Here is a 1,153,433-nt window from a genome sequence, read left to right on the forward strand (position 1 = left end):
CCCCCTGAAAAAGCAGATGAAGGGCAGATTTGCAGGGGAATAGAAATGTATAAACAAAGGAGAAAAGAGTGCCCTTAACAAATAATTACGGCCCTCTAAGGGTCCTGTTTTGCAGAAAATGCAGTGACAAACTCACCCCGACCAGGGGCAAATCAAACTGTCAGGAGCCAATTCATTATAAGACAAACTTAGTTTTTTTATTTATTCATTTTTTTAGATTATAAATATGTGATCTTTAGTCACAGAGGACATAATAACATCGATATTGTAACATACAAATGATAGTTCAAAGAGCGGCTGTGACAAACAATTTTTAACATTAAATTTCACATACCCTTTCAATTTTTCAAACACATTCAACAGGACTCGTATCTCTCCATGCATTCTGGGATTATACAAAACATCCACAGATTCCCACACATTCTCATACATTCAACATTCATCATCAATATAATATATCACAGTGCGAGCTGCGGCTCAGTGGCGGCAACAGCAGGCGGCGTCAGTGAGATCAGGGTCGTGGTGCGGCAGTGCCCTCTGCGGTGCCTTCAGGACACGGAGTCTGCAGTGGCGTCGTAGACAACGTCAGGTTGCTTTTCTTCTGTTGTCGCAGAAAACACACAGTCCCAGTGCTGAGGGCAGAAAAGCCTGAAGTCTTTGCTGTTCCTGAGACTTCTTGAACAAGGGGGAAGCTCTACCTCAAGCCCTTGGAAAAACTCACAAATTAGATTGCAGAAAGTTCAGTCCAGTCCTTTTACTGCCCAAGACAGAAGACACCACTGCAGGCCAACGCAGCAAAGTGGGAGTTTCTCCTCACAGCTTCTCTTGCTCTTTTACTTGGCAGTCTTCTTGGTCCAAAAGAGTTCTAAAGTTCAGGGGTCTGGGCCCCAATATTTATATCCCAAAATCCTTTGCTCTCTTAGGCAGAGAGTGTCTGTGCCCACTCAGAACCAGTTCTGCCTTCTCTGGTTCGACTTCCTGGCAGGCGGTGGAGACGGCATGGTCAGAGGCAGACAAGGTCCTTTGAGGTGCCAGGAAATCTCCTCCCTCTTCCCCAATTGCAACCCAGACCTATTCAGCCCTTTCCTGACCCACCTAGACTATCTGGAGCCACTCCTGCTCTCCAGCCTTTTGTCATCCAAAACCCAGACGGGCAATCCACATTCCAACAGAGGCACACTGGATGACTGAGCAAGAAAATACCTACTTTCTAAAAGTGGTATTTTAAAACACAAAATGTAAAAATCCCCTTCATGAAAAGATGCATCTTTAGATTCTGAGTTCAGGCATGCTAAACTTTATTTTCCTACTTAATTCCCCTGGCCAGTTACGTTTATAAGATGTTATAAACAAACTCCCCATTCTGTCCTATGGGGAACAGGTAACCTTGCAATGGCGAAAAACTAAATTCGTCGTAATTTGCTATCAGGACATGCCACACACACCAGGGCATGTCCTACCTTTCACATACACTGCAACCGGCCCACCTACTTTAGGGGTGCTTGACATGTGAGAAAGGGGAAGGTGAGGGACTGGCAAGTGCACTGGCCAAGTCAACATGGCAGTTACAAACTGTGAGCAGACTCCGCAATGGCGGGTCTGAGTTACCTTTTCAGGGCTACTCAAATGGGTGTCACAGTAAGTGCTGCATGCTCACTAGTAGCATTTGATTCACAGGCCCTGGCACACTCAGTGCACTTTACTAGGGACTAACAAGTAAATCAAATATAGAATCATGAAAACACCAATCCATAATACAATTTACCACAGGAGCACTTGCACTTTACCACTGATCAGCAGTGAGAAAAGTGCGCAGACACACTACGCCAGCAAAAACAGAGTCAAAACTGGGAGGTCAGAAAGCAAAAACTCAGGGGAAACACACCAAAAGATGCCAAGTCTAAAAGGAAGACTTTGCCTGGGGTTGATAGAAGAGTTATCCCTCTGTAGTTTTGCGCAGTTAATTAGATCATATTTCTTGGGGTTCTTGATGAGATATCCCTCCTTCCAGTCTGATAGCACCTTTCCCTCTTCCCAGATTCTTCCAAACATGGGGTAAAGCATGCATACTAATGTTTTAATATCTGCCTTCAGTGCCTCTGCAGGAAAGTTATCGGGTCCTGCTGCCTTCCCATTTCACAGACGTTTGATGGCTAGCTGTATTTCTTCCTTGGTTGTTCTGCTGCAGCCGATTGCAAGGCCTTGTTGCTGGCTGCATGTCTTGTGGAGACTGTGGCATGCACTAGTTCAGCAGTCCTTCAAAATGCTCCACTCATCTCCATTGTTGGCCTTTATTAGCCATGATTGTCTTTCCAGCTTTGTCTTCAACAGGTCTTTCTGGCTTTATGTATCTGCCAAAAAGTTTCCTTATTATGTTGTAGAATTCTTTCACATTTCCATGGCTTGCTGCTTTCTAGGCTTCTGTAGCTAGAACATCGATGAATCTTCACTTGTCTGATCTTAAATTTCTCTTTGCTTCCTTGTTGCTTTTGGTGTATTCACCTAGAGCTTTTTCTTTTTCTGCTCTTGTTCATCTGTTGATGACTGCAGCTTCTTTTCCTTTCTCTCTTGGATTTTACGGAGAGTCTCTGTGGAGATACATTTTGTATGCTGGTGTTTCTTGAGACCCAGTACCTCTTGGCAGGTTGCCATCAATGTTTCTTTGATCTTCTTCCACTGACATTTTACTAGGTCTCTGTCATCATCTACCTCTTGCAGGACTTGAAACTTGTTACTGAGAGGGACTGAATATTCACTCTGTTTCTGTGCATTTTTAAGGATGGTAGTGTAATGTCGCTGGCGTTGATTTGTCGGTTCCATCCATGCTTTCTTCAGCTTTAGCTTTAACCTGGGCATGACATGGTGATGGTCTAATGCCAGGCCTGCTCCACTCATCACTCTTACATCCTGCAGGGACCTCTGAAACTTCTTGGCAATGCAGACATGGTCAATCTGATTCTCTGTTGAATAGTCTGGCGACACTTATGCTGCCTTGTTTATTCTTTTGTATGGGACTACACTACAGCCTTTCACCAGACTTTCAAGGCACAAAGATCTGCAAGTCTTTCAACATTCGTGTTCATGTCGCCAAGGTCATTCTTGCCCATGACTTCTTCGTGCCCAGTCTTGTCGCTTCCAATCTTGTCATTGAGGTCCCCTATCAGTTTGGAGATGTCTCTCTAATAACATTTCTCTAGGATGAACCAGAGTCTGTTGTAAAGAAAAATCCTTTTCCTCTTCTTTGCTGTTATTTGTAGGTGCATAGCAGTGAATAATATTCCTGTTGAGTCACTTTTTCTTTGTGTGGAAGGTCGCTGTGATGATTTTGAGACCATGGACTTTCCTTCCAATCAGAGCTCTTTTGGCTGCTGGTGTTAGCATCATTGCTACTACCTGAGTATGTGGGACATTCTCTTCCTTGTGGCCAGAATACAGTAGCTTTCCTCCTGGAGCCAGTCTTTTCTGTCTGCATTATATCAATCTGGGCTTGCATATGCCAAGCAGGGCAAGGTTGTATTTTTTCATCTCCACTGCCACTTGAGCTGTTTTGCCTGTCTCGTACATTGTCCTCATATTCTATGTCTTGATGGCGATGGTCTTGGTCAAAAGCAGGTGGTTCAGCTTTGTTTCTTCCAGAGCTCTCCGGCTTTCACCAGAGGATGTCATAGCCATCTGTGTAGGATATTCTTCTCTCCCCAAGGCCAGGATGACTTTTGGTTGACGTAACTGTAGCTAGGATTTTTTTATATGATGGAGTAAGTAGCTCCACACATAACCCTCCTTATTTTGCAGCTGAGTTTGAGACTGGCCATGGCGGAAGGCATTTAACAACCAAAATTTCACTTGACAGAAGACTACAGTGCTTAAATGAATAAACCTAATTCAAAAGATGCAAGTCAAAGTCATTGTGTCTGCGGGCCAATTTGTATTTCTTTGAAAGTGTACATGTATGTATATGAACATAAAATGCATATCTATAAAGAACATGTACTTAAGAGATAAATTATAACCAGAAGATACACAATAATATTATAGCACTGATCATTCAGTGTAAAAATAACAATTCATCAGCAAAAATATAATTTAAAGTTTAAAATTAATTCAATTTCAAGTAATGGAGTTTTAAGTAAACTCTGTGTGCTTGGGGAAAGCATCCCTCTACTGGCCTTTTCTTTTTCTCACCTTCAAACTTCATCCTTAGTGATTGTGCTACTTGACAGGGAGAACTGAACCCACCCAAGTAACATAAGGTTACAAGTCATTGAGAGGCCCTTTGTTTTTATAATGACAGGATGATAAATTGAGGCAAGCAGCTCATCCTTATTACAGTGTAAATTGCCAAGATAATGGTGCTACTGCCATTGGAAATTATATTAACTCGCTGTATATCAAACAAATCAATGAATCGCATTGCAATTAGTAGGCCTCATAATGAGATAAGCAATGGAGTTGTAACATGAACCTGCTATCTTCATTACTAGGCACTTAAGAATGCCTCCTTGTCTGCACATGGGAATGCTGCTTTATGGATGATAAATGGACATACAGATGTCCAAGCCTTTTCTTTTTAGAGCCGTCTGATATTTTGTGCATCTCCACCTCCATTTATGCTATGATGTTGTCATTTTGCGAATTTTTAGCAGAGGGCCCTTGGCACAGAAGAATCTCATGTGCTGGTGGAAATAACTAGGATTAGATCTTTCTATCATTTCTTATTTTAGCTTGTTTTATAATACATGGGTGCGGACATACCGAGAAGGTATTGTCTGAGAGCTGGACTCCCTACTCAGAACACACAGTCAATAGCTACCTGAGAATATTCTGACAGTTGCTTATTTATTTGATGTTGTGGGTGCAGTTCACAATATTCTTTCTAAAATGTTGGGATTTCATGATGCTGTTTAAGTAGCTATATGGTTTTATGGTAGTATTTCGCCATTTTTCAAAGAGGCAAGCGCGCAGAATTGGCTTTCGTGATTAGATAGCCACAGTGTATTATTTGAATGACATGTATTTCTTTTCTAATTGTAATGTGCTTTTTAAGATATTTTATATCGAAATAAAGCTTTATTGTTGTTGTATTTGCCTTGCCTACCTAAGCAAACATTGACAATGAGAAACAAGAACTATTACATTGGGCCCTTTTAAAGTTATTGTTTATACTGTCCTTTCTTTGCTTCACTGATGTAATTTTGTGTGCATAAAATATTCCATTTTGGATATTTGGTAGTACAACTACTTATCGATTAAAACAAACCAATAAACAATTACATTATGTTAGAACTATGTATATAATTTCCCGTTTTTTCTTCATAAACGTGTGTTCTAAAACATCAATGCAAGTTAAAGTAAAATGTATTTGACATATAAAAGCTATCCTTAGACATATCTCTTTTGAAACTAGATTAATAGCTAAGTAGGTCTCGCAGTTACATAAAATAGTAAACATTCATTCCACTAAATCATTGTAAGATGCAAATAATAAGGCACCAACACATTGAACGTCTAAAGAACATAAATACCTGCCTGTATCTTCTTGGTGGAAGTTACACTTACCTTGTGTACCTTGGACGCTAAGCTACACTTATTATTTTGTTGAATCATGCACAACGGGTTCTGGTTTCGATTTGAGGCCAGAGGAAGGGAACTCTGCTTATCCATTCCGTGCAGCTCAGCAGAGAAATAAAATGGTGTTCTGGCATGTCACCCTGTTCTGCATTCAAATGGAAGCCAGAAGAAGAACACCCAAACCAAATATTGAACATCTCTTAATTGGATTGCACTTTTTTGCTTTATGATCAATCAGGTTGGCCAAAGTATCCTGTTTCTAGACATGCACACCATTGCATGCTGGGATAAATGGCCCATACTGCTGTGTAGATTTTCCGGGATTTGGTTGTGGATGCTCTGTCCAAGATGACCTCAACAGGCGCAGTGCGTCCATTGGGGCGTAGGGGCGTAGCCCCACTAAGCCCCACAGACCTACCGCGTCGTCACTAAAAGCCCAATACAAATATTTTAAAAAAATCGCGCTATCTGCCGGCCGGGAAACCGGGAGCCACCCGACTTTCCCGGAGTGCGCAGGGGGAGGGGGGGGAGGGGGGTCGATGGGCCTGCTGCAGCTGCGCAAGTGTATTTTTGGGCACAAGCATGCCCGCGCATGCGCAGATCGTTTTCCTGTTAATTCCCCCTTAGAGAGAGGACCAGGGGGCGGGCCGCAGCCTCCGGGGTTACACAGGGCGACTGGGCGAGGAGTCATGGTGCCCCCCCAGCCAATCCTGGCGCTGCATACAGCGCCAGGATTGGCTGGTCAATACATAGCTGACTTTGGTGTTGGGAAACCAGGTTCAAGCCTCTTATCGAGCCATAAAAATGTATACATTACTTACTTTTGTGTTAAATAAATAGATATTTTAAAAAACAAATAAAAATGATGTTCCGACTAAGGTGTGAAATTGGTGTCGAATAAATACATGTTTTAAAAACAATTAATATTAATCATGTATCATTGGCGCTGGAGTACAAGGTTCGAGACTGGTATTGAACACTGACCAGCTGTGTGCAAGTTATATGGTCATAAAAATACATGAATGATGGATGGATGCAGAATGGATGATGGGTGGGTGGATGGGTGGGTGGATGAGTGGATGCATGAATGGATGCAGGATGAATGATGAGTGGATGGGTGGATGCATGAATGAATGATGGATGCAGGATGGATGGCTTGGTGGATGGGTGGATGCATGAATGAATGATGGATGCAGGATGGATGGGTGGGTGGCTGCATGAATGAATGATGGATGCAGGATGGATGGATGGATGAATGGATGCAGGATGGATGATGGATGGGTGGATGGATGGGTGGATGGATGGATGGATGGATGCATAATACATGATGGGTGCAGGATGCATGCAGGATGGATGGGTGGATGGATGGATGGATGGGTGCATGAATGAATGATGGATGCAGGATGGATGGATGGGTGGATGGATGGGTGGATGCATGAATGAATGATGGATGCAGGATGGATGGATGGATGGATGAGTGGATGCATGAATGAATGATGGATGCAGGATGGTTGGGTGAATGGATGGGTGGATGCATGAATGAATGATGGATGCAGGACGGATGCAGAATTGGTGGATGTATGGGTGGATGCATGAATGAATGATGGACGCAGGATGGATGCAGGATGGATGGGTGGATGGATGGATGGGTGGATGCATGAATGAATGATGTATGGATGCAGGATGGGTGGGTGGATGGATGGGTGGATGCATGAATGATGTATGGATGGATGCAAGGAGGTTCGGGCTCGCTCGCTCGCTGCGGTGCAATATGCAAATTAGTTTACGCCCCACCACTTTCAAATGTCACCAGCCGCCCCTGGACCTCAATGATGTCACAAGTAATATTACTGGCAATGTCGTCTGTGATGATTGGTTATGTCATTGAGTGAAGTTTCTTGGGGTCACTACACACAGAAACCAATGTCCATAACCTTGTGGTTGGTATGTTCTTATGTAAACCGAAAAAGAGAGAGTGTGCATACTGGCTGAGGTCATTTGTCACATGAGTGTGAAGGGAATTTGCTTTGAAGGTAGTTAAGCAGGAGTTTGCTTCTTACTTATGTGATGTCGTAAAGTGTTTTGATTTCTGGTATTTGTGTGTGTTTACGCTCACCATACGCCATATCAGTCACGTATCTTAGTTTTGTGTATGTCATGTGTAAATCTCTATTAGGATATCATTTTGGGATTCTTTGAAAAAAAAGGCCCCATATACATAAAAAATCTTTACATCCCAGCCTTGAACGTATCATAATCAATTGCACAACTGCATGTCTGCTTTTTTGCACATAACTGTCTAAAATGCATACATTTAACATATTGCTTAAATAATGTATGATTTGTGAGCGTGGCCAGGGTGGCCAAGATGGCTGTCAGGATTTAGCATTTCTCTCGAACTTCTCAGATATCAGCCAACATCCATACCAAACTGCCATGGTCAGAAACCTCACTTAGACATTACTACCTCCAGGGACACATTGATGTGTTGTAGAATGGAGCTGCCATTGGGCGGTGCCAATTGAAATGGGGTTGTGGACTGCCGGACTGCTTTCCAATATGGCAGCACACGCTTGTGAACTTGTAGAAATGGCGGAGTGGATGGTGTGGTGGCCCTGGGACCTGGGCAGGATTGCTGGTTCCCTCCCTGCAGAGTGTCTTATTTCAGGTGCAATGACCTGCAGTGACTTGCTAAGGTCTTTAGTGGCTGCAGAGCTGCACCATTAACGGCGATTGGAAATCTACACTGCCGAACATGTCTGAGAGAGGCCCGGGCAGGTACCTGGGTGTGAGCCACGCTGGTGATCTCTCCCCTGCCATGTTGGAAGAGAGAGGACACCTGGGCTCCTTGCTGGGGGCTGGTTCGGACAATCTGACGGGGCATGCGCATGCTGGCTTGATTTGGGTGCTCTAACTTGAGGAGCGATGGCCTAGGAACTACAGGCCTAGCGACCTCTGCAGCGGTGAGGTGCTCCCGCACCAGGCCTGGTGGTGATGTGTGCAGGTGGCCTGCCAGGTGGTTCCTCAGTGGGGCTCAACTGATCTTTAGTCGCACACTTGTACTGAATATTGGTGCTCCTTACAGTGAGCCACGCAAGGTGTCCGAGACGGGTGACTTAGTTCTGGCTGCTCACTCTGCCCTCCGGGCAAGCGGGCCAGGGCTCATCTTTACTTCTTGACCGCTAGAGCTGGGGCTGTGAGTGTGGCAGGAGATGGTCCGGGACACCCAGAATGCGTCCTAGGAGACGTGATGGGATTGAGTCCCTGAACCTGATGGCAGACGCCAGTTGGGGAACCTCATGGACTGGAGGACTTCCAGTGTAATCCCTACTGTTATCCCCTTGCCATCTCACTGCATCAGATAAGGGATTTATGCAAACGCATGGGGGGCACGCCTGATAGCTGTCCTGGCCCTGGCTTCTCGTGCTGCCTTCGGGGCAAGGAGACCATGGTCTCCGCATAGATTGACTGCTAAATGTTGCCCTGGTGCCGACTGCCATTGGAAGAGCCCAACCTCCACCAAGCCCGGCCAAAACAAAATGGGTCAATATACTTTGCTAGACACGGGCAACATGGGGACTGTGGACAAATATGCAGTACAACAACCGACCCCAATGCAACCTGAATTGGCCAATGTCAAGTAATCATTTGTTCCAAAGAAATATTAATATATTATGTTTAAGGCCTTGAACCAGAAGAGTAAAGGGGTTTTAGAAAACAGGCAAGAAGATTAGGTGGGTCAGTCAGTGGGCATATTGATACATTATTTATACATTAATTTGAAAGTTTTTTATACCATAGTTTAAGCCAAATACAAATCTAGGCTGTGTCAGAATCAAGATTTACAGTAAGCCACACATTCATGAACATTTCTTTATTACCAGTATAAAACTATATTTGATCTTTCTTTATGCCCCTTGTAGATATAATTGGGGGACTCTACGTTTTTTAAGGTTACATTAATGAATACTGCTTCCAGAAAGACATTCATACATGAATAGAAGCAATGACCTTGGCTTGGAACAAGATGTTAGGTCTAAATGGGAATCATTGACTTGAAATGTGTTCCAAGAAGGAGTAGGTCCGAAGTGGTGCCACACTGTGGATGTGAAGAGAGGATTGCTACAAATAATTCCAACACAAGTAGTTACCCAAGGCTACATTCCAGATTAACATTTGTGTCCCAAATATGCCACTGTAGACAGTTGTCAGCCATAATCAAATCAATTTTGGTCTTGCTTCGTCAGTGAGGTGCAGCCTGAGTACAACGCCAGAGTGAGCATGGGACTGTTACATCTGTGCAGAGAATTGGCTTGAGAGCTTGCCACAGCCCATATGCAGGCCAAAGGGAAAGAATCACTGATCACTTGTTTGTTGACACATTCTGAGAAGCAGTTTTTAGCATGTGACTAAGCTCCTGTGCTGCCAGAACTGTCCTTGTGTCTCTATGCTTGAGGCTACATGGAGGGGGTTCCGTGAACTGTTTGGAGTACAAAACACAATTGAAAGCAGCAAGATTGTGGAATGCAGAGCTAGGTGAAAGATGTCAAACTTGAGCTTCTTCTCACTTCCCAAACAAACACCATGATTTCAATAGTTAGGGAAGTGGGGGAGCCCCAGATCATACCCTTTCCAAGCTGGAGGTCAGTCCATATGATGTTGTTTGATGATCTAATGCAAAATGAAGCACATTCTTTTCAAGTTTTTGCAATCAAGTAAGACCATAAATAAGAAAGCTGTTCGAAGTGAAGATGCATCATAAGCTATTCCCTTGTTTTTCGTCACATTGTTCGTCCCATCGCTTCAATTGTTGTTCCTGATTTTTTATCCTGGCAGCTGGAATTTCTGCTGGATTACACTTCTGGAGTTTGTCCTGACTTTTTTCTCCTTTCTTTTATTTCAGAAGACGTTTAGTGCTAGCTAGTCTGAGTATTTCTAATCTTTCAAAGGGGTGTAGATGGACGCACAGCGCTGTTCTAAATGGTCTTCAAAGACTGTGAGGTGCTCCGGAGTATCACCCTCCGACAGGGGGTGTGTAGAAATGCTGAAGGTAGCACTGCTCCTAAAATGAGAAGTGTCCCCCGGGCTCCTCGCTAGTCCTTATATAAAGGTTTCACCAAAAGCCACGATAAAAATCGGAGGTTTTAACAATGCTTGTATTTATTTCTTCATAAATCTTGTTGTATTCACAAGAACGTCATAATTCACAAAAGTCTTTCATGATTCGAAAATGCACTCATATGAATCCCAATGCATTTCGGCATTACTAGGATGCCTTCTTCCAGGGGATAAATATCTGTCAATGAAGAAAATAGAACGGAGTGTGATTGAGAAAATAACCTTCAATATGAAAACGTTACAGAGCTAATTGCCGGTGAGGGGAAGAATAAGCTGGTGAACGAGTGATGGTGAAAACGGGAATGCCTGAGACACCGAAAGAACCAGGGTGCCGGGAGCAACGTTTATAACTGGCTGAATGCCAGTGAAAGCTGGTGAAAGAGTGATGGTGAAAACAGGAATACCTGAGACACCGAAAGAACCAGGGTGCCGGGTGCAACGTTTATAACTGGCTGAGTGCAAACACGGCGGTGAAATTTAAGCCCAGAAGTGCGTAGGCGCTGGTGCGTACGAGTTAACCGTGCAGGTTAAAGATTAACCGTAATTGCGTGCCATTATACCTAAAGGAGGAGTGAACAAGTATTGGTTGCTAAAGAGCTTACCGTTGCGTGCACGGGGAAGTTGCTTCCAGATACCCCGTTCGTGTATCGGGTCCGAACAGAATGTCAAACCCCAGAAGTATTTAGGGATAGGCGGTTGCTAAGTTACCCGTGACGTTAGGGTGACGCGCTGGGAAAACAAATCAAACAAAGAAACAAGACTACGGAGAGTGATCGTGGTTGAAAGCGTGTTAGGGAACGGATGACTCGGAAGCGTGATAAATGTGAACGGTGGCATTACGCTGTGATAAAAAAGGATCTAACTACAAGTAATTACAAAAAGATATTAGAAATTAAAATTTAAAAATACTGACTGTGAAATATATGAGGTATAACAATAAACTCAATCAACATCACATAGTGTATAAAAGGAATGAAATGAACTTAAATGAGGATAAGGAGTACAGGACTGCCCACTAGTCGCATTCAGGAAAAACCCGAAGAGGGTTTACAGTAAAAATTTATAGGTAACACGAATATTCCACTCGGTCATTAAGTCCATTTGGTTTCATGCTAGACAAAGTGAAAATCCAATAGTTTTCACGTTTTAGGAGTTCATTATGGTTGTCTTTGCCTGATTCCTTGGTGACAGTTTCCAATGCGCAAAAACGCAGTTGGCTGATGCCATGTCCCGCTTCAATAAAGTGTTGAGCTATTGTTGATTTGGTTTGTTTAGTTCTTATGTTGGACTTGTGTTCCGTTAGTCTTATTTTAAGTTTTCTCTCGGTTTGACCAACATAAATTTTGCCGCATGGGCACTTCAACATATAGATTAAGTTGGAAGTATCGCACGTAGCTGTAGCTCTGATCTTAATTTGATGCCCTTTCATAGGATGGCTAACCGTTGTGCCTTTAATTACACTGTTACAGTGGTTACAGTTCCAACAAGGATTGGTACCTTTGAATGTTTGACTTGTGGCTTTGGGGTGTTTAATGAGTTCCCCCACGTTTTTAGCTCGGGAGTAAGCAAAGATGGGTTCTGTCTCAAAAATGTTGTTAAAATCTGGTTCCACTCTAAGTATATCCCAGTGCTTTTTGATGATTTGTTTGAATTTGCGGCTGGATGTGGAATATTTGGAAACCATGGTAATGACATCAGTTTTAGGAGTGGTAGAGAGGTTCAGTAAATCGTCTCTGGATTTGGTTGCACATCTTTGTTTAGCCTGCTCAAGGATCTGGTTAGGATACCCTCGGGCTTTGAAGCGTGATGTTATGATGTTGGCTTCTTCATTAAATCTGTCAGGTTCGGAAATTATTCTTTTGGCTCGAATGAGCTGACTGTAGGGTAGATGATTTTTGAGTGGTTGAGGGTGAAAGCTGGAATAATGTACCGTGTTATTCCTGTCGTTTTTTTTGCGAAAGAAGCTTGTTTCAAATCCAGTATTGGTCTTGGTGATTTTAACATCAAGATAATTTATGGAGTGAGATTGAATTACATAGGTAAATTGTAACCGTGGATCAATGGAATTGAGATGGGTTAGTTCCTTTAGCAGGATGTCTTCTGGGCCTTGCCACATAAGGAAGATGTCCTCGATAAATCTGACGAACATTTTCAGATGATCTTTCCATGTAGTTTTGCAAAGAATGTGATCTTGTTCGAATCTATGCATAAACATATTCGCATAGGCAGGAGCTGCTGAATTACCCATTTAGGTTCCGGTCAGTTGTTGAAACCACTCATCCTTCCATATGAAATAGCTGTGGAGTAGGGTGAATTCTAGTAACTCCATTAAAAAAAGTTTCATGTCTTGGTTCAACTCTGTCCTCAGAAACAGTGTTCTGTTGCTTCTATTGCCATGGAGTGGGGAATGGATATATATAAAGATGTGACATCAACGGTACAAAGAATTGCGTTACTGAGATCATCTACTTCCACGATTTTGAGTTTGTTAAGGAAATCCGTTGTATCTCTCAGAAAAGTGGGTATAGAGGTAACAATAGGTTGAAAGTATTTGTCCAAAAATTTACCCACCGGATCATGGATGCTTCCACATGTAGAAACTATGGGCCTACATGGAGGCTCTTGGAGATTCTTGTGAATTTTTGGGACCAGGAAAAATCTTGGGCTCTTGGGATGTTGAGTTGTGAGGTATCTGGTGGTTTTTGTGGTTATGACCTCATTATCTTGAGCCTTTCTGATGATTGAATCAAGCATTTCTTTGTATTCTGTGGTGGGATCACTTGGTAGTTTAAGGTATGTGTTGGTATCCAAGAGGTGGAGGGATGCCTGCTCTTCGTAGTAAGTGGTATTTAAAATGACGATGGCGCCGCCCTTATCAGCTTTAACACAGGTCACTTGTTTGTTAGATGCGATGGATTTGAGGATGTTAATTTCTTTAACGGTAAGGTTCTTATGCTTGGATTTGGGTTGGCAGTTGAGTTTAGTTAGATCATTTTTTACGAGGGTCTCAAAGGTGTCAAGACATTTATGTGAGACAGGTGCCAGGAAAGTACTTCTTGGACGAAGGCCCATGAGTTGATCAGGTTGTGGGTCCTCTGATGTTTGAGCGACATTTTGAAAAAAATGTTTAAGGCAAAGTTCAATTTGAAGAAGGAAACTTCTAGTTCCAATCTGTTGGTGTTGGACGTTGGGATAAAAGAAGTGCCTTTTTGCAACGTTCTGATGTGGGTGGTAAAATGGTAATGTAGTTTCTTATATAGTGCACGTATCACCACAAAGGGTATCTCGGCGCTTGCTTTGGGAACCCGTCCTGGTTTTTCCCTGTGGGATAGCCAGCTGGGCACCCCCAAGGTGAAAGCCAGGCATCCCGCCACGGGGGCCGTAGTGGAGATTGAGCAAGCTATTGCCCAGAGTTGCAGAGCGTGAACCCCTGATTCAAGTAGGCACCGAAGCGAGAATTATCAGGTTCGTGGACATTTGGGCTCCAAACCCTACCGCGTCGGGAATTGAACCGTGGTCCCGGGCCGACCTCTGCTTCTGGGTTTGCCTCCTCCAACCGGTGAGCCACACTTCTCCACAATTGAGCTGGTAGTGAGAAATGTTAATGACTAAGTTGTCTAATCTTTGACTTCAATCAAGATTCAGAAGATTGGTAAGGGCTTTATTTCTCCTTTTTGGGTTCTATTCATGTGGGGAACCTTCTAATGAGACTTTTGACTTTTTTATGATTACTATTGTATGCAGGATGTCACCTTAGTAACTGGGAGGAGTCAGATTTACTTTGGGCAATCTAGAAGGGGCAGACAAATCAAACATTCACTCACTGGCTGGGACCCACATCTGGGAATACCTACAACACTTAAGGTGACTCTCTTAGAAAACTAAAACGTGCTAGGAGGAATACTTGAATTAATATCACCAACTGGTAATTACTTGAAATAATCTGACTATTTTCCAATTCATGATGTTTGTCTTTTATGCCACACTAGAGACATGCCTGCCATATGAAAATCAATTTGGTGAGCAGAAATGATGGCTTGGCATGGGGCCATGAATCATTACTAGTGACTAAGATTAATTCAAGCATTTGACTCATCAAGTTTTGCTTTTCTAAGTCAGCTCCCACTATATTCAACCGGTATTCCCAGATGTGGGTCTCATGCTTGTTGTACCATAGGACTCATGCTGCACCTCACTGATTAAGGTTAAAAGGCCCAAACCTACTTGGGATTGTTTGTTTTACAATCTGAAGGAAATCTACAATGCAAGCCGGATCAAAACTGACCAGCTTATTCTGGTCTTTGTCTGGGATGGAATTTTGGGCAAATGAAACCATAGCCTGGATTGTGGTGTGAGTCATTGGCAGTGGCTGAGATTAATGCATTCCATCCATCACTATTTCGTTTTTCTCAAATGTCACTGTGTGGCATTGCAGTCACTTTACATGTCATTATATTTCTACAGAATTCATATACAACTCTTGTATAGAGCGCTCCAATCATAACTTTGTGAGGTTTAGCCTATCCCTGATGACACAATTATATATCAAAATTGTTTCTTTTCTTAACAAAGTCAGGTATTTGGACAAAATATTGAGGAAAATATTGTGATACAAAAATATTTTGTCAAGAATATTTGGATGTCAAAAATATTGTCAACAGGAATATCAAAGGTAGAAATATCGTTTTTAATATTGTTGCAAAACATATCGATTTAGAAAATAACGTTGTGAGAAACATCTTTTTTAATAGTTAATTTGTATGTAGTTTATTGTAGTGGGTTTGATTCTATATGTTTATAATTTATATATATATGTGTTTTTAGCATGATAATTTGTTAGTTATGAAATTGTTGAAATTCATGTTTTTAGTTGTATTAATGTTTATTAGGAATGGATAAATCATTATTTTTAGTAGCCGGATATTGGTTTTTTTTTAGAATAGGGATGGGGAAATTGCAAAAAAATATATATTTTAAAGTAAGCTTGATGTTAAATATTTCAAAGATATTTTACAATTTTTACACTTATTTTATAACATTAACATGTTTTAAAAAAAGAGTTAAACCATAACACAGAAAAAAGAGTTAAACAATAACATGTTTTAATACATTTTCATTTCTAATTAATGAAGAAATATATTAATCATATTAAAGCAAATCAAATTGAAGAATACAAATTAATTAACTTTTTTAAAAACATTAAAAATATATAAGCATATATATTAATAAATTAAAATATTAGGAACTTTTTTTAAAACGTTGTAAATCTTATATTTACATTTTTTTAAAGAATACAAATATTGAATTTTTTTATTATAATTTTATAGCACACATATATTTTTAAATATTTTAATGTAAGAAAATTCATCTTTTTTGATTGTTATTTTTGGACTTTTTTATTTTATGGTTTAAAATGTAGGAATGCTCATAAAAATTAAAAATAGATTATTTATTTATGGGAAAATATATATATTTGATTTGTTAATGTTTAAATGTCCCTATATAGATTTGTAGTTTTGATTAATGTGTTTTTAGGTTGCATTTTAGATTTTTATATAGTTAAAATATTGTGCTTGAGTTTGGAGTATTGATTGTGCATATAAAATGTTCAATTTGCATTACCTTTTATAAAATGTTTTAGATTGCAGTGGAAAAGTTGATTTCACCTCTTTAGCATCCAACAGCATCATCAATTATGCTTAGATTGGAGTGGGAATAGTAACTGCCACCCCTTTAGTGTTCAACACCTTCCCCTAATATGGTTAAAATGTAATGGTAATAGTAAATGTTACCCCTGTAGTATCCCAGAACATCACGCAATATGGTGAGATTGGGGTGGGGATAGTAAATGTCACTCCTTTAGTGTCCAACACCCCCTCCAAATTGATATAGGAGAGCCATTACACCGCATGCCATTACAACGCATGCCATTACCACGCAGATGCTATTACAACGCATGCCATTACAACGTAAGTATAGGTAAGTATATAATTTAATTAATATTAATTAATTTTTAATTTAATTACAATGTTTTTAAATAATTAGTTTAAATTAAAACAATTTTTTTAAATAAAATTTAATTTACTATTCTAACTCCACGGGGGTGTAATAGTAGGGTAAGTGTTGGATAGTGTAGGGGTTAAAATTACTATTCTAACTCAAGGGGGGAGTAATAGTAGGGTAAGTGTTGGATAGTGTAGGGTATAAATTACTATTCTAACTCCAGGGGGGTGTACTAGTAGCGTAAGTGCTGGATAGTGTAGGGGTAAAAGTTACTATTCTAAATCCATGGGGTGTAATAGTAGGGTAAGTGCTGGATAGTGTAGGGGTATAAATTACTATTCAAACTCCAGAGGGTGTAATAGTAGGGTAAGTGCTGGATAGTGTAGGGGTAAAAATTACTATTCAAACTCCAGGGGGTGTAATAGTAGGGTAAGGGGTTATATTAAAATATTCACATTTATTATAATAAATTAAATTATACATTATTCATGAAAATTAATTTAAAAATAAATTAATATTATTTTAATTAAATACTTACCCATACTTACGTTGTAATGGCATGCGTTGTAATAGCATCTGCGTTGTAATGGCATGCGTTGTAATGGCACGCGTTGTAAAGGATCTTGCGTTGTAAAAGTTGCATTGTGATGGTAGTGCGTTGTAAATGTTGCGTTGTGATGGTTGTTTCCCAATGTATATCTATTTTTGGGATTGTACTGTGTTTTGCAGTGGGTCTTCTTATTTACTTAACAGGTTTTTGTCTACGAACGTGTCCTATGGGCAGTGGAAGTTTGTGTGTTTTTCTTAAAGCAAATCAATTTTGGTTTATAATAAAACAAAGCTTTCCACTCTGATTACAGTTTTTTTGGGTTTCCTGGACATTTTGGCCCTCATTAGGATGGCGGGCGTACTTTGGCCGCCCGCCATCCCATTGTGGAAAGGGACCGCCCGCCATAAGAGCGGGGGTCCCGCGGGGGAAATTAGGATGCGCCCACCACAGTGGTGGGCGCATCCTATATTTTTTTTTTCTGTTTAAGAAATTTGTATTCCTTTTTTTTGCATCCTGTATTTTTAACATTGTGGTGGGCGGTGCTGAAAGCACCGCCTGCCGCAATGGTAAAAATACATGTATTGCATTTCAAAGCACGACGTGACAGGCACCGTGCTGTGCCTGCCACGTTGTTCTTTGAAATGCTGGGGGGTACAATAGGTACCCCCATGTGCACCCCCCAAGCCCCGGAGTCCCTGGGGGCCCGCAATGGGCCCGCAAAACAGACTCTGCATGCCTTTCCGCATTGGAAAATGCCCATACTAATATGGCTGGTGGTGTCTGATAGACACCGCCACCATAGAGAAACCTTTTACGCCCGGTCGCAAGGTGACTGGGGCGGAAAAGCGGCAGACGGACTTTCCATCCGCCGCGGACCCCCAGCCATAATAATATGGTGGGGGGTTATTCCTGCGTGAATGGCGGGCGGATCGCCCCTGCCAGGCCGGCGGTGGCTACCCCCAGCCTGGCGGGGGCGATCCGCCAGCCATCCTAATGGGGGCCTTTGTATTTTTTATGATTCCTAGATCTTTTGGAATCTTTCAAGGGATTTTTATTGAATTTGTTCTATTTTTTCATGGGGGAGTTTGGAAAATATTGTTCTTCTTTTTGTTTGACTACTATTTTTGACTATGTGGACACCAGGGAAGATATTCAGCTACACAACAGTAAAGGGTCGATTATGACGGCGGTCGGACTGCACATTGACAGGCCATTGGTGGCAGTCTGACCGCCGACGGCCTTTCAGTCAGACCGCCGTTTTACAATTGGACCCACGGTTGTCATGAACAAGACCACCACCTTCACCCGGATCAGTGATTCTGATGTGGCAGTGATCGTAATCATATTCCCAAATGGTGGCAGTGCCAAGGCAGGCATCGCCGTTGGGATTACGATATTTCTCTCCGACTGCCTTTTCATGTCAGGAAGACCGCCATGAAAAGGCTGCCAGAAACAGATTCTGGGATGGCACAAACAGGGCCCCCATCCAGTGTGGGCCACTCTCAAGTGGCCCTGTGGGCACGTGTAGTGCCTTGACTCGCCTCGATGCACCATGTGCCATGCCCAACATCATGCATGACACATGGTCCATGGAAGTGCAGAAGGTGTCCTTATCACGGGGACTTGTGCTTCTGCCCTTTTACCTGGCCGCAGCACAAGCTGCAGTGATAAGAAGCACTCCGAGTGCCAGCAGGGCAGTGGCATCGCAATCCGGTGTTCAGACTGCCACCTGCTTGTCGAGCAGTCTTCAGATAGCCCTAATAGTGGGTGGTGGTTAAACTGACCACCAACGTAATCCGCCCCAAAGTCTTTTTTATTTAATTTGCTTTGGATAGGAAATTATATATTTTAATATTTGTGTAAATACTATGTGATTCTTATTTGGAAATGTCTATTTTATGTATTGTAATTGTTTCATGTGGTGGATTGAGTTCCTTTTTTAGTTGATGATGGTTAAATAAAAAAAAACTATTTATATATCATTTTATTAACTCAGACTTCATTAATATTGAACTTTTATTTCATTATTAAACAGGTGTAATAAAATCTTTTTATTATTTAAAACATCATATTTTGTGATAGTTTTTAATAACATGCTTTTGGCTATTATTTCTAAGTAATCTACTCTTTTGTTATGTATGAAGAGTTTGAATTGAAATTGCAGCTTCTCAAACATTCTTTTGGTTTGTTTGCTAAGTTTAGGAATAATTTGGCTAACAGATTGAAAGATTTGTAGATGTTGGTAGTTTTGCACTTTTTGTAATGTTTTCTTACATTGATAGAGTGTTGGTTCAGTTCTGTCTAGTATGGATTAAAAGGCATTGTGCCACCCTTCCACTGTATTGTTTGTTCTGGCTTCCTGCACCAAGGTGCTGTCATAGATATTCCACCATGGTGTTTGGAATTTGGGTTTTCATCTGTGTCAAGAGCGATGCAGTCTGCCAACCCAAGTGTCCTCGAAATACTCCATTAGGGGGTTTAGTTTCTCTTAATTTTGTTGGTAGAAAGGGCTATCTATTAGTAAGTAGCAGTGGTTAGCTCCCTCTGTGACAGGGACATATGCTAGAGCTATCATTTCTTTAATTTCATTTCCAAATGGGCTGTTTGTAGAATATTCTACACTTAGGCCCTCATTACGATGGTGGCAGTTGGACTGGTGTCCGACCGCCATTGTATCATGATGGAGGCCGCCCGACATGTAGTCAGTGACTGAACCCCCCAAACTATGATATGACCGTCATGTAAGCCCTACTCGGGGGGCCCCAAAGTTACTTTCAGACAGCCGTTTCATGGTGGTCGACCACCAACGAAAGGCTGTCGGAAACTGACATCCTAATCTCTACAGCGGTGCCTCCCCTGGTTCCACCTCCATTGTAGAAATTAGGCTCCGACCACCACTCCAACCGACTCTTAGAGCCTTTGGGAGGCAGTGGACTTTCCCCTGTCTGATGCGCTCAAACCGCCGGTATCCTAATTCGGTGGTCAGACCGCTGCCTCAGATGTCAGACGGAATGCCACGGACGACCTGACGGTGGCAAATTGCCTGACATCATAATTAGGCTCTTAGAGCAGATTGTTGGAGGTGTCTCCATATGCTTTGATTGAAACGATAGTAACAGCTTTGTATGGCTGTGTGGGGGCACATTTTTTAAATGGTTTGCTCAAAGTCTATGATTATTTTTTGGGGTAATTATTTTTTTATGTGTAACGTGGCTTACGAGGTCGTAATAAGTGCTGCTTTGTTTATTTGGTTGTAGGGCATATATGAAAGTCTATTTGTGTATTGATATTCACAATTGAGTGAATGGATTAGGACACATTTTGAAGGTCCCATCCTTTTCCCAGGTTTGACAATGGCTTAGTTGTAGTAAGCCATTTACTGTAGAGAATATCAGGATTTGTTTCTCACTGTTTAGATTATCGTTTAAAATTAAATGTTCTGTATTCTGTGTCATTGTTAAATGTTCAGGTATGTCTATGTATTTGTACTTCTACCTTCTAGGGCAAGAGGAGTAATATTGGTGATTTATTTTTAGTTCCTGCAGTTAAACTTTTTATAGTGGGTATAGGTGTCAGTTGGCCTGTGATATGCTCAGGGCCTTTATGTTTATTTAAAGGTGAAAATATTTTTGTTTCCGATATTTGTGTGTTCAATATAAGTATAAAACGATATTTTTAACAACAATATTTGTGTTCTTGATGTATGTTGTGTTACTAGTTAAGTATAGGAAATCATTATTTTTGTTACCAATATTTCTTTTCTGATATTTCTGTGTATTGCTAATGCATGCATCAATATTATATCAGTGATTATAAAATCTATCACTTTCCCCAGGGCTGATACCACACATTCACAAATGTATTATTACAGAGGCTCATCATATTTCCCCATAAAACTGCACGGAGTCTTGCATGATGAATACCATCACTTCAAGGTTTCCAAAATACTTTATTCGGTTTACATAATAGAAAACCATAAAAAGTTGAAAATCTTCATTAAAATATACAGGACACATATATACATATCAAAACATACTACACAGATAGCCATTTTTTTTAAATATGAGAGGATATGAATACACCTTAGTCAGGGTAGGATGTTGATAAATATACAGATAAAATACAACAGCCAACTTTCAGAATTCCAAACAATTTCTATACCTCAGACAACATTTCAAAAATCCAACCACAAATGGGATACATTCTGGCTTTAGGAATTGTAAAAAGTAAAGGGCTGGGCGGACCTGAGTAAAATTTAGCTTTTTTTAAAGGGATTTTAAGAAGAACCTCCGGGGGGGCTTCTTAGAAGCTATAAAAAAAACACAAAGTGCAGCAGATCCTGTGGAGACAGTCTGTTGCAGCCACAGGGTGCTAACACTTGTCCTTTATGGCACGCCTTCGGGACAACGGGTAAAAGATGGAAATAATCCATTTGAAACCTGATCAACAAAAATCGCTCGTGGGCCGTCAAAGGCCACAGAAGATATGGCTCCATGTCTGGGGTCGTTTTAAGCATCATGAATTTTCGGATGCTAATTTTTGACAGTTCTATCCCATCTCTATTTAATTTTTTTAGCAAAATAAAGGATTGTTTCACGAAGGCCACATCTGCTATAGTAATAAGATCAGGTCTTAAAAAAAGGTCCGGACGCCCCAGCCCTTCAAAGCAGCCCTTTAAATATTTTAACCATAGAATATTAATCATGTGGTCCAGGCTCAACATTTCTTTCAATAACTCATGAGTAAGGCCAAGATGTTTATGTAGCCAACAGTTGAGCCAAAAAAGCAATGGGTGCATGGCCAATATATCACAAATAAATGTTAACCCAATCTCTTCATGAACTATTAGATTAGAGGTTCCTTTAGGTACCCCCAGCAGCTGTTTTAAGAAATTATTTTCTGACACCTAAATTCCCTTCAATGCTGCGTATCCCCACAATTCACTGCCATAGCTGGCAATCGATACACTCTTTGCCTGATAAATTTTCAGCATGGACGCAATCGGGCGCTTGCCCATTTTTGCGGCAAAGTTGAAAATTGCTGCGTTAGCCCTTGTCACCTCCCCCCTTCTCCTCAGAACTAGAGCACCCCAGTCCTAGTGATCATCCAGTAAGACACCCAGATAAGAAAAAGTTGATGTTAAAGGCACTTTTTCTGCGTTCACCTTAAAGGTGTTCTGCCTCCTAGGACGCATCCCGACTTGCATTACATAAGATTTTGAATTATTTATAGCCAGGTCCCGATCAGCCATAAAACTATGAAAGGTGTCACGCAGAATCTGCAAACTTCTTGGGGTACGTGCTAGGAGTACTGCATCATCAGCATAAAGCAGAACGGGCAGACCTCTTCGCCCCACATATGGAAAATCAGCCCCTGTTTCTACCAAGGTCTTATCTAAATCATTGATATAAAGATTAAAGAGAAACATGGCTAGAATGCAACCCTGCTGTACACCCCTTTCAGTGCTGAAATCCCTAGAGACCCTAAGATCCTGAGCGAATCTAATGTTTGCCTTGGTATCCCTATGCAAGTCCATCAGAAAGTCACCCAGGTTAGCCTCCACCCCATAGCCCTCATGGACTGCCACATCTTCCCCCGATTGACACAGTCAAAAGCGGAGGAGAGATCCATGAAGGCCATGTAGATTGTCCCCTGGCGGGCAACCGTGTACTTACCGAGGATCAAGTTAAGGCATTGAGCCAGGGTGGAGTGACCTGGGCGGATCCCGTATTGAATATCAGAGAGAATCTTATTATCTTCCATCCGGATAACCAATCTGTTTAATAAGACTCCACCTACAACCTTAACCACAGAGTCGATAAGGGAAATCGGTCTGTAATTCAGTGTACTATTTACGATCGCCCTTTTAAAACACTGGTACGATTGTGGAGGTACCGCAAGACTCCAGGCACCCTACCTTTGCTGCCTCATTAAGCATTGAACAACAAGGGGTGGTGATGGACAGAGTTTCTGAATTAAGCAGAATACTCTCACCTAGTCAAGAGTTCAGGGCTAGATCCAACACCGTTTTTTAGCTCACTGCACCATCCCAGCTCAGAACCTGGCTATATGCAAATTAGTCTGTTCCTGTCCCAGTGCATGATGGGAACAGGGCAAACCAAACTACCAGGCCAATTCTTACACTGGGAAGGAAACAAGCTTCCGGGGACCGGTTTCTGGCATTTCAGCCGTCGTCGGCCCGGCTTGCTTGAATCCTGATGGTGCAATGAGCAAGGGACTCACATCTGAGTATACCCTTCCACGCTTATGGTGGACAAAATATTTAACAACAAGGGGTGGTGATGGACAGAGTTTCTGAATTAAGCAGAATACTCTCACCCAGTCAAGAGATCAGGGCTAGTTCCATCACTTTTTCCCCCTGCTGCTCTTTCTCCAAACACCATTAGGAGGGTCACTGCCGCTGGCATTTCATGTACAGGTTCCCCATCCCCGGGTCCTCATTTGTCCTCAGTAGACCCACCGAGGAGCCAGACTTCCATCAGGGTATTGTACTTAAATACCCGCTCCATGGTGAAACACCAATCTGACATTTTTATTTTGCTAACTAATGATAAACCGGATATACTTTTGCTGACCGAGTCTTGGCTCTCTGCGGACTCTCTCCCTGATATCTTGGCTGCCCTTCCCCCTGACTATTACATCCTCCATATGGACCGCTCCTCTGGTCACCCTGGTGGTGGAGTGGCAGCTATTATCTCGAAACGTCTTAGTTTGATATCCTCCTCCCCCCTGGCACTACCAGAAGTAGAAAATTTGACTATTAGTCTGGAAACGGACGCTGGAGTTCTTACACTTATTCTCCTCTATCGGCCCCCACGCCCCATGCCGACTTTTTCCAATAGTCTCAGCGAACAGCTGTCCATTCTTCTGACCTCACATGTTAGTCTTGCCCTCTTTGGGGATTTTAATTATTGGTTTAACGATGCCAACGCTGGGCCTCACGCCCTGGAATTGTTTGAGACTCTTACCAGCCTGAACCTAACGCAACATATCTCTTTGCCCACCCATATCAAAGGCCACACACTTGATCATGTTTGGACCACCAATTTAACTCTTTCCCAGCCTCTTATTTCCCCATGTGTCTGGTCAGACCATCACATAATTGACACCACCATCACCCTTATGGGGCAGACCATGGCTCCCTTGATGGCAGGCGGCCGCTCACGTAAATGGAATGCCTATGATTCCATAGGCTTCTTAGCGACCCTGGACAATACTCGTCCTACCATCTGCATCCATGACAATATTAATGTGATGGACGCTAACGTTGGCCACTGGCTGAAGACAGCCAGTGACCAGTTCGCCCCCCTAATCACATTTCCTCGCACCAGACACCCCAATTCCCATAGGTGGTTCTCTGACGACCTCAGGAAGTACAAACTTGAGGTACGTCAGCGGGAACGCTTATGGAGATGCGATTATTCTGTGGCATCCAGACTGAGATACGTGGCTGCCCGCAAAGAGTATAAGCAGGCCATCCTTTCAGCAAAATCTGAGCATTTTTCTCACAGAATTCTCTCTGCTAATAACACATCCAGAGAGGTATTTAAGATCTTGAATGAGCTTACCTCAGACGATAGGACCCTCCCAGCTCAAACCCCTACCATAGAGACCTGTGATGCCCTCAATCTTTTTTTCATTGAAAAAATTATCAAAATAAAAGATTCAATTATGTCCCCTTCACAGCCACCACCACCTGACACTTCTTGTAATAACCCATTGTCCTTCACGCAGTTCCCTGCCTTGGATCACACCACCTTAGCGGAACTGGCTATCCGGGTAAAATCAGGCTCCCCGAGTGACCATTGCCCTCCTTCGGTGTTGCGAGACATCTGTCTAAAATTACCTGAGTGTATACTACCCCTTCTGAACAGATCTCTCTCCAGTGGCATGGTTCCCAGCTCCTTCAAGGAGGCCATTCTCGTGCCCCTTTTGAAGAAGCCTGGCGTGGACCCTACAGAACTCACCAATTATCGCCCAATATCTCTGTTGCCCTACCTGTCTAAACTTATCGAAACTCATGTCACCAGATGTCTCTCTAATTTCATCGAGAGTTCACACTTCCTTGAACCCAATCAGGCGGGCTTTAGACCGGCCCACTCCACGGAAGCTGTAATCCTGGCTGTTCTGGATACCCTGAGGAGGAATGCTGATGCGGGAAGCCCTCAGGCCCTGGTACTTCTGGATCAATCTGCAGCGTTCGACACGGTGGATCACAACATCCTTCTCCACCGTGTCGAACAGGCTAGCATCCAGGGCCTCGCTCTTGGGTGGGTGGAGTCTTTTCCCACCGGCAGAACCCAAGCCGTTCATTTGGGATCATTCACTGCGTCCAAAACCCCCATCACCTGTGGTGTCCCCCAAGGTTCCTCTCTTTCCCCTTTATTATTTAATTTGTACCTCCGCCCCCTCATTCACTCACTCCAAAGCTGGGACGCTACAGTTTTCAACTATGCGGACGATCTGCAGATCGTCCTCCCGCTTCACTCCCCACAAGCTGTCAATAATTTTCACTCAATTATGACCCACATTCAGCAGTGGATGAATCACAACCAACTAAAACTTAATCCTGGGAAGACTGAGCTCCTTCTCCCTGGTTCCAGTGCTGCTTACTGGGGTCCGCAGTTCTGGCCCATTGAGCTCGGCCCCCCTCCTGCTCCGGCCAAGACGGTGAAGAGCCTTGGAGTGACAATCGATGCCGAGCTCTCGCTTAAAGCCCAAGTAGGTGCCACGATCTCTTCATGTATGTTCCAGCTCCGAAAGATCCGGAAGATCAGGCACCTACTACCACATGCGGCACTGGCCCAGGTTGTCATGTCCCTGGTTCTTTCCCGCCTGGACTTTTCTAATTCTCTTTATCACGGACTCCCATGTTCTCTTGTGGGCCATCTCCAGGTTGTGCAGAACCAGGCAGCCCGTCTTATTTTCAAAGTCCCAAAATGGCAGTCTGCGAAGCCCTTGCTCCATAAGCTCCACTGGCTGCCAGTAGAACGGAGGGCGGCCTTTAAGTTGGGCTGTCTTACGTTCAAATCCCTCCACTGCACCAGTCCTGCCTTTCTTAACTCACTGATCACTCCGTACCAACCTGCACGTAACCTCCGGTCAGCTCATCCTCACCTACTTGTCACTCCGAAAGTCAAAACCAGCAAGGTTGGGGGCCGTCGCTTCGCCCACCTCGCACCTAAATTCTGGAATTCTCTTCCAATAGTCATTAAATCTAATGGTTCCTTACTCCAATTCAGGAAGCTTTTAAAAACTTTTCTGTTCTCCAGCACCGGTTAAGTTTCTGCCTTGGGATTCTGTTTTTGTTCTGTCAGTTAGCGCCAAGAAACCTCTGGTGTTAGTACGCTTAAGAAGTTTCACCTAACATAACATAACATAACATAACACCGTTTTTTAACTCATTGCACCATCCCAGCTCAGAACCTGGCTATATGCAAATTAGTCTGTTCCTGTCCCAGTGCATGATGGGAACAGGGCAAACCAAACTACCAAGCCAATTCTTTCACTGGGAAGGAAACAAGCTTCCGGGGACCGGTTTCTGGCATTTCAGCCGTCGTCGGCCCGGCTTGCTTGAATCTTGATGATGCAATGAGCAAGGGACTCACATCTGAGTATACCCTTCCACGCTTAGGGTGGACAAAATATTTAACAACAAGGGGTGGTGATGGACAGAGTTTCTGAATTAAGCAGAATACTCTCACCCAGTCAAGAGATCAGGGCTAGTTCCAACACCGTTTTTTAGCTCACTGCACCATCCCAGCTCAGAACCTGGCTATATGCAAATTAGTCTGTTCCTGTCCCAGTACATGATGGGAACAGGGCAAACCAAACTACCAAGCCAATTCTTTCACTGGGAAGGAAACAAGCTTCCGGGGACCGGTTTCTGGCATTTCAGCCGTCGTCGGCCCGGCTTGCTTGAATCCTGATGATGCAATGAGCAAGGGACTCACATCTGAGTATACCCTTCCACGCTTATGGTGGACAAAATATTTAACAACAAGGGGTGGTGATGGACAGAGTTTCTGAATTAAGCAGAATACTCTCACCCAGTCAAGAGATCAGGGCTAGATCCAACACTGTTTTTTAGCTCACTGCACCATTCCAACTCAGAACCTGGCTATATGCAAATTAGTCTGTTCCTGTCCCAGTGCATGATGGGAACAGGGCAAACCAAAATACCAAGCCAATTCTTACACTGGGAAGGAAACAAGCTTCCGGGGACCGGTTTCTGGCATTTCAGCCGTCGTCGGCCCGGCTTGCTTGAATCCTGATGGTGCAATGAGCAAGGGACTCACATCTGAGTATACCCTTCCACGCTTATGGTGGACAAAATATTTAACAACAAGGTGTGGTGATGACAGAGTTTCTGAATTAAGCAGAATACTCTCACCCAGTCAGGAGATCGGGGCTAGATCCAACACCGTTTTTTAGCTCACTGCACCATCCCAGCTCAGAACCTGGCTATATGCAAATTAGTCTGTTCCTGTCCCAGTGCATGATGGGAACAGGGCAAACCAAACTACCAAGCCAATTCTTACACTGGGAAGGAAACAAGCTTCCGGGGACCGGTTTCTGGCATTTCAGCCGTCGTCGGCCCGGCTTGCTTGAATCCTGATGGTGCAATGAGCAAGGGACTCACATCTGAGTATACCCTTCCACGCTTATGGTGGACAAAATATTTAACAACAAGGGGTGGTGATGGACAGAGTTTCTGAATTAAGCAGAATACTCTCACCCAGTCAAGAGATCAGGGCTAGTTCCATCACTTTTTCCCCCTGCTGCTCTTTCTCCAAACACCATTAGGAGGGTCACTGCCGCTGGCATTTCACGTACAGGTTCCCCATCCCCGGGTCCCCATTTGTCCTCAGTAGACCCACCGAGGAGCCAGACTTCCATCAGGGTATTGTACTTAAATACCCGCTCCATGGTGAAACACCAATCTGACATTTTTATTTTGCTAACTAATGATAAACCGGATATACTTTTGCTGACCGAGTCTTGGCTCTCTGCAGACTCTCTCCCTGATATCTTGGCTGCCCTTCCCCCTGACTATTACATCCTCCATATGGACCGCTCCTCTGGTCACCCTGGTGGTGGAGTGGCAGCTATTATCTCGAAACGTCTTAGTTTGATATCCTCCTCCCCCCTGGCACTACCAGAAGTAGAAAATTTGACTATTAGTCTGGAAACGGACGCTGGAGTTCTTACACTTATTCTCCTCTATCGGCCCCCACGCCCCATGCCGACTTTTTCCAATAGTCTTAGCGAACAGCTGTCCATTCTTCTGACCTCACATGTTAGTCTTGCCCTCTTTGGGGATTTTAATTATTGGTTTAACGATGCCAACGCTGGGCCTCACGCCCTGGAATTGTTTGAGACTCTTACCAGCCTGAACCTAACGCAACATATCTCTTTGCCCACCCATATCAAAGGCCACACACTTGATCATGTTTGGACCACCAATTTAACTCTTTCCCAGCCTCTTATTTCCCCATGTGTCTGGTCAGACCATCACATAATTGACACCACCATCACCCTTATGGGGCAGACCATGGCTCCCTTGATGGCAGGCGGCCGCTCACGTAAATGGAATGCCTATGATTCCATAGGCTTCTTAGCGACCCTGGACAATACTCGTCCTACCATCTGCACCCATGACAATATTAATGTGATGGACGTTAACGTTGGCCAATGGCTGAAGACAGCCAGTGACCAGTTCACCTCCCTAATCACATTTCCTCGCACCAGACACCCCAATTCCCATAGGTGGTTCTCTGACGACCTCAGGAAGTACAAACTTGAGGTTCGTCAGCGGGAACGCTTATGGAGACGCGATTATTCTGTGGCATCCAGACTGAGATACGTGGCTGCCCGCAAAGAGTATAAGCAGGCCATCCTTTCAGCAAAATCTGAGCATTTTTCTCACAGAATTCTCTCTGCTAATAACAAATTCAGAGAGGTATTTAAGATCTTGAATGAGCTTACCTCAGACGATAGGACCCTCCCAGCTCAAACCCCTACCATAGAGACCTGTGATGCCCTCAATCTTTTTTTCATTGAAAAAATTATCAAAATAAAAGATTCGATTATGTCCCCTTCACAGCCACCACCACCTGACACTTCTTGTAATAACTCATTGTCCTTCACGCAGTTCCCTGCCTTGGATCACACCACCTTAGCGGAACTGGCTATCCGGGTAAAATCAGGCTCCCCGAGTGACTATTGCCCTCCTTCGGTGTTGCGAGACATCTGTCTAAAATTACCTGAGTGTATACTACCCCTTCTGAACAGATCTCTCTCCAGTGGCATGGTTCCCAGCTCCTTCAAGGAGGCCATTCTCGTGCCCCTTTTGAAGAAGCCTGGAGTGGACCCTACAGAACTCACCAATTATCGCCCAATATCTCTGTAGCCCTACCTGTCTAAACTTATCGAAACTCATGTCACCAGATGTCTCTCTAATTTCATCGAGAGTTCACACTTCCATGAACCCAATCAGGCGGGCTTTAGACCGGCCCACTCCACGGAAGCTGTAATCCTGGCTGTTCTGGATACCCTGAGGAGGAATGCTGATGCGGGAAGCCCTCAGGCCCTGGTACTTCTGGATCTATCTGCCGCGTTCGACACGGTGGATCACAACATCCTTCTCCACCGTGTCGAACAGGCTGGCATCCAGGGCCTCGCTCTTGGGTGGGTGGAGTCTTTTCCCACCGGCAGAACCCAAGCCGTTCGTTTGGGATCATTCACTGCGTCCAAAACCCCCATCACCTGTGGTGTCCCCCAAGGTTCCTCTCTTTCCCCTTTATTATTTAATTTGTACCTCCGCCCCCTCATTCACTCGCTCCAAAGCAGGGACGCTACAGTTTTCAACTATGCGTACGATCTGCAGATCGTCCTCCCGCTTCACTCCCCACAAGCTGTCAATAATTTTCACTCAATTATGACCCACATTCAGCAGTGGATGAATCACAACCAACTAAAACTTAATCCTGGGAAGACTGAGCTCCTTCTCCCTGGTTCCAGTGCTGCTTACTGGGGTCCGCAGTTCTGGCCCATTGAGCTCGGCCCCCCTCCTGCTACGGCCAAGACGGTGAAGAGCCTTGGAGTGACAATCGATGCCGAGCTCTCGCTTAAAGCCCAAGTAGGTGCCACGATCTCTTCATGTATGTTCCAGCTCCGAAAGATCCGGAAGATCAGGCACCTAATACCACATGCGGCACTGGCCCAGGTTGTCATGTCCCTGGTTCTTTCCCGCCTGGACTTTTCTAATTCTCTTTATCACGGACTCCCATGTTCTCTTGTGGGCCGTCTCCAGGTTGTGCAGAACCAGGCAGCCCGTCTTATTTTCAAAGTCCCAAAATGGCAGTCTGCGAAGCCCTTGCTCCATAAGCTCCACTGGCTGCCAGTAGAACGGAGGGCGGCCTTTAAGTTGGGCTGTCTTACGTTCAAATCCCTCCACTGCACCAGTCCTGCCTTTCTTAACTCACTGATCACTCCGTACCAACCTGCACGTAACCTCCGGTCAGCTCATCATCACCTACTTGTCACTCCGAAAGTCAAAACCAGCAAGGTTGGGGGCCGTCGCTTCGCCCACCTCGCACCTAAATTCTGGAATTCTCTTCCAATAGTCATTAAATCTAATGGTTCCTTACTCCAATTCAGGAAGCTTTTAAAAACTTTTCTGTTCTCCAGCACCGGTTAAGTTTCTGCCTTGGGATTCTGTTTTTGTTCTGTCAGTTAGCGCCAAGAAACCTCTGGTGTTAGTGCGCTTAAGAAGTTTCACCTAACATAACATAACATAACATAACATAACACCGTTTTTTAGCTCACTGCACCATCCCAGCTCAGAACCTGACTATATGCAAATTAGTCTATTCCTGTCCCAGTGCATGATGGGAACAGGGCAAACCAAACTACCAAGCCAATTCTTTCACTGGGAAGGAAACAAGCTTCCGGGGACCGGTTTCTGGCATTTCAGCCGTCGTCGGCCCGCTTGCTTGAATCCTGATGATGCAATGAGCAAGGGACTCACATCTGAGTATACCCTTCCACGCTTAGGGTGGACAAAATATTTAACAACAAGGGGTGGTGATGGACAGAGTTTCTGAATTAAGCAGAATACTCTCACCCAGTCAAGAGATCAGGGCTAGATCCAACACCGTTTTTTAGCTCACTGCACCATTCCAACTCAGAACCTGGCTATATGCAAATTAGTCTGTTCCTGTCCCAGTGCATGATGGGAACAGGGCAAACCGAAATACCAAGCCAATTCTTACACTGGAAAGGAAACAAGCTTCCGGGGACCGGTTTCTGGCATTTCAGCCGTCGTCGGCCCGGCTTGCTTGAATCCTGATGGTGCAATGAGCAAGGGACTCACATCTGAGTATACCCTTCCACGCTTATGGTGGACAAAATATTTAACAACAAGGTGTGGTGATGACAGAGTTTCTGAATTAAGCAGAATACTCTCACCCAGTCAAGAGGTCAGGGCTAGATCCAACACCGTTTTTTAGCTCACTGCACCATCCCAGCTCAGAACCTGGCTATATGCAAATTAGTCTGTTCCTGTCCCAGTGCATGATGGGAACAGGGCAAACCAAAATACGAAGCCAATTCTTACACTGGGAAGGAAACAAGCTTCCGGGGACCGGTTTCTGGCATTTCAGCCGTCGTCGGCCCGGCTTGCTTGAATCCTGATGGTGCAATGAGCAAGGTACTCACATCTGAGTATACCCTTCCACGCTTATGGTGGACAAAATATTTAACAACAAGGGGTGGTGATGGACAGAGTTTCTGAATTAAGCAGAATACTCTCACCCAGTCAAGAGATCAGGGCTAGATCCAACACCGTTTTTTAGCTCACTGCACCATCCCAGCTCAGAACCTGACTATATGCAAATTAGTCTGTTCCTGTCCCAGTGCATGATGGGAACAGGGCAAACCAAAATACCAAGCCAATTCTTACACTGGGAAGGAAACAAGCTTCCGGGGACCGGTTTCTGGCATTTCAGCCGTCGTCGGCCCGGCTTGCTTGAATCCTGATGGTGCAATGAGCAAGGGACTCACATCTGAGTATACCCTTCCACGCTTATGGTGGACAAAATATTTAACAACAAGGTGTGGTGATGGACAGAGTTTCTGAATTAAGCAGAATACTCTCACCCAGTCAAGAGGTCAGGGCTAGATCCAACACCGTTTTTTAGCTCACTGCACCATTCCAACTCAGAACCTGGCTATATGCAAATTAGTCTGTTCCTGTCCCAGTGCATGATGGGAACAGGGCAAACCAAAATACCAAGCCAATTCTTACACTGGAAAGGAAACAAGCTTCCGGGGACCGGTTTCTGGCATTTCAGCCGTCGTCGGCCCGGCTTGCTTGAATCCTGATGGTGCAATGAGCAAGGGACTCACATCTGAGTATACCCTTCCACGCTTATGGTGGACAAAATATTTAACAACAAGGTGTGGTGATGACAGAGTTTCTGAATTAAGCAGAATACTCTCACCCAGTCAAGAGGTCAGGGCTAGATCCAACACCGTTTTTTAGCTCACTGCACCATCCCAGCTCAGAACCTGGCTATATGCAAATTAGTCTGTTCCTGTCCCAGTGCATGATGGGAACAGGGCAAACCAAAATACGAAGCCAATTCTTACACTGGGAAGGAAACAAGCTTCCGGGGACCGGTTTCTGGCATTTCAGCCGTCGTCGGCCCGGCTTGCTTGAATCCTGATGGTGCAATGAGCAAGGTACTCACATCTGAGTATACCCTTCCACGCTTATGGTGGACAAAATATTTAACAACAAGGGGTGGTGATGGACAGAGTTTCTGAATTAAGCAGAATACTCTCACCCAGTCAAGAGATCAGGGCTAGATCCAACACCGTTTTTTAGCTCACTGCACCATTCCAACTCAGAACCTGGCTATATGCAAATTAGTCTGTTCCTGTCCCAGTGCATGATGGGAACAGGGCAAACCAAAATACCAAGCCAATTCTTACACTGGGAAGGAAACAAGCTTCCGGGGACCGGTTTCTGGCATTTCAGCCGTCGTCGGCCCGGCTTGCTTGAATCCTGATGGTGCAATGAGCAAGGGACTCACATCTGAGTATACCCTTCCACGCTTATGGTGGACAAAATATTTAACAACAAGGTGTGGTGATGACAGAGTTTCTGAATTAAGCAGAATACTCTCACCCAGTCAAGAGGTCAGGGCTAGATCCAACACCGTTTTTTAGCTCACTGCACCATCCCAGCTCAGAACCTGGCTATATGCAAATGAGTCTGTTCCTGTCCCAGTGCATGATGGGAACAGGGCAAACCAAAATACGAAGCCAATTCTTACACTGGGAAGGAAACAAGCTTCCGGGGACCGGTTTCTGGCATTTCAGCCGTCGTCGGCCCGGCTTGCTTGAATCCTGATGGTGCAATGAGCAAGGTACTCACATCTGAGTATACCCTTCCACGCTTATGGTGGACAAAATATTTAACAACAAGGGGTGGTGATGGACAGAGTTTCTGAATTAAGCAGAATACTCTCACCCAGTCAGGAGATCGGGCTAGATCCAACACCGTTTTTTAGCTCACTGCACCATCCCAGCTCAGAACCTGGCTATATGCAAATTAGTCTGTTCCTGTCCCAGTGCATGATGGGAACAGGGCAAACCAAACTACCAAGCCAATTCTTACACTGGGAAGGAAACAAGCTTCCGGGGACCGGTTTCTGGCATTTCAGCCGTCGTCGGCCCGGCTTGCTTGAATCCTGATGGTGCAATGAGCAAGGGACTCACATCTGAGTATACCCTTCCACGCTTATGGTGGACAAAATATTTAACAACAAGGGGTGGTGATGGACAGAGTTTCTGAATTAAGCAGAATACTCTCACCCAGTCAAGAGATCAGGGCTAGTTCCATCACTTTTTCCCCCTGCTGCTCTTTCTCCAAACACCATTAGGAGGGTCACTGCCGCTGGCATTTCACGTACAGGTTCCCCATCCCCGGGTCCCCATTTGTCCTCAGTAGACCCACCGAGGAGCCAGACTTCCATCAGGGTATTGTACTTAAATACCCGCTCCATGGTGAAACACCAATCTGACATTTTTATTTTGCTAACTAATGATAAACCGGATATACTTTTGCTGACCGAGTCTTGGCTCTCTGCGGACTCTCTCCCTGATATCTTGGCTGCCCTTCCCCCTGACTATTACATCCTCCATATGGACCGCTCCTCTGGTCACCCTGGTGGTGGAGTGGCAGCTATTATCTCGAAACGTCTTAGTTTGATATCCTCCTCCCCCCTGGCACTACCAGAAGTAGAAAATGTGACTATTAGTCTGGAAACGGACGCTGGAGTTCTTACACTTATTCTCCTCTATCGGCCCCCACTCCCCATGCCGACTTTTTCCAATAGTCTTAGCGAACAGCTGTCCATTCTTCTGACCTCACATGTTAGTCTTGCCCTCTTTGGGGATTTTAAATATTGGTTTAACGATGCCAACGCTGGGCCTCACGCCCTGGAATTGTTTGAGACTCTTACCAGCCTGAACCTAACGCAACATATCTCTTTGCCCACCCATATCAAAGGCCACACACTTGATCATGTTTGGACCCCAATTTAACTCTTCCCCAGCCTCTTATTTCCCCATGTGTCTGGTCAGACCATCACATAATTGACACCACCATCACCCTTATGGGGCAGACCATGGCTCCCTTGATGGCAGGCGGCCGCTCACGTAAATGGAATGCCTATGATTCCATAGGCTTCTTAGCGACCCTGGACAATACTCGTCCTACCATCTGCACCCATGACAATATTAATGTGATGGACGCTAACGTTGGCCACTGGCTGAAGACAGCCAGTGACCAGTTCGCCCCCCTAATCACATTTCCTCGCACCAGACACCCCAATTCCCATAGGTGGTTCTCTGACGACCTCAGGAAGTACAAACTTGAGGTTCGTCAGCGGGAACGCTTATGGAGACGAGATTATGCTGTGGCATCCAGACTGAGATACGTGGCTGCCCGCAAAGAGTATAAGCAGGCCATCCTTTCAGCAAAATCTGAGCATTTTTCTCACAGAATTCTCTCTGCTAATAACAAATCCAGAGAGGTATTTAAGATCTTGAATGAGCTTACCTCAGACGATAGGACCCTCCCAGCTCAAACCCCTACCATAGAGACCTGTGATGCCCTCAATCTTTTTTTTATTGAAAAAATTATCAAAATAAAAGATTCGATTATGTCCCCTTCACACCCACCACCACCTGACACTTCTTGTAATAACCCATTGTCCTTCACGCAGTTCCCTGCCTTGGATCACACCACCTTAGCGGAACTGGCTATCCGGGTAAAATCAGGCTCCCCGAGTGACCATTGCCCTCCTTCGGTGTTGCGAGACATCTGTCTAAAATTACCTGAGTGTATACTACCCCTTCTGAACAGATCTCTCTCCAGTGGCATGGTTCCCAGCTCCTTCAAGGAGGCCATTCTCGTGCCCCTTTTGAAGAAGCCTGGCGTGGACCCTACAGAACTCACCAATTATCGCCCAATATCTCTGTTGCCCTACCTGTCTAAACTTATCGAAACTCATGTCACCAGATGTCTCTCTAATTTCATCGAGAGTTCACACTTCCATGAACCCAATCAGGCGGGCTTTAGACCGGCCCACTCCACGGAAGCTGTAATCCTGGCTGTTCTGGATATCCTGAGAAGGAATGCTGATGCGGGAAGCCCTCAGGCCCTGGTACTTCTGGATCTATCTGCCGCGTTCGACACGGTGGATCACAACATCCTTCTCCACCGTGTCGAACAGGCTGGCATCCAGGGCCTCGCTCTTGGGTGGGTGGAGTCTTTTCCCACCGGCAGAACCCAAGCCGTTCGTTTGGGATCATTCACTGCGTCCAAAACCCCCATCACCTGTGGTGTCCCCCAAGGTTCCTCTCTTTCCCCTTTATTATTTAATTTGTACCTCCGCCCCCTCATTCACTCACTCCAAAGCAGGGACGCTACAGTTTTCAACTATGCGGACGATCTGCAGATCGTCCTCCCGCTTCACTCCCCACAAGCTGTCAATAATTTTCACTCAATTATGACCCACATTCAGCAGTGGATGAATCACAACCAACTAAAACTTAATCCTGGGAAGACTGAGCTCCTTCTCCCTGGTTCCAGTGCTGCTTACTGGGGTCCGCAGTTCTGGCCCATTGAGCTCGGCCCCCCTCCTGCTACGGCCAAGACGGTGAAGAGCCTTGGAGTGACAATCGATGCCGAGCTCTGGCTTAAAGCCCAAGTAGGTGCCACGATCTCTTCATGTATGTTCCAGCTCCGAAAGATCCGGAAGATCAGGCACCTAATACCACATGCGGCACTGGCCCAGGTTGTCATGTCCCTGGTTCTTTCCTGCCTGGACTTTTCTAATTCTCTTTATCACGGACTCCCATGTTCTCTTGTGGGCCGTCTCCAGGTTGTGCAGAACCAGGCAGCCCGTCTTATTTTCAAAGTCCCAAAATGGCAGTCTGCGAAGCCCTTGCTCCATAAGCTCCACTGGCTGCCAGTAGAACGGAGGGCGGCCTTTAAGTTGGGCTGTCTTACGTTCAAATCCCTCCACTGCACCAGTCCTGCCTTTCTTAACTCACTGATCACTCCGTACCAACCTGCACGTAACCTCCGGTCAGCTCATCATCACCTACTTGTCACTCCGAAAGTCAAAACCAGCAAGGTTGGGGGCCGTCGCTTCGCCCACCTCGCACCTAAATTCTGGAATTCTCTTCCAATAGTCATTAAATCTAATGGTTCCTTACTCCAATTCAGGAAGCTTTTAAAAACTTTTCTGTTCTCCAGCACCGGTTAAGTTTCTGCCTTGGGATTCTGTTTTTGTTCTGTCAGTTAGCGCCAAGAAACCTCTGGTGTTAGTGCGCTTAAGAAGTTTCACCTAACATAACATAACATAACATAACATAACACCGTTTTTTAGCTCACTGCACCATCCCAGCTCAGAACCTGACTATATGCAAATTAGTCTATTCCTGTCCCAGTGCATGATGGGAACAGGGCAAACCAAACTACCAAGCCAATTCTTTCACTGGGAAGGAAACAAGCTTCCGGGGACCGCTTTCTGGCATTTCAGCCGTCGTCGGCCCGGTTTGCTTGAATCCTGATGATGCAATGAGCAAGGGACTCACATCTGAGTATACCCTTCCACGCTTAGGGTGGACAAAATATTTAACAACAAGGGGTGGTGATCGACAGAGTTTCTGAATTAAGCAGAATACTCTCACCCAGTCAAGAGATCAGGGCTAGTTCCAACACCGTTTTTTAGCTCACTGCACCATCCCAGCTCAGAACCTGGCTATATGCAAATTAGTCTGTTCCTGTCCCAGTACATGATGGGAACAGGGCAAACCAAACTACCAAGCCAATTCTTTCACTGGGAAGGAAACAAGCTTCCGGGGACCGGTTTCTGGCATTTCAGCCGTCGTCGGCCCGGCTTGCTTGAATCCTGATGATGCAATGAGCAAGGGACTCACATCTGAGTATACCCTTCCACGCTTATGGTGGACAAAATATTTAACAACAAGGGGTGGTGATGGACAGAGTTTCTGAATTAAGCAGAATACTCTCACCCAGTCAAGAGATCAGGGCTAGTTCCATCACTTTTTCCCCCTGCTGCTCTTTCTCCAAACACCATTAGGAGGGTCACTGCCGCTGGCATTTCATGTACAGGTTCCCCATCCCCGGGTCCTCATTTGTCCTCAGTAGACCCACCGAGGAGCCAGACTTCCATCAGGGTATTGTACTTAAATACCCGCTCCATGGTGAAACACCAATCTGACATTTTTATTTTGCTAACTAATGATAAACCGGATATACTTTTGCTGACCGAGTCTTGGCTCTCTGCGGACTCTCTCCCTGATATCTTGGCTGCCCTTCCCCCTGACTATTACATCCTCCATATGGACCGCTCCTCTGGTCACCCTGGTGGTGGAGTGGCAGCTATTATCTCGAAACGTCTTAGTTTGATATCCTCCTCCCCCCTGGCACTACCAGAAGTAGAAAATTTGACTATTAGTCTGGAAACGGACGCTGGAGTTCTTACACTTATTCTCCTCTATCGGCCCCCACGCCCCATGCCGACTTTTTCCAATAGTCTCAGCGAACAGCTGTCCATTCTTCTGACCTCACATGTTAGTCTTGCCCTCTTTGGGGATTTTAATTATTGGTTTAACGATGCCAACGCTGGGCCTCACGCCCTGGAATTGTTTGAGACTCTTACCAGCCTGAACCTAACGCAACATATCTCTTTGCCCACCCATATCAAAGGCCACACACTTGATCATGTTTGGACCACCAATTTAACTCTTTCCCAGCCTCTTATTTCCCCATGTGTCTGGTCAGACCATCACATAATTGACACCACCATCACCCTTATGGGGCAGACCATGGCTCCCTTGATGGCAGGCGGCCGCTCACGTAAATGGAATGCCTATGATTCCATAGGCTTCTTAGCGACCCTGGACAATACTCGTCCTACCATCTGCATCCATGACAATATTAATGTGATGGACGCTAACGTTGGCCACTGGCTGAAGACAGCCAGTGACCAGTTCGCCCCCCTAATCACATTTCCTCGCACCAGACACCCCAATTCCCATAGGTGGTTCTCTGACGACCTCAGGAAGTACAAACTTGAGGTACGTCAGCGGGAACGCTTATGGAGATGCGATTATTCTGTGGCATCCAGACTGAGATACGTGGCTGCCCGCAAAGAGTATAAGCAGGCCATCCTTTCAGCAAAATCTGAGCATTTTTCTCACAGAATTCTCTCTGCTAATAACACATCCAGAGAGGTATTTAAGATCTTGAATGAGCTTACCTCAGACGATAGGACCCTCCCAGCTCAAACCCCTACCATAGAGACCTGTGATGCCCTCAATCTTTTTTTCATTGAAAAAATTATCAAAATAAAAGATTCAATTATGTCCCCTTCACAGCCACCACCACCTGACACTTCTTGTAATAACCCATTGTCCTTCACGCAGTTCCCTGCCTTGGATCACACCACCTTAGCGGAACTGGCTATCCGGGTAAAATCAGGCTCCCCGAGTGACCATTGCCCTCCTTCGGTGTTGCGAGACATCTGTCTAAAATTACCTGAGTGTATACTACCCCTTCTGAACAGATCTCTCTCCAGTGGCATGGTTCCCAGCTCCTTCAAGGAGGCCATTCTCGTGCCCCTTTTGAAGAAGCCTGGCGTGGACCCTACAGAACTCACCAATTATCGCCCAATATCTCTGTTGCCCTACCTGTCTAAACTTATCGAAACTCATGTCACCAGATGTCTCTCTAATTTCATCGAGAGTTCACACTTCCTTGAACCCAATCAGGCGGGCTTTAGACCGGCCCACTCCACGGAAGCTGTAATCCTGGCTGTTCTGGATACCCTGAGGAGGAATGCTGATGCGGGAAGCCCTCAGGCCCTGGTACTTCTGGATCAATCTGCAGCGTTCGACACGGTGGATCACAACATCCTTCTCCACCGTGTTGAACAGGCTAGCATCCAGGGCCTCGCTCTTGGGTGGGTGGAGTCTTTTCCCACCGGCAGAACCCAAGCCGTTCATTTGGGATCATTCACTGCGTCCAAAACCCCCATCACCTGTGGTGTCCCCCAAGGTTCCTCTCTTTCCCCTTTATTATTTAATTTGTACCTCCGCCCCCTCATTCACTCACTCCAAAGCTGGGACGCTACAGTTTTCAACTATGCGGACGATCTGCAGATCGTCCTCCCGCTTCACTCCCCACAAGCTGTCAATAATTTTCACTCAATTATGACCCACATTCAGCAGTGGATGAATCACAACCAACTAAAACTTAATCCTGGGAAGACTGAGCTCCTTCTCCCTGGTTCCAGTGCTGCTTACTGGGGTCCGCAGTTCTGGCCCATTGAGCTCGGCCCCCCTCCTGCTCCGGCCAAGACGGTGAAGAGCCTTGGAGTGACAATCGATGCCGAGCTCTCGCTTAAAGCCCAAGTAGGTGCCACGATCTCTTCATGTATGTTCCAGCTCCGAAAGATCCGGAAGATCAGGCACCTACTACCACATGCGGCACTGGCCCAGGTTGTCATGTCCCTGGTTCTTTCCCGCCTGGACTTTTCTAATTCTCTTTATCACGGACTCCCATGTTCTCTTGTGGGCCATCTCCAGGTTGTGCAGAACCAGGCAGCCCGTCTTATTTTCAAAGTCCCAAAATGGCAGTCTGCGAAGCCCTTGCTCCATAAGCTCCACTGGCTGCCAGTAGAACGGAGGGCGGCCTTTAAGTTGGGCTGTCTTACGTTCAAATCCCTCCACTGCACCAGTCCTGCCTTTCTTAACTCACTGATCACTCCGTACCAACCTGCACGTAACCTCCGGTCAGCTCATCCTCACCTACTTGTCACTCCGAAAGTCAAAACCAGCAAGGTTGGGGGCCGTCGCTTCGCCCACCTCGCACCTAAATTCTGGAATTCTCTTCCAATAGTCATTAAATCTAATGGTTCCTTACTCCAATTCAGGAAGCTTTTAAAAACTTTTCTGTTCTCCAGCACCGGTTAAGTTTCTGCCTTGGGATTCTGTTTTTGTTCTGTCAGTTAGCGCCAAGAAACCTCTGGTGTTAGTACGCTTAAGAAGTTTCACCTAACATAACATAACATAACATAACACCGTTTTTTAACTCATTGCACCATCCCAGCTCAGAACCTGGCTATATGCAAATTAGTCTGTTCCTGTCCCAGTGCATGATGGGAACAGGGCAAACCAAACTACCAAGCCAATTCTTTCACTGGGAAGGAAACAAGCTTCCGGGGACCGGTTTCTGGCATTTCAGCCGTCGTCGGCCCGGCTTGCTTGAATCTTGATGATGCAATGAGCAAGGGACTCACATCTGAGTATACCCTTCCACGCTTAGGGTGGACAAAATATTTAACAACAAGGGGTGGTGATGGACAGAGTTTCTGAATTAAGCAGAATACTCTCACCCAGTCAAGAGATCAGGGCTAGTTCCAACACCGTTTTTTAGCTCACTGCACCATCCCAGCTCAGAACCTGGCTATATGCAAATTAGTCTGTTCCTGTCCCAGTACATGATGGGAACAGGGCAAACCAAACTACCAAGCCAATTCTTTCACTGGGAAGGAAACAAGCTTCCGGGGACCGGTTTCTGGCATTTCAGCCGTCGTCGGCCCGGCTTGCTTGAATCCTGATGATGCAATGAGCAAGGGACTCACATCTGAGTATACCCTTCCACGCTTATGGTGGACAAAATATTTAACAACAAGGGGTGGTGATGGACAGAGTTTCTGAATTAAGCAGAATACTCTCACCCAGTCAAGAGATCAGGGCTAGATCCAACACTGTTTTTTAGCTCACTGCACCATTCCAACTCAGAACCTGGCTATATGCAAATTAGTCTGTTCCTGTCCCAGTGCATGATGGGAACAGGGCAAACCAAAATACCAAGCCAATTCTTACACTGGGAAGGAAACAAGCTTCCGGGGACCGGTTTCTGGCATTTCAGCCGTCGTCGGCCCGGCTTGCTTGAATCCTGATGGTGCAATGAGCAAGGGACTCACATCTGAGTATACCCTTCCACGCTTATGGTGGACAAAATATTTAACAACAAGGTGTGGTGATGACAGAGTTTCTGAATTAAGCAGAATACTCTCACCCAGTCAGGAGATCGGGGCTAGATCCAACACCGTTTTTTAGCTCACTGCACCATCCCAGCTCAGAACCTGGCTATATGCAAATTAGTCTGTTCCTGTCCCAGTGCATGATGGGAACAGGGCAAACCAAACTACCAAGCCAATTCTTACACTGGGAAGGAAACAAGCTTCCGGGGACCGGTTTCTGGCATTTCAGCCGTCGTCGGCCCGGCTTGCTTGAATCCTGATGGTGCAATGAGCAAGGGACTCACATCTGAGTATACCCTTCCACGCTTATGGTGGACAAAATATTTAACAACAAGGGGTGGTGATGGACAGAGTTTCTGAATTAAGCAGAATACTCTCACCCAGTCAAGAGATCAGGGCTAGTTCCATCACTTTTTCCCCCTGCTGCTCTTTCTCCAAACACCATTAGGAGGGTCACTGCCGCTGGCATTTCACGTACAGGTTCCCCATCCCCGGGTCCCCATTTGTCCTCAGTAGACCCACCGAGGAGCCAGACTTCCATCAGGGTATTGTACTTAAATACCCGCTCCATGGTGAAACACCAATCTGACATTTTTATTTTGCTAACTAATGATAAACCGGATATACTTTTGCTGACCGAGTCTTGGCTCTCTGCAGACTCTCTCCCTGATATCTTGGCTGCCCTTCCCCCTGACTATTACATCCTCCATATGGACCGCTCCTCTGGTCACCCTGGTGGTGGAGTGGCAGCTATTATCTCGAAACGTCTTAGTTTGATATCCTCCTCCCCCCTGGCACTACCAGAAGTAGAAAATTTGACTATTAGTCTGGAAACGGACGCTGGAGTTCTTACACTTATTCTCCTCTATCGGCCCCCACGCCCCATGCCGACTTTTTCCAATAGTCTTAGCGAACAGCTGTCCATTCTTCTGACCTCACATGTTAGTCTTGCCCTCTTTGGGGATTTTAATTATTGGTTTAACGATGCCAACGCTGGGCCTCACGCCCTGGAATTGTTTGAGACTCTTACCAGCCTGAACCTAACGCAACATATCTCTTTGCCCACCCATATCAAAGGCCACACACTTGATCATGTTTGGACCACCAATTTAACTCTTTCCCAGCCTCTTATTTCCCCATGTGTCTGGTCAGACCATCACATAATTGACACCACCATCACCCTTATGGGGCAGACCATGGCTCCCTTGATGGCAGGCGGCCGCTCACGTAAATGGAATGCCTATGATTCCATAGGCTTCTTAGCGACCCTGGACAATACTCGTCCTACCATCTGCACCCATGACAATATTAATGTGATGGACGCTAACGTTGGCCAATGGCTGAAGACAGCCAGTGACCAGTTCACCTCCCTAATCACATTTCCTCGCACCAGACACCCCAATTCCCATAGGTGGTTCTCTGACGACCTCAGGAAGTACAAACTTGAGGTTCGTCAGCGGGAACGCTTATGGAGACGCGATTATTCTGTGGCATCCAGACTGAGATACGTGGCTGCCCGCAAAGAGTATAAGCAGGCCATCCTTTCAGCAAAATCTGAGCATTTTTCTCACAGAATTCTCTCTGCTAATAACAAATTCAGAGAGGTATTTAAGATCTTGAATGAGCTTACCTCAGACGATAGGACCCTCCCAGCTCAAACCCCTACCATAGAGACCTGTGATGCCCTCAATCTTTTTTTCATTGAAAAAATTATCAAAATAAAAGATTCGATTATGTCCCCTTCACAGCCACCACCACCTGACACTTCTTGTAATAACTCATTGTCCTTCACGCAGTTCCCTGCCTTGGATCACACCACCTTAGCGGAACTGGCTATCCGGGTAAAATCAGGCTCCCCGAGTGACTATTGCCCTCCTTCGGTGTTGCGAGACATCTGTCTAAAATTACCTGAGTGTATACTACCCCTTCTGAACAGATCTCTCTCCAGTGGCATGGTTCCCAGCTCCTTCAAGGAGGCCATTCTCGTGCCCCTTTTGAAGAAGCCTGGAGTGGACCCTACAGAACTCACCAATTATCGCCCAATATCTCTGTAGCCCTACCTGTCTAAACTTATCGAAACTCATGTCACCAGATGTCTCTCTAATTTCATCGAGAGTTCACACTTCCATGAACCCAATCAGGCGGGCTTTAGACCGGCCCACTCCACGGAAGCTGTAATCCTGGCTGTTCTGGATACCCTGAGGAGGAATGCTGATGCGGGAAGCCCTCAGGCCCTGGTACTTCTGGATCTATCTGCCGCGTTCGACACGGTGGATCACAACATCCTTCTCCACCGTGTCGAACAGGCTGGCATCCAGGGCCTCGCTCTTGGGTGGGTGGAGTCTTTTCCCACCGGCAGAACCCAAGCCGTTCGTTTGGGATCATTCACTGCGTCCAAAACCCCCATCACCTGTGGTGTCCCCCAAGGTTCCTCTCTTTCCCCTTTATTATTTAATTTGTACCTCCGCCCCCTCATTCACTCGCTCCAAAGCAGGGACGCTACAGTTTTCAACTATGCGTACGATCTGCAGATCGTCCTCCCGCTTCACTCCCCACAAGCTGTCAATAATTTTCACTCAATTATGACCCACATTCAGCAGTGGATGAATCACAACCAACTAAAACTTAATCCTGGGAAGACTGAGCTCCTTCTCCCTGGTTCCAGTGCTGCTTACTGGGGTCCGCAGTTCTGGCCCATTGAGCTCGGCCCCCCTCCTGCTACGGCCAAGACGGTGAAGAGCCTTGGAGTGACAATCGATGCCGAGCTCTCGCTTAAAGCCCAAGTAGGTGCCACGATCTCTTCATGTATGTTCCAGCTCCGAAAGATCCGGAAGATCAGGCACCTAATACCACATGCGGCACTGGCCCAGGTTGTCATGTCCCTGGTTCTTTCCCGCCTGGACTTTTCTAATTCTCTTTATCACGGACTCCCATGTTCTCTTGTGGGCCGTCTCCAGGTTGTGCAGAACCAGGCAGCCCGTCTTATTTTCAAAGTCCCAAAATGGCAGTCTGCGAAGCCCTTGCTCCATAAGCTCCACTGGCTGCCAGTAGAACGGAGGGCGGCCTTTAAGTTGGGCTGTCTTACGTTCAAATCCCTCCACTGCACCAGTCCTGCCTTTCTTAACTCACTGATCACTCCGTACCAACCTGCACGTAACCTCCGGTCAGCTCATCATCACCTACTTGTCACTCCGAAAGTCAAAACCAGCAAGGTTGGGGGCCGTCGCTTCGCCCACCTCGCACCTAAATTCTGGAATTCTCTTCCAATAGTCATTAAATCTAATGGTTCCTTACTCCAATTCAGGAAGCTTTTAAAAACTTTTCTGTTCTCCAGCACCGGTTAAGTTTCTGCCTTGGGATTCTGTTTTTGTTCTGTCAGTTAGCGCCAAGAAACCTCTGGTGTTAGTGCGCTTAAGAAGTTTCACCTAACATAACATAACATAACATAACATAACACCGTTTTTTAGCTCACTGCACCATCCCAGCTCAGAACCTGACTATATGCAAATTAGTCTATTCCTGTCCCAGTGCATGATGGGAACAGGGCAAACCAAACTACCAAGCCAATTCTTTCACTGGGAAGGAAACAAGCTTCCGGGGACCGGTTTCTGGCATTTCAGCCGTCGTCGGCCCGCTTGCTTGAATCCTGATGATGCAATGAGCAAGGGACTCACATCTGAGTATACCCTTCCACGCTTAGGGTGGACAAAATATTTAACAACAAGGGGTGGTGATGGACAGAGTTTCTGAATTAAGCAGAATACTCTCACCCAGTCAAGAGATCAGGGCTAGATCCAACACCGTTTTTTAGCTCACTGCACCATTCCAACTCAGAACCTGGCTATATGCAAATTAGTCTGTTCCTGTCCCAGTGCATGATGGGAACAGGGCAAACCAAAATACCAAGCCAATTCTTACACTGGAAAGGAAACAAGCTTCCGGGGACCGGTTTCTGGCATTTCAGCCGTCGTCGGCCCGGCTTGCTTGAATCCTGATGGTGCAATGAGCAAGGGACTCACATCTGAGTATACCCTTCCACGCTTATGGTGGACAAAATATTTAACAACAAGGTGTGGTGATGACAGAGTTTCTGAATTAAGCAGAATACTCTCACCCAGTCAAGAGGTCAGGGCTAGATCCAACACCGTTTTTTAGCTCACTGCACCATCCCAGCTCAGAACCTGGCTATATGCAAATTAGTCTGTTCCTGTCCCAGTGCATGATGGGAACAGGGCAAACCAAAATACGAAGCCAATTCTTACACTGGGAAGGAAACAAGCTTCCGGGGACCGGTTTCTGGCATTTCAGCCGTCGTCGGCCCGGCTTGCTTGAATCCTGATGGTGCAATGAGCAAGGTACTCACATCTGAGTATACCCTTCCACGCTTATGGTGGACAAAATATTTAACAACAAGGGGTGGTGATGGACAGAGTTTCTGAATTAAGCAGAATACTCTCACCCAGTCAAGAGATCAGGGCTAGATCCAACACCGTTTTTTAGCTCACTGCACCATCCCAGCTCAGAACCTGACTATATGCAAATTAGTCTGTTCCTGTCCCAGTGCATGATGGGAACAGGGCAAACCAAAATACCAAGCCAATTCTTACACTGGGAAGGAAGCAAGCTTCCGGGGACCGGTTTCTGGCATTTCAGCCGTCGTCGGCCCGGCTTGCTTGAATCCTGATGGTGCAATGAGCAAGGGACTCACATCTGAGTATACCCTTCCACGCTTATGGTGGACAAAATATTTAACAACAAGGTGTGGTGATGGACAGAGTTTCTGAATTAAGCAGAATACTCTCACCCAGTCAAGAGGTCAGGGCTAGATCCAACACCGTTTTTTAGCTCACTGCACCATTCCAACTCAGAACCTGGCTATATGCAAATTAGTCTGTTCCTGTCCCAGTGCATGATGGGAACAGGGCAAACCAAAATACCAAGCCAATTCTTACACTGGAAAGGAAACAAGCTTCCGGGGACCGGTTTCTGGCATTTCAGCCGTCGTCGGCCCGGCTTGCTTGAATCCTGATGGTGCAATGAGCAAGGGACTCACATCTGAGTATACCCTTCCACGCTTATGGTGGACAAAATATTTAACAACAAGGTGTGGTGATGACAGAGTTTCTGAATTAAGCAGAATACTCTCACCCAGTCAAGAGGTCAGGGCTAGATCCAACACCGTTTTTTAGCTCACTGCACCATCCCAGCTCAGAACCTGGCTATATGCAAATTAGTCTGTTCCTGTCCCAGTGCATGATGGGAACAGGGCAAACCAAAATACGAAGCCAATTCTTACACTGGGAAGGAAACAAGCTTCCGGGGACCGGTTTCTGGCATTTCAGCCGTCGTCGGCCCGGCTTGCTTGAATCCTGATGGTGCAATGAGCAAGGTACTCACATCTGAGTATACCCTTCCACGCTTATGGTGGACAAAATATTTAACAACAAGGGGTGGTGATGGACAGAGTTTCTGAATTAAGCAGAATACTCTCACCCAGTCAAGAGATCAGGGCTAGATCCAACACCGTTTTTTAGCTCACTGCACCATTCCAACTCAGAACCTGGCTATATGCAAATTAGTCTGTTCCTGTCCCAGTGCATGATGGGAACAGGGCAAACCAAAATACCAAGCCAATTCTTACACTGGGAAGGAAACAAGCTTCCGGGGACCGGTTTCTGGCATTTCAGCCGTCGTCGGCCCGGCTTGCTTGAATCCTGATGGTGCAATGAGCAAGGGACTCACATCTGAGTATACCCTTCCACGCTTATGGTGGACAAAATATTTAACAACAAGGTGTGGTGATGACAGAGTTTCTGAATTAAGCAGAATACTCTCACCCAGTCAAGAGGTCAGGGCTAGATCCAACACCGTTTTTTAGCTCACTGCACCATCCCAGCTCAGAACCTGGCTATATGCAAATGAGTCTGTTCCTGTCCCAGTGCATGATGGGAACAGGGCAAACCAAAATACGAAGCCAATTCTTACACTGGGAAGGAAACAAGCTTCCGGGGACCGGTTTCTGGCATTTCAGCCGTCGTCGGCCCGGCTTGCTTGAATCCTGATGGTGCAATGAGCAAGGTACTCACATCTGAGTATACCCTTCCACGCTTATGGTGGACAAAATATTTAACAACAAGGGGTGGTGATGGACAGAGTTTCTGAATTAAGCAGAATACTCTCACCCAGTCAGGAGATCGGGCTAGATCCAACACCGTTTTTTAGCTCACTGCACCATCCCAGCTCAGAACCTGGCTATATGCAAATTAGTCTGTTCCTGTCCCAGTGCATGATGGGAACAGGGCAAACCAAACTACCAAGCCAATTCTTACACTGGGAAGGAAACAAGCTTCCGGGGACCGGTTTCTGGCATTTCAGCCGTCGTCGGCCCGGCTTGCTTGAATCCTGATGGTGCAATGAGCAAGGGACTCACATCTGAGTATACCCTTCCACGCTTATGGTGGACAAAATATTTAACAACAAGGGGTGGTGATGGACAGAGTTTCTGAATTAAGCAGAATACTCTCACCCAGTCAAGAGATCAGGGCTAGTTCCATCACTTTTTCCCCCTGCTGCTCTTTCTCCAAACACCATTAGGAGGGTCACTGCCGCTGGCATTTCACGTACAGGTTCCCCATCCCCGGGTCCCCATTTGTCCTCAGTAGACCCACCGAGGAGCCAGACTTCCATCAGGGTATTGTACTTAAATACCCGCTCCATGGTGAAACACCAATCTGACATTTTTATTTTGCTAACTAATGATAAACCGGATATACTTTTGCTGACCGAGTCTTGGCTCTCTGCGGACTCTCTCCCTGATATCTTGGCTGCCCTTCCCCCTGACTATTACATCCTCCATATGGACCGCTCCTCTGGTCACCCTGGTGGTGGAGTGGCAGCTATTATCTCGAAACGTCTTAGTTTGATATCCTCCTCCCCCCTGGCACTACCAGAAGTAGAAAATGTGACTATTAGTCTGGAAACGGACGCTGGAGTTCTTACACTTATTCTCCTCTATCGGCCCCCACTCCCCATGCCGACTTTTTCCAATAGTCTTAGCGAACAGCTGTCCATTCTTCTGACCTCACATGTTAGTCTTGCCCTCTTTGGGGATTTTAAATATTGGTTTAACGATGCCAACGCTGGGCCTCACGCCCTGGAATTGTTTGAGACTCTTACCAGCCTGAACCTAACGCAACATATCTCTTTGCCCACCCATATCAAAGGCCACACACTTGATCATGTTTGGACCCCAATTTAACTCTTCCCCAGCCTCTTATTTCCCCATGTGTCTGGTCAGACCATCACATAATTGACACCACCATCACCCTTATGGGGCAGACCATGGCTCCCTTGATGGCAGGCGGCCGCTCACGTAAATGGAATGCCTATGATTCCATAGGCTTCTTAGCGACCCTGGACAATACTCGTCCTACCATCTGCACCCATGACAATATTAATGTGATGGACGCTAACGTTGGCCACTGGCTGAAGACAGCCAGTGACCAGTTCGCCCCCCTAATCACATTTCCTCGCACCAGACACCCCAATTCCCATAGGTGGTTCTCTGACGACCTCAGGAAGTACAAACTTGAGGTTCGTCAGCGGGAACGCTTATGGAGACGAGATTATGCTGTGGCATCCAGACTGAGATACGTGGCTGCCCGCAAAGAGTATAAGCAGGCCATCCTTTCAGCAAAATCTGAGCATTTTTCTCACAGAATTCTCTCTGCTAATAACAAATCCAGAGAGGTATTTAAGATCTTGAATGAGCTTACCTCAGACGATAGGACCCTCCCAGCTCAAACCCCTACCATAGAGACCTGTGATGCCCTCAATCTTTTTTTTATTGAAAAAATTATCAAAATAAAAGATTCGATTATGTCCCCTTCACACCCACCACCACCTGACACTTCTTGTAATAACCCATTGTCCTTCACGCAGTTCCCTGCCTTGGATCACACCACCTTAGCGGAACTGGCTATCTGGGTAAAATCAGGCTCCCCGAGTGACCATTGCCCTCCTTCGGTGTTGCGAGACATCTGTCTAAAATTACCTGAGTGTATACTACCCCTTCTGAACAGATCTCTCTCCAGTGGCATGGTTCCCAGCTCCTTCAAGGAGGCCATTCTCGTGCCCCTTTTGAAGAAGCCTGGCGTGGACCCTACAGAACTCACCAATTATCGCCCAATATCTCTGTTGCCCTACCTGTCTAAACTTATCGAAACTCATGTCACCAGATGTCTCTCTAATTTCATCGAGAGTTCACACTTCCATGAACCCAATCAGGCGGGCTTTAGACCGGCCCACTCCACGGAAGCTGTAATCCTGGCTGTTCTGGATATCCTGAGAAGGAATGCTGATGCGGGAAGCCCTCAGGCCCTGGTACTTCTGGATCTATCTGCCGCGTTCGACACGGTGGATCACAACATCCTTCTCCACCGTGTCGAACAGGCTGGCATCCAGGGCCTCGCTCTTGGGTGGGTGGAGTCTTTTCCCACCGGCAGAACCCAAGCCGTTCGTTTGGGATCATTCACTGCGTCCAAAACCCCCATCACCTGTGGTGTCCCCCAAGGTTCCTCTCTTTCCCCTTTATTATTTAATTTGTACCTCCGCCCCCTCATTCACTCACTCCAAAGCAGGGACGCTACAGTTTTCAACTATGCGGACGATCTGCAGATCGTCCTCCCGCTTCACTCCCCACAAGCTGTCAATAATTTTCACTCAATTATGACCCACATTCAGCAGTGGATGAATCACAACCAACTAAAACTTAATCCTGGGAAGACTGAGCTCCTTCTCCCTGGTTCCAGTGCTGCTTACTGGGGTCCGCAGTTCTGGCCCATTGAGCTCGGCCCCCCTCCTGCTACGGCCAAGACGGTGAAGAGCCTTGGAGTGACAATCGATGCCGAGCTCTGGCTTAAAGCCCAAGTAGGTGCCACGATCTCTTCATGTATGTTCCAGCTCCGAAAGATCCGGAAGATCAGGCACCTAATACCACATGCGGCACTGGCCCAGGTTGTCATGTCCCTGGTTCTTTCCTGCCTGGACTTTTCTAATTCTCTTTATCACGGACTCCCATGTTCTCTTGTGGGCCGTCTCCAGGTTGTGCAGAACCAGGCAGCCCGTCTTATTTTCAAAGTCCCAAAATGGCAGTCTGCGAAGCCCTTGCTCCATAAGCTCCACTGGCTGCCAGTAGAACGGAGGGCGGCCTTTAAGTTGGGCTGTCTTACGTTCAAATCCCTCCACTGCACCAGTCCTGCCTTTCTTAACTCACTGATCACTCCGTACCAACCTGCACGTAACCTCCGGTCAGCTCATCATCACCTACTTGTCACTCCGAAAGTCAAAACCAGCAAGGTTGGGGGCCGTCGCTTCGCCCACCTCGCACCTAAATTCTGGAATTCTCTTCCAATAGTCATTAAATCTAATGGTTCCTTACTCCAATTCAGGAAGCTTTTAAAAACTTTTCTGTTCTCCAGCACCGGTTAAGTTTCTGCCTTGGGATTCTGTTTTTGTTCTGTCAGTTAGCGCCAAGAAACCTCTGGTGTTAGTGCGCTTAAGAAGTTTCACCTAACATAACATAACATAACATAACATAACATAACACCGTTTTTTAGCTCACTGCACCATCCCAGCTCAGAACCTGACTATATGCAAATTAGTCTATTCCTGTCCCAGTGCATGATGGGAACAGGGCAAACCAAACTACCAAGCCAATTCTTTCACTGGGAAGGAAACAAGCTTCCGGGGACCGCTTTCTGGCATTTCAGCCGTCGTCGGCCCGGTTTGCTTGAATCCTGATGATGCAATGAGCAAGGGACTCACATCTGAGTATACCCTTCCACGCTTAGGGTGGACAAAATATTTAACAACAAGGGGTGGTGATCGACAGAGTTTCTGAATTAAGCAGAATACTCTCACCCAGTCAAGAGATCAGGGCTAGTTCCAACACCGTTTTTTAGCTCACTGCACCATCCCAGCTCAGAACCTGGCTATATGCAAATTAGTCTGTTCCTGTCCCAGTACATGATGGGAACAGGGCAAACCAAACTACCAAGCCAATTCTTTCACTGGGAAGGAAACAAGCTTCCGGGGACCGGTTTCTGGCATTTCAGCCGTCGTCGGCCCGGCTTGCTTGAATCCTGATGATGCAATGAGCAAGGGACTCACATCTGAGTATACCCTTCCACGCTTATGGTGGACAAAATATTTAACAACAAGGGGTGGTGATGGACAGAGTTTCTGAATTAAGCAGAATACTCTCACCCAGTCAAGAGATCAGGGCTAGATCCAACACCGTTTTTTAGCTCACTGCACCATTCCAACTCAGAACCTGGCTATATGCAAATTAGTCTGTTCCTGTCCCAGTGCATGATGGGAACAGGGCAAACCAAAATACCAAGCCAATTCTTACACTGGGAAGGAAACAAGCTCCCGGGGACCGGTTTCTGGCATTTCAGCCGTCGTCGGCCCGGCTTGCTTGAATCCTGATGGTGCAATGAGCAAGGGACTCACATCTGAGTATACCCTTCCACGCTTATGGTCGACAAAATATTTAACAACAAGGGGTGGTGATGGACAGAGTTTCTGAATTAAGCAGAATACTCTCACCCAGTCAAGAGATCAGGGCTAGATCCAACACCGTTTTTTAGCTCACTTCCCCAATCCCAGCTCAGAACCTGGCTATATGCAAATTAGTCTGTTCCTGTCCTAGTGCATGATGGGGACAGGGCAAACCAAACTACCAAGCCAATTCTTACACTGGGAAGAAAACAAGCTTCCGGGGACCGGTTTCTGGCATTTCAGTCATCGTCGGCCCGGCTTGCTTAAATCCTGATGGTGCAATGAGCAAGGGACTCACATCTGAGTATACCCTTCCACGCTTATGGTGGACAAAATATTTAACAACAAGGGGTGGTGATGACAGAGTTTCTGAATTAAGCAGAATACTCTCACCCAGTCAAGAGGTCAGGGCTAGATCCAACACCGTTTTTTAGCTCACTGCACCATCTCAGCTCAGAACCTGGCTATATGCAAATTAGTCTGTTCCTGTCCCAGTGCATGATGGGAACAGGGCAAACCAAAATACGAAGCCAATTCTTACACTGGGAAGGAAACAAGCTTCCGGGGACCGGTTTCTGGCATTTCAGCCGTCGTCGGCCCGGCTTGCTTGAATCCTGATGGTGCAATGAGCAAGGGACTCACATCTGAGTATACCCTTCCACGCTTATGGTGGACAAAATATTTAACAACAAGGGGTGGTGATGGACAGAGTTTCTGAATTAAGCAGAATACTCTCACCCAGTCAGGAGATCAGGGCTAGATCCAACACCGTTTTTTAGCTCACTGCACCATCCCAGCTCAGAACCTGGCTATATGCAAATTAGTCTGTTCCTGTCCCAGTGCATGATGGGAACAGGGCAAACCAAACTACCAAGCCAATTCTTACACTGGGAAGGAAACAAGCTTCCGGGGACCGGTTTCTGGCATTTCAGCCATCCTCGGCCCGGCTTGCTTGAATCCTGATGGTGCAATGAGGATGGGACTCACATCTGAGTATACCCTTCCACGCTTATGGTGGACAAAATATTTAACAACAAGGGGTGGTGATGGACAGAGTTTCTGAATTAAGCCGAATACTCTCACCCAGTCAAGAGATCAGGGCTAGATACAACACCGTTTTTTAGCTCACTGCACCATCCCAGCTCAGAACCTGGCTATATGCAAATTAGTCTGTTCCTATCCCAGTGCATGATGGGAACAGGGCAAACCAAACTACCAAGGCAATTCTTACACTGGGAAGGAAACAAGCTTCCGGGGACCAGTTCCTGGCATTTCAGCCGTCATCGGCCCGGCTTGCTTGAATCCTGATGGTGCAATGAGCAAGGGACTCACATCTGAGTATACCCTTCCACGCTTATGGTGGACAAAATATTTAACAACAAGGGGTGGTGATGGACAGAGTTTCTGAAATAAGCAGAATACTCTCACCCAGTCAAGAGATCAGGGCTAGATCCAACACCGTTTTTTAGCTCACTGCTCCATCCCAGCTCAGAACCTGGCTATATGCAAATTAGTCTGTTCCTGTCCCAGTGCATGATGGGAACAGGGCAAACCAAACTACCAAGCCAATTCTTACACTGGGAAGGAAACAAGCTTCCGGGGACCGGTTTCTGGCATTTCAGGCGTCGTCGGCCCGGCTTGCTTGAATCCTGATGGTGCAGCGAGCAAGGGACTCACATCTGAGTATACCCTTCCACGCTTATCACCGCACCATCAGGATTCAAGCAAGCCGGGCCGACGACACCTGAAATGCCAGAAACCGGTCCCCGGAAGCTTGTCTCCTTTCTGGTGAAGAATTGGCTTGGTAGTTTAGTCTGCCCTGTTCCCATGATGCACTAGGCCAGGGACAGACTGATTTGCATATAGCCAGGTTCTGAGCTGGGATGGTGCAGTGAGCTAAATAACGATGATGGATCAAGCCCTGATCTTTGGACTGGGTAAGAGTGGTCTGCTTAATTCAGACACTCTGTTCATCACCACCCCCTTTTCTGAATCGTTTTTGGCTACTATAGGTGTGGCAGGGTATACTCAGACATGAGTCCCTTGCTCACTGCACCATCAGGATTCAAGCAAGCCTGGCCGACGACGGCTGAAATGCCAGAAACCGGTCCCCGGAAGCTTGTCTCCTTTCTGGTGAAGAATTGGCTTGGTAGTTTAGTCTGCCCTGTTCCCATGATGAACTGGGCCAGGGACAGACTGATTTTCATATAGCCAGGTTCTGAGCTGGGATGGTGCAGTGAGCTAAATAACGGTGATGGATCAAGCCCTGATCTTTGGACTGGGTAAGAGTGGTCTGCTTAATTCAGACACTCTGTTCATCACCACCCCCTTTTCTGAATCGTTTTTGGCCACTATAGGTGTGGCAGGGTATACTCAGACATGAGTCCCTTGCTCACTGCACCATCAGGATTCAAGCAAGCCGGGCCGACGACGGCTGAAATGCCAGAAACCGGTCCCCGGAAGCTTGTCTCCTTTCTGGTGAAGAATTGGCTTGGTAGTTCAGTCTGCCCTGTTCCCATGATGCACTGGGCCAGGGACAGACTGATTTGCATATAGCCAGGTTCTGAGCTGGGATGGTGCAGTGAGCTAAATAACGGTGATGGATCAAGCCCTGATCTTTGGACTGGGTAAGAGTGGTCTGCTTAATTCAGACACTCTGTTCATCACCACCCCCTTTTCTGAATCGTTTTTGGCCACTATAGGTGTGGCAGGGTATACTCAGACATGAGTCCCTTGCTCACTGCACCATCAGGATTCAAGCAAGCCGGGCCGACGACGGATGAAATGCCAGAAACCGGTCCCCGGAAGCTTGTCTCCTTTCTGGTGAAGAATTGGCTTGGTAGTTTAGTCTGCCCTGTTCCCATGATGCACTGGGCCAGGGACAGACTGATTTGCATATAGCCAGGTTCTGAGCTGGGATGGTGCAGTGAGCTAAATAACGGTGATGGATCAAACCCTGATCTTTGGACTGGGTAAGAGTGGTCTGCTTAATTCAGACACTCTGTTCATCACCACCCCATTTTCCGAATCGCCTCATTAAGCATGGCCACCAGAATCGAAGCCCATAGAAAAGGATTAGATTTGTAAAGGTCTGGCGGAATACCATCCGGGCCTGGCGCCTTGTTACAAAACAGACCAGCAATACCTTGCTCCACTTCTCTTTGGGTAATGCCATCACTTACCCTTGGGACTCCTCCGTGTCATACACTTCATCCTAACATCTAGTTGTCATGTTTCCAGGTGGTAAAGACTCTAGTAGATCATTGACTGAAATTCATCACACTGTTACAGATTGCATTGACTGTATGTGCAATGTAATATGGGATAACTAACATTGAGTGCTTGAAAGACAGACCTTGAGTTGAACTGGGCATCAAAGTGGATAGGAAACGCCTATTGTTATTCTAAATCGATTGACTAATGATTTACATTACAGTGCGTATGATTTACAGTTTCTCCTGACGAAGGGTTGACTTTGCAAGTGTTGAATTTAAAACAGTGATCTGAATATTAGTTGAAATAAAAAACTGCTTAGAAATTTGAAATATATAAAATAAATGCAAAATAGTAATTTGGAAAACACTTCTGTTAGAGTTGCATACTTGGTTTTTGATTCAGGTCATATTATTTGCATAGTCCTGCATCAAAATGAATATAAATCTTGCGATCAAAACAAAATATCAGCACACACTAAAAGGTGGATGGCGAACGTAGTGCAAATATTATTAAAATCATAATCTTATGTCCCTTGTGTTTTTGTTTACTATTTTGTAAGACAATTAGTCCCTGAATGTATACTTTATAGCCTGTTATAATAACTATAGTGTATGGGTTGTTGATGTGTATTGCTTGATTCATTTATGTCTTATTCAGCATTCCTGTTTGCATTTTGATGTGTGTAAAAATGTAAAAAGTTGCACATAGTTTCAACATTTGCACATCCTAGGTACATCTGTTCTTAGTCAAATACTGGCCGAAAACCGAATCAGGAATTGGCATCTGAGTTGGTCAAGCAGTACATCTTTATGATCAATGGGATTATATTTCTTTATGTTTCCATCTTATTGAGAACCTTTCTAAGAATGATTACTTCAAGTCAATAACATTCAATTTTAAAAAGGGACGTCCGATTCAGCAACTGGGTTATTTAACATTATTGTTAGGTTTAAATAGCAATCATAGATTGCTTCCCAGGATTAATGTTTTTTCTTGTGCTGCTGAAAATAAATTTAGAATTTAAAACACTGATTTTCACTAGGAGTATCTGTAATATGTGTAAATCTGTTGTGCACCATCCGGCCAGCCAATGGTTTAATTCTGTGTTTTCTCAAAATGCATTGAACCAGCTAAAGATGTACAAAGATAGTGTAGTGCACGAACTTTGTGAAGACCACACATGCCCCTCAGATGCAGGCTTTGCAATTGTACAAAGCAGTAGCTATTTTCTCCTGCAAACTAAATTACTGCTATCGGGGGAGAAATCTTTAGAAACAAATCCAGTACTAATTTGTCTGAGAAGTTACCCGAGGTGAACGCATTATATCACGCCATCTACCTCCTGAGCCCCCCAAGTGGGTAAATCAAGGCTATAGCAGAGCAGTGGTGACTGAGACAGAGCATCTTGGCCTTGAACTCATGATTGTGATGTTTATTGACGTTCTGGATTAAAAGGTTGATTAAAGCCAAGATCTTTTGGATAAAATACATCAAACAGAGCACGCTTTACCGGTCGCCCTGCTCATATTTGTAAGGCATTGGCGTTCAAACAAATCAACGTGCATTTCAGACAGAAAAACACATGTTCCTCAATTGCCAAAAATGTAGAGAAAGCAAACAACAGCGAATTTCTGAAAAGTTGAAGTAGTTCCCCTTAGGGAAGAAAGACCTGCTTTTGGTACTGACAAAAGGCCGGTTTAATTGTTTAGGAAAGTAGATTATTTCTTTGATTTCTTCCAAGGCACTCAGAGTTCAGAATCAGTAGTTCAACATGTGGTTTGCGTTGGGTTCACGTCAACGTGATTTGTTCCGGGTCTCGTGGGTTACAATTGTCCTATCCCCTATCAACACCAGACCTCCATAAAGGGGAGTGGGGAAGAGCCCGGGCCCTATGGTGACCTAATATGTGGTCTGGCAATACTAAAGCCCCTAGTTTTGACCCTCATGGACTGTGCCCTGTGGAGATTCAATACCCTTACTGTAGGCCTTGTGAATGTGCAGCCCTCATCACATACAATTAGAAAGACACCAAGAACTGTCAGTACCATTTACTCTGAAATGGCCGCATTTCCTCCCAGCCCCATGGCTTGAACTCACAGCTGAAACTCAAACTTACAATCAAAGAGTCACCTGCTTTGACCGAGTTGTTCTCTCTGCCCTTTTGACCTCTCCAGAAGCTGTGGCACTCGCGCTCCTCCTTCAAAACCCGTCCTTTACCTCTGATAGTGCCATGGATGGAACAGTTAACAAACCCAGGCTAACACAACTTTAATACAAGCGTTCACACATCTGGTCAAGATTTCAGTTTCCCACAGTAAAGCAGCAAATTACACGTTTCATCAGAGCCCAAAGTTTCATTGAATTATATCAAACTCAGTTTGCTAGTAATATGTTAAAGCAAAACGTTTGAACATTTTAAGCATAGACTAATGCCCGCTACCATGGAAGTTGTTTGTGCCCAATCGTTTGCTGAAATTATTGCTTAGATGAAAAATCTTTGACATAATTCCAAAGAGCCAAATATCTTGTGATGGGACATGTCTCGGTGAGTTAAACATGTGCCCCACACTTCTGTATGTTACAAGCGAATCCAGGAATGTTCAACTCTGAGTTACCTCACACCCCCCCAGGTCTGCAACCTGAATACCATTCAATTGGATAATAGTAAACAAGATATTTTCAGAGCTTGGAAGTAGCAGAACTGTGGTAAAAAAAAGTACCACACAAAAAGCAAGTTAAGTGTATTGCACAGTTTCACCAGATAAAACGTTCACGAAACTATGCACACACCACACAACTTATTAGCTATGTAAAAAACTCGGATTTCAAGCAGACGCAGAGGGTTAAGACTCAAGGTTCAATCACCAGCCGGGTAAAACTGTCCGCCCAATTCGAATTCAAGTTGATGGATGGATTGTTTAAATTAATCACAGCCATTGGTAATTGCTCTGAGCTGCATCCCACTCCAATGTTATTTTGTAGTCCATGCCACCTCATTTTGGATCCAGCCAGATGCCATCAGTCTCAACCCTGCTCCAATGGGAACAGTCTAGCGCATACTGCCAGGCCAGGTCCTCCCTGAACCAAAAGACAAGCAAGGCAGGGTCAGTTTCACCATTATAAGAGCTCATCAGCCAGTTATATGGCAGGTGTGGGGCCATGGACGTGGTGGCCAGCACAAACTCTTTGGTGCCCCAGTGGTGTTTGGGGGCATGTGACATGCTGGCTCTGGCACCTCTACAAATTTAGACGGCCTGGAACAGCAGCCTGGTGTCCAGATGGAGGCCCCTGCTGTCTGGATGGCAGCCTTCTTGCTTATTGCTTGATCCGGCTGACCCCCAGGAAGAAATCATCAATGTACATAGCAAATTCAGTGGCCCACCTCCTAGTACAAGCTATGATGTAATGGATTGGCTGACTAGTCCCAGACTTATAATCGCTAATACACAGTACGGATCATATCTCCTCCCTCTTCCCCCCGTCACTGGACAATACTGGTGGCCCGGGGATGCTGGGGATGCTGTTTGGTCGCCGTCCTCCATTCGCACAGCCTGGTGCAGGCCATATTCCTGCTGTGACTATGAGCTGAGTCACAGTTTGAAGTAAACACTGGGCCACTGCTCTCTCAGATGGTTTGGATGGCTGACTAATCCACGACCCAGGCTTTGAGGGTTATCTGTCACCGCTGCTTGCTGCTACTGGGGTATGGGCATGGGAGACCAAAAGCAGGCTCAACCCCCATTTGAGACAAAACAGACCAGTAGGATATACTCTCAGGACAGATCATGGGTAAGGCAGAGAACCTCCTGTGGAGCTGTTGATGTGGAAATCAAGTTGCTCCTGCTCAACATGCTGAGACGCCTCGACTCTATCGATGGTAAGCTGGATTTGCTCACAGCTAGGGTGGACAAAATGACCACCAGACTTGACAAGTATGAGAAGAGGTTTACAGCTACAGACAGTCAAATTTCCACCCTTGAGGATGACGCAGATGGACACAGAAAAAACTATCACAGATGGCCAAAGTACTGGATGTAACAAAAGCAAAGAATAAAGACCTGGAAGCCAGAGCCAGGCACACCAGCCTGTGCCTGGTGGGAATTCTCAAATCTGCCAACATAGGTGCCTAACAAAAATGAATGTGTCCTCGTGTAACGCAACTAGTGCTCGTGTAAAGCACTCTGATACCCGATGCCTTTGGGTCAAGTTCACGCTATATAAAACTCCATAAAAAAAAAAAACCATTGGTAACATGGCAGACTATGTAGAAGTCTTGCTCAAGCCCTTGCTTGGAGTTGACAGCTTCTTAACACTGTACAAGTTGGAACATGATCATATGTCACTGGAAACTAAGTGCCCCCCCTCCCCCCTCCCCTCCCCGGGGCCCTACTGAGCCCAGTCATTGCTACACACTTTAACTATAGAGATCGGGATACCGAGCTCAGGATGTCACGTGAGGGACAAACATTGACACAAGAGGGTAATGCCCCCTCTGCACAGATTGTACTCTAGTTGTCCAGAAGGTGCACCAAGAGTACATGCCTTTCAAGCATCAGCTGTGGCAGGCCGGAATCCAGTATGCAATAATGTACCCCGCATAATTGAATATTACATATCGCAGTAAGTCCTCATTTTCTGAACACCACAGAGCGCCACATTAATTGTGAAAAATCTTGTCTCTGTGTCCTGACCTGATCCTGTAAGAGACTTACTTGTTTCAGATGACAGTCTGGGCGAAGTTGAATAGCTGCTGAGGGGCTGCTACTGGAGAGGGACGCAGTAAACACCCCCGTTCAAATAGCAATTCTTTAGGATTTCTTAAACCCATTTATTTATTCAGGAGCATGTTACGAAATAACTGACTGTGTTTAGTACATGTGTACAAGCCATTTAGCGGTCACAATAGTGAATCACAGGCTTTGCCACCGCTGAATAGCTTTGTACATCGGGCGCCAAATCATCTCCTTTAAAAACTCTACCTAATTATGTCAGAACCACATAGATATATCATGATAGCAACAGATACTTGGTTAATGTCTGTAATGTTGGGTGTCGGTTACCTATCAATGATTTCTGATCGTAATTGCGGCTGCAAACCATTGGTACATACCATGAGATGTCATAAATTGGAAGGGACGCCCTGAACATGCCCCTTTCAATTTTCAATTCGGTAATGTTCGCACACCTGTTTCACAGTTTGGGTTTTGAACATACCCCAAAAAAAATTTGTGGTTACAGAGGCTCTGATTTTATGAATCGGAGCCTTTGTGCCTGCAAAATAGCTTTGACCATAAGGCTCTTTGAGTAGTTCTTTGATTGAGGACATAGCATCCCAAATATACTGGTTACATGTTTCAGCTTTTAAATTGTTGCCTTGTCCAGTATATATTTTATATGTACCATTTTTTTGTTCTTTCTACACAGTCATTACAAAATTCTGAATTTCATTTTTTTAAATGTTATATTTAAAATGTGTCAACCTACCTTCGTGTGTGGTTGCCTGAGACTTAAGGCTTTAAGAGGGTCCACTTGGTCAAAAACAATGTTTAACTAGTTGTAGAAGTGGTTGATGGAGATCAAAGGGTTCAATAGCGGCATCTTCTCAAATTCTGTCTGGAATCTGTCAGTGTTGAAAGTCTCCCATGGTCTGTTAAAGGAGCATTTGTGGTGGTGCTGATGGGAAGTTTAAATTTAAGTAAGTGATATGTTGACCACTCAAGATGAGGGTCTGCATTCTCCTGACTGAGAAACATCCTTTGCGGTGCATATGGCATCCAGGATATGGTCGGCATCATGTGTAAGCACTGCAGAGTTGTTGAATGTTGTGTACAATACATAGATTCGTGTGGTCAATTGTGGTTACCAATATGGAAAAAATATGTTACGTAGTGCAAAAGTTACTGATCTATTGTAAATGCTTAATATTCACTAATAATGCACAGTTTGGCCTGCTTATTTCTTGCCACAGCCTGGTTGTGTTGCATGCTGGCACAAAGTACATATGTCTAGGTTTAGAATTGTGAATACGTTGTTTTCTTTTAGTAATCTGTGTTGTATTTCCGCACCCATCCAGTGATTTGTTCAGTTCCATATATTTTTCGACACTTTCTCCAGTCTAGACTCTGGGGCATTTGTAGTTCATGTTACATAATAACAACAACTTCCACTTCTGCCACTTCTAAGTGTTGCAAACCACAATTGTTACTGCTACCCAATTCAATGGCGCTCAATTTACTAAACTCTGACAGATGGAAGGCTGAGGTAAGTTTGCCTGGAATTTAATTCATCACGTACAGATCACAAATAAGTCAGCAGCAAGCACTTACCATATTGATCCATCTTGATAGCAGATATATACGGATAGCTGTTTAAAATACATTGCAAACTACTTGTGAATACCAAAATAATAACAAGTATAGGGCTGTTTATCTCATTTGCAACGTAAATCCTTAATAACTCATCTGACTCTACTTTGGGTCTTGGTCAACGGTTTAAACTAAGTACAGTTATGAATGTGTAGCACATTCATGGTGTGTGTAAACTAAACATGAGCTTATTTAACGTATGTGTATGTAATTACACATATTTGAAACTTAGCATACAATTATACACTGCTGATGAGTTTTCAAATTAATATTTTCCCCAAAAGGGTCTTGAGATTTGTACTAGTGCATGATTAAACGATTTGTTTGGGAAATTAGCACACTCTCTGTTGCTAGCATGACATTTCAATGTGGTTATGACAGAGAAAGATAGAGTGGGAAAGGTGAAGACTTGGGGCCAGATGTAATAAGCTATTTAGAGATTGCGAAGCCTGTGATTCGCTAAATAACAGGATTTGTGATTGCAAAATTGCTTGTAAAAAATGTACTAAACCCATTTAGCGATTGAGTAACATGTTACTGCATGAATAAATGGTTTTAGGAAATTATAAGGAATCCCTATTTGGAAGGGGCATGCTCAGGGTGCATATGGTATTTATTAATGTTTTGCAACCAAATTCCAGTTTCAAAACAGTAATACTTTACCACCTCCTCAAAGGAGGTGGTAAGCCATTCGCAAATGGGAAGATGTCCTTGAGGGACCCCTCCCCCTTTGAGAACATTTAAAAAATAGAAATATATTTTGAAGAAAACATGTGGCCGTTAAAAAAAAAAAGAAATCCTTTATTTAAAAGCAATCATAGACATTGTAGACTGCTGACATCATCAGGTCACCATCCTTGTGTTGTCTATCATTCCTAAAGGGTCACAAATTGCAATGTAACTCATTAATATTCATCTGGTAGGTCAATCTGCGACCCACTAGAAATCTAGCAAGCATTTTATACCTATTTTAAAAGGAATTATTTCAAGTTAGATTTGCTTATTTGTACAGAATTGCATGAGGGTATGGTATCAGAATATGATTGTCTAAAACTCATCCGACAATAATATTGTTTCCGACATATCACTTACAAAAATATTGCCTCATTGGAATTAATTATAGAAAAACCTTCACACAATGGGATGATATTTTTGTAAACTATACACAATATTTAATTCAGACTCTATTTTTATTTCCTCATTTTTTACATAGGACCTGCATATGAGTAACTAAAGAGTGGAGTGTGTCTGTTTATTATGCTAGTTCTGGTGGGCCAGTGAACTAGTTTGTTCTCTACAGACTGACAACGCAGATGTTAATTCCAGTCATAGGTTTGACTCCCTATATGTTTGATCAACCTATACACCTATTGAAGAACATTGAAATACCTGTTTTATCTGTCAAAAGTTATAAAACGTCCCAGAGGGTCATCACACAATCTGCAAATGTTTTTATGCGTCATGCAAATTATGAGGTCCTGTTTAAAATAAACATAATTGAGTAGTGAAGTAAACTGTATTTCATTAGTGTAAACCAACCAAAGCCAACATGTTAATAGTTTAAAAAGTGGTGAACCAATCCTGCTTTTAGGTCTTGCCTACAGATACCATAAGCTGTCTTGTGATAGCTTATGTTATCCCACACACCACACAACACACACCACACAAATCACAATAGACTTATACAAATGCATGAAGACACAAAGGGGGCTTTTGGACAGCCCAATTCATCCATTTGCTACAGTGGTGCAAGTGGCTTTAGACATTGCATTTTGGGTTGCCTCATCAATATTGGCATTAATCCATTGCATTATGCATTTATGTACAATCTCAAAAAGTAGTCCACTCACATTGGTAGTAATTGTATTTTTTGTGAGGAGGGCCCTTGACCTACCATACTCTTACTGGGTGTTTACTATTACACTTTTAAATTCACCTCAACAGCATGCTCTAGTGGTTCTTGCTGCGCTGCAAAAGAGCAGCAGCTGACATTCAGCAGTTTTAAATGTGAGCTATTACCTGGCTGCAGCATGGCATATACCACTTGATGCTTTGAATATGACTAATATGAGTGTTCCAGTGGACATTTTACCACCCTCTGTGGATACCCATGCTGCCTGCCCCTCATCCTAAGACATGTGGCACCCAAAGCACCCAAACTCTACTTATGACATAAGGCTGTGTTTGCAATAGACACCTACTCTGGACTCATTTTCAGAGCCGCTGAAATGAGAATTGGCCTCCTTAGCATTAAATGGGAGCACTGCACTATGAAGGCATTCAGAGTTGTGACACAGATACAGTTTTGATTCAGTGTTATGGCATGGACTGGGAATAAACAACAAGCGTGATTTACAATATTTCCCCTGAATTTAAATGGCATATCCCACCCATTGTTTCTTCCACTCTTTGGCAAACCCTTACTCTCTTTTAAAACCACGCCCTCCCTCCCTTTGCACAGGATAGGGGTTTGTGAGTGCTCCTGGGATCAGCCACCGTGCTCTTATGTTCTAAGGGAGCTGGAGCTCTACATTAAGAACTGCACCATTTTTAGAATGAAAAAGGCTGCTTTAATGAAAGAGGTGCATATCACATAACAAGCTGAGGCAAATGTTTTACAGACTAACAACCTCACTATACATCAAGGTATCCCAATCAATATCCAGTCCTTAAACATCCCAACAATCCTTGTCCTAAGTGACATTCTGTAACAATCCTTCCTTCTCAAAAGTCCTTCCATAAATGAGGCCCCATGGCCAAACCCTTTCTACACCAATTGTGCTTAAACTCATAGCATAATCACATCTCCCCTCAACCCGAGTCTCCTTTCCCTCTCTTGAACTGAATTACCTGACCAGTAGTGTGATCAACTCATGAATGTAGCTAAAAACTAAAACCCACCAACCTTCCACTCAGAACACCCTCACCAAGGAGTTTTTCTGCCTTCCACACCCAACATTTCTCACCAAACAATACGGTCATAATGTAAAGCTGTATGCCCACGAAGGGCAAGTGTACTCCATTGTCCCTGAAATAATGCTTGCCCTCAAAGCAAATTCCACTGTCTCTCACTCTATCAAACCCTTCCTCAACAGAAATTCTTCTTTTCACAATACACCTTCCTATTGGCCTTATTTTTGGAGCCAGCTTTAAAAGTCCCCACCATGCTTTCCCGAGTATCAACATCAACTGACTCCATAAATCCATCACCCCAGACCATAAAACTTAATCTCCATTAAATCTCTACATATAGTAAAGCCAATTCTCTGAGCGAAACCAAATAGTTTTCACCTCAATGCACCGCCAAGACATCCGGGCAATCCCTACCTTTAAATAAATCTTCAAATTTTGGTAACAGCTGCCTCCAAATCAAACCAAGCTGGCATCCATATTTCCTTGTCTCTGTTTGTCTTGATTCCCATGTTATGAATGACCACTCTGTGGTATTGCCTCCACACAGTGCCCAGCAATTCAATCTATATGAGAACAAAAACATGTTAGAAGATTTTACTGAAACATTACCTCAAAAGCCAATCTGGGCAACACATACCTCTGATAGCATTTACATCGAACCTCCCCAAATGGCTGATACTGCCTCCTTAACAGCCCCTTATATTTGCATCTGTTGCTGCTCTGCAACAAAAAATGTTTTTAAAACTTACTGTCCTGAAACCATAACTTTAACAAAGCTGTTGACAATACTTTTAATGACTGAACCTTGACAGCAATTCTAACCTTTACAATTCAGCCGTTGATATCAAGCCACAAACCTTTTCCATAGTGAACAAGACAATGTATCCACAATTTAATTGTTCAACTTTGGACATGGCTTGCTTTGAAGCTAGTCATATGTTAGAAGCTGCCCAAAACAAGGACTCTTGGCAAGTTTAATATGCTCACATCCCCTGCAGATGTGAACTACCACAATGTTGTCCACATTGGACAAATCTTTCCTGTCCTAGAATTACCAGTCTCACAAAATCAAACAAGGAAAAAAGGCAATGTTACATACTTCTTCCTTCTAATGTGCAGTCTCCTGTTCGCACTCCAATGGCCAGATGTACAAACATTAGGAATAACGATTTCCTCATTGCAAGTCTCTCAGAATCGAAATTAGGAAATCAGTAGTCTCATTCCCTTATGGGTCACAAATCGACCTTCCTCATGAATATTAATGAGGTAAATTGCAGTTTGTGACCCATTAGGAATCACAGCCATCACTAAGATGGTGACCTGCTGAGGTCAGCAGACCACCATATCTGTGCTTGCTTTTTAACAAAGCAACCTTTTTTTTATTCAACCTGTTATCCTGAAAGGCAAATGGGATGCATTTTAAAAGTACAAAATTTAAACTTTGAAGTATAATATTTTTCAGAGTAGGCACTGGTCCTTGGGAGCACTGCCTGTTCTTAAAAATATTTGTATTTACATTCTCATAGGGGAACCCCTACCCTGTTAAGAATGGGTTACCACCAGTTTTAAACTAGTGGTAAAATATTACTGTGTGCGGAATTCAGTTGCAGAACAGTAATACATACAATATTGATTTGGTGTTTGTAAGGGACACCCTAAACACGCCCCTTACAAATACTGAATTGCAAAATGTAAAATGCAATTCGATTACAAGTTACCAAATTGCATTTTGCATTTTGTACATCTGAAAATACATTTTCCCAGTCAAGATGACCTATACATCTGGCCCCAGCTTCTTTGCCAATACAAATCAATTCAACTCCAGACTGATGCATCAGAAAAAATCTGTATACTAGGCAAGATGGCCGCTGACCGCCCATAGGGAGTAGTCACAACACTCCCTTTCTCCCTACAGACCATGAGAAGGCTGTAGTATGCTGCATGTTCCTGTTTGGCTTCGCCGTCTACAGAGCAGACTGTTGACTTCAACAACTTGGCAGGCACCGTACCGGCTTATATCGTTGATAACGGCGCTGGTGAAAATTCGCTCTTTAAAAATTACTATGGCGCCGAGAGGTGCGAAGCAGAAACAACAGAAGGATACTTCAATTCCCCGCGCATCTTTGGCACCTCCCAACGCTGGGCTTGTAGCGGCTCAAACAAGAAAGCAGGCCGCTAAGAACACAAGACCCCCAGAAGAATTATATGAAGGCAACCAGAAAGGTACAGAGATTGTCAAGAAAGGTATCAATAAAAAACAGAAAATCAAATACTCCCAAGGAGATCATTCTCCGACAGCCCACCTTGACCGAGTCCTTCTCCACAGCACCATCAGTCTCCGAGATTCCCAATGCCGGAGCTATAATCCGTGTTGATCGGTCTCTCGACACAGACTCTGCAGACCTCGGCTTTGACAGAGGTAACAGAGAGAGGGCTCCCGGCAACTGAGGTTCCGTCGCAAAAAATAATCAAACCAGATGGGAAATTGTTGGCCACATATGAGGTAGGTGGCAGGAGGGTCCCGTTACAATGTGATGGAGCTTTGGGAGGTAAATTGCTTGCTTTAGAGGTTTCAGGCGTATATTCTGTTGATATGGAGAACATCAGTAACGCCGAAAATGTTAACATTGTGCTCACTCTGGATGGGGTAGCAGAGGTGCCGCCTCTCTCCAGATCTCAAATAGTTTCACCACTACCCTGCGCCCCTCCTGTGTTGACAGCCCGGAAACAAGGAACTCCTTCTCTCGATCCAGGCCCAGCCCCAGGCTCTCCCAGCGATGACTGTTTCTTTTCTGTAAAAATGACGGTACAGGTACATCGAGTGGGGAGAGTGGTGAGAGCTATACCGGGGATGAATGGGCAGCGACATCAACAGTCTTCTAGCCCTCCCCAGACGCCCACTATGAATTTGCTGTATGCCACCCTAAAACAGATGCAGTGGGAGGCTAGGGAGGAGAGTAGAAGAGGCAAACAAGCAAACAAGAAAATCCAAAGCTCACTCAGTGAGATGAATAAGTGGTATGCCGAGATGGCAGAGAGAGTTACTGAGGTGGAAGAAAGGACAGGGAAGCTGGAGGATGAAGTGTCCAGATGGCAGGAATTCAAGGAAGCTCAGGAGAAAGTCACAGAGGACGTTCAATGGAAGTTAGAGGACTTTGAAAACCGCCAAAGACGGAATAACATTAGACTCCTGGGTGTGGCAGAAGGGGCAGAAGGGCAGGATGCACGAGCATTTGTCCTTACGTTATTAAAGGGGGCCTTTCTCGAACTTTCAGCATGGAATTGGGAAAATGAAGTGCAACGCGCTCATCGTTTTCCCTTAACCAAGAAGAAAGGATACATCGCGTCCCAGCCTGACAGACCCAGGGCAACATTGGTCTATGTTGGGAATTATCTTCTTAGCCACAAAGCAAGGCCCGAGGCCCGGCGCTCCTTTAACGGAATAACATTCTTCACGCGCCCTGACTTCTGCCACACTACAGTGGAAAGGCGATGGTGTTTAAGACAGTTGATATCTCCCTTTCAGAAGCTGGGATGCAAGGCCTACCTGCTATTTCCAGCTTGACTTGAAGTGTTGATAGATGGTCAAGTCAGGATGTTTTTTTCAGAGACCAAAGCTCAAGCTTTTCTGAATGAGTTAAAAGGCAGAAGGGACCAAAGGAGCAGTAACGCCGCATTGAGATAATTGATATGGTTTAATCTCTAGATTAACAAATGTAGTAACCCATTTATTACTAAAAAGCACTTATACAGCACAGGTATATTAGGTTAGTTTACACAGGGGGGGGGACACGCGATCCCCTATGGGCTCATAGTTGTCACACATAGGTCAGGATTGACCTATTTGCCTGTAAGGGGAGGGAGTATGAGGGTGGTTGGGGGGAGAGGGTCGGGGTATGGGCACAGGGCACAGCACACATATGCATTGTTTTGAAGATAGATTTGGATTATATTGGAGCATGCGACATGAGTTCAGGATTGAGCTACAGATGCCATGGGCATTAGACATTAAAGAAAAATTGGATTTGTGGGGACAGCTTAATTGGGTAGGACATCCACTAGACATGCCCTAATGAGTATACAAATAATAATAACACTGAATGTATGTTGTTTAAACGATCGCCTTCAGAGACAATGGGAAGCTGTGCTACTTAGGAATACCCGCGCAGACTTTGTGTGTCTCCAAGAGACACATATTGAGGGAACTAAGGGATTTCTACTGGAACAACTGGGGTTTCATTTGCTCACCTATTCAAGGCAAGGGGCTAAAACCAGAGGGGTGGCTATACTGTCCAGATTTAACAATGTGGTGGTAAGGAAAAAGCTTGAGGACCAATGGGGTAGATGGGCTCTGATAGAATGTCTGTTTGAAGGCGACTGGGTTACACTGTGGTCAATTTATGGTTCAACAGAAGATGACCCGGAGATTTTTGACTTTTTAGTTTTAGAATTGGCCACATGGGCTCCAAGGGTTATCCTAGCCGGAGACTTTAATATTAATGGGGCAGAGGGCTAGCTTTAGATTCCATTGGGAGATACCAGGGTTGGAAGAAAAGAGTCTGTCGGGCAATTTTGAGTCTTGGAAAGAATAATGCATTAGTGAATGTATGGGGGAATTTAAAATCTAGTGATCCTGGGTGTACCTAATACTCTGCTCCACATAAGCTGTGTGTTAGACTAGATTATTTTTTGATATCAAGTTCTTTAATATCAAATTCAAAGTTTGAAAGACTCCCCCGGACCATTTCCGACCACAACCCCTTAATGTTATCAATAGAGGTATTAGCAAAAGCTAGGCAGGAACGGGCCTGGACTTTTGAGAGGGGATTATTAAGGGACATTGACTATATCAGACACATGAGAAAATTAATTATGGACTTCTGGGAGATCAATAGGAGTAGCATGGCTTCAGGAAATGCTTGGGACGCCTTTAAAGCAGGGGTTCGCGGGGAGACATTAAGTTTTAGCCTCTTCAAACAGAAGCAAGAGAGATGAAGGGTGGAAGAGTTGGGTAGCGTGTTATTAGAGGCTGAAGAGAACCTGGCACATTCTGCGGCGACAGGCGTACTGCTTGAACAAGCACTTCTTGAAGTCGCTTGGGCGAAAGCGGAGGCAGAAGAAAGCATAGCCGCTAAAGCTGCTGACATCTTTTTAGCTAAAAAGGAACAGTGCTATGAACTCAGCAAATGGGTGGGGCGCACTTTAGCGGTTCGGGCTAGGCAGAAAGCAGCTTTAGGTGAAGTGAAAGAGATAGAGGATACCAGCAGACGCCTTGTTACAGATACGGAGGAAATTCGTGAAGTTTTTAGACAATTTTATATTGCAATATATAAGGAAAATCAACCTAAAGATCCTAGAGAAATCCAAGTATACTTGCATGGTATCCCCACCTCTACATTGTCTGCGGACGATAAGGAAAATTTAGACGCACCTCTGGAGAAAGAAGAGATTATGGCCGCCTTGTCAAGCAGGACCAGACTAGATCCCGGTTTAAATTTACAAGATTTTCCATGATGTAATTAGTTTTGATCTTGTCACCACAATACAACAGGCACAGCTAGGCCAGTCGGTTCCGTATACCTGGGCAGGAGCAGACATAGTAATTATTTTAAAGAAAGGAAAGCCACACAGAGAACCAGGGTCCTATCGGCCAATTGCGCTCATGAATTCGGATGCGAAGATTTTTCCTAGGCCCTGGCAGCAAGATTCTCAAAGGTAATAGGCACACTGGTTAGCATTTATCAATATGGGTTGATTCCAGGAAGAAGCACAACACATCACATATGCAAAGTTATCACTCTATTTGACGCCGTAGAAGTTCCAGAAGACCCGATTGCAGTTATGCTTCTGGACGCTGAAAAAGCATTTGATCGGGTCTCCTGGGAATTCCTGTGATCAGTTTTGAGGCGATCCGGCCTTGGGGAAGGGTTTATTAAGGCATTACAAGCATTATACATAGCTCCCACCGCACGTATCCGGGTAAACACAGGATACACATCGCCCCTTCAGATCGAACGGGGTACGCAACAGGGTTGTCCGTGCTCTTCACTCCTTTTTGCTATGTACATAGACCCATTAGTCCGTAAATTGGAGGTGAACAGTAAGATTCCCCCACTGGAGACCCAAAGAGGTCACTGTAAGATCTTGGCTTATGCTGACGACGTGAGGGTTATCACTCCACTACCCACAGAGGCTATTAGAGAGGTGGAGGCAGAAGCGGCACAGTTTGGCCAAGTTTCAGGTTATGCCCTGAACAAAGCTAAAGCCTAAATCATTAAAAATGGGAACGCAGTCTGCGTTGATCCTCGTGTGGTGCAATCTGGAGTGTACTTGAGGGTAAATATCTCCGCGGACCTGGACAATCTGGTACAGACAAACATAGGACCAATAATTAATAAAGCCAAGAAGGATCTGGACAGGCTCCATAACCTACATTTGTCCATAGTAGGGCGTACCAATATCGTTAAAATGATTTTTCTCCCAAAATTCCTCTACTTGTTCAAGGCAATTCTGCTTATGTTTGAGGGAAAGTGGTTTAACATACTAGAGAAGATGATAAACAGATTTGTCTGGGCGCACTGCAAGACAAAGAGGGTGTTGAGGTACATGTCACTTCCCAGGGAAAGAGGAGGATGGGCATTGCCTGATTTTAAGTTGTACTATTGGGCAGCAGCCCTATAATACATGATGGAGCAGCTAGGGGGAGCAGAGCCTGAAACAAAGGATGCACTAGGATCTACTGCCATATATGCGCTTGTGCTTGGGGATGAGGCAAAGAATGCTTTCTTAAAATATACTGATCCCAGTTATTTCAAAAGAACGAAGTTCAAAACTCTGATTGCAGCACACAATATTTGGAAGGCATTCATGAAAAAGTTTGGTTTAGGGAGATTTAATGCATACACTAGATTATTTGAGAATCCCGCGCTACCGCGGGAGATTTTTTCAGACACCTTTTCCTTAGAGTGGGGCGGCGGAGGCTAATAAAGGTGGGGGATATTTTTGGGGCTGAGGGACTGCGTCAATATGATGATATTCGGGTAACATATGGTCTCAACCCAAGGAACTTTTTAAAGTACTTACAGTTTAGGAGTTTCCTAACCACTAAGAAAGGTGGGCCATGGGCGTTTGGGAAGAATGTAATTATGGAAGCTATCCAAGGTGGAACTGGCTGCACGATTAAAAAATTCTATGCTGAGCTGATTGGAAATAGAGATGATGATCTTGAGAAATATCAAATCAAATGGGCAGACAAACTAAGAAAAGGACAGGAGGTATTTTATTTGTCATTAGACTTTGGTAAGAAATTATTTGCTCTGTGGCCCTCCAGGCACAACACTATAAAACAATTTACTCATTATATTACACACCAGCCAGGATTGCACAAAGGGGGGGAACACATGGAATTAATTGCCCTCATTGCGATAGCTTAGAAGCAGACATAATACATATCTTTGCTACGTGTCCTCACTTGCAGCATCTACATGCCTCCATCGAACTCTTTTCTAAAAGGTCCCTTGGAATAGAGGTCAGGTTGACGCCAGAAAAATTTCTGCTTGGGGTAAGCGAAGATGCCACTCAGCTTCAATGTGATTATTTTTTATTTGCCGCTATGGCGGAGCTTTGAATTTGTATTGCCTCAGCATGGCCTGACCAACTTCCTCCCACTCTGCATCAATGGTTGGCCAGGTTGCTAAGTGTCTATCACCTTGAGAAGGGGATTTACGCAAAGAAAGGTAAAAGGGGAAGATTACTAGGGATAAAAATATAGGAGCCCCTTAATAACTGGAAGGAAGGGCAAGCCCCTGGTGTTTAGCTAATCCCATTCCTCCTTACCGTCTTGCGATTTATTCCTTGTATCTACTTCATTTGTTTGATGTACTTTGCAACTTCCTTTTGGCTGATCTATGTATAAATCTTCGTATGAATGTATGACCTATTCACTTTCAGCTCATGCTCAGGTTTGCTTTTTGGTTTTGTATATATTGGCTCGCAGATGTAATGGCTTTGTTTTCTATACTATTGACTGTGCCCTGTGAAAAAAGGGAATAATATTTTAATAAACTTTTTTTTTAAAAAGTAAAAAAAATAAAAATCTGTATACTCTTTTCTGCCTCATTCTCCAAACTCCCCACATGCACACCATTAAAATGTCTCAAGAGGATCAACCACAATCCCAAATCTGGCTCCAATTTGATGTATAAATGAACACTGTGATGCAGCAGCAACTGCCTGGCCTAAGGAAAGATCTACCTTCCCTCTCTGCTTAGCAAATAAAGTTAAAATGTTTGAACAGCATCTGACCAGATTGCACTTGCATTTTCTTTTTTAATAGCATCTACTCCCTCAAAGCAATCATACCCACCTTCTTGTCCAATGGAAACTTGATTGCCATGCTACTGATTCAATATCAATACACAGAAATTTCAGAATAGTCATCGGAGACATCATATCTTTTCTGGTGCTAGCAGCATCCCAAACTCTGCATTCAAAATTTTAAAAGTGTCAAAATCCTTCTGACTAGACCCACTGAGATCCCACATTGAAAACTTATCCAGATAATATGTCACTTATTCAGAACTTGACAATTCCACAAAAGACCATTGAAGAAACAAATAACTTTTCAAATAAGGTGCAAGAATGTGAGCAGCACAAAACCTTAGTACTCAAGTTGACTCAACAACACTCTGTTTTAATGTCACATTTTGCCTTAAAGGCTCCAACCCCTGCATGTTTTACCAAATCAATAGCATCATCTACAGATGCTTAATACGCAGATAAAAGTGTGTTTGGTACATAATCATACTCCAACTGCCCTTCTGGCCATGACTACTCACTGTGACATCAATGGGCAATTGTGCCGCCCCCTCATATGCCAATATCTTTATGAATACATTTGAGGAGAGTAACATACTCAACACCTATATTTGGAAAGAACATGCTATCAAATGTTTCAGATACATCGCTGATATTTTTATCATCTGGAAGGGCTCATATGAGAGTTTAATTGAATCAATGAATGCACTGAACAAGATCAATTACAGAATTCAATTCACCTATGAAGTCAACGAAAAGTTCATCGCCTTCTTAGACGTATTTATAAGCAGAGTCAACAACTCTCTTGAGACCAAACTATATAGAAAAAATACAAACAGAAACAACCCTTTACATTACCACAGCTTTCATAATAACTCCCAACTTCGGAGAGTAAAAGAATTGTCTCCAACTCGGCTAACTACGAACAACAAACCAAAGACATGTTAGACCGTTTCAGACAAAGAGGTCATCCTGAAAAGGTTCTGGAACAATCCAAAAAACGATGCTCCAAAAAATCCCGTACTGACATGTTCATCCACTCAAAGAGGTCAGAAGAGAAACTTACAGTGGTTGTATTGAAATGTTCTACCATGTTCCAAACCGGATTTCAAAGGACTTTTCAAAGACACACCTATCTTTGTGTATACCAGGGGTTGAAACCTGAAAGAGATTTTAAGACCGAAACTCAGAAACAACAGGCAAATCAAATTCTAAAGAACCATACCATGTCACAATTGCAGTAATTACAATAATATCATAAATGGAGCCATCATCACTCATCCCACGAAGGGTACCAACATTAAACTCAAGGTTAGTGGAAACTGTGACACCGCCAGCGTAATACACATGTTGGAAAGCCCTTGTGGTTTGGTTTATGTCGGCAAGACTGAAAGGAAGATAAATACTAGATTACTTGAAAATAAGATCAACATCCGGACTAGGAATTCCAAATCAATCTTTGCAGTACACTTTAAAGACAACCATCACAACGTTAGCCAATTACAATTCCTCATTTTGAAAACCATCGAGAGAAAAGAAGGAAGGAACAATAACAAGCACCTTTTATAGAGAGAGAACTACTGGATCACATTTTTGAATTCACTGAAACCAGACGGCCTCAATGACCGGATGGAATTTTCTTCTTACTTATAGATGTGGTGCACCGAATTTGAGTCACTTTCACCATTTTTTCCAGTTATTATCATTCACATTCTCTCTCTATTCTGTTTAACTGCTTCATCTATATATTCATACTTTTACTTGTGCATTAACCCTCCAGCTGTCATTGTTCTCTTTTATTGGACCGTCTACACGTGCCACATTTTTTCATGATTTTTTGCACTTATGCGTTACTCCTTTTCCTTTTTCCTTCATTGTCTTCAGTGCATTTACATGTACAGCCTGTTTTTTCTAATGTTTGCATTTCTGCTTGTGATTAGCCATTGCACATCATTTTTCCATGATCAGCAGATTGCGACTTTTGTTTTACATGACGTTTATTTTTGTAGTCGTGTTGCATTGATCAAGACCCATTATTTACTCTGGATTTGTACGTAGCAAGTTCGTTCTCAACAACACCGGGCCTTAGGATTCTGCGTTGGCAGACTTTAGCCTCATGCTGCAGTCCTGCCAAGCGTCACGCAACAGGTGTGACGCTCACGCATTTCAGTGCGGTGATTCGCATCACCGCACTGAAATGCATTGTCACGCATTTTGCCACCTGCTGCCTGGCGAGCCACCAGCGGCGCCTGTCACTGTGCCCGGGCTCTCTCTGCTGCTCCAGGAGAGGTGCGCCTGCTTCCGTCGTGTTCCTAAATAGTTAACCAGAGGCAGACTGCTGTAGCTCTCAGCTCTGAGAGCGCTACAAATGTATCGACTGCACTCTGCCAGGAGCTGCCTGTTGCCCTGGAAACAGAATGCGGCAAATTATGGTGCGGCTGCAGCGCCAGCGCAGCTCATGACACAGCAGGGGGGCGGGCTGTATGGTTTGCTTGCAGCACGGCAATTTCAATGATGCAGCTGCCACCCGCAGCTCTCCTCTGCAGGCACTTAGCACTGGACCGGGTTCGTCCCTGCCATACTAGCTCACAGCTTGTTCATTTTGACTTTCAAAACAGGTGACCCGGCGGGATTGCAGTGCTGAGCAGCCGCCAGTACAATATTAGTAGCCGCCCGACCCTCGTTTAACTCACGAGGAGTCAAGAGAGCCGCAGGCCGATCACTGTGAGGTCTACACCACCAATCACGCTGGCGAGGCATCGGGCGATGCAAGGAGATTGCTGCATGTAGTGCTGTGCGGCGGCGGCCCGGCGCTCAGCGAGACAGTAGTGCCTGCCAGTGCCATAGTCACTAGACTATCTGAGACTAGTACAGAAGTTGTTTACAACCGTTATTGCTACTACTACTTACTTTGGTCACTGAGGCAGCCTGCCACTGTGACTGTAGTGTGTCAGTTCTTACCTTACCTTGTTGCCTTGTCTTAAGTGACTGTGGTGGTGCATGTAGTTTTTGCCAGGGCTCTCAGTGCTCTCTCGCATTCCGCGGGGGTGGGAGGCCCGGGGTCCGTCATCATGACTCGCACGTCATTCTCAGAGGCCCCTGAGTCCTCTCATCATCCTTCGGATTTTTCAGGCAGAACAGGTGGGGCCCTGCTACTGGCTGGCAATAAACTTGTGTAAAGGTCATCAGCCGCCAACAGGATTCACCCTGAAAGCAGTATTAGAATGTGCCTTTTCTAATGTGTTTGACCTCACTCATAAAGACTTTACTAGTCAGTGTGATGTTTTTCTGCCGGCCCGGCTGGCAACACACTGACTGGCACAGCTGTGTTGACTAACTTAAGGCGGGTGTTATGTTGCCCTTTAATTCCTTTAGAATGTTTCTGTATGTATTCTACTGTATCCTAGTTTCCCCTCCCTAGCAACTATGGTAGTTGCTGATGAAGAAGTCCTGTGTAGGTTGTTCCCTACCTTGCTCCTGTGTTCCTTCAATAAACTACACTTCTAATCCTATTTGTGTGGTTTCAACTTTACAATTTTGGCGACTTGGCTTCAAGGAACACCAGGAATCTGAAGAACCCAACTCTACTATTATTTTTCATTTTCTACAATTCCGTTATTTCCCATTTACATGGAGAAAAGGCTTCAAAAGAACTAATTTTCTTTATTCTGAAGAGGAAATTTCATCTGCTCAAGTCTACTATTTATTACAGTTGATTTTCCAAGATTTCATCGTTTTAAGCCTTTCAGCAAGAACTTTGTGAGTAAAAGCTCTGCAAGAACTTCGTGAGTAACTTTTACTTATTTGCGCACTCCAGCGGCTAACATTCATTCCTCGCACCCCAGCGAACATTATTCTGTCCGTTTTGCATCTTTGACTTTTTACTCATTTCCAAGACTTAAAGTTACTGTGCTTGCATCTTTTAAAAACACAGCGAGACCGTTACCTTCGGCGCGACATTCTCCTTCAGCGCGCTCTGAACTGGCTCGCCCTCCATTTCTCTCTCTGCCACTTGTGACGTTACCGACGTACCTCGTCAAGCTACGTTGCTCGTCAAGTTGAGCGCGTGATGACGTCTTAAAAAGCGCTTCACGCATGGACGCTTCAAGAATAGGAAATTATCTCCATGACAACACAGTAGCGCGCTCCACGCATTGACGCTTCAGAGAAAGGAAATCATCTCCATGACAACACAGTAACGCTTCGCTTTTCTTAACGCGTTTGAAGAGCGTTTTTGAGTATATCCGCTCATTAATTAAACGGAATTGTCTAATTCTTTTCACAAGTACTGAAAAATAATTTAAATAAGTTTAATAAGTAATTTTCTCAACTTACTTATTTTCGTTTTTCATTATTTTAAAAGCGTTCTATTCTCAAGCAATCCTGTTGCACCTGTCTTCTGGAAACTCCAAGTAAGATTTATTTATTTATTTATCACTCATCTAATTCACAATGACTTCTCAAAACTTCACAATTCAATCACCACAACCCTTTTGGCCCTCTGGTTTGGAACCTTGTATGAAATGGCTTCAATGGAAAGCGTATTTTATGAACTTTATTGACACTATTGATGAGGATGGTAAAATGAAACCTGAAAGAAAGAAAAAACTATTTTTACACTCATTAGGTGCTGGTGGTCTTAAAGTTTATGAAGAAATGCCTAAAAGTGGTGGTAGTGGTGATTCTAATGTTTTTGATGACATTCTAAAAGACTTTGACAGTCATTTTTCGCCAAAGGTTTGTATAGGTATTACTCGTTACAAGTTTTTTCACAGGAAACAAAGACCTGGAGAAAACATTGACGTTTATATTGCTGAACTTAAAAAAATAGCTGAAGATTGTAAATTCGACCATCTTCAAGAACAGTTTATCAGAGACCAAGTAGTTATGCATGCTTCTGATCCTTCCATTCAGGACAGACTTTGGATAAACGGAGATTCAGACCTCAAAGATATATTAGCCATTGTCAGAAAGGCAGAACTTTCTGGTCGAAGCGCTAAAGCTATTAAAAATGAAGAAAAGGCTATTTCCGATTCTAAAACTACTAGCGATCAAACTGTTTCAAAAGTTCAAGGAAAATCCAACTATAAGCAAAAACTTCAATATAAAAAGAAACCTACTGAATTTAAAAAGAATGATCATTTAAAATGCTTTCGTTGTGGGAGCAGTTCGCACTTAGCTAATTACAAGCTTTGTCAGGCATTGAAGGAAAAGTGTTCTAATTGCAGTTTAATTGGACATTACTCCAGAGCTTGCAATAGACTGAAAAGTAAAAAAGTTAAAATTGTTTATGATTCATCTTCTGACGATGAAGAAGATTTAAGTAACAAAGTTATGCATTGTTATGTTGATAATGATTGCGTGAAGAGTATTACTCCTTGCTCTATGAATGAGACCTGCATACCTAAACCCCTTGAGAAAGTTTACATTTTTAATATTAATGACTCAGGGAAAAGGAATGTCCTTAAGAAGCCTATTTGTAATATGCTTATCGGCGGGGTCCCTATTGATATTTATGCTGACTCCGGTTCCCCATATACTATTATCAATGAAAATGTTTGGAATTCTAAATTTGTTCGTTATTTAGGAAATGATCTCTATTCTCCTGACATCTCTGCTGAAGGATTTTCTGGTGGTAAGATCGATGTAATTGGTTACAAACCTTTATTATTCAAGTTTAAAGGTAGAGAATCCTTGTGCAAATTGTATGTTGCTAAAGTTGGACCTTCTGTCCTAGGATGGAGAGATCAGTGGGATTTAGATATTGTTTTGAATCCCAACAGTCCAGATCCTGTTTTAGTTATTAATGAGGGAACTGAAATTGGTGATGCTATGCTTAAAAAATTTCCTAAAGTTTTTAGTGGTAAAATCGGAAATTTTCAAGGTTTTTCCCACCACATCGTCCTGAAAGATAATGCTAACCCTAAAATTTTTAAAGCCAGAAACATTCCTATTCTGGTTCGGGGCGATGTTGAAAAAGAATTAGAAAAACTTGTCAAAGAAGACATTATTGAACCAATAGAGTCCTCTAATTGGATTTCTCCAGTAGATATCGCAAGGCGTGCCAATGGCAAAATCCGTCTTTGCGTGGACCTCCGCCACTTAAATGAGAATATTGTCGTAGACAAATTCCCATTACCCAAAATTAATGAAATGCTGTCTCTAGTTAATGGTGCTATGTATTTTTCCACAATAGATTTATCCTCCGCATACCATCAGATTTCCCTAGACACTGAGAGTAGACAACTTACTGCGTTCATCACTCCCATGGGGTGTTTCCAATTTAAACGCATGCTATTTGGTTTAGCGTCTGCCGCTGCCATTTTCCAGCGCATCATGCACCAACTTTTTGGGAAACATCCTAAGGTTAAATTCTTTCAGGATGATATTCTAGTTTACGGTAAAGATAAAGATGAACATAATACCATCCTAGAAGAAGTTCTAGGCATTCTTGAGAATAAGGGTTTAACCATTGAATATTCTAAATGCCATTTTGCAGTCAAATCTGTGACTTATCTTGGACACGTGTTGTGTTGTGATGGTGTTTCAACCAAGGCTAAGTTAGTTGATGCCATAAAAGATGCTCCTCCTCCCACCAGTAGAGATGATGTAAGATCATTTCTAGGAATGGTAGAATTTTATTCTAAATTTGTTAAAAATTTCTCATCCAAAGTATTCAATATTAGACAACTCCTAAAAAGCAAAGTTAAATTTGAATGGTCTCCTTTTTGTGAAGATGAGTTCAACAGTATCAAACTGGACATCATTAATGCTCCTGTGTTATGCCCTTTTGATTTAGATCTAAGTTCTGTAGTCACAGTGGATGCTAGTAATAAAGGCCTGGGAAGTGTTTTATCTCAAATTGACAGCTCAGGTAAAGAACGCATTGTAGCATTTGCGTCAAGAGCACTTTCTGTTCCGGAGAGTAAGTTCTCAGTTATTGAGAAGGAAACTTTAGCTGTAGTATGGGCTCTTGAGCACTTTCGCAGTTTTGTATGGGGAAGGGAGTGTATTGTGCGATCAGACCATAAACCTCTCACTAAACTCCTTTCTACTAAAGGCCTTTACAATGCCACTGCTAGAATTGCAAGAATGTCCATGCGGCTACAAGATTTTATTGTTAAAATTGAATATCTACCTGGTAAAAGCAATGTTATTGCTGACTTTCTCTCCCGGATGCCTACTGATCTACAAGAATGTGAAGTGAATGAGTGGGATTCCCTTCATGTCGCTTATATTCTTGATAGTAATCCCTTTTGCATAGATAAAAAGTTGTGGAAGGATGATTATCTTAAAGACAATATTTTAATTTCTGTTATCTCCTTAATTCGGGAAGGTTGGACAGATAAGAAAGATTTATCGTCCGATCTTAAGCCCTATTGGGAGGTTAGAAATGAACTAACTGTTTGTGATGATATAATTTTTAGAGGTGAAAAAGCCATTCCTCCTTCTTCTTTAAGGAAAGGCATTATTGACCTGTGTCACAAAGATCATTGTGGTATTGTGAAAACCAAACAAAATGTTAAACAATGGTATTGGTGGCCAGGTATTGATGTTCTTACAGAAAGAATCGTTCGTGAATGCGTCACTTGTGCCAATTCTGATAAAGTTCTCAATACGCTCAAACCCGACATGTGTGAACCCTTGGTTACAGAGGGTCCTTGGCATACTGTTGCCATAGACATTATGGGACCAATTGGAGACGATCATAAATTTATAATCTCTATGATTGATGTATTTTCTAGATGGCCCAATATCACCATTGTAGACAAGGTTGATTCTTCTTCTGTTTTGAATTTTATTGACAGAGTTTTCATTGAAGAAGGCCTGCCCAACCAAGTCATTAGTGATAATGGCGTTCAGTTCACGTCCAAATTAACTAAATCCTATTTTGAGCGTGTAGGTATTGTCCATAAGACTACCTCTCTTTACAACCCAAGTGGTAATGGACTTTGCGAGAGGCTCAACAGGGTCTTGAAGAATGCAATACAAATAGCTGTACAAAATGGTGAGGATTGGGAAACCTCAGCCTTCAAAGCTGTCTGGTCCTATAGGACCAATATTCATGATGCCTTAAAAATGTCTCCTTTTGAGATCATGAGAGGTCGTGTTGCCAGAACTAAATGTAATCCCAAATGGTTACACAAAAAATCTTGTTTAGACATTTGCATGAATAAAGTCAGATCTGATGTTATTGATAAACACCTAGAGTATAAGAGAAATTTTGATAAGAAATGTTGCTCTAGCACTGCCGATGTTAATGTTGGTATGTGGGTTAAGGTAAAAAAACCCTGGAAAGTCCGTAAGGGTGATTCCCAGTTTTCTGAACCTCTTATGGTCAAGAAAATACTTCGCAATGCTGTCCTTCTTAGCGACGGTAAAGTGTGGAGTCTTAAAAGAATTGCCATCTACAGAGGAAAAAATCGTCTAACTGATGACTCTGTTATTTCTCCTAATCCATCTTGTACTACCACTCCTAATTCTACTCCTTGTGAGGATCATGGTGGTTTTAGTGTTTCTGAAAACCTTTCCTCCAATTCAAACCCTTCCTCCTCCGATGTAATTAATGTTCCTCCCTCTAGTGTTCCTGCTACCCTTGATTCTATTCCACCGAATCATGATTTCAATTCAACATCTGTTAATGAACTTCCATGTAGTAGTGATGTATTTGTAAACCGGAAACGCATTTGCTCTAAACCCAAGTGGCTAGAAGACTTTGTTTGCTGATTGTTTTATTTTTTGTTTTCCTTCTTTTCTCCATTTATAAAAGGGGAAGATGTGTTATGTTGCCCTTTAATTCCTTTAGAATGTTTCTGTATGTATTCTACTGTACCCTAGTTTCCCCTCCCTAGCAACTATGGTAGTTGCTGATGAAGAAGTCCTGTGTAGGTTGTTCCCTACCTTGCTCCTGTGTTCCTTCAATAAACTACACTTCTAATCCTATTTGTGTGGTTTCAACTTTACAGCGGGCTCCTCTGCTCACACAGGTGAAAGCACAAGGGTTAGTGCCCTTCCCTTTCTGGTGCTCTGCAGCAGTTTTAAAAACTTCTTGGCGTGTCTTGTTGCTCACATGGCTGTAATTTTCTGCTATTTAGAAATTTCCGTTGTCTTCATTGCATGATTTTTAATCGCGAGAAAGTGTCACTCATAGACGTTGAAATGTCACTCATAATTTCATTGAAATTATGAAAATGTCACACATGGCAATTTGAAACCTTGGCAGCTATGATGCTGATACCTTTATGCACATTTGAGACACAGTGACAACATTAGATTTTATCGCTTTGCATTACGATGTAGCCCGCACTCTTTTACATTCACCCATGATTCCACCTCGTGATTCACATTATCGGGCAGATTATTAGAGACTAATCTTCACTCTTCAACAGAGAATACTCACTTGCTAATATACTAATTGATGGAATATTCCATTTCACGGCCACTTAAACATTTCACATAATCTTATCTTTTTTATTTACACCTTCACTTTATGCAGAATGTGGTCCGAAGTCATTTGCGTTCATTGGATTCATTTGAGTCACAAGACAGTTCGCATTTACTAATACGGTGATGGTTTCAACCCTTTTGGAGCAGTATCCTCATGTTATTCCTTCCCTGTTTATTTTTGCAGACATTTTGCCCTGACGAAGGGCGATATGTATGCCCGAAATGCATCAGGAAATATGTTTAAAATTGTGAAAGTTCCTATGAATACACGTTTGACTATTTTGTACTGGATATGAAAGTTGAAATATCAGCACAAGAATAAAACATTGACTTTGATGTAAACTAAAGAATGACTTCTCATCGATAATGGCATCAAATAGATTAAAGGTTTAAAATCCCTCACTCAGCTGACTGAGGGTTTCTAGCAGTGCTCAGGGGGACACCCCCTAAGTGTAGGGGACTCTACCTACACACATGACAAATGTTTATCAACCGGAACTGTCCTTCCTCCTTTTTGACCACTGCACCTATCGGTGACACAATCAATCTGTCAAATGGTCAATCCTCAAATGACACTGCCATCTGAGTGCTAGAAATAGGGGTCTCTAGTTGGCAGAGGTAGGTACCTTTGTCCAAATAGGGACCCTTACTTCTAGTCAGAGTAAGGGGGATACACACTTTAGATAACCCCTGCTCACCCCCTTGGTAGCTTGGCACAAGCAGACAGGCTTATCACAAAGCCAATGTGTAAAGTATTTGTACCAACACTCACAGTAACACAGTAATGACACCACAAATGGACACCACACTGGTTTAGAAAAATAAAGTATTGTTATCTAAACTTCAAAAGACCAAATGACAAAAATCCAACATACATAGTTAAAAATATTACTTTCAAAAGGGTTCAAGAACTTGTACCATAGGAATCTATGGATGCGTACATTTTTCACCAAAGTACCTGTAGATGTGTCAAAGGTTCCCAAGCCAAACAGCCGCAGAGTCGGAAAACATAGAGATACAACACTCCTGAGACCCTGAGGAAGCGATGCGACAGTCCCGCTTCACGCAGAGAAAGGGTTGCGTCAATTCCAGTCTGTAGGGGGAGTGATGCGTTGATACTTTGTGCCAGTTCTGGTCGCAGGTGATGCATCGGGAAAGTGTGTCGAACAGGTACAATGCGTGGACCTTCTGAATGAGTTGGCGATCGATGCAGCGGCATTGCACGGCGCTGCGTCGGTCCTCTTCAGCCGCGATCCCTCGATGAGTCGATTGTTGCAGCGACGACAGGTGCTGCAACGGTTTTTACAGTGGCGCAGCGATGCCTGGAAATTCTTCCAGCGCCATGAAGATACGTTGGAAAAACAGCTGTAAAAATAGCAATGTGTCGGTTTCTATAGTTCTTTGAGTTTCTTCTCTCTTCCAGCTCCCAAACAGCAGCAACAACTTCCAGAGGCCCAAAACTGGCACAGGCACCTCAAGGCTGGTTTGAACCCACGACAGCAGAGTTCAGGGGAGCTAAGGGTTAAGTCTTTGTGTCCCTGAGACTTCTGAACAGGAGGCCAGCTCACTTCAAGCCCTTGGAGATCTCCTTCAAGCAGGGGACACAGCAAAGTCCTTCTCCTTTCCTTGGCAGAAACAGCAACTGCAGGCCAACCCCAGACACACAGCAAGGGCAGTACTGCTCCCCAGTCTCTTCAGCTCTTCTCCTCAGCAAAGGTTCCTCTTGAACTCCAGGAATTAAGGTCTAATACTTATACCCCAAAATGTCCTTGTTCTCTTTGTGCAAGGGGCTCTGAGCCCGGTTAAAACCAGTTCTGGGGGCACTCTGCCAGTGCACAACAACATCCTTTGTTTGTGTGGGCCTTGGTCCCAGACACACCACAGGGGGGGCAGAGTCAGCATTGTGGGAGACAGGCACCGCCCTATTCAGGTAGAGGTGCTACTACTACCACCACTCCAAATGCAAATCAGGCCTATTAAGCCTAGTGCTGACTCCTCCAGAATCCAGGAGCCACTGCAACTCCCCAGCCCCTGTCACTCCAAAGCCAGACAGTCAATCTACAAACAGGCAGAGGCACACAGGAAGGTTGAACAAGAAAGTAGACACTTTCTAAAAGTGGTATTTTCAAACACACAATTTAAAAAAAATCTTTACTAAAAGATGTGTTATCAAATTCTGTGTTCAGGGGTACTAAACTCCAGTTTTTTATCTTATCCCTATGGGAAGATATGTAAAATGTTACAAAGCATTCCCCATTCTGTCCTATGGGCAAGATAGCCTTTCAATAGTGAAAAACAAAATTGGCAGTATTTCACTATCAGGACATGTTACACACACCAATACATGTCCTACTTTTCACAGACACTGCACCCTGCCCAGGGGAGTACATTGGGCCTACCATAGGGCTGTCTTATGTGTAAGAAAAGGCCAGGCAAGCGGGTGCACTTGCCAAGTCAACATGGCAGTTAACAAATGGTGCACAGGCACTGTGGTGGTAGGCCTGAGACCTCTTTTCTGGCTTACTCATGTGGGTGGCACAATTGGTGCTGCAAGCTTTTGATTTACCTGCCCTGGCACACTTAGTGCACTTTACTAGGGACCTACTGGTAAAACAAATATACCAATCAGGGATAATCAATCACAATACCACTTTAGACAGAGAGTACTTGCATGTTGACACTGTTCAGCATTGGCAAAGTGCCCAAAGCATCTAAGTCAGCAAAAACAAAATCCAGCACAGCATCAAAAGCACATTAGGTGGAGGCAAAAAGTCAGGGAAAACCACGCCAAGAATGCCAGATCTAACACCGACCCTTAGGTACTTCTTTCTGCAGCTTCCCCAAAATGAAGTGTGGTTGTTTACTGATAGATTTTAGATTTCCATCTCCTTCCCCAGAGGACTGTCATAACCTAATCGAAAACCTTTTACAAACCCTTCAAACAACAGCTCTGCTGGAGTGGGTATCACTACAGCCAACAACTTGGTACTACAATATTAATTGGAGTATCAGCCTTTCCCCATAGTAACCTGTCTACCACTGCCCCAAACTGCCTGTGGCTTCACTTAACCCCTCTTGTGCTCCCTGCAATTTAACCGCTCCCTAGCCAAAGCAATACATAATGTCATGTTTTCCTGGACCTTGAGAATTCATACTTAAATTTGCAATATTCCCTGTTGCAAATGTCTTTGTTAAAGGATGTACAAGATCTAGCCTGAGCAGAAGGCCTGTTCCAGAATGGCCACCCTCTCCTTGGGTAGGTTACCTCTGAAAAGGTTGATACACAACAGAGAAACCTCTTCCTGGATGTGTTGTTGTTGCTGGTTGTGTAGGTGCCATTCACTTGAGCCACAGATCTGTGTCTGGCTCACCACATTTATCTTCAGCAACATCAGACAATCGCCCTCTAACCACTTCCTCATAACAAACCCAGGCCAGCCCTTTAAACATTATTTGTGCTTTATGTACAACATCCATGGTGCTTATTTACAAGAAACTGACGCATCGCTGGGTTAAAGCAGCGATGCACTAGTTTCCTTGCGCCTGCGAGAGAAACCCTTGCGCCACCATGGATGCGCCGTATTTACAATACAGCGCACCATGGCACAAGGATTGACAGATGTGTCAGAAATTCTGACTTATCTGTCAGCACAAAATCCACGCATTGCTGGAGTTGTATCGTAAGCCTGGCGCAACTCCAGCAATTCATGGGGAGGCCTATTCTTATCGTACTGTGTCACTCCTTACGGCTGCTCCAAGCAGGCGTAAGCTTTTAACGCAATGGCATCCCAGAAGTGGTGCACTTAAGTCTTGTAGATTTAACTTTTTCACTTCTACAAGGCTTTCTGGCATAGAAATGTCCATTTGTAGGCTCAGCCCGCCCATAGACTTCCCATTTGCTGGCTCCATCATCGCTTTCCAAATATTTCTCCCCATTTATCCATGAGTCATGACTCTTTGTGTGTTTAGCCCTCCCTGAGAGCATGAACCAATTATTACCAGCCACCCACTCCTCCCATTTCTTTATTTAGGAGCCCACCTCAGGAGCTGTTGTGTTCTCATCTTGCTTCAAGCACCGCTTCTGTAAACACACCTGCAAATCATGTTCTTATCTCATTTCTTGTCTCATCCCCCAATCACCCAACTTCCGATGTTGCTTTCTCCATCCCTTGCCCCTGTTTCTGCTTGCCCTCTGCTTCTCCGACCATTAGAAAATTGCTCTCCTCACTCTGCAAATATTTTCCTATCCTGTCCCTCAATTACCCTCCTCCCACTGTCACTTGCTCCCTCCTGCACCCGGTGGTTGCTTTCCCAGTGCTTCTTCAACCGTGATGGAACAGGTCAATACATCATTTTCTTATCATGCTTTTCAAGCCACTGCATGTTTTTCAATATCCAGGACAGTATTCATTGGAGAGTACAACAAACTCAGCAATCCCCTGCATGGTCTCTTTTGCTCTGCAAGATCACGTGACCGCTTTGTTTCAGCTGCCCTTCACTCATTCCTTCTCACCTCCTCCCCACCCCAGAGATAGTTACAAAAAACAAGAACACGTCATTACAGGCTCACTGATTACTAATAAAATAGGCTGCGGGAAGGGCTTGTTTCATTTCACTAGATGGTCATTGTATAGCACCACATGCCATCAAATGCACTCCCAGGCGCTGGAATGTATCTGTAAAGTAAGCTTTATGTGGTCTAGAATACAGCGCACAGCCCAAAAGCAAGCACATGGTTTATGTTGCAGAATTACAGGTTAAAAGCAAATGATCAGTAAAAGGCTCATTGAAAGATAAAATTAACAAAGGTATCTTCAACAGACAGTAACTTGCCTTTGAGATGTAGGTTTGGTAAATGTTGATGTTAGCACCCAAGTATATTCACATTACTCAAATTGTGAAACTGCAACCTACCAGGAATGCCAAAAAGGCACTTTGCATGTGCACAGTCTCTAAGCCCCATGCAAACCATAACATTTTAAGGCTGACATCTATAAGTACTCTTACACAAATTAACGGGACCCATTTTATCAGCCTAAGAATGTTCAAAGGCCAAGTTAGCCTAACAGGATCTGGCCAGGTGACTAGATAATAACAGTACAGTGGCCTAATGAACTTGTTTACCACTTTCTTGCAATGACCTTGAAATCTAGGTGGTCATTGTAAATCCAATTCAGTGACTGGAAGAGAGGTATGGTCAGACTTTACCATGTTTATGTCAAACCAGATAGACACAACAGTGACCCACAAAACACATGTAGTAAGAAGAGGAAATAAATGTAATAAAGGAATCCTGAATTTGAATCTACATCTGCAATGATCTCTGCATTTTGATGATTGCTGTCCGTGGACCTTCTAACCCATCAGTTAGGTCAGAGGGTTTAATGCCTGCAGCAGGTATGTGTGTGTAACATGCAAGTCACAAGTATAAATTGCACTAAGGCAGACAGTACCTTCTGTTCTTGAGAGGTGAACAAAATAAGTATTGTGACTTTGCAAGGTTGTTTTGCCAGCACTCATTAAAGGGAATTGACACATTCCATATTGCGTTTTGCTCTCTATCAAATGGTAAATTTAATTTGGGATGCCTTATGTATGACCATGGTTACACAAAGGAGTAACGGTGCATTAGCTGTTGGTGCTTGGTTGCTGCATCTGCATGGAGAACACTTACCATATGGCAATGCAATGCTGAAAGACATTGACTCCAAAAAAACCAATAGCTTTTACATTGCTGAGATCGATTGGCTTTGCCAATGCTTGTTAATTTAAGATAGCTGCACTTCCTAACAAAGATGTTCCTATTGCATCTCTCATCCTTGGGCCCCAGAGCCTCTATACCCTCCTGTCTCAACCTCCCTGCTTGCTTTTCCCTTTTCAGAACGGGGAGGCAAGCAGGCCAAAATGGCCACATCTATCCCTCTCACCGACCTCCCTATTAACCTGCCCTCTTTGGCGCTATGCCTGATCCAAGACCTGTGGTACAGGAAGGTTTAAAAGCTCACCTTCTCTTGATACTAATAATGCATAGACCACTGCTTTTGCTTTCTCCAACGAATGGGTGACTGCACACCAATAATCACATCCGTCCTCCATAATACCAAACAGCATGTCTTCCTACAGCTCTCGCTATCATGCCATATTGATTAGGCTCTTATATATACTTAAATATTGCCAAATCGTAGTTTCTTCCACATTAGTAAATAACACTCGTACACAAAGATGAGGTCGGGTCTGGTTTATTCACCTCAGCCATTGACAGCTGCTGAGTAACTGACAACATCAACTGACATCAGAACACATTTCATAAAGGGATTCCACATATAACTCATAGTGAGGTTCCACACAGAACCACATATGATGTCACACATCTTCCCGCTTTACAGCAAAAGAAAGCTTAATAAAACCTAAGAGAAGGAAAGGATGTGACTGGGGAATTACAGACAATGTACATAAAATCACCATCAGAGGAAATAGACAATGCAGATAGAAAAACTTAACAAACATAGTCCTTCATACACAAAGGTAGTCTACACACCCTCTGACTACTCTCTCTGACATTAACAGGCAAGGAATGTGACCTAGCTGGAGAGGAGTCAGTATCAGTAGTTGAGGAATGAGAGAAAGTGTGACCCCTTAGACTGGCAGCTGAATTAGGATTAAAATTGACCAACACAAATCTGCTCTTATTCCAAATCCTTCCATCATCAGTCTTCACCGCATTCTTGAAAATCTTAACAACTTTCCTAACTTTAGTATACTTTGACCAGGGTTGACAACCAACAGGCGCCTTAATTATCACATGGTCACCCACATTGACATCATTAGTTTGAACACACTTCTTATCATCAAAGTACGTTTTACTTGCCAACAAGCTCTCTACGTCTCCAATCACCAATCTGGTTGTCTTTCAACCCCTTGTTCAAACTCATCTAATCTGGACACAACTTTGAGTTTGAGGGTCTACCCTTGAAAAACTCAAAGGAACTCATCCAGTGGTCGTTTGTGGAGACATGCAACAAGCAGTGATCCTGTCTTGCAGGCCAGCTTTCCAGTTTAAATTGATGACCCTGGCAAATTGAATGCTTTCTTTGAGAGTCTAATTTACGCTTTCCACAGCTCCATTAGTTTCTGGATGGTAAACAGTACTTATTTTATGAATAATGCCACAATCTTTCAAGAAGAGCTGAAACTCAGAAGAACAAAATTGAGGCCCATTATCAGAGAGAATACAATTTGGAAAGCTTTCCCTCTTGAACATTTCACCTAAGACCTTGATGGCACTAGCAGACGAAATATTCCTGACAGAACTTACTTCAATCCATCTTGAATACAGAGCAAGACGACAATCAAATAGGGAGTATCACTCACACCATGCAAGGGACCAACAATATTGATAGCAATCTAATCCCAGGGATGTTCAGGTAACTTCCTACAGACTATGGGCAGCTGCTTGGTTTTCAATAATTTATCCCAAGAACAAAACTCTAGGCAATCGCGAACCATTCTCTCAACTTTCATCCCCGGCCACCAGATTTGCATTCTCAAGAACTCCTTAGTTTTTACTATACCTAGATGACCAACGTGTGCAAGAGTGAGAAGCTTACTCCGTACACCCAACGGCGGTACAAGCTTGGTACCACAAATGAGTAAACCAACCACAACTGACAACTACTCACAAATTAAAGACCAGGGCTTCTCAAGATGCCTGTTTTTTCCCAACAAAAGCAACTCCATTACTTTTGAAATGTCATGATCATTCCCAATTTCGGTTTTCCACTCAGACTCATCTACCACACCCAACGTTACTTCACAGACATTTATCACATCAATCATCCTCCGGACTCACCTCATCCATATCAATATCCTTGACATTGACCAACCGAGATAGACAATCAGCAGATTTGTTGATATCACCTGGAATATAATCCACATCAAAATCAAATACTTGAAATAAAATGATCCACTTCTTAATCCTTGAAGAAATAGCATCTAGTCCATTTTTTTTTAGAAAACACCACTCTTAGGAGTTTATGGTCTGATAGAACTTTCACCTTGGTAACCCAAATCAAATTTCGAACTTCCTCAACGCCCAAAATTACAGTAGAATTCTACCATCCCTAAAAAAGACCACAACTCCTCCTTATTGGAAGGCTCACTGATTTTCACAATGGAGTTAACCAGTTCCTTTTTTGGAAAGATACCCTGCCAAGAGATACAATGACCCAAATAGTTTACTTCTTCCACAGCAACTTTTTGAGCATCAAACCGGCTTTCCTCAGACATTCCAAAACTGAACAAACCCTTGAGAAATGCTCTGCCTTAGTGCAACCATAAATCAACAAGTCATCTTGATAGCACTTCACCACTGAAACTCCATTAAGTACATTGGACATAATCCATTGAAAAACGGACACAGCCGAAACAAGCCCAAATGGGATTGTACGAAATTTAAAGGTTCCGATGGGTGTCACGAAGGCTGTCAAATCCTGAAAAGACTTGCTTAACACCACCTGATGGTAGGCTGATGCTAGATCTAGGGTGGTGAAGTACCTTGCACCCACTAAGGTGCTAACCATCTCATCAATGTTGGGCAGTGGAAATCTATCCACAACTACCTCTTTGTTCAGAGAGTGTAAGTCAATGTAGAGGCTTATCTCACCACTGACCTTCTTAGCAACGACTATCGGAACAACCACTCAGTTGCCTCGATAGACTCAATGACCCCCATGTCAAGCAAACGCTAAATCTCTTTCTGCACACTGGCTTGCTCGGTCAACAGCACTCTCCTAACCTTTGGAACAACAGGGACAGCACCCACTCTCAATTTTATATGGTGTTTATACCCTTTAAGACATCCTAGTTTGTCTTTGAAAACATCAGCAAAACGTTCAGTTAGAACAGCAACAGGATGGTCAACCACCTATACTTGCAATTGTTGGTCTGCATTGGGATTAAGAAGAACATCAAGCAAATGTTGATGAGGCCACCCTAGAGAGTGTCCCCTTTCTTTGCCACATATAGTTTACCAGCAGTCATCTGATCACACAGTTCAATACAAGCTAAGAAATAACTTAACATATTTATTGGCAATCCACCATAACCAACAGGGGAGAGATCAGATTTTAGGAGTGTGACTTGTCTCTTAAATGCACATCAAAAGTGTCTTTGCTAATCATGGTGAGATGCGAGTAGGAATTGAACTTCATCTCAAGCTTAATACATTCAATAATGACTCCATGAGAGGGATGCTTAGCTTTTTGATCGTCCACCTGAGAAATTATTTATTTTACCTGTGGATGTTCCCTAACCTGTGGCTGTTCCCTCTTTTTCACCTTGTTCTTACAACATCTGACAAAGTGACCCTTCCTCCCACAGGCATTGCAACTGACATTCAGAGCAGGACAGAATGAAGCATTCGCTCTGTGGCCTGTTCTGCCACACCGATAACAGATGGATCTATTATCCATTAAAGAGGTACCTTCAGCAACAGGAGAAGGTGTGTGCCTGTCTTTGTCAATGGAAGTTTTATTCTTTACTCGACATACAAGTTCTTCAACATTTGTGCTCAAAGCATTAGCACTGCTTAACTCATCTACACATTTCATTATGTATTGAACTCATTTGGAAATTGATATGACCTCATCCGAGGGGGTTAATCTTTTAATCATAACTCCTCTCTAATTTTATCATGAGCACATTTTAAGACAAACTGATCCCTAATTCTTTAGGCCATGGCACCACCAAACTTACAGGAGGCAGCAAGCTTTCTTAAATCTGTGACAAACTCCTCTACAGACTTGTCTTTCTTCTGCTCAAGTAAGCCAAAATGGTATATCTCAATTATTGTACTTAAACGAGGGAGATAGTGCTGATCTAATGATCCAATTGCAGTATACAGATTTCATACTCATTCAATGTCCTGTGATCAGCAGCACTGAGTTCTGGCAAATTCTCAGGACCCTCCTGTCCTTCTCACCTAAACAGTGTAGCAGAAAGGAATGTTTTTGTTCAGCACTTAAGTTTGTCCCACAAACTATTGCATAGTTCACGAATATCTTCTTCGACTTCTGCCACTTAATGGTTGGTTCTCCCGGACTTGTCAAGAAAAAGGGTGTTTGAGTTACGGTCTGCATTTTGAATTGATATTAAAACGAAACACAACAGATAAACAGTGACGGTTCATAGTCCCAATAAAGTAGACACTTTTGAAAAGCAAAAACTAATGAAAGATGAACTTTCACAACTTGGCACTCAACTCTTGTTATTCCTTTTTTTCATACACAGTAATTCAGCACATTAAAGCAATATACAAAACAAATAGTCTTGAAAAAAAACTAACTTACTGCACATGAATGAGGGTAAAAATGTGGCAATAACCGCTGTTAATGTCAAAGGCATATAGTCCGTCAAACAGAAGCAAAGGTGTGCCAATCACCATTGAAGACAGTGACTCCTCGGCACTGGCACATAAACATTGGCGTGCCTAACACTGTCGATACGTGTGAGTAGAACAATCCCTTCAGAACAAGCTGTTCTGAAGGGAGACGGTTGGCCAACAACACTTTGCACAAGGGAATTAACTTGATAATAGTGTTCTCCGATGTAAGTCTTCCCAACAACATAAAATGATGTCCGTGCGTGACAACACACTTCAGGACGCTGTAATGTTGTTTCGATTTGCCTTCCTAAAGTTATAAAATGACGCTCATGCATGATGACGCACGTTGGCGCACAGGGAATTCCTCCTCAGCTGGAACGCATTTCAAGGCCTGCGATGCGCAAAGCCGGTGAAAGGCTTGTGCATTTCACCACACGCCCCTCCTGCGGACCTCCTCGCCAGTTTTCTTTCAAGATCAGACACCTCAAAGAGACTGAAAACAACTGTTCGACAAGTGTATTAAATACCTTCTCATCTGTCTGTTGAACTGCCGCTCGAGGAGGGAATGTCACCACTTCTCATCCGAATATGAATGAGGAGGAGAGGCATACTTCGCTGGATGTTGAGGTGAGATCCTATCCTGGTCGCCAAGTTAATGTGGCGTCTTCCACATTACTAAATGACACTGGTACACGAAGATGGGGTCTGGTACAGTTTATTCACCTCAGCCATCAACAGCTACTGAGTAACTGACTACATCAACTGACAACATCAGAACACATTTCATAAAGGAATTCCACAGAGAACTCATAGTGAGGTTCCACACAGAACCAAGCATGATGTAACACAAATCATATGCATTCATGTCATATTCCTGTCACACAAAAAAATGCCAAAATTGTTTGCTGCATTTCATTACGCTGAATATGTGCCATATTAGATTTTACTTCATGCTATGTAACTTTCCCTGATGCAGTTCTGCTGCAGCACCCACTTCTTTGATATAACAGCATACACTGCTGTATTCTCACCTATCTCTGTTCCTCTCATGCTCTTTCCTCTCGCTCACACCATATTTCTCTCAATTTTTTTCACTATGCATCCCTTGCCATCTTACTGTTTCAGCTATCACCATCTCTTGTAGTCTCATTCTCTCTCACTCTCTTCTACCTTTCTTTGCTACCATCTTGTTGTGTTCTAGTCTATTTGCGTGCTGTGCGCAAGATACGTCTCACGTGATACCACGTGACTTGTTTAATAAAAGGGCCCACGCACGCACGTACGCGAGTCGGCGACGGCGGGCAGAGCCAGAAGCATACCCCAGTGTCCGTGCATTTATTATAAGGCCACATGTTAGGCCTGCATGACCCAGGTGCCCCTTGAGTGTAGGGATCTCTGTTGGCGGCTACTCCCACAGCCCACACGACACAACAGCTGGCGACGAGGGTGGGCGTACCCTCGCTGTGTGTGTGTCACTCCCGACTTGCTGGGGCAGCCGCGAGCTCTGTCACCCGCTCGCGGCGCTCGTGCCCCTCAAATCTGCCTGCAGTGCGGCCACGTGTCAGAGGTGCCGGGTCGGAGTGCTCCGCGTGCAGTCTTATGTGTAGGTGAGCCGCGGCACCCTGCATGTGCGCACGCTATATGCGCTTCACTCCCTATCACACCGCGCTTCACGGAATGGCCCCTGGGCGACGAAGCGCCTACTGCCACCACAAGCCACGGAGACCCGAGCAGCGCCGCACTTGGGCTGACCGCCAGTGCGTGAAGCGCGCTGCTGGCGCCGGGGAGAGAAGGAAGACCCGCGTCACTGCGGACACGCCCCCACATCCACGTGGCCTGAGCCCAGAACCCTGAGCCACGTGCGCCGCTGCGAGGCCTGGCTGCGACACGCTCCGCGTGGCAAAAGGGGTGGAGCTGGCCCTACAGGGGGTGAAAGGAGCCCCAATAGCCGAACACTGGGGAGGAGCGAGCGTCGACACGCGTCACGACGCGCCAAGCGCACCAAGCCCACCTGCCTGCAACGGTTGACAAGCACTGACACCTCCAAACCACGCACGTGCTCGTGGGATCACGCGTGCCGTTTCTACAAGACGCAAGGCACCCCGTGGCCACAAGCATGGCCACGATACCCCCAATAGAGCCTTTCGTGGTAGAAGGATCACCGTCGTCATTGGCTCCGAAGTGGAAGGACTGGGTAGATCGGCTGCTGAGCTTCTTCGAAGCCACCAAAGTCAATAAGGACCAGAAGCGAGCCATGATTCTCCACCTAGGGGGAAAAGATGTCCACAAAATTGCTAAAACGCTAGTGGGAGCCACACCAAAAAAACACCACTAACTCATAAATGCCCTGAATGCACATTTTGAGCCTATGGCTAATCAGGACAATGAGAGGTTCATATTCCGACAAGCCAGACAACTGCCGGAAGAGTCCCTAGACACGTATCACGCACGACTAAAGAATCTAGCATCAACATGCGGATTCACGGATGTCACCGAAGAGATACGGGGACAAATTATACAAGGATGTGCATCCACTAAGCTCAGAGAACGCATTCTAGAAGAATCTGGAAAGCCCCTTGCGGACATTCTAACCCTAGGCAGGACCAAAGAGTTGTCGAAAGCCTGCGCTGCCCACATGGATGCCGCCCTCCAAGCGCCGGTGAAGGCAGAGCCTGTAAACAAACTAACAGTGAAATCCCCAGTAAAATGGAACAAGAGGAGCACAGGAACTGCCGCAGGGGCATCAGGAAAAAACATGCGGATACTGCGGCGGGCCACCACACCAGGCGGCAGACTGCCCTGCCAAAGGAAAGCGGTGCTCTGGGTGTGGCCGATTTAATCATTTTGAAAAAGTTTGTCTGTCCAAGAAATTCCACAAGCCTAGACAAGTGGTAAACGCTGTGCCAGAGGGCGATCCCAATCCAAGCGACATGGATGATGATGAGGAGGAGGAAAGGACGGTACATAAAGTACACATGATTGGCACCCCCATTCGCCGAACGAGGCGGCTACCTCAGTGCAACATTAGAGTGGGCAAACAAGAACTCATGGCCGTGGTAGACATGAGGAGCAACCATTAACCTCATTGCTGCCACTCTATATCAGACATTGGACTCGCCCCCAAAATTATGTCCGTCACCCATTGTGGTATTTGCCTATGGCCAGGGCACCCCACTCAGAATCCGAGGGAAGTTCAAGACGACCATATCGCATGGAGACCAATCTATCACCACCAACATCTTTATGTCAGAAGATGGGCAAGGCATGCTGCTCGGGTGCTGGGCGGCTGAAGACCTGGGAGTAGTGATGTTCGCTCTTGGAGTCCACCAGGAATCCGTCCAACAATTAATCACGGAGTTCTCCAACATCTTCAAAGGCATTGGAAAATTCACAGGGAATAAAATACACCTCCACATCGACCCCACCGTTCAGCCGGTGGCCCTGAGACATCGCCGTATTGCGTTCCACCTCAGACCTCAGGTGGAAGAAGAACTCAAGAAGCTGGAAGCAGCTGGAATCATAGAAAAGGTCACAGGCCCCACTCCTTGGGTCTCACCCATCGTAGTCACACGCAAACCAAAACAACCAGGTGCAGTCAGGATCTGCGTGGACATGCGACTCCCTAACGCTGCCATAAAGAGGGAGCGCCACATAATGCCCACCATTGACGATCTGATCGGGGAAATGGCAGGAGCCAGCTGGTTCTCTAAACTTGACCTGAGATCTGGGTACCACCAGCTGGTGCTCGATGAAGAATCGCGCAACATCACAACCTTCTCGACGCATGTGGGCCTCAGGAGATACACACACCTCAGTTTTGGTGTGTCCAGAATGTCATACAAGAGCTTATAACTGACGTACCTGGGGTAATCAATGTCAGCGACAATATCATGGTACACGCCAGGACCATCCAAGAACACAACACTCGCCTGGCGCTAGTGTTTCGAAAACTCCAAGAATAAGGCCTCACCTTACATCGCGAGAAGTGCGAGTTCCTAAAACGAAAGCTGCAATTCTTTGGATACACCTTCTCGGCTGACGGGGTCAACCCAGACCCCGACAAGGTAAAGGACATCAAGAAAGCTGCTTTTCCCACCACCGTTACTGAAGTCAGAAGCTTCCTGGGCATGGTAAACTACTGTGGAAGGTTTATCCGCGACCTCGCCAATTTGACACTCCCGTTGAGGGAACACACGAAAGACAACACGCCATGGATATGGGGTCCAGAGCAGACAAAAGCATTTCATGAAATCAAGGGAGCTCTGTCAGAAGCCACCACACTTGCCTTCTTCGACCCCCGGAAATTGACAATCGTGGCTGTGGATGCTGGTCCGGTAGGATTAGGGGCTGTATTAATGCAAAGACAAAGAGCGGATGAGGATTGGGCTCCAGTGGCTTTTGCCAGCCGCTCACTCACAGAGACTGAACAAAGATATTCTCAAATCGAGAAGGAGGCAATCGCCATTCATTGGGGATGTCGGCATTTCCACCTATATGTGTACGGAAAGCCGTTCGTGGTGGCCACCGATCATAAGCCACTGGTTGCTCTGTTCTCCGGAACATCCACCAAACCCCCTCCTCGCATCGAGAAGTGGATGCTTCAACTCCAAGATTACAACTGCCGAGTAGAGTACCAGCCAGGGTCCAGGAATCCCGCGGATTACCTATCCCGACACCCGAGAGCTGCCACACGGGAAGAAAGAGAAGACGCAGCTGACACTGAGGAATACGTGAGATGCATCACGGCCCGGTCATGCCCAATGCCAATGTCCGTGAAGAGCATTGCAGAGGCCACCCAAAAGGACGACTGCCTACAACGAGCCATCAAAGCAATTCAGAGCGGAAATTGGCACAGAGCCAAAGAAGAGTGGAAAATACTGACGCCCGAAGCTCAACGCATCATGGAAAGCCTACATCATGTGAGGGAAAAACTTAACGAAGATGACACTGGCTGTCTATTGAGAGGTCACAGATTGGTAATACCATCGGCCTTAACGACCCAAGCAGTGCAACTGGCCCATGTTGGCCATCAAGGAATGGTTAAAACCAAGTCCCGATTAAGAACGAAGGTATGGTTTCCTCTCATGGACACTCTCGTAGAGGACACTGGGAGATTGTGTACAGCCTGTCAGACCACGGGGGATCCCCCGTGAGAAGCCCCCGTCATTGCTGAGCCTCGGCCATAACAGCCATGGGAGTGCGTCAGTTTGGATTTCAGGAGCCTTCTGGATGGGCGGCACACCATGGTAGTCATCGAAGACCATTTCAAGTACCCAGAAGTAGAGGTGATCCCGACCACCAGTGCCACCGAGGTCATCCCCAAATTGGAAAAAATCATAGCTGCTCATGGGTTGATGAGAGAACTACGAACTGACAATGGCCCCCCTTCCAGGGACAGGAGTTAGCCAACTACCTCAGCGCCCTGGGAATCAAACATCGCAGAATAACCCCTCGTTGGCCACAAGCTAATGGCGAGGTGGAGCGTTTTATGCGAACCCTTAACAAGGTAATCAGAATAGCTCATGACAAGAGACAGTCGGTAGAATTGGCAATCTTTACCTTCCTGAGGAGTTATCGACAGACACCTCACACAACCACAGGTGTTGCTCCAGGACATGTGCTCATGGGGTGAGTGGTTACTGACTCTATTCCCAATCACCCGCACTGGAGACCAGAGTCCTCCAATGAAAGCCAGATTGAAGCCAGGCGGCAGAAAGTCTATGCCCGCACGAGTAAGCGTCGGAGGGCCAGAACATCCCACTTTGCCCGGGGAGACCTCGTGCTACTCAAGAACCGAGTCACCAGTGGGAAGTTCCAGTTGACATACGAGACCCGGCCCTGGACAGTGGTTGATATAAAAGGGACTTGCATCATTGCGACCAGAAACCGAGAGACTGTAACTCGCAATGTATCCCACTTCAAATTGTTTCATCCAGAGTCACTGGCTGCCTCCATGCCTGAGAGGTCAGAGAGCTGAGCAGCGGCAGTCGAGTCTCCAATCCCGCCAGGTTGCCTTCTGGAAAAGGAACTCACAAGTCCAGCAGGTGGTGATGATTCCCCTCCGGGGATGCCCGAGAAGGTCAATGGGGACCCGAGCGGGGATGGCTCAGAGGAATGTGGCCGTGGCTCAATGTCCCTGGTCGAGGCTGGGGCCACTCCAGGCCGAGGGGTGTCCCAATATCGACTAAGAAGAAACCCCGAGCCATCCTGCCGCCTCCACGATCATCTCACGTAAGACTGTTCTATTATCCTGTTCTACTAAGCTGTGAAGTGAGACTGTAAAAGTAGTCCAAGAGACTGAAGGCAGCTGCCGATAGTCGTTTTACATATTCTCGATTTGCTATGTATCTCATTTTGGTTTTTTTTGTGTTTGGTAAGGAATGTTGTGTTCTAGTCTATTTGCGTGCTGTGCGCAAGATACGTCTCACGTGATACCACGTGACTTGTTTATTAAAAGGGCCCACGCACACACGTGCACGAGTCGGCGAGGGCGGGCAGAGCCAGAAGCATACCCCAGTGTCCGTGCATTTATTATAAGGCCACGTGTTAGGCCTGCATGACCCAGGTGCCACTTGAGTGTAGGGATCTCTGTTGGCGGCTACTTCCACAGCCCAAACGACACAACACATCTCTCACTCTCATAATCTCTTTTAGTCTCAGTTTCTCATGATGTTTGTCAATTTTATACTCTCCTTTCATTCTTTCCCTCTCTCTCTGTGTCTCATTTACTCTCACTCGCATTCTCTTGCTACTTTTCTTGCTTTCCCTCCTTTTCTCACTTTCTCCTAGGTAAGTCACTCAATGCTAAATTCTCAAGCACCAATCATCACCTTGCGTCATGCAGCACCATACCAAACTTTTTAGATTCATGCATGCTGTAAGGAATGGTTGAAAGTGGTGACATGCACTTCACAGCATGTATCAGACAAAGCTACTGGCTTTTTGAGGTAATGGCAGGGGCAGCTGCAGGAGAGTCACCATATGAGGAAGCAGTTACCTGGTGAACCAGTGGATGCCTTCATGAGTGGTTTAAGAGTCTTAGCAGCAGCTTGTGACAAAATATCCTTTGAGGATCAAACGTTGAGGGACCAGTGGTTGAGAAGACCAACATCAAGAAAGTTCAAGAAAAACTTCAAGAAAAACTTTAGACAACTTTAGACAACCGAGAATTTGACTTTAGATAAGGCTTTCAAAATAGCAAAGAATGTAGAAACCACTACAGTGCATATGGATCAAATGGCTTTGAAAACTAAAGAACATGCTGTTTCTGCGGACAATGTGATAAACAAGAAAGAAAGACAGATAAGCGAAGAACATTAGAATGTTACAGGTGTGCCAGCAAAAGAATTTTGGGAATGCATCTTTCTGTCCTGCTGTTGATAAGCATTGTGCGAAATTCATGAAGAAGGCTCATTTCGCCAAAGTGTGCAAATCCAAGCGAGCACAAATTAAACCTTCATCCAAGAAGGTCCTGTCTGTGGACAGTATAACGGAAGTTGAGTCTGATCCTGACAATGATGAGGGAAACCAGACCATGATGTTCGCAGAAGCGTGTGAGTCAAGTGTCGTTGGGAAGTTGTATGATGCAAATGCGTCTGGCAAATACAATGATTCCGTACTGTTTGGGGATGAAGCGGAGGTGATGAAGTTAGACTACTCTAGTGTCACCAGACCAGTTTGTCACGTGGGAGTCAATGGTGAAGCAATATCTATAATGGCTGATTCAGGTTCCTTCTTTACCCTCATTAGTCCAGAGGAGTGGGTAAATTAGCCAACATTTCTTTGAAGAAATCTCTGGTCAAGTCCGGGGGAAAACCTGTTCAAGTTCTGGGTGAATTTGATTGCCTAATAACTTTCAAAAGATAGGCCACCCCAGCTACCGCATATGTGGTTAAGGAGGGATCTTCTCTTCTGGGATGGTTAGAACAAAAGAATTTGGGCATCATCTTAGACCTAAACAGTCCTGAACAGGTTCTGGTCAAGGAGGATTTTAAATCTGTCTAGGCTGTGGGAGCACAAGTATCCTTTCCTGCTGTCTTTAATGAAAATCTGGGAAAAATCAAGTGATTTTCACATGCATAATCTTAAAGCAGGGAGTCCAGCTTGAAACTCCTAAATCCCGACGTTTACCTTTTGCCATGAGAGACGAGTTGTCTTCGGAATTGATATCTCTTTGTCGGCATTGATATCTCCTGTGGTTTTAACTAGGAAAGGAAATGGTGCCCGCAAGATGTGCATTGATTTGAGGGACTTGAAGGAGAGTATATGGGTCGACAGACATCTCCTACCAAATATTACGGAAATGTTGGGTTCCTTAAAGGGAGCCAAGATTTTCACCACTTTGGATATGTCCTCCGCGCATCACCAGATTTCTCTTAAGAAGAAAAGCTGTCATCTCCCATCTTTTGTTACCCCCTCCGGGGCTTATAGGTTTAGAAGAATGCCTTTTGGTCTTGTATCAGCCTCTGCAGCATTTCAAAGAGTCATGGAGGCAATGTTTGCCGGAGTTTCCACCGTCAAATGTTTTCAGGATGATATTTGGGTGTATGGTAATAATGTGGAATGTCATGACAAGACCTTGGCCACTGTATTATCCATCTTAACTGAAAGGGGTGTCACTTTAAAAGGAGAGAAGTGTAGTATTGCTGTGGACCAGGTGGACTATTTGGCTTATAAGCTTTCTGCTCACGGTGTGGAACCAAAGTAGGATTTGGTAAAGGCCATAAAAGATTTTCCTACACCCCAGAATAAGGATCAGCTTCGATCTTTTTTTGGTATGGTGGAATTCTATGCTAGGTTCATTCTCAAGTGCATTAGAGAAATCTCACAACATGAGACTACTTATGAAGAAAAAACAACATTTTGTGGGGTCGTCCCAGCAAGAGCATGAATTCCAATAAATAAAAATGGAATTAAATTGTGCCATTCCTCTTCAACCTTTTGACACTAATGATCCTGCTATTGTAGTCACAGATGCTAGTCAGCATGGGTTGGGTGCTGTGTTACTCCAAAAAAAAAGAGATAAGGAAAAGAAATAGTAATTGCATTTGCATCTTGGGCCTTAAGAAGTGCGAAAAGCACCTATTCCGTAATTGAGCATGAGACTCTGGCTTGTTGGTGGGGTGTGAATTATTTCAGTCAGTACCTGTGGGGTTCTCACTTCACCGTTCGATGGATCACAAGCCCTTTTTGAACCTTTTTACCACAAAGGGTGCCCGCAATGCCACTCCCCGTATTGGCAAGTGGCACCACAGTTTGATGAAATTTCATTTGAAGTAATTCCTGGTGTTATGAATGTTTTTGTGGACTGTTTGCCTAGGTTGCCACTTTCCAAGGTGCAGGTAAGGGAGCTGGAAGACTATGGTTTTTGTGTGGTAGCTTCTTTGAATCAGTCCCTGTTTAGCTCCATATCCGAGGAAGAGTTGAAAACTGCAGTGGAAGATGATGAGATTACTCAGGTGGTGATTGGAATACTAGGTAAAGTTTGGGTGCCCAAGGAGGGAGAAGCCAATTCTTTCAAACATGTTTTTCCCTAGTTAAGTATGCACATGGGGGTTGTGAGAATAGTGGATTTTCTGGTAGCCCGCAGGGGTTGTCAACAAAATGTTGGCACAGTCCCATGAAGGCCACTTGGGCATGAGAGCTATGAAGAGGAGGATCAGAGAAATCTTTTGGCGGCAAGGGATGGATAGAGTGGTTGAACATTTTGTGAAAGATTGCTTGGCATGTGCAGTTAGCAACAAAACCCAGGTCACCTTCACTAGTCTCATTGAACCGGTACCTATTACGGACAAACCATGGTTCAAACGGGGTCTAGATATCATTGGACTTCTGTATGTTTTGGATGAGCAGAGCAGATATGGCCTGGTAGCTGTAGATTATGGTTCTAGGCGGCCTGAGGTTAAATTTGTGAAGTCTGCTAACATGGAGGAGGTGTTAGTTTCTGCAGTCCTTGTTTTTGCAAGCAGGAGCTTCTGTTGAACTGGTCACTGGCAATAGAGTGCAATTTACGGCTAAGGAATTACAAGGGTTCATGAATCACTGGGGTATTAAGCACATCACTACTTCATTATATCATACCCATAGTAATGGTATGGTGGAACGATGTAATAGGGTCATAAAAGACAGCATCCAGTTGTCAGTGGCCAATGCATTGGATTGGGAAGAAGGAATTTGTAGACTTGTTGTGGGCTCTGTGCACTATACCGAATGTCACTACCAAGGTGTGGCCTTGTGCTTTTCTAAAGGGTAGGATGACGTCCACCAAATTAGTGGGACCTTGGATGCAGTATTTGAGTGTTCCCAATGTTAAATTTGAACTGGTAAAGGAGAGTTGTGAGAAGTCACAAAGCAAGTTTGTAACTAGAGACCCAATCAAAAGAAGTCATAAAGTCTTGTTTAAAGCAGGTGATTCGGTTAAGGTGAGATTGACTGGTATTGTGTCAAAGGGGTTTTAAACATTTTCCAAGCCAATGCCAATTATTCCTCTCAAAGGCAGATCTGTCATGCTGAAGGATAGGAAACGGTGAATATGGAGAGACTCTCCAGACAGAGGTCCAGTGATCAGCAAAGCATGAACACGATCATCCAAAGTGATCCTAGAGTGAGTGGTTCGGGAAGGGAAAAAAGACCTCCTGTGTGGTTTAAGGATTAGGTGAAACATTAATTCCTGCCTCCTTTGGGTCTCGCCACCGTTGATCTCTTTTGCCATTTTAATTGTAATTTTACCATAGGGGAGGGCTATTTCTTTTAGGTTGTTCATGTTCATTTTGTTTTTATTTTGTTCATGTTCCATTGTTGTGGGAAAGAGAATGTGTTGGGTCTTACTTTGTATTATTTGCACATGCCACCTTGACAACTGTTTCCAGGGTGGAACGATGGCATGTGGAATGTTAGGGCGTTCGGAGGCAGTTGGTCCTTGCTGCCACCCCAGACCGGTCTATTTCCTGTCAATTAAAATAAACGGAGGAAACCACTTTACTGTCGTGTGTACCTCGATTCCTTTCACTAACTCTTAGGGAAAGGGCGGAAGAGAGAGAAACAAACAATACTGGTGGACCTATCTGGGTTCGATTCCTAGGATTCCATCACTCTGGAGTTGATAGCTTTTGTATTGTCAGTGGAAAGGTGCAACCCTCATCCTGATTAAGAAAATTTGTTAGAGTTAACTGTACATCATAATGTAGCAACTGCAATGCGCTAGTATACAGGGATATGCTTCTCAAATATGTCTTACATGTTTTCTTTCTCTCTTGGAGTTGAACACACCCAAGTTCAAGGGAGAGACTTTTCTAATTATTATTCTGGATGAGACTGACAGAGCACCTTAACTATAAACAAACAATAGATACAGAGAGCATAACTGAGCATACTACCATACTAATGAATAAACTCTACTTAACCCACCTAACACTGAATCTCTTGTGTATTTAACTGGGTTCTCGAGGGTTCTTCTTGATTCTTTGCTCTTGACTGTAGGAAAGTAGGGTCTGCTTACTATGGTTACCCCACTTTTGGCTGGCGTTTCACTGTTTTTCGACTTTAGTCTGGCTGGGGCTCTGCTATTCAGGTCCCCAGCCTAGCTGCTTCCTCTCTAAAATGATTGCATGTACTTTAGGTACACTCCAGATTGGTTACTGGGTTACCCTTGTGAGTCCCTAGTATATGGTACCTTAGGTACCAAGTGCATAGGTACCCCAGAGGCCTACCAGGGGCTGAAGCATGTATGATGCCACCCCTGGGAAGCCTTCCTAAATGGCACCACAGGTCTGCTACTGCAGCCTGGGTAAGGTGGTGCATGCACCCCTTGCTAAGATATAGGTTACCTATATCAACCCTTAATCACTGACACATATAAACCTATAAGTCACTTCTAAGGCAGGCTTTATCAATCCTGAAGGCAGAGTGCTTGGTTTTCTGTGAGAGGGTGCCCATGCATGAGCAGGGCCCCTCAGCAGCTTTCGGAGCCTATTCTCTGAGGCTGTTCTGTAATGCAGCTAGACCATATACTCTTTAGTGCATTATAACCTCACAGTAAATGCTAACTTTGGATTGGCTAGATGGAAACATGTCATATTTGGTGTCAAACACTTTGGAATCCTACCCCCCCCCCACCCCCAGCAGTCCTGGCGGCGGGGTAGAATTCCACCCTTCTAGATGGAGAGACATGTACACACTGGCCTAACCGGTAATAGTTTAAAAGAGCTCTGGCGTCACAAAATGGATGCCACAGACACGGGTGTGACCGCCTGCTGATGGATGAAACTCCATCAGGGGAGGCCTAAACAATAGGTTTCCTGTCACATGGAGGTGTATTGGGGCTGGGTGGGTGCATTCGGAGAATGCTTTTCAGACAGTGCTGGGGGCACACTTGGTGTCCCAGGCATACCTCAGTTCAAACTGGTTGCAGGGGCACTCAGACCCTTCTCTGGCGCAAAAACTGGACAAAGGGAATAGGTGTAACCATCCCTTTTCCCAGACCCTCCCATAGGTGAGTCCCCAGAGTATGTCCAACCCCCTAACTTACTATAACTATGGGACCCCAGTCCTTAGGACTTTAGATTATACCAGGACAAAACTCTGATACTGAATCCTGGAATTTCGACGTGCTATTTTGACTAGAGGACTGAAGAATCTCCGTTCGGGTCAAGGAGTGACTCCCCTGTTCAAACAGGCACCAAAGAAGCATCTTGCTGGTCTGCATTTCTGAAGCTCCCGCCGGACTACAAAGTATTTGCGACTCAGGAACCAGACTTCCAGACTTCTCAGAGGCCGACACGGGATCCCAGCAAAGCTGAGACCCGCAGCCCTCACGAGTGACATGGAACCTGAACTCCAGGATACTGTGCACATTTGCTAGTGCATCAACTTCCCGAGCTTTCCCGAAGTTGTGCATTGGGCTACTGGTAATCCAAGCCCGAGCACCATCTGCACTGAAAATTGTGGGCCTACACTCCACGAGTGTTCCGTGAGCCCGCTTCTAGCATTTCTGCTCCAAGCCCCTTCGCGATCCCTGGTCCGCCGATTGGTGGGTCCCCATGAAGGTAACTCTTCTTTCCTTTGGGCTTCCCTGGTTTCTCCAGACGTGCCCTGACTCCCCATCAAGTGGTGAGTCCCTCAGACCTTGCTGGTCTGCACAGAAGCCAATCTTTGCTTTCTGCATGTGTTGCTGTTGCCAAGGCTTGTTGGGTCCAATCCGGAAACCGACACCACCGCACTCGACATCCTTTGTGGGTCAGCTCGAATTGAGCTCCTGGTTGTCGTCGACGCCTCCTGGTCCTCGTGGCTGAGGAGTCAAGCTTCACCTTCTTCACCTGAAATCACCCGACATTGGTGGGCATCCGCTCATCGCCTTCCTGGTTACTGGCAAGTGACCCAGACTCTGTCCTCTCTGCTTTCAGGTTCTTCCCATCTCCGATCCACTCATGGATCCACCCGAAGACTTTTGACTTGGTCACCAGCAGCACTTTGCAGCAAATCGCCATTAAAATCGACGACGAAACCCGACACGAAAAGACACCTATGCACCTGGCTTCCCTGGGTGAGGTAACTCGAATACTCCAGTGCTGCCATGGGTGTTGACTCGAGAACCTCCTAAATCTAAAGAGGTTTGCTCCAAGTCCTTCTCCAAGTGTCCTTAATCTTTAAAATTCCAACTGCGACTTTCCCCGTAGAAGTTAATGGTGATTCGCTGCTGTGTTTAGACACTACACGCGTCCCCTGTGGGTCCCCTGTATCACTACCTTCGGTGGTTCCTGGTGGCCCCAGTGGTTCTAAAGGCTCTAGGCCTTGCCTCTATGTCAGTCGTGGTTCCTATACCACTTTCTTAGTATATGGTTTTAGTACGCCCCTAGGGCTCAACGTATATTGTGCTAATTTACTGTGTGCTAATTAAGTTTACTGAATTTTCTTTTGCCTCTAGCCTCATAAAGAGACTAGAGGGATGTGTTTAGAATAAATACATATACTTTATATATATACCTGGTGTGGTTCTCCTTTCATTTGGTCATTCATGAGATTATATACTGGTAAAACAAGCTTTTTTACATTCCTTAAAGACTTAGCCTGAAGGCTGCTCTCCACAGCTACCACTAGGATACCTTTCTATATAGGTTGTCTTTAAACCTACCATCAATAAGGGTTGTTTGGACTGGTGCAAGAGACCCACTAGAATAGTGGACAGCATATGCCAGGCCAACTTCTGGGTTTACCTTTTTTGAGGTCTATGCTCAATCGGCGTCAAGTCTCTGTTCGTGTAGAAAAAGGTTCTAAGAGGTAATAGCACAAGAGTCCTTAAGAAACTGCACTAACCTTCTCCTTCTGTTTTTCCTCTGCTTGCCACCACATAGTAATGCATTTTACCACATTGAAATTAAGGTTTTTCCTATATTTCTTATTCTCTTCTTTTCCCTTCAGGTGCTGCCTCAGAGATTGACAACATCTTGGAGCCAGAATTGGGTAGATAGTATCAATGGGCCACTGTTGTCAGGAACAGGAATACACAAGAGCAGGCATGGCACGTCTTCTCTCTTGAAGACTTGAAGTCAAACTAGGGATACAGGCTTGGGTGGAGTATTTATATGACCACGCCCAAGATGGCCACCATTCCCGAAATCTCATAAGATTTCGGGAAGGGTAAGAATTGAGCAAGAATGGCCATTAAGGGAGCTGCGGGTGGAGGGAGGGAACCAGGTAGTAGAGTAGAGGCTCCCAAAATAGGGCAGAACAGGAAACCCACATGAAGCAGTGAATTACCTCAGTGGCAAAGGCAGGCATACCAAAAGTCCCTAAGGCAACTAAGGGGGCTAGAAGGACCTAATGGAGTGAAGAGGAGAAAGGCATCAGTGCATAAGGCAGGTTACCCATGCTGCAGGTTGCGTAGTTTGCCCACCTCATGACAGCTGGGAGAATCCAAGAGTGTCCATTAGTTCAATTATGTTTTGAGTGTAAAAGTTGGAATCGTCTACGCAGATATTCAGCAATGGACGGGCTGTTTCAGCCAGCAGCTGTAATTGAATCATTCACGGGTAGTGAAATGAACAGCGGACAACAAGGATATCATGGAAAGAGGTAATTTCATCCCCTAAAGCCAAGCACATCAGTCACCTAATTCTCTGACGCCCTGCATTTCCACTCTTCTTTGCATTCCCCATCTATTTTTGTCTCATATTTTCTCTTGATCCAATGCTATCTCCACATCTTCCTCTAAAATCCTCTGCCTTTCTTTCCTCCGTCTTTCCTTTTCCCGCCTCTTTGCCTTGAGAACGGCATGATTGCTCTGTCTATAGAACAGTGATGATAACACAGAAAGCAGGTAACATTCGTCACTACCAACATTATCTGGATAGCCTGGATAGGGTGTTCATGATGTTAGTGTAGGATTCATATACGTAGGAGGCATACCGAAGATACCACAGGGGGGAAGGGGGGGATTCACACATTTCCCTTTTATTTAGCCACAGCCAGGGAGTGGAAGACATACAACAATCACAAAACTGTCTGCAGTGCTGTACATGCAGAGCTGGTACTCACTTCCAGATAGCCACAGGACGTGCTCTCACCCACTGCTTCTACTTACCATTTCCTTGACACTAGTGACTATAGATCATGCAGACCACTCTAAGATAATTAAACTTCTGAGGAGGTAGGCTCGCCTCAAGCCACTCTACTTAATCTAGCTACCCCCTACAGCATGCACACCATTCTCTGAGAATAAAACCAACTCAAATCTATACAATCTATTCTCCATGCCAGGCACTTTTCTTGGTACCATCCCCAAACTGCCTTATCGGCCTTCTACGTTCAAGGGCCATCCCATAGAGACAGCAATAACCTCTACTGCTCTGCCTGTGTTGAGCAGCCAACGTCTATGTTATATTCAGCCAGTGCAAACAAATATTTCAACGAATTACACCATGTATTAATGCTGCTTTTAACCTCCACCGAGGTTTTTGAGTTGTATTTTTTTAATTGAGTTATGTAAGAGAATGTTACTATTGTTATTCTAGAAGACATGAAAGAAAGAAGATCCATCGGTTTTGCTTCTGCTTTCTGTCATTTACAATGACATCTGCCAACAAGGCCCACCACTTCAAGAGGTAGAATACGAAAAAACACCTGTCAGGACTGCATGGTCCTGTGGTAGACCTCTCAACCTTGGAAATATGTCTAATGTATTGTCATATTTTCCTGGGGTGGGTTTCCGTTGTTGCTGCAAGCGAAATCTGGAGTTTAAGCTCCGCCCACCTGAAAGTAACATGCCTCTTTACAGCACAGTTTTCATTCATTAAATTTGGTGCAAATATAGACACAAACACACATGTGCTTTACCTGTGTTTCTATTCACTACGTTTTACCACATTCATGCAGTTTAGTGGTAATGTTAATGTGCCTTCTGAGTACCCAAATCAGTAGTACTTACTTTATTAATCCTAGTAAAGCGAAAGCCAGAGTTTCACTTGTTTAACCACAACAGGAACAATCACCCCCAATAACTTACAAGCTTTAGCTGCTGGGCAAGTGTTTCTAATGGTAAGCTTTATTAGGGGCTTTATGTACCTTCTGAGAAGGCTGAGGCACATAGGGGTCCATTAGGATGGCAGACGGACAAAGTCCGTCCGACATCCTGTCGGGGGCCGGTACCGTCCGCTACAAGGGCGGAGGAACCGTGACCCCAATTAGGATGCACCCGCCACAGTGGCGGGTGTCTCCCGCATTTTTAACATTGCGGCGGATGGTGCTTAAAGCACAACATGACAGGCACCGCGCGGTGCCTGCCATGTAGTTCTATGAAATGCAGGGGGATACCATAGGTACCCCCCATGTGCACCCCCCACCCCCCCTTCACCCTGGGGGCCTGCAACGGGCCCCCCAAAGCAGGAACCGTATGCCTTTTCGTGGCGGCATTGCCGCCACGGAAAGGCATTCTTCCCAGGGCATCCTAATATGGCTGGGGTTGTCTGATAGACACTGCCACCATATCAGGCCTTTTCCGCTGCGGTCGGACGGTCTTCCCCTCTGCCACAGTCCCCCCACCATTGTAATATGGCAGGGGAAAGAAAGGTGGTGGACGGGCAAGAATGGCGGACGGATAGCCACCGCCTGCATGGTGGTGGCGATCCGTCCACCATCCTAATGGACCCCATAATGTTTTGTGTTAATCCAGCACCTCTTCAAATATATCGCTTATGTTGTTTATGCACTTCTTAAATAGATTTAAGTATTGTCTGCGGTTAGAAAGATTAAATATTCATAAAACATTTTGGAGGTTTACTCTGCCTCCTTCAAAGTATTTCTTGTACATGACCATCACTTTTGTAAATGACCCTTTCAATAGGGTCACCCCCAAACCTTTTGCCTTCCTCCCTCCGATTTTTGCAGAATTTGTTTTTGCCAGCTTTAGAATTTTGGGCACTTTACCACTGCTAACTAGGGCTAAAGTGCATGTGCGCTGTACATTAAACATGATAATATTGGCCTATTCACAATTGGCATTTTAGTTTACTTATATTTCTCTAGTAAAGTACACTCCATGTGCCTAGGGCCTTGTAAATTAAATGCTGCTCGTAGGCCTGCACACTGATTGTGCCGCCCACTTGAGTAACATTTTTAACATGGCTCAGGCCTGCCATTGCAGAGCCTGTGTGTGTAGTTTAAACTGCCATGTCAACCTGGCAAGTTAACCTAATTTCAAGGCTTAAACCTTCCTTTTTATTTCATATCAGTCACCCCCAAGGTAGGCCCTAGGCAATCCTACAGCCAGGGTGCAGTGTATTAAAAAAATTAGGACATGTACTTTTATGTTTTGCATGTCCTGGTAGTGAAATACTCTTACATTTGTTTTTCACTACTGCAAGGCCTATCTCTTCCGTAGGTTAATAGGGGGGCTGGCTTATAGCATTTTATAAGTGTAGTTACCCTTTGGAATGAGATAGGAAAATCAAACTTGGTGTCTCTGGACACAATTTAAAAACACAACTTATGATCTAGTTGATTTTTTAATTGCAATTCTAAAAAAGCCACTTTTAGAAAGTTGGCAATGTCTTACTTAATCTGTTGAGATGAGATAACCTGCACTCCTGTATGTATACCTTTTTTAAAATTAATAATCAATACTAATCTTATTTGGTTTGGTGCTGTCCCAAATCCTGACTGGCCCCAGTCAGGTGGAAAAATTATGCAAGAAAACACAACCTGTTTTTTTGGGACGCACTGTTCACTAGCCCGATAAGGTGCAGCTTATTTTACTTTATACAACAATTCCTTGTTCTTTACGTGGACTCGCCCGTCCAACATATAAACAATATGTGCCCAATATGTTAACAATGTGCTCAAAAGAAAAAAATATACATAATCAAAATCAACTGGTTTGAAACTCTCTATTGTTGCAGGGATTCAGTTCTCATACAGAACTGTGCATAGAGACTTGGAACCTCAGTGAATTAGGGCGTGCCAAAACTCACCTTAGTACCCAAAATCCCCTACCAGGCTAGCTACATTGTCTCATTGGTGATAGCAAACCCTCAATGCTTAGACAAACCAGAACATGGACTTAGTACACCTCAGGTAACGTGGAACACATGAACACTCTTTCGTTATACAATCATTTCAATCCAGAACAAGGAGTAAAAGAGGACACATGCATATTTGAAATGTTTATTCACTAATGCAGTGTTCTTAAACGCAGTATCTTAGCTAATACAAGCAAACATATTATAAGAAACAAAGTAATCAGCATAGTCACTAGTCCATAGAATACAAAAGGTGAAAGCATGGTAAAATGCTAAAATGAATAGGGGTCAGTAACACCTAATTCTCACCCTCCCTAGCTAGTATATTATATTATATCTAAGAAGGTCTCTTTGGGTTTTTAGCAGGGCGGCCCCATACCTCAAGATCCTAGTGGTAAGGGATCACATCATCTTCCACCAGCTCTCTGCATGCGAAGCACCATCAAGTGTGTTTCTATGCTCTTGTGCAAAGCAATATAAAACTCGCCTAAAGCCAGAATTTGGCCGCAGCTGCATGTATGTTATGTCTAGGAACGTGCGAAGATCAGACCTCACAACAAGCACTGTGTTGAGATATCCTTGAAGGTTTCTGTACAGACACAGCTCACCAAGCAAGGCTGATATCAGAGTAACAACATATTATTCTCGCATGAATCAAAACATTCTACTAGGTTCAAAGCTAAAGCAACAGCTATGTGTCGTGTGCAGAAGCAGCAGAAAGGTAAAATGGCGTTTAAACTCCTAATAAGCTCATGCTAACTTAACACAGTATATAGGCAAAGTATATCTATTATATGACACCCTCTCTTGTCTTCAATTCACCTTCATCAGGGGAATACTGTAAGTAACAGAAAAATTTGCATGTAATAAACAATATAGCATCTGCTTACAATGTTAATTAAGTAAGCAGAAAGAGAAAAAAGAAAGAGAAAAAAGGGAAAAGACCAGCCGGTCCCTGCATGCCTGTGATCAATTAGTGTTCGTCGTGCTCATGAAACATAAAATTCAGAGTGTGCAACTCCAACTTCCTTTGTGTAAGTTATCCGTGCTTGAATTTCTAAAAAAACTTATGCCAACTCCGTGCTAAATCAAGCTTGTAAGCTAAATGTCACTGACTCACCTGTAGCGCAAATCTTTAACTCGTATCAACCAAACGGTTGGTATACTCTAAAAGATAAACGGAAACATACCAAAGCATAATCTTATAATACCTGCATCACACTGTGAACCGTATACATATATCGCAAACCAATATCAACACCTACTTCTGTCTCCTGGCGAAGCCTCTCTATGCGATACTCGTCCGTCTTCTTAAGTGTGCACCGTACTTCTTCCTTAATCTGTTTATGTGACAAAATCTACTGTTAGCTATTCGATTGAACCCTCAGTTATAGCCAGATGATAATCCTCATGAATGTCAAATGCGAAAAACGTTTACCTTCGCTCTGCCTCTCCACTCTTAAAAACGGCTGCTCTCGGCATTCAAACCGGCATTTCAATCACATGTGTATCCTCTAGTGACGAGAGTGTGTCCAGAGTCAGAAACGTGTGCGTCCTATCACTCGTCAAAAACTGGAAGTCACCAACATATAAAACGGACTGTTGTCTACCTAGCCTCTATGCTAAAACCTACTCTTAGTCTATTCTAAGATGGGGTCGGAAACTTCACTGCTACGTAACTTTATCGACAAGCAATTCTGGTACAGGTTACCGATCACCAATGCTCCTTCAAAATATCACTCCTATGTTATGCATTGCGCAAAAAACATGCACTATATAAAATTAAGACTTTCTAACGAAAATACATATCTATAACGAAAATGAAAGTATTTAAACGATGCAAAACCTATATAGGTAAAATAAACCAAATATGAACTAACTGGTGTCATGCCTCTTCCAGTATTGTGTGCAATAAAAGTACCAACCTAAGGTGTTACCAATATGTACAGTGTAAGCGAATGTAGAATTACATGCTTAATGAGCCCGAGAAACAATTAGATAGATGTGTAAATGATCACATAGTAAAGTCAACAATTCCAATACAACATCATTACAAAAAACATAACATTTCAATTTTATCATTCAGCCCATGGGGTACCAATGTTTTCAAAAAACGAATTCAGTGAGTCTCTCTCTGGGATAAAAAACGGATTATATCAACATGTTGGACCTCCACCACCCTTTCCAAAACTGTGAATCTTAACTGCGGTATAGTGTGACACATTTTCTGCCAATGTACTGCCAGACATGATTTCACATTTGCTGTTCGTATCATGCTTTTATGCTCTGTCTTACGTACTTTCACTTTTCTGGTTGTACGCCCTACATATACTAACCCACACAGGCATTTTATCGCGTAGACTACCATACTTGAATTGCAATCAGACAAATGTTTCAATTGAATATTTTTGCCTGTGTGTGGATGTGTAAAACAATTGCCCACCAAAACGTTCCCACAATGTCTGCAATTTTGACATTTCTTCATGCCATTATGTCCGATATCTATGTCAATCTTTTCACTATTAAGATTTTCTTTGAGATTCCTAGATCGCGAATATGCAAAAATGGGTTTCTCTAAAAACACTTGTCTAAAGTCATATTCTTGTTTCATAATCTCCCATCCATTCAAAATACATCTTTTGATCGATGGAGCGGCTGTAGAGTACTTTAATACAAAAAACTCTCTCCTTGATGGGGATTTGGTGACTTTTTCCAGCAAATCTGTGGGCTGTATCAAACTCGATCTCTGCTTAGCTTTCTCTAATACTTCACTGGGGTAACCCCTCTGTCTGTAATCCTGACTTATCGCTGCAATTTCTTTGATACTCTGTTATTCGTCAGAACAGATCAACCGTATTCTAATAAACTGAGGAAACGGTAAGTGATTTTTCAGAGAATGTGCATGGAAACTGTCATAATGGAGTGCGTTATTCCTGTCTGTGGATTTTTTGTACAACCTAGTGATTAATGAATCTCCCTTCCTTTCAATGAGGATATCCAAGTAGTTTATCTGCTCTGAACTCATTGTGTTTGTGAATTTAATCAGTGCATGACAGTTGTTCGATGACATAAGTACATTCTGCAATCGCTCCACACAATCAAGATATCGTCTATATACCTCATGTATAATAGAAGATTATCCACCCACTCTGTTTTATTCAAAATGTGCACCTCTTCAAATCTGGCCATAAACATATTAGCGTATGTGGGCGCCCCCGAAAAGCCCATAGAGGTGCCCGTCTTTTGAAGATAAAAACTATTCTGCCAACAGAAATAACCATGATACAAACAAAAGTGCAACAATTCCAACAGAAATATGTTACGCCTTCCTCATAATTATGTCTCAGGAGCATCCACTCTACTGCTTCCAACCCCTCATCGTGAGGGATAGATGTATATAGTGCAGATACATCTACTGTACACAACCATAGCTCATCATTGGGAGAGATCTCGATTCCCTGCAGTTTCTTTAGAGAGTCTGTTGTTTCTTGTACATAGGTCGACTATTGCTGCACTAAGGGTTGCAAAAAGTAGTCTAATAATTTGCCCAAAGGTTCATGTAATGAACGGCATCCCGCCACAATGGGGCGAAACGGGGGTCCATTGGATTTTTGTGCATCTCCTTGGGTGTTCTGTTGTAAGGTATTTACATGTTTGTTCGTCTATCCACCCTAAATCAGTGGCCTTCTTCAAAATCAGGGATAAAATCCCTTGAAATTCCTTGGTGGGAGTTGACTCTAATTGGATATAGGTGTTGGTGTCTTATACGTGTTGATCTACCTTTAGTTTATAGTGAGTTGCGTTGAGCACGACTAATGCCCCTCTTTGTCCGCTTAGACAATTTTAACTAGCTCATTGGTCGCCAATTTGTTCAGTACTGCTGTTTCCTTTTTAGTCAAATTCCTACGTCTAACTGACTAATATTTCAAGTTAGAAAGATCTTTCTTCACCAGTGTCTCAAAAAGATCCAAAGACTTATGACAAATCGGTGACATAAAAGTGCTTCTAGGTTTAAATATGTTGCCTGTCTGTGACGAGTCCGTGTGTCCTTGTGAATCTGGCATTACATGATGAAAAAACCATCTTAGCCTCGATTTTCTCCTAAATGTAAAAAGTGCCACTTCAGTCTTCACTCAAAATCAGAAATGTTCATAATTAGTTCCTCTTGGGATTACGTTGTGCACCGTCCTGCTTTTTTGGAACCTTGTCCTCTCCTTGCTCGTTTATTTTGGGTTGAAACTGATCGTCCGGGGGGTAATTTGACTTGCGGCCCGATTCTAAAAAAGCCTGCTTAGAGGAACCACTGATTTCCGGTGTTGCTTTACTAATTGTACCCGTCGCCCCTCCCACCGGTGGACGGGTGGGTAAGGTTTCCTGTTCTGAGACTAAACTTTCTTCCCAACAAACAGGTTCTGTTTTCTTGCATAATGTCGGAAGCGATGCATTGAGTCTTCAATGCCAACGCTTGCTCCATCCAAGGTACTTTTTCAGCGAGTCCTGCATGGGTCCTGTAGCTGGCCTGCCCTCCATTGTGGTCAGCTTGAACTTTAGATTGACCCCCGATCCAGCACGACCTCAAGTAACACCTAAGCCATGTTGCAATAATAATCAAAACTGATTTTATTCTAGTATTTTGCCCATGTTAAATATTTTAAATATTGTAAATATTCCTGTGGGGGAAATTTTTTTAAAGACTTTTTATTAGATGGTAAATTTGTATTTATGACTTGATGACTGTATGTACACGAAATAATGAAAATTAATTGTAATATTTGTGCTTTTATGATTTCCAATAATTGAATAAAGTGTTATTGACTGACTGACCTAAGCGATGTTGGCTTAAAGCACTATATTGCAGTTTATTCTTTAAAAGTTAATATCTCAAGTACTACTTATTGGATTTTTGTAATTTTGATCTTGTTTTACTCAGAGAAATATTCAACTTTTAGTTGTAGGCTAGACAGTGCTTGCGCTGTCTCGAAAGACATTTGGTATATACTTTGTGAGCTTCATCCTGTCCATTGTCTTCCCATTTGCTAGCTCTATCATCGCTCTCATATTCTTTCTCTCCATTTGTCCATGGCATGCATGCACCAAGCCTCCTTCTCTGTTTAGCCCTCCCTGAGGGCATGGGGCATAGTTTGCGTAGTAGCACTACACGTAGCTACCCAAAGTGCAGTTCGCACTACGCTAGCTACGCGTATGTACGCAAACTGCAATCAGTGCGAACAGCATTTTGCACAGTGCCGTATGCTTGTCCGCACTGTGCAATCAGTAGAAACCGCATCTTGCACAGTGCCAGCGGTCATTTTCTGCCGCTCGAGTAGATTACTTCTCGAGCAGCAGCTTTCTCAACGCGGACTGGTAGTTTCTCATCGCGAGCGGTCGCGAGCATACGTGACCACTCGCAATGAGAAACCTGACCTCCCCGCGTTGAGAATCTCGCCGAGAGGTTTATTTTCCACGCTTGCAATCGGCAACTTGATGTTGCTGTTTGCAAACGAGGAAAAAGTCTCGCCGGGGTGTCATTTTGCTCGTTTGCAGTCGCCAACTTGACTTTGAGGACCACGAGCAAGCAAAAAATTACTGCTGTGTAATTTGCGTAGTGCGAAGTAGCGCAAATTACGTGAGCATAACGTAGTGCTTCACTCAGGGTTAGCATGGGCCCATTACTATATCAATCCACTGGTCTAATTATAGCATCTGTTTTAGGAACTACTTTTTTGTGTTAGATCAGTTCACATAAAAAAGCTTGTATTTTGCTCCAAGCTTCTCTGTAAATCTTGTTCTTATCTCCTCACATTTGGCTGTGCATTCAAAGACTGAGATCAAATGTCCAATGCTTTCTTCCGATGGCACCTGTTTATGTTTCTTTTTAAAAGCCCCTCCTGCTCCACCCTCATTTTACATCACAGGGACATTAAATATTTCTGTCAGACCAGCGTAGCCGTGGACAGCTATTTCATTATTAGCATTTCTCATACAATGAAGTTCAAGCCAGGGGTAAACACAGTAAAATAAATTATGATATAGCTGTGGATATATCGTGTTTATTTTTTAATTCTGATGCCAAACAAAATCGCTAAAAAAACTATAATCGAGATACTTTCTTCAGAAACAAGTGCACACTATTTACCAGTAAAATTACCTATACATTAAAAGCATTTGTCAATTAAATGCTTGGTTCTCTAGACCATTTGTCTCTTTCTTCTTCCTCACCTTTTTCTGCTTTTATAGTCTTTACAAGACGGTTTTAGTTTTTACAAACTTGAATAGTTGCCATTGATGCTCCATACACTCCTGCCGTCTCCTACTCCTTGACTAGGCTTTGCCTCATTGGGGCCCTGCCCTGACAACCACTCTACTTTCAGTTTCAATTTATTGTAAACCAGGGCTGTGTAGAGAAGCGACTGAAGTGTCCGGTCAAAAGATTCAAATTTTTACTCCCTTGCAGCACTGCGTGTGCTTGCTACTGGCTGAGAGATGCGTGTTGTCTGATGTCAAGACCAACCGGAGAGGATTTGGATAGACATTTAGTCCGACAGCTGGCTTTCACTTTTTCTGTGGACCTTCAATACAAAAGCGAACAGAGTGACATGATAAAATGTCGGGTTGCGTCCTGTGCGTTGTTTCTGTTAAAGGACTCGAGGAGTTAACTTGCTAAATCCATCCCCATTTGAAATTCTCTTTATGTCTGTTCAAATAATTCTTGCAGAAGGGCACGGTCTGAAAGGGAGTTTTTCCTTCATGGAGGTGAGCTCATTGTAGCTCGTTTCTACACCACGAGGAAAGGGTTCTCAAATGTTTACTTCATTATCACACATGAAAGATCATTCAAATATGTGAGTTCAGAATATAGCGGAATGTGCTCCTGACCAAATATTTTATTTCACCAAAACCTTTTTCTTCATTATTTTCACAAGAAAGTGATTTCAAATATGTGAGCTCAGAATACAGTGTAGGCTGGATCATATCGCTTTCTTATATGACATTCAGCTATGCAGAACAGCAGTTGTGCTGCTATTTAACATGGCTAAAAGAAATTGACATTGGCAACGCCAGTAGCTCTCGGATTGCTAAAACTGATTGGCTTTGCCAATGCTTGTCTAAACTGGCATGGAATCTTTTTGTGGTGTTTTCACTGTGTTACTGTCATTAAGGTACTTCACACATTGCCTCTTACTTAAAAGCCTGACTGCTCTGTGCCAAGCTACCAGAGGGTGAGCACAGGTTAATTTTGGTTGTGTACCTGTTGGATTTGGCCTTGTTGCCTAACGTTCACTTAAACGTTTTGCTTTTCCCCTAGACCTTTTTCCTATCAGAGAGCTGTGAAGTTAGATGCTGTAGGTACTTGCCACTGCTAATCAGTGTGCAAGTACAGATGTTCCTTGTATATATTGTGGTGGAGTTTGGTTGTCTCTGATTGGTATGTTTGCCTTACTAGCAAGATCCCTAAGTAATGCGCACTGTGTGTGCCAGAGCTAGTACTAAAGAAATGCCCAGAGAGGGAACAGAGGTCTTCAATGTAGGGCCTGCACGCATTAGGCTAAATTAGCATGTTGTACTGACAAGTGCTACCATTTGTCAGGCCTTACTTTCCCTTTTGCTTACACATGGGGCACCCCTGTAGGTCGTCCTGGGTAACCCCTAGGCAGGGTGCAGTGTGAGTAAAAGGCAGGACCTGCGCCAATGTGGGTGCTAGGCCCTGACAGTGGAAAATACTCCATTTTATTTTCCCAGATGATAGGCCATCCTGCCCATCAGACAGAATGGGGAGGCTGGGTGTGGCATTGTTAGCCTAGTTTCCCAAGAATTGGAAATGGAACAGTGAAGTTTGTTATGTCTGAACTCACAGTGTCGCTGTGTGTCCAGAAATCGCTGTTTGAGAAAATGGCAGAGTTTGTGCCTTAGACCTTTTTGTGTGTCTCAGCAGAATGTGAATTGCCTACCTGGATCTGGTAAAGGTGAGAAAGGCTGAGGGAGGTCATGCCCCAGGGGAGGGGTGGAGACTGAGCCAGGCTGCCCTGCACCTGGAGCGGGGAGAAGGAGATGCTTTGTGAGGGGAAGAGGCCTGGTTCAGAGCCATAAAACAATATACCCTTCTCCCTCTGAGTGATTAAAGATCCAGGACCCCAGTATCAAAGAGAGGATGGTGACACTGGGGGGGGGGGAGATAAGTAAGACTGATTTAGGGAGCGGTCGGGGACCGCTGAGCACAAGAAACTTCAAAGACCATGAAGGGTATAACTGGAAGAACTGTAAACCCAAGACTTTGGTTATGTTGATGATGTCGTTGAGAACGGTCTCGGTATCATTCAGAGAAGTGCTGGGAGCGCTTTGAAGACGTCGTGGGCTGGTCGAGTCTTTGGCGGCTTTGACCTGTCTGCGATCTGGAAGAAAACCTCTGCCTCAGGAAGAGTTGCTGATTAGGCTGCAGGAGACAATTGACCCTTGCTTAGTGATCTGGGGCTTGGGGGCAGTTTATAGCTCTTGACCAAGCAGAGACTGGTGGGGCAATGCAGTGGGTCGTGCCCCCCTTTTTCCTGAGCAGGACTTTGCTGTGTGCTGTATCCTGTACTCCAAAGGCCCAGGGTGAGCTGGCTCCCTGTTCGGAAACACAGGAACATAAAATTTTCCAGGAAGTCTCAAATCGTAGGTGGTGGAACCGTGCAGTGGCAGCCTGAAGGGGAGCCTAAAGTAATCGTGGGCACCCAGAGCGAATCAAGACTCTGACGCACAGGGTGCATGTCTTGGTGCAGCTACAGGTGTTGGAGTGCCTGTGGATTGTGGGCATCGTGGAAGAGAGCCGAGATTCGGGACGCACAGAGGGTGCATGTTGCAGTGCAGTCCAGGCACTAGTGAAGAGTGCCGGGAAATTGTGGGCACTAAGGAGTGAGTCTCCGACATGTGGGTCGGTGTGTGGTGGTGCAGCCGGGGGGTTAGTGGAGAGCGCCTGGTACCTCGTGTACACCAGGAGGAGAGGTGAAACTCAGATGTGCAGTGTGTGTGTCGTGGTTCCACCCGGGCATTAGTGGAGAGTGCCTGAAGACTGTGTGCACCAGGAGACAGAGTAAATCTCGGACGCACCGGCGGTGCGTGTCGAAGGTGCCACCGGAGGTGCTGGTGAGGAGTACCGGGGAGCAGTGAACACCAGGGAGCAAAGAAATCCTAACAGCACTGGAGTTGAGGGCCAAGATATTGGGCCCTCAAAGGCAACGAGAGGTAACACCAGCGTCGTTTGGAAGGCTTCGTGGAAGAAGTTTGTGCTGAACATTGGCGGCCCGGACTGGCAGCCCCACAGGAGCTGAATTACCTGCCAGAGCATGCCTTGCCTGTGGTGACAAGGTTCTGGAGTGAAGCCAAGCCGCTGCTGCAGGAGAGGAGAGTGGGGTCATGCCCTCCTAGGTAAAGTGGATCATCGCCTGGGCCGGGGTGCAGACCCGGAGAGTCACTCTCTTGGCCTCTCGCTTCTGGCAGCTGGGTGCACCTGTTGCTGCGGCCCAGATCTTGGTCCGTGCTGGTCCCGGACGGAGCAGTACAGGGGCCAGGGCCCAGAATGAAACTTGGGTGTCATCGTTGATATGTGTTGGGGGCAACCGGACGCACAACTTCTAAAAACAGTCGTATAACACTTTGCATATTTGCTGCTAATGAACTATCGAACTATTGGTCAAAAGCTGACAGTAGAGGTGCCTAACAAACTTAGGGGTTAGCGCGCTATGCACTACGTTATGTTTCTCTTGCAGGATACAGGATCTTAGAGTAGCGCACTGCATTGGTTGTTTAGTGCACTGTACTGATTTGCACTGTGATGCATTACATTATTCCTTCCTTGCACAGGGCATGCTGTTGGTGATACGCATTGCATTGTTTTCCTATCTCACTATACGTAATTGCAGTGTGACACATTGCTTTATTCCTTCCTTGAACAGGGCATGCTGGTAGCGAACTGAGTGGCATTATCTTGTGTTGACTCAGTACATGATCTTGACGCTACGCATTGCATGGTGTCACTGTGGCACGGCACAGGAACCCATTGTTAAGTAGTGCAGTATTCCTTATATTTTGCAACATGTGTGAATCTAGTGATACAACGTACCTAACCTGTTGAGAAAGGTTAAAAGTCAGCATAACTGTTGGTTAGAAGCAGTGGTTGGGGATTAGGAAAAAACAATATTTCCCAGTGTATATATGTGGGAGTTGTATCTTGTGGTCATTTCGTATATCTTTTTATATAAAGTGTACTCATTTTATACAAACTCGTGTGGAGTCCATTTGTGGTGACATCATTGGGATTGCTGTGGGCGTGGTTGCACATACTGGACACTCGTGCCTTGGAGATAAGCCTGGCTGCTCGTGTCAAGCTACTAAGGGGGTGAGCAGGGCTGTCTCGGACCGTGTCCTTTCTTGGCCTAACGTGGAAGCAGGGGGGTCCTGGTCGTGCACTTGACAACAACGGTGCGAGCAGGAACTCCGGCATCTAACAGCACCTGACTTACCCTGACTACAATCATAGTCCCTACTTGGGCAGGGTGCATATCTCTACCAACTAGAGACCCAATTTCTACCAATCACATTTTTAAATCCAGAATAAGATGGCACAATGCTAAAACATTGAGGGGGCAAAAGAGGTGAAAAGTTGCTTTAGCAGATTGGACAACAGTAGTATAAGGCTGACAGGAAGATCATGATGCATTGTGGATGCTTCTATGTATTCAAAGGCAGTGTCAATGGACCAATAGAACTTTATGGGTAGAACAACAGGGATCTGTTAATGCTTTTATCTTTTTTAAAAGGAAAGAAACATTGGATTTAATTACTGCATTTCGCTAAAATTTCTATATACGCCTTTTAAAATGTGTGTCAAATAGGGACAAAATTGGCATCCGAACACATCTTCCTTTAATGATGTTATTGCATTCAAGTATAATGTATGCATCCTTATCTTTCTGTGCATTATCACATTAAAGACAGACCTCTTTGGTTCACCATTGTAATGCGTTCTTTATATAAGTCGTTTATAGCTGTTGCTTTATCTATGACGAAAAAAAACACATGTGTAGGAAAGTGCCCTTTCTTTGTAACCGACTTGATATGCCCTTGGTCCTTGCCATTCAGGTTCCCAGGGCCTGTGTTTTTTCCCGAAATTGTACCCCTGTATCCACAATTGGCCCATCCCTGGCCACAGGCAAGCCCCTTGTAAAAGGTACCATGGGTACCAAAGGCACAGGGACCAAAGAGGGCCTCTGAGGGCTCCAGCACCTATTGTGCCATCCTTGGAGGGCCTGTACCTTAACCCACAGATTCTGCCACAACGGGCTGCGTGTTTTGGTGCAGAGGAAAGTGAAGAGTCGACATGTCACGCACCCCTGTGTGCCATGCTTGCAGTCCACTGCCTAAGACCTAGGTAAGTCACCCCTCAAGCAGGGTGCACTAGTTCTAAGGTGAGGGTAGGAAGGCATGAGCCTTGTACTCCTACAGTGTCTAAGTTCATTCATAGACATTGCAAATGTAGTAAAGCCATAAAGAATATATAGTCTTGGAGTTGGTCACTACGAACTCCACAGCAACAAAATGGCTTTAGTAAAAACTGGGAAGTTTGGTAGCCAACCTCTCAGCACATTAAACCCACACTGATGTCAGTGTGGGATTTAATGTAAAATGCACTCAGTGGGCATCTTTGAGATGCACCCTGAAGATCGACCAGCCCTGGGGTAGTTCCTGAATGGCTGCCCGCCATTGCCACCACCAGACAAGTTGCTGGACCCCCTAGGAAGAGGGTCTCCTCTCCCTGGGTCCAGTAACAAAGCCCATCCTGGGCAGAATTGTCATGCCTCATCCCCAGGATGGCCTGCACCCACAAAAGGGGAAGCTTCAAAGGCCTGCCTTTTGCTGTCCCCAGCAACTTGCTCCCACCAGTTCTGACCCCACTTGGGTGGAAGAATTTGGAGAAATCCAAGATAGGATGAGAGATGTGCCTACCGTTGCCAACCCCACCTCTCAAGTGAGGGACGCGAGGTGAAGCATACATCTCAGTCCCCTCCATCTTGAAGATGAGGGACTCAGCCAATTAGGAAGAGGCTCATGCACCCTCCCACTGGATGGTAGCATAATAGGGGGTGTACCCACCCCAAGGAAGGGACTCATTTTTCCCAACCTACACACCCATTTAATGCCCCTAAATTTAGTACTTTGGGGTAACCCTGAATCTTGCCTCCTGAGATTTAAGGAAGAAAGAAGAAGGACCGAAGAGTCGTGCTGACCCAGGAAGAAACCAAGGACACCAAGTGACTTGGCCCAGCCCCACCGGTCTGTCCCAACCACGACCTGCCAACATCAAAGTAACTGGTGTGTCCGAGCTGCAGACCCCTAGAGCCCCAAGAACCTGCCCTGCACTCAACTAACAGGGTCGGTCTCCCATGAGCCTTGGATTTGCACAATCCAAGACTAACTGTCAGAGCTCGGACTCTGTGTTTCTGCACCACTCTGCACCCAGCCGCCACGGCCCAAGGATGAGTGGCCCCATACCCCAAAGAGGTCCCTCCGGCAATCCTTGATTGAGATCCTGTGACCCCTGACTTTCCACAAGCTTTGAAATTAAGCCTGCAGCCTTTACTTGAAGGGTACCATTGACCCCGATCAAAGGCCGTAAGACAACTGGTCCCTTGACCGAGGCAGGTCCAGGAAGTCCAACTGTGTCTGCCCGACTGACGCTGACTGCGACCGATTGCAGCCTAAGGAAACCGACACCGGAGAAACCCCAGCCCTCGAAACCTTACTGGCCTTGGGTGGCCCAAACTACTGTGTCCAAGCATCCTACCAGATTCCCAGTTATTAGTCGACTCCCAACTGAGCCTCAACTTTATGAAACCGAAGGTCTCCACTAAGAAGCCCATGGACCGTGACATCTGCTTTACCTCCTGCACCCGGCTGCCTCAGTGCTGGTGGCAGTGCAGTTCTTGTGTCAGTCATTGGCCCCTGCAGTGCCGACTGCAACCTTAGAAGCTTTGCTTCCACACTCAAGTGGCCTGCTTGTCAGCACACCCCAACCAAAGGCCCCCTTAGCCTGTTGGCTAACGTTGGCACCCTGCACCGCCCCCCCCCCCCCCCCCAAGTGCCGCTGGTGGTGTAACTACAGTGTCCACTTGGACCTTGGGGAACCTTGGTCTTAACCCTGCAACCTCAACCTCGTAAGTCCAATATTTACCTCTGAGCTCGATAACCATTTTTCTTCCCAAGGGGCCTCATAGTATGAAATTTTGGGTCTAGAAAGTGTTCTTCCTGGAACTGCTAATGTATGGGGAAAAGTGAGTACTCTTGTAACGAAATCTGAAAGTAATCAAAGAGTATTTACTGTGTAATGCCGCGTATTCTGAAAAGTGAGATCAACCTGTAAGTGTTACAAATCCAAGAACAACTGCATTCTTTGAACAGTCATGCTTTTGAAAGTACATATTACCTACCTGTCCAAGTCCTGCTTGTTTCTAGAAATAAATTATAAGTATACCTTTTTTTAAACTTACCTAATTGGTCTGGATTATGTCTCTGAGTGTGTGACATCAGCCTTGATTGAGTGAATACAATAAATGCTTAACACACCCTTTTAATCAGCCTAACTGCTCGACCACACTACCACAAATAGGGCTGTTAGTGATGATTTAATTTAGCCTCTGCTATACCTCTGGGAATCCCCTGGACTCTGTGCACACTACATCATACTCTGATATCGTATATGCAGAGCCAGCTTCCTACAACATGCATTTGGAAGGCATAACACACTTTATTCCAAAGTGCCAAAGAAATCCCATACACACACTTTTTTGTCCACCACTGCTTCTGTCTCCTCCAATTTATGTTATAGGCCCTATTAAATTTTGCATGCAAGAAGCTGTCAGTGCGCTGTGGGCCTTTCTAGGCATAGTACAAATGTAATGGTGTGCTTCTTGGCATGACTTGGATAGCCTTCACTCTCAAGACATTCTTTAGCAAGTCATGCTAAATCTCAATCCAATTCTTTATTAATGCTTTCGACATTTGTCTTTCACATGATACAAAGTAGAAAACAAAAACTGAAAACCAAGAATGGAGAAGTGTGGATCACCGGTTTGAGGCAGCAGACCCATAAGCGGAGGTCGGCTCGGGACCAGGGTTCAATTCCCGAAGCAGCAGGGTACGGAAACTCCACAACGGCCCCTTCACTGCTGGGGATGCCTGGCTTCACCTTGGGGATGCCCAATAGGGACCATCTCACAGGGAAAGCCAGGACGGGTTCCCCAGCGGTACACAACGCCAAGAAACCCTGGGGTGAACGTGCGCTCTACAAATTCATACTAACATAACATAACAAGAACCTACAGTTAGTGATGGGTGCAAGGAATTTTGTATTAGAGCCAGGCCATAGTCATAACTGTGCCTAGAGTGTTATTGCTACTAAATGAGTGACCGTTTCCCTCTTGTATTCAGATTCAACTATAGGGCCACAGTGGTATGGTTTTGAATGGGCAATATGAACTTGATCCTTTTGCATTGCTGCTGTTGTAGTCCAGGATCGAGTCTACGGAAGCAGGTGCCAGTTGAGTGCCACAACTATATTGTTAATTCTGTCATTTTGTGGCTCGTTTCTCCTTAAATTGTACCTTCCAGCAGTCTTACAGGAAGATGACTGTATTATCTGTGCTCTTTGTTGAAAGAAACAAAAGGACAATGATAGGTCAAGAGGTCTGACAAAGCAACAATGTTAGTACAATGGGATGGGGGAGATATTAACACTCGTTATGCAGTTGTTGGTCTAAAAATAGGAAATATATTCCCGTAAGGGTATGTCCACAAGCCTTTTCTAGGTGGTGATGAACTGCAGCAGAATTTCTGTGATGCAATGTGGTAGTAGTGGGTTGTTCTGAATTATTAGAACTATGGAAGGGATCTGCGCTTTTCTCCTGGTATAGCGGCATAATAAATAGGGGCCTTGGAGGGACAGCACATTTACCTTTATTGAACATGCTTTTCTTTAAACAGAACTAATTTAAAAATGTAACCTGATTTTCCAAAAAGGAATATTAGAGAATGTGCTATCAGACACACAAGTGTCAGTGACAGGGCATCAAGTCACAACTTTCTGGTGTATAATCTTTGCATTTTAACTGCTACAACCAGGAGTCTGATAAAAAAAAAGATCTCTCCCCTGGTGAAGAAGCAGGAAAATCTCTATAGTGACACAGTTCAACCTGGAGTAGTCTAGCAGGTAAAGGGTTCACCGAAAATAACCAATTAAAGAAACTGGAATAAGGAAAGGGAGACACAAAGATCCTGTAAATTGACTACAGACCAAAACATGAAAACAACGAGCTACCAATATGATGTATTAATACCAATTCAATCTGGGAGAAAAACGAATGAATCTAATTCAAAGTATGCACTCATCAGGTGCGTCTGTTTTAGAAAGGCGGATCTATTTAAGAATAAAAGCTAAACGATTTAACAAAAGAAACAAGCGCCTAATCCTTAATTTCCCTTTGGAGGCAGAAGTAATTATTTTATTCCAAATGCACATAGCTCTTCTGACGTACAGCTAATTATCAAAGACCACACAGCGTTCTGTTCCGTACTAAACTCCATTCCTTGTCCCATTCCATTACAGGCAGACACACAGGACAGCGTGATTCAGCAACTCTAAGAACAGCAAAGAAACGATGTTTTCTTTTCGTTTTAAAGGGAGAAATAAATTAATTGAATTAGCCATGAAACTGGAAGCCAGAACAAATACACAGAAAAGGCGCACTGTAAGCTCCAGTTCATTTAACATTAATTAGACATAACCCTATTTGTCACGCTACATAATACACTACCTTAATTCACTGGAGGAATGCGTAACACTAAGCTACATAAATGTAGATCTGCAACTGGATCAGAAAACTGAGACGTCCCTACTCAAAACCATTATGTATTCTTCCACTGCTTGGGAGGGAATGGGAAGAACGAAGGAGCAAAATATTTTTTAATTGCACCATCCAATCATCAATTCTCTTTCCCTCATCCTCCCATCAAGGTCCTGTCAGTCAAACCCATGTACCCTGAACTATTTGCTTCAAATACCTGTATTAAGACACCCATTTGATACATTGTTCTTTTGGTAGAAATTTGCACCAAGCTGCCACCATTGGCATTGCCATTGCCCGATGGAGCTCCATTTCTTTTCGTAGTAGTCAGTACTGATCTGCGGCGGCAAAAATCATTTTACGAATTCATCTTACACAGGCAAATTATCAACAATAATGCTTGCAGGTTCAAAACAGTGTTGACCACTCAAAAAGTGAAGCAAAAATGCCATACCTTTATAATGTATAAGAGAGTTCCACAATACCAAAATATAAATGGGTTTCAAATAATTTGTAGTGCCAAAATAATACATCCACTGTGGCTGAATATTGGCAATTTGTCAAGCTTTGTATTACAGGATGGCTTAGATGAATTTAAATTTGAATCAAATCCAAGAAAAAGTGAAACAGTGAGTAATAAATGCACCAAACATATAAAAGAGTGACTATGTTTACGAATAACAGCTTAACCTCTTAAGTGCTTCGAACGTTCGGCGGTTGATGGCACCACTACCTCAGGAGTGCTGCCGTCGGCCGTTGAACGTTCGAACCTCATAGCTGCAATGGAACGTCCAGCACTGGAGCTGGACGTTCCATAGCCGTTATGAGGTTAAGCCTGTGTTAGCAATGGAGAAATGTATGCCTCTGAAACACATACTTTATTTGAAACAAAGGTGCATATTTACAAGGAGAGTTGCTTCGGTCTTGCACCATGCCTCCGTGCCCACACCACTGGCATAGGGCACCCAGCTAGAGGGGTGACTGATGTATGCCAGGGCAGTGGGTTTGTGGGCATGGCACACTGGGATGTGTGCCATGTCGACTCTTTGTTTAGTTCTGTACTTAGGCACTCAGCCTGCAAAGGCAGTGTGTGGGGGCCAGGGTACAGGGCCCCTAAGGGTGGCACAATAAGTGCAGCAGCCCTTAGGTGTCTTCTCTGGTCACCATGCCCTGGGTACCTAGGGTACTATTTACTAAGGGCTGACAGGTGGCCAGGGATGCCAATTTGGTTTTAGTTTCAACACAGTTTTAATGAAGGAGCACAGGCCCTGGGTACCTGGTTGGCAGTAGCCCAGGGCACACTCAGTCAAAGCACATCAGTAGTCAGAAAAAAGTGGGGGCCTACCAATGCAAGAAAGATGGCACTTTCTCACACATGCAGTAATTGCGTGCGAGGGCCCATTGCGGGCCACCAGGGACTCTGGGCGGTGGGGGGTGCACATGGAGGGTACCTATGGTACCCCACTGCAGTTCCATGCACAACATGGCAGGCACCTGCCATGTTGTGCATGGAAGTGACCAACATGCTTTCCTGGCATTGTGGCGGCGGTGCTCAGTGCACCGCCCCCCACAACAACAGGAATGCAGGATGCGCCCGCAACTGTGGCGGGCGCATCCTAATGGCCCCCATGGGACCCCCGCCCTTATGGTGGGTGGTCCCATTTACTGATAGGATGGCGGGCGGAAAAAGTCGCTCCCGCCATCCTAATGACCCCCTTAGTGCCAACAACTGAGAACTAGCCGGACAATGTTTCCTTGCCAGGGATTGTCCCATTTGGTACGAGTAACTATTGACCTTGTGCCTTGCATTTAGACAACGCTAATGTTGTTTGCCTTTGTGCACCCTAATATCTGCCTCGCTAACTAGAATAGATTCAAAACAATGCAGCATATCTCATCCTACACCAGCATCAAATGGAACACATCAGCCGAGCTGCACATGCCCAACACTAGCTTTTATCAGTGAGAAGAGTCTCCTTCAAGGTCATCTGCATCAACCATTGTGCTGTCCATGGAATAGACCCTCCTTCCTCAGGAGGTAAATTTGCCCACATGTGGTCTCTAAATGTAAACCCTAATCTACAACAAGCCTAACATTTATTGGATCCAAGTCTCAGTCCAAAATCAAGCACCTTCTGGTACTCCTATGCCTGTATCCTGTTGCAGGTGGCAATGCAATAAGTCAAAAGTACCAATATGATACAAATTATCCAAAGAACAGAATCGTAGTTGTGGATCTGATCATTACCCAGCTAGTTGCAGATTAATCACAGATCTAACGTCATCTAACTGTGACTGTTCTATAGAAAGGAATCAAGAAATGATTAGCAGATTAGGACTTGTAACTGCGCCTCTGTATCATGCCTGAATCGCCAGCTCTCCCTCTCCTCAACAGGCCAGACTGGGGAACCAAAAGCAGTCCTGGCAAGAATGCTCAACCCAGCCCTGCTCCTTTCATCTTCCCATAGTCTTTCTCTTTCCATCCATCCATCCATCCTCTCTCTCTCTCTCTCTCTCTCTCTCTCTCTCTCTCTCTCTGTCTCTGTCTCTCTTCTTTCCTCTCTCGCTCTCCTCCAGTGGTGTAACAAAAGTCCCTGCATCCCCCTGATGCAGGGCCCCAATCTCCAGGGGCCCTCTGACACTGTGCACGTACGGCTGTCCCCTGTCCTTAGAGCCCCTGACGCTGTCTGTAGCGTGTCCCCCCACCCCCCTCCTCCATGTACTTTACAGGAATGGGGTCCTCAAGTTTCATCACCCACAGCTCTTCTCCGTCTCTAATCGCTTTCTCTCTACCTTCTCCCTCCCTCCTGCCCTCTCTCTCTCTCTCTCTCTCTCTCTCTCTCTCTCTCTCTCTCTCTCTCTCTCTCTCTCTCTCTCTCTCTCTCTCTCTCTCTCTCTCTCTCTCTCTCTCTCTCTCTCTCTCTCTCTCTGTCGGAGCCCCCTGTGCCTGCAACATATTAACCACAGGGTGCTGGGGAAATGCCAGAGATCCCCGAGCTTTCAAAACTGGACTCCAGTGGCTCCAGCCCACTGGGGAAATGCCTGCTGGAATCACAGGCCTGTCCCCCTCTGCGTCCTCAGCAAACCTCGCTTACCACCGTATGTGGGTCATGGTGACAAATCCCATCTACTCAGCCTTTGCAGGTCAGTGGGTGGATCTTCAGTACTCACAGGTGTCTGGGTTTCACAACACCTTGAATAAGGAAGTGACATGCCCGGTGGCACCGAGTGGCACGCTGGTGCATATCCACACCCTATGATGACCCCCATCCTAACATCTAGGAGACAAAGAACCGACACCACAGAGTTGTTCACACACACGAGACATGGTGGTCACTCTACAGCAGCAGGGCAGGTGGAGGTGATCACGCGAAATGCTATGAATTCTTGATATGCACTTGCTGGAAGGGGCTGTGGCAGGTTCACACCGGAGGAATTCCCGTTGTTAGAAATATGAATCACTCGAAATGGTTAATTCGTGCTGTTACATAAGCATTGATAAAATACACAACCCCATAAACCATTAGGTATGATATTAGGAGGAATTCTTGATTTGGAAAAGTATGTGATATCCATGATACACAGATTTTGGGGAGTTTACTTTGCGAAATATATGCAAAAATTCTGAGTACCGAAAACGTGTAAGGTTACATATACCCAATAACCAGGAATTCGTAATACATAATGTAAAATGAATGACGAAATGTTTAACTACATTGTGTAGTTTCCACAGATGGAAGAACGTGGTTATGTTCATTGTTAAGTGCTGGGGCCAATGGGCAGAGAATTGGTTCAAAGATAAACCGCAGAAGGTGTCAGTCACAGCGTCGTTTGACAAGACCCAGTGAAGTACATCATACATTCTGAATGTGTTATTCAACCTCTTTGTTTTAATGAACAGACATGTCACAACGTTTATAAGTTTAACTAAAATGTTGATCAAATGCCCCACAGAGACGAAAAAATAAATAAAATCCTTAAGTGCCAAGGAAAAGAGAATTGTCAACAGTTTTAAGTAGAAAAAATAAAATTAAACCGACGGGTGTATGGTAGCCATGTGCTTAGAAGCATACATTCGGTAACTTAGTAGTTAGCAGTACTTTTGTGCTCAAGAATTTGAAAAAATACATAGAAAGGCAGAACTTTTTATCTAGCAACATGCATGGCGAGAACAGGGGATGAAGATGGCAGTTGGGGAGTCTGGGGTGCAGGGCTTGTCACCTAGGGCATGGTGTGCAGGTGGCGGGGTGGCATCCCCCACACAGGTAACACACCTCCCTCCCTGGACAGTGCGTGCCATGCGCGGCTCCAATTCGTTTTGGGAAAGACAGTAAACTTTCCTCCAATGGGCTGGAAGCACAGCCTCATTCCTAAGCCGCTGAGCCTCCCCCTGCCCCGGGAGCTAGCAGCAGCAGGAGGGGAAACATGGGAGACTCTAACACTTTCCTTCAGAGCCCCCGGTCCCCGGGCCTCGGCATCTTCTAGCGGCCCCGGTGAGGGGTGAGCCTCTGTCGCCCCCTGCAGCCTCCAGGGCGCCGCGCAGCACCATGCTGGGCATGTACGTGCCCGATAGGTTCGCCCTGAAGTCCTCCCGTGTCCAGGACGGGATGGGGCTCTACACCGCCCGGAGAGTGAGGAAGGTGGGTGCAGGCAGGGTGCAGGGCACAACGCCGCTGGATGCGTGGGGGGGAGCAGTAGGGCGCCGCCTCTTGTAAGATGCTGGGGGGTTTGTGGGCGCTGTTTCCAGATGTTGTAGAGGAGGGAGGTTTGTGTCTGCTTTCCCAGACGGGCTTGCGGCGCGGAGGCGGGGAGGGATGTGCCACGTATCTACACGAGGGCGAGTGTAAACTAATCCCCTGGCCCGTGCTGCCGCCGAGCCCCGGCTGTGGACCGTGCGAGAATGTTACACCGCCCTATTACACTGACAGTCTAGTTGCAGCCTAACGGGGGAAAACTTCGTAGATTTGGTTTTCCGTTGACAATCATTTTTTTTACTCTTCTGCGAAAGAAAACGTTTGCTCTTATGTATGAACTAGTTTTGTCTCATTGTCATCAAATATGAGAAACATTCCGCTAAATCGGCCCACTTCGTAGCTTTGAATGTCAAGCTGAGGAGTAAGGGAGACCAGAGGCTGCTGCGTTTATTTGATGGTTTCCCTTATAGTTTCATGGTCACTGACGATTCGGCTTTTCTAAAACGGCTATTTTCACTTCAGCATGAAAGAAGAGATTGTTTCTACACCGAGACGTTGAAACCGTCATCATTTTGCCTATAGTCTTGCGCATCGCCTTCCTCTAACTTTCCCATCCCGAGAGTACGTAAGACGGAGAACGCAGTTACTGAATACAAGTTATTAAGGGCAGACGGCGACCGAAGCTGGATACATGACCTCTGTTAGTCAGGATTGGAATCGACGCAGTCGCCGCGCGCAGCTTTGGTGATTGCTGTCACTCAAGCTGATCCGGAGAGTGCGCGTGCTATTGTTGTGTGTAATTGGAGATGCAGGGCCTCCTATTCTAAGCCTTTTCCGAAAGATATCAGTGAATATACAGATATATTGTTCTGTACCTCTTACCCGGGTATGCTTATGTCAGGAATGAAATCATTAATTTTAGAGGGAGGTACCCTTGCCAGTTTAATAAACACACTATGGTTAGGTGAACACACAGTTCTGAAACAAATCTCTGCCCAGCCACTTGTAGCTATTGCACAAACAAAAGGCAACCCACCAAGCATAGCATGCTAAATTCGAGCAGTACCAACAATTTTCATTTTTTCATTTTAATTTTATTTTTATGAGGTTTATATACATAAAAAGTCAAGAACATAACACTATTAAAATTTCAAACCAATTTCGAAAAATAGAGAAACATGTACTGGGCAAAAGTAGACCACTATAATCAAAACATTAAGAGGAATCAGAGTTATGCACTTTTTTAATTTATAAGGCACAAGGCACTATGGAAAAGCAACAATTGGCTGTGGGCGGGACCTCAGCACAGTTTTAGGCTGACTGCGATGGAACCAAGGTTGGAAGCTACTAGTAGGCAGTCCCTATAAGCGGGTGACTGGGACAAAAAATAGACCCGGCACCAAAATAAAAGTGGCCCCTGTTAGCAAACCAGATAGTTAAATAAGTGTCTCACATTTGTAAATCAGAGCCGTTTTCAGATAGTAAAGTAAGTGTCTCACATTTGTAAATCAGGGCAGTTTTCAGATAGTAAAGTAAGTGTCTCACATTTGTAAATCAGGGCCGTTTTCAGACAGTAAAGTAAGTGTCTCACATTTGTAAATCAGGGCAGTTTTCAGATAGTTAATTAAGTGTCTCACATTTGTAAATCAGGGCCGTTTTCAGATAGTAAAGTAAGTGTCTCACATTTGTAAATCAGGGCCGTTTTCAGACAGTAAAGTAAGTGTCTCACATTTGTAAATCAGGGCAGTTTTCAGATAGTTAATTAAGTGTCTCACATTTGTAAATCAGGGCCGTTTTCAGATAGTAAAGTAAGTGTCTCACATTTGTAAATCAGGGCAGTTTTAAACTTGTAAAGAGGCACTGTATAAGGTAGTTTGCAAGGTATGGGAGACTGCATGCATTTGTGTTTGCAGTTATTGTTTGTGGTAATATCAGGGAAATCAACAGTAAAAAACAGTCCACCTGGCCATAAGACAGGCCCACAAATTGCTAAAAAAAAATGGCTCAAACACTGATCCGTGAGACAAGCCCAGTGGGCACTGCCTGATTGCCCAATAGGCCAGTCCGACCCCTGTCCCCGCCAAAGTTTTTACCTTCCGGCTTAGTCTCCAATTGCTGGGAGAGCTTCAGGTCAGGCTCCCAGGATAGGGTTCTGGGCATCAGGTATTGCTTCAGCCAGTCCTCATGCATGGCCTACTCCTCTTTAGTCAGTTGGGCCCTCCCGGAGTCAGGAGTATGTCTGTTTTTTTGTGTCACTGACACAAGTAAACAGGAGGCCAATTACTTGCCCTTCCAGGAGCAGTTCTATTTACCTGGTGCCAGTGGGATCCCTGAGCCCTTACAGCAGCAATCAGGATCCCAGGATTTTTCTTCCAGGAGGGCCTTCATCTTCAGATGGAGTCTTCCCAAGTCAAGGAATGTTCTGATGTGGAGGTGGTGGGAGGGCCAGATTTATCCTTTGCATTAGCCAGTTACAGGAAGATGTCTACCCCCACATGTTCTTGCAGTCCCCACTCACCTCCTTTTGTAGCACTCCCATTTTGTCTTTCTGTAAAATTATCCAGGAGCCCCTGTTTCAAGATGGCAGGTCCCAGCTGGCACTAGGAATGTCTATCTTCAGATTTTCGACCACTCGCCATCTGACAAGGTCAATACCGGGTTTTCCTTATACTGTGGCTAGAACCTAACTGTCTATGATGGTCCTGGGTATGAATAGAAGAAACTCTCATTGGAATCTTCAAATCAAAAGAGGCAGTGGTATAGCTGTTCTGCCGACTGTTGCTGTCCACTCCCAGATAGCTAGACCTTGCTAAGTTGTCTGCAGTAACACCCATTGTCCTTTCCTGGGCCCAGAGCTAGGGTAGTTTACTCTCACAGGCAAATATGTGTATCACAACTCTGGAGGTGTGAATGGTGGCATAAGTGGTTTTCCTTTGTACCGTGACTAGGGTGGGCTGTTTAAGCAGGTCTTGGGGAGGAATGTGAGAATCTCTTCCTCCTATCCCCAAGTCAAAATAGGTAGTGTTAAAGCTGTCCTTTGTTCTGCCAATGGCTCTTGCCCACTCTCAGATAGCTAATCACTGCTAAGTGTTACACAATTGACTCCTATTAGCCATTCCTGGGTCCAGAGGCAAGCTTTAGTCCTTTGAAATAGATTTGTGAACTTTCCAAGCCAAGGCTGTTTATTTCAGCTCTGGAAGTGTGATGCGTGGAAGAACTGTTTTTAAGCCCAGTTCAGACTCAGGCAGCCCAAAGTACACTTATACAAAGCTACTTCTCTGCTTTTGTTATCAAAAAATGGATTTCACCATCAAGTCGGATTAAAAACACCAAGCAGGAAGTAACTTAGAAGCATTATTCTATCCTTGTCCTAAGCGAAATGGGAAAATAAAGATTTGAAACCCACCTAGGCCTAAAAAGTATAGCCTGGCCAGATGGAATTCTTTACCGATTTGAAAGGAAACAATGGCGCTTGATTGCAGTCCGTTGCAAATATTCAGCGACAAATTGTTCCTTGGAAAATTATCTCAGAAAAAATTCATAGTGAGGTTCACATGCCGAAGTTACCCGTAGCTGAGGCCATAAAATAAGCTGTTGACTTACAAGCGCTGGCGAAATAAGCAGATTAACCACGTTAGCTAAGCAAGGGTGCACTCCAGGCAAACTCAAGACGAAATTCGTCAGTTGAAAAGGAATGAAATCCAAATGTAAGGTGCAGTTTAAGAAAATTAAGAGTAGGAGATGACACTGAAAGTATATCTTTAGGATCTTGAAAAATGGTTAATAAAGTAAATGTTGAATTAATGGTGGGTCCGTGGGATGCTGAGTCCGCCCGCTCGTCGCCAATTTTATGTTGTCTCCTGGAATAATTTTGAGGAGTCCAGAGATGAGGTTTAAGTAAGATGTATTCTTGTAAGAAGTTCAGCACCCAAGATCCATACAGAGTGTCTGTCTTCATCAGCATCCAGCCTGTAACTGATCAACTGGAGCTTCCAAGAGAGGAACCTTACTACTCTACTAGGCAACAAATTCAATTGAATGATGCAGATTAAAACACTTAACAAGAAACATAGAAAGATAAGTGTATAAATGTAATTAAAGAATACAACACTTAACCTTTGGGTTCTTCCTGTGAGGAAGGTGCAGTTCCATTTGGGAGCAGATCCTTGTATGCCAATCTAGAGAACTCTTTTAATAAGGGTGTTATTGGAGACAGTATTGAAGGTCATTGGAAGTTGAGCAGGATGAGGACCACTGTTTTTCCTCGGTCCAGGATGATTTGAATGTTGTTGGCCGCAATAAGTGCCTTTTCGGTGCTGTGGTTCTTTCTGAATACCAACTAAGTATTGTCTAGAAGATGCTGAAGTTCGAGGTGGGTTGTGAGTTGCTATTTGATGGCCTTCTCAATCATTTTGACTGGATAGGGGAGCAGGGAGATGTGTTGGAATCTGCTCAGTTGATTCCGGTTGACTGTGGGCTTCTTGAGAAGGGTGCTGATTTCTGTGATTTTCCATTCATCCAGGAAAGTGGCGGACATGATGGAGGTGTTGATGATGTGGGCCAGGGTGGTGCTGATTGGTGATAATTGGTGATATTACCAGGTTGTAGATGTGGAGGGGGTAACTATAGGTCAGGTGGGATCCCTGAGTGGATGGTCCATGTGCTTGCCACTTTGTTACTTCTGGTAAGGGTTGTCCATTTTGTCATGTGGCCATCTTGGCTGGTGGCAATTTATTCTCTGGATTTGTGTTGGTTTGTAAAGTTGTTGTAGATGTTTGCAAATTTGGTGTGGAAGGAGTTGAATAGGTTATCGCAGAGTTGTTGGGAGGCAGAGATGTTGATAGTGGCTGAGGTAGAGTTTAATTCCTTAATGATCACAAAGATCTCTTTGTAGCTGTTGGAGCTTCCTTCAATGTGGGCTGGCCTGCTTGTTAGTTCTACCATGCTTGTTACGTTGATGGGTGCAAGGGAGTCCCTGCAGTTCTTGATCCAGTTGTTGAAGTTTGTGATGTTCTTGTCAAGGTTGTCTGTGGATCTAGGTTGATCAATTCTGAGGGAGCTGAGCCGGTCTGCTTCTGTTATTTTGCCCCAGCTGTGGCTTAGAATGCTGAACCAGGTAGAGGTATTGACTTGAGCTGTGTTAATTTGGAAGTGGATGATGGAGAGGTCAGTCCATGTGAGCGGCGTGGTGGAGTTGTATCTGATACTGTTGCGTCTGGTGAAAATGGGTCCAGTGCGTGTCCTACAGTGTGTGTTGGTTCTGAGATGAGCTGGATGAGTTCAGTGTTGTTCAAACTTTCGAGGAGTGCAGTGGAGGAGGGGTCGTTTTGGTCTTCCAGGTGAAAGTTGAAGTCACCAAGGAGAATGCAGGCTCTAAAGTCGATGGTGAGTGGAACGATGAAGTTGGTGATGAGGTTGGTAAAGGTGGCTTGTGGTCCAGGTGGCCAGTAGGCAAGGGTTCTGTTCAGGGTTAAGTTTACCGAGATTTCAAGCTTGAAGTGCAGGTGTTCCATGCATGGGGTGATAATCTCTGTGAATGTTGCACATTTGATGGTTTCCTAGTAGATTATAGCAAGTCCTCTTCCTGGCTTGTGAAGACAGCCCTGGCGAATTATCTTGTAGCCCGCTGGGATTGCTGTTTCGATGTCGGGAGTGGATGAGGGGTTGAGCCAGGTCTCTGTGGTGAAGAGGATGTCGGGTGCATCACTACTCAGCAGGTCCCATATTTTGGTTGTGTGTTTTCCTAGGGATTGTGTGTTGAGAAGCATGCATGCAAATGGGTGTTGATGTGTGGGTTTGCTGTGGTATGTGCGTTGGGTAGGGGTGTTGAGGGCATTATCAATATTTGTGTGGGTGACTGTTGAAGAACTGGCAGAGGGTGCAGGTAAAAGTTCCTATGGATTGGCAGCAGTTGGGGGAACAGCTTCCAGGGTCTAGCGACCCCTGGACTATCTCTAGGGGGTGATCAGACCAGGGTTCCTGGTACTGGGTGCGGTCCAGGTATAGATGGGTGCACACGTGCTTGTCTTTGGCGCGCCCGCTGCACATTCGTGTTGCAGTTGCCACTAAGCAGGTCATGGAAAGTGGGAGGAGTGCAGGCTGCCGTGATGTGATTTCCTGTGCTGATTATTGATGGGAAATTAAGCCTCTTACTTGATTTCTTCTGTAAAGCATCATCCTGATATGTTTTGGCTACAACTAGACTTGTTCAGGTGTGAGGAGTGTCACGCCTCCATGGAAACATAAAAGAAGGATCATAAGAGATGCACCATGTTGACATATTTTTGGCTATGCCATGTTACTGAACGGTTTTGTTCCAATGTTCTAATTAATCATATATATACCACGATCGAGATTGCAACACCATATTTAATGTTACATGATCTGTTATTAATATAGCACAGCACACGGCAGTATACCAGTTCTGCATAGTGCTTCAGTCCATATCATTGTAATATGTAGATAACGTGCTCCTACTGAAACTCCATGTTATATACATCCATAACACTACATATTGTAAATTGGCCAAAGTTCCCCGAACCCTCATGATTCCACTTGGAGAGAAACCTCCCAGCTTAGTCCATCTTGCCACAGTGAGCATTCTATATAGCACTATTTCACAAGAGACTGTTGTCAGACCATGTAGACAAGCAATAACAGCACATTTCATTATCCATATATCTATAGCACCATTGTGAATGGGGATAAATCCCAATTTTTTAATGTAACAGTCTTCTGTCAGTATGTAGTTTGTTTACACTCTATCAAGCATCTTGTCTGTCTGTTAAGACTGTTTTAGTGTCATCCCCCCCAGATAACAATACCTGTGTCATAAATAGTTTTGTAACTGTTCTATACATACATTCCGAAGCATAATTTTCCTTGGTACCAAATTCAATTTATATTAGTGAGTGGTATGACTGTCTAGTCAATCTTGCCCAAGAAGGATGCAATATAGGTGACAAAGTTCTGTTGGCATAAACATAATATGCAAAACGCCAAATATATCTCAATGTACATGTTTCTAGGGAGCCGTCCTAAACAGGGTTAATGGCATGCCACATCTTTAGTATCTCATTTGCTCTGAAGATAACAGTGAAACAATCATGTCCCTTTAAAATCATATGTCCAGGTTTAGTAGTATACTCAATAATTGCACAAACTATATTGTGCTACTCTCACATAGATCACTAGCAATCAACAGTTCTAGCTGTGTGTAATAGAAATGTATTGCTACTTTTCAAATGCAGTCATGCCCAAATTGGCATGTCAGTGTGGCCATCCATTTCAGCCTTCGCAACCACTACTGGAAACATAAAATTGAAAATAAAATAAAATGGTGTGCATGAGTGGTGTAGAGGAGAAAGATGTCAAAGCCCTTATAGTATCATGAAATCCTGAAATGCTACCATGTGGGCACACGATTCTATTTCTCAGTTTCCAAACATCCTCCTGTCAATAGAGATTAACGAGAAAAAATATGGTATCCTCACCAGTTAAAGCATGTATGGGAGATGGGGAAAAGGAAGATGTGAAACCCTTCTCAATATTAATTGTACAGAAAGGGAGACAGCCTGCAGTGGCACTCTTGTTTTGGATCAACATACCAAATGGTAATAAATGTGATTGCGCTTTGATAAGAGTGTAAATCCCCAAATGAACTATTAGACATACTCCCAGGAGACAAATCTGAAGGCAGTAGCCATCGACCAGAGAGCAGCCATGAACTTGGTGAGCTGCTCATCAACTAACCATATCTATATGTAACGATCTGATCTCTGTTTGTACATCTGTAAAAAGAAGCATTTGCAGTGCAATAGGTCTCGCATTAGGAAAGTTTGAGCTATTGGTATTGTAAATGACACATTTTTTTATTCATGTGTTGGTTTTGAAAATAGTGAAATTAGTAGCTTTGTCATTTGCAATGCCAATAGTTATATCTTTCGCAAATGTGACACCTATAGCATTTGTAATGCAATATGTGTTGTATTTACGTGACTTAGATGTATTGATATTACCAATAACAATGGCTTTTTTAAAAATAATTAATACTTAAATAAAAGATATTGTAATTTATAATGGCAATAGCTTAAACTTTTGTAAAAAACTTTTGTGAAGATTATGTTCAGTGTATTTTATTGTGACGAAAATCCAAGAACAGAAGTGAAATATTAACATCTTTTTGTGACATTTGTAATAAAGTTTGAAACATTGAGAGAACATATTTGAACCAGTTGTTGAATGGTTGCACAGATTGATGCTGTGGTGGCGCTGAGTGATGTTGTCGTGGCGACAAGTGATGTTGTGGCGTTCAGTGATGCTGTGGTAGCGCATAGTGATGTTGTGATGCCCCTGAGTGATGCTGTGGTGGTGCTGAGTGATGCTGTGGTGATGCGATAGATAGAGTGAGTGCGATAGATAGATAGAGTGAGTGCGATAGAGTGAGGGCAATAAATAGATAGAGTGAGGGCGATAGATAGATAGACAGACAGACAGACAGATAGATAGATAGATAGATAGATAGATAGATAGATAGATAGATAGATAGATAGATAGATAGATAGATAGATAGATAGATAGATAGATAGATAGATAGATAGATAGATAGATAGATAGATAGATAGATAGATAGATAGATAGATAGATAGATAGATAGATAGATAGATAGATAAAGTGAGGGCGATAGACAGATAGATGGATGGCGATAGATAGTGAGTGCGATAGATAAACAGATAGAGTGAGGGCGATAGATAGATAGATAGATAGATAGATAGATAGATAGATAGATAGATAGATAGATAGATAGATAGATAGATAGATAGATAGATAGATAGATAGATAGATAGATAGAGTGAGGGCGATAGATAGATAGATACAGTGAGGGTGATAGATACAGTGAGTGCGATAGATAGATAGATAGATAGATAGATAGATAGATAGATGGATAGATAGATGGTTGTGTGTGGTTGTGTGTGTGGTTGTGTGTGTGGTTGTGTGTGTGGGGTTGTGTGTGTGGGGTTGTGTGTGTTGTGTTTGGGGTTGTGTGGTTGTGTGTGGTTGAGTGTGGTTGTGTGTGCTTGTGGTTGTGTGTGTGTGGTTGTGTGTGTGTGGTTGTGTGTGTGTAGTTGTGTGTGGGGGAGTTGTGTGTGTGTGTGATTGTATCTGTGTGGGGTTGTGTGTGTGGGGGGTTGTGTGTGTGGGGTTGTGTGTGGGGGGTTGTGTGTGTGTGGGGGGGTTGTGTGTGGGGGGGTTGTGTGTGTGGGGTTGTGTGTGGAAGGGTTGTGTGTGTGGGGTGTGTGTGTGGGGGGTGTGTGTGTGTGGTGTGTGGAGTGTGGGTGTGTGTGTGGGGGGTTGTGTGTGTTTGGGGTTGTGTGGGGGGGTTGTGTGTGTGTGTGTGGGGGGGGGGGTTGTGTGTGGGGGGGTTGTGTGTGTGTGGGTGTATGCGGGATGTGTGAAGGGTGTGTGTGTGTTGGGGGTTTGGGGTGTGTCTCTGTGTGTGTGGGGGGGGGTTGTGTGTGTGGGGGGGTTGTGTGTGGGGGGGTGTTTGTGTGTGGAGTTGTGTGTAGGCTTGTGTGTGTGTGGGGTGTGTATGGGGGTGTGTGTGGGTGGTTTGTGTGGGGTTGTGTGTGAGCGGTGTTGTGTGTGGGGTTGCATGTGATGTTGTGTGTGTGTGGGGTTGTGTGTGTGTGGGTGTGTGTGTGTGGGGGTGTGGTGGTGTGTTGGGGTGTGTGGGGTTGTGTGTGGGGTTGTGTGTGGGGGGTGTGGGGTTGTGTGTGTGGGGTGGTGTGTATGGGGGGATTGTGTGTGGGTGTGTGTGTGTGTGGGGTGTGTGTGTGTGGGATGTGTGTGTGGGGGTGGCGTGTGTCTGTGTGGGGGGTTGTGTGTGTTTGGGGTTGTGTGTGTGTGGAGTTGTGTGAGTGGGGTTTTGTGTGTGTGTGGTTGCTTTTGTGGGGGGGTTGTGTGTGGGTTGTGTGTGCGGGGGATTGAATTATCATTTAACTTGCAACCGAGCTGCTTCTGTTCACAAGCTTGAAAGCAGCAGTTACATAAATCGGGAGCTGCAGCATGCCCATGGCTCACCAGTGCATGTTGCAAATGAAACAAAGCATAATGTGTTTGGATCGCATTACAAAGAAAGGCAATAAAAACACAGGGTGGTAAATTAGGTATGCGGGCAGCCTCGAAGCCAAATGATGTGCGATGTGAAGGAGGGATATGAGGACAGCAAGTAAATAATTTTGAGGGAGGGGGAGAGTGGTGTATGCAGATGGGGATTAAAGAGGTAGTGTTTGAGCAGAGATTGGGATATAAAACAAGAATTGGGTCTGGATGGGCGAGAGATAGCGGAAGAGAGAGGGGGCTTGGAGAGAATCCTATTAGCCTAGCTTAATTAGCAGTATTTGACAAATCCTCCATTAGTGTCAATATGTATGCCAAATAAAGCTGAGAAGGATCCCGGCTGCTGTCTGTCTTTTGAATTGCTGGCGCGGGAGGGTGGGGGTCAGGCATGGGCTAGTGGGGGGTTGTTTCCTGGGCGGCCTAGGGGCAGGGGGGGAGGGAGGCATGCGAGCAAATGCAAGGCTCTTTGCGGCTTGAATGGCGGTGCTGTCTGAGGGGCAAGAGGTCTTGTGCCGCACTCGGGCAAGGACATCACGGAGCTGCGCAATGGAGCTCCACTCCCGGATGTGGGGGGTTCACAATTAAGTGTAACAAAGGTTTCGTAAAAAGTGACGGGACGAGGCGGCGTCTTGTGGGACAGTGGCGCGCGTCAGAATGGGGCAGGGTTGCCATGGTGCTCAGCAACATTAAAAGCAGCAGAGGGGAGGGGGCGATCACAAGGAGGTCAGGTGCGAAGTCTTGGATAGGCGGGCACACGGGAAGACTTGGGCGCAGGGAGGGGCGCTCGGGAAGGGTTGGCTGGTTGCAAATTGTTGGGGGCTCAGTTGAGGGTTGCGATGCTTGGATAGGGCCCGGGAGCACAGGGTGTGGCTGGGCAGGACAGTGGGGGAGGAGGGATCAGGGGGGCAGGTGGCGGCGGATGGGCGGAGCAGCCGCCACAAGGGTGATGGGTGCAGGGGTGCCGAACAGATAATTTCCCTCAGCAATAAATGGAGGAAAATAAATAACGGCACAGAGTGAGCGTGGCCAGGGGGACCAGGAGCGGAGGTGTGCTCTTCCACGGGGCCGGTAGGGTTGCGGTTGCGCCCGGGGCAGCTGAAGAACCTGGCTGCAGTGCGCATAGTAGATTGGCAAATTAATAGCATGGGGGGCTGAAGGACGTGAAGGGGGTGGAGGGTGATGCTGGCCAGGTGGTAGAAGTTTGAAAGTCGGGGTGGGCATGCTAGGCACGGAGGGAGACAGGATTGCAGGAGATGTGTGGAGAGGTGCGCATCCTGCGGCGGGTGGTAGGGTAGAAGGGGGCAGGCTTTCGAATAGTTAGAGGCTCATTGAGGGTTGCAGATATGGGACTGGGGCTCAGGAGCAGAAGGTGTGGCGTAACAAGACGGGGGGCTATGCTTGGAGCTGGGGCTCAGATGTCTGAGGGAGGGTGTGGGGAGGGTCGCATGGCGCAGGAGGAGGCGAAAGGGGGATGGGTGCAGGGTGGGTGACAGAGATGCGGAGGGTGTCCCGGACTGCGGGGGTTCAAGGAAAGTGAAGGAAAGGGGGGTGGGGAGTGGGGGGGTCGGGAGCACGTAGCGGTGGAAACAAGTCACGGTGGGGTGGGGTATACTTCTAGACAAAAGTACAAAGAGTGCTGTTTAAAGGGATCGGGATGGATATGCGAGAGATTCGTGCATATGTATTGGTTGATGTTTACACAGGTTGGTATGGCATTCGAAGAAGACGGCGATTTGACCTCTTAACTATTAACACTCATTAAGTGCCGATTAAGGTAGGCAAAGGTGCAGGAACGCCTGGTAGAGAAAGACACTTCACTGGGTTCTGTAATATGTTTCATGCATTGGGTTATAATGTCGATGGATAAATAGAGGTAACTTGCTCGGTTAATACTGCTAAGTAAGTATTGGATGCGCGAGAACGTCCCGTCAAGGCCACTGTAAAGACAGCGAAAAGCGCACTAGGGGCACCAATTAGGTAGCCATGGAAGATGCAGCGTCAGGTCAGAGTGCAGGGTAAAGGAGGGAGGGACAGCGTTGGGGGAGGAGGCCGTCCAGGAGAAGGAATGTATAGAGATAAGGATATAGGAGGAGGTATTGGAGCGGGCGAGGGCGGACCAGTTGGTGCCATTCGGAAATAGCCTGATGACTTGAATGCTGTTGGGTGGGGGGGTGGTGGGACAACAGGAGACATTTGGAGCCAGGATGGCGGTCGAAAACTTGGGTTGGGCCGCACTGTGTAGGGGCGGGGGGGCCAGTCTTCAGGGGGGAGATCCAGGGGTGCGGGCACCGTGGAGCGCCCGCTCGTTTTTTTGTGCCTTCACAGTGGTCTGCCCAGTTCCTGCAGTACTTGCTCCCTGTATGGGACTATCTGCAGGAATGTGCAGTTGTCCCTCCCTCGCACCTTTATATAGCAAAGGCTTTAACCCAAAGGTGTCACATCGCTTCACAATGGGAACAGTAATGATTCATGGGGAAAAAAATTACAAGTGAACAAATTACAAAAGCGAAGGTTAACTTACATGAGGCAAAAGTGACAATTGTGAGCAAACAAAAATACAAGAGGTAGCAAACGGTACATTACAGGAGGAAAAGTGACATGTTTGCAAGTTACCGAAAGCGGAAAAAGTACAAGCAGAGGAATAATTCTGCAATAAAAGGCAGACACTCAAACACAAGAACAAACGTTGTGTAGGCATTGGTCGCATGGCAGGGGAGGAGGCGCAGAGGGATGGGCTCAAGGAGAGGCCTTTAAAGGGGAATTTTCCAGGACCGCGGGAGGCTCAATGGAGGCAAAGGGATGGGGGGGTCAGGGGTTGGGAGCACGAGGTTTGTGCATTAAAGAAAGGAGGGTCGGAGTCTCAGGGCGAAGGGATGAGCAATTTTATTTATGTTTTTAACGTAATGCGTGCGAGCCAGGAAGTGCTGCCTGGCACTCCCCTTTCTATATGCATGAGATCAGTGGAGCTATGTCTCATCGAGGAATAAATGCTTCACCGCTATCCTCCAGCAAACAAAGTGACAGCTAATTAATCGACCTCAATGGTAATTAGCGATGGAGATGCTAACAATGAAATGCATTTACATTTCAATCAAGAATAACGAAGAGAGGGAGGTGCAAGGGAAGGAGAGGTGGAGGGCGGGGGGGACATGAGAGGTTTTAAAAGGCGCACATGAGAAGGGTTTCAAGAGGACAAGTGGAGGTAGCGGGAAATCAATGAGGGATTTACAGAATGGCTGCAAAATAAGCAATGAGCGAGGCGAGGGGAGGACACTCAGGGAGAGAGAGGGGTGGCAGGGATGGGGACAGAGAGTGGGAGGAAACATAGAGAGACAGGCAGAGATAGAAAATGGGAGGGATTGAGAGATGGAGAGAAAAGGAGATCACAGGCAGAGAGAGACAGAGGAGGTAGGCTAAGGGAGTCTGCGAAAGAGAGAGGCAAAACGAGAAGGAATTAACAAGGGGGTGCGGCATGCATAATCCTGATCTAGGAGAAAGCCCAGGGGAGCTTTGAAGCTCTCGGAGAATGCGAGTCACAGCCTAGCGGCCGTGAAGTGTTGAAGCAGTGGGCGGGGAAGCACAGGAGCAAATGGTAAGGGCAGGAGAAATGCTGCTGGGAGGAGGAAGGCTCGGGCAAGCTCGTGCACGAGAGCACATGCACTCATGGAAATTCGCTTTGGGAGAGCTTAGTTTAACTCTTGGTTTCACTGCTATAGACTTGTCCTATTCATTCCTGTGGAATGGGGAGGAGAAATGCTGCTGGCAAGAGGAAGGCTCGGGCAAGCTCGTGCACGAGAGCACATGCACTCGTGGAAATCCGCTTTGGGAGAGCTTACTTTAACTCTTGGTTTCACTGCTAAAGACTCATCCTACTCATTCCTGCGGAATGGAATAGGCCGAGACCTAAAAAGGGGCTTAAAACACTTATTAACAATGTAAAAATGCATTGCCAAAGCCAATAAGTCTTGCAATGGCTTTTCTTTTCTTTTTTTATTATATACCGATCTGAGTTGGATTGGTAAATTTTTTGGGGATTCTGGAATGCCCAAAAAACTTGAAAAAAGCAAACTGAAGCCAAGAGAACGATTTTTAAGAACAGAGGCAAACAATTGTGTGCTCTTCTGCCCAGGTCAGGAGCAACCTCCGCCAGTACTGCGGCAATCACACCTGCCCTCCTCACCCCCAACTCCTGGCTGTGGGGGCGAAAAGAAACAAACCTCCCTTACCTGCCCAGAGCAGATGCTGCTTCTTCCCCAGGCAGTTATGGCTGGGCAGGTCACGGGTGAGCGCAGGAGGGGGGCGGGAAGAAAATCAACATGGACAACGGGGGAAGGGGGCTGGAACAAAAGAAATGCGGACAACAGGATGGGGCAAAAAAAAGACAACATGGACAATGGGGCGGGAACAAAGGGAATACGGATCACGGGAGGGGGCGAGGAGAAAGACAACACGGACAATGGGGAGAGGGCAACAGCAAAGGGAATAGGGACAACTGGAGGGAGCGGTAACAAAGAGAATAGGAATAACGGGAGGGGGCGGGAAAACAGACAACACAACAACGGGGGAGGGGGCGGGCGGGAGCAAAGGGAATACTGATAATGGGAGGGGGCGGGAGCAAAGTGAACAAGGACAATGGGAGGGAGGTGGGAGGAAAGTAAAAGACAACAGGAATTTACTAAAGAAGCAGAAGCAAAGAAAATGTACTGCAGGTACCAAAATATATAGCCAGTATCGAAAGGATCTATGCAGCAGGAGCAAACACCAGGGCAGAAACAAAACAGCCACAAGGCGGGTCAAATGTACTCTATCCTCGAACCAAAACTATGGAATTGATAAATGTGGACCAAGTATCAATCACTGATATTGCTGACTTTATTGTTGCAGTTGTTAATGAATCGAATGTGCTTGAGATTTTGAGAGTGGTCTTAGGAGGATTTAGTCAGTCAAATCTTAATACAGTCTACAAGTGTAACTGCTGTTTGTAATGTTTTTTGTGTATAACCCCTTTCTCTGAACCTGGCTACCATATCCTGTTTTTCTTTCTGTAATGTGAGGTCAATGCTGCAGTTACATTTGGCTTACAATAGTTCCCCAAAAAGTATTGGGGTCAGTGGGTGACTACTGCAGGAATCCTGTAAAGAATTGATGCTTTACTTGTTCTGAAAAGAATAGCGCAAAGTTTTGTGCCAGTGGTATGGATCATGAGGTCTAGGAATTCTGCCTCTTCTGTGCTAATGTCGTAGGTTAGATTTAAGTTCAGACTGTTATCATGTAGTCCTTCAATTAATATTTTGTAAGCTTTTGTTAGCTTTTCCAGATGACCAGAAGATTGTCTATGTAATTAATCCACATTACAACAGGATTGTCATATAGGTAAGGAGTACTTGTAACCTGCTCCTCCCATCAGCCCAGTAATAAATTAGCGCAGCTCAAGAAGAAGTATGTCCCCATCGGTATACTATGGACTTGCCTGTATACATATTGTTAACCATAAAAAAATTATTCTTCAGACAAAAAGCAATCAGACCAAGTAACAATTTCACATAGGGCAAATTCCTGAAGGCCGTAAAAGATTTTGGTAGGGAGATATCGAAGGATGGGCACTGATTTTAAGTTCTTTTAAGCCTTTTATAAAGTTTAAATCTGTCTTTTCATTCTTCCAGATATGTGAAAACTTTGGTAAAATTTGGGTTTAATGAATTGTGTATCAGGAGGTGTTACCCTCTTTTAACCTTCTCTTTTTTTCTTTTTAACAAATATGAATTTTAACTATTTATGACGTAGGAATATTTTGTCTGCTCGTACTTTGTCCGATTCTGTTTGCATTTTGTTTGTATTGTTTAAAAGACTATGGTCTAAATAAACAAGTTTCTCTCTAAAAAAAAAAAAAAAAAGTAACAATTTCAGTGTGGAACAGGTATGACTGTGACCTTGCACTTTAAAAATGTCTGCATACTGCAATGCCCAAATCATGTGTTGTGCTTGTGTGCAAGCTATTGACATCCAGTTTAGAGTCACTTTCCCATTTGATATCATCAATAATCCTAAGGAAATCTTTGCAACTGGAATCATAGGTGTTCATATACACACACATATCTAAATATATATTCTGTAAAAATATAAAAACAATAATTAAACCATGTTAAAAAATATTTGATTTAAAATATTAACAATGACATAAAGTTAAAATTAACCTACATACATAAAACAAAAAAAATAAACTAAACTAATTTACATTTTACAGTGATGCTATGCAAATATTGAATGCTTTAAGGTAAATGTAAATGTACAGATAATATATATATATATTTATATACATATATATATATATATATATATTAAAAAGAAATAGCAACTAATTAAATTAATAGCATTAATAGAAAAATCATTTTAAATAGGAATATATTGTTTTAAGAATAACACAAACATTTTAATAACAGGATATTAAAAAAATAAAAATGACGGTCAACCATCAATTGGAAAATAACTAATATAACTGCAATTAAGAAAAATATAATAGAAAAAGTGTTATACCTAGCATGCATTACATTTACTAATATCACTTCAATGTACAGAAAACGAGGGAAACTATTGGAGCCTGATTCACAAAGGTACATCTAGACCTGTAGTCTAAGCTTAGATCTGAAGTCTCAGACTCCAATTCACATAGGTAAACTTAGACCTGAATTCTAAGTTTACCTTACTGAATTGGGCACTTGGGCTTCAGGTCTAAGCTTAGACTTCAGGTCTAAACGTAGACTTCAGATCTAAGTTTACCTTTGTGAATTGGGCCGTGGGACTTTGGAGTTCTTACATTTACTGTTCCCTTTTCAATCTAACTGACAATTGGGAAAGTGTTGGACTTCTGAGGGGTTTGATTTACTATTCCCACTCTAGTTTAAGTAACAATAATGAGGGTGTTGAACTTTATAGGTGTTAGATTTACCATTCCCACTCCAATGTAAGCAATATTAGGAAAGGTGTTGGGCTTCAGAGGGGTTAGATTTACTATACCCACTCACGTTTAAGAAACAGTAGGGAAGGTGGTGGACTTCAGAAGGTTTTAATGTACTATTCCCACCCCAGTCTAAGCAACAGTAATGAAAGTGTTGGACTTCAGAGAGGTTAGATTTACTAATCCTACTCCAAACTAAGCAACAGTAGGGAAAGTGTTGGACTTCAAATATCATTATTAAATACACTTCTAAAAAAAAATATTTCATGTATTAATTATCAATTAAATATTTAAATAACTGAAATATTAATTGAAAAACAATTTCAATTTGAAATAACTCCAGACTTATTCTCCGACAAACCCAATTACCTGCGACTAAAATATAAATTACTAATTAAATTATAAAAAGTAAAACATACATAAAAATCACACAATTAAACACAAATTAAGCAATTTACATGGTTTTCACAAATTAAATATTTAACAAACTGCTACTACATTATATATTGCTAACTAAATTTAAAGGAAATTAAGTCACAGATTTAAAATTCCAAAACTATGCTTACATTTATGTATAATGATTATACTGAGAAAACTACTGTCTAAAATTAATAATACTAATATATATGAAATTAATTTAAAAAGGGTTATCTATTACAACTTTATTAAAGTAAATAATTTTAAATATAACAACACTCTTAAAAATTATATAGTTTACAAAAAAAAAAAGTTTCTTACCTTTGATATTGTTTTCCACTATATTTTTCTAAAGGCGATAATTTTGCTACGATATTCATGTCACACGATATTCTGGAATCAATATTTTTGTTATTCACAATTTGGGGCTTTGGATGTCTGAAGCAGAAGAGTCTTTCAATTTGGTTGTGTATCATCAGTATATTGGTAGATTTTGATGTAAGATGCTCACTTTAGCATTTGAAGATGTTAGCGGACAATATGGTGAACTCGGGGACTCTTTAGGTGATTGAGCTCATTTGGGACCTGTAGATGCCCATGTGAATGAACTTTTGCTGGTTGTAAAGGTAGGAAGAGAATCCAGTGAAGTACATTGCTGTAAATCTAATTTGAGACTACAGGGTGTGGATTAAGGTGAGATTGTTGACACCATCAGATGAGGGATCCAACAATATCAGGAGGCAGTGGTCATCTTCCTTTATGGTCAGGAACTCAGCATTTGCAATGTGTATGGTAGTGGTCTCCACGCTGAAGCATTATTTAAAGCTTATACGAGTGTCATATAGAAGATGTATAGCAATGATGTGATCTTGCAGTTGAGCATAGTCTGCTTTTTTGGATGAAATTGTCAATAAAAGTTGGGTGAGTGATGACCGGGTAGGTTGCTAGATCATCAGGGTCTAGTGTAAGTTTCTTTAGGAGTCAGAGAATCTAGCTTGCCATGATAACCATGATTCTCTTATGAAGAGGTCATAAAGTTAGTTAGAGGTGATGAGGTCTGCAATGTCTGTTGCATGGAGTACTACAGAGCAAACAGTAATAAGCATGATTTTTTATGTGTGTTCAGTAGTTTGAGGGTTTGTGGTAGTTAGTGAAATGTTTGCAAGATTGGGTAGTTGTGGTGTGTGAATTATTTGTGAGTGTTTGGGTCATCTAGGTCGGGGTATGATTGTGGGGATTGGCAGTACAATATGCTGGTTTCAAGATTGGGTCTTTGTGCTGTGCAAATGTGTTGTGAGGGTTTGATTAATGTATGCCAGGGTATGATTGTGGGGATTGGCAGTACGAGGTGCTGGGGGAGACACATGCCTAGATCTTACTTTGTAGGTTTCAGTGTAACATGGGTTCTGGCCCAGGGCCCTTCCTATTCCTAGCAGGCCCAAACCGGCAATGCCCTTATCTGTATTCACCCTTTACTGGGAACATGCAGGCAATTGGACACTCTGAGGCATTGATTTTAATATGGAGCTATGTATACACTTTTTTAAGGGAGGCATGAGCTGATGCTAATTGATTCTGTATCTATGCAATGTTTGATGCCAGAATTTAAATCGCTTGAAGATTGTGAAGGCACATTTGTGAGATCTCAACCTCCTTGCCATAATCAAGTGTTTGCTACCACATTCCTGCAAATTGTCTGCATGATCCTCTGAAAAATGTATAACAGACTGCCTGTATGAGTCTAACTGTAAATCTTAGAGTTCTGTTTCTATATTCTGTTACTTGTGGAGACATATTTTTGGAATGAGGATGATCAGGGGGCATGACCTCTGCTAGAATCAGAATAGTAAATTGACTCTAGACGAGGGAAGTGTTATCCATGATACCATAGTGGTTTAAGTGTGCTTCTTTGGCTGCTCTGCAGCACAGTTTCAATATAATTTGTATAATGATTATGACCCCAAGGTTCCATGCTCCGTTTACTGAAGTTAGCGATCTTTCGAAGGATCCCGGGCTTTCAATTGGGACTTACAGTTTACCTAGGCATCTCCAGAGCAAAAGCAATGCCTAATGCCAAGAAGGTGTAGCCAATTGAAATGCATCAGTATTTCCGCTATCCAAAACAATTAATCAAGCCCATGTAAAGTTTTGTTTAGTTTTTATCCAGATACATCACCTGAACTGAGGTAAATGAACATAAGTTACATAGGATTCAACCTAAACCTTAGGACACTCCACAGGGTCCAATATTTGTCTTCAGAGCTATTGAATTTGCAAGTTAGGAAAGATCAGATCAAGGTTTTAGTCATTCTTAATAAATCTACCTGCCGATTCTTGTTTACTGCCATTTGGCCAATATGTCAATTAATATTGATATATTCAATGAAAGCAATGCAGAAGCTCTAAACCCATCCACATGCTTTAATGGTCAACATTTGCATTAATCTATTATGCTTAAGCCATTATTGACAGTTCCCCAGGCTCTTCCAACTTTCCTTGTTTTTGTGATGTTCATTGATAACCCAGCACCCTATCATGAGAGAATGTCAGTTAGACAGTGTCATTGATTCTTCCATGAAAATGGAGACATTGACTTAACTCAACAAGCATTCACAATTTTTTTTATCTGTGTGTATCAAGATGTTTGTTTTAAGAAACTATATCATATACTGGTGATAACATTTTGAGTTTTATTACAGTTCTTACTAAGAACTCCATCATCAGTAAACGTTGAAAATATCTCAAGACTACGGGTTCAACTGCTTGGATTCCACTATTGTTTAGCTACTTTTCATCTAATTACATTACATTTGTGTAACACTTTTATTTATAGATCTGAAATTCCTTTAAGTCTTCCTCTTTTCACATCTTTTAACATGCACCCAGCATACCAGTTTATACTTTAGATTCTTCAGCCAATTTATCTTGCTTCTATTTTGAGCTGACTACGCTTCATTGTAAATCACCTTCCTGTCTATCTTGTTTTGTCCGTGGGGTTTAACTTTAGAAGCAGCAACCTTTCTTTAATGTAGATTATAGTGCCATTAAATTACCTTACTATCTTAAAATTTCCAACACCTTTGACTGTGAGTAATGGTACCGTAGCCTCCCAGAATTCTATGTATTAGGAAGATTAAATGCAACCAGCATGTTATTTGTCCATGAAAATGGCTTTGTATGTAAATTATGTTAACATTATATTTTAAAATTAACCTAGCAAATGGTCAGCCTTCAATGTTCACCATTTTCTTGTAAGAAAATTGTTAGGTAAACCAACAATCAAATATGCTCATGTGGTAATGCCGCTTATATGTTACTCCTTTGTAAGTCACAATTTAAGCATGCTTGTTTTGCAAGCAAAATCATTATCTCATTTCAGTGCAAAGTGTGAATGTTCTAATATCCACCATATCAACATCTGTTATACTACAGCTCATTTAGAGGCTTCCATTTCTGTTTTGTGAATATTGAGCAAAATATTTGTTTCAACATTTCAGCATTCTCTCTTCTTCCACCTGTTTGTCCCTTTTTTCATTGATACCTCATACGCTTTGTTTCACCATACTTTAATTACATAGTTAATTTATTTGTGTTGTGTTATAAGCATTTGTTTAGTGCAATTTTCTCCTTTTGCTCTTTTAAATTCTTGTTGACAGGAGTTAAGATAGCCTGTGGACATCGCATTTGATTATCCTTTATATTGATTGACAGTGACTCATATTGGATAATAACTGTCTAGATCCTGTCATGAATGTCTATAGTGCATTATATGTATGTGTGTTGTGCCGGCAGACTTTTCTGACAGACTTTATTGTTTGTTTACTCTGCTGGTGTGCATTTTTCTAGTTGGATTGCCTATCCACTTAGAAACCATTATTTTGCTACTTTAGGATAATTTTATGTATATGCACAAAGGAAGCAGAGGCTTCTTGATGCTGTAAAATAACACGACTGATTGAACAAAAAAGCTACAACCAATCAGAATAGACACAAATAAAGCCTAAACCAATACACAAGCAGGGATACAGAAGAAATAAACAAGGACTAGAGTTTACTGGCTAAAAAGATAGTTTTTTAGAACCTTATGAAACCTTAACAAGCATCTCAATGCAACAATGCAAGGAAGAAAGAAATCCATTCCATACCTTGAGCACCAATGCAGAGCCTGCCCTATCGCCTGAAGCAGCTGTTCTAGTTTTTGGGTCTCCTAAAGCAAAAAGATGGTAAGCCTGCAGCTGTTGTTGCTATCTGTGCAATTCTAAAATAGCCTTCACAAAATCCAGGGTCAAATGGTAAAGAAGAAGCTGAGCGGCAGCATTTTGCACCATTTGTAAACAGGCCAGTAACTTTGCAATATAATTCGGACAAAGAGACTTGTCAGAATCCATCAGGACTATAACTCTGGTATTTGATGGCGAAAAGACATCAAGGACAATGTCCCCTTTAAAGTTTATATTTGCAGGAAGCAACTGCTGGTCAGTTTTTCCCTCTAGGTTTACAGGTATAGATCCTTCTTATAAGAAAGTTGCTTACTGATTGAGTGGTATGTGTGTCCTTCTCAAGTAACATGCCCAAACTCTTTTCAGGTCAGTCCTTGGTAGCTACGGCACTGAGATGCCAGGCCTACCTAATGGAAAATATGTCAAGTAATAAGCAGTACCAAAACAGTTAAAAAGTCAACCACAACACAATAAAAAACTCAAAATCAATTTAGAAAATTCAAGAAAAATGTAATCAGAAAAATTACACAAAATTGATTACAATCTGGTAACGGTAACTGGAAATATAAAAGTACATTTATTTTCCATCAAAAAGTTTCAATAAATGGTATACTATCCATATGTGCATTTGGCAAGTACAATGCGCAAGTTAAGGCCCACTGTGGTGCCCTGGGTACCAGTTATGCTCAGTAGTTTGACCTGGCCAAAGACTTTACCTTCGTACTACGGGCTTGATTTACAGTTTTGTAGATGGGTTAATCTGTCAGAACATGACGGATATCCTGTGTGCCTTATTACAAATGCTTGACAATATAATGCACTTGAATTAAGGAGGACAGTCTATCCATCACATTTCGTATGGAGTAAGTTGTCTGCAAACCTCTAGATAAGGCCTTTAGACTTTGTTCTGGCGTTCAATATCCACCAGTGGGGCTAAGCTGAATGTTGTGTCTTACAAAGTCCTCTCAAATTCTGATGCATGTTGGAGGACGTCCAGCTGAAGCGATTGATTTTGATGGGAAAAGCTCAGAGTGGGAATATGTAAATTATGGGTCTGCTGAAGTCCTCTTGTAGGCTGGATACCTAGAGTGCCTCTGACTTGTCCTGATTTCTATGTTTGGGCTTATCTCATTTTTGGAGCTCAATTTTCATCAGCAGTAGAAGTTGGGAAGCTGTAACTGGGCTGGGTGAATTGAAGTTGGATACCTTAGCCATGAGTCTGAAGCCTTTTTCTTGGTGACAAAAAGTTCCAACTGGCGCAAATCTAGTTTTCTTGCTGCTGAGCTTGCATTTATTTCAGGTAACCTTAACAGCAGCCAGTCCTGGTCCACCAAAGTCAAAAATATTCTAAGTCCCAACTTTTTCTTCTTTTTGGGGGAACTCCTGCAGATCACCCAAAGGTTTTCGGGACTCCCCAGGACAGAATATAGATACCAGAGTTCATCTCAGCTTTGGCCACTTTTAGGGTCCAGTCAGGGTCTATTTGTAACTGGTCATCTGGTCGCTTCCAACAAAGGCTTCCATTGCTCCTGTAGCCATACCGGAGGGAAGCCAACTGACCCTAGGAGTCTACTTCTTAGTCCTGAGTACTAATGCGAGTATGTGCAGCCTTTCTAGGTCTCCACACATGTCAGACAGAAGGTGTTTTCCTCTTCTAGAAATGCAATGATAAGCAGGGGTTGAGGAGCCACTTTTGTGCAGCTAGTGGGAGAAGATAGCTCCTACACCAAAGAGTGAGAAGTTCATACGGGCAGATTTTCTCCCTTTTTCTGTACACTTTGCTTGTCTTACCACAAACTATCCTACAGCGCACCATTCTCAGGGAAAATCAAGATGGCAGAACCTCTCTCCCTAGGAGGAGGCTAGTGACCCACCCAGGGGTATGTCCATGGTAATGAACAGTCCCCTCCTACCTATGCATACCAAACTGGCTCTGGGATCAACTTCCTTCCCATGTGAATGGAACCAGGATGACTGACATACACCCTTGCATCAAAATGTCCTTCTTCCTAGTATTACCTTATTAACTGTGAATTGTCAGACCTCACCCTTCTCTCCTTCAAGTTAATGAAGTTCATGAACCCCCGTACAAATGACCGATTGCTGAGATAATCGGAGTTGCCTTCCTCACACCCAGAGCTTACTGCCAAAGTCTGATGCCATTGTTTCCGTCTAGGAGCAGCTTCACACCTACTCAGAGGGTGAAACACTGGCAGGGAGGAAAGCCAGTAGGAAAACATTCATTGGACTACTGGACCTTTATGCAGGAAAAGTAAAACTTTTTAAGTCATTTTTCCTTCAAAACTCCTACTTCGTTATTGAAGTGCATTTTTAATAAAGTAAGAACAACACTGGTTGAATGTACCCTGTAGCATTTTTCCAAACAATAGTTTCGAAAATAGCATTTTAATTACATTTTAACTTTTCTCATTGAAAATAGCCAGTACACCTATAAAGAGAAAATAGCTTTTGGGGGCTAGTCACTGTGTAACATTAACACCAGTCATTTCTACATGTTCTACTTTTAAATACTAGGCAACTTTCCCTTTGGACTGCAATCCCTACTTAAGGGTCACGTATTTAGTATTTAAAAGTAGGGTTTTCTTTCGTCAAAAGTTTTTTTTTTTACAGGTCTGACTGCAGGTGTTTTTGTTTCAGCAGTAGGACTACACATGTAGACCTGAAGCCAGATTTCCTAGTCAGTCTGGCAGATGGAGTAATACATGATGTAGTACACCAGTGACATTTAGCTTCCTTGCCATTGGTATACTTCCAACACCATACACTATGGCCTTACTTGAAAGGTAAACATGCAATTTGGGTTTAGCCAATTTATCATGTTTTATGACTCGAGCATATACACTGGGGCCTAAGTAGTAGTGCTCTAGTGAGCATAGTTCATAAACCTGCAACAACAGTCCACAAAAAATATAGGCATTTTTTTAACTCATCAAAACATGTGAAGTTTTTGTATACATTCTGAAGGCTCATGAGGGATCCCATAATAGTTAGCTAGAGAACAGAGTTCGAGTTTTGGAGAACATTTTTGGTAGTTTGAAGCTCCTCCTTTGCAGGGTTGAATTTTATAAAGTTGACTGACATCTACTAGCACACAAGTGAATGACAATTTTCAAGATGACTGGCTGCATTGACAATTCTATGGCCCTAGCTGTGTGGCTGTAATCAAAGATCTGCTGAGTATTATCAGCTTTAAGTGTAGACATTTGTTGAGGTCTCTATGATTTCCATGTATTTGGAATAGTTTGATAAAACATGGCTAATAGTTAAGAGAAGTCCTAAAAAGTTAGCATTGCTGTTCATTCCATTTTGTCCTTTCTGCACTTTTGAGTTTCTCTTTGAAAAATTATAAAAATAGGACATGAATTGAACAATGACCTTTATGTCATGCTCAACGCCCCACCAATGTTGAGCACAAGGTGGCAGCAGCAGAATGAAGCAGAGGTGAGTGCCCTCCTAAATGTGTACACATAGGCAACAAAGGGAGGAGTGGAAGAGACAGATAACTCTGCAGCCCATGCAACAGCCATGGAGAAAATGGCTGGATTCACGTGTTCACATTCTTATTGCAGCTAAGGTGAATGGTTTGACTTAGGGCTTATCCTTCCTAAGTAGGGATATTAGACTGTTTTCCCTTTAAAACAGCCAGAAGTTTAAGGTCCTAGAGGGGGGATCTGGTATGTGACAATACTGGAAGGACTTTCTTGCCCTGCGTTTCATTGGTGGGTGATTAGACATTGTGAGAAAATCACATAGGAGTCATAGAAGGATCAGTGGACACATCCAAGGTAAGCCCCTGAAACAAAGAAGTGAAGCAGCCCTGATGGACTATTTACCTCTCCACCTTCAAACCCAATATGGGATGGTGGGTGATAACCGAAAACCAGGGGAAAGACTATTCTGTTGTGGGTCTGACAAGAGTAGAGAGGAAATTTATGGCATCAGTCAACAGGGTGCACAAGAAGATCAACAAAGGTGAATCTAAACTCAACATTATTTAGGCAAGGCTGAAATAAGAGTTACCATGTTTGAGATTGCCATCTTGAAGGTGGAGACTAGATTTCCCATAATGGATAACGATGTTTCCCAGCAAACGTTAACCAGTGATAGATTTCCGCAGTGTGCAGCAATCTTCATCCCACAAATATTCGGCAGGCTTGAACGTTTAGAGAGCAGGAGGAGGATGCCCACTCTATAGCCGTTAAACGGGCCCAATATGGCAGAATACAAACAGCTGAAGGGCTCTCTGAGTCTTTTCTCATTTCAGAAATTTACCTGAATAATGAGATAATGCCCATAAAAGTTAGGAATGCATGTCAGCTGCCACCATGGAAGTTCAAGGAGAAGGAGAAGGAGAAGGAAAGGTTTTTGAGCTGTCCTGGTGGTTCTACAGGATGAATCTCCTAGAAACGGAGTACTGAAGGGTGCCATCAGGAAGAAAGACACTCTTCTTCAAAAGCAGAGCATTTCACTGTGCCCGTACTAGAGCTTGGCAATATCTGAGACAAGGTGTTACATTCAGGAGGTGCAAAAATCATCCATTGGAGATTTGGCCAAAGCTAGGCTACTATTTCAAGCCATACCTTGAATACTGGTGGATGGGAGACATAGATGTTCACACAGGTGAATGCAGCAAAAATATACGTGAAGAGTTTCCAAAATCAAACAGTGACCAATTACATTAGGTATTGGCTTGCAATTGGCATACACGCGAACTAAATAAAAAAAATGTGGAAGTCTGTTTTGTCCACTCTTGGGTTACTAATCTGACTCGCTCTCCAGTGTGGTAATAAACTATCATAAAATATTTTCTAACATAAATATTATGTCCTTAATATCATTTACAAAAACAATTTTTTTTATCTGTCCCATTGGAATAAATAATAAAAAATCTGGTCTGAATTACACTATATTTTTGTAAACAATATTTTAGAACACAATATTTGATTCAGGTGATATTCTGTGTAGTGTGCTGACATACATCCGGCTCTCTACCCCTAGCCCATTCAAAGGGGCATTTATGCACAGTTATGTTGACAACTGAAAGTGCTGTGGAACAAAAATACTCAAACTTCTTCCTGTAATTTGTGAGTAGGCTTCTTGTTTACATTGAGCCTTATTATGTCATGCTTAGATGGTACTAGTGCATGGGACCTGTATAGAGTGCTCTTTTGATCCTGGCTATTATGTGGTTTTACTTTGAAAAAAGGATGTTATCAATACAAAACTTCTAATATAGCGAATAAAAAAATTAACTGTACTTATTACAATCTCCAAGAAGCAAGATGTTGGGCATAGTTTGATTGTATTTTTAAAGTATAGCATACATAACATAACAGAAAATAACAACATTAGATGTGAACTGAATGTTAATTTGTTTCAATAACATCGTTTACTCTGGCTAGCAGAAAAGTAGCTAAGATGGTGTTGTTTATGTAAACGGCAACACATTTGGTCTCAGGAAATAAAGTTAGTCATTAAGGTTGTCATTTTAAGTTGAGAATGAAGCCGGGTTCGACCATTGTCAAGAGTTTACAGCCGAATCCTCATTACAAGTTTTGCAAAAAAACTGTGACACTCGATTTTTTTCACTCAGATATTTCACCAGCTCGTATACCATACCTTAGGAAGTGTTCAATATTAGCTTTGAATAGCGATCACGATCGTGACAAACCAGTTTCCTTGGATGCAAAATCTACAATAACCTGTATGAAGCAGCACTGAAAACAAGACCTTTCCTTTGACCCTTTGGTACCTTTGAAATTGTGCAAGTAATTTCATGCCTTTTAGTCATTGCTTTCTGTAGGGTTCATCCTTTTTAGGTCGAGCTGGAGTAAGCATCCGTAGGATGCAGTCCAAGTTCGACAACTATAGTTATCAACTTCGGGGGGATTAGGGACAAGAGGGTGCCACGCGCGTTTCCTTTCGAGTTTGCTGGATTTGACCTCGTGCACGCACTCGCCGTGTACATCCCCTGCCTGGTGCGCGCTCTTCAATGAATGAAAGTGAAACTGGCTGCAGTGCCTCGCATCCATGCCGCGTTAGTGTCTTTCCCGTTTATTTCCCTCCGCTTCTCTCGTGTCCCCTTCCCTCCGCCTCTCTCGTGTCCCCTTCCCTCAGCGTCTCTCTCGCCTGCATCCTTCCCTCGGCGTCTCTCACCTCCCCTTCTGTAGTTTACTGTCCTCCCTCTGCCTAAGAGTCTCTCAAGGTCCTTTCCCTACCTGCCTCTCCATGCTCCGCTCTCTGTCTCGTGGGCCGCGGTGCTCCTCTATCTCTTCGGTGTCGTTTCCCGTCCTAGCTGCTAACTTTCCTCTGCAGGAAGTCGCCGCAGCCCCGTCCTCGGCTCCAGCAGTGCCCCACCCTCTTAACTTCACGTCCCTCCTTTAGCTCCTCCCTGCGGTCTCCTCCCCTCTCCCTATCTCTCCCACCCCCTGGCATCCCGGCTCCCAGGCTCTCCCAGCAGTGTCTCCACGGCTCTGCAACATGGGGCAGTAGCTGCTGGTTGAAGCAGATCCCGGAGAGCCCCCCTGCTTCCTGGTGCCATGACCCCCGACCCGCCCGAGGCTCCCAGCCGGCGAAGGACGGCTGCTGCTGGGCTTCCTGGCGCTATCTCTGGCGCTGCACCTCGTCGCCCTCGGGGCTACCTCCAGCTGCGGGCAGAGCTGCGACTGGAGCTGAGCAGCGGGGTCCGCACACAGCAGCCCCCCAGCAGCGGGACCCCGGTGACAGCAAGCGGCGCCGCCGTCAGGTGAGTCCTCTGAAGTCCTGCCCGGAGCAGTGCAGGGCTGGTTGTTACCTTGTTTATTTAGTCTTTCCCTCTTTCCGCTTGACATTAGGAGCCCTCCTCCCACCCTCCAAGCACACACCAGCTTTGGGGCTCTCAGCACACATGTACATGCTGATGTGGGGCTGATACAGCTGTATTACACTACGTTCTCCTCACCCTCCTCTCTTGGTAGAGCTGTGCCTTGTGTGTAACAAAAGGTGTGTGTGCATCACAGGCAGAGCAAACGCAAGTGACAGCGACTTTAATTTAAGACCTCCCTTAAGCAATCTCATCAGTAGCCATGCTTCTCCTGTCTTGGTGTCTGTGTGTGTCGCTGTGAGTCACTGTGTCTGTTTTAATGTATCTGTCAGTGCGCACTGGCTTTTACTTCTATTGTCTGCTGTGTGCTTAAAGTATATCTCTGTGGCGCTGAGTCCATTTGCAGCGGCATTTCTCTGTCACTCACACTTACCTGTTTGCTCTTGTGTTGTGCGTGTCTCCATGTGCCTCTGTTTCCTTTTCACGTCTAGAAAATGGTCTGTTTATTGTGTCTGTTCCCGTGAGTCGCACCTTCACAGTGATTACCTGTCTTCATCTGTGTGTGTGTTCAGCTCTCTGATGATCTAGCTGTTGCAGGTGGTGTATCTGTCCACCCGTGGGCTCATCTGTTCATTCATGCCCCCCCGCACAGCCCCTGCACTGCCCCCCGCACTGCCCCCGCACTGCCCCCGCACAGCCCCTGCACAGCCCCTGCACAGCCCCCCCGCACTGCCCCCCGCACAGCCCCCGCACAGCCCCTGCACTGCCCCCCGCACTGCCCCCGCACAGCCCCTGCACAGCCCCTGCACTGCCCCCCGCACAGCCCCCGCACAGCCCCTGCACTGCCCCTCACACAGCCCTTGAACAGCGCCCTGCACAGCCCCCCGCACAGCCTCTGCACTGCCCCCTGCACTGCCCCCGCACAGCCGCCTGCCTCTTCGCCCTCCTTTCACCCCGTCCTCCTCCTGCCTCTGCAGGCCGCGCTCTGTCCCTGCAGCTCGCAGGAACTGTCAGCTGGGAGAGTCACTCCGACCCCGCGGACTGTCCTTGGGCTTTCATCTTGTAACTGCTGCTCCTGTAAAGCGCTGCAGTCGCTCCGGGTGAAGTCTGCGCTACATTAAACTGCAAACAAATATATTGCTTTTACTATTCAAAGGTCAAGCAGCTTTTTTTACTGGATAAGGCGTGCATTTCATACCCGCTCAATAAAGCTACCAGCACCACTGTGCTGTCGTGAAATACATTGTTTTTGTCATTTTGCTAACGTTTAATGTGAAACTCTCAGAAAACCTACCTCACCTAATTGTCTCATCTAAGTGTTAAACTTCTTTGCGCTACTCACAATTTTTACTACCTCATCTATTTTGTTTGCTACCTCATGTATTTTTGTTTGTTCTCAATTTTTACTACCTCATGTATTTTGTTTGCTCACAATTGTCACTTTACAGTATGCAGCGTAACGTCTGCCTTTGTAATCTGTTCTCGTGTAATGTTCTCATCTTGTATCATTTCTGTTCATATTGTGAAGCCTCCGACGCCTTCGGGTAAAGTCACCGCTATATAAAAATGCATAAATAAATAAATAAAATAAATAAATTTGTGTGTGTCTTGGCGCGATCAACAAATCCAGCCTCTGCCTCACAGAATGAGCCGTGTTTACAGAATGTTGATCATTGTAACCACCCGCTGAATAACGCACAGCAGGAATTAACACATCTGGGCAAGGCTGGGCAAATCACTTAATCTCCCCGTGCCTAATAAAAATGAATGTGTCTCTTGTAACGTTACTGGTGCTTGTGTAAAGCGCTCTGATACTCTATACCTTTGAGTCAAGTTTGCGCTATATAAAACGCTAAAAAAACACCAACATTTCCATGAGACCTGTCCCGGTGTGTGCATTATCATGCAGTTAAGGTATAGAAGATGCATGCACAGTACCGCTGTCTGTCGCATGGTTTTCTCTTGTCCATCTTCCCGTTTTGAAATCCGTACCACCTTCTTCATTGCGCTTTATGCACTTTATGTACTTTCGGCAGTGCAAAGATAATACGTCTCCTCTATCACAATGTGTGTGCTGGTGTTAGGGTGTGCCACACTGACATTCCAGGCCTATTTTACCCAGTGTGCAAACAACAACTGGTTTAAATATGTTCTCTCAATGTTTCAAGTTTTATTACAAATGTCACAAAAAGATGTTAATATTTCACTTCTGTTCTTGGATTTTCATAGCAATAAAATACACTGAACATAATCTTCACAAAAGTTATTTACAAAAGTTTAAGCTATTGTCATTATGAATTACAATAACTTTTATTTAAGTATTAATTATTTAAAAAAATTAAAAGCCATTGTTATTTGTAATATCAATACATCTAAGTCACGTAAATAAAACACATATTGCATTACAAATGCTATAGGTGCCACATTTGTGAAAGTTATAACTATTGGCATTGTAAATGACAAAGCTATTAATTTCGCTATTTCCAAAACCAATACATTCATAAAAAATGTGTCATTTACAATACCAATAGCTCAATCTTTCCTAATGCGAGACCTATTGCATTGCAAATGCTTGTTTCATATATTTATTGCTCAATTCTCAGTAGGAGTATGAATGTTCTGATGTGCATATGCTTACTTAAAGATAAATATTTACGTCTTTAGTTATCCTTCTTTAAGATATAGCTGTGGAGGGGAATTTAAAAAACAAAATAGCCACACATATGCATATTTTAGGGCATTTTATGAATGTACAGGTAGCAGTATACATAATAATGTATTTAGATCGATTTTTTATGAAGAGGTATCATTGTAAAAAAGTCACTAGATTGCAATTGTACAGCACCAAAGCTGGAAGGATAGTGGGACTGCATATGTAAAATGTGGAGTTTGTAGAGGCGCACAATATTAAACAGTCATTAGTGTCACGAACCTATCACACAGATGTTTAATTATTAGCTGGCTCCGCCGTCTCTTTAAGCCACGCTACAATATTATAGGTTATGGCAAGTATGTGTTTTTTAAATAGTAAGGCTTGCTCGTGCCTTATTGCAATGCAAATTGTATGAATACACGTTGAAAAGAGTGCATGAAATATCACAATTTTCATGTGTTAGTGGCAAAGCAGTAATTAAAAGCTATTCTTGTAAGAAGTACATGTGAAAAATAAACCAAAGACGTTATTTTATATGCACTTCATATGGTTTCTTTCTGCTCCATTCCGCATCACTGTTTAGCAGATTGTGGGTCTATTTTTTCCAAACCGGACATAATTCAAATATTCTGTAGTTTGTGGGGGATCTGCACACTTGCTGCCTAGATTAGAATTATTTCTGGAAGTAGGTCTTTTGTTTACTAAAATTAGGGGCAGCACGTTGGGAAGATTTGTTTAAAAGAGTGGCTTCATAAAATTATAATGAACACATGGTTCATCGGACCACATACCTTTGTAAAAGAATTTATCACCCTCTGGTGAAGAATTCGGGTTTGTAGTGCCGCAGCCGCGATCACCTAAACAATAAACGTTTCTTAGTTAGTGGGATTCCCTGCTTTTTGCGTACTTGCTCTGAATTCAGTATTTTTAAAGGGAGGAGAGGTGCGCACCTCTCCTCCCTTTAAAAATACTTTACAAAGGTATGTGGTCCGATGAACCATGTGTTCATTATAATTTTTAAAATTCGTAAAGGCTTGGTACTAAATGTTACTAATAATCTACAGATACCACGCTTCAATATAGGAGAGATTAATCACACCCTGGAGGCTGCGAGTAAGACGCCTCGAGTTCTAACCATCAGGTGAGCAAGTCCCGCCGGGCTTCTCCATTCATTTTGATTAGCAGTGCACACACCCAATACTAAAACAGGCACCTTCTATTTAATTTTAGGTTGTCCCTCTTCTTGTCCTGATGAAGACCCGAAACGGTTGCTAATAAATCAGCACCATACCGCAGGGTCGAAACGTCGACGTTAATCCACCAATTGGTCCTCACTGCATCTCAACAGAAAAATATGAATAACAATACTGATTGAGGGAATTGAAGTTATTGCTGGACCTGTGTTTCTAATTGCATTTCCATGAAACTGTATCACTATAACAGTCACCATTAATCCCAGATCACGTTTATTCACTTCTGCACTTTTTTATTGGTATTACATTTTCAGACTGTGTGGACAACCGAACTTTTAATGTTTGAAAAAAGCTTTGCAAAGTGACTGAATAATTACAACTTTGCTTACAGTAAAAACATGTGTTGTGTGCATCTCTCATGAAAGTATCTCCATGATTATCAATGAAAAAGGTATATATGAACAAATACTAAGAAAAGTAGAAATTGAGCAAAGAAATTGAGAAAAATCCGACAGAACCACTATTTGCATAACACGTATTACCCAGGTTCTGAGGGTCACTGGGTTACCCCATTAAAATGAATGATATTAAGCTTGCAACAACTGAGATACATAACACTATCTGGAACGAGTCACCACACGCAAGTCATATCGCCACCGCATACAATTTTGTCCACGCTGTCTGATTAACACAGCATGGCTCTGAGCTCCCCTCAATATTAGGTGCCACAACCATGCCTCTCCCTAACAGTAACATGATGACAGTGACGTGCATAACCTGGAATATCCACAGACACAACAACTGTAGAAAAGCACACCTTGTTCATTAATACCTAGCCAGACACAAGGTTGATGTGTGACTCCTACAGGAGACACACCTACTTGATAACTCAACATCTAAGCAACGGGTGCACTGTTGTGGGGATACCTATACATCTGCCTATTCCAACTATTTGTGAGGGGTGGCAGAGGAAATCCGCTATGCCTATCATCATACCTCCCATTGTTAATCTAGTCAACGCCTCTCTAGCAGCTGGTGTAGTCCCCCAGGACTGGAAGATTGCTATGGTGAAAGCATTACTAAAGAAACCTCATGTAGAACCCAGGGAGCTGGCCAATTATCGTCCCATCTCCTTACACCCTGGTATTAGTAAGATTGCGGAAAAGTATGTGAACCGCCAACTCTCTCTACATCTTTAAACCTTCAAACTGCTCCATTGCTCCCCGACTGGCTTTCGTCCTGGTCAGGGCATGGAGACTGCACTAATTGCGGTGGTGGAGGAGTCTAGAAAAATCCTTGACACCGGAGGGTCCTTAGCCATCCTCCTCCTACACCATAGTGCAGCCTTCGATACGGTGAACCATCATTCCCTGGGACACCGGCTCAAAAAACTGGGAGTGACAGGCACGGCCCTAACCTGGCTGGAATCGTTCCTTGAAGGAAGACACTTCCAGGTGTTTGAAGGTATTACCCATTCACGGCCACTGCCACTTCAGTGTGGTGTTCCTCAGGGGTCTTCCCTGAGCCCCACACTTTTTAACATGTATATGTCCCCATTGGCTGAGAGGCAGAGCAGGATCCCATGAACCTGAGCTCCTGTCTTAAAGAAGTCACCAGCTGGATGAGTCTGTCCCATCTTAAACTCAATGGCGACAAGACAGAGCTCATGTTGCTGGGCAACCAAGCAATTTTCAATCCACATACTCTAAGGCCGTCCTGTATGGGACCTGCTCCAATTCCAAAAAAAGTAAATAAAGAGCCTGCGTTTCTGGCTCGATCACAAGCTCACTTTTAGAGCTGAAGCCAGAAAACTGCTGCCATCTGCTTCAGCCTGCTCCGGTCAACACGCAAAATACTACCCCTTCTACCTGAGAGTTCTAAAAAGATCCTAATCAAGGCGCTTATTCTATCGAGGCTGGATTATAGAAATGCCCTTTATTTAGGAGCACCCACCTCAGTTATCCACAAACTTCAGGTGGTCCAGAACTCGGCAGCAAGACTCCTTACAGGCACAAACAACCGCTGCTCAGCTAAGCCGGCCCTAAAAACACTCCACTGGCTCCCGATGCAAGAGCGAATACACTTTAAAGCTCTTTGCATCACACATAACATTTTCAGGTCAAAGGTCCCCCTATTTTTAATAATCTTATCAAACCCTACAAATCTACCAGGAGTCTCTGGTCTAATGAATTACATCTGGCCGATGTCCCCAGAATCAAGAATGCTTTCACAGGAGGACGCCTTTTCTCCTACAACGCCTCCAGGCTTTGGAACTCCCTGCCTCTTCCCATCCATCAGGAAACCAACCACCTCTCGTTCCGCAGACAATTGAAGACATGGCCTTTCCCATAAATTCCATCTGCTCCTTACCACACGTTCGCAGCGCTGGGATGCCTCCGGGTAGCCATGCGCTATATAAGAACATACTCATTCATTCATTCACTTCCACTGAAAACATTCCAGGTCCTATCAGATCAGGGGAGATTTATCCTACTAGGGGGAACACTACACGGGCAACAGATTACTATTGTATCTGTTTACAGTACCAAATTGACAATCCTGAATTTTCTATGCACTTGGTCAAAGATACAATTTCTGGGCCACTCCACAATACTCTGGTGCGGGATTTTAATACAATCATGGAGGAAGATATGAACAAGGTGGGCGCCTCCTGTAGTCATCATCCCCAGGCAACAGCCACGCTTTGAGCCCTTGCATAAGATAACTATCTAGTTGACACCTGAAGACAACTACACCCCACCAAAAAAGAGGGCACCTTTGGGACAACGCAACATGGGGCCTGGTCCAGATTTGACTTTTGTCTGACATCTCACAATATACATGCATGGGCCACAGCAGCCAAACATCTACCATGTACACTTTCCTTCAACTGGTGCCTTCCGCCAGTGGCATTGCTAGATGCTGAATTCAGAGCCGAAATTCGCAAGAGTATACTCGAATACTTCAAGTCTAACACACCTTCACTGAAATAACCCATAATGCTGTGTGAGGCCTTTAAGGTGGTGATTCGTGGTGCATGCATTGCCAATCATTCGGGGGTGCTGACAGTTTGGAGGGGTACATCCGAAATCTGGAATGCCAATGTTTTCAATCTCAAGATCCCACTCTGTTAGCCAACATCAGAGAAAAACTCTCTGATTTTCAGGAGGAGGTGGATTGACAAGTGAGATTCCTCCATTGTCACTCCCAAGCCTGGCAATATGGCAACGGGGATTGCCCTAGTAAAACATTGGCCAAGCTTCTTAGCCCCCCAGAATATCCTGATATATTACTGAATTACAGAAAGTAGACATCACACTGGTACATTCTCCGACCACCCTACTAGATACAATAACAGCATCGTATGCTCAGCTGTGTACCTCCTCAGCGCAACACGCAGAGTCAGAGCTGTTAGAATATTTAGACACAATTCCATTGTTGTGGCTGGACTCTGCTCACCGCGCCTACATAAATGAGCCCGTCACAGCTGAAGAGATTATTCAGGTCCTACAAAGTTTGCCAGGGGATGAGGCTCCAGAGTTAGACAGGCTCACCACGTCCTTTTACAAATAATATGCTACTATACTCGTCCATCATCGTCTGGCTGTATACCAAGAGTCGCTGGAGTCCGGGGCAGTACCACCATCAATGCGGGAAGCTGCCATTATAACATTGCTGAAACCGGGCAATCCTCCCACACTATGCGACTCATATCGCCCGCTGTGACTAATAAAATATTTGCCAAACTGCCGGCAAATAGGCTACTCCCACTTATTGTAAGGTCGGACAAATTAGAATTCATACCTAGCCGCTCTACATGATATAACTTAAGCACCATATTAGCTCTAATGCATCACCTCGCTCATCATGTCCCAGCGGTTCGCTCTCTGTTAGATGTCACAAAGGAATTTGACTCCTTGGAGTCAAGATTCCTCTTCACACTCCTAGCTTGGCTGGCACTCAGCCCCACCTTAATATGACTATTATATAGTTCTCAACTGCCAGAGTGTGGGTTAACAAGCTGATTTCTGATCCTATCCCTGACTCCCATGGCACTCGCCAGGGGTGTCCTCTGTCACCCCTCTTGTTTGTCATCGTGATGGAACCCTTGAATCAGGAATTCAAATAAAGTGGGCTACATCCACCTTATTCCGGCTCACTGAGGACAAACACAAATTTGATACTGAATATCTGATTGAATTGCCGGATGGTCTGTTACGCTACCTGGGCACCTGACTTAGTACGGACACACAGGAACTATGGAATGCAAATCTTGGCTGGGTGATGACATGGATAGAGGAGAAACTGCGCATCTGGCTTAAATTGCCTCTAATGCTTACTAATCGAATAGCGATCACAAAAATGATAATACTGCCAAGCTACTGTACCTATTTGCTATCATCCCTACGCGGCTCCCCCTACATTTCTTCAGCCGCCTCAAATCTGCCATCATCAGTTTGGTATGGGCAGGGAAACAACCCAGAGGGCCCGATTCACAAAGGTAAAGTGAGAAGAAAGTCTAACTACGAATTTCGGTATTCACAAAGGGCATTTACTATTCATAAATGTCCTTTGTGAATCCTGAAAGTTGTAAAGTTTGACTTTCAGTTTTCACAAATGGCCATTTCTGAGTAGTTAATGCCCTTTGTGAATATTGAAAGTTTTAAAGTTAGGCTTAAGCCTAACTTTACCTATGTGAATCGGGTTCAGAGTGTCCTGGAACCTCCTCACTCTCCTGCTGGCACAGGGCAGGATGAGCGCCCCCGACCTCACACTATATGCATACTGTGCACATGCCCAATTTTTACACTTCTGGCTATATCCGACACCATTCCAACCCTATGTTGCAAATGAGAAGGACCCATTAACCACCGCCCTTTACAATGATTATCAGAATCCCAGACTTGAAATTGATACGGTTGAAACCCTGTAAATGTAAATGTAAATGTATAGGCATTTATATAGCGCACTACTTACCCGGAGGGTCCCAAGGCGCTTCGACCGCTGCGAAACCCTTCCTGGCTTCCCTGAGAGATGGTCCCTTAATGGGTATCTCCAGGGTGAGACCAGGCATCCCCGGCGGTCTGGTGGGGCCGTTAGTGAAGATGAGGCAAGCTAGTGCCCAGAGTTGCCGAGTGTGATCGCTGATCAGAGTGGGCACCGAGGCGAGAGAATTATCAAGTCCGCTGACCCTGGTCCAGAAACCTGCCGCGCCGGGAATCGAACCCTGGTCCCGGGCCGTCCTCTGCTCTCGGGTCTGCCGCCTCTAACCAGTGAGCCACACTACTTCACTCAGATGGGTGTGGGAGGGGCTGCAGAAAAGAGCAAATCTTACCCTTATCTATGCACTTCTAATTCCACTAGCTAGCAATCCACAAATCCCTCTGCTATTAGACAGAGGTGTGGTGGAACGAACACTCAAACTTTGCATCAGTACGTTCCCTGACCTATAACCAAATGGCCAGTTCCTCCCCCACTGCAAATTGCGGAATCCTACCTAATAATGTTCCTGGACACACTACTATACTATCCGCTGCGTGCCACTTGCCGCGCACTACACAACACATTCCTATCTGCGACCCCGCCCTTACCTGCTCTAGAGCATATACGTACTGACTCTTCTGCCTGTAAGTTAATAATACATATTTACACCACTACTCAACGTGCCTCCCCGGTGACCACTCCCAGATCTCTAGAGTCCTGGGCCACTGAACTGAACTCCCCCATTACAGAAGCACAATGGTCGTTTTGGTGCGCCCAACTTGAACAGCTTTTCCTGAACTATTGCCTGCGACTAATACATATTAAATTTCTACATCACGTTTATCGCACCCCAGTGCAGCTACATCGGATGGGAATATGCCCTGATGATGCATGCTGGTGATGCAAGACACCTCAGGCCACATTCCTGCACATGACCTGGACTTGCCTGCGAGTTGTTGGATTCTGGGAAGAGATGTTCGGGCACATTGCAGACATAACAGACCAAGAGATAGATTGATCTCCACTAGTGGTCCTATTAGGCTATGTAAAGGACGTTCCCCCTGCTAATCAGCAGCTAACTGTCATGTTGCTCCTACTAGCCGGGTGGCTATACACTGGGGCAGGTGGCCTGCCCCAGGCATTAAAGCTTGGCTGTGAGATGTTGCATACTGCCAAGAACAGTTGTCTACCTTCTAGAAATTCATGCCATTTGGATCCCAGGCCAGAAAACATATGGGCCCCATTCACCTCCTGGCTCCGCAGGCAAAGTCCTGGCTCCCCAGGGCAGGCACCTGCATAAGATATTCAAATTGCAAATAGGCCCCCACAAACTTACAAACAGAATTGCTACTCTTTGTTATTGGATCGCGACTGGCCTACCAAGAAGTCACTGAACATTGTTTAGTAAAACGTATTCACTGTTAAGCACGCGTGGAGAGTGAAAAGATATAACAACTTGTTGTTATGTCACAGCAGATGACACACAGTGTAATGGATTTTAACGTGTGTGTGCAAATTGACATTGTATGACAAAAGATAATCCTTGCTAGTTTCACTTGAATAAGCTGTTACCAAATACAAATAAGCTGTTACCAAATGCGGTACTTTGCTTTGTATCTCAGCAAGTCTTTATATGCCAATTGTTTTTTGTGGTCTATATGTGCAAATCTCAATAAATAAAAAAAACATTGCCTCTGCAAGCGCTGTCAGTGACAGAACAATTAATTAATATACAGAAATTGTAAGGGGCAAAAATAAAAATGCATTCTTGTTGTCCAAGCACAAATTGGCCAACATATGTTGTACAAGAAAAATCACATCATCAGGCCCTATTTAACAGTTCTAGTAGGCAAGTAAATGACTCAATACACATTTCAAAGAAGAGTTCCCTAACAGCAGTGATGTACTCAAGTTTCAAATTAGAGGCAGTTCTGGTATAGCGAGAAGAGTAACTGGCATAGTACTATACCGGTTACTCTTTTCGTTATACTAGAACTATTATGGAAACCTTCTTTGAAAATACGAATTGAGTGATTTACTCGACTATAGGAACAGTTACATAGGCCCTGATGAAGTTATTTTAATTGTGAAACAGTGTCGGTCGATTTGTGCTTAGACAATACATTTTTTTAAGAATACATTTTTCTTTTTGCACCCCACAATTCTTTCTGTAAATGAAATTCACTGTGCCACTGAAACTAAGCTAGACCAGACTGAATAGCCCCAATTTGTCTGGCCTGGCAGTTTCGGGCTGGACTGTTCCCATTAGAACAGGGTCAAGTCTGATTTGCATATAGCTGGCCCAAACTGAGGTGGCAGGGTGTGCAAAAGAACGATAGACTGGGTTTACTCAGTGTGTCACTGGAACTAGGTTATACCCGTCTGAAGAGCACCAATCAGGGAGAAACGGGTCTTGGTTTGCTTGAGTCCTGGTTCAGGGATGACCTGGCCTGGCAGTTCGGGCTGGACTGTTATCATTGGAGCCGGGTCAAGGCTAATCTGCTTATGGCTGTGTCCAAACTGAAGTGTCATGCTGTGCAAAAGAACAATGGTCTGGGATGCGGCACTGAGTAATTACTAGTGGCTCAGATTAATTCAAGTCTTCCAGCCATTACTTTTTGTATACTTTGTGTGTCACCCTAAGTGGAATGGGTATGCCCAGATGTGGGTACCATGAACATTGTGTCACTGGAACCAAGTGATATCTGGCTGATGAGTTCTTAACTAGGGCAAAATCGGATTTGAGCTGCTTGTATTCCAGTAGGCTTGGCAGTTCAGGCTGGACTGTTCCCATTGGATCACTGTCCTTTGCATATGGCTGGGTCCAAACTGAGTTGGCATGATGCACAAAATAAAGATGGACTGGCATGCAGCCCTAAGTAACGACCAGTGGCTGAGATTAGTTCAAGCATTCTATCCTCCACTTTGTTATACTTTTGTTTTGCACTGGCAGCAGCACACATGATGGGGGTCATTATGATGACTGTATTCTGAACTCTAAACTTCAGAATACAGTTTTCTGTTTGAGATCCATATCTACAAATAATTTTAGGTCTGGCTTGACAGTACATATGTCACTTGCTCTTATGTGATCCACAAAAATGAGCTTTCAAAGTCCTACTAAGAGATGGCTCTCCCACATGGTGGTTTCTTTGAGTGGGCTGAGTTTTTATGCTTCCACTAAGAAGGCTGTTTGTAATGCACTTTTTGACGTGCAGGAAAGTTATACTTGACACAGCAGAACTGTGTGGTAATGGTGGCAAACCGATGATCTTGACTAGACGCAAGATCTACTTTTTATGAAAGTTACGATGAAGGCTCTAGGCCTAACTTCCTTATTGTGAAAAGTATATGTTACAGTCACATTTAAGTTTTGTATTAATTTGACACTATATTAAAGCCTACAGATGGGTATTTTGTTATATGGGACCTCTTAGAGTATTGTAGTGGGCAATGGTTTTGGTGTTGGTCACCCAATATGACAAACCTTGGATATAGAAGATTTACTCTGTGAAAATCCTTGTTAGGCAGTCTTAGGAGGGATAGTATTTTGTTGAGACAACTGTCATTTTGTATTCCATTCTAATGTTATGACTGTGTGTCTAGCCCAGTGGGGTTAGGAGCTATCCTTTCCCTGCACAGGGGACGCCTGAATGCTCGAAGGCATATTGTGGCATATGCAAATAGGAGTTTGTCCCAAACAGAGCATGCTTATTCATAAACTGAAATAGAAACTAGCCGTGGTATGGGCTTGTGGACATATCCATGTATTCCTGTATGGAAAGCCTTTTATGCTGGTAACTGATCATCAAGCTTTACTAACTATCTTTGGCAATCCGAAGGCCAAGATACCTCCTCGCATTGAACGATGGGGACTACATTTACAAGGGTGCAGATATAACATTATGCATCATTTAGGGAAGTATCAGAACCGTAATGACTACGTTTCCAGAGTGGCTACACAAGATCATGGTACTCCATCCAAGACGGCTGAAGCCTATATCAATTTTATTGTAAAGTCAAGCACACAAGCTGCCATTTTGTTAGCACAGATTACCACTGCCATGAGCTATGATATGGATGTGCTAAATTTGGAAGATATAGTCACACATCAGTATTTGAATCAACACCCTCAACCTTTCACCAGTGATGGTGAATATCAAAAATACAAAAATGACAAAGATGTACTGTCCATAACTCAGGAAATAATTATACTGCAATTGTCAAGAATTCTGATTCCGTAAAGTCTTCAGCCGAAAAGTATTGAAGTGGCCTACGAAGAACATTGTGGAATTGTTGCCACAAAACAAGCTGTCCGAGACCAAGTCTGGTTTCTGTATATTGAAGAGTGGGTTAAAGGAATTCAAGACTGTAATATATGCAACTCCCTTTCTACAAAAGTTTCTCAATATTCCTTAAACATGTCATAATGTCCGAAGCATGCCTGAGAGAGAGTAGCTATTGACTTTTTGGACCCACTTGACAATGGACATCCCCTGATGGTGATTGTGGACGATTGTGGACGAATAATCACAATTCCCATTAATTGAGGATCTCTCTCTACGATTTAAGATCAATCCATTGAGAGAGTAGATAGCACCTTTGCGACATGGGATGTTCCACCCATATTGAAATATGACAATGGCCCACCTTTAAACATTGGCAAATCCAAAGATTTCTTAGAGCATCTGAATATAAAGCAGCAGCAGAGCACACTTCTGTTACCGCATGCCAATGTACTTGTTGAGCGCTTTATGAATACGCTAAAGAAAGCAGTGCAGCATGCTATTCTTGAGAAACTCAATCTAAAAACGGTGTCAAATTCTACCATAAGAGCTTATCTTTCAACACCTCACTTGACCACAGGTGAAAGTCCTGCGACATTGATGTTCTGGAGAGCAATGACAACCAAGATACCTCAGTGGACCAATCAGAGAGAGAAAGATGAGAACGCAACTCATGGCAAGGTCTTGGTTCATAAACAAAAGATGAAAGTGTATGCTGACAAAAGACGACATGCAAAGAACATTGTCTTTAAGAGAGGGGATCGAGTGCTTGAACGCTAGATACCAAAAGACAATCTTATGTTCCATTTGATGCAGAATCTTTTCAAGTGGTGTCTACCAAGGGACACATGGTGACTGCCCAGCACCCTGGGAAATCTACTACCAGATGCTCTTATCACTTTTGGTAGTTAAATCATTGTTCTTCAGATCTACATGTTGAAGGAGAGGCAGATTCTGATGCACCAGTGACCACTGTTGCCTCCCCACTGTCAATGAAGATCCTGGACATTGATGGTGATATTTCCCAGTTTCCAATGAGAAGATCAGGTCGAAAAATTAAAGCACCAAAAAGATGGATTGAAGAGATTTAAGTATATATATCTATATATCTCTCTCTCTATCTCTATCTCTCTCTCTCTCTCTCTCCCACTCTCTCTCTATATATATATACATATATATATATATATATATATATATATATATATATATATATATATATATATATATATATATATATATATATATATATATATATATATATATATATATATATATATATATATATATATATATATATATATATATATACACACATATATATATATATGTCACTTTCACTTCCTCCATGTAGACCGGGACTCTTCGCCGGCGGTGCGAGTCGGGTTTGGAGGATACCGAAATTATGCCAGTTTCACGTACAGAAGGTACCACGCACTCCGCACAGACAAATTAGGACAGATTACCGTCTGCTTGGTCAAATCCTGGGTTTATTCCATAAGAACCACAAGCCACAAACAAACCCTACGCGTTTCGGCAGACAGCCGCCTTGCTCACGGGTAAAGTGTTGTTGTTCAACCATTGGTTAAGTAAAGTGCATGTGACACATCTAAACAAACAACATCAAAAGGGGACAGACATACTTGTCGGAGTCAGCCATCTTCCAATGGGTTAACTGTAATGCATGAAACATCAATGTATGTACATTTGAGCCAGAAATTTATCATTGTGCTAACATGAATTAAAATAAATTAAGATAATAACATGTTAACTGCACATTAATATCAAATTAATATCAAATTAATACATCCGTTTTCATAGTCCGAATTGTATTAAATAATAATCATTAAAGTAGAACAAAACATGCGTTGAACCACCATGGTAACCAAAAGGTTCTAAGTATGTTATATCTCACGTGTGGTACACCACGGGGTAAATTACTTTTGTGAGCAAGATATTAACTCAAAACTATCTCTGTGCCTGAATAACAGCACCAGATTAAAGGGACTTAAATATGATACTCCCGCGTTTAATATGCCCGGGAGTGATGGGACGAACCTGCACGCCTAAATAAATGCCTAGGTGGCATATCACCTACTGGGAAGAGTGGTATGTTCAAATCTTTTTTGCCAAGTGACATGTCCAAATACGAGAAAATGGACCGCAATACGTAAGTGATGCCTGGTACATCCCTGATGCGCCCGTCCGCGACAGGACGCGCTGGACGTGGCTGGACTCTGACTCCCCTTCTGGCCGTCCTCCTGTTCATCATGCGGTACTACACCAGAGACAGTCTGGCTGCCATCAACCGGTCCTGGGCGACCTGCACTGCGCCTCGGGTGGACCCCCTATGCGGCCCGTTCTCATGTGGTTGCGGATGTTTTACCTTATCTGCCCCCGCTAGTAAAAACTGCAGGGAGACTACCCGTGCGGCCATTAACCCTCAACCGTATATCAGCGTGTGAAATCTCAACTCCAGGTCGCTTGTTAGGCATCATCTCGATATTCGCGATCTGTTAGATGAGGAGCTGCCTGATCTATTCTGTGTGACGGAGACCTGGCTGCAGGATGCCGACACAGCCGTTGTTAATCTGGCCTTCCCGCCGGAATACTCGGTATTCACGTTAAACCGAGCTTCCAGAGGCGGAGGAATAGCTCTCGCTGTTAAATCTTGCTATTCTTGTACGTGGCAGGGGCAAAAAATCCCGGGGTGCGAAAGTGCAATGTTCAAGGTAGCTATCACACCTAACTTCACCCTGTCGGGGCTTTTGATTTATCGGCCACCGGGAAGTGAAGTGGCCTTTAGAGCGGCGCTACCTGACGCCATTAGTGAACTGGCTACGGGGTGCTCCAACTTCTCCATTATTGGAGACTTAAATCTGCACTTCGATAACTCACTCAGCCCCTCGGTGTCCAGCTTTGTGGCAGATCTTGAGGCGCTCCAGCTGATTCAGCTGGCGGCACAGCCCACCCATTCAGGGGGTCACACCCTTGATCCATTTTTTACTAATCTTACGGAAGCCTGCATTACCAGCTACACACCTTTAGCCTGGACTGATCATTACTTGATACAGATCCAGTGCCCCACTCCGGCTATTCAACCTAAGCCAGTGGTGTGTTCGATTCCAAGACGACGCTGGAACAAACTTAAGCTGGATGAGTTTTTCCATCTCCTATCGACGGACCCATTTATCATCACGGGGTCGCCTGATCAGGTCTATGACAGGTTTTGTAATTGGGTATCCAGGGCTTTGGACACTCTTATTCCCTTGGTCAGCTGTAAAACTGGGTCCGGTAAAGCCAGCCCTTGGTATGACGACTCACTGCGTGCATTGAAGGTCTCCTGTAGGCGTGCAGAACGGGCGTGGCGTAAAGCCTATAACAGCACGAAGAAAGCCCTCTACCTGGCCACTGTGAAAGTGTATCATCGGGCGGTATGTCGAACCCATGCCGCATTTTATGCGGCACAATTTAGGACTAGTTCGAACCCGTCTAAGGCTATTTTTAAGGTATTGAAAGACCTTACTGCCAAAAAGGTAACAGCGACGTGCCAGAGCTCCGTTGAGCACTGTGAAAAATTGGCAGAGTTCTTTCTGGAAAAGGTGAATGCTATTTATCGGGCCTTTCCTTTGCCCACTCCCCTGGCTAATCCACCTCTTATGCCATTACCATCTGAGGGATTGCATTCCTTTCCTATTTTAACTTCTGATAGCCTTGGCACATTGGCTCGTCAAGTGAAGTCTGGGTCCCCAGAGGATCCACTCTGCCCAGACGTGTTCAAAGACCTAGCGGTACATGATATCTCGCCGCTATGTTCCTTGATCAATACGTCATTAACTTCTGGCGATGTTCCACTGAAGTGGAAGCGAGCCATGGTTCGGCCTATCCTTAAGAAACCCAGCCTGGACGGGAGCAAGCCGGAGAGCTATCGGCCGATCTCACTCTTGCCGTGGCCGGCCAAGGTTACGGAGGCGCACGTAAATGCTGTCCTCTCGGAACATCTCCGCCGCGCAAATATCCTCGATGCGACGCAGAATGGGTTCAGGGCCGGCCATAGCACGGAGACGGCTCTGCTTTACATGGTGGAGCACCTTCGCTCCGTGCTTGACGCGGGACAAACGGCAGCGCTTGTGCTATTAGACCTGAGCGCTGACTTTGACACCGTCTCGCACCCGATCCTTCTGCAGCGCCTAGAGGAGGCTGGTGTGACCGGCATCGCTCTCCAGTGGTTCCGGTCGTTTTTAGCCAACCGGGCCTTTAGCGTGACCGTCCGTCCCTCCTTATCAGTCCAAATTCCATCCGTTGAACCTGGGGGTCCCCCAAGGCTCCTCGCTGAGTCCTACGTTGTTTAATCTGTACGTAAGGCCGCTAGCTGAGGTTGTCAGGCAATGGGGTATGACGATGGTGTCATACGCCGATGACACCCAGCTAGCGGTCACGATCAGCGGGGATGCCGAAGTGGATGCCCCCAGGTTTCAACAAGGACTGCGGGCGGTCGCCAGCTGGATGACGTCCAACTGTCTCCAGCTGAACGCTAGTAAGACCGAGGTCATGGTCTTTGGCAGACACCCGGAGCTCTGGGGAGAGAGATGGTGGCCTGGGGATTTGGGTCCTGCTCCCATCCCAGTCGCCGAGCTTAAGAACCTCGGGGTCTGGCTGGACCCTTCCCTCATGTTTGTGTGTCACACCAAACGCACGGCGGCATGCTGCTTCGGCATCCTGCGCGGGCTCCGTCCAGTGCTTAAGTTCTTCGATGCCCCCACCAGGCAACTCATGATCCAAGCCACAGTCATCTCGAGGCTGGATTATGCTAGTTCCTTACTGGTTGGTTTGAATCAGGCGGAGATTGGGCGCTTACAACGGGTGCAGAACGCCGCAGCAAGAGCGGTGGTAGGCCTTCCAAGATTCTGTCCCACCTCTAGTACCCTGCGGTCACTGCATTGGCTCCCGGTGGCCCAGCGGATCCAGTTTAAGGTCCTCTGCGTCGCCTATAAAATCTTGAAGGGGTCCCCAGCTATGATCTTGATGGCCCTCCTCGCCCATTACACCCCAGCGCGACTTTTAAGATCTGCGGACCTAGAACTAGCTGTGGTGCCGCGCTTCAAGCGGAGCAGAGCTGGAGGACGCTCGTTTCGAGTGCGTGCGGCGGTCATGTGGAACTCCCTGCCCCCAGCGATTCGTGCTATGAGGGATCTTCTTTCCTTTCGCCGTGCGGTGAAAACCTTTTTATTCCCTTAGTTTGGTTACACTGTTTGTCTATTGTTTAGTTGTGTTGTGCAATTTCGCTGCCTTGTCGGGCGCCAGGACGCTCCTTAGCTGGAGCATCTGTGCGCCAAATAAAAACGCATACCATAACATAACATAACATACACGTATTTATGCCAAGTGGCATATCCAAATACGAGAGGGTAGACATACATATGTAAACAGGGCCCGGTACATATTCCAATCCAAGTGGATCTATAACTCTAAGCAATTTAAACATTATAAACAAAAAACAAAAATCGAACCCAAGTGGGTTAAACCATAGTATGATGCTACCAAGTCTCTTATTTCTCAAGTCCAGGCAGTGAATTGTGTAGTGCAATATTAATTTTCATTCTTTCGTTTCCATATTTGTAAAGGTGGAATCCTTGATCAATAATTGTCCATTCCATATGATAGCGGAAGTCCCAATCTGCAAAAGAAACGCCCCTGGCTCATTAGACATGCCGAACCGTTTCATCTATAACCCAAAGTTTGGACATTGCTCCTATTCTTAGTTACATTAAAAACAAGTGAAAATTAGTGAATGTTAAAAATACGGCGGAAGACATTTGACTCAGTATATGTACAATAGCATAACAGAGCAATTATGAACAGATTGGACGGGTCGGTCATGGGAGCATGTCCCTACAGTGGTACCCACATATAAAGAACATGAACTGGAATAGTTTCAAGGAAACTTTAATCTCCCAGGAACCATGCCATTTCTTCCTCAGAGTTCAGCCCTTTTGGGATCTTAGAATCTAGATTTAGGATATATTGAGATTCTAATAGTCTTAGTCTACGAATTCTGTCACCTGAGAAAGAATACGGAGGTATTCGAAACGCGTCTGACAACTTAAAATAAAGACCTGCTAAACCCACGTGAATTGGAGTCTGTATTTCATTTCTTTGGCTGTGTTCCGGCTGGGCGCTGCAAAGGGATTCGGAGATATTCTTATATATATATATATATATATATATATATATATATATATATATATATATATATATATATATATATATATATATATATATATATATATATATATATTTTCTTTTCCACACGTACAATCCGGCGCAATCCTTCCAAGATTGGTCAAAAAGGAATCACACAGGAGCCGTGGCCTCTATTCAAGTGCAGGTTTATTGCAGACACAACGTCCTACGCGTTTCGGAGTGGAACACTCCTTCGTCACGGGCCATGTATATAGTTAGGACCTAGTTTCCATAGGAAATCCACAACATTCTATTTGGAATAACTTTGGCGCAGGTGGATGAATCTTAGCGAAATTCTCCAAGAAAATGGCCTGCTCCGCTCCGCTCTTTCCCTGATAGTTTGGGGGTGATTCGTCAAGTGGGGGCTGAGAAAAAAGGGGAGTCCAAAAAAGGTGTTTTCCCCAAGCAATTTTCCATAGGACCTTTAGCCAGGGCTACAGCCCGAACGGCTGAACGGAATTACACCAAATTTGGCAAAAAGGTAGTGTTTGGTTCGCAGATTGTGCTTTTAGTTAAGTGATGTAAATCCGTTCAGACACTTTTGACATCAAATGTCCCAAGGATTTTCTACTAAAACTTCTCCATATTGTGTTAACTGAGAACATAATAGAATTTGGTAATACCTTGTATCGTCAAACTAAAGGAGTAAGTATGGGGGCCTCTGTAGCCCCCTCCGTCGCGAACATCTATATGGCATCCTTTGAATCAAAAGTCATATACAATGAAGTGGCACCCTTCTTTGAATCCATCTCCCATTGGTCCAGGTACATTGACAACATCTTTTTTATCTGGACCAATGGGAGGGATTCATTGATTGAATTTTTGGAATGGATTAATTTGGCAGATGCGAACCTTAAATTTACAGCCCAATACAACAGTACCCAAGTAGAGTTTCTAGACATAATCATTAAACACCAAGATAACAAACTTGCCGTTGACCTTTTTATTAAACCTACAGCGAGGAATACTCTTCTTCATTTTAAGAGTTTTCATCCAAGATGCCAACGAGAGAGTATACCTTTCTCACAGTTCCTTCGAGTTAGAAGGAACTGTTCTAATTTAGCTGATTTTGACACCCAAGGAACCATAATGCGACAAAAATTCCTGGACAGAGGATATCCCCACAGGCTTATCAGAGACTCGTATAAACGAGCAAGGTTTTATGATCGGGATTCCTTGCTTATATCAAAGTCACCAAAAGAAAACAACCAACTAGTCTGTATAACGAAGCACTCCACTTTAGACAATACAGTTCGACATATTGTGAATTCCAACTGGCACATATTGAACTCGAACCCTACCACTTGTAAACTTGATAAGCCTATGTTCGCGCATAGAAGGAATAAAAACCTCAAAGATCTTATTGTTCATTCCCGATTTACGACCAATAATGCGCGCTCTGAATTTGTTCAAAGATCGATTGATGACAACTTCCCTGTTAGGGGCACTGTTAAATGCTCATCCTGCAAATCTTGCAATAATATCTTAACGGGTGAATCTTTTGAGCACAATGGTTGTAAGATTAGTGCGAGTGATATGTGGAACTGCAAAACGGCCAACTGCATATATTTTATTCTTTGCCCTTGTCAGCTAGGTTATGTCGGAGAAACTTCTAGACCTATACAGACCAGACTTACAGAACATAGGTCAGCCATTCGTACAAATAAGAATGTGGCTCCGCTTGTTAAACATTTTGTAGAAAATCAACATGGCCCCAATGACTTTAAATGGCGCATTTTGGAAAAAATAAGGCTCCCAAACAGTAAAGGAGGCGACAAAGTCAGGAAGAAAAGGGAAGTCTTCTGGATCTTTTCCTTGGGGACCTTTCAGAGAGGTTTGAATGCCGAGATCCCCTGGGAAAATGCCATTATTTGACTCCTCTAGCATTTTGTTAGGGTTGCATTACACTCTCATGATTGTGCAATTAATATCCCTCAGTCTTCAATCCGGCATGGAGAACTATAAGAATTTATTTATTTACTTATTAATTTTAATGTAATTTTTTCTGAAAGTATATATTTCTTTATGTCTATTTCGACATGGCCCTAGGTATTATCCTTTAGATATGGTTTAATGGTGTTTCAAAAATTAAATAATTAATAATTATTTAGAAGTGTCCTTGATTATTTAGTTCATCCCTTGCGCGCTTCCTTCAATTTATATGCGGTTTGTCTTAATTTAATAAAGAATCTGGTTTTCTATTTACATATCATTCGTATACAAAACATATGTTGGATCGGAACTGCAATCATCTACTCTGGGGCTCCAATTTGAGCGCCATCTTTGACTAGGTTACATGCCTATCTATCTGTAATATCGAGCCCTTGCATTTTGTCAATACCGACAGAGTTACAACAAACGCAAATTAATAGATGGAAACGTTTTATGAATGGGTTTATTCCCTTTATCTTTGTAATATAGCTATCTAATTAAACATTAACCTGTATTATTCGCCATATCAAAACGGACTGGCTTTCACTGCATAGTCCGTTTTTTCTTTTAATCATGAATAGAGACCTTAGTCCGCTATCGCTGTCTCCTACTATGCTCGGTTTGGAATTTTCGCGCGCTCTAATGGGCTTAAAATACGATCCCGAGTTAGAAGACTCTTTTTCTTCTATCGGTGAAGCAGAGCGCTCCCGACCACGGAACAGCACCATCTTGCTGCACGCTCGGCGGCAACCTTTTATCAGGTAATACATAGCAGATGAACGTCTTCCGTCTGATTGGCAAAAAACTTTGTCTTTCTACTTATAAGCATGGTCTATGGATACTATGTCCAACTCTTGGTTTATTTATCTTTTTATTGCTTAGTTCGCAAACAAGCCCTCAAATATCCCCATGCAAAGAGGCTTCTCCAACATCTTGTTGAAATTGAGGTTTTTTGAATCTTAGAGATGCTGTGCTACGCTTAAAAAGGTATATATTCTGGTATACGTTCTTCGTGTAATTTCCATGTGGGTAGAACATTTACATCCTAGCTATCACTAGTATTCTTTTACGTTCAAATTGCATGCGTATATTTTATTCCCTCTGCAGTACCAAGCGAGCAAGTATTTGGCACTATACGTGTGAGCTGTGGGGTTAATAGCTGTCCAAGCGCCCCCTCTCCTCTACTTCCTTTGGATTGAAACATCTACCTAGGAATTGAAGGTATTTAAACAGCGTTAGATCATTATAACGCCAATATGATATGTAGTATGTCTGGCATTATACTGGTGCCATAGTCAACACAAAGTGAAATTTTTCTAACTAATTCATATTTATTCTTTACCCTTAGCTGTTCCTTAGTGATGTGAAATCTGATGTTAACATAGAGGATGTCTATTTACACGTCTATCCGCTTTTAATAACCCGTCTCGAGCAATCCAACAAACCTCTCATACAATTATATATAGAAGATCACTACTAGGATCACCACATTATTTATCAGGTAATTTGAATACCTACTCTGCCCCATTTTTATTTATTAATATCATTCTTCCTTATACCCAAGTAGCCAATAATAGCTCGGTATGATCAGGGTATTTGGTGATTGGTCACATTCTGACTCTCTGATAAGTATAGAGCATACAAAACACAACTGTATGCCTTTATAAATCTACGACCAAGAATCTAATCTACTTAGTATCTCTTAAACGGCTTACTTAATAGAAATAGCAACTTTGTTTTTATTGTGTCAATAGTGCGAGAGATAGGCCTTTGCCCATCAGGTACCCTTTAATATATATAAATTGAAGGGAATCAACTTTACATATGTTTTCTGTGTTAACATCTACTGGAGTTATATCAACTTAGAGAAATGAGTTCCTATCCCGCAACTATGATTAACTTAGGTTAGGTGTTCTGTACACCATACAACCATGTGTGCCTAAAGTGATCCATTTACTATCTTTACCTTATATATTTGGATGTTTTTTAACCAAACAGGAATTAGCCTTTATCAAGTGGCCCCTTTGTGATTATGAAATTGCGAGAAGATACCATTCAATTTCTGAAATGCTAAGCAAGAACAAAATTCTTTTGCTGTAAGTTGTTCTTTGAATTACTTATATCAGCCACTTGTGTTTTGAATAATCTGTTATCTCTATTTTTGTAGACATTATATCATCTTTAGGAAGAAGGCATTTATGTGTTTTTCATTAAGAAATCTTAAATGTTACTTTCCAGAGCACGTAGAAAATATTTCCAAGAAAATATCTGTCTATCATATGACTTTAGTGTTCAAATTTATAAGTCCAGAACTGTCAGGTTGAGAAGAACCTTGACTTCAGTAATAGGAAATGTAAAACTGTTATATTTTTACAACTGCCCTTTTTTTAACACTATGTATAAAATGTATGTTGTTTTTTTGTTAATACATTAATTGGTCGCTAGAATACTGATGTGTGTCTCTCTTACAAAAATGTATTTTCAGAGTTTTCATCCAGTGACTCCTGAGGAAGGCGTTTTTTCAGCCGAAACGCGCGTCGAGTTCTGTTGTCACCTTTTTATATTTCGTATATGAACTATTTTTAACTGTACTGATTATGATTTAAATATTTTGTGTATTTATGGTGATTATTATGTGTTATGTCGTTTTCATTGTATCATATAGTTTCAACGTGTTGTAGTTACTATATGATTTTTTATCTATGCAAATTAAATATATTTTTAATATAGAATCACATGTCATTGTTCCTCTCTCTGCATAGTCTGGACAAATTGTGCACTAACTCTTGCTGACGGCCTAGGTTATTTTTCTCATATTGGTTCTTACCCTGCCCTAGGAGTCTGCGTACCTTACTACCCAGGGGGTCCTTGTTTAATTCTTACCAATCCGTTCAGTAGTTCCTGAGAAAATCAAAAGTAAATTCATAGTGATATCTAGAAACAAAGTACCGTACGCGTACAGTAAGTGTTCAGAAAACCGTACATTTATGAGCACGAGCTGCATGCTGATTGGCTGTCAACTGTCTGTCAACACTGTAAACCAGGAAGTGTTGGCAGCCATCTTGTGCCTCTGTAGAACCGAGTCACAAGAAAACAGTAAAACAAAGTTGAAAAATAAGAAAAGGGGCAGGGTAGAAATGTCCTGACCCCCTAGGCCTCCTCAGGGGGCCCCACATCAATCTTTAGGCCTAATTTTTTTTTTAAATCGCGGGGTACACGTATGGTACGAGTTTTGAGGAAAAAAAACCAAAGCCCGCTGTATTGTTAGTTAGCCCACGGGGGAGCCAAATAACGGGGTCAATTAATTTTTTTAAATAATGGGAGGCCCAGAGGGGTTCCCCTGCCCCGGGGATCACCATCCCTGGGACTTTAACTATATGTATGAAGGGGGACTCATGGCCCCCCCTGTGCCCCGGGGACCGCTAGTCCCTGGGGCCTCTTTTTATTTGAAAAAAACTGTGTGGGGGGGTTTCAATCCTCCCCACATGGCCCGGGGACCGCCACCTCCTCGGGGCTCTAATATAGAAAATAGGGGGGACAACTACCCAGCCCCGGGGACTACCACCCCTCTGGGCTTTTGAATGTTGGGAGATGGGCTGCGCGGCCCCCTTCCTGGAGCCTTTGATGGCCCTGGGGACCGCTACCTTTCATGGCCGGATTCTACAGTGTCCCGGGGTGCCTACAGTGCCGCCTTCTGCAGTGCCCGGGGTGATGAAAAGCAATGCCGGCTCCCGAAGGACCCGGGGAGCCAGCTTGGACAGTGTGGGGCTTTGGGGCTCATAAAAACCAGTTCTTTTAAGAACTAACTTTACTGGTCAAAAAAAGAGCTATATATCTATGATAGTATTTAAAACTTTCTGGGGTTTTTTCTGCACCAGTTGTACTCTACGCATGTGCAGCCTCGTTTCCAAGCCCACACTTCTTTGTTTTTCTTCAAGTTCACCAAGCAAACCTCTTCTCATTTCAGGTATTAAATTTGCCGCTTTCTTCTGCCGGGTCGTGTGCCTCATCCGCTGCTATACTTTTGTAATATATTATTAAACATATTCTATCTATATTTATTTGAAACGTATTGCCGAGGCGCCAAACGTTAATTACATACTCCGTCCTCCACCATTTATTAGTTTTCCTCCGTTATTTTTATAATACCTGCTACTTTCATTTTACCCCCGCCTATCTTCTCTATGATCAATGAGATTTATATATACATATATATATATTTTTAAACATTCACATTTTTCATCTAACCAAAAGGGAGATGTAGTGTCTTGCAAGTTAACAATGACGGAACTCTTTTGGCGCGTGATGGACTCCGTAGAGCTGTGACGCAAGTGCTAGCACTGAATGCAGTGAAGTCTATGAATGATGAGTTCGCAGTCACATGTAGACGAATAAAGACGTCTAATACTAAGGTCCACATATGGCGTAGCCATTGGAGATGATTTGGATGTGGCAATGATGATGATACAGATAGTGATGATGATGTAAAGCATTGAGACATTAAAGTAAGGGATTCACAGTTTATACAAATGCTGGAGCCACATGGGATTCCTCACCCAGTTTATGATCTGGTGCCTAGGTAGCACTATACAACTCCTCATTTAATCAAATGATGTTGGAGAGGAACCCAGCTGATGTTTAAGCTATTAATTTAGGCTTGAATGAATGAATGGCATTTGTAAAGCACACAGCTGCTTCACAAGAAGCATCCTGGTGCTAAATAAAGCCTTTAGAGCTGAGTAAAGCTTCAGCATTTCCTGAAAAGGGTGTGTTTTTGTGATACCTTATAAGCCTTCTCTGCATCTAGATCTCTCAATACTTTAGGGAGTGAATTCCAGTATTATGCTGCCAAATAGGAGAAGGACCATCCTTATAGCCTGTTCTTATGAACTATTGGGATACACACAAACCCCTGGTTGGAGGGGCTTCCTACACTCCCAGAAATATGTGAGAAATATTGTGCTCCCCAATTACAGTTAATCTAGTTATTGCTGTTGGTTAAAAAAATTATATTGAACTATACGCTCAAATATCATAGAACATCACAAAATATTTAGAAATAAATAGGATAAGATATCAATGCTTAAGTAACTTGAATTTGACTGCAAAGATAATCTGATGAATCCTCATCCCAAGTAGGCATGGGCGAATTTTGCGAATTCGCGATTCCCGAATTTGCGGATTTTGCGAATTCGCGTATCCGCAAATTCGCGAATTTGCAAATTCACGGATTTGCGAATTTTTTAAGTGGGGGGGTCTTCCATGCAAGTTCACCCTCCTCTTGTGTGTATAAAAGGTCTGAGACCGATCAGAGCAGTAGATGAAGAGACAGACCCTCCTGGTCACAGGAACAGCAAAGGGATTGCGCTCGTGAAAGTCAAGGATGCAAAGGCCTCTATCCAGCATCACAGCTGATTTTCGTTGGTAGATTTGGGAAGAAAGCACACCTGTCCAGCCTCGACAACGCTCACGATTGTTTTTGGGCTGAAGAATGTGTCACTGAATTTGAGCTTCAACTAGTTCCAGCGACCATGTGTGTGTTACTATGCAATCGCGCCGAAGGGCGCAGGGGTCCCCTCAGTGAGCTGTGCTGGCCTGGCTTCCATGCAAGTTCACATGACTCTTGTGTGTATAAAAGGTCTGAGACCGATCAGAGCAGTAGATGAAGAGAGAGACAGACCCTCCTGGTCACAGGAACAGCAAAGAGATTGCGCTCGTGAAAGTCAAGGATGCAAAGGCCTCTATCCAGCATCACAGCTGATTTTCGCCGGTAGATTTGGGAAGAAAGCACACCAAAGGGCATGGTGTAACTATTTTACGATGGCGCTGGCAAGCTGCCAGCACCATCCTAAAATAGTTACTAAATTAGCTTCAACAGGAAGCTCTAATAGATAAAATAAAGCAGGTGCTCGAGCACCTGCTTTATTTTATCTATTAGAGCTTCCTGTTGAAGCTAACTTAGTAACTATTTTAGGATGGCGAGAGTTCGCGGATCGCGAATTTACCGAAAATTATCAAAATCCGCAAGCGGAACGGATTTTGCACTCACCCCTAATCCCAAGTATAGTCTTCCACCAAAAATATTGTGAGACATAGCATAGCAACTGAGTCTTGGAACCCAGAATATGTTAGCTACACTGCCATCAAACATTCCATCAAAAAGCAAGTGCGGGCGCGGTCAAGAGAATTGGATCTGGAGTCATTGGTAAAAAAAGACCTACACGAGTCCTTGTCCTCACCACAAATCCTGCATAATCCCAAATACCATCTTAAGCAGGCCGTGGGCCGCGCAGCCCTTCACAAAATCTTAGCGTATAGACTACATCCGCTGCCTCTTAAAGAACTTTATGGCTTTGGTACTGCCGGCCCAGGTGCCCGGGAATGCAGGCTCTGCAGGTACAAACGTGAGTCACTGGCCCACCTACTATTCTGCTGCCCGGTCCTGCGCACGGCCCGCAGTCTCTACCTCAGGCCAATTCTAAGACAATCAGGAACACGCACTGCAAAGGAGGCGACCATCTTCCTCTACACCTTGACAACGGTAAAGCATATGGCCTCCTTTGGAAAGTTCATTTACCAGACACGAACTCTACTGATGGCCCGGAGGGCTTCCGCTCATAGAGTCTTTGTTGATCTAAGTCGCAACATGAGCCTCACCCTCCGCAAGCCCGCCCCTTGGGCAGTACAAACTCTGTCGGTTTTAACTTTTGTAATTTTATAACCTCGTATAATGATTTTAATGTAATGGTTTTGAGTAACCAAACAATAAAGAATTCATTCATTCATTCATTCATTCATTCATTCATTCATTCATTCATTCATTCATTCAGCATAGCATTCTTGGGAGTAAATGAGATATTTGCATTTAACTGAGAGTTACATAATCAACACCCTTACCACCCAATACCCTTACCCAACCATAAACACTAAAAACATAATTAATGCCCAATACCCCTACCCACCGCTAAAGCCAAAAAACACCCTTGCCACAAACTACCACTACACATCCATAAACCCTAAAAAACCCTTACGACGCAATGCCCTCACTGACCTGTAAACATTAAAAGAACCCTTAGCACCCAATAACCCTACACACCCTTAAACCCTAAAAAACACCCTTATTACTCAGTAACCATATCCACCCCTAAACTCTAAAAACACTGTTACCACTGAAGGCCCCTAATCACCCCTAAACCCTAAAAACACTGTTACTATCCAATACCCCTATCCACCCCTAAACCCAAAATACACTTGTGCCCTAAGGTAACAATAACTTGTGACCTCGCATGGCACAGTTTTCTCATAAATAATGTCACTGCAAATGTTGCAGTGATATCAATGACATCTTAGAAGATGTCATTAGTGTTGTAATATGTGGGGTAATTAGCAGTGCATGGCAAGGGTGCGAGTTATAGTTACCTTAGTACACGAGTTCTATAACTGCTGAATTTCTACGGCTTTGTGTGTGTTAAATCAGAACTAACTATAACGTCCCTGTAACCTTTGGTTTCTTAGTGAATTTATAAAGTTTTTTTTATTTATATTACCTAACTATAACTTCTATGTAACCTTTGTTTTTTTCAGTGAATTTCTACATCTTTTCCAGGTCGATAAAATGGAGCTCCATTTAGATTAGTAATTGCAAACGTTTGAAGTGCTACAAAACCCTAAAACTAACAACATGCTCTCCACAAAAAGCATTTCAATAGAGTTTATTTCAGGACATAAATATTGCATTGAAAGATCAGACTCAGCTTGAAATGCCTGAACTTGTTGTGAACATTTATGTATTTTCTGTGGTTTACTGCCCATCCACATATGGAATGTACTGGCAACCCAGAAAATCAGTAGCCTGGCTTGGTGCTAGGATGCGGACGATAAGAGCAGTGTGCATCTGTTGGAGAAATGTGAAGAATCTATAAAGCACATGCAGACAACTAGGCTCTCATCTTTCACAAGCCGATAAACAGAAGCTCCATTTAGCTTGCTAATAGCAGATATCTGAAGTGCTACAAAGTCGTAAAATTGGTTAGAAGTGCTATGCAAGAGGCTATTAACATACTCTCCAACTGCCAGCTAGGCACTAGAAAACGGTCTGACTGCTACCACTAGACAGCATGATTCGTACACGTACATTAGAAAAGCCCTGTGGTGCCGGCACCCTGCTCATAAATCACACATACTTTTACGACTGGACACAAGCACCAACCCATCCACTCATCCTTCCAAAGCCAATAAAAATGTGCTCCACTCAGGTTGCTAATAACAGAGACTTAAAGCACTACCCAAGCCTAGAATTGATGAGATTGTGGTATTATTGTGTATTCACATTGAGAAAACCTGTGGTTGCTACACATACTTTCAGATTCCTGCTCCAGCAGTACGTTCAATGCAAGGCTCACAAGCTCTTCCCCTACTAGTAGGAAGGACCAATCCGGCATATCATCCTTCCTGGATCGATCCAAAAGGAGATGCATTTAGGTTGTTAACAACACTTGTGTGAAACTCTGCCACCCCCCTTGGCTTGACAGTAAGATATGTGCAGGAGGAATATGTTGTGGTTTATTTTTTTTTATGTTTGAAAGCTTTATTAGAGAAAAAATAAGTAATACAATAAGGTGACATCAGCAAATATGAGAAAAAGGTTATAAACTGGGAGAAGGTACATAGAAGCAGCCAATATCACGATGAAAAAACAAAGCATTTTTAAGTTATGGGGAGGGAAGGAGGGAGGGGAAGGGAGGAGAAAGGAAAAGCAAAAACATGGTATTCATCGTATAAGATGGGGAAGCAACAATAAGAAATACAGCAAATGGCAATCAAAAGTACAGTAAGAAACCATCGTATGAGTAATTGCATGAATGAAAAAGAAGTATGAATGGGGTCAATATAAGTTAAATAATTACAATATTGAGATTGAAAAATAACGTGCAGAAAAACTACCAGCAAGAGTACATGTGTTCAGGGGGGCTTGAAATTATCCGAAGATAGTGGAGAGTAACTGTTTTTCGCGGATTGGTCGAGGTAGAGAGTAAGAGGTAGCCAATAAAGTTCAACATTTCGGGAAGGATGTTGTGGTTTATTTAAGAGTTAAAAATTTGCTTAAAGGTCAGACCCTGCGTGAAATCCCTCAGCTTTCATTTAATATTTTTGTAATTTCAATTTTTCTGTGGTCACTGGCTCTTGGATTTACTTGTCAAATCAGGAAAGAAGCAACAGGGCTTTCAGCTAGGACAGGGCACAGGAAAGCAGAATGCATCTGTTGCACAAATGTGTGAAATGTAAATAGACAAATGCTCTGACCCAGCGTCATATCCTTCCAAGGCTGGTAAAAAGGAGCTCCTGTTAAGTTGCTATTCAGTGTAGGACAAGCAATGAGAGTGGTGGGTAGGACATTCACAGCTGCAACAACTCAGCAGCAGTAAAGAAGAGTGACGTACTGATACAAATGCTAAGCAATAGTGTATCACAAGCAAGATACATGCACTAGCACATGAACTCACAGGCTCAACCCTAAGAAGTACTCTTTTTGGACCAAGATCTAGGTTTCATCCAAGTTTGGTGTAATACCTTTCAGCGGTTCGGGCTGTAGTAGTGTCTAAGATCCCAATGGAAAATTACATGGGTAAAATGCATTTTGGGACCCACCCTTTATCTCAGCCCTGCTTGACGAATCACCCAAAACTGTCCAGACAGTATCTAAAGTAAGTCTCAAACTAGTTTTTAAAATTTCATGAAGCTTTGTCAAACGGCACCAAAGTAATCAGCAAAACAAAAACGTGTTTCCTTTGGAAACAAGGGGGCTCATTAGGATGGCGGACAGACTTCAGTCCATCTGCCATCGTCCTGGGGATTGGGACCAGCAGCCTATAAGGCGGCAGTCCCGCAAATGATATTACGATGTGACTGCCACCACAGCAGCCGCAAATGGCAAGTTTGCGGCGGGTGCTGCTAGCTGCAGCACCTGCCGCCATGTTAATGATGAACTGTTTGCATTTCACTGCACTACGTGGCAGGCACAATGTGGTGCCTGCTACATGGTGCAGGCAGAGAAATGATGCCCCCCAAGTGCATAAGCAACTAGCCCCTGCACAAGGGGGGCCTGCAAAAGGCCCCCAAAGTACATCCCCGCGAGCCTTTCCATGGCAGTTGAACCGCCATGGAAAGGCTAGCAGGGATGCAGCATCCTAATCTGGCAGACATTGCCTGCTAGGCACCACCCCCATTCTGAGGATGCGGGGCAGTCTGACAGGCATTCGTTATTATTGATGCTGTCGAACCCATGGTGGGCAGGCTTTCTGTCCACAACGCACACCGCCCGCCATCATAATGTGGCGGGTGGAAATTGGCCTTGCGATGGTGGCGGGTTCCTCGTCATCGTAATCAAGCCCTAGGTTCGAAATGTAACTACTTACTGGCTACCATCAGTAGGTAATATATATATTACACAAAGACACACTCTTACCTTATATATACTTACCTTGTGTTGTAAAGGCATATTCGTGGTAAAGGCTTCTATTGTAAAGGCAATGCCTGGCAAAGGCAATGTGTAGTAATGGATGTGTGGTTACCTTGTAATGCCACATCGTAAAGGCTGTTCCCAGTTACATTTAATATTTTCTCAAATTCCACATATATTTATACTTTGTATTTTTCCATCTCGTGCTGGTTCACCAAACTGACTCTGCAATGTCATAGATTGACAAATGTGAAATGAAACAATTCATTAGCTGTACGCCAGACATTCGCAAGTACTTACTCCAAGATGGCAAATATGGCTTTATATCTTTGAATAAGAAAATTATATATTTAATTAATCACTCTCCTTCCACAAGATAATCATCTTTGAAATGTTTAATAGTTGAAAGCTAGTATTGATAGATTCATTGGTGATCAACGAATGTTTAAAAAGGTCTGTATTTTAATGTTTTCCCATTAGAAACTGACAATATCAATGTTAAGTTGATCGATGAACAAAAAGTAATCAAGCTGAAGGTAGAGCGACTCTTTTGTAGTATGCTCATTTAGTCAAATTATATATGACTCTTAAGAAGATATATATTTAGACACATTTTAAAATTGTGTGGTGCTTCTAGGTAGCCTTCCTTAATACTTGACCAAAGATCAACGTAAGCTTTTGCAGGCTCGAAAACTATGCATTAATTAGAATATGCCGTGTAAATATTCAGAGACATGAAAGCGAATGCCTTAAGTGCCTCAGAATATTTGTGTTCTTCTTTGTATTGACTAATCCTAAACCTGGGTTTTTGCCAGGCTGTTGCGAAATATCTGGCAGTGGTTGAAAATGGATTGTCCTTTACAATTAAGTTACAAAATGTCAAGTTCATTTTATCAGCAGAAAGCTAAACAATTGTTAACCTTCCTTGTTGCAGTACAAGGTCAGAACTACTTCTGAAATATATACACAAAGAACAAATGATGGAAAGGTACTACAGATACATATATATCCTGTATGTATAAATGTTGATACAAATAACATTTTCTTATTTAACTTTTTTTTACTAGGGAGAACGGTTTGGGCCATTTGCTGGAGAAAAAAGAATTCCCACTGAATTGGATCAAAATATGGACCCCAGACTAATGTGGGAAGTAAGCACAGTATTTTTTTCTAACATTAGTTCATTGAACTTGGAAGTGATATAGATTTAAGTATATTGTAATAGTCACGTCCATTGCATATATTATCTAAAGGTTTGTTTTTTCATTTGCTGGGGATCTGGCGGCATTGTTCTGTTAGTTGTAAAACAATCACTTGTTGCACAAATTAGACTCAGTGCTAGAGTTCGTATATTAGTAAGTCAGCCGCCAAGCAGGTTGTCTTTTATAATGGATAGACAGGAACGTCTGTCACGGCCTTTGCTGACAATATATTTCGCTGTTTGGAACAGGACTCCGTCAGCAGATCAGAGCCCTCCACCAAACTGTTTGCCCGAATCCCGAAATGGGATATTCTTTCTGGAAAAAAAAAATGCCCCCCTCACCTTGGGAGTCATCTCACATGGCGAGGGAGACTTTATTTCCAATATTTACTGTTACCACGCAATTACATGGCAAGTCATTCCTACGACTTTCTGTAAAGGACGTGCTGGACTTAGCAATAGTATTATTTACTAATCCTACTCCAGTTTGTGCAACAGCAGGGAAGGTGTTGGATTCTAAATCCAACTCCAGTAGTCATATTAATGACTTGTGATGTAATTTCATGCGTGGCAACAACCCGGTTGTTGTAACGGACAAGTTGTAATGGTACCGCGTTGTGGAGAGAGCATTGTAAACACTGTTTCCCTATTATTTTTATTTTACTGTCCCTCACTGCCAGGGTTTTCCTGAGGGTGATGCACAGTAAAAAATGGCTATGTGTCCGCCCATCCTAATTGGGTAAGCAGACATGTAGCCGTTTCTCTGATGGCCCTTACTTGGACGGGCTTTTGGGGATATTTGGCTATGGCAGTGATGGAGTAATCTCCACCCTAGCAAAACCTATGGTCCACCTGCATCAAAATCCAGCAGTGGACCATTATTCTAGTAGTATAGAAACTCCGTCGCCATTGCGGCAGAGTATCTATACCGCCAAGATATAAATCGGGCACTGTATCATGAATGCACATTTTCAACTCTGGTATATGGGTTAATTAATGCATGGAATGGCATGGACGCAGACTCATCAAGAAATAGTGAACCAGCTACTGATGAAGTAAATTAGGAACAGAAAAGAATGACTAGTTCCTCTGTGGAAGCTGTAATGAAGGTAGGGTTCTCATTTAGAGTTAGATCTGGCTTCACAGATAAGAAGTCATAAAGAGAAGTTGTCATCTATCTTTAGAGCCATGCCTAAAAGTCAAGGCATGTTGGTTGGAAGGAATATTGCCAGTTAAATATTCATAAATGTATGTTATAAATGAAGAAAATGATTTTGATCTAAGATCAGTTCAAATGGTGAGCCAATATAGGGTGTTCAGAAAGGAAGAGATAGTTGTCTCTTTTTCAGCCAATGAATGAAATTCCCAACAGAAACTTGAAGAATTTTAAAGATGATTAAGTTGATGTTCGTTTCATACCTAATGAATTTATAAATGGATAATTAAATTCGATTTGACTATATATTATTGGGAACCTCATGAACTAATATTCAAAATAACAAATCATATATTTTGCCTAATACTGAATAGCAATTTGCAATTTCTTATTTGGATTCTATAGAAGTGGTCTACATTTTTACTAGTCACAGTAATTTCTGTAAGTGCATTACTTTAGTTAAGACCTGTAAGCCATCCAGAGCTTTCACCTCTTACAGTTGGTCTGACATAGTAGTAATACTGAACCTAAATGATGGCTGTGCCCTTTTTGCCAATGGGTAGGATACAGTTGGAAGAAAGATTAATGGAATCCTTTCAATCAGAGATTTTCACAGATCACATTGAAATACATATTGAAATGGGTGGAAGAGTCTAGTGTTGCAGTTAGTGTGGGGGAGGTGGCCAAGTGCTGATGGAGTAGGTCGTAGACCGAGACACCCCCAGCCGAACTCCACCATCCGTGAGTGTCCTGACTCCCATTTGCCCCATCTGACCCCATTCTACACGTACTGGGTTCCCCTTCCCAGCGGGGACTTATTGCAGTGCCCCAAAGAGAGTTGTTGTGGCGTCATCCTGCTGCTTGCGAGGATTGGGAGGACCACATGGGCATCATGCAAAATGACGGTGCACCTCCATTGTAAAAGGTGCGTCCCTTAAGAGCGACGTCCAAGATTGCACTCTGCACAGAATCAGCTCCAAGAGGGTGTAAGGCGAACGAAATACCAGGCGCCTTGCAGGGTGAGTGACTTCCGCACCGCTGCCCCATCACTGCGAGTGAAACACCTGGGTTGCAGAGCAGAGGGAGACAGGCTAAAAGGAATTGCCAGCTGCTGGTCAGTGATGCGCAAAGACCATAGAATGCCTTTCATGATGAGCAGAGTGGTGTGGCATGCCCTGGTGCTTGAGGTACGGGATCCCTCGTGGCTGCGGACATTGGTTTGGATGCAGCCTGTCTGAGGCCCTCAGAGAGCTCTGGGAGGCCTCGAATCACCAGCAGGGGACTATGCAGATCCCGCTGCTGTTGGAGCTGTGGGCTGCCACTGGAGCACACAGCAATTGTAGGCGGGCATCTGGGATTGCGGCGCCCCCTGTACTGAACAGTCCTGAACATATTGAAGGTGGAATCAGAAACAGGTGAGTGCTTATATAGTCAGGATCACATTAACAATCGCTTTAAGGAGTATTATACTTTCCTTTATGCCCCATCGCCTGCCTTCTGGCCTCTAATTCTTGATAAGTTCTTGGCCCCTGTGACCCTTCCGGTCCTTACGACAGAGCAGGCTTGAGGAGCTGGGTGGTGCCATTACAGTCTAGGATGTGAGGGTTGCCATTAAGGCCATGTCACAAGGCAGGATAACTGGGGCGGAATTTTATGCCACCTGTATGGTAGATTTTGCCCCTAGGCTAGGCTAGTTTATATTTATGCTACTGCTGTTCAGGCATTAGGCCACTTAGCGGTGTTCACATGTAAGCGCTGGTGATTCCATTACTGAAACTAAGGGTCCCCCACATGATGTTAGTGCTTACCGCCCGTTGGCCAAGCTAAATGTCGACTATTTTATACTTAGTGGCTACCCCCCTTCTATCCCACGTGCCCAAACTGATCCATCTCATTCAGGCAGGTTTTATACCTGGGCGCAATAAGACAATCAATATCTGTAGGTTTTATCGCCCCTGGCTGATGACTGTAGACAAACAAGGGGCTGCGGTCATGGTGATATATATAGAAAAAGAAGCTTATGACAGCCTACGTTGGGACTTCCTGTATCAAGTCATGTCGCAGATGGGTCTGGGCCGGGCTTTGTAAAATGGACTCTGTTCTTTTATTCAGGCCTACAGCACAGGTTTGGATCAGTATATCAATATATGACTTCTAGTGTAGTGGGACGTAGGACTAGATGGGGTTCCAGCTCTCCCTTTTACATTTTGCCATTGAAGTGTAATTCTTAGCGAGCAGTGCATGCACTGGAGATTTTTATAAAGGGGTGGATATACGAGGCACTTCTCATTTCGCGGGCTTGTATGCTGATGGCATGCTGTTGTTCCTCCAAGATGCTGACATGGATTTCTCAGGAGTGATAGCACTTTTGGAGCACTTTGGGAGGGTTTCAGGCTTGTGCATCAACTGGCGGAAATCCAACTTATTCCCATTTTGTGGCAGTGCACCTCCACCATGAGATTAGCACTGCTTGACGTGGGAGGATACCTGCCTGAACTATCTAGAGGTCAAGATATACCATGACCCTCAAGACCTCCTAGATGGTAATATGGGTGCAGCTATTAGGGCACTACGTACCAGTGTCTACCTTTGGACAACTTTGCTGCTGTCTGTTGCTGGTAGAATCTCTGTGGCTGAAATGGTGGCACCCCCAGCTACTTTACTGTTTTAATGTTGCCTCTGTTAGTCCCTCATTGGCCTTTCCGAGACCGCGAGACACTGATGATTGAGTCAGTGTGGGGGAAGGGCAGACGACGAGTAGCAATGTCCAAATTACGGCATCCAGTCATGTAGGGGGGATAAGCAGCACCTGATTCAGAAGCTTATTACGTGGCAGCAGAGATGCAGTGGTTCAATCAAAGGATCTACTCTTGGTTAACCCATATGAGGAGGCACACTAAATGCACCCAGATTCTCGTGCCCCGTTTCGAGTTCTCTTGACCCCGATCAGCGCATTCAGGGTGCTTCCTGGGAGTTGCTGGTTAGTAGGCGCTTTTTGCAGCGCTGCCCGTAGTGAACCCATACTCGAGCGCCTTATCCACCGGACCTACTGTTGCAGTGGCTGGAACTGGTGGCTTAGGGTGATGTATTGCGTGGACTGTCAGAATAGGCTGCGTATGGAGCGATTCAAGTGGGATATCTCTTCAGAAACAGAGCGCTCCTCCTCTTTGAAGATTTAACTGCAGAGTCTGACCTACTTGTGTGCCAATTCTGCACCGAGCTTAACCCCCTTGTCCATAAATGCTGTCGGATACTCTGCACTACAGAGGGCCCCATTAAAGCAGTCACATGACTTTACAGGACTATACCAGCTGATATTATTACCCCTCTGTCGGACCTCTTAGGGAAACGGGAGGAAGACTTAGAACTCCAGACTGCAGATGCAAACTGTGCAGAAATCCTCAAAATCATCCCTGCCATTTCTCAAATTGCCAGATGCAAATTAATACATTTCTGTTTCTTGTGGAGAGCTTATCTCACGCCGTCAAAGTCAATAGGTGTTACTATTCAGCTGTAGCGACCAGTCCCAGATTCCCCAAACACGGGGCTGAGATGTTACATATAGTGTGGTCCTGCCCCTCCCTGTCAGAGTTTTGGGCAGTCGTGATAAATTGTATTAAGGACATTACACAGCGTACAATTCCTTGTACCCCTATGGTCTGCTTACTTGGGGGACTGCTATGCCCAAACAGGTATAAAACTACTATGAGGTTTACGGACCTGGCTCTGCTCCTTGTGAAGCGAGAGATAACAATACATTGGAAGTCAACTAGGGGTCTGAAATGGATAAATGAAGGGAAGAGCACGTCAAGTGGGCGAATTATGAGAGTGCCATCTTACTTTGAGAAGTGAAAAGGGGATGTGGTTTGACTGATAGAGCCCGTGCCTTGGAGCATCTGGTGGATTGTCTCAGGGAACCTGAGCCGTCCACCCTAGAGACTTCTCCAATACCTGGGAATGGATTGGATGGGGAGCCCACCTAGATTCAGTTGATTCTGGACCTTACAGGCTCTCTAAGGCTTTTATCTCTGTTGGGGGACTGGGTAGCTGCTAAACTTCTATTGTTGGAATTGACATAGGACAGCCTGGCATGAGGTGTGGGTTGGGAGGGATTAGGGTGGTGGGTAGGTTTCTTTGTAGTTGGGAAGGGTCTGAATGCTAGTACACTATGTACATTGATGCCCTACCTTGGGATATTAGGCTTGGGCCCGTTACACTATTGTAATGTGGATATGACCACAAATACTCATACTGTACTGTGCCTAGGACTGTGTTGATTATGATCATGTAATTCAATTTGGTTTTAAAAAAAAGAACATTGGAGTTAGTCTGTTTTATAGAAAATAAATGTAAATGACCACCAGCTGTCCTAAATGCACCTGTGCAGTGCGGCTGTATGATGCTTCGGAAAGCTGCTTGAGCAAGCTTATATATTCATCTATTTTGAAGTTTTAAAATGCACAGTGTGTCTCCTTGGGTTACTTGAGCGCACTGGTAAGCCTTAAAGATAGAAAGTTAGCTCTAGTGTGTGTCTGGGTCATTAGAGTTCAATAGTGAGATAGGAACCTTGTTCAGTATTCTTTATCTGCAGCCCTTTACTTCATAAACCCCAACTGTAAGAAAGTTCTTCTTTCAGCTGTTTTGTTAACCATGAAGCAGGTTTGGGTTCTCGATGTTCCAAAGTTAAGCACCTTGAGCACACAAGGATCTTCCTCCATGCTTAACCATTTGAAGGATCTTTGGGTGATATAATGAGCAGTTATTGACTGGAGATTGCTGGGTGGTGAGTAGTAGAGGCATAATGTGTTTACGTAAAATGGACATTTGCCCAGTAGGCTTTGTGGGCAGGGCATAGGACCTTGAACATATTCGTCGCTTCCGTCGGGGATCGGTGAATTGCTTTTAATGGTGGTTTCATGGGTCTCATTGCATATGGTGGTTTTTGTAACTTTTTGAGCTTTGTATTAAATGTTGTTTCCTTTTGTAGTTCAATTGATAGGGGCTGCCTGCCATTCATTAGTATTCATCTTTAGTGAGCTTTCTTGAAACATCTTGCAAACCCTTTATATTTATTAGAATTTTACAACTACTTGTAGAATCACCTGTCATTCAGGGTATGCATTTTAACTCTCTTAATTTAAAATGTATATTTAACGGACAGAATTCCGAAAAATGACCAAATCCGCCAAGGCTGCTCAGTAAGCAGAAAAACATTCTATATTTTGCTGCTGATTTACTTGGAAATCAGAGCATTCCCACCCATTCAGCCTCAAAGGATAGAGGATATGCTATTTTGACATTTGTATTCAACATAATATTATTTATTTAAGTTATAACACATATTCTGACCTATGATAGAACCCCCCAAAAAGGCGTTGGCATGCATGGGACTTAACAATAGGGGCTAAGATAGTGGTGGTTAAATAATACAGTTATCTTTGATTACCTCAAATCCCATTTGTTGAGTTCCAAATGGAGCTCTCGAACCTGTTAATTAGATTTAACAAAAACACAGGGATCTTTTTTCAAAGTACTATGACAAAGGGATATCCAATTGTGTCTGAATGTAGTTTTCCCTCAATATTTCAGGTGCCTTTTATTAGTTCTCTGGATAGAGGCTTTTATTAGCTTTGAGGCCTTTAGTTGAATCCATTTGATGGGAGCTTGGACTGCTCTTTATAGACTGTTTAAGTTTGTATTTTTATTTACCAAAAATCTATCTAGTCTCCAATTCAAGGAAAATAATAGATATATTAAGGAAGTAAGGGCCAGATGTACGGGGTAGCGACCCGTTTGCGCTTGCTAAAATTGTTATGGCCATACACTAACACAATTTTATGAGTCGCAAATGAATTGCGCCTCGCAAAAAATGTGACTTGTGACTTGCGCCTCGCAAAAAAGTGTTTTGAGACTCGCTATTTGGAAGGGGCGTTCCCTTCCAAATAGGGACTCTCTAACCCAAGTACTAATGTTTTGCAACTGCAATTGTAGTCGCAATACACTCACAATTACCACCTACTTTAAGTAGGTGGTAATGCATTCGCAAATGGGAAGGGTCCCCAGGGGACCCCTTCCTCTTTGCAAATGCATGCGAAAATATTTTTTAAGGGCAGGCAGTGGTCCCAGGGACCACTGCCTGCCCTTAAATAATTAAACGTAAACGTTTAATTTTTATTTTTTTAAATGCATCCCATTTTCCTTCAAGGAAAACAGGATGCATTTTTTTTTAAACTGCTTTATGTATAAGCAGTTCCAGATATGGTGGTCTGCTAAGCCAAGCAGGCCACCGTCCCTGGGAGGGCCAGCCATTCCCAATGGGGTCGCAAAATGCAAGTGCCGCTTTAATATTAATGAGCCTTGCATTTTGCAACCCCATTGGGAATCACAATTATTGTGTCTGACACTGTTGTACATAGTAAATTGCTACTCGCAATTTGCGACTCAAAATCAAGCGCAAATTGCAAGTCACAATTCACTAGGGTCCTACACCAGGTGCACAGTCAAAATATCGATTCCTAATTATCGACCTACATTAATATCGAGTTTAAAATATCGAAGGTGAAGAATATCGAGGTCAAGAATATCGTTGGACGGAATATCGACCCTAAGGTTAGTAATATCGATTTTTTTAATATCGATGTAAGTAATATCGAAGTTAGTAATATCGATATCAATTATATCGATGTTACTAATTTCAATCTTACTAATATCGATATTTGTTTGTTGTTTTGTATTTTATTATGTATTTTATATGTATGTGTTAGATTTTTTTTAAAGTATTTTATTTGTTTTAAATTATATTGTACTATTTTTTGTATATTAAAAATGTTATTTTTAATTTAATTTTATGTTTTAGTACTTGAGCGGGTTGTGGGTTTATAGGGGAATAGGGTGGGAAGTAAAATAATTATAGTAAATTAATTATTAATTTTTAGTAATTGTAAATTAATTTTAATTAATTTTTGTGTTTAAGTTCTGTAGCAGGTTGTGGGTTTATAGGGGAATTGGGAGGGAAGTAATTTAATTGTAATTAAGTAATTATTTATTTTTTATTGGTATTGATATTTTTTTATTTATAATTAATTATTAATTGGTAATTATTATTTTAATTGCTAATTAAGTTTTTTAATTGGTAATTAAGGTTTGTAATTGGTAATTTCATTTTGTAATTGGCAATTGGTTTCTTTAATTAGTAATTAAGGTTTTTAATTGGAAATTATATTTTTTAATTGGCAAATAACTTTTTTAATTGGTAATTAATTTTTTACAATTGGTAATTGATATTTTTAATTGTTAATTACTTTTCATTATTTGGAAATTTATTTTATTAATTGGTAATTGTTTTTCATAAAAAATGCTTTTTATTTCAAAATAAATGTATTGTTTGCCATTTTTTATTTGTTAATCAATTTATAATTATCAATCTCTTTTTTTGTTTTGAAAAATATTTTAGTGTTCAATATTTATTATTTGGTAATTTATATTTATTAATGCATATTTATTAGTATTTATTGTTAAGTAATTATTCAATTTTAATTATGTTTTTAGTAATTATTAATGGGTATTGGCAAATGATGTAGAGTTATTTAAAAATTTAATTTTTAATTATTTTATTTACAACAATTATTTATAAGTATGTTATATTTAACTTCTACGTTATCCAATGCTTTCCCTACTGTTGCACTCTCTGGAGTGGGAATAGTAATTTTTACCCCTACACTATTCAATGTTTTCCCGACTGTTGCACTCTCTGGAGTTGGAATAGTAATTTTTACCCCTACGCTATCCAACGCTTTCCCTACTGTTGCACTCTCTGGAGTTGGAATAGTAATTTTTTCACTTACGCTATCCAATGTTTTCCCTACTGTTGCACTCTCTGGAGTTGGAATAGTAATTTTTACCCCTACGCTATCCAACGCTTTCCCTACTGTTGCACTTTTTGGAGTTGGAATAGTAATTTTTACCCCCACGCTATCCAACGCTTTCCCTACTGTTGCACTTTTTGGAGTTGGAATAGTAATTTTTACCCCTACGCTATCCAACGCTTTCCCTACTGTTGCACTTTTTGGAGTTGGAATAGTAATTATTACCCCTACGCTTTCCAACGCTTTCCCTACTGTTGCACTTTTGGAGTTGGAATAGTAATTTTTACCCCTACACTATCCAATGTTTTCCCTACTGTTGCACTCTCTGGATTTGGAATAGTAATTTTTACCTCTACGCTATTCAACGGTTTCTCTACTGTTGCGCTCTCTGGAGTGGGAATGGTAATTTTAAGTTCTATGCTATCCAGAATTTTTATTACTGTATTTTTTTTACTTATGGATTTTGAATAGTATTTTTTATTTATTTAGCTATTGAATTTTCTTTGTATAAATTTAGATAATGTAGTATATAATTAATTTATAAAATATTAAAGATATATTTAACTATTTTAATTTATTAAACGTAATTCTTTACTTTTTATTTATATTTTTGTTTTATGTTTGTAAATGTATTTGTAATTTATATTATTTTTTATCAATTCATAAATTATTAAAATAATTGTTACAACTTATTGTTAAGTATGTATATGTTATACATTTTCTGTATATGTTTAAATATTGTATTATTATTATGCATGTATTATTTATTAATTTTAAACATTATTAGATATTTTTAATTATGTTTATTTTATTTATTAGTGTTATTTACTTTATTTTACATGTATATTTTTACAGAAAAAAATGATATTTTTAACATCGATATTTTTAACACCTACATTTTTTTTCGATATTTTCGTACTTACCATGTTGTAGATAGGATGTCGATATTCTTGCATTCAATATTTCTGCATCGATATTCCTGTAGGTCAATATTTTCTAGGTCGATATTTTGTCAGTGAATCCTTACACCTGGCACTAAATGTTCACTATCGACTTGTACTAAGTTGGAAGCACAATTGGACACAACACAACTATTCACTGATCCCAGCACTGCAATCATGGGCCTCGATATGTGTTGGCCATACTTTGCTGTGGAGATACAGAGGGCACAAATTTAATTTTTCAGTCGGTATCTCCACAGCCACTTTTGGGCATTATAAGTTTTTCCCCAAAATGTGGAATACGTTTCAGACCTGTATTTACTAGGTGCTTTACTAAGAAGCGTTTCACCTTTTCTGAGAAAAGAACACTGAAAATCCAGGCATTGAGTGTAAAGTAGGATTGAAGTGCTTACGTGAGCCTGTTCAGGGGTAATATCCGCTGCTTCTCCTGGACTTCTGCAGGGCACAGGCGGGAGTTGATCAATGCTTCTACATGCAGCGTTTGACCTGAAGTAAATCTCAGAACCCAAAATTATGGGGTCTGAAGTTTTAATCCTCGATACTTCTGACTCAGACACACATGTATTTGAATATCATTTTACCTATAGTTATCGCTCTGGGTGAAAAAACGCAACGTGTAATAAGGGCCTAAGTTTGTTTTTTAAAATACTACTGAAGCAGTATTTATGCCCATGAATTGAAACTTCAAATTTATCAGCATTAACAAAGACAAATTCTGTCATATTTACTGCTTTGGTTGTTGTATGTATATCATCTGGTATAATCTGCTTTGTGACACAGCCGATAGGAGAGCTTTCAGATGATTAATGGCCTGATTTACAGTTTGCAAGATGGAGTTATATCTGTCAAGGGAACAGACTAAATCACTCCGGCGCCCTAGTTGACATCCTTCTCCCTAAATCTAGTGACGTACCCTGGTCCCAGAACCTCTCTAAAAATTGGCAAGAAGTACTGACATGGCAGTTCTGTTGAATGGTGTAAAAGATTAATGGATGGCTCCATCAAACAGAATGGGCATCTGTCAAATGTTTACTTATTTTTAATTAAAAAAAACAACAACTTTCAAAGCAGTAGTTTGTTTTTGAACACATAAATCTAATAACCACCATACCAGGCGAGTTTTCTCCTAGGGTGTGGGAGTCATTCTTTATATTTTTACTGATGGACAACCCAACCCTCCCCACTATAATATTGGTGGATGATCGAAGGGCTATCCTACTAGAGCCCCTACTTCGTCAGGACATTGGAGGAATATGTCAGCGACAGAGCTGGAGTAGGCATCAGTCCGCCCACCTCTCAATTAGGACAGAACCTGAGTTTGGTAGAAAGAGTACTCCATTGCCACAGAATACCCTCTTCCCCAAATTTTAATTTGACCCCTATATTTCTCTACCAGGAGTTGTTGGAGTATGCCTCTGACTCTACTCTAGCTGCCCTTAAATAAAGGCTTGTGTCAATGACCTTTGCTGTTACTTCAATTAATATGTTGTATTGGACCACTGATAGAATATCAAGGAGCAGATTATCGAGCTGCCAGTGACACAATATCTACAAACAGGTAAGCTCAAAAATATTGAATCCTAAATATCGTTGTCAATAATATAGTTTGCTAAAATATCGACTTTTTCAAATGTCTTAAAGTAATATAAAATTAATTAAATAATAGATATAATTAAGTAAAACATACTTAAAAATAATTAAAAACGTTAACATTAATACCAAATGTAATGTAAAATAATGAATTTTTATTTTTATTATATATATTAACTTAATATTATTACAAAATAATTATTATTTGTAATTATAAAATGTAAAAAAAATCGTTTAAAATATAATGAAATATATATATATATATATATATATATATATATATATAAATAAACCTATAATATTGATCTATATTTGTTTTTAAATATAATAGGTTAAAACATTAAAATAAATATTTTTAAAAGAAATAATATTTTACACTACATTTAATATAACAATACTAAATACGTTGCATAGTGTGAAGGATAAAATTACTATTTCCACTCCAACAAGTGGTACAATAGAGAAAGTGTTGGATAGCGGGTGGATAAAAATGACAATTCCCACTCCAGCGAGTGGAACAGTAGAGAAAGTGTTGGATAGCGGGTGGGTACAAATTACTATTCCCACGCAAGTGAGTGCAGCAGTAGGGAAAGTGTTGGATAGCAGGAGGGTAATAATTACTATTCCCACTCCAGTGAGTGCAACAGTAGGGAAAGTGTTCGATAGCGGGTGGGTTAAAATTTCTATTCCCACTCCAGTGAGTGCAACAGTAGGGAAAGTGTTGGATGGAGGGGGGAATAATGTACTATTCCCACTCCACTGAGTGTAACAGTAGGCAAAGTGGTGAATAGCGGGAGGGTAAAAATTACTATTTCAATGTATGTATTACCTTTGCCTTTTATGATTTTAACAAAAATCGAATAAAGTATATTTTGACTGACTGACTACTATTTCCACTCCAGTGAGTGCAACAGTAGGGAAAGTGTTGGATAGCGGGTGGGTAAAAATTACTATTCCCACTCCAGTAAGTGCAACAGTAGGGAAAGTGTTGGATAGGGGGTGGGCAACAATTACTATTCTGACTCCAATAAGTGCATTAGTAGTGAAAGTGGTGAGTAGCAGGTGGGTAAAAATTATTATTCCCACTCCAGCGAATGCAACAGTGGGGAAAGTGTTGGATAGCTGGTGGGAATAATTTAATTCCCACTCCTGCAATATATTTAACATTAATTAACAAGTTATTTTTTTTTACAATAAATATACCTCCCACCATTTTCCCTATAAACAACACTTACAATATTGTAAAATATTAATAAATTAACATATTTAATTAACAATTAGTTAATTAACAAACTAAAAACTATTAACAATAAAATTAATAACCATCAAATCTAAATTAATTCACACAATTAACACAATTAAATAACTTTTAATAAATATAATAGAAAAAATTGTAAAAACTACATTAAAACTATATTACTTCCTACCCTAGTCCCCTATCAACCCTCAACCCACTCCTAAAAAAAGTACACAATAAACATATTTACAAATTATTAATGAATATCTAATTAATTACTAATTAATAAAAAAATAACACAACTAACATAATTACCAATAAATAATTAATTGTTATTAACATGTATGTATGGAAGCAGTAATGGGATTATGACCGCGAGCAGGGTTTGGTTCTATCGCAAAGCTATCTACAAGGCATGCATACTTATTAGAAATTAGCATAACATTAATTGTGCTGGCTCTACCATCACCCTGATAAGTTGGAAGCTGGGCAGAAGGAGTACTGACCAGAGTATCAATCATGCATAAATCATTTACTATAATGATAGTATTTAATGCTTTGCCCTATAAATGATTAAATACTAAATTATTAATTAATAAAATAATTATTTAATTAATTACAATTACAATTAGCTATGGCTATTTCAAATTCGTCAGGGGTCTCGCCAGTAGGTGGAACATAAACCGGTAAATGATCAAAAACGTTTTGTCCTTCTACACCAAGATGATAATACATAAGACTTTTTTTTCTTTCTGCACGGTATCTAAGACCATCAATGGCTCCTAGGTAGGCCATAAAGGATCTCAACCAAAGTTTCCATTCAAGAGGAGGGTCTCCAGGAGTCTGAAGAAAAGGAGCAGGAGGAGATACACTTTGCATTGTGAGATCTTCAATTTTCCTTTAAATAAAAAAAAATGTTGTAAATATGGTTTGGTCTTGTTGTTGGAGGTAAAATGCGTGCAGATAAGCGTGTTGATAATAAAATAAATAAAAAATAAAAAAAATATGTACAACAGTTGTGCACGTCAACGTGTAGAGAAATTGCGTGCAGTGGCTGTGCACATCAGCGTGTAGAAAAGTACAACAGTTGTGCACGTCAACGTGTAGAGAAATTGCGTGCAGTGGCTGTGCACATCAGCGTGTAGAAAAGAATGCGTGCAGCTGTTGTGCACATCAACGTGTAGAGAGAAATGCGTGCAGCAGCTGTGCACGTCAGCGTGAAGATACTGGATACTCCGGCGAGTTGGTGAAGCTGTGCGCGTTAGCGCGAGATTTGCCTCCTTGTAAAATTGTTGACCGGTGTGCGCGTCAGCGCGAGATTTGCCTCCTTGTAGAATTGTTGACCGGTGTGATAGAACCATGTAGGTCAGCGTGTAAAGAAATTAAAGCTGTGCGCATCAGCGTAGAAAATTATTTAAAGCTGAGCGCGATAATGAGCGTGGACTGAAAACGAGTAAATCCGACTGAAAATGAGTAAATCCGATGAAATGTTTGAAACTGTGCGCATCAGAGGGATTCGGAGTTGTGAGTTCAAAGTGCGCATCGGTAATGTCAGCTGTATGGTTGAGCCACGTAGGTTAAAGTCGACAGCTGGCAAAGTCAAGAAAGAGTAAACAGGAAAAGACGCGAAGGCTTTATGACGTGGTGGCAGGTACGCGTCTTGTTGGTTGCTAGGAAACCAAGTGCTGGCGCTGGGCGTCTGGTTGGTTGCTGGGGAGACGCGTGCTGGCGCTGGGCGTCTTGCTGGTTGATAGGCAGACGAGAAGCGTGATGACGCTGAGTGGAGGGATTCCACTACGTCATCACTCTGTGGCGGAGCTCGGAGGTGGCGGAGCAAGGAGTGGAGAAATATGCGGCGCCGATGGGAACAGCGAAGACACAGACAGCACTCGGTAGGATTTTAGGCGATGAAGAGACAGGGAGTGCAGGTGAGGTGTAGCGCTGGTAGAGGAAAAGAAAATATAGCGCGAAGCAAAGTAGTGGTTGACAAAGCGCTGGATGTGAGAACTCGTTTGATTGATGCGCAAAACGAGATAAATGGTGGAAAAAAGAGTCTGTTGGCTGCGACGGCTCTCTAATATGAAACGTGGTATAAATGTTTGAAAAAGAAGGTACTCACAGGGAAGTAGATCGTACTTCAGGGAAATATTCAAGAGTCCAAACCGTTTGGTAGGAGTTGATTAGTGAGTAGATCCAACAGCTGAAGAACAGCTGACCATCCTCGTCGCCAATGTAAAGATGAGGCGGAGGCAGGAACTGCTGAAAGGAGATTTATTGAAGAGAAGAGAGCCGTCCAGCATGAAGGAGAGACAGGGCAGCTGCAACTGCCAAACAGGGAACACTGGGGAAGAATGTACAGTACAGGAAGAACCCACAGGTGACATCATGGAGTTCTAGGAGGTATTGCATAATACAGATCACCACATACTTCCCACCCTATTCCACTATAAACCCACATCCTGCTGTAGAATTAAACTACGCAAAAAGTAATTAATATATAATTAATTAAATCTAATCATTCTTAAAAAATATATTATAATTAAAAAACTTCCCACCCTATTACCCTATAAACCCACAACCAGCTACAGAATGAAATTACTCAATTACTCAGAATTAAATTGCTCAACAATTAATTAAATTAATTAACATAAAATTCATTACTTTAAAAAATTCAAACATACATTACAAAAATAATACATACTTTTAACACATATACTAACACTTAAAACACTAACAAAAGGGATATTTTTACCAACTATATTATGACTGTCGATATTACTAACTTGGATATTATGACAAACGATATTTCTTACCTGCATTTCGATATTCTGCACCACTATATTTTTGAAAGTCAATATTATGTCCACTCATATTTTAAACTCAATATTTTGCCATATCGATATTTAAAATTCGATATTTTGACTGTTCACCGTATATCATTACATCAACAACAATGACATTTTCCTATCACATTTGCAATTAGGATTATGGCCTTTAAACAGATATTATGTAAGATTAAAAGTGTTCTAACTAGGAAAAGACCCATCGCCAACATGTTAGGTCCAAGATGGTTTGATCAAGTATGTACCAAGTCCCTATCAAACCTACATCTAGTCCTTAGATCCACCCCTAGAGATGCGGGACTAGTTAAACTTCTGCGTCTCCGAAATATAGAGGCAAGGAAGGCCAGAACCAAAACTCTTAAGGAAGACGCTTGGGAACAACTGTATCAAGCAGCCATTTCAAATAATGACAGCGATTTTCTGAGAGTTATCAATGCTCCCATTCTCAAACTGTCTCCGAACTTGAGCTTAGACAGTCACGTGGACGAGGAATCTTGGGTTGCACACTTCTCCTCAATATTCGACCCAAATGCTGTGGGAGTGGCTTCACAGCAAGTAGCCTCTATCGCTCCTTCAAAAAATCCTCTCTTTTTTAATCTTTACGAGATTAGAGAGGCTCTTATTCAGTGCTCAAGTAATAGAACCTCTGGGCTGATATTACTCCGATAGATTTCTGTATGGAGCAGCCAGATTTATGGGGACCGCTGCTCACAAATGTTTTTAATGCAGTTGTCATTGTCGGCCCACCAGACTCTTGGCTGAAATCCATCTTTATTCCTATCTATAGGAAAGGAGATAAATCTGAGGTCAAAAACTACAGACCCATTTCACTCCTGAATAGCACGGCTAAACTTATGGGTTGAGTTTTATTAATTCCGTAACAATGTCTTGATTCCGGTGCAATATGGATTTAGAAAGGGGAAAAGTACCCAAACCAATGCCTCAATTTAAATCTGTTAATTGCTAAGTATACTCAAGCCAAGCAAGGCAGATATACTTGGCATTTAAGGACTTATCCGCAGCTTTTGACTGCGTTGCCCATCACCACCTGTGGAGGATAATGCAAGCAATAGGCATTGATGATGCCGTTATTGTTTTTATCAGGCAGCTTTATTCCTCGGCTTCGGCCTGTGTTGGTTACGGGAGACAGGGAGAGTGTGCTAGGTCATTTCCAATCAATAGGGGAGTTCTACAGGGTTGTGTACTTGCCTCATTTCTTTTTTTCATCTATACTAAGTGGGTGGAAAAACCCCTGTCGAACTCAACCTCGGATGTTCCTAAGATTAAAAATGAGCGCACCTCAATTCTTCTTTACGCAGACAATGCAGTGTTAACTGCCCGTATGGGCTTAGCCCTACAAGTCTACGTAAGTTACATGAGCAGTCTGGATCTAAAAATCAATGAGCAAAGTCCTTTATTTTAATCACTGGCCGTAAAGATAGGAAAGTTTCGAACATTGATATAGCCGGTCAGAAAATAGCCCAAATTCATATCTTTTCTTATCTTGGGGTAACTATTGATAGTCAACTAAATTGGTCCAATATGATTGCCACAAGGGGTTTATCAATGGAAATAAGTATTGATACCTTGAAATATTTTCCAAAAAGACTGGGATCGATATGGTTAGAAAGGTGTTTACTGCTAAATCTGTCTCAGTGGCAAACTACGGGGCAGGCATCTGGGGATTTTCTAATTCCTCAGCTCTCCAGACCATTGAGGTTATTTTCTGGAAAAAACTAGTTGGCCTCCCCGCAAGTTGCTCTAAATTTATTTGTCACGCAGAATTGGATGTTCCATATATTAATGACATAATCTGGCTCCAAATATACTATGACATTCTATTTAGAGAAGCGACTCTGTTAACCACACACAGAAGTTAATAGAAGTCTCTCTTTTTTTTTTTTTTAATTTTTAAAACCTTTATTTGAAAAAGTGCACACAGCTATTCAGCCTGACATCCCGGAGGCAAGGCAGCATATAGAAGCAGGAGAGCAATAGTGCAAGAATCAATGTCACAGTACAATGAAGGTTGATTTTATTATTTTTGTTTCAGAAAGGAACATAAAGAAAGAAAAAGAAGAAGACGCCAGAAGGGCGCATAAAGAGTGGCAATGGGGTAGAAGAAACCAGTGAAGCGTTGGCAGTGGGGTAGGGGGAACAGTGGGAACACAAGCACGGATACAGGAGAATAGATCAGGATAGGGGGGGGGGGAGAAGAGAAAACAGGATACAATATTACAGCGTGTCACAGTTGGTGTCACAGGCTATGGCGACAGATGCTCCTCCAATGAGACAGGTTCCGGGGGCACACAAATATCTCCCCTATAAGCATTTCCAGGCCCCCCACAACTTCAACCACTTTTTGGGCTTACCCCTGGCAACATAGACCGTCTTTTCCCTGAACATACACCAATCTATGTTGGCTTTCCATTGCACCACCATGGGAGCTACCGAAGCCCCCCACTTCTGTGCGATATCGCGTTTGGCCACCATGTTGCCAAGGGTCACCCACTGCGTCTGAGCCACATTGTGGTCCGTCGGTCCCCAAATGTTGAGGAGGCATCTCCTAGCTTCCGCAGTCGCTACTACCCCAGTCACTTCATCCATAATCAGATGCACACGCCTCCAGTAGGAGGCTATGGCGGGGCATTCCCAAAGAATGTGCATAAAAGTGGCAAGGGCACCGCAGCCGCGGCGACAAAACCCATCGACCGAGTAGCCCATATGCACAAGCCGGGGGCCAGTCACGTACACCCTATGCAGGATTTTGAGCTGCACCAGTCGAAGACTAGAGGAAATGGCGACCTCCTTAGGGGAAGAAACTGCACTTTGCCAATCCTCATCGTCAATTTCCAAGCCGTCACGCACCCACTGATCCCGCACACCCAGGAGGAGGTCAGTGCGAACATTAATAAGTTTTTTATAAGACAGTGAGATGGCACTGTCAGGCATATGGCCATCCAACACCCTGTCTTCCAACGGGGAGCGTTCTGGAATTGCCCCCTCATCTGGTTTAGCAGAGAGCAATGCGTGTCGCAACTGGGCATATCGGAAAGACTCTGAGTTACCCAGCTGATACTCAGCCTGCAGCTGGGAGAAGGTCTTGATCTCACCTTTCGATATCATATCATCCACCCTGGAGATACCTATGAGGTCCCACTTATCAAACCCCTTGGTGTGCCATAACTTGCCCAAAATGTCTGAATCGTACAATGGGGTGAATCTAGTCAGCCTGCCTTGCCAGCCCTGTGCCTTGGTGATTGCCCTCCAAGTATGGACCGCAGTTCTCGTTGGGCCCGACATCCGCCTGTCCAGAGACCTCGAATACAGCGCCCTGTAGTAATTGCCGCCACTCAAGAGCCACTTATCCATCGCGTATCCAGGGTTATTTTCCAGACCATAGAAACCGTGATTGATAGCTGCCAATTGGGAGGCCCAGTAGTATCTACGCACGTCTGGTAGTGCTATACCCCCGTCGTACCACGGAAGCGTAAGCTTCGTGATAGCGACGCGGGGTCGGCCGTCCCAGAGCAGGGCACGTTGAAGGCCTTCAATCTCTCGGAAGTATGGGCGGGGACCGGATCTTGGGTGTTCTGCAGGGCGTACAGGAACCTGGGCAGAGACATCATCTTAAATAATGTCGCGCGAATAGAAGTCTCTCTTGAACATGATTTTAGGATCCCGTGGATTACATACATTAAAAATAGTCTCTCTTCCCATGGTCTGGAGCACTTATTCACTTCACCATCAAATTGCTCTACCATCTCAAAAAACAAGATAAAAACCCGATGCTTTAAACAAAGAGCAACTGAGAGACTTAAAACCAACTGTCAAAAAATGTCAGTAAAAACTTCTCTAGAGCAGGGGTCTCCAAACCGGTCCTGGAGGGCCGGATCCATGCCAGATTTTTAAAATTACTACATGTATCTAAATGGGGATATCCCAAAAATCTGGCATGGATCCGGCCCTCCAGGCCCGGTTTGGAGACCCCGGCTCTAGAGGGTCCGATTGACCAGGAAGGCATAGCGCCATATTTAATTACTGTGACAAACCCACACCACAGATTTATCTTATTAAGGTTCCTTCTGAACTTTATACCCTGTATGTTGGCCCATCCATCAGGCATCTATTCCATACACAATCTTCCTCCCTATCCATGTGACGGTGTTTTCACACAATCAAATTTACACATTTTTTATTCTACACATTTTATGTGGAACACCTTAAGAGATTAATTCTGTCACTTTTATGCACAAACATAACTTCACACAATGTCGCCCAGGAATGCATTTTTTACAATCACTGCCGGATCACCTAGTCTGCTACTACGGGTGGTCTTTTTTACTCCTTTCCTGGAAGACCAGGCGATTATACAATAATAAGCTATGAATTATGTGTTTTTCTTTGTTTTAAATTGATGCTTTTACTTGTCCTTTTAATATTTTGCACAATGATGAAAGTTTTTAATTGTTTTTCCCACCACTTTGTACTATGATATATGTATTTTCTATTTTTCAATATTTGTATATTTGTACTTTAATTTACTTATTATACAAGAATCATATGAAGTGATTTGACTGACTGACTGATTTTGGATACCTTAAACTTTAGCCCAGTACTTTTTCTTAACTGATTGGCATTTGTTGCTATGATTGTTTGTTATCTACTAAAGTTGAGATATAGAAAAAAATGTACTGCCTGCTACAGCTAGTTTTCCAATATCAATTACCCTGTTTTGTAAAGGAGAACAAAGGTCTATATCAAAATCAAAAAACGTTTATTAAAATGTTGACAAAATATTATTTGTTCACTACATGCCTCATGATTTAGTATGGAGGAGGAAGGGCAATATGTTTTACAAAATATTTTGCAGACTCTTTCTTGTTCCATGCAGTTTAATTAACCACAGTGCTTGTAACAAAATGCCACAGTTATGCAGTGTATTCTATGAGTATGACGTTTCTGATCCTTTACACAAATTGTCTTCTGGACGATATCCAGTTTACCTTTAAAATATGTTTATTTCTGAACGGATAGGAAAATGATCCCCTAAATTTGCTCCAAATATGTCCCTTTTTATTATGCTAATATGCTATTGAATTGAATGGGAAGACGTTTCTAATCTTGGCTTTGGCACGTGACTGAACTATTGTGATTTGGGGAAGATCACTTATTCTCCCCATGCCTCATAGTGGTGAAATATGTGGAATATAATGTGTTGAAATCAAAATGTAGTAGTGTTTAATCAAATGTGTGCGAAAGCCATTCCACGTAGACACATATCATTACCTAAAACTTGCCCAATACAATTAGAAAAGCTTTGCTGCTTACTAGGCTGGCGTCCACTATATAAATATCAATGCATCAGTAAATGCATGCGCATATACGTACATAAAAGAATTGTTATGGACATGTAAATGTAAATGTGGCGTATTTGTATAGCGCGAACAGTGACCCGGAGGCATCCCGGCGCTTGTACTCCTACCACAAGGGAACCCCTCCTGGCTTTTCCTTGTGGGGTGTCCACTCCTGGGCATCCCATGGTGAAACCAGGCATCCCTTGTGTATCAGGGGGTCTTTGTGGAGACTAAGCAAGCTATTGCCCAGAGTTGCAGCGTGGGACCCATGCTTAGAATCGGCACTGAGGCGAGAATATCCGGTCAGAGGAATTTAAGCCCGAAACCCGCCGAGGCGGGAATCGAACCCTGGTCCCTGGCCAGCGTTCTGCATCAAGGTCTGCCGCTCTAAGCATTGAGCCACACTTCTCCATGAAGTGCAAAGTGGAAAGTAAGTGTAAAATTAATCTTAGTATATGCTAGGCATTCAAAAATGTAATTTATTTTTGTGCTTTCTTTCATCAAATGTCATTACAAAATGTAATTAGATGGCAATATAATATTTAATGATAATCATGTAAAAAAGCAGGCAAAGAGTAGAAAAACAGGGGAGATAAAAAGAAAGCCCTAAATAGGTAGAAAATCAGTTAATGTCAATAGTTGTAAATCATGTATTGAGTAGAATATTTTAAGCAACAATCTCACAGCTCTGGCTCGAGGAGGAGTGCAGGCAGCACATTATCACATGAATATTTTCAACAAGTTTCAATCCAGAGAATATCACTTTCACTTGGTGGCGACATATGATGTCAAGGTGCATGATCACCTGACTGATATAGACTGGTAAAGATGGGGTTGCACCTTTTAAAACAACATTGTGCACACTGAACTGAGAAAAGGGTGCTATGCATTTCTTAGATTTACTTTCACATTCATGGTGGATATGATGTTTTTCAAAGATGAGTAAAAAAATCGAAGCCTGTTCATTTATTGGATAATAACCACTCTCGAAAGTATTTCATACATGTTTTTGGTCCATGCGCTGCCTTCAGGTGCAAGAAACATGGCTCACAATGGAAAGGGACACGTGTCATTCTATAAATACATTTTAATAGGAACAAGGTCATGATCAAACATCTTCCAGGTCATAAAACTGCATTTCTATAGGAACTTGCTGAGAATTGAAGGTTTGATTTAGACAAGGAACCACTGGTACATGGAAAAGGAAAAAAAGAAAGATCACTGTATCTAAACGTTGTTCATATGATTGTCCAGTTCTTGCTCACAATTTATACCTAATTTAAAAGACTGTCGAAAAAAAGCCCTAATGCGTGTAGGTGTATAATGGGAAAAAAACGTATTACAATAAACTACTTATTTAGAAGTTGCTGACGGTCTGACTCTTTCAGAATAAAGTTGTGCATTTCTAACTCTGCTACTTGTTGCCTTCTAGTAACTGTTTTTAAGTAAACTGATAAAAGTCTGGTGGTGTGCATATTAATCGCACTTAGAAAATTCTAGATTTGCTTGGTACTGGGGAGGATGACAAATTTTCTTCTTCAGTGGAAACATAAATTTTTGGAGAGTTCAATCGCGGCACCTGTGCAGACCTTTGGAAGGGACACTGAGGAGGGAACATGGCGGTTGTGCACTAAGCGGCTGTGCGCACCCTTGTCACTCTGCTGAACACATACCTGGCATGAGTAGTTTGCGCATTAGTTAGTACCAGCAAACGTGTCTCTGTGACTCTGTCTGTAGCTATGATTGAGGCGCTGTTCCCCAACGCATAGGCCAACGTGGGGATGGTGCGCTGGGAGTAATCAGCACAAGAGCTTCAGTGTAGTAGGACGGCCAGAGTGCGGGCTCGCAGTGTCAGCACAAGTCAAGAAAAGTGACCGGGGAGGTGTGCAGCAGTCCCCTGCCCCTGGGACAATAAGGCAGAGGCATATGTGGCAGGATGAGGTGGAGGAGGTTAAGAGGACTCGGCGCTCTACTCTCATGATAAGAGAGGTCCTAGTGTGGTTAAGAGTTTGAGGTACACAGTACACGTTAACACGATAACCGGTGCCAGGCTAAGTCCTGTGCAGGATTTTTCTTCTATTGCCCCGTAAGTTGCGGAGAAGGCAAGTTGTTTTGCTGGGGGGCTTGGGAGTTTCAGTCACTAAATATAGGAAAACTGTAAAGCCACCCAATAAGACCGCCGGAGGTGGGGGAGGAAAATATCAGCCACCAGATAAGAGTAACACCCTCCCTAAATTATGTTTTTACATATCCCTCTCCGAAGCCTCATCTGCCCGCCAGAGTGCTTAGGAGGCTTCGGAGGGGGATATGTGAAGGCAGATCCTGAATGTGGAGGTATCCCTTGCTCCTGTCACTACTGCTGGTTTGATCAGAGGAAATAACGCTCACATAATTGTTGCAGAAAGCAACCTATGGACGAATAGCGCTACTTAGATTGTTTCCCAAGTAACTACCAGGAACGGGCTTGAGGTCCTAAGTAACTACCAGGAACAGGTTTGACGTCCTAGCCACAATAGAGACGCCTGGGTTGGTAGGCGAGCCCTGCCAAAGGGATCAACAGAGAAGACTCTGCATTCTGGGGGGGACTTGTGGACTGGAGGGGGCTAAGGCAGCAGGGGTGCAACCTAATGAACCCTTGGCAGCTATCGTCCGAGGTCTAAAAGAGGAAATTGAAAGCAGGTTCAAGGTATCTGAAACTAATCAGTTGGGGATTCAAGCTTCTTGTTCCACTTAGTCCCAAAAACTTGATGAAGTGGCCGCTTGGACCAGAGCATTTGAGGAGGAGGTCGTCCTGATCGAACAGGATGTGAAGAAGAATCCTACTGAAATAAGTTTGCTGACTAAACAAAATCAGGCTCTAAGGGAGGATCTCGAGAAGAATGTGAATCACTGCCAGAGGAACAACCTCTGATTCTTAAATGTTCCTGAGGCTGAGGAAGTTGGCGACATGATGCCTCTCATATTTGCCCTATTGAATGATACAGTTCTTAAGGACAGGCTAGATATCAACCTTGAGCAGGAAAAACAGAGAGCGCACAGTGATACTTTTAAAAGCAACCTGCAACATCCCAAATCAAGGAAGATCTTGGTAAATTTTTTTATATGCAGTGAAGGAGGTCATTTTGGGTTTTGCCCTGAAGTGGGATTAATTCGCTACTAAAAGTTTCTCCAATGTCATCAGCTCCAATGTGTGCAAGGCAGCAGACCAGCGGCATTGGGAGATTGGTAGGAGAATGGAAGATCTCCATAACTTGGGAGCAAAGGCACAACTACAATTCCTAGCAATGTTGCTCATAATGTGGAACAATCAGATGTTCAATTACCATGCATTGGAGGATGAAGATGCATTTATTGACCCCATCAAAAGGTGGGCAAATATTTGAATCTCTGAATCTCTAAAGTTTGGGCTACTGGTGGGCAGCGGTGGTGGAGGAAAGGGGGGTCCACACAGCAATCGAGTATCTAGATATTGTTGACTTTTGCAAACAAGGGGATGCTCTTAGGCAGTAACATGCCCACAGGTATTGGGAGGGTTCCCCAGGGTGGGGTCTGGGAAAAGTAAATGGAACGGGCACAGTGTGGGAGCAGCAGGAAAAAATTAAAAGAAGAGGTACTCAGATTCACCAAGTCACGTCCTTTATGAGCATAGGCCCCTGCCATACTATAGGATGAGAAGGTGGACATTTGCTGGAGTCAATGGGGGTTGGTAAGGAGATACATGTTTTAACTTGGAGCATGAATGTCCTCAGGTCCAGGGGGAGGCAGAGGTTGGTGCTGTGGTACCTTGAGGAGAGTTTAGGCATGTAATGATCTTGAAAGATACCCATCTAACTTTAATTGAGAGCAGAGCCCTCTTTTCCAAATTCAAGTGGTTAATTAGCTATTTTGTTTCAGAGCAAGCTAAGCATTGCATTGGGGTTGCAATCTTGTTGAGGAAGGGGGCCAAAGTGAAGATTGTATCCTCAAAAACTGATAGTTCAGACTGGTGGATCATAGTAGGTATGAGGTGTGCTACATATGAATTTCTGTGTGCAGGATATAATGTGCCTAACGCTGATGATCCCCGACATTGATCAAATCAGGAGTGGAACCTTGCGGAATACTCATTACCGGTGTTACTGGGGGGTGATTTAAACATCTTAATGGATACCACCTTAGATAGATCCAGCAGAAGAGACTTCATTCCCGCACCTCAGACCAGGCAGGCCTTGAGGAGATTGTTACAAGATCTAGGGTTGATTGACATGTGGCGTTATTTAAAGCGGCTGATGAAAGGATATACATTTCACATTAAAAAATGGTAATTTTTCAAGGCTTGACTACCTCTTTGTGGATAGAGCCCTAAGTGATAAGATTAAGAGGTCAGTCATCTACTGGGGCATATCTCTGACCACTCAGCTGTTACCATGCTTCTTCAATGTCCAGTAATCAGGTTGAACTCAAGGTGGATGGTAAATCATGCTCTCTTCCTGGATATTGGATTTCCATCCGCCTTGAAAAAAAGTCAGTGCTGATTTTTTGGGGGACGGTGTGGTTCAGCTTCACTTGCTATAATTTGATAATTTGGGATACTCTTAAAGCTTTTATACGGGGTGGTTGAAGAGTTAAGTGCATTTTTAAAACAAGTCAGAGAGGGCAGATAAGCTAGATTAGAGCAAGAAGTCAGGGCATTTGAGGCTGTCTTGCAGACAAAAAACTCCTCAATGGGCAAGGTAAAAGCACTAGAAAAAGCTGGAAGATGCAAAACTAAACTTCAAAATCAAACTTGATATTAAATGTAGGGAAAGGTGGCAGGCCAGGTGTATGAATCTGTTTGAGTATGTGGAACAATGGGGCGCACTTCTGGCATGGAAGGCGAGAGACAAGATGTCCAAGAATACCATCAAGGAGATGGTTATCAACTCCCAGGAAGACATATTGTTTTGTACGGCATTGTATAGAAAAGAGGTATATCCGGACTTGGATAATCTTAGGGAACGGTTGAAGGACAGGGACCTCTCCGACTTGTGGAGCCAAGCAAGGAGTGCCTGGAGGCACATATTACTGGCAAGAAAATCCTGGAGCATCTATTACAGATCAAGAATTGGAAGCCAGCAGGTCCTGACACTGTTCCCTCAGAGGTTTACAAGCTCCTTACAGAAGAGATTTTACTAGTGTTGGTGAAATAGTTTAATTCAATCTATCTGGGAAATACTCAGATCCCAGACTTGTGAAAGGAAGCCACGTTAGTTTTGATCTTAAAGCCTGCCAAAGACCCCAGAAAGGCTGATTCTTATCAGCCAATTTCTTTATTGAATGCACATTATAAGGTTTTTTGAGCACTCTAGCCAGAAAACTGGCTAAATTAGCCCCTCAGTTAATTCATCTCAATCAGAAGGGCTTTGTACTGAATCAACAGATTCATGTGTTCACTCAGCAACTGATCAAATCTATTCATCTGGCCACCGCCTGTTTAATACCCTTGGCAGTGTTCACAATAAATGCTGCCAAAGCTTTTGACTGAGTATGTTAAGTCTATCTATGGGAGGTGTTGGCAGTAATGGGTTTATCTTCTTGCTTAATTCAGACCCTTCCGAGGCTGTACAAGAATTCGTCAGCCCAAATTTAGTTTAATGGATCACTGACCAAGAGTTGTGGAATCTGCAGTGGCAGGAGACAGGGTTGTCTCCAGTCTCATCTTCTCTTCTCTTTGACATATACATTGAACCATTTGCTCAGTTACTTGGGAGGGTTGTCCAAGAAATTCCCTTCCAATACCCGTAGTACGGTAATAAGATATCGATTTATGTTATACTTCTTGCTTGAAAAGAGATCTCTAAATGGTGGACAGATCCATCACCTCCCTCTCCAACAGACTGGTTAAAAATCATGCACTGGACTTGGCGTCTAGATGTGGAAAGCATTCCTAGTGGGACGGATGGGATATGGGCTGATTGCTCCAGGAGGAGCGGTATGTAGGTACTAGTAAAACAAGTGGTCCCATGATTACACCTATGTACTGTTATGGACTCTGGCATTTCAGCAGAGGTTGGTGTGGCGAAGCCAGAGCAAATGCAGTAGGCTGGGGGCCAAATACCTATCATAAGACAACCTGAGTTTGCAGGACAGTTCCATCGCTGTATACAAAATATTTGGGTTCTATATTATCAGTGCTATGTGGGAAGAGGGGAGCTGCACTTCCACCGCACTAGATAGATCACTATTTTGGGTTTCACTCTTTAGTTCATATTGAACAAAACACAAACTGTCTGAGGTGCCTTTCTCTTCATTAAAGGCCGAAGAGTGTATAGTTGTTCTCTGGGTTTTAGCCTTGCCCTAAGTAGAGGTGGAGAGTGAGCCTTGTTTTTGGTTGTACACCTGCATTGCAGTTTGGAGGGTGAGACCAGGATTGGGGGTCCTCATGCTGCTGATGATAAAATGAGTTCAACATGAGTGCAGCCTGTCAAGTGAGGCAATTGTTCTCTCTTACTCTCTCTCTGTTACTTTCTTGTTCTATCTCCCTTGTCTCTTTTTCTGACTTTTGATGTTTGCGCCTCTCAGTCTTATTTATTTTCATTGTTTACGTTCATATTTACAATTTATATTCCTTGGAATTATTGAGATTACAATCCTTGGTTGCAGAAATTCAAAGTATCATTTCAAGATCTTCCATCTATTTCCCAGTACCGTTTCTGAAATATCGTTGGCAACTTAGTTATTTCTTGACAAAGGTAGGAAAAACTAGAGAAAATTTAGTTTGATTGAGTTAAACTCTGCATCTTTTGTTTTCAAAGCACATATATTCCTAAGAAACTATTAAAGTGAGTGGTGAAATACACACGCGAGTACAAGAGGCTTAGCAACAGAGATAGAGCAAAAGAGTGAGACAGAGGGGAATGATAGAGAGGAAGAGTAGGGAAGACATAGACGAGGAAAAAAAAATGTGTGTTAGAAATAGGGCAAGAGTGAAAAAGAAAGAGAAAGCAAAAGAGAGAGAGAAAGGGGGTGACAGAAAGAGATAGTGTGAGAAAAAGTGTGAAAGGTAGAAGTGAGAGGAAAACGTAAGAGAAGGTGATTGAGTGAGAGTTGTACTGGCAGGCATTTGGGAGAGAGAGCAAAAACCAAGAGAGGAAAAAGCAAAAAAGAAAGAGGGGATGACATTAGGAGATAGTGTAAGAAAATAGAGTGGGTCATGTGTGAGAGGCAGAATAAGAGAGGTGGTAAATGAGAAAGAGTGTTAAAGTGAGAGAGTGGCAGTAGTGGGCATAAAGCAGGAGAAGTAAATCAAGAGGTAGACAGAAAGACAAACATTACTGGTTCTGCTGATTTAAATGAAAGTGTTGTCTCTCGGTACGTGCCCAGTGGCTCAAGTTGCATTTTGATTGAATGTCTTCTTAGGCCTCTGTAGAAGTGGTAGCCATTGCAGTCATGGCAGAGATGGTGAACATGATATTTACAGTAACATATTATTGTTTTGGTGGTTCTTTGATTGCTACAGAGGGCTTGCTCGTCCACACAAACAAGCAACACTAGTAGTATTGTTTCTTTGGAATGTTCAGTGGTCAACATTGTCTTCAAGGCCCGGGTTCTGTTTAGATGGACAACTAGATATGTTTGCAGTCAGTTGTCCCACCAAGTCACCTGAAGTAGAGCCTGTATATGTAACCAATGGATTGGCATCTAATGCTGTTCCTCTTTCTGCTCCAACATTGGGAGTTGTTCTTGATCTGGAGAAGTGGCTGTGGAAGGAAGTTCTATAGAGCTGTGGCACTGCAATGATGGTCTCATCCTTTCTGAGATTTAAAGAAAGAGACAGATTTCCAAGGGAAAATTAAATTTACTGTATTTTCCCAAGGACAGACATGCTTCACTGGCTGCAGGTCAAAGTGTTTAGGTCCCTCACCAGAACTCTTAGCATCAGAGAAAAGGACTCCTCTTTCCATATTAACTGCTAATTTTTAATGCTTCTGCTGCTGTTTTTCGAGAAATTAGTTGCATTACTTCTGCTATAGTGGATAGTTGTGTTGCTTGAGATGATAGTCGCGGTGCTATTGACCCTGCTGAAGTAAGGGGGCTTGTGGTGGTGCTGCGAAACATAATTTTCTGCATGTCTTAGAAACAGTTACTGTTCCTGGCTGTTTGCTCTCCAGATGGCAACTCAGTCTTTGGTCATTGATTCAATCTGCACCACTACTACAGTGTTGTTACTTGCTTTGTCATTTTCAGTTTTTATCAAGACCTGGCCAGTGCCCTGCATAGATAATATTGTAGATCAAGCTTTGCAAATTAAATGTAGACAGGATGCAGGACAGCCATTTGTGGTTCTTCTTCCTCACACTGATATTTAGTTTTTTTCCTGTGGCAGTGGAATCACTATGCTAAATAATCCATAGAAGATGTCCTCAGATGCAATGCATGTGCCCGTTGAAGACATTGAAGTATCAGTATGACTACTGGTGGTGGTCAATATTGTTTTGCTCTCCTCTGTCATGGTAGCATGTGTACCAATGTTGCCTCTGCTACAGGTGCTCACTGAATGGATTTGGTGCAGAATTGTGCCACCTTCCTTAATGGTGTCCAACCAAAACTTCAAAAAAGCATGAAAAGAAAGTTAGAAAAAGATAGTCATATAAATGGGAGAGAAAATGATGAAACAAAGGGGGATCGAGAAAAGTGATAAGGGAGATCAAGGAAAAGAGGAGGGGGAGAAGAAAAGGTTAAAAGACCAAGAAGAAGAATGGTGTAGAAATGAGGAACTACTCCATTACCTATCGAAAGATGCTGGTGGTATTTTGTTTTCAGCCCTCCTGAAATCTTCTCTAATGCTCTGCTCCTTGATCTTAATCAGTACTGAATTGGTGAATATAAAATATCAATAATTTAAACAATAAATTCCAAGGGGAGGGGGTGCCTTTAGGTAGTTATTGAGCAGGGTGTGTGGGGTGGGCCTTACCGAGGCCCACAGGTGCAGGGGTTTGCCCTTCTTGGCGCACTGGTCCTTTAGACTGACAAAATAGAAATTATCACAGAAGCTGTAATATTAAACAAATAGTTTATTAAACCTCATGAGTGGAACTACGTCGATACACAACCCTCAGGCAATGTATGAGGCAGCACAAGTTGTAAAGAAACCATGGTGCTTATATACTGTGATAGTTACAGAGTAAGCATGGAAGCTCAAATGGAGGCAGTACAAGTGTACACACAAATAACCATTTACATATATGGGTACATGAGAACCGCTTAGTCGACAGAGTGGAAGGAGTTACGCAACTGCTGACATCAGTTAAAATAACCTGAGAGTTAAGTTTGTATCAGGTGCATTCTAACAGCTACATGCCTTTCTGAGCATGCGCAGTGCTCTGGCTCAGTACTGAAGGAGTTAACTATACTGATGGTTCAGACAAAATACAAGGGCAGGCAACAGTGAGGACGGGAAAAGTATGTGGCGAGCATATGGCTAACTAAAATGGCTGCCACACACAAAATGGCTTCAGCTCATGCTAACAGTGATCTCTGCTAGTTTCCATAGACGACCCTTTTAGCATCAGCTGAAGACATTTATGATCTAGAAGGAACAAAGAAAACATCTTGCATATCAATTTGCATCATTTTATTAACTTCTTGGTCTAATACATATTGGACGTTTACATTCTTAACGTTGCTTTGGGAGGTTTTAAAGCAGTGACACAAAGAGAGCAAAGCATTGGTCCACATTGTAGACATAAGCAACATAATATGAGGATCACAAAGATTATACATAATATTGTCAACAGCGTCACGCGCTCGGGGTAACAAATAGTGTCCACAGCCAACCGGCTAAAGTCCATGTTCCAGTATCAGGGTGAATCTTAGCAGCGATTTGATGCAGTTTAGAGATTGCATCAAAAACTGAAAGGGCGTTATCAGGGATGTAAACACAACAACTGATGCAACATGCACCACCTCGATCAGCCAACACAACGTCGAGAACCATTCAATTTTGGAGCACCACAATCTTCACAATTTGCAGTTCTTCTGTGATGTTTCCAAGTGCCATAGCTGCCTGGTTGGTCACAGCCTCTACAACACATGTCAAGCTTCTGATTTTCTGACTGTTTAAGGTGGCACCAACAAAGAAGAACAATCCCAAATTAAAGTCAACATATTGCTGCAGTGCAGTGTCAGTCTGATCCAACTCATCATGATTTATTGTCCTCTTATATCGGTTCTTGGAAATGTCATTATACAGTTTATAGTTTATAGTCTTTTTGGTGGGATGCAGGAGCCACAAACACAGGTGGTAACAAAAAGGACACATAGCAAGTTGCTGACCTTTCAATGGGTAGATGGTAGTGTCCTTTATTCTCACATATAAAATAGGTATTATGTGTTGACATAAAACTGCTGTTATTTCCCCAGTAATATTCAACACCAAAGTGCTGTCTCTTTTCCCACGGGAATTCTTCCAACACTGCTCGCACACATGTCTCCTCGGGCTCTAGTAACAACTATAACAGGAGGTCCATTACCCTTGGATGTCCGGAGTTTGGGAAAACATAGCGCATAGAGGAGTTTCCTCTGCGATACTCCTCCATTTCTCATACAGTTCCTTTAGCCTGTTGATCTCCTTCCTCATCAGGTTAGCACACTTTAGTAAGATAAAAACTAAGTCTCCCTACACCAGCATCAGTAATAATAGCAACCTCAGAAGCACACAGAAGTTCAAACCAGGCTTGACGATTGTGTGAAAATGGCAAAGGAATGAAAAGTGTTCCTCCCTTTTTCTGACGAGCTGGCATCATTCCACACACCCAACAGTTGGTGACGTTCATAGCATTATGAGTGTAATGCAACATCTGAATGAACTTATTATTGAGGTAGGACATTCTATGCTGCGCTCATGATAGGGAAGTGAGAAATAATGATGCTCAATAGGTGCTGGAGTAGTGGCAGTCAGTAGTCATTGTCCTTTCCATAGGCATGTTTATCTCGACGTTGAAATACCAAAGCAGGTGGAGCTCTAAAGTCCTGGACAGCCATTGGTTTCTTCACTGAGAGTTAAGATTGGTGTCACATAGCATTATGAGTGTAATGCAACATCTGAATGAACGTATTATTGAGTTAGGACATTCTATGCTTACGCAAGTTTGGGATCACAGCTAAAAAGATAGTCCAGTCGTGTCTGATTTGTCGCCAGAAAAATACTGGATAGGGAACACAACTGCACCTTTTGAGGTTCTGCAAATGGATTACATTCAGCTTGAATGCTGTAATAACTCAAAGTATGTCCTAGTAGTGGTGTGTGCCTTCAGTAAGTGGATTGAGGTGTACCCTACGAAAGTTAATACAGCTCTTACTACAGCAAAGGTGCTTCTAAAGGGGACTTTCCCTCGATTCACGCTTGCCGACTTTTGTGGAGTGACAATGGACCCCATTTTATAGTGCAAGTTGTTGAGTGTGTCTTGAAAGGATTGGGGATCAAGCCGAAGTCTCATGCTGCTTTCTACCCACAATCAGCAGGGCTAGTGGAGTAATACAATTCCACCCTCAAACTTAAGGTGGCGAAAATCCAGGCTTCCCCATCTCTGAAATGGCCTGATGCACTACCCTTGGCATTGCTATCCATTATATCAGTGCCACATACAGGATGTGGCCTCACACCATATGAGGTGGTATTCGGAAGGCCCATGAATATTTGGGGGATTCCTAAGCCACGTCCTATACATGATGTACCTTGTGTGCACTGCATTTAATGATCGCTATTTTCTTAGGATATGTCAGAGCAGTAAGGAGATAATGCATTAATTCTCCATGCACTATTTGTGTCCCATGTGATGTAAGAAAGCCTCTTTCCTTCCAGAGTAGCCCAAAATCTTGAGCCACTCCAAAGGCATATCGGTGATTGGTGTAGATGTTAACAGACAAGTCAGCACTAAGTAAACACTTCCTCGTCAATGCTATCAGCTCAGCTGCCTGAGCTGACTTCTGTGGAATGTGAGCTGCCTCAACTACCGTCTGAAGCGTTGTGATTGCATATGCAGCTGATCGTCGTACCATCTGGTAGTTTCAAACAGGACCCATCAACCCATAATTCCCTATCAACATTTGAAAGAGGCATATCTTGCAGGTCAATACGACCCTTTGTCTGTTCCTCAGTAAGGAATATACAGTCATGAAACTCTTGTGACTGGGACTGAGTAGCTGGGAATCGTAATAAAGTAGTCGGATTAAGAGTTGAACATCTTTTCAAGGTGATATGAGGGGCCAAATTTGTCAAATCATATCCTGTCATGTGAGCTCTAGTTAAATGCTGTGTTTTGGTCTGGTTCAAAAGGGCATCAACTGCATGGGGTACTAACACAAGCAATCTATGTGACAAGACTATTCTCTCACTCTGACGTATGGACACAGCTGCCACTGCCACAGAGCGAGAACACCCATGCAACGCGCAGGCAACTGGATCAAGAAAAGCTGAAAAATATGCACAAGGACGCTACTTATCATCGTGCGTCTGTAATAAAACCGAGAGAGCACAACCATCACTCTCATGTATATAGAGTGTGGAGGCCTTAGTGTAGTCTGGAGTGCTTAATTCTGGTGCAGAAAAAATACTTGACGCAGCTGCTGGAAAGCATTCTGGCATTCAGTAGTCCATGGGAGGTGCATTGGAGTGACTTTAGTCAAAAGGGCCAACAAGGGTTTAGCAATATGTGAAAAGCTAGGAATCCACTGCCCACAGAAAGAAGTAAGGCCAATCAATGCACAAACTTCCTTCTGAGTTCAAGGCAAAGGCGTGTCTAAAATAGCTTGAATGCAATCTGGTGTGAGTGCACGTTCCTCCTTAGACAGGAGGTAACCTAAATAGGTAACCTGCTGTCTACAATATTGCAATTTCTTCTGGGAAACCTTGTGATAGTGAGATGCCAGAAAGGAAACCAAGGACAGCGTTCCTTCTTCACACTATTCAGGGTTATCTGATGCCAACAAAATATAATCGACATATTGTATGAGAGCCACCCCTTTTGGCACAGGGAAAGAATCAAGCTGTCTTTTCAATGCCTGGCTATAAATGCTAGGACTCACTGTATACCCCTGTGGAGCTCTACAAAATCTGAATGATCGATTACTCAAAGTGAAGCCAAACAAATATCGGCTGTCAGGATGAATAGGTATTAAGAAGAAAGCATTCTTCAAATCGATCACACTGAATGTTGTTGCAGTCGGAGAAACCCTAGTAAGAAGTGTTGTGATGTCAGATACTACATGATATTGGGGCACTACGATCTTATTAACTTCTCGCAAATCAATGATAAACCTGTATATTCTAGTACCAGTATCTTTCTTCAAAATGAGAAGAATAGTACTATTACAAACGTTGTAAGGGACTTCTTCCACAACTCCTACTGCAATAAAATCTTCAACAATACGTATCAGTGCCTCCTCGCCTTCTCAAGATATTTTATATCAAGGCAGTCAAGGCAATAAAGCGCCCTCCTTCACTTGAATATGAACTGGTGGGATAACCATTTGCCCACATTAGTATCTGAGGTAGCCCACAAAGTACTGGGTAGTGATGCCAACGCAATATCTTCTTTAAGGAGACAATACCACTCAACCATAGGATAGTTAAAATAACATGAACACCTTCTGGACAACAGCGTATCATGGCACAAAAATGTTTGAGCATATCAAGACCCATAATATTATCCGGTGTGTTAGGAGAAAGCAAAAATGGGCATGCAGCAGAAAACTTATCAACATGAAATGCAAGCGGTTGTGACAGTGGGCTAAGGTGTCCCATCGAATCCTATTGATGTTATTGTTAAGCCAGACAGGGAAGCCCTAGGAACCAATTGTTTAGACAGGGCACAACGAGTAGCTCCTGTATCAACCAAAACCCGATCAGTAGAACCCAAAACGTTTGCATTAACATAGGGACCCTTTTGAGCTACTGGGATTTCAACTGATTCCGTACCCCATCCTAGGCATTCCTATGCATAATTAGAATCCTTCAAATCATTGGGCAAATAGTCAGACATCTGATACTGATTTCGTCTATCAAAAGTATTAGAAGAATTTTGAGTATGTTCTTCTGCCTCAAACCTAGTATGATTATCCATACTGTCCCTATTTTCTGAGTTCACTGGGTGGCTTCTTATTTGTCCTCTACCACGCTGATACTGCTGGCTTCGCAAAAGTGGACAGTCAACACACCAATGTCCAGACTCCTTACAATAAGCACATTGATCAGAAGACAATATAGCTTGAGGGAAAGAGGGAGCGCCAGGATGAAACATTGCAGGTTCACCTCTTCCACCACCTCTATAAGATGTACCATAAACCTGAGCTAACATAACCTTTGTTTTTTAATCCTTAGCCTTTTTATCCTCCTTGCCTTTGATTTCTAATTCCTGACGTTCATAGTACTGAGCCATAGTCAAAAGAGAAACGAGAAAGACGTAGTCCATGAACTCTCGCTGGCCTTTATTCGACTGGCTATTCCTGGCAACATGTTCGCGACAAATTTGTCGACAAACAGATGCTTGCCCGTGCTATCTGTCAATGACTGCCCACTAAAGTCATGGAATGTCTCCTCAACACGTGTAAAGAAATAAGGAATCGACTCATCCGCCTTTTGCTTACAGGATGCTAACATTGTCCAATTTATCTTTTTAGGAGGTATAAGGGTTTTCAATTTAGTTATGATAGCCTCTGAAAGGTCTAATATCTCTTGTAGCTGTTTCTGCTCAGGCTCTCTTTTTGCATCTTTTCTCTCTATTTCCTTCTAAATATCTCCAAAAGCGATATGATTGTCTATTCTACGGATAGATCTCCACATATCAGGGGGTAAGATAAGCCCAAAAAACATGTCAATATCAGGCAAAGTCATATTGCAAGAACTAATAGCTCCTTCAACTTCTTCATAAAAAGCAGCTGGATTTTTCTGCGGGTCTGGCAAAGCAGCTTTAAGAGTCATGACATCCGGTCTACTTCAAGGAGTATAGACGCAATTGTAAATGAAATATCCCATTGCATCAGCTGAATCTTTACTGTCATCCGTTCCCGCACCCCTAGGAGGGACATAAAAAGGCGCAGCTTCACGCATTGGTTTCCCATGAACCACATTATCCATATCTGTCCCTGGGTCTGCCTCCTGCGGTACAGGGGTCTGAGCTGTTTGTTCAGTCGTAGTAGCTGCCTTTTTCTCCTCTCGCAAACGGAACGCACCATGCGTCTAATTAAATCGGCCACCTGGGAAGGGAGAAAAAGACCGTCACTCAATTGTTTATGATCACGTTTTATATCAACAGGCTCTAATTCATTGGAATGTTTCCTGAAGTTCTCAATTACTTTTCCAGTAAATGATTCTTTGAAATATAACTGCTCTAATTACGGCCATTGCAGAACATCTGCTATAATGTCCGGAGCAGAAGTCTCACCACGAGCTGCTTTACGAGCAGCAGATCTAAGAGTGGTCGCACGGTCAGCGGTCAAAATGGAACAAGTGTGTTGTTTAGGGTCTAATTCTGCCCCTTTATGACCTGGGTAGATTTGTCATCATCAGAATCATCCTCGGTCGCAGAGGGAAAGGTATATGGAGGCAGAGATTGATCTAATAGAATTGAATCATCCTGAGGTTGATTAAGTAGAGGATAAAGGGGGAGCCGGACTGGGTATTGGCCCCTTACCTGTAGACAACGCTCCCTACCCTCTTTCTACTTTATTTCCTTCATTTCTTTTTTTTTCATCTCCAGTGCTTTCGCATGAATATTTTTGTGCTGTTCTTTTTCTGCTAGTGCTTGTTCTCTCCTCACTCTCTCATGCGCTTCTTTCTCCCACATTCGTACACAGTCAAACATATCTTGTCTACTTTTGCACTTAAACACACACTGTTCGACATACATAATTTTTCTAATATTGAATGACCCATGTACTGGCCATCGTAAATTAGGATCCATTTTAGTATATTTATTCCATAGTGCACTATACATTATGGAAGAAATATTGTGTTTAATGTACATATACCTATTTGGAGTCCCCTCGGGGGGAGACGGCTGATTTTGTTTTAAATCCATATTGGTACCTCCAAGAAGGCAACACATCCTTCAGAGCGTGCTTGAAACAGGCATGCCAAAAATATTATAGTATATATAATATTATAACAAAATAGTACTTAACGCAAATATTGTACTGTTCAAGAATTCAAAAATTAGAGAAAATTCTCCTCATTGCCTGCCTATAAAAATTGCAATTTATATATACCCAAACCAAACCAGAATCTTTGGCCAAACAAATCAAGAAGTGTCACATCCAACGACCTTACCAAACAAAAGTCTCCAGGCTCCAACTGCCAAGTTCTGAATCAACCAAATTGTCACTGCAAGACGAACGCCAAAAGGGATCTCAGTCGGAGACCGGCGCCACCTGGAGGGTCAAATCGGGAAAAATCGGAAAAAGAACTTCATCCTGAAAAGACAAGGGTCTCCTCATGCAGTGCATCCGAGTCGGTCGATGAGCCCCACGTTGGACGCCTATTTGTGGGGTGGGTCTTACAGAGGACTACCGGTGCAGGTGTTCGCCCTTTGCGTACTGGTCCTTGAGACTGACAAAATAGAAATTGGCACGGAAGCTGTAATATTAAACAAATAGTTTATTAAACCTCATGAGTGGAACTAGGTCGATACACAACCCTCAGGCAATGTATGAGGCAGCACATGGAGTAAAGAAACCATGGTGCTTATATACTGTGATAGTTGCAGAGTAAGCATGGAAGCTCAAAAGGAGGCAGTACAAGTGTACACACAAATACCCATTTACATATAAGGGTACATGAGAATCGCTTAGTCAACAGAGTGGGAGGAGTTACGCAACTGCTGACCTCAGTTAAACTAGCCTGACAGTTAAGTTTGTAACAGGTGCATTCTAACAGCAGCAGGCCTTTCTGAGCATGTGCAGTGCTCTGGCTCAGTACTGAAGGAGTTAACTATACTGATGATTCAGACGAACTATAAGGGCAGGAAACAGTGAGGACGGGACAAGCAGGTGGCGAGCACATGGCTAACTAAAATGGCTGCCAAAAACAAAATGGCTTCAGCTAATGCTAAAAGTATCTCATTTAGTTTCCACAGGTGGTGTGACCGGGCTTGAGGCAATGCTGAGGGCCCTAATCCATCTTGGTCGATAACTATCTGGGAGTGTCCTCCCTCTTGGACAGTATTACTGTTGTTATAATGAGACCCTTTAAACTTAGGGTGGTATGCAGAAAATATTTTGGTAGAGAGTGTTTTTTAATGGGACAAGTTAGGTAGAAGGTTACATACAATATCCATGCCTGCTGGATTTTTTTTTAATGATATGTCTCTGCCATTTGCATTCTATTGAATGGCAGTGTAGTCAATGGCTGGTGTTTAGGGTCACAAAAATAGCAGGTATAAAACATGGTAACAGATTTCAGTCAAAATCTGAATCATATATTGACAATGCCATAAACAACTTTGGAACCGTGATGAATTTTAAGGTGAGTTCATACTGTGAAAAATCATGATCCTTAGCAGGGATTTGATGAAGTATCTTGGATGGAAAATTATTTTGTCTTATTATGTCTTGTACAGCATGTTTAGTAGGTCGAGAAGCTAAAACAGACATAAAGGGATTTGTATGTAGACTGTTTCGTGAGGATATTCTGAAGGATCGTCCTGATATTAATCTGGAAGCTGAGATTCAGCGAGTTCACAGAGACCCGTTTAGGTTGTACCCTGACCGGAAGGCACCCAGGAAGATTCTGGTGTACTTTCAAACCTATAGTGTTAAAGAGCTGATCCTCACTAGATGTTTGTCACATACCTCTTTACACTTTCGAGCCAATCCTTATCAAATAAGGTCGGATATAGGTGGTAAGACTGCCCAAAGACAATGGGAGCTTGGTTCCAGAATGCCAGAACTACGCTCAATGGGGGCACAAGTGCAAATGAAATTCCCAGTTCTCCTTAAAATAATGTGGAATAATAAAATGTATACGTGCCATTTCCCTGAGGAAGCTGATGCAGTGTTAGCTAAGATGAAGGAGCAGACAGAATAACTGTATCATTACCTTATCATTACTTAAATTAATTCTAGCTAAGAATGGTGAGGGGAAAATATAAAAAAAAAGAGGGGGAGAAGATAGGCTGATAGTGTGGGAAGTGGGCTTTAAAAAAAAAAAAGTGGTGTGCTCATGTGAGGAAGGGGGAAGTGGAGGGAAAAAGAAGAAGATGGAAAGTGGAAAAAAAAAACATTAAAAAAAAAAAAAGAGAGACCTATACTTTCTTACGTACAGGCGGGGCGTCAGTGGTACAGGGCCTCCTAGGGCGTAATCTCGCCAATCAGGAGGGTAGGGTTCCTCGGGGGTGGGAGGGGAGGGTTCACAGGGGTGGGGGAAAAAAACAGATAAAAAAGTCCTCATTTGCCATAAATCTCTATTTTTCTGAACGCAATTGTTATTATAGGTCACTATGCTCTTTATTGGCCATAAATTGAAGGGTAGTAAGGTCACATGATGAGTCAACTTAGACGTACTAAAATCCTTTCCTGGAACTTGAATGGTTTAGGGAGCCGTAAGAAACAACAAAATATTTGTCATTTTCTGAAAAATTCTGGAGCTTCTATACTTCTTCTACAAGAAACCCATTTGGAGGCAGAGGAATGTAGGAAAATATTTATTAGGTACAAATGGGTTCAGGATATCTTGTGCTCAAAACAAACGGGTACCACGAGAGGTGTAGCAATAGTATTTAGCGCTAATAATGGGATTAGAGTTCACGACTGGGCTACAGACCAGTCAGGAAGATGGCTGGCTGCTGTAGTTTCAATAGGTACAGTCAAGTTTCTATGTGGGGTTTATTACGGCCCGAATGAAGATAATGCTTGTTTTCTACAAAAGTTAGAAAAATATATGCTACAGCACACAATTCCTATTATATTAGGAGGTGATTTTAATTTACTATTAGATCCTGAAGTAGATCGCACCTCGAAAGCTAAATATAATTGTCCAAAAAAATCCCTTACAATCTTGAAAAACATTATGAAAGATTTTACACTGCGTGATGTGTGGAGAGTTAAACATGGTACCCAAAGAGAATATTCCTTCTACAGTAAAAAGTACCACCAGTTTTCAAGAATAGATTTCTTCTTACTAGATCAATCTTTCCTAGCAAACACTTCTTCAATTTCTTACATCCCGAAAGGTCTGTCAGACCACTCAGCAGTTGAATTAAACATTAATTTCCAAAATAACATTTCAGAATATAGGTGGACACTGGATAGGACTATTTTGTTAAATGAAGATTTTAAGAACAAAATTAAGGAAAAGTTATCAGAATTTTTTAAGTTCAATAATAAAACCGCTCCGGATCATATTATATGGGATGCACTCAAATCTTATATAAGAGGAATATACGGCTCCCAAATGACCTTAAACAGGAAGCTTAATAAAGAAAAAGATATTAAGGAGATAAGCTTGATTAAAATAAAAGAACAGCAACTTCTTCTTGCTACTTTGGATGACAGAGTTAATGTACCAAGACTGGAAAAGGAATTATTAGATTTACAAATAAACTTCAGAACAAGAACTGAAAAAGTACTCAAAGACAAATGGGAAGTAAGTAAGTTACGGAACTTTGAATATGGAGAGAAATGTGGGTCTTTGCGAGCATGGAAGGCTAGGACGGAGAGACGCAGAAATAATATTAAATCCCTGATACAACGTGGGACCGGTGTTTCCATATCAGAAGATGATGAGATTAGAAGGGAAGCTAGATCCTTTTATGAAGAACTTTATTTAGAAAAAATCAATCGCCCTACAGGAGAACTGGACACTTTGTGGATTTTAAGAGACCTACCACAGCTGAGCGATATAGATATAGCTTTTCTGGTAAAGGAGATAACAGAGGGAGAGATTAGGTCCCAATTGAAGAAGATGGCAAGAAATAAAGCTTCCGGTCCCGACGGACTTCCGATAGAGGTCTACAAGGATAATGTTGAAGAAATTTTAGATCCATTACAGAAATTATTCAATAAAGTATTCATTCAGGGAGAACAAATACCGTCTTCTTGGTTAGATGCCACAATTTCTTTAATAGCAAAACCAAATAAAGATCCCGAAAGAATAGAGTCGTATAGTCCCATCTCACTCTTGAATTCTGATTTAAAAATATATTCCGGAATCCTGGCAACCAGACTCGCTAAGGTCATAAAATCTATCATCCATTCTGATCAGAGGGGATTTATTCCTGGCCGCCAATTAAATGAACTTACATTTCAAGTAATAGGTGCTATAGACTTTGCAATAGAGAAAAAGAAGCCGCTCGCCATTGTTGCAATAGACGCAGCCAAAGCGTTCGACCAAGTGAACTGGCTTTTTCTATGGAAAGTGATGGTGAAATTCGGCTTCCCTGAGATCTTTGTTAAAGGATTTGAAACCTTATATAGGGGCCCGAGAGCGAGGATCTTGGTAAATGGTGGTTTGTCCGACTGGCTGAACATTTGTAGAGGGACAAGGCAAGGATGCCCCTTGTCTCCATTATTGTTCGATATATATATTGAGCCTTTTGTTTGTTCCTTAAGACAGGATTCAGTAATCAAAGCATTTAAAATAGGAGATTTAACAATTAAGACAGCTCTATACGCAGATGATCTCCTTCTTTACACTTCAAACCCACTAGAAGCAATACCAAGATTATTCAAACTTGCTGAGGACTTTGGTACTGTATCTGGGTATAGTATCAACAGAGACAAAACTGATATCATGTGTTGGAATAATCCAGTCCCTATCCCAGAAGCTAAGTCCAAGATTAGATATTTGGGTATTCAACTTACTCATAAACTAGAAGATACTCCCAACACCAGCTGGGAATTCGTAATAAAAGAGGTTAAAAAACTCCTATCTAGATGGAACACCCTGCCTTTAAACATCTATGGCAGAGTGAATCTAATTAAAATGATCATCTTACCAAAGGTAACATTTCTCTTTAACTCTATCCCCTTAGTATTTAATAAAAAAGATATTCTTAATTTGCAAGGTAGGATAGGTTCTTTTATTTTTAACTTACCCGATTTTGTCTTTTGCTTATTTTCATTTGTAGCACTTTTCCCCTGGTTATAACAGGGTCTTGCCCCCGTCCCCATTCTGCACATAATTGTCTCCCGCACTGCCGTTTTGGCGGGCCTGGATCCCGGGGGTGGCTCACTGTGGGCGCCATTTTGGATTGGGCAGTAAGTGTAGCTTTAGGCGCCATCTTGGAGCGTCCTCGCGCTCGCGCCACGATTGGAGAGCCTATTTAAAGCTCCCCCTCCCGCGCAGCGGGACGCGCAGATGTGGACGCCGTCGCTTAGCCGGAGTCGTGCCTGAGTCCTGCCCGTCTGCGCTCGTCCGCGTCGAGGCAGCGCGAGGCAGGGCAGGCTCAGTCTTATTTGCTATCTCAGCGCCGTTTCGCTGCGCTGCCAGGTATGATATCTTACACACGGTCAGAGCTGTTGGCCATAGGTCATTCGTCCAGGGGCTCTGCGTGTAAGTCTGTGGACCCTTTAGCTGGCCCTTACAGCTGCGCCTGTGAAGGCTGGTCTCTTAAGAGCCCAACCAAAATACGATCCTTGGAAAACGTCGTCCCTGTCACACGGCCTCGTGCTGTATCGCGAGATCTCCGTATTTGGTGCCTTAACGTGAGATCTCTTGTAAAGCACCACCTGTCCATCTATGACCTGATAGATAAAGAGGATCCCGATGTTTTCTTAATGACAGAAACCTGGCTTCAGGACTCTGACTCTGCCATATTGAACCTGGCATTCCCCCAGAACTACACCATCTTCACCTCTAATAGGACCACAAGAGGTGGTGGCATTGCTATGGCTGTCAAATCCTGCTTCCCAGCAGAATGGAAGCCATCAGGACTACCCGCATGTGAAAGCGCTATTTTTAAAGTCGCTTTCTCCCATCAGTTCACCTTCAGCGGGCTGCTGGTCTACCGCCCCCCCGGCAATGACTCGGTATTCAGATCCGCATTGGCCGATATGGTCAGTCCTATAGCATTGGGCTGCGCCAATTTTAACATCTTGGGTGACCTTAACATCCATTTTGATAATGGGTCATCCACTACCGTGAGCTCCCTGTTGGCCGACTTGGAAGCTCTCCAACTTACTCAGCTTGTCACCCGTCCAACCCACGCTGGAGGCCATATCCTTGACCCCTTCTTTAGCACACTTGACGGGTTAAGGGTGTCAGATCCAAGGAGGATAGGGTGGACTGATCATCTACTAGTAGAAGCGCTCTGCCCGGTCCATGACAAGCCTTTTATATCCAGGGAAAGGCTAACCCTTAAAAGGCCGTGGCACAAACTTACGCTGGAAGAGTTCTACGGTACATTAGAGTGGAAACCTCTGAACAATTTCACTAATGTGGAACAAGGCTACCAACAGTTCTGCATGTGGATCACCGACGCCTTGGACTCTCTGATACCTTTACGATGGGCGAAAGGCCGGACAAAAACACCTAGTCCCTGGTATAACGAGTCTCTGGCAGAACTGAAAAAATCCTGCCGTAAAACAGAGAGGGAATGGAGACGATCATATGACCCTGCTCTGAAAATCCGGTATTTCACTGAGTTGAAACTTTACCACAGAGCTATTTGCAGAGCTAGAGCTGCATTCTACGCCCAGGAATTTGCCACCAGTACTAACCGCTCAAAACTGATTTTCAAGGTACTGAAGGACCTCATGAAAAACAGATCCTCATCAGAGGCGATTTGCACAGACTCACACTGTGATAAATTGGCCTCCTTTTTTGTGGAGAAAGTGGAAAAAATATATCACGGGTTCGACACACTCCACCAGGATCGAGAAGCCACTGTCTCTGATACATCGGATCATGAGCCCCTGGCTATCTTACCTGAACTGTCGGTTGAGGCCTTTGACAGACTCAGCCTCAGGGTCAAATCAGGCTCCCCGGCGGACCCGTTAAAGCCTGCCTTCATTAATACACTTTCCCCGCTGTGTCGTAACCCCATACTGGATCTCATTAATATGTCTTTGTCTTCTGGAACTGTACCCGCGGCTTGGAAGCAGGCAGTGGTTACTCCCATATTAAAAAAAGCTAACTCTGACCCCCGACTGCCAGAAAACTACCGACCTATCTCCCTGTTGCCTTGGATCGCCAAAGTAACAGAAGCGCACGTCAACTCGGTTCTGTCTGAGCATCTGGCTTGCAACCAGATTTTGGACCCCAGCCAGAACGGCTTCCGGTCAGGACACAGTACCGAGACGGCACTACTTTACATCTTGGAACACCTTCGCCAGGTACTTGACTCAGGTCATACTGCAGCGCTTATATTATTAGATCTAAGCGCTGCCTTCGATACTGTGTCCCACCAAATACTTATCCAGCGCTTACAGGAGGCGGGAGTGACTGATGTCGCTCTCCAATGGTTTCGGTCCTTTCTGGCTGACCGTACTTTTAAAGTGGCTATACCACCTGGCCAATCCACCACTTACCCCCTGAAGATGGGGGTTCCACAGGGATCTTCGTTGAGCCCTACAATATTTAACCTCTATGTGAAACCGTTGGCTGGTGTCGTCAAACAGTGGGGTCTGACGATGGCCTCATATGCGGACGACACACAGCTAGCGGTGACACTTAGCGGAGACCCCGAGGTAGCAGCTCCGAGATTCCGTGCGGGTCTCTTGGCAGTAGCCAGCTGGCTTCGCACCAACTGCCTCCAGTTGAATGCCACCAAAACGGAGGTATTGGTTCTAGGGAAGCACGCTGAGCTATGGGGTAACCAGTGGTGGCCGTCAGAGCTCGGTGTCACTCCTATTCCAGTGGCTGGAGTGAGAAATCTAGGAGTCTGGGTGGATTCTGCGCTTACCTTCAGGGACCACACCAAGAAGGTGGCTGCCACGTGCTACGGAATATTGCGTGGTATTAGGCCAGTCTTGAAGTACTTTGATCCCCCTACCAGACAGCTTGTAGTTCAGGCCTCAATACTATCTAGGCTGGACTATGGCAGTTCACTGTTGTTAGGGGTGAATCAAGCGGAGGCCTCTAGGCTCCAAAGAGTACAAAACGCCGCGGCACGAGCCATTGTGGGCCTTCCCAGACACTGTTCAGTGTCTGGTACCATCACGGCCTTGCATTGGCTCCCGGTCAGACAGCGAATAATGTTCAAGGCGCTGTGTCTGGCCTTCAAAATTTTGAAAACCACTTCGCCACCGGCACTTGTCACTCTACTCACGCCCTATGTGCCGTCGAGATCTTTAAGATCTGAGGGGCTTCATCTGGCTGTCTGTCCACGCTTTAGGTTGAGCAGGATGGGTGGCCGTTCTTTCAGGGTGCTAGCGGCAGGCCTATGGAACTCGCTCCCAGTTCACATTCGAGCTCTTGAGGATATGTTCGCCTTCAGGCAGGCGATTAAAACTTTCCTCTTTCCAGTTTCTAGCTAATTTCTTTTGTGTGTTATGTTACAGCATCTGTCAAAGCGCCAGGACGCCCCTTTGCTGGGGCAGCTGTGCGCTATAGAAATTTTAATAACATAACATAACATAACATAACATAACATAACATAACATAACATAACATAACACATAACATTTGGGCGACAAAATCTCCTAGGATAGCTTGGAAGAAGTTGAGGAGAGGATTAAAACTAGGTGATCTGGCTCTCCCAGATTTACTTCTTTATTGCTATGCCTTCCAATTTAAAAACCTTAGACTCTTAGCCAATAAACAGGACTTTACTTCTCACGGTATACTCTTTCAGGCTATGCTACTAGACCTCCCATATAGTGCAGACTTCTTTCTGTTTAAGTTTGGAGACCAAACATTTTTTAAAAAGGTTCGACTGAAGCGTTTGAAGGCTGCCCTAGATAATTGGCTACAGATACGTAAGTTGTTAGGTATTCATTATTATCATTCACAAGCCCCAATCTGGGACTCCCCCGGCACCCCGGACTGTTTGATGGATCAACTAGCTCTTCCATTAAAGAGAGCCGGTCTCTCAAAATGGGGGGACCTTTGTGATGCGTCGAAAGCATTAAGTTGGGAAGTCCTAGTTAGTTTAACCGGGGGTACTCTTACGAGATTTAAGTTTTATCAACTGTAGGCCTGGTGGGGAAGCCAAACTTGGGATATAGAAGATGAGAACCCCCTGCTTGATTTAATTAGTAGTAACACAGGAAGGAAAGGAGAGACTGCTCAATGGTACAACATTTTGTTGGAAAATAAGGATAATTTGAAACAGATATTAGTAAATTATGGGACCCCCCACGGTTCAGATTTCAGATAATTTAGTGAAACTTTGGGTAGACTCTTTTTCTATGTCTCAAACAATAATTAAACCTTCAAACTTAAGAAGAAATCATTTATTCACAATGTACAGGGCTTATTGGACTCCAGCGAAACTATCCAAGATGTCAGCAGTTCAATACTCTTGCCCCAGATGTAAGTCTCAAGAAGCTAATGACATACATATGTTTCTTGAATGTCCTAAAATAAGTAACTTCTGGGGACAAGTGTGTGGTTTTTTGGAGGAGGTACTTTCATTTTCACTCATATGTACTCCTAGATTGGTCTTCTTTGGTCTCCCATCTGATTATGATATCAACAGCAATATAACACAGTTTATTTTTTATGTAATAGTCATCGCTAGAAGAGAGATCTGTAAAGAGTGGAAGTCGGTACTCCCTCCAAAATTTGCAGACTGCCTTAAAAACATCATAGAGGTGAGTAGATTGGATACACTATGTGGGGGAGAGAAGTCTGTTGATTTGTGGTCGCCCTTGAATGCCTGGAGTGAGAAATAAACTAGTAGTCCAATGATTATGCCAGAGGTTTTGTGGTCCTGTCCTTCCTATGCAGCAAGTATCATCACAAGAGGAAGTTGAACGGGTAACAGCCCTACCTCTGGGCAATCTTCACTGGCTATCCACAAACACAAGGGTTGGAAAGGAAGGTTTGTGTCAGTGGCCTGAAGAATGCCTGTCTAGAGTAATCATCTACTGGTGGCATATATGAGGACACCAAAAAAAAAAAAAAAAATTAGAAGCTAAAACAAAGACAGGCATACTATAAATCACAAATATCTTTCTCATATATGTGAGGAAAAAAGTATGTTATGTGAAGCAATCTGTCAGTTGATCCCTAGTGTTCTATTGCAGCTTTGACAGAGTTCCACAGAGTTTAAATATAAGTAGAGTGCTAATATTCTATATTGATAATAAAAGTGAGAAACACCTGGATGCCATGTTTCTACAACATCCTCTATAGAATTGAAAACGTTTCCTATGGAAGGCACTACAGTAAATAAACAGAATGAGGCAAAATGAGATGCTCATGTTGTCGTGAAAATTATGGTTAGTGTTCCAGAAAGCTAAAATAAGAACACAATATTCATCCATTTTCAAATATTTACCCCATCCATGTGTGAACAAATGTTTGGCATACTGAGTGAAATTACGACTATAACTTCATAACAGAGTTTTGTAATCAGCACATTTTTGAACAATTTGAAAGCTTACATTGTATACATTAGCAAAAATGAGATAGTACTGGATGCTATATTACTGGAATACAAGCAGTTGAACTTGAAATCGTTCCCCTAAAGCAGGCTGGAAGTATTTTAGGTTTTAGGCACTATGCCGATAAAAAACAATAGCTGATTAAAAACTGGAAGGTGAAGTATGGGTTTTTAGTCACCAGTGGCTTACCATAATTGCTTAATGGCACATCACTTTCCATGAACTGTTCTTTCTCCCTGTCGTTTATTAACTCCTTAGTTTGAAATTAGTAGCATTTTGATGAACATTGCTTTTTAATGTTTCATTTAATGCATCTGATTAGATTTTTTTCAGAGAAGCAGAAAGCTATATAAAGACAGGTCTTACAATTAAAATCAGTACAATTGAGGTTCTTTAGGTAGTGAGACCCTCCATGTGAGTTGCTTTTTCGAAAGTTCATTTTAAATTTTCCCTTTTCCCACTTCTCTTTGGCAGTAGTTCCATCTTGCTGAATAAATGTGCATTGGCTTCAGTGTAAATATAAGAACCCCAAGGTTAGGTGGTGTGCAGCTCTTGTATACAGAATTTGAAGCAAGTCATTTGAGTTTTCATCAGTGATGTCATAAATGATGTCATCGAACATGTCTGGAGTGTTGTAATATGCAAGGTCATAAGCAGTGCATGGCGGGGTGCAAGTTATAGTTAGCTCTGCTAACTAAAACTGGGGAATTTATGTGTTTGGTTTTTAGTTTAAAACATTAATGTTGTCACTGACATATTTACCTAACTTTAATATTACTTTAACTTTCGGTTTTTTTCAGTGAACTTCTAAGTTTGTTTTTCAAACAAAAACAGATCTTTTTATCACACCGAACTATAAAATAATGTTACTTTATCCTTTGTCTTTTCACAGAATATCTATCTATCTATCTATCTATCTATCTATCTATCTATCTATCTATCTATCTATCTATCTATCTATCTATCTATCTATCTATCTATCTATCTATCTATCTATCAATCTAGGATAAAGTAACATCATTGTTTAGTTAGGTGTGATAAATGATCTGTTTTGTTTAGATAAACTGGGAAAATCACAAAAAACAAGTTAAAGTATGTTAAAGTTAGGTGACTAGGTCTGTAACAGTGATATATATATATATATATATATATATATATATATATATATATATATATATATATATATATATATATATATATATATATATATATATATATATATATATATCCACAAGAAACTCCTTTCGTCACCGAAATACAGAATATTTATACAATGTTCGACTGGAACAAAGTCATAAATGGGTAAGATCTTGTTGTGCTATTTTTAAAGTGACAAACAGTGCATGTCCAAAAAGTGCAAAAGACCAATTATGACAAGTATTTTGTCTAGAGGAAGAAAAAGTGCCAATGTGCATGATAAACCAGCTTGTAAACATTTGCCTCATCATAGTATTTTCAACATTTAGGTAAGACCACATTTTGCTAAAATTAAAAACATGATAAAAGCATTTGATGATCCAAGCAAGCATAATCATAAATAAGTAAATATTATAAAAACAGCCTGTGTATAAAAAATGTGTAAAAATACAGAATAAATATAGGTAATTAATTACATATATTTACAGATAGGGAATAAACCAAGAGAATTTCATAGTTTCCGACTAACAGGGAACCTGACTAGACCGAATGAGAATGTAATAATTATATAGAGGGACTGTCTTTACTTATGAAAAAAGCCAAAGCAACCCCCAGGCAACAGGGAACCTGACTACCTGGAAGCAAAGATCAGTGACTAACAACCAGACCCCCCCAAAAAAAGAGAGAGAATTTTTTGACAGTATATGGGGGATTCTAAAGAAAAGTATGTAGATCCTCATTATTATTAAGGCCATTCGGACTTTTACTATCGAATTCCAATATCATGTTGGATTCCAATTGCCTTAATTTTAAATCCCTGTTACCACCTCTTCGTAATTTCGGTATTGCCCCCACAACATAATAAGATAAACAGTTTACATCCTTATTATGTGTTGACTCGAAGTGGCGTGCCACTGGATAACTGGAGTCACTGTGCAGAATTGCACGCAAATGTTGCAGGATCCTGACGTGCACTTGTTTTCTGGTACTGCCGATGTAATTGAGGCCACAAGTGCACGTCAGGACATATACCGCAAATTCAGTTTTGCATGTATATTGACCTACAATCGGGATTGCAGTCTCACTGAATGGGGTAAAGTAGTAGGTTTTATTAGTACCAAATTTATAGGCCCTGCAACTGGAGCATTTGCGAAATCCACCTGCTGTCTGCATCCACTTCGCTTTTTGCTTAAGTTCTGGACTTGGCTGGTCCAGAACGGCTCCCATATTGCGTGCCCTGCGGAAGGTTATCGTGGGTTTAAGGGGTAGTAATGCACCCAAGACCGAATCTGTCATAATAATGGGCCAATTTTTGGTAATGATCTTCCTGATTGCACTTTCCTGATCACTGAATGCTGTGATAAACCTTGGGCATGTCTCATTGTTTGTGTCTCCTTTAGAAAGGGAGTCTTCAAAAGCTTGGTCAAAGATCTTCTTAGAATAGCCTTGTTCCCTTAATCGGATTTCTAGGTCCCTCACGCAGTTTGTAAGACCTTCATTGGTGCTGCAGATCCTTTTCAATCGAAGGATCTCTCCATAAGGGATGCTGTGGATGGTATGTTTGGGGTGCAGACTAGACGCATGTAGGGTGGTGTTACCTGCGGTTGGTTTCCTAAATAGTGTTGTTTGAATTCTGTTGGCACTATCAATATATACTTTAACATCTAGAAACTCAACCTCCTTCCTACTGATGTGGGATGTAAATTTTAGGTTCAAATAATTAACATTGATGTCATTGACAAAAGCGATAGCCTCTTCTATTTCACCCTGCCACACAATGAACACATCATCAATGTACCTGAGGAACTTGATTATTTTTTCATTTACCCATGTTTTATGTGTCTTGTTGAGGACCTGCTCCTCCCACCAGCCCACGTGTAAACACGCGTAGCTGGGTGAGAAGCAGGCCCCCATTGCTACACCCCTCACCTGGCGCCGAACATATTTTTCAAAGGCAAAACAGTTATTGCACAAACACCACTCTATTAGGCTTAATATAGCCTTATTATGTTCATAGAATTGTGCAGGCTTACGGCTCAAAAAGTGTTTAACAGCATTGAGACCGTCAGTATGGGCTATGCTGGTGTACAATGATTCGACCTCAAGCGTCATTAACACCATATCGTCCTGCCATTCTACTGTTTCAAGTTTTTTCAAAAAGTCAGTGGTATCTCTCACATAACTTGGTAGTTGTTTCACAGGTTCTTGCAAGAAGAAATCTATATATTGGCCCACTTTCTCACCCATGCTGTTCATTGCTGAGATAATTGGTCTCCCAGGCAAGGGTGAGATGCCTTTATGTACTTTAGGGATAAGGTAGAAAACTGGCTGGGTGGGGAATTCATTGTACAAGAATTTGAACTCCTCTCCTGAGATCAAACCTTCTCTCCGCCACTTGTTCAGCAGTTTGTATAGGGTATCTTTGGCCTGACCATATTCTTTGTTGCTAGCCTTGATATATCACTCGCCATCATGCAACTGTCTGTGTGCTTCGGTAATATAGTCAGATTTTGGCCAAAGGACCAAGTTGCCACCCTTATCCGCTGTTTTAATCACAATGTTCGGATTGGTACCTAGCTTTTTCATCAATGCAAAATGATTTGCCCGTTGCTGACTGAACTCTTGTCTCTTATTTCTGTTAACTTTCTTATAGAGTGTTTTTACCTCTGAAATAACACAGTCATGAATAGTGTCAATCGCATCCTTTGTCATTAGTGGTACAAAATCAGACTTGCCTGTGTATGGAGTTAATCCCGCGCCTTTCTGTACCATATTCATTTTACTCAATCGTCTTTGAGTTGAGATTTCTTCATCTTGAGCTATCGATTGCAAATCCGATCTTGCATTTAAGTCATGCATATCCAAAAGTAAGGGGACATCAGCTGCCACTATCTCAGGAGCCCCTGAGACTGTAGCAGCAGTACGGGTATTAGTGCCGGTTTTCAATTTTTGCAGAGCAAAGAACTTTTTTAGTTTAAGCTTGCGTATATAACAGAACACATCAACACGCGTTGGTGCATATTTGAATGGTTGTGCTGGGCAGTAATTCAAACCCAGGGCCAGCAGTTGTTCCTCTGCTTTTGTCAGAACAACATCCGTAAGGTTATTGACGGAGCTATTTATTGATGTTTCTTTTTCCGCCAACCTTGTGATTTCTTTTGCTGCACATTTTTGTTTTTGCTTTTTTCGTCTCTCGCGTCTTCTCGTGTTCCGGCGTTTCCGCCTAAGTTCCTTTGCCGCGGTCGTAGTGTTGAGAGTCTTTCCGACACTAAAAAATCTAGCTCTTGCTCTAGATTAAATATTGTCTCCGGTTGTTGTTGAGTAAGTGAGTCCACACTTGAGACACTTAAAGCACTCGAAATGGTATTGGATTCCACTGAAGTTATACTCAATGTATCATCATTATTTCCACCGCTTGCACCTGTACTTATATTTGTTCCCACAGCTGTTGCGGTCTGCTGCTTGTTACCCTTTCCCATGTACTGTTGTCATTTTGTATTGTTGTACTTTCGTGCAAAAGTGAATATCTGGCCGTTGGCATAGTCTGCCTGGTCTCGTGCAAACGTACTTATTTTTCTCATTTTGATTTTGTCCCCATGTTTTTTCAGTCTCTCCAGCATTGCATCCTTTAGCTTTTTTGAGCTTTCAGTTTCCATAATTATATCAATATCTTCTTGGATTTTTTCGATGGTTTGCAAAACCGTCACATATTACATCATTCTTGACATGGTCAGTGACATCATCAGCAGTGGATTGCGAGTAACAGTATCTTTTGTTTACTTCCTATAGCTGTCTTTCTTGTAACATAACTGTCTGTTTCCTTCCCTTATACTTACTGTTCTTGTTTTAAAAAAAATTTTGAGATCATTCAGAAACAGTAACATTAATAGAGACAGAATGAGTGAATAAGAATGAAGAAGTATGAGAAGAGAGGGACTGAGAAAAATAGTGGAAAGAGTAGAATAATTAAGTAATAGAGAAAGGAATGAGGGAAGTAGCAAACGCAGGAAGGTAAGGATTAAAGAAATGAAGCAGTAGAACTAATAGATGTTAAATGTGATAGATTAAATGATTGATTCAGGATGACGATAAGGTGTGGCCTCTCCAAAAGTTTGTTTAAGGTGAGGCCTACTCAGGGTTGCATTTCAAATTTATGCTTGTTGAAGAATACAGAGGAGATAATACATGTGAAGGCCTACCATTGAAGTAAAACATGTGCACTTCACTCTTAAACAACGGCCAGACCTCTTCTGTGTCCATAGACAGACCTAAACTTCATCTGCACAATGTCATTCGTAAACTTAGAAAACACAAGTAATGTAATTGAAAAACGTGGAGTTTCTTTTGCTCATTTCACAATCACATCACCTGTGTTGCCTTTGCTTAGGTATCTCATAGTGCAGATGTAGTCCAGGATAAAAAAAACAGTACCCAGAAGTGCAGCAGTGTATGCATTAACTTTGACACTTACAGAAGCCTCAGTTTCTCCATATCTACCTCACATTTCTAAATGTATATCATAAGTACAAAAAGTAGAACATTAATTATACATGTTAAATGGTTTATTTTTGCTGTTCTCAGAATGTATCAAATTTCACTTAAATCAGTGACTTGAAGGTATTCATCATGTAACAGCGGGGAAAAAAAAACACAATCAAAATGATTGTGTTTAAAAAACCCATACAACATAAGAATTCTGAATTCAAAACTCCTTAAAATTAACTTACTTTCCATAACGTTGAAGGATGTCCTATGAACAGCGTACACTCTGTTGTGCTATAAATATTTTCAGCCCGTCACTTTCTGAAAGAAAACCTCCATCGTTTGGAAAAATATGTTACATACAATAAAAGACTTCTCACATTCTACCACATGTTTCCACTTGGCCAAATCATGTTGCAGCAATTCACAACTCTTGTAATTCTTCTAATGAAATCGCGTCATTTTCTATTTTCGTAACTTTCAAAAAGAAAACATTTAAGATTACTTTCACAATCCTGGACTACTAATATCTTACCCTTCTTGCTCACTCATGTTCTACTTTTCCTATGACACTGATACTGCTTACTATGAAGCAGACTTACTTGCATCAGGTTTATATAGTTGGATTTTTAAAATGACATTATAATTAAAAGTTTTGGACCAATAATCTAGACAGCATTGCAGACTTACATTCCCTCTACTTCATGAACCTTTTGCAATTCCTCAGAGGAAATCCCGAGATTCTTTCCTTAAAATTTTGGTTTTAAAAACACCAGGTAAGAATTTTTAAGGTCAAACGGCAATTTTTTTTGAAAGTTACAACAGAATCGTTGCAGAATGACCAGCCGTTTCTAGACTTTAAATAAGCTTTGTAATGTCCTGATGTTGTTGAAGGACCATCGTGATAGATAATTGCTACAGTTACAAAAGTCCTTCCTGATATTGACAGCTGAGAAGCAACAAATTATTTTATTAAAGTTGTCAATTTTGATCCATCAGGCCTACATCGTTGGATCATTAAAATGACATACTGGCCATATCTTCGTATAAATAATGTTGACATCATTTCAGATTTACATTGGCTACACTCCATGTTGTGATCAGCTGCATTTACTAGCTTATTAAAGGAGACTGATTTACTGTCTGGCAAAGTTAAATATATAAATCTTTCTGAGTCTACACTAGTAGTACTTGATACCATACAGTTCTCGCAGTCATGCTGCCATTGATAAGAAAGCCCAAACAGGTGATCTACATCTACACCCTCATCTTGCAATACATCAAGCATATACATTAAAAACTCCTGACAATCCTGCTGATTATTTTCAGAGAAGTCTGTTTGACCTGAACATTCATCTAACAGATAACGAACTTCAGACACACTTTCTACTTTTGTTCGGTCAGTGCTACATTTCTCTAACACAGAATTCAACAAACAGCATAAACTTTGTTCCGAATTGAACACAATCTGTTCTTTTAAAGTCTCTAGTGAAAAGAGAACATTAACCACTACATTTGCATAGCAGTTGACACCAGAACTGTTTTTAAATTGAAAACCGACAACATCTTCAATAGAATTCGTTTTCTTTCTGCTTACAATTTTCGGTTCATCGACTTTTCGGCTTTTTGCTACAACCTCCCTACTATTAGTGATATTTCTTCATTTACGGCCTACCACACGTTTCTCAAACAAAGGATATTGAGGCAAATGTGGCGCATACTCTCTTCTTAACCTATTGTATTCCTTAACACAATCTAGATCCGCACAAATGTTTGTGACATCACAATCAATCAAATACAATCCCGATAAAGTTCTAACTCGTGACAATGCCACATATGCCATACCCTCTTTGAACACAGAACTGCCAATATTCACCAATGCACTATCTACACTTAAACCTTGCGATTTATGGATTGTCACCGCATATGCCAAGCAAACAGGAAACTGTTTACGGCGAACATATAAGTCTTTAACAAGCAAAAACCTAGCAGAACAACGACCAATTAGCTGTACTTCCTCAATGCCATCAAATTAAATTTTTAAAAATTCAATACCATCTCTACTTCTGTATTTCTCAAAATCAACAACATTACCCGTTGATCCATTTACCAGACCTCTTTCAACATGTAAATTCCTTCTCAAAATGATTCGGCAATTTAAACACACATTCAAAGTCTTTTCAAAACCCGCTGTTTTAGATATAGTCTTCTCTAATGAATCCAATTTTGATTTCAAATTCTCAGACAAAATAATTGTGGATCCCATATGCTCTATTCTGTCAATAGCTTCAAGTTTCACAATCTCTTGCTTTTCTAAATTCAACATTTTGTTGTTGAAGATGGCACATTCTCCAAGAGTTGGCATCAAACATATTCCGGATTTCTTCTCAGTAATTTTCTGAAAAATATTCTCAGGCACAACGTCTTGTTCTGGATATAAATTTGACAGTAATCGTGCATTTAAAGCTTCTTTCCCATGCTCGGTCACTTTTCCAATTCTAATATCTTGCAGAATATTCTTGTAATCTTCATCCTTTGCCTGACGCATATTTTCATGCAGTTCAGCATAATTGAAGTTTAACCATATATTGACGTTGCCAATGCTCCCTAGGCACTTCCTGGTATCTTCATGCGTGAGTATTTTGAATACAGGTTGTCCTTTTACTGGTGTCAGCTGCAGAAGATCTCCGAAAACAATGATGTGTTTGCCACCAAATAACACATCATACTCAGTTTTAAGAACTTCTTGCATTCTCAAATGCACAAAGGCAAGCATGACATTGGAAACCATGCTTACTTCATCAATGATAAGAAGTTTCATTTTCCTCAAGACTCTTGAAACTTCACAACAAGCATCCCCAGATAACTTGTGGTATTGTAATTTGTTGTCATGCTCCACTGGCAGCATCAGTAGACGATGCAAAGTAATACCTTTAATGTTATGTGCTGCCAGTCCAGTAGGAGCGGTAACAACACAAGACAGCGATGACTCAGTCCTTTCCTGCAAATAACATGAAATTGCTTTAATAAGGAAACTTTTTCCAGTTCCCGCTTCTCCACTCACGTACAGTCGGACAGGCTTCAACGACGTACATGAGCACTCTTTCTTCTCATGACTTAATCCATGATCAATTTGCTTGGTAACTTCGTCATTTATTTTCCTCTGCTCAACGTTGAGTTGTTTTTCCAAGTCTTCTAAGTTAACCGCATCCTCCTGAGCATGTGCCATGGCTCTTTCCACTTCATTCATAGCAGTGGCAGCTTCATTTTCGATAATAGGTCCTCCTAGTGGATCCTGACTCAATGAAACAGAACTCTGACTGTCCTGAGAACTGTCTCTGGCAATCTCGGCTGCAATCGTTGCTTCCTGCTCAATTTCCAAAGTCAACATTTCTTGATATTTGGGAAAAGCAGGACATTCTATGGTCTCCTTAGCAGCAGTGAAAGAGTCTTCGTAACAGAGGAAATATCCAAGCAGTTCCTCTTCTGCACGCCAAGGCTTGAAAAGTTGCAAAAGTGCTAAATAGAAAAACTCCTTTTTTTCTGGAGATTCGCCACTCAATTTTCGATGGTTTACTAATTGGCATTTTCTTTGCTTGACCAGACATCCCTCACTTCCAATTACAGCATACACTCCTTTCTCAATATCTTCTTTGATGTTCCTCTTGAATATATAATTTTGTAGAACCTCATATAGACAAACATTCTCAAGGTGACTGCTTCGATTTGGATAATATGTATCCAACATGTTAGTCTTCAAAATGTCGGTACTGTTTGGTTCCTTTTCCGCCAAATACTCAATTTCCCGGACAGGTTTTAGAACTCGATTTCGCGTTGCAGCAAGACCAAGACTCGCCCAAACGATACTCCTGGATTTGGCATAGAGACTTGCTGAAGACAACTCGTAAGCTCCGATTTCTCGATGCAACAACATCTTCAGACTGAAACTGTACAACTTCTTGCTGAGGCTCTTTTCATGGGAAATGTCCTCCCACATATCCTTCAATTCTGTCTTTTCTTTTTTGGTGATGTAAGATGTCACATACCGAGCCACAGCCATACAGTTGTCAGCCACAAACTGTATATCCATGTTAGCATTCCACATGGACAAAATCACTGGGTTGTAGTCGTTGATGTACTTGGACTCTTCGTTCCTTTCAAATTGTATGTATTTTTGGGTGATTTCCTCGTCACATTAAGTCGCAGAGAAGACATCAAACTGTTCACTCTTCCTTTAGAAATCACCGGTCGTGGAAAGTTGAAACGACATTTGGTGTAGAACTTGTCCTTGTTTCTGAATTTACGACGACAGTACTTTCCACAACGATGGCTTTGGAAACGTAGAACTTGTTCTCTTAGGCTTTTCTTCTCCGTTGCATTTGGAACAGCACACGTAGAATACTGTTCTATGAAATTCATCACTAAGTCATCCGGATCTGTTCCAAATTTAGGTGCATCCTTGATCCACAGCAACATATGTATATGAGGAGCACCTCTTGCTTGGTACTCCTTTCTCCAGAAGAAATCCAACACCTCTCCAAGAGGTGGATTCTTCTTATTTGTGATGAAAGACATCATAGCTTCAAATCTATGATTGAAGTACCTGCATACATTCACTGGATCCAAAGAACACAGTTCTCCAGGTGTCTTGAATTCAATGTTTTCAATATTTCCATTTGCCTCTCGTAGAAATTCAAGTAAGTCTTCCCAGCCATACTCGGCACAGCTCAGAGTGAGGAACCATGTTGGAGTTCCTAAGTTCCTCAGCATACATTTTAAATCACCATGACGACGGTACCAGTACTCATTAGTACCACGCTGACACGCCATGAGATTAATTAGGTGAGAATCCAAAATACTGTCTTGGACATTGACTTTATGCATAAAGTCACTTGCCGAGATGTTTCGCATCTGTATACCACTTTTTAAGATGTGGTTCACTGCATATGACAGTCCAGACAGATCGCTTTCAAACAGGAGATGAAACAAATAGGGAATGCATTGACGAAACCTAGGATCTTCTGCATACAATCGTAAAGTCCGGTATTCAGACGCAGGAATTTGATGAGGTCGCTCATCATATCTTCCTCCTTGACCTGTTGGAAATAGTTGTGGGAAACACCGAGCTTCCAAACTTTCCTCCCAAACACTAATGGGACTCCCTTTGGCTTGTTTCATTTGAAACAACTCAATAGCATTCCCCATGACTTCCTTGGAATGCAAAGGATGAACACTATAATGTTCATATATTTCTTCACTTTTAGAGGCCTCTACTTTCTCAATTTGACCAGCACACAAATCGCTATCCTCTTCATCACTTACTTCCTCTTCTGCAACATATACATTCTTATAGTACTTATTATTTTTCTTCAAATACAATGTTGCCTTTTTGACTTTCCTAACATCCACTAAATCTTGCCATATTTTCTTATTCTTTGTCGGAACCCCATTAACCAAGATAACCAGAGGTTCCTCTTCCACTTTTTCTACTCCAATTGTGTTAATGTTTTTGTTCAAATCTAGAGGCAAATAAACAACTCTTCCCTTTAATCCTCTCTGTAAATCTGATGGAGGCAACTTCCCTGTCTTTGGCTCCATTCTTACAATAGCCTGAAAGGGATGGATACTTTGAATCAAAATAGATTCATAAGTATTTAAATCCTTCAATTCAGAAGGAATCTCAACCAATTCCAGATTATTATGAACCGCCCTAGCAGGCATCTGGTTTTGGTTTAATTTGTTACAACAATAAGTACACACACGTTGATCCGATCCCAAATCAAAACAATTTTCTACCATCAAGTATGTGGCAAAATCCTTCCATTCACTATTATTTTCCCTTTCACTTTTTGCATATAAATCCACTAACTTAATCTGATTCTTGTAATAAGTGCGTCGACAGCACACACAAGTGAAATTAGGCCTCTCACTTGATTTCATCTGAAACGTGGCAATTTCCTTCTGAAATTTATCTGTACTGGAAACCTGTACATTATCTTCAACATTACCCTTTACTTCTGGGTCAATTTGAACATTCTCATCTTTACTTCCAAAGTAACAAAACTCAATTTCTTCACAAATATTCTTGACATCTATTTCAGAACCATGCAAAAGAGCAGCACATAATTGTTTAAGCATAATTGCTGGACTCTTAGCATGATACAACATTCTCACTATTTTCCTGACTTTATTATGATGCACTGCTAGCATCCTGAAATGATGAAAAACACTCTGGCATACTCTCCTGGAAAGACAAGCCAGTGAATGACCACGCAAACCTGTCATTTGTCTCACTCTGCAAGGATCTAATTCTTGCAACAACTTCATTTTCTGCTTCAAACTTTTCTTATTAAATGTCCGTACAAAATCACAAAGCAAATTGATGGAATCCTGTCGCACACTGCAAATAGAACTACACTTCCAAATGTACACAGGACCCTTAGGACGTCTTCCTAAAACCTCATTACCTAACACCTCGTCTGTCTCTGTTGTCACAAGTTTTTCTTTTTCAACTGGGCAACCATCCTTCACTTCATAAGCTCGACCACTGGTGTCAACTGCAAACACCAAATCATTATCCTGAAAATAACTCTCCTCATTAAAAAATGCCTCACAACTTGAACTATGCATCCATTCTCCGGAAAAAACTTCACAATAGTTACTACGATTTACTACTCTCTTCCATCTACTATTTGATTTGAAATCAGAAATTACCTTGTTTAGTTTCCTAATTCCATTAATTACCAAAATAAATAACTTTTGCTTAATTTCGAAAGCATGATCAATAATTTTCTCTACATTTTTCTTCTTCTTATAAAATGCCACTTTCTGTTGGCCTTTCTTAATATTTTTTAATAAATTAACTATTATCCTGTTGCGGAACATTCGTTTTCGAATGTCCCTAAACTGTTGTTTCCTTCTACTATCATGCACAAAGTTATCTCTTGCTCTACCAGTAACATTTGTGATTGGTCTTTCCTTTCCATTTAAATTGCTTCTCTTTTTCTGGACTGAAACATTTTTGGTAGAAATACTTTTTTTACTACAAATATTTCTTATGAATGATTTCGTGCTCTTACCCGGAGCTTTCTTGGTGATTTCACAAGTTTTTTGGGGAGAGGACTGCTGCAATAATAGATGATCCTGCTGTCTTTGACGTTTTCTAGCCTTTCTAATTCGATTCTTAGTTGGCATTTTTCAAATTTTGAAATGATCTGCAGTTGAATCTGTGGAAAAATATAATAAAAAATGTTATTAACCACTATTACTAAACAGTAAATGAATAACAGTCATCAAAAACTTAACACCCTACTTATTATTTAACATAGCAAATCTTTTGCACCACCACTGTGTCACAAAAGTGACGCACAGTGGTACAAAACAGGCATACACCTATCATAAATCTCTCCCTAACATTTTAAATGATTGATTCAGGATGACGATAAGGGGCCTCATTTATGAGGCCTTGCGTCAGTTTTGCGCTGCGGATGCGGCACTTTTAGTGACGCATCTGCGGCGTAAAACATGCGCCTTGTTGCGCCATATTTAAAAAGTGACGCATCTAAGTAGATGCATCACTTTTTAAACCCCTGCGCCACATTATACCTGCGTCAGGTATAATGTATGCAGAGGTGGCGTTCCTCCGCAAAAAGCCTCGTAATAGTGACGCAGTGAAATCTAGGAGATTTCACTGCGTCACTTTTAGGATGCTGTTGCGTCAAAATCTTGTGCCTGCCTCACAGCAGGCGTAAGGCTGACGCAAGCCCTTTCACATGGGGCTTTCCCCATGTGAAAGGACGCATTGCTGGAGATGCGTCACTTTTGTGGCACACTCCAGCAATGCGTCACTTTTGCGCTTACAGATGCGTCAGAAATACTGACGTATCTGTAAGTCCTTGCGACATGATGCGTCATACATTAAATATGACGCATAATTGGTGTCGCAAGGAGTGCGCAGTGAAAAGTGACGCATCGCTGTTTTCACGCAGCGATGCGTCACTTTTCATAAATGAGGCCCAAGGTGTGGCCTATCTAGAGGTTTGTTTGGGCCCAGATCTTTGGACTGGGGTGAATGTGTGTCATTGATCCACGCATCTGCGGCGTAAAACATGCGCCTTGTTGCGCCATATTTAAAAAGTGACGCATCTAGGTAGATGAATCACTTTTTAAACCCCTGCGCCACATTATACCTGCGTCAGGTATAATGTATGCAGAGGTGGCGTTCCCCCGCAAAAAGCCTCGTAATAGTGACGCAGTGAAATCTAGGAGATTTCACTGCGTCACTTTTAGGATGCTGTTGCGTCAAAATCTTGTGCCTGCCTCACAGCAGGCGTAAGGCTGACGCAAGCCCTTTCACATGGGGCTTTCCCCATGTGAAAGGACGCATTGCTGGAGATGCGTCACTTTTGTGGCACACTCCAGCAATGCGTCACTTTTGCGCTTACAGATGCGTCAGAAATACTGACGTATCTGTAAGTCCTTGCGACATGATGCGTCATACATTAAATATGACGCATAATTGGTGTCGCAAGGAGTGCGCAGTGAAAAGTGACGCATCGCTGTTTTCACGCAGCGATGCGTCACTTTTCATAAATTAGGCCCAAGGTGTGGCCTATCTAGAGGTTTGTTTGGGCCCAGATCTTTGGACTGGGGTGAATGTGTGTCATTGATCCACATTCGGTCCATCACCTGTTTTGTTTGTTTGAGGTGAGGCCAACACACGGTTGCAGATGAGATTTTTGCTTGTTGAAGAAAACAAAGGAGATAGTACATGTGAAGGCCTATCAATGAAGTAAGTCATGTCCACTTCACTCTTGAACAAAGGGCAGACCTCTTTTGAATCTGTGGTCACACCTAAACTTCATCTACACAATGTCATTCATAAACTTAGGAAACACTAGTGATGTAATTGAAAAATGTGGAGTTTCTTTTCCTCATTTCAGAATTACATCACCTGTGTTTCCTCATTGACTTAAAATGTCCTTAATACACATGAAAGCGTTTTTTTGATTGCCCTTGCACCATTTTTGGGTAATTTTTAACATGGCTATGTAACTCCCATAATCAAAATCTAAATTTGCCAAGCACAGGTGGGAGCATATTTACAAGAAACTTGCCCCATGCAGAAAGCTCTTCAATTTAAATGGGAAAAATAACATCATAGACACTCAAATGCCTTTTAATTATGCTCCAAACAACCTATGTAGTTCTAGCAGTACATATCCAGAAATATAATTGATTTCAAAAAAAGTTTTAGAACACAACATATAAATCAATTGTATACCTACATTCAAGATGAAATGACTGAAAATGTCCTTGAGACACATGAAAGCGTTTTTTTGAATGCCCTTGCACCATTTTTGGGACATTTTTAACATGGCTATGTAACTCCCATAATCAAAATCTAAATTTTCCAAGCACAGGTGGGAGCGTATTTACAAGAAACTTGCCCCATGAAGAACGCTTTCCATTTAAAAAGGGAAAAATAACATCATAGACACTCAAATGCCTTGTAAATATGGCCCAAACAACCTATGAAGCTCTAGCAGTACATATCCAGAAATGTAATTGATTTCAAAAAATCGTTTTTAAACACAGCATATAAATCAATTGTATACCTACATTCAAGAGGAAATGACTGTAAATGTCCTTAAGACACATGAAAGCGTTTTTTTTATTGCCCTTGCACCATTTTTGGGACATTTTTAACATGGCTATGTAACTCCCATAATCAAAATCTAAATTTGCCAAGCACAGGTGGGAGCGTATTTACAAGAAACTTGCCCCATGAAGAACGCTTTCCATTTAAAAAGGGAAAAATAACATCATAGACACTCAAATGCCTTATAAATATGACCCAAACAACCTATGAAGCTCTAGCAGTACATATCCAGAAATATAATTGATTTCAAAAAATCGTTTTTAAACACAGCATATAAATCAATTGTATACCTACATTCAAGAGGAAATGACAAAAAATGTCCTTAAGACACATGAAAGCGTTTTTTTGAATGCCCTTGCACCATTTTTGAGACATTTTTAACATGGCTATGTAACTCCCATAATCAAAATAGAAATTTACCAAGCACATGTGGGAGCGTATTTACAAGAAACTAGCCCCATGAAGAAAGCTCTTCAATTAAAATGGGAACAATAACATCAGAGACACTCAAATGCCTTATAAATGTGGCCCAAACAACCTATGAAGCTCTAGCAGAACATATCCAGAAATGTAATTGTTTTCAAAAATCGTTTTTAAACACAACATATCTGTTTCAGCTTACATGAGAGACCATGGAATGGGCTCCATGTACAACAATATCTTGTGGTACTGCATGCCAGAATGCTAAACCGAATATGCAATTACAATTTCTCAAAGAAACAAAATCTATTTGTATATCACTTGAGACAAAGCCACATTTTAAAAACACAGCTTTCTTCATCATTTTCTCCTTAAATCATACTATTCTCTATCTAAATTAAATAAATCTTTTCTCACCTTAGCAAATACTTTTTGAGTTTCAAAACAGTCTCAGAAATACTCCAAATTGTCTTCAGCAGAACAAAGAGGATGCACTCCAGAGGCTGCAGCTATAGAAAGCACAGAAATACAGATATTCATTACACATATCTCTCATATTAGCCAATCATAACTCTTCCCTCATTTTTTTCAAATCAAAACCCTTCCCCCCTCTGCCCTCTCTGCCTTTTTTGCTTAGCAACCACCTCCTGAAAGACCTCTCATGTTTGCAAGTTCACACAACAATGTTTCAATTGAAATCTGAACTCTCAGTGCACCTGCGTATCCAGTGCAATCTTTCATTAAATGTTTTTTCCTTGACCATTCAAATTACATCTTTCAAAGAACACATCTATGCACCCTAACTTTCTGTTTTCAGAAATGGAAATGCACCAATCACTGCTAATGAATCATTAGCACTGGAAATCCACAGTTTTTTTTCTTTACAAACTCCTACTGTTTCAACTGCCCTTTCATTACCACACTTCATCTGACTGCAGCCCAACCTTCTCTCACCATGTTTAATGTCTGGATTGTTGGACATAGTTACATCTACTGGGCTCAAAGGTATGCTGAGAACAGAAATTTACCTAACCTCAATTTACAAGATGTGGAAATTAAGTGGTTGGGCCAAAGAGGATTAAAATGTCACCAATTGATACCATTGGTGAAAACCTTTATGCATTTGCCAAAACCTGACCTGTTAATTGTGCACTGTGGAGGTAATGATTTGGGCACTTTGACTGGGGTAGGTCTGGAAATGCTTTTAAAGGACACCTTTGAGCAATTAATGGCACTTTTCCCTCAAACTGCCTTGGTATATTCAAATATATGCCAAAGACAGAAATGGAGGTGGTCCAATCAATTTTGTCCACAAATTGAGAAGTCGAGGAAGCATGTAAACAAATCTGTTTCAGCTTACATGAGAGACCATGGAATGGGCTCCATGCACAACAATAACTTGCGTTACTACATGCAAGATATCTTACAGAGGAGATGGAGTTCACTTCTCAGATGAGGGCAACAGAATTTTCATTTTGAATTTAAGACTGTGCATTGGTACCTACTTATAAGTACCAAAATGTACCATAAACCCAAAAGCTCTTCTCAGAGCTACCCTACATCTGATCACTCACAATTATTATTTTTCTCTAACTTTTTTGTCTAATTTTCATCAAACTACGCTCCAAGAGCGCTACCCGGTACGCGAACTGGAAGCTAACCACGCAAAATTTTTTTAAAAAATGTTTTTTTCCCGCACATATGGTCCTCCTCAGCCACCCTCAGAAAACCTAGGGGGTCAAGATACATCTACCGTGCCCCCTTCTACCCATTCTGAACATTATTTGCCCTCCATCTTGTATCTTGATTCGACCGAAACACCAAATGGTGGACTCCCGTTACGCTACTGGTTCGCGGACCGGGACGCATACCGGGAAGCGGTCCAATAAAAAAGGTGGGAAAGTAATTCACAGAAAAACGACTGGAGACACTCTCACCAAATATACATTACCTCATACTACATAACAATCCCTTTCATTTTCACAAATTTGATTGAAATTCCATTTAGCCATTAAGCCTGTAGACCTCTCTAAATACCGTGAGGTAAATTACTTCACAAAACACATCTGAAGTGTTGGAATTGACAACCAATGAAAATGTTACTTTCATTTTCTACTTTTATTACCTGATATTCGATTGGTTATATACCTGAATATATGTAAAGGAAGAGAAGAAAACACAGCCATTTTGACTGCTACTTCTTGTTGTACATTACATTTGAATAGTTACTAAACACTTCAACTTGTTTGTAAAGGTAAGTTGTTATTTTTAAAACTGAAGTATATTGTGCACTATAACTTAATATGGTAAACTTTTTCTGATAGTTATACACTATCCCTCTGTAGTAGTTATAGATTTAGATAGACTTCTCTGTTATAGTTATGGATGGAGTTAGGCTTCTCTTGGTTAAATCACATACACTTTTTTATAGTCCTACTTCCACTCTGATACTATACACTGCCAAAAGATAAATTCACTGATAAAAACTGCCTATCTAAAATTAATCCCAACAGTGCCCTATCTCTAGTAATATATATTTTTTTAATCCAAATTTCAGGCAAAATGGAAGACGAGCAGCAAGTTCAATTTAAAATTGTACTGGAAGAGAGCAGCCAAGGAAACATTGATGAATTTATGGATGAAAGTAGGGACCAGGAACTACTTCAATGTGTGGAAGCAGTGGATAACCTGCTTAAAAATGAGGACATTTTACACCCTCATAGACTTCAAAATATATTCAATGACAAATATGAAATTTCTGACAATGAAATGTTAGAAAATTTAAGAAATTATGAAACACAAGCAAAATAAAAAAAAATGCTTAAAAAATAAAGAAAAAAAAATAATCAACAAAAACAACAAACAATTAACATACAGTATTTGAAAAGTCTATCATTCTTTTTTCCTTATAGTACGCTGCCCAGAACGCTTTCCGGTTCGCGGACTAGGCGCTCACAACGCAAAAAAAAAAATGTTTTTTTTTTTGCCCTGCTGGGCCCTTTTAAAACCTCCACATAAAACCTAGGGGGTCAACGAGGATCTACTATGCCCCCTTATGGTAATTACCCCCTTTGTTTTGGCCTCCTCTTGTCTCTCGATCCTACCGAGAGACAAGATGGCGGCCGCTCCGGACTGTTTAGAATGTTGACAGACACAGGAGAGCCAATCAGATTCGCATCGCAAAGTTCCGTTACGCGAAAAGTACGCGAACCGGAGCGCAGCCCGGAGCGCTGTTACAGATATATATCTTTTTTTGAACGTTAATTTCTCAAAATCCACTGAAGCACATATATTGAGACCTAGCAAAGGCACATCGGGCTAACAGTCCCTACAATTTTGCCAAGTTTCGTGGAAATCCATTCAGCCGTTCGGGCTAAAAGTGAGGCCAACCGCCCTATGGAAATTAACATGGGAAAAACGCGTTTTGGGACCCCCCTTTTTTCTCGGCCCCCCCTTGACGAACACCCCCCAAATTTTCAGGGGTTGCTCAGAAACAAAATGTGCCATTTTCCTGAAAATTTCAGCCGATTCCGTCCACAAACGCCAAAGTTATTAGACATAGAATTTTTCAAAAATCCCATAGGGAAAAAATCCTAACTATATATACCTACTGGCGCCCGCCAGTAGGTAATATATATATATATATATATATATATAGGAATAATCGGATACATGGGATTAAAGTAAGGGGGTTTTAGTGTTTAGGGGTGGGTATGAGCATAGGGCAGTAAGAGTGATTTTAAAGTTTAGGGGTGGCTGAAGTAATTAGGTGGTAAAAATGTCTTTAAGGGTTAGGAGTGGGTAAGAGAATTGGGTACTAAGGATGTTTTTAGGATTTAGGGGTGGGTAAGGTTATAGTATAGTAATTGTGGGTTTAGATTTTAGCAGTGGGTGAGGGAATTGGGTGGTAAGGTTATTTTAGGATTCAGGGGTGGGTAAGTGTATAAGGTGGTAAGGATGTTTAAGGATGTTGGGGTGGGTAAGGGTATATGGTGGTAAGGGTGATTTTTTTCGTGGTGTGGAGGGACTTCCCTCTCTGCTCACAACTTCCCACAATGTTGTACATAGTAGGGTGTGAGGAGAGACTGGTCTATCCATTGACAACTAATTCTCAGATGACCAGTGTGCATAGTAGGGTGTGGGGAGAACTGGATTTTACGCTAACATCTCTCTCTTGGATGAAGGGAATTCATACTAGGATCTAGGCTCTCTAGTGAGACCTCTGTCTCATATCTCAGATGTGTATAGTAGGGTATGTGGTGACACTTAGCTTCACTAATGAGACCTCTCTCTTGGATGACGTAGGTTGTGAGAGACTCTAGCCTCTCCACTGACACCTCTCTCTGGTCTGACGATGTGCTTAGTAGAGTATATAGAAGGAATAACCCTTACACTAACAACACTCCACAGAGAGATAAGCATACCTGGTAGTATGTGAGGAGGATCTTACCCCAAGATTGACACCCCTCGCCTGGATGACAGATGTGCGCAGTAGGGTTGTGGAAGACCTGATCTCTCCACTCAGACCCCTCTCTCAGATAATGGGTGTGTATAGTAGGGTGTGGGAAGTGACTGGTCTCTCCACAGAGATCTCTCTCTTGGACAACAGAAGTGCATAGTATGCTTTGAGGAGGGACTGGCCCCTCCAATGAGACACCTCTCTTGAATGACGAGTGTGCATAGTAGGGTGTGAAGAGAGCCTAGCTTCTCCACTGACACCTCTCTCTGGGCTGACAGGTGTGCTCATTAGGGCCCACTGAGGGATTAACCACTCCACTAAAACGCCTCCCCAGTGTGATAAGCATGCATAGTAGTATGTGGGCAGGGTCTAGCTTCACCACTGAGACCTCTGGGAAGATGGATGTGTGTAGTAGAGTGTATGGAGGGACAGGCATCTTCACTGGCAGGTTTCCCTGGGGCATCAGGTATACATAGGCTATGCAGAGTGACTACAGGGTGATAACCATGCTTAGTAGTGTGTGGGTAGGAACTAGTGTCTCTGCTGATACTTCTCTCTTGGATGATGAAAGTGCAAAGTATGGTGTGGCAAGAGTCTGGCCTCTCCACTGAGAGTCTGCTTTGAATGACGGGTATGCATATTAGGGTGTGGGATTGGGTCTGGGCTCTCTGCTGAAACCTTTCTCTCTGATGACAGGTGCGAGTAGTAAGGTTTATGGAGGGACTGGCCTCTCTGCTGAGACCTCTGTGTTTGAGAACAGAAGTGAATAGTATGGTTTGGGGAGGGGCTGGCCCCTCTGCTGAGACCTCTCACTTGGATAACAGATGTTCATAGTAAGGGGTGGGGAAAGACTAGCCTCTCCACTGAGACCCATCCCCAAGGTTACAGGTGTGTATAGTAGGTTGTCGAGATAGAGCGGTCTTTTACGTGAGACCTCTCTCTTGGATGATGGGTGTACATAGTAGGTTGTCGGGAAGGGCTGGTCTCTCCACCGAAATCTCTCCCTTGGATGACAGAGGTGCATAGAAGTGTTTGTGGAGGGACTAGCCTCTCCTCTAAGATCTTTTACTTCGTTGACTGGCGTGCATGGTAGTGTTTGTGGAGGAACTAGCCTCTCTGCTGAGACATCTCTCTTTGATGATGGGTGAGTATCGTACAATTTAGAAAGGTACTGGCCTCTATGCTGTGATCTCTCTCTTGTATGACAGAAGTGCGTAATATGGATTGCAGAGGGGCTAGTCTCTCTGCTGACAGCTTTCCCCAGGGCATCAGGTGTATGAGGATGAACTAGCTTCTCCACTGAGACTTCTCCCTTAGATGACGGGTGTGCATAGTAGTGTTTAGAGAAGTACTAGCCTCTCCACTGAGGCCTTTCTCTTGGATGACAGGTGTGTGAAGTACGGAGTGGCGAGAGACTAGCCTCTCCACAGAGACCTCACTCTGGGATGATGAATGGGCATAGTCGGCTGTGGGTGGAGACTGTACTCCCCACTGATGGCAATCTCCAGGGCATCAGGTGTATGTAGGAGGGTGTAGCTCAGATCTCTTCCCAAGGTGATGGTCGTGAATACTAAGCTCTGATAAACAATTACCTTCTCCAGTAAGACTTCTTTCTGCTGTGAAAAGTGTGAATACCAGAGTGTATCCAGGAATTGCCTACTGCTTTCTACTTTTTATGATTCCACGAGGTTCCAGCGAGATCGCAATTTATTTTTAAAAAGGGTCAACATTTTATTCTTCATTGTTCTTATGCCTTATACACCTCCTTTCAATAACTAGGGTAACAATATGCATTTCTCCTAGAAGAGTGTATCGAGAACTCACCTACTCCTTTTAACTTTTCACGATCCCGCGAGAGCACCGCAAGTTCGCAAAACTTTGTCACAAACAATGTACATTTACTTTCATCACACTAGTTAAGTCTTGGAGACCTCCTGTCTAAATCCAGCAGGACAAAATGCCTTTTTCCTGCACCTTATATAACTTTTTTACTTAATTTCCACAACACTTTCAATTTTTGCAGTAAACAGTAATTTTATTTCTGAACCTCCAACCGACAGCCAATCAGAGTGTTCGCTCCCATGGAGTCTCTTGTTCCCGCTGGAGTGAGAAGGCTTACCGAAATAAAGAGCCTCTAGACCAAGCACAGGAACCCATTTTTTAATTTGCACTCTCACAAGACTACTGCAGCCCCAGCCGACCATATGTGGAATTATGTTTTACCCTTAATTTCTCAAAAACAACAGAACAGATTCTAATCAAATCACAGAAAGCGGACCAAGATCTGGCTTCCTGCCAAATTTGGTGTTATTCCGTTCAGCGCTTTTTGCGGAAGCTGTGCCTAAAGAAGTCTATGAAAAATGCTTGGGGATTTTACGTTTTAGGACGGCCCCTCTTTTCTCGGTCTCTGCTTGAGGGATCACCCTGACACTTTCCATGCACAAACGAGGTAAAAAGTAGCACCCTTTGGAGAGCTTCGTGGAGTTTCATCAAACTGGTTCAAACTTATTACCAACAGAAAAAATGCTTTTCCTATGGAACAGCTAACCTAACTATAACTACCAGTAGGTAGTTGCAGTTAGGATGTATATATATATTCACTGAAAAAACCATAGGTTATAGACCATATATAGTTAGGAATTAGCATTTACAAAACCTTGAAAATTCACTGAAAAAAACATGGGTTATGGACCATATATAGTTAGGAATTAGCATTTACAAAACCTTATTTTACTCACACAAAACCATTGAAATTTCATATATAGTTAGTTGCACTAACTATATATCGCGCACCCGCAATCCACTGCTGATCATGTCACATATTACATCATTCATGACATGATCAGTGACATCACTGATGACATCACTGATGGCATCACTGATCACATCACTGATCACATCACTGATCACATCACTGATGACAACATCCAGTGACTGTGTGTTTCTGTAAAGTCAAAATATGTCTTACATATTGAAGAATGAGTGGATGTATAAGTGTCTGGATGAAGGATTTAGTAGGTGCATGACTGACTGTATGAGTGAGTGATTAAATATGTCTCACTGAGTGCATGGGTTAGTGACTAAACTGTCTTAATTTGTGCATCATTATGTGTGTTGTTCTGTAAACTGCTGCATGTGTTGATCAGTAGCTTTATGATTAAGTATATGGGTTATTGATTGGTTGCCCAAGTATTTGTATGGGAGACTGAGTGTGTGTGTGGGTGGCTGGGAGGTGTATGACTCTGTGCATAGACGTGTGAGCAGTTGATTCACTAGATGTATGGGTTCAAAAGTGCATGTGGAAACAGCTGTATGGGCGGTTGACTGTGTGCATGAGTGAATGGATATCTCAGTACTACATGTCAAAGTAAGTACATATGTAAAACACAGTACATGTGAGAGTTGACATATTTAAATAACTGTGCATAAGAGCCAGTGAATTTGTGAGTGGCTGTATGGATCATTGTGAACTTGTATCAGGGATTGTATAAGAGAGTAAATATGTGTTAGTATATGTTTGAATAAGTAAGGTGTGTATAACTGTATAGTTGAGGAAATGGAAGTGTGATTGATTCTTTGCATGACTGACTAGGTGTGTGAGTAACTCCATGGATGAGTAACAGTCTGAGAGTGTCTATTTACTCTGAGTGTATCTAAGATTATATTAGAGTCTGAAGAGGTTCACCGTATTATCACATTAATGATGCCATCAGTGATGTGATCAGTAATGTCAAATGAGATGTCATCAGTGATGTCATCAGTGATGTCATTTGAGATGTCATCAGTGATGTCATCAGTGATGTCATCAGTGATGTCACTGATCATGTCATGAATGATGTAATATGTGACATGATCAGCAGTGGATTGCGGGTGCGCGATATATAGTTAGTGCAACTAACTATATATGAAATTTCAATGGTTTTGTGTGAGTAAAATAAGGTTTTGTAAATGCTAATTCCTAACTATAGAAGGTCTATAACCCATGTTTTTTTCAGTGAATTTTCAAGGTTTTGTATATGCTAATTCCTAACTATATATGGTCTATAACCTATGGTTTTTTCAGTGAATTTCAATGGTTTTTTAATAGCAAATATCAAAAGCTGTAAAATGTCAAGTACGTGGTAGGTAAAAACATTTTCGTGTTTATGCACGCTGATGTGCTTTGAACGCTGCCCCCCCCCCTCCTCTTTTCTTTTAGGAGTATTCTCTCTTTGCAGATAGTGAAGGGTAGGTAACACCGGCCTTTGCCCCCGTTGTAATCCGTCGTGCCTGCTTCCCTCTCCATTTGATTGATTGTTATCCTAGCATTTATTGTTTTGGAATTGGTTCTCTTTGGTTCATTCTCTATTTACAAACAAGCACAGAGTCGCAATACTCTATTTAGTCTTTGCAGATAGTGAAAAATCGTTAAAAAAACAAAAGGAATCAAGCAAAATCAGTAGGCCACTAATGGGATCTCTTTTTGACCTCGCTAAAATAGAAACAATATGAACAACCCCTCATGAAAAATACGAAACTAGTGAGAGGAACTGAGCTCGACACCATGATGGCTCCAAGACAGCTCGGCTCTGCCGCCCACCCCACCCAAAATAACGACAAACCCTATGCAAATATTATAAATATATACAACACACCAGCAAAGTAACAGGGTAAAACGTTTTATTAAATAACTATTTACATGGCAGCCTGCTGCAACATCGATCCAAACAAGCCTTTGTATTTGGGGCTCAAAATCAACAAGTAACAGGGTAAAACGTTTTATTAAATATCTATTTACATGGCAGCCTGCTGCAACTTCGATCCAAACAAGCCTTTGTATTTGGGGCTCAAAATCAACCATCAATAGTAAGATTTTCATAGGTGAGTGTAGGTTCATGGTTTTCCATCCACAGACTAAAAGCCTAGAGTGGGAGTGAAAGAACAATAACTAGGTAAGAAGGAAGGCAGAGGTTGTGGTAAGGACTCTGGATATGGTATGTTGCTTGGTCCCTGAGATGCTTCGATGTCACTGCCTTGCACAAATGGCATAAGTCCTGGATGTTGGGTGCCAAAGTTGAGGGTTCCGAGCAGCGCTTGTCACACTGTCTGAAGCTTATTTGCACCTGCTGCAGCTTCACTATTCTCAAAGTAAGTGGGGGCTGTTTGTGGACCTGACTGCATTGGAAAACAATGTGATGCAGTGCCTCCCTGAACCGCTTGACGGAGGCCCCCGAGATAACTGCGCCTGCTCCACACCTTGTCCCACAATCCGTTTGACCTGAAGACACGTCCTGCGGTGCCCTGGTCCGACCATCACCTATACCTGCGCCAGGAGATGGCGTGGGGTGCACTAGAAGGGAGAGGCGGCGCAAACGAGCCTCCCCCACCTCCCCAGGTGGAGGTTTCTCAGCTACACCCCAGCGCTTCACTCGACCAGCTGACTTGCGCCTGCTCTTGCGACACAGTGCCTCGCTCGGCCAGCTGAATTGCGCCTGCTCTTGCTAGTACAACGTCTCACCCGCCATCCAACGGAATTGCACCCAATCTTGCGGTACAGCGACAGGCGGCTGCTACGGAGCTCACGAAATGGCGGTCGGCTCCACAGACTAGGGCCTGGCCTGCAAAGATGGCTCTGGGCAACCGTGGAACTCGGACGCTTGACTGCTAGGGCATGGGCCCCATTCCCAAAAGAGTCCCCTCAGCCTTGAAGATTCTACAAAAGTCACCGGGACCCCCGACTCCCGTTGACTTCCGGTGGGGAGCGGCTGCCATGATTGCTTGTCGAATGGCCACGGCGTAGCCACGAGATGGTGGTGCTCTCATGCTGATGCCAGCTTCAGTCTGAAAATTCCAGAAACACTGTAGACTACCAATTCGATCAGTTCCGGTGGAGCCCCAACGTGACCAGGTAGAGAAGAACTTGCCCTCCCCTCTTTGACTGATGGTTCTTGTTGCCTGTCCCTTCTGTTGTCATTTAACAGAACTTTTTGGACTGCTGAAAGGGGTTGTGTTCCGACTGCTGGTTGGTGGAGACATTTTGACTATATTCTGGACCTGCGTTGTCGCGTAATGCGTCATATGACGCGCCGTGTTAGCGCACCCGGAAGTGCTCCGGTGCGGGAGGCGCAGCTTCCCGGAAACGATCCAGGGCGCGGCGCGCAGCGCGTAACGTAAGCATAACAGGTCATGTGACTTCTTAATAAAACTTTTCATTGGTTCATTTTACTTTTGTTTTTCTAATGATAGAAGGCTTGGTCATATGACCTAAAAATAACACTTTTCATTGCTTTCGAACATTTTTTTTTCCCAAATGATGAAAGCCCCACCTTTTTTTTTCTCACTCTGACTTGTAAAGCAAAGGACCCAGATGCATTTACAGTTTATCACTAACAATGTTCCAGGCTAATGTATTTTCCCGGGAAATTTACAACTGTCCTGCAAGTAAAATATTCCTATTTCGAGAAAAAGGGCGTTTCTTCGTCCCATGAGGGAGCCGTTGAACAAAAGCGGCTCGGCCTGCTGTCTTAGTCGCTGATAGGCATGAATATCGGATTCTTATCGATTACTTTATGTTGCAGGAGTGGAAAACACAACAGCCCTTGACCATTTATCTTTACTGCGTTCCTGCGTATTATACCTTTTAACCGTCATGTAATCGGGCTGCTTTATTTCACTTGCCTTTTACTGATTCGAAAACAGTGGCTATTATTCAAAACTTTACCAATCTAGGTACTACTACCATGTTTTGTTTTAAAAACCTTTATTGTGAAAATGTCAGTATACAAATACGGGCCTATAACCACGTGGGCCGGCCACGGAGCAAACTGGAATCATATATGATGAGGGGACATTTACACTGTAGAAGAACGTAACTGGCGACCCATTAGGTTGCAAGAACTAAGGTGTCTAACAGTTGCGGAATCGGTGGACGTACATTTTATAATTAAAGTACGACAGGGCCAGTTACAATAAAATTATCTAGATATACATTTGCGGGCAAGTACCATGGGTGACGTTAATTCGAACTTTCAATAGTACAGTAATCAATAACACATCAGAACTTATTATCAATAGGGATGTCCAAATGTTCAATCAGTACTCGTCCCCGCCCGCCATGTGCTTCAAAACTGCATACGTATCTCGTGATATCAAGGTTAGGCAACCAGTACACAACAAGGAGTTACGAGTCCCATTTATACCGGCGCTATTTTGGGCGAGGCCGGGCAGGTCCAGGATATAGTCAAAATGTCTCCACCAACCAGCGGTCTTTCGGCAGTCCAAAAAAGTTCCGTTAAATGACAACAGAAGAGATAGGCAACAAGAACAATCAGTCAAAAGACGGGACGCTTTCGGTAATGGAGCCCATGCCCTAGCAGGCAAGCGTCCGAGTTCCAAGGTGTCCCAGGGCCATTTTAGTGGACCAGGCCCAAATCCATAGAGCCGGCCGCCATTTTGAGAGTCCTGTTGCAGCCGCCTATCGCTGCACCGCAAGAGTGGGCGCAATTCAGCTGGATGGTGGGCGAGATGCTGTAGCAGCAAGAGCGGGCGCAACTCAGCTGGATGACGGGTGAGGCACTGTGCCGCAAGAGCGGGCGGAACTCAGCTGGAAGGCGAGTGAAACGCTAAGAGGCGCCCCACTGCAGATGAGGTGCCTCCACCTGGGGAGGCGGGAGAGGCCCGTTTGCGCCGCTTCCCCCCCGCCCCCCGGGCACCCCACGCCGTCTTTCGGCGCAGCATTGTAGGATGGCCACACCAGTGCGGCAACTTGCTGGACACCACCTCGGTGCCATCCGGATCTCGGCGCGTTGTGCTGCCTTCGGCCTACTGTAGCAGCAAGTGCAGGCGCAACTCTGCTGGACGGCGAGGGAAACGCTAAGGCGCGCCCCACTGCAGATGAGGTGCTTCCACCTGGGAAGGCGGGAGAGGCCCGTTCGCGCCGCCTCCCCCCCCCCCCCCCCCCGGGCACCCCACGCCGTCTTTCGGCGCAGCATTGTAGGATGGCCACACCAGTGCAGCAACTTGCTGGACACCACCTCGGTGCCATCCGGATCTCGGCGCGTTGTGCTGCCTTCGGCCTACTGTAGCAGCAAGTGCGGGCGCAACTCTGCTGGATGGCGAGTGAAACGGTAAGGGGCGCCGCACTGCAGATGAGGTGCCTCCACCTGGGGAGGCGGGAGAGGCCAGTTCGCGCCGCCTCCCCCCCCCCCGGGCACCCCACGCCGTCTTTCGGCGCAGCAATGTAGGATGGCCACACCAGTGAAACTTGCTGGACACCACCTCTGTGCCATCCGGATCTCGGCGCGATGTGGTGCCTTCGGCCTATTCGCACATTGGTCCGCTACTGATGCCGCCTCACAGGCCAACGGATTTTGTAGGCTTTTTATAGCCCAAAGCCGCATAACAGGTCATGTGACTTGTTTATAAAACTTTTCATTGGTTCATTTTACTTTTGGTTTCCTAATGATGGAAGGCTTGATCATATGACCTAAAAATAACACTTTTCATTGGATTGAAACATTTTTTTTCCCAAATGATGAAAGCCCCACCTTTTTTTTCTCACTCGGCAGTCCAAAAAGGTTCCGTTAGATGACAACAGAGGGGACAGGCAACAAGAACCATCAGTCAAAAGAGGGGAGGGCAAGTTCTTCCCTACCGGGTCACGTTGGGGCTCCACCGGAAGTCATCGAATTGGTAGTCTACAGTGTTTCTGGATGTTTCAGACTGAAGCTGGCGTCAGCATGAGAGCACCACCATCTCGTGGCTCCGTCGTGGCCATTCCGCAAACAATCATGGCAGCCGCTCCCCACCGGAAGCCTGCGGGAGTCGGTGGCCCCAATGACTTTTGTAGAATCTTCAAGGCTGAGGGGACGCTTTCGGGAATGGGGCCCAAGCCCTAGCAGGCAAATGTCCGAGTTCAAATGTGTCCCAGGGCCATTTTAGTGGACCAGGCCCAAATCCGAAGAGCCGGCCGCCATTTTAAGAATCCTGTGGCAGCCGCCTATCGCTGCACCGCAAGAGTGGGCGCAATTCAACTGGAGGGTGGGCGAGACGCTGTAGCCGCAAGAGCGGGCGCAACTCAGCTGAATGGCGGATGAGACACAGTGCCACAAAAGCGGGCGGTAAACAGCTGAATGGCGACTGAAACGCTAAAGGGGCGCCCCACTGCAGCAGAGGAGCCTCCACCTGGGGAGGCGGGGGAGGCCCGTTCGCGCCGCCTCCCTCCCCCCCGGGGCACCCCACGCCGTTTTTCGGCGCAGCATTGTAGCATGCCAAGACCAGTGCAGCAACTTACTGGACACCACCTGGGTGCCGTTCGGATCTCGGCACGTTGTGCTGCCTTCGGCCTATTCGCACAACGGACCGCTACTGATGCCACCTCACAGGCAGACGGATTTTGCCGACTAAAAGACAGACCAAAGCAGCCCATTGTTGCTTTGTTTAAAAAAAATGTTTTAACGTGTTTACTTTGTTGGAGCGTTGTATATATTTATAAGTTATTAAAGTGTTATAATCCTACTACTTTGTTGGAGTGCTATATATTTTTAATATGACACATAATTGTGAAGACTTTGATGTACAAAAAGGCATCCCTGGAATCTTCCGCTTCAGGCTCGGTCCCACACACCCTTACAGTGAGAATCCCCTCCCCAATCACAATACAGGATCGTTATCAGATAGTAGGAACGCGTATGGTGTGACAGATCTCATGGTGTGGGGGCCTTGATCTACTGTAACTCCTTTGAAGAGGGGTGATTCTTTACAGTTGGGGCCATAAACTACATCCACAGGGCTAGGTGATAGCCTGGGACCGGCCTGGACAATCAGACACAGAGGAAGAGGAGTGTCAGAGGGTGCGGTAGTGAATAGGGTGAAAGGGAGGTGTTGGGCGGGCACAGGGTGTGATTCTCAGGGAAGAGCAGCGCAGGTGGGGGGAGGTTTATGGCCCATGCATGAGAGAGAGAGCGGGGGTGACCAGTGCGTAGGGGAGATGCTTGCGAGGGTGGGGAGCCATGCTGAGGATCGGCGGCGTGCAGAGAGTGGGTCTGGTCAAGGCATCTAAAATGGCTGCCGTGCACGACAAAAGTGTGGCATTGGAAAAAAGGCAAGATGGCGCAGACAATGTTTATCAATACGGATTAATTTATAACAATTATTTTTAACAATATATTTACTCGCAGTGACAAAATGGCGGTCAACACTTCCTGATTTCCGTCGAATCGAACGTTAACAGACGTCTCGCAGCAAAAAAAAAAAAAACACTCACGCGCAGCCGCTGGAAGACATGTATCAACATATATGAGCATCCTCAGCCACGCTCAGAAAACATAGGGGGTCAGAATACGTCTCCCGTACCCCCTTATACCCATTTCTCACATTGTTTTTCCTCCATCTTGTAATTTAATTAAAACGAAACACAAAATGGCGAATTCCCGTTTCGCGACCCGGTTGACGACCCGCTTCCGGTTAGTTACTAAATTAGCTTCATCAGGAAGCACTAATAGATAAAATAAAGCAGGTGCTCGAGCACCGATGTGATCAGTGATGTCAAATGAGATGTGATCAGTGATGTCATCAGTGATGTCATTTGAGATGTCATCAGTGATGTCATCAGTGATGTCACTGACCATGTCATGAATGATGTAATATGTGACATCATCAGCTGTGGATTGCGGGTGGGCGAAATATAGTTAGTACAACTAACTATATAGGAGCAATTTCAATGGTTTTTTAAATGCTAATTCCTAACTATATAAGGCCTGAAACCTATGGATTTTTAGGTGAATTTGCAAGGTTTTTAAAATGCTAATTCCTAACTATATAAGCCTGAAACCTATGGTTTTTTAAGAGAATTTGCAAGGTTTTTAAAATGCTAATTCCTAACTATATAAGGCCTGAAACCTATGGTTTTTTAAGTGAATTTGCAAGGTTTTTTAAATGCTAATTCCTAACTATATAAGGCCTGAAACCTATGTTTTTTTAAGTGAATTTGCAAGGTTTTTAAAATGCTAATTCCTAACTATATGAGGCCTGAAACCTATGGTTTTTTAAGTGAATTTGCAAGGTTTTTAAAATGCTAATTCCTAACTATATAAGGCCTGAAACCTATGGTTTTTTTAAGTGAATTTGCAAGGTTTTTTAAATGCTAATTCCTAACTATATAAGGCCTGAAACCTATGTTTTTTCCGGTGAATTTGCAAGGTTTTTTAAATGCTAATTCCTAACTATATCAGGCGTGAAACCTATATTTTTTTTTCAATAAATTTCAAAGGTTTTGTAAATGCTAATTCTATTAGCGGATAACGTTTATATATGTTATTATCCTTCTGGGACCACCTGAGCAACCATCTTGTTTCTCAGGAGAAGTGAGGCACAAGAGAGCACAAAACAAGAGTGGAAAACGCGAAAAGGGGGCAGGGTAGAGACCCCCTAACCCCCTAGCCCTTCTCAGGGGGTCCCAGAAGGACCACTAAGTGCAAAATTATATATTTTTTAACTCGCGGGGTACGAGCACAGTACGCGTACCGTATGCGTATGGTGCACGTACCCTGCGATTTTTTTGATTTCTTTTTTTTTTGCCCTTGGGGGTCCTTTTGGGACCCCCTGAGAAGGGCTAGAGGGTTGGAGGGTCTCTACCCTGCCTCCTTTTCATGTTTTCCACTCTTGTTTTGGGCTCTCTTGTGCCTCAGTTTTCCTGAAAAACAAGATGGTGGCCAACACTTCCTGGTTTGGACAGTTTAGAATGTTGACAGTCGACTGCCAGCCAATCAGAAACTCGCTCGCGCACGTAAGGGTACGCGCACATATGCGTACGGTGAGCGCATATAGATATATAATTTGCTCAAATTCAATTTTCTCAACAACTACTTGAGGGATTTTCACCAAATATAGAAAAGGCACTACTGCATACCTGCCCCTACCATTCTGCCAAGTTTGGTGTAATTCCGTTCAGCCGTTCAGGCTGTAGCCACGTCTAAAGGTCCCATAGAAAATGCCATTTGAAAAATTTCAAATTCAATTTTCTCAAGAACTACTGGAGGGATTCTCACCAAACATAGCAAAGGCACATCTGCATACCAGGCCCTATCATTTTGCCAAGTTTGGTGTAATTCCATTCAGCCGTTCGGGCGGTAGCCGTGTCTAAAGGTCCATATGGAAGTTAACATGGGGAAAACATGTTTTGGGACCCCCCTTTCGGCCCCCGCTTGACGAATCCCCCCGAAACTTTCAGGGAAGGAGCGGAGCAGAGCTGGACAAAATTCTGGAAAATTACACGCAGATTTCTCAATCGGCACCAAAGTTATTCCCAATAGAATGTTGAGTGCATATAGATATATAATTTGCTCAAATTCAATTTTCTCAACAACTACTGGAGGGATTTTCACCAAATATAGAAAAGGCATTACTGCATAGCTGTCCCTACCATTTTGCCAAGTGTGGTGTAATTCCGTTCAGCCGTTCAGGCTGTAGCCGTGTCTAAAGGTCCCATAGAAAATGCCATTTTAAAAATTTCAAATTCAATTTTCTCAAAAAATACTGGAGGGATTTACACCAAATATACAAAAGGCACTGCTGCATACAAGTCCCTACCATTTTGCCAAATCTGGTGTAATTCTGTTCAGCCGCTTGAGCTGCAGCCATGTCAGAATGTCCCTATGGAAATTAACATGGGGAAAACACGTTTTGAACCCCCCTTTTTTCTCGGCCCGCTTGATGAATCCCCCTGAAACTTTCAGGGAAAGAGCGGAGCGGAGCGAGGCAAGTTTAAGGAAAATTACAAACAGTTCCCTCAATCGGCGCCAAAGTTATTCCCAATAGATTGTTCGGAATTTCCTATGGTAACTAACTATATATACCTACTGGGGACGGCCAGTAGGTAATATATATATATCACCGTTGAAACTATATATAAGTTTTGTATTTACTTGAACTCACATATGGAGTTTTTTTGTTCTATTTTTGCACTGAATAAACATATGCATTAAGAAGGCAGTTGTGGGATATCTTTGAAAGCGTGGAGCCGCCATATCGCATGGGTGTGATACGGTAACCAGTAGATAGTTACTTATAGTTAGGACCTATTTCCATAAATGAAGAGTTTTTGTTTTGCTAATAACTTTGCCGTCATTTGTTGAATCTTCATGTAATTTTCAAAACAAGTAAGTCAATCACTTCAGCTGCTGTCTGAAAACTTTTGAGGTGATTTATCAAAAAGGGCAGAGAAAAAGGGAGGCCCCAAAACACAGTTTCCCTATGCAATATCACATAGGCACAACTATAGTCCAAACCACTGAATGGAATTGCACCAAATTTGGCAGAAAGCTTGCTCTTGGTTTAGAAAGAGCCCTTTTTTGGTTGAGCCTAGGCAGCGCATGCACTCTCTGCTAGGCATGGTGTGTCTGGAACAAGGGCTTCAAGCACCTCCCATCTGTTTGGTTAGCTCCTGTTTGTACCCTTCCTAAATGTCTGCTTATTATTTGATGAGTATGCTCAATGAATACTGCCTTTTGGTCTTTCTGACCCTCCAGGGAGACTGCTCATGTTACATGTGAGCTTACTCTTTTTTTTAAATTTTCAGTTCCTTTGGGTGCGCTCTTTTATATATTGTTTGCTCCAGCTTGTGTATCAGCACGGTGCCCTCATGTCTCCAATGGCATTTGCATCTCTTTGACACATAAGTCCTTTTTCTATGTGGGTGCTGTGTTCAAGAACACATTGTGTATAAATACATTTTCTATGGTGCTAGGAGCACGCCGCGCTTCATGTTTCATGAGTGATTGGGATTCCAGCCCATGACAAGAATGCTGTACTGGAAACTACTCAACCAATAGCCCTGAAGTTATTTATGATGAGGGCGGTTGGTCCACACTGTGTTGCATCGTCCTTGACTGCATGCCTGTAGCTGAGGTGCTGCAGGGTGTGTGTTTCCTGAGGCACTGGGCTACAAAGGGCAACGTTCCTGTGTCATTTATTTTAGTCAGCAAAGGATTTATCAAAAACCATCACGTTTGCTTTTTGCAAGAGATGGAAGGGCCCATGGTATATGGTGAGTGAGACCAATGATGCTGTCTCCCTCCTAATCTGCCCACCTCAGAGATGGCTACACTTGGAGAGATCCACTCGCATTCCACTTGTGGGAGAGATGCTGACAATGCATGTGTTTTTAAAGTACACTGTCCTAACTATTTCGGCAGTGAAGGTTTATTTCACAAGTGATTGGGATTTCATCCCACGGCAAAAGCGATGTCCCAGAAACTACTCCCCCGATGGCCCTGAAGGCATTTATGATGAGCCACTAAGTTCTCTACTTGCTGGAGGGAGCTTTAAAAATGCTCCTGCTAGCTCGGAGTAGACTTTTCATTAGTTTCCTTGCCCACACTGAAGTGGTTGGATTAATATATGGTAATTAAATGCTGGTTTATGTTTAAAAAATATAGAAATTCCCTCGAAAAAAACAAAGGTTACAGGGACATTATAGTTAGGAAATAGAATTAAGAAATCCTTAGAAATTCACTAAAAAAAACAAAGGTTACAGGGAGGTTATAGATAGGTTCAGAGTTTACACAAACAAAACCATAAATATTCAGCATAGTTAGAGTGACCCGAAGTCAAAATAACTTGTGCCCTAAGGAAACTATACTTCACTCCCTCACCAAACACTGCTAATTACCCCACATATACATCACTCATGACATCTATATGACATTTTTGATAATATCACTGCAATATTTGCAGTAAAATTATTGATGAGAAAACTGTACATGCCGGAAATTAAAAATGCATTGTACTACACAATACTATGAAAGTATAGTGTACTACCGCGTAGTTTACATTTTTAACATTTTAGATTTTTATAAAAAGTATATGGGGTACTGTGGCAATACCTACAAATTACTGTGCTACTTCTCCATAAACTGCTGGAAAATGCAATGAAAATTATAAGTACATTTCTCTAACAATTATCACTTTCATAAAGTGTCAATAGAAAGGGAACAGCAATAATACATAATACTTACCTATATCTAATGCCCTAATCCGAGAACGCAGCAAAAGTGTGTGGGATACTACATGGCTACCTTTTACATTTTCTAAAGAAAGCTATTAGTCAATCAGATACATACTGCCTTCTTCTATGCATCTACGGCAAAATACCGCAAAGCTCCCATGGTATACCACAGCACAATAAATTAATAACATTTTTTAACACTTAGAACTTTAACTGTACTTTAACTCTACTTACACAATTTACACCTATTATTAAAATGTAAATATAGCCTTACTCCTCATAACCAATACTCCTGTAAATTACATTTACCTCTGTTCACCCACTTTCAAACAACATCTGTTTGAATTACCAGGCTCAACTCTATGCCACTCAAATCTATGCCACTCCAATCTACGCTATTACACTCTACATCACTAGGCTATAAGTCACTCCATTCTATGCTAATCCACTGTATACCACTCCACTCTACGCTATTCCACTGTACGCCAGTCCACTCTATGACACTGTATTCTAAACCACTGCACTTTACGCTATTACACTTCAATGTACTCCACTGCACTGTATGGTATTCCACTCTATGCTATTCCACTCTACACCACTCCAGTGTACGCCCCTCTACTCTACAGTATTCCACTGTATGTCACTCCACTGTTTGCTAGTCCTCTGTAGGCCACTCCAATATATTCTATTTCACTAAAACCTTTCCCACTGTACGCCGCTCCAGTTTAGGCCCCTACACTGTATACTACTCCACTCTATGTTACCACACTGTATGCCACTCCACTCTATGACACAACACTCTGTGCCTTGAAACTCTATGCCACAATACTCTACAATGTGACACTCTATGACACAAAACTGTACAACACTGCACTGTACTGCCCTCCAGACTATACCACTTGAGTATACTCATCTCTACGACCCTCTACTCCACTCCATTACATTCTATGCTCCTCCACCATAATGAACTCCACTACACTCTTTTCTACTCCACTGTACAATACTGTACTCCAGCCTATGTCTCTTTAAAACACTGTACTCCACTCTATGCCACTCTGCTCCTCTCTATTGCACTCTAGGACACTCTACACAACTCTCTTAATGACACTTCACCACAATTTACTCCACTGTACTCTATAACACTCTACTCCACTCTACGCCACTCCACTCAATGGCACTGTATGCCATTTGAACCTATAAAACTATATGCGACTCCACTGTACTACACTTTACCCCGCTCTACTGTTCTCTTATTCACCCCACTCTAGTTTCAAGTTAATTTTTACTGGCATAGTTACTTAAAACCAATGCAGCAAGACACATCATTACAATTTTGTAAAAATATAATATAGAGAGTAATTAAAAATAAGGTGTTGTACGTTTTCATTCCAACTTGTAATTTTAAATGGTAAATAAATATTTGTTTGTGTCTTTTAGGAGCATGGCTGTTTTGTCTAGTGATATTTTTTTATGTGGTCACTGAGTTGGGGGTAGTGCGACATGAGGCCCAATGCTGTCTTCGAGGGAGCTTTCAGTTTGTTCCAAAGTTCCAGTTAGGTGAAAACTCCTTCAGTGTTCTGGCATTTTTTTTCCACCAGTCTCAGGAACTTCACCGAGCGACAGTCAGCTGTGGGTCTCCAGGTGCAAAGCATGGCAGCACTGCTTGCCTCCGGGAGTGAATCCCTTTTTGGTTTAAGTGAGGTTTTAATACTTGTTTTTGTTCCTTTAATAGATCTTTACATGTGCATAGGAGGTGCAGCAGGTCACTGGCGCTGATCCACATTAGCAGCAGGTGGAACCCTCTTTTTCCTTGAGCCAATGAGGAAGGTACTATATGCAGGGTAGGAAGGCCTAGTCGATACTTCAAGAATTTGATTTTGATGGCTTTGGATACCCCTAAGACAAAGTATTTTTGAGGAGCAGTGGCTGTGAAGGTGCTCAGGTTCATCCAGCCATGGCCCTTTTTTGAGATGAACGCCTTATCCTCAATCAATGAAACATGTTTGACCGTGTTACAAGTTCTTAATATAGAATTGTTGGTAGGTGTTTCCCAAAGCTGAGTTAGCCCCATGTTGATAAGGCTATTTTTAAGGTAATTTGAAGCAGGTGTGTAATTCTTCCACAGGTAATGTTTGAGAGTTCCTGGTGCGGCATTCCGGACCTTTGTCCCAGGTGATATATACTCCTTGTCTTGCCAGGGACTGTTTCTGTAGGCCGAACTCCAACCTGATCTGTGCAGGCGGCGAGGTGTATTTTGGGAGGACGATCCTATCCGCTGTTATAACTGTGTTGTTCAATGCTTTTGAATCCCTACCCCTCTGTGCTTCACTGCCGTAGGCAATTTTTGGTAAAAGGTTGGCGTTTACAGCTTAAGCCAGGGGGAGTATCGAGGGACAGCTCTGTTTGGAGTAGATTCCTTAGTGAGAATGCCAGGGCGAGGCCCTTCCTCCTGATTGAATTATTCTGGGCAATGAAGTGGCCGCCTTTATCGATACTCACACTTAGATATTTATATTCTGATGCAAATTCAATATGTGTGGTGCCCCAGTATCAAGCCGGGGATTTCTTTAGGTTTTTCCTGATCGTCATGGTCCTTGTTTTCTCCAGGTTGATGGTTAGGCTATTAGCTTCGGAGTATTTCTGCATGGTGGTAAGAAGATTTTGTAAGCCCACCTGTGTGTGGCTGATCAGGACTATGTCATTCGCATAAACGAAGGCATGGTAGCACTAAACCTCCTAGTCTTGATGCATATGATTTGCAGGCATTCAGTGCCAGAAGAAGGTCTTCTAGGAACAGGTTAAACAGGGTCGGGCCATTACACAACCCTGTGTAAGTCCCTTCTCAGTTTCTATTCACTTTGACAGGAAGGATCCATCACCCAGCTTTATCTGGACCCATGTGTGCAGACTGATTATCAAGTTCCGCAAAATCTGTGGTATGCCCCAGCTTATTGCGATTTACATGATCAAAAGCGGCCCTGTTGTCAATAAAGCATAGATGTAATGGCATATTTTGTTATTTCTGCCTTATCAATCGGCATTGCCATGGCCAAGATGTTTGTTGTTGTTCCGACAGACTTTGCAAAGCTGGTCTGGTTTAGTGGGAATGATTGATTTCTCATTGGCGAAGGACTGGAGCTCTTCTAATAGAGTTCCCGCAAACATTTTTGCCTTGTTGTCCGGGAAAGCCATCAAGCAGTAATTTTTTTCTCAGGGACTTGTCTCCTGACTTAAAAATTGGGGAGATTATCTAGCTCCTCCAGGAGTGTGGGAGCATGCCCAGTTGCCTTATTTCAGTGAACAAATATTTGAAAGGCTTGGCCCAGCGGTCTGCATCTTGTTTATTCCGAAGCAGTGGAATTCCTTTGGGTGCCGGGGCCCCCTCTCTCCTTCCCTTTCCTATTTGCCATTTAATTGTCATGGTTTTGCAACTTGAGAATGCAAACATTGATGAGTTTCCTCCTGCTGCTTCGGATTCTTAGGCGCTCACTTCTTCCCGATGGATCTCTGGGGGGTACCTCCAGAGTGTGTTATGGTTTTTAATCCTGTGGCCAGAGAGTTATTATCTTGGTGGAAGTGGTTTCCCAGATAGCTTGACCAGTCTTCTTCTGAGATGTTGGAAGAAATTCCCTCATGTGTGTGGGATGAATAAAGTGGTTTATTGGTCTCCAAAATCTTACACTGTTGTTCTGTTTGGTATTGGCGTACAGTTTTGCCCAGTTCTCTTCCTATATAGATCTGTTGACCGCCCATTTTTATCTCCTTAACTGAACTTTTTGCTGTCGTAGCATTGCTGAATGCACTTTATCAGTTGGATTATATTGAAGGTGTCTCAACGTGCTATAAATTACATTTTTTCGTGAACTTGATTTCAATTTTTTGCGCTTTTGACATGTGCTTCATACTACTGTGGCTATGTTGTGCACTTCATTTGGTCGGTACGGCAAATGGTTCTGCCTTTGTGGTAGTAAAGTTTTCCCATTTCTCAGTTTCGCTTGATCCGTCCCGTAAATCAAAGAGGAGTGTTGCGGTTTGCAAGAAACATCCGCCTGGTGTATGTACGAATTTGATATTACTATAATTAATAGTGAGATTTGTTCCTTGGATGGTCCGAGACCGTTTGAACATAGGCATGTTCATTCAGAGTATGATTTCACTGAGGGTAGTGGTTGCTATCAGCTTTGTCGTCCAGATGAAATGAGGTGATTTAGATAAATAGAGAGAGAGAGGCAAAGGTGTAATCTAATATGGAATTTACAGTTAAAGAGTAGTGGGTGATTGCAGGAGGGTTATCGCCAGCAGATCTACAGTTGATTGCTCTAAGCTTGAGGTGTTCGAGGTCCTCTAGTAGGCGCTGCCCGGTTTTAGTTGGGCAACCTAATGTCTTTTTTCCCTGTGGTGGGATATTCCAGATCGAATTTTGAATGGACACTTCATCGGCAGTTGAGGAGTCTGTTAGATGAAGATTTAAATCTCTGGTAAGAATGATGTCTATTGTAGCCCCATCGCTTATGCATGCCTCCAAGAAATCAATCAGATGCCTTGCTGCCTTGATTTTCCTTTTTAGGTGCATGTAAGCATTAATTACAATTTCTGTGCACTTTTTTCTGGATGTTGCGGACATGGTGGATGTTTTTGTTGCTATAGTTGCTAGTGAAGCTGGGCCGGTTGCGCGGGTTGTGGATGTGCTTGTGTTGGAGACTTAGGTCGCAAGGCTTCTGTTGTACTTGAAAGAAGACCATGGGTCAAGTATAATTATCATGTAGGTTTAATTAGGTTTCGTTACAAGTTCAGATTAAGTTGTTAAATTAAGAAGAATATAAATATAACCCCACCAGGAGTGGCCTCCCTGCCACTCAGCCTGCCTGCCATCAACTGCCACCCCACCTAAGCCAGGCACACAGGATTCTACAATGTCATCAGACATTCCAAGAGCCACACCAGCTGAGTAGCAGGGAAAACACAAAGCTAAGTATAACATATCCCCCTTCCTTAGGGAAAAGACCATTCACAAGTGATGAAAGAAATGTGAACAGATACAATGCAATCTGAAAAGAAAACATTAGCGTTCCAAATACAATGCATGGTATAAGAAAACAATTGAGTTGCAAATACACAGCATTGTAACAGAAAGCAATACATTGCACACTATAGATAAACATCAACTAACAAAAATAAACAATGCATTTCTAAACATAACAATAACATTGCCCATCCCCCTCCCTTAGGGAACATAAAACTCCAAAACGTAAGGCACTCACCACCCTAGACAAACAGGATAGAGCACTCACCACCCTTGGACAATTAATGTATGAAAATCCAAAATAATACTCAAACAACATGGGGAACTCACCACCCCAAAACTTAGGGTACTCACCACCCTAGACAAAACACGGGGCACACTCCACCCCACAAACTATAGGGCATTCACCACCCTAACACCAATGCACAGGGTACTCACCACCCTAAACATACCACTATAGGGCACTCACCACCCTAGACAAGACATAGGGCACTAACCACCAAAAACCACTGCATGGCGCACTATCCACCCCAAGACAAACCACTATAGGGCACTCTCCACCCTAGGCAAGATATAGGGCACTCACTACCCTAATACCACTACACGGGGCACTGACCACCACTAAGTGACAACTATAGGGCACTCACCACCCTAGACAAACAAAATATGTGAACGTTTTACTAATCACCCCAAAACTAACCACTATAGGGCACTCACCACCCTAGACAACTACATACGGCACTGAACACTTTCAACAACTTACAGGGCACACACCATCCTAATATAACTTGGCAGGACACTCACGAAACAGATCACCATAGAGCACTCATTACCCCCCCCCCAAAAAAACTGACACTATAGGGCACTCGCCACCCTAGACAACAACATATGACATAGACCACCTTCAACAACATATAGGGCACTCACCACCCTTAAACAACTTGACAGGGCACACACCACCCCAAAGCTGAACACCGTAGGGCGCTCACCACCCTAGACAAACAACACACGACACAGACTACCTTCAACAACATGTAGGGCACTTAACCCCAAACACTGACCACTATAGGGCACTCACCACCCTAGACAAACAAACTACAAATACAACAGCACGGGGCACTCACCACCCCAAAACTGACCGCTAAAGGAAACACAACACCCCAAAACTGACCGCTATATGACACTCACCACCCTAGTCAAACAACATATGACTCAGACCATCTTCAACAACTTATAAGGCACTCACCACCTAAATACAACAGCACGGGCACTCACCACCCAAATATTGACACTATAGGGCACTCACCACCCTAATACAACTCGACGGGCACTCAATACCACAAAACTGACACTATAGGGCACTTACCAGACAAGACAAACAACAAAGACATCAACCAACCTAAACAACATACCTACTACCCTAATACAACTACACGGGGCACTCACTGCCCACTATAGACACTCACCACTGAAAATCCGACCCTATAGAGCATTTTTTACCCTAGACTTCAACATAGAACTCAGACCACCTTAAATAACATATACAACAGCACGGGGCGCTCACCACTCCAACACTTCACCACCATAGACTATCAACATACAACACAGACCAACCTAAACCAGATATAGGACATCAACTGCCACCCCACCTACGCCAGGCACACATGATTCTACAATGACATCAGACATTCCAAGAGCCACACCAGCTGAGTAGCAGGGAAAACACAAAGCTAAGTATAACAGCTTCCTTGGAGGTGACCATATTTTGCCCCCTGAAAGCTGGTGTTAAAAAGCTCAGGTATCCTTGAAAGTGCAGAGGGTCTATAGGCTAGGTTTCCTGCACCCCACTCTATACCACTGTACTCCACTCTATATCACCCCACTCTACTCTATTCTACTCTACTCTACAACAGTTTCCCATATTTTACGACTCACCATACTAGTCTACTGTGCGACAGTCCATTCCACTCTATGAAAGTTCACTCTACTATAGGCTATGCCACTCCACTCTACTCCACTCCACAGCACTGTACTGTATGACATGCCTTTAGTCCACTGTACACTATGCCACTCCACTCTATGCCGTTTCACTCTACAACACTCTTCTCTATACAAGTATGCTCTACAACACTCTACCACCCTGTATACCACTATACAACACTGTACTCCACTCTATGCCCATACAATGCACTGTACAACACTCTACACTATTCCACTGTACAACACTCAACTCAAGGCTACTCCACTCTACACTATTCTATTATTTGACAGTCCACTCTACATCATTCCACAGTATCGCAGTACAGTCAATGTTATTCCAATCTATTCCATTCCACTGCATGCTTATCAGCTGTATGGTACTCCACTCTATGGCACTCTACTCTACACTAATAGAGTCTGTGCTATTGTGCTTTACACCACTCCATTCTATGCCACTCTACTGTATGCCACTCCACTGTATGACCCTCGATTCTACATCACTCCACTCTATGCTATTACACTCTACGTAACACCATTCTACAGTGCTCCAGTATATACCACTCCACTGTACCATGCACCACTCTACGCAACTCCACTGTACACCATTCTATTAAATGCTATTCTACTGTACACCACTTCACTGTACAGCACTCCACTGTACGTTCCTCCACTCTATGCCAACTGAGTATACTCCTCTCTATGACCCTCTACTCCACTCTATGACATTCTACGCCCCTTCCATTCTACCAACCTCTACTGCACTCTATGCTACTCCATTGTACATTACTGTACTCCAGTCTATGTCACTGTACTCTACTCTACTCCACTCTACACCACTCTTCTCCTCTCTCCTCTACTCTAGGACACTCTACACAACACCCTCTATGACATGACCCACAATTTACTCCACTCTTCTCTATACCTACTACTCCACTCTACTCCACTGTACTCTATTACTCCACTCTACTCCACTCCACTCCACTCAATGGCACAGTATGCCATTCAATTCTACAAAACACTGTATTCAACACCACTGTACCGCACTCTACTGTACTCTAACTCACTCCTCTCTACAACACTGTATTCCACTCTATGCCACTCCACTCTGCTCCACTCTACAACAGTTTCCCATATTCTATGACACACCATACTACTCCACTGTATGACAATCCATTCCACTCTATGAAAGTTCACTCCAGTGTATGCCATGCCTCTCCACTCTACTCCACTCCATGGCACTTTACTGTATGACAAAATTTTATCCCACTCTACGCCACTATATGACACTCCAATTTACACTGTTCTACTCTACTACCCTCTATACAAGTCCGCTCTACAACACACAACTACACAGTATACCAATATACAGCACTGTACTCCACTATATGCCCATACAATGCACTTCACAACACTCTACACCAACCTACAAGACTTTCCAACAGTCCACGACTCTACTGTACTAGAGGCCACTCCAGTTTATGACTGTACTCTACACCACTCGACTCTACTCCACTCATGCCACTCTACATTATGACATGCAAATCCTCAAAATGATATTTCACTCAAAACACTGTTTTGCCACTCCTCTTGACCCCACTCCAGTCTACTCCACTGCATGACACATAACCTCACTCTACGCCACTCAACGCCAATCCACTGTACACCGTTCCACTGTATGACACCCTACTGTACTCAATTCATCTTCACTCTACAAAACTCTACTACAGTGTATCTACTGTATGACCCTCTTCTCCACTCTATTCCGATCTACTCTACATCACTGTACTACAGTGTAACACAATAGAACACACTACTCCACTCCTCTCTACGACATGCCACTCAACTGTATGACACAGCGTTCCACAGTACAACACTCTCCCCCACTGTACAACACTGTAACACAGTCCAAAGGTTTAACAAACAATTCTATGGCACTCCACTATACAACACTACAATGTACAAGACTCTCTACTATGTGACAGTTCAAACGGCAATACTGAGATATACTACCCTGTACTCCACTAAACTCCACTCTATGGGCCTGGTTTACAAAGGTAAACTTAGACCAGAAGTCTAAGTTTATGACTTTCGATATTCACAAAGGTGAATTTAGATAAAAAGTCTGAGTTTACATCTTTTGGTATTCACAAAGGTAAGTTACAAGTAGTATCTTTACATCCGCACTCGGCACTAAACCTTGGCCCGAGTGTGAAAATTCCACTCCGGAGTTGGAGTGTACTCTCTGCACTCAGAGAGTACATTCTGGGTGCGAAGCGGAATCTCCACACTCTGGGAGGAACATCCGGCCAGTGTGGATGAATACATAGTACTTGTAACTTACCTTTGTAAATACCAAAAGTCGTAAACTTAGGCTTTTGGTCTAAGATTACCTTTGTGAATACCGAAAGTTGTAAACTTAAGCTTTTGGATAAGTTTACCTTTATGAATACAGAAAGTCATAAACATAGACTGTTGGTCTAAGTTTACCTGTGCCACAACATTGTACAAAACTCTATTCCTCTATATACCATTGTACAACACTCTACTTGATGACACTCTACGACACTCGACTCTATGACACTGCACTGTCCAATAGTCAACTGGACTGTACAACATTTTCCTCCACTATATAAAACACCATTGCACTGTATGGTACTCCAATCCACTATAGGACACACCATGCCACTACACTGTTTATCATTTTACTCTACTGTATACTACGTCACATGTCTCTTCTCCACTATACTGTATTCCACTATACAACACGAGACCTTACTACACTACACTCTATGACACTCTCCTTCACTATACTCAGCGACACTCCACTTAACACCACTCAACTACATTACATTTGACACTACGATTTGAAACATACTATCATTAAAAAATAAAAAACATTTACATTTAATGAAAAAACAAAAGGTTAAAGCTAAGTTATAGTTAAAAAATGTTATTCTTTCTGTACAAACCCAACTTAAACTATACAAACTTTAGAAATTCTAAAGTTATCGTTTCAACTTAAATTTATAATTTACTTACCACAAATTATAACTTAAATTTATAATGACGCACAACTTTCAATGTACTATAAGTCACACACCTCCGGACACATTCTTATGACATCACTCGCCACACTACATTAACTATAATTCACCCTTTCTCCATGTCCGGGTGTTATTATATGACTTATAACTTGGGAAATCATAGCATTCATATCAACACTTGAAACATCTAATGACATACTTTCTTAGATCAAAGTGTATGGTAGAGTGGCGACTTGTAGTTAATGTAGTGTAGCAAATGAGATGACAAGATTGTGTATGGAGGTGTATGACTTAAAGTAAATAAGTATGTTTATATAATGATTGTCTACAAAATATTGCTCTATAAACTTTATAAACAACTACAAATGAAGGTAATACTGTAATACATTTAGTAACTTTTTAAATTAGAGTGACCAATCAGAATACTATTATAAACCTGTGGCGCTCTTCTCAATTTTCACAGGCTTGGAACTATATAAATATGTAATACAAACCAAAGGAAATGAATGCTTTGGGAAACTTGTTTATCTTAGGAGTGCATTGCAGGAATAAGAAACACATTCATGTAAATATTCAGCCTTCTGCATGGGTAAATCAATTATTCTAATGTTGTCGTCTTCAGCAACATGTCTCCCACTGCAGGCTCAGTCTGTTAGCCAGGTGAATATTCTATTTTCTAAACAACTCTGCAATCTTCACAGGACAAAGAAGTAGTGGTATTTGTGTCTAATAACACTTGTTGAGTTATTAAACTCCTGTCTAGATATCTACCGACTAGAATCTAATCAAATTGAAGCAATTTGGTAGTGCACAGCTGTGTGATTTTCAATAATGCACACACTTCTGACAACTGGTTGGTGGAGTTGAGGCACGTCCAGGAGTAAGATGAACCTGCTCTACTTAGATAGACTATAGCAGACCTTATAAGGGCTTTCCAGGGTAACAACATCTGGAGAGGTTTCATGGAGAAAACACCCGAAAGTGATATGAGGATTTTACCCAATGGAGATACCAAGGAAATTCCTCCCATTCAAAATATTTAGCAAAATCACATGGTGAATTAATTTTCTGTGCTCTGTTTTCTATGCACTCCCACATATTAATCTAGTTTATACACATTCAGAGTGAAATTTTTAATGAGCCAGCAGCACAACACCTTAGCTTGATGGGTAACAGTGGACAGACATATTGAAAGTGCTGTTCGAAGCTTTTACGTTCTATCACTGAATTAGAGAAAGGTCTACAGCTATGGAGAGCATGACAAGGTTTTTTTGTTAGATATTATGAGAGGGAAAATCAATATTGGCTGTATTGCTGCTTTTGTTCTATATACAATTTTTAAAAAATGTACTCCTTAAGAAAGCTTGTTTTTTTGCAACTACTGCCGACAAAATGCCCACAGTAGACCCTGCCAGACTATGCAAGTTTAAGATGATAAACTAGTTTTTGAGTTGTTTATTTTGCTTTAGTTTTTTGTGGATCTTAAGCGTGCTGACAAAACAAACTTTTTTTCTGCCTTGCATTATTTTATTAAAGCATTGTTATGTTTTGGAGAAAAAGACGAACGGCACTAAAGGAATGTAATGTTTGCATACGATAAGAACAATTGCAGGAAGGCTCACTGCTGTCAGCGGATGCACATGAGTACTACAGTTCTAGATTAGTTCTAACATATTTTACAGTTACAACGTTTAAGAACAGAGGACAGAGCCTCATAATTTAGAAGAATCAGGCCGAGTTTAAAATAGCATTTAATGTTGCTATATAGGTCTCCTGTTTATTTGCATTTATCATATGGAAATTTCAGTCTTCTTCATTGTGAAGGAAGACCTTTTTGACTGCCCAAGTGATTAAGTGTTTCATATTCCATGCCACTTTTTTTTGATCTGTTGACCACATCAACATGCAGGATATAGTTTAAAACCATTTATGCCAAATTCGTTTATGGGTTGGAACCAATGTTTATTTATGAATTCAAGGAATATGTCAGCTATATGGTTAGCAATATGGTTGCATCATCATGCACTGTTTTTCCTTCAATAAAAACCTTAATTGTATTTAATGTCAACCTGTACTTCTTTCATCATATAATTAACTTGTATAGCTATTTGTAAATTGATGTGGAAAACCACTTAGGAAAGTTTTGTGTGTGTTCACTACCTTTATTTGGCTAACACCGCTATTCTCCCGAGAACACAAGTGTTCCCACACTAACAATAAATGTATTACTTTGGAGCATCCGCAATATTTGTAAATTTTAAAGACTCACAAAATAAATCTACATCAAATATACATCTAAATCTACTGGCGAGGCCATAGGACCTCATTTAGAGGTTGGCATATGCTTTAATTGCCATTTTCACTTTCATCTCTCCTCAAATAGAGGTGGTAAAACTGCAGTTTTTAGGTCTCGGCTAGACTACGCAAGCACAGTCTCGGAGACATGGTGTGTTCTATCTCTGGGCTTACAGGCCACCCATCTCATATCATTGGTAAACTTCGGAGTTGCTCGCATTATCTTTGATGCCATTCATCATGGCATGCAGGCGTCATGCTCTCTTCTTCTCTTTGGCCCTCCCATAGTGCATGGACCAAGTACATGTTTACTTACACCGCTCTCAGTTTGTGGAGCTATATTTTGCTTAATTTACAAGCACTTTACAGGAGTATGTGTGTTCAGGTCTTCTCCCTCGTACACATACACATTCCACTAAAATGCATGCATGTGTACATAAACAAATGTATTTCTTAAAAAGTTGTTAAAACACGAACAGAACTTGTTTACTTTTTTTGCCTGATCCACTTGTATTGGAGCGCTTGTTCTGTCCTGCATCTTGTTCTTTATTTTCAAGAACTCCATGAGAGTGCTAGTGTTTTCAGTCCATCTCCCTTGTACACATAAACGCAGCACTAAAATTCACGCTTATGTATATAAATAAATGCATTTCTTAAAAAGTTGTTAGAACACAAACATCACTTTTTTTTTTGCATGATCGTATGGTATTGGAGTGCTTGTTCCTTCCTCCATCTTGCCATAGTGCTAACATCAGTCAATTGTATTGGAGCGCTATGAGGGCTCACCAGTTACATTACACAATGACACATTCATTGTCATAGGCAGGAGGGAGCATAAATGTTTGCCTAGAATGACAAATTGTTCAGTCGAACCCGATATTCGAGCCAGGTTCCCAGCTCCCCTGGCAGCAGCACTGGCTGTTACACCACATCTTCGCTTCACATTACAGTTCAACCATTTCCCACAATCACTTTCACATTCGTTCAGCAAAACCCCGTCTTCACAGAAAAAGCATTTGTCAAAGCCAATAGATCGCGGCAATGCACAGGCTATTGACTTTGTAAATGTCAATGTCTTTCATCATGTTAACCCCTTCAATGCTCATGACGAGCTCAGCTCAGCTCGTCATGCAGTACAGTGCTCCTGTGCTCATGAAGAGCTGAGCTTGTCATGACCACACCCGTTTTTATTGCTGTCCAGCACAGCAGAGGAATCTCTCAAGCAGCGATGTGGTTAATAATAGTAATAATAATAATAATAATAATAATAATAATAATAATAATAATAATAATAATAATAATAATAATAACCTTTAGTTGGAGGTAATCACATCCATAAAAGATACAATAATCATGTTGTCTAGCAGCACATCTGCTGTTCAGCATGGCTGAAAGTCAATGATAACAGCTCTATGATGCAGCCAGCTCAGCAATGTCATTTCGCTTTGTTGTATTAGGAGGGGCAGGACAATAAACTCAAGATGGAGATGAAGAGACTGGTTGTTGGCCGAACATTTTGTGATTCTGGTTTTCAGTGATTTTCAGCCATACTTTTCCGTAGATTCACCCTGGGAAGCATGATAAAAATGGGCAGGGGAAAATCTGACTATCGCCGGGATAAAACTCTTGATTTTTCATTCACATAAAAAAATCCACAATAATGAATGGCGTGTAGGTGAAAAAAAACAGGACGCTGCTTAGCATTCATCTGAGCCTTCAGCACCTCTATCCCACCAGTGGATGCCCTGAAGCACAGAAATCCAGTTACGCAGTCAGAGACTTCTGAATATGGTGAGCTATCATCCAGCAGGCGGGCAGAAGCCAGGGTCTCTGGTGACCTGTCGGGCTAGTGGCCACCCACCATGTGCTAAATCAGGCTCTTATGCAATGTTTTTCCAATCTGGCCGTAGATCACAATTAAAACTAGTATGATGAGAAAGAAAACGGGCACTTAAAATATCAATGTTTAATTTCTGTGTTTCATCTCTATCTCTAGGAAGTAGTTGATACCATTGTTTTAGTTTCCTTTTACTTTGTGTTCCAGGTCCGCGGTAGTAAAGGAGAGGTGTTATACGTGCTCGATGCAAGCAACCCCCGTCATTCAAACTGGCTTCGATTTGTCCATGAAGCACCATCACAGAACCAAAAAAACTTAGCTGCCATACAGGTAAGTGTACAGATTGTCACTCTCATTGTCAGTGCAGGCATAGAGACAGACCACAGTTAACAGAGCTCATTTGCAGAAGAGACCCCTAGGGGTACCTAAGAACAGTAATACTTACTTTGTTACACTTTGCAACAACTATGGAGTGCATATTTGATGTACACAATTAAACTATAGGGCCAATATCAGAGAGACTTTGCAAAGGACAAAAAAAATCAATTTTTACAATGTTTGCTGTGAATGTTGATTAGGAGTGGGATAAACGATATTGCTCCAGTCCATTTCAGAGGAAGATTATTTTAACCAGGGCAAAACATTGTTTTGCAATTCGAAAAAAACATATGCCGAACATGTTCACACATAATTTTAATTGGTGGTAGAAGTTTTAAAAAAGAGAACATAATCCATGAATAGGTCTTTAGAAAGGAATAATGCAGACTAACTTTAAAATATTTGCACCTTGAGTGATAAAAACAGCAACACATTTCACCCAAGAGAGGTTCACAACAGAACAAAGTCGGAATAGGGTCCTTTAATTGGACACAATATAACCCCATCAAGGGACACTACCCTTGAGCTCTTTCCATCCTTGACCTCTCCCTTGGCTATAAAAATATTATAATTCAAGGACAAGAAAAGTAGCAACTTGCCTTTGTTTCATTCCATGGTGATAGAGTGTAATAGGACCAGTCTTCACCTGATGCAATGTTTTAGGATGTTACATGTACCTGAGCTTTATTTTTGATTTATCATCATTTTTGTGAATAATGCACTGTAGGTTTTAAAACCCCATTTTTTGCACTGTATATAATCATTGGGCACATTGTGTTGAGTGTTTGTTTGATGTGTATATATCTAAAGAAGAGACAGGAGAAGGCAAGATAATAGTGTCTAGTTTGCTTAGTGACAGGCATGAATGTTTTGTAAAATAAATGTGAAAAATCAGACAGTATATATGAATATACCCCAAGGATAATTTAAAAACCTTTTGGGTAAAAAATATTGGTTGTTCGATCTATGGTGTCAGAGGCAGCCAGATATCCCTCAATTTGGCCCGGAATATGGGTTTTGGGGGCTGAACTGTCCCTAAAGCCTATCGTGCCTGCTGTGCCATCTGACATCGATAATCCCATGTCAAGGCCCTGGAACTTTAGATGCTGGTATGTATCTTTTATTATAAGGTAATTCTGGACTGGTAGGTCGGGCGCCGCATTCCATGAGCATTGTGTATAGAAAACTGTGTGCTCGGTGGAAACGGGATGGTTTCTTTAGGGGTTGGTTATGCTATCAACTTGAGCTACATATTAGTAATGAATTAAAGTCTTTGCTAGATTGTGCCTCTTACCTGTCTTCTGCTCGGGTAGTTTTGCGACCTGGCAATGAGTTTGTCGCGAGGTTGCTTTCCAAGTTATTGTTGGGGTAAAAAAAATTGAATGTGTGCCAGTGTAATGTAATTGGTGCTCATGTAAAGAGCTCCAATACATCCAAGTCGAGTTTGCACTATAATACAATTGTAAAAAAAAAATATGTTACCTAGAAAATGTTTTGCCGCGAATCCTCCCTGCTGAGCTGAGTCCTGCTAAGTGTGAAGGCGGGCCACTGTCTCTAAAATCAGAGAGCTGCAACGCAGTTACTAACGATAAACAATTTAATAACAGTAAAATAGATTTTAAAAGTTGCCAACTTGCAGACCATGTTTTCTAAACAATTTTATCGGTATTTCAGCAATTAAATGCTTTATGTGAGCACTCACCTGTTGTGCCCAGAACGTAAGTTTGGTGCCTCTGGAGCGACCCTTGACCCTGCCCCGCGGTAGGTCACTCCCCACGCCACCGCGCTGCCCGTGTCAGTGTCTGCTCCTCCTCTACTGCTGCATTGTGCCTGGTTGTATTGTGTATTGTGTATTGTGATCTGCTGTTGTGCCTGTCTGCTGCGCTGTGCTCTCTCCATTGACTCTATTTTTCCCCCTTGTTGTCTCTTATTTCCTCTGCTGATGCATTGTGTCTAGTTGTGCAAATTGTGATCTTTTGCTGTTTCCATTGACTGTGCGAATTGTGATCTGTTGCTGTGCTTCTTCCATTTACTTTTTCTTCCCCCTTGGTATCTCTTGTTCCACATTGCCCTGTGCCCTGTCTCTGCCTCCGGTTTTCCCCCGCGGCCCTCACCTTTCCCACTCCCGCCTCCCAGCTGCCCCTCCCTTCCACCCCCCCTTATATGGAGGCCGTGCAGCCAAAGGCGCGCCTAAGGCAAGCTAGTCTGCGCCCGTCAGCACCTGGACCGCGCCCAGCATCAGGACCCCTGGCCCCCATGAACTCCACGACGCCCACCTCTGCTACAACTCCAGCACTCTCCTCGCACTCAATGCCGGACGATCACACATATGCTGCCTGGCCACCCCGAAGCGCACCCAAGGACCCTTCTCCTGCCGGAACTGCAGCTTCACCAGCATCCGGCCCGCCAACCCACCTACCGAAGAACCCAACTTCCTCAGATGCATCCTGCTCAACACCCGCTCCGCACGCAAACAAGCTATCCAACTCTGGGACCTACTAGACACTGACACCCCAGATGTCGCCTTCCTGACAGAGACCTGGCTTAACCCCTCCTCGGCACTCAACATTGCCATAGACATCCCGGAAGGCTACAAGATTACCCGCAAGGACCGCACCAACAAAGTAGGAGGAGGAATTGCCATCATCCACAAAAACACTCTCAAAGTCTCGACAGACACCGACGACACCCTCAGCATCGCAGAAAACCTGCACTTCCAGATCCACACCAACCCCAACACCACCCTCAGAGGCACCCTCGTCTACAGACCCCCCGGACCCCACCGCAGTTTAGCGACTCCATCGCCGACTTCATCAGCACACACGCCCTCACCTCCATGGACTACATCCTCCTCGGGGACCTGAACTTCTACCTCGAGAACAACAACGACTCCTACTCCTCTACCCTGATCAACAACCTCGCCAACTTCGGACTCAGACAACTCGTCACAACACCCACCCACTCTGCCGGCCACACGCTTGACCCCATCTTCTCAGCAAGCCCTCACGTCCTCTTCAACCGGACCACTGAACTCCACTGGACCGACCACCGCTGCATCAACTTCACCTTCCGGAAACCCACCACAAACCACCTCACCAAGCAGATGCCTTGCCGACGCTGGAGCAAGGTCACCGAGGACCAGCTAACTATCGACCTCACCAAGTGCCCACTATCAGACCTGACAGACCCCAACGCCGCAGCCTCAGACAATGGATCGACGACTGCGCCAAAACCCTCGCCCGCTTAAGAAGCCCTCTAACACCCACACCAGCAAGAGAGCCAACTGGTTCACCGAAGACCTCCAGGCCTCCAAACGAACCTGCCGAAAACTAAAAAAAACTGGATCCGTGAACGAACACCGGAAAGGTACACAGCCCACAAGAACACCACCTGCAGACACCACCACCTCATCAGAACCGCCAAAAGGACCTCCTTCAAAGACTTCCTAGGCAACAATGCACACAACAGCAAAGAGCTCTTTAACATTGTGAAGGAACTCTCCAACCCCAGCTCCAACACCAACGACATCCCACCATCACAAGACCTGTGCCACTCGCTGGCCACCTTCTTCCATCGCAAGATCACATACATCCACAACAGCTTCTACGCCGTCACCACCCCAGCAACCACCGAGACCACAGCTCCCACGACCATCACCCGCACCAACCTCCTTCTCGCCTGGACCAACATCAACCATAACTACACCATCAACATAATGAAGACCATCCACTCCGGATCCCCGGAAGACCCCTGCCCACACCACATCTTCAACAAAGCCAGCAGCACAATCGCACCCCATCTCTGGAAAACCATCACCATCTCCTTCGCGACAGCGACCTTCCCGGAGAGCTGGAAGCACGCAGAGATCAACCTTTACTCAAGAAACCAAAGGCGGACCCCAAGGACCTAAAGAACTTCCGACCCATCTCCCTGTTCCCGTTCCCAGCGAAGGTCATCGAAAAGGCCGTCAACAAACAACTGACCTGTTTCCTTGAGGAGAACAGCATCCTGGACCCGTCCCAGTCCGGTTTCCGCAGCAACCACAGCACCAAACTGCGCTTATCGCCGCCACCAACGACATCAGGACCCTGCTTGACAACGGAGAAACCGCGGCCTTCATCCTCCTGGACCTGTCAGCCGCCTTCGACGCGGTCTGCCACCGTACACTATGATCACGCCTCCACAACGCCGGAATTCAAGAGAAGGCCCTGGACTGGACCACCTCCTTCCTCTCCGGTAGAACACAGAGCGCCCGCCTCCTCCCCTTCCTTTCCGAAGACACCGAGATCATCTGCGGCGTACCCCAAGGTTCATCCCTCAGCCCAACGCTGTTCAATGTCTACATGGCACCACTCGCCCACGTCGCACGATGGCACAACCTCAACATCATCTCCTACGATAACGACACCCAGCTGATCCTCTTCCTCACCAAAGACCCCCACACCGCCAAAACCAACCTCCAGGAAGGAATGAAGGCCATCGCCGACTGGATGAGAAACAGCCGACTGAAGCTGAACTCGGACAAGACGGAGGTCCTCATCCTCTGACCCACCCCCTCGGCCTGGGATGACTCCTGGTGGCCGACTGCACTAGGAGCACCCCCTACACCCACCGACCACGCACGCAACCTAGGGGTCATCTTAGACTCCACCCTTTCCATGACAAAGCAGGTCAACACCGTCTCCTCCTGCTGCTTCTACACCCTCCGCATGCTTCGCAGGATCTTCAAGTGGATCCCCACTGGAACTAGAAGGACGGTCACCCATGCCCTCGTCAGCAGTAGACTGGACTATGGCAACGCACTCTGCGCAGGAGCCCCGGTCAAACTCCTGAAGCTGCTCCAATGCATCCGGAACGCTTCCGCACACCTGATCCTCGACATCCCTCGCCGCAGCCACATCACACCCCACCTGGGAGACCTGCACTGGCTTCCCATCAACAAGAGGATAACCTTCAAACTCCTCACCCAAGAACACAAGGCGCTCCACCACACTGGACCAGCGTACGTCAACAGCCGATGCAGCCTCTACACCCCCACCCGCCAGCTCCGCTCCGCAGACCACGCCCTCACCATCGTCACCTGCATCCGAAGAGTGACCTGCGGCAGCAGATCATTCTCCCACCTCGCCGGGAAGACATGGAACACCATTCCCATCTGCGTACGGCAGATCGAAGACCTCCTAACCTTCAGGAGACTCCTCAAGACCTGGCTCTTCGAACAGTAGCAGCATCCCCCCTAGCGCCTTGAGACCCTCTTGGGTATGTAGTGCGCTTTCGAAATGCTATGATTGATTGATTGATTGAGTGGGTGCAAGGCACCTGCCCTTACTGTCGGGCTCGGCCTGCCCGCGCCACCGTGAAGAAGCAGAGGTAAACCTACATTGCACGAGGGTGGGTACAGCTGCAGTGGAGTGGGGGGTCGTTGGTGGGTCCAGAAGTTAGCATACATGTGATTGGAGGCGGCCGCTCTCTGCATCATGGCCAGGCAGACCCTGTTGTGCTGCGGCCTGTGCACCGAGCTCCACTTTAACCACCTGAGTCCTGTGCAGGGTGAGGAGTAAAGGTTGAATCCTGGCTTGACCGGCGGCCTGAGCAATCCATTGTTGATGACAAAAGAAAAGAAGGCAAGTGCTAGCTGGGCTGAGCCCAAGTGGATCCGGCTGCACCTTACTTTGAGATTAAATATAGTCGATCATATCAGCATGACTTGTGTCTTTTTAATTCCAGCTTGCCTCTAGAGAAACGGTGCATACAGCAGTGGGAAGTCTGAACATAGCTAAGTAAATTGGAGAGCTGCCAGCAGCTGCAGGTTAGCACCCGAAGTGCTTTTGTTGTTAATCACTCTAGCGCCTCCTCGCATGTTCATCAATTGGGGGAGCTGTAAATGCGTAACTAATGCATTTTAGTGCAGTGATGCGGACCACCACACCAAAATGCGTTAGTCTAACGCCTGATGCGTTGTACTTGGCAGGGCTGCACATGGGGGTTGAATCGAGGAGAGTTGAGAACCAACTGGAGAAAATAATGAAGCAACACTCAGGGCAGTAGGAAGCAAGATAGGGGAGTATGTGGAAACAATATAGAGGGCACGGCTGGAAGAAGCAACACGGAGGGCACAAGCAATGAAGCATAATAAAAAAACAAAGGTTTATGAGGTGTAAGCAAACAAACAGCTCAATGTGAAATTGAAGTACACAAGAGAGTAACTAAAAGGGTGAAGCTGTGTAAAAGTGTATGTAAAAGCGGCTCAAAGTACAGAGTTGTGGAAAATTCAATTTTTATAATGTTATGAAAGGAAATGTGCTTTGATGAGTGGAAAAGCACAGAGAATGGGGAAAATGCATGCATGCTCATGGAATGCTTTTAGAAAAAAAAAAGTATCCCAAAAAGCAGACAGTTGTGGAAGGATAAAAGGAGCCAATCAGGGAGATTGTAAGCAGGTTACCCTCCACGGGAGGGACAAAGACTAAATTGTTGTGCTAATATTAATAAAATCCACCACATTTAGAAAGCAAGAAACTAAAGCCCTCATTATGACGAAGGTCAGATGAGTATCTGACAGACATTGTTTTGCGATCAGGAGAGCCCTACAAGTAAGCAAACATGCCTTTTTGTGTTGAGGCTTGTGCTGTGGCCCAGAAAAGGGTTGCAGCACAAGCCTCAATGCAAAAAGGCATGTTTGTAAACATTGCTGTCCCATGAGCCAGGCGCCATGTGGTGCCTGGCACAGGGTGCATGGATGTTTCAGCGGGCACCATAGTCAAGGCCCAGGGTTGACAGTTGGCCAGCTAGGGGCTCTCAAAGTCCCGTTCTGACTGCCTTTCTATGGCGGTCATACATCGTAAATCGGGCCCTAAAAATGAAAAAAAACGGAAGGCAATTGAAGGAGTTGTTCTTCGGCCACTTATCGACAAGTCCCCAATAAGTCGTTTGCAACCAGGCAGCTACCCTGTCTGACAGACTTCGATCTACAAACAGATTGAAGAAAGTTGTCTCAATGTTTGCCATGTTGCAAATGCCATTGCCACACAGTGTCACTTCATGATGTTGGTTGAATTTTGAAACAAGATTGTCCCAAGCGTGTGTAGTAACAGCGAGGTTAAATACATTTTGCTATCAAATAAGGTTATTCATAGTGTATCATATAAATGACCCTTTCTATCTGAAAAATGTATATTTTAATGAATGGGGTAGTTTCGAAATTTAACTTGTCAGGTGTTTCAGTCCAGTGATTTTATATTAGCTATAAAAATGCGAGGATGTGACACCTACATTGAACAAGCATTTGCAATGCACTAGGTCTCGCAATTGCTAAATTTTGACCTATTGGCCTTGAAAATGACAATGCCATTTATTTATGAATTTAAAAAACACCGGCAAAAATAAAAATGCATTGTCATTTACAATACAAATAGGTCAACGTTTCTAAAATGCGAGACCTATTGCATTGCAAATGCTTGTTTCTTTTCTTTCTAAAGCGTTTTGAACGACAGTGCAGATGGAAACGATGCTACAGACATCGTTCAAAAAATTCTATTTTTGAACACTTTCGCTTTCTGTGTTTGAATACCATTGGATCAGTTATAGGTGTTTTTTTCTGGAACCAGGCATTCTATATATTGTGGGGAAAAGTATGACCAGCAAAGCAAAAGAAAAAAATATGTTATTTGTCTTTCCCCATGTACACAATTTATGCATGCACCACGTGCTGATTGGAGTAAGCTAGACCTTTAGAGCCTTCAGCTATAAGGAAGCAAATAAACAAAAATGACATTTTATATAGTATTGTTAACCTAGTAGGTCGAATTTATCTCTGGATGCAGTTTATGATAAACACGAACGTGTGTATATGTCTTAAGTGTCTGTTGAGTGTAGAGATACCACAATAATTAAGGGGTCATTTTTTTTGTTGGAAGAAAGTGCAATAGTAATTTATTTTACACTGTGTGGTTGGACCTGCCAAGTAGGGTGCAAAGATACACCAGCCAATAGCATTCAGGGAATGTCACATCAACTGATGGTGCTAATGCAGTTATTAAACGAGGATTAGCAGCCTCCTGCACAGAGTGCTGGACGGTAAGTAACTGTCCCGCCACATAATGACACAAAGAGCAGCACTTACTGTGATGGCATAAGCCACTCCCAAAGCAGGTCAGCCTCCTCCAACACGGGGCTCGGCAGCAGGGCACGCCAGGATGGTTCACAGTGATCTGAGGGTCCCTTGCCCGGCGATGAAGTTCAGTGCTGCATGGGCTTAGGCTCCCCGGACCGAGTGAGGAGGCGAGGAGCGCATGCTGCATCTCAGCGGCTCTGTAGAGGAAGGCACAGGAGCAGGCTGTGCTGAGGAGGCAGCAGGCACGCTGAGCGCTGGCAAGGGTGACACGCCTTAACAGCAGAGAGGCGAGCCTCGCTTGCGAAAGTGACTCCCCGGACCGAGTGAGAGGCGAGGAGCACGTGCTGCATCTCAGCGGCTCTGTAGATGACGACACAGGAGCAGGCTGTGCAGAGGAGGCAGCAGGCACACTGAGCGCTGGCATGGGTGACACGCCTTAACAGCAGAGAGGCGACCCTCGCTCGCGAAAGTAAAAGCGTGAAGAGCGCAAACTGCTGAGATCGTCAGAGAAGAGAAGAGACGCTGCTGGTGCACATCGGTTGTCTGAAAGAGATGCAGTGAGCGTGCACATGGGCTGTCTGGGCGCCATGTGCACACGCATTGCACATGTCCTGTCCTGCCACTTCAGCTAACTCCGCCGTACGTGTTCACAGCTGATGTTTTTCAAGTGCGTGCACCTATCTTCTCCAGCATCGCAAAGCAAGTCGGCGACAATAGATCTCACTTGCGAACAGCATTGCTGTGTCGCTAGGCGAGACCAAAAACGGATTGTTTCATGTATGATCCTAAAAAATGTATTAAAAATTAAAAAACACTGCAAATTATGCTCCGTCCAAGATACAATCATGAAAGCCTACCAAGGTTTAATTGACTTTCGCAAAGATGCTGACTGTTTTTTTATTTATGGATGTTATGCCATCATATAAAGCAGTACTTTGGGATAGACATGTGGTTGTAGTTGAGCTGATAAATTATGTAAATGCTTGTTCAGTGATTTATGTGACTTTTGTTGTGTGGTGAATCTTGGGCAAGAAATGTAAATGGGAGCATTATGAAGAATGTACACTATCGGCATCCTTGAACATTATGACGTGAGCAATATCTATTTTGGATGTATGTTTTGTGAACTCAATTGCTGGCTACTCTATCAAAATCATAAATAAGGAAAAGGTGACATTAAAAAAGCTACATAACCATGCCCACTTGTTCATAACGGACATTTGACATTGTAACCCTAATTGTCAATATTTGTGTGATGGCATAACCAATGACATCACACTTCTTGTGTATTATTGATTCTAATTATGAAATACATCTTCCAAATTGCTGTACCAAACCCTGATCGCCGCAATCAGTAGTTGCTACTTTGAGATTATGTACAATGCTCTATTTTAAAAGAGATAGACCTAAACTTGTACAAAATCTTGGGAAACATAGTCATTTTAATGACATTAGCCCTACCTATTATCGTTAGATGTAAAGTATCCATCCTTTTTAAATCTTGTTCCATTGATTTCAGAAGTGGTGTAAAATTATCTCTAATTATATTTCCTGGTTGTGAATTAAGTGTTATACCAAGGTACACCACCGAATGGACATATCTAGCATCCCGTTTAATTATATTTTTAGAGCACAGAATTTGGGTTTTAGCCTCGTTTAATTTGTATCCTGAGCATTCCCCGAACGAGTTTGTCAAAGTCACAAAAATTAAAATAGAGGATAAACTAATAAAGGAAATTGAAGCAATTTTTATGAAATTTATATGGCAATATGGCAAGATCCGAAGATCAAATAAATTTATGTCTTTACCTCAGGAAAGGGGAGGTTTGGGTATGCCAAATATTAGGAATTATCACTGGTCCTGTCTCCTTATAGAAATGGCAATACTGTTTGATCAGGGGGGGGTGGGACAGGGAAGGGGCCAAGATGACATTCCATCTATATTCCAGCTGGCATTGGGTAATGAAGCTTTCGGGCTACTCTTGCGGAAAACGGAAAGAAGGTATTATAAGAAAACCCGGTATAAACTGCTCGAAGATATAGTGGGGGTCTTGGCATCGGTGCAGAAAGCAATGGGAATTTCCAGGTATAATCACCATACTCCTCTGTGGAATTCTGGACTTTTCCCAAATTTGTGTATGGATGGATCCTGGAGGCATTGGGAGCAGCAGGGCATTGTAACACTGGGCAAATAATGATGAAAGATGTATGTAGATCACTGCAGGACCTAAGGATGCAATATTCATTACGGGAAGGGCAAGAATATAAATATCTTCAAGTGGTAAACACAATTAGAGCAGTAAGACCCCGAATAATTTTGGGGAAAAGGAGTGCACTTCTGGATTATCTGAAGGGTGGGAGGCGTAGAATAAATGGACTGTATAAAATTTTTATGGAAAGCTCTCCAGACGACATGGTCAAGACTGAGGCTGCTTGGGCGCTGAAATTGGGGGACCCAGAGACTGATCTGGATAGGGCCCTTTCACTGGACAAAAGATTCCTCCGCTCCTCCAATCTCAGAGCTCAACATTTTAAAACCTTATTTAATTTATATTATACGCCATCCAAGCTGTTTGACTGGGGGAAGAGGGCTGATAGTGATTGCCCTAGATGTGGTAGAGGACCAGCGGATATTGTGCATATGTTTCATGGGTGTGAGAAATTGGAATTAATCAAATCAGAGATAGCGGCTTTTCTTGAGGGACTTTTAGATATCAAATTGAATCTATCCCCAACATTACTGATTATTGGATGTGATATTAAATCGAATCTTAGCATCGAGAAGGAAGCCCTAGTTTTTATAGCGGCAGCTGTACTCCGAATATTATTATCATCTGCTTGGAAAGAGAGAGAGGCTCCAACTTTTCAAATGTGGATGTGTAGGCTTCTCGGCATCCATAACATTGAGGGTGCCCTATATGAGCTCAAGGGCTTAAAAACCAAAGAGATGGGGCTTCGGCTGTGGGCACCAGTAGCCAGATGGAGAGCGGCAAGGATGGGGGGTCTCTCAAGTGGGTCTGTAAATGTTATGCCTTAGGATTTTACTTTTTGTATAGCTTATTTTATTTAGAATGTGATTTGCGGCGACATGAAATGCAAAGAACTGGCTTTGATTTTGACCATTATTTGTTCTTATATGTCAATGGGTATACTGCATTTTCTGGACTGAATTGATTTTTGTTACGTGATATGTGTACACAAACTCTCAATAAAAAAAATAATTAAAAAAAAGAGATTATGTACAATGCTAAAACATTGTATATCTGAAAAATTAAAAAAAATTAAAAATATATATGTGCCTATATTCAAAAATAATGTTTATGTTTAAAATAGATATCTTTATGATAACAAATTTAAACAGTCACTTTAACAATATCCAGGAAAGAATAATTATTAGTGGATCACCAGTTTTGAAGTCGTTTTAGGGGCTGAAAAGAGAAGTTTTTGTTGAATGCTTGTTGTAATCTATTATCATGATATTCCACCCACTGGTATAGTCTGGCAAAAGGTATCAGCGTTTAAACTTTCACTTTATTTGTGCCAAAAGTTATAGGCAATTACAAAATTAATTGAACATGAAAGTGCTAATAATGCAGCAGTAAATATTAATTTGCTACACACCAACTTTATGCTTTTTATGAATAATGACAAAATAGATTGTTTGTAATGAGATGACCAATCAGATGTTAGTTCCCTTTCTTTGTCCTGTGCCCTCTATCTGTAAATCTTTTAATGACAAAAATAGGCGTGCCTACTTAACTCACAGACTCTACTCCATTGGAAGTCAAGTTATCATTGCTTGTGAGGTGAGAACTATTGTGAACAGGCACGAAATAAAACGATTTTCGTTGCCCACGCATCATATTTGGCGATGCAGAGTGGGCAACAAAATTTGTTTTAATTATTTTTTTCGATACTTACCTCTAATGGTCCTTATCCCGTATTTTACATCCCCCCACCCTGACCCTCCCCTGCCTGACGTCACCGCCCTAGTATAACCCCCGGCACGGGCCGTGCCTGATTGTGGAATGAGAGCTAGATGCTAAACTAACATAAAGCCATTGCTAACTGCAACATTAAATATGAAAGACCAGGATGTAAACAGGGTGAGTGGAACCTATGATCCATCTAGTCATGGGTAGCACATGGGAGCAGCTACTTATGCCACATTTGCATTTTCTTGTACATTTTGGATTTTTGGTTTCCCCCATACACAGTAGTAACATTACTGTTCAGTCTTAGTAGAGGTTTGCGTTTTTTTAGACCCAACTGTAACACCTGTGTTACGCCCATTCTTTAGGTCCATTAACAACATTCTTGCTGACTCAATTTGTTTATACCTTTTTGGTACTGAAGTAAATTTGTGGTATGTGACAAAATGGATTAGGAGCTAAAGAAAGCTCTATTGACCTTTTCTTTTATTTACATTGAAAAAATCACAAGATCAGTTGTACTAACCTATTTTGAAATCGCAATGCCCCAAATCGCAAACAATAACATTTTGTGACCACAAAATACATTTTTCTTATGTACGTAGGCACTCTCAAATACATTTTCAAAACAAAAACTTTTTTAAAAGCAGCCACTTTTCCTTTTAGGAAAAGAGGCTGCTTTAAAAAAAGTTTCTTTATTTAAAAGCAATCACAGACATGGTGATCTCCCGACTCTTGCATGCCACTATGCCTGTGATCAATCAGCTGCAATTTATGACCTACCTAATGAATTTTAATTAGATACAATACATACAATACCAATTTCCGAAACTCGGAATTTTGTGAAACGACTTGTTCGTACATAGGTCAGTTCGCAAACTTCCATACTGTTCGAAAAATAATGTTCGCAAATTGTGAACAGCTTTTGCAACTAGTAAGTATGTATGTTTGACCCACAGTCCTTATTTGTACTGCTACACACATTTAGATATGCGAGGACAGTGCCCTATGCCCTGGGTTATAACTTTGCAATTGACCTAATGCTTCTCTGTCCGTGGGCTGTTGCCATCCTGTACTCAGGAACACACCGAAAGCCTATCTAATTCATTATTAATCACTTCCTCTCTGGGTCCAGGCTATCCTCTGATTTTGGGTTACATCAGTAGCTCTCCGCACTTCTAGCTCAGCAAAACTGAGCAGCTTGTACCCTCACTCACTACACATTAGGCAAGGAATAGCCCTCTGATATCCACAATCAGCCGCATTGGAGGGCAATGTTAAGATTCTGCGAATGGTAATGCTGCAATCTCGCCTCATGTGAAACAATATTTTCATGTTTAATCATATCCAAACAATATTTATCAACTTAGTGGACAGCTTTATGATCTTGGCGTCCTAAAAAATCAATCTGTAGCAATGGTAAAATGGGGCCGAGAAACAGTTCCACAATGTTTAGTAGGCAGATGCTTGTACTCGCCACAATTAGCAAAGATAATAAGTGATCATTATATGTGAATCAGTCAGTGTTGGAATAATTAGAGCACTGCGTGGCACTGCCAACTAAATAAGCAGGAGCAGATGACAAATCCCTAAAGGGAAGCAAGGACAAACTGTGATAAGATGCTTAGTGGATTTACATATCACAACAGTTTTGTGAAGGCCTAAGACCCACTGGGTGTGAGCCATTACAAAAGAGGGATTATCTTGTCATGCCATACAAGTAGTAAAATGTAGATACCACTAACACCCGGGATGCCCCGGGGAAACAATTCGCCTGTCTGCTTGATGTTTTAATACGCGGCGTGGAATTATGAATGTTAATGCTCCCAAGGTCATTAGGAAGCCTTCATTTATGTCTGTTTACAAACGATGCGGTGTAGCTTTACAACATGGATAGCTGGGTTTTAAGAGGTGAATATTTAATCGAATGCCATATAAAAGGTGTAGAAAGTCAAATAACACAATTTGGGCAGATCTACGTTGTGCTTGCCATGGCAGTCTTATGTGACTCCATGAAGTTGAATGAAGCTGAACATGTCTTAATCTTGTTTCTTGTTAACGTTTTCTCTGACCTACCTTAAAAAGCGACATCAAATATATGGCTCAAGAAGTGAATTCATGAGTGTGCTAGGATAATTATGCACTGTAGAGTTAAGAGTTCTCCATCTTACACGCAAAATCATAAAGCATAGGCACACCATGTGTAAACACTTTGAAGCATCAGTTCCCTGGTTCTCACAATTTTCCTTCCAAAGGGCTAGAGAGCTGCCAATAAAGATGGTTGTGTAACCAAGCTAGAGGTCTTCCACATAATTGCGAGCCTAAAGCCCACTTTCCACACCACTGACTCCTTCCCTTCCATAATAGTACAAAATCTTAACCACATCATCGCCCCCTTCTGGACAAAAATCATTAACTCCTCACTCACCTCAGGCTGTGTACCTGACTCCCTCCAACTTGGACAAGTCACACCTATTCTAGACAAGCATTGGCATAGCCAATAGGTCTCGCCTTTGGGACCTTATAAGTGTTTAGCTATGCAACAGTTGATGTTGTTGCACTAAGGATATTGTGCTGGATAACTAAACCCTTTGTGACGTCACTTCTCCCATATCTCATTTCACCCATATATCAACACCAATCTACAAATCATAAACCACTCCATCGCTGTAAGAACATTTCAGCATTATGACATCACCCCTGCATTGTGACCTCACTCCAAGATTATAGCTTTCATTTGGCGTTGTGACATCACTCCAGTACTGCAACATTATTCAGCATTGTGACATCTTTCTAACTTTGTGGTATCACATCCGAACCGTATATAATTCCAGCCTTAATCCATCACGTTAGAACTGTAAAATCACGAAAGCATTTAACTTCACTTCAGCACTGTGCTCTCAGTCCAACTTTGTAGCAGCCCTTCAGTCTCATGATAGCGCCCTTGCATTGTGACATAACCCCAGCTTTGCAATATCACTTCAGCGTTGTGTCCATGTTTCAAAATGTTTATATCGGTTCGGCATTATGACATTACACCTTGATTGCAAATTCACTGCAGCATTGTGATATAAATCCACCATTTGCACATCCTTTCAGCTTCATGACATCACCCTACATTGCCCATCACTCGAGTATTGTAGTATCAACCCAGCATTGTATCATCACTTCAGAAGTATTCCATCACAAAGGCACTGTGAAGTCACTCCAGCGCTATTACATTATTCCGGCATTATAAAATCCCTCCCTCATTGCAGTTTTAATTTACTAATCCAGTTTAATTGTCGTCGCCACCCCACCCAAAAAAAAGTGTTTAAAAATGCATTTAAAAGACGGAGTGGCCCAGTCGCAAATTGGGGCCAACGGGCCATTCTAAAAAGTAAAAAAAAAAATTCAATAAAAAAAAAAAAAATGAGATAAGAGTGGCAGATGAGAAATGGAGGAGACCGGATGGAAAATCAATTGAACGTTGCAGATAGAGTGCAGTGAGGGACGAGAAAGAAATGGAGGAGCCAATGGGGCTTGAAAAAAGCTGAGCAGGACAGTTAAGGACGGGGGCTGGAATTAATGAACTTGGTGCAATACAGAGAGCAAGGGAAAGGGATGCGAAGGGGACGCAGCACACAAAAGTGAGGCTGAGGGCTGAAAGCAAAAGAAAACAAACGTGCACGCCTCGAGCTAAAAGTAAACCAAGCGCGAGTGCATCGCACTGAAAAGAGGCAGCAGGGGGAGGGGAGAGAGGAGGGGGCCTGCACCGGATTACAAATTACAAACAGATGGTTTCAAAGCTCGCTCCCGCAAGTGAATCGCAAAACGTGCACACGTTGCCATTGAAAGCAATGCAACACGTGCGCGTTTTTGCCTGCAAAAGTGAAGCGATTGCTAAAGGTCTTTTTCCTTAGCAGCGCATGCACGCTGCGTAGGTATGACCTAAAAAAACAGGGGCTGCCCCAAACAATCTAAACAACCTCAGACCTATCTCTAATCTCCCGTTCCCAGCTAAAACCCTAGAGAAATGCATCCACCAACAACTCAACTTGAAATCTACAAGACCCAAGCTAGAGGAGGAGCACTTTACGGGGTTGAACTATGGGGTCATGCAAGCACCAACTCCCTTGCTCTGACCGAGAATGAGTTATTTAGACGTCTCTTAAGACTCCCCCAGAGTACCCCTATCCTCCCCTTGCGACTCGACTTGGGCACGGTCCCTATTTCGGAGATAACTACTAATCGCCCCCTTCTCTTCTGAAGACGACTTTGGAGCACGCCTGAGCTCTCCAGTTATAGAGATGAACTCAAGGACCTGCTTTCTATTTTGGGGGTGGGGAAGATCCCCTGAATCATGCATGTTAGAAAACTCTGCTATGCACTAGGGAGGCAAGAGATCTGGCTCTTACCAGAACAATCTTGCCCCACTATCCCAAAAAAATCCCTTTCATTTGCCCTTAAGGAACACCGTTTGGCTTGTCTACAACGAAATAGCTCATTAGGTGTTTTGAGTCTTAGATTCCTGGAGGTAAAATCTGTTTATCACTTTGAGCAGTTCCTTGATCAAATCCAGCCCCTTCTGCCCAAAAAATTATACCTGCAATTCAGATACGGAACACTTCCTTTCAGGGCATACACTAATAAGTGGAAAGGCGCATTAACCCCTGTCCAGGGCTGTCCAGGGTGCGACGCTAGTGTAGAGTCTGATTTGCATGTTTTGCTATTTTGTCCCTTATACAAAAAGGCCAGAGTGAAATGGATTGTCCAACTATTTATTTATTTATTTATTTAACGACTTGTAAAGCGCCTGGTGACCCGAGGGCATCCCCGCGCTATAAAGATTTGTTATCCAGATGAGAGGGAGGAAAAGAGGGGGGGGACGTTATTTAGGGAATAGAAGTGTTTTCAATTTTTTTCTGAAAATCAAATAACTGGGTTCCAGTCTGAGGGTGCGTGGGAGGGAGTTCCATCCAGTGGAAGCTTTCACGGAGAAGCGTCGGCCTCCAGTGCGTGTTTTTTTTAATTTGGGGATGTTGGCTAGGTGCTCATTCTCGGACCGCAGGGATCTGGGTGCTTTATAAGGAGTAACCAGGCCGCTGAGGATCGAAGGGCCAACTCCATTGATCAGTTTGTATGCCGTGCACATGGCTTTGAATTCCACCCTTTGGCGCACAGGGAGCCAGTGCAGGGCCTTGATGGCAGGTTTAGCCGACACTCTGGAGGGAAGGTTCATGAGTAGACGGGCTGCTGCATTCTGTGTTCGTTGCAGTTTCACCAGGGTGGCCTCAGGGGCTCCCAGGTAGACCATGTTACTGTAGTCCAACCGTGACAGTATGAGCCCTTGGACTAGTAGTTTCCTGGATGCGGGTGGGAGTAGGGGAAGAATCCTGCGGGTGGTGCGCATAAGCCTAAAACAGGTTCCTGCAGTTTTGGCCGCTTGTGCTTTCATTGAAAGCTCGGGTTCTAGCCAGACTCCTAGGGTCTTAATTTCATGTTTCGGGGTGGGAATTTCCCCGAATATTTCTGGCCAGACCGCTGGGGGGATGGTCAACCACTGCTTTCCCATGAGCATCACTTCGGTCTTTGACCCGTTTAATTTTAGTGATGATTCACACATCCAACCGTGGATTTCCGTAAGGTAGTTTGCCAGGTTGTCTGGGTGGTCGTCTAGTTGGGATAGGGAGACGACCAACTGTGTGTCATCGGCGTAGCTCACTATTTTTATACCGAATGGTGTCACTACGTCTTCAAGGGGGGGCCATATAAGCATTAAAAAGTGTAGGGCTGATGGGGGAGGAGCTTCGCGGTCAACCAAGATGGCCGCGTGAGCTCGGAGCTCCGAAGACCTCCCGACCCTCCACAAAGATCCTGTTACCCATCTTGTCCCACGGTAGTGGGTATCTATTGCTGAGCCGGGGCTGATGCGGCGCCCGCTTTCAGATCGAAAATCCGACATTCCTGGACTTAGTTAGCTCGTTGATACTGTGGTGGCCCCGCCTGCGTCACGGGCGGACGTCGAGGGGTGCGAGTGGTGACCCTCCACGGAACGTTCTGTCTAAGCTTCCTTGACCCGGCTGGTGCAACTGGATTCTACGCTCTAAGCTGTAACCTCCTTTGGTGGCCTTCGGGACCTTCTTGTGCCGATTGTGGGCGCGCTTCACACCTTCTTCACCCCTCTGGACTACTTTGCCCCGGTGTGCCAACATGGCGGGCAAGGGGGACTCGGACAAAGGCAAGCCTCCGAGAGTCAATAGGAAGCCGAGTCGGTCCCAATCCACCATTCCGGAACGATTCTCCCACTCTAAGGGATCACCGGGACTGGCGGGCCGTACTAAGGACCCGATAAAGGACGAGTCCCCCGAAGGTTCTGAATTCACGCTTCGGGACGTGATGGGTGCGATTGCGGGGGTGAAGACTGAGATGCACACTCTTCACGAAGCGCTGTCCGGCAAGGTGGACACCCTAAGGATTGAGCTGAATCTTATCAGAACTGATCTTGGCAAGACTAATGATCGGGTGAAGTCGCTAGACCTTAAAACATCGAGCCTAGTCAATGATATGTCTGACATGCAGACCGAGGTTCGCGACTTGAAGATGGCTAACGGACTGCTGGCACACCGGCTGGATGAGTTCGAGGGCCGTGCGCGACGCCAGAACGTTCGCATCACTGGAGTGCCCGAAAAAGCCGAGGAGGACTCAGCTGAACTCTTTGTTGAGGAACTTGTGGTCAAGAATCTAGCACCGGGAGGTTTGAGCAAGTTTTTTTCGGTGGAGAGGGCCCACAGAATACCGGGCGGCCCACCGAAGTCGGGCGCTTCCCCTCGCCCCATCATTGCGAGACTGTTCAATTATAGGGACCGTGACGCCATTCTACAGGCATTGAGGACCGCTGGCCCGCTGCGCTTCCAGAACTCGGACGTAAACTTCTTTCCCGACTTTACTCAAGCAGTTCAGAAACGTCGCCAGAGCTTTGCTGGGGTAAAGAGGGGACTTAGAGAGTTGGGGATGCGCTACTCGATGCTCTATCCTGCTAAACTTCATATTGAACACGGTCATCGAACTTTGTTTTTCGACTTTCCGGATGCGGCAGGGGACTGGCTTGATACCCTACCCCAGCAATGGACCGACCCGGCTGACCAGACGGAGGAGGCTACTGGAGGATCAGGTTCCCAGGAATGAACGAATAGACTCCTGACTTTTACTGGGGGGGGCTGCTGCGAATGGCACCGACTTTTACTTTGGATATCTCTGTTAGTCATATGGAGGGTGACGGGGGGGGATAGGATGCCTCCTTTCTCCTCTGAGGGACTTCTTGTAGATTAGTTTAAGGGGCGACAGGCACACTGCTAGTTGGGGTGGCTATTAGTCTAATGCAGGGGTGCAGGGTGGGGGGTAGTTGGGGTGTGCTTTTTCTGTTCTCTTTATTGTTTCTTCCTTTGTTTTGGCTGAGGTCTCATTGTTCTGCTGTATTTGCTTTGCGGGCACCATTACGGGTGGGGCTGATGGGGTGGAGCGTCCTAGACGATGGGGGGTAAATCTCTGAATCTGTTGAGTTGGAACGTGAACGGGTTGGGGGATCGAATAAAACGAGGTGTTGTATTACAAATGCTTAAACGTTGTTCGCCTGATGTTGTTCTCCTGCAGGAAAGCCATCTTGTAGGAAATACGTGTAAAGCATTGAACAGGAGAGGGTTTAAGATGGTGGCCCATTCGGGGTTCTCTACGGGATCCAGGGGGGTGGGTATCATGATGCGCATGTCCCTTCCACTGGAGGTGGAGTCTACCCTTGTTGAAGAGAGGGGCCGATATGTGGCGGTGGTGGGTAAATGGGAGGGGCGCACCCTAGTTTTGGTTTCGGTCTATGTCCCCCCGGGGCTACAGGCGACTACTTTTCAGGACCTGGGTAGCGCCATTTTGAATCTCCCTGATGGCTTGTTGATCCTGGGGGGGGACTTTAACTCGGTGGTATCGGGGGACTTAGATCGCTTCCCATCCAGAGACCTACGTACTTCACAGTCCTGGCTCCCGGACTTTCTTGGCTCTATGGGGCTGATTGACTGCTGGCGCCTACTGCACCCTGCCCTGCGACAGTATACTTTCCATTCGGGTGCCCACAGTAGCCTTTCTCGTATTGATTATGTCCTAACCCCGCGGCCCAGGCACAGTCGGTTTCCACCGCCCGCCTGATGGCCAGGGGCATTTCGGATCACTCCCCGGTTTGGGTGTCCTTTGATTTTCACATCATCGCGACATCGAGGGTGGCCCCTATCAACCCCTGGTATTTTCGTAATCCAAAGACCCGGGACCTCCTGGCTAAATCTATAGAGAGGTACTTCGCCGAGAACTCCGGCTCGGTTGATTCGGCTGTCTCCCTTTGGGAGGCCTTTAAAACCGTACTCCGCGGCGAGGCCTTCTCTTTGATTGCGGAAGTGCGTAGGCGGCGGGACGAGGACGTGGTGCGGTTGGAGTCTGAAATCTTTGATTTGAATTCTCAGCTGGCCTTGGGGCCGACTCCGGACCTGCTCCACGCCCTTTCCCTGAAACAAACGGAACTTAGGGCCACTGCCACCGACGCGGCGAAGTCGGTGAGCAGGGAGCAGCAAGGCAGGATATATGACTCCGGGGACAAGGCCGGCAAACTTCTGGCGTGGCTGGATAGGAGAGAACTTGCCTCCCGTGTGGTTCCAGAGATATTGGGCGAAGACGGCCTGGTCGTGACGGACCCGGCCGCAATTGTTGGGTCGTTTGCGGAATACTTTGAGACGGTTTATACGTCTGTGGCCTCCCTACCGGAATCTGCTTCGACTTCCTTTTTGGAGGACATCGAGCTTCCCTGTCTATCAGATGTCGAGCGGGAGGATATGGACCGGGACATAGCGGTCGATGAGGTGGCGCAGGCGATCCGGTTGTTGCGCTCCGGCAAAGCGCCGGGGCCCAACGGCATTCCTGTGGAACTGTACAAGCTTAAGGCCGATACGGTGGCCGCGCCCCTACTGGATATGTTCCTTGAAGCCCGCGAGGCCGGTGAGCTCCCGCTCGACCAACGACTTGCCACCATAGTGGTCATACACAAGGAGGGGAAGCCACGTGACCTATGTCGCTCCTATAGGCCCATCTCCCTGCTGAACGCTGAGCCCAAAATTCTGGCTAAGCTAGTAGCTAACCGTCTGGTGGGGGTGATCTCGGATCTAGTTCATCCGGATCAGTCTGGATTCATACCACACCGCAACACGGCCCTTAATCTTCGCAGGCTCCACGCAGTCATGGCACGGGCGCACCTGCTTACTGAACCGGCGGTACTTGCTTCGCTTGACTCCACCATGGCTTTCGACTCCCTGGAGTGGAATTACCTGTGGGCCGTGCTCGCCAAGCTTGGGCTCGGGCCTGCCTACATCGGCTGGGTCCGGCTCCTTTATTCTGCCCCGTTAGCTAATGTGACTGTTAATGGCCGAGTGTCTGCCTCTTTCGCGTTGCGCAGAGGCACCAGACAGGGATCTCCGTTGTCTCCTCTCCTATTTGCGCTGGCGCTTGAACCGTTGGCGGCGTGGATCCGGGTTCATCCTGATGTCGCAGGGATTACGTGGTCTCCGGGATTTGAGGACCGAGTGTCGCTGTATGCCGACGATATCCTCTTGTATCTCACCTCCCCTTGCCGGTCCCTTATAGTGGTGTTTGACCTGCTGGGCACCTTCGGTGGCTACTCGGGCCTGGTTATTAACTGGTCCAAGTCCTCTCTCTACACGTTGTGTGGTGATACTCCGCGCCTTCCCCGCGGCTGTACAATACAGGTTGCCCAACAGGGCTTTAAGTATCTGGGTATCTATGTATCAAAGGATCCCCGGGCACGGTACACACACAACTTGCTTCCTCCTTTGGTGAGGCTGCGTCGAGATGTGGAGGGTTGGAAGAAGTTACTGATTTCTTTACTGGGCAGGGCGGCATTGTTTAAAATGATGTCTTTGCCACGGTTCCTCTACGCGTTGCAGAATACTCAGGATCCGGTGCCCGCTAAATATTTTTGGGGAGATTGAGAACTTGCAGCGCACGTTATTGTGGGATGGTAGGCCACGGATATCCCTGACGAAATTGACCATACCGTGGTACGATGGTGGCATTGCCTTACCCGATATGCGTCGCTACTACTGGGCGTCCCAACTGGCAGCTATCAATCATGGCCTCTACGGCCCAGCAGTCGGCCCTGGCTATGCCATGGACCGCTGGCTTATGAATGATGGGAACTACTATAGGGCGTTGTATTCGAGGTCTCTGGATCGGAAGTTGACGGGTCCCACCAAGACGGCGGTACGGTTGTGGAGGGCGGTTACCAAGACTCTGGGCTGGCGGGGCAGGCTTACCATGGCCACCCCGCTGTATGACTCCGACCTGCTAGGGAAACTGAGGCACACCAAGGGGTTTGACAGGTGGGATGTCACTGGGATATCGAAGGTGGGGGATGTAATGGCCGGTGGGGTGGTCAAGTCCTTTGAGGCACTACAGGCCGAGTTTCAATTGGGTGAGACAGAGTATTTCCGATATGCACAGCTTCGCCACGCTCTCTCGTCCTGTATAACGGTGGGGGAGGCAGTACCTGAATCGTCTCCACTGGAGGATAGAGTGTTGGATGGACACATGCCAGACAGTGCCATCTCCCTGACTTATAAGAAGCTTATTAACGTGCGGATTGACTTGCTGGTGAAATTGAGAGAGCTCTGGATGAACGATGGGATTGAGGTGGATGATGAGGAGTGGCAGTCAGCGGTCTCTTCCCCTAGGGAGGTGGCCATCTCGGCAAGGCTTCGACTCGTTCAACTGAAGATTCTCCACAGGGTTTATGTCACGGGCCCTAGGCTTATACACATGGGGCTTTTGCGGGACGGCATGTGCCGGAGAGGATGTGGAATGCTTGCGACTTTCATGCACATTATTTGGGAATGTCCTGAGGTGGTCCGATTCTGGAACCGAGTGCATGAGGTGATGAGAGATGTGACTGGTGTGACCTTGCCTGCGGAGGCCCGGCGCTGTCTTCTCAACATTTGGGGCCCGAATGACTACAATGTTGCCCAGACCCGCTGGGTCACCCTGGGCAACATGATAGCTAAGAGAGACATTGCTCTGAGGTGGGGTGCGCCCGCTCCCCCCACGATCGGACTGTGGGAAACCAACATGGACTGGTGTATGCTTCGCGAGAAAACTATGTATGTGGCCAGGGGCAAACCTAGAATGTGGAGGTCTGTGTGGGGAGCGTGGAATTCATATCGAGGTGACATCTGCGTGCCCCCTGAGGCTGTGACGCCCGAAGCCCGCTCGTCTCCGTAGTGCCCCCTTCCCGTGGTTCCATGCTTGTTATCCTGCTATATCACTCCCCATCTGCAATGCTGTCACTCATTGGATTATTTGTACAATAGGGTGTGTAACCCCTGATCGCTCCTAGTGATGTAAGCCCAAAATACGTCGCCTGTCCTCAGCCTAGCTTCTTTTCTTTTTTCCCTTGTTTCCTCTCTTTCCCACCTCTTTTCCTTTTTCTTCCTTTGTTTGATATTTGGTTTATTTATTGTTCTAAGATCTTATTTGAAAATTAAACCTGAATGTTCCTGTGTAAGGTCTTGTGCACGATTTTGAGTACTGCTACAATGCTGCCTGGCCTCCGAGATGTATGGCTGAATAGCGGTGTACTTTTTCTACAAATAAAGGTTTTAAAAAAACAAACAAAAAAAAAAACAAAGCGTAGGGCTCAGGGACGATCCCTGAGGGACCCCGCTCGTGAGGGGGAGGGTGGACGAGTGGTGATTGCCGTCCCATACCTGGAACGTGCGCCCGGCAAGGAAGGACTCTATCCATCTGAGTGCCATTCCGGTGAGCCCTGCTGCCGCCAGCCGATGGAGAAGTACACGATGGTTGACTGTGTCGAAGGCTGCACTAAGATCCAGGAGGATCACTGCCACTGACCCTCCTGAATCCAAAATGCGCCTTGCCTCCTCGATGACGGCAAGAAGGGCGGTATCTGTGCCATGGCCCGGGCGAAACCCAGTTTGGGATTGCCGTAAGATGTTATTTACCTCGAGAAACTGAGACAATTGTCCGTTGACCAATTTCTAGGCTACCTTGCTAATGCCGGGGAGAAGTGAGATAGGCCGGTAGTTTGCCATATCTGCTAGGTCCAGCTGGGGTTTTTTAAGGAGTGCTTTCACCACTGCGCTCTTCCAGCTAGCGGGAACAGATCCCTGGGCAAGTGAACTGTTAATAAGGTCCGTGATCGTGGGAACGATGACGGGGGCTACGGATGTAAGAACTATGTAAGAACTTGGGCTACAGAAACTATCTTGAGGTGTTTAGACTCTTAAAATACGATACATCCTCTTTGACGATATTCGTCACTTCCAGGTTTCTATACCCCATGTGGTGTACTAGGTGTGCAAAGATTAAAAAAGCTTAAAAAGGGAAATATGTTGAACCCGCCCCCTGCTTGTAGACCCGAATCCCGGATGTTCATCTGTCTTACCCATGGTTATTATCTAAACCCGATCATATTGTAAACTCCCGATTATTTATATGTACTGTTTTGTAGGGTTTTACCCTATCTTAGCATATTTTATCTCATGGTTTTATAATTATATAAATAATTTGTCTGAGATCTAATTGTAATATTTTTGATATTTAATGTCGTTTTTACTCATGTTGGTCACAGAATTTTGAGAATTGCCTTTTATTGAAGTTTTCTGTATCGCTTTTATGGTCTTAGGGCCGATAATAAAGTTATCTTGACTGACTGACTGACAACTCAACAAAAAAATTGATGATTACAGCCTCCTCAATTCCTATCAATCAGGTTTCAGAAAGGGTTGTAGCACTGAAACAGCCATGCTCAACAACTCTGATGATATCCACAGAGCCTTAGTTGAAGGTAAAGCTTGTCTTCTCATTCTTATTGACCTATCTGCGGCATGCGACCCAATACATCAAACAGTGTTACTTGAGACTCTAAAAAGACGCTCTGGCATTAATGGTAGATCACAGCAAATTAAAATTAACTAATGCCTCTCTAAGCCTTCACAAGTCACTCTTGGTGTCCCCCAAGGCTCAATCCTTTCCCCAACCCTCTTCAATCTCTTCATGGAACCAATCACATGCATACTAAAGCAAACTGGAGTTAAATATCACAGATGACACACAACTCTGACACCTCAATGACACTCTAACCGAGATACAATCATGGTTTTGCTCAAACCACCTAAAACTGAACCCAGACAAAACTGAATTAATATTGTTCTCACCGAAAAATAACCACCTACCAATGCAAGATTGGCTCAAAAACCTGGATGCTCTAAATTGCTCCCTTATCCTCTCCGATTCAGTAAAATCACTAGGCATAACCCTGGACAAGAACTTGTCAATGAAAAATCACGTCAAAAAAATGTGCTAAAGGTGCACTGTACTCCCTAAAACACCTCAAGAAAATTAAACCTTTCATCTCCGAAGATGATTTCAAGACAATAGTTCAATCCCTAGACCTCTCTGGACTAGACTATGGGAACGCCACCCAAACAGGGACACCAAAATCCCACCAAGCCCTACTAAGGTCAGTCCTCAACATGGCAGCCCGACTCTTCACTGGAATGAAACAATTTGAACACATCACAGCAACTCTTAAATCACTTAGCTGGTTTCCTACTGAAGGTAGATGTATTTACAAGTCGGCATATATCAAGCACAAAACCCTTCACACTCATCCCCACAACTACCTGTAAAGCAGAATTGTGAAAGCACGACGAGCTAGAACTCTGAAAAGCTTTAACTCACTTCTTCTCATCCCTCCAAAATTGAAAAAGAATTCCAGCCAATCCTGATTCATTTTGGGTAATGTACCCAGACTATGAAACGCTCTCCCATTTGAACTCAGATGCAACCCCTCCTTCTCCTGCTTCAAAAGGGATCTGAACTCAACCCGCTTTGACAAGTACTTTACAAACAAAGCCAACTGAACCAGACCCTGACAGCCCAGTTGACTATCCTTACTACCTCCACCTCTTGAGTCACCCCTCTAATGTATTGTCTCAAATTTTTTATTTTGTTATGCATTTCTCATCTTGTATCCGTATACCATGTTTTTCACTACTCTATTCATTCATGTTGTAAAGTGCGCTGAAAACCAGGGGACTAGCTAGCGTTATATAAAACTTCTAAAATAAATAAATAAAAATAAAACAAGCAGTTGTGACCCCATGGCTGTTTTTTGTTTGCTGGAATGTAAAAAGTAAAATAATGTTGTGAACTTATAAAAATAACGAAATGTTGAAAACTGAAATAATATATTCCTAAAAATGTTTACTTGTCGTACCTGTCATTCTTCTAAGCCAGAAGAAGGCAGGCATTGACATTGCCATGAGCTTGAAGGTGGGAGTAAATGTAAAATTGATGCTTTTGGCAATCAATGCTTTAGGCCAATCTTAAAATGACTGTTACATTTGAAAAATGACAATTTTGGCTCCTCGTTACCAGCCCCAGTATTTACAGCTGGAGTTGTATTGCATGCCACCTGTTTTTAAGCATAATAGTACTGGAATTTGTTGATTTGGGGAGTAAAATGCTTTGATTGGTTGCATAAATGTGCATGGGTGCTGCAGCCTAACTTGTTGAAAACCAGGCAACTGTTAAGGGAGTAAAAAAGCTTGGCAATAACTGCAGGTTATATATATGCTGACCCTCCCTCTTTTTGAAATTTGAAGCAGGTGACCACTCAAAAAAGTTCCACAGTTACTTTGGTCACCATTGTGATCCAATGAACTCATTGGAGAGAAGCTGCCCCAGACCAAGTTGAGGTGATGATTATTCATCCTGGCATCCTGATACCTGGCTTCTTTATGTGAACATTACAATAGAGGAAACGTTGAAAGCCACTGACTTTGAACAAACATCAACAAAGCATCTTGTGTACGTCCACAAACATTTGAGAGTGGCACCACTAGCATCCATTTTGGAGTCAAGAGTGGCCCACGTATTTTCTGTGGGACCAAGCACGACAGTTCATTTATTCCATCAGGCATTTCCCTAATGGGCCTGAGCCAATAGAGACCAGGCTCTGAAGAATGTATGATGGAATTCCGCATGCGTTTTTCATGCATGCCATAAGAACTTCGTCATTTAAATGAATGCGTCTTTAGCACACATTTGTTCTGCACGCAAGTCATTTTAACAACTTGCCTTAGGGTGCATTTGTTCTGTTGCTAGCGCTGTGAAGGCACAACGTGATTCTGGCTTCATCCTAAAGGACGTTTCCCATTCTGAGGGGTGAGGGCCACTGTTGGCACCTCTGCCAGGTTCTCCAGATCACCCAAGTAATTACAGCAGGCACAGCAAGTGGCTTACATGAGAGAGAGAGAGAGAGAGAGAGAGAGAGAGAGAGAGAGAGAGAGAAAGAGAGAGAGAAATTAAAAAGAGATAAGAAAGAGAAAAGGAGAGAGAGAAATGAGAGAAGAGAAAGGGAGCGTAGCTGCTTTGAACATTTTTGCATGGGGGGGCTCTTTTGGTACCACTCCAACAAATCAATTGCAGCAATATCCCTTCTGAGCTTTCACATATATTATAACATATTGCATTATATGTCTGTATATATTTTGGCGTATCTAATGAAACCTCTAAAGAGACATCAAACTCTAAACAAAAACAAGAAAGTACCTGTTGCATAACTCATACCGACCTGAATTAGTATTGAATAGTCAGAACCAGCTATTACCAGCTAAACTTGAAAAATAGCTTTGGCAAATGCAGATGTCCTGTTCAGGTTACATTTGCATCTGAAACTATATTTCTGAATTAGTGGTCAGTGGTGTAGAAAGGGTTCCATAGACCTTAATGCAAGCATGGAAATTGGACCCTATCCCCATTGGGAAAATGCCATATTTATCAAGGTTCTGTGGGCTCTTCAGGCCTCCTGGCCCTGATGCCACTGCACATGCTAATCTACTGTTAGCCACTGCCCTGAGAGTTGTTTCACATTCAGCAAAATGAAATAGCAACTATAGGGCTGAAAGATTAAAAAGAAAAGCCCTGTGACCTGCCAGAGCTTCATGTAGTAGCACTTTATTTTCTAACTTTCACCAGTTGTGCTGCACAACAACCGTTAGCAATGTTGTACAGCTGTTGTGCAACATGACTGAAAGTTTCAAAAAATGCACTGAAGCCGCACAAAAAAAAGTAAAACTAATAGCATTGTAGATGAGACCTATCATCTTTGTCAACGCTTGTTTTTCTAAGTCTGATACCTTCACAAGTTAACATGCTTTTCTACGGTGCAGGGTACAAGAGCATGAAATGAATACAGTGCAGAATAGGTGTTCTGTAATTTGAACAGCAATGGGCAGCATCTGGATGGCAATTAGGACTGGCTAAAAATATTGCCAAAGCTAATAACTCATGTAGGTGACCTATGATGGATTCAACCCAGATCTGTGAATGAGGGCGAGTATCTGAAAAGTTTCACTGCTCCGTCCTCATCTCCGTGTGTTTTCTTTGTTTATCCTAAGTTGGCAGGGTATGCCCAGACGTGGGTCCTTTTCTTACTTTTCCTCTGGATTCAAGCTAGCTTGGCTGATGAAGGATGTTACCCCAAAACTGGTCCCAGGATGCTTGTTTCTTGTCCAGGGAAGACCCAGCTTGGCAGTTCAGCTGGACTGTTCCCATGAGGGACAGGGTCAAGACTGATTTGCATATGGCTGGGTCTGACCTGAGGTGGCGCAGTGAGCTAAAGAACGATGATTACTCTTTTTCCTTTTTTTAAATTTTTAGTCTGGAGTAGTACACTTACAGCCTGCGGGCTGCTCTACAAGTAAGCCATAAACAAGCAATTGGACTCATTCTGTACTTCAGACATTAGGATATGAAAAGCTACTTCGGCATCATCTACAGCCCCAAAATAATCCAATAGTATTTTTTTAACAAGCATTGGCTAAGTCAATAGGTCTGACATTTTCACGCAGCCCTTTGGCTTTGACATTTTCAATCTACTCATACAAACATTCTCTGCCTGGACAGATCTAGGTGCGCTATACGATTGCTGATTTATATACCCCCATGAAGCTGGCCAACCGACAAAAATATTCCACAAAGGGGATATCAAAACATATCAGAATTTATTAATAATGAATACACATTAACTACTACATACGATATAAGAAAGATACATCGCATCCCACCACATATTCACTGAACCAATCACTCAACCAAAAATCATACTCACACATACTGATACGTCCTGAAATTCAGTCATTCATTCATACATAAAGCAAAAAGCATCAACAACAATAACATGTGAACCAAAACGTGCCATTCAATATTAACATCAATGATGATTTTTTAAAACATACAGATCCTTTTATATAGAAATTGCAAAACCTATAAAGCAAAAAAAATTAGGAAAGCATAACATAAGTTAATCCACGAAATTCAATCAGCGTATGCAGGAAATGTGAAAATTTAAAAGTTTTGTTATTGTCCACCAAGTATTTAAACACCATTTTCAATGCTTGTTTTGGTTTATCATGTTTTTTCCCAAAATGTTATTATTGGGATATGTGCTGACCTTTGTCAATAAAAAAAAAAACATTTGCTAAAGCACGCATTGCCATAGTAGTCCCCCTGCAGACAGGTGGTTCTTGTGGAATTAGCCAGTAGCTGAATGGGCTGACCCCTCACATCATGCTGAGTGCTGTAGAGGGCGGAAGAAAAATGTGAACAACACATTTGCAGTCCAAAGGATCAAGACTAAAAGCGTCCACAATTATTTTTAATTTTTTTTTAAATTTTAGTAAAATCGCACGGACTTGGCTAACATCAGACCTCAAATAGGATGTACGTGGTGTGCTGTTTTGTTGCATGGATGGTAGTGTGTAGACGTGGGCTATGTTCTTCTTTAAGCACACATGTGAGTGTACATGTCCATACTCAAGAGTTATGTGTCATTTAGTTTTTAATCAAAGTAAATTTCAATTTATTTTTCATTAAGAGAGGTGAATTCATGTTTGCTTGGATCATGCGTTATATCTTGATAAACATTTAGAGGAGTGAATGAAATATGGATGCTTGATAAATGTGTAATTTTATTTCTTATGAAATATGAAGAACAGCATTCCTGGGCCCTGGAATCCAGATGTTCATGTCTAGTTTATTATATTAATTGATTGTGGAGAGTAGATAAGAATGTTTTATTCTATTCAAATCAACATATAATTAAATAAAAAATTCATATTCATTGTTGATGACCTAAATAATTCATATATTGCACAAAATAAAAAATGCAATACTTTTATTTACTATGATACTAAGCAAATGAGCAGACAAGGCTTGTACTAAATCATTTTCATCAGGCTGATGAGAAAATGTATTGCAGCACTTTGAAATCTAAGCACCTTCGAGTTATGAACAATGTAATAGAAAGAGCGCAGAAGGGAAGGTGAGCGAAGAGAAAAAGAGAAGCAGTCAGCATATCAGGATTTGCAAATTTTACAATCAATCGCCTCATTGCGTAACTTATGCCCTGTTCTTTGTATCACTGTAGAACAAAGGTAGCTACACATTTAATGCAACATGCACCACTATTCCATATCGACTGGCAAATGTTTGCTGTAATATTTCTATCCAATTAACCCCTTGCATGCTGATGACGGCCGGGAGCCGTCATGGCACACAGTGCTCGTGTGCTGATGACGGCTCCCGGCCGTCATGACCGCACCCGCGATCGGAATGTGCCGCACAGGCGCAGAATCAAGGCAGCATGCAAGGGGTTAAGAAGTGTATTTAAATGTCATTGAAAATATGTATTCTATAGCATTCTTCTCGGCCCCATCTGCCTCCCACATAACTCAAGACGTTGTATCTGAAAGTGAACATATTGCCCTCTCTGCATTAAACTTCATTAGCACCCTGCATAAAATGCTGACAATAGCTTGAACAACCAGGAAGCCTAGAATGGTAGTACCAACTAAAGTTGTTTGTGTGCATTTTATGTTCATCAAAGGTGTAAAAAGGGACTTAAAGCAGGCAAGAGCAGCTGTCTTTTATATCTCTCTGTATTGGGTGAAATCACGGGGATGGGTGTTAATGGCCCTGTTGCTTACATTCTGTTGGATGTTAGCAGTTGTGGTTTTTCCTTCCCCTCAATATGTGACCTCTTTGGATTGGTCCCTTTATTGCAAGGCAAGCAATTAACAAAGCTCTGTGCAGAGGGGACTAATATAGTATTGTAGTCACGTGCTAAGGGGATAAGCTGCAGGAAATTGCCCAAAAACAAGCAAGAGTCTTTAACAACTGGTATAGCTCGAGCCTGATGGACTACAGTGTTAATAGAACTTTGCACCTACTATGGGTCCGATTCCGATGTCGCACAGACTCAGGTCCGTCCGACATCAGTCAGGAGCCGTAACCAACCAACCTGCTGTGGTCGGTTATGGCCCTGCTAGTACGATGCGGCCGAACCCTGTGACCAGGTGCAAGGTTTTCAGCAACCACCCCTTTTTTTAATGGGAACCTATGTTGTCAGTCGGAACACAAGCTCCCATTGAAGCCAACGGGAGTCTGGCCGAACGGTGTTAGGAACCATGGTAATCAGTCTGTCAAACTCCGCAAGCCTGAGTCAGTCGGTAACGATTCCGACAAGGAGCCAGTCGGAATGCTTTCCGACCGACATCGTAATGAGTCCCAAGATGAGTTTTATTACATAGGATCTTTATATGTTTCTGCTATAGTAAAGGAATACTGTGGGCACATAACACTCATAGAATCAGAGATATAGACTTTTTTTAACTAGAAATTGAGTTCTAAGGGGAAGTTGAAAGAATGAGGTTAGTGGTTGGGAAGAAAACTGATTTGTCCTCAGGGAATAATAGTACACTATTTTGAACCCCATAAGGAAAGGATGTAGTGAGTTTTTGACATATCTTATTTGAGAGTGCAGTGAATTTGCAATATTAAGGAATGTTTCTCTGTGAAAGAAACTCAAAACATAATCCATAATAAACCTAAACCTGTAGAAGCAATTGCAAGAACCTTTAATGTTGATCTGCAATGCCTCCGGTTAAATAATTTGTTATGAGCCAGGGAGCACAAGCATGAAAAAAATTTGGAGCATGAAATTTATATATTTCTAGGCTATTGAAAGTATGTGCAAGAGAATGTTTCTGGAATGGCAATAAAAGTATTAGTGCTAAAGATATATAATAATCAATGATATCACTAAGGAATCTGAGGTCAACAAGAAATGGAAAAAACAAAGGACAGATTAGCTGTTCAAAGGGCAATAGTAGATGTTCAACAGTTTTAGGGTAATGGGTAATGCTGATGGACCAATGTTTAAATGTAGATTAAAAAGGAGAAATGTTTATGGTCTGGTAATTCTCATGTACATAGGAAACAATCCATACAAGCTCCTTTAACTGGAACCCAACTTGTTGAAGGTGATTTAATAGGGCATTCAGACAAAATATTTATTAAGTTTAAAATATCGTCCAACAGAAATATTGAGTTTAGAATATCATGACATGGAAATATCGTCAGCAAGAATATCGATGTCAAGAGTATCGATTTGAAGGTAAGTAATATCAATTTTAAAAATAATGAATTTATTTATATCGTTTGCAAAATATAGTTGTTTAAAATATCGTTTTTTAAATTATTGTTATGTATTTGAATATATTCTTTAAATGTATATGATGTTAATTTTTTTGTATAAATATTTACTATGATATTTTATATATTTATTTTTTAGCATATAATACATTTAATTTAATGACATTGTGTGATTTTTAGTTCTGTAGCGGGTTGTGGGTTTATAAAGGTATAGGGATGGAAGTAAATTAAGTATAATAAATTATTAAATATTTTCTATAATTTTTTTAGTTGATATGTATTTATGATTAATTGTGCAATTTATATTTTATGTAAAAGTTAAGTGCAGGTTATGTGGTTTATAGGGGTAACGGGTGCAAAGGTATTTAATTGTAATTAATTAATTATTAGTTATATACAATTTATTAATTAATCATTATTATGTTAATTGTGTAAAAAAAATAGATGCAGGTTGTGGGGTTATAGGGATAAAGGGTGGGAACTAATTTATTTTTAATTAATTAAGAACTAGTTTACATAATTATATAATAATTAATCATGTTCACTGTTTATATTTTTAGGTTTGGTTGTGGGCCTATCAGTGTAAAGGGTGGGAAGCAATTTATTTTCAATTGATTTATAATTAGTTTTTAATTAATATTAACTAATGTATTGATTATTATGTGAATTGGCATATTTTTCTTTTTGAGTGCTGGTTGTGGGGCTATTAGTGGTAAAGGGTGGGAAGTAATTAATTTATAATTAATTTATAATTAGTTGTTAATTAATATTAATTAAATAATTGATAATTATGTTAATTGTTTAATTTCATTTTCCTAGGTTTGGGTTGTGGAGTTCATAGGGGTAAAGGGTGAGGAGTAAATTTATGTAAAAAAATTATAATTAATTATGGTAATTGTGTAAATATTTTTCTGTAAAATTTGATATGATTGTTGTGTGTGTTTTGGGGGTATATTCTGGGATGCACATTAACTGTAATGAATTGGTAATTAATATTTAATTAATCATAAGTAATTTCTAGATAAATATGTATATTAATAGTGTAATTAATTAGTTTTTAAATGTTTCATTTTATGTGCAGGTTGTGAGTCTTGTGAGGCTATTGGTTGGGAAGTTACCAAATTATAATTATTTAATAATTTTTTGGGGTTAATAAATGACTAAAAAAACAACTATTTATTCATATAAATGTATTCCTGTAATTAATTTATAAAAACATTTGTAGGTATTTGTGATATTTATTTAACATTGTAATATGTTTTTCTTTTTTAGCATTTTTAATATTAAATATATTTGTATTTTTTCACTACATGTTTATGTTTATAATAATTGTGTTTTGTTCAAGCTATTTTTTTTCTTTTTAACGCTGCATGGACTGGAGTGGGAATCGTAAATTATACTTGTCCTCAATCCAACACTTCCCTACTGTTGTACTGGCTGGAGTGGAAATAGTAAATTTTACTCCTCACCTACCCAACACTTTCCTTACTGTTGTTTTGATTGGAGTGGGAACACTAGGGGGTCGATTCCGATTCGGGAAAAACCGCTCCGGATAGCCGTTCGGAGCGTTTTTCCCGTACGAATCGTACCCTGCAACGTCCCCCGTACGTACGACGAAGTACGATTCGTACCAGGAGCAGTACTCCGTACGAGTCGTACAAGACACCGTACGACTCTAATCTCCGTACGATTCTCCCTCGGAACCTGCTGTACGCGACATCTGTACGGTTCACGGCTGGTTTTTACGACCCAGCAAGTACGATACGTGTCGGGTACGCACCGTACGAGCCTTTTTCTACGGGAGCTGAAAACAGCCGTAAAAGCAGAGTTCGTGCCAAAACAGGTACGGAACGGCCCCCCGGGTACGGTGCGTACCCCCCATGATCGCAGGGGTACGCACCGTACCCCTGCGATCATGGGGTGTACGAGCCGTACCCCATGTACGATCGGTGTACGAGCCGTACCCCCATTGTACGATCGGTGTACGATCGGTGTACGAGCCGTACCCCATGTACGATCAGTGTACGAGCTGTACCCCATGTACGATCGGTGTACGAGCCGTACCCCATGTACGATGGGGGTACGGCTCGTACACCGATCGTACAATGGGGGTATGGCTCGTACACCGATCGTACATGGGGTACTGCTCGTACACCGATCGTACAATGGGGGTACGGCTCGTACACCGATCGTACACTTTTCGTACAATGGGAGTACGGCTCGTACACCCCATGATCGCAGGGGTACGTGCCGTAGCCCTGCAATCATGGGGGGGTACGCGCTGTACGGGGTGTATGTAATCGTGCGCTTTTCCGTACGAATCGCCCTTACCTGACGTGGACCGTACGAATCGCGTCCTGATTCCCGGGTCCGGATCGTACTCGTCGGGTCGTACGGCGTGTGTACGGGTCGTACGGTTCACAGTTTCAGCCTTGCAATATGGATCGCGACGATTCGGATGGATTCACGGAATACGGATCGTACTACGCGACTCGCACGGACGGGTACGATTCGTATGGAGAGGGCTCCGGATACAAATCGTACAGACGTTTTTTTCCTGAATCGGAATCGACCCCCTTGTCTCTGCACTCCAATAGTGTGTTTACTGTTGTACTGGCTGGAATGGTAATAGTAAAAATTACCTATCTGCAACCCAACACTTTCATTATTGTTGTATTTACTGGAGGGAAATTTGTAGGTTTTTAGTTAGTTTTATTATTTTCGATTTGTGTAAAGTGTGAGTTGTACATTTTATATATATATTTACTATAATAAGTTGTGTAGTTTTGTATAAATTGTAGTTGTAATAGTATATGCATTACATAATATATTTAATAATTTATTGTAAATTGCAATAATTTATATTATATTTTTCTTAATTTTTAACATTATAATAATTGTAATTAATTATATTTAGTCTTTAATAGTATTAATGTTGCTAAAAATCAAGCAACATGGATCCTGGAGGAATGCAGCGTCTATAGTCACACTTTCATCAAGGTCGCCCGCCTGCTGAAATACCTACTGGGGTTCTCATCGGTATCATTTGGGACCCCTTCCCTTTTGAGAAAGGGTTACCACCAGTTTTAAACTAGTAGTAAAGTATTACAGTTTTGCAAGCGGAATTTGTTTGTGCAGTTTTCCTTTTGTACATTGTAAAAAGCATTTTTGCGGTTGCAAACGTCCCAATTCTGCAAAACAGGCTGTTTGCGACCCCAAAAAAGCTTTATAAATCTGTTCCTGAAACTCTTAAGCTTTTGATTTCATCTTTCCTAAAAACAAAAGAAAAATATAAATGTTTTACTAGTTTTTTAAATGCACATTTTTGTTTTAATTCAGGAGGGAGAAAATATTTTCTATCTGGCTGTTGAAGACATAGACTCTGACACAGAGTTGCTGATTGGCTACCTTGACAGTGACATGGAAGAAGGCAATGAGGAAGAGGATGATGTTGCGCATGTAGTAATTTACAAAGAAAATGAAGAAAATACAGAAGAAGTCCCACAAGTTGTTGAAAAAGGTATGCAGCACACATACTAGACTACTGAGAAACATAAATATCTTATTGAGGAGCTTAGATCTTAGTGAATGGCAGACAGCACACAATAACACAACTGTAAAATAGAAAAGAGAACAAGTAAGATCATTTTCAAATAACACAATCATGAAGTTGAGTGAATGGTCGGGATGTACAATAACATTAACAATTTTTCATTATAAAAATGATATTTTTCAATACTTGTGGATTCAGTTCGCCCAGCTCTTCACAAAAAATACTCTTTCTTCCTTTGTTCACGATCTATTGTGGCCAATGTAATACCACAGGTGGCTTTGTTTCAGGCTCTACCCTGGAAAAGGTGAGTTTAGCAGAAATAATACAGAGGATACAAAGGAATGTAAAATATTCACCTTTCTAGGTTATCTTATTTCACTTACAATATCAATGGTTGAAATTCAATATGATAAAAATTAGACATAGATGAGAATATATTTTCTCAGGGGCACTTATTGCATGATAGGCGACAAATATATGGTGCAATTCAGTTAATTCTATTGCCTATTTCTATATTTTTAATAAGTATGTATGGTGGAAAAACAGTGCCATTATTGGTTCATTCATCTTTCTCTTTGGTGTGAAAAGTATTGACGGTGTTCTAGTCATTTGTAGGTCATAGTAGACATCACAGCTCATTTAGACCGTGGCAGGTGTGCTACAAAGCTGCTGGGTGGTCCAATCCCCGCCTCTTCTTGGTCTGAGGTGACCCATTAGCCATACATATAAATCTCCACCAGGATTGTAAGGGAGAAGTTTCACCAAATGTTCTCCTGTCTACATGGGGTCACTTTCAGCCATAAATGCTCAGTGCTGAATGCTATGCTACAGTTGCCATTTTGTTCATTTTTCTGAAGACAAGCTTTCAAAGTGCAAGTTTATTTTGGAAAACCAATAGATCAATGCCCCTGTACAAATCAGTGAGTGTCAGGTTTCTCCTGTCCCTGAGACACCATGAAAATGAAAAGGCAGCCTCAGAGCCCTGCCCCGAATATAGAGTTGACCTAGCCGGCAGTCCTGCAACAGGAGACCTGCTGCAATTGGGTTCCTAATGTCAGAAACAGAAACACATTTATTTATCTACTGGTTCTCTAACTTCAAAACCCTTACCCTTAATAAAGTTGTGCACAGTTATCTGGTTTCATCAGCGACAGCGTTTCAAATCACTTTAGTCTTATTCACTGTATCCTGATGTTCCACAGGTCGGCTGGCAGCTTAGAATTGTTTTCACCACTGTAAGACAGGGCTGCCTGCCCCAAATGACAGCAGGGAAAACAAAAGCTACAACCTTATAGTTCCCATTACCCCCTGTTAAATCCTGTGTTAAATCCTGTGTTCCTATAGTGGGTAAAAGAAGTATGTCACTCTAGAAACTGACGTGCCAAGACTGGTGAGCAATATGCATCTTGAGTCGAAGCAGGAATGTTCAAGCGGTTAGTAGGAAACATCTCCTTGTTTAAGATTATGTCTGCTAATGGAGTGTAAACTTCCATTGTTGTTTCCTATTCGTGAAGAATGTATACCTCGCTATTAAGTGACAAACCTTAGTCCTACAACAATATGGTCAAGGTAAGTAAATATAGGCATGTTTACATTAATATTGTTAACTAGATAAACATAACTATCTTTGCTTCAAAGAAACAGTGTGGATATTCCAAGTATCCTCAGACAGACTGATGACTTTATACTTATAGTGACAGATCAGTAACAAGCCTTGGCAATGCAATCTGTCTCGCCTTTGGGGTTTTATAAGTATTTATCCATGCAGCACACTGTCTGCAGCTGGGGGCCAGTACCTGTTCCACCGGGATGAAGGGAAGTGAGTGCCCAGACGTGGGTCCCGGGCTCACTGTGCCACTGGATTAAAGCTATCCTTGCTGATGAGGGTTGATACGCCAAAACTGGTCCTGGATGCTTGTTTCTGTTCCAGGGAGGAACTGGCTTGGCAGTTCGAGCTGTACTGTTTCCATGAGGCACAAGGACAAGGCTGATTTTCATATGGCCAGGTCTAAACTGGGGTGGCATGGTGAGCAAAAGAATGATGGATTTATCTCAGATCTCTTGACTGGGGGTGAATGTTTTGATTCATTCTGCATTTCGTCCATCAATTGTGTGTCTTTTGGGACCACACAAAAACAGGCATTTATGAAGGGCATGAACAGGAAAAAATGGAAAAGATGGAAGGTGCTTCAAGTCACAGTCTAGATTACAGCATGCCTCGAAGAGCAGCACATGCGCTGCCCAGGCTCAAACTAATAAACCTAAAAAACAAGTAAAACCCAGTCTGGATCTCAGATTCAGGCTGTTTATGGTTAGAAAATGTAGGGTTTCTCTGATAACTCACGTCATAAAGAAGCAGTTTAATGACTCCTAAGAAATGTGTGGTTCCAGAGAAGATGGAGCACTCCAGAGAAAGCTTAAATCAGCTTAAAAAGCTTCATCACCTGTACATCTAAACTTTGGGATTTTACTCCCTCAGATCATAAGAAAGAAACTGAACTATTTTCTTTACCAGAAAGCTCTTAAAGCATGGCTTTTTAACAGTTAGACCTCTGTTCCTTTCTCATCTCTACTGCGTATGCTTAGGCTGTAATCAGTTTTCCAGATCTATAGTGCTTACTCATCCCAGGGTAGTAGAGCACTGTATAAATCCTTTCAATGTTTTCACTGCTTCGGCTGGCATTAGTAGGTCATCAAAATGCAAAAGTCAAATGGTAAAATGTTAGGGTTCCTGACAAACCTCAAATTATCACAGTTGCCTCTTAAAATGTTGGGCCTCACTAAAGAAAACATGGAAACCACTGTAAGAAAGAGAAAAAGATCTTACATTCCCAATAAAGACATGATGTTCTCTATGTTATGAATGTAGGAACAAAACTAAATAGCCAGATACTGCAGACAATACATTAACACTGAGGGATGTGTTGGTCTCTGTGCACCTACAGTGAAGTTTGTTAATGTTTTCAGGTGCTTTGAAAGAAAGTTAACTTTAATATAGTCTCATTTTGCACTGCAGTATGCAGCTTACCTAATTATTTTGTCTTTTTTAAAGGAATTAAGTGTGCCAGATTTCATATTCTTACCATCACCTCTCTATTTCCATCTCTATACACATATCTCTACTGTTGGCCTGCACTTTATCTCCTTTTCATACTTACTTTCTCTCAATTCTCTCTTGTGCTCACTTGCTATTTCACTCATTCTCTATCTCTTTGTCTGTCTATTATTCTCTCTTTCTTCCTCTTGGCCTCTCTTACTCTCTCTGTTGCTTTCTTTCTTTCTGTTTTGCTTTCTGTTTTTCTTTCTTTCTTTCTTTCTTTCTTTCTTTCTTTCTTTCTTTCTTTCTTTCTTTCTTTCTTTCTTTCTTGCTTTCTTTCTTTCTTTCTTTCTTCCTCACTACAAAGTTATTTGTTTACATAATTTCACAAGAACACTACCAGGTGAAGAGGTCATGCATTATTAATTAATGTATTTATTTAATTATTTTGTATACTGCACACTGTGTAACAGAATTGCTGGGTTGCTTCAGGGTGCTATCAGTGGAGTGATTCCAGAGGAGAGGATGTGAAAGAGCAGGAATCTACTGATGTATATTAGGCCAGCTTTCTGAGGTTATTAAGTTTGTTGTGCTTCAGATATGCAGTGGTTGTTTGTCACGCAGACTTCACCAGCCACTGGAAATGTCTTTTTCCATAGGTCTTGCATTTCGTTGTATGGACTTGAGCAGAGATTATTTAGCAGATATGTCTGGTGGGGAGTGTAGCTATTGTCCCCTAGGTTTGTTAGCGATGAAGCTCCTACACATTTCTTAGTATTTCAAATTGAGACATTTAAAAAACATACTATTTTTAATAGCAGCCAGTGAAGGGTTGTTTTGTGCTGATTTATGTTTTGATTTGTTTTTTCGTCTATGCCCAGTTTGAAGATCAGGCATACAGTAGCACGGTATGATTTAGACAACTGTTGATTTATAGGAAGACAAGGATTCCAACTATATCATGATGGTGTTTGGGATGTATGGATGAGTTCCTTTGGGAAATTTTATTTGCTAGAAAGAGGACTTAACTACTGTTGTGATCTGGAATTTTAAGCTGAGGTCATGGTCCCAGAGGGTGCCAAGAATTCTGACCTTGATTTTAATTAGGATGGTGTTACCAAGGGAGCTCCGAGGTGGAAAGATGGAATCATTTATTCTTAAGAAGTGTGTTGCTCATAGAACTTGGATTTCTGCCTTGGTGAAACACATCATTCAGGCTATCCTAGGTTTCAGTTGCCTTAAGGCATTTGAAAAATGTGGTAATTGTTTTTTGTCTCACGTGATAAGGAGGCATATTTGCACATGTACAGTCTGCACATTGAATAGCATGTTTTGAGATCTTAGGACGTCCATAAGAAGTTTGACATATGTGCTGTAGAGTGTGGGTGACAAGGGGAATCCTTGCTCCAATCCCCATGTCACTGTGCAAGACGGGTTGAAAATTTGCCTGGTCTAAACTCAGGTGACTAGACATCTAGAAATTACGTTAACCTTTTTTGGGACTTGTAAGTGATGAGTTCCACACAAACCCCCTAGAAATGTTTTAAAGTCTTTTGGAATCTTTGCATACAACAACAAATCTTACCCAATAATACATCACTTGTTCATGGAAACAAGAGCCTGATTAAGAGTTTGGTTGACAGGGCACTCCATTGCGAATGTGATAGATTGCTTGGTGTAGTAAACTTTTAATCTGCCTTCCTCATTTAGAGATGGGCGGACCCCAAACTATCCATCGATGGAGCCTCCAGTGAACACTCCCAGGGGAGTGGGGGGCAGTAGTTTTTTGGTTTTTCAGAAACAAACTCCGACTTAGAGAGTTTGCTTCTGAAAAACACAGAAGTTTAAAAGTTTGGTGAATGGCTGCCAAAATGAGCACTGGCCTTCCATCAAAATGTTGTCCATTGAAGATAACCACAGTTCCTTTTCAAGTACAGAGATGACCGCTGGACCAAAGCCATCTCTAAATTTGACAACTGGAGTGCAGAGATAATGTCCTGTGCCGTCCCTAAGGGCACTACTTCGTCCATCACTTTCTAAGTCTGGCCCTTATTCTCTTTCCCAACATATCAGTGTTTGTACACCATTACCAATTTAAAGTAAGATAACACTGGGAGCAGGGTACTTTCTCTGCAATGCTCTAACACAAATTTGCAACTATGCTCCTGAATTTCATGTATAAAGAGTATAGTCATCTGAGCACCCATAAGGCAATACCTGCAAATAGGACCATAAACTACACACCTGGGGCCAGATGTAGGTAAATTAGATTTACCGATTTTTAATTACCGAATTTTACCGATTCGGTAATTAAAAATCGGTAAATCTAAAGGGTGGATATGTAGGTATTTCCAGATGTGGAAATACCGAATCTGTAACAATCGGTATTTACCGATTCTGTAAATACAGAATCGGTATTTCCCATTGATTCCTATGGGCTTTGAAGCCCATAGGAATCAATGGGAAATACCGAATTTTGCAAGGGTGCAGGGGGTGTCACTTTGACACCCTCTGGCACCCCACAAATAGGCATGTGCGCCATGTGGCACACAGACATGCCCTAAGGGCATGTCTGTCTGTCACATGGCTAGGTGTGCATGCACACATGTGCATGCACACCTGAATTCGGTATTTTACCACACAATAGGATTGTGTGGTAAAATACCGATTTTGTAGGGCCTTTGGGACTCAGAAGAGTCCCACCTACATATGAGATTTACCGAATCGGTAAAAATACCGATTCAGTGTTTTACAGAATCGGTCAATTTACCAAATCGGTAAATTTACTGATTTTGTAAAAATGTACCCCTACATGCCAATTCTTGTATACCGGTCGGTAACGGCCGAAAATACCGATTTTCGGCCGTTACCGACCGACCTACATCGGGCCCTAAATTTGTCAATAAAGATATCAGCTAGAAAAAATACTTCATTGGTCATAGCAGTGCTGCATGGGATCGTACTTGTGCTTGACCTCATGGACTGAGAGAAGTCCTAAGCATAATAGTGGCCCATGGCCTTGTTATACAGAGAACTAAAGTTGTCAGAAAGCACTTCCCCACATAAAGAGAGATTTAACTAGATTATCAGGAATTAAGGTTTAGAACAAAGTCATTGCTCCATGTTATTGCAAGAAGGAGAAGTGTATGTTCCTTTGGCAGAACATATGAAATATGTTTGGAGTGTCTATTAGCAAGTGAAAACTTTGTCCAAAATGCATATGAATTCAGATGCTTTGCCTTTGAGATGCTGTTAGCAGATTGTAATCTTTCAGGGAGAACAACCAAGAAATGTCAAAGAAGAAATAGCAAGATTGTTTCTTTAAGAATTTGTCCTAGAACAGTCAGCAGCAACATAAGGTGAACTAAAGGCTCTACCCAATATCTTCTTAGTTACCACTCTACAGTCAGAAAGTGCACACACAAACCTCACATCCAGTCCCCTTATCCACAACATAAATTGTTATATATACATATATATGTCTATATATATCAACACCATTGACACTTAACCACAGTATGTCATTCTATAACTCACTATTAAATGCCCTCACCACCCACATATTGTGATTTCTTACAAAAACTCACTCAAACCACCACTTATAGATACTCTTACCACTACTCCTCATCCATCACCTTTAAACCCAATTAGCCAATGCCACTTCCAACCCTGTTCCCCCACCATCTACTCACATAATGCTGTTTTAACTCCACTTACTTCCAGCCACCCTTCCCATCATTTAGTGGTGTGAAACTGCAGTCACATTACACTACACATCACCCGCACTCCCTTCCATAATTTCTACTATACTAAATGTCTCACATGCACTGCTGCTCACAATGCAGGCAAGTACATCCACATTCACCACCAGTAATGCTCAACACTTCGCAGGACCACTGACCCACAGCAGACCCTTTTGTATGATCCACCTCCACTCGTATAATGCCTCATATGCTGGCACCCTCACATCATCATGATGAATAGTGTCCAGCCTTTCCTTTACAAACAAACTGATAACATTCAGCTTTCTGAATTTTGCTTCATATTCTGCAGGTCTCTTAATAAGTAGCATTGTTTATCAAAACAATGCCTTTCATAATAATCCTATCCTTTGAATTCTTTAGACACTGCTAGTGCATTTTCATTTTGGCCATTGTTAATTCATAACAACTTATCAAAAAGAAACAGTTTCAGCTGCACTTGTTTCTTCTTCAATGAATTGTATTGATTTGTGTTGACACAGGACAGTAAAAAAGTGTATGCATTTGTGATCTTTGTTCACAGAATACCCTAGCTTCAAGGAGGAGCATGCATGTTTGCACTGTGAGTCAAATTTCCCAAGCGAAGAGATTCTTGCTGAACACTTACAGGCACTTCACCGGAAACCCAGAGAGGAGAAGGAGTTCAAGTGCAGGAATTGTGAAAAGAAGTTCCCAGTTAAACAAGCCCTACAAAGACAGTACGTGCCAGTAAACTTTATATTTTGGGATTACATTACATTACATACTTTATTCCACGTATATATTATGCTTTGTAAAAAAAAAATGATTGACGCACATTTGGTTTATTGGCCACTCGCTTTCCAACAATGACAGTTACAGTTCACATTTCGTCATTAGTATCAGAACTGCGTTGCATTGGACTTAATAATGTAAAATGTACGCCCAATGGGATTATGTTTTTCTTACGGATATTTAGGATAAAATATTTATGCCAGAAGATATTTGACCATGATATTCTGATGTACAATCTTGTTAATGTCTTGTTGGGAGGACATCCATTAATCATTTTTGTCCTCACTCTCTCCTTTGTGTGAATACCTTTAATGAGAATACAGCTACCACATACAGGAGCTAGTTAAAGTGTAGCAGAACAACTCCTGTAATTGCTGACAATGTTTCATGTGTACTGAAAATCCATCCAACATATGGTTGGGTAGAATTCTGGTTAATATTGAAATGCTGTCAAGTCTCAGGGGACCATGGCTAGAAGACTACGGTGGCAACATGAATCCTTGATTTGAGAACTAAGGATGCCGTTCTCAGACCGCTGAATTATGCCATACTTTTTTTTATTTGCTTATAAAACCCAAATGCTCAGAAATATTTTCAAACTGCAAACTTGTCCCAAACATACCATACTCAAGCAAAATACTGTAAACTGGTGTGATTAGACGACTTCACAAGTATGTGAAGAGAAAATATGTTCACGTCCCTGGTTAAGATTCTGACTGACAGAAAGGGCTAAAATTACATTGGATTGTATTATAGAATGTATCCTAATCACCTTTTTTGAGGACAATGAATACGCACTGAAGGAGATACTGTAACCATATTCAATGTGAAGTATAAGGATGTTCATGTTCCCTGCTTATGATTCTGACTGACAGAAAGAGACAAAATCACATTGGTTTGAAGGTGTCCTCATCACTTTTGTTAAAGACAATCAATCAGTACTGAAAAGGATACTGTGACTGTATTCTCATTCAAAGTCAAAAGAGGGGATGGGGATGTGAGAAACATCTTCAGATTGGATATAATCCTATCTCCATATTATAGCCAAAAATAAGAACCATATTGGTGGAGTCCATTTTCTGTGATGTCCCTTGTGGGGTAACACATTGATCTGAACTCTTCATCTGTTCATCATTTATATTCACCCATTAGCTCAAGCAATCATGTACCATAACCTTTAATTCCAGATGTATTCAGAGCAATCAGCTCAACATTTTCCTACAAAAGTAACAGCTTTGAGGATGGAATAAAAAGCCTCTTCACTCTATAACACAATGCAGGAAGCACAATGGCCTACTTTTAAATTGATCCAGATGAAGATGCTACATGTGGGTCATACAACATCCCATTCAATAGGCCCTCATATGTGGAGCTTGCCACATTACCTACACAAAGGTGAAAGACCTTGAAATATTTAGCATTTCAAACATTTAGTGGCTGTCTGAAGCAGAAAAACCAAGTGGAATCCTAGGCAAGTTCTGATGAATCTGCATCAAATCTTGGTGCCTCTCTGCATTTGATATAGGGCCCGATGTAGGTGGCCCATTACCGGTCGTTAAACCCAAAATTCGATACATTTCAGGCTTACCGACCGGTATTGAGCCATTTCTGATGTAGGGGATGATTCCATTTTTACCAAATCATTATTTACCAAATCGGTATTTACCTAATTGGTAAATGGTATGTAGGAAGCACTTTTAAGAGTGCTTATGTGCTGTAAGGATTCGTTATTTACCACCAACTATTAGTTGGTGGTAAATACGGAATCCCTTTGAAAATGCAAATCTGTGCATTTTCGACAGTGCCATGTGGCAGACATACATGCCTTTAGGGCATGTATGTGTGCCACATGTGCACACAAGCACTATTCAGGGGTGCAACAGGGTGTCAATGTGAAACCCTGCCACCCTTGAATGTTTCCCTATTTTACCGAATCGGTATTTATCGATTCAGTAATTCACATTCATTCTATGGGCCTCCAGGCCCAAAGGAATGAATGGGAATTACCCAATTGGTAAATACCGATTCGGTAAATACCGAATCGTACCGATTCGGTAATACTTACCGTATTTTTATCTACATAGCATTTACCGATTCTAAAATACAGAATCGGTAAAATTCGGTATTTTAGAATCAGTAAATTTTCATTACCTACATCTAGCCTTTTGTTCCTTACCTTGAAGTTCTTGAGTTTGGACTTGTTTAACATTCAACTATTTTTGTGCTAAACTTTGGGAAGGAAACTGTGAGCACATCTGGTTCAAACGCAATGGAAATTTCATATTTTGTTTGAATTTTCATAATGCTCTTAGAAATCTTGCTACTTCCAATTTATCATCCTGATGTGCACAATCTTCATAACATAACATACAGCCTTGCTTCTCAACTGTTCTTGGAGTCTTCTTTACTCCCTTTTTGTACCTGAAGCATAAGAGAAACACATGCAACAGTTGAATATATCATTTTCCAGCTGTCCTCTATTTTTCAGATTGTTTTTACAGTGAGAGAATCTTATCTTGATATCATAAAAAATGTGTTCTATTTCATGCATGTGATGAATAAAGATAGCTGCGAATGTCAGCATTGGGTAAAAACATTTGAGTGAATGGATTGAGCCAAATTTGAACTAGCCACACTGATGTGTTTCCCTTAATGTTCTTTGGACAGTGAAAGTGACTTTGAGTTGATAATTTTGGACAGTCCCCTATAGGTCAGCATTTCTGGGATGTTTATTCACTTGGTTTCTATTTCATTTCCTTGAAAAGGAGTAGTTACTACATAGCCCCAACACATATAACCTCACTTTTTGTTCTGTTTAATGGATACATCTTGAGTGCTCTCCTGGCAATGTTTTAGTTTGCATTTGGCAAAAAATATTTTTAAGTAATAACACCAGTAGTGATGTAAAAATAAATAGACATATTTGTCAAGCCCACCTCTCAACTATATACATTTTGACCTAGGCTTGAACATAACCCTTCAAATAAAGGAATTTCCAAAACTCTCTGACTTTAATCATTTGATTACTAGAAAGATTGTGATGTCCATCAGAACCTCCCATCAACTTTAGCGAAGATCATTGTTGATGCATGGCTGGGTTATTGCAACATATTCTACAACTGCCTCATGTAATATTCCTAATCAGATTGCAGTTGATAGAGTATCCATATGATCAAGTTGAGCCTCAACCTAAACTCACTGAGCAACATTGCAACATCCCTGGCCTGTACTAGCCTGTTTTTTTCTAATTGAATAAACAAAGAGACTGACTATAACCTGGGCCAGCTATCCCACCTGATCACCTCCGAAAGTATCTCAGTCCTTCAAGTTGTCTTTTTGCTGTAGTGTTGCTTCTTTTACCTGTTCTGCCCAGGTCTCTTTAAAATGATTTATTTCTCCCATACCTTAAAATATATCTTTGTATCACTGTGTATCAGTTCTGAATACAGGAGTCACAATATTGATTACAATGCTGTAGTAGGGCCACTATTCCAGTACATATACATGAGTAATTTTCTAAATTGACCCACTGAGAACCCCTTTATCAAGTCTTGAATTAAAGGGAAAGTGCATGAGGAGTTAACTATGTACAATAATGCAACATTTATGTATTGAAATATGGCTCACGCTACATGCCAATGGTGAAATTATTGGAGCAAGGGGACATTCTTCCTTGGTATCTTTCTTTATTAGTATCACCACCAATGCCGACTTGTTGGTCTAGATACATGCAGTCGCGACAGGGTCTAACAAACTGACCTGGTTTCATGAACATGGGTCCCAATCCACTAATTCTGACCGTATCAACATTAGCAAAATCTTTGGTTCCCTGACCCAGCTGGTGATCATTGATCAGCAGAACTAATTTCCTGAGATTTAGCATCATATTGCCACTGGGAATAAATAAAGGGACAAGTGGAGCCATTAGGATGGTGGGTCCTTTGACAATATCATATCGTCCACATTTGTTGGTTATAGTGGTCTTTAGGAACTGTCATCATAAGAGTGTCAGGCTGGTTTGGGAGTAGCACCACTTTTGCCAGCACGGAAAAAGGGCAAAAGCGGTATTCTGTGTGTTACATACTTATTTTGAATGTTTTGCCTCGTTTTCAAGTTGAAAACTTGTAGCAGGAGGTACTCAGGATCACCTGTTTAATTCTTCTCACCAGATTAATGCTATGTAGTAGGTGTGATAAACACCAAATCCTTCTCCACACAATTTGTTTATTCAGGGCTTAGGGCCGAATATACTAAGGAAATGATGCAGCTCGCAAAATAGCAAGGTTTAGGACTGCAAAAGGGCCATTTTCCAACTCATAAATGGGTTCTGCGATCCATACCGAATCCCAATTTGAAAGGGGCATTAAGGGGTGTTCCTTTCAAATTGAAATTCAGTATTGAATGTATCATTAGTTTGCAACCACAATTCGTAGCGCTGTGATGTCTACGGGTAGCCATGCGCTCTATAAATGCCACTTCTATTCTATCCTGGTGGCAAACAACACAAATATTACCAACTCCTCGAAGGGGATAAACTATGATTAGGGTATAGGTATTTGACTAGCCCTAGTCTCTGTAGGAAGGAGGTATATATGCACTGTAAGAATGTTAGGTGTATCTGTCTACATAAGTAGTTACACTAATAACAATTTATATAGAAGAAATTATTGTAATACATGTTTATTACTACCCAAATACATTTTAAAATAGCACAAGACAGAGAAATAAACAGAAAGGTTCTAAATGCATTTCTTTCAGTTTGTATGCAGCTACTTGATGCCAGTTCATATCTGGCAACAAAAAAGTAACCTATTGAGCTATCTACATAAAATAAAAGTATGTGACTTGCATTTACAAGCAGTGATTTGCAACAAGAACATTAACGCGCTATGCTATTTTATGATATGTCAAACATGTGAGTAGACTGCACACATTTCTCCAGCAAGTGCATTAACCAACGGAGCTATCTTACCATTATTAATCCTTCGAACATGCTGAGTAGTGGATACAAAAATGTTTCTGAAGATTGTGACTTAACCCCATAGGATATTTTAAAAGGCACTATGTTTGTGACCATTTAAGTAAGCCTTTGTTGTCAATGCCCTTGGGGCAGAGTTTTAAAAAAAACATATAACTTTACTATCAGTCTCTTCTGTACATAACTCTGCCTCTTGTAACATCGCAAATTTTTGTTGCCACCTTTTGTTCCTCAATTTATGGGATCCTGGAATAAATATTTTACAATTGCTAAACTGTTCTGGCTAGTGCTTTGTCTGAAAAACAGCAGTACATTAATGCACCCACCAAAAAACATCTATCTTCACACCACATATATTTCTGGAATAAAATATTTGTGTCTGTGGACATATAATGCATTTCTTATTATTATAGTTCAAAAAAACGTACACGTAAATCTTGCATAGAGAGCATATTATTAAGACTGCAGTGTGTTTGTGTCCCCATTCCTAAATGCTCAGCATTGTGTGGCTGTCATTCTCTCATAGCGTGGTGCATGACTGATATTTTGCTGATAGCTCTCTAACTATCTTCATATTCCAAACGTTTCTAATCAAACATCTTTGATATTGAAAGGCTGAAGAAAACGTTGACTGAGAAAAGAGTTTAGAGAGCAGCAGCCCCTTGGTGACCCAGCCCTAAACCCTACACAGCATAAAAAAAGTTACTCTGTTTACAGTGCACTGCTGATTTATTGTTTCACTCGCTGATGATCCTTTCATAAAAGCTGAATGGGAAAAATATTGTCTACAAGAATATTGTGCCAATGGCCTTGAAGATACATGTATGTATTATTAAGGTACCTACATGTGGAGTTATGTATAGTAAACCTATTCTTATTATACCTACATACCTTGTTGATATTTTGGTAATTTATATTTTTGCTACTCTATTTTTGTAGCATGATGTTTAGTACTCAATACACCAGTCCTTTTCTTGACAAAGGATCCCATCTCTGATGTCCAGTGAGGTAGTTTTCAGTCCTCAAGCAGGGTGGAGACCTAATTGTAGGTCATTCATATGGTAAAGCTTCTCACGAGTCTTACTGTTCTTTTACATCACAATCTTTAGTGTTTAATGAACTGTAAATAAACTAGACTTGGATATGTTCAGTCTCTCGTTAACCTGGCAATGGCATGGGATCAGCAACTTACTTTAGAGAGTGCTTGCGAGCTTAACTTCATCATCATAGACTCAAGATAGTTGCTGATTTTCAAGTTACTGGACTACTTGAATATTACTTCTTCCTCAAAAACTTTGGAAATTAATTTATAATAATACATTCCGATGGGGTTGTACAAAGGCAACACGGCAGGACCTTTCAGTTCACTATCTACAGCAGTGTCCTGGCCTATTATAATCAATCTAGGGGGGTTCAGTTCCACCGCTTTTCAGTTAGTACAAGACTTTGCAGCTGTAAGACATCATGAATGTTATTATGTAAGTTACAGCAAGAGCATTACCACGGCAAATCACTTTGTTCTGCCAGTCGATGCATCCCTGTCCTAGCTCTTGGCCATCAAGGAGGTGTGTACAGTGTACGCTGCCTCTGTCAGATATTATATAATATAGCACGTTGATTTGTAATGCAATATCAAGCAACAGACAATGTTAAGTAGATGCATTTAATATATCTTTTTAAAGACATGTCCTGGACTAGTTATCTTTCTGTTTCGTGCTTATCAATATATATATATAGATATATATATATAGCTTTTGGTCAATGACATTGAAATGTGTGAACAATTTGGAATTGTGGACTAAGAAAGGAAAACCTAGAATTAAATTAAGCTGTTACACTTGGAATGATTAAAGCCTTGATATTGATTCATTTTGAATCTAACGCTTACACAAATGGGTCTCTATTTCTTTTCTCCTCTGTAGTGCACTTCACTGTTCAGAGAACATCAGTCCAGGAGATTCCTCAAGAAGTTATCAGTGTCCTGTTTGCAGTGCATCCTTCAGCTCAGAGTCCAGGTTTTGTGTTTAATTTACTGACCCACTTCTATTTTTCATTGACCTTCCATTTGTGTAACTTGTTTATGTGATATTAACACCTGAAGAAAGAAACACATCTACTATGTTTAATCTATCCACATTCTAAGAAGGAACCCTGGACTTCCGTAATATCCTACGGGCTCATTACGATGGCGGAGGGACCCCCACCGCCAGGCGTGCAGTGGCGGGCCCCCGCCATCTGTCAGCAATTCCCCCGCCAGATTATGATGGCGGGGGGAATCCTTAGGGAATTGACACAAAGACCGCCCGCCACGGTTCCGCAAGGTGGTCCTTTTCTGTCCGCCTTGTGGAACCAAAACATAGGGCAGCATTGCGGCGGTGCTGCACCGCCGTAGGGATTATGATATCCCTTTCCGCCTGTCTTTTCGCGGCAGTCATCCCACCATGAAAAGACAGGCGGAAACAGATTTGGGGGCCCGTAGCGGGCCCCTCTTGTGTTGCGGGGAGGTAGCTGTGCACTGGGTACCTGCCACATAGTGCTGGGAAATGCAGTGCATGCCATTTGAACATTGAGAACGGTGCTGCAGCCAGCAGCACCGTCTGCAATGTTAAAGGCCCGGGATGTGCCTGCCAGTATGGGGGGCACATCGTAATATGTGTGCTATGACCGCCACATGACTGGCGGCTGGTCCCAATCACCGCAACGATGGCGGGCGGGCGGACTCAGGTCAGCCCACCATCGTAATGAGCCCCCTAGTCTCTGGAGTACAAACCTGCCATAGAACACTTTATTTATTATAATAAACCACTGATTTCATCATTTAATGACCCATGGCTCAACATATATGACTATTATTTTTCTTTTAAATAAAATTATTTAAACAAACAAAAAGCATTGTAAAAAGAGAGCAGAAGGTAATAGCATTGAACTAAAGAAGATTGAGTATTTAAAAATGCATACTTCTGATAAATGAGAGAGGAGATAGTGAGGAAAAACAGAAAGCAGAACTGGGAAAAAGAACTGTGTTCTTTCTTCTCTGCATGGATTTCCTCTTTAAGGATATTAAATGTTGACAATGTGATTTGGTGCTGAGAAAGATATGGATCACGGATACATCAAAAAACATTAACACTGAAAGAACAAAATTACTCAAAACCAAATATAGCAATGGCAGGCAGTTGTAGAAGAAATAAGAAACTTGAAGGCAGAAGACAGTTGAAGAAAGAACATAGACGAGAATACATGAAACAGTTGTGGCGCCTCAAGATACTGTCCCCTCTTTAAAAAAATGACAAGAGACACATAGTTAATGAAAGGTAACAGACAAACAGAAAACAATACATCAATGTACCTTTGTTAAGCAGATTCCAAGTGATTTGTAATAATTTACATATAGATTATCATGTCAATAATAGCCATAAAATGAAAAACAAAATGGGCTCAGTGAAAGTTTACCTTTTGTCCCTCACTGTGGATGTTTTTAACTGAAAAAGGACATAAAAAATGAATAAATCCTCCTGTCCTTCACCTCAGACATTGTAACATGGCAAATACAAGAATAACATTTGCTTCCTGTGGTTTGTAGGAAAGGAAGAATGCAAAATAAAAGCCAAATCAACAATGACAAATACGAACCAAAATAGTATTAACTTATGGTGATATACACATCCAAACATGTTACAGACAGTAAATATAAACACACAGTACATTAAGATTTGTCCTTCAAAACTGGTTAAATTTTGTCCACTTGACCTGGAGTTGTGTGGATACACTGTATTCTTTGTCAAAAGTGTTTTAGGAAATTTCTGTGATGATAGACATTGATCTGAAACCCTCAACACTTGAGGCCCTGCTGGACTTTTCCTGTGACATACCTAGCAAGCTCTCTAAAATCTACTGCAATTGCATTACTGCTAACAAATAGATGTATGGTGCTAAATTGGGGAAGGAGCCCAACTCCCACAATTGATGGATGAATACATAGTATAATAACATAATACACTGCAAGACAATGCGGACCTGTACACTTCACAGCTGATACAGTGCTAGGCCAGGGATATTTGGGTGCCTGTGCAGTCTTACCTGAATACCCATATTTCACTAATACATTCTAATACATCAGCACAGTGAATAAGGGTGGGCCACTTATTGAAAGAAATAGGCAGGTTGTGCATGGAACAGTGGTGTAGATAGCTACTCAAGTTCACAATAATTTATGCCAGAGATGAGTTACATGTTCTGGAGACTGCCTCGATGGAAAGATCTTGTTGGTGAGCAGCATTCTTATCATTAATAACTGTGATATATACTTTCTGATATTAGTATTTTTGTTGTATGCTCAAACTGTATACCGTACTTTGCTCTTTAATTAATTGTCTTAGAATTAATGCTTCCTTGTTTGACTTAAGGTACTGATTTTGTTATCATTGAAAAAAAATATTAAATATATAAAAAAACGAATTTCCAACAATAAAGAAAACATAAACATATTTATGAACATGATCATCAATCATAAAATGGCCCATTAGGCCCTTTTTTAAAGCAACATGCTGCTAGTTTCTATTCACTAGCAACAGATTATGCCATTGGTTGTACAGTGCACTGCAGAGTTAAGCCCAGTATCATTATTGTTGCTCACTGCCTTCTAAATGTCATTCTCCTCTATTAGAGTGATAACATAAGCCAGGCCATCCAAAGCTTTTCAGACATCTCATAATGGGATAGAATAAGAGAAAATGTGTCACTGTTTCCTGGGTTTCCAAAGGCAATTTGAAGATTCATGCTTCATGCGAACAACTAACCTAGTGGTTGTCACTGACCTCAAAGGTTGATGGGCTAAATAAAGTGTCATATAAATACTCCTCTTCAACCAAGAAAGGCCAATGAAAGCAGCAGGCAGCTGCAAATAAATGTTCTTGGTAAATAGGTTACCATACCAATGAAAGTTAAATACCCATCTGCAAGAACCATCCTCATTACAGAGGATAATTTCAACTCAATGATGAATAGATCCACAAAGCCACCACCAATACATGGGGGATACACTGGCAATAGACCAAGGGGCTTATTACGAGTATGAAAGTCCTAAGACTGTCGTACTCACGGAATGGTACGATTACCACCGTCACAGCGGGTCTACACCGTATTATGAGTGTGGCAGTGGGACTGCCACAAAGACCGCTGCCTCCACCAGAATCAAGCCTCCTGTTGTGGCGACGGTCTGCAAGTGGCCTGAGTATGCTGGCGGTGTGGAGCATATTAGCGCCTGTATATACTCCACTCTTTCATGGCTGGAATCCCGCTATCAAAAGGATGGCAGACTTGCAGGTAAGGGGTCCACAACTGGGGCCCAAGACCAATCTGGGCCTGGAGATGCCTGTGGGGGGCACATCTTGTGCCCCCAATGGAATTGTACCCTTGTACCTGCACGACATGGTGCATGCCACACCATGCAGGAATATGCAGGAGACACTCTAACTGTGGCGGTCTGTTTGTTAGGCTCTCCTAGCAACCTAACAGACTGCCTCTGTGACACCGCTGTCTGCCCACCCGCCCGTCCTGGATTCAAGCAGTAATCTGGCTGGTGGGTAGGCTCATCACAGGCTTGGCGGTCATCCTGGTACTGCCACTGTGACTGTCCCATTGGAAGACCGACAAACTCTTAATGAGGCCCTAATTGTCATAGTCACATTAAGCATTAAAGAAAGAAGACAATCTCAACAGGTTGTTGCCCGTTGTTCAGACAATTATTTTCCGAAGCCCATGTCAGTCTTAGTATTCAACACCAAAGCCCCAAATCACTAACTAATGCAAGCCCATTACAATATCAGGATTATCTAATAGGAGAAGAATTTGCCACAGTTCTGTTCTCTTCACTGAAGAACACACAGAGTTCCAGCGACCTCCACAAACCTGTAAGATCCCACAGTAAAAATCCACCACAATCTAATTTTATTAAGATCCCAACCAGCGTCTAATCCACTCTCCATAAAAGATCATTTAGATAACAGCCATTTGATCCATAACAAGTGTAGGTGTGTACTAAATTTCAAATTGCAAATTACTGAATTTACCACTACACCACAATGTAAATCTAAGTAAGAGGATGTGAAGTTAAGGTTGGTAAATATATACTTTACTTGATGAATCAGTGCAGGGTCTACAAACTTTTCTGTAATATGAGCACTGATGTTTAATCAAAATCATCCAGAGCTACTAATATTAGTAGTGTTATATAGTGACCACATCAGACACAATTCTTTAGCTGGCAACATATGCAAGTCACAGTACCTCCATTTCCTTGAAGGTGTCCTATATACCACGTGAGAGAGTCTTTGTATCCAACAGACATTTCCATGCATTGGGAAGAGGAGAGAGAAAACAAAGAAAACATTCTTTGTGAATGCTAGATTAATAAAATATTAGACATACAGTTTTTGTGTGTAAATCAGACCTATTAGTTGGATACCTCAAAAATGAGTGTATAGTTCTAACATTTTGAATATGCAGCCATGGGGTACTGTGTATGAGTGACTATTTCTCGATCATAAACAATGTCCAAGTTAATTAGGTGAAAACAGTAGTAAAGTTTTGTGAGTCTACTGTGTTTGCTCACAAATGTCCATGAGTAAAGTGTTAGCCAGTCTTAAGAAAACATAAATACCAAAAGTTAATAAGAGTGCCGACCCACACGCTTTAAATATGAGGGATGAATGAAAACACACTGTTAGATATTTTCATTCACAAACTGAAGTAAAGCCTTCAATGAGTCTGTCCTGATGAGCCTTAATTGAGCATTTCCATCTAATCCATCTGATCTTTGTACATACTCAATCAACACTCAGCTAAATCCATGAAAGAACATTATGTTTCATTTTCATATTTCCCAATTGTAGAAACTGAGGTATTGTTGAGCACTGGTTGATGTTTGAGTGATTTATTTATGGATTGGTCTGTAATTTATTTTATACAATGTTTAATACCCCTCATGTTGAACAAACTGTGAACAAATTGCAATTTTGTAGGATTTGGCGAGTGGTATATCATTTGAAGGAAAATTCTTAGTTGCTTCAATGAGGGTTATTTTGATTGGATTGATTTTTCTTTTAAGAGGCACTTTAAAAAAATTATTTCTTTTATATAGTTTTAAACAGCACAAAGAGGCCTGTAAAGGTGAAGCCAGTTTTATTTGTAAAGCAGATTGTGGTGCGAAGAAATACAGAAGCAAACATGCACTGAAAAAACACAAAGAAAATTCTCACACCGGTAAGAAAAAACGTTATGTATATTTTTACTGTACCGTTTGACTCTTACATACTTGTTCAGAGTCAACACTTAAGATGTTTTTAATATGTATGACAGTTGTAGAATGCAATAATGTGTTTCAAATACTATATTTATTAGATACATTGTGCACTTTTTGGTGGTAGAAATATAGACTCAGGCTTTAATATTTTTCTGGGCATGTCCTTTTGTGGTGTACGTATCATGCACTCTTAAACAGGATTATTAGACCTGACAGCCTTAGGGTGGTCTCCCTCCCTCCTCCCCCCAACTTTTTGACTACCCCCCCCCACGTTCCTGGCTTAATTTCTGCTTGTATTAAGCGCTCTGTGCACTTTCCCACTGATAAACCATTGCTAAAGTGTTTGTGCCCTTCCCTAAACATGATAATATTGGCTCATACCCAATTGTCATATTACATTTTCTTATAAGTCCCTAGTAAAGTGCCCTACAATCCCAATGGCCTCATTGCAATGTGTTACGTCATAGTTGTAGAATGAGGATTTTCTCTATGCAAATCATCAGTCGCTGTGTTTGAGCGTATGCACTGTTGTGGGCATCATCATGGACTCTACTTTAGTTAGAAGCTGAGGTGCCTTCACCTCCTTCTGCCCTTGCGAGGCACGGAGGATGAAGGATTATTTCCACTCATCCTGCTCTTCACTTTCTTCTATCCCATCCAGTGACCCCTGCATTGTCTGGAGACTGAAGCCATGCAGCAAAAGGATTGTGCACTACTGCTGCTGGGGTGTCTCCCTCCCTCCCCCCCCCAACTTTTTGACTACCTCCCCCACTTTCCTGGCTTCATTTCTGCTGGTACTAAGTACTGTGTGTACTTTTCCACTGATAACCAGTGCTAAAGTGTTTGTGCTCTCTCCCCTAAACATGATATTAGTGGCTCATACCCAATTGTCATGTTACATTTTCTTATAAGTTCATAGTTATGTTATGTTATGTTATGTTATGTTATGTTATGTTATGTTATGTTACAGTTATTTCTATAGGGCGCGATTCACCCGGGGGCATATCAGCGCTTGACTTGAAATATTTCCTGAAACTAGAGAAACCAAGAGTGAGCTTAGAATAGGAAGGCCTTTAGCTGTTTCCTAAATGTGCTATAAGTAGATATTTTCCGACGAGTATCTGGTAGTTCATTCCAATATTTTGGCGCTAGATACAAGAAAGATTTTCCTCCGGTGCGACTCAACCTAATACGCGGTACTTGTAAAAGACCACCAGACCTAAGGTTTCTGTTTGGTACATGTTTGACTAATCTCTTTTGCAGGTATTGAAGACCTCTTCCATTAAGCACATTGAATGTGAGACAACAGATCTTAAAAAAACGATCTTTTTCTCACTGATAGCCAATGGAGCTCTCGCAGTAAAGGAGCCGATGAAGAGCCCACTGGGCAATTCAATACCATCCTAGCCGCAGTATTTTGAATCACCTGCAGTCTGCTTAGCAGGGACTCTCCTACCCCTGCCAACAGAGTGTTGCCAGAGTTCCATACTTCCTTTTCTTAGTGTGGTAACCCAATTTACTGAGAGATGATTTTTAAAAGCTATCCCTATCCCACCACCTGTCTTTCCCTCCCTATCCAAATGTAAAAAGGTGTAATTCTCGGGAATAGCCATCTCAATCAGTGGATAGTTAGTGAAATTTAACCATGTTTCAGTGAAAAAACATATATCCGGAGTGTGTGATGCGATCATGTCCCAGATTTCAAAAGGATGCTTTGCTAGTGATCTCACATTACATAATATGAACATTAGTCCACTAATAGCTTGCTCTGTTAATTTGTTCCTAATCTCAGGATCTGCTATCATCAGACCACCCTGAAATTGACAATGACTACAAGCCACTGGGCCCTCAAGTATACTGGGGAATTTCTGCTGACAACATAGATAGTTCAGATGATTATCTGACTCCCTCTTTCTGATCCTGCGTAAGGCATTACCTGAGTAAGAGATACAAGAGGTAGGGGGAATGTTCATCTCAATTCGGTCAGGGTTTGTGGCCTCTGGGCTAGTTTGGGCGTGGACGGGCGCAGACGGTCTTGTCTTTGGCACACCGCCGGCACGCCCGCTGCGCGCGCCCGCTGCGCGCGCCCGCTGCTCATGCGCACTGACACGCTCATTTATGTCATCCGAATACTCCCACAACTAGCCCAACACCCTTCTCTACCCACAAGATGGCTGCTCGCTCCACCGGCCGCCTCTGGGGTTGTCGTATCTTCTCACCTCCCAGCGCCTCAATCGGCTGAGTATGGTGAGTGGAGAAGATGTGTAACCAGACTATTACTTCACGAAATTAAAAAATTGAGGATTTTAAAAGTAGTGCAAACAATACAATTTAAGCAATGCTAAGCTTTAAAATACACAACTCCCAGCTTTTCACCTCAGGAGATTAAAGTACAGCGCGAGCGCACTGACCCGCACTTTTAATTCATCCGAATGCTCCCACAACTAGCCCGACACCTTTCTCTACCCACAAGATGGCTGCTCGCTCCACCAGCCTCCTCTGGGGTTGTCGTGTCTTCAGTCCAGAGGCTCAAATAGCTGAGTGGCCGCGCTAGTGGCTGAGTCACAGGTATTTAGGGCAGACAAACCCAGGACCAGGTCTTGACCAGACAGGGTTGCTTGTATCTTCATAGCGCTTGGAGAGATTGCGCTACACAGAACGATTGTGTCAGCAAGAGGAGGCTGATTTTAATAGCCTGTTTTGTATTTTATTTCTTTTGTGTTGTTTTCCCCTGCTTTTAACCTTGCCCCAGCCCACTTACTCGCACACTAATTTTGTTTAAAGCACTGCATTTTGCGGGTCCTCCTACCCTCTTTTCCCTTTCGGCGGCCATATTGGGGGAAGTACCGGACACTCGGCGGCTCCATCTTTGTTGCCGCGCTAGTGGCTGAGTCACAGGTATTTAGGGCAGACAAACCCAGGACCAGGTCTTGACCAGACAGGGTTGCTTGTATCTTCATAGCGCTTGGAGAGATCGCGCTACACAGAACGATTGTGTCAGCAAGAGGAGGCTGATTTTAATCGCCCGTTTTGTATTTTATTTCTTTTGTGTTGTTTTCCCCTGCTTTTAACCTTGCTCCAGCCCACTTACTCGCACACTAATTTTGTTTAAAGCACTGCATTTTGTGGGTCCTCCTACCCTCTTTTCCCTTTCGGCGGCCATATTGGGGGAAGTACCGGACACTCGGCGGCGCCATTTTTGTTGCCGCGCTAGTGGCTGAGTCACAGGTATTTAGGGCAGACAAACCCAGGACCAGGTCTTGACCAGACAGGGTTGCTTGTATCTTCATAGCGCTTGGAGAGATCGCGCTACACAGAACGATTGTGTCAGCAAGAGGAGGCTGATTTTAATAGCCCGTTTTGTATTTTATTTCTTTTGTGTTGTTTTTCCCTGCTTTTGCCCTTGCCCCAGCCCACTTACTCGCACACTAATTTTGTTTAAAGCACCGCATTTTGCGGGTCCTCCTACCCTCTTTTCCCTTTCGGCGGCCATATTGGGGGAAGTACTGGACACTCGGCGGCGCCATCTTTGTTGCCGCGCTAGTGGCTCAGTCACAGGTATTTAGAGCAGCCATGCTGACGCGCAGCGTGAGCACGCCGGAGTCACGCCAGAGTCCAGCCCGTCTGCGCCCGTCCGCGCACGGACGGGCGCAGGGGCTGGGGCCGAGACTCCTGGCCGATATACAACCTATTGCCCGGACACTTTGCGTCATCTACAGTCAAAGGAGGTGAGGCTTGGCCCCCATACTATTGACAGGCTGGAAGAGCTGCGCCTTCTAAGAGTACAAACTTTAAGTCCGCACCCCAATCACACTCCACTAAAGGTTGTTAGTCTGAACACAAGATCACTCCATAAGCACCATTTGAAGATTTTCTCTCTGCTTCAAGAGAGAGACATTGATATTTTGACGTTAAGCGAAACTTGGCTTGACGTCAACTCAACATCTGATATCTGATATAGCAGCTCTCCCTAACGAATACGACGCAGTTTGGCAGAACCGCGCAAATAATGCACGGGGTGGCGGTGTCGCATTTATATTTAAGAAGCTCCTGAAAATAGAGAATTTATTAGCAGAGTCTCTTGATCTTGCAGATTTACTAGGCGTAAAAATTGTTTTCAATAATGCTTGCTTGGTGATCCTCACAATTTATCATCCCCCCAATTCCACACCAGCTTTTAATGACCTATTTGGCCCAATTATATCTGATATTTGTACACGATATCAAAAAGTGCTACTAACCGGGGATTTTAACCTACACTGGGAAAAAAAGTCCTAAAGACCCAGTATCTCACCAACTGGAATTGGTTCTGTCCTCAGTAGGCCTGAAACAGCTGGTGGCTGGCCCGACACACATAAAGGGACACACACTTGACTTAATCTGGACTTCTGGCCCGGAAGTCTCTGTCGAAGATGTGCTTCCGTGTGTTTGGTCAGATCATTATTTGATTTATTGTGCTATTGCTATGAACAAAAAACCACCGGCTCAAATCCCAAAGATCAAAAAAGTCCGACAATGGAAGAAGGTTGATTCCCAAACCCTGTCAGACTTTCTCCCACGGTATGCTACCCCTCTTAGTGGGGATTTAGTCCAGGATTACTGGAGCTTAACCCAAAGTTTAATACAAGCAATAGATCAGATATCTCCAGAGAAATTACAGAGAGCTAAGGGTATGGACAAAGCGCGCCATGGTACACCCCCTCCCTGAGAGACCATAAGAAAGAGCTCCGCTGCGCAGAAAGAATCTGGTGGAAATCCAAGGAGGAAAGGGATCGGGAGCAGTATAAATCTTTATTAAACAGCTATAAGAAACTTATCTTGGCTGCTAAAGCCGATTACTTTGATAATCGTATAAAGCAAGCAGACAACATACAGAGAGAAACCTTTAAGATCCTCTCAGAATTAACAAAGAAGCCGCCAAAGGACGAAGTTAAAATCGACTGTAACATCTTCCAACAGTTCTTCTTAGAAAAGGTAGACACCATCCTCTTGGAGATTAAGAGTAAGGCAGGAACCACTTTCACTCCACGGCAGACTACGGGTGCCCCTCAAGACTGCACTATTACGAGTTTTCCAGAGATCGAGTCTGTGAAACTCAAACAACTGATGAATTCCATAAAATCAGGGTCACCAGCGGACCCCTGCCCCCCCAGCGTTTTCCGGGCAGCGCTACCTATCTTGGAGGATCACATTATTTCCCTCTTGAATAATTCACTGCGGACGGGCTATCTTCCACTGGGATTCAAGGAGGCTCGTGTTAGACCCTTGTTAAAGAAACCAGGAACAGATGCTACTAATTAAAAAAATGATCGACCTATCTCACAACTTCCATTTATGTCTAAAATTCTGCAGCAACATGTGTTGCAGTCGTTGTCTGGCTTTCTGGAATCACACAGTCTTCTCCAGGAGCGTCAGGCGGGTTTTCGGGCTCACCACAGCACCGAGTTAGTGATGCTCTCGGTGCTGGATGAGCTTAGAGGCATGGCTGACAGTAAGAATCCGAGTGCCCTGGTACTTTTAGACCTATCAGCGGGATTTGATATTGTCAGCCATGACCTGCTCCTGGACAGACTGGCTAATTTTGGAATTGGAGGCATGGCATATAATTGGCTTAAATATTTCTGACTGGGAGGCAGCAGAGGATTCATTTGGGGGATGACATCTCCGAGGTTGGTAGTGTGGATTGGGGAGTCCCGCAGGGTTCAGCATTGTCACCGCTGCTCTTCAACCTCTACCTACAACCTCTGATCGAATCTCTGGTACTTATGGGCTGTCGTGTTTTTAACTATGCTGATGACACCCAGCTGTTATTTAGCATTGAGAACTCATCTGGAGCACATGGATATGTGCAAGAGGCTCTCAAGTTTACAGTGGGGTGGATGACGGCCAATTGGCTGAAAATCAACCCTGAAAAGACAGAGGTTCTTGTGGTATCTACGGGCATATCACCTTGGGGGGATCTGTTCTGGCCCTAAGATCTTGGATCCGCACCGCTGCCAGTGCCAAGTGTGAAAAGCCTTGGCATAAAAATTGACCAGGAATTGTCAATGACGGCTCAGATCTAAACCGTCGTGGGCACATGTATTGGCCTAATTAGGCAGCTGCGTAGGCTAGTTCCCCTCCTATCCCAATCCATGCTCCGTACGGTGGTCTCTGCCACCAATATATCACGCCTGGACTATGGCAACGCCCTCTACTTGGGTTTGCCAAAAAATCTGACACACAAACTGCAAGTTGTCTTAAATGATGCTGCGCGTCTAATTTTTAGGCTTCCTAGATGCTCTCATGCTTCACCCTTATTGCTAAAACTCCATTGGCTCCCGGTGAAACAGAGGGTGGAGTTTAAGAGTCTGTGCATTGCACATAAGACACTTTATGGACAGGCGCCTGCCTATATTAAGGAACGCCTGACACCATATCTGCCTAAAAGGACTCTTAGATCATCCGACACCCAGCTGTTGGCCTGCCCCCGTTTTAAAATGGCAACTAAGGGTGGAAGAGCCTTTTCCATACACACTCCACTGTTGTGGAATAAGCTGCCAGACTATCTTCGGAAAGAGACTAGCCTCCTATGCTTTAGGAAACAGCTAAAAACTCTTTTGTTTAGAGAAGCCTTTGGATCTATATAATCTATTGCTCTTTCCATTCTTTCTGCGTGAGATTTCCTGGCTGCTCCTTTGGTCATAAGCGCCTTGAGACCTGTAGGTGAGATGGCGCTATATAAGCTAAAGTAACAATAACAACAATAACAGTATGGTGAGTGGGGGAGATGTGTAACCAGACTAACAATTCACGAAATAAAAAAATTGAGGATTTTAAAAGTAGTGCAATCAATACAAATTAAGCAATGCTAAGGTTTTAAAATACACAACTCCCGTCTTTTCACCTCAGGAGATTCTAGTAAAGTGCCCTACATGTGCTAAGAGCCTCTAATTGAATGCTATTGGTAAGCCTGCAGCACTGCTTCTGACACCCTCCTGGGTAGCCCTCTAATCATGTCTCAGGCCTGCCTTTGCAGAGACAGTGTTTACATTGACAAAATAAACCTTTGCCAGGCCAAAACCATCCCTTTCTATACATATAAGTCACCATTAAGGCAGGCCCTGGACCACCCAAGGGCAGGGTGTACTCTATCTAAAAGGCAGAACATGTACTGTTTAGCTTTACATGTTCTGGTATTGAAAACTCTTAAATTCGTTTTTCACTGCTGAAAGGACTTTATCTCCAATAGGATAACATTGGGATTACCCTATTAGATTTTACAGATGTAATTTCCAAATGGAAAGATGTGACTGATTCAAGTTTGGTATCTCTATAATCATAATTTAATATCCTAACTTCTAGTTAAGTCAGATTTTAAATTACATTTCTGATCTGAAAATACCACTTTTAGAAAGTTGGCGTTTTCTTGCATTAGCCGCCCTAGTCCTGGACTCTTGGAAATGGGCATAAGGTGCTTGCCAGCAGCATCGATGCATCTTCTGTGCTGAGTGATGCATCCCTGAGCAGATCCAACACATCTCCTCTGCTCATCTGTTCATCCCTGAGCAGAACCGATGCATCGTTGCTGCTGCGTGAATTGGACCAATCGCAAAAGGCTTCCTCATTTTAGGACCGATGCATCGCCTTTCGAACCGCCACTGCACAAAGTTTTTGCAGGCGCAGAGGCATACCTTTGTGGATGAACTCAGCCTTACGTGGTTGGTTGTAATTTCAGTTGATATTTACAATTCCTGTGGAAATGCCTCTTTAATTTCTCTTGCCACTGTTGTGATGAGTGAACATTGCAACATCTGGATGATAAAGAATGGGAAAAGGAATCCATTGGATAGAAGTGGGCCTCTGAATGGGTCATAAAAATTAATATTTAGCACAATGACTACAGACAGCTTCTAAAAAGGTAGTCATTTAAAAAACACTTTTTTAACTAATAATTTCACAAATGTAGTTAAAAAGTCAGCAAATTAGCCTCCTTAAGGTATGTTTAATTTATGTATTTATTAGAAAGTTTTGTATTGCGCGAACGTGACTCTTGGGTATCAGAGCGCTTCACATATACTGATACAATACAATAGGTGGGTTAGGGATACATCTTGCATATCACAGCCATTCCGAGAATGAGGTAGGTAGGTTTAAGTTTATGTAGCAGAATGATTAATACTGATATGTGGTGGGTTAGTGTAGGATTGTAATGCGATTTCTCATAACAATGTACAAGGGTGCAGTAAATTAACTACAACTTGCCGTCAGCAAGTGCATATTCCAATAAAGTTTCAGCCGGTGTCTGTCTTCAAAGTTATCATACATGATATTCTATTTGCCTACAGTACTGTAAATTGAAGTACAATAACAAAAGGACCAATAGTCTTTATCTGTGCCTTTCTCCTCCCGATTCTGGATAAGTATAACGCCTCTAGGTTATTCCCAGTGCAATTAGAGACTTTCTCTTTACTTCCCTTTGTTGTTCTGCTTTGGCACAACAGTGTCATGGCGGCGGTGATGTCTCTTCTTATCTACATTTTCCTAACATTTGGAGGGAGTGAGTTCCAGATTCTAGGAGCTGCCCCAGAAAAAGCTCTGTCGTATGTTTTCGTCTTCCGGAACATGGTTGGTCTCAGCAGCAGTTCCTTGGCAGTTCTGGCTGGTCTGTCTCCTCCCGATAACTCTATTTTCTGAGCCAGGTATCTTGGTGTTTTGTAGTCAAGCGCTTTGTGGGTGATACATGCCATTTTAAGTTGGATTCTCGCTTCATATGGTAGCCAGTTTAGAGCTTTCAGGTGTGGCGTGATATGATCGAATTTCCTAGAGCCGGTAATGAGCCTTGCAGCAGTATTGAGACATGCTTTTAGCGGTGCCGTGGAAATTTTTGGTAGACCTGCTTAAGTAGTGCAACCATATTCAATCCTTGAGATTACTAAGGATTGTACTGCCATTTTGAGATCTGCTGTAGAGATGAATGGTTTCACTTTCCTAAGATAGTTCAGTTGAAAGTGTGCATTTTTTGCCATAGATTTGATATTGGTTCTCATGTCAAGGTTCTTGTCTAGTGTGACTCCTAATGATTTCGCTGAGTCCACTAGAGTAGGAGTGAAGTTTAGTGCTGTGATCAACTTTGCCCATTCTTTCACTTCCGTGTGGTTCTTAGGTGGAGAGATTAAAAGGAACTCCGTTTTTTGTGCGTTTAGTTTCAGATGGTTGCTGGACAACCAGTTTAATGACTTTTTTAAGGCCTCGTTCATTAACATGATATCTTCCAGAGAAGCGATCTTGATGTATATCTGTGTGTCGTCTGCGTACATATGATAAAGTATGTTTGCGTCTTTAAGAATTTCTGTCAGAGGTTCGACATAGAGGTTGAAGAGAGAAGGAGATAGTGTAGACTTTGAGGAACTCCGATCAAATTAGGACAAGTTGGAGATAGTGTCTGGTTGACCAAAAATCTTTGAGTTCTATTCTGAAGGAAGGATTCAAACCATTTCAGCACATTTTCCGATATTCCCATACTGTTATGCAGCCTGTTTAGTAATTTTTCATGATTTACCGTGTCGAATGCAGCGGACAGGGCCAGAAGTACTAGTAGACATGTTCTATTCTGATCAAGGGCCTGTAATGCATCATCGACAATATGCAGGATTGCTGTTTCTATGCTGTGGCCTGTTCTAAATCCAGATTGGCAGTCGTCTAGCAGTGTGAAATTTGATATGTGTTGGCTGAGTTGATTTTGTACACATTTCTCGATTAATTTGGCCAGTACTGGAATATTGGTCACCGGGCGAAAGTTATTAGGGTCTGCTGGGTCTGCTGTAGGTTTTTTGATGATGGGGACCACTCGGCCTGTTTTTAAGCAATCAGGGAGTATCCCATGTGAAAGTGAGGCATTTATTATTCTGGTCCATATCGGGATGAGGATGTGGTTGATTTTTTGTAGACATTTGGCGGGTAGAGGGTCATTATAGTGGTTATTTGGTTTGATATCCGATAATGTTTTGGCTATAGCATTCTGATCGTAAAGCTTGAAGTAATCCCAATGCGCTTTGGTTTTTGCCTCGTCTTGTTTAATTGCTGGGATGGGGTTGATCAACCTGTGTGATTTGTCGGGCATGTTGTCCGCCGCCAACTTAAGCTCTATTTCCAATTTGTTGGCCTTGTTGGTGAAGAAGGTTGAAAATTCTTCGCAGTTCAGCTGAGTTTTAGTGGTTTCTTGGGCCGTTTTGGCTAATTTATTGGATTGTTGCTTTAAAATCTCAAAAAGCTTCCTCGGATGGTTTTTAGCGTTATCTAGTTCTGATCTAATATATTCTTTTTTGGACTTGAGGATCTTTTTGTTGTACTCATTTCTAATTTTTCTGAGTGATTTCAGTTCGGGTGTAGTAGGGTGTTGTCTTAACTTTCTTTCAGCGAGTCTTAATTTCCGCCTATCATCATTCAAAGCCCCATTGAACCAAGGGTTATTGTCTTTTTCTGAGATCCTTTTCAGTTTTAGTGGCACGGCAGTGTTGACTATGTTAGATATTGTTGTAGTGTAATGATCCGTTAGGTCATTCACATTCTGCACATTGTCGGGCGGGTTCAGACCTTTCTTACAACTTTCTACTAGACTTTCAATATTCGCGTCCTTGTTGTCCCGGGTCCACTTTTTGCATTTAATAGGCTGAGTGGTCTTAGTCCTTTTCAAGGTGGGTATTAGAAAGGTTATTGCATGGTGATCGGACCAGTCACACTGCATAACTGAGTGGATCACTATGTTCTTGTTTTTTGATATTATCCAATCCAGTGTTGCTCCTTTTGCGTGTGTCAGCTGTGTGCAAGCTTGGGTAAGATTTAACTCAGATAAAAAGTCTTTAAGAAGATTGATCTGTTTGTCTTTCTTGTCGTCCCAGTGTAAGTTAAAGTCGCCCAGGAATATGTTGTTAGATTGGGTGTTAGAATTTTCCGTGATGATCTCCATTAACTGATCTATGAAAGTGGCATTATTTCCAGGAGAAAAACATTGCAAGCAAGCTTATATTATCATTCTTCTGCTAAATTGTGGTGTTATTGCAACAGGTCATTTGTCCTTAAAACACATTATTTTGAGTGCAGAAAAACATGTGCAAAGCTGTTAACCTTACACTGCCAAACCAACCACTTCTTAATTCCACCCCCCACCTAGCAGAAGGGACAACTATGTAACTCTACAAAAATAGTAACTTGTATTTTTTTTTGTGCTACTAAAATATCAATTGTTTCATAATTGAGCTAAATTATCCTGACTTTATGATGTCTACAACCAATATATTGTCAAGGTGAGTAGATGTGGAGATGAGTCTAGTAAATGTGTACTTTCCTATGTAGGAGTACCTTGACAGTGCATTGGTAGCCAATAATGTGCGATCAGTAGAACTGTCGGTCGATATTATTGGCCTTGATACCTTGACACATAGCCTTGTTTTGGTGGGAGATATTTGTACAATAGAGAGGAGGTGGACACAGGTGCAGGGATCCATTTACAAAGCATATTTAAAGAGGGCAACATCTATTTTTCTCCAAACCTTTCCCCTATCTCCTCTAACATAGAGACACAGGAAAGTAGGGATGTCGTTGCACGATGTAGAACATTATTTCTACTACTCTTAGCATACACTGCTCTTCTCATTTGATAAATAAACCAGTATATTTTCCAAATGTGGCATATTAGTGGATCAAGAACCTCAATCGGATGCCATACAGTATGTTGATAATGTGAAGCTGTATTTCAACCTTTTGTAAATATTTATGAAAAACGCAGCCTGTACTCATATGAAATTCAAATAGAAACATTTAACATGCTCTAATAAATAATTTATATAGATGACAATGCTCAGCAACAGGTGAGGAATGTGGGCAAGCAAACGTTATACGGAATAAAATGAAATAGGTGTGTCTGATTTCTTATGGCACAAGCAGTAAAAATTATGCATATGTTTTTTGGGATGCCGCTTGATAGTTTTGGTAAATTATTGAGAAATAATGCATGTCCAGCGTTTCTCAGCATGATTGCCTCGTCCCTACTATAGGGAAATTATATCATGACGGTTTTCGATTGGTGACAGACTTTACTCTGCAAGGTGGCCTTGAAAACATCACAATTGGGAACCTTGCAGGTCTATCCTATATTTCCCATCAGTACCTTTTTTTAAATATATATTTATTGGCATTTTCATAGTTGCAATACAGAAACAATACTCAGGAAAAAGTTGGAGACTTTTCAATAATAATACCTCATCAACAAGATCTTTGTACAGTGGTGGACAGTAAGACGGTTGTTGCATGTTCATTCGGCTTCCCTCATACCCATCCCCCCATCCCTCTTCCCACTCCGTCTCAGGGCCTCATTGGGAATTAGTAAGCGGAAGACCATTATGATTAAGCCACAGCTTCCATATTCTCCAGAACTTTTTGGGGCAGCCCCTCACCTGATAGGTCATCTTTTCCCCTATCATATACATGTCCATATTCCTTTTCCACTCAGTCAGTGATGGACAGAGTACTGCCCCCCATGTCTTGGCCAGGTCACGTTTCGCCACCACCAGTCCTAGTTGGAATAGCAGTACTTTTGTCCTAGGGAGATCAACCTACGTGAAAATTCCCAACAGAACTAACTGCGGGTTTAGGGGAATCGTCCCCTCCAGAATGGCCCCCAGCTCCTCCAACAGGTTCACCCAATATCTCTGAATCTGGGAGCACTCCCAAACCGTGTGGAAGAAGGTGCCCTCCTGCGCTCGGCAGCGCAGGCAGTTGGTCTCCTCCGCTCTCCCTATGCGATGTAGAGGTGCCCTATCATAGTACACCCTGTGTAAATACTTAAGTTGGATCAGTCGTAATCTTGATTTGATGGCTACCTCGCGCGGGTGCATCAGTGCCATTTCCCAGTCTAGGTCCTCTATTTCCCCGACATCTAGTTCCCATTTGGCCTTCAACTTCTGCAGGGAGTCTGGCTTGTTTTTGATGAGGGTCTTGTATGTCAAAGAGACTGCCTTGTCTCCAATCTCCCCCATCAGGAGGCGACCCTCTAGTGGTGCGTATTCCGGGGTGTCTGTTGTGTCAATATGTTGTGCTCGCCATGCATGTGCCAGCTGGCAGTATTTATAATGTTGGGATTTGGCCATAGCATACTCTGTCTGGAGGTACGAGAATGCTACCAGTTTCCCTCAACACAGTATGTCATTCAGTTGCGAGATGCCCAGCAGGTCCCATTTCCGGAAACCTCTCAGTTTCGTTATTTCCTTTAGTCTGTTGCCCACCCACAGTGGCGTTTTCTTTGTCACTCAACTTGCTCATTTCATTTGCCATTTCGCCTTTTTCCATATTGCTATTATAATCTGTGTGGCTATTAGTAAACGTGTGGAGCCCTTTCCACCATAAATGTGTGTAAGGGTGTACAGTGAATTGCGTGTGTTCAAGTGCATATGTGGGGTGGTCCCTATCTGCATAATCCCATTTGTTCACCACAGTGAGGTGGGTTGCCCAGTAATAGGCCCTCAGTACTGGCAGAGAAATGCCCCCATTGTATTGATTTTGTTGCAATGTTGCCAGCGATATCCTCGATGGTTTGCCATGCCAGAGGAATGTCCTCAGTGTGCCCTCTAATCTGGTGAACACCTCGTCCGGGATCCATTGGTACGTGTTTTGCAGGACATATAAGAATTTCAGGAGCACTATCATTTTAAAGAGTGCAGCCCGTCCCAACAGGGTAAGCAGCAATGTCCACCACCTGTCAGCGTCTGCTTGGAATTCCCCGTGTACCCTGTAAAGGTCCATTCTGGTGCCGCTGCCGTGTTCGTCATAACATAGATACCCAGGTATTTGATGCCGTCAGGGGCCAGTTGGAGTTGTCTCGGGCACACATTATGCCCACTACCTCCACCCACAAGATTTCTCCCAATTTATTGTGTATCCCGCGTGCGCTCCATATGTTTCGCAACTATTCATTATAGTCGGGATTGATGTCTCTGGCTGTGTGACTTACATTAGTATATATCATTCACATACAATGATATGCGTTTGTCTGATCCCTCCTCCCCTGGGCCCCTAAATCCTGTTATATCTGGGTACGCCCTAATAACGCATGCAAGAGGTACCAGTACCAAACCAAAAAGGAGAGGAGACAAGGGGCATCCCTGGTGGATACCCCTGTCAATCTGGAATTCCCTGGACACCACCCCATTAACTCTGGTTCTGGCCAATGGTCATTCATAGAGAACAGCAATCCATTGCCTGAATGCCGGATCAAACTCAAACTCTTCCAGCGCTAGCATAAGAAATGGCCAATGGACAGTGTCAAAAGCCTTTTCGACGTCCAGACATAGAATGAAATGTGGTTGTTCCTTAGTGGTTGCCACCTCTAACCAGTTATGTAACCTCCGAAGGTTAAGCCTTGTCGACCGCCTAGACATAAAGCCAGACTGGTCCCGATGTATGAGACCCGATATCACCCCGATCCCATATTACCTTTGAGCCAAATTGATAAACCAATGTAATATTGGAATGTGTGCCTAGTTGAATAACTATAGTCCACACATTATGAAATTTTGTTTTGCTCAAATGAGACCTTAACTTTTCATGAAACCCAAAAGTAATTTGAAGTTGTAACCATAGTCTGTTTTCAGCGCAAAATGATCTGAGATGTCATAATCTTATGTTAGATATTATTTTTATCTCCCAGTACAAAGTTTACTTTTTTATTGTCAGGAATTTTTGGAGATCCATGAATTTGTTTTGATCCCCTAACAATAGCAAAGTGAAATTGCATATGTTCCATATTGACCAGAATGTTGAGTACTTAGGAAGGTCATTTAGGGTTTGGGAGAACAGTATTTAAAATTAGAGGGTATTCCGCTCCATCAAACATGCATTTTTCCAGCTGAGTCAAAAATAGAGATGGGAGAACTGTTGGGTTTCTGACCACAGTTAATATACCAGTCAAACTCCCTTGACACTTGGGTCTTTCTGTCAGAGAGATCCTGGTCACAGTGACATAAACCCTCCCTTACCAAGGGCACCATCTTTTTACATGTTTGGAAATGCAATGTGAGGCATGTCTCTGATGAACAGAGAGAAAACTCCATGCATGTCATGTCATTTATTGCTGGTCTTATTGTTCCCAAAACAAATCTGCAAAGCAAAAAAGAATAACGAGCGGGCCACCATATGACATGCTGAGTCACTAAGTATTCACCTTTCAGAAAGTGCATCAGCTGTGGCAACGGGGTCTTTTTTTCAAATGTCACAGGACTTATGATGTTTTGGGGTTCTAATAGGCATTAGCCCTGTATGCAGCGATTGTAGATTTTACAATAGCATCTGATCAATGGACGTATACTCTGAAGAAAATGGGGATCAGAGACCAATTTAGTGTCTCTCTGGTCCCAGCATACATCAGTGGTGTTTTTATGTCTCTTCTAATGACCCAAAAGGAAAATACAGGGAACCTTTATGGAACAAAAATCGAAATGGATGTCATAGCTAACCAACTGGCTCAGGGCTTTCATCCTTACATGTATATTCAGATTTTTCTAAGATGGGATTGTTTTCCTTGAATCTTTACTCATATCCTGATGACAGTAGACCTGTTTTCCTTACAGAGGTGTATGTGGTATATTTTTGTTCAAGTGGTGCTGGTTCAGTCTTTATGAGGCAGCAACAAAATTATAAAAGTTTTGATTTCTCTGAAAGCTTGGTGAGTGAACACCCAACTGGCATTGCTTCTGGATGTGTAGCCAGTGGAAGTTTTTTAGGTGGGTGGCTATATGGGTTTATTTTGGAAGGTCCAGGATGCGTCTGGCTGCAATATTCTGTATGCTATGGAGTCATCTGAGGAACTGGTTGGAGATGCTGGTGTAGAGGGCGTTGCCCTAGTCGAGGCGGCTGGTGACAAAAGCCTGAGTGACGGTCTTTCTGGTGTATGTGTGGATCCATCTGAAGATTCTGCGGAGCATACGAAGTGTGTGGAAGCAGGAGGAGGCGACTGCAGTGACTTCTTATTTCATGGTCAGTTGGCTGTCGAGAATGATGCTAAGGTTGCATGCATGGATGGTCATGTGGGTGTGGGTGCGAGTTCTGCAGGCCACCAGCTGTGGTCCCATGCGGAGGTGTTCTTCCTGAAGATCGGTACTTCAGCAGTTTTGTTGAAGTTGAGCTGGAGTCTATTGTATCTCATCCATTCACCTATGTTGGTTATGGTATTGCAGAAGTTGCTCTTGGCTTTGGAGGGATCCTCGGTGAGTGAGGGAATCAGTTGAGCGTCGTCTGTGTAGGATATTATGTTAAGTCTGAGGGATCAAATAATGTCGGCGAGGTAGGTGATTAGATCTTGAAAAGAGTGGGGCTGAGGGGGGCTGAGGGAAGATCTTTGTGATATGCTGCATATGATGTCTTAGGGTCCGCAGGTGAAGGGAAGAGTTTGATGTTCTCTATGCATCCTGCAAGAAAAGCAGTAATCCACTTGAGGGCATCTTGCTGTATGCCTATGTTGTAGAGTCTCTTGAGGAGGATGTTGTGGGAGACGGTGTTGAACGCAGCGGAGAGTTCGAAAAGGATCAGGGCCACAGTTTCTCCATGGTCGAGGAGTATTCTGATGTTGTCTGTGGCTGCAATCAGCACGGCCTCAGTGCTGTGGTTGGCACAGAATTCTGATTGTAGGGCATCCAGAAGGTTGTTCTTTTCCAGGAATTCGGTGAGCTGCTGGCTTTCTCTAGTACTTTGGCTGGGTAGAAGAGCAGGGAAATCGGACAGTAATTTTTTAGATCACTGGGGTCGGCGGGGGCTTTCTTTTGGAGGGGTGTGATGACTGCATGTTTTCATTTCTCCTGGAAGGTAGCTGTGGTGATTGGGTTTGGTTTCAAGGTTGTAGCGGTGGTGGGGGCAGGTGTCTGTGGGTGCCCTAGGGTAGATGGAAGGCATGATGACTGAGGTGATCAGGGCGGTGAGTGGAGGCCAAATGGTAATCGTTTGGCTGGTGTTCGCTGGTTGGTTGAGGTCGTTGGGGTTGAGGGTGGTGGGTTGGAGTTTGAAATTGTTGTACATGTCGGTGATCTTTCTGTTGATGAATTTCATTCATTGACAAAGAAACAGCTTGTTCAGCTTGATCTTCAACAAATCAGCCTCTTCTATGTCTCAAAATATTGCTAGACACCTTCCCTTTACACCTTCTTGCTCATAAGCAGACATTTTTAGCTCTTCTTAACAGGTCCAGAATAGACACTAAAACCATCACTGGCAAAAAGGTTTAAACTTTATCTTTATCCTCGCTCAACACTCTATCTTCCTTTCTTTCTCTTTCTTTCTTTCTTCCATCAAAAACTGTCCTCCAATGGCCTTGGCCCCCTGTGGAATATGGAATGGATTGTCAATCCGGCTTTGCTACACAATAACCTTCCACCATACACTTTGCTTTAAGAGATGTGGCAACGTGCCGCGGAGCCACAGCCCATGTGATGAAACTAGTCTAGTCCGGTGTTTTTGTATAGCGCATACAAAAATACTATACTAGACTAGGCAATGAAACTGAGAGGCTTCTGAGGAGAGTGACTCTCACTGTCCAGGTTCTATCTCCATTCTCTGCCTTTGCTGAGCACTGCTAGGCAACATCAAAGTCTCTTTTCTTCGACCAAAACCTATATAAAATGTAGCACCAAAATCTTAACATTTGCGAAATTCTGAGCGTTGTCCCTAAACCTGAATGACAAAGCAAAGAAGCTAATGGTTGAAGGGTACCAACCTAAAGCCCATTCATTTAGGTTGTTGGTATTTTTGCGGCATTGTCATGAAATTCGACGAAAGCCACCTGTTAAGCCAGACCTAAAAAAAGCTCTAACTATATGGGGGTTTAATGAATACAATATCAACACAGTATAGGTGCTTCCTTGTTACTAATTTTCCAACTTCTAGCAGCAGGCTTGAAAAAGTATCCAGCTAGTGCTTGACATGTTATGGCTGCTATGTATCTATCTTCATTTTGGAATTGTAATAAAACTCGAAATAAGATTTAAGGAAATATTAAGACACAAAACGCAATATACAAAATCAGAAATATAGTCGTGGACATGAATTCTGCAATGTGTCGCCATCAATTATGAATTAAGTTCATCAGTTTGTATAGCCTACCATCCAGCGTGGGTGGCAACCCGATATTTCAACTCATTTATCCACCGTAGAATTCAGCTTGTTCGTGTAGTGTCCTTCAGGATAGAGGTTATCTAAGTAGAATTAAGACAGATAATGCTTATAAGCAAATGTATATGTTATTTAACGACGCCTTAACATATTCGAGTAGCATTAGAGTGTTGGGAGCACACTAGCCCTAGACATATCATAAGCAAAAGATTGTAAATATTGACATTTTCCATCCTGCCTGCTCGGACTTTCTGAATTAGTACTACTTCCGTTGCAGAATAGTTGTTCACCCTGTTATCTTAAACCCATCATTATTATCTGTCCTGCTTGGGGTGTGCGCAATCTGACACAAATAAAGGGTGTAGTGCTGCTGTAATTGGGCACCTTAATAAAACAGCCTCATGGGCTATTAAAATGAATTTGAGACCATTGTAAACGGGCTAACTTAATTAAATGCTCTGTCACTTTTTAATCCAACTGTGAAAAGGGGAAGAAAACACATCTGGCGGCTAACCTTTCACCCTGCTTTATAATTTTTCACAGCATTTAGGCCTCAGACTCGTTGAACATCTGATTGAACAGCAGGTTTTATGGTCTGCGCTTTTCAGAATTCCTCATCTTATTCCACTCAAGATGTTTTTATAGGCCTGTGTTTCACATTGCTTTCCTTGTAAACGAAATATTTGTTTTATGTTGCTGTTTTGTAGCATTTTACAACACCTGGCAACAGTATGAACCTTGAGCTCAAACCTGGACTCAGTCATAAAGAAACATCTTTCCCCCACTAATTATCACATTGCTTATCATTCATTGGTTCTTTTTACAGCATTACACCATCTTGAATTACTTCAGTGGTGCCGAGGTCATTCAAAATGTAGACTACATAAAATAAGAGCAAACTTGGGAGAACCCTCCTGTACCTGACCTTTTTGAAATATGAGACTCCAAAAATAAATCCAAAGTTTTACATTTAACATCATCAATTTATGCTTCAAAAGACTATAATCAGAAAAAAACTGTGGAAAATGCAGCATAAACTGAGAAGACATGAAACAATGCAAAAAAGTGTAAGGTATTCCTCTTCAGGATAAGTGAAGCAATGTATTGGTATGCACAGGACTTTTATGGAATGTTCAGGCTTCACTAGAATAAACAATGACAAATGTGTTTTATTTGACTAAGTAAAACTGTAAATAGTTTTTCCAGCCAGGAAGTATTTTGGTGTTTAGATTATTCAAATGACTAAGTATTAAGGTTAGTCCTCACCACCTCAGTGCACTGGTATAGAAGGTTGAGTACAGATCTTATTTCATAGATGTGTCACTGACCCCACCTATGAATCTCCAGAATTGCCTGTAGCATCACCTAAATGCAGAGGTCAGTGGCAGCTTCTTAGTGGGGTGTGCTGGTACTCCCAGGGATACGTGGACTGGTAAGCTGCTCCTCCTCAGGCGATCTGCAGTGCTCACCCTGGATGAGAAGGTATTGCCAGAAAACCAAAGGAGATGAGAGGAGAGGAAGCAATGTGTGAAGTGGGCCTAAATGACAGCAGAGAAGGCCCACTGTGGCATTGAGAGGGAGGGAGAGGTTTGCATCAAATACAAGGAAACGTTTAGAGCTGCTAGCCTGAAACAGTGCTTGTAAATTCATTTCTGAATCACTACAGAGTCTGAATGATATTTGGTAGTATTTAATTGTGGCAATATTAAACGTCTGAGACTGGGACTTGAAGTTCTACTGTTTTCTTACAAAACAATAGACATTTGATCATCCCTCAAGACCTCATAACAACTCCTTTTTTTGGAAGCAGATAGTAATAGAAAACAACCTGCACGAGACAGTGATACCAAAATGGGTACCATTACATTGGAAAATATTATACTGAGCTGAAGAGCAGTAAATTATCTAACTACCATGGAATTATCCATGACTGAAACCAACAAGGAATTCAAGATGTTCTTCAGGGAATCTACTTAATTTAGGGTACAGTTGGACAAATCTGAAACAAGACCAGAAGAACCAGAAGAGTTGGAAGCGAGCTGCCTCATTTACAAGCCCTGTGCTCCACCAGGACTTCTCTTTTTGTGCCATTCCAGTGGCGCACAGGGCTTAGCCATATTTACAAGGCCATGTAAAGCCACCATGCACGACTTTTTATGGCTTTGTAGATATGGAGTGAGGCAACACAGTGCAAGTTAGTGCATTGCCTCACACTATAATGGGGAGGTGTGAAATGGGCATTGCAGTTGGTGTTTCCACATAACACCCATGGCATTTGACACATTCCCAGATTTACAACAAACTGTAAACCTGGGAATAAGTCAACAGTCTATGCCTCCCCAGGGGAGGTGTAGGGGAGAGGCAATGGGGAGAAATGACATAACTTGTCATTTTCTTCTCTTAGACTTAGACTTAGTCATAGACAGAGTAAATCTCTTCAATTGCCGGTTTTTGTTCAGTAAGGTGTCCCTTCCTTCACAAAAACAATCATCCCAGCAACACAGACATATTTGCACCATGGTGCAATAGGGCCTGTGCTCGTGCAAGGCTGCCCTTTGAGAGTCAGTGCAGTGTGAAAGGACAGGATTGTGCCCTATCTTACAGATACAGCCCATTCCTGCCCTTGCCTTTTGACATAGGGCAGCAAAGCAGGAAGGTTTGTGAAGCTGCCCTATGCCAACAAATTGTAAATGAGGCCCTACGTTTTTGAAATCACTTGGTTTAGGTATTGAACTCTTTGGAACCTGCACCAACATCTGGTGAGTGTAGAAGATCTCAGTAGGAGGGACAATATGAGAATCTATGGCCTACTGGAGACAACAGAATGCACATATATATCTATGCTTTTTGAGGTGTAATTCTCTCCTTTCCTAGAATTGGAAAGGGTTTTTTAGACTGCAAATGAAAATCTGGACAATGACCTTGCATGATATTGATGTAAAATTGTCCCTTTCCCTTGACGATGAAAGAGTATTTGATGGAGTTGAGTGAGGCTACTTATTCCACTCTGAAGACCCTTTATTTCAGTTATCCAAAAACTGTATAAACACCCAACAGCACAGATCAACTGTAATTGTATAACGTCAAATAGTATTAAAATTAACAGGCCCAATAGGCAAGGATGGAATTTGCCTAATTTTGTTTTTCTGCTTGCATTAGTGCCTTTGCAATATCCATCAAGAGGACTGACACAAAATAAAGGGATACTTGATTTTATATGCTGGTGTAATCTTAACGATCAGTGACCCTTGCACATCAACAATGAAGATGATCAAACTCATTTTTCAGTTTCACTGGATACAAAATAAATTGGTCATAAAGTGAAGCCATTCTGATGACAGCGGTTAGGATGGAAAGGACCCTATCTGGATTGACACAAATTAAAATATCTTGAAATATAGGTTGATAGAGATAGCCCCAAAATGGTTACAACAACGTATTCAGGGGCTGATTTATATGTTGGCAACAAAGTACCCTTGCTTTAAGAAAATAGTCGGACACAGTGGAGACTACTCAATCACTGCCGTGTTGCCCCCCTCCAATGGCCCGAAGTAGTAAGGGCCATCAGAGTGTATGTCCATCACCTAATATAGATAGGTGGACACACAGGTCAGTTTTCCCTGCCTGTCTCTGCCAGGAAAGGGGCAGTGAAAACTGAAAAAGGCCCTCCTCACTATAACTCCTTTGGTGAGTGGAGAATTATTTTTATTTTATTTTCCAAAACAAAATCCTTCTTTGGTGTTTTGTTTTTAAAATAAAAAAATAAAATGTGTATTCAATCTACAGTTCAGTCATGTTTGATGGAGTTATATGGCAAAGTTACAAATTAGCAGGAACTGCCTTGATGGCGGATCCTTGAAATATCCACCGACCCAATGGATATTTCAAAATTTGTTGTTGGGACCTCTGGAGTAATTTACTATGTCGCCCTTCTGGGAGATGGACTGACTGCCAAATTATGAATCTGACTCTCAGTCTCTTGAAACACACAAAAAGAGATTTTGTTAAATGGGATGGATTACAGATGGGTTAATTATCTCTGTGGTATGCTACTGATTAGAATCCATTATAAAAATGGGGTAACCCAAAACGGTTGTTGGACCTGGGTGATCAATATTATTAGCAAAAACAATGGCCCAACCCGAGATTGATTGTTAGCTCAATGAATCGTGTGCTCACAGTTGATCATTTCTCATGACTGGATGAGTATTAGAATTAATCTCCTCTTGTAGATTTAATCAATAGTATTCGTTCAACTAAAAAGCAACCACCTGGAAAAACTTGATTTATTCAAAAAAGGAGTTTTAATAAATTACTCCAGCACAGCGAGAAGATAAATATATACATTTGTACATTATTCAAAAACAAACGGTAAAAAGGAAGAGCAACTTGCTTCTAAAAGGGTGCCGGAAAAAAGAAGGAAAAAAGTGGTTTGAAGAAAAAGGGTGTAAGCCTCAACAGAAAAGTGACATAGGGTTCGGGTAAATTGAAAAAACAAAGCTGCAAAAATTCAGCTAATTATGCAATAAGGCCACTGATTACTTATTTCATTTTAAGCATTTATACAGTCTCAACTGGCATGTATAATGTTTGAAAAGACAGTGGTCCTATTTTTATGGAAAAGAGCGTCGACGTTTCGACCCGTCTTGGGGTACAGGGGTGACTGGGAACCTCGACCTGCGGGTCTTCCTCAGGACGTGTATGACACAACCTTCGTACCGTGGTTTAAAAGCTGTGAACCCAAATTTCTTTTTAATGGGATGATCACGGTCCTCCTACACCTGGATGGACGTTAAAAGTATTTGACCACAGACCCAGTCTAATTTAGTGGTCGTTGGCGTTCCACACAATTAATCAAGTGGTGACACCAGAGGTAGTGAATACAGCTCACATACAGGGCATCGTCCGTTACTTTCAGTGTTCTTGTAAGGACATCACTTGTGGGGTGTTGATTACTCGTCACGAGTGTATCGGACCAGACAAGTCGCCAGGAGCCGACAAACAACCCGCGCCTGCAGTTGCCGGTTTGGATAGCGCCCACATATGAGAATACATCCCAGTGAGGGTCGTCCAACCAAGGATACGACAAGTATTTTTGGCGCCAGGACTGAGCTTCATTAATCAACACCCCACAAGTGATGTCCTTACAAGAACACTGAAAGTAACGGACGATGCCCTGTATGTGAGCTGTATTCACTACCTCTGGTGTCACCACTTGATTAATTGTGTGGAACGCCAACGACCACTAAATTGGAGTGGGACTGTGGTCAAATACTTTTAACGTCCATCCAGGTGTAGGAGGACCGTGATCATCCCATTAAAAAGAAATTTGGGTTCACAGCTTTTAAACCACGGTACGAAGGTTGTGTCATACACGTCCTGAGGAAGACCCGCAGGTCGAGGTTCCCAGTCACCCCTGTACCCCAAGACGGGTCGAAACGTCGACGCTCTTTTCCATAAAAATAGGACCACTGTCTTTTCAAACATTATACATGCCAGTTGAGACTGTATAAATGCTTAAAATGAAATAAGTAATCAGTGGCCTTATTGCATAATTAGCTGAATTTTTGCAGCTTTGTTTTTTCAATTTACCCGAACCCTATGTCACTTTTCTGTTGAGGCTTACACCCTTTTTCTTCAAACCACTTTTTTCCTTCTTTTTTCCGGCACCCTTTTAGAAGCAAGTTGCTCTTCCTTTTTACCGTTTGTTTTTGAATAATGTACAAATGTATATATTTATCTTCTCGCTGTGCTGGAGTAATTTATTAAAACTCCTTTTTTGAATAAATCAAGTTTTTCCAGGTGGTTGCTTTTTAGTTGAACGAATACTATTGATTAAATCTACAAGAGGAGATTAATTCTAATACTCATCCAGTCATGAGAAATGATCAACTGTGAGCACATTATTCATTGAGCTAACAATCAATCTCGGGTTGGGCCATTGTTTTTACTGATTAGAATCCAGCGTATGATATTACAGTAATTGAAAAACTGATTTAAAAATATGCATAGGTTCAGTTTCTCCTAATCTGGCTATGTCAAAGCTCTATGCTGATACTACATCTGGAGATATGTAATTACAATTACCTAACATGACAATGAGTTACTGGACCCACCAACTCTCTCAAATGGCCATCACCTAAACCCTGATATGAAATCCTGAGACTGGGTTAAATTGGAACAGTATCTTCAAAGTGATGCAGATCACTTGTTAACTTTTTATGCATAATTAAAACACTCAACAGACCCTAAAATCTAAAACCCTGTATTTAAAGAAATGAATAATATGTGTAAAAAGTACACAGAACAATGGGGATAATCAAATGGATTCCTATATACTGAGGCTCTCATCTAGAATAGTGAGGAGCTACTGATAAAGGACAGTCTGTTCTAAAGGCAAGACCAAAAGTGTTCACCCTCCGGACCATATTCTCCGAAATTACATTTTGAAATCCTTCTTTAATTAAGTGACAAATTTCCACCTGGATAATGAACAGATTCTGACATATCTACACCTACGGCATTGTCTAACAATCACACTGAAACCAATGCCATTCACTCTGGAGAAATATCTGTTACAAGGTTGCTCATTAAAATGGGGCCACTATGGAAAGCTGATATCAGGCAGATATGAAACAATGATAATAGCACTTTACTCCATATCTACAGAACACATTCTGAAAACGCATATGGCAAACCGAATGACAAAAGGAGAGTACAGCAGAAGACAGGATGGAATTGCTGCAAACACACAACAAGAGTCTGAGAGAAGTATGATTACAATTCTGATACTTTGAAATGCGTCAGGATGGCACTGGTTCCACATTATATTGTACAGAGCTAGCATGGCATACATTTCACACTACTGCAGATGCCGCCAACCAAGGGGTGATATTGCCCGTACACTTTGGAGCTGTTAAGCTCCTCTGTCATATTGAGATAGTGTTTGTTCCTCTATGTCCAGTAAGAGTAATTATCAGATCACTCCTTCACCTGGATTGGCATTTCTCTATAGTACTATGGCAATACCAGGTAGGACTAATTATAAAAAGAGGTGGGTTGACACTATGTTAGCAGTTGCAAAACTATGCATTCTGTGGAAATGGAAATTAAAATCTGACCTCTTGCAGATATGGCTGTCTATGAGAGACTAATATACACAATTAAGGATCAGCTTCATATCTATGATGATATCAAGGGACCATATTTGACAGAAGATCATTAGGTGTCAATCTTTCTATTTTGGAAGTATGCATTCCAAAGCCTTAACCTTGATTTAACATGATGGCCTTACATTAATGTTCTAGGTCTTTTTCCTGGGCTCACACTGGCTTTTTTTCTCCATCGTTATAATTTTTATTGATCGGACCCTGCTTCTGATTGATTTAGGAATAGAGAATAGAGGCTTTGTTTGTTTTCTTGTTTCTTTTTTATTCGATGTTATGACTGACAGTAACTTTCCTAATATGACATAGAGAACACTGTGCTGTTTTAAGTGAAAGTATGTAGCAGATATTATTTTAAGAAATGTTAAAGTTTAATGTATTGGTAAGCATGATCTCATAAAACCTGTGATATTGGTAATAAAAAGTATAAACAGGAAAGAAAAAAGAAAGAGGTTGGAACCAACGTATGGATTGACTCCTGGTGGCCCTTAGACATAGGACCCACACCCACTTCCTCCGACCATGACAGAAATGTCAGAATCATCATTGACAACAAGATCACCATTAAATCACAGATCAACGCCATCTTTTCTGTCTGCTTCCTCACTATGTGTATACTACGTAAAATCTACAAGTGGCTACCCCTACTCACAATGCGCTCCATGGCACAGGGTTTCATCACCATCATACTGGACAATGGCAACGCCCTCTATGTAGGAATCACAGCACACTTCCTAAAGAGACTTCAGACAATACAGAACGCCGCTGTCAGACTTGTCCTCCGCCTTCCCCGACCAACTTACATCATGCCCCACCTCAACCAACTCCACTGGCTCCTCCTACAGAAGAGATACCAATTCAAGCTGCTGACTCATGCACACAAGGCTCTACACAACCAGGGCCCGCCTACATTATCCACATCCTGACCTTCCACCAACTGTTGAGAAAACTACGCTTTGCCTCCCTCTCACTTGTCCGTAATCCCTGCATTTACCAAAGCAGAGTTTGAGAATACTCCTTCTCCCACAAATATATGATCCCATTCCACATTCAAAAATCCCGCATACCATGACCCTGCATTATTTACAACGCAGAGCCATTACTCCGCAGTACAATCACTACGCAAAATTTAACCCCGCAAATAACTTGACAACGCATGCCTTTACAACGCAAAGGCATGTGTGGTGAAGTTATATGTGGGGAAAAGTTAGAAAATGTACTTACACTATATATATATATATGTATATATATACACACACGCACACACACACACACACACACATATATATATATATATATTTTGAGCTCCGCAACTCTGCGACCAGAAAACCGGCAGCAGAAAGCAACAAGACGGCACTCGCAGCAGATATAAACCAAGTCCGGTTTATTAACGCAAAAAAATTGTATCAGACGCGTTTCAGCACTTGCCAGTCACATATATATATAGTATACATATATATATATATATACATATAAATAAAAATAAATATATAAAAATAAACCAAATAAAGCATATGCATATAAGTAAATAATTATTTTACATTTATATTTGTTTTAAAATAATTTTTAAAAATAAATATACATATATATACAATTTAAAAAAATACACTTAACACCCTAAAAACTAATACCACCCTACTCCCTTAAAATACCACAGCACCCCAAAATCAAAACCCACCCTTACTCCTTAAAATACCCCAACACCCTTAAACACTAACCCATCTTAACCCTATAAATATACCCTGTACCCCAAAACCCAAACCTACCCCTGAACCCTAAAAATACCCCTGTACCCCAAACCCAAACCTACCCCTGAACCCTAAAAATACCCCTGTACCCCAAAACCCAAACCTACCACTGAACCCTAAAAATACCCCTGTACCCCAAAACCCCAACATACCCCAACCCTAAAAATACCCCTGTACCCCAAAACCCAAATCTACCCCTGAACCCTAACAATACCCCTGTACCCCAAAACCCAAACCTACCCCTTAACCCTAAAAATACCCCTGTACCCCAAAACCCAAAAATACACCTGAACCCTAAAAATACACCTGTACCCCAAAACCCAAACATACCCCATAACCCTAAAAATACCCCTATACCCCAATACCCATACCTATCCCTTAACCCTTAAATACCCCTGCACCCCATAACCCAAACCCACCCTTAAAATACCCCTGAACCCCAAAAATATATACTCCAACACCCCCAAACTAAAACCATATACTTACCATACACTTAAATATAAAAAACATCTGCTTTTACCAATCATGCTTTTACAACGAATTTCGTTGTAAAAGCATTCGTGGTAAAAGCATATAATATATAATGGCATGCGTTGTAAAATTTTGCGGAGTAACGGTACCTGCGTTATCATGGTATGAGGAGTAATGGTATGCGGAGTAAAAAATGCGAAGTGATGGTGTTTTACCTTCTCCCACATCACAGCAATGACCTGGAACAGACTCCTCATGCAACTCTGAACCATTACCTCACTTTCGGCTTTCCGAATGGACCTCAAGACCTGGCTGATCGAATAAGTCTTCAGGACCTTCAAGCATCTAAATACCCTATTGGGTGAACAGCTATGCTTTACAAATCCTGATTGATTGGTGGTCATCTGTCTTGTAATTACTACTGACTGTCCCCTGTGCAAGGAACCTATCTATGGCTCCTGCTCTGCTACTCCAATGGCAGCCTTTTAATCCCTTCACCGCGGCGGCTATTCCGCCGCAGTGCTAATGGGCCGGGGCGGCCGCATGCTGGTGACGGAACGCTCCGTCACCAGCGTCGGTGTCGCTGTGCTTATGACGGAGCGGTTCCGTCATGGCCCGCCCCGCTCAATAGAACGCTCAGCGCAGGCGCAGAATTCGCGCCGCGCATGAGCAGCGAGCGGGCCATGACGGAACCTCTCCGTCATCAGCACAGCGCCACCGCAGCTGATGACGGAGCTGTTCCGTCATCAGCAGACAAGGGGTTAAATTCAGCTCCTGAAAAAGCATGTGGTATAGCCTTGAGGCCAAACTTAGAAAGCTGATATAAAGTGCTGTTGGGGGTGAGGAAGACAAAGGATTAAAGCATAATACGCTTAAAGTACAAATTCAGCATTTGCAATTGCAAAATGGCCTTTTCAAATATAATAAACCCATTTTGCAAATCAATAACATGCTACTGAATCACAAAATGGGTTATAGACAGGCATAACGAAGTGCTGTTTTTAAGGGCAGTGTTTATGTCATACCTTCCAAATAGCTATGTTTTATGATATGAAATATTTTTTGGTGACTCCAATAGAGTCACAAAATAGTGAAACATTACTGACTCCCGAGTTTGGGCGATATTACATTTTGCAAAAGGGAAGGGGTGTTCCTCTGAAAGCCCTTCCCTTTGTGAGTTCTAAAAAATAAGTTTGTTGTGAAGTATTCGGTGGTCCAAGTGACCACTGGCAAATCTCAAACTTATAAAATAAACTTTTCTTTTTAAATGAAGCACTGTTTCTTTTAAGGAAAATGAGCTGCTTTAAAAAATAGCTTTTCTTAATTTCAATCGCAGACACGGTGGTCTGCTGACCACAGCAGGCTGCCATCCGGATGGCATCCAATCGTAGTGAGTCACAAGTTAAGACAGATTTCAGAAACGTAATACCACATTTTCCGACTCCCTCACACCCGACGGCGCTTTCATTAATATTTGTCTACCTTGGCTGCAGACTGTAACATGGGAAGTCTGAGGTGTTCATTTTCTTATGTCACTACTGATGATAGAAGAAAAGTAATGCTGCATCTGAAATGTGCCTGTGAAGCAAATTCTGACCTAGATATTACTGACCAGGTGAACTGTGAAAAAGGCCAGATTTCCTCTTTTATGGGGTGAATAATTGTTCGCCCATCCCTACATTGTACAGGTGAGACATCAAACCTCAGAGTTGGAAGGGGATTCAGCCCTAGTTCCAGAAGTGTTTCTTAATTATCACTTAACTGTCAGTTGCAGTGGCCTCGCCTTAGTTCGGTGAACAGAGAAGCTGGGAAAGCCTGTATATTTCTTTGGCTATAGGTTATCATTAAGTGTGATGGCATTAGTGTTAAATGTAGATCTATGTAGCAGATTTCAAAATGGGTAATGACAATGAAAACCCCATACTTCGAATAACAGGCCGAGCAAACATTATTATTGTTAAAGTTGGAAAATGTTGCAGTTTCATCAATGAATGAATTTTAATTTCCCATTTGAGTGAAATTACGTGTCTCCAATGCATAGATGCAAGAAATCAGATTCTTGGAGTTCAGCCAATCCGTGACATTGGCAATTGCTTTCCAAAGCAGCTGATAACAATGTTTACTGAAATTCGTGAATTGGAGGGCATAGCCTACAATCCAGCCTGCAAACACGTCTCATTCGAAAGTCCTGTGGATATGCTTGATAAAAATTACCCTTGCAATTCATTATTTTTATTTCTGTAGGTTTTTATGGTACTAACAATCAATCAGGAGAAAGTAGGATCTTATCTCTTCATAATCCAATTTAGCGATGACACAATGAGAACAATTGATTTATGTTTAAATACTGGAGATGCGTTTGTTCTCACATTATTTTATTTCTCATTATTTACTGAATATTGAAATTCATTCATTTATTTTTGTATACATGTTTTTAATTTATATGGCTCTTCATTCATTGTTTTTTATGTTTGTAAGTTATTTGTTCGGTATGCTGATCTGCCAGTTGAGAAATTCCAGCCATGAAGTAAAAAAGTTGATGGCAATATTTTTATGCTATGTTTTCCAGATCAGCAATTCTTTACCTAGGATTCACAGACCCCTGGTGGTCCACAACGACTATTCATGGGGTCCACAGCTGTTTAGTACATTAAATATTATTAGCAGATTAATTGTTTATACTGAAATGAGCAACATGGAACATTTCATAGCACCTTTTAAATGTAGAGAAATTCGAAACCGGAGGCTAAAAATGAAGTTGACATCCTTAGTTTGATTATTTAAGAACCAAGCAAGTACAGCAAACAGAATCTAGCATGGATGATTGGTGCACTCAATTGAAGCACTGGTTTTTGATAACAAACAAGAGAGAATGGTGTAGGAGTAAAAATGACATGGTTTATTTTGTGTTTTTGAATTACATAAAAAAAATGGCTGTTTGCATTTTTGTTCGATGTATATCATTTTTTTGTATATTGTTTTGAGGTACAAATTATCAAAGTTGCTTAGGCTGTGGTCCCTGGCTTCCAGTAGTGAGTCATTGGGGATTCCCAGAAGTGTAAAATTAAAAAACTGCTATTCAAGATGATTGATATCTTTTAATAGATTTGAGTAAGTGAATATGAGTTTCGAATTTGATGTGCTTCCTTTATGCTGTCTTTCTTACAACCAGCGGTCAATTTACCCTACTGTTTTTAAAAGAAATATTGCTCTCGGAGAAGCTTACATACTGATGGAAATTGCTTCTTTTCTGTTGAAACAAAGCACCTCCCAATACTTACTTCTATCACATGCCTCCAGGTATCTACCTCTATCACTTTCCTTTCTACCCCATGGGATAGCATACCATTGTCTCTGCATTTTGCTGCGATGTTATCACACTGATCATAGCATATGTGTTTTAATGCCAACAATTACTCACAAATCCGTTTATGAGTTACTTGGATTTTTGTGACAGACACGGATCTCTAGGTTCTTTTCCATATTTGCACTTGTCAACCAGATCCTGTATGTTAAAGGCTTTTTAGGTTATTGTTCTTTATTATGAGATATCGAGTATCAAATCACATACATACCACTAATGCTTCAAGTTGAACACTAACACATGAGAAATATAATAATTTTCTAAGTTTCCAACCATTTGTTCCTAAGAACAAGTTCCTAAGAACGGCCAGTCCGGGCCAGAACGGCCCGGACTGGCCGTTGCGGGCACCGGGCAATCCCCCGGTGGGCCGCATGGTTGGGGGCCGGTTTTGGCACCCTCGGGGGCCGTTTTTGTTACAGGGCCGTTATGCTGCAAAAACGGCCCTGTAACAAAAACGGCCGAAAACCGGCCCTGGCACAGAGCGCGGTCGCACCTCTCCCCCTCCCCTCTCCTCCCGGAGGGGGCAGGGGGGCCGGCCGAGCACTTTGCCAGGGCCGGTTCTGGTTCCCAGTCCGGCCCTGCCTAAGAAGGACAGTGTGCATAAGTCAAAAACCTAACGCAGGCAGCAGCATGTTAATTGCATATTCTACTTTGTATTTTATATGGAAGTCGTCTGACACTTTTTATTCTACCTGTATTTCAGATCACCAAAACAGCAGCAATGGAAATATTATTCGGGGTCAGTTAAACAGTATTTCGGGTAAGTGCTGTTCCCACCTAAAAATATAAAACCTTTGTTACCAAATGGCAGAAATGTGTTAACACCCAATGTAAAAAACGGTTTTATGATTATTCCGTGCTTGACAATTTTCTGAAGCAACAAGATCTTAAAATCTCATTTAGTTATTGAGCCTTTTGTGTGTATCGCGTCCCTTAGCCTGCTTTATTGACCCACACCACTTCTTAGAATCTATGCATTTGTGGATTCATACATTTTTTGTGCTTATATGGTATTTGTGTTACTCCACTTATGCACTGAGTAAACCCCTCAAATGTTTCTTTCCTATCTAGTGTGTGTTTCTCTTTTTGGTGATTTTCTAACCTCTTCATTTGAACATCAGGGAATGACCCAACCCCTATGAAAATTATTTTATGTTTCAGTTAAGATACGTTTTTGATTCATTATATGGATTTCCTTTTAGGTCGGGCGTTAGCCGAGACCTTTTTATTTTACTATATTTACATGTATTAAATGTTTACTTAAAGGGGCTTTCCGACATCCATCTTCATCCGTTGCTCGGCTATTGTTTCACATTTTGTTCTGCCCATTACAGCATACAGCATGGGCCAGTTGGTGGGTTCAATTCAACCATTAGCTAGCTTCACTGTGAATGATGGCATTCTGCCCTTTTACAAGGAGCACATCCACACACATAGCAGTTGCCATCAGTGCCGTAGCGTACTATGGCAAATGGGTGATTTTAGAAGCCAGAAAATGATTTTTAGATATAGGCGGCACGGCAGCATTCAAAACCAATATAATTCTATAAAATCCATAACAAAGCAAGCTTTGGCAAAGTTAAACGGCTGGCAGCAAAGGCCAGACCTATTGTCTTTGCCAATTCTTGTTTTATAATGTGGACAGCAAAAGTCTTACTAGAATGATACTCAGTTGTTTTCTTATATTGCTCCTCATCCTACACAAGTTGTATTATTAGTTCCTATGAACTGAAATGGATTATTTGAGAATGAGCATGGGCACCAAACCTATGTCAAAACTCAAATGCAATAATCAGTGTATGCTGAATGAATCTGTTTTATCAGGAAGTTCCATGTGGTAGGGGCTTGTGATTAATGGTATATTACATGTTCTGCTTAAGGTAGAGTGTAATTTTCATATTTCATGTGGGTAACCAGAAACCAGGTCCTGAGTAGTGTAAACCTTTTCGCTTTTTGTTCATGGTATTATTAATTATCACTAGTAAAAAAATTCTGTCTGGTGTTCTGTGCTCCTTTTTACGATTCTCCTAGCTCCCTAATGTTTTGGTTGCAATCGTCATATATATTTATATATAACATATCTTTCATGCTTGGGTGCATTTATTACACAAACAGCAGTAGAAAAAAAAAACAATATTTAACAATGAACCGTGGAAGCTGGGAAACATTCAATCATTCCCTGTGAAACACGAGAGTCATTGTTGTAATAGCAGTCCAAGAAACACTCTTTAGGTGTTTACCATTGTCAGGGCATCTAGGATTATGCAGCAAGGTAATCTAAATTATTTTGCTAAGTTATTGATATTATTTGGTAAAAATGCAAATTATGTGGTACATTCTGAGGCAGTGTTAATTTCTTACATTTAAGTCAAAAACCACATTTTTGAGAAAATTAACAAATATGTTGGTAAATTATGTTCAATATGATGCCAATCTATGAAATTACCTTGGCAGTCAAATAACAGTCAATGAGGAAAACACCAGTTTTAGACGTATGGGAGGCAGTGTTTTTCTCTATGTACAAATCCTGTATGCCCCCCCTAACTATTGAAACATATCCGAGGCAGCCATACCAAAGAAAGTCTTTCCACAGTCTGTGAGAAAGGTGATGATAGTTTTTCTCTAAACAGGGTCATAATCTTCTGGACATTAACTCCTATCACCACCTCTCCCCCTTTAACTTAGACTATAAGGTTTTAGGGAAGTGATTGGATAATATGTTTTTGCCTCTTTTGGCAAGAGTAATCCACCTTGAATTGAATGGTTTTATAATGAAGTGGAACATATTCCTTAACATGAGAAGGTGAATTTCATGTCATTGTCTGTCTCCTGAAGGGAGAACACACACCTTTGGGGGCCTACCTGGACAAAGAGAAGGCGTTGATGCATTCAACTGGCCCTAATCAGGAAGTAATGAGGAATCTGGGCAGAGGGCCAGATTTCCCAAAAAGGGTATCAATATTGTACAAAGACCCAATAGCCTGAGTGTAGAAACGTTAGGGGTTTTCCAAGCAATGGGCCATACATTTGGGAACCAGACAGGGATGCACCCTGTCTCCTATACTGTTGGTCATGGAGCCTCTAGCCTGTATATTATGTATATTATGTCATATATTATGTTACAGAGGCCTGCAGTGAGGGATACGACTGTGAAATCATTATTTTATTGAATGTGGACCATGCTCTGTTGTACTTGTGTGAGGGAAATTTAGTTTGAATGATGTGATGTGCTAACTGGGCGAGTTCGGCATGATGTCACGATTGAGGTTGTAAACTGGTCAAAATGTTGCAGTTTTACGCTTCACCATTTTCCGAGGCCCAAAGCTGAGCAGACACCTGCCAGACTTGAACGGAGGTTCAATACCTTTAAGCCTTTGGCCGTTCATAATTAACACTGTTTGAATACCTTATTAGGAGTAACCTAGGTTTGTGATCACCTCAACGTGATAACTGTTTCCATTCTGAAACAACTTGCAGTTGTCCTGGATGGACAAGGAGGCAATAGCTAAAATGCCAGTGCTACCCATATTGTTCTACTTTTTCACAGCCCTGCCCATCGTGCTAAGTTGAGCCTTTTTCTCAAACTACAGGTGGTACTGGCAGGATTGATCTAGTGAACAGGCAGAATGTGTGTGGCTATTAGCAAGGTACAATAGTCCACACACATGGGAGGGTGGGAGCCCACACTACTAATCTTATTATCCAGCTGGACAATTGCAGTGGCTAAATAAGTAAATTACCACCCACAGCAACTTAGAGAGGGACTACCTACAGGCAGTAATACCCAATTACACATATTAAGTGGGTTGCTGGGTTCCCTGTGACCACCATCTACCTTTCCGATAATGCTACAGGTGGGTAGGGACTGTTGGCAATGATACAAGAAGTTACTGAAGGGAGCTACGCCATAGTCACTGGCTATCCTGTTGTGGTGTTTGCCAACATTCCAAGCGATACCAAGAATGCATTACAGTAGACTATGGCTAGAAGCAGGTCTCACAACGTTGGGAGATGTACATGAACTGCTCTTCACATTTGGGAGATGTTTCAGGTAGCCAGGGTCCACATACAAAGCACTCATCAGATCTCTCTCATGGACATGCTGGTTGGAGGAGACGAAAACTCAATTTTTTGTTTCACTTATTACTTTGGTGCAGTTTGACGAATCTTCACTAAACTTTCGATAATACAAGTTCATCCACCTCAGCTCCTTCCTTGCAAGTTTCAGGGTGATCCCTCAAGCTGGTTAGATAGTCACTTTTTCAAAATATTTTTGGAGAGGATCTGATTTTGTAATGTACTACTGAGCATTGGAGAAGGAAAATTTGTCTTATCATGGAATGTGCCTCTGGAGCTTTTGATGTCTATCATCTCTTTGAGACTGTTGCAGACACTGGCCAAGCTGTATAAATGAGCTAAAGGTGTTACTACTGAAGGGGATTTCGTTGAAGAATGATATAATTACTACTCAATAAAGTCATTGGGTTTGCATGGATCATATGTGTATCCTGTTCCGCAGGGTTACTGATTCAATTAATAACCATCCTTGATGTAGGAACAAGAAAGAAGAAAGAAAAATACTCTTTATTCAACCTAAATGAGGTAATAAAAGAAAACACAGAATTAATACTGTACAATTTAAAAAACATATTATAAAATTCTTTAACAATAAAAACACCCTTAATGAGACAGCTGATATATCGATTCATTGGTTTACCCCTGTAGGGACATGCATAATTGTACATCTGCTGCTGTATTGTATTGAGGATAGCTGTGCCATTTGAATTGCAGTGATAGTTAAGCACTCCTTGATCCAAGGCTTCAATTTCACCAACGTATTGAAATCTACTGCAGGAATGCACAAAGGCCACACATCCATTGCTCGAGCATGGCTACATTTAAACTTTGGTTGTCAATATATGTGCGTAAAGTTGTAAATACCATCGAAGCATAGTTTTGGAAGCACACATTCAAATATGATCCTACACATTACTATTGTGCATCAATATTTGTATATAGTTTAGTGAAATTAGATCTGGATTAGAGCAAATTAACCTTCATAAATCCAAGTATTTTAAATTCATCACTTTGTCTTTTTATAAAAGAAAATATGCCAGCCTTTGAAGCTTGTCTCAAAGAGTCTGGTTCAGCTGTATTTTGTTTTCCCCGCTGTAGACATGAAGGCTAGACAATGCACAGCAATGTACATATAAATTAAACTACCATAAACAATTGTCTTGATAATTTAACGATAATGGTTCTCATAAAATGTCCAGCTAAATCAGCACATTTCTTTTTTGTGTAAGTGGACCTGTGATTGCTGTAGAATGCTTGAATATAAGCAATTCCAGTTGTTTGCAGGATTTCTAAGTCTGTGGCTTACACTTTATGTTATGCTAGAGAAAAGTATGATATCAGAGAGAAGTGGATCACATCATGTTTCATGCAGTGAAAGCATTTGTGGAAATATACCAGCAAAGAGATTATGATGGCAGGCTCTGCCTTGTACTTTGAGCAGCTGGAAACAGATGAAGAGACATCCCAGTCATGGGAACTGCTGCTCATTTCTTTATCTAGTAAATGTTCCTAATTGTTTGGATGGGATAATAGGACCAAATGTATAATTCTACAAAAATACGAATAATGATATCCCAACTGACCCAATCAAACTCTTTTTGGCAGCTAGAAAGGTGCTCATTATGAAGCCTGCTCTATTGCTGTAGACGTTGTTAATGTTGTAACAGTATACTGAAAATCTTCTTATGAAATCCGTCTGCGCCAATAGGACATAACATATTTCCCAAGCTTGTATTTAAAGGTGTTTTACTCAGGTTTGATTAATGATGTAAGTCAATATTTTATACTCAAACAAGATAATTTCACACTTTTACTTATTAAGTGTTAGACTAATGTGCACAGATGAGGTCCAAAGTGGTAGGAACTCTCACAAAATATTACAGTCTATCACTGTTTTCTGGTTAGGATTCTTCAATGACCTTGGATATGTAAAAGTTGTTTTTGACTAAGTTAGAAACATGTGGCCTAGGTATCACTCTACAGGTATAAAATAATAACTTTCCTTAGAAGAAAGTGTGTTGTTAGTGAATGGGAAATGTAAATAATGCACTTTTGCCACTGATTTCAAGGTTGCCTGGCTGATGAGGGGTGTTACCCTGAAACCGGTCCTAGGATACTTGTTTCTGGTCCAGGGAAGACCTGGCTTAGCAGTTCAGGCTGGACTGTTCCCATGAGGCACAGGGTCAAGATTGATTTGCATATAGCTGGGTCTGAACTGGTGTGACGAAGTGAGCTACAGTACAATGATGGATTCTATCCAGATCTGGGACTGGGGTTGAGTGTCAGAAAAGTTTTGGCACTCCGTCCATCATCACCTTGTGTTTGCTTTGTTCGCCCTAAGTTGGTAGGGCATGCCCAGATGTGGGTCTCTTGCTCACTTTGCCACTGAATTCAATTTAGCATAGCTGATGAGGGGTGTTACCCCGAAACTGGTTTTAGGATGCCAGTTTCCGGTACAGGGAAGACCTGGTTTGGCAGTTCGGGTTGGACTGTTCCCAGGAGGCACAGGGTCAAGACTGATTTGCAATATAGCTGGGTCTCAACTCGGGTGGTGAAGTGGGCTAAAGAACAATGATGGACTCAACCCAGATCTGTGACTGGGGATGAGTGTCTGAAACATTTCTGTGCTCCGTCCAGCATCTCCTTGTGTTTGCTTTGTTCGCCCTAAGTTGGAAGGGTATGCCAAGACGTGGGTCCCTTACTCACGTTGCCACTGGATTCAAGTTAGCCTGACTGTTGAGGGGTTTCACCCCGAAACCGGTCCCAGGATGCTTGTTTTTTGTCCAGGGAAGACGTGGCTTGGAAGTTCGGGCTGGACTTTTCCCGTGAGGCACAGGGTCAAGACTGATTTGCATACAGCTGGGTATGAATTGGGGTGGTGAAGTGAGCTAAGGAACGATGATGGATTCAACCCAGATCTGTGACTAGGGGTGAGTGTGTGAAAGGTTTCAGTGCTCCATCCATCATCTCCTTGTGTTTGCTACATTTTAAATAAACACATAGACTTGCACCTGGGCAAAGGAGGTAGTGAATCAACAAAGTGTGTGTGTTATTTTAATACAGAAAATCCATCTACTTCCTATTGGAATCCATGATCCCTTTGGTTTTTTTCTGAGCATTTGTGTTTTTGACCTCCACTTAGCCTTTCACTTGTATATGTTTTACCAATTGCTCATATGTTTTATGAAAATGATGTACATGTTATGTTAATATGGGTTTCCTTTACCAGCTGTGCATTGATGCGTATTGGCACAGATTTGTCTCTAGCTCATGTTTTGTGTAAGCAACTCACACCATGCCTGGCTTCTGGAATTAAAGTGGACAGACATGCGTTTTGGATTTTTGTAAGGCACATGCCATGTGAATTCCTTCTTATGTCACTGTCAAATGAGTGAAGGGCATGTCAGTTTTTAGGAATGCCAATTGGTCATTTTAGGAGCCAGAAATGTCACTATATCAATGATAAGAATGTTCCTCTTTAACAACAGGCTTAGTGCTGCTCTTAGAGTATGGTTGGAATACAGACTTAGTTTTCCTGTTCTTTAACCCCTTCGATGCTCATGACGGAACGGTTCCGTCATGAGCATCGGTCGAGCTGTGCTCATGACGGAACCGTTCCGTCATGACCACACCCATTTGTATGGGGGCGCACCGGAGGGGAATCGAGGGAGCATGGATGAGGTTAACATGATCACACAAATAGCGGACAACATATAATGCTACATTAAGGCCTTGGGTCCTGCTCTTCTAAGGGCACTCAAGCCCCTGTAGATCAGTGCCTGCCAGCTGTAAACTATGTACCTATTTCCTGACGGAAAGAGTAGACTTTATCAAGAATCTGAGTGGCCATTAAGGGTAACCAGAATACAAGTTCCCAAATGCTCTGAGGGTTTGGCTCTGGATCTGTGCTTGAAGCAAAAAAAAGAGCTGGTGATTGGGGATCAGCCGTTGGCTTTAGAACAAGCATCAGTTTTTCAGCACTGTTAAAGAAACTCTGAAGATGGCCGCCTGGTAGGAGCTCCCTGAAGGAGCTCCCTGTGCTTGGGATCCCTCAACCGGGTATATCCCTGTTAGCAGCAGCCTTCGACCTCCCCAGGAACAGGAGCAATGTTTTGGACACCGTTGTGACTCGCCAGCGTCAACAGAGAAGTCCCTGCAGGAACGGAGTGCTGTGAAAGCCTGAGACGCGGAACAACAGCAGAGGAACCCAAGGGACAGCGTTAGGCGGAGTGAGGCTCGGGTCGGTGGTAATCGACACCCGATATCCTCCACAGCCAGCACCGGGGACAGAACAGAACGCACACCGGACCGCCCACCCATACTCCCCCCGAACAGAAGGCAGACGCTGAGATCGGGAGCCAGGGGGTCGCATCTCAGCGGACACCCCGGGACCGAAGGGGGCTGAGGCAACAACAACGGAACACCCGCCCGACTGCAGCAGAGGACGCTGGTCGCAGCACCGGCATCGGCAGGAGGATCACCGAGATCAGCCAGCGGGAGCAAGACGACAACGGAGCCCACCCCTCCCCCCACCCCTTTTGCACCTACCGCCGCAGCAGAGGAATCAGAGCGGGACAGCGGGCACCAGGACCAAAGCGGGAGGAGCACCGGACCCCTTTCACTCCCTCCGGTCCCGACGGCAGCACCGGGACATGACAACGCAACCCCCCCCTCTCCCCCACACACCGCAGCAAAGAAATACGAGCGGTCTGGAGAGCCGGGAGGAACGCTGGACGCCGGTTGCTGGCTCACACGGCGGGGGTCACAAGCGCTCGAAGCGGAGCCGAGAGAGCTAAACACAGCTCAACTTAAAAAAGAGCGAGCGAGGAGCTGTAGGGGCGACAGAACACCGAAGCCTGCCCCCATTGACATTGACATCGGTAGTTTGCTGGCAAATGGATGGGATGCTTCTTTCATTATAATACAGGCTGAGCTCTGGCGTGAGATCAAGTATAATCAGCCACATACATCTACGAAGAGGAAGGAAGCCAATCATGGATTAATGTAGTGCTTCTGTAAAACTCTACTGGCAATATTTACTGAAGCACAAAAACTCAGGTATTTACTTCTCCCACCCACCGGCTCTCTTTTTTGAAAAATCTATCTCTTCTGAAAAATCTAACTCCTTTGTACAAAATGGCTGGGGCCATAAAACTGTAACAATAAATCCCCCCATACCTCTGTCGTCCACGTGGCCCTCAGCTCAGCTCAACTCCCCCACATAGAGATAAGATTCCTCCCAGCTAGCCTTGAGCTCTGTTTGCTTAAACAGAAAGTGGAATCTCTTCCCCTGTGCTCAGAGCAATAGCAGCAAACAGAGGACTATTCTCTCTTTCTCCCAGCCTGCGTAGCAACAAACAAAGGACTACTGGCTTGATCTGAACTATTTGGCGGCCATTTTAGTCTAGTTTCTAGTTTTTATTGGATTATAGTATTTTAGACTAGTAGAACAGATTGCCGGCCTATGTCTGTATTATTATACTCTTACTTATAGTTTTATCATTTGTTTAGGTCAGATTACTACCTCATATTTGAAAGAATGTCTACCTATTATTGTATTATTGCAATATTGCTCAACTAGCCTTTTCTGAATTTTTATACTACACAGACTGCTACCTCATACATGAAAGAGTGTTTGCCATCATTGCATTAGTACACTCTAGCTTTATCTTAAACATTTGTATTGCACAGATTACTACCTTAAATATGACAGAGTGCTTACATACCATTGTAGTACTATACCTATATCAGTATTTTGAACACCTGTATGCACAGATTATTACCTTGTATATTAGGATTCCTCACTAGTGCCACTCTTACTTGTATTTTGAACATTTGTAAATGCACAGATTGCTACCTCACACTATTTGGGTTGACAACCAATGTCACCTTCGATTTTTGAGTTTTGACTCATGTAAATTGTTATATCTGGATCCTTCCTCTATACTCTATCAATATTATCAACTATAGTGCATTAGTGCACTCTCCCATTGTACCCTACCCTTATATATTATATATTATCAGTATTAAGCCTATTTTTACACCTTGTACCTAACAATTTACCGTATGTATTTGCCCTACTGCTCACTCTTACATCCTGGATATGCTGGTTGATTACTAGTGTCACTTTGTAATTTATAACTTATTACTGTGTATCCTACTGTATGCACCTGTTTTTCTACACACATGTTTTTCTACACATTGGTACCACTATAGTGCACTACTGCATCCTCTCATACCCACCTAATCCAGCAACATGGACCCCATCGGCAAACACACATACAAAATCAACTACCCACCATCACTCACCAAAAAAGCCGCCAAACGCTTTAAACACAACTTCCTTAGGTCACACTCGGAAACGCCCTTTGCTGACACCTACTTCTCACCGGTCAATGGATCCCTGAACACCGATATCATCTTCCACACTACACGCAGAGCTCAATGGAGAAAAGCTTTCTTCTCCCTACTCATCGTCTCCTCCACTAGAAAATCCGCTCACAGCCTAACTCTCACCATCCCAAGTCTTTCCAGGCAGAGCCACCATCACTATTTACAATAACAGGATTGTCCTATCACAATCCACAGACAGGAACCTGGAACTGCTAGACAACATGTTCCCCACTTTCAAAGAACACCTTTCCAAGTCACGGACAAACACTCATATCTCCCCCAGTCCCACCAACCATGACCTCACAGCCACATACTCTTCAATCAGGGACACACCTACCACCCCTGACCTCCCATCCCCTACCCACAACCCCACTATCCCAATTCAGCACTCCGTCACAGACACAGATCACTCCCCCTCATACACCGCTCTTTCCCCCGCCCCTTCTACCAACTTGCGGACCTCCACACATACCCTCAACACTCCTATCACACCTACAGCGGGCATTAACACCCCGCTCGCCGCTGACAGCACAGTTCCCACCCATAACACACCTAACTTAGTCCAGCACCAGAATAACACGCATTCCGACAATTCCCCCCCTTTATCCCCCCATTCTCAGTCCTCATTACCCTCCAACCAACTTCGCAGAACGTACCCCCTCTCCTAATTTAACTCCCCCTCCCCTCAACAGGACCATCTCCAATCCCACTTCCCCTCCTACTCTCAGCCCCCACTACCCTCCTTACACCACCACCACGGCTACCAGTCTCCCAGCCTTCACCTTGTCCCCCCCGCCTACCACCAATGCCCCCACCCATAACACCAACTTCCTCCCTACCTCATCCACACCCCTTCCGTCCAAAACCTCTCGCATCCCTAACCCCATCCCGCACACCAACACAACGCAGACCTGCTCGAACACCAGCCCTCCCTCCCACCTGCACACGAATCCCCTGGCCAGCCATTCACCCCTGACTGCCACTCCCACCCCCACCACCTACCCTACGATGGAATACATCACGGCCACCCTCACTCAGATCAAAGAAGACATTCACGCCATCAAAGAACTACTCTCCACACGCCCCATACACCGCCCACCCACCTCCACCCCCCCTCCCAAATTGTCTCCTACTCCGCCGCCGGACCCCCACCCTCATCACGCCCCACACCAGGCGTCAATCCCTGCTCATAGGCGCAGCAACTGCCCTCGTCCCCCGCATCGCCCCTGCAACCCCTCACACATCTACACCTCCCCGCCAAACTTGTCCCCCACCCCTCTGAATAACTCTCGCACCCAGCTATCCCCCAATCTCACATCAATCCCAGCTCTTAATCGCAACAACCGCCCTCGCCGCACCCACAACTCTTCTTCTGACCTCGACACACTCACCCTTCTCCGCTCCTATGACCCAGCCCCCCAAACTCACACAAGCACCCCACACCGCAACATTCCCACGATACACCCAAATCCCCTTAGACCACCCACACTAAACAGCAGATTCTCCATCCCCAATAACCTTAGAAAAGTCCCTCTCTCGCTAGAACCATCTAACACCCTCTACACACCCCGTCTCAAATGCGCTCTTCTCAACTGCAGATCGGCCACGAAACACTCAGCAGCCATTGCTGAGCTCCTCTTATCGCGGGACCTTGACCTAATCATCCTGACTGAAACGTGGCTAACTGAATATTCGACACCCATAATGGACATTCTGGTTCCTCCCAACTACCACATTATCAGGCTCGACAGAACAGGCCAAATAGGTGGCGGAATCTCATGCATATATAGGAACAACCTCTCTGTTCAGAAAGTCAATTCCACATCCCTACCATCACCAACATCCTGGGAATACATCTGCCTCGACATTATTAGTGAGGGCAAACCGATATGCTCTCTTCACAGCATTTACCACCCACCCAGGGACAACCTCACCTTTTCCCAACAAATCATGGATATGATCTCAACCAATTCCGGACGCCAGCTCACCCAAATATACCTTGGTGACTTCAACCTCCATTGGAACGACCGCAACGACGCGGTGGTAAATAGTCTTAAAAATTTCCTCGATGCCCTTAACCTCACCCAAATATGCAACAGCCCGACCCACGAGAAAGGCTCTACCATCGACCTGATCATCTCCAAAGAGGACTCTATCCAACTCGAATCCATCCAACCCTGTGACTGGTCAGATCATCATATTATCACATTCTTTATCAACGAAAAAGTCAAAGTCAACCCGGCGCAACTCTCCAAGCCCAAAGTCTGGAAAAGAGTCTCGAAAAAGCTCAACCCAGGCTCTCTGCCCCTAACAGTTGCAATCTCCTACTCCCTCCTGCAGGCGCCTCGGACGTCCAAACTCTGACGGACCACTATCTCAACACTATGACCTCTATAATTAATGAGGCTGCACCTATGCAGCTAAAAAGAGTCTCTACTAAAATCTCCAAACCATGGTACGACGGGAGTCTCAACGAAGATAGAAGAGACATGCGAATGGCAGAACGGGCCTGGAGATCAGCCCCCTCCGCAATGCACCTAAAGGAGTTGAAGAAAAAGAGAAACGCCTACTTCAGAAAAATAAAACGCTCAAAATCGGACTTCTTCAGCCTCCAACTTAACCAAGCAAAAAACCGCCCGAGAAAACTGTTTGAGCTAATCAAATCGCAATCCAAGGAACAACCACAACCACTCAACACTGGTCGTGAGGCACCCTCCTGTGAAGACTTCGCTGCTTTCTTTATCCAAAAAACTGACAAAATAAAAAGCGATCTCCTCATTGACGCAAGCCTCTACTCCAAACCCAAATGCCTAGCACCCGCTGAACCAAAAAACAATGCTACATGGTCAACCTTTGACACATACTCGGAAGAAGAAATTGGCAAATTACTCAGCACCCTGAAACCATCCAATCACCTCACGGACCCCCTCCCTGCCTTCGCAGTAAAAGACTTTACCCCTTTGCTTCTCCCTCTCTGGACTAAAATCATCAACAGCTCTCTCCAACAAGGAAGCATACCTGACTCCCTCAAAGTTGGTCAGGTCACACCTCTACTAAAGAAACCAACAGCCGACCCCTCTGACCTCAACAATTACCGTCCCATCACCAATATCCCCACTCTCGCCAAACTGCTGGAAAAATGCGCACAACTACAATTGACTAAACACATTGAGCAATTCGATCTCCTCAACCCTCACCAGTCAGGCTTCCGAGCAGGACACAGCACAGAAACTGCTATGACTCACATAATTGACAACGCACTTCAAATGCTAGACCAAAACGACACCTGCCTCCTCATCCTTCTTGATCTCTCCTCAGCATTCGACACCGTTAAACATGAGAATCTACTAGAACTACTAAACACAAGAATGGGCTTATCTGGAACTGTCCTCAAATGGTTCACTTCCTTTCTGCACAACAGGTCACAGAAATTCAAGAGCAACAACCTGATGTCTTCGCCAATACCTGTAACGCTAGGCGTCCCCCAAGGATCCTCTCTATCCCCAACTTTGTTCAACCTAGTCATGGAACCTCTCACCACCTTGCTACAAGCATCCAATGTACACTTTCACATGTACGCCGATGACACCCAACTTTACCTCAAATTACAATCACCCAATGACATCCTGCTCCTGAACTCAACGATCAGATGCACCCAATCCTGGCTTGCCCACAATCACCTCAAACTCAATGCCCTGAAAACAGAGTTCCTTCTGATCTCACCTCCAGCGAAGATATCCACCACTCAACATTGGCTTAAACTCCTAACCGCACTCAATGTCCAACCCACCATCGTGGACTCAGCAAAATCTTTAGGCATAACACTCTACACCAATCTCAACATGCAGCAACATATCAGCCAGGCAACAAAGGGAGCGAACTTCCAGATCAATACTCTGAGGAAACTTAAACCCTACCTCCCAGCCAAAGACTTCCAAACTGCGGTACAAGCACTAGTCATCCCACGAATTGAATACGGCAGCACCGCCCTCTGCGGACTCCCACTAACTACAACCGCACCACTAAAAGCGTCTCTAAATGCTGCAGCGAGACTCATCACTGGGTCAAAAAAGCACTCCCACATTACCCCTGACTTGAAGTCCCTGAATTGGCTGCCTTTTGAAGCCAGAATACATCTGAAAATCGCCTGCATGACACACAAGGCGGTACACCTAAACTCACCCGGCTACCTTGCTCAGAAATTGACAATCTCTGGGGGAATCAGAAACACGAGAGGCACAAACAATCTTCTGCTGAAACCTCGAAGATTCCAGAAGGAAAAAACATACAAGCGCTCCTTCTCAGGAATGGCGCCTAGGATTTGTAACTCACTCCCTTCCGAAACCAGGCTTATCTCCTCCACTACACTCTTTAAAAAAGAAGTAAAAGCTATCCTCATGGCTAAATACACTTGATCTACTATCTCGAACCCTATTAACACCCTGCACTGATCTGTATTACTTGCTTGACCCCTTTACTTATTTGTATGAGTTGTCTTATCACTCACATGATTGGCTTTGCAGCCACCTATTTGTATTATTTGTACTGTATGATCTACTGATTTACCTATTTGACTTTGTTCCCTCATGTACCCTTCTGTACTGTGTGATCTATTGATTTACCTATTTGACTTTGTTCCCTCATGTACCCTTCTATGTAAAGCGCTCTGATATCTGCGAAGATCTTGTTCGCGCTATATAAAATTTGAAAATAAATAAAATAAATAACACTGTTTCAAAGACATAGAGCCAATTTTGGACTGATCGGCTTGGATCTTTGATTCAAAGCAGACATTGCTTTGTTCCGCCTTGAGGGCTCCTGTCCAGCGCTAGCAGATATGAAAATACTGAGCCCGCTAAAATCTAAAAGGTGACAGGTAAATGCGTCTAAGAGAACACCCACAAAATACATCTCCGTAACATATTGAGAGGGGGAGCTACTACTTTAATTTGATGATTTTGCATTTTTGATCTTTGATAGCTTTTATACAGTCTGAACATTTCCTGCTTGAATACAGTGTGTACATTTTGTATGTTATTAGAGATCCCATCTAATTTGGGCACGGTAACTGGCGGTAACATCATAATAACGCCTTACCATTGATTTTGATGCAATCGTCCTGTAAATGACAAATCTGGATGTGCGAATGCTGAGGAACAGGTGAGGAGCAGAATTTGGTGGTATTCTTCTTTCGACGTCAGCTTTTAATTGCAAAGTCTGTACTCATTTCTAATGTCTTCGTTGTAAGCTGCGTCTTAGCTGCGACCTCTGTAGAACATGGGAGCAGCCAAGAGCTCCATCTTTGGCTCCGTGCCTATTCTGAATCTGCATCCCCATAGACAGATCAAGCCTGGGCAGTTTGCATTAAAGAATATGCAGCCTCAAAATACAAATAAACTTTTTATTGCACCGATAAAGTGAGTGCTAATTAAGAAAACCACACCAAGGATTTCTTCCGAATGTCTGTGTTGAGCTTTACTCTTTTAAAAACCAATTAGGGTATACATCCTACTTGCTCTGAAAGCTCCATTGTGGATTGACAGGTTCAAGAACTTTTACAGGACTGTTACGCACCTGTTTCATTACATTGCCAAACCAATATAACGAATGTGATTTAAACCTCAACAAAAAATGGCTGTTTCCTTCAATTCAATTTACAAACGTGTCAAAAGTAGTTGTCCTACTGGTGTTTCAAGTGATTTTTGTCTAATTCAATTAGCTTTTTAATTAGATTATTGGATCCAATACTTTGCTACCAAGAATCCAGTGATACGTAGGTTTCTGTAGAATATCAGCGATTGAGGAATATGTGTTCTGCTTTTCACAATTTCATTGTAAGTTTGAAAGGAAAACAAGATAGTGGCATAATTTGAAAACAGACGTTAATGTAAAATAAAAAAGTTCTCTAATTCCACAAAATAGGATGTAAAATATTATCCATTGAGTTAGAAAACATTGAAAATTGAGTAGGCAAACGAGAAACAAGCATATCTCTTATATCAAATTGATTAAAAACAAAATGATTTCTCTGGTGTAATCATACAGGTTATTCACTCTATGAGGCACACCCAAATAGTGTTAGTTATGCTGAACCTCTTAAGAGCCTACAGAGGGATCTTGTTCAGAGGATGGTGTAATAATAGATGTGTATAGGTAAATCTGTATAATTGACTAAAGATGTTCCCGCAAATGTTTCTGGGTATCCAAAGGAGATTAGAATTTAGAAAGGATTTGCTTGTCGTTTATGCCTTCTGAATTCTACCTCGAATTTTGCAAGTCCACTTCGACAGCTAGTGGACTTTAGACCTGCTGTGGACTGCATGCTAAGGCAACTCCCAACATGCTGGTACAGTGTTCTTTTCGAAATAATGTAGATGTAATGCATACAGGGTAGGGCAGTGTTTTGGATATAAATTAGCTGCTGAAGAGTTATTTTCACAGAGCAGTGATATACATGTGTTCTGAAATTATTTTAGGTAAAGACGAGTAAGGCATTTCCGCTACAAATTCTATATTTCGCTGTATGGGACTGCACGCTACTGCCGGGCTTTTACAAATATAGCCCTTCTCAAAAACCTGATGTACCCAAGGGTACCATATGATGTGTCCGGTGGTACTCGAAGGACTTGAATGAGGAAAGAAGAGCTCTCAGAGCGGTGAAAATCAGATTTCAATCTGGTCTGAGTTGTTCTCATTTTCTTCAACTCTGATGGCCCTTTCATCATTTTCTTCACTAGAAGTCAAGTGAATTTGATGACAAGTCTGTGAACTCACATGCCTTGATTTTGCCTTGTTTTTCTGTATATGGAAATGGGACAGGTGTAAATGCCTGCATGTAGAAACATAATGTAAACATGCTATTGCACCTGCAAATTTTTAAAACAGTGCTCAGGTGCTGGCAAACCCAAAGATCTTGTCTTTGATACCCAGCACCAACCTTTTGCTTTTCCTGTTTCCCCCCAGATTGTCACTGAGCAAACATGTGCATGTATGGCAGACCTGTTGTTGTGGAATTTTGTTTAAAGCAGTGAAAGATGGCCATTGTTTATGTACATGCATGCATGGTGTTCATCTTGTAATGATTTTTTCTAAAGCAAAAGAAAAGATATTGCACGATGGACTCTGTCCGAGCTTGTGCATGCATGGTAGTCATCTTGTAATTAATTATGTTATATTTATTGGAAATCCATTACATGGTGGTAGTCCAGCATAGTCCTGCATGCACAGCAGAAGCATATTAATAAGGTTTTCTAAAATAAAAAAATAATAAATTAGAAAGTCAGTTGCAACATAGGGGCTGTTCTGAATGCATTGTAGCCACTTTGGAATATTTACTCTTCATTTGAATTGTCTGGACAAATCTATTAGGTATGCCAATGCTTGTGACACAATTCAGCAAGCATTGGTAAAGCCCAAAGCACGAGCAGAGCTAGCACCTTGTAGCAGATGGCAGTGGGTGTCAGCAGATGGTAGCTGGGCCACTTCCGTCATTTAGGAAGGTATGGCACAGAAAAAGCGAGGGGATGAGCATAAAGATTTCAGCAGCAGTGGAGAAATGTCTATAGAGGACTATGGAAAGAAACATGTGACTTTCTACGAAATGCCATGGATTTAAGTACAGCCCACTCAGACATTGTCAACAGTCAATGGCGGAGCGGCACTGTACTGTAGGCATGTGTTATTATGTTGAACTGAATTGGTAACATAAAGTCTTGGGCAGCTACAGCTGTCAGTAGGTAAGACATGAGTGTAGTTTCCATTGGTTAAGCAGGTGCAGTTGTACCAGGGCCCAGAGGGCTGACTGGCCCAGTGAACCCGGAGTATTGCTGTTTTTCATAATTCAAAACTTGCAGAGTGCATTTCCTTCCTTGCACTATGGTCTATGAGAACAATGGCTACGCAACTAAGGTAAAACCTAAAAAAGTTTCTCCACCATCAGATATTTATTTTTTCTTGTAAAGAAATCTCTTTGCTTGCGCTCCGTAACATTTAGGCTGTTCCCTTCTTCTTATTAGCCAAAACCGCATGTAATATTTTCATTGGCGGGAGTGCATTTATGAGCAATCTGAGATTGAGAAACAAATTGCAAATTCTTATTGAATACACACAGGCTTGTGGGTATTCCCCAACCTTTAGTAGTGGACCATCCCCCAAACAATGCCCCTATTATTTAAATTGTTCACATGTAAATTCCGCCAGACACCTGAGCACATTCCATTTGAAAGGTAAAATAAACACTTTTGCTTATTCGCTGAATGAGTAGTAGGGTTTCTCCCTTGCAATAATTTTGCTTTGCCAGAAAGGTTGAGAATCATTATCCCAATATTAATTGCAAATGTTTTTCCTGACCCGCCTTAATAAGTTATTGATTGCATTTTGTTTCTTTTTCAGGAAACTCTCGAAAAAGGCTGCAGTGTACTGTGTGTAGTAAGAAATGTTCTTCCTCAGCGAACCTTCGAGAACATCGAAAGGTAAGTTGTGACCACATCAGGCTTTAACATCATCAAAATGTATGAGGATGGATGACTGTATACTACGCAGATGGGAGAATCCCGTGTATGAATGGTAACAACTGCATGTTTTTACCTCTTACATTAAGGTTAAATCATTCAATACAGAGAGAGTGTCATAGCTGGATTAAACGAATGCCAGGTTTCAAAATATCTACTGCAATATATGGTTTCTTCCATTAAATATATTATTTGCTCACATCATTAAATAAACAAAAACTAAAAAACTAAGGTCTGCAGCACACTGTTGACGTCATCAATGATGTAATTTCACATGTCATCTGGAATGTCATCATTTATGTCATTTAACCAGTAATGAGTGATGATATATGTGAGAGGTCATAGGTCATAAGCAGTGCATGATGGGACCGAATGTATGGTTATTTTATATAACCAAGAAAATGTTTGCTGAAACAGCAACACACGTTAACTGTGTTCTTTTGTGATATATATGAATCTATATATCTAAATTTAGCTATCTATCAATCTGATAGTCATTTTGTTTGAACATGTTATTGACTAAGATGTGTACTGTGCATGGCGGGCAAGTGAGTTATGGTGAGCTTTGTGTGCTGCACTACAAAGCGTCTGAATTTCAGGGCTTTTTTCATTTTGTGTGGTGGAACTTTAGCTAACTTTTATCCATGTTCTATAGTGAAATTCATGGTACTTCTAATAATTACTATGTTCAGATGCCATGTACTCATTCTGTGCTCTGCACTCCTTCAGCCAGGCTCTACGCCCATTTCCATACAGCTGTGCATAGCGGAGGTTGCTCGCAGGGTCTCCCTGTCATTGTCCTGGGTTTAATTTGTTAACGGTCTGCCAAATCTCCTGCTGATTCATAAAAAATAACATCAAAGTTGTTAGCAATTTTAATTTTATTGCCCTCCTTCATTGATGGACTGGCACATAACAACAGAAAACTATTTCTTCATTGCTTTTGCCAGATTTTGTATAGCTTTGTCACAAAGTGCTAAACATGTTAGCAAATTAATCAGTTTTTGATTTCACCCTTTTATCTGCCCCCCCCCCTTAATGGATATACATGAATTTGAATCAAATAATCTCAACATACTATGGGTCTGCGAAATTGTATGCATATTCATCTAACAGTGCAAAGGTTATAAGCAAATCATTGAATGGGTTTTCTGCTGATAAGATGTACAACACTGTTAAACCTTTCAAACCAATCAGAGCTTTGGGTTGCTGAATTTCTTTTAACATTTCAGAAGAGACCCTGTACCTTATGCCTTCTACACATAAGTACACTTTTGATCACACTCTTTTGTTTAATGCAAAGTGTATCACGTATATGCCCATCATACTGACATCATTTTTAAAGAAAATCAAGAATATATTTCTCCCTCTATAATCTGGAACATTGCTGTTGTATGGGGGACATGCACCATATCTTGGCAAGAGCAAAAAATCATATCAAGGTTATTATGTACGTTCAACATCAGGAATTCAAAGATTTACTAGATTTTGTCTTTATATGGCTTCTGAGAATGTATTTATGTTATTAATGTATTTCTTAATTACTACTGACAGACTGCTTAATTTTCTCATTCCCCTTTAATAAGATATAATCTGTTTTATGATATATTTGGAAAGTGGGCTGTCTCTGTGCTTATCTATTTTGCTCTGGAATTTTATCTTTCTGTATCAACTTTCTAAAAGAAAATGAACAAAAAACATATCTTTTAGTTAGCGTTACCACAGTTCTAATAATAAATCAGCACCATAAGTTCTTCATTTGCCTTTCAATGAAATGTAGTTGATAATGAAGCTACATGTTCAACGCAAGGCAGCAATAACTTTCAATATTATAAATCAATGCTTTCATCCATTGCCATACCAATCCGAAAGAGAGCATATTTTTTGCTCACTAGTTAAATTTCTTCAAGGAGGGAGTCTCAAAAAATGGTTCTTGCCTCTGCAGTTGGGGCATGCCAATTATTGCTCTATCTGATGATATTTGCAGCCATCTTTATTCTGTTTTTGAACTAACAAAAATGGTAATATGTTTTTGGATGAGTACTTCCAAGGCAAAAGAGACACATTAGGTAATAGATTTTTGCTGGATTATCCAACATATGTTTCAAAATTTCGACCAGTTTGAGAGCACAGAAAACTATATTCCTGTGCAGATACACACTGTTTATCTTCACACTCCACAGAGTGGCAGTGTCATTCACAATAGAGTGGAAATGTCACTGACCAATCAATGAACGTGTGCCCAAGGTCCCACTTTCTGTGAGTGATTTAGGATGCAGGGACTCCCTAACCTTAATCGATTCAGCAGTCCCTTGGTCATGCTATCTGCTTTTGAAGAGGGGGCAGAGCCCTGTTAAAGAGGATTGCCCAAGCCCAAAATTCTCTTGCACTCCCCAGATCCCAAGAGGGGGCAGAGGGAGCTTCTTGCCTACTCACTAAGGTTATCAAGGGACCAAAATAAAGACCACATGCTTGTGCTAAACATTCTGCTCCTCTCAGAAGGTACTTTGACCTGGTGCTGGTGTATAATGGTCTCTCTTTGTATACGGATTTGTACATGAAAATGGGAAAATATCCCTACCTGACTACATTAATGTAGCTTTCCCTATTGCTGAAAGATCAATGCAGCCCCTGATCTAGTATTATTGTAGGTGAATGTGTCTGCTCTTGCTAAATCCCTCCAAATGCATGGTTTGTGCTGATTCTGAATACCCCACAGTCTATTATTCACTGTTGGAATATAGTGGAAGAAAAGGCTCTAAAAACAAGAATGCATGTGGAATTTAGTGAGTCAGGTATCTATTCTTTAAGTTATAGCTCATTTCCAAGTTGAAAACTCAGAATAGAAAGAATTTAACACACAGTAAATACCTCTCCCCGGTTAAAGTTAATTACCAGGTGTGTTAAAGCAACTTGTAACGAGAGCCTAATAATATGGCATTGAATGTATTGTGAGTGATTAGAGGGTTATTTAATGTGTGGCTGGGGTTCAAATGCACCAGCCCACCCACAAAATTTAGAGATTGCCATTAGTGTGAAGGGTGATTTCCAAAGTAAGTACTTCAGAGGATACTGAAGGAGCACTTTAGAGAAGAAGGCAATGCCTGACTAACAGTGCCATGGTGGCAGATCATTATTCTGTTATGGTTCAGATTGAAACATCCATATCAAGGCTTTGTTAGTAAAACGTTCTAAATGAGGCCTGGAAACTATGTGTTGAGCTTTCGGGAACCCTGCCAATTTTCAGTGAGTTACTCATGAAGACCTGACTTTAAATGAAGTAATTACAGCCTGAGTTAAAATTTGGTGGATAGACTGCCAAACCTTTGGGGTTGTGGAGGCACCGCCTCCTCCAGCCTGTGGCAACTCACCCTCCAGATTTTGTATTTCTTGCCATGCTGATGTAGAATTTTCTTCAAATGTGCTTCTACCAATGCAGCAAGAGCACCTTTAGAAAACTACAATGCAGACTTGGCCACCATATTATGGTAGCTCAGTCAGCTTTTTTATTTTATAGCAAACCTCCAAAGCTTGGTTGTGCTTGTAAATTTACAAATAAATTTGGGAGTTTTCATCTAACATGCTGGGGACAATTTTGCTTTTTTCATTTTGTTGATCACCATCTGTCTTGCACGGCAGTTGCAAAGAGGAAAAATCAACAAGGACATGGCCATGGTAGTTGTGCATCGATTAGCCTGCCCATCAGAAGCGGTTCCATCAACTCTAGCTGACTTTGAATGACACATTCTGTCCTTAAAATCCTTGTTGCTTATTTAATCCATAATCAACTAGATATTTACCAGACATTAAGGGCCAGATGTACAAAGCCTTTTTGTTGTTGCATACAGCCCGATTCGCAGATACAGGCTATTTGCAACCGCAAAATGCTTTTTAAAATGTGCAAAAGGCAAAATGTGATTAGGACTTTTTACCATATTGCAAATTACAATTGTGATTTGGTATTTGGTAGGGGTGTGTTTAGGGTGTTGTTACCAAATACAGAACTGGTATGGTATGTATTACTGATTTGCTACCGAATTCCGGTCACCAAAGAGTTGTAATTTACCACCAGTTTAAAAGTGGGTTACTACATTCGCATATGAGAATTTAAAAAACGCTATATTTTTCAAGAGCAGGCAGTGGTCCAAGAGACCAGGGCCTGCTAATAAAAAAATGAAACTTAAATATTTCAATTTCGTTTTTATCTGCATCCCATTTTCCTTTATGTAAAAAGGGCTGCATTTGAAAACAAAAAAATATTGCTTTATTAAAAAGCAATTACAGACATGGTGGTCTGGTGACCCCAGCAGGCCACCTTCGGTGACATGGCGACAATTCCTAATGGGTCACAAATTGTGAATTAAGATTCCAGAGGCTGGACAATTTGTGACCTATTAGGAATCTCTGTTTGGGAATACAAAGATTTATACATTAGGAATACCGATTTCCTAATTGCGATTCTGAGATAATCGCAATTGGGTAATCAGCATTCTTAATAATTTTTCAGCAACATTGTATTTCATAGTTGCCAAAGGAGACTTTTGAGGCTTCAAATACATAATTTGTCAATTGAGCATTTCCTCAATTCTGTACCTGCATCTTTTTGTTTGCAAAGACACTTACCTGGGCTCTGGAAGACTTAACTACTAATAAGATACATAGACTCTCGTTTAGAGCAGGTCATGAGGTGCAAAATGCATGTTGAATGAGCTTTTAGTGATTGATCTCGCATCTAACATCATTTTGAAATGTTGTATATAGTTGTATTACTGCATTACAAATACGTCAATACCATTTCACTGTATCACAAACAAAACTTTTGTGTCCTATTCAAAGTTGATCTTATGGTAATATCACAAATATCCCATGTGATAATGAAATCACTGACGTAATATTAGCATAAAAAATCTGGCAAACTTTTAAAGAGCCTGTGAAATGTACAGTTTACAAGAAATCGGATTGGTGAGGTCAAGTTCATCTTTATTTTATATCTGGTCATATTGAGTCACTCTCCTAATGTTTAAAGATTGCACATTTATTGTGCTTGCGGTCGAATAGAATACATTCGTAGGATAAATAGGAAATATAATTAAATATTCCATTTAATGCACCTCAGGGAACTGTCCTTTACTGAATATTTCCAATGAAACAAAAGGAAAGTATTATATTCATATTCGGTTTATCCTTTCGGGTAAGTATTGTGGAACATTAAATGAGGAAATGCATTATAATGCTGCTATGGGATTGGTGGAGTCTTTACAAACAAAGAAAAACTCACATATAAAAGCAATATCTTCGTATTAGGAAGCCCTTGAACTGTATTATTCAGATACGTCCACTGTGATGTCTCTTTGACAGCTCGTGACAGTTGACAGACCTCCTCTGATCGTTAATGTCAAGTTAGCATAATTTATTTCCCCTTTTTGGAGATCTTTTTGCCATGTGTTATTTACAGTCTGAAGAATCCTTTATTATAGCTACAAAATTATTTCAATCTTTTCTAAATAAACATTGTGCATGTTAGGTTTTCCAAGAAGTGTTTCCCCACAAAGTTCTTTCACTTCTTACAGTCTCCGATTTTTTATTTGTATTTTGTGTTCAGAATTAATGGTTTTGCCTAGGTTTATGCTGAGCATACTTTTATGTTGTCAGTTTTGACAGACAAAGTAAGTTCTCATTATATTAGATTTCCCTTGACAATTTAGCAAAGTAAATCAAACTGAGGAACGATAAAAGAAATAAAAAGATATTTCAATATATCCAATAAAGAACATCATTGGAACATCATTGTTGCACAATTTTTTAAGTTTCTTTAATATATATCACAGGCTAATGATAAACTATGGTTTTAGGAACAAAGATAAATGCCGCTACCAAACTGTTCAATATGTTTCTGATTTTATTTTGCTAAATACTTTGGATAACATTTCCAAGGTTCCTTTATGCAAGCCTGGTTGCTTTGAATACATGCATTTATAAGTATTCTCTTTGTATTTAAATATATTTACATTTCTTTACTGAAACACATTCTACTCAGATAAGCATTATTAATGAAGAAACCACAACTCGTCTGTGAAAACTGGCAGAGCTTCGGGATAAGAAATAATTACCCGCTGCCGACGTACTTGCTCTGCACTGTGTGGATGTGTGATCCTGTGGAAGGCACATAATTAATTAACACTAAACACTCATTTTGCAGGTTCACGAGATCTTTGATTGCCAGGACTGTGAAAAGAAATTTATTTCCGCTAACCAACTAAAGCGCCACATGATAACCCACTCAGGTATGACATTATTCTCTTTTTAAGACATGCCTTGTATTAATGTTCTGCTTTAGGGAAGGAGAAGGTGAGTAGACTGTGTTATTTTTCTGCAAAATATTGATGTATAGTACAATTTACAAAAATAGTTAATTTCCAGTCACTGGGAAACATCGCTTTTCAAACTACTAGGTCACAATCAAAATGCAATGTGTACTCTATGATTTGCCTCTGTGTTGCTAACTGTTTTTTCTTTCAGGCAACAGAAGGTCTGTAGATTGTGCATACAGTTTAAAACTTAAGTGAGGCAGTATGGGCACAGACATGTGGGCCTGTGGTCATTGTTAAAGTTCCGTACCTTGCATTACTCTTGTTTCCACTAACCACAGAGAATCATACGCCTGTCTTCATTGCTCAATTGCTGTGGCAGTTCACTATATCTATTTCTGTTAGCATATTTTTTCCTTATGTTCTTATTAATTCCCAACTTGGTTGGCTTATAGGGGCGAACACTGGGTTAAAGACAGACTCCTACTGCTGGTTTTGCATGGATTGTCTCTAGTGGTCAGAGGGTGAACTCTAGTGCCCTAACTCAACTCCTGTCGGTTAGGCATGAAAAAACTATGGCTTCATTTTAAATAAACTGAAGCTGATGCACGGTAGAGATCTATTTCCGGGCCAGGATGTAGACATTGTGTTCAGTGGCAATATTGACTATTTTGGGGATGTATGTCGTTACAACTCATGCTTTTACAACGCATGCCTTTACGACGCAACTTTTACAACGCAAGTCGTTACAACGACTTGTGTTGGGGGCGCTGGATAGTGAATAGTTTAATTTACTATTCCACATCCAGTCCCCGTGGACAGTAGGGAAGGTGTTGGATAGTAAATTAAAACTATTCCCTATCCTAGAGCGCCCCCCAGCGCAAGTCGTTGTAATGACTTGCGTTGTAAGGGTTGCGTCGTAAAGGTACTTAGTTGTAAAAGTTGCGTTGCAAACACCGTTCCCTCTATTTTGGTACCCTAATATAGGTTAAAAGGATTAGTCGTTTTGGAGAGCAGGCATTGCCTTGCTAGTAGGACCAGACTCCATGTGAGTCAAAGGAAAATCTTTGGCCATCGTTTAGATAGAAATTGCATCAGAAAAAGATTCCTTACCACTGCTTGATGTCTTACATGTCAGACATTATTACGAGGTACGTTGCAAGGACTGAAGTACCTCATGATAGTGTGCCAACCTGAGGTTCAGCTGGCAACAGTCAAACCAGTCAAAAAGTTTAGTGAGACTCAGTCAAAATACTTTCTTCACTTAAAATATGGTCAAGATCGCACTAAATCCTTTCACATGAGTTCTTGATTATCTTATGTTATATTAATGTTCAGCAACTATGTATAGATTTTTGCCATTAGTGTGGCACAGTTAATCCTATTTAGTTTCCTTTTTTTACAGTTCTGGAATTTCCATTGATCTGTTGTGCAGTTGTTTTATTGTTTTGGTTTATGTTTGTAGTACAGATCTATTAACATTCTAATTTATTTATTGTGATTTAAAATTGTAGCGTTTATTAGTGTGAAATTCACACAAATTTGATTCTACGAGAGATCTTTGTATTGTGTTTTGTGTATAGATGGGTGCGTTGAAGAACGTAGCCTTTTTATGTTGAGCTAAGTGGTTTGCTTCCAAACACCTAGCTTATGCAGATTGTTTTCTAGACAGCTTTGCTACCGAGGAAAATGACTATGATGTAATTTTTGTTTTGGATAACTATCTGAATGTTTCTCAGATATATGCTAGTGTAATGTTGAAGAGAGAAGTGCTGTTGAGTTTTCTGTGCTTTGAAAACTATGTAGCTTTAGTGCCTTGTTCTGAATAAGAGGGTGAGGTTTGTTTAAACTAGTGTTACCTGAATGGTTCGAAGTGGTGTGGTGATAGGGAATTAGGTTAGGTTGGCATTGCTTTTATAAGCTATATGACATTTATAGTACGTTCTGACATGAAGGTTTGTTTGAGAACATTTTAGGTAAAGTAGTCTGTTATGGTAGTCTGATGCCAGTCTGTTATTGCCTGTATGGAGTGTGCTGGTGTAGGTGGTAAGAGCTGTGATTCATACTATTGTACACTGGTCTGAGTTATCTATTTCGCAGGGCATGAATTAGAGGGAGGGAGAGAGAGAGTGAGAGTGAGAGAGAGCGAGAGAGAGAGAGAGAGAGAGAGAGAGAGAGAGAGAGAGGGAGAGAGAGAAATTTAGATCAGTGTGTGTGTTTATGGTTGTGCATGCATGAGGGAATGAGTTTGTTTTCGGTAACAAATAGCTTGGGTCAAGAGAAATAGAAGGATGCCACCTCTTCCCCTATACCAGTGTCTCCCCTCAGAATCCCAATGACTGCCACTTCCAGGTCAGTACATTTATATACGAGTCAGGTAAAGGGAAGAGGATGATATCTGAGACTAACAGTAAGATTCCTGGTCTTTTCCTTTGGTTTGAGAAGGATGAATACCTTGTCCTTGCACTAAGCCTATCTTAAGGTTGCCTGGACTAGGTGACCAAAGAGTAGGACATCACCATATGTTGCCTAGATGACTGCTGTGGTGGTGCCTCTAAGCTCATGACCTAATGACCTAGGAGCTGATAGGCCCAAATTTGGGAGCACCCAGGCACATGTAAGGTTAGGCCTTTCTCAGTACAGACTAGGCCTGGGCAAATTTGAATTACGTCGCAGTAATTCCTGTAATTTTGTGTTACTCTATTTGACACAAAATTACCCCAAATTATGGGATTGTGCCTGTTCTCATAATTATAAGTAATTTTGTGCAAAAATCCTACTGTAAGAGCACAAGTACAACAAACAAGGGGCCTCATTAGGATGGCGGACGGACCTGCGTCTGTCCGCCACCCCGTGGTGGAGGAACCGTCCGCAGGGGCAGCGGCGGTGCCTCCGGTGCAATTAGGATGTGACCGCCACCCTTGCGGTCAAATCCTGTATCTTTAACCTTGCGGCGGGTGCTGCTTGAAGAAAGGTTAAAAATGCATGTTGTGGAAAAGCATGTAGCAATGCACATCTTAATTTGGCTGACGTTGTCTTGCAGACACCGCCACCAAATAGCCCTCCACATCCCGCGGATCAGCGGCGGACGGACCTGCCGTCCGCCGCTGGTCCCACCGCCACCCCACCGCCATCCTAATCTGGCGGTGGGTGTTTTCTGTGGCTGCGGCGGTAAATCCGCATCCTCCGGGCCGGCGGTGGCTTCCGGGCCGGCCCCGGAGGATGCGGATTCGCCACCATCCTAATGAGGCCCTTAGTGTGGCTGAGCATCTGCTGCTGTACGTGCTCCGTTGCATTTAGCACTATTTTCTTGGTGCAACATGTATCCTCATGTCCATTTTGAATGTGAGGATGCATTTTGCAATAAGAAAATAGTGTTAAATGCTAGGTTATGCTCTTCACCTAATTTTGCATAATGTTGCATAATTATGCTGTTCTTTTTCTTAATTATGCTACGGCAAAGTAAGCGAGTTATGCCCATCCCTAGTACAGACCCCTGTCTGTTTTATTGTAGGATTTCGGGATCTTGGACTGCTGGGTCAAATGCATGAGTGAGTGTGGTGAAGTGTGTCAGTGGGGTAGAAAAGTGTGGTTGAGGCCTCTATCCGGGGAATCACAGAAGCATTTTAGAGCATAAGCGAATGAATGAGTGCAAGAGTGAGTGCATGAAGGATGAGTTACAACTCGTTCCCCCACAACAAGACCCAGCATATCAGAGGCAGCTTATGCAGATTAACAAACTGAATGGTCCATTTTTGCAAATCGATTTCATGATGAGTCCAATCCCTAGGAATTAAGCACACTACCTGAACATAAGTGCCTCTCTCATGAGATCTTAAATAGCTGGGGCTTTCTTCATAATCGGGGTTTTTGACATCACACCAAATTCGAAGCCTCAATATGTATTCTTGAATAAGCCGGGTTCAGGGACACTCTTAGATGATACATTTCACCCGAACTTGTCTGTGATGTTTCTGTATATTATTTCCGACTGCTTCTTTGCATTAACTTACACCTCAAACACTACAGAGACTGCAGAGGCTGCTCCCTGGTTCTAATAGTGCAGGCTTGGGATATTCTTTAACTTGGAAGAATACATGCCACAGTGTTCAAAACAAGTTCTTCCTCTGCAGAAAATGTCCTACCACAAAAATACATGATAAGATAAGGAGGAGTTTGAGATAGTGGTATGCACAGTATTCAGAGCATATAAGAACCTTAGGTGTAACACCATCCAGCAGCCGCAGTACAAGTATGAACAAGGGGAGTTTTCTTATAAACAATTCACTCTTTCACTAGAATTCAGCATAGTGATCTTAAGTAGCTAATCTGGGGTAAGCATAAGCATACCATTACTGCTGAGTGTGTACTGCAAACGAAAATACATTGTGAACTAGGTCAAGCACTGCGTACAGCAAGAGTCTACATGAGGCATCACAGTTTCATCTGGAAATTACACAAGGGGTCGGCATGTGATCAAGCAGTGCAGGAGACAAGTTTGGTAAAAAATTACAAAAATGCAAACTTTGTCCATTTTTCTTTCATGGACAGTCTTGCGACTTTATGCTTCTGAATGGCTGCAAAAAGGAAAAGGACTGAATTTATTATGTAAATACCCATGGAATCCAAGGCGTATTGTTCTGTAGTTTAGTTCCTTATATGCATCAATCTTCCACGTATGCATGTCCCTTAAGCAGTGAAGCCAATCAAGTCTTTCCTGAGCCCTTAAAGACATTTAGGGGCAGATGTATCATCACCATCATTTGCGATTCTCAAATAGCGATGTTTTAGAAATCGCTACTTGAGAATTGCAATTTGGGATGTATGTAGAAAATCGCTATTTTTTAGCAATTTTTTTTAAATTCCTTAATTGCGATTAGCAAATTGCTAATCGCAATTAAGGAATAATTTCCCATTCATTTCTATGGGCCAGGAGGCCCATAGGAAGGAATGGGAAGCTATTCTCAATTTGTGATTCGCAATTTGCAAATCGCAAATTGAGAATAATTTCAAGGGTGCATGGGTGTCTTAAGGACACCCTGCTGCACCCCTGAAATTAACATGTGTGCGCATATGGTGCACATACATGCCCTAAGGGCATGTTTGAGCGCCACATGGCACCTTTAAAAATGCCAAAAAGAGCATTTGTAAAAGAATTTGCAAATTACCACAAACTACAAGTTGGTGTTAATTTGCGATTTCTTAGTGTGAAATCACAATACTTAAATGTTTCTTACATAGCATCTAAGGAATCGCTTTTTGCGTTCCTTTAATGCTTGTGCAAAATTAAGGAATCTCAAATTTTGCGATTCCTTAATTTTGCGATGCAATTTTTTTCTACATCGCATTTGCCGTTTTTTTTTGTTGCAAACGCTGTTTTTTTAAGAATCGCAGCGTTTGCAACAAAAAAAAAACGGATGATACATCTGCCCCTTAATCACGTATTTTGGAAATCTAGATCCTGTTGATTAATTGTAAGGTCATTCAATTTTCCACACCAACAATAATTGTTTTAAGGAAGTAGGAAGTGCTAGCACCACTTCCTCGTATTTTTTGGGGGGCAAGGTGTTCCCAAAGCATGAGCAAGTGCTGCATGTTTGTTAAGAAGCCATCACCTAGGGTTTTAATTTGCTGCTCCTAGTTATCCATATGCAAACCCTGGCTCATCATCCCAAGGTGCAGTATGCAGCACACTTAGAAAGAGGAAGCTAACAAGGAGGAATAAAGGTAGCCCTCCCCAGGGAAGGCCTAGCATTTTGATGCATTCCCAGGTTTACCAGTCTTGGTAAATCTGGGAATGCGCCGAAATCCATGGGTAGTTGCTTGGGAACACGCAGGCTCCACCTGTGGAAAGTTAGTCAAAGGGGAAATCCCTGGAGTCAACTAGTCCACTAATCACTATAGGCCTTTCTTGTTGTAAAAGGAAAGGTCACAGTATGCCATGGGTATTCGGACAAACATAAAAATAGGTTTCCACAAAGAAATAGTCTTGTTTACTTGATATCTCTGCCACTGTATTTCACTAGATAACAATGACAGCTTTAATTAATAGTGTAAAGTCAGAGGGGGTATGTGTTAATCTTAACAATCCAGCCCCTAGAGTAAATGAGACAACAGGTTTCAATGCACGATATTTGACTGCGCACATTTCTCCTAATATATTTACAGATACGGTGTATCCATCCGTTCCCCGAAACCCCAGAAATAAGAAGTCCTGAGGAAGGTGCCACGATATCAAGTGTTAAGCACCGAAACGCGTCGACGCACTGTTTGGTCTAAAAGAATCCAGTTAGGGCCGGGTAAAACTTTAGATGGGTATCACATTTTTCCACTAAAGCTTTAGAGTAACCAAATTGTCCACGGCCATTGGATCTAGTGAAATACAGTGGCAGAGATATCAAGTGGGCCACTTATACATGAGGGGTTGGTTGTGATTATGTTTAGTCTGTTGTTTATTGTGAACATATTTTGATTGTCTTTCCATTTATCGTGTACCGTAATATTGTGTTTGTGTAATACTGTTGAATAATCATTTTTATCCCTCCAAGATACTTAATCTTGGATTTTAATTGTTTCGGAAGAATTGTATGAATTTATCTTGTTTTTATTGTTTATTTAAATGTAATTTTAATAAATCTAGATTGTAAACAAGACTATTTCTTTGTGGAAACCTATTTTTATGTTTGTCCGAATACCCATGGCATACTGTGACCTTTCCTTTTACAACAAGAAAGGCCTATAGTGATTAGTGGACTAGTTGACTCCAGGGATTTCCCCTTTGACTAACTGTCTTCCTACCCTGTTCCCTGGTGAAAGTGGGGTACCCTCTCTTTTTTGAATCCACCTGTGGAAAAACTATCCAGGGCAGAGTAACGTAAGGCAGCGACTTGCACTGTTTGATCACTCTACAGTTACCAAGCAATGCAGGGTCATGAAAGGTGATATTGCATTGCTTGATATTTGATATTTCATAATATATATAGCGCCCAAATCACCCTGTCAGGGGTATCTCCGTTGCTAGGACTGGGAGCTACAGCCAGGCAAACACACCTCAGAACAGATAGGTCTTTAGCAGCTTTCTGAATTTTAAGTAGTCTGGACATTGACGTAAGTAAGTAGGTAAGTAAATCTTACTTTAGGTGCTGTGCATTGCCCACCGCATAGCACAAGGAAAAAGTCCTGCCTATCTCCAAAAGCTTCTGGCAATTCATCGCCCTAAGCGTAACTGGAGATCGCTTGGAAGTATGCAGTTTCTGGTACCTCGCATCTATAAAGCACGTATAGGAGGGCGCTCCTTCAGATACTTAGCATGTAAACGTTGGAATGAACTCCCCGTTGAACTCCGTATGGAGCCGTCTGAAGCAAGGTTCCGCTTGATCCTTAAAACGCACCTCTTTCCGAAGGACTAACCCTGTAGTGGTGTCTCCACTTCCCCCTCTCTTTAGTTGCTGGTCAGTGGTAAACTACTTGCTCCTGGCTGGAATGCACCCATAGCGCGGAGACACACTGAAATAGTGTAACCAGGCGCTTTAGAAATGTTTTTATTATTATTATTATTATTATTATCAAGTATTGCGTTCCACACAAGGCACAGTACAATGACAGCGTGAATAATTTTTACTGAGCGTGTGAGAATGATTTTGCGTTGCAATATGCTACTGCATAGTGAACCCTCCAACAATTTCTAGGTATGTGTGAAGCAAATCACCAGCTTTGTATTGTGATAAGGAAGTTTTAAACGTTTTAAATTGTCATGCCTGCTTGCATTTCAGTCAACTGGAACCAGGCGTTCTCTGTTTGAATTCATCCTCTTTTGATTTCAGCTAATTAATCAGAGGTTGGCATTAGAACTGATCATGGAAAAGAATGCGCTGGTATCTTGGGATATTACACTACTTGTCTTCCATAATGCCATAAAACTATTTTAACATGAAGGGCATGAAATGTCTGTCTGATTGTTTTAATCTTAATTGGCTTGGCTTAATTGCGTGAGATTAAATGTCCTCACGGTTTCCCCGCAGAAAAGAGGCCCTACACCTGCGAGGTTTGCGCTAAATCCTTCAAACGACTTGATCAAGTGGCTGCACACAAAATAATTCACTGTGAAGATAAACCGTACAAGTGCAAGCTTTGCGGGAAGGGATTTGCCCACAGAAATGTTTACAAGAACCACAAGAAGGTAAATTCATTTTTTCATTCCATTCCATGAAAGCACTAAATTGAGATGCTGATTTTCGCCTAAATGTATGTCATGTACTTGAAACTCTAAGCCATATAAGCAGGTTGTGTAGGAAGACATTGACAGCCTGAGCCTTTGCTAGCCTCTGCTTGAAAAGGACAGTTATGGATGGGAAAAAAGCCTACAAAAATCTTTGACCTTTGCGCTTGAAAGGACAGTATACATTTGACACCTACCATGACGACAGAATTGTGCTTCTAGACTGGTCGTCTTGGAGCAAATGCCATATGTACAGCACCGTATGTTAACACCCATAAACAGTGGATCTGTCTAAAGGCACTGAGTAAGGGATAGTTCCATAGAGATTTTCGAACTGTAGGCTGAGCGACATAAATATAACATAAGATGACAGATTTTGGGATCTCTTGTAACTTCTGGTGCTGTACATTTCTTGCCCAAGAGCATGCAGAAACAACACCACATTGCATAACCATTAGTTCTGCAATAGATTAATAATTTATATATTTATTTAATTTCAATGGTACCACATTAGCATGTTACCTTGGGATCTCTTCATAGGATTTGGAGTCAGAACATGCATATACCATGGGTAATTTCTGATGAAATAGGAGTTCCTCGAATTACCACATTAACGGTTTGTCAACTGTGGTCTTGATTGGTACGGTATTTTTGACTTCTGTGCCCTTCTGTTTGTGCTCTGGCCTCATCTTGATGGGTTGGGTGGGACTTTTAGTGGTTAAAGGGCTGTCAAAAGTATGCTCTATGGCTTCAAGTCTCTCTTGACTGTTATTCAGTTAAGGACTACATTTGCTCCAGAGTCGGATTCACAATACTCTGATTTTCTTCCATATTTTTTACATTTGAAGACAGCTTGGGTCCTGCTGGGTCAGAACCTGCAATCATGTGTGTATTTGAGAACGGGGTTCCACAGGTTTTCTGATTCCACCCAATGCCCGTACACCAAATTCTGGCAATTTTATTTTCTGTCCATGGAATGGGAAATACCTACATAGACCCAGGAGTACTGGGTCCTTTTGTATGTATTTAAACCTGATTATGGAGTCAAATTCACTGACATGTATGCGTGCTCAAAAGCCATATTCAGTATTGTGTTCAGTTCTCTGTAATCAATGAACACAATACTGAATATGACTTTTTGCTCTAAATGAATCCACTTAAGCTCCCTCATGCCTGGGGTGACAAAGTCGAACATATTTAAGTTCAGGTGAAGAGAGACTGTTTTATACGTGATCCTTTAGACTAGAGGTTCTGAACTTTCTGAGGTACAGTCTAAACAGAATATTACAATAACAGCAATATAAAATCATTGTTCCACCTGAAGAAATGTAAGGGTCCTTTGCAAAATCATAAACTGAAAATTGGTTCTATTCTGCACTACCGCAATTTGTTGTATTAAGGATAGGACTTGCATTAAAACAGACCCTTATTTTTTTTTTTAGAATTATTTAGAGGGCCTGTTATGTATATGGCATGATCCATAACAAATCGGGTAACAGAGTGCTTTACAAAGGTATCTATTGTTTACAGCAGAGCAGTATAAAATGGGGAAGTTAGTAAAAAACAGCATATTAACTTAATCTCTGTTTTGGGAAATGCACCTACGTCTTTAGTATGGAGGGTCTCAGATGTGTTGTGAATTGGATTTAAGCCTAGGCACAATTTAGGTGAATATAATTCTCTTCTATCCAATAGTATTCTTTATTGTTTCCAGTGCCATATGAAACTCTAGTGGACATATTAGCAACTTGCGATTTTTTTATCGCCTCTTATCGCTGGATTTTATCGCGGAGATAGCGCAGTATTACCAACGTTTATCTCTAAAGCAATAAAAATTCCAGCGATAGCGGCGAATCCCATCTATAACGTGAGATTTCCAGCGAAAAAATCCTATTGCTAAGGAAAATCTTGCTAATAGGCAGGTGGGGACTTAGCCATATAATCCACCTCCCATTGACTATTATTGCTAAGTCAGGTTTTTACCAGGTGTAAAATCCTGGCCCTAATCATGGTTAGCGTGCGTTTTTTTATTGTGTCGCGGGTATTGCTGATAGGTGATTTCTGTGTTAGCGACTGCTACCAGTTTCGGTACGCTCACTTTGCATGTCATTAGCGATAAATATCGCTGACATGCAAAGCGGGCCCCAAATCGGTCGCTATCGCTTGAAAGCTGTCGCTATCTGTTGTTAGTGACAGCTTGGTGATTGGGCAATAAAAAAAATCCCTGCTTTATCAGCAAAAAGTGCCGCTAAAGCATCGATAACGCCCTTGCTAATATGCCCAAATGTTTTTTACATAGATTTGAAATTGGAGCTGATGTTTTGATGCAAGTTTTGTAAGGGCTTTCACACTGACATATGCATGTGAATGAGTGCAACTGAGAGGCTAGGAGAGGTATATATTTAACCAGACTAATTTATGGCATGATTTAGCTTATTTGGAATCGATGATTCCATTCTGATAAGGAGGGATGCAACTGCTGTATTGCTGGGGTAGTGACCTCAGCCCATTTATCAAGCCTGACAGGCTATTAAATATGCAATTATAGCTCTGGCCATGATGGCATCCCCTCTTTGGTTGTGGATTTGTTTGAATATGTAAATTGGACAATGGTCCACCAATGATCTTGATGTGCCACAGGCTTTTGTGTGATTGCTGAACTCATCAGTAAATAGAGAGCTGATAGGAAGAAGTTAATGAGGAATAGGTTGCAATGGGATATCTTTGTTTTGTTCTAGGCCCTCTTTGGTTTTAGACTCAATCTATTTTCCCAGTTCTTTGAATTAGCATTAAAGGGATCGGATGGCATGCTAAACATTTTCCCTCTGTGTTCACTTTTTGAGTGTGATTTGTTGTTTGATCAAGGAACTGTTTTCTTGATGAAGTCCTTTGTCAGAGAGTATACAGCTTTCCAAGTAAGGCAGTAGGGGAAATATGCGCAGGAACGTGTACAGTTTATTTTAATTCAAATTTACAACAAGGTTAACATACAAGCACTGCCCTATGTTGTAAAATGAGGAACAAAATCCACATATAACACTAATTAACAATTGAGAGCCTGAGCAACAAATGTGTACAGTAAAGGCATATATAAAATGAAAAATCTCAGTTGAAGTCAATTTTCTTTTATTCCAAGTTCAAAGTATTCTCAGTGACCATAGTTCTTAATATATGTTGTCCAAGCCACAGGATTACCACAAGATTGCCAACACGTGTTTCATCTATCAGGCAAATCAGCAAAAGACTTCATCAGGGCATACGATAGAAAATCCTAAGAGTCTATGTTAGTATCTTTAAATGCAACACTAGCCATAACATGCCAGATTCCTTAATGTCCACAGTGTAGCATGACGTGGAACTCAATATTTATTTTCCAAATCCACAAGTAATGGACAACAATTGTAAGTCTTAGGTTAAAAATGCCGCATCCCAACAAGAAATCAAATATAAAGGAGCATTAATGAATCAGAGAGGTCGTAGTAAACCGGAACAATTCCTTAAGTCAGAATGCAGGAGCAAGTGTTTGTATGTGTATGAAAAGATGCTGGGATCAAATTCACTGACATTTATGCATGTTCAGAGCTGGTGGAAAAATGTGAGCAGGAAAGTTGTATCTTTTTCTGGCCCAGGAAAGGGGTCCTTCAGCCACAGGCTCAGTTGTTAGCTTGGGACTCACCTTCCTCAGGGGTGGTTGGAATGGTATGAGGTGTGCCTGGACCTCCTCATCATCTAAGCCCTCCTTGCAGTTGTTGGGCCAGGTTGGAGCCCTCTCTGCCCTGACAACAGAGCTTGGCTTGGGTTCTGTTAGACCTGTCATCCTTAGCATGGGCTTTCCACAGGCCTGTTGCCTCTCACCTCCTGTTTTTGATGATCTTTTGTGTGGCCTGAAGATTCTCAGCACTTTGCCACTGCTAACCAGTGCTAAAGTAGATGAGCTTCTCCCATAAACATGGTGACATTGGTGTATACCTGATTGGTGTAGTTGATTTCTCTGATAAGTCCCTTGTTAAGTGGTATAACATTTACCCAGAGCCTGTACTTCAAATGCTACTAGTGCCACCCACAGAAGTAGCCTTTCAAACTTGTCTCAGGCCTACCACTGCCATGCCTCTGTATGCAGTTTGCTGCCATTTTTACTGGGCATTTAAAATTACTTGCCAAGCCTTAAACTTCCCTCTTATTACATATATATCACCCCTAAGGAAGAACCTGAGGAGCCCTAAGGGAAGGTTGCTATGTAGGTAAAAGGTAGGACATGTACCTTTATGTCTCGCATGTCCTGGTATTGACAAACCACCTATTTCGTTTTACACTACTATTAGGCATACTCCTCTCACAGGCTAGCATTGTGAATTCCTTCATAACTTTTTATGCTGCAAGTCCTTATCTGAGAGGAGTAGCTTTTTCATGTTTAATTTTTCTGGAATGGGAATGATAAATCCTCCTTACTGGTGGAATTGGATTTAACATTACTGTTTTAGAAATGCCACTTTTATAACGTGGACTTTTCTCTTCACTTACTGCTCTGTGTGCCAGACAGCCTGTCTTCAATACATGTCTGGGGTTGATGACAGCTACACTTTGTACATTCCCTTTTGACAGCCACAACACAGGAAGAATAGGTGTGTCTTAATTCTCATCTACATACATGTGCTTTCTGATGGTCTTTCCTGTGTAGGATGGAAGGGAGAGGCTAACTCTTCACTTGAATAGGCAGTGTTCTGACCCCACACAAAGGGCTGATTACCCCCTCCCAGATAGCCTGGCATACAGGACTGGGCTTAAAGGGATAATTATGCATTTCAGAGAGCTGCTTTGAGGTTACCTCCCACATCAAAGGCACTTTTGGGTATAAGTTCTGATTCTCTAACCCCCTAAAATCAGACACTACTGGAATTGTAATTGAAGCTCTGCCAGAAGAACTGCTGTGCTGCTTAAAGGCTTTTTTGGACTGCTGATCTGGAAGGGATACTTTTCTGTCTGTTGCCCTGTTGCCTGCTACTCTCTGATTCTGCTGAAGGAGAGATGGACTCTGCCTTCACTCCAAGTGATCTCCAAGGGCTTGTTGGCTTGTCTCCTGTTGCTGGAGACTCTGGGAATTTGAAGTATTTACCCCTGCTCTGCCTGGCTAACTGGAAGAGACACAGTTACTTGCTTCATGGATTTCATCTGTGTGTAGCAGAACTGGTGCATCAACCCAGTTTTGAGAATAAAATCGGCACATTGCATTGGAACCAGTGCTTTGCTTCTAGAACTTGATGAATTGACAGCGTATCGCTGCTACTGCAGTTTGCTGAGATCAACGCATTCCCTCAACTGCGTGGCAGAATCAGGTGCATCTCTTGGTACATCACTCAAGGCCTCTCAAACGGTCTGTGGAACTTAAACATTGCCTTCACTGCATGTAGATGATTGATGCATTCTGTGCTCGACATCAACGCATTTTGCTGTTTTCTAAAAGGGAAGGTACTTTGTTCACTGGGTCCTGTGAGTGTGCTATAGTCAGTCGGTGCTCCATCGCGGTCCACCTGAACTTTGACTTTGCCCCAGTCCAACGCGACCTAAAGTAACCTTTTCAGCACTATCAAAGGCCTTTTCTGCATCCAAGGCAATCACTGCTAGGGGATCCGAATAATGCGATGTTTTGGATAGAATATAAAAAAACAAGCATGTATTATCAACGATATTACGCCCCTTGACAAAACCTGATTGATCTTTACCGAGCAGTAAAGGGAGAAGCGATTCGAGTCGAAGTACTAATGCTTTTGAGGAGATTTTATAATCCACATTGAGTAGGGATAGGGGCCTGTAATATTTCCAGTAGCGCAAATCTTTGCCTTCTTTTGGAATGAGACAGATTAGAGCCTCTAAAAAAGGAACCCGAAGAATTGCGTGATTTGATAAAGGTGGAAATAAGAGTGTGTAAGTGTGGAAGAAGTATTTGGGCAAAGTGTAATTAAAATTCAACTGTAAAGCCATCTGGGCATGGTGCTTTATCTTTTCAGAGAGTATTGAATGCATCAAGCATCTCCGACTGTGTTATATTAGATTCCAAAAGCTCTAAATTTGTTGGGGGTTCAGCATGTTTCTGGATCATAGAAAGATAATGGGATATATAAGCGTCTGAAAGTATGTTCTCTGGTGTATATAAAGGCTTATAAAAATGTGCAAATTCTTGCAAAATTTTTGAATCTCTGAGTTTTGGTATTTGATTTGCGTCAATAATGGATTCAATTTGGAGCTTGTTTTGCTTAATCTTGAGGTAATTCGCTAACAATTTACCTGATTTATTTTGGCCTCCATAACATTTCGCACTGGTTTTCAGTAAATATAGTGAAGCGCTTTCAGTAAAGACTCTGTTAAAATCAATCTTAGCATTTATAAATTCTTATAGACATTCCTTTGACTTAGAGGTGTAAAAGGAGTGTTCCAGTCTTTTTATCTTAGTGAGAAGTTCGGTATTAAGTGTTCGAAAGATTTTTTGTTTGCTGGACACATATCTGATGATAAAATCACATGCAGTGACTTTAAATGCATCCCATATTGTATGGAAGGGAATGTTGTCAGTTTGATTAATTTGAAAATATTCATGAAAAAAGGAGACAAAAGAAGCATTGAAGTTGGGGTCTAAAAGTAAGGAATTATTAAAACGCCATCTTTTAGGTAGTACAGGTTGATGTACAATGTCCAATTGAACCCAAACAGGATCAGAAATAAGTATAGGGCACATGTCAGCTGAGCGTAAAGATTGAGAAACATTGTGTGAAATGAAAATATAGTAAATTCTGGACTTGGTTTGGTGAGGTAGGGATACATAAGTATATTCCTGCGAAGAGAGATTACAAAGTCTACAGGCATCCATTAGGTTCGTCTGTTTTATAGTTTGGAGAAAAGCATTGTGTGCTTTGTTTGGGGAAAAAAGAACCTTAGATTTCCGATCTATAAAAGGGTCAACCACTTGATTGCAGTAGCCTGCAAGAATAATATTCTCTGACGGATACTTTGCAAGTAGTTGAGAAATTTGGGACCAAAAACGAGTATCACCATTAGTAGGGGCGTATATATTTAACAAAGTGACCAAAGTCTTCCCTACCCTTAAATTAGTAAATAGCCATCTACCTTCATTATCTGATTCCTGAGAAATAAGCTTAACATTCAATGCTTTATGACATAATGTTATAACACCGTTTCTTTTAACATCACCAGTTGAGGAGAAAATTTTGCCTACCCAGTTCTTTTTAAGTTTTAGTGACTCAAGCTCCGTAAAGTGTGACTCCAGTAATAAGGCTATGTTAACATCTCATTTAGATAAATATGATAATACGCGTTGCCTCTTAATGGGGGAATTTAAGCCTCTGACATTCCATGTAACAATATTTAAAAAGACATAAAATAAACATACAGAATAAATAGTTAAATGAACCAGCATTAACATATGTAATGTCAAAAATAAACTATGCACCAAGTACGAATGTAGTGAGAATGAAAACCTATGGGTGAGAAGAAGGAAAATGAGAGAACAAGAGGTAAATAATTGATAATGAAAGATATTGTAGATGAACGGTTTAAAGATAAAAAACAAGGTGATCTTGGAAAAAATTAAGATTGATGTTATACATACTAGAAAGAAAATATTGTACCTACATAAAGTCCTAGACACATAAGGGGTGTGAGGGGATGAGGCCACACAGAACAATGACACATCCAAGCTCCATGAGTTGTAGCAGGAAGGACTACTTGACAAACGACATGCTAAATGTGTAGATCATACAGTAAGGAGATGAAACCTGTAAAGAGAAAAATTGTTAAAGGTCGCCTAGTAGCTTTTTTTAGAGAAGAACAAATTCTATGTTCTCATACAGAAATCATCAGATCTATTAGAGAAGACTTTGAAGTAAAAAGTAGGACGAAACTGATTTTTTAGTATGTGGTATAGACGTATCCATAGTTTTTGTAGTGCATGAATTGAGGAAGCTTTTCAACCTACCTGGATCCTCATAATTAGTAGTATTATTGTTATGAGTTATTTTGAATGAACAAGGGTGGAAAAGACCAAATCGTGCCCCAATAGAGTGAAAAGCTGGTCTCATAGCGAGGACTTCTCTGAGTCCAGCAACTGTGATTTTTGCATAGTCCTGTGAAAAGAATCGATGATTACCTGACGATGAAATTTGTTTTGCGGACTTGACTGCTGACAATACCTTAACAAAATCTGTATATTCTAAAAAATACAGTATGACTCCTCTCGGCTTTCTCATGTTGGAATATGCTGTATGTAGAGGGCCTAATTTATGAGCATGCTGGATGTTCAGAATAGTACCTTCTGGCAGGTTCAAATCTGTCAAAAGAAATGATTTGAAGAAAGCAATAGGATCATAGCCTTCTGAACCTTCTGGTAAGCCATTTATTCGAAGATTATTCTGTCTGCTCCTGTTTTCAAGATTTTCAACCTGCTTCTGTAGAGATATGACTTGGGTTTGAAGAGCTTCTACTTTAAAACAGGATGATCCTAGAGACTTAATGCTATGTTCAACCTTGGTAATTCTTTTTTCCATCCGTGTCCAGCCATCTTTTAGAATTTGTAGTTTGTAGTTTGTCTCTTCTACAAATGGACGTAGAGCATGAATCTCTTCTAAAAGAAGGTCTATGGAGACAGTCAAAGTCTGCTTTGGTGGGGAAGGAGGGTGTTTTTTCAAACGTTTGGCTGACGCTTTGTTAACCTTAGGAGGAGCATCAATACTGGATGAAGAAGAGCTTTTAGATGGGAGTGTAGAGAGTTTTCCATTGAGGCAAAATGAGTGCAGAAGTTCGAGCAGACTATAAATCTGTGAGTTGAAGTCATCAGCAGAGTTTTTGCCTTTTTCAGTCTGCCCGTATGAAAAGGCAGTAAAACACAGGGCGCAGAAACTACCCAGTATTACTTTTATGTAATGATTTGTATCAGGAAACAGTACATATACTTAAGCAATATGAGAAAAGTTTGTGAGACTTATCAGAGCATGCAGCGAAAGGGTGAGCACGTTGAAAATGGTTGTTGCGCACCTCCGCAGAACCAATGGGAGATGTACAGGTGAGGAAATGGTGGGTAATATAATTACAAAGTTCTTGTTCTATAACATAAAGTAGAAAGCTCAGGCAGTATTCGTGTAAATTACAGACAACTGTTACATCAGCAGTGGAACCTTGAGTAGCCTTGCGTAGGGAGATGCATTGAAGTAAATACTTTACAGCTCACAATTGTTGGGAAGAAAGAAACATGCAGAATTTTTTTTTTCTCCAAACCGCCTGTAGACGCATTGCAGATTATAAAGGTTACTGAGGAGAGAATCCGCGCATAGCTGTCTTTCTCTGCATCGCGTAAGTTCTCAAAATATTGGGCGTCATGCCGACGGTGCCGCTCATAATAATATAGAGAGAGCGTGAGACTTGCTGAGCGCTACGCGGTGAAACACTTACTTCCTCGTCGTCTCCTCTGGTTATGGCATTTGCAAGACCATTATTAGCGGCTCGCAGGCATTAAGAGAGCCACAGAGTCTGTTAGTCTCTGCGTTGCCTCTAGGAGAGTCACGGAAGCATCGCCATCTTCCTTTAGCGCTAGCCACACCCCCCAATATCTCAACTTCTATACATTGTATTTTTGTTGTTTTGGTCTTGTGCTGTTCAGAATATAGTAATCTATTTTTTAAACTGTGTGAGGTCTTTTTGTGGTGTATTGATTGTGTTACTGTGTGTGTGTTTCACAAATACTTTATGCATAGTCTCTTTAGATAGGCCAGACTGCTCTGTGCCAAGCTACCAGAGGGTGATCATAGGTTATCTCTTAGCTTGTATCTAACCTTACCCTGAATGGAATGGTGGTTCCTGCCTGGCCTGGGTGCCTGCCTCAGGCAACCAGGAATCACAGTTCTACGGGCTATTAATGCATCTGGGTGCACACTCGCACTCTAACTTGCTGCTCGGAGGGAAGGGTAGCGGGATAGGCTGTCCATAGAAGGCCTATGCTTAACCAAGTGGAACTTTGTATTCTTACCCAGTGGTGCTTCCGGGATCGAGTGGGGACGTGGCCAAGCTTCTGTTCGCAGTCTTCACATTTACCTGTGCAGCAATTTCTCCAGGTGCACATCTGCACCTAGTGAAACTGGGCCTGGAAAATTGGAGTCAGTATCTTACTGACTGGGGATTTCTAGGTCTGGAATTTTCAGTGGTGGCTGATGACATTTTAAGTAGTGTGGCATAAATGTTCGGGATTAGTGGCCTGTGGCGAGCGAGCGTAACAATTGAGCCTGATTGTCATAAGGGTGGTTCAAGGGGTTCTCCACCCCGAGATTTTTTTTAAAAGAGTGGGCAAATGGTGCATTTTCATGCACATTTGAGAAAGCAAGAAGGTTCATAAGGCAAATGTGAAAGTGTAGTTGTGACATTTCACATGACAATGACGTAGGTAGATGCTTATTCAGTATAACTACAGAACTTCATAACAGATTTTATAATGCTGGCACTCTTTGGGAGGATAATAGATGTTTGGGCCATATGGGAGGATAATAGAAGCTGCTGCCTTATGGGAGCATAATAGGAACTGGGGATCTTATGGGAGAATATTAGGAGCTGGGACCTTATGGGAGGATAATAGGAGTTGGTGACCTTATGTGAGGATAATAACAGCTGGGACCCTATATGAGTATAATAGGAGCTGGGGGCCTTCTGGGAGATTGATAGGAGCTGGGCCCCTTTGGAAGGATAATAGGAGCTGGGGACCTTATTTGAGGATAATAGGAGCTGAGGCCCTATGGTAGGATAGTAGGAGGTGGGGACCTATGGAAGGATAATAACAGCTGGGACCCTAAGGAAGGATAATCTGAGCTGAGGCCCTAGGTAGGATAGTAGGATAAAAGGAGCTGGGGACATTATGTGAGGATAATAGGAGCCGGGGGCCTTATGGGAAGATAATAACAGCTGGGACCCTATGGTAGGATAAAAGGAGCTGGGGAGTGTTGCATGCCTGTCTTTAACAGCACTCCACTTACCTTAAACAACTTAAAAACTCCTTAATCACACACATCGCAGTCTTCTTGTCTGATGGCCAACTATTCCCAAACTCTCACTTGAAATATGCTTTAGCAGTGACATCAATTGCTAGAATGCCTTCTTCCAAACCACTTCTGATAAGGATTCAAGTAAACAATCACTAGAATATACCTGCACCCTACCTAAATTTGGAAAAAGCCCCATAATGTCTAGAATTGGCTTCAATCAAAACCTATTCTAGAAGGATCCTAAGCTAAAGTTTTTAGTATTTAATCCATTCTGTAGTTCTGCATCGGGCATTTGAAGATGCAGGAAGCCAGGACCTCAACACATTCCGGTATATTAAATGAAACATGCTATGTGTTTGTAGAGCTTCCGTTCTGAATGTGTTTAAAAAACGAAAGAAAGAAAGATCGGTAAAATAAAATATATACAAATTAAAACTTACCTTGCCAGCTGGACGGTAAGATAAGGCGAGGGTTGGTGGGTGTGCTGCCTTTTGCTGCAATGGGTTGTCCAATGAGGATTCCCAACAACACTGCACACAGAGTGGAAAGTGAAAGTGAAAACTCCACTCTGACTGAAATGCTATAAAACAGAATGCACTCAACAGAACCTTGTGTGGTGTACTCTATTTACAGCATGCTACATGAGACTTAACATCAAGGGGTCATAAAGTTGAGTCTCATGACTCTGTCATGTCACATCATAATAGTTAAAACTTATTTTATTTTTACAAAATAATCAATAACCCAACCCTTTCCCACATCAACATAGGGATAGGGGAGCAATGTCCCCCTCTCATACAAGATCTGCAGGGTGAGGAGTTGTTTGTCCTGTAAATGACTAATTACCAAGTGGTCCCTAGTGAGGGCAATTTGGGGTTGTGTATCAATTTAAATGTGTAGAGTACATGACATCCACACCAGGGGCAGGCATGCTAATGCCTTTTTTGTGCAGTCCACTACCTGTATGTCAGATTTTGTCCTTGTGGGGGTCTTCATGATGACATTGGTTAGCCTATTTGGTATCGCAAGGCCAAGTTCCAGATCCTGTTGTGGCACCTGTTGACAGTTATGAAACCTTTATGTGGCAAATTGAACTGATGCAAGGTAGTGACAGCTCTAGCTACAGCAAGCTACTATGCTCATACTGTCTCTGCAATAACCTCCTAACAATTGTGTTTGTTTGCCCTCCTAAGTGAGCTTGATTAAGGAGGATTGTAGCCAATTAACACCTCTGTGTGTACTATTTTGGAACAGATACAAGAGTTGCGGAAGCATCACCATCTTGATGAGGGCAACACAGCCCACCATCATTATGGGTAATTTGATATACTTATCAGTATTTGTTTCGATTTTGTCTACTAGAGTACCATCACTCTCACATAACATGAGTGTTGAATCCCTGTGGATTCATATCTCAAGATAGCAGACAAAGTCCACTTACCACTGCAGGGGATATTTAAGTTGTGGTTCCACCATACTGTCCGTGAGTGGCATCATGAGTGATTTGGACCAATTTATGGTAAGGTCTGACCAACAACCAAAGTCTGGGATCTCAGCTAGGATGAGGTGTTAGTTACTGCTGGTGTCTCTAGAAAGAAGTAAGACGTCATCAGTGAAGAGTGACAGAAGCACTCTGTGCATCCCAAATTGAATGCCCTATGCTTGTGCACATGATTTGATTGATTTTAGGGTTTCTATAGAGCTCGAATGCCTGGAGACATCTTGGCGCTGAGGCGGACAGGAGATGCGAAGCCTGGACGGAAGGAAATTACTAATTATCGATGTGAGAACAGCCAGGTTTTGACTTGCTTCCGAAAACTCAGAAAGTCAGAACACTGTTTAATGGCTAACGGTAATGCGTTACAAAGTGTGGCTGCCTTCAGAGACAAACTCCGACCCCGCCCCAGGCCATGAGCCTTGCTCTGAGGGTGGTTAGAAACCTTCCTCCCAAGGATCTGAACTTTCTGCTTGGAGAGTACCAGGCTAATTTACTATGAAAATAGCTGGATGCAGAGTTATGCAGTGATTTGAAAGTTATGCATAGTGTCTTAAAATCTAGATGTTTTGCTATGGGTAGACAGTGCAAATTAATCAAAGTTTGGACTGCTGACTTATGCTTGGGAATTCCGGCAAGAAATCGAGCTGCTGCATTTTGTAAAGTTTGTAATTTCTGTAGGGACTTTTTGCGCATTCCATTAAACAGTGCATTTTCATAGTCCAGCTTGTTCAAGAGAAGGGAGGTCACAACCAATCTTTGAAGTTCATTTGGGATGAAAGACCTGATTTTCTTTATCAGTGTCAGTGTATAAAATACTGAAGAGGATAGAACTTTTACTTTATGATCAAAATGGAGCTTATCATAAAAATGACTTCCAGGTGTCTTCCTTTTTGAGCCGGTGTCGGCAAGGGTCCCATATTCTGGGGCCACCAGCTGGGTGACCAAACAAATCTATCGTTTCTGAAAAGTAACACCTCTGTTTGGCAGAGTTTAACTTAAGGCAATTTGTTTTCATCCAGTAATCAACTTGCATCATACAAGAGCTGAACCTATGGCCTGCCTCTTTAGAATATTCGGGAATAGACTCCACAATTTGTGTATCATCGGCGTAGGATACTACCGAAAACCCCAGGGATTTTATCAATTTTACCATTTGACATGTCGGAGCACACTAACCAAAGACTCCAATGCCAGAGCAACAATTATTGAAGACAGGGGACATCCCTGCCTGGTCCCTCTTTGTATTTCAACTGGGGCAAAAAAGTTGTCATTCATACGTATTTATGCTAGGGGTGGTTGTAGTCGTGTTATGCATAGTTCCACGAAATGGTAAAAAAATCTCAGCGAACTACGCAGAATTTCTTGAGCACTCAGAATTGCTTGTTCCGTCCGTTCACAATGCATTTTTCCTGTTCGGGGATGCTGTGTGCATGCTCGGGGTGAAATATCTCACAAACTTGTCCATGCGGTCGCTGCCATCTTGTTTCACTTGTCCCGCCCGCTCGCGATGCGTTTTTCCTGTTCACCAACACGGCTGTCCGATGGTGCGTCCAAATGACGTGTTCACAATGGCACATACTCTCGCGGGATTGCGCGGCAGGACGCAAAAGGATAGGAAAACTCATCGGCGAACGCAGGGATCCCGGTAAGTCGCTCCCACATGCGCGAACACCCATTTTGAAAGTGCGAACAAGGAAAAAATTCTGCTACGCCGCGGATCGCCGATTTTTCGGCAATATTGCGTTCTCCGTGGAATGAGGAATTGCCAAAATTCCACAAATTCCGCGAGCAGAGCAGAATTTGTCGCCCAGGCCTAATATAAGCCATTGGTTCGGTATAAAGTAAACTGAACCATTTTAGCATTCCTGCTCCTAACCCCATTTTCCTCAACACCACTATGAGATTTGCCCATTCAGTAGAATCAAACACCTTGGCGACATACAAGAACACTGCCACTGCCCGAAGCTCAGGATTGACCTGGTGAAGAAAAGCAAAAAGAATATGAAGATTATCAGTTGTACATCATTGCGGTATGATTCCCGATTGCTCTAGCAAGACCAAGTCATGCAGTAGCAGCACCAATCGGGCCACAAAGATGTTTGCCAGGCTTTTATTATCAATATTTATTAGGGATAGTGATCTATATGACCCACAGTCGTGCACAGGTCTCCCAGGTTTCAAAAGAGTGATGACCACCACTTCCAGCACAGTTGGTGGGAGCTCACCATTCTAAAGAGCTTCTTTATACATATCTAGAAAATAGGGGGCATGGAGTTCACTTTATTCTTTATAAAATTATCTAGCACTGATCACATCGTCTGTGGGAATTGGGGAGCACAACAATTCTCATTTCACACTTTCATCCCAGTCTAGCGTGATCTGGTTTAAGAAGCCTGTGAGCCCCTTCTCATCTATGGTACACAGTCAAAATATCGATTTTTAAATATCGACCTACCTTAATATCGAGTTTTTAATATCTTAGGGACAGAATATCGAAGTCAAGATTATTGTTGACCAGAATATCGACTTTAGAGTAAGTAATATTGGTTTTTTTAATATCGAAGTAAGTAATATCGAAGTAAGTAATATCATTAGCAAAAATATTGTTGTCAATAATATCGAAAAAAACAGTGTTATGTATTTTAGTATGTATTTCATATATAGGTTGAATTTGTTTTATGTATTTTCATAAATTTTTAAATAAATGTTTAGAAATTAGTAAGTTTGTTAAAGTAAATTTTGTGTTTTATTATCAGAGCGGGTTGTGGGTTTATAGGGGAATAGGGTGAAAAGTAATTTAATTATAATTAAATCATTAATATGTTTCTATTTATTGTTATTGATTTTTTATTTATTGTCAAATAAATATTAATTGATAAAAAAAAATAAGTGATTAATTATGGTATTTTTTATGTGTAGTAGGTTGTGGGTTGATAGGGGAATAGGGTGGGAAGTAATTAAATCAAATTAATTAATTATTATGTATTTATTTATTGTTATTGATAAATAATTTATTGTTAATTAATTATTAATTGGTAATTAATTGTATTAATTGGTTAATATATAATTATATTAATTATACTTGATTTATTAATAATTTTTATGAATTGATTAATTTATAATTAAATTTATTGTCTTTTTTATGTGTAGATTGTTGTGTGTTAAAGGGGGAATAGGGTGGGAAGTAATTTATTGTCATTTATGTAAATGTTAATTTCCTTTTATTAGTGTTTATTAATAATTTTTTTGTTAATTAATTATTAATATGTTATTTTTTAAAAATATTTAATTGATAAGTATGTTCATTTAACCCATTCGCTATCCTATATTTTCCACACAGTTACACTCACATGAGTTGGAATAGCAATTTTAACCCCTACGCTATCCAACACTTTCCCTACTGTTGCACTCACTGGAGTGGGAATAGTAATTTTTACCCCTAAGCTTTCCAAAACTTTCCCACTGTTGCACTCACTGGGATCGGAATTGTAATTTTTACCCCTATGCAATCCAACACTTTCCCTACTGTTGCACTCACCGGAGTGGGAATAGTAATTTTACCCCTCGGCTATCCAACACTTTTCCTACTGTTGAACTCACTGGAGTGGGAATAGTCATTTTTACCCCTACGCTATCCAACGCTTTCCCTACTGTTGCACTCACTGGAATCGGAATTGTAATTTTTACCCCTATGCAATCCAACACTTTCCCTAAAGTTGCACTCATTGGAATGGGAATAGTAATTTTAACTGTTACGCTATCCAACACTTTCCCTACTGTTGCACTCACCGGAGTGGGAATAGTAACTTTTACCCCTATGCTATTCAACACTTTCTCTACTGCTGCACTCACTGGAGTGGGAATAGTCATTTTTACCCCTACGCTATCCGACGCTTTCCCTACTGTTGAACTCACTGGAATCGGAATTGTAAATTTTACCCCTATGCAATCAAACACTTTCCCTACTGTTGCACTCATTGGAATGGGAATAGTAATTTTTACCCCTATGCTATCCAACACTTTCCCTACTGTTGCACTCACTGGAGTGGGAATAGTAACTTTTACCCCTACGCTATTCAACACTTTCTCTACTGTTGCACTCACGGGAATGGGAATAGTTATTATCACCCCTTCGCTATCCAGCTCTTACTCTACTGTTGCACTCACTGGAGTGGGAATAGTCATTTTTACCCCTACGCTATCCAGCGTTTTCCCTACTGTTGCACTCTCTGGAGTGGGAATAGTAATTTTTACCCCTACGCTATCCAACTCTTTCCCTACTGTTTAACTCACTGGATTGGGAATAGTAATTTTTACCCCTATGCTATCCAACACTTTCCCTACTGTTGCACTCACTGGAGTGGGAATAGTAATTTTTACCCCTACGCTATCCAACACTTTCCCTACTATTGCACTCACTGGAGTGGGAATAGTAATTTCTACCCCTACGCAATCCAACACTTTCCCTACTGTTGCACTCATTGAAGTGGGAATAGTAATTTTAACCGCTAAGCTATACAATGCTTTCCCTACTGTTGCACTCATTGGAGTTGGAATATTAATTTTTACCCTAACGCTATCCAACGCTTTCCCTAATGTTGCAATAAGTGGAGTAAGTATATATATATAAATTTATATTCTTCTAATTATGGGGCCGATTATGATGGCGGACGGACTTGCGTCCATCCGCCACCACTGAGTGTGAGGGACCGTCCGCATGGGCAGCGGCGGTCCCTCCATGACAATTAGGATGTGACCGCCACCCTGGCGGTCACATCCTGTATTTTTTACATTGCGGCGGGTGCTGCTTGAAGCGGCACCCGCTGCAATGTAAAAAATGACAACAGTGCATTTGCATGCACAAAGCGGTAGGCACCTCGCGGTGCCTGCCGCTTCGTGCACGCAAATGAAGGGGGGAACCATAGGTACCCCCCATGTGCACCCCCGGGCCCCCGCAGTGAAGAACCGTATGCTTTTCCACAGCGGAAAAGCCGCCGTGGAAAAGCATAGTATTTCAGACATCCTAATATGCCTGGCGGTGTCTGATAGACACCGCCAGACATGTTAGTGCTTTTCCGCCGCGGTCGGAAGGCGACTGCGGTGGAAAAGCTGCGGACATAAAAGCAGACCCACCAGCCATCCTAATTTGGCGGTGGGTCTGTGGAGGCTCCGCAGCAGAGTTCCCGCATCCTCCGGGCCGGCGGTGGCTTCCGCCGGCCCGGAGGATGCGGGAACTCTGCAATCATAATTAGCCCCTAAATGTATTATTTACTTTAGTTTTTCCTTATTAAAACATTAAAATAACAATATTTTTAAAATCAATATTTTTGACAACAATATTATTTTAATCAATATTTTTGTACTTACCTTTATGTAGAGTGGACTTCAATATTTTTGACTTTGATATTTCTGTGTCGATATCTTTGTGGGTCGATTTTCTGTCCGTCGATATTTTGTCAGACAACCCTCATCTACTTGGTACATGCAAGCATATAGGGTTTCATAATAAGTTGTGAATTCCACTACCATGTGTGCCGAGTGGGATTTTTCAACTCCTTCAGCAGTGATTATAGTAGAAATATAGTCTGATGCCCATTTAGGTTTAATCAACTAAGCCAGTGTTTGCCCAGGCTTCTTGCCCTCCCCGTAGGCCTGAGCAGCAGCATATTTCCTCAAGTAGTGGCCTCGTGTACCGCTTCCTCTCAAAATTCCCTCAGTTTCAACTGGATTTGCCTAAGTGTTTCTGTTTCCTCTGTCATTTCATACCTGGCCCTTAGCTGTTTCACTATGTGACTGAGACTGTCTCTAATCAAGTTAAGGATACCATGTCCCTTCAATACTCACTCTTCTTAAAGTCCTTCCAGACTCTCCCGACCCCTGCACTGAATCCTTGTTGGTATCAAAATAATTCACTATGGCCTGTCTTATATTGTGTCTGAACACCATACTTAGAAGCATGGCTAGCTGCAGGTACCATTGTCGTCATGTGCAGTCTGCATTTGGCAAGTGCAAGGTAAGTAGCATCAGTGAATGATCAGATAGTGTTCGGGCATGTGTGTGACTTCATGCTTCCTGCCCAATATGTCTTTGGTGCCCAAACCAAAAGTCTAGCCTGAAGGCAGTATCATAGACCATCAAATAGAATGCATGTGCCTACTGAGTGCCAGGGCTCGCCAATTCCTGGGTGTGCATTAAATCGATCAATCGGCATGCTGCGATCTGGCATATTTATCCCCTGGGCTGCTACAGCTCAGCTACAGTACTCAGCTGCAGTGCAGCCATCTTGCTTGACAGTCCTAGCCATGACCCTCAATCATAATGCTTTAACATGTGTTGAGAAGACTGGGTAGGAATTACTTAAGTAAGAGTATCAATAATTCAAAAATGTGACTGCTCCATGGTAAACTCCACCTACAATACCTATTTACAGACAACTTACTTTCTCTGCTCCCGGAAAAATTAACTATGTGACAAAACAATCCATTTTCTGCCTAAGAAACTTAATTCGAGATTATTTTAAAGTTAATTGGATGAGAAAACGAGACACAGATATGTCCCATGTTTCATCTTTCCTGGGTAATCATGATTTTACCAAACACTCAAATATCCTTACCCACAAAAAAGGTGGCATCTTAAATCCTGTTATTATTTCCAAAAAGAACATAGTACATACAGGTACTTCCCAGTCAGTAGATTGATCTAGCCATGTCTTTTTTCTTCTGGCTGTCAATCTCATCTCATCGTATATTTTCAAAATCTCTAATGTAATGGTGATATAATGGTTTAAAACGCTGCAGAATATTGACAAGCAGGTTCAGAGAAGTTGATCACTGCAAAGTTGGACATCGGAACAGAAACAACCATTTAAAACTCTAACTTTGCTAACATGGCATTGCTTTTCCTATTCTTCTTCTAACAAACATTATGAATAAGGTAATCTCCTAAATAGACAGAGGAAGGAGCAAAGAGAACAAGGAACCATATTCTATAACAACTCTATTGCCACCCAATGTACTAGGGTCATCAAACAATATAAATATACACATGTTTAATGCATGCCTTCCATACCCAATAACCACAGTGAGACAATTAGGAATGTAAACCACTAAACATCTAAGGTCTCTACAACAATAAAATGAACCAAGTAATATTCTGCTCGACTAGAAACTCTTGCAGTTACTCAGTATAACACCAAATATAATATTGCACAATATACAATTAACGGAAGCATTTACAGCTAATACTATGAACTAATTCTGAGCTACACAGAGCAGTACAGTGCCCATCTGTAATGCACTTTAACACCTAAATAGGAGTAATAAGCTCCATAATAATTGACAATACATTACAATGCAGTACAATATTGGTTCTCCTGTTACCTAAAAGGATTTTTTCTTCATTCTTTTTGAGTAAAGGGATACCCAGACATACTCAAAAAGAAGGGAGGAAGAATCTTATCACAACTCAAAGATGACTTAAATCAAAGGAGAAATTATTTCAAGAGAAACATTTTCACAACCAAGACCACATTTTTTAAATCTCGGACCAACATATCAAGATGTCAACAAAACTATTTAACCAAGTAAATAAATCATGCAACCAGAGTGATATTTTCTACATCACAGAGAAAAGGTGGGAAGTATTTGCTGCATTCTTAAAATACAAAAATCATAACAAAATATGATGAAACTCTGGTAGAGCCACACTAGACCTGACCTACCCATAAGAACAGAACCTGACCTACCCATAAGAACAGAGAATATTTCTTGGGAGAGGGGTTTAAGCCAGCTTCCAAACTACCATCAAAAAATCATATATTGTAACAAACCCTCAAATTAATAGAATGATCTGACCTGCCATCACCTACAAAAACGAATCAATTCCCGTCCTACCCCAATCTGGTGACAGTTAAAAAACCCTTGTTATACAGAGATACTATAGCCTAAGTTCTTAAATTGGGGTTAAGGAAACCCCTCCGTAAAAATGTTAAACAATGCAAATACAAGCCAGAGAGAAAATGTATGCACTGTCTTAAGGCTATCATTTATCTTTAAACTACTAGAATCTATGTAGTCTCTCAGCAAAGGACTTTCTCACAAATAGCCTTCTGGGTGAACAACAATCTGGGTTCCATGCATGGTATAGTACACACATCACCACAATAAAAAATAGCATGTGACATTCTCCTTATGATTGATGACAGCAAAATTCCACAGCACACATTTATGGAGACCAGCACTTATTTTTCATTATTGGACATTTCCCAGAACAAAAGAGAATAAACACACAGAGAGGAAAGAAGGAGAAAGCAAGATGGAAAAACCATCACAAAGGGAGAAAGACGGAACCTGGAAGAGTGAAACAAAGCAGGGAGTGTCTGCTAGTGGATTCAAGAGACATGAGGTTAGGGCAAAAATTGCAACAGATGATCGATAAAATGCTGAACACTGTCAAACATTCACTGCCAGTCACAGATCTGGGCCGAAATTCATTGTTTTTTTGCTCGCCACACCATTCCAGTTTAGACAAATCAGTCTTGATCCTGCTCCCATTGGGATCAGTCCATCCCGAACTGCCATACATTAAGTAAAGGTCTATAGCTAGTTAAGTCAAAGATTTGACAGAAACAGTTCTAGGTCCCTTTGTGGTAAGACACCACTAATCAAATCATCAAAGATGTACACTCATATGTCTAGAAAAATGTAATGCACACATGTCCTATGAGCACACGTCTGTAGTTGGTGCGTTGATCTTTTTGGTGTTATTTTACACTTTAAAATTCATAATCCCAGTAATACTGATTGGGTTTTTGTAATTTTGGTTTACAATCATTTATTCAAATGTACTCTATTTTTTTAATTACTGTGGGATTTTTATTGGGTTGTGTTTTCATTGTATCACTGTTTTAGTGCTGCATAAATGCTTTACACATTAACTCTAAGTTACGCCGGACTGCTTTGTGTCAAGCTACCAGTGGGTTAAGCTCAAGTTAATTTGGTGACTTTTTGTGATTCACCCTGATAAGGATTATGGCTGCTGCCTTATTAGAGTTTCCCACCCCCAAACCAACAAGCCAATTTTTCACAGGCAGAAATTATGCATTTTATTATTAGATCTGATTTGTTATTATTTTAAATTCTCAATTTTTTCCTTTTTTGTATATATAAAAAAGTTTATTCATCTCAAAGGATACATGGATGAATACATACATATAACAAAATTCACATAAATTGATTCATGCTTATTAAACATAAAATTCCATAAATAATATGCGATAAACATAAGGTTGATGGAGGCAATGCCGTAGATGTAGACTACGAGCGTTTCGGCATTGCTGCCTTCATCAGGAAACCGTCTATTGCACTAGAATTTGGTGTATGTAAACTGGATTCATAAAGGAATAGACCTCCATATATAGATGGACTATAAGGGCTATAAGGGCAAAATTATGTTTAAAAGTAGGCGTCCGTATTAAACACGAATCATCTTGGAATGGTCCATAGATGCCGCCCTAAGATTCTTTATAGTTAAAGTCAGGGAATGTTGTGAATGATATATGGCACAGAGTCTCTAATCCGGATATTGGAGTACATAAACGTAGCCGCTTTAGAAGGTGACACAATTTTTTTTATATAATATGCCAGCATCTCCATGAAGGTCCCGCAAGGTAACCAACGTCCGTATTATATGGGGGGGCTGCCGTACTGCCATGCCAGGTCCTTCCTAGACAAGAAAATAAGCAACCTGGGACCAGTTTTGGCATCTTGTTGCTCGGAAACGAATTTACCTTAAAGAAATGAAAAGACAAGAGTTGTTTGACAAAACAGGAACAATTTGGTTCAATTAAACGCAGTGACCAAAAGTCTCAACAGAATGCATCTGAGGAAAGTCTCTCGGTGTACAACGTTTTGGCTGACATTATATACATTTTGTGAGGTTCAATAAAGTCATTACTAGATTCCTGAAAAGCCTCTCAGTCATAAATTAACAAGTTTGGGCATCTGATAAGAACACAGATGGCTATCAACCTCTGGGAGAGCTTGTGTGGGCCAGTGTGTATGTGCCCAGATGTCCGGCATGATGACAGGATGTCCGGCATGAGGACATGATCACTACATGTGGTGTGCATGTCATGACCTGATTGGCTGAATGTTCCTATCAATATGTGGCATCTAGCTTTATGGTATTTTTGGAGAACACGAGCCGTTGGCCAAACGTGTTTTATTGGGGCCAATTTCCTCAGACCAGTTTGTGGTGCAACTATATATCTTTGTGATTGATCAGGGTGCTCGTTTGTCTTTGGGTTAAGAGAGGTCCTACCTGTAACCTGGTACTCAATAGGCATGGCTGTGGGTTGCAGGACCTGCCTGACCACGTATCTCTGACTCAGGATTAACGTGGAGGTCCTTTGGGCGAATCCAATAGTAATGATACAAGTTCATTGGAACTCCTTAAAATAATATGGCAGTCACTGTTATCATTTTATCGACAGTCTCAACATTGTGCATACACTTGTCATAGCATACATTGACATTGCCTTTACTGATATTGACACAGTTATGCTTGGCTAGGTCATAGTGTACATCAACATAGTTTCCACTGGTAACAACATTCACATTTGTGCATGGATTATGACATGCATTGACATCGCTACTGCTGGTATCAACACTGTTGTGCGGACACAGGTTATAGCATACATTGGCATTGCGTTTATGGCGTTTGACATTGTTATTCAGGAACAGGTCATGGCATAGGTTGACATTGCATTTTTTGTGTATTGCAGTTGTTGGGCCTGCACCTATCATGGTATACTTTGACATTGTATTTACACATTCCAACAGTATCACCCCTCATCAGCTCGGGTGAACATTGTCAAACATTCTCCACCCGTCACAGATCTGGGCCCAAATCTGTACATTTCTGTTGCTTGCCACGCCATTCCAGTTTGGACCCAGCCATATGCAAATCAGTCTGGACCCTGCTCCCCATGGGAACAGTCCAGCCTGAATTGCCAGGCTGGTCCTTCCTGGAGTGGAACACAAGCATCCTGGGACCGGTTTTGGGGTATCACCCCTTGTTAGCCAGGCCACTTGATTCTGGTGGCGTAGTGAGCACAGGACCCAAGTCTGGGCATGACCATCCCACTTAGGGCAAAAATTGCAACACAAAAAGATGGTGGACGGAATGCTGAACATTGTCAGACATTCACCCCAAGTTACAGATCTGGGCCTAAATCCATAATTTCTTTGCTCCCATTCCAGTTTGGACCCTACCATATTCAAATCAGTCTTGACCCTGCTCCCCCTGGGAACTATCCAGTCCAAACTGCCAGTCAGGTCTTCCCTGCACCGGAAATAAGCATCTTGGGACTGGTTTCGGGGTATCACCCCTCATCAGCCAGGATAGCTTGATTAGGGTGGTGTGGCGTGCACCGGAACCACATCTGGGCATACATCTTATTGCTGTCATCATTTTGATGGCAGTGCAGATCATTCTTCCTCATATTGCTACCTGCCTCAAGTATGTATTCAACACATGAACTGATAACACTCTCAGGCTCACATAAGGCAAAACTACTGTGGATCATATCCATCACCCAGTACTGTACCAGCCCACAGTAATAAACCATCCATGATCAACTGAACAGGCATGGAATAACTGCCATATGCTGTTGGCCAATGGAGGACTTTAACTTAGTCTACCACTGTGGGTCCGAACTAACAACATACTATGACCACTTCAGACAGTACAAAATGGCAAACACATATGGGATGATAGTAACACACTCCATTCCAACAGATCTCTAATCTATGTCTTCCTCCATCATGTACCTGCTCTTGACCATAAACTTACAGCAAGATATCTCAGAATGGACAAACCAGTATACTAATCAGCTAAATGAAAATAAGAAATTTGCTCAGCTTTGAGCAGAGCGGGTTAAAGCTGCAATGTCACTGAAAACTATAAACTGCTTACCTCTCTTACAATTCTCCATCCATCACTCTGCTAAGCACTGCGTTCACGATAAGCGCACCTCGGTGGACATCATGCACTACATTGAAACGCTTATCACATATGATCAACATAAAGACAACCGCCTTGTAGGCAAACAGTTCAGTGCCCCACAGAGTAATGAGTGCCATACAAATGTTTCAATGCAATAAAGAAAGCTGAGAATCCCAAAAGGAAGAAGTTTCACTGGAGGCATAGCAAACCTATATTTGCTTACTGAGTTTGACACTGTCGCACTGACTGACCACCAACGAGATAAACTCTTGATGCCCATGATGTCTAGCAAACTGTGCAATAGCACACGTTCAATCACTCAATCAGGGGCTAGTAAAGCGTGACATCTCAGCGTTGGAGGGAGAAGCAGGGCTGCTGAAGTTGCTGAAGTTAAGTCGAAGAGCCAGGTCTTGAGATCCTTCCTGATTTGAGGTAGTGACGGTGATTGCCTAAGGTGGAGAGGTTTTTGCTGCAAATGCGTGGGACAGTAGCCAGGGCCAGTTCAGTGGAGCAGAGGTCTCTGGTAGGTGTGTAGAATGCGAGGTAGTGATTAAGGTACGCAGATCCCGCATCATTTGGAGCTTTGTAGGTGTGTGTGAGTAGCTTGAAGTGATTCCTTTGTTGACTGGGAGCCAGTGGAGATCAATCAGGTTGCCGGTGGTGTGGCTGCAACGAGGTATGTTGAGGATGAGTCTGGTGGAGGCATTCTGAATGTTCTGGGTGATGCTGGCATAGAGTGCATTGCCATAGTCGATTCTGCTGCTGTGAGTGCGTGGGTGCCGTCTTTCTGGACTCTGTGGGGATCCACTTGAAGATCTTTTGGAGCAGGCATAGTGTGTGGAATCAGCATGATGAGGTGGCATTGATCTGGCGGTTCATGGTGAGGAAGGAGTCCAGGATGATGCCTAGGTTTTGTGCAGGGTCTGTAGGTGTGGGAGTGGTTCCAAGTGCTGCGGGCCACCAGGAGTTGCACCAGGCGGAGGGGGTGGAGCCCATGATGAGGACTTCAGTCTTCTCTGAGTTGAGTTTGAGGTCACTGATCTTCATCCAGGTGGTGACAGCCTTTTTCCCATTGTGGAAGTTGGTCTTGGTGACTGTGGGTTCATTGGTGAGGGAGAGAATCAGCTGGGTGTCTTCAGCATAGGATACAATGTTGATTCTATGGTTCCTGACAATGGTTCCTGACATGGTTCCTGACAATGACTGCCAGTGCTGCCATGTAGATGTTGACAAGAGTGGGCTCATGGAGGAGCTTTGGGGCACACCGCAGCTGATCTCTGTGGGTTCAGAGTGGAACGGTGGGAGTCTGACTCTCTGTGTTTGGCCGGTGAGGAAGGAGCCAATCCATTCCAGGGTTTTGTCGCGGATGCCAGTGTCATGGAGTCTTGTGCACAGTATCGAAGGTGGCTGAGAGGTTCAGGGGGATGAGCGCTGCAGTTTCACCTCAGTCGAGGAGGGTGCAGACTTCATCTGTGGCAGTGAGGAGGGCAGTCTTTGTGCTGTGGTTGCTTCGGAAGCTGGATTGGGAGAGATCTAGGATTTGGTTTGCTTTGATGAAGTCAGAAAGCTGGGCATTGATAGCCTTCTCGATGGCCTTTCCCGGGAAAGGGGAGAAGTGAGATGGGTCTTAAGTTCTTGAGGTCTGTCAGGTCGGCAGAGGGTTTCATTTTTTTAAATAGTTTTATATAGTGCGAACTAGACCTGAAGATATCAGGTATCAGAGCGCTTTACCATGAGCCCCAGTTTTGTTACAAATGGACACAGGAATTTTTGTTAGGCACAGGGAGATTAAGTGATTTGCCCAGAATCACAGGATGTTGAGTTCCGTTGCAGAGAATCAAACCCAGTTCCCCAGCTTCGAGGTCGACTGCTCTAGCCGTAACGCTACATCCTCTTCCGTTTCTTCAGCAAGGAGTGGATCTCTACGTGTTTCCAATCTTTCGAGAAGGTGGAGCTATTGATGGAGCAGGTGATGGTGCGGCAGAGTTCAGGGATGATGGTGGTACCGGTTCTGTTGAAGATGTGGTGTGGGCAGGGGTCCAAGGGTGCTATGGAATGGATGCTCTTCATAATCTTGAGGGTGCCATCAGCTGGGAGGGAAGTCCAGCTGAGGAGGGTCTGGTATTGTTGGGTGTGGTGGTTGCGAATGGGGTGGGAGGGTATGGGGTATCTAGGCTGTTGAAGCTGTCATATATCTCCCTAATCTTGCGGTGGAAGAAGGTGCTGGGGATGTTGCAGGGGTCTTGGGAGGGTGAGATGTCTGCTGTCACTGTGCTGGGTCTGGTGAATTCTTTAATCGCAGCAAAGAGTTCTTTACTGTTGAGTGCATTGGCGTTAATCCTTTCTTGTAGGGTCGCTTTCTTTGTTATTCTAATGAGGTGATGGTGTGTGGTGACAGCAGTTTTGAAGGCTGAGTTAGCTTTCCGGGTATCGCTGCTCCTTCATCTCTTCTTGAGCCGTCTGCTGGGGTGTATCGACTCATGAAGGACAGGAGAGAACCAGCTCGATTTCTTGAGGTGTCATTCTCCTGAGGATTTTAGCAGGGAGCCAGGGTGTCAGTGCAGTTGGAGATCCATCTGTGGAGGTTGGGGGTTTTGCTGAGGCATATGATGAGCTGTTCTTCTGTGACCTTGTTCCAACATCTGTGAAGGTAGCAATGGGCATGGCGGTTTACAGTGGGTTTGGTGAAGGAGAAGAGGACACAGCGGTGGTTGGTCCACAGGAGCTCAGTGGTGTGGCTGAAGGTGATGTTGTCACTGGCAGAGAAGCAGGTGCAGCCAGCACAGGTAACAGCGGTGGGGCAGTGGGGCAGGGTGCTGTGGAGAAAGTGGACAGATGACAGGATAGGGAAAGTAAAATAAAACAAATAAAAAACACAACCTTGCGCTCACCACATGGCCAACTCGGCGATGCAGCGATGCGTTATGCGCCAGGTAAGTGTTTTTTATTTATTATTATGTTCTAGTTATAGACAGTTATGGTTTAGAAGAATATTATAACATTGCTGCAATCGTCTGATAAACTGTAGCTTTGGAAAGAAGGTACGTTTTTTAATTGTATGTCAAGTGCCTGGTCTATACGATTAAATATTTTTTTTTTTGCTTTATGAAAATTATTTAAAACAAAACTCCTGTCCAGTGAGATTTTGTCTTATAAGTTTATACATCCACCATAATCCAAAAACGCCTGCACACCATTTGCTTCAGTGGTGTTGAAACTGTATCTCCTGAGACCAAAAGAAACACTACCCAGTAACTGTAACCTTGTGCTTGTGTTTAGTTAGGACTACGTCAGCCTAGCCAAGATTTTCTACATCACCTACATTCTTTGTGTCCTCGGTCTGCGCCTATAGAAGTATTGCTCCACTGCACAACTTTTAATTTAGAATTAGAAAAAATGATGTTATATATTTTTTCCTGTTTCCTCTTTTTTCCTTTGATGAATCTGATATCCCCAAATACCTCTTGAGTTTTTCAGCGCGGTTCATGTTATATGGTAAGCATCTGGCAATTAGGCACAAGTTTCCATCGATTCTTATACTTTAAGTCATGAATCATATGAAAGTAACAGTACCTGGTGCAGAAGGAAACAGCGATGTTTGGGATAATTTCTGAAACAGAAAGCAGACGAAAGTATCATGTGAGGCATTCAGGGTTATATACATCATATTACCAGTGCTTTCATCTTTCATTTCAGAAAACATTCCTCTAATTTCGCAGTGGATATATTAACATTAGAGGTCGCAAAAACAATCAAAACTAAACCTTTCGCTGAAGCTACATTTTTAGGCTTAGAAAAAACCTGCCTGCTTACTTTGCCAATTAAACTACTTTAAATACCATATAATGAATGTCATTCGTTCCTTTGTTACCATGTAATTATTTATCTTTCCTTTCAGAGAGCCAGAGCATGTGCCACATCTTTAAAATTTCATAACTTAGTTATACCTATCCATAACTGTGGGCGTTAGCAATCCTGTACTCAGGGCTTACTTATAGTTTAAATCGAAATGGCTTTTTTCATTTGCTAATTACTTTGACAATGCTTATGCAATCTGCATGCACTTGGAGATTCAAGTGATGTGTCCAATATACTTTTTAATTTCAAACATTTTGATTAAGTGGTTACAAAGGTATTTAGGTTGATCTGTCTAGGGGGTTAAAAGTTAGGAAGGACAAAAAAAAAGAAGTATTGCTCATTGTAGCTCCAAATATGAATTGTGTCAAAATTGCTATCCAATATACACCAAACCTGTCATAAAAGTAGAATTTCACTCAGAAAGAGTGGTTCTTCTGGTTTGGTGCTCATCCCTTCAATAGTTTTTGAATTTTTTTCATTTGAAAAAAGGTGTCTTATAGGCTTTAGGCGGTTATCTTTTTTTGTACATCTTGTCAGCTGTATTCACAAGTTTGAAACCTGAGACTTTCGGCAATCAGTTTTGAATAGTTATTTAAGTGATTGTTCGATTAAGAGCTTTTATTTCTTTTAGACCACCATCTTGAATTCACAGAATTTATGAAGCTTATGACTTTGGTTTCTAGAATGTTTTGTAACAGGGGAACTATGAGGCATGGGCATTGTTGATATACAGTAGAAGAAAGGGCTGACCCGAAAAGAATGGAAATTTCCTTTTGCTTTGCGAAAGAAAATTGTTTAGCACTGTGACATAAGCTGCCATTTTGAACATGCAAATTAATTCCCATTGAAACGTCTTTTGTTTAATTCCTCATACCAAAGGCATTTTTAGCACATCTGCTCAAAATGTGCACATTTAGAATATGTAAACCTGTCAAGGTGGGTGCAAAAATAACAAGAGAACATTTTTTTCTACTTGCTAATAACTGTGGCGAATCCGAATTTAACTATTGACTAGAAAAGCTACTGTATGTTCACCTTTTCGACCATAGTGGACATAAGCATAGTTAACAGTTTAACGGTACTGGCTCCAGTTCAACACTGGGAAGTTTAGGCCTACTTTTCACAGGACAGTCCACAGAAGGCTATGATTAATTGGATGCCGAGAAGGCTTTAGACCGTGTGGTCTGGGACTTTATGTGGGAGGTATTGGTCAAAAGGGGTTTCGGAGAAAAATGCAGGAAAGCCATTAAAGCGATGTACATGGACCCAGTTGCCAGAATTACTACAATGGGTTTCCAATCAGATGAGGTAGTGATTAGAAGAGGTACCCGCCAGGGATGTCCCTGCTCACCCATACTTTTTTCATTGTACATAGACCCGCTAATTAGGAAGATTCTTGCATCGGATAGAATATCTCCTGTTGTATCTCATGGACATACCACCAAGCTATTGGCGTATGCGGATGACCTGGCAATTGTTACCACTAATCCGCAAGCGGCAATGCAGGAATTAAGCAGTCTGGCTCAGGAGTTTGGGAACTATTCGGGGTATAAACTCAATACAGAAAAAACTATAATATTCTGTTCTAAGAACATTCAGAAAAGGGATCAAAGGTATGTGGACTCCGCGGTCTATTTAGGAGTAAAAATCAATGCAAATGCAGGTAAAATCATTCAGGAAAATTATGGGCCCTTACTCGCTACAATTGACAAATAGTTGAGAAGGATCGATGTACTACATTTGTCTTTGATCGGGAGGGTAAATGTTCAGAAAATGTCAATGTTCCCAAAGTTATTGTATCTATTCCGTGCCATACCGCTATTAATTGATGAAGGCTTGTTGAAAAAGATGGAAGCAGTGTTTTCACAATTTTTATGGCAATATGGCAAAGTTAGAAGATCGTTAGCTCGACTTTCAACACCATTAGAGGGAGGTGGATTATCTGCACCTAACTTAAGATATACCATTGGGTCTGCTTATTGTTACATATGAACCATCTATTGTATTATGATGTTCCCGAAGTACTGCTTGGTACCCACAGAATCCCCACAATCTATGAACTAGTAATGGGTGAAAAGGCTAGGGGGATTCTAACACGTGAAATCAATGTCTTGTATTTTAAGAGGAGCAAAAGTAAAGTGATGTTGTCTGCGTGGGGTGCATGGAAGGCGGTGTTGAAATTTCTTAAGATTCCTAAGATTAACGGTACAATAGATCTCTGGAACTCAAGCCCATTCCTACATCTAGGACAAAACAGGAATAGTGGCTTATGGAAGAGCATGGGCATTAGATGTCTAGGGGATGTTATGTGTAAGGATGATCTTTTAGGGTTTGAGGCTTTGCAACAAAAGTTCGGTATCCCCTCGAATCACTGGCTGTTATACAAACAGCTAGAACAAACAGTGAAGGCACTAAGACCTAGGGTTTTTATTCAGGAGTTAAATCCGCTGGTGCAATATATAATGAATGGGGGTAAAAAGATTAAAATAGGCTATAACCATCTTTTACAGGGCTTGGAAGAGGATATTGGGCAAGTAGAAAATGCCTGGGCTGTAAGAATAGGAGATCCAGACATTGATGTGGACTATGCTCTGGCATTAAACAGGAAAGTATTAAGAGCGACCAATCTGAAAGCACAACATTATAAGATGGTTTTTAATCTCTATTATACCCCCGCTAAGTTGTTTCAATGGGGTAAAAGGGATACAGATAGTTGTCCAAGGTGCAACCAAGGTCCGGCAGATCTAATACATATGTTTTACTCTTGCCAGAATCTCAAACCCGTTTTAAAAGAAATGGAGAAGTTTCTATCGGGGCTGCTAGAGTGTCAAATTCCTCTATCCCCAACTACTGTTTTGATTGGCAGGGATGAAAACCTTAAAGTTGAACAGGAAGCCGAAGCCTTTATTTTTCTGTGTGTCGCTGTTTTTAGAATTTTAATTGCGGCGGCCTGGACAGATCCGATAGCTCCCACATTCCAGATGTGGCTTACGAGGCTGCTCGGGACCCATAATATTGAAGAATGTTTATATAGTTTTAAGGGTAAAAAGAGGAAAGAGTATGGTAAAAAGATATGGGCTCCGCTTAGTAACTGGAGGAAAATAAGATGATTGATTTAAAGAGTCCCTGCACTATCTTTTATGCTTTGTAAGGTATTGTCTTCCTATGATGCTAATTTATCTATAAGTCGTCTGGATTGTGACTAGCACTGGAAGTTGTAAAAGAACTATTTATATCTGCAAATTTGTTTTAATCCTGATGTCTAAATTTTCAACATGTCTTTTTACCAGCTGATATCTGTAAATATGTATGTGTTTTTTATTTATATTCTGATCCATCTCAATAAAAATAAAAAATTTAAAAAAAGAAGGCTATGATTAATCCCATTGAATGCTGTGTTTCTGGTCACTGGAGCCCATTTTCAGGTGCACCTTTTCCAAGTGGGCATATTTTTCAAGAAAAATGGCAAACCTTAAACCCTTTGCAAAAGTACCAACCCTCAGTCTAAAACCAGCTTGTACCAGCAAACAGTGATGTTAGTCATGCTGGAGTTGGTTACTTTTCAAACTATCTTCATCGCGAAGGTGATCATCAATATCATCAGTAGTTGCTTAGAAATGAGCAAATCTTCTTCTTAAAAGCACTTAAGCCCTGCTCATTAGTACCATTTTCCTGGGCACAGTCAGTTCATAGATGTAAAATAATGGAGTTATTTCAGTGTGAGTCTAACAAGGCTGCAATAGAAGGTAACTTAGCTGTGAAGTTGATCAGCAACACGGCCAAGCTGTAGCTGGAACGTGAGCCATCACTCAACAAATGTCTGCTCTACTTTTGCCATTGTAAAATAAGTAAGGACTGAAACTTCTTGTCAGGAGGAAAGATATTGCTAGACGTATGGTAGATCATTCAGAGCAAGTATGAAGCTGAAGGAAACGGACCTATATGCGTCTTCCACTAATAGTTGCATGAGAGGGGACAAGGAATGTTTCCTGCCCCAAGCATTCAAATTCCAATACTATGCGCTGGTGTAAAATTAAGATACTCCTGAGCTGAATGATTGCATATTTTTTCTCCTATAGCATTATGCATCTATAGGAGGTTTTCATTTGAGTGACAATTTCTACAATCTAGGAAGCAGATGTGGTAAAATGCTAGCGCAATCTATGGAGAAGTACAGTGATGGTTTTCTTGTAAAAACCTAGGAATCACAGTAGGAATGGGGGATTACTTAGAAACGTTTGAAGTTTAAGCATGTTCAGAATGCAAGGGTACTTCTCGAAGACAATCAATGGAAGGGCATTAGAGGCCAAAACAGTGTCAATCATTTGTGGCAGCACATTATACACAATCCATCCACCACTCGGACCTTTGCTTGAAAACGTTCTATTTCAACTCGATCTTTAAAGGTCGCAATCAACAAGCCACTCTTATTTGATGTAGAATGGATTAAAAAATCTGTGGTAAGTTATTTTTAGTAAAACAATGTATGCCCAGTTGGCCCTCCGTTGTTCATCCATCAGCTAACACCTTATTACTGACAGATCATGTGACAGGATGTGCAGCATTGATTGGAGTATTCACACTAGCTTTAAACATAGTGGGCCTCATTTATGAGGCTGCGCGTCACTTTTACGATGCCGGTGCGTCACTTTTTGTGACGCACCAGTGGCATAAAAAATGCGCCCTGTTGCACCATATTTACAAAGTGGCGCATCTAGTTAGATGGGTCACTTTGTAAACCCCTGCGCAACATTATACCTGCGCCAGGTATAATGTATGCAAGGGTTGCGTATTGACGCAAGAAAGGGTCATAGAAGTGATGTAGTGAAATCTATGAGATTTCACTTCGTCACTTCTAGGACACCATTGCGTCAAAATCTTGCGCCTGCCTCACAGCAGACCTAAGACTGATGCAGGCCCTTACACATGGGGCTTGCCCCATGTGAAAGGACACATTGCTGGAGTTGCGTCACTTTTGTGACACACTCCAGCAGTGCGTCACTTTTGCGCTTACAGATACGTCAGAAATACTGATGTATCTGTAACTCCTTGCGCAATGATACTTCATACTGTAAATATGATGCATCATTGGTGTCGCAAGGAGGGCGCAATGAAAAGTGACGCATCGCTGTTTTCACGCAGCGATGCGTCACTTTTCATAAATGAGGCCCAGCATATTTATTCAATTTGCCAACTTCCACAAGCGATGGCCTGATCTGAGAAGTTGTCTCTATGTAAATATTGATAGTAAACATTGCAGGTAAAAAAGATTCCTGTTGTCACAGGAACTTGAGACTGGACAATAGCAATTGATAGCAATTGTTTGTGGTTTAAATTGTGTTAGCATTCCTAATAGAGCATGCGTTTAATAAAGTTTCTTAACACAATGGAGAGAGGTAAATATACGATTAGATTTTATTAAACCCTCTTTTTGACCACAGCCAGCGCCATCAGAGTACAGCCAGAGTACATCACATTGCTTGACAGGAATTCATCACATATCAATAATTTAAAAATATTTTCAAGATAAATCTTCCTAGCAGAAATGTGAAATTCTTGAAGCTATTATCATTAAATAAATATACAGGAGAGAAAAAAGGGGGGAATCACCTCGTCCAATAAACACTTGCCCAAATGGACAGGTAAAGTGTAAATGCTAATTTGTTGCAGGATAAGTAAGTAATATCATGGCATGACTATCAATGTTTAAAAACGACTCTAAAAAAGATAAAAACTGGTGAAAACTGGATAAAGATAGATAAAAATAGCAAATAATTCCTTCTTTTGATGGCACCTTTTACACACAGGGGTCTCCAGAGCTTAGAGGAATTCCAAAGCTACCCTGGAACAATGAATACTATGCGTCCTAACAATAGGAAGTAAAAGCATTTTGCTGAGACCTTGGTAAAATTTGCTGGAAATAAAACAAAATATAACACATTTTGGGATGAAACTTCATCAAATGGGCATACCACAATACTGGCCACATGATGCTGACCCAAGGGAAAAATCAAATGCCATCTTACAAAACCTAGGCGGAAGCGTGTTATTAAAATTCTATCCCGGAAGGAGTCAATGCACCGCAGATCTGAGGCCATACCCTGGGTGTTGTTCAGGACTATGTACTGTCTGACAGTGGTTTTGGAAAACTCCTTTGTCACTCTAAGTTTATATTTATTTACTTTAAACAAGGATTTAACCCAAGCCACATTTTGCTTCGTCACAATTTCCGGAATATGAAAAACTGCTCCTCCCCCAGGTCTTCAAACATGGTCTTTAATAGCGAATCTAGGGGATGTTCATCCCTCTGTCACAGGTAAATATAACTAAAACGTTCCAGATTTCGATGTCAGATGGCCAGGCTACAGTGAAGGAACCCTATTTTCAGGTTTTTTTTGGAATTTTAGAAAATTATGTGTTTAGCTAAGTGAATATGGTACAGTATTACAACATGTTCAGCTTCCACTTTGAGTGCTCTCCCTCCCACTCTTCTTAATCTACATTTTGACTACACAGCTGAGACAACATCAGAGGCTCTAAAAGCTTAGCTAGGTACATTCCATTTAGATGTGCACAAGAGCAACAACCCATTAACGTGTCCTGGACAGTGCACAAGATGCACTCTTGTGGTTCTTCTCTATTCAATGTAAAAGCCCAGGTTTAGCACTGTGTGTGTTCTCTTGTAGAGGTAAGATCAGGAGACAGACACTTCCCATTTCGGAAACACCGGGGGGCATGCTGCAAATGCTTTTTAAGATGTTAGCCCAAAAAGTCCCTAAGTTTAAATCTTAGTTCCCGTTCCATAGAATATGTATGCTTCAATATGCTCGGGAAAAATGGCATGGTCTTGGTATCATCTATTCACTGCTCTGAAACCACTTTGGTCTGAATGGGGCATTCTTAATATTTATCACAGTTATGTCCCATTGTACAAAAGAGGAATTGTGCAATGAAGGAGTGTTCAAGTATACATAATAGATAGTGATGCCACAATTTCTTTTTAAAAACCCCTTATATTTTTGCTGCTGTTTCTAGCAAAACAGGAGATATACATTGATTAAGTCACTGTGGGTGCATTACAATTTATCTCTATATTACAGTTTTCACAAAGTAGTTATCTAATAATATCTACAATATCCTGAAGCACCAAGTAGATTTTCCATCTGATTTGTAAGGACATATCCTCTTTTTGACATGAGTCAGGGTGTCTCCTACTGAGACAAACCCATAATAAACATTCAACTCACACTCTGATGTGCGAGGTTTTGTAATAAAGTGGTAAACTGGTAATTCCTGCAGAAAAGCCTTAATATTTTGAGAAGCAAAATCAGTGCAACGAGATCTCACTAGAACCAAACACATTGTAAGTACCAAAAGCAGAGTACCTTTATCTGATTTGAACAAATGTTTGGCACACAACATAGGCCTTCCTATCCATTAACTTTCAATCCCAACAGTTAAGGTGAACCTTGGAAAGGTGGAAATTCTAGGAACAGGTTTTAAAATATATATTATTTTTGTAAACATAATAATGTATGACAATTAGGAAGAAAACAGTCTGTGTATTTTCATGTGCGTTAACTTATCATTATATGCACCACCGGTAAGTACCCTGAATAGGTTCTTGTTTCACTGTCAGCAAGAATGGTCATTTGCATGCTCGCACTGAGCTGATATTTGTGGGAGTTCCTGTCAGTAGGGGGATTGCACAACAAAGAATGGTGATTTTAATTAATTGTGGTCGGGAAACAAATAGATGGGCAAGTGCCCTATAGTTCTGTTTTTATTTCAAAATATATTGTTTGTTACTGTATAGGGAAGACCAAACAAAATAAATCATTGACTCTCTAAAAGACTAGTGTAGACAGGTTAGCTCGGCCTACTCCCAACGTCACCAGACCACCAGACATCACTAGCAGGATTTTTCCATTCTAGTTGATGCCTCTCACAAAGAAGGATTATTCCCTTCTTGATGAACTCTGTGGCTTTGATGATGGGTGTGTTGTTCACTGTTTCTGGAAAATCAGGGAAAAAGGGTATTGTTCTGATGCGATTGCAGTGGTAATGGTATGGTGTCGTCTGTGGCATAAAATGGCTGCTGTTCAGCCTAGGAGATCTCGCAACACATTGCTAAGTTCTCAGAATTGAATGGTATTTGGACCCCATCTGGTCCTGGATAATCATGTGATTACCATGCTCCCCCTTCCCACTTGAGCAGCTTGCAAGTAACTAGAGCCGCCTAACCAGTGAGGGTTCCCTCTGATTATGTTGCATCCAGTTGTCTTGACACATTTTAATTTTTGACCCATTGTGTCCGTGTTTTTGTTCTCAATCCTAGCCTCCACCTCAATATCGATAAAAGACACAAAGTTAATGTTATCCTATTCAACACAACACTAATTGTGAACCATTATTAGCGCAGAGAAACGCCGTGCAAACCCTCCTGTGTCACCTGATGCCACTTAGCACTAGGTAAAAAGTAGATACATTTTCTAAATTTATTTCCATGAAACATTTATGGTACTCTTTGGATTCACCTTGCAAAAGTGAACGATTGAGCTGGTGTGTTTCAATATCTTGTACCCACTTATTTCCTAAAAAATATTCTACAGAAGTCCATGATCCCATTGGTTAACTTCATGGCTTGGATATGCAATGAGAATATGAGAAGGCTGGGATAATGGCAGTGTCAATTGGCTTCGAATTTTGGTTGCATTTTGGAGTGAGCCGATAAACACCCACTGTATTACTTTGGTTATGGGAATGGAGTTTACCTGATTGCAGTGCATCTGTTTACCCTCTATAATGCATGATGAATTTATTTCTACCTCTTACAATCTGCTGGCTTGTCTAGTGGCCTTCTTCCCATCTTTAAGGGGAGGCAGGGAACAAAGCTAGAATGGGGTGCAATGGAATAACGGCTGTGTATTAATTTCATTTGATAAAATATATCTTTTTTGTTTTGGTTTGTGCACTGACTCTTTCCTACCTTTCTCCATCTAGGCACATCTCACTCACCCTGCACAGGTTAGTTATTTTCTATTCACACTAATAATGGTTAGCTGGGGTCTTTTTGAATTTGCGCTTATGTGTGGGTGTTTACCTCACTGCATTGCATGGATTTCGAATTGTATATCTTTGCTTCACAGTGCTGTTACTTGCTCTTGCATGTGCTGCTGGCTCCATATTTTGTATTTTACATTTATTTTCATGCTTTTACTAATGGTTTACTAACAAACTAAGTTCAGTCCGTTTACTTTTTTCTGCACCTTACAGTTGTTTTGAACAATGTTTCATTTAACTGTTTTTCAAATTTGGATTTTGTTCGTTTAATTTCATTGCTATTTCTATTGCTGTATTTGTTGGTTTTGCTTTCATAATACACATAAATGTCCTCTGTACTGCCCTAAAGTTAACCTGTAATCTGATAGGCATTTGGAAATGTAATAATTATCTGTTGTGTAATGTTTTATAATCGGCCCTATGGCCTTCTCGCCTTATTGCTTCAAGGCGGTTTGTATGAAATGTTGACTAGGTATGGTACTCGAATATTTTTGTATAAATTCGGCCTTCCAAAATTATTATTTCCTCAGTATCATTAACACAAATATCGTTCCTTTGTAGTAAATAGCAGAAAATCTACACCTGGTGCAGTGATATCTGTGTAAACCGTATTTAGGCCTCCATATTTTGTCGGACAATATTTAGTCAAGAGATATTCTGATATACAACTGGTGATTCTGACTGTTGCTTTTTCGATAATAATAAATAGTATGGTGTTCGTCAATGCAGTGCTTAACCTTGTGTTACTTAGGAGATCAAATTAGGTGTGCTATATCACACACCTGAGAAGAGCATGGCTGCATTATTCCCTCAACAATTTTCTTAGCAAAACAAGAGAAGGGGATCAAATAGTCAGGACTTCTGTTCCACCCGCAAGTTAATAAATAATATACAAAATGTAAGTTTGCAGCGATTGGAAAATGATAGTTCACTCAAAAATGTCATGTTTTATTCCATCATTACAGATCAATGATTATCAGAATTATCAAGAAGTGTGGTTGAAAATATACCTGGGAAAGAGGTAGATCGTTTTTGTGGGCAATTGGCATGTGGGGAGCTAGAGCTTGAGCTATGCCTGATTTTTAAGATATGTCCTTCAGATAAATTGACTTATAGTTTTTCCAATTGGCAATTTTTCACATAGCTAGCAGTTTTCTTTGAAATCTCACATGACATTGCCCCTCGAGGTCCATAGTTTAACAGTCCATTTTAGACCTCTACCCAAAAGTATACCCGTTTTCCCTCCTAGCTTCCAAACTAAGATCCGTCAAGTGTTTCTTAGTAATAAGAACCATACACATCATCATGGAGGAGAAAAAAATAAGTCTGTTTTCATTAAAATGATTATTTATGGATTGTATCAGTTCCCTTCTGTAGCTCACATGAGAAGTTGTCCTTTCTTATGCTTTGTCAGTGGTGTTGTAGGATGTTCCATATAAAGGAGCTGCTATACTCCTAAATTTAGGAACTACCCAGAGTTCCATACTTCCTCTTTGCACACTTTATGAGACGTTCTAAGCCTGAAAGGGTACTGTCTTGACTTATACTGCGTGCTCCGTTGTGTCTCAATAAAAGGTACCTCTCGGATGATCTCTAACTAGAACAAAACACATGTGTTAGAGGTTGCTTTTATTCATTGTCAGTTGGCTTGGTTGTTATTTTACCAGTCCAAAGCTCTAATACAGTGCCAGGAGTTGTAAAAGTATTTTGTCATTTTCAGCTCAGCATGGATGGCACTGTGCTAATCATATGTTTCAAAACTGCAAGGAAAAAGGGCATTTGAGGTGGGCAAAATCAGAGTGTCCGTGGTATTGTAGGGAGTTCCATGTAAAGGAGCTGCTCTCCAACTAAACTTTGGACCTATCCTGACTTCCCTGCTTCCTCTTCCCCTGCTTCCTCTTTTGCATAATTTATGTGGCACCCTAAGCCTGAAAGGGTAATATATTGACTTACATTGAGTGCTCCCCTGTGTCTGGACAAAGGCATCCCTCTGTGATGAGCTCTAACTAGACCAAGATGCATGTGTAGGGATTGCTTCTATTTATTCCAGGCTGGCTTGGTTAGTGTTTTACCTATCCAAACCTGTAATACTGTGCTTTCAGTGGTAAAATACTTTTGTCATTTTTTAGCTTTTTGTGGATGGTACTTGTTAATACTATGCTTAAAGACTTTTCCCTTATCCCGCTTGAGATTTTCGACTTTCACAAATGTTAGAACATGCAAATCTTCACTGCGACTTTATCCAGCGTCTCCTCTATAATAAAGTTCCCTTCTCGGACACCCCCTGCAAGCTTGCCCCTTACATTCTCCGAACACTTTTTCAAGAATTTCTTCTAAGTCTGAAGCTATGGGCCGACCTGACCCAATCCACTCTTTGAATCCCACTCGCTCTCCATTCCGATCTGACATATTTTTCGATCCTGTCCACAGTTTGTGCTTTGATCTTTTAGGTGCCAGGTTTTATTAAAAACTTTAAAAATGTGTAATTCAGGTTCTACCTATTAACTTTTTGTCATTTTAGTGTCAAATAATCTATTACATTTTACCCTATTTTTCCAGAATGCAGTGGGATTTTTCTTGTGTTGTGTTGTCTCTTTAATACATTTTGTGTGCTGTACAAATACTTTACACATTGCCTCCAAGGTAAGCTTGACTGCTTTTGTGCCAAGCTACCATAAGGTTAACCACATGCGTGCAGTGGCTTTTTTCGCGCTGTGCGGCTTTTTTCAAAAACCCGCGTTACATGACGAGCTGAGCTCGTCATGAGCATGCGAGCGGCACAACTCATGACGAGCTCAGCTCGTCATGAGCACGGAAGGGGTTAAGCACAGGTTAATTTATTCAATTTTGTGATTCTCCTTGATGGGGAATGTGGCTGTTGCTTGAATAGAGGTCACCCCCACCACCACCCGCCTTCTTCAATCAGTAACCTGATTTCTCACAACAGCAATTTAAGTTACCTCAATTTCTGTAGTGGTTAAAGTCACCTCATGTTATAGAAAGGCCTAACAAAAAGAATTCAGTGAGTGTGCTAAAACTGAATATCATAGGAAATTAATAGTCAGTGGATTTTCATTGTTTATGGAAATTTCCACAGCAAGAGATCCCTTGAAGACCTTCGGATAGGCAAATAAGCAACAGGAACATAGACTGCTTTCAGTCATGCCCTACACCCACACTATTTCCAAAGGCCTGTGTTGGGCTCTGCGGTGTGTATCACTTACAACGCAACTTTTACGTCGTAATGCTGTTACAACGCAGCTATTACAACGCAGGATCCATTACATCGGATGTCATTACAACGCATGGCATTACATAGCAGATGGTATTACAACGCATACCATTACATTGTAAGTATTGGTAAGTATATTATTATTATTTTTTTTAATATTATATAATTGATTTAATTATTATTAATTATAAATAAAAATAAATAAAAATATTTATTTATGTTTTTAAATATTATAAATTAAATATATTAATTAAAGTAATTTTTTTAAATAAGTATGAGTATAGGAGTATATGTTGTGGGGTACTGAGGTATATGTTTTGGGGTGTTTGGGTATTTTTAGGTTTTAGGGCAGGGTTTGTGTTTTGGGGTACAGGGGTGTTTTTAGGTTTTAGGGCAGGGTTTGGGTTTTGGGGTACAGGGGTGTTTTTAGGTTTTAGGGCAGGGTTTTGGGTTTTGGGGTACAGGGGTGTTTTTAGGTTTTAGGGAAGGGTTTGGGGTTTTGGGGTACAGGGGTGTTTTTAGGTTTTAGGGCAGGGTTTGGGTTTTGGGGTACAGGGGTGTTTTTAGGTTTTAGGGCAGGGTTTGGGTTTTGGGGTACAGGGGTGTTTTTAGGTTTTAGGGCAGGGTTTTGGGTTTTGGGGTACAGGGGTGTTTTTAGGTTTTAGGGCAGGGTTTGGGGTTTTGGGGTACAGGGGTGTTTTAGGTTTTAGGGCAGGGTTTGGGTTTTGGGGTACAGGGGTGTTTTTAGGTTTTAGGGCAGGGTTTGGGGTTTTGGGGTACAGGGGTGTTTTTAGGTTTTAGGGCAGGGTTTGGGTTTTGGGGTACAGGGGTGTTTTTAGGTTTTAGGGCAGGGTTTGGGTTTTGGGGTACAGGGGTGTTTTTAGGTTTTAGGGCAGGGTTTGGGTTTTGGGGTACAGGGGTGTTTTTAGGTTTTAGGGCAGGGTTTTGGGTTTTGTGGTACAGGGGTGTTTTTAGGTTTTAGGGCAGGGTTTGGGTTTTGGGGTACAGGGGTGTTTTTAGGTTTTAGGGCAGGGTTTGGGTTTTGGGGTATAGGGTGTTTTTTTGGGTTCAGGGGTAGGTTTGTGTTTTGGGTTAATTAAATTATATTTACTATTTTTAAATTAATTAAAATATATTTAATAAATTAAATTAATTTTATTACATTAATTACATTTTTAAATAAAATTAATCAAATTAAATAAATTATTCCAATTAATTTAATTTAATTTCAATTATACAAATATGTACATTAAGTTAATTTTATTATTTTAATTAAATTAAATTATTTCCATTTTTTAAAATATATTTAATAAATTAAATAAATTTTATTACATTAATTACATTTTTAAATAAAATTAATTAAATAAAATAAATTATTCCAATTAATTTAATTTAATTTCAATTATAAAAATATGTACATTAAGTTAATTTTATTATTTTAATTAAATTAAATTATTTCCATTTTTTATTAAAATTACATTTATTAAATAGATATTATTTTATTAAATTAAATTAATGGCTATTTTAAAATGTATTTTAATTAAATTAATTAAATTAAATTAACTTAATTACATTTTTTTTAAAAATGTATACTTACCTATACTTACGATGTAATGCCATGCGTTGTAATACCATCTGCTATGTAATGCCATGCGTTGTAATGCCATCCGATGTAATGGATCCTGCGTTGTAAAAATTCCGTTGTAACGGAATGCGATGTAAAAATCCGCGTTGTACTGACACCAATCCGGGCTCTGCAACAACATAACCCATTTTAAGCCAGGTGCAGGTGGGGTTAAGTGCAAGAACTGGCCTTGTTACAGATCCTGTGCACCACCCCACATAAACATAACCCATTGAATTGGGCCTTCAATTGTGCACAGGGTGTTGGCATGTTGGCCAGTTCTTTGGCAAAATGACCTGCACACTTCTTTGTTCTTAGAATTTAGGAGCAGTGCCTGGCCTTACGCCAAGCCTTGCAATGAGCCTCTATTGACAAAACTCACTGCGCATTGCCTTCACTGCTGGGTACAGGGCCTGGCTATATACTGTGTGTTTGCTCTTTTTTAAATCAAAAAACAACAAAATACGTACGAACGATTAGATGTATGAAGCCTTTTTGCAAATGTAAACAGCCCTATTTGCAGAATCGGGCCGTTTCCAAGCACAAAAAAGCATTTTCTTATTTATCGAACACTAGTTGTAAATCAGTAGCACCTTCCCGAATCACAATTTGGGTTTGCACCCTAATAGCGAATCGGTATTTGAAAGAGGTGTGTTTAGGGTGTCCCTTCTAAATACTATATCATATTTTGTATGCAACCTACCTCATTAATATTTATGAGGTGGGTTGGATGGCAATTCCCTAGGAAGGCATTCTTTTGTCCCTTTGGGACAAGTCACATTTGCTGGTAGGTGTTTTGATGTATAGATAGGGAGGACACAAACGGTTATACCCTCTTCCTCATTCCATGGACTTTCTCCTGCATACGGAAATCAGGTCCGTTTGTTTAAGGAACGATGTACATGACCTGAGAGAATATTGAGTTTTTAAAAGAAGTTTGGCACATACATGTTGCATTTCACGATAGAGACAGTGTAGCTAAATGTCATAAAAGTTTTAGAATGCAAAAGGAGTGAAGAAAGAGGATGATACGGCATCAGATTTTTCTTTTCTTGTCTTTTTTATGTGTCTGCAAATTAAGCCATGAGAGGAAGGTTACAAGGCTTGCGAATCTGAAATCGCCTTCCACCTCAACCCAGACTTGAAGTTTGTGAACCGATGCAGGCTCAAAAGCGACCATTACATTTCAGACAATACCTCGAACATAAACTAAAGACATCTAGTGACCCTTTGCATTAATCCCTTCATTTTTCTCCACATCGTTCCCAGCCGTTTAAATTGCTTTGTAGCATCTTTTAAGTGACCTAAGTACTGTATAGCCCCTTAAAATAAAACACATTTGAAAAATATAACAATGACTAGAAATGACGGGAAAACTGTTGTCAAAGTACTACCTCCTTGGCCGAGACTGGGTTAATTATCAGACGATTACTGACTGCCACTAGAGTTAACTGTATTAAAAAACAACGCGTGACCCGTCCCACTGTCACTGAGTGGGCGTGAATTAGGGACACAAAGTCTGATTAATAAAAGAAATGCCATGTTCTTCAAATGTTCCTCCTCACTCCTATTTCTCACGGGGGACCTTAGAACACACGATGCCAAGGAATTAAACCCACAAAAGAAAGGATGTGTAAATACCCCTTTCCTTCTCTTATCTCAAAATTATAGGAAGATGGCCAGGTGTGCATTGCACTGCTTTGTGTTCCTCTTGAGATGGCCTGGCTCAGGGTCACAATAGAAACAGGAAGCCCTTTGAAATGTATAAGAGGCAGATAAAGCTGGCTCAGGGACGGCCTCCAACAGCTGTGTCGCTTGCTTAAATTGATGCAAGCGTTTGTGGGTTTCTTTTTCTTTTTTATGGCACTGAAAGTGTTATTTCAACTGCGCGGGTCATGAGCATCTCAGCAGTGATAACATTGTCTCCTCGTTGGATGATGCAAAGAGCTGGGAACTTCCTGATTAATGAATTGTTGGCATACTTCTTTCGCGGCTTCATGGGGTATTTTTTGCACTATATTCTAAGGCAGTGATACTGGAGTTGGAAAGGGCCGCAGGTTGTAGTCATTGGTCCCTAAAGTACAGTTTAGCTGATTTGATAACATCTCTTACTACATGCATGATTGGAAACAGCCTTATTAAAACGTATCCTTATAAGATGTATCCGATTCATGTATGCGTGGTATGATTGATCACTGTTAACTCACACACCATTGACTTCAAAGCACACAAAATAGTGTAAATCACATAATTCAATTCAGAAACATATAAGCATGCCAAGTTATACCATTGCTGACATAGCACGCATCCATTAGCCTATATTGTTTTACCACACTTACACTTAGTTGGGCAGCCAGGCTCGAAATCATATTTTGAGGTCTTGTCCCGTGAGAGAATGTGATATAGCTGCTAACTAGTCTAGTCCTCTCTCTCTTTTCTTCATGTCTGAAATTGTGTTAATTGCACAATGCAGGTGAAAATGGATCTCACTTTTGAACTTGTTTCTCATTCTCTGCATAAATCAAGTCAATTATAGATCGAAACCAGTGAGAAGACTTGACATATGTTGTGTTCTTTTTTGCACTGTGTGCAAAATATATGCAATACTAGAATCATATGGTTTATGTCAAATATTAACGTGCAGGAGTTCTGACAACATTTCTAAATCATGGATTAAAGGCATATACACCACAGCGAAAGTGCACCCAATGGATCCACCTGTTTCAATGTATTTGATTTTTCTTCTCGATATCACATTAGCGCAATAGGGTGGCAATATTTATTTCAAGGAAGTACATGTCGAACCTCTTCTCTCATTCCAACTGGTTGTTTCAAATGTTGAGAAGCATCTTTTGCTTGGCCCCTGGACTATCTGGGATCAGGGACGTAGCTTAGTCAGTGAGATTCGGGACGTATGAATCTCAAATTTCCCAACCAAATAAGGCAATGGGTAACAAGATGGAGAGTTGAGATGGACAAGGTTATAAATAAGCTGTTCATATGGTGAACAGGGTCAGTACTGGTTTGCATTAACTGGACCTCTGTCTAAAGTGGCTTAATGGACGAAAAACAATAAGATAGAATTAGGGGTGTGCGATATTTGCATTATTTCTTTTCACATAATTACATGAAATGCGTCTTTTTGTACTATATTTTATGCATCTTCAATTCAACTTTTGGTACAAGGATGCATTTAAAGAAGAGCACTGTGAACAACAGCTTCTTGCGATATGTTGTTCATGTGCTTTTGCTGTAAATGTTTCCCACAATGGCGGATGATTATCTAAAGTGGTGTAATAGCATAATTTTTTTAATTGCCTGTAACTAGAGCAACACAATATTCCCAAATCTACACAACTTATTGCAAACTTTCACCCACGCCTACTTAGAAGACTACCACAAGCAATTGCCAGTGGCTATATGATTTCCAAGCATTCATCCCATCACCTTTAGGGTGTTTGATTGCCAGTAATATGCCTGGAAACCCAAGAATGCTGTACAAAACGGGGTGGCCATGGACGGAGCATCTGAATCAATCAAACACTCACACCCAGTCAAAAGATCTGGGATTAATCCATCACCGTTCTTTAGCCCACTCTGCCACCCCAGTTCAGACATGGCTATATGCAAATCAGTCTGACCCTGTGCCTCATGGGAACAGTCCAGCCCGAACTGCCAAGCCATGTCTTCCCTGGACCGGAAACAAGCTTCCGAGGACTGGTTTCTGGCATTCCAGCCGTCTTCAGCCCGGCTTGCTTGAATCCAGTGGCAAAGTGAGCAAGGGACTCACGTCTGAGCATACCCTGCCACTCTTATGGTGGCCAAAAGCGGTACAAAAGGTGGTGGTGATGGACGGAGCATCTGCATCAATCAAACACTCACACCCAGTCAAAAGATCCGAGTTTAATCCATCACCGTTCTTTAGCCCACTCTGCCACCCCAGTTAAGACATGGCTATATGCAAATCAGTCTGACCCTGTGCCTCATGGGAACAGTCCAGCCGGAACTGCCAAGCCATGTCTTCCCTGGACCGGAAACAAGCTTCCGAGAACCGGTTTCTGGCATTCCAGCCGTCTTCTGCCCGGCTTGCTTGAATCCAGTGGCAAAGTGAGCAAGGGACTCACGTCTGAGCAAACCCTGCCACACTTATGGCGGCCAAAAGCAGTACAAAAGGGGGTGGCGATGGACGGAGCATCTGAATCAATCAAACACTCACACCCAGTCAAAAGATCTGGGTTTAATCCATCACCGTTCTTTAGCCCACTCTACCACCCCAGTTCAGACATGGCTATATGCAAATCAGTCTGACCCTGTGCCTCATGGGAACAGTCCAGCCAGAACTGCAAAGCCATGTCTTCCCTGGACTGGAAACAAGCTTTTGAGGACCGGTTTCTGGCATTCCAGCCGTCTTCAGCCCGGCTTGCTTGAATCCAGTGGCAAAGTGAGCAAGGGACTCATGTTTGAGCATATCCTGCCACACTTATGGCGGCCAAAAGCGGTACAAAAGGGGGTGGCGATGGACGGAGCATCTGAATCAATCAAACACTCACACCAGTCAAAAGATCTGAGTTCAATCCATCACCATTCCTTAGCCCATTCTACCACCCCAGTTCAGACATGACTATATGCAAATCTGTCTGACCCTGTGCCTCATGGAAACAGTCCAGCCCGAACTGCCAAGCCATGTCTTCCCTGGACCGGAAACAAGCTTCCGAGGACTGGTTTCTGGCATTCCAGCCGTCTTCAGCCCGGCTTGCTTGAATCCAGTGGCAAAGTGAGCAAGGGACTCACGTCTGAGCATACCCTGCCACATTTATGGTGGCCAAAAGCGGTACAAAAGGGGGTGGTGATGGACGGAGCATCTGAATCAATCAAACACTCACACCCAGTCAAAAGATCCGAGTTTAATCCATCACCGTTCTTTAGCCCACTCTGCCACCCCAGTTAAGACATGGCTATATGCAAATCAGCCTGACCCTGTGCCTCATGGGAACAGTCCAGCCCGAACTGCCAAGCCATGTCTTCCCTGGACCGGAAACAAGCTTCCGAGGACTGGTTTCTGGCATTCCAGCCGTCTTCAGCCCGGCTTGCTTGAATCCAGTGGCAAAGTGAGCAAGGGACTCACGTCTGAGCATACCCTGCCACTCTTATGGTGGCCAAAAGCGGTACAAAAGGTGGTGGAGATGGACGGAGCATCTGAATCAATCAAACACTCACACCCAGTCAAAAGATCCGAGTTTAATCCGTCACCGTTCTTTAGCCCACTCTGCCACCCCAGTTAAGACATGGCTATATGCAAATCAGTCTGACCCAGTGCCTCATGGGAACAGTCCAGCCCGAACTGCCAAGCCATGTCTTCCCTGGACCGGAAACAAGCTTCCGAGGACCGGTTTCTGGCATTCCAGCCGTCTTCTGCCCGGCTTGCTTGAATCCAGTGGCAAAGTGAGCAAGGGACTCACGTCTGAGCAAACCCTGCCACACTTATGGCGGCCAAAAGCGGTACAAAAGGGGGTGGCGATGGACGGAGCATCTGAATCAATCAAACACTCACACCCAGTCAAAAGATCTGGGTTTAATCCATCACCGTTCTTTAGCCCACTCTACCACCCCAGTTCAGACATGGCTATATGCAAATCAGTCTGACCCTGTGCCTCATGGGAACAGTCCAGCCAGAACTGCAAAGCCATGTCTTCCCTGGACTGGAAACAAGCTTTTGAGGACCGGTTTCTGGCATTCCAGCCGTCTTCAGCCCGGCTTGCTTGAATCCAGTGGCAAAGTGAGCAAGGGACTCATGTTTGAGCATACCCTGCCACACTTATGGCGGCCAAAAGCGGTACAAAAGGGGGTGGCGATGGACGGAGCATCTGAATCAATCAAACCCTCACACCAGTCAAAAGATCTGAGTTCAATCCATCACCATTCCTTAGCCCATTCTGCCACCCCAGTTCAGACATGACTATATGCAAATCTGTCTGACCCTGTGCCTCATGGAAACAGTCAAGCCCGAACTGCCAAGCCATGTCTTCCCTGGACCGGAAACAAGCTTCCGAGGACCGGTTTCTGGCATTCCAGCCGTCTTCAGCCCGGCTTGCTTGAATCCAGTGGCAAAGTGAGCAAGGGACTCACGTCTGAGCATACCCTGCCACACTTGTTTCCGGTCCAGGGAAGACATGGCTTGGCAGTTCGGGCTGGACTGTTCCCATGAGGCACAGGGTCAGACTGATTTGCATATAGCCATGTCTGAACTGGGGTGGCATAGTGGGCTAAAGAACTGTGATGGATTAAACCCAGATATTTTGACTGGTTGTGAGTGTTTGATTGATTCAGATGCTCCGTCCATCACCACCCCCTTTTGTACCGCTTTCGGCCGCCATAAGTGTGGCAGGGTTTGCTCAGACGTGAGTCCTTTTCTCACTTTGCCACTGGGTTCAAGCAAGCCGGGCTAAAGACGGCTGGAATGCCAGAAACCGGCCATCGGAAGCTTGTTTCCGGTCCAGGGAAGACATGGCTTGGCAGTTCGGGCTGGACTGTTCCCATGAGGCACAGGGTCAGACTGATTTGCATATAGCCATGTCTGAACTGGGGTGGCAGAGTGGGCTAAAGAACAGTGATGAATTAAACCCAGATCTTTTGACTGGGTGTGAGTGTTTGATTGATTCAGATGCTCCGTCCATCACCACCCCCTTTTGTACTGCTTTTGGCCGCCATAAGTGTGGCAGGGTATGCTCAGGCATGAGTCCCTTGCTCACTTTGCCACTGGATTCAAGCAAGCCGGGCTGAAGACGGCTGGAATGCCAGAAACCGGTCCTCTGAAGCTTGTTTCCGGTCCAGGGAAGACATGGCTTGGCAGTTCGGGCTGGACTGTTCCCATGAGGCACAGGGACAGACTGATTTGCATATAGCCATGTCTGAACTGGGGTGGCAGAGTGAGCTAAAGAACGGTGATGGATTAAACCCAGATCTTTTGACTGGGTGTGAGTGTTTGAATGATTCAGATGCTCCGTCCATCACCACCCCCTTTGTACCGCTTTTGGCCGCCATAAGTGTGGCAGGGTATGCTCAGACGTAATTCCCTTGCTCACTTTGCCACTGGATTCAAGCAAGCCGGGCTGAAGACGGCTGGAATGCCAGAAACTGGTCCTCGGAAGCTTGTTTCCGGTCCAGGGAAGACATGGCTGGGCAGTTCGGGCTGGACTGTTCCAATGAGGCACAGGGTCAGACTGATTTGCATATAGCCATGTCTGAACTGGGGTGGCAGAGTGGGCTAAAAAACGGTGATGGATTAAACCCAGATCTTTTGACTGGGTGTGAGTGTTTGATTGATTCAGATGCTCCGTCCATCACCACCCCCTTTTGTACCGCTTTTGGCCACCATAAATGTGGCAGGGTATGCTCAGACGTGAGTCCCTTGCTCACTTTGCCACTGGATTCAAGCAAGCCGGGCTGAAGACAGCTGGAATGCCAGAAACCGGTCCTCAGAAGCTTGTTTCCGGTCCAGGGAAGACATGGCTTGGCAGTTCGGGCTGGAATGTTCCCATGAGGCACAGGGTCAGACTGATTTGCATATAGCCATGTCTGAACTGGGGTGGCAGAGTGGGCTAAAGAACGTTGATGGATTAAACCCAGATCTTTTGACTGGGGGTGAGTGTTTGATTGATTCAGATGCTCTGTCCATCACCACCCCCTTTTGTACCACTGGAAACCCGAGAATGGCATTGCTATCCAAGCTTAGCCCTGCAAACTTTTATGAATTCCAAAAAGTAGTAGATATACTTTTATGAGGGCAGATTTACTATTTTTTTAGTAAACCAGTCAGTATATATATTAAAGAACCCGATTAAGAAAATTAAGAATTTGAAAACTCTCAGTGAAATTAGAACAAGAGAAATCAGCACAAACGTAGCCGACCGGACTCAGGGCCCCCATCCCCAAATACCAAGCCAAGAATGCATTTATTTGGGGGAGTGTCACACCCCTAACACCCCCTCTGAAGCTACGTCCCTGTCTGAAACAATCTCCTACTCATCACTGTCTTTCATGATTCAAACTTTGCTACTTGGAAATCCACATTGCTGATCAAATTGCATCAGCTGTTTGAGGGCGTTAAAATACAAACACACGCAATTAAAGTCTGAGTTTTGTATTCTCATTATAGGGTGTTTCAAGTATCTTTAAATTAGAGATAATAGTTGTAATATTTATTCGACTATAAAGATATCTACGTTGTTATTCATTCTTCTTGGATCCACTGTTGCCTTTGTCTCCACCTTCCATTCTTATTATACCAAGAAGCAGGAAGACAATCTCTCAGCATTGGGCTGTGATATGGTTGCTTTGGACAAACATTTGAGTTACTTCTTAAAAATTCAGCACATCATTCTCAGCAACTCTTTCTATTTCCAGGGCATCAAAATTCAAATTAAAATTCAAAATTATGTAGCATCTACCACCCCCTTATAAAACATGTTTTTGGTTTGGAGGAAGAGAGACTATTCCAGATGAGTGGTGCCTGTGGTGGATTGAATTCACAGCTAGCTATGATTGTGCAACATAAAATGTATTATTCTGTAATTTTTAATTATCTGTTTCAGTGGCTACATCTTAACTCAGGAGGTCAATTAGCGGGTGGTGGATGCAGGGCACCTGCCAAAAAATGTCATATGTCCCATTCAATAACCTTTTCATCCTGTCATCCCATTTACAAGTGGAGGAGCCACCCCTATCTGCCAGAGGTCCTCAGTCGGAGGAAGTCTTCAACCCAGTAGTCCTTCTGTCTCAAGATTACTAAAACAATCAATGACTCAGATGTACAGGTTAAATAAAACTCCCTGTGTGTCAATGCCATTGATTATTTTGTGTTTCCAAACACACACGCAGCATGGGAGTTTGTTTTTGTAATACAAAAAATGAATGCCAATCTGGTGAAAATACATGGTGCCCACTTGGCATTGATCTGTTCATTCTGTACGTCCACCTCACCCGTTGATGCACTTCATGAAGACTGGTTGCCACCAGGAAGGTGATGCCTTCTCAACATGAAAGGCAGCACTGTTCCGACAAATGTGGAGGCTGTAGTCACCACCATCCTGGCAAGCTGACTGCCACCTACCAGTATTTAGATTACCTGATAGTACCAGATGTATGGATTATTATTTATTTTCGGCTCCAACTGCGCATGCTCAAATAAGATTGCATTTTTAACTCTATTTTTAACTCTATTAAGATTGCATTTTTAACTCTATTATTTATAACTCTATTTCTGTGGTAATCATGGCTTGTAATTGGCAGTGATCTCACGCACTTAACTTTAAAAGCTGGTGGAGAGAAATATTGGAAGTTCAACCTCTGTAAAATCAATCAACCCTAAACGGGAATCATTGATAGAATGATACTTTGGCCAAATGTCACAGAAAATGATATATATGAAAACTCAGTATTTAAACAATCCAGTTATTCCCATCACCTATCTTCTTCTGTACTATCTATATTGTACATATGCCTGTATACCTATATTTAACCTATAGTTCTCTGAATTAAAACCAAACCTTGGCAAAGCTTATAGGTCTGAACTTGGCAAGCTGATGGAGTGGGTAAATTGTTGCTATTTTTTATTGCAAGCATATGCCATTAAAGTAAAAAGAAGAATAAAGTGGCTATCATATGCTCGCGATAAAAAGCTACACTTTAAAAAAATAGCCATCACGTATGATTTACATAGAGCAGTGCAGGTGTTTCCTAGAAGAAAGGGCTACTTAGAACAGGTACTGAACCCCTTTTTTTTGTTTTAATTCGCGACACAGACAAATTATAGTTATTGATGAAAATAAAATGTCAACTGGTTTTGAGTAACTGTGACCTAAAGATGTAGTTTAAACTTGCGAGCACGAATAAAAAGTAGAGAAAACATAGGAAAAATGTATTGGAAAAGTGTTAGCTCACAATTCTTGGTACTGAAATGTGCTTCTTTTTATGCGGATATGTACATGTGAAAAGAAAGCAAGTATTTCACTCAAAGGGCAAGACAGGCAATGCCTGCAGTAGTCTGACCGTTTGTCCACACTATATGTGGTGATGGGCGAAGGTAAAACGTGCACAACAGTTGAACAGGCCTATGAAAAAGAGAACGGACCCGAAGTCCCTCAATGTATGCATATATGCGTGCATTTTTTATTCATGATTTGTATTTGCTATTTTATTAGCTGGCATCTAAAGCTGTCTCTAGACCACACCTAACAGTTACACTTTGCCTTTAAGGTTTCACTAGCATGTCACAAGAAGTATATGCCGGCTTTAAGAACTTAATTCAGTTCCCCTAATGTATGCTTTATAGTTCTACTCTCACGCTCAAAATGTGTTGTAGGCTTGCCACGTATGGTATGTGCTTTACTTTATGCCTTGTCTCTCCATGTAAAGTGTTTTGTTGCTGTGTATTCTCCAGTTTCCGATGCAGAATCCCCATTGGAGCTTCTTAGGATGTTAGCTGTAATTATGCAAATGTCTACTAATTGCTGTCTCTGCTCTTTCACCCTGACTATTGTCTTTCCTCTCCAGACGCACTCTGAAGAGAGGCCCTTCCAGTGCGAGGACTGCAAGGCTTTGTTCCGCACCCCGTTCTCACTGCAGCGGCACCTGCTCATACACAACAGTAAGTGCTAATTCCGAGGGGAACAAACAGCCCGCTCAGTTTACATCTAGTTTCCTGTTTTGTGATGGGAAAGGGATGTCTGCCCGTCACACAGTAAGGTGATTGGTGGAACTGATGAAAAACAGTTCTTTGAAAAAAAGAATGAATGGGCATTTCTCAATGACCATACAACGACGTGATTCTCTCAGCCTCTCTCTTCACAACCTGCTCCCACCAAAGCTGCGTGGAGTGTGACAGTCTGACACGGTTGGCGTCAGAATATGGAGTGGACGTCACATGGTACCCTGATACTTTCCAGGATTACAGCCATATGTTTGCAAAGGTCACCAAATAAATACCAATATATTTATGTGTAGGGAATTCTGATATCTGGTAGGCACAGAAAAAAACAGGGTTGACTTTTTTGTAAGCATCGGCCTCCAGTTGAAGTGTGCTTAATAGAAATACAACCAGACTGACATTTGAAGAGGAGGCCAGGAAGACTTTGAAAACTTCTGAGCACTTTTTTTAGTTTCAAAGAAAATCATAAAAAAAGAACCCTTAAAGGAGCACCTGTTTATTAGTTGTTCCATGCATTAGCCACTTTTTGCCTACACGGCTACTAGCAATAATAACGATTAAAAAGAGAAACACTGAAGAATGTGCAATGCTTTGATTCATGAAATCATGGAATGTGAAAAAACACGAAATATGAAATGAGCAAGCTGTATAAACTGCGAGGCATATGTAGTTGAACTAAATAATGATTTACGGAAGTCAAATATGTAGTAAGTGCCCACAAGTGATGTAAAATGTCAGGGCAGTGCTTAATTTGTAAAATAATGAGTTCCAGTAGCCGATGCAATTAAATGCCGACGCCCCCCATACCAAGGCTTCAGAGTCCGAGTCCTCCTCAGGCCTCTTTAATCCACTGCCAGATACCCCTATCCCCTTTACCTCACTCTTGCAGCTTCCTGCTTTCTCCCCTGTTGACTGATTTTTCGTCCTTCTCTTCCTTCTTCTTTCCCGTTTGTGGGCCCGATTCGTGAAAGTAGAATTACACTTTTGTGTAAGTTTACTCTTTTTCAGTCTTCACAATCATAGGATTTAATAGTTGGTTTATGACAGCAGAGATTGCGCAGTCTCGGCGGAGAACTTCGCATATAAAAAGATTGGCCTTGTACTCTCTTTTTATGTGCGGAGTTCTCTGCCCCGACTGCGGAGTCTCCTTAGTTGTAAACTATTAAATCCTTTGTTTGTGAGTAGCAAAAAAGAGTAATGAGTAAACTTACACCAAATTGTAAGTTTACCTTTGTGAATCAGGACCCCCGTAATGCCCTTTCTTGCTCTTGGAAAATGTTCAATACAGGAAAATAAGTGCTGGTCTCTAAAAATGAGCGCCTGTCCACAGAACTGAATGGCAGAGTTGTGGTGGTGCTGTGAAGCCCCAGGACTTAAAGGGCAAGAATTCCCCTGAGGCAAGGAGGTGGGAGTAGACCAGCAGTGCTGCCGAGTGCTATTTTAGTGAGCACTGAACCCGCGGCGTGGCGTGGGATGCATGCATGGTGTGCCGTGTGAAGACCTGGCCAAGAGTGGGCCTATCTGTGCTTGTCCACGGCCGGTCGAGGATGTGCTGGGCCACATCCCTTGGCTTTCTTGATCTACTATATTTTTCACCTTCTGACAATGTCGGAAACATTCAATCTCTGAAGGTAAGGCATAACAGGCAGAGGAAATCCATATTGTTGTCCTCCAAGGAGCACCCTTTGTCTGCAACAATTATGAATTTCTTTGCAAATGCTATGGGTGCGATCAACAGTGAGATTGAGTGCGTGGAAGAGATGCTCGGGGAGGCAACAAAAAAGCTCTCTCTTTTATATTGTGGTGGTCCTTCTACCTCAGGCCCTAAAGTGAACTATGAAAGCACAAGAGAAGATTCTAACCCATGTGTTTTAATGGTACTCTCGTGATTGACACCAGCAATACCCAGGCAGAGTATTGAAAGCATCATCTCCCCCCTCAAAAAAGGTAATGCTTGTTTGACCAACACACGTGCAAAAAAAACCTAAACTGTCAAAGTTACAGCTGTTCCTGGACCTAATGCACACTCTTTGAGTAGTCGTAGGAAGCCCATGAAGAGGATTCATTGCATGTTATGTTTATCAATGCTCATGAGACACCCATGGCTACAATTTCTGATCCGGTACTTGCCACACTCAAGAACATAGGCTCTTCTCTAAAACAGCTAATAGCCCAGAGAACAATCAGGGTGGCAAGCAAAGGATTAGGACCTGTTGAACTATCAAAGACACACAGTCTCCCTCACAAGTAGTCTGCCCATGTTGGGATTAACATCGAATCAGGGAGTGGCTATTTCGGTAATAAGGTGCACATCAAAACCACAACCCCCACCTTTTTGTTTAATGATATGTATTCCATGAACACTGTTTCTGCAGCAGGTCAGTTGGGAAACATTTGTGGTCCTCCAACCACAGGCTAAAGTGGAAAACATATAAATGGCTATATGAGAATGAGCTCAGACCCTTGAAGAGCCAATAAGGTCCTCCAGCTGCCAACAGATACCACTCTGCTTGTGATAGTTCTCAAGAATGTTCCTGGTTTAAACCATCACCAGGCGGAGGACAATATTGTCAATTTAAAAAACAAAGTTGTGCACTGGCTGGCCAAATTAACAATACTTATACAGCTACAAATCTCTATATAGCAATGTAAACAATGTGCACTGAGTCTCCCAGGTAGGGAATACCCCAAAAGAGAAATTGGGGGATTGTATAATAATGCTGGTTATGAATGCACATATTGTGAGTGCCTATTGGATAGGATGTCTTTTGTTACTTCATTTCACAGGTGTACCTAGGCAGTGCCCTTGGCTTATTTTTATAGATTAATTAGTATGGGACCACTGAAACCTCTCCTCTACCAGGTCTCTGTATGTAGATCATTTGTAATACCAACATATGATTGCTTCACTCCCCTTGAGGAAGGTAGAATGACTGTTGGACTTGATTTCACCACTGGATCCAGTCTTGCGAACCAGTTGAATTTGGAGTATGGATTTTAAGTCTGATATTGATGTGCAGCTCTCATCTAAGAAGGCGTTTTTTGGACATGGGTTCTTAAAGCTTTTAGGACTATACTGGAAAGCTGAGGAAAACATCCCCTGTGAAACGTGGATGGAACCTCTCTGGTAGTTGTAAAGATAATTGTTAATAGTACTAACTCTATTGTGGCAACAAATATGACCACTTATTCTGGGCTGACTTCAGATGTTGTCTTACGATCTGCTGCATCTAAATATTATTTTAAATGTCTGTTATGAAATTTGGCCGGCCTTCTGAATAAGATTGAGAATGTTGACTGGAATTACCTAGTTATGGATTTTGATATTGTTTGTTTACGAGAGACATGGGCCAGTGAATTTGTCCAAATGGATGGGTTTATTTCCATTCATACCCCAGCCTCATATTCAATGCAGGGGCATCACAGAGGTGGCTTGTTAACAACGATTTCCACCACCTTCGATAGGAGGATCCTTAAAATGTATCTTGATTCACCCCATTTTCAAATCATTGGCCTGTTGCACCAGACCTAATTTACCATAATTGAATTTCCTGTAATACCGATATAAAAGCTTCCGTTGATCAGACCCTCAGAAAGGCCCTGAATGAGCTTAATAAGGATTTTATTGTAATTTGGGGGTGGAGAGGTTCTGTCCAATTTCTAAAAGTCCTGCTTGTGGGGTGCCAGGACATGATAATGATAATGAGGATTACTTACATTTTGAGCACACTTTGTGTTGCAATATTTATAATTCTATTTTGATCAAATACTCCATTCTTCTAGCGATTGATCTCATCGCCTTCCCTGTTCAAGGACACACCACTTATAGTGGTAGTGGCTCAGGTAGTCTCATTGATTTTTTTTGTTTATTCACAACAATATAAACACAAGGCCATAGATTGTTTGATATTGCAGAATTGTATGGGCGATCACAATCCGTTGGCCATCTTTTTTGCCCTGTGTAATGAGAAGCAGCAGGGCTCACTTACTACCATGCCAAAAGCAGCAAACAGAAACAAGGTAGTTCTTTGCAGGTGGGTTATCGGGGACTCAGGTCACCTGCTAACAGACCTCGTAGTGAGAAATGGGGAGCAGATAGTGGTCTGCTTGGAAAGCAAACTGGACCTTAAACGCATGTTGTGGGCATTCACTGGCATCAGTTATGCCATTACTGAGCTTCTACCATCTGTTAAAAAGGTCAGGGAGGTTAGACCACAAAAGTGGTTTGAAGGAGTGTGTTCATAGGTCCACAGAGACCTTATCTCTGCCCTCTAACAGGTTTCCAGGAAGGGGTAGGCGGCAAACTGAACTACAAGCAAGAGATTATGAACAGGAAGGTAGCGATAAAGCAAGAAGTCTGTGAGAATTTACATGAAGCTAGTTTTAAGACTGATGTCCAATTGTTTAGAAAAGCATTTAGCGCCCTCTATTTTTGAGACAACCACATAGTAATTGTACGATAAGCTCTGACTAATGCCCGAGATATAGCTATCGAAGCACAGGGTAGAAACATGTTGGCATCACAGGGGTACGTAAGGGTCATGGCACCTAAGAACTTGCGCTGAATATACTTTTCTAAATATTTGTGTACACACCAGAGTTACCACCTGTTGGACTGGGTGAATGTGATGTCAATAAATACCATGATATGTGCAGGCCCAACAACAGCAATACCAATAAATGCAATGTCAACGTATGCCATAATATATGCACATGTGGCAATTTTGTTACCAGTAGAAACAATTTCGATGTTCACCATGATCTAAGCATGCATAACTATGTCAATATCAGTAAAGACAATGTCGATGTATGCTGTGACACTGTACGCACAATGTTGAGAATGTCGGTAAAAAGATATCATGATATATTCTGTTCAGAAGTTCTAACAAACTTGTGTCATTGCTGTTGTGTTCACCCAAGGTGACCCCCTTATCAACCCTGAGTCAGCGATACATGGTCAGACTGGTCCTGTGACCCCAACCCATGCCTATAGAGTGACAGGTCACAGGTGGGGTCTCACTCAGCCCAAAGACAAACGAGCACCCAAGCAAAACCCTGATCGATCTCACAGATAGATAGTTGAACCACAAGCAGGCCAGAGGAAATTGGCCCCAATAAAACATGTTTGGCTAAAGGCACGCGTTCCCACAAAAGTACCACAAAGCTAGATGCCAAATTGTAGCTAGAAACACTCAGCCAATCAGGACACAATATGCACACCACATGTAGTGATCACACACTCCCCACACCAAACATCTGGATGCATACACACTGGCCCACACTAGCTCTCCCTGAGGTCGAGAGTAATCTGTGCCCTTATCAGATGCCCAGTAATTTATGACTGAGATGTTTTTAAAAAAAAGCAGAATTGTTTTATTGTACCTCACAATATTTATATATTGTCAGCCAAAACTTTGTACAATGAGAGACTTTCTTCAGATGCACTCTGTCGAGACTCTCCTGGCCGCTGCGTTTAATTAAACCAACTTGTTCCACTATTGCTAAACGCCTCTTGTCTTTTCATTTCTTTAAGGTAAATTCATATCCGAGCAACACATCCAATGAAGGAATCCTTGTGGTTTACCATAGGGATTTTTAGTTCAGATACCTGAATCACAGATTTATCCAGACTTATAATTTATAAGAACTCCCTCATGATAGTCCCAAATGAGGCTGAGGCTGAGCCTGCCCTGGTAGCACCATCTTACCAGGATTGGATGAGGTGGCCTATGATCAAGCATGTCACATTACGTGAATGAACCCACCATATCCAGTTCTTGATGTTGCTCAGTTTTGGAATTGGGACGTACTGTAGGTAGACACTAATCTTTAGAGGGGCACGAATCACTGATGTGTCTATCCTGCTGGCCACTGCTCGATTTCTTTTTTAATGTATTACTAGAGGCAGACGTGGTGTTGATTTTAGCCTCTCTTTCTCGCTTAGTGATATTGATGTTAGTGGATTACCAATTGACCTTTTTATTGAGAACATTGGCCTATAGGCTCCATTTATCGTCAATGTCTTAAGGAGTGAATTTGTTGATGGTTCTCCTAAATCTTGGAAGAGCTCCATAATTTTTTCTGTTTTTAAGAAGGGTGCTAGGGCAGACCTCTGATGCTATCCCCCTATCTCATCAATTGATTCAAGAAGCACATTTCTCAGCAGGATCATATTAGATCGACTGGATGCCTGGGTAGCAGAAAAGGACAGATTTTCAGTTATTCAGTATGAATTTAGACAGGGTCTGGGTACTGTTGACCAATGTCTAAATCTCCATGTAAACACCAGTAAGTACAGGCATGTGAAGAAGGGCTGTCTCCATCTAGCATTTATGGATCTTACTCCAGCTTTTGAATGGGTGAATAGAGGGAATCTCTATAGTAAAATACTGGAAATGGGTGTGGACACTGCTCTGCTTCACTTTTTAATTCAGATGGAAAAATATGTGACTGACTGTATAAGGTATGGGGCCAATGGGGAATGTACTGACCCATCAATATGATGCATTGTGTGAGACAAGGGTGCTTGCTGGGTCCATTTCTGTTTTTGCCTATTTATAAATGATCCAGACACTTTCTTAAACATAGGAGAAGCGGATACACCCAGAGTGGGTTCAAGAAAACTACCTGTGCTGTTATATGCGGACAACTGTGTGCTAAAGTGTGGGCCTACAAAAGTTGTTGAACAGATTCATCCTATTCATGAGTGATCTGGGATTAACAGCAAATATTGCCAAGTCACACACCATGGTTGTTGGGCATACATACAATAACACGAGACCACACTTCATTAATGGAGAAAAACCTTTTTGTGTTCTAACCTTTAACCAACTGGGAATAACTTTTGATTGTAAAGGAACCTGGTCACATTAAGGCAATAAAGCTCCAGTTTGATCAAATCATAGAGGCTATACTTAGGTTTGCTGGGAAGCTGGTTTCTAAACCATTGGATGCTACAATTAATATTTATTTAGCATTTTGCTGCTCCATAATGGTTTATGTAGTGGTGTCTGGAGATATTGTGATAGCTCTCACCTCCAGGTTAGCGAAAATATAATTCTGAGAAGGCTTCTCTCTGTACCCAACAGTCTACATGTATTTCTTTGCCAAGCAACACATTTAACTGTTTGCAGATGGCACAGAGAATGTCTAGTGATGGTAAAAAAAAGAGTGACTGCATTTCTTCCACTAGTAACTACAGACTCCATGGAAGCCTATCTTCTGTTCCCGCTTCAACACTGCCAGAAATTTTGGGCCATATGTATCATCATCACCATTTGCGATTTCTAAATAGAGATTTTTAAGGAATCGCTATTTAGAAATCGCAAAATGGTATGTATGTAGAAAATCGCTATTTTTTTGCGATTTCCAAATATTCCTTATTTGCGAATTCGCAATTTGCGGGTTCGCAAATAAGGAATAATTTCCCATTCATTTCTATGGGCCAGGAGGCCCATAGAAATGACTGTGAAATAATTCTCAATTTGCGAATTGGCAATTAGCTAATCGCAATTTGAGAATTATTTCAAAAGTGCAGGGGTGTCTCAAGGACACCCTGCTGCACCCCTGAAAATTAAATGTGTGTGCATATGGCGCACATACATGCCCAATGGGCATGTATGTGCTTCATATGCCACCCTTACAAATGCACAATTGTGCATATATACAAGAAATCGCAAATTACCACCAACTACAAGTTGGTGGTAATTTGCGATTTCTAAACCTGAATTCGCAATTTTGAAATGCTTCATACATAGCATTTAGGGAATCGCAAAATTGCGATTCCTTAAATGCTAAAGCAAAATAAGGAATCGCAATTTTTTGCGATTCCTTATTTTGCAAATTTTTCTTACATTTCAAAATCGGTAAAAAGGCAGTTTGCGATTCGCAGAATTTCGGCCTTAACGAATCGCAAAAGGCTTGATACATATGGCCCTATTAAGCTTTAGATTCAATGTCGCTAACTTCTTGGTTTCTTATCCCAGCAAAGCATACCATGATTCTGACCTCGAACCTTGTCCTTGTGACTCATGCAGAGTTCAGCCTCCATTTGTTCTTTTTTGTAAAGTGTATGCTGCACCTACAATGTTTTTTTAAGTCTAATGCTGAAGCTCATGAATATAAGAAGGTATAGGTCTGCCCTACTTGTCCTACAGCTACTACAAACAGAATCATTTGTATGATGTTTTTAAGTTTACAGCTGCAAGAAAGAGGAATTTGGTGGGGTTCTGAGTTTTCTTGATAGTGACTTACTTGTGGAGTGCGTGAGTATTTCTGTTATTTCTCTGCTTACATCTGCACAAGTCACTTTATGATCTTAATTGTTGAATTGGGCCACTGGTATAACTGAAACACTGATTATTTCCTCTCAAGGATATTTTTTATCGTTGTATTTATTTGTTTTAAAAAATCTAAACATAGTGATATATTGTATTGCAATGATTTTATGTGTGAATTATTTTATAGTTTTACAACAGAATATGGATTTGATGATGATAATAATGAGTGCCAGTGGCCCCATCGACAACCACTAGCTCAAATTAAGGACTGTGTGAGGGCAATTACTTTGTTCTACAGCCACAGTGCATTTGAACCAAAATACTTGTATCAGATTTCTGATGTTGATTTGAGGGTCTCTATTGGCGTGTGCTGCCTGCCATGCGTTTTAAGGGAACTCAGGATCATCTTGTGGGAAGTTTGGCGGGCCAAGACAATCATTGTAAATTGACATATTTATCTTAGTGGAAGCCAGTGAAAGGATTTTGGCACTAATTTATGTGGTCCATCCCTCAACATCTGAGACCATTTAGGCTACTGGCATCTGCAATACATGCATTTTTTCTTAATAATGTATCACAAATTATATATGGTGCATGTTCATAAAGTCCCTTAGTGAATTGGTACAGAGCTGCTGTTGTGGGATGACCATGGGGCATGGGCTCCATGCAGGGATAACCGTGAATATGCCCTTGATTTATGACAAAATGTTGTGTGGAATAAATGACGTGTTTTCACATCAATGGGTTCAATAATTGGGGAGAAGGAGTGTTTTACCACCTGCTGTCCAAATGTGTGTAGGTTTTATATTTGTTTGAGTGTTTTCTGCGTGGTGTATCAAAGTGGAGGTGCTGGAATTGAGAACGTTTTGGAGCTATTAACCTTCTTTTTAGAATCTATGATGTGCCGATACCCAATCATGTTGAAATCATAATTATTGATGACTGAATCAAAGACTCATTAGAAAAGAGTCCATTAATCTCCAAAAGCATAATACTTTCACAGAATGTCTGACTTCTCACCACCCATTCTCTCCTCACTGTTTCAGTAATAACTCTATAGTGCATACCATTAGTCATGGTGTATGCATATCAGAAATGTGCACGATCTCTCATTTTCCACTGCACAAAAGTGTTTCAGCCTTCTCCTACATCTCACAATGATAGTAACAGTCAAACTCATCATGAAACCTCAGTTTTCATTCTTAGTTAAGGAACCAATATCGGCATGGGACCTTTCATTATTTTTTCACAAACTAGGTAACGGGTTCAGGAAAAATCGAGTTTTTACTGGCAAATCTAAATTTAAAAAGGTGTAGGAGGAAATGAGAATGCAGGGCTCAGTGTCAGCTTCCCATTATAGGGCACAACAGTATTCATTTAAAATTCCAAGGCCTTTCAAATGTAGGAAAAACATTCTCTATCCACCCACGTTAAACTGATTCATATCCATTTATGAGACTTGTAAACATTCAGAAAGTGTTCCAACATTTTACTATTGATTCAGTAAACCACCTGGTGAATTCAGCTTCCTATGAAGTCAGACAGTTCAGCAGGTCGGGCCCCTGAGTTCTCATATTGAGGCAAATGATTCCACATGGAGCATTCGTTTTATAAATAATCCTTTGACAGTCTGTAATCATGGCCATCTCAGTTAACAAACCAGCACTAGATGGGAGTGATGGCTTCCTTCAGAGTCTAGGGATACATAGTTTTGCAACTGCTAGTACTGATCCCAGTCACCATTGCCTACACAGTCGGTCACGTCATGTAGAAGTGTCAATCTCATAGAAGGAGAAATGGTCACACAGTCAGAATCCTACATGATTGACGCTACATCAGATCTTAATCATAAAACTTTAGACCAATGCCATAAGATATGGGCTATAACCCAACCTTCTTCCCTACACCTCGAGCAGACTGTAAGTGGCAAAAGACCAGCTGTGTATAACCTAACAAGCAACCAGTACCAATTATGCTAGAGGTTAAAGTGGGAAAATTCCAATATTGATTTCCTAAGAAGTGATTCACATGACTACATCAGGGCCAACCAATCTTCACTGGCAGAATCATACTCTATGAGCATTTGCTAGTTGTCTCTGGTCACACTTAAAATGGGATTTGAGAGAGTAGATTAATCAATAGTTCATATTTACCTGAAACCAACCCGTTGTCGGCGTTCCATGTCTTCAGGTATGAACATATCAAGGAAGGATGTAGAAGTATAGGCCCCTGCCAAATCTGTCTATGATGTAATGGTATAGCCATAACTACTGCCATTACTAGGACTGCTCCAGTCCATATTCCGTCTGGAGATCCTGCAAAGATTTAAGCATACCTTTTCTTATCAGTTGGTCCACAGTCTGTTTATTCTTTGAATCAGAGGAGGCACATTCCAACTCGGACTAATCCACCTTGGCACCTGTGATATCCCATGTGCGGATCCAGGGATTAACTTTTACTAAATTACTGCCCACCTTCAGAGTTGTCGCATAGTCTCGATTATGGGATTATATATTTGTGTCATAAGCGATTTCAATGTATACAGTGCATTAATACTATAGGTGTAGGGCAGAATGCCCTTAGTCCACAGCAATTCAACTAATGTGTTCAATTGCCATCAGAAATGGACCAAAAAGTCAGCTAAACATAGTTAATCTTTTACTTTCAACCTGTCCACTTGACCAACTCAAGAGTTGACAAAGTATACCAGTACAAGGATAGCTATCTGGAGATAATAAAGTCCAATTTGATATACCTGTAACTTCATCCACCTTGTTGCATTGTTTGATGGCACATTCAACCAGGAGCCCAAACAGTACACTGACCATCAGTATAGCAACAGTTTCAAATAATTTTTCCTCCATTCCTTATATCATACGTCAGTGCCTTGCCTACGGAGTTGGCAAGGTCACTCAGTGAGTTAGACACTGGCTGAAATCTCAAGTGGTATGAGAGTTATGAGTTCTAATAAGGTAAGGTCCTCTCAGCCTTTACCCATTCCCTTGAAATGGCAGCAGTGTGATATGAATTTGTTAAAATGTGTGTGTTGGCATTATTACATTTTTTTAACACAATCATAAATCAGCCATATGCCCTTCAGGTTCTGCTACTGATGTAGTTAATGTCAGTGGCAAGAACAATGAAAACATTAGCCTACAGTGAAAAATACAACAAGCTCTAGTTTTAGAAGTTCAGGAAAGAAAGCCTTGAAAGAGTGCCTGTTCTGACATGGTTCTTATTATTATGACAAATGACAACACTGTGATCTGCCACAGAACCTCTTGGCCTGATGAATGAGAAGAATACACAGTAGTTCCTCTGTAACCATCCTTTCTCAACACATGTGAAGAATATCTAAGGGCCAGATGTACGACCTGCCAAATAGCGCCTTGCAAATTGTATCGCATTTGTGAGGTGCAATTTGCGAGGCGCTATTTGGCATGTACCACAGTGTGTTTAACACTGTTTGAGATTCCCAATAGGGTCGCAAATTGCGAGGCTCATGAATATTAATGAGCTTCTCGCAATTTGCGACCCCATTGGGAATGACAGGCCCTCCCAGGGATGGTGTCCTTAAAGGAAAACGGGATGCATTTTTAAAAAAAATTACATTTTTCGTTTCATTTTGTAAGGGCAGGCAGTGGTCCCAGGGACCACTGCTTGCCCTTAAAAAATAATATTACATGCATTTGCAAAGGGGAAAGGGTCTCCTGGGGACAACCTTCCCATTTGCAAATGCATTACCACCTACTTGAAGTGGGTGGTAATTTGCAAGTGTTTTGCGACCGCAATTGCAGTCCCTAAACATTGGTACATAGCTTTGCGGTCGCTATTAGGAAGGGGAACGCCCCTTCCTAATAGCTAGTCGATAAACAGTATTCTGTGAGTCAAAATGTATTTGCGACTCGCAAAATACTGTTTGACATGGGCCCATGCTTTTTAGCTTGCGCAAACGGGTCTAAGGCCTTCCTCTGACGTGACTTTGATCCTCAGGAAGGCATTGGGACATTCGGCTGTGTTGCTATCAGCGAATTCGCCCTTATCACTGATCAAACTATTTGGAGCTGACCTAATGTCACAAGGGTGACACGGGTCAGGTGGCTGTTGTATTGAATGCCTCAAAAGATGCCCATTATGGCTCAGTAAAGAAATAAACAGGCTCCTTTTGAGGATGTCCCTCTTTGTAAACCTCTATTTTGTGCTCAGAGAATCTCGAGGATGGAGGCCCTCTTGGGCTCTAATTTGGATGCTCTCAGATATCTTCAAAAATGCATCACATCTAGAATGACAATAGAGAGACAAATAATCTACTCCCCTTCACTATAGCAATGAAGGTCAAAATATTTACCAGCGCAACACCAGTAGCCTAGAAACATCAATTTAGCTGGAATTGAGATATCCCTCAGGCATAACCACTACACTAAAGCAGAGGTCTACATTATTGTTGTCATATAATAGCTGCTGCCTCTGCAGTGCTGAATGTGGCATTCTGGTTCTGGGTACATCTTTCACACTACAGGACATCCTTACCTGCCTGCATTGGTCCTGCGTGACTGAAGCTCATCATGCATGTCTTCGGGAGCAGAAGATGTGGGATAGGCGCACACAGTGTGAGTGCCATATCGACAGGAGCCTCACATCTCAGATGGGCACGCTATGGTGAAGACCTATGCAAATACAAGATGGTCTACATGTCCTATTGAGCCACAGGACTTCCAGAAGGCTTGCGATCGCAAATTGCAGTGGTCATCTTGAATGCCTAGAGCATAAGATAAGACCATTGTTTTCCATAGAGTTATAACTATGCAGTGGTGATTCATGGTTGTTGCAACTGAGATTTGTCATTTGAATCTGTGTAACCTGTTATCCTGGAAAGTGGATGAAAGACATCACTGGAATCAGAGAAGTATTACCGCACCACACTTGCATAGGATAGAGGCTTGCACTTTGTCATTTTCACAGTGAGTCCAAACTCTCTTTACACTTTGCGTTGCGTTCATTGGCGAAGGCAGTGGAATTACGTTGTTACAGACTTCTTGTTGTTTTACATTGAATATGTGCAGATTAAGGGTGGGCGTAAAATCTGTTTCGCGGGTGAATTTGCGGATTTTCCGCTATTTCGCGATCCGCGAATCTCGCAAAATCGCGGTAAAATCCGCGAATCAGAGGGGACGAATTTTCAGCCAAGCAAGGGTTACAGCAGCAGGTGCAAAAGTTGAACCTAATTTCTTTGTAACCTTTTACAAAAGGGTTACAAACAAATTAACTTCAACTTGGACACCTGCTGCTAATTGCTTCCTGGTGCCTCGTTGCCTACTTGCAACTATTCTCTGACCCTGCTCTGACCCTTGAAGCAGGGTCAGAGAATAGTTACAAGTAGGCAACGAGGCACCTGTCCAAGGAATTAAACCTCATCAGGAAGCACTTACAGATATAAAAAACAGGAAGAAGGGAGAGGATGGCAAATACACCCATTATGAGTTGTCAGGAGGGGTTAAACTAAAAGAGACCTTAACAGCACAATTTTCATATGCATTTTGCTAAAAATAAAAAGCTGTATGTTCTGTAGAGGCAACTCAGGAATCTGGCCCTTCAGAGATCCTGCCTCTCTTTCTTTCTCTCGTTCTCTCCCTCCCTCTCTCTTTCCCTCTCTTTCTCTATCTATCTATCTATCTATCTATCTATCTATCTATCTATCTATCTATCTATCTATCTATCTATCTATCTATCTATCTATCTATCTATCTATCTATCTATCTATCTCTCTCTCCCTCTCCCATAAACGACTGCATGGGTAACTTCGCTATGCAAGCGGCTCGCGAAGAATCAAAAAGCCCCGCAAACACGCAAAAACCCCAGCGAACACGCAAAAAAACAAAAATCCGCAAATTTGCACAAATTCGCAAATTTTGCGGATCGCGAATTCGCAAATCTGCAAATTCGCGGATCGCAAATTCGCAAAATTCGCCCATGCTTAGTGCAGATCTATGGAACTATATTACATAATATTGATTGCTCTGTCTAGCAAACAGCATATGTTAATTCAGAGTATTTTTTACAGTTATGATATCAACTTTAATTATGCTAAAGCACAGAAGAAATATTGAGTTTCATTTCAGTGATGCTAATGCGAAATGCAGAGAGTGTCAGCAAGTACATCATATATAATCTCAGAAGTTAACTGGCAAAGTCAACTCCATAGCTATATTAAAAGTGATTTAGATATCAACCCTCCTGTAATGCAGATTTGGTTCAGTTGCACAACAAGGCAGTGTGTAACAATATCCAATTTCTTTGTTTCTCTCCCTCTTGTCCCAGTTCATTTCCCTGGCTTTACTTCTAACCTACACAGCAATAGTGTAAGGGTGACATTGAGCTCATTGAAGAGTAGAAGCTTCCATTGCTCCCTGTGGGTCTGTATTCCACTGTTAGTGCATCTTGGAAACAACTAACTTGCTGAGATATCCTACTGACTGAGGTACTAGTGCTGCCCTCCTCTTCTCCATAGCACCTGCTTCACTTCAATTATGCTCTCCTAGACCTGTTGCTGACCATATAGTTCTCCTATCCCACTGCAGTAAACCTCCTGTGCCACAGACCTATTTCTTACAACTTCAAGATCCTTTCTTCACTCCTGTTGACCAAGAGCTTGGTGGTGTAGGCTTCTTCGTCCAAATGCATTTATAACAGCTTTCTTGATCGAGAGGATTAGCGCATCAGTAATATGGGGAAAATATATTTGCAGGTTGTTTACCCTTGTATTCTTCTAATGACATCTGAATCTTGGTGCGTTTCTCTCACACACTCTGTGAGATGACCCACCAGGCTGTAGTCAACCTCTCAGAGCTAATGCGTGGTTTCTTTCAGCATTTGGTCAGAGATAGATTAAATGTAGAAGTTGTGAACCATTGGGAATACTACCAACTGTGTGGTTCGGTCTATGGGCACAGCCGTCCTCATTAGGCGGCATTCTTGGAAACATTTGGCCAGCTACTCTGATTAGGCAAACTGTACGGACATGCTGTTTGACAAGGAATGGCCTTTGTCAGTAAAGTCCATTCAGCATCATAGCACTTTTTAGCACAGATGTGCTATGGAACACTTGCTGGATCCTACGTCCCTGGTGTGCCACTTTCATCAGAAACACCAGTATGTCTTAGGCTGCATTAGGGGCTATTCCTTTCGGACAATCCAGCACCCGTTACATTTTATGTGGCTTCAGAGGTCATGGTGGGCCGAAGAGCAGGCACCAGGAACAGCAGTTTTCTATTTTCTTCTCTCTTGCTCAGGCTACAAAACCACTTCCATTCTCCTGCAGGCAAGAATGAGCATCAATTGAAGGGGTGCATGTCTCATTTTCTGGAGAATTGGTGAGCATCACGTCACAGCCACGGTCGGTAATGGGAGTACCTGCAGGGCGGTGACATGGGGAGGGGGAGGGGCAGGGTGGGGGGTAGTAATGCATGGATTACGGAGCTTTACAGGTAAGTAAACATTTAAATATATAAAACGAATTTCGTTGTGTGCGCAACGAAATTCGTTATATTTTTTTTAATGTTTACTTACCTGTAAAGCTCCGTAATCCATACATTACTACCCCCCACCCAGCTCCTCCCCTCCCCACATCTCTGCCCTGCAGATACTCCCATTACCGACCACGGCTGTCACGTCAAATCATTGGTTCCTCCAAATTGTGAGAAATGGATACACCCTACCATTTCAGGACCCTTCCCCTCACATTCTTTCTGTTTATGTCTGTCTAAGTGGAGGTTTCAGCCACCCATGGCCAAAATATGCCTTGGTAATATTTTACCCGCATGTGCAATGGAGCTTTTAAGCTGGTTTTCAAGATGGACAACTTGTATAGTTGATATTACAGCTACTGTTTGGTCCCATTCAAGGGCAAATGCCTCATCCTACTCCGAAAAGTGCTGGGCAGGTGTAGACCTCATCTTTGGATGAGGGATTTCTTAACAGCATTCACGTCATGCACTTTGAAATAACGCATCTGCTTTGAATGTATTTAGTGGAAACACATGATGAACTTTTTAATATGTATTATTGTCAGACGTTTCTGTCATTGCTGTTTAACTTTCTTTTTTTTTTTAAATAAAATTATGTTTGTAACAAAAGTGTGCGTTTTCTCTCAGTCTCTCAGTCAACTGCTTGGTATTTGCATGTGAGATATATTTTGTATTTAGTGAGTGTGCTTACAACTGATAACATGTTTAAACTCTCTTTCTCTTAAGTATGGGGTAATTGAACTCCATACCATGCTTAAAACTCTTGCATCCCTAGCCATGTTGGGTGCAACAATAAACGCTTTGCACACTATCTCTAAAATCCCTCATTGTCTGGTTTTAAATGTTCGTCACTATCTGTTTTCACCACCCTTCTGGTATTCATGCCCCACAAATCTGCGCTAGGACATCTCTTATAATTCGTTTCTGCTAATTGATCAGTGATACATCTCTCAATTTGGTTTCTCATATCATCACTTCAATCTAATGCTTACACCATCTTCTCTTTTCCTTCTGCTATACTCCATTCCCAAATCAAAATCTTTCACTGACTCACAGCATTGGGGCTTTGGATGACCCTTTGCTCTCTAGTTTTCGATTTTTCAAAAACTGTAACTATTGACTTTCCTGTCTCCTCTTTAAATCTTCCTGTCTCCAGAAACAAGTGTTTACAGTTTATCTACCCCATGAAACTTTGGGGCATATTACCAAGGGCCAATCACCGCTTTAGCTGGAATTTTTCCCGCTAAAACGGCGATAATTTTATCGCCCTATTACATAGCTGTCGCTAACACCAGTTAGCGACAGCTAGTAGGAGATAGCGATCATCTTGGGGCCCACTTTGCATGTCAGCGATAATTATCGCTAATGGCATGCAAAGTTGGCGTGCCAAGATGTTAGCGACTGGAAACAGACGCTAACACCGCTATCTCCTATTACCTACTTTTGGAAATATTCCCGCTAAGCGTGAATATCTCCAAAAGCTAACGCCTGCTCAGAGCAGTTCTTAGCCATGTTATCCAATGGTAGGTGGATAACATGGCTAAGAGCATTAGCTCTTTAATGCATGAATATCGCGGTCTTTTCAGCGATATTCATGCATTTCGGCCGATTTTTATCGCTTAGGAGATAAACCTTGATAATAGCAAGGTTTCTAAGTGATAAAAATAGGCGAAGCACGGCGATAAAATTATAGCCGCTAACCAAGCTTAGTGATAATAATCGCTTATTCTTGGTAATATGCCCCTTTATTTCTTTATGTCCTCTGCCACCACAGTTCGTAGGCTGTATCTAGTTTATGATACAAAAATGTCCATCTCTTCTCCTGCAAGGTCTCCAAGCCACTAATTAACATCCTAGTGATGAGGAAGCTGGGCCACTGCAAAAACTTACTCTATTTTCAACATTCACTGTCATGCTGCTACCTTTCTCATTTACTGGCATTCACCCCCCTCTGACAACTAGAAACTACTGAACGTGCAAGTTAGGCCTTCTCTAGGATCTCTTCTTTTGAATTATTTAGACCTTCCTAGTCAGGTCTGAGGTGATCTGTACCTACCATTGTTTTGAGATGCTTTCGAACCCACGCCTTAAGTCACGAGGATATGGCCACATGCGCATCCCTCACAATTTCACAGGTTCACATTTTAGCATGTTTCCCCAGAATTTTCATGAAAATATTTGCAATGTTGTCATTTGTAAACAAGTTCTAGCAGCATTGCATTTTCTTCACTTACTTTCATCTCAGCACTACCTGCCACTCCAAGTCAATGCTATGTTCCGCACTACTGGTGAAAGGTTGCCCAAATATATAAATAAACTCAGGCCACATTTAAGGTAGGCTTATTGTAAGGCCTACTGATATAATTTGTTTTCAGTAAAAATGTAATTCTATACTTTCTGTTTTTTCAAGGTGAGCGAACCTTTAAGTGTGATCAATGCGATGCTACCTTCAAAAGGAAGGACACTCTGAATGTTCACATCCAGGTTGTGCATGATGGACGCAAGAAGTACAGATGTGATTTGTGTGACAAAGCATTTGTAACACCCTCGGTTCTCAAAAGCCATAAAAAAGTAAGTAGTTTTGATGTTTATCTACATGTGTTTGGTGTATACTTTATGCATTCTGCAAACGGTACTCCTCCTAAACTCCTTCCCATTTTAAAACCATTAACTTCATTGGGGATTCACTGAAAAGAGCCTACCCATTGGTATTCGGCTCCGCTGACGCTTCGTGAAGCATTTATTTTAATTATATACAAACCCATGCCACAACTCATTTCACCTGCCATAAAACAAGTCCCACACCTCCCATGAACGTCAATTCACCAAAATGCCTGGGGTAGCGGAGGTGACATCACACGCCATTTAACCTTTACTTTCACTCATACACGCATACTTTAATATACACACATTTACTCATACACACACTCGTTCTCACATAAACACACTTGCACCTGCAAGCGCCCACACAACATGCATTTAAAAGCATTTTATACTTACCTCAGCTGCCAGGGATGGTCATATTCCAGCAAATTATAATTAATTCTTTATTACACTAATTGTGAATAATAAAATATTATTCACTATTGGTGTAATGAAGAATTGACATAAAACAAGGAAAGAGGAGCCAGGGGTCCATGCCACCTCCGCTGCTTCTTATCTATTAGTGAACATCAAACTCAGAACCTGTTTACTTCCTCAGTGAATGTCTGATTAACACAATCATCCCATCAGTGGCGGCTCCTCGAGGGACTGCTGCGGGGAGAGCCACGGTGGCGGTAGTAAACTTCAGCATATGGTCGAAAGGAGTAACGTAAAAATAAATAAATAAAACAAATTACATTGCGCTCGCTGCACGCCAAATGGCGATGCAGCGCGCTCAATGTAATTCGTTTTATTTCTTTCTTTCTTTCTTTATTTAACTCCGTTCGGCCGTATGCCCGAGTTTACTACCCCCAGGGGTGGCTCTAGGCCCATGGTGGCCTTGGGCAGGGAGCGTAGGTAGGGGGCCCCGGAAGAGGGGGTCCGGGCGGGCGGAGCGTGGAGGCCAGTGAAGAGGGGGGGAGAGTGGGGGGGTCAGGGTGTTTGAAAATGGAACAGAGCCGGAGGCCGCCAAATCCCTGCCAGGGGCCACCGCGCAAATATGTATCCATCCTCAGAGGATTATTATATTAAGGATATATATAGGCGTGGTGGCCCCCGGGGTTTGCTGGCCCTGTGCAGGTGCACAGCTTGCACATGCCTAAGGCCGCCCCTGCTACCCCACACCCTGCCCCTCCCCGTCCCGCCCAACACCCCGCAGCACTCCCTCAAGGAGCCGCCACTGCAGCCCATATATACTTTAAGAGCTATCCCTGGGTATTTTTGGTACCATTTTTTTCCTTTTTTGCAGCTGTGGTCATATATATTATCGTTAGGGAATTCACTTCCCCCCTTGCTTCAAACCCCAAATTCTCTCCCTCTGAACTCTGGGTCAATCAGTTGGCTAGCTTCTTTTACAATAAAATCCTTAACATCCAGGCATCTTTTCCACCTGTTGCCCCCGCCATCGATCCTGTCTCCTCTTTCTTTACTATGAACACTTCACAGGGCACCCATATTCTGTCAGATTTTCCTCCTCTGTCGTTGGAGGCCACGCTTGACCTGTTGCAAAAACTGACATCGGGCTCCCCCTCAGTTCTTTGCCTGCCAAAATCCTCTAAAAAATGGCCCCCGTTCTCAATTCTCTGATTAATCCTCTCCTCAATGCCTCATGTCATCCCTCTCATAAAAAAATCTAATTTGAACCCGTTGGAGCACTCTAACTATAGGCCAATATCTCTGCTTCCTGCCCTCGACAAACTCGCCGAAAAGCATGTACATTCCACCTTGTCACAATTTTTAGAGGCCCATGACATTCTCCATCAGACGCAGTCAGGCTTCCGCTCTAACCTCAGTACAGAAACAGCATTACTGGAGGTAACGGAGACCATAAAGGGAGTGACAGACTGCGGAGGGAAGGCAATGCTGGTACTATTAGACCTCTCAGCGGCCTTTGACACCGTCCCTCACAACCGGCTCCTTTTTAGACTTCAGGAGATCGGTATTAGAGGGACGGTGTTCAATTGGCTTAAGTCCTTTCTCTCCGAACGCCAACAAATGATCTGGTCACCCCCTTTTTCAGCAACAGTTCCATCTCTTGATGTGGGAGTGCCACAGGGATCAGTTCTTAGTCACACTTTATTCAACCTTTATCTCTCCCCCTTGGCTGAACTAGTGGAGACCTTTGGCGCGCGTATCGTGTCCTATGCGGACGATACGCAGCTGCTTTTTACTTGTGACAAGAACTCTGATTTTGCGGGTGACTCTATTAAAAGCTGCTTAGAGGCAGTCTTTTCCTGGTTTCAGTTGAACCAGCTTAAATGTAATTCAGACAAGTCTGAAATTATATTTTTTGGCTGCTCTCCTGACACTCAATGGAAATCTTGGTGGCTGGCAGATATGCATCCTCCTTCCTCTCCCACTCCGATCGCTAAGAAACTGGGTGTCGAACTTGACAATGGCCTTACCTTCAAACCACAGATCCTTGCTTTAGTCGGCCAATGTTTTGGCCTGCTACGTACACTTAGGAAATTTCTACCTCTATTGTCTCAGGCTCACAGGAGAATCACTGTACAAGCAATGATTGGATCCAGGCTTGACTACGCCAATGTGCTCTATTTGGGGCTCCCAGAATATCTCCTATCTCGCTTACAGACTGTCCAAAACTCCGCTGCAAGGGCCATTATCGGCTTAAACCGCAGATCTCATACCTCGTCCCTCCTTGAGGCACTCCACTGACTACCGGTAAGGAAACGTATCATCTTCAAGACTTTGACCTTGACCTTTAAGTCCTTACACGGTACCGGTGCAGTTTACCTCAGGAAACATGTTCAGTTTTACCATCCTACCAGATCGCTACGTTCAGCCACACAAGCCCTTGCTGTTGTTCCATCTGTAAAGCACTCACGCATTGGAGGTCGCTCCTACAGAGCCTGTGCCCCGCAGCTCTGGAACAAGCTCCCCCTCTCTCTGAGAAAAGCTGACAATCTCCTGTCCTTCAGGAAAGGCCTAAAGTCCTGGCTTTTCAGCCTCTAGTGCGCCTGTTTTCTGCTCTACGTCTCTCTACAGATCTGTACAGCGCCGGGACACTCTGCTTGAGTAGCCGCGCGCTATATAAACCACATATTAACATAACATAACATATAGTTCTGTTTCATTAAATCGTCTTTCAGTAATATGAAACACCATTTCCAGATATGGGTCATTTGTCTCTGTTAAAGAATTTTCAGGCAAGCTTTTGTGTCTTTCCACTCTGTCTCTCCAGTCATAGATACTGTCATAGTTTTTGTTACAGTGCATGGAAGGTCATGTTTAGACGTTCATGTTATAATAGTCTAATAGAAATGACAGTGCTGTGAGCGATTACACATGTTGATGTTAAACACGATCTAAACGAAAAGCTAAGCTTAGGTAAGCACCTTTTGGGTATAGTACACTCAAAGATCTAAGTAATCTCTGTTTAATGCTTTCGTGATAGAAATGATGAGAATCCTCTCCCTCTTATTTTGAGAAAGACCTGTGTGTGATGTCATCCTCTGTGGTGTGTGGACACTCCCTAGAAGACGTATCTGAGCACTACATAGATAATGAAATATGTTAGTTGTGGTGCCACTATGACATTCAGATAAATAAGAAAACACACAGCTGACCTGCAAGGGCAAGAAAATAATATAGCCTATGGCCTAAAACGAAAGCAGATCTTGTTCAGGCTTACACAATAAGATTTGACTAGACTGGCAACAGACTGAAGAGAATGAAAGAGAGCTGTGATGGATGGCTACAACGTGTATTTAACTACGGCTTAACTAAGAGGGACAGAGCAATGGGATTTATGAACCAGTGACGAGTCCCACAGCAGAAGGGGAGTTTTGAATGACAGTGGTGCCTACACTTTAATGTAATGAATGAAAAGCTGCAGTGATATTTGACAAGTCAAGATTACAGAATAATTAGAAGCAGATGTTCTTCTCGTTTCTCTCATACAAGTATCAAACTGAGACTAAGCAACCCTTTTAAGTGTTCTTCGCTCTGTGGGTCTATGTAGAATGTACTAGCTGGCAGTGTGTCTGTGTCTGAGGTGAGTGAACCATCACTCCCTAACATATGAAACAATTATTTGGACACTTGCAACAATACTCCCAAGATCACACAGTAATTGGGTCTCACCTGTATTGTCTTGAGATATAACAATGACGGAACCCTTTTGACTCCTGATGCTCTCTGTATTGCTATGATGTAGGTATTAGAGTGGAAAGCAATGAAGGCTGATTTAGAATGTTGAGTTCGCAGTTACACGCAGGAGAATAAAGACGTGTAATACTAAGCTCCATTTGTGGCGTAGACATTGCTTTGTACCAAGCTGGGGAAGATGCTACATAAGGTGACGATGATGGGATAAGTAACCCGAAGATTGACAGTGCTCTCCCAGAGAATTTGCAGTGGTCCAAGCATTCTGCTTGTGCGTCCCACTTGTGCTGTTGTCGAAGTACAGCATCAACGTTTAATGCCTGCGGAATCCACGCACAGCTCCAGCCTCTGTGAAGCAGTTGACGATAACAAAAGCATTGCAGAGAATCTACATGTTGTTGGCTGAGAATCTGCCGGTCAGGCCATACATTAATGTACTGCACTGCAGTGCAAGATGAAGTCATATGCTATATGGATTGTCTATGCTGACGGCAAATACAACAAGGTTGTCAAAGAGCCGTCATTCTTAATCAGATATTGCAAATTAACACTGCGAATGAGAGCACTGCAAGGTGGAAACCAACTAGGTGTCAGAAAGTGCAAAGTGACATTTAGAAATGAAGAAATAAGTGACTTACCAAATCTATTAGAGTCATTGTACCATTTCATGTGGTGAAGTGGCTCAAGGCAGTGCTAAATTTGTAAAATAATAAATGCCAGGGCTGGGACCAGGAGGCCACTGTAGCGTGCACCACCCATTGCCCCGGTTATGGCTGCCATAGACGATACCATAACAACTACTAACTTTCTCCCTGCCGCAAGGGGGACAGTTCAGATTAATCCAGGTCCGCAAAGCAGAAGAAATGGCTAGGGAGGCAGGTATTAGTAATTTCTAATGCATATTGTATTCATAAACAACTGCTGTTCTGCTCACCTTTAGATTAGATGAACAGTGCCATCATGTGGCAGACTGTCATAAGTGCGGTGTTCACATTTAAGTGCTGGTGCCGAGCAACGGAAAACAATTAAGTGCTGATGCCGAGCATTGGAAACCACCAGTTCAAATTAAAGACTGGCTCAAGGAGACGTGCTCAAGGTTTTGCGTACTGAGCCATCCACACCCAAAGTAGCCATCTACCAAAACTGCTGTGTGGGGCTTAGAATACCTTCACAGGTCTTTAAAGACTAAACAGTCGAGAACAACTTTTGGAATAGTGAAATTTTTCAGATGTCAGCAAAGAAAGTCATGTTTTCAGCTATCATTAAAGATGATCCAAAGGGCAATACATCACAAATTTTCACAGAAAATGTGTTTACTGACCGATTCGACCCTCATGGTGGAAGTGCTATGTGCTCTCCTCATAGTTTCGGCTTTCCGGTGCAGTATCTACAGACACACCTCTGAGAAAGAGCCAATTTTCAATACTGTGGTGATCCTCCATTGACATGCCCTGAGGAGGGGCTATCCTTCAAGAAACATTAACCCCTCTGTAACCAAGTCTTCACTGGGTTTCTTCCCTGCAGTTTCTCAGCCTGAGGAAGAAAAGCTAATGCTTAGGGGGGCTAATGTTCAACAAGTTTAACTCCTGTGCAACAAAGCATTGGCTGTGACTTTCCTTTGTAATTTTTTTCACAAGTGTTTTAGAAGGAGCTAGCTTACAATGGAAAGAGGAAATTATATTTAACCCTTTAGTACCTATGTCTCTGCTTTGACTAAGTGCTTCACATTTAGTATTATTTCTAATTTTGGTGTTATTGTTCTCTTCTCTTCTGATCATGGCTATAGCTAATATGTCTCAGCCTCCTACCTTCTTGGATGAGGAAGGAGAGCATGTCTTACTGTGGAAGGAATGAGAGAAATAGTTTCAGTCATACCTTATAACTATTGGGGGCAAAAAATGTTCCCCTCAAAGGAAGCAGCACATGTTGCTTCATAACCCGGGTGTTCAAGGCAGAAGGGATTATAAAAATGTAGTATCTCTTTCTTCCGATAGTGATGGTGATGAGGAGGGCCAGAGTTATGTGTATCTTATGACATTTCAGAAGCTTGAAGGGCACTTTGGATGAAAAGTTAACATAGTTCTGGAGAGACATAAGATCTTCTGTTGAGTACAAGGGAAGTATGAGAAAATCACTAGTTACATAGCCTGTTTAAGAGGGTTGGCCAGTTTTTGTGATTTTGGTGAGTTATGTGATTCTCTGATCAGGGACCAGTTAGTAAGGTGAACAAACAATTTGTGTGTGCAAGAGAAACTCCTTGCGCACAATCCAGACTTGAAAGAGGCCATTAACCTAGCTAAAAGCATGGAGCATACTGTTAAATGTATTAGGAAAATGAAGAAGAGTAGCCTCTCTGAGACTGTGAATGTGGTGAAAAGGTATTCTGGTATAGAAGAAAGATGCAAGGAAGCTGACTTAACAAGAAATGACCCACCATTCAAGTCAAGTGTTATGAAGAGAGGTGCAAGGCAGAAGGAAAGGTTTACTTGCTTCCTCTGTGATAGCTGCAGTTGCTCGGCTAGTAGCCCATTTTGCCCTGCCAAGTCAATTGTTTGTAGGAAATGCAAGAAAAGTGGCCACTATGCATGTATGTGAAGATTGGGAGAAATGGATCCCAAGCCCTTACATATGGTGAAAGAGATGTATTCAAGTATTAACAAATTTGTGTTTCAAGTCATGCCTTTGGGTGTGGATTCCGGTAATGATTATTCCACTTGCAAGATTTATTTGGATGGTGTAAGGGTGATGGTGTATGCTGACTCATGTTCACCTTTTACCATCATCAATTTTGATACTTTGGTGGACAAGTTTAAAGGAAGTGGTTGTCCTCTAGTAGATGCAGATATCAATCTGGTTGGACACAATAAAGATCCCATTCCCTTTTTAGGAATGCTTCACATGTGTATTGATTTTAAAGACAGAATTACCAAAGTGTGGTTTATGTGGCAGAAAAAGGTTCCAACTTACTGGGGCGGAAACACCGAAGGGACTTAGTCATCAGACTAGACCCCAGTAGCAGCGAACCTGTGCTGACTGTTAAACAAATGGGCCAGTGTAGAATTGCAGAGGAATTTCCAGAGGTGTTTTCAGAAAAGGTGGGCCTTATGAGAAATTTTCAACACAAAATAAGCCTTAAAGAGAATGCTGTACATGTAGTGCACAAGGACCGCCCCATTCTTAACTTAATGAGAGAACCTTTGGAGAAGGAGTTGGACATCCTAATAAGTCAGGGTATCATTTAACCTATTGAAAAATCATTCTGTTTGGCCCCCATTGTTGTTGCCTAAAAGTCAGGGGATAGAAGTATACATGTACCTTGGAGTTCTGAACCACAACATTTGGGTTGACTGGTTCCCCTTACCTAAAATACATGATATGATCAGTATGATTGGAGATGCTTGTTGGTTCAGTGTGATTGACCTATCATCGGCTTATCACCAAATTGAACTCCACCCTGACTCTAAATTCCTGACTTCGTTCATCACCTCTGTTGATTTTATTCGGTTCTGTGGGATGCCATTCGGGTTGGCACCTGGAGCTGCCATGTTCCAAAGGGTGATGCATCAGTTACTGAAGGACATATCCAATGTCATGTGTTATCAAGATGAGTTACTGATTCATGGTAATTCTGTATTCAACCACACTGTTACTCTGACATTTCTTTACAGATTCTGAAGGATGCTGGTCTGACTATTAAGTCAGATAAATGTGAATTTTGTGTAGAGTCTGTAAATTACTTGGGTCATCAAATGTCTAAGGATGGGATCAAGCCTACGTTTGACCTGGTGATGGCTGTTAAGCAGGCACCTCCTCCTTCATCTAGGGATGAACTAAAATAATTTATGGGTATGGTGGAGTACATGGCTAAATTTGTGAAGAACTTTGCTAGTTACACTAAACCTTTGAGGCACCTTCTAAAAAAGAGTGCCCGGTTTGAGTGGGATGATACGTGCGGTGAAGCTTTTAAAAATATCAAATGAGCCACAGTTGAGGAGCCTACCCATGGGAATTTTGACACCTCTCACAAAACTTTGCTGTATACCGATGCCAGTACCAAAGGACTGGGAGCAGCCTTAGTGAAAGTGGTGGAGGGCCATGAGAAACGTGTGGCCTCTGCATCTAGATCACTTAAGGGTGCTGAGGCTGATTTTTACACTGTTGAGAGGGATGCTTTGGCGTGTTATTGGGCATCACAGTTTTCAAATTCTTTTTGTGGGGTTTACCTTTCACATTAAAAACAGAGCACAAACCTCTCAAGTATATTTTTTTCACTAAAGGGAGAGAACATTCCACCCCTTGTATCTCCAAGTTGTTCCTGGGTTTGGAGGGATACGATTTCAAGATTGACCTCATTCAAGGAGATAAAAATCTGGTTGCAGGCTGCCTTTTTTTCGGTTGCTACTACGTAATGACGGGTTCGAGGATGTGGCAGGTGTAGATGACCCTGTTTAATTGATTACACGTCCTGGTATTTCAAAGGAAGAATGGTGTGAAAGCACAAGTATAGATGCAATTCTTCCAATATTGAGGGACAAAATTACTCATGGGTGGCCTCTCAAGCCCAGTGGGTTGCAGGAAGAGATTCTCGGTTAATGGGAGATAAGGCATGAACTGCACATTTACAATGAGATGGTCATGAGAGGTGAGAAAATTGTTCCGCCCAAAGAATTGTGGGAAAGAATTGTGGATTTGGCTCACATGGGGCATTTGGGGTGCAGCATCAAAAAGGTACCTACTGGTTTCCTGGCATGGACAGATTAGTCGAGGGAAGAGTGAAAGAGTGTATTACTTGCTCTTTGATTGATAAAATCAAACACATGAGAAAACCATGGGACATACTGGGGTTAGACATTATGAGACCTATCAATGGTACCTTATGGTCTGGCAAGTTCCTGATAGTCCTTGTAGATTACTTCTTGCATTGAACTGTAGTCAAGGCAGTCAAGCACATCACTACTAAAAGCATGATTGACTTTTTGTCTGATACCTTCATGTGTTTAGGAATTCCAGGGTCTATTGTAATAGACAATGGTGTCCAGTTTACCTCTGATAAGAAGATAGAGGTTTTTGGGGATTTATCCATTGTTCATCTTATAACTGCGCTATATTTTCTTAAAGCTAACGGAATGGTGGAAAGAGTAAATTGTATAATAAAGGAATGCATTCAAGCAGCTCAAAGGTCTGGGGCCCCAGTTGATTGTGCTGTCAGGAAATTATTGTGGCCATATCATACTGCTCCTAAATCAGTTACTGGTGCTCCACCATTCCAAATGCTAAAGGAAGGTTAGACGTCCGGGAATTAAGTGTGAGCGAGTGTATCAGGAGAAACCAATCTGAATATCAAAAGAGGTATGATATCAAACACAGTGTTAAGGAAGGCTAATTTATGGTGGGTGAGTGGGTAGTGTTGAGAACCTCTGACACTACGGGAAGAGATAATAGTACATTTTCGAAACCGCTCAGAATGATCAAAGTACGTACTAATGTGGTGACACTAGATGATAAAAAGCTATGGAGCATGGATAGGATTTCAAAGTGTAAGGACTCCTGTGTTGAAGGACCTTCAGGAGAAGTGACCCCTTTGTCCACTACTGATATTCAAAAGGGGTTCCCCACCAGGATTCGCAAATGCCTTGTTCCTGTTTGGCACAAAGATTATGCTTTCCAGTAATTTTTCATAAGAATTAGATGTGTTGTGATTTATGTAATTTTCTCTCACAAGTTTACCCGTTGTTGTAAAAAAATCTATAGTTGGGTTTCCCTCTTGTTATCATTTAATCCTTTGGTCCTTTCCCTTTTGTCCCCTGTGTTTGTTTGCCTATGGAACACTCCAAGTCATTGTCCTAGCTGTCCGATGTGTTGACAGTTGGAGAATGCGCCAGTTGGAGGTTGTGTATTGTGGAGAATAAACTCGACTCTCTCTCACGAAAATTTTGATTTTGTATTTTATAACAGCTCTCCTTCCTTTTCTTGTGTTTGTACCTCCCTTGTGGAATACCTTTGTTGTCTTCCTTTTGATTGGTTTCAGTATCCCACTTCTCTGTTGCTCTTTTTCAGAGGATCCAGGGGTCTCTCCTGACTCTAATATGTGATTTTTTGCACTTGGTTCAATTTACCTTTTCAGTGTGGGCATTCACTCTTTTAGAATGCCAAATTAAAAGTAAATAGTATAAGTATAAGTAACGGCAAAGCCAATAGGGCTCCCCTATACAAGTGCTTCTGGCTTTGTAAATGTGTTTGAGCCATGTTGTACACCAGCATGGCTGCTTTTCAGCATGGCTAAACTTTATTGGCGTAGAGGAGAGTGGCGTGGAATGTCATTGAGTGGAGTGTCCTAGAGTGGAATGTCGTGGAGTGTCATGGAGTGTCGTAGAGTGTTGTGGAGTGGCGTAGAGTGTAGATTAGAGTAGAGTGGAGTAGAGTGGCGTGCCCTGCAGTGGCATAGAGTGTTATGGAGTGGTGTTGAGGGGAGTGGTGTATAGTGGAAGGACATAGAGTGGAGGGGTATAGAGTGGAATAGAGTGTCCTACAATGGAGCAGAGTAAAGTCGAGTGGCATAAGGTGTCATATAGTGGGTCATGTAGAATGGAGTAGCATAGAGTGGAGTAAAGTGGTGGGGAGTTGCATGGAGGGAGTTGCGCATGGTGGAGTTTTTATTGTAGGTGGTTACTTGCTTTCAGCTCTTGTAAATAACATGGAGCGTGAGGTTCTTCTCTTTCATGTTGACTTATTCAGTATGCAAGGGAGCTGTTAGGCGTAATAGCCAACTCAGTGGAAACCTTCAGTAGCATAGCTATACTTTCCAAAACATACATTTTAACACCTTTCCCATTTACTCCTAATTGAGCATTAAATACTGCATTTCTTTGATGTCTTTACCACACAATATGCGTTTTTAGCAAAAAATGTTTACCATGGTTTCACTTTTTTGGGGGGGGGGGGTTAGCTGTTTTATATTTGATAGGATAAAGAAGCTGAACAACACAGCATGAAACAGAAATTGGACTCCCAGCATGGTCGAGTCAACCTTTCATCATTCTAATGTTGACAATTACTTAAAATGAAAACTATCACTCATAAAACATAGAACATGAAATAGCAAACAGAAGCAACAAAAAGCAAACAAGCAAATGCAATTAAGCAGACCTTTCATTCCTGATTGACCCTTTTACATAGCGATGAACAATAAAACTTGATATTTTCTTTTATCATCTATAAATAATGGCAACCGTAAGTGTAGTGTTCGGAATATCACAAGGAAGCAGTACCTGTAATACACTGAACTTAGCATGTAAATTGGGAGCGTAGAAACAACTAAGAAATCGCATGGCACAGTAGCAAACCAGGGGATTAAACTAACTTGTGTGCAGCTGGTGCAGTGGCACCATGAACTATTGATCTTCACGAAATTTTGTGGAAGCTTGAAATATTTTGCTGGAATTTTCCTGGTGTAGCTGAGTGGCAGTCAGACTTTCTTTGTAGCCTGTGCGTTCTACCTTGGCCACCAGCTGCAAAGCATTAATTATAATAACACATTATATGCTGTTGAAAGCTTAGATTTACAGAAGGAATAACTCTTCTCTACGGAGAGGGAGAAAAGGTCAATATTATAGGTAACAAAAAAATAATAAATACATGTTTCACGGTGGCAAACGTTCATTTTGAAAATACTGTATGGCAACACTAGTGAAAGATCCCCAAGCTTGTGATGATTTTGCCAACACCATGTCTAAAGTTTGATCATGGGCCTCTGCCCAATGCATCGCCAGACGGAGCTTAGAGGTTGCTGAGAACGTGGCATCATGTGGAGTGAGAGGGTTGGATATCCAAACTTTGAAGCAAATGAAACATTACCATATGCAGGAGCTGTGCTTGCCAGGTCAACTCATTACTCAGTTTACCTCACCCATGATATGACAGAGGGCTGTGCAGATACCACTGACATCATTGCATGATAACGGGTTGCTCATACATGATTAATGAAAAATGCTGGAGGTTCCAGTTTTTCCAGATACAAACCACGAATGAGACGCATTTTGTCAGTGGAAAAATACATGCAAAGATAGGACGTTGGTTGGCTGGAGTCCCCCTAGCTGCTGGTCTATCGGAATCTTTGCCAGAAACACAATATTGTAAGCTCAATGAATGGCATACCCCGAAGTAACCAGTAGTAACCAGCGGTCAAAGTGGGTAGGATCAGAAGGGGATTAGGTGCCCATACCTTTTTTTAATTCAAAGAAAACTGTTTCCCTACTTTCTATGAAAGGATAAGCATCCTGAGTAGCTTCAGCTGCACTGTAAGGCAAGAGTGTTCTGGTCAGTGAAACCAAAGGTGGGCAGACAGCTAGCAAGCCTTCTTGCCAGGGTGCTTGCTTACTTTTAAGAAATGTAAATGTGCACACAGGTCAATCTGCAGATGTTAAGGGAGCTCAGAAGCCGGTGTTGGATTTAATCAATGGAATCACTTGACGCTTCCAGATAACACAGGTTTATTCTTTTAGGTATAGGAAGGGAGTTACCAACTAAGCTATGAAGTGTGCTTTTTAAATGGACGTAACACAAACCCCCGAACAACAGGTGCTGCAGGGGTCTGTTTTATGTCCCTAAATAGTCTCCCCTGCTCCAACCAGAATTCAGTTCCGAGGCTCTCTAGTTACAGACGCAGACCTTTGTAGTGCATTACCTAAGAGAGGTTTCTTAAAGTAGGATAGTGCATTTCCTAATGATTATCTTAACTTGCATCTACTTTACATTCAAACTATGCCATATTTTAAATACAGTTATCTGAAGGTGAAAGACTGCCAAAAGTAACAGAACATTTAGTTTTTTTGCCATGCTTTTGACCCTGCCCCCATGCTTCCTCCGCCTCCATTGTGCACAGCATCACAGTTCCGTTACTTTCTTCTTCGACTGCTGATAGCAGCCCAACACCAGACACATTAAGCTGCTTGACTCACATCCATGATTAGGTCTTGTGCTGTATGGATATGTGGTGTAGTGGTTAGAGCTGTGGACATTAGAACCTGGCAACTATGGGGTCTATTAGGATGAAGGGCGGACTTTGTCCGCCCGTCATCCTAGCGGGGAATGGGACCGCCCACCATAAGGGTGGGTGTCCTGTGGGGGGGTATTAGCATGTGCCCGCCACAGTGGCGGGCACATCCTGCACTTTTAGTATTGTGGCGGGCGGTGCTCTCAGCACCGCCCACCACAATGCTAAAAAGGCATTACAGCATTTGCATAAACAAAGCAGCAGGCACCGTGCGGTGCCTGCCTCTTTGTTTATGCAAATGAAGGGGGGTACCACAGGTACCCCCCTGTGTGACCCCCCACCTCTCCTTTACTCTGGGGGCCCGCAGGGGGCCACAGAGTGAAGACCACATGCCGCCACGGAAAGGCATCTGATTTGGGACATCCTAATATGACTGGAGGTGTCTACTAGACACCGCCACCAAATTAATCTTTTCCGCCCCGGCCGCAAGGCAACCGGTGCGGAAAAGCGGCGGATGCTTTCCGTCCGCCGCGGTCCCCCCGCCATTCTAATATGGCGGGGGGAATTCAGGACAGGATGTCGGGCGGATTGCCCCAGCCAGGCCGGCGGTGGCTACCGCCAGCCTGGCAGGGGCCCCTATGTTTGAATCCTGGCCTTGGTAGCAACATCTTGTCGTTCCACGTAAATTGCTTAATTAAAAAGTTGCATCAGGGGAGATTATTTTCTTGTGAAACCCTACAATGCCCTGAGACAAGTTTGTGCAATGATAATCTGCCAAAAAAAAAGAAAAGTTTGCCAGAAGAAATGGGGGCAGGTGGGAGAGGAAATATGTGTAAATGAAAATTAGGATGGGGTGGGAGAGAGTGAAAAAAAAAGCAATGAGACACCAGGAGACAGCAAAGACTGAAATAGTGCCTGAATCACCATGCAATTAAGTTAAATTAATATGTGCTTCGCCCATCTTCTATTGGAGGAACGGAACTGACATATGGCTTTGTGATGCCCAATTAAAAGGCAGCAAACAAGAGTGAAGATCAAGTGAACCAATGGCAAGGAATGGGTGGGCTCCAAGCCCTTTACTGTATACAGTACCCATTTATTTATTTATTTATTTATTTAGGCGACTTTTAAAGCGCGCAAATACCCGTGGGTGTCTCGGCGCTATAGATCAAAAGTAGTCAGACAGAAAATAGTTAAACAGAAAGGGCAGTTTACTGAGTAAAAAGCCACGTTTTTAGCTGTCTCCTGAAGGTCATGAGGGTGGTGCTGATTTTAATGTAAGTGGGGAGAGAATTCCAAAGTTTGGCGGTGGCTATTACAAAGCATCTGTCTCCCCAGTTGACTCTTCGGGTGCGAGGAATGTTAACACAATGATAGGAAGAAGAGCGCAAGGTTCTGGGGTTGTTTTTCGGTTTAAAGGCCTCTCTGAGAAAAGCAGGACCTATGTTGTTGATTGCTTTGTATGCTATACAGAGGGACTTAAATCTGGTACGGTTTTTGATGGAAAGCCAATGAAGGTTTTGCAAATGGGAGGAGATGGATTGAAATTTGGGAATCTTGAGAAGGACTCTGGCTGCCGCATTCTGCACTAGCTGAAGTTTATTAGTAATTTTGGCCTGTGCATTCAAAAAAAGAGCATTACAGTAATCTATACGTGAAAAAATCAAGGAGGTGATGAGTGTGTTTGCATGAGTGCTGGGGATATAAGGTAGTAGCTTTTTTATTTTCCGTAACGTAAAAAATGAAGAGGACACCACATTGTTAGCATTGCAGCAACCCATTGTTAGCATTGCAGCAACCCATTGCAGCAACAGAGCATGAGCACCATGCACCATGCATTATTGACATTGCGGCGGGTGCTGCTTACAGCACCACCCGACGCAATGTTAATAATCCGGGATGCAACCGCCAGGGTGGCGGTCGCATCCTGATTGCCATGGCGGGACTGCCGCACCTCTTGCGGGCGGTGCCGTGCGCCATTGCGGTGGCGTAATGGACCCCTAAGAGTTTGTATGTGGTGTCCAATCTTCTTGCTACTGGTCTCATCATGAAGATTGAGCACATGTCTTTTATTTGATTTGTTTGCTATGTTTCATACCATGCAAAAATAGGTCAAATTAAGGGGGTCATTAGTATGGCGGGCGGATCCCCACCGCCTGTATGGCGGTGGCGATCCCCCTGCCATAAACCACTGCCCGCTCTCCATTTACCCCCCGCCACATCACCATGGCGGGGGGACCCCAGCAGACGGAAAGACCGTCCACCGGTTTTCCGCCCGGTCGCAGAGTCGACCGGGCGGAAAAGGTGCTAACATGGTGGCGGTGCCTGGGAGACACAGCCATCCATATTAGCATGGCTGCTGGGTTGTGCCTTTCCGTGGTGGCATTGCTGCCACGGAAAGGAAGGCGGTTTTCACCATTGGGGGACCATAGCGGGCTCCCAGGTACTCCGGGGGTTGGGGGGTGCACATGGGGGGTACCTATGGTACCCCCCTGCAGTTCCATGCACAACATGGTAGGCACCGTGCGGTGCCTGCCATGTTGTGCATTGAAGTGCACAGCATGCCTTCCTGGCATTGTGGCAGGCGGTGCTCACTACACCGCCCGCCACAATGTCAGGAATGCTGAATGCGCCCGCAACTGAGGCGGGCGCATCCTAATGTCCCCTGCGGGACCCCCACACTTATGGCGGGCGGTCCCTTTTTGCGATGGGATGGCGGTCATCCTAATGACCCCCTAAATGTGCAGGTGGTATCAAAGTTCAGGATTACCATGTGTTGAATCTAGTTTTGTAAAATTAGTGATAGCACATGCATTGGCAAACCCGATTGTAATTCTTCTGGCGCTAAAGATGGAAATGCTGGTGTTCCTAAGTGTTACAAAGCACAGATATTACAATTACTACATTTAACAGTGCTCAATTTACTAACTTCAGATCTAAGCTCAACCTTGCCAACATGAATATAGGATTACTAAGCTGCTTATTTTTCACTCTTTTTTTATCAGTATCTGTCCTACCCAAGTAAAAAGCAATGTTCTGTTGAACAGGGTTACAGTCTCTAAACACTCGAACAAGATACTTCTACTTTTTGGATTCCAAGGAGGTAATAACTTCAGGATCGATGCCTCAAGCAAATAGAACCATAAACACGAGTATTTCGAAAAAGAAATCTTGAAAATCGAACTAAACATAACCTACTCTCCAAAGTCTATAACATCTGAAGTTCATTTTTACAAAATTACTATTTGTTCTTCAAATAGCTCCCATATTTCCATATATTTCCATTCACAGCCTTTACGTAGATAATATTTGTTTCCCTAGACATATTTTTGATTTTTACAGACTGTCTATTATATCTGGAGCTTTTCATAGACCATCATCGCAGAGCAATTAATAATCTAACTGTTAAAGATCCCCAAAAATGTAATTCTTCAAAGCCAAGGTCTAATCCGCATTCAACCAGTTCCTTAACAGGCCGACCCCAGGATTCATTCCCAATGCTACTCCTATAATTTCTTATTCACTTTGAATATATAGATTGACAGAATGTTTATACGCCAGGACAATCCCAAAAGATATGTTTCCAGTCTCCTAAGGCGTGGCTACTCTAAAAACGTTCACCGGTTATATTTGTGTTCATTCTCTTTACCGTTACTGGGGTGTATTCTATTTTTTTTTTTTTTTTTACTGGGGTGTATTCTATATACACCCCACAATAATACTATACTCTCTTAAGAGTTGTGCTCATTGGGAAATAAGTAAATGCAACAAATGATGGACGGAATGCTGAATGATTCAAAAATTCTTCCCCAGTCAAAAGATCTGGGTTAAATCCATCGTTCTTATTTCTCACGACGCCAACGCAGTTTAGAAACAGCCATACGCAAATCTGTAACTATTCAAATTATCGAATTTAAAATATCAAGTGGACAAAATATGGAGTTTTTAATATCATGTGGACAAAATATCGACTTGCAAAAATATAATGGTTAAGAATATCGACATACAGGTAAGAAATATAACTTTTTATAATATCGAAGTTAGTAATATCGTTTGTAAAAATATTGTTAATAAAATCGATTTTTTGTGTGTTTTGTATGTTAGTATATGTGTTAAAACTATGCAATATTTTTGTAATGTATTGCTGATTTTTTTTTAAAGTGATGAAATTTAAGTTAATGAATGTTTACGTAATTTAATTCCGTAGCGGGTTGTGGGTTCATAGGGGAACAGGGCGGGAAGTAAGTTAATTATAATATATTTTTAAAGAATTAATTAGAATGAATTTATTATTTGTTTATTTACTTTTTGCGTAATTTAATTCTGTAGCGGGTTGTGGGTATATAGGGGAATAGGGTGGGAAGTAATTTAATTGAAATTAATTTATTAATATATTGTTAATTAATAATTTAGTTTTTAATAATTCATATTGGTAATTAGGTTAATTAATTTATTATTAATTACTTATTAATGTATTATTAACAATTAATAATTAATTGGTAATTATGTTAATTGTTTTATTTGTTCCATTAATTAGTAATTAATTAGATAATAATAATTAATAATTAATTTGTAAATATGTTCAATGTGTACTTTTTTTAGGAGCAGGTTGAGGGTTGATAGGGGAGTAGGTTGGGAAGTAATTTAATTTTAGTGTAATTTTTATTATTTTGTGTATAATATTTATTCAAAGTTATTTTATAGTGTTAAATGTGTGAATTAGTTTAGATTTGATGGGTATTATTTTCATTGTTCATTGCTATTAGTAAGTGCGAGTGGAAAATCCGTTCCGCTAGCGGATTTTGCGGATTTTCGGCAAATTCGCAATCTGCGAGATTCGCGAATTTCCCGCAAAATCCGCGAGCGGAACGGATTGGGTCAAAAGTTGAAGCTGACTTTGTAACTATTTTAGAATGGCGCCGGCAAGCTGCCAGCAAGCTGTCAGAGCCATTCTAAAATAGTTACAAAAGTCAGCTTCAACAGGAAGCACTAATAGATAAAGTAAAGCAGGTGCTCGAGTTGAAGCTCAAATTCAGTTACACAATCATTAATCATCCCAAACTTGGGGTGATTAATGATTGTGTAACTTAATTTGACCTTCAACTCGAGCACCTGCTTTACTTTATCTATTAGTGCTTCCTGTTGAAGCTGAATTTGTAGCTATTTTAGAATGGCGCTGGCAGCTTGCCGGCGCCATTCTAAGTGGGGCTGAGGGCAAAAGGGCACACAGTGGGACAGAGGGCAGAAGGGGACAAAAAACGAGTGGGGCAGAGGGCAGAAGGGCACAGAAACGAGTGGGGCAGAGGGCAGAAGGGCACAGAAACGAGTGGGGCAGAGGGCAGAAGGGGACAAAAACGAATGGGGCAGAGGGCAGAAGAGCACATAAATGAGTGGGACAGAGGGCAGAAACGAGTTGGGCAGAGGGCAGAAGACCACAAAAATGAGTTGGGCAGAGGGCAGAAGACCACAAAAACGAGTTGGGCAGAGAGCAGAAGAGCACACAAACGAGTGGGGCAGAGGGCAAAAGGGCACAAACACGAGTGGGCAGAGGGCAGAAAGGCACAAACACGAGTGGTACAGAGGGCGGAAGGGCATAAAAAACGAGAGGGTAGCAGTGATGAACCAGAGGGCGCATCATGGTCTCGCCCCAAAAAAAACCCGTGAACACGTGCGAACATGCCAAAACATCCCGCGAACATGCAAAGCACCCCGCGAAAATGCAAAAATAAAAAATCTGCAAATTCGAGAATTTTGCGGATAGCGGATTCGCAAATCCGCAAATTCGCGAATCGCAAATTCGCAAAATTCGCCCATGCTTAGCTATTAGTTAATTCATTAATTGTTAATTAATGATGTTAATTTATTAATACTTTACAATACTGTAGGTGACTTTAAGAGGGGAAAATGGTGGGAGGTAAAACATTTTTTAAAAATAATTAATTGTTAATTCATGTTAAATTATATTGCAGGAGTGGGTATACTAAATTATTCCCCTACACTATCCAACACTTTCCCTACTGTTGCACTCACTGGAGTGGGAATAGTAATTTTTCCCCACTCGATATCCAACACTTTCCTTACTGTTGTACTCAATGGAGTGGGAATAGTCATTTTTACTCTCCCACTATCCAGCACTTTCCCTACTGTTGCACTCACTGGAGTGGGAATTGTAATTTTTACCCACCCGCCATCCATCACTTTCCCTACTGTTGCACTCACTGGAGTGGGAATAGTAATTGTTACCCTCCCGCTAACCAACACTTTCCCTATTGTTACACTCACTGGAGTGGAAATAGTAATTTTTACCCACCCGCTATCCAACACTTTCCCTACTGTTGCACTCACTGGAGTGGTAATTGTAATTTTTACTTTCCTGCTATCCAACACTTTCCCTACTGTTGCACTCACTGGAGTGGGAATAGTTATTTTTACCCACCCTCTTTCCAACACTTTCCCTACTGTTGCACTCACTGGAGTGGGAATAGTAATTTTTTCCTACCCTCTATCCAACACTTTCCCTACTGTTGCACTCGCTGGAGTGGGAATACAAATTTTTACCCACCCGCTATCCAACATTTTCCATGAGTTATTTTTTCCATTAATTAGTAATTAATTAGATAATAATTATTCATAATTAATTAGTAAATATGTTAATTGTGCACTTTTTTTAGGAGCGGGTTGAGGGTTGATAGGGGAGTATGGTGGGAAGTAATTTAATTTTAATGTAATTTTTATTATTTTTTATATAATATTTATTAGAAGTTATTTTATAGTGTTAATTGTGTGAATTAATTTAGATTTAATGGTTTTTATTGGTAATTGCTATTAGTTAATTCATCAATTGTTAATTAATTATGTTACTTTGTTAATATTTTACAATATTGTAGGTGATGTTTAGAGGGGAAAATGGTGTGAGGTAAATCAATTTTGAAAAAAAATGTAATTGTTAATTAATATTAATTATATTGCAAGAATGGGTGTACTAAATTATTCTCTTACGCTATCCAACACTTTCCCTACTGTTCTACTTGGTTGAGTGGGAATATTTAATTATTCCCACCTGCTATCCAACACCTTCCCTACTGTTGCACTCGCTGGAGTGGGAATAGTTATTTTTTCCCACCCGATATCCACCACTTTCCTTACTATTGCACTCAATGGAGTGGGAATGGCCATTTTCACTCTCCCGCTATCCAACACTTTCCCTACTGTTGCACTTACTGGAGTGGGAATCGTAATTTTTACCGACCCGCTATCCAACACTTTCCCTACTGTTGCACTCACAGTAGTGGGAATTGTAATTGTTACCCTCCCGCCATCCAACACTTTCCCTACTGTTGCACTCACTGGAGTGGAAATAGTCATTTTTACCCACCCGCTATCCAACACTTTTCCTACTGTTGCACTCACTGGAGTGGGAATAGTAATTTTTACCCACCCGCTATTTAACACTTTCCGTACTATTGCACTCGCTGGAGTGCGATTAGTCATTTGTACCCACCCGCTATCCAACACTTTCCCTACTGTTGCACTCGCTGGAGTGGGAATAATAATTTTTACCCACCCGACATCCTACATTTTTCCTACAGTTCCACTCTCTGGAGTGGGAATAGTAATTTTTATGCATCCGTTATCCAACACTTTCCCTACTGTGTCATTTGCTGGAGTGGAATTAGTAATTTTATCCCCTACACTATGCAGCGTTTTAAATATTGTTATATTTTATGTAGAGTAAAATATTTTTTTAATATTTATTTTAATGTTTTAACTTATTATATATAATTTATTTTTATATTTATATTATAGGTTTATTTATTTATATATATTTTATATATATATATATTTATATTCACTGAAAAAACCATAGGTTATACACTATATATAGTTAGGAATTAGCCTTTAAAAAACCAATGAAATTCACTAAAAAAACCATAGGTTTTAGACCTTATATATTTAGGAATTAACATATAAAAAACCATTGAAATTCCTCCTATATAGTTAGCTGGACATTTTATTGACATAAAACCCAATGAAATTCCATATATAGTTAGTTGCAATAACTATATATCGCGCACCCGCAATCCACTGCTGATGATGTCACATATTACATCATTCATGACATGGTCAGTGACATCACTGATGACATCACTGATGACATCATCCAGTGACTGTGTGTTTCTGTAAAGTTTAAATATGTTTTACATATTGAAGAATGAGTGAATGTATAAGTGTCTGGATGAAGGATTTAGTAGGTGCGTGACTGACTGAGCGAGTGAATGAATGTGTCTTACTGAATGCATGGGTTAATGACTAAACTGTCTGAAAGTGTGCATCAATATGTCTGATGTTGTGCAAGCTGCTGCATGTGTTGATCAGTAGCTATATGAGTGGCTATATAGCTTATTGATTGGTTGCCCAAGTATTTGTATGGAAGACTGAGTGTGTGTGTAACTGGCTGGGAGGCGAGTGACTATGTGCAGATCAATGTGTACTTGTATAAGTAATTGTATAAGAGAGTAAGTATGTGTTAGTATATGTTTGGAAAAGTAAGGTGTTCTGTGTTTAACTGTATAGATGAGGAAATCGAAGTGTGATTGATTCTTTACAGGACTGACTAGGTGTGTGAGTAACTCCATGGATGAGTGGCAGTGTGTGAGTGTCTGCATAGGTGTATGAGTGCATATGACAGTGTTGTAAAAATGAGTGACTGTATGTACGAGTGATTGTATGGGTGAATGAGTGAATGTGTGCGTAGACATAGGAATCAGTGAGTGCGTATGTAGTAACTGGTATTGGTGTGTCATGATGTCATCAGTGATGTCATTTGAGATGTCATCAGTTATGTCATCAGTGATGTCATTTGAGATGTCATCAGTGATGTCATCAGTGATGTCACTGACCATGTCATGAATGATGTAATATGTGACATCATCAGCAGTGGATTGCGGGTGCGCGATATATAGTTATTGCAACTAACTATATATGGAATTTCATTGGGTTTTATGTCAATAAAATGTCCAGCTAACTATATAGGAGGAATTTCAATGGTTTTTTATATGTTAATTCCTAACTATATAAGGTCTAAAACCTATGTTTTTTTTAGTGAATGTCATTGGTTTTTTAAAGGCTAATTCTTAACTATATATATTGTATAACCTATGGTTTTTTCAGTGAATTTCATTGGTTTTTTAAATGCTAATATATAGATATGTAAGGGCAGAAACCTATGGTTTTTTCAGTGAATTTGCAAGGTTTTGAAAATGCTAATTCTATTAGCGGATAACGTTTAAATATGTTACTATCCTTGTGGGACCACCTGAGCAGCCCTAGGGATCCGATTTTTGATGCATGAACGATGGTTGGATACATGATGGATCAATGATTGTTGGGTGGATGCATGGATGGATGCATGCATGATAGATGGGTGAATGGATGCATAAATGATGGATGGATGCAGGATGGATGGATGGGTGGGTGGATGGATGGATGTGGGCTGTGGCATTTGATTTCCCAGTAACATTTACCATTAAAATGTAATTATTCAGATTAATAAAATCACAGACGTTGCAAGCATCAGCGGGCGGGTGGGGAGGCGCAATTACTAACAATAAATGGCAAATAGGGAGTTTCATAAATTCACACATGGGATGCCCTAGATCCAAGAACAACAGAGCAGTTATCCTCAGTGAAAACACTTTGTTGCAGCCAGTCTAGTAAACCCTCAGCAAGGATGACCGCGTTAAATAAATTACACAGGCAAACAATCTTCGTATAAAATGCCTTGAAATTAAGTTAAGACCTGCCCCAAAATACATTAGCAAAAATTATCGAGGATTAACTATATTACTAGAGAACTTAAAAAAAATATTTATATTTTCCTAATTCCATTTATTAGAATTTCGACCACAATATCATATGCATCGTACTTAGTCGGATACAGTCACAAATGGTCTCCTCGTTGTTTTGAATGTTTACCTTAGCATATATAATATCGATTATTTAATGATTTACAATTAACATCCATCTTGCATGAACATATTTCTAAAATATTTGGAAACAATAGATGAAAAGTGGAAGGTGTAAAGATTGCATGCCTCGCATTTGCATCATTACTGTGAAAACACTTAATATGTGCATAAGGTAACAACTATTTATTGAAAAATCAATGAGCCCAACCTAAGTTGTTCGAGAAATAAAATGTGCTAATGAAGGAAAATAGATTGTCGCCTAAGAGTTAATCATGGGATTAGGCATGTGTGAACTTGCTGATTATACCATTTTTGCTCTAGTTAAACACCGGAGGCCAGCATGTTCGACACCGTGTAGGAGACTGGCTCTGACCTGGAATCGTTCCCGATAGTTCCTTTATTATTTGCTTTTTTAGGATCACAGCATACTGAGGTAATTTCATAAGGGTTCGCTTTGTAAGCAAAGGGCCAACGTACTGCATTTAGTTGCACCCAGGGAGGCACCTGTTCTATATGATAGGGACTATGAGCTGCAAAAAAAGTGGACTGGTTGTGTGCCTGTAAAAGCGGATGTTCTGCGCCCCTCCACCCCCACCACCATCATGTCAAGTTCCCTAAAATCCTCGCCAAAGCCTGTCTCCTGACATCCAGCAGTAATTATCTACCTGGCTCCGGCACAATTAGGGCTGTTTACGCATTGCTCGCATTAGCATTTCCCATGTGTACAGACACTAATATACCGAGGCACGCTTTTTTCCAGCCCCCAGAGGTTGTGCCAGAATGCAACGGTTCTCCCCGCTGCTGACTTGCTAATGGAGGTTTCGAGCAAACAGGACGGTGCTCGTGCGTTTCATTTGCATCGCCCTGCCAGTGTCAGGAAACCAATTATATTGGCACTTATTGATCCCTCTGCACACCCAGGGATGCTGCCCTGTTACGGAAACCTGTCAGGGAGGTGGGGGTCAAGTTGACGTGCAGAGTAGAGCCGCGATGTCCTATCTGCTTCCTGACAAACAGTGCACTTGTCTGACTCTGGATTCACTTGTTATTATCAATCATTAATTGCGCCTCTTTGGAATAGACACGCACGCACAAACGCACGCAGCAATAACACATACACAAATACCATACATGTAAAGACGCACATGTATCAAACAAACAGACACGCACTCACCGAATTAACTGCTACCTGTTCTATTTCTCGTGCTTTGTGTAGTTTGGAAAGGTATCATGATTTGCATGTTTTTTATCGACCACCTAATTGTTTATAAAGGAAATGGTAGACTTTTTGTCTCAAGAGTGTTGTTGCGGAGGCATTGCTATGTTTATTCTTCCACATTACGCCACAGAATCCACCCCGGACGGACACAGCAAAGGCTTCCCCAGGCAGGGGGAAGCGGAAACCACGTCCTCCCGGCCCCGCCCACAACCAGGCGGCGGCCATCTTAAGGCAGCTCGGGCGGCGGCGGTGATCACGAGGGGTGGGCACCCTCGAAATTACATTAAAAACAATAAAATGAAAGAGAGAAGCCCCCCAAGCCCCGCCCCCCAAGCCCCCCCCCAAAAAATCGCGAAAAATCACGGGGTGCGCGCACGCGTTCGCGCTTATAGATATATAATTGATTTCTCTTTGATTTCTCTTCTAATTTTCTCAGGAACCACTGGAGGGATTTACACAATTTTACCAAAGCGTGATCTGCATACCAGACACTACCATTTTGACAAGTTTGGTGTAATTCCCTTCAGCGGTTCAAGCTGTAGCTGAGTCTAAAGCTCCTATGCAAATTACCATGGGGAAAACACGTTTTGGGACCCCCCTTTTTTCTCAGCCTCCACTTGACGAATCCCCCCCAAACTTTCAGGGAAGGAGCGGACCGGAGCGAGCCATCTTCTTTGAGAAATTTGCGAAGATTCATCAACCAGGGCCAAAGTTATTCCCAATAGAATGTTGGGGATTTCCTATGGGAAACCGTCCTAACTATATATACCTACTGGCGACCGCCAGTAGGTAATATATATATATATATATATATATATATATATATATATATATATATATATATATATATATATATATATATATATATATATATATTACCTACTGGCGGTCGCCAGTAGGTATATATAGTTAGGATTTTTTCCCTATGGGATTTTTGAAAATTCTATGTCTAATAACTTTGGCGTTTGTGGACGGAATCGGCTGAAATTTTCAGGAAAATGGCACATTTTGTTTCTGAGCAGCCTTTGAAAATTTGGGGGGGTTTCGTCAAGGGGGGGCCGAGAAAAAAGGGGGGTCCCAAAACGCGTTTTTCCCATGTTAATTTCCATAGGGCGGTTGGCCTCACTTTTAGCTCGAACGGCTGAATGGATTTGCACGAAACTTGGCAAAATTGTAGGGACTGTTAGCCCGATGTGCCTTTGCTAGGTCCCAATATATGTGCTTCAGTGGATTTTGAGAAATTAACGTTCAAAAAAAGATATATATCTGTAACAGCGCTCCGGGCTGCGCTCCGGTTCGCGTACTTTTCGCGAAACGGAACTTTGCGATGCGAAGCTGATTGGCTTTCCGGTGTCTGTCAACATTCGAAACAGTCCGGAGCGGCCGCCATCTTATCTCTCGGTAGGATCGAGAGAGAAGAAGAGGTGAAAAACGAAGGGGGAATTTAATGAAAGGGGGCAAGGTAGACCCCTCTTGACCCCCAAGGAATGATGTTGGGGTTATTAAAGGGTCCCGTGGGGAAAATAAAAAAAAAATGATTTTTCACGGTAGAAGCACTTCCCGGGCCGCGAACTGGGCCGCAAACTGGTAGCGAAACGGGAATTCGCCATTTTGTGTTTCGTTTTAATTAAATTACTAGGTATAAGGGGGTGCGGGAGACGTATCCTGATCCCTTATGTTTTCTGAGGGTGGCTGAGGAGGCTCATATATGTTGATACATGTCTTCCAGCGGCAGTGCGTGAGCGTTTTTTTTTTTGCTGCGTGACGTCTGTTAACGTTCGATTCGATGGAAATCAGGAAGTGTTGACCGCCAATTTGTCACTGCGATAAAATATTTTGTTATAAATGAATCCTTATTGATAAACATTGTCTGCGCCATCTTGCCTTTTTTCCAATGCCACAATTTTGTCGTGCACGGCAGCCATTTTAGATGCCTTGACCAGACCCACTCTCTGCACGCCGTCGATTCTCAGCACGGCTCCCCACCCTCGCAAGCATCTCCCCCACGCACTGGTCACCCCCGCTCTCTCTCTCATGCATGGGCCATAAACTTCCCCCCATCTGCGCTGCTCTTCCCTGAGAATCACACCCGTGCCCGCCCGACACCTCCCTTTCACCCTATTCACTACCGCACCCTCTGACACTCCTCTTCCTCTGTGTCCGATTGTCCAGGCCGGTCCCAGGCTATCATCTAGCCCTGCGGATGTAGTTTATGGCCCCAGCTGTAGAGAATCCAGACATGCCAACCCTCCCGATTCAGGCGTGAGACTACCGATTTCAGTGCTAGTCTCCCGCCTCCCGATTCCTGCAAGCAAAAACCTGATTCCTCGGGGGTTTCAGCTGACAGGGCTTGGTATTGTGTTACGTGCTAATTTTTCCAGGAAACGTCAGAGGGCCGATGCACGGGCTCTAGAAGGGGTGATAAACCATTTAAGCCTCATTAACAAGCGCATGGTCTTTTAAAGATCTGTGAAGTACTCGGGGCGGCGGTGTGTGTGTGCCCTCTTTCAGGAGCGGGCGGGTGGGGCACTGCCAGCAACTTGCCAGGCCAGGCAGTGTTCAACACTTGCATCACCCTTTCTCTGCCTGCTATTGCGCTCCATGCTTCGGAAAGGTAAGAAAAAGAACGTGCATTTGAGTTTGAAATGTCCGATCCTGTAGCAGCACACTTCCAAAGCCCACACATGACAATAACCCGATTCAAGGCCCCATTCACCCGATTTTTTAAAAATATATAGCACTCCAACAAAGTAGTAGGATTATAAAACTTTATTAACTTATAAATATATAGAACGCAACAAAAACTGTAAATACATTTAAACATTTTTTGGAAAAAAGAAGCAACAATGGTCAGTAGCTGTCTTTTGTGCGAATAGTCCCAAGGCAGCACAACGTGCTGAGTTCTGGACGGCACCCAGGTGATGTTACCTGGGTGCCGCACTGGTTTTTGGTATCCTACAATGCAGCTCAGAAAAACAGCGTGGGCGCCCCGGGGGGTGCGCGGGGAGGCCTCGTCAGTAGCGGTCTGTTGTGCGAATAGTCCCAAGGCAGCAGAATGCGCTGAGATGTGGATGGCACCCAGGTGATGTCCAGTAAACTGCCGCACTGGTTTTGGTATCCTACAATGCTGCTCCGAAAAACAGCGTGGGGCACCCCGGGGGGGGGGCGTGGGGGAGGCGGCGTGAACGGGCCTCCCCAGGTGGCGGCCATCCAGCTGAGTTGCGCCCGCTCTTGCGGCTACAGCGTCTCGCTCACCATGTAGTTGAGTTGCGCCCACTCTTGCAGTGCAGCGATAGGCGGCTGCCACAGGACTCTTAAAATGGCGGACGGCTCTTCGGATTTGGGCCTGGTCCACTAAAATGGCCCTGGGACACCTTGGAACTCGGACGCTTGCCTGCTAGGGCTTGGGCTCCATTCTCGAAAGCGTCCCCTCAGCCGTGAAGATTCTACAAAAGTCTTGGGGGCCCTCGACTCCTGCAGGCTTCCGGTGGGGAGCGGCTGCCATGATTGCTCGCGGAATGACCACGACGGAGCCACAAGATGGTGGTGCTTTCATGCTGACGCCAGCTTCAGTCTGAAACATCCAGAAACAAGGTGGGGCTTTCATCGTTTGGGAAAAAAAAATGTTCTAAACCAATGAAAAGTGTTATTTTTAGGTCATATGACCAAGCCTTCCATCATTAGGAAACCAAAAGTAAAATGAACCAATGAAAAGTTTTATAAACAAGTCACATGACCTGTTATGCGGCATAGGGCTACAAAAAGCGTAGAAAATCCGTTGGCACGTGAGGCGGCGTCAGTAGCGGACCGATGTGCGAATAGGCCGAAAGCAGCACAACGCGCCGAGATCCGGATGGCACCGAGTTGGTGTCCAGCAAGTTGCTGCACTGGTGTGGCTATCCTACAATGCTGCGCCGAAAGTCGGCGTGGGGCGCCCCGTTGGCCTGTGAGGTCGCGTCAGTCAGTGGGGGCTGTGCGTCTTCCCCAAGATGGAGGCTCCTCGGCTGCAGTGGGGCGCCCCTTAGCGTTTCACTCTCCGTCCAACTGAGTTGCGTCCGCACTTGCGGTTACAGTAGGCCGAAGGCAGCACAGCGCGCCGAGATCCGGATGGCACCGAGGTGGTGTCCAGCAAGTTGCCGCACTGGTGTGGCCATCCTACAATGCTGCGCCGAAAGACGGCGTGTCCAGCTGAGTTCCGGTCACTCTTGCGGTACAGTGACTCGAACGCGCCGAGATCCGGATGGCACCGAGGTTGTGTCCAGCAAGTTGCCGCACTGGTGTGGCCATCCTACAATGCTGCGCCGAAAGACGGCGTGTCCAGCTGAGTTCCGGTCACTCTTGCGGTACAGTGACTCGAACACGCCGAGATCCGGATGGCACCGAGGTTGTGTCCAGCAAGTTGCCGCGCTGGTGTGGCCATCCTACAATGCTGCGCCGAAAGTCGGCGTGGGGTGCCCCGTTGGCTTATGAGGTGATGTCAGTAGTGGACCGATGTGTGAATAGGTCGGAACCAGCAGAAGGCGCCAAGATCCGGATGGCAAGTCCTGGATTTTGAGTGCCATAGTTGAGAGTTCTGAGCAGTGTTTGTAACACTGTCTGAAGCTTATTTGCACTTGCTGCAGCTTCACTATTGTCCTGGTGTGGCCAAAGATCACCCATGACATAGGCGGCCGGCTCCCGAGGTCCGGCGGAACATTTTTCCTTTTCCTTTCTGCATCTTGTCCCACAATCCGTTTGACCTGAAGACACGACCAGGTCCCTGAATGTGTGCAGGGGGACGTTATTGATTGAATCAAAATGGCGGCTTCACACAAAGCTGACTCAAGCGTTGCTGTTGATGCTATACAGACAAAAATTGGTTTTCAGTTTGTACATTCTTCAGGATTTTTTTTTCCATCCAAGGCTGATTGAGAGTTTGTAGAACAATGGCTTCAGATTTTCAACAAACTACTCTTCAACATTCTTCCTAAATGTAACAATGTGAGACTCACTAGGAGAACGGCTGTTTATCTTTCCTTTCAAAATGCTGCCAACAATATTTTCTGAATGGAAGACACCATCTTGTAGCATAAAGGGCCGAAAGGGGTTCTGGTCTGGCCGATGGTTGGTGGAGACATTTTGACTATATCTTGGACCTGCCCGGCCTCGCCCAAAATGGCGCCGGTATAAATGGGACTCGTAACTCCTTGTTGTGTACTGGTTGAACAACCTTGATATCACGAGATATGAATGCAGTTTTGATGCTCATGGCGGGCGGGGACGAGAATTGATTGAATATTTCGACATCCCTATTGATATTAAGTTCTGATGTGTTATTGATTACTGTACTATTGAAAGTTCGAATTAACGTCACCCATGGTACTTGCCCGCAAATGTATATCTAGATAATTTTTTGGTAAGTGGCCCTATCGTATTTTAATTACAAAATGTATGTCCACCGATTCCGCAACTGTTAGACACCTTAGTTCTTGCAACCTAATGGCCCGCTCGTTACGTTCCTCTACAATGTAAATGTCTCCTCATCATATACGAGTTCAGTTTGCTCCGTGGCCGGCCCACGTGGTTATAGGCCCGTATTTGTATACTGACATTTTCACAATAAATGTTTTTAAAACAAAACATGGTAGTAGTATTTACATTGGTAAAGTTTTTACTTTTAGTCACTGTTTTCGAATCAGTAAAAGGCAAGTGAAATAAAGCAGTCCAATTACATGACGGATAAAAGGTATAATACGTAGGAACACAGTAAAGATAAATGGTCAAGGGCAGTTGTGTTTTCCACTCCTGCAACATAAAGTGATCGATAAGAATCTGATAATCAGGCGTATCGGCGACTAAGACAGCAGGCCAAGCCTCTTTTACTCAACGGCTCCGTCATGGGACGAAGAAACGCCCTTTTTCTCGAAAAAGGAATATATTTTACTTGCAGGACAGTTGTAAATTTTCCGGGAAAGTACATTAGCCTGGAACATTATAACATATATGTTTAAAAAAAAATAATGTTCGAAACCAATAAAAAGCGTAATTTTTAGGTCATATGACCAAGCTTTTCATCATTAAAATAACAAAAGTAAAATGAACCAATGAAAAGTTTTATTAACAAGTCACATGACCTGTTATGCTTACGTTACGCGCTGCGCACAGCGTCCCGGATCGCTTCCGGGAAGCTCCGCTTCGCGCATCGGAGCACTTCCGGGTGCGCTAACGCGGCGTGTCATATAACGCATTACGCGACAACGTAGGTCAAGAATATTGTCAAAATGTCTCCACCAACCAGCGTTCGGAACACAACCCCTTTCAGCAGTCCAAAAAGTTCTGTTAAATGACAACAGAGGGGACAGGCAACAAGAACCATCAGTCAAAGAGGGGAGGGCAAGTTCTTCTCTACCGGGTCATGTTGGGGCGCTACCGAAACTGATCGAAGTGGTAGTCTACAGTGTTTCTGGATGTTTCAGACTGAAGCTGGCGTCAGCATGAGAGCACCACCATCTCGTAGCTCCGTCGTGGCCATTCCACGAGCAATCATGGCAGCCGCTCCCCACCAGAAGCCTGCGGGAGTCGGGGGCCCCCAAGACTTTTGTAGAATCTTCACGGCTGAGGGGAAGCTTTCGAGAATGGGACCCAAGCCCTATCAGGGAAGCGTCCGAGTTCCAAGGTGTCCCAGGGCCATTTTAGTGGACCACGCCCAAATCTGAAGAGCCGGCCGCCATTTTGAGAGTCCTGTGGCAGCCGCCTATCGTTGCATCGCAAGAGCGGGAGCAACTCAACTACATGGTGAGCGAGACGCTGTAGTCGCAAGAGCGGGCGGTAAACAGCTGAATGGCGGAAGAGGCACAGTGTAGCAAAAGCGGGCGGAATGGCAACTAAAACGGTAAAGGGGCGCCCCACTACAGCGTGTCTTCATTTCAAACGGATTGTGGGACAAGGTCCAGAATAGAAGAGTCATCAAAAGGCAAAAAGTTCCGCCGAACCCCGGGAGCCGGCCGCCTATGTCGGGGCGATCTCAGGCTACACCAGTGCTATAAGACTTGGGGAGGGGGTCAGAGCCAAGCGTCTTCTCCGAGTCCGTGCCATCACACCGCCCCTCGGGGGCCTCCGTCAAGCGGTTTAGGGAGGTACCATATCACATTGTTTTCAAATGCAGTCAGGTCCACAAACGGCCCTCACTTACTTTGAGAATAGTGAAGCTGCAGTACGTGCAAATAAGCTTCAGGCAGTGTTACAAGCGCTGCTCAGAACTCTGAACTATGGCACCCAACATCCAGAACTTATGCCATTTGAGAATGGCAGTGACATCGAAGCAACTCAGGGACCAAAACCATGAACGTACTTTCACGTATGAAAATCTTACTTGGGGAGGGGGCAGGAGCCAAGCGCCCCCTCCCAGTCCGCGCCACCACACCGTATGTTTTTAAATCTGAAGCCAGCGTTCTACAAACTCAACCAACCTTGGATGAAAAAAACTAGAAGAATGTACAAACTGAAAACCAGTTTTGGTCTGCATAGCATCAGCAACAACGCTTGCTATCAGAGTGCATGAGTTTCATGCTCGATCGATTGAGCTAGCCGGATCGGGCAACAAAAAGTATAAAATAGTTATGTAAATAGTTATTTAATAAAATGTTTTACCCTGTTACTTTGCTGGTGTGTTGTATATATTTTTAATATTTGCATAGGGTTTGTCGTTATTTTGGGCGGGGTGGGTGACGGAGCTGAGCTGTCTTGCAGCCCTCATGGTGTGGAGCTCAGTTCATCTCACTATTTTCGTATTTCTCATGAAGGGTTGTTCCTAATGTTTCTATTTTAGCGAGGTCAAAAAGAGATCCAATTAGTGGCCTACTGATTTTGCTCGATTACTTTTATTTTTTTACACGATTTTTCACTATCTGCAAAGACTAAACAGAGTATTGCGACTTTGTGCTTGTTTGTAAATAGAGAATGAACCAAAGAGAATCAATTGTAAAACAGTAAATGCTTGGATAACAATCAATCAAATGGAGAGACAAGCAGGCACGACGGATTACAACGGGGGTAAAGGCCTGCGTTAACTACCCTTCACTATCTGCAAAGAGAGAGTACTACTAAGAGAAAAGAGGGGAGGGGGGGGCAGCGTTCAAAGCACATCAGCGTGCATAAACACGAAAAAGTTTTTACCTATCACGTACTTGACATTTGACAGCTTTTGATATTTGCTATTAAAAAACCATTGAAATTCACAGAAAAAACCATAGGTTATAGACCATATATAGTTAGGAATTTGCATTTACAAAACCTTGAAAATTCACTGAAAAAACCATTGGTTATAGACCATGTATAGTTAGGGATTAGCCTTTTCAAAACCTTATTTTACTCACACAAAACCATTGAAATTTCATATATAGTTAGTTGCACTAACTATATATCGCGCACCCGCAATCCACTGCTGATGATGTCACATATTACATCATTCATGACATGGTTAGTGACATCACTGATGACATCACTGATGACATCTCAAATGACATCACTGATAAAATCACTGATTAATGATCTAGCAGTACTGGCAGATAATCTATCTACAACGGTTGCCAATCTCCTAATCTTGACATCATTCAGTATTAACCCTAGAAGAGGGAACATGGCACCAAATACGTCTCCAACTACCTCATCATTGCTTACATCCCTTCTCCCTCTGGCTTGAGTTCTTCCCTCTATGATTTCTAGATCCTTAGCATGATATATTTTGGGGAAGACAACTGCTAAATAACATGATCCGTACCAATTATCCGGTAGTTTCACATATGCATTTCTTCCACAGACAAAATATACATTCGGGATCACCTGCATTCCTTTCAAGAAATCCTTTGTATAGTATTCTATTTGGAAAGCATGTTCACAACTTACTTCTCCCACAAACACATTCTCATAGTAGGTTTTACCCCTGTATATACATAGTTTCCCTCTTTGCACCCGATCTAAAGCTATTGGACCATTACTACCCTTCCTCTTGTGTGACTTTTCCTCTTCGGTCCAATCTGTTTTCCATTGGCCCGAAGCCTTTAGGATCTTCTGCCTTCTATATCGATCATCCACCTGCCCTATAAACTTTTTCTCAATTTCTGACACTTTACAAGTCAAATTATTTCTTCGGGCATACGAAGTATCTAGCATTCTCCAAGGAATGAAAAATTTCCTTAATCGATCCTCACTCTTATAATAGTCCCACTTGTTCATATGCTTGTAGGCCGGGACCTCTGGTAAAACAGCGTCAAAGTTTGAAAAATAATACTCAAAGCTATTGCGTTCATAAAATATACTAAGCAACAAACTACATGTGATTCCATAAGTCAATGGAAGATGATGATACCTAATACCTTCGTCTACAGAGGCTGGCAATTGCATGCAGACCATAGCAGTCCTTTGCATCCATAACATCAATGTATTCATAAAGTAATTTAGCATATGCATTTGATTTGAAATTTCCTTGTGATTCATCTACGTGCAACCTACGAGCCTCTGCTGCTAGCAAAGCTTTATCTTTCTCTGTATTGTCCCCCTTTTTACCAGCAGTAGTAGGTTTCAATGTTACTACAACCTTTGCTTCTTTTGTTGCCTTCTCTTCATTTTCATGTCCCACTATATATGATACAGTAACTACTAGAACTATAAGAAAAATTACTCCCACTAGAAGTGTGCCTACTATGCATTTTGCTTTGTGGTTCGGGTTGTCGGCCTCCATGATCTCAAGGCAGTGTAGTTCTAATTTTCTGCCACAACACAAAGTCTCTTTCCTTTGCTCCTTCAACAGTTTTCTTTGCTTATTCGGTCTTTTCGAACCACACCTGGAAGCTGACAATCCCTCTTGCAAGATCAGTCTTTTGAATTATAGCAACAGACAACCCTAGCCCTTCTCCGTCCACTAAATGGAAGAGTCCCTAAATTTCTTCTTCTTCCACTTGGCGCTAGGTTATCTTCTCAATCCGTTTATTTACAAAGTCTTTAGCAGTCTGTAATCAGGCGTGTTCCAGCGGCTCTAATCACGTATTCTAATATTTCTAAGCGAAGAATGATCTCCTCGAGTGCTGGTATCGTTGGACCAAAAGTTGGAAATTCTACTCTGTTTAAAACCAGTTCTCTTATTCTGCTCAGATAAGGAGGATTGGGAACAGTGAGTGTCAGCAACCCTTCGATCTCAAGTCCAGGTACCAACAACACCACTTCCAATGTTATGATTGGGTCAGTACTGGTCACTGTCACTTCCCTCACCCTCCCGGATCTCCGTGCACTAGACATCTGCTTCTGGGTAGGTCCACTCAGGAGTGGCGTATCTTCTGCAGGGCACTCGCACCCTCCTTGATCTTCTTGGACCCTCCTGTTCTCGATTCTGTGCACCTTCGTCCAGATCTGAGTCTTCAGATATAGGAGCAAGGGTTCTCCCTGGAGTTGGCTTCAAGCTCAGCCTCTTCTTCCTTTCAGGCCAACTAGCTTCTCCACGCCTTGTTCTCCTATTTCTTGTCCTCACACTCGATTCTTGATCACTTGTGACTTGATCAGTGTCTGAGCCGTATTCACAGCAACTTTCTCCTTCTGTGGCAACGTCAGTTTCACTGTCGTCCTGTCTTTCTTCCGCTTGATCTGAAGCACTTCCAACTTCCTCCGACACCCCCACAGCTTGGCTGATCCCCTCTAGTGGTTCGTCGTCCACAGTTGGATTTTCATCTGTGAGGGGAGCTGTTTCTTCCAGGGGTGCTGGAACTCTTCGAGTGTGGGAGGCGTGAATCCAATTTGGCAGCCCTCCACACTTTACAGCAGTATTCGTTGTCAGAATTATCTGGTATGGCCCCTTCCAGCGCACGTCTAGGCAGTTCTTCCGGACGTGCTTCTTCACCAGCACTCAGTCACCAGGGCACAGGTCGTGACATAGGTCTCTGGAAGATGGAATTTCTGCAGCCTGCACCTGAAGAGACACAGAATGAATGACTCCCTACCCGGAAGCGCAATCACAGCGTAATCTACCTTGCTTCTTTGTTGAGTGGTCACCGGCCCTAGGCCCATTGATCGCCCGAGTGATAGAGTTGTGTGTGTATGTCTATCACACTGCTATTCGCCTACTCCATCACCTCCACAACCCCCGATGCTCACTTGCACTGCTGGCAAGTTTAATAGTCCACACGTGAGACTGTTCAGTCACTACTAAAGGCTTAGTTATAGTCCTTTGAGTCTTGACCACAGGCAGAGTCACGCACCTCTGCTAGTTTGTATGATTTGTACACCCCCTGGCACTCTGAGCACAAGTCACAGGCTGTAAATCTGTGAGCCAATTGACAAATGATTTTAATTTCCTTGTTTGTCTTTCTGTATGTTTGTCTGTACTTTTATCTTCACAGGTTTTAATTTTTTGTCTCTGGATTTCAGAGACTTGAGGTTGTTTGCTCCCCGCCCTTGGCTGGTGGAGCCCTCCTCTCGCTTTTACTTCACAGACACAATTTTTCACTTTCATGGCCCACGGTCGGATGGGCCTTAGCGTGCCTAGACCGCCGGGGTTTACACTCTAGGTCCTGACGAATGCCAGGTTAATATACCACACCGGCTGAAACATGTTGACCAACTACACTTTCACTTAAATGTTATTGGTACAAGACCATCCAATTAGTTGGCCTTGTTCACCATCACATTTTTAAACCTTGTCCTTGATGATCACCTATTAAATAATTTTTGATACATCCAAGGCAATTTTAAACCACCACTTCTGACACTATTCACGTTACCTTTCACATAGCCCCTCCTTCCTCACAAGACCAGCTCCGCAGTAATTCTGGCGTCGCAGCACACCGGGGTGACATTCGGTCACACCCGGTGGGGCCCGATGATGAAGCAAGTCACCGACTAGGTCGGTGAGTGAGGGCTTTAAAAACAAACCAAATGGGCTTTTGTTGACTCCTTGTGCTCCGTGCATACTCCCATCCCTCCTATAAAAGGGACACTCTTCCGTTGTTATTTTCTGTAAATCCCTGGGGACTAAGAGTGTTCGCACCTTTCCCTATCTCTCTTTTTGTTGTTAAATATATAGCAGCGCACAGCTGTGAGAGCCTGTTAACCCCTAGGTGCTAGTGTTTTCACTATCCACCTTCCCCTGCACAATGTCGAACTTGAGACTCACTTTCTCTGAAGCAGAAATAGATGCGCTAATGGCAGATTCCAACCTTTTTGCAGACCCGGCTATCTCTCAGGCAATAGCACATACTTCAGACTGGGAAAAATTAACGGAACAAAAACGAGATCGTATACGCACGATCCTACATGGTACAATAATGAAACAGTATCTCTCTTCCAATTCGGCACCCAAGGGCCTTCTGGTAACCAATGCCCCACGCATCTTTTTGAATGATGCACAATTTCGAAAAGATTGGGCCATGATCGCATGGCACTGCACGCGAGACTGGCTTGTACTTATAATCAAGACTGCCTTACGCCTGTCAGAGACCTTATTAATAGAAATTCAAGAAACAGAATCAGAAATTAAAACCACCGTGACTGGTTATAAGAAAAAACTGGATGAGATCAACCGAGAATTGAATGAATATAAGGAGAATCTCTTACAGGCTAAATTAACAAAATTCCAAAAAGATCTTAAGAAATTTGAATTTAACAAAGTCTATCCGTATGCGGATCCCAACTATACAGTATCAGTAAAAAGTACTAATGACTCGGAGGCATCTGATGATAATTCATCGAATAGTAGTGGGTCCAGCTCGAGTTCCTTTAAACAAGGACGGAGGCGCGGCAATAGAGGCAACAGAGGCAACCAGTGATACCAACATAATCATGTACCCAATTGGACTATGGCACCACACGCTGGTTTTGGGCCTTCCCCCTTTTCCTTCCCACATCCACAATTCCCGATGATGGGATGGAATCCAGGCTGGCATCAACCGCCCCCACCAAACCAATATCAGCAGCCTTTTTTAGAGAGGGGCCGGAGAGGAAGAGGCAGGAACAGAAGAACCCCCAACCAAGTCTCCTGGCAAACAGACGACGCAGTCGGCAATCACACGAGGAGCAAGACACCCCAAGCAGGAACAAGCAACCAACAAGTCTAGTAACTAACCTCTCTGATTATCAACTTACTACTACTGAATTAACAGTATTAGAGAAGGGGCTTGGATTTGTACCTACAGCCCGCCCAGACAAATTTAGACTACACTGCGAACTAACTGACTTCTTTCGCAAATTAAAACTCAAGGCATTTTTCGAAGGTAAAGAGGATCCAAACGCAGACCTGCGGAAAGGGGATACAGGATTGAGATTAAAGTCAACATTTGTACCCCCACCACACTCGGTACCTGCTGCCATCACAGCTTTTGAACAAGCAGTGTTCCAGGACTTGGAAACCAGAGACCTATGGGAACTTCAGCACTAAGGAATATCAGGCATTGGGGAAATTAAAAAACAACACTGCAATTACTATAAAACCTGCCGACAAAGGCGGTGGTATCGTCATCCAAAACACCACGGATTATGACAAAGTATGTGAGGGATTACTGAATGATACCAATAATTACACCCCACTTACTGTAGACCCTTACTCTGATCTACAAAACCGTATCACCAACTTGGTCAAGGAAGCTGAAGGGAATGGCCACCTATCCAAGAATGAGGCGGATTATCTATCAACCAGCAAGAAGGTCATCCCGTATTTTTACACACTTCCAAAGACTCACAAAAACAGGCTGCCACCACCGGGCCGCCCTATAGTGTCAGGGATTGGTTCTCTACTAGAACCCTTATCCACCTTCTGTGACCAGTTCTTAAAACCGATTGTCCAGAATACCCCTACCTACTTAAAGGACACAAAAAATCTTCTATACGAATTACAGACTATTACTTTTGAGCCTAATACCATCGTTCTAGCAACTCTAGATATAGAGAGCTTGTACACCAGTATCCCCCAAGATGAAACAATAAAGGTACTCGGAACAGCTCTCAATTCTGTCACATGGGAATACAACACCCCCAAGGAATTCGTACTAGAGTGTGCTACCATCGCTCTCAAAGAAAATGTCTTTGCTTACAAAGGCCAGCTATTCCTACAGTGCTCTGGTACCTCAATGGGCAGCACGTTTGCGCCCAGCGTGGCGGGGCTGTATGTATCAGACTTTGAGGCTCAAAACATCCAGTCCATCAATAATCCGTTTGCAAGAAACATTACTTTTTGGAGACGATACATAGACGACGTGCTGCTAATTTGGAAAGGCAGCATGGAACGACTGATGGAATTTCTGGGGTGGATCAACACCATCAGTAGGTATCTGAAATTTACCCACACAGTGAGTACCACGGAGGTGGTCTTTCTTGATGTGGTAATTTCAAACAGTGGTACCACACTGACTACAAAAACTCATTACAAGGCCACTGCTAAAAACAACTTATTGCAGTTCGCCAGTTTCCATCCTCGCCCATTGAGGGAGAATCTACCCTATGGGCAATATTTAAGAATCCGACGGAATTGTAGCAGTCTAGTTGATTTCAAGACCCAATCATCCGATCTAACAACCAAGCTCACACAGAGAGGCTACCCCAATCACATTCTCCAAAAGGGTTTCAAACGAGCTCGAAACCAACCTCGAGAAGCCCTCCTTGAACCGGTCACAAAAACCACGATGGAAGTGCCACTGACGTGTGTGACCACCTACAGTGCTCTATCCAACTTGATGAAGAAATCCATAAATAAAAACTGGAAAATCATCACAAGCACGAAGAAAGATTGGCAAAAACCTCTATTTTCATTCAAAAAGGGACACAGCCTGAAAGACGCTCTCGTACACACGAGACCTAGACAACTGACAGTCCCTCCAATAAGAAGCATCACTGATGCGTGGAATCTCCCTAAAGTTACGGGCCATTTTCCGTGCGCCAACTGCTCCGTCTGTCACCTGACCACTTCCTCAAAATCTCTAGACTTGGAACCGGGTAAAACATGGTACCAAAAAGCACATACCAACTGCAACTCCACAAATGTTGTTTACCTGGTCACATGCCCTTGTTCTCTTCGGTATGTTGGAATGACAACCAGAAAAGTAAAACAGAGGATATGCGAGCATAGGAGCAATATCAGGTGCAAGAAAGTAACTACCAAAATGAGCGATCACTTCTTACTGAACAATCACACCACGAACGATCTTAGATGGACCGTGATTGAACAAATCACTGGAGGTTCTAATATCACAGACAGACTGTTCGAAAAGGAACAGCGGTGGGTATACCGCTTGGGGACTCACACAAATGGCCTCAATGACGACATACCCTGGGCCTCTGTCCTTAAATAAACTGAGTTCCCCATACCTTTCAGCAAGTACTATCTATGCACTGCCTCCCCCACCACAAGAACCTATATCGATCTGAGTCAGTTAACTCATTTGTTCCATAATACTGAACCTTGTCCCAGTCTGATTATGTACCACTTATGGCGAAAGGGCACCACACCCCCTCGCGCTGGCTATAAATAAACCTAGACTCAGTTCTCCAGAACCTATATTGATCTGAGTCAGTTAAACTCATGAACCGTGTTCCAGTCTGATTATGTACCACCTATGGCGAAAGGGCATCACACTCGCTTCGCAATGCGGGAGCGCTGTCTATAAATAAACTTAGACTTAGTTCCCCATACCTTTCACCTAAAACCACCTTTGCATTGCCGCTTTCCATGACCTTATGTCTATGCCTATTCGTGTCTGTCTACTTCAGTGTTTCAAGAACCTGATTCATACGCATGCGCACAATAAACTTCCCAACCCGGAAGCGGGTGCGCTCCCCCGTAGTCGGTGTACGTTCTAGTCCTCCTACTATGGCGCATGCGCACCACGCAAGGCTCCCTACCCGGAAGCGCAATCACAGCGTAATCTACCTTGCTTAATAAAAACGCCTCATACTCCCCAACCCTGGATCGGCGAGACCCGGTTCCGAGGGCCGACCAGGTTTATCGGCGGGAGACTGGCGTAGTGGGCGTGAGTGACACCGCGACCGCTACAGATTAAACGAGATAAGTATTCCTCGCAACACATTGACAGTGTTTGTCCCTTGTTCTACCCCTTGTCTTCTCTTACTTTAGGATGTGCCAAAAAGCGCTGTCCCCCCCCTCCCGAGGTCTATGGGGTGTAATATCATCCCCTGTGAAGTGAGAACCTTCCTTTCTCACCTTTCAAGTTCTTTGTTGAGTGGTCACCGGCCCTAGGCCCATTGATCGCCCGAGTGATAGAGTTGTGTGTGTATGTCTATCACACTGCTATTCGCCTACTCCATCACCTCCACAACCCCCGATGCTCACTTGCACTGCTGGCAAGTTTAATAGTCCACACGTGAGACTGTTCAGTCACTACTAAAGGCTTAGTTATAGTCCTTTGAGTCTTGACCACAGGCAGAGTCACGCACCTCTGCTAGTTTGTATGATTTGTACACCCCCTGGCACTCTGAGCACAAGTCACAGGCTGTAAATCTGTGAGCCAATTGACAAATGATTTTAATTTCCTTGTTTGTCTTTCTGTATGTTTGTCTGTACTTTTATCTTCACAGGTTTTAATTTTTTGTCTCTGGATTTCAGAGACTTGAGGTTGTTTGCTCCCCGCCCTTGGCTGGTGGAGCCCTCCTCTCGCTTTTACTTCACAGACACAATTTTTCACTTTCATGGCCCACGGTCGGATGGGCCTTAGCGTGCCTAGACCGCCGGGGTTTACACTCTAGGTCCTGACGAATGCCAGGTTAATATACCACACCGGCTGAAACATGTTGACCAACTACACTTTCACTTAAATGTTATTGGTACAAGACCATCCAATTAGTTGGCCTTGTTCACCATCACATTTTTAAACCTTGTCCTTGATGATCACCTATTAAATAATTTTTGATACATCCAAGGCAATTTTAAACCACCACTTCTGACACTATTCACGTTACCTTTCACATAGCCCCTCCTTCCTCACAAGACCAGCTCCGCAGTAATTCTGGCGTCGCAGCACACCGGGGTGACATTCGGTCACACCCGGTGGGGCCCGATGATGAAGCAAGTCACCGACTAGGTCGGTGAGTGAGGGCTTTAAAAACAAACCAAATGGGCTTTTGTTGACTCCTTGTGCTCTGTGCATACTCCCATCCCTCCTATAAAAGGGACACTCTTCCGTTGTTATTTTCACAGAATGAATGACATCAGAAAGTCCCTTGCAATAATCCAGGATCAGATCATCTGTGATATTCAACAAAGCGGCAGTTGGGACAGATGGAAGTCTCATTACCCTCCCCATTAAAACCTCGTGTGGGGAGAGGCCTGTTCTCCTGTCTGGTGTGCTACGCATATTCATGAGTACCAATGGCAGGGCACCAGGCCAGCTTAAGGACGTCGATGAACACACTTTGGCCATTCGGGATTTTATGGTTCCGTTTATCTGCTCCACGATCCCCGAAGGCTCTGGTCGATAGCTACAGTGCAACTTCTGGTCAATATTTAATACAGAGCAAAGCATCTTCACAACTTCACTGTTAAAATGTGTCCCTCTATCTGATTCCAAAGAGGTCGGCACCCCGAAGCGTGGTATTAACTCTCTAAGCAACAACTTTGCTACTGTGAGTGTATCGCACCTGCGTGTAGGGTATGCCTCGACCCATCTGGAAAATATGCATACAACCACCAGAACATACCTGAGGCGGTTGCATTTTGGCATCTCAATAAAGTCTAATTGCATTCGGTTGAAAGGCCCACTAGACCTCCCAATGTGACTCAATGTAACTGGTGTCCATTTCCCTACGTTCAATTGCTGGCATGTTACACACCTCTGACACACTGCTTCTGCGGCTACTCTAAACTTGGGATTTTACCAAGTCTGCCTAAATACCCGCAGCATGGCATCTCTTCCTAAATGTACTGGACCATGTATCTGTCTTGCCATTGGACTCACTAATTCATTTGGTAATACTGCCCTTCCATCTGCTGAAATCCACAAATCCATTTCACTTTTTACACAACCTGCAGTTTCCCATGTCTTTTTCTCAAAATCTGATGCGTTCTCTTGCATGCCTTTTAGATCATCCCACGTATCAACTGTTTCAAGCATCATGTTTAACTCTGTTTTTTCCTGTGTCCCACCCACTTCCACTTCCGTGAAAGAGTATCCTTGCTCTGCGCAGTAACGAGCAACCTCGTCTGCATAACGATTTCCTTGGGACACAAAATCTGTGCCTTTGGTATGTGCTACGCATTTAACAACGGCATTTGCTGCTTGACCTTGTAACGCTTCTAACAATAGTCGCACAAACTCCCCATTTCGGATAGGCGAACCTGAGGAGGTCATGTAACCTCTCTGAGACCACAATTGCCCAAAGTCATGAACTACACCAAAACCATATTGGCTATCCGTGTAAATGGTGACTCGAATTTTTCTACCTGCTAAACAGGCACGTGTCTATGCAATGATTTCCGCTACCTGAGCGGAGTGTACTCCTTCCAGGCAAGCAGCTTCTACAACTCCAGTAATGGTGCAAACAGCAGAAGCTGCTCTCAACTGACCAGTATTGTCCCTTACACATGAGCCATCAACAAAGAAAATTTCATCAGGGTCGGTCAACGGCTCATCCACAATATCTGGTCTTGGCTTGGTGCATAGTTCAGTCACATCAAGGCAATCGTGATCTTCACATTCCTCGTCTTCTATATCATTAGGGAGTGGCATCAAAGTGGCAGGATTCAAAACAGAGCACCTCTTAAGGGTCACGTTCTCCGCAGCAAGAATAACTTGCTCGTAGCGCGTGAGCCTATTATTGGTCAAGTGCTGTGTCTTGGTCCTAGTCATTAACAGTTCTACAGAATGATGTACATGCACCACTAATTGGTGTCCCATCACAATACTTTCACATCTTTCAATGCTGACACCCGTTGCAGCAACGGATTTGAGACATCCGGGCAACGCTGCGGCTACAGGGTCTAAGGTAGCTGAAAAATATGCAACTGGTCTACGGGCATTTCCATGAATTTGTGCAAGGACTGACAAAGCACAACCTTCCCTTTCGCAACAGTAAAGTAAAAATGGTTTTTCGTAATCAGGCATTCCCAAAGCTGGAGCACGACACAAGTCCTCTCTCAGCTGTAGGAACGACATCAAACAATCCTTGTCCCATGCTACCGAATCACTCACCTCCTTGTGCGTCAGTTTTTGAAAGGGTTTGGCTTTCAGGGAAAAGTTAGCTATCCACTGTCGGCAATAACCAACCATTCCTAGGAACATCCTGACCTCTCTTTGTGTCGTAGGCGAATTCATCTTCATGATCGCCTCTATCCTGTCTGGTGACACCTTCCACTTTCCTTTTTCAATTCGGTGACCCAAGTACTGTACTTCTGTCAGACAGTACTGTAATTTGCTCGGAGACACCTTATGCCCATTTTCAGCTAAATGGTTCAGCAAGGTGATGGTGTCTATCTTACAAGCTTCTTCTGTTTCTGACGCAACAAGTAGGTCGTCTATGTACTGAACTAGAACCGAGTTCTGTGGTAGTACTAGACTTTCAAGATTTTTCTTCATCAGCTGGGTGAAAATCGATGGGCTTTCTGTATACCCCTGTGGGATACGACACCATGTTAAGACGCGATTTTCCAGCTTAAATGCAAAAAGAAACTGGCTCTCCTCATCTAATGGAATTGAAAAGAAAGCCTGGCAAAGATCTATCACTGTGAACCACTCAGCTTGGAATGGTATCTGAAACAATATCACTGATGGCTTCGGTACCACTGGACAACATGAAACAACTATGCTATTAACCTTTCGGAGGTCCTGTACTATTCTAAATTTCCCGCTAGGTTTCTGCAAACCCATAATCGGGGAGTTGCATGGACTACCCATGATTTTCTTCAGTATTCCCTGCTTAATCATGGAGTCGATCACAGGTTTTATTCCTGCAATCGTCTCCGGGGTCAATTTGTATTGAGGCATTCTTGGATATTCAACATTTGGTTTTATCATGATTTTCACTGGTTCTACTCCTTTAATCAATCCTATCTCTTCTCCAGTGAAATCCCATACTTCAGATGACACAGTATCTCTTAAGTCCCAGGGGAGCTCTTCCACCGTCAGGGTAGGATACAGTTCTACACATACTTTTGAATTGGCAACCTTAAAGGTGGCATCATCGTCGTTAGTCTGTACCTCTACTCCCTGAGGGTGCAGTATATGGTGCAATTTAGTTTGCACAATAAATCTCTTCCTAACAGACACACAGGGCTAGAATCACATACTACAAACTGATGTTCATCGCTGTAGTTTCCTATCCTCACTAGCACTGGTTCTGTCAATGGATTAGTCATTCTCCTATTTGCGACTCCTACCACTTGAATTGTTTCCCCCGACATTGGCAGATCCGGAACCACGGCTGATCTCAAAGTTGATCGAGTAGCTCCGGTATCTACTAAGAATGTCGTAGGACACCCCGCCACCTCAGCCTCAACAAACGGTCCTCTTTGGTCCACTTTTAGAGCTGCCCCGAGGGTACAGTCCTCTTCTCTACTCACACGCCCTCCAGTCAGTGGATCAACGTAGTAACACTCTTCTCCTCCTACTAAAATAGGCATTTGTCTATAGGTCTTGCCCCCTGTCGTAATCTTTGGTGGTTGCGGGAACTGGGCTCGAGGAGCCGAAGTCCCCCCTTTGGCCACCTTACCCTTAGGTACTGCCACCCCGTGTACTGGAATGGTCTGAACTTCTTCCTCCTCTACTTCCAGTTCTACGTTTTCAGGGTTATAGGGACACTCGCGTTTCCAATGTCCCACCTGGTGACACTGGTGACACTTTGTCGTCCTTTTCAAGGTAGCAATGTCTACTCTAGGTCTCGGATTTTCCTCGTTGTCCCTATTCTGATTATTTGATCTCCTTCCCATCATCCCTGTTCCCTGTTGCTATTGTCCACCCTTTCCAGCCGACTGCATCTGAACCATCATCAACTTCTCCTTAAGTTTCTTTGCTTTGGAATCTATTTCATCACTGCAATACCTTGCGTATCTCAAAATTTCATCCAATGGTTTGTTTTGCCAGCAAATTAAGTGTTGCTGAATCATCAAACAAATATCAGGTCTCAACCCCAAAACGAACTTCGATACAAACTGTCCTATGTCTTTGGGATCCATTACATCTAATCCACTGTATTGTTTGAACGTTTTCAGCAATCGCTCGAAAAATTCATGGACTGTCTCCTTGGGTTCCTGTCTAGTTCGGTCTATTTTCACCCAATCTATATCTTGTGGTGGCACCTTATCTTTCAGCCATGTCATCACCTTTTCATATTTTATAATTACTCTTTCTGACGGACCATTAGTACGAGCATCTCTTTTTGGTTCTTCTGTGGGCCATTCAACACTAACTTTGCATGCTGTCCACAAGTCTCCTGGGACCACAATATCAAATAAGGTGTTCAAATCAATCCACAGTACTTTCGAGATCTTCACAAACCTCTCTACCTGTTTATACCACTCTACAGGATTCTCTCTTAACTTCGGAAATGAATTGGTAAACGCAGCCAAATCTCCCCTACTCCAGGGCACATGTACATAACTCCCATTCGATATTTCTCGCAAAGGGAATGCTTCCATCTGCAGTGGCCCTCCCTCCGGGGACATCACAGTCGCGCTCTGCCTGACAGTCCGTTTCTTGGACCACCTTTCTTCCCATTTATCCAGATCTCTCCATGCCCTTATTCCTGTGATCAGTTCCCTTATGTGTGTTTTTAATCCAATTGTCCTCCTCTCGTCCAGGTCCTGATCTGAATAATGCAACCTATGGTTACCCTGTAATGACTTTGTTCTCGACAAGTCTTCCATATATTTGTCTGCCAGTTCAGACAATTTCTCTTGAATTGCTCTTGCCTTCCGAGTAACATCCTTTGCTATAAACAGCACTTCATCTTGCTCGTACATGTTGATCCTTTCTAAAGGTAACGTACCATCTATTATCTCGTCCAGGTCAGATTTTAAACTGGTCACATCGAGCCTTTTTGCCTTTATCACAGCTTTCAGTTTGGTGTCTCTAGAGGGCCCATTTACGTCTCTCCCATCACAGCTCTGAGTCCTACGTCTGGGCTCAGGCGTGTTATGGGGAGTCCTCCCATGCTCCCATCTCTCCAGGTCCCATGCAGTTCCATGCTCTCTTGGTGTATGGTGAAACACTGCTCGATTCCCCATAATCCCACATCTCCCATTCTGCCTGGTGTCTCTAGGTGCATGGTAAGACACTCCATTATTCCCCATGCTTTCACAATTCCCCTGCTGTCCATGATCGCTCGACGCATGGCAAGGCCCTTCACGGCTCCCCATGTTCCCGCGATCCCGCTCCTGCCCATGATCGCTTGACGCATGGGGAGACACCTCGTGGCTCCCCATGTTCCCACGATTCCAATGCTGTATGTTATCACCAGGTGCATGGTGGGTGCACTTAAAGCTATCCCTGTATTCTTGCGTCCTTCGGTCTTCCTCACTGTGAATGAGACGAGACACCCCTCCACACTCTGTACTTCTACCTTCTTGCTCCTGCCTACTTTCACCGTGGATATGACGCGTAGCTCCTCTACTCTCCTGACTCTTACCGTCCCACTCTTGACTGCTTTCGCTAGCCCCACAGTGAGACAATGTCCCATCGCCTCGACTTCCCCATTCAGCTTCCGCTCTTGACCTGTTACTCTGTATTTCTGTGGCAGCATCCCATTCCCTCAAGTCAGCCCTCAACTCCTTAAAGGATTTCGGCCGTGGTCCTCTCAGATCCATCGGTCCTCTCTGACCCCCCTGATCTGTTATGGGATCCACTGCTGAATCCAATGGGGTGTTCCATTTTGTCGGTCCTGGCAATTGCCTCCAGGCATTTGTCATGTTGTTCCATCTTTCCAATTCTGCCCTTTCTCTGTCTAGCCGTACCCGTTCCTCCTCTCGCACTTTCTCTGGGTTATAAACTGACACTATAGGACCTATGGTAACGGGTACTTGAAGAGCATCTGGCAATCCATGAGACTCAACGCACTCCATTGCTGGCACCTTCTGCACCACAAACCTTCCGACTACCCTCTGTACTGGACTAAGTTGTGGTGTTTCCTCACCTCTGGTAGGTACCCAATCTGTTATAAGGAGTGATCTATTCTCCTCTATGCCAACCCTATCTTCCCTTGGGAGCTCAATACCTTCCATCTCCCTATTGTACGGAGGCGGTCTATCTATCAACAACCTATTTATTAGGCTATCCTCTGTCTCGCTCTCGTCATCCTCCTCTGGGGTTCTCTTTTCTCCTGTAACCTCTATCACTGGGTACAACTTATCCACTTCAATAGTCTGTACCCTCCATTTCTTGGTTTCCGCATCCCATTTGGCATCTTGTACTGCTCTTACCGATCGTCTCACCCTTTCTTGACGTCTGTTCTGATTCCTGTCGTGCGCCGCCCTAATCCACGTATTAAGGGCCTCAAACTGTGTTGGTCTAGGCAAAGGTCTTGATGAAGACATAACTGCTTTTAGCTGGTGCAACACTTCTAATCTAAACGTTCCGTATTTCGGAAAAGTCAGTTCCTCGTTCCCTTCTGTAATCTTACTCCAAGTACTAAGCCACAGTATAGTATGCAACCCAACATTCGTAGCCATATAATGAGCTGGTGTGCCCTCTGGCGGGGCCTCTTCCCCGTAATACGATTCTCTCCTTTTTCTCTTAAAGATCGCGTTCAAGCATTTAAAACACTTCATGTTCAAAATCTACAATTTTCCTATTTCCCTGCGTTCGTTTACTTCCTGATGACAATCCACCAATCCCAGCGCGGTTCTCGCTAACCGGCCTATCCCAGCGCGGCTTCACACCAACCGGCCTATCACAGCGCGGTTCGCTTCAACCGGCCTATCACAGCGTGGCTCTCTCTGACGTCACTCGTCTCCCCTTCGCAGCAGTTCCCCTCCTCTCTCAGCTCGTCTCCCGGTCATGCGTGCGTCCCATTCATACCCTGAAAAATGATTACTTCCGACCAAGCGATCACTTTTCTTGACTGTACGCCCACAGTCTAACTGTAATTGTCACCTTAACTGACGAAATGTCTTTCCGTGAACGTCCAGGCAATCGCCTTGACTGATAGGTTACTTACACACAGTAACTTCCGACCAGCGTCCGTTACCCATACACTCACTCTTGCGTTCCCCCTATCACGGTCCTGCGGGTGATCAATGGTACCTCATGACCCCCTTTACAATGGTCTACAATTACTCCGGATGTCCGATACACCCGAACCACTTAAGCTCCTCTCTGAACTTAAGATTTTCACCAGGTTGCGCGCGCTCACAACCCTCCCTCAATCACACTACAGGCATTCAACTCCGCATGACATTTCAATACAGATACAACACAAAACACCTCAATCTGACAACGCATGACCCTTATTATACTCACTCTCGTCCGACTCTGCTGCTTTTCTCTCGCGCCGTCAGCACCTTCTTCGGTAGGCGATTCTTCTGCTGCTCATCTCTCGATCTCTAGGGGCCTCGGGGTAATCTTAACCTAGTCTAGATCACCTTCCTCTAGAAGGTAACCATCCTATACTGCTACCAACTGTTACGGCGGGATTTTTGATCTCTTATCAGATCACTATAGATCGAGATCCCAACTCAGGTCGACTGAACCTTTGTTACCTGTCATAGAGTAAAAAGTAATCCACTACTAGGTTAATCAATTCAAGACTTTACACAACTCTGAAGGACCACTTACTACGAATACGTTTTAAAGTTTTATTACAAAGCCAAAGATAACTGGAGATACAAACATCTCAATATAAGGTTCAAAAGATATACTGGCATCAATACAAACATGAATTCTCTAAATGCTCTTAGACGACAGAAGAATATCACCAAAACTAATTCAAAGATCAGCAAGTTTGCAAGAATAGACACAAGTTGTAACTTGAGCGTCATTTACAAAAGGAAGAAAAATCCAGATTAGACTGTCCCTACACTAGACTAAGTGACATCCCAACTTAGCAGGATCTTAACCTAAAAAGGTGTCAGCCGTGGTGACTTCCAAAGAAGATCACTCACTTTCCCTTAGTCTTTGTTGTAAATCTGTGCATCGCAGTTATGCCCTGTCTGCCTACCCATCCGCTCTCTTAGGTTCCTCAGGCCATCTGCTCTCACTCCACCCAAGGGTGCTGTCCCTAATACAAAATCACAATTACAGTTGAAACGCCCCTCAGAGACGCCCCTCACGTACACCCCTCACGTGGTGTCGGTTCTGGCTTTTTCCATGCTGATACTCCTCTTGGCTCCTTGTTAGCATTGACCTTGCTTCTCAGGCTCTTCTCTGGCAAGACGGTACCCCCCAGGAAATTCCTGAACCCTCCTCCAGGCCTGTGCCTGTCTCCCAGAACAGGGCTCTATTCATCACTCTCTTGATTGGAACCCCCTCGCACCTGCAAACAGACACCCATGGAGTGGGCCCCAAATTCCGGCCTCCAGCTTATCTCAGAAGTCGTAAACCTTCGAGCATAGTCCACAATTTATGCTTAACACGACCTGATTTTAACTAGCACATGCAGATCAAAAGAAATGACCTTATCTCTCCAGGCCTACTAGAATTACATGAAACAGGCCCGTGCACTCTATGAACCTTTATTTCTCAGCCTAAACAATATTCTAACTTATTACACACAACTGGTTATAGGAAACACTTCTATAAAACACATATTTTCAGTCTATGATCAATAATACTTTGAATTATAACAACAGTAATCCATATCATGTGAAATTGTAAAGGCACGTTTTCTTTCTCAGTAAACTGCCATGAGGCCTACACATTTCTACGTTTGGCAGCATTACATTCTCCTCTGCAACAGCCACATAACATGGAATTTAATATCATTCTAACATCTCTAAACATTACTACATTAGCTTTTCACACTGATATATGCACTCTGTATTAATTAAACACTCTTATATGTATGCACTCTATAAATTTGACACTCTTATATGTTCCTTTAACTAGACTGGTGCAACATGCTTGTAAATATGGTGCACTTCTACATTTTACTTGATTTGCGCTCTCTCATTCCGAATTCAATTTTTGGAATTAATTTCTCTCTTTTATAATACATGAGATTCTGCAATCCTTGGGTAAAAATCTGTCTCTCGTTTCATAATAATAGGTGGCTTGTGATGCTCCCAGTTGCCTATTATCTAGAAATGACGTAAGAACTCAACTGAAATAGTCTGTTGCAGTTGAGTTTTGATGTGACCATGCTGCTGCCAGTGCTAGCAACTAGGGAACGTCTGGTCAGTTTAAGCAGCTGTTTATAGAAAAATTAAATGTTGCATTTCTTTCTTTTGCTCGGTTTTTTATTAGCTTACAGTGACAAGCAGAAAGGAGATATTGATGTCAACAGCTTATTTCTTGTACTCCTTAAGTAATTTTTGGAAACGTTAGACACCTCCTGCATGTTTCTACACATTTCAGGCTATTTCAGCTTTATTTTTAAACAAAGGAATTAAACTGATTCTAAAATCATTTTACAACATATATCTAACATCTTTTTGTTGTGTTTAATTTTGTACTAGAGATTCCATTTTTATTATTCATCTTTGCACATATGCCCTCTCTTTCATATGAAAGAGCTATGCACCAAGAATTTAAGTGGATTGTGGGAAAGAGATGGAATGACAATGTATTACATGGGACAAAGCACACCCCGCCGTACATGATAAAAATATTGTAAGTAATCTCAGAGTTGCATAACATTATAAAGGTACTCACCCTTTGCCCTTGGTCCTCTATATGGTCATTGAAACTCCTCAGTGACTTTCAATATCTTCATAATGTACTGCAGATTTTTTTTCTCCCATATATTATGCAGCAGTTTTGCACAGAATACAAACGATCATCACCTTTCATGGAATTTCTTGTGAAGAGAAATATTATCCTTTTGACCAGGACTACTGGCCACCGACTCTGAGCTGGAACTTTTTAGAGAAAATGTTAAATGGCTGTAGCAGTTTACAATTTTCATGAAGCTTGGTAAAGTTTGATAGAATGAGAGAATACATGCCTAATAGATTTCGGGAACATTAATGCTTGATTTGTGGGATGCGGGCGGAGGAAAATGTTAGGCGGATCGCCCTCGCCATACGGGCGGTGGCGATCCACCTAACATACTAATAGACCCCTAAGTGTGTGCAAATTGCACCGACATTGTCATAAGACATGTTTAGTGAGTATAGCTGCCATATTTGCAGTGTTATTCATAGTATATACAGAGAAGCCAAGGGCCAGCATGATCATAATAGTGTGGGTAAAGAAGCCCATGTAGAACAAAGTGACAAAAATAATTGTGTGATATTCAGTATACTAGGCTTGTTACCAAAAAAACGCCAGAGATAGTTTTTCCATGTTATTTCACTTTTCTGTGGGTTATTTATAGTTAAAAGTTGCAAACTGAAGTTTCATCAAAACAGAAATAAAAGTTGTGAGTCCTGAAGATTCACACATTCACACACTTCCCATATTCTCCTAGAAGAATTTCTGCTTTAGGCAAATGTCTTTGTAATTACACAAAGGATCTCTTCACTATCTATTTGGAGCCCCATGGATATGTTCATAATGCGTTTGCAAAATGGCACCATTTCAAGAGATATTATTGCACGAATATTTAGAGGGGCTTCTTTCCCTTTTAGCACTGTTTAGTATCGACTCATATGCAGTCTCACTGTTATTTATTTTTAGGGGAAACCCTTTTTCGGTGATTATATTTATATTTATTTTGTGCATAAGTTGTAAATGTACCACATAAAATCTTACTCCTAGGCACATGCATGTGTATGTATGGACCTCATATTCACTGGAACAGGCTACATCATCTGGTCCAGCCTGTGCTGTAATTTTAAAATGTTTAGTGAAAGTAATTATTGATGACTGAAAGTTGCAATTGATGAGAGGTTGGGAAAGCAATAGGACTTGCAGGGCTCTTTAGCCCTGTCAGATACCTGTAGGATACAACTATAAAGGAGATGCCAATGCAAACATGTTTCCTCTTATCACCTTGCATGTGAATACAATGTCTTTCGGTTTTAGGATAACCATATAGGTTATATCTTGGTGGCCCCCAAGATAAAAGTTTATGTAGGTGTGATTTCAATTTGTATTACCAGTAAACGGTCTACACAAAGACGTTCTTTGAAGAAAATGTGGAATCTGCTTGACCAGACATGAGAGGTGTAATATTGCGATTATATCTAAAAACATTATATATAATGAAGTAGGTAATTAACTGAACTGTAGTACCGTTGCATTATAATGTTATGCTCTGGGTAGCAGATTTTTAAAAATACACAAAAATGATTGTTTTTTTCCAGGTGATCAGGGGTGTTCAACTGATGATCTCAAGTTACATACCCTCATGGTGTGAGAGAGGTAGATGTCCTTCCTCATTCTCATCACTAAGCCACTTTATAGGATATAGCATCTAGTGAGAATGAAGAAGTAGAGATGGGTGCACTCCATAGCAAGGGTTAAATATAATGATTTTAACTTTCTAATTAATTTTCTGTAATCAAATTGTGGATTAATTCCATGTGACAGTATTTTCATACTCAAAATTCCTTTCAGTTCCTCTAAGAATACTGTGGGGCTGATTCACAAAGATATCATTGTGACTTACTCCTGTAGCAGTCTTGATGTCTAGGAGTAAGCCAGGACTGTACCTGCTTCACTTCTGAATTTCATGAGTAAACCAGGAGTACTAGAAGAAGACGTCACATATGCTCATAGACCAATCTCTGTGACTTGGGCTGTGTGTGCCTTTCTTCTATGTTATTGCAATTGACCTATTAGTTTCCAGATATGCTTGTCCTTAGTCTTTGCAGCCACAGTGTTAACCACACACTGTTATAGGGGTGAGTATTGTTGTTCCCCTGTAACCAGACACTTGGGACTTGGTCTACAAAGCAAAGTACGTCTACCAAGCCTCCTATACTCTCTGTGTTAAATGTGGATAAGCAATCAAGGCTCAAAGGAAGTGGTGCCCAGATAAAGGAGGGTGAAGTGCAACACAGATGTATTGACAATATTAGCAGATATCAAATAGCAGCAAGCACACAAATCATAAAGCCCAAGAAAAGGGTAATGCAATAATACAAAGTGATAAATCAGGGCCACTAGATCTACAAACGATAAATTTTTCATGATAATTAAGTGATGGCGAACACCGGAATACTGCTGTTCAGCATGGTGAAGAGTGGAAGATGATGACAGGATGTGTAGTAAGTTGCAGGCGGTTGCCACCATTTTTACCTAGATGCCTCCGGGCAAACTGCCTTCTTCAGTTATATGGCGTCCAGCGCTAGTTATGAATTATGTTGTCATCTCTCAGTCCTTTAGCATGTGCTAATAAAAGAGACACCTAAGCCTCCTCTGTGTAGTTATGATATAAACATGCAAGCAAATATAATTGTGTGTCAATCTCTGTAGAATTGTAAGATATACACACATTTTGGCAGTGTAGGTGGAATGTGAGAAGTGGTGCCCAATAAGAGAATATATATAAAATGTTATGAACATTATTATGTCTAGGTAAACTGAAAGAACATCGTTAACCAATTGGTAGGCTGAGTTCAGCAAAACAATACCATGAAAGATTACTCCAACTGACCAGACGATGGTCACTCAGAAAGCACTAAAGTGGGAGGACGTGAAGAATGAAGTGTAAGGGAGATCGTGTAACTTCACCAGTAGGTGAGCAAAGAAGCAATTCCTTTTTGTTTAGTTATTCTCTCACACCCTAGTGGTGTCATGCTTCATCATCGGGTCACCCCGACACCTACAAGTTGGGGTGGGCTCACCCACAGTGTTGGGAGCTCTTTGAAGGTATAGTAGACCAAGGGGACTATACAGATAAAAAACCTCTGACAGATACCAGGTTTCCCTCTATCATTGGGTCTGTCAGGGTTATTAAAATTACATAAAAATAAGGTCAATGTAGGAGTGTTATGGTACTAAGACCCTAGTGCCAACATGTTTCAGTCCATATGCGGCAATAAAGGTCCCAGACTTTCTTCAGGGCTGAGGTTGGTCACACGCGACATGCAAGGGACCAAAACATTTTTTGATAGGGAATCTCGATGTTGCCTCAAAATGTTTTGGGCCCTTGCCTGTTGTGGGTACTTGGGCCTCCCACACAAGTGAGGCACCATTTTTATCGGGAGACCTGGGGGAACGCTGGGTGGTTAGAAATTTGTGTGAGCCGGGTGATGTCACAATTTACTGCACAAAAATGTATGAAAAAAACTCATTTTTTCAGCTAAAATTGAGGTTTGCAAGGGATTCTGGGTAAGGGAACGTTGAGGGATCCACGCAAGCCATTTCAGAAATGTGTGGGTTTGGTAGGTTTCCCTAGATTCCCGTCTAGCAAAGGGCCAAAAACCCAGGTGACCCCCTTGCAAAAGCCGATGGTTTTTAGATAGGCAATTTTGATGTCGCCTCACTACGTTTTGGGCCCTTGCCTGTCGCAGGTACTTGGGCCTCCCACATAAGTGAGGCATCTTTTTTATCGGGAGACCTGGGGGAATTCTGGGTGGTAGGAAATTTGTGTGAGCCCGGTGATGCCACACTTTCCCACACAAAAATGTGTGAAAAAACTGCTTTTTTCAGCTAAAATTGAGGTTTGCAAGGGATTCTGGGTAAGGGGACGTTGGGGGATCCACGCAAGCCATACCTCCTTGGAAGACCCCGAGTGACTACTTTTCAGAAATGTGTGGGTTTGGTAGGTTTCCTTAGATGCACGTCGAGCACGGCGCCAAAAACCCAGGTGACCCCCCCTAGCTAAACCGGATCATTTTGACAAAATTAGTTGTTTAATTCTGCAGCGTGACAATTTTGGCACAATATTACAATGAAAATGTGACAGACATTGTGAGTTTTGCAGGATATTGTGGATAAAATAACTTGTTAGAATTCACCAGATAGACATCACCACGTACTCCCATGGGTTTTCACAATATCTACAGTTGGTAGGTTATTCTTAGGTGGAATGTACACCTTGGCAGAGAGACCAAAAAGACAAAGATTCCTGCACAGCCATCTATTCCTCAAACACACACAAATACTGTTTGGGTTTTGCACGAGAGCGAGTAATGGTTCAGTTTATAAAATTTTATTAACAAAAGATTTCACAAAAATGAAATGCATTGTCAATTAAATGGACAAAAAAATGAACCAATGACTCGCAGCTCGTGAGCTGTAAAGCCACTTCAAGGCACCAACCGCTTTACAGGCCATTCACACACCTTTCATACTTGATACACAGAAGACCATTCACACCACCAGGCACGAAAGCAACACATCACAACATTCACAAAAAAGGGACAAGGGGCCCCCTGCTTCAAAAATACAACAACAAAAAATATTACTCCACAACCATCAATTCCTCAAACACACACACATACCTATTGGATTTGGCACGAGGGTGAGTGATGGTTCAGTATATACAATTGTATTAGAAAGTGATTTCACAAAAATTAAATGCACTGTTGATAATTGAAAGGACGAGAAACTGAACCATTGACTCACAGCTTGTGAGCTTTAAAGCCACGACAAGGCACCAACCTCTTTACAGGCCATTCATACACCTTTCATTCGTGTGACACATACAAAACATTCACACCGCCAGCCGCGGGCCCATCACATTACAACACTTCCACCAGCTGCCAGCGTCATTCAAGGGCCCATCACTGTCACACGCTCACATTCCTGACACAGCAACTACACAAACTGATGGATTGCATGGAGTGGCGCTCAGCTAGCAGTGTGTGTATTGACAAGCATCAAGTCACTACTCACATGCCACCAGCCGAGCATCAGTCCACGCACACCGCCAGCCAAGCACCAGTCCACGCACACCGCCAGCCAAGCGCCAGTCCACGCACACCGCCTGACAAACGCCAGTCCACGCACACCGCAAGCCAAGCACCAGTCCACGCACACCACTAGCCAAGCGCCAGTCCATGCACACCACCAGGCAAATGCCAAACCACGCACACCGCCAACCAAGCACCAGTCCACACAAACCACGACCCAAACGCCAGTCCACGCACACCGCCAGCCAAACGCCAGTCCAAGCACACAGCCAGCCAAGCGCCAGTACAAACACACTGCCAGCCAAGCGCCAGTACAAACACACTGCCAGTCAAGAGTCAGTACAAACACACCACCAGCCAAGCGCCAGTCCACGCACACCACCAGCCAAGCACCAGTCCAGGCACAACACCAGCCAAGTACCAATCCAAGCACACCGCCAGGCAAGTGCCAGACCATGCACAATGGCAGCCAAGCACCAGTCCACACAGACCGCCAGCCAAACGCCAGTCCACGCACACCGCCAGCCAAACGCCAGTCCACGCAAACCGACATCACATTTAAGAATTATTTTCAATATAAATAAGAAAACACAAACAAATTGATACAAATCTACTAACACAACAACTAAAACTAAATACACTACACAAATGCCCACTTTGAAACTGAACAAAAATTATTAAACAATAGAGGCCAGGCAGTTCACTTTACCACTCATGGTTGCTCCCAAAAATTATTTTACATGTGGTACATTCTAAAACAAGCAGGCACGCACAGCCCAGGGTTAGAAGGACACTCGGGGCAGTACATACAAACCTCCTTTCACAAACCTCTTCGCCAACAGACTCTACATCTCCTACTGGGAAAGTCTTTTGAGGATGTAGGAGGAATGTGATCAGGAAAGTGGCGATCTTTCAATCTAGCAACATCCTCCACCACTCCAACTCTAGGAACGCTTGCCTGTTCCACTAAAACTAGGCTGCCTATTACAGACTCCTGAAACTTTACAAAAGTCATATTTGACTGAGGACAAGATTCGTGGAACACAACAAAAGCATTAAAGGTTGCCAAGTGGAAAAGATGGATAGCCAACTTCTTGTACCAAATGTAAGCCTTACGAAGAGCAGCATACAGTTCCATCCTCTGATCTACTCTGTCAACACCACCCATGTGCCTAATATAGTCTAAAATGCACACAGGATTGCGCGCTTCAGCAACCTCACCCCAAACAGTCACCGGTTCAACGCTGTCATCATGGATGGTAGTCAACATGTGGACATCTCTCCTGTCTGAAAACTTCACAGCTAGAAGCTCCTCGCAACGCAATGCACTGCACTGTCCCCGGACAAGCTTTTGGCAAACAAGTTCTTTTGGGAAACCTTCACGGTTACAGCGAATTGTGCCACAAGCAACAGTGTCCACTTTGGCTAACCCCCCCCTGAACAACCACACACCAGTGTAGATGTTATCTACATATAAATGATGGCCTTTGTTAAATAATCCTTTACCAAGTTCCCACACAATTTTCTCAGTCACTCCAAAATCTTAATCTTAATCATAGAGTGGTGGGGGTTCAAATATCCAATTGCCCATAAGTGACCATCTCCCCCAATGTCTCAAGGTAGCATATTTGTTCCCAGACCCATCGACGGCCGCGCCTCTTGTTGAGGCAGCGGTTGATATGGTTCTCGGGAGACAAAATGGGTACACACTCAATTGGAGCAAAGTCATCCCTGCAACATTCTTCAAGGAACTTTGGGAGGCGTGCTCCACTAGTTTTTTGACCTGTTTGGGAGATAATTCTAGTAATTATCAAATAATTGAGCACTTTGGTATAATAGCTACAAATATAAAAAGTAGCTTAAGGGTGGAGGCAAAACGTAGAGGTAAGGGGTCCAAGAGTTGGTTCGACAACGCATGCACCAGGGCGCTGAAAAATTTAAAACATGCAGTACACAGAAGCCCCAGGGACACAGGTGAAATAAGAGCATGCAGGTCTGCATATAACCAGGCCCTCAAAGTACGGAAAACTGTGCTAAATAAGGAGGCAATAGATTCACTCTGCGAGGCTTCAAAAACTAAAAATTCCGCCTCATTTTGGAAAGTAATTAACACCCCTTTCCCTTACGAAACACATACGGCGCGAATTGAGATCGCAATAAACGAGGATAATTGGGTGGATCATTTTTCTAATCTCTACAAGGCACAGGATGATATTTGTAGCGGAGGTCCTCATAATAGCTTGGACTTACAACCAGGCCCTAATTTGGTTGTAACACTTGATGAGGTATTGCTTGCCCTGAGAGCTACCAAAGGAGGCAAGGCAGCTGGGACTGACGGGATCCCTGCGGACCTATTCAAAGTAAACACTGAAATCTGGGGCCCAATGTTGGTACAACTTTTTAATGCGGCTTTATCGAGGGGCTTGAAAGATTCCTGGTTCACCTCTGTCATCGTCCCAATTTATAAGAAGGGGGATAGAAACACTTTTTAAAAAACTTAAAACCACAGTTACTCGATTCTTCAATAAAAATCCTGGGACGAATAGTGTTGGCAAGACTCCAAAGCTGGGCGGAGGAAAATGAAGTCATGAGCGACTTGCAATTTGGTTTCCAAAAAGGGATTGGCACAATCGAGCAAGGCCTAAATTTAATGTTATTGCAACACAAATACATAAGGATAAAGTCGGAACGCTTGTATTTTACCTTTGTGGACCTTTCATCAGCGTTCGACTGCGTGTCACACACCAAATTGTGGGCAATAATGAAAAGTTTGGGAGTGGACAACACCATCATCTGTTTCCTGAGGGAACTTTATAGTGGAGCCACAGCTTCTGTTCGTTACCGTAGGGGGGGCGAATGCTCCAGACAATTTAGTGTGAGCCGTGGAGTGCGTCAAGGTTGTGTTTTAGCACCTTTTCTTTTCCTCCTCTACATTAATGGGCTTGAGCATCACCTGCTGCAGGAGTGCAGAGATATGCCCAGGGTGGGGAGGAGGGCAATCCCTGCGCTCATGTATGCGGATGATGCCGTGCTTATGGCACGTACTCCTCAGGCTTTGCAAAAAATAGTAGTAAGTTTTGAGAACTTTATGCTGAATCTAGACCTACTAGTAAATTGTAGTAAAACTTTCACAATGAACTGTGGTCCAAAATCAGGTAAACCGATGAAACGGATGTTTTTAAATAATGTTCCATTAGACAACACCCCAACTTTTTCCTATTTGGGCATTTTATTCCATGAGTCAGGTTCCTGGTCAAGCGCAATTAAGGCCAGAACTCTTCTATTTATGAAAACGATCATGGCCCTAAAGAATTTTGTTAGAAAATTGGGCAGGAAGCCGATAAAAGAAATGGTAACTATATATAAAGCAACATGCTTATCCGTGGCTATGTATGGCTCAGGCTTGTGGGGGTACGCAAATGTTGATCCAATCCAGGTGGTGGAAAACAAATTTATGAGGGAAGTCCTTGCAGTTCCACAGTGTGTTGCCACATTTAACTGTCACGCTGAACTTGCTCAACCTTACATAACAGACATTATTAAAATTCAACCTATCCTTTTGTGGCATAGGGTATGGACCACAAATGAATGTGTTATGAATCGGGCTCTATTACAGGATACCCTCAGCCTGGATCATGTGGATAGAGCAGAATGGCTGGGATACTTAAAGTGTTTCCTGACTGAGATTGGGTGCTATTCTTATTACTCGGATCCATCTTCAATGGATAGCATCTCAAGGAGTACACTGAAAACCCTCTGCCTGGACCATCTTGAGGATAAGAGGAGGAGAGCTGAAACTCTGAAACATTCAGTACATTACCACCTCCTTACTCTATGTGAGACTAATTCTGTACAGCCATACCTATCCCTGCCCATGACAAACTATGATCGCTTTCTTTTAACTCGTTTTAGATTTTGTATATTTTTTAGATTGGTGTCTTTTCCTAGTATGAACTCATGGATGCGTATATTGCCCACTTGCTCGTGTGATGGCATGTCACATCAATCGGATATTCATATCCTTTTCTTCGGCAGACTTTATAGTGCCTCTCGTAGAAAAATTATCGTCCCTTTTTTAAAAGAAATGAATTTAACCAGATGCCGCCTAGCTTTTTTAGAAGTCCAGAGAATGGATACGGTTTTAACTGTAACTGTGGTTTTAAGTTTTTTAAAAAGTGTTTTTAAATTACGGAAACAAATGGTAACTGAAATGGTTTAAATTTTTTCTTAGTGAATAACTTTCTAATGATCTCCCTTAGTGAACTCACATTATGAGCTGTAATCATTGTAATCTGTTTTTATGTCTGTTACTTTTATGGTTACTTGTTTTTAACCGAATAAAGTTCTTTGAATCTGAATCTGAATCAGTCACTTCAAAAGTGGACGGACAACCAGAGGGTTAACCCTGGATTCCTTACCCTGAAATTAGAGACATATCCAGTCCGACTGTCACACAGCATATACAGCTTAATTCCATAGCGTGCCCTCTTACTAGGAATGAATTGCCTAAAAAACAAGGGGCCCTTGAACAACACCAAAGACTCATTCACTGCAATTTCTTTCCGAGGAGCATAGATCTCAGAAAATCGATCAACAAAGTGATCAATGACAGGCCGAATCTTGAAAAGAAGCTCACAATTAGGGTGATCTTGTAGCAAAGCTAAACCATTATCGACAAAATGCATCAACCGAAGTAGTAGCAAATACCTATCACGACTCATAACTGCCGAAAATATAGCAGTTGCCATCAAGGGACTAGTAGACCAATATGAAGCCATTGATGGCTTCCTTAGCAAGCCCATCAAAAAAGTTAAACCCAAGAACTTCTTCATCTCTTCCAGATTTGTGGGAGTCCACCGGGTAGCTCTAGCGTAGGGCTTAAGGCTGGTAGTGTTCTCCCTCAAAAACTGTTTGGCATACAAATTAGTCTGCTCAACAATCTCTGCAAAAAAACACATCATCCATAAACAACTGAAAAAATCAATCTGCAAAATGTTTTTGGTGTTCACCCTACACTCTGGAACACCAGTAAAGTCTGGCAATGCCGGCTGCACCATGCCTGGGGCAACCCAGAGGTCAGCACTTTCAATGGGAAGCCTTGCAGCCCCAAGCTGCCGCCCAGCTGCCTCTTGACTCACTATACCAACGGGAAGTCTTGCAGCCCCAGGCTGCAACCCAGATGCCTCTTGTCTCACTGTACCAATGGGGAGTCTTGCAGCCCTAGGCTGCAGCCCAGTTGCCTCTTGTCTCACTATACCAACGGGAAGTCTAGCAGCCCCAGATTGCAGCCAGATGCCTCTTGCCGCACTCTCGGCACATCAATGTCCTCCTCTAACACAGACACTTCATCCACACCAAAAGTAGCTTCATCAGCACTCAGAGTATCTGCATCATCAGATGATGCCATGTGGAGAGAAAACTCACTGCCTGAATCTTCCCCTCCCACCTCTGCCTCAGAATCAGAGTCAGTCTCTGGACCATGGTCAGAGGAAGAATCAAAAAGCATTCCAACAACTTGCTGAGCTGTAATCCGGTGGCTAGCCATTATCCTTACTAAGAAAGGAGACTGCACAAACAAGTCAACAACCAACACTGTGCAAAGTAAGTAAAAAACATGTGTGCCTTTATCACAAAGATCTATATACTGAAAAACTATACAATTCATTTACAAGGGACAGCTACACTCACCAGCACCTACTCTGCAAAGACACAGCAAATAGTCAACGATATCCCACTAGAAAGAAGAACAAAAAAAATCTACAGAAAACAAAATGCACATCAAGCACAAATGCTAAACATTTTTTAGACACTCAAAAAACAGAAACCAAACATACTGGTATTAACACACTTTGCAAAAAACATATTTACATTGAAATTGTACAAAAAAGGTCTCTTACCAAACACATGCAATTACACAAACAGCAGAACCACCAGTAACGAATCCGCAACCTGCAACCGTCTAAAGAGCAAAAGCCTTGAAGTAGAAAAAAAAGGGGGGAAATAAAACATTACAATTCACAAGAAATAAAAACAATACACATTATAAGAGGCTATGTCACAGGCTATGTCACTACACAAATGGGGCAGAAAGGGCTGAATACACATAAACAAATATATGTCCCCTGGAAGCAACCAATTTATTTATTTTTACACCCCTGGCACTAGTGGGCTTTTCTACCCCCCTCACCCCCCCGGCCAGAAGTGCCGAAAATATAGGTAATAGGTCCCCAAGGTGGGGCAGAAAAGTCTAACAAATTAATTAGGCCCATAAGGAAGTGACCCTTGCCCAAGGGTTGCATTCCATTTCAAATTTAAAACACACCCTGGTGCCTAGTGGGGTTTTCTGCCCTCCCTGGGGGCAGAAAGGCTAAATAAAGAAACGGATCTGCCCCCGGGGAGGGGGGCAGAATATACAAAAAAAATGGGCCTGGAAGCAACTGGTCACTTCCAATTAAGAAAAACTATTCCCTGGCTCTAGTGGGCTTTTCTTCCCCCCACCCCCTGGGGCCAGAAACACCAAAAAATCAGGCTATCTGTCCCCAGGGGGGGCAGAATATATTTTTTCTTAAATTGGGCCCCCTGGAAGCGGCCTTTGTTGCCCAAGGGGTCGCTTCCATTTAAATAAAAAAAGAATTCCCTGGTGTTAGTGGGGCATACTTTTAAAAAAAGAATATACATTTAAAAAAATGTGGGCCCAAGGAAGCGACCCTTGCCCAAGGGGTCGCTTTCGATTAAACAAAAAACAAATTCCCTAGCTCTAGTGGACTTTTCGTCCCTCTCTCCCCCCCCCCCCCGGTCCAGAATCGGTCGAAAAACGGCTGATCAGTCCCCAGGGGGGGCAGAAAAGTCTGATTATAAATTTGCCCCCTAGGAAGCGACCCTTGCCCAGGGGGTCACTTCCTTTTGTAACAAAAAAGACATCCCTAGTGTCCAGTGGGGGCATTCCTGGTGCACGATCGCGACGCTGTGCGCGATCGTGCACCAGGAATGCCCTGCATTGGGACATCAGGGGAGAGGAAACACTGTTTACTCCCCCCGATGCCTCAAGGCCCTAGGAAATGCCCCCCCCCCGCCACACCGGAGGCCCAAAACTTACCTCTTACTCCTGGACGCGCTGGAAACAAAAGGTTTCCAGCGCGTCCAGCACTTCCTGATGCCGTCGGCGCGTGCTGTGCGCGTTGATGTCATCAGGAAGCGTGGGGGGCTCAGGGGTGGCAGCGGAAACTCTTCCGCTGCCATCCCTGTTTGAATGGGCATGATCGATGACCCAGGGGCTGTGCTGATGACGGAGCGGTTCCTTCATTAGCACAGCCCAGCCGATGCTGATGACGGAACCGCTCCGTCATCAGCATCGAAGGGGTTAAGAAATACCCTATGCATAAATATGTGAAACCCTCTTAGGATATACCATACTTTAGGAGCCATATATATTGTTTGCGCCGAGAGTACTGCAGAGCAAATCCTTATGACAAAACGTTATGGCCAACAGTCATGAGGGTCACAAGTAACCCGTATAGATTGCTATCAATGGAGTTTTCAAGCCCAACGAGAGAGCCTACTCACAGCAGATGAGCTTCGGTGTTATGTACTAATTGTAGATCCCATGTCAGATAGAACGAAATTGTTGCAACATTCGAACACAGTGGACTAATGATTCCATGCTTGGATCCAACAAGCAAATTGCTCTTAATGGTCAGTTCACAAAAATATTTAAAATATAAGGCAATCTACGCAATATTGATCCAGGTTTGCCTAGATTTCACATCTACAGAGAATTAAAAGGAAACCCCAGAGGTACTCATTAAAACGTATGCAAGTCATACATATCCATGATACTCCAACTCCCCTAAACTTACTCCTGCAAACTGTCATTAAATTCGAAAATCTACAAGAGTACCAGCGGCAGAAATACTCGTTAGCACATCAAACATTTTGTTTAGTGCCCCACCATGAAATCACCTACCATAGGCCTCAGGAAAAATCGCTGTGCTTTGGAAACCTCTCTATGCCTTAGGCACAACTAAACCAATTTTGGGAGTAAACGTAGATGTCCAGGTGAAGTGGAACTAGCTTTTGAATTGATTTTCAAATTGATTTTCAAATATATAGAAATTGGTAGAGCTTGTGGGTGATGACCACGTCACTCTTACGTTGTGCTTAGAAACATGCATGTTCCCGCTCCTAGCCCTAGATTTGCAAAAGCTAAATAATCACAATAAATGCACATTTTTTTCTGCACATTTTCTTCAGTCATAAATTCCAGAGTCTCCAAGTGTTTGAGTGTTTGAATCGAGGCCTGGGAATTATGACTATACATAGGATTAATTTAAGCACCTAAATTGAATTTTGTTGTGGAAAAAGTCATGATTCTGAGCCTTACAGCCCTTAGATAATAAACCCCTTCCCACTAGTAGCAGCCACTTTGGCACTTATGTTCCCTGCTGTCAATTACTGTCCTACCATTTTAGTCTTCATCATAGACCTTATAATCGTGCTGGGTATCGATTTGTTCAAGATATTAGGTAAAAGCCAAAAAGTATAATATATCAGATTAGGAGGATAAATAATGCTAAAGGAGTAAATAATTGTACTCGAAAAAAGTGGTATAATCATTAAGGTCAGTGCCATAGAAAGGTTCTTTTATGATCTTGCATAAAATGTAGCAAGGGCATTTTTAGTAGGTCAGAAGCCAGTGGCCTGTTTCCTATCATTTGATTGAAAACATCTGATGAAAACTGACTGATATTTGATGATACCATTATGCACAGGTCTTCTGCAAATCTAATGCAAAAAATATCTTGCCTTTCATTTCAGAAAGACAGCAAAAATTATATATCTGTAGTGTTTTGCAAGTCGCAGGATATGTTTGATGAATACTTTAAATTCTCCAGGTGACTTCAAAATGTCAAATCCACACTGCGTGTTTCTCGAAATAATAGTAAAGACATCACATAATAGATTCCATATTAAAACGAATACCGTAAATATGATCAATGTAGCGTAGTCCGTCTTCAGTTATCTGCAGCTGCTTTTAATCAATTGAAATCCCTGCTCACGCGCATTCTCTACTTGCAGACGCACACTGGGGAGAAGGAGAAGATTTGCCCATATTGTGGTCAAAAGTTTGCAAGCAATGGAACCCTGAGAGTGCACATCCGGAGTCATACAGGTAGGAGAATCTTTATATATATATATAAGATGAAAGTAACTTTTGGAATAATCCTTTTTTGTTTTTTACATATAGATTTCATCCTGGTATTGTTCTTGTGTTCCCAAAAATATTTTATGGCACTATATAAGGAGGACGGATTTCTAGACCTTTTATTCTGGTGAAGTCGAGGCACTGTATTGATGTGGGAAGGGGCACGTCTTTCAAACTGCTGGCTGCTTTCAAGCGCAGATGCTTTATAGGGATAACCAGTGGGAGAGATGTTAGTCAGATCTAGGTCAATAAGGACAAAACAACCGTCTAAACGGGTGAGCATGAAAAGTTTCAATAAGTGCAGATAGTTTACTTACTTTCATGAGCGTGTGCCTGCGTCTCATCGCATTGTGAAAATAAGTGATGGTGCGTAAAGGGAAACGTATAAAAAACGTGATAAAATAGACCATGGATAAAAGGACTATCACTGCTTTATGAGGTGCACTGAAAACTTGAGCGCCATTTTGTACTGGGAAAACTCCTGAGAACGAACTTGCTACGTACAAACCCAGAGTAAACAATGGGTCTTGATCAATGCAACACGACTACAAAAATAAACGTCATGTAAAACAAAGTCGCAATCTGCAGATCATGGAAAAATGATGTGAAATGGATAATCAACAAACAGAAATGCAACCATGAAAAAAACAGGCTGTACATGTAAATGCACTGAAGACAATGAAGGAAAAAAGGAAAAGGAGTAACACATAAACTTCAGAAATAACTAAATCAAAGTCTGACACTAGCTAACAGTTGACTTCTAGCACAGGGGGGGCATTTAAGAAATTTGGGCCTTATGTATCAAAATCTTTTATCCATTTTCTGTCTATGGTAAAATGAGTTAGTGCATATGGGCTTTCATGTCTATGACCATCATCATTTACATGGTTTGCATAGTACACCTGTGCATATGACTATTGAAGGGTCAGGCCTCTGTTAATACATTTCTTCTCGTTTCATCCTTGCAAGGTGTTCTTGGTGATAGGGTCCAAAATCATAATTCCATCAGGAAAACCACATTCCTAATCCTCTACAGTAGGCTGTGGTAATAGAAGGGGGGGATGCCAAACACCTCTAAAGGAGATCCGTACTTTAAATGCTAGATTCCCAATTCTTAAATTTAAAATCAGTATGAGGTTATCAGCCTGAGCCCTGGAGATGAACATCACTTATAAGGAAATTATTCCACAAACTGTTCAGTGTCTTGAAAGCAGCAGATTAGAGAAACTGCTGCATAATGGTTTAAAGGATGCAAGTCATGATGAACAACTGTTATTGATATTTTTCACTGGGTGAATATAGAAATATATTAAGATGGAATGTCGGATGTGATTGAAGAATATACTTTTTTTTTTTTCCAAAAATTATGTATCAACATTTTGCAGTGAAAGATACTCACATTAAGTATGATGCATATTTTCCATGCCTAATAACAAAGTCACCCTGTACAATCCAGGATGCAGTACAAGAAGACCCTTATATTTCTGTCTCTGGTACGAAGTGTCCTTCTATACAGTCTCAGCCGCTTCGCACCAGATCACAGATTTTTACATTCCTCTTCCAGGCTTTCTAGATTCACATCACTCCCTATCCTGACTGCACAGGACTCTACTTTATAATAGATACTTGACAATAATAATGAGGACCTTTTCACTAAACAGTATTCAAACTTCTCAAAGAACAATGTGTATTGAAAGTTTGACAACTAACCATCGGAACATCTTATCAGTAGATACCTTCACTAACAGCTACCCTGATTCATCATTAAGTAGTCTATCTCTAACATAAGGCTCCCACACCAGTTTGAAGTAGGTAACCTGATCATTAACCTCATCGCTGCTAAAGGAATTCTCCTCCTGTGCTGGCCCCGATTTAAATGGGTGTGGTTGTGACGGAACCATTCCGTCATCAGCACAGCCCAACCGTGACTGATGACGGAATGGTTCCATCACAAGCATCAAAGGGGTTAAATTTAAAAATGACTCCTTCTCTTGCAGCTGCCTTAGGCTCCTCTGACTGTCATTCATCTAATCATCAGGATTGTGGGTTTTTGCCACTGGCACAAAATACAAATCTTGGCAACTGCCAAGGTCAGCGCCATCCACCGTTGTCATTGATTAGATGTGACAGTTATTTGAGACATGGTATGAAAAAGTACGAGGTGGCTTGTGCATAATATCTTCCACAGTTGCCAGGTTAAGCACTCTCCCAACAATGATGCATTACAGAGAATTTCCGTAAGATATGCAGCAAATCAAAATTATGCCCACAATGAACCTTTTTCACTATTGTTTGAAAATACTAAATTGTATCCCCTTGTACCAACTGGCCTATCCTTGTGACCAAACCATAATTTCATTGCTCTCTATTTGTATAGGGACAGTTAATTTCTATGCTTGCATCGCCACATACGGGTGCAGAGGTATTAAGCCATGAATAAACCTTTAACTAAGTGGGCCACATATTCCACACCCCTGGAATTACCAGTATCAGGGGTGGAGGTAAATCTGGGACTAGTGAAAATTCAGTCCATTACAAGTTGAACACTTCCTGTCCACTAAGAAATGATAAATTATCGAGGGAATTGGGGGCATATCAACAAGGGCCTTATCTCTACTTTTTTGGCTTTAAAAGAAAAAAAAGCGGAGATAAAACTATTGCCCTAAGTGGGTGCTAACATGCATTAGCGCATGTTAGCACCTGTTTTCCCGACGCCTCGCTTTGCATCTCTAATGAGATGCAAAGTGGGTGTCACTGGGCAGTACTGCATGTAAATTATCGCTGATCTGCACATCGCGATGTTTACAAGGAGGCCCACGCATTTTAGCAGACGTTTTACCAAAATCTAATGTCTGCTAAAATGCTGACTTACGTATACTTAACATTGGAAGTGAATTATGCTGATACGACCACTGGAAGCTCACACGTTTCAATCACTGGTGGAAGAATTTGTTACACTTGGAGAAAGCAGTCTACCTTACAGGCTTCTTGTACTGACATCCGATTTTCAGGGACAGAGAGGAATAACTAAAACCCTGAAGTTAGAAAGCGGTATATTTGTATACCTCTCTCTAGTTGCCTATTGATGGGCCTGTTCCTTTGGTATCCACCTCTCTTTTTGTGCTGGCCTTTCAAATTTGGTAGGTTTAATAATCCTTCCTCAACAATGTTTATCGTATTCCATCTTACCCTTCAAAAGTTTAAATTTTGTCTCAAGTTACTCAAACATTTCTGGATTTGTAATAACAAGTGATGTATTGTCAGCATGCAGTCTTTATTTGTCGTTAGTAGCATTGTGATCACTATAATTGTCACTGTCTCAGGTACATTTTCCTTTTTATCGCAAATGTTAAATAGAAAACACAACATAGATTATTTTTTTTTAAACTTGGAGAAATTAGACATGAAGCCATGTCAACTGGTTACTTTGTTGATGAACTAATTTTATTTATTTAACAAAAGATTGTATCAGGTGGTTTTTTTATTTTCCTGCTTGACGCTTGCAATGGAGTACATTTGAGACTGTTTTAACACCTTTAGACTGTAGTAATTGTAGAAATGTTTTTTGTGAATTACAATTGTCTTATTCTTTCAAAGGTGTGCATGTTTTATTGCGTGCCCCTCCAAAATCTATCATTATATTTCTCTAAACCCGTCCTATTCAGTAGTAATTATTCACCATTTTCCTACCACATCACCCTTTCTCTCCCACAAAAACTACTGATTTGTATACCAATGTTTGCGGAGATCTCTACCACAATGCTGTAGATCTCGGCACAGAAAAGATTAGAGAGGCGGACACCTGGCTAACACCTGTGATCATAGGATTATGAAATGTGTTTTGCAGAGCCAGAGCATTACTAATATAGGACTACTTGCATAGTACGCAATTTAATTTATCACTTGGACCCACTTTCTTATATTTTTGTCTGTCACAGTAACTTCAGACACTTTCAGATTTTTACTCATGTCTTTTGTATTATACCGCCAAAGAGTCTGAACAAGGTTAAGGCAGCCCTTCCCTTTACCACTTTAGCTATGTTGCTTTACATATTGGGGCCAGGCATCACATGTTTTGGAGCTGCCTCATTTGAAGCCCTATTCACAGTTTGCACCTTAGTTTAGAAATTGGAAGCCTCCTTAAGTTGAGCTTAAAACTGCAGTAGTAGAACTCCCGAATTCGCCGTGTCAAGCCCATGAAGTTGCACAGAGCTGCATTTTATAGTCATGGTAGGACATGTTTGCTAAACACAGTAAAACGTAAAAGGGGGTTGGTTAGTAATGGTTGATGAAATGTAAAAAGCAACTGGTCACCTTTTTCTATCATATGAGAACTAATGCAGTAAGAACATCTGAGGCAGTCTGGGGTCTCTTTTGTGATAAAATTATCTTGAATCAGGTTTGATATCGAACCCATCTATTATAGGGTGTTAGATGCTGATGTCATTATGTTGTTTGAAGTTAAGGAATTTAATCATCAGGATGCTTTTCTATTTTTTTTAACCTTTGTTGTGCACTCTTTGCAATAATAAAAATAACAATTACAAAAACTGTTTCAAAGAAACACTTTTCACCATCACACGTGTATTTACCACATTTCTAAACCTATGCATTTGCTTCAACTTATATCTTAAGGAGACCAAGCTTCACTTTTTACATATAGTAAATATTATCTCAATGAGATTGCCACAGAAGCCAGATAATGGGATCACATTCACTAACTTTACCTAAATCCATTGCCCAGCAAAAACACATCTAGGGCCTCACACTGAAATAAATTAGTCATTTTGCACCAGATGGTTAATGCGCCTAGAGTTCCTCATATCTGGAATGTTTAAAACATTTCCAGGTGACACCTTTATACTTGTGCCAGTCATTTCTTTGCAGATGTAATCTTGCAAATGTTTTTAGAAATTGCACTTGCTAATTTTTTTTCCACTTGTAAAGGAAGTTAGGGGCATATTACCAACAACTAGCGATAATTTTTGTCTCTAACTTGTTTAGAGACAAAAATTATCGCCGCACATCGGCGAATTTTATCGCAGATAAACCTTGCTATTAGCAAGGTTTATCGCAAATGCGATAAAAAACGGCCGCAATGCATGAATATCGCTGAAAAGTCAGCGATATTCATGCATTATCGAGCAAATGCTCTTAGCCATGTTATCCACCTCCCATTGGATAACATGGCTAAGAACTGCTCAGGGCAGGTGTTAGCTTTTGGAGATATTCGCGCTTAGCGCGAATATCTCCAAAAGTTGGTAATAGGAGATAGCGATGTTAGGGACTGTTTTCAGTCTCTAACATCTTGGCACGCCCACTTTGCATGTCATTAGTGATAAATATCACTGACATGCAAAGCGGGGCCCAAGATGGTCGCTATCTCCTTTTAGCTGTCACTAACTGGTGTTAGCGACAGCTTGGTAATAGGGAGATAATTTTATCTCCGCTTTCTTGGCTTTTAAAGCCAAAAAAGCGGAGATAAACCCCCTTGATAATATGCCCCTTAGTTCTGTGTATAAGTCTGACTTAAATATGAAAATAGATGCCAGTATGAGACAATCTATCTTCCGATATCTCATCTTTGTTCACGAACCTATGCAAATAAAACTGCACCCATTAAAGATAATCTCCCCATACTATTACCCAGATTAGCTTTGGCGTTTGGCTTTTTTTTGACCACGAAAACAATTTAAGTATATCCTTGCTGCAATTTACGTATATCCTGCTGTCAGTCCTATGCCTCACCATTAGAAGTGTGTGAGATTCGCTTAATTTGCTTTTGCGTCATTATGCAAAACCTGAACAAAATGTTGCGAAATTATGCAAAATGCAAAGCTGTGATTTCACACTTCCTTGCATCACTTTTTGGTGTGTTCTGTTGTTACTGTGCGTTCACGGTAATTTTTTTCAGTGAATGGCACCATTTGCAATTAAAAACAGCATGTCATTACTAAAGTGACATAATGGCTTACATTTGTAAATTTTGCTTAACAAGCTTAACGAAAAGTTCCTGCTATTACACAAATTACACCATCTCCCAGGCCTACTCATCATACCTTTTCCCATCTACCTCTTCTGTATGGAAAACTTACTTATAGTCCGCCTATCTGTCCAATAGATGTTTTAATAGTTAGGGTTTCAAAAATATCCACCACAGCTCACATGGAATTCTACGCAAATTATCGTGTCTAATGTGGAACCCTCCACTAAACTCAGTCGAGTGTCTTAGACACATGAGCAACAGTTTACAGAAAGAAGCATCTTTTATATCTGCGGAGGAAAATATTTTTTCCTCAGGAGAAACCTTTTCTGAAACACATCTACAAAATATGTGCAATACTGTCCATCTTTCAAGGTGAGAATTCACTTACACCACCTGTTAATTCAGTTCTTTAATATCTGTTTGTTACTGCACTTCCACAGTACTTGTGAGGGCACATAATGCGATGGTTTGTGGAAGTTCGCCTCACTGTTTTGTTTAGTCTTGGCACATTACTCCTCACTTTAACACTAAGGGGCCGATTAAGATGCCGTCCAGAAAGGACCCAAACGGGATTCGGATTCGGTGAATCCAATTTGGAACCTATGTTTCCGACTGAATCAGACACATTTCCCAACAACTGATTACAATGCAAGGAAACTGTTCAGGCTGTCCGAATTGGTTCCAAATTGCATTCGGACAGCCTGAGTCGTTTGGAGCTGAATCGTACAGCTCTATGGACACTGTTTCCGAACGAGCGATTATGATGACCAATTCGGACAGCCGTACTTATACAGTCTGCCTGACATGAAACAGCTGTTGGAAACTGACTGTGGGGGCACATACCAGGCCCCCTTCACGCAGAGGGCCCCGGTTGGAGCCTGTGGGGGTACCCATGGGACCCTACCTTACCACCATGCACAGTGTGGCAGACATCATGGGGTGCCTGTCACAGGGTGCATAGTTTTCCCCAACAACCCCTTTTTTCAATGGAAGCCTGTGTTCTCGTTTGAAAAACAGGCTCCCACTGAAGTCAATGGGAGTCCAACCGAACGATGTATGGAAGCATCGTAATCGGTCGGTCGGACTCTCAGAACCGGATTCTGTCAGAAGCGATTCCTAAACCGATTGGGTCGGAAGAGTTTCCTAACAAGGTTGTAATCCGCCCCTAAATCCACTACTGCAGACTGTCTGTCATACCAGTGGATACCCATTTTCTAATGGAGTCAAATATCATATAAGAGAAATCTATCAGTGGGGCTAATGTACATCACCATCCAAGACTTCCTCTTATTTTCATTTATTTTACCCAGCGACTATTTTCACATGCACTTTAAGTCCAATCTGATGTCCCCATCCCTTCTCACACAGTAAACACAATGGGGCATATTACCAAGCAATAGCGATAATTATCGCTATTGCTTGGTTAGAGACAAAAATTTACCGCTGAGCTGCGGCGTTTTTTATCGCAGATAAACCTTGGTATTACCAAGGTTTATTGCAAATGCGATAAAAATCGGCCGCAATGCATGAATATCGCTGAAAAGTCAGCGATATTCATGCATTACCGAGCTAATGCTCTTAGCCATGTTATCCACCTCCCATTGGATAACATGGCTAAGAACTGCTCAGGGCAGGTGTTAGCTTTAAAGTTGGTAATAGGAGATAGCGATGTTAGCGACTGTTTCCAGTCGCTAACATCTTGGCACGCCCACTTTGCATGTCATTAGTGATAAATATCACTGAAATGCAAAGTGGGGCCCAAGATGGTTGCTATCTCCTACTAGCTGTCGCTAACTGGTGTTAGCGACAGCTAGGTAATAGGTTGATAATTTTATCTCCGCTTTCTTGGCTTTTAAAGCCAAAAAAGCGGAGATAAACCCCCTTGATAATATTCCCCAATATTTCAAATGCAAAGCTCAAATTTAGCCCCAAGTGCATGGCACCAAGTTTATTCATTGTACACCAACTCATGAAAGCAGCATTCAACAATGGAATATAACAGGTTTTGTGCATGTAACTATAACATTTTGTATTAACAGACGTGGGTGGGGAGGGCATTTTTAAGGGCATGCTAAACTTTGTATAATTCTAGAAAGCAAGGGGCTCCCTTGTTGTTTTTGACGATTGAGTAACAGGGTCGCATATTTCCAAAGAATTTGCCTAAGGTTTTTGTTGCTATTTTAATGCAGTTCCAATGCAAATTCTACTGGAGGGATTTACAATTCAATACAAATCGTGATTTGCATGGACTGTATCTAAAAGTAATGCATGGAAACGCAATGCGCTGACATGCATTACATTGTTTCAAGGGAGCGCTCCATAGGTGGTGCTTGGATGTTCCAATGCAACCACCCAGGGGTTTTGAAGACAAACCCCGTGTTTTGTAGACAGGGATTTACACCAAAATCCTGCACCTCCCAGAGATAGGTGAAAAGAGGGGCAATGTTTTTATTTCTCCTTGTTTTTGCTGTTTGCATGCGTGCCACATTCAACAGCACTCATACAAAGAGGAAAACACCTTAAAAGATATTTTATGTACAGGGAGGAACATCTTTCTGTGTGAAAACTATGCTATCCACAATGCAGACACCCTTGTACTATGGCGCAAAAGGGCCTGGGTTGGCGCATGACTGCCAAAAGTGTTCCCGTGCAGGGAGAGAGCTGAACTGTGCCATGTCTTAGTAGATGTGGCACACTTCTGCTCCTGTCAGTTCATGCAACACAGCGCATCAACATCCTTGCTGCGTTGTGTTAAATCTGGCCCCATGCAGTAATTACTCTATGAAATCTTACACTTTCACTTCATTGACTAGATACAACCCAAAGCAAGAACTCACAATGGTTCTTACATAATGCCTAGGCTGCCGTTTTCGTTTAGCTGAAATCGCTATTCATGAATTAAGATTAGAGAGAGCTGGAAACTTTTGCAAAGTAAGAGTGCTTGCTAAGGTTGAGAGAAGATGTGACTGCATATATTTCAACGTTTTTTTACTCTAAATTGGCATGAGGCTCTCAATTTATCATTTCTGATTCCAGTCTGGAGGGAGCAGAGATGGCTGACTCTCTGGGTCAGCCTGAATCCTAACACACATCTCCACCTACTACATCTTGTTGGTTTATGGCTGATAAAGAACAGCACAACTGGGGTTCATTCGGGAAAAAAAACTTCTCAAAGTGACATGAGTTCTATGGCTATGTTTATAAAAATGTGCAGGAAGAACTGCTTAGAGGTTTTGGGGGAGCATGGGCTAGACCAGGGGTCTCCAACCTTTTGTGTAGTGTGAGCTACTTCTGGTCAGTGAAAATCGTCGTGAGCTACTAAACCCCAAGCAACTTGCGCACTTTTCGGGCGACCTCCCCCGCCCAGTTTTATTGACGTTAAGCCTATTTCTTCAGAGCCCATGGGCCCCATACTGTGGCTTAAAAACAATAACACTGAAAGAAACAACTTTTTTTCCCTTTTTACCTGTGCACTGCCTTCTGCAGCACAGTGAGACAAAAGGCTAAAGCTCAACCCACAACAGTGACACAATAAAAGCACAAGCCGTGCAAGCGGAGACTGATGCTTGTCGGAATGGGACAGAAAAGAGGCTCTGGCACCAAATTAAAAGCAGCCCCATAAGCCGTGTCTGATGGCTCACTGCACTAAAGCAGCCACTGCAGGGGCCTGTGCTTGATCTCATGGTCACAGGTTTAAATCCCAGCAGGTCCACTCATCCTTTCATCCATTTGAGGTCGATATAATGAATAGCCTTGAGTTGGGTAACAATAAACATCTGTTATTCAGCCCCAGGACACCTTCGGGTAATCTTGTGCTTTGCAACTAGACCTGTTATGTTATTAAATATAGGGCAGGCTAATGAAATAGCTCAAAAAAAGTGGGCCACATTTGCAAAATAAGTAAAACTTAGACATGTTGTAGGACGGTGTTTTTCAAGGTATGGAAGACTACTTGGCTATTTGCGCTTGCAGCAGGCAATATTTGGTACTATCAGAAAAATTTACAATAAAAAGCAGCCCACCAGCCAATAAAATCGGCACACAAATAGCCAAAAACCCACAGACAAGCATTGGCACAGACTACCAACCAATAAAATTGTCACACAAACAGACCACAAAACAACCATACATAACATCCTGAGTGGCCACACGACACCATGAAACAGTCAAGGCCTCACTGTGGAGAGGCCAGAGCTGGGAAGCCAGAGCTGCCTGTGTCCCTGAAGAGCACACAGAGGCCAGTGAAAAGGCAAATTGTGGTCCAGCCCACCTCTGGTTCAGTCAGCACAGGCTCAGAATGGACCAGCTTGAGAGGTGCTTCCGGTGACCTCTAACTGCCCCATGCCCATGCTATCGCCCCCTGCACTCTGTCACCTGTTTCTGCTCTCTGTCCTCCCCTGCTCTCACTCCGTGCTTCCGGTACCCCCTGTCTGTCCGGTTCTGTGCCACAGGCCCTGCCTCTGTCCCACTCCCTACTCACTGCATATCCATGGCTAAGGTCCCTGCACCTGTACCTGCCCTGCTCACCACTGTCCTCTATCGCTGCACTCCCCCCTATCCCTTGTTCTGCCCAACATGTCTGCCTTTCTGCCTCTGCTCCCTGTCCCAACTCCTGACTCCCGGACATGCTCTCTGTTACTGCACCTTGCCCATGCTCCCTGTCCCTTCTCTAACCCTACACTGCCCTTATCCTGCCCTTGCTCCTGTCCTGAGCCCTGTTCACCGTCTCTGGCTCTCCCTCACTCTTTCCTTAGCCCCCTCTCTCCCGGTCTACGCCCTAAGTCTGTCAGTGACATCTCGACAATTTTCTCGTCGAACCCTCTGTCTCGCCATCCCCACTGTCTCTCCCCAGCCCCTCTCTCTCCTCCTACCCCTACTGTCTCCCCCAGACCCCCTCTCTGTCCTGCCTCTCATGGTATCTCTGCGCCTCCACTGTCTCTCCCCAGCCCCTCTCTTGTCAGCCCCTCACTGTCTCTCTCCGCCCAAACTGTCTCTCCCCAGCCCCTCTCTCTCCCCAGCCCCTCTCTCTCTCTTGCTCCTCGCGGTCTCTTTCAGTACAGCTGCCCCTCTCTCTCCCTCACTCACTCTCTTTCCAGCCCTCCAGTCTCTCCCTAGCACCACTGTCTCGTCCTGCCCCTGTCTGTCCTGCCCCTCACCGAGATCGATATCTGCTGCGGTGCGGGTGACCTCACCTCCTGCTGCCGAGTTGTGGGGGCTGCTAGGGCCGGGGTATTTGCAGCATATCATTGGAGCTTGCAGCAGTGCGGCCTGCTTGCACCATGCTCAGCTGTCAGAAGAGCTGCAGGTAAAATCAAGCCCCTCCTGCGCCCCCTCCCCCACGGTACAGAGAGCCAAGCCCCCCGGTAATCTTTCTTAAAATGCATTCCTCAATCCCCTGCACACTGTGGTTGTTAAAAGGCAAAACTTGGGAATAAGCAGATGCCCCCGTGCCCAGGGAGGGGCGCCCTTGAGCTCCTCCGGGGTCCCAGGAATGGAGGGAAGGCAGCGGAGGGGGGGTGCGCACTTGAGCTCCTCCAGGGTCCGAGGCTGCTGAAGGAAAGGCTGAGGGGATATCAGTGGGCGGCGCAGACAATGAAAAGAAATCTGCTAGTATTTCAGGCTGCGCCCCCGGGGGTGGGTTTCTGTGTCCCCTCAGCCTGCCTGCGGGAACGGCGTGGACTAGGAGCGGGTTCTCGGTGGTGCTGGCAGAGTGAGGCAAAGTGGGTCGGGCCGGGACCGGGGAGGGGGGCTTAGTACTTGCGCTCGCACAGCAGGACTGGAGTTATAATTCATGGCACCGCTCGCACAGGCGAGTTAGTTGAGAGCCTACGCCCAACACCTCTAATCGTCTCCGGGTCTCACCAACGGTGAGTCTGTGCCCTTAGGGCATTTTCCTTTTTCCCTCGACGCGAGACTGCAACAAAGGAACGTCATCATCTTCGACCCGCCCCACCCCATCTAAACGCAAGCCAATTGGAGCAGCTGCGTTGGGTGAGGGCGGGCAACCGCCACGGAAATAAGCCTAAACAGCCCAAAATAAAACTAATGAGCTAAAAAATTGAGCAGCACTCGGCGAGCTACTCACAGGGTCTCGGCGAGCTACCGGTAGCTCGCGATCGACCGGTTGGAGACCCCGGAGCTAGACGGTTAATTGATTGCCTGATACTTTACCTAAATTGCATGGAATGCAGGTTTCATCTCCCTGCTAATACTTCTTTTAAAATGTACAGTAAATCACCAAATCATTATAAAATGCAAAATCCCTGAAAGCGCTCTTTGAATTGATCAGATCTGCAACAAATGTAAACAACCACTGGCAATGCCAAAAGCTCTGGCTTATAAATGTCTCCTCAGAAATTGTTGAGTTTAGGTCTTCAATACCTCACCATACATGCCCTCTATCACCCATCCTTGCCTTTATGAATCAGTTGATCCAGCCACTGACACATTCTTAAATTATTTCATCATCCACCTACAATAAAACACACAGGAATTCAAAAACCATATGCAAGTGAAATGTAAAGAATATAAAGAAGAAAAGCCCTACTGCATCAGCCTAGCAGGCATGTGCTTGCAGTTAAGAATAAGTACAAAATTAAACAATGCAGTGAGTGGCCACCTCAGAATGGTATTGTGTATAGTGATTATTTGCTGTACTGATCTAGAATGGTCGACATGTTGCTTCCAAATGTGGCGGTCTTCTTGGAACCCTAGCAGTGGCCATGCAGAATTCAGTGCACGGAAGGTGAAATGAGTAGTAAATGAGTGGCCTAGGAGCATTATCTAGAAAGCTGTCAGGTGCTAATAAAAAATTAAAAAAAATAAGACAAGGAAATTAAAACTGCGGGACCTATAAAAGGAAAGAATGCAAAACAAAAAATGACGTGCTTTGGCTGTGGTACTGAAGCTCACTCAATTTCAGTGAAATGTGGAAAGGGGCGACCCCTCGGTCCCCCCGAACGTATGGTTGGGTGCCCCGATCCCCCCGGGAAACCATTTTGGGCGGGAGGCGTGTCTCGGCTGGTATGCCCGAAGTGGCGTAGCCGGGGCGCGCCTTTTCCCGCCCAAGATGGGTTGTCCTAGACACCTACACCGTTGGACACGCCCCGTAGGCGGTTGGAGGAGGGTCCACGCCCTCCCGAGGAAGAATAAAAGGAGCAACAATCCAAGGAAGCATCCTCTTGTTCCTGTGCTTGGAAGCTGCACCTCCTCGTTGCACGTGAGCCCGAGACGGAACAAGGAGCCAATTTTGAGAACTTGTAATTTTTGTGCTTCTCCTTTCAGTGATTCCGAAGCTTTGGATCCAGGACCTCGAGTCGAATATCCGTGAACGATGCCTGGCAAGAAGGTCGGAAAGAAGGTTGGGACCGAACAAATGCTTCGCATGCTGGTGAAGGACATGGCGAACATGAAGAAGCAGATGGCGGCAATGAATGGTACGGGTAGACCGAAGAAAGTCATCGGACCAGCATTGCCGGGAGTAGTCCCTGCCGGGAGAGGTAAAAGGGCCAGGAATAGGGCGGCAGGAGGGGAGGCCCCGGTTCCCGAGTCACCTCCGGCGAGCCCGGTCAGTCCGGTCGAGGCCCCAGTTCCGATCCCGAACGCGGGACAGCCGATCCCTGTGGTAGTTACACCTGTTAACGAGGGGGATATGCCCCCCGAGCTGGCCGCCCAGTTGGCGGCGTGGTTAGGCAGGAACAACGAGGGTGCTGTGGCACAGGGAGACACGGCCGAGGAGGCCAGGTTAATAATGAAGCAGTTGCGGCAATCGAGAGATGCTGCGAAGGCACCTTGTCCTCTTGTTTCCCCGCAGTTTCCCGCGGAACAACCGGCGTCGAGCGTTGGAACAGCAGCGACAACAGTCCCAGCTACTGGTTCGGGTAAGCAGCCGTTGCCAATGGCGGGGGAGGGATCGTTACCCTCAAGGAGGGAAAAGGTGGTCCAACATATCCCGATGGATGTGAAAGAAAGGATTTGGGCGGATAAATATGTGAACATGTTTTCACTGTTGACCGATCACTATGAGATAGAGCACGTTAAAAATCAGAAGGAGTTGTTGCATCCGAGTGTATGGCGTGCCAAAATGGCGGCATGTTCAGGCATGAGTGTGCAGGGTGCGGACAATCTTCACACCCCGAGAGTTCGTGCAGAGCCAAGAATGGTGATACAGGAGGTAGAGGAGGGGCCAAACAGGTCTAATATCGACCGAGGGGCACCGTTACCTACTCCCGTTGACATCATGGCAATGATCCCTTGGCTGAACGAATACCCTGATCATGTCTCCGCCGGGGTGTTGCGAGACGGTTTCTCATATGGTTTCCACATCCCGGCGGGGGATTTTCGGGGGAAAGCACAGTGTCAAAACCAACTATCGGTTCAACAAAATACGGCGGTGGTACAGGCAAAGATTGCAAAGGAGGTGGCCCGAGGTCGGGTTGCGGGACCATATGGGAACCCGCCAGTTGTTAACTTTATTTGTTCACCGTTGGGAGTAGTCCCCAAGAAGGACCCAGGTGAGTTTAGGTTAATTCATAATTTGTCCGCTCCTAGGGGTCTTTCGGTGAACGATGCGATTGACCCAGGAGTTTGTTCGGTGCGGTATGCATCCTTTGATGAGGCCGTCGCCATTTTGAATCGCCTGGGGCCCGGAGCGCTGATGGCTAAATCAGATATCGAGTCAGCGTTCCGGTTGCTCCCGGTACACCCACAGGATCAGCGTCTCTTAGGTTTTGTGTTTCAAGGACGTTACTACATGGATAAATGTATGCCGATGGGTTGCTCCATCTCTTGTGCGTATTTTGAGAAATTCAGTACTTTTTTGCAATGGGCGTTCACCAGAGCCACGGGCTTTACGCAGGTTATGCATTACCTTGATGATTTTCTGTTTCTGGGGGCGGCTGGGGACACGGAATGTGCACAGGCTTTGAGAGAATTCTGTAATCTCATGAAACGATTTGGCGTGCCACTGGCACCAGGCAAGACAGTGGGGCCATCTACTTCACTCGAGTTTCTGGGAATTGAGCTCGATTCTGTAGAGGGGTGCTTCCGTTTGCCCAAGGAGAAGGTAATGAAATTTAAGGCCTCGCTTGAAATGTGCCTCGGCGAGAGAAAAGTAACTCTCCATCAGTTGCAACAAGCTGTGAGTCAGCTTAACTTTGCCCTTAGAGTGATACCGATGGCTCGCCCCTTTTCCCGCTCTATCGCACAAGCCATGGTTGGCCTCAAGGAAGGGCACCACCGCACAAGACTGTCAGCAGAGGTTCGCCAGGATATGCGCATATGGCTGGCATTTCTGGCGGATTTCAACGGTCGCGTCGTGTGGAACAAACCGCCAGCTTCCTCCGAGGAGCTGGGGTTGTGGACCGACTCGGCAGGGAGTGTGGGTTTTGGCGCCATATTTGGTAATCAATGGTCGGCACGAACATGGCCGGCGTGGTGGCACGATGGTGGGCTCACAGGTAACATTGGGTTTCTTGAGCTGTTCCCCATTCTGGTGGCCTTGAAAACATGGCCAGAGGGCTTTCGTGATCGCTCTGTGGTGTTCTGGTCTGATAATATGACCGTTGTTGAATGTATCAATAATCAGGCAGCACGCTGCAAATGGATTTTGAGATTGCTGAAAGAAATTGTCCTGCTATGTATGAGACTAAACGTCCACTTTAGGGCAAGACACGTGCCGGGGGTACTGAACCAGGCAGCTGATGCACTCTCTCGTTCCCATATGCAGGCCTTCCGGGGTTTTCTGCCATCAGCGGACTTGGTGGCGGCACCATTTCCCGAAGCTCTCTGGTCTCTCGGTGCCCCGGATTACAAAACCTCGTGGGAGAGAGTCTAGCACCCAGGACAAGGAAGGCATATGAAGGAGCGTTCCGTTCCTATTGGTCATTTTTGGGTTCAGCTAGGGGGGAGCATTGGGGGCAGGAGGAGTATGTCCTGAAATTTCTGGTATCATTACATCAGGCAGGCAGATCAGTGGCTACAGCCAATAGGCACCGGGCCGCCATTTCCTTCATGGCGCGGGCCCATGGCATCTAGGACCCCACATCGTCCTTTCTCGTAAGGAAAGCACTGCGTGGGTGGCAACGCCTTGAGGGTCGTAGAGTAGATGAGAGGCACCCGATAGGTCTAGCAAGGTTGTCCCTGTTAATGTCCGTACTCCCTGCGACATGTTCATCTCAATCAGAGATGGTGCTGTTCCGGGCCGCTTTTGCATTAGCATTCCATGGGGCTATGCGGGTAAGCGAACTGGTAGCGAGGAATAAGCAGGATACGGGGGGAGGTCTGTGTCGAGAACACATTCAAATTAAGGGGGAGACGATGGTAGTCTCAATAGCCAGGTCCAAGACCGATCAGGGAGCGATCGGGGACAGTGTGGTAGTCCAGCGGATTCCGGGGTCTCCCATGTGCCCGGTAAAATGCGTGGAGGAGTATTTAGCGCAGAGGGCGGCATCATGGGGGGGAAGCTTGCTGAGGCACACCGACGCCACCCCACTGACTAGGTTTCAGTTTCAGCGGGTGTTAACAATGGCAATCGCGGCAGCGGGCTTGAACCCGAGCGATTTTGGGACCCATTCCTTCCGGATAGGGGCTGCTACAGAGGCTACAGCCAGGGGTCTGAGTGTTGAAAAGGTGAAACAGTTGGGGCGTTGATCCTCGAATTGTTATAAAAGGTATGTGCGGTTGCACATGTTGTGAAGCTAATGTCATGCACTCACGCTTCTTGTTTTCTGTTTGGTTTACAGTTTCGCGAGCAGGCTTTGCGGGGCGGACTGTGCAGTTGACCCGACACCTGGGGACCAGCGGTCAAAGATCACCGGCTGAGGGAAGAGTGGTGTGGGTCGTTGGCCACTCATACGTGAGGCGCGCCGCAGACGTATTCAAAGCAGGTGACATGATTCACGTGGCTGGGGAATACGGGTACAGGGTGACCTTCCACGGAAGGGGCGGGCTCTGTATTGACCAGTTTCAAAGTTTTATGGAGGGACTGTTAGGGCGGACGAGGTCACCGCCATCTGTAATCATAGTGCATCTTGGGGGCAATGATTTGGTGACCATTGGTCGACGAGTACTTCTTGAGTTAATTTTATCCGCAGTAAGTTGGTTGGCGAGAAGGGTTCCGGGGTGCACGATTGCATGGTCACACATGATTCCTCGGAAGGTGTGGCGGGGGGCCCTCTCTGTGTCAGCTTTGAATCAGTCGGTAAAGAAGGTTAATAACAAACTGGGTAGGTTGTTTCGTACAGGAAAATTGCATTGTATTTCACATGGATGTATCCGGGGAGACCATATGTATCTGGAGGATGGGGTCCATTTGTCCCGGGAGGGGAATGTCTTACTCATAGGAGACTTCATAGCTTGGTTAAAGAATTTGTGTAGCCATGACCTTTAGTAGGAGTTTTGTGGGGGGGTCCGGATAGCCGGTCAACTATCCGGCCTGTGGCGGTAAGGTCATGATCGGTGAGCAGTAATTGGAAGATCCCTAGAGATGGGGCACCACCCATTATGGATGGGAGCGCCCGGGGGGAGGCGGCCATTGGCCCCTCACACGGGGAGGCGGTACCCTCTAAGGATGGGGCCGCCAAAAGGGAAGGCGGTCATAGGCCCCTCCCTGGGGAGGAGGGGCTACGGGCCCCTCCTGGGAATTTCCCGGGGCCAGGACATCCGCGACGGCGGCTGTGGTAAGCAGTGTGGGGTGGGAGGGGGGTCTACGCTACCTTCTAGACACCTCACACAAGTCCTCGGACGACCACCAAGATGGCGTCGAGTAAATATGGGGCCCCCGCTAAGACAAGGGAAATTGGAAGTTGGCACAGAGGTACAGTCCTCTGTGCGCCCGCCCCTCACAAGTAAGGGGGGGAGTTCTGGTATTAGGGATCTGACACCGGTTACGACCTTGCCGTTGGCCCGTAACGTTAGGATGTACAATTTGAATTTTGAGAAATGCATTTACAGGATGTTTTAGAATCGGCTAGGAGAACCTTTGTATTAGAGATATGTTAAGGTTAGCCAATAAACATCGTAATGTGTAAATTAAATTGTACATGATATGAAACTGTTATTTTAATGTTTTTAATTTTGTTTCATATTTTTAATAAATACGGCCGGGAGGGTAACTCCCTCCCGCCTTCCAAAAGTTCAAGAACCGTTTCCGTCTTCCCATTCTTGGGGATTGTGTTGGGAGGGGGTGACGGGTATCCCGGCCATATGGAAAGGGGCGACCACTCGGTCCCCCCGAACGTATGGTTGGGTGCCCCGATCCCCCCGGGAAACCATTTTGGGCGGGAGGCGTGTCTCGGCTGGTATGCCCGAAGTGGCGTAGCCGGGGCGCGCATTTTCCCGCCCAAGAGGGGTTGTCCTAGACACCTACACCGTTGGACACGCCCCGTAGGCGGTTGGAGGAGGGTCCACGCCCTCTCGAGGAAGAATAAAAGGAGCAACAATCCAAGGAAGCATCCTCTTGTTCCTGTGCTTGGAAGCTGCACCTCCTCGTTGCACGTGAGCCCGAGACGGAACAAGGAGCCAATTTTGACCCACCCACCAAAACCTGATGGCAGCGATTTGTATTGCAATAAAGTCGATTAACGAGGATATTATCTCTTTTTCAGGTTGTTTCTAATAAAGTTGGGATTGTTTGATGTGACAATAAAGTGGTTGCTCCTTTAGCATGTACTTAGGCGAAGTATCGCAGCTGAGTTGAAAGAGGTGTTATTGCATAGTTAGAAGTTTATACTTGAAATGCCCAGTATAGCTGTTTATTCCGTCCTCATTAGGTTAAAAAATGTCGTATTTATTTTTTGGTCGGGCGGTAAGGTCATGATCGGTGAGCAGTAATTGGAAGATCCCTAGAGATGGGGCGCCACCCATTATGGATGGGAGCGCCTGGGGGGAGGCGGTACCCTCTAAGGATGGGGCCGCCGAAAGGGAAGGCGGTCATAGGCCCCTCCCTGGGGAGGAGGGGCTACGGACCCCTCCTGGGAATTTCCCGGGGCCAGGATATCCGCGACGGCGGATGTGGTAAGCAGTGTTGGGTGGGAGGGGGGTCTACGCTACCTTCTAGACACCTCACACGAGTCCTCGGACGACCACCAAGATGGCGTCGAGTAAATATGGGGCCCCCGCTAAGACAAGGGAAATTGGAAGTTGGCACAGAGGTACAGTCCTCTGTGCGCCCGCCCCTCACAAGTAAGGGGGGGAGTTCTGGTATTAGGGATCTGACACCGGTTACGACCTTGCCGTTGGCCCGTAACGTTAGGATGTACAATTTGAATTTTGAGAAATGCATTTACAGGATGTTTTAGAATCGGCTAGGAGAACCTTTGTATTAGAGATATGTTAAGGTTAGCCAATAAACATCGTAATGTGTAAATGAAATTGTACATGATATGAAACTGTTATTTTAATGTTTTTAATTTTGTTTCATATTTTTAATAAATACGGCCGGGAGGGTAACTCCCTCCCTCCTTCCAAAAGTTCAAGAACCGTTTCCGTCTTCCCATTCTTGGGGATTGTGTTGGGAGAGGGTGACGGGTATCCCGGCCATATGCACCTGTGATCAGACAAATCACTGTCAGATGGAGGGCTATAGAACTAGTGACTGAGTTGGACTGCCCATTTCCCCAAAATGGTGTCATGTATAAAGATAGAATGTGATTAACACTTAAACAGACCAATGGTGGAAGAGTGCTGATCCGTAGTCCCTCTGTGCACATACAGAAATGCATGTATTTGTAGGATTGTTTTTAATACAAGTGCCTATCAGACGCTTAATCTGTCAGACCCGATCTAAAAAGAACTTTAATACACACCACTAAATACTGTGCATAAAATAACAAATCTATAAAATTACAGTTGGTGGCACAATATACTGTCCCTTCTAAGAAGCACAACAAGGGCTATCGAATTCAAATCTTTTACCCCTTGGGGCATGTATGTCAGAAAGAGGTAACAAACACCAAAACCCTTGTTTACTACAGTGGTCTGTCATACACCTTTTAACACATTGTATTCACCGCTAAAGGTTTATTGCCTTTAACCTATATTTTCCATATACAAAAATAGTGAGCCCTACTGCCTTTGTCTAGTTCTTTGTAATAAAACCGAGCTGAGATTAGCCATCTGATCTAATGCTTTCCAGCTAATCAAACAGGTCGGTAGCGTTTAGCATTGACTTGCCATGATAACTAACACTGGCCTGCTATGTTTAGCATAAATTTTGCCTCAAGGCAAACAGCAGGCATGCATACATAAATGTACATACATGTACAGAGTTACAGCTGACAAAACAATAAGCAACCACTACTAAGTGGGACTAACAGGGATTCTTACTGTGAAACTCTTATACTATGAGAGTGTGTGAGAAGAGGTAACAACAACAAAACCTTCATCTCCAAAAGTAATCTGAGAGATCTAATTTAGCAAACTTCCTATGTACAGGTTTTAGCAATAACAAACCACCCTTGAAAGACTTTTGACAATTTGTAAGTGAGACCCTTTTGCCTTTGTCATAACTTTTCATTCTAACATATCAGACCGTCTTATTCTGGCAAGTGCCACCATTGGCTTGTAACCATATCCAATTAAGGTACCGTATTTAACATAAGCTTCCCACAAGGCAACCACCGCAATATAAGCACTCTTTTGCAGTGGAAGCTCATGGCCTCTGGCCATAACATGTGCTGTAGTTTAGGAAATAGAGGAGCCAAGGCTTCTCTTGAGTACTGCTTCTTAAAGCTCTTATTCATTTTTATGTTGATCACATAAAGTTAGGGGTAGTAACGCTGTCAAAGCAGACCAAAAAATCTTCACATCGCATGGCGATTATAGCTATATTTTGCACCATGCTAACAATGGAAGAAAAAAACATATTTGTGCTTTTCCCTTGTTTTGCATGAAAGACCATGATAAATGTCCGAAGGAGTTTCTGCCTACATTGGAATAACAAATTGTGCATTTGAATCACACTGCTTTTTTATTTTGGGCTTGCACATTTCATCAGGAAAACATGGTGAACTCTGCAAGAGGAATCTGGCCCAGTAATTAGGATAACCATGTGTGAATTAGGGCAAGAGTACCAATTTCTGAAGTTATTCCCCATCCACCAATGTGACAGCCAGTAATCTAGAACCCCAGAAATACCAATCACTGGTGGATTTGTTCTTCCAGGTGTGTGATAGCCCATGCAGTTCCCTCTACCTCTAACGATGAAGGCCAAAGCAGAAGATGTGCTGGCCTTAAGTAAAGACTGATCATATGCTTGTTACTTTTAAGATTGAATTAATGGAATTTACGGCCAGATATACCAAGTTTTGGTGTCAAAAATCTAATTGCAGTTTGCGGCCTGTGTTCTTTATGAACAGTAAAGAATTTTATGAATCCAACAGACATATTAATAGATCCATTCATAAAATTCTGATTCAGAGTTGGTCCATCCTAATTCCTTAATATTATATAGGTAGATTGTAAATTGAGACACACTTCTATTGATGGTCATTAGAGGAATGGTGGCCTGCTAGGGTCAGCAGACCATGTCTGAGACTACTTTTCAATAAATGTTTTTATTAATTGCAGCCTGTTTTCCTTAAATGAAATAGGGCGGTGTTTCAAAAGAAAGTTTTCCTTTTTTATTTAAAAAGTTTGTTTAAGTATAGACACTGGTCCCCTAAAGCAACCGCCTACATATAAATAATTATTTTTGCTTTGGAGTATTTGGAGAATTTATTACCACCCTGTTGGGGGGAAAAGTTAGTTGCATGGTGGTAGACGTTTACTCCTACCCTGGATGACCCATCTGCAATGATATCTGGATCTGTGATGCTACTTTTTGTTGTTATGGCCAAACACAGATCATTTGTGTGCACCAGATAATAAGCCTGAGTCAAGGATTATGGTCTTGCTGGACCAGGCGGGGAACCCAAATTGCTACTCTCATGAGGATGAAAGGTTACTCCCTTTACCAGGAGTTAAGTAGCACAAGCATGGTAGTGGCAGCATTCTGTGAAGTGATCAGTAGAAGTGAACAGGCCGTTTTACCTGTGTCACTGGAGTGAGGCCTACAAGCCCACTCATGTAAACTTCCACTGCTGTGTGCTTAATTCACTCTTGCTCTACGTCAAGTCAGTATGTAGTGCTGTGCAACACCTGTGTGGTTGCATTCATGTGCTGGGTGTATGTGTACCTGTGAGTGGTACAATATATGGAAGTCTCTGGGCTCAATTTTGAGAGACTCAGGACTGGCTAGAGGAACATGAGGAGGTAGAGGATTTCCACACCCACCAAGAGATTTGTGTATTGCTGCTTTTCTCCATTCTAGGTAGGACACCTATTGGAGGAAGGAACAGCCAGGCTCTTCAGTACACTTCAAAGAGTACCCTTTGATTCTGAGAGAGGTCACTGGAAAGTGGCCTGGGCACATCTTACGAAGGAGATGGGGCTGATAAGAGATATATAAAGAGTAGGGCTGGAGCCCTGGTGTAACTTTTGATGCACACATTACTGTGACTGAAATTCAGGTGTGAACCTCTAGTCACTCCAATGGCCTATGTCATGAGGCTGTCAGATTTGGAGTCACTCCTGCTGTGACAGATTGCATTCAGGGGGAAAAGCAAAGGAGTATGCACTTCAAAAGGAGGCGGACCTCCAACAGAAACTCAGGCACCAAATGACATTTTATGCCTGGGAATAGACTATATGAAGGGGAGCTCAAGCCCGAGCACTTGAAGGTGGCAAGGTCCAGTAGGGGATCCTGGCGAGTGGATCCCCATTGCAAGGTGTGCGGAAGTGATTGCTGCACTGATCTGGCCATCTTCCTGGTGGACGTGGGGGGATACGAGGGTTGGTTCTGGTACTTTGGTTGTGCCTCCTTGTGAACACAATGGGAGATTGCAGAGAGATCTGCGGCACCATGGTGGGTTGGACATATTTTCTCCAGACCATCATGGCCTCCATGCTTCTTTGGTGAGTGTTTTCTAGTCAAAGCAAGATAATGGGTTTCACTTTCCAAGGTCACAGTTTCCTTTCCGACTTTAGGCACATTACTTAAAATCAGCACCCTGGGCCTGATTTAGATGTTGGTGGATGTGTTACTCTCTCACAACGGTAATGGATATCCTGTCTGCCAAAATATAAATCCCAAAGTATATAATGGGATTTATATATAGGCAGACAGGATATCCATCACTGTTGTGATGGAGTACCCGTCGGAAAAAATCGAAATCAGGCCCTTTATCTCCTACATGGATCAAAATTCTCTTAGGTTTAGTATAGGGTCATCGTTTGACTTTTTCATGCACAAATGTGTCTGCAACTTCTCCTGTAATACCATAGTGTACCAGGGTCACTCAAAGTGGGTGCCAATGCACGTTGTGCCCCTGAGCGCTTATTTTTCTTCTTTCATTGCATCAAGGGTGCAGCACACAGCAATTTACAACCAGGGTCTTTCTCGTTCACGTCTACAACATTTCCTGGTTATACAGGTTATAAATAGTCTTTTCACCATTTTTTGATACAGAATTCTCGGAAATGTAATTCATATGTGTTCTTCTCGTACCAACCCAGTGCTTCTTACAAAAGCACACGTCAACATTCATAGTAGGTAGTGCCAAAGAAGGTTCCTTTAGTTATTGGTTTCAGTTAGCCGTGTCAGCCTAGTTGAGTCCCTGCTTATCTAGTAAGGGTTTAGTAAATGGTGCTCACTGACCTGCTCTCTGTGCCAAAAACGAGGAACTGCTTTTCTGCCCAAATCTTGAACCGCACTCCCTGGAGCAGAGGTCGGCTGGTGGGAGCGTCACTGCAATCGGCAGTTCACCATCTCGCTCTCAGCGCGACCCGCCCAGGTAGCAGTGCATTGGTTGTGCCCACGAACAGCCCACCGGGGGACTGCGAGGCCCAGAAACCACCGCTCCTTGCAGCCGGCGCCTCTTCCCCCGGCGGCCACGCCCACTGATTGGAACGCTGCTTTATAACCTTTCGCGACACCCGCTGCGCGGGTGCCGCTCACTGACCTGCTCTCTGTGCCAAAAACGAGGAACTGCTTTTCTGCCCAAATCTTGAACCGCACTCCCTGGAGCAGAGGTCGGCTGGTGGGAGCGTCACTGCAATCGGCAGTTCACCATCTCGCTCTCAGCGCGACCCGCCCAGGTAGCAGTGCATTGGTTGTGTCCACGAACAGCCCACCGGGGGACTGCGAGGCCCAGAAACCACCGCTCCTTGCAGCCGGCGCCTCTTCCCCCGGCGGCCACGCCCACTGATTGGAACGCTGCTTTATAACCTTTCGCGACACCCGCTGCGCGGGTGCCGCTCACTGACCTGCTCTCTGTGCCAAAAACGAGGAACTGCTTTTCTGCCCAAATCTTGAACCGCACTCCCTGGAGCAGAGGTCGGCTGGTGGGAGCGTCACTGCAATCGGCAGTTCACCATCTCGCTCTCAGCGCGACCCGCCCAGGTAGCAGTGCATTGGTTGTGCCCACGAACAGCCCACCGGGGGACTGCGAGGCCCAGAAACCACCGCTCCTTGCAGCCGGCGCCTCTTCCCCCGGCGGCCACGCCCTCCTTCCGTCCTCCTTATCTAGCCAGTCTCTAACGTGCCGCGGGTCGCGCCGCGGGTCGCAGCCCGGGCCGTTTTAGGCCGTTAGAGGCTGGTAGAGACTGGACTGGGCCACCCCCCTTGACACCAACATTATTATCCGACTCACTGCTTTTAATAGCAATATTCTCACGACTTACCTCATCCCCACAACCTAAAAAGAATAGCAATGGTCCTTACGAGAGGGAATAAAACTAAAGCTAAAGCCCCCAGCGCTGCAGGTAAATTGCTTGGTCCCATGGATGACTTCCTAGCGAAGGCAAACACGCTCATAGACGAAAGCATAACACTCATTGAAGAAAGGGTCTCTCTAGATCTAGCATTTGCTAAAAGATCCTCATTAGGAATCCTGGCGGAAGCCAGATCTCCAGCGCTAGGAGTCCCAAACGCAGAGCTGGTCCCAACTAGAGAGAGACGCAGCCTACCAAACACAGTAGACCTGTCGGTATCTCAGCTAGCGGACTCCCAACTCAGCTTCGACCTAGAAAAAACCCCCGATCTGCTTCCAACAACTCCTGCAGAAATCTCTTCGTCAGAAAAAAGATTAGAAAGGGGTAGGAGGGAGGGAGCAATCAGTAAGAAAAGGGCACCAAGAAATCCAACTACCCCAGAAAACTTGGTAACAACATCAAGTATCCCACAAATTCAGGATGATAGGGCGACACATGTCGAGATCCTAGCGTCAGTCCATCAGGTAGAGAAGGAGCCATCCTCCCTGATAGTTTTGGACCCTTACTCCACAAAACAAACCCCGGTGGATCTGAACGCTGTTGAGGCTCAGGAACTAACACTCTCCAGCATAGCCAACGTAGTCAAACATGCGCTACAACCCTTAGAACATCGGTTAGCAACCCTAGAATTACAAATTTCCAAGCTTCTAAAAAATCAGCAGTCACTTCTACCACCATCTCCTCAAAAACCACCACAAAACAATAGCAAAAAAACAATAAGCTCCAATGCATCAATCGCTAATCCACCTTTACCCAATCCACAACAAAAGACCCTCAGGATAACCACTCCAAATTTGCTGACCAATAAAAACACCTCAAATTCAACTAAAACAATAAAAACTGTAGCAGCTCAAAGCTCTACTAGCAACCCACAACAGACCACCGTTTTGACTTCCCCAGCTGTGTCTGCGACAACTGTGCCTGCCACTACTGCCGCAATTCCGACGGCACCGAGCAGTACAGCCAACAAAACCTCAGGGAAAACCACGCATAACGCAACAACAAAAACCTTACCCCCCCCGTCCGCACCACCAAAAACACCTGCGGGCAGGCCCAAGAGAAATACTGCGGGGAATACTGGTCCACCAAGATTCTCAGCAGATTTCCCTCCAGAGGCCTCACCCTATGTGGCAGTCATGGCTGGAGTGCCAGAACTAACAGATCTTACCCCAGAACCGGTCTGGTCCCTGAAAAATAAAGTTCAACATTGGCTCCAGACCAACCGCCCAATTCCATCCTCTTGGCGCGGTAGAATCAGATCCGTAGCCAGGGTACCATGGGTGGGCAATACCCGAAAAACCATTCCCGGGGACTGTATCACAATCACTTTCGAGGACCCTCGAATAGCGGATTATGTCTGCGCCTGGGAAGACATCACCCCAAATGGAGGAATCAAGATCAAGTCCCTCCCCTTTTTCTACCCCTTCAGGCAAATAGACAGTTATACACATGAGCAGGAGCCCCCTTGGTCCGTCCCATCTCCCAGGCAGGATGACTTTCCAAACACCACTTATAACGGCCCCCACAATCAATACGAGCCAGACTACTCCTGGCACCAAGCGAGACAGCGCCGCCAGGGAGGAAGGTGGGACGACAGAAGACCTTATACATACTGGCCCCCACATAGAGAGCAAACACGATGGGACCCATGGCAAAACATCCCACTAAGCAATAGGTTTAGCGGCCTAGAAATGGTCGACTGACCACTAATAGAAATTCCTCCCATTGACACCCAATTATCTCCCCCTTTGCAGCCCAATATTATCGCCTCATTTACCAGTAACAAGAACACGATAACCCCAGAAGCAGAATCTACCGATGACCCTTCATTTCTCATAGTCTCTTATTGGAACATCGCGGGCCTCCGAAATAAAATCGAGGATGGCTCTGCGCAGAAGTTTTTAGCCCCATGCCAAATAATTTGTCTCCAGGAGACATGGTCCGTAGAAGAACTCCATCTACAAGGCTACAAAACTTATAATGTTCCAGCCCTAACCAGTACAATGGGCAGACCAAAAGGTGGGTTAGCCATCTATATCTCAAATTCTCTACCTCTTAATAAAGTGGCCACACTTTCTCAGGACGCCAATCATCAAATCCTATCACTTACCTTTCCCAACAAAGACACTATTATCCTGACCAACACATATAATAATCTATCGGAAGAAAACTTTATAATTCTCCTTACTACCATAACCGATAAATTAAAACAAGTACTCCATCAGAGCCCTGCAAATAAAGCAACCCATTTAATTTGGGGAGGCGATTTCAATCTTCATCCTTGCACAGCTCCCAACTTACTGTGTTGTGGGATTGTGGACGACTTTAATGTTCCACTAGCACACCTCGCACACTCTAAACTGGGAAACATAATTAACATCGCCCTATCAGATCTGGATCTCCAGATTGCCAATCATGTAAAAGCAGATCCAAACGAATTCAAACCGACCTATGTGGGTAGAGGACATAAGACAACAGTAGACTTCATATTTCTCTCCCAAACCCTAATGTCGACATTTAAAGACTTTGAAGTCATTGTCACCCCCTTTAGCGATCACGCAGCCTTAATACTAACTATGCCCATGCCTGCCAACCTTTCACATAAATCAGAGATGGCGACCACTCTCAGGCAGAACAAGATAGAGGTCGGTAAACGTAATGGACTAACAATCAGATGGGCTAAAATTAACCCATCTGACATAATGAAAAAATTAGTAACGCAGTCCTATTCAAACATAATGAAATGCCTGGATCTTACAACTAGCCATAAAGAAGTCTTGAGAAATTTTAATCTAATATTAGACGCTATAAAAGACCTGCTCACCACAAAACCTAAAATAAACCGCCCCTCAAAACCTAAGTGGTTCAATCATAACTGCACAGCGGCCTTATCAAAGCTGAAATCCGCTCTCAAAAATAATCCACGTGATGCGGCTCAGATCCAGCTGCTCAGGCGCCAATACACAAGGGAAAGAAAGCTGCGAACTGCACAACTAAAGCAAAAGCTATGGGACGATCTCCACCATGGTGCAGTCTCACAAAACAGTGAGCTTTTTTGGCGCACGGTCAGAACCCCATACCTCACAGACAGAGATACCCCAAAAATAGAAGTCGCTATCGACGAAAACACCTGGGTCTCCCACTTTGAGGAAATCTTTAAGAACACCCATCCAACAGACTCCCCTCTCCCCAAGGTAAATTACCCTATCCTGGTCCCTTTTGACATTTCAGACCTTATAGACGCTCTGCAGAGCAGTAAAACAGGCAAGGCTCCAGGACCCGACGGGGTCCCGGTGGACCTTTTCAAAAGTAATCAAGATCTCTGGGCCCCCATCCTAACTAGAGTATGTACAGCAGCAGCAAGTGAGGGAATCTTAACATCTTGGACAAAATCAATAATGGTCCCCATTTTTAAAAAGGGGGACCGACAAGATGTAAAATGCTACCGGCCCATATCACTGCTGGATTCTCTCGGGAAAGTAGTGGGGAGAGTGATTCTTGAGCGCCTCCAGCAGTGGACTGAGGACCGGGGCATAATTTCGGATATCCAATTCGGTTTCCGAGAAGGTTTTGGCACCCTAGAGCAGGTCCTTAACCTTTCCCTAATAATGGGGAAATATACACAGGCCATCCCTACCAAGATATATATGGTCTTTGTTGACCTCTCCGCAGCTTTCGACTGCGTCTCGCACAGAAAGCTGTGGAGGGTCTTAGCTCAATTGGGAGTAGATCCACCCCTTTTAGATTTTCTCAAAGAGCTTTACACTGGGGCCACAGCCAGAGTACGCTTCGGCGTCAATGGTGAGTTGACGTCCCCGTTCAGCGTAGGGCGTGGGGTCAGGCAGGGATGCGTCCTGGCCCCCTTCCTCTTCTCACTCTACACCAACGGCTTGGAGGAGGAGATGTTGAGGGGGGCCCAGGACCTCCCACGCATAAACCGCCGCCTGATCCCAGCCCTGCTCTACGCGGATGACGCCGTCATCTTAGCGCGAACACCCAAAGAACTTCAGAATGCAGTGAACAGATACACGTCCTTCATGGGCAATTTAGATCTAAAAGTGAACGTAAAAAAAACGTTCGTAATGACTGTTGGCAGACACCGAAAAAGAACCTATCCAATAATCCTCAATAACCAAAAGCTTGAACCTACCCCACACTATCCCTACTTGGGGGTTATGATAGATGACCAATTCTGTTGGAAGCAAGCAGTGAGCACAAGGGCACTTTTATTTAGGAGATCGATTGCAGCACTAATAACTTTCTCCCAGAAACTAGGCAAGAGGCCTCCAGTAGAGCTCCTTAAGATTTACAACGCCAAATGTCAGGCTATAGCAACATATGGTACAGGAGTCTGGGGGTATACTGATGTTAGCCCTATTCAGAGGGCGGAAAACACCTTCTTAAGATTCTTGCTAGCCACCCCCAAAGGCACCTCAATTTACGCAATGCACCTAGAATTAGCCATACCATATCTAGAGGATTTAATTAAAATTGAACCTCTGATGCTGTGGCGCCGCATTTGGAAATCAAACAAAAATGCTCTGACTCAAGCCATCATCACAGATTCAATGAATATGGACAATTCTGCAAAAATAAAGTGGCTCCTATATGTTAGGAACTTTCTTACTGATTTAGGCTTTGAGAAGTACTATTCAGACCCGACATCTATAACGGACATTCCAAAAGAAGTTCTTAAACGCCAAGCATTATGCCATTTGGAGTCGTTAAGACTCGCATCCAACTCGACAAAAACGGCAGTGATCCATTCAAATATGATCCAAGTAGCCTTTGTCATTCATCCGTACCTAGAACTCCAAATACCAACTTACGAGAGAATGCTCATCACAAGATTTAGGCTAAATATATTCTTTAGAATGGTCACCTTCCCGTCACAAAACTGTTGGGAGGCTATACTCCCGCCCTGTCCTTGTGACGGTATATCAATGCAGTCGAATTTGCACGTGATCTTGTTTTGTAAATACCACCAAGCCCACAGAAAGATCTGGCTTTTACCGATACTAAAATCCTGGGGATTGCGACAATGCAGACCTGCCCTTTTAAGACTGCAAATGTTGGAAACACCAAACGTCTGTTATTTTATCAGTAGTTTCTTAAAGTGTATCATGAAACACAGAATGAATCTCTAAAAACCTTGTCAGTGTGAGAATAAGCGGTACTTTGCACATTTTTGATTAACTTTTCTCTTTTTAACTATGAAATGAATTTTATCAGAAATATATGTAACATGTGTATTTTTACTGTGTTTGCTATTTTGTGTACTTTTATGGTTTTTCCACTGTGAACAAGCCGAATAAAGATTTATATATATATATAGTAAATGATGCCTTAAGGTCACTGGGGAATTAACCAGTTGAGAGTGAGGATTTGATGATCTCTCTCAACGGTGTGTCAGCATAGGATGTGAATAACACCAATTCGAAAATGTTTGTGGGTAAGGATCCAACCATGTTTGTGCATTTAACAAGGTTGATATTGTTTTTTGCGTCAGTGGGATGAGTAAGCATCATCAAGGTTGAGTGCTTGGGGAAGCCTCATTTCTTGGGGAGGTTCTGACGAGACTTTGCTTCGATAGAAATTGAAGCAGTGATCAAGGTTAGCAGCTTGGTAATGATTTGGTATGCTGGGGTAACTAGGGTTCCAGTTTTGCATTTAAGAAAGTGATGGTAGGGTTATCGAATTCATTGACGATTCTGAAGAGTGCTCTGTGTCGTCATGTAGCCTCTGTGTATTGTGCATAGTGAGGCCTCCAGGTTTTTTGACAGGGGTTAGTAGATTCTATGTTGATTTTTGAGCTGCTTGTTTCATTGAGGTAGAATGTTTTCCAACAAAGTCTTTTGACAGGTTTAGTTTGCCTTTTTTGTAGTTTACAATTGAAATGCACCAGCTACTCTTCCTCTGCTGGGTTGCACGTGCTTGGTTTTCAGAGAGGGCTACCTTGTCAAAAGCCCCTTCTAACCAATAGTGGAACTGTTTTACAGACCTTTCAGGGCCCAGTTGTTGGGAGGTGGAAATGGATTCTTGGAATTCGTTTACATCATATTATTTCCAGTGTCTGATGGCTATGGTTGTATTAGAGCTTGCAAATGGTTTGGTGGCATGGAAAATTTCAATGAGAAATGGATGAACGCTTCATGTAATAGGGCTATGATAAAGTGTGAATCTAGAAAACATACATTATCAAGCAAAATAAAAAACACACATTTGGAAATTACACGTTGCACAAATTAAGAGTGCTTTAAAACAGATAACTATTCATGAAAATGTATACACTTACATATAATAAGTGGAAGAGAAAAGAATGCCTAGTGTCATTGAAGTGCTATGGGGAAATAACATGAGGTAGAAAATGTGGTGGTATTGATACTAAGCAACATGTTGGAAGCTTGTAATTTTAGGGAATGATATTAAAAATGATATAGATTAAAAATGTTGAAAGTAATTTTATATCTTGAAATTTGAGGTTTCTTAGAACTGATTAATTTTGCAGTAATCAAGCATAGCTAAGCCGAAGTAATGCAATATGATGATAGTTTGTGAATATTAATACTGATTCATGTGAACTATTATGAATTTATATAATTTAGTAATGGTTGTAAAAGCATTAGAGTAAAATGTGAAATCAAGTTAAAGTCTTCATGTTAGGGCATATCTAGCTGTGACCTTTACAGTTTGAACAATGTCTTATTGACTATGAATAATGTTGCCTTTTCGTATTACAACTGCACAGCTTGTGTTCTCTGTAAAATTATATTACCATGAGAATGGGGAGACCGTGAACTGAGTTACCTAAGCTGTTGCATGTTATTAATATGTTTCTTTTGGACAGCCGATGTGAACTTGTGAATCTTTCCGTTCTCATGGTGGACATGGGACATTTTGCTAATGTTTCTATTCTTCAAATGATTTCATGTGCATCCAAGCTGGTGGTGATCTTTAAATGGTGGTGTGACACCACATGACATGGACATTTCATTATGGACTTATACTCCGGAAGAGGGGCAACTCTCTCAAAATATTTTTCTTTGGGCCCACACCAATTGATTTTATTTCTTATGGGGTGCACAGCGCACTCTGTTCTTTTATTTCCTATGCTGACTGAACTCTGAAGGTATTTTGATTTATTTCCTTTGGATTGATGGTTCAATGCTACAGTCAGTAGCAAGTGGACTGAGAACTTTCCTTTCCCAACCTGAACTTGAACTAGAACTTTCTCTTTCTCAGCTTTATGGACAATCCCCCTAGAGGCTTTAAATCTCCCTTTCCTGGATCAGAGTAGGTTATACTGTTAGTTGAAAAACCATCCTACTATCTTATGGGTAGCAGGACTTTATAACTCTGTAAGTCGTTTTAAGCTATTTCTGCACATATGCTGAGTGCTCTTATTAAAACTTGTATATTTCTTACTAAAAGGCGAAAGACGTTGCTTAAACTAAGGCATTTTGATTCTTTAACCCCTTGCGTTGGCGTGTGTGGAGGATGGCGGGGGCCGTCTGAACTCCACCCACGCAATAAAACGCCCACACTGCGTGAAAATTTGTACAGCGCGGAAAAAGTTAATGCAATAACTATTAAATTCTAAATCGATTGAGACTTTTATTTGTGTATGTTTCTTCATTGAAACTGTGCCATTGGGTGGGATTTGGTCTTAAGCCGTTTATTGATGGTGAGGTTTGGGAAATTCTAGAATCACCTTACCTATCCTTGGAAAAAGATTCATCAAGAAGAAATTATGTCGTTGGTTTGTGGACCAGGAGTTTAGAGAGATCAAACAACATGAGAATTCACTCTAATTGTAGAAGGGCCCAGTGAAGTTAGGCGAACTGAGAAAATAAATATTTCCGTTGCATAAAATGCCATATTATAGAGAAAATAAAAAAGCTCCATCAGCTGAGTCACGTGCATGAGGTTAGAATTATCAAGGAAAATAAAGCATCAAGATTATGATCAGCTGAATGTATGGGACTTAAGATGATTGGTGGGAGCTAAATGTTTCAGTGTTGGGGAGAAGGCATGAGGCCTGGCGTAGTGCTTGAGCCAGATGTTGGGGTCCCCTGCTAAATGCAGTTTCTTGTGATCCATGCTGGCAAAAAGTATTGAGTCCAGAAGGGTGCTTGCATCTCTGCAACATTGTGTGAGGGAGGTTGAACGATGAATGACAAGAGAGCAGACGAAGATCAGCACACTCGATTTGATGCACAGTCTGAAACATGCTTTTATTGGATGTAGGCTGAGTCTTTTTGTGAATTATTAGCTCTCCATCCGTCTTTATTATATGAAGGTGATTTCTGAAGGTTAGGTATCAATCTGGTATTACTTGTCTAGAATGGGAATTATATCTTCATCAGACCAAGTTTCTATGATTAAAAAACACGATCACACTTGAGGTCCGTCAGGAGGTCCTATATAAATTATATTTCAGTTTTTGCTTAGGGGCCTCGCTTTGAATAACATGCATGACAGGTGGTTTAATTCATAAGTGGGCAGGATTAAGGAAAGGGGCTAGTAGAGTCCTGTTGAGTATTGGAACTCTTGCAAAGAGTAAATGTAGACCTAGTTATTTACATGTTGTAGATGGCTGTTAGTGGATATGTCTGTAACTATATCCATTGGAAAGTCCATCGATTAACGCTGATGAAATTTTAGTGCGTGTGATAGTGCACAATTATTTGATCAAGTGACAGATGTTTTGGCTTCTCGTGTTGTATTTTTCACTCTTCCTCTCTGTCTCTCGTGCTCTCACTCGTTCCCTCTCACCTTTTTTTTATTTAGTTGATATGTGGAGATAAGTGCTTATTACCACCCGGTTGTAGATTGGGGGAATGATGTTCCTTTTACACAGAAGGTGCAATAGTGCACAAAACAATCTCCAGTATCTTAAAAATCCACTTTGCTTCTATTATCCCAAACAATGACAGCTCCCGAGATATGGAGCAGTAAGTAAACATTTTGCCTGTAATCCTGATTCCCTTGGTTAAATAAAATCCAAAGAGCTGTTGTTATAGCAAAGTTTGAAAGGATAGCAGTGTTTACTCAAGCAGCTTTTATCGCCTGACAAGAACCTGTATTATTAGCATGTTCAAACACCATTCTGACAGCTGTGTTTGATTTCACTGTGCCCCACTTGAACAAGTTATCACTGATCACTTTACTGTGCAGATCTGAGGCTCTCATTTCGTCAAGTAGAAAAAATATATCTTTTTTTGTAAAGCGGCAACTGATTTCCTTAGGGCTAAAATGGCTTAATTCTAAGTTGAAAAAAATATGTTTAATTCTGTCGTGTCAATTCGTTGGCCTGTGAAATCACTGCTAACATGGGTTATTCGGGGACACCTTTTTAAGACTTAGTTGTGCAGTATATTATTTACCATCATCAATGTGTTTTTGTCTGACAATCTGACAGTCTGGCTTTTAATTCGAATGACTTTTGTAGCTCATAGGAAGCTACAGAATTACCATTATGCAATTTACAAATAAAAAAACGTAAATAGCAAATGTATTCTGGGGGTTGGTATAAGAGATTTCTTCTTGACGCCATTAGACAATGTCTTGGTTGAACTGCCCATTTTCTTTGCTGAACAGAGAAGTACCATTAATACTAGACCGACTGCACAGGCACGGCGGGCGACAAGAGGAAAATGAGAACGCAACTTGGTCCGCATACAAGATATCAACATTACCCATATAGCCCATATGACAGACATACTCTTCCATCCATAGCTCTCCAATGGAGAAGGTTGCTAACTGAAAGTGCCTAACGAGAGGTAAGAGGCACTACATAAATGCAACTACAACAGTAGTGGCTGGTGCCAAGGGGCTCGAGCTGCAGGAGCAGAAGGAAAATATTGAGCCTCCTGGCGGCTACTCATGAATCAGTCATGGTTATGTTTTCCTTTTTGAATCGAGTACGGGTCCGCTGTGCATTTGCTGGACCATGGGGAAGGTCTTCATTGCCCTCAAGTCAGATTTCTACACAATGGCGTCAGGGTGACAGGCGTTGTCTGACTTAGAAGCTCGGCATATGTTTGCTTTGGGACACTGACTGCTGGGGACCGAAGAAGAGGCAGATGAATGACATGTAGATAAAGGGCTGGGGAAGTTCCATCTGTGGGGTAGAGTGGAGTGACTGGCAAGGGGGATGGTTGGGGGAGTTCAGCAGATAGCTCCAGTACAGTATGCTGAAGTGAAGATGCTCCTCGTTCGATGAATGAGTGCTCCCATACAGTTCTGCAAGTCAGATCGGCAGGTCCTGATCTCAGTGTAGTTCCCAAGGCATTGGGAGGTGGGGTATTGTGCAGCTGTGTCTCTTCCAAAGAGCCAGGTCTTGAGGCTCTTCCTGAATGCTAGCAGAGTGTGGGATCGTCTGATGCTGAGCAGAAGTTCGTACCAGGTCTTTGCCACGATGTAGGAGTAGGCTCTTCCTCCAATTCTGGATCTGCGGACGCGAGGGGTGTTGGTCAGGGCGAAGTCGTTCGGAGCGGGGTTTCTCTTGGGTGAGTAGAAGGAGACTCTTTCTTTGAGGTATTGGGGTCCGGTGCTGCCGTGGGAGTTGAAGGCATGAGTGAGCAGCTTGAAGGTCACACTCTTCTCGACGGGGAACCAATGGAGGTCTCGTAGGTGCTGGGTGATATGGTCTTGTCATGGGATTCTGAGGACAAGTCTGGCAGCTGTGTTCTGGATGGTCTGGAGTTTGCGGAGTAGGGATTTGTTGATTCCGGCATAGAAGTCGTTTCCGTAGTCCAATGTGCTGGTTATGAGTGTGTAGAGAATGACCTTTCTGGATTTGGGGGGATCCATTTGAAGGTCTTGCGGAGGATGCAGAGGGTGTTGAATCATGTTGATGAGACCGCATTGATCTGCCGGTCATGGTGGACCTTGGGCCTAAAGTTCAGGACTATTAAAGCTGGCAAGTTGAAGAACCTCCTGTTCATTTAGTCTCCCTCGCCCAAGGTCTGAATCAGCACAGCGGCTTTCCTATTCTATGAGGGGATTTACAAGCATTTTACAGTTGCTTTGTGAGTGAAACTTTTCCCAGAATATTCCTTTATGTCCTCATGACAACTACTGGTGTCACGGGAAATGTGCTGCTGCACGTTTTCTGTGTCATTTTGCTTCATAGGTTTAAACTGCTGCTGTTGATTTCAGTAATAATGATGGCATTTATTTTGTTTGCTGGTGCTCTGTTGGGGAAACGTAGCACTAGATGATTCTGCACTCTAAATTCAATGATACATACATTTATATGTTGGACCCTTTGCTAAATAGAGGCACAGATTGCTAAGAAACTGAAGGTACATTCTTTTTACTAAGTACCTTTCGAAAAACATTTTTCTGTGTCCAATGAAAGTTAGCTTGAGGTTAATTCAAGGAAAGGTTCAGAGTGACTTCCTGAGGCTTTGCCATGGGAGCTCCTCATGGTTGGGCTGTACCCTTAAAACACTGTAATGACCACCAACAAAGGCAGGGTGCTCCCATTTTGGTATGAATGTTTTGCGGGTTGTAGGTATATCGTAGACTGCTTAGTTACAATTGTAATATTTACTAGAACACAGTAATGTTGAGAGCTTTATTGAAGACAACAATGGAGTGGATGTTAGAACATTCTATCCTTTTATGTCATGTTCTAAGAGTGTTATGACCCGTCTGCCTTTGGCTATATCAGTAGCTAATTGTCTTCTCACTCATTATTGGCCCTTGCCTGCAACTCAGGGCTATAATTTAGATTCAAGGTCCTTTAAAAACTGGTATAGCCTTCAGCAGTAAACTATAATAATTTGGTTTTTTCAGTTTTTATATATAGCACATACTTTACCCAAAGGTGCTGGAGCACTTTTCATGTGCACCAGTTACATTACACAACTTCCCCCAGTTAAGCGTGTGTAAAGTGTAAAGATGGAAAAAGTGTGAGGAAGCTTGAATGGGAGTATGTAATTGTGGTGTTTTCCAAGTTAAATAAAGTGATCAAACAGAGATGAACTAGGCACGTTGGATTTATTAAATCTCATCCACAAACTGCCTCTCTTCAACTCACAAAATAGAACTCCTCATAACAATTCTAAAAAGAACATCCAATGCAGGAATACTATGTGAATACATTCTTAGTTCTAATCCTACTATTGCCATGTGTAGCTTACTTTGTTTAACACTTTGTCTTTAACAAAGAGAAGAAAACATGAGAAACAAAACACAAACATAATATGTAAATCAAAAATGCATAAGCAAGATAAGAAAATGAACAAATGTTATAAAAACTATATTAATTAACAGAATAAAAGACCTTAACAAATTTGATCAAACATAGTCCTTCATATACACTGGAAGTCTGCGTATTCTCTGACTCTTTTCTCGAACACCACTCGGAACACTTGATAAATCTGTGGAAGTGTTAACTGTATTAGACAGCTTATAACGTCAGTTAACATTATCAGAAACCAACATATTAGAATTTACAATCACAATACGACTTTTGTTCCATATTCTCCCATCTTTTGTTTTGACAGCATTTTTGAAGACCTTAACAACAGGTCTGATATCGGTATGTTTGGACCAAGGTCGACACCCAATGGGAGCTTTGATCTTTACAAGATCACATATCTTCACCTCCTGAAACTGAACACATTTCTTATCATCAAAATACACTTTTCTATTGTTTTGTTTGTTTAATTCTCTTTTTCTCCACTCTCCTATGTGGTTGTCTACAAAACCTTTGTTTAATTTCATCCACCCTGGACACAATTTTGTATTAGGAATCCTTCCTTTGAACAACTCAAAAGTTGGTCTCCCAGTGGTAGAATGTGGAGAGATAAGATAAGAAGTAATTCTGTCCTGCAGAACATCCTTCCAATTCAACCCATTAACCCTAGCAAGTTGTATGCATTCCTTGAGTGTTTTGTTGACTCTCTCAACAGCACCATTAGTTTCTGGATGATAAAGAACACATTTTTTGTGGTGGATAACACTTTTTTAAAAGAAATCTTCAAATATACTCAAACAAAATTGTTGACCATTATCCGAGAGAATGTAGTTGGGAAAACTCTCTCTCTTGAATATTTCTTCTACAAATTTTATGACAGTCTCAGAAGAAATATCTCTAACAGCTCTCACTTCAATCTATCTTGAATATAAATCAACCACAACAATCAGATATGGGGTGTCACTTACCCCATGAAGCGGACCAATCAATCAATCAATCAATCAATCAATCAATCAGTGACACTTATAGAGCGCGCTACATACCCGTAGGGTCTCAAGGCGCTGGGGGAGGGGGGGTGCCGCTACTGCTCGAACAGCCAGGTCTTCAGCTTCTTCCTGAAGGACCAAGAATATCAATTGCAATTTCATCCCATGGATGATTAGGCAATGTTATGCAAACCATAGGCATCTGTCTTGTTTTGAGAATTTTATCACTGGCACAACATTCTAAGCACTCTCTAACCATTCTCTCTATCTCTAAGGCTATACCAGGACACCAGAATTGCAACCTCATCAACTCGTTAGTCTTAACTATTCCTGGATGACCCTTATGGGCATTACCTAACAGCTTATTTCTAATACCTGCCGGTGGTACCAATTTCATGCCACGGGCCAGCATACCATCCACAACAGAAAGTTCTTCATTAACAAGAGACCATGGGTTAACTAAGCGCTTGTTATCCTTCAACAATTTTATAACACTCTTTACCTCATCATCTTTTCCTAATTCAGTCTTCCAATCACTCTCAATAATCTCACCATCAGTGATTTCACATATATTTATAACCTCATCTACTTCTTGAGATTCTTCCTCTCCAGTACTACTATCAACATCCACCAATCTTGAAAGACAATCTGCTGATTTATTCATCACACCAGGAATATATTTAACAACAAAATCAAATTCCTGCAGCGAAATTATCCATTTTCTAATTCAAGACGAGATGGCATTCAAACCTTTCTTTGAAAAAACTTCTTTCAGAGGCTTATGATCTGATGACACACTAACCTTTGATCCCCAAATGAGGTTTTTGAATTTCCTTAAAGCCCAAAATATTGCTAATGATTCCTTCGCCATAACAAAGTAATTCAATTCCGATCCTCTAAGGCACCTTGAAGCACAAGCAATTAAAGATTCTTTTCCAATTTTCTTTTGAAGTAAAACAGCACCCAGGCCCTTATCACTTGCATCAGTAAAAATATATGTAGGATCTCCAGGAACAAACGCATGAAGAGAAGGAGCTTTCCCTAATTCTTCTTTGAGAGAAACAAACTCTCTCATGAACTCACTTGACCATTGAAACACCACATTTTTCACAGTCAGTTTTCTCAAATTATGAGTTTTATCTGAATAATCCAGTATAAATTTACCATAAAACTCTACCATACCTAAAAAAGATAGAAGTTCCTCGTTATTGAATGGTTCAGAAATCTTAATGATATAATCTATCAATACTTTCCTTGGAAAAAACCCTGCTCCAGTTATGCGGTGACAAAGATAATTCACCTCTTTCATACCAAGTTTACACTTGTCCCTCCTAAGAGACAAACGAGACTCCCTTTTTCGTTCCAACACAGCAAAGACACATGCATTGTGTTCTCGCATAGAACCTCCATATATCAACAAATCATCTTGGTAGCATTTGACACCCAAGAGACCCTTAAGAATTCTTGACATGATTCGCTGAAATACTAAAGCTGCGGAAATAAGTCCAAAAGGCATTCTACAAAACTTAAAGGTGCCCATGGGAGTAACAAAAGCTGTTAACTCCTGTGATTCTTCGTCTAACTCTACCTGATGATAGGCAGAAGCCAAATCAAGTGTAGTAAAGTACTTTGCCCCCTCTAATGTACCAACCATTTCATCAATGTTAGGTAGACTGAACTTGTCTACCACAACTTCTTTGTTCAAGGAATGCAAGTCAATACAAAGGCGTAACTCACCACTGGGTTTTCTAGCAACTACAATTTGAGCTAACCCCTCTGTGGCTTCAACTGGTTCAATGACTCTCATGTCTATAAGTTTCTCTATTTCTCTTTGTACCCCAGCTTGTTCATTTAAAGGTATTCTCCTTACCTTAGCTACCACAGTGACAGCATTGTCTCATAACCTACTATGATGTTTATATCCCTTGAGGCAACCTAGACTGTCTTAAAATATGTCGGGAAAGTGATCTGCAAACATAGAGGATAGATCATCTACTGTCTGAACTTGTACCTGTAGTGACGCTTTGGGATTGAGGGGTACACCAAGTAGGCGTTGATGTGGCCACCCTAAAAGTGCATCACCCCGCTTAGCCACATATACCTTCCCCAGAATCATGTGACCAGACAACTCAATTGTAGCAATACAATACCCCAGCATTTTAATTGGAATCCCTCCATAACCTAAAGGTGAGATATCACTTCTAACAAGTTTTACTTTGTTGTGGAAGTGTTGCAGAAGAACATGTTCCTCTATCATTGTAAGATGCGAACAAGAGTCAAATTTAAAGTTAATTTGTACATCATCAATACCCACCAAGTGAGATGGATGTTCCACTACACTTCCATTAACTTGGAATGTGACGGACTTTACCTGTGGTTGCGACAATTTCTTTGTTGTGCTATTGCCTCTATTACTTTTGGTTTTACAACATTTAGCAAAATGTCCCTTTCTACCACATGCACTGCATGTTACTCTTAAAGATGGACAAAAGGAAGCATTGGCCATATGACCAAAACGTCCACATTTAAAACAAACCAGTCTACTTCCTTGCACAGGAACATTTTTAATGTTAGACATGGAATTTCCTTTATCATTATTTACAGAACTGTTTTTTTTTAACTTGGCATACAACTTCTTCTACCTTAGATTCTACTTTTGTTTCAGAAGTGGTTGTTTTATCTTTCTCTCCTTTGAGTTCATCAACACATTTCATCATGTGTTTTACTTGTTTAGCAATGGCTAAGACTTCTTCCAACCATAGTTAGTAACCATAGTTCTTTCCTGATGTTGTCATGTGCACATTTCAATACAAACTGATCTCTAATTCTCTCCTCCACTGCTTGACCAAGTTTGCACGATGAAGCTAATTTCCTTAAAGCTGACACAAATTCCCCAACTGACTCATCCTTTTTTTGTTCACGTAATCCGAAGTGATATCTTTCCATTATAGTACTTAACCTTGGAAGATAATGACGATCAAGTTGTAGAATACATATTTCGTATTCATTTAGATTTCTTTGTTCAGCTGCACTAAGTTCTGGTAGATGTTCCAAAACCTCTTGACCCTCACCACCAAGACAGTGAAGCAACAACTAATGTTTACGCTCTGCACTTAAGTTGGTGCCACAAACTCTTGCACAATTTACATTTTTTTTTCTCCATTTTAGACATTTAACATTCGGTTCACCAGAGCTTGTCAAAAAGAAAGGTGGTTGAGTGACATTTTGCATTATGACTTAAATAGGATGAAATTAAGCACATAAAATACACATGCACCTTATATGTAACTTTGCAGATCCCTTCTAATGTACCCTATTACCACCACCAACGTCTAAATAATGGTTACAACTGTAAAAGATCACAAAATAATTTTATAAATGATTTCTATTTATACACTTGTACCACCAAGGTAATGAGAATTCTTCAATTTTCTCAACACTGTTATTTCCCTTATTTTCTTACATAGATGCTGTGATATATATTCACTCTGAATCTTCAATTTTATCACACACATAGAGATGATACGTAAAATAAAGGACTCATATAAGATAACTCCCAAGTCTTTCAATTTACGGTCTTCTTTTTTTTATAGATACGCTTTATTTTCTTTAAGTGGCACATCAACCAACTTGTGCCTCCATCCGTTAAAGTCAAGATAAAAATAACAATTACCTTGACCTTTCAAAACTTCTCTTTGAAATAAGTGGGAAAAACAAAGCTCTTTGTTTCGTAACGTAGCTGAAGTATGCATTGCCCAGTTCCTTAGCAACGCGCTGGCTCTTGATGCAGATCCCTCATTACGAACACAAAGAGCACATTCGGTCGAGACCACGTTACTGAAACGTACATGGCCTTACGTCATTGAAATGCAAGCAGGCATTGAAACGCAAGCAGGCAATTACTTGTGTGCGCCGCAACAAATAAAATGAAGGCAAAGTCTCACAGCTTGACGTCACTGAAACGCCGATATCCAGTTACGTTTTTGCGCAGCTCAAAATCAAGTCAAAACTGCGTAGGCTCACGTCTTTAACGTACTAGTTGACACGCATGTGAAAACAAGGCCAAGTGTCACTGGAACGCAAGAGCTCTCACGTAAGTTGAACTCACGCCAAAATAGCCAATGTGATGCTTCCAATTTTAATCACATTACGAAGACATGAACATTATTTATTAAAAGCCTCCATTCGTTATCCTCACCAGATAATAAACGTTTGACGAATAACTTTCCTTTCGTCAAAATCTGCTGCAGTGAAGTCAACTCTTCCCTTCTTAATAGCTGACAGCCGATGGAGGCGACGCTTTCCAGCTTAATTAGGCTTGTGTTGAGGTTATCTACCGCCCGATCGTCGCCAAATAAATTTGGTGTTTTCCACATTTAAATAAAGTGATCATACACAGAGATGAACTAGGCACGTTGGATTTATTAAACCTCATCCACAAACTGCCTCTCTTCAACTGACAAAATAGAACTCCTCATAACAATTCTAAAAAGAAGATCCAATGCAGGAATACTAAGTGAGTACATTCTTAGTTCTAATGCTACTATTCACATGTGTGGCTTCCTTTGTTTAACATTAATATCACAGTAATGAGGAGAGAATGAAGGTCTGTAAGGAAGAGAATGGGGGTCTGTGAGGAAGAGGGAGACTGAGAGTCAATAATGAAGAGAGAATGAGACCATGTCAGGAAAGAATAGGAGCCGGTAACAGAGAAAGAGACAGAGAGCCTGTAATGAAGAGAGAGTAGAGGTCTATGAGGAAGAGAAAGTGGCAGTCTGTGAGGAAGAGAGACTGAGAGCCCATAATGAAAAGAATGAGAGTTTGTGGGGAGAGAATGAGAGTCTGTGGGGAAAAAAGAATGGCAGCCTGTGAGAAGGCGTAATGCAGCACTACAGTGCACATACAAAATCACTAGTGCTCTCAAATTGAGCTTGCGAGTCCCAGCACGTTTGACCACTTAGCAGAGCGACATGTGATATATGGCGGCACATCATTGACAGTGGCGGTACACCATGCCTGACAGACATTAGCTCACCATTCGGTTCCCAGTCTGGAAGCATCTGCAAAGATTACATATCAAACACAAGAAATATCTCTGTGTCAAGAGTATGTAGTACTCATTTTTTCAGCACAGGTCACCAATAAACAAAGGATTCCTGGATTCAGTGTAAAATATTACATTTTGAAAGAGCATGGCTGTCGACTTGGTTCCGAACTCAAATGTACTGCTCCAACAACCGGAAAACATGTTTGGACACACTTTAACAAGATACAACTACCAGCTGTGGGAATGCAAAAGATTTTTCTTTCCAATCACAAAAATGTTCAAAGGTTTAAATGAACCAAAAAAACGAGATTACTTTGCCATAGTCTAGTTCCCTGTGGCAAGAAAGTAACTGACACAGGGGCACATTTACAAGCCCCTGTCGCCACATGAACATCACTTTTATCGATGTTCCTGTGGCAATAGTGACTTTGCCTTATTTACAATTCTGCGTTAAGCCGCTTATTGTGGCTTGAGCTGCCTTATAAATGATAGTAGGAAATATAAGTGAGCAACCCAATAAACCTTTGGGGGCTTGGGTAAAACGTGATCAGAATGGGTAATGTAGCCTCCAAAGGAGTTTGTTGATGAAAGTGAGTTAGTGATTTGTAACTAGTATGCAGGTAACTTAATTAACCTGAGTGAAATTAATTCGTTAACAATTGAATGAACAGGTATAAATTTAGGACTAACTAAACAAAACGAGACACGACAAATGAAACAATACAGTTTAAAACAAAGACTATTGAGCATATGTATAGGCAAAAATAGATTTTATCAAAATTCAATCATCAAGGGAAAAATACAATACAGAAAAATATGTACAACAGGAATACAGGATGAAAATCAGAGATAAATCAAAATCACTGTAAAGCCTGTAGAACACCTATCCAAAAGGATGTAGACAATTTTCTTTGGATAAGGTTGGGAGTCGACGTTTCGGTCTTTATAGGTAACTCTTTAAGACCATCATCAGGACGAGGGTAAATTAATATTGTAACTCCCTTTAAGCGAAAAAGACTCTTTTCTTATGTTGGGAAGATATAGTGCATTAAGCCCGAAAAGGTATTTATCTCTATAGCCTCAAGGGCACACACAAATGGAAAATTGTGTTAATTTTGAGACATCCCGCCTCACAGGGTTTAGAAAGATTTCACGTCGTTACAAATTGACGATCTGTTCTAGTATCGTAGCGGAAGGTATCAGCCGTCACTCTGCAGAGTGACGGCTGATACCTTCCGCGTTCAGAGAACTATCGAGACTCAAACAGATTGTTCCTCTCCGAGCATTTCCTTAAACTTATCCAAGAAGCAAGCCTGTTGCACGCTGATATCTTCCGCGTTTTGAGAACTATCGAGACTCAAACAGATTGTTCCTCTCCGAGCATTTCCTTGAACTTATCCAAGAGGCAAGCTTGTTGTACGCATCCCACCCTCGATACTAGAACAGATCGTCAATTTGTAACGACGTGAAATCTTTCTAAACCCTGTGAGGCGGGATGTCTCAAAATTAACACAATTTTCCATTTGTGTGTGCCCTTGAGGCTATAGAGATAAATACCTTTTCGGGCTTAATGCACTATATCTTCCCAACATAAGAAAAGAGTCTTTTTCGCTTAAAGGGAGTTACAATATTAATTTACCCTCGTCCTGATGATGGTCTTAAAGAGTTACCTATAAAGACCGAAACGTCGACTCCCAACCTTATCCAAAGAAAATTGTCTACATCCTTTTGGATAGGTGTTCTACAGGCTTTACAGTGATTTTGATTTATCTCTGATTTTCATCCTGTATTCCTGTTGTACATATTTTTCTGTATTGTATTTTTCCCTTGATGATTGAATTTTGATAAAATCTATTTTTGCCTATACACATGCTCAATAGTCTTTGTTTTAAACTGTATTGTTTCATTTGTCGTGTCTCGTTTTGTTTAGTTAGTCCTAAATTTTACCTGTTCATTCAATTGTTAACGAATTAATTTCACTCAGGTTAATTAAGTTACCTGCATACTAGTTACAAATCACTAACTCACTTTCATCAACAAACTCCTTTGGAGGCTACATTACCCATTCTGATCGCCTTATAAATGAGGCACCCTTTCATGCTTTACTTAGCAATGGGTTTTGCAGTGCGCGTTCCACCCATTGATCTGGACACTGCCCTCTATTTAAAACGGTGGCGTAAATAGGAGGCGGCGCCAAAATTAAGACCAGGGAAAACCTGGTCTTAACATGGCAAAACGAGGAGAAATGCATTATTTCTCCTCTTTTTGCTGTTTCTAAGTGTGCTGCATTGTGCAGCGCACATAGAAAAAGCAAAACGTCATGAATTATTGCTTATGTGAGGAAGGTATCCATTGCTGCACATAAACAATAATTTAAAAAATGAAGATGTGCAACCTGTATGTGTGCTGCACAATGCAGCACACATCGAAGTTACAAATCACCATTCTTGATTGTTTATGTGCTGGAAAGGACACCTTCCTGTACATAAACAATAATTCCCTAAACTCAGGCACTCTTGCACCATGGTGCAAAGGTGCCTGCGTTGGTGGTAGGCAGCTGAGTTGAGCGCTAGGGAAAACGCAGGGATGCACCTTATCGTTGTAAGTACCTTGCATTCCTGCGTTTTCAGAATGGTGGAGTGCAGCATTTGCTATTTTGGCTCAATGCTGTGCTCTGCCGTTTTTTGTTAATATGGTCCCTCAGTGGTTTAGAGTGTATTAAAACAATTGAATTCATAGCTCTGGGTGAAATAGTAACTTTCAATAACGACAAGAAAACAATCAGTAAAATAAAATAACGACAAGTTGCCATGTCAGATTTCAGTATTGAAATGGAGCACGGCAGGTGTTAAATGTGCCAACAATTTGATCAGTATTTGAAACTAAGAGTGACTGTCACATTTCCAATTTCCAGAGAGGATTAAAGTTATGACGAATAATACAATATGATACATTGGGGCATGCTATCCGTCTATAACGTCCTGTCTCTAATTTCCGTATCACAGGTGACTTGTGACATCTCTACTCGCCTGTTATAACAAAATGACGAGGCTTCTCTACTGTAATACATTTTACAGCCTATTTGTGATGTCATAATGCCTGTATTCAGCTGCCAATAGAAAGGCAGTTCACAAAGCATCAATACAGCCACTGTTTAAACAAAGCAGCGAAAACTAAAACTGGCTTTTCGTGGGTGTGGTGTTTTTTTTTTTCTCACAGTAGTAGTGATGCGTAGAAATTAGCTATTTATGGGGTTAAAACATTTTCAAGGTGGTTATAGGAAAGATAGAATATCTCTGCATTGTGTAAACATTGCTAATCGCCTTATTTTTTAATCTGGCTTACTTTAAAGTAGTTCTAATATCTTTTTGAAGCAAATTACTAACTGCTTTTTGATGTTTTTATTTCACACTTGATTCTGTTCCTATTCTTTATATCTGCAACTATAGTGTCCCTTTCATAATAAAGAGCAAGACACCCTTCACACGACCAAAGGGTTTTGGGGGGGAGGTGACCATGTATATAAGAAGTAAAACATCTTCTGCTGTACATTTTAAGGATATTGTAAATCACCTTGACGTAATCTGCCCTTATAGAGGAATTAGAGGTACTCAGCCTGCTGCTTTATTTCTCTATATGGCCATTGCAATATATTTATAATGTATGGCAGAGTGTACTTTATTCCGTATATAAATCTTTCATACTATAGGGAAGTTTACATAAGAGGACAATATTGAAGAGAGCACCAGGGAAAGCAGTTCGAGGGTCCAGGTAGATTTATTTTGGGCATTAAGTGTCACCTATGAAGAAAGAAGATGAAGAAAGAGACATCATACTGGGAAAGGGTAGACTTAATATGTCTATGTAAGTCTATGTAAAACATGTGCTGCCCAACAGGGCTGATGATTATGCAATGAGTGCACAACTTTATCAGGAGAACAGGACTGGTTGTTACATAAAAAAGGGAGATTAACATTATAGAAACAGAGGGCCCTATTAGGATGGCGGACGGACGTCCGTCCGCCACCCCAGAGGAGGAGGGACCGTCCGCAGGGGCAGCGGCGGTCACTCCGTGCAAATTAGGATGTGACCGCCACCCTGGCGGTCACATCCTGTATGTTTAACATTGCGGTGGGTGCTGCTTGAAGCAGCACCCGCCGCAATGTTAAAAATGCATGCTTCGCATTTGCATGCACAAACCGGAAGGCACTGTGCGGTGCCTGCTGCTTTGTGCATGCAAATGCAGGGGGGTACCATAGGTACCCCCAAGTGCACCCCCCACCCCCTGTCACCCTGGGGGTCCGCAACGTGACCCCAAAGAAATCACCGTATGCCTTTCCACGGCGGAGAAGCCTCCGCGGAAAGGCATCTGTTCACCCCCATCCTAATATATCTGGACTCCATGCGGAACAGCGGCGGACGGTCTTCCTGACCCCCCAGCCATCCTAATCTGTCGGGGGGGTCTTTGAAGGCTCCGCAGCGGTTTTTCCGCATCCTCCGTGCCGGCGGACACTTACGCCGGGCCGGAGGATGCAGAAAAACCGCAATCCTAATCGGCCCCTTAGTTGGTTGTACCAAGTATGTGGGTAATAGCTGCACAAGTGGGCTTAAATTATAGAAATGAAGCTGAATAAAACAAGCACATATTAAACAGTGATATTACGTTATAAGGCATTGTAATGTATTGTAATTATATTTATATAGTGTTTACTACCCCTGACGAGGTGTCAAATTGTTTTTTCAGCGAGTAGCAGGCTACTCCAGAACCTGTAAAGGATTAGTGGTAAATTAGTATAGTGAAATATGAAAGTAATTTGAATGGTGGATATGTTTGTCAGTTATTTGGATTGAGAAGGATAGTGGAGAGATAGAAGAGGGAAAAAGGTTTGAATTTATATAGCACTTGCTACCCTTGATGGGGTGTTAAAGAGTGTTTTCAGCGAGTAGCACTCTACTTTGGAACTCAAAGAGGATTAGTGGTGAATTAGTATAGTGAAAATATGAAAGTAATTTGAGTGGTTGATATGTTAGTCAGTTACTCAGATTCAGAAGGATAGTGGGGGGATAGAGAAGGGAAAAATGTTTGCTTTTGTATAGCGCTTGTTCTCCCAGAAAAAGGTGGCACCCTTTCAGCGATTTCAGTGCGCCTTTTAAAGAGCAACCCTCAGGAGCGGAGAAAGGCAGTCTGATGCCCCCCCCCCCCCAGACATCCCCTTAAAATGTAAGGGTTGGATGATTTTTTTGTGGCGAAGGTGGTCAACCCATTTGGGAGGTTTTTTTATGGGCTTGATTACTGGAGCCACGGATGAATAGCAACAATGAATTGCACCCGATGCAATATTCTACCCCTGGCTTCAGATTTTATTGAGTGTTATACATTTCACCTATTCCAAGTTAATGGGGAATAATAAGCAAATTGTGCTGCTTATTGCGCACAAATCTGCATGTTATGGAATATAAAGAGCCTTAAATTCTAGCAGGTTTGACCTGTCGAAATTTCTCATAAATTGCGTAAATTATAGCATCCTCTAATTACTGGGTGCCATTTTGCTAAGCACTTGTGTTCAGGCCCTTTATGTTGAAACCCGAGTTTCCCACTAAAAATCACATGGGACTTACATTTCTATGCCTTAAACTCAAAACTGGAACCGCGGAGCACTTGCAGCATTTGTTCCTTGGTTGTATTGTTTTCTGCAGTGTGTGATCCAGGTGTCTTTTATGGCACATTACATCAGTCATGTGCAAAGTTTCAAATGTAGCAACTGAAATAATGGGTCATTTTGAACCTTCAAAACAAAAAAATACCCCATCAACAAGTAGAGAGTTGATGGTACCAGTGGGAAACTAACATTTGACAGGATTTACATAACACGAATGTTCAAAATCGGCACAGCGTGAGCCATTTATTGGGCTTGCTGTATGTTGGCATGCTGCCTGGTTTGTTCAAGCTGGATCCGATTTAGAGCCCTTCGGTGTTATAGTTTACAGTCAGACAACTCAGCCGTCCATCTTTACATTGAAATACTGTTCATAATAAAACCAGAAGTCTAAATTTGAATGCCTACATTTGTTATAAGTTAGAAACATATGGTTAGAGGATTTAATTGTTTTACAATCGTAAATCGCAAAATGTTTTCGGATAAGCACCGTTGTTAATTCATCTTTATTTATTTATTTTTATAGCGCTCTACAAACAGATTTGTCTCTAGGCGCCGGTGGTAAAAGGAAGTCATTATTCTAGGCCATAACCATCACTCCTGCGGGACAGTTCTCATCAGAGCTGCTGTACCTGCACCGAGATGCACATCTCAGAATGTGCATTTTGTGTGCGGCACACATTGCACAGGGGTGTACGCAGCGCCCAGTCTCTTCACCTTGCTTCGATTACACTAGTGTACTATATGTGCGTTTCTCTTTTCCTGCTGGGGGACTTTCTGCAAAGGGGTGATTTCGGTGCACCGTTCCTGTAATCCGTGCTTGAAATGGAACAATGGAAGTTCTGGTACTCTGTGACAGAGTACCTGCATGTTTCTGAGAAGTGCCGGTACTCAGTACCGGACAGTCCCGGCCCATTTAAAGCACTGCCTGTAATGTCCTCTTCTCTCCATGCTACAGCACGTGCTGTCTCTCAGTGTCTCCATGGGAAGGAAATGTTATTGAGAACGTTATTTTGAAATGTTCACAGACCTAAGAAGGCTTTTTAAAGCATTTGTCTAAAACGATTTATCTCAGGAGCCACGACATTCACGTACTGAAGATAAATGTTGTTCAAGAATTAAATTAGCCGTACATCTCAATAGTGCAGCAGGTGCAGTCGCACCGTGGCCCAGTGATTATCTCTTGGCCCATAGAACACTTGCTGTGGTATTGAACAGGGACGCTTTTTCTCGTATATTTTTGCACTGGGAGGTGATAGGCAGAGGCGGATTTCATGCAATGGGTTGCGATTATTGTTCACAGGATGGCTGTATCAAGCATGGCACACAGATACACGCTCCCGTGAATCCGCTGAAAGTCGCGGAAGAGTTACAAGAGCCGGGATCACCGTCCTGATAGGCGGTGGTAATAGGTTTCAGACCCCTCGTGACGGGGCTCTCGGAAGAGGAGAGGAGCCACCTCTCGGTAGACACCAATCGTCTGCTTGACGAACCGCACCGAACCCCGCCTTCTAGGCGCAAACATAAAAGTGTCAACTGCGTGAATGAAATGTTCGAGCAGCATCGTCTCCGCTCGGGTCCCCATGGGTGACGGTAGGGATTACGAGGCAGCCTGGGGTCAGAGGACGAGGTGTCGTATATCAAACGGATGTGGAACTGCTAATTCGGAACATACAGCTCAGCATTACAGTCAGCTTAAGAAATATGTAGCCTGACCCTCGCTAACTCCGTGCAGCATTAGATGATAATGTGGCGGGCGGGCCTCTGGTGCAAGTGACAGGAGAGGGGGAGGAACATACTTTTCAGGAGCTGCGGGTTAGCACTATGGGAGTGCGCGAGGGAGGGAGAGCGCTACCTTTCAGACATCAGTTTCTGTTTTTAGGTCATACGTGAATCTAAGGGCACTTTGCCTTTAACAGTAAAATAAAGTGCTAATTAGTTCAGAAATAAGTCTCGCGGGCCATAATTCGACGCCGGCTTCCCAGGGTCAATTGGTGATTGGCCAATGGTAGGTAATGACGCAATTGGCCCTGATACAAGCCTAGGAATTGAGCCCCTGAACTCCCAGATTGGTAGTGAAACACAACCACTAATTGGTGTCGTCAGTCCCCACGCCCCTGCGTCCAGTGCGCTGCACGGTTGTATTTCTTAATATCAACACCAACAATATCGAGTTACCACAGTATCGAGGCCAGAATATGGAGAGGCCAAATATTGAAAGATAAGTGCATATCGGGAGGCATAGATTTACTATCCCTAGCTCCATTTCTGCATACCTTGAAGATATATGTGCTGCGTAGGTGCATGTATGTGGAGCTAGGCATACACATCCAAACTTACATACCTGTTGATATTGTTCTTGATATTTTTTCCTCGATATGCTGTCCCACCAACATTGTGGGTTTGATATTGCGGGTATGAACTTGCTGCACTGAAAGCCATGCCGTTGACCTCTTCGTTGTTCCTGTCGGGTTTGCCTCTGTGCAGTGTGTTACACTCACTAGAACTATACTAGGCTAGCCTTAGTGAGAGTTGCTGATCTTACCTTTTACATCAACACTACGGATAAGGGCTGGCCTGTCCGGTGTGAGTCTGGCAGCCCTGCTGAGAATCACTCATCCGGATTGCAGGTTACGCTCCAGTGTAATCATCGCAGCTCTGCTGAAAAGTGCTGCTCATGTTCTTGAATAACTGCAGCAGCACTGTTGGGAAGTCGCCCATCATCGCTAAGAGCCTGTACTATCACTATCAGCTCACATTAGGACTGCAGCTAGGGAATTCTTGTTCATTTGGGTTATTATTATACTGTAGTATGTTGCTAAAAGCTGCTTTGGATTTCTTATGTGAGGAACAAGCAGGGCCGGCTCTAGGGCGGTGCGGCCGGTGCCACCGCACCGGGCGCTGACTTCAGGAGGCGCCATGTTTTCAAGTGCATTATGATTTTAAAAGCACCTGCTGCCGCGTTCCTTGCCGGCTGCAATAACTCCAGTGATTAATGTTCTTCCTGGAGAGAGATCGGAGTTTTATCTAGCGGAAGTTTTGACTCATTGTAAGGTAAGGCAGAGGGTTCAAATGCTCGCTGCAAAGAATGTGTACCATGCAGATCACAAAGTGGATATAATGAACCTTGTTCAGAGGGTTATTGCTGTTGTCTGAGAGATCCTTTTGTTACTTGCAGTTCATAGGTTAAAATCCTAATATGGAACAGTGCGAAATGAATTCTTATTAGTAAAGGCAACCCCCAACCATGGGGTTAATTTTAAATTCTGAATTTATGCTTCTTCAAACCAAGCATTCTTAAACTATACTGTCTACCAGTACGGATGATAATTAAACAGAAAAAGGGGTGACCCTGTGTCCCTCAGAACCTGGGAAAGCTTATAGTTAAACAAGAATGTTTTAGTCGGGTAGAACATACGTAAGTACAAGATGCTATTAATGCAATCTGAAAAGTAAGTCGGCTAGAACAAACGTAAGTATAACATGCTATTAAGGCAATCTGAAAAGTAAGTCCTCTGACACACAGCGATAACACACGAACCTTAACATAAGGCATAGAGAACCAAGATACTTTGATAAGGAGGTTTATATCAGAATTACTTCATTAATTGATATATACATTACAATAATGTGGACTGTCAAGATCAGTACATACAAGTGACAAGTGTGCATGGTGCTTAAGTGGTGAACATTATATACAGTGAAGGCATTTACATATATACAGGTGGTAATGAAGGTATGCCAGGTGACTGTTTCAATCCAAAGATTCCTATCTATCCAAGTATAGAATCCTGGTGATACTGGACCTAAAACAAAGCGTCGACGTTTCGACCCTGTGGTGCCCCAATTGGTGGTCACGGCGGGTCTTTCTCAAGACTGGTGGGGGGGGGGGGGGGCGTAAAGAGTAAGTACTTACTCTTTACGGTGATGACGATGGCAGGAGTACTCTCCAGGACCTTAACTGAACAGATTTGACCCTATAATGCTGGACAAGAATGATTGTCCTTCTTTTAAGATATTTGGCCTTATACATTGCAGAACATCGTATGTTGCACATGGAAGGAATATTTTCTATTTTTTAGACCCATACTGTGTAGGGTCTCATACAGGTTATACCTGGAATGTGGTGACAATACTTTCAAAGAATTGTTCATGCCCTGATGAAGTCGTCGGGTGATTTTTCCAGAGACGAAACACGCGTCGGCTGCTTGGCTACATTTGGTGATGTCAACTACGCCAATTCATCATTGAGAATCATTGCTTCAAACTTCTGCACTTGTGACAAAGAAAATAAGAAAATAAAGGATATATCATTTTAAACCTCCAAATTTGGATGTCTACTTGAACTGAATAATTGATATGATCGAGTTTGATCGCTAATTGGTTTTTGTGCTCAGGAGCAATATCTTGTTTATAGCCTAAGAAAGGCGTCCACCCAAGATAGTCCACTGACACTATAACTTGCCTCTGCAGTCAAATGATCCAAGGTCAACTAGGAACATGAGATTGGCTACTGAATTTCACTGGCCCAGTACCATCCAATGCTGTGTCGCCACACCACTCACAGCATTCTGTTACCAAACCAGTGCAAACAATGAGGTATTGCAATAGAATGTTTCCATACAAAGCTGCAGTTCACTAGACTAGCACTGCTGACCACGGTTTTTGGGCCTAGTCAGCTGTGGTTACTGGTCAGAAACACTTGATTTAGAGTGGTCGAGGTAAGGGATAATGATCCTGATTCCTGAGAGAAGTTTGGGATCAGGCAGTATTGAGGAATGGGCTGGCCATATAGGGCACAGGGAGTGAGGCAGTAAGGCGGGGAAGAGGTACTGTACACCAATTATGTGAATGGCCCACACACCCCAGACGAATCAGCCAGCTGAACCAAGCCAATGTAAGGCAGTGGGATGGGTGTGAGTGTGCAGCACTGCAGTGGGTGCAGGGTTGTCTCCCCTCTTGCTTTAGGACATGCTACCCCAGCACTGATGCCTGATCTGTGCCCATCACGTGCTACATTCTACCTGAGCCTGAGTGAGTCTTTTTACTCAGGTAGTAAAGAATTAAGAACTGACTAGCTCAGGTGTTGATTGCTGTCAGGAAAAATTATTAAGGAGGCCCCCTTTAGGTAGTTGTCTGTGACAAGGGGGAATAAGTATGAGAAAAGTAGGATGTCCCACGTTTCTGGATTCACGGATCCTGTTGTCCAATAGGACAAATCTGTGTGTGTATGAGCTTAGGGTAAACTAGTTTAGATTTGGCAGCGATATGCAATTGTTATTAGGTATACTTATTTGTACATAGGCAATCATAGACCCTTGGAAAACATTATAAAAAACAGATTGGAAAAACATAATATGTAAAGCATAACATAAAATACTTTTACTGCAGGGTGACTCTAAATATAAACTGATATGAATACAAATTAAGTTCTGGTAGAAAAAGTACAAATTTATTCTTTTGATACAAGTTAAAATATGTCGTGATATTAAAAACAGTAATACAAATATGAATGAACACAGTATTACACATATGAATAAAAGCAAAAACAATTTGGGTACATGACATCAAGAATCGAAGATTTAGGTCGACGCAGCGTTTTCGGTTTTCTTTTATGAGACACCTCCTTCAGGACCGATTCTTAAGAATTCATAATTTTCTCTTGTCCACTTTTATCAATGTCAGTGGAGAGATTTGCCTCAGTCTTGTACGTTCTGTTGGCCTCTGATCAATAGGTTCTAAGGAAGATTATCTTCTTTCTTTAGATGACAGGCCTTATGCGCTGTACGAGGGAGCCACCGTTATGTCCTTTGGTGTAGGGTTTCTTTCAATTGTTATGGTTGCAAACCGCTGCAGTAGGCTGCACCTATTCCGGGATATGCTCAGGAAGTTTTTGAAGATTATCCTCCTGTGCCGGTTCTCTTTTGCCACAGTGCTCTTTTAGAGTAAATACGGCCTCCCTGCTTCTCTTCACAGCGTCGCCCGTCTTTTCGTCTTGCGCGCATTTGAAGACGAAAAGACGGGCGACGCTGTGACATATCGCTGCCAAATCTAAACTAGTTTACCCTAAGCTCATACACACGCAGATTTGTCCTATTGGACAACAGGATCCGTGAATCCAGAAACGTGGGACATCCTACTTTTCTCATACGTTGATTGCTGTCAGACTTTATCATCTCAGTAACACACCTCTCTAAACATACAAGCAAGAAGTAGCACAGCCCTGGAAGATGAGCGCCAGATTACCAGTGCGTGTGAAACCCTACAGTGGGCAGTGAGAATGCTGGCACTGCCTGTTGTTGGGTGTCTGCAATCTGAGCTCAGTGAGAGTCTGTGCCAACATGTGTCCTTCACAGCAAAGAAATGAACACAGGATGACAGCAAAGAAATGAACACAGAATGTATGTCAACTACAAATAAACCATGCGTATAAGACATAATGTCAAAATAATATATTTTTTGTGTTAAATGTATAGCGTGTGTGATTAGTAAAACATATTGTATGTGGAAAGTGGGACCGACTCCGAGTGGCAATGAGATACTTACAATGTCTGTCAGTGCGTATGTAGAATTGAATATATTTGTACATGACATGTAGAAACTACCAATATATGTTGCAGAAAATATGAAAACTGGCAACATGGTATTAATTTTCCTAGTTTTGTAATTACTGGCAATGTTTTTACGGGTGCATGACCACAGGCATGGCAGGCAGCGTGCTTTGTAGGACATGTGGTCATTGGCATTTTCAAATGGGCAATGACTGCACGTGGAAACTATCAATACCACAATCCAGGGCATGTGGTTGCTGGCAACGTCGTTTACTGGGCATAAGTGCATTGAACATTATGGTTGTTGGGCTTATGAACATTGTCAATATCTGCATAAAGAAAATGTAGAAACTGAGTACGTGTATATGACCAGCACGTGGAAAGTATCAACGCCGACATGGTAGTCATCTGCTAACTAACGCAAAAATTGGACATGGAAAGCTGGCAAAGTCTGTTAGTGGGTATATTGATTTCTAGCACGTTATGTTAATAGGTTTACGGAAATGACTCTCTGTTACCTAGCTCTGGGAGGACGAGAATGACTGGTACCTACGGCTGGACTCTCAGAGAGCCACAGCTTTGGAATTATAATATTCCATTTGATCAGAGAGGTGCCTCAGTGAGAAAATGTGCATGATTCCTTCGTCCTTGTCTCCTTGTAGGCCCCACATTTGAGTCATGCGTGTTCTGACTTAGGCTTTCATCCTTCTGACATTGATAACATGATAAGACCCTCTTTCGTTTTGTTTATAGTAGTTCTCTAACAAACATATTGAAGTACCTACACTCCCAGAAAAGAGAACTGCATTCGTGCAACTATAATTTAAAAAGCCCTAAGTAACAGAGCACCACAATTCCTAGTGAAGTTTGCTTTACTGTTACTGCACAAAGGAGCTTCCTTAATACCCCACCTCTCAAATACAAGTGTATGATAAAAGCAAATTATTAATAAGTGGAATATCTGTACGAAGGTGAACCTCCTGAGAGAGCTGATTGATATTGACGCATGAAACTCACTTCTAATATTATACATGAAATAGATACCCGCCCCGCCCCACCGACCTACCACTGTTACCTGTGCCTGCCGCTCCTGTAGCCAAGTATTGTTTAAGCCTTTGTAAAATGACTAGTATTGCCTTAACTTGAAAATGGGTCCACAGTTCATTCTAGTGGGTAAATTTACTGCCCCCAAATGATGCTCTTGGCATCTAACTTTTCACTCAAGTCGCCCTGAACAAAAATACACCGATCCTCAAGCATGAACCTAGAAGAATGCTGGTAAGCTAACTACACGCAGCAGTCATTACTCAGAGATCAGTTCCAGAGAGAGAAGTATGACAGTCATTAAGCTGCTTGACGCCCTCACTTGAGATGATGTTATAGCCCATTGACTCATGACATTTACCAGTAAATCATGGGGAAGGAATCTTCGGCTGTTAAAAACATTACACAATCTGCTGCTTTTAAATGTTTGTGTTTATGATACGTAAGAGCGCCATTGCTCCTGCATCACAAGTGTCCTGCTGCTAATACTCTGCCCAGGATGGACCCCTCTGGTGTGGCTTGGACTCATAACTCTCAGGACAGGCAATTAAGCATCCGAAAATGTTAAATGTTTGCTCGTATTTGTTTCCCTTTATTTATTTTATGAGAGGACGGTTTCACTTTTGCGTTATGTGAAATTACACCATCATCTTAAAAGAGAAAGTTCAGTTGAAAGCTTTACTTTGGTATGGCAGCATTGCTTTTGAGTTTTCACTACAGACAGCTTTAGCTGTCTGGGAGACCTATCATTAGCAGCTGTTAGACAGTGGGTTATTAGTTGAGGGGGGGATAAGTTACCAGCTCAAGTAATAATCACAATCTTTGTAAGGGCGAACCAATAAAGTCAGTAAATACATCTGAGCTCAGCTCCCTGGCAGCTAAGACACAGATCCCACAAGCTTGACTTAGAGGCAATGTGTAAATTATTTGTGCGGTCCTTAAACAGTAATAAAAGCAATATGTAAAACAATAAAAATCTGACAACGAATTGAAAACTAATATACCATTTCATAAATAAAATGACACTTTAATGAAAATCCAATGTGGGGAAACCAGAGATGATTTTTAAAAAGTTTTAAGTAGAAATATCTCCAATAAGCACCAAGTGCCAATGATAGTCAATGGTCGCAGTACAACAGGACCTAAGCTTAATTTTATACAGACTGCATTGGAGTGCAGGAAGTGTTGCTAGAACATTTTTCAAAGTGGTGGTGCTGCCATAAATATTACATCGCTGAAGGAATGGTATTGTGAAAAATCTAAGTGTCAAATAAAGAACAAGCAGAGTTACTGTATTCCTCAAGAGAGTGTAGTATGTAGCTGGTGGTCCATTTTAGAGAACACTGTTGCAAATATATTACTATTACTGTTTGGAAATAGCACTTGCTAAAAGGCGGCCCTCATGGAGGATAGCGGTTTAAATGTTTGAATAAGATGAAAAATGAGATACCTATTGAACATAAGACGAAATTTAGTATTGATCTCAGTTGCGAGGTCTATAATCTTAAAAGAATTTTGCTGTTATAATCAATAATCATTTAGTTGAAAAGAGCATCTTGGGTCTTTGCCATTCGTTACCACATGACCAAACAGCAGCGCCAGGAGGTGCTTTAAAATCCCGACGGACCTGCAGAGCGGGGGGAGCATCTTGGGTCTTTGCCATTCGTTACCGCTGGGGTGCCCGGGAGGACTGCTGACCCTCTGGTAATTCCCGGGATTGCTGCCTGCCTGCCTCCCGCTGCCCGCTCCCACTACTATCTAGGGAAGCGCTGGACGCTGCGGGGAGTGCAGGGCAGGGCACTACAATCCCCAGAACCCCTGCAAACCACGTGACCAAACAGCAGCGCCAGGAGGTGCTTTAAAATCCCGACGGACCTCCCTCGCGGGACGCCGGGCGAAGCCCGGGCAAAGGGCCCGGGCAAAGTGGCCCTCAGAGGACTGAAGAGGACGGGACGGGCCACCCCATTTGACTCTTTAACAGGAGGAGGTATTGTGAAGCTTCATTTTCATTGACTATACTGACTATTTGGCCGTTTCCAACAATATCGTAGACACTATGTCCATTTGGGAAGAGCTCAACGCCCTGTGTGGCACAAAGTACGTCCCTGATGAAATCATCTCCCCTACTGTGGGCACTAACTGTGTAATTTCTAATGGCCTCCCACGGGACCTAGCTTCCCCTGTAAATAAAGACCAAAACCAAGTAAACGTTTCTCCCCTGGATCTTAATATTAGAGGGAAGCACGACCGTGACATTGCAAATGGGAACCATGCAAGTACACTAAATCTGTGCATCAGCCCAACATCATCGCCCTCTACACTAACAACATCAATGGAGGACACGGCCGCGGCCAAATTAGACGACCCTGTCTTGTCCGCCAAATTGACTTTATTAACCCAAATTGAGCAACTGTTGTTAGCTGTCATCTCACCCTTGGTCTTAAAAATCAACGACTTGGGGGACAGGCTGAATAGCATCGAGGAAGTAATCAAAAAGTATCCTCCTCCAACTAATAAAATGTGTACATCCATTTGCCTTAACCCTCCCATTTCCCCTGAAAAGCATAAGTCTGGTATTTGTTTACCTGCCCCAATAGGTCCCAAAGTAACTTTAAAACCTGTGATAAAAACACATACAGTGGTTAGACCTGCTCTGGTCAGAATGCCACGCATCAACTTACCTCCTGAAGCCTCCCCATATGTGTCTGTCCTCTCTGGGGTCCCTGCCCTCAGCCAGGGAACACACGAATCACAGCAGGACCTGCTAAATAAGGTCATTTTCTGGCTACAAAACAATAGACCTTTGCCACCTGAGCTAGATGGTGGTATCTTGAGTGTCAGTAGGGTGGGGTGGTTAGGCACGCTGCCCAAAGACATCGCTGGGGACCTGGTGCTCATTAAATTTAAAAACAGGAATATCGTCCCCTATTTACGATTTTGCCCCCCCAAAGAAAGACATGGCAATATTCGCATTTGGGATTTGAACGATTTTTACCTGAGCCCCCCACATATTCCTTACATAGACCAACGGCAATGAAATACTACTCCTGGGGAAGGGGACCTCGTCTCCACAGTGCAACTAATCTTTTAGCCTCCAACGGTTTTGAACTTTTGCCCAAACATTTTATTTTTAAGACCCCCACCACTTAGAGGCCACTCATAAGCCTGAGCTAAACTGACAGGGTAGGATGTAACTGATAAGTATATTAATGATAGAGGCTTGCTTAAATGTTCTTCCTCGGCTCCACAGTATGTATGTAAGTCTCTTTGTTTTAGAGTTGTTTTATTGAAAATGAAACCTATGCACATTGATTAGCTGATTCGTTATACTTATCTAATCTTGTTTTATTAACTTTGTAATGAAATGTTTGGTGTTTATGAAATGTTATGCTGTTTATTTATGTATTGTTGATGCTTTTATGATTTTAATCTAAAATCGAATAAAGCTTAATTGAAATTGAAATTGAATAGTTGAAAAGAACTTCCTAGAATGTGAAGGTTATTGGATGGAGTCTGTGAAACACCTGTTGGCTGTATCTTTTTTGGGGTTTGAATAAAATGATGTTACTGTACACCAATTGATGTGTGCTGTGACTAATTGATATGCTGTTATCCATATGATACGGACTATGGTTTGGATAATACATTTGGTTCAATGTAAGAAGACATTGAGTGTATATCTGCTCACCACCTCAAGTGTTGTTTCTATTTGTATTGTACATTAACTACCATACAGGGTAACTAGGGTCATTTAAGGGGCACAGCACCAAGCATGAATATGGAATAACCATATCTCACTTATATTACCAAAGCATGGTGAGATCGCGCAGTGTCATTTACAAACAGAACACTTTCCATTGCAATGGCCACACAATTTCCACAGGCATACCGTTTTACTGATAAAATGATGTAGCCCACAAACATTTCTAGGTGGAAATTGAGTTTCTGCAACTATTTTTCATTTCCACAACACCAAATAAAGTGCCTTGCTTTTTTTCGATCATACTAAAATCTTTGTTTCCATCACGTTTCGGAATTGCAAAAAAAATGTGCTTTAGTTGTGCTTTCCTAACTACTTATATATTCAGAAATTTTACAGTTCATTTATATGTATTTACATTTTCTTATGTTTTAGAGAAAATACTCTATGTACATCACCAAGAGTGTCACACAGTTCATTTGACAAAATCTTCTCCTTTCAAAGAAAGTAAATACCAGTCTCCATGTTAAAAGAATAAGCAACAATTAATCAGATGACCTAGCCTGACATTTGACCTCTGTCTTTGAAGCACAACAATTATGAGAAGATAAAAACATTTAAAGGTTTCTTTAATAGTTCATCCACCTTCTGAACTCCAGAATGAATATTTTGGGGGTGTCAAGCAGCTCTGCACCTCTACTACCAGTGCCATTGTGTACAGATTTAACACAATAACCCAGTCCATCCTGTTAAAAGATTTTTACCTTTTGACTTTAGTCCTTTAAGTTCAGTCTACCACAGGAGTACATTTATAAACTCCCCAGAGGAGGTCCTTAAAGATTCACAGGGTGACAAGCAGAGTCCAACAGGAGAGTCCAATATAGGTCCAGTTGCCTTTGGGCAGCTGGGCATTGCAGGAAAAGGCATCTTGTAGGTTGTTATGCCTCTGTAACTTTAACTGGAGGTCAACCATATAACCCTTGGTGTCCACTTCTTTGCACTGTGTCCTCAGAGACAGAGCAGGTTCAGTCCTCCACAGCTCTTCACAGGATGCAGACAGTAGGTTCAGTCTTCTTCTGAACTTTCTCAGGTTCAGGAGTGTTCTGAGGTCGGTGCCTGGATGTGTCACATTCCTTCTTGACCAGCTAATGGGTGTGGATTTCCCCTGGGGAAACCCTAGCCAATAAGACAAGGTTCCTGTGGCAAAATCTACCCACTTTAAGCATTTTCATAATGGCTGACTTCTTCACCCACACTAAATTTGAGCTCTGACAGCTGTGTGTGTGTTGGGGAAATGCACTATGGTAATACCCGTGTCCTCCCAAATTTAACAATAAGATCACGTTTTTGGCAGTCCTTTTACTCCCAACAAAGCTCAGAGACAGAAGTATGATAAAAACCAATATTGTGCGTTCAACAACCTGAAAATGGATACACACAAAGTGTTTGGCATTCTGTTTCCCTCCTTTGAAGTGTGCCCCAAATGTTGTATGTGAACCCAGAAGACCTGTCAAACAGGCTGTCGCACTGTGATATCAAAGAGAGTCCCGAAGCCATTGTGCAACTTTCCATCATCTTGTTTTTTTTACTATTCACCCTATGTGGGAAGGGTATGCCCAGACGTGGGTCCCATGCTCACTGCGCCACTGGAGTCAAGCTATCCTGGCTGAAGACGTCTGATAGCCAGAAACCGGTCCTAGGATGCATGATTCCGGTCCAGGGAAGACATGGCTTGGCAGTTCTGGCTGGACTGTTCCCATGAGGCACAGGGTCAAGACGGATTTGCATATGACCTTGTCTGAACTGGGTTGGTTTGGTGAGCAAAATAACTATGGATTAAACCCAGATCTGTGACTGGGCGTGAATGTTTTGCCATTGTGCATTATTCCGTCCATCATCTTGTTTGTTTTGCTATTCACCCTATGTGGGAAGGGTATGCCCAGACGTGGGTCCAGTGCTCACTGCGCCACTGGAGTAAAGCTATCCTGACTGAAGATGGCTGGTAGCCAGAAACCGGTCCTAGGATGCCTGATTCTGGTCCATGGAAGACATGGCTTGGCAGTTCAGGCTGTACTGTTCCCATGAGGCACAGGGTCAAGACTGATTTGCATATGGCCATGTCTTAACTGGGGTGGCTTGGTGAGCAAAATAACGAGGGATTAAACCCAGATCTGTGACTGGGGTGAATGTTTTGCCATTGTGCAACATTCAGTCCATCATCTTGTTTGTTTTGCCAATGTCATTGAGGCCTGGCTGGTTGCCACAAAAAATGATGGCACTTCTCCCAAGTGTTTGCTAACATTTGCCTATGACTAGTAAGGCCTATTTAAAGTGTTCCCCATGTTCCATATGAAAAAACCTATTAGATCTGTCAAGCAGGATCAGCTAAAATAACTGCACACTGACACATAGATCAGGGTCAAACTAGGTGCTGGGTCGCACATCTCAAAACGAATCATGACATTGAAGGCGCCTCAAGCAGGGGTGTGTCCTGGCCCGATCCTTTTTAATCTTTTTTTGGCCGACCTGCCTGGGGAGTTGGATAGCTGCATATCCCATGCTCCCAAATTGGGAAACAAGCTAATGTCAAACTTGCTATATGCTGATGACCTTGTTTTAATCAGTAGGACACCAATAAGACTTCAGAATCTAATAAACACGACAAGTTTTTTTCTAAGCGGAACTCCCTCAAAATAAACTTCAAGAAGACAAAAATTATGGCAGTTAACCATCACAAAAAGAAGTCCAACAGCTGGTTCCTTGATTGCCAACGTTTGGATTAAGTACAAAGTTATAAATACCTGGGAATTCTAATGGATCATAAAAGTACATTTAAACTCCAGCTAGAGTCCATCTGAAGAAAGGGGACCACCAAGTATTTAGCCGTGAAGTCACTGAATAGACAGCTCCCTGACCTCACGCTTGAACCCTTTTTACAGGTCTTGAGGGCTAAACTGCTGCTGACATTGACATATGGGAGTGAGGCTCTAAAAGGTAAAGACACAGCAGTTTTAGATGTTGTAATTGCCAACTCCTATAGAGCAATTTTACACCTCCCAAAATATGCCTCCCCGACTCAAATCCGGTTAGAATTTGGGATTCAAAGACAAACGTGGACAGGAGGAGCACCTACGTTAAAAAATCCAAAGCGCTGAGGCAGGATCGGTAAACTCCCACCTCTGGAAAGCCTTGGTCAACCAAGAAAAATGCCCAGCCAGAGATTATCTGCTTGACTCAATTGAGTTACTGGACCTGTTTGAACTCTGGGCCGTTCCAACGGATCATCTTTCTTTCAAAAAAGCAAAGGGAAGAACAACATCAATGCTATCTGTCTTAGAAGACAAAGCAATTCTCACTAAAAAGGCACACGGCTCGATATTGCTCAGCGACTATGTAAGGCTGAAACCCCAAGCCTACTTGAGTGCCGGAATCAAGATAAGCAAGAAGGAAAACTTTCTAAGGTTGTGGTTGGGGGTAATTGCGATTAAACCCCATCTTCCACCATGAGAAAGGAAAGGAGGCACTCCGACCTGTCGCCTATGTGGAAGTGGAAAGAAAGATATCATTCACATCATCTGCAACTGCCCCAACTTAAAGGACATAAGATACACCTTGTTGCGCACTTTTTTAGCTATTACGGTATCGGTCCTGTAGGCAGGTAATGAAGCTTTGCTTCAATCCCATTGATGTTCAGCTTAACTGTCGGCTAACATTTTTTGAGACGGTAAAAAAGAGACTTAAAACCTTGTTGTTATCCGAAATACACTGATATGCTTTATAAGTACAATATTAACTCAATACCTTGTTTTAGTTGTATCTGTATTTTAATCACCAAAACTTTAACTTGGACAGTGGACTTGATTAAGCTGTGCCATTCGATCTGAGAAGTTGTTGTAGTCATTGGGTGACAGCACTACATGAGATGCAAGAGTCTATGAGAATCTTTTTTAAAACAGCCTATTGTACAAATCAGGAATATGTAATTGATGATCTTTTTTTTTTTTACATTATGCGGCTTTTAACTGCTTTTAATTGTATCTAATTGTGTACAATGGGAATCTTTCTTGTTATGCATTTGCAAAGATTTTAACTAAATGAAGCAAAATAAAATATTACCTTACCGTACCTATTAGATCTGTCAAGCAGGAAATTAGAGTCAATCGGGACTTAGCATTTTAATGCCAAAAAGAATCTCCCAGCCTCCCTGTCATATTCTTTCAGGTTCAGAATGGTCATCTCTGCCCACTGAAGTCAGCCTAATTATTTACTCTGGGGAGCAGTACACACCTCACCACAGGCTAGAAGGCACCAAGAGGCCATAGAAGCTTCAGGGGAATAATTTTATGAGAAATCTTTTTTTAATACTTAGTCAAAATTAGCTATTTACAATTAAATTGGATGTTGTTTAACAATAAGAGTCCTTGAAGTATTTCTCTAGCTGTTTCCTAGGTGGAGATAACATATATTAAACTAAAATATTGTATCTCAACATTTACCTATGGAACAGCTAACCCTGCAACAGGGAAAACGTCAAAATGGGCATTTTGACTGTTGGGTCATGTTTGACATAGCTTTTATATATCCTACGCTTAAATTCTATGCACCTAGCCTTAATGGGGAGTAAGGCCTACTTAGGGGTCAAAAGGGGTTATTTTGAGAAGTCAAATTTGCAGTTGGAACTTGCAGAGCAAGGATACTGGTGGCGTACTTGCAGCCACGTTTGTACTGTCATTGCAGCTGGTGGCTCAATGAGAGCTGGGCCCACTGGGGAAATTTAATTTACAGGCCTTGTGTCCCCTGTTGGTAGCAAATACTAGCAACCAATTGGTAAGTTAAATATGCTAATCAGGGGAATGTCAATTGCATCATGTTAGAAGGAGAGGCATAAGCACAGTAATCTCTGGCTAGCAGGGTAAAGTGCCCAGAGGGTTCCATGTTTAAATATCGATGTAACAAATATCGGTGAACAAAATATTGAGGTAAAAATATCGATACAATAATATTGACTCAAAAATATCGATGTAAAATATATAGATGTAAAAAATATCAACTTAAAAAATAACATAACTTAACCCCTCCAACGCTCATTACGAGCTCAGCTCGTCATGAGCTATGGTTCTCGTGACCTCATGACAAGCTGAGCTCGTCATGACTGTTAGAACGCTCAGGTGCGGGGCTAATTCCCCTGCTGTGCTGGGCGTTCTAACGAATGGGCGTGGTCATGACGAGCTCAGCTCGTCATGAGCTCACGAGAAACGTGGCTCATGACGCGCTGTGCGCGTCCTTCCTCCCCCCAGCACAGCGGGGGAATCGGACCCGCAGCCAAGGGGTTAAATAAAATTAATTAAATAATATTAATATTATTAACAAAATTATTTAAATGTAATATATATCTGACTAATTATAACAAATAAACTTAATTTAATGATTATAAACACAAAAAATGTGTACATATACTTATATTTACTTAAATACATGTTTTTAACTATTATCTTTATTTAATTTATAAACTTTTTTAAATATATAAAAATAAAATAAACACATATAAATAATATAAAATAAAATATTCTATATTTAATTAACAAAATTAAACTATTTAAAAAAAGAATAATACATACATTTAATAACAAAATAAAAACATTAGTAGTTAAAACGCTGGATAGCGATGGGGTAAAAATTACTATTCCAACTCCAATGAGTGCAACAGTAGGGAAAGCATTGGATAGCGGAGGAGTAAAAATTACTAATCCCACTATAGTGAGTGCAACAGTAGGGAAAAGGCTGGATAGCGTAGGGGTAAAAATTACTATTCCCACTCCAATGAGTGCAACAATAGGGAACGCGTTAGATAGCGTAGGGGTAAAAATTACTAATCCCACTATAGTGAGTACAACAGTAGGGAAAGCGCTGGATAGCGGAGGGGTAAATATTACTATTCCAACTCCAGTGAGTGCAACAGTAGGGAAAGCGTTAGATAGCAGAGGTGTAAAAATTACTATTCCCACTCAAGTGAGTGCAACAGTAGGGAAAGCGTTGGATAGCGTAGGGGTAAAAATTACTATTCCCACTCCAGTGAGTGCAAGAGTAGGAAAAGCGCTGGATAGCAGAGGGGTAAAATGTACTATTCTCAATCCAGTGAGCGCAACAGTAGGGAAAGCGTTGGATAGCGGGTGGGTAAAATTAACTATTCCCACTCCAATGAGTGCAACAGCAGGGAAAGCGCTGGATAGCGGAGAGGTAAAAATGACTATTCCCACTCCAATGAGTGCAACAGTAGGGAAAGCGTTGGATAGGTAGGGGTAAAAATTTGTATTCCCACACCAGTAAGTGAAACAGCAGGGAAAGCGTTGGATAGCGTAGGGGTAAAAACTACTATTCCCACTCCAGTGAGTGTAACCGTAGGGAAAGCATTGGATAGCGGAGGGGTAAAAATTACTATTCCCTCTCCAGTGAGTGCAACAGTAGGGAGAGCGCTGGATCACAAAACAATAAAAAAACAAAACCATCAACATTTTCGTTAAATTTAATTTCCAATATTAACATAATTAATATTTAAATGTGAATATATTATTATTAACAAAGATCATGAAATATAATTAATTACACATTATGTAACACTATAATATCCACAACACACACGTAGAAGTAATTATACAATTAAAGTGAACAATTACTAATTAATTAATGAAAATTAATGTATTATTATTTCTTAATTAATCAATAAAAAAATAATTACTTACCATCTCTCACACCATTTACACATATAAACACCACATCACACACCTAAAATTAATTACACAACTACAATTAATAATTACTAATTAATGAATGGTAATTAATTTAAAAATAGGTAATAATTAATCAACAAAAAATTAATTACTTACCACTTTTCACACCATTTACACATATAAACAGCACAACACACACCTAAAATCAATTAAATAATTAACATAACTAATGATTAATTGACTAATTGAAATGAATTAACAACTAATTATTAAACTATTATTAATTAATCAATTAACACATTAATTTTTCAATACATTTTATAGAATTAAATTACTTCCCACCCTATTCCCCTATAAACCCACAACCTGCTACGGAACTAAAAATGCAAAATTCAAATTAATTAAATATAAAATTAACTACTATAAATTATTATTTAAATCTACATAATTAAATTACTTCCCACCCTCTTCCCCTATAAACGCACAACCCACCACAGAAATAAAAACGCAGAATTAAACTTAAAATAAATGAATAACAAGTAAAATTCTAAAACATATAATAAAATTACAAACAATTCTAATTAAAAACACTAAAATACATGACATTATTAATAAATAGACATTTTTGTCAACTATATTTTTGTAAACGATATTTTTTACAACAATATTTTTGTAATCGATATTACTTACCTGTCAGTCGATATTCTTGTCAACTATATCTTTGTTGTCGATATTTCTTCCCCACAATATTTTTGCGGCGATATTTATATCCCTCGATATTTCTCCGTGGATATTCCTGCTCTGCACCGCCCAGAGTTATATAGCCAGCAATGATATTGGGTTCAGTAAAAAAAAAACAGCAATACCGAATGTTTTCACATTCATTCCTATGGGCCTCCAAGCCCATAGGAATGAATGGGTAGGTATTTGTTATTACCGAATCTCAATTACAGATTCGGTAATAACGAATATTAAGAATTTTGTATTTTTACCGAATTCTTACCTACATCTGAAATACCGATTACTAAATACTGAATCGGTAACATTCGGTATTTCCCTATTACCTACATCGGGCCCCTTGTGTTTTGAGTCAGAAGGTGGATTCCAGATTCATGAACCTTGTGCCCGATATGAACGTCTTGTCATGTTATCTCTACAAATAGTAATTAGTATTTACCATACTTCATGTTTTGAGTACGAGCGATCGGTCTGTCAAAACCTCTCTCAGCCTTGTTTTCTGTTCAATTCAAATTTCTAACTTTAGATTACTCCTATGTGTACCTTTTTGTGATCAAGGGAGATGTGGTCACGCTGTAGTGCATTGGAGTGGAACATAAAATCTAGACTTGGCTGCAGACAACGTGCACCAGGCCAATGCAGTCTTTCACTATGCTGCTTAACTTGGAACACATCTTACATTGGCTCCATCTTTATACTTGATTAATATTCATTGCAATGGTTCCCTTTCATCCCACTCTCAGGCATTTCTTCAAGCTAGCTCTTCTTTCCGCTTTTTAGGTGGAGCCTACCAGACAACAAACGCTTTCTGGTTGAGAAAGACCAATTGTGAACTTGCCATTGAGTAGCTTTATTGTCACTCTCATTTGCTTGAGAAATACTCCAAGGACTCTGATGGCTTAACTTCCTGTTCTTGTGTTTGTCCCTCCCCTGGGGCCTAGCCTCTTTATCATCCTTTTGATTGGCTGACTTATATCCTTCCACCACTCACATGTAGTCAACCACCACTTTTATTTTCATTCAGCACTCCATGAGAGCGCTTGTGTTTTCTAGCTTTCCCCCTATTGTCCTACTTCACCCACTCAAAAATTCGTACCCCAACTTTGTAGCAGTATGGCGAGGAACATACTTTAAGGGTTGTTTTTTAAAATCTCTTGTATTACACATTGCTTGAAAGCATAAGCTTTGGCACACAAAGGATATTATGGGGCTGGGTGAAGGGCTGTCTGCTGCACTCACTCAGTTGGTGTCCGAGGCAGAAGGTGTACTTAGCATGAAACTTTCAACGGTGGGCCATATAGCATCTCTCTGGGCTTCCTCAGAAGACCGAATGGCTGAAATCTGTGACAAGGTAATGAGGCTTTGGCAAATATTTCCCTTCATATTAGGACACCTCCTTATTTTTTTTAAGCCATTGTGTTGTAACTTGCCCCTTGGCATGGCCCTTCACCCTTGTGTCAAATTCCCCCTCCCTTACAGCTGCACTTGGTACACCCCATGTGTCAACAGGCGCTCACTCTAGAATGTTGACAGAGCAGCGCCACTCACAGAGGACAGCTGACGACATCCATGTGTTTACTTAAGAATAAAGAACCTTTCATCTATTTATGTAGTGCTGTTAATTACTACATTCTTTGGCGACGAGGACGAGGAAAGCTGTGCCAGGGACAGCGGATGTCGTCCACCTGGTGAAGTTATTGCTGTCAAGAAAACATTGTTGACGTTTTCATGAGGCGAGTCTGAAGTGAAACGATAAGAAAAAATAAACGGAGTCAAGCGTCGGAGCAAAAGAATGATGCAGCGCGAGCGTGAAAGGAGCTGACTCTAATGAACTTCAAGTAAGAGGTCGTAACCTTACAGCGTCAATTCCCCTGTGATTCAGCCCACTATGTGATAAGGGTGGTGGGAACCATCAGCGGGTGTCGGGCCGGGCCCTGGGACTTCCTTTCACCCAGTCAAAGCGTGGCTTCTGTCATCAGCGCGCTTGGGGAAAAGTCGTGTGTCATTCCGGGCACAGTTAAGCGCGCTGGCTGAGCGCGAAGGATTGAACGGCTTCTGAGCGGAATCGCTCACTTTCAGCAGGCGGCGTGAGGGAAAAAGAATATAGTAAACAAATCGACGCGCTGCGTTCTGCGCTTCACTGGATCAGTGTAATTGTGGCGCGAAGCGGAAAGTGAAAGCTAAACTTTCCGTTAGGTCTACGATGTGAGGCGGCGTGTTTGCCTCGAGATCGTCTCACATTGTGCTGCACTGACTGACTTAATTCTCGCCCCAGAGCCTGTGCAAGAGAGAGCAACGGACATATTTTGTGGAGAAGCTCACCTGTCTTCACTTCGAGATTCCACGAGCTTTTCTGATGTTACTGGAGGAGATTGTGTGAGGGGAAGTCACCTCCACAGGAAGGTCCCGCCAGTGGGAGGGGGCCAGTAGCCCCATTGGTCTGTAGAGTGGCATTTTGTGGAAGTAGAAAGGGGACTACCACAACTTCCTCAAATATTGTTCTCTCTTATACTTTTGTTGATTTCAAGGAAGAGTGATATTAATAATTATTGGGGTCACACAGGGAATAGTTGCAGCGCCCCATATATATTGAAAGTAAAGGTTTCTCCTGCACCTTAGCTACTTCTTTGTTCTGCCCTGCAGGCAAGGTCTTTTTCAGGTAGTTTAGCATCTGCATGGCAATGGCGGGGGCGGGCATGAGTCAACCTCCCCCCTTTCTAAATGAATTAGGAGAACCTGACATTCCATGGAGGAGGTGGGAAGGCATTTTCAAATCGTATCTGATTGCCATAGGCGGTAGTAATTATACCAATATACGCAAGCAACACATACTACTCCACAACTTGGGTACTCATGGGAGAAAAATCTATGAAGACATAACAGGGAGGTTAGTGGAAGACGACCAAGAGGAAGTGGAGGAAGGTGTCAATGTATATGAAAGCACACTCAGGGAACTGGGAGCTCATTTTAAGGAGAAGATAAATGTGGTAATGGAAAGGCACAAGTTTTTTAAGAGGGTGCAGAAGAGGGAAGAAAAAGTGAGCAATTACATAGCGGTACTGAGAGGGTTGTCTGCCACATGCGAATTTGGCCAACTCACCGACTCATTGATCAGAGATCAACTGGTGCGGTGCACTAATGACACTAAGACTCAGGAGGAGTTACTCACCAAGAATCCTAACCTAGAAGAAGCAATTAACATAGCCAAGGGTCTGGAACATACCGCGAGATGCATTAGGGAAATGAAATCACCAGAGGGGGCAAGTAAAGAGAGGACCGAAAATAAGTCTAGTACTGAGGGAGAAACCGTCTGTAAAGTAGGGGACAAAAACAAAGAAGGGGTACGTAGTAAGTCAGGCCCCATTGTGTGTTTCAAATGTGGTAGTCCCAACCATTTGGCAAGTAACTGGAAGTGTCCTGCTAGGAATGTACAGTGTAGAAAGTGCAACAGGTGGGGACACTTCTCTAAAGTGTGTAAAACGCCAGGCAAAACTGTGAATGTCATTGAAGAAACCACTCAAGGGGAGGAAGGGGAAAGATCATATGTTTTTCAAGTGAGTGGGGATGAGGAAGATGACGTGATCTCGTATCCAAAATGTGATGTTCTCCTAGACGGAGTTAAATTTAGTATGTATGCTGATTCCTGTTCCCCCTACACCCTGGTGGATAAAAATGTTTTTGAGGAAAAGTTTGCTAATCACCCTGTAAAATTGTTGCAACCTGACATTAATCCCAAGGGGTACAATGAAGGGAGAATACCACTGGAGGGCATGGTGACGATGAGGATTTCCTTTAAGGATAGACACACGGTGGGAAAGGTGTATGTATCCTCCAGGGGCTCAACACTGCTGGGCTGGAAGCATCAGAAACAGTTAGGTATCACCTTAGACCCAAATAACAAAGAACAAGTGTTGTTAATTGACCCTTTGGGCATAGCAGGAAACCTTACGGAAGAGTTTAAAGAAGTGTTCAGTGACAATTTAGGGGTGTTTAAGAATTATATGCACAAGATCATCCTCAAGGAGGGGGCAGAACCTGTAGTGCACAAGACTAGATCCATACCCTTGCGCATGAGAGAACCACTTGAGCAGGAACTTCAGAGACTGATTAGTCAGGGAGTTATCGAAGAAATAGAAAGTTCTGCTTGGTTGGCCCCGATTGTGATCACGGCAAAAGATGGAGGGAATACAATTAGGCTCTGTGTGGACCTGAGAGGCCTCAACGCCAACATCCTGGTGGACAGATATCCCCTTCCCAGAATAGGCGAAATGTTGAGCACTATTAAAGGAGCAAAGTATTTCAGTGTGCTGGACTTATCATCAGCCTATTATCAAATTAGGCTTCACCCGGATTCTCAACTGCTCACTGCATTCACAACCCCGTTTGGAAACTTTAAGTTCTTGCGCATGCCATTTGGTTTGGCGTCTGCGGCTGCGGCCTTCCAAAGAGTTATGCAACACGTATTAAAGGACTGCATGAACACCCTTTGCTTCCAAGATGACATACTAATCTACGGGGGCAATGAAGCGGAGCACAACGAAATGGCAAAGGAGGTATTGAGAAAATTGAGAGATGTGGGATTCACCACTAAACCTTCAAAATGTAAGTTAGGAGTGTGCGCTGTAGACTACCTAGGACACACCCTCTCGGAAGAAGGGATCAAGCCGAAGAGTGATCTGATCAGGGTGGTGAGAGACGCTCCTACTCCAAAGTCTAAAGAGGACATTTTGTCATTTCTGGGTCTTGCTGAATACATGGCCAAGTTCATTAAAGATTTTGCTATGGTGTCACAGCCTCTAAGAGACTTGATCAAAAAAGACAGTGTTTTCAATTGGGGCAAGGAACAAGAGATGGCAATGAAAGACATCAAGAAGGCCATCATTGAAGCCCCATTCATTGGGAAGTTTGACCCTAATGGAGAGACCATCATCTCAACGGATGCCAGCAACCGTGGGTTAGGGGCCACCCTAGCACAAAGAGAAGGGAGCAAAATCAAGGTGGTGGCCTTTGCATCCAGGACTCTCACGGCATCAGAAAAAAACTACTCTACTATAGAGAAAGAAGCACTAGCGGTCTACTGGGCAGTCTGCCACTACAAATTTTTCATCTGGGGAACTCCTTTTGAAGTGCAGACTGACCATAAACCATTGGTCTCTTTGTTCACAAAAAAGATATGGAAAGCATGACGCCACGTATAGCCAAATGGGCAGTCGGATTACAAGCCTACAATTTCAGAGTGTCTTACATTCCTGGACAGCAGAATAGGGTAGCTGATTTCCTGTCGAGAGCGCCGGCGGAGGAAGAGGTGGAGGAGGAGATGAGAAGTGACCCAATTCTGGAGTTGCGACTAGCAGCCATAGAAAAGGATACATGGGAAATTCAAATGGGTCAGGATGAGACACTGAAGAAAGTAAGGAGGTTTATACTCACGGGATGGCCGAAGAAGTGTAAAGACATGGAGACAGAGATCCAGCCATATTGGAACGTGAGAGAGGATCTATCAGTGGAGGGAGATTTAATATTGAAATCCGGGAAACTGAACCCTCCAGAAGCATTGAGAAACCAAATAGTGGAGCTAGCACACGAAGGTCACTTGGGAAGAAGCCTGAGCAAGGCTAGACTTCGTACGGACTACTGGTTCCCAACGATGGACAGTGAGATGGAGGACAAAGTGCGTGATTGCTACGCGTGCAGCTTGAGCGTCAAGTCCAAGACCGTGAGAAGAGCACCCTTGTCACCTGTGGAGGTACCTGAAGCTCCGTGGAACAAGCTTGGCTTGGACATAACCGGGCCGATACATGGTAGGGGGCCTCAAGACTGGTACCTTATAGTCATGGTGGACTACTATTCTAGTTGGGTGACCTACAAGGTAGTCCACAACGTGAACACCCGAACGATCATCGAGTTCATGAGAGAGGTGTTCTCAAGAGAAGGAGTGCCTGAGACTCTGGTGACAGATAATGGCGTACAGCTTATATCTGAAGAAATGAAGGAATTCCTCAAGGACTGTTCCATTGCACATGTCCGCACGCCACTGTACTGCCCCAAAGCTAACGGCAAGGTGGAAAGAGTAAACCGCATGGTGAAAGAGTGCATACAGCTGGCAAAACAAGCGGGACGGAACATCGAAGAAGCGTTAAGGGACATGCTGTGGGCCTACCATACCACGCCTAAGTCTACCACAGGATGCACACCTTTCGAGCTACTGAGAGGAAGAAAAGCGGGCACTAAACTCACACCCAGTTGGATGGGAAGAAGTCAAATTGTGGAAGCCGACCCCCAGGAGATCAAGAGGAAAATTGAAGCCAATCAACGCAAATACAAAGAGTGGTATGACAAGAAGTGGGGAGCTAAGGAGAGAGGATTCCAGCAAGGACAAAGAGTTTATGTAAAGAAACCGGAGAGACTGAGAATAGGAGGAGACAAATTCTATGCCCCCAGCACGATCAAGACACTTAACAAGAATTCCGTAGTCATGGAAGATGGAAGAATGTGGAGCCAGGACAGGGTAGTGCCAGCAGGAAGGGAAGTTTCCAGGTCACACACCACTAGGTCTGAGGGTGGAGACGTCAGAGGGGAGACAAGACTGGACAGGAGAAGTGGTAGGCAAAGGTACGCTCCCCAATGGCATAAACAGTTTCAAATGAGATAGCTCTTTTAGGATTCCCTTCTTGCTCTGCATATGTTCTCATCTTCTGTTAACTGTTTCTATAGGGAGGATGATGTGTTGTAACTTGCCCCTTGGCATGGCCCTTCACCCTTGTGTCCAATTCCCCCTCCCTTACAGCTGCACTTGGTACACCCCATGTGTCAACAGGCGCTCGCTCTAGAATGTTGACAGAGCAGCGCCACTCACAGAGGACAGCTGACGACATCCATGTGTTTACTTAAGAATAAAGAACCTTTCATCTATTTATGTAGTGCTGTTAATTACTACACATTGCTATTTATTTAAAGAGTTTTATGAACAATTGCCAATACTGCAGTCAATGTGCAGTTCAGAGGATGTGTTTACCTTTCCTGCTGTATTTTTGAATATTTTCCTTTCATTTTTTAAGCAATATTTCACAGACAAACATTAGCATAGCAAGTAGTGCAGCATTTACATTATAAAGGCAAGACGTATTAGCTTTTCCAATGCATGTTATTCCTAGTGCCACTGAAGCTTCAGTCAGTGTGGGAGAGAGGGAAGAAAAATGGAAAAAATAGGAGAAGAATAGTATAATGAGAGGGTAAACACCTCCCAACTTTAATATATATGTTAAATCTTCCACCCATACATTTTTCTCATTTTTCCATGAAGCCACACCCATGTAGTTGCCCATTCACCTCATTCATTCACCTACCCACACTAGGGCATTCATCTCTCGAACACAAGCATTCCTCCATTCCAACTGATTCCTGTCAAAAATTCCACTACCTCACAATCCACCTACACCCATGTGGTCATCTAACGTGCATGCATGCTTCCATCCATTTCAATCACTTCATATAGTTGTCCATTCACAATCCACCATCATGCGTTTACTTATCCACTTTTGCACACACACTATCATACATCTATCCACGACCAGCACAAACGTATTCCTCAATCCACTCACTCATATGTTTTGTTTATTCATCCATTTAGTCCATCCATTACTTCATCTGTGTATGGACCCTTACTCCTCTAATAAAGTATAGCTGCTATTTAACATAGCAAAACCTATTGGCTTTGCCAATGCTTGTTTCATTTTGCAATACTCCTCGGGTGGTGTATAACTCAGTCACAGCCTCCAATATGGCTCGTCGGCACAGGGATTAACTTGAAATTAAAGGATATGTATCTTATACTAATGAAAGATACACTATTATCTGTATCTTTTGCAATTGAAAGTGCTCATATGTCTTCCTGGATAGTCTGGAATAACATTTTGCGCTTTCGGCCAACGCGGCACTTATATGTTTCCGTGTAGCCAACAGTCTAGAGAGTTTGAATGTTTTACTTTTATTTTAGTTATTTCTTTTATTTTGCGTTTCTTCGAGGGGTAATTGCTTTGAAATTCCTGCGGAGAGGATGTCTCGGAGTGTGAACAGTTTTTCATTTTAAGAGTTTCCAAATATGGGTTCTTGTTTGAGCTGCTCCATAAAACTCTAAAACACAACACGACATCCAGCTAAACCCCTGTTAACTGCAGGTTTCAGCAAAGCCATTCTTGTGGTGAGCACTACTTTGCCACAAATTGAAGCTGTTTACGGCTATTCGGTTTCATTGGAGTCAACCTCCGGGTTTATGAGGTTAGCCTGGGGTGTGTCACGTTTAAAGTTGGAAAAATGATCATCTTTACAATTAGCAGAGGGGAAGCATGTCTAAACATTACCTGCAATGGTAGCATCTGCCTGACACGACAGAATATTTTCAACTCATTTATCATAAACTGCATCCAAATAAATATTAGATATTGCTAAGGTTGAACAAAGGAAGACCCCAAATCTTCCTGCATCCAACTTGTAAAGTGCTAAAATATAAACGTAACATTGTGTTTTTAAGCAAAGTGCCTCAATCCATGCAGCAATTGCCTCAGTCTCCGAACATCGAAGTTTTTAAAAAAGCTTTAGTTTTTTGATATTTTACTGCTCAGAGTGAGATGTCACCAAAACGGAATGATTTGAACTCATATTGGCAGCAGATTAGAAAGACTGTATAGAAGGTTTGCCCCCAGCAACAGGTCACAGAGGGAAAGTGTGGGTGAATGAGGTGAGTGAAGCAGGCGGGTGATTGAGGTGAAGCTGGTGGGTTCTTGAGATGAGTGCGCTTGTAGAACGCTGTCTTTTACCCTGAAGAGGTCTAGCTGGGTTTGCAAGTCATCAATCTGAGTGCCAATTTTCCAGCTGCATTGACTCCAAGCAATGGCTGAGACTAATTTTCCAATCTAAGGAGAAAGTCAATTAAAACCTGACTTTTTAAATTAAAACTCTGCTTCCCTCACAGACGCTCACTAAACAAGCTGACATGATTTATTTTTTGGCGTGGAATTTCTCGATAAAATGACATAGGTAATTGTGGCTAATATCAGGCATCCTTCTGCATAATGTTGGATTTGCCGCATTTGCCACATTATCCAGCGTCACCTGCGTAATCTGCAGGTTTTAACTAAAAAAGTTCCCAACTCAAACGGTTTAAAAGTTACTCAAAACGTGGCAACGCTGCAACATGTGTCCACGCGCAGTGAGAAGCCATTTGCAATGGTTAACTGGTCACCTTTCATTTGTTTATTTTAGTTTTTGGTTGTTAAACTGGTGCAAATGAGGCAAAATCTTTGCCCAGACAGTATTACCAAGTGTAAAAGTTACAAAAATAATGAAGTAATCCTAAAAAAAAACCTGCTGCATTACGGCACATAAAACCTGTTTATCCTTGCCTTATTTAGTCTACAGTGCCACAATTTTTGTTGCTACCCTGCTGCATAATTCCAGTGGCCCTGCTATTAACCACAATCTACTTTAAATGGCATTAGAAGATATGGGCATACACACTCATTTTTCCATATTACATTTTCACTGCTTTCCCAGTAAATATCTGATGTAGCTGCGAGGCATTTTCTTGAGGCCCATTGGCAGTTACAGAAAACTGGGCACCATTAGTGATAATTGTTGTTAACCACTGGTGTCATGGGGCCACAATATCATTGCACTCTGGCTGAATTACTAAAACCATAGGGGTTAGGGGACACTTGCCTCTGATATCCTAGGATTCGTCCTACTGTGGCTCTGCAAATAAGGACAAGTACATTTCTTTCTCACTTATTTATCAGGAAGAAAGGGCAAGAAGCGAGAAGTTTCCCAAGAAGGTAGTTTTGGAGGATGAGACTCAGAACATAAATAGTGAAACAATAGACAAACTAACTGTTGGAAACTGGGCTTCTTTGTAGATCCCTCCCCACGCATTTTGCCCCCATTAGACCTGCTAGATGCTGGTTTCTGACTCTGTTAGTGCACTGCTAACCAGGCCCGTGCCAGCGCTCTGTCCCCAAAAGGTAACTGTGAATTAGTATGCCCAATTGACAAGGCACTTATCACTCATTTTAAGTTCCTAGTATATGGTATCAGTGGTACCCAAGCAAGGTTGATACATGGGGTCACCAGGGCTACAGTATTTTATTGTGCCACCGTGTATGACCCAAGTAAAAGTATGACTGCAGGACGGCCACTGAAGCCATGCATGAGCAGCCTGTCTGCCCAAGAAGAGCTCTGCACACACCATGTGACTCAGAGCCACACCACTGCCTTAATATAAACAAGTCACCCTAAGGTAAACCTTCTCTATCCAAGATGGTAGGGTGCATTATAATAATGGTGTGGATATACATGTATACCAATATCTGTCCACACAATAACCCTGCAAAGCGTGGATTTACTGTGAGTGACCGGTGTTCTATAGAACAGCGTAGGCTAGCTACCAAGCAAACTCGGGGTAGCCAGCTCATTATGTTACAACCAAATTGTGTTATGTTTGGCCTCCAACACCATGCTTTTTCACCTCTGATATGATTATCATGCCAAAGGTGAGCTGGCAAAAGACACACAATTGATGGACGGAATGCAGAACAAATCAAACCATTCACCCCCAGTCAAGATATCTGGGTTAAATCCATCATTCTTTTGCTCACCATGCCACCCCAGTTTAGACCTGGCCATATGCAAATCAATCTTGACCCTGTGCCTCATGGGAACAGTCCAGCCCGAGCTGCCAAGCCAGGTCCTCCCTGGACCGGAAAAAAGCATTCTAGGACCAGTTTCGGGGTTTCACCTCTCATCAGCCAGGATAGCTTGATTCCAGTGCCACAGCGAGCCCAGGACCTACGTCTGGGCATACCTGTCGCACGTAGGGCGAGAAAGCAAAAGAAACACAATTGATGGACGGAATGCAAAACAAACCAAACCATTCACCCCCAGTCAATAGAGCTGGGCTAAATCCATCATTCTTTTGCTCACCATGCCACGCCAGTTTAGACCTGGCCATATGCAAATCAATCTTAACCCTGTGCCTCATTGGAACAGTCCAGCCCGAACTGCCAAGCCAGGTCCTCCCTGGACCGGAAACAAGCATCCTAGGACCGGTTTCAGGGTTTCACCCCTCATCAGTCAGGATAGCTTGATTCGAGTGGCACAGTAAGCCCAGGACCCACGTCTGGGCATACCTGGCGCACTTAGTTCAAGAAAGCAAAAGAAACCCAATTGATGGATGGATTGCAGAACAAATCAAACCATTCACCCCCAGTCAAGGTATCTGGGTTAAATCCATCATTCTTTTGCTCACCATACCACCCCACCCCAGTTTAGACCTGGCCATATGCAAATCAGTCTTGACCCTGTGTCTCATGAGAACAGCCCAGTCCAAAGTGCCAAGCCAGGTCTTTCCTGGACTGGAAACAAGCATAATAGGACCAGTTTGGGGGTTTCAACCCTCATCAGCCAGGATAGCTGGATTCCAGTGATACTTTTTATTCAGAAAACATGCAGAAAGTCAGTAGTAACTTCCTTAGTTTTGTCGAAAATCGACTATTGTAATTGACTGTACATTAAGGTGCATGGCAACTGTCTGGGGAAGCTAAAGGCCCAGTGAGTGGGATAGACGCGATGGCTGCATAGACAGTGTCACCGGCATATATCTTGATCTGGTCAGGTTGTTATCTATGTCTACCCAACCACACATGCAGACCATGTGGTCCGCTTAGAGAAATTCTAGCCAGGCTTGATTGATCAAAAGAAGCCTCAGCCTTTTTTAGTATTGTAAGAAACAATAGATATCAGTTCTCACCCTTCCAAGGCTGCCTGTGAATGTGAGACAACATTGTCAGTGGCACAGCAGCAATGCAGGCACTATCCAGAGCTAGCTCCTTTTAGCACGCTGGCTGCTTTTTTCAAATGCAGCCTAGTTCAGCCCACCTCATACTTGGGTGGTCGCAGTGCGGTGATGCACACACCTGCACTAAAATGCGTTAGACTAACCCTTGATGCGTAGTATTTGTCAGAGTCTAGGGGAAACCACACTCAGCATTGTGTATTAAGGCCCTAAATTAGAGGTAGTATCTTACTCCTGCTGGTTACAGCTCTTAGAAATGGCAGAGTTGTGGTATGAAGCTGTAAACACATATTTATTTACAGTCAAATATAGCCGTAATATTCCTGTGACAGAATCGAATTGCCACCACCAGACAGTACTTTCTAACCCGCACAGTAGTGACCAGATGAGGAAGGGATGGGGCTTCAGTTGGGCCGTTCTTCCTATAATCTGTATCTTGTGAGGAGTAGCACATATTTACATTTAGGATGACTTAATCTCTTCTCTTACTTGACATTTTCCAAAAATATTTACAATCCCTCAGATATTTTCCAGATCTGCGGAAGGAAGCCAGTTTATGCCGTTATAATCTTCGAATGCAGCCCCTTTGTAACACAGCTTCAACTAGATAAGCCTGGTGTTTTTGATATCTTAATTATTTCATGCATAAACACATATTTTAATAAGCCAAAGCATTAGAAAAATCATTAAATTGAATCAGCTAAGTCCTTAGAAGAACATTAATGCTTGCTGCTTCCTGTAGGCATATTTTAGCAAGCTTTGTCTTAGGAAGTAGCATGGTCAGGCTGAATATTTACAACTAACTGAAAAAAATGTTTTAATTAACACGAGTGTGCTTTTCAGCTTTGGCACATCTTGGAGCAATATGTTTCAATGTGCATTGTTCAAATGTTTTTTAACACAAACTTGATTGCATTTTATCAATATGCGATACATACAGCTCCCTTGAATATGAGGGCAAGACATTTATACATCATAATAAAAAGCATTACGGCTCATTTTGATCTGATGTTCCATGCATTGTTGTTGCTGCTGTTGGTCAACCGTCTCATACAGATTGGCTACTCGGATCAAGCTCTAAATGTACTCAAATCATTTTTTGTCTAATCAGGAGCAGGAGGTGGCTCTTGGAAAAGTTTCCTCTGATCCATTTGCACTTACTTGCAGTCCAACCCTTTTCAATATTTATATCACCCTTTATATCACCCCCCCCCCCGTTATTAAACTGATCCGATCTCATGGGTTCACAGTCCTCTCAAATGTGGACGACACCCAGATTGTGGTGTCTATCTCCTCGAACCCCGAGACAGTTGCTTCGAGATTTAATCGTTACATGAGGAATTTTGTAGAATGGATGCAGAAATACTGCCTAAAAATAAATTCAGAATAAACAGAGGTGGTGCTTTTCGGCAATGCTACTTCTTTCTGGAGAACAGCCTGGTGGCCCTCAAATCTGGGCTCCCTTCTAGTACCAATCCACAGAGTCAGGTTTCCAGTGTCTTTTGACACTAAGTTAGTGCTTGTTGATCCTGTGAACCAGGGAGCCTCAACCTATGGGAAGCCGTTCATGTCAAAATTACAGATCCCCATATAAGACACCTCCTGAAATGCATGGAGTGCTACAAAATAAATTTGAGACACACCAGAATGAATATAACCTATGTCTAAATACAAACTAAACATGGCAGAGTGAATACACTACCTAGTGGACAACAGGAATAACACACACTCTGAATTGGATAAAAGGTATGTTGAGATGTATAGCAACTGCGCTGAAAGGAATATGACTGTTACTGAAAAGAATACAGCAAGAACTCAAGTGAATATAAACCCTATTGAAATGATATAGACTGGTGCTGAAATTAATTTAAACCACATTGGAATGAATATGGCACATATTAAATTGAATTTGACACTCTTTAAAATGAATACAAGCCATGTTCAAATGAATATGACACATGTTCAAATGAATATAAGATCAGTTGAAATAATTATGACTAGTGTCAAAATGAATAAAACTAACACTGAACTGAATATGACACATGTTTAAATGAATATAAGATGTGTTGAAATAAATATGACTAGTGTCAAAATGAATATAACTAACACTGAACTAAATATGACACGTGTTCAAATGAATACAAGATACGTTGAAATAATTATGACTAGTGTCAAAATGAATATAACTAACACTGAACTGAATATGACACATGTTGATATAAATATGATTGCTGTTGAAATGTATTTGGTGCACATTAAAATGAATATGGCCCACAATGAAATGAATATAAGAAGCTTTAAACTGAATACAACATCCATTGGACCTATGAAACATGGCAGAATAAATATTCTACCTATTGGATAATGTGAACAACACACTTTGAATTGGATAAAACATACACTGAGATGTATAACAACTACGCTGAAAGGAATATGACTGTTGCTGAAAAGAATACAAGAAGAACTCAAGTGAATTTAAACCTTATTGAAATGATATAGACTGGTGCTGAAATGAATGTAACCCACATTGGAACGAATATGTCACATATTAAATTGAATTCGACACTTTTTAAAATGACTGTGACACACATGAAATAAATGTGAAACATACAGCAATGAAAACAAGCCATATTCAAATGAATATGACACATGTACAAATGAAGATAAGATAAGTTGAAACAAATATGACTAGGGTCAAAATGAATATAACTAACACTGAACTTAATATGACATATGTTCACATAAATACAAGATACGTTGAAATAATTATGTTTAGTATCAAAATGAATATAACTAACACTGAACTGAATATGACACATGTTAATATAAATATGATTGCAGTTGAAATTAATTTGGTGCACATTAAAATGAATATGGCCCACACTGAAATGAATATGAGAAGCTTTAAACTGAATACAACATCCATTGGAATCGATATGGCACATATTAAATTGAATGTGACACTTTTTCAAATGATTGTGATACATATGGGGGGAATCTCTCGTGATCTCTGCTGCCAATTCCTGCTGACACGCCTGAAAGCTCCTGAAAGCACCAGCTACCAGAGCCCTCTTAGCTGACCTTGCCGCCTGCCTACCGCCGCCCTGCTGCTCAGTTCACATCACGAGTGGGGCCGCAGTGTGGAGAGCGGGCTAGGGGGCGGAACTACAAGCCCCAGCAGCCCTAGTGGCTCACGCGTCACCTACCAGCGCCAGGAGGCGCTTAAAAGCAGCATCACCCTGCTGTGCCTGGGGAATCTCTTGTGATCTCTGCTGCCAATTCCTGCTGACACGCCTGAAAGCTCCTGAAAGCGCCAGCTACCACAGCCCTCTTAGCGGACCTTGCTGCCTGCCTCCCGCCGCCCTGCTGCTCAGTTCACATCACGAGTGGGGCCGCAGTGTGGAGAGCGGGCTAGGGGGCGGAACTACAAGCCCTAGCGGCTCACGCGTCACCTACCAGCGCCAGGAGGCGCTTAAAAGCAACATCACCTTCGCTTTGTGGGACGCGAGCGGGACGCCCGGACGAAGCCCGGACAAAGGGCGGACAGTCTTAGACAATCTGAGACTGTCCGTGACTGGACTGGCCAGGACCCCTGCCCATTCTGTGACAGAGGTAGACCCCTGAAGTAAGACTACATTGCCTAATTGAACCTACTGCATTAAGGGATATTACTTAATTTAGTCTCCTTTAATTCGTGCATTGATTACTCTTTGGCATCAATCCCTTTATCAATTTTTGGGATTGTAAAATATGCCTAAAAAAATTGTGGCTACCGCGTCCAATACCATGGATAACTATCTGGTTCAGGTGGTAACTAAAATCAACAGTGAAAGAAGGCAGTCATTAGGACTGAGCCAATCCCCCATTCTTTACCCCCGAGTCAACACTCTGAATCGCCACCGATAGTTACACCACTGCATGCTGCCAACAGTGACGCCCCTGACACTGACCTCCATGTCAATGAAATTTTCGATCAAAGCGCACTGTTGGTGGCTGACGCAAAAACTGATGCTGAAACTGTCCCCGACACACAGGTGGATGTGATAATTGAGGAAGCTCCCCCCCCCTGGGCCTGTAACTAGGGCAGTCAGAAAGTGTAGAAAAACACAGCTTAAGCGTGGGGGATTACCGTCTGGGAGAAAAAGGGTTACACCGCCACCAAAAACTAAGGATATAAGTATGGATCATGAGGAAGATAGTGTTAGGCAAATCATGGATGATGAGCTATTTAATAGGATAGCTGACATGATCGATTGTAAGATAAAGGCTATTATCAAACCGCTGGTGTGCAAAATTGACAAGCTCACTGCTGAGGTGAAAAGATTGGGTGGGGTCCAGAACAAGATAGCTGAGGAGGTGGGTAGTATGACAACCCTAGTATCAAATTTAGCAGACAAAAATAACGAGCATATTGTGAGCGGGGCAGAGGGCTGTGGAAACGCCGCATTGACTATCCTCCATGGGCAGGTACCAGAAAATACAGATAACGAGGCAGTGACAAGAGAAGACCCTTTATTAAGACCTATTGTGCCAACCGCACCGTACCCGGAAAAAGATTCTCTTCAATTTATAGTAGAGGCCTCACCTTTAGTGCTGGTGTTGGCCAATGTACCCGTATTGCCACCTGGCCAGTCAGAATCTGTTTCATCCCTGACTAATAAGGCACTACACTGGCTGTCAGGCAACATGCAGATGGCTCCATGGGGGAAACAACAGTTAGCGGGGGAGATCAAGATGGCCAGGAGGGTAGCCTGGATAGGGAACAGACCAAAAAAGTTCAAAGGTGATTGTGTAGTATTGAACTTCTTTAACTCGGCTGTATTACCTAATGTCTTGTCAAACATACTCCCCCCCCAACGCAGGAGTGGAACTATTATCCCCCTTACTCTTGAATTTTTTATGGTGAGCAGAAAAGTGTGACACACCCAAATACCTCAAGGCTTAGGTGGAACGCATGGGCGCATAGATGGGATGCGGGTGCTTCAGTAAATGATTGGGGGATAAGCTTAGGAAATAGATTTGGGGTGGCACACCCTAATACTTTAAGGCCCAGGTGGAATACAGGGGTACATAGATGGGATGCGGGCGCTCCAGCAAATGATTGGGGGATAAGCCTAGAAAATAGATTTGGGATACTGTCAGGCCTAAATGACTTCGACTGACTCAAGAGGTGTCATATTATGGCATGTAGCATAGTATCTGATGACCTTGGAGTATGCGATTCTATAACCCAGAGAATTGCCTCTACAAATGACATTCCCATGAAAGAGATAAATAGGATGGGAAACTGCAATATATTTGAGGATCTGGAAAGGTTGAACTGTGCTAGCCAAACTTTCAACCTTAATGTTCCTGACCCATACAACTATCAAGGGCAAGAATCACCAGAATTAGTAGCGATACTTGGTAACCCACCGGCCAGTGAAATACCTCTGCCTATACTAGATGACGGGACCCAATGTACTCCTAGGGCTACGTATCCATCTACCTTAATAGTTTGTCCAGTAGACGCAGATCTACCAATATTAGTTGCTCCTGAGAGTACTATCATGGCCTCTGGGCATGTGACCTGTAATGGAACAAGGGAGGCCAGGCTAATCTCCTGGAACATTGCAGGAATAAAAAAGAATCTGCCTGATCCAGCTTGGCACCAATATCTTGATAGCGGGGACCTCATTTTATTCCAAGAAACCTGGGGGCTAGAAAACTATTATAAAATTGGATATAGGTCCTTTTTTATCCCAGCTGTTAACATACATGGTAGCAGACCATCTGGGGGCTTGATGATCTGGGCCAGAATCACAATGGGGGTTACCTTTAAACAAATAGATTCAAACAACCCCGATATATTGAGCATAGAACTAAAAAAAAACAAAGGACCCACACTTTATGTGATCAATATTTATAGCAGACCGCATACTTCATGTAAGGAGTCACCAGTAATAACGCAGGTATGTAATATCATTTTGGAGCTTGGTCACAACCCTATGCTAATTATAGGTGGTGATTTCAATAGGAATTTTGAGCCTATATTGGGCCTGGAAGATGTCCACAGGGACGAGGATAGTGCTAACAACATTCCTTATGTTGATGCAGAGCATAAAGTAGCCTGCACAACAAGTGCCCTACAAATTTTAAGCATGACACTGGAATATAGATTACGTGCATGTAATGGGCGATTTTCCTCTGACTGTCCTACCCGACCAACATTTGCTTGCGGGGACTGTATAAGCCATCTAGACTATATTTTAGTCTCCTTGGCTTTATGGCCAATGCTAGTGGACATAAAGGTGGATAAGCGTACCGAAGGTGATCACTTTCCACTCTCTTTGTTCGCTCAAAACTCACTTTTTACTTCCTCTAGCGCAAAAGGTAGTATGGACTCTATACCCTCACATGAACCTATAGAATCCAACAATCGCAGGTGTCTGAAGTGGCCTGCGGGGTTGGGCAATGGGGGTACTGTCAGGAAGATTTATCAACTTTTTGTTAAACATATGACCCCATTAGCTGATGCTGATGTTGTTATTGAGAATTCCTTCGTCATGGAGACCCATGGCCAGTTAATTACAGAACTTGGCATTATCCTGACAAAGGCGATAAAAAGGAAGGACCTCGGTCGCCAGTCCCCTTCACAGGAAAATCCTTGGTACAATCAAGCTTGTCGACGAGCCAAAACAGATCTTATCAAAGCTGTGAAAGGGAACCAACTAGACATCGTTAAAGCTAAGAGGACACATTATAAAAAAAACTGTCCAGCTAGCCAAGATGGAATGGGACGAGAGAGTCTGGTCGGATTTGTTTGAGGCCTGCAAACTAAATGATCAGACCTCCTTCTGGAGCCTTATTGCAAGAGGCATGAAAGGGGTTACAGTGGCAAAAGATAGATTTCTTGAAGAAAGTACCTGGGTTAAACACTTTTCCTTGCTCTATTCTTGCAAGGGAGAAGAGGAAGACTGTGTAATAAAACAAATTAGGCTAGCTCCATATGAGAACCCCTTAACTTTCAACTTAACGGAGACCATTTTAGCAATTAAGGCGGTGAAAACGGGCAAGGCTCCAGGTCCAGATAGAATACTTGGGGACCTCAGGAAGCATGAGGATTCTATCTGGGCCCCCTATATTAATTTACTTACAAATAAAATAACTCGAGGGGCCCCAATTCCGGAAACCTGGAGGGGCGCAGAAATCGTGACTATATTTAAGAAAGGCGATAGGTCCAATCCATCCCATTATCGACCTATTAGCTTGATCGATGTGCTGCAAAAAATCTTTGCCCGCCAACTCCTTAGTAGGCTTAGTGCATGGGTCGAGGACCATTTTATTCTCACAAAGTACCAGGCTGGTTTTAGATCTAGAATTAGCACAGTGGACCAGGTTTTTAGATTTTTATGTCTAGTATGGAAATATATTAACATAAGGAACTCCCATATATGTGGCCTTCGTCGACCTAAGAGCAGCTTTTGATCTTGTTCCAAGGGGGAAACTTTGGAGAACGCTAAATGATATGGGTGTCCCTGGGAACATTCTCCAACAACTGATCAGACTGCACGAAAATAATTTTGCAAGAGTCAGATGGGGGCCCAATGGGGAGTTGAGTGAGAAAATAGATATAGTGAAAGGAGTTAGGCAAGGATGTGTTATGGCGCCTACCTTATTTTCGCTTTATGTTAATGACATCCCTGACACCCTCTTGGGATGCGAGCATGACTCTCCCAAGTTGTATGGTCAAGCCGTTCCGGCATTATTATTTGCGGATGACACTATTTTAATTTCCCAAACTCCCAAAGGACTTCAGAACCTTCTTAACAAATTTAGGTTGTATTGTCAGGACAAGAAGCTTGAAATTAATTCGTCCAAAACCAAGGTCATGACAATCAACCCACACAAAGGTTTTAATAAAATTTTCACTATAAATAATGAAAACATTGAAGTAGTCCAAAGTTTTAAGTACCTGGGTATCACTTTAGATAGTAAAATATCTTGGAAATCCCAACTAGAAACCTCGAAGATCTAACTAGTCCAGAATCAAGCTCCTATTTTAAGGAAACACAAAAATAGCTATTATAAATCAGTCTGTCCAGCAATTAGTTTGTTCAAATACAAAGCACAATCTGCCTCCCTTTATGGTGCAGAACTTTGGGGACATGTTTCGAAAGACATGTTCTTAGTTCAGGAAAATAAATTCATCAGACAGCTTTTAGGTGTACCTGCCTCCACTCCCCTCACCCCGGTTCTATGGGATCTTAATTTCCGCTGATCAGATGACCACCCTGCATTGCGCCCATTGTTGTACTGGGTTCGTCTTTGGTCCACTGATGAGCTAGCGGACTATAGAGAGGCGTTAAAAGAGATAATGGTAATAAAAAATTCCACATGTTTAGCATGGTTGGCCTACATTGAAAAGTGGTTTATAAAGCTGGGGTTAAGTAGCTTTTGGTCAGACCCGGATTCGATTACCAACAATTCTAAGAAACTGCTTAAGAATAGGTATTGGGAATATATCAAAGATTCTGTGTTGGGAAATTCCAACCTGGGGACTTTGACCCTCAGGTTCTTTGAACTAAAAATGGACATGAAATTAGAATCCTTTATGGATGAAATCTACCCACCTATGGCCAAATCGTTATATTTAAAATTTCGCTATAGTGCCCTTTAAATCAAATCTAGGACTTCGAAATGGCACTGCAACAAAGGACCAAGAGGTAGTATTGGATCTGATCTATGCGAATTATGTGAAATGGGTCTGAGGGAAGATGAGCCCCATGTGCTATTGATATGCCCACTGCTTATTTACAGGCAAGGAAAAAATGGTTAAAACCCATATGCCAACTCTTGGGTCTTCGCCATATTAAAGACGGTGAAAGAGTGTTTAAAGGAGATACTGCACGCCCAATAGTATTTAATTTGAGCCGCTTCCTCCTATCAGTAGCGATAGTCAGGAAGAGAAATGGCTATAAAATGTAAGCAGACAGTCGGCATGATTGTAGTCTAGCAGCTGAAATGCACCTTGATTTGTACTCTATCGTACCTGAACTAATTGTATATATGTAATGCCCATTGGAACGTGTGTGTAACATGTAACTATAAATGCAACTGGACTGATAATACTACTATTAAGTGGTGCATGTAATTGAATTTGATTTAGATTTATATTGCACTTTAAATCGAGTGACTTAAACTAGAATAATGATAATAGAAACTGGCCTGATCTTAGCGTTTGACGTTGGGCTGTTTTTATAGTATTATTTTAAACTTAATGAATTGTTATCTATCAAGTGCTCCTCGAACATGTGTGTTAATCTAACCGCGAAGGACCCTGCTGCTAGTTTCCTTTTAATCTTAACCCGGTACTGGGTAGACATGTATATTGTATTGTAATGTTTTAAAATTGTATTGTACTGCATTCTTTTAAGGTTGTTTAACCGAAATAAAGAATAATGAAATGATACATATGAAATGAATGCCGGACAATCGTCAATGGATACAAGCCATGTTCAAATGAATATGGCACATGCTCCAATAAATGTAAGATAAGTTGAAATAAATATGACTAGTGTCACAATGAACATGACCTACACTGAGCTAAATATGGCATATGGTCATATGAAGATGATTGCAGTTAAATTAATTTGACACACCTTAAAATGAATATGGCCCACACGTAAATAAACATAAGAAGCTTTGAATTAAATACAACATCTGTTAAAATGAATATTGCACACATCTTGAAATAATTCTGACACGTTACAACATACATGACATATGTTGACACAAGTAACATATTCATTGGATTTGAATTTACAACTGAGATATTAAGGACCTGATTACAAGTTTGGCAGTCTCGTAGCGGGCCGCCACACTGCGAGACTGCCAAACCCGTAGTCAGATCATCCGCCGGATTTCGAGTTAATCCAGGTTGGGCGGTCCCACAGGAGTGCGTGTCTAAGGCACTTAGGTGTGCCTAAAACATGCACCGCTGTGAGACCAGTGCAGCACGTTCCTGCATGGGGAAAAATGCACAATGAACAGAATGCTGCACAATGTGAAACATTCACCCCAGTACAGAGATCTGGGCCTAAATCCATCGTGTGTTTGCTCCCCATGGCAATCCAGTTCAGACCCAGCCATATGCAAATCAGTCTTAACCCTGTTCTCCATGGGAACAGTCCAGCCCGAAACGCCAGCCACGTCTTCCCTTGACTGGAAACAAGCATCCTGGGGCATCACTTCTCATCAGCCAGGTTAGCTTGACTCCAGTGGCATGGAGAGCATGGGTGACAAATGCAAAAAGAACAATTGATGGCCAGAATGCTATACAATGTCAAACATTCACCCCAGTACAGAGATCTGGGCCTAAATCCATCGTTTTTTTGCTCCCCATGCCATTCCGGTTCAGACCCAGCCATATGCAAATCAGTTTTGACCCTGTTCCCCATGGTACAGGAACAGGGTCAACACTGATTTGCATAGGGCTGGGTCTAAACTGGGGTGGCATGGTGAGCAAAAGATTGATGGATTTAACCCAGATCTCTTGACTGGGGGTAAATGTATAGCGCCTTTCCCAGAAAAATGCCAGACTTGCGAAAGGATGCCAGGCAGTCTGAATCTGCTGCTCTTGCCTTTTGCGACCTGTTAGAGGCACCTGAGGAGTTTAGACCCCCTTCCTCTTGAAACCCAAGGACTGAAAGGTCTCCAAAGATCATGAGGCTGATTCCCTGGGCATCTCCAGGAACCTAAAAAAGCTGAAAAGAGCGTTCCAGTGAAGAATGCCAGTTGACCATTGGCAACTGGACAAAGACTGAACTTTGCTGTTTCCCTCTGCCAGACACCCTGAAAGGCAGACTTATCATTATTTCATGCCCCACAGTGCAGCAAGCCACCTTGCTGAGCTATGCTGCGTGAAAGTGAAAGGTCAAAATTTGCACCTTATTTAACCCAAAGTGGTGCATTCCTGTCTGTTGTTTGCGCTGGCGCACTATGTGCTGCCCAGCTCTAACGCAGACACCCTTGCACCGTGGTGCAAGGGTGCTTTCCTTGCAGACAGGACTGTTTTTGTGCATGAAACCTTACTGCACTAAAACAATCCCCTGAGGCAGTTTCCTCTTTCTATGTGTGCTGCAGAACACATAGAAAAAGGAACAAAAAAGGAGAAATAGAGGTATTTTTCCTCCTTACGCTTTACCCAGGGAGGCTTAGCATTTTGACTAATTCCCATGTCTGACAGTAATTTTGGAATGAGCCAAAATCCATGGGTGAATGCGTGGGAACACCCACCCTTGACCCATTAAATGCCTCCTTGGGATAGTGTAATGCACCACAGAAATTTACTCTAGATTTATCAAGCCATGCAGGGCTACGTAAGGTGGTCTTGCGTGACTTGATAAATCTGACTTAGTGGTTGTGTCGCAAAGGCGATGTAACTCATTGGTAAATCTGTCTCAGAGAGTCTAAAACTACTTCATCTGACATCCTATGGACATTATTAGTGTCCTCCTGTGGTTGTTCTGACACCACAAGAACTTTGGGACCTTTGCTCCACAGTTTAAAGGGACCAATGGCAAAAAGTATTTGATTGCCAGTTACCAGAGTCAGATTGAAATTCCTCAGAAAAACGATAACTTTTGATTTGGACATTATTTCAAACTTCCCTACTTCCTGTCACTAGCGGGGCCAATCTGCTTGGTGTATTCAACTTGGTGAGGCGGCACTGATGTCAAAATGTACAACTCTTTTATCTGATCAAATTCCACTCACTTTTGAGGCAATGCCCTCATGTGAGGGCCTCTGGTTGTCAATAATTGGTATATCTCTCTCGCTCACTGTGGGTATAATGTTTTGCGCATCAGGTAGGATCGGGACGGAAAAGACCACTTTAGTATTCATAGTTCTGAATATTTCCCTTTTGCATTTAGACATCAACACCGTCACAATGAATCATAAGTACTTCCATACCTAACATATTTCTCCCATTTCCCATATTACGTATGCAGTGAGTCTGTAGCTAGCATGGCTGGGTTCTTCAGTTTCTACTTGGTAGTCACTATCACCACATAGGCTAGCTATGCCAGTGATTGGAAAAATGTTGTTCTGAATTTGGGGCACTGTAATTCTTGTATGGTCATAAGGTCATGGTTTTTACTGATGCTGGCATTGTAAAAAGGACCAGGCTTTTATTCCATAGATGATTAAGCCAAAAGAGGACGAAGGGATAAGGAAATATATCTCTTTCTTATGCTTCAATGAGAACAGAAACAGAAATCAGACCAAATTCTTCCCACATTTTCACATATAGAAAAATAAAAATGCATTTGTAATGTGTAGTATTTGTAGAATTGCACATAAACAGTCCTGCCTGTAATGCAGGTACCCTTTTAGCTGATGCAAGGGTGCCTGCATTGTTGCTAAGCAGCAACAAGTGTGAAAGCGCTGGAAGACAGCTGAAGAGTGCCATATATGTGAAATATGGCCCTTCTAAGCTCTATCCCATTCACGTAATGCACCACAGAAACTTGCCTTGCGGCACTGCGTCACATGAATTCATACTAAATTTCCCCCTAGACCTGATGCTGCTGATCTTGTAGCACACCTGTGTCTTCTTTTTTTCAACCCTGGATTGTGGGGTTTGATGATGTCTGGAAGGTGCACCCTTGCACCTAGATCCATGTTGGGTCCCATGACATTTTTGTTATAAATCTACTTGCAAGGGTACTGTTGCCAAGTCATTCTGTGCCCTGGGCACCCACCAACTTTTTGCTGTATGGTACTGGTGGTAACTGACTCTGACTGACCCTGGGATCTGCCTAACCAGGCCCAGGGCCAGGGCTACGCTGAAAGAGACACATTAGAATACAGTTAAAACACCTGCATACACTAGGGTACACAGTGGTATGATGGGGTACCCATGTGATTGGCATGACCCACCCTATAAGCCCCTAGTATATAACAGGGCAGGGGATTGAAACTACCTAGAAGCCCCCAGTATCCTGGGGCATGGCAGTTTGGAGGCCAGCAGTTTTTTCTGCACCTGCATGTGTGCATTGCTGAAGCCTGAGGTCAGTTTAAAAACAGCCCTAGGTGCCAGGACTGCTGTTAAAAAGTAAATTGTGCCCAAACTCGACTTTTGGGTTTGAGGCACTTAAAAATGGTTTACTTACAATGTTTGGGCATATTACGTACCCCCGGGGTCTCCCCTATGTGTCCCAGGGGTGGGGGTCCGGTATTTATAACGTATGCCCTTATAAAATAAGTTTCATAGGCCCTGTGTTAAGTGAAATTTCACATTTCACTCCCCACATTGTGGGAAAGTGCTGCTCAAATTTCGACTTTAATGCTAGGAGCACTGTGGATAGAGAATCTGCAATATTTCTACAGATGTCTCCCCTAGTTGCACATGGGGTGGGGTTCCTGTAGAAACTAGGGAAATACGTACAAAATATGTTTTTATAAGCCCTAGTGTTAGGAAACTGGCCCAGGACATTTTCTCCATTGCAAATCCCCTGGCCCATAGATTAACATTGCAAGAAGTTATTAAAGAATAACTCCTTATAGGAAGGGAATAAAACTACCATTCAAAGACTTCCCAGAACGGTATTAATAAATCCAACAATATAATATTGTTGAATTCCTCCTAAAATGTACATCCAGGAAGTTAAAAGACATTCTTGTTTGTAGGTCCAAATTCAGCCTTTCAGTGGTCTGCCCTGATTGGTCAGAGTTAAGTGGATTAGCCAGGTTGCCTTGAAGAGGTGATAATGAGCCCCTGCGGTCAACCAGCTCTGCTGGCAGGTCAGTGTGCTGTTCCATAGCAATGCCAGGCCAGGGGGAGGAGTCGTAAATTAAGTTCTTAAAAGAAGAGAGCAGAGACCAGTGTCCTTTAAAGCTCTGAACTTACTACTTCAGGCAGATGGTAGGATTAAGGAAGGTATGAGCAGATGCAGCGGGGGAGAGTCTAAGTAAATTAGCCATCCTAGGGATGTGTTTAGCCAGCCCTTACCTCCTTGCTGGAAAATCAGCCATTATGGATTTGGAAGAATGATGCACTCTGGGACAAAATAATGCCACACTCTACAGGATGTGGTCATAACTTTAAGGAGCTATCCTGCTCCCATTGGTCAGAAGTGACTTCCTGCCTGATCCAGAGAACTTGGAATAAGTATCTGAGAGGGGCAGAGCCTCTCAGGTCTGCTGCTTGAAACTTACTGAAGCAAGAAGTTGCCTAGCTGAGAAGATTGTTGTGCAAAGACTTCTAAGGCCTGACCTATGAGGACTGTACCATCTGAAACTACAGCTCTGTGGATTACCTTGCTGAAAAAGGACTAAAGAGTTGACTCCCTGAAGGCTACAGGTTAAAAGAGCTCATCATCTGGAACATCACCAACTAAATCTGCACCTTGGAGAACCACCAGTGGATTTGTAAGGGTTTTGTACTAGTGGATTGTGGGAGCTGAAGTCTTCAACTTTCAAGGACCATCTTGGAGCTTCCAGACTCTTGGAGTGAGTTTGAGACACTTTGAGACTCCTCAAGGAACTTCAGGAAGAAGTTCAAAAGTTTGGAGAACTTTGGAGCAACTTTGAAAAAAGCTCCATAGAGGGACCGACTCAACCTGGCCAGCCAGGCCGCCTGCCTTCAACTGCGAGCCGGCCAAGCCAACCAGGTTCGTCCCGCTAAAAGCTCCATCGCACCAACTTCCTGAGATTGACCGGAACTAGAAGAAATATGAAGCCGGCAAACCCTCACCGGATTTGGCTACATGAGGAGCATCGAGAGACCCCACGAGAAAGAGCACCAGAAAAGTTTATAAGTCCACTTGTAGAAAAGGTGACCCGGAGCAACCGCGAACGGCAAGCCGCCCAGGGCTCCATCGCAGTCAGCCTGGATTCCTGGGTTGTCCCGCTGAAGCGATCTTGAAAAATGTTCTACGTCCGCTCCAGAGAAGTTGACCGGGACCTCGTCACAAGTCAATCTGGCAAACCCTCACTGGATCCGGACTGGCTGGGAGCTTCGAGGGACCTCGCGAGAAAAAACTCCCTAAAAGTTTCTAACTCCGAAGGTAGAAACTGAAACCGGGACCCGGCGCAAGCTGGAGCCGCCCAGGGCTCCATCGTGGTCGGCCTGAAACTTTGACTTTGCCGCGATCTATCGCCAGCAGGTATCACAATATGATTCTATAAACTTCTAAGTGCTATATTTTATTAAATCTTTGAAAATTCATAACTCCGGTTCCGTACATTTCATTTTTGTGGTTTTTGTGTCATTTTAGAGATACAAGTATTTACTATTTTTATAAATTTATGTTGGATTTTTCTTATGTGTTGTTTTGAAATTGTGTTTTAAATGCTTTATATACCTGTCTTTGAAGTTAAGCCTGACTGCTCACAGCCACGTTACCCAGGGTTGAGCATAGGAATAATTTTCTAAGACCTATGCTGAGTCCTACCATGTGTTAGTGGTCTTATTGCCACTGGCAGACCTACATTTTTCCTACCAATAATCCACTTTCCAACAGGCACACAGCCTACAGCTTAGCTGAAGGCAATTTATTTGTTAGGTTTTTCAGACAATTTCGAGGGGAGCCCTTAGGAGAATCCTGTTCCTTTACCATCCAGCACTCAATTTAACATGTAGTATCTTTGTGCCAGCTTCCATGGTGGTGTAGTTTGTATTCTGTATGCTTGGGCTACCTCCTCCATTCAGTCCTATGCCTTACAGAGCCTTGACCCCTTTGATTTGTCTACTTCCCGCCCTTCTTGCGTACTTCCATGTACCATTTCTCCTTAGATCCCATTCCAACCTGGATCTATTCCCTGCATTTAGACCTTTAGCTTCCCATGTGTACTCCTTCCTGGTGTTGTCGCCTCATCCCACCTCAACAGGGTATGAACTTTAGTATACTTCTCTTTCTGGCTTACTCTTAATATTGTGCAGTTTCTTTCTTCCACTCCCCTGTACATACTCGGAGTATCCCATGCAATCAGTTTATTCCTTTCCTTCTTTATTCTTTGGTGGTGCCATTTTCTGCCCTGTATCTCTTCGTGCTTTGTTCTTACTTTGCTTTGTTTTTGTGACTGGGCTCCTAGACACACTCATGCTTCCTACCTTTCTTTTGCACAATAATGCATTTTTCCTCACTTGGTCCCATTGAGATCTTACCTCCATATCTATCTCCCCCGTGCCACACTCCTCTTCCTGTACAATTTGTCTACCTGGTCCCTCTGACCATTGCAGTCTGTTTCTCACAAGAAGTTACTTACATTTGGTAATGCATTATCTGGTAGAGACTTTCTTTAGCTGCAGATTCCTAACCATAGAATATTACCTAGGAGTCAGACTAGATCCAGAAGATTTCAAGCAGTACCCTTGCACACTGGTAGGTGGCCTCATTTGGCTCTGTGTTGGTGGAGTCTGCGCCGGCAATGTAATGCGTGGTGCCTATATAAATACCACCCTGGAGCACTGATCTCAGTTCCTTTCGCGACTTTCCACCCCATGAATGCAGAACTATGATGAAGACTGACAACTGAACTGAAATTCTAAGGCCCTTAGAAGGGTGACCCTCACACTGTAATCAGGTCTGCGATCATGGAGGATGGGATGACCAGTAAGCAATCTACAGCTACATAGATACTCTACCAGATAAGGCATTACCAAAGGTAAGTAACTTGATCATCTGATAGAGATTTCTAGCCACAGATTTCTTACCTTAAAATACAAAACTGAAGCATTTCTCCTGGGAGTTGGGCATACAAAGCTAATTTAAACCAGGAAGTCCTACAGGACTAAGCAGACAAAGTGCCCTTCACAAAGGGCCTGACTGCTGTTCAGGCAGTAGTGCTTGGTAGGCATCAGCAGAGATGCCCATGTTGCTGCTTCACAGATGACCAGGACAGGGACTACTTAGGCTAATGCAGTGGTTGCCGCCTTGGCTTTGGTGGAATGAGCAAGCAACCCCTCAGGGGGTTGCTTCTTGCCCAATATATAGCTGTTATTTGTGCAGAGCACTATCCCTCTTGAGATGGTCTATTTCTGCACAACCTTCCCTTTCTTAGCACCTTCGTACCCCACAAAGAGTTGATCGTCCACCTGGAAATCTTTTGTGCGATAATGTTAGAAACAACAACTCTCTTTTTGGGTCCAGACAATGGGGTCGCTCCTCCTCCTTTGAAGTGTGAGGCGTAGAAAAAAAGTTATGCAGTGTGATGCTCTGGCCAAAATTAAAAGGAGTCACAACCTTCGGTAGGAAGGAGGCATGTGTCCGGAGTACCAGATTGTCCAGATAGAAGATGGTGTAGGGAGGATGTACAGAGAGTGCCTGCAATTTGCTGACCCTTCTATCCGATGTAATGGCACTAAAAAAGCAGTCTTGATGGTTAATCAGCAGTGGGAGCAATCGTGCAGTGGCTGAAAGTGTGCACACATTAAGTCCCAATGGAGCATGATGAATGCCTGGGAGGAAATATATGTTGCAAATCTTTGAGGAACTGAGCCAAAACAGGAGCCTTGAACAAAGTAGATTGGTCTGGTAACCACAAGAAGGCTGAAATGGCCTATAAATAACTGTGCCAAGAGCAGGGCCAAGAATAGACCAAACAAAACAATCTGAGAAATGGGTGCAGATAGACTATTAATGTTCCCTGATAAACACCATGCAACAACTTTATCCCTGCGGGCTGGCGTATACCCACTTTGTGGAGGTACGCTTGGCTGCATGAATTCATCACAGACTGTGTGAGAAAGTTTGAAAACTGTCAGCTGTTACTGCTCAATATTCAAACATAAAGCTGAACGGTGTGCAGGTTTGAGTGCAGGACCTTCCTGTTGCTGCAACAAAAGATTCTGTCAATGAGGCAATATGATTGGGGAACCGATGCTTATGCTCAACAGCCTGAGATACCAGTCTCTCTTTGCCCAATCCAGACCCACAAGAATGACTGGGCCCCAGTCATTCCTGATCTTCTTGAGAACTCTGTGCCGAAGTGGTACTGGCGGAAAGACATATAGTAGGCCGGAGCTCCAATTGAGATGAAGTGTCTCCAAGAGAAAGATGCCTTGGAAACTCCCTTGCACAAAATTGTGGACATGGTGCGTCCTGGCGGTGGCAAACAAATGTAGCCAAGGCTCTCCCACTCTCAAAAGAGACCTTGTACCACCTCTAGATGGAGACGCCGTTTGTGATACACTAGGCATCATCGACTGAGTTTGTCTGCTATGACCTTTAAAGAGCCTGCCAGGTGTTGAACCACCAGGAAAATGACCTGATGCTCCAGCCATGTCCAGATACGCAGAGCCCCCTGAGAAAGAGTCCACGACCCTACCCTACTATTGTCTATGAACACATGCACCAGTCTTCCCATGATTGACGGAAGAAAGGCTTTTAATGCCAAGCTGATTATCCAAAGCTCCAACATATTGATGTGAAGCTCAAACTCTGCCAGAGACCAGAGTCTCTGATCTCCTTCTCTCCCAGATGACCACCTCAGCATAGGAGTGACGCATCTGTCACTATAGTCAGCTCTGGTTGAGGAAGGTAGAGAGGGTTGCCATTGACCCAATCGTGGTTCGTCAATCACCATTGCACATCTTTTACCGCCAAGATCTGGAGTATGTTGGAGAGATTCACCTGATGCTGTGCCCAATGGAACTTCAGGTCTCACTGCAGAGCCCGCATATGCTAACAAGCAAGTGTTACAAGTAAGATAACTGATGATATGAGGCAAACAGCCTCAGGGTGATTCATTCCAAAATCCAGGATAATGTCTAAAAACACATCTGTATCATAGTCTGAATATCTTGAGCTTTCTGAAACTGTTTTTGCCACTACAGCTCTGATGAAAGGGAGCACATTGGAGGGAGTCAGGTTTCCCTTCAGCACATTGATAGTAAACCTCCAACACGTGCAGGAGTTTCGCAGTAGTCTTGAAATGGCAGGCAACTACCTGTTGTCAGCCCGCCTTAAACAGCCAATCATCGAGGTAGGGGAAGACTGGAATCCCTGACCTCTGCAGACATGCTGCAACCACTGTCATCACCTTGGTGAGCACTCAAGGGGTGCTGGTAAAGCTGAATGGGAGCACAGCAAACTGAAAGTGCTCTTGGCACACGTGAATAGCAGGTAACGTCTGTAGACAGGCAGGACAGGCATGTGGAAATATGTGTCCTGCAAGTCCAACACAACCATCCAGTCTCCTGGATGCAGGGCAGACAGGACTTGAGCTAGCATGAGCATGTTGAATTTCTCATTTCTCAGAAATAAATTGTGAAGGTGCAGGTCTAGAATAGTATGAAGGCCTCTGTCCTTTTTGGGCACCAGAAATTAGCAGCTATAGAATCTGTGACCTACTTCTGATGTCGGCACCCTCATGATTAAGCTACTTGGCCAAAAGAGCCAACACTTCCTGATAGAGCAAGGAGAGGTGGTCCACCATCAACCCATTGTAAGTGGATGACAAAGGTGGAGGGGTTGTCACAAAGGGGATGGAGTAGCCCCTTTTGGCAATCTGTAAAACACAATGGTCTGATGTTTCCAAACTTCAGTGGTGCAGCTGGTGGCCTATCCACTGGATGCACATGATGGTAGGAGACAAAAGTGCCAGGGCTCGATTTTAAATCACCACAGCTTATTTATTCAGCTGGTGTGTACCTTCCTTTCATTATTTCATGAAGGTAAACATTTGTCATTATTTCAGAATTTCAAAGCATATTTATATTTTGTGCAATATACAGAGGATGAAACATTCCTTTTACTGTGGAAACAATACAAACGAAATTTCATACATTTACAATACTTTCTGTGTGTTCAAACAAAACAAATAAGGAAAGATTCATATATGGTTACACTTTCACTATTTCAGTATAAAAGGAACATTGAATCATGTACACCTAAACTCATTCAGGTACCGATCCTATGGTTGAATGATCATTGTTAAGTGGACCAGACATATTGGGCAATTTAATTTTTAATGCATCGCCCTATGCTATTATGTCAACCCGCGATGATTTCATTCTGTGTGAATGAAAGTTAGTCAAGCTAGCCGGGCTGATGAGAGGTGTTACCTCGAAACCGGTCCGGTCCTCGGATGCTTGATTCCGTTCTGGGAAGGACATGGCTTTTGTAGTTCGGACTATACTGTTCCCATGGGGCACAGGGTCAGAGCTGATTTGCATATCGCCATTGTCTAACCCAGGGTGGTGTGGAGTGCAAAAAAACGATGGATTTGGGCCCAGATCTTTGGACTGGGGTGAGTGTGTGACATTGATCCACATTCGGTCCATCACCTGTTGTGTTTGCATATTCCGCCCTAAGTGCGCTGGGGATGCCCAGACGTGGGTCCCAGACACTCCACACCACTGGAGTCAAGCTAGCCGGGCTGATGAGAGGTGTTACCTCGAAACCGGTCCGGTCCTCGGATGCTTGATTCCGTTCTGGGAAGGACATGGCTTTTGTAGTTCGGACTGGACTGTTCCCATGGGGCACAGGGTCAGAGCTGATTTGCATATCGCCATTGTCTAACCCAGGGTGGTGTGGAGTGCAAAAAAACGATGGATTTGGGCCCAGATCTTTGGACTGGGGTGAGTGTGTGACATTGATCCACATTCGGTCCATCACCTGTTGTGTTTGCATATTCCGCCCTAAGTGCGCTGGGGATGCCCAGGCGTGGGTCCCAGACACTCCACACCACTGGAGTCAAGCTAGCCGGGCTGATGAGAGGTGTTACCTCGAAACCGGTCCGGTCCTCGGATGCTTGATTCCGTTCTGGGAAGGACATGGCTTTTGTAGTTCGGACTGGACTGTTCCCATGGGGCACAGGGTCAGAGCTGATTTGCATATCGCCATTGTCTAACCCAGGGTGGTGTGGAGTGCAAAAAAACGATGGATTTGGGCCCAGATCTTTGGACTGGGTTGAGTGTGTGACATTGATCCACATTCGGTCCATCACCTGTTGTGTTTGCATATTCCGCCCTAAGTGCGCTGGGGATGCCCAGACGTGGGTCCCAGACACTCCACACCACTGGAGTCAAGCTAGCCGGGCTGATGAGAGGTGTTACCTCGAAACCGGTCCGGTCCTCGGATGCTTGATTCCGTTCTGGGAAGGACATGGCTTTTGTAGTTCGGACTGGACTGTTCCCATGGGGCACAGGGTCAGAGCTGATTTGCATATCGCCATTGTCTAACCCAGGGTGGTGTGGAGTGCAAAAAAACGATGGATTTGGGCCCAGATCTTTGGACTGGGGTGAGTGTGTGACATTGATCCACATTCGGTCCATCACCTGTTGTGTTTGCATATTCCGCCCTAAGTGCGCTGGGGATGCCCAGACGTGGGTCCCAGACACTCCACACCACTGGAGTCAAGCTAGCCGGGCTGATGAGAGGTGTTACCTCGAAACCGGTCCGGTCCTCGGATGCTTGATTCCGTTCTGGGAAGGACATGGCTTTTGTAGTTCGGACTGGACTGTTCCCATGGGGCACAGGGTCAGAGCTGATTTGCATATCGCCATTGTCTAACCCAGGGTGGTGTGGAGTGCAAAAAAACGATGGATTTGGGCCCAGATCTTTGGACTGGGGTGAGTGTGTGACATTGATCCACATTCGGTCCATCACCTGTTGTGTTTGCATATTCCGCCCTAAGTGCGCTGGGGATGCCCAGACGTGGGTCCCAGACACTCCACACCACTGGAGTCAAGCTAGCCGGGCTGATGAGAGGTGTTACCTCGAAACCGGTCCGGTCCTCGGATGCTTGATTCCGTTCTGGGAAGGACATGGCTTTTGTAGTTCGGACTGGACTGTTCCCATGGGGCACAGGGTCAGAGCTGATTTGCATATCGCCATTGTCTAACCCAGGGTGGTGTGGAGTGCAAAAAAACGATGGATTTGGGCCCAGATCTTTGGACTGGGGTGAGTGTGTGACATTGATCCACATTCGGTCCATCACCTGTTGTGTTTGCATATTCCGCCCTAAGTGCGCTGGGGATGCCCAGACGTGGGTCCCAGACACTCCACACCACTGGAGTCAAGCTAGCCGGGCTGATGAGAGGTGTTACCTCGAAACCGGTCCGGTCCTCGGATGCTTGATTCCGTTCTGGGAAGGACATGGCTTTTGTAGTTCGGACTGGACTGTTCCCATGGGGCACAGGGTCAGAGCTGATTTGCATATCGCCATTGTCTAACCCAGGGTGGTGTGGAGTGCAAAAAAACGATGGATTTGGGCCCAGATCTTTGGACTGGGGTGAGTGTGTGACATTGATCCACATTCGGTCCATCACCTGTTGTGTTTGCATATTCCGCCCTAAGTGCGCTGGGGATGCCCAGACGTGGGTCCCAGACACTCCACACCACTGGAGTCAAGCTAGCCGGGCTGATGAGAGGTGTTACCTCGAAACCGGTCCGGTCCTCGGATGCTTGATTCCGTTCTGGGAAGGACATGGCTTTTGTAGTTCGGACTGGACTGTTCCCATGGGGCACAGGGTCAGAGCTGATTTGCATATCGCCATTGTCTAACCCAGGGTGGTGTGGAGTGCAAAAAAACGATGGATTTGGGCCCAGATCTTTGGACTGGGGTGAGTGTGTGACATTGATCCACATTCGGTCCATCACCTGTTGTGTTTCCAAACAATATAACCAGCAATAGCATATCAACCATTGAAAAAATATTGCCTTTGTTGAAGGGACATGCAGTTCCAAACCTTTTGGGAATATTGGAATTAGATTGTGGAATTGTTCCTACAGTTATGGTCATTGGGACCCAGGGCCCCATTGCAGTGCACGATGAAGAAACATAGTCATAAAACTTTGTACATCATTAACAGGAGCAATGAATAATCTATGCATTAGGGTCATATCCGAGATAATAAGCAAACAATTGTGTTGCATACAAACTGAAAGGGCGGGATTTTACTTCTAGAGTCGGCTTACCATTCTCCAGAATCCTGACACAGGTCGACTAGACCTTTTTTACCTGTCATAGAGTGAATTAGGAAATCTATCTAAACAATGCTTAGTCAATTTTAACGAATTTCCCTTGTACCCCCAAAGAACCACTGACTAGGAACTAAGTTCAAAGATTTATTACAAAGCCAAAAACAACTGGATGTATAAACATCTCAGCAAAATGTTCAAAAGATAAACAGGCACTAATACAAACATAATCCTACGGAAGAATCTCAGACGACTCAGAAATAATACAAGAATCAATTCAAGAATCATCAGGCTAACAAAAATTGCTATAACCTGAGTTTTAGTATGCATTTATAAAAGAAATAAAATCCAGGTTACTCTGTCCCTACACTATTCTAAATGACATCCCTACTCAACAATATCCCATTCAGAAAAAGGTGTCAGCAGTGGTGACTCTCAAAAGAGTTCACTCACTTTCCTTCGATCTCAATCTTCAGACTACTCAGTCATAGCTAAGCTCGTGGCCTGACCAACCGCTCTCTCTGACTCCTCAGCCCATCTGCTGTACCTCCACCCTCGGGGTGCTGTCCCTAATACAAAACCCCACAATGCGAACGACACGCCATCAGGTACGCCCCTCTAGAAGGTGTTGGTTTTCAGATTTTTCCATTATGGCACCTCTCCATCATCGTCCGTTAAAACATCCTTGGGTCCCAGGCTCTCCTTCGCTTCAAGTTGCTTAATTGAATTCCTCGGCTACTCCTTCACGTCTGAGCCTAGTATCCAAACTCTCATACACAATGGGCTCTTCTACTCCACTATCTACTTGGTCCTGCACCTGCAAAGGAACGCATGTGAATCGGCTCACAATTTCTAAATGTTGCAATTGACTTTAGCTAAAGTAGCTTTCTCCAAAAACATTTCTACGATTTAATGCTAAGCAAGGCATTTCAATCAGGCCTACACGATTTCCATGAAATGGGCCTCTGCACGTTTATGTGGGCCAACATCCTAACATAAGCAATACATTTTCGTTCTTTAACATCATCTTTAATGCAAAATACAATTCTCTTCCTAAGTCATTCAATCACGTCAACTGTGAGTTTTAATAAAGCAGATCTAAAGGCACAATGGTGATTTATTAAACACATCTCTTATTAGTGAAATACTTCACATCAAACGGCATCTCTATGTTAAAACAGCATTATTGATTTTTAAAGCACTTTACATTAACTCTCAGTGTATTTCTAATACCAACTACATTAGTTCTCAACCCTACATTACATTTGAACATGATTAGTAAGTCCTCTATATATGTGGGTGCTGACTATTCGTGCATATGATGCACCCCTAAAATTTTTACCTCTGTTTTGCGTTCTCTCAAAATCAACCAGCAGCCCAGTTCAGCCCGCAAGCAGCCAGGATTGATCCCACATACCGAAACTGCAGATATTAACCTGAAATTAAAACATCAGTATATATGTATTACTCATGACATTCAATCCAACAGGTCATGTGTCATGCACAGGGTAATCGAAGGGAACAGTGCCATGCTGCCAATAGAGTCCAGGTCTGAGGTGCTGCCCAGTGATGAGCTGGAATTGATGAGTTTCTTGGTTAGTCGCAGAGTGGCAGCCAATTGAATTACTTCTTGCTGACCCTCCAGAGCCTGCTGTGGGGGGGGGGGGGGGCTGCCTCTGAGCCATCTCGAGTGGATTCCCCTAGTCATGGGGCCCGCGGAGGTCATTGAGCCTTGGGCAGCACAGGTCTGGGTGGCCTCTGTCTCAGCAATCCAGGATGTGTGGTTCCAGCCTGTCCCACACTCTTTCTGGAGTGTCAAAAAAGATGGTACATTGCTCATGGAGCACCTGGAGTCCGATTGGAAACAATAGTGCATACTTGAGGCAAGCTGTGCACAGATGTTTTTTGACCTCTTGGAAAGAAGAGTTCTTGCATTGAACAGTGTGCATTTGAACATTAAACATATAGTACAGGAGCAGGGAAATGGGTGCCTTTTCATGCATGGCACATAGTAGGGGATCCCTGTCTTTAAAGTTATGAATCTTGGCCACAATGGGATGCAGTGGTGCTCCCAGGATAGGCTTCCTTGTGGGGACCCGGTGCACTCTCTCTACTGTAAACAGGTCAGACCCCACAGCCCGGAGCCAGTCCATAATCGAGTGGCATGGAGACCCCCCGCACCCTCCAGGACACTGGCAACTTGAAATATTTGTTCAAGCTCTCCCTTCTGCATCATCCACTTGGTCCTGGAGCTGCTCTTCCTGTAGGTGTAGGTGGGTAATTTCTGACAAGTGTTTCACTTGGCTTGGAGATAGGTGGAGGGTGTCAGTTCATTAATTTTGACCCAATCAGCTAACTTGTGCTGGTCATCCTTGAGAAGGCTGATATCAGTTGTGATGAACACCAAACAATGTTTGATCGCAACATGAGAATCGTGGATTTCCTCAAGAATATCATCCAGTTTGTCCATTTGAGGTGCCACTGTGGTGGAGGCAACACAGTCCTCTGGTGTCTGAGTCAATGATATCTCCCCGGAGGTGGACTGGGAGAGAGAGTGGATAGCTGGTTTATTAGTTTTCTTTCTGGTGCGTCCCATGGTTGCTGCCAGTGGGCCTCAGTCTCAATACTTAGGGGGAGACACACACCCCTCTCCACTTTCCCCGCCGTTCGTGGGGGTCGCAAGTAGTCCTGGAGGGCTTGTGGGCTATAAAGGGACAGGGTCCTCAGCAGTATCATAAGTCCCCTTGTGGGGTAGGGAGCAGTGGGGAACAGCTTAACAGGAATGTGGATCAGGGCTGTGCTCTAGGCCCCACACGTGGTGAAATGGCTGACTGTCAATGCTCCCCCATACTCCCCAGAGTCTCCCACCACAGGTACTCCGCACAGCAAGGGGAATAGAGCGCACCTCCCAAGCCAGAGTGTGGCACTATATTGCAACTAGTCCTAAGGATAACACTCGAGACAGGTGCCCAATTCAAGACTTAAAGGATGCATCCAGTGGGCCCCATCATCTTCTACATTGCACCCGATTGTGCCCTTATTAGGCAGCTAGCAGTTGAACTCCTGCTGCCAAGGGAACCAGTGTAGTCGCCACAGCCAAGTTTAGTTCCCCAAGACAGCCCTTGCTGTAAAGAGAACAATTGCAGGAATCAGTAAGGTTGCTGCCGCTTCCTGTCACCCAGATCTGCACCGCAGGGGCACCTTAGTATTCCAGTGGTGCCTCGCTCTATTCTTCGCTATGACACCACTGATGAGTCCAGTGGGGCACCTTCAGGCCCTATAGAGTTCAGAGGCCAGATGTTGGTGCCCCAAGTTCTGATGGTGCCCAGTGGAAGCGCTGCTCATATGCTACTGGTGTAACTGGGCTTCCGGACTGTCAATATGTCACAGCGTCCCCGGGCTCAGTGTGCCCCGCGTGCTAATGTAGTTCACTGAACCTCATGGGTCCACTTGCCACTGTTCTCCCCTCAGACTGTGTGGTCTTAAACCTCGTGGTCATACAGGAATTGCAGGCCTTATCCAGGGCCTCCTCTCTCCTCCAATTGGTTCCTCAACAGTGTCTACAAGGCCTCTTCAGGCCAATGGGCGCAGCAGCACTGCACCAGGGCTCAGCTGTGCACTACCCGGCAGGGTCCGAGCACTCCTCAGCTTAGCCGACACAGGGGGCACAAGCATCTGGGTGTATGGACCGTGTCCTAACTCCTCAGAGGGGCTGATTGGCGAGTGGCAGGGCCGGACTGACTACCGGGAAGTTTGGAATGCTGCAAAGCTGGGGGCTGATTTCACTGCGGTGGGTGCTGATTTCGTTCATGGAGACCTACATGTGCATCAAAATAATTAAAACAAAACGAATTTTGTTTAGCACACGCAGGTCTCCATGAACGAAATCAGCCCCCAGCTCAGCAGCATTCCAAAAGGCCCGGTAGCCAGTCCGGCCCTGCCGGGTGGCCCTCAGGTATCGGGCCCAGCCCGTTGCTCTGTCTGCAGGCTGGGACCTCACACACGTCTGGCCGCTATCTTCGCCCCGGGACCTGGGGGAGCAGAGATCAGCACGCCAGGCTGTCCGCTGTGCACCGACCATGAACCGGAGTCCACCAACCTACCGGGCTCTTCAGCGCTGCAGTTGCATGGCTTGAAGCAGCAAACAAGGAGATTATTGTTGCAGATTACGGGGCCCGGTCCGGGAGCCTACAAGTTATGCATCTGCCATCTTAAACAGTTGACCAGCCCCCCAATGTACATTGTTAGATTAAGTAAAAAATGTCTTAGATGAACAGGTAGCGTGTATTTTTCGATGAAATGTAAGACGGATTAAATGAACCTCTGCATTGTTGGTTTACAGTTAATGTACGAACGAAATAAAAAAAAAAACGGATAACTAAAAAAATATCTGGGCTAGTGAAAATATATTTGATATCTTTGCGTCATGCTCCTTTTTCTAAAGGGCAACAAATTTGACTGATAAAGTAAAATGTTGAAATCAATCAAGAAACAAACCCTTCAAACATAAACGTTGTAATTTTTTTCAACAATGACCTTTCAGTGACTTGGAAATGTACCCCCATCGGTAAAGGCAGTACATGAGGAGAAATGCATTTTTGGTGATTGTGTATGATGTAGGCAGCCAGATGACTGCAATGGCGAACAGATGTGTTGTGAATAGGGATGTTCACACGCGTTGAGAGCCGCGAGTGACAATGCAGTGGGCCTCACTTTGCCTGGTTTCGGTTGAATTGATAGCAAGTGTTGTTGCTGGGCCTGTCATTTTTACTGAAGATCTCCCGGCATGCATTCACATCTTGTTATGAAAACATCAAGAAGCTGGGAAATTGTGCTTTGATCCAACACTGCATGCTACCAGCACACATTCTTTTGTTCTCTGCGTACAGTTTCACGGAAGGTCACATAGTGCTATGTCATTTCCTGCCTTGGATTGTCAGTGCTAGAACGATTTTCATTTAGCTGTGTGCTATGTCAAGCCGCAAATACTACACACGAATTCAGAACTCCATAGTATAGTCATCATGTGGCTTTATTAACAAATATGCATGCACATTTTTTTATGCACAAAAAATGCATCAATATTTGCAAATGTCAGATTGTGATTCACAGACTTCAAATGAGTGGAATTTTACATGTCAATTGCACTTTTGAAACCGAATATTGCCCTGTATGGTAGATTTTCTTCCATCATAATTATTGGGCTACTGGTGTGTATTTATTGGTAACTTGTATATCATTAGCATAACTTTGTGGTTATAACCATGGACACCGGAATTGTTAAGATTAGTGGCTGCTCTGTTTTCCACATAATTACGTATTTATCACACTCACTTATCTAACTCTTTCTACATGATTTGCATATAAAAAAATGTTGGTTTTAATGTCTAATAGAGCAAACGCTATTAAAAATATAAATCACTATACTAGTGCCATGCAGTCACAGTCCATGATGTAAAGGGTAACTGGTCCGCTCGTAGTTGCTGTTAGCTGTACTAAGGCAATAAACTATTGACGAATACTGCCATAGTATGTGCCTAATTATGGCACAATGTTGGCTTTTTCTGCCTGCATAAATTAGTCGTCTTTGCTGCATACTTTGGTCCTTCATTGCTCCATAATTCCAGGACCCCTGGTTATCACCAACGTTTCAAATGGATTTAGTCACCACTTTAGCACACCTAAATAAAGTACCATAAAAGGTGGCAAATACATATGTAAATGGGGGCTGAAACCCTCTCAAAAACTAAATTTAATAGATATTGTCGTGTTATCTTATGTGAATTCCGTATCTGAACCAGTGTTTAGGTCAGCTCACATCCGGCACTGTTTGGCTGGGCAGCCATCTTGGGGCTATATATTGGTGAGCAGACTGGGCTTTTTCCCAATCAGACTATAATTAACGAGCCTGGCGCGAGCGTGCAACGTTACCTCTCCTGAGGCATGAGCCGGTAGACAGCTGGACTTTGACTGTGAATTGCGTATTTTGCACAAAACTAAATTGAATTTTAATGTAAAGATGTGATTTTTGAAACATTTCGTTTAATAGATATTGATGTGTTACCTTCTGTGAATCCCGTATCTGAACCAATGTTTGGATGAGCACACATTCCACACTGTTTGGCGGGGCTGCCATCTTGGGACTATTTTTGGTGAGCAGACTAGGCTTTTTCCAAATCAGACTATAATTAACGAGGCTGCCGCGAGTGTGCCGCTGGGGCGCCAAAGCGTGCCAAAGGCAAGGCTGTCGGCGCCTGTCTGCTCTCGGCCAGCGCTCAGCACTAGGACCCGTGCAAGTCCATTATCAGGTAAAAGCACACCAAATAGATATTCTAGAACAGATTTGGTAAGTCCGAACAGGGCGGACAAAGAGTCGGAATGTTTATGCCTTACTTTTAATTCTAAGCCCACATCTCTTCTCTTGACTTGTCCTAATTGCAAAGTGACCCTGACAAACATTGAATATTAAACCACTAAGCAAATGAGGGACGCTAATGAATTGTCAGTGGGGCATGAAACATTAGTGTTTAATTGCATCTTGTTGAACGCAGGATAGTTGGTCAAGCATAGCACTGAGTGCGCAAGGCTAATTGAGAATAGGGACATAAAAATGGCTTTCATTACGGAAGCTTGGACTGATGAATCATCAGGGCCGGATTTGGTGAAATCCACTCCTCCAGGGTTCTCATGGTATACGTTGTACAGGCCTAATGGGATAGGAGGAGGACTGGCGGTCATCTACCTTAGCTCAATGAAGGCGGTCTTCTGTGATGCATCCAACCAGCTTGTGAAGCTTTGTCTTTTAACTTTAACCTCTCCCATCATCATACCTTTAAAGGTATTTTATTATACAGATCACCAGGAGCTGGAAACTCATTTAATATGCCCATTGGTAATCTGCGGGAATAGAGCATCTGCAAAGAGGCATGGTGGCCTTCAACTATTATCTGGAGGCCCCCTCCGAACCAGACACAGCAATCCTCATCGATTTGATGAAGAGCGCGGATCTCCAGCAGCATGTTAATGGCCCAACTCATGTGGCAGGACATACCCTGGACGGTATTTTAGCAAACCACCCAGGTCTCCGGTTTACTGGGGTACTTCCTCTCCTCTGGACAGACCACAGTGCTGTCCAGTTTGAGACAGCCCTTAGGGATCAACGGGCGAGTGGAACATGTATCAAGAGACAGATAGAACTTAGAGCCTGGAATAAAGTGGATGAGAATGCTTTAATCTGTTGGTAGCTGGAAAATTGCCTAAAGCTTAATTCAGGCAAGACGGAAGTCCCATTATTTGGGAATGACTCCAATTTCTGGAACCCAAACTGGTGGCTCTCTTCCATGGGCTCTCTCCCTACACCTGGGAAAAAGTGAAAAACCTGGGAGTAATTGTAGATTATAGACTTACCTTTGTCAACCAAGTCAATGCAGTCTCATCTTCAACAGTGTATGTTCTTAAAACAGTGAAAAAAACATTACCTTTTTACCATCTGACAGTCGGCAAACAGTGGTCATCGCACTAGTTTTATCCAGGCTGGATTATTGCAACCGTCTATATCTTAATATTCAGGAACGTTTTACGAACAAACTCCAAAGGCTGCAAAACGCGGTTGCCAGGCAACTTACATTGGCTCCTGGTGAGGAATCGGGTGTGCTCCAAATCTCTGTGTACCGTATTTAAGGCACTCCAAGGTTTAGGACTACCTACAGAAACAATTTAATTGGTACATACCAAAAAGAAATCTTTGCTCTCTATGAGCCAAGCTGGTTATTGTTCCAGCTACAAAAAAGGCGATGTGGGGAGGCCGAAGCTTTGTCTTCGGGGGAGCCAAAGCCTGGAATGACCTTCCTTTTCACCTGAGAAATGCCTCAGATCTTCTAGCCTTTAAGAGGGTTTTAAAGACTTGGGTTTTTAATAAGTAACTCTGCCTCTGCTGCTTCTGCTGAAAGGATACGTAACTAGCGCCAGGACACCTCTGCGTAACTCATTCGCTTAAAAAAATTCCGTAACATAACATTACAAGCACCTCCATATGTACAAGAGGCGTAGGATAAGGTGTTTTTCCTCAGAGGAACATGTTTCTCTGTGGAGAAAGAAAGTTGACAAAAGTATTGACTCACCTCCAAGACAGCTATTGGATTTCTTAGTCTATTTATTTTGTAACCATGTTGTACAGCCGTGCAGCTGCTGTCATAGCATTTTTTGTTTATTACAGGGTGTGATGCCCGAGGCAACACAGAGTGGGGTAGAAGACAGCAGTGATGGAGGAAGAGAGGCATGGAGGAGGTGGAAGATGACATGGAGCTAGGGCTAGTCAGGAGCTAGATGAACAACGGAAGGTGGGGGAGGAACTGGGGAAAGCTGACAACAATTGAGGGAGGTAAAGAGGGACTGGGGCAAGTAGACAGAAAGGGGAGGGTCAGACACCTGGGAGACACGTGCACAAGGGAGATAGATAAAAAATGATGCTCTCTCATAGAGTTCCTAAAGACAAATAAAAAAATAGTGCCGAAAAGAAATGAGCAGTGGAAGGACACAAGTAATGCATCCATGCGCCAGGGGAAGAACAAACACTTGAAGAGGATGGAAGCCTATGGTAGCTGACTACTAAGAAGCAAGGAAATGAGAGTGATAATGCAGCCAACCAATGGTACACAAGGGTGGCCTCTGAGCCCACTGTTAGAAAACAAAAGGTCTGAAAGCGATAGTGCATTTGCTGTCTAGCGAGACCTAAAAAGTTGAGAGACATTTGCACGTCATCTATAAGCAGAGTTTTTCCAGCACTTTAGCATTAGGAATAGGCATGTGTATAGTTGCGGTTTTGTCAGTACAATTACAATGGTTATACATATCTTTGTGAATAGGGCCTGGGGTGGCTTATGCTGATGTAGCACACCCAAGCTGACAAGAGGTCAGAAGAATGTGTCTCCCGTGACTTGGTCCTGCTGTACAGCCTTGATGAACAGATGCAGGGCTCCCTTTCTCTCGGCTGCACGTGTTGACTCCGATGCTTATCTCTTTCGCAGGTGAGCGCCCCTACCAGTGTCCCTACTGTGACAAGGCTTTCAGCAAGAATGACGGATTAAAGATGCACATTCGGACTCACACAAGGGTAAGGATTGGCTGGCCCGTTTGGAAGCAATTCCCAGCTTTGATTGTCAGTGCAGTGTTTAAAGGTGATGTTTTTTTTAGGAGAAACAGTGAAATGCCCCTTTCTGGAAGTAATCTGTCATCTTTAGACTCTGAAGCATGTTTGATCTTTGAATATTAGAAACGCGGACTATGTATAATCCTCTTTTATGAACACAACATATGTCATGTGTACATCACCACCTTCCTATGTGTTCCGTGGAAAAGAGACTCACTGTAGAAAGCCAATATTTTCAAAATATCTGCATCCTGCAAACACCGCAAATTCTTTTGCCAGCTGTAATCCTGGGGTAGCCAAAGTTCTTCCACTGATTATTTGCTGTAGAAAATTGGACCACAGAAGGAATGATTTTACTTTGTATTACTATGTGCACACTTTCAACAGCATTTATTTGTCTGGAGGTATTTTGGAGAACGCAATAGCGCCCCTCCATAATTAATTTTAAAGTCAGCCCAGATGGGCTCTTTTTGCAGGTTAAGATTCATAACGTTGCCTTCACCAGTTATCCATCAAGAAGACTCAAGTGGATGTCAAAGGAATTCGCTGGCATTCTGAGAAATAATTAGATATTTGTTCATTCACAGAGTACAGCAGCACACGAGGGCCTTCTTTGAGGTGCTCCTCACTAGGCCTTGAAGTAGTTGCTCAGAATGAACCCAAAATATTTTTACAAGCTTATAGCAGGAGTAAAAGTTTCCCACCCACTGAATGTTTTAATTTTTCGAGTACTTACATTGAAGGATAGGCCCCTACATTGCACTGTAATGTTTGAAGCCCAACAGAGCAGTGAAGCCTCCTAACCTTAAATATTCTCTGCACCAATACATTTACGAGAATAATCAGTCTATGTCTATAGCAGAACAGCTTGATTTTATATCAACATAATAAAAAGACTGTGATTTGCCTAAGAGCAAAAGAAGTGAGAAGGATTTTCGAAAATAATCGATCATAGACCTGAAGAGAATGCAAGCTCCTGCATTTCCACTTCAGGGAGTAAAAATAGCTGCACTGTCCTGCCACGGACTCGGCTACTCTCCCCTCCTGGACTTAAAAAAGTGCCTTATCTGAGAATTTAGGGTGACATTTGCAGAAACGATTGGAAAGTTTCATAATCTCAGAAATCATCAAAATGGGGGTAATTTAGAGGTAAACCAAGCTAGTTTGTCCATTTTTAGTCTTCGCCTTCTCAGTGCCATCTCTGGCGATGGATGAAGCAGATGTAAAGCAGATTTCCATTGGATGAATCTCCAAGAAGAGACTCTCCTCGCAGACAGTCAATCACAGTAAATTTAATGTAGCCTTAACAAGGAAGCAGCTCAACCTGTATGACTGTAGCTTCAATTCTAGAGTGGCATACTGTAGGCCAATTCTCAAGAACCTTAGCTAGCTGAAGAAGAAGGGAGCAGAGCTTGTTATTTTGACCCTGGAATGGTTAATTTAAGTCGAAGGAAGGGTTCCCATGGGGATCACCCACAACTGTCTAGGATCCTTCCAAGAAGCCATGTTCCCGGGCTTTCCACATCATGAAGGAAGGCTTTGCTCTGTATTTTCATTCCTGCTCTCCTGTGTTGCCATAATGAGTTCTATTGACTGTCCAGAAATCAATAGCTAGTAATAATGGCTGGACTTCTACATTTACACTTTACAATTTTTCTGGTCTGTAGAGTCCTGCTTTCTTTAAAGCAGTATCTTATCTTTCCATAAAAGCTCCTTTCCTGATATTATTCCTCATGCCCTCCCTTGACCTTGTCATGTAATGAAACTCTGTTTCTGTGAGTTATACTCTTCTGAAACTTTATTTACTTCTTTATTTTGTGCAGGCACGGGTGTAAAACATTGTTCCAAAAGGGTCCGATCCGTGCCATTTTTTCAGACTCATCAATAATTATTTAAATTAGGCTGATTTAGATGTATTGTTTTGTACTCAGGGCATATCCATGAAACGCACAGGAAGATAACGATTAATATAGTTAAGATAATGAATGCCATATCAATTAATGCCCTAATGATATGTTCATGTATCTATTCATCAGTGCCGGCCCGAGGTGGGAGTGCTGGGGCACTGAAGTGGAGCAGGGGAGGGGCAGGGTGGGGGCTAGTAAACTACGGATTACGGCTGTTTAGAGGTAAGTAAACATATCAATAAATAAAACAAATTTCGTAGCGCGTGCGGCATCGACAAATGCGGGGTTGATGAACTACTTCCGATGTTAAACAGTTCTATGCTGGTGTTGGAGTTGTCATTGATCCTAGTGGCTTGGGTGGTCTTCTTACTGTCTTTGAGGAGGTGGTGGTGGTAATGGTTGAGGGCATCTGTGAATTGTTTTCGGTCCTCAAGGGTCTTACTGGTGCACCATCTTCTTTCTTTCTGACTGCAGTCGAGTTTCTGGGTTTTAAATTCTGCTGTGAACTAGTTGGGGTGTCGTGTTTGTTTCTTGGGGATGGTCGGTTTCATAGGTGTAACTTTGTCAGCACTTTCTGTGATCCAGTTCCCAAAGTTTTTTGCAGCTTGTTCCACGTCTTCAGTGGTGGTGGGTAGGTGGGAGTTAAGGATGTTAGTCCATCTTTGCTCTGATACCTTTGACCAATTGCACTGTGCTTTGCTGGCAGTGGAGGTGGGGGTTTTGTGGGGTGATTCGAGATGATGAAATTGACGTAGTGATGATCAGTCCAGGTGAGCTCCCAGGTGTGGGTGTCTCTTACTCTGTTGCTGGCTGAGAAGAGGGGGTTGAGCGTGTGTTGTGCGTGTGGTTGGGGACAAACAGTTTGAGTCCGAGGTTAGCCATGCTATCTAGGAGGTCAGCCATGTTGACGTCATTGGTGTTCTCAAGGTGAAAGTTGAGATCTCCTAGGAATATGCACAGATTCGAGTTGATGGCGAAAGGGGTGAAGAAGTTAGGGATTGTGTTGCCGAAGGCAGGGTGGGGTCCTGCTGGTCTGTACGTGAGGGTGCCTCTGATGGTGTTTTGCTGTTCGTTCACAGTAGGAAGTGGAGGTGCTCCATGAAGGGGTTGGAGTCATCTGTGATGGTTGAGCATTCAAGGTTCTCTATGTAGATTATGGCGATGCCTCCACCGTTTCTGTTGGATCGGTCCTGGTGTACAATCTTGTATCCTTCGGGGGTAGATGTGGCAATGTCCAGAGTGGCTGCATGGTTCAGCCAAGTTTCTGTGATGAAGAAGTGTAGGTCATGATGGTGTCCCAGATTTACGTGGTGTGTTTTCCAAGTGAGCATCCATTGATCAGCAGGCAGTTGATCTTTCCGGAAGTGGTGGCGTCGGCCTTTTTGGTGGTGTGTGTGATGTAGTGTGGCTGATTAGAGAGGCATGGATGGTATCCTCAGTGACACAGGTGAAACGGCAATTCCGGTCCTTTGGTGGTCCTGGGGGAGGTAAATGAGCAGTTGTTGTTGTGGCATCAAGATTTCAGGGCTTTAAATTCCTCCATGGTAAAGCAGGAGGCAGTGCACGAGGGACCGCTTCCCCATGGGGTAATGGTGTGGGGGGGGGGGTGCTGGTGGAGCTGAGCGCAGGAGGCAGGAGGCTGGACTGGGGTCTGAGGCTGGCTGGGCCTGGCCGGGGGATGGGTAGGCCTGGAAAAGCATGCTTACTGAGACAGGCTGCCAGGGGTTGGGGGTGCACTGCAGGTAGGCTAGCTGCTGAGAAAAGAACAGGTGCTGGGGCAGAAACTAAGCACTACAACAGCAGGAGCGAGGTGCCGATGAGGGGTTTTACCTGAAGGGGTGTGGCAAAAGAGGGGTGGCCCAGCCCATCCTCTTTCGGGCCCTGACGGGCACGGATGGGTCTGCCCTTGGCCTAGGCTTGGTCCATGCACCGCCCTCATGCGCCATGTGATGCAGGAGGAGGTGCCCAGTTAAATGGGCTGCTGGAGAGGAAAAGCGGGAAAACTGTGGTGAATAGCAGCAGGACTACTCTCAGTAGCGCAGTCTGCTGGGAGTTGTGGTTTTGCGGGGTGGATGGCCTCTGGCAATTCCCACGATGTGGGAGGAGGCACCCAGTTAAATGGGATGCTGGAGAGAAAAAGAAGGAAAACAGCGGCAAATGGCAGCAGGACTACTCCCAGTAGTGGACGCTGCTGGATGTTGTGGTCTTGCAAGGGGGGAGGGTCTATGGCAGCCATTCTGCCAGCTACTCCTGAAATCACCGCTGGGTGATACGTGATGACCATTTGTCACAGGTGAAGGTGTTTGTCACCAAAGGATTCATGCCAAGTAATAGTTTGCATATGACCCTTCTAAAATTGCAATGCCTTCTGGGCCTTAAGGCAGTCTGACTTTCATTGTTCTTGGATTAAACTGTGCAATGGTGTACTTTCCCCTGCAGTGTTAACATGCCTGTGCATCTATAGTGGGATCTGTGGATTCCGTAATGCTCCTCTGCATGCCCAAAGTTACCATTCTCATGAGGTGTGCCTCTTTTGAATGTTCTCATCTGTACTCTTGTGGAGGGCACTGGCAGCAATATTTGTCTTTTGAGGGTCAGGGCTAAGTGTTCTAATTCTATTTTTGTCACTAAAGACAAGCTGTCGTACTTCGAATGTGACCAATAATATGCAAATGTTATATACAGAATGCTGCGCGTTTATATCAAAGTACGTATAGGGTTAAAAACAACTTTATTTGATGTCAAAGGAAATATTTTTGTAAAAACGTAAACATTTTAGCAACGAGTGTTCATTGCAGACTTAGTGAAATAACTTTTCAATTCGGTTTACACCACTTTGTTATTTCTTTGTTCGGCTCCCCTCCCTTACGATAAATTCCTAACAATCTATGCTAACATCACTCAAGAAACATTTTGTAGACTCGTTGAAAACTGGATGAGCAAGTTTATTGGCATATGGCTACAATAGCAACCGCTGTGAGTGGGAGATAATTAGTGCTTTAACCGGGAATTTTTCTCAGCACTGCATTTTTCGCATTAACATTAAACACCTTATTTTAATATTCCTGCGTACTTTAGTGCTCCATAAATCAGTTTTTGATTACAGTGGTATAGTTAAATACTCAGGTAATTATCTTAACACCAGTCTTCCTGCTTTCTTCCATAATCCTTGACTCATTTTAGGCAAAATCACGTATTATTGAATAAATGAATTGCGTTATGTGGACTTTAAATTGAGAAACCTTCTCTGCATCTGGATCCCACACTCCCAGGAGCTCCATCAAACTACATCCCTTTGCAAGGTTCAAAGGGCTTTGGAAAAGTGCCTGCTTTTACAGGTTTCCCCCTCCCACCAAGTTAATGTATTCGCTCGCTGTGTTATGGCTGTTTGCTTGGCGTTTGTCCCAGTGCAAATATGTGGTTACAAGGGGGCTTTTCCTGGCACTAGATATGACTTGTCTCTTCTGAGATACTTTTTAAAGAAAAATATTTCGTTTTTTATAGTGTCCTTTCATGGGATCAAAATTTTACGTCTATATTTTGGAAAACTCAGACTGACTGAAAAATATAGTTTTACAACCAATAATGGCTGTTTGCTTTAACCAAGTTTCCACCATTTTCCAGGAGTTGGAGACAGAGTTCTAAAACCGCGCCATAGACTTGTACTAGCCGTCTTGATTGCCAAAGCATTCTCCTGTGGACCTTCAACAGTGCGGAGAGGTAGCGAGGGGACACTTCTTGTGAATGTCCACTCTGGAGGTATGACCTTGTAACTGTGCTTAACTTAGGCACAGAAAAGTATCAAAGCGAGTTACCTCTACTTTCTAAATGGAACATAGAAAACGTGGTAGACATCTCAATAATAATAAGAGAGGGATGCTGAAATATAGCACAGAACCTTGTCTTCGACTAATTAGGGAAAAACATTCCGTCTTATGCATCAATCAATCAATCAATACTTGTAAAGCGTGACTTATCACACACGAGGGTATCCAGACTCTGGGTTACTGAGCTTAGTCAAAGAGCCAGGTCTTGAGTTACTTCCAGAAGTTGGTCAGCGAGGGTGATGTTCAGAGGTGGAGGCATTCCAGAACTTACCAGCGAGTTGGGAGAAGGAATGTCCTCTGCTGTGGCTATGGTGGATGCTCGGTGTCTGTACCAGGGCGAGGGAGGCTGAGCAAAGTTTTCTGGATGGCTGGTGGAAGTTCAGGTGATGGTTCATGTATTCTTGTCCCAGGGCATTTTAGGCATGTGTCAGTAGTTTGAATTGGCACTTGTCTGGATGAGGAGCCAGTGGAGGTTCCTCAGCTGCTAGGTGATGTGAGTCTGTTTGGGCAGGATGAGGATCAGTCTGGCTGCGTAATTTTTTATCATCTGGAGCCTTCTCATGAGTTTCATTGTGGTTCCTGCATACATTGCGTTGCCGTAGTGTAGACAGCAGGTGATTAGGGCTTGCATGACTATTTTCCTGGTGCTTATGGGGAGCCATTTGAGATTCTTCAGAGCATGCAGAGACTGTGGAAGCATGCTGAGGAAACTATGTTGACCTGTCATTTCATGGTGAGCTTGCTTGCACTAAATGTTGCATATACTGAAAACAGTGAAGTACAGTTTTCAAACAAAGGCGTGGCCTGCCATTTATTGTATACAAACTAATGAGAGCACACATTTATGTCAGGTGTGAAAGGGGTATTTTTGGGATATGATTGCCAGGTACAGACCCAGCGCCTAATGCCAAATACCCAAAAAATGATTTGTCTTGTATTGGAGTGTTTACCAGGTAACCAACATTCTACGATTTCTTTGAATCCATTTAGCATAACGTTTTGGTACACTGATGCCATTTTCCAAATGTGCACCTTACTACGTTGGAAGTGTGGGATGTCACGGAGGATGGATGTCCTGGCTGCAGTAGATTGGGAGATTGGAGGAACTGTGGGGCAACATTGGGACACATTCAGAGTCACAGGATATCACCTGGTCCACTGGCCGATTTGTTTTTTCATTTTTTAATAGTCCTTCTGGATGGGTTTTCTGCCCACCTCAGGGACGCACGTCATTCTGAGAATGAATTTGATGATCTGTAGAAGGTGAGGCTGCTTGGTGGCAGAAGAAGAATTCACCAGGATGTGATAGATATCTGGGTGATGATTTGGTTGTTGGCTTCATTAATACCAGGGTCAAACTGTTGGTTAGGCTGCAAGTTTTTAGTTAGAGATAAGGTTGTTTGAAAGTGCTGTATTATGCAGGGGACTGTTTAGGACATTGGCCATTACAAAAGTCGTAGACCCGCTCCTAACATTAAAACCGCTCATATTTTTTCACTACAATTATATAAATGTAATACAATGTAATTGAGAATAGGTAGCAAGAAACAGGTTTCTTTTTGGTATGGAGTCACAATATTGATGTTAGAATACTGGAAACAGATCAATTCTTCAATATCGACTACGAAAGTACTGTCAAAGTAAGTACATTCAGAGGTTAAGAAGAGTAAAACTATACTTCCCTATGCATACTTACTCAAACAATATTGTTTTAGTAAATATTGTGGAGTTCGTACATATGCAGGTTGATATTCTTGACATTGATAGTTTCCCATACAACATCTTTATTCTGGACAAGATTATTTGTTCTGTACAGCAGTAAACAAGTATTGGTAATGTCATAAAATTCTCGCATTTGGGACCCATTGGTTTACTCCATGTTTTTTTGCGACGCTGTGCAACATCACTGATGGTGTGCAACATGGCTAAAGGGGAACAAAAAAGAACAAGCATTTGCATAGCCAAAAGGTCTTGGCAATGGCAGTGCCTCATTACAGAGATAGTGAAAGGGCCGTTTTAGCGGGAAATAAACCAATTAGCAAGCAGGCTGTGGACAAAGGCTAGTAAATATGTTACAATAATTAAAATAATTTTGTATGCTGCAAAGGATGACTGCTATCCCTACACAGTTTATGAGATTATTGGCTTAGCATGCATTATTAAAAAGTATTCGATGGATGAAGGTGATGTAGTCATCTTCGAGTAGCTAGTGGACACTAGACGTGTACTTTGGCGGTGCATGCTTTCTTTCAATGGAAAGTATAAACATATGGTTGCATTTCTAATCAATAGTCTTAACGGTTTTATACTCTCAAGATTACTGTCTTGTTAAGAGAAAGTGCACCATCTGATAACTCACAACTCTACAAATCACTCTTGAAAAGAAAGCATCAGGAAAGAACATCAACAGTTTAGTAAGGGTGGGCGTTAAACTCTACCCAGCAGGCAGAGTTTGGAGTTTTGACACTCCGCATTCTGCTTGGAACAAGGAGTTGACAAAAACTCTGCCAACCGCTGGTGAAATTGAGTTTACCTGTGCCTTCACCCGTAGACTTCATCCCCCAAGAGTAGTGCTCCAGGAGAATGTTTGAAGAATGGTTGAGAAAGGGGGCAGGGCCTCTGATGAGGTCTCAGCAATCTAAGTTTGTGGGACTTTCATACTTGTGGCAACAACAGGGGTACTTGACCCCCAATGACCCTCAGCAGTAAAGGGGAGTTCATCCTCCAGCCAGTAGTGCACCAGAAGGCATGTTTCCAAAGTGGTTGAGAAAGGGGATGTGGCCTCTAACGAAGTCTCAGCAACCCCACTGTAGGGGACTTACTTGTGGCAAAAATAGGGATTCTTGGCCTCAACAACCCTCACCAGCCAAAATGACTTGATCCCCCAACCAGTAGTGCACCAGGAGCCATATTTGTGGACTGATTGAGAAAGGGGGCGGGACCTCCAACAAGGTTTAGCATTCCCCCTGCTGGGGACTAACTTGTGGCAGTGATAGGGGTTCTTGTCCCCTAACGGACATCAGCAGCCAAGGGGAGGTCCTCCCACAACTGGTAGTGCACCAGGAAGCGCTTTTGCAGAGTGCTTGAGAATGAAGGTGGGCCTCTGACAAGGACTCAGCAATCCCGGTGTGGGAGACATACTTGTGGCTAGGATATGGGTTCTTGGCCCCAACGACCCTTAGCAGCCAAGGGGACTTCATCCACCAACCAGAGGTGAACCAGGGTGTCCCTTTGCAGAGTGGTTGAGAAAGGGGGTGGGGCCTCTGACAAGTTCTCAGCAATTCTGCTGTTGGGGACTTGTGGCAACAATAGGGGTTCTTGGCCTCCAACTACTCTCAGCAACCAAGAGAACTTCATCAGGGGTGTCCGCTGAGGCCTACAGTTTAATTGAGGTCTGATGCAATTATGTATAGTATGAGCAATTTATGACTGAGGTTGATTAAGTTGTTTATTCAACAGTTTAGAAGGGTCATCAAATACCATAAAATTGAGGTGGAAACTCTCACCTCTATACCATGCCAGCCATTATCCTGCATGCTGTTTTTAAACTATGTGTACAGTTAGAACGGAAAAATGCATGCCAGAGAATGCAGTGTGCTTTTGGGTGAAAAGGTGGGAAAAGCAGAAGATGTCACACATACTTAGCTACTCTTATTACAATTTTAAGTAGCTGAGCATAGATTGTTCTCTTTATTTTTTAACTTTTCAAGCTGGATTTAGAACATTTTATGGAAACAAAAGTTTTGCCAACAAATAGAATTTTATTTTTGCATAGCCAGTTTCCCATATCTGATTTTTAATGAATGGATGTGTGCATTGGTGAGAAAAGATTGTGATTGGCAGAACGAGATACGCCTCACATTTGCTTGTGGGGCTTTTTTGTTTGAAGCTCTGACTTAGTGAATCTTGCCAGATTTTTAACAAACAGGCAGCGAAGAACCCGTTCAGTGCCATGAAGCTAAGCACCAACATATAATGCTACTTGTGTATAGGGGCGGGGCTGGTGTCGCTGAACACACCACCCATGGACACAAAGACCGCGCTCTCTGTGAGGTCATACCACATCCAGGGATTTGGACGTGGGGTGTCATGTTTTTTCTCCTCCCACTAGATTGATGCCTATGAGGGGTTGTGAGGCGGTCATTAAACCACACAGCCTGGAAGCAGGGTGGGGCTTTCACCTTGTCAGGATTGCAGTTTCCTCATTGTTTAATAAACTTGATACTCTGCTGGCAAATTTCCCTACCTCTTAGCAACAACTCCAGAAACAGCAGTGCTCCAGAGGAGGGCTCGTAAACCATGAAAATAAAGGGGAAGTGATACTTGGGTGAATGAAAAGCGGGATGGAAAAAGAAAAAAAAGTGGCCCTCGGAGCGAATGAAAACAGCAGTGCTCCTGAAGAAGGCTCGTAAACTAAGAAAAGAAGGAGGAAGTGATACGGCGCTCAGAGAGAATGAAAAGTGGGATGGAATAAGAAAACAAATGCAGCTCAAAGCAAATGAAAACAACAGAACTCCTGAGGAAGGTTCGTAAACCAAGAAAAATGAAGTTCCTAACTTGGTCATAACATGAGGGATAGTGGAGAGATAGTGTACTTGTTTCCTGCTCTCTGGAGCGGTAAACACAGGAAGAGGCATGACAAATGCATGCCATTGACAAATGGTAAGAAAGAATAGGAGAATGAGGACAGAGCCAGCAAATGAAAAGCCTATTGGATGGCTAAAGCTCATGAAGTAGATACAGCATGTCTCTTTGAGACAGAGCATGCACTTTCTACAGCCGAGATCTAAAATGGTGGTATGATGCTGCAGCTGCATCCTTTTATAGGTACGCTTACCATGCATGCGGGTCTGCATAATGATGTAGTCACTTTTTTCTTTTTATTTACGGATCTGAGTTGCATCGTAAATAAAAATAATTCGGGTAAAAGCCTTTTTTCCAAAAGCTGAGACAGGAAGCAAAACGAGGGTGCAGGTGGGGTAAGCAACATGGAGAGTAAGGGTGGGGGTAAGCAACAGAGAGGACACTGCTGTTGGGAATCAACATGAAGGGTACAGGTAGAGGAAGTAAAATGGAAGGTGGCCAAAGCAACACAGATGGCAGGGAGGGCATAGACGTCATTTAGGGTTTGCAACTGTGACACCTGGCTTTCCTCCTGCAAGCCCCAGCACCGTCACCGAGACTCCCTGACCTCGGAGGAGGGGATTGTTGCGAGTGGTGTGGATCATCTCTGTGCCTCTAGCTGCCCCTGAAATAGTAGATGGAGTAAGAAAGAAATACAGGGGAGAGAAGGAGAGAGAGAAAGAGAGAGAGGAGGCAAAGGTAAGGGCTTTGAGGTGAAATAAGGGTAAAAAATGAAAGGAAGAAGACACTACAGCAAGAAGAGTGAGAGATCACAAGACAAAGATAGGAGGCTGTATGTTTGAGAGAGACAAGGAGGAATAAAAGAGACACCAATAATACTTTGGCATAGACAGGTGAGGAAGGACAGATAAGGAAGTAGGAGGGATGGGGAAAAGGTGAAATAGAGTGAAACAAGAGAGAGAAGAGTTGAGAAAGTTAGGTGAGAGAGAAGGAAAACATGTATTATAAGGCGATAAGTGAGAAATACACAGTTAAGATAGACAAAGGGTGAACAAGAGTCAACAACAGGTGAGAAAGACATGTGACAATATAACAATTAAACATCACAAACAGCTGAGGGGAAGATGACAGCTTGTCAAAAGTCATATGACCACTTTTTGTGATGTCATTGGGGTCAAAACATGTGATGTTACTACCGCTACCCCTGATATTCTGGTAAATTGATGCCCATGAGGGAGGGAAGTACATAATACAGTTGAGAGAGATAAGAGAATTTTTAAAAGAAGCATGTGTGAGAGAGAACAATGTGGAGCTGGGGGTAGAAGCACACTAGAAAGAAAGCAGTGGTTTCAAAAATCACCAGTTGAATATAGTATTCTGGAACCTTGTGTTGAATTCATAAAATGATTAATGCACTAAAATTTACAATATTTTGCAATGAGCCAAATTCTAAAGCCACTTTACAACAATAGTGTAGAGCTGGATCACTATTAACAAGTAAAACCAGGCTCTACGAAAACTGTGTCTGCAAGGGTTATAGGAAATCAGATGTACATTAAGATTCGGGTATCGGCTGGGATAAAGTTGAAATCATTCGGACCCTTTCCCTCTTTTGCGTGATGTTATACTGGTGGTATTGTAGTGGGAAGGAAAGACTGTTTTCTTGATTCTGATTTTCCGAAGTTTTTGAAAGCAACCAGATTCAGTTGACACCTCAGATCAGGTTGCATTCAATTCCAGAACTGTACTTCTAACAGACAAATAGAGTTGGTTCCATGTTATTTTTTCTTGAATCTGATGTGAGTGATGATGTTGGCATTGCTAGAACTCAGAATACAACTTGGTGTATAATTCTGGAAGAGTAACCCTAAGGATATTGGGCCATTTCCCCCCTGTTCTTTGAAAACAGTAATTCTCTGAGCCACCAGGAGAAACAAGACCATGGAGTGCTGGGGAGCTGTGCTTCGAAATTCTTATGATTGATGCATAGTCTGTCTAGTTTTGTAGACTCTGGAGTATATTCTCAAGGACTCATTGCCAATTTAGCAGCACTTTTCCACCACGAAAGTGGCGATAGATTTATCGCCCTATTCACAAGCCTGCGCTAACAGCCGACATTGTCAGTTTACCTGCGATAGCTGCAGCTAAAAACATCGCCATGGCTGACAGCAACAACTAACGCTAATCATATACAGAGTAGGCATTCCCATGCAAAAACTCGTGATAACACCACTTCGTGATACTGTCAATGACCAGCCAGATTGGCGATGCGGTCCAAAAACAGGCGGTAAGGCACATCAGCAGCAGGGACTTAAGACCTGCTTTTTTCTGGTCCTAAGTAGGACAAAAACATGCAGTATAAAGGGAGCCCAGCCCAGAGCCACATCTGAATATCAACAGATGCCATGGAGCTACTAATAATGCAGCTTGGAGACCCAGGAGGGCCACAACCCCCACCGCCACCACCGCCAGGACCACTCCCACCCCTAGGACCACCCCCCCGGACTGCCACTGAGGCAGCGCAGAACAAGACAGCAGACCTCCCGAAAACACACCAGCTGCAGAGAATTAACACCAGAGCATGTCATTGCCCACTACAGGCTCAAAAGGACAACCATCCTCCGCATCCTGACCCACATTGCCCACAGGATGACAGTACCAACACAGCGGACAACCAACATTCCTCTGCAGACAAAGCTGTTGGCTGTGCTGCACTTGTTGGCCTCTGGTACCTTCCAACCAACAACTTCCAAAGTCGGAGGAGTCTCACAGCCAGCCCTATCAAAGTTCCTCACACCTGTCTTGAATGCCATCATCAGCTTGATACCCCAGCACCTTCACTTCCCCTACACTGCACAGGAACAGCTGGAGACCATAGCTGGCTTCACGCACATGTTGGGGGCTATTGACTGCACACATGTCCTACTTGTGCTCCCTGCCGACACTGAACACAATTACCGCAACAGAAAGCACATGCATTCCATCAATGTGCAGGCAATAGTGGACCTCTGGGGGCTGTTCACCAATGTCGTCACCAACTTCCCAGGCAGTGTGCATGATTCCTACATCTTCTGACAGTCCATCATCAACCAGCGCTTTCAGGATGGCACCTATGGAAATGCACTGCTTATTGGTGAGTACCAACGGAACACACCACACACCTCAACTTCACAATCATACAACTCACAGCTGTGGGAATGCACACGTAACAAAATCACATACAACATGCCAACCAACATGCCTACCTACCAGACACGACAACACAAGTAACTGTGGTAACAGGGGCCAGACAAACCATCCACAAAGGCATAGCCCCTCTGCCACACAATTGCAGAATGTGGGGAGTGGTGGGAATCAAGAATGTGCGAAGAAGTCAATGGACCCATGAATGAGAATGTACACAATGCCAACTGTGGCAGTGATGTGCTGGACAGTCTTGAGTAAACAAAGCACAGACATGTCCATGTGGACATATACTGTTGGTGTTTGTAGTGTTGTGGACAGTGGACGCACCCATGTTACCTCAGGCTGTGGGGAAGACCTTTGACATGTAGCTTTGTCGCCCCCCCTCGTAAGCGTAAGCATAGAGGGCTGGGCCGGCATATGCCAGTCCAGTGTAGGAGTGTAAATAAACGCTCTGGGCGTAATTCACTTCCGGGGTGGCCACCGAAGTAACTACTGCGTGTGTCTCTGTGTCTGCCATATGCTGATCATAGACCTAAACAGACGTGGCTGACCACCTTCGACAGCCTAATTTACACTGGCTACGAGGTGGCTACATCACATGCCACCCAGCGCACATCTCGTCATCGCCTGCAGGGGCATGTCTGCCAAGGCAGCCCTCACCCTGCCACAATGCCGCCACCATTATCAGTGGTGCCTGCGCGATCCTGTGCGCCTGGTGCACGCCAGCCCGCTGGTCCCCAGACCCGTCCGGCGCCCTGCTGGCTTCTGCACAACAGGCCCCCAGCGCATCCTGCGGCACCGGACAGCGGAGTTTTGTGTGTGCTGACTGCTCCCTCCTAACTACACTGCGTTCCAGCAGGTCTCAGGCAAACCCATTCCAGTCCGGACCTCCTGGCCTATTGCATCATAGCAGGCTGCACACCCACTCAGCTCTTCAGGTGGGCCTACCACAGTGCACCACAAGTCATCGCCAAGTGGCAGTAGGCCTGTGCCAGACGCAGTGCCTCAGGTGCCACTACCTCTGTGCACCACAAGTCACTGTTCAGCCTCCATGCCTACTGCATCATCGCAGGATGCACACCCGCTCAGCTCTTCAGGTGGGCCTACCTCAGTGCACAGCAAGCCATCGCCACATGGTGGTAGGCCTGTGCGGGACACAGTGCCTCAGGTGCCACTACCTCAGTGCACCACAAGTCATCATCCCATGGGGCTACCCTACAAGTCCGCCTCCATCAGCCAACTGCATGTCCTCGGTAATGCCACTGGAGCCCTTCACAGTCACGGGGCCACTCCCGACTCAGGCAGGCCGATGTAAAGCCTGGGTAGAATGTCTGGAGACGTACTCTGAAGCACACGACATCCCGGCGCGGCGGCCGCGGCCCATGCTTAGGCATGTGAGGTGTGTGAATAAATGGTCCGGGGCTCTGGCGAGGTTCAGTTCTGGGCTCTGGGCATGGTTCAGTTCTGGGCTCTGGGCGTGATACAGTTCCGGCTGGCCACAAAAGTAACTATGGCGTTTGTCTCTGTTGTAGTGTCGGTACCACATGGCCCTTAATCGACAATATTGCAATGTAGCATGTACCCGGAGGGCGGCCTCGTCTGAATGGATAAATAAAGGAGCGCAAGACCGCTCTGGGTCTTGGCTCATACATTCCAACTGTTGTGTGTGTATCTTCATTGACGCAGCATGAGCCAAAGGCCTAGCCTCAATTGCAGCGCAAGTTCAGCCAGGCCTGAACTCTACATCTGTGTCCACCCTATCCTTACCATAGGCCTACACCTTCAACGGCCAACATTACAGTGTTGTTGTCAGACTTGCGGACATGCTCAGACAGGTATGACAATTGTGTTCCATAGGAGTGCAAGTGATGCAACCACGCAGCGCACGCAATTAAATAGGCTAAGGGGAGGGAGGAGCAGCTGTGAGGCTACGTAATACACATTGATCCCAGCAAATTTGCCAGAAGCAATACATGGCAAACATGAATTCCAAAGTCGTACAAATCACACACCACAAAACTTGTAAGTCTGCGAACACAGCATGCAGAATAAGTATGAGCTCAAAATCCGTTCCGCTCGCGGATTTTGCGAATTTTCGGTAAATTCGCGATCCGCGAACTCCCGCGAATTTACCGAGAATTTGCAAATCCGCGAGCGGCGGATCCGGGGGCAAAAGTTGAAGCCTGGCCTGTTGTAACTATTTTACGATGGCGCCGGCAAGCTGCCAGCGCCATCCTAAAATAGTTACTAAGTTAGCTTCAACAGGAAGCTCTAATAGATAAAATAAAGCAGGTGCTCGATTTTATCTATTAGAGCTTCCTGTTGAAGCTAATTTAGTAACTTGACTGAGGCCCAGTGTGTTTCATGTGTTAGAAAGCTGTAATGTCTCTTTTGCTGTTCTCCAAAAAGTAGCCTGAAGTCTATTGCAAAACCGTATGGGCAATACCACTCTAAGGCCTCTCACAAGTGTAGTGTAGTGTAATTCAGGGTTTTCAAAGAAACGGCTAAATCAGAAATTTCAAGCGATATGGGAACCAAACCCAATCTCTCAGTTCACCAACTATAAGATGGAGTGTATGGATGTGAAAGGGCTGACCATGGGGAATTACTATCAGAATCGAGTATGGTAATTCCAATCCACACTGTAGTTACCCATTTGACTGGGGACCCCTGTGGTGCAAGTTAGAACACTACAATACTTCTGAATTATTATTCCCGTATTATCAGCAGTTCCTGGAGACTGAAATGCCATGGCAATATTTCCCCAATTTAAATATGCTGTTCTCAAAAGCATACTGGAAAAGACTTGACTTGACTTCAGACGGCCGCGGACATCTTCCCTGAGCTGTCATTACACTGGCTCTCAATCAAGCAAAGTTTGGAATTCAAAAACCTTCGCCTTGTACAGAGAGGCAGTGCTAAATTTGAGCCGGTGGCTGCCAGTGGGGGCCACATGCATTCATTTTTGGGGACCAGCAGTTATTTTTCCTCATCAGACATTGACCATGAGCAAGAGGAAAACACACAAACTTGAAAGAATTTGGGAGAGAACTTAAAACAAGCAGACATGGGTTTTTGACCAGAGTTTTAAGCACGGACACTCGTTCTATGACAAATTAAGCCCCGAACAAAGGCCAATCTAACTCCCTTACCACCCGCCTTTCGCATTACCAGCTGACCAGTCTGATTTCAGCGCTCAGGAGGTTCATACGTTAAAGGGAAAAATAAACATACTTTACTGCTGAATTCCCGTTTAATTTTTTTGTTGAAAAAATAGTTCAACCACAGTAGTCATAATCACAAGGTCTAGAACTTTTAATCGTCTCCTCTCTACCCGAGTCAAGAAAGATCATCGAGAGAGTAAGCCATGGCAAATGTCAATTCAAAACATATGCAAAGACAGCCATTAAAATATAGCATTAACAGCAGAGCGCAAGATAGACTTTTATGATACACGAGCTGTGCCGTGCCGCGCATGTATTGGACCAGGTTTCCCTGGCAACAGCATCTGCCGCGCACTGCCCTGTGCCAAGCTGGTCCATTCCGCCACTACCAGTAGAAGGTGATTCGTACTGAAGGGAGACATTAAAGCCAGTTTTATCGTGCTCCGCTCGCACACATCGTAGGTGGCCAGCGAGCAGATGAAAACAGTCCTGGGTGGCCTGCTGTCGATGGGATATTTCGTGATAGATAGAACGGCACAGGACAATTTGGCTCTGCTATTTAGCACTGTTCTATTGAGGTGTGTGCCCTTCATAAGAATTCTCTTGTCAACTGTCTTTTGGTCTCTGGGAAATTTCTAATGGCCTCCACACCATTGTATTGTGGTGAGTATTTCCGTCTGAGATAAAACTCTCTGATGAGAGGCCAGCGACTGAATGGGAAGCGGAATCATTCATTAGCCCAAAAACAATCGTGAGCATCGTCGAGGCAGGGCAGGTGTGCCTTCATCCCAAATCTACCGTGGAACATCAGCTGTGATGCTGGATAGAGGCCTTTGCATCCTTGACTTTCACGAGCACAATACCCGTGCTGTTCTTGTGACCAGGGGCTTCTTTCTCTTCATCGGCTGAACTGATCTTTCTCAGACCTTTTAAACACACAAGAGGCATGTGCACTCGCATGGAAGCCCCGCCCCAAATCCGCGGACCCGCAAATCCGCAAAATCCGCCGATTTTGCGGATCCACGATCCGCAAATCCGCAAAATCAGCGGATCGTGGATCCGCAAAATCCACCCATGCTTAATGCAGAACCACCAATTTACACTAATATCACTTACCTCTCACAGGTGATCAAGGATATGTACTCTGCCCGTGGATGATGACACCCCTCCAATCCCCGAACACCCCGGCCCAGAGGCAGTACAATGTGGCCCACAAACGCACCAGGGACATTGTTGAGCGCACATTTGGCATGTTAAAGTCACATTTCAGGTGCCTGGACATCACACGTGGAAGACTCCTGTACTGCCCAGATATAGTGTGCAAGATGATCATTGCATGTTGTGTATTGCACAACATATGTGCACGCACCAATGTCCCATGGATCCAAGAGCCCGATGCACCGGATGAGGATGAGGAAGATGAGGCAGGCGGACCACACCCCACTGCAGCTGCAGCAGGAATAGCTCGAAGGAACACAATCATTAACAATTTCTTCGCATGAGCACGTCAAATTGTGACTGACCTTACCAATCATGGAACAGTACAAAATGATCACATGAACAGCATATGCAAATACATTCATTGCAACACACATTCCCTGTGTGCATGTCAGTCCTCTGCATTAGCACATCACTCTGACAAGTGTAAGTGCAACATTAAGTGCTAACAATCTCACGAATAGCAAATAGATGGTGGGTATGTCACCTCTGTACAGAGAAGCTGTTTAGCGTGTCACGTATTCGAAATTCCATTTCAGGGTGTCAAATGTAGTACCTAGTCCCACTCATCAGCATATCACATGTGTACAAAAACATGAAATGAAGGCTGTCATTGGTGCTCCAAAAAAGACAACAGGGTGTCATTTGAGGTCAAATATGACATTTTGGGTGTCATTTGGGGTCAAAGTTGAACCACCCTGATGCAGAGATGCACCCTGGGGTTGTTTGTGCACGTTGGTGTGTCACAGTGTGACCTGCTCCTTTACGGATGTGGTCCACACTCAGCCACCTCATTGTGGCATGCACCATGTCATGATAAATGGACTGCAGCCATGCTAATCGTAAATCAGGGTCACTTGCGTTGTCAGTGTGGCTCATGGTCCCGTATATTTGCTGGATTCAGCACATTTGCATGGGTTTGTTGTGAGATTAGTGATGTGTGTGGAGGGCCCACTCTGGCAACATTGTTGACAGGGGTCTACTTGCTGTTTCCATGTGTGCTGCAGTATGCCAAGGAGATCAGGGACATGATCCAGAGTCATTGTGGGTGTGCACTGTGCTATACTTAATTGTGCATTGTGCCATTGTGCCCATCTCCCCTGTCCCCCCAGTCCCTGGTCGTTCCTCACCCTGTTGCTGTTGGGTCAGGTCATGTTGAGCAGTGTCCGGTCCCCCAACTCCTTCTACCGTCTATCCACTGATGACTGTGGACACCATTTCCTCCATCTCATCCAGCTCCTGCTGTGGCACTGGACTCCCACCTCCAGTTTGCATTGCTGCTTTCCGGTTGTTAGCGAGTTTCAGCTTGGCTTTGAGCTTCACATCATTCCAGCGCTTCTTGGCACTTCACTCCGACTGAATTCACCTTGGCCAAAATGGACTGCCATATTGCATTTTTAGTTGCCAATGACACAGTGGAGGAGATGAACAGTTGTTGGTGGTGTTCGATCACCTCCGTAATTAGGATCTTGTTTTCAAGCAGACTGAATCGTGGGCTCCTCTTCTTCTTCTCATTGCCCTTCTCCTTCCCCAAGGTCCCTGGCTGGTCCTCGGGGGGGGGGGGGTTGTGGGGTTCTGGTTGGCCTCTATAGTTGCTCCAGCTTCCTCCATGGTGCTTCTCATTTGTTTGGGTTTTGTGTTAAAAAATAAATAAATTGCAGCTTTTATGGGGATTTTTCTCACCTGACGTGGGAATAGCAATTCTGGAGCTGCTTATAGCTGATATTTTTATCGCTGTTGGGCCCATCGCTACTTTTTTCACTTTCGGGTTTTCTTTTTTATCGGCATCCCGGTAATTTTAACGCAGACACTTGAAGCGTTATCGGGAAACTATCACCTGTTGCCGGCCTGTTGAGAATACGCCGTTAACATGGCTTTAGTTTCCTGCGATATACGGCGTTATGTAAAATTGCGTTAACCTAGGTGTTAAAAAGGGTTCCAAAGACAACCGGTAACCAAAGACCCTTTTATGTTGCCCGGCGGTATCGTCTCTATGACCCACCAATATTAATCAATGAAGAAGCAGGCGCTGGAGACTGGAAGGCGGGAAACGAGGATTTTATTCTCTCCGGAGGAGAACACATCAATTCAGACAGCAAGTATCGTCACGAGGTGCTCTAGCCACATCTCTGAGGCCGGGCCTCTTATACTAGAGTTTACAACCTTTATTGCACATAACACATTCTCGTAATATTTTAATACTTGAAAGAACATCCTCGGAATCTCCCCTCCAGACCCGTTCCCACATACATTTACAGTTGGATTCCCCACCCCGGTCACAACAGGTGATGGTGGTCGCACAGCAGGGCATTCCGCCGATTCACGGAATGCGTGGGGTTGATCGGATCTCATGGGGTGGGGGCTTTGATCGGTTCGAGGGTCTTTTGATGGGGAGGGGAAGCTTCCTACTGTACGGGGTAATAAACAGTATCCGCAGGGTCAGGTGGCAGCCTGGGAACGAGGAAGACAAACGGGGACACAGGAAAAGGGGGTTTGCATCAAAAGGGTTTGAGGCCATGAAAGGAATGAGGGGAGGTGTCGCGCTGGGAACAGGATGGGATTCCGTGGTGAAGCCGTGCTGGAGAGGGGTTTATGACCCAAGGCATGAGAGAGCGGGGGTTGTCAGCGTGCGGGGGAATGCTTGCGAGGTTGAGAGAGAGAGAGAGAGACGCGCTGGCTATTAGTGAGGGGCAGGGAGGCCATGGTGCTCAAAATGGCTGCCGCTTACGCGCACGAATGGGCCTGGAAAGGGGGCAAGATGGCGCCGATAATGTTGACGTTTTGCAGTCTAATCTTTAACAGTCCTCCCTTTTCAACATATCTTAGCCAACTTGCTTACTCAATGTCAATCTTCATCAAATTCCTAACCTCGGCATCATATATTGCTCTCATACGTTCGTTTTCAAAGTCCACAGTCTTAGGGCAAATACAATTTGCACAAAATGAACACAGAGGTGGCAGACATTGAATTCCTAAGCATAGACCGCATATCACAACTACAGGAATCAGGATAATGGTGAACAGTCTCCAACCCCAGTTCTTAATGGTGTTCCAGAACCAACCACCAAGCGACCATTCTTCTTGTTCCTGGTGTACTTCTGAAGAGAGTCTGTGGAGATGTTCGATGGCTTTGTACACAGAGGGTGAGTTGTCCGGTATGTATGTACAGCAGCTGGACCCAATGATGCGGCATGCTCCACCACGGTCCGCAAGAACCACATCCAGGACAAGGCGGTTCTGGAGAGCCACCAAGCGGACCGCTTGAAGTTCAGCGGTGTTGTTAGCAAGGATACCAGCCGTGATGTTCATTGTTGTCTCAACTGCTTGAGTCAGATGTCGGATGGCACGGCTGTTTGCCATCGGGCCCCAGAGGGGGACCAGTCCTTTCATAGCATCGATGAATTGCGCTCCTGTTGAATCGGCTTGTTCGATGTCCTTGGCTCGTTTTTGTCTGTGATGATTTGCTGGTGCCACATATGTCGGAGGAAGAATGAAGGAGATGAAACAAGTGCCCCCCCAGCCTTTGGGGAGCCAGGTGTAAGCCTTTGTGCCGCAGACGAAATACGTGTTTGGAGATGCCACAAAGGAAGGCGGGTCGATGGAGTCCAGAGTTCTGGAAAACCGGCAGGCACTGTGGCCTACCAGCTGAGTCCCAAGCCCTTCCATGCACATGTGGCCAGTGACGTTGATGACTGACAGGGCCACAGTCAGAGTGGCAGCCGTTCGTTTTCGCAGGTAGGAGAAGGTGGTTCTGGTTGGATTATTGAACACTTGCATTTCAACTTGTTCTTTAGCAGGGATGTCCAAGTGGATGGTGTTGTTGTTGGTCTGCGGGCAGAAGTGCGTCTTTGTTCTGTTCCGCCAGACCCCGTGGTAGAAATGCGTTACCGTTTTGCTGGAGGTGGCATTGTCCTTAAAGCTTTCTTGCAGAAGCATCAGCCAGGCAAGACAGGAACCGTGAACTGAGAAAGGTGAAGGGATGAATGGTATCGAGTGTCCAGTGGCGTGGGGTAGCAACCCACAGATCCAACAGTTGGTGGCATTGGTGGCAAGGTTGTGCTGGTGAAGTAGTTGTACGAAGGAGTTATTCCAAAATTCCTTTCGCCTCTCTCTGAGTTGGGGAGAGAGCGAGATCAGATAATGTTCCTTCATGGTGGTAGGCTGGACAGTGGTCAGGAATGTTTCGTGAGCAGGTGCATTTTCTTCCACAATCCAGAGTGTGGTCATGAGGAGAAAGCAGAAGAGGATTGTGATGAAGAGCGCAATAGTCTTTGGGCTATGGAGTCTGTCTGCTTTCGGGTTCCTGCGGTGGGTATTTCCTGTTTCCTTCGTCATCTTCTTATTTGGCGCTTCCATCATCTTCTTATCTGGCGCTTCCATCACCTTCAAGGGGCTCGGTAGCGGGCAGAACCACAGACTTTGCTTTGCTTCTCTCCGGGTAACCCTCGGTAGTGTTTAGGTCACCGTTCTGAGATTTAACTCAGTCTGTGGTCTACTTAGCCGTAACTCCCTCCTTTCGACGCAGGAAATACCCTTCTCTTGATGGCACTGTGGGATCAGAGAATTTTGAAAGTTCAAGTGTTTCGGTATCGGGATAGCAGGATAGTGACGGTCGGTCCTTGTTCAGGAGCTCTTCTTGACTGTTGATGGTTTCGGTCGAGGTCAGGGTCGAGGAGATCTTCTTGCAGTGGTGTGCATGCAGCCAGTTTCGTTTTCCCTCCACCCGGAGTGCTGTTCGGGTGGTGATGAGGACTTGCCAGGGGCCCGTCCACCGGGGTTCCAGACTCTTGGCACGCTGGAAGTTCCGGATCAGGACGAAGTCCCCAGGTCGGATGGTGTGTCCGGGACCCCTGGAAGCGTCAGGGATGGCATGCAGCACCTGTTGATGGATAACAGACAGTGTTTTAGTCAACTGGCATAAGTAATCAGACATTAGGACGTCCGGGACGTCATGAATGGAAGTTGGTTTCGGCGCAGACCAAACATTCATAGGCCGGCCGAACACAACCTCGTATGGTGTCAAGTGGTGTTTGGTGGGGGTGGAACGCATTGAGAGCAATGCCAGGGGGAGTGCGTCTGGCCATTTCAGTCCTGTGGTAGCTACTATTTTGGCCAATTTTAGTTTCAGTGTGGCGTTATGTCGTTCAACTAGTCCAGCAGATTGGGGGTGGAAGACTGCGTGGAACTTTTGTTTTACACCCAACCCCTTCAAAATGAGTTGGATAACTTCGGCTACGAAGTGGGGGCCATTGTCGCTCCACAAAATTCGACAAAGGCCGTAACGGGGGAAAAACTCCTTTAACAGTACCTTTGCTGTGGCCATAGCAGTGTTGTCACGGGTTGGATATGCTTCCACCCATTTGCTAAATGCGCATACCACCACAAGTACATATTTCAGGCCTTGACATCTGTCTAGTTGGATGTAGTCCATCTGCAGGACTTCAAACGGGTGATTTGGAACCCCAAACCCTCCCCGGGGTACTACAGTTCCTTTCCCGGGATTGTGTTGCAGGCATATCAAACACTGTTGGACCAAGCGTTTGGCGGACTCTGTGATCTTATCATTGTGCCAAACTCTGGAGACAAGTTCAATCATGGGGGCTGATCCTATGTGGGCAGGGGAGTGCGCCATAGTCAATATGGGAATCAGATACGAGTCAGGTAGCAACCATTTGTCCGTGTCTTTTGTCCGCCAGCAGCCTTCGTCATCTTTCAATCCCACCCGTGTCCATTCAGTCAGTTCGTGTTGTGTGCTGGCCATTTGAATGTCTCTGATAGTGTCCCTAGCGTCAGTCCATTTTTCTGCTTGTGACCTGGTCACGTACATGCGTGTTGTCGTCCTATTTTCAGCTGTCGCTCGGGCAGTGAGGTCGGCTAGTGCATTTCCCTGCCCAATAATGTCTGTCACCTTTTTGTGTGCCTGGCATTTGATGACTGCAAGCTTTTTGGGGAGAAGGACGGCTTCGATCAAGGCGGAGACTAGGTCCCCGTGCAAAATGGGGGTACCGTGTGAGGTCAAGAATCCCCTCTCCCTCCAAAGGAGCCCGAAATGGTGAACCACCCCGAAGGCATACTGGCTGTCGGTGTAAATGTTTGCTGTGGTACCTGCTGCTAGAATACAGGCTCTTGTCAGGGCAATCAGTTCCGCTGCCTGGGCAGATCGTTGCGTTATGCGGGCTGTCTCGACTACAGTTCGAGCCGTGGTGACTGCATAGGCGGCCGAAGTGGTGCCATCGGGGAGCTTGATGCAAGAACCGTCCACCCACAGCTCTCCGTCGGGGTTGGGGAAAGCCGTGTCTCTGAGGTCAACCCTACTTCTGGTCTGTTCGTCTGTGAGGGTCACACAGTCGTGTACAGGGTGCGCATTGGGATCGTTTTCTGGTAAGGGCAGCAGGGTTGCTGGGTTCAGTGTGGTGCATCTCTTCAGTGTGATGTGGGGTGCGAGCAGAGTCAGTTCGTACCCTGTCAGTCGTGCACTTGTCAGGTGTTGCGTTTTGGTTTGGTTTAGGAGGGTGTCAACTGCATGGGGTACCAGTACTGTGAGGGAGTTCGAGAGCACGATCCCCTCACTCTGTCGGATAGAGATCGCGGCAGCAGCTACGGCTCGAAGGCAAGCAGGCAGGGCTCTGGCTACGGGGTCAAGAGTGGCTGAGAAGTAAGCGCATGGTCGTTGCTTTGGGCCAATGGACTGGGTCAGGACAGATAAAGCGCACCCCTCCCTCTCATGGGTGTAAAGGGAGAAGGGCTTTGTGTAATCGGGGGTACCCAACACAGGGGCTGAGCAGAGGGCATCTCGTAGTTGCACGAAAGAAGCCTGACACTCAGGGGTCCAAGGGAGTGGGAGAGGGACGTCCTTTGCTAACAATGAAAGCAGTGGTTTTACTACGAGGCTAAAGTTGGGCAGCCACTGTCGGCAGAAGGAGGTGAGGCCTAGTAGGGAGCGGACCTGTTTCTGGGTCTTAGGGACGGGGGTGTCGAGAATGGTTTGGATCCGGTCAGGAGTCAGTTTCCTTCCGTCTTTGGACAAAAGGTGGCCTAGGTAAGTGACCTGGGGTTGGCAGAATTGCAACTTCTTCTTAGAGACCTTGTGGCCATTTCCTGCAAGGAAATGCAGGAGTTGAATGGTGGCTGTGACAGCTAGTGGAGTGGTGTCGGCTGCCAAGAGGATGTCATCGACATATTGTACTAATACCACTCCATCGGGTAGCTGGACTTGATCCAGTTGTCTCTTGAGGGCCTGGCTGTAGATGCTAGGGCTTTCTGTGTAGCCCTGGGGTGCTCGGCAGAACCTATATGAGCGGGCTTTTAGGGTGAAGCCGAAGAGATATCGGCTATCTGGGTGGATGGGGATAGAAAAGAATGCATTTTTGAGGTCAATGACAGTGAAGGTGGTGGCAGTAGAGGGAATCAAAGTCAGGATGGTGGTAATGTCTGAGACCACAGGGTACTGGGGTACCACCACTTTGTTGATCTCTCGAAGGTCAATGATGAAGCGGTATGCTTTCTCATCTCCTTCTCCCTGTTTCTTAATGATGGGCAAGATTGGGCTGTTGCAAATGTTGCTAACTACTTCCTCTACCACTCCTGCGTCTATCAGTGATTGGATGATTTCTACCAATGCCTTCTCGCCCTCGGGTGATATTCGATATTGTGGAAGTTTTGGGAGTGTTGCATCTGGTCGAACCGTGATGTGTACTGGGTCGATCATCATGCGCCCTACATCCGAATCCGTTTTGGCCCACAGATACGGAGGCAGAGTGTCGAGCAGGGAAGTGTCGGCGTCGGTGATGGAAAACATGTGTCTGGGGGGGCACTGTCTAAGCAGAACAGGATTGTCGTAAAGAAAAACTCGGACTCCATCTTGAGAACATCTAATCGTTGCTCGGAAGTGTTTCAATAGGTCGAGTCCCATAATTGCGTCAGGGCTATTGGAGGAGAGTAAAAACGTGGTGTCAGTGGTGTTGTTTTCTAAGTCAAAGAGGATTGGGGCGGACAAAGGGTTAGTGGAGGGCGTCCCATCGAAACCTGTCGATGTTATTAGTAAGCCAGACAAGGGTGCCCTTGGAATCAGTCGTTTAGATAATGCACTACGTGTTGCGCCAGTGTCTACCAGGAATGGTGACTTTGTACCCAAGACCTTAGCAGTGACATAAGGGCCTTGCTGGTCAACATGGAGCTCGACTGGATCCCTCCCTTGCCCTAGGCAGTCCTATGCAAAGTCATGAACGTCATCGTAGTCAGATTGCTGGCATTGGTTTTGTCGGGGTCGATCAAATGTGTTCGGTCTACTGGATCTATCATTAGTTGCGTTGTTTGGGGGCCCTCGCTGTGGTCCCCTATTTCTTGGTTCGTTTGCTGAATCTCTAGGATCCCTATTTCTGGTAAGTTCCAAAAGAACCGGGCACTGTGATTTCCAGTGGCCCGATCCTTTACAGAAGGCACACTGGTCTTCCCTAATGTCTGTACGTCCAATGTGGGGAGTTGAAGCACGGTCTTTGGGAGGTGCCGTTTTAGGGACGTTCATCTGATGGTTTCCCCGGTATTGGTCTCGTCCCAGAGTAACCCCTTGCAGTTGTGCTATCATCACCCTCTCCTTTAATTCTTTCTTCTTTCTCTCTGTAGTTCTGTCGTTTTCGTTTTTCTGATGTTCATAATATTGGGCCATCTGAAGGATAGCCGTAGGTTTGGAGGCTGCCCAACTACTTTCACTGGCCTGCAGTTTCTGCGAGACCTCAGGTGATAAGCCCTTAACGTAATTCTGGACAAACAGATGGTGTCCGGTTGCAGTGGTCAGGTCCTGGCCGCTGTAATCGGAGAACACCGTTTCAAACCGGGAGAAGTATTCCGATACATCTTCCTGGGGTTTCTGGCGACAAGCCGTTACTATCGACCAGTCCACTTTCTTTTCTGGGATCATGGTTTTTAATTTCTGCACAATTTTATCCGGGAGGTCCAAAATGGCTTTTAAAGGCTTTTGTCCGGGTTCTCGTTGTCTATCTATGCCATCAAGTTGTGACCAGTTATGTCCAAACAGCTCAGTGTGGTCGACTTTCCGGATTTGCTTCCACACATCAGCTGGCAGACATAACCCGAAAAACAAGTCGATGTCGGCTAGAGTCATAATCGTCGATCCTAGGGCCGTACCCAACTCAGTATAGAAGGCGGTGGGGTTTTTACGTAGGTCTGGCAGAGATTTCCGGAAGGTCAGAATCTCTTGCCGGTCCCATGGTTGGTAGACCCAATTGTACACTACCCTTCCCTTTGCGTCTTTGTTGTTTGCATCATCGTGAGTCCCTTCACCTCGTGGAGGAACCCAGTAAGGGGCAGCCTCTCGTATCGGCATCATAGTGTTAGGTCGTTCAGTTTGTGGGTTGATTGCTACGGATGTAGTGGATTCGGTTTTTGGCTTTTGTTCAGTGAGGTGGCGGAAAACCTCAAGCGTACGCGTAAGGAGGTCCGTCACATCACTCTCACTCTCATCCCCGATATCAACCTTCCGGTACAGAGTCGTTAGGCTCTGTGGACCTTTTTCTTGATATCGGTCCTCGTATGCGTTTAAGACGTGGTAGCACAGTTGTACAGTAAAGTGTCGTCTGTGACTCCCGGTATAAGAATTAAACACATCCATGACGGATTCTTCATCCTCCTTCTTCTCTACCAGTATCTTCGCTATCTTATCGACCCCTGCTCGTTCATGTTTGCTTAGTCTATATGCTCTAACAGGACCAACCCTTCGGGCTTCTGGGTCGCCCGGCGTTGTCGTTTGCGTAACATCTAATACGAGGAGTTCAGCCGGCACGGAGGCCATGGGGGCTGAAGCCGCGGGGCTGCTCTCGCTGGTACCTGGGGATAGTGGGTGTTGGGCTAAGGGTTGGGAAGGGGCATATGGAGGGGGCATGTGGATGATCGGAGGACCTAGCAGCAGATCATCGTTGGTTCGCTGTTTCGAGTGCAAATCAGGGTAGAGCGTGGAGGGAGTTCTAACCAGGCACTGGCTTGATGTTTCTGTTTCTAGCTTCTGTTTGGTATCCTCTCTTTCTTTTATCTCTTTCTCTAATTTCTGGGCTGCTAGGTGGGCTGCTTTCCGCAGCTCTTTTCCCAACCTACTCTCAGTTCTCTTTTTGCGTTGTTCGGCTTCTTTTCGCCACATGCCGAAGCTGTCAAGCATAGTGGACGTCGTCTTGTTTTTACCAAGAGCTGTTTCTAGTGTGATTATTCTATCGTCTTCGAAGGATCCTATCAGCGGCCACTGACTTTCTCGATCCTTTTTCGTATATTTATGCCACAGTTGGCTATAGGCTATAGCGACTAATCCATGCTTTGTGAACATGTCCTTATTAGGGGTGCCTTCCAGCGGAGCCGGATGGTTCATCTCTAATAAGCGGTCCGGGTTAAACAGGCTACTGACCAGTGGGGAGAAGACAGGCATGACGGATCACAATGGGATAATAATCAGCACTACCTATCTTATCACTGCGCGCAAAGACTAGACAGAATATTTCTATTCCACGTTGTTTGCACGTAGTGAATACCTCATGAACCAATTCTGAGCAATCAATCAACGTTAGGTCAAAAATAAAAAATCAATATGGTCAATGGGGAGAATAAGTAGGCTCGCAAAGGTTCGCGTCACCTACCCTTTCACTATCTGTAAAGAGGGGACCTAATCTTCCCTGTTTTCAGACAGAGAATCTCCAGAAAACAATCTATAACAGTTAATCAATGGGGCAAAGGGGCAATTGTTCAGTGGGGGAGAAAAATAGGTCCGACGGGTGCGTACCTATCCTTCGCTGTTTATAAAGGGAGAGCCTGTTGTTTCTCCGTTTGTAGACAGTGAATCTCCAATAAATTAACAAAGAGTAATACTAGTATTTTCGCAACAATTATCAATTTCTTTCAATTATCTATCACTTTCGCAATTCGTCGTGTTTACACGACCTTACCCGGACCGCATGGACAGTTTCTCGTCTTCCGAATCCAGCGCCCGATCGTCCTCTTCTCTTCGTACTTCTCGTGGCACTCCTGATGGTTCCCAGTCAGGACCGCAGATCACTCGAGAGAGGTCTGTTCGGAACCAGTGAAGTTCGGATGATCGGCTGTCAGACGAGGGTCTATCGGACAGGGTACCTTCCGATCGTTGCAGTCGTTCACTCTGTCGTCAGGACCTCTCCCACTGGATCCACGAGTCGCTGATGGGCCCCACGTTTGGGACGCCAATTGTTAAAAAGGGTTCCAAAGACAACCGGTAACCAAAGACCCTTTTATGTTGCCCGGCGGTATCGTCTCTATGACCCACCAATATTAATCAATGAAGAAGCAGGCGCTGGAGACTGGAAGGCGGGAAACGAGGATTTTATTCTCTCCGGAGGAGAACACATCAATTCAGACAGCAAGTATCGTCACGAGGTGCTCTAGCCACATCTCTGAGGCCGGGCCTCTTATACTAGAGTTTACAACCTTTATTGCACATAACACATTCTCGTAATATTTTAATACTTGAAAGAACATCCTCGGAATCTCCCCTCCAGACCCGTTCCCACATACATTTACAGTTGGATTCCCCACCCCGGTCACAACAGGTGATGGTGGTCGCACAGCAGGGCATTCCGCCGATTCACGGAATGCGTGGGGTTGATCGGATCTCATGGGGTGGGGGCTTTGATCGGTTCGAGGGTCTTTTGATGGGGAGGGGAAGCTTCCTACTGTACGGGGTAATAAACAGTATCCGCAGGGTCAGGTGGCAGCCTGGGAACGAGGAAGACAAACGGGGACACAGGAAAAGGGGGTTTGCATCAAAAGGGTTTGAGGCCATGAAAGGAATGAGGGGAGGTGTCGCGCTGGGAACAGGATGGGATTCCGTGGTGAAGCCGTGCTGGAGAGGGGTTTATGACCCAAGGCATGAGAGAGCGGGGGTTGTCAGCGTGCGGGGGAATGCTTGCGAGGTTGAGAGAGAGAGAGAGAGACGCGCTGGCTATTAGTGAGGGGCAGGGAGGCCATGGTGCTCAAAATGGCTGCCGCTTACGCGCACGAATGGGCCTGGAAAGGGGGCAAGATGGCGCCGATAATGTTGACGTTTTGCAGTCTAATCTTTAACATAGGTTGGCGATAACTATTGCACGTTCTTCAGAATAACCTTCTCTGTAGTTTCATGATCTCTTTCGTTCCTTGGGCTTCCTCCAAACTATAATAAAAAAAAACTGTCTCAACATCACCTGGTCCCTGGTAGCTTTCATGTAATAACACAACGGATGCAGCAGGTGTCTTTCTCAATAGCCCGCGGTAAGGAATGGTATTTTTACCACAGCTGAGATTTCATGGTGAAAGGATAGAGGTTTTTTTACTCCAAGATGTGTACAGATTCTGATGGGCTGAGGATAGCTCTTAATTTCTGTGGTCAGTTCAAACATAGGCTGATATTTGAGATTTCTGCTTATGTATAAAAATAATATCAATTATGAAGGCAAAATCATGTTCCTGAGTCAATGAATCACGAATGGTGGGATTTTGCCCTTGTGAATGTATTTATGCCCATGCAGTATGGTGGAATCATATGCGAGAGTAAATCTGCTCACAGGGCAGGTTGCAGGCAATGTGGTGCGAAGACTACTGCAAAAAGTGGTGATTATCCAAAGCCATGCAAGTTTCTGAGTATTCGCAAACCTTTTGCATCTTGTATTCTAATGTGAAAACAACACTTTCCATCAATTTCTCCTTCGGTTAACGTTCCTGCAGAATTAGCAAAAGAAACGAGAGTCTCCCTTGGCAGCATCGTCAATTGAAAAATTCAATTCAGCACAGGTGAAAATGAGCTCTTTTTCCTGGTCATGAAACCTGCAGTGAATCCTTCCGTAAATTGGTCCCACCCTCCGGTGCCTCAGATTTGAACTCCTCAAATGCATTGTATGTTGGCGGAACCCAGCAGCTACTAAAGCGTCTGCAAGTGTTACAGACTGCCCAAAAGTCATTTCTGTGCAGGCCAGTAAAACTACACCGGCATTCAGTAAAGTAAAAAATCAAGTCCATAGTTTCCTCTACACATTCAACTGCCTCTCATATCGCCCCCACATATCACTGTACAGTGCTTTAAATGGAAAAAAATAAGTGCAGGTACTCACCAAAAGGAGCAGTGGGCGGAGGTTAGGGCGGGGCTAAGGGGGAACAAGGGGAGGGGTTAGCTTTTTGACCATGCCAAGGTTGTATGCACGCAATCTGCATGCATTTTATCAACTGCCTAAAGATTACATGCTGCTTCAGCCTGCCTTAAATCGACCCGGTGGCCTACAGCCCACTGAGCCATCTGTCCAGTACTGGTACCCTTTTGTAACATGCACACGTCACTTTTCTCTTGTAACACACTGCTTGCTACCTCTTACATTTTGTTTGCTTTAGATACTTGCGCAAGTGCCACCATTGCCTCATGTAACATTTGTTCTTGTGCTGGAGTGTCTGCCATTTATTGCAGTACTATACCTCTACTTGTACTTTGTATGCTTTTGTAACCTGCACACATATCACTTTTTCCTCCTGTAATGTACCGTTTGCTACCTCTTGTATTTTGTTTGTTCACAATTGTCACTTTTGCCTCATGTAACTTAACGTTTGCTTTTGTAATTTGTTCACTTGTAATTTTCTCCTCATGTATCATTACTGTTCCTATTGTGAAGCGCTCTGACACCTTCGGGTAAAGTCTGCGCTATATAAAATACATAAAATAAATAAACAAGTCTCTCCTGGAACATTTGTAAACCGGAGTTAGGGCCAGAGCTGACAACGTCTGTACTGGGGAACCAGGTGCCAATCTCCAGATTTTTGATTGGTTTTAAGGTCTGTCCTAGGTTGAAGAAATAGGAATCAGCAAGTGTGGAAGTGGAAGTGTGCAAGAAAGCAATTCAGATGCTTGGCGACTGTAAAAGCCTTCCCATACGTTCTTTTGTTATGTCCTGAATGGTGCCTCCCACCGCCACCCATTAGATTTTACAGCCCCCTCTTAGCGCCCATTGTGAAAGATCTTTGGATAAGCAAATGACTCAACAGACACACACCTGCTCTGATTTACAAAGCAGCTCATGCTGGGTCCTGGTGACGAGCTCCATTGATTGATTCCGTACTGCTGCCGTAGTATAACTTGAGGATTAAAGGGAGCGCGCTGCCTCGGTTAAAGTCAGATCCCCATGAGTACCGGTATTCTCTTTCTTCTAGAAAAAAGTGCCGGTACTCAAGGGGAGAAAATGAAGACGTGCCATTACTCAGTACCGGTCAGTACCAGCCTATTTAAAGCACTGTCACTGTAGCAACATGGTGTGGTGTGTCAAGAGTTTGTATATAGTGCTTACTACACTTGATGAGGAGTTGAAGCACTTTGGATATGCCTGTTACTCCCTCGTAGCAGTGTTAGTGATTTTGTCATGTATAAGGGTTGCCGTTAGTCATTCAGTATGCATCTGAATCAGATTTATTCTGCAATTCCTTATGCACACTGGGGAAAGTTGCTCGCTTTGAAATTTATTGGATGCTTCGCACCACTAAAAAATGTGACAACGCATTGTATTGTAGTGCATTGGCTCATGAATCCCACTCTTTCCCTGATGAGTGATTTCTGTGTGGGGCATATTAGTTTAAATCCCTCACGGGATGTCTTGGTTCTCTTCCCTGGACTTTGATTTCTTCACCAATATGGTGTTCTAATTCATCACCTATATTCACAACCACTTATTAAAGCCCTCCAAGAGAAATGGAAGGCCGTTTGCACATCACGATTTAAGAAGACGACTGGTCAGATTTGTTAGAAGCCCTTGACGAAGGTACCAGAGAGGCTTGTTTGAAATTCTGTCTTTTCAAAACTTTGCACGATTGGCAGTGGACATCTCTAAAACTGCAAAGAGCAGGATTACTATCACACTCTAAATGGTGGAGATGTCCTGGAGTCAATTGTGACCTTCCACATATACTTTATGACTGTCCTCCATGCAGAGATTTTGGACTCTGTAGGGGACACGCTGCAAGGTTTAATCTCTTCCCTTAGCACTCCTCTCACTTCTTCCATCATTTTATTACATGATTTTAGAAGCCTTCCCACCATTACACGTCCGAAAAGTAGTCTTTTGCACACCGCACTTTACACAGCTAAAATCAGCATTTTAAGGCATTGGAAATCATCTAGTCCTCCCTCGCAGGAAAAATGGATGGTAGCAATGATTCAAGTGGCTTCCCATGTACGTATTATATATAAATTACAAAATCAAGAGGAAATCATCCATTATGTATGGGTTCTTTTTCTCCGTGATCCCTGATTTCCTTTCACTTTTCCCATATTCCTTTACCCTATATCTTTGCTCTCCTCTTTTCTCATCTTTCTATATTCTTTCTCTATCCGGGCAAGGTATCTATTCATTTCTCCCCTCCTTATTCCTTTTCCTGTTTATCTATATTTATTTATATGCATATACATATTCTTTAATTTTTGTTTATCCATCTAGGAATTCTCTATCATATTCCCCTTCCTCTTTTAATCTTAATTTCTTGTAATTCATCTTCTCCTCCATGGAATTAACTTATTCCGCCTTCATAATTTTCTAATATTGAGTACCCCTGGGCGTAGTTTGCATAGTAGCACTACGCGTAACTACGCGAAGTGCACTTCGCGCTAATCACGCTACGTGTAGCTACGTGAACTGCGTAGTGCGGTGGGGAAAATGCTGTTCGCACTGATTGCACAGTGCCGGATGCATGTCCGCACTGTGCAATCATTGCAAACGGCATCTTGCACAGTGCAAGCCGTCGTTTTCTGCCGCTCGAGTAGATTTGTACTCGAGCGGCAGCTTTCTCAACGCGGACTGGTAGTTTCTCATTGTGAGCGGTCGCAAGCATGCCCGACCACTCGCAATGAGAAACCTGACCTCCCCACGCTGAGAATCCCGCCGGGAGGTTTATTTTCTGCACTCGCGATTGACAACTTGATGTTGCTGATTGCGAACGTGGAAAAAGTCTTGCAGGGATGTTGATTTTGCTCACTTGCGGTCGCCAACTTGACGTTGAGGACCGCGAGCAAGCAAAGAATGCCCACTACGCCATGCTACGTGCTTTTGCACTGTGCTACGTGCAATTCGCATAGCGCGTAGTAGCTCAAACTACGCACGCTCCGCGAGCGTAGCGTAATCCTACGTCCAGGGTTAATATTGAGTCATTCCCTTTTTTATTATTACTTTATATTAATTCATGTTATTCTATGATATAATGCAATTTTGTATGTATTAATGGTTTTCATGTATATTAAATATACTCTCAATAAAGCCCTCACAGGACGCCGGAGGCCCATACTCTTCAGCAGACACTTCTCAAAGTGCCATCGTGGAAGTATGCAAACATTGATAGAAACTTTACATATGAAGCACATTCCTTTTGGTCTGATTATCAAACCTACATGAAATATTTACTCACCCACTTTTTCGATAGTATTGCAAAATTGCAAATTAGCTCAGCAAACTAACCCTTTGCACTGGCAGTGTTAACAGAGTCCTTCACCACCCAGGCGGGTAATAAATCAAATAATACTAATTTCGTGATTTTAATTTCTGGAATTCATTGACCATACAATTGTGGCTGGTGGCATTTAATAATATAATGTATTCTTTATATTCTATGGGCAGCTGTTCATTCATGGCCCTGTGCAAGCATGACCAAAATAGCTTCACTAAACTCTAGGTAATTCAATTCTCAATATATATGTTAGAAATACCTAATATCACACAAAACATCAGAGGAGTTCAAATGATAGTTATTCTAACTGTTTGTCATGGGATTAATAACCATTGTCCATATAAGTGAAATTTAATTATTTCATTTTTAGTAACGTCTAAAAATATGATTTAAAGTGTATTTTAAATTATGCAGTAATAGTGAAAGCCTTGTCTTCTTCCTACTAACAAGATGCTTGCATCTCCACACCTGTGTGTGGCATGCAGTCTCTAGCAGAATGTGCCTGCAGCAAAATTGTGCTCTCCTTGGTATTAGATAGACTGGATAACCTGCAAAGGCACTGCTGTACATTCTCCAAGTGTTTGGTGACAGCTGTTGTTCATGCTGTCAGTGCAGTGTGAAGTTGGGCTCCTTTGCAGTTACCAAGTTTTATTTCCTCTGGGTCGTTTATTTTCTTGACTGGTCCCTCTGAGGTAGAACCTGCTGTATACGATATATGACAGCCTTGTTTAGTGCCGTCCATGTCCTCTCCTCTGGGCTGAATTCCTGCCACAGTTTCTATAAGGGCCCACACTATGAAACAGTGTGAGGAGGCTTGTGGCAATGGTGGCAATGGCCTGGGAATACAGAACCAGGCCTCAGTTCTGGAAGGAGCTGAGGCTCAGATTGATGACTTCCTGGGCCCAACCCAAAGTACAATGAGGAGTGAAAGTAATATTGAGGCAAGTTCTTTCTCCTGATCAAGAATGCAGTGGTGGCCAGCATGGGAGCAATACTGACATACGGTGTGTCTTTCGGTCTTCTTCAGACGCAGCTGATCCTGCAATATGACAAGACATATCAAGAGGTAACATACAGGAGCGTTGACCTCCAGGACATTGATGGCAAGATGTTGATGTGGAAGAGGTGTGGCGCAGCAACCAGGGTGCCTGACTCCGGACCATGAGGTTCAGGGTTCAATCCCCGATGTTGGCTGAAGGTCAGCCCAGCACCATGTGACTCTGGGCAATAGCTCGCTTAATCTTCCCGAGGGCCCTCAGTGCAGGGAAACCACTTCGGAGGTAGTTGTGCTCTTTACAAATTCAAGGTTATAATTATTATTATTATTACATGTTACCCTCATTGTAGCTCTGCTGTTCACATCTGTCCCCATCAGATGATGTTGCTGTACATCACCTTCACCTCGCTCCAAATCTTGCAAGGTCAGGCATCTTAGCGAAGGAAGATGCCTTCACCGGCTAGACTTTGATTGGACTGTTTGCTCCATTCTACTGTAAACTTCATCTTAAGACGTTCATATGTAACCTCCTTTTTCCAGGACGTAAATGTTCTTATGTAACTTGATCATTTCCATTGGTCTTGTTCGTCCTATTTAAAGCTGTAAATAAATAAATTCCTTTTGGAGTAGGGGGCAATGTTGAATCATCTAAAGGAGGAAGAAGTTTAAGAGATCTGCAAGATGATTATAACTAGTGTTCCGTACTAGGGAGTTCCCTGGGTAATAGTGGATCTAGAAAATATCGAAGAAACCTTCAAATCTGTACTAGCGCGTACCTCGTCAGTGGATACACATCTGTCTCTGTCACTGAGGTCAACAGCTTGTGGTGGCAATTCAGCAGCACCATATACAGTTGTAGACCTGCTACCCCGTGGACAGAGTTAGCACCTTGAAAGACTCTGGGGGAAAATGTGACAGATTTTACGGCAAAACATTCTTGTGTCAACAATATGCTGGGAATCAGTCCCTGCCTCATCTCCCACCACCCCCATATATTAGAGAGACAAGATAGATGGACAGTGACAAAGTAATTCCACCTTGGGTAGAATTATTTTTCCACTGTCCAGATTAGGTGGTGGAAAATCCATAACCAACATGAGTATTGGTGGATTTTCACTGCACTGCCTTCTCCAAAGTGGCTTATCTCAATGCAGAGAAGGTAAATTGGTGAAGAATCCTCCACCAGCTTGGCACTGTCAATTTGTTGTAGGATCTGTTGCACAGTTGCAACCAAAGTTCCTACGCTTTTGGTACACAGAGAAGGACATTAGTGAGTTTTAGCTGCTTTTTCAAAGCATGATTGGGGTCCTAAAAACAGGACATTGATGCACACATATCAACTATTCCATCTCAGACGGTACGATTACCTCGCTTAACCATATAGTTTGTATATTTATTTCTCTTTGCTCTGTAAAGTATTCTTGAGCAAGGAAACTGAAGGCAATGGTAAGTTTCCACAAAACGCTTTCCCAGTCTAAAAATTTGCCATCTCTGAATTAATGCCAGAGCACATTTGTTGTTGTGTCATTTAAGTAATGACATCACCAATTAGCTACTTGTCTGATGCTGGGAGACATTTTCATGAATAGAGTGATTGAAGTGCAACCCTGAACTTTTGACAGAGCTGCCCGCTTCCAGCATGGCCTGCCCTGTGCCTGTGCCCGCGAGTATAGTGAGCGAGCTATCATAGGACCCCTTTGTTATGCGCTACATGTATTTTTCCAGAACATAGCTGGCCAGGCCCTTCGAAAATACCACAAGTCACTGCTGACACTGAATCCCCACGTCTTTCCATATTGCCACTGTGAGGTGGAAGTAAAACACCATTAACACCTATGGGACCTGCCAGCTGGCTTTGAAGCTCTTGTATAAACTAGAGCCGAATGAAAGAGAGGCTAAGAGCTCAGATTAATGGGAGTCTGGGTGAAAACTGAGAGCATGGAAGATCTGCCCTGACAGAATCACATCTCTGAAAACTGCAGATCACTTATTCACTGTGGCCAGCTGGGAGGAAAACACACAGGTTTCACAGACTGTCAGCTGAGTCTTACTGTGCTTTACTGCCTTATTATATCAACGCTGGTTGTTTGATGTGTTTTAACTAGTTGGCTGTTGTAGGGTTTTGTATGAACAGGTGTACTTTGTGAAGTGCACATGGATTTTTATTGCAGGTATGTAGAAATGATCCCATGGTTGTACATGCGCGGTTAAGCACATCTGCATTTGTGAATGTAGCAGGGTAGAAGAAATACATTTCATAAATGAATAATTGCTAACAGAGCAAAATAAATCAATGAGGCCACATGCAGGCCCTTCTAATCCACTTGAACTTCTACTTGGCGGGCAGTCAGTGTGTGTATATATTTCCCGGAGTGTGCTGTGATTTCATCGAGTAACAGCCACGGTTGTTTATGGCTCAGTGGCATGTTTGCAACAGCACTCTTGGGTGTAATCTGTCATTTCTCTGGAGTGCAGCTCAGTATCCCAGCGTGACATGTTTAGCACTGTAATTACTGCTGCCAGTAGACACTGATTGCCTTCTGAACATCCATCCTGCCAGGCTCCCTCCATTACTCCTTCCTTAGTCTGCTGTAGACATGGCCCATGCCGCCTCCTCATGTTCACTCATTTCCAATCATTTTGGTTTGAGGACGAATACCCTGTTTTTGTTTTAGTCCCATGATATGTCATTAATTATTTGCTAATTGTCAGAATTAAATGACAACAGCACGCATTCCTTAAGCCTGTTTTCTCGTTTACCTTTTCCCACACACCCCAGTGTTCCCCAAATTCATTCATACACTCAGGACTGAATGCATCATGTGCATGGTTTCCCCATCTCTTAATCTGTTGTCAATACTGCAATATTTCCATCATAACACTCGGGACCGATTCACAAAGGTAAATTTACACTTAGTTTACGATTATTTCTTATTCACAAAGGTATTTTTCCAAGTAGGCCCATAATGAGCTCAAATATCATTTTCCCACATACTTCTCTGTTCAATACACATTCTAATCATTAACCTATATAAAATCATCTATCCACTTATTTAGAAAATACTCACCCATAGTTCTCAAAGAAACAATCCATTTTCCAGGCCTATTATTCAGATGAGTTTAAAACCTTGCTATCTGCAGTTTTTTTTAATGTATTTTCTAAAGACTTTTGATTTTTCGCAAGACTTGGGGAAAGTTGCGTCTGTACTTTTGCCGTCTTGTTATCTATTTGTGGACTGTGTATGAGGGGAGTGGAACTAGACGATCATAGTTAAAATGTCTTCTGAAATCTTTGTGTGTACTAAATATAGTCTACAAAAATATCTCCCTTTTGGAGTTCTTGAGTCAAAGGGACGATATTAAAGTAAAAATATTTAACATACAATATTTATGTCAAATGATATTTTTATACATGATATTCTAATATACAACCATATGAGGCAGTGTCAGATGGCATCAAGGAAACATAGTGAACCCAAATGTCTATGAGGAGTTTGGCAGTTTCTTGATCTTACGTCGGAAGCTTTCAGTGGCCCAGTCCTTAATAGTCCCTTCTCCTCCCGCGCCCCCCCCCCCCCCCCCCCCGTCCCCCACCACTTGGCCTTTATGGGCTCTTTGGCTAATGTGATTTTTATTATTAAATACGCTGGACTGGAATCATACCTGGTATTTACAGTGGTGACCGCCACATACAGAAGGTAGTGGGGCGTGGAGAAGTGGGCTCTCAGGAGGGGGAGCGCACGGGGAGAATACAAAGAAAGAAAAATAACTTACCTTGGATTGACGGCTGCATCCCGTGTTACTCTGAGTGTCCAAAATGGAAACCTTTTTTTAAAAGTAGGTCAGGTTCCTTGAAGGAACTGTGGCTGCTGTAAAAATAATACATTTTAGAAACCTTTATTCAGAGCAGACAGTGGTCCATGGGTCCACTGCCTAACCTCCTGAAGTTGGCAACGTCATTCACAAAATGTACTTCTTTCCCGTTTTGAATCGGTCACCACTCCATCTAGGGAGTCAGTAACTGATCAACGGTTTGCAACTGGAATTATAGTCGAAAACCATTTGTGCACATGTTACCAAATCGTAATTTGGAAGTAACCCCCCTAATATCCACCTTCCAAATGGGGACTTGTTAATGGTTTCTAAACACCTTTTGCAATTTCCAAAAGGTTTTCCAATCACAAAATGAAGTTTTCTGATATGTAAAGGGGATTTTATTATCACAAACCCTGTATTTTACAGAATAGGAGGTCTGCTACTTCAAAAACCCACATTTGGCGTAAGGTTTCAAAAATCCCATGACAGCATTTGCTCTCTTCTCAGCACTACAGTGATTAAAACTAAAACCCTTGCTACAGGTTGCAGGAGAAATTACAGTTGCCCAGATGGCTATTTAATTCATGTGTTACAAATTTAAATATTTAGTTTACTCAAATGTCCACAGGTAGCTTCAAACTACCTTTCCTTCGTCATAATGTCATCATCTTCTTCAACGAATTCAACCATGCAAGAAGCGTTGGATAACTTGTAACACTCCTGTGACTGCCTGATCTCAACGTTACACTCAAACACAGCACACATCCACCCGTTGAATGGAAACTGTGCACTGTCAGCACTTGTCTTGCGGTGTCTCCCTCTACACTACTGTGTTTCTCTACCTACACAAAACACTACTGTGACTTCATTAAAGTGCAGTGACGGTTACTGTTTTTGAAGTAAGCACGTTCACCATCTATCGTGAAGCATGTGATTGAAACCTATCACATTAATTGTAATGTACCTTCGTAAAACATCATAGGCCTATGAGAGAAATTGTAAAGTGTCCCTTTAAACTTTGAGACAAACTTTGCACTGCGTCATTGGCAACAAAACACAAGTGCTAGAAACACACCATTTCACGTCAAATGCGATTTTTACCTCTGAAAAGCCTGCCCTCCAAATTGAACCTTGATTTCAGTGTCAGCTTGTGTTGATACCTGTCAGGGTGGTGTTGACAACAATCAAGTGAAGGGTGGCTATAGTAATAACACGTGTTAACAAGCGTTGCCGTGAGCAAGTAGGGGAGAAAACATGTAATGTAACTTAAGCACCTTGACATCACTCATGTTGTGGATCTCTTAAAGCGAGCTGACATGAGTAAATAAATAAAATAAAGTCAAACATTTGCCAGACCAAACTAGACATGATAAGAACATGCATGTCTACCGATAAAATGGTAAATTTCCTTGTTTAAAGCCTAGAGAACACGCAACATTTATTTTCTCAACACACGTCCCCCAAAAAAGTTATCGGTTAAGGAAAGATTTGGAATACAGAGAAACTGAACATCGAATTATATATAATCTGTTCATGTTTGACATACTTACAGAAAAACTTGACCGCATTAAATTGGGGTAATGAGAATCGTGTTGCTTTTAACAAATTAATCACCCTCAAAAGCTTATTTGGGAAGGGTGTAACTTGAAATGCCACTGAAACAAAAACATGATACATATGAATTGCTTCCAATCCGATATTTAAAAAAAAATTAGATTATGAACAACTCTCTTTTGAACAAAATGATTTGTAAAAAGGTTACCTGGCCTGTGGTGTCATATTTCTTTTTTAAAAGCCTTTCCTTGCTATGCAAGTTTTTATCTAATGAGTAGTTCTTAATGATATGTGATGCAGAAATGCCAAAACAAATTGGTTTCCTGATGTCATCACAGTGCTCCTACCCAAGCATAGCGTGGTCCTTCATGAAATGGAACCAATGCACCCAGGCATTCCCTATTCTCTATAATGGAATTAAGGCCTATTTACCTGTAATTCAATCAGTTGTTCCAAATATTGGTAGACGAAAGACCAATTTTGATTTCAGAGGTTCGTTACGGATACGCAAGGAACAAGAAGCACATGCCAAATGAGAAGCCATGCAAAATGAAAAACAATAATGCCCTTCATATGTTTGGGTTTGGGTTTAATTATCTGAGCTGTTGCGATAACTTCTGGGTTCAAAATGGTTGACCTTATCCCAAGACAATCTGTTTTCCTGTTCCAAAGGTCTAAAGGTCCTAGCCAGGGCTACGAACGTGCTACTTCCACACTAACTAAACTAGCAGTTATTTTTTGCTTCTGCTGCCTGAAAATACAAAGACTTCATTTGTTGCTGAAAGGCCATATTTGGGTTTTGCAAGGTAGGAGAAAATTAAGTAAAATCTAATTATTTTAGGCTTTGACCTTTCCCTTGTTTACATGATCAGAAACACATTCTTTGCAAATTCAGGCAGACTCCAACTTTAAGGACACTTCGAAAATGTTTATTTTACTCTAGCAAATTTGGGGGTATTTATGTTTTGTGATTTATGTTCCATTAAATAGAAAAATGTATTATTATACATACCATACTTTAAACACAGAAAAAATATTTTAATTAACTTGTAGCCTAATATAGGAAGGCCGAACAACAGAATGCTAGCACTAACATAAAGAATTTTATTGAGTATTAATATTGTTGAGTTGCTATTCATTTTCGTAAAATGTTATTAATTTGAATAAGTTCAGGAAATATATTTCGAGGAATGTATTGATTTTTTTAATTTTAATTTTCTTTTGGCGGTTTTGTATAGCGTGAACAAGACTCTTGCGGGTATTAGAGCGCTTTACAGATCAAATATAGGTAATGGCATATACAAACATATACATATAAATACAGTGAATTATGTGAATGCAGTACTGGGAACAATTAGAGATTAGCGCATAACTACAGGAGTGTATAGGGCAAGTTCAAGTGAATTTGGACATGAGAATAGATTTTACTTCCGCAGATGGATTAAGTCTCGTTTCTATAGTAAAGCGTTCCATATCCTGTGGGCCATTCTTGAGAAGGTACGATTGTATGTTTTTTTCTTGGAGAAACATTGTGGTTTCAGTAGAAGGTTGTTATAACTCCTGTTAGTCCTGTTACCGCCTGATAGTACTAGTTTCTCCGTTAGGTACCTCAGGGTTTTTTGATGTAATGCCTTATGAGTCATACAGGCGATTTTCAACTGGATTATGGCCTCAAAAGGTAGCCAGTTGAGGGCCTGAAGGTCAGAGGAAATGTGTCAGTTTCGTTGTGTGCCTGTGACGAGTCTGGTGGCTGTATTGATTGAGGCTCTGAGAGGAGCGGTCGTTGATTTAGATAGACCACAGAGTGCGACACTCCCGTAGTCAACTCTGGGAATTACTAGAGTTTGAACTGCCTGTTTGAAGTCATTTGCGGGTATGAAGGGTTTCAATTTTCTTCGTATGTTAATCTGAAAAGTTGCTCCTTTTGTTGCAGCGCTGATGTACTTCAGAATGTTTAGCTTATTATCTAGGGTTATTCCCAGAGATTTAGCAGAATCAATGATGAGAGGTTGACCACCGAGTGCTGTTAGGTGCTTCATCCACTCATGGATAATGGTTGTTTGGTTGGGAGGGGCGATTAAGAGGAATTCTGGGGCATATTACCAAGCAATAGCGATAATTATCGCTATTGCTTGGTTAGAGACAAAAATTTACCGCTGAGCTGCGGCTATTTTTACCGCAAATAAACCTTGGTATTACCAAGGTTTAACGCAAATGCGATAAAAATCGCCGCAAAGCATGAATATCGCTGAAAGGTCCGCGATATTCATGCATTACCGAGCTAATGCTCTTAGCCTTGTTATCCACCTCCCATTGGATAACATGGCTAAGAACTGCTCAGGGCAGGTGTTAGCTTTTGGAGATATTCGCGCTTAGTGCGAATATCTCCAAAAGTTGGTAATAGGAGATAGCGATGTTAGCGACTATTTTCAGTCGCTAACATCTTGGCACGCCCACTTTGCATGTCATTAGTGATAAATATCACTGACATGCAAAGCGGGGCCCAAGATGGTCGCTATCTCCTACTAGCTGTCACTAACTGGTGTTAGCGACAGCTAGGTAATAGGGAGATAATTTTATCTCCGCTTTCTTGGCTTTTAAAGCCAAAAAAGTGGAGATAAACCCCCTTGATAATATGCCCCTCTGTTTTTAGTGTGTTTAGTTTTAAATGGTTCTTAGCTAGCCAGGTCTGTGTTTCTTGGAGCGTTGAGTTAAGGGACTTGACGTCTTCGAGAGATTGGACCTTAATGTACAGTTGTATATTGTCTGCGTACATGTGATAGTGGATATTTGCGGAGTTGAGAAGCTCTGTGAATGGTTCCATAAACAGATTGAAGAGTGTTGGGGAGAGGGAAGATCCCTGGGGTACTCCCAAAGTGACAGGGGTGGAGTTAGATAATGATTGGTTAATCTTGAATCTTTGTGTTCTATTTTGTAGGAAAGAAGTGAATTAGTTTAATACTGTTCCAGATAGCCCCATTCTATGCTTCAGGAGGTCCAGTAGGTTGTTGTGTTTGACTGTATCGAAGGCTGAGGAAAGGTCAAGGAGGATTAGCAAGCAGGCTTTGTTTTGATCCAGTATTTGTAATGCGCCATCAATTATGTGGGTCATGGCTGATTTGGTACTGTGTCCTGGTTGAAAGCCTGATTGGAATTGGTTGAGTAGGTTGAAGTGGTCTATGTGAATACTAAGCTGCGTGTGGACACATTTTTCGAGTAGTTTGGCAAGGGTCAAGATGTTGGATATTGGGCGATAGTTATTCAGGTCAGATGGGTCAGATGATTCTTTCTTAAGGGCGGGGGATACCTGACCAGCTTTGAACATGTCAGGGATGGTTCCTTGCATGAGGGAGAAATTTATGATCCTAGTCCATAGGGGCACTAACAGTGGCATGAAAGTCTTTAGGTGGGATGCTGGAAGGGGGTCTGTGAAATGATTGGAAGGATTCAGAGTACTGAGCATGTTTAGGATAGTTTCTTCACTGTAGAGGTTGAAGGTGATCCAGGAGGCATTGTTCTTGAGGTTGAATGTTGTGGAGCAGTTAGGTGGGATCCTCGATGAGGTCCAGGAGGAGATTGTGTGTGTATCGGTAAGTGATAATAGATCGTTAAGTAGGTCTGTCTTTAGTTTTTCAGTCTTTGTTGTGAAAAAGGAGGCAAGATCCTCACACTTGGGGAGTGTATCCGGGTTGGCTTGGGGGGAGTGGTGGACACCCTTAGATTGAGCTTTGAATATTTCAAACAATTTCTGGGGGTGATTCTTAGCTTGGTCTAGTTGTATGTGTATGGTGCTTCTTAGTAATTTGAGGTGGGCAGTGGATAGGGCAGCTCTCCATTGTCTTTCAATTGCTCTCAATGATCTTCTGTCTTCATTTAGTCTACCATCATACCAGGGGTTTGAGTTATTTGTGGTGACTCTTTTTAATTGTAGGGGGATAAGGTGTCAAGTACCCTGTTCATAGAGTGGAAGTAGTGATTTGTCAAATCCTGAACATCATTAGATCCATCAGGTGGGGGTGTGAGGGTGTGACTAGCGGATGTGATATCGAATAGATTGATGTTTTTTATGTTCCTCTTCCAGATTTTAGTTCTTGTGGGTTGGACAGAGAGTTGTTTAACTACTTCCTTGATATGGAAAGTGATAATGTGATGGTCGGACCAGTCGCACGGGAAAAACAATTCTAGCTGGGTAGAGTCTGATTGAGCCTTTTTCATGGGTGGGGCTGTCACAGATTTGGGTCAAATTGAGGTTGGATAGGAAAGCTTTGAGGCTATTGACCTCTGGGTTGTCAAGATCGTTCCAATGGAGGTTGAAGTCTCCCAGGAAGATCTGTGTATTCTGTTGTCCTACATTTGTCGCTAAAATATCCATCATGTGTTCGATGAAGGTGAGGTTGTTACAAGGAGGATGGTAGAAAGAGTGAAGTGAGCATATTGGCTTGCTATTGCTAGTAATGTGTAGGCAAAGGTATTCACAGGAAGAGAACACCGGGGTGTTTGAGCGGCTCACAGAGAGGTTCTTCCCATGAATGCAGGCAATACCACCTCCTATCCTATCGAATCTATCTAGTCTTGTGATGTAGTAGTTTGGGGGAACTAATATGCCTAGAATGGGCGTGGATGACTCAGTGAGCCAGGTTTCCGTTAAAATTATAAGGTCGGGTTCTTTGGTTTTAAAAAAAAAAGGTCAGCAATGTCAGTGGCATGACGTGCTGCTGATCTACAATTTAATAGGATGCATTTTATCTGGGCCTTGGCTGGGGTGGTGTTCTGGTCATGGGAGATGGGTACTCTAGTGAGGATGTTTTCAACAATACCTCTGGGAGTATATCTTGTCCATCTAGAGGCATTGGGCTGAATGGGTTGGATTAAGGACCGTTTCTGTGCATTCTCTAAGTGCACTGGTCCACATGGTAGGGATGGAGGTTCGTAGGATTGAAGTAGGGAAGTAAGATCCTTTGGTGATAGTGCTGTTCGGCCGGGATGAAGCATTGGGATAAGGTACTGTTTTCCATTTGGGGGCTCTTGATGTGAGGGGTTAGAGCAAGGCTGCTGAATGGATATCGCTTTGGGCTTGGGTTGTTGCCGGATCAGATCCTGAAGAGTTTGTATGTCCACTTTTATTTGTTGTAGGGATAGTATTGTCTCGTCTAGTCTCGGGTCAGGTGTAGGGGTTGTCATATTGATGGTCTGGACTGTGGTTAGGTGGGGAGGAGTTGTAGCTTGTGTGGTGTCCCGGGGTAAGACGTGTGTTGGTTCGACAGGTTGTGGATTTACAGTGACGAGTTCCATGGGGACGGGAGGGTTGGAGAGTGTTTTAGGAGTATCTGAAACTTTGTGTGGCATTGTTGTGGAGTGGAAGTCACTGGGCAGGGGGAGAGTGAAGCGGGGATGTGAGGGTGGATTGTTGTGTGCTGTGAGATTCAGATTGGAGGGAGTGGGTAGCATTGAGGTCATAACGAGATTAGTTGTGTACGGAGTGATTTTGGTAAAATCTGGAATAGAGTTAATGGGAGGTGAGCTATCCAAAGAGGAGATGAAGAAGTGAGTGCGGAGATGGGGAGTGGTAGTTGGGGCAAAGGTGTGTGTGGGAAGGTCACGAATGAGGTGACATGAGTGTAAGGCGAAGTGTGTGTAGTAGAAATAGTGGTGGTACTGGGGGGAGCATATATAATGCAGATGAGTATTATTCAATGAGGTGACAGTTGGACCTGTGGTGGGTGTATTTGTGCTATGGGATAACGAGGGAGAATGTCTAGAAGGGGATCAGGTAGGGAGACCGTTAGAGGATTAGGAGAGGTGGGACAGGGTCTAGTAACCTTCGCTTTGATGATTGGGAAGACATTATCCGGTATATTAAGGCTATGGTCTGATGCCTGCATGAGGATGATCCCATTATGATAAATGGTAATTGAGGCAGTTGCGTTGTAGAACGGAGAGGGAATGATGAACAGTGTAGTACCATGTGCAGTTTTCTTAGTGGATGCAGTTGAGAATAGGGTAAGAAAGGCTTTCCGCCATAGAGCTCTGCTTTTGGTTATGTGTCCTCTGTTATTTGAGAAATAGGGGTCAGAGATTGGGGTTTCTGGGTGTGCTTTTAGGAGGTTATGTTTGAGGCCTTTTTTTGAGAGGATAGGAGGGTATTTGATGGAGTAGATGTGTTGGCCCTTGGGCTCCATAGTATATGTTCGGATTGCTGGGAGGGTGAGAAGGTCAGATAGTTAAACGGTTAGATTGGGAAGGGATCCTATCTGAGTTTTTGAGAAATAATAGGCCTCACTATTTGTTACATCACCGCATTAGGATTATAGTGGTTCTCGGGACTGACTGATCAGGGATTATGCTCCTGGGTGATTGCCTAATGTATTGGTTGTTCCAAGATGTCCGCTTGTTTGTCTAGTGAAGGAATAGATCTGGTGATTAGTCCTATTACTTTTTCCATGGCTCTGAACTATCTAGGCCAAGTCCTTTGATGCTGTGTCTGTTAGTCCTCTGTCTATGTCCATGTGGTGGGGTGAAGTGAGTGGACTTTCACTTGATTAGCTCGTAAGGATTTCCATTTTGAGTGTGAACTGTTCAGGTACAAAATTGTAGTGGAGCCTGCTTGTTTAACCAATCAACAGCAAAATCATAATGTTTAGCCTGCTTGCCTAACCGATCATCAGCAAAATCAAAAAAATCATAATAATTATGACCAGGTTTATTGCATGTAGCCAGCCTGGGGGCGCATTGACCACGGACTTGCCCTCCGAGACTTTAAAATATGCTTGCCGCTGGGGGGGTGGGATGGAGGGACAGTACCTTATTGAGGACCTGTGTTGTAGCTCCAGCGAGGGTCCAAGGTGCTGCCTCCCAATTTGTAGGGATGTCGCAGCTCTCTCACGGTCCAGTGGGGAGGGCATAGTCCTTCTCTGCTCCGGGCAAGGCACTCCAGCTCTTGGGTGCAGTTCCAGCTGTCGGGGGGGGGAGATCCAGCTCTTGCAGCTCTTCCTCTGGCCGGTGGGGTGATATCCCTCTCCTCTTCAGGTGCGGGTCGGGTTCTCCCTCTGTTGAGGAACCAATTTGTGGCTGCCTCCAGGGGAGTATTGGTCCGCTCCGGTGAATAGGCGATGGGCGCCTCCACTTCTGGGTCCCGCTTCCTGCCTCCTGTGCTCCCGATGATTCCTCCACGGTGATTCTTCCTTGGTGAGTGAGCGCTCCGTGCTCTGCTGGCGCAGTGCGGCTCGTTGATGTTATCCTGTTTTTCTTCTTCTTTTTCCAGAAAGTTGTTGCACGGCTCGAGTGGGCTAACAGGGATATATAGATCGTTTCATGCAAAGTATCATCCCTATATACTTAGACTTCACTTTTTAGTTCATTTAGGAAAGAGAAAATTGTGCACATAATAGGTAGTGTGCTGTATATTTTAATGTGTCACTGCTGAAAAGTAAAACGTCTTTTACTGCTGACGCACCTATTAGGAAATGCATGCAAAGCCCTTTCCCGCTGGGGTTTCCATTTGATGGCCCACTCGGCCTTCAGCTTCGGGTCTCGGGGTGGGCATTCTGGTCCGTAAATCGTTCCCCCTGACTGTGGCCTCGGTCCATAACAATGCTCTGGGAAGATTTGTAGCCATCTCTGGGACGTGGGAGGGGTGCATGCTCAACCTTATTTCAGTCTATATACCTCCTGGCCTTTACACCCAAGCCTTTATTGACCTTGCTGACCTCATTCTGGGCTTACATGATGGCAGGTTACTGATTGGGGCGATGTTAATTCTATTGTTTCTGACTCACTTGATAGATGGGCTCAGAGAGATCTCTCGCCCTCTCGTAAGTGGATCCATAGCTTCCTTGGCGAATGGGCCTTGGTGATGTTTGGAGGGGCCTACGCCCTACTGATCTCCAATACACGTTTTTGTCAGGGCTGCACCGTAGCATGTCCCGATTGATTATGTACTGACGCTCGCCCATCACTTATATATGGTAAGGGATATTCAACATCTTGCCACGAGAATCTCCGACCATTCGCCCGTCCTCTGCCTTCTGGAGGTTGAGGAGCCAATAGTGGGCCGAATGGCCCCGGTCAACTCCTGGTATCTTACGGATCCTTCTGCTAGAGATAAAATTCTGGCCGAGACATATCTCTATTTTCAAGAAAACAATAGATCGGTTGACTCATCAACGGTAATTTGGGAGGCCTACAAGATTGTAATTCGGGGGGTTGTCCTGGCCCATATTGCGGGGCGACAAAAGGAAACAGGGGCCGCTATGGCTTGCCTGGAGAGGGAGATCCTCGACCTGGAAAGGGAGGTGTGATCGAACGACTCGGCAAATGTACGGCAGAAGCTCTGTGTAAAAATCAAAGACTTTACCGACCTAGCCTCAGATGCCGCTAAAGCGCATCATCGGGCCACACTCAGTAGGATATATGATGTGGGTGACAAGGCGGGCAAATTGATGGCTTGGTTGGACCGTAGGGATAGGGCCCAGCGAGTGGTGATGGAACTAGAGACTGACACCCCACCCCTTCTCACCACGCCCCAGGACATAGCAGATGCTTTTGGCCAATATTACCAGTTCCTTTACACTTCTCGCATGGCACACTCTGAAGACAATGCTACTTTGCTTCTCCGCGATATCTTGATGCTGCTCCTCACTGAGGAGGAGCGCACTGACTTGGATCTTGCGATTTCGGTGGAGGAGGTTGAGAAGGCCATCCATGACTTGCGGGGTGGGAAAGCATCGGGTCCTAACGGTATACCCATAGAATTGTTCAAGGTCACGGCGAACAAGTGTGCGCCTTATCTTGTAGGAAAACCAATGGGAGAACAAGGGTATTTAGGGGTCCCCTGGATCGTATGATACTTAAACAATGTGGATTAGCCCACTTTGTGTGTGTGAATACTTGTTGTCACTGTTTGTGGCATGAGTTGAGACCCAGTGGGTGTTTAAAAGACCCCTCACACACCAACCTGATTGGTGTCATGCTTCATCATCGGGGTCCCAACCGGGTGGCCGAATGCCCCCCGGTTGTGCTGTGATGCCTGATTACAGCGGAGTGGGTGTTGGTGCATTAATGTGATGTGAAGTTCTACTGTTAAAAGATATCTCTGAGAGTCCTTGCCTCAACTTTATTATTATCGGCTCAGGATATGGATTAAAATCTGTGTGATGCAACTATTAAAGATTAATTACCTATCAGTTGGCTATGTGTGATAGTCTACATGTTTCAGCCCCTCTGCATAGTTAAATGGGGCTTTCTTCAGGACCGGAAAGGTGATTAGTGAGTGGCAAAAGTGATTAGAGCCACGTGATAAAGACAATGCTGTACCTACACACTCGCTATGGTGTGTGGTAAAAAAATTGTGAAAAGAGTGTCGGCGTACTTACTGACACTTCAAATATGCAAAGAAATTCAATGCCATTGTTGTTGGAGCATGAATCAGGGCTCGGGGGGAGAGGCTCGACTGTGTCCAATTTGGAGATGAAGAGTCCTCTGCCTGTTAATCTGCATCTGGTCCCCGTGGTCCCGGCTGGCGTCCTTATCTTGTAGCCATGTTTCGTGATAGCAAGGACAGGGGCATTCTGCCTGAGGACCAGAGGCTCGCGAACATAGTCTTCATTCCCAAAGCAGGCAAACCCGCTCATAAATACTCATCGTACAGACCTACCTGATTGCTCAACTGCAAAACTAAAGTCCTAGTGAAGCTCCTCACCACCCATTTACTCAGGTTCCTCCCGCACCTGGTCCATCCGGACCAGTTGGGTTTTATGCTGGCAAGAAATACCTCCCACAATCTGCGCAGGCTCCATGGGGTTCTGGGCAGGGTAGACACGATTAGAGAGGATGCAGTCATGGTGTCCCTGGACGCTGTGTCAGCCTTTAACACCATTGAATGGCCTTACCTGTTTGCCGTACTCCTCAAACTGGGGTGTGGACCTGAGTTCATCGGTTGGGTGCGCCTTCTCTATTGCCAGCCACTGTCGCAAGTGGTTGTCAATAACGGGAAATCCCCCTTTTTCATTCTTGAGAGAGGCACACGTCAGGGCGGTCTTTTATCACCGCTTCTCTTCACGTTGGCCCTGGAGCCCATGGCCACATGGGTCCGTCAGGACCCAGCAACGCGTGGTCTGAGGTGGACTCATGGATGGGAGAACCGCATTTTGCTCTATCTACCTTGCCTCCCCTGCGGCCTCCCTCAACGTAGTCTTGAATATATTCTGTGTCTTTGGCAGGTTCTCAGGGTATTCCATTAACTGGTCCAAATTGGTGCTCTATATCCTTTCTTGTTAACGGTCCAGGCTTCCCCTGGGCTGCCAGCTGGCGAACCACCTGAAGGCTTCAAATATCTGGGTTTCGAAGGACCTCTTCATGTCCTATGAAAACAATCTTTTTCACTGCCGCTGACATGCTTTGAGGCTGATGTTTTGCATTGGAAGATGCTCCTGCTGAGGCTCCTGGGGTGTGCTGCCCTGTTCAAAATGATGTTCCCTCTCAGAATTTTATACGCACTGCAAAACGCTCCTCTCTCGGTCCCCGCATCTTATTTCTGAGACCTCAATTGTGTAGTTCAGGATCTCCTGTGGGAGGGCAGACCACCACGTATTGCCACCCATAAACCTATGCTCGGCTGGTTTGATGAGTGGATAGGACTCCCTGATGTCAAGAAATATTACTGGGCGGCCCACCTAGCGGCTTTCAATCAGTGCACATATTGGTCGCATAACAACCCCACTTTTGGATTGACCGATGGCTCCACCCGGGGATCAGCTTCGAGGGTGCGCACTATGCTCGGCCCTTACTACCCGTCACTACCTGCCCAACGGGGCATACAGTGGCTATTTGGAAGGCAGCCAACAGGAGTCTGGGGTTGGAGGGTAGGCTCATGCAAGCTACGCCACTATGGCACAGTGAATAGCTCGCCAGGCTACTCCGGTCTAAAGGTTTTGACAAATAGGACACCATTGGCATATCACGGATTGGTGACCTATGGAAGTCTGGGAATGTGGTGCCCTTCGCCCAGCTGCAACGGGACTCTGAACTTGCCAAAGCTGAATACTTTCAGTATCTTCAAATCAGACATGCTTTGCTTGCGGTTCGTTCCAGAGGTAGTGACCTCCATGACTCCTCCCCGCTTGAGGACAGAATACTTGATGGGGAACTATAAGAAAAGACCACCTCCCTTATCTATAAGAAGCTCATTAACAATAACGTTGGCCCTCTGATCAGCCTGAGAGCTAGATGGGACCACAATGTTGCTGGTTTGGACGACGAGGAGTGGCGGGCGGCAGTGGCCTCTCCCTGTGAGGTGGCCATCTCAAACCGGCTCCGGCCGGTTAAACTTAAGCTGCTTCATAGATCCTATCTGTCAGGGCCTCTGTTGGTTCACATGGGATATATCCAGGATGGTTGCTGTGCGAGAAACCGTGGGCAAGATGGCACTTCCATAGATGTTATCTGGGAATGTGCAGTTATCATGGGGTATTGGGAACTGGTGGTGGGCTGCATGGAAGAGGCACTGGGGCAGGGGATTCACTGCAACATCAAGCTGGAGTTGTTAAACATCTGGGAACCGACCGACCTGATCTCTAGGGATCGAATTTGGGTGTTACTTGGGCTAATAATTGCAAAACGGAACATCGTACGGCTTTGGAGGGCTCCAAATGCGCCGACAATCGTGGACTGGTCCAATGAAATGGACTGGTGCATGGTAACTGAGAAATCCATCTATGAGGCAAGGGGATCCCTGAACAAGTGGACACATGTCGGGGGTCTGTGGAACACCTATAGAGGGGAGATCTGTGCACCCCACGGACCAGAGACAATGTCACAGAGGATCCTGTTGTTTAAATAAGTGGGTTGTCTGATTATTGTCACATGTATTTTCGGACTGAGTTGCAAATGTCCACTGTGTGCCAACCTGACCGCAAATTTATGTATCTAATATTCTTTTTTCTTTAATAAAACAAAAAAAACATTAAAAAGAAATAGCTTCAAAGGTTCATCACATTGTGCTTACGAGCAGCCATCTTTAAGAAATAACCTATATTAAAACCCAAGAGCATGCACAGAAAACACAAGGCAGGTCTATACTGCCTAAAAGCATGTAATTTAAGAACAGGCTTGGGCAAAATTTCCTTATAAGAACAAAAAAAAAGATGGGGAGATATTTAAAATCTGGGAGTAAGGAGACACAAGGAGGCATATAGAATAATGAAGAAAAACACAATGCGTATGATTGTATTTTGTTTAGCAAAGTTTCTAATGGCTGCATGGATCATGCGTACTAAGTATTCTTTTGAAGGGTCTAGGTCTTATGACGTAATATATTATGAGGTTCCTTAATGTCATTAAGTGTTCTTTCATTTTCTACTGTGGGTTGTGTCTTATTTTATTAGCGCTCAGATTTTTAAATTAAATTTTTTTTAATACTCTTATAAATGCCGTTTTAGCATATATAACCATTTCTCTCAGGCAAACCTATGAAGTTTGTAACTGTAAATAATGATGTCATTCTTACAATTATATTGCTACTATATGGAACTTTTTCCCTTTTGCACAAACACCAATGCACTTTGACTGAACTGTCTTGCTGTGATTGTGAATAGGCTGCGACTGTTTATATTGAAATGACTCATTTGTATTGTGTGTCTGTAATTGTCTTGTTCTATGGTGTACTTTTATGATCAGCAGAGATCAAAATAAAGTCTTTTGATTGATTTACAGTAAAATGTCGGCCCTCTGTGTTACTCCAAAATTGGTACTACATTTTTTAAACGTAGGGATGCACCATATTTAGATAAATACTGTGCACCCCTGCATTTCCCTTAGCACTGACCCTAAAAAAGCAGCATTGCCCCAGGGCAGGCACTCTTGCGCTATGTTGCAAGAGTGCCTGCACTGCAGGGGCGATTGTTTACGTGAAGGAAGGGGCACCTTTCTGCACATAATCAATCTTTAAAGGCGATTTGCTGTTTCTATGCAGCACACATAAAAAGAGCAAAATGAGAGGAGAAATTAATAATTTTTCCTCGTATTGCCAAATAAGGGTGAGTGAGTAGTTGTGCGGGTGTGTGAGTGGATGTGGTTCTGTGGATGATTATCATTAGTGATTTACACCACATCACAAAAATGTCCTTTCTGGACCAAGAACTACCATTCTGCCAAATTTGGTGTAATTCCTTTTAGCGGTTCAAGCTGTAGTCGTGTCTAAAATCTCTATGAGAATTAACTAAATAATCTGCTCCCCTCAAATGGCTGTTTTTTTAACAAAGTTTTTAAGCATAGGATTAGCACAGTGCAATCCCCACCATGCTCGAAAGGGACAAAGTAATTTGTCATTTCTACAGAAAAGTCTTTAACCGCATCGCTGCTGCGGTGATTTTTCCCCTACGCTGCTTTTTTTTTCAAAAGCCGCGTTAGATGACGAGCTCAGCTCGTCATCCGCACACGCCCCCCGTGGCTGATGACGAGCTGAGCTCGTCATCAGCATCGAAGGGGTTAAGCATTAGATTAGCTAGTGCCACCCATGCCGAGCTGTAAAATGGCAAAGGCCTTTTACCACTCCAGGCACAGTATTACTGCTTTGGATTGGTAAAATACCATCCAAGCTAACGCGAAATGAATAAAAACAGCTCCTGACAGCAGTTTCATTGTCATTAGAGCTCTTTAGAAAGATTTAGCTTCATACAGACACAAGGGAGAACCCAGTAGAAGTCAAAACAATACCCTTTCAGGCTTAGAGTGCCACATAAATTATCCAAAAAAGGAAGCTGAGAATTCTGAGTAGTTCCCAAGTTTAATTGGAGAGCAGTTCCTATACAGAGCACCCTACAACATCAACACTGTGAATCTGGTCACCTCAAATGTCAGCTTCTTTTTTTTTTACATAATTTATACGGCTAACTGCTGATGAGGGTTTGGGCTGGGAGCCTGGCCACAGCGCTTGCACTTTGTGGGGTTGGCATTACGTATGGTAATAAAATATTACTTTACGTTAAAAAAAACTAGAAATTTACTGAACAATACTAAGGTTAAAGTGAATCTATCTTTGCATTAAAAAAACTTGAAATTCACTGAAAAAACAAAGGTTTTAGATTTTTACTGAAAAAAACAAAGGTTAAACAACTGTATAGTGTGGTGAAATTTACATTGACACCATAACATTTTAAATTAAAACAAACACTGAAATTCTCTATTAACTGTAACCCATGCCCTTGCTATGCACAGCTAACTACCCCACATATTACATTACTCAAGACCTGATCTACGACATTATTGATAACATGACTGCAACATCAGAATTTACATAATCGATGGCAAGACTCTGCATGGCGGGGGCACGCTTTAGTTACTTTAGGCAGGTCTCTCTAGCATGCACCACAGCAACTTTGGCTGCTGCTCTGCATTACATCATTTCTTGGAACATTTAGCCCAACGATTTAAGAAGTTTGTGGAAGGGTGATGATATGATGGTGTATTATATGCAATGCAAGACCCTCTGCTCTGCTTCAAAAGTATATTGCAGGTCACCTGGGAATTCCATGAAATTATAAAGGAACTCAGACATTGACCTCATTCCTCTACCTGGTTACAGAACTCCTCGGTCACTGGAAATATAGATATATTATACAGTAGAGGGTATTTACCTTATTGCTTACTTACTTACCTACTAATATCTTTTTCCAACGGTGTGGTGGTGATAGGGGCTTCACCGTATTAACAAGGCAGCGTTAAGCCACTTAACGTGGCTTAATACTGCCTTGTAAATAAGGCACCCTTTCAGGCTACACTTAGCGTGAAAGGGGAGGGCAATGGGTGTTTCAGTGGGCAGTCCACTGTAACACCCATTGATTTTGATGCTGCCCCCTATTTACAAGGAAGGCATAAATAGAAGCCAGCGCCAAAATTAAGATGAGGGAAAACCTGGTCTTAAACAGGCGAAATGAGGAGAAATGCTTTATTTCTCCTCGTTGTTGCTGTTTCCATGTGTGCTGCATTGTGCCCCACACACAGAAACAGCAAAAGGCCACTAATTGTTTTTGTTCAGGAGGGTGTCCCAAAAAATATGACGTTTTGCAGCTTCTATGGGTGCTGCATTAAGCAGCACACACAGAAGTTACAAAGCACCATTTCGGATTGTTTATGTCAAAGAAGGGACACCTTCCTGTAATTATTTTCCTGCAATGCAGACACCCTTGCACTATGGTGCAAGGGCGCCTGGGTTGGTGCCAGGCAGGCTAATTAGCACCAGCACAGCGTGAAACGCAGGGCTTCACTGTATTATTGTAAATACTGTGCAGCCTTGGGTTTCAGAAGTGGCGGAGCGTGACCTTATGCCAAGGAGGGTCCACCACTTTTCTCGTAAATATGTCCCTAGGTACTTTACCACTGCTAACCAGTGCTAAAGTGCATGTGCTCTCCCTCTAAACCGGTTTGATTGACTCATCCACAATTGCCATATTTCATTTACTTATGAGTCCCTACTAAAGTGTATTCCGTGTATCCAGGGCCTATAAATTAAATGCTATTGGATCTGCAGCACTGTTTGTGCTACACACTTAAGTAGCCCTTTAAAAATTATCTCAGGCTTGCCATTGCAGGGCCTGTGTGTGCAGTTTACACTGCCAGGATGACTTGGAATTTAAAACCCCTTACCAAGCCTTAACCTCCCTTTTTTATCACATATAAGCTACCCCTAAGGTAGGCCCTATGTATCTCATAGGGAAGGGTGGTGAGTAAGTAAAATTTAGGACATATATGTTTAGGTTTTATATGTCCTGGTATTGAAAAACGACCACATTTGTTTTTCACTACTGTGAGGCCTTAACCTCTAATAGGTTACATTCGGGATTCCTTGCTAAATGTAATAAATGTCATTCCTAATTGGAAGGAGGAAGAGGTGTCATGTTTAGTATTTATGGAACTATAATGATAAATACTCTTTAATGGTAAAGTTGAATTTCCAATTCTAAAAATGCCACTTTTAGAAAGATGCTATGTTTCTGCTCTTAGCCCTATGTGCCTGCTGCTTGCCTCCAATACATGTCTGGTGTTGGTGACAGCTGTGGCTTGTGCATTCTCTCTAGGCAGCCACATTCAAAGGGAGCTTATACGTGATCGATGTCCCATCCACATCCTGATGGGCCATCCTGGGGAGGATGGGAAGGGGGAGCTGGGGACAGCCTCCCACTTACACCTAAATAGATAGTGTCCTGTTCCCACACAAAGGACTGTGTAACCCTCTGTAGTGATTCTGGAGCAAAGGCAGGAAGGAAGGACTTCTCAGCACTTCAAAGTCCCTATTTGAAGACCTCCCACTTCACCAATGGGTATAAGAACTGGACTTCTGACCCTGCCAACTCAGTACACTTCTGGACCTGTAGATACTCTGCCATACAGAAGGACTGCTGTGCTGCTGAAGGACTTCCACTCTGCTGGACTGCTGCTCTGGAAGAACTGCTTTTCTTCTGTGCTGACCTGCCTGCTACCTGATGCCTGCTCCCCTCCGTGTCTGGGTTAGTAGGAATGGACCTGCATCACTTAAACCCAGAGTGACTCCAAGGGCTTGCTAGCTTGCCTCCTATTCTGAAGTCTTAGGGACATCAAAGACTTCCAACCAGCCTTCTACAACACCTGGACTCTGCCAGCTGTGAGTCTTGGCCTTCCAAGTGGTGCCAATCCAGTCCTGTGCCCTTGAAAATGAGTATAGAGTGCTACTGTAGCAGAAATCACACATCAACTCCGTTGCACTGTTCTGAATCAGTGCATCTCCATCACCGCCGATGCATCACTCCTGCTACAAGGACCAAGTGCGTCATATCGCCAATGGCGTGTCACATCGCCTCTTCTCTGACGCATCTCCAACTTTGTGCTGCTCGGAGCCAATGCATCACCTCCATCCTAAGAATCGATGATGACACATTGCCTACTCTGCTACTTCCAACTTCTGTGACATAGGTGCAAAGAAGGCACGTTGCAGTGGGCCAAAGCTGGTCCCTCTATCCAACCCATGCTCCATCCCGTTCAGCCTGAACTTTTGGATCTGACCTGGTCTGGCATGACCGGAGAGCCCCGTTGGGCGCTTTATGCTTTTAAGCACTACATTTTAGTTTACTCCTTAACAATTCATAATTCTGCTTATACTTATTGGACTTTTGTCATATTTAGTCTTGTTTTGTTAATTAAATAAAGCTCTGTTTGTCTAACCAGGTGTGGTATATTTTTGTGTGGTGTTTTCACTTTTTTACTGTTTGAAGTGTTGCACAAATACTTTACACATTGTCTGTTAGGTTGAGCCTGACTGCTCTGTGCCAAGCTAGCAGAGTGTGAGCACAGGTTAATTTAGGGTGTGTATCTGACATACTCTGACCCAGTAGAAGTCAAAACAATACCTGACTATGATTGTGGTTGCTGCTTGGACAGAGGGCATACCCCTTCCAACCAGAAACTCATGGCCTCTTTTACAAAGAATTGGCATAGGGCAGCACTGCAAGTCAATTTGCCGCCCTGCCCAATGCCAATTCGGACTGACAGGAATGCACCATATTCACGAGATACAGTGCATACCTATCCTTTCTGCTGGCGCACAATTTGCAGCCAAGTGCCAATGCAAGCACCCTTGAACCATGGTGCCAGAGTGTCTGTCTTGTAGGCATAGTTGTTTTTCTGCTGAAGATCATCTTCCTGCCCAAAAACAACCACAAGATGTGTTTTCCTCATTCTGCGTGTGCTACAGGTTACAGCACACATGGAAAGGGGAAAAAACAAGGAGAAATATAAACATTTATCCTTGTTACTTCTGCTGCGGGGAGGCATATGTTTTTAGTGCTGTTCCATGTTTACCTGATATTGTAAATCTAGGGCAGTGTCAAAATCCTTGGTTGTTGTTGAGTGGGAACAACCACAGCAACACCCATGGTACCCCTCCTTGACGTAGAGTAAGGCAAGTCAGGATTGTATTGTATTGTAATTGCATTTATGTAGCGCTTACTACCCCTGACGGGGCATGAAAGTGCTTTTTTGGCGAACAGCATGCTACTCCGGAACCCATAAAGGATTAGTGTTGAGTTAGGATAGTAAAATATGAAAGTAATTTGAGTGGTGGATAGGTTAGTCAGTTATTTGGATTCAGAAGGATAGCAGAGGAATAGAAGAGGGAAAAAGGTTTGCATTTATATAGCGCTTGTTACCCCTGATAGGATGTTAAAGCACTTTTTTCAGTGAGTAGCACGCTACTCTGGAACCCATAAGGATTAGTGTTGAGTTAGTATAGTGAAATATGAAAGTAATTTGAGTGGTGGCTATTAGTCAGTTATTTGGATTGAGAAGGATAGCGGAGGGATAGAAGAGGGAAAAAAGGTTGTGGCCCTGCCTTGCCTTACTCCATATCTATAAGGCCCTGCAAAGCAACGCAGGGTGGCTTTTGTCACCTCATAGATATGATGCAGAGGTCTGCACCACTGTTTCATCATAAAAAGTGCCTCTTCGACAGCGCAGGTCTCGTATAAATGAGGGCCTCAATTTCTAACAGGCCCTAAGTAATTTGAAAATAATTAATACAATCAGTTTAATGTAATCTAGATTAAAAATGACTATATTTCAAGATGAGTAAGCAGTACCTTTCAGAGGTACTTTCTCTCTGGTAATGATCTACTGGGTGCTCAAAATAGAAAGGTTGATATTAATCTCTCCTTTGCGCTAATCACTTTCCATTTAGAAAAACAGATCAGAAGAACAAAAAGTGTTTAAAGTGCAGCTGTGCTAATGTTCCATGACCTGCCTTTCACCCTGACTGTTGTCTCTGGCAGCATACATTATGACCTCAAAACTCGACTGAAATAAGCTTTCCCGTTTTCTGATTACACATCACTAGAGATGTTACAACTCAGTGGTTATTAGGAAATCAGGGACAAGCTTTTATACAGGGATGCGCGCTTCCATGTGTTAGCTAAAATCAGTTATTTGTATATGTAAATTGTTTGAAACACCTTAGAGCAGCGGAAAGTGGTTCTAACCACCCGCATCTAAAAAGAGGGAGAAACGTCAGTCTATAGGTTAGAGAATGTTTCTGTTGAAAATCAAAAACTTTTAGGTCACAGCTCGTTTGTTTAGTTCTACTCTTCCTGCTGCTTTGCGAGCACGTGTATATCATGATGTTGTGAAATGGACGCAAGAATGCCAGCCATGTTTCCAGTGGGGTGGCCCGTGCCCGCTCCTGTAAACAACCCCTTATCAGCCAAAGAGGGATGTTGTTGAGTCCTTTTGAAATTTTCACACTTGGATCTGAAACTTGGCCCCCTTGCCCTTTGGCAGCTGCGAGCTCTGCAGCGAGGCTACTCTTCCCAGCAGGGGAGGTTACACTGGCGATGGGGGTCTAACAGAAAGCAGCCCCGGCATTTGACAGTCATTTAGTATTTTAATGTTGCCTATCCATAAGGAATCTGAGCCGTGCTTAAAGATTTAAGTGATAGCACACCATCTGTTGCCTGGCATATGTGAAGATAACTTTCTCCAAGCTTGTAAAAAAGGCGACTGTTTATTACGGTTAGCAGAAAACATATGTATTACTGTTTTCCTTTTCTTTTGGAAGCTTCAACGCCTTATCAGGGGTAGTAAGTGCTATATAAATGCAAAGTGCCATGTAAAGGATGTGCACAGAATTGATTTCTTAATTCATCTTAGTGCCTTGGTAATTTTCATGTCTGCTTATCGCCCGCTATTGCCTGCCGTTATGGCCTTTTGCTCCTCGTCCCGATTTCGGCTGCCGATGTGCAACAGGGACAGGCTGTACTCACTGTACTGGGGTCAGATTGCGAGGCGCTGTCTGGTGTCTCTTCGTGCCGGCAAATTGGTCTGCTACTCCGTCTGTTTCTCCGTCGGAGCCTCCAGAGCCGCCGAAAGCCCCCGGAGCTGCCGCCGTCGGAGCCGACGAGTCTCCGCCCTTATCCTGCGTCGGCCGTGGTCACGGCGCAGAATTCATATTTAGGGCACTTCTAGGGGGTCTTCACTCCTTCAAGTAGCCTCCATGAACGCCCCTCACCTTCCGATCCACTTATTTTTGTCCAAAGGAGCTACCGATCGGTTTAAGGGGTTCCAGTCCCTTGTTTGGTGTTTCGCCACGGGAGGAAATACGCACTAGGCTGCCATCTTCCTCGGCGTCCAAACCACGCCCCCTCCTTTCTTCATTCCTTATCTCACTTTGACTGGAAGTCTAAGTGGCTTTCTGCCCCCCCCCCCTATACCAGGTAGTCAGACTAAGGTGTTTACCAACTATCTGTCCATTCCATGAAGGTCAGACACCCAACAGTCCATCAGCTAAAAAAGTGGGAAACAATGCAATGCAAGCTTGCCCATTCTGGCACATCACTGTAGACCCCACCAGGGAGTCTTTTTGCCACTCGGGTTTAGGCAGATTAAAGCAGTTTACTCCTTCTCTGTCAGCTCATATGTACATATATCAAAAGTAGGCCCAAAAGAATGCTCATTTCCTCTCTTTGCCATGGAGCTGCCTGCAGTGTTAGGCCACAGGCCCCAGCATGGCAGAAAGACAGTTGAGGTTTTACGGCCCCGTTCCATTCTTCATCAGATGGACATTCTGCCACGACGGATAACGGAAAGACTTTTGAGGTGATGGTATCCTGTTGCCATGGTGGGACAAACCCCACCCTATTTTTCTCAACCCAACCACAGAATCCAGGGCACTTTCTGTAACCCATAGAACAAAGATGTTGTTAGGGCTTTAAGGGTGGAAATATTGGCCCAATGATAAGACGGGCTAGCCTCCACACCATTGAAAAACAAGTATTGGCATAGCCAATAGGTCTCGCCTATGGGACCTTCTAAGTGTTTAGCCAGAGCTATTTGCTTTGCCAATGTGTTTAAGCTATGTTGTAGAGCATTTTGGCTGCTGCGCAGCATGTTGAAAGGTTAGAATAAAAAAGTCTTATAAGCATTTTTGTTACCTTACATGTAACCAAGAAGGCATTATGTACAACTGAATGGCCTTATTAAAAATAAAATTAACATACAAAATTATTTCTAGTTTTGTGATTATTGTCCCACTACTGTGGCAGCAAAGTTAAGATTTATTTTTATGGTGTGTTTACAGTGGCAGATGAGGTGTTTTTATAATGTAGCACACATTTTCAAATAGGGAAGCGTATTTTAATGAAAAAGCACATATATAACAATTAAAATCCAAAGAAAATGGGATAGTGTGTGTAATATGGGCAAGAATGTCTCTTAGAAGGGCTGGTACGTAGTAAGTTCCTTTTTACAAATGTTTAGTAACACTAAAACAATTGCCTAGGGAAAACAAAGAAGCTTTGCACAAAATCCATCAGTACTTCAAAAGTTTGCATCCTTGTAGCCTGGGCTTTAATTGTGATGGAAAAAAATGGGGGGGGGGAGTCTCTCAAAGGGACGTGGCCAATGTAATTAAGGATGTGGCTTAGAAATATAAACAACAAGCATTTACAATGCAATGGTTTTGCCTTTGTTAAAGTTTGAGCTTTTGGTATTGCTTTTGACAAATGGTCTTTTCTAACTTCTTTGAATTATGTGTAAAACGTGACTGGGAATAGGAATCGCTTGTACCGAAGCACCTCCGTGGCCCTCTGCAGTATGAACATATTCGGCATTGGATATATTGTATTATATAGTCTGCCGTCATCCCTGAAGATGCTAGGGACATTATAAGTGCCCGCAGTTTATTTTTGGTTCCTGTCTGCATTAGATGTGGCGAGTATCACCGTCCTGGAACTACACTCCTTTTTTCGGGGGAGGGGGGGGGGGGGGGGTTGGAATGTCCCCCCCCTCCTCCCCCGGCCTCATCCAACGCCCTCCTTCTCCTTTCCCTGGGGGTAGGAGCGTTCCCGAGACCTCATTTTGTTTGCTTTAGATACTTGCCAAAGTGCCACCATTGCCTACGTTACGTTTCTTCTTGTGCTTGAGTGTCTGCCATTTATTGCAGTATTATACCTCTACTTGTACTTTGTACGCCTTTGTAACTTGAACACGTCACTTTTTCCTCCTGTAATGTACCGTTTGCTACCTCTTGTATTTTGTGTGCTCACAATTGTCACTTTTGCCTCATGTAACTTATCGTTTTCTTTCGTATTTTTTCTCTTGTAATTTTCTCCTCATGTATCATTACTCTTCCTATTGTGACGCGCTCCGACACCTTCGGGTAGCATCCGCGCTATATACCAAAAATATAGCTGAGAATTTTGTCCACTTTTAGCTGCATCAACAGAAGACACACAAGTTCATCTACTTGATTTTAATGCATGGGGCTATAAAAAAAAGTCCAACAAAAAAATGGGTAACAAAATCAGCCCCTCTTCGGGCATAATGTTAGTTATGTCCAAGCCCACAGAAAGATTCTTACTTATTGTAAAATTATAGCAGTCACAAGCACCCCGGATAGACCGCAATACTTGCCCAGTCCCTGCATTTGACTGCACAAAATACCACATTTGTCGTCATCCTCAGACCAAGACATATTGGCTAAGCATTCCCCTTCCAACTAAAAAGAAATGAGTGCCTCAGTGAAAAATAAGTAACGAGTCTTCAATACTTGAAATGTAGCTGCATTTGGGATCAAACCCACCTCTCTGCAGAAATCCCAATAGGATAAACGCCGTAGGTAGAAAAGAAGGTTTACTTTTGCAAAAACATTCTCTCAAGAAGTGCAGCAATATTACAAATGTGTGCATCACACTTTTCAGGGCAGCTCGGTGTCAAACAAGAGTGATTACCAAGCTTAAAGGGTTGGCAATCATAAAACATGAACAAATAAAACATGAACAGAGTCACACTCACTGCTCCTCATATTTACACTCACTCTACCTCAGAATCACACTCTTCAGAGTCACACTCACTGTCCCTCAGATTTACTCTCATTGCCCCAAAAATTCACATTCACTGCCCATCAGATTCACACTCACCGTCCCTCAGATTTACACTCACTGCTCCTAAGAGTGACACTTACTCCACCTCAGGGTCACACTCACTGCCCATCAAATTCACATTCAGTGCGATTAAGAGTCACACTCACTGGACCTCAGAGTCACACTCACCACCCCTCAGATTCACACTCACTGCTCCCAAGAGTGACACTCACTTCACCTCAGGTTCACACATTAGACAAATGCATGCAAGCAATGCAACCTTGGAGGGTTCACTCATTGCACATTACACTCTCTCCACCTGACCGATGTCTGTACTCACTGCATCTCAGATTCTCAGAATGGTAGCCACACAACCTGCATTTTGTACTGCGAAGCCAAAAACTCTAACACCGGCTAGATCTAGGGTGTGAGGTACCACACGTCTGGAGTAAACACTAGAACTGACGGGAGTCCCAACCACCACACGCATAGAGGAAGCAACAAGAGAGGGAGTCCCAGCCACCTCACCGATTGAGGAAACCCAAGGGGAGCACCGGCAACCACAAGAAACCAAAGGAAGGAGGGTAGCTCGAGCCATTACATAGAGGAAACCACAGGAGATGTGGGGGGAGGAGGAACAGTCCCAGCCATCACTCACATTGATAAAACCACAGGAGAGAGGGGAGTCCAAGACCCCACAAGCATGGAGGAAACCACAGGAGAGGGAAGCTCCAGCCACCATGGGCATGGAGGAAACAGAGAAGAGAGAGAGGGTCCGAACCACCAGGGAATGGAGGAAACCCCATGAGGGACAGGCCGAGCTACCACACGCATGGGGGAAACGATAACAGACTAGGCTGGGAGGGAGGGGGGGGGGGAAGAGTACCAGACGGATAGCGCATCAGACACTGGGGGCTCCGGCAGCAGATGGAGCGGCTTCGGGGCACATCAGCCGAGGGAGGGGCAAAGGGTAGCCAGGCACAGGGAGGGCCAAGGACACGGCGACCCTCCCTCACTGTGCACACCAGGCCTCCAGACAGGAGCCGACGGCCGCCGTACACAAGGAATGCCCCTCCGCAAACGTTCACGGTCAAATTTTAAACACTACGTACCTACCAGGCAGCAATTCGCTCCGGAGCACCCCTCCAGTTCACAGTCCTACTGGCCCGGTGCGCAGCAGCACCACCCCACCGGGCACCATCTGCATTTACCAACAGCCCAGCCGCCGCCATTGTGTGCAGCCATCTGGGGCAGGGGCAGATTAACCTAACAACCGGCACAGGGGAGGGGTCCTTCCCTCACTGTCAAATAAGCCCATTGTTGTCTGGGGCGAGTACTTTCGACACACCCCTCGAAGGAGGGCCTACTTACAACTTTACATCACAAGATCACTTCTGATTAGCTGGTGCCGAGGCACCGCTGGCAAAGGACTGAATAACAGAGGCTTCGATGCAGGAAAACAAGACGTGATGCACCCGACACCGCCCTACAAAGACATGCAAAAAGATTTACAGCAATCTACCCCCAAAGCCGAGCCCATGCGATCCCGTGGCCTCTTTGCAGGCACTGCCACGTGGCTTGCTCATTCTTTGAGCAAACATCCGGAGGTTCGCCCAACGGGGCAAACCAGGTCTGTGATTGATGATCGCCTGTGTAAGGGGTGAACCCTTCCTTACCAAATAATGCTTCCTTCATGGAAATCCTCAAAAAGAAAAAAATCCACTCCTATGGATTGCAGCAAGAAGAAACTAGGGTCGACTGTGATGTCGGAGCGCTCCTTCTGTAAAGGTGATCGCTGTTGGTCCTTCTTCGAGGCTGTAGCCAATGGATGCGCGGCTCCAGCGATGACGTGGGCGGCTCGAGAACCACTCCTAGCGCGGCGGCACTGAGGGGGCTCGACCGCCTCAGCCAATGGGAGGGCAGCTCCTTCGTTATTGCTCTCCTGTGCCCCGGCGAGGTCCTAAAGTTATTCACGGCCCCGGGCAGCGGCGTCAATCAGGGGGGCCGCCGTAGTAGGAGGCGGCAGAGCGCTCGGGGTGCCATTAGTGCCTTACCAGATTCGGGGGCGTTCCCGAGGGCTTTTGGCTGACGTAGCGTGACGTCGCCAAAAGCCAAAGAATGTCGGGAACGCCCCCGTGTCTGGTCCGGCATTGACGGACAGGCCCCTCATCCAATGGCTAGGCTCCATTTACGGAGCCAGCCAATGAATGACGAGGGCCGACCCAAAGCCACACTACAGTTCTCATTAGGTTTTTGCTGCGCAAAAAAGATGCGCAGAGCGCATCTTTTTGGCGAGGCAAAACCTAAAAAGCACGCAAGATTGGGGGCTGTAAGCTGAGAAGTGTTGTGCAGTTGGACATTCTTGCATAGTAATGAATGACTGCCATTGTGGTTGCACTTTTCACCTGTGAGAAAAAGTTCTGTATCCTCTTTAAGACAGCGATATGTAAATAGGAGAAACCAATGCTCGTGAATAAACGTCTGCCTTGTATAATCACATACAACATGACAAACAACATGTACACCTAGCAGACACAATGACACTACGTACTGTGGGAACCGTGGCTAGCCATGTACACAAACCAAACATGGCATGGCACCTCTGTCACACAATGCAGAATGCAGGGAGAGATGGGAGCAAAGTATGTGCAAAGGTGGCAAGTGATTCTCAATTATAACGGTATACAATGCAAAGTGTCGAGGGAATGTGCCAGACAGACTTGAGGATGCAGAGCACAGACATGTACATGTCAGCATACAGTGAGGGAAAGCCCTGTAAGACACTTTTCCCTTGAAGGCCACTCTTTTGAGGTTCATAATGATTATTATGTGAACATCGAAATTCAGAGGAGAATAGCTATGCCTCCACCCAGTCACAGCTTTATGTCTGAAAATGTGTTCTCTCTGTGCCTCTTTAAAGCAGCAGGCAGTTGTGGTCAATCCCTGAAATTAGTGAAGCAAGTTTATTTCAAGATTCTCCTGCTAATGCTTGTCATTGCTGCTAGTCGCACAGAGAAAGAAGGGCCACTTATGCCTGTTCTTACCAATTATTCACATCCACTTAACAAGGCTAGTGGTCTAACGAGCACTGGAGGGCATCCTGTATCAAATATTTGGTAGAAGGAAGCACCCATCCCTTCAAGGTCTCTCCATGTATGCACTTTAATATTTGGCTGCATGATCTGCACATTTTGCCTAGAATGCACTCTACCACAGCGCTCTTACTGCCAGCTTTTTAACTATCTAAGAGCTGGTCAAAAATATATGGTGAGGATAGGCACAGAGATCCATTTAACCAAGGTAAAAGATCCTGCCAAGAACTATTAGGATAGGCATATCCAGTGCTGGATAAATCCCCGCCAACAGAACACTGGAATCATGCTTCTAAATTGGCCTTTATATTACACCAACACTTTAAGGATGCAGAGAGCTTCCAAAATACTTCCAATACAGATAGATACATGAAATCATAGATGAATGAAGGGCTGAAATTTAAATTTTTGATAATGGTGTCAGCAATGGAGATGAGAAGATGGGCAGCTGCAGCAGGTAGTGATGTATGCATTTTTAGGAGTTAATCTGTTAGGAATAAAAGTCAAATTACAAAGGCTTTACAAGAATGAGACAGGCAAATGGTGGGAAGTCACAACTTTGCAGAGCTACGTCAGTGTGTATATAAAGCATCAGTGTTTCTGTATCCTCACAATTTCATTTGATAAGGATGCACACACTGAAAATCTTAATGAGAGGTTTGGAAATACATGTGATTGTCTAAGAAGGTGACTTCCACCTTAAGAAGAAATGCATTGACTGGACAAAACTTTTTGCTGGTCCAGATGTTGAGCAAGCAAAGAAGAAGATAGCTCAGACACACATGATGCTCACCTCAAACGTCATGAGCGACAAAGAGATGACAAGATAGGTTGATTGCATTGTATTGCGAAGCAATTCTATCCTCACAGGTCCAGAAGTATAGTGGGCTGAATTTTGAGCTGTGTGTGGAGCATTACACATGTGTGGATTGGACATTGTGTGCAGGGTGGATGCTGTCCTTAAGGAACACAGTTAATGTTTGAAAATATGCTAGTTTATTTCTGATTATTTTAACTCCACCTTTAATGTTTAAAACTTGAATGTACAGAGTCCATGGGTCCCTACAATGAAACTTTAAAACTGTCTGTGTGTTACGGCTTGATAAATATATGTCTGCTATCTGCCAACCAGTGCATGCCTACCTTTGGATTAGACCACGTTCCTTTCTCATGTTGTACGGAACATTGACTAGCAACCCTGAAGACCTTGGTCAAACTTGGCTGGTACTGGCCAGAGGGTTTAAGGGAAAACTTTGAAATGTTGATACCAGCTATTCCCGCTACCTCTCTTCCTCTGCAACATTTCAAGAAAATGAATTCTGTCTTCATTGGGAAATATTAAAACAAATTTAAAGAAATTTATTTTTTGTTTAACCCTGGCTTTCCACCAGTGCCTCGGCTTTCCAAATGAAACTAAAGCATTTAATGTGAAACTTATGACACCATCTGCATGTTGCATTTTTCTTTCCCAGTCTGCTGTCAAAGAAGTGTGAAATCTGGAAAAACAATGTAGTTCTACCTCCAGATACTGGCTCCAATAAACAAGATTATTTCCTGTGATGCAATGAGCAAGTGATTATGAGTCTCCTCCGATAATTCACAAATGTAATACATCATACATCTAAGCTGTTCTGTTAGCTCAAGTGGTAATCTTTATAAAACAGTATACTATGCGACATGGTGGGGAGCATTATAGGCCATACTTACTCTAGGATTTTGCCACTGCAAATAATGTGGTTCACAAAATCACTGACTTTGTGACTGCAAAAGCCAAGGTCTCAATGTTCCAACTTTTCTGAAAGATACCCAAGTCATGGTGCAAACGTAATATGCCCCAGTGTGGGTGGTGCCTGGTTTTAACACTGCCCTGATGCAAGTATTGCTTGACCCATATATCCCACAGGGCACCATACTACCCATAAAAAATGCTTCAGTTCCTTAACAATGATAGTAAGCGACATAAGCACTCTTTCATACCATACCGTACCGTATCATTCCGTACTATGCAATTCCAATCTGTTTTGTGCCTTATAATAATACTGAGTTTTAAAGATCCTACATTCAACCTAAACCTGCTTTACTAGTCCAGTCATAAATGATAATGTGTTCCATAAAGCATCCTGATTTCACTTCAGCACATATGAGTACAGTTTGTTAAGAAAGCTCTTGTTAGGAAAATTGTGCTAATAATTAAAGTGAATTATTGTGAACTCAAAGTTTCCCTAAAGTACCTCTTAGTTCTCAGCTTGGAAATAATTGTATCAAAGGTTTTGCTGCCACATCAAGATTTTATTTTGTTAAAATAGCAAATAGAATACCATCAGCTTTACATACTTCCAATGTAAATTATCAAAAGATTGATTGCAACAATATTGAGAGTAGAAGTACAGTAAGTTCCAAATTCTCTAGTAAAAAGTGAGTAAAAATGAGTAACATTGGGGAGAAAATACATATTGAGGGGTGAAAGTTACTATTCCAACTACAGACCAACATAAATCTGTGGAAAACTGTACTACTGTGATTATGTAAAGTATATATTTGAAAGGGGTCAAATTTACTATTCTAAATGCAGTCCAATATAAATTGAGGAACGTGTATATATTTATTGGAGGATAGATTTACTACTTATAATCCAGTGTTACTAATTGCAGAAAATAGTAATGTTGTGGCGTTGTTTTTAAATTTACATTACCTACTCCAGTCCCACCAACATTGAGGAAAGTGAGGAAAGTCGCTATTTTAACTGCAACCCAAAATAAATTGGTGAAAGTGCATATATTTTGGTTGCCAGATTTACTATGTAAACTTCGGTCCTTCTATAAAAGTGGAAGTGTACATGTATGGGAGGGGTGGGGGTGGTTCAGATTCATTATTTTAACTCCAGCTAAATTTAAATCGGGTAAGTGCATATATTTGAAGAATCAGATTCACTATCTTAACTGCAGTCCTACTTAAATTGGGGAAAGTGCATATATTTGGGGAAACAGTGCTGTGGTCAAATTTACTATTCAGACTCCAGCTCAACAGAAATTGAGGAACATGAATGCATATGATGGGAAGGCATTTACTATTCTAACTCCAGTCCAACTAACATTGAGGAAGTGCTTATTTGGTGTGGAAAGTGACAGATTTACTATTTCAACTTCAGTTTAATAAACATTGTAGAATGGGCATGCATGTTTGAGAAGTTCATCTTTTCTTTTCTAATATCAGTGCTACTAACATTGGAGAAAATACATATATTGGGTGAGGTCAGTTTAAGATTCTGTATGCAGCCCAAGTGTGGGTAACTTCATATATTGGAGGGGGGGCAGTCTGAGTGCCTGTTGTAACTCACGTCTCTAAATGATTGGGCAAAGTGCTTATATTTGAAGAAGATCAAGTTTACTATTCGTACTCCAGTCCCACAAGCACTGAGGAAAGTGAATATATATATATATATGTGTATCTATATATATATATATATGCTGAGGTGTGCCATTTTCCTAATTGAATAAAAACACTGCTCACCTGCATTTGGGTCTCCTCTCTTCTTCTGCGCCGACGGTATCCAGGACTGGGCTCCAGGCGAGAGAGGGCTGAGATTGTTTCATATATATATATTTCAGCGATGTTTGAAGATCTTGCCCCAGAAGAAGGCTGAGGAAATGTGCCGAAATGCATCGGGATGAACAAATGAACATTGTCCGCTTTGAATAAAATACTCAAAAGAAACGTGTCTTAGTGCGACTCAACTCTCTCCAAGTAAGGAAAGGTTTTAAATATTACTTACGGAATTGTCCTGCCGCGGAGTCACGCACCTCAAAGAAGAGTGCCAATCCTGCCCGAGAAAGGACGTAAGGGTGAAGAGCAGAAAAGCTTTAGGGCAGCGGCAGCCACCAGAAACCCATTTCTGGCATGAGTCTCTAACGTGCATTAAAGCGGCATGTGGGGAAAGCACGGAGTATTTCAAAGGGAAACGACATCGAGCAGTGCCTACGGTTACCAGGACTCCTTGCGACCTGTTCAATTGAAACGCCCACCAGTGGGAGTATATTAAAGGAATCAGCAAGCACCTGTTACCAACGGCGAAATTCAGCGATGTTCGAAGATCTTGCCCCAGAAGAAGGCCGAGGAAATGTGCCGAAACGCATCGGGATGAACAAATGAACATTGTCCGCTTTGAATAAAATACTCAAAAGAAACGTGTCTTAGTGCGACTCAACTCTCTCCAAGTAAGGAAAGGTTTTAAATATTACTTACGGCATTGTCCTGCCGCGGAGTCACGCACCTCAAAGAAGAGCGCCAATCCTGCCCGAGAAAGGACGTAAGGGTGAAGAGCAGAAAAGCTTTAGGGCAGCGGCAGCCACCAGAAACCCATTTCTGGCATGAGTCTCTAACGTGCATTAAAGCGGCATGTGGGGAAAGCACGGAGTATTTCAAAGGGAAACGACATCGAGCAGTGCCTACGGTTACCAGGACTCCTTGCGACCTGTTCAATTGAAACGCCCACCAGTGGGAGTATATTAAAGGAATCAGCAAGCACCTGTTACCAACGGCGAAATTCAGCGATGTTCGAAGATCTTGCCCCAGAAGAAGGCCGAGGAAATGTGCCGAAATGCATCGGGATAAACAAATGAACATTGTCCGCTTTGAATAAAATACTCAAAAGAAACGTGTCTTAGTGCGACTCAACTCTCTCCAAGTAAGGAAAGGTTTTAAATATTACTTACGGCATTGTCCTGCCGCGGAGTCACGCACCTCAAAGAAGAGCGCCAATCCTGCCCGAGAAAGGACGTAAGGGTGAAGAGCAGAAAAGCTTTAGGGCAGCGGCAGCCACCAGAAACCCATTTCTGGCATGAGTCTCTAACGTGCATTAAAGCGGCATGTGGGGAAAGCACAGAGTATTTCAAAAGGAAACGACATCGAGCAGTGCCTACGGTTACCAGGACTCCTTGCGACCTGTTCAATTGAAACGCCCACCAGTGGGAGTATATTAAAGGAATCAGCAAGCACCTGTTACCAACGGCGAAATTCAGCGATGTTCGAAGATCTTGCCCCAGAAGAAGGCCGAGGAAATGTGCCGAAATGCATCGGGATGAACAAATGAACATTGTCCGCTTTGATTAAAATACTCAAAAGAAACGTGTCTTAGTGCGACTCAACTCTCTCCAAGTAAGGAAAGGTTTTAAATATATATATATATATATATATATATATATATATATATATATATGTATATATAGATAACACCGGACAAGTTTCACAACCTTTTATTTTAGCATCTGCTTCACAAAGCCGGTAAATTAGCCTCAGATCTATGATGCAGATGTCCATATTTTTCAAAGTCCTGTGTACCGCATGCTGGCTGAAAGCTAACAACCACGCAGACCCATTTTCAGTGGCTGGGCGGTGCATTCCCCGCGGCTGAGGCCGCCGCGTAACAAATCATGCATCATAGATCTGGGGCCCATTGGAGGGCTGTGCAAAATATAATTAAAAGGCAGTAATAACATTTTGGCATTTTGACGGACCCCACTGGAGGGGAGTGTTCCAAACTACAGCGACCAGTATGCCTCACTGGAGAGAGCATATGCTTCAGGTGAAATCACGCTGCAGTTGTTTTCCGTCATTTGCCGCCGCCCCATGATGAAGAAGCACGTTGCTTCGAAACGCGTAGGGGGACTAATTTACCGGCTTTGTGAAGCAGATGCTAAAATAAAAGGTTGTGAAACTTGTCCGGTGTTTAGAGTGGCGTTCCTGAGATCAGAGGCACTTTCGGCATGATATACATATATATGTGACACTTTCTGCTGAATAAAAGTTTGAAACACCTCGAGGTCCGTGTCCGGTGTCCTGTTTGCCGGCTGAAGAAGCAGCGCGTGCGGGAGTGATACGGAGTTCACGATATATATATATATATACATACATACATACATACAAATATATATATACACACACACGCACACACACAGAAGAGCACTCCTTCTGGGACCACGGATCCAAGAGAGGTGGTGCGTGGTCAGCAGAGCACAAAAGAATTAAATCTCCGAAGTACAATATAATGTTAAAGGATGCGGAAGGAGGTGTAGCAGCAGAAAGTTTAACTCATCTTCCCCTCACGTGTTTTGGCTGGGTAGCCTAAACGTGGAAGATGATTTAAACTTTCTGCTGCAGCAACTTCTTCAGCGTCCTGAGAGTGTGTACAGATATACAGAATATATCCAATATATATATATATATATATCCAAAGTACAATATTATATTATATAAAGTAGATTGTGTTGGGGGGGGGGTTGCTGTTCTAACTCAAGTACACAAACATTGGGGAAAGTGCTTATATTTTAGGGTGGGAGGGTGACAAATTTGTCTTTTATGTCCGATACTTTTACCACTGGGAAAAGAGTATGTAGAGACTCTTCAATCTCCTTTGTGTCACTCATTAGGGATTACACATATATTAAGAGAGGGGACTTCTGCTTCTCAGGCATAATCCAAAATAAGCAAAGTTGTAAATATTGAATATATGTATTTCATTGACAGTTGTTTTGAATCTCCTAAGTTGTTTACTTGTATTCAATATTAATTTTAATTATGAATTTAAAAGTGGTTAATATTAAAGTTTTACCTATATTTCTACAATATTTCTAAACTATTACAACTCAAATTAAAATAAATGCTAGAATACAATTACAATATTTCAACAGATATTTATATATATTATACACAAATAACACAATACATAAAAACAATTACATAGAAATATATTTTAGTTTGCTAGATTGTATTATTCGTGTTGTTCACAAACAATGAGACAATGTACTTTTCCTCTATATTCTTTCCTACAATATTTAGGCATTGGCGATGTTTTGGCTATAATATTGTGGTTGAGTAATATTTTTCTCGTACTATTCAGGAGCCATTCCTCAGCAAAAGAAAGGTATATTGTTATGCTGCTGCATGCTGTCATAGCCCCAAGTATATGATTAGCTATGAGTTAAGAATTGACAAAATATGACACAGTAGTCACAAATTTAACAGCTTGAGCTAGAAATGGCTTATGTTTTTTTATCATAGTTATCCTTAATGTTTAATTCAATTTACTCTATAGGGTCCTAAACTGAGGGTAGAATGTTTTTAAACTCTTGAAATTAAAGGTTTATTGAGTGCAGTAGCTTTGGCTTAAGAAGCAGACAAATCAATCGCCTTAGTTGAAAGAAGGCAGGAAGGAAGCTGTGCTATTGGAGCTGCCGCTGTTAACTCTTGCCTAATATCCCCCCTCACCCTCTCACGCTGTGCTAGGTTTTGACCTCAAATATCTAATTTACAAAATATCTCCAAGTCCCCTAAATACCCATTATAGTCTCTGCCACGAGCAATAACTTGTTAAATGATTATTTGGCTGCTCTACTGCAGCTCTCATTCCACTTTCAGTCAAGAAAAACAACCGCACTTTGGGACATAATTCTTTTGCAGATTATATCATACACATTACAAAAATGTGTGAGAGTGGCACAGAGTTTGTAAATAGAGCCACTTAGAGATTGCAGCAGTGGGGACCAGCAGAAGGCACTATGGCAGGAGTTTTTTTTTTTATTAGCTAAAGACTGCTTTCAAAAAATATTTTTTTAAGATCTCTTCTGTTTGAGGATATCTATCGAAGACGTGCTATAAAAATGCAATATTTGTTTTTTGGGATGAAAATTATTGATGCAAAATGCTCGGACAGCTTTGCCTCTATTTCTGTAAAGTATATTCAATTTTTAAAAAAAACTGATGCTTACTACTCCCTAAATTAGATTTGGTTTCCTATAAAGAATTCTGTTGCGGTGAAAGGTGTGTAATAAAAAGAGTGTGTGTTTTAGAGGGATAAAAAAAAAAATACAGCACATATTTCTTCAGATCAGATGATACAATCTTGCTCTCAGGAGTGCATCAGAGACACAATCAGCTCATGCAAATAGCAGGATCAAGTCATGTCAAACTACAGTGTCATTAAACCTAAGTGTGTTTTAGGGGTGAGACGTTTTTGTATCAGCAGTTATGTCAAGGTTGGTGAGAAAGAATCTCATAAAACAGTCCATATCTTTTTCATGAGAGCCTGACATTGTGCATTATTTATAGTTTACAGTATTCCAAAGCTCAGTGTGTATACTTGAGCTACTTCAGAGCACTTGGATGGATCAGAAAACAGTACAATTGGTGTAATTGGGATTTAGAATCCAATCGGAACCCATACTTATGTACCTCATTACAGCTCAAATGAGAGCTCTTAGAAGGCATGAGTTTAGTTAAAGGCAAATCTGAGGTGCGTGTAGTCTGGTTCGGACCTTAGTGTTTGATTCAAGGCACAAAAACCTAGCAGCTACACTTATCCTTCTGGTGCGGACGCAAGATTGGGTTCCATTGGATTATTTACCAAGATATATTCATAATGACCTGACCTAAGGGAATCAGACAGCCATTTGAATTTGCATTCTGAATAGTCCACATAATAGGAATTTCACCTTGCTATTCATTTTTCATTGACAAAACGGTACCAGTCCAAAGGTAGTGGGCTGCCAGGCCAGGCATACAATAGCAATTAAGGCGAGGGCCTCAACTCGTACTAACTCTCTTACCTGTTCAGAGTTAGCAATGATCAAACAAAAGGAAGCAGTCTTCCAACATATCTGATGTAATACATAGACAAACACATACAAAATACCTTATTATTTCTCCTACACCTTCCCAAAAAGTAAGATGTTTTAAAGGTGATTGGATGCTAGGGTGATTCTATATGTAAAACTTGTACCCCTTTGGAAAATATTACATTTCTATTTAATCTATGGAAACAGTCATATTATGCAGATTAGTCTGACTTGTAAGTGAAGCCATTTATCTGAGAATGACTGTGATCATATCTGAGAAAAGAAAACAAATTGAGTGAACTGCCGGTAAACTATTGCAACCGCAGCAGAAGCAGGAACACGTCTGTTTCAATTTCCTCCTTTGCTGTGAACTTTTAGTATGTAGGTTACCTAATCAGGAGACATAAACACAATGGGATACCAGGATTATAGAGAATGGGTGCTTGCCATATGTGCTCTCGCCTATAAAAATGTAAGCTTTGTATGAATAAAGACATACTGAATAAACTTGATGTTATGTCAATTTTTGTGTTTGCATTCAAGTGTAGAATATATATCATATATAGACACAAACACACGCTCACCTTCGTTTTCTACAATCAACCAAACTGTATAGTCCAGAATTCTGTGTTTGAAAAAATAACACCTTTTGCATGTTAACTGCCCCGAAATAAAGTTGTAACTGAAAAAATGTGTAACGGGTAACGTAGTATGGCCCCAGATATTGTAAACTCTGGGTTCTCGTGATACTTACAATTCACTTAAGCTTTGGCCAGTTCGTAATAGAAATTCAAGGGGCATATTATCATGGTGGGCGATAATTCTATCGCCCTATTAGCAAGCTGTCGCTAACAGCAGTTAGCGATAGCTTGTAGGCGATAGCGAGCGGTTTGGGGCCCGCTTTGCATGTCAGCGATATTTACTGCTAGTGACATGCAAAGTGGGCATACCCAACCTGTTAGCGACTAAAAACAGTCGCTAACATCGCTATCACCTATTATCAAAGCAGGCGTAGGGATGGAAATATTCGCACTAAGCGCGAATATCTCCAAAAGCTAACGCCTGCTCAGACTAGTTCTTAGCCATTATAACCAATGGGAGGTAGATATTATGGCTAAGACCCTATTGGCGTTAATGCGTGAATATCGCTGTATTTTTAGCGATATTCACGCATTTCGCCGCTATCGCTGGATATTTTATCGCTTTAGAGATAAACGTTGCTAATAGCATGTTATCTCTGCGATAATATCCGGCGATGCTTGGCGATAAACAAAAACTCGATAAGCCCATTTAGCGATAAATATCGCTAGTTGTTGGTAATATCCCCCAAAGTGCCTTTAGAGTTTGAAAGACGGCATTTTACCTGCCACGGTGGCAAAGAGCATTACCTCTGCCTTCCTAATGGACTAATGTCCGTCAGACATCGAAACGAGCACCAGCCCATCATTTATAACTGTACATTTAAAGGAACTGCCATCACAGATGGCAAAACGTTTGGTGACCTGTCACCGTCGGTTTTGATAGCTGTTCACAAAACCTTTGAAATTTTGCTTGTTTTTTTAGAAACAAGCTTCCAAAGTAGGAGTTTGTTTCAGGCAAACAAAAAAGATAACAACTTCCACATCCTGGGAAATTGCTCCTCCGAAGTGGGGGGTCATTATTTATTTTCTGTCCCACTCTGCCATATTTGTTCTGGTGGTGACAGACATTACACAGTCCACCCTAAATCGGGCAGGCAGTGTAAAACCCTTCCACTAGAGGCCCCTATTTAGTTAGGACAGAGGAAGTTTTCTGTCAACGGGCCTTCTGTTCAGAGAAAACCTATGGTCCGCCCACCTTTGTGTTGGGCAGGCCAAGGATTTGGTGGACAGGGTACTCCATCTTGTTTTAAGTTACTCTGCCCGCCAAAGTATATATTGGTCCCACAGTGTTTATAATTTGAAAGAAAAAATCTAATTAAAAAAAATTACTACATGAATATAAAGGTAACTAGTTGCACTTCAATATTAAAACATCTTCTCAACAGTAACATTTTCAAACCCAGTGCCTCCCCTTGTCAGCACTAATTTGTTTATTAATTAAGCAAACAGTTTGGCTTTACAATTAGGCTTGGAGTTAATGCATTTCATAGTTTAGAGCCCTGAATGTCCAGCGTTATCACTATCTGTTTGGTCTACTAGATGACTTTATGGGTAGTTGATGGTGCGGAAGCAGAGTGCAAGATCCTATTAGTGTTTAATGAATCTTTCAAGGTACCTTAGGCATTTTCCCCTAAATACCTTGGGTGACTAGGATCCCACTATTAAAAAGCAAAGTCTAAAATTACTTTTCTCTTACAATTATGTATTTTCATCGAATTTATGTTGTGCACTTTTGGCACTTTTGTGCCTTCATAGGGGTGTTATCTTGTATGGGGAGAGCCAACTAACACATACATGTACAGATGGGAATTGGATAAGTTAAGAAGACCCATATATATGTTAGAATTATCTGTATAGCTGTAAGAATTTATATCTGTAAGAATTCAAGATGCCCTCAAGTCCTATCACAGTTGCTTTTACACAGCAGAAGGTGACAACTGTACATGAAGAGGTTTTGAGAGGAATATGAATCAGAGCACGAAGAGCTAGAACATACATGTTGGATACTGTTAGCATTCAATTACAAGAATTTGGAGATCGTGGCTAAATGTGTGTGCCTTTGGGACAATAGATGTTCCTTGGACATGCCACACCAAGTTAGAAACAGCAATGAGTGTGTGAGGTAGCAAGTGTCACACCACATGTACCTGAGTTATGGAGTAGTGAGGTGTGCTTGAAGATGGCAATGATGTTAGTTAAGTGCATAGAGTACTAGTGTTTAGCAATGAGACAGAGAATTGTGGCCCATCCTCTGAACCTCACTAAAGGCTAGGGTTACATTGGACACTGGGTCATTGAGCAAAGTCTCAATCCAGAGGCATCTGTTAAATAATGACACTAGAGTTTAGTAAATAGTTGACAGTGCCCCATCAACCTATTAGCTGACAGTGAGGCAATAGTTTGTGTGTATTCAATGGTGGATTTTGGAATTCTATCAGAGGGACGCAGGTGTGTAGATTTGCATTGTATTTGCGATGATTGCCAAGGTGGTGGTTTGGAAAAGAGAACAATGAAAGCTAGGTTAAATGAGATGGGTTACACCAGATACATAGGAGTGAAAGAGAGCATAAAGTAGTATTCCGGTCTATAAATCAAAAAAGAGATGATCTATCTATCCTTAGCTAAAGCTCAAAGCTTCAGGCATTTTAAGGGAGAACTATATTGCTATAACTAGTGCATAGCGGTTACAAGCTGCATTGTTCTTAAGATTAAGAGTGATGCTGAATGTTAGGTGTAAGGGGCATAACCCAGTCTTATTGGGCATAGGAAGGGCAGTGTCACAGTAAACTTTCTTAAAGCAGGATGGAAGGAAGTTTAAGAGTTTAGCTGTTGAAATTAAGAATGTCGATCAATCAAGTAAATATTTGCTGACATTTGGAACTTCAAACTTCAAAGCTACTGTGCTGCCTTGTGCAAGGGAAAGAAAGCAGTGCAGAAACAAGTTTATTAAAAAAGGTCTGCTGCTGCTGTCATTCCTTTCAATGGCACCCAAATACACTGACTAGCATCACACATAACCTTTTCTCCACGGTTCTTGGAAGGCTCAACACTTGTTTGAAGATTCTTGTTATTATTTTGTTCATGAGGCTGTAGTCTTTACCTTGCATGATCTCCTGGCTGTAAGTGAGGTAGTTGAGGGTTTTTGTCTTAATGACACTTATGAGAGGGGTCAGACATGGGCCGGACAACTGCCTTGCAGGGTTCTTAAATGCCACCTGGATTGTCAAAGCTTTGGCTCCTACCTCGTCTCTATATTTGGAGAATGAACTCCTTCTGTTCATGTGGACTCCCAGATATTTATAAGAAGCAGCCCAGTCAATACTTTTACCCTTGAACTGCCAACTGCCACCTTGGTATTTCCTTAACCCAAAGGTGATTGTCTTTGAAAGGTTCAGTTCCAGTTCATTTTCGATGGTGTAGGGAGACAACTGATTGAGTAGTCTCTGCAAGCCGACCCCGGTGTGGCTGAGCAGGACAAGGTCATCAGCATACAGTAAACTGCTACCTTTTACCCCAGCAAGTTTTGGAGGATGAGAGTTGACTTTTTCAAGTGACTCTGACAGGTCAAAAATGAAGAGATTGAAAAGGAGGGGGGCCAGCACACAAACTTGTTTTACTCCACGAGATGTTTGTATTTTTCTGGAGATATAGGATCTGTCCCCAAATTTTATATTAATCCATGTGTTAGTATGTAGCTCAATTATGGCTTGTAGAAGCACTGGTGGAATTCCCCATTTCCGTAGTTTGAGCCATAATGGGCTTCGTGGTACATAGTCGAAACCCGCCTTGAAGTCAACAAAACAGCCATGCATTAGCATTACTGATGCTGTCACTTTATCCAACAGGACAGATATTGCAAGCAAGTTGGTTATAGTACCTGTTTTGGGCACAAATCCTGTCTTGTTAAAGGGTATAAGATGTTTTTTTGTTGCCCAAGACACCAGATCTTGATGGAGAAACTTGGCGTAGTATTTGCATTCCACATCCAATAGAGTAATCATCCTGTAATTTTTCAGATCTGATGTCTTGCCGCCTTTGTAAATTGGGTGTATAATGACGCCATGCCAAGATTCCGGTAATACCTGGTTAGTCCAGAAGTAAGTAAATAAGGGTGACAATTGTTTAGCCCAGAATTTGTGTCCTGTTTATACAGAGCCTGGGGTAGACCATTTGGCCCAGGAGCTCCATCTGAGCGACCCTCAGTTATAATTTGTGCTGTTCTTTCCATTAGAATTTCTAGTTTTGGGGGTACCCATTGAAGCGGTTGTTCATGCTTGAGCAACGATTTGGTATTGGTTGCCGATAGCATCCTTATGTTCAATTCAGCAGGTTCCTCAGGTGTCCCAACATGTGTTGTACCTAGCGATTGGCGTAAGTTAAGTTGCTGGAACATAGTTGGAGGTTTGGCCAGTGGACCGTCTTCCTTTTCAGGTTTTTCAAAATGGGTTGTTAGAAAGGATACCCATTCGGCTTCAGAGATGTTTGCACTACTTTGTCCTTCTCGGTTATGTGGTTTTGAATAAACAAGCAACCAGAAAGATTTTGGGTTCTGGTTTTTACTTGCATGTATCAATTTTAACCAGAACTGCTCAGAGCGCTTATTGTTCTCTAGGAATATTGCTTGCTGAAGTGCTTTTTGAGCTTGCTTATATGTATTGAAAATGTGATCTCCCCCTGGGTGCCTACGTGCTTGTCTTAGTACACTATTGCATAATGATTTTAATTTCTTAATTTCAGTGTTTGTCATTGTTAAATTACTGTTTTTGGTTTTGCATGTGGTACATGCGAAGTTTTTAAGCAGTTCTCGGGATAAGAGTTCCCATGCTGTAGTAGGCAGGAATACGTTGATGCTCCTTGAACCTTCCAGGGCTCTGCATTTGGTCATTATTGTAGGTATAATAGGATCTGAGCATTTCAACCTTTTGAGGTTTTCAGTGTGAATTCCTCCTGAGGCCTGGCTTGTTGCAGCATGCTGTGCTACGCGCAGTGACACAGTGATCACTTGAGGTTGATGATCACTGTCTCCTCGTGCAGCTATGGTGTCATTCTCAATCAAAGGGAGAATTTCCTTTTTGCAGATGGTGTAATCTAAAAAGGAATAAGTACAAGCATTAGATCTTGTCCAGTTTGGTGGACTATCCATGGGGAAGCGACCGTTCAGAATTGTGTAACCCAGAATACTTAGTTGTAGCACCATGTATTCGCCGAGTTTGCTATGTTTGTTACCATTAGGTTTTGTTTGTTCCAAAATATCTGGCCAAGGTGCTTCATACTCTTCAGGAAGTTCTTGAAAAAGGTTTGTTTTATAGTCACCAGCTATTAAACAGGCTGTTCTTCTGGGATTACTTTTTAAGTTACAGAAGATTTGAATTAGGTGGTTGACCTTGGATGTATTCTCCCGAACGCTTGGTGAAATGTAGACGCTAATCAAGATCAATTGTTCAGTCTGTTTGGAATTGCCAATCCTTATGCCAGAAATCCATTCTTCCTCGAATGTCAGTTGAAATATATTAGCATTTAACTTGACTGAAATGTAGATTGAAAGGCCGCCGCTGGGTCGACCAGACTTGTGCAGCCTCTGGGCCGGAGTTCTATATTCCAAATATCCTTCTATTGGAAGGCTAGCCAAAGACCATGTTTCCTGCAATAGTATAACCTCGTGGTGTTTTAAAAGCTTTATCACGTCTGGAGAAATGAAGTTTCGGGGTAAGGACATTAATATTCCCCGTTAATATTCCACTAACATGCTGAGAGACCGGGTTGAGTACCAGTTCAATTATGGTTTCCTCCATCCAGGGTACTGGGCAGCCATGCCCAATCAATCGCTGTGATTTTGGACTCCTCTACTTCAGGGCAGGTAGCCCTTCGGGGGATCGGCCTTTAGCTGATCTTAGTATTGAAAAAGATGGTGGTCCAGATTTATCTAGTGAGGCCGGGGATTTTGCAAGAACCAATGGATACTGTGGTTCGGTTTGGGGAACTATTTTAATGCCCCATTTGTTAAATAGATCAGACCTTAATAATACCTGCTCCTTAATTGCTACAGTTGAAAAAGAAATTAACGTTGGTTCGGTGGGTTGGTTACTTCTGATAGATTTAAATTCAATTGAAATGATATCACTAGATTCAATATGACGCAATTCAGAGGTAGATTTGAAAAGTTTCAGGATGTTCCCTCTATTCAAGATATCGTGTGGTCCTTGAGTGAGATATTCAGGGATAAATAACAATTTATCTTTTGGGTTTGTTGTAGTAGAATTCTGGCCAGAGATTATGTGGATACTTTTATCTGTTGCCTGGGGTAGGTCGATTCTCCGTTGAATGTGTGATAGTTGTTGCTTGTGTCCCACTTGTTCACCTCGAGTTTGGTAGTCCACTGTATTGAGGGGGGTGTTTACCCATTTGTGTTATGTCCAGATTCTTTAACAGTGTTATTTGAACATTATCCTTGCCTCTTGACCCATATTCATCCTCATACTGTTCTGTGGCTTCTCTGTTTTGGTTCCAGTTGGGTGTGTTTGCCATATATATTGGAGTAGTCGAATCTTCTAGTTCGGTCTTGACAGTATAAGGTGATAGTTTTGACTTAGTGACCTTTTCCGGCTCAACTAAGATCAATTCTGTGGGGTCTTCGCTGAAACCTCTCTACTGGCCCGAGTGGATCCTTGTGGTCTTCACAGTGGGTAGATGTCAAAGACGCCTTGCTAATCTGCTTTATTATTGATTGAAAAGTTGTGGCAGTGGGGGATTGCTATCAGAACTTTCAGAGCTGATCGAACCAAGTCGTATGTTACCCTTTTCGGTGTGAGGGAGATCACTGGTCATGTTTTGAGTCACTATACTGTGCTTATTGCATTTTTTTCATAGTCTCTTTCTTTCCCTTTTGCTCAGATGTTGATTTTGATTTATTTGTTATTCCCATCCCTGGGCCAATGGTTCTCTTTCTGACGTAATTTTATTCTTATTGTTTCGTTTATCAGTTTGGAAAATACCATACTCCTTGGGTGCTGCTTGATTGTCTGGGGACGGAACTGCAGCTGGAGCATCGGTCGGTCGAGTGTCGATTTTTACTGGTGAAACCTTGTGTCCTTTACTAGTTTTGTTATGGTTTATGCTTTGATCTTTTGCTTTCTGAGTGGTTAAATTGGTTCGATGTGAGCATAAAAGATGTAATTGGCCTTGTTGACCTAATAATGGTAATTTCCTGAATTGATGTCAGGACCAAGACAAGGCACTGGGGAAGCTAAGACAAGCTATCGATTATTGGCGAGCAACAACATATCACTTGGGTCAAGTTGACTTCGGACTGTGCTTTTGTAATTAAGGTGTTCAAGCCTTCCAATTTGTTGCCTATCCCTGCCGTATATACCGCTAGTGTATTTAGTAGGTTGACTTGTAGGTCAAGTTTGTCTGAATGATAGTTTAATGCAGACACTGTAGTTTGTAAGGTTTGTAGAAGCTGGGGCCAGACAGTAGTGGGTTCAAACGCTTCTGAATTGTGACCTTCAATCGTATCTTTTATTTTGTTAAATTCTGTCTTAAAGAAAGATAAATTCAAAAGAGAGCGATCATTAGGCTCTCCTGACTTTGTTTAAGGGGATTCATGATGGGCCAAGGCAAGAGGCATCATTGGCGTTAGCAGTTTGATATTAGCTGGGTAGGTCCTATTCCACTGTGCAGCTTGAGGAGTAGAATTTATCTTGTTTCCAGGAAAGCTTATGTTGTTAATGTGAAAATTCGTCCCTTATAAGGTGACCATCCGGGGACGTGGTGGTGACCTGGTTGTAATGCTGTTCGTGAATCAAGGCCTGCACTTTAATTTGAACTGGGTCTGTTTGGAAGGGCTGAACTGATGGAGACGGTGTTTCATTGTGGTTAATTGAGGCTTGGGCTTTGATTCCACGTTTCTTAAAGAAATCTCTGAGGGCCCTCTTTTTTGCGTCATTAATTGTTTCGTTTCATCTTGCCTATTATGTTGTTGTTTTGAAGGCACTATGGATGTTGTTGTTTCCGTCTCGGGGGTGCAATCTAGGGGACCAGATCCTTCTTCAGAGTACTGCAGGTGGGGAGCTGATGGCGCCGAGAAATGGGGTAATACTGTCTCTAATTCAGCAGGTGATTTAATAAGTTCTTTATTCAACTACTTGCAGGCTTTTGCTGTTTCTTTCCTGAGCCTTCCTGACCGCATTGTAGTGTGGCTGTAACTTGGGATGGCTACTCCCCCTTTCTTCGGCACTCTGTCTTCCTTGTAGGTCAAAAAATGTCACCTTTACGCTTATTTCAGTCTACTCCCACTGCCTGCTATGACCTCTCACTTGCCCCCCCACCTGTGCAGAGCAAGGGGGGTGAGGGGGTTGGGGAGGGGGAAAGTTTGTAAATGCAATGCCTGGCTGGTGAAAAGCTGTGGCCTGTGTGGTTTAATGGTCAGGTCCGCTAGGTCGGCGGACTGACAACTGCAGGCACCCTCGTGAGCAACACCATCCTGGCTCCTATGGTTGGGTCGCCACCCTTGCCTTGATGTCGCACGGGGAAGGAGTAGGGCAGGCGGACAAAGCAGGGGGGGTAAAGCAGGGCGGGCGGCAGAGAGGGACAGCGTAGAACATTGTGGAAAGTTCCCAGCGCAACACCACTTGCGAGCACCTGATGTTCTTACAGTCCTGAGATGCGCTAGGATAACACAGTCCACACCCCACCTCGCTCACCCCTTGCTGCCACTGCCTGCATACGGCTCGCCTCTTGCCGCCTCTCGCTGCCGGACCCGCCGGAACCGCTCACGCTCACATGAGAGGGAATGATGGGCGAGCGTAGGGAGCCGAAACCGGGGGAGCAAGAGGGACTGCCACTGACGCACCAACCTGTGTGGCTTGACCCTGCTAAACCCCTCAGCTCGACCCCTCAGCTCTTCCAAAAGCCGGCTCCGATCGCAGCTCTGATCGCGGCTCTGCTCCGCTCAGTTTGCACAGGCGGCTACCTGCAGCTAATTGCGGCTGACAGCGCAGGACTCCTCCTCCTCCTTCACAGGTGAGCACAAATGATGAAAGCGTGAGTAATCTTTCCCTCTTATGTATACCTTAAAAGTCTCTCATATAATGGCAAAACATTCTACCTATCCTATGTTTTTTTTGAAGAAGACATCTATTGCTGTTGCAATTTCAACAGTGAACATCAGGTCAATAGAAGAATAAGGAGGAACCCTCCAGAGAAATGCCGTCACATCTCAAAAGGGGCATTTTATGTCAAGTTGTACAGGTGTGTGGTCAGAGTAGAAAGACTGGAGGAGGGCGCACATTTCAACCTGGGAGAATAGGCTCTTGAAAATTAACTAATAATTAATTTGTGTATGTGTGTCATGAGGCGCTGAATAGTGGGTAAACCCTGCAATGTCAGGAATACGCTGCCTCCAAACCGCCGACAGATCACATTCTTCCATTAGATCAAGGATGGTTCCAGCTGCAGTGGAGCTGCGGCGGGTAGGGCCCTTGGAACGATCTCTTAGTGGATCTAGGATATAATTGAAATCCCTGCCTAACATTAATGGGGTGTTCCTATTACGCATCAAATTAACCCTCAGCCTATGATAGAATTGCGACGTAATTGGAACCATACACATTCACCTCTTTAACTGTTAGCCCATCTTTTTGGCATCTCACACTGACATATCTCCCATTTGGATTCACCTCTATTTCTTGCAATGAGATCCTTGAATGTAGGCTCACCCATATCAATACAAATGCGATGCAAATTCTGCTGCATAGAACACACCCTTGAGAGGTAGGTGAGTCTCCTGTAATAAATCAATGTCTATTATGTGTTCCTTGAGTTATGCAACGACCTTCCTAACTTCCTGTGATCGTTCAACCCCCTTACGTTCCATGTTAAATAATGCACTTTATTAGCCATTATTGAGATTGCTACAGGTTATGTGGAGTTTGCTACTGACCCCATCTGGGGTTCTACATAGTGTAAACACATCCAGGGAAACCATGAAATTACATGTATGCTACAAACTGTTGCTGTCTCGTCAACCAAACAACCACCCTACCCCACCCACGCTATGCAAATCCCAACTGCACATAGTTGATACCTCCTTGCTGCACCCGCTAACTTATCCTTGTACAACAAATAACAAGAAAGAAATATATTCTAAATCAAGAAAAGAACTTATGAGACACTCCCCTTGTGGCTCACACTCTAGGGCTGATTTTGCCCAGCTTAATTCTCTCCTCACTCTGGCATACATAATAGCTCCTGATCTAAGAATAGTTAAATGACTAATAAATGTCCGCATCCACAATAATTCTTGGGCTAACATCTTGTGTATATCATTCTCAATGAGGTCCCGATAGTGTTGGAAGAAAATGACATATTATGAAAGTAACATTGTGTAATGCACCCAAAAACGTATATTTCACCATTTAGCATTCTGAGTAGAATTCACCCCCCAAAACAAACAAAATATCAGGTGGCATTGTACCAAGTAATATCCCAGTCACAGGATAAGGACATCATGCAAACCGGGAAATGTGTCCGCTACACTTTGATTAAGCTCTGTAAATCAGAGTTCCTAGTATAACACAGAAAGAAGTAAGTCCTCATTCCTCTCTTTGTGAAATCTCATCACCGTTGTTCGCCTGAGGGCCTTTCCCAGGGAGACCATCATCTCTCCATTTAGGAAATGTCATCACCTGCATTGGATCTGTGAAGATGTGCGTCTTGCCATCCGCTTTGACTCGCAGCTTTACAGGGTACATCATATTGTAGTCCAGTTGCACCTCAGGAAGCTTCCTCTTGACTGGTGCAAAGAGTCGTCTTGCGTCTTGCACTTGATGCGTGAAGTCCGGATAAAGAGAGACTGACATTCCCTCATAAGGAAGTTCTTGCAATTCTCTGGCTCTGTGGAGAACACTATCTCAGTCCCTATAATTAATAAGGCTTGCTACGATCAGGAGCGGCCAGCCCCTGGTACCGGTCTTTGGGCCAACAAACAATGTGCCCTCTCCAGCACAAATATAAAGAAAAAGCAGTCTCTTCCCAGCAATGTGATGAGTAATTTTTCAACGAAAAGCTCAATGTTAGGGATGTCTGTGGACTCTACAATACCCAACAAATGTAGCAAAAGATACTTAGGCAACTGTTGAAAAATTGAGCAAACAAATAAGGAAATTCAGATAAGAATACGAAAACTCAGATCCAAATCTATATCAAAAACAATTTATTGGTATCAAAAAGACAAGTAATACGCAAAACACATGATAATATACATAAAAAACTACATAATCCAAAACATTTTTTTTATAGTAATGAATGTTTTTAAAAGAGCGATATATTCCTCCATCTGAAAAATAATAGAACGGGCCTAATTATGCAATCACACTTCCACATTCATCCTTCTAGAATGGGTACAATGGTTTTGTAAATGTGTATGGAAAACAAACCTATGCAGTATATATATCCTTCATTTTTTTTTTTAAACAATATTAGGTACCAATTCATTTTCTCATGGATTGGATTAAAATAGCCCAATTAAGAACTCATTCATTTCAATTGGTATTGCTAGCCAAACGTTCTCAGTTTTGTTGTTTGTCACTTGCTCGACTAATAAAGTTGTAACATGTGCAAATACAGCACAGCTAATAGATTTGACCAATAGTGACCTATGCGAGTATCAGCTGTATAGCCTTCATCAGGAAGCCATGACGAATAACACCTTAATTAATGCACAATATGATGTAGTGGAGTAGATCAAGAAAGCCAGCCCCTCTCTGTATTAGCCCGTTATACCATTCATTTGGGAAGGAGTATTCGAAACGGAATATATTGCTGTACTATGTATAATTGTTGCACTATGGCTATGCATTTCCGGCCGACAGGGTCTCGGCGGGCAAGTCGTAATTGCGTGGTCCCTTCATGAGATGTTATTTAGTTCCAATCATGCCGGTGTAGAGCACCGTACTCCCAATAAAAATAGTCACTCAAATGTGAAAGGGAGATCTCAAATAAATTCGGAACGTTCTCCCAATGCTGGTCCGCTGTTAAGAAATTTGGCAGATTCCACAAGTTCAGCTGACTCCACAAATGTCCAATTGGTGCTCCGCTAACGCTAGATATCCCAGGGGCTCGATGGCTTGATTGACTCTGCAATACCCACCTCTTGCAGGTTATTCCGTCTTGAGCGGGCCTCCAAACACTTCGCCCTGGCCTGAACAAGCCAAAGGTATTTGTCAGTGGTGGAGTGTGAAAGAGAGGCATCCTCGGCGTCAGATACCCTTTTTAGGTCTCAGCATGCAATGGCTGTGCAGACATGCTCAGTCTCGCTGGCAGATTTAATGAGATAGGGAGAATATCACTAGCGAGGTTAAGCCCCACCCCTCTTCTCCATTGGCTGGCATCCTAAACGCTGGCCAGCCATTGGAGAAGAGGTCCTAGTGACGTTCTTCTTTCTTTTTAAGCCATGTCCTTTTCAGATTGGGTTCCTTATCTTACTGCTGAAATATAAGGTTTCTTATCTTCTTTATGGGTCCAGATGGCCCCATAAAGAAGATAAGGAACCTTTTACCACAGCATGAAGTCGGGCCGCCCAGTCTGAAAAGGACAACTTAAAGCCAAATGTGCCGCCACACCGATTGGGTTTACCAATGTTTGTTGTGAATTTCAGTGCCTGCACTGTTGAATGCTCCCTGCCTTAAAGCCTAGTCTGCACTAGCGAACACCTCCGTCCAACACTTCTACACACCTGTGGCTGTACCAGATATCCTGTCTTGTTTTTAGAGCTCTCTCAGCACCGTTTACACTTTGAAATAAACAAACTGGGGTTGCCCCAGATCACAACGTGTCGCCGAGGCTGCCCTTTTGTACCGCTTTTGACCACCATAAGTGTGGCAGGGTATGCTCAGATGTGAGTCCCTTGCTCACTTTGCCACTGGATTCAAGCAAGCCGGGCTGAAGACGGCTAGAATGCCAGAAACCGGTCCTCGGAAGCTTGTTTCTGGTCCAGCGAAGACATGGCTTGGCAATTCCGGCTGGACTGTTCCCATGAGGCACCGGGTCAGACGGATTTGCATATAGCCATGTCTGAACTGGGGTGGCAGAGTGAGCTAAAGAACGGTGATGGATTTAACCCAGATCTTTTGACTGGGTGTAAGTGTTTGATTGATTCAGATTCTCCGTCCATCACCACCTCCTTTTGTACCGCTTTTGGCCGCCATAAGTGTAGCAGGGTATGCTCAGACGTGAGTCCCCTGCTCACTTTGCCACTGGATTCAAGCAAGCCGGGCTGAAGACGGCTGGAATGGCAGAAACTGGTCCTGGGTAGCTTGTTTCTGGTCCAGGGAAGACATGGCTTGGCAGTTCGGGCTGGACTGTTCCCATGAGGCACAGGGTCAGACTGATTTGCATATAGCCATGTCTGAACTGGGGTGGCAGAGTGGGCTAAAGAACGGTGATGGATTAAACCCAGATCTTTTGACTGGGTGTGATTGATTCAGATGCTCCGTCCATCACCACCCCCTTTTGTACCGCTTTTGGCCGCCATAAGTGTGGCAGGGTATGCTCAGACATGAGTCCCTTGCTCACTTTGCTACTGGATTCAAGCAAGCCGGGCTGGAGACGGCTGGAATGCCAGAAACCGGTCCTCGGAAGCTTGTTTCTGGTCCAGGGAAGACATGTTCGGGCTGGACTGTTCCCATGAGGCACAGGGTCAGACTGATTTGCATATAGCCTTGTCTGAACTGGGGTGGCAGAGTGGGCTAAAGAACGGTGATGGATTAAACCCAGATCGTTTGACTGGGTGTGAGTGTTTGATTGATTCAGATGCTCCGTCCATCACCACCCCCTTTTGTACCGCGAGAGGCTCGCCATGTGTCCTCGATGCCACGCAGTAGGAACCCCGTTGGTGGTGTGATATGTGAATGACTACTTTTAAGCACTGCGAAGCCCCTCAAATCCTCATATAGGAGCTTTCACTGCCCAGTCCATATATTCATAGGATAAGGCTGCTGAGGGGCTCTAGCATCCCCCTGAGGGTGAGAATAGTGCCCTCTCGTGAGATCTCACTGCCTTTCCCGCCAAAAGCTGGGCGCTGCCCTCCACCGACCGCCCTGTCACACCAGCAGCCCCGGGAACGCCCACCGCCGCAGCAGGCAGCGGCGCTTTATTGTAGCGCCTGGAAGCAGGGTTCTCTTCAGTACATATTACCCAATTAATGCACGCGCCGTCCAGCTTCACTTTGAAAGGGGCACAAGGCATTTTTACCCAAAAAGGTAAATTGTAAAACTGAATTTTTATTCAGTTGGAGTCTATCAAAAAAAGAAATAAAACACATAATAGCAATAGTAATAACATGCTGCTAATATTAATATGATATTAGAGCACTGGTAAGTTAGAAGGACTTTCTTCGTAATCCTGGCGTTGTCTGGGGAGTCTTAACACTAGTAGCATCAATGAGTTGAGTTGGAGTTTGAGTTTAAAACATTTATAGAGTGCACGTTCACCTGGCGGTTTCATGGCGCTGTAGTGTACAGAACCCAGAGGACAGGAGATCAGGGGAGAAGCAGAACAGAACAATTACAGTGGAAAGGCTTGTGCAAAGAGAAAAGTTTTTAACGCCTTTTGGAAATGTGAGTATTGAGTATAAGATCTGAGATGAGCGGGGAGAGAGTTCCAGAAAGCGGGGGCAAGTGTGGAAAATGTCATGCCCCCACACTTTTTACGCCTAAAGCGGGGGACTGCCAACAGATATTAGGAGGATGAGCGCAGCTCCCTGACAGGGGCATAGACTTTGATTTCCGAAGAAATTAAAGCAAGGGCTGCACCAATCCGTGCCTGAAAAGTAATGCAGCCCATCTTGAACTGAGCTCATGTTACTTCTATGATTAGTGAACTTTATTAGTAGTATAATGAGTAGGACAGTATTATTAATATATATGGAACACCAGCATTTAATAATCATTTTAACGTTGTTGGTATAATGATAATGAGATGGATTGGCAACAAATTACCTGCTCACCAACACTTATTTTTTCAACACCAGAGGATGAGAGGCTGAGCGTGAACCCGTCATCAGCAGGACCACCAACCCGCCATGCCGCTGTACCCTATGTAATATGATGTAATGCATAAGGGATTATACACTAGAATGATCTGATCTACAAAAGCTCCCCGACAATGAAGAAAGCGTTGGATTAAAAAATAGCGCTTTCTTATGACACCCACATAAAAGTCTGATCCCACAAATGCTTCCGTTCATTTTACAATGTCTTTTTTTCCACAAAGTGTTAGGTGGCGCACAAAACGCATCCTATAGTGGAAATAATTATTTACCCATTTTATGTATGCATTTACCGGTTTGAGAGGCTGGGCCTGTGTGTTGCAATATTTTGCACACACCACAAGTCACGCAACCTCTTTTTACGTAAACTGTAGGTGCTTCTTTCCTCTACATCGAGGGGCATGGGCTGAAAGGATGAGCCGGTTCTGTCAGGGTTCGAAGTGCAGACACACCCGTCACTTGCTGCTTACACACATTTCCCTTCAGCGGGCGCATTACCCACTCAGCAGTCTTGCCGCCTACAACTACTTTATGGTTTCACTTTTAAGCTCACAGGAAGCTCCGGTGATTGGCCTCGGATGTGCATTGGAGAGTCAGCCGGCTCACGAGCCCCAGGGAGTTCTGCACTTTAAAGGGTTTCCGTTATTTAATAATGTATTTTATGTTTAGTGCTTTTGCCAGCCCCTGGCGTCACCTTTCAGCACAGCATGGGAAATTAAAGACGCCGCGCCTTCCTAATGTGTGTGGCTCTGTGTGAGTGGCTCTGTGTGTGTGTGTGTGGCTCTGTTTGTGTGTGGCTCTGTGTGTATGTGTGGCGCTGTGTGTGTTTGTGTGGTTCTGTTGGGTTGCTCTGTGTGTGTGTGGTTCTGTGTGTGTGGCTCTGTGTGTTTGGCTCTGTGTGTGTGTGGCTCTGTGTGTGTGTGGCTCTGTGTGTGTGTGGCTCTGTGTGTGTGTGTGGCTCTGTGCGTGTGTGTGGCTCTGTGTGTGTGAGTGGCTCTGTGGGTGTGGCTCTGTGTGTGTGGCTCTGTGTGTGTGTGTGGCTCTGTGTGTGTGTGTGGCTCTGTGTGTGTGTGTCTGTGTATGTGTGTTTGGCTCTGTGTGTGGCTCTGTGTGTGTGTCGCTCTGTTTGTGAGGCTCTGTGCGTGTGTGGCTGTGTGTGTGTGTGTGGCTGTGTGTGTCTGTGGCTCTGTGTGTGTGTGTGGCTCTGTGTGTGTGTGGCTCTGTGTGTGTGACCCTGTCGCCAGGTAGGCCCCCCCCACAGCCGCCACACACTCCCCCTGTGCTGCCGCTGCCCTGCTGCCAGCTGCCCGCTGCCCTCTGTGCCACCTGTGATTGCCCAGTCTGTTTTCGGTTTATTCTCTGTGCCTTCCCTGCCCTATTTGTTTTGCCTGTATTTGTCTCTTCCTTTTGTCCTCGTCGCTCCTAGTACCTGTGCTACCTGTGATTGCCCAGTCTGTTTTTCGGTTTATTTTCTGTGCCTTTCCTGCCTTATTGTTTCGCCTGTATTTGTCTCCCCTTTTTGTCCCCATCGCCCCTATTGCCCGTGCCCCCCAGCCCCCACCCGCTCCACTCCCTCGCACTTCTGGCCGCTGCCACCCTGTGGCCCCGCTCCCCCTGGTGCCCCATTCGCCACCCCGGTCCCGCCTCCCAGCTGCTCCTCCCTCTTAGCCCTTCTTATGGAGGCCGCGCAGGGGTGAAGGGAGCGACCTTTGACCCTGTCACCAGGTAGGTCGCCCCCTCAGCCGCCATAAGGTCCTCCTGTGCCGCCGCTGCCCCACTGCCCGCTGTGCCAACTGTGATTGCCCAGTCTGTTTTCGGTTTATTCTCTGTGCCTTCCCTATTTGTTTTGCCTGTATTTGTCTCCTCCTTTTGTCCTCGTCGCTCCGAGTGCCCGTGCCGCCTGTGATTGCCCTGTCTGTTTTTCGGTTTATTTTCTGTGCCTTTCCTGGCTTATTGTTTTGCCTGAATTTGTCTCTACTTTTTGTCCCCGTCGCCCCTAGTGCCCGTGCCCCCCCCCTCCCTCCACTCGGAACCTAGTTACCCGACTGAGATACAACACCACGACCCTCCACGCACTCAACACCGGCCGACTAGCCGCCTGCTACCAAGCCACTCCGAAGCGCACCCACGGACCCTTCTCCTGCCAAACCTGCAGATTCACCTGCGTCCGAACCCCCGTCCCACCACCCAGACCAGGCAACAACAACAACCAACTCAAGTGCATCCTGCTGAAAACCCGCTCCGTCCATAAGCACGCCGTCGAACTCTAGAACCTCCTTGACACAACAGCACCAGACATCGCCTTCCTCACAGAAACCTGAATGAACGCCTCCTCTGCCCCCGACATCGCCATAGCCATCCCGGACGGCTACAAGATCACCGGAAAGGACCGCGCCAACCAAACCGGAGGAGGAATCACCATCATCTATATGAACACCATCAACGTCATGACCAACTCCGAAGATGCCCTCACCCCGCTGAACACCTACACCGACACCAAGACCACCCTCAGAGGAACCCTCGTCTACAGACCTCCGGGCCCACACACACAATTCAGTGAAGCCATCGCCAACTTCATCAGCCCACACGCCCTCGCCTCATCAGACTACATCCTCCAGGGGACCTGAACTTCCACCTGGACCTGAACTTCCACCTGGAGAACGACAATGACAACAACACCACCACCCTGCTCGATAACCTTGTCAACCTCGGACTCAAGCAATTGGTGAACACCCCCACCCACTACGCCAGCCACACGCTCGACCCCATCTTCTCTGCCATCTACCAGACTACACTGGACCGACCACAGTTGCATCCACTTCACCTTCAAGAAATTGACATCCCACCACCGCCTGCAACAGATCCCCCGTAGATGCTGGAGCAAAATCACTGCAGACCAACTAACCACATCGTTGAGCCTGAACCCACAAATCACCACCACGTACACCGGCGACGCAGCCCGCAACCTCACACAGTGAATAGTCAACTGCGCGGACGGCCTTTCACCACTGAAGGACCCACCTGGCAAGCCCGGCAACAGGAAAACAACATGGTTCACCGACGACCTCAAAGAATCAAAGAAATCCTGCAGATCCCTCGAGAAAACCTGGCGCCATGAAAAGACAGCGGAAAACATGACAGCCCTCAGAACGCCACCTGCAAACACCACCAGTTGATCCGCACCACCAAAAGACATCTTTCAAAGAACTGCTGGACAACAATGCACACAACAGCAAGGAACTCTTCAGGATCGTAAAAGAGCTCTCCAATCCCAACCCCAACAGCAACGACATCACACTGTCACAAGACCTCTGCAACTCCCTTGTCACGTTCTTCCACCGCAAGATCGCTGATATACACAACAGCTTCTGCGCCCAGACTCTGCCCCCAGCCACCGAACCAACGCCCCCTACAACCACCCTCAGCGCTTGGACTCCCATCAGCACCGAAGACACCGCCCACGCTATGAACACCATCCACTCCGGCTCTCCTTCCGACCCATGCCCTCACCACATCTTCAACAAAGCCAACACCATCATCGCTCCCCACCTACGGAACGTCATAAACAACTCCCTTGCGTCCGCCACCTTCCCAGAGAGCTAGGAGCACGGAGAGATCAACGCCCTACTGAAGAAACCCACAGCTGATCCCAAATACCTAAAAAACTTCTGCCCCATCTATCTTCTTCCCTTCCCGGCGAAAGTGATCGAGAAGATCGTCAATAGGCAGCTGACCACATTCCTCGAAGCCAATGGGTCCCTCGACCCATCCCAGTCCGGACTTTGTACCAAGCAAGTCTGAGGAGTATCCCTGGACTAACTTCAAGAAAACAGGTTATGTGGAAATATCACTACGATCACATTTCATCCATGCATGTACTCTTAGGAAACAGATTATTTCATGTTAAAATTTCAGAAGAAACAAATATTCTGAAAGAATACGGTGTAAAGACTACTTATACATTTAAATAAAATACATAAAAAAGATTTTAAAAGATTTTTTATCAATGCAATACATAAAAAACAACCTAATACAGTAAGTACATTTCACATTGCAATCATTTACAATTAGAAAAAATACAAAGCAAACAGAACACCCCTTATACTCTGATGGTTCAATTGATATTTCTACCACTTTGTGGGATCCAATATCCTTAAACAATTCATATGTTACTACCAGGGTTCATAGATTGGCATATAGCTGGTGACCTCTAGGCTTTACTTGGATTCTGTATTTCTCAGTGCGTCGACGCGTTTCGGTGTTGGTACCGTTTATAAGGTCACACCTTCTTCAGGACACATTAAAACCATCAGAGTATAAGGGGTGTTCTGTTTGCTTTGTATTTTTTCTAATTGTAAATGATTGCAATGTGAAATGTACTTACTGTATTAGGTTGTTTTTTATGTATTGCATTGATAAAAAATCTTTTTATATCTTTTTTATGTATTTTATTTAAATGTATAAGATGTCTTTACACCGTATTCTTTCAGAATATTTGTTTCTTCTGAAATTTTAACATGAAATAATCTGATTATATTTTAATAAAAAGAGTGAAAACGTTATATTTTAGTTCTTTGCCTGTTTCCTAAGAGTATATGCATGGATGAAATGTGATCGTAGTGATATTTCCACATAACCTGTTGTCTTGAAGTTAGTCCAGGGATACTCCTCAGACTTGCTTGGTCATTTAGTACCCTGTTCCCTGGAACTCGAGGGGTCTTCTCTCTTACCTTGACGGATATTGAGCCAACCATAGCTCCGAGACTGCCCTCATCGCAGCCACCGACCGACGACATCTGGACCCAACTCGACAACGGGGAAACCACTGCCCTCATTCTCCTAGACCTCTCAGCCACCTTTGATACAGTCTGCCATCACACCCTAATAACCCGCCTCCACAACGCCGGGATCCAAGGCAAAGCCCTGGACTGGATCACCTCTTTCCTCTCCGACAGAACCCAGTGAGTCTGCCTCCCTCCCTTCCGCTCTGTGGCCACTGAGATCATCTGCGGCTTCCCCCAAGGCTCATCACTTAGCCCAACCCTCTTCAACATCTACATGCGCCCCCTCACCACTATTGCATGCAAACACAACCTCAACATCATCTCATACGCCGGCGACACCCAGTTGATACTCTCCCTCACCAGCCACCGCCAAACTCAACCTCCAGGAAAGAATGAAAAACGTTGCGGATTGGATGAAACTCAGCTGTCTGAAACTGAACTCAGACAAGACGGAGGTCCTCATCCTCGGACCATTCCCATCCGCCTGGGACGACTCCTGGTGGCCCGCAGAACTAGGCACCGCACCGGCATCCATTGACCACGCACGCAACCTGGGATTCATCCTGGACTCCTCTCTCACGATGACCAAGCAAGTCAACGCCATCTCATCTTCATGCTTCAACACCCTACGCATGCTCCGTAAGATCTTCCGCTGGATCCCTACCGGAACTAGAAAGACGGTCACCCAGGCCCTTGTCACCAGCCGACTTGACTACGGGAACGCCCTATACGCAGGAACCACAATCAAACTTCAGAAAAGACTCCAAGGCATACAGAACGCATCCGCAGGACTCGTTCTCGACATCCCCCGTCACAGTCACATATCAGCCCACCTGAGAGACCTGCACTGGCTCCCCATCAGCAAAAGGATCACGTTCAGGCTCCTCACCCATGCACACAGAGCGATCCACGACATAGGCCTCGAATACCTCAACAACCGCCTCACATTCTACACTCCAACACACAAACTCCGTTCCGCCAGCCTCGTCCTCGCTACTGTCCCACGGATCCGCATAGCCACCGCCGGAGGAAGATCATTCTTCTACCTGGCGGCCAAGACATGGAACTCCCTCCCCGCTCACCTACGTCTGACCCAGGACCACCTCACATTCAGGAAACACCTCAGGACCTGGCTTTTCGAGCAGTAGCGCCCCCCCCACAGCGCCTAGAGACCCTCATGGGTGAGTAGCACGCTCTACAAGTGTATTGATTGATTGATTGTGTGGCTTTGTGTTTGTGTGGCTCTGTGTGTGGCTCTGTGTGTCTGTCTGTGTGTGTGTGTGTGTGGCTGTGTGTGTGTGTGTGTGTGGCTTTGTGTGTGTGTGTGTGGGTGCAAATGCAAGAGGTCTCGCATTTGCGAGAAATTAAGCTATTGGCATTGTAAATGACAATGCCATTTAATTATCTGTTTTCAAAACGAACACATAAATACAAGTTTTGTCATTTACAATGCCAATAGCTCTAACTTTTGCAAAGGCGAGACCGTTGCATTGTAAATGCTTGTTTCTACAGTGTCTAGGTGCTATGCATGTTTGTCTAGCCTTTCAGACATCCTGTCCATCCGGAAAGTTAATACATCAAATGTCCCATCAATTTTGTTCAGACTGTGCTGCATAGTTGCAAGTATTTGTTTTAAATCAAAGTCCGGGGGAGAATCGCCGCCCTCCGAGCCTGATTCTGAGGCTTTTGTTTCATGATCATTCTGCCTTTGATTTTCTTGGTTCAAAGTGTAGCCTTAAAATGCGATTTTCAGTTTTCTCCATGTCGTAGCCTCACAGTATGATGTAGAGAAATCTGGCGTAACAATAGCAGAGGGCCACCTCCACCTCTCTGTACCTTGCTATGATCAAACTCGACCTGATTCTGGTGATAGAGAGGTGGAAACTTCATATGTGGTCCCCTCTCACTCCAGGAACAACACCAGTTGTGGTATGGGGCAAGAAGGCACGTTCAGCAGCTTCAACTATAGGCGTCACCCTGTATGGCTGTGAAAGCAAGTATCAAAAGGACCTCACATCACAGGGGAGGCTGGGTACAAAATAGCGGGCCTCCAGTAACTCCAAATGCGGGCCACAATTACCCTCCAAGCACTCCAATAGGGCAGGAACGCGATCGCCCCCAGGCAGTCGCAATCCATCACATGTAGCCGTCCAGATGAGTGAGAAAGGCACTCTTGTTTCAGGCCGTGGTGACAGGCGCCAGGGCCTCAGCCGGGACTCTTAATATGACCGCGCATCTCACCTGGATAATTGCCTCAGTCCTGCAGGAGGACGGCGCCCAGCAGTTCACCCGGCATTCACAGTCTCAGCTGGCGATCTTTCTATCAGGAGCCCGCAGGCCCAGACTGGGTGATGACGCTCTGCAGGGGCACCAGAGATCACCGATCTGTCCAGACCCAGTCCTGGGGCACCTCACTGACGACCATCAGCAGCAGACACACCATATGCCATGTTGAAACTCTTTATTATTTGCCTGTTACTAGAGCACGTTTCACGTGATCAAGGACTACGCAGTAAGCTGAAACACATTGTAAAATAAACACCTTTGAGGATACTTCACGGAGGTGGAGTGTGTTTTTACTGAGAGCATACATTACTTGTGGACTTTGTATGGATTGAATTGCCAGCGCACTCCGCCGGTACGTGTGCCACTTCCTCACGGGTCAAAAGGAGCAAAGTAACTGGGAATATATATATATATATATATATATATATCATCCAACAAAGCTTGCCACTTGTGAGGGCGCCCTCCCTCAGGGTTACTCTCTAAGGTGAGTGAAAGCCGCACAGCACAGCCTCTTGCCTTTAATCAAAGCTTCTGCGGCCCACCGCGTTTCAAACGTTTGTCCTTCATCAAGAGCTTTGCACTAATAAAACACAGCAGCGGCAATGTGGAGCACCATTCAGCTTTATTAATTTCTCACTGCAGTGGGCGTGTCTTACCCCACCGGTGAGCAAGGCATTCTGGTTATTGCAGTGTTCCCATTAAAAATAATTACCAAGTGGGTGCTGCCGTATTTTAAAATGTCACACAATGTTCCCCCAGTGGGTTGATGAAAAGTTGAGGCTCTGCGTGTTGTATGTATGTATGTATGTATGTATAGGCATTTATATAGCGCACTACTTACCCGTAGGGTCCCAAGGCACTTCGACCGCTGCGAAACCCTTCCTGGTTTCCCTGAGAGATGGTCCCTTAATGGGTATCTCCAGGGTGAGACCAGGCATCCCCGGCGGTCTGGTGGGGCCGTTAGTGAAGATGAGGCAAGCTAATGCCCAGAGTTGCCGAGTGTGATCGCTCATCAGAGTGGGCACCGAGACGAGAGAATTATCGAGTCCGCTGACCCTGGTCCAGAAACCTGCCGCGCCGGGAATCGAACCCTGGTCCCGGGCCGTCCTCTGCTCTCGGGTCTGCCGCCTCTAACCAGTGAGCCACACTACTTCACTGTTGCCAATAGATACTCACTCGCTCTTGAGCCCTGTGGTCCCGTTGCCGGTGCTCCGGTCTCAGGGCACCGAGGATCTGCTTTCATGACGTGGTTCGTCCTCGCGACCCAGCAAAAGCCACCTAAATCATCCAACAAAGTTTGCCAATTGTGAGGACGCCCTCCCTCAGAGTTTCTCTCTAAGGTAAGTGAAAGCTGCACAAAACATCCTCTTGCCTTTAATCAATGCTTCAGCGGCCCAACACGTTTCAAACTTTCGGCCTTCATCAATAGCTTTGCACTAATAAAACAGAGCAGTGGCAATGTGGAGCACCATTCAACTTTATTCATTTCTCGCCGCAGTGGGCGTGTCCTACTGGCGGTCGCTACCAGGTAATTATAATTAGGACAAAAGTTTCCATAGGAAAAGCGTTTTTTGGTTTGCCAATAATTTTGGAGACACTCGAGATATCTTCACAAACTTTTCAAAAACATTCCCTTTGCGGTCAGGTGCTCCGTTGATAATTTTGGGGAGATCCATCAAGCTGGGCCAAGAAAAAAGGGGGGCCCAAAACATATTTTTCCCAGATTTTGTCTATGAGGATTTTACTTTTTTTGAACACGACTACAGCTCAAACAACTGAATTTCACCAAATTTGGCAGAAAGACAGACGTTGGTCCAAAAAGTGTGCTTTTTGTAATCTGTTGTAAAATATGTTCAATAGTTTCAAAGATATTTAGGTTAAAAAAATATAGATATCTGGTACGCGAGTCCTTGTAGTGGACTTGCAGGTCTTACAAAATTGGATTGGCTGCCAACACTTCAATCAGGAAGTGTTGGCAGTCATCTTGGGACTTTGCTTGAAGCCGAGTCCCACAAGAAAAGTGAAAATGGGGCATGGTAGGAATACCCTGACCCTCCAGATATGGTGTATAATGGCATTTTTTCTTAATTTGCCACAAATCCGTGGATTTGCTGCAACAAAAAAAAAGCATGTGTGGGCTCCTGCACGTCTTTTAAAAGAATCCCCCTGGGTGGGCCAAATCCTGGGGTCATGTTTGTAAAAATATGCAGGGGGTGCTCAGGTGCCACCCCGTGTTCCCTCTTTATTGTGATCTTTAACTCATAGCAAGAGGCAATAGATGTATTCTATTGGCAACATATGCCTGTCTTCTTGTTTCATTTTTTAATGTGCAGACGTTTGTATTCTTCAAAACAAAAATAAATACATTGTTTATTATTTTGTGTAAACAAACAAAATATTTACATTGTAAACTCAAGCAAATCAGCATCACAATATGTGAAAAGTTGGGAAAAGCCCCTAAATGCAAATCTAACTCACTAGGACATTTTATTCTCATTGTGTCACAGTTTTCATGCCTATGCAGGTGGCCAAGCAGCAACTATTAAAGGAACTCTTGAAAATTGCTGGTGTATGTCACTGATAACAGTAGTATTCCTAGTTGTTTGTTAGGTCGAGAATTCGAGAACTCTTGTATATACTTTAGTATATACTTATATGTGTATGTCCCTTGTGGGCTCTGGAGATCAGCGCTAGGACTTGTCTGCTTCCGCCTAGGGACTTTTTTTTCTGTTCAACTGCCTCTATTTAACTGTCTTGGTAGAAAATGATCAGTAGAGACCAGTACAATACCAGAATTGCTTTCTGCTTGTTCAACTGCCTCTATTTAACTGTCTTGATAGAAAACGACTAGTAGAGGTCAGTAAAATACCAGGTTTGCTTTCTGCTGAGGGACTTTCTTTTTTACATTTTTCTGGCAACTGCCTCTATTTCATTTTCTTGATAGACAACGACCAGCAGAGCCCAGCAAAAATACCAGAATCACTTTAGCATTCTCTAGATTCCAGGCCATAGAAATTGTCTTCCCCGAGCACCTGTAGACAATAATATTTGTTTCAAATCTTGTTTTTTCAGTTATATGACCACTGAAGTCCTGATTTTATATTAAAAACAGAGCTTTGGACTATACCATTTCCCGCTGAAAGGCAATGTCTCTCTCCATGTGTTACCATACCTGGCGTGTCACGCAGTTTAGTGCTTCCTTTCCCTCAATGTTAAAGACGGTAGATATTTCGGCACCTAGGCTAATGTGCTGCATAGCTAAATACATATAAGGTCCCAAAGGCGAGACCGATTGCATTGCAAATGCTTGTTTTAGTAATGTAAACCACTCCGAGATTAATACTTTTAACAACTGAAAGTTTTGGTAATTTAAAAAGTACAGTGGCATTTGGATTAATTTTAAATAAACAAACAATTTAGGGTTTTCTGACACAGACTCTCTCACACTGTTCGTCACCAGTCGACACGAAGAAGACCTGACGAGGTCTACGCTCAATCTCCTCGTGACTCTGGTGTTGTTGCACAGCCACCCACCCACGCGTGGCGGCACCTCCATCCTCGTGCGTGGTAACTAGCCAATCCTGGGGCAGCAATAACATCGCCACTGCGCCAGGATTGGCTAAAGAGCAGGGCTAATACTGCCCATAATGAGACCCGGCTCCCCCGGGTCTCTGCCTGTGTGAGTGCTAGGGGAAGAGGAGGAAGGAAGGGGCTACTGCGTGTGTGCGCATGCGTGGGCAAGTCATAAAAAGGACTTGTCCTAAATGCGCACACACTGCTGCTGCCCTCCCTGCCCTGCTGCTATCTGCCAGCCTGCCACTCACTGTGCAAGGCCCGCCCCCACACCCTTCCTTCTGCGATGACGTCACTATAGTTAGTGGCTCCAGACTCCGACCGACCTCAAATCATTTATGACTGTCGGCAGTGTCGGTAATTTTACTTTCGTATGCGCAGTGTCACTGACACAGTGACGGTCGTCCAGGGCTAGTGGGACAACGCCTCAACGCCCCCAATGGACGAACCCCCACTGATTATTTCAGCATTCAATGAAACAATCTTGTTTCACGAATGTGGAGCTCGTTTGCAGTTTCTGAGGCGGAAGAGGCGGTTTTCATTAGCTACTATGCCACATAATCGCTATTGAGGGTGTGCGCCGAGGAAATGGATATAGCACAAAGCTATTCATAGCCCTCCTTGGAAATTATATGTGCTTTCAAAAGCATTGTTTACAAAGAAGCGGCTTCGTTTCATCATATGCTGAAAGATCACGCCAGTTTAAAAATAAGGCAATGATTAAAAGTACCACAAAAGCTATAAACACACATGCCAAGCCCGGATTTTATGCAAAGCAGCTCATTAGTGGCAGGTTCTTGGTATACCACGATCTGATTGTGTGCAGCTGGACATTTTAAAGTAAATGATCATTTAGATTATCTATAATTGCAAAAGAGAATGAGTTTTTTTCCCTCTTAAACTAGTCCCGTCAAATGTACTGTGGGAATTACTGGCATAAGCAACAAACGCTGTACATGATGCCACAATTTCAACATTCAAAGAAGAAATGCTTTTCCAATAGAATTAACTAATTACCAGTCACAGGAGTCATAGAGTTACTATTCAGTTAACTGGAAAATATCTCTACCATGCAGTTAGTGATTTGACGAATGTTTTTTAACAGATTCAAGTGAAGACCTGAGAAACAAGCACTGGCAAATCCGATAAACCTGACAACTTTATAGGTGAAAGTGAAAGTGAATCTTGACTGATTTTTCGGGTTTGAATGGACAAATGGGTGAATGTGAATGGGAGATAAGTATGGGGAAGAATGAGTGCGTGCAGACAGGTTACACCAATCTTATAGACTGAGGGGCAGGATTACAAGGAACTGACTCATTTGCCTAGATGCGTCAGTTTCTTTGCGCCATTGCCAAATGTCCTTGCGCCAACATGGATACCCTGTATTTAAAATACAGTGCTCCATGGCGCAAGGATTAACAGATGCGTCAGAAATTCTAACGCATCTGTTGGCCCAAAAGTGACGCCCTGCTGGAGTTGCTCATGAAAGTGACGCAACTCCAGCAATGCGCCACAATAGATAGGTGAGTCCCATTCAAAAAACCCTGCGTCATTCCTTACGCCTGGTCTGAGCAGGCATAGGCATTTTGATGCAGTGATGGCGTAGAGTGACGTAGTGAAATGTTGTACATTTCACTGCGTCAGTTCTACATGGCTTTTTGCGTGGGAACGTCCACCTCATACATTATAAGGGCCGCAATGGGCTTGTAAATCTGCCCCTGAGTTCTCAAACAGATGTATGATAACATTATACAAAGGTAGCGAACTGGCGAACTGCCAATGGAATTCCAATTAAAGTATTACCGCAGGGGTAAGCAACAGTGCATGAGTGCATGCATCTATCTGTGTAAATAAATTATACGTTTTAATTCTATGTTCTGATTTTATAAGGCAATGTTCAATTTTCATCAACTTTTTCTCACAAAGCACTTTCAATGGTACCATCCTACTGGAAACCTCTGCTCAAAGGACACATTTCTATTTAAGATTCCCAAGTTCCTTCTAAAGGCCATGGATGGACATGCGTTTTCAATGGCTGTGGCCACGTGTTCGAATCGAATGCATTGCATCTGTACATGAAAGAACACCTGTCAAGTTCTGCAACATGCTAAAAACGTGGCTCTTTCCCTAATAACTAATATCGTACTTATCATTCCTTGCAGCAGTTGTGTTTCTTTTTTTTTGTTTTGTGTGTTTTCAGTGTCAAGATACTCCTAGCGCTATAACAAAACTCACTAATAAATAAAATAAATATAAAGAGTCACGCCACGTTTTTGTAAAGAAACATGACAAACTGAACAGTATCTTGGCATATCAAAATAAACTGCCATATTGAAAGGCACTTTGCATAAACAATCGAGTCCTGCCATAGTAAGAAAAAAAAAATCTCAGCCACTAATTATGCTGGACCACACTTCAGTCCATTGCTTTTTTTCCCACTGTGTGACCCCAGACAGGAAACAGCTATATGCAAACAATTTTGGTCCTAGACACATAGGAATAATCCAGCATGAATTTCCAGTCCAGGTACCCTCCGAACAGGAACACAACCAAGCACAAACTATTGTTGGACTATTTGTATCTCTTCGGTAGGGTACAGCTTGAGCCTTCCGGTTGAGTAAGCTCAGAGTCCACATGTAAATGTAAATGTACTTGTAAAGCGCACTGCGACTCCATGGAGTATCCTGGCGCTGACGACCGCTGGGGAACCCGTCCTGGTTTTCCCTGTGAGATTGTCCCTTTCTGGGTATCTCCAACGTGAAATCAGGCATCCCCGGCCTCTGTGGGGGGCCGGTGTAGAGATGAGGCAAGCTTAATGCTCAGAGTTGCCGAGTGTGTTCCCTGGTTAGAGTAGGCACCGAGGCGATAATTATCGAGTCCCATTTTGACCCTGATCCACGACCCTGCCGCGTCGGGAATTGAACCCTGGTCCCGGGCTGTTCTCTGCTTATGGGTCTGCCGCCTCTAACCAGTGAGCCACACATCTGGGCATAGTTTTGGCAGTAAGATTATCACACTGAGGAAAAGAAAAAAATGATTGGTAGATTGCTTGAATCATCTCCGTTACTGGTAATTACCCTGTTTTGCAAAAAAGTTTATATTTTTTTCCCTATCATGCTGCCTCAGACAAGAACCAGCCATATGCAAATTAGCCAGAATCCTGCTCCAAGAGGAGGCAGCATGATCATATCCCATGGGTAGACATTCAGCCATAGTTGATGGAGGTTGAAGCGCAGAGATGCAGTAAGTTCTAGGGGAACAGCAGCATAATGAACAAGCATTGGCATAGCCATTAGGTCTCGCCTTTGGGACCTTATAAGTATTTAGTTATGCAGCACAATATCCTTGGTGCAGCAACATTAACTGTTGCATGGCTAAACACGTATAAGGTCCCAAAGGCGAGACCTATTGACTATGCCAATGCTTGTTGGATGTTGGTGGCCCCATGATGGCACTAAAGTTGGTGTCCTCTACGTCTTTCAACTTGTTCCAAGATAACTACATGTTGCTATATTGCGCTAAGTAACTTGAGGTTCTTTACTATTAGACTTGGAAAAACAGGTGTGAGTCATTCTCTCCAGGCACGAGCTGCTAAGGAAGGAGGAGGGGTCAGTGAACAGGTAGAACAGGATGAAGGGGGGGTGGTTGCTGAAAATAGAGACACCCAAGATTAAGCTGAGGGAAAGTAGACAGCATATGTTCCACACAGAGAGCAGGCAAAAGTGGAATTAAAATAGGTGAAACACAACGGGAGACAAGGGCTAGAGAGGCGGAGAAGTTAATAATTCTGAAATAAAGAGACAGAAAGAATCAAGGGAAAGGAGAGGAGAAATAGAAGAAAGATAGAAAAGAAAGTGATAAGAAGGAATAGATGAAAAGAAGAGCGTGATGGAAACACAAGTGCCTAAAAAACGGAACGGGACCCTAAAGACGAAGGAAAAAGAAGAGTAGGCAAAAGGGACTGGCGAGTAGCTAGAAGGGCGAGAAAGAAATGAGAAAGAAAAGCTGAAAAAAGAGAGACAGGAAGAAGAGAGAGACAGAGAACTGAAGACTGACATCGGAAACACAGAGAGGGAAAGGGTGATGTAAGAAAGATGAACATAATCATTGCAGGCAACCAAGTATCATAGCCCTGAGATGCTTGCAACGCGGCATTCTACAACTGTAGCCTGTGGATGCGCATAAAGAGTCAGAGCAGGCACGTGGCACCACCTTCACCTTGCCTTCAGTAAGTGTATTCCCATACTTTCCAAGACCTCGGCCCCTAAAACAGATCATTTCTAGAACATACAATCACTCTGACGACCCGGTTTTTATGGTTTAAATCTTTTATTGATTTTCAGAACAAATAGCAAAGGTGAAAATACGACCCTCAGCTCTCAAAGTCAACGTAATACAGACATCAAGTGTCACAGTTAACGTTATTCCATCAGTAAATGCATGGAGCGGGTCTGCCAGTGCAAATAGTCAATAGTGCCATAAGGGGTAATGCATTGGAAAAAAAAAGAAAAGGGGTGAAACCCAACAATCCCACCCTCCAACCCCCGTTCCACCATACCAAATACATCAACAAAGGAAATGGGGAAGTGTGAGGCACATTGAGGCTCATCGTGGTCTATGGGTCTTGCACGAAGAGCTCGCTTGTGGCATTTGTGTGTCAGCCATACGCAGACATCGTAGGCATCTAGGGCAGGTCAGCTCCCTAAATTCTGTTATGAGCAACATAAGAAAGAGGCGCCATAGCTCAGGGAACTCAAACCCCCTACCCGCTAGAGTGAGAGTCAGTTTCTCCATCCCCAGCACCATCCAGAGGCTCTGTAGCCATCCGGAGTGCAGTGGAGGTTGAGGAGATCGCCAATGTGCAAGTTAGCTCTGAGTGGCTGCCCCCAGGGCGATGGCGATCAATCGCCCCCTTCGGACTTGGCTGGTTACATTAATGGGTTGGGTTGGCCTAAGAGAATGTAGGCTGGGAAGCGCAGTAGTTGTGTGTCCAAGTGAGAGTCTATCTCATCTATGATTTGGGACCAGTATGGTTGGATGCGGTCACAGCTCCACAAGAGATGTTCCAGTGTACCCACCGCCCCACAGTCCCTCCAGCACAGGGCACTCAGGCGGGGGTCGAAGTGATGGAGAAGTTCCGGCATGTCAGTATCTTGTTAAGGCCTGTGTGGTATGCTGAATGCCGTGCTCTGTAATAAATGCTGTCCCGTTCCTTGTGAGTATGCGTGCGGCCCAATTCCCTCTCCCATTTTGCCCGCCCTGCATTATACTTGTGTATAGTGGTGAGGAATAGATGCTTGTAGAGGTCTGAAATAAGTTTTTTGTCAGTAGAGCGGGTAACGAGCCATTTTTCGTACGTAGTCAATAGTCGCTGGGCACCAGGCCTAACTTATGGCTGGAGAGCCCAGTGTCTGAGCTGCAAGTAGGACAGTCTCTCTGTCTCTGGAATACCGTAACCCATCCGGAGTTGTGGAAATGGGATAATACCTTCATGGTCGAAGAGATGACACAGCGCTCTACAGGGAGTGGGGCGCCAGTATGCGAAGGCCTTGGCGACCGTGCCCGGATGGAACTCTGGGTTGTTAAATAGCGGTGTGAGTGTGAAGGGGAACGTCGTTAGCTCATGAGCAGTGGCAGTGCGATTCCAAGATTCCATTGTGGTGCGTGTGATGTAAGAAGCATATAGGTTAGGCGGCCTATGTGCTTTAGGGTGGAACGGGATACCCTGCAGAGGCACCCCGGCTACTGCTTGGTCCTAGAACAACCAGTGATTCTCAGATTCGAGACAGCTCCATTCTACTAAGTAGCGAAGCTGTGAGGCATAAAAATATAGCTGCAAGTTCGGGACCCCCACGCCACCCTGTTCCAGCGGTAGAATTGCTATGGTGTGCTTGAATCTGGGTTTGCGACCCTGCTATATGAAGCTTGCTAAATCTGATTGGGTTTGCTGGATCCAGCCTGCTGGTGGACACAGGGGGAGTGTGTGGAAGAGATATAGGATCTTGGGGAGTATGGTCATTTTAGTAGCTGCTATCCGGCCGAGTCAAGACAGCGTATGATGTTTCCATTGGTCAAGTTCTCTACGAATATGAGTATGGAGCCTCTCATAGTTGGCAGTGACAGTGGTAGGGATGGATGTGCCCAGCTGCACTCTCAAGTATGGTATGGTAGAAGTGGACCACTGTATTGGATGTTCTTCTCGGAGGTGGGCTAGTGTTTGCGGTGTGAGGGAGATGTCTAGGGCAGTCGATTTGTCCATATTAATCTTAAACCCTGACACCTGCGCAAAGCCATGGAGTTCAATAAAGAGAGCCCCCAGCACTTGGATTGGGTTAGAAAGGGAAAGTAGGACATCATCTGCATATAGGCTGATGGTATGAGTATCCTCACCGAATTTGATCCCAGATATGAGAGGGTGTTACCTAATTTGCTGTGCCAATGGTTCCATGTAGAGTGCAAAGAGGAGGGGGGAAAGAGGGCATCCCTGCTTCGTACCTCTGCCTATGGAGAATCGGGTCGACGTCTGGCCGTTCACTCGAATCGTTGCATTAGGGGAGCGATAACAGTTTAATATGCATGTGTCTAGTTTGTCCCCAAAGCCGAATTTCATCAGGACTTGCTCTAGATAGGGCCAATGCACCCTATCGAAGGCCTTTTCTGCATCTATGGCCAGTAGCCTAAATTCCCCTGAGGTGCGAGAGGCCTTTTCAATGAGGTGCAGTACCCTTTTAGTGTTATCGCTAGTCTGTCTTTGTGGTATAAACCCCGCTTGGTCTGGTTCCACTAGTTGGAGCTTTATATTGATGTTTAGGAGGGAGATAGGTCTGTAGGCGCTGCAGAGTGTCTTGTCTTTTCCAGGCTTTGGGATGACTACTATAGATGCCTCTAACATTTCCCCAGGGATAGCCCCAGTTTGAGCAAAGAAATTAAAGAGGTCTCATAGCAGAGGGACAATTTGACCACAAAACGTTTTATAAAAAGCAGCTGAGTAGCCATCCAGTCCCGGAGATTACCCGAGCCGAAGGCGGGAGATTGCTGCAATAACTTCCTCTGTCCCGAATTCCCTGTCTAGGTAGCCCGCCTGCGCTGGTGAGAGCGCAGGTATCTGTGCAGCCTCTAGGTAGTCTAGGCTGTGGGAAGCATCAAGAGAGTCGCTTGTGAATAAGTTTGCATAAAGGTCCCTGAAAGATTCGACTATGGCTGTGTCCTTTGATGTGAGCACACCCCCTGGATCCCGAATGCCTTGTACCCCCTGACGCTGCCGCGCTTCACGTAGCTTATGTGCCAGGAGGTGGCCACATCCGTCACCCCCGGTGTAATAGGAGTGGCTATGACGAAGGTTAGATAATTCGGCCGTGTCCTGGTCCAGCGCTGCGAGTTGTTTCCTTTCCACGCATAATTGGCGCCAGGCCCTAGCAGCTCCCGTACGCTGATGCATCTGTTCTAACTCCGCCACCCGCTTAGTCAGTTCGGCCCGCTTCAGACAGCGCTCCACATTTTCCGCCGTAGATATAGCGATGAATTCTCCCCGTAACACCACCTTAAGGGCAGACCATTGCGTCGCAAGTGATGTATCAGGGTTGGCATTCAGGAAAGACCCCAGTAAACCGAGAAATATGAGGGAAAGCATGGACATTCTGGGGCCGTACATTAGACACCTCATTAAACTCTCCTTTGAAGCAGGAGTAGTCCCCCAAAGATGGAAGGAGGCAGTGGTTGTCCCTATTAAAAAGAAACCCGGGATCAGTGCTAGCCAAGTGGAGAATCTTCAACCCATATCTCTCCTACCTTTCTTCGTCAAGATCGCGGAGAAGGTAGTCAATGCTCAGATAACTGATCACATGAATCGTGCTAGCCTACTCCACCCCACCAAATTGGGGCCACATAGTCGGTGCTGCTTCTGTCCACTGAAACCATCTGTCGGTTGGTCGATGCCGGACAGACGGTGGCGCTGATTCTGTTGGACCTTAGCGCTGCCTTTGACACCGTGGCCCATCCCATAGTGATTCAGTGCCTTAAGGAGAGTGGACTGACCAATCTGGCTCTGAAATGACGAAGCTCCTTTCTACAGGACAGGAGCTTTCAAGTATCCCAAGGGCAGTACTAATCAAAGAATATCAGATTAGGTCAGGGGGTACCCCAGGGATCGATACTCAGCTCTATGCTTTTTAATCTGTACATTGCCCCTCTGTCTAACATCATTAATAAATATGGCATCAGTATCGTGTCATACGCGGATGACACCAGCTTGTCGTACCCTTGACTCAATCCCAGGAAGAAGCTGCCACTAACTTCTCGGCTTGCCTTCAAGAGCTCTCAGTCTGGATGGCTAACAACTGTCTAAAGCTGAATGGTGGCAAGACTGAGGTCCTCATTATGGGAAACGCCCCCGCAATATGGTCACCGAGTTGGTGGCCGCAAACTTTGGCTCCACCCCCGCCCCCAAGGAGGAGGTTAAAAACCTGGTTGGAGTTGCGATTCCGGGCGGCCTAGATGGCGGTGCTTTACCCAAATCCATGTGCAAATCAGTCATAGTGTTCCTTCTTAACCCAGATAGGGACCCCGATCGGCCCAAAGCCCTACTGTTGCAGACTATAACATTTACAGAAAGATCCTGGCGGATAGGTACGCCACGGTCCTTCCACAGCTGATTCACCCGGATCAGAATGGATTAGTTGGGGACAGAAATACCTCGTACAACATCCGGCGGCTGTTTCACATGCAGGACCAGATACGCAATCAATTCCCCCGGGCAGCATGTCTGTTGCTGTTGTTGGACCTCAAAAAAGTTTTTGACAACCTCTCGGGGGCTTATTTATTTCAGGTCCTGCGGCGCATGGGCAAAGAACCACGTCTACTAGCCTACACTAAGCTCATTTACTCTGCGCCCAGCTCTAGAGTGAGACAGGGCGCCCTTATATCTGCCTCCTTTCCAGTGAGCTGGGGAACCAGGCACGGCTGTCTACTCTCCCCCCTACTTTTTCCATGGCAATGGAGCCTCTAGCAATCCACCTCCGTGCTGTGAGCGAGGAGTGTGTATCCCAATCACCAACTCCACCCATGCAGTGTCACTATTCGCTGATGATGTGCTCATTTATGTCTGGGATATTACAGCAGACCTATCCCCTATACTACGCATATTACAAGACTTCGAGGAAGTGGCGGGACTTAAAGTCAACTGGTCCAAATCCACTGGTTATCCCTTGGTGCAGGCCCTGCCTCAATGTCAGTTACGTCTGGGTAATGTGGACATCTCATGGAGCCCCGAAGCTGTCAGATACCTAGGAGTTCGGCTCTATCATACGCTGCAGGACATATACGAGGGCAACTACCACAAACTGATGGCTGGCATTAGGTCCTCTGTCCACTTTTGGAAATATCTCCCGCTGCAGTCACAGGGAGGATATCGGTCGCAAAAATGATCCTCGTTCCGCGACTGCTATACTTCTTTTCCAACCTCCCGGTGGTTCCACCATGATCCTTTTTCACGAGCTTGACACACTGCTGGGGATCCTCATCTGGGGCTCCGGCCGCCGGCCCTTTTACCAGGGAGGGCTAGTGGCCCCATTCTTTGAGGAGTGCTTCTTGGCTGCCCAGTTGCAATGGGTGTCCTGTTGGACGGCGGGCCGAGCGCAAAGGAAACTGATCACTACGGGCGGGCACATTCAAACCCCTACTATCCATCGCATGCTGTTACCAGGGGCTGCGCCACCACCGACAAAGCCGCTCCAGGTGATGATTGCGCACGCCTGTCTAACACGTATTCACAGAATGCATCAGGCTGCACCTCCGTACGCCCCGCTTCTGCCACTAGTAGGGTTCCCCAAAGGCCAGGCACACTACACAGAGAGAATGCTACACATATGGACGGACCTTGCCCTGACGGACGTAGGGGCGCTGTATTTTAATGGACAATTACAGACATTTGAGGCGCTTGTGAATGAATTCGAATTTCCCAGAAGACAGTTTCTATTGCATAGACAGCTCCTAGAAGACTGCCGCAAGCAATGGCACTCCATTGACACAGAACCCCTCACGCATCCGGTAATCCATGCGATCCTGCAGATGGGTCCAGGGCGACACTTAGTCACCTGGATATATAAAGCTATACGTACCCTCAAACAACCCACACTGGCTCCTCTTAGAGAACAATGGGAAACCGACTTTCGCAGGCCCCTGCATGACAGGGAATGGATTAGGGCACTTCAACATACCAAAAACGTATACCACAACTACTGATTCAAAAACATACAGTTACACATTCTGCATAGGGCTACCTCACTCCCTAAAAACTTCAGAGGTACTTCCCAGACAGCTCCTTCGCCTGCCTTAGATGCCTGGAGCCCAATGCCTAATTTTTACACATGTTATGGGATTGTCCATCACTTCATAGTTATTGGCACACAATCCACACAGCCCTTCGAGAGGTCACGGGGCTACGGGGTCTTTACACATGGGAGGCCTGTGGCCTGGGTATCAATAAGCGACACAAACACATGAAAGTAGAGCGGCAATTCGCCTCCTTGGTACTCCTCCTGGCCAAGTGATGCATCACTATGCACTGGAAGGCGCTGGAGGGTCCTACCCTAGTGGCATGAGTCGGCGCGGTGAAAAAGTGGGGCACGGCGAAAGAAGGACTACTCCGAGCAGAGGAAATCCAGGGAATCTGCAAACATCCAATTTCCATGCCCTGGGCCATGTTACTTTATTCCAGTACGCAAGAAACAGCAACAGTGGTGGGACCACGGTCAATTGGTACCCCCGGGGCTCCCCTAGCCCATGAGACTACCCATGGGGGCGTACAAGGGGCCCAGACACCCGACAGATTGCAACGGCCGGCCACGACTGACTCCTCACCATGCCCCCCATGCGGACAGCGATCAGTAATCCCATCTCCCCCTCTCCCCACAACCTGCGCAACTCCAGCAGGATACCCCAGCTCTCAGGCGAATTCCTACACGTAACCATTGTATGCGACACAGTGCACCCCAGTTTTATATATCCCCAGTTTGTTCAAGGTTAACACACAGCTGACATCCCATAACCCCTATGATAATGTGCAAGGGGGAAACAGACACACCTCACAACCTCAGCAAGGCTCAGCGACCACCCTGCAAGCTTGTTAGCTATAATTAGACACAGACCTCTTGGGACTGTCGCCAGCTAAAAGACTGAGTGGGGGCCGTTACACTATAGGACTATAAACTCTAATGTCAATGTAGAGCACGATTGTGCGATCTTGCTTGTAAGTCAATATCAACTGCATTAAAAGATGTGTTGTATGCACTATTAAATAAATGCCAATGAAAATGTTGTGCAAAAAAAAAGAACATGCGATCGCTCTGATTTTGCCTGCTTAGCAAAGCCAAAATTAAGCATCACTCATCAAAGTTTTTTTCCCCCAATGAGGCTCATTACAGCAAAACGTGAATTGTAGGGCAAACAACATTTAAATTAATATCAATACACATTCATACCTGTTTGCTATATGCAATCTTGCTGTGCAGAAAATTGAAACAGAGAGTGTATTATTCCTTTCTCTTTATAGCTCCCAGACCGGAAGTTGTAAGGGAGCCATATTTGTATTTTTTGGTATTGTGTATCTTAAATAGGTAATCTATGTCTGTATATAGAGAGCGGTGTCTCGCTCAGTGTGGACTATGAAGAGGAAGATGGACTAGAAGGAAGTGCCCATTAGCTGCTGGCTGCACTCGGATTCCAACCAAATGTCTCACAAAGTGTGTAAGATTGAACTTTTTACTAGAACTGTCCGTCTAACCCTGCACTATGCCTCGGGAAAAAAATACTACTTAATGTACCCGTCACAGGAAGATTTAAATCTACCTGGATCACAGCAGATGATGTTAATTAATGCATCACATTGAGTGCTTGTAAATTTAGAGGGCTGGGAAATGGCTGTTAACCGCGCGGAAGTGCTGAAAACAATGTCACGCCTGTGATTATATTGTGATATTAAAGCGAGCCACAATAAAGAAAGATAAGATGGTGTCAAGAGGCTGCGCGGGCTCCCAACAGAAGTAGCTGCGACCAGACATGTCCATCACTGGAATCAAGGGAGGCTCGTGTCAGATTCCGCTGGAAGCCGAGGAGCCTGGATATCACCCGAGGGCCGATTGCATTGAGAACCACTGCCAATGAAAGGCATGTTTTTGCCTTTACAGATGACAGATCAGAGGTAGCTTGTCAGTCACTTTGTATCTTGGTGTGTTCATGTTCAAGAGCGCCGACGCTCTGGAGATGTTGCCCTGCAGAATACACGACTGGTTAAAAGAAAAACAAATCGTGAAATAACTGCGATATTTAGGCTTGAGTTGATTTTCAAGAGCACCTATTTAAACCAGTTCCTAGAGTTCAGCAGATGTAAGTACCCTACATCAAAGAGGATAGGCTGACAGACCAGAGTCGGGCCATATAAAGAGACACGCTCTGTGGTGGGGGAGGGGCGCTCTGTGAGGAGCGGCGCAATTTAAAAAACAGCAGCACGAGCAGAGCGTGCACTTACCACCCCGCCTGAGAGCGGAGGGCCGCAGGGCTTTGGCCGATCCCGTCTGCGTGGGGGTGTCATAGTGGCAAAGGTTTACAAAGACAATACACTGTACCAGCAGCAGTTTCATATGGATCGCTTATCAATGCACAAAACCACTTAATGAGCCATGACAGCTCGTAACTGTAAAAGAAAATACTTAAAAGATCCTAAAGCGGCAGGGTGAATTCAATGGGTAAGAGCAAAGGCGCACCGGGATGGAAAGGGGATGATAAAATAAAAGAAACATGCCAGTGATGCGCACGTGCGGCAGGAAAGAGTGAAAGTGATCGCACTGGAAGGGAGGCAGATGGCGGCTGCGTGCGTGTGTGCATGCGCGCGTTACCACAAGCATGAGGCCAGCAAAAGCGTCTGGTAGCACTTTGAAAACCGAAATACAAAATGTCTTGCAGAGCAGAGCATGCGCTGGCTCAGGCGCAGTAGCGGTCGGCAGTAGGTGTTTCTATAGGGCGGTGACGTGGGCAGGAGGAGGGGCAGGGTGGGGGGAAATAATGTATGGATTACGGAGTTTTACAGGTAAGTAAACATTTAAATACATAAAACGAATTTCGTTGCGCACACTGCATCACATTTGGTGATGCAGTGCGCGCAACGAAATTCGTTTTATGTATTTAAATGTTTACTTACCTGTAAAACTCCGTAATCCATACATTATTTCCCCCCACCCTGCCCCTCCTCCTGCCCACGTCACCGCCCTATAGAAACACCTACTGCCGACCGCTACTGCTCAGGCGAGACCTATGCAGCAGGAAAAAGTGAAATTGATCGCGCTGGAAGGGAGGCAGATGGCGGCTGCATGCGTGCACGAGCGCGTAACCGCAAGCTTGAGGCCAGCAAAAGCGTCTGGTAGCACTTTGAAAACCCCAATACTAAATGTTTTGCAGTGCAACGCATGCACTGGCTCAGGCGAGACCTAAACATGGTGTGGCCTATTTACAGACAATGTGACACATAAGGAAGCACCCTAGCATATTGGGAAGCCCCCTACACATTGAAACAACATCTGGGCATATTTTACCTCATCATGGCAAAATGAGCAGCACTCTTTTCATATTTTTATCAGTATAGAAGCACACTGTGCATTGAGCAACTCTCGAGACTCTGGTCCGTTCTATAGGAGGTTGGGAATGGGTAGCAACCTGGCAAGGCACACATCTCGTACAAGAGGTAAGCTAGAGTCGTAGTGTCTAAGTATCTATTTATTTTCTTTCATGTCGTGCACAGCCCCAACACGTTGCGTAATATCACAACAAAGAAAGGAAGTTCCCAGTGGGGACTTAATGAGTGCATCTACTATGGCTGTTGGTCACACCATCAGGGGAGTGCCTCCTGTGAGATCTAAGAGGACATTTGTGGGGGGTGTAAAACTGGGTCAGGATCCCGGACATTGCTCGAAAAGTCGCTCTGGTGCCACGTGCCTGGTAGTTTAAGATCTCTTTAAATAAGTTCATGTTTAGTGCCTACTTGATTGCCTGAAATACCGAGCACCGAGTTCCAAGGCATTGCATACATGAACCGTGAAAGTGTTAATTAACTCTGGACTTTCCCCTGAACCTTAAAGGGCCATCAGTCTTTGTTTTCTTTCATCTTAGGCTGGCATTTTTTAGGCTGCTGTATTATTTATTTTTTCCAGCTATTTATGGCTTTCAAGCGTCCAGGTGTTGTGCACTTTTGCAAATAACATTGAATGTGATGCTACATAAACTTTGGCATCTTTGAAGCAGCACTGGTCGCTTATTTATGTTTTGCTTTTTAGAAAACCGAGGCTTGCTTAGTTAAGACTGGTCCCTCAAATTCCACTATTTTATCACGCCTAGAATCTACTCATTTTTTTAATTTAATCAGTTCCCGTGTTCTATTCCTGTCCGCTGGTTAAGCGCAAAAGTCTTCAAAAGAAATTACAATGTTTTCAGTCATCTTGCGGTTCTTAATATTTACCTGATAATCTCCATATGCCATGCATCCCTTCATTTTCTTCAAACACCGTGCCTCTGAGTTGAACCAATCAGACATAAGTATTTATTTTTTCAGCATTAGCTGATTACTCTGTTTCCAATACTTAAGAAGTACAGATTTCTGATATGCTGCCTGCTGTCCGAGTTGCACATCCTAGAGTGATAAAATAGGGCACCCTCCTTATGGGATTGCGCCTTGTTTTTGATTTGTGTGACTGAGTGGCTGAATATTAAGTGAGTGTGAGGAATTAGGTACTTGAGTGAATGAGAGAGTGTGCAATGAACAGGACTGTCTTTTCATTTAATGTATTTGACATCCTGTGCCATCCTCATCAGCGTTGTCATTTTTATTTGCCAGACAGTAAAAAAGGACTTTTAGGGCACAGAAACAAATATTGGAAAAATAATACAAAATTGTAGGGTCCATATTCTGAACTTTTTTTTGTGGTTGCAAATCTTGTATTTAGCAAATTTGCCGGTTCTGCAACCACAAAAACCTTAATTGCAAAATAATGATGGTACATTGTGAGATGCAAATGTTTTTGTGGCTTGCTGCCACTCTAACTCCTTTGGGATCAGTAGCAAAATAGGGCGTGAGCTGAGCGTTTATCCCTCTTAGCAATGTGAAATTACATGTATCAAAGAATTGTGACTATAATTGTGGTCACAAAACATTGATTGGATACTGATACCCGCAGTTGAATTATATGCATTTACAAAATGGAAACTGTCCATTATAGGCCAGCTTCATCATTGTGAATGTGACCGTTAGGCAATAGGGGAGCATACAGCAGTCTCATCATGCCCTTTACATCATGGTGATTTTCTTCAAAATTGCAAATACTCTGTCTTTTACTGTCAGGGGTTGTAATTTCAGCATTTCGCAAATGTCAGTGCAGGAGTGGGGATCTACTATTTGCAATCCTCCATCCCTGTATTTGCATTCATTCTGTGAGATTCACAAAGGGAATCCTGCTCATTACCCCCAGGTCCCTTATGTCCTCGTCCCATTCATTACTAAGTGGAGATAAACATCTCCCGACAGAAAAAAAGATCATCAAGGAGGCCAGATTTTTGTGAATCCTAATGAATGTCGGGTTTTGCTTTGTCTTGCATTCTTTTATCCATCACAGCCGAACAATTTATGGTCACAAACTAATTCTTGGGTAAAAACAGTGACTGTTTTGTGACCTGAGATTAATACATCTGGAATTTAAATACTTTAAAATGAGGATTCCAATGGTTTTTGCAGCAATTTTGAAAATACAATCTAGAAAGTCATAGGAAACGAGAACAAAAACAAAGTTGACAATAATGATTGTAATTGTATAATGTCACAAATACACGTAGGTGTCTTGCCACTACAAGTTATAAGTTACCAAGCACATAAATAATTGGAACAGGAAAGTTACAAAATCTAAATAGACTACGTTCAGAGCGGATGACAAGAGAAAGTCTGTTCCATGCCTGGCCAGTAATAACGGAGAACGCACGTCCTCCGAGACAAGATTTATGGAGCTTTGGAACATATACCAGATTTAAAGTCAATGTTCGAAGCAGTCTGTTTGAAAACATCAGATATATGTAGTTTATGCGACTAGTTGAGAATGCCTTGTAACAGAAACAGAGCCCCTCAAAGATCCATCCCTTATGACCCACATGCCAACTGCAGGTCTATGAGATGTGTTGTAATGCTGGCATGTTTGGGAATATTCAGTACCAGCTTAGCAGCTATGTTCTGAATAAGTTGCGGCTTCTGTAGCATATAGGAGTGCAGACCGACAAATAAGGCATTACAATAATGCAGTCTGCTAATTATCAAGGACTGGATCAAAAGTGGTCTGGAGGTCCTGGGATGAGTGGTAAGAGTTTTTAGAAGTTTCATACTAAAGGTAGAAGTAGGTTTATGAATATGGCCTTGACGAGACAATTTGGAGTAAAAGATGACTCCAAAATTACACCCATTGGAGGAAGGAATAGGGCAGGTACCTGAAGAGTTGACATCCGTTGAAAAACAAGCATGAAGGGTTCCAAACCCCAGGGCCTCGTTTTTGTTAGATTTAAGTCCAATCAAATTGGCATTCATCTGGTTAGCAATTGCGGCAAGACATCATTAAAACTGTTGTTGGGAGGAGTTAAACCCAGCTTCCAAATGCAGGATGATCTGAATGTCATCAACATATGCATATAATTGGAATCCAAAGGAGGCAATCAAGTCAAATAGATGGGCCACATACAAATTAAAAAGATTAGGGCTAAGAGAAGACCCTTGCAGCACTCCACATCCCTAAATCTTTTAAAGCAGAACAAAAGTGTCAGTTGGACAGCTTGTGATCTACAGCAAGAACCTTTCCCTGACGATCAATCTGAAGGACCCTATCTAAGAGGGTATTGTGAATTACCATGTCAAAAGCTGCGAACAAATCAAGAAGCATGATGGTCGCAGAGTCCCTTTGTCTAAAATCATCTGAATGTCTCTATGGGTGGCAATCATCATGGTCTTAGTTATTCTTTTCAATGTGCTGGGATAGCTGAGAATTGGACCAGCTCTTCAATATCTTTGTGATCACAGGTGTGCCAGATTGTCTGTATCCAAAGAAGGCTTCTGCAAGAGTCAAACAACTAATTTGATTTTGCAAAATGTAGGAGCTCAGCCATTTTCTAAGAAATGATTACAAATAGATCTGATCATGGGTCAAAAAAGAGAGCTACCATCTTAAACATCGTAGCAGAACAAGCGTCTAATGGAGAACCGTAATTGGTTCTGGGTACTGTAGAACCATTTCCAGTCCCCAGGGGAAGATCCCTTGGGGAAGTAGGCAGAAAAGAAGATAAAAGATGAGAGAATTTGCTATGGAAAAACCCTGCCAAACCAGAACATAGTTTCTGAGTGGATAGCGGTTTATGTGTGTAATCATCACCACTGGCCAGGGAATTAGAGACTACAAATAGTTATTTGTATGGTGGGTAGAAGATACGATTTGGTGATAGTAATAGTTAGAACGAGCAGTCCAGACAAGTACCTTATAGACCTTATGTTCATGTTTATAGAAAAGCTTCCCCATATTGTCTTAGGACCCACACTGTGGAACAGACTCCCTCTGACTCTCAGACTATGCACAGAACATCTGAAATTCAGAAAACTCCTTAAAACCCTGTTGTTTTACTCATTCCTCTGTGTATGTCAACCGGCCCAAAAGTGCAGAGATACTCCAGTTGGAGTCGATTACAGCGCTATATAAACTCGTAAATAAATAAATAAATAAATAAGTAAGCCTCAAGCCCTTTCCAACATTTTACTTATTTGTTTTGCTTTAATGAGGTAAACCGAGTACCAGGGGTTAAAAGAAGTTAAGTGTCGTAATTTATACATTTTGATAGGAAGGATGACATTAAGAGCATGCGTTATCCAATTGTTAAAGTAATCAGTAAAGGCATTGAGGTCATCCTACACAGCATGATGGGTTGCATCCAAAAGATTGTTTTGTTTCTGAGCAGCAGACTTTGACCATGCACAATAGTGAACTTTTATTAATAATGTAGCTTTTACAGGCCTATGTCCCTCTAGAGGAGTGGTCTTCAAACTTTTTAATGCTACAATTGTTCTATTAAATAGGCAATGTTTACATATGTCCAGACTCATTTAAACATTGCAGTTAAGTTAAGTTTGGTTACCGTTTTAAATTTTTTATCAAATACATGATTGCCACACATACTATTCTAGTCAGGCCGGCCTTACTAACCTGTAAAGTTATTTACAGTGTAATTATTAGAAACGGGGTGGGAGGTTTGAAGAATATTTGTAGTCCTTTCCGTTTTGACACATATTCCCAGCTAGAAAATAAATGACAAAGGATGTTAGTGAAGGCCCATTACAGAGCATCTCACTGCAGCTCATTTTTTCTGCTCAAAACAAAGCACTGTTATTAGCATAATGCTTCTTTTGGCCAAAGCACCTGCCAGAGGAAGCGCGTGGAAGCACTACAAATAACTACAGTTCTGCTTGTTGTAACCCTCTATAGGTGTCTGGGTTACTAAAATTGAGATAAAGGCTACTGTACATTTCTTATTACGTCAACCATTTATTCTATGTTTATTTATTCTATATTTACATGTACTTCCTAATAAGAAAACTGGCATACAAAAGAATTGGATGATTGGGCTTTACGATTCAGTTTCATATGAGGGATTGTTGTTGGTTATAACTTTTACTGTCAGTACTTCACCCACTCAGCAACTGGTAACAAATTTTCAGAGTAACAGGCATCGGCTTAATGAAAGTTCTCTGAGTTCAATTCCCTCATACATTTGAGAACATTGAACATCTGTGAATTATAAAATTCCTCCTCATAAATCCAGCATCTGAAACTAAACTCATTTGGACTGATTCATCTTTCTTTTGGTAAAACAGCTTTTGAGACTGTATGTTATGGTTTTATTTGCTCTTTCTGTAATATTATTTTTTCCTCTGCAGTACTGCATTAAGACGATAGGAGGTTACAAAATAAGATTTACTGTGGCCATACGTGAAAGGATTTCTTCAAAAGTGCATACAATTATCATCTTTGAAATCCGTGGCTCTAACATTTTTCCTAGCAATGCCCACTACCACATGTGCAAATGTCCAGGCAAGGTATCCAAGACTGTATTCCCACTGTATATATCCCATTGTTTCGAAACACGCTTTAATGACCTTGACTTTTTCCAACACCTGACAAGGATGAGGAAGTCACATAAGAGTCTTAAACCAAATATAGGTCTATCCTCTACTTTCTCGGCACTTTGTGTATGTTTAAATATCTTTTTTGCAGTCCTCTTTATTATTGGCTGCAACTAGGCTGTATTCAATGAAAGTGTGAAACAAATACATTTATTGCCCACACATTAACTACGATCAATCTCATTTACAATTCCGAATCTTATCAAGTTGAAAAAATTCCAAACATTTATGTAATGAAAACAGATACTAAATTGGCATACACATGCACATCATTTCTCTAAGCTTAATGCTTTGAGCTTAATGTTAGTGATTTCAAATCCATCACAAATGTGCCGATGGGAACAGTTTTTTAAAGTCTTTTCATTGAACCCTCATACGGATATAATTAAAAAAAAACATTACAATTAATTACTCAGTCTTAAACACCATGCTCTTTCATCCCAAAGGGACAAATTCCTAAAGCATTTTGCTCGTATAAGTACAGGTTAAGTGCACAAAGTGATTGTTTTCAACTGTAAAGCCCAATTGAGATTTACAGAATCAGTGGAATTCCCAAAGATTCTGCATGCTTGTAGTTACTCACATACCTTTAAGAAGAAATGTCCCACCCTGTGTTAGGGCAGGGGTAAGTGTGCTTTCAGATGGTTTTGGGATGAGGACGACCCCTTATATTATAGCGATATAAGATAAGGCATTACTTCACAGGGAACATTATTTTTCCCATGGAGTAAAACACAAAAATATGTAACATCACATTTGTCTGAGAATTATGCATTGCGAATTTCCCACATGGTGCAGATTAGAGGTGAAAGTAATTTGGGCAATTCTGTGTAGCACTGTATGGAATTACCTAAGAGCTCCACAACATGATGCTTAAATTACGTGAGAAGAGTAATTCTGCATTTAGCACTACATCTCGGTGCAAAAATTCCTTCTTGTATCTAAACAAGCTGCTCATGTGGTACGATTTTTCCCTAACTTAATACTGCCATTAAGTGCTATTTTTTTAGTGCAAAATGCACACTCGCATACAACATGGTTGTGTGGATGTATTTTGCACTAAGAAGCAGAACTAAATGCAGCAGAACATAAATAGCGAGCGCGAGCAACCACGCGCTCTTACTAAATGTAGGATTTTTCCCTCAAATGAGTCTTATAATCGCATGATGATCGGTAAATCTGTGATGAAGAGTAATGCAGAACTACTGAAAATACTCTGATTACTCCGGTTTAATTCAAATTCTGCCCATGCCTAGAGCAAGTCCAAAATGTGCAGAAGATATTCTTCAGAATACTCCAAGAAACCAAAGAGTCACAAAAGTAGATTTCCTCTGGAACTCCTGTGATTATTTGTGAATCTCTAAAATATATGTATATAGGAAAAGTCCTAAAGGGGGACATTTCTGACTTGTCCCATTTCCTGTTCTGAATGTGGCCCTTAATGAAGATATTACAATGTGCAGTATCAATACTACTATTAAAGTTAATACAGGGCTGATATTTTTTTTTTTTTTACTTTTCATTGCGAGCAAGAGAAAAAGACAGACAATACAATAAATTCATACATTTATAATAAATACTCAAGTACAGGGCAGCTTAAAAAAATACATATTCATCTAATTCATACATTCACAAATATCACATACCATCAATAACCAATAATGTTTTTGTGCGCAGTGAGTATGCGCAGATCCAGCGCTAAGCACTAACGAGGCACATTTCTCTCCTTACACCAAAGCCAGAATATTTACCTTACCCTACACATCTAATAGCTAATATCCTATATCTTACATTGAAAGAGAGTCGGACGAATAATCCGCCCACGTAGCCTTAAATCTACTAAGCGATCCTACCCTCTTTGCATATGCCTCCTCAAACTGGTAGGTCCGGGCCACTGATCTGTTGATGGAACCTTTGACAACTTCCAGTTCTGCAGTACTAAAGACCTGGCTACTGCTATTGCAATATAGATAAAATACTGCTGATATTTAAATATCTGGGGCATCGTATGCGAAACGCCAAATAAAACCAAGGATGTGGATGGACGGATAGGTAAGGACATGCAATGGCTAATACTCCTAAACAAACCTTCTCCCAAAAATGCTGTAGGCTAGGGCATGAAAAGAATATATATACCCATCCACCTGCTTCATACGCCTTGCATCGAAAACATTGATCTAGAAATGTGCCCAAACTCACAAACTATATGCCATTCCTTAAGATTAAACCTACAGCCCGTATCTTGGAAAATCTTAGAAAGCATCGCCCCCACGCATTTAATATTTATACTTTGACGAAGCAGGGAATACCAGTTTCCTATACCAGCCATTTCCTTATTATTGATATATCTTAATATGGTTCTTGCTGTGTCATCAATCATCATATAATTGTTTTTGGGGAAACTGGTTATTTGGATAAAAGTTAGCCATAGTGCATGCATTTGGCTCCCAAATTGCTATAATAGCAGTTCCCCTGTTATCAGGTTATTACGATTATAAAAATCCCCTAGATTCCGAAAGCCTTGGCCACTCCAAGCCTGGAGGATCCCTTGAGAGAGCTGCAGACCCAGGACCAACAGTCTTGGAGAAAAGAACTGGTACATTTTATGCCTAGAAAAACAATTAGGTGCATGAAAAAGAAAAACAGTTAGTTGAATTGTGCTTTCTTTTAGCATACGATTTAAAAGATAATTATCATACTTTGAAGGTATTGTTCCTAATTGTATTGACTGATTGACTAGAGCCGCCTGATAATGTGTGGGAAAATGTGGTAGTGCTAATCCCCGTGCTCTGTGTCTAGTTGGAATGTGGAAAGCTTTACCTAAGCTTGTTTTTTTTGCCCATATAAACTGGCGATTAATTTGATCTAGTTCCCTAAAAGAATGTATTTGGCACTCTTGGAGGAAGATTCAGAAACAAAAATACAAACAGGAGTATTGATATTTTGACAAAAGAAACTCAGCCCACCAATGACAGAGGCAGAAGCCTCCAGTTCTCTAATAACCTTTTCACTTTTGTGAGGGTATACCCATAGTTTAGGTGGAACAATTGCATACAATCGCTTGTTATACATAACCCAAGACATCTTATGGGCCGTTGTGGTGAAATCTGCAGCCCTAATGGGAGCTGGGCAACTGTAGCGTTAATTAGGAGCAGCTCTGTTTTTAACTGGTTTACTTTGTACCCACCTGTAAGTCTGTGAAAGCCTTAATTTCGTCCAGTGCTGTCTGTATATTTGCACACTTGGCCTAAAGTATAAAACTATATCATCTGCTAAAAGTTTAATTTTTGCCACCCTCCTTATAGGGGCTAAGATTGAAGTATTTGAACTGATTTTAATTGCGAGTAGCTCAGTAAAAAGAGAGAACAGAAGAGGGGATAATGGGCAACCCTGCCGGGTGCCCTGTCTAATCTTGACCTCACCCACTTGCTCTGTATTAATAATTATCTTTGCTTCAGCCCCCTTCTATACTTCCTTTAACATTGTTATCAGTTGGGATGGGAAACTAAACTTCACCGAAATATGAAATAGGGTCTGCCAGTTGACAAGGTCAAACGCCTTTTCTGCGTCGATCATTAAAATTGCAGCCTTGTACTTGTTGACTGAAAAGCACTCAATAGCCTGCAACAAAAATAGGGTGTTCGCGGCCATTGATCTAATCCAGGGATGATTTTGATTCAGTTTTATTCATCTCAAATAGAATTTAAGTGTGATTTGTAAGAAATGGATCTGCACAATAGTGTATATAACTGAAAAGATCTTGAGCAAAAATATTTGCAGTAATGAATTATTCCTCATCTGTCTTGCTATATGTATCAGAAGACGTTTTGAACCATACTCCTCCGAGTGTAATATTTGATCAGGAGTGTACAAAAGAATAAACTAGGAACAATGATGTGAATTCAATGATCCAATGATTAGTCTATACCATCCATAGAGTTCTCCAATAAATTCACTTGTGATTCAGTTAAATCAAGATTACTCCGCCCATGTCCCTCTCTCCCTCTTTCTCTCTCTCTCTCTGTTACTCTCGTATTTAACATATCGCAAGGCCTTCGGTCAGCATTGCAACAGTGGCATTTTCCATCTGCAATTTAATTGACCGCCATGTTTGTTTTCACTTTTCTAATTCCCCTTGAGATAATACAACATTTGCACTTATAAGCATGGAATTCCAGTCTATAAATGGCCCTGTGTTCTGTGTTGACTCACTTTCACTTACTGTGTCATTTGTGCAGGAAAAGCCATATCAGTGTTCAGAGTGTAACAAGGCCTTCAGCCAGAAACGAGGCCTGGATGAGCACATGCGGACCCACACCGGAGAAAAACCCTTCCAGTGTGACGTAAGTTGGAGCTCCTATAATTTTCAACATTTAAATGATATCCAGACAGGCATTTCGTGTTCTTGGCAGCTGTAGGCATGTTATTTTGTTCCCATTCGTGGTTACGCTCTATAGCAGACTTGTGCTGCTTTGTAACCTGAACTAAACGGTAATGAGATTTCATTCAGGTTATTTTATGTTACTGTTTTACCACTGAGATTACTGAATACATTTCAGTTTAATGTTTGCACTCCCGAAAGAGTCATTTGCACGGTTTTAGTGCGCTATGAATATTTTACCGCGGGTCTTGTGTGTGTCCCACCCTACGACAGGTTAACGACTAAACATGGGAATTCAGTATGCCAATATAGTTGTATTTTAACCACTTGATTGTCGAATATAATTGTTTGCAATTATAATTGCAAAACAATATAGTGCAGACATTTTGTGCAATGTTAATCATGTTTTGTAAACCTTAATCTTATTATAACCCAACAATTTTCTTTCAGTGAACAGCAACAAGTAGCTGTTTTTATGTTTTTGACCACAGGAACTCTGAAAATCATGCACAACATAAATCTGTGGACCAGGAATAATTAAGTAACTCTCTGCTATACTCCCTTTCACCTATTTCGAAATGTGGATTATTTGTGCAGTGCCTTACGTAATTAACTGTATGGATGAAGTAACGAAGAGTCGCTCTTTGCTTCAGTTTCAGCGGATAAAAGAACATTTCCTTGTTTTTTGGATATTTTCTAAACTCGCAAACTTTCAGAGTTTAATTTGATCTCGAGGTTGCAGGTGTTGGGCAGCAGCACTCATTTTTGGGGCTCAAGATGTATTTCTCACCCGCACTCTTTGACCCATTGAAATAGATTTAAAAACCGAAAAGAAAGAAATAAGATGGAACAAAAAAAGAAAAATAGTCACAAAGGTAGATAGAAGGGATGAAAAAGGACTAGGAAGAGGAAGATAAAGAGATTGGAGGTGTAGGGTGGTGGGGGGAAATGGGATGAAGTGGTTTCAAAACAAGACACCCTTAGTATTCACAAACCTCGTGATTCTGCGGTGCTACTGGCAGCCTTTAGGAAAAATGTGGGTCCCTGCACTTATTTTATTTTTTTACAAATGAAGCAAGGTTTTCACTTAGTGAGCTAAAGTCATCTAATGTAGATCGGGAATCCAAGGCTCAGCTGAAAAACTACGTCATCAATGTTACACAAAATGGCAGCGAAGTTGTAAAACATGGATGCATTAAGCCATGTTTCATACTATACCAGAATTAATCGTCCATGACTATTCCATGTTTAACCACAGTAAGTCAATAAAAATAGATTAGGAGCATGAATTATTAGTTGACTTTGATAGGCAACTTTATTTTTTGCAGTCCAGTATTTAGAAATTATAATATAAACTCGCTGAGATTATATAAATGTTTTAATTTGCTGTATCATTCTTAATTATCAAGGCATGTTACCAGTGAAAAATTCTTATGCCCTGATTTAGACGTTAGTGAAGAGGGTACACCATCAGAATATAGATGGAGGACAATTTATGCCAACCCTGAAGGTCGGCATGCTTCATTTAGAGTCAGGTGGTCCTTCAGTGTGTAAACGGGAGAGACTACTCCATCTTTGCCACCTACATATAGCTCCAATGGCCCGACAAAGCAAGGACCGTTGTAGGTTTGGCCATGTGTCCATTCCAAGAAATGCAAGTGATATCCTCTGGGGCAGCAGACATCTCTAAATACGGCAGGTGGGGTATCCACGTCATGGTGGGTGTAAAGTACTCTGCCATGGTGACGGTAATTACTCCATCCATCAAGATTTAAATCAGCTCCTTAATATGGATCCATATGTTAGATCAACCATATGTCGGGACTGGTAGTTAAAGTGGAAGGACAGTCTGCATATTATTGTGTTGACGTCTATAGAGTAGTAGTAAATTATTCCCATATTTTCTCATAATGTGTTCCAGATATGTATCCTCTTGGGCACCTAATGCAAGACATTTATTGCAAAATATTCTAATCCTATTAAGAGATGTTACTTAGTGAGTACATTATGAACAGCTGACATTTCCTTCCTAAACTCTCAAGTTCATAGTCTTCCATGTAAGTATCAAGAGAATTACAACTCAGACATGTAAAACGTTTCATTCAGTGCTGCAAAAATGTTAGCATCTGGCAATCAGCATATCTTCACTTATTGTTATCCCAGTACTTCCTTTACTGTCACCGACTCCTTTATAGCTTCACACCAGGATGAATTAAATTGTTCTTTCCCACTCCATATCGTATAACATTTGTAACACATCTAATGCAGTAGCTTTCAAAGCAGTGATTAACTAGAATGCAAACAGAATGCATGCAGAAAATATATAAGATTGACCAGGTAGACCAGTAATGAAATCTGATGATTCAATTAACAACATGATAAAGCAGTTTATTTTTAGATCCTTTCTCAAAAGCATTGTGCCTGATTTTATAGTATGCTTAGTTTTGTCAAATAAATTATTTTCATATCACCAAAACTCTAGTTGTGGTCATCAGCATTTTCCTTTTCATGGGGAGAGGAAGTGTTGGCGCTATATATAAATATATATCTATATACAGTTTAGATGTTTTGAAATTAATAATTCATTTATTTTGAAAGAGTGATTAAATGTTTAAACATTAATTAAATTATTGCAAAAACGCATACATTTAAATATAATTTGGCAAATATTAATAGAATATTAAAATACTAGTAATATTTTTTTTAAATTTGATACAAAAATATATTTTTCAATTAATATATTTTAATATTTAATTATTAAGTTAATGTGCTGCAGTCTTTAGTCTATTAAACTATAATTTAATTTATTTTGACTTAATTTACTTTGAATGATTTAAAGAATGACTACACTTTATTTCCAGATCTCTACCTATGTGTAAAAAGTTCTTCACACTTGTAAATCCTGTATTATATGTCCCCACCCCCTGGACTGAGTGGGTAGTGACATATGCGTCGTCACTTAGGTGGAAATCTACACTCAGAAATGGTGAACAGAGCAAAAAGGTTTAGATTTACACCAAGGAGTAGTATTAAATATACATGTAAGTCAATTTGCACATGTATATTTACCTTTGTGAATCGGCCCATCTGTTTTTAGGCAAGTGGGAAGGTATGCACATTGAAGCATACCTTCTTTATCCATTTGAAACATATAAATTACCCAGCATGATTAGAGTGACCATCAGTGTTTCTGCTGGAGACTGTGTACCCATCTCCCCAACCATATGCACAAGGGCAGAAGGGCCATTGTGGCCACTGGTGGCCAATGAAGATCCAAAGTTGAGGGGACCCTCCACGGAGCTGTAGACGCCCATCTGTGGATCCGGAAGCCCTGGGAGAGGACCGTGCACCCCTGCACTTTGAGACTGCACCCCTGCACTTTGAGACTGCTGTAGCGCCTCGCCGGACCCGCTCCGCGGGTCCCGCAGCGCTTGCCTTACTGACTCTGGGAGCTGTCTGAGGGAGACCAGAGGAACGCGGGGCAGGTGAGCGAGCTAGCGGGGCTGCGAGCTTTGAGGCAGGGACTCCAGCGTCCAGGAGTCCCTGCGCGCCCAAACAGTCACACCTGGGCTGCTCTCCCCGCTGGCCACGCCCCCCGCCAACGGAGCCAAAAGAGGATCACTCACTCGCCTTCCTGGGACCCTCCACGGAGCTGTAGACGCCCGTCTGTGGATCCGGAAGCCCTGGGAGAGGACCGTGCACCCCTGCACTTTGAGACTGCACCCCTGCACTTTGAGACTGCTGTAGCGTCCAGGAGTCCCTGCGCGCCCAAACAGTCACACCTGGGCTGCTCTCCCCGCTGGCCACACCCCCCTGTCCTCCAGCCAATCTCTAGTAGTATCGGGGTATAAGGCAGTTTACTGGTACCGCTCAGCGGGAGCGAGCGGGAGCGCGCCGGGAGAAGCCCGGGACAAGGGCGGGACCGTCTGTGGCCGTCAGGGGCCGGAGGAGGCCGGGCTGGGCCTATTCTCTTGGCCCCACCGCCCACCCCCAGGTATTGAAGCCGATCAACAACCTCCTAGCTTGTATTACATCCCAAGAAACTATGCCGTCCCCGGCAAAGGAATGCACCCCCTTAAGACAGGCAGGAACAAGAAACATGACCTTAGAAAACTATTTCCCACGGGCGGGGGTAGAAGGGGACAAGGAAAACATGCTAAGTCGTCTTAGGGCTGAGCGGAGACGCTCTATTGACAATTTGAAAGGCCGACCCCTAGGAGACCATCCCCCTACACCTACTACAGATCTAACACTACTGGAAGACGTCCCTTTCCTGCTCAGGGATGTCACAAAAACGCCCCCAGAAATACCAAGGTCCTCAACTCCAGTGAGGAGCGAAAGCCCAACCAGGGAGACGATAGATCTAATCTCCCAACCCCCCCCCACAAACAAAGCCCAGAAAAGCTAAATCCAAACAAATTGCTGCGCAGGGTGTATTTGGACCCCCTCCAAATAAACGTAGGAGGAAGTCGAAGGGAGCCCAGGCTAAAAATAAACCCAAGATCTCCCACTCCGACTTTGGGAAGCCACCTAAACATACCACACCAACTGTGACTGTGGCGGGTGATTCACGCCCTTTACCCACGGCGCAGGAGGGTGGGGCCCCCATTGTGCCTAACAAGATGGCTAGTAACATCACCAATGCCCCTCTCTCTGTTGCCCCGCTGGGCAATCTGGAATTCCTGCTTAGATCACTTTTGCTACCTATTAGTGAAAGCATTAAAAAAGTGGAAATAAGATTAACAATCCTTGAGGCCACACTAAGTAGCATTAAAAACCCGCCCAAATCCCATGAAAAGGCCCTTAAATCTACTGTCAGTTCAAAAGCCCCGAAAAGTGCACTACACCTGGCTTCCCCACAGGCGCCCATTACGACCATCCCACCACAAACTCAGAGGAACATTCCCGCCTTAAATAAACCATCCAATTGTACAGGATCTAGCACCCCTGCAAAGGTAAACAGTGTTCCCATAGTACAGCGGAAAGAAAGTGTTGTGCCCAACCCATTAATGAAGCCCCCCCCTAGGCCACGCAGACCCAACTTACCACCAGAGGCGAATGACTTCACAGTAGTCATGGCGGGCGTCCCACCATTAAAGGAGGGTGAAGCTGAGGATTTCTGCACTTTAAAAACTAGGGTGATTAAGTGGCTAAATCAGAATAGACCCTTACCTGTACACCTAAATAACGAGATAATAATGGTCAGAAGGGTACCCTGGATAGGGAGAACACGCAAATCCATCATAGGGGACTGCATATTGGTGAGCTTCAGGGATACTGGAACAGTTGCTCACATATGCCAGGGAAGGAATAGATCACTAGTGACAACAATCCAAACACTTCAGGTGTCCTTTTTCTTTCCTCCCGCCCCGGTTCGCACACAGAGGACCCGTTCTGATGACAACTGGGAAAGGGTGGGTCGAAGGGGCGCCCAGCACCATGAGTTCAATCCAAGGCCACCATTTAATAGGCCATTACCACCTTTCCAAACTTTTAATCGGTTCCATTGCTTGGAGGGACTCGAGGGGGTGGACTGACAAACAGATCACTGCAGGGGGGATAGCGGGGACAGAGGTGCCCAAAACGTAGAGCAGGAGATTCCCAGCCACCTATCAACAGGTAGTGCCCGGAGTCAGGGGTTGGATGAGCCGAGGGTCGTAGAAAATGCTCACATGGGTGATATGCAATTACCAGTCCCGGGGGAGGTAGGGCGAGAACCTCTAGATGGGATGCAACGAAATGGGGTCCAGGTGGGGGATGCACTAAAAATTATTTCATGGAATTTAGCCAGCTTGGCTGGGAAAGTCAACAATAAGGAGTGGCTTGAATATATCAGGAAATTCCACATAATATGCCTGCAGGAGACCTGGGCCCTGGAGAATAATTTTCATCTAGAAGGGTATAAGTCCTTTGTTGTACCTGCGCAAAAATCAAGATCAGGGAGAGCCATGGGAGGTTTGGCTATTTATACAGACCTGAGCCTACCGGGACAATATGCTAGCCTTGAGTGCAACTCTCATAGAATTCAGGCTGTTAGGTTCCCGGGGAAAGGACTTAGATTCGTCGCTGTAAACCTCTATAATAATGAGAGTGCGGGATCTAATTCTCCTTTTGCCCCTGAACTGGATAACAAGTTGAGTCAGGTACTAACAGGTCAAAAAAATGGGCTCCCTTATGGGCTAGTGGTTATGGGAGATTTTAACTGCCACTTGTGCCCTGCACTGGCCCAAACAAACATAGATTGGTCCCGATGCCCATTGGAGAATGGACCGCATTTCTCTCACACGCCGTTGGGCCTTGCCCTGAGGATGTTACGGCTTAAATATGATCTGGGACATACCATTAACAAGGTAGAGATGCAGGAGGGTGGCACACTCCCCCCCACATTTAAGGGTAGAGGATGCTCCTCCTTTATAGATTATATTTTGGTTTCGAGGGCACTAATGAATAAGACAATCAGTGTAGGGATTGAGTGGAGTGGTTTTAGCGACCACAACCCTCTTCTCCTGGAACTGTTGTATTTGGCAGGCCCAAGAACTAGAGCCCACCCTACTATCACTGAGAGGGCAACAGACCAGGGCAGGAGATTAAAATGGGCTAAAATTGATGGGGAAAAGTTTTACAAGGGCTTGGTGGACGCAGGGAAACTAGCTATTAATGACTGCCTGGACACCGAAGTCCATGGACCGAGGGTAATGGCAGCCTTCGACCAGATTGCCAAGCTGGTCGACGGTTTATTAAAAACCAGTGTGCCTCTCAAGACTGACGGGAATCCACGTTGGTTTGATAAAGCCTGCTCTAAAGCCCTGAGGGAGCTGAAAAGTAGCCTTAAAGCCAAACCAAGGGTCCCCCATAAAGTTAAAGAGTGTAGAGACGTTTACAAAAGAGAAATCAAGAGGAGGAAGTTTGCCTTGCAGGCGGAAGCATGGGCAGATCTACGAGAAGCGGGGGAAAAAAAGGACCTAGCGGGTTTCTGGAAAATAATTAATAACCCAACTTTCCAGGAAAAAGACTCCCCGGATGTAGGGGCTAATATTCTCCCTGAGCAGTGGATTAACCACTTTAGGGGCCTCTATAATCACGAGCCAGGTTCCATTGCAGACTCCCCGGCCAGTTCTATCGAGGCTACACTGGTGGAATTTTCCATCAAGGAAATAATTGCAGGGATTGAGGGCCTGACCAAAAACAAAGCACCGGGGCCTGACGGAATCCCTCCCGATCTTTTTCTGAGTAACATCGAACTGTGGGCCCCCCTCATGACAAGGGTAATAAACACCGCTATCATTTATGGCCTGCCCCGATCCTGGTCCACGGCAGTAATTGTGCCAATTTTCAAAAAGGGCAATAGGGATGACCCAAAGTGCTACCGCCCGATCTCCCTGATTGATGTGTCTGCAAAGCTTTTGGGGAGGGCAATCCTTAATAGATTGTCCGAGTGGACCGAGGAAAGGAACATCTTCTCGGACACCCAATACGGCTTTAGGGTAGGGAGGTCCACTAGCGATCAGTGTTTGAATCTATATATGTTGACTGCCAAGTACACCATAGCTAGTGATGAACCCATTTACATGGGTTTTATGGACTTGGCAGCAGCATTTGACCACGTGAACAGGGAAAAACTGTGGGGCATGATGCTCAGCTTGGGGATAGAGAGCGGCCTAATTAAGATCTTGAAAGAACTGCATAGTGATACTACTGCCAAGGTCCGCTTTAATAGGGAGGGGGGGCTGACTAGTTCCTTTCCTTGCAAGAGTGGAGTTCGTCAAGGCTGCATTCTCGCTCCCTTTTTGTTTTCCCTTTATGTCAACAACTTAGAGCAGTTTCTGCTAGGATTGAAGGCAGATTGCCCAAGGGTGGGGTCGCGGCATATCCCCGTTCTGCTTTATGCAGATGACGCGGTTTTGATCGCACGCACACCGAGGAGCCTTCAAACCCTGATTGACGGATTTGTTAGCTTTATGGGCGCCCTGGATCTTTCTGCAAATCTCAGTAAATGTTATGTGCTCCTGGCAGGGAAAAAAAATGCCTCTAAATTTACTTATAAAATAGGGAGCCATAAATTGGAAGAGGTTAAAACATTTCCATACCTTGGTGTTACATTTGATGGTGCCTTACGGTTTGATACCTTGGTGGAGGAACGCTGCGGTAAAATGGTATCATCTAACGGGGCAATTGCTAGTTATGGCAGGAGGCTAGGAAGATGGTCCCCGGAACAGGTGTTAAACCTGTATAGCTCTGTATCATGCTCCAAGGTAATTTATGGGGCAGAGGTATGGGGCTTTGTTAATACCACTAGCATACAAAGAGAAGAAAACAAATACTTGAAATCAGTTCTGAGGGCCCCACAATGTACTGCTGGTTCAATTGCCCACAGTGAGTTAGGGAGACCATACATAGAAGATCTGATAAAGTTGAGGCCAATTATAGCCTGGCTAAAAATTTGGGTGAACCCGGAGGCGTCACTAAGTAGAGAAATTTTATCAGATTGTCTAAAGAGGGACAAATGTATGCGTATCCCTTGGCTCCTTTATGTAAAGAACAACTTAGAGGAGCTAGGCCTTGGGAACCTCTTCTTTCACCCTGCATCGATTGTAGCCCAGGACAAACAGCATGTGGGGAGAATATTCCTGGAACAGAAAACCATGTGTAGAGAGGTGGCTGAAGGTTGTAAAAAGACTGTGAGGGCCCATCGCCAAGTAAAAAGTGTTCAAGGCATGGAGCCGTACCTGTTTCTCATGCACAATGCCCAGGATAGGTTCCTGATGTGCTGATTTAGACTTAACTTACTCCCATTCATGTTGGCATCACCAGCTGGGTTTGTCACAACAATAGACCAGAAGGGGCCCTGCGGCTGCGACAACAGGTCTCCGCAGGATTCCCTTCATCTGGTCTTACTTTGCCCTCTCTACTCTATGCCCCGGCGTAAATACCTTGTAAATATCTTGAAAAATGCTAATTTGGTCCACGCAAGGGAGGCATTACTCTTCTTACAGAAAGCCGAGGACCCTTTGACACTGTGTAGCATTATGAATTTTATTAAAGTTGCCCTAAGACTAAGGCTCGCTAGAGGTGTAGATTGAAACCTTTTATTCTCTCTTTTTAATGTTAAATATGGTCATACTGCTGCAGCTATGTCTGTAAATTTATTGTACAAAGAATTCTGAAATGTTTAATGCTTTTTTTATTGTGTAAATATGAATGTGCTTTTATGGTGTTTTTTAATCACCGAATAAAGATTCTTTGAATTGAGTCCTTCAGTGCTGGGAAGCTGGGAAGATATAGAGTTCAGAAGGACGGCTTCTCTCTAGTGCACAACACCACTTAGGTTTCTTTTTCAGGGCTGAACTCTTTGGAGTATCATTTGACCAGCACATGATAGTGATGAGAACATTTTTGGTGTAGCCCTCTTCACAACCATGTCCTGGCCAGTGGCTCCAAATACGGGGAACCCGTAGGGAAAAGAAACAAAGCCACAATCGATCAGCAGATTCCAAGTGCACAACTTGGTCCCTGCTGTTTGGATTTGCACAGAGATTTGAGGTTTTTTTTTCATAACCGAAAGCACAGAGATTTGAGTTTTTGGCTACAGAAAACCTCCTATAGCCACCAGGGATAGTAGCTAGAGGTCTCTGAGATCAAGAGTACAGTGGGCTTTCAACAGCCTAGGGAGGCCCCTGCTACTGTCTCTCAGATCTATGTGTTAGAGGATGTCTCCTGCCCTTTAAAGCATGACCTCCTCTTCCTGGCAACAAAAGCTTCTCTAAGGGCTCTGGGACAACTCTCATGGCCAACCCTGGAGGTCTCCTGACCTGGTGCAAATCCAGCTCTATATCAGTACGACAGAGACGCTTAGCAGAAGAATATATTGAGTGTCAGCACTTCAAAACCAGTCAGGCTTGCAGGTTGGTTTTGGGCATTAGAATGCAGTGGCAAGTACCCATAGTGCCTTTTCTTCATGGCCAGTCTTGCAGAGCTATACCATGACAGAGCATAACAAATCTACCATAATTACTGTGGGATAATTAAGGGCTTAGTGCCAGCAACTACATAGATAGTCCAGCTGAAGTCAATAGTAGAAATTAGTACCATTAGAAACTGCAAAGCTGGTCCTTAAATTTCTTTCCCAAGTGTCTGCTTGTTAAATGAACTGGAGGTACAAAATTACTATTTTATTTCGTATCCACATATGCCCTGGCACAAAATGTACACTCAAGGAAAGGAACAGGAGCAGGACAGGTACCTATCTCAGTATCATTTGTTCACACCCCATTTGCAAACCCATGCTAAGGCTTTCATTAAGAGTTGCTCATACATCCTGATGCAGTAATACAGCTCCTAGAATTCACAATATTGTTGGGTGCAGGTTTTACTAGATGCAGGATTACACCATCGTTATCAATTGTGGGCTATGGTGTGGGGAATAAATACAGAAGTGTGTGTTTGTACAACATTTACACATGTTTCTCCACAGTCTGTCGTTTCCCCTCAAATTTCAAGAGCTTTAACAAGCTAAATATGTCCAAGGAAACCCCCAAATGAGCTGAATTACCACAGAACATCTGATGCTAATTGGGCGGACATTTACATTTCCTCCTGAATCATGAATTACATGTAACTCGTTTTGAGGGTCTGAGTTATTATCAGAAATGCTGGTTTAGGTGTGCAAAATGGTTGTAATAAAAAGGCATGCAACCACGTATTTTCTGGGGTTACCAAAGAGGAATTTCCCCACACAGACCGCTAGTTTGCAGATGGAGAAAGAAAATAAATTGGCTAACAAGTTCAAATGCAGATGTATGGCACAATTAATCCTTCGAATTGTCTGCCCCAGGACAGTCATCAGTAGTAAGTGTAGGATTGCAGTAGTAAGCAAGCATATTTATGATGTATATAAGTTTTAATGTATTCACCTGGGAATTTTTATGAATCCCTTCTAATGCCCTCATTCTGACTTTCTTGATAATTGCAGAATCAAGGTGTTACCAATATTTAAGGTACTAGTAGCACCTAGATAGCAGAGTTACCAGGGTATCACAAGTCAAAATTCCAGAATGTTTTGGGAAATCAGTAATTCTGGGTTTGAGCAGTGAAATATCTGTGTGAAAACAATACAAATCAGTTGTATTCGATTGGATTTCATAAAGTCCAATAAGACTGGTAACTGGTCCAATTGGAATTAAGAGGCCCCTTCTAATGAAGACCAAAATTGAGATGCAGATTTCTGAATATTTCCAGATCTTTCAGATATTGGAAAGTTAATTTGACACTAGGGGCCTCGTTAAGAGTACGGTGGTCCCAAGACTACTGTACCTACGTTGGCGGTCCGAACATCCTCCTTGGCGATCTGATCAGACCACTGCAAGACCGCTGACACCACCATGATCTTGGATCATGCGGTGTCAGTGGTGGGGAAAGCAGCGATCTATAGTGACGGTGCTGATCCTGGCACCACCAGGCAGATCAAGACCTGCCTTTCCACCGAGCTTTTCATGTTGTAAAACTGCCATGAACAGGTCGGCGGAAAGGCAGGAAAGGAGTCCCAAACAGGGCCCCAGGGCAAATATGCTCATGGGGCTGTGTGGATGGGGACACATTTTTTATTGTGCATGGCACACAGTCCACCAACATGCAGATGGCAGTCCTACGGCGGCGGCATGTGCTACAGACTCTCTATGAGCCAAAGCATGCCACCGCCACCCCAACACTGCCTGCCCAGTAGTAAAATTGCAATTCTGTGGTTGGGATGCCACCTGCTTGGTGCCCTACTTCCAGCCACCACAATGGTGGTCCGGAGGTAGGACCTCTAATATCGTAGTTGGGCCCTAGGCCTTGGTAAGTTAACACTCTAATATATAAGGTCCAAATCACCAAGAATGTTGGAGCACAAATCTCCACCTCGCTGTAATTTTCTGAGTTTCTGGAATTCTTAAACTTTCACAGAAGTAAGGTAGAAATATAGCAAGGTGCGGGTTTCCAGGTGTACTACTGTGAAGATCATGTAACATTCTCATCAGGATCTTATTCCTGCTTCCGGAGATCGCCTTAACGGGGTTCTATAGGTAAAATAAGATCCTCCGTGAAAAACCACATTTTTTCCTAAGTAGACCACAGTTTTTTTCACCAAAGATATATGTTTTTTGCCCATGGATAAACCCTTTTGACTGCACTCTACCAAGTCTGGGAATTATCTATTCTCCTTTCCTACATTTGAAAGGAATTTACACCATCCCTTGCATAAAATGCTGACCCTTTCTAGAATGGAAAGGAGTAGGACAAGATCTTCCAAATGCTGATGAACATGTGGGATTCACAAACTTCCAAGGATAACCACTCCTTGCAATGCCGATTTTCTCAACCATTGGGTGGGATTTACGGGAGTGGAGAACTCAGCACCCATGGCAGGGATATCTGCACCGGTAAATGAGTTTACTCTTATCATGAATTGCTTTACGAATTCCTTGCAGGACTAAATAGGTAAATTCGTCAGAAAATTCAGGTTCAATCTAATTTACCTTTCCGTAGATAGTCCTTAGACTTATATGTAAGCTGTTTGTATCTGTAAATAAAACTAAGTTTATAACAAAACAATCAAGAATGCTCATCAAGGGTTTCATGGTTTTTCCTTTAAAAGAAAGTGCGTGATGTCCCTTTTTTTCCCCAAAATTAAACAATAGCGTCCAGAGTGTGCATTCTTAAAGTGATATGCTTATGGTTTTCTTTCTTTGTCACCCTTTAGGTCTGTGATCTTACCTTCAGCCTCAAGAAAATGCTTATTCGACACAAGCTGACTCACAATCCCAATCGCCCCATGGCCGAGTGCCAGCTGTGCCACAAGAAGTTTACAAGGAATGACTACCTCAAGGTGCACATGGAGAACGTGCATGGAGAAACAGACAGCTGACACCTGGCGGGACATGGCCTGTCATCTTCTTCATTGGGTCGAGTTTGTAGATTGGCACTTCGAGCATGGACGTCCCGATAATGTTACATATTGGAAATTACATGCCAAGCATGCATTGATTTACTGTGTGCCTGAGCATTGCTCTCACAGATTCATTTCAAGCAAAAGAAGAAGAAATCAGAAGCAAAAAGAATTGTTTTCTGACCAGTGTTTTCTGAAAATGTCTCTGTTTGCATTTTCCGAACCGGTTGGAATCAAGACCGCATCTTGAGCCTGTTCCTCTTTGGAGACTTGAATAATCAAGGCATGTAGAGGGCACTGCTGAGTGCTGCCCTGGTGAACTCCAACAGAAATATAAAACCAGTCATAACGTTTCAAAGCTTGATTTCCATTATTGTTTCTTTATGCACAAAATGTACATTTATAGTCTCATTACAACTGCTTGGGAATTTCCAAAGGGGCCAGTAGCCAGCTAACCACCCTATTGGAAATAATGAAGTCCATGAAAACACCTCAGATCTGTCTTGTTTCTGCTGGAACTTTGGGCTGTTAAAACAACCAAAACCAGCAAGGAGAACTACAGAGAGCAATTGTGAATTACTGTATGAATCAGACCAGAATTTCAAATTCACCTAGTAATGATCTACTTCTCAGAATGTCTGCTAACTCCACCCCTCCTGAATTAACGGGGCTTCCGGTAGTGCTAACTTCAGAGGTGCTAACTTAAAACTTTATAAATAAATAAATACTATGTGCAAGCGCAGAGCGCTTACAATGAGACTCTTAAAAGCACCATTGATGTTTCTGCAACAAATGTTCAAACCATTTCAAGAGAGCAATACTGTGAGAAAGGACAACACGAGTTTCTTAACCATCTCTGTTTTACTTTGATGCACAATCAAACATTGTAATTTACCATCCACTTTGCATTTGCTGAATAGTTGATACATTGTATGATTAATACAACGCTTCTACTGAAATGGGAACCTGATGGGTATTGCATAAGACTGCAAGGTTTTGTACAGGCTGACCCACAGCCATCAACAAAAATGCCCCTTTGTCTCATGACATCCACAAGATAGCACCAACACTCAGCCACGGTCGGTAGTGGGTGTACCTGCCGGGCGGTGATGTTGGGGGGGTGGGGCAGGGTGGGGGGTAGTAATCTATGGATTACAAAGCTTTATAGGTAAGTACACATAAATAAATAAAATGAATTTCGTTGCGCGCACTGCATCGCATTTGGGGATGCGAGGCATGCAACAACATTTATTTGATTTATTTATATGTTTACTTACCTGTAAAGCTTCGTAATCCATAGATTACTACCCCCACCCTGCCCCTCCCCCTCCCCACGTCACCGCCCTGCAGGCACACCCACTACCGACCGCGGCTGGCAACACCGGGTTGGATGCACCTCACAGTCATTATATGCACTCTAGATACACAATTAATCTTGGATCATTAGCCATTTACTTTTTGCAGGTATTTCTCTTTTACATCGCATCTTTACTAGGCAATAGGAATTTTAGATAGTCATTCTCTGAAGACACTCTCTAATTTATCTATTCAATGTGCAGGATTGAAACTGTGACCTATAGTGTAAGAGTCTTAGGGTTGTGTGTGGGCTGGAAGGTGCTCAGATTGTGGCAGGCCTTGTAGCTGAGCTAAGAATGGTATGAAGCAAAGAGGAGTGAAAGATGCAGTTGAATATTTTAAATATTTAGCTGCCATCTTTTTGTGTGTGTAACACATTTCTCCATTGTTATGTGGAGGCGATTCCACAGTGGTCTCCGAGTAATCTGCTTGGATATAGCCAGGTCTCCACCACCTACCTGAATTTCTGGGGAACCTAAATGTTAAGGTGACAAACTACAATTTCTTCACTAAAGAAAACAAATGTTCTAATGTGAGGTTCATTTTATGATCTTTCCTCATCAGAACTGTACCCTTCAGGTGGACGATCTCTAAAAAAAAAATTCTTATATTTATAAGACTTCAAAATAAAAGAATACAAATCTAGCACCAAACCAAATATTTATCTCATACTCAGATGCCACGCGCTTAACATAATTCCCACTTTGGTTTTCTCTTCTGATAAAGAACAAAACTATTACCCTGTCTTACGTAATGTAACCATGTTGAAGCTTTCTCTAACTTTAGTTTTACAACACTGAAAACAATGCAAACTAATTACAAAAAAGGCTCAGCTCTCCTCGGTTATGTTGATGCCTGATTTGGTTATACACTCAAATGAGGGCCTTAGTACACGGAAATTCTAGATAAAGTGCCAATTTACCTCTGCTCAGACATGGTACTGACAGTGAGGTAACTGAGGTAAGACTGTCTTGCTACGTCTTGTCTTATCACCACAGAGATTTATGAGGCATCTGAGACAGTACTTTTATTTGTGCCAGCACCTTAACAGAGGCCAATAGGCGAGCAGCCCCTTCATCTATAGCATCTCCTTATAAATCTAATTCATTACACCCATCATCTGGCAGAGGTTAATAATATTGTCTGGGATGGACTCTCGTGAGACATGGAATCTCCCCACACTCAGCAATGATAATAAATAACATGTCACACTCTGCACAGCTGCAAATATACTCTCTCTCTTTCATTATATATATAATGTTTATAGTGAACAAAAAAAAAGATTTTCAATGTTGATGCAATATGCGTAATTAACATCTTTCTTTTGTACATGATTGAATTTGTAATTAAAATGTATTTTTTCTGTGTACCTGTAGGGAGTTTATATGAAGTTTTATATTCTAAGTGGAGACTGATCAATAACTTTGAACACACCTTCTTAAAATGCACAGTAGCACTTCTTTTCTGCACATTGTCTAGAGACTATGCAAAACAACATCTTACTTTAACTTGGGTAGAAAGTGCTTTCATTGTTTATATTGAATTTTAAAACAACTTTAAATGGTTTTCCCAGAGAAAGTTTTATTATGAAAACAGTGCCTTAACAACAATGCAAGAGTTTATTTCAATAAAATATTTTAGACAATTTTCAATATATGGTGTCTTCTTATGTACTCGTCAGTGTTATAATATTGTTGAATTGTCTTGTTTGCCCTGTTTATTAATGAAGCACTGATCGGTACATCTAAAATACTACGGGCCTCATTTATGAGGCCTTGTGTCGGTTTTGCGCTTCTGATGCGTCACTTTTTGTAACGCATCGGCAGCGTAAAACATGCCTCCTGTTGCACACTATTTACAAAGTGACGCGTCTAAGCATATGCATCTCTTTGTAAACCCCTGCGCTACATTATACCTGCGTCAGGTATAATGTATGCAGGGGGGGCATTCCTCCGCAAAAAAGTCTCGCAGAAGTGATGCAGTGAAATCTATGAGATTTCACTGCGTCACTTCTAGGATGCTGTTGCGTCAAAACCTCAAAGCAGGCGTAAGACTGACGGTGGCCCATGTGAAAGTACGCATTGCTGGAGTTGCGTCACTATTGTGACACACTCCAGCAATGCGTCACATTTGCGACATACAGATACGTCACAAATACTGACGTATCTGTAACTCCTTGTGACACGGATTGTTGCCTGCCAGAGGATGCTAGATTCATTTTGGGCGTCCTGGTTTGCTTTTTGCCTGCTCCCTGAAGTGCTTCCGCTGGTGTGAGCGCATTCCGCAGTCGGCGGAATCTGTCATCGCTCCCAGCTTGAAGCTTCCCAGGTCGAGGTTCGTGGGGGGAGGCTGACGAAGGGAACCGACCGGGGGACTGCGAGGCCCAGCATTCCTCACTCAGCGTAGCTGGTGCCTCTTCCCCCGGCGGCCACGCCCCCTGCCTCCTGTCTATTTCACCTTTCGCGACACCCGCTCCGCGGGTGCCGCTCACGTATTGTTGCCTGCCTAAGGATTGTAGATTCATTTTGGGCGTCCTGGTTTGCTTTTCGCCTGCTCCCTGAAGTGCTTCCGCTGGTGTGAGCGCATTCCGCAGTCGGTGGAATCTGTCATCGCTCCCAGCTTGAAGCTTCCCAGGTCGAGGTTCGTGGGGAGAGCCTGACGAAGGGAACCGACCGGGGGACTGCGAGGCCCAGCATTCTTCTCTCAGCGCAGCTGGTGCCTCTTCCCCCGAAGGCCACGCCCCCTGCCTCCTGTCTATTTCACCTTTCCCGACACCCGCTCCGCGGGTGCCGCTCACGGATTGTTGCCTGCCTGAAGATTCTAGATTCATTTTGGGCGTCCTGGTTTGCTTTTCGCCTGCTCCCTGAAGTGCTTCCGCTGGTGTGAGCGCATTCCACAGTCGGCGGAATCTGTCATCGCTCCCAGCTTGAAGCTTCCCAGGTCGAGGTTCGTGGGGAGAGCCTGACGAAGGGAACCGACCGGGGGACTGCGAGGCCCAGCATTCCTCACCCAGCGCAGCTGGTGCCTCTTCCCCCGGCGGCCACGCCCCCTGCCTCCTGTCTATTTCACCTTTCGCGACACCCGCTCCGCGGGTGCCGCTCACGGATTGTTGCCTGCCTGAGGATTCTAGATTCATTTTGGGCGTCCTGGTTTGCTTTTCGCCTGCTCCCTGAAGTGCTTCCGCTGGTGTGAGCGCATTCCGCAGTCGGCGGAATCTGTCATCGCTCCTAACTTGAAGCTTCCCAGGTCGAGGTTCGTGGGGAGAGCCTGATGAAGGGAACCGACTGGGGGACTGCGAGGCCCAGCATTCCTCACTCAGCGCAGCTGGTGCCTCTTCCCCCGGCGGCCACGCCCTCTGCCTCCTGTCTATTTCACCTTTCGCGACACCCGCTCCGCGGGTGCCGCTCACGGATTGTTGCCTGCCTGAGGATTCTAGATTCCTTTTGGGCGTCCTGGTTTGCTTTTCGCCTGCTCCCTGAAGTGCTTCCGCTGGTGTGAGCGCATTCCGCAGTCGGCGGAATCTGTCATCGCTCCCAGCTTGAAGCTTCCCAGGTCGAGGTTCGTGGGGAGAGCCTGACGAAGGGAACCGACCGGGGGACTACGAGGCCCAGCATTCCTCTCTCAGCGCAGCTGGTGCCTCTTCCCCCGGCGGCCACGCCCCCTCCTTCCACGTACATTATTGACGTAAGCTCCACCGCGACGCGGGACGCGCGCGGGACGGTGCTCGGGGCGAAGACCGGGCAAAGAGCAGACCGTTTAAGGCCGTTCGAGACCGGTGAAGACTGGACTGGGCTATTCCCCTTGGCCCCAACCTCGTTGCTATTTCAAGTCCGCCTGTTGAGACACCTGTAGATTATAAGCTGGTATGTCCACACGCGAGTATAGAAGTAGGGCACCCAAAGGGAAACTGCAAAATGGGACACTTGATGACTTTATTACCAGGACTAATACTGCCATAGACATTGAGATCAATAAAATGCAGCATAGGGTTTCCATTGAACTCAATGCTGCTAGAAGGTTATCCCAGGAGCTGGCTATGGCCAAAAAATCTTCTCTAGGCCAGTTTGCCCTTGCCAAAACACCTGAACGTTTAATAGGTCCGGCTCCTATTCTGACACAGGCAGTCATCCACCAGCCAGCACCCTCGTCCCTGCCAGTCCCAGCATTAATGGCGGAGTCTCCCCGTTTATCCCCACCCATCATTGGGTGGGGTGGCTGGGGTTGAGGGGGCCCCTCCGGAGATGGCACCTGCTGTTAAGTATAAGCTAGTGAGCGAGAGGATCTCCCTTACCCCCCCAAAGGGTGCTATCCACAAACGAAAGCGTAATAACACATCTGCCTATTCTAGGAAAAAGGCCAAAGTTGCAAAGGCCCAGTTTTTTACGGGGACAAAGCCTAATGACAAGAGGGAGGGTAGCCTCCCTCCCCAGTTACCCTCTCATGCACCCCCTGTTGGATCTTACGTACCCCTTCCTATGGGAAATAATTGCCCCTCTGCATTAGAACCTAGCTTAACTAAAGCGGTGGGTGATCATGATAACTTTGTAATAGAAAGTGAGAATGGTGAGGTTCCACTCTGTACGATACAAGGGAAGGATGTGGAATTTCTAACAATTGTGTGGGAAACATTAAAAAACTCTTAACCCCCCTGGAAGTTAGACTGTCATGAATAGAAAACCAGCTACTTGAGACAGAATAAAGCATTTTAACCTTAGCAAACCTGAGCATACCCGAAAATATACCAACTAGTGCTCTAGTTGCTACTCCTACACCACCTGCACCTGCAGCCATTCCAACAGTAGTTCCTGTGACTAAACCCATTCCGAAACCTCGGCGCAAGGTTGCAGCAAGCACTCCCAATATTTCAGCACCGGAAGATGTAATCCAGTTGCTAGCCCATCCTCCACCAGCCCCGAAAGTTACGGCAGTCCCGAGAACTAAAGATCATAATACACACACGTCACCTCACAGAGGGCAAAACCTAATAAAAATCATTATAGGGGCTATGTTGATCTCCCGCCAGATGTAAGACCTTATGTAGTTGTGTTAACGGGGTGCCGGAAATTCCACACTACCAGCAGGAAGACTTTGGCTCACTCAGAAACAAGGTAACCCATTGGCTTAATGTAAATAGGCCATTACCTAATCACCTGAGAAGCAAAATTCTTATGGTGTGGCGGGTCCCCTGGATAGGTACCTCACATAAATCTATCACAGGTGATTGTGTTATTGTCTCCTTCGAAGATCCTAATACGGCCTACCACATCCACTCATGGAATAATTATGGAGGAACACGCCCATAACACCTAGACCTCTAACCTATTTTTACCCCCCGCACTCATATCCTAACACTGGGGGAAACTGGAATTGATCCCAGCTAGAAACTGTGCCCAGGGCGGGTTACCCAACCACTGGCAAGGCAGACATGGTGGGTGGAATGGGGCACCCACTTATAATAGATTTGGGTGCCTCGAGGATGTGGATTGACTTTCCCATAGGGCCTCTGACACACTGCCCCCAGCCGACCCACACTGTTCTTTGCCTTGCCCTTTACCCTGTTCTGTCCTCTTACCACCAGAATGTTCCCCTGATAACTGTAAATCATTTATAGGTGAGACTATGCACACAGAGGGGGATGTTGTTGCACACGGTGTTGGTGGCACATTTCTTGAGCCTAACTACGATATTGTGAACCAACTCGTACCAGCTGGTCAGAATACTAAGGGTATCCCCTTTCTTAGGGAGCCGTATGAAATAAACCTGCAGCAGCCAGAGGGATTGCTCTGCACTAAGTCACCTTTCCTTGCTCTAGATACTCGGGGCAAAACATCTGTATCTAGCAGCCACATTGAGCGGCCAACATTGCCGATAGGGGGAGAACTCACTGAGCGACTTGTGGAATCATCAGGGAGGGAACAGCTAGCCTTGTCCCTGGCTAATGCCCCTAATATTGCTTTAGCTCCCTCCACTGCCGATTGTGTGCTGGATGTTGAGGGAGTTGGTGGCGAAGGCCTAAAGTTGCTTAGCTGGAACATAGCTGGCCTTACACGCAATATAGACCTACCCAATTGGAACACATTTGTTGATTCCTTCGGGTTGTGTCTGTTTCAAGAAACTTGGACCGTAGAACCACACTATAAGGTGGGCTTCACCACCTATTTTGTCCCTGCGATTCAAGCACCCGGAGGGAAAGGCCGTCCTTCTTGCGGCCTCCTAATTTGGGCAAGTATTTCTCTAGGTCTCTCTTTTAGGTCTATAGCTAGTAAATCCTCAGACTTGCAGAGAATCACAGCCAGAGGACCACGTGGGGGGAGAAGGCTTGAAATCTTTAACATTTATGTTAGAGGCTCGAGGGGTGGGTCTTCCACACTCTCTCTTACGGGCATTGAGGAGGGCCTTAGTTCCTGTGCACCAGATTCCCTAGTAATATTAGCAGGTGATTTTAACTGCACATTTGAACCCCTTGCTAGGGAGGATATACTGGGCACTGGGGAGGATGATGCCAGAAGAGGTATCCCTTCCCTCTCAGTGGCCCCTATTAGAAGCTGGTCCCAAACTGCTATTGATTTTAATGCTCTCTGCCTGGAGCACGGCCTTAGGGTCACCAATGGTAGATAGGCCACAGACCAGGCAGGTGCTCATACGTATAATAGAGTAGGACACTCTTCACGTATTGATTTTATTCTATTGAATTATACCCTTTGGCCCCACCTAATAGATATGGAGGTCCTATCGACGTCTGTTAGTGATCACAATCCTCTATCCTTGTCACTGTCCACCTTATGGGCGGACTCTCCCTTGGCACAATGCCATCTTGTTAGAAAAACAACGCACAAAGTTATCCCTACTAATTGTGGCAGACGACTAAAATGGAGCACCTTTGTGGCTAATGAAGACAAAATCCAGGGCGCTAAGCTAATTATGTCTACAACCGCTTTGCGGCTAGTCGCCCTTGAAGCCTCCCACCCTGAAGTCTCCAAGTTGTTCTCTGAAACAACAAAAGCACTAGGCGATTTGTTTGTGGCTCATTCCTCAGGCGCCAGGAATAAGACTTATGGTAACCACACGTGCAATATGGGTTAGTTCACCCAGGCCTGTAGTGTTGCCAAGAGGGAGTTGGTAAGGGCGGTGAAAGCCAAGGAGGGCCCCCAGATCAACTCCGCTAGGCGTACTTATCGAAAGACTCTAGCAAAGGCAAAGGCCGAGCATGAAAACCGGTTCTGGCAAAATCTACTGGTCTAAGAAGAATGGGATCTCGCACAGCGTAGGTATACAGATTTGTGTAGGTAATGGATTGTAGCGTGCAATCGGATAGAGCACTGTCAGACCCAACAGTGTGAGCACAAAGCTAGAACATTAAGGGTCCCCCACTGGGAGGGGAACAATCCGGTGCACAGCGTGAAGACCGTAGTCTTATTCAATAGACACATTAATCCAGAGTCTGCATGTGTGTTTACACACTTTTAATCTTCAAGTGGTGAATATGCAGGAATATTCACCACTTGAAGATTAAAAGTGTGTAAACACACATGCAGACTCTGGATTAATGTGTCTATTGAATAAGACTACGGTCTTCACGCTGTGCACCGGATTGTTCCCCTCCCAGTAGGGGGACCCTTAATGTTCAAGATCTACTGGTCGCCAGCTTGAGGAAAGATTCTAAGGGCTTTTGGGATCTAATAAGAATGAATGTCTGACAAAATATCGAAATCCACAATATCGATGTACAAAAATATCGGAACAAATATATCGAATTCAAAAATATCGACTTCCTATACTTAACTAGATATATACACAAATATCGATTTTTTAATATCGATATACAAAAACATTGTTTACTGTGATATCGACGACATTAATATCGGAATACAAAAATATCGCTTTCTACAAAATATAATGGCATTAACTATAATATCGAGTACAAAAATATCGTGCACATCAATATCGGATTAGAAGCTATATCGAATTTTTATAAGCATCTGTTAGCATAATTAATTAACGTTTTATATGTTTTCACATCAAAATAAACATACAATACTTTCATTAATACTATAGACACACTATTAATTCATCAAATATTTCCAATTGGTATAATTATATCACCTACACATATAAAAATATTCTATGCTAGTTTGTATACTTTTATAACTAATTTTGGTTTTTCACTTCTAATACAAAGTAATCACAACTGAAATTCAAATATACTAACTAACCAATCACAACCCTAATTTTTTAAATGAACCAATAGCAAACTTATTACTACTGACACTCCCCTATATAAGCAATGAAAATCTAAGCACAAACTACTTGCCAAAAGTCACTGAAGGAGATTCATCTCTATCCGAATTGCTGCACAACAACTAGAAGAACTAGACTATCAACCTACTATTACATCTGCTAAGTAAGTAAATAAAATTGAAACTGCATTATTTGCTAATACTACTTACTTACCTGCTAAATACCCAGTGGCCCTTTGCTATTCATACTACTTAACATGCTAAATAATGATATAAAAATATTTTTTTTAGATACTACCACTACTGAATATTCTACAAAAAATAACTGTGAACAAAGCATATGAATACAGATTCTAAAAAATATGTAAGTAATTTCACATTGTTTCATTATGTGCACATAAATCTAAACGCACAGAAATAATGACTTTTGCACCACATATTTCTATTTTTCTGTAGATTCTACTACTGAAAACTGCACTACTAATGAACTAAGGACATCAGTACTATTTCTACAATACTTTTTAGTAAGTAAGTAAATAAAATAGAAACTGCATTATTTGCTACTACTACTTAATTACCTGCTAAATATCCATTACCCCTTTGCTATTCATAGTACTTAACATGCTAAATAATTATATAAAACTATTTTTTTAAGATACTACGACTACTGAATATTCTACTCAAAATAACTGTGAACAAAGCATAGGAATACAGATTCTAATAACTATGTAAGTAATTTCACATTGTTTCATTATGTGCACATAAATCTAATCACACAGAAATAATCAGTTGTGCCCCACATATTTTTTTTTCTGTAGATTCTACTACTGAAAACTGCACTACTAATGAACTAAGGACATCAGTACTATTTCTACAATACTTTTTCCTAAGTAAGTCTATAAAATAGAAACTGCATTATTTGCTACTACTAATTATTTACATGCTAAATACCCAGTGCCCCTTTGCTATTCATACTACTTAACATGCTAAATAATTATATAAAACTAATTTTTTTAGATACTACGACTACTGAATATTCTACTCAAAATAACTGTGAACAAAGCATAGAAATACAGATTCTAATAACTATGTAAGTAACTTCACATTGTTTCATTATGTGCACATAAATCTAAACACACAGAAATAACGACTTTTGCCCAACATATTTCTTTTTTTCTGTAGATTCTACTACTGAAAAGTGCACTACTAATGAACTAAGTACATCAGTACTATTTCTACAATACATTTTACTAAGTAAGTATTATGCAACTGAAATTAATGTGGAAAAACCATAAAAACATTTATAACTGTTCTAATTATTTTCTATTATATATTTTTTATTTACAGAGCAAACACAGCGAATAGATATACAGACATAATACAGAACTCCACATTCTGAATAATACTGATACTAATCACAAAGTAAGTATATTAAAGTACATAATTACCAGATAATGTATAAAAAAACGTACCAACATGGTGAATATTCTAACACATATGTTCCTTATATTTTTAAGATAACACTACAAACTACTCTCCAGAAGCTGAAGAAACAATTATACTGCCAAATACCAACCTAAAAAAATATGTAAGTATCTTCACAATGTGAATCATGAAGATACACTTTTGTAGTAGAAATGAGCTCTAACATTGCAAATGTACCGAAACATTAATTAATAATATACTAATTTCATGATTTTCATTACAGCTACAACAACATCACAACCATTTATCCCCAACTAAAGAATCAAGCAACTCCTAAGTTTTGCTGTAAATTCTAAAACACGTAAGTATAAACATTCCTACTTATCACTAACATAGATTATTTATCACATGTAATTTGACATTAACTATTATATATATATTTTATAGATATACAAAGTACAAAATGACCGAAGGAGCCGAATTTGTGACCAGCCAGAAAGGAAAACTATTACTATGCTACATGGGTTACACGTATACACAAGAAAAGCAATATGGCATGAAAGTTAATTGGAAATGTTGTAAATATTATTCGAACAAGTGCTATGGACGAGCAACAACTAGAGAAGCTACAGTACTGTATACTAGGGAACACAATCATCCACCTAATGTTACTGAAATAGAAGTTAGAACAGCTTTGGAAAATATAAAAGAAGCTAGTACAGGTTCCCAAAAGCAAACAAATGTCATTTTAAAAGAAGCCATTCCTAAAATCCCAAAAACAGCCACAACCCAAATGCCAAATATCCTGTCCTTAAAAAGAACTATTGCACGAACTAAAAAAGCTACTACTGCTACAACACCATCTCCCAGAACATATCAGGATATAAATTTAACTGCAAACCAAATAATAACTTTAAATAAACAACCCTTTATAGTTTATGACAACGAAAACAATGACAAAAGGCTTATAATTTTTGGTACCAATATGAATTTAGTTAAACTGCAGCAAAGCCAATATTGGATGATGGATGGAACATTTAACATCTGTCCCAAACCATTTTTCCAATTATACACAATACATGGCTTCTACCACAACTGCAACATCCCTTTGCTATATGCACTATTGCCCAACAAAAATAATTCCACATATATGGAATTATTAAATATCATAAAACAAAAAACTAATGATTTTTCTCCAGAAAAAATCATTCTTGATTTTGAGCATGCAATGCTCTCAACTATTCTAAAAATCCACCCCCATACCTGCATTCAAGGCTGCTATTATCATTTCAACCAGTGTTTATGGAGACACCTTCAAAAAACTACCCTAAGTGTCGAATATGCTACAAACTCCTCTTTTGCTTTCCAAATCAAAAAACTCATTGCACTTGCCTATGTCCCTGAAACAGATGTAGCTGAACATTACAACATTATTATAGACAGCCCATTCTACAAACAAAATGAAGCTAGATTAAGTCCATTTCTCGATTACTTTGAAGACACCTGGGTAGGCAGACTCCACAGATCTGGCCACAGACGAAATCCAAAATTCCTCATACCCTGGTGGAACGTTTACAACAGTACCCTTAACGGAGAATCAAAAACTAACAATGCTGTGGAAGGTTGGCACAATGCATTTGTACAATCAACTGGCAGAACCAAACCTACTCTAGAAAATGTCATTAAATGCCTACAGAAAGAACAGAGCTACCAAGAATTTAGAATGGACCAATCTGTAACCGAACTTGTCCCAAAAACATCAAAGCAAAATAAACAAATGCACAAATACCTGGAAGAACAAGTAAAACTTTACCCTAGTACAAAAGGCATAGAATATCTAAACATCATAGCCAAAACACTACTGTAATTAATTCTCGAAATATTATAAAACACTAAAAGTATCACCTAAGTATGGAAAAATATGTAACGTGACCTTCTAAAGTATTTAATGTATGCAATATATAAAGATATTATTATAATATATGCACACATTAAAAATAAATAACAAGTAAAAAACATTTCCATAATAAAAATGACATTACCCACCCACACAAAAATAGAAACCAATGACTTACCAATTATGTTGTCAATCCAATAACGTCCTTCTTCACCAAAGTAATCCAGGTAGTGCAAAATTAACCCCCAAAAAAATTAAAAAATACAACTGTTCCAAAATTAAGTAATCCACGTTGTCCTGAGGCATCGAATAACCATAAAAAACCCGAAAAATTTGAAAAATAGAAAGAATCGCTCCTGGAAACCAGAAAAATGTAAAGAAGTGTTTGTAAAGCAGTGTTTAATTAAACAAACAAACATTTCCTTGAAAAAAAACAGGAACTTCCGATGTAGCGTACACCTATAACAAAAACATAGAAAACAGACATTCCCACCCACATTAATTAGCGAGTAATTAGATACCAACATATTAACATTGATGATTGAACTTGTAGATATACCCTAAAAGACTAAAATGCACTCTCTAAATAAATAGTTAACTAACTAACACTACGTGTATATACCATAAGTAAATATCTGTTTTCAAAATCTAAAACATAACTCCCTCACATTCAACAACACTAAATATAAGGTCACTAGTCTCAAAACATCATAAAAATACACATAAAACATATAAATTCAACCTTACCTGAAGCGACGTGAAGTGTCTCCTAACCGCGATCAGCCCTTCTGCCAAATAACCCAAAACGACCTAACCCGGTTACAAAATAAAGCACCCAAATGCAATAAAATAGTCCCAAGTTTAAAATATAATATCTATACTTAACAAAATAGGGAAAAATAAAAATTAAGTGTATATAATTGTTGAAAAATATTTTATTTAATCCTACAATGATTTCATTAGCAAATATGTAAATGAATGTAATAAATAAATATTATGAAACCAATAATGTTTATGTTAACAATGTCTAGAAATATAACTACATTGTCACAAATAATATTAATTTAAAAAAGTGTAAAGAATGTGTGACTTATATTATAAATATTTGATCTTTACAAATGAAGCTGAAAAAATCTTAATAGAAAAAAACTTGTGATATTTTTACATTTTTTTCTGAAATAACAATATGTAAAAGAGATAATAAAGAATGTTCATTTTTGTACAAAAAGTTCCAAAAATAATAATGCTTCTGTATAGTTGTTTTTCATTGTGTTTATAAAAAATTGTTTTAAAGTGAAATGTAATAAAAAAAATGTTTGTATGAAAAAACATGTTATTTTTGAAACATAAATAAAAAAAATGTTTCTACAATCATGTTGAACTATTAGTATCATTATCTTACTAGAAAGTAACAATGTTATTAAAAATTGTTCACTGTATATTAAATGTGAGTATATGTTGGACTCTAATAATGTAATTATTCATATACCAAATCCAGTGTACATTAAATTAGAGTAGGTGCTGCACACTAATGATATAATAAATAATAATCCTACTCCAGTCTACATTAAATTTTAGTTGGTGCTGGACACTAATTAATTATTAAATAATATTCCAACTCCAGTCTACATTAAATTAGAGTTGTTGTAATGTTATATATTTGAAATTTCCTTTAATTGATTGAATGTAAATTAATTATATTTTTACCCTGTACAACTGTACACAAAAAAACCAAAATTGACCCTGAACCCTACAAATACCCCTTTACCCAAAAACAGAAAACTGACCCTGAACCTAAAAAATACCCCTTTACCCAAAAACTGAAAACTGACCCTGAACCCTAAAAATACCCCTTTACCTACAAACTTAAAACTGACCCTGAACCCAAAAAATACCCCTTTACCCAAAAACTGAAAACTGACCCTGAACCCAAGAAATACCCCTTTACCCAAAAACTGAAAACTGACCCTGAACCCTAAAAATACCCCTTTACCTACAAACTGAAAACTGACCCTGAACCCAAAAAATACCCCTTTACCCAAAAACTGAAAACTGACCCTGAACCCAATAAATACCCCTTTACCCAAAAACTGAAAACTGACCCTGAACCCTAAAAATACCCCTTTACCTACAAACTGAAAACTGACCCTGAACCCAAAAAATACCCCTTTACCCAAAAACTGAAAACTGACCCTGAACCCAAGAAATACCCCTTTACCCAAAAACTGAAAACTGACCCTGAACCCTAAAAATACCCCTTTACCTACAAACTGAAAACTGACCCTGAACCCAAAAAATACCCCTTTACACAAAAACTGAAAACTGACCCTGAACCCAAGAAATAGCCCTTTACCCAAAAACTTAAAACTGACCCTGAACCCTAAAAATACCCCTTTACCCAAAAACTGAAAACTGACCCGGAACCCAAGAAATACCCCTTTACCCAAAAACTGAAAACTGACCCTGAACCCTAAAAATACCCCTTTACCCAAAAACTGAAAACTGACCCTGATCCCCAAAAATACCCCTTTACCCAAAAACTGAAAACTGACCCTGAACCCAAGAAATACCCCTTTACCCAAAAACTGAAAACTGACCCTCAACCCTAAAAATACCCCTTTACCCAATTACTGACAACTGACCCAGAACCGTCAAAAAACTCCTTTACCCAAAATAATATATTATTATTTAATTACCAATTAATTATTAATTAACAATAACGTTAATATATTAACTCATTAGCTGTAATTAAATAATTTAAATAATGTAAATTAATTTTGCAAATTTTATTCACACATAAATAATTATATATTTAACAAAAATTAACCTGATTAATATAATTAACTAATTAATATTAATTAATTACCAATTAATTAGTAATTAAAAATATGTACAATATGATAGTAATTAATTAACTAATTAATTTAAATTAATTACCAATTAGGTATAAATTAGAAATATTGACTACCATATATTAATTAATTAAATATTATTAAATTATTTCCCACCCTTATCCCCTATAAACCCAATAACCCGCTCCTATAACTAGATATCTATTATTAATTTATTTTTAATATTTTTTTTTTTAATTTTATACATTTTTTTACATTTTTTTATTATTTTATGTTTTTTTACATACATTTTAATACACTCCCTACCCTTATCCCCTATATACCCAATTACCCGATCCTAAACCTAGATATGTTTTTTAACAATAACATTTTTATTTAACATATTTTTTTTTAAGAAACACATTTTTTAAAATATTTTTTGTACAATTATTTTATTTTTTCCTATACTATTGATTTTTTCCATTACTACACGATATTTTGTATTGTCGATATTTTGTCAAACGATATTGTTTTCGATATTTTTACTTACTTACCTATTATGATATTTTTGTATCCGATATTTTTGCTTCCCAATATTTTTGACCTTCGATATTTTTTCTTCGATATTTTGTCTTTACGATATTTTTTTTCGATATTTTGTCTGATTACCAATAAGAATGAGGGACAAACCTACGGACTCTCTTAATACATGCAATGTAACGGAGGATGACCATTTCTCAAAACTCTACTCTGTGGCCACGGATCCGGGGCCTATTGAGGTGGAGCAGTACTTCCCGAGCAACATTGAGCTCAGAGAGGTAGTTTTATTCACGCACAAGGAAGTAGAAGGGGCGATCAAGTGCTTGGTTCCCAACAAGGCAGCGGGCCCAGATGGTCTCCCTGGGGACATGCTTCATGTTAATTTGGGTGAATGGGGGAGACTCATTGCCTCAGTATTGAACGGTGGTCTGGCTGGTCTAGACCTCCCAGATTCATGGAGGGGTGCAGAGGTTGTACCAATTTTTAAGAGAGGAAGTCGGGACGACCCTTCTAATTATCGTCCCATAAGCCTCCTGGATTCCACACAAAAGGTGGCAGGTAAAGTGGTTCTAGGTAGGCTCCTACAGTGGGTTGAAGAGAACAATATTTTATCCGACTTCCAAGCCGGGTTCAGATCGGGTATGGGAACGATCGAGCAAGCATTCCGGCTGTTGATGTTGTTTTGGAAAGTGGTCGTACTGGGCAAAGGCAGTCTATACCTTGCGTTTATAGATCTAAGGACTGCCTTTGACCTGGTCCCACGTAACCACCTCTGGAGCGTCCTCCATTCACTAGGCATCCCCCCTTACCTATTGGATATGCTGTTAAGATTTCATGGCAATAACTTTGCACAGATTAGGTGGGGAAAACAGGGTCAGAGAACAGCTCGAATACCGGTAAATAGGGGTGTCCCCCAGGGCTGTGTGCTAGCTCCCACTCTATTTTCATTATATGTCAATGGAGTGGTTGAGCATCTACTACAACCTCCAGCAGATGCACCATCCCTGGCGGGTAAGAAAATCCCCACACTTCTATTTGCCGATGACACCCTCCTCATCTCCAAGTCACCAGCGGGCTTGCAGTGTCTTCTAAATAATTTTAAGAACTTCTGCGATGCAAGGGGCTTAGTCATCAATAAGGGGAAGACAAAGTTTCTGGTCCTAAATCCTCCTAAAAAAACAGTCTACCCACCTACCCTTGACTCAGTCCAACTCGAGAGGGTCAAAGAGTTTGACTATCTTGGCATTCGTCTCTGCGACTCTCTGAGTTGGAAAGCACACCATAATAAGATGCTGCTGACACATAAGAGGGTGACGGGGGCTCTCTTTAAGGAACACCTGGGCTCTTCTCTAAAACCCATTGCACCGGTTCTCGATATTTATAGAGCCCGAGCAGTCAGTGCAGCCCTTTATAGGGCCGAATTATGGGGTGTGTAAAATGTGGATCACCTAACTTATTCTGAAAATAAATTCCACAAAGATCTAATGGCCCTCCCTTACAGCACCCCAACCCTACCTCTCCTAATTGACATGGGCACACGTCCTATCAGTGACCAGGCAAAACTGCGCCCACTCCTCTTATGGGCTCGTATCTGGAGAGTCCCAGAACTCTCCAGCTATGCAGAGGGACTAAAAGAGATCCTCCTCATGCCTGGCTGGGCTAAGATCCAGTGGTTAAGAGGAGTTAAGCGCCTCCTATTAGACATGGGACTTGAGGATGCCTGGCTTACTCGATCGGCCCCGCCCAAGTCAACCTTGAAGCAACTTTACTGGGCATGGGTGATTGAGGATAGAAAAGCTAATGCTAAACTGTGCAGGGCTACGACTGAAATTCTACAGGTAAAGGAGGTTCACTTTTGTGAGCCTTATTTGGACTGTATTCGAACCCCGTGGGATAGGGCACTCTACTTTAAATTTAGGGTAGGGGTGCTCCCCTTAGGAACTATGACAGCTAGCTGGAGGGTCCCGATGCAGACAACCCTTTTTGTCCCTGTTGTGTGGAGAGGTTAGAGACAGTTCCTCGCTTACTGTTCGAGTGCCTGGCCTATGCAGCCCCCCGTAAAACATGGCTGAAGCCTCTGTGTAGAGAACTTAAAACTAGATCCCACAAGGAGGCCTTAAGTATCTTGCAAACTGACCCCCGGCCACTGTTTGCGATTGACATGGCTAAATTCCTAGGCTGGGCCTGGCGTATTAGATTGAATAGACTTTCCCATCTTGTCTGAGAGCATCCTAGGCCACAAAGTTCAGAATCTTTCTAAACTGTTTTTTAAAGTACATGTTTTTATCAATGCTGTTTCTACTGTTCTTATGTAAATGTCTTGCTTTTTATGATATGAATTATATATCGAAATAAAGCTATTTACTACCTACCTACCTTGTGACATGATGCATCATACAATAAATATGACGCATCCGGTATGTCGCAAGGAGTGCGCACTGAGAAGTGACGCATCGCTGCTTTCACGCAGCGATGCGTCATTTCTCATAAATGAGGCCCCTGCGATTATTTTGTAATTGATGTTGTTGCAGTGACAAACATCTCTGCATATGAGGCTTGCAGATATAATAGATCAGTATATTAAACATCTGGGTCCATATTGCAGTTTCCCCGGGGCACATCTGGCACGTGTGCCCCGATTCTGCACCCTCTAGCCTAGTTTAATTTTTCAGAACAGTCTGAGGATACTTGTTGAATGGCTCCTTTTGTAATGCAGATCATGCGGACACAACACATGAGCAGGCATGATCTCAAGGGGGCATTATCTTATTTAGGGAATACTTTCACTCTGTATTCATGCCACATTATTGATGCAGAGGCAAGCAAAGGAACTAGCATGGGTTGCACTGACTGTGTGCCACAACGAGGTGATGCACCACACACAAAAGATAAAGGGTAGGGGTAGAGAGTTCCACTCCAACCTCCAGTAGCAACATTACACACACAAAAATAAGAGGGACTGTGTGTCCAAGATCGCCGTAATCAGAGGTAAGGGAAAACACCCAAGCGTTTTAAAACTTCCCCCACACACAGTAAACTGTGTCATGCTTCATCATAGGGCTGCTAACGTATCTCCGCGCAAGCCAACGCTGGAGGTGGAGCAATAGGGAGAGGGAAGCCAATACAACACAAAAAAGTATATTATACAGAAAAAATGGATCACAAGTGAACATAGGTGCAGATATAGTAGTTTAAAAAAGGACACAGGCAATCCTCAATCCCACTTTAATCATGGATTCCCTGCCCAGAGAAAAAAGGTAAATTGAGAGACCAGTGGATGGTGGTATGGAAGGCTATAGTGAGCCACCTACCCCCCCCCCCCCCACTCTGCAAAAAAAGTCGACATGTTGCAGCCAGCTAGAAATAATACCCCAGCTTTCATCAGGACTCACATAGGGAAGATCCCCTAACCCTACCTCCTTGATTGAAGGGTAAAGGGTAGGTACCCTTCTCAATGAATGCTCCCAACAAATATGTTGAGATGATTTTCGTGGGAGTTCTTTGGAATTAAAAACTTGAACTGACGGGGAAGCGAGGACAGCTCCGTATAGCCACACTTCCGTCAAGCTGAGCTATGACGGACGACTTGTCTCTCCTGGCGCCGTGTAGATATCTACTTTAGGATAGTTAGGAGTATCTGTATTGTGAGAGGAAATGAGTTCCAGATCTGAGGAGCTAACACAGAGAATCTGATACCACCCATCCTTTTCTTTTTGTGGGAGGGGATGGGCAGAAGATTCTGGGAAGGAGAGTGGAGTCTCCCACTCGGGATGTATTTCTTAAATCTAGAGTTTATAAAGGAGGGAGCTTCCTCAGCAAAGGACTTTAAAATAATACAACATACTTTAAAGATAATCCTTTGCTCTACAAGGAGCCTGTGGTGGTCTCTCAAAAGAGGAGTGGTGTGACACTGTCTAGGCTGTTTGTAAATAAGATGAGCTGCTTGGTTCTGTACAATCCAGAGTCTGGAAAGTAAAGTTTTGGGTATAGAGAAAGTTGACATAAACAAGACGAGATATAATCAAGACCATGAATACTTGGGTCAGGGCAATGAAGGTGAGAAATCTGGCAATTTCTTTTAATCCTTCACAGAGATAGGAAGCAAGATACTGCTCCTACCTGAAATCTGAGGGATAGCTCATTGCCAATGTAAACTCCCAAACTTTTGCCCAGCTTCTTTGGTGACAGTGGATCCCCCATGCCTTTGGGCAAAAAGGAGGCATTCCAGTAGTTCATTTTACTGCTTGTGATAACAATCTCTGTTTTATCCACATTTTGTGTGAGATAATTGCTACTCACCCAATCACTGATGAAATGCATTGTATTTTGAAAGTTATCCCTAGAGGTCAAGGAACAAGCAAGCCTAAAAAGCAACTGCAAATCATAGTCATAGTTATAAATTGTGCAAGTGTCTTAGAGCTTGGATGAGATGATGGATATAATGTTGAAAAGATTTGGGCATACAGAGGAACCTTGTGGTACCTTGCAATCAATATGTACTTCTGGTGGCATAAAAGGGGCGAGCCAGACTGACTGGGCCTGATTTTCCAGAAAGGATTTGAACCAGTATAATGCAGAGTTGAAAAGCACAGCAGCTTCAACGGGGTCCACCAATAAATAATGGTTGACCGTGTGAAAACTGTCGACAAATCCAGGAGAACAAACTAAAAAGTAAAGCCTTCATCACACTCCTGCCACATATCATCTACGACTGAAAAGACACAATCCCCAAAATGAAACAGCAAGCCGAACATATACACCTTTGTGTTCATGTGACGCACGTCTCCCAAAACTGACAAGATGACTGCCTCAGTGGAGTATGCAGGTCTAAAACCAGCTTGACAAAGACCTAAGAATTGTGACTCTTATAAGTGAAAGCAAAGACAATGTGCTACATTAATTTCTAAAACTTTTGCCAAAAAAGGCGAGACAGCGATGGGGCGACAATTATTCGACAATAAGGGCACTTCATCCAATTTCCTCTAGAGAGCGACTACAACTGCATCCTTAAAATATGTCTGTACACATCCGCGAGATAAAGAAAGAGTTGAGTAAGACCAATGCAGGGTGAGGAATTAATGAAAAGTCCGTTTTAGGATCCCTGGGTGGACAAGGGTGTCTGAGACAGTATTTCAGAACGGTGTTCTTCACTTATAGAAGGAAAGGTGGCTAAAGCAGCGGGATTCCTATCCTCCGAATTGATTGAACTTCTTATCCTTGCCTGCGGGAATGCTATCTTTTATGTTTTTCATCTTATCAATGAAAAAACATTAAGGGCCAGATGTAGGTAATCCAGATTAACCGATTCTAAAATACCGAATTTTACCGATTCGGTATTTTAGAATCGGTAAATGGGATGTAGGTATCCATTCAGTATTTTTTACCGAATCGGTAAGATTCGGTAAATACTGAATGGGAAATGGGAAATACTAATACCGATTCAGTATTTCCCATTCATCCCTATGGGCCTCCAGGCCCTTAGGAATGAATGGGAATTACCGAATCGGTAAATATCGATTCGGTAAAGTGGGGAACACATTCAAGGGTGGCAGGGTGTCACATTGACACCATTTTGCACCCCTGAATAGTGCATGGGTGCACATGTGGCACACATACATTCCCTAAGGGCATGAATGTCTGCCACATGGCACTGTAAAAAAAGCACAAAATTGCTTTTTTAACGGTTTTCGTTATTTACCACCAACTTGTAGTTGGTGGTAAATAATGAATCCTTCAAAGTGAAAAGCACTCACTTGAGTGCTTCCTACATTAAGGATTCAGTAATTTACAGAATCGGTATTTAAGAATTTGCTAATTTACTGATTCCTTAAATTACAGATTCAGGGCCCGATGTAGGTAATTCCTATTCGGTATTTAAGGGTAGGTAAATAGGAAGGGGGCAGATGTAGGTAATTCTTATTTTAGAATTACCGAATCTGTAAGATTCGGTATTTACCGATTCGGTAAATACTGAATCGGTATTTCCTATTGATTCCTATGGGCCTTGAAGGCCATAGGAATCAATGGGAAATACCGATTCGGTATTTACCGAATCAGTAAATACCGAATCCTGCAAGGGTGAACGGGGTGTCACTTTGACACCTTGTAGCACCCCAATTCCAGGCTTGTGTGCCATGTGGCACACATACATGCCCTAAGGGCATGTCTGTGTGTCACATGGCACAGGTGTACATGCACAGATGTGCATGTACACCTGTGCACCTGTACACCTGAATCCGGTATTTTACCACCCAATTGTATTGGGTGATAAAATACTGAATTCTGAAGGCCTGTAGCACTGTAAACAGTGCTACCAACATCTGGGATTTACCGAATCTGTAAAATTACCGATTCAGTATTTTACAGAATCGGTCAATTTACTGATTCGGTAAATTGACCGATTCTGTAAAATAATGGCCCCTACATCTCAATCACCAAATACTGGTCGATAACGGCCGAATTCGGACGTTACCGACCGGTATTTGGTGACCTACATCGGGCCCTTAGTAAATTACAGAATCCTTAAATTAGGCCTCTACATCTCAAATGACTATTACCGGTTGGTAACCGGTATTAGGCTTCCTAAATCCTGCCCTGAGTGTGTTAGAGAAATTCTGGTAAAGGGAAAAGGGAAAGGACAGTCTGTCAAGATTGGATAATTCTGACACAATTTTAAAAATGTTCTTTGCTTAGTTTGTAGATTGAAGAATCTTGAAAAAGGACGACTTTATTGTCATTCACATGCTTTTTAAAATGTTCTCTCTTTGCCATTTCTACGCATATAGAGCTGTGCTGCGCGGTGATTGTGTGGCTTTTTAAACTTTTCTGTGCCTGGCATAGTGTGCCCCCCAACTTGTATTTTTCCATTTCTGTCATTGCATCCAGATATATGATACAACAAGTAACATCATAACTACAACAAGTCGGACTATTGGCTTTGTCAGTGGTTGTTAGTTGCATGAGATAAATAAGCAGCAACTATGGCTTTCATATAATATTGAAAACGCTTCCACTTAAAGCCCTGGTGACACCACAACAATGTTGCTGCCCCTGAGTTTCAAAAAGAGAAGGGAAGCAAGTGTTAGTGAAGAGAATACTCATTTACACACTTGCAGCTGCCATCTGCTCTGACCTGCATCTTGGCAAGATTAAAAATCTTGGCAAGGCCTAACCAGCCTTCCACCCTTCTTAGTTCATTCAGGTGAGCACGGTTACATAGCGCAAGCGTTTAGAAATGGCAAGATGGCAAAAAAGTCTCTTTATCAAACCACCCAACGTTAATATGCAGAGACGCTACTTCTGAACCATTGCCATAGCACACTCGCTGTCTTCTCTGACATATCTTTTGTCCTTTTTTCTTCCACTCCCCAGCTGCTCTTGTCGTCTCATTCTCTTCTTTTTCTGCTTCCTCATATCAGTCCCTCTCCACGTTCACCCACTTTCCCCTTCTCCCCATACATTTCTTGTCTCCATTTCCCTCTCACTGCCTGTTCTTTGCTTTCTCTCTTACTGGTGTTCTATTCTCCGTTCTCCCTCCCAGTTCTCAAAAACTTCTGACTGCCTTTCTCTTTCTGTCCCTCTATTACCAATTTCTCCTTTGCCCCTTCCCATTTCTTGTCTTTGCATCCTGACTATTTTCTACTTTGTTCCTCTCTCCCCCTTTCTCTGCCACTAAATCCTTTTTCCCACTAATCTCCTCCCCTTTTCCTTCAGGCTATGTTACAATTTTGAAAACGCATTCCACTATCCCTGAATATTACATGGAAGCACATTTAGAATTTGGACCAGTGTTCCTCTGCAGTGTCGGTGAAAAAGGACATGAAAAGCTGAAATTGGATCATAAATCCTAAGCTGTTCTAATCAGGGGCCCCAGGATACTCTCATTACCAACCTTTAACAGCCACCCTCAAGTCTCCATAACCCCTCTCTCTTTCATATTTATTTTAATAGCCCCACTCATACCAGTGTAAGGTGTTAAGCACTTTACATCGCATACACATTACACAGAGACACTGAATCATAGTGTGTAAATCAATGTATAGGAAATGTTACAACAGACAGAGGAATAAAAGGTCTCTTCTTAACAGAGCTGGGCTGCTAGGGTTTTAAGCAAACATTTGCAGTGATATTTGGCGCTGCACACACACGTGGTGTGGTGCATGGCGCATATAGCCATGGCTGCAGTGCACAGAGACCCAACACTGCTGCACACAGAGGAAAAAAATTAGAAGGACCATTGCTCATAACTAACCTTTGTGAGTACCAAAAGTCGTGAACTCAGTCTTTTGGTCTAAGTTTATTTGTGAATCAGGCCCAAGATGTCAGGATTATCCAAATCTTACAAATAGAGAATTTCCATTTTACGTTTAACTTGAGATTAGGTTTTCAAATAAATAACAGATAATGTGTTGAGTTGGGGGGGGCGGTCTGGAAGTGTTTGTTTCACAATCACACATATCAATAGAATAAAGTGGTGCGATGAGTCCTTGGGGATTACTCAACATTACATTTTTTTAAAAAGACCTTGAAGGAAGTGACCCACTAGGGTCACCCTGGTCACTCTCAACTTCCTCTTGCCTTCCAAACAATGAAGAGTTAATGACGCAGTAGAGAATACAAGAAAACTAGTTTATTACTAAAGTACACTGCAGTGGAGTCCAGTCTGACCAGCCTCCTATGATGGCTGACGAAGGACTGACTCTAACAAGCATAAAGTTACATTGTGTAGGTTGCGGAGCCCACAAAGACCCGCCTATTATGGAAAAGTACTGGTAGCTGTCGTAATACAATGGGGGCATAGAACATAAGTTTTGATTCCGCAGCCTGGTACAAGCTATCGACTATCCAAGGTCGTCTGGCCTATCCTCCTTTTTAGACAGGTGGAAAAAGGCCTCTCTGTAACAGGAAAGGCATGCATTAATGAGCAAGTTTCAGCATTATAGAAACAAAACTTACCAAAGACCATTTCTAGTAAACAAGCAAATAAAAGTTTAGATGAGAAAGAAAATGGTGTCTTCAAGAGCTAAAATGGTGGCACAGATGTCAGCCTAACTAATGCAACATCTGTATTTACTCGTTGCGTCTACACAAAGTATGCAGATATAACATATTAGCTATATACATGCTAACATACATTTGAGTAAAACACGAATAAGGTGACCATGTTTCGTTTCAATTCCATCATCCTGAAGTTTTCAAATTTGTGAGAGACAGAATTTCCATAGCTGCCAAGGTTTCAGATTGCTATGTGTGACATTTTAATAATTTTAGAGTAATTATGAGTGACATTTCAATGACTATGAGTGATACTGTCTCGTGAGCAAAATTAAGCAATGAAGAGGAGGGAAACAATAATATCAGAAATTGCACACATTTGAGGAATGAGAAACTAAGCTAACTGCTGCAAAACGTAAGAAATATAAACAACTTCCAATGATCAGACTCTAGCTAAAATTATAGAAATTAGATGAAGCAGCTTGGAAGTGGTTGAAAATGTCATTATAATCAGCTGAGTGACTCAGTCTCACTCAACAGCCACCAGTGACCTGAGCTATAACGAAACTGAAAAACAAAGCAGAGACGTACTGTGTGAGTGACAGGGGCATAGGCAAACTCAGAATAAGTCTAGAATGTAGTGCATTTGCCAGTAGGTGTCTGGGTAGGCACGTGATTGAGATGAGCCACACTTCACACATAGAGCTGGGTACGCTCTCAGGTATGTTTGTACTGTCTGTTTTTATTAGTTTAAATGGTTAAAGTTCTCTGCAGTTTAAAATGCCCTAATAAATCAAAAGTAATCCATGGCATTTATTTGAACGTCGTGAATAAACACGGCACAGTTTGTTCTATTTAATAAGAAGCTAGTGGGGTTTGATGTGCTGTGCTAGCTGCCCTGACCCGGGCAGACTGAGTGTTTCTAAATAAGTGAAAGATCCGCCGTGGCCTTCATGTGCTGCTTCTTATCTCTTTTCCTCTACTTGTGAGGAAGAGTGATGCTCTGAACAAACAAGGAGGCCCAATGAGGGAGAGGGTGGGGGGCTCCTTTACCAAGCAATAAAAAAACCTTTCCAGTCGCTTCAGAGCCCCGTGACCTCTCCCAAGGCTTCACCGAGGAGAGATACCGAGGTACGGTGTAAGGGAGCTGCACGTGGGGGCTCAGCCAGCATCTCAATTTCGCGCACACAGGCTCTCTCTCCCACTGACCACGACCAGTCGTACATATGGCAATAGCAAAATTTCACTAACCTCACAGAAGAAGGGCCCTCCACCTCCAGTCTGTCCAGGCGGCCCCGGTGTCACTGACTTCACTCCGCGACGATCGGCTACAGTAAGATATTTCATGATTCAAAGGGGGCGGTAATAACAATAGCTAGCACGTGGTGCCCGAGCAGATTAAAGCCGGCGGATGGTGCCGTAGTTATAGACAGCACTACCTCTAAAGATGATGACATGCTGCGCCGCCTGCAAACTATCCAGCCGCATCGAGCGCCCAAAATAAACTGCGCGCGCTTCTGCAGTGACGTCTCACCGTGATGACATCAGCCTGCCAGTAAGAGCCGAGCCGGGGCAGTTACATTCAACCAGGATACATTGTACTAAAGCTGCGTTAGCTCAGCTGAATCCCAAGCCTGCTGGACCTGCCACAGACTCTGTTTTAATCAGGCTTGACAGTCAGGCTTGACAGTGACAACCTCAAGTACTGATAATGCACTTAGCTTTTAAATACGCTTATTTGCGTGACAATCCTTTAACATGCGGTAATGCGGAAATGTAACTAAAAATGCGTTAGTGTCACACCGGATGTGTGACACTTGGCAGGGTTGAATTTCTAGGGGGTAACCCACTGGTTGAAAGCTTTTAAGTTCCTCCTGGGAGTAAATATATTTTCTGGCACAATGACTGGCCCCTGGTAATGGCTGGACATGGAAGAACGCAGACGGGCTTGCCTGCATTGTGCTTGCGTACGCATCCACTGCTCAGCCACGTTGCAGCCAGATTTAAATAGACCTGGGAACAGCTATCAACTAGAGCATGACCCAGGGAAAGTGGCAGTTAAATAAATTGGGACGAGTCAAAAGGTATAAATGGCTGCCTGAGCTCCGATCAGCAATTGGTGAAGTTGCAGCAAAGAACTCCTGTGTGGTACAGTAACCACTATAAGCCCTCAGATTCATACAACAAAATAAATCATAATAACAATACATAATACATCCCATGTGTTGAAATCTGTATGCAGCTTCCACTTGTAGTTAGGAATATTGGCATGACTGATTCAGTATTCCATCCTTCCGAGGTTGATTTAAAGTGTACTGTCAGATCAGTAAAAGTTACATCTGCTAATTGTAAGCATGGGGAGAATTTAGATTGCACAGGAGTAATCGAAGTGAGTTTGGTAATTTCGCATTATTCTTTGACTCAGAATTACCGATAATTACGTGATTACTCTTGCTTGTGTACTTTAAAGTATTTGGGGGGCAAAAATCATATCACAAGAGCACATTTAAACCGCAAGCAGGTGTGAAAGCTAGCTATTAGTATTCTGCTGCATTTAGCACTGGCTTTAAGCACCAAATGCATCCTTGCGTTCATTTTGGACAGGAGGAGTCATTTTGTGATGAGAAATAGGGCTAAATGCAAAATACTGTTCTCTCATAATTCAAGCTTAATATTATTACATTCTTAGATAATTCCACATAATTATGCTACTCGGAATAACACAAGTTACGCCCACCCTTTCCCCCAGGTACAGTCTTACTTCATGGCAAAATATGTAACAGCAAGCGCTGTTCAAATACAGCATTTTGTCATCTACAAGTCCCAAATATCTCAACCCATCAGGTAGAATAGTCGTCAAGAAGTTGGTAAAGCCCCAGACATCAATATTAAAAGGGGACTGCTGGCAGCCATGTCACATAGGCTTCTGCAAAAGGGGAGCTTTTAGAGCAGGTCTGAATGTTGTTACTGTGGAGGGCTGGCAACTGTTATACCTGTCATCTTTGGTGTGATTTCCCCTGTATTGTCGCTCTGACATCCTGTTTTATCACTGTGTGCTGCATTTCATTTTCACTGGTTTTAGGACTCTGGGCACTTTACCACTGCTGGACTAGCAAGTGCTACCTGTGTACATTGTCATTGTGATTGGTTTATCCATGAATGGCATATTTGATTTACTAGTAAATCCCTGGTAAAGTGTAAATCAAATTCTACTAGTGGACTTGCATTACTAATTGTGGCACATGCATGAATAGCCCTGCAAACCTGTCTCAGAACTGCCACTGCAGTGCCTCTGTGTGTCGTTTTAAAAATTGCCATTTCGACCCGGTAATTGCATTCACTTGCCAGCCCTAAACCTTCAAGTTTGCTACATGTATGTCACCCCTAAGGTTGGCCCAAGGCAGCACTATGGGCTGGGTGCAGTGTAGTTATAAGGTAGAATAGGTACTGTTGTGTTTTTCATGTCTTATTGAGAAATAATGCTAATTTCTTTTTTCAATTTTGCAAGAACTATTTCTCCCATATGGTAACAGGGGAATTGCCTTGAAATATATATATATTTTTTTTCTTTTTTTTTCCAAGACCTTTATTACACATTTATGAATTGACACAGCATAGAGCCTACAACCCCGGGGGCCGGTTGCGGTACGTATAGTTATCAAGCAACATTTCCAGAGTAACATAGCCATTCAGCCGACACCCCGGAGGTTCGGCGGCGTGGTAGCAGGGTGTGTATAGAGTAGTCAAAGTCATGTTCCGGATAATCCATAGGTCTATGGTATTTTCTATTTTAAACAAACGTGATTGTTCGAAGCTGAAATATATTTTAAGTGTAATTTCCCACTGGGAACAGATAGATGAAGCCTAGCCTTTTAGGTAAACTATTGTATTTGTATTCAGGTTAGTGCAGTATAGTTTTTAATTGTATTTTTAAACATGAAAAATGTTAATCCACCACCAACTTTTTTGCAGACACCAAGTGATCCGCTCATCCCTTGGCGTAATTGGATTAGAGCTTTCACAAAATATCTTTGAGCCATTGATGGGAACAGATATTGTCCTGAGCAGAAGAGATTTTTACTTGAGCCCAATTTAGGGTTCAAGGGGTAGTCCATTTATGAACACTTACCACCCTATGAATGTCCAGAGGATGAAGAGAAAGAAAGTGATAAATATCAATTGGCTGTCAAGATGTTTGAAAAACCAATTGATGTCCGACCTAGTCGTATTGTGAATAGGCATACCCTTTTTTACCCGGCCCTGCTCTTGCTTTGATTTGTTTTTTAGTGACTGCACACACCAGCACTGTCACCCATTCTGTCATACCACTCGAGGTCGGTGGTGCAGTCATGATGTCTGTCTCTTCTTAATGGGTAATGAATTTGTTGGTAGTCTTTTTGTGTGATATTTGATCTTTATACTCCAGTGCTACTATATTGTACATGGGCAATGAAGCATTTGCTTATGTCATCCCATGTGTGTTTCTGGGTAGTCCTTATCTGTTTTTTACACATCAGCTTCACTTAAAGTTGTATCTCATGTGCCACAATCAGAATTTCATCTTTGGTAAAGTTTAGCGTGTCTTTTGAATCCTCTAATCTGCTCTGCCTTTTTTGATCCGGGTGTATGGTCACTACCCGCTGACATGGTGTCACTGATGGCAACCGACAAAGTTGAATTATCTTCCTTGTGATAAAAAAAAGTCATAAAGGGAGAAAGCAGGAACCTGCAAGAATCAAATAAAGAGGCAGCAGTGTTTGTTAGGGGATTAAAGAAGCAAGAGGTGGATTGGTATTTGGCACTCTGACATTTAATGGAGCCTGCCGCAGGCTTCTGAGCAGAGAGGGCACTGGCACTTATTATTTTACAGATTAAGCACTGCCTGAGACTGAACACAAGAAGCAATTTTGTTCTTCAGAAGAAGGGGTAGTTTTATCAGTTACCACTTTCATTCCAAATTAATCTTGCTTTTCTCGTGAAATTTAGAAGAGCTTTTTGGGGATTTAAATTGCAAACAGAACTTGTGTGAGTTTAAGGTGGAATCCTTTTCAGGCTGGATTCAAATATACCTTCTGCTACATTTTTCAGGTTGAGACTTTAGGAGATTACACCCATAGGGCCTGTTTACGAGTTGCGTGGAATATTCCGATCCAAGCGTTAACCCCTTGTTTACACATGGTTCAGAATTGCGGGTTTGTTATTTAACGCATTCCATAATGATATGATGCATTGAATAACTCAACCCTCAATAAAATTTGTCAGGTCAAACCTGCCAAAATTGGACAGGGGAAATCATACAGTATTTACTGTATCATGCAGATTTTTATGCGTTAAACACCAAAATCCACATAATTTTTCCCATGAACTCGCAATAGGTGTTATTTATTACATACCCCTTGGTATTGTTCTTTATCAGGGGCGATAAAAAACCTCAACTCGTAATCGTAACACCTCACTGTTATTGTTAACCTACAGATCTGTGAAAGTTTGCATTTATCTTGCCATGTTCCCATGGTGGTGTGGGTATGGACAAGATGATGGCCTCTGCTATTTGAATATATTGTGGCGGTATGTATGTCTGTATGTATGTATGTGGTATTTGTATAGCATGAACCTTGCTAAAAGTCAGCACAGTCTGTAAAGGGTCAAAGTGCTTGGTTCTGAGAGTGGACGTAGACTGGTAATTTGTTGTGATGTAAGTGTAATTGTATTCATATAGTGCTTACTCCCCCTGACAAAGCGTTGAAGTGCTTTTCAATGAGTAGCACGCTACTCCAAAACCCAAAATGGATTAATGGTGAATTAGTATAGAGAAATATAAGTTACTAATTTGAGCGTTGTCTATGAGAGTCTGTTTATTGGATTTAATAGGATAGAGGAGGGAATAGTCTGAAAAAGTGTTAATTTGGAAGATCATAGTATTAAAAGGAGGAATGGGGTGAGTCAAAGGACGGATGGAGGAGGGAACAGTCCAGAAAGGGTTATTTGGGAGATCATAGTTGTACAATGATGTTTGGGTTGAGTCAGAGTGGAGATAGAGGATATATTGAGGTTTAGGCTGAGCTATAGAGTCGTGCAGAGAGGTAAAGACCTTTTTTATTTCTACAATAAATACAGTAATGAAGTAATGTAAGTAAATGAATAAAGTAATACATATACAGATACATAACTACATAGAACAGTACACATGTATATGGAAAGTAATAAAGAGATGTAAAGTTGTATTGTATAAAGTCCTGTATGTACATGAAAAGATAAATAGTTAGAAACTCAGACTTCAAGTGTTGCTGTATATGGAGCTACATTTTTTGCGTATTTGTATTAGCTTTTTGGGGGGAGATATGCATTTTCTGTGTTAATGTATTTATTTTTATATTTTTCCCCTTTATTTTAACAGTGAAGCACTTATAGATACAATTGTTATGATTATATTTACACATTGTGATAATTAAAATAAAATAAAACAGAGACCCACAAGCATATAATCATAAAACATATATAACTTATCGCTCATTGCAATAGATAAAATAAATAAAGCAGAGACCCATAAGCAGATAATCAAATGGTATATGTAAACTATACAGTAATCTATATACATGTTAAACAAATAATAAATATATATATATTTACATAAGTAATATTTGTACAAAGAAATGCACATATCTGTTGTTGTAATACTTTATTCGATAACACAGTATCATAAAAGTAAAAATACAATTTACAATTTTATCACAAAGGGTAAAATAGTTAAAACAAATTTCAAAATACAAAAGCGAAGAAGGAGGTTAAAAACGAATTAAAATACACATCGGTAGTAAAAACAAGTCCAGTCTGATTTGTTCCAGGGCTAGAGAGTGCTAATTAATAAAGTGCTAGTTCATATAAAAACACAGTTATACCGCATGGTATCCTACCCCATTCTCAGTTGAGCAAGCTTTGTTCGTATTTGCCAGGCTTACCCCAGAAATTTTGCAACTCCGCAGATTACCATCATGGATGTAGTGTCTGTTGTTAGAATGCGGAGAGCCATTGAATATTGCCTTGTTCCCCGTTCTCTACAAATCTTTTTTTGGGCCCCCTGTACGCCCTACTGGCAAACAAGAAGTGAGCTAGGGACTCAGTGGGATTAGCACACCCCGGGCAGGTAGCTTGATGGTAAGAGAGGTCTCTCCAACGTCTAGTAAAGGCATTCAGGGGTAGGGTTCCATACCTCAATTTCAAAAACAATGTTCTGTCTCTCGGGTTTCTAATGAAATCCAGAAAGGGTTCTAGCTTCCTCTCTGGCTTATGGAGCAAAAACTGGTCAGTTAAAAAGCCCCCCTTTAGATTTTTCAAGTCTCTTGCTTCAATCCACTCCCAGTATAGTTTTTTTAATGATTTCTTTTGGGGGTGGTGACTAAGAGATCCACTCTTCACTTAGCCACAGATTTATCAGCCAGCCAATCTTCCTTGGAGAGTTCAAAGTAATAAGATCATCAAGGACCGCAGAATAGTTGACAAGCTCCGGTGTCCTTCTGAGACGTAGAAGTAAAGGCCGAAGGCCAACAATGTCTTTAAAAGAGCGGCGACCCATATTGTGGAGTAATGATTTTAAGGGAGTAGATGTAGGGAGACACACTAGCTCTCTCAGAAACTTATTCTCTGCTTTAACTAGGTCTGGGACTCTGTCAAAGCCCCACAGTTCTGACCCGTAGGTTGCAGCTGCCAGGGCCTTACCATCATAGACTGCTAAAGCAGGGCTAATGGGTCTACTAGAGGTCGCACGATGATCTCTAGAGATAGTTCCCGCCACTCTTTTAAGGCTTTAAAAGCATTTTGGCTACGTGGGAGTCCCACTTCATTTTACGGTTTATCCTGACTCCCAAGTAGTCAAAGGCTTCCACTTCCTCAAGTAAAATACCATTAAGGGAAACATTAATCCTCCTAACTTTCTTGCTGCTAGACAGCACCATTAACTTAGTTTTGGTGGTGTTAATTGTAAGCCCACGTTCCTCACAAAAGGCACTAAACCTATTTAAAAGTTTCTGGAGACCAGAGGGGGTTTTGGACATTATGAGGGTGTCGTCTGCAAAGAGGAGGGTCGGTATCTTTTCACCTGCCAGGGTGGGGGCATCCACTGGGTCCTCCCTCAAATGGTCTGCCACCCCATTTATTAAGAGGGAGAACAAGGTGGGAGCCATCACACATCCCTGGCAGACCCCCCTCTGTACTGGTATTCTCTCAGTCAGTTCTCCTACACTCCCCCATCTGATTCTCACATAGGTACCATCGTGCAGTCTTTTGATTAACTCTAGGAGGTATCGCGGTAGGCCCATGTCATGCAGCACCTGCCACAGTTTGCCTCGCAGTACAAGGTCAAAAGCAGTTTTAAGATCAATAAAGGCAAAATACAACGACCCCTTGCCAATGGACACAGTTTTCCAATATGTAGCTTTTAATATGAAGACTTGGTCCATTGTACCTATTTTATGCCTAAATCCTGCTTGTAGGTACATTAATATGTCTCCCTCCTCCAGCCAGGCCACCATTCTGGAGATCAGAACCCTGCCAACCACCTTTTGGATTACATCAATTAAGCTTATTGGTCTGTAGTTGGCAGGGTCCTCTCTCGCCCCCTTATTGTGTATTGCGACCACTTCTGCTCCTTTCCAGGAATCTGGGACAGAATGGCCCAGTAGCAGGAGATTCATCAAGTGTAAAATGAGGTTGGCCCAAACGATGGGGTCACGGAGAATTAAATTGCCAGGTAAATCATCCGGGCCAGCAGCCTTTCCAGGGGCTATGCTATTAATGGCTGCCTGAACCTCAGAGAGCGTAATGGGATCAACCAAATCAGGAACTGTAGTCTCTGGCTCGGGATCTAGTTGGACAGCCGGTAATTGCTCCACACCATCCTCACAACTATAAAGATTTAAAAAGTGGGAAAACCATTGTTGTTCGGTTATATTGTTTGGGACAGAGTCTGTTCCCCTTCTAGTTAGTTTATTTATTAGATCTAAGAAGAGAGTTGAGTCTTTTAAAAAGGCCGCCTTCCTGAGTTCCTGCCAATGATCCTCCTCCCATGCCCGTTTTGCAGATACCGTGATATTTCTATATTCCCGTTTCGCTAACCTTACGGCCACAGGATCTTTTTTCCATAGAGCTATAGAGATGGCTTTTCTCCTTTCTCTGCATTCTGCGGTAAACCAGGGATTGCCACTCTTATATGCAAGATTTTCCCTACCTCTGGTCCCCTCGATTTTAAAATGGGAGCCTATGATATCTATAAAGGTCTTGTAAGATTCACTGAGATCAAACCCTGGCATGGGATTGAGCATGGAATTAAAAAGGGAGAGTTCCACTGTCTTAGATGCCACCTGGAGAGGTATACTAGACAGTGTTTCCTCCTGACATGCCACCTTATGCCATTTTAACCTACGATTGCAGTTAGATGGAACTACTGCTTTTGTGGAATGGTGAGGATTTATGAGCTTCCCTTTAGCTTCCCATCTGATGCCAGCACAAAGTGGATTGTGGTCACTATTGGGCATCTGTTTGACCTCCATATCTACTACTTTCCCCCATAATCTTAAATCTAAGATGATATAATCAATGCATGAGGGGCCATTCAGCCTGTTAAATGGAGTGGAGTGGTGTGGCTCACTGGTTAGAGGCGGCATACCCGGAAGCAGAGGTCGGCCCGGGACCAGGGTTCGATTCCCGACGCAGCAGGGTCTTGGACCATGGTCAGCGGACTCGATAATTCTCGCCTCGGTGCCCACTCTAACCATGGGTCCCACTCAGCAACTCTGAGCAATAGCTTGCTTAATCTCTACCAACGGCCCCATCAGCGCTGGGGATGCTTGTCTTCGCCTTGGAGATGCCCAGGAGGGACCATCTCACAGGGAAAGCCAGGATGGGTTCCCCAGCGGTATACAGCGCTGGGACGCCCCTTTGCTGGGGCAGCTGTGCTCTTTACAGGTATACAACATTTAACATTTAAATGTCATAGCCCCATTGGGGTCCGAAGTTGTTCTCCCGTTAAGGGCCCACAGATTGTATTCCAGAGTCAGTCTAAATACATTCATGTAATCAAGTTATACATGTCCACATAAACAAGCATCTGCTGTACATTTGTGTTTTAAGTATGGTGTTCATGTAGAAAAAGCCAACTATTGGGTAGCCTTCTGAAGATAAGGGGCCTCATTTATGAAAAGTGACGCATCGCTGCGTGAAAACAGCGATGCGTCACTTTTCATTGCGCCCTCCTTGCGACACCAATGATGCGTCATATTTACAGTATGATGCATCATTGCGCAAGGAGTTACAGATACGTCAGTATTTCTGACGTATCTGTAAGGCTCCTGTCAAAATTAAACCTCAGCAGGAAGCACTTTCAGATATAAATAAAGCAGGTGCCCCAGTTGAAGCTCAAATTCAGTAACGCATTATTAATCAGCCCAAGAATCTAGTGAGCACGGTCGATGCTAGGCAGGTGTGCTTTCTCCCCAAATCTACCGTCTACAAATAGCTGTAATCCGTGATGGAGGTCTAGGCATCCAAAGTTTCTCGAGCACAATACCCCTGTACTTCCAGTGACCAGGAGGCTGCTTTCCCCTCATCTGCTATATTAAACAAACACAATGCCAGTACTGCGCATTTGATCGAAACTTGAGGTAATTGACTTAAAGTTACTCAATTACAAAGACCACTCTTTCAGTCAAATTTATCAAAAATTATTCAGTTTATTTAAATTTTTCTTTCTTTCTTTTTTGTAGAATTGCAAGGGTTTTTTTTGGTTAAGAAACAAAACAATATTTAAATAGCTCCTACTAAGTCTAGTATAATTCACAGTTTATATACAGTGGAACCAGGTTATTAGTGGTAGAGGTGATGTTGAAGAGAGGGTTGTGTCGAGGAAAATTGTTTTGGAGGAACACACTACATTGAATAGACTACAGACAGTGCACTCAATTGACATACATAAGGACGAGACCAAACAAATCAAGGGATGGTGCAGGAGGGGAAAAGGGAAGGTGAAAAGGATGAGTGGTTGCCCTGCGCTAGTCCTATTTATGGGAGCAGGTGCTGCCACCTCCACTAAATGGAACAGAGAAAAAACAAAGTTTTGCTTCAATCAAGAAGATAGACCATCAACAATTTAAACATTTAAACTGTAGTAGCTTAAGATTGGTCTAGATTTTATGGGTGAAGGAGGTCAACGCGTTTCAACTCCCTTTGAGTGGTGGGATTCTCATCAGGACCATGTGGATATAATCTAGAAAAAATAAATGGCAGGGATGCAAGTTTGTTGGCATTCAATTTATACATTTCAACGGGAATCCCGTTGGGGCCCGTCGCCTTGCCGGATTTGACCTGCCGGATTGCCTGGGCAACCTCGTCATCGGACAATGCAGAGTGGAGATAACGCATATCATCATCCGATAGGCGCGGCATGATAATATCTTTAATCATTTCGCCATTTTCCTGTTCACTGAAGTCATTGCCTGCCGTATACACACCCCTATAGTACTCAGCAAACTTGTCCGCCACGGCCTGAGGGTCTGTGATCTTAGATGACTCCGGCCCCTCCAATTGAGGCACTAACCTAGATGCTCTCTTCGCTCGCTCGAGCCACGTAATCAACTTGCCCGCCTTGTCACCGTGTTCGTATATACGGCTCTGAGTTTTGCTGAGCCACTGCACTGTCCCTGATAAGATTCCTATACTCCTCCTCTCGGAGTCGCAATAGGTGGAGGTCTTCCACCGTGTGTGACTCGGCAACCTTCCTCTCCAAAAATAGAACCTCGGCCTCCTTTTGAACCACTGCAGCCTGAGCTTCCTTTCTCTTTTTCGCCACTATAGAGAGCACCTCACCTCTCGCCACGGTCTTGTTCTCTTCCCAGAGGGACCCGGCGGAATCCACCGACCCCGCATTCTCCAAAAAATATCGGTCCGACATCCGCAGAACCTCCTTCTTAACCACAGGGTCTTTCAGCTGCCAGGCCCCAATGGGAGTCACCCTGCCCACCGTTGGCAACTCAATAGCAAGACTAAGCCACAGCGGGGAATGATCCGATATCCCTCTTCCAAGATATCTAACTTTGCGGACTGTGGGGGCCACCGCCGCTGGGAGCAATATGTAGTCCAACCGAGACAGAGTACCATGGACAGCTGAAACGTGTGTGTAATATATCGATGTGGGATTGCGGATACGCCTACTGTCCACCAACCCCAGCGTGCCCAGAAAGTCGGAAAGCCATCTCTGTGTCTGCGCAAGCACCCAGGGCGGATAATGATCAACCTCCCCATCTAGCACTGCGTTGAAATCGCCACCAAGCATGAGGCCGCCAAGAGGCAGAGTGAGGAAAATGGCACTCAAGTCTCGGAAGGTCTCAGTTTGAAGACCGGGTGGCACGTATATAGACAGGAGATTGATCGTCCGGCCCCCACTTGTCCCGAGACACCAGCATATCTGCCCCTCTGATCTATCAAAGTTGATTGCACAGATAGTGGGAAGGAATTCTTGACAAATATCCCAACTCCTCTAGAACCGGAAGTGAAGCCCGCGTGCACCACCAGTTTGTATACCCCCTGTGGAGAGCCATGCACTTATTTCCGACTAGGTGTGTCTCCTGAAGCAAGATCATGTCCGGGGAATGTCGCTTAATAAGTTGACTGACCATCCCCCTCTTGATCTTATCTCCCAAGCCATTCACGTTCCAACTCAACACTCTCATCCCCGACCCACGGCTATTACGTGATCCCGAACCCATGTACAAAGCATGTCAACAAGATACTATCACCTGAGACAAAGAAAAAATAACTACAAAAAAACACATACACACATACATAAACAAAACATCACTCCCCCCATCCACCCCTCACCCTGCACCCCCTGCACTAGGCTATCGCCAACCCCCAACTCGCAGTGTGCCTGTTTCCCCATAATCTAACTAACCTACTATCTAAAAAGAGATTTGAGGAGGAGCGCGCTCCACTATCCTGCTCGCCCCTAGGATGTTCAACTCCAACTTTGACCCACATTTAAAGACATATTAGCCGTGGTTTCTCATGACTGACCCCCGCCCAATAGTCCCTTGCTGCACGAACAAAATAATGTAGGTTCTTGTGAGCCCTGATCTTCTTTGCCTCTCTGTCTCTGAGGGCCCTCCCGGGAGGGAAGGCTCTCCACTCAGTCTGAGGCAATTTCGGGATTGTCAAAAAAACAAACTTTCCCCTCCATCTCGACACACAGCTTGGCAGGGTACATCATGGCATTTTTAAGCCCCTTATCATGGAGCCGCCTCTTGACCCCAAGGAATCTCTGCCGCTGCCGCTGAACTACCTGCGTAAAGTCCAGGAAGAAATTTAGGGTGGGATTCTAATACTTCAGGGGGCCCTCAGTCCTGGAGGCTTGCAGGATCGCGTCTCTGTCCCTGAAGTTGAGCACTCTCGCAATCATTGCCCGAGGCGGAGCCCCGGGTCGCGGCCGACCTCCCGGGATTCTGTGCGCCCTTTCCACCGTAAAAAAGTTCCCCAATCCTTTTGGCTTCAAGTGGTTGAGAATGATGTCCTCAACAAAGAGATCAGGAGCCGGACCCTTGGCCTTCTCCGGCACACCAATGATGCGAACGTTGTTTCGCCGGTCCTTCCTTCATATTCGTCGAGCTTTCGACTCGCCTGTTCACTAGAGGCATTGAGGTTCCGGACCTCCTACTGCAGTTCCACTACGTCGTCGGTCAAGCTCGCCGTTTTAATATCCAGTGAATACACCTTCTCACTGGTTTTAGTGAGATCTGCCCTGATTAAGTTCACCTCAATGCTGACAGTGTCTAACTTGTGATCCAGCGACTCCATCTTCTGTCCAAGGGAAGATGTATTACTCTGGATGGCGGCCATCACGTCTGTCAGTGTCGGCTTCATTGAAGGGCCTGAGGCCTCTCCGCCTCCATCCTGCGGCTTCCCCAAACTGGTAGGGGAACCCGGAGGTTGTGTATATCTGTCCAGCTTGTTCGATTGGACAAGTAAGGATCCCCCAGTGGCCTTGGATTGCTCCTTCTCAGCCATTGCATTTTCGGGTCTTGGCCAGGCCACTCAACCACGAGAGAACAATACCACCTCACCCGTTAGGTGGGCCATGACACTTGTGGGGACATTTTCTGCCGTCTTGGTGATCGCATTGTATAAAGAGAGCACTCAGGCCACCCAAACTCTTGTCTACCTCCGGGTCTAGGCTCTTTCGTCAGCCGCACTTCAATGATCACCGTGCCAACTGGAGTCAAATCGGCAGCACTGTTTCGACCAGATGCACAATGATAATATGGCCACAGGTCCCTCTAGATTCCGGCAGATGTTACAGACAGTTCTGGCCAAGACGCATGACTGGACCGGCGACTTCCGGTGGCCGACCCCGTTGTTGTTGCACTCGTGGTGGGAATGGTAGCCCACTCGAGCTCCCGGCTCGAGGGTCATGTTGTAAGACTCTAAGTTGTGCAATGGATGAACGAGTGTTGTTGTGTTGTGTTGAAGGGTCTGTGGTAGGTGTTGGCGAAGATAGAAGATTTGGAATGAAAGTTGGTTTAGGATGTATATATTTTTTAAGGAGTTTGATATAGCGCAAACTTGACCCAAAGGTATCAGGTATCAGAGCGCTTTACATAGCACCAGTTGCGTTACATGAGGACACATTCATGTTTGTTAGGCACGGGGAGATTAAGGGGCAGATGTATCATCACCATCATTTGCGATTCTCAAAAAAAGATTTTTTATAAATCGTTATTTGAGAATTGCAATTTGGGATGTATGTATAAATTCGCAATTTTTTAGTGATTTCTTAATATTCCTATGTTGTGATTTTCAAATTGCGAAATCGCAATTAAGGAATAATTTCCGATTCATTTCTATGGGCCAGGAGGCCCATAGGAATGATTGGGAAGTTATTCTCAATTTGCGATTCGCAATTTGAGAATCGCAAATTCAGAATAATTTCAAGGGTGCAAGGGTGTCTTGAGGACACCCTGCTGCACCCCTGAATTTTACATGTCTGCGCATTTGGCGCACATACGTATGAGCACCACATGGCACCTTCACAAATGCCAAAGAGTGCATTTTTGATAGAAATCGCAATTTAACACCAACTTTAAGTTGGTGGTAACTTGCGATTTCTTAAGGTGAATTAGCTAAACTTAAGTGTTTCTTGCATAGCATTTAAGAAATCTCTTTTTGCGATTCCTCAAATGCTTGCGCAAAGTTAAGGAATCACAAATTTTGCCATTCCTTAATTTTGTGATGCTATTCCCTTCTTACATACCGTTTAGTTGTAAACGCTGCTTTTTTGCAAATCGCAGCGTTTGCGACTAAAAATCCTGTTGATACATCTGCCCCTCAGTGATTTGCCCAGAATTACAGGATGTTCAGCGTAATTGCCAAGATGCGAACCCATTTCCCCAGATTCTAGATCGAACCCCCTAGCCGTTTGGCCAACTCCTCTCCCCATATTATTTGTGTAGTCATGATGGTGGGAGTGGGTGTTTGTTTTTATTTTGTGACGGAATGCTGTATTAATTTGTGTGTTCGTGAGATTTTGATGTGCTGGTATTATTATTATTATTTTAGAATTTGTACCGCGCAACTTAGCCCAAGGGCATCAAGGCGCCGAAATTTAAAGAGGCCATCTCAAATTCACCGGATACACATCTAAGAATACGCCTGACAGAAAAACCAAGTTTTAAGTTCTTTGCGAAAAAGCGCCAAAGAGGGTAATCCCACCAGCTCAGGAGGAAGAGAATTCCAAAGCTTTGGAACTATGGTGACAAAGGCTTTCCCTCCCCATCTTGCTTTGGCAAATCTAGGGACTGATAGTAGATTTTTTGAAGAAGACTGAAGGGTCCTGCAGGGAGAATAGGTATGGAGGAGAGACCTAATACTCTCTTAGCCAGAGCCACGGACTGCTCCATGAGCGAGACAGAGAAGCTTAAATGTAATCCTGTACTCGACAGGGAGCCAATGAAGACATTTCCTAGCCAGCGATGCAGAGGAGAGACTAGGAAGATTGAGCACCATCCTGGCCGCAGCATTCTGCACCATCTCTAAACGATTAATAAGGCTCTTATTCATGCCCCCACACAGAGCATTACAGTAGTCCAGCCTCGAAGAGACTAGAGCCACTGCAGCCTGTTTTCGGGCATCCAGGGAGAGGTAGGCAGCGATCTTTCTGAGGATACTGATGATACCACAGCAGGTGGAGACTGTCCTGCTGACCTGACGGTCAAAGGAGAGAGAGGTATCAATCAGGACCCCAAGATTCTTGGCAGAATGTGAGGGAGTAGGACAAACACCCAAGGAGTCCGGCCACCAGTCATTAGACCAGATGTCTTGCTGGCCCCCAAAAATCAAGACCTCCGTCTTCTCCCCGTTAAGTTTTAGAAAGTTTCGTATCATCCACTGGGAAACTGCCTCCATGCAGGTTCTGAAATTGAGGGCAGATTCACTCACAGACTGTGTGAGGGTTACCATGATTTGGGTGTCGTCGGCATACGACAACACCTCAAAACCATACGACCTCACTACCCTGGCAAGTGGAGCGACATAAATATTAAAAAGGGTAGGACTTAAGGAAGATCCCTGGGGCACCCCACACTGCACTGGCTTGGGAGAGGACAGAAAGTCACCCAACTTCACTCTTTGTTCCCTCTGATGTAGGAAGGAAGAAAGAAGGCTAAGGGCTGAGCCTCCCACTCCTATCTGGCGACCAACACCAGGGGAGACAGGGTGTCGAAAGCTGCCGTAAGATCGAGTAAGACCAGCAGAGTGATCTGGCCCCTGTCGACCCTCGAGCGGATGTTGTTGATGACCCCCGTAAGGGCAGACTCTGTACTATGGGACTTTTGAAAGCCATGCTGCGAAATGTCCAGCAGGCCTGAGTCCTCCAAAAAGGTGGTAAGGTGGCGATTAAGATGGGCCTCAAGAATCTTAGCAGGGGCCGGAAGTAAAGAAATCGGTCAAAGGTTTTTCAGTACTGCGGGGTCAAGAGGGGCCTTCTTCAAGAGAGGCTTGACGACCGCCTGTTTCCAGGAGCAGGGACAAGTTCCCCTCGTAATTGCCAGGTTTATCACCTCAAGAAGAGGAGGAATAACCACCTCCCTGCAGGCCTTCAAGATTTTAGGCGGACAAGAGTCCAAAGGGGAGCCTGATTTGCTGTTATCATGGTATGTGTGTTATGTTTTGCTTTTGTGGAGTAGTGAGATGAGATATTGGTGTAGTACATTTCTGTGAAGGAATTAGATGTAAAGTACTGTTGGTGAGTGGAAGTTAAATTATTATTATTTTTTTTAAGTTTGATTTATTGAGGAAAAGAAAAAGGGGTAGGAGGAGAGGGGGGAGAAGAGTTACAATAAGTGGATCAAAGAAATAAACAATGTAATACCAATAATAATTTCATTAAAAAAGTAAGCATTACAAGCATGAAAATTATGAACATATCATTAGAATGGAATACCATAAGTAAAACATAGTACAGTAAGACTTAATAATGATAGGTAATCAAGTAATCAAGTAAAAAGAGAAAAACAGGTAATAAACAATTCATGGAGGTTTGCGAACTTCAACTGTTTCAGGTGAAGGAGAGGGATGAACGAGGGAAGAGGAAGAGAGGTATGTTACCAAAGGGAGCCAAATCAGGTCACGCTTTACAGCTAGGGAAATGGGGGATACATATAAAGGGGGTCATTAGGATGGAGGATTTTCCGCATCCTCCGGGCCGGCGGAAGCCACCGCCGGCCCGGAGGATGCGGAAAATCCTCTGCGGACCCACCAGGACCCACCGCCACATTAGGATGGCTGGTGGGTCATGGTTTAGGTCCGCAGCTTTTCCGCCGCGGCTGGCTTACAACCGCGGCGGAAAAGCACTAAAATGGTGAAGGTGTCTCTTAGACACCTTCAGCCAGATTAGGATGTGCATGGAAACATGCTTTTCCGCGGCGGCTTTTCCGCCGTGGAAAAGCATGTGTAACTGCACTGCAGGGGCCCATTGCGGGCCCCCTAGGTGTAGTGGGGGGTGGGGGGTGCACATGGGGGTACCTATGGTACCCCCCTGCATTTGCGTGCACAATGCAGCAGGCACCGCGCGGTGCCTGCCGCTTTGTGCACGCAAATGCTGTGCATGCATTTTTAACATTGCTGCGGGTGCAGCTTGAAGCTCCACCCGCAGCAATGTTAAAAATAGAGGATGTGACCGCCACCCTGGCGGTCACATCCTAATCTGCACAGAGGGAACGCCGCAGCCCATGCGGACGTTCCCTCATGCTCTGGGGTCGCGGACGGACTCAAGTCCGTCCGCGATCCTAATGACCCCCTTAGTGTCTAAACGATGGTTGAAACAGATTGCATTCCACCAGGACTGATAAGAAATATTTGCAGCTTGTTTCCAGTTAGAAGTAACAATATGAAAGGCGATAGCAATGAAAAGATCAAGTAAAGGGTAGTGGTTGGGGGATTGGGGAAGGTCTGAAGAGAGGGAGCCAAGAAAAACTAGTGAGGGTGAAAAGGGGACCTGAAAATGGAAAATCCTCTGAATTTGCCGCTAAACCAACTGCCAGAACTGGGAAGTAGGCGGACATTCAAACAGCATACGTTTAAGGTCAGCAGAAGGGCAGGGACAGGACCAACAGGTAGAAGGGGTGTCTGGTGAAAAATGGGACAAAGTCAGTGGAGTGAATAAAGTTCTATGATAAACGAAAAATAAAGTTTGGGTGGTGTTAGCAGCTCTAGAGGTCTTATGAAGTTTAGTCAAAATTTTATCCCACAAAAGTACAGGCCAGTTCTGAGAAAGATCTAGCTCCCATGCAAGTTCAATGCAAGATTTCAACCTATCAGTAATAAAACGGAAAGAGTTATATAGAGCAGATGCAGAAGGAGATGCTTCCAATAAAAGGGAAGTAGGTCTGTGATCCAAAGGAATATCGTTGGAGGATGAAAGAGATTGGAGATAGGAGAGCAAGACAGGGTGAAGAGAATTATATTGCGAACAGGCAGAAGCAGGTAAAGAGAAAATAGATTGAAGATCCTGGAAGGAGAGAGGCGTATTCTGAGAAAGTAATTGAGAGATCCAACATATTCCTTGAGAGTGCCAGGTTTTCCAATAAGTAGTACGATTATGGATTTTAAGATGAGAGTTATTCCAAATTGGTTGCTCATGGGTGGATAGGAGGGAAGGAAAGGATGAAGTTAAGTAAGGAGAAAGAAGAGTGCGAGAATGTGAAAGAATAGGTAAGCGAAGACGAGTTAAAGAAGACCTAAAGGACAGAAATTCACGGAAGGTGAAAGGAGAGATGAAAGAGGCTTCCATGCTGAGCCAGACAGGGGGGTAGTGAGGCAGAGTAGATGAAAACCAGTGAGTCGATTGTTTCATGGAAAAAGCACGGTGATATTGTTTGAAATCGGGAATACGTACTCCAGATTGAGCTTTATCTTTCCGCAAAGTAGCAAGAGCTATTCGAGAACGCTTGCCATTCCATAAGAATTTTAATAATAAAGAGTCAGCTTTCTTAAAGAAAGAAAGAGGAATGTGTAAAGGAAGCATGGAAAGAGTATAAAGGAGCAAGGGAGATAGCATCATCTTTTTAGAGTTGAGTCGACCCCACCAGGACAAAAAGAGTGGATGCCATCGATTGATAGCTGTGTCCATTTTCTTGAAAATATAATCAAAATTTAACCTGAGAGTATCAGATAATAAAGGAGCAAACCACCCCCTAGGTATTTGATTTTAGATGGTTGCCATGAAAAACCTGTAGAGGAAAAGAGATGCTTCTGACAGAGAGGATTCAAAGGTAAAATTTCACACTTGTCGGCGTTTAAGCGGTAACCGGAAACTGCAGAGAAGGAAGAGACCTGTTTAAGGAAAGAGGGAATAGAGGTGGTAGGGTCGTAGCAATAAAAAAGAATATCGTTGGCATAAACTGAAAGTTTGACTTGTTGGGAACCAAAGTGAAAACCAGAGATAGAATCATCTAAACGAATTTTGGTAAGAAATGGTTCTAATGCTAAAACAAAAAGTAAGGGTGATAAAGGGCAACCTTGTCGAACTCCTCTGTGTAAGGAAAAATAATCAGAGGACATCCCATTTACAAAAATAGATGCTTGAGGATCAAAATAAAGTAAAGATATAATAGAAATGAATTTAGAAGGAATACCAATCCAACGCAAAGCCTGAAACATGAAATCCCACCCAATCCTGTCAAAAGCCTTCTCCGCGTCCAGGGAGATAGCTGCAAAGGGAAGAGTCAAGGAAGAAGATTTGCTAAGAATGTTAAGAAAAACTCGGGAATTATCAGAGGAGAGACGCCCTTTTATGAAACCAGATTGTTCTGGGCCAATTATATCTGGTAGGAGGGGATCCATGCGAAGAGCTAATATCTTTGCTAGAATTTTGTAATCAGTGTTAACTAAAGATATTGGCCTATAATTTTTGCACAAGGAGTGATCTTTATCTTCTTTTGGAATTAAGCAAATTAAGGCTTGTTGAAAAGAACCACTAGATGAACCGGCAGCGGAGAAGGATTGAAATAAAAGTAAGAGTTTAGGAAGAAGGAGAGATGCAAAGTGACTATAGAATTCAATAGTAAACCCGTCAGGGCCTGGGGATTTGCCATGACGAAGTTTAGATACAGCGTGAGAGATTTCAGAAAGTGAAATGTCTTGTTCCAAAGCGTGAAAGTCAACATGTGAAACTGAAGGAGGTGGAAGAGATTGAAAATAAGGAAGGAGATTATCAGACATAGGAACTTGTTCTGGGGTATAAAGAGTATCATAAAATTTGGCACATTCAGTGAGAATTTCTTTATCTTTATGTGTAGATTCTCCGGAAGAAGTTTTGATAGATTGAATTTTTGTGCGGTCTTTACGAATCTTTAAGTAATTGGCCAAAAGCTTTCCCATTTTATTCTTACCCCCATAATATCTAGAGTTACATTTTAGTATTTGAAGCAGCGTCTGTAGTGAATTTGTTAAAAGATTTTTGCGTCAATAAGAGCTTTAAGGGAGGAATCAGATTTAGAAGCAAAATAAGCAAGTTCAAGGGCTTTAATGTCAGCCAAAATTTTCTCCGACTTGGCCTCTCGAAGTTTCTTGCGACGGGATACAAAGTTAATAATAAAACCCTCAGAGGCTGCTTTAAATGAATCCCAAACCATAACAAAAGGGGAGTCAGGGGTTTGGTTTAAAAGAAAAAATTCCTTGGCAAAGGCAGTGAATTCAGAACAAAAAGAGGGTTCCAAAAGTAAAGCATTGTTAAACCGCCATCTGCCAGAGTGAGGAGAGAATGGGAGTAAGTCAAGGTCTACAAACACTGGAGCATGATCGGAAAGTAAGATGGAACCAATTTCAGAACGTATAGCGTGTTGGGACAAGGATTTGCTTAGAAATATATGATCAATGCGGGATTGGGATTGGTGGGGTGGGGAGAAAAAACGATATTCCCTAAGGTCGGGATTGCATAGTCTCCAAATATCTACTAAGGCATTGTTTTGAAATGAGTTCACAAACTGTGTGTGCATTCTAGAAGGAACAAAAGTGACTTTTGAGTGTCGGTCGAGAAAGGGATCAACAACCTGATTACAGTCTCCTCCGAGAAGTATATAATCTCCAGAAAGGGAAGACAACTTGGAAGAGATAGCGGGCCAGTAGGATCTATCGATCCCAGTGGGGGCATACACATTAAATAGAGTGAGTGGGATGTTTTCAATAAGTAAGTTAACAATAAGCCAACGACCATCAGCATCACATTCATGGGTAATCGAGGAAACATTTAACTTTTTATGTAACAAAAGTACAACACCATTTTTCCTAGACGTCGTAGGAGAACATAGAACATTACCCACCCAAGAACGTTTAAGTTTCAAAGCCTCCGGTTCAGTAAGATGAGACTCTTGAAGGAGGGCAATATCAGTTTTTAGTCTCGCTAAATGTGATAGTACCCTCTGTCGCTTAATGGGAATGTCTAATCCCTTGACGTTCCATGTCGTTACACGGAACGAAAGAATTTAGAAAAACAGTTGAGCGTAACATGCTCAGTAATGCATAAGAAATACAATGGAGAGAAAGGAAGAAGAATGAATAGGAAAAAAGAACAGAGAAAGAAGGAGAAGAATAGATGAGAAGAGTTAAGGAATAGAAAAAGGTAAGGGGGAGAAAGGACAGATACAAGAATGAACAAGAAGACAGTACATGTCCAAAATGAAAGACTGAATAACATCCTTACGAAAACAGAAAACGCAAACAAGGGTAGGGGTGGTGACACCGAGGGAAGATGACGAGAGCGACCAGAACGAAAACCAGACCTCCATGACGAAAACATCGAAGGGCAGCACTTGGATACAGTATGATATAATAGAGTGAGGTAGGGAGGGGAGGGGAATCATCTGAAAAATAGAACAAACATAATAAGAAAATACAAGAGCCAACGAAAAACATAAAATGCCAGCAATTTTGAACAATATGAAACATAGAGAGAAAGGACAATTATCATGGAGAACAAAGATGTGTCATAACAGAAGGACATAAAGAGAAACATCAGAATCACAATATAATAAAGTGAAATAATCGGAACATGCTATCAGCCAGGTCTGGATAAATCCATAGCATCTGGGCCAAGTTGTCGAAGAAAATCTTGTAGGACCGAAGGATCTTCATACGTGGTTGTTCGATCTTTATATGTAACCGTAAAGAGGCAAGGAGGCCATATCTAGCATTAATGGCTCGAAGCTGTGGTCTCATGTCCAAGAATCTCTTCCTCCGGTCAGCAGTGGCTTTTGAAACATCTTGAGAGAGATATAGCTTTGCAGCTGAAAGTACCTGAAGAAGGTCAGTGTATTGCAAAAATAACATGATGACACCTCTAGGCTTAGTAGCAATCTTAGGTCCAAGACGATGAGCTCTTTGGATGTTGATTGAAGATAAAGCCGGAGCATCTAAGATCTTAGCAAGAAAGGATTGGAAGAAGGTGGTGGGGTTGGACCCTTCTGAAAGTTCCGGGAGTCTGTAAAGGCGTAGATTATTTCTACGATTCCTGTTCTCAAAATATTCTGTGTGACGCTTAAGTAACAATATCTCCGCCTGCATTGATGGAATGTGAGAGCATGAGGACCGTAGAGAGTCTGTGGATTGTTCCAAGGATGAAACCCTCGAGTCCAAAGATGTCCATTTCTCCTGCATAGCCTGCATATTTTTAGTGGTGGCTTCCATAAAGGGCTTAAAAGCACGCAACTCTTCCAAGATGAGATCCATAGAAGATGGAGATGAGGGGGAGGTACTCCCTGGAGAAGGCGGATCCTTTTTCAGACGTTTAGAAGAGGTTAAGGAGGACGGCAGCTTGCCTCCAGATTGAGCTTTAGGGACTGCTCCATGTGATGCATCAGATTTTGAAGGTGCGCCGTCCGCCATGTCGTAGGAAGGAGAATCGGAATCTGATCCAACAGGAATTTTAGGAGCAGTTGTGAGTTTCAGAGTACGGAGTTCCCCATGAAAACCTCTGCAAACACAGAATCTGTAAAGCCAGATGAGGATAAAGAGGAATGACCTGTGAAGACAAAGCTGAAGTGATGAAGATCAAATGCGAAGAGACTACATAGATGTCCGAAAAGGAATTGTGAAGAAGCAAACAGTCAGCAGCGAACCTGTAGTAAGATATTAGTAACCTCTGACCTGCTTACATTGAAGAGAATAATAGCAGGGGCCCACAAAGAAAGGAGCTCTGGGCGGCAAAAGCAACATTCTGAAGAGAAAGTTCCAGCCAGTGGAGGGGAGCACGTTGCAGCAGAAGAGGTATAAGAAAGCAGGCTTAACAATGTGGCAACCAGAATAATTGTAGTAAACCAAGTCAAAGAAGTAATGAGTACAGAAGAGAAGGCTTCATTTTATGAGAGAGTCCGGTTAATGAGGAAAACAAAATGGCGCCTGTGGGAGGTTACAGGTGTTTGCTGAAGAGAAATGCAGAGGAAAAATCACCAAATCCCCATTTAGGCTCACCAAATTATTGCAGAAGCAAGCAGGAGCTGTGAAAGTCGAGCGAAGTTCCTCCGTGCGAAGAAGCAGGCTGAGGACACTCAATGAAGCCAAAAGGCGCGAGCAGCGCTCAAAATGGTGGCCGCGAGCGTCGGAATCTGCATTTTCAAGCAGATTCGCGAAATGATGATAAAACCGGGAAACGATGAGGGTATTGAACTCTCCTCACGTTCCGGTCTGCGGTGCTGTGGTCATGTCCCGGAAAAATGTGTTCAGGCTGCCGAAATTTAAGTTAATCCGGAGGTCAGCGCCGGACCTGACGCGCTACACCGTCATCTAGGTCGGCGTCCAAGCCACGCCCCCCGTGGAAGTTAAATTGTAAGAAGGTGGTGATGTGAGTTGGATTAGAGTGTATGTGGTGCGTGAGGGCAGAGTTACAGTGGGTATATGTGTTTGTTTTAGATTTGGTAGTAGGAACAGGAAATATGTGTGGTGGAGTGGCGTGTAAGGATTGTTTGGTTGTGTGTTTTTGGTAAAAATAGGAGGAGGGTGTTGTTGGTGGATGATATGAAAGAGGGTTGAGTATAGGGTTAGTGGTTATGAAAAGGAGTAAGTAGTAAGTTATTCTAGGAGTAATTGGGTAGAGCCTGTCTTTTAGGTGAACAGGGAGAATGTATTATGTGGGTTTGTGTTGGTGATGTGTCAATTTGATAGTCATATAGGACAAAGTAGTGGTTTGTCTGAGAGTGAAGGTTCCATTGTGTGGCAGTAGGGGTAGAAGAGTGTATAAATGTGGTTTGTGGGTTTTAGTAGTGGTTGTTGAGACATTGAAATGTAGATAGAGTTTGTCTCTTGTAAATGAGCAGTGTGTGTCTGCTGAGATTGTGTTATTATGTTTTCAGAAGTGGATAACTTAAGGTGGTGGCTGGTAAATTGAAAAGGGGTAGCATATCTGCCCCTAGGCCCACCCCAGTTTGAACAGTTCCAAACAGGCAACTACCCTTGTCCTCTCCGCCATTAGCTTTGACACCCAAGCTGAGTCACCCTGGGTCCTAAATTTGATTAGCCTGAGTGATCAGATGACCTTAAACCAATGGAACCCTAGTCCTACCAAATGAAAACCTTAGCACTAAGCCCTAGAGCCAATGGGAGCCCTATTAATCAATCAAACACTAACTTTATCAGCCAATCCAAACCATATGCTCTAAACCCAATAGAAACCCAAGCCCTAGAAACCAATTAGATCTCTAGCTCCATCAGCCAATCAGAAACCTAAGCCTAAGGGCAATACAAACCCTGGCTCTAGAAACCAATCAGAACATGGATGTAGTGATCTTTAAAGCTGTTACCTAAATTGGACTGGGGTTGGGACAGTGTGGATGGATTTAGTCCAGATTCTGGGTGTATAAATGGTGAAGACATATTTTCTTTTTTTTCCTTTTTTGTAGGTCTCCTGCTGTCAGTTGTATAGGCATCTTGTGTTTATACAAGGGATGTTACATATAGGAGTATTAACACACCGTTCACCTGTATTTATAGCATGGTGACTAGGTTGTGATTTCCTGATAGTTTCCTGAGAGTCTGGTTCTATTTTCCATTTTGTTTTTTGTGCAGTTTTATATAGCCCAAACTCGACCCGAAGGTATTGGAGCACTTTACATAAGCACGAGTTACATTACACACGTACACATTTTTTTTTGATAGGCACTGGGAGATTAAGTGTTTTGGCCAGGATCACAGGGTGGATGATGAGACTGTGGCTGAGACCAGAACCTGGTTCCCCAGTTCCAAAGTCACCAGCTCTGACTGTTACTCCACATCCTCTACCTTTTCTCTATTGCGCTGTCTTACTGAGATTTATGTGCTATATCAGATGTTTTCCAGTTTTACCGTGGCTTATGTATGTGACACATTATGTATTATGTTCTCATTTTGTAAATGGTATACGTTTTCCTCTAAAAGTACACCATGCCGTTGAATAGTTGGATGATGGCTTGTTTTCACAACTACTTTGGACGTGCACTGTGATTGTGTTGGTGTCCGTGTTTTTCTTTTGCGTTTGCACTTCCTTATCAGTTTGAGGGGCATATTTATGAGAGCTGTGAGTCACGTTTGCATCACGTATAGTGGTACTTGCATGATGCAAGGCTCTGAGTCAGATTTATGAATCCATGCAAAGTCACCTTGCATGCGCATGAATCTTAAAGCAGGTCAAATCGCTGCGGCACCTAATCTGAGCAAGGGAGGCATTCCATGAACATTTCAGGGGGTGTTGCCACGCAACTCCAATGGTTTTTGACGCATTCACAGATTTACAAGGAATTGTAAACCTGGGAATTCATCAAAATAAGACGCCTCCAGAGATGAGGCTTAACGAGGAGCAGGGGCGGCTCTAGGCTCATGGCGGCCCTGGGCAGGGAGTGTAGGTAGGAGGCCCAGGAAGAGGGGGTCCGGGCGGGGCGGAGCGCGGAGGCCAGTGAAGAAGGACGATCAGGGTGTTTGGAAGTGGAACAGAGCCGGAGGCCGCCAAATCCCTGCCTGGGGCCGCCACGCAAATATGTATCCATCTTCAGAGGATAATTATATTAAGGATATATATTGGTGTGGTGGCCCCTGGGGTTTGGTGGCCCTGTGCAGGTGCACAGCTTGCACATGCCTAAGGCCGCCCCTGCGAGGAGAAATAGCTCTATTTCTCCTTGCTTTTTCTGCCTTAGAGCATTTGATGTTCGCTCATGCCTTTACATGTGTGTGCATTTGTGTTGGGTAAAGTAGTCTAAATACTGTGTTTATGGAAGTGCTGTTGTTCCTTAGTTCATGAGTTCTAGATGTCCTCAAACTTTCATGACTTTTTCTCGATTATACCCTCAAGACTTCATTACGATTGGCTGTTCTTTTCCGATCCGTGTGCAAACTGGAGCTTGCACAGGAATTGGAGTTATAAGGTATGAGGAAAATGCTCTGTAAATACAGGTGCATGCGGATTTTGGTGAGCAAAGCACCAACATCTGAATGTTATGCCAAATTTTAAAGAGCACAACTTATATTAGGCGATAATTATCGCCTCTCTTAAATTTCAATCCTCATGGAATCAGGGGGCATATTACCAACAACTAGCGATAATTATCGCTATGTTGGCTTAGCGGCAATATTTTTATCGCCGAGCTGTTATCAAGGTTTATCTCCTAAGCGATAAAAATCGGCCGAAATGCATGAATATCGCTGAAAAGTCAGGGATATTCATGCATTACCGAGCTAATGCTCTTAGCCATGTTATCCACCTGCCATTGGATAACATGGCTAAGAACTGCTCAGGGGCAGGTGTTAGTTTTTGGAGATATTCGCGCTTAGCGAAGTTGGTAATAGGAGATTGCGATGTTAGCGACTGTTTCCAGTCGCTAACATCTTGGCACGCCCACTTTGCATGTCATTAGTGATAAATATCACTGACCTGCAAAGCGGGGCCCAAGATGGCCGCAATCTCCTACTAGCTGTTGCTAACTGGTGTTAGCAACAGCTAGGTAATAGGGAGATCATTTTATCTCCGCTTTCTTGGCTTTTAAAGCCAAAAAAGCGGAGATAAACCCCCTTGATAATATGCCCCCAGATTTTTTAAAGGTGTGCCACTGTAGAGAGCCTTAGTATTTGGTGGGCCTACTCGCAGAGAGGTCTGTGGGTACTCCTTATCTGTGAGGTTATGGATTTTTGTTGCACGGAAAATTCAATCTCCCTTTGCCCCTGGGGACAAGTCGACACCCAATGGAGTAGGAAGATGATCATGGACAAGGAAATTCACAAAAAAATCCTTTCTGTGTTGTGCTTGTTGGAGGTGTCCTCGCTCTTTGTGGGTGGTTATCACTCATTCAGGAACCCTGCTCTGTCTTGCTTCAGTCAAATGTGGGGTTGTTACAAGAGACAAGGTGGGATTGCTGCTTTTTTTAAAGTTCTGATTACTTTTGACATTGGAATGTACACTTTAGAAGCTAAAACGCACTTATGCTTTCCAGAAATCCGGCTAAAGAAGTCGAGTTACAGTCATTGCTTTGTACTCCCTCATGTTTCTCAGTAAAAACACTAAAGAGCTATCAGGTTGGAATTAACTGTATTCCTGTAGGAGAATTTTTGTATACACCGGGAATAAATATTTAGAGAAACGTGTATGTTTTTATCTTACCAAACAATGACGTTCTTCAGAACATGCCGCCTGTATCCTATAATTGACGCTTGATGAATGTTCGAGAAAAATGTAACAACAAGAAGCATTTTCCTGATGAAGGCCGGAACATAAATAGATACCTGATTAGACTTTAAAGAACGTTACCGTGAGAAGGTCTCCCAGAATGCAAAATATCAGACAGGAAATCATCTTTTCACATGGAGGCTGGTTCACCAAAAATGCATGGGGTAGAGGAAGTGACATTACATACCCTTGACCTTAATGCCATCATAGGAAGTGACCTCATGCGACCCTTGACCCAGATTTGTTTCTAGGACACAAGTCACATGATCCCAAAATCACACTCACGCTGTCTTACACCCATTTGCACTAATTCTTATTAACTCTCATTAACTCGTGGGCATTTGCTCTTAATATCTCTCAGACTCACTCAAACTTACTGACACTCAGGACCAGCTTTACTAATGTTTTGCACCATGTTTACATCGTTTTTGTGATGCAAACCTGATGGAAAGTGCTTTACTATTCAACGCAAATCCTGATTCGCCCTGGATAGTATTCCAAATTAATGCAAAATTATGCTATGCACAGCTTTGCGTTATTTTGCATTAAGTGGCAATTCCATGGATGGTTTGTGGACTTTCCCATGTCATCACCTATGTTTTTTTCGTAAATCCATATCTACAAATATTGGTAGAGAGGAATTTGCAAAAAAATCATATGACTGCTCAAGGCAGGTATAATGAGGAGACATTTCCCTTAGTTTTCCAACTTTGCGTGTGTTCTGCATTGTACAGCACACATATAAAGTGGAAAAAGCATTGAAGCAAAGTGTTTGTACTGGAATGTGTCCCTTCCAATACAAAACCTATGCTTCAGAGAACGCAGCACCCTTGCATTATAGCGCAACTGTGTATACATTGGCACATGTCTGACAAAAGTGCCTCAACACGCACAGAAAGAAACATAGCACCATGTCATAGTAGATATGCCACATTTTTCGTTTCTCCTTTTGATGCAAGGTCGAAGTGGATGGGATAAGCAGGGCACGGTGTGCCCCCTACTTCTTTAGTTTCAAAGATTCCATTCCCAACTTTTTTTTTTTAATGCGTTCCAGGAAGGCGTTCTAGTTTTAACGTTCAAAGGGGCATATTACCAACAACTAGCGATGATTATCGCTATGTTGGCTTAGCGGCAATATAATTATCGCCGAGCTCTGCCGATTTTTATCGCAGATAAACCTTGCTATTATCAAGGTTTATCTCAAAAGCGATAAAAATCGGCCGAAATGCATGAATATCGCTGAAAAGTCAGCGATATCCATGCATTACCGAGCTAATGCTCTTAGCCATGTTATCCACCTACCATTGGATAACATGGCTAAGAACTGCTCTGGGCAGGCGTTAGCTTTTGGAGATATTAGCGCTTAGGGCGAATATTTTCAAAAGTAGGTAATAGGAGATAGCTATGTTAGCGACTGTTTCCAGTCGCTAACATCTTGGCACTCCCACTTTGCATGTCATTAGCGATAAATATCGCTGACATGCTAGCTGGCCCCAAGATGATCGCTATCTCCTACTACCTGTCGCTAACTGGTGTTAGCGACAGCTAGGTAGTAGGACAATAAAATTATCGCCGCTTTAGCGGGAACATTTCCTGCTAAAGCGGTGATGAGGCCCTTGGCAATATGCCTCAGAGTGCGTTATACTCCGTTTTACTTACACTGTGCACTTTCCTGAGGCCAGCCTTGTTTTAGTGGCCATTTTTTTGTGCCTCCCACCATTCGCGGTCAGAGCTCTAGAAGCTGTAAGCTGCACGTCGTCCTCATTCAACCCTATTTAATGGGCTGTGCTTGGGCGTGCAGCGCTTGGCCTGCCTGTTGCTGGTCCTATTAATACGTTGTTAACCTTTGCGCCTATAGACCTGGCCTACTCTCTTAAAATTCTTAAGGCCTTGAAGTCGGGCTCTCCAATTGATCCCTGTGCTGCTAGACCTCTGGCTGCTGCTGCGGACACCATCAATCCCGAAGCTAATAAAATTGTCAACATGTCTTTGTGGGAAGCTCTTGTCCCGGCGTCCTGGAAGCAGGCACAAATTCTCCCTCTCCTCAAGAAGCCATCCCTTGACTTGCTGATACTGGGAAACTACCGCCCTATCTCGCTTCTGCGAAGTATGGCTAAGGTTTGTGAGAAGGTCGTTACAAATCAACTGACCAATTTCGTCGAGGTCTTGGGTTTGCTACATCCAGCTCAATCTGGATTCCGGGCCTCGTGTGGTACGGAATCAGCACTGTTAAATGTGTCAGAGGCAATTTTTGAGTGTTTGGATGCCGGCGGGAGAGCAGCATTGGTTATGCTAGACCTCTTGGTGGCATTTGATGCTGTGTCCCATTCCCTGCTCCTGAATCGCCTCTCAGAGATTGGTATATCCAGGTCTTTCTGGGGCTGGATTAGGTCCTTCCTGGAAGGCAGCAGATTTGGGTACCACCTTGTGTCTCTGTGCACCACCGGGTGGCCACTAGTGTCCCACCGGATCATCCCTTAATCCCCTTCTCTTTAACATCTATGTAACTCCGCTGATCTACTTAGCGGAGTCATTAGGGGCTAAGGTGATGGCCTACGCTGATGACACCCAGCTTCTGGTCTCTTTGGGAAGGGATGATGATTCAGTCCTTTCAGCTCAATACTGTTTGTCCTCTGTTTTTCGCTGGCTCACTCAGGTGCAGTTAAAGTGTAATAAAGAGAAGTCAGAGGTCCGCTTGTAAGTCTTTTTTCCTGCTAATTTTAGAGAGATATTATGGCCCCCCAGCTTCCCTTTGCCTAGTGCAATGGGCAATGCTGCTATAAATCCGGGCGTTTGGTTCAATGAGCACACTTCGGAGAGTAGGTAGTGAGGTATTATCAGCGCATAGCCTATGCAGCAATAAATCTACAGCTTACTATCTCAAAATGGGGCATCAAGGGAACCACAGACAGCTACCAATGAGAACCTGTCTTTTTCAACCCAGGTCAAGAAGCTGGTTGGGACCTGCTTCGGCACTCTAAAAGCCCTGAGGAAGTTTCTTCCTCTCCTTCCAAGACCTGCTCAAGAAACGATTGCCCTGCCTGGATTATGCCAATGCACTTTATGTGGGCATTTCCAGCTACCTCTTGAATAAATTGCAGGTTGTTTAAAATGCGGCTGCCAGACTCTTGTTGGGCTATCTAGCAGGTGTAGTGTGCGTCTTCATTTGCTCTCTTTGCACTGGTTCCCTCTGGAGTCTCGAATAAAATTTAGAACTTTGGCTATTGCCCATAGGGCTCTTCATGGTTCGGGTCCTGCCTACCTACAGAAGAGGTTTGCTTTCGATAACCCAGTGAGACAGTTGCTTCCTCCCAACTTCTTGTGCAGACCCCTAGGTTCAAACGCCAAAGGCTTGGTGGGAGTTCCTTTGTGCGGAAAGCTGCTTTGGCATGGAATGCACTACACTTGGCGCTGCACAGCATGCAGGATCTTGCGATCTTTCAGAAAACGTTAAAAACCCTTCTCTTCTAGTAGTTGCCCTGGTTTATGTTGCATTTCCCAAGTACGCGCCAGGAAACTCTATCAAGCATCTGTGCGCGATATAAATATATATAACAGCTCCTCCTCACTGAAAAACTTGACTTCTCGAAACGGTTTTCATCCTTTCGTTTATTTGTTTCACTTCGAAATAGATCTAAAATGTCTTTTTCTGACATTTTACTATTTCAAACTGTAGCATAGGGATTAAAAGGTTCAAAATGTGAAGAAAAAAAATGACTGAATAAAGCAAGACAGAGTGGTCGTACAGTGGCCAGATTTATTTTATGCACACCCAAACACATCAGCATCACTTGACAGAGTTTGCCATGAAGCGCTACTTTTATTTTCTTGTCTTTCTGTGAACAGCACTATTTTCACTGCATGGGGAAGTGTGCCATTCCTGGAGGTACTGCAATGCCCGATTGATAGGTGGATGGGAAAGCAAAATGTGTACAGCAGCTCTTTGTTCAGGAATGTGGTCTTTTTAAACTATATTGCTTGCATTTTTGTAAGGATATAAGCAACGGACATTGAAATCAGTCCCTTCCGGGCCCTGTAGTCATGTCTTTAACTTTTCAGGGGAAATCACTCACTGATTTCTGAATGAGTGTAAAAGTGTTAAGGTAATCATGTTGTTCCTGTTTGCATTTCACATGCTCTACTTAATCTTACATTCCCTATGAGTGTTTGCTTTTTCCAGGATTTTGTTACTCTTGTCTAGTGCGTAATTTGAATTGAGTCACATCCAGGTGTTCATAACGGGGCACAATTGGGTTGTAGCTGAAGGCAATGCGTGTTTCTCTTAGTGGGGCCATAAGGTGCTCAGTGGGGGAGAGGATGTGGCACTATGGTCAGACCTGCCTAATTTGGAACTGGAGAACCAAGTTCAGCCTTCTTGACAAGTTCCCCAGACCACTCTCCTGAGGGAGCACATTCCCATATTAGACCATAAAAGGCTCTGCAAGACCTTAGAAGCCCTGGTGTCTTAACAACAGCAGGTGGACTTTAGCAGTGGCAAGTGTGGGTTAACCGTGAAGGCCTCCCCACCACAATCCACACTGAAGTTCACCTCCAGTCTTGTGGGCAGGCCTATGAAGCAGCACACCCTAAAGCAAGTGTGACTCTGTCACTGAGGTCACAGGTACCTTGAGAAGGGCTGTATCTAGGGCAGTTCGACTGGTGGGATCGCACCAGGGTCTTACTTTGGGTGGGGGGCATCGTGTTTGCAAGTATATTATGATTTTAAAAGCGTTTGCAGCCTTCTTCCTCCCTCCAGCAATTTTCGGCAACAATAAAAAGTTCATGATTACTCTGGTGAATAATGTTCTTCCTAGAAAGAGATCGGAATTTTGTCTAGTGGAAAGGTAGACTCATGGAAAAGTAGCACAGAGTGTTAATGTGTTTGCTGCAATGAACATGTACCATACGGATCACAAAGTGCACATAATGTAAATAGGTCAGTGGTTTACTGCTTTTGTCAGACAGATCCTTTTGTTACTTGCAGTTTATAAGTTAAAATCCTAAATGGGAACAGTGAGCTGTATGCAAACTGCAAGGTATAAATTAGAGCATTATGGCTTTTTCCCCTAGTCTTCGATTATCCTGAAGTTGCAAAAAGTGCTCATTTGTATAGAAATCAATTTTAATTATTAAAGTGAACCCCAACCACATGTGACTTCTATAGCTTGTAGTCCTTTGCTTATGGAAAATTTCCTATACAGAGATTTACATATGTGTATTTTATTGTCTTGTGTAATGTGTGTGATGTAAGTGCTCTGACACCCTAAACTGGAATGAATGGCACTGTTAATAAAATTAAATGCATCTGAGGTAGAGTATGGTTATGGAGACTTGAGGGGTGGTAGTGAGGGAATCCATGCCGGAGGTGGTCATTGGGGGGGCACTAACAATCATTGCCCATGGCGCCACCAACGCTAAATCCGCCCTGCCCTTGTTGCCAGTCTGCTTAACCCATTGTCACCTCCACTGGCCTTGTTTCAGCAGTAGTAGCTGCAACTCATCAGGGATTGGCAATGCAGGATTTGGACTCACACCAAACTAAGTTTACAAACTTCACAGTCTCTCTACTTCATGCACAAGCACTTTTAACATGTGCTGCCTGCTGTGGAGCCACTGGAATTAAGCAGCAAAGGAGGACAAAATTATGCCACATTGTCGACTAAATTATGCAGCAAAAAAAGGCGGCAGCGTGATGCAGTATATTTTCTGATACTTTATTATTTTGACATTTTTACACATACTAACAGTCTCTGCAAAGATTTTGCCTTCTTAGTGCCAGTGTAACATACAAATGCAGCAGTGAGAAAGGTGATCTGTAAACCTTTGCAAAGGGCAATCCACCTTGTAGTAACACAAGTCAAATATTTTAGTAACTTTTGATCCATTTGAGCTACAAGCAATATATTAGTTAAAACTATCAGATTATGCAGCAGATGTTGTAATATGTGGCAAATGTGGCATAGCCTCAATTATGTAGAAAACATTTGCAAACTAGGGTATTTTGCCAATCATGTTTGAAGTGCTCTTGTGGAAAAAGGTAGAAGTGCTGGTGACAGAAACGGCATGGCTCGGAGACAAATGGCTTGTGATTCCACTTTTAAGCATCTTTGGGACAATCTATGATTGAAAACATATTCCACTTTGTGAATGTATTTTAGCGTCAATAACTTGTATTAAACCTTAAATTAGCATGTGTATCCATTGGGTGAATTAAATAACATGATAAGGTGCAACTGGTCAGTAGAATGCCAAACAAATACAAAAAATTGGGATGTTTTGCAAATTCTGGCCACTCCTCTGACTCTGCCCACTGATCCAATCCTCAGGTTATTCTCGCCCTCTGATCCCTCCGCCACAGTTCCCCTACTTTTTTTCCCGACTTCTTCCACTGAAGGCAGCACAGGATCTTTGGTTCAGTGATGTCTTCTGGCAAAGAATAGTACATTTGGGACCCAATTTCACACAGTCTCACAACGTGTCACTGACTCTCACTCACTTTCACTCACACACACATGCTTACACATGCAGACCATGCTCACACATAACACACACTCTTCTCTCACATAATCACACTCTCACCTGCAAGCATGTACACAACATACACTTAAAATTATTTTTACTAACTCCATTTGCCACCAAACGTTCTCAGCCAGATAAGTGTGCACCGTGTTGTATTACATTAATAGTGAATATTAGAATATTATTCACCATTGGTGTAAAGTAATGACAGAGATCTCTTAAGTGCCCAATCCGCACATTCTGGGTAGCAAGCCCAGTGGAAGAAAATGTATAACTTAGGACAAGCGTTCACATGGAACTAATTTCCTAAGCCAAAAAATATGATAGTCCAGGAAATCCTGGATAGACTTAATGTTGTACCAAAATAATGAACTTTTTACACAGAATACATTCTGTCACTGGTCAATCATAAAGAGAAAATTAACCAATATTCCTGAGAAAATGTGATTCGGCCGAATCGAAATTTATTATTCCATAAAGAACAAATGCTAAGTCATAAAATAAATAGCAAAATGAGTGGGGAAGCGATATTGAGTAAGGACCCCAAGTGTTAATAACCAAAACCAAAACCATCAAAGAGAAAAAAGCGACAAGCCAAAATGCATTACATATTTTTCTAACACAGCTGGTAAAATCTCCGTGTTAATTTCCCACTGGAGTATGGTCCGTCTTTATTGGTGTCCATGGCATTTCGACCATTTTTCCAACATCAGCGTCTCATCTGGACAGAAACAGACCTGTAGATCTAAGGAGAATTTTTTTAAATTACTATTCTGGACACAGAATAGTTAAAAAGAAGGTTTAAAAGGAATTGTATATAGTGGTGGTTAGAGAAAGTGGTCTATTGATACTAATGTGTCCAATGGACAGTCAGTGCTGGCATTGGCAGGGCATAACAATCAATCTGATGTGCTGGGCCCCGTATGTTAAAGAGAGTAGTGATTTAATGGAGGACTCAGGATTTACAGAACAAGAATTGAGAAGAGAAAAACAGGTCTAAACATCATTCACATATTGATGTAGGGTAGTTAAGGTCATGTGGGGAAGACTCCACGTGAAAAAATATATTTAACAGGAGTCAAGCTGCCATACTGTCATTCTTGTTCTTGCCTTGAGAAATAGACGAGGGGCCTCATTTATGAGCCCTTGCGTCACTTTTACGCCGCTGGTGCAGCACTTTTTGTGACGCATCAGTGGCGTAAAAAATGCACCTTGTTGTGCCATATTTACAAAGTGACGCATCTAGGTAGATGCGTCACTTTGTAAACCCCTGCGCCACATTATACCTGCGCCAGGCATAATGTATGCAAGGGGGGCGTATTGATGCAAGAAAGGGTCGTAGAAGTGACGCAGTGAAATCTATGAGATTTCACTGCATCACTTCTAGGACGCCGTTGCGTCAAAATCTTGCGCCTGCCTCACACCAGGCGTAAGACTGACGAAGGCCCTTTCACATGGGGCTTGCCCCATGTGAAAGGATGCATTGGTGGAGTTGAGTCACTTTTGAAACACACTCCAGCAATGCGTCACTTTTGCACTTACAGATACGTCAGAAATACTGACGTATCTGTAACTCCTTGCGCAATGATGCGTCATAATGTAAATATGACGCATCATTGGTGTCGCAAGGAGGGTGCAATGAAAAGTGACGCATCGCTGTTTTCACGCAGAGATGCGTCACTTTTCATAAATGAGGCCCGAGATACCTATTTTTTTACTAAAACAAGGGGTATGATCCACACAAGATCGTGAAAATAGGATCTGTGGTAAGGAGAATTTAGTATTGTCTTGCCTGAGATAGGGGAAGAAACCTTCCAGCTGGGGATGCCTTGTAATAAGGAGACACCCATAAAAAGGGATGCGTCATCCTGCCACGGACTTGAAGTGAAGACATGCCTGCCGGGAAGAAGAGGTAAGGTCAGAAACAGAGGGAATTGCATCAAAACTAAATCACTTTAGCTGATCTGAATGGTTATATTATAAAGGAAATAAGAGTTAAATGACATTCACTGTTGCAAAATGATACACTATGGCAAACATTAAACATCAATGGAACAGTATATTTATTTTGCTATAGCCAAGAGCAGAATCAGCAACCTGGTCTTTCTGATGTCTTGGAGCAGTTCCTAATGTTCCACAATTTGAAATAGTGATAAGATACTAAATTTCACATAAAATTGACATGCAACACCGCAAAGTCTCGAGAGACAGTTGTTACAGCACACATTTGAGGGCTTGACAGAATCCCAGTAATTAGGTTCAGGGTTCAGCATAGAGGCCATATAATACATACAATTCAAACAATCCAAGTAAGTAACTTCTCTCTCTCTATAGCTACCGCTAACCTGAAACTTTAAAGATAGCACTTAAAGAGTTGAATAATATCAAGGATGCAGAGAAATCATTGAAGTGAAACACCAGAAGGAATTTCAAGAATCCGTGCAGACAAAAAACATTTGGCAAGATGTTCCCCATGTCTGGCTTGACAATAACCTCAATTGGAGAGCCTGCAATACGTGTGAAGAGCGGATCCTAAACAGAGAAATACTGGTGAAGAACACAGTCGAAACAGAGGCATCCTGTCATCAAGGATGAAAGTGAAGTACATGGCCATGCCCTGTCTGTAGCTAATATGGAAAGTGGAATCTTCGATTAATGCAGTAGATGCATGAATACTGTGGATGATCCTTAAATCCTGAGATTCCGTAATCTTGCAGTAGATCCTTAAATCCCTTTCTACTCTGCCAATCACTTGGGGCCTTTAGGCTGGCCACACATAGTGACATGACTGACTTTTTTCACATTTTGTTTTGGACTGATTTAGTTAGGGATGGAAAGGGGTAACGCATGTCACATCTACAATATTGGGTAGCATGCCTCCTTTCAAGCTAGCACGGACAACATCCTGGGTAGAAATTACCTGAACAGAGGTTGAAGGGGTCGCCAATACTGCACAGGCTCAGACATGGGTGGGAGTGTATACAAGCGCTTGTGACAATCCATGCCATCCTTTGCCTAAGAAAATCAAATTGGTAACTGGCCCAATAGTCTGTGCTACTGCTAAAGAGACCACTTTCTGACACAATACTGAAATTACATTTGTCAAGGACTCCACATACTAAGGACACCTTTGGTCCAATAATAGTAGTATATAATCCAGCTGGTCCTTGCCTCTCACTCGAAACCCCAGTCCAAAAAGGTGCTGAAGAACTAAAAGTGAACAAACATTCTGCGTAATGCATGAGCATGCACTTGAAAAAGAAAGATCTCTTACAGTGAAGCCTCAACAAACAGAAATCCTCTGGGTGCACTGGTAACAATATGAAAACAGATTCAATATCTGCCTTTGCAAGAAGGCCCCCACAGAGTAACTTCAGGATGGTTAGCACCTGATTAATCCAAGCATACTCAACTGAGCTGTTGCAAATGTTTCTGGGAAATCAGCAGTTCTCCAGTGAGCTTAGCAGATTATAGAGATCAGAGGCCATCATGGGTGTGATCCTCACAGGCCCTGTTCAAGGTCTCACTCTTGCCAGCATACCCCCTATCTCCTTTTTTAATTGATTTCCTTAACTGTCTCAGTTAGGAAGTAGCACTCGAAAAAAAGCAATATCTCTTGGATCACAGGCTCGTTTGCTTTCTTCTGGTTGTGGATTTCCATGGGCAGTGGTTCCCTACTTGAACAAAGAGTTACTATCCTTGACCTCAGAAAGTTGCATTAACCTGATGCCAGTTTGACTCTGTCGTGGTCCGATTCCCACAACACTTCAAATAACCAACCTCAGTTCTTGCATGCAGGCAAAAGAATGCTCAGATCCTACATTTCTTCTTCTCCTGTAATGCAAAACTGAATGGCGTCTCTGCTGATATATGTACAGTCATGATAAAAGGCTTTAGGGCCTGCAGATTATTGTTAATAGATTAGATGATACCTTTTGTATGGTGCCAAGTCTCACAGGTTTGGGGAACTGTGGAAGAAGAAGAATGCCACCCATTGGGGGGAGGGGAGCATCAGAGGGCCGAAAACAAGATGGCCACACCCTGAAAGTGCTCTTGCGATGGTAATGAAAATCTTCCTGAAATGTCCACATACAAAATAATTTGGCGTCTGCAGGGAATGAAAGACAAAGACGGAAACCCTGAGGTACCGTAATTGGTCATTTTTAATCCTGTGTCGTCACTAGAATGTGTGAGGGGATGCCCATTTTCAATTAGGGAGCAACAGTTTAATTGATGTATGCTACTGTAATTGAGTGACCACATTATGGCGCCCAAATGTACTTTTTTGTATGATGCTTAATGAAAAAGTTTAAACCTCAAAAAAGATGACAGGCCATTGATTTCAGACTTTGCCGAGCCATTTTTTAGCATCACTCTTGAATTTTGTTTCCGATACCTTGAATGCCACCTTGAAAGCTGAACCCAACTGTATCATCTTCAGGATATTCCTAAACCTGATCATTCTAGAATTCTGTCTAATACTGGCCACGATAAGGGCTGTGAGTGATGAGTGCTAGGTAGGACAATATAAGTGTAATTGCCTGGGGGCTCTCAAACATTAGCCATGCTGGCATCCTGAATACATCAATAAACATTCTTCTTGAATATGCATACTGCTGTACACTCGTGAATCACAAACAAAAAAATAACTTAAACAAAAACAATTGAGTGATTTGTTCTCAATATCACTATTTGAATCTAAAGTGTGTATAATCTGCAGCTATCATTGTTTGTATCTAAAGTGTGTTTAATCTCGGGCTAGTTACACTTCAGCCTACCGAGGCTTGAAGCAGACACAGGAAGAGTGGAGTAATAGACCATGGGATGGGTAGAGTGAAAGCACATGCAATAAGAATGCCAAAGCAGTGGTTGCAGTTTAGGTGAGACAAGGAGAGAGACAGCATAGAGAGGTTGGAATGTATGAACATTTACAACCATAGAACTGAATTTCAGGCATTCTGGTAAAAAGATGGCCTACTTGTGCCCTTCAAGTGAATAATCCGAGAGTGGGCTCGCTGATATTATGGACAAAAGAATGCTAAGGTCTTATGTCACTGGGGAGATACGTTGATACATTTGGAGGCCTGGCTCGGCGGCAACTGCACCTGAGACACCCCAAAGGATTGGGTGGGGGAACTTAGAATGCCATGGCATGGCAAAGTAACACAGGCGCACGAAAGTGCGAAAGTGGCTGGAAACGACAAATGAGATTGGAGGCAGCTTTAAAAGTGTGTATGGACCTGAGAATGTAAAGAGTGTGTGGGTAGTAAGTGCCAGAGAAAATCCCTAGAGAGGAAGAGCAATAAGTTGAATAACTGAAATCTTTATTTCTCCTTTATCTATGTGTGCTGCATTGTGCAGCACACATAGAAAGAGGAAAATGCTGCTCAGGATTGTTTTTGTGCATCCAACACAGGCACCCTTGCACCATGGTGCAAGGGTGCCTGTATGTCCACTAGTCAGCCCATTGTGCGCCAGCATAGGGGGAAAAGTCAGGCATGCACCGTATGCCTGAAATACAGCGCATTCCTGTCCTTTCCCAGTGACACAGCGCATCAAGGTGACTTGCTGTGCTGCACTGTGTCCCCTCTATTTCATAAATATGCCCCTAGAAGTATTTGACATTTTCTTGAAAGGTGCAAAGTCAGTGCTGGTGGGGTCATACTGTTCTCTTACTAAGGCTCTAAGCATCCGGTAATGTGCTCAGGATGTAAAGCATCGTGTGATCCCTGGCACTCCCGTTGTGCCCATTCATTGAGCTCCCAGACAGCGATCATGGCTCAAGCGTGTTAACTGACACCCTTACTGTCGCTTTTACTCCCCTCTCATCCTTCCTGTTCAGGTGGTATTTATCTTTTAAACTGCAAAATCTGACACTTAACCCTTGGTCAGAGCTCGAGTTACAACAGGCAGTGAGATGAGGCGTCCCAAGTGACTGGCAACCTGTCACCACCGCGCAAATGACGAAAGAGACCAGCAAGACAAACAGAGGAGGGCGGCGCGGTTCCTCGGCTGCAGGGAACAGATGCTCCGACTCTCACCCGGAGGTGGTCGACAGGAGGAAAGGATTCTAAGGCACAAGGCCATGCTCCTGTACACAGCATGGAGCTTCTCCTGCCCCCCCCCCCCCCCCCTCTCCTGGGTAAACCACCGGCAAAAGCGCAGGACTGGAAAAGGACCCGTCAAGAGTTTGGCCTCTTTCAAGGGAGGCAGCAATGAAAACAAAAACAACCTTACTTTCATGTTTGACACTGAGGTTTAACCTAAGAACCCTGATTTGAACTATCTGTTCCACCGAGGAGGAGCTGGCGGTCCCTTTGGTAAGGTATCACATCATTAATGGCCAAGATGTAGAATACATTCCTCTTTTGTTGTGTTGTGATGGTAAGAGTGGTTGGTGGATATGTGGTCTGTCTGGATCTTGTGAAGACTTTATTAAGGACATCTAAGGATGTATTTTTTTGCACTCGAAGAGATCAGCTTCTAAAAAGCGAGTTTCCATTACTACTTATGAGAGACTGAAATGAGGTCGCCATGCAGTGAGTTGCTTAGCAACGACATGTCAGCAAAGGTAACCTATTTTAATAGTATGATGTAAAGATAAGGTTCAAGTTGGGTAGGGTGACAACACACATGCATTTATCATATTTAAGTTCGGATTGTGGTCACCATTGGCTTTAAATAACTTAGCAGGACAGCATTGGAGCCGGAATTTGTCTTCACCACGGAACCACTAATAATAACTTTTTAACTGCAACAGAAATTTCAAAAAGGAAATCAAATAGAAATACTGGGTTAAACTGTTTCTGTTAGAGACACTAGGGGGCATATTTACAAGACTGTCATAAAATGCAGCACAGAAAAGTTACCTTGCTGCGCCGCGTGACAGGGAAAGGGCATTGCAGTCCCATATTTAAGGCAATACGGTGCATTCCTGCCTTTTCCCCTGTGCTGGTGCCCTTTTGGCTGCCTAGTGTCGAAACAGACACCCTTGCACTATAGGTGTCTGCATCATATGGAGGTTTGCTTTATTGCAGGAAGGGGCACCTTCCAGCTCAAAAACAGTCCCCCTGCAGCTTTTTCCTCTGTCTATGTGTGCAGTTCTATGTGTGCAGCAGAATGGCTCCCAAATAGAAACAGAAAAAAAACTAGGAGAAATAAAGGTATTTCTCCTGGTTCCGCCTCACACTGGGAGCTGTTGGTTTTTGGCACATTCCCAGGTCAAGAACTTCTGCTAAATGTGAGTATGCCTCAAAATCCATGGATGTTGCTTGGGTACACCCATGCAGCACTCATGGAAACAAATTCCTGGTGCAAAGTAATGCAACACAGTGATTTACGCTGTGTTGCATTACCCAAAAGGTATGAAGCAAGGCAGTGCCATGGCAGGTGGCCTTGCGTGGCTTGATAAATCTCATTTTGAAATTGCACAAAGGGGCTTGTATATGTGCCCCAATATATCTCATGCACTAAGAAATTCAAGGCCATATTTATCATGTAGTTGCATCGCTTTTTGTACCACACAATGGGGTGCAAACGCGATGCAACAACTAAATGCGATTTATCAAACCATGCATGGCTACCTTGCATGGCCTCGAGTAGCTTGATAAATCCAGAGTAAAGCAATGCAACGCAAATCATTGCAGTGCGTTACTCTGCCCCAATGAGGCGTTCCATGGCTGGTGCGTTGGTGTTCCCATGCAACACATATGGATTCCTAGATTTGCCGTAAGTGGTAGACCTGTGAATGGGCCAAAACTGCTACTTCTCTCCAGATGAGGCTTAATAAGGAGAAATATATTTATAATATGTAGAAAGAGGAAAATGCCTCAGGGAATTGTTTTTGTGCAAGAAGGTGCCTCTTCCTGCATAAAATCAAACCTGCTTACAACGCAGGCACTCTTGTACCATGGTGTGTTGGTACTAGGCAGTGGTCGAAGTGGGGAAAAAAGTAGGGGAACTGTGGGTGGAGTATCAGGGGGCGGGAATAATCTGAGGGTGGATCAGTGGGCGGAGTCAGAGGTGTGGCTAGAAAGAGCAAAACATACTAATTTTTAGTACGTTTGGCATCTCACTGACCAGTTACAGCGTATAACGTAATTTAACTCAAACAATGGATGGACATGTTTATTTGAGGTTTAATATATGTTATTAAACCCCTTCGATGCTCATGACGAGCTCAGCTCGTCATGAGGCACGGTTGAGCTGTGCTGATGATGAGCTGAGATCGTCATGAACAATGGAAAATCTGGGAATGCAGCACCGAGGGAGAATACCTCTAGCAGCCAAGGTTAAATTAAAATACATATACAATGTGGGACATGTTTCCAATCAGAGAATGTTCCAAATACACTTATAAGTGGAATCGTTAGCCATTTGTCTCCTAGCCATGCATTTTTCTTTCATCAGCACTTCTACTCCCTTTTTCTAACCATTTCTGAACATAAAATTTGGGTTTAAATTCTATTAAAGAGGTTTTAAGGTTCAGATGGCGGTTAAGAAAGAAGATCGTAAGACCAGTAAAAGTGCATTCAGACGTGGGTAAGGGTACCTGGTACTAAGGGGTTTTAGGGTTTAGTGTTGGGTAGTGATAATTGGTGGTAAGGTTATTTTAGGTTTCAATTGGCAGGCAGAGGTAAAAGGAGGTAGGAGGTGTTGGAAATGTGCCTGTTCTGCGGGCCACCCCAATTTTCTTTTTGGCCTTTGTGCAGAGCTCTATTTTTACTGTCAATTGAACTCTGTGCACTTTACCCTTGATATCCATTGATAAAATGCTTGTGCTCATTCTTTCAACATGGTAAAATTGGTGCACTCCTGATTGGAATATTTACCTTATCTATAAGTCCCTAATATATGGTACCCACAGTCTATCTAGGGCCTGTAAGTTAAACGTCACCAGTGGACTGGAGCACTCTTTGTCATAACTACTATAGTGACAGAGTAAAGCATGCTTTCAGGTTTGCCACTGAAACCTGGTTTTGCTGTTTAAAACTGCCAATGTGGCCTTTCAAACTACACCCGTTTAGAAGGCCTAACCCATCCTTTTAAATATTAATAAGTCACCCCTAAGGTAGGCCTTATTGCCCAAAGAGTATGGTTCATAGTATTTAAAAGTAAGACATATAAAAGTTCAGTATTCCATATGCCCTTACAGCGAAAAATCATAAAAGCTATGTTCTCTGTAACAAGGCTGGTTGCTTCCATAAAGAAACAAGGGATTACATTATAACACCATATAATGCTACTTTCAGATTGGTAATAGTTACAAAAATATTTCAAGGACTCTTTTTAATAGTTAAACAAAATCCAATTAAATGGTCAAATTGAATATTTTCAAACTAGTATGGAAAAGGTACTTTTTAAAAATTACATTTTGCAGGCCTAAAGCCTCTAGATGCCTTTAACTGAGTATTCAAGTCACCTGGCAGCTTGGTGGCCCTCCTGTGGTGAACAGTGTACTGCTCCCAGGACAGGAACAATGAACATTGGGTATGGGGAAGTACTGTCCTCCACCTTGACCCTTGGATTGTCTTTATTACTGTTTTAGTACTGCCTAAATACTTTACACATTGCCTCTAAGTTTTGCCCATCTGCTCTGTGCAATAGCTACCAGTGGGTTACCTCAGGTTTAATTAGTGACATGAACTGTGATTATCACATGAGGTGGGTACCTACCCCCCTCAGACACTTTTTGACAAGGGGGTTTAGGGATTAGAAGCATTTAGTGGTAAAGGCAGATAAAGCTTTTGTAGCATACAGGGGCAGGAATGGTAAGGGGTTTTTAGGGTTCAGGGTTGGGTAAAGGGAGGTAAGGTGTTTTAACGATTCAGGACTTGTAGAGGTAAACGGAGGTAAAAGGTTTTTAGAGTACAGGGGTGGGTAGAGATAAAGGGCAATATGGTGATTTCAGGCTTTAGCAGTAGGTAGAGGTAGAAGAAAGTAAGGAGTATTTGGAGTTCGGTCAGTAGAGGAAAATGGGTTTAAGGGGTTTTAGGGTTCAGGAGTGGGTAGTGGCAAAAGGAGGAAAGGTGTTTTTAGGGGTAATGGGATGAAAAAGTTGAAGGGTGCCAAGGGTATTTTAGGGTTCAGGGGTGGGTAGAGTCAAGGGAAGTCAGGGATGTTTAGGGTTCTGGGACAGGTAGAGGGGAAGGGAGGTAAGGGGTTTCTAGGGTTCGGGTGGATAGAAGTAAAGGGAGGTAAGGAGTTTTAGGATTCAGAGGAGGGTAGAAGTAAAACATTTTTAAGGTTCAGTGGCGGTAGATGAAAAGAGCAGTGATGGGGTTTAAGGTTCAGGAGAGGAAAGGGGAAAAGGGTGCCAAGGGGGTTTAGAGTAAAGGGTGATAAGAATTTTCTGGGGGATTTAGGGACAGGTAACGTTAAAGGAAGATAAGGGTTTAGTGGGATGTAGCGGTAAAGGGAGGTTAGGGCTTTTAAAGGTTAAGAGTTGAGTAGAGGTAAAGGGAGGGAAGGGATTTTTAAGGTTCAGGGGAGAGAAGAGGTAAGCGGTACCAAGGGGGAGTTTTAGGGTTCAAGGGTGGGTAGAGGTAAGGGTTTTTAGGATTCTGGGACAGGTAGAGGTAAATAGAGTTTACATTTTTTTTATGATTCGTCCCGGCAGCGTTAAAAGATGGTAATAGGCAGTGCTTTTAATTGGAACTGTAGGTTCTCACTAAATTGAGCTGGGAAAAAGCAGGTTGGTTTGGGGTAGGGGCACGGCTAGGAGGAAGGAAAAGGGTAAGAAATTAAATGGATCAAGATTTTGAACAGGCGTTTCTGGTTTCTGGTATATACTTTTTGTATATATGTGAAAAAAAGTGTACATTTAATCTATCTTTCGGATTTTCCTTGTGTACGGATTACCTCAATACATGACACATAAAAAACATTTTGTCATTCTATACCATGCACAGTAATGAATAGTGTGGGCACTTAAGTGAGAAAACTTGACAAATTATATACCATTCTAACATCTGTAGTTTTCTAATGTATTATCACTACGGTGCCAAAATCTTCATACCACATTACATCAACCACGCTGTCTTTACGTAGTTTACTCTACTCTATGACATATATATTGGAGATTATAAACTGTAGGAAAAAGTAAGGTAATACCACTGGCCTTGTCCCTAGAATTAAACAAGGCTCTTTGCAATCAATGGTTTACCCCAACCCATTACTATACCGCACTTGCACCTCCAAGAATAACCTGGGCTGTTTTTTCATTAGGATGAAATGTAAATACATTTACAAACCATCAGCATCACAGCCTCACAATATATGCCAACAGGTGTCTTTTAATGCGAGCAATAGATTCCAATGAGCAGGAGGGTAGTTTAAACAAAATGGCCAGCTTTAAATGCTTGTCTGCAGAGCAGCTCTACTGAGTATCCCATGTATTGCCTTTAAATGTGTATGGCTTCTACAAACCTTAACCTGTTTTAGAAATGTTTAACCACTTTAGATCCTACCGAGAAGAAAAAGTCTGTTATAACGTTTGCAAAGGGAATGGCCCCTTAGAACCAAAAGACATTTGTTTTGAGACAGTGCGCATCTCCCTCCCCAAAGAGAAAGGTAGAACCCCACTGGTGAGATCGGGAGGTCCTGAACTGTAACACTTGTGCCTAGCTAACCTTGGTGAGTGGGATTGAGAGACAGGACAGGCTGCCTTGATGCAAGGCCTTTGGGGCAGATAGCTATATTCCAGCGAAGGTGACTGGAAAGGATGTATGACGTTACAACGCATACTTTTACTCCGCATACCATTACAACGCGGTATTTACAACGCATACCGTTACAACGCATAGCGCTTTGGGGTGCTGGATAGTGGTAAGTATAATTTACTATTCTAACTCCAGTCCCCGTGGACCCTAGGGAAGGTGTTGGATAGTAAATTAAACTTACCTCTTATCCTAGAGCGCCCCCCAGCGCTATGCGTTGTAATGGTATGCGTTGTAATGCCTGCGTTGTAGTGGTAGTGCGTTGTAAAAAATGCGTTGTAACAGGTGCATACCGACTGGAAACAACAGCACCTGCACAGCAAACACGCACAGGAACATACTGGCGTTACCACGCACTTACATATCAGTTACATACATTTCTTTTTACAAATACTTATACTCGCTGATGTCTGCTCTGCTGTGCCTCGATTGCCATCGTCTCTGCTTCACTGTCTATTTTTCATCCCTTTACACCTCAGCCTGGCTATAGCGAAAGAATAAAACGGAAAAAAAGAAAAGGCGAGTTGGCCATGCTGACATGTTAACTAACAATTTATTTCAGATCCACATTTTATTTATTTATTTATTTTACAGATTTGTAAAGCGCATGGCTGCCCGTGATCGTCCCAGCGCTAGTGATAGATCAAAAGAGTTTGCATGTTAGCAGCGAGTGTTTATCTTCATGTTCCATCTTGTCAGAGATGGGTGCTTTAGTTATTGCGCAGCGGAAGGTTGATGCCAGATTCCCTAAAACGATCGGCCTGATATTCTTCGCCCCATATTTCAGGGCTCCGTTTTCATAAAGCGAGGCTTGATTTATTCTTAAAGCTCCTGTCATCACCTCACCTGTTGATCTGGCTCATGCCTTCTTCTGGGGGCAAGCATCACCAGGGCTGCAGCTTCCTCATTGCCCTGCAGGCTCACATTCAAGTTACAGATAGGGAAGTGCTGAGAAGGGGCAGGGCACCAGTGATCCTTACCCAGCCAGCAGGTGGTACATGAAAGACTGCTTCTCAATAGCCTGTGCAGGATACAGACAACAAATGTATGTTTCTCCTCCTCTCCCTTTGTTCTCAGCAGTGAGGGTTGCAAGCAGCTGTAACAGGAGGCTCTGAGGGTGCTCTGTGGGGGGTGGTTGGTCAAGAGCACTGCCTTAATCGTGAGACCTTTCACTTGCTAATGGCTTTGAATTGCCTTTCAAATGGTTTAGGTAAGCGGTGAAAAGTTCTTCTGTCCCCTCGTAACCCCCACTCCTGTCTCCCTCCACCCCTGTCCCCCTCACTCCAACATCTGGGGGGGGGATACATTCCCATGTCCCCCACACTTCCTACACAAAACGAATGGCCCTTTCAGTGTTGCTTTGCAGGCCCCTGCGCCCCTTTACAGAGGGGAAGGGGAAGGAGACAATTCCTGCCGTCCTGGGACGCTTTTTAAAAATAAAGAAGTAGGGGAACAAACTGTAATCATTTTTCAAAGTTGGGGCACGCCGTGCCCTTCCGATCCCACCCACTTCTACCACTGGTACTAGGTAGTACATTGTGGCCCAGCGCCAGCCGCGGCCGGCAGTGGGAGTACCTGCAATGCACTGCATCCCCAAATGCGCGCAACGAAATTCGTTTTATTTATTTAAATGTTTACTCACCTGTAAAACTCCGTAATCCATACATTACTACTCCCACCCTGCCCCTCCCCCTCCCCTCGCCACCGCCCTGTGGGTACTCCCACTGCCGGCCGTGGATGCCCAGCGCTGGGAAAAGGCAGGAATGTGCCATATTATGTTAAATACGGTGCATTCTTACCCTTTCACTGTATTGCAGCACAGCAAGGTGACTCGCTGCACTGCCCCTCAGTTTAGTGTGGCAATATTCCAACGCATGCTTCTTGTGTGCTATGCTATGACGCGCATCTATATAGCTCTATTTTACCATTTGTTTGTCTTGTAGTACTTTATTGAAAATTCCAGGATATTTGTTGACTGGTGAGGTTAGAATACATTTGGTTATTGTTTATTGATTGATTGACTGATAGAGTGCAGCAAATGTATACAGTGTGTGATCACCAAGCAGGGTGTGCTGACACTAATGATGACTGGACAGAAGCAGAGAATTACCCACTATTGGTAACAACTAGGGGTGGCCAGTAAACTCCGCTCTGGAAGTGGAGATTTGACACTCTACACTCTGCTTGGAGTAAGGAGTTTGGCACAAAACTCACCAATGGTCATGTGGCGGAGTCTACCTCTCACCCCGCACTAAGTCAGAGACCAGAAAAGAGAATCCTGCTGTACAAAAAGAGTAACGCACTGATGAAGATGTGTGTTATATATTAACGTAGACATAAGGAGCTAAACCTTGGCCAATCATTCACACAGACAAAATCGATGTCTTTTAGAAATACTTTATTTTTATCAGTACAAAATGCAACCATGGCAGAGTGCAGTAGAAATTGCAGACTCTTGTGTGGGTCATATCACAAACAGGACAGCCCCTTGGAGTTTCCTGGAAAAGCAGGTAATGTTATCACCTGTCACAAGCACTGACGCTTGAAGCCATGGGAGGAGTAAAAGCTGGGTCTCAAAACTTTAAACTTTACATTATATTAGTTTAGCAGCAGGCGCTCAACCCTCTGAGCTAATTTATCTAACCTTACATAAATATCGTACCATTCTTATTTACTATCATGACCATAAGCATTTACCTATAAATATTTGAATTTTAAAAAGAAACTTTTGGTAGGCATTGTTATTTTGCTGTGTAAAGAATGAGCCATAACCGATTAGAAAAACTTTGTGTTACTCAGTGTGTTAGAGCACAGCTCAGAAATCAGGCTTTTGTGAGAACTACTCAGCACCACAAAGCCAAACATCATCAAAGCATTTATTCTACGTAGTGCTCACGAATGCTAAAATACATACCTATAGAATTACTGGTGCCTTACAGAATGGTTATCACAACAAAATCCGTTGTTGCAGTGTTTAGTGTTATCACAACAGATGCTTGGAGTGTGGTCCCCGGAAAGTGATCGGTGCTGGTTTAAAGTGGCGAGGAAAGACCAGTGTGTTGGAGTTCCATGTAATCTCAATTTAAAATATTTCTTCAGTGACGCCATGGTTTACGGTATTAATTATAGGGGAATGTCCATGAAACTTGTGTTAAAAAGGTTTACTGTTGAATGAAAAACACTCAAACAGCAAGGTGCAACAAAATACTGTCCTCCAGGCAGTATTAACATTGATCGCTGTGACATGTCACAGCTATATTTCATATTGAACTGAATGACGACAAATTATGCAAGTGACTTAAACAATTATATTTTGAAAATAAGCATTTCCAGCCCAAAACGAAATCAGGAAAAACCTAATACTGGTAGAACAGTGAGGCATATTATCAAGGCGGTTTATCTACGCTTTTTTGGCTTTAAAAGCCAAGAAAGCGGAGATAATATTATCTCCCTATTACCTAGCTGTCGCTAACACCAGTTAGCGACAGCTAGTAGAAGATAGCGATCATCTTGGGCCCCGCTTTGCATGTCAGTGATATTTATCACTAATGACATGCAAAGTGGGCGTGCCAAGATGTTAGCGACTGGAAACAGTCGCTAACATCGCTATCTCCTATTACCAACTTTTGGAGATATTCGCGCTAAGCGCGAATATCTCCAAAAGCTAACACCTGCCCCATAGCAGTTCTTAGCCATGTTATCCAATGGTAGGTGGATAACATGGCTAAGAGCATTAGCTCGGTAATGCATGAATATCGCTGACTTTTCAGCGATATTCATGCATTTCGGCTGATTTTTATCCCTTAGGAGATAAACCTTGATAATAGCAAGGTTCCTAAGTGATAAAAATCGCCGTAGCTCGGCGATAAAAATACGGCCCTAAACCAACATAGCGATAATTATCGCTAGTTGTTGATAATATGCCCCTGTGTTTTCTACACTTCCATGTGATTTGAATTTTTCAGTGTGTGAAGTACTGGATATACACTGAGAATCGAAGTTGTTGACAGTTCCATGTTCGCATAGCATGCATTTGAAGATGAGTAGTGAACTGTGGAAAGGGGTTCCTGAGTTTCTATATGCTTTCTAGTGGATTGGCCCCTGCCTTCTCTGGAGGAACGGCAGAAGATGGGTGGCTATTGGGAACTCAACATGACCTCTCTCGCCAGTTCTGTAAAGGAAATGTGCCCTTTGGTGCCAAATGTGCTACTACCATGTGTGCTTATGGTGGGGGGGCAATCAGGAGTGCTGTACCTCCAAACTTTACCTTCTGTTCTTTCTTCCCACCACCCATACTGTCCTGCTACTTGCATGAACACTTAGTACCCACTAACCATGCAAAGTGGCCTCGGGGTGCTAAAGCTAACATCAGAAACAACGAATGCATGCCTGAGAGTTGCTCTAACAGCACCTTAAAAAAACACTACTTGCTCACGTGGCCGTTTTAGAGCTATCACCTAGAGGTGTTTAGACTCTGGATGCTGTGCCACCTGGTCCCACTACATATGAGAAATGTGATTATCACACAATACACAGAATAAGCATATTATATAAAGCAGCAACACATGCTTTTATGTGGCTCTCCCTAGATGTATTAGCTTCCTGGCACTGTGTGAACTGATTCACTGGTGATCGTTTTGCAAAAGCAGCTCTGGGGAGCAATTATCTATTGTATTCATGATACATCTTATAGCTGGGAGCTACGCAGACAAAATTGCTTCTTTGTGTGGATCTGCATTCAACAGCTCTTGGAACTCTGCGAAATCTCATTGAGTTTTTTGGTAACTCCACAAGTTCTGCCTACCCCTAGTAAAAACTCAAGTCTGAAGTCATTTCTGAAACCTTTGGTGGTTATAAGTCAGGAGATAATAGGTTCCTACATATGGCTGAAAGGAATAAAAGGAGCCTTTGTGAGCTTTGCAAATTTGAGGAATTATCAATAATCAGGTATAAAAGGACTCAAAGGATCCAGCTGAACTAGATAAAATGTTCTGAGCTGAGCTGTATAAATCCGATTGGGAAGGCTAAGAATTAATCAGGGTTTTCAATTGCAATTCCTCAGACACCAAACATGACTTTTCTACCTGCTCCCAATCAGTGGTTATCACATTTTAATGTAATAAGGTAACCCAGTGCTATCCTCTGGGCCTTGCAGTAGTAAATAACAAGTGTGAGAGTATGTAAAAATTAAAAGTATATGGCAAACCTTTTAAATACAAGGCTCCCTGTATTAGGGGCTGTTTAGGCCCTACCCCATTGGTAAAGTATCTCTGTAAGTAAGGAAGGTTTAGGCCTAGCAAAAGGTTAATTTTGCCAGGTTGAAATGGCAGTTTAAAACGGCACACATAATGGTTGCATTGGCAGGCCTGTGAAATGTTTAAAAGGTAAAGTCAACGGGCCGATTCACAGACCTAACTTAAGACAAATTCCTAAAATTACTACTTTTGGTATTCAAAGAAGGCATTTAGTAGTAGTAAAGTTAATATTTTGTCTTAAGTTTGACTTAAGACAAACGTAAGACAAACTTAAGACAGACTTAAGACAAACTTAAAACAAAATCCTAACTTAAGTCTGTCTTAAGTTTGTCTTAAGTCAAACTTAAGACAAAATCCTAACTTTACTACTACTAAATGCCTTCTGTGAATACCAAAAGTAGTGGGTTTAGGATTTTGTCTTAAATTAGTTCTGTGAATCAGGCACAATGATTTAACAAGCCATATGCAATTAGCCTTCGTTCTCTGCTAATAGTTGCAATACCACCCAAACTGCCCATCCAAGTCTCCTCTGAATGAGAACGCAAGCTCAACCAGGTTGGTTTTGATGTATTTAGGCCTTATAAATAGGGTGCAGTAAGACTCCTACGGCACAGTGAGTACGAGACCCACATATAGGCAACCCCATCACAACCCCTGCGGACAACAAAAAAGTGATTGGTGGATTGCTTGAATTAATCACAGCCATTGTTAATTATTCTGGGCCCCAATCCAGCCCATTGTAGTTTGCTCATTGAGCTACCTCAGACAGGAACACGCCATATACAAATTTGTCACTGTCCACCTCCAATAAAAACAGTTCCGACAGATCTTCCAGGCCAGGTCTTTTCTTAACACAAGCAACAACAAACCATTTTCAGCCTGGTGTGTAGGGTGCAACTTGATTCATATAGTACAGTGATCACAAGACCCACGTCTGGGCATGCCCATTGCTCTAAGCCTATCACACTGAGGCAAACTTATGGCCAACGGAGGACACACAGAGCATAACTCATGAACAAAACATAAATGTATAGGTAGAGATTTAGTTTGTAAACTACAAATACATAGAAAATTGTGTTCAGACAGTGATATTAATCTCAGCCTGGACTGTTTCTATTGGAGGAGGAACAAATAAGGAGCAAATTAGAGCCTTTTCATGAACTGCATTTTATAGCAAATGAAGCAGTCTGACAGTAACACTACAAAAAGCTAGTCACTAACCTACTGACAGAGACCTCCAACTATGTCTCTCCTATCTTTTCTCTGCTGAAACCATTGCCTCAGGGACAGACATCTCTGCACTTGTAATATTACATTTTAGTAGCAAATGAGTGAGACACACAAGGGAGTGGATGGAAAATGGCAAATTACTTACTACAAAATGGGAGTGGTTTAGGGAGGAGCTTATGGGGGATTAGGCTACTACAAACACCCGCCCACATAAGAGTAAACCCACTGCTATTCAGAAATGACACTTTTAATTTGCTTAAGCCCTAAATGCGACAAAACAGTAGTAAATAAAGTTAAGTAAGTCAAACACTACACAAGACCACTCAAAGGTATAGCAACACACTTCCATATTAAATAAAAAATTGGCAGGGACACCCTTTAGGAAATAACATTAAATACATGAAACATTTTTGACTTATAAAATATATATTTCATTTAATTTTAATAAAAAAGATAATATAAATATTCAATAACTGTTTTATTATTTTAAAACCTTTAAATTCGGCACTTTCCCTTATGACTGGAAACAAGCAGATGTCAAGCCCCTCTTCAAACAACTCTCTGCAAACCCGACAGACCTGAATAACTACCGACCCATCTCTCTCCTTCCCTTCGCAGCCAAAGTCACCAAGGAGATCGCCAACACCCAGCTGCCAAACTTCATTGAAGAGAATTCCATTCTCGACCGTCCCATTCCGGATTTCGCAGAAAGCACAGCACTGAGACGGCCCTCCTTGCTGCCACAGACAACATCTGCACGCTCTTCGACCAAGCCCACATCACAGCCCTCATCCTACTCGACCTCTCTGCAGCTTTCATCACCCTCTCCCACCTCACCCTCATAACCAGACTCCACCGCACCAGAATACATGGATCCACCCTTGATTGGCTCCACTCCTTCCTTACCGGCAGAAACTAAAGGATCAGACTCCCGGCTTTTACTCTCCAAACCAACAGAGATCAACTGCAGAGTATCACAAGGATCTTCGCTCAGTCCCACACTCTTCAACATCTACATGGCCCTCCTGACCACCATCGTTAGACAGAATGGACTCAGCATTGTATCCTGCGCCGATAACACCCAGCTCATCCTCTCCCTCATAAAAGACCTCAAAACCACCCGGAAGTAGTGAAAGACGTTGCAGATTGTATGAACAGCAGCTACCTGAAGCTCATCTCGGAGAAGAAAGACGTCCTCATCCTTGGACCCTCCCCCACAGACCACAGACCACGCCCAGACCACGCCCAGAACCTAGAAATCATACTCTACTCCTCCCTCACCTTGACCCCACAGATCAACGCTGTCGCCTCCCCCTGATTCAACACCCACTGCATCCTTTCACAGACCTTCAATTAGATCCCCGACGAAGCCATAAAGACCGTCACCCATGCACTCATAAGAAGCAGACTGGACTAGGGAAATTACCTGTATGCTAGAATCAACAATTCCCTGCTATGCAAACTCCATATCTTCCAGAACACTGCGGCCAGACTCTCCCTCGACATCCCACGACATGAGCACATCGCCCAACACCCGCGAGACCTCAACTGGCTCCTTGTCGAGAAGAGAGTAACCTTCAAGCTACTCACCCACACCTACAAATCCCTTCACAACATCGGACCCAAATACCTCAATGAAAGAGTCTCCTTCCACGTACCCAAAAGAAACCTCAGCTCCGCCAACTTTGCCCTAGCTGAAACCCTACGCATCCACAAAACCAGAGCCGGTAGTAGAGCCTTCTCCTACACAGCAGCCAAAGCCTGGAACGAGCTCCTGGGCAACAACAGACTCTTCCCTACCCTGCACACGTTCAGGAAGAGCCTCAAGACCAGGCTTTTTGCCTGACTCGGAGCTTCAACTCCCCTCCCAGCGCCTTGAGACTCTCAGTGGTGAGTATCACGCTTTAAAACCCCTCATTGACTGACTGAAACTTTAATAATAAATTGAACGTAAAATAAAATAATATTTATTTCAATGTTTAAACCTTTGTTTAGAAATGAAAAGCAATGTGAATGTATTATACACATAATTTATATTAAATCAAAATAAAAAAATTCTGTGGGTAGGAGTTTTTGAAATTCTTCTCTAAGAAATAATATTTATAAATTACATAAGAATATTGATTAATTCTTCAGTAAACATTTAATTCTTCGCTGTACTGTAACATTTAATTTCATTTGGTCTATGTTTATGGTAAATATTTTTAATTATTTTACATTCGTATTTTTTATCAAAAAATGTTTTAATATTTTTTTAAAGTGTAATAAAATTCAATATTTTTCGGAACCTTTTCCAAAAGCAGAGCTCTGATCTGTTGTTGGTGAACCTAAGTGAGAAAAGTTACAAGTAGTACATTTACACTTGTACATCGTGTAGGAGGCTTTACCAGCATGTGAAGACATGTAAGTGTACACTTAGGTGTAAATCTACATGTAGAAATGGTGAACAGCAAACCTAGGTCCAGTGGTAGACTTACACCCGTGTTTATTTAACTTTGAGAACATGTCCCATAGATTTAATCAATGAGCCTTGTCAGTATTTGATGAGCAGGCTTACAGTGTCATTTGAGGGAGCATAAGAATTTGCCTCATAGATGCTGTTTCGTCACACAGAAACATTAATGAATGTGTTTGGTCCTTTCGGCACCCTCAAGGTAACAATTATAACTTTTAAGAAAATACTGCTGTTGTGAGGAGTTTGGTTGTTTGTTAGGTAGGGTGTAAGCCCTTTTCATCAAAAGCAACAATCTTTGTCAGGTTGAACTACAAAGTGGTAAAGCTTAATTTAGGGGCAATGTGTAAAGCAAACATCCAAGCCCTCTATTTTGGTGCTGTCAGGGAGGAATACACAAAGGCCAACTTCCAGCTACACGAAGTCATGTGACCCAAGAAACAGGGGGCAGGCACCAAATGGTAAGGACAAGAAAATGACAACTTTCTAAAAGTGGAATTTTCAGAATTGTGACTTAAAATCTGAATGTAATAATCAAAAAAGGGTTTAATTACAGTTCCTCAGACCACAAACATGATATTTCCACCTACTCCCAAAAAAGTTATCACTTATTAAATTTAATAAGGTAATCCAATGTTATCCTATGGGATAGACAGGCTTCACAGTAAGGAAAAATAATTTAGGAGTTTTCGCCTATCAGGACATATAAAACTTTCAAATACAGGTCCAGCTTTCTAAATACAATGCACCCTGCCCTATGGGCTGTTTAGGGCATACTGTAAGAGAGTAGGGTCTGCAATCCTATGGTCACCCCCGATTTTTGCTTTTTGCTTCACTGGTTTACGACTTTCCCTGGCTGTGGGCCTGCTAATCAGACCCACAGCCTAGCTGTTCTCTCTCTAAATTGACAACCATGTACCTTAGGTGCATTTACCAATTGGTACTGGGCCACCTTATCAGTCCCTGTACAGCATACCTTAGGTATCCAGGGCATAGGTGTACCCAGGGCCTACCAGGGGCTGAAGCATGTATTATGCCACCCCTGGCTGGCCATCTAAACAGACACAACTGGCTGGGGCAAGGTGGTGTAATAACCCTTTGCTTTAGATATAGTTCCCTATATCTAAACCTAAAATGGACACATATATTCCTATCAGTCGCTCCTATGGCAGGCCTTATCAATCCTGAAGGCAGAGTGCTTGGAATTATGTGAGATGGTGCTCTGGCATGAGCCGAGTCCATTAGCAGCTTGCGGAACCAAGTCCTAATAGCTGTTCCATGATAACGCTATACCATATACTCTTAAGTGCATTATGAACCTCGCGGTCAAATGCTAACTTTGGCATAGCATTATCAAAACACGTTGAGTAAGGTGTCATACGAATTGGAATACTACCCCCTCGCCAATTCTGGCGACGGGGGTAGCATTTCACCCTTCTAGAGGGACACTACATGTATGTAACTGTGAACCGCGGTTAAAGTTAACTCGAGCCTCAGCATCACAAAATGGATGCTGCCACCACAGACACAAGTCTGACCTCCTGCTGCTGGGAGTCCTTCCAGCGAGGGAGGCTCGGACAAAGAGTTTCCTGCCTTGGGAGGTGCTAGCACCACCCCAGACAGGATTTTGTGTATTAGGTAGGACAGGGCTGAAATGAATGAGACATGCCTGAGGCACCCAAGGTGGCCCTGTGCATACACCGGTCTGAACCAGTTCCTGGGGCACTCCAGCCCCAGAGCTGGCACAAGACCGGACAAAGGAAAGGGGGTGTAACCACCCCCCTTCCTGGTCCCACCCAGAGGAGGGACCTAGTCGTAGTGCAGCCCCCTTTAGCTGAATAAAGGTAGGAGCTGGTCCCATTCCAGATTAGATTAATCTTGACAACTTCCACGAAGAACTCTTGACCTTCGCCCTCCTGAATATCAGAAGACTGAAGAATCTCCCCTATGGTCAGGGAGTGACCATCCTGCTCTGCAGGCACCACCAAGCTCCTGTGCGGTTTACTGCAAGTCCTTCCTTCCTGGAACCAGATGACCCAGCTTGACGAGACCCAGACCTCCAGACTCCTCTGACCTCTACCCACATCCACAGCACAGCTGGGACCCGTGGATGTGATGAGCAATTTGGAGACTGCCATCTTGAAGAAACCTGCACAGCGCTTCCAGCACGACCGCCGAGGGATCCTCGAGTGAGTGCACTGGGGTCTGAGAAGCCCCACACCAACGCAGATCCTGCATCAAAGACCAGCCCCCCAGCATCCACGTGATCTGCGTGGGGCCCTTTTGCCTGGTTGCTGCTTTTCCTGTTGTCTGGTCACTTGCCGGCTGGCTAGTGACCTCTGAGACGACGACCCGAAGATTTCACCACTGCTGGTCTGGTCCCCCAGACTGGCCCTTGCTTCCTTGTAAAAGAGAAGCACCCCGGACCCTCCTGATCCGCACCAGACGCCATATTTGTTCCACCGCGTGGCTTGCATTTGCCAAGGCCTGTTGAACAGATCGACGATCCAAGACCGCCAGCAGCAGCAGACTACGTGGGACAGCTCGTGCCCCCAGCCTGGTCATAAAGAACAGCTCCTGGTCCGCGCAGCTACAGAGAGGAGCGTCCCTTCTTCCACCTGATCGCAGCAACAGTATCTGGTCCCTCCTGGTTCCAGCACCGTCACTGGCTAGTGACCGAGACTCTGTCCCCTTCCCTTTCAGGACTTCTTCTTCCTAGTTACATCCTTGGAACCACCGGACTTCTCCATCTGGCCGCCTGCCAGCAACTACTTATTTCAGGCTTCATCAGGATGAACGCAGCAAACCCGACACCACTTCAGCCCTATGCACCCGCAGCCTGTGGGATAGGTAACTAAAGCTTCTAGGTGCTGAAGTCAGTGTTCACTATCCTAGTGTCCAGGTCCACTGTTGTTTTTCCTCCATCCAGCCGGGTTCGTCCGGAATCCGTAACTCTTTTAACTGTAGCATCCATAGACGTTGTTACGCATCTCGCGTGTGAGTTTCCACTCTGCACTTGAGTCCTGTGGGCCTCCTGCTCCTTACTTACCTAGTTGGTAGCGTAGTCCCAGCGATCCTCCAGCCTCTGGATCTCCTTACAGTATTTTCTTTCCCCGCTTTCCATTGTTTCTAGTATATGGTTTGTCGGGCCCCTAGTGCACCATTGTAAATCGTGCAACTTAAACGTATTTTTCTTAAGAGTTTGTCATGTGCTTAGGCCTCTGACCTCATAAAGAGTTCAGAGGTGTATGTTAGTTAATAAATACTTGTTTATTTTCATAACAACCTGTGTGGTGTCCTTTCACTTGGTATTCAAGGGGTTATATGTGGTAAAACAGCTGGCTTCACATGCCAAAAGAGTTTAGCCTAAAGACTGCTTTTGTCCATGCTACCATTAGGATAGCTGGTCTATGATGTTGACTTACAACCAATCAGCATAAGGGCTGTTTGGACTGATACAAAGTGCTCACTAGAATTAGTGAACATTATATATCAGGCCAACTTCTCACATTGGTGTGCAGCGGTTGGGATTTGAGCTTGCTGTTGTTTTTACCAAATATAATCTTGAGATATCATTTGAAAGATCACATAAGGTACCATAGGTACATATAACAAGCTTAGAAATACTCTGAGTTCTACTGAACCAGCTGTTGTAGTAGAAAGGGAGTAGCACACCCTGACTACAACTCTTAGCAAGGGATCAGTAGGTAAACCCATAGTGTAGGTAAGTGCACCACTTACAACTCACTAGAAAAGCATGTCTACCACAGGAGAGAACTCAGTGGCTCCCCTTGTGGCAGTTGACCCTCCACAGGTCATGTCAAGATATGCAGCCCTTAGCTTCCATGAGATGAGACAATTGTGTACCTCCAGGAAACTAAAACAGGGTTCTAACCCTACAATCAACTTCCTGATAGGTCCCCTAGAGGCATTTGATGCCAGAAGGGCTTCTAATCCAGGCCCATCTGATCCTACAGAGGAAGACATACCCCCACTAGAGGAGGACTCCAATTTCCCTGAAACTGAAGAAGTGGAGGGAGATGGAGACTCATCTGATGGTGAGGTAAACCATGGTCAGGGAGGAGTCAGCAGGCTTACCAGGACCAACTTAAGCGTACATGAGAATGGAACTGGGGGACCCCCAGGCCCATCCTCAGGCAGGCTTAACCTTGGGAATAGACAAGTTAGGTCTCTCTCCAGAGGCTCTAACAGATCTGTTCACACCCATGTCTCTCAGGCATCTTCTCAGAGAGGGATGACATCCCCTCAGAGAAGAGAGCATGAAGCCAAGATGAGGGAAGTCAATCTGAGGATTGAGAGGGAAGAACTTGCCCTTGCCAAAGAAAGATTTGCCTTTGCCAGAGAGCAGAAATTGAGTCGGGCAGACCCCACTGGTGGCAGCATTATCATGGGAAATAAAGACAGGAGTTTTGATACTAGACACCTGAGTAAAATAGTGCCCCCTTTAAGCAAGGGGATGACATCCACAAATGGATGACTGCTTTGGAGAGGGCCTGCACTGTCAAGTGCATCCCCCAGAGTCAGTGGGCAGCTATATTGTGGCTCTCCTTTGAAGGTAAAGGTAGAGATAAGCTCCTCACTACTAGAGCTGAGGATGCTAACAATTACCAAGTCCTGAAGAATACACTGATTGATGGGTTTGGCTTAACAACTGAGCAGTACAGGTTGCTGTTCAGGGACACCCAGAAAATTCAGTCTCAGGATTGGGCTGACTTTGTTGATTGCGCCACTAAGGCTTTTGAAGGTGGGTTACTGGGAAGTAAAGTTACTGATTACACAGGATTGTATAATCTAATTATGAGAGAACAAATCTTAAGTAATTGTCAGAATCAGTTGTTGCATCAGCACCTTATTGACTCAGATCTGACCTCTCCCCAAGAATTGGGAAAGAAGGCAGGCAGATGGGTCAGGACAAGGGTCAAGCAGCAGAACCAGAACCAGGGTGGTGGCCAGAAGAAAGCAGACCAGAAGGGTAATGAGAATAAGCAAAATGACCAGATGTCTTCAACAGGGCCCCAACAATCTAAGGAGGGTGGGTCCCAGAATTCCCAAAAGAAGAAGAATAATGGTCAGAAGAAACCATGGTGCCAATACTGTAAAAGTAATACTCACTGGTTTAGTGAGTGCACCAAGAAAGGCCAAACTCCTACCACTACTGCCCCTAAGGCACCTGCAACCCCTAGTTCCGTTAGTAGTGGTAGTGTTCCTCCTAAGGCTATAGTGGGGTTAACCTTGGTATCTGAGGTAGGCTCTGACCTAGTCAGAGTACCTACCCAGGCTGTTCTTGTTTGTACTGGGGACATGGATTTGACCCCTACAATAAGTCCCAGTACTCTGGGCAAGTACAGGCAAACGCCTTTAATTAATGGAAAGATGGCTCAGGCCTACAGGGACACCTGTGCCAGTGTCACTATGGTGACACCAGCATTTGCGGACCCTGGACAGGTAATACTAGGTTCAGACTACCTAGTGACCAATGCTAGCAATGTCACTACCAACCATAGTATGGCACTTGTTAACTTCTCCTGGGGAGGGGTAAATGGCCTCAAAAGGGTTGTTGTTAGTTCAGACCTCCCAGTGGACTGTCTTTTGGGCAATGATTTGGAATCCTCCTTGTGGTCAGATGTGGAGTATAGGACTCATGTGGAAATGTTAGGGTTGTCAGCACATGTCCTTGCTGTGACTAGGTCAAAGGCCAAAAAATGCCCAGCTGAACTAGTGCTGGATCCTGGAACAATGGACCAGACACTAACCAAGAGTAAGAACAGTAGGGTTAAGGCAGTGCCTTTCCCCCTTGCCTCAAGGTGAGGATCAGCTCTCACAGGAGACTGACCCAAAGACCCCAGAAGGAACTGTCCTAGAAGAACTTGAGCCTGAACAGGTTGAGTTTCTTGGGACAGGGGGACCTTCCAGGGCAGACTTGAGACAGGCACAATTAGACTGTTCATCTCTTGAACCCCTCAGACAGCAGTCTGCTGCTGAGGCTGCAGGGAATGCCACAGGTACCCATAAAGTGTACTGGGATGATGGACTCCTTTTCTCTGAGGCAAGAGACCCCAAGCCTGGTGCTACCAGGAGGCTGGTCATCCCCTTGTCTCTGAGAGGTTTCCTTCTCACCTTGGCCCATGAAATTCCCCTTGCAGGTCACTTAGGCCAGAACAAGACTTGGGAAAGACTTGTCCCACACTTTCACTGGCCTCATATGTCTGAGGACACCAAAGACTTTTGTCGTTCATGTATCACCTGTCAAGCAGTGGCAAATCAGGTGGCACAACAAAGGCCCCACTTATACCACTACCTGTGGTGGGGGTTTCCTTTGAAAGAGTGGGGATTGACATTGTTGGACCATTGGACCCCCAACAGCATCTGGGCACAGATTTATACTGGTGGTAGTGGATCATGCCACCAGGTATCCAGAAGCTATTCCCCTTAGGACCACTACAGCTCCTGTTGTGGCCATGGCCCTACTTGGGTTTTTTCCAGAGTGGGGTTTCCTAAGGAGGTTGTCTCTGACAGAGGTACAAACTTCATGTCAGGATACTTGACTGCTATGTGGAAGGAGTGTGGTGTCAACTAAAAATTCACCACCCCCTATCACCCACAGTGCAATGGGCTTGTTGAGAGATTCAACAAGACCCTAAAAGGGATGATAAAAGGGTTACGAGAAAAGCTTAGGCGAAGATGGGACATCCTTTTACCCTGCCTTCTGTTTGCTTACAGAGAGGTCCCACAGAAGGGGGTTGGTTACAGCCCTTTTGAACTTCTATTTGGGCATCCTGTAAGAGGACCCCTGTGTCTTGTGAAGGAAGGATGGGAGTTACCTCTCAAAAAGCCTAGACAGGACATAGTGGACTATGCACTTGGTCTCCGCTCCAGGATGGCAGAGTACATGGAGAAGGCATCTAAAAACCTTGAGGCCAGCCAAGAACTAAAAAAAGCTTGGCATGACCAAAAGGCTGTCCTTACTGTTTACCAGCCTGGGCAGAAGGTGTGGGTGTTGGAGCCAGTGGCCCCAGCAGCTCTCCAAGACAAATGGTTTGGACCCCATACCGGATCTATGACAGAATTTCGACAGACAGAATTTCGACCTACACAAATATCGGCGTAATTATATCGATTGCAAGAATATCGACGCCCTATGTACAACATGGCAAGTACCAAAATATCGAAAAAATAACATCGATGTTAAAAATAGCGTTGTCAAATATATAGTTTTTTTTTGGTTTAAAATAACATGAAAAATACTGTAAATAATACTTATAAATTACTTAAACATATTTAAATATATTTAATAATGGTAAAAAATAATAATAATACATATTTAATTAAAAAAAAATAATATTAACAAATCATATATAATATATACTTACTTAACAATAATTACTATTCCCACTCCAGAGGGTGCAACAGTAGGGAAAACTGACCCTGAACCCAAAAAATATCCCTTTACCCAATAACTGAAAACTGACCCTGAACCCTAAAAATACCCCTTTACCCAAAAACCCAAAACTGACCCTGAACCCTAAAAATACCCCTTTACCCAAAAACTGACCCTGAACCCAAAAAATACCCCTTTACCCAAGAACTGAAAACTGACCCTGAACCCTAAAAATACCCCTTTACCCAAAAACTGAAAACTGACCCTGAACCCTAAAAATACCCCTTTACCCAAAAACTGAAAACTGGCCCTGAACCCAAAAAATACCCCTTTACCCAAGAACTGAAAACTGACCCTGAACCCTAAAAATACCCCTTTACCCAAAAACTGAAAACTGACCCTGAACCCTATAAATACCCCTTTACCCAAAAACTGAAAACTGACCCTGAACCCTAAAAATACCCCTTTACCCCAAAACTGAAAACTGACCCTGAACCCTAAAAATACTCCTTTACCCAAAAACTGAAAACTGACCCAGAACCCTATAAATACCCCTTTACCCAAAAACTGAAAACTGACCCTCAACCCTAAAAATAACCCTTTACCCAAAAACTGAAAACTGACCCTGAACCCTAAAAATACTCCTTTACCCAAAATTAATTAATATTACAATTAAATTACTTCCCACCCTATTCCCCTATAAACCCACAACCCGCTCCAGTAGTAAAACATATAATTTAGTTAAAAATATACATAAATTATCAATTAATTATTCAATTATTCAATTAAAATAAATCATTGCCAATTAATATGTAATTACAAAATAAATTAATCATTAAAAAATAATTATTTAATTACAAATAAATTACTTCCCACCCTATTCCCCTAAAAACCCACAACCCGCTCTGGTAGTAAAACATATAATTTACTTTTATATATTTTTTATTTATTAAAACATATTAAACACATATTATAACAATTAATTTAAATACTTAACTAAAATTGCTAACACATATTAGTAATTCGAAATTACTTACATCGATATATATGCTATCGATATAAGTAATTACGATATTACTTACCTTAGGGTCGATATTCTGGCCATCGATATTCTGGACATCGATATTCTGTCCCTTCGATATTAGCAACTCGATATAAGTGTAAGTCGAAATTAAAGATTCGATATTTTGACTGTGTACCCCCCATACCATCATTGAACAGAAAGAAGAGGTCACCTATCTGGTAGACCTTGGAACTCCCAGGAGCCCTCACAGAGTACTTCATGTGAACAGGCTCAAGGCATTTGTCAACAGGGAAGACATGGGCTTGCTCATGGCTACAGATGAGGGACAGGAGGAAGAGAGTGACCCTCTCTCAGACCTGCTCACTCAGAACCCTGATGATGGGTCAGTAGATGGTGTAGTCTTTTCTGGCAGCCTCTCTGAACATCAGCAAAAGGATTGCAAACAAGTTCTTCAATCCTTTAGACAAATGTTCTCTCTGACACCCAGTCAGACAAACTGGTGCACCCATGAGGTGGACACTGGTGACAGTCTGCCTATAAAGAGTAAAATCTACAGGCAACCTGACCACGTCAGGGACTGCATAAAACAAGAAGTACAAAAGATGTTGGAATTGGGAGTCATTGAACCCTCAGAGAGCCCTTGGGCTAGTCCTGTAGTTCTAGTGCCTAAACCTAACACCCAGGAAGGTAAGAGAGAGATGAGGTTTTGTGTAGACTACAGGGGTCTCAATGCTGTCACTAAGACAGATGCCCATCCAATACCAAGAGCAGATGAACTCATAGATAAATTGGCTTCTGCCAAATTCTTGAGTACATTTGACCTGACAGCTGGTTATTGGCAAATCAGGTTAGCTGAGGATGCCAAGGCCAAAACAGCATTTTCTACCCCAGGAGGTCATTACCAGTTTGTGGTGATGCCCTTTGGTTTGAAAAATGCACCTGCCACTTTCAAAGGTTGGTGAACCAAGTTCTCTCTGGGCTGGATGACTTCTGTGCAGCATATCTAGATGATATTGCTGTCTTTAGCTCCACCTGGGAGGATCACCTGATCCACCTGAGGAAAGTTTTGGAGGCCCTGCAAAAGGCAGGCCTCACTATCAAGGCTACCAAGTGCCAGATAGGGCAGAGTCAAGTTGTATACTTGGGCCACCTTGTAGGTGGAGGCCAAGTTCAACCTTTGGAGAGCAAGATACAGGCCATAAAGGACTGGGTTCCTCCAACCACCCAGACACAGGTTAAAGCTTTCTTGGGCCTGTCTGGTTACTATAGGAAATTTGTCAGAAATTATGGAACCATTGTGACTCCACTTAATGACCTGACAAGTAAGAAAATGCCAAAGAAAGTTCAGTGGACAGTTAGCTGTCAAAAGGCATTTGATGACCTAAAGCAGGCCATGTGCACTGCACCTATTCTCAAGAGTCCAGACTACTCCAAACCTTTCATTGTCCAAACAGATGCTTCTGAATTGGGTGTGGGAGCTGTTCTATCTCAACTAAATATTGATGGTCATGACCAGCCCATTGCTTTTATAAGTAGAAGGCTGACCCCTAGAGAGAAACGTTGGTCAGCTATTGATAGGGAGGCCTTTGCTGTGGTTTGGGCCCAGAAGAAGTTGAGGCCATACTTGTTTGGTACTCACTTCAAGATTCAGACCGACCATAAGCCCCTCTTATGGCTAAATCAAATGAAGGGTGAAAACCCCAAACTTCTTAGGTGGTCCATTTCCCTACAGGGGATGGACTTTACAGTGGAGCACAGACCAGGGACTGACCATGGCAACGCAGATGGTCTCTCCAGGTACTTCCACTTAGAACAAGAAGACTCAGGGGTTGAAGCATGTATTATGCCACCCCTGGCTGGCCATCTAAACAGACACAACTGGCTGCACAACAGCTGTGGCAAGGTGGTGTACTCACCCTTTGCTTTAGATATAGTTCCCTATATCTAAACCTAAAATGGACACATATATTCCTATCAGTCACTCCTATGGCAGGCCTTATCAATCCTGAAGGCAGAGTGCTTGCAATTATGTGAGATGGTGCTCTGGCATGAGCCAAGCCCGTTTGCAGCTTGCGGAACCAAGTCCTAATAGCTGTTCCATGATAACGCTATACCTTATACTCTTAAGTGCATTATGAACCTCGCGGTCAAATGCTAACTTTGGCATAGCATTATCAAAACATTTTGAGTAAGGTGTCATACGAATTGGAATACTACCCCCTCGCCAATTCTGGCGACAGGGGTAGCATTCCACCCTTCTAGAGGGACACGACATGTATGTAACTGTGAACCCCGGTTAAAGTTAACTCGAGCCTCAGCATCACAAAATGGATGCTGCCACCACAGACACAAGTCTGACCTCCTGCTGCTGGGAGTCCTTCCAGCGAGGGAGGCTCGGACAAAGAGTTTCCTGCCTTGGGAGGTGCTAGCACCACCCCAGACAGGATTTTGTGTATTAGGTAGGACAGGGCTGAAAGGAATGAGACATGCCTGGGGCACACATGGTGTCCCTGTGCATACACCGGTCTGAACCAGTTCCTGGGGCACTCCAGCCCCAGAGCTGGTGCAAGACCGGACAAAGGAAAGGGGGTGTAACCACCCCCTTCCTGGTCCCACCCAGAGGAGGGACCTAGTCGTAGTGCAGCCCCCTTTAGCTGAATAAAGGTAGGAGCTGGTCCAATTCCAGATTAGATTAATCTTGACAACTTCCATGAAGAACTCTTGACCTTCGCCCTCCTGAATATCAGAAGACTGAAGAATCTCCCCTATGGTCAGGGAGTGACCATCCTGCTCTGCAGGCACCACCAAGCTCCTGTGCGGTTTGCTGCAAGTCCTTCCTTCCTGGAACCAGACGACCCAGCTCGACGAGACCCGGACCTCCAGACTCCTCTGACCTCTACCCACATCCACAGCACGGCTGGGACCCGTGGATGCGACGAGCAACTTGGAGACGGCCATCTTGAAGAAACCTGCACAGCTCTTCCAGCACGACCGCCGAGGGATCCTTGAGTGAGTGCAGTGGGGTCTGAGAAGCCCCACACCGACGCAGCTCCTGCATCAAAGACCAGCCCCCCAGCATCCACGTGATCTGCGTGGGGCCCTTTTGCCTGGTTGCTGCTTTTCCTGTTGTCTGGTCACTTGCCGGCTGGCTAGTGACCTCTGAGACGACGACCCGAAGATTTCACCACTGCTGGTCTGGTCCCCCAGACTGGCCCTTGCTTCCTTGTAAAAGAGAAGCATCCCGGACCCTCCTGGTCCGCACCAGACGCCATCTTTGTTCCACCACGTGGCTTGCATTTGCCTAGACCTGTTGACCAGATCGACGATCCAACACCGCCAGCAGCAGCAGACTACGTGGGACAGCTCGTGCCCCCAGCCTGGTTGTAAAGAACAGCTCCTGGTCCGCGCAGCTACAGAGAGAAGCGTCCCTTCTTCCACCTGATCACAGCGACAGTATCTGGTTCCCTCCTGGTTCCAGCACCGTCACTGGCTAGTGACCGAGATTCTGTCCCCTTCCCTTTGAGGACTTCTTCTTCCTAGTTCCATCCTTGAAACCACCGGACTCCTCCATCTGACCGCCTGCCAGCAACTACTTGTTTTAGGCTTCATCAGGACCAACGCAGCAAACCCGACACCACTTCAGCCCTATGCACCCGCAGCCTGTGGGATAGGTAACTAAAGCTTCTAGGTGCTGAAGTCAGTGTTCACTATCCTAGTGTCCTGGTCCACTGTTGTTTTTCCTCCATCCAGCCGGGTTCGTCCGGAATCTGTAACTCTTTAGACTGTAGCATCCATAGACGTTGGTACGCATCTCGCGTGTGAGTTTTCAGTCTGCACGTGAGTCCCGTGGGCCTCCTGCTCCTTACTTACCTAGTTGGTAGCATAGTCCCAGCGATCCTCTAGCCTCTGGATCTCCGTACAGTATTTTCTTTCCTCGTATTCCATTGTTTCTAGTATATGGTTTGTCGGGCCCCTAGGGCACCATTGTTAATTGTGCAACTAAAACGTATTTTTCTTAAGAGTTTGTCATGTGCTTAGGCCTCTGACCTCATTAAGAGTTCAGAGGTGTATGTTAGGTAATACATACTTGTTTATTTTCATAACAACCTGTGTGGTGTCCTTTCACTTGGTATTCAAGGGGTTATATGTGGGAAAACAGCTGGCTTCACATGCCAAAAGAGTTTAGCCTAAAGACTGCTTTTGTCCATGCTACCATTTGGATAGCTGGTCTATAAGGTTGACTTAAAACCAATCACCATAAGGGTTGTTTCGACTGATACAAAGTGCTCACTAGAATTAGTGAACATTATATATCAGGCCAACTTCTCACACCTACCATAGGCGTGACTTATATGTATCAAAAAGGGAGTTGTAGGCTTTTCAAAAGGTGCATTTTGACATGTGAAAATGGTAGATTAAAACTGCACACACAGACTGCAATTGCAGACCTGAGACATGTTAAAAAATGGCTACTCATGTGGGAGGCACAAAAGGTTTTTTAGGCCCACTAGTAGCATTTAATTTACAGGCCCTGGATACATGTGGTACCACTTTACTAGGAACTTATAAGTGAATTAAATGTGCTGATTGGGTGTTGGCCAATTTTACAAAGTTTAAAGGAGAGAGCACAAGCACTTTAGCACTGGTTAGCAGTAGTAAAGTGCACAGAGTCCTAAAAGCCAAAATAAACAGGTTCATAAAACAGGAATGGTGAAGGTAAAAGGTTTGGGGGCATAGAGAGCGCAAGGTACAACAGCTGTGATAGTAGCTAATAAGATTAGACTAAAGATAAATCATGGTACTTGGGTATTGAGTTTAGTGGAACGCTGTAATTAGAATTTCTGGCTTCACATGCTATAGCTGTCATGTTAAGTTGTATAAAATAATTGGAATCACTGCACCTTACCTTTTAAGGAAATATTATCCCACTCATGCATTACAGCTGTGGTGTAAATGACTCTGAAAATGAGATGATTTCGATTTACCTGATGGCAACTGTTTAATGCAAGGCCTTGTTCTTTCATACAGTGAAGTGTTACAAAGCTAAATGCTGATTTAGGGCTCACCTCCTCAGAACTAATGCCTAAGTGACTATTCCTAAATATAATTTAACTTACCATTTCTGAAGCATTTGGCTGCATTAAATAATCCTAAATGCATAACTATCTTCAAAATGGAGTAGGTTATTTCAAGACTGTCTGGAAGATAGTGCATCTTGAATTCAACTTTGATATATGCCTACCCCTAAGCAAGAAAATAAAATAATAAGATTTAAATCTAAATTTGATCTACAAGAGAATATGTTTGTGTTGTTTAAACGTTTAGAACAATATTGAGCATTTCTTAATAAACTATCTGTTATTATAGGTTGAAATTAAATGTTTCTTGACTACACTACTTTATCTAGACAGAGTCCTTTTGACATTTTACCTAAAATGGATAGTCAGCCCTTTGTCAGTGCTTAAACAGTGTTACATGTAGCAACATTTTAAAATAAATCATATTTATTTATAAAAATAATTAAACATTGTAAATTTGATTTTAGGAAATATCATATTCTGTCAATTTTTCTTCTTTCAGGTCAGGTGAAGTTGGTAGCTCGGAAAGAAACAGACTGCTCTACAAAGAGGTGGGCCATGATAAGGCTCTAATAGGGGCGGGGGCTCCCAAGGAACAACAGAAACTCCTGTGCTCCTTCTCAGAACGGTCCAGCAGCCCCTGTCTGCTCAACTTTATTTTGACGCCTGAGGCCCTGTATATAACCATGAGGTGGCTTTGCTCCATCTGATTCACAAAGTACAGCCTGAATGAAATTCCCTCATGAATATGTAGTCACTACCTGGATGTCAGAATAAATGACAGACTCAGGGGGTCATATTTTTCTTGTTCAGAATGTGATGCCTTTACCCAAAATCAAGATCTTGTTCAGGGGTGTTCACCTCAAATTATCAACAATGGTTTACATGATGATCTACCCATCACAAGTGCAGCTATAGCACCACTAGTCAAAAAATGGTGGGAATTTATAACATAACCACAAGAATCAGAACATTGCAAGTTCTACAGCAGTTCACTCTTTTTGGGCAATGCCTAGTACTTTGTCTAGTGTTCTCATGGATTCCCGTACCTCAGTATTTGACTGCAGCTACCCTGGTATTGCTTGATGATGCGGGATGACTAGGTTGCTGCCATACTCTAGAAATTGGATATTGATAAGGGGGTTTACCCAGTTAGAGTCACGGGGACCTGGGTTGACAATTTGGTAATAGGAAGGGGTCCCAATATACAATATTGAATATACAATATTTCAGAGCAATAAATTAGTGGTGGGCACTGTGAAAACCACTAATTTATTGCTCTGAAATATTGTATATTCAATATGCTCTCCCATTGTGAATAAAACAATGTGGACTAAATTTATGGTTGGTTGATTCAATTTTATTTTTGTGGTTATTGTTCCTATGCTACTGGGACCCCTTCCTATACTCTAGAAATTGTCACCCTTGGAATTGTATCCAATTATCCACTTTGATTTTCTTCCCCTTAAGGAGTATTAAATATACTGAAGAGCTGGTAAATAACTCACATCAGTGTCTCAGGAGTGTTCATTGATGAACACCAACAAGCATCCACCATCCATGCACTGGAAGAATTCTGTGGGTAGGACTAGTGAAGGTTGATCACTAAGGGCCAGATGTATAAAGGATTTTTGAGGTCGCTAACCGCCCAATTCCTTTAAGTTAAACAGACTGACTTAAGAAATAAAGATTAATTAATTTAAAAGCAATCACAGACTAGGTGTTCTGGTGACCATCCCTGTAATGGCTATCATTCCTAATGGGTCACAAACTGCGCCCTACCCTCATTAGTATTTGCAGCCCACTAGCAATAGGTAATTAAAAAATAAAAGTTTCATGCATTGGGAATACTGATTTCCTAAGTGTGATTCAGAGAAAATCAAAATTTTGAAATCACTATTCCCAATCTTATTACAACTGGCTCTGTAGTCTTTGCAGATGATATCTTTGGGCCTATTTTACTTGTCAGTCATTGGACGAAAGACAATGTGTGACCTCATTTTCTAACACACGATTCATGACTGGGAATCATATCTGTTCAATGACCCTTTCCTTGTTCTTGTGGTCTATGCACTTCATGGATGGCTCACCAGGTAAATTATACCAGCATCACAATGTGAGTGCCTTGGAGAATTCTAGAGACATTTATCTCTGATCATATTTATGAAGGCTGTTAGTTCTTGCCCTTCCTTTGGGATGGAGTACTTACTCTGTTTCTGATTCTTTTGAAGGCTGGAATACCACACCATTCAATTTCATTATTTGGAGCTCATATCAAGTCCAGTAGAACCTGAGGAGGTAATATCAGACTTGGTTAAAACTAGTGCTACAGTGTGAGGAATTTATAGGGTGCACTTTTATGCACCAGTATGTAAAAAGCCCCTTGGATTTGGGTACAACCTGATAATACTTTCAGACTGATTCACAAACATTTGGATGGGTGCAGATGTGACTTACCGTTGTAGTATTCTTGCCTTATTACAGAATTCCAGAAGCAAGAAAGGAATAAGATATTGATGCTTACATTGCTTGCACACATTCAACTGTCAACTAGCAGATGGATGGCTCCCCTGAGGTGAGATGTGGATTGCTCCCTGACAGTGGACAAAGGGCCCTGGGTGTGGGGAGGGAGTTTCCATCTTTGACAGGATGGCTTTGGGGCTGGACCCAGTAACTGCATTAAATTCAGAGGCCTTCCTTGTCACAAGCAGAGGTAGTTAACACCTAGGCCTACCCGCTTTATTGTCCTGCTAGGCAGGCTGACTCCATGCCCAGTGGGGGGAGAAACTGCCCTAAAACTGCCTTTAGGGTGACCTCAAGGCAGGGGTTATCCATTATCACAATCTTACCACTGGGTGGACACAGGAGCGTTGCACAGGAGAAGAAGGGTTCTTCCATATTGGATTTTCCCTGAATGCTGTGCAGGACTATTGGGACAGAGTTGGAGAGATGAGGTTGCAGCTGAGTTTTGGCAAGGAGTGCCTGGCAACTTAAATATCCACCCACAGTTATAAACCCCTGCACAAGGGTGCAACAGAGACCAAGACTGGTCTGGGTGTGACAACACCAGAATCGTGGACAGCTGGATGGAGATGCGCCTGCATTACCAGATGGACTAAGAACTTTGGTGACCCCCGGGTTTTATTTGGAACTCTTCATGGCCCATGGTGCTGGCCATCATATGCTCCTGGGGACCAATGTGGGAAGACTTGGAATCCACCAGCTCCAGGTGCTCTGCAAGATGATCACAAAGCCATGGCTCCTGTTGCGAGCAAAGCAGAAGAGGTGGCTGTCTCAAGCAGCCAGTGAAACTATCTACCTGCAGAATATGTTCATTTAGAGGCCAAGAGGTTACCTTCAGGAGCATAATGAGCCCAAGATGAAGTACTAGGCTATGCACCTTTGAAGATGGCCATTTAAATATGCCTGGAGAGAAATGGAGTACATGGGGCTCTGCCATGATTCTTCTCATCACTCCCAGGTCTTGCCAGCGCCTGCTGGTGAGCACAGAATGTATTAATATTTTCACCTGGTAAGTGGGCATTCGTGGGGGCCCTGTTCTCAACTCTAACCTGCCCCGCCTGGGGGGCCCCCTTACCCCTGGGGGCTTACGCAACTTTGAATGTGGCCCGGGACCCTTTTACTGGATTCCAATGCCACGTCAACATTCTATTCTAACTCAGGGACACCAAACCCTGTGGTAGACACATTGAGGAAAAATGATGAAAGGGTAACACTACTCTCCCCATGTCTCAGTGCTGATACTTGTTCCCTATGCTCATGAATGGGGGAGTGGGAAGGCACAGCACTAGCACAGGTGCGAGAGTGAGCATGCCGGCTCTCCTGCCAGCCTGAGAGAAGATCGGCTGGACAGGAAGTCGGAAGGGCAACCGGGAGTGGGCTCCCTGCACTGTACCAATGTTATGGAAGGATGTGAGTGCCCCAGAGGGCACCGGGCCATCCAATGTGAAAAAAGGGAAAACACATGCAATGTGAGTCTGCACAACAGAAACAAAGCAGCAGGAGACCCGCTGCTCAGATATTCATGACTGCCGTCCAGGAAACACCTGTTTTACAAAGGTTTGTTTCATTGTGTTACCCAAAGGAGTGCCAGGGTCACCACCAATGCACTTTTGGAGTGTTATGGGGGTTGCAGGAAGTACAGCAGCCCTCACTGAAGTCTGTATAAGGCTCTCACGCTTGTCTCCAATGTCATAGGAAATATGTCCTGGGGAGACTTTGCAACATTATTCAATTACTCCCAGATCTAGGGCTTGGTGCCTTTCAGCTTGGCAATGCAGGGATCCCTAGTGGCTGGTACTATGTCTGCACTATTTGGCCTGAAATGGTAAATGAGGAACTCTAACACATGTATAATGATGTTTTGAATGCAATTTCTTTTTTGACAATTTTGTGCATGAGCATTACCATGCTTTTATTAATGTAATGATTGTATTTAAATATGGTTATGGATTCTATTGATATAATGATGACTTCTAAACTGTGATTATTGTTCTTATAATGTGGTAACCCCTTGACAAAGTCAATAGGATTGCTTTATATTTTTACCTATTGACCCTTTGACAAAGACAATAACCTTGCCTTTTATATTGATGCGGTGACCATTTGACAAAGCCAATAGTCCTGCTTAATGTCAAAGGAAACAGTGTAATATTGTGCTGTAACATCTGGTATTGGTGTGGGTTTTTGTGGTTAAGGGGGCCATGACACTGTAGGGGTCAAATATGATTTCAGAATGTGACCAAAGTTCTTTCCATTTACCTTTTATATATTTTGTAAATTAATGCATAGTATTAAGAAGTGTGTGTGTGTGTACAATAAATGTATGTTTCCTTTTTCAAAGAAAGGTTACTGACTGTACAATGACTTATTGATTGTTGTTGTTGTGTGCCAGTAGACGGAGATTGCTAGCCACCACCGACAGCTCTCCGGAATAGGACTTGGACTGCTCTGCTTCACTACCCTGAGAGAGCCAAGTACTACAAAGGTTACTTAGTTCCCAGTAAGGAGACAATTATGGAACTATTATTTGTGCAGGACTCACATCTTGCACAGGTAATAACATATTTGTTGTACTGTACATGTCCATATGTGTTTGTGTATGTGAATGTGTTTGTATGCTTTTGTATCTCTGTGGGCGTATATTTGAATACTCATGTGTATGTATGTGTGTGTGTGTGTGTATGAGCAGTGCAGTTCTGCAGTGCGCACCATACAAACCAACAAACATAAATGTGCATGAGGTGTGATGACGTTCCTGGTGTACGATATGGAGATATCGGAATGATAAACTGCATATTTGAATATTAGTACATGTTGTGCACTGCAGAACCTGGACATTGAATCTTTCCCTCTTATGATGAATGCACTGAACATATCAGAAGGCATTTGTGACATAAGGAGGATGTTATCAACAAATGACAAGCTGACGTTTAAGGCTATTATCAGTTGTTTTTATGGAAAGTAGGACAAATTAGTTCATTTTTCCAAATGTACAACCAGTTGCTTTTTGGTGAAAATTGATCCAATAAATATGTCCGAAATTAGGTATTTAGGTAAAAGAGAGCTATTTTCTCAAAACAGCATTGTGAAAATACTTTATTTACTACAAAATGAAAAATTTGAGGACAGTTAGAAGGTGGCGTGGATGGAAATACGTTTATTACAGAGAATCGAAGTAGATATTTAGGAAAAAGGCATGAATCGGCAGACTATCTAGTAGAAAATCAGTGTATTTACTTAAAATTAAAATATGCCACGAGGAGGCCATAACTGTGTTTTTAGACAATTATTAGATTAGGTTGCTGGATATACATTTTACTAAAACTGAACTGACAAGATTCCAAATAGGAACAGCGTCCACTTTTGGCCACAAAGAGTGCTTTTTCAGGAAATAACAGATGGTGTTTGGGACCAAGCTAAGCATAAGTAGTAACACTTAACACTAGCCTCTTCAATTAAATTAAAGAGAAAGAAAAGCTGATGTTTGGGAACAAAATGATTTACGTTACCAAAAACAAACAGCTTACTTTTTGGAATTAAATTGGTGAATTTTCTGAAAATGTAAATGTGTTGGTAGTGGAAATAAATCAAGAATGTTAACCAAAAGAAAAAAAAACGTTATTTAGAGGGAAATATGTCATAGAAGGAAGGACAAAGATTATTCAAGACGCAAGGCGCAGCTTCCTGAAAATGAAATGATTTGATTTGTGAAAAATAGATATTTTTCGAAAAATGATAACTTGATAGTTGACCGCCAGATGAATTTATTTACTAAAAAGGAAAATATTGTATCTCGGGGCAATACTAGTATGTTTTAGAAAATGACAAGATTATACATATGGCAAAATGATTTATTTGCTATAAAGAAAAAGCTGTAATTTGGGGACCAAAAGTTAATTTGTAGAAATTGACAGCTGATAGTCTCTAAATTGTCAATTCGAGACAATATTGTTATGTTTTTTTAGTAAACGTCAAGCTAATGTATCTGGACGATATAAGCTTATAATCTGTAAATGAAAAACTGGGATACTGTCAGAATGCACTCCCTGTATAATCACCCCAGGCCCTGACAATCATATGCACTCAACTGACTTCGCCCTCAAGAGCCTGAAAAGCTATACAAGAAGAAGTCCATCACAGCCAAGAGAGCCACCCATATAATTCCCATAAAAATTGTGGGGCACAAGGGGTGTCTTCCTATCAATGGTCCCAATCTTCCGGGGTTTAGTCCGGGAGAAGTGCTTCCTACATGTCGGGAATGGCCCAGTTTTAACATTCGTACACACTTCACTTGCATTGTTTTGTAATGAGAGTTCTTCTGAGTCTTTGCTTAAGTGTTGCTTCACAAGTGCATTGCTATATGCTGAAGACTTCTAGCATTGCCTCTTAGTTCTCAAACCAGATTTTCCACTGATCCCGAATCTCCAAGAACTTGCTGCGTAGCAAAGACAATGCAAAAACAATGGGTCTCGACAGTTGGCGAACAGCAGCTTATCTACAGGTAATGTAACGGTGAACTAGGTCAAAGACAACAAGACAGATACAGTGACAAGAGAAAAAATCTAGCATGCTTAGAAAACAAATATTGTATGTTCATATCAAAGACCCATGGTTGAATAATGCTTAAACCAAGATTGCAAAGATGTCACAGCACTAAGGAAAAGGGCCATGCTAGGGAAGGATTAAAATGTAAAAGGCAAACCTGCACATAACGACTTTTGGTTTCTAATGAGAACTGCAGTTTAGTGCTATGGAGATTTTTTTATTCAAAACTCTGTTTAGATTTCCCGTCTGCATAATGTAGAATAAAAGAAAACACACCCCAAGTTCGACCACTGGTACATGGTCATACGTAGTGTGGACAAATTAGACTTAGCAATGGATTTAGAGTTTGGGAAGTGGAGGTAAGCCCATCAGTATGGCAGATGACTTAAACCCGCCATACTGAGGATCCTTCAGCCACCGAATTTAGAGTTGACTGTGGGTGCAGCAGACCACGCTAAACATTGGCAAGAGCTCCCATCAACCAGTTTCTGTCAATGTTAAGAAAAGTTTGACAGACGGCTCCATCAGAGATGACAGCCATCCTTCAAACTTTTACAAAGTTTAACATTTTTCAAAAATACCTCCAAAAGCGGAGGTTTGTTATTGAAAAATGTAAAACGTTGGCATCCACCACCAGTTGCCTCTCATGGTGTGGGATAGTATTTTTATTTTTAACTGTCCCTTACCATCAGGTTTTTACCTAGCAGTGACACACAGCAAAAAAACTTATAATGACATCCACTCCAAATCGGAGAAAATTGTTACATGTAAACTTCTGACGGCAAATACACAGTCAGATCATCAGAGGAGTATGTCAGCAACAAAGCCGAAGTAGGCTCAATCGCTGATATATTTAAGGTCCACTCACCTGTAAACTGGCTGTTGGATTGGTGAAGAGGAGTACTGTGATGGAGTACCCTCTCTTCCAAGCACTAAATCAGGCTGTTATGCCAAACCCCTTGGCTTCAAAAGGATATAAAAACTCACCCAATCAGTCTCTATCTACCTGATTAACTATTTCTGTACCCTCTGTCATGGTTTAATGTTTCAATGTCATATGTAAAGTGTTCTTCTGCTCTTGTCACTAGGTCTGTGCTAGAGAAATATATAAAAGAATAATACATATAGACCAGAGTAAAAAGGAAAGGGTACAAGTGTGGCGATTTACATTTGTCTTTTTTATGTTTAATGCATTCCTCTCATGAATTCTCTCTGGATAGCATTTCAGGTTGTTGGAGCCAATCGGATTAATCTCATTCTCAGCCCATTTCCCTTGGCATCTTACCTCAGGTGACCTATGTATCTGGTTCAATGTTAGAAGATTAAACTTTTGTGGACTCTATTAGTGAGATTACTTCCACTTCTGTACATTTGGAAAAAGTCAGGCCTGCCAGGCCCAAAGTAATATATTTTCATAAAATAACAGGGAATGTTTGGGGTCAAAATTGGCATGCCTCTAAAATACATTTAAATAGACTATCGATTTGGGGTCACTGATTGCTTCAGTTATTACCTATTGGTAATACTTTATTCAATATAAATATCATAAAGTAACATACATACATTTTAATAACAAGTAGAAAGTTTAGGAGGGCAATTAATAACCAGTTCTTGATAAAATAAGATTAAAAACAATAAAAGGATATGTATATTCATGTTAAAACAGATGTTTTGACAATCTCTCATTCAATAGCAGCAATATAAAAACAGCGATTCTGCTCCCACAAGCTCTAAACATTGTTACTATTTAACCATTTGGAGCGGGTAAGCCAGGAGCTTGATAAGTATTTAGCAACTCCGCATACAACAACCAGAGATGTTGTGTCAGTTGAAAGAATGCGCAGCGCAACCCTGAAATCTCTAACTCCTAAAACCTTGCATACTGGTTTCAACCATCTTGCTCTCGCCTTCTTGTAAGTCTTACATCCAAACAAAAAATGCAATAGGGATTCAGCCATACATGGGCAGCTTGGGCAGGTACCATTTTGAGCCTGCCTTCCTTTCCATCCCTTCACAAAATTGTTCAGTGGAAGTATCCCATACCTCATTTTTAGAAAAAGAGTTCTATCTGTTGGTTTTTGGATGAAGTCTAAAAGGGGTTCAAACCTCCCTAATGGCTTATGCTCTAGGAATTGAGCGGTTAAGGCTCTACATTTTGTGCTCCTAAGTTCCTCAGCCTGGACCCACTCCCAATACATTTTCTTGATAATTTGCTTTGGCGGAGGGGACTGGGTGGTCCAGGATTCGGCCAGTCCCAGCTTTGTGACCAGCTTGAGTTATTACGTCATTTTCGTGTTGGCAGAAGGCGCAAATCTGCTGTGATAGCAAACTTTTCACAACTTTTATGGAGGCATTTCATGATCTATTTTGACAACCTTTAATGAGATTAATTTCCTTACATATATTTATACTCTCTAAGGGCCGACCTTATTCGATTAGAACAACCGAAGACAAATGTCCATGGTATGATTCAGTAAGGTTTTCCGAAGTCATGGTAACTCTGATTTCTACACTTGTAAAATCTTTCTAACATAGGAAATAATTACGGAATAGTTGCACAAAGCTTTTATGTGGTCTCAAAAGCACCAATGTAGAGTTTGCAACTGCAACAATGCATTTTGCAATGTACTAAACCCATTTTAGAATTAGAAAAATTTCTTTCTGACTCCTACAATGGGAGTTGAAATAGATAAGTGACTAGTGATTCCTTTCTTTATGTATCGTTGGATTAGGACCAAAGTAGCAGTTGTAAAACATTTAAAAGTTGCTGACTCCCATGCTCCTGGAGCAACCCATTTGCAAAAGGAAGGGTTCTTTTTGGGACCTCATTCTCACTTGTGAATGTTATAAAAAAAGTTTGTTTGGAAGTATGCATCTTTTCTTTTTAAATGCAGTCCTTGTCTTTTTACAGACAATAAGCTACATTTGAAGCAAAAGTTTTCTTTATTGAAAGGCAATCACCGACGAGCAAGCTGTCAACCTTTTGATTACCTCTAATTGGAGAGAGTCACAATTTGCGACCTACTTCATGAATATTTATGAGGAAGGTTGGATTGCAATCCACTTTGCATCTAACATTTCTAATCTGACCTAATTATGCTTGGTAATTTATTTAATAGTTGCAAAAATGTCTATGTGCTCATTCCAAGTAAGCCTACTTTCTTAATATGTTACCAATAATATACATGAAAGGGACATGATCATAAAATATAAGGCGGTGGAAGTTACAAATGGGATGGGTGCTTGTACATTTCGAAAAATAATAGGTTGTATAAAAATTGTGTGTCTAATATAAACTTCTTTGAACTCATTCATTTGAGCCAATGTTGTAGGATTTTCTGCTGTAAAATGCAAACAAACAGCTCATTTAAATGTTCTTAAAATATTAGTGTAAGAGAACCACCTCAAAAAGCTCTGGGGAATATCTGGCTTGTTTGGCAGACCATGAAACATCAAAAAAATTAGGCATGAGCGGATTTTGCGGATTGGTAATCCGCGAATTTGCGGATTTGCGAATTTGCGGATTGCGAAAATCTGCAAAATCCGTGAATCCTTGCAGATTTTTTTTTTTTATGTTCGCACGGGTTTCTGCAAGTTCGCGAGGGTTTTGTACAATTTCGCAAATTGCGAAATTGTACAAAACGCGTGCGAACTTGCAGAAACCCGTGCGAACACAATGTGCCCAGTAGGGTATGTGCCTCTTGTGTGAATAAAAGGTCAGAGAAAGATCAGTTCAGCAGATGAAGAGAAAGAAGTTCGGGTATTGCGCTCGTGAAAGTCAAGGATGCAAAGCCTATCCAGCATCACAGCTGATTTTCCACGGTAGATTTGGGAAGAAGGCACACCTGTCCAGCCTCGACGACGCTCACGATTGTTTTTGGGCTAATGAATGAGTCACTGAATTTGAGCATCAACTAGTTCGAGCGACCATGTGTGTGTTATTACTATGCAATCGCCCCGAAGGGCGCAGGGGTCCCTTGAGTGAGCCTACTCATGCAACTATTTTACAATGGCGCCAGCAAGCTGCCAGCGCCGTTGTAAAATAGTTACAAAGTTAGCTTGCACAGGAAGCACTTACATAAAATAAAGCAGCACCTGCTTCGTTTTATCTAGTGGTTCCTGTGCAAGCTAACTTTGTAACTATTTTACAACGGCGCTGGCAGCTTGCTGGCGCCATTGTAAAATAGTTGCATGAGTGGGGGTTCAACTTTTGAACCTGTTACGTTCGCGGATTTTTTTTGAGGATTTTGCGGGAAATCCGCAAAATTCGCGGATTGCGGATTTCCCAAAAATCCGCAAAATCCGAGAGCGTAACGGATTTCCCGCTCACCCCTAAAAAAAATCATGTGTGTCCTTCAGAACTCTATAAAATATTTCGATTTTCACAAAATGTAATTCAGTCCTTATACTCACTTGGTGAGAATGTGGAACTGGGGTTGTGACCAAACTCGCTTAATTTCTTAACAGATCTAAGCAGACATTTTCATCCTATTTTTAAAAAACTTGACGAGCTACCACTTTGATTCTGTCAAAGTTGAATGCAAATAGACTACAAAGATATTTGTAGAAACTTATTTTTCAGGGGTACTGTGTACCGCACCTTTCCATGTCTAAGTGTTGTACATAAGAGTAGTTACTATTACATTTTAATGGTAATCACTTTACTAACTGTAAATGTAAAGCTTAGTCTCCATTTTAGGAACTGGTGATCCGTCACAGCAGCAATGGTTTATCTCAGTGAGCATTACTCCTGGCAATATGGACTGTTTCATTCAATACAGTTTCATGTTTTACCTAATACAAGGACAGCTCAATGTAAATTGTGGTTGGACTACACTGTACAGTAGATATCAGGTAAATGGTTTTCTTGTATAATCTGACTTCTTGGCTCTCTTCAACACTAGAAATCATTTTATTCATTTATTCATTCATTCATTTATTTAGGATCCATTTGGAATAACTTTGTAGCGCTCTAGTGACATCATTAAAATGCGAGACAATATAAATTATGAGTGTATCATTATATTAAAACAGGATGAGGTAAAAACTACTACTTCATTCCAAAGGGTGTTCTCAAGCCTCAAAACTTACCCACCAACTTTCAATAATTGTTCATCTCATTGAGCTATCGCTCCAGATTGCTAACAGATTCTTTCCCAGCTAGGAAAAGAGTCCCTCAATACAGAGCCTATACAAAAAACGTTAAACTAGGTTAAATATACCACACACTTTAATTAGTGTTTGTCTGGTGTGCTTGATACATCAGGACTCAAATACATAGTAGAAAGGTATAAAATATCATACTTTGATGAAGACAAAAAGGTGAGTCTCATGTAGAGATCGACAATTTCACCTTCCAAGCTGCTGCGAAATGTGAGAAAAGCAGTGTCCCATAGTTTTGAGCCCAACACCACGCAGTGTTTCAGGGCCTGATTTCAATGTCTGACTCGGTTTCGGTGTGTGAACGCCTGACCATGGGTCAGCGGTTCCGCACACCTTAATACAATGAGACTGTACATGGTACAGTCACAAACTCAAACTCCTCTATGGGAGCCTGTGTGGCAGGCAGAACCGCCCACAGCACAATCTCCCTTTGAGAAATGGGAGTTTGTGAAAACCCCTGCCCGTATGGCAGGCACCGCAAAGTGCCTGCCACATGGTGCAGGGATGTTCAGGGGGACACAATAGGTGCCCCCAAGGGTCACATGCAGAGGGCCAGAGGGTAGGGGACCCTGCTTGTGGCCTCCCAAAGTCCCTTTCCGACAGCATTTTCTTGTCAGAATGGGGCCGACATCGAAAAGCTGTCGGAAACCAACAACATAATCCCAATGGTGGAAATGCCGTCCTTAAGGGATTTTGAGGCTGTTCTGACCGGTCAAAGGGCTTCTTGAGCCCGTCAAAACTGAGTCAGATTCGCCAGCCGGTTTAAACTCGGACCGTCATCATTGTAATACGGTGGTCAGATTTTAAACCTATAATGTTGGTTTGAAAGCCTCCTACCAGCGGTTGGAGGTGGGTTGAGGCTTTCCTACTGATATTGTATTCAGTCCCTTAGTCTCTTGTACCGGTATAATGACATACTCCAACAGAGAGTCTAACCATGCATAGCTTTACACTAACTAGCATTCACCTAGTACAATATGTTTGTTTGCCTCTTGAATGAAACCTCAAGCTCATCACTGGTTCATTTCCCTTGGACTGTCCATTGTCTACATGGAGACGTACAAAAACTCACACATGCTGATATGAATAGACTCAAAGGCAGTTGCCTCAGGCATGACTTTGAGGCTGGAGGATGGCTGGAGGATGGGGGGCAGGGCGATGTAGTCATGAGGGGAGGGGATAACACAAAAAATGCAGAGAAAATGCAGAGTGTGCATGACTGGTGGGTCCAACCAAACAGTCAGCGCCCATTACAGTGGGCAAACCACTCCTCCCCTGCCTGAAGCAGGAATGCCCACCCGCCCGCCCCCAACCAACATAAAATAAAATGATATTTAACATACCATTTTATGTTTCTGCTTCTCGCAATGCGAGAAAGCAGTGGGGCGATGATCCTCCACCCATGTGGAGGAGCCGCTGTCGCGATTACAAGCAGCGCAAGAACACGCCAGCGCCACTAACCTGATTCAGGCGGCCAGCAGAGACGATGAGATGCAATGTCCTCTCAACCTCCTTTTCAGACCTGGTCATGGGTTGTTCCCGATACATGGGACACCAACATACTATTCTCGGTACTTTCAGTCTTCGGTGTACTCCTACTTAACAAAAGAACAGAGAAGTTGCTTCACTTCTTCCTTTAGGAATAGGCCTTGCGAGGAGTCTATATAAGTAACTTGTTCCTTCAACTGCCTTCCTCGCTTCAATGAATTAGGCTATAACATCTGATACGCCGTTAATATCACGGACTTCAATACCCACAATACATCTTGTGTGGTAACTAGCCTCTGAAACCGGAATCAGGATTCCTTTGGTCGTCTGGTTATGAGAGAAAGAGAAACCAAATCGTCCTCACAATTTTCATGGGCTCCTTAACCCGAAATGCCACTTGCACGTTAAGAACAAAGTTGGTGCCATGCGCAATATTCCCTGGAACAGAAACGAAACTCGCACGTTTGCATCCAGCGGCAGGTCTTGCACAGAATGCTCAGTGTTTGTCAGAAATGCCCCCCTTTCAGGCTCGGCAGGAACAAGGGTTACGCAAGACGCTTAAGGAAAACATAAGAAATAAACAATACTTGCACGTCTTTGAAAAAAGCAGCAGGCTTCTTTAAACAGGCTTGAAGTAGGAAAGAACTGCAACTGATCCCGCAGGCACTTTGTCGTCTGGAGCAAAGCAGCAAACTGACCACGCAGGCACTTCTTCTTTGAGAGATCAACAACAGGGAAACTGACCACGCAGGCGCTTCGTCGTCGTGCAGGGTACTCGAGTTCTCTGACCACGCAGGCTCTTCGTCGTCGTCTTCAGGAAACATAGAAATCCGGCGGGGACACACCATCCGCCATCACAACCACTCAAAACAATTGTCAAGCACCTTTCCTCTGCATGGATGGGAGGTGCTTAAGTATGTGTCTATTTCCTGCCTGACCTCCAGCGCCTCAAAGCCTTCTGGGACCTGTAGTTTCTGGATGGAAAAAGCCATACTTGGCTTTTCAACCTTCTAGCACTCGTAGCAACTGCAATCGCTACAGAACACCCTCTCGAGGACAGCCGTCCCGGCGGTCGACCCGGCTTCCCAGGATGCGACGCATGGAAAAGAGAAACCAAATCAGGGCAATGGAGATTGTCCACAGGTTCCCATGTCCGATCCTCGGGACTGTACCCTTTCCAATCAACCAGGTACTGTATCCTGCCACGAAGCATGCATGAATCCAAAATAGCCTGGACCTCGTATTCCTCCTGTCCCTCAACCTCCACCGATGCTGTACGAACCGGCAACCGCACACTTGGGAGACAAGGCCGGAGAAGAGACACGTGGAACACCGGATGTATGGACCAGGACACAAGTAGTGACAACTTCATGGCCACAGGATTCACTACTTCACAGATCCCATAGGGTCCCACATATTTAGGCTTTGGTTTGTTGACCCCTTTCAAATGTATGTTGCGCGTGGAAAGCCATACTTTATCTCCCACCTTGTACACAGGCTCCGGAGAACGATGAAGGTCAGCAAAGCGTTTCTGAGCCACTTGGGCTCTTTCCAGACAATGTCGAGCTTCAATCAATATAGCCCTAAGGTGAGCATGATGTTCATGTATCGTAGGAACCAGGGAATCAGCAGGCCATTCAAACGGCAGCATACAAGGATGGAACCCATACAAACAAAAAAAAGGAGAACACCCCAGGGTGGTATGCACTGCATTATTATAGGCGAATTCAGCCAACCACAAAAGGGTAGTCCATTCCGTGGTGTTCTGTAACGTGAAACAGCGGAGATACTGTTCTAGGGTCTGGTTCAGACGTTCGCCATCACAACCACTCAAAACAATTGTCAAGCATCTTTCCTCTGCATGGGAGGTGCTTAAGTATGTGTCTCCTTCCTGCCCGACCTCCAGCGCCTCAAAGCCTTCTGGGACCTGTAGTTTCTGGATGGAAAACGCCATACTTGGCTTTTCAACCTTCTAGCACTCGTAGCAACTGCAATCGCTACAGCCGCCCATGCTCAAAGGACAGGGTTGTGAACTTTGAAAGTTTGTTACTTTTGGGTGGCTCAAATCTTCACACTCTGGGTTAAATTTAATAATGTTGCACAAGGAAAGCAAGTCATGTCGGGGTCTCCTGTCATAAATAAGACAGCCGATAGACTGGCCCTTTCAAGCTGGCACATCTGACAGTGCCTGAGTGACACAGCGCCCTTCAGGCCAGACCAGCACTCAGAAGGAGGTAAATTATAATGTGCATGCTTTTGTGCAAAGAGTCTACTTTGTAACTACAAATGCAAGCATTTCATATGCTTCCCTTAAATAGGTGTTTACAACACAAACTGTAGCCCTCACAGCTTTTTACAGGTTGCATCTATTACAGGCCTTATAGTCTTACACACATGGGCCTCTTCCAGGGGCATAATGCAGTCCCCTGTGACTCATCCTGTAAAGGTTATTGATCTCACTGTAGAGCAAAAATATTGCAGCCGACATTATACTCTAGCTAATTTAGTGTGGTGCAGTGCAAAATGGCTCTTATAGTCCGGAGAAGTCAAAGAGCCATTAATACCTTGTAGGAAGGTGCAATCTTACTGCATGGTTACCCCCACTTTCTGCCTGGTGTTTTGCTGGTTTTCGACTTACTTGGACTGGGATCCTGCTATTCAGGGCCCCAGTCTATCTGCTCTCTCACTAAAATGTATTCTATGTACTTTAGGTACATACCAGATTGGTTACTGGGTCACCCTTGTGAGTCCCTGTAGATAGTTCAGCTGGAATGTCCCGGCTTCATGGTTGGACGTTCTGCCACGACTCTGCATATGAGGGACGCGCTATGCATTGCCGCCCACTTGATCGTGTAAGAATTCAGGCGGTTTGATTTATTAGTGCATGTGTAGGAAGAAGTCTGCTCGGGAATTGTGCCCCGCCCAGCAGACCGTGAGGTGTCGCTATCTGGGATACCTTTTGAGAGGGGGAAAGTGGATCCTACATATCGTGAGGTGATTCTTCCATCAAATTAAAGCCGGACCCACGTTTCTACAACTTCCACTTCTGACTCGAGTCTTTTACATCTCGCTGGGAAGTAATCTGCCCCCTTGTTCATCATCCATGCAACTCCCGGTGTGTGGATAGGGATATTGTCTATATGACTGAATATTGTGATATGAAGCGGCAGCCCTGAGTCTAGCTTTCCAGATACCATTTTGTGTATTCCTTGATGTATACTTCGAACCTATGGATATGTTTTGAAAATTCACAGAAGAGACTGTATGTAATTGTTTGCGCCCTGACGAAGGATTGGTGAATATCGGTCCTGTTCCGAAACGCGCGTCGGCGCTTTTCCTTTTTTCGTTTTGTTCTGTTTAACCTGTGTATGTTTATTTTTTATGGTGTACATTTTTGTAAATTGTTTGTATTTTTTGTATATATTGTAGATTGGTATGACTGAGGATGGCTTGTATGGGTGTGATTGGTGGTTACTATGAAGGTGTGAGAGGGTATGTGTCGCATATATTCTGATATGTAAATAGATTTTGTATATACATGTGTACCTTTACTACTGTTGGATCTACAAATTAAAATTTCAGAAAATATAAAGAAATAGATATATGTTTTTCAAATAAATACTCTCTGTGTGGGACCACAATGATGTTTTTTATGGATTAGAGTGTTTGCCATTTAATAGATCTAGTCTTAGGGGGGTCCTCTTGTTCTTGATTACAGTATTTTCCCTGCCTCCTCCCCCTAACACTTATTGTCAGGGACCCTCGTGTGTGTTTGACGAAGAGTCAAGCTTCACCTACTTCACTTGAAAGCACCCAACATCAGCTGGCATCTTCCTGTCGCCATCCTGGTCACTGTCTAGTGACCCAGACTCTGTTCCCTCTGCTTTCTGGTTCTTCACATCTCTGATCCACCCTTGGATCCACCCGTTCACTTTTCCTCTGGTCGCCTGCAGCATTTCTTCACAGCTCTCCATTGGAATCGACAACAAAACCCTACACCAAAAGAAACCCATGCACCGAGCTTCCCCGGGTGAGGTAACACGAGTACTCTGGTGCTCCCATGGGTCTTGACTCTCAAAGTGTCCTAGTATAAAAGGGTTCCATCGTAGTTCACCCCTAAGTGCACTTAATCTTTAAAATTGTAACTTGTTTGTTCTCCATAGAAAGTCAATGGTGATTCGCGGCTGTGTTTAGACACTGCACGCGTCACACGTGGGTCTCCTGTGTCACTACCGTGGGTGGTTCCTGGTTGCCCCAGTGGTTCTACACGCCCTAGACCTGACTTCTAACTCTCACTTGGTTCTTATACCACTATTTTAGTATATGGTTTGTGAGGCCCCTAGGGCATAACTTATACTGTGCAACTTATCGTATGCTAATTAAGTTCCTTGTATTGTACTTTTACCTCTGACCTCATAAAGAGACCAGAGGGGTTGTGTTTAGAATAAATACATATATATTTGATGTATACCTTGTGTGGTGTACTTTCATTTGGTCATTCAAGGGATTGTAGACTGGTAAAACAAGCTGCTTTACATTCCTTTGAGGACTTAGCCAAAAGGCTGCTCTCCACAGCTACCACTAGGATAGCTTTCTATAAGGTTGACTTTAAACCTATCATCAATAAGGGTCGTTTGGACTGGTGCAAGGTGCCCACTAGAATAGTGGACATCATGTGCCAGGCCAACTTCTCACATACCCTACCACTGAAAATAAATGTTGATAAAAATATTTACACCTTAGATACAACAGTAAAATCAATCGTTATAGCCTAGGCCCAATAGAAACTTATAAGCATGGACAACATGAGCTGTTCAAGAAGGTAGGAACCAGCTGCTGAGAGGCACAGAGTTGTTAAACCCATTGTGTCTCCCTTGAGACTTTTTTTAAATCGCAACCTTCTGCTCTCTTATTGTGGAATGATCAAAGTGCCTTATGGCCCAATGCAGCAGGCTATACCATTCAATAAAGTTCTGCTCCATTTTATGGTACTCAATTCAGACTCGACCCATTAACTCGTTGACAGGGTGTAATATTCTTTAAAGCCTGCTACAGCAGGCTTCTAGGCTATGTTCAACTATGTGAATGTTGGGCGCACTTCTATTGATTTGTCAATAATGAACGATCACTAATGCTTGGTACAAGCCGTCTGCTTCTACACTGCAGTGTTTACCAAGATACTTCTCCCTATTAAAATTTAGTACATTCGACACTCTGGGCCTGATTATGATGTTGGTGGGACCCCCACCGACAGGCTGTCGGTGGCTATCCCATCGACATCCAGTATATTGTTCCAACTGCCGCATTATGAGGGCCCGACTAATGCTTCCGACAAACTCAAGGAGCCCGACGGGTGTTGGTCAGATCATTATCCCTACAATGAAGGTGGTGCCTGCATAGGGATTAAGATGTCCCTTTCCGAAAGTCGTTCCAGGGCGGTCCGTCCGTCATGGAAAGACTATCGGAAAGGGACTTAATGGGCCCCTAGCAGGGCACCCATCCCCTGTGGGCCTCAGCAATGTGGCTCTGGGGTGGTGCCCCCATAAACATCCATGCACCGTGTACCAAGAACCACATGGTGCTTGGCACACAGTGCATGGACGTTTGAAAAATACTCTTTACCATGGCGGCTTGTGCAGCAACCATTTTCCTGGGCTGCTGCTCAAGTCGCAATGGTAAACAGCATTTTATGACCACCTCCATCTAGGTCGCATCGTAATTGGGCTAATCCCATCCCCAAAACGAATGACCACCATCATAATGAGGCCCCATGTGACTGGAATATTCAAATAGTAATATTGCCAATCTGCTCAGGCTATACTATAATCTTATAGCTCACTGCCCAGGGCCATACTGGTTGTTAAGGCCCAAAACGCAAGTTGGCGCAAGGGTCTATAATGAGGAAGAGGGCCTTTAACCCCTTCACTGCGGCGGGAATTCCGCAGCGCTAAGGGGGCGGGGGGGGCCGAGCGGCGCTCGCATGCTCGTGACGGAGCCGCTCCGTCACGAGCCGCGGTTGAGCTGTGCCTTATGACGGAGCGGTTCCGTCATGGCCCGCCCGCTCAATGGAACGTCCAGCGCAGGCGTGAAATTCGCGCCGCGCAGGCGCGCCGAGTGGGCCATGATGGAACCGCTCCGTCATGAGCACAGCTCAACCGAGGTTCATGACGGAGCGGCTCCGTCATGAGCATAGAACGGGTTAACAACAGGATAGCCAAAGCAGACGGACTATAAGGCAATTCGAAAATTCTACACACTTGGGATGTAATGTTCTAAATTAAATAGGGAGAAATAGAAAAACAAAATTGGAATGTGTGGGCAGAGGGCTTATGCCAGACATTTTAAGCCCTGTGCCGCTCCATTGTCTTCGAGTGCTCTTGAGGCAGAAGCCGGGAGCGTTTTTTAACCATTTTAAATACTTTCTTTTGTTAATTATTGTCACTGTACCTTGTTGCTCTAGGCACTCACCTGCACTTATTCGCTGCCGCGCAGTGGATCTAGTGCTGCTACAGCCCCTGAACTACAAACTTCTCGCCAACCGCCATCTCAGCGAGGACGGAGGCCACGCCCCTTTGGAGGCCACGCCCCCGACGTCGCCCTATAAATTGCGCTGACTACAAGCGCTACACACTGAGATAGGCGAGTGCTCTTGAGGCGGAAGCCGGGAGCGTTTTTTAACCATTTTAAATACTTTCTTGTGTTAATTATTGTCACTGTATATTGTTGCTCTAGGCACTCACCTGCACTTATTCGCTGTCTCGCAGTGGATCTAGCGCTGCTACAGCCACTGAACTACAAACTTCTTGCCAACCGCCATCTCGGCGAGGACGGAGGCCATGCCCCTTTGGAGGCCACGCCCCCGACGACGCCGCTCCACCCCCATAAATAATGTGCTTCTTTCGGACGCGCAGCAGACGAGCGCAGCGGGCGCACCGATTGCGCGCCAAAGGCGCGCCTAAGGAAAGCCCGTCTGCACACGTCCGTGCCAGACCGGGCATCAGGGCATGCCACGCCGGCCATTCCATCTCATACTAGGGTCAGTTTCTCAGAGAGCTACAGCATCTTGCCCCCCGCTATCTCCTAACACCAACCGCCGTATTCATACAGCCGGCCTCATGCACCCCGTTCTACACTCCCCATGTGCTCGCACACCCCCAATCAGCCCGTCCAGGAATGCAACGCCCATCAGGGTGTCATACTTGGACACCCGCTCGCTAATAAAGCACTATGCAGATATTTTCATCCTGTTAACTGACAGCAGCCCCAACATACTCCTGCTCACGGAAACTTGGTTAAAATCAGTGTCCCTCCCAAACATTCTGGCGGCCCTCCCCCCTGACTATTACATTCTCCATGCCGATCGTCCTGGCGACTGGCCCGGGGGTGGGGTGGCAGCCATCATATCCAAACGTCTAAAATCGCTCTCCTCTTTTTCTCTTCCACTTCCTGAGGTGGATAACTTACTTATCAGCGAGGAGACTGACACCAGTGTCCTTACCTTCCTCCTCCTGTACCGGCCTCCACACTCTATGCCATCTTTCCCAACCATCTTGAGTGAACAACTCTCCAACCTACTCACGCAGCATTCTAGTTTTGCCCTTTTCGGCGACCTATTGGTTTAATGACACAAACGCTGGTCCCCATGCTACTGAGCTCTTCGAGACTCCCAACAGCTTGAACCTCAACCAACAGGTTACCCAACCCACACACACTAAGGGCCACATTCTGGACCAGATTTGGACCTGCAATCTGGCTCTGTCCCAGCCAGCCATATCCCCCTGTGTCTGGTCAGACCACTACTTGGTAGACACTATCATCACTGTCGTCGGCCGAACTCCTGCTCCTTTGATGGCCGGCGGCTCCTCCCGAAAATGGAGTACGTATGACTCTCAGGGCTTTTTCATCACCCTGGCGGACACCCGCCCAGTCTTCAATCCCTCTGACAACGTCGAAGGAATAGAACACGACATCGGATCTTGGTTGAAGTCGGCCTGCGACCTCTTTGCCCCCCTGATCAAATTCCCCGCACTAGGCATCACAACTCCCACAGGTGGTTCTCTAATGACCTTAAACAGCAAAAACTAAAAACGCGCCAGCTGGAGCGTACTCGGAGACGTGATTATTCCAACACAGCTAGGCAGTCTTACATGGCTGCGCGCAGTGTATACAAAACCGCTATCACACTAGCTAAAAGGGAACACTTTCCCAACAGGATTTCGTCAGCGGCCAACAAATCTAAGGAGGTGTTCAAAGTGATGAACGAGCTCACCACGGATGATAGAACCCTCCCCGCCCAGACCCCTACTCAAGAGGCATGTGACACCCTCAACCTCTTTTTTGTGGAAAAGATCACAAAAATCAAAAACTCTGTACCTCCCCTACCCCAGCTATACCCATTGGACACCCTCACCGACAATACCTCTACCTTGTCCACCTTCCCCACCCTGAACCCCATCTCATTAGCGGAACTTGCCACTCAAGTGAAATCCGGCTCCCCTAACGATTGCTGTCCGCCATCTGTCCTGCGGAGTATCTGCCTCAATCTACCTGATTGTATTCTACCCCTGCTGAATGGCTCACTCTGCAGCGGCATCGTTCCTAGTTCTCTCAAGTAGGCCACTCTTGTCCCCCTCCTCAAAAAACCTGCCGCCGACCCCCTGGAACCGTTGAACTACCGCCCCATCTCCCTCCTTCCCTACTTCTCGAAATTAATGGAGGCCCACGTCACCTGATGTCTGTCTAATTTCATCGAATCCTCATGTCATCTTGAACCCAACCAAGCCGGCTTCAGACCTGCCCACTCCACTGAGGCCGTCATCCTGACAGTCCTGGACACACTCAGGAGGAATGCAGACGCAGGGTCTCCCCAAGCCCTCGTGCTCCTGGACCTGTCGGCCGCGTTCGACACGGTGGACCACAACATTCTTCTCCACCGTGTCAGACAGGCAGGCATCCACGGTCCCGCTCTCAAGTTATGTTATGTTATGTTATGTTATTTATTCTTTTATATAGCGCTCGGCTACTCAAAAAGAGTGTCCCGGCACTTTATTGGAGAAAGAAAAAACTGCGACAGACTAACATAACACCAGATAAAAGAATAAAAGAAGTGTCAGACAAAAACTCACAATAGACAGGCTACTGAGTGAACAGCCAAGTTTTAAGGCCTTTTCTAAAAGCCAGCAGGCTAGTGGCTCCCCGCAGAGCAAGCGGCAAAGAGTTCCACAGCTGTGGTGCCAGCAATCCAAAAGAGCGGCCTCCGAGGCGCGCTTTCTTTACACGTGGGACAACTGCCAGGTACAGGGATTCCGACCTCAGAGACCTGGTCGGTTGATAAAAGACCAGTCTCTTTTGGAGGTACTTAGCTCCCCCCTTGTGAAGAGCTTTATAGGCCAGAGTCAGAGCCTTAAAGGCGATCCGCTTGCGGATGGGAAGCCAGTGCAAAGTTATCAACAGGCCCGAGGCACTGGAACGCCTATTTAGACCGAAAATTGCCCTAGCAGCGGCGTTCTGCACCATTTGAAGCCGCTGCAGCAAGTACTCTGGAAGGCCCAGGTAAAGAATGTTGGAATAATCCAACCTGGACCCAATCAGAGCCTGGACTGTCAGCGTCCTGTGTTCCTCGGAAAGCAGGGGAAGAAACCTCCGCAGCATCCTAAGGATGCCGAAGCAAGTGCCCGACACCCCCAGGATCTGGGATTTCAAGGTTAGCCTATTATCCCTCTTAACCCCCAGATTCTTGGCAACCTGAGAGGAACAAGACGGAGGGAACATATTCATTGGCCACCAGGTCTGCCAGTCTGGCTCTGTGTCACACCCAAAGAAAAGTACCTCGGACTTGTCGGAATTGCACTTGAGGCTGTTCAGATGGAACCATTGAAAAACAGCCCCAAGGCAATCCCGAATACTCTCCCCATCAAAGTCACCTCCTCTCTTACAAGAGAAGAGGAGCTGGGTGTCATCCGCGTAGGATACGATCTGGGCGCCATGCGACTCCACCAACGCCGCCAACGGGGTCATAATGATGTTGAAGAGGGTCGGGCTCAAGATAGAGCCCTGTGGGACCCCGACTCCCAGAGGCGGCATCACGGCGGAATCAGGCGGAGCCCAGATCGTTTGCCGGCGGCCGGCTAGAAAGGAGGAAAACCAGTCGAACACCGTCCCCCGTAGACCTATCTCAGAGAGTCTAGCGAGAAGACCATCATGGGGAACGGTGTCGAACGCCGCCGACAAGTCTAACATCACCAGCATGACTTTGCCCCCAGAGTCCAGAACCCCTTTAATGGTTTCTGAGACCTCAAGGAGCGCAGTCTCTGTGCTGAGATGGGGACGAAAGCCCGATTGGGTGGCAGGCAGGATCTCATTGGTTTCAAGAAAATTGGAAAGCACACCTTGAACATGTTTTTCCAAAATCTTCGTGAGAGCCGGCAACAGAGAGATGGGCCTATAGTTAACTGGGGCCTTCGGATCTAGGCCTGGCTTTTTGAGCAAGGGAATCACCATCGCCTGTTTCCAGGCTTGTGGGACCACACCATGCCTCAGCGAAAGATTTAACAGCGGGTTAGCCAGCGGGTTAATCACCTCCGCGACTTTCGCTAAAAATTTAGCAGGGCATGGGTCAAGGGGTGAACCCGATTTTAAATTGCCCATTAGAGCCAAGGAGTCAGGAGCAGAAATCGGTGGAAACACACTCAGCGTCGCCCCTGGCCCGGCCTGTGGCGATATGATGATGTCAGGTTCAGTCTGGCCCGCAGACACTGGTACCGGGAATGACTCCTGAATGCGTTGGATCTTGCTCGTAAAGAAATCAACAAGGTCCGTAGCCCAGGTACCTAATGGCTTTTCGTCCGAGGTGTTAGACCATGGGGAGGTGAATTCTCTCACAATGGAGAAAATCTCCTTGCAGGAGTTGGAAGCAGCATCTATTCTCCTGGCTAGATATGCTTTTTTTTCCAGGCGAATGTCCCGGTGATAAGCCTTAACCACCGTTTTGTAGGTCAGCTTGGCAACAGTATCATATTGTGCCCGCCAGGCTCTTTCGGCTACCTTGCACTGATGCCGCGTAGCCGACAGTGCAGCGGTAAACCAAGGCGCAGAGACCCGTTTCGGTGTCGGGCGAGATGTCAATTCCGGGGCAAGATCATTTAGCCTGTCAAAAAGCCAGTCCTGCATGGTCTGCAGATCCCTGTCGAGATCGCCGGAAAGGAGGCAAGGGTGGACCACTGCTGCCTGAGCCAGCATCTCTGGGGTTACTCGGTGGTATGCCCTGTGGACACGACCCTGTTGATGTGCCAGTATAGGCACTGGTTTGACTGTGCCCTTGATCACAAATTTGGCAAGAAAGTGGTCTGACCATAAGACAGGAGTAATCTCTATGTCCTCGAGAAAGGAGGATGAGAATACCTGGTCAAGAGTGTGCCCCTTCTCGTGCGTAGGCTCCTGAAGGTAAGGGATCAGCCCCAGTGGGGTCAGCGCCTCAGAGAGTTTAATGGCAGCAGGGTCGGACGGATCATCCATCCGAAAGTTGAAGTCCCCTGCCACGATACAATGTTCAGCTTTCAGGACCAACCCCACCAGCACCGAATCCAGATCTTCAAAGAAAGTGCCGGGTGCACCAGGTGGCCTATACACGAGCAGTCCCTTGAAGGATTGGTGTGGCGATAGAGTAATAGAAAAGGCTAGGGTCTCCGAGCCTCGGATGTCCATTGCTGGCAGGATCGCACACGGGGTACCTTTCCTGACCACCAGCGCCACTCCACCGCCCCTTCCCTTGGCTCTATCCTTCCTGAAGATGTTGTAGTCAGGCGGGATTGCCATAGCGACATCAGGGTTAGAAGAATCACCCCACCACGTCTCAGTAAGCATGAGACATAGTGGCTTCTCTATATCTAGAAGCTCAAAGATGTCTTGCGCATGTTTACATGCTGACCTGGTGTTTAATAGCATGCAACCGAAGCCCACACTAAGGGTGTTATTGCTCGGCCGTGCAAAGAGCGAGCGGGTCGGGCGCCAGCCACAACCCGGGCAACGGGATTTCCCATGATGACGTCCGGGAAAAACAGTGCGACAGCCAGAGCCCTGAGGATTGAAAGAGCGAAGTTCAAGAGGGGAATAATGCAGAACAGGGGTCCCGGGGGGACACATCCCTGGTGGTAGAGTCCCACCCGCCGCTCCGCCCGCCTCCGGGACGCTGACGGGCGCAGACGGGCGCAGACGGGCGCAGATGGGCGCAGACGGGCGCAGACGGGCGGGACTCTGGCTTGACTCCGGCGAGAGTCCGGCGCTACCGCTGCGCGTCACCGCTGCGTGCAGGAGGCGAGCATTAAGTAGGGCTCACCTGTGTTCCAAGTGAGCGCTAGAGCGCTCAAACAAGTGGCACACTCGCTCCACACCACCCCCAAGATGGCGCCCGGCGCCAAACACGAAGGCAGAAGAGAAAATGAGATAGATCCGCGAAAAGCGCAGTGGGGGGCCCAATTTAAGGTGCAAGTGAGAGGGCACACAAAGATTGCTTTAAAAACGGGGGAAATGCAAATTATAACAACAAAAATACAAAAGCGGTATTTTTAAAATGACAGCAGCGCTGAGGATTACAATTCAGCAGCATAGCGCGCGTGCGTGCTACTACCTTCTCCAAGGCCGAGCTACTGCCTAGCTCGCCTTAAGTAGGGCTCACCTGTGTTCCAAGTGAGCGCTAGAGCGCTCAAACAAGTGGCACACTCGCTCCACACCACCCCCAAGATGGCGCCCGGCGCCAAACACGAAGGCAGAAGAGAAAATGAGATAGATCCGCGAAAAGCGCGGTGGGGGGCCCAATTTAAGGTGCAAGTGAGAGGGCACACAAAGATTGCTTTAAAAACGGGGGAAATGCTAATTATAACAACAAAAATACAAAAGCGGTATTTTTAAAATGACAGCAGCGCTGAGGATTACAATTCAGCAGCATAGCGCGCGTGTGTGCTACTACCTTCTCCAAGGCCGAGCTACTGCCTAGCTCGCCTTAAGTAGGGCTCACCTGTGTTCCAAGTGAGCGCTAGAGCGCTCAAACAAGTGGCACACTCGCTCCACACCACCCCCAAGTTGATTGAGTCCTTCCTAACAGACAGAACTCAGGCTGTTCGTCTGGGCCCCTACACGGCAGCTAAAAACCCCATGACTTGTGGAGTCCCCCAGGGCTCCTCCCTCTCACCGCTTCTATTTAACTTATACCTCCAGCCCTTGATCCACTCTCTCCAGAAATGGGACATCATCGTCTATAACTACGCCGACGATTTACAGCTTATCCACCCGCTCAATTCACCCTCTGCCATCAAAACTTTTCACGCAGTTATGATCCATATCCAGCATTGGATGAACCAAAACCAATTGAAGTTAAACCCCGGGAAAACCGAGCTCCTCCTTCCTGGTCTCAGTCATGCCCATTGGGGCCCGCAGTTCTGGCCCGCGGAGCTCGGCCCTCCCCCAGTTCTGGTCAAATCAGTGAAGAGTCTGGGAGTGATTATCGACGCAGAACTATCCCTCAAAGCCCAAGTGGGTGCGGTAATCTCATCCTGCATGTACCAGCTCCGGAAGATTCGCAAAGTCCGCCACCTACTTCCATCCACCGCACTTACCCAAGTTGTCATCGCTCTTGTGCTTTCCCGGCTGGACTTTTCCAACTCCCTCTACCACGGTCACCCACAATCCCTGTTACACCGCCTTCAGGTAGTTCAGAACCAAGCGGCCCGACTCATTCACAAAACCCCCAGATGCCAATCGGCCAAACCTTTACTTCACCGATTGCACTGGCTCCCAATAGGCCAAAGGGCAGCTTTCAAAGTGGCCTGCCTTACATTCAAGGCCCTTCACTGTCCCGGCCCCGCGTTCCTCAAATCTTTAATTACTCCTCATCAACCAATGCGCAATCTTCGATCAGCCCACCGTCATCTTCTAGTCACCCCCAAAGTTAAAACCAAGAAATTCGGTGGTCGCCGCTTCTCCCACCTGGCTCCCAAACTTTGGAATCTCCTCCCTCTATCCATCAAATCCACCCTTTCTCTCCTCAACTTCAGGAATTTGCTTAAAACCCACCTCTTCCCCCTCTTGGTTAAAACCTTGCCACTCACGTTTCTCCTTCACTCACTCTGTCTCACAGCGCCAGGAAACCTTCGGTGTCAGTGCGCTCTATAAATTGCACCTAACATAACATAACGGAGTTCTCAACATTCCAATGTTCTAATAGTTGTTAGAGGCCCTTCCCCTCATTATTGCCCTGGACCTGCGACTCAATCCTATGATTGGGTAGAGCGCATTTAACAACCAATATAGCCCTCAGAAGTCAACTTTATTGCTATCAGACTGTAGTGAGAATACTCACCAGACTGAGATTCTGCACCTATGAGTTTTCTAATCAGTGACCTCTACTTTAAACTGATGTACATAAATGCCATCTACCACCTCAACAAAAAACTGATGTACCTTCTCTGAATACTTGTTCCCGCTCCATCAACTCTCCAACCATGTCCTGGACTCCTTACAATCCGTCTTCTGAAGCAACCACAGCACTGAGACCACCCTCCTCGCCACCACTGACAACATTCATTCACTCCTCAACCTGGGGAGATACAGTAAACCCTCATCCTCTGGGACCTCTCGGCGGCCTTCAACACCGTCTCCCACCGCACCATAAGGATGAGACTCCATGACACCGGCATACGCGACAAAGCCCTGGACTGGATTTGCTCCTCCCTCACCAGCAGAACACAGTGAGTCAGACTTCCACCGTTCAGCTCAGAACCCACGGAGATCGACTTCTGGGGTCCCATGGCTCCTCCCTGAGCCCCACCCTCTTCAACATCTACATGGCCCGCTCGCAACCATTGTCAGGAACCACCAACTCAATATTGTCTCCTATGCTGACGACAACTAGCTGATCTCTCCCTCACCAACGAACCCACAATTGCCAAAAACAACTTCCACGATGGGATGAAAGCTGGCGCTACCTGTATGAGAGACAGCTGCCTCAACCTCAACCTGGACAAGACCGTAGTCCTCACCTGGGGCCCAACACCTCCGCCTGGGAAGTCTCCTGGTGGCCTGCCCATTAGGAACCCCCCTACATCCACAGACCATGAACGAAACCTCTGAATCATTCTGTGCTCCATGCTCTCAGTGACCCACCAGATTAACACATTCTCCTCATCATGCTTCCACACCCTGCGCCTGCTCCGAAAGACCTTCAGATGGATCCCCACTGAGGCCAGAAAGACAGTCACCCATTTACTCTTCAGCAGGAGACTCAACTACGGAAACGCTCTCTACACAGGACTCACTCAGAAACTCCTCACAAAACTACAGAACGCTCCAAAGGGTGCAGCCAGACTGGTACTCAACACCCCCCACTGCTGCCACTTCTCTGAACACCTTTGAGAATGCTGACTCCCAGTCAACAAAAGAGTCACATTCAAGATACTCACATACGCCTAAAAAGCCCTCCACGACACTGGACCAGCATACCTGAGCCACCACCTCTCATTCCACGTACCCACCAGACACCTCCGCTCCACCGAACTGGCCCTCGCCACCATCCCTCGGATATACAAGAACAGGACCTGAGGAAGATCGTCCTGCTTCTTTATCACTAAGACTGGAACACCCTGCCTCTCATCCACAGGCTGTCCCCTTCGCTAACCCAGTTCAGGAAGAATCTCAAGACCTGGCTCTTGTACTGAACCTCAGCGCCCAGTAGGACCTGCAGCCCCCGACCCCCAGAGCCTTGAGACCCTAGCGGGTGAGTCGTCGCGCTTACCAAACACTGATTGGTTGATTGAGTCTCAGCAGATCTCAGTTTGCTATGGAAACATGCTTTTACAGTAAACTGAGATAATTTTGCATGTTTCTATATCTGGCGAAACCAGTCCTCTAAGCCTAAATCCACACACCTGGACTCTTTCTACAAACATTAAACAGTGGAAAACCAAAAACATCAGCAGAGCCTAGGTTCAGATGTAGGTAATTAGTCAAAGGTCTCTGAACAGGAAATGTATCAGGCTTGTACATCAATTCTCTAAATGATGCAGCATGCACCTTGTAATCAGGTTCTGTTTACCCGATTACGAGTCAACAGAAACAACTCCTTGTATGGCAGTAAACCACTATAATTATACTGTAATGCCACTTCTCTTTGTTTGGACCTTCAGTGAAACATTAGAAAGTCCAGCGTGGGTTGCGAATTAGGTTTCATCTTGTTTAAATGTTTACGAGCACTTCCACAAACTGGAAACAGTCGTTTATTTTTTTTACAAATCCTCTGCCTTACAAGCAAAGAAGCAAGCATGGGCTATTGCTCCAAAAAGAAAAAGCCAAACCACCGACATGAAAAGCTCAGCAGTTTGAGCCAGAGTTGGCTTCAGCAGGCAATGCCTCCTGTACAGGTCACCGAATTGTGGGCCTTATTTATGAGGCCCTTACGCTGCCAAAGCATCACTTTTTGTGATGCTGAGGTGGCATAAAAAATGCACCACACGGCGCCTTATTTACAACGTGATGCATCTAAGCAGATGCTTCACTTTGTAAACCCCTGCGCTATATTTTATCTGCGACAGGTATAATGTATGCATGGTGGGCATTCAGATGCAGAAAAGCCTCAAAGAAGTATTGCAGTAAAGTCTATGAGATTTCTCTGTGTCACTTCTATGGCCTCACTGCGTCAAATCCTTACACCTGCTTTGAAGCAGACGAAAGGGGTGATGCAGGCCTTTCTCACACAAGGCTTGCCCCATGTGAAATAACACATTGCTGGAGTTGCGTCTGTTTCCAGACTTACTCCTGTAATGCGCCATTTTTGCGCCAACAGATACGTCAGGACTCCTCATGTATCTGTAAATCCATGCGACATTGAGCGCCGTACAATATATAGGGCGCATCTATGGTGTCGTAAGGAGGGTGCACTGAAAAGTGTTCCATCACTGTTTTTTACAGCAGCAGTGCAACATTTTCCATGAATGGGGCCCTGTATTCCAATTTGTTCTAATCAATTAGAAATGGATTACGAAATAAGGTTCTCCCTAGCCCTGGCTGTACGCAAGTTTTTGGCAAAGTGTGCTGGAAAACAATTGTTTGGCGGTACTTAATAAAAAGAGGGGGATGAATACAAACTTCCAAAACACCCACTGGTGAGGATCAGGATTGCCATGAAGTTGTGCATAATCCTGATCCATTCTTTGCACTGCTTTTCCACACGCTATAGATTGCAACTAGATTCGCTCTTTGAAAATGCAGATACTTAAGTAAAAAAAAGTGGTATTTATCTAAAATAACATTTACCACAGGTGGGTTTATTTCTCGTGTAGCCTTGATTGCAACCAGTGCAAAACACTAAAGTGAACAGCCAGGCGCAATTTATTTCATTTTGATTTCTTAGTGGTTTAATAATCCTTCCAAGGAGCAGCCAAGATGCATTTTTGACACGTTTGACGTCATAATGTGTACCAAGGAGGACGCTGCTAAATGTAGAACATGATTAAATGGCTGTCATTCATGTTAAATGTATATATGTTAGTATATCTGTTGCACACCGACTTTAAAAATGTATTTTGGAATATGAAGTGCATTTGGATTTTCTTATAAACCGCAATGAAGAGCCCTGCATGTTTTTATTGAAGGCAGGGGCACAGTGTTACAGGTCTCTCATGCTCATCTCTTTAACGCCAATTGCAGCAAAGCATCTAATCGGTAAATTTCATACAAGCACATCACTAAATACAGTCAACATAGTCAACCAGTGTCTCTCATGAAACAAACTGATCAGCGGCTGTTAAATTTTCTTCTCTGTCAGATGCAGAAACTGTTGTGTTCAATGCAACACTGGTGTCGAAAAGTACAAAAACATTTTCTGACAACAACAGCAACTTACCCAGATCTCGTCTACTCTGGACCTGGACAAAATTCAAATTACACAGCTGTAATTTTACCCAGATTTGACATTAAATGAAATTCCTGAAGCTATGTCATTATATCAAGTTGGGTGATTTTAGCTCAGGAGTTTGGGAAACTGAACAATCAGAATTGTAGTAACTGTTATTTAAGGTGTTCATGCTATTTTGTAGAACGGAATGCATGCACACTCAAAAATTGAGTCAAGAACGCATTTCATGTTAAAATATAGTGCTAACTGATGGATTTGCATACATTAAAGAGTAATTTTGCACGAAGTTCCAGAAAGTTTGCATAATTAGGCGAAAGCAAATTATTTGAATTTCTCACACCCCTACTATACTCGATTCAAATCAAGTTTGAAGCTAGTGGGATATCAAAGGAGCAGAAAACATGAAATGGATCTAGTAAAAATGCAGTACACAGGAGGTGAATAATATCTTTACCTATGTATTTAATGAAATCAAGACTTTCATTCCCAACAGTTAAAAATCGGTATTTTCTGACTAGTCTTTACTCATTTTACCACATAACACTTAGAAGGTATTCAGAAATTACCGAATTATATGTGGATCATCTTGATACTGATGCCATACTAATGAAAACAAGGCAATAAAACATTATCAAATTGCCATGTTGCTTGTAAGAGAAAATACATTGTTCACCAAAGAAGGTTTATTCTGGATCACATTTGGCTTTAGGGAAGGTATTTATGTTACTTACATGCCCCAGTCTCTCATCTCAAACTACAAAAATGTGTTCATGGAAGTGGAACGGGTGCAGAATGCTCAGCACTCCTGTATAATATGCAGAAGCAGATTACATTTTTGTATGTTATTTCATGTGACATTTTAAGGGCTATGTACCTCCATGGCAGCGAGACATAATGTGCTCCTAAGAGACCGGCACACAGACTGTTCTCAAAAGTCAAAGAGAAGAAGCATTCCTCATCTTTTTGCTTTGTCAAACAAATGACTCCGGTAGTTTTGGATGTGTAATCCTTATCACCAACCTTCAAGGTATCAAACTCAATCATCCTTTAAATCAAAAGGTAAAGGATTCAAGAGCACAGTTCCTCAAAAAAGCAAGGAAGGAGAAAAAATCCTGATTATGCCAGAAGTGCCCACAATGACTAATTTGCGGGAGAATATATTTCTTCAAAAAATCCTGGGAGGAACTCACTTCCGAATATTGGGTTCTCCAGATAATTAAGCAATGTTATCATATATGATTTCTTTCTCTCACTCCAGATTCAGGATTTAAATAAACTCCATGACCAAGGGATCCAGAGTAGATGATTTCCTTTGTTCAGGCAAACCATGATCTGATGGAGAAGAAGGCAAAAGTGCCTGTTACCTTTCAGGGATCATTAAATGTAAGGACAGGATGCACACCAATCTTTGCTTATTCAACAAGACTAATCCTATGATTGCGTGCAGACTGGTTAAGGGCTAAGCCCAACTGGCACTGGAATATCAACAACCATCCTGGAGTGGGGCATCATCTCGCCCCAACCAATCGCACTGCTAAGTTGCGCCAACTTGGTGGTAATGTGTCTATCAAAGTACTCCTTTATTTTCATTCTTTTGCTTGTTTCTCTTTCTCTCAACATATATTCTCTCTAGTATTAACATCCACAGGCAGGGTGTAAATACTATTCCCCAAACTTCTTATGTTCCCTTTGTGTCCACTCGGACCTCTTGAAAGACCACGACTAGAGTAAACTTCATTTAAGGCAGCATTTATTCGATGAAATACCCAATGCATTTCGGGCATAAATGCCCTTCTTCAGGGGTCTCTAAAAATAATAAAAAACATTCCTCTGTTATAATTTTAAATATCATATTTCATCTCTGCATTATTGACAATTTATTCAAGTATTACATTCCATTACACCTCAGCATGTTGTAAGACAAAAATATCAACCCATCTCTTCCACAAACACAACTGGTATTCTATAGTGTGCATAACGTGCCAATTTTTCTCCAACAATATCCTCCTGATTTTATCCCTAACCCCCTCGATGTGAATACCATCCTCATCAATCCCAACAATACATCAATCTTAGCAAGATGCATTTCCTTCTCCCCTACCTTCATTCCCTCATTTATCAAAACCCTTATCTCCACGAGAATCAATCAGTTTAATCGTGCCTCCCATGTCTAATAACATCTGCATACTTTCCCATTGTAACTGCTTAATCTTTCCTCCAACAATTAATACTTTACACTTGTCTATTATGGCCCAGTACGATTCCAACTGTGACCTGCACTCAACTTACAACCACAACATTTTCACAAGCGGTCGTACACATCCCTGCCATTTAGCGTTAAAAACAATCCATCCTCCGTATATCTTCAACCAAAGTGTTATACGTCCCATCATTCCTCGCACTTTTTACCCATCCTATTAACCCCCCTATTGGCTAGCTAAATTCAATCTTCCGGCCATCTCAACGCTGCAATAGTTTTCTCCATTTGCTTTTACACCAAAAAACTCAATTTCCCAACATTCAGTGCGTTTAAAGCCTGATGGCTAAATGCAAATGTCACTTTACAAAGATGTGTTCGAGCATGAATGTACAACAATTATTTTAAAAATAATTTCTCTTTCGTTTCAACGCTGTCTTTCAGTGAATCACGATGTTATCCCAAACAGGTGGACTTCTCCGTTTTCCATGAATCTTCCTGGTTGCTCCATCTCCTGTAGCGCAGTTCCTAAATCCCCAATAGGCTCTGCGCATTGGAATAATATATCCTATAGATTTGACGTAGGACTTATGTCAATAGGTCTCTATCGAATATACTAAACTTAATTGTGTGTGTGCCAGCTAACTTTCTCAAATACACAAGAAGGGATTTGTTTCTGACAACCGCATAAACATGACAACTTTGCTTCCCAAGAATATGAATATATCTCTCAGAGTCGTGGAAACAGTAGATAACTAGTTCACTCAGTCAATTGTGCATGCTTTGTTTCTGCAGAGTTGCAGAGAAATAGAGAGACGGGCATTTTCAATAGAAGGGTTTATTGAACAGTCTTCTTTCTCATGCAAGAGAGGTGAACTGCTACAATTGTTAGGCAGAATGCAAAGTATAATGCGTACAGAGTAAACAGTAATATGACATAATACTGTAAGAGCATTGTTTGGTTTCTAAGCCATATAAAAATACATACATAAACAACATAGGCTAAAATACTCAACTGGTGCTTCTAAAATACACCTATCCCAATGTACCTAACCTAAGTCTTGTATGAGGGAAGAAGTAAGTATTGTTTACCATAGGTTTAAGTTCTTTGCCAATAATCTACCAAAGGTTTCTCTAGGTTCTTATCAGCTCCATACCTTGTTAAAATGAAGGAGGTCTGGTATCTCTTTCTCAGGACTTGATTTCCCAACACCCCACAAGGGGAGTCGGAAACACTGGAGCTGGATTCTCCTCAGAGAAGGGCAGCTTCCTGATCAGTGGGTCAGCTGGAGAGTCGGCTTCCTTCGGCACTTGCTGTAGCGAGCTGCGTCGGGCAAGTAGGTCTTCGAACTGCTCCGAACCACTGTATCTTGCTATAGCAAGTGTAGGTATATTTATACCTTGAAGGTGTTTAGGAATGCCATGTTTGACGTAAAGTCGGGCATATGAACGTCAGAAATTAACCCCTGGGGAATAGTTGTTCATTGTAAAGTAACTGAGTTCTTGGAGAAATCAATATTCAAGCAAGGGGAAGTTCCCTAACAGCATAAGCTGGTTTTTCAAGAAATCGTTGTGATGTTTGGTGAACGGATGGAAATAGCCATGCCTGTATTTGGGTAGCATTGTCTATGCCTAAATAAGGGGTTGATTTCTATGCCTATATAAGGGCACTGTGAATTGTACCTATATAAGGGCATGAATCTGGAAAATTCAGTTCAAACCTAAAACGCCATACAACACCCACTCCACTTTCTTATGTATGACATTACTAAGCTCTAAACACGTTAAACATATCTAAACATGATGTGTTAAAACCCACCAAAAATACATAAAAAGGCATTGGTACTGGTTGCACACGAAAAGAGCATTTGTGCTGTACGCATTTGAAGCAATGTTTCATTCAAAGCATATAGTTTGACATTTGAAAATGCTATCTGAATAAATCACAAAAATACTTTTATGAAACGGCTCTTGAATACAGAAGAAAAAGTCAAGACCATTTCATGGCAGATTATATAAACTGTTTTAATGTGGACAAAGTCAAATATTGTCTCTGGAAGTTTTCAAAGAATTATAGTTCTCCATGAATAGTTCTACTTTATACAGATTACTTTGTGCCAAAAAAGCAAAAAATACAAAACTTTGTTTTGAAAAATGAAGGTCGAATTCAGAGTCTCTCAGAACACTGTGTGCCAAATCAAAAGTCAGTGTTATTGTTTGGAGAAAACATCACATCTTCTAAGTCTGTAAAGAATTTGTCTACCATTGTAGGTGAAAGTTGGATTACCTTGTTAAGAAGATCAATCGAATATAGATGTGAAGCATCGCCGTCAGCGTTGGTAGCATTAGCAATGTTCGAATTGGAAGGTACCTGTATGCCTGTTTCCTCTTGTACCTCAGCAGTGGTATTTTGCATCTGTGAGATCTCAATGAATGCCGTCATCAGAATTGGTACCCGTTGGGGACAACACTGAGCATGGGCCTTTACCAGGTCCAGCAAAGTATCAACATCCGTTGGCATGAATGATGGGAGTGTGAGACAGGTGTCTAACACACATTCTTCTCCGCATTGCAGGCATCATAGTACAGGTAAGATGCAATCTTGCCAAATTGGTCTCAATGATAGAAACCATGTGGTATTCATTCTCTTAAACAAGTAAATTCCAAAAGTTGGACGATGCGCTCACAACACTTTATCGCCAGTAGAGTGTTCTCCACGGTGAACTGGGTATCGCTGGTGATTTCGCTTGCTATATCGAAGCAGTAGGAGCAAAAATAGTATCCCTGCTGCAAGTCCCAAAATGAGAGGCAATCTGCCAAACACAGAGCGCACAAAGTTTGGAAATATTCCTAGGACTACTTGAAAGGGTGCTAACAGTCCTGTAAAAACTGTCTTAAATGCATGTACAATACCACTGGTATCTGACATGGTTAAGATATGGCCTAACATTTCTGAAAAATGCACCGGGCAATTTGTAGTTAATAGGGTGTGTATCTCCACAGAAGTCCTTGCGACTTGCAGATCATACGTCTCTTTGTCCGAGGTCAGTGGCACAGTTTTCTGTAAAAGAATGGCTTTCATTCTGCGTAAAGTATCAATTCGTATAGAAGAGATGTTCAGTGAAGGCCATAAAGGCGACTCCCGTCTGTCTTGGTTTTTGGAAAAAATACTTGCATACAGCAAGTGACCCTGGCTGACACAGGTACGAGATAGGATAAACCTGGCAACATGCCACAGCAGCTGTGATCATTCAACATAATATAACTTCCATTAGAAAGCTGCCTAAAAATTGCATCAATAACTGCAGCTGGTGAACCTTGCAGGTGGCAGAATAAGTTGTTTCAGGAACCATCACAGGCCCTGTGTAAATTAATACCCTGACAAAGGAGAGTACCGCTTAGTGCGTTTTCACAACTTTTACCACTAAGAAAAACTTCTCTTCCCCCACTCCAACATTTGTGTGTGTATGATAATTCCCAGGATGTCTTGATGTATTCTTTACCCAACCTTTCATATGTGCCTGCTGGTATATGTTTTAAGCAATACTGAAAATGGAAAATTGTAACAGGCAGAGTGATTGTTCCGTGTATTATCCTTTCAATGGCTGTCTTTTCAACGACTGTAAATGGCAATCTTTCCAGTTTTTCAATGCTCAGCACCGTATAGTCTGCTCCCCTCTGTACCAGTTTGATCTGTTTTTCAGTAAGATTAAATTCTGAAAACAGTGACGTAGTATTGATTAAACGCCAAGGCACATAGCCTAAACAAAGGTTTTGTAACGTCCAGCCCAATAGCATGATAGAACGTAATTGCGACTGACCATGTTGCAGCATGACCAAGTCCTGTTCCATTATGTCTCTGGCAGAGGATACTATGCTGTTTAAATAATATATCCTGGATGACAGAGTCCAGGAGCGGCTCTAGGCTCATGGCGGCCCTGGGCAGGGAGCGTAGGTAGGGGGCCCCCAGAGGAACGCAGGTGTGGAGGCCAGTGAAGAGGGGGGTCAGGGTATTTGGAAGTGGAACAGAGCCGGAGGACGCCAAATCCCTGCCAGGGGCCACCACGCAAATATGTATCCATCCTCAGAGGATTATTATATTAAGGATATATATTGGAGTGGCGGCCCCTGGGGTTTAGAGGCCCTGTGCAGTTGCACAGCTTGCACATGCCTAAGGCCGCCCCCGCAGAGTTGTTAACCCATTGTCAACTACAGAGAGAGATTTCTCTAAATTAATACGATCAATTTCTCATATTCGTTCCGCAGTCTCTGCTTGTGTAATCTTCCATGCTTCATCATACAATGCATAGATACCGGCATATATAAAACGTTTATGACGCGGTCTAGTAGGTCCTTATAAGAAGACCCTCAGATCAGCGCCATCTTTAAGTAAAGATAAGTGTTGTTTTACATCCTTTAGTGTAGATTTGTGTAGCCTCTCAAGGCACAGCTTCCCTACACTGTATGTTGTTACTATTCCTGGATGCTGTCTCTGAACATATCTTGGATCTGGCCTAGTGAATGTGAACCCTTGTGTCTTATTCAGGAATCTATCTTGACAATTGTTTGTGTCTGTGGGCCAGATTAACAATTTTTTCCAATCTGGATCTGTTCTGTTGTGAAGCAAAATAGCATGTACGTCGACCTCCCCCTCTGAAGTGTTACTGCTATGAGTTGTAGGTGTAGGTATGGACGTTTGTTTATCTCTTTTATCTTGGCTAACCCAAGACAAGATGTCTGTTGGACAGTGTCATTCAAAAACATTATTTGCGGTGGGATGGTGCAGGCTCTAAATAAGGCTTCCAATCCGTGCACTTGCCAGTTTTTTGTTTCCCAGACAGTTTTTGTCTCAATGCTGTCTTTCCAAAAGTCGAAACCTAACGAAGACAGTTGAGCATAAAAGGCAGCAGAATACATTTGCTTTGTATTTGTTAACATACTTTTCATTCCTGTCCTATTAACATTTTTGAAGTAAAATGATTCTGGATTGGATACATTAAAATCAGAAAAGTATGGAAATTTGCCATAAAATATTTTTGACCTACCCTTTGGTGGCGTCGGACAATGTTCCTATTGGTTATACATCAGTACATTTCTAGGATTTGCAGATTTGTGCAAAAAATGATGACCATAGTGATTATAACAATGCATTTGTTCATAATCTAATGAACCTTCTAAATACTCATGATTTGTAAATACAGCAGACATTTCTAAGTCTGAAATCATATTATTAAAAGTCTCAAAGTCCCAATCATCAGAAAAGGTACTAGATGAAAGAAAGTCATTCAAGGAAATCTTGAACTGTTGTAGATTCTTCAACAGCTCCGCCGGACCAAAAATGTCATATTCAGTTCTGTCCCAAGCTATACCAGAAGGTATAGGAACAGCTGTGATGTTCACTTATGACAAGTCTCTTTGTTCACAATGAGATGATTTGTGCGGCTTGAGGAGTAAGTTGATGTTCTTACTTTCTGTGTCCTTTTTAACATATCTTCTATTTATCAGCATTCCCAAAGTTATTACAAGAGTCAACCAAAGTAGAAGAAAAAGTGCACCCAGCACAATCCAAAGTTCAATCCATGGTGAAGCCAGATAAGTATTTTCCAGGTAATAAAAAAGGTCTGTTGCTTGTTCTTTCAAAGTTCTTTCCACTGGCGTCGTTTCAGGCTCGCTGGTATCCTCTAAAAACATATCAAAGTTAATGAAATAGCCAGAGGCAGTTCTGTCAATTGTAAGGATTGCATCAGGAGTCGTTGAAATCGCTAGAACCACTTGATCACTTGTTACTTCATTGTAGACAGGTGTTTCTTGACTAACTGTTATTTGGGTTTCAAGAGGTATACAAATTCCATAGCTTTATTGCTTAGTCCTTCATTTTGCACTGCAGATTCTTCAAAAGTGAGGAGTCTCTCTGTTTGAACCTCTTGGATAGTAGCCAGATTCAGGGGTCTGCTACATTGTCTGAGTCCACTTGGCCCACTGCTTATGATCGGCCACATGATGTGGTTTCACAATGTCGATGGACACAAACCTGTTATCCTTTTTACCAGCAAGGGGCGGAAGTAATACTGTTCTTGATCCGTGGATTTCTTGGACAGGTACTGGTTGTCTGTAAGAAGGCCCAAATTCATTCTTGTCTGCAAACTTTTCTCTGACTAGATCCCCAAGCTTAGGAATCCAGACAGGCCCTGCTGGGACCGTCGGTTTCTCTTCAGTGGTTGTTGGCTTCAGGAACACATTAATTTTTTTTGTTCTTAGTTCATTTAAGTCCTGCAAAACAGCCAAACGGTCTTTGATATCAAAGGGTTTTTGTTCTACCACTGAAGTCTGACAATCGAGATACGAAATTATCATTCTAGTTCCAAAAAGAATTTCATATGGAGTGATACCCCTAGAGAACTTCTTGGCAGATTGTTAAGACTTTGTTGGACACTTATTAGATGTTTTACCCACAAGTCACCCAAGCCTAATGCCCTAGATGTTATAGATTGCTTTAGGTCCCGGTTTTGTCTCTCCACTACCGAATTTCCCTGAGGATGGAATGGACTAGAGCAGTGGTTCTCAAACTTTTAACCCCTGAGGACCGCCATTGAATCACCACTGGAAGCCGGGGACCCCCAAACAATTTGCTTGATTTAAATTGCAAATATTAAAACAGCAATTTGAAAACAATAAACACACAAGAGCACACAAAACAAATACTCGAATTTCTGAGGATTTTACTATTTTATATTAAAAGAATTTGCAAAAAACAAAACATTTTAATGGGAGGGTTGGTGCTGCATCTCTGTGAATAACTTTTAAATGGTTGGGTTTATTTCAAAGTACGAGGCTCCTGCTCCTGCCTGGGTCAGACTGAAAACCCAATGCAGCCTTGGAAAATGATTCCCTTATTATCACCCTCCAACAGTACCTCTCATTTCTACATAGTCCCTCTCTCACATGTATTTCATTTGTTTTATATCATCTCTCATACCATTGTAGAATGTCAGAGCACTTTACATCGCACACATAGAGAGACAATGAACCATACGTGTAAATCAGTGTATAGAAAATGTTAAATAAGGCAAAGGCAGCTGCAAGTTGTAGGATTCACAAGTCATTCATACTGGTAGGCATTTTTAAAGAATGCTTGATATGGAGAAGCACAAACTCAGAATTCATAACATAACACTGTGGTTAGCATTGACTTTAACAATAAAAATGTATTTCCACCCAAATAAACCTTTGTAGCAGCATCAGGATAATGAACTAGTGGGAAAAAACATGTTACTAACTTGTGCCATGCAGCTTGCAAGCAGCTCTTTGATGACCGTTTATAGATCTCTGTGCTAGATTACGATTGTCACTTATGAACTGTACACAGTAACAAAAGATTCTCTGTGACAAAAGCAGTAACCCACTGACTTATGCACATGAAATACTGTTTTTTAAAATGGACAGTACACGTTCTTTGCAGTAGGCATATTAACCCTCTGTGCTACATTAGATACGTCAAAGCTGCCACTGGACAAACCTCTCATCTCTTTCCAGCAGGTACATTAATCCCTGGTGTTATCTTTTATTGTTGCTCCAAAACAGCTAATTATACAAGGCACTTTGCAGTGCTTTTAAAACTGCTGCCTGAGGACCCCATGGAAATGTGTCACAGACCCCTGGGGGTCCGCGAACCCCAGTTTGGCAAACACAGGACTAGAGTACCGCAATGCAACGCCCAATTAGAGCCATGGCCTCCTTGTAAGCTCGAGAGCTAAATGCAGGACCCTGGTCATAATGTAGCGTGCCGACTGCGTATGTGCTGATAAAGACTCGCAAATCTTTTATAAAAGTTTGAGCGTCAGCCGTGCGCTGAGGCCACATCCAAATGAATCTGTCCTAATATTTGTGGGACCGCATTTGTCCATAGGGAGGTTTGCGTGTAGATAGTCTAATGCTGTCTACAAATGGTGTCTGTACTAGGCTGGCTACACTGTAGTCAGGTATCTGGCGGCGTTCCCTCCTGTGATCTCTGTTGCAGTCATGGCAAATAATTGCAAATGTGTGAATGTGGGCATTCATCCCTGGCCACCAGTACATCTCCTTTATGCTAGTATAGACTTAGAGATCCCTTGATGTATCGGACCCTCTCCCAAATGTGCTTCATGTATCAAAGTAACTCTATGTTTCCTGTTTGGAATTACTCTATCCTCCACTCTAGTGATTCGAGCGAAAGGAACAGAGTTTGCATCAATTATATATGAGTATTTGAGTGGATAGTTTTGAGGTAGCGCTTTTGAACGAGTGATTGCAGCTACGGAAGCCATTTGCACAGCTGCCTTCGCGGCTTCATCAGCCAATGAATTCCCTGCATTGTGAACGCCATCACGATGATGACTCAGCGTATGTATCATGTAAGCGTTTTGTAGTTCTTGTCGTAACGGAACTACTTGTTCCCTAAACAATTTATGTTTGATTGTGCCACCTTTTGCATCTTTGTAACTGTTTTGAATCCAGTTCTGCAAGTATTGATTGTAAGATTGAACACAATAATACGAATCGCACTCTATGAGTGTGGGGAATTCGTGATCAGTATTTTCAAGCGCCATCATGAATGCTTGTAGTTCAGCTCGCTGAGCTGTACAATCTCCTGTATTTCTGTGACCTTTCGTCGGAATTTACCATCGCACCAGCAACCTTTAACAATTGCGCACGCAGCACTATTAGCTTGTTTTCCCTCCGTAGCGGGTTGGGCTGATCCGTCAGTATAAATTATATATTAATACTTTTCTAAAGGCAGAATTTCAGTAGGCAGAAGACAATCTTGTTCGTGTTGTAGAAATGCTTGTGTCTTCAAATAAGGGTAAAAAAAGTATTCAAAGTCTGTTGCAGCAAGAGAATTAACCCATTGTATCCATCTCGGATGTAAAGCTTTAGCATTTGGAATGCTCGCTTTCATCACTGCCTCTAAGGCAGGTACAGGTGTAACGACCATAATGCGCTTACCCTGTGCGAGGGCTCTCTCTTTTGCTATTGCAATGTGATTTGTAAGCTATTGGTACTTTTTCTCCTTCATTAAAAGGTAAGTACGTGAATCCGCATTGTCCTTCAATGATTCGGATCACTAAGTTGCGTACGTTTACGCTTGTTTGTAAATGTTGTGTTTCTAACATGTCTGTTTGCAATGAACGCAAAATTTCAGTGTGTTTTTGAGTCCAATTAACTGTTTTGAAATCAGGTTTGATTAATTCATAGAGAGGTTTAACCCTTTCTGCGTAATTTAAATTGTAAGTTCTTCCGAAATTCAGGAAACCTAGAATCGACTGTAAGTTTTTCAGCGTTTTTAGAGGTTGGAATAGTGCACATTTCTCTAGAAAGTTTGCTGTCAGGCTTTTGCTTTCACTCGATAACTAACATCCTAGAACAAGCATTTACAATGCGACAGTCTCGCCTTTGCAAAAGTGAGAGCTATTGGCATTGTTAATGACAACATTTTCAAGTATGTGTTGTGCTTCAAAAATGGCATTGTAATTTACAATGCCAATAGCTTAATCTCTCACAAATGCCACACACAAACACACAGACCCACACACACACACACATACACAGTGCCACACACACACACACACAGTGCGCCACAAACACACACACAGAGCACCACACACACACACAACCAGCGCCACACACACACACAGAGCGCAACACACATACACAGAGCGCCGCACACACACTCAGAGCGCCACACACAACATAGTTGGAAAAGTATGTTAGTGCTCAGCTCTCGCCTACTTAGAGCAGCAAAGAGAAAAGCTCAAACTACACCAAACAAAGCTTACAAGGTGGGCCTTATGGGGCAGCAGTCGCTTCCTTAGTACAGTACATAGTATTGGAGTTGAAAGCCAAATGGAAATTATTTTTAAAGGACAAAACACAAGGCCAAACAAGTATGCCATTAAACCCAAAAGAGAATGAGGTTTAACACCACCGGCTGTGCAGCTCGAAGTATGAAATAAAACATCCACTCAAACAGAAATCTGTTCAACCTCCTGGCTCACTCAGCTTATCATGTTCTCGAGGTCGATTAAACCAGCAAAAACAAGTTAGGCAATAGCAACAGCTGCTATTTACAGCACTTCGAATCGAAAAGTTGAAACACCAAGCACTATACAAAGGCATGCCTTTCAGGTAATCCACCTGCTGCCTCGGCGGTTCAACATAAAGTAGGAAACAAAATATGCTGCTGGTAAGGAAGGCCTCACTTTAAAATACCCGATTGCGAAATTGAGCTAGCTTGTAAAGGCAAAAATAAGGAAAACAAGTGTTTAAAACAGATGTCTCCCTTCAAGCTGTGCAGCAAAGTGGATTTAGATGGGGACCCCGCAGAGGGAGTGACAGGGGACTGGTACTGGGAGCAGGGTGGAGTGGAGACCTATGTGCGGGATACAGGGGGTGAGGAACAGCTAGAACTTTGGGAGGAAATTTAGGAATGAGTGAAGACAGTCGTGGGAGCGGGGGCTGGAAAATGTGGTCCATCAACAGGTCTGGGGTTAGAAACAGTCGGGGGGACAACGGAGGCGCCCTGTGCGAGGACTGTGGGGGCAGGAGCAAGATTCACTGCACACTCCCACCCGCACACAGCATTGCTTACCTTGTCCCCGGCGCCCTAGCTGTGCAGCAGCAGCTCGGGGCTGGTGGCGGGACGTGGGCTGCCCTGGGGGGATCCTCTGCAGCCACATCCCAGGAGGAGGGCGAGAGCGGGACGGAGGAGGGATGCGGGAAGGGGGGAGGCGAGAGCGGGATGGAGGAGGGCTGCGGGAAGGGGGAGGTGAGCGGAGCCGAGCCGAGCAGCTCCGTAAAGGCTGGTGCAGCACGTGCTGCCGAGAGTGAGACCACGCTGAGGCTCAACATTAATACAACGAATGGTGGGGGAAATAATTACAAGCGCTGCACTACCAAAGAAACACAAATTCCCCCTCTGTACCAGGGCCGGGCTGCGCTGTGTGGAGAGGAGGCAGAGTCTGCTCACGCTGCCTCCACGCGCCAGTCGGCCCTCTGATTGGTTAATAAGGAACACCAATCAGAGAGCTAACTTGAGCGTGCAGGCAGCGTGATGAGGGGCAGCTCTCTGCTGATGACGTCAGGGAGAGAAAGAACACCAAAACCAACCCCCCGAATCCCGTCTTGAACTGAGTGACGCCCCTCTCCTCCAATGGCTGGCCTCCGTTTAGGAAGCCAGCCAATGGAGAAGAGGGACGGGTTCAAGCCCCCACACCGTCAACAAAAGATCTCTCCCTGCGACTGCGCAAGCATTCTCTGCATGTCTCCATTACACACTGGGCATGTGGAAAGAGGGGCCACTTTCTTGGTACATCAGGGATTTTTTTATCTCAGGGCATCTGGAGACCTCGTTTCTGTGACACAGCAAAACAAAACAACACTCCCAACAATTGTAAATCACTAACCAGGTTGAAAGGACCAAGGGGGGACCCATTTGAGTTAAAAGTGAGCAGCAGCATAGCAGACCTTGTGTCAAGGAGAATTGATGTTCAGATTATCCTGGAGGTTAGGGGCCAGGAGATACACCAGAGGTAAACTGCAAGGGAAAATGTAAAAAGTACTGCAGTGCAAACAAAACAAACCGGCTGCTTTTTACATCACATCTAACCAAAAACTCTGTTACCTAAATAGGCTGATGCGAGCAGGAGGGTGTGAGAGTGCTGACGGGAATGGGACACGCGGACTCATTAAGATCTATAAAGACAAAAGTAAACATTGCCGCATTGCATATGGAGATTCATGCCATGCCTTGCACGCTTTCCCCTGTGCTTCTCGGCGGCCGTCTGCCTGCGAGGGAAGCATCAAATATTTGAGCTCATTTTCCGGCAAAGTGGCAGACAGCATGAAATGGAAGATTGGGTATTTATTTCCATTCGATGAAAAAGAGATATTGAAACATAAATAATGCATAGAGGATATCATTAAATCAGGGTTTACTCAAAATTGCGCGCTCCAGATTCATCAATGTCACAGCAGCTTCCAGTCCGCAATCAGCGCGTGTCTCCTGCCGGTGAGGTAATGAGCGCTCTGTGGGGCCGTTGGTGACCCCTGCCTGCGCGTGCAATTGTGCTGATTATCGCAGAGCTGAGAACGGAGTACTGTGGGGATCCCAATAACAAGACGCCGGTTCCGTCACCAAGAAGGCCAAGAGAGGGGAGGGGCATGCACGCCGCATTTCCAAAGCTCAGCACCAAAAGCATGAGGTGTCTAATTAAATGAGGATACGTTACAGCGAGGGCCTGGGTCTAGCCAGTCTCTCATACTTCGAAACAGCTCCTCGGCTCGTGGCAGTGTTCTGCCGGTGCATCAAAGGGCAGGAGAGAAGGGGGTGGGCGGGGGCCTGTGGAGAAGAAGAGGTTTGTCAGGTCTACTCATAAAACTGACTGGGGGTGGCACGCGCTTGAGGACAGGCATGGCGAGTGATAAATACATTATGGCAGAAGAGGGTTCACTACATTCTCTCTCATTAATCTCAGGAGAAGTGCTGGTGAGGAGCAGAGCTTAGGATGCGGAGTGTGTGTGACTAACAGTGCAGGCCTCGGGTGTCCGCGCTCCACGTGACGTGGTTGTGCTTCCACCATGCACGGGCATTGCTAAAAACGATTACACTCTGCGCCACGCTACTGCCAAATGTACAGGCCATCTTTCTGAAATCCTTACGGGGATTAATGTAGTACAAATCCTCACGCTGTCAGCACGCGCCAGTCGGCCCTCTGATTGGTTAATAAGGAACACCAATCAGAGAGCTGACTTGAGCGTGCAGGCAGCGTGATGAGGGGCTGTTCTCTGCTCATGATGTCAGGGAGAGAAAGAACACCAAAAACACCCCCCCCCGAATCCCGTCTGGAACTGAGTGATGCCCCTCTCCTCCAATGGCTGGCCTCCATTTAGAAAGCCGGCCAATGGAGAAAAGGGGCGGGTTCAAGCCCCCACACTGTCAACATAAAATCTCTCCCTGCGACTGCGCAAGCGCAGCCTACACAGGTCTCGACCTAAAAAGGACGTTTAAAGGGGCAATTCTTGATTTCTTAAAATTTAATTTATACCCTTCTGAGGCGAAGCCAAGTATGATGGTGTTCACCCTGTTCAAGTGCCTATCCAAGTCATCATCTGTTAGATAGATGTAATCGACTTATGATAATGCCTCATCATCATAGGTTTGTAGTAACTCTGTTACCCTGGCTGAAAATAACCCTGGACTATTCTTGAATCCCTGAGGGAGACGACAGAATTGACGCTATGTCCCCATAATTGAGAAAGCGGTCAAATACCTACTTTCAGGTGCAGTGTTTTGACAGAAGAAACCGTTAGAAATATCTAATGTGGTTTTATATTTTTAACCACAATGTTATTTATTAACGCTGCCCTATGTGCATTTTGTACTGCAAAAGTTTTGCAACAAGACTTTAGATGTCTGTAATCCATTACCAGACAATATGTATTGTCTGGTTTGCAGACAGGAAACAAAGGATTGTTCATTGACGAGGTGCATGTTTCAATCACCCCTTGGTATTCAAGTTGATCTAATATCTCCCTGACCTGTTTTTTAGCTTCTTGCTTAACTGGGTACTGCCTTTGTGCAGTTGGCTGATTTTGTAACTGAATTTTATGGTGAGGAGAATCCTCATCCCACCCTACATGATTTTTTTTATAATGCAGGAGCCTGGACTACTGCCCATTTCCTGGCATAAGTATATTTTCAATGAATTGGAATGTGATTGGAGAAAGCTGGCATAATGATGTCCTCGCCATGTGGGCACTCCCTGACAAATTGCGGTGGCCAGTCTTTTTCAGCTAAAAGAATGTCATAACCCTTAGAAAGACGCTCCCAAAAGAGTGCTCTCACTTTTCTTGGTATGTCCCCTTCCATCCGGAGTGTTACTTCATATAACTTATGTGGGACACTAACCCTGGTATCAGCAGTTTCAACTCGGATGAACTCATTCAAGTCCACTGTCTCCAGATGATCCTTCAAGTTCTTGCGAGCTATGGTGACTTCTGCTGCGCTGTCCAATATTTCTTGAGCCCATTCCCCGTTCTTGAGTTGTGTCCTCAAGATCCTCGACATGTCTGATATTTAGACCTGCTATCTTCTTTTTGGTGAATTGAGTTTTCTTATTTTTCTGAACGTGCTGATCATCTTTGGACTTCACGCGTTCCTCCTTATGTTCTGATCGTCCTCTTCTTTCGGATTTCTGTGACAAAGTCTGAAAGGTGCAAGAGGAACGGGTATCAGTATCTTGATATCTATCAGGTTTTCTTATTTATCCCTATTCATGAGGTTATACCTCCCTTCATAAGGCTCTGTTTTAGGAGACCTACCTCTGGATTTAGAATGCTTCTATTTAGAAGTTTGTTTGGTGTTCTCCCACTTCTTTTTAGAAGTAGTAGGAGTGTTTTTAATAAAGACCTTCAACTATGTGATTCAATTACATTTTGAATATTACTAAGTAATTCATCGTCTGACATTGCTTCAATGTCAGGGTCAGGTCTGTAGTTGGCTAGAGCTAGCCATGTTGCTCCTGGTCTACATAGTGGACCGAGCTTGGTAATGTGATTCATATGTTTTAGGGTGCCTTTAAACCAGAGCGCATGCTCCTGGTAAGTTAGTGGAATTTCAATGTCCTCGAAAGGATCGTATTCCTCTGGTGATTCATCTTCTTAGTAGAAACACTTTTGTTCTTGGATCTGGGAACATTATCCATGAATAGAATACCTCTGTCTGATGATATTCATGTGCCTCTATCACAAAACAACCTTACCACCTCTTGCTGATAGGCCATTTCTAATAGGTTTTATAGTGATGGCTTTCCTTAAATTTAGAAAAAACAACAAGTGATGGACTGAATGTAGATCAATGTCACACACTCCCCCAGTCAAAAGATCTGGGCCCAAATCCATCGTTTTTTTGCACTCCACACCACCCTGGGTTAGACAATGGCGATATGCAAATCAGCTCTGACCCTGTTGCCCCATGGGAACAGTCCAGTCCGAACTACAAAAGCCATGTCCTTCCCAGAACGGAATCAAGCATCCGAGGACCAGACCGGTTTCGAGGTAACACCTCTCATCAGCCCGGCTAGCTTGACTCCAAGTGGTGTGGAGTGCCTGGGACCCACGTCTGGGCATTCCCAGCGCACTTAGGGCGGCAATTGCAAAAACAACAAGTGATGGACTGAATGTGGATCAATGTCACACACTCCCCCAGTCAAAAGATCTGGGCCCAAATCCATCGTTTTTTTGCACTCCACACCACCCTGGGTTAGACAATGGCGATATGCAAATCAGCTCTGACCCTGTTGCCCCATGGGAACAGTCCAGTCCGAACTACAAAAGCCATGTCCTTCCCATAACGGAATCAAGCATCCGAGGACCGGACCGGTTTCGAGGTAACACCTCTCATCAGCCCGGCTAGCTTGACTCCAAGTGGCGTGGAGTGCCTGGGACCCACGTCTGGGCATCCCCAGCGCACTTAGGGCGGCAATTGCAAAAACAACAAGTGATGGACTGAATGTGGATCAATGTCACACACTCCCCCAGTCAAAAGATCTGGGCCCAAATCCATCGTTTTTTTGCACTCCACACCACCCTGGGTTAGACAATGGCGATATGCAAATCAGCTCTGACCCTGTTGCCCCATGGGAACAGTCCAGTCCGAACTACAAAAGCCATGTCCTTCCCAGAACGGAATCAAGCATCCGAGGACCGGACCGGTTTCGAGGTAACACCTCTCATCAGCCCGGCTAGCTTGACTCCAAGTGGTGTGGAGTGCCTGGGACCCACGTCTGGGCATCCCCAGCGCACTTAGGGCGGCAATTGCAAAAACAACAAGTGATGGACTGAATGTGGATCAATGTCACACACTCCCCCAGTCAAAAGATCTGGGCCCAAATCCATCGTTTTTTTGCACTCCACACCACCCTGGGTTAGACAATGGCGATATGCAAATCAGCTCTGACCCTGTTGCCCCATGGGAACAGTCCAGTCCGAACTACAAAAGCCATGTCCTTCCCAGAACGGAATCAAGCATCCGAGGACCGGACCGGTTTCGAGGTAACACCTCTCATCAGCCCGGCTAGCTTGACTCCAAGTGGTGTGGAGTGCCTGGGACCCACGTCTGGGCATCCCCAGCGCACTTAGGGCGGCAATTGCAAAAACAACAAGTGATGGACTGAATGTGGATCAAGTGTACTGGGGATGCCCAGACGTGGGTCCCAGGCACTCCACACCACTGGAGTCAAGCTAGCCGGGCTGATGAGAGGTGTTACCTCGAAACCGGTCCGGTCCTCGGATGCTTGATTCCGTTCTGGGAAGGACATGGCTTTTGTAGTTCGGACTGGACTGTTCCCATGGGGCACAGGGTCAGAGCTGATTTGCATATCGCCATTGTCTAACCCAGGGTGGTGTGGAGTGCAAAAAAACGATGGAATAGGACCCAGATCTTTTGACTGGGTTGAATGTGTGACATTGATCCTCATTCGGTCCATCACCTGTTGTTTTTGCATTCCTTAAATTTAGAGGAATGATTATAGCATCTCGGTGTCGCTATCCGTCATTTTGTTGACTGAAAGTGTGCAAAGCAAGTTTCAAGGAAACAAAGATAAGGTGAACAATATTTTGGAACACTGTTTCCTTCAACGTTGAACAAACCAAAAAGCTAATACATAGGATTTCTCTTCCTACTCAGCTATGGCGGATATTATCCTTTCACCCACTCCAGACGTCTATTGGAGTATTACGGAAAAAAGGGGTCTCTGAGAAAAGCACGACTGAGTTACTTTAGTATCTAGTGTTAAATTAGTGCCTTACCAATCGTTTAGAGCCATGCAGTGTAGTTCCTATATTTCCAATAGGCTCTGCGCATTGGAATCATATATCTTATAGTAGTAGTAGTAAATTCCTTTATTCAGTATTATATACAACACCATAAAAGTACATGTATATTTAAAAAAAACAAAAGAAAGAAATGGACGACACTTCAGTAATTCATTACAAAATCCATGACAATTACATTCAATAGCTTAAAAACACAACAGTAAAATTCATTCAGTTTGGGTTAGGATAGACCCATCTCCTTCCCGCCTCAGTTATCCTGTGAGCATCTTGTCTCTCTTAATTTCAGTGCTAACCTAAGAAAGCTAGTAATGGCAAGTAGGGTAAGAGGGTCCTGTGCTAATTTTAGGTATAGAATGACTACCCTGGCGTGTCTAAATTACATTTTCTTTAACCAGTTTTTTAAAAACAAACGCCTATGGTACGGTTCCATATTTTCGCAAGACCTTACCAGGTTATAAGATCTCACAGACTGTTTCCCCCATTCCTCCTCCTCTCTGACGGCTATCTTAAAATTAAAAAACTTCTTCTTCACGCTAGCCTTGTCCCGACTATTCCCCTCGCCGGGTCTGGGAACAGGTCCTTACAGTCAATTTTCCCGCAGGTTACCTTAATCGACTTGAGCCAGGGAATGTCCAGTCCCTTATCCCTTCCGAGACAGTCCATTATAATTTGCCTGGTCAAATCAGCTTCCGGGTTTTCCCTTATCTTGAGCCATGCTAATAGTGGCCTAACCTGTATCCTATCTTCCAGAAAGGGGGCCCCCAGCTCTTCATGAGCAATATAGGCAGGGACGCTCTTAGGGACCAGCAACAGCCTTCTCATGAACTTATTCTCCCCCACCTGCAACTTGTCCATATCGGAGAATCCCCAGAGCTCCGCTCCGTATGCCACTTTAGAGTAGCAGATGGAGTTATCCAACTTCATCATTTGCTCTGGTGACCACCGGCCCAGTCTACGGCCAAAGTTAATTTTGGCCCCTGTACTTGACAACAACTTGGAACAACGCTCCTCTAATAAAACTTTAAAATGTAAACGCCCATCAAGCAATATTCATAAGTACGAAAAGGATTGTACCTTTTTAATTCGAAATTCTCCTATACTGTAATTAAAGCTTGCCCTCTGTCTTTTTCCCACTTCCATGACATAGGACTTAGATAAGTTAGGTAGCAAATCTAGGTTACCCATTAAAGTCACAAAGCCATCTATCAGGGTTTGGAGGCCCCTCGGGGTACGGGCCAGTAAAACCGCGTCATCCGCGTAGAGTAGCACTGGAATTGCTCTTCTACCTATTCTTGGGGAGTCCACCTGTAGTTCTAATAGCGCTTTCTCCAGACATTTTATATATACCGAAAAGAGGAAGGGCGCTAATATACATCCTTGCTGCACGCCATATATCTTATAGATTTGACGTAGGACTTATCTAAATAGGTCTCTATTGAATATACTTAACTTAATTGTGTGTGTGCCAGCTAACCCAGAGGTCAGTAGAAACTTTCTCGAATACACAAGAAGGGATTAGTTTCTGACAACCGCATCAACATGACAACTTTGTTTCCCAAGAATAAGAATATATCTCTCAGAGTCGTGGAAACAATAGATATCAAGTTCACTTAGTCAATCGTGCATGCTTCGTTTCTACAGTGTTGCAGAGAAATAGAGAGACGGGCGTTTTCAATAAAAGGGTTTTTATGAACAGTCTTCTTTCTCATGCAAGAGAGGTGAACTGCTACAATCTTTAGGCAGAATGCAAAGTATAATGCATACAGCGTAAACAGTAATAAGAAATAATACTGTAAGAGCATTGTATGGTTTCTAATCCATATAAAAATACATACATAAATAACATAGACTAAAATACTCAACTGGTGCTTCTAAAATACTCCTACCCCAATGTACCTAACCTAAGTCTAGTACGAGGGAAGAAGTAAGTATTGTTTACCATAGGTTTAAGTTCTTTACCAAGAATCTACCAAAGGTATCTCTAGAGTCTTATCAGCTCCATACCTTGCTAGAATGAAGGAGGTCTGGTATCTCTTTCTCGGGACTCGAACCCAACACCCCGCAAGGGGAGCCGGAAACACTGGAGCTGGATTCTCGGCAGAGAAAGGCAGCTTCCTGATCAGTGCATCAGCTGGAGAGTCGGCTTCCTTTGCACTTGCTGGAGCGAGCTGCGTCGGGCAAGTAGGGCTTAGAACTGCTCCGAAGCACCGTATCTTGCTACAGCAAGTGATAGTATATTTATACCTTGAAGGTGTTTAGGAATGCCATGTTTGACGTAAAGTCGGGCATATGAACGTCAGAAAGGAACCCCTGGGGAATAGTTGTTCATTGAAAAGCAACTGGGGGGCATATTAGCAAGAACCTCATTGAAATTATCGCCATTTTAGCGACAGAACACCTGCAGCTAAAAAGGCGATAATGGGCTTGCTAATATGTGTTATAGAATTCCAATAGAAACCAAGGTTAGATGTCCTGCACATCTAACCTGGGCTTCTATTGGAATCGTATAACGCATATTAGCAAGCCCATTATTGCCATTTTATCAGCAGTTTCCTGCAGCTAAAACGGCGATGATTTTAACAAGGTTCTTGCTAATATGCCCCTGAGTTCTTGGAGACATTAATATTCAAGCAAGGGTAAGTTCCCTAATGGCTCAAGCTGGTTTTCCAAGAAATCGTTGTGACGTTTGGTGAACAGATGGAAGTAGCCATGCCTGTATTTGTGTAGCATGGGCTATGCCTAAATAAGGGCTTAATTTCTATGCCTATATAAGGGCAATGTGAATTGGACCTATATAAGGGAATGAATCGGATAAATTCAGTCGGAACCTAACATGCCACACAACACTCCTGCAGGCGGGTGCAATCCAGTTTCTGGGCATCAACAATGCCTCATTTAATGTAAGGACAGGATGCACACCAATTTTTGCTGATTTATCAGCAGGGGAAAGGATCTTAGTCAATGATGTTTCTACTTGGGGCGTGGCCAAGCAACATGACCGACAGGACGTGAACCTCTCAAGCTCCCTGTCCATCCTCGAATCCTTCATTTATCCTGCTTAAACCGCCTGAAACCTGTTGCCCGGGATTGATTCCTGGCAATTCCTGGAACCTGTGCCGCCGACATGGAGTGAGCCATGAGCACCGTGACATTGTGGGTGAGAAAGGGCTTAGTGGGCGCCTACTGGGCCTACAGGGAGTTCCCTTCTGGGGACGAGACCACACAGCGGATCTCCGGATCGAGACTGAGTGGATATTCTGCCTGCGGCGCTCCTTCCCAGCTACCTGGACCCCGGGGCTGCCGTCGAGTGCCTGGGAGCCAGATCGGTGTAAACTGAGCACAGATGAGTGAGGGAGGTAGGGGTTGATTCTGCTGCGGATCGGAGGGACCCGTAGGGGTCACCTGCTGGTGGAACAACCTTGCTTGGACCCCTAGCTGATATTGCGCAGAGTTCCTGGGATGCGCTGCTTCACTTCGTGGCCCAGGACTGTGTGGCTACTGAGAGGCTCGGGAGTTGGCCCACCCTGCTGTCACTGATGAGTAGGACTGAGGCGGGTGCTGCTCTCCCGACCGTGGCCTGAGGAGCGGAGCGGTCCGCTGCAGGCCTGGTCGGGGAGCCAGTGGGTCATGTCTGTCCATGCTTGCCCCACCTGGTTGTGGGTGTTTGGCCGGTGGGCCGGAGCCATGTCCCAGGGTGGCGAGTGGGAAGGGAGGTCACTGCCAGTCGGGGCCCTCCCCCCTTGCCCCCTGGGGCTGGAATACTGGGCTGGACTGAATCAAGTGGGCAGTGTACCTGAAATATAATATGCTAGCCCTGCTGCGGTACTCCTCGTGGGTGTGGGGATTGAATTAGCTGCCCATTGGGACCCCACCCCCCAGTCGCCCTGAGCTGGAAAGCATTACTAGAGCAGAGGCCCTGAAATATAACATATTGGCCCTGACTCTTTTGTTGCCCCTGTTTGGCCTAGTGGGTCGCTGTGTATAACCTGGCATGAGCGGAATGTGGACAGTATTGTCTGTGATGATAGTCGGACATTGTCCGTGGGTGGAGGGGGATTGTTTGGTTATTTGTTTTGTGTTAATGTAAGTTACGTTATGCAGAATGGCAGATCATCAAAAGAGAGTGATGAGTCCTGGTACATGCATGCACGAGTAACTAGATATAGCGCATGAGGTAAAGCCCCTTAGCTGGAATGTTAGGGAGTTGGGCACCTGCACCAAGGGTAACAGAGTCCTCTCATTCCTTAAAAGACACAACATAATGTTAGCATGTTTGCAAGACATGCATTTGGATGATGCTGGAGCTACATGCCTGGTGAAAAAATGGGGGGCCAGGTGTTTCATTCAGCATACTCTACCTATGTTAGGGGTGCACTGATCTGGGTGCGCCCCTTTCACACTACGGTACACCGAAGCAGACTTTGAGGGTTGCTATGTATTATTAAGGGGCAAATTGAATGGTAAAGATATAACCATACTAAACACCTTTTCCCAAAATATTGATGAGTCCACTTTTTTCACGACACTGCAGGATTTAATCACTGCAGACCTGGACACCCCAATGCTGTGGTTAGGAAATTTAAACTGTGTGCTGGACCCTGAGCTGGACAAATGTCCACCCAGGAGTGGTACCAAGCTACGAATGACCAAGCAGTTACGGAAGGTGATGCAGGACTTGTGCCATAGAGATGTTTGGAGAGATCACCACTCAACTCGGAAAATATATACTCGTTACACACCCACTCACAATACGCATAGCCAGTAGATAGGGTGTTGGAAACGGAGCACCCCATGTTCATTGCAGCGGAGATCACTCCCTTGACGCGATTCTTGTCCGATCATGCACCAGTGTGCTGCTTGGTTCAGTGGTCTGCCGGGGAGCAGGGTCCCTGTAGCTGGCGATATCCTGCAGATATACTAGAAGAGCAGGTTGGTAGAGAGGCAATCTCCAACGCGCTGGCAGAGTACCTATCTCTTAATTGGGGCACAGCACGTAATAGAGCCAATGAGTGGGGTGCAATGAAGGTGGTGGTTCGGGGGGCAGAAATGGGATTAACATATGGTGTTCGGAAACAATTGCAATTCGAACTCTGGGACAGGGAGGGCTCTCTGGCAGAGCTCCAGTCAAGGCCACCGGAGCAAGATGATACCCAGGAGCGAGAACGTGCACTGCTTGAGCAGCTCACAAATATTTTGGATAGACTGGACAAGTATACACTTACTAAATACTGACAATGACTGCATGCAGAGGGGGACAAGTCCGACTCACTACTGGCATGGATATGGCACAGGGAACAGCCCCCCGCTGATTACCAGTCTTTGCAGCCAGTCGGGTGAGCTGGTCTATACCTGTGCAGGTACGCTGGAGCTATTTCAGCAACACCTCGAGAAAGTGTATATGGCCGACCCCTTGGTCAGAGCTGAGCTCTATACCCCATTCTTCGAGGGGCTTCAGTTGAGGAACTAGGACAGAAATGGATGCACAGATTACTGAAGAGGATATAGCGGAGGCAATAGTGGACAGACCGAAAAGGCTGAGGTCCTGCGGGGCGACGGACAGCCAATTGCGTATTACCAGGCATACATTAAGCAAGAGAGAAAGGACCACTTGTCCTGTACAACCTTTAGGTCTGCAGGAGTTTGTTGGTTTGGCGTCCCAAAGTAAAAGACCCTCATGCATGTGATGGGTATGGTGGTGTTCAAGCGGTATATCTTGGTTCTCCGCTGTATACGTCACGTGTGTGCATAATCATAAGGTCTTTGAGTTATGCAGCCTCCACCTGGAGGATCTTACCCAAGGTTGTGCCAGTAGTGAGCCAGTGATAGGGAGTCTTAGAAAGGCCCGGAAAACCAGATGAAAGGTATTTATTAGGTCTGGGTTCGGGTCTGAAAAACTCTATAGGTGTGCACCTTTAGATATGTTATGCGTCGTAGATGCACTCAGAGTTATGAGTTAAAAATATTGTGAGGGGGGAGTAAGGAATGGTCAACATGTTTCTGCCCTTTCTGCCTTGATTAGCGCTTACAGGCATTCGTCAGGACCGTTACGTGAATGAAGTGAGGGAAAAAGATTAATAAAGTGCTCTCAAAAAAAGTGATCAGAAAATAGGATTAATTAACCTGTTTTCTTTGAGTAAAGGTCTCAATGTACCTTGCGCGTCTATTGTGCTCGCTTCTATCGGGTGCAGGGCTCGGGATAGACTATTGTGTCCGCTCCTCGCGGACACAATAGTCAGATCAGGGCTAAAAAAACGGTGAGGATCAAGCCCTGATCTGTTGACTGGGTAGAAGTATTCTGCTTTATTCAGAGACTCTGTCCATCACCACCCCCTTTTCTGAATCGTTTTGTCCACCATAAGCGTGGAAGGGTATACTCAGACATGAGTCTCTTGCTCACTGCACCATCAGGATTCAAGCAAGTCGGGTCGAAGACACCTGTAATGCTAGAAACCGGTCTCCGGAAGCTTGTTTCCTTTCCAGTAAAAGAATTGACTTGGTAGTTTGGTCTGCCCTGTTCCCATGATGCACTGGGCCAGGGACAGACTAATTTGCATGTAGCCATGTTCTGAGCTGGGATGGTGCAGTGAGCTATAAAACGGTGATGGATCAAGCCCTGATCTGTTGACTGGGTAGGAGTATTCTGCTTTATTCAGAGACTCTGTCCACCACCACCCCCTTTTCTAAATCGTTTTGTCCACCATAAGCATGGAAGGGTATACTCAGACATGAGTTTCTTGCTCATGGCACCATCAGGATTCAAGCAAACCGGGCCGAAGACGGCTGTAATTCCAGAAACCGGTCTCCGGAAGCTTGTTTCCTTTCCAGTAAAAGAATTGGCTTGGTAGTTTGGTCTGCCCTGTTCCCATGATGCACTGGGCAAGGGAGAGAATGCCAGAAACCGGTCTCCGGAAGCTTGTTTCCTTTCCAGTAAAAGAATTGGCTTGGTAGTTTGGTCTGCCCTGTTCCCATGATGCACTGGGCAAGGGAGAGACTAATTTGCATGTAGCCAGGTCCTGAGCTGGGATGGTGCAGTGAGCTAAAAAACGGTGATGGATCAAGCCCTGATCTGTTGACTGGGTAGGAGTATTCTGCTTTATTCAGAGACTCTGTCCATCACCACCCCCTTTTCTGAATCATTTTGTCCACCATAAGCGTGGAAGGGTATACTCAGACATGAGTCCCTTGCTCACTGCACCATCAGGATTCAAGCAAGCCGGGCCGAAGACGGCTGTAATGCCAGAAACCGGTCTCCGGAAGCTTGTTTCCTTTCCAGTAAAAGAATTGGCTTGGTAGTTTGGTCTGCCCTGTTCCCTTGATGCACTGGGCCAGGGACAGACTAATTTGCATGTAGATAGGTTCTGAGCTGGGATGGTGCAGTGAGCTAAAAAACGGTGATGGATCAAGCCCTGATCTGTTGACTGGGTAGGAGTATTCTGCTTTATTCAGAGACTCTGTCCATCACCGCCCCCTTTTCTGAATCGTTTTGTCCACCATAAGCGTGGAAGGGTATACTCAGACATGAATCCCTTGCTCACTGCACCATCAGGATTCAAGCAAGCCGGGCCGAAGACGGCTGTCATGCCAGAAACCGGTCTCCGGAAGCTTGTTTCCTTTCCAGTAAAAGAATTGGCTTGGTAGTTTGGTCTGCCCTGTTCCCATGATGCACTGGGCCAGGGACAGACTAATTTGCATGTAGCCAGGTTCTGAGCTGGGGTGGTGCAGTGAGCTAAAAAACGGTGATGGATCAAGCCCTGATCTGTTGACTGGGTAGGAGTATTCTGCTTTATTCAGAGACTCTGTCCATCACTGCCCCCTTTTCTGAATCGTTTTGTCCACCATAAGCGTGGAAGGGTATACTCAGACATGAATCCCTTGCTCCCTGCACCATCAGGATTCAAGCAAGCCGGGCCGAAGACGGCTGTCATGCCAGAAACCGGTCTCCGGAAGCTTGTTTCCTTTCCAGTAAAAGAATTGGCTTGGTAGTTTGGTCTGCCCTGTTCCCATGATGCACTGGGCCAGGGACAGACTAATTTGCATGTAGCCAGGTTCTGAGCTGGGATGGTGCAGTGAGCTAAAAAACGGTGATGGATCAAGCCCTGATCAGTTGACCGGGTAGGAGTATTCTGCTTTATTCAGAGACTCTGTCCATCACCACCCCCTTTTCTGAATCGTTTTGTCCACCATAAGCGTGGAAGGGTATATTCAGACATGAGTCCCTTGCTCACTGCACCATCAGGATTCAAGCAAGCCGGGCCGAAGACGGCTGTAATGCTAGAAACCGGTCTCCGGAAGCTTGTTTCCTTCCCAGTAAAAGAATTGGCTTGGTAGTTTGGTCTGCCCTGTTCCCATGATGCACTGGGCCAGGGACAGACTCATTTGCATATAGCCAGGTTCTGAGCTGGGATGGTGCAGTGAGCTAAAAAACGGTGATGGATCAAGCCCTGATCTGTTGACTGGGTAGGAGTATTCTGCTTTATTCAGAGACTCTGTCCATCACCACCCCCTTTTCTGAATTGTATTATAATGCGGCGCATCTTCAACATGCTGCACAATGGTTGGATGAGGGTGACAACTGGGAAAAGCGTTTACTTGGCAGCTGGGTGCAACCAGAGAACCTACCTGTTAATTTGATGGAGGGTGCAGGGGTGAGTGTAGACCTACCATTTGCGGTCTGGCAAAAGGCCTTTCTGTGGCAGAAATTTGTGGAACGATTGTTGGGCGGGCTCCATTTCAACCGGAGTTGCCCATCTGCAGCTACTTCCAGTGTGTAGGATGATAGAGAATATATCCTTTCAGGCTTGGAGGGAGGGTGGCTGTATGGTTCTGGCAAACTTGTATGTGAATGACACAGTTATTACCTTTCTTTATTACCTTTGAGCAGGCATGCAAAGGATTTGTCTTGGGCCAGGGGCAATATATTTAATATGCAGGCCTGGTGGAACTGGCTAACCTTTTGCCACTTGCCGACCTGCAGCCATTATTTGCGTGTTCAGTGCCTGGGATTGAGAGCAACACCTGTGGACGTCTCGCTGCTTGACTCCCGCCGCCCTGCGCTCTCCCACCATCAAAGCGGGGCCGCCGAGCGGAGACGAGCGCGGACCAAACTACAATCCCCAGCAGCCTCAGTGTCCTGCTGCGTCACCTGCAAGCGCCAGGAGGCGCTCAAAAGCAGCAACCCCACGGTCGAGTGGGGGAAACCTTTTGCCACTTGCTGACCTGCAGCCATTATTTGCGTGTTCAGTGCCTGGGATTGAGAGCAACACCTGTGGACGTCTCGCTGCTTGACTCCCGCCGCCCTGCGCTCTCCCACCATCAGAGTGGGGCCGCCGAGCGGAGACGAGCGCGGACCAAACTACAATCCCCAGCAGCCCCAGTGTCCTGCCGCGTCACCTGCAAGCGCCAGGAGGCGCTCAAAAGCAGCAACCCCACGGTCGAGTGGGGGAAACCTTTTGCCACTTGCCGACCTACAGCCATTATTTGCGTGTTCAGTGCCTTGGATTGAGAGCAACACCTGTGGACGTCTCGCTGCTTGACTCCCGCCGCCCTGCGCTCTCCCACCATCAGAGCGGGGCCGCCGAGCGGAGACGAGCGCGGACCAAACTACAATCCCCAGCAGCCCCAGTGTCCTGCCGCGTCACCTGCAAGCGCCAGGAGGCGCTCAAAAGCAGCAACCCCACGGTCGAGTGGGGGAAACCTTTTGCCACTTGCCGACCTGCAGCCATTATTTGCGTGTTCAGTGCCTGGGATTGAGAGCAACACCTGTGGACGTCTCGCTGCTTGACTCCCACGCCCTGCGCTCTCCCACCATCAGAGCGGGGCCGCCGAGCGGAGACGAGCGCGGACCAAACTACAATCCCCAGCAGCCCCAGTGTCCTGCCGCGTCACCTGCAAGCGCCAGGAGGCGCTCAAAAGCAGCAACCCCACCGTCTCGCGGGACGCGAGCGGGACGCCGGGCGAAGCCCGGGCCAAGGGCGGGCCCGTTTTAGCCTGTTCTAGACAGTGATAGACTGGACTGGGCCTACCCTCTTCGCCCTCACCCCAAGTGAACCTGTGGTAAGGAGAAATATACATCTGTGGACTCTGCTTAAGTTGCCTACTACTATTGTTGTAATTCTATCCAGTGCTGTGTTGTACAGAGCTTTGATCGGCCACTATGTCGAGACAAAAAACCCCCGTCACCCCCGCCAATACAATGGACAATTATTTAGTCCAGGTGGTGGCCAAAATTAATAGCGAACGGAGGTCTTCTTTGGGACTCATGGACTCTCCACCTTGTGCCCAAATTGAACCACAAGGTGTATCCCATTCTGCCTGTGATGATACAAACATTACTGACCTTATCGAGGAATCTAATAATTGTTCTATGACAAATGTTTCCATGGTATCTACTGCTCAACAACCTGATCCTGTTGCCGACCTTTTAACTGTAGAAGAGTTAAATAATTCTGATACAATTGTAGAGTTAGACTCTGAGAGTATTTCCCCTCCTACCCCTGTCCCCGCACCAAGAGTAAAAAGAGGGACCACTAAGGTTCCGCCTAAAAGAGATGGATTGCGTTCCAGTAAAAATAAACCCGCAACCCCACCTAGAAGAACACATAGAAGGGCGGTAGAAGGAATAAGGGAGGAAGGGAATGACAGTATAGCCTGGGAGGACATGTTATCAAATAAGCTTATAGGTATGTTGGAGTCCAAAATATCTGGGTTAATGAAACCCCTTATATCCAAAATAGACCACCTTACTAATAAAGTCAACAAATTAGAGACCCTCCTGAAAAAACAAGCGATGGTGTGGGGGTAATACCAAATCTAATAATAAATAAACTTGAGGAAATGCATGACACAGGAAACATGCTTGGGGGGAACTCGAATGATGGATCAGAAGACACACCTGCCCCAACCCAGCAAGCTAGCTTCAGATCCGGTGATATCCCTAACAACCCTCCAACCACAGAACCGGCCCAAACTCTAGGCAACACCATATCAGATAATTTCAATACAGAAACCAGTCCTGTTGAATTAATTGTCGAAGCTTCACCACTGATCCTAGTGCTTGCTAATACTCCACCACTGAAAATAGGGCAGATTGAGTCCCCAGATTCTCTACGAAACAAGGCTCTACAGTGGCTGAGCAACAATATGCATATATCCCCCTGGGGCAAAGAAAGTTATCAGACGATCTGCTTACAGCGAGACGGGTAAAGTGGATAGGGACTAAAACAAAGAAATTCCAAGGGGATTGTGTGGTTTTAAATTTCAAAGGCCCCGAAGTATTACCAGATGTCTTGCGGAATATTTTTCCACCCCAGCATAGAACAGCAGAAATTATACCACTGACGCTGGACTTCTTTTACAGTAGAAGAGGTCTTGTAGCAAAACCTAGTATACTGAGAACTAAGTGGACAGTTGTGGGAAATAGAAGGGCTAGGAATGGCCCAATATGCGAGTGGGGGATAAACTTGGAAAACCACTATTCGGCCCTATCCGACCTAAATGAGTGCGACTGACTCGTAGGCTGTGTCTTTGCCCCCCCTAAAATCCAGTTGCTCCTTGGGTATGGTAGGACAGAAAACCCACATGAGCCCCTACCAGAAAAGCTGATTTTGGGTCCTAAGGAATCCCAAACCCCCGTTTCTGAAGAACTAAACATAGTTTTAGAGGGTCCAATTAGATCATCAGAGGCGACCGAGAAGATCTCAATACCGAGGGAAGGACCAATACTAAGCGTAGAAACTGCAGAAGTAGCTAATACACCAGAAATGGGCCAGTTACACCACCAACAAGAGACGCCATCAATGTCACTTGTTTCTTGGAACATAGCCGGTATTGTAAACAAGCTAAATACTCCAGAATGGGTTGATTTTATTGACCATTTTGATATTATTATGTTGCAAGAAACCTGGTCACTCACCCCAACGTTCCGGCAAGGATACTTAAATTTCCATGTGCCTGCAGTTAGAAATCGAGTGGGTCGCCCCTCTGGGGGCCTGCTAATTTGGATACGCCAGACAATGCATTGTACAATCAAGCAAAGGTCCATACCTTCTAATGACATCTTAGCCCTTGATATCAGTTGGCAAAATGGCCAACAACTTGCCCTGTTTAATGTCTATGCCAGGGGAGTTGGTGGGGGTAAATCGTCAGAGGTCATAACAATTTTAGAGCATCATATCGAAATGTTACCACTGTTACCCCATGTAATAGTAGGCGGGGATTTCAATACCACTTTTGAACCCTTGGGTGAAGAGGATAGGATCCTGGCCGAAGAGGAGGATGCCAAGTGGGGAATTCCTCACTTAGAGGTACCAGCCATTAGGAAATGGAGCACAGTCGCAATTCAGCTAAAGAGCCTCTGTCTTTCAAGAGGGCTTAGAGCAGTAAATGGACGGTCACCCTCTGATCTAATGGGGAAAAATACATTTGACAATGGCCGAGCAGTTAGCAGAATAGACTACATACTACTGGATGTAAGGGCTTGGAGCAAACTGGTAGATATGGAAGTGAAAGTCAAAATAGAAAGTGATCATAATCCCCTATGCTTGACCCTCCACTCCTACCAAGAAGCCTCTGAGTACCCCAGCAAAAATGAAATGGTGACGCAAGATGTTGTGTGCTCAAATAATCTTCGACACCTGAAGTGGAGTATGCTTCTAGAAGATGTATCTAAACTGGAGGCTCTTAAAGAATTAGTAGCGGATGAAGTCTCCAAGATTGAGTCCCACTGTGGGAAGTTCGACTTCAAACACTACATGATGGAGGCCCATGAGAAGCTATTCTGTAAAATCCAAAGCTTCTTTATTAAAACTGTAGTTCCCAATAAAAAGAAAAAAGTTCAAGAGAGCCAAGGATGGTACGATAAGAGTTGCAGGATAGCACGACATAATCTTAGTACGGAGTTGAAAACTGGAAATGCAATAACAGTTAGGCTGGCAAGAAATCAGTATAGGCAGACCCAAAAACAGGCCAAAAAGCGATGGGATGAGGACTGCTGGCATGAACTTAAGGAGGCCTGTGCTGCCAAGGACTCTAAACGTTTCTGGGCCTCAGTAAAATGGGAGAAGGGGGGTATAGCTGCCCAGCCTCTGAACCATGTTCCGAAAAATAATTGGATAGAATTTTTCCAACCGCAGTATGCCCGAAATCCAGCCTTCACCCATGATCGTCCCCCCCCACATGTTTATTACAAATTTCCAATATTTGTTGAAAAGGATGTAAGTAATGTATTGGATTGTGTAGCAGGGGGCAAAGCACCGGGTATGGATGGAATTCCGGCTGACATATTCCTATCGGACCGGAGTTTCTGGTGTACTTATTTTACAATGTTGGCCAATGCCGTGGCAATGGGAGGGGAAGTACCTGCCTCATGGAAGGGAGCTGAAATTATTCCCATATTCAAAAAAGGTGATAGAACTTTGGCTAAAAACTATAGACCCATTAGTCTGATTGACACAGCGCAAAAACTGATGGGCCGCCTAGTCCAAAATAAACTGCAACAATGGATTGATGAAAAGAATATACTGTCACCATACCAGGCAGGGTTTCGCCCTTTAACTAGTAGCGTTGATCAAGTTTTGCACTTCCTAACCATCTATTGGAGAAACGTTACACTAAAGAAGGGGACATTGTATGCAGTCTTTGTGGACTTAAAAGCCGCTTTCGACCTGGTCCCCAGAGAAAAACTCTGGCAGACTCTGGCGGATGCAGGCCTAAGCCAGGAACTCCTTACCCTCCTTGTTCGTCTCCACGAAAATAATTTCGCCAGAATCAGATGGGGGAAGCAAGGAGAAGTAACCGATCCCTTTCCAATAGAACGTGGGGTGAGACAAGGGTGCGTCCTAGCGCCGACATTATTCTCAATTTATATAAATGGTATTGTCGAACATCTACAGAAAATTCCTAGTGACGCCCCAATTATAGCAGGTTCCCATGTCCCCGTCCTGATGTTCGCGGACGACACGCTTTTACTTTCTCGCACCCCCAGCGGTCTCCAAAAAGTGGTCGATGCCTTTGGTGAATTCTGTGATGGTAGGGGCCTTGAATTGAATACCACCAAAACCAAATTCATGTGCCTTAATCAACAGTCCACTTTCAAAGGTGTAATAAAATATAAAGGTATTCCCCTAGAAAGGGTGGACTCTTTTTCTTACCTAGGCATCATCCTACAGGAAAATATGAATTGGAAATCGCACATCAATACAACCGTACTGAAGTTTAGACAGCTAGCAGGCGCAATTGCCCTAAAACATCGAGCCTCGCTAACTAAGCCAGTAAATTGTGCACTGGAAATTTACAATATGAAAGTACTGGGGGCCTGTCTATATGGTTCCGAACTATGGGGGTTTTCAAACCTGAGAGAACTGGGACGTGCAGAAAATAGGTTTCTGCGAGGGCTCGTAATGGTCCCACAAAGTACACCCACAACTCCACTAAAATTGGACCTCGGTAGAAAAAGTATAGAGGACATAGCTAGGTTGCGGCCTCTTCTATACTGGAGACGGCTCATGGTGACTCCAGAACTAAGCCACTATGCGGCGGCCTTGATGGACGTCATTAAGTTCGATTGTTTTCATTGTATCCCATGGCTAAAGGAACTCCGGGAACTTCTTGTAAAACTGAAATTGGAACATCTATGGGATACCAAAGAGGTGGCTATTTTCCCCACGAAAGCAGAGCTGAAAGAACTATATTGGGAAATGGTGTATCTCACAATGTTTTGTAATGGTTCCAATTCAAAACTAACAACTCGCTTTCTGGATATAAAAATGTACCCTTCATGCGAACCATTTTGGGACGTTATTGAACGACCATATGATAGAAAATTATATTTCCAATTTCGCATAGGTACACTTCCGGTGAATGCCTTTAAGAAACACTGGTCCCCAGCTTGGGACGAACATTGCCACCAATGCAACGAACAAACTGAGCACATTTCCCATTTGTTGTTCTGTTGTCCACTGTATTCGAGTCCAAGACGCAAATGGCTAAAACCAGTGTGCCTAAATATGGGCACTCGTAGTCAATCTGTAGCCCTTAGGATACTTGAATCCGATTGTTCCACTGTATTTGTGGTTGGTGTAGCAAAATTTTTGGCCTGGGCATGGTTAATTCGCACTCGTTCGTTAATGGCAAGAACATCTCAATGAATTATGCCTATTACTACTCCTGTACCTCGTCACATGAATTACTATATTTTTAAGATTAATATTTATATGAATTGTGGTAATGTTTTGTATTTTATTATGTATTTATTCGACTAACTATGTTTAATATGTATTTTAGAAAGTATTTTATCTGTAGTATTTATTGTATTAGGGTTAGGTGAATGCTTTTATGACAAATGTCGAATAAAGCTTTGAAACTGTAAAACTGAACTGGCTAAAGTCACACAGTCTACTTACCAGGACATGCCCCAGACCACTGAGACCTTAGATATACTACTGATGTGTGGCAGTGGGCGTAGGCTGGTGTCATTATTGTATGAGGCCATGAGGGTGGACTCGGGGTCTCTAGCCCTTAAGGCATGGGAAGCTTGGAATGCAGATCTGCAGGCACCATTGCCAGAGAAAAACTGGGTGAGGGTATGCACACTAACGTGCAAGGTAGCATGTAATGCCTGACTGAAGCTATTGCACTATAATTTTGTACAACAAGTGGATATGACACCTGTGAGGCTCCACGGTATAGATGCCAGTCGGTCACATGAATGCCCTAGATGTCACAAGGCCCATTCAGGGTTTATGCATATGGGGTGGGAATGCCCAGAAGTACAACAGTACTGGATTACTGTAGTGATAAGAATACGTGAAGGGGTGGGAATTTAGTTAGAGGCTCCATCAAAACAGTGTCTCCTGGAGCTGGTCCCGCAATTTAAGAAACGAAAATGGCTAATAAGTTAACACAGTTAGCATTGGTACTGGCCAAACAGAGGGTGTCAATAGGCTGGATGGGTGAACAGGCTTCAACATTCGAAAACTGGATTAGGGATGTGGGAGAGTGGTCCCTTGTGGAACAACTACATAAGAAGGTTTTTCGTAAGTATGATAAGCTAGAGGAGGACACTGTAATTGGGAGAGAGCTATGCAGGGGATTTTTAACTCCACCGGGACCTGGAAGTGAGCAGAACAATAGGTCTGATAGTAGTAGTAACATGTAAAAGTTGGTGCTTGGGCAACACTCTAGCTATGTTTGGTGCTGGGTATACTGCTGTGCCATAGATGTATAAATGTATAACTAATAGTGAAATGTGTACGGGACTTAGACTTGTATTGAGCATACGTTGAAAGGCAATATATTGGAATGCTCTGTTTATGACTGCTCTGTTTATAGTGTGAAAAATTGAAGAAATAAAGTTAAAAAAGAAAAAGTATGTTTCTACTACACAAGGTTTCAGGGGCTACCACATGCTAATAGACTTGAAACAAGTAAATAGGTTAGGTAAGCAAAGTCACTTCTATTAGAGACATTACAGAGTAGCATTCCTGTGAAACTAGTGGGGCAGGTGGGGGGCTTCATGATCACATTGGCCTTGAAAGATACCTACATTCATGTTCTGATACTGAAAAAGCTCCAGCATTTCCTGAGATTTCTGTGTCCGTGGGATCACTTTCAACTTCAGGTTCTTTCTTTCACCCTGAGGGCTGCACCCAAGGTGTTCACAAAGAGAGTGGCACCCATAGAGGCTGCTACACATCTAAATGGCTGGTCTCATTTTCCGGACTTGGATGACTACCTCCTGAATGCACCAACAAAAGTTCAATATGGAGGTAAGACTAGAAGCTGTGTGCAAATGTGATGAAGTACAGATTCCTCCAAAATGCTTCAAAATGCCAGTTGTTTCCATCAAAAGACATGACTTTTACAGTCGCAATATTCAGAACAGATGTCATCTTAGCACTTTTACTAGAATCAAAGGCTGTCAAGATGCAGCATTTGCTGATGATGTTGCTTGGAATGGATCATGATTTGGTTGAAAATACAGGGGTACATGACTTTGCGTATGTTAATGGTTCTTTCTGCTCGTCTTCACCTTCACCTTTTTAATGTAATATTTCTTTATAAGTTCAATGAATGATACCAGAAAATTAAATTGCAGTACCATATCGAGAGAGTCTATTAAATATAATGTAGAAAACCAGCTACAAACACAGGTACCTCCGTAAACACAAATACAAATATGAAAACATTAGCAAATGCAGCTGCTCAAGGTATCGAAGAGGCACCATTGAGAGAAACGAAGTCCTTGGCATTCTTTATCAGTCAACAAAACTTGATTGGGTCAAAGGAGGAAAGCTTCCTCTTTGGATATTAGTCATTTGATCAGATCTACTATACCTATGGCATATTCTAATATTGATATTCATCACTCCATGGGTACCCAGTGTAGTACAGCCCTTTTAGAATGTTTTGGGCAGAGTTTTAGAAGGTCCCTCTTTTTGAAATTTGCAGAGCTGCTATCTGGGTAATTTCTCACACCTTTTCTCACCATTATAGACTTCATGGACTCCAGACTATGTCAAGAGTTGATGCTTGAGTGTTACGCTCTGTTTTGTCAAAATTTGTTGTAGGTATCAAGAAATCACTGGCTGTGCTTATAAAATGTAATATTGTCTGCTTATTAATTTGTGTTGACTAAGTCCTTTGTGAGTTTTGCTATTCCTCATTTGGACAAGGGGCATAGAAGTACTGTCCCTATTACTTGCCAATGATCTTCATTACCAAAAGTAATCAACATTCAACATCCAGCCGATGTTTTCACTTAAAAAAAATCCACTGTCATCATGACGCATAGCTAAATGGTACACATGAAGTGCAGAAGTTAAAATATTGCAAAACACTAACCATGCATGTAAGAAAGGACCATTTTTTGTGCGATGTCCCCCAATTCCCAATATGTACATACCTTTCAATATTTATGCCCTCCATATTTTGGCTACAATATTAAGGTATAACGATATTCACTACTCAATATGCCGGACTACAACCCACAACATCCAAGTAACAGCTACCAATCGCACTGCATTCTACTTTTTGCAGATTGTTACATTATAACCTATTGTACTCATGGAAATTAACTTTAAATATTACACTACAAGGTAAAGACCCTACTTCACGAGAGGAGGCCTTATCCTACTAATTGTGACTCCAGATTTATCAAGCATGCAGGGCCATGCAGGATTGCCTTGATTTGCTTAATAAATATGACTTTACTGTTGTGTCACCCTTGCAACACTTTGCGTGGTGCAAGGGCGAAGCAACGCTATGATAAATCAGGCCCTTTAATCTTGTGTCCTAAGAGATGCCTGTGCTTTGAGAAAGAATGCCACAAAAACTTCAGTGTATGAAACTAAAGTAATAATATTTATTAAAAAGGCTCTTGAACAGTGTCTTATTGTGCTTTAGTAATCTGACACATTTTGAGTGGGGATTGAGAAATCATGTGCTAACAGAAGGTTCTGTATGGAAAGGTGTCCTTAGTAAAACTAGAGAAGTTAAATGTTTCTGAAGCACACATAGAAGGAGCAAAACACCAGTAATGATTGTTTTTGTGCAGCAAGTTATACCTTCCTGCTCAATAGCAATTATCCCTGCAACAAAGGCACCCTTGCACCATGGCACACATGTGTCTGTGTCTGCATACATCTGCTGTTTGTGCGCTGGAGCAGGGAAGAAAGACAGGAATGCACAGTATCTTGTAGATACAGCACATTCCTGCCTTTTTAGGCAGCACAACGGGAAGGCTTGCTGCACTGCAGTGCATCAAAATATAATAAGAGTCTCTAAGGTTGCAGTTTCATGCAGCAGCATTTGTCATTGGTATTAATGATAGTTGCTTATTCATTGGTATTAATGATTGTTTATCTGCCAATATTTTTGAGGTTCAGTGTCTAAAATGGGTTGATCATTCTTTGATAAGGCTGAACAATCGGAAAAGCAAAATGTTTGAAGATTGTCCAGATGACCAATTTACAGAAATAATGTTCTGCATATGGCAGGTAATTCCTCCTCCATTTGACCCAGCTTCAACAGTGACCTGTGTCCATATTCATGTCATAAGGTACCACATATGCAGTCAGACAACTTTTTATTTGAAGACTGACTGACCTGAAGCTCTGAAGCATACTACATTATCCAACTAGAACTGCATGTTACCAGTTGAGACAGCCTGAGTATTGGATAACCTAATTTGCTTCAACATTGGTCTTGTCTTTTGCAGATTTGGAGCCACGTTGCTTTTAGATCACTGACGGGCCGATTCCGATAGGTAAAAAGCGCTCCAAATAGCCGTTCGGAGCGTTTTTCCCGTACAAATCGTACCCTGCAATGTCCCCCGTACGGACGACGAAGTACGATTCGTACCAGGAGCTGGACTCCGTACGAATCAAATCCCCGTAAGAGTCTCACTCGGAACCCGCTATATGCGACATTTGTACGGTTCGCGGCTGATTTATATGACCCAGCAAGTACGATACGTGTCGGGTACGCACCGTATGACCATTTTTCTACGGGAGCTGAAAATAGTCGTAAAAGCAGAGTTCGCCCCGAAAACAGGTACGGTGCGGCTTCCCCCGTGTACGGCGCGTACCCCATGTACGTTGGGTGTACGGCGCATACCCCCCCATGATCGCAGGGGTACACGCCGTACCCCTGCGATCATGGGGGGTACGCACTGTACGGTGTGTATGTGATTGTGCGCTTTTCCGTACGAATCGCCCTTACCTGACGTGAACCGTACGGCTCGCGTCCTGATACCCGGTCTGGATCGTACTCGTCGGGTCGTACGGCGTGTGTACGAGTTGTACGGAGACGGCTCCGGATGCGATTCATACAGACGGTAATTTTTTCTCGGATCGGAATCGGGCCCCAAGTGTCTATTTTTGATGATTTTCTTCGGCTGCATGCATCTGACATATAATCTGACAGAATGAAGTATCACAAAACCCAATGAAACTCTTCAGCTGTAAGGGCTGCAAACACTGAGCTTGCTATGGGTACAGCATAATGGTTCAGCTGTTGTTGTAAGATCCACAGTGTCCCTTTGCCAGTTGTACCATCATAGGAGTCAGAGTCAATGACTGTCATTCGACTTCCATAGAGGTCAAAGTTAGTTTTTTGCAGGCACTGCACAATATGGGCATATTCTACCATATCAGGTGTTTTGATTCCTACTTTATCAGATCATAGGGACGAGTCTCTTGGACTCACAGTATTTAGAGACCAGACTCAGACCAATTTCAAATGGAGAGTCTGATTTAGGGTTTGGCAACTGAAGCAGTGTCTGTCATTAGGGCAGAGGATGCTCATTCAGCCAAATGGAGAGATGACTGTCGGACTACAAGTCATTTCTGTATATTGAAAGAAACCACTATTCAGCAGTTGCTTTCAATGTACTAAATGTTTATTGGTGAACCTCCATTGGTTTTCACGGTTGTCAACCAAACTTTCTGAAAAACAAAAATACCAATGACCCCCACACACTGAGAGCTTTCTTTTTATTGTTTTGTTCCTGTGCCTCACTGCTAGGCTTTTCCTGTTGGTGTTGGAGAGAAAAAAAACAATTCTGCACTGTCCACCTAAATTAGAACAGACAGTACAATGCCCTTCCTCTGATGGCCCCTGCTCTGTTGCGTTCTTGGAGGAAGTATTCCATTGATGGAGCAAACAGGACTCTGTTTGCTGAATACTTATGGTCCACCTGACTCCCAATGAGGCAGGCGGACCACGCGTTTGGGAGGCAGAGGTCTCCATTGCATTTGCCACAGAGTACCACATCTGAGAAATTTTAAATCTGGCCCTTAGCTGGCCGTCTGCTCCTGAGAGCGCACTTCATCAGTTGTTAGGAAGCATTCAAACTATGCTTAGATGAAGGCAGAGTTAGCATGGGCTCTGGGGAACTTAACCTGCTTTACTAAGATTCCTAATAATTTCTAGATTCACATGACTGGCTAAAACTTTAACCATGATGCATAAGTAGACCAGCTGTAAAATCATTAGCAGCGTCCTTATTAAAACCCCCAGCACCTTCAGGCATTCAATCTTCCACTGGCAGAGTTTCGACTTTCTCACAATGATTTTCACTGTCCCACAATTTATATGAAGATGAATATCCACAGTAATTATGCAAATATATACGTAGCATGCACAATAAATCAGGAATGTGCAAAGGAGATCCAGGAAGGTCAAGACATAGTAACATCATGAGAAAGAATCAGGCAGCAAGGGTTAGAGTTTGGGAGAATGGAATTGTTGAGGGTTAAGCATGTACAGGGAACTGATAAAAATGTCTCACTAGCATCAGCCACATCCTCTATACAACACTTCCCACAGACTCCCCAGCTTCTCAACCAACCAACCAACCAATCAATCAATCAATCAATCAGGCGTTGGTAAAGTGCAACTAGTCACCTGTGAGGGACTCAAGGCGCAGGGGGGAGGGAGAGAGGCTCCGTGAAGTGCTAGAGTAATCGAAGAGCCAGGTCTTGAGGTCCTTCCATGTATGAGAGCAGTGTGGGTGCTTGCAGAGGGGGAGGTCATTCCAGGCCTTGACTGTGAGATAAGAGAAGGACTTTCCTCTCGTTCATGTCTTGTAGATAGATTCATGGAAGGGTGGCCAGGGAGAGGTCAGCTGATTGGAGATTTATTTTGGATACATGGAAGGAGACAATGGTTTTCTGCTATATTGGTCCGGTGTTGTGGAGGGCTTTTTATGCAAGTTTGAAGGTTATTCTTCTTTCGATTGGGAGCCAGTGGAGATTACGGAGGTGTTGGGTTATGTAAATGCGACCGGAGATGTCTAGGATCAGTCTGGCTGTGGCGTTCTGGATGGTCTGGAGTTTGCGAAGTAGTGCTTTGTTGATTCCAGCATATAGAGCGTTGCTGTAATCCAATCTGCTACTGATAACAGCATGCGTGACAGTTTTTCTGGATTCAGAGGAGATCCCTCTGAACGTCTTTCAGAGTTTGCGAAGGGTGTTGAAGCAGGCCAAGTTTACAGCGTTGATCTGGTGGTTCACTGTGAGCGATGAGTCTAGTATGATGCCGAGGTTTTGTGCTTCGTCTGTCAGGGTTGGGGGGTTTCTGAGGGTGGGGGGCTGCCAGGAGTCGTCCCATGCAAAGGGGGTGCAACCAAGAATGAGGCTTTTTTGGAGTTGAATTTCAGGCAGATTTAATTCATATAGGTGGCGACTACTTGCACCCCTTCTTGGAAATTGTGTTTTGCGGTGTTGGGTTCATTGGTAAATGAGAGGATAAGCTGGGTGTCGGTGGCATAGGAGACAATGTTGAGCCCATGGTTTCTAATGATGGTTGAAAGTGGGGCCATGTAGATATTGAAGAGGGTGGGGCTGAGGAAGGATCCCTGGGGCAATACACAGTTGGTCTCTGTTGATTCCGAGAGGAAGGGTGGAGGTATGACTTGCTGGGTTCTGCTAGTGAGAAATTAGCATATCCAGTTGAGGGCGGCATCTTGGAGTCTGGTGGCTAGTATGCAGTGGAAGATGGTGTTGAAGGAAGTAGAGAAGTCCAGGAGGATTTGGGCTGCCATTTGGCCCTGGTTGAGGAGGGAACAATGTCGTTGGTGGTGGGGAGTAGGGCGGTCTCGGTGCTGTGGTTGCTGTGGAATCCAGATTAGGAGATGTCCAGGACATTGTTAGCTTTGATGAAGTTTGCTAGCTGGGTGTTGATGGCCTTTTCAATTACTTTGATTGCAAATGGGAGCAGGAAGATGGGTCTGATGTTTTTGAGATCCCTAGGGGCTGCAGAGGGTTTCTTCTAACTTGGCATAGAGGCTTCTCCCCTTCTTTATTCTTCTGCCACAGACCATGATATAAGTTTTTGTTAAGTTTAGTTTTAGGTCTCTGCACTCCATTAAATCTACAAAATCATTTATTTTATTTATCTAGTGCATTTTTATAAAGCGCGGACATTACCCGAAGGTGTCAGAGCGCTGTACAATAGAGCCAGTTACGTTATAAGAGAACAGTGGAAACTTGGAGACTAAAAATGAACGTTACATAGACACAAAATCCAACAAAGCACGCAGGAGTAAGGAATGTACAGGGAAAATAATACAAATTTACAATGAGGAGTGAACTTCCAAGAGAGGCCTGAGACTGAAAGTATTAGTTCTGAAAGTGTCTTTGAAAGAAGAGCTATTTGAGATGAGCTTTGAAGATCCGGGTAGAGGAGGTGGCACAGAGCAATGGGGGAAGTGAGTTCCATATTCTCACCGCATTGCCTGAGAAGGATTGTGCCATCGATCTTTCCCTTTTGAAGACGGGGGCTCAAGCAGAAGCTTTCCCGCATTGCACGAGAGTCGCGAGCCTCAGAACAATTTCAGTTTGTTTGCTAGGTAACGAGGGGAGGACGTGTGCAAGGCTTTAAGCGTGATGCAGGCAGTTTTGTAGATAGAGCTTGCCTTGATAGGAAGCCATCGAAGAGAGGACAGGATAGGAGTGATGTGGTCACTTCGTTTAGACCCTGTAATGAAGCGAGCTGCTTAATGGAGGATGGATTTCAGAGGGGAGAGGTGAGATTTAGGTAGGCCCGTCAGAAGAGAATTGCAATAATCCAGTCTTGAGAGCACCAGCGATTGTACGAAGGTTTTTAAGTCTTTCTCCTGGAAAAACCGACGGATCCCCCACAGAAGGCGATATTGGTATCGTGCGTTCTTGGCAATAGAGTTGATGGTGGAGATTAGGTCAAGTCTTTTGTCAAGTATGACACCTAGGGATTTTGCGCTGTCGACAATGATGGGTTTGTTGTTGAGTAAGTTCAGCTGATCCATCCGCAATTGAATTGGAGGAGGTGAGAGAGAGAGGTAGAAAGGAGGATTAATTCAGTTTTGGTGGGATTTAGAATGAGTTGGTGAGCTAACAACCAGTTGTGAATGGAGTTGAGAGTAGAGTTGAGTAGTGAGAGATCGTGTGCAGAAGACACCTTGAGGTAGATTTGAGTGTCATCCGCATAAATATGGTAATGGATCCCAGATTTGCTTAGGAGGTTCCCCAATGGTTCCATAGTAGGGATTAAACAAGGTGGGTGCCAGGATAGAACCTTGAGGGATGCCTTGACCTACAGCCAATGGAGATCAAAGACTGTTCGCTATCTCAATCATTTGGGATCTGTCCGAGAGGAAAGAAGCAAACCATTTCAGCACTGTGCCATCCAATCCTATTCTCTGTTGAAGATTGTTGAGGAGGGTGCTATGATTAACAGTGTCAAAGGCTGCAGAGAGGTCTAGAAGAATCAGAAGACAAGATTCCCCAGAGTTGAGTATATGCAGCGCATCATCAATCACTTGCAGCAGGGCTGTTTCAGTGCTGCAATTTTGGATGAAGCCAGATTGGAAAACGTCGAGGAGATTATTGTCCATAATATGTAGGGCAAGTTGTTTCGCAACACATTTTTCAGTGATTTTCGAAAGAAAAGGGAGGTTGGTGATAAGGCGGAAGTTGATGAGGTTGTTCGCATCAGCGGAGGTTTTTTTAGAAGAGGGGTGACCTGACCTGATTTAAGGGCGACTGGGAGGGAGCCTTGACTAAGGAAGAGATTGACTAGCCTGGTCCAGTAAGAGAGAGTATGGGTGTAGAAATCGATTGCGAAGACGCTAGGGAAGGGGTCAGAAGAATGGTTGGATGGTTTAGTTTCGAGGATGCATTTGAGGAGTTCATCTTCCAGGAGGACGTCAAAATGTTGCCAGGTGACTAAAGATTTCCTCTCCTCAAAGGGGGTGGGGTGGGCGACCAGATTCTTCAGGGCTTTGATCTTTTCATTAAAGAAAATAGCGAAATCGGCTGCTCTCTTGTTCAGTTGCTGGAGACCATTTGCCATGCTGGATAGAAGAACCACATAATTTAGACATAGTAGGAATGAGGTAACACTGGTGCACACTCTAGCATTGACTTTTATACTCTGCAGGAGGCCATCCACTCCATTTATATGCAGTGAAAACAAAAGCGATACAAGGGCACATCCCTGCCTGATAATACATGTAACCCAAAATTCTTTCCAAAATGTACGCAAGCTGTTAGATTTGGGTACAGCTGTGAAAGATGACATTCAATATCTGTTGGAGCACCCATATCAATTAGCGACTGCCACAGTTTTGCATGATTCACTAAATCTAATGCACTACTTAAATCTGCAAAACAAAGAAAAATGTGCCTCTCACGTAACATTGTGTTTTTTCTAATTATGAGGTGCAGGCTTATGCCCTGTTGCACAGTGCCTTTTTTTTTCTCAGCCCATATTTTGATTCCTTCGGTTTTTCCCGGGCCCAGGATTCTAGCCTTCCTAAGATTACCCTTCCCTTAGTTTTCACAGAGGAATCCAAAAATGATATTGGACGATAACATCTGGCCTCACCTCTGTCCCTCTTTTTAAATATTGGAACAATGGCGCTATCGCTCCATGATTTCATGGTGTGACCATTTGCCACTGCATTACAAATTTGGGTTAATATCAGTACTCATAATAATTTGTGGGATTTAAAAGCATCAACTGGGACACCGTCTGGACCAGGGCTTTTCCAAGAGCACTGTTCTTTAAAGCGACGCTTACTTCCTCCATAATGATTGGCTTCCAGAGTTCGAAGATAGATATATTGGGAGGCCATGGGGCATATTAATGGCTGCATTGTTAGGTTTAAAAATACCTCCAAAGTGTTTAATCCAAGCATCTGATGAAACCTAGAACTGGACCCTGACCACAGTTCAGCGAATCCATCGCTGACCTCATCAGCATGCACGCCCTTGCCTCCACAGACTACATTCTCCTAGGGTACTTGAACTTCCACCTCGAGAACACCAACGACAGCAACTCCACAACACTGATAGACAACCTCGCCAACCTCGGACTCAAACAGCTCATTACGACACCCACACACTCTGCCGGTCACACGCTTGACCCCCTCTTCTCCGCCAGCGACCATGTCACCTTCAGCCACACCACCGAACTCCACTGGACTGACCACCACTGCATCCACTTCTCCTTCAAGAAACACACCGCACACAACCAACTACAATGTATCCCACACCGCAGAAAGTCACCGATGACCAGCTCATCACCACACTCGCCTGAGACTCTCCACTGGAGCCCTACGAGATTGACGCAGCAACCCACAACTTCAGACATTGGATCAACGACTGCGCTAACACCCTCATCCCGATCAGGAAACCCTCCAACAGGCGATCCGACTCTAGAGCCATCTGGTTCAACGCTGACCTCCAGAGCTCCATGCACACCAGCCGAAGACTCGAGAAGCAATGGGGAGCCTCTATTGAGCCTTTTTTTGTTTGCCCTGTGACTGGCGAGGCGGGGTTTGCAGGTGACTGTGAGAGGCCAATAGGAGGGCTGCCTGTTCCCCCAAGTAACGAGCAACCCGCGTCTACACCCGGGCTTTGGATTACAGCCCCAGGGTGCATCGCTGCTTCTCCACCTGTTGCGAGTCAGGGAGATGCGCTGTTACCACTCTTAAAAGCCACTCCCATTCCTCTGCGGCGCGTGCTCGGTGCGGGACCAAGCTGGGACTAAGCCCGGGACAAAGGACGGGCCTGTCTGTGCCTGTCCGTGACTGGGAGCAACTTGACTGTACCATACCCCCTAAGACTCTGGTATTTGTATTGTTAGTGCAGCAGAGTTGGGTGTTTGTATACCGAATAGACTTGGGTGGGTTTAAACCACTAAATATTGTGTATTAATTTGGACTGCAGTCGCGACACGAATGTGAAAAATTCTTAGTCACCTTTCCCTAGTCACCTAAGGATAAAGGCAAGTACTAATGGTAAGTATATATGTGCGAACTAGGTCATCCAAAACGGGTAAAACCATCTCCCCACACTTCCGACCCCTGGCAAAGCAAAAGGGTACTCTTTTCACCACGGCTAATCAACCCACCGCAATAGATAAAATGCTTCAAAAAACCATTGGTGCGGTGTCATGCGAAATTGAGCGCACCGAAAGGCGTTTATCGCTCACTCCGCAAATTGACCCCACTCCTATGCCCCAAGAGATTGAGACATACACCATCCTTAATTCCCTTTGTGATTCTTTAGCGTTGCCTGTTGAGGAGATTCCCTGTGCACAGTTACTGAGTATAGAAGCTCAAAGCAAAACCAAAGTCAAGGGAAAGGCACCTCCTATAAAAAAAAGGGGGTCATCTAGAGGAAAATTAAACACAAGGGGGTCAAATTAGGTAAAAATCGTTTGGCCCCGAGTGAAGACAATAATTGGAGAGTAGTGGAGGATATAGAGCAGGTACCGCGATCGCAGGCACCCCCTAGTTGGGCGTGCCAACTAATCTCCGACCTACAATCACATATTGACAAACTAATAAATTCACAGGTGAAAACAATCTTGAGTCGGATAGATAAAGTAGTCACCCTTTTGAAAATAAAGGGGGGAACACGGGAAGTACCACACACCCTCCCCCAGTTGCTAAACCTCCCGGTATTGAGGCCACTCATGAGAATCTGCCCCACCCCCTGTTAGTCTACCATCTGCTGTCCATATAGTCCCCTTGATAGGCCCACCATTGCCCTTAGCTCCACAGCCTAATCAAATAACAAGTTCTCCTTCTAGAAGTTTTTCTAGTACTGTCGAGGTGAACACTGTCAGACAACAACTACCCCCCAGGGTCCTAACTCCATGCAACCCCTTCCAGTGCTTCAGTCTATTGGTCTAACTAGAGGGATACCATCTAAGGAGAGCAACAACCAATTACCCTGCATTAATCTGCCCTCGGAGGCATCCCCCTTTGTTGTTATATTAGCAGGGGTACTTGAGCTGAAACCAGATCGTTCAGAATCTTTTGTTGAATTAAAGAACAAAATAACGTTCTGGCTGAACAGGAACAGCCCGCTCTTGGGGAACGACCAGGGGGAAATCTTGTTTGTTCGAAGGGTTAGCTGGCTTGGGAATAGGCGCAAGGACAGTCCAGGGGATTGTGTGTTTATACATTTTAGGGATTATAGAGTGGTTGACTACATACTCAAGTGGGGGTCTTTTAATCAATCGAGCCCCATTAGGCCACTGCCCCTGGGTTACTTCTACCTGATGGGTAAACCGACCTATAGTGGAGGCCCAGAACACCTGAGAAGGAATGTCAGCTCATTTGGTGGGTTAGGTCTCTGTCACCCAACGTTAGATGTTCTCCCTGACAAGCATGGTACATTGTGCCTGTGGAATAGATTTGATCCTCTGTTAACATTGGAGGTCCTTGATTGACTCGAGATTAATCATGCTTTCTCCAAGAGGCCCCCATATGAGGAGGGCTGTCTTACAAATGACCCTTGGGCCATACCCTCTCCTCTGTATCCCGCCCTTAGTGTGTTCGCTGGTTGTGACAAAAGTATTTCTGGGAGTTCTAAATTGTGTTATGAGAATGACCCCCAGGTTCCATCTAATACAAATGAGGTTGTTTCAACTAAAGGTCACACTGGCATGAGCAAGTTTGACCCCCTGTCAGCTCCTCTAGTTCCTGAGAATTGTTTCACTTTTCAGGGTGGGACAGCTGAGAGAGACGAATTACAAGGGCCGGGATGTTTATCCTTGCCCTTTAAAACCCTACCGAATCAGCACAATTTCACCATGGCTTCATGGAATATTGCAGGTCTCTCTCTAAGGCGTGGCTCTGCTGATTGGGCAGAGTTTATTGTGATGTGTGACATTTGGCTCTTCCAAGAGACCTGGGCTTTAACGCCCATTTTCTTCCCAGGTTATCTTAATTATTCAAAGCAAGCAATTCCTGGGAATAGGGGTGGGCCTTCGGGAGGCTTGACTGTCTGGGTTAGACAGGATAAGGGTTGGATTGTTCAGAAAGTCAACCTTGAGAGTCTAGATATTTTGGTTTTAAAGCTTAAAAAAGGGAATGCTTGATCTTCTCTTGATTAATGTCTATGCTAGAGGGGCTCCAGGTGGTAAAGTTTTGCCAACAACGGTATATTAAGTAATGTTATTTTAGCAGGAGATTTTAATTGTACATTCGAGCCCTTAGATAGTGAAGATGCCGATTTAGGATGGGAGGAGGACACCAAGTGGGATATTCCCCAGCTTCCAATCCCGCCTGTAAAGAAATGGACCGGTGCAGCTTTGCATCTCAAGAGTCTCTGTTTAGCTAAAAGCCTCAGGGCTGTAAATGGGAGAGCGATCTCGGATAGAACGGCCAGGAACACTTTCAGTATAGGTTCTAGAGGTAGTCGTATTGACTATATCATATTAAGTATGCCCCTCTGGCCTATGCTGATAGATATGGTGGTTCATCCAAGATGTGAAAGTGACCACAATCCCTTAGTCCTCAGTCTTACACTATTGTCCATGATTTCAACCTCCCAACGGCCCAGCAAAATTAGTTCAGTTTAGCTTGTTCTCACCAACAACATGAGAAGAGTTTGTTGGCAGTATATTAATGAAAATGAAGAGGCTAGGAAATCAATGAAATCCCTGGTTGGTGACGCTCTCTCTTCTCTTCAAGCCTGTGATTCCCAGGAGCACATTAATAGTGTGATTATCAGGCTACATGAAACCTTGTTCGGGGACCTCAAGTCACATTTTACTAAATCCCTGACACAGAGTAAGGGACCCCAACCCCGCAGAGCTTCCTGGTATAATGGCTCCTGTAGGGAGGCCTATAAGATCTTGGCCAGGGCAATTAAGTCACTCGATGGGCCAGCCACTAGACTAGCCCAACGTTTACATAGAGAGCAGAAACAGTCAGCTCGAACTGCCTGGGAGAGCAAATACTGGTTGGACTTGTTGGAGGCTAGCAAGGATAGGTATATGATGAGATTCTGGCATACCTTAAAATGGGGCAGTTGTAATATTTCTACTGCTCCTTAAAATAATGTTTCCCCAGAAGTTTGGGTCTCTTATTTTGAAGCCCAATTTAGAGGCCCTCCTAGTGATACCACCACTTTAATGGAAGCAATTTTAGAATTGTGTGTTTTATTTACAAAAACTGAGGTCTTAAAAGTCCTGAAACGTATTCCCCGTGGAAAAGCTCCGGGTCCATATTTTGTCCCGGCTGATCTTTTCTTATCGGACACTGATACTTGGGCTTCTTATTTACTATTTCTGGCTAATGCAGTGGCAAGTGGAGCACCCCCGCCAAAAACATGGGCGGGAGCGGAGATTATCCCAATATTCAAAAAAGGGGACCGCTCCCTTCCTAATAATTACAGGCACATTAGCCTGATCAACAGTATCCAGAAAGTTGTGGCAAGACTGGTCCTGGGTAGACTTCAATCTTGGATTGAGGACAATACTATTTTGACACCTTTACAGGCTGACTTTTGTTCCCATACTGGTACAGTTGATCAGGCCTTTAGGTTTGCGGCTATTCATTGGAAGGTTGTAACTTTGGGAGGGGGGTCGCTTTACGCTGCTTTAGTTGATTTAAAGACAGCTTTCGACCTGGTCCCTCGGGGCAAACTATGGCAGGCCCTCCACTCGATGGGACTATCTTCAGCACTTTTGAATATTATTGTTAGGCTGCAGCACGCAAATTATGCCCAGGTGCAATGGGGGAAGCAAGGTAATCTGACAAGCAAGTTTAAAGTTGGAATGGGAGTCAGGCAGGGGTGTGCTCTGGCCCCTACATGTTTTTCTCTGTTTATCAACATAGTTACAAAATACTTTGACAAACAACCAACAGACGCATCTAGAATTGCGGGTTTGCACATTCCCCTTCTAATGTTCGCAGACGACACTCTGTTGTTGTCGAGAACTCAAAGGGATCTGCAGGACGCCCTTAACTGTTTTGAGGCTTTTAGTCGTGATCAGGATCTAGTTATCAATGTGTCCAAAACAAAATTCATGGTTTTTCACAAGAACAAATCTGTGAGGGGGAAGGTTAGTTTGGAGCAAGCACCCCTGGAACAAATAGACACATTCACGTTGCTAGGATTAACAATAGGTAAAAACTTCTCCAGGAAATTCCATATTGATACAATGAATTTGAAGCACTCACAGTTGGCGGGTGCCCTGCTTAGAGAGCATAAACAATCTAAATCTAAGCCTATTGCTCCCGCATTACAAATTTATAACATCCTCCGAGCGCTGGGGTTCCCAATTCTACACCATTGCTCCCCCTTTATCTCGACATGGGTAGTAGGAACATTAGGGACTAGGCTCGATTTCGCCCCATAGCCTATTGGCACTGACTCTGGACGACTCCTGAGCTGGCACAGTATGCACAGGCCTTGAGCGAAGTCAAGTCCATGAACACCTCTGACAAGATCCCGTAGTTCAGGGATCTCAAGTCAACCTTAGTAGCCATGGACATGAGTAAGCATGGGCGGAAAATCCGTTTCGCTCGCGGAGTTTGCGGATTTTCGGTAAATTCGCAATCCGCGAGATTTGCGAATCTCCCGCAAAATCCGCAAATCCGCGAGCAGCGGATTTTGCTCGCACTGTTCGCGTGAGTTCGCGGCTTCCCAGTACAACTTCGCGCCCCGCGAATAAGTGCAAAATTGCAGAAATACGATCTTAGCAAAACTGAAACTACTTACCAGGTTCAAAAGTTCAGGCTCATCATTAGTAGCCATTTCCTGTAGTGCTTCCTGAGGGGCCCCTCCAGAGTTCAGTTGCCAGTTGCAACTATTATGTGACCCTGCTCTGAACCTCAGAATAGTTACACATATGCCACAAAGGTCCTGAATTACAGCTAAGGGAGACAAGCAGGAGCCAGGCTGGAAGTTCAAATCCATTAATCAGCCCCTAATTCATTATTGTCAGTTGGGGCAGGGCAGGTGTTGTAACTAATTTTGCAACAATGAAAGCCCTTAGCAAGTGCAAAAGATCACTAATCAGGAAGCACTAAGGAAGCAGGTGCCAGCTAAAAAAATATTCTGTGACACATTAATCAGCCCCAAATTAATTCAGGTCACTTGAGGCAGGGAAGGTGTGCTTGCGTTGCCACAATAATGTACACTGACTGGACAACCAGAGGGTGCTGTGATGAAACAGAGGGTGGCATGGGTGGGCCAGAGGGTGGCATGAGTAGTCAGAGAGTGGCAGTGGTGACAGAGAGTGGCAGTGATGAAGAAGAGTGTCCCAAACAGGCTGGACACGTAGAAACAACAAGTTCGCGAAACTTGCGACCCGACAGGTAAGTTCGCAATTTGCGACATTGTACAAAACCCTCGCGAACTGGCAGAAACCCGCGCAAACACAAAAAAAAAAATCCGCAAATTCGCGAGAATTCGCGGATTTTGCGGATTGCGAGTTCGCAAATCCGCAAAATTCGCGAATGCGAGATTCGCAAAATTCGCCCATGCTTAGACATGAGGAACTTATGGGAATCTCCCTACTCAGTGGTCTTCCCTTCTAAGAAGATATTAAAATCAGCTTACTGGAACCATATAGAGCAACAACGACTATCCCAGAGTAATAATTCCCTAACTATTGGATTCTTAGAGTTCAAGATGACTTCATCTTTAGAGCCATATTGGGATATTATTGGTAGCACTCTGGAAAGAAAACTGTATCATCAGTTTAGGGTGGGTTCCTTACCTTTGGCGTTCCATATGCTTAGTTGGAATCGGGGCTGTGGAGGCCATTGTCCATTTTGCCCACAGGTGTTGGAAACAACTGCACACTTCTTTTTCATATGCCTGTCCTATAGAAACCCCAGACTAAAATGGTTGAACCCTATCTGCAAAAATTTGTGTTTCAGGGTAGCCATGGCAGCCCTGAGGGTTCTTAGGACTGACATGGAACAAGCTATTGTGATAGCAGTGGCAAAGTTCCCGGGATGGGCCTGGGTGATAAGAGCTAATAAGTTGAGATTTTCTCAGTAGCTCTCTCTTCAAAGGCCCCTCCTTATCCCTCCTTCTAAGGTAAGCTGCTTTCTTGTATATATTTTAAATTTTGCTCTCCTGTTTTAAAGGTTTTTATTCTGTCTTATACTGTTGACTTCTTTTGTTTTAAATATTGTTACAAACTGTTTTTTTATGGCGATGTCTTTTATGATTTTTCGAAAAATTGAAATAAAGACTTTGTACAAGTACAATGGCGCAATGACCAGACACCAGACAGCCACGCAGCCCTCATGAACGCCAGACGCAAACACCACCAACTCATCCGATCCGCCAAAAGAACCTCCCTCAAGGAACGCATTGACAATAACTCACACAACAGCAACGAGCTCTTCAACATCGTGAAAGAAATCGCCACCCCAGCTCCATGACGTTCCCCCGTCACAAGAACTCTGTGACTCCCTGGCCACCTTCTTCCACCGCAAGATCGCAGACATCCACAACAGCTTCGACACCCAGACGCCGATAACAGACGCCGACACCGCCGACTCAACAACCGCCAAACACACCAACCCTCTGCTCTCCTGGCACAACGTCAATGATGACGACACCACCAAAACCATGAACACCATCAACTCCGGCTCACCCTCCGACCCCAGCCCCCACCACATCTTATACAAGGCAAGCTCCATCATTGCACCACAACTCGGAAAGATCATCAACAGCTCCTTCGAGACCACCACCTTCCCAGAGAGCTTGAAACACGCAGAGAACAACGCCCTACTCAAGAAACCCAAGGCGGACCAAAAGGACCTCAAGAACTTCCGACCCATCTCCCTCCTCCCATTCCCGGCGAAAGTCATTGAGAAGATCACCAACAAACAACTGGCCCACTTCCTGAAGGAGAACAACGTCATGGGTGCCTCTCAATCTGGCTTCCGCAGCAATCACAGGACGAAAACCGCCCTCATTGCCGCCACCGACAAGATAAGGACCCTACTGGACAATGGGGAAACTGCGGCCCTCATCCTCCTTGACCTCTCAGCCGCCTTTGACACCGTCTGCCACCACACCCTGCACACATACCTCCACAACACATGGATCCGAGACAAGACCCTGGACTCGATTCCTCCTTCCTCACTGGCAGAACCCAGAGAGTCTGTCTCCCCCCATTCCGATCCAAAGCCACTACACTTACCTGTGGCGTACCCCAAGGATCATCCCTCAGCCCGACCCTTTTCAACATCTACAAGCACCGCTTGTCACCATCATCGGGGCACACCACCTCAACATCATCTCATACGCCGACAACACCCAGCTGATCCTCTCCCTCACCAAGGACCCAGCCACCACCAAATCCAACCTCCACAAGGGAATGAAGGCCGTCGCAGACTGGATGAAGACCAGCCGGCTGAAATTGAACTCAGACAAGATGGAGGTCCTCTTCCTTGGTTCCACCCCCTCCACATAGGATGACTCCTGGTGGCTGACCATGCTGGGAGCCCCTCCAACACCCACCAACCACGCACACAACCTTGGGTGCATTCTGGACTCAACACTCTCTGTGACCCAGCAAGTTAATGCTGTTTCCTCCTCCTGCTTCAACACCATTCGCATGCTCCACAAGATCTACAGATGGATCCCCACCGAAACCAGAAGAACGGTCACCCAAGCACTCGCCAGCAGTAGGCTGGACTACGGCAGCACCTTCTATGCAGGAATCACAGCTACACTCCAGAAGAGACTCCAACGCATACCAAACGCCTCCTCACGCCTCATCCTCGGACTCCCTCGCCACAGGCACATCACCACCTGCCTGAGAGATCTGCATTGGCCCCCAGTCAACAAGAGGATCCCCTTCAAGCTCCTCACCTACGCTCACAAGGCACTCCACAATGCCGGACCAGCATACCTCAACGAACGACTATCCTTCTACACCCAAACCGACAGCTTTGCTCCGCTGACCTCGCCCTCACCACCGTCCCACACATCCGCGGAATGACCACCAGAGGCAGATCTTTCTCCCACCTCGACGCCAAGCCATGGAACACCCTCCCAGCCCACCTGCGGCAGACACAGGACCTGCTGACGTTCAAGAGACTGCCCAAAACCTGGCTGTTTGACAAGTAGCTGCTTACCCCCACCCCCTCAGCACCTTGAGGCACTTGCAGGTGAGTTACCTGCTCTACAAATATTTTCATTGATATAGCAAAGGATTCCAAATGCTCGATGACTATAGTTTCTAGCATTTTTGGCTCATTGACAGCAGCCTATTTTACGCTGACACCATTCCTAATTTCTACCCACAAGTCTAATAGGGGGCACACTTTCCAATTCCTTTAGTTTATCATAGGTAAAATTTAGGGTGACTTTAAGTACTGAATGTTCGCTAATAACTGCATTTGATTTTGAAAGTTTTGATCAGATTCAGATCTTTTACTGAGACCATCATATGATCAATAATGGAGAGTAATTGAGAACCACTCATTTATACAGTTTTGCAGCCACTGAATCATCCATACAGGCACTCATCCACCCACTGATTCACCAATACACCTTTGTATATATATATTTAACACTCATAAACCTTTTAAGGACACTCACAGTCACCGGATGATGCAATCAGTGATGTCATTTGAAAGGTCATCAGTGATGTCATCAGTGGTGTCACTGATCAGGCCATGAATGATGTTATATGTGAGGTCATAAGCATTGCGGGGTGCGAGTTATAGTTAGCGCAGCATTCAGTAACTCAGTTCAAAAAGAAAAAAAAGGCTTGGCCCCATGGGATTGGGTCCCTCTGCTCTAAATCGGTGCAAGGACGGGGGCTATGTGCCCCCCTTCCTTATTACATGTAGACTGGGCCCCAGGGGATGGTGAAACAGGGCTGAAATCAGCCCAGGAAGGGGATTGAGTGCCCCCCTTCTCTGATTAAAAATATAAATATTTTTTAAAAGAGCCGGACTCCAGGGGATAAGGCTTCATGGCCAGCTTCCCCATTCCAGAAAGACCGGGCACCTGGGGTGGGGTCTGAAGAACCAGATTAACCCACTTACTTGGTCTCGGCGGCGGGGGAACTGCCCAAGTCTTCCATACCCTTCACACGTTGCAAAAGGAGACACAGGAACCTTCCTCTGCAGGAGGAATCCATATTTATTCAAATAGCCCATGCTATGGAACAGAGTCCCAAGCTCCTCAGAAATAAGACAGAGGAGGCTTCTGCTTTACTTCGCAGCTTACAAGCCTTTTATACTTTTTATCTCAGTCTTTTGGCTGTTAGTTCATTGTTCAATCAGAGCAGTGTTTGCAGTTGATAACCAGATCCAGACGACGTTTGTAGATGGTGACCTGGTCAAGGCTTGGTACACAAATCATTGTTTACTCGGCTTGATCAAGGCTCAGTCTTTCAGGTCATCGTTTAATCACCTTGATCAAAGCCCGGTCTTTCAGGTCATTTTTTAATCACCCTTATCAAGGCCCAGCAGTCTGACCATTGTCCAGATAACCTGATCACGGTGTCAAGGATGTTTATCAGACTGGGAGCAGGAGATGGAAAACAAATCAGGGTGTGAGTGTCTCATGGCTTTCTGTTGAACTGCAAGACCAGGGGGGGTTGGGTGTGCGACAGTTCCTGGGTAGAAATGCAGGCTACAAGATTGCTGTTGTCGAGTTAGTTAGATTTTTCCCAGGCATCAGCAGAAACGACCAGGTGGGTCGTGCGGAAGTGTTTGACATGAGATGGCAATGAAAAAGCAATGGAGTCTCGGTATAAATGATGCCGATCAGAAGAACACTTTTCCTCAGACCCTCCTTTTGCCATTGGGTGGCAAATACTTTAAGAAATGTCAATGTTCATAAGGCCATCGGTTTCTTGTTGGAGCATCATCATCATATTGGTGTTGTGAATGTTAGAGGGTGGAGGCTTGACGGCCTGGACACACATTGTACAGAGCACTGGCAGACACTAAAAGCACAAACAGCAGGAGACCAGGACAGTTACTCTCAAGGCAAGGAAAATGAGGATCCTCCACCCCCACTGGAAAAGGAGGCCCCAGATCCAGCCTGTGAGGGACCAGTTGCCTTCATAAAGATGAATTTCGGAAGAAAGGCGATGCAGAAGTTGGATGACATCGTACACTGTAGGTGCGTTATCTGGGATGTACACGCAGCAGCTGGAGCCGATCAATTTACACAGACCACCACGATCAGTAAGGATGACATCTAGGACCATTCTGTTCTGGAGCATTATGAGGTAGTCCGCCTGCAGCTCTGCAGTGATGATGGAGAGGGCACCAGCTGTTACTGTGATGGTGGCTTCAAGGACCCTGGTAAGTCCTCGTACAGCCCGACTGTTGGCCATGGGGCCCCAAAAAGGAAGGAAACCTTTAAAGAAGTCCCCGGTTTCCTGGCCTGCTGTATCCTCGGCTGATATGACGCCCCTACGTGACCGGCGCAAAACGCCCTTCATTGACAGGTGATAACCTCCATGGGTAAAATGCGTTGGTGGAAGGAGGAAGGCCAGATAGCAGGTACTAGACCAGTTACGGGGGAGCCAAGTGTAGGCAGCAGTGCCACAGATGAAATAGGTGTTAGGGAATGCCACCAGCTTCAGAGGAGATGTGGAGTTTAAAGCTTTTGTGATATCATAAGAACTGGTACCAACTTTCTTAGTCCCTAGGCCATGAATGCAGACACTGCCTTGCACATTTATGACATTCACAGTGTCTCGTTCATCAGGCAGTATCATTCTTGTGCGGAATCTGGAAAATGATTGTCAATTAGTTGAGTAAAATACTACCATCTCACCGAGTTCATATGGGGATAGTAGCGTTGTGGATGAGCTGGTCGGGCAAAAAGGAGCATTGACATGGCCAGATCTGTGCTGTCAGAAGTCATCCCGAAAATGTTCCAAGGGCAGAATTGGCAGTACCATTGACAGTGTAGGCCTCCTGTATCAACATCCACCATGCAAGACAAGACCCAGAGATGGAAAAAGGGTAGGGAAAGAATGGGACAGGGTGTATCATGGAATGCGGCATCAGTCCACAAACCCAGCAGTTGGAAGTGTTCATGATCAGCTGGTGATGATGCAACATTTGGATGAAGGTGTTGTTGAAGATTTCTGCACAGCGGGGTAATTCCTGGACTGGTAGCGTGAAATACTGGTGTTCTGCAGGAGTCGGGGTAGGAGTTGGTGAGGTAACAGGATGGTAGATTAGCAACAGCCAACCAAGGAAAGACAGGATGAGGGAGACAAACAGCGTCACCACGGTGGCCATGAAGCATTTACTATGTCGGAGACTGACATCTTGTTTCTGGATTCAGGTACCAGATTCTTCCCGGGATCTGGTAATTGACCTTTTAACTGCATTACTTCTGACCTTTTCCGAGGAACATGAACCCAAAGCCTGCGCTAGTGTGCCTCAACAGCTCCTCAGCCATTATTTTGGGAATCGGTAAGTGCATTAACAAAGACAGGGGCCGCCTCTTTCATTGGCATAGATGTTTCTAGAGGGGTGTTGGGAAAAGCGGTCATATCACGGTAAGCCATTAAAGCAGACATAGTGCCAAACATACCCTCTCCCTGAACATCGCCTCTTTTTATTTGCGACCTAAGGTCCACTAATCCGGTGGGTATCTGAATAAGCGGATTCTCAAAACTTTGCATGACCAGGGTACACATGTATTTAGCCCAGGTGGTCTGTTCCATAATCGTCCACTGGGAAAAGGTGGGTCATATTTCTTTAAAGGCATAAATATTCCCGTTATTTATCCAACATTCACACTGTTGCCTCCGTAGGCAATTTTCTCGAAGGGACGAAAAGCTGACTGCAGAGTGCAAGGAGGCCAGTCGGGGGGAATTCAACAATTTATATAAATCCTGCTTAACTGTAGACCACGGGGAAGCAGGAAATGGGCGTGTAGGGGTAAAGCCGCAGGGGTTGGGTGGATGGAGACTTGTTGTCATCCCGCAGCGAGGACAGGGTTAGCGGGCGTGGTCGGTGTCATAGGAAAAATCGGGAGGGATGGTGTGACAGGGAGAACAGTAAGAGGGGCAGTGGGGGCAGGAGTGGGTGGTAGCGGGGGGACATGCGGGTTATAAGGCGTCAGGGCAGGGTACATTGGGGCATATACAGGAGGGCTATCTAGCATGATATCAAGCAAGGAATCACCTTCTTCCCCCCTTCCATATGGCCCTTCCCTTTCTCCTCACAAGCTGAATAACATTTTTGTACCCGGGCCCCATGCTCCCTATCGGCTATTTCTACTGATTTTGTCATTTGATTTTGTAAATTTTCTCTGGCATGGTCAGCCATTGAAATCTGTCTTGTTTTCTTTCTTGAGCCTTCTGCTTTCTAGCTCTCTGCTCTATCTCTTTCCTCCAAAATCAGACAGATTCAAACATAGACGGGCGTGTTTTCCTTTTCATTAATTGTTCCTCTAAGTTGGCGAGAACTTGTGAATTAAAGGAGCCATAAAGTGGTCACTGTAATTTTGCGTTACTTTGTTTCGTATATTTTACCCAGAATGAGAAAAACATTACGGCAGAAGGGCCATGTTTAACATACATCGTATGACCAGGGGTCCCTTCTGGAGGAAGCGGGCAAGCCGCCTCCAGCTGGGAGTCCTGCGTACACATACAACAACTTAATCTCTTGAACTTACTACTGACTGGCATGCTTGAAAACAGATAACAGACACCAGCGGATTTTAAAATTCACCTCGCTTGCTTGGCTTTTGCAAAAGTCAATAACAGCAGAATCATACAGAACAGACACCGGCCGGTTTTAAAATCTCACCTCGCTTGCTTGGCTTTGGCAAAAGTCAATAACAGCTTGGCTTTTGCAAAAGTCAATAACAGAATTATACAGACTTGGTGGGTGATCAGTTCACCCTTACCTTACAGGGGTAGTTCTATTCAGCAGACGTAGGGCTGTGTCCTGCTCCAGAAATTATTTGCTAGGGGACCCCAGCGAGAACGCGGTCATGTGGCCCAGACCGGGTGGGGAGGAACAGCGGGCAAGTCGTTCTGCTTACCGGATTGCAAGAATCCCTCGGGTAGTGTACCTCAGTCGGAGTCTCTCCGTGCACCTCCTCGCATCCACCGGGCCTGACTTTCATGCTTGTGGAGTCCCTGTCGGGCGCCATTTGAAGAACCGGATTAACCCACTTACTGGGTCTCGGCGGCAGGGGAAAAGCCCAAGCCTTCCATACCCTTCATACATAGTAAAAGGAGACACAGGAGCCTTCGTCTGCAAGAGGAACCCAGGTTTATTCAAATAGCCTGGGCCATGGAACAGAGTCCCAAGCTCGTCAGAAACAAGACAGAGGAGGCTGCTGCTTTACTCCGCAGCTTACAAACCTTTTATACTTTTTCATCTCAGTCTTTTGGCTGTTAGTTCATTGTTCAATCAGGGCAGTGTTTGCAGTTGATAACCAGATACAGATGACGTTTGTAGATGGTGACCTGGTCAAGGCTTGGTACACAAATCATTGTTCACTCGGCTTGATCAAGGCTCAGCCTTTCAGATCATTGTTTAATCATCCTGATCAAGGCCCAGCAGTCATACCATTGTCCAGATAACCTGATCACGGTGTCAAGGATGTTTACCAGGCTGGAACAGGAGATGGAAAACAAATCATTTACACAGGGTGTGAGTGTCTCATGGCTTTCTGTTGAACTGCAAGAACAGGGGGGGTTGGGTGTGCGACAGTTCCTGGGCAGAAATGCAGGCTGCAAGATGGCTGTTGTCATGTTAGTTAGATTTTCCTCAGGTATCAGCAGAAACGACCAGGTGGGTCATGTGGAAGTGTTTGACACCAGATGGCAATGAAAAAGCAATGGAGTCTCGGTACAAAATATGCCGAACACTTTTCCTCAGGTCCCTAGAGGCAAAATTGACCCAGGGAAGGGGAGGGAAGGGGGGCCATGTGGCCCCCCTTCTAGAATAATTTATTAAAATAACACATTAATTTTGCTGGAAGCCCCGTCCCCATTCTCGACCACACTCCAAATGTACCTTGTGGTGCACTGCTGGTTTTGGGATGAAGTCCACTTATGTCCAGAGGGTCCTTTAGGCCCAAAATGCCCTCCTTTTACCTCCAGCCAGTCCCTCACAGCGGGATTGCTGAGCGTACTGTAGAGGCCATACCCCTCTCTCCACCACTCTGCAAACACGCCTCCTGGGACAGTGCTGGTTGGGGGATGAAGTCCCCTTGGATGCTGAGGGTCCTTGGGGGGCAAAAAGCCCTCCTGTTACCTCCAGTAAGTCCCAAATAGGGGGATTGCTGATCCTATGGAGGCCAAGTCTCCTTTCTCCACCACTCTGCAGATGCACATCCTGGCTCACTACCGTTTTGGGGATGAAGTCCTCTTGGCTGCATAGGGTCCTTGCGGGCCAACAAGCCCTCCTGTTACCTCCAGTAAGTCACATACAGTGTGATTTATGTGAGTTGGTACGAGTCCCCACCCCCTGTTCCACCATTCTACAAATGCACGTCCTGGTGCACAACTGGTTGGAGGGTGCAGTCCTCTTGGATGCTGAGGGTTCTTTGCGGACAAGAAGCCCTCCTGTTATTTCCAGTAAGTCCCACAGAACAGAATTCCTGAGAGCTGGTCGGAGGCCCCACCCCCTTTGTCCACCACTCTTCAAATGCAACAACTAGTTAAAAAAAATTGACATTTACTTAAAAAACAGTTGCAGGGAAATTATAGTTAGGAAATATAATTTGAGAAACCTTAGAAATTCACTATGAGAACAAAAGTTACAGGCCATTACAGTTAGAAAATAGAATTTTAAAAAGCCTTAGAAATTCACTGAAAAAGTCAAAGGTTACAGGGACGTTATAGTTAGGCTCATATTTCACTCTTAAAAATCCAGCAAAATGAAGCAGTTATAGTTACCTGAGCTAAGTATAACTTGCAATGCACAGCTTATGAACTCACATATTACATCACGCATGACATGGTCAGTGCCAAGAAATGAGTGTGATATTGTTGGAAATGGCCCTTTTTGCAGGGTTATCCACAAACTTTTTGCTTCTTCCTCCCTTATTTTTCCTAATAGGACTCTGGGAACTTTACCACTGCTGATCAGTGCTAAAGTGCATATGCTCTCTGTATAAGTTGTTATTGTAATTGGTTATGCATGATTGGCATATTTGTATCACCAAGAAGTCCCTAGTAAAGCGCACTGAGTGTGCCAGGGCTGGTGATACAAATGATACTAGTGGGCCTGCAGTAGGACCAAGGAAGGCTTGGGTCAATTTGCTACCTGGCCTAGACCACTTTAATTTAATAAACAACCACAGGATGGCCAGATAGATTAGTACATTAAATTCTCACCCCACGTAGCCAATAATCCTAAGTGGGCAAACTTTTCATTTAGTACTTTTTTACTTATTTCAGCTTTTTCAGAAAACATTTAAATATATCCAGACAAAAAACATACACAAATAATGACATTCATAGATAACATCGTAGTACAAATAAACTTTTTTAAAACAATATAAATGAAAAACATTGATATAAACACCATATATAAACAAAGGGAATGAAGGGATGCCTCTAATCATTCAATTCTTGGTACACCAGTCCTAATAACATGAAAAGAAACAAGCGACCGTTTACTCTTTTCTACAGGCTTGCTTGTTTGACTATGCTGGAACTTCTTAATTACAAGGGTCTATTAACAGGGGAACTTTTTCCTGAATTACAGTCTGTAACACCCTTCCTAACTCCTGTTCCAGCACAGTGGGCCTGCAGCACTGATTGTGCCACCCAAATGAGTAGCCCTGAAATGGTGTTTTAGGCCTGCCACCGTAGTGCCTGTGCGCAGTCTGTGAACTGCCATGTCCTCCTAGCCAGTGTCCCCACTGACCAGGCCTAACCCTTCCCTTTCTGTACACATTGGTCACCCCTATAGAAGGCCCAAGGTACCCCCCTGGGGCAGGGGGCGGTGTATGTGAAAGGTAGAGCATGTACTAGTGCAGGTGACCTGCTCTGGTAGTGAATTACAGCCATTTTAGTTTTTCACTTTTGTAAGGCTATCTTGCCCATATGCTATTATGGGGAATGCTGTGTACAGTGGTTACCTGCATATCTTCCCATAGGAACAAAATAGGACCTAAAAGTCTGGTATCCCTGAACTCAGAATTTAATAACACATATTTTAGGAAAGGTGTTTTTTAAATCCTGTGTTTCAGAACAGCACGTTAAGAAAGTGGCTCTTCTCTTGTCTGACCTTTCTGTGTGCCTTTTGCTGTTTGTGAATTGACTGTCTGGTTTGTGAGTGACAGGGCTGGGGGATTCCAGAAGACAGAATGAGTCCACCCAGTGGTGAATAGAGAGGTCTGCATCTAGATGGGAGGGAGGAGTTGTACCTGGGACCTGAATAGGACTGTGCCTGCCCCCCACAGTGATGGCTCCACCTTCTGTGGTGTGTCTGTTGTCTCTGCCCTGCACTGTGAAAGGAGAGAAGGAATCATGTCAACAAAGTGCTCCAGGGCTGTGCTTTCCCTTCACAATGTTGGCTCCACCTCCTGTGGGGTGTCTGATGTTTCTGTTCTGCACTGTGAAAGGAAAGAAGGAGTCATGTAAACAGAGTGCTCCTGAACTGGTTTGGACTGGGCTCAGAGCCCTCCTGCACAAAGGGACAAGGACTTTTTGGGGGTCAGTACAGGACCCTAGACCACTGAACTTTAGATCATCCTGGAATCAAGAAGGAGCCTCTGCCAAGGAGAAAGCTGGAAGACTGAAGAAGGAAGACTGTCCTGCTGTTGCTTTGCTGGACTGACCTGCAGTTGCTTTGCTGCCAATGAGAGGGGAAGGACTTTGCTTGGTGCTGTGTCCCCTTGCTTGAAGGAATCTCCGAGGGGCCTGAAGAAGAGCTGGCTCCCTGTTAAGAAGTCCCAGGAACAAAAGGACTTCACCTCCAGCTTCCCTGAACTTTGCTGTGAGAGTTATGTCCTTCCTAGAGTGCTTGTGCCAGTTGTGGTGCCTCTGGGAAGTTGTACCTGTATTGGGAAGCTGGAAGCCAAGATTTTAAAGACTTTATGCAAGTTTTTACGCATCGCTCGCTTACAGAGCGCATCCCTGTCAGTGCGAGGAAATTCCCGCCGCTACGAAGGCTGAGATCGTCGCAGCACCTGTTGCCGTTGCCAGAGTCATCGCATCCATCGTTTGTGGGACGCACCAGTCCGGTGCGGGAAGATTATCATTGCTGCGAGTATCGTCGCCAAGCCTGTCGTCACTGGGTAAGATCGGCACACCGCTTGCTTGCGGACCACATCACGTCGCTGCGAGATTCGTTGCAGAGCCATCGCATCGAGAGGCCACGAGAGGAGAAGATCGACACCGAGCCGCGTATCATTGACGCACCGTAGATCGTCGCCACCCCAAAGATCGTTTCATCGTACCTTTTGCGAGCCGCTTCCACCGAAACCTGCGCACTGGAATCCACGCAAGGTATGGCATCCCTCTCCATACAGACCGGAGTCACCGCAACACGCCCGCTACATCCAGCGGGGTTGTCGCATCGCCTCCCCAGGGTCTCAGGAGTGATGCATCGCTTGCTTTTTAACTCTACAGCTTTCACTTGGAACTTTTGTCGCATCTAAAGGCACTGTTGGCTAAAACGTGATGCACCTGTGGATTACAATGACGCAACCTTAAGAACTCTTTTAAAACCTTATTCTTGAACTGTGTATGTTAGATTTTTGTCGTTTCGGTCTTGTGTAGGTTAGCTTTATTTTTCTAAACTGTTGTGGAGTCAGTTTGTGGTGTTTTCACTGTGTTACTGTTACTATTGGTACAAATACTTAGCACATTGCCTTTGATAAGCCTGACTGCTCGTGCCAAGCTACCAAGGGGGTGAGCAGGGGTTATCTAAAGAGCGTACGTATCCTTCTTACCCTGACTAGAAGCAAGGGACCCTATTTGGAGAGTGGTACCTACCTCTGCCAACTAGAGAACCCCAGTTCTAACAGATATGATATGTGTGAAATGCTTGAAAGTTTCAATTGTTGCATTCAAACACATTCCAAGATGGCTGCACCGGTGTCTGGCTTTTTAATATTGATTGACACCAGAGTCCAACATCGGACTTATGCAGCTAGTCACCTTACCGACCCACACAGCAGGACACATTTTCGACCCTGTCTTCTCCGCCAGAGGGAACATCAGCTACAGCCACAGCACTGAACTCGCCTGGACCGACCTCCACTGCGGTGCATTTTGCCTTTGCCACTAGCACCGCACACCATCGCCCTCACCTCCCCTGTCACAGCTGGATCAAGGCCACCAAAGAACTGCTCACCGACTCCCTCAGCACAACCACTGCAACAATGCCAAAGTACGCCAAAACTGCAGCACGCAGCCTCCACCAATGGATCTCCAACTGCGCACACACTCTGGCATCCCTCAAGGATAGACCAGGCAAGCAACACTCCAAGAAAGCCAGCTGGTTCATTTTCGATCTCCAAAAGTCCAGATGCACCTCCAGATGACTCAAGAAGAGATGGAGGAACAACAAAACCCCGGAAACCCATGATACCTTCAAATTGGCCATCAAAGCATACCACCTCCTCCTCACAACCACAAAGAAAATTGCCCTACAAGACAGAATCAATGCCAATTCACACAACAGCAAAGAACTATTGGCCATCGCCAAGGAGTTTGTCAGGCCCAACAGTGAGACCACAGACATCCCTCACTCTTAAAACCTCTGAAACAAACTCAGCACCTTCTTCCACCACAGGATCAGACAGATCTACGACAGCTTCAACACCCCAGACCCTGCCACCACATCGAACACCACCTCATGCAACCATGCCGCACCCCAACAGACTGTGCCCTGCTGGACCCCACTCACAACAGTTAATAAACTCAAGAGTAGACCATGAAGAGCATCCACTTAGGAGCTCTGTTGGATCCTTCAACAGTGAAGCTGCCGCAAATGCCCCCCCAGCTTTGCCGCACCGCCATCGTAACCGCCACCTTCCCTAATGACTGGAACGACACCGAGATCAATTCCCTGCAGTAAAAACTGTCCTCAAACCCAACGGACCTCAAGAGCTTCAGACCCATCTCCCCCATCCCCTTCCCAGCCAAGGTAATTGAGAAGGCTATCAACGCCCAGCTGTCCGCGTTCATAGAAGTGAGCCACATTCTGGACACCTCTCAATCTGGCTTCCGAAGCAACCACATCACGGAGACCTCACTCATCGCCGCCACCGATAATATCCGCTCCCTCCTAGACCGGGGTGAGACGGCAGCCCTCATCCTACTTGATCTCTCAGCCACCTTCAACACTATCTCCCATGGCAGAAACTCCACAACGCCCCTATCCGCAACAAGGCACTCAACAGGATCCACTCCTTCCTCACCGGCCGGACTCAGTGAGTTTGACTACCCTATTCCTCTCAGAACCTACAGAGATCAGCTGTGGGGTGTCCCAGGGATCCTCCCTGAGCCCCACCCTCTTCAATGTCTACATGACCCCCCTTGCAACTATCGTCAGAAGCCACAGACTCAACATCGTCTCCTACGCCGACCACACCCAGCTAATCCTCTTCCTCACCATACTGCCAGAACCAACTTCCACAGCGAAATGAAGGCTCAACTCAGACAAAATCGAAGTACTCATCCTGGGACCCCCCCTTCAGCTTGGGTTGACTCTTGGTGGCCAGCCACTCTGGGACCCCCTCCCACACTATAGACCATGCTCGCAACCTCTGCATCATACTGCACTCATCGCTCACAATGAACCACCAAATCAACGCAGTTTCCTCAGCCTGCTTTTCCCTGCTTTGCCTACTTTGAAGTTATTAGAGACAGCTGTCCCTTTCAAGAAATATAAATACAGATAGCCACAATACTACAATCAGGATCGGGTATACTCATGTACAAATTCCAGGTTTTGCATACAGGAATAGAATAATCATAACAGTACAGAATGCAGCATTGGTATTAGTAAAGCACATGCATAATAAATATGATGTAAAAAGTTCACATAGATCAATGCACGTAGAAAGTGTAACATGGTCAGAAGTCGACAATATGCATCCAAAGAAATTAATGAAGTAATACATCATACAGAGAGACAAAGACCTCCTCAATAATCAAAACATTGCAGATGACATCATAGTGATAGCGGCAGTAGGCAGAAGACAGATCATCCATGCAACAATTCACCACAGAACTGGTGACTAACCAATCCCCTCAGGAACAATACCATTTGTCGTCTGTGAGCCCCGGTCGGATTGCTGTATGGTAATGTAATCCCTGTACGGTCCCCAGATGTCCACTGGTCGTGACGAACTAGGGATCAGAGTGGAGTATTCTTCGCAGTTGACATTGCAAAACGCCAAACTTCGGAGCCATGCCTGAAGGGAAGGAACTCTATTACTGTCCCATAATAATAAAGAGGAATCCCAGAGCTGCTAGCTTTCTAACCTTCCGGGGGAAGTTGACCATATAACCCAGCAGTGTGATCTCAGGGTGGGTATTAACTGCACGGACAGTATGTCCCCCAATGTGGAGTGGACAAGGGACCTGTACTGGTGTATCTTGGGGCATGTCCAGGCGATGTGAGAGAAGTCGGCAAATGGGGCAAAGCACTTCCGGCAATGATGGGGCCTGTTGGGATCTATTCTATGTGAACGTGCGGGAGTGTGATACAGTCTGCGAAGGAACTTAAAATGTAGAAGTTTGTGCCTACTGTTCAATGAGACCTCTTTGGTAGCCCTACAGCACTGTTCCCATTGGTCGTTAGTAATGGGCCCACCGAAATCTACCTCCCAAGCTGCTCATATCTTGGCATCAGATACAGATCTGGCCGTCCCACATTGTTTATATAGTTTTGAGACCAAATGTGCGCCTGTAGGGTTCTGTATCAGCAGTGTCAGTGGTGGGGTAGGCTCGGGAGTCGCAGGGAATGAAGGGAATGTGGCCCGAAGCATGGAGGGCATACGTGTCATGACAAAGGTGTCCATAAAGGAGAATTCTGTAAATCTGGGCTCTTCCAGTATTGAGAAGACATGGCCCTCAGGAAATAGATCCCCTATCGTGCGAATGTGTAATTTCTCCAGTGTGCGCTGGACCAAGACTTCTCCTGTAATTGGAAACAATGAAGGGTTAGGTAGGGGCAGCTCCGGAGAGAAGAGTAGCTCGAGTCCCAACAATCTACGCAACCTGTCCCACGCCTAACATGTGGTGGAGACAGTTTGAATCTCTTGGGGTTCCCGAGGGAATCCTGTAGGTAGGATAGTGGAGAGGTGGTGTGGAAGCACAAGATCCGCCTCCGGCTTTAAATATGGGACGCACGCGTCAGGGTAAAACCAGGCATGCGCTTAACAACATTGAGCGATTAGGTAATACAAGTAAAAGTCTGGGACCCCAAAGCCCCCCTTTCATTCGGCAGGGTTAAGGTCTGAAAGCAAACCAGAGGTGTCTTGTCACCCCAAATAAGGTGCAGCAACAGTGTTCGCAGTTGTGAGAAAAAGGGCTTTGTAAGAGGGATGGGAATATTATTAAAAAGATATAGAAACCGGGGAGGATCACCATCTTTATTATGGCAACTCTCCCAGCCATTGATAACGGCAATAGTAGCCATTTCTCTATCTGCGATTGAAGGGAGCTAATCGCCCTGCTGTAGTTTAGCCTGTATCTAGATGGACATAAACACAAAGATATTTAACTGCGTTGTTGCACCACTCAAGAGGGGACTCGCAAGGCCAGGCAGTCATACCAGCCGTTAGTTGGAAAATAACTGACTTCTGCCAGTTGATGCTGAGCCCAGAAAACTTGCCAAATTTGACAATTTCCAAGATCAAGGGTTCCAGGTTGAGCTGAGGCATCCTAACGTATAAGATAGTATTGTCTGCTTAAAGCGAAACTAGAAGGGGGCCAGTGCAAAATTGGAGGCCACGGTGCAAGTGCTGTTCCTGAAAATGGTGCACCAGTGGATCAATGGCCAGAATAAAAAGCAGTGGGACATGGGGCAACCTTGTCTCGTATACCGAGACAGTGTGAAGGGGTCGGATAGAGCGCCATTCAGGCGTAATCTAGTGGTAGGATCAGTGTACAGAAGTGCTACCGTAGAAACAAATTATTCCGGCATACCCATGCGTCACATGACAGACAGGACAAAAGGCCATTCGAGTGATTCGAATGCCTCTTCGGCATCAAGGAAGATGGCGGCAGCCGGTGTAGCAGGATCTATCCTGTGCAATACAGTGAATAGGGTCCGCAGATTCAATGAGGTGGATCTATGTGGTACAAAGCTGGACTGGGTCAGTGAAATAATGGATTCCATTAACAGGGACAGTCGTATAGCTATAACCTTAGCCAATATTTTATAATCAAGGTTCAATAAAGACAATGGTCTATATGAGCTACACAGTTTAGGGTCTCTGCCTGGCTTGGGAAGGAGAATAATGACCGCCTCTCTGAATGTTGGAGGAAGGATGCCCACCTTCAGTGCCTCTGCATAGACCTCGACCAACCAAGGGACCAAGATGTCTTTGTATGCTTTATAAAAATCAGCTGAAAAAAGCTGTCAAGGCCAGGTGCCAAGGTGCCCCGTAGTGCGTCAATAGCCTCTATTATGCTATCCTGGGAAATGGGAACAGACAAAAAATCCTGTATCGCTCTAAGTAGACCAGTGCAATTTTCGCCAAATAGCTCCCCTGGTCCCGCAGTTCCCCAGTAAGTCTGGAAGTATACTAAGTTTTATAATATGAAAGGAAATGGTCGCATATGTCAGGGGTAGAATGTAACAGGGTGTCATTCGGACCAGTTATTTCCGTGATGTAGGCACAGCGGGGGGCGCAGGGTGTGTGTCAGTAATCTACCAGGTCTCTCGCCCTCGCCATATGTGCTGTTTATTAAGGAACAATAACTCTTGCTCCGCCGCCTCCCTAACTTCAAGCAACAAGGCCAGACGTCGTGCCTCCAACGTGCTGGAGACTGCGACGAGTAGTTCACGGTCTAGGGCCGCTATAGTTTCAATGCGGTTTAAGTTAGAGGGGAGACCCCGCAGGACACCAGCATGTTTGGCAATACAGACTACTCTGATATATGCCTTGAACCCCTCCCAGAGTACGGCCCAGGTGTCAACCGACCTGCTGTTAATTGTAAAGTAGTCTTCAATCGCCTGCCTCACTTCCTCATTAAAAACCTGATCCAGCAACGCGCTTCCAGGAAAGCGCCATTTTCTTTCTTAGCCAGCCGGTCTGGGGATATTCAAGCGGAGCACAACCGGAGAGTGATCCGAGAGTGTATGGGGGAGAGTAAGTCACCCAGTCAGCCAGCGACCCCCGGGGAGACCAGCCAATAGTCAAATCTGGTCCATGTGTTATGAAACCCTGAATAGTGAGTAAACTCCGGAAGGTGTGAGTACAGTGTATGTACAATAACTATCAAAGAAAAATGAAGGCATATGTCCTTAAGAGCTTGTCGAGCACGAGGCTTCGTATCTGTGGACGTGAAAGTGCTGTCCCTGGATGGGTCCAATAACAGGTTGAAATCACTCCCAAGTATCAATAGCCCGGGGTCAAGTGATAGGAGCCGAACCTGTAGCTCATGGAAGAAGGCTGGGGAGTCTACATTAGGACCATAAACATCGACCAACGAAACCTTGTGTCCCATCAGTGAGCCAGTGACAATCAGGGTTCGACCCTCCGCATCAATCAAGGTCATGTGTAGTGAAAAAAGGATACGTTTGTGTATAAAAATTGTGACCCCCCCTAGCATACCGACTGTAATTGGAAAAAAATCTGTGGGAGCCCCAACTCGTGGCAACTGAAGTGTGGTCAGAGTTAGATAGATGTGTCTCCTGCATGAATACAATGTCGATGTGATGCTCGACAATATAGTTGAGGACCTGCCTGTGGTTTTTGGTATTATTTAACCCTCTGACGTTCCATGACATCAAGGAAAGCCCGGAAGGACCGGGCTGTTGTCATAGCTTGACAATAGGAGAACCCTCACTTTTAGCGCACCGCAATGCATGTCTATCTCATGTCTTAAACTAGCAATTTGATCAATAATACTGCAAAAACCTTTAACGCCGAACAAATAACCCCCCCACCCACCACCCAGCCTCCTGCTAACCCCAAAGAGGCATATCCCAAGTTTAGTGGCCAAATTCTTGTGCAACGAAATCAGCAACACAACTGTAGGAGACAAAAGCACATATCTAAAAAAAACCACAATATTTGAAGGCATTGTGGTATTCACCATAGGGCGCAGCAATGCCACGCCAGCCGGGCAATAGAGAATACAATATTGTCACGTAGAAGAGAAAATGTATGCATGAACTAAACAATGCACAACACAACAATAAATGTAAAAATCACTCAACCAGTCCCAGGCTGGGAGAAGAGTTCTACGCTGTTCTGTTAGCCCCTCTGTAATGGTGAGGCGGGATGAGGTCCATCAGTCGTTCCAGAGCGGTTCTTCCTGTATTCTTGGCAGAATTCCTGCGCCTCCATCGGAGTGTCAAATATACGAGCTCGGCCATCCACATCCACCCTCAACCTCGCCAGGTACTGCATTTTGTACCGGAGCACAAAGTTCTTCAAGGCCGCTTTGACTCCCTGGTACTTACGCCTCACCTCCTGGACCATGATGGTAAAGTCAGGGAAAAAAGACAGTTTGTTACCTTGCCACTGGATATCCCCCTTGTCGGAAGCCGATCGGAGGGCGGCATCTCTGTCTCTGAAGTTCATGAGCCTAGCAATGATTGGCCGCGGGGGAAGACCCCGACTAGGACGGGGGCCCAGTGACCTGTGAGCGCGCTCAACAACAAAGCCCTGCGTGAATGTTTCCCAGCCGAACAGCTCCGCAAGTAGTTGTTCCACAAAGGTGTCCATACGTCCAGTGGCGGTCGTCTCCGGAATTCCAATGATACAGATTTTATTGCGGCGGCTTTGAGCTTCTAAATCCTCATTCTTGATAGCTATGTCTTTGAGGATCTTCTCCACTCTCTCTAGCCGCCTCAAGGAGGTCAACGCACCATTTTCGATGTCTGAGACCCTCTATTCCACGGCATCCAGCCGTCGATCATGTACTTGGATTTTAGTTCCCATGTCAGCCAATTTCTTCTCCAAGTCATCAAATCGGCCATCCAACGCCCTAAAACCGGCTCTCATCTCGGCTAGCATGGCAGTCGCATAGAGGCAGGGTCTTTAGTGTCGTTAGAACCCGTGGCCCCACCAGCCAAACTAGGAGGGACATCCGAAGCAGTGCCAGCAGCCTTATCAAACTGTAGCATGCGCTGTTTATGATCTTTCTTTCCCATCTTGGAAGGGGAGGAGGGGGCTGTGGCCTGTTAGATCAACAAATGAGGCAAGATCAGAGGGCAGAGGGCCAAGCACGTGGATGTCAACCAGTCAATTCGCCAAGCAGTAGGAAGATCCCCCGGCAGACAATGCAGTGCAGCAGCCGCAGCAACCCTAGGTGGGAAACGTAGATTAGCGAGGTTGCAGAGCGAGGATGGAGGTGAGGTCACACAAGCTCTGCTGGAGGTTCAGGGCAGTGCCTGGAGGAGTCCGCGGGCTGTCGCAGCCGCATGGCTTCAGCGATCCGCACAAGGGAGGGTGGCGCGGAGAGCGTCGGGCAGCCTAGGTCACAGGGCACAGGCAGGCGGGCAGCAAACAATAAATCGCTGGTAACTCCAGCTCCATGCAGGAGGAGAAGGCCTCTAATGGTCATCAGCTACTAGAGCAGAGCCGAAAAATCAGGGTGGACGGAGGGCTCAATTCCACCATGCCAGTGGGTGTCAAGATGTCAGCAGGGGACTCATCCACTCACTCATGGCAGGCGGCTATCATCTCCGGCCGCCGCGTGTGCAGGAGGGGCTGGGGGGGGGAGACGGACCACTCGACGAGGCCCAGCACCGCCGCAGCTCCAGGATGGAACACAGGGGCCTCCTCGCAAACCCGCCTCACCCCCACCGAACCCAACACATTAGGCCCTGGAGCGGACACGCCCACAGGGCCTCAGGAGCCCCGCGAGTGCACCACAAACAGTGGGACCCGGTCGGAAGGCGCAGCAGGAGGGGCGGTGGGAGGAGAGGCCGCAGAAGGGAGCTTGGGGGGAGCACAGATCAGCACCGGGCGCCCTGTCAGGGCCAAACTCACCGCCCCCGCAAATGTCGTTTCCACCACCGGGGAAGGCCTCAGGGTTGCGCCAGCTCTCCGCGCCGGCCTGCCACGAGTCAGCTCCGGGTATCGCCGCCGTCCGCACCCAGCATCAGGTTGTACCTCACGATGTCCGGGGTCTGCTGGAGGGTGTCTGCAAAGTTCAAAATGCCCCTACATCGGTAAAATGAAGGATTATGAAATCCGGCCGGTGGAGCTTCAGGCAGATGTGGCCATCTTGGTCACCCCTGTGGGCTCGCCCCCCACAAATGACTGATATTTCGAATTTATTTACAAGACTTAAAGCTAAGCAAAACATGAACAATGAGTGAGCAAACTGTGACGGGCTTTTAGGAAATCAGCAGATTTCCTTACCACACGCACATGACTTAAAAGTGACTTTTGGTAAAAATACAAAATAACAATAGTCACAATAACAAAAGCTTCTTATACTCCGCATGAGTCTCCAATGAAGGTTGGAGTTTAAGATGTGGTTGTCGACAGCGTTTCGATCCTCAACAATGGCTATCGGATCATCATCAGGACTAAACAATCAAAAAATGCCTAGGAAGATGCAGGGGAGACATCCATGTAACGCCTACCCAACGCAAAATCGCACAAAGTGCGTCACACAAGGAAAACAGAAGTCCTTAGTAAATCTGCCCATTTTAATAGGTTTCTAAGTGACCTAAAAAATGTGTTGTTTTTGAAAAGTATTGGAAAGCTGAAATAATAAGATAAGCAACACAATATGATTTTTTTCGAAATTTTGCATTATGCAATTTCACTTAATTTCCATCTGTGAGCAGTGCTTTAACTGGCCAGGTAGTATCAGGTACTTAGTACCTGCACTTTGATTTGAAAGTGCAGAGTACCCGTACTTCTCAGCAGAGGTACAATACTGATAAATGGGAGAGGACTGAATTTTCTGTGTATCAAACCAGTACTTCGGTATGGTGAGTACATGCAGCTCTATATTTCCTTTTCAAGCACCGCTCACAGGAGACTGGTTTGTGCAGAAAATGTCATGCTGAGAGATTTTCTGTTGAAACATTCTCCTACTTGTATCTTGTATGAGTATTTTCTTTAAAGTGTGCCCTAGTGTAAAAGAGTCGCCCAAGATCCTGGGAAAACATTTTTCTCCGCTAAAAGTTCAGTTTCACATAGTTTCACAAAAGTATCCTGAAATATCACTAAAAAATGATATGATTTCTTAAACGCCTCCTTACAGGAGCTATCTGGTCAATTATGTCACATTATACCTTAAAACCGAAGCAGTCACCATCAAACAAAGCAACATTTCAGACTGCCCATTGCTTGTGATAGTTAGAGATGCAGGCATTGGTAAAGAATTGTATTTTGTTCTACACTGGCCTCTTCAAGATGAAATTACCAAAACAGCAACATGTCTGGGAAAGGTTTCTGTTGTGTTGTTGGGTGACCAGCCAGATGTCTTCAAAAGCATTGTTCCTAGAAGTCCACACTGGCATCCTTGGAAAGGTCACCGTTTTGATTCTTGTTTGTTTTATGTTAAACGGAGAACACAAACAGAGAATCTAAAAACAGCCAGGTATTTACAAATGTTTGCCAGGAGCACATAATAAAAGACAGAGAGACTAAACCTCAAATAAAAGTCTATTTCTAGTAAGATGGTTGTCAGGCATCCTAAACAAGAAGAATCCTACCACTTATTGGGAAGAGAGGTGAAGAAAGAAAGGGGGACACTCAGTGTTGTGTAAAATACCCCTCACACACCAACAGGCCCCTTGGTGTCATGCTTCATCATCGGGGTCTTCGCACCCTGCTAAGAGGATGCGGCACGCTACGACCTACGACTACGCGGGAGCGTTGACAGTTCAGTCTATGTGTGGTGTGTGTTGAGTGCAAGTGAAAGGAATAGGATGTGAGTGGGAAGTGTAGTGAGAAAAATTAAAAAGGACCTGGCCAGTGGGTAAAAAGAAAAAACTTTATTCTGTACCTCTGGCTGGTACTATTAAAAAAAGTGCTAGATGGCGAGGTTTTGTGTCTTAGTAAGGGACAGAACCTCTGGTGTGCGTCGACATGTTTCGGTACAAAAAGTACCTTCTTCAGGACGGGGCACAACTCCCAACCCTACTCACGTTTCTCTACAGAACAAGATTATTGTTCTAACTTTCCTAAAAAAAGTGATTACATTTACTGAAGACAAATACAATGTGCCTACAGCGGTTTTACTTGAACATGTAGTTACATGTCCTGAAAAAAGAAAAAAGAGCGTTAGGTTTGGTTACCATATAGGCTGGCTCATACAGGTGCAGTCACCTGGAGCCCCAAAACGGTTGTTTTAACCTGTAAAGGAAAAAGAGACACACAGAACACATAAAACACAAACTCACACACACTTATGACAGACTTAGGGTTCAGTGTTTTCAAACATACTTATTGTATAAGCTGGTTAAAGCCTCATGAGCAATTTCAGAACATCAGGGTAGGTAGGTAGGTGGATCCACAATCTATAGGAATAGAAGGGTGGAATCAATGTTGTTATCTCTACTCACTTGTTGGACTCTGTAATGTGCCCACGGAGTTTAGACTCCGTTTCAGTGAATACTCACGAAATCCGCCTCAGTCGGCCTCTTTCCTCCACCCTGTGTCGCTCCGTCGTAAATGATGTATGGCTGAGCTTGATGGTATTTATAGGCGAATGCAGCGCATTCTCATTGGTTAATTAGTGGAAAGGCTCATGACCATACCAGGGTGATATCCCTGTTGACGCCCCTTCCATGCATGTGATTTGTCACATGTACCATGCATATCATTGTCATTCGTTAATTACCGGGTTTTAACCTGTCCAAATATGGACTTTCCGCTTGTTAGCCACTCACACTCCGTTATTTTTGCTCGCGTTGGAGGGAGCCCGTGTGATGCAGCCTCCGTTCTATTCCTCGCGCATGTGCGCTGTCGGGTTTTCGACAGTACCCTTGCGCATGCACGCAGGCGAGACTTCGGCGTTCCAATGCGCATGCGCATTGGTCTAGTGTGGTGTTGCGCATGCGCGTTTGCTATTTCGCCCGGTTAAATCATTCTTATTATTGTGGGTAGTGCACTTTGAAAAAGTAACCAGATGGAGTTTGATCAGGTGGATCTGCTCTTGTTGATTTCATCACGGAGGTCGTACCATACAGTTTCTAGTGATAATTTGGTATAGTTGACCATGCCTTCTTATGTCATTCTTACAGATGGTGGTACCCAATGTTGGGGATAGCACCGCTATTGCCCGTTTATTCACTCATTGTTATTCTCGATATTGCGTTGTGGAAGGGACCAAGTGGGTCACTGGAGTTTCTGGTTCATCTCCTTTTGACATAGCCACGGAGGTACCGTTTGTAGTGATATTATGGTGTGATTTGATCATACCATCATGATTCATTTATTCAAATGTTGGTACCAAATGTCGGGCTAGTTCCTATGCCAACTAATTGTTATCCCTTATTTATATCTGGGGGTCTTTTAGGAGACTTGGCTCCATGGTATGTCATCATTAAGTCCGGTGACATGGGTTGCCAGGCGGAACACCCAACGTTGTTCCTTTTGGAACAGACCTGTCTCGGAGGGTAGTCGTTCTATGATGGTCCAGCGGAGGTCGTTGACGCAGTGCTGGTGTGACAGAAAATGTGTTGCCATCTTAGTTGTTGTCTTCTTGCAGCGTATATTACTTTTGTGTTCCCCTATCCTTATCTTGACGGGGCGGGTGGTCATGCCTACATATTCTAGTCCGCATGGGCAGGTGACTAGGTAAATCACATTCTTTGTGTTGCAGTTAGTAAAGTGGCGTTGCTCCCATGTTGTGCCATTTCTGAAGTTTAGGTTTTTACTTTTTTGAGTTTGGTGGCAACAACTGCAATCCCCGCAAGGGAAGTGACCTTGTACAGCAGTTACATTGGGTCTTTCCATCTGGTTTGTCCGTGGTCTGGTATGTACCACAATGTCCTTTATGTTTCTGCCCCTTCGGTGCGCATGCATCGGTTTCTCAAATGATAGACCTCCGCAGTTCAATATGCCCCAGTGTTTATCAATGACTTTTGACACCTGATTTGATATGGTGGAATAGGTTGTTACACAGATCGGCCTCTTGTTCGCTTCTTTTTCATGAGGATTATCTTCTATGAGTGCCTCCCTATGATTGTTTTTGGCGCGCTTCATCGCTTTGTCGATTGTTCTTGTGGGGTATTTCCTTTGTACAAGTTTGGTTTTGAGATCTTTCGCTTGTCGGTTGAATTCACTCAACTCTGTACAGTTTCTCCGGAGTCTCAGGAATTGCCCATAGGGTAGATTCTCCCTTAGGTGTCTTGGGTGGAAACTGTCGTAACGTAACAGACAGTTTCTGGAGGTCGGTTTGAAATGTGTGGTGCTTTTTAACCTTCCATCCTCACTGTAGACATTCAAGTCGAGAAAAACCATTGATGTATTTGAGAAGGTGCTTGTGAATTTTAGATAATCATTCTGGGTATTCAACCAGGTTACAAAATTCATTGCACTGTTGACATCGCCGTTCCAGATGATGAAAATGTCATCGATGTATCGTTTCCAGGTGACAATCTGGGGGCGGTAGGGGTTACTTTCATGGAGGATTTTGTGTTCCTCTAGGTGATAGACGTAAAGTCCGGCTAGGCTCGGAGCAAAAGTACTACCCATGCTCGTTCCGTGGGTTTGTAGGTAAAGTACCTCCTTGTACTGGAAAAAATTGTCTTTGAGGGCCATGGTGATGCACTCTAGGACCAGACTTCTCGGTGTTTGGTATTTCCAAGTGTTGCTGAAGAGTACTTCTTCGATGATCTCTAATGTCTCTTCATGGGGCAGGCTTGTGTATAAGCTTTCCACGTCTAAGCTTATCATTAGTTGCGCGGTTGGATCAAAGGTGGTATTTTCCAGCAGTTGTAATACCGATTTGGTGTCCTTCAGGTACGTATCTGTAGCCTGTACCATCGGTCTTAAAAAGGCATCTGAGAATTTCGATAGGGGTTCCAGGATGGATCCAATGCCGGAGACTATTGGTCTTCCAGGTGGGTTGTCAATGTTCTTGTGTATTTTGGGGATACAATAAAAATACGGTATCCTAGGGGTCGGTTGTTGTAGGAATTCAGCTTCCTTTTTGCTGATCCAGTCGTGGGCAAGTCCTTCCTCCACCATTCCCCCAATCCGTGTTCTTAGTCGTTCTGTTGGATCACTCTCCAATCTTTTGTAGTTCCGTTCGTCGGATAGTAGACGTTGGCATTCTCCGTCATATTTCTCAAGGGATTGCAGTACTATTGCTCCCCCCTTGTCAGCTGGTTTGATGACTAATTCGCTGTTAGCCGTTAATTCCCGGAGTGCTTGTTGTTCTTCTCCACTGGTATTGTGGAAGACATTCCTCCCTGGTGAGTTCAGTTTGTTGACCTCCGTTATCACTGCCTTCTCAAAGGTTAGAATCTCCATGGGGATACCTGAGTCAGGAGGGGTGAAAGTAGACTTTAGTCTCAGACCTGTGTCCGTCTTGTCTTCGGGTAAAGGTTTATCCTTAAAGAAAGCCTGTAGTTTCAGTTTCCTGAAAAAGTCTTGTAATTCTACATTGAGCTTGAAAATGTCAGGTTTCTGAGTGGGTACATACCCCAATCCTTTGTTTAAGACATTTTTCTGCATCGTTGTCAAAACAATGGGTGCGAGGTTCACCACTAGGTCCCCCTCTTGCTGGTTGATGGTTGGTTGGGTAGTGATCCCGTCATGCTCCGGGTCGTTCGGGCGTTGGGTTGTTCTTGATCTTCCCACATCACATTGTTCCCTTTCCGGTTCTTCCCTCGTGCGTTCTGGCGAGCCCCTAAAAAAGGCTGCTGGTTTCCTCCATACGGTTGTTGTTGCCCGTAGTAACCCTCATTATATTCCTGGTTCCACATTGGACCATAATGGAAGGGATTAAATTGCGGTGGGCCCATGAATTGTTGAAAATGGTTCGGTGGTTGATATCCTCGCCATCCCCTTTGTCTGGGGAATTGTTGGCGTCTTTGTCGCCATCCTCCCCTTCTTTGTCTGTTCCCTTTGTTTCCACTGGAATTGGAACCTGATGAGCCAGTGTCAGAGGTTTCACTGTCCGTGTCGCTGTAGTTGTTCTTTGAAACATAGTCCACTTTTGTGTAGGGATACGCACTTTCCGGGGTGAATTTGGCCACATCTTTGGTTAGTTTGTTAGTTTTGCTTTGTTTTAGGTTGAATTCGAACTCGGTCATTTGTTGATTTAATTCATCCAGTCTTATTTTGAGGTCTTCGGGTGAAATATATGTTTTCAGTTGTATTTCAATTTTATTTATTTCGATTTTTAGTTCCTGGGTGATCCTGGCTGCTGTCTTTATTATTAGGACTAGCCAATCCCTTGAGCAGTGCCAGGAGATCAGTGACCACTCTTTTTTAAAAATCATGTCATGTTGGAAGATTAGTGGTTCGTTTTTCACAATAAGGCCCGGGGGTGCCATTTTGTTACGCAAGTACTGGGTCATAAATAGGCCATGTAATGCTGCTTTTATTTGGTTACGCCTGAGATTTAGTAGTTCGTTCCAATCGTTAGTTTGTGGGCCTGTATCCTGGTTGCACAAACCCTCAAAAAGGTTGCTGTCTGCTAGAATTTTATCGATCTCATCCTCTGCAAAGGTTAGGCCATGTTCGTCTTCCATTGTGGGTGTACCGCTGACTTCTTTTTTATACCTAAGTGTGTGTACTTCGATGTGTGTGTTTCTGTTATGTCTGAGGGGACAAAAACTCCCGCAGCTGCGCGCTGCTTATAGACTATATTTAACAAAGAGGGGAGGTAGAGTATCAAGTAGGATTCCTACTCCACGGGCACTGTTACATAAACAAGAAGAATCCTACCACTTATTGGGAAGAGAGGTGAAGAAAGAAAGGGGGACACTCAGTGTTGTGTAAAATACCCCTCACACACCAACAGGCCCCTTGGTGTCATGCTTCATCATCGGGGTCTTCGCACCCTGCTAAGAGGATGCGGCACGCTACGACCTACGACTACGCGGGAGCGTTGACAGTTCAGTCTATGTGTGGTGTGTGTTGAGTGCAAGTGAAAGGAATAGGATGTGAGTGGGAAGTGTAGTGAGAAAAATTAAAAAGGACCTGGCCAGTGGGTAAAAAGAAAAAACTTTATTCTGTACCTCTGGCTGGTACTATTAAAAAAAGTGCTAGATGGCGAGGTTTTGTGTCTTAGTAAGGGACAGAACCTCTGGTGTGCGTCGACATGTTTCGGTACAAAAAGTACCTTCTTCAGGACGGGGCACAACTCCCAACCCTACTCACGTTTCTCTACAGAACAAGATTATTGTTCTAACTTTCCTAAAAAAAGTGATTACATTTACTGAAGACAAATACAATGTGCCTACAGCGGTTTTACTTGAACATGTAGTTACATGTCCTGAAAAAAGAAAAAAGAGCGTTAGGTTTGGTTACCATATAGGCTGGCTCATACAGGTGCAGTCACCTGGAGCCCCAAAACGGTTGTTTTAACCTGTAAAGGAAAAAGAGACACACAGAACACATAAAACACAAACTCACACACACTTATGACAGACTTAGGGTTCAGTGTTTTCAAACATACTTATTGTATAAGCTGGTTAAAGCCTCATGAGCAATTTCAGAACATCAGGGTAGGTAGGTAGGTGGATCCACAATCTATAGGAATAGAAGGGTGGAATCAATGTTGTTATCTCTACTCACTTGTTGGACTCTGTAATGTGCCCACGGAGTTCAGACTCCGTTTCAGTGAATACTCACGAAATCCGCCTCAGTCGGCCTCTTTCCTCCACCCTGTGTCGCTCCGTCGTAAATGATGTATGGCTGAGCTTGATGGTATTTATAGGCGAATTGGTTAATTAGTGGAAAGGCTCATGACCATACCAGGGTGATATCCCTGTTGACGCCCCGTCCACAATAAGTATGTTTGAAAACACTGAACCCTAAGTCTGTCATAAGTGTGTGTGAGTTTGTGTTTTATGTGTTCTGTGTGTCTCTTTTTCCTTTACAGGTTAAAACAACCGTTTTGGGGCTCCAGGTGACTGCACCTGTATGAGCCAGCCTATATGGTAACCAAACCTAACGCTCTTTTTTCTTTTTTCAGGACATGTAACTACATGTTCAAGTAAAACCGCTGTAGGCACATTGTATTTGTCTTCAGTAAATGTAATCACTTTTTTTAGGAAAGTTAGAACAATAATCTTGTTCTGTAGAGAAACGTGAGTAGGGTTGGGAGTTGTGCCCCGTCCTGAAGAAGGTACTTTTTGTACCGAAACATGTCGACGCACACCAGAGGTTCTGTCCCTTACTAAGACACAAAACCTCGCCATCTAGCACTTTTTTTAATAGTACCAGCCAGAGGTACAGAATAAAGTTTTTTCTTTTTACCCACTGGCCAGGTCCTTTTTAATTTTTCTCACTACACTTCCCACTCACATCCTATTCCTTTCACTTGCACTCAACACACACCACACATAGACTGAACTGTCAACGCTCCCGCGTAGTCGTAGGTCGTAGCGTGCCGCATCCTCTTAGCAGGGTGCGAAGACCCCGATGATGAAGCATGACACCAAGGGGCCTGTTGGTGTGTGAGGGGTATTTTACACAACACTGAGTGTCCCCCTTTCTTTCTTCACCTCTCTTCCCAATAAGTGGTAGGATTCTTCTTGTTTATGTAACAGTGCCCGTGGAGTAGGAATCCTACTTGATACTCTACCTCCCCTCTTTGTTAAATATAGTCTATAAGCAGCGCGCAGCTGCGGGAGTTTTTGTCCCCTCAGACATAACAGAAACACACACATCGAAGTACACACACTTAGGTATAAAAAAGAAGTCAGCGGTACACCCACAATGGAAGACGAACATGGCCTAACCTTTGCAGAGGATGAGATCGATAAAATTCTAGCAGACAGCAACCTTTTTGAGGGTTTGTGCAACCAGGATACAGGCCCACAAACTAACGATTGGAACGAACTACTAAATCTCAGGCGTAACCAAATAAAAGCAGCATTACATGGCCTATTTATGACCCAGTACTTGCGTAACAAAATGGCACCCCCGGGCCTTATTGTGAAAAACGAACCACTAATCTTCCAACATGACATGATTTTTAAAAAAGAGTGGTCACTGATCTCCTGGCACTGCTCAAGGGATTGGCTAGTCCTAATAATAAAGACAGCAGCCAGGATCACCCAGGAACTAAAAATCGAAATAAATAAAATTGAAATACAACTGAAAACATATATTTCACCCGAAGACCTCAAAATAAGACTGGATGAATTAAATCAACAAATGACCGAGTTCGAATTCAACCTAAAACAAAGCAAAACTAACAAACTAACCAAAGATGTGGCCAAATTCACCCCGGAAAGTGCGTATCCCTACACAAAAGTGGACTATGTTTCAAAGAACAACTACAGCGACACGGACAGTGAAACCTCTGACACTGGCTCATCAGGTTCCAATTCCAGTGGAAACAAAGGGAACAGACAAAGAAGGGGAGGATGGCGACAAAGACGCCAACAATTCCCCAGACAAAGGGGATGGCGAGGATATCAACCACCGAACCATTTTCAACAATTCATGGGCCCACCGCAATTTAATCCCTTCCATTATGGTCCAATGTGGAACCAGGAATATAATGAGGGTTACTACGGGCAACAACAACCGTATGGAGGAAACCAGCAGCCTTTTTTAGGGGCTCGCCAGAACGCACGAGGGAAGAACCGGAAAGGGAACAATGTGATGTGGGAAGATCAAGAACAACCCAACGCCCGAACGACCCGGAGCATGACGGGATCACTACCCAACCAACCATCAACCAGCAAGAGGGGGACCTAGTGGTGAACCTCGCACCCATTGTTTTGACAACGATGCAGAAAAATGTCTTAAACAAAGGATTGGGGTATGTACCCACTCAGAAACCTGACATTTTCAAGCTCAATGTAGAATTACAAGACTTTTTCAGGAAACTGAAACTACAGGCTTTCTTTAAGGATAAACCTTTACCCGAAGACAAGACGGACACAGGTCTGAGACTAAAGTCTACTTTCACCCCTCCTGACTCAGGTATCCCCATGGAGATTCTAACCTTTGAGAAGGCAGTGATAACGGAGGTCAACAAACTGAACTCACCAGGGAGGAATGTCTTCCACAATACCAGTGGAGAAGAACAACAAGCACTCCGGGAATTAACGGCTAACAGCGAATTAGTCATCAAACCAGCTGACAAGGGGGGAGCAATAGTACTGCAATCCCTTGAGAAATATGACGGTGAATGCCAACGTCTACTATCCGACGAACGGAACTACAAAAGATTGGAGAGTGATCCAACAGAACGACTAAGAACACGGATTGGGGGAATGGTGGAGGAAGGACTTGCCCACGACTGGATCAGCAAAAAGGAAGCTGAATTCCTACAACAACCGACCCCTAGGATACCGTATTTTTATTGTATCCCCAAAATACACAAGAACATTGACAACCCACCTGGAAGACCAATAGTCTCCGGCATTGGATCCATCCTGGAACCCCTATCGAAATTCTCAGATGCCTTTTTAAGACCGATGGTACAGGCTACAGATACGTACCTGAAGGACACCAAATCGGTATTACAACTGCTGGAAAATACCACCTTTGATCCAACCGCGCAACTAATGATAAGCTTAGACGTGGAAAGCTTATACACAAGCCTGCCCCATGAAGAGACATTAGAGATCATCGAAGAAGTACTCTTCAGCAACACTTGGAAATACCAAACACCGAGAAGTCTGGTCCTAGAGTGCATCACCATGGCCCTCAAAGACAATTTTTTCCAGTACAAGGAGGTACTTTACCTACAAACCCACGGAACGAGCATGGGTAGTACTTTTGCTCCGAGCCTAGCCGGACTTTACGTCTATCACCTAGAGGAACACAAAATCCTCCATGAAAGTAACCCCTACCGCCCCCAGATTGTCACCTGGAAACGATACATCGATGACATTTTCATCATCTGGAACGGCGATGTCAACAGTGCAATGAATTTTGTAACCTGGTTGAATACCCAGAATGATTATCTAAAATTCACAAGCACCTTCTCAAATACATCAATGGTTTTTCTCGACTTGAATGTCTACAGTGAGGATGGAAGGTTAAAAAGCACCACACATTTCAAACCGACCTCCAGAAACTGTCTGTTACGTTACGACAGTTTCCACCCAAGACACCTAAGGGAGAATCTACCCTATGGGCAATTCCTGAGACTCCGGAGAAACTGTACAGAGTTGAGTGAATTCAACCGACAAGCGAAAGATCTCAAAACCAAACTTGTACAAAGGAAATACCCCACAAGAACAATCGACAAAGCGATGAAGCGCGCCAAAAACAATCATAGGGAGGCACTCATAGAAGATAATCCTCATGAAAAAGAAGCGAACAAGAGGCCGATCTGTGTAACAACCTATTCCACCATATCAAATCAGGTGTCAAAAGTCATTGATAAACACTGGGGCATATTGAACTGCGGAGGTCTATCATTTGAGAAACCGATGCATGCGCACCGAAGGGGCAGAAACATAAAGGACATTGTGGTACATACCAGACCACGGACAAACCAGATGGAAAGACCCAATGTAACTGCTGTACAAGGTCACTTCCCTTGCGGGGATTGCAGTTGTTGCCACCAAACTCAAAAAAGTAAAAACCTAAACTTCAGAAATGGCACAACATGGGAGCAACGCCACTTTACTAACTGCAACACAAAGAATGTGATTTACCTAGTCACCTGCCCATGCGGACTAGAATATGTAGGCATGACCACCCGCCCCGTCAAGATAAGGATAGGGGAACACAAAAGTAATATACGCTGCAAGAAGACAACAACTAAGATGGCAACACATTTTCTGTCACACCAGCACTGCGTCAACGACCTCCGCTGGACCATCATAGAACGACTACCCTCCGAGACAGGTCTGTTCCAAAAGGAACAACGTTGGGTGTTCCGCCTGGCAACCCATGTCACCGGACTTAATGATGACATACCATGGAGCCAAGTCTCCTAAAAGACCCCCAGATATAAATAAGGGATAACAATTAGTTGGCATAGGAACTAGCCCGACATTTGGTACCAACATTTGAATAAATGAATCATGATGGTATGATCAAATCACACCATAATATCACTACAAACGGTACCTCCGTGGCTATGTCAAAAGGAGATGAACCAGAAACTCCAGTGACCCACTTGGTCCCTTCCACAACGCAATATCGAGAATAACAATGAGTGAATAAACGGGCAATAGCGGTGCTATCCCCAACATTGGGTACCACCATCTGTAAGAATGACATAAGAAGGCATGGTCAACTATACCAAATTATCACTAGAAACTGTATGGTACGACCTCCGTGATGAAATCAACAAGAGCAGATCCACATGATCAAACTCCATCTGGTTACTTTTTCAAAGTGCACTACCCACAATAATAAGAATGATTTAACCGGGCGAAATAGCAAACGCGCATGCGCAACACCACACTAGACCAATGCGCATGCGCATTGGAACGCCGAAGTCTCGCCTGCGCGCATGCGCAAGGGTACTGTCGAAAACCCGACAGCGCACATGCGCGAGGAATAGAACGGAGGCTGCATCACACGGGCTCCCTCCAACGCGAGCAAAAATAACGGAGTGTGAGTGGCTAACAAGCGGAAAGTCCATATTTGGACAGGTTAAAACCCGGTAATTAACGAATGACAATGATATGCATGGTACATGTGACAAATCACATGCATGGAAGGGGCGTCAACAGGGATATCACCCTGGTATGGTCATGAGCCTTTCCACTAATTAACCAATGAGAATGCGCTGCATTCGCCTATAAATACCATCAAGCTCAGCCATACATCATTTACGACGGAGCGACACAGGGTGGAGGAAAGAGGCCGACTGAGGCGGATTTCGTGAGTATTCACTGAAACGGAGTCTAAACTCCGTGGGCACATTACAGAGTCCAACAAGTGAGTAGAGATAACAACATTGATTCCACCCTTCTATTCCTATAGATTGTGGATCCACCTACCTACCTACCCTGATGTTCTGAAATTGCTCATGAGGCTTTAACCAGCTTATACAATAAGTATGTTTTGAAAACACTGAACCCTAAGTCTGTCATAAGTGTGTGTGAGTTTGTGTTTTATGTGTTCTGTGTGTCTCTTTTTCCTTTACAGGTTAAAACAACCGTTTTGGGGCTCCAGGTGACTGCACCTGTATGAGCCAGCCTATATGGTAACCAAACCTAACGCTCTTTTTTCTTTTTTCAGGACATGTAACTACATGTTCAAGTAAAACCGCTGTAGGCACATTGTATTTGTCTTCAGTAAATGTAATCACTTTTTTTAGGAAAGTTAGAACAATAATCTTGTTCTGTAGAGAAACGTGAGTAGGGTTGGGAGTTGTGCCCCGTCCTGAAGAAGGTACTTTTTGTACCGAAACATGTCGACGCACACCAGAGGTTCTGTCCCTTACTAAGACACAAAACCTCGCCATCTAGCACTTTTTTTAATAGTACCAGCCAGAGGTACAGAATAAAGTTTTTTCTTTTTACCCACTGGCCAGGTCCTTTTTAATTTTTCTCACTACACTTCCCACTCACATCCTATTCCTTTCACTTGCACTCAACACACACCACACATAGACTGAACTGTCAACGCTCCCGCGTAGTCGTAGGTCGTAGCGTGCCGCATCCTCTTAGCAGGGTGCGAAGACCCCGATGATGAAGCACGACACCAAGGGGCCTGTTGGTGTGTGAGGGGTATTTTACACAACACTGAGTGTCCCCCTTTCTTTCTTCACCTCTCTTCCCAATAAGTGGTAGGATTCTTCTTGTTTATGTAACAGTGCCCGTGGAGTAGGAATCCTACTTGATACTCTACCTCCCCTCTTTGTTAAATATTGTCAGGCATCCTAACCTGCTCTTCACACTTGGCCGGTCAACCCAGCCTATTCCCCCAATTAAATAAATACGTAGGTAAAAAGACTGCCTGTCATGTAACAGTTCAGATGCTGTGCTAATATTTTGAAGAGAGCGCTGGCAACATTATCTATCCGGTTATTAAACAGCTCCCTGCGCTCAGAGCAGAAGCCTGGCGCGTTATTACAGTATATTGCGGCGATGACAGAGGGGCCCCTTGTCGTTTATTGTTCAGGTTTTTCATTTCAGAGAACAAACATTGCACGCAATATTCCACCCACGGCTTCCTTCTCGTCTTGCACTTTCACTCAGTCATTCCCTCAAAGGCTCTTTCTTCCACCTGTGTTTTCGCCATGTTAGGTAATGCTGCTCCAGGAGAGGGGATGAAAGGCCGCCCCTTCCCCGGCGTGAACTCGCCATGAAACGGCAAACACGGTTTTGACAAGTTACGTGAAGTGGAACATTTTGGCCTATAGTAGCAGTTAAAAAACAGATGGGGGAAAAGGTATGTGTGACAGAAGACATGCAGAAATGTGGACCTCTCTAATTAATCACGCATCACCGCTGACAAACAAGTGACAGTAATGGATGCAGACTTTTGAGAAGCAGGCAGCGCGGGCGGCACCGAGGGATGGCTGCTCGTTTTCATCTGCGCTGGTCGTGTGGAAAAGATGACCTGTTCCACACGTTTACTGAGGAGACAGCAGCATCACTGACAGTCATTGGCAGTCCTCCGTTTTAAAGTTAACGGGCTGTGTCCACGTAGACGCTAACATGGTCCCACTGTTAGTGGGTACTCTGTTCGGTTTGCCGTGCATTTTGAAAAGCTGTGAATTTAAAGAAAACTGCACTAATTGATCTACATTCTCAATGGACTTAAGTTAAACTGAAGTGAATTCAGCACCAACGATTGATTTGTGAGAGGCTGTCCTATTTGTGTGTAAGGTATTTTTCTAAAAGTTAAGATTTTAGAGATTTTCAATTAACACACTGTCCACAAGAGAGTGGGTATGAAATAATTTCTATAGATTTCATCAAAAGGAGGTTGTCCATTTACAGAAGGTGGTCATTAAGTAAACAGTGCATTGTTTGTAAAAAAAAAATAAAGAAACACAATGGCCGAGGACAAAAATGTTTCCTAGATGTCTGGCTTCTTGCGCTCTTGAATGCAGTTTACCCATTTCTAAGTTTACCCATTCATGTTTCCTACTCAGATGTCTTTCATCCACCCTGCCATCTTTCTCTTCCACTCTTGCATGTTCTTTTTCAACTCTGCGTTCTCCACTTGTCATGATTTCCTAACTTTCTGTTCCTCATACTTTCCCAAATTTCTGCCTTTCTCTGTCTCTTGCTGTGGGACAAAGTCTGCAGCTGGAAAATGACACCCACCTGCAACCATCACTGCAAGTAAGTAGCTACTGAGTTTTATAAATTACGATTACAAGACTCCTTTTTGCTTCTTTGTCCATTTTATAACCAAGAAGAAGAAATGTCACACTTAGATCCAGTAGAATATGTCTACATTTCATAAAGTGCAAACTATTCCAAGGGAGGGTTTATGGAGCTCTTTGAATAAGGACAACAGTTCTAGAAAAAGTTCGAGAGCACACAATGCTGCTTCACAAAGAGGAAATGAGAAATATGTTTGCCCCCGATGATGAAAAGATGAGGAATATGCTTGCAGGAACATTACCATGTAATCGTCCCCAAGCTGTGTAAAGAATACAGATGATTACTTCGTGTGACTCCCGCTACAGTAATTGAAACTGAGCCTGTCTGTCTAAGAGTACCTACAATGTATAATCAGCACCAGCATACGCACGGGGCTATCAATCCCTGAAGTGGTCATCAAACACCTGATCAAAACACAAAGGAAGAAGCACCAAGGACTGCGGAGGTGACCCTGAAAAAATCTGAGCTTTCCAAAATGTCCAGGAGAAGGTAGCCATGACAGGGAAGGACCCATCCTGAGGGGATTCTTCATCATTCTTCACGCCCCTTGGCTGGGGCAGCCGTGCGCTATTCAAATTCCCATAACATAACATAACATTAGAGCTTGCAAAAGCAGGACATGAACTGCCACATGAGGCATACCACAGAATAGTTGCAACAAAAGGAGCTCTGTGAGAATGAATATCAATCCCAAAGCTGGATGAAATGATGGAGACAGAGCAGCGGGCATATAACACATGCATGTGCCTCTCTACAGTAGTGAAGCCACTACTAGTGACAATGTCAGAGCTACCAGAAAAAGAGTGGGACCTCGGTGCAACTGACTTCTTCGGGTTGCTCCCCTCAGCCAAATACCTCCCGGTACTGGTGGACAAATACTCCTGATTCCCAATAGCAAAATAATCTCATCAATTGCAACAAAAAAGTGATTCTGAAACCAGATGACGTCTTTGTAGCATTGAAACTTCAGCTGACTTTAAAGTCTGACACCTGTCCACACTTCACCAGATTGGGGTGGATTGACGTGGGGTGGATTGGAATAGTATGGAATGAAGTGAGGTGGAATGGATTGAGGTGAAACTGAGTGGAGTGGAGTGGAATGGAGTGGGTGCATTGGAGTGGGGTGAATTGGAATGGCATCAAGTGGGGTGGATTGGAGTGGGATGTATTGGAATGCAGTGGGGTGATTAGATGGGAGTGAGGTGTATTGGATAGAGTGGGGTGGGGTGGATTGGATTGGATTGAAGTGGATTGGATTGGATTGGATTGGGGTGGGGTGAACTGGGTTGAGGTGGAGTGGGGTGGCTTGGATTGAGGAGGATTGAATTGGGGTGGAGTGGATTGGAGTAGAGTGGGATGGGGTGGATTGGACTGTGCTGGGGAGGATTGGAGTGGGGTGCGGTGGGATGGATAGGAGTGCAGTAAATTGGATTTGGCTGGATTGGGGTAGATAACATTGGGGTGAGGTGTATTGGATTGGGGTGAGGTGAAGTGGATTGGATTGGAGTGGGGTTGGGTGGATTGAAGAGGGGCAGATTGGCATGGGATGGATTGTTTTGGGCTGGAGTGGGGTAGATTGTTTTGGATTGAGTGGGACAGATTGGAGTGGGGCAGATTGTTTTGGGCTGGAGTGGGGTAGTTGTTTTGGATTGGAGTAGGACTGATTGGAGTGAGGCACATTGTTTTAGATTGGAGTGGGGCAGAATTGAGTGGGTCAGATTGTTTTGGATTGGAGTGGAACAGATTGAAGTTGGGCATATTGTTTTGGATTGGAGTGTAACAGATTGGAGTGGGCAGATTGTTTTGGATTGGAGTGGGGCAGAATGTTTTGGATAGTAGAGTAGCAGATCGTTTTGGATTGAGTAGGGCAGATAGCTTTGGACTGGAGTGGGGTGGATTGGAATTGGGCAGATTGGAGAGGGATTAGGGTGGATTGGATTGCGATGAGGCAGACTGGATTGGAGAGGGGTAGATTGGATTGAGCTTGTTTGGCGCTGATTAGATTGGAGTGGGTGGATTGGAGTGGGTGAATTGGGATGGAGTGGGTGTATTGGGGTGAGGTGGATTGGATTGGAGTGGGGCAGATTGGAGTGGGCTCGTTTGGACTGGGGCACATTTGAGTAGAGCAGATTGGGATGAGGCAGATTGATTTGTATTTGCAGTGGGGCATATTGTTTTGGACTGGAGTGTGCAAAATTGCAGTTGGATGGATCGGAGTGGGGCCGATTGTTTTGAATTGGAGTGTGAGAGATTGGAGTGGGCAGAATGTTTTGGATTGGAGTGGGGCAGATTGGATTGGGTACATTGTTTGGAGTGGAATGGGGCAAATTGGAGTGCAGAAGATTGGAGTGGGGCAGACTGTTTTAGGTTGGTCAGGACAGATTATTTTGGATTGGATTGGTGCAAAGTGTAGTGGGGTAGATTGGAGTGGGGCAGATTGTATTGAGTGGATTGGGAGGATTGGAGTGTGGTGGATTGGAATGGAGTGAGTGGTTTGGATTGAGTGGGGTGAATAGGTGTGGTGTGAGGTGTAGTCGATTGGCATGGATTGGAATGGGACCGATTGGAGGGGGGTGGACTGGGGTGGACTATACTATTAGGTGTTCAAGTATACTTTCAGAAATTACACATAAGAAAGAAACAATGTTGCTTTGTAATAAGATAACCCTCATCTTTTAGGAACAGTGTCCACGAGCAAAAAAAAAAAGAAAACATGATTGCAAAGGGAGAAAAGAAGACTTGGCAAAATAAAAGAAAGTGAAATAAAGAAAATAAATCTTAGCAATTTTGATTATCCTGTTGTTGATGTTTTTGTCAGTCACACTTCTTCAGTTTGCAGGGCACTAAAAGTTAAAAAGAACAAAATAGTACCTCAGTCACGTCTGGAGCAGCTGACGGGTACTGATTAAGGTAAAGCAATCAGTGCCACCATGATGCTGAATTACCAACTAATAATCATGAAGTTTATATCTCAAGGTGGCCGATGCTGGTAAAAAGAAGGGGTGATTATGTAAGATATGGTTTGTCAAAACAATGTCAAAACGAGTGGGATTGGTAGGAAGTAATGTGCAAAGAAATGGTAAATCAAGAGCAATAAAAAAGAAAAGGGAGCAGAAGGAACGAATAGGAGTATTTGAACAAGTACCTACGTTTGAACACCTTAAAAGAATCAAGAATAATAAGAATAAGTGCAGAGAAATCAACAAGGTTGCTAGTAAAAAAGGAGACCTGTAATAGGAAGCAAAACCACAAGGATAAGGAGTTAAAAAATGTGAACTATATGCCTCTCAAGGTAGCAAGAAGACCTGGTCTTATGGTTTCCCCTAAAGATAAGTTATACCGGGGTATAACCTCCGAGGAAGGGGCTAGAATTAATACTTGATTGCAATTGAAAGGACCTAGACTGGAAGGAGAGGAGGATAAAGGGAATAAGTGGCTTTACTTTGAACAAGTGAAAATTGGAAGAGGCGGGGAAAAAAAAAAATGAAGAAGAGTTCTTATTTAAATAGATCCCGCTTACTTAACTCATTTGCCCACTGCCCAAACCTAAAAGGAATAGGGTCTAATTATCTTCGGCAGGTGGTATTTAAACAACTTGTGATGGTAAGGAGTTTACTAGGGTACAGCTCTACTCTGACCTGATTAAAACGGCAATAATAAAGGCAGAGAAGGAGAGACGTAAAAAAGGGATCAGAGTTGTGCTCAAAGAAGAGGTTGCGTTAAAACATAGTGCTCCGCAACAGAAAACCTTCCTACGTTTCCATGCGGGCCTAGGAAAGAGTCAAGTGAAGCTGCCAGGAAGGGAAGTGGACCAAGGGATGGAAAACTTTAATATAGTAATAAATAACTCAGACCTGAAAAATGCCTGGAAGAACTGGAGTTATAGCATAAGCCCTGCAGACCCTTCTCAGCGTTATATGGAGGGAATTGAACTTAACGGGCCACTGAGTGATGTGGAATAGGTAACGGGGCAGCCACATGGCATACAATTGGTCTCTTGGAATATAAATGGTCTCGGAACACAGTTAAAGCAGGAATTTTTAAAAGAGCTTGCGGAAAACAACAAGATCATCTGTATACAAGAGACCTTGCTTTGTGGAGAGCTCCCTGTAGTTGAAGGGCTTCGACAAATTTACAGTCCAGCGATAAAATCCAGATCTGGCTGCACTGCAGGTGGCTTATTGATTTTACTATCTACAAAAATATTGAGTAGGTTATCCCAAGTACTTGTGACGTGTAACTGGATTTTGGGCTGTAGGATATCTACAACGTTTGCTGATGAAAAATATGAAAAAATGTTGATCCCAAATGTTTATATGGAATGGGGCTCACAGGAAGAATATGGGGTTGAATTGGGACACTTTAGGAATGATTTGGATTCATTTTGGGATAAGTATGGGACTGATTTGATTTTGTTGGTGGGGGATTTTAATCATAAATTAAACCCAAACTGTTAGATCTTTGGTACACAGAAAGTTTGGATTCATACAAAATAAATAAAAAAGCAGAGTTTTATGAAAATATAATACCGACTGATGCTGCTAAGCTGGGAAATTTTCTAGCGTCAAAAAGCCTTTTCTGCTTGAACGGTAGGCTAGCTCAATACCGTCCGGCAAAGAAAACCTTCAAATATGGGACTCAAAATTGCCCTATTGATTATGTTTTCATGCTGGCATGGATCTTTGAACTAGTAAGAGATTTTAGGATTAGCCCATCGGAATGTAGTGACCATAATTTAATAAAATTAGAGTTAGTAATATCTCCACAGGCTGACTGCGACAAAGTCATTCCACAAGAGATGGATTATCCGAGCGGATAACTACCCGGTTTTCGGATGTATTTATAGAAAGGGTAACTAGTCTGCAACGTAACGTTAAATTAGGATGTGTGAGCGGCCACAATTTATCATGGTATTTTGGTAAATTAGATCAAGTAGTCAAATGTATAAGTATAGAATTAAGAATAGATGCAAGGGCACCCAAGGACAAAGAAGAGCTGCAGTCCAAACAGGGAAATTGGTTTAATATAGATTGTTTAAATAAGAAAAGAGAACTAAGGAGAGAAGAGCATAGCCTTCGTAAAAATGTTGACGCGGCTGGGGCTGAAAATCTCGCCAATATAAAGAGAGATTATACCTCACTACTTCGTAATGCTAAAAGGATTCATAAAGAAACATGCTGGGAAAAATTATTGGAGGCAATAAAATCTAAGAATATCAGTCAGTTCTGGATGCTAATTAAATCAGCTACAGAACCTTCTATTGCCCAAATGAACTGCGTAGTCGAAGAGGGGACCTGGGTATTTATTTATTTATTTATTTATTTATTTATTTATTTATTATTTATGCGATTTTATATAGCGCAAACTTTACCCGAAGGTGTCAGAGCGCTTTACATAGGACCCAGTTTCAACCATAAGGACTGATGGTTACAATCGGAAAAACAGATTTGCAAATTTTTGACTTACATAAGAAGCAGTTGAAAACATACGGATTTAGGATTACATGCGTTATAAAAAAAGAGGTAAAAACAGAAAAAATTGCAAATGTACAAGAGATAAAGTCACACAAGGAGGAGATACAAATGGATAAACTCTAGGCATATACTAGTGAAATTTCTATCTACTAAGGGGGGGATACACATGGATATACTCTAAGAGTCACAGAGGAATGGTAGAGAGCACAGCGGACTCCTGCATAAACTAGTGATTAGAGTTATCTCTATATACATAGGGAAGGGGTAAGACTGGATATACTCTAAAAGTCACATAAGAATGGAAGAGAGCAAAGCGGACTACTGCATGTCCTAGTGATTAGAGTTATCTCTATATACATAGGGAAGGGATACACATGGATGTACTCTAAAAGTCACATAGGAGACTAGTTATTAGAGTTATCTCTATATACATAGGAAGGGACAAGACCGGATATACTCTAATGGACACATAGGAATGGTAGAGAGTACAGAGGTCTACTGCATACACTAGTGATTAGAGTTATCTCTATATACATAGGGAGGAGATAAGACTGGATATACTCTAAGAGTCACAAAGGCAAGGTATATGGTGCAAGGTCTAAAGCAAATACCATTGATTAGAGTTATTACAATAAGTCAAAGAGCAGAGTTCCATAAGTGTGGATGCAGTCACAGAACAAAGGGAGGGTGGGAGGGATGCAAGGGTATGGAGAGAAGGGGAAGCGGAAAAGGGAGGGAACATTAGACTACCTACAGGAACTATTTTCCCCAAGGAGGGAAATTGGAGAGGAGAGATCAAGGGATTGGAGAGGCCTAGTAGAGAATCTAAAATTACATTGCTCTACAGTTAATGTGCTTAGTACAATAAGGACTTTGAACTTAACAGGAGCAGCAGGCCCAGACAACCTACCAGCCCTAATAATAAATTCAAACCAGACCTGGTGGGCAGACTTCTTCTCTAAGGTGGTTCTAGTAATCTTAGAACAAGGGAAGATTCCCATAAATTGGAACGGTGCAATAATTAGGCTGATTCACAATAAAGGGGACGTACATGCCCCAAAGAATTACAGACTTATTAACCTGTTAGATTTAGGAGAAAAGATCTTTGTGAAAATATTATTAAGTAAATTAAAAGATTGGGTAGAGCAGCGATCTATTGTGCCAGTCGAACAAGGAGGGTTTAGAGAAGCTCACTCCACTATAGATCATTGCTTTGCCCTGTGGGCATTGGCCAGGAAATCGATAGAGCAAAATGGTAAACTGTTCTGCTGCTTTGTCGATTTACGGGCAGCTTTTGATTCTGTGGACCGTAACAGCCTCTGGGAAGTCCTAGAAAAATATAGAATACCGGCGGGCATTTTTAATATTTTAAAAGAGTTACACAGAGGCAACTGGGCCCAAGTCATTAGAGATACAAAGGGGACACTTACTCACAAACTACTAAAGAATGGCCTTAGACAGGGGTGCGTTTTGGCACCCCTGCTTTTTTCAATTTTTCTAGCAGTTCTTCCTGCAGTGCTAGAAATAGAAAGAAGTGCGAGTCCGCATATGAATAGAAATAAAGTGCCTTGTCTTTTATACGCTGATGATCTGGTGATCCTTGACCAAACGGAAATGGGACTCCAAAGAAAATTAAATGTGTTTAAAAATTACTGTGATAAAAAGTTTTTAATTGTTAATATGAAAAAAACAAAGGTCTTAAAATTCGGGAAGAGTTTTAAAAATAAATATTTTAATTTGTTTCTAGGACAAGATAAATTAGAAATAGTAAATTAATATACATATCTAGGCCTTTGGTTTGATAGTGCATTGAAGTGGGGTACCCATTTGGTGGCACAAGCTGCAAAAGCCTTCTCGTCAGTTTGTGGCCTGAAAAAGTTTAACAAAGAATATGGCAATTTGTCACATAGACCCATGTTAAATGCATTTGAAGCTATGATCTCACCGCAAGTTCTGTATGGTGCAGAAGTGCTCTATTTCAGTGGTAAGAGAGGGTGGGATTGTGAAAAAGGAAAGATTTTAAAAATGCTGCTGTCTTTACCAAATAGTACCATGATCCAAGCAATTAGGATGGAGGCAGGGCTAACAGCCTGGAATATAAAGACCCAAATGTCTTTATTAAGATTTTGGAAACGCCAGGAGCTAGGCGGCGTGCAAAAGTCTCAACATGGTGCAGAGAGGAAATCCAAACTAGTAGTCTTGGTTGGGCACGGGATGTCTGGAAAACCCTCCAGACTGTAGCGGGCACCTAGAGTTGAGCCTTTTGCACCCATCCCTGGACATAGTCTTAGCAAAGAAAATGCTTCGGGATCAAGAGCTCCAGTACTCTAGATCACAGGACCTTGATTATTTGAGGATGAAAGAATCAGTTAACTGGGTAAGGAGTGCATGGGAAAAGGAGGCTTGGTTTCTATATTTGGAGTTTTTACCGAATAACTGGCTAGGACATGAAATCCTACGGACCCATGTGGGTATTAACCCATGGAAGATGGAAGGGAAAATATTTGCTGCACTGATCCAAGAGGACGGTATTTGTACATGTGGCCAAGGAGTAAGAAATTATATTTTGCATATATTGCTTGATTGCACATTGATTTTAGCAATACGGAAAGTATTATTATGTCCAAAATTTTTAAAACATAAGGTGCACTCACGTGCTCAAGCGGCTAGTCTTCTTGCGAATATGTCATCCCTAGAAATTACAATTGTTTGGAGAAGTTCTTGAAAGCGACACAGGACTTTGTAAAGGAAAAACTAAAATAAGGAAGCTGATTTTAAAACGTTTTAGAAGTACTGTTAATATTGAGAATTTATTGAGTTTATAATTTTGAAAATTGTGTTAACATGAATTGTGTTTTAAGTATGTTATCGCTATGTTATGTGGATTCCAAAGTTTGTCTATGGTTTTAAAGACTATGGTGTAAATAAATATTGTTATCTCTCTCTCTCAGTGCTTAGTCCCTGCTCCACAGAGAGGAAAGAAAGTTATGTTACACCTGCCATGACACATTATGAGGCTGTAAAGAAGAGTGCTTTGCAAGCCAACAAATGGTTAGCAATGGAGGGATTATAGCCCTTTTCGACAACAACATTGACCACATGTAAGGCTTGTCCGCTAGCGCATGCTCTTGTCGGCTCGACCGTAATGACTTCACTGCTTCCTTGTAATAATTATTACAAGCAAGCACTGACTCAACTGCCTCCCTCATGCCTTTCTGCAACCTCACCCATGGGTGAAGGGAGGTCATAGGAAGACAGACACAACATGCCAGCAAAGAAACCACCCACTATGCCATCGCTGCCTCTGAAAAACAAGGACAATGCACATGGTGCACAACCTCTGAACAGGGAGAGCTGTGAGAAGCTGCAAATGGGGCCATGGCCTCACGTGAAAAAGGGCCCATGCATTGCAGCTTTGCTGAAAAGCGACAGGCTGTGCACAGCTGCACATTCTCTCATGAGAGCCTATCAGCGCAAAAGACACCATGAAGAAATGCGAATCTCTCATCAGAACAGACGCCAAGAAGCCTGTCACTGCATATTTGGGATATTGTAAACCAACTAGGGATGTATGACGTTACAACGCAGGCTATTACAACGCCTGCCTTTACAACGCGGTTTTTACATCGCAATCCATTACAACGCATAGCGCTTTGGGGTGCTGATAGTGAAAAGTTTAATTTACTATTCCAACACCAGTCCCCGTGGACACTAGGGAAGGTGTTGGATAGTAAATTAAACTTATTCCCTATCCTAGAGAGTCCCCCGCGCAATGCGTTGTAATGGTTTGCATTGTAATGACCGCGTTGTAATGGTAGTGCGTTGTAAAAGTTTCGTTGTAAATGTTGTTAACCACCAACTAGATACATTACAAGGATAAAGCAAATACCTTGGTGTTTCATGCCCTTCCAAATGCATTCATTCTTAGACCTCATGCCTCTGTATTGGCTTAGAACTCCTCAGTGACTTGTAATATTCTTTTAATGACCATCGTGCATACATTTTTCCAAATCATTTCTCAATGTATGGTGATACAGACAAGGTACTCATGGAGTCCTAGAAGAGTCTGCTATCATTAATAGATGTGTAAAACTTCAATCATAGGATTGTCCCATGCACTGTGTTTGATACCTTTTGGCATAAAGACATTTGCTGCTTTAATGGCAAATCTCGGGCCCTTGCTTTTGAATGAGAAGTTTTGCCTTTGACTCAAGAGATAAATGGTCTTGGATTTGGTGTGCTGCACTGCTTGTGAGTTTTATGGCCCACAATACATTTCCATGATAAAGAAAGACATGTTATCAGTTGACTTACCTTCCCTGCGGAAGGGCACATGAAAGCAATTTGTAACTTCTGCATTGAATCCTGTTAACTTTGTCTTGGCCTGGTGGGAGCAATTGTAACTGCCCTTCACCATTTACATAAACCACACCCTCACCCTAAACCAAGGACATTATCAATACCCAGATGCCTAAGAGAAAAAAGATGTCACATGCCCTCTTCTCAAGCATATGTTGGAATGTTTTTGCTGTAGTTATGCTCATAGAGTATGATATTTTTATTGTAAATGAGCCCTCAGCAGTCCCTTTTTAGGGCCCAAAATGGTAAATAAACATTAGGGGTCAATTATTTCTCCAAAAGAAGCTTCAGAATGCACTGCCACAAACATAAAACGTTATACCAGTGCCGGAATTGCAAATTTAAAGCATGTTTGGGTTTGGGGAACTGTTGTTCCAGTTGGCTGAAGATCTGCATATATTTTACCAACTTAGATAGTGGTGAATGGTTTCTTGCCAATGGAACTTTAACCCCACTAGCTGCAGAGGCTTTTTCACCCCCAGTGCTGAGCACTTTTTTTTAATGTTTGGTGCAGTGTCACTTGCGGCTTCATAACTTATTTTCTGCAAAAGATGTCAAGGCCAAATTTGTATATTTTTTCCACATGTTGTGTATTCTATAAGTACTACAGGTTAATGGATTCCTCTGGAAGGAAAATGGAAAACAGCCACACTATAGCACCATTTTGTATTTTTTGTTTGAAAAAATGCTGTGCATGAACTGGTAGTTTTTTCCTAAAAATGGCATCAGCAAAATGTTTCCTGTGTTGTGATCATGATCTTCCCAGCTTTCAGGAACAGGCCTAGTTGCTAATAAATTAAGTTTTCCCACAGTGTTTCCTGTTTTTCCTAGTGGTAGTCAAATTTCCCTAATTTTGTGATTTGCATCAACTTGCAGTTTGTGGTTGAAACTGGAGTGAAACATATGGGTAAAACTCAAAAGCTATATATATATATATTTTTTAAGTAGGTAACATTTCAAGTTTCCTAGCTATCCGATTGGCGGATGTGCTAACCCCGTACAGCATGGGTTTATACCTAAGAGGAGTACACTTATTCACATCAATAGGGTGGTAACCTTACTAGATAGCTAATACCAAGGGGAGCCAATTCAGCTTAGTTTTATTAGACGCTGAAAAAGCGTTCGATCGAGTTGCTTGGGAATTTTTATGGGCAGTATTATGACGATTAGGTTTTAAACAAGGTTTCTTTTCCACTATCCAGGTTTTATATCGGCGCCCGACAGCAAAAATCTGCCTAATGGGCCTTGAATCAGATCTTGTATATGTTACATGGGGCACAAGGCAGGGATGCCCGTGCCCCCACTTGTTAATTTCATTATATATTGACCCCTTTTTAATGATTTTAGAGCGAAATGCAGGGATAGAATCAGTAATTTGGAGACAAGAGCACTATCAGGTTTTGACATATGCGGATGATGTGGCAGTTGTCATTCCAAATCCTATAATGGCTACGCCTAAGATAGAACAGCTGGCGCTTGAGTTTGGAGCAGCCTCAGAATACAAACTCAATGTGTCGAAGACACAAATTCTGTGTTTAAATCAAGTAGGCTATAATGATCATCGGATTCTGAGTGAGGTATCATACCTGGGTGTCACATTAAGGACATCCCTAAAGACACTTGTGGAGATCAATTGGGGCAATATTTTTAATTCTATGCAGAAACAATTAGATCGTTGTGAATGTCTTCACCTCTCACTTGTGGGGGATTGCAACGTTCTTAAAATGTTAGTATTACCCAAGGTTTTATACTATTTGAGATCTGTTCTGCTAGATATTTCCCCTGTCCAATTGTCAGCACTTCAGTCAATTTGTGGCGGGATTTTATGGGCGCAAGGGAAACCTCGCAGAGCTATGTGCCTTATGGTCCTCCCCCGCGAGAAAGGCGGTTGGGCAGTACTGGATTTTACCTTATATTACTACATGTGTATACTGCAACATATGAACATATAATTAACCGGGTAAGAGCCACTTAGCATTGCTGAGTCTCCCTCTACAGATCAAATGTTATTGGGCAGCGATGCTAAAAATCGATTATTTGCAAGCCAAGCTACTATAAAAAACAGGTTTAAGGTTTTAAGTGCTGTTTATAAGGTGTGGAAAGCTGAGTGAAAATTCTATAGACTTGAGAGGGTCTCCCAGTATACTCTGTTTGCAGCTACAGTGTTATTGCCATCTATATTTTGGGACAGGACCATTGACAGATGGTGGATCAAAGATATCCAATATATTGGTGATCTTTATGCTAACGGGGTCTTGATGTCCTTTGAGATGCTAGCTGAGAAATATTGCCTCCCTAGATCCAATTTTTTTAAATATCTACAGATTCCTGATTATTTATGCAAAAGCTGATGGAAGATCGAATTAAATCCTTTAGCTGTGGTGGTGAGAAAAAATATGCGCATCAGCATTCTATACAATTCACTATTAGACATTCATAGCGGTGACTTGGATATACACAACTCTAAGTGGAACAATAGGTTAGGGTGCCAAGGTACTCGGGTGGAAAATTCGATAGATTTGGCCGGGAGGTTATTTATGTCTGCTAATCTTCGTTTACAACATTATAAGACCATGTTTAGCCTCTATTATACCACAGCCAGGTTGTTAAAATGGGGAGGGGCAAATGATGAAAGATGTTTTCGATGTGGAACGAAGAACGCAGACATTGTGCACATCTTTTTACATGTAGGCACCTAAGTAATTTTCTGGAGCACGTAGAGAAATTCTTAGCGTAAATCATGAGGGGTTCAGTAAGATTGTCCGCTTCTCATGTGTTGTTGGGTGTGGCTGAGAGTGACAGGTGGGATTAGCTGGTTTATAAATTCCGATATTTGATTTTCTTAGCTACAACCATAGCCAAGATTATGCATTGCTTCAATGTGGCTTCAGAAGGTTGATCCAACTTTTGAATTATGGAGGGCCAGATTTCTTACCATTATTAATTTAGAGCATAGTCTATACGCTCTAAAAGGCTCTCGGAAAAGGAAATTGGGTATGGAGATATGGGGCCGGTGTTGGCATATATGGAAGAATTATGTTTTACATCTGGGTGAAACCTCAAATTATCTAGCATTTGCACTTTAATGAATTGTTGTGGATTTTAGATCAGTAATGATGAAGTATGTATTGTATGTGATTAATCTGCTAACCACTGCCTAACCATTTTGCTTGTTTTGAGGACTGTGTTTTTAAAGCTATCAATTATATATGTGTAATGTAATGTAACTATCATGGATTGAAAATACATTTTTAAAAACACATTTCAAGTTCAGCAATAGAAGATTGCTCCTCAGAAAAGAACAGACCAAATCAGAGAGCATGAGAAGACTGTATTGACTTCATATTATCACAGTTTTAATCTGTTCCGGTTGTGAGGCTAGGCCCAACACAAGTGAGGATCTGATTTTGTTGGGAGAAGAGATGAAATCTGGGTGGTAGTAGGAATTTCGTGGCTCCACACATCTTCTGGAAGTTTCCCTCACAGAAATGTGAGGGAAATTGTAGATTTCAGCCACATTCTTACTTTTTAGTGCTACCTCTCTGAGTCGAAAGGTGCAGGTGGGAGGGCTGTGATATGCTCTGAGCATCATTCATTTTGAAGCTAGCTGGTGCCTAGTGGTACTGTCAGGTTTCATTTTCAATCAGAGTGATGTCAGTGTGTTGCACGTCACTGTGATTACATAAAAAAATACTTGGGACCAGAAGGAAGCTCTTTCCTTGATTCCTGACTTTCTGTGTTTTTTAAATGAAAACCCCTCAGGTGCTTGCATCAGAAGGATTTTCTCCATTAGTGTGGTGGACGAATTGTTAACACCTACAGTTACACAGCTTTGACAAGTTTTCCAGGTCCATGTGTGATATGCTGCTCCAGTCCAGCTTTTTCTTTGAATTCTGGAACTTGTAGTCTTGTTTATTCCATCACTGGGACATTTGGGACTAAAAGTCCCAGATGACTCCGAAGAAAAAAACCTGTACCAGAGCAGCATGTCATGCGTGGATCTGGGAAACGCGACGGCTTTGTCTACAGAGTCCTCCACTGCATTTAAAGTAGTGAAAGGTTGACTGGGAATGTACGACAACTACTTGACATTTCTAGAGCAATTACAGAGTCGAAAGGAGCATAATACAATACCATAACACACACCAAAATATCAGCAAAATAAAAACCCAGGGGACTGCACAAGAACCCAATTAAAAGAGAACCCAACACGTCAACAACCACAGTACACTTGTAGTCACACCACTCAAAAATATTTTGTGATGCAGCCCAAACAAGGCTGGTACGGTCAGATTAATGAGAAGTGAGCTGTTGCAGAAATATACTATGCCATCCCTTGAACTGCTACAGTAACTCCCCCACATTCCAACCACATGCAGTGAAGTGATGGGTAACTTTCATTGCCGCTAATAGATATATTTGTGCACAGTCCTATAGTCAGCAATCAGAGAATCGTGAATAATTCCGGATTCTTTGCCTCTCTGCACGCCGGCTCTTTGATGTTGCCCAGAGCACCTGTCTGGAGATTCGGCCTGATGTCTGCTTTACAGATTCCACGTGTGCAGGCAGGTAGATGTACTGCACATTACATCACTCTTGAAGCGACCCCGTGAACCGGCAGCACTAATTCAAGAGTTCAGTTGGATGAGGAACATTCGCTTCTCGACTTTTTGAACTCCCGAGTCAAGGACAGGTTGCTTAACAGAAGGAATTGTTCCACGGGAGGCGATGGAAAATGGAAAATTGATTTCTCTGAGCGGAAACAAAGGAATCCGCAGCATGTGCGCCATAAGGCAGCCTTCTGCGACGACAGAACTGAGCTATCTTGATCAAGCTATTTTCAAATACATTCCGCCTAATGCCTTTACCGTTTCCAGTGGCTCTGGCTTGTCTGACTCAATTACCGCTGCATTGGCCTGACGCATTCCAGGACAACGGTTTGATCTGACTAGGCCAGTGCACGCGCAGGTCTCTGTGAGGGGAGTAGTGAGTGAAAGCATGTACCACTCTTACACAGGAACAGTGATAGGACGCCTCTGCAGCTCTTAGGATGAAGTGCTGCTGACAAGGAGCACACCGGTTTTCAGGTGAGAGAGGAAATATGCGTTTTTCTTCTGAAAATTCAATTTTACAATTTTTTATATAAACATTTATATGATCTTTTACTGGCATGACTGTTGTGCAAGTATTTATGTGATGTTAGTTTTGTCGGCTCTGTACCTGTCTCGGTCAAGGTTCATCGCAGAGGATTAAGGGTGTACATTTTTTCCTGTACCCGTACCTTTGCTGGTGTTTGAATACATGTGCTTTTACACTATCATCCCCTAAACTCAATTGACAGTTCTCTCGCCCTATAAGATAAATGCAGATTCAGAATTGCACTAAGGAAGACGATCATCATGAGTCACTGTTATCAAGGTATTCCAACTTTAAAGGCATCCCTCCTTCCTGATCACATGTTACATGCCAATCTACTGCCAAGAATATATGTTAGAAGAGACTCTATTTGTTCTGATTTTATAATTCTAGGATATGTTCTTCCCCCCTTCCTCCCTTCCTCTCTCCCCCCTTTCCCTTCCTCTTCATTTTTTGAATTATTGCGTTCTCTAATGCTCAATTGATCATTTACATATGTAGGAATTATTCTTTCTGTACTGTACTTGTGTTTTCTTGTGTTGCATAAACTTCAATAAAAACATTTTGAACACAGAAGAGACTTAACACGTGTTATTTATCTATTTTATTTATAAAGTTTTGTATAGCGCGAACATGTCCCTTACGGGTATCAGAGCTTATATCTCGAATATCATGCAAGCTGCTAAAGTGTCATTCTTCAGTAATAGGTGCTTTCTCTTCTGAAACTGTAACAAGCAAACACTATAAACACCACTTTTTCTGAACCAGAGATTATCTTTGCTTGGTTGGACAGCAACTAAACAGATATTTTCAAATCTGCTAATGCAAAACATTGGATTTGGCCCCCACAAATCTTTGCCTTTACCCTCCACGTTTTACTAAAACTCGTTTTTGTTGGTTTTCAATGCTAAAGTGTTTGTGTTCACTCTCTGTAACATGGTAACATTGGCTCACACCTGATCAGAATATCACTTTACTTATAAGTCCCTTGTAGAGTGGTTTACCAGATACCTATGGCCTGCAAGTTAAATACTACAAGTTGGCCTGCAGCACTTATTGTGCCACCCATTGAAGTAGCCCCTTAAACATGTCCCAGACCTGCAATTGCAGCCCGAATGCAGTTTTAAACTGCCAAATCGACTTGGCACAATAACCCCTATACCAAGCCTTGAACTCCTCATTTATTGCATATATGTCACCCCTAAGGTAGGCCCTAGGTATCCCATAGGGTAGGGTGCATTGTAATTAAAAGGTTGTAAATATACTTTTAAGTTTTAGATGTCCTGGTAATGAAAAACTCCTAATTTTGTTTTTCACTATTGTGAGGCCTACCTCTATCATAGGATAACTTTGAATTGCATTTTTACATTTAAAAGTGCTAACTTTTGATTGGGAGCAGGTAAACATTTCATGTCTGCTGTCTGGGAATTCAGAATTACTTTAATGGTATAGTCGGATTTTAAGTTATACATTTAAAAATGTCACTTTTAGAAGGTTGGTATATTCCTGCCCCGACTATTTGGTGCCTGTAGACTATTCCTGGGTCACATGATGGAATTTAGTTGGCAGTTGGACTTTGTTTATTCCTCTCAGAAAGCCACGCCTTTGAGGGGCTGGACATGCTTGGATGGGCCATCAACTGGCAGGATGGGGGACGGAGCAGGGCACAGCACTACTTGCTACTGAATAGGGTGTGCTTCACTTTCACACAAAGAACTTGTCACCACTGCATTGTTCTTTCAGCCAGCGTGGAGCCAGGGCAGGGACGGCAACAAACTTCAACCACTTCAAAGGGAATTCTCTAGAAACATCTACATCCATGAAGGCCCCATGTAGAAAAATAAAAACCTCAGAACCACGATTCAGTTCACTTTCTGGACCTGCCAAAGGACTCTCACAGGACTGCCTGCTGCTGTGGCATGCTGTGTATTTCACAATACTGTTTTGCTGCACCTGGAAGGACTGCTTTGCTGCCTTGTGCCTCCATTGAACACTGAGAGGCCTGCCCTGTTGCCTGAGCCTTGTTTTACTGCTTGCACCCAGGACTTCCAGAGGGATTCCAATGGATAGTGTCCGGCCTTCTAATCCGAGCCTCAAGGACAAAAAAGGCTCCAACCACCTTGAACCCTCACCTGGACTCAGTCTGAGTGAGTCCTAAACCCTCCAAGTGGTGCACCTCCAGTCCTAAGTTTTTGGTTGTGGTGTTAGATGTGCCCAGAGAGCCAAAATTCAAAACTTGGCACATAGAAAATTCTTGGCTAAAAACTGCTCTGAGAACCGACAAAAGACCGGGACGAAACTGTTTGTCTATCCCCCCAAGGTGCATTGCCAGTTGACCAGACTTTGTGTCAGCTCCCACTACATTCTTCTCTAAAGCAGAAGATCCAATTCAATCCAATCCAATACTCTCTATTTTGACAATATACCATAAAAGAGACACATAAAAAATACAAGACCCACATAAAGTTAGAATAAACATCAGAAAGTTAAAAGAGATAAAACAGACCACCAAGTCATAATGTTACAAGTAAAATTCATGCAAGGGCCCCACAGGTACTTAAAATCATAAATCCAAGGTTACAATGTTATATGAGATAAATAATGTATGAATAAGTTTCACAATATCATATAAGTGCCAATTTAATTTGAAACACATTATTCCTGTTTCTTATCATCCGTGCATGAAACTGAAACTTAGACAGCGCAAATTCAAGATGTGGGGTCTTGTTGGCTTGGAGGAACCTAAAGGCTTCCTCATTCCTTGAGGTGCCTAATTCCCTACAAAAAGGTATCAATAATTTTTACACATGGTCCCTTAGAGACAGGGGAATAAAATAGCTGGTGGGGTGGATCCTCCTTCTTGTAGCCACACATATGGCACTCCTGGTCTGTATTATTCAATATTCCTAGCCATTTTGAATTGAAACTGTTGGGGGGGAGATTTCCATGTCTAATTTGCATATAATTTGTTTTAGCTAAATTGGGCTCTATATCATGGCAAAAATTAGCCATATGATAACTATTTTTGAACACAAAAAATGAGGTAGATAAAGCTCCATGTTCATGCATTAAAACGTTGTTGCGTTGTGGTTTTTTAATTATTTTAAAATAATCCTTTGCAGTAGTTAATGGGCAGCGTCCCACTGGATTGTACCAGAGATTGGACAAGCCAAACTCTGTAAGGGAGTCCTTGACAAATATGGTCCAGGGGAGTTTAGTTGCATTCGTATGGCTCAGAATTTCTTCCAACCCATTTCGATATAATGAGAGTTCAGGGGTAGCCCAGAGATGCTTCTCCAATTAATACGCAGGCGGGGTTCTGTCTTGTCAGTAATAGGCCTTAGTCCCAAATCAATCCTCAATGGCAATAGTGGAGTGTATAGTTGAATAACATGCAATATAAACTTGCAAAGGGACCCCTTGTAAAGCTTTAGGAAACCCCTGGTTTGCTGCTCCAATGTTAGTCTTCTTTTAGAAACCAGCGATGACCAGTATAACTTCTCATCTAGTGTGATCCCCAAATAGTCAAATCAGTGTACCTGCTCTGGGGGGATTGCACCATGTGGACGGACAGAAATTAAACACCATAAATTTGGTTTTACTGATATTTAATTCCAGCCCCCTCATCTCAGACAATCTGCTAAAACCATCAAGCAATTTTTGAAGCCCCATGTGAGTCTTGGAGAGTAAAAGTGTATCGTCAGCAAAGATGAGGGCTGGAAACCTCATGCTTGCTTGACATGGGGTTTCAGTATCACTTCTGTTTAAGAAACCCACTAGATCATTTAAAAACAAAGTAAAAGGGTGGGTGCCAGAACACAACCCTGTCTACCCCCACACAAAACAGAGATGGGCTTGGTAACGTCTTCTAGCTTACCACATCTAATTTGCACATAATTGTTCTGGTGCAATCTTTCTATTATTTTGCACAGGTAAGCTGGGATGCCCAGTTCAGCTAGGCATTTCCACAACCGAGTTCTGGGGACCAGGTCAAAACACAAATCTAAGGTCAACCAAGACTGCATATGGCCTCCCTTTCTCAAAGCTTGCAATCCTTCCAATAAATCAACTGCAGTCTGAAAATCTGGTCACCCATGGAGGTTTTGGCTCAGAAACCCGCTTGGAGGGGACAAAGTGTGTTACTCTCCACAAGCCAATGCTGGAGTCTGCCTAATATCACCCTACTAAAAAGTTTTTGCTTGGTGTCCAAAAGGCTGATTGGCCTATAATTGGCAGGATCCATGGGACAACTTTTCTCATAAATAGGGAAAATCTCAGCCCCGCCCACGTTTTGGGAATGTTGGCCTCATTTAAAAAAGCATTAAAACCCACAGTAAAATAGGGTATTCAAATATCAATTTCCGATAAAAAAAACGAGTCACCTTTGATCTTATCTATACCAGAGCCTTTACATGGTGCTATATTTCTAGTGGCCTCTTCTACCTCTGTACACTTTATCAGGGGAAAGTCATCTTTATCCCTCCCTAACCCTGAATGCAGAAGGGTGACTAAATGTTCTAGAACTGGAATCTCATCAAGTTCCTGTTGGCATAGATTTGTGAAGTGGGCTACCTATGCCTCTGCCACAACATTATTATTAATTTTAGATATTCCTTCCCAATTCTCCATGGCAATACATTTCAAAATAGGGTTTAATTATTATCCCTGGTTGCTGTGACGAGGAGTCCCCAGTTTTGACTGTACCATTCCCTCTTTGTCTTGCAAAGGTGGTTACATAGACAACTCTCATTTCCTGGATGTCTACCTTCCTGCAGAACCTAATTGCAGTATTCAGAGGGCTCTTGGCCACGCTACATTCTTTGTTGAACCAGAATGGTACACTACTTCTTGGCCATTGGCTTTTGGCTTCTCTGAAAAAAGTCTACAGTCAAACTAATAAAGAGGGAATTATGTACATCTTCAACCTTTGATGATGGTGTTTCCTCAAAAGGCCCAGGCTTCAGAGTGCAAAATGTCTCCAGAGCTTGATCCACCTTGTTGTATATTGATCTCAGAGCCCTCTCAGACCTAACCACAGCAGACCACTAAATTCTACGTTTGTTGTTTGTTAGTTTACACCTTTCGTCTAATGGTTGTGGGATAGATAGCTAGGTTTGTGCTGATGGACGTTCCAGCTCGGCCTCAAGGGTGTTATGATCACTTTCATACATCTGCACCACCACCATATCCTCTAGAAATGGCCAAGGTTGACATCAAACTGAACTTAATCAATAAGGCTAGTGCTGCTTATTCTAGTAAAGGTGCGGATGCCTTTTCTGTCAGCTGTGGTTCTTCTGTTGCATGCTTGAATTAAGCAATTAAGTGACAGGGCATGTACTTATATCACCAGGGGGGACCACTTTTTGATAGGGGGAATGTTGAGTGATGGGATTAAACAGGTTCTGTCCTTCTCTGGCAGAGGGTAAAGGTTGACCAATTGCAGGGGTTCAAACTGGCACTTAACGATAAAGGCCAGTTATGTGTAAAATTAGCACTTCTATAGTGGGGGAATCCTGCCGTTTGGCAGATGTTTTTAGATAAATGTTATAGATGTTAACTAAACATCCATTAGGAAATTTGATGGATAAACACAGATGTCCTCAGCTACTATTTCTGATCCCAGCACCTTACATCCCGCATGTGCCCCAATCCATGTTATTAGTCCCCCAGAAGGCCTTCACTTCCCAAGCGACCTGGCATTAGCACAGTATATGGCAAAGATTGGATACATTTCCCGTGTTTACCCTGTTTCTTGCAAAAGACAAATGTCAAAAGTGTTAATATAATTGCCCAAGTCAGGATCATCAAGTTTGGAACCCAGACCAACAACATTCCAGGAAAGTATCCTATTTTTCTAGGTGTCTCTGAAGAGTGCTAAGTCAGCTCTGCTCTCCTAGGCTATGCTGAGTGACTGCCACCCACTGAATCATGAGGCTTGTCACCTATTGGGAGTTTTAACACATTAGGATGTGGCAGATTGCTAGTGGGCAGGGGTCAAGCACCCCAACAGAGTCAGAAAAAAACTTCAGCCTTGTGGTCTATTCCTTGAAAGCTCCTTTCACTGTTGGGCACTCACATTGCTGTATGGCACTATATATCCCGTTCTTAAGTTCCCACCTCAACTATGACCACGAGAGCAAGCATACATCATCTTCCCATAAGGTTCTTTACTGGGTGGTTAAACACTTGAGACATAAATAGGTCTGCAGCCTTCATTGGGCCAATCATCAAGGTCCAGAGTGCCAGACCTATTGGCAACTGGAATAGTATACTGTTCCTCTAACTGTAGCGGGTTGGATTTCTGATGCATGGGGCACAAAGTTGGAGCGTTAGTTATGGCTTCAGGCAACATAGACAGAAGTTGTAAGGGGGGAATATACAAATAACCATGGGGAAATAAACTCACCCCAGAGACCCTCATAACACCAAAACCATCCTTACATAGCAACCTATAGACAACCGCAGGATCTTTAAAATTAATAACTAAGCAATCCCCAGGACAGTCCTCTTGCCCTTTCCAGAGCCAGCCCACACACAGTGTAAACAGTATGTCATTGGCAATCTCGATGGAAAAGTCCCTATTGATTCCCCAGCCAAATTGGGTGCTTGTTTCTTAGTTGTTCATGGGTTTCCTTTAGCCCATCCCGAAGTCCAGAGACCTCAGTCATCACAACTACACAGTGACATGCTTCCGGAGGGAGATCAATGGTAACAAGGTCCTTAGTTTCACAGGGAGGTGCGTCCCCCATTCTCTTGCTTTCCGGAGTACATCTATGGTTTTAAAGGATGATATCGGATGTATGGTTGATTTTCTTTGATTCAGCACCGCTCAGTACTCTCCAAACCCTGGTTCAAGCCTGCAAAGCCTCCTTGGGAGAAGGCTTTTGAAAATCCATCAGGGCCAGCACCTACAGGCATTTCTTTGTGAGAGGAAGAGAGTTCTGGCTGAGGATGTTCAAGCTGAGGGATAGCTTTGTTCAGAGAAAGCACCCTGGATTTAAGAGCAGTCACTTTGACCAAGAGGGGAGTAATTTCTGTGCAGAGCAGCCCCTTAATTGGTCAATCAAAACACCCACATAGATGTCTATCGACTCTGGTTTCTTTAAGTTAGGAATTTCCACCCTTTGTGTTGAGAGGTTCTGCAGGATGTGGCTTAGGGTTTAGCGGGTAAAACAGGCGTAGGGCCACTTGTCAAAGGGTGCTTGTTAGAATCATCCTGTTTTGATTTAGACCCCTGTGGGAGAGGTCCTGTTGGTTCCTCACCTTTAATGTAAAAGTGATATAGGAGGACCTAGTTGACGTAATGACTTGGATACTGGGTGTCATAGATAAGGTGACAGCTACCGAATCTGCAAGGACTTTTGTGGGGTAGGTGCAGGAGGTATTGCATTTGATGTGCTAGGTAGAGATTCTCTACCACCACCAGCAGAAAGCCTCCTCTCCGTAAGCTCTATTTCAGTGGCTATAACTCCTATTGCTCTCTGGAGCATTTGGTCAGTAGTAGTTACCTTGGCAGGTTGCTGGGCAGCAGGATCCCCACCAGTACATTTACAAGAATTTCCTTTTTCCAATACAAGAGGCAAGAGGGGTGGCCCAGCCAGCCTCTTCCGGCTGTGGATGGGTGCAAACAGGCCTGCTCTTGGCCCAGTCTTTACCCGGGCGATGGATGAGTGTGACCCATACTTTTCCTGTGCTGTGGGACGCCTCTGAGCAATTTGTGGTGCTCCGGGGCCTGGAAATTGCATCACGGCTGCCAGCCTGAACTAGGAATGGTGGGGGGAGTAGTCTCCTTCACCACAGCCATGCAGTGCAAACAAAGTGCGGGCAGGTGAACAGGCACTGGAGCGTGGGGCCAGCGCTGCCAGACACCTCTCAGCAATTTGTGGTGCTCTGGCACCATGAAACGATGTCGCAGCCTCTGGGCCGAACCGGGAACGCTGGGGGTTTAATCTCCTTTCCCCCCAGCCGTGCAGTACAAAAAAGGCCGGGCAGATGAACAGGCACATCAAATCCTGTTCAGTAGTCCTTCGCCCAAGGGGTATCCTGCCTGTTGGTACTCTCATCAGCTACAACCTCATCCCACTGGAGTTTTTCGACTTTCAAAAAAGAGATTAGATCTGAATGTAGAATCTTCACCGCGACTTCGGTCAGTGTGTCTCCGATGACAACATCTCCTCCACGGACACCTCCTGCAGCCTTCCCCCACTAAACGTTACCTTCTCAGAACATTTTGGATGAAATGTCTTCTAAGTCCGAAGGTAAGCGCCAGCCGGAGCCCAATCCATTCTTTGTTTCTGACCCACACTCCACCGCAGTCGACCATATCTTTCAACTTTGAGCAAGTCTTGCATGACTTGATGTTCACGATTGGCAGCTTGAATTTTTAGGCGCTTGTTTTTACCTCAAACTTTAAAAATTCATAACTCGGGTTCAAGTGATTGGATTTTGTCACTTTGGTGTCAAATAATAAATAATTTATTTTTGCTAATTTTCTAAATGGGTGTGGCATTTTTCTTCTGTTGTGTTTTCATCTTATTACTGTGTGCGTACTGCATAAATACTACCTCTAAGTTAAGCCTGACTGCTATTTTGCAAAGCTGCCTGAGGGTTCAGGACAGGTTAATTTAGTTAATTTTGTGGTTCAACTTAGACAGATATTGTGGCCGTTTCTTGACCAGGGTTATGGCCTAAGTCAACCAACCAACCAATTTCTCACAAAAAATAAAAGTTTGTTTTGGGATTGTATGGAGAGTGGGATTAATGGACCCTATCTATAACAAAAAATGTATTTGTCATGTCAAACACAGGCTAAATCAAAAGAGTAATGAAGGTGGACTCGGTGTGTTGGACATATTCAAAAGATTCGCTGTCACTGCCAAAGTGTTCGCCACAAATATGCTGTCCTCAATCTAAGTGGATAGTACAAAGGCCTGGAGTTTCCAATCTCAAAATATTCACCAAAAACAATATATTTACCATCACATTTGCATGACCCTGCCCACCCATGCAGCTGAACACTTTAATAAAAAATAAAAGTGGCACAAAATGAAATAACACTTGCTTCATATTACAGTGAGAAGTGCATCAGAAGAAACAAACATGCAACAAAGCAACATTTACAATATCGTCTGAAGAAATATAAAATGCAAAATAAGCATGTTTTTTGTACTCACCCACAACGCGGTTTACAAAATAACTGTGGGAACACACACGAGAACACAGTAGAAAAGGGTCTGAGCAAAGCTGAAACGTACTACAAATATAGATAGCAAAGTCGATATAGCAAAAACCAAAGTGGGGCATGACCTGTAAGTGAATAGCCCATTGCTATGAAAGCACAAACGATCACATGACACACCTGGGGACAACTCATTAGCGACAACTAGAAATGCACAGTCAATAAAGTCAAACCCCTCTTGCTTACTGAAAGCACATTGCATTCCCTGAACTTCACTGTTGAAAAGAACCTGGAGGAAGTTCTGAACATCTTTAAAATGGGCATTGCCTGTCGTGCATACTAATTTGAAACCTCAGGAGGTGGGGAAAGAGCAGGCACAACAATGAGGTTCTGGCAACATATATTATCCCCTTACTACACCAATTAGAAATGATATTCAGAGAATTTGTCAAGTTGCACTTCACTTATGTGCAGTATTCAACGAAGAGATGTTTTTTTCTGCCTTTCATCATCCCAAACAATGTCCACGAATGCCAAAAATATGAGGGCCATTATTAGAAGTGGGGAAAGGGGAGTGGGATAAGAGAGAAAATGGAGAAACATGACTACATACTTTGCCTCATCATTTTTGGGGTCACGGAGTAATTTGTCATTGGATCACTAAAAGTAAACGTAACTGTAATTGTGACAAGATATGCCTTAGGAATATCATAGTATAACCAACTGTGCTTCAATAGAGAAATGGGAATTTTTTAAAGGTAAACACAAGGGAACTTAGGACCTCATGCACAAAGTGTTTTAACGGTTACAACCGCTCATATTCGGTAAATGTGAAATGCACTAAATCCAATTAATGATTCAGTTAAGGTATTTGGAATTTTTGAATTGGTTAAGGAAACAATTAGGAATCAGTATTTGGAAGGGGTTTGTCCATGGAACCACTGCCTATTCCAAAAAAAGATTAGTGTAACTTTTCCTTTTCTTTAAATTCTGCCCATATTGTGATGGCCTGCTGACCCCAGAGGGCCACCATTCCTGTCACTGTGGCCAATTAGAGTGGTTGTAATTTGAGACCTACATTATGAAAATTGATGGGGTATGTCGAATTGCGATCCATTACGATTCTGCATTTTGTCAACAGATTTATTAGTATATAGGTCAATTCATAAAATCATAAAAGATTTGGTAAAAGTTGGAGGGCAATTTGTTACCACGTTTACAGAATTGATTCTTTGCTCATGCAGCCCTTAAATATCTTGCAAAATTATGCACACTCACCACTCAACCATTGTGAGGGAACTCCCATTGTCCTTGGTTTGATCCATTCCTGTCGTTGCCACTTGTGTCAACCACACAAGTGTTGCAGTGTTAGATAGGCACAAGTAGAGAAATGCTTTCGACCCTAAATGGTGTGGGATCAATAGTCTGAACCTCAGGATCTCGAGTGGTCAGATAATGGAACCCTCACACACCCAATAGGGTGTCCTGCTTCATCATAGGGCACTCCTCGTCAAGCCGGCGCTGCAATGCCTGACGGGGATCTTTTGATCCGTGAAAGCCGATAGGTGCATGCATGCAAGAGGTCTGAAAAAATAGGTTGGTGAAGAAAAGTGTAGGATAAAAGAGTCTAAGGGTACCAAAGAAGGTTTAATAGGGTGGTTATCCCTTGACACAATAAAAAAACAAGGGTGATATCTTGGGGTAACAATGGGCCCTAATAGCTAGTATGTGAGTAATATAGTGGGGTCAACATGTTTCATTCCCTGTTTGCCTGGAGGGTCAATTAGCATTTCATCAGAACCTAGAAATCACTCTTACTCTATATATAGTAGCATATGGGCCCCCTGCTCAGGTCATGGGTGCACACTGGAGTAGACAATACTGCCCTGCACGGCTTGACAAGGAGCGCCCTATGATGAAGTATGACCCCCTTTTGTTGAACTAGTGTCTAATGGGCATTATGTCCCCGGAGCGGGAAAATTAGAGGTAATTACCCCATCTGCCCAGAAAGACTGTTGCCCCACTTAGTTGGGTTATGGACATAGTCATGTCCATGGTGGACAGCCCCCACCCCTATATATTCTTTAAAAAATAAATGTTCCTGGTGTCTAGCGGGTGTTCTGTCATCCATAATGGGCGTCAGATTGCCCCAGTTACTTAGGGTGGAGGCATGACTACACCTGTGTTGGACATCCCCCACCCCTGTATTTAAAATATAACTTGGCATCTAGTGGGCTTTATGTCAAGGGTAATTACCCCCAGAGGAGCAAAATGACTGTTGCCCTATTTATTTGATTTGTGGGCATAGCCATTCTCATGGTCGGAAGATGACTCCTCTATATTTTTTTTAATACTTCCTGGCGTCTAGTGGGGAGATTGTGGTAATTACCTCATCTGCTCCCAGGGAGGGCAGAACGACTGTTACCCCATTACCTTGGGGTGGGAGCATGGCCATGCCCATGCTGAGCAGCCCACACCCCTATCATTTTATTTTTTAAAACCATTGGTGTCTAGTGGGCTTTCTGTGGGGGGGGAACAGTTGCCCTATTTAGTTGGGATGGAGGCATAGCCTTGCCCCTGGTGGCCCCTATATTAAAAAAAAATCTTTCCCTGGAGTCTAGTGTGCTTTCTACTCCAATCTGACCACCAATGAAAGACTGCTGCCCCATTTACTTGGGGAAGGGGCATAGCCATGTCCATGGTTGGCAGCCCATACCCATATATTGCAAAGAAATCCCTGGCATCTAGAAGGCTCTCTGCCCCACCAAAGAGAAGATCTGGTTAATTACCCTCACCTACCCCCGAGGTGACAGAGAAACCGTTTCCCCATTAATTTGGGGGGGCATGGCATGCCCATGCTGAGTAGCCACCACCCATATATTTGTATTTAAAAAACAATCCCTGGTTTCTAGTGGGCTTTCTGTCCCTCCCTTCGTGGACAGATTGGGGTAATTGCCCCATCTGCCCCCAAAGGGGGGCATAAAGTCTGAAATATTAAAATTGTCATGGAAGGCGTAAGCCCCTGCCCAAGGGGCCACTCCCCCTATTCCTATTAGCGAGTGGGTCGATCCCTGCTTAGGGATCTCTCTCCTGTGGTGATCCCAAAGAAGGGATCCACTGGGCATAGGTTCAATGGGAAAGGGGAACATCTCTTCTTTACAACAATACCTCTCTGAGAAGAATCAGTGCTGAGGGGCTAAGATATGCCCCTAAGCAAGGATTCATTAAAGGGCAAACAACCCCATTGTCTTGTTTTACTTTCAGTTCACTATAATGACGATAGGGGGCTAGGCGCGCCGATCGTATTTGCAGTAAATAAAAAACAATCAGGCTGCTCAGGGAGTGCTTCCAGAGCAGGATAATAAAAACAAAATAAAGTACTCCCTTGGGTGCAGAGCAGGAAGTGGCCTTTATAACCCTTCCCGTTGTCGACAAATGGCTGACAAATGCGCTGGGGCGGGGGTGCGAGTGTCGGCAATCGGCCGACAGCCACACCAAAAGGGCTACACTCCCTATGAAAATGTTGCATAATTGTTAACATATAGATCATATGAATTCCTTCCCTCTTACATGGAGTTGAACATGGCCAATAGATCTTCTAAAACCCACCTCTTTGTGGCATGAGATATACTTGGCATCTCACTACCAGTCTCTATGTTCACTAATGTGATTTGTCTTTCACCTGACTCCAAAGTATATACAACAAACAGAGCAACATCTCAATAAACTCAGTGAGTCCCCTGTTTACAGAGCAGGCGAAAAAGACACAAATAGCCAGCAGGAAACCCCACAATTCTAGCTTAGAGCCATACTTTATTGCAGATTCATTAGTGTTAGCAATGTGTTCTCTAATTGGCAGGGGAATTCACCCTTGTGCAATTAAGGACCACCACTCTATTCATGGTAAGCTCCAAAACACCCTAGGGATTCCTGTACCCACCCTCTAGTAGCGTGGCACAGAGCAAGCAGACTTTTCCCAAGAGGCAATGTGTAAAGTATTTGTGTAACACACACCCGCAGGAACTCAATGAAAATGTCCCAAAACTTTCTCCACAATTGCGTTAGAAAAATAGTAGTTCTTTGTTCTATATAATATATAGAGATAGAATGATAAAGATTCAATCAAGAGGTTAAGAGTTATACACTTTTACATTTCAAGCAGTGCTTTAGAGCAAAGATCAACAGGGCTGATTTTATAGCCTTTGTAGTCATTTTGGAAAGTACGTTAACTATTGGAGTCCGAGAAGCTGATGCGCTTCTCTTATGGCAGATAACATTTCACTGGGGACTACCTTGTGCGAGTCGAAAATTCCAGAGTTTCTAACCCCGGGATGCGCAGGGTTGAAACGCTAGAGCTGCTCAGGGTATCATTACAGTCAAACTGCAAATAAAAAATGTGCCCTTCTATGAAAAGCATGGCCTCAGGGTTCAGGGATTGCCTGGGCCGCTGTACACAACAATTACCTGCAGAGATGCCGCAGGAGGAGTCACTGTATGCATTGTCCATGAGTGCGGTGTTCCTGTCACAGAGGCACAGCCTTGGAGAGTCGCTTGGCTTGGCTGGGTGCGGCTGGGGTGGCGGTGACATTGTCAAGGTCTTCGGCAGTCTCTTTGCCCCGTAACCTGGTCAGGAGGGGGCTTTCAGTGCTCACATGCCCACAGTAGATTTGCAAGTGACACTCTGCCACCACGGGAGCCTAGATTGTGGTTCTGGGCACCAGAGCATGAAGAGGCCCCTACCATAAACCATGAGGTCTGACTGGGGAAAGTCACAGTGCACTGAGTCCGTGGCAGTCAGCAGGTGCTGTAGGTTGACAGAGACGGATGGGGAGTCAGGGGCACCAGCAACCTTTGGAGACACTCTTGGCTGAATCCTTAGTTCTTGCAGAAGGACAGAGGTCAGCAGGTAGGAGGGCAGCTCAACAAAGCAGGGCAGCAGTGTGATGACCAGGACAGATAAGGGGACAGGACACTAGGACCCTGTGGGTCACAGGGTGGTGACCAGGTCACCGGACACCACTTCCTGTCCAGGACAGGAAAGGACAGTATGCTGCAGGACGAGGACGAGGACAGACGTGCCAGGACTGACTGATGGGCAATGATAATAAAGGAAGATACTTGCACCTACCTGGCCTGTGTCCCGAGTGATCATTACTAATAACGATACGACATCTGGCGACGAAGACGAAGGATCGTGTCCCTGCGTGCAGGAGAAGAGGAGAAATAGCGATTTAAACCAGGAGCCCACCCTGGATCGCGTTGCAGCCAAGAAGAAGAGGGAAGAGTGAAGCGCCGTCCAGACATCATCGGCGACGTGGGAGCCCACCCCAACCGCCGCAAAAGAAAAGAACAGCTGAGCCGGTAAGCGCCAGCGCGACGAAGAGCGCGAAGTTTAAAGAACTAGAGGCCAACGCGAGATCTCGCGAGAGTCTCGGCGGCCATATTGGGACCAGGCGGGAGAGCCAATCAGGAGACGAATAAGCGCGGCGGCCATTTTGAAGTCAGGCGGCGCCCGGATTGGCCAGGAAGTCTCGCGAGAGTCTCGGCGGCCATCTTAAAGTCAGGCGCGAGGGCCAATAAGGAGGCAGGAAAGTCGGGCGGCCATTTTGAAGTCAGGAAGAGATCGAAAAAGGAAGAAAAAGCGCCGATCTCAAAGAAAAAAAGGAAATAAAAGCACAAGCAAAGGCAAATAACAGAACTGAAGTGTACATTAAGAGAAAATACAAAAGAAAGGCTGAAAGAAGCAAAATAAGGGGAGAAAGTGTCACAACAAAAGAAGGAAATAAAAGGGTCCAAAGAAATGGCAGACACAAAATCGCAGAGTGCACAGTTCCGCAGACCGGTGCCTTTTGTCGTATCGGAGCCACAAGTGGGCATCCGGTGGGAAAAGTGGATCATAAAGTTTGAACGCTATCTGAAGGCAACTGACGTGGTAGCTGAGAAGAAACTGGATCTACTATTAAACTTAGTGGGGGATGAGGTGGAGGACCTCCTCATAACACTACCACAAAGTAAATTAGAAACATACGACAAATTAAAAAAGTGTCTGACAGCCAAGTTTGACCCGCAAAGAAACGTCGACTTTGAGAGATATTCGTTCCACATGGCATATCAGCAGCCAGAAGAGTCAATGGATGACTTTGCAATGAGGCTGAGGAAACTAGTAGCATATTGCGAATTTGAAAAGTATGACAACGAACAGGCCCTTCGTCTCAAACTAATAGAAGGCTGTCGAGAGACGGAATTTCGCACAAGACTACTAAAAGAACCGATCACCTTGGAGAAAATTCTTGACCTCGCGAGGGCAGAGGCAAGAGCGACGGTACAAGCGAAACAGATGGATCGAAAGGGAGAACAAATAAATAGAATGACAGACAGCGGCAAGAAAGGAAACTGGAAAGGAGGACACAAGGAACAAGCGACGAAAAAAGGAAAAACACAATGCTACAGATGCGGCCTAGATTTCCCTCACAGAGGACCATGCCCAGCATTCGGCCAAACATGCAGAAAATGCAACAGAAGCAACCATTTTGCCACTATGTGTCAAGGTGGACAATTCAAAGGCGAATATGGCAGGTCAGGAACAAAAAGAACAACGACAACAAAACATGTAAGGCACATGGAAGCGACAGAGAGGAGCTCGTCGGGGGAATCAGAAGAAGAAGAGGAAGATACAACAAGAAAAGTAGAACGCCTATATCTCATGACCACGGATGAAGGGCCGGAAGAAGAACACATCAGGTTAATAGACAGGAAGTCAATAAAGAAGACAGATTGGGTGACGATCGAAGTAGGGTCACACCAAACAAAATTTGTACTGGACAGCGGAGCGACGTGCAACATCATGTGTGCCAGTGAATACGACAAGATGAAAAAGAAGCCGCCGTTGCAACCATCCAGTGTAAGAGTATTTACATGGGGCGCACAAAATCCGGTAACTAACATGGGAAAATTCACGGACACCATGACGCACAATGGCAAAACTGTCGTAGAAGAAATACATGTGCTACAAGGAGACATTCCAGCACCATGTCTAATAAGTAACGTGACAGCAAAAGTAATGGGACTACTGAAAATGATGTATCACATGTCAGAAAAAGAAAGCATACTACAAGAATTCCCGAAGCTAACAGAAGGACTAGGAAAACTTAAAGGAAGACAAATAACACTACACATAAACGAGGCTGTCAGGCCAGTTGCACAGCATCACCGAAGGGTGCCAATACATCTGCAACCTCAAGTAGAGGAAGAAATAAAGGCGTTGCTGGCCCAGGACATCATTGAGCCTGCAGAAGGACCAACACCATGGGTGTCCCCAATAGTGGCCGTACCAAAAAAAGACACTACGCAGATAAGGATCTGTGTAGACATGAGAGTACCGAACACAGCCATTGAGAGAGAAAGACACCCAGGGCCACATCTGGACGACATGATAAGTTGCCTGACAGGAATGAGAAAATTCTCCAAATTAGACCTGTGCAAGGGATATCATCAACTGGAGCTAGATGAACAATCGAGATACATAACGACCTTCTCAACGCACCTCGGGCTGTTTCGTTACAAAAGGCTGAGTTTTGGAATATCCTCAGCAGCAGAAATATTCCAAGAAACGATCAGGCAGATAATAAGGCCGATAACAAACAGCCTAAACTACAGCGATGACATCCTGGTTTTTGGGAAATCGGACGGGGAGCATGACACGGCACTGAGAGAAGTATGTTCACGACTAGTAGAGGTGGGCCTCACAGTAAACGAAAAGAAATGCGAGCTGGGGAGAGAAGAACTAGTGTTTTTTGGACACATATTCTCACGAAAAGGAATGAGGCCTGACAAGAGTAAGATAGACACGCTCGAAAAAGCGAGTGAACCAAAAGACGCCGCTGACGTGCGCTCATTTCTCGGCCTCGCCAGCTACTGTGCAAGGTACATAAAAGACTTCGCAACAGTGAGCACACCCTTGAGAGAACTAACAAAACAAGGGCAACCGTTTGAATGGACCACAGAGTGCACAAAGGCATTTGAAGAAATAAGAACCTCAGTGACCGCAGTAGACCACCTAGCATATTTTGACCCGAACCTATGCACAGAACTAACAGTAGACGCCAGCCCGGTAGGCCTGGGCGCAATACTAGCACAACACAAACCTGGAAAAGACTCACCTCGACAAATAGTAGCCTACGGAAGCAAAAGCCTATCAGATGTTGAGAGAGCCTACTCTCAACCAGAAAAGGAGAACCTGGCGGTGGTATGGGCATGTGAGCACTACCACATGTTCATTTATGGAAAACCTTTCACAATAGTGACAGACCACCAAGCACTAGTGACCATCTATGGCAACCCAAAGGCAAAAATACCACCGAGGATAGAAAGGTGGGGAATAAGGCTGATGGACTACAATTTCAAGATAATACACAAGCCAGGCAAAGATCAAAATCCAGCTGACTACATGTCGCGACACCCGCTCCCGCATCAGAGTAATAGTACCACAATGGCAGAAGAATATCTCAATTTCATTGTGAAACAAAACACTCCAGCGTCAATAACGAATGAAGAACTGGAGCAAGAGACAAAAAGTGATCCGACAATGAAGGCAGTAGGAACGATAGTGCGATTACAGAGATGGAGACACATCAATAACAACACTATCACAGAAGAAGGAGTTAACAAAGAAGAACTGTTGGCATTCAAAAAGATAGGCGAAGAATTGTCGGAGACAGAGCACGGAGTACTGATGAGAGGGTCAAGGATTGTGATACCACTTCGACTGCGGAAAAGAACAGTTAAGATAGCACATGAGTCGCACAGAGGGATAGTAGCGACGAAAAAGATGCTGAGAGAAAGAGTGTGGTTCCCAGGACTAGACAGCATGGTAGAGGAAGAAGTATCACAATGTCACACCTGTCAAGTAACTGGATCCTCCAGTAAGCCCGCACCGCTGAGGATGTCGGAACTGCCAGTGGCAGTATGGACTGAACTAGCGGCGGACTTCTACGGACCACTGGAGACTGGAAAATACCTGCTGGTAGTAATTGATGAATTCTCAAGATTCCCAGTAGTGAGAGAAGTGGCATCGACATCGGCGAACGCCACCTTGCCGGTGCTGGACGACATATTTGCTGCCTGGGGCTCACCACAGACACTGAAAACGGACAATGGCCCTCCCTTTTCAGGAGAAGAGTTCCGTAGGTTCATGGACTACCTGGGGATCAAACACAGAAAAATAACGCCACTATGGCCACAAGCAAACGGAATGGCAGAAAGGTTTATGGGGACCATCAAAAGGGCCATCCAGCGAGCAAAATTGACACAGATCTCCATTGGACAAGCGCTGTGTCAAGTACTATGAGACTACAGGAACACTCCTCACAGCACCACAGGCAAATGCCCAGCAGAACTGGTGTTAGGAAGAACAAGTAAGACGAGGCTACCACAGAGAGAAGCCACAGCAGAACCAAACAGACCAGAGATCGCAGAAAGAGACACCAAAGAGAAAAAGAAAATGAAAGAATATGCTGACAAAAAGAGACATGCGGCTGAACACCAACTAAAGGAAGGAGACATAGTAATAGTGAAGCAAACACAGCAAAGAAAGTCAGACAGCCCTTTCTCAAAGGAGCCACTGGTAATAACTGATGTAAAAGGGTCAATGGTGACCGCGGTCTCAGAGCATCGGAAGATAACAAGAAACAGTTCACATTTCAAGGAGCTCAAAAGAGAAGAAGAAGAAAGAACGATAACAACAGCGGAAGCGGAGGAAAGAGAACAAGGAGCAAACGGAGAAGTGACAACACACAAAGAAGAAAATAGAGAACCAGAGCAGAGCGGAGAACAAAGACCAAGAAGAGAATGTAAAAAGACAAAGAGACTGCTAGAAGAAATGTAGAGACTATCTCTCTCTCTCTCTCTCTCTCTCTCTCTCTCTCTCTCTCTCTCTCTTTCTCTTTCTGTCTCTCTTTATCTCCCACACCGTCTCACAGGCGTTCCACAGGGTGGGCAAGGATTTGTGCATGGGGAAAGCATTTGTTGTAACAAAGGGGGAGATGTGATGACCAGGACAGATGAGGGGACAGGACACTAGGACCCTGTGGGTCACAGGGTGGTGACCAGGTCACCGGACACCACTTCCTGTCCAGGACAGGAAAGGACAGTATGCTGCAGGACGAGGACGAGGACAGACGTGCCAGGACTGACTGATGGGCAATGATAATAAAGGAAGATACTTGCACCTACCTGGCCTGTGTCCCGAGTGATCATTACTAATAACGATACGACAAGCAGTTCCTGGGAACAGTCAGACACAGCAAAGATTTGGTAGGGTCAGAGCCCCAATATTTCTACCCAAAAGGGCCTTTGATGTAAGGGGTGACTTCAGAGCAACTCTCTGAAGTGCACAAGGATCTCTCCAGTCCAGGCTATCTGTGGGGGGTGAATCCGTGTTTTGTGTGTGTGTGGAGAGAACACTACCTATTGAAGTGTAAGTGTCATCCCTTCCCATTCCTCCCTGCCCAGGAAACCCCATCAGAATGAAGAATAACGCAAAAGGGTGCTCAGAATGCAGATGAACCTTACTTTCCTGTGTTCGTGGCTTTCTAGAGGGAATGCACAAAGTTCATCTGTCACTCATCCCAGATGTGTATTAGAGACATGCTGCAGGCACACAAAGCAAAGTTAAGAGCAGAGAAATGTTCACTTTTGAAAAGTGGCATTTCTAAAATTGTAATGTCAAATCCAACTTTACAGCAAAAGAGTATTTATCTTTACCAATTTAAAGATATGAAACTTGATTCAGCTACAGTTTTCTAATCAGAAATTACAGTTTAAAAGTGTTTAACAAATTCCCAATGGTAGCCTAAGAGAGGAGTAGGCCTCACAGTACTGAGAAATGAATTTAGCGGTTTGTCACTACCAGGACAAGTAAAACTTGAAAGTACATGTCAAGCCTTTTAGTTACACACCATCCCACCCATAGGGCTACCTAGGGCCTACCTTAGAGGTTACCTCTGTGTAATAAAAGGGAGGTTTAAGGATTGGCAAATGGTTTTAAATGCCAAGTCGAAGTGGCAGTGGTGCAGGCCCACTAGTAGCATTTAAATTACAGACCCTGGGTATATCTTTTATCTCTTTACAAGGGACTTATAAGTAAACCAAATATGCCAATCAGGTATACACCAATGTCACCATGTTTAGAGGAAAGAGCCCATGCACTTTAGCACTAATCTACAGTGGTAACGTTCTGAGAGTCCTAAAACCAACAAAAAGAGGGTAAAAAAGAGGATGAGGAAGGCAACAAGTTTGGAATATCTCTGAAGAAAGAGCATTCCAACAAAGTGCACCCTATTTGCATCCCTAGAGGGACCTTTCCAACAGCCTCTGTGCCTTTTGAGGTGAATATTATTCCATAGCTTTTGAGGGGTGGTTAAAGGTGATAAAAGGATGGGCCTAGTGGGGACCATTTTGAAAAACAACCTTTTTAAATGTAACAGCAAATTCACGTGTGTGATTTTATGTAAGAGAAGATTATAGCTGAATCTTTGATAAATAAAAGATTTCCTCTTCTCTTGTTGTTGGTCAAATGCGCATGTTCCCCAGCAAAGACGGTTAGACTGTGACCTATCACTTTCGTGTTAACTCCATTCTTATTACTCAAATGCACAGCTTTACCTTTAGCAGGCTTTTGCGACATGCCAAAGATAATGGCTGGCTCATGAGCCTTGTACTAATGACTGTGGGACAACTTGTGCTTCTGTAATCACAATCATTTTGAGGTCCTGATCCTTAAGAACTCTGATAACAAAAGGTCAGAAATATAGGAGTTGTTTTTGGTGTAGAATTTACATTCAGCTATCATGTGGAGAATGCAAACATGCCAGCTCATTGTCATATGGCTCTCAATATTTCTCCCTCAACTACCAGCTTTTTAATGTTCTTGCATGCAGCAGTACTTCTCTAATATATACTAATCAATTTCCATCCATTTGGCAATAAGAAAAATACAGGTACTTCAATATTGCCTGTAAGAACACACTTATCTGTGTAGCGGAAAATAAAACATGGCCATACAAAAGATGCGGGCACCAATATGTAAAAACTGAGAAATGTATGGGCATTTCCAATTGTATAGGAAGATGGCCAGGCCCAGGCACGGCTGGACAGGGAACTGAAACCAGCCCTGGCAATCAATTCCACAAGCCCTGGCAATAAAGTGGGTAGGTTAGGGGGGACGAGTGCACCACTCCCGTTTTTTTTGCAGGGGGAAGCCGCGGTCGGTAGTGGGAGTACCTGCAGGGCGGTGACGTTGGGAGGGGGAGGGGCAGGGTGGGGGTAGTAAACTATAGATTACGGAGGTTTACAGGTAAGAAAACATGAAGTCCTGTATTGCTTAATGCCAACGGCATCACTCCTCCATTCCACTGGAAAAACGAACAAGTTGGACCCAAATTTACGTGCAAATTCAAGTGTTCTTTATTTTCATCGAGTAACACCCAAGCTGTCCTGCATGACGCGTTTCGCCTCTAGCCAGAGGCTTGATCACATGATACACTCGTAGAGGTAAAAAGAGGGTATTTAAGGCATTTGAAAACCAATGAGAGGCGGAGTTCTATACATATGAAAACAGCCCAAATTAACTCATTGTGGTCTCGCTTTCTATACATATATACACAGCGGTATTTTGTTCAATGTTGGTATAAATAAAAGGCGTAGTGCCCTAGTTAGTAATGCATATTCAGTTCTCAGTGCTACCAAATTATCTACTGAAAATTTCGTAGAAAAATATATATCATATTTACACAATTTGGGAATTACATCAATTAAGACAAATATATATATACAATTTCATAAATAATTAAAATTCATGATATATACATATTATTTACAATAAAAGACATAGTGTCTGCAGTGCAAATCCTATATGTAATTCATATTTGTAGAAATATCAAATTGTGCAAATTCTAGCAGGTAAAGTGCAACGTGCTGTGTACATTTTTTAAAAACCTGTAATGTCAAAGTACCATACACTTTCTAAGAACATAATCATACGACTTGATTGGGCTTATAAAGAAATAATACCACTGTCAAATTATAAAAGGCAAACCAACAAGACCACATTCATAATCTAGTTTCAACGAAACTATTGGTAATTTTGTGCCCCCATGTTGTAACCTCTTAAAGACTCCACGAAAAAGAAGACCCCAGTGCAAATAATATACAACTGTGAAAAAAATAATAAAGTGATTATTTCTTTTCCTTTTCGTTTTTTATCTATTTTTATATTTTCATACGTGAGAAAAAAATGACATGTAATACATTGTCACAATCATGGAGTGGGAGGTGAAAGAATATACTTTTAACTTGTATTAGATGTTATTTCTTTCTTATTTATGGTAGACTACGCACACCACCTCCAAGATGTAACTTTACCACTAATCCCACAACTCTCGACCTATTCAGTTAATTTATCCAGTCCAAGATCATCCCATGGGTAATATGTTTTTCCCTGGGGTATCATTCTGACATTTATGGGGCTATAAGCTACGTTGTTAATTGATTATAAACAAGTGTACAAATCCTCCCCCGCATTCAAGCCCCTAGGGGCCTTACTGTCAAGTTCGATAATGTACCTTGTTTCCAAGAGGCGTAGCTTAGCATCTCTGTCTCCCCCTCTTTTTAATGGCGGCATGCAATCTATAGCATAATACACGAGGCCCTTCGGATCACTGTTATGGACCTTCTCAAAGTGGCGTGCCACCGGGTAGGTTTGATCTTTCCCCACTATTGCCCTGATGTGTTGCAATACCCGTCTGTGCACCGGCAAGCGAGTGCTGCCTATATATCGGAGCTCACACGGGCACTGCAGCACATATACGGCAAAGTCAGTTTTACAGGACATGCGTTTTTTTATTTGTAATGGCTTGCTAGTGAACGGTGATATGTACTGGGTTTTGATACACCCATTTTGCATGCCTTGCATGAAGCACATTTTTTGAAACCGCCCCCCAAAGCTCCCCAAGTCTCAGAGATAGGTAAGAAAACATATAAATAAATAGAACGAATTTCGTTGCATGCACTGCATCCCCAAATGCGATGCAGTGCGCGCAACAACATTTGTTTTATTTATTTATATGTTTACTTACCTGTAAACCTCCGTAATCCATAGTTTACTACCCCTCACCTTGCCCCTTCCCACATCACCACCATGCAGGTACTCCCACTACCGACGTGGCTGACAGGGGGCTAGTTTTGCAGCAATGCTGCAAAACTGGCCCCTGTAACAAAACCGGCCCCCAGGGGTCAAAAAACGGCCCCCACCTTTCCGGCCCACTGGAAAAAAGCTCAGTGCCTGCTAGGGCCATTCCGGCCCTGTCAGGGGCGGCCTTAGGCATGTGCAAGCTGTGCACCTGCACAGGGCCACCAAACCCCAGGGGCCGCCACGCCAATATGTATCCTTAATATAATAATCCTCTGAGGATGGATACATATTTGCGTGTCGGCCCCTGGCAGGGATTTGGCGGCCTCCGGCTCTGTTCCACTTCCAAACACCCTGACCCCCCCCCCCCCCTCTTCACTGGCCTCCGTGCCTGCGTTCCTCCGGGGGCCACCTACCTACGTGCCTTGCCCAGGGCCGCCATGAGCCTAGAGCCGCCCCTGGCCCTGGTCCCAGGCTACCCTTTTCATCACACAGATCGGAGAACCATAGAAAATAAACGGACAATCTCAGTACAATGGGATTGGTCGCCTGGGATTGAGGCATCTACAAAAGTAGTCCATGCAAGCTGTAAGTACATTTCCGGTATAGAATAGAAATAGAAGGTTGTGGTTAATTTGTTGTATGTGAAAAAATACCTGAAATGCTCTAATTAAAGGACCACAAATCTAAGTAAGGCTAATTATCCAAATAAATAACTGTCAGTTTTGACCTTTCACAAGCATATTTGAAGTAGACACCGAACGTGGCAAAATTTCAGCTCATGAATGAATATTATTTTTTATAAAGGCCCATTTTGAACCAGATCTAGAGTGAAGTTTTTTGCCATTTGTCCTGTCAACGTTTACATTCTAAAGTGTAAATTGTAAATAATCCATCCTTGAATGTGAAATGCTCTTAAGAATAAACATGTTTCTAAAAAATGTGATAAACGGTTCAAATTGTTGTATGCAGAATTGCATTGGACTAGAAATCCGTCTCTGGCAAAATAAAGTAGAGCCTCGAGTTTAAGTGAGGAACTAAGGGGCACATTTACATGCCCACGCCGTCACCGGAGCATAACTTTTTTTTTACGCTCCGGTGGTGCAGTGCCGCTTTCCATATCTACAAGGTGAGACTAAGTCACTTTGCGTGGCTTAGCACCACCTTGTAAATAGGCCCCTTTCCGCCATAGTCCTCTGTGGTAAGTGGGCATGTAGTGGACTTTGCTGTGAGAGTTCCACCCCAACACCCATTTCTTTTTGATGCTGCCCCAGATGTACAAGGCTGAGGCAGCACCAAAAACTAACGCCATGGAATACCTGGTGTTAGAATGTTGATACAAGGACAAATTATACATTTCTCCTCTGTTTTTGCTCTTTCCATGTGTTCTGCATTCTGCAGCACACATAATCAGTGCAAATTGCCATTATTGTTTGTTTGCGTGCAGGAAGGTGTCCATTTCTGCACATAAACAATCGTCCCTGCAGCACAGGCACCCTTGCACATGGTGACAGGGTGCCTGCACCGGCACTAGGAAGCTTTTTTTGCACCAGCGCTGGGGGAAACACAGCTGTGCGCCATATTCTTGTGATTACAGCGCATCCCTGCATTTTGAAAATGCTGGTGCACGGTGCTGCCAAATTTGGCGCGGCTCTGTGCTTCGACATTTTATTGTAAATATGCCCCTAGTTTTGTTATCATACATGACACTAACCAAACATCTGGAATTCATATGTCTTGGTGCGCTCACGTTTTAAAAACGAGTAGTATTTTTCCATTGTTTAAAATCTTTGTTGACAGCGCACAGCACAATCCATTTAATAGGAAATATAAATTTTGTTGGATTAGCAATAACGGAATATAATGAATCCCTTTTGAATCATAGCCAAGAAAATGGAAGGCATAGACAACCGACCCACAACTCATTGAGTAAGGAATGGTTAGGGATTAGTTCCCTGGTTATTCAGATTCGTCTTGTGTTGTCATGGGAAGAATTTCTTCCATTTACTCCAGGTTCTTTGTTGTACTTTATGAGTTAATTGTGATTGTTACTGGGGGGCTAAGTGAGAAGTAAATGGTTGATAGAATAGATATTGTTTGGTAGCAGTGATATGGTTTCAAAGAAAGAGAGATTAAGGCAGACATGCAGCAACAGAGTAGTCTATGTAGACCAGTTACGGCCAGTGCAGACAAGAGAGGTGGGGGCAATAGGGCAGGGCGAGGGAGGGAGTCGACAGACGACAACGAGGGAAAATAAAATATAAAAGTATTAAGAAAACCACTTACCTTGTGCTCTGGCGAAGGGATGTATGTCTTTACTACGCATGCTTTTACAACACATGCCTTTACCACAAACTTTTACAACGCAAGTCGTTACAACGACTTGCGTTGGGGGCGCTGGATAGTGAATAGTTTAATTTACTATTCCAACTCCAGTCCCCGTGGATAGTAGGGAAGTTTTTGGATAGTAAATTAAACCTTTCCCTATCCTACAGCACCCCCCCCAGCGCAAGTTGTTGTAACGACTTGCGTTGTAAAGTTGCGTGGTAAAGGTAGTGCGTGGTAAAAGTTGTGTTCTAAACGCTGTTCCCCCTGGCAAAGTGGCATCACAAGGTAAGTGGTTTTCTTTTTTTTTCCCCTAATCGTCTCTCGATTCCCACCGTCCCCCCACCTCACCGCTCTTACCTGCACCAGCCATCACTGATATACACACGAGGTAATCAGAAGGTAGGAGGGAAGGAAAGAGTTGTGAATAAAGGCATCAAACATTTCACAGTGTGAGGAGGGGGTGGGCTCTTGGAGGGACAGGGCCTCATGCGAAGAAGTACCTATGAGGCAGTTTTTACCCCAGTCCAACCCCACCCCAAGCCCCTCCTCTAAAAAAAAGGAAAAATGTATGCTGAGGCTGGTGCCTAGGTCCTGGGGTGTTTTCACAACCCTTCAGGGACGTCGGCAGGTCAAAGCCTTTGAAAACGAGCCGGAAATCCATTGTTTATGGTGGTTCTCAGCTCGTTTTCCCTACCACCATTTGAGTTTAGATCTTCGCTGTGTGATTGTATTATGTGAGTCAGTACTGTGGCACCGCGCGAGTTATCACATCTGCAGCTACTTTCACCGAAACTGCATGTTATTGTAATTAACCCTTAGCACGTAGATATGTTTCTGGTCGATTCCTTTATATTGACATGTACTAAAGGAGGTAATGCGAAAAGCGCTCTTCGCATACAGTAAAGGTGCGCAGACTCGGGGCCAGATTTGCATAGACACAGACACTACATTTGCACTGGCCTTTCTTTACACAGGTGCCGGATTTATGCAGGTCAATAAATAGTAAAAGTCATCCTGCAATATCATTTTCCAGGTAGCGTGCTTCTGTCGACAAGTAGACATTAAAAACGTGTGGAAACCTCCCGCGATGGGCCTTATCTTGGTTGACCGAACAGTCAGCATTATCTACAATGTACGAGTGACAGGCTGTTATTGTATACACACAAAATGCATACTGGAGAAGTGTGGCTCAATGATTAGAGCGGCAGACCCTGATGCAAAGGTCTAGCCCGGGACCAGGGTTCAATTCCCTGCCTCGGCGGTCCTGGGCTCTAAATTCCACGGACCTGATAATTCTCACCTCGGTGCCTATTCCAATCATGGAGTCCCACTCTGCAACTCTGGGCAATAACTTGCTTAATCTCCACAACCGCCCCCACAACGCTAAGGATGCCTGGCCTCCACCTTGGGGGTGCCCAGGAGTGGACGCCTCACAGGGAAAGCCAGGATGGGTTCCACAGCGGTATTCGTACAAGCGCCTTGAGACCCTTGCGGGTGAGTAGTGCGCTATACAAGTATCAATTTACATACCACTTCTAATCATGTGCCTGGGACACAACCTCTGTATGCACAGCGAAAGCAATTAACAAGAAACCTAACAAGTTGAATTAATTAGCAGTGAGGAGATAAAGTGCTCCAGATATGTCAGGTGAGGGGGCTGCTGTGAATTACTCACACAGACTTTGTACCAAGTTGCGAATATATTATGTTATTCAGTTTTTGTATAGTGTTTGCACACCAATGACTTTGTTTCTTAGCGCTTTGGAGCGGATAATATGTGTACTTGTGGGTTTGCCCAAGAGGCAAGTGTTTAGTGGGAGAGATGGCCATGGACATGGCCTAGATCCAGAATTAAGAGTGTTTGGGATGAGTAGGACGTTCTCTGCAGTTGGGATTTAGGACACAAATGTTATGCCTTGCATCTGAGGGTCTTCTGACCCTACGCTTAACCTGAGTCAGCTATGGCCCACCGTTTGGGGTCTCAGACGTCTTACTGTCCAGGTTGGTTTCAGCTTTTACTGCGCGTCGATGGGTGCTTGTGCTTTTCATAGAAGGGAGGTGCAATAGGCCTTCTGTATGTGCTCTTCAGCAGAACCTTGAGCTGTAAAAGCAAGAGATTTGGAGATTCATGTTTGATTTTTGACAACTGATTGCACAGCAAAGGTGGCTTGTAAATATGCCCCTTAGCATGTTTATATGGCAGAGATACCCGCCACCCCCTCTCGACGCAATCCCCAAGGATGGGAAACTGGAAACTGTTCTGGACTTTTGGAAGGCGGGAGGGAGTGACCCTCCCGGCCGTATTTATTATAATATGAAACAAAATTAAAACATTAAAATAACAGTTTCATATTATGTACAATTTCATTTCCACATTACGATGTTTGGCTAACCTTAACAGATCTCTAATACAAAGGTTCTCCTAGCCGAACTAACATCCTACAAAACATTTGACTTGAAATTGTACATCCTAACGTTAAGGGCCAACGGCAAGGTCGTAACCGGTGTCAGATCCCTAAACCAGAAAATACCCCCCTCACTTGTGAGGGGGGGCGACCGCACAGAGGCGTACCTCAAGTGCATCTACCAATTTCCCATTGACTTGACGGGGGCCCCAATGGACTCGACGCCATTTAACGGTCGTACGAGGACTCGTGTGAGGTGTCTAAAAGGTAGCGTAAACCCCCTCCCGAACCCCACACAACTTACCCATCTGCCGTCGCAGATGTCCTGGCCCCGGGAAATTCCCCAGGAGGGCCCGTAGCCCCTCCTATCCAGGAAGGGGCCTTGACCGCCTTTCCTTTCCTTCCGGCGGCCCATCCTTAGAAGGGACCGCCTCCCCGTTGAGGGGCCAATGGCCACCTCCCCCGAGCGCTCCCATCCGTAATGGGTGACGCCCCCCCATAGGGATCTTCCAATTACTGCTCACCGATCATGACCTTACCGCCCGACCAAAATAAATACGACAATTTAACTAAAATCACTCAATTACAAAACAACCATAACCATTTCACGTATGATTACTGATCAATACTAGTGCAGAATTACTTTATTTGAAAAAACATACTGTAGATGACCATTCTTTATTGCATACTCAAAATAACACGACAATCATCACAACCTGCAAGAAATAGAGTTACCCCATCAAAACTTTATTCAAAACAACTGGCTGTCCTCAGGGGCTGGTGGGTGGGTCAAAATTGGCTCTTCGTTCCGTCTCGAGCTCACGTGCAGCGGGGAGGTGCAGCTTCAGAGCATAGGAACAAGAGGATGCTTTCTTGGCTTGTTGCTCCTTTTATCCGTCTTCGGGCGGGCGTAAACCCGCCTCCGCCTGCCACCCGGGGGCGTGGCCGGCGGCGTCAGCGTCTAGGACAACCCCCTACAGGGCGGGAAAAGGCGCGCCCCGGCTACGCCGCTTCGGGCATACCAGCCGGGACTCGCCCCCCGCCCAAGATGGCCTCCCGGGGGGATCGGGGTACTCCACCATACGTTCGGGGGGACCGAGTGGTCGCCCCTTTCCATATGGCAGAGATACCCGCCACCCCCTCTCGACGCAATCCCCAAGGATGGGAAACTGGAAACTGTTCTGGACTTTTGGAAGGCGGGAGGGAGTGACCCTCCCGGCCGTATTTATTAAAATATGAAACAAAATTAAAACATTAAAATAACAGTTTCATATTATGTACAATTTCATTTTCACATTACGATGTTTGGCTAACCTTAACAGATCTCTAATACAAAGGTTCTCCTAGCCGAACTAACATCCTACAAAACATTTGACTTGAAATTGTACATCCTAACGTTAAGGGCCAACGGCAAGGTCGTAACCGGTGTCAGATCCCTAAACCAGAAAATACCCCCCTCACTTGTGAGGGGGGGCGACCGCACAGAGGCGTACCTCAAGTGCATCTACCAATTTCCCATTGACTTGACGGGGGCCCCAATGGACTCGACGCCATTTAACGGTCGTACGAGGACTCGTGTGAGGTGTCTAAAAGGTAGCGTAAACCCCCTCCCGAACCCCACACAACTTACCCATCTGCCGTCGCAGATGTCCTGGCCCCGGGAAATTCCCCAGGAGGGCCCGTAGCCCCTCCTATCCAGGAAGGGGCCTTGACCGCCTTTCCTTTCCTTCTGGCGGCCCATCCTTAGAAGGGACCGCCTCCCCGTTGGGGGGCCAATGGCCACCTCCCCAGAGCGCTCCCATCCGTAATGGGTGACGCCCCCCCATAGGGATCTTCCAATTACTGCTCACCGATCATGACCTTACCGCCACAGGCCGGATAGTTGACCGGCTATCCGGACCCCCCACAAAACTCCTACCTAAAGGTCATGTTTCAAACTCTTCAGCCAAGCAATGAGGTCTCCTATGAGTAACTCATTCCCCACCCGGGACAAATGGACCCCATCTCCCAAATACATACTGTCCCCCTTGATACAACCATGCGGGATAGAATGCAGTGTACTTGAACGAAACAATCTACCCAACTTGTTATTTACCTTCTTCACTGAGTGGTTCAGAGCAGAAACCGAAATCGCCCCGCCACATTTTACGTGGAATCATATGGGACCATGCAATGGTGCACCCTGGAACTCTTCTCGCCAACCAACTTACAGTGGAAAGCATTGCCTCGAGAAGCAGTCGTCTACCAGTGGTCACCAAATCATTACCCCCAAGATGGACTATGATTATAGACGGCGGTAACCTTGTCCGCCCTAACAAACCCTCGAAAAAGGATTGAAACTGGTCAATACAGAGCCCGCCCCTTCCGTAGAAGGTTACCCTGTACCCGTATTCCCCAGCCATGTGAATCATGTCACCTGCCTTGAATACGTCTGCGGCACGTCTCACGTATGAGTGGCCCACGACCCACACCTCTCTTTCCGCAGCCGGTGATGTCTGACCGCTGGTTCCCAGGTGTCGGGTCGACTGCACAGTCCGCCCGCCTCGTAAGGTTGCGCAACTGAAAACCAAACAAAAACAAGAAGCATGAGTACATCATTACAGCTTCACAACATGTGCAACCGCACATACCTTTTGTAACAGTTCGAGGACCAACGCCCCAAACGCTTTACTTTTTCAACACTCAGACCCCTGGCTGTAGCCTCAGTAGCAGCCCCTATCCGAAAGGAGTGGGTCCCGAACTCGCCGGGGTTCAAGCCCGCGGCCGAAATTGACATCGCCAGCACCCGCCGGAACTGAAACCTCGTCAGTGGGGTGGCGTCAGCGTGTCTCAACAAGGTCCCCCCCCATGATGCCACCCTCTGCGCTAAATATTCCTCTACGCAAACAACAGGGCACATGGAAGACCCGGGAATCCTCTGAATGATTATGCAGTCCCCAATCGCACCCTGATCGGTTTTTGACCTGAAAAACGAGACAGTCATCGTCTCGACCTTGACCCGGATGTGCTCCCGGCACAGTCCCCCCATCGTATCCCGCTTGTTCTTTGCCACTAGTTCGCTTACCCGCATAGCCCCATGGAATGCTAGCGCAAATGCGGCTCGGAATAACACAGTTTCATACTGGGATGAACATGTTGCAGGGAGTACGGAGAATAACAGGGCCAACCTATCCAGACCTATCGGGTGCCTCTCATCCACTCTGCGACCCTCAAGGCGTTGCCACCCACGTAGCGCTTTCTGCACCACGAAAGACGCTGTCGGGTCCTGAATCCCATGAGCCTTTGCCATAAAGGAAATGGCGGCCCGATGCCTCTGAGCCGTAGCTACTGATTTGCCTGCCTGATGTAAAGACAGCAAGAATTTTACGACAAGCTCTTCCTGTCCCCAAAGCTCCCCCCTAGCAGAACCCAAAAAGGACCAATAGGAACGGAACGCCCCTTCATATGCCTTCCTTGTCCTGGGTGCTAAACTCTCTCCCACGAGGTTTTGTAGTTCGGAGCACCGAGAGACCAGAGAGCTTCGGGAAAGGGTGCCGCCACCGGGTCCGCTGTGGGCAGAAAACCCCAGAAGGCCTGCATACGGAAACGAGAAAGTGCATCAGCCGCTTGGTTCAGTACCCCCGGGACATGTCTTGCCCTAAAGAGCACATTCAACTGCATACATAATAACACAATTTCTTTGAGCAGTCTCAGAATCCATTTGCAACGTGCTGCCTGACTATTGATACACTCAACCACAGTCATGTTATCAGACCAGAACACCACAGAGTGATCCCGGAACCCCTCCGGCCACGTTTTCAAGGCCACCAGAATAGGGAAGAGTTCGAGAAAAGCAATGTTACTCGTCAGCCCGCACTCATGCCACCATGACCGCCATTTTTGAGCCGACCATTGTGTCCCAAATATGGCCCCAAAACCTATACTCCCCGCCGAATCTGTCCAAAGCCCCAGCTCCTCGGAGGACACCGCTGGTTTGTTCCAGACAATTCGACCATTGAAATCCGCCAGAAATGCCAACCAAATGCGCATGTCCTGGCGAACCTCTGCCGAGAGCCTCGTGCGGTGATGTCCTTCCTTCAGGCCGACCATGGCTTGTGCAATCGAGCGGGAAAAGGGTCGGGCCATTGGCATCACTCTCAGGGCAAAATTCAACTGACCCACCACTTGTTGCAATTGATGCAGGTTTACTTTCGTCGCACGAATACATGTTTCAAGGGATGTCCCAAATTGTAACACTTTTTCCCTGGGTAATCTAAAACAACCTTCTACTGAGTCGAGCTCGATCCCCAGGAACTCGAGCAAAGTTGAGGGACCCACAGTCTTACCTGGCGCCAATGGCACACCAAATTGATTCATTAAGACACGAAATTCATGTAAGGCCTTACCACATTCAGGATCCCCGGCTGCCCCCAAAAAGAGAAAGTCATCGAGATAATGCATAACATGCCGAAAACCCGTTTTCCTTGTAAATACCCATTGCAGAAAACAACTGAATTTCTCAAAATAGGCACAAGATATAGAGCACCCCATTGGCATACATCTATCCATGTAATAGCGACCCTGAAACATAAAACCAACGAGACGCTGATCGTCTGGGTGTACCGGGAGCAACCGGAACGCTGACTCGATGTCCGATTTTGCCATCAGCGCCCCGGGCCCCAGGTGATTCAACATGGCGACGGCCTCATCAAAAGATGCGTACCGCACCGAACACACTTCCGGGTCTATCGCATCGTTCACGGAAAGACCACGTGGGGCTGACAAGTTATGTATTAGCCGAAACTCACCCGGGTCCTTCTTGGGGACCACCCCTAGAGGGGAACAAACAAAGTTAGCAACCGGTGGCAAATCAAATGGACCGGCAACACGACCTCGAGTTACCTCCTTCCCAATCTTTACCTGAACCACCGCCGAATACTGCAAGGCCGACAGTTGGTTCTTACAGTTTGCTACACCCTGAAATTCCCCCACTGGGATGCGGAAACCATATGAAAACCCGTCCCGCAACACCCCAGCGGAAGCATGATCCGGGTATTCGTTGAGCCAAGGAATCATTGCCATGGTATCAATCGGAGTAGGTAAAGGCGCCCCTCGGACTATTTCAGACCTGTTTGGCGCTTCCCTTACCACCGTTATCACCCGTCTTGGCTCTGCACATGGACTCAGGATGGGATGACTGCCCACACCTCCCGCATTCATGTCTGAACTTGCATGACCCCTGGGGCCTCGTACATTTTCCCCTGTTGAAATTCCAACAAATCCCCTTTTTACCTGTGTTGCCACTCGACTTCGAGTGGTGTTCGTTACCTGCACCTGTCCGAAAGGGTGTCCCAGAGGATTGGCGGGAAGATTCACCCCCATTACTCCCTGACAATGGCACTTTTAACATTCCTGAACTCTCCATTTTCTGCCACGAGACAGAGTCGAAACAATCCCATGTTAGAATTGGGTTGTGCTCTTTAGCCTTTCTAAAAAGATTGTCATAACAGAACCACTGATTGCCCCCGTACGTCAGGGAATACTCCATGATACGTGACTGATAAATAGGCAACTCGGTCAACAACTCGGGCCTGCGCTCACCCATGATGGAGGTAAAAATTCCCCACGCTCTGCCCCAAGTACCTATGTTTTCGTCAACCTTGAAGGCGGCCATTTTTGCGCGCCAAACACTCGGATGCATGAGCTCCTTTTGGCTCTTCACATGCTCTATCTCGTAATGGTCGGTAAGCAATGAAAACATGTTCACATACTTATCCGCCCAAATCATTTCCTTAATTTCCAGTGGAACATGCTGGGCAATCTTCTCCCTTCGAGAAGGTACGGACCCCTCCCCCGCAATCGGCAATGGCCGCTTACCTGAAGTAGATCCCGCACTTGCCGCCGAACTCGGGCCTGCTGCACTTTCAGCCGCCGGAACCTGTGGGGGAACAGAAGATGGTGCCTTCGCGGCCTCTCTGGATTCCCGCAGCTGTCTCATTACTGCCTGGGCGTCGTCAGCCGTGGCGCCCTTACTATCTTTCCCCAACCACGCTGCCAATTGCGCCGCCAACTCGGGAGGCATATCTTCCCCGTTCACGGGGGTGACCACCACGGGGATCGGATGCCCCTCCTTCGGAACCGAGGTTGGCTCCTCACGTGGAGTATCGGGAACCGGGGTTTCCCCCCCAAGTGCCCCCCTTTTTGACCTCTTGCCTCTCCCGCTAGGGACTACTCCCGGCAAAGCTGGTCCGATGACTCGCTTCGGTCCTCCCTCCCCGTCTTTAGCCGCCATCTGCTTCTTCAAATCGGCTACCTCCTTTATGAGCATGCGTAGCATCTGATCGGTCCCGACCCGCTTTCCGACCTTCTTGCCCGGCATTCTCAAGCGAAGATATCTGTAAGACAAAGAGAAAGATTACAACGCTCAAAATTGGCTCTTCGTTCCGTCTCGAGCTCACGTGCAGCGGGGAGGTGCAGCTTCAGAGCATAGGAACAAGAGGATGCTTTCTTGGCTTGTTGCTCCTTTTATCCGTCTTCGGGCGGGCGTAAACCCGCCTCCGCCTGCCCCCCGGGGGCGTGGCCGGCGGCGTCAGCGTCTAGGACAACCCCCTACAGGGCGGGAAAAGGCGCGCCCCGGCTACGCCGCTTCGGGCATACCAGCCGGGATTCGCCCCCCGCCCAAGATGGCCTCCCGGGGGGATCGGGGTACTCCACCATACGTTCGGGGGGACCGAGTGGTCGCCCCTTTCCAGTGTACTCTTGAGTTTTTCGCTAATCCATTAAAAGAGCAAAGTTAAAGGGTGATAGTAAAAAAAAAACATTTGCTGATACCTTTGGTAGTGATCAATTAATCGCCATGAGTTTTCTCAGTCTATTATATGCCTCTAATGACCTCTCAATAGTTCATGCAACAAATATGACGAATTTGCATTATAACATTAAATTGAACCACGTGCACATACAAAAAATATCATACTATATTAATAATCTTGTCATGCATGTTAACGGTAAGGTAATATGTCTTGTCACTAGTAAGACAGTTTAAGCCATTTATTACATCAAGGGCGAGGTTATGCTTTACATTTGGTGCATGAGTTTTGGTTTGCAAGTTTGGGTTATGGTTTTTGGAGTGATCCATATCTGAGCAATTTCAGTTTTTCCATTTTATTAAACGTTGTTTATAGTTAATATATATGTAAACATGAATATGTGTTAGTGTGCGTGTTTGTGTGTGAGTGTGTGCGGGTTTGTGCGTGTGTGTGTGTGTTGGCATGTATAACACATGCTGTGAGGCCCGGATGGTTGTTTGTGTGTGTGTGTGTCTATCTTTTTTGCCAGGACTGCAACTTTAAGTTTGAACTATTGACCCCTAAAGTGTCACAAAATGAGACATAGATATATGTTCATCTTGTTACGCAGTGCTGTACATTGTTAGGTACTTGCTCTTACAGCACTGTCAGCAAGGGGCACAGGTGGGGCAATTTTCCCCAGACCCTGTTCCTTGAAGTCCTGCACTGTGAGTGCGGTTGACAGAATATGTGTCATGTTTCCAGCACGGATAAGTATAACCAATATCCTGCGCTATGAAGACAGGCTGTGCCGTGCTTGCATCTGTTTGGGTCTGTGTGCCACATACGCACTGGCCTCCTGCTTCTCTACCAGCACCAATAGGACAGTGGTAGTGAGGCAGTGACAGTCAAAAATGTCTCTGTAGGCATCTCTGTATTTCATCCTGTCTGGCCGAGTCTGGACAAGCATCACTATGAAGGCTGGGGAGAACATCTCTTAACTCCGCCTGGACCTCCCAACATGCTTCAAGTGGTGCTTATAGTTTCTGTATTCATAGCTGCGGTACAGACCTTTGAATTATAAAAGTGTATTTTGGATCATATTACTTCAGCTTATATCACTGTACTGTGGAACCTTCATTAAAATTAGTGAACCACACCCCTTCCGACCTAATGAACTTATTAATGATTGAAGGGGCACATCTACTGTCTTGTCCTCGGATCCAAAATTGTATTTTTATAGATGAAGCAACAATATGGTCTTTTACATCATACACAATAATTTGTTTGTACAGTGCACATTCTGAACTGAATTGTTTCAAAGTGGCTTCAAATATGATGGTCATTGTTCAGTTCACTTCAGCCAACAGCTGGGTATTACATTATTTTCCTCTTTTGCACTGATGGTAATTTTATTAGTGACTGTTAGAAATTTGGTTACTGGTGGACTGGAGTGTAAGCCCTGTTAAGTAGCACCACAATCCTAGTCAGGGTAAGAAGCGGGCAATCCCTAAATTAACCAGTGCTCGCCCTCTGGTAGCTTTGCACAAAGCAGTCGGGCTAAACTTAGAGGCTACATGTAAAGTAGTTAAGCAAATCTTCTAACAGTAAAAACTCTGAAAACACCATAGAAAAACCTTCTACACCAGGTTCATAAAAAAATCTAGATTTTAATAATTAAAACAAGATCATAATAACAAAAATCCAATGAGTAGAACGGGAGATATTACGTTTTTAAGTTGAAATATCACCAACAAGCACAGAGTGCCAAAAACGGCCAATTAATAGTGCCAGACTGGGATAAAGTCGCAAGTTCAGGCCGACCACGATGGAGTGCAGGCCAGCTACAGGGACCCAGTTAGTCCAGCTGAACAAAGTACCTTAAATCCTGGTTGTGGAGCCATGCGTGGATTCGAGGGGAAGAAGCATAGCACAGTAGAAGTGATGCATCAGTTCTGAGATCCGGCGGAGATGCAATGTGAAGTCCTGTTGTGTCGTCGTTGAGGGTCTCGCCAACAGCTTAAAATGTACTCTCCGGGCATCATGGACGCAGTGGGCAGCTGGTGATGTGTCTTTTCTGAGGAGCTTTGAGGCTGTGATGCAGAGGGTGGCTTTGTCGTCAGCCTGCTGTTGATGAGCGATGCGAGGACGTGGATCAAATATGCTCCTTGCCATCAGTGGTGCATCAGTGCGAGGGCGATGCAAACCTTCTGAGCTGGGTCCAATCTGCGCAGCAGTTGCGATGCGTTTCATTCTGCCAGAGGATGCCCTGCTAAACTGAGAAGATGCATCTGTTCAGCTAGAGGATGCACCACTCAGCAAAGAAGATGCGTAGGTTCTGCTGGTAGGCACCTTAGGCCCACTTTCAAGGGTCCAGGACTGGGGTGGCCTCACCTGGCACACTAAACTCACAGATGGTAAGTCCAGGTGCAGGAGCAAGGTTGGTGGAGGCCTGTATTTCCATGAGGCTTCTGATCTGGAGGCCAGCCCACTAGCCCTTGGAGTCACTGAGGATTGTGTGTTTAAGAGATGCAGGTCCAGTTCTTCTCACCCAGGCAAGAAGGGCAGCAGGCAGGAGGTCAGCATAGCAGGGCATCAGTTCTTGAAGAGCAGCCATCTAGCAAAGTGGCAGCCGTTCACACCCTGCCAGTCCTGGCTCCAGACTAACTACAGAGGATAGTCAGGCCTTTGTGTGAGGGCAGGACACAGCCTATTCAGGTACAAGTGAGGCTGGGTCCAGCTCCTCCCTCCCATCCTGTCAGGTAGCACACTCAGTAAAATGATACTTGTATAGCGCACTACTCACCTGCAAGGGTCTCAAGGCGCTTGTACGAATACTGCTGTGGAATCCATCCTGGCTTTCCCTGTGAGGCGTCCACTCCTGGGCACCCCCAAGGTGGAGGCCAGGCACCCTTAGCGTTGTGGGGGCCGTTGTGGAGATTAAGCAAGCTATTGCCCAGAGTTGCAGAGTGGGACTCCATGATTGGAATAGGTACTGAGGCGAGAATTATCAGATCCGTGGAATTTTGAGCCCAAGACCCGCTGAGGCAGGGAATTGAACCCTGGTCCCCGGCTAGACCTCTGCATCAGGGTCTGCCGCTCTAATCATTGAGCCACACTTCTCAGTCACACCTAAGCTCCCATTGTGTGAGGCTGTCTAGGTAGAATACACAAAGCCTAACTGGCAACTATACCCAGTCATGTAACCAGAGACAGGCTGCAGGCCCATATCGCTTAGGTAAGAAAATGCCCACTTTCTAAAATGGCATTTTCAGAATGACAACTTAAAATCCGACTTCACCATAAGTTAGAATTTTAAATTGGGAACCCAGAGTCACCAAACATGAACCAGTCATATCTTCACATTCGGAATTTACACTCATAAAATGTAATAAGGTAATCCATTTGTTACCATGTGGGAGGTATAGGTCTTGCAGTAGTGAAAAATAATTTAAGAGTTGTTGACTACTAGGTCATGAAAAACCTGAAAGCATTTGTCCTGGTTTTCTAATACATTGCACTCTGCTCTCTAGGCTGTCCAGGACCTACCCTAGGGTTGACTTATACATATTAAAAATGAAGGTTTGGCCCTGGCAAGAGGTTTAACTTGCCAGGTTGACTTGGAAGTTCAAAACTGCACACACAGGCTCTGCAATAGCTGGCCTCAGATATGTTTAAATTTAAAGGGCTCCTTATGTGGGTGGCACAATCAGTGCTGAAGGCCCACTGGAGTCCAGCTATCCAGGCTGAAGAAGGCTGATAGCCAGAAACCGGTCCTTGGATGCTTGATTCTGGTCTAGGAAAGACATGGCTTGGTAGTTCAGGCTGGACTGTTCCCATGAGGCACAGGGTCAAGGCTGATTTGCATATAGCCAGTGTCCGACCTAGGGTGGTGTGGAGTGCAAAAAAACAATGGATTTAGGCCCAGATCTTTGTACTGGGGTGAATGTAAGACATTGTTCTGCATTCTGTCCATCAACTGTGTTTTTTGCGAAGGCCCACTAATAGCATTTAATGTACATGTAGTGCACACTACTAGGGACTCATAGCTAAATTAAAGATGCCAAATAGGAATATGCCAATCAAACCATGTTTAGGAGAGTGAGCACAATCACTTTAGCGCTGGTTAGCAGTGGTAAGCTGCACAGTGTCCAACAACCAAATGAAGCAAATTCTTAGAAAATGGGAGGAAAGTAGGCAAACAAATTTTGGGGAAAACCTCCCACCCCCAATGCTGCCGGGTCTAACAGTGACCCAAGAGACACATCAATTGTCTGGTGCCTCCCACATTAGGCCTCTATTGCTGTTATCGACTGGGAAATATTATAGTCTATTATACCATATACAAGATAGGTTTTGGGATAAAGTGCATCTAAATAGTATTGTTTGATGGTGCCCTCGAACATGGTGATCATGGAAATGGAGCACAGTAAAGTAAAATAATTACACAGGATCTCACAGTCTGGACAAGCTGGAAAGTTGTGATTGAATCTAGGTTCTCTGGGTCAGGGCCCAGCAAATACTTTTTTCTATGGTCCCCCACAAAAAGATCTTACTGGCTTGGTGCTTGCTGATGCCTCGAGGTATGAATGAAGATAACAGGCCGAGCTCCCAGAGACATGTTTTTAAAAAGCTGGATATAATAAATAAAAGAGGTGCATATGTGATTATAAGACTGATATGCTTGAAGGATTCTGCTGAATTTTACATTGCACGTGTTACCAACAAATCATTTTAATGTAGGACCAGAGAGGAAAGTCTTATTAGGATTGTGATCATGTACCTACATGCAAGTTTATATAATTGATTGCTGTGAAAACATTTTAAGTCACGTTTGGAGTCTGGGTATACCTTTATTTAAAAAAAGGAAACCTTAGCATTTTCTAAAACCCACCAGTATGTCTAACAGTCCCACATAACTTGCTTTTAATCACGTAACATGTGATTAGAGTTTTCAGTTTCCTTGTAGCAAAATTCAGTGAACCCTGGCGCGCGGTTTAGTCCTGCATAGTTGCGTTTTTCCGGCAGCCCAATCATGCTGTCTGTGATCATATTGGACATCGCCTGGTTTCTGTGCCAAATATATTCGTTAGTCTTTCAATGAGAACTGTTAAACGTCAACAAACATATATATGCATTTCAACGCCATCTTCGATTGAATAGGAATTGCATATTATTGTCTGGTTTATGTCCGTAGGTGGAAAGGAAAAAAAATATATATTTGCATCATTAGAAATTGAACTCAATTTTTCTTTCGTAAAGTTGCATCCCCCCTGGGTTGATAGGTTGAATGCATAGGTGTGTGTTTTGTTATGCCACAGCATATCTGCACTGAGGGCTAGATTTATCAATACTTTGCACCAGTGCACAATCACCAAAAAGCATGCAAACTGGTGCAAAGTGTTGATTTGTTATTTACTTTTCAGCACCAAATCTTTATTTCTACTGGAAAGTTGCTTAGAAATAATTCAAAAAGCTCTAGGCGCCACTTTGCATTACTTTAGTTAAAGGTGACATCCCATGGGTGGTACTCTGGGGTTTCCAATATACCACCCATTTGTTGACAGGACTTTGTGCCAAAAACACACCTTCTGAGGCAGGAGCAAAGGAGGAGTAAAGTTTTTTTTTCTCCAAACGTTGTAAACTTTGGGCCATATTATCAAGAACGGCGATAACATTATTGCAGCTTTAGCGGCAGGAAACTGCCGCTAAAGCGGCGATAAGGGGCTTGATAATATGCCCTTGTGAATTCCCATAGAAGCCCAGGTTCTGGTGTGAATCTAGGCTTCTATGGGAATTCACAAGGGCATATTATCAAGCCCCTTATCACCACTTTAGCTGCAGTTTCCTGCCGCTAAAGCGGCGCTAATGTTAATGCCGTTCTTGATAATATGACCCCTTATACTTGACTGTACATTATACATACAAAGTAGAAACATTGTTAAAGTATGTCTGAACATACCGTTTTGTACTGGAAGCGTAGCCTTACATTACATTAACTATGCTACACTTCACGCACACACCTTTGCCACAGGGTGCAATTGCATGTGATTGACACAAGGCGGTCCTAGCACTTGGGAGGAGAGCAGCAGCGCCATATCTTTTTGTTATTTGTTAAATCTTTGGGGTACAAGACAATATACATAAAATCAAAAGGTAGCAGGGTAAATAATAGACTATCAATGATTCAATGGTGCGCAGCATGCACTGAAACCCCATACACTAACTTTTCATTACTCATATATCACCTGAAAAATGTTTATTCTTTAGACATGTGAGTTGGAAAAGTAAACATTGTGCACCAGACTTCTTTTCATCTAGCACACATAAACCTTCTGTGGTTTTTGGCACAATAAACTAAACATTTCATAATTTACCTCAAATATAATTGGTAGTGGCTGGACCGCTTTTCACAAACTGTGCAGTGTGTTTGTGCGTTTCACATTCGCTGCACTGGAAACAATCCAAACCCCATCACACTGTAAACTGGTGACCTGTGGTGCCACGATCTTTTCCATGCACGACGAAAACAACTGGAAAGGAATCTGTAAGGGCTAGATTTTGACCAGTACACTGTTTTCCAGCAATCAGGTAAATGGAATTAAAGTTAAAGACAAAAAAGAGTCACAGGTAGATTACTTGGAAAAAAAAGCGGCGGCAGAACATGACTTGTGTGTTGCTGCGTGAGCACCACACGGAGCACAGTCACTGCTGTGAACATCCACGAACAGATGGCAGTCAAAAGTTCAGAGACAGAGTTCACACAATGGGTTTCTGGGACATACCGTTCCTGGCACTCAAACACCTGCAAAATAACTTGTTGGTGAGCTGCAAATTCAAGACTAGTCGCTGCATGGTGCCTCGGAAATGCTGCATTCCAGTCACCGGTAGGTGGTCGTTGGTGGTTGTGCATGTGTGGTGGACAGCCCCTCCGAGCAGTCATGCCTCTGCTTCTGGTTAGAAAGAGGGAGGCAGGATGTTCAGCGTCTGCTGCTTGACCCCGCACACGCACATCATAGCAGGCCCTGCTTTGGGCTACTTTGCACTGCCCCCTCTCTCATTTTTAAATAAATAACTGTTTTGGTGCCTGAAGCAACCTAAAACTAATCTGAAAGGTGAAGCATCAGACAAAACAGTCAACACAAGTGTCGGTACCACAACTACTGCATTTAGTTGTGCTAAATGCAGGAGCATCACACAAAGCAGTTGAGACAAATATGAGTAGTACAACTGCATTCTACAAATAATGCACTTAAAGGATTAATGCCAAAATATTCAAAGTAAGTGCAGGGCGAGAGCACAAAGGGACCCCCATCTCCGTGGAGGCGCATAAGTAAATCTAAAGCTGCGACCAAAAAGAAATGGAAGACAAGGCATATTCCATGGAAATATTAGGTGAAAAATGTCATGTTTCAAAAGACCCCGTCACGATATTATACTTTTGAGCAAGTATGTCGGAAATGGAAGACTGTTACTTGCATATTCTCAACGTGTCCCGTTGTATTGGTGAATAAGAAATTTCGGGCCATATGTACCATCAACCTGATTTGCGATTCTCAAATAGCAATTTTTAAGAAATCGCTATTTGAGAATCGCAAATAGGTAGGTATGTACAAAATCACATTTTTTTTGCGATTTCTTAAAATTCCTTAATTGCGATTAGCAAATTGTGAATCGCAATTAAGGAATCTTTTCCCATTCATTACTATGGGCCAGGAGGCCCGTAGGAATGAATGGGAAGGGATTCTCAATTTGCGATTCGCAATTTGAGAATCACAAATTGAGAATAATTTCAAGGGTGCAGGGGTGTCCAAAGGACACCCTGTTGCATCCCTGAAATATGCATGGGTGCACATGTGGCACACATACATGCCCTAAGGGCATGTATGTGCGTCACATGGCACTTTGAAAAATGCAAAAATGTGCATTTCTCAAGGAATTCGCAACTTACCACCAACTAAAAGTTGGTGGTAATTTGCGATTCCTTAAGGACAATTTGCAATATTTTTTTGCTTCATACATTGCATTTAAGGAATCGCAACATTTTTTGATTCCTTCAATGCAATTGCAAAATAAGGAATCGCAAATTTTGCGATTTATTATCTTGCACCAGATTTTTCTACATACATACCATTTTGCAAATTCGCATTCGCAAACGCCGAAATTCACAGAATTTCGGTGTTTGCGAATGCGAATTTGCTTGATACATATGGCCCTTCATCTTCTTGTAAGTTATTATCACAAAACTCTCCAGAAAGCACAGCGCATTTATGGAAATTCATGGAAGTAGTGTGGTAATACCAGCACAACCCCAAGTAAGTTATGGTAAGGTTTAAAATGCTCCAGAGATGGAAAGAATGCTGACTCGCAGATTATCAGCCCTTTTTAGGTCTCAAATAGACAGAGCATGTGCTGTCTCTTTGAGACCTTCAGTTTTCTAAAAGTGGGCTTTGAGGACACCCATTGGTTTCCATAGGTTGGCTTTATTTTTACTCTCATTTGCTTGCTTCTTATTAGTCAGATGCCGTAGGCTACTTTCCTTTTTATATGTTTGTCCATTCCCTGGAGCATGGATGCTTTACTTGTGCCTTTCCACTACTTATTTTTAGGTGCTACTTTTTTCTTTGTGCTCAAGCACTCCACTTGAGTGTATCTTTTTCAGCTGACTCCCTTGTGTACTTCTCCCATGTTCATGTTACTCCCTTCTTCCCTTATCTCTGTTGCTTGAAACCAATGTCCATGTTGCTTGCCCCCAGCGGCGCTGCTGTATAACATGGCTAAAAGACAATGACAAAGCCAATAGCTTTCTCGTAGGTGAAACCCATTGGCTTTGCCAGTGCTTAATTTCTTTGCATACTATTTCTAGCAGATTAAACATGAGTGAGAATGGAACTAGACCCATTTGGGCTGCGGAATGTACACACAGACACAGAAGTAGGTATAAAATGTTATGCATAGGCTAATGCACTATTACAATTGAATTCTGGGTAAATGTATTGCTGCACCATAAAGAATTCCTCTTGGAAAAATCAGAGCAACTGGCAGTTTGATTATTAACAATTATATTCAAATTCCAGTCAAATGAAATTTTAAAAAGTGGAGAAAAAATACCGTAAAAAAGGACAGAGAATAAATCGAAAAAAAAATGGGGAGCTATTTGTATAAACATAGAGACACTTTTTAGATACCATTACCAATGTTTCCCCTGCTGCCCATTTAAAAGGAAACAGTAAAGCAGAACACTTCAAGAATAGGAAAAGTTGTGAATAGAACACAAACAAAAAAGGAAGACACAATCATGCAGGTAATGAAGGAGCACCGTGACCTGCACAACTTAACTCAACCCTACGAAGTTAGGCTGGTGCACGCTGATTCTTTTAGGATCCACGTATTAAATATTGCTGACAACAGCAATGCTTGCCACCATGTGGACCTAGACTTGCCACTATTGGAGATCCTTTCCTCATGTGTTAACATTAAAGAAAAGACACCAGGCCATATTCACTAACAAAGGGGCAAATCTGCACCTGTAGATTTATGTCTACATGTGGGTGCAGATGTATTACTTTCTATCATCTACAAACATTCCTAGAAGTATACCAGGTGAGCTGCACCAGACATACGTCTCTGGCATACTTCTGGGTACCTAATGTGACTATTTCCAGTGACTCTTCGTGCCCCTCCATGGAGTACTATATAGAGCAGAAGTTCACACGGGGGACCAGAGCCAACTGTGCAAATGCACAGGTTTTCCGGTTCTCTTTTGTCTTTTTTTCTCCATCAGGAAAATATATTTCCCTGTGTAAAAAACTGCTCCGCTAAGCACCCACCAAGTAAAGGCATGATCAGTTTCCATTCCCTCACTGGAATGAGATTTACTCCAGCCATTTGTTGGCGTAAGTATCCAACCTTTCACAGGGTGGAAAGGGAATGAAAAGAAGTTTGGGAATGCCACCAAATGTACATTTCGTAATTCACATGGTTGTTAAAATGGTGGGTTGCTATTCTAAACATAGAAAGCTGACATGTGTTAAATAAAAGTACACTTCAAATTATTCTTCAATACTCCAATTTCATATATTTTTATAAAACCCCATTAAAATGGTTCAATCCTGCCTTTATGTTAATTTTATGTGTCTATGCAATAATGGTGAAAACTTCTAAAACTCAATCACTAGAAAACAGAATTCATGTTGATCTCACCAAAATCCAAAAGCAAGGTCCAGAAATACAGCGGGAACCCTAAGTTGGTGGTTTTACCCTACTGACTGGTAAGTTATTATGCTTCATGTTTGATGACAGTTTACTCCTTAATCACTACCCTGTCAAAATTGCAAACTATTATTTCACATATTCAAAAACATAAATACCTGATTCTCCCTTGACCAAAATAATAAAACTGCACATGTCCTGATCAGCAGCGACCCTGACCAGCCATCTCGCCCTCTGTAAAACAATACTCTGTTCTACAGCAATATTAAAGACAGGCATAACAAAGTTCAACTACATTATACTAATTCTATGTCATCACCACTGTCTCGCACTGGATGCCTAAATACATTTCAAAATTGGCTGTATAACTAACAAAGCTATTCATCAGAAAATACTGGTGACACAAGATTTCAATTATCATAATACACAACACATTTACTGATTAAAGACAAAAAAGCTGAAAGTACACTTTGCACACATTAGACACAGCGACATATGAAACTGTGACAATTGTAGTAGGAGAACCGTAAAATGTAAGATGAAGAAAACTTACATACAGAGTAATACTAATGCAGAGTTGTACTAATATGAATTTCTTATGAACATTTTGTTTATTAGCATTTCCTGATGAATATTGTGTTATTTGATATAGTGGCCTAGTGATTCTAATGCCTTCTATTAGAATGCACCATTTAGAAAAGGTGGTGTAGAAACTAGGGTACGGTTTTGAAGTTTTGCAAGATAATACTAGAGATTCTTCAGTTTATGAAAAGTGAAAATCTGATTCTGTAGTGTGCATTTAGTAAATTATATATTGATATGAATGTTGAGAAAAATTGTTGTAGTTGGGTATTTCTAGCGTTAGCTATTTCCATGTAATAATGCCTGGTGAAAGTGCTACATTTTCTATATTTGAATTGATTTTATTACAATATATTTGATATTGATTTAGAGTTTTTTTCAGTTATTGCTAAAAATAAAAAACCTGCAGCAGACCCTAAGCAAGCGGTCAACTATAGGACCATCTCCCTTCTCCCTGCCTTCTCCAAAATTCTGGAGAAATAAGTTAATCACCAACTTTCCAGGTGTCTTGAAACTAACAGTATTCTCCATCCTACTCAATCTGGCTTCCGTCCCCAATTTAGCACATAGACCGCATACCTTGAAGTTGTTGATCATATCTGTAGCACCTTCGATAGGGGAGGCAAAGCAATGCTGATACTGCTTGACCTTACAGAGGCATTTGACACTGTTCACCACCTTAAGCTGATGGAGCACCTACACGAGATAGGGATCAGACACGGGACCCTCAGTTGGATAGCTTCATTCTTGGACAGACGAACTCAGGAAGTCTGGCTGCCACTGCTTACGGCTTAAGCAAGACCCCTGCTGGTGGGTGTTCCTCAGGGTTCAGCTCTCAGTCCTACTCTGTTCAATGTATACCTGATATCCCTCACTACCCTGGCAGAGTCTCTTGCGCCAAGGTCATCTCTTATGCAGATTACAAGCAGCTGCTGTTTCCCTGTGAGAAAGTCATGGACTTAGACGATAAACTGATTTCTTGCTGTACCAAGGTTTTTCAGTGGCTCGAGTTGCACCATCTGAGATGCAACCCGGATAAAACAGAGATTGTGACCTTTGGAACTGTCCCGCATTACTATGTGGAAGCTTGCTGGCCACACAATCTGCCGCACCCTGGCCCCTGAAAAAACTGCGTTAAGAATCTAGAAATTGAAATTGATAGCGCCCTCTCCTTCCTGCCGCAGATTCAAGCTCTGGTTGGGTCATGCTTCAGCGTGTTTCACATGATGAAAACATTTCTTCCGCTTCTATCTGAGGCTGTGGGCAGAAAGATAGTGTAGGCTCTGATAACGTCTAGACTAGACTATAGGAATGCATTGTACTTGGGCCTCCCTGACTACCTCCTCCATAGATTACAGGTGGTACAGATCACCGCAGCAAGATTGCTGCTCAGGCTTCCTCCCCGGTCCCACATGACTCCTCACCTAAGGGCCCTGCACTGGCTCCCGGTGAAACAGAGGGTGCAGTTTATAGCCATGGTCCTCACGTACAAGTCCTTGTTTGATACAGGGTCATCATATCTTAACGAGAAAATGAGCACTTACACCCCCGCCCGCACCCTCCATTCTTCTTCGGCGCGCATGGCAAAGGTGCCCCAAATGAATCGTCCCGAATGGGTGTGAGATCCTTTTCCTAACTAGGAACTCTCTCTTGGAACAGACTCCCACGTGACTTGCGGTTGATAGACAGCCTCGATCTGTTTAAGAAAAAGCTCAAAACCTGCCCTTTTACCAGCTAATACCCCTCGACCGGCCAGTTTTTATTTATATAACATAACAACATTTAAAATGTGTAATGCCAATTTAAAGGCTCTTTTGAATATGCTTTTTCTATAATGCTGACCTTTCCCCATATCTAATACAACTAATACAATGGTACCTTTTACAACTAGTGAAATGTTGCTTTATTTGTTTAGTACATGTGTAATTTTGACATTCCTAAACGTTTCTTAAATGTTCATAGTGAATTATTCCTGTGGGACCAGGATTTCAGGTGCTTTTATAGATTGATAATTTGTATTTCTTTTTTAACAAAGTTAAGTCTATGTGGACTTTAAAATCTTTCGTTTCAAAATACCAGCATGGGAAAGCATCTTACTGTTGCGAGTGTCTTAGGTAACATTATGTGAATTTGAACATATGGCAGTCTTCTGGTGATGGTATGATGCAACATCACTGTGACTTTGTTAGAGACTTTATAAAAGAAGAAAGCCCAAAGGAGTGACAACGGCATTCATTTCCTTTTCCACCTGCAAGAGGACACTATGCTGATCGATTGTTGATGATTACTAAGACCTATCCTATTACTTTGGGACTGCTTTGCTGAGGCTACAGTCAGTAGCAGATAGACTGAAACCTTCTTTGACAAACCATTTAATTTTCATTTTTATTATTTCTTTTGTTCTATGCTAACAAACTCTCCCTTAATGGACTTTAAATCTGAACCCTTGACCCTTCTTCATAGGATTTGAGCTGTTAGACAAACAAAGTATCCTTCTGCCTTGAATGGTAGTGGGACCCTGTAACTCTGTAAACTGATTTATATAATAACCATCCAATAACGCATTGCCTAAATGTTTTGCAATTTAATACAAGCTGTTAAATTCTTGACTGAAATTCTCAAAAGTATGCATATTACTATATGGATTTTGAACCTTTAGTACAATAACAAAAATAATCCAATATCTGCCTATGTCTATTATTAAATCTTGTTGTTTCTCCCATTTAAATTGTGCATTTTTACTGATGACTTAAATATTTTGTATGAAGAAACAGCGAGCTTTGTCAGATTAAGTATTGCTTCTCTTGTTCTGTGTTGCGCTTGCACAGCTTTTGGTCTGCATAATTCTAGTCTGATTTAACTTTTTCTGGAGTTTGGGTCTTCCTGTTGCTATTATTGATTTCTACAGCATGGTGTACCTAAATCTGGTCTAAAATTATGAGTTGGTCGTCAATTAATGGTCCTCATTGGAAAGCTAATGTGGTGTTTTGGCTACCCTAAATTCCGCCACTCCTAAAGATAGAGAAAAATTTATCAGAGGATCATTGCCTTTGTGGTAAATGGAAATGCTGCAGATTATCTAATTGTTAGGAGCCCAGTATGATTAGAATAGTAAGAAGACTAAGTGTATAATAGAATTTTACCACACTTGCGCTGCAACAGACCCAACAACTAGACAAACCATTTGAAACACACTGGTGGCACCAGAGACTCCAGAAACATACTTCATGTTATTAGAACCACCCATGTGCAAAACAGGACAAGCAAAGAGCACCCTTCATGGGAGGACAACCAGATTGTAGAACTCACTTCCAACCCACCCAATCCAAAAAACAAACTTCAGATGTTTCTCAAAGACGTTCTTCTTTATGAAAAGTTGAAATCCATGCTAACTAAAGTATATTGAACTTGATGGTTTCCTATCCTTTAGCTCTCTCACTCAATACTAACCCCTCTATCTTACTGGGTCCCTTGTTCACTTCCCTTTTAAAATGCCACACCTCCCTCTACCTATCCCCCAACGTCATTTCCCTGACATTGTTAATGTTTTCATTAATGAACATATGTCCCTTGCATGGTTGTTGAAAAATGCAAAGCATACTAGTGCTGACCGGTGCACCTGCACTCTATAAACATGTTAAAAAAAATAAAAACATAAACAAACAAAACTTATTTAAGTAAACCAACTATACCAGACATAGGATATAAAGTGGCTATTGATTATGAGAATTATTTTTAAAGTAATAGTATCTTTGGATCGGGAGTTGCACTTCTCCCAAAAGTGTCTTGCAAAATCTCAGACTGTTGACAAACTGAGAGGAGTTTGTGCCTCTTGTCCTATGATGACCTCAAACTCCAGAACTGGGGTATTTGCCTAAACAGGATAGTGAAAGCTCAGGATGTCAATCTCACATGAGCCAGGGCCCGTTCTTTCCTCATCAAGACTACAAACAAAATACTGTTTTGTGCAATGCCTGTTCAGTATGAAGTCGCACAAGGTTCTGCTTGGTTGTCTGCTTTTTAAAATATTAATGCAACTGGTTTTCACAATCTTCTATATCACTAGGAGGGGGTGTGGGGGAGATGTGTCCCACAATGTGCGGTGCCAACAATAGAACGAGAGTTGTTTCCTGGTTTTCCACTTGACTGAGAAAGAGAAATGTGCAATGCTGGGCAAAACAATTTATTTACTGTGCCAGCAATTGTAAATATGTGTAATAAAACAACTATGGATTGTAATCTCTAGTCAATTAGGATATTTCCCCCAGTAAATTAAGCGTGGAGAATCTCCTGCTCCCAATTTGAGAAACACACCATTGCACTGCGAACATAATATATCAATATATTTTCAAGACGAATTTAAACAGTCTGAAAGCGCACATTTCTAGTGCAAATATATTATAAATATCAATATTTTGTGAAAGAGAGCTGTGCAAATCGAGAGTCGCTAACTCTATTGACACAACCTGTCATTAGTTTTCACATTTAATCCCTCTATGGCATTCACGGGAAAGCTGTTACAAGCAGTGTCTGACCTTGCTCCATTGACAGGTCCTGTCATTTGTGTTGCAAAAATGTTGAAAAGGAGCCAGAATACCCTTACACTGCAGATCTCCTGGAACGAGTGCATTTCCATCATCACCAGTCCACCCACTGCTTCTTCCTGTAGATTTGAGAATAGCAAAAAAAAATGCATCGAGCAATTCCATTATTAGCAAGCAGGCTTCCAAACGGCAAACCAGAAAAGTTAAAGCCCCACATACATTTTCTTAGAACCCCCGACTCCCACCCACCTTCAGAAGAAATATTACAGCGTCGACCTTCCTAATTGAGATGTGTGGCACTTTTCTTATTAAATATTGTCCCTGGCACCTGGAGCTATCATTCTAAGACACAATTAAAGAGTCAGAAGTATTTGGCCCACATTGTGTAAATTGAAAATCAATATATATAGTAAATAATGAAGCATATGTAATGCAAGTTGGGGATAGGAGAACCTAGAGCATGTTTAAAGTCTGACTTACGGGTTACAAATGTAAGGCATGTCCCGTCCGCCTCATTACTAGTGCATTACATCCTAATGCACTTGTAATATAGAGGACGCAATTCCCTCCTCCCTTGTGACGGAATACCCTCCACCAAACTCTAAATCAGGCCCTTAAACTAAAACAAAGCTCAATTAAGTGTGAATTTTAATATTACAATTTTACAGTTCCCAAAAGCAAACCACACATTCTGCAGCTGACCCTCTAATAAGTTGGGTGGAACTCATTATGTGATATAATCTGGGTCATTGCTTGCGTTTGGCGTGGTCAGTACTTCTTTTGCTTCTAAATCCTGGATATTGTTAAAATCCATGGAAAAGATCAAACAACAGATTTCAATATGAGTATGTGTTCAACACCCATTGTAAAGGGGCAGCTTGTATATAAAGTGCTCTGAAGAGTGGGTGGTGATTGGGATATGGCTGTCAATAGGCTGAATAGGTTTAAGTAGCTCAAGAAAAGTAAAAATGTGACAGAAATAATTTCAAAACTGTTTCAAGCAGGTTTTGAATTTTGACATGATTGGCACTGAAGCCTGTGCCCTGGAAAAAAGCCTGGGTTTATTCTGCTGCAAGGTAGAGGGGCATTTCCTTACTTCAAGGCAGATGGAGCTCCCAGAGGGTCAGGTTTGCATGTAGATGAGGGATTGCTTTGAAAACAAGCATTACTAAATACATTAGGTTTTGCCTATGTAAATAATAATAAGCTTTTTTTGTTGTAAATTGTAGCTTGCTGAGTTGTGGTACAATATACATTACAGAAACTCTGTTAAAGTGTTATGACTTGTTTATGTACAAAAGGAGATATATTGTGTTGTTACTAGTGATATTATAAAGTGGGGAGATTGGGTAAATGGTGGAGGAGAAAGATAAAAGAACATGTACCAGATAAGCAGGCTTGAAAGTGGTGCAGCCATGGGGAGAATAGGTATAGGATGAATGAAAAACAATACAAGTACAGCGTAAGCACTGTTTTTGCAAATCCAAAAAAACAAGATTACACAAACTAGATGAAAAGGTGTTGTTTGAATATTGTCCATTGCTAAGATAAACAAATGAAAATTAACTTGAAAGTCTTCAAATGAGCCTTTGAGCAGTTGTGCAATATAAGGCACTGAAAGTGAGATTATTGATTTATTGAGATGGCCAAGATTTTTTAAATTACAGAGTTCTCTTACAAAGCTTTTATTTTTATTTTGCACTGCATGTTCTTTTTATTATTGCAACAAGACTCAGGATGTCCTGCCCGCTAAACTACAATTCCATTATATCCTATGGAACTTGTATTATTGCAGATGGGATATCCATCACATTTGTGACGGAGTAGCTCATCCTCCAAGATCGTAATCAGGCCCTATAACATGAACATGGTTTACAATTTTCTTTATTTAAACAGAACACTGTGACATTTTCAATTATTATTCTATATACATTTAAGTTTGTATGTTGTAACAAATACTGTATTTGTTTTCAAGGCATTTGCTATAATGAGTCCTGGTCCCACTGCATCTGCTGCACTATTGAAATGATGACCCTAGTGCGTGCAAGATAGCTGCACTTTGCCTGTTGAAAGAATGTGCGGTTGGTGCTCCTTATATTTTATAGCAACAAAAATACATGAAGCTGTTTCAATTACTTTGGACAACTCAAACCCTTTTTTTTTAGCAATTATTTAGCTAAAATGTTAGCAATTATTAAGCTAAAACACTTAAAGCTAGCTAAATTAGACAAAGTGTTTTCCTGTTCTAAGAACGTGCAGTTGATATCCTTTATATTCTATAACAACGAAAGTACAGGAGGCTGTTTACTTTGGAGAACTCAAATCCTTTTTTAACCATTAACAAGCTCAAATATCACAAGCTAAAAGTAAAAAATAAATATGAATGCATTTTACATCCACAAAAATATGAACGGCAAGATTCTCACTATTAGGAAATAACTCCTGCTTCAGTTTACAGAGTATCTCTCCATTACTATGTTGCTTATTCATATAGCCAAAGGAAAATACAGTAAACAATGTAACGTGTTTTTAGTGCTAGAAAAATACAATCTGTACAGTAAAGGCCAGTCTGAAAAAAAGCCAGTCTTGCCACCTGCCTGCTTACAAAGCTAAATGCTCGGTGTTAAAAAGTGGAGATCCTACACTAAAGAAGAAAAAAATATATATTTTAAACATTTTAAAGTATTCCAAAATAATAGATACCTTCCCAAAAAAAGAACAGCAGCCAAAATCCTATACAGTCACCAAACATGCTTGTTCACAAAGACAAGCTTTCACACAATGCGACTACAATGCCCAACAGCTGGAATTTACGAATTCACTGCTCTTGAAACTATACATCATCCATTCCCAGCCAGTAGAAGGAACAGGCTGCAATCAGAAAACTTGAGGAATAATTTTAGAACAGGCACATGAACGTGTTTACAACCCAAGAATCTGCGGCAGTTGTCTGGCGCTATAATGTTATACAGAAACTGTCCCAACAGATAAAAGCGGATAAAACATGATTTCAGAGTACCACGGAGTGTGCTGATGTAAAGCATTGCAATCACTTAGTTCCAGTTTACGCTACATATTGCGCCAACAACAAACACATGACAGAAAAAAACAATTGTATTAGCGACAAACACAAGGCACCGAAAAAATGCAATTTAATCAGAGGAACAATATTATAAAGAATGTGAAAATTTGTTAAAAATTCCACCCCCTAAAGCAGAGTTAAACAAGTACAATTTAAATGCATACAGCCAGGGGAAGATACGTGTCTTAATGTAAGAAAAATGTCTCCCAACTTTTGGGCACGGTGCAACTGACTTGCTGCACCATTCAAATCATGATCCAAGTGCCTGCAAGATAACTGCACATGTGACTGCAATAATCAGTGTTTAGTGGGGTTCCTATAGCTTTTGTTACTGGTGCCACTGCACTTGCTGCACTATTACAATCATGGCACTAGTGCCTGCTAAATAACTGCACCTATAACTGTCTGTTTAGTAGTAAAATATAGCAATAGTTGGTGTTTAGAGGAGTTCTGACAACTTTTGGCCCCAGTGCTAGTGCACCTACTGCATCATTCAAATCATAGTCCTATTGCCTGCAAGAGTGGCACTACACCCGCAGCACCATGAAAATCAAACCCCTTTTAACAGCAACCTTTACTGCAATTGTGACTTCCTGTTTAGTTGCAAAATATAGAAATATTAGGTGTTTAGAGTAGTCCTGACAACTTTTAGGGCTGATGCCAATGCACCTGCTGCCCCATTCAAATCATGAACATTGTACCTGTAAGATAATTGCATTTCTGACTGCCTGTTTAGTAGTAGTATATAGCAATATCTTGTGTTTACAGGAGGTATGACAACTTTTAGTCCCAGTGCCACTGCATCATTCAATTCATGGTCCTATTGCCTGCGAGGTAACAGCACTTGTGACTGCCTGTTTAGTAGTAAAATACAGCAATATTAGGTATTTAGTGGTGTGCCTAGAGCTTTTGGTCTCGGTGTCACTGTACCTGCTGCACCATTGCAATCATGACCCTATTGCTTGCACGGCAACTGCACTTCTGACTGCCTGTTTAGTAGTAAAATATAGCAATGCTTGGTGTTCAAAGGTGTTCCTAATATACCTTTATTTTGTGTTTACAGGAGGTATGACAATTTTTAGCCCCGGTGCCACTGCACCTGTTGCACAATTTTAATAATGACCCTATTGCCTGCAAGGTAATTGCACTTGTGACTGCCTGTTTAGTAGTAAAGTATAGCAATATTAGGTGTTTAGTGGTGTTACTAGAGCTTTTGTTCCTGGTGTCACTGCTCCTGCTGCACCATTGTAACCAGGAACCTAGTGTCTGCTAGATAACTGGAAAGGGGCGACCAATCGGTCCCCCCGAACGTATGGTCAAGTACCACGATCCCCCCGGGAAGCCATCTTGGGCGGGAGGCGAGTCTCGGCTGGTATGCCCGAAGCGGCGTAGCCGGGGCGCGCCTTTTTCCCGCCCTAGAGTGGGCTGGCCTAGACACCAACACGGCCGGCCACGCCCTTGGAGGCAGGCGGGGGCGGGTTCACGCCCACCCTGAAGACGGATAAAAGGAGCGGAAGCCAACAAAGCATCCTCTTGTTCCTGTGCTCTGAAGCTGCACCTCCCCGCTGCACGTGAGCTCGAGACGGAACGAAGAGCAATTTTGACCCACCCACCAGCCCCTGAGGACAGCGATTCGTTGTAAATACAGTTGATATAGTATCTTGGGTTTTCTCAGCTTTCTTACAGGTTGTGATGATTGTCGTGAAAGTTCTTAACGATGCAATAAAGATTGACTATTTTCAGTATGTTTTGCTAATAAAGTAATTTTGAACAAGGATTGATCAGTATTTACGCTTGATAATAAATGTTGTTTTGCTTTATAGATCTTAGTAACTTAGGTAGAACTGTCGTATTTATTTTGGTCGGGCGGTAAGGTCGTGATCGGTGAGCAGTAATTGTAGGATCCCTATGAGGGGGCGTCACCCATTACGGATGGGAGCGCGCAGGGGAGGTGGCCAATTGGCCCCTCAACGGGGAGGCGGTCCTGTCTAAGGAGAGGCCGCCGGAAGGAAAGGAAAGGTGGTCAAGGCCCCTTCCTGGATAGGAGGGGCTACGGCCCCTCCTGGGGAATTTCCCGGGGCCAGGACATCTGCGACGGCAGATGGGTAAGTTGTGTGGGGTGCGGGAGGGGGTTTACGCTACCCTTTAGACACCTCACACGAGTCCTCGAACGACCGTTAAATGGCGTCGAGTTTATTTGGGCCCCCGTCAAGTACAAAGGGAAATTGGTAAATGCACTTGAGGTACGCCTCTGTGCGGTCGCCCCTCTCACAAGTGAGGGGGGTATTTCTGGTTTAGGGATCTGACACCGGTTACGACCTTGCCGTTGGCCCTTAACGTTAGGATGTACAATTTCAAGTCAAATGTTTTGTAGGATGTTAGTTCGGCTAGGAGAACCTTTGTATTAGAGATCTGTTAAGGTTAGCCAACATCGTAATGTGGAAATGAAATTGTACATTATATGAAACTGTTATTTTAATGTTTTCTTTTGTTTCATATTTTAATAAATACGGCCGGGAAGGGTGACTCCCTTCCCGCCTTCCAAAAGTTCAAAAACTGTTTCCGGTTTCCCAATTCTTGGGGATTGTGTTGAGAGGGGGTGGCGGGTATCTCGGCCATATGCACTTGTGACTGCCTGTTTAGTTGTAACATTTAGCAATGATCTGTGTTTAGTGGGGGCTTTTGGCCCAGGCGCCACTGCACCCAGGGCCGAACTGGCTACTGGGCGTTATGGAATGCTGCTGAGCTGGAGGCTTATTTCGTTGATTGGGACCATGAACGAAATCAGCCCCCACCGCAGTGAAATCAGCCCCCAGCTCGTCAGAATTCGAAAACGCCCGGTAGTCAGTCAGGCCCTGACTGCACCTGCTGCACCATTTAAATCAAAACCTATTTATCTGCAAGGTAACTGCAATTATGACTGCGTAGTAGTAAAATATAGCAAACAAAGTTGTTTAACCCCTTGCATGCTTGGGATTGGCGGGAGCCGTCAAGCGTCACGGTGGGCGTGTGCAGGGGACGGCCCCCGGCCGTCCAAATCCTGCCCACTAATAAAAACTCCTGCACGCAAGGGGTTAAAGGGAAAGACAACAAAATGTAAACAATAAACGATATTCCGCATTAACCAAAAGAAAAACAATTTGAACCACCAACGCGAATGAGTAGTTAGGCCACGGGAAATTGATAAAAGAGACACAGAAAGGAGAGCAGGCTTCAAGCAATAGAAACGATGGAACGTAAACTAGCAAGTAAACTTTCAGGCATTTGGGTCAATAAAAATGTAAGGTGGGATGTCAGTCCCTATAAATTATATAAAAAAACAAAGGGTCTTATTTCCAAGCTAATTGCGCCTCTGGTGTGTTACTGTTATTTGATGCACCGGCGCCGCAATGGGCTTGCCCATATTTACAAGGCCATGCTAAGTCCCCTTGCTTGACTTTTCATGGCCTTGTAAATATGGGCCCCTTTCACGCATTATTGTGTGTGAAAGGGGCATGCCATGGGTGTCACTGTGGGTGGCCCTACACAACATCCATGGAACTTGACGCATTCCGAGATTTACAACAGTTTGTAAAACTGGAATGCATCCAAATTCTACACCTCCCCAGGGGAGGAGTAGAAATGGTGCAACAAGGAGACTTTTATTTCTACTCAGTTTCCCCCCTTACTATATGTGCTGCATTCTGCAGCATGTATAGAAAGATGAAAATTCCATTAAAGATTCTTTTTGTGCAGGAATGTGTCCGGTCCTGCACAAAAACAATCATCCCTGCAACACAGGCACCCTTGTAAAATGACGCAAGGGTGCCTGCACTGGCAAATGGCAGCCAATAGTTCACCTGTGCAGGGGAAAGCACATGGATGCGTTGTATTGATGTTAAAATGACGCATCCCAGTGTTTTGAAAATGACGCAGCCCGGTGCAGCAAAATAGCTTGCAACGCCAATCTGAGTCCTTTTGTTGTCGATGAGTCCCATTAGTTTTCACAAGCACAATGCAAGCGCTGTGCAGGCAAAACCTAAAAAGTATATTAACGATGCGATTAGGTGCAGTCAAACAATTACCCAGTGGACATTGTGAGCACAAAGGCGTATGCAGTCCCTGTGCCAAGTCCACTGCTCTTCGCACTGGGATGGGCAGGCGCAGGACTGGACTTAGCCTTGAGCAGCCGTTAAAGTGGGATAGTGCTCGCTATAGGTTCAATAGTATCCAGATTATTTGCCATCAGTAATCTACAATACCCGAGTTCAGTCCACTGATCAAATACAATTGAGTTAGTTTTGAAGGGTGGCCCATTTCTGCCCACGTAGTAGACGTTTTCTGTATTCCTCCTTTAGTAATTGAAAAGCAGTTGTTCTATGGGTGACATGTCGGATATTTTCTAATCTCTTTTGTGGGAATGTATTTTGCTAATTTTAGCTCTACAGTACTAGTTTTCACACAGGTACACATTCACTTTTTGTTTACCTCTACCCACTGTACTTAACAGGATAAAATAACCGTTTAATCTCAGGGTTGAAAACGAATCTTACATTCTCAAAATAAATGGTGAATATTAATGAAAGGTCTGCATTAAATATAAACTTTACACCAATTGTTCAGAGTTTGTAACGCTTCATAAAGTATGTTCCTACTTTTACGAACAACCTTTTTCAATATTCAACTATTTGAAAATACATCTCCACTTCAGATTTGGCTTGGAGGTAAGGAAACATGGCTGTTTTGCTTCATCTCCAGAAGCACAGCTCTCTTGCTCTTCCAGATGTGTAGGTCAGGCATATTGACCACAGATCTTCACACTGAATTAAAACTGAAACTACTCATGGTTTGCATCATGATTTTTTTTTGCTGAGTTGAAAAGTTCATTCTCAGACACGCACAGTAGCTTTTCACGGTGCATGTTTGGGCATATGTGTGTTTCCTTATTATTGTGGAGGCAGAATTTAAAGATAAAAAAATGTGTTTCCTTTCTTCAGGAATGCCCTGCTTTAAAATGCTTTTTTAGACATTTGATGAACATAGGAGCAGCAGTTGTTACAAAGGCAATGGACACATCCATGCAATAGAGGCATAAATAGCATAGACGTCCTCCGCAGAGAGTTAAACTATAATTTCATAATTTTGAGTTTTGTACCACAACCATTTCTATTTCATGTGAATTGAACAATAGGTCATGATATCAGGGTCACCAAACCTAGAACACCTACATTTACCTCCTTGACTATTTTACTGGACTGACACCTGCTACACAACCAATGCCCCGGCGCTGTTTTACTTACAGAAACATGGCTGAACCCAAACTTCACATTATTTATTTATTTATTTATTTATTTTTGCTATTTTTATTGCGCGACAAATACCCGGAGGTGTCTCGGCGCATGTGTGAACTAGCAGGACCACAGTAATAGGATTCACTGGTCACATTAGACATTGCTACATCCATCCCACTAGCAACACAAGCACAAGCAAGACTGCCAGGTGGTGGCAGAGATGCCATCATTCATAAAGACACTGTGAGAAATTGGTTTGCTGGTTGAAGCGGATGAAACCCTACTCAAGCAGCAGCCCCAATTTTGTCAGGATGAACCACAAAAATTTACTAAATTAACCTGTGCTTAACCCTCTAGTAGCTTGGCACAAAGGCATTGATGCTTAAGTTAGAGGCAATTTGTAAAGTATTTATGCAGCTCACGACAGTGATAAACTAAAAACACAACACAAGAAAAATCCCACACCAACTTAGAGAACATGAGTAAAATGTAATAAATTATTTGACACCAACAAAACAAAAATCTATTCAGTAGAACTAGAGATATGCTATTTCAAAGATTTAAGGTAAGTATAGCCCCTAAAAGTACAAAGTGCCACTCGTGGTTATCTGGTTCAGGCTGGCAGGGAAAGAGTGCAGGCCATATAAAGGAACCAGGCTAGTCCAGTGGAAAAACTTATCTTATAAAATCCAGTGCAAAGATTTCTGATCTTGGTAGAGGAGGCTGTGAGGTACAGAGAGACCATTGTGGATTGTCACTGTGTGAAGAGCAGCCTTGGCTTCATAGACTGTCGTCGTTGTAGTGCGAAGATCCTGTTGAGTGTCATGGATGGTCGTAGTGGAAGCTTCGTGTTGGCAGTAACCAAGGGCTGTCGATGATGTAGTTTAAAGTGCAGCTCTCTCATTGTCGGTTGTCAATGGCTGTCGCAGTATGGCAAAGAGTCGGCTTCTCTGGTGCCATGTATGGGCGGCAAGATCTTGCCATGAACGGGTCTATTCATGGTCAAAGATCACTGACAGAATATCGACGACCACAATATTGAATATCCAAAATAACAGGACATAAATATCGTTGTCAATAATATTGACTTCCTATCTTCATAATGGTAAGTACAAAAATATCGGGAAAAAATATTGTTGTCCCAAATAATCAATGTAGAAAATATCGTAGTGGAAGCTTTGTTTTGGCAGTAACTAAGGGCTGTCGATGATGTAGTTTAAATTGCAGCTCTCTCATTGTCGGTTGTCAATGGCTGTCGAAGTATGGCAAAGAGGCGGTTTCTCTGGTGCCACGCATTGGCGGTTAGTGCTGGCGTCAAGATCTTGTCATGAACGGGTCCATTCATGGTCACGGATCACTGACAGAATATCGACGACCATAATATTGAATATCCAAAAAAACAGGACATAAATGTTGTTGTCAATAATATTGACTTCCTATCTTCATAATGGTAAGTACAAAAATATTGGGAAAAAATATTGTTGTCCCAAAAAATCGATGTAGAAAATATTGGTTTTTTTATATATATGAAAATAATGTAAAATAAATCAAAATAATACATTTAACTTAAAAAATATTATTTAGATTTATTTTTTAATATTATCAATTATAAGAAATACATTTAATAAAAAAAACATACATATATAAAATGTAATACATATATATTATCTTTAATTTTTTTAATAAATAATAATTTTAGTTAATTTTGAAATGTTATAAATATATTAACAATTATAAATTACCTACTGGAGGTTGCCAGTAGGTAGTTATAGTTTGGACCTAGTTTCAATAGGAAAAGTGTTTTTTGTTTTCTCAATATCTTTGGCGCTGGTTGACAAATCTTCGTGAAATTTTCAAAACTAGTGGCCCGCTACGGTCAGCTCCTGTCTTGAAAGTTTCAGGGTGATTCGACAAGCGGGGGCTGAGAATTAAGGGGGGTCCCAAAACATATTTTCCCCATGTAATTTTCCAAAGGACACTTTAGACACAGCTGCAGCCCTAACTGCTGAACAGAATTACACCAAATTTGGCAAAATGGTAGGTCTTGTTCCAGACAGAGCCCTTTTTGTTAAATGGTGTAAATCCGCTCAGTAGTTCCTAAGAAATTTGAAAAAGAAAAAGTTTCGATATCTAGGGACACAGTTAAGGCGCAACCCCTCCCGAGCACGAGCTTCACTGTGATTGGCTGCCAACACTCCAAACCAGGAAGTGTTGGCAGCCATCTTGTGACTCGGTAGAACCGAGTCACAAGAAAACAGTAAAACAAAGGTGACTCCCTAGGACTGCTCAGGGGGTCCCTCAAGGACCCCCTGGGTCAAAAAAAGCATAAGCAAAATGGGCGAAATTCGTGCTGAGGCCACGAATCCCGCCAAAATTTAAAAAGAATTTGATGAAGCCCCCCGGTGAGCCAGGTACTGGGGGCATTGACAAATACTTATTAGCTGGGACCCATAAGGGCCCCCGTAGCCCTGGGAACTGCACCTCCCCGGGGCTAAGTTTGTAATATGCGGGAGGACACGCGGCCCTCCCGCAGCCCTGGGGACCGCCAACCCCCAGGGCTTGTTGAATTTGTGGGGGGGCCTCCAAGGCTTTCCAAAGCCCCGGGGATCACCACCCCTCAGGGCTTTCCTGAAATATTTGCGGGGGTATTTGCGGGGGGCACACTGCCCCCCCAGCAGCCCCAGGGACCGCCACCCCTGGGGCTTCTATTTTTGAAAATTATTAAACCTGTGTGGGGGACACGCCCCGGAAACTGCCACCTCCCAGGGCACTAAACATGTAAAATGGGGGGTCCGTTATGGACCCCTGAGCCCCAGGGACCACCACCTCCCCGGGGCTATTTTCACGAAGGGGGGGACGTGCTTCCCCCTTCTAGGTGCCATTGATGGCCCTGGGGACCGCCAACCACCAGGGCTAGTACCTGCAGTGTCCGAGGGTGCCCACCCCCGGGATACTGCTGTTGGCTATGTTATAGCAAACTTGCTTTGGATTTTGGATTGCTCTTCTACACAGGGAGCTGCATGTTAGCAGCTCCTGGTATGAAAAAGCAATGCCGGCGGGACCATGGGAGCATTGGGGTTCCCCTCATGGTCACCAACTGATATGGTCGGCCCGGAGATGGGGTCCTCGAGCTAGAAGTGGCCAGGGAGAGGGGCCACGCTGCCCCGTCCCCACAAAAATAAATAAATAAATGAAGGCCGGCCCCGGGTGTTGCGGTTCCTGGGGCCAATAGAGGCCGCAGGAGGGGGCCGCGCAGCCCCCTCCTTAAAAAAATAATTATATGTGGCCATGCCCAGGGGATGGGGTCCCCAGGGCCGGAATTGGCCATGGTAGGGGGGCCCACACTGCCCCCTTACCGTTCAGATTTTTTTTAAAAAAAGGGGTCAGGACCTGGGTTTGGGCTCCCAAGGGCCCAAAAACAGGAAAAAGAAGGGGGCCACACAGCCCCCCTTCGAAAAATGTTTTTTTTTAATAGACCGGCATCTCGCTGGAGGCCTGCCCCCTCCAAGCAACACTCTGCAAACGTGCCCTGTGGCCCGTTTTAAGTTGGGGAATTAATTAATTCCCCGTTAATACTGGGGGTCCCTGAGGGCCAACTAGCCCACCATGTACCTCCAGTATGCACGACAGGGCTGCTTTGTAGAGAGGTGGTCAGAGGACACGCTCCTTTTTACACCTCTCTGCAACACAGCTCTGTGGTGCTTAGTAGAGGTACCTGGTGGGCTAATTGGACCCCAGGGAGCCTCAGGACTCAAGGGAATGTAATCCCCGAATTTACAACGCACCACGGGGGTGGGTTTGGACAGTGGTGCAGGGAGGGGGCGTGGCCTTGTTTGACAAGTGTGCAAATGCACCCTGTGGCGGGTATTAAGTTGGAAGATTAAGTCCCCTTCAATCCCAAAGTACCTCCAGTAAGTGCCATGGAGCTGCGTTGCAAAGTGGTGGGCCAAGGCCAAGACCCCTTTTTATACCACTCTGCAACGCAGCTCTGTGGTGCTTACTGGAGGTAGCTGGTGTGCTAGTTCACCCTCAGGGACCCTCAGGATTCAAGGAGACTTAATCACCCAACTTAAAACGAGCCACAGGGCATGTTTGCACACTGGTCACATCAGGCCCCGCCCCTCTCCCTGCACCACAGTGCAAATGCATCCTGTGGCATGTTAAGATGGGGGAACCGCCCAAATCTTCCATACCCTTCATACGTAGTGAAAGGAGACACAGGAGCCTTCGTCTGCAGGAGGAACCCAGATTTATTCAATAGCCCGGGCTATGGAACAGAGTCCCAAGCTAGTCAGTGACAAAACCCAGGAGGCTGCTACTTTACTCTGTAGCTTACACGCCTTTTATATATTTCTCATACCATTCTTTTGGCTGTCAGTCCATTGTTCAATCAGGGCAGTGTTTGTAGCTGATAGCTTGAACATGGCGATGCATGTAGTTGGTGACCTGGTCAAGGCTTGGTACACAGAGCATTGTCCAATCTATGCTTGTAGTTGGTGACCTGGTCAAGGCTTGGTACACAGAGCATTGTCCACTCTGCTTTGATCAGGGCTCTTTCTTTCAGGTCATTGTTCAATTGCCTGATCAAAGCCTGGTCTTTCAAGTCATTTGTTTATTTACCCTGATTAGAGTCCAGCAGTCAGACCATTGTCTAGATAACATAATCACTGTGTCAAGGATGTTTTATCAGGCTGGGAGCAGGAGAGGAAAATGAATCATTCACTCTGGGTGAGGGCCTTGTGGCTTTCTGATGAACTGAAGAGAACAGGGGGTTGGGCGGGTGACAGTTCCTGGGCAGAAATGCAGGCCTGCAAAAATTGATTTTTGTCGTGCTGATAGAATTTTCCTGGTACATCAGGAAAAACTACCAGGTGGGTTGTGAGGAAAGTGTTTGCTATGAGATGGCAATGTAAAAATCAATGGAGTCCTGTAAAAATGATTGTCGTTCAAAAAAATACATTTCCTCAACACACTCACGCACCCATACAGCTGTTTCCACATGCACTCTTGAACCCATACACCCAGTGAATCAACCACTCACACATTTATGCACAGTCACACACCTCCCACCCACCCACACACACACTCAATCTGCTAAAAAATTACCCAGACAACCAAATAATAACCTATATAGACACTCATGTAGCTACTGACCAACCCATGCAGCAGCTTGCACAACAGACAGACCTAGACAGACATTCTCACAGTTTAGTCACTAACCCATGCATTCAGTAAGACACATTTAATCACTCACTTATACAGTCAGTCACATACCTATTAAATCCTCCATCCATACACTTATACACCCACTCATTCTTCAATACACCTTGGAATATATATAAAACATAATTAAACTTTACAGAAACACAGTCACTGGATGATGTCATCAGTGATGTCATTTGAGATGTCATCAGTGATGTCACTGACCATGTCATGACTGATGTAAACTGTGACGTCATGAGCAGTGCATTGCCAGTGCGCGAGTTATAGTTAGCTGAACTAACTATAACAGCCGAATTTCTATGGTTTTGTAAGAGTGAAAAGTCCAGCTAACTATAACGTACCTGAAACCTTTGTTTTTTTCAGTGAATGTATATATATATATATATATATATATATATATATATATATATATATATATATATATATATATATATATATATATATATATATACATACAACTGTAACATAAAAATCAATGAATATTTTTTTATTGTACATTGAAATATTTTATATGTGTTAAACCTACATTATGCTCTACATTGAGTGCAACAGTAGAGAAAGTGTTGGATTGCAGAGGGGATACATTTACTTTTCCCACTCCAGGAGTGCAACAGTGGGGAAAGTGTTGGATAGCGTAAAGGATAAAATTACTATTCCCACTCCAGCAATTGCAACAGTAGGGAAACTGTTGGATAGCTGAGAGGAATACTTTACTATTCCCACTCCAGCGAGTGCAACAGTAGGGAAACTGTTGGATAGCGGAAGGAAGTAATTTACTAAACCCACTTCAATGAGTGCAACAGTAGGGAAAGTGTTGGATAGCGTAGGGCTAAAAATTACTATTCCCAATCCAATGAGTGCAACAGTAGGGAAAGTGTTGGCTATTGGAGGGGAATATTTTACTGTTCCCACTCCCATGAGTGCAACAGTTGGTAAAGTGTTGGATAGCAACATTGATAAAATTACTATTCCCACTCCAGGGAGTGCAACAGTAGGGAAAGTGTTGGATAGCCTGGGTATATAAAATAGTATTCCCTTAGAACAAAACTCAAATTTAAATACAAACAAAATATCAACTACAATACAAAATATAATTTAAAAAACAAAAACAATATATTTAAAATATATAAAAATTAACAAAACATATACAAATATTTTAATGTAGCAAAAATCTAAAATTAATATATAAATATTCATTTTGTGAATTTAACCAACAATTTACAAACAAATAAATATTTTGTAATAGAAATGAATATTAGTCTTGAAAATAAAATTTAAATAAATGTAATATTCATTTTCCTACCCTATAACACCACACAATTTACAACACACATCTAAATTAAACAAAAAAGTGTACCTCTATAATTAACACAATTAATTATAAATTAAACAAATATTAATAATTTTAAAACACATTTAAAAATGAATGTACAAACCAAACGTTACAGCTATTGTTATGATTAATTAATGTAAGCAAAATTACTTTCCACCCTCTACCCCAATAAACACCAAAACTCACACCTAAAAATATTTACACATTTACATAACTTATTTTTCATTAATAAATTAATCTCAATTAACAACAAAGCAATATATTTTTTTTATTACTTCGCACCATTTACCACTATAAGCCTCAAAACTCCCACATCAAAATGATTACACAAGTGGCATATTTAGATATTAATTAATTAATTAATTAGCATTAATTAACACATCATTAGTTAATTATAAATACATTATCTTTCATCATATTCCCCTATAAATGCCACCACTGATTTTGTAAATTATGACACAATTAACATAATTAATTAACAGTTAAATAATTATTAACAATTAAGCAAAATACAAATAATTGTAAAAAAAATGTATTCACACAATTGACACTATAAAATAAAATTTAAATTGTAGATTAAAATTATTAATGAAATTAAATTACTTCCCACCCTACTCCCCTATCAACCCACAACCCGCTCCTAAAAAAATAAAATTAACATAATTACCAATTAATTATTAATAAACAACCAATTAATAAATGGTTAATTGTTAATAATAAATTAATTCCCACAATTAACAATACAAAATATAAAATAAATAAATACTACTTAATAACACATATTAATACATTAATGATAATTAAATTACTTCCCACCCTATTCCCTTATAAACCCAGAACCCACTCCTAAAAAAATTACACAATTAACATATTTACCAATTAATTAATCAATAAAAATGAACTACCAATTTGTAATTAATTAATTATACATTTATTCCCACAATTAACACTATAAAATCAAAAATAAATACTAAAAATGTATATTCAATTTATTAAAATTAAATTACTTGCCACCCTATTCCCTTTTAAACCCACAACCGGCTTCTGAAGTAAACCGCAAAATGTAATTAAATTAAAATGAATAACTACTAAAAAATGAACATATATTAAAGCACAAAAGCAATATTTGCATAAAAAAACAGAGCACATACATTTAAAATACACACTAAAATACATAACACTAACTAAAAAAACGATATTTTTAACAAGGATATTTTTGCAAACAATATTAACAACTTCAATATTTTAAAAAACTATATTTCTTACCTTAAACTCGATAGTCTGGACCACAATATTCTGTCTGTCGATATTTCTGTTCCTCGATATTTCGAAGTCGATATTAGTGCAAGTCGACATTTGAAACTCGATATTCTGACTCTATACCCACGGTCACAAAGTGCCCAAAACTTCAGTATCTCATTTTCTTCTAAAAGGTGCTCAACCAATGCCATACCAAGTGACCAGGACCAGGGATGCACGTTTGGGGATCAGAAACTGACTCCAGCAGGGTCCAGAACTGCTCAGGTAGGTCCAGTTGCAGGGCCAGTCACAGCCAGAGCAGCAGGTTAGATGGGCAGTTTCAGAGAGACTTCTGGACCTTGTTGTATCGCCATAGCTCAGAAAGGGAGGCCAGATAACTAGCCCTTGGAGTCACCCAGGTAGACTAGGATGAAGGGATGGGTCCTACTTTTTTACCAGGTGCTAGCTTTGAAATGGAAAAAGCTTCTGGAGTTTTCCGCCCAAAGAGATGTTTGGAATTTCCTGCATCCTTGCCCTGCACCCAGTAAGTCGCAAAAGGCTAATGTAGAGTTATTTGTGTGTGGGCTATGGCAGTGACTTTAAAGTGCAAGTGTATCAGGTGACACGTCAGCCCCCCACCAAGTCAAATTGGCCCATCCTGCCACCATCCAGGACCTCTATCGCGATACCGTCTCGGAGGTATACAGAACGGCCTTCCTCCAACTACACCTAGTCATGTGACCCAGGAAACAGGAGGTTAAGGCAAGAAAATGGCAACTTTATAAACATTTAATCAAACAAGAAATGCAACACTGACAGATCCTTTACAATTGTGCTTCATTCGTGACTGCTTTAATCCACAACATCGGTCACCATTTATTTCTTGGTTTTTTAGTTCTATATATAAATATAATACAACCATTTTTTGACACAGAGAAGGTCACATACAAAGTATATCCACATAAATCCAGACAGTACAAAAGACATAAACACAATTTAAACAAACCACAAACGTTACTTACCATCTCAGTCAAAGAATAAACCCAAAGCAGATGGCCCAATGTCACCACTGATGAAATCAAACATCAAGCGGGGGTTGCTGAACTGTTCCTAGTAAAAAAGGAGGAGACTGGCTGTGCCGAAGGTGTACGTTAACACCCCTGGGCATCCATTAAGTTGGACATGTTTGCCTCACACACCCCGAGGGATGTCATGCTTCATCATCGGCGGTTGCTCCTCGTCGGGGAGGCGGTGCAATCCCCGACGGGCTCACCTCAAAGAGGGGCTCTTTGGCGGAGATCTTTTTGTCCAGCTGCCTGTTGATGAAGTGCGGGTATGTGGGCCAGGGCAATAGTATCCTTAAATGGAAGGTGAGGTTTAAAATGTAGTAGAGGGTCCCTGAAAAGACTTTATTCTGGAGGTCCTCCTACTATCATTAAAAGGTGTAGTTTACCTTGTTGGGTCACGGAGAGTTACGTGCCGTGTTTCAAACTAGACTAATGTGAAGGTCGGTCAACATGTTTCTCGCTAGGGGATTTCCCGCGATTCGTCAGGACCTGGTGAGAATGTGGGTGGGGGTTTAAAACAGGGACATGCTAGTGTCATGAACCTCGTGTGCTTTACCTCAGGGGAAATCCTGTGCCTAAAGGTCTTGGACTAATAGCCACCTGAGTTGTCGGCGGGTTGGTACAACAGAAGTTGCCTAAAGTTCAGGCTCAAGTTATCCGTGTCCGTGCTGAGTCACCTACCCTTCACCGCCGAGCTCGACGGTGAAGGGTAGGTGACTCAGCACGGACACTAACATGTCCATAGGGATGGCGGTGGTGGTGGGTGGGGTGTGTGAGAGGTCACTAGTCTAACTCCCAACAGGCCCACATGTCCATAGGGATGGCGGTGGTGGTGGGTGGGGTGTGTGAAAGGACGGCACTACAACTCCCAACAGGTCCACATGTCCATAGGGATGGCGGTGGTGGTGGGTGGGGTGTGTGAGAGGACGGTACAACAACTCCCAACAGGCCCCCCATGTCCATAGGGATGGCGGTAGTGGTGGGTGGGGTGTGTGAGAGGTCACTAGTCCAACTCCCAACAGGCCCACATGTCCATAGGGATGGCGGTGGTGGTAGGGTGGGGTGTGTGAGAGGTCACTAGTCCAACTCCCAACAGGCCCCCATGTCCATAGGGATGGCGGTGGTGGTGGGTGGGGTGTGTGAGAGGTCACTAGTCCAACTCCCAACAGGCCCACATATCCATAGGGATGGCGGTGGTGGTGGGTGGGGTGTGTGAGAGGATGGCACTACAACTCCCAACAGGCCCACATGTCCATAGGGATGGCGATGGTGGTAGGGTGGGGTGAGTGCGAGTGGCGACTGAATAGTCAACAAAATGAAAATAACACGTAATGCCCACAGTACTCATCTTCACATTTTTGTTTTGCAGGTGATCGTCATCTGACAGGTGGAACCACTACCCGGCCTCCAGATTCGCCTCACTCAGGACTCTCTGGGGACGATTGCCCAGCCAGCTCCGGTGCGGAGGATGGTGCGGGCACAAGCAGGCAGCCAGGGCCATCTGGCTCACAGGTGATACCAGCACCGACTACTACGGCCTCTGCTATTGCCACCACACCGGCCACTGTGAGCTGCACAGCCACCACCAGCACCACCACCACCACCACCTCCACCACCACCAGTAACACCACTCCTGCCCCTGCCACCCCGGCCAACCCACCGCACGACGCCGGGCCTGCGCCATCCCAGCCACGCAGGGAGAGTGTGCGGCAAAGCAGAGAGGCAAGGCCACATCCGGCAGGCAGGAGCACAGCACAAAGACGTTCTGAGGAAGGACACCCACCCAATGCCGTGGCACAGTCACTGGAAGCCCTAGCCAGGGTCCAGGAAACCTATGAACGTGTCTCTAATAAAAGAGAGAGGGACCCCAAAACCAAAGGGATAGGGTTTGACCTGTGTCAACCTATGAACGTGGCCAGGCACAGGCAGACCGTGCCCACCAGGACTCTGTTGAGAACACTGCAATGTTGGGAGCCATTGAGAGGCGGCTTGGCCAACTAGTGGACATCATGTCCCAGAACAATACCATGTGGATGGGATGGATAGCCGCCAACACCACCCTCCCCACACCCCTCTGGTCCACACCTTCCTCCTCACCACTATCCTCATCAGTCGACATGGGTGGGTCGGGAGGGCGAGGAACTTGCTGTTCATCAGGGTCCAAGAGCAGTTCAATGTTATTGCGCACAGCCAGGTTGTGGAGCATGCAGCAGGCAATCACGATCCTGCATACTTTGCCTGGTGAGTAAGGCAGGGCCCCTCCAGTTTTATCCAGGCACCGAAACCTAGACTTAAGCAGGCCAAATGTACGTTCTACCACTCGACGTGTCCTTCCATGGGCCTCATTGCATCGCATTTCTCCCGCTGTAGTTGGATTGCGTATGGGACTCCGAGTCGCCTATGTTGGTGGAAGAGAGAGAGAGACAGAAACATCACAACCAGAATTGGTGGGCACACCATGCCACACAGATATCACTCCTGTCACCACAGCATACTCACCAACAAGCCACGCTTGTGCCGGACACAGATTTGCCATCAGTTGGGGGACAATGCTGCTCCGCATGATGTGGGCGTCCTGTGCAGAGCCTGGAAATCTTGCACACACATGTGATATTATGTTGTCGGCCTGGCACACCACCTGCACGTTGAGGGAATGGAAGTGCTTCCGATTCCTAAACACCTGCTCACGTGCCGGAATGATTGCGATATGCGTGCCATCTATGGAACCCACAACGTGTGGTATCAGACCCAGTGCATAGAAGTCTGCTTTGACCGCTGCCAACTCTGCCGCCTGTGGGAAATGAATGTAGTCATGCTTGTACAGCATCATGGCTCTCAGTACATCCCGAAGTACCGTGCTGAACATGGACTGTGACATCCCCCCGGCATGTCCAACTGTGTACTGAAATGTGCCTGTAGCAAAAAAGTGGCGTGCCGCCATCACCTTTGCCGTGGGTGTCATGGAACCTGGATAGGTTCTTCGCGGCTGCAGGTGAGGAGACAATTGGTTCACAAGCTCGATCAATCGACGCTGATCCAGCCGGAATTTCCTGATCACCTCCTCGTCAACCATATCCTCCAGCACAGAGTATGGGCGATGGACATTTGGAGCCCTCCTGTGTGGGAGTAGATGGAATGGAAGTCAATTCACATACAACGCATGTCTGTGCAACTCACTCACATGTCAACGAACTTTACCAACACGTAAAATGCAGTGTATATTTGTCATATGTGTGACATCTCTGATTGTCACTACAACATGGATTGACGTAGCAACAATGTGCAGCCACTAGCAACATGATGTGTCTCAACATGTGCAATGTTACTTTGTCTCAGGTCAACATTACTGCCAACAAGACATGTGACATGACCCAAATGTGTAGGTGCAACATCACATACACACATGCAAGTGCATGCACACAAACGAAAAGATACACACACACACACCATTTCATCATGCATGGTGACACAATAGGCAACACACATGCACTGAACACATGTGTACCCCCACCATAGTCATTATCTCACATATACCACTCACTGACAACGGAATCAGAATGTGCCTATATATCCGGGATCTACTGTGTAGATGTGAGGTACTACAAACTTGTGTAGGGAAATACCCGATGTCGACATGCACATGTGATGCACATTTGTGGCACACCGATGGCCATGGTATGGACACACATGGGATAGAGCATGACATGTGGAGTCACGCAATCACGCACACAACCGTCATCAGGCAGCTGCAGACAATAGAACAAGGTGCATCGTCAGCAAAGATACAATCATTGGCCCCGCCATGGCGGTGCACTGCTTCTGCTGTTTACAACTGGGCATACGCGGCCCGCGTTCCACCTTCCCATTGGCTGCATGTGCACTGTCCGTCACGGTCACACACCGGCAACTGCATGTGCTAGGCTCCGGGATGGATGCCTCACTTGCCTACACCGGCCGGCCCAGCCCGGCCCTCGGACCGGCGTGCCGGCCATGTCAACTACCGCCGTGCCAGGCCTGGCCCAGGACCGGCGTGCCGGCCATGTCAACTACCGCCGTGCCAGGCCCGGCCCAGGACCGCAGTGCCGGCCATGTCTACCACTGCCGTTTCAGGCCCCGTCCACCACCGCCGTGCCGGCCATGTCAACTACGGCACGGCGGTGGTGGACGGGGCCTGGCACGGCGGTAGTTGACATGTCCAGCACGGCGGTGGTGGACGGGCCTGAAACGGCGGTGGTTGACATGGCCGGCACGACGGTCCTGGGCTGGGCCTGGCAATGCGGTAGTGGACGGGGCCTGAAACGGCGGTGGTTGACATGGCCGGCAGGGCGGTCCTGGGCAGGGCTGGGCCGGCCGGTGTAGGGTGGATGATGCAATGTCACTGTAAGGGGGGTCATGACCTGCCATGTCCATTGACATCAGGTAATGGATGTGTTGGCCTGCACCTCCCCCGCCGAATACGTGCCCCGCCATGTTGGCGCCAGGGATTGAACATTGTTGCAAATGAAGCATCCGTCCCGGAAGCTTCCACATGCGGGTGCCGGTGTGTGACCGTGACGGTCTGTGCACGTGCAGCCAATGGGAAGTGTGAACAAGGCCCTCGTATGCCTAATCGAATGTAGCGTATGCTGTGCACCGCAACACCAGGGCCAGTCATTGGCCCATTCCCAAACACGCATCCAGGGCTGACCAATGGATGGCGCCGTATGCCACTGACATGGCATCAGGGCCCTATATATGTGTGATGTGCAAAAGCACACATTCTACGATGACCACCGACTGCTGCCTGTGACCATCACCTCCACCTGCTGCTGCGGAGCTGACCACCGACTGCTGCCTGTGACCATCAACTCCACCTGCTGCTGCGGAGCTGACCACCGACTGCTGCCTGTGACCATCACCTCCACCTGCTGCTGCGGAGCTGACCACCGACTGCCGCTCTAGTGCCATACTCCGTGAACTTGCCATGTCGAGAGTCAAAGAGATCCGGTCTCGTCCCTTCACCGCCGCGGAGCTGGATGTCCTCGTGGACGGTGTGCTCCGCAACTTCAGACGACTGTACGGCGCACCCGGACAGGTGGTAAGTGCAGTGGGAGAACATGTTGGTGTGCATGAGGTGGTCCATGACACCTGGGCTCTGAAATCTTGGCGGTGTGATGTGGGACCAATACATTAGTCGAAATGTGCATGGCTGCTGAGAGATACGTGTTGCCCCTATCTGTGTGACTGGCCAACTGTCCACTGACTTGCACCCTTTTGTCTCCCATCATGGTAGGTCAAGCTGCACCTTCGCAAGGACGTGTGGAGGAGCATTGCACGTGATGTACGGGCAGTGGGGGTGTCCAATAGACGACATACACACTGCCACAAACGCTGGGACGACATTTCCAGGCTGAGCAAGAATGTAGCGGAAGTGACACTAGGCATGATTCCAAGAGTGGCACGTCTGGCCCGACGCTCAATGACCCCTCTCATGCACTGTATCATTGCTGTGACGCATCCTGTCCTGTCCGAGCGGTTGCGTGTGGATGAACAGCAACGTGGCGGTAAGCATACTGTCAGTGAATGTTGCTTGTGAGTGCAATGAATGCATTGTTGGCCAGACACATTGGTGACTTCCGTGTAGCGTGTGTCTCGTTGCAATGGCATGTTGGTGACATTGGCGCAGTGAAATGTCACGTCCAGGTCCGGCATGTTGACAAGCCACTCGCTAAGCAGTTGAGTGTTGATGCACATGCTGTAGTGCTCCGTCACCCCATGGCAAGACTGGTGTGCAGATGTAAGTGCTCATGCCCTGTCCGCATGCTGTACATGTTGCACGGCCAACACCACTTATTTCCTGTGAGGATGACTGGTAGGGGTGGCCCGTGTGCAGGTTGGGGGATCGATGTACATTGTCATCAATGGCATTAGGGATTCCGTAGCAGTACTGTACGTGAGTGTGCCCATGACTTACACCCATTTCCTGTGCATTTCAGCATTGGCAGAGGGCACTCAGCCACAGACGGAGGAGATGATTGAAGGCAATGCATCCGGATCAGACGTCGCGCACACGCAGACTGACACAGAAGAGGCCAGCGCCGGAGAGGGGGACAGGACCGTCCCGGAGGACTCGCATGTGGAGACAACATAGTCATCATCTTCCGACAGCGTTGGTGAGTCAGCACTGTTGTCACAGACTGGGAGTGGGCAATCGACACCTTCGGTCGGGAGTCGGGACACAGCACACAGGGCCCACCCTGGCGCCAACTGCACCATGTACTGTTCGTGCACGCAGGAGTAGGGGGAGCAGAGTGGCGTTCGGTGTCGGCACCGCTGCCCCAGCCTCGGTGAGCCAAAATGCTCTTTGTGCAGAGGCTGTTGATCTGCTGCGACAGCTGTGTGTGGGGCAGACCAATATGATAAATGCTTTCCAAGACCACGATAGGAAGTTGGGGCAGGTGGTGGCTTTCATGGAAGGGATGCATGGCGATCTGGCTGGTCTACACAGGACAGTGCAGTCATTGGCTAACAGTGTGTCGTCTGCCATTGTACAGTCGCATGGACTGGGTGCTACTTCTGTTCCACCATCTACAACACTGGATGTCTCAGGGGGGAGTGAATATTCTGACCAGGACTCTTATACAGGTTATTGCACTAGAAGCAGCGTCAGCCAGCACGTCAAGGCACGGAGGGCTCAGACACCATCCCCAAGGTCAGCAAAATCTGTTCACAAAGACAACGTCGGATACACTGGAGTACACACACGGGATCCACAAGAGGGGTTGGGTGTAATGGCTACACATGCTACATAGGCATCCCACACAAAAGGTACTCCCAAGGCAAGCCTCACTCCCAGTTCCATGGACACTACCTTGGACAAGGACAGTCAGAAGACGAAGGCACCTCATGAGAGCAGGGACACTCCCAGGGACAGGGAGACTAGGAAGGAAGGAGCCACTCCCAAGGGCAAGGAGACTAGGAAGGAAGGAGGCACTCCCAAGGGCAGGGAGACTAGGAAGGAAGGACCCACTACCAAGGGCAGGGAGACTAGGAAGGAAGGACCCACTCCCAAGGGCACGGAGACTAGGAAGGGAGGACCCACTCCCAAGGGCAGGGAGACTAGGAAGGAAGGACCCACTCCCAAGGGCAGGGAGACTAGGAAGGAAGGGGCCACTCCCAAGGGCACGGAGACTAGGAAGGAAGGACCCACTCCCAAGGGCACGGAGACTAGGAAGGAAGGACCCATTCCCAAGGGCAGGGAGTCTAGGAAGGAAGGGGCCACTCCCAAGGGCACGGAGACTAGGAAGGAAGGACCCACTCCCAAGGGCAGGGAGACTAGGAAGGAAGGACCCACTCCCAAGGGCAGGGAGACTAGGAAGGAAGGAGCCACTACCAAGGGCAGGGACAAGGACAGTCAAAAGACAAATGCACCTAAGAAGAGCACGGACACTCCCAGGGGCAGGGACACACACAGGGAGAAGGTGTGTTCTGGGGATAGGTACAACACAGACGACAAGTCTGCTGCCAGGAACAGGGCACCATCCAGGGAACAGGGAAGGACCACAGACAACATTCCTCCTACGGAAAAGGAACATCCAAGGGACAAGGCATCTCCCATGGACAGTGGCGCTGTCAAGGACAGGCATACATCACCCCTTGATGCACTGAGGCTGCTGTTGTTGAGGGAACGGAATACAGATGTCTCCGCAGTGGAGTCACCCCTTACCTCCACTCCCATCAGGGCCCGTCAGGAGCGGATGCAGGTGGACCCTGTAGTAGCATCCCCCATGACACATGTTGCAGAGGCCAGAAGGCAGCCACACAACAAACGACAAGCAGGCTCCAGCACGTCCCCAGAGAGCATTCCCCCGCCAGCAGATGCACCTCCCATGGTGGGTGATATTTCTTTTCAGTCCGGCCCCCTTGCCAGTCCTGTCCTGACCAGGGTGCAGTCACATGTCCCCAAGAAACGTAGACACCCAGCATTGACACATGCCCACCCCGATGTCGGCCAATTGCAACTATCCCCCGCTCCCAGAGCCACCCTGCCTCCTGGCCCATACATCCCTGTGGCTCATCATTTCAGTGGTCCCAGTGGCGCAACTGCAGTTGAGTCGCATGTGTCAGATAGTGGCACTGTGTCTGTTCTTTGCTGTCATGCATCGTGTAGTGGCACTGTATCAGTTGTGCCCTCTGAGGAAATATAAATTTTTGGTCAAGTTATGTTCCCTATCGTGTACCCCACCGTCTCCATGTACGAGTTAAAGTGCATGTAACTTCCCTCCTGTGCCAGCTATGAAGACGCAAATACATTTGCGTCTAACGTTAACATGTCCTCTTTCAGACCCACCCTGAATGGGTTGGATAGTCCGTATGCAATGCCAACGTCTTTTTGTAGTGTAATCTACATGTTTTTCAGCTCTGGCAAAGTAGGCCCAGAATTTCTGCCATCGAGCCTTTTCCTTCCTTCTGACTCTGAAAGCCTCAGCCCAGGCTGCCCCCGTACCCGTGAACTCTGCCTTACTTCCAGCGCGGCCCACCACGCTCAGCTCAGCCTGCTGCCTGCCAAGACTGACTACAACCTTCGAGTTATCTGTTCCGCTCCTCGAAGATACATTCCTGCCTACTAGTTTCAGTAAACATTCCCCAGCTGCAGAGCCAAAGGGCCGGCCTGTCTCCGTGCAAATAATTCATAGCCTCTGTTACCATGCTCCCATGGAAGGCCCATGCCCCCACGCTTCTCATGCAGACACTCAGGCGCTTATACACGCACTCACAGTCAGTATAGAATAGCTTCTGCCCCAGAGACCTTTCCGCCCAGATAGCTCAGTTCCTAAACATCAGATATCAGATACGATAGAAGCACAAGTTGATCTGACATGCCAGACTTCTGTCTCTTTTCCGTCAGTGCAAATGTCAAGCCCCCTGCACCCTCCAGTTTCACGCCAAATCACACGTCATGCAGCTGCGCGCGCATCCAAGCTTCTGATTTCTGCTGACATTGCAACATTTCTGTTTTAGTGCCACCCACATGTGACACCTACCTATGACGTTTCTAGAGCACACCTCCAGTTACGCCTAGCCCACGCCTTCTGATTACGTACTAGTAACACGTGGATGCTGTTATCTTGTCTACTCTCAGCTGTTACGCCTACTATATTGCTTCCTATGATGTAAATTAAGTATATAAGCTATGTATTGTCAATAAAACGCTGCTCTATCCCTTCCTGAACCCCGTGTGGTTGCAGGAACATGATATCCAATTCCGGAATGATTCCTTTTTAAGGAATAAAAACCCCTAAGAACTCTAACACCACGGACTCTGTTTTCTTTCTTTCCGATTGAGTTATTATTGATTAAGTACTTACCTGCATAGAAATTAAGATGGTAAATTAAATATTTACGACATTTTGGCGCCCGAATAGGGACCCCTCCCCCACCTCACGCGCCGGTTGGTGCGTTGCAAGCTCTGTCCCCTGCCATCAGTTAGAAGGAAACTACGCGTACCGGCAGGATTTCCTGTATCTCCCTCTGGCCCACGGAGGTGACGAAGATTGCGATCAGTACCCAGACGAGGCGGTGAGGAGTGCGGAGGATCCCGACCAGAGCCTAGCCGAAAGAAGCAAGGTCCGAGGTGTCAAGAGGCCCACCAGTTTTCCGAAGTGTCCACGTGTCGAGTCGAGTCGAGTCTGGTCCAGTCCAGTCCAGTCGAGTTTTCCGAGGCCTTCTGTTTTCCGTGCTTCCCGGTGAGTACCATTGCTGGGACGTATCTAGACGGGTTTGGGTACACAAGTCCGGTCTGCACTGTTTTAGGCAGTGTATCTGTACTGTTTAGCAGTACATCCGATGATTCAAGTTCTTGCACTGTTTTCAGCAGTGTATCTGTGCTGTTTAGCAGTACATCTGATATAGGGGGTAGTCGTATATGTCGCAAATGTCTTTTTATGTGATTAATGTCGTGGTATGAGTGTGACTGTTTTTATGTGCATTATTGTGTTCTTATATAACTAGCTGTATCTAGTATTAAGTAGCAAGGATTGAGCGTTCAGTACTGAGTAAACAAGATGCTGTTTTTCAACAAGTTAAAGCAGATAGGAACTAGGAAAGGGATACTAGAGGAAGAGATTCCTATCCCCCCTAAGGATACTCCTGGAAACTTTATGTATCACAAGCATGGCATAGATGCCATAGTGTATCTAGATTTATGGGCCGAGTATACTAAACATCTAGACGAGAGACACAGATGGCCAGTTACTGGAACATGGGATGCTGAGTGCATCATGAAGGTAGAGGAAGCATTATGGAAAAAGAAAGCCAGACAATCTCAGAAAGACGCCATAGAGTTTTGGCGTAAGGAATCACGTAAGCGTGCTGAAAAAGAACTACGTAGAGAGGACAGACTTAAAGAATCAGAGAAAGCCCAAGAAAACGAATTAATTACTGAGGGGATCCGAGTAAAATCAGAACAGACAGACCGTGCACGAAATAACCTCGTAAACGGTATGTATCTCGCGGCCGAGGGTTCGTCTGAGGCCATTTCAGAAATACCGAAAAATCTACCGTCACCATTGGTTCCAACTAAAGTAACTCACAAGACTACTAAAGACATATTCCTGAATTCCTATCTAGAGGATGTAGCACCCGCTTACACCAATCTGCCTGTCCGCGCCCTGCCTAATGACAGGGACAGGGACGGGGGTGGTAACCCGCCCCAAGATCAGATTCCGCCTGTTCCACCCCCTCCGCCGCTTCCCATACCTAAAGTTAATCTACCAAAGCCACGTTTACCTGACCCTACTAAAGGACAAATTCAAGTACAGATACAGACTCCACAGAGAGATAATGTCCAAGCTTCCGCCTCAGGAGGTGCGATGGGGGGTCTCCAGACCCCGCCATCAACACGCAGGTTACAGCTCGGGGACTTGCAGAGTCCCTACACGTACAAATCACCCCGTCTCGATATATTCAAAGGACAACTTACAGTTTGCAGATATGATCCAGTACCCGGCAAAGACGATAGAATGATAATGGCATCACTACGATTACGATCTGCTACTGATTTCCTGCTGATGTTTCCAGGAATGAAAGAGCACCTAGGTAGAATATTAGTTTATTCAGACTGGGAAAGACCCCGACAGTATTAAGGATGCCATGGGGCATCAGAAAGTTGACGTTCAAGGACAGATACTACGCTTTTTCATAAATTGCCTAATAAGAGAACGAGACAGGCCTGAGACAGATCAGGGTGAATTAGATGCGCTCAACAGGTGGGGTCAAAATATATCTGAAGGAAAACATGACAAGGGGACTTGCATAGCCAGTATGTACAAGAAAATAAGAAAAGCAGTGATAGACGTACACAAAGAAGAGAAAGAAAAGGCTTCCTCCGAGGGGGAAGAAGAACCTGAAGAACCAGAAAAGACTACAGACACTATAGCATATGTAGGTAAGGGAACTTATCTTAGGAAAGGCATCCGTCCAGAAAGCAAGAGAGTTCTTTTCTCTGCCTTAACAAACCCAAATTCGGCTGAACATCAGTTCCAGGAAACTGATAAAAGGCTTCGAGATCGAGTAGGGTACATGTACTCAATTCTATGGATGAACAAGAACTAGCCCGGTCGGCCATATTATGGACTGACAATCCGGATATATACAATGATGACACCGTAGCACAGACATTCCTGAACCTTTCCCCAGACGAGCAGAAATTAGCAGGTGTATACATGATTCAGCACCTCCTCACGAAATACAGAAATCAACATTCTGATCCAGGTCCCTTACACGAAACATTAGAAGAACTACCAAATTAATTCAAATAATTCTAGAACAACGCCATAGATATGACACTTTCATAAGCTCCGAATATGTTCCCGCCCCGCCCCCAGAAAGGAAAATGTATCATATGGAACGTCGGCATGGCATTGAAAGCCAGAACCCCTTACGAGAAGTGCACCCAGTTATGGGTGACGATCACACCTTGAAACGAGTGTATGTACACACGCCTCTGACTAAGTTAGAACTGTTAGAAATGAAGAAACTAGTTCCGTGCCATGATAAAGACCCTGCAGGTTTTCATAGAGAGCTTAAAGACATGTTACTGATGGGGGATTATACGTACGAAGATATCACGAAAATGTTAAAGGTATTGCTGCCCACGGGCATCTACGAGAAACTAAAAGAAAAAGAATGGGAGGTGGGAGAGAAAAAGATTGTATGGACAGAAATAGAAGACGAAGAGAACAAACGGGTCCCAGGGGTAGGCCTGGGGGAGAAAACTAAAGCATTACCAGGTCTGATAGTACAGGTTCTGCCAAGATTATTGACAACTAGAAAGGAAGACTGGGATGCAATATCAGCCTGTAAACAGAAACCCGACGAAGATACTAGTGACTTCTATTCAAGATTCGAGAAATGTTTCATTATTAATAGTGGTCTTAAACCAAGTAGCGAGTCGTACCCGCATCTTTTTGTATCAAAGTTAGTCGAAAATTCCCTGTTAGCAGTTAAAAACCGTGTATACAAGGTCGAGAGTACATGGCAAGCCAATACGCCATCCCAGATGTTACAAATGTTACAATATCATCAGAACAGAATTAGAGAAGAGCAGGATCAGGAGCAGAAACGTATGAAAGACACGAAAATGAAAATGCTAGTAGCCCAGTCGGTCCCAACCGACGGCCACAGAAAGGGTACGACCCAGACCGGTCACACCGCAGCTCCCGTTAAAGGGACATGCAACTATTGCAAGCAGCCAGGTCACTACGTACATGAATGCCCAGTTCTGAAACATAACATAGCGACAGGTAAAACTAAAGAAAGACCGCATCCGCCTAGACAAGACCATAACCAGCATCAGTCTTCACAGAATATGCAGCCCATGCAGAATACACAGCCTACGCATGCTTCATCACCTACAGCACAGACAGTAGCGGTATCACAGCCACAGCCCATTGCCGCAACACAGCAAGTTTCACAACAGATGTACCAGTATGCCCAGTCCGCTTACCCCGATTATCCACGATATACATGAAACAGCCTAGAGAGGGAGGGTGGCTTGCCTCTTATTGAGATTCCTGTAGATCAAGAGGGTCCTTATGTACACAGTCAAGTATTGGGAAAAGACAGAAAGTTTTTAATTGATACAGGGGCAAGTCGCACCACAATCAGTCATGAGGAAGTTCCAGGGGCACCCCTCTCAGGCTCATAGAATGTTTCCCTTGGTTTTTCAGGAAAGCCCATTGTAAATGAGGTATCAGAACCAGTTCCCCTGGCTGTGGGTCCATTATCACGTGTTACAGACTTGTTACTTACGAAATCATGTCCAGAAAATCTGTTAGGAATTAAAACATTGAAGGCTCTAGGAGCCGTGATCTGCTGTTCCCCGGAGGGAGTCAGACTCTTTTTGCGGGATTTCAAGGGTCATTATATGTTACGTGAGTTTGATGTCAGATTGAAAAATGTACCAGATCACCTGTGGGCAAAAGGCCCAACTGATGTAGGTTGTATGCACATTACCCCATACCGTGTTACACTCAAACAAGGTGTAGTTTTACCCAGAATCAGACAATACAAGTTACCACCCGATGCTGTAGTGGCTTTACTGGAAATCATTGAAGAGCTCATTACCCAGGGAGTGGTCGTAGAGACCGACTCCAATATCTGTAATTCACCCATCATTCCGATTCTTAAACGTACTGATCCCAATGCACCGCCAGTATATCGGCTGGTGATTGATCTAAGAGAACTGAATAAATGCATTATTCCACAGTACCCTGTGGTTCCCGACATCTCATCCTTATTGACTGCTATTGATTCAGAAGCGACGTTCTTTACTGTAATTGACCTCAAGAACGCCTTCTTCAGCGTACCTATTGATCCAGAGAGCCAATATCTCTTCGGATTCAGTTTAAATGGACGCAGTTTCAAATTTTCACGCGCACCTCAAGGATTCACAGAAAGCCCCAGCATCTATAGCCAAGCACTGAAAAGACAACTTGATTGTATCACAATGCCAGTTAACACCGCTTTACTGCAATACGTCGATGATCTGCTGATCACCGCACGAAGTGAGCCCGAATGTGAACAAGCATCACTGACAGTTTTACATTTTCTGGCCGACAAGGGGCACAAGGTGTCTCCTTCGAAGCTACAATTCTGTGTTCAGCAAGTTGTGTACTTGGGTCACTTGCTGTCCAAAGTGGGGAGACAGCTCACCCCCGATCGCATTCAGTTAATTGCAAATATGCCACAACCCCAGACACAAAAGGAAGTACGGGCCTTCATAGGTCTCACCTCGTACTGTAGACAATGGATTCCTCAGTATGCATTTCTAGCCAAAACACTCATTCAGTTAACAACACAGGAGGCAGCGACTTCGACTGTCCTTCCCTGGACTCAGGAACATACACAAGCCTTTGAGGAATTAAAGAAAGCGTTATGCCAAGCACCAGTTCTAGCGACACCATGTTACAGCAAACCTTTTACACTTTTTGTTACAGAACGTGAGGGTACAGCACTGTCTGTCCTCACTCAAGACCAAGCAGGTTCACATAAGCCTTGCGCTTATTTTTCAAGTACATTGGATTCAGTAGCCCAGGCACTCCCTGCGTGCTTAAAGTCAGTAGCAGCTACAGCATTAGCAATCAGACAGAGCGATTCAATTGTTTTAGGACATCCATTAACAGTTCAAGTTCCACATTCTGTAGAGGTTCTTTTAAACAGAACCCAGACTCAACACTTGATCATAGCACGATTGACAGGTTATGAATTGACACTATTCCAGCCACACATAGAAATCAGACGCTGTAGCATCCTGAACCCCGCAACATTGTTGCCTGCAATTATGACCGATCCAACACCGCATGATTGCATAGAGATCATTAATACAGTAACAAAACCTCGACGAGACCTAACAGATGTTCCATTGACAAATCCAGACCTGACACTTTATGTGGACGGTTCATGCATGAGAACAAGTACAGGAGAATTAGTGGCCGCATATGCAGTGACCACTGAAACTGAAGTTAAAGAAACACACCGTATTGACACATTGTCTGCTCAAGCAGCGGAGCTCATCGCTCTGACCCGAGCTTGTATTCTAGCCAAGAACAGAAATGTTAACATATACACTGATTCCCGCTATGCGTTCGGAGTCGTACATGACTTCGGCATGTTATGGCAAGAAAGAGGTTTTTTGACCTCTCATGGGGCCAAGATCCAACACGGTCCCCTCATTCAAGCACTATTAGAAGCAATACATTTGCCCTCAGGCATATCAGTCATGAAGTGTAAAGCACATACTAAAGTTACAGACTCTGTTTCCCAGGGTAACGACCTGGCAGACCAGACGGCAAAACATACAGCATTGACTCACACCCAGACTACTGATGTGACAAAGACAATAGTACCAACTCAGTGTATGTCAGTCAGGGATCCCACCCTAGACGTAATCGATATCCAGACACATGCCACTTCAGAAGAAATAAAGAAATGGACTGAACTAGGAGGGATCCAGACAGATCAAGGATGGGTCACAAAGGGAAAACCTACATGGTTCCTCCCCGACTCCATGGTTCAAATCATGATAAATACAGCACATAGTCCTGCACATCTAGGAGAAAAAGCTATGTTAGACAGTTTGCAGAATCTCTGGTACAACAAACACTTACGAGCGGCAGCAAAACAGAAAGTGCGTACTTGCATGATCTGTTGTCAGTTCAATCCAGGTAAAAGCGTCCCTGTAGAGCAAGGTGGATTTCATCCTCCCGATCACCCTTTTGAAGTCCTCCAGATGGATTATATCCAGATGGACCGTTGTCGAGGATTCAAATATGTCCTCGTAGTTGTTTGTGCACTTTCTCGTTGGACCGAAGCATACCCAGTCTCAGATTACACTGCCCCGACCACTGCCAAGCAGCTGGTTCGAGAATTCTTCCCACGATACGGCCTGCCTCGTGTCGTGTACTCAGATAACGGACAGCCGTTCTCATCCGAACTCATGAAGCATGTCTCCCTTTTGCTAGGATATCAGTGGAAATTCCACTGTGTCCGACATCCCGAAGCCGCAGGCCTTGTAGAGAGGCATAACCAGACACTCAAGATACGCCTTGCCAAAATATGCCAGGAGAAAGGGGTCGACTGGATAGTCGCCCTGCCAGTTGCACTGTTCTATATGAGAATGGTTGCACATTCGAGATCAGGACTATCCCCGTACGAAGTGGTCTTTGGCAGACCACCGAATATGTGGGGGACGCCCATTCCTAAGAAAATTACCGATGTTGATTGTAACATGTTGACAGATTACCTTGCCTCCTTGATGTCTGCACTAGGCGTGGGCGGAAAATCCGTTCCGCTCGCGGATTTTGCGGATTTTCGGGAAATCCGCAATCCGCGAGATTTGCGAATTTCCCGCAAAATCCGCAAATCCGCGAGCAGCGGATTTTGCTCGCACTGCTCGCACTGTTAGCGTGAGTTCGCGCCCCGCGAATAAGTGCGAAATTGCAGAAATACGATCTTGGCAAAACTGAAAGTAACTACTTACCAGGTTCAAAAGTTCAGGCACATCATTAGTAGCCATTTCCTGCAGTGCTTCCTGAGGGGCCCCTCCAGAGTTCAGTTGCCAGTTGAAACTATTATGTGACCCTGCTCTGAACCTCAGAATAGTTACACATATGCCACAAAGGTCCTGAATTACAGCTAAGGGAGACAAGCAGGAGCCAGGCTGGAAGTTAAAATCCATTAATCAGCCCCTAATTCATTATTGTCAGTTGGGGCAGGGCAGGTGTTGTAACTAATTTTGCAACAATGAAAGCACTTAGCAAGTGCAAAAGATCACTAATCAGGGCGCACTAAGGAAGCAGGTGCCAGCTAAAAAAATATTCTGTGACACATTAATCAGCCCCAAATTAATTCAGGTCACTTGAGGCAGGGAAGGTGTGCTTTGCTTTGCCGAAAATAATGTACACTGGACAACCAGAGGGTGTAGTGATGAAACAGAGGGTGGCATGGGTGGGCCAGAGGGTGGCATGAGTAGTCAGAGAGTGGCAGTGGTGACAGAGAGTGGCAGTGATGAAGAAGAGTGTCCCAAACAGGCTGGACACGTAGAAACAACAAGTTCGCAAAACTTGCGACCCGACAGGTAAGTTCGCAAATTGCGAAATTGTAAAAACCCTCGCGAACTGGCAGAAACACGGGCGAACACAAAAAAAAAAAAAATCCGCAAATTCGCGGGAATTCGCGGATTTTGCGGATTGCGAATCCGCAAATCCGCAAAATTCGCGGATTGCCAATCCGCAAAATCCGCTCATGCTTAGTCTGCACTCCAATCATGTCGTTCACAGGTTGCCGCAGCCTTTCCTGACAACACTGATGTAAAGCCACATGATGTCCGTCCTGGCGACATAGTCCTAGTGAGGAACTTTGACAGGAAAAGCCAGCTGGAGCCCCGCTGGAAAGCACCGAAGACCGTCCTTCTTACTACGAGGACCGCAGTGAAGTTGGAGGGCAGAAAGGGGTGGGTCCACACGAGTCATATTAAATTATGCAATGAACTGAAACAAGACCTTGACTCGCCCACCCCCACCAAAGACTGTATTAAACCTAGTGACTTTAAATTACCTGAACGAGAGAAAACTCCCCAAGAGGAGTATCGAATGAAGCTTCGATCTAGCAAGTCAGACAGTTTAATTGTTTAAGTCCTCCCCTAGGTGAATCGGTTAAATAGTTTCTGACATGTATCCCCTAGATCGAGATAGAGAGAGAGAGAGACAATTCAAGAAACGTACATACTGCAAATCACTGCGTAGTCACTGTATAGTGACATTATTAATTATGTTTTTTCTAAGTATTCTGATAATTGTTGCAAGTGTACTTCTTCCAATCTATTGCCCTATTTTCAAACGTGAACAATCTGCTTACAATGTTTCTGCTGAACATTCTTTTAGCGAGTTACCTCCACATGAACTTTCTTACAGACTTGCGCTGCGCAACAACACATTCATTAGTATGTTACATCACTCCCATCAGACTAATAACGCTACAAACTGCTGGATATGTGGCCGACTCCCTCCCTACCAGAATTACAAGGGAGCTCTGCCCCTCTTTCCGTACCCGTTCACTCATAACGGCTCCTGTGGTGCATGGTTCAAAATAATTAATTCCTTAGATCCTGATATTGCTGTTCTCGACGGGAGCTGGGTTTGGGGAAACCTGAACTTAGTCCTGCTCAACGTCTGTTACCCTGATAAGGAGGGACTCCCCATTAGAATAGGAACTGATCTAGAAAATGAAGTATATGGATTAAGTAATTACACAATTAACCTTATGATTCTTACTGTTGAATCCGAAGCTGCACCAGCTCTGCCCGCTATGTCAGTATTACCAGTCACTGGTGAATTATGTGTCAGAAAGAAAGGTTCAGTACACTTAGGTCATAGTAAATGTACTACTGTGGTCGAATTCAGTGATCATGGTAAATCATCCTTTAAAGCTACGCGTCATTCTTATTTTGTTTGTGGTCATACCGCATACATACGTCTGCCTCCAGATTGGGATGGTACCTGTTATATTGCATTCCTTCTGCCACCTGTTTTCCTAGCCCCTCCTGATTATCACAGAAACACAAATCTAGTAAAGAATAGACTCCGAAGAGATCTCCCGCTAGTCGACTATACAGAAACGGCATGGGAACAATACTCCGATTTTAATAAAGGATTCTTTTTCTTTTTAGGCCCCGTCCAAAACAGTAAATTAATACGTAGATTAACTAGAACCCTTGAAGCTGTAGTACATGAAACTGCCTCCGCCTTAGGTAACCTAACAGAGGAGCAATCTGCCATGCGGGTTGTTGTCCTTCAGAATCGTCTTGTTATTGACGTCATCTTGGCAGATAGAGGTGGAGCCTGTAAGGTCATCGGGTCAAGTTGCTGTGTTTTCATTCCAGAAAACGCGCCATCTGTATACAAAGCTATTACACGTCTTCACAAAATTGCAAGTTTAATACATCAGAATCCAGGCACCTGGACTTGGTCCGGTTGGTTCTGGACAACGTTGTCCGCTTGGGGATGGAAGATCCTATCCTTCCTAGGTTTTGGCCTTGTCATAGTATTCAGCTGCTGCCTGTGCCTACAGTGTGGGCCGGCGATATGTGGACTGTGTGCCACATCGTGCATTGAACATTCCAGTTTTCTCTCAAACAGACAACGGAAGAGAGACGAACAAATTATGTTACAAGAACAAACTGATCAATTTATGATGATCGATATATCATGAAGGGTCCGTAGGGAACAAGGAGGGAATGAGGAAATATAAATTTTTGGTCAAGTTATGTTCCCTATCGTGTACCCCACCGTCTCCATGTACAAGTTAAAGTGCATGTAACTTCCCTCCTGTGCCAGCTATGAAGACGCAAATACATTTGCGTCTAACGTTAACATGTCCTCTTTCAGACCCACCCTGAATGGGTTGGATAGTCCGTTCCTAAGTATGCTATGCCAACGTCTTTTTGTAGTGTACTCTACATGTTTTTCAGCTCTGGCAAAGTAGGCCCAGAATTTCTGCCATCGAGCCTTTTCCTTCCTTCTGACTCTGAAAGCCTCAGCCCAGGCTGCCCCCGTACCCGTGAACTCTGCCTTACTTCCAGCGCGGCCCACCACGCTCAGCTCAGCCTGCTGCCTGCCAAGACTGACTACAACCTTCGAGTTATCTGTTCCGCTCCTCGAAGATACATTCCTGCCTACTAGTTTCAGTAAACATTCCCCAGCTGCAGAGCCAAAGGGCCGGCCTGTCTCCGTGCAAATAATTCATAGCCTCTGTTACCATGCTCCCATGGAAGGCCCATGCCCCCACGCTTCTCATGCAGACACTCAGGCGCTTATACACGCACTCACAGTCAGTATAGAATAGCTTCTGCCCCAGAGACCTTTCCGCCCAGATAGCTCAGTTCCTAAACATCAGATATCAGATACGATAGAAGCACAAGTTGATCTGACATGCCAGACTTCTGTCTCTTTTCCGTCAGTGCAAATGTCAAGCCCCCTGCACCCTCCAGTTTCACGCCAAATCACACGTCATGCAGCTGCGCGCGCATCCAAGCTTCTGATTTCTGCTGACATTGCAACATTTCTGTTTTAGTGCCACCCACATGTGACACCTACCTATGACGTTTCTAGAGCACACCTCCAGTTACGCCTAGTCCACGCCTTCTGATTACGTACTAGTAACACGTGGATGCTGTTATCTTGTCTACTCTCAGCTGTTACGCCTACTATATTGCTTCCTATGATGTAAATTAAGTATATAAGCTATGTATGTCAATAAAACGCTGTTCTATCCCTTCCTGAACCCCGTGTGGTTGCAGGAACATGATATCCAATTCCGGAATGATTCCTTTTTAAGGAATAAAAACCCCTAAGAACTCTAACACCACGGACTCTGTTTTCTTTCTTTCCGATTGAGTTATTATTGATTAAGTACTTACCTGCATAGAAATTAAGATGGTAAATTAAATATTTACGACACCTCTCCTGTTACTGGTGCTGGCAGTGTGTCTGGGTCTGTGGCCCATGTGTCTGTCACTTGGGCTGTGGCTGTTTCTCACACTCCTGTTTCTGGTGCTGGCAGTGTATCTGGGTCTGTGGCCCATGTGTCTGTCACTCGGGCTGTGGCTGTGTCTCACACTCTTGTTTCTTGTGCTGGCAGTGTATCTGGGTCTGTGGCCCATGTGTCTGTCACTCGGGCTGTGGCTGTGTCTCACACTCCTGTTTCTGGTGCTGGCAGTGTATCTGGGTCTGTGGCCCATGTGTCAGTCACTCGGGCTGTGGCTGTGTCTCACACTCCTGTTTCTGGTGCTGGCAGTGTATCTGGGTCTGTGGCCCATGTGTCAGTCACTCGGGCTGTGGCTGTGTCTCACACTCCTGTATCAGGTGCTGGCAGTGTGTCTGGGTCTGTGGCTCACGTGTCAGTCACTACATCTGTGGCTGTGTGTCACACTCCTGTTTCTGGTGCTGGCAGTCTGTCCCATGCGGGTACTTCAAGCAATCCACCTGATAGTGTGATGTAAGGTGCTGTTGACTTCACTCACATGTCATTGGACATGGTGTGTACATTGTCCATTGTAAACAGTCTTCCACTGCTGTGGTCCTTGGGACGGGTTATTTGTGATTTGTACTTGTGGTGCCTCAGATACTGCATTGTGCCCTCTCATGTGCTGCCTCTGATGTACCTGCTCTGGTGTCCACAATGCCCTGTTGCTGTTCTGATACTGCTGTATGCCCTCTCATGTGCTGCCTCTGATGTACCTGTGCCTTGCCATGGACTGTTGGTGCACTTAGCCCCTCTCATGTACTGACTCTGATGTACCTGCTCTGGTGTCCACAATGCCCTGTTGCTGTTCTGATACTGCTGTATGCCCTCTCATGCGCTGCCTGTGATGTACCTGCTCTGGTGTCCACAATGCCCTGTTGCTGTTCTGATACTGCTGTATGCCCTCTCATGTGCTGCCTCTGATGTACCTGCTCTGGTGTCCACAATGCCCTGTTGCTGTTCTGATACTGCCGTCTGCCCTCTCATGTACTGCCTCTGATGGACCTGTGCTTTGCCATGGACTGTTGGTGCACTTAGCCCCTCACATGTACTGCCTCTGATGTACCTGCTCTGGTGTCCACAATGCCCTGTTGCTGTTCTGATACTGCTGTATGCCCTCTCATGTGCTGCCTCTGATGTACCTGCTCTGGTGTCCACAATGCCCTGTTGCTGTTCTGATACTGCTGTATGCCCTCTCATGTGCTGCCTCTGATGTACCTGCTCTGGTGTCCACAATGCCCTGTTGCTGTTCTGATACTGCCGTCTGCCCTCTCATGTACTGCCTCTGATGGGCCTGTGCCTTGCCATGGACTGTTGGTGCACTTAGCCCCTCTCATGTACTGCCTCTGATGGACCTGCTCTGGTGTCCACAATGCCCTGGTGCTGTTCTGATACTGCATTGTGCCCTCTCATGTGCTGCCTCTGATGTACCTGCTCTGGTGTCCACAATGCCCTGTTGCTGTTCTGATACTGCTGTATGCCGTCTCATGTGCTGCCTCTGATGTACCTGCTCTGGTGTCCACAATGCCCTGTTGCTGTTCTGATACTGCTGTATGCCCTCTCATGTGCTGCCTCTGATGTACCTGCTCTGGTGTCCACAATGCCCTGTTGGTGCTCTGATACTGCTGGCTGCCCTCTCATGTACTGCCTCTGATGGACCTGTGCCTTGCCATGGACTGTTGGTGCACTTAGCCCCTCTCATGTACTGCCTCTGATGTACCTGCTCTGGTGTCCACAATGCCCTGTTGCTGTTCTGATACTGCATTGTGCCCTCTCATGTGCTGCCTCTGATGTACCTGCTCTGGTGTCCACAATGCCCTGTTGCTGTTTTGATACTGCTGTATGCCCTCTCATGTGCTGCCTCTGATGTACCTGCTCTGGTGTCCACAATGCCCTGTTGCTGTTCTGATACTGCCGTCTGCCCTCTCATGTACTGCCTCTGATGGACCTGTGCCTTGCCATGGACTGTTGGTGCACTTAGCCCCTCTCATGTACTGCCTCTGATGTACCTGCTCTGGTGTCCACAATGCCCTGTTGCTGTTCTGATACTGCTGTATGCCCTCTCATGTGCTGCCTCTGATGTACCTGCTCCGGTGTCCACAATGCCCTGTTGCTGTTCTGATACTGCTGTATGCCCTCTCATGTGCTGCCTCTGATGTACCTGCTCTGGTGTCCACAATGCCCTGTTGCTGTTCTGATACTGCCGTCTGCCCTCTCATGTACTGCCTCTGATGGACCCGCGCCTTGCCATGGACTGTTGGTGCACTTAGCCCCTCTCATGTACTGCCTCTGATGGACCTGCTCTGGTGTCCACAATGCCCTGTTGCTGTTCTGATACTGCATTGTGCCCTCTCATGTGCTGCCGCTGATGGACCTGTGCCTTGCCATGGACTGTTGGTGCACTTAGCCCCTCTCATGTACTGCCTCTGATGTACCTGCTCTGGTGTCCACAATGCCCTGTTTCTGTTCTGATACTGTTGTATGCCCTCTCATGTGCTGCCTCTGATGTACCTGCTCTGGTGTCCACAATGCCCTGTTGCTGTTCTGATACTGCCGTCTGCCCTCTTATGTACTGCGTCTGATGGACCTGTGCCTTGCCATGGACTGTTGGTGAACTTAGCCCCTCTCATGTACTGCCTCTGATGGACCTGCTCTGGTGTCCACAATGCCCTGTTGCTGTTCTGATACTGCTGTCTGCCCTCTCATGTACTGCCTCTGATGGACCTGTGCCTTGCCATGGACTGTTGGTGCACTTAGCCCCTCTCATGTGCTGCCTCTGATGTACCTGCTCAGGTGTCCACAATGCCCTGTTGCTGTTCTGATACTGCCGTCTGCCCTCTCATGTACTGCCTCTGATGGACCTGTGCCTTGCCATGGACTGTTGGTGCACTTAGCCCCTCTCATGTACTGCCTCTGATGTACCTGCTCTGGTGTCCACAATGCCCTGTTGCTGTTCTGATATTGCTGTATGCCCTCTCATGTTCTGCCTCTGATGTACCTGCTCTGGTGTCCACAATGCCCTGTTGCTGTTCTGATACTGCTGTATGCCCTCTCATGTGCTGCCTCTGATGTACCTGCTCTGGTGTCCACAATGCCCTGTTGCTGTTCTGATACTGCTGTATGCCCTCTCATGTGCTGCCTCTGATGTACCTGCTCTGGTGTCCACAATGCCCTGGTGCTGTTCTGATACTGCTGTATGCCCCCTCATGTGCTGCCTCTGATGTACCTGCTCTGGTGTCCACAATGCCCTGTTGCTGTTCTGATACTGCCATCTGCCCTCTCATGTGCTGCCTCAGATGTACCTGCTCTGGTGTCCACAATGCCCTGTTGCTGTTCTGATACTGCTGTATGCCCTCTCATGTGCTGCCTCTGATGTACCTGCTCTGGTGTCCACAATGCCCTGGTGCTGTTCTGATACTGCCGTCTGTCCTCTCATGTACTGCCTCTGATGGACCTGTGCCTTGCCATGGACTGTTGGTGCACTTAGCCCCTCTCATGTACTGCCTCTGATGTACCTGCTCTGGTGTCCACAATGCCCTGTTGCTGTTCTGATACTGCTGTATGCCCCCTCATGTGCTGCCTCTGATGTACCTGCTCTGGTGTCCACAATGCCCTGTTGCTGTTCTGATACTGCCATCTGCCCTCTCATGTACTGCCTCTGATGGACCTGTGCCTTGCCATGGACTGTTGGTGCACTTAGCCCCTCTCATGTACTGCCTCTGATGTACCTGCTCTGGTGTCCACAATGCCCTGTTGCTGTTCTGATACTGCATTGTGCCCTCTGATGTGCTGCCTCTGATGTACCTGCTCTGGTGTCCACAATGCCCTGTTGCTGTTCTGATACTGCTGTATGCCCTCTCATGTGCTGCCTCTGATGTACCTGCTCTGGTGTCCACAATGCCCTGTTGCTGTTCTGATACTGCTGTATGCCCTCTCATGTGCTGCCTCTGATGTACCTGCTCTGGTGTCCACAATGCCCTGTTGCTGTTCTGATACTGCCATCTGCCCTCTCATGTACTGCCTCTGATGGACCTGTGCCTTGCCATGGACTGTTGGTGCACTTAGCCCCTCTCATGTACTGCCTCTGATGGACCTGCTCTGGTGTCCACAATGCCCTGTTGCTGTTCTGATACTGCTGTATGCCCTCTCATGTTCTGCCTCTGATGTACCTGCTCTGGTGTCCACAATGCCCATGCTCAAGCCTAGACTGTGATGTTACCCCGATTATGTGTAAATAAACTTGTCAATCATGTGTCGTGGGTTGTCGGAGTCATTCCTGCGTGTGTGATGCTGGTGTGTATTTGTATTTACTTCAAGTCAGTGGGTTCAGATACATGTCACTCCCCCCTCCCTACGTCACGACCCTTGCAGGTGCTCCCCTCCACACGAATCAGTGGTTTCAGATACATGTCACTCCCCCCTCCCTACGTCACGGCCCTTGCAGGTACTCCTCTCCAGACTGCGAATGGTTTGTTGCCTACCTGCGTCGTCCTCGATGGTGGGCCAAGAGTAGGACGTGGTGGATCGCGAAGAGTGACGGGTAAGCGTGTAGTGCTGGGTCCATGTCGGCGAGCGGCTCGTGGTGGGTATGGTCGCTGTGGGGCATCCGCAGTGTTCAGGCAGGTTGTTTTTCCGCAGCGCTTTTATGTGTATTTTCCGCCATCTTGATTTGGAGGACGGTCCTAGACGTCAGTCCGTACGGCGGAGTTTCTGGATTGGTTACGTCCGCCGCGTGGTTGGGTGTAGTTGGGCGGCGGTGCGTGATCTACCGCCGCGGACGGATTTTGGCCCATATTTCCTATCCTGATCTGGCGGACGGAGTGTCCGCGACGGGCGGACACAGAATAGGCATGTTCCGCATGCTCCGGGGCTGCGGAGGCACTTCCGTCCGCCACCCTAATGAGCCCCATAGACAGAACCAGATCAGGAGGATGGGCATTCTTGTACTTCCACATCAGAGCCTCCTCTATCTCTGCTAGTTAGCTGAAAACCTGGCTTTTTATAACTATCTGCCTTACGCAGGGCCTGGCACACACATGTTCTCAGTTTCAGGATTCCTTTGCGGGAGTTAGTGGTCATTAATAATACGCATAGAATGACAGAATAGGGCGATGGTGATGAAAAAAGCAGACTATTGAAAACACATATAGCCTGCACAGAACTACAGATTGTGCATTGCTTTGTCCTACAAATTAAGCTAAATAAGTGCTAATCTTTCTCAACACTTGCAAGTCAGCAACTTAAATAGATTTCAGATACAAATTTTTAATGTTATTACTAAAGTTCAAAGTTGTATAATATGTTGGCACACAGGCACTTGGTAAAAGTAAATCATGTTTTGAGTTAAGGTTCAGGTAACAATTGTCCTATGGCCTACATTTAAAAAATAAATTAATAGAGACAAATCCACACAACACCTATAACCATGTGTCGCCATGACAATTGACATTGTGAAACAGCATTCTAGGCCATTCTGACATAGTGGCACACACAAATTGGCCATTGTTAAGACTTGTTTATGCAATTGTAAAGTTGCAAATTGATAAATTTCTTATTAATCCATTGCCAAACTAACATATCAGTTAACTGAATTCATGAGTTCATTGAAGACTTTAGGGCGTATTATTTGAACAAAGATAATATTACTGTTCTCGACAATCTCAACTTAAGGATGAATAAGCCACAGGGTATAGCATTGTGATTTAAATAGACAATTGAGGTATTCAACTTACCTCTACTACCAAAAGAATTAATATCTTCTTGATCGCATCTTTTCTAATTGCATTGACCTTAAGATGGATAAACCTTTCCCTTCCACAAGTCACTAAAGGAACAACAACCATATATACCTCAACAAGGAGACACTGGAAAAAGGGCCCATCTGAACTAATACGTTCCAACCGTTGAAAGACATTAAAAACAGAATTAGGGGCCCTTGTAAACACCATATTAATGTGCTGTTTTCAATATTTGTTTCAACTTTCCAGGGCTTCAATATTTGTTTTAGCTTTACAGGAGTCCCTTGATCTGTTAATCCCTATGCAGCAACAAAAAGTAATGCACTAAAAAGATGTGTAACTCTTGGTTCTCTCCAACACTTAGTAGCTTGAATTTGAAAACTCGTCAAGCAGAAGGACATTTGAGGAAATAGTACACGTCTGATTTAAGAGTTCTCTATGTCCAAAAGGAAATAATCTTCAAAATACAGATATCCACAGCCAAGAAAAACTATTGTAACAAAAAGATCCAACGCACCCCAAACTTGTTAAAGGTAAGCTGCAGAATTAGTGATGAACTTCAATCACATGATGTGATCATCAATTATATTCCTGATTCAGAAATCCTTTGTGAAGAGCTAACCTCCATTTTGCCAATGCAACCATTATGATCAAAGCATCAATTATTGCAGAAACGATCCTTAACTTTCACTTCCATAGCTTTCTTAAAATCATCGACTCTTTCTTCTCAAAGTTGAGCACCTCAGCTACTATCCCCAAAGATCTCTATTGGAACCTCTTCGTTCTTCCCTTGGGCTCTTCCTTAGACCCGTGGCTATCCAAATAGCAACATTCTCACAGCATCTTATTAGCAGAGGACCTACTGACTAGTTTGAATGATTATTTAATATCAGACATCTTCCCAGAGGGTTGGAAAATGGCCAATGACCATTTTTTTAAAAAGCCATCACTTGAACTTTTCAATCTTAACAACTTTAAACCTATCTCATTACATTCTTACTGGTCTAAATGTTTGTACACAATTGACTTCCACTAAATTCGAAACATGGAAGACAATGGCATCTTAGAGTCTTTTCAGGCTAGTGACAGGCCAAACACAGTGGTGGTCTTACCTCTGGATGACCTTTGCGGATTGGTAGATAATGACAAATTAGCACTTTAGTTTTGCTGGACCGCTACTGCTTTCTATACCATGGATCATTCAAACCTATTCTCCAGATTTGGAACAGCAGTCACCTTAGGTATCACAAGCCAGTGGTTAGTATCCATTTTGTTTGATCTCCAACAGATAATCTTTCTACCCCCACGTCACTCCAAACCTAAATTATCACCTGTGTAGTTGTGCAGAGTTCAAGCTTGTTGCCACTATTTTTCATTCTTAATATGCTCCCTCTTTCCCATTTGTAAGCGCTGTTGGGGCAAAATTTAACATACACACGGAAATTACCCAGATGATCTCTGTGTTTGCTTATAGTTCTTTAGGTCCTTCGATCATGTTCCATGGTCATCATCTCTTTAGTTGACTACAAATATTATGAAATAGAAGTCTGCCCAAACTGATCTTCTTACTGTCCTGCATGAACTGTTGGATTCTGAACATCTTTATTGGTTCTCAGTCTTGGGCCTTTGCCCATTTTCATCCCTGATATTCCGCAACTTGTGCATCTACTTGGATTTTAAACTATTACTGGGATCTCATGTGTCCAATGTTACAATTTGCCGCATATTTCAACTCAAATAATGCGTGATAGGTTTCCATTTACAGAGAAAAGAAATTGCTGCCCAGTTATGAACACATTTTGACTACAGGAACATCAATTTCTTGTAAGCCCCAAGTAAATTAGTTAATTAACATTAGTTCATTCAAAATTCAGTGACTCAACTCATTTGCAGTGTCCTCAGGCATCAGAACATTTCACCATTCTTGAAGCAACTATTTTGGCTCTCTATCCGCTATAAAAATATTTGTAAGGCCATGGTCGTTGAGCACAAAACGAATCGATACAACTAAACAACAAGTTCAACTGAGACTAATGGAAAATAATGCCTGCAAGGTGATATTTGCACTATGTAATCTAAAGCCAAAGCTATGTAGCCCATATATTGAGGCTAAAAGAAGGGTAAAAAAAGCAAAATTGGCACCAACCCTCTCATATAGTCATCCAGCCTTTCTAGGGAAAATGTTAGCACTATTAGAAAAAGATGCAACACATAACCTACAGACAAGTATTCCTGCCACCGTAATCCATTTTACAAAACCAAGAACTAATTTGCAAATCTCAATTTATCAGGTACTACTACCAGATTATACCTGCAAAGGAAGGTTATTTAAAAATGATACTGCAGGATATATTTAATTGCCCAGATAATGACTGGATAAGATGTTTAAGCAATGCAGTGTTGATTTAGAGGTACATTTATGTATCCTTAGAACAATTAGCATCTCACACACAGCTCTTAAAGCAATAGTGGAAAAACAGGCGACTGTAAGTGCTAGATTAACTGATAAAGAATCGCTATGCACCAGTGAACCTTGCTGGGCTGTTTTACCATCCTTCGATGCCCTGCGTCTGCAGCACTACCTAAAATAAGCCCTGAGTCAGGACAGCAGGAGCAATATATTGCTCACCAAGTTTTTAATAGTACCGACCGATGAACTATGATCAAATTCAAGCCACAGAATCTGCATTTCCCGAAATTTTGCACATATAAATACGGAGTCATTCATGCATTTACTATTAGGATGCCCAGAATTTGGGACTGCTGCTTGCCGCATCTTTTTAAAAGCAAAGCAAAATGTTTTTAGTTCATAGAATACGTACTTGTATCATTGTGCATAACTCTACTGTTGTTCTGTTCAGGCCCAATATGGGAAGTTTTTTAACATAGCATAGTAATTTTAAAGTTTAAAACTAATTAAAACAGCCCTTACAACAACAATATTTTTGAACAACTTTTAAGTAATCGACACAAACCAGCAGTTGGGACTTGGACATATTACTCAATCACCTCCTAAGACTGACCTTAAGACTAGTATAGTACACATTTTATAGGCAAAAGTGTAAATATTGAAATGATTTCATGGGCTTGTTTTGGTTTTGATTTTAACACTGATTCTATTTTTCTAATTATTTTAATTAACGCTAAATACAATTTTACAACAAGAACTTCCAACACAAAGCTGTATTTCAATATTTCTCTGCTTTTATGACTGCCAAATTCATTTGGCACAAGGACAACCATGACATAATGCCTAATGACACATCTGCTAAGATATCCTATAACCAGAACTATTTCCTTTGGCGATCAGGCTTTAAGTCACATACTGCTAAAACTGGTACCTGAGAATATGAACCTTAAATGGGACAGGGAGAGGCATATGTGACAATGTAACTCTTTGTGTCAGTCACCATTGAAAGTATGCAAAGATCAAAGATATATATATATATATATATATTCACTGAAAAAACCATAGGTTTCACACCAGTTATAGTTAGCTGGAAATTTTACTGATATAAAACCATTGAAATTCCCACGTTATAGTTAGTCGGACTCACTATAACTTGCGCGTGCAATGCACTGCTGATGACATCACATATTACATCACTCATGACATGGTCAGTGACATCACTCATGACACCATCCTTGTGACATAGTGACAGACCTCCTTTCACTATAATGTAACCCTTGAGACACATATTCAAAAATAGAAACTGAAATTTTTAATAAAATGGAGATACCTATATCAGTTACAACAAGCAATTCAGTAATTCCACTATCTATATACACATCCACTCATTCACCAACAGTTCTATATAGTCACTCATACATATACTCACTCATCATATGAAGTGATACACCTATACATCCTGTTACACACCGACATTCATCCAAAAGTTACTCACACACATATTCACACGTGCAAATAAACTATTGGACATCCATTTATTTGAATATAGAGTTATACACACACTTCCACCTTACTTCTATTTAAAATTACACATATTTATTCTCTTAAACAATCACTTATAGAAACACATACTTATTTAAACAGGAACTCTTACAATCTCTTACTCTCACATATACTCACTTATATACATCAATATTCATATATACTAGATTAAAACATATGTAGTTACTGATAAAGACACTAGTGAGACAGTCATTCACTCACTAACAAACACATATAGACACTCATCCACCCATACAGTCCTGTACATATGTTGTCTTCAAAACACATACAAACAAAGAGTCAGTCACTCATGCATCTATGTGCTAAGTAATACCCCCACCAAACCATATAGACACTCATACTGATACTAATAAAAATATCTAATAACCCATATACATACACATGAGTGGATGTGTATTAGATGGTGATATTACTGAATTGGTTGTTGTAACTGGTATGGGTATATCCACTTTTTTGAAAATATTAGTTTCTATTTTTGAATATGTGTTTCATGGGTTACATTACACTGAAAGGAGGTCTGTCACTGTGTCACAAGGATGGTGTCATCAGTGATGTCATGAGTGATGTCACTGACCATGTCATGAGTGATGTAATATGTGATGTCATCAGCAGTGCATTGCACGCGCAAGTTATAGTGAGTCCGACTAACTATAACGTGGGAATTTCAATGGTTTTATATCAGTAAAATTTCCAGCTAACTATAACTGGTGTGAAACCTATGGTTTTTTCAGTGAATTTAATAGGTTTTTTAAATGCTAATTCCTAACTATAACTGGTGTGAAACCTATGGTTTTTTCAGTGAATTTCATAGGTTTTTTAAATGCTAATTCCTAACTATAACTGGTGTGAAACCTATGGTTTTTTCAGTGAATTTCATAGGTTTTTTAAATGCTAATTCCTTTGTATATCGAGTTTCTAACCTTTTTTTTTTTTACAATTTGCTGTTTTTTTTTAAGTATTCATTTTTTCTTATAATTTTTTTCTTTTGCGCTCTGGGTGCGCGCTCCGGGAAGCTTTCAGCTAAGCTCTCCTGTAAGCTTCTCCGAGAGCTCATCTGAAAGCGCACCCAGAGCGCAACTGTCGTTCGTGAAAAAAAAATATGAATGAAAAGTTAATAATAATGCAAAACATTTCGTACCATACAAATAAAATTAGTTTTTTTTAATATGGAAAATGATTATGCATTTCTATAAAAGATTGATGACGTCACTTCGGCGCGCAACGTAAGTGCCCTCGGAAGCGCATACGTGCGCGGCGCATAAACGCACGGAAAAGCGCCTACGATCGCGCCACGTTTGCGCCCCGGAAGCGCCTACGATCGCGCTGCGTAAACGCACCCGGAAGTGCTCCGGAGCGCGCAGCGTAAACGCGTCGGGTCATGTGACCCTCAAATAACACTTTTCATTGGTTGCTAACAGTTTTTTTTTACAATGAATGAAATCCCCACCCATTTCCTTCACTTCTTCTTTCACTTTTGTGACTGAAAGACCTGCCTTTTTTGCTGCTCCATATTCCTGGATTCATCATGGCTGCCAGACCATCCAGCAGTGAAGATGACTTCATTGATGAAGAGCCTCCTACCCCAAAGGTGAAGGAACATTTCATTTGGAAATTTTTTAAGTTTCCAGAAGGCCAGAAGAAGGTGAATGCACCAAAAGTAGAGTGCAGGATCTGCAAACAGGTCCTGTCACGGGGTAACCCCCAAAAAAAATACTCTTTTGGGAACTTTACGATGATCCGACATGTGGAGAGGAGGCACCCCCAGAATTTTGCCCGGGAAAGTGTCAGGGCTCTGGCACAGGAGGTTCCCAGAGATGGGGCCTCTACATCAACAGGAGGAGCAACTTCTTCTGGAAGAGAACAATCTCAGGGGCAGGTAGCAAACATTCAACCTGCATTCAACCATGGGGTCGTCAAATGCAGATACTGCAATCAACTCCTCACCTATGGGGAGCAAAGTGTCCTGCTCATGGTTCGGGCATTGGAGAACCATCACTGCCCTTCCCACCCCTAATTTTTTTCTTTTCTTTTTGCTCCTGTTGAGCAGTTTCTATTCCCTGTTTTTGTTCCTCTTCAGTTAAAAGAAGAAAACCAAAAGTTCTTTTCAGAACTACCTCCAATTCTCATCAAAGAGCTATAATCTTAAAAAATGAAGAGTAAGTGAAATATAGTGCATTGATAATTGAAAGGAGAATGAGTAAGAAAGAACAGAAAGGTATGAGAGGTGAAAGGAAGTGAAGTAGGAGGAATGAAAGAAGGTGAGTGTTAGAAAAGAAAGTTATGACACAGTGAATAAACTGGAGTATTTCTGACATATCTGTAAACACAAAAGTAACGCATTGCAGGAGTGCGTCACAAAAGTGACGCAACTCCAGTAATGTGTCCTTTCACATGGAAAAAGCACCATGTGAAAGGTTTGCTGTGAAGCAGGCGCAAGATTTTGGCGCAACTGCATCCTAAAAGTGACGCACTGCGTCATTATTACCAAGCTTTTTGCAAGGAACACCCCCTCTGCATGCATTATACCTGACACTATTTTTTAAAAAGTGACGCATCTAGGTACATGGGTCACTTTTTAAAACTCTGCGCCATATTGTATCTGCATCAGGTATATTGTATGCAGAGGGGCAATCCCGCGCAAAAAGCTTGGTAATAACAACGTACTGAAATCTATGAGATTTCCCTGCGTCACTTTTAGGATGCTATTGCGTCAAAATTTTGCGCCGGCCTCGCATCACTTTTATGTTTACACATATGTCAGAAATACTGACGTATCTGTAGCTCCTTGCAACATGATTCGTCATACATTAAATATGACACATCTGGAATGTCATAAGGACTGTGGACAGAAAAGTGACGCATCACACCAGCAGTGTAATAAAATGTGCCTCGTTGCACTATATTTAAAGGATGCAACAGCATCCTAAAAGTGACGCAGTGAAATCTCAAACATTTCACTGCGTCGCTATTACAAAGCTTTTAGTGGGAGAACACCCCCTCTGCATGCATTATACCTCACGCAGATATAATGTGGCGCTTGATTTTAAAAAGTGACCCATCTACCTAGATACCTCACTTTTTAAATATAACGCAACGCGGCACATTTTTTTACACTACTGGTGCAATGCGTCACTTTTCTGTGCGCACTCCTTATGACATTCCAAGTAACGCATTGCTGGAGTGCGTCACAAAAGTGACGCAACTCCAGTAATGTGTCCTTTCAAATGGGGAAAGCAGCATATGAAAGGTCTTGCCTCAGTCTAACACCTGCTGTAAAGCAGGCACAAGATTTTGACGCAACAGCATCCTAAAACTGACGCAGTGAAATCTGAAAGATTTCACTGCGTCGCTATTACAAAGCTTTTTGCGGGAGAACACCCCCTCTGCATGCATTATACCTGACGCTATTTTTAAAAAGTGACGCATCTAGGTACATGGGTCACTTTTTAAAACTCTGCGCCATATTGTATCTGCAACATGATTCGTCATACATTAAATATGACACATCTGGAATGTCATAAGGAGTGCGCACAGAAAAGTGACGCATAACACCAGCAGTGTAATAAAATGTACCTCGTTGCACTATATTTAAAAAGTGACGCATCTAGATAGATGCGTCACTTTTTAAATATTGCATAACAATGCGCATTTTTTTACACCGCTGGTGCGTCACAAAAATTGACGCACAGGAAGCGCAAAACTAACAGCGCAAGGCCTTCATAAATATAATCCTGGATTTTCCCCGTGCTTCGCCGGTGCGCGTACCATGCGCTTCCCCCGCGCAAAACGAAAAAAAAATTTTAATGCCCTGCAGGACCCTATTTTAGTCCCTACATCAAACCTAGGGGGTCAGAGGGGGTCTACTCTTCCCCCTTATGGTCATTTGCCCCTTTTTTTTTCAAACCCCTTGTGTCTCGATTTTACCGAGACACAAGATGGCGGCCGCTCCGGACTGTTTAGAATGTTTACAGACAACTGAGAGCCAATCAGCTTCCTGCGCGCAAGTCGCGTGCCGCGCCTGGAGCGCACTCGGGTGCGCGCACGGGAGAGCGCCTATAGATATATATATTTTTTTGAACCTAAATTACTCAAAATCCACTGGAGCACATATCTTGAGACATAGCAAAGGCACATCGGGCTACCAGTCCCTACAATTTTGCCAAGTTTGGTGGAAATCCATTCAGCCGTTCGGGCTAAAAGTGAAATCGACCGCCCTATGGAAATTAACATGGGGAAAACGCGTTTTGGGACCCCCCTTTTATCTCGGCCCCCGCTTGACGAATCCCCCCCAAACTTTCAGGGAAGGACCGGACCGCCATGAGACCATTTTCCTGAAAATTTCAGGCAGATTCGTCAACCGGCGCCAAAGTTATTCAAAATAGAATGTTGAGATTTAACATTGAAAATTATCCTAACTATAACTACCTACTGGCGACCGCCAGTAGGTAATATATATATATATATATATATATATATATATATATATATTCACAGAAAAAACCATAGGTTTTAGGCCATATATAGTTAGGAATTTGCATTTACAAAACCTTGAAAATTCACTGAAAAAACCATTGGTTATAGACCATATATAGTTAGGGATTAGCCTTTTAAAAACCTCATTTTACTCGCATAAAACCATTGAAATTCCATATATAGTTAGATGCGCTAACTATATATCGGGCACCCGCAATCCACTGCTGATGATGTCACATATTACATCATTCATGACATGGTTAGTGACATCACTGATGACATCACTGATGACATCTCAAATGACATCACTGATGACATCACTGATGACAACATCCAGTGACTGTATGTTTCTGTAAAGTTAAAATATGTCTTACATATTGAAGAATGAGTGGATGTATAAGTGTCTGGATGAAGGATTTAGTAGGTGCATGACTGACTGTATGAGTGAGTGATTAAATGTGTCTCACTGAGTGCATGGGTTAGTGACTAAACTGTCTTAATTTGTGCATCATTATATTTGTTGCTCTACAAACTGCTGCATATGTTGATCAGTAGCTATATGAGTAACTGTATGGGTTATTCATTGGTTGTCCAAGTATTTGTATGGGAAACAGAGTGTGTGTGTATGGGTGGCTGGGAGGTGTGTGACTCTGTACATAGATGTGTGAGTAGTTGATTCACTATATGTATGGGTTCAAAAGTGCATGTGGAAACAGCTGTATGGGCGGTTGACTGTGCATGAGTGTATTAGTGAGTGAATGGATATCTCAGTGCTACATGTCAAAGTGAGTACATATGTAAAACACAGTACATGTGAGAGTTGACATATATAAATAACTGTGCATAAGAGCCAGTGAATGTGTGAGTGGCTGTATGGATCATTGTGAACATGTATCAGGGATTGTATAAGAGAGTAAATATGTGTTAGTATATGTTTGAATAAGTAAGGTGTGTATAACTGTATAGTTGAGAAAATGGAGGTGTGATTGATTTTTTGCATAACTGACTAGGTGTGTGAGTAACTCCATGGATGAGTGACAGTCTGTGACTGTCTGTTTACACTGATTGTATCTAAGGTTATATTAGAGTCTGAAGAGGTTCATGGTATTATCACATGAATGATATCATCAGTGATGTGATCAGTCATGTCAAATGAGATGTTATCAGTGATTTTATCAGTGATGTCATTTGAGATGTCATCAGTGATGTCATCAGTGATGTCACTAACCATGTCATGAATGATGTAATATGTGACATCATCAGCAGTGGATTGCGGGTGCGCGATATATAGTTAGCGCATCTAACTATATATGGAATTTCAATAGTTTTATGCGAGTAAAATAAGGTTTTTAAAAGGCTAATCCCTAACTATATATGGTCTATAACCAATGGTTTTTTCAGTGAATTTTCAAGGTTTTGTAAATGCAAATTCCTAACTATATATGGCCTAAAACCTATGGTTTTTTCTGTGAATTTCAATGGTTTTTTAATAGCAAATATCAAAAGCTGTCAAATGTCAAGTACGTGATAGGTAAAAACTTTTTCGTGTTTATGCACGCTGATGTGCTTTGAACGCTGCCCCCCCCCTCTCCCCTCTTTTCTCTTAGTAGTACTCTCTCTTTGCAGATAGTGAAGAGTAGTTAACGCAGGCCTTTACCCCCGTTGTAATCCGTCGTGCCTGCTTGTCTCTCCATTTGATTGATTGTCATCCAAGCATTTACTGTTTTACAATTGATTCTCTTTGGTTCATTCTCTATTTACAAACAAGCACAAAGTCGCAATACTCTGTTTAGTCTTTGCAGATAGTGAAAAATCGTGTAAAAAAATAAAATTAATCGAGCAAAATCAGTAGGCAACTAATTGGATCTCTTTTTGACCTCGCTAAAATAGAAATATTAGGAACAACCCTTCATGAGAAATACGAAAATAGTGAGATGAACTGAGCTCCACACCATGAGGGCTGCAAGACAGCTCGGCTCCGTCACCCACCCCGCCCAAAATAACGACAAACCCTATGCAAATATTAAAAATATATACAACACACCAGCAAAGAAACAGGGTAAAACATTTTATTAAATAACTATTTACATAACTATTTTATACTTTTTATTGCCCGATCCGGCTAGCTCAATCGATCGAGCATGAAACTCATGCACTCTGATAGCAAGCGTTGCTACTGATGCTATGCAGACCAAAACTGGTTTTCAGTTTGTACATTTTTCTAGATTTTTCCATCCAAGGTTGGTTGAGTTTGTAGAACGATGGCTTCAGATTTTCAACATACGGTGTGGTGGCGCGGACTGGGAGGGGGCGGTTCGCTCCTGCCCCCTCCCCAAGTAAGATTTTCATACGTGAAAGTACGTTAATGGTTTTGGTCCCTGAGTTGCTTCGATGTCACTGCCATTCTCAAATGGCATAAGTTCTGGATGTTGGGTGCCATAGTTCAGAGTTCTGAGCAGCGCTTGTAACACTGTCTGAAGCTTATTTCCACCTACTGCAGCTTCACTGTTCTCAAAGTAAGTGAGGGTCGTTTGTGGACCTGACTGCATTTGAAAACAATGTGATATGGTACCTCCCTAAACCGCTTGACGGAGGCCCCCGAGGGGCGATGTGATGGCACGGACTCGGAGAAGACGCTTGGCTCCGACCCCCTCCCCAAGTCTTATAGCACTGGTGTAGCCTGAGATCGCCCCCGACATAGGCGGCCGGCTCCCGGGGTCCGGCGGAACTTTTTGCCTTTTGATGACTCTTCTATTCTGGACCTTGTCCCACAATCCGTTTGACCTGAAGACACGCTGTAGTGGGGCGCCCCTTTACCGTTTTAGTTGCCATTCCGCCCGCTTTTGCTACACTGTGCCTCTTCCGCCATTCAGCTGTTTACCGCCCGCTCTTGCAACTACAGCGTCTCGCTCACCATGTAGTTGAGTTGCTCCCGCTCTTGCGATGCAACGATAAGCGACTGCCACAGGACTCTCAAAATGGCGGCCGGCTCTTCAGATTTGGGCGTGGTCCACTAAAATGGCCCTGGGACACCTTGGAACTCGGACGCTTCCCTGATAGGGCTTGGTTCCCATTCTCGAAAGCGTCCCCTCAGCCGTGAAGATTCTACAAAAGTCTTGGGGGCCCCCGACTCCCGCAGGCTTCTGGTGGGGAGCGGCTGCCATGTTTGCTCGTGGAATGGCCACGACGGACCTACGAGATGGTAGTGCTCTCATGCTGACGCCAGCTTTAGTCTGAAACATCCAGATACACTGTAAACTACCAATTCGATCAGTTCCGGTAGCGCCCCAACATGACCCAGTAGAGAAGAACTTGCCCTCCCCTCTTTGACTGATGGTTCTTGTTGCCTGTCCCCTCTGTTGTCATTTAACAGAACTTTTTGGACTGCTGAAAGGGGTTGTGTTCCGAACGCTGGTTGGTGGAGACATTTTGACTATATTCTTGACCTACGTTGTCGCGTAATGCGTTATATGACACGCCGCGTTAGCGCACCCGGAAGTGATCCGGGGCGCGGCGCGCAACGCGTAACGTAAGCATAACAGGTCATGTGACTTGTTAATAAAACTTTTTATTGGTTCATTTTACTTTTGTTATTTTAATAATGAAAAGCTTGGTCATATGACCTAAAAAATACGCTTTTTATTGATTTCGAACTTTTTTTTTTTGAACATATATGTTATAATATTCCAGGCTAATGTACTTTCCCGGAAAATTTACAACTGTCCTGCAAGTAAAATATATTCCTTTTTCGAGAAAAAGGGCGTTTCTTCGTTCCATGACGGGGCCGTTGAGTAAAAGAGACTCGGCCTGCTGTCTTAGTCGCCGATACGCCTGATTATCAGATTCTTATCGATCACTTTATGTTGCAGGAGTGGAAAACACAACTGCCCTTGACCATTTATCTTTACTGCGTTCCTACGTATTATACCTTTTATCCGTCATGTAATTGGACTGCTTTATTTCACTTGCCTTTTACTGATTCGAAAACAGTGACTAAAAGTAAAAACTTTACCAATGTAAATACTACTACCATGTTTTGTTTTAAAAACCTTTATTGTGAAAATGTCAGTATACAAATACGGGCCTATAACCACGTGGGCCGGCCACGGAGCAAACTGAAATCGTATATGATGAGGAGACATTTACATTATAGAGGAACGTAACGAGCGGGCCATTAGGTTGCAAGAACTAAGGTGTCTAACAGTTGCGGAATCAGTGGACGTATATTTTGTAATTAAATTACGACAGGGCCACTTACAAAAAAATCATCTAGATATACATTTGCGGGCAAGTACCATGGGTGACGTTAATTCGAACTTTCAATACTACAGTAATCAATAACACATCAGAACTTAATATCAATAGGGATGTCAAAATATTCAATCAATTCTCGTCCCCGCCCGCCATGAGCATCAAAACTGCATTCATATCTCGTGATATCAAGGTTGTTCAACCAGTACACAACAAGGAGTTACGAGTCCCATTTATACCGGCGCCATTTTGGGCGAAGCCGGGCAGGTGCAAGATATAGTCAAAATGTCTCCACCAACCATCGGCCAGACCAGAACCCATTTCGGCCCTTTATGCTACAAGATGGTGTCTTCCATTCAGAAAATATTGTTGGCAGCATTTTGAAAGGAAAGATAAACAGCCGTTCTCCTAGTGAGTCTCACATTGTTACATTTAGGAAGAATGTTGAAGAGTAGTATGTGGAAAATCTGAAGCCATTTTTCTACAAACTCTCAATCAGCCTTGGATGGAAAAAAAAATCCTGAAGAATGTACAAACTGAAAACCAATTTTTGTCTGTATAGCATCAACAGCAACGCTTGAGTCAGCTTTGTGTGAAGCCGCCATTTTGATTCAATCAATAACGTCCCCCTGCACACATTCAGGGACCTGGTCGTGTCTTCAGGTGAAACGGATTGTGGGACAAGAAGCAAAAAGGAAAAGGAAAAAAGTTCTGCCGGACCTCGGGAGCCGGCCGCCTATGTCATGTGCGATCTTTGGCCACACCAGGGCAATAGTGAAGCTGCAGCAGGTGCAAATAAGCTTCAGACAGTCTTACAAGCACTGCTCAGAACTCTCAACTATGGCACTCAACATCCAGGACTTGCCATTCGGATCTTGGCGCCTTGTGCTGGTTCCGACCTATTCACACATCGGTCCACTACTGACATCACCTCATAAGCCAACGGGGCGCCCCACGCCGACTTTCGGCGCAGCATTGTAGGATGGCCACACCAGTGCGGCAACTTGCTGGACACCACCTCGGTGCCATCCGGATCTCGGCGCGTTCGAGTCACTGTACCGCAAGAGTGACCGGAACTCAGCTGGACACGCCGTCTTTCGGCGCAGCATTGTAGGATGGCCACACCAGTGCGGCAATTTGCTGGACACCACCTCGGTGCCATCGGATCTCGGCGCGTTCGAGTCACTGTACCGCAAGAGTGACCGCAACTCAACTGGACACGCCGTCTTTCGGCGCAGCATTGTAGGATGGCCACACCAGTGCGGCAACTTGCTGGACACCACCTCGGTGCCATCCGGATCTCGGCACGTTGTGCTGCCTTCGGCCTACTGTAGCCGCAAGTGCGGACGCAACTCAGTTGGACGGCGAGTGAAACGCTAAGGGGCGCCCCACTGCAGCCGAGGAGCCTCCATCTTGGGGGAGACGCACAGCCCCCACTGACTGACGCGACCTCACAGGCCAACGGGGCGCCCCACGCCGACTTTCGGCGCAGCATTGTAGGATAGCCACACCAGTGCAGCAACTTGCTGGACACTAACTCGGTGCCATCCGGATCTCGGCGCGTTGTGCTGCCTTCGGCCTATTCGCACATCGGTCCGCTACTGACGCCGCCTCACGTGCCAACGGATTTTCTACGCTTTTTGTAGCCCTATGCCGCATAACAGGTCATGTGACTTGTTTATAAAACTTTTCATTGGTTCATTTTACTTTTGGTTTCCTAAAGATGGAAGGCTTGGTCATATGACCTAAAAATAACACTTTTCATTGGTTTAGAACATTTTTTTTTCCCAAATGATGAAAGCCCCACCTTGTTTCTGGATGATTCAGACTGAAACTGGCGTCAGCATGAGAGCACCACCATCTCGTGACTCCGTCGTGGTCATTCCGCGAGCAATCATGGCAGCCGCTCCCCACCGGAAGCCTGCAGGAGTCGAGGGCCCCAAGACTTTTGTAGAATCTTCACGGCTGAGGGGACGCTTTCGAGAATGGAGCCCAAGCCCTAGCAGGCAAGCGTCCGAGTTCCAAGGTGTCCCAGGGCCATTTTAGTGGACCAGGCCCAAAACCGAAGAGCCGTCCGTCATTTTAAGAGTCCTGTGGCAGCCGCCTATCGCTGCACTGCAAGAGTGGGCGGAAGTCAACTACATGGTGAGCGAGACGCTGTAGCCGCAAGAGCGGGCGCAACTCAGCTGGATGGCCGCCACCTGGGGAGGCCCGTTCACGCCGTCTCCCCCACGCCCCCCCCGGGCCGCCCCACGCCAATTTTCGGAGCAGCATTGTAGGATACCAAAACCAGTGCGGCAGTTTACTGGACATCACCTGGGTGCCATCCACATCTCAGCGCGTTCTGCTGCCTTGGGACTATTCGCACAACAGACCGCTACTGACGAGGCCTCCCCCCGCACCACCCGGGACGCCCCACGCTGTTTTTCTGAGCTGCATTGTAGGAAACCAAAAACCAGTGCGGCACCCAGGTGACATCACCTGGGTGCCGTCCAGAACTCAGCACGTTGTGCTGCCTTGGGACTATTCGCACAAAAGACAGCTTCTGACCATTGTTGCTTTTTTTTTGTCAAAGAATGTTTAAATGTATTTACAGTTTTTGTTGCGTTCGTTATATTTAAAAGTTAATAAAGTTTTATAATCCTACTTTGTTGGAGTGCTATATATTTTTAAAAAATCGGGTGAATGGGGCCTTGAATCGGGTTATTGTCATGTGTGGGCTTTGCAAGTGTACTGCTACAGGATCGGACATTTCAAACTCAAATGCACGTTCTTTTTCTTACCTTTCCGAAGCATGGAGCGCAATAGCAGGCAGAGAAAGGGTGATGCAAGTGTTGAACACTGCCTGGCCTGGCAAGTTGCTGGCAGTGCCCCCCCCCCCCGCCCGCTCCTGAAGGAGGGCACACACACACCGCCGCCCCGAGTACTTCACAGATCTTTAAAAGACCATGCGCTTGCTCATGAGGCTTAAATGGTTTATCACCCCTTCTAGAGCCCCTGCATCGACCCTCTGACGTTTCCTGGAAGAATTAGCACGTAACACAATACCAAGCCCTGTCAGCTGAAACCCCCGAGGAATCGTGGGGCATATTATCAAAGGGGTTTATCTCCGCTTTTTTGGCTTTAAAAGCCAAGAAAGCGGAGATAAAATTATTTCCCTACTACCAAGCTGTCGCTAACACCAGTTAGTGACAGCTAAAAGGAGATAGCGACCATCTTGGGCCCCGCTTTGCATGTCAGTGATATTTATCACTAATGACATGCAAAGTGGGCGTGCCAAGATGTTAGCGACTGGAAACAGTCCCTAACATCGCTATCTCCTATTACCAACTTTTGGAGATATTCGCTCTAAGCGCGAATATCTCCAAAAGCTAACACCTGCCCTGAGCAGTTCTTAGCCATGTTATCCAATGGGAGGTGGATAACATGGCTAAGAGCATTTGCTCGATAATGCATGAATATCGCTGACTTTTCAGCGATATTCATGCATTGCGGCCGTTTTTTATTGCATTTGCGATAAACCTTGCTAATAGCAAGGTTTATCTGCGATAAAAATCGCCGATGTGCGGCGATAATTTTTGTCTCTAAACAAGTTAGAGACAAAAATTATCGCTAGTTGTTGGTAATATGCCCCCAGGTTTTTGCTTGCAGAAATCGGGAGGCGGGAGACTAGCACTGAAATCAGTAGTCTCACGCCTGAATCGAGAGGGTTGGCATGTCTGGATTCTCTACAGCTGGGACCATAAACTACATCCGCAGGGCTAGGTGATAGCCTGGGACCGGCCTGGCATCTAAAATGGCTGCCGTGCACGACAAAATTGTGGCATTGGAAAAAAGGCAAGATGGCGCAGACAATGTTTATCAATAAGGATTCATTTATAACAAAATATTTTATCGCACTGACAAATTGGCGGTCAACACTTCCTGATTTCCATCGAATCGAACGTTAACAGACGTCACGCAGCAAAAAAAAAAAAAAGCTCACGCACAGCCGCTGGAAGACATGTATCAACATATATGAGCCTCCTCAGCCACCCTCAGAAAACATAAGGGATCAGGATACGTCTCCCGCACCCCCTTATACCTAGTAATTTAATTAAAACGAAACACAAAATGGCGAATTCCCGTTTCGCTACCAGTTTGCGGCCTGGGAAGCGCTTCTACCGTGAAAAATCAATTTTTTTTCCCCACGGGACCCTTTAATAACCCCAACATCATTCCTAGGGGGTCAAGAGGGGAATACCTTGCCCCCTTTCATTAAATTCCCCCTTCGTTTTTCACCTCTTCTTCTCTCTCGATCCTACCGAGAGACAAGATGGCGCACGTACAGCCGCTGGAAGACATATATCAACATATATGAGCCTCCTCAGCCACCCTCAGAAAACATAAGGGATTAGGATACGTCTCCCGCACCCCCTTATACCTAGTAATTTAATTAAAACAAAGCACAAAATGGCGAATTCCCGTTTCGCTACCAGTTTGCGGCCCAGTTCGCGGCCCGGGAAGCGCTTCTACCGTGAAAAATATTTTTATTTTTATTTTCCCCACGGGACCCTTTAATAACCCCAACAACATTCCTAGGGAGTCAAGAGGGGTATACCTTGCCCCCTTTCATTAAATTCCCCCTTCGTTTTTCACCTCTTCTTCTCTCTCGATCCTACCGAGAGATAAGATGGCGGCCGCTCCGGACTGTTTAGAATGTTGACAGACACCGGAGAGCCAATCAGCTTCGCATCGCAAAGTTCCGTTTCGGGAAAAGTAAGCGGACCGGAGCGCAGCCCGGAGCGCTGTTACAGATATATATCTTGTTTTGAACGTTAATTTCTCAAAATCCACTGGAGCACATATATTGAGACCTAGCAAAGGCACATCGGGCTAACAGTCCCTACAATTTTGCCAAGTTTCGTGCAAATCCATTCAGCCGTTCGAGCTAAAAGTGAGGCCAACCGCCCTATGGATTCCGTCCACAAACGCCAAAGTTATTAGACATAGAATTTTCAAAAATCCCATAGGGAAAAAATCCTAACTATATATACCTACTGGCGACACGCCAGTAGGTAATATATATATATATATATATATATATATATGAAGTGGTGGATACATGCACTCATAACTAGTTTCTTGCTTTTTCTTTTTTCCTTTTCATCAGGTAGCCAAGGCTGAAACAGAAGAGCAGAGGCATGGGTAAAGGAGGTCAACAACCAAGACACAACTACAACAGAGGAGAAAGCAGACACCAGCGGGGTGTGCACATGCCAGAGAGTGACTCAAACTTGTCAAAGAGACACTGAGTGGAGACCACAGAGTTGATGGTTGTATTGAACCCCACATGCCAAGAAGAGTCCAAGAATGGGGCTCTTCTGAGCTAAAAAGATGTAAATTTAAGAGTTTATAACTATGCAGAGAATAGTTTTGAATCACACATTCTAAATCCTTAAAGCCTAGCATAGTCCTAAAATACTTCTCTGTATCAAATGCAGCCTTTTATCGACTTACAATAGTAAAATATATCCGCAACGCTACAAACTCTGACTACAAGCTCTAGGCTGCAGAAACCAAAGATGCTCTTGACCCAGAGGAACTTAAATTCTAACATTTCAAGATGACCACCACAATCCCCAAGTCTCATAAGGGGATTTTGGTTTCATGAGACATAGAGTCTTGCTTGGATTTCCTAATGTGTGTCTTGTAACACATCTAGCTCAAATGTGAAGCTTCTTTCCAGGTGGTGCCAAAACAGCATACTATCACCCTGTTCTACAGTGTGAAGTGTCACACCTCTGTGCAAGACCAGCAAGGAGGTAAATGTCTTTTAGTATGTCTTCCCACTCTGCCCCTAAAACTACCTCTGTATGTCCTGAAGCTCATGAGATGGCTGGTCCTACCCACAACACAAAATGCCAGAGAAGGAGATACACAGGGTCTTCGTGTCAGACCCACAGCCAGGAGTTTTTGTCCTCAATCTAGAGCTGCCTTTTGCATACACTATCTGGTAGGGAGACAGACTTTAACTTTTTGTTTACCTTTGGACTTTCCGAAGGATTTGAGTTTTACTTTTGGACTTGGGAACATTGCTTTGCATTACCTCTTCTTGGACAATTTGCATCTTTTCATCATTATCCCTGTTTGAATATTGTAAATATACTTGTCCCTTGACATTGCCGATGTGTTGTTTTCTGTACTGCATCCCCCTCCCAGTTGACTCTTCATCCCTGGACTCAGCCAGTATTATGGCTATTCTTCCCCTTTACATAGACAGTTAACTTTTCATTTCCAAAGCCACATACTAGATTATAAGTTTAATTTTCGTGAACACAGTAAACTATGTTCATGAATATGATAGCAATGAAGATTCTAACAATTTTGACCAAGAATATGTCAACACAGTTCTGAATATTAGTGAAAATGGTAAAGTGGCAAAGTTTCCTTCATATCATATCAACATTTATGGTATTAGCACACATGTACTTGGAGACTCTTGTGCTTGGAACACCATAATTTTGTTAGATAAAGTCAAGAAGAACTGGCCACATAAGTCCTTATATGCTCCCGATATTGCTCCTGGAGGTTATATTGGTCACAAAATTTACTTAGTTGGATATTTTTGGGCTACTTTGGAATTTGCTGGGCGTCTTACTTTTGGGAACATTTATGTTGCAAAGAAAGGACAATCCCTGTTAGGATGGCCGCCTTAGGAAGAGATTGGGCTGAGACTAGATCCCAGAGCGAATCCTCAGGTTTATGCAATTAGCACCCCTACTTCTAATATGATGATGCTGACTCCAGTTACATTGAAGAGCTTAAAACAACATTTCCTAATGTATTTATAGCTAGGTTTTAAACATTGCATCAAACTTGATGAGGGTGCCATGCCTATGCGAGACAGAGTTAGGAATGTGACTTTATCATACAGAGGTAAACTTAAAGACATGTTATATGATTTCTGTCAAAAACATTAGTGAACCAGTGGAATCTTCACCTTGGGTCTCTCAGGTGGTCATTTTGGTCAAACATTTTGGCGAATTGAGGTTGTGCATTTACTTGCGCAATCTCAATAATGCTATTTGGGGGAATTCCCATCCTCTCCTTAACCTGCATGAAATGGTCTCTACCCTAGCAGAAGCTAAAGTTTTTTTCTTGCATTTACCTTGCTAGTGTGTACCAACAAATTGTTCTTCATGAGGATTCCAAAAACCTTATTGCCTTCATGACACCTGAAGGTTTATTCAGGTTCTGTCGAATGCCTTTTGGTTTGGCCAGTGCAGCTTCTGTATTCCAGACACTTGTGAAAGAAACCTTGGCAGGCATAACGGGTACAGTGGCTTTTCAAGTTGATAGTAATCAGAAAGGTCCACCTCGAAGAGGGTCAGTGTGTATCCTGTTGTTTATGGAATACACAAAATGTGTTAAAATACCTCTCACACACCAAAAGGGCCCCTACACACTGACCCTCTTCGAGGTGGACCTTTCTGATTACTGTTACTTTCGCAAGAGGAGGACGTGCCCACCTCGGTGCCACACAGCACCACCTCTTCCTTCCCCCCATTTGATTTACCTACTTTTCAAGATGATATACTTGTTTTGGGAGAGACAATCAAGACCATGATTGCAATCTGAGAATTTTTTTGTCAGCCTTATCTTTAAAAGGCCTTAAATTACAAGTTGACAAATGCAAATTTAGGAAGCTGGAGGTAGAATATTTGGGACACAATATTACTGGTAATGGCATTACGTCAAAGAAAACCCATGTATATAATATTATCAAAGCTCCTACTCCTGTTACTAAAGAGCAGCTAGTGGCTTTCTTAGGCCTAATTGAGTTTTATGCTACATTTATTCCCAAGTATTCATCTAAGGTGGAGGTTTTTAGGAGTTTACCAAAGAAAAATGCACAGTTTACTTGGACTGAGGAAATTACACATGCATTTAAGCACTTTAAAGAATTTATTATAAATGCTCTATGTTTGAAACCTTTCTTTGTTGGGAAACAGTGTGTGGTAATGGTTGACACCAGCAATACTGGACTAGGAGGAGTGTTAATGCAAATAGACAGTGGAAGAGAATGGATAATTGCTTGTGCACCCAGAGCCTTAAAGGATGCAGAGAAAAACTATTCTGTAATTGAAAGAGAACTGCTGGTGTGTGTCTGGGGTACTGGAAACTTCAGAACATTCTTATGGGGCACTAAGTTCATTATGAAAACTGACCAGAAACATTTCATCCACATGATGGCACCAGGTGGTGGGCGGACAATGTCAGCAAGACTAGCTATATTAGCAACCAGTTTGCAAAACGTTCAGTGTCAGTTGGAGTTTGTGAGTGGCAAGAGCAATGTTCATGCTAACTGCATTTCTAGATTTCCCTTGCCATGTAATAAACTGGAGACGGTTGACAAAGAAGATTGTGAAGTAACATTTACATTAGGAGACATAAATATTGTTAGTAATGCTTCTTCCATTCAAGAAGGGAAATGGATTTAGGAAATGGAAAAAGATAGTGAGCTTAAAGTGGTATCACACTCTAATTTACATGGGTGGCCTGAGCAAAGGAAAAGAAATGGTGACATCATGAGTTTTTTCAAAATTCAAGAAGAATTGGCTATTGAAAATGGCATTATTGTCAGAGGTGACAAATGTGTACCTCCTTTCACATTAAGAGACAAAATCATCAAATTAACTCATGAAGGTCACATGGGTATTTCTGGTACCATGAGATGAATTAAGGAGAGTTTCTGGTGGCCTTGTATTAACAGTTGCATTGAACGTCATGTGAGAATGTGTAGTGAGTTTGCTCTCAGTGACAAATCAGCTAGAGCTTTTTGTACTGATCCTCAACCGGTTAAACTTCCTGAAGCTCCTTGGTGTAAACTTGGCATTGGCATTATTGGTCCTTTTAGGGTGTTACCTAAACAAGAAGCTTATGGTATTGCTCTAATAGACTAATACTCTAAGTGAACAGAACTTAAAATGGTAAAGGAAGTTACTTCTGAGAAAATTATTGTATTCTTGGATGTAGTGTTCTGTAGGGAGGGCATTCCACAAGAAATTGTTACTGACAATGGACCCCAATTTGTCAGTAACCGCTTGGATGATTTCTTCACAAAGTGCGGCATGACACACAGAATGATTTCTGTGTTCCACCCAGAGGCTAATGGTCAAGTGGAAAGTTTTAACCGTGTTGTTAAGGAAGCCATTCAGTTATCCATTAAGAGTGGTCTCAATTGGAGAAACGCTTGGCAATCCATGATGTTGGCATAGAGGACATCCACTACTGCTATCACTACAGTTCGTCCATTTGAGTTATTGAGGGGACGCAAGCCAGGATCCAAATAAGTACCTTGGTGGCTTAAGATGAGCTAACAGTGAAACTGATTTGGATTTTGTTGGTATTCGATGCAAAATGGAGGAATATAAACTCAAGATGAAGCATGAAATGAGAAGAAAGAGTGGTACAGTGAGTAAACAAGGTGTAGAAGTTAATGATATGGTCCGCATTAGGAAATCTAAAGTTGATGGAAAGGGATGCAGTGTCTGGTCTGAACCTGTTCGGGTTATTCAGGTCTTCACAAATGCTGTATGCGTAGATGGGGGACTGTATGGAATCTTAATAGGATTTCCCTTTTTATAGGTAAAATGGATTATATGGACAATTCTACCATCATGTTTTTCTTAATATAAAGGAGGGTGAGTGCAGCACCAATGGACAACCTGTTATAGTCAGTGATATTAAGTATGCTCATAGACAATTAAGAATGAAACACCCTCCTGTGAAGTTTTAAGATTATTTTTTGACTTTAAAAAAAAGGGGGGAAGGTGTGTTACATGCGCGTTGCGCATTTTATATAAGTGCATCTTTTGAATGGTGTTTTCTCCATGTGTTTGCTCGCGCGGTGAGTGTGATACAAGCAGACTCTTCCTCCGCTTGTATCAGGCTCACAGTGTTTGCAGCGTTGCCAGGGAACATGGGGTTTGTATGTGACAGGGAGGGGAACGGCTGGCTCGCGGTATGTTGTGGGATTTCAATGGGGATTGTTTGTATATATGTACTATGTTTGGCGGTTACGCAATTCATTGGCAGGAACCAGCTACTGCCTGTTATGTTATTCTTGTTCCTGGAGTAAAGATTGATATACAAGCCATTTTCTCCTGTGTCCTCTTTGGATTTCCAACAGATATGGTAAGTGTTATTGGAAATTAGATTTTACAACTCTTATTACAGAAATTAAAGTGGGGTGTACTAACCATTCAGATATCCTTAAGTACTTAATTGCTGTGTATGTACAGTGAATATCAGTTAAAACATAGTTGTTCATATCTTTTTAATTTTTAGATGTAACTACGGTGCCAAAGTTGTTTCAGGAAAACCTTATATTTCCATTAAGTCTAATACCTGTAACTGAGCTTGATTGAATTTCTCAGAATCAGTAGAACAGGGTAAGAGCACATGGGACTGCAACCGTTTGGATTTTAAATGAGGACATTTTTGTAACTGTGTGGTATGATACAAAAATGTATGTGCTGGTTGCAGGGCCCCTAAGTATTACTTTTCACTTCTCTCTACGTTTAGCGTCTGGAGCCACGAAACACGTGCTGGCTAAAACTATGTGCTGAATACAATGTTGAATCCAGTGTTGTAAAATGTTTTGCTTATTTGTGATGTTCATTTAATCTAAAATACGTCAGTCTGATTGGATGTGTTAAAACTAATTTTGAAAAGTTTGGCCTATTTTAAAATCTCCACATAGGAAATGTTACTTGGAATTATGACTAGATGAAGATCTGATTTATGATCCTTGTAATATAGCTGTTTATATCTGATACCAATAACTTAGAAATCAAAACTTTTGAATACTGAACTGATTTTTCTGGAGGTTGTTTAATCACGCTCTCTACAAAATCTTTTTATATATTGATAGTGTTGTAGTTTACCTGTCTGGGTGGTAGGAATGCATTTAGATGCGTGACCTGATTGTTACAATGCCACTGGACAGGCTTCTGATGTTTTAGCTGTCATAAACAATGCACTTGCCAGCTTGACATGGGGACTATATAAGAGAAAGTTATTATGTGCGAAGGTTAGTATAAGCAGTTTACAAGCTGTGTGTGAGTGACAAGTGTGGGATGTATGTGGAGAGGTGTGGTGTAGTGGCCAGGGCAGCTGACTTCGGAGCACAGGGTGCACGGTTCAATCCCTGGCTCAGGCGGCTGCTCAGCTCAGCACCATGTGACTTTGGGCAATAGCGCACTTATTTTCCATGATGGCCCCCAGCGCTTTGCGATCCGCAAGGGTGAGTAGTTTGCGCTTTATAAATATGGATTTACATTGCATTTACATGTATGCCTATGTTTGACTGAGGAAATATGTGTTGTTGAAGAAAGGGTGACATGAGTGGGGAGATACAATGCACAATTAAGTTTTGTTCTAAGCTGGCCAGATGCTGAAAATACCTAAAACGGGCAGGCAATATTACAAATCGCAGTGAATGGCAGAGAGGATTTGTTCACTGGAGGAACACATTCAATTGCACCTCCAGAAAAAGCCATTATCCTAGAAAACGTCTCATCAATTCTGTTTTTGGTATCCCACATTGCATACTTACACCTGAAATATATTCTCAGAGCCTGTGAGGTCCTGACACATGGTCACCTGCTCTGCTCCATTGAAAACAGCCCATATAGTTTTCTGAAGTGATAAACAAATTTCAGTACAAGAAATGTATCTTCTTCAATTAATTGCTTTCTCTTGAATGTGGTGGGTAGTACCCTGTAGGTGTTAGGTTGGATGTGAACTGTGGTGTCTGAAAAATCATAGTCAAAGGGCAAGAGGGAAGAGCCTATGGTGAGGATGTATTTGTGTGTTTGCAGAGTTAATACTTCTCAAGTGTTTGGGAGTTAACTCGGGTGAATGATGTTGCCCTATTCTCTACCATTCTTCATAGGGCTAACTGTGATCTCTGCTTCTCCTGTAGATAACTTTGCCTATACGAATACATCAAATCCATTTGTGGAGTTACGCGTAGAAACTTTACAGTCGTTCTTTCAGTCACACGAGTCTCTATCCCCTTATGTAAGCAGGTGGAGACTCATACCCCTACTACTGGAAATGATGAATACCATTTAGGCATAGATTTCCATTCAGAGATAATCAGAAATCTACATAGGCAAATAGCTCTGCACATAGATTCCCTATATCAATAGGGCCCAATAAATTAATTTGTTTTTTTACATTCATCCTGTATGAGCACAAGTGCCATATTTTCATGTAATACTCTACCTTACTCGATTTCAATGTAATCTTTATTGTGTCTTTTAGTCTTTACATCTTTGCTGTGCATGGGCACAGTCTGTGCTATCTGTCACATAGAGCATCTTGTGCTTGAGACTGGCTAAGCAAAGATATAAACAGTGTTAGAAGTGGAGTTTATGTTTAGCTAATGTGCACCCAAGTCAGACAGAACTCACCGCTCTGGTCAGGGAAAGCTACATACACAACTGAGATAACCTGGCTCGCCCTCTAGTAGATTGGCATAGAGCAGGCAGGATTATCAAAAAGGCAATGTGTAAAGCATTTGTGCAACACACACACCCACACACACAGTAACACAATGAATACACCACAAAAATACTCCACGCAAGTATAGAAAAATAGATCATTGTATTCTGAGCAAAGCAAGACCAAAATGATAAAACTCACATGTATACTTTTTAAGTTATAAAAATATTAAAAATAGTAGTGCTATAATTATCTCCATTCTTTTTAGAATCTTTATGGTAATGCTAGAGAGGAAGGGCACAGGAGCTTTCTCAATGTAGGAGCACAAGTGTATTACTCCCTCCAAGTCCTCACTGAGGAAGTCTCTGCTCTGTACCTCAAGACCGGAAAGCTGGGAAATAGCCCCTAGCAGCCCGCGATGTTGCATAGTCTGGCTGCAGATACCTCTCCGGTTTCGGGGGATCACAGTACCTTTGTCGAAACCAAGACTGTCATTCAGCGAGTCAGGCTGCGGCTCTCTTTGATGATGGAGGAGGGGCACAGCATAATCCGGCACGCTGTAATCCAGGAAAGGGGGTGCTGCAGGTGAGTTCTGGTTGTCAAGACAACGGGGCAGTGTAGCACGCTGCTCGCTGCAGCACCCACAGTGTCTGGTTTAGAGGCAGGGCGCTTGAGCTAGCACATACTGAAGTGCTTGGTCACGGTCCTAGGTACAGACGGTGCCAGACTGCAAAAGGGGGGGTCTCAGCAGCCTTCTTTCTGGAGTGTGCATTGGAAACAAGGGAACAAACAGAGCTCAATCTCTCTTGGCCCGTGTGGAGAGAAGTGCTGATCCTCATTATCACACGCTCTGGATGCACCACCAGGTGAAGCACTTGCTCTGCTCCAACCATGAGCAGGGGATTAGGAGCAATTTTTGGTGTCAATATCCCTCTGCCAGATGCACTGGGTGTATAATCCCTCAACAGGGACTAGAAGGTGAAGCCTTTAATGGCCCTGAGACTTCGGGGTACAGGGGGCATGCCAACAAGCCTTTGGAGAATGATTTTAGTCCACACAGCACAAAAGTATCAGGCAGCACACCAGCACAGCAAGGCAGATCGCAAAGTGACAGTCCCTTCTGCCGCTCAAAAAGTAGTAGACCAGCACAGCAGAGCTGTTAGTTGAGAGGCAGTCCCTCCTCGCAGCACAGCATTTCCTTTTAGCAATGTGTACATGAAGACATAGCAACGTCTTGTAACAGGTCCAAAGAGTGTCCGATGGGGTCAGAGACCCAGTACTTATACCTAAAAGTGCCTTTGATGTGGAGGTGACTTCAAAAGAACTCACTGGAGTGCCCAGGTCCCCTTTCAGCCCAGCTAGCCTAGCTATGGAGTACATCAGCCCTTTGTGTGGAGACAGGACAATACCTATGCAAGTGAAGTGTTACTTCCTCTCCTCCCTCCTGCACAGGATGATCCATCATTATACAGATGAATGCAGATGCTGTTGAGTATCCTGTGTTGTGGCTGTCTAGAGGGAATGCACAAATGTAACTTTCACCCAGCCCAATCCAGATGTGTATTGGAGACAGGCTGTTAGTCACACAGAGCAGTACGTGGAGAGAAATGTCCACTTTCTAAAAGTGCCATTTAAAAAAAAAAGTCAAGTTAAATCCAACCTTACCAGTAAGTAGGATTTATCAGTACCATTCCAAACATATGATAAAAATAAAATAGCTACTCCTATTTGATCAGGAATTACAGCGTACAATATTAGTAAGGAATTCTCAATGCGAGGAGTAGGCCTTACTGTAGTGAAACACTAAATAGGCTGATTGTCACTACAAGGACATGAAAAACATAAAGTTACTTGTCCTATCCTTTACTTACATAGCACCATGGCCTTAGGCATGATATTGAGACTATGAGGTGGGAGGTATATCGTGTGTAGAATGTTGAACTGTATACGTTTGAAATTGGAGTTCCTAGATACCTTTGTGATGTTCTCTAGAGATTTCCTACATTCCACGTCAGATAAAGGTCTACTGATTAGTTCCCCCCATTTATCCTGCAGGTGAGTCAGTTTCGGAGTCCTCAATGCCATTATTGCCCTATACACCCATTTTACTAGGTGTCTGGCTGTTCCCAGTGTCACCATTGCCTGGAGGACTGGGTGTGTGCTTGGCTCATGGGTGTCCCTGCCCCAAAGTGCGGTCATAGCCCCCCTAACTGCATGATAATTTAAAGATTAACCCAGGCCTAGGTCGTGATATTACAGAAACTCAGAAAGGGGTAGTAACTCCCCAACCTGGTAGTGGTCTCAAACTGTGATCACCCCGCTTCTGCCCATACTCTCAACTGACCTGTGTAAGGGGGCACCCATCTCCCTCCCTGGGTAATCCCACTACTGGTAAGTCAGGTGCATATAGTGGGAGTTCAACTTCTCGTTTTAAGCATCTATGCCAGCATTTCAGGGCCACCGCTAATAGTACTCCCATGTTTTTAATCTTATATTTGGGTTGCAGCATTCTGGGCAACAGTAGTTTCTCCGCTAACGCCAGCGTCTTCTGTCCCAGTTCCTCTAGCCATTGTGCCAGCCACTGAAGTTGTGCTTCAAGGTAATAAGCCTCAAAATCCGGTGCACCCAATCCCCCTAGATTCAATGGTTTTCTTAATACCATGTGGGACACTCTGTTCTACCCACCATCCCAAATCAGATCTTTCAGCAGAGCGTCCATATCTTTAAGCCATTTCTTAGGGATTACAACTGGAAGATTCACAAAGTAATATAACAATTATATTCAATGTTATCTGTACATTTTATTTACAACAAGGGGTGGTGAGGGACAAAGTCTCTGAATTAAGCAGTAAACTCTCACCCAGTCAAGAGATCAGGGCTAGATCCAACACCGTTTTTTAGCTCACTGCACCATCCCAGTTTCAGAACCTGGCTGTATGCAAATTAGTCTGTTCCTGTCCCAGTGCATGATGGGAACAGGGCAAACCAAACTACAAAAGCCAATTCTTACACTGGGAAGGAAACAAGCTCCCGGGGACCGGTTTCTGGCATTACAGCCGTCTTCTGCCCGGTTTGCTTGAATCCTGATGGTGCAATGAGCAAGGGACTCACATCTGAGTATACCCTTCCACGCTTAGGGTGGACAAAAATATTTACAACAAGGGGTGGTGAGGGACAAAGTCTCTGAATTAAGCAGAAAACTCTCACCCAGTCAAGAGATCAGGGCTAGATCCAACACCGTTTTTTAGCTCACTGCACCATCCCAGTTTCAGAACCTGGCTGTATGCAAATTAGTCTGTTCCTGTCCCAGTGCATGATGGGAACAGGGCAAACCAAACTACAAAAGCCAATTCTTACACTGGGAAGGAAACAAGCTCCCGGGGACCGGTTTCTGGCATTACAGCCGTCTTCTGCCCGGTTTGCTTGAATCCTGATGGTGCAATGAGCAAGGGACTCACATCTGAGTATACCCTTCCACGCTTAGGGTGGACAAAAATATTTACAACAAGGGGTGGTGAGGGACAAAGTCTCTGAATTAAGCAGAAAACTCTCACCCAGTCAAGAGATCAGGGCTAGATCCAACACCGTTTTTTAGCTCACTGCACCATCCCAGTTTCAGAACCTGGCTGTATGCAAATTAGTCTGTTCCTGTCCCAGTGCATGATGGGAACAGGCAAACCAAACTACAAAAGCCAATTCTTACACTGGGAAGGAAACAAGCTCCCGGGGACCTGCATATAGCCAGGTTCTGAGCTGGGATGGTGCAGTGAGATAAATAACGGTGATGGATCAAGCCCTGATATTTGGACTGGGTAAGAGTGGTCTGCTTAATTCAGACACTCTGTTCATCACCACCCCCTTTTCTGAATCGTTTTTGGCCACTATAGGTGTGGCAGGGTATACTCAGACATGAGTCCCTTTCTCACTGCACCATCAGGATTCAAGCAAGCCGGGCCGAAGAAGGCTGAAATGCCAGAAACCGGTCCCCGGTAGCTTGTCTCCTTTCTGGTGAAGAATTGGCTTGGTAGTTTAGTCTGCCCTGTTCCCATTATGCACTGGGCCAGGGACAGACTGATTTGCATATAGCCAGGTTCTGAGCTGGGATGGTGCAGTGAGATAAATAACGGTGATGGATCAAGCCCTGATATTTGGACTGGGTAAGAGTGGTCTGCTTAATTCAGACACTCTGTTCATCACCACCCCCTTTTCTGAATCGTTTTTGGCCACTATAGGTGTGGCAGGGTATACTCAGACATGAGTCCCTTTCTCACTGCACCATCAGGATTCAAGCAAGCCGGGCCGAAGAAGGCTGAAATGCCAGAAACCCATTTTGATCAGCATGGACTAGTCTCTGCATATATGGCATTAATCTGGTGGCCTATACTTTGCTTAATATTTCAAAATCAACTTTCAGCATTCCCAGTGGTCTGGAGTCCGCTGTGCTCGGTGAGTCCGACCTAGGTTTTGACAAGGGGACACCAGTACCCCCCTGGTGGAAGCCGGTAGCAGACCCCTCTGTAGTGCAGCTGTATAAATGTTTTCCAGGTACAGGGCCAGGCTGGTATTATAAGCACTATAAAATTCTGCCAGGAGGCCATCTGGCCTGGGAGCCTTCCCTCTGGCCATTAACTTAACTGCAGTATCAATCACTTGTGCCCACACTGCTACCTTCATATTTTCCTGTGCTGTCTCGTCTACCTCCCTGAGCTCCAAGCCCACTAGATACACTACCAATTCAACGTCCTGTGGTTCCTCCGGCCCTCCGTACAATGCAATATATGTTCTCAGATCCAGTAGTCTCCGTCTCACTGTATTTGCTTTTTCTTTTCAATAATTCTTTCCTGTTCTCCCTGTCATTCTCGGTAGCCCTGTCTAATGCCTGTATTTGTGCTTGTTGCATCTGGATCGCATTGTTAATCTCTCGTCTAGCGTCCACAGTCTGACCCATACATTGCCCCCAGATTACCACACTATAAATGCATCCCATTCAATCAAGGGGATGCTAGCTGTACCCTGATAGGTTGCAAAATAGTGCGAGATGGCTGTGGATAGCTTTTGTGTGAAGCAGTCATCTTCAATGAGGCCAGGATATAATCTCCACAGCGGGGTGGCTGCACTCTCATAGGTAGGAGCAGATCTAAGTGGACTAGGGTCTCGCTAAGGAGCGCCCTTGATATTCTGTTATTGCCAGTTGTCTGGAGCAAAGGAACATATCTAGTGTAGTATGTAGGCCATGATGAGGCGAATTACGAGTATTCTCTCTGTTGGTAATTTTGTAGGCGCCAAATATCCAACAGCTCCAATCTAGTCATCCAAACCCTGAGGCCCATAGCCGTTGTTGCTGGTACCGTACCCTTTAAAGGCGGCCAGGATCTATCTATGGCTATGTCTACTACACAATTGGAATTATCTCCTAAAATTAGGTCACCTGCCGCCATTTCACACAGGGGTCCAGAGGGTCCTTGGAGAAATTGTGTCTGGTCTTGATTCGGGCATATGTGCTCCCTATTGTAATTTCTGTCCCTCTCAGTCTCCCCTTCAATAGTACAAAATGTCCCTCTTTATCTATGATTGTGTACATAGCATGAAAGGGGGTTCCTGGCTTGATCCAAATACGGGCCCAGGGGGAATATGCTGAGTATACCATTGCGAACGGCGGGCCTCGCCATCTACGCTTGAGCCTAGTAACTTCTTCTGCTGTTAAGTGTATGGGTGAGGGCAGTTTTCAAGAACAAAGCGTGTGCCATAAACTACCTATGTTATTTGTTTCTCTATTCTCCTACATCTTTTTCTGTATTTGAAAGTTTGATGCAGACGTTGGTATAGAAGTGAAACCTATTTTCTCTCAGTTGTGTGTGATTTAGTATTTCAGACCACCAGTCTGGGTCAGAAAGAAACACCTCTGGTGGTATCATATTGGTTGCTGGTGCCTTTCCTTTCTGGAGCTCTTGTATTTCTTCCTTCAGGTTAACAGTTTGTCCCCCATCTGTGACTCCCGCATTAGTGGTCTGAAGCAATGTTATTCGGGTAGGATTTCCTGTGGTACTAAAAATGATGGTGAAATGTGTTGCCCATGCTTCTTCTGTGATGTTTAAAATTATTCCTTGCTCCTCGTTCTTACCCTATTTTCTGACAGAAGGCTATGTATTCCTCTCTAGGGCGTTTTTTTCTAGGGTCTTCTACTTTCTGTTTAATAAATCTATTTTCTTCTTCCTGATTAAGGATTTGTAACAGGATCTTGTTCCCCTTATTTCCTGTCTTGGGGATTCATTACAAAGCTCTATTTGTACTTCTGTTTTCATTGCTTTTCATTGTTCGTCGAACCCACATTTTTTAAACATGCATGTTCTCGAAATGAGTGGGGTTAGTGATTTCAATAATGAGTTATGGAGTGGTAATATGGCTGTGGTGACTGTACCCTTCAGTATCTGTTTTTGAAGGTCTGCTGTAGATCCTCGATATGGGATTCAAAGGATCTCATTAGGATGGCGGACGGACCTGCGTCCATCCGCCACCCCAGAGTAGGAGGGACCGTCCGCAGGGGCAGTGGCGGTCCCTCCGTGTTGATTAGGATGTGACCGCCACCCTGGCGGTCACATCCTGTATATTTAACATTGCGGTGGGTGCTGCTTGAAGCAGCACACGCCGCAATGTTAAATAAACCATGTTTTCCTTTGCGTGCACGAAGCTGCAGGCACCGCGTGGTGCCTGCCGCTTCGTGCACGCAAAGGCAGGGGGGTACCATAGGTACCCCCATGTGCACCCCCCCTTTCACCCTCGGGGGCCCACAACGGGCCCCCAAAGAAAAGTCTGTATGCCTTTCCATGGCGGAAATGCCGCCGTGGAAAGGCATAGGACCGACGCCATCCTAATATGGCTGGCGGTGTCTGATAGACACCACCAGCCATGTTAGAGCTTTTCCTCCGCGGTCGGAAGGCGACCGCGGCGGAAAAGAGATCCCCCAGCCATCCTAATCTGGCGAGGGTCTTTTTTCTGTCCGCAGCGGTGAATCCGCAATCCTAATGAGGCCCAAAGTTTGGATTCAACCATATTCTGATTTGTTATTTTTTAAATCCAGAAGTGGAGGGTTATGGTCACTTTCTAGTTTCCATTGAGTCTTCACATTTTATAAACTTAGGCCAATCAGTGATCTGATCTTAACCAAGATATAATCAATTACAGATTGTGCTCTGTTAGCATTATAGGTGGGCTCAATAAAATCCTAATTTTTGTGAGAGTTATGAGCTGAGATGAGACCTTCAGTTAAACAAAAGTGGTCCAGATGTTTAACTTTAGCACCTTTCTTGGAAAATCTAAGTCTAATTGTAGGTATGCTACACATTCTTTTCAGTTTGTTTATTTTGGGAGTTTTATATAGCGCAAACTCGACCCAAAGGTATCAGAGAAATTTACATGAGCACCAGTTGTGTTACAGAGGGACACATTAATTTTGTAAGACACAGGGAGGTTAAGTGATTTACCCAGAATCACAGGATGTTGAGCGTTTATTTTGGGAGTTTTATATAGCGCAAACTCGACCCAAAGGTATCAGAGAACTTTACATGAGCACCAGTTGTGTTACAGAGGGACACATTAATTTTGTAAGACACAGGGAGGTTAAGTGATTTGCCCAGAATCACAGGATGTTGAGCGTCCCTGCCGGGACTGGAACCCGGTTCCCGAGCTTCGAGGTCGACCACTATTAGGCCACATCCTCTTCTAGTTATATTAGAGATTTGTCCTTGTTTCCTCATTCTCCCATCTTGCAGTTAAAATCACTACAGATTACATTATTAACTTTAGACTGACAGGGCAAAAGTAGTGCTTCCTTGATACAATTTAAAATGTGTGAAGCGAGCCATCATTTTCTGTTGCACATAGATGTTTATTATTTTTAGAATTGAAGTATCTAAAAGTCAGATATCAACAACTTGTAGCCAACTCTGCCAAGACAGGCATCCTCGAAGAATGCACTGGATACATTACACTGGCTGTCCATTCAGAAACAAATTACATTTAAGGCATTATGCCTAAGCCATTGTATCTTGCAGGGCATTGCCCTATGTACTTGCATAATCTTAAGACCTCCTACAATAAGGAAAGGCATCTGAGATCCACCGGGTCCCATCTGGTGACAGTCCCGAGGATAAAGAAAGCATAAATGGGGGCCCGCTCTTTTGGCTACTTGACAGCAAAAAGCTGGAACTCTCTACCCTTGTCCCACCATGAGAGTCTTTTCCGTAAAAAAATAAAAACATGGCTCTTTACACAATAGGGAGGGTCTGTTCCTGGTCTTTAGATGTACTGATTCCCGGAGTTTGCAGTGAGTACAAATAGCGCAGGGAATCACCAGTGGGTGTATCCAGGTGCTCTAAAAATATATAAATAAATGTTTGAACTATTTGGTTCCCATCCACTAGGTGCAATTTACCGGTTAATGTGGCTTACAACTAGTCAGTCTGATTTGGAATGTTTTTTGGGCCAAAGTTATGCAATACAATTGGTGTGACTTCCTGCACTGTGCCATCCTCCATTATGTGGCCATCTAGAGTCATTGCTGCCCCAGCCTCTGCCAACGTACTACAATCAATGGTTTTGCATAGGTTCAGTTTGTTATTTATCTTGTCATTCTTAGGTAGATGATCTTTCTTATTTCTGGCTTGGTGTTTCCTGCCTTGCCTCTCAATGTGAGCGATCTTGTCA

The 1,153,433-nt window shown here is 43.6% G+C and overlaps 1 protein-coding gene and 1 pseudogene across 2 annotated transcripts; one reads left to right on the forward strand and one right to left on the reverse strand.

The window, feature by feature from the left end:
• LOC147728449 (uncharacterized) overlaps positions 1-3,573 on the reverse strand; it is a 5,688-nt pseudogene extending 2,115 nt beyond the window's left edge.
• A 128,326-nt stretch (positions 3,574-131,899) lies between these two features.
• PRDM5 (PR/SET domain 5) lies at positions 131,900-798,743 on the forward strand. Of its 2 annotated transcripts, XM_086962220.1 has the most exons (18): positions 131,900-132,144; positions 193,546-193,629; positions 290,720-290,842; positions 326,879-327,059; positions 334,414-334,588; positions 341,544-341,636; positions 346,763-346,884; positions 378,509-378,565; positions 396,667-396,746; positions 402,985-403,069; positions 411,115-411,272; positions 448,710-448,733; positions 464,177-464,270; positions 482,543-482,703; positions 548,013-548,106; positions 659,382-659,467; positions 784,619-784,723; positions 797,498-797,800. In XM_086962220.1, exons 1-18 carry the CDS (start codon positions 132,052-132,054, stop codon positions 797,660-797,662), a joined length of 1,980 nt encoding a protein of 659 aa, XP_086818346.1. In that variant the 5' UTR covers positions 131,900-132,051; the 3' UTR covers positions 797,663-797,800. The 2 variants fall into 2 exon arrangements, with proteins under 2 accessions (XP_086818346.1, XP_086818347.1); XM_086962221.1 differs by lacking the exon at positions 448,710-448,733 and having other exon boundaries at positions 797,498-798,743.
• The last annotated feature ends 354,690 nt before the right edge of the window (positions 798,744-1,153,433 follow it).

Source organism: Lissotriton vulgaris, chromosome 3_1 (genome assembly GCF_964263255.1).
Source record: "Lissotriton vulgaris chromosome 3_1, aLisVul1.2, whole genome shotgun sequence".
Lineage (NCBI taxonomy): Eukaryota > Metazoa > Chordata > Amphibia > Caudata > Salamandridae > Lissotriton > Lissotriton vulgaris.

What these genes read in the sequence shown, in the direction of transcription:
- PRDM5 (XM_086962220.1), top strand. Translation starts at nt 132,052, where the DNA reads ATGCTGGGCATGTACGTGCCCGATAGGTTCGCCCTGAAGTCCTCCCGT. An exon ending in CCGCCCGGAGAGTGAGGAAG is followed by an intron (nt 132,145 to 193,545) that starts GTGGGTGCAGGC and finishes TTTTTTTACTAG; the next exon opens with GGAGAACGGTTTGGGCCATT. An exon ending in CAAAGAAAATTCTCACACCG is followed by an intron (nt 346,885 to 378,508) that starts GTAAGAAAAAAC and finishes CCTGTATTTCAG; the next exon opens with ATCACCAAAACAGCAGCAAT.